This window comes from Macaca nemestrina, chromosome 11 (genome assembly GCF_043159975.1).
Source record: "Macaca nemestrina isolate mMacNem1 chromosome 11, mMacNem.hap1, whole genome shotgun sequence".
Lineage (NCBI taxonomy): Eukaryota > Metazoa > Chordata > Mammalia > Primates > Cercopithecidae > Macaca > Macaca nemestrina.
This window is the reverse complement of record NC_092135.1, coordinates 56,752,892-57,889,663: the sequence shown is the minus strand read 5'-3', so window position 1 is coordinate 57,889,663 and position 1,136,772 is coordinate 56,752,892. Positions and strand designations below refer to the sequence as shown.

At 39.4% G+C, this 1,136,772-nt stretch overlaps 7 protein-coding genes, 4 long non-coding RNA genes, 1 other non-coding gene and 4 pseudogenes across 82 annotated transcripts; 10 read left to right on the top strand and 6 right to left on the bottom strand.

The window, feature by feature from the left end:
- Positions 1 to 31,399: 31,399 nt before the first annotated feature.
- LOC105493179 (peptidyl-prolyl cis-trans isomerase A pseudogene) lies at positions 31,400 to 32,130 on the top strand (annotated as a pseudogene).
- An 11,939-nt stretch (positions 32,131 to 44,069) lies between these two features.
- On the top strand, positions 44,070 to 171,933 carry LOC105493180 (phospholipase A2 receptor 1). Of its 5 annotated transcripts, none has more exons than XR_011609804.1 (31): positions 44,071 to 44,574; positions 61,791 to 62,174; positions 64,725 to 64,898; positions 75,292 to 75,465; positions 79,484 to 79,597; positions 80,104 to 80,247; positions 85,900 to 86,094; positions 88,604 to 88,761; positions 92,165 to 92,263; positions 95,452 to 95,564; positions 102,974 to 103,143; positions 117,525 to 117,727; positions 120,778 to 120,923; positions 124,858 to 124,942; positions 127,401 to 127,533; positions 128,096 to 128,131; positions 128,609 to 128,766; positions 134,611 to 134,675; positions 135,459 to 135,562; positions 137,142 to 137,281; positions 148,231 to 148,348; positions 149,041 to 149,171; positions 149,533 to 149,680; positions 153,229 to 153,467; positions 155,033 to 155,201; positions 157,250 to 157,390; positions 157,886 to 158,002; positions 159,160 to 159,336; positions 161,474 to 161,617; positions 162,127 to 162,159; positions 162,296 to 162,379. XR_011609804.1 is itself a non-coding variant. In XM_011760659.2 (31 exons), exons 1-30 carry the CDS (start codon positions 44,178 to 44,180, stop codon positions 162,508 to 162,510), a joined length of 4,680 nt encoding a protein of 1,559 aa, XP_011758961.2. In that variant the 5' UTR covers positions 44,073 to 44,177; the 3' UTR covers positions 162,511 to 162,542; positions 170,794 to 171,933. The 5 variants fall into 5 exon arrangements, 4 of the variants coding, with proteins under 4 accessions (XP_011758962.2, XP_011758961.2, XP_011758960.2 ...); XM_011760659.2 differs by lacking the exon at positions 161,474 to 161,617 and adding an exon at positions 170,794 to 171,933 and having other exon boundaries at positions 44,073 to 44,574; positions 162,296 to 162,542; XM_011760658.2 differs by lacking the exon at positions 161,474 to 161,617 and adding an exon at positions 169,522 to 171,933 and having other exon boundaries at positions 44,073 to 44,574; positions 162,296 to 162,542.
- Positions 156,247 to 161,471, bottom strand: LOC139357126 (uncharacterized). Its single transcript, XR_011609806.1, has 3 exons — positions 161,412 to 161,471; positions 159,377 to 159,511; positions 156,247 to 156,384 (listed from the first exon to the last, which is right to left on the bottom strand). It is a non-coding gene; the product is annotated as an uncharacterized lncRNA (long non-coding RNA).
- Positions 171,934 to 178,689: 6,756 nt separating the features above from the next.
- Positions 178,690 to 200,302, bottom strand: LOC105493183 (uncharacterized). The gene is made up of 2 exons (XR_011609805.1): positions 199,120 to 200,302; positions 178,690 to 178,799 (listed from the first exon to the last, which is right to left on the bottom strand). It is a non-coding gene; the product is annotated as an uncharacterized lncRNA (long non-coding RNA).
- A 158-nt stretch (positions 200,303 to 200,460) lies between these two features.
- Positions 200,461 to 294,667, top strand: LOC105493182 (lymphocyte antigen 75). 3 transcript variants are annotated; one of them, XM_011760663.2, is made up of 35 exons: positions 200,461 to 200,628; positions 206,099 to 206,470; positions 211,113 to 211,283; positions 214,822 to 214,986; positions 219,160 to 219,270; positions 220,403 to 220,543; positions 223,205 to 223,396; positions 224,282 to 224,439; positions 226,228 to 226,338; positions 226,882 to 226,970; positions 227,110 to 227,279; positions 228,428 to 228,627; positions 230,076 to 230,218; positions 237,727 to 237,808; positions 242,075 to 242,143; positions 244,490 to 244,604; positions 248,384 to 248,419; positions 248,781 to 248,956; positions 249,618 to 249,685; positions 249,966 to 250,045; positions 250,944 to 251,083; positions 252,799 to 252,904; positions 253,130 to 253,290; positions 254,844 to 254,973; positions 256,732 to 256,958; positions 262,202 to 262,367; positions 263,976 to 264,143; positions 266,320 to 266,436; positions 278,064 to 278,258; positions 280,931 to 281,157; positions 282,399 to 282,567; positions 287,257 to 287,406; positions 289,349 to 289,471; positions 290,817 to 290,984; positions 292,722 to 294,667. In XM_011760663.2, the coding sequence occupies exons 1-35, from the start codon at positions 200,535 to 200,537 to the stop codon at positions 292,898 to 292,900; spliced, it is 5,169 nt and encodes a 1,722-aa protein (XP_011758965.2). In that variant the 5' UTR covers positions 200,461 to 200,534; the 3' UTR covers positions 292,901 to 294,667. The 3 variants fall into 3 exon arrangements, 2 of the variants coding, with proteins under 2 accessions (XP_011758965.2, XP_070928941.1); XR_011609801.1 differs by lacking the exons at positions 289,349 to 289,471; positions 290,817 to 290,984; positions 292,722 to 294,667 and adding an exon at positions 286,010 to 286,247 and having other exon boundaries at positions 200,483 to 200,628; positions 287,257 to 287,344; XM_071072840.1 differs by lacking the exons at positions 287,257 to 287,406; positions 289,349 to 289,471; positions 290,817 to 290,984; positions 292,722 to 294,667 and adding an exon at positions 286,010 to 287,248 and having other exon boundaries at positions 200,483 to 200,628.
- Positions 294,668 to 299,699: 5,032 nt separating this feature from the next.
- LOC105493191 (CD302 molecule) lies at positions 299,700 to 352,931 on the top strand. 8 transcript variants are annotated; one of them, XM_011760701.3, is made up of 9 exons: positions 299,700 to 299,839; positions 308,782 to 308,892; positions 311,222 to 311,338; positions 312,020 to 312,193; positions 314,295 to 314,321; positions 320,089 to 320,287; positions 340,060 to 340,093; positions 340,333 to 340,386; positions 344,825 to 352,931. In XM_011760701.3, the coding sequence occupies exons 1-9, from the start codon at positions 299,773 to 299,775 to the stop codon at positions 344,888 to 344,890; spliced, it is 849 nt and encodes a 282-aa protein (XP_011759003.2). In that variant the 5' UTR covers positions 299,700 to 299,772; the 3' UTR covers positions 344,891 to 352,931. The 8 variants fall into 8 exon arrangements, with proteins under 8 accessions (XP_011759003.2, XP_011759004.2, XP_070928949.1 ...); XM_011760702.3 differs by having other exon boundaries at positions 343,167 to 352,931; XM_071072848.1 differs by lacking the exon at positions 340,060 to 340,093.
- MARCHF7 (membrane associated ring-CH-type finger 7) lies at positions 323,529 to 378,503 on the bottom strand. Of its 7 annotated transcripts, none has more exons than XM_011760698.3 (11): positions 378,381 to 378,467; positions 376,420 to 376,461; positions 362,344 to 362,510; positions 348,295 to 348,487; positions 345,939 to 346,106; positions 343,192 to 344,290; positions 339,518 to 339,687; positions 332,973 to 333,082; positions 329,058 to 329,171; positions 327,388 to 327,436; positions 323,529 to 324,811 (listed from the first exon to the last, which is right to left on the bottom strand). In XM_011760698.3, the coding sequence occupies exons 3-11, from the start codon at positions 362,494 to 362,496 to the stop codon at positions 324,753 to 324,755; spliced, it is 2,115 nt and encodes a 704-aa protein (XP_011759000.2). In that variant the 5' UTR covers positions 362,497 to 362,510; positions 376,420 to 376,461; positions 378,381 to 378,467; the 3' UTR covers positions 323,529 to 324,752. The 7 variants fall into 7 exon arrangements, with proteins under 7 accessions (XP_011759000.2, XP_070928944.1, XP_011758998.2 ...); XM_071072843.1 differs by lacking the exon at positions 378,381 to 378,467 and adding an exon at positions 325,165 to 325,189 and having other exon boundaries at positions 376,420 to 376,440; XM_011760696.3 differs by lacking the exon at positions 376,420 to 376,461 and having other exon boundaries at positions 378,381 to 378,503.
- Positions 378,504 to 378,571: 68 nt separating this feature from the next.
- On the top strand, positions 378,572 to 791,170 carry LOC105493186 (bromodomain adjacent to zinc finger domain 2B). Of its 31 annotated transcripts, XM_071072833.1 has the most exons (46): positions 378,572 to 378,704; positions 380,116 to 380,293; positions 420,182 to 420,284; positions 457,353 to 457,494; positions 474,741 to 475,100; positions 522,691 to 522,807; positions 523,113 to 524,653; positions 536,785 to 536,827; positions 616,798 to 616,944; positions 646,789 to 646,977; positions 652,512 to 652,679; positions 653,912 to 654,105; positions 661,381 to 661,584; positions 661,894 to 662,289; positions 667,947 to 668,553; positions 670,152 to 670,445; positions 672,044 to 672,104; positions 672,881 to 672,989; positions 673,257 to 673,358; positions 688,534 to 688,744; positions 695,947 to 696,039; positions 696,252 to 696,313; positions 700,218 to 700,283; positions 702,013 to 702,078; positions 703,503 to 703,547; positions 703,791 to 703,823; positions 705,064 to 705,129; positions 718,283 to 718,423; positions 721,031 to 721,285; positions 722,264 to 722,478; positions 723,938 to 724,012; positions 724,816 to 725,059; positions 732,870 to 732,932; positions 734,413 to 734,557; positions 756,056 to 756,705; positions 757,128 to 757,401; positions 757,575 to 757,730; positions 758,909 to 759,069; positions 768,600 to 768,910; positions 769,297 to 769,432; positions 773,683 to 773,829; positions 780,714 to 780,979; positions 781,568 to 781,711; positions 786,061 to 786,205; positions 787,590 to 787,652; positions 790,911 to 791,170. In XM_071072833.1, the coding sequence occupies exons 9-46, from the start codon at positions 616,800 to 616,802 to the stop codon at positions 791,001 to 791,003; spliced, it is 6,795 nt and encodes a 2,264-aa protein (XP_070928934.1). In that variant the 5' UTR covers positions 378,572 to 378,704; positions 380,116 to 380,293; positions 420,182 to 420,284; positions 457,353 to 457,494; positions 474,741 to 475,100; positions 522,691 to 522,807; positions 523,113 to 524,653; positions 536,785 to 536,827; positions 616,798 to 616,799; the 3' UTR covers positions 791,004 to 791,170. The 31 variants fall into 31 exon arrangements, with proteins under 31 accessions (XP_070928934.1, XP_070928935.1, XP_070928936.1 ...); XM_071072834.1 differs by lacking the exon at positions 523,113 to 524,653; XM_071072835.1 differs by lacking the exons at positions 522,691 to 522,807; positions 523,113 to 524,653 and adding an exon at positions 496,779 to 496,833.
- On the top strand, positions 391,635 to 405,144 carry LOC105493238 (small ribosomal subunit protein eS1-like; annotated as a pseudogene).
- On the bottom strand, positions 473,390 to 476,045 carry LOC105493189 (uncharacterized). The gene is made up of 2 exons (XR_011609802.1): positions 475,889 to 476,045; positions 473,390 to 475,594 (listed from the first exon to the last, which is right to left on the bottom strand). It is a non-coding gene; the product is annotated as an uncharacterized lncRNA (long non-coding RNA).
- Positions 616,951 to 640,895, top strand: LOC139357125 (F-actin-capping protein subunit alpha-1 pseudogene; annotated as a pseudogene).
- Positions 696,107 to 702,665, bottom strand: LOC105493184 (uncharacterized). Its single transcript, XR_011609803.1, has 4 exons — positions 702,570 to 702,665; positions 701,919 to 702,013; positions 696,725 to 696,768; positions 696,107 to 696,263 (listed from the first exon to the last, which is right to left on the bottom strand). It is a non-coding gene; the product is annotated as an uncharacterized lncRNA (long non-coding RNA).
- A 27,008-nt stretch (positions 791,171 to 818,178) lies between the features above and the next one.
- Positions 818,179 to 895,073, top strand: LOC105493195 (WD repeat, sterile alpha motif and U-box domain containing 1). Of its 13 annotated transcripts, XR_011609798.1 has the most exons (13): positions 818,694 to 818,770; positions 821,694 to 822,115; positions 824,347 to 824,531; positions 828,678 to 828,770; positions 832,456 to 832,549; positions 838,775 to 838,808; positions 840,666 to 840,706; positions 840,783 to 840,889; positions 842,274 to 842,453; positions 849,764 to 849,904; positions 868,159 to 869,984; positions 891,027 to 891,179; positions 892,189 to 895,073. XR_011609798.1 is itself a non-coding variant. In XM_011760713.3 (11 exons), the coding sequence occupies exons 2-11, from the start codon at positions 821,718 to 821,720 to the stop codon at positions 868,314 to 868,316; spliced, it is 1,431 nt and encodes a 476-aa protein (XP_011759015.3). In that variant the 5' UTR covers positions 818,179 to 818,327; positions 821,694 to 821,717; the 3' UTR covers positions 868,317 to 875,965. The 13 variants fall into 13 exon arrangements, 10 of the variants coding, with proteins under 10 accessions (XP_011759015.3, XP_070928925.1, XP_070928923.1 ...); XR_011609799.1 differs by lacking the exon at positions 868,159 to 869,984 and having other exon boundaries at positions 818,691 to 818,770; positions 892,189 to 893,876; XM_011760713.3 differs by lacking the exons at positions 818,694 to 818,770; positions 891,027 to 891,179; positions 892,189 to 895,073 and adding an exon at positions 818,179 to 818,327 and having other exon boundaries at positions 868,159 to 875,965.
- LOC105493193 (tetratricopeptide repeat, ankyrin repeat and coiled-coil containing 1) lies at positions 871,715 to 1,135,636 on the bottom strand. Of its 10 annotated transcripts, none has more exons than XM_071072815.1 (27): positions 1,135,495 to 1,135,636; positions 1,102,306 to 1,102,415; positions 1,038,058 to 1,038,133; positions 1,005,592 to 1,005,789; positions 968,725 to 968,829; positions 955,762 to 955,892; positions 954,477 to 954,663; positions 941,396 to 941,659; positions 935,562 to 935,684; positions 934,132 to 934,413; positions 932,654 to 932,805; positions 929,752 to 929,983; positions 928,431 to 928,597; positions 925,798 to 926,405; positions 919,348 to 919,456; positions 917,980 to 918,102; positions 910,394 to 910,630; positions 907,908 to 908,093; positions 905,641 to 905,719; positions 887,129 to 887,262; positions 885,402 to 885,525; positions 884,587 to 884,762; positions 879,993 to 880,125; positions 878,614 to 878,705; positions 876,419 to 876,565; positions 875,487 to 875,587; positions 871,715 to 874,801 (listed from the first exon to the last, which is right to left on the bottom strand). In XM_071072815.1, exons 3-27 carry the CDS (start codon positions 1,038,116 to 1,038,118, stop codon positions 873,370 to 873,372), a joined length of 5,583 nt encoding a protein of 1,860 aa, XP_070928916.1. In that variant the 5' UTR covers positions 1,038,119 to 1,038,133; positions 1,102,306 to 1,102,415; positions 1,135,495 to 1,135,636; the 3' UTR covers positions 871,715 to 873,369. The 10 variants fall into 10 exon arrangements, with proteins under 10 accessions (XP_070928916.1, XP_070928919.1, XP_070928917.1 ...); XM_071072818.1 differs by having other exon boundaries at positions 935,583 to 935,684; XM_071072816.1 differs by lacking the exon at positions 1,135,495 to 1,135,636 and adding an exon at positions 1,104,910 to 1,105,980.
- Positions 1,044,446 to 1,047,657, top strand: LOC105493239 (glutathione S-transferase Mu 3-like; annotated as a pseudogene).
- Positions 1,076,955 to 1,077,061, top strand: LOC112428787 (U6 spliceosomal RNA). Its single transcript, XR_003020831.1, has one exon. It is a non-coding gene; the product is annotated as a U6 spliceosomal RNA (small nuclear RNA).
- Positions 1,135,637 to 1,136,772: the final 1,136 nt, after the last annotated feature.

Sequence of the window (1,136,772 nt, the reverse complement as noted above, 5' to 3'; positions counted from 1 at the left end):
CTCATTACAAGAGTAAGTTACAGTCTGTTTCCACACCCAGTTAGGTTACATCATTATATATGGAGAAACCTTTAGACCAAATTTACCAAGAGGCAGATTTAAGCTAAACCTAATTTAACTTAAGGTAACACCTACTGTTCTATGTACATTATACATGTTAACTCATTCAGAGCTCACAACAACCCTATGGGGGGGTATTATTTTTATCTCCTATTTTACAAGTGAGGAAACTGAGGCACAGAGATGTTAAGTAAAGTCCCCAAGTCACACAGCCTAACAGACTTTGAAGTGTCAAAGATAAACAAAGCCAGACACTACTTAAGGTAGAAACAACAGACTTTAATCAGTAATATGCTATTGCAATAGGGAAGAGCCCAGCATTAAGTGAACTCAACTTCCATTTATATGAAGCTTACTGAGCATTTTATTTTATTTTACTTTATTTTTATAATTTTAAGTTTTTGTGGGTACATAGTAGAGGTATATATTTAGGGTGTACAGGAGATGTTTTGATACAGGCGTACAGTGAGTAATAATCATATCAGGGTAAATGGGGTACCCATCACCTCAAGCATTTAGTCTTTCTTTGTGTTACAAACAATCCAATTATACTCTTTTAGTTATTTTGAAATGTACAATAAATTATGGTTCACCGTAGTCACCCTGTGGTGCTATCAAATACTACATCTTATTCCTTCTATCTAACTATATTGTTTGTACTCATTAACCGTCACTCCTTCCTCTCCCTGCCCCCTCTACTGCCCTTCCCAGCCTCTGGTAACCATCCTTTTACTTTCTATCTCCATGAGTTCAATTGTTTTACTTTTTAGCTCCCATAAATAAATGAGAACATATGAAGTTTGTGTTTCTGTGCCTGGCTTATTTAACATAATGACCTCCAGTTCCATCCATGTTGTTGCAAATGACAGGATCTCATTCTTTTTATGGCTGAATGTAGTACTCCATTACGTGTATGTACCATATCTTCCTTAGCCATTCATCTGTTGATGGACACAGGTTGCTTCCAAATTTTGGCTATTGTGAACAGTGCTACAATAAACATGGGAGTGCAAATATCTCTTTGATATACTCATTTCCTTTCTTTTGGGCATATACCTAAGAGTGGGATTGCTGGATCATATGTAGCTCTATTTTTAGTTGTTTGAGGAACCTTCAAACTGTTCTCCATAGTGGTTGTACTAATATACATTCCCACCAACAGCATATGAGGGTTCCCTTTTCTCCACATCCTTGCCAGCACTTGTGGCCTGTCTTTTAGATAAAAGCCATTTTAACTGGGATGAGATGATATTTCATTGTAGTTTTGATCTGCATTTCTCTGATGATTAGTGATGTTGAGCACATCTTCATATACCTGTTTGCCATTTGCATGTCTTCTTTTGAGAAATGTTTATTCAGATCTTATGTCCATTTTAAAATCAGATTTTTTTTCCCCATAGAGTTGTTTGAGCTCCTTATATAATGGGGTTATGAATCCCTTGTCAGATAGATAGTTTGCAAAAATTTTTTTCCATATTGTAGCTCGTCTCTTCACTTTGTTGACTGTTTCCTTTGTTGTGCGGAAGCTTTTTTTTTATTTTTTTATTTTTATTTTTTTGACACAGGGTCTTGCTCTGTTGCCCAGGCTGGAGTGCAGTGGCACAAACTCGGCTCACTGCAACCTCCGCCTCCCAGGTTCAAGCAATTCTCCTGCCTCAGCCTCCCAAGTAGCTGGGATTACAGGTGCCCGCCACCACACCCGGTTAATTTTTGTATTTTAGTAGAGACAGGGTTTCACCATGTTGGCCAGGCTGTTCTTGAACTCTTGACCTCAGGTGATCTCTGTCAGCCTTGGCTTCCCAAAGTGCTGGGATTACAGGCGTGAGCCACTGTGCCTTTTAACTTGATGTGCTCCCCATTTGTCCATTTTTGCTTTAGATGCCTGTGTTTGTGGAGTATTACTCAAGAAATCTTTCCCCATTCCAATGTCTTGGAGAGTTTCCCCAACATTTTCTTGTGGTATTTTCATAGTCTGAGATCTGATATTTAAGTCTGTAATCCATTTTGATTTGATTTTTGATGTCCAATTTTCCCAGCACCATTTATTTTGAAGAGACTGTTCTTTTGTCGACAATGTTCTTGGCAGCTTTGTCGAAAATGATTTCACTCTAGATGTATGGATTTGTTTCTGGGTTCATGTATTAGTTCATTCTCACATTTCTGTAAAGAAATGCCTGAGATTGGGTAATTTATAAAGAAAAGAAGTTAAATTGCCTCACAGTTATGCAGCCTGTACAGCAAGCATGGGCACCTCTGCTTCTGGGGAGGCCTGAGGGAGCTCTTACTCATGGCAGAAAGCAAAGCAGACGTCTTACATGGCAGGAGCAGGGAGTGGGGAGGTGCCACTTTTAAAACAACCAGCTCTCATGATTACTCACTCATTCACTATCATGAGAACAAAAATCTATACGCCAACAGCAAGCAATTTTATTTGTAGCTATTTATTTCTTTTTCAGATTGCTTGCTGTTGGCATATAGATTTTTATATGTTGGCACACTGATTTTTGTATGTTGACTTTGTATCCTGACACTTTACTGAATATATCAGTTCTAATAGTTTTTTGATGGAGTCTTTAAGTTTTTTCAAATATAAGATCATATAATCTGCAAACAGGATAATTTGACTACTCTCTTTCCAATTTGATGGTCCTTTATTTCTTTCTCTTGTCTGATTTCTCCAGCTAGAACTTCCAGTAATATATTAAATTACAGTGGTGAAAGTGGGCATCCTAGTCATGTTCCATATCTTAGAGGAAAGGTTTTCAGTTATTCTCCATTAAGTGTGATACTAGCTGTGGGTCTGTCATATATGATATTCATTGTGTTGAGGTATGTTCCTTCTATACAAAACTTTTTGAGAGTTTTTATCATGAAGTTGAATTTTATTAAATGCTTTTTCAGCATCAATTGAAATGGTCATATGGTTTTTGTCCTTCATTCTGTTGATATAGTGTATCACATTGATCAATGTACATATGTTAAACCATCCTTGCATCCATGGGATAAATTCCACTTGGTCATGATGAATGATCTTTCTAATGTGTTGTTGAATTCTGTTTGCTACTATTTTGTTGAGGATTTTCACATCAATGTTAATCAAAGATATTGGCTTGTAGTTTTCTTTTTTTGATGTGCTTTGATTTGGGGATCAAATTAATATTGAACTGATAGAATGAGGTTGAAAGTATTCCCTCTTCCTCTATTTTTTGACATAGTTTGAGTAAGATGGTATTAGGTTTTTGGTTTTTTTTTTTAATGTTTGGTAAAATTCAGCAGTGAAGCCATTGGATCACAGGCTTTTCTTTGCTGAGATACTTTTTATTATGGCTTCAATCTTGTTACTTGTAATTGGTCTGTTCAGGTTTTGAATTCCTTCATGGTTCAATCTTGGTAGGTTGTATGTGTCTAGGAATGTATCCATTTCTTCTAGGGTTTCCAATTTATTGGCACATAGTTACTCATAGTAGCCTCTAATGATCCTTTGAATTTCTGCAGTATTGGTTGTAATGTCTCCTTTTTCATCTCTGATTTCATTTATTTTTGGTCTTTTCCCTTTTTTTCTTAGTCTGGCTAGAGGTTTGCCAGTTTTATTTATCTTTGCCAAAAAATATTTTCATTTTGTTGATCTTTTGTATTGTTTTCTTCGTTTCAATTTCATTTCTTTCTGCTCTGATCTTTATTATTCCTTTTCTTCTAATTTTGAGTTTGGTTTGCTCTTGCTTTTCCAGTACTTTGAGATGCATCATTGGGTTGGTTGTTTATTGAAGTTTTTCCAATTTTTTGATGTAGGCACTTATAACCATAAGCTTTCCTCTTAGTAGTGCTTTTGTTGCCCCCATGAGCCAATCACCTCCCATTGGGCTCCACTTCCAACATTGAGGATTACAATTCAACATGAGATTTGGGTGGAGACACAGATACAACCCGTATCAGGTTTTGATATGTTGTGTTTCTGCTATCAATTCTTTCAAGAAAATTTTCAATTTCCTTCTTAATTTCTTCATTAACTCACTGGTCATTCAGGAGCATATTATTTAATTCCCATGTGTTTATATAGTTCCTAAAATTCCTCTTGTTACTGATTTTTAGTGTTATTCCACTGTGGTCAGAGAAGATATTTGATGTAATTTTTTTTTTTTAATGTTGTGAGACTTGTTTTGTGGCCTAACATGTAGTCTGTCCTTGAGGATAATCCATGTGTTGAAGAAAAGAATGTGTATTCTTTGCAGCCATTGGATGAAACGTTCTGTATATCTATTAGGTCCATTTGGTCTATAGTGAAAATTAAGTCTGATGTTTCTTTGTTGACTTTCTGTCTGGAAGATCCATCCGATGTTGAAAGTGGGGTGTTGAAATCTCCAGGTATTATTGTATTGGGATCTATCTTTCTCTTTAGTTCTAATAGTATTTGCTTTATACATCTGGGTGCTCCAGTGTTGGGTGCATGTATATTTATAATTGTTACATCTTTTGCTAAATTGATCCCTTTATCATTTTATAATGACCTTCGTTGTCCCTTTTTATAGTTTTTGTCTTGAAATCTATTTTGTCTGATGTAAACATAGCTACTCCTGCTCTTTTTTGGTTCTCATTTGCATGGGATAACATTTTTCATCCCTTTATTTTTAGTCTATGTATGTTTTATAGGTGAAGTGTGTATCTTGTAGGTAACAAATCACTGGGTCTTATTTTTTATCCATTCAACCATGCTATGTCTTTTGATAGGTGAGGTTAGTCCACTTAACATTCAATGTTATTATTAAGTAAGGACTTGCTGCTATTATTTTGTTACTTGTTTTGTAGTCTTCTCTTCCTTCCTGTCTTCCCTTTAGTGAAGATGATTTTTCTCTGGTGGTATAAACTTCTTGCTTTTGATTTTTTGTGTATCTGTTGTATTTTTTTTTTTTTTTTGAGATTATCATGAGACTTGCAAATAATATCTTATAACTCATTATTTTAAACTGACAAGAATTTAACATTGATTGCATAAACAAACTAATTAACAAAAAGAAAACTAATTTAAAAATCTCTATATTTTGACTTTGTTCCCCCTTTTTTCTAATTTTGTGTTGTTTCTATTTATATTTTATTGTACTATCTCTGTCTTGAAAAGTTGTAGTTATTATTTTTGATTATTCATCTTTTAGTCTTTCTACTCAAGATATGACTAGTTTACACACTACAATTACAGTATTACAATTTTCTGTTTTTCTATGTATTTACTCTTACCAGCAAGTTTTGTATGTTTAAACAATTTTTTGTTGCTTATCAACATCCTTTATTTTGAGATTGAAGAACTCTCTTTAGCATTTTTTTTATTATTATTGTACTTTAAGTTCTACGGTACATGTGTACAATGTGCAGGTTTGTTACATATGTACACATGTGCCGTGTTGGTGTGCTGCACCCATTAACTCATCATTTACATTAGGTGTATCTCCTAATGCTATCCCTCCCCCACCCCACCACCACACAACAGGCCCCAGTGTGTGATATTCCCCTTCCTGTGTCCAAGTATTCTCATTGTTCAATTCCCACCTATAAGTGAGAAAATGTGGTGTTTGGTTTTTTGTCCTTGCGATTGTTTGCTGAGAATGATGGTTTCCAGCTTCATCCACAGCTTCATCCATGTCCCTACAAAGGACATGAACTTATCCTTTTTTATGGCTGCATAGTATTCCATGTGTATATGTGCCACATTTTCTTAATCCAGTCTATCATTGACGGACATTTGGGTTGGTTCCAAGTTTTTGCTATTGTGAATAGTACCGCAATAAACATACGTATGCATGTGTCTTTATAGCAGCATGATTTATAGTCCTTTGGGTATATACCCAGTAATGGTATGGCTGAGTCAAATGGTATTTCTAGTTCTAGATCCTTGAGGAATCACCATACTGTCTTCCACAATGGTTGAACTAGTTTACAGTCCCACCAACAGTGTAAAAGTGTTCCTATTTCTCCACATCCTCTCCAGCACCTGTTGTTTCCTGACTTTTTAATGATCGCCATTCTAACTAGTGTGAGATGGTATCTCATTGTGGTTTTGATTTGCATTTCTGTGATGGCCAGTGATGATGAGCATTTTTTTATGTGTCTCTTAGCTGCATAAATGTCTTCTCTTGAGAAGTGCCTGTTCATATCCTTTGCCCACTTTTTGATGGGGTTGTTTGATTTTTTCTTGTAAATTTGTTTAAGTTCTTTGTCAATTCTGGATATTAGCCCTTTGTCAGATGGGTAGATTGTAAAAATTTTCTCCCATTCTGTAGGTTGTCTGTTTACTCTGATGGTAGTTTCTTTTGCTGTGCAGAAGCTCTTTAGTTTAATTAGATCCCATTTGTCAATTTTGGCTTTTGTTGCCATTACTTTTGGTGTTTTAGTCATAAAGTCCTTGCCCATGCCTATGTCCTGAATGGTATTTCCTAGGTTTTCTTCTAGGGTTTTTATAGTTTTGGGTCTAATATTTAAGTCTCTAATCCATCTTGAATTAATTTTTGCATAGGGTATAAGGAAGGGATCCAGTTTTAGCTTTCTACTTATGGCTAGCCAGTTTTCCCAGCACCATTTATTAAATAGGGAATCCTTTCCCCATTTCTTGTTTTTGTCAGATTTGTCAAAGATCAGATGGTTGTAGATGTGTGGTGTTATTTCTGGGAGCTCTGTTCTGTTCCATTTGTCTATATATCTGTTTTGGTACCAGTACCATGCTGTTTTGGTTACTGTAGCCTTGCAGTATAGTTTGAAGTCAGGTAGCATGATGCCTCCAGCTTTGTTCTTTTGGCTTAGGACTGACTTGGCTATGCGGGCTTTTTTTTGGTTCCATATGAATGTTAAAGTAGTTTTTTCCAATTCTGTGAAGAAAGTCATTGGTAGCTTGATGGGGATGGCATTGAATCTATAAATTACCTTGGGCAGTATGACCATTTTCACAATATTGATTCTTCCTATCCATGAGCATGGAATGGTCTTCCATTTATTTGTGTCCTCTTTTATTTCCGTGAGCAATGGTTTGTAGTTCTCCTTGAAGAGGTCCTTCACATCCCTTGTAAGTTGGATTCCTAGGTATTTTGTTCTATTTGAAGCAATTGTGAATGGGAGTTCACTCATGATTTGGCTCTCTGTTTGTCTGTTATTTGTGTATAAGGATGCTTGTGATTTTTGCACGTTAATTTTGTATCCTGACTTTGCCGAAGTTGCTTATCAGCTTAAGATTTTGGGCTGAGATGATGGGGTTTTCTAGATATACAATCATGTCATCTGCAAACAGGGACAATTTGACTTCCTCTTTTCCTAATCGAATACCATTTATTTCTTTCTCCTACCTGATTGCCCTGGCCAGAACTTCCACTACTATGTTGAATAGGAGTGGTGAGAAGGGGCATCTCTGTCTTGTGCCAGTTTTCAGAGGGAATGCTTCCAGTTTTTGCTCATTCAATATGATACTGGCTGTGGGTTTGTCATAAATAGCTCTTATTATTGTGATATACATCCCATCAATACCTAGTTTATTGAGAGTTTTTAAGATGAAGGCCTGTTGAATTTTTTTCGAAGGCCTTTTCTGCGTCTATTGAGATAATCATGTGGTTTTTGTCTTTGGTTCTGTTTATATGCTGGATTACGTTTATTGATTTGCGCATGTTGAACCAGTCTTGCATCCCAGGGATGAAGCCCACTTGATCATGGTGGATAAGCTTTTTGATGTGCTGCTGGATTAAGTTTGCCAGTATTTTATTGAGGATTTTTGCATCGATGTTCATCAGGGATATTGGTCTAAAATTCTCTTTTTTTTGTTGTGTCTCTGCCAGGCTTTGGTATCAGGATGATGGTGGCCTCATAAAATGAGTTAGGGAGGATTCCCTCTTTTTCTATTGATTGGAATAGTTTCAGAAGGAATGGTACCAGGTCCTCCTTGTACCTCTAGTAGAATTCGGCTGTGAATCCATCTGGTCCTGGACTTTTTTTGGTTGGTAAGCTGTTAATTATTGCCTCAATTTCAGAGCCTGTTATTGGTCTATTCGGAGATTCAACTTCTCGGTTTAGTCTTGGGAGGGTGTATGTGTCCAGGAATTTATCCATTTCTTCTAGATTTTCTGGTTTATTTGTGTAGAGGTGTTTGCAGTATTCTCTGATGATAGTTTTTATTTCTGGGGGATCAGTGGTCATATTCCCTTTATCATTTTTTATTGCATCTATTTGATTCTTCTCTCTTTTCTTCTTTATTAGTCTTGCTAGCAGTCTATCAGTTTTGTTGATCTTTCCAAAACACCAGCTCCTAGATTCATTGATTATTTGAAGAGTTTTTTTGTGTCTCTATCTCCTTCAGTCCTGCTCTGATCTTAGTTATTTCTTGCCTTCTGCTAGCTTTTGAATGTGTTTGCTCTTGCTTCTCTAGTTCTTTTAATTGTGTTGTTAGGGTGTCAATTTTAGATCTTTCCTGCTGTCTCTTGTGGGCATTTAGTGTTACAAATTTCCCTCTACACACTGCTTTAAATGTGTCCCTGACATTCTTGTATGTTGTGTGTTTGTTCTCATTGGTTTCAAAGAACATCTTTATTTCTGCCCTCATTTCGTTAAGTACCCAGCAGTCATTCAGGAGCAGGTTGTTCAGTTTCCATGTAGTTGAGTGGTTTTGAGTGAGTTTCTTAATCCTGAGTTCTAGTTTGATTGCACTGTGGTCTGAGAGACAGTTTGTTATAATTTCTGTTCTTTTACATTTGCAGAGGAGTGCTTTACTTCCAACCATGTGGTCAATTTTGGAATAAGTGCAATGTGGTGCTGAGAAGAATGTATATTCTCTTGATTTGGGGTGGAGAGTTCTGTAGATGTCTATTAGGTCTGCATGGTGCAGAGCTGAGTTCAATTCCTGCATATCCTTGTTAACTTTCTGTCTCGTTGATTTGTCTAATGTTGATAGTGGGGTGTTAAAATCTCCCATTATTATGTGTGTGGGAATCTAAGTCTCTTTATAGGTCTCTAAGGACTTGCTTTATGAATCTGGGTGCTCCTGTATTGGGTGCATATATATTTAGGATAGTTAGCTCTTCTTGTTGAATTGATCCCTTTTCCATTATGTAATGGCCTTCTTTGTCTTTTTTGATCTTTATTGGTTTAAAGTCTGTTTTATCAGAGACCAGGATTGCAACCCTGGCTTTTTTTTTTTGTTTTCCATTTGCTTGGTAGATCTTCCTCCATCCCTTTATTCTGAGCCTATGTGTGTCTCTGCACGTGAGATGGGTCTCCTGAATACAGTACACTGATGGGTCTTGACTCTTTATCCAATTTGCCAGTCTGTGTTTTTTAATTGGAGCATTTAGCCCATTTACATTTAAGGTTAATATTGTTATGTGTGAATTTGATCCTGTCATTATGGCTGGGAATGTATTGAGTCACACTTGAAGCTAACACGGCTTTGAGCCTTACCCAGTGTCCATGGCAAGTGCTGCCTGGCTACCACTGTTGATAATTCAAGGCCCAAAATCTCTTTAGTCAGCAGTTGATGAATCCTTTAAGGATTGGGTCCTTCCCTTCAAGGCAGCAGGTACCCTTCTGGCCCAGGGTATGTCTAGAAATGTTGGTCAGGAGCTAGGCCCTGGAATGGGGGCCTCACAACTCTCCCTAGTACCCTATCCTATCATAGCTGTGCTGATATATATGTTGTGAGACAAAGTTATCTTTATCCTTCCTTCTCATCTCCTCAAGCAGAGGTAAGGAGTCTCTCCTGGAGCTGTGAGCTGCGCTGCCTGAGGTTGGGGGAGGGGTGGCACAAGCACTCCCTTGGCTATTCCAGCTGATGTATCATTGAATTGTATGTCCCCCAAGTTCCCTGGCCCTGAGCTCAGCCCAGCTCCAGGACTTGCCCAGAAACTGCAGTCCTTGTTGTGTAGACTGCCTTTCAAGTTTATTTAGGGTCCCAGAGCACTTTAGCCTAAGGTAGTAGAGCTTGCTGGAACTCAGGTTCTGAGTGCTGGCATGGGCAATTCCCCTCTGTCTAGAGCTGTAAATGCTCCTTCCACAGGCGGCAGCTGAATTCTGCACTGCATTGATTTCCACTGTGACAGGAAGCACTGAGTTCCAATGCAAAGTTCCACAATCACTGCACTCTTCTACCCCCAAATGTACAGATTCTCTGTCTGTACCATGAGGCTGCTGCCAGAGGATGGGACAGGGATGGCATTAGCAATTCAAGACTGTCTTTTCTACTCTCTTCACTGCTTCTTTCAATGATATGAGCTTTAAACTAGGTACTGTGATCACTCACCTGATTTTTGTTCTTATGTAGATGCATTTTTTGTGTGGAGAGTTTTTCATTTTGATGTCCCTTCCGCTATCCTGCTCCACCTCAGTTACTGGGCATTTTAAAGGGAGAGGAGGAAATCCAGTGGGGAGTGAGTGGAGGCTCAGGAGAGTCGGAGAAGTGAAAAATTACAAAAAGTGAGAAGGAGGTTTGGTCCATGTGAAATCCGTCTGAGTTTATTAACTGGTATTTATGGAAGTTAGGCTTCTACTCTCCCACAGAGGCTGGAGGACAAGTCCTATCTTCAGGCATCGGCTGGAACAAACAGTAAATTCTTTTGGTCGCCTTGAGTTTTGTCGGACAGGCACTGGAAGAGGCGTAAGGTCAGGGTCATCTTAGGGATGCAGACTTGAGTTACTAAAAATGGTGTTAGTGTTTTGTTCAAGTCTTTTTTTTTTTTTTGACAGGGTCTCACTCTGTTGCCCAGGCTGGAGTGCAGTGGTGCTATCTCAGCTCACTGCAACCTCCGCCTCCTGGGCTCAAATGATCATCCCACCTCAACCTCCCAAGGAGCTGAGACAACAGGCATGCACCACCAAACCTCATGAATTTTCGTATTTTTTGCAGAGATGGGGTTTTACCCATGTTGCCCAGGCTGGTTTCATACTCCAGGAAGGAAGCAATCCACCCACTTCAGCCTCCCAAAGTGCTGGGATTACAGGTGTGAGCCATTGTGCCCTACCCTTTTAAGTCTTTATAGGCCAAAGTTGAGGCCCAGTTGAAAAGAGAGGTCAGAGAAGACTGGCTAGAGTTTGGTCAAGGAGAAAATATTTGAATCCAAGCAACCTAGATTTGGAATGCATACTCTTAATCACTATGCTACACCATCTTATAAATGCCCAGTTAAAGACGTAATAACGACACAAGCCACCATTTATTGATTATCTGCTATAACCAGCATTATGCAAAGCATATTTCAGTCCCTGACTAAATATGATCAGATATATAATATGCTTTGCATAATGCTGGTTATAGCAAATAAACAATAAACAAACAGTACATGCATCTTATCATAGATCATATTTAAATGTTTCCCCTATTCTTTAGAAACTGAGCCTCAAAAAGCTTAAGGGATTTGCCAAGAGTAACTGAGTCTGTAAATTACAAAAGTGGAATTTGAACCTGAGCACCTCTCACACCAAAATCCTCAGTCTTAAACCCTGTTCTATAGTGATAGTCTCTTCTAGAGCTCACCTTGGCTTTGTCCCTTCTTTTGTATAAAATGAGAGGTGCTACTTTCTGCCCCTTGGTACTAAACATCTTAAGTTGCTTTTCCAGATATAGTCATGGATTTGCACTGATCCATGTGAACCTAACTGCCTGAGAGTTAAGTTAATACACCTGAGAACTGGGTTGGGGAAATGTTCTGCTCAGTTCTCATTCAATAGCCCTGTCTGTCACTCTTTAAACCAGATGGGGACTGCTACTATGCACATATGTGTGAAGTTTTATCTCAATATCATGAGTCCTAGGGATGGGGAAATTGAGGTTGTTTTGAGGTAGGGGTCTCAGCATGTCAAGGAATCTGTTCTTGGCAGCAAAAACTTCCATATCCATACTGACATTTTCTAGAAATGCTGCTCTTTTATGCTCACTTGGGTAGAAGTGTTGTCTGAAAGTTCTCTTCCCACAATATCCTTGCAGAGTTCACACACTGCTGTCCTGATGGTTCCCCTTCTTCCCTTTGGGGGCTGGTACTAGTGGAAGCAAATACTCAGCAGAAGGGGCCCCGCCTGCTTGACATGAGAGAATTGGAGGAAAAAGTGGACAACGTGCCAAAGCCAGGATGCCCTGCTTTGCTAGATGATTAATTAGAAGATGGAGACAAGGGTAAGAATGAGGGTGTGGGTGATGGCAAATGTAGCCAGAAAATATTAATGACCATGCAAGGAAGGTTCTCCAATATGGGTAATTCTGAAGCCCTTGTCTTTACTTTCTTTTTTTTTTTTCTCCCCTCAGAACAAGCTACTGGAGATACAAATTGGGATAAGTCTTTTTAAAATTGAAAATGGTTATCATTTAGTAGTTTTTTAAGAGATCTTCTTAGGCTACATTACATAAAGTACTCTGAATTCAAGGTGTAATTGCCTTTATGAAATGTCTTAACAAAACCCACATATACACACGCATTTTAATGCTATCAATAAACAACAGTTTTTTCATAATTTTCTCTTTCATTAATAACTATTTTTGCTCCATGTTTTTCTTTTAAAATAAAAAATTATGCCTCTTTTAGTTGTTCATCTCCTATAAGAAATAACTATACTCTACTATATTCTCTATAAAATACTATTAGTGGGATAATGAAAATTTAAATTAAATAAACTGTTAAATGTATTTTGCTTGCTTAGTTTTAGTACATTGAATATCCATTTCATCGTTTTCTAGAAGTATATCATATTTTGGAACCTTTGTTTATCAAAGTGATGGAATTGGAGATAAAAGATATAAATAAAAGAAGATTGAAAACACTGAGAATAATAAAAGATACGAACTTGTCATAGAGGCAAAAAATAAAATATATGATGTTTCTCTCTGAGGCTTCCTTGGTCTTAGCCACACATGTTCAGTCAGTGTTTGATTTAATCAAATTTAATATCCATTTGTAGAGACAACCAACACACGCTTTAATAAAGCTTTATAATTCATTCAACAACCTGAAAATAGTTCCAGTTCCAGAGAAACCCAGGGAAGCACCCAATATAATGTCATCCTATAGTTGCAGAGCAACTTTCTCAGCACAAAGTTATCATTTTAATTCCTTGGCTTAGAATTAGTCTAAGATTAAGATAATTAGCCTTAGAATTAGATAATTTAGTAACCGATTATAAATATGCATGTCTTAACTTCACATGCTAAGTTCACAGGGGAGAGATAGCAATCTGATGGACACTCCTGTTCTCAGCTTGGTTCTGTGTTCTCTAAGTACTGCATATATCCTCACCGATTCCCTAGAGTCATTGTGAGGATTAAATGAAATAACATTTTCAAGTATTTGACCTAATATGCTCAATAAATGGTAGCTGCATTCATTAACTGAGTGCCTCTAATAATCATCCTCTTAGAAAAAAAGCAGAGTACCCAAGGTTGGGGGTCTAGGTATGATTGGAGAACTGGTGAAGGGGGAAGGTACAACAGAAGACAAGTTTTAAAGAACCATTAGGTGCATGAAAAACAGTAACATTAATACCATGAGTTAGATCAGGGGTTCCCAATCTCCAGGCTGCACAGAAGGAGGTGAGTGGCAGGCAAGCTAAAAAAGCTTCATCTGTATTTACAGCCACTCCCCATTGCTTGCATTACTGCCTGAGCTCGACCTCCTTTCAGATCAGTAGTAGCATTAGATTCTCATAGGAGTAGGAACCCTATTGTGAACTGCATATGCGAGGGATCTAGGTTGTACACTCCTTATGAGAATCTAATGCCTGATGATCTGTCACTGTCTCCCATCACTGCCAGATGGGACCGTCTAGTTGCAGGAAAACAAGCTCAGGTATCCCACTGATTCTACAGTATGGTGAACTGTATAATTATATATTACAATGTAATAATAGTAGAAATAAAGTGCACAATTAATGTGATGCAGTTGAATCATCCTGAAACCATCCCCTTGGCCAGTCTGTGGAAAAATTGTCTTCCATGAAACTGTTCCCTGGTGCCAAAAATGTTGGGGACCTCAGAGTTAGATAACTCAGAACAAGGGTCGTATTGTAAGAGGAGAATGCTGGTTCTGGGTAAATATGGTGGCAGTTCCTTAAACTACACCTCAAAAGAACTATATATAAACTAAAATCTGACCTACTGAACTCTTGGGGCCCAAGCAATACTAATGTGGGGCCCTTTTGAGACAAGTAGAGTACAGAAGAGGAGACCTGCTTCCAAATGGCTAAAAATAAGATGAGTCTGTCAGCTCAGAAGGCAGAGCATCAAGCTGTGGACTGGAGTTGAGTGGCTTCAGTGGAGCAGGGACCTGCCAATGCTGCAGGTTGAGCAGAAGCCTAGAGACAGGCAGGCACAGGGAACACAGTGGGCCACTGAAACCTTGGGAGGGGCCTAAAGGCAGGCGCTCAGCACATGCCATGAAAGGTGGGGCAGCGTTCTGAGCCTGGGCATGGAGCTATGGAGGCTGCCAAGGAAGTAGCTGCCTAAAGGAGCACTGACAAGCTGCCATGAGGGCATGTGAGGTGCCCCCTGAGTATCCCCAGATACTAGAGGTGAGTGTGAGCACTGGAAGGGGCCCCTCAAATCTTCCAGGGACTGCAGTAAGTAACACAGGCCACGAAATTCAGGTCTGAATGTTAAAAAGACTGTTTATTCCCACTGGGCACTGACACTTGGAAAGGTTTGGGACTCAAAGGACAGAAATATTTGATATGAAGGTAGACAAAGGAAAACCAATTTAAAGTAACATTTCTCAAATTAACATCTGTAGACCCTTAAAGGTCATTGCTGAATTCTAAGAGTAATTTTACAATCATGCAGCTTATTCAGTCCTTTCCTTAGCCAGTCCTCCCAGAGGGACAGTACACCAAACAAATCTCAAGTTTTTCAGGGAAGTAGGATGGCGGTGGGAAAATAAGGAGAAAGGAGTAGGGGAATTATGTAGGTCATGAGGACCTACGGGCAAAAATAAGAGTACTGATGGAAATAACAAAGCCACAACTATTATGATAAATAACAAGCATAAGTGACAGATTCCAGATTTCATTTTTTAAGAAACTAAAACAAGCCAGGACCAGTTCAGATTTGGGTTTAGCCTTTCTGAAAATAACTACTCTTACTAACAAACAGGAATTTACCTGACTAGAATGCACAAGTCAAAACAGAAATTTACTAAAAAGAGATGCATAGATTTTCTGTAGCTCACACAGGTGAGTCACACAACTCTCTCTGGGAATACAATTAAGGACAAAGGAGCAGGGAAAAATTCCAGAAGGCAGAGTATTTCATCACACTAAGGGAGTGGAATGTTTTAGAAAGTACTGCTACGCCACCTGTGATTTAGTTTAAGCATGGCATGCCTTTATCCAGCCTATAAGGTAGAAGTGTACCACCCTGATTTGGAAATTAAAGTACTCTGAAAGCAAAATCACTCAGAGAGTGAAAAGTCAGCTCAAAAGGAAGTCATTAACCATTTTCAGAAACAACCCAAGAGACCATCTTTGAATAAGAGATTTAGGGAGATTTGGAAACCCACAAATATAATTAAGGCAACAAGAATGGGATTGAGATGTGATTTGCCACAAGAAAGCCCCAAGATGATTGACATTTTCTACCATACAGTCTGAGGAAAGACAGTGTCAGTGGAAAGCAAAGGTCTTCATGGAGCTTAGAAAAGGAAAGGTAAAAGTAGACCCTGGACCAAATGGAGTTTATTCCAGAAATGCAGGGTTTGTTTAACATACAAAATGAATAAGATAATTCACTATATTAACAAACTGAAAAGAAAATTCATATGATCATCTCATAGATGCAGAAGCAGCATTTGACAAAATCCAACATCCATTCCTGATAAAACTTCTCATCAAACTAGGAATAGAAAGGACCCTCCTTAAGTTGATAAAGGACAGCTACAAAACTTTAGGGTTAACATGCTAACTATCCTAGCTACTACTAGAGGTTCTAGCTGGTACAATCAGGCAATAAATAAAATAGATTAGAAAGAAAGACATAAAGCTGTCTTCATTCATAGATGACATGGTCATCTATGCAGAAACTCCAACAGAATCTACAAAACTACTGTAACCAATAAATGAGGATAGCAAGATTTCAGGATACAAGATTAATCTACAAAATCAATTGTATTTCTATATATTCACAGCAAACAACTGGAAAATTTAAAAAAGAATGCTTCTTATAAGAGCATCAAAAATATGAAATATTTTGGAATAAAAATGACATAAATATAAAAGATCTATAAATTAGAAACTATGAAACATTGCTGAGAAAAGTTGGTGACTAAATAAATGGATAGATATTTCTTGTTCATTGGGTCAAAAGACTCAATATTGTTAAGATGTCAATTTTCCCCAAATTGATCCTTAATTCCATGCAATTCCAATCAAAATCCTGGTAACGCTTTTGTAAAAATTGGCAAACTGGTTGTGAAACTCAAATCAGAATCCAAAGGATCTTCAACAGCCAAAACAATTCTGAAAAAGAACAAAATTAGAAAGTTAACACTTCCTGACTTCAAGACTTATGATAACACTACCATAATCAAAACAATGTGGTACTGATGTAAAGATAAATAATTTAGTGGAACAGAAAACAGAGTCCAGAAATAGACATATATGGATAACTCATTTTTTTTTTTAAATCAAGGTATGAAGCAATTCAATGGAAAAACTGACACAGGAGCTAGAAAGAAATTATTTAGGCAAGAGAGTCCTTGGCAGAATTTCTCTTTTAACAAAAAAAGTAGCCCAAAATCATTATTTTTCTAACAAAGAGTAGCATGAAAAATTGAGCTACAGACATAGATAAGCAAGCTGGAAGCTTGCACAGGTGAATGCCGACAGCTGTGCCAATGGAAAAGGGCTACCTGGGGGCCAGTTATGTTCAACATGGAGGCTCCATCTTCCCTTTTCTTTGTCACCATGTGTACAGTAAAGAAGCAGGCAACATGGTGCCAACCAGGCAGATAACTCATCTGCATAAGAAAAGATTAGTGGGGAGACAGCCAGATTTTCATATGCTATGCAAATGGCACACCTGGTCTGACTAATCTTTCATGTTCTATGTAAATCAGACACCACCTCCTCAAGTTCATCTATAAAACTCCTTGCATTTTGCCTTGGACCAGAAAATATGCTCTGGACCCCTCTCTCTGCAGGAGAGAGCTTTTCTCTTTCTTTCACCGATTAAACTTCCGCTCTCTTCCTCATTCTTTGCGTGTCCGTGTCCTAGTTTTCCATGGCCATAAGACAACAAATCTTGGGTATTTACCCCAGACAATGGCACTGCTTCATTTTGGGGGCCCATCCGGGTAGACTCATCAGGAGGGTGAGTATAGGAGCGGACCCCAACCCGTTCTTCTCATTTTGAGGCCTCCATCTTCCATTTTAAAATAAAAGCAAACACTGGGCCCCCTTCAGTCATTTAAAAACAGTTAGTGTGGCTGCCAGCCTTACAAGACTGGGGGCAGGCTTGCCAGGAGAACTTAGTGAATTCCTCAGTGTCCTCAGGGTGCTGGGAATGTTGGCTTTGTTTTGAAACAGTTTCTTTTCACAGAGAGCCTAGCTGTCACATGAGGCTGGAAGAAGTTCGGAGGTAACTGAGGGTTCCTGGCCAGGGTCACACCCTGGTGTTACATGAAGCCTTCTGGACTAACCCCAGCCTCTGACAGCCTGCAGGGCATTGGAAGCAGGATCTCCAAGCTTTTCATATCACAATTTTCCTCCTTTTCTGTCTGCAACCACCATGTCTCCTATCCACTCTCTGTATGCAATGCTGTGGGAATTTTTACAATTCAGGGAAGTAACCCTGTTAGTCAAGATCAGGAAATGCCATAGTAACCAGGAATATAGCTCAAGGGATTGCTGTTTTTGCAATTTTCTTGAAATATGGGGTCTTCTTCCCCTACATTACTTCCCCCCTCCCCCCCTCCAGTGAGTGTCTCTCTACCCTTGGTCTGGAGAGCATGTGGTATTTTAAGGCCAACAGTACCACCTAGTCGAATAGGACTCCTACATGAGGCACATTGTCAGCTGTTTGATGAAACACTCTAGTTCCCCAATTCTCCTCCCTTTTGGCACTCCTCTACCAGAGACCAGGCTTTATGTCCCTTCTGTGAACAGGAAAACTCAACAATGGGGAGGAAAAAGTTCTCCAAAACAAAATTCTAGTCTTGATACTGTCCCATCATCAGAAAGACTGCCATTCAGTCCCTATGTTCTTTTAAGTCACCTCTTCTGCCTCCAATTAGAATGGTACTTAAATAGTAAGGGGATTTTGTATCTGGAACTTAACCAGAGCTGCCGAAAAATAAATGTTTTAGTCCAGGACTCCCTCCATTAAAAGGCCTTGTCAAATGCAACTGTTACATAGTCTTACCCAAGATCCATTTATTGGGGAGTGGCACAGGTCACACAGGTCTAGGAAGTCAAAGGGAAGTGGAGGACTAGAGTCACATGGGTGGGGTGAGTGTGACGAATCCCAATCACTCAGTTCCTCCATTTCCATGGCTGAGGGTCATGCCTGCATCCATGGGTGGCACCTTTAATGGATGCTGGGGCTCAGGGAACCAAGGAGGAAAAACAGTTGAGGGGATGCCTCCCCTATCTTCCCCTCCACCTTGGGCTAATCCAAAGGAAAGGAAAGAGACTAAAGGGACACTTTTTTTTCTCACTTTGCTTTCTAGATGGGTAACAGACCATCTTCAGCCTGCACTCTTTTGAAACTCTGCTTTTGCACAAGCATATAGCCTTCTTACTAGACTTTTGCAAGCATGGCACAATCTACCCACCTCTTTTAGCAGTCATAGCAGGCAGGCCCATAGGGAATGGTTCCACAAAATTAGAGAAGCAACTTCCAGGGGAACTATCTGAGGCAGATATTGAGTGTCCAGGCCCTTCTTGTCCCCCTTATCTTGGGCCCCCTCCAACTGTGCCATCAGCTCCTCCAGTTCCACCATCTCCAAAACTCTCCACCCTCCAACTTCACTCTTAACCCTACAGGAAATGCCCAATGGAGGTGACACCACTAGGATTCATGTTCCCTTCTCATTGCAAATAAGTGAAATAGGCAAATAAAGAGAGACTTAGGCTCATTTTATGACAACCCTGATAGGTATATAGAAGCTTTCCAAAATTTAACTCAGGTGTTTGACCTCTCATGGAGGGATGTTATGCTGCTCCTAAGCCAAACCCTAACCACAGCTGAAAACAGGCAGCTCTGCAGGCAGCAGAGAAGTTTCGAGAGAAGCAATATATCTCCTACAGCAGGCCAAAAAGGAAAAGAGAACATAGCCAAGGTGAAGAAATAGGGAAACCATTATTCCCAGTAGTAAGAGAAGCAGTACCTCTTGACAAACCTGAATGGAACCCCAATGACTCCACAGATGAATGGAAAAGGAAACACTTTTTTATTATTATAAAATTATATTAATTTTATATATAATTTAATTAATAATAAAAATATTATTTTATTATAAGTTCTAGGGTACATGTGCATAACATGCAGGTTTGATACATTGGTATACATGTGCCATGTTGGTTTGCTGCACCCATCAACTCATCATTTATATTAGGTATTTCTCCTAATGCTATCCCTCCCCCAACCCCCCACTCCACAACAGGCCCCGGCGTGTGATGTTCCCCGTCCTGTGTCCAAGTGATCTCTGTTCAATTCCCACCTATAAGTGACGACATGCAATGTTTGGTTTTCTGTCCTTGTGATTGTTTGCTAAGAATGATGGTTTCCAGCTTCATCCATGTCCCTGCAAAGGACATGAACTCATCTGGAAAAGGAAACACTTTTTAATGTACATATTGGAGACCTATGAAAAACTAGGGCCCAACCTCTTAATTACACTAAACTATCTATGATAGACCAAAAGCCAGATGTGAATTCCACATCCTTTATGGAAAGGCTGAGAGAGGCACTAATAAAAATACCTCCTTATCCCCTGATTCAGTCAAGAAGCAGTTAATTGTAAAGGAAATGTTTATTACACAGGCAGCTCCCAATATTAGGAGGAAACTGCAGAAGCAGGCTGTAGGGCCAGATAGCACCTTGGAAAACCTCCTAAGGGTAGCCACCTCAGCCTTTCATAAGAGGGATCAGAAGGAGGTCCAAGAGAAAGAGTGAAAACACAAGAGAAGGACTGAGGCTCTAGTAACTGCTTTGTAGGCTTGCAAAGTCCAGGATCCCTGAGGTGCATCCACTGGTTGCTACCAGTGTGGCAAGTCAGGGCACTATAAGAAGGAGTGCCCAGACAGCAAGAAGAAGCCACCTCAACTCTGTTCAGCCTGTGGTGGGACCACTGGAGATCAGACTGCCCCCAGAAATGAAGGTCATTGGGTTCAGAACTAGTCTCACAGATGGTCCAACAGGACTGATGCTCCCAGGGCTCAAACTCTTAGCTCCAGCAACTCAAAACTGCCATCACTGCACAGGAGCCCTGGGTAATTCTGGAAATTGAAGGAAGGAGGGTAGACTTCCTTCTGGACACTGGAGCCAGTCTCTCTCTTCTCTCTGATCCAGACCTCCCCTCTTCCTGTAGCACAACCATATGGGCATCTCAGGAAAGGTTCTAACCTGAAATTTTTCTCAACCCCTTAGTTGTAGTTGGTGGGAACCCATTATTTACATGTGCCTTCTTAATCATGCTAGAAAATCTCACTCCTTTATTAGGTAGAGACATTTTAGCTCACATGGGGGCCAGCATCCTAATAGCCCCAGGACACTCTTTGTCTCCCCCTGGTGGAAGCTAATATTAATCCAGAAGTATGGGCAACTCAAGGAAGAATAGGTGGAGCTATAACCACTAGGCCAGTCAATATCCATCTTAAGGATCCCACTTCTTTTCCTAACCAGAGTCAATATCCCCCAAAGCCAGAGGCTAAGAAAGGGCTAGAAGCCATTATTAATAACCTGAAGATGCAGGGCCTCCTCAAACCCTGTAACAGCTTCTGCAACACCCCAATATTAGGAGTGTAGAAACCCAATGGGGAATGAAGACTAGTTCAGGACCTCTGCCTCATTAATGAGGCCATAGTCTCAATTCATCTGCTGGTCTCTAATCTCTATAGCTTCCTAACTCAAATACCTGAGGGAACTAAATTATTCACAGTCCTAAAGCTAAAGGATGCCTTTTTCTGTATACTGTTACATCTCGACTCCCAGTACTTGTTTTCCTTCAAAGATCCCTCCAGCCAAACCACCCAGTTAACATGGATGGTGCTGCCTTGGGGATTTTGAGACAGTTGTTACTTATTAAGACAGGCAGGGTCAAAGGACCTATCCAAGTTTTCCCAACCTCAGGTCAGGTCTTGCAACATATAGATGACATATTGGTCTGTGCCCCAGTTGAGGAAGCTTCTCAAGAAGGCACTGAAGCTCTTCTTAATTTCTTAGCAGACACAGAATGTAAGGTTTCAAAATCTAAGGTCCAGTTTGGCCAAACCTCAGTGAAGTATCTGTGTTTAGTATTGACTGAAGGGACCAGAGAATTAGGGGAAGAAAGGATTATTTCCTCCTTTCCCCTCCCTAAAACCCTCAAGCAACTAAGAGGATTTGGGGACATTATGGAATTTTGCAGACTATGGATACCTGGGTACGGTGAGATAGCACTTCCCTTATGTCACTGCATAACAGAAACTCAAGCAGCTGAAACTTATTTCCTGACCTAGGAACCTGAAGCTCAAAAGGCCTTTAACCAGTAAAAACAAGCCTTACTTAAGGCACCAGCCTTCAGCCTTCCCACAGGGAGGGCCTTCAATCTTTATGTATCAGAAAGAAAGGGAATGGCCTTGGGAGTTTTAACACAGGCCCAAGGACCAGCTCAACAGCCACTGAACTACCTGAGTAAGGAACTTAATTTGGTGGCTAAAGGATGACCAGCATACCTCCGAGCAGTTGCCACGGTGGCCTGATGGGTACCAGAGGCCACCAAATTAACCCTGGGAAATGGCTTAAAGTTATGTGGGGCCTGGGAAATGGCCCCACATAATGTAGCAAGATGGCTGTCTTCCAGGGGAAGCCTTTGGCTAACAGCCAGCCAGCTCCTTAAATATCAGGATTTGCTGTTAGAAGGATCTACAATCCAATTGAAAACTTGTTCTTGCCTAAATCCGGCCACTTTCCTCCCTGAGAAAACTGAACGTAACTGTGAACAAGTTATGGTACAGACCTATGAAGCCAGGGAGGATATCAGGGAAACTCCCTAGAAAATCCAGACTGGACCCTCTTCACGGATGGAAGTTCGTTTGCACAGCAAGGAGTTCATAAGGCAGGATATGCAGTAGTCACTCTGAATGATGGTGTTGAAAGTGTGCCTCTCTCTCTAGGCACAAGTGCTCAACTAGCTCAACTGATAGTTCTTACAAGGGCACTTGAATTAAGCAAAGAAAAGTTAGCTGACTTCAAGTATGCTTTCCTAGTTCTCCATGCTCATGCTGCCATTTGGAAGGAAAGACACTTTCTTACTGCTCATGGATCCCCTACACAATACCACCAGGAAATTAACAGGTTATTATCCTCAGTTTTTCTTCCATGAGAGACAGCAATGATGCATTGTAAGGGACATCAGAAGGGAATAGATGTAATAGCCAAATGAAACAAGCTAGCTGATCAGGCAGCCGAGTCAGCGGCAATGAAGCCTCAGGGCATCCACACACTCGAAGCCCCTCTAATCTGGGAAGACTCCATAAGATAAATTAAGCTTCAGCACTCCCCTGCAGAGATGGAATGGGCCATCTCTCGAGGGTACACTTTACAGCCCTTAGGATGGCCACAGTCAGAGGAGGATAAACTCCACTTGCCACCATCCAGCCTGTGAAAAGTCCTTAAAATCCTTCACCAAGCTTTTCACTCGATAAAAGATAAAATTTATCAGTGTGCCCAGAGATTGTTTTCAGGAGAGAACTTATTAAAAACAGTCAAATAGGTTGTTAATGCTTGTGAAGTCTGTCTTAAAAATAATCCCCTCAATAGTTGGCTCCTTCCTCCTCAAACCCAAAGTATGAGAAGCTATCCCAGGGAGGACTGGCAGATAGACTTCACCCATATGCCAAAGATGAAAGGCATCCAATACCTCCAGGTATGGGCAGATACTTTCACTAACTGGGTAGAGGCATTTCTATGCTGTACAGAAAAGACCTCTGAGGTAATAAAAGTGTTAGTGAATGAGATCACTCCCCACTTTGGCCTACCTAAATACCTCAAAAGTGACAAAGACCTCTCATTGAAGGCAGCCATCACACAGGGGGTCTCAAAGGCACTAGATATACAACATCATCTCCATTGTGCTTGGAGACCCCAGTCCTCAGGAAAGGTAGAGAAAACAAATGATGTCATCAAAAGACAACTCAGAAAACTGTCCCAAGAAACTCACCTTCCTTGTGTCAGGGTCACTCTTCTTCCCATGGCTTTACTGTGGGTGAGAAATACCCTTTTAAAGTTAGATCTAAGCCCTTTCAAAATGCTGTACGGACAGCTTTTCCTGGTCTGTTAGACCAGGAAGCCTCTCAAATCGTTAAGCATGTAACCTCTCTGGCTCACTTCTAATAGGAATTAATACAACTAGCAGAAACCCAACCCCAAGAAATAGGACCACCTTAATGAACCCAGGAGATTTGGTATTGGCGAAAGCTCTCCCTTCTTGCTCTCCTTCTCTAAGCCCAAGCTGGGAAGGACTCTACACTGCTCTTCTTTCAACACCCTCGAGAGTAAAAGTCGAGACAGTAAAAGTTACAGTATGGACTCTTGGATAAATTACACTTGAGTCAAATCCTGGAAAGCTGGACAGCTAGAAAGCCCCAGACAGCCCAGAGGAACGTCCTGGATGTCAACGTGAAGAAATAGGAGATCTTAAGCTGAAAATCATAAAAGATAAGTAAATGAGTGAGGGCTACTCAACCTACTCAGTCCCACGCCTACCTTCTCTATTTTTAGTCATTTCTACTGTTCCTCTCAAGATTTGTTATCAGATATTAGAATTCCTTTTTGACCCTTAAAGGGAAATTCTATATCTTGGTGTGTAAAATTTTACATAGAAATTATTTATTTCACCACACTTGTAGGATTGCTATACTCACTCTACTATTTGCATTAGGAATATACACTGTGGAACCTGCAAAGTGGAATTCTGGATGGAAAATTCTAATTGCTGTAATATTCTGCCTAGTTATCATCTTTATAACAGGACTGATAATTACAGGAAAGATTTAGCCAAAGTTAACACTAAAATTACTCTGGTCACCCAATCCAATGTCACTTTTCCTGAAAGGAAAAATGTTGCTTCTATATTAATGCTTCTAGTAAAGTACAGTGAAATCTGGTAGAGTCAAACCAGCATTACAACCCATCAAAATGACTAAGAGGTATCAAACAAACTCTGCTGTCATGGTTATGGCCTATAGTACCCACACTAATAGTGGTAATTTTCTTTTTTTTTTTTTTTTTTTGAGACAAAGTCTCATTCTGTCATGCAGTGGCATGATCTCAACTCACTGCAACCTCCACTTCATGGGTTCAAGTGATTCTCCTGCCTCAGCCTCCTGAGTAGCTGGGATTACAGGCGCCTGCCACCATGCCTGGCTAATTTTTGTATTGTTAGTAGAGATAGGGTTTCGCCATGTTAGCAGGCTGATCTTGAATTCCTGACCTCAGGTGATCTGCCCACATCGGTCTCCAAAAGTGCTGGGATTACAGGTGTGAGCCACTGAGACTGGCCAAATAGTGGTAATCGTAATACTCATATTAAAACCCTATATTGAACATATATATATATATATATGAGTAATCTTAATACTCATATTCAAACCCTATATTGAACATATATTTACAACAAACCTTCTTGTAAAATTTATCTCTTCTCACCTAGAAACTATTAAACTTCAAACAGTGCTATGATGAAACCATGCATGGACACACCATTCTTCTGAGGGTCCTTAGATTGACCCCAGGAGGAGCCTTAACTGTTGTTCCCCACACGGTGCCGCTTTTCAGCAGGAAGTAGCCAGAAAGAGTCATTGTCCAACATCCCCTAATAGCAGTCAGAGTTACCACTCCTGAGGGGGGATTATGATACAGGATCTAGAAAGAAATTATTTAGGCAGATAGTAAGGGCAACAGAGTCCTCAGCAGAATTTCCCTTTTAACAGAAAAAGCAGCCTCAAAACCATTCCTTTTCTAATAAAGAGCGGCCCGAAAAATCGAGCTGCAGACATAGAAATCTAGCTGCTTATAATCTAAGGCAAGCTGATAACCTAAGACATAGATTATCAAGCTGGAAGCTTGCACAGGTGAATGTCAGCAACTGTGCCAATAGAAAAGGTCTACCTGGGGGCCAAGTATGTTCAACATGGAGGCTCCATCTTCCCTTTTCTTTGTCACCATGTATACAGTAAAGAGGCAGGCAACATGGTGCCAGCCAGGCAGAGAATCCATCTGCATAATAAAAGATTAGGGTGGGGGTGGCCAGATTTTTGAACTTAATGCAAATGGCACACCTAGCTCTAACCAGATTTTCACACCTTACGCAAATGGCACACCTGGTCCAAGCAATATTTTTTGCCCTATGTAAATCAGACACCACCTCCTTGAGCTCATCTATAAAACACTTTCCATTTTGCTGTGGACCGGAAAACCCACTGGGGACACCTCTCCAGGAGACAGCTCTTCTCTTTCTTTCACCTATTAAAATTCTCCTCTGAACTTCACATTTTATATATCTCTGTCCTAGTTTTCTGTGGCCATGAGACAACAAATCTTAGGTATTTACCCCAGACAATGATGCTGCTTTGAAAGGATGGTCTATCCAATAAATATGTTGGAACAACTGAATATTCGTATTTTTTAAAAAAACTTCACAGCATGCATAAACATCAACACCAAACGAACCACAGACCTAAAAGTAAAATCTAAAAGCATAATGGCATTTAGAAGATAACAGAATATATTTGTGACCTTGAGTTAGTCAAAGATTCCTTAGATTCAAGGATCCATAAAAGAACTTATTGATAAGGTGAACCACCAAAATCTAAAACTTACATTCTTCAAAAAACCAATATTGATGGGCACAGTGGCTCACGCCTGTAATTCCAGCACTTTGGCGCCAAAGTGGGCAGATCACCTTAGGTCAGGAGTTTGAGACCAGACTGACCAACATGACAAAAATCCTGTCTCTACTAAAAATACAAAAACTAGCAAGGTGTGGTGGTGTACACCTGAAGTTCCAGCTACTGAGGAGGCTGAGGCAGGAGAATCACTTGAACCCGGGAGGTGGAGGTTGCAGCAAGCCAAGATTGTGTCACTGTACTCCAGCCTGAGTGAAAAAGTGAGACTCTGTCTAAAAAAAAAGAAACCCACAATATTAAGACAACACAAATATAAGCCACAGGCTGGGAGAAAATATTAATAAATTATATATCTGATAAGGAACTTGTATCTAGAATATATAAAAATTTCTCAAAACTCAATAAGAAGAAAACAACCCAATGGAGAAGAAAAAAGAAACAAAGAATTTGAACATGTATTCCACCATTATTTAACATGCAGATATCAAATAAGTACATGAAATGATTTTCAAAATCATTAATTATTAGATAAACAGAAATTTAAACCACAGTGAAATCCACTGTCTTCCTATTGGAAGGGTTAAAATTTAAAAGATCAACCATACTAAATGTTGTTAAGTATATTCATATCTTAGGACTCCCCTAACAAATTTCCACAAACTAGGTGGCTTGAACAGTATAAATGTATTGTCTCACAGTACTGGAGGCCACACATTTGAGATCAAGACGTTGACAGGGTGGGTTCCTTCTGGCAGCCATGAGGGAGAATCTCTTCCATGCCTTTCTCCTAGCTTCTGGTGGTTTGCTGGCAGTCTTTGGCTCTCCTAGGCTTGTAGATGCATCACCCCAACCTCTGACTTCATATTCATATGGTGTTCTCTTCAGATGTATGTCTGTCCCTATGTCCAAATTTCCCCTCTTTGTAGGGACACCAGGCATATCAGATTATGGCTCACCCTAATGACTTCACCTTAACTTGATCATCTGCAAAGACCCTAGTCCTAAATAAGGTCACATTTACAGGTACTGGGGGTTAGGACTTCCGCATCTTTTCGGGGGACACAGTTCAACTCAGAGCAGCAAGGATGTGGAGGAACTAGAACTCACACACTACTGGTGAGAATGTAAAAAGTTAAAGTATAACCTCTATGTGATCCAGTCATTCCACTCGTAGGTATTTACACAAGAAAAATAAAATGGCATGTCCATACAAGGATTTATACATGAATGTTCATATCGGCTGTATGTGTAATAGGCCCAAATTGGAAACAACCCAAATATCCATCAACAGATGATGGGTAAACAAATTGTGGTACATTCATGCCATGAACTACAACTCAGCAATAAAAAAGATTGAACTATTGATGAGTGTAACATGGGTGTATCTCAAAATATGCTGAGTGAAAGAAGTCAGACCAAAAAAAAAAAAAAAAGGAGTATGCATTGTATGATTTCACTTACATAAAATTCTGGAAATTGCAAACAAATCTATAGTGACAGAAAGCAGCTCAATAATTGACTGGGAGCTGGGGTGGGAAGGGGTACAACAGAGGACTTACCAAAGAACACAAGAAGCTTGCAGGAATGGTAGGTATGGCCACCACCTCGATTATGGTAATGCTTTCATGGGTGTAAAAGTATGTCAAAAACTTTCAGACTGTATACTTTAAATGTGTACAGTCCATTATAAGTCATTTATGCCCCATTAAAGCTATAACAAGGGGCTTATATAATTTTATAATTCACTGGATTCACTAGGAATATTAAAATTTTATTTAATCTATCAATTCTAGTATCAAAAGCTGAGGTTTCTGGCCCTATATTAATAACTTGCTTTTTTCTAGCATCAAATGTAAATGAAGCCACTATGCAGGAACAAAACTATATATTAATTGATAAACATAACGCACGAAAAAAATTAAGTTATAGTCATGGATTCCTGATCACTTGTCCATCCACATCTTCACCTTTTATAAAATTTGCACATGGCAACATTGTAATTCCTGTTTTAACCCAGAAAACATGTTAAGCTAAGGAAAAACCATACAGCATGCCTCAAATGATTCTTAAGAGAGCTAAGCAATATAAAACAGGCTTGCCAATTTCTTAGTGCTCAATTCACTTAGCTTTATAAATCTTCTTCTCAGAAAGTCACAGTGAACTTTAATATTTAACCAGTTTTACTTGGAAAGTTCGGTGAAGACCTTTGTCCACAAGTTTCTTTTCACAGTCCCATGATCACTTCATGCCAAATCCCCATTATCTCCACTACCCTGAGCTTTAGCATTTTGAATTGCCTAGAGATAAAGCTTGACAAAGTATCCAACCCTCCAAGCAAGCAAGATAAGTATGATCATGCAGGCTTGCTGTCCCTGATCCTTTAGGACCAGCCTCCTTCCCTCAGAGTGACTGTGGCTGTACTTCTGGGGGACCTACTTGTGCGAGGTGTTTGGCTCACTTCATTTCTCACCTTACAATAACCTTGCAAGACAGGTTTTTATTGTCCCATATATAGAGGAAGAAACAGCAAGATTATGTAATTTGACCCAGGTAACATAGCTAAGAAATAATGGAAGAAGGTGTTTTCATCCACCTAGTCCAACCTGCTCTCTGTCTGCCTCCTTTTTCTCCCCTTACCTCTCCCTTCCAGATGTGAATACATTCACAGACTCTGCTTCCATTTATTGGTGAATACTTTGGATGAAACCAAAAGATGACAGACCTTAAATTTTGTTATTTTTATTTATAAGGAACATTGGTAATTATGAAAGCTTTTATACACTTTCCTGAATCTTAACTGACATAGAATATTTAAATCCCTAGAAAATGATTACTAGACGTTAAGTAAATATTAGTTTAACTCTCCAGCCTTTCCTCTTGAGTTCTAGGAAGGTTATAGAGCTCAAAGGACGTTAACTAGAGATGCAATGCCTGGGAAGATGCTTCAGTAGCTTTGATTCCCAAATTGGGGTTCCTAGATTCAGGCAGCAACACACTCCATGACAGCCATACGTCTGCTGTGGCTTCCTGTGCCTTGCTCCCCATTCTCTTTGTAATTACAACACAGCCGATTGGAAATTGTATTCTAAAACCAGCCTTCTCTCCCCCAACTGAGCAACTTATTGTTGATTTCCCTTTCTTTCCATGTCCCAATCATTACCTCCTGCCCTTTTCTATTCAGAACCCAGAATGGGTTCTCTGCACAGACCAGCCCTTCTCCACTCTAGCTGCATATTAGAATCCATCACTTTGGGAGCTTTTCAAAAAAATACTGTTGCCTAGTCCTACCCAAAACCAACGGAATCAGAATCTCTGAGGGGCTGAGAGCCTGAATAATGGCTGATTTTTAAAGCTCCCAGGTGACTCTGGCCACAGTGAGGGCTGAGCACTACTGGGCCTTCGTAGGTTTCAGAAACATATGCTGCAGGTGCACATTCTCTCCAGGGGGATTGCCTCTTTCTTTTGACAATGTGTGCCCCTTTGCCTGCTTCCTCTGCATCACCTCAATAAAGTTACATACAGGAAGCAGAAGTGAAGGCGTGAGCACGCAGAATTTAGGCTTAGCTCACTGACAGGGGAAGAAAGAGACCCTGCGCAAGCCCAATCAAGACAGAAGCTCAAATAGAACTTCTGAGTAAGTGAAACTTTCTTTCTGGCTAAGAACCACACATGGGGAAAGTCATTAATTGAATTAAATTGATATAAATTGCTGCTTAGACTAAGGTGAGCAGCTAGTTCATTAATTCACTACTGAAATTGGCCCATAGCCCAGTAAATTTTCACTTCTTTTCACTTCTCAGTACTCAAGCTGCTGTGGATGTTATTAGTTAAAATATCATGGTTCTGCAAAATCGCAACATAAAACAATATTTTGAACACATCCAGAAGTGTTTAATAAGTAGCTGGGAGATAGCTGCTAAATATACATATTAAATAGGTTAGAAAACTCCTGTCTTATATAAACCAATGTTCTCTTTTATCTGTAGTACAGTTGCCTCTTAATGAAATAGCTTATTACATGTAGTTAATGAATAGCTCAGGATAGAGATTTAACAATGCGTCACTTAACCTCTTGCAGTGTCCTTATCAGCATCTAGTGATTCTAAAAATACAAACTTCATGGTGTTGCTGTTATCAGTATTACCTAGCAACCCTAGCTACATTTTGTGAGCACTCATTATTTGCCAGGTTATGAGTGCTGTCCATGTATTACGTTATGGAGTGGATATTATACTACCCTAATTTACACAAAAGAAACTGAGGCTGAGCAAAGTGCCGTGACTTAGCATCGGTCCCAGAGAAGATTCCAAACTAGGCAATATGACCTTTTAACCACTGCACTGTGAGCACGATGCATAAAGCCTGGCACATACCAACCTCTCAATAAATGGCAGCTATTAGGAAGAAACGAGGACAAGGTCATATGGCTTTTCTCTCCACCTGTCAAGAAGACAAATCAATACTCACTCTTTATTTGCCTGCAGGATATTTTTATTTGTTTTAAGTAATAACAATTAATAATAAAAGCTACTTTTGTTGAGTATTTACTATGTGTCACTGTTCTAAGCACTTCCCATGTAATAACTCATTTATTCTCCAAAACAAGCTAATGAGATAGGCACTATTGTTGTTGTTGTTGTTGTTGTTATTTTGAGACTGAGTTTCACTCTTGTTGCCCAGGCTGGAGGGTAATGTTGCAATCTCGGCTCACTGCAACCTCCGCCTCCCGGGTTCAAGTGATTCTCCTGCCTCAGCCTCCCAAGTAGCTGGGATTACAGGCGCCCACCACCACGCCCAGCTAATTATGGTATTTTTAGTAGAGATGGGATTTCACCATGTTGGCCAGGTTGGTCTCAAACTCCTGACCTCAGGTGATCCACCCTCCTCGGCCTCCCAAAGTCCTGAGATTATAGGCATGAGCCACCACGACCAGCCGGCGCTATTATTATTATTCAATTTTGCAGATGAGGCAACTATGGTACATGAAGGTCAAGCAGCTTGCCCAAGTCACACAACTGATGAGTGACAAAACCATGATCTGAACCTGGCAATCTGGCCCCAGAGCCCTCTCTGCCTGCCACCACCTATCCATCTGTGGTCATGGAGCTGAGTCCAGTGAGATTCCCACCAAGAACTACAACCTTTCCCTCGCCAATATCCTCAACTCTTTTGCATACAACATCCTGATTAGGTAACATCAGCATGGAAGAAGCCCAGTGCCCACCTTCTTCCTGCCGACACCTGCACTGCTGAACATTATTAAGAAAACACGTGCTTTGCAGACGCTGCCACCGAGGAAAGTCATGTACTACTAGCCATGGTCAACCCTACCGTGTTCTTCGACATTGCCGTCGACAGCGAGCCCTTGGGCCGCGTCTCCTTCGAGCTGCTTGCAGACAAGGTTCCAAAGACAACAGAAAATTTTCGTGCTCTGAGCACTGGAGAGAAAGGATTTGGTTATAAGGGTTCCTGCTTTCACAGAATTATTCCAGGGTTTATGTGTCAGGGTGGTGACTTCACACACCATAATGGCACTGGTGGCAAGTCCATCTATGGGGAGAAATTTGAAGATGAGAACTTCATCCTAGAGCATACAGGTCCTGGCATCTTGTCCATGGCAAATGCTGGACCCAACACAAATGGTTCCCAGTTTTTCATCTGCACTGCCAAGACTGAGTGGTTGGATGGCAAGCATGTGGTCTTTGGCAAAGTGAAAGAAGGCATGAATATTGTGGAGGCCATGGAGCGCTTTGGGTCCAGGAATGGCAAAACCAGCAAGAAGATCACCATTGCTGACTGTGGACAACTCGAATAAGTTTGACTTGTGTTTTATCTTAACCACCAGACCATTCCTTCTGTAGCTCAGGAGAGCACCCCTCCGCCCCATTTGCTCGCAGTATCCTAGAATCTTTGCTCTCGCTGCAGTTCCCTTTGGGTTCCATGTTTTCCTTGTTCTCTCCCATGCCTAGCTGGATTGCAGAGTTAAGTTTATGATTATGAAATAAAAACTAAGTAACAAAAAAAAAAAGAAAGAAAAGAAAACACGTGAGTCATCGTAAATTCGTTGGTCCTGGACTGCATTTGGGCCCCTGGTGATTTTCAGATTTCCAGTCTCCCCAGCAGCTCTCTCTGCTGTTTTATATTGAAGCCAGCCTCACCCACTCTCTCCAACTCCAGCTCTCCCTTCATTCTCAGCTGATGAACTCCTCTGTCACTTCTCAGGGAAACTAGAAGCTAGCAGATGAGAGAACTCTCAACTCTACCCACAGCTTACAGGCTTACCTTGGTCTACACTATTATTTCCTGCATTTCAACTATATGAGAGGTTCCACCTTCCTTTCTAAAGTGAGTCCTCTTAGTTTTAGATCTGGAAACTTCGGTCTTCTCAAGGAACTTACTCTATAAATTCCCTCAGAGTAAGCATTTTTGACTTCTCCCTCCCTAGTACAGTCTTTCCATCAGGGTTCAGACATGTTAAATCTCTCATCTAACAATGTAATAATGACAACAATAACAACAACATTCTATGTTCCCAGCCTGTTTCTGACTTTGGTACCCATATATGCAACTGCCTCCGGACATTCTCCTTCTTCCCCGATCATATACCCACAGACTATACAGCCATTTCTCCTTCTCCTTGCAACTACAAACTGCTTGAAAGAGTTGTCTATCCTTGTCTCTGCTCCTAGTCATTCTCAAACCACCAATGTGTCTCCTGCCTCCAACCCTTAAGAGCATTCTTCCCAAGTTCATAGTTTACCTCTCTGTCCCAAAATTCAGCACATGTGTCTATCCTTAATCCTTTGACCTCGCCAGAGCATATGAAGCTGTTTTTGTTATCTCCTTGAAACGCTCTCCCCAACTTCCAGAGCACCACACTTTCTACCTACCCTCTCCTGCCTCTCTAACTCCATCTCAGTGTGCTTCCCTAGCTGTCCTTACATTTTGTTATTTCTATGATTCTTTCAGGCCTCTCCCCTTTCTTCTCAACTTAAACTCCCTAGGAAATTGCACATGCTCCCAGGGCTTTAATTGTTAACCACAGATAACCCCCAAATCTATGCTCCCAGACTGTTTCTGACTTTGATATCCATAATATGCAACTGCCCTCTGGATATCTCCACCTGGATGTCCCATCAGTCTTTCAGCATATCCCAAAGTGAAATCCTCCACCTTCCCCAAACTGTTTCTCAGTGTATGAAGCAATTAGGTTGGCCATAAAATGGGAAATCATTCTTGACAACTTCCCCTCTTACTCCCCAACACACTCAGTCAAAACTTCATCTTGATGATCCTTCCTCTTCAATATCTCAAAATGTGTGTTCGGATTTCTTTACCTTCCACTGCCTCCTTCCTAGTCGAGACAACTGCCCTCTCTCTATCTAGGCTCCTGCAGCGGCCTCCTAAGCCTTATGAATTGCTCAATCCCATCCATTCTCTATGCTACAGCAGAAACATTCTTTCTAAAATGTAAAACATAAATCTGGTCGCAATGAAACCACTTAATGACTTCTTCCTGGCTTTAGCATAAATTCTTAACATGATCTTGGATCTAGCACCAGCTTTTCTATTTAGTCTCAATGCTCCTAGAACATCCCAATGCAATCCAATCTGTCTGCTACAAGAGTCTCTCAAGCACCTTTTATGTGCACTCTCACCTCTCTTCAGTCTGTCTGGAGTATTTGTTTGTTCCTTCTTGGCTCAGCTAAGTCTCTGTCCATGCTAGCCCTTCATTCCCATTCCCAGGCAACCACTGATTTGCTTTTCTGTCACTACATATCAGTTTACATTTTCCAGAATTTTCTATAAATGCAGTTATAAAGTATATACTCTATTTGTTTAGCTTCTTACAGTCAGCAGAATTATTTGGAGACACAGTCACGTTCATTCTTGCCAGAAGCTGGGTGCTTCACCACCCTGTTTTGGTTCCCTTCACTCTGCCCACACCTTTGTAAATAGTCCTGTAAAAGGGAAATATCTTGGGCCCCCAAAATCAGTAAGCTAAAGGGAAAAGTCACACTGGGAACTGCTTAGAGTAAACCTGCCTCCCATTCTATTCAAAGTCACCCTTCTGTTCACTGAGATAAATGTATATCTAATTGCCTCCTGTGGAGAGGCTAATCAGAAACTCAAAAGAATGCACTCATTTGTCTCTTATCTACCTATGACCTGGAAGCCCCCTCCTCCACTTCGAGTTGTCCTGCCTTTACAGATCAAACAAATGTTCATCATACATACGTTGATTGATGCCTCATGTCTCCCTAAAATGTATAAAACCAAACTGTGCTCTGAGCACTTTGGGCACATGTCACCAGGACCTCCTGAGTCTGCGTTATAGGCATGTATCCTCAATCTTGGCAAAATAAACTTTCTAAATCAACTGAGACCTGTCATAAATTTTCAGGGTTCACATTTTGGTAACCATGAAGGGATTCTGAGTGGAGGTGTCCCTAACCTTTAACAAATCTCCTTTCTGTGCTTGGTACCAGCATGAGCTAACTTTATGGCTCAAACCAATAGGACAATTTGTGGAAGTCTGGGAGCACCCCCTCCAGAGAATCCCTGATCTCCCAAAATTTGGTCAAGATCTAAAGTTTATTTTGCTGCAACTCCCCCAACCCCGCCTTTTTTTTTTTCTTTTTTTTTTTTGGAGTTTTACTTGCTTACAACAAGGAAGGCAAGTTTTTCTGCTTCCATGACAACGGAAGGCAGGTAACTCCTTCATGGAGTTTGAGCTCATTTCCAACAGGGAATATAAGTTATTATTTTTTTTCTGCTTCTAGGATGGTGGAGATACATTTTCAGCATGAGACCCACCCCTAAGTAAGTAGCTGAGCAGGGATTTTTGTCTTGGAGAAAGTTAACAACCAACTGGTCTTAATTTCTCTTTACCATTAGAGCACTCAGTAATCACATAAGTTGTACAATTGTTTGTTTTGCTTAACTGTGTTTTTTTTGGGGGGGAGTTGTCTGGTTCTGTTTTCATTGTTGGGTCTTTTTCCCATTGGGTTTGATCAACTCTGTCGGACTTGATCAAATCCAAAGAAAGTTCCAAATTACGGGGAACAAGGCTTCTGAAGTGGTTAAATTTCAACAAATTAAAAAAAAAAAAAAGTTGTGTGGTAGTGGGGAGAAAAATGATCAACAAAAGGAAAAAAAAAGATGAAAGATTTTCGATTTTGACTACTAAGTGACTTTACTTACATAACAAGACCACTTTTTTGCTAGCCAGGCAAAACCGAAACATCAATAGCTATACTTCTGAAATCGCAGCAATTTGTCCTAGCTGAAATACGGTAATGGGATTTAAAAAGATTTTTTTTAAAGAAGTTCAATGGTTAAAAGTCACCTTAATTGAAAGCTAACATCCAAAGTGTGTGTGTGTGTGTATGTGTGTGTATGTGTGCATATGTGTTTGTATTTAAAATGCCTTCATGTTTTTCTTTTTGTTTTTCACCTGGGACTTTGTCTTTTTTTGAGCAAAAGGTTTTTCTTCTCAGTTTCCTGAATTCTGTTTTCTTCATTTACTTCTGTTGTCTCTCCTTTCTCTTGCACCCTCTGCTGTATGGTGGACCTAAAATGCACTCATATGTGGGGCTCCATAAAGAAAATAGGGAAGGCAGCAGGCTCCCGTTAGGGCAGAAGCCTGTTTTACCTTATGGAACCACAATAATGAAAACAGACAAGTTTGTCTCAGCTCTTAAACTGCTTACTTTTGTATTGTGTTACCTATTTGTTTGTTTGGGTTTTTTTGTTTTGTTTTGTTTTTCGTGTGTGTGTGTGTGTGTGTGTGTGTGTTTTCTTTTTTTTTTTTTTTCCTGCCTAAAATAGTTGTTGCCACGGAGGTACTCCTGTTTTTTTAAGAAAGAGTGTGGTTTAGACACTTGGAAATGTCTTTATTTTAAAAAAAATTTTTTTAAGTACACTGCAAAAACATCACAAGGTCTAAACTCATAATAATTCTTCCTTTTTGGAGACCCAGGATTCAGTGAGAGATCCTGTTAAAAGATAGGTAGTCCCTATGTAGATAAAATTGGTCTCCTTATACAATCCTATGATAGATTTCTATAATTTTTTGTCTGATTTGGCATCCATCTTTAATATCCCTCTAGGACCACCAGATATTTTCTCTCTGTACCTTATGACATACATTTTGCTATTTGGTTTTCACCTGAGTTGTTTCCTTTAATATGCAAATTTAAGGCTGTTAAGCTGACAACTGCCTAGGGTTGTGAAATAGTTTATCTAGAATCTGATAGCCTAAGATAGAAATTAAAAAGGTTTTTATGAATCTATAAGATGTATTTCTATCAGCATGCCTAATATGTCTGTGTATTTATGTGTACACAATGTTTCACTACTGAAAAAATATAAAAAACCTCTAATTCATTGACGTAAGAAAATAAAAGCACTTGCATCAAATACTTTATCAGGATAAAAGAAAAGACTAGTAAAATGCTTTTTCAAACTTATGTAACTTAAGTAAAATCTTTAATAAATAAGTTAGCTTTAAAATTATTGGTAAAGTGGCCGGGCGCGGTGGCTCAAGCCTGTAATCCCAGCACTTTGGGAGGCCGAGACGGGCGGATCACGAGGTCAGGAGATCGAGACCATCCTGGCTAACACGGTGAAACCCCGTCTCTACTAAAAAAAAAAAAAAAAATGCAAAAAAAAAAAAATAAATAATTATTGGTAAAGTATTATTAGAAATGTCTTAAGAATTGCCAGCATACATTTTTGTTTGCATTTATAAATCAAGCAATTTCATACTTATCCCTGCCAAATACTATAAGTTGTCAAAATATTGGCATAAGGGTTACAAAACTATAAACCCAGCCCAAATCAGAATGACCTTTGCTTGAGTAATCTTTAATAAGATATTGATATTGGTTTAATAAAAAAAGCTACATCTTGAATTTAGTACGATTACCATATCTTCTAATCTTGTGGCTTTAGGTGGTCTATTCTACAGTCAGTAAGGTTTGTTTTGGGAAAGGACTGTTACAGTCCTTGTTTCAAAGCTAAACTATAAACTAAGTTCCTCCCAAAGTTAGTTATACCTATGCCCAGGAATGAAAAGAACAGTTTGGAGGTTAGAAGCAAGATGGAGTCAGTCAGGTGAAATCTTTTTTACTGTCTCAATTACAATTTTGCAATGGTGGTTCTATAACTTTAAATAATGACAGTCACAGTTTTTGTAAATAATCTAGGTAAATGATAAAAAAAATTATTAGGTAAACATAATAGAATAAATACTTGTAGACAAAATAGTCATAATTTAGAATCTAAAGTTATATCAAATTAAATAACATATATTTTATTATTTGGATATTTTCCAACAAAAATATATTTGTAGGAAAACATTCAAAACAAATGTGTCCTTTAAAAAAAACAGTGAACAATTTTTATCAAATTCAAAGTTCATTTGAAGGTCATGTATAAAACAAGGTAAAAGGAACCAGGAAATAAAAGAGATGTAAAGAAAGTTATTAAAATAAAGAGGATTTTTTTTGTAAGAAAGCTTAAAGGAAAATAATTTCATATGAGAAAGTATCTTGTATGGTAAATTGAGTCCTAGAGTAAAATGACTGGTTGTTTAAGAAAGAGGGATGTTCAGAACAAACCAGAAAGTCCAAGCATGTCATGAATGGTCTGTGTAAGTGACAATAAGAGGATTTATTTTTTAAAGACCCAAAACTTTTATATGATCAAGTTGTCATATTATTATTTAAGTTTTGGTTTGCTTAGGAAAAAAACTGATATTAAAATTTTTAAATGAAGGTTATTACATCCATCTATCTCTCATCTCTCTGTATGCACTTTTAAAATACTTGTGACACTGAGTTACAGGGCTTTGACTCCTGGGTCTAAAAAGGACAGCAACTCCTACTACATTTTAAACACTGACAGCAATTAAAGCCCTATTTTCAGGCCCTGTAGGAGACGTCAATCAAAATAAACTGCATTTCTAAGACACACGGCCAGAAATTAAAGCTATTTCAACTCAAATTCCAGGGACTATCATGGAAAATATGGGCACATGAGATTGTAAAGGCTGATTTTGAAAGATAAAATAAGTTGTTTCTCTATAAATTAATCATTAATGTTAAAGGCACAGTGATGCAAGACTAGCATGTGGGCCCCTGTGTCAAATTAACAAGGTTGTCTTGAAGCATTAACTGACTCCTCAATAAAGGTTATAAAAGGTTTATGGAAGTTGTATCTTATGGTCAAGGTTAAAATTTTATAGGTTGTTTATAAAATTTCAAAAAACAAATTTAATTGGCTTCATGTTGTTTTTATTAGCTTATTGTTTGGAACATTAAGTCTCCTTTCTCAAAGAATGAAGGTTTTTTCCTTTTTTAAATCCTTGAGTTATCACTTTGGTTAAATGAATGATCTTATTTTGTGATATCAAGAGTTTTAAACCTTTGATATTTGATGAACTTTCCAAAATCAAATTATAAATTATGTCTTTTTCTAACCTAATCAATCCTTTAAGATATTAAGTTCCTTAAAGTTCAAAAATGACATTGTTTGGTTTATCTGGTATAAAAATTATGCAGGATACATTGCCAAAGATGAAATGGTATTTGGTTTTCTTTAGGCTGTATTTATATAAATATGTGGTGTCTGTTCCAAAATCATGGTCACTCCTATAATTCTGATATGACTTACTGTACATTATCAGTAATACTTATAATTGTTATGTTAAATTATTGTGTGCCGCAGAGGTAACACATTTCCTTATCAATTGTGTCTTTGACTATGACTGCCCTAAAACTCTTTGTCATCCACAGATAATTGTTGTCTTGTTTTGGTCCTCTTTAGGAGGTGGTTTTATAATCAGCTATAAAACTCTAACGGGTTTTCTTCAATGCAGGTTTTTTGATAACTTTGCAGACTGTGACATTAGAATAGAGGAAAAAACTTTCAGGACTCTCATGGGGAGTTGAAATGTTCATGAATATCAAGCAGAACAGGAGTTAACTGTGTAAAATGAACTGATAGAAGACTAAAGTAATCTTTTTGATTTGTGCTTTAAATGTTGCTGATCCTTCGTTTTGCTTTTTTCAGAGTCAAGGAAACTTTTCTTTTGAGCTATTGACAACTTTAACAATTTAGTATACTCCTATAGACACAATTTGGAGCATATTTGTTTCTCTCTACCTGATTTCTCCAGAATTTGGAAACTATTTGTGGGTATTCTTAACTTATGGCAATACAGTTATTTGCATAAGTGCAATAAGAATCTATTTTCATTTTGCAACAGGACACAATTGGAGAAATTGGTTATTTTACCAAGGTTTTAATGGTGTGCATTCCTTTAAGGAATCAAACTTGACTTACAGAGTCAATAAAAGCCCTTGGGGAAACTGACCTCATACCTTCCCTGTACAGTGGTAAGTAAAGAATTCTACTTTCTGACAGGCCCAGGAGCTCCAAGTTTATCTTGGAACCTCAGGAGAAAAGGATCACCCAACTCATAGGTATTAGGTGGCACAAATTCATCATTGGGTTCAGCTTTAAAAAAGTCTTATCTGAAATTCCTTCTATGGAGCAAAGTCCCATCAAAGACGATTTAAAAGCCTATGTAAAAAATAATTATTCTTGCTGCACTGTATGCAAATAATTAGGACAAGTATAGTAAAGCAAATCAGTCCTACCATGATTTGTCTTTAAAAATGGGAAACTGGAGAGAGAAAAATTATGTTTCAAAGCTGTAGTGCACCTGTTGTTAAATTCTAGTCTTGCCTGATATTTTTCAATTTTATTATTTTCTACAGTTTGGACTGAACTCTAATATTTTTTGGCTATTAATTTTCAAAACAGTGTTTTCAATTTTTTTCCCCTTTTTCCCCTTTTCTCCTAATTTGGCGTCCCTGAAAACAAAACTGTGCTTACGTAAAGCTCTGCAAACTGAGGCTAGACAACTTGAACTTCAGAAGACAATAACCACCACCTATTTACATACCTAAGCCACTTTCATACCTGCCTACTGATATATGGACTTCAGAGTAATGTGGCCAACATCAATTTTCCAAAATGGTTCTTTTGTTTATTGTTGTTGTTCTCCCTTCCTCCCTCTATTTTCTCCATAGGACATGAGACTTCACAACTTTCTAAAAATGAGCTTTCCTAATAACTCAGGACCTACCTGTCTAGGAATAAATCATCCTAGCCATGAGATATCAGATAAAAAGACAAAACCTGGAACCAGAGACTAATTTTCTCCAAAAGATTTTTTTTTTTTTTTTTTTTGAGATGGAGAATGGCTCTGTCACACAGGCTGGAGTGCAGTGGCATGATCTCGGCTCACTGCAATCTCTGCCTCTCAGGTTCAAGCAATTCTCTTGCCTCGGCCTCCTGAGTAGCTAGGATTACAGGCGTGCACCACCACACCCAGCTAATTTGTGTATTTTAGTAGAGACGATGTTTCACCATGTTAGCTAGGCTGGTCTTAAACTCCTGACCTCAGGTGATACACCTGCCTCAGGCTCCCATAGTGCTGTGATCACAGGTGTGAGCCACCATGCTCAGCCTTCAAAAGATTTTTTTAGAAGAAAAGAGGGGAGATGTGAAAGAAAAATATCTTGGGTCCCCCAAATCACTAAGCTAAAGGGAAAAGTCAAACTGGGAACTGTTTGGCATAAACCTGCCTCCCATTCTATTCAAAGTCACCCCTCTGCTCACTGAGATAAATGCGTATCTGATTGCCTGCTTTGGAGAGGCTAATCAGTAACTTGAAAAAATGCAGCCACTTGTCTCTTATCTACCTATGCCCTGGAAGCCCCGCTGTCCACTTCAAGTTGTCCCACCTTTCCAGACCAAACCAATGTTCATCGTACATACATTGATTGATGTCTCATGTCTCCCTAAAATGTATAAAACCAAACTGTGCTCTGACCACCTTGGGCATATGTCGTCAGGACCTCCTGAGGCCGTGCCATGGGTATGTGTCCTCAACCTTGGCAAAATAGACTTTCTAAATTAACTGAGGCCCGTCTCAAATTTCTGGGGTTCACAGTCCCTTGGGTAAACGTTCAACAAACCAGGACCTCACCCTTTCTTAATGATACCCTGATTCATACAGTGCTCAAAAAATTTGTTAATTTTGACAAACCACAATCTATACCTTGAGTTTTAAATCCCATTTTCTTCACTATCAATACAATTCAAAGTTTTAATATTTTTCTCAAGTTTCAAATGACCCCACACACTGTACAGGAAGTCTTCACTTAACACCATGAACAGGTTCTTGGAAACTGCAATTTTCAGTGAAATGACATATAGCAGGTCCTCAAATAACATTTTTTCCTTCAACGTGATTTCATTATGACATTGATGAGAAAAAGAAAATTGGTTTTCTTATATGCCATTTTTCTTAAAATCATAGTCTCTAAGAACCTATAGATGACGTTAAGTGAAGACTGACTGTATTTCTTTCAACCTCTTTCTTTTCTTCCCTCATTCCTTCACTCATTCAGCAGAAACTGAGAGATGACTAAGTGCCAGGAAGTGTGCTGTCCTGGAATTCACATTCAAGTGAGAGATATAAATAATGAATTCCAATTCCAAAGGAGAAGGGAAGCAATAGGAAGCTGTACAAAGGCCAGCAGGCACTGAGCCCTGCCCACCGTGTTCCCCAGCTGGAGTCCAGAGCCATAATTACCACTAGCACAGCGCTTTGCAGCATGGCTTCTAAGCTCTCCTTTGCTCTTGCTCTGTGCTCCTCATGCCCTCCCCACACACCCACAGCTCCCAGAGGTGAACTTTACAGTGTGCTAGCACTGTGCTAAGCACTCTGCATACATTAGCTCGTTTAATGCAGTCACACAATGAAGCAAACATTATTATCTCCATTTTACATAGAGGCAAACTGAGGCTGGGGCAAGCTAAGTGGTGTGCTGGTAAGTAGCAGAGTTGCCTCTTTTAACCATGACCCTACACTGCCTCATGAACCTGAAACACATGTGAGACCAGGATATGGGTGGTGGTCATTTTCTTGAAGGTTAAAAAGCTCTTTACCACAGATTTCCATTTCAAAGCTGCAGTGTTTCAGGAACAGATTAAAAAAAAAAAAAAAAAAGAAAAAGAAAGAAAAGAAAAAGTAGCTCTTTTCTGAGTGTTCTAATGGTTGAATAGAAAATATGGGGTTGGTAGGCCAGGAAGCTGTCATCACCTCTCTTCATTATACTAATTGCTCTGAAGATGAAATAAGGTTTGTTTCTCCCTTCTTATCCTACTCATAGTCCTAGCTCTGCTACTTCAGAATTGTATCTGCTATGGGTCAAGGGAGGCTTTTTTCCCCCTCATTATACGGAGACTAAAACAGGCCCGTAGCACGTGGACAACTCACACTGGTGCACAGCCAGTGAGAGGTAGCCCAATGTCCCAGCAACTGTCCTCATTCGTCAGGGTGCCCCAGTGGCTGCCCTTTATTTCAACCAGGCATGCCTCACTCTCTCCCATACAAGCAGTTCTCACTCTAACCTTTGTATAATATATATTTTTTTCACAACTTCTTCCCATCCTAGGACAGCCTCTTCCTCCCAATATCCACCATACTATCTGAGCACACTTAGGCCTCTATGCCCACTCCAGCCTAGTCTTTCTCCCCTTTACTGTTACTGCCCTGGACCTCACCAGAGATTAGCATCAGTGTCCCATTTTATGACCTAATTATGCCACATGCATTGCACTTGCCTGCTGCAATGCACGCCAACCTGCTCAGGCAGGGCCAAATCTTCTATTACAATACTACGGGGATATTCCCATAGCAATGTAGTTCTGAGACTATAGGAGAGATGGATACATAGTTTGTAGCTGAAGTCTGTGTAATCTACTAGGCTTAAAGCATCTCTTTTCTGCATGTTTTCAAGCAGGGATGCTGAATTCTACATGTAATGATACGTTATAGACTCTACACACATTGGAACCTCTCACATCCTCTCAACTCACCTCTTACTCCAGCCCCCTCTGCAGCCTGTCTCCCCTAGCTGTCCCCCTGTCCCCCACCCCCCTGAGAAACAACCTGACAACGCCTCACCTTTTGCCATGCTATGCACCCAGGGCTTCTCAGAGACAAAGCGTGGAACCATGCCTGAAACTCACCACTGCTGTAGAACAGTGCAGCAGAGTTAATCTCTAGGAGCTCCCTTACCAACAGGGAAGGATAAAGTCCATGGATAAACGCTTGCCCCTTTCGTCCTCAGACAGACAGTTCTGAGGCTCTCTGAGGTTCCTGCAGGACTGAGCACCTTTCGTTAAGGCAGTGGCCAAGACAACCACTTTCCCTTCTTCCACTTTTAGCTCTGACCTTCAATCCTCCTCCCTGCTGGGCATTTCCTTCCAGGCTCTGCTTTCTGCCCTCCCCTCCCCCTCTCTTATGTTTTAACGACTAATGTCAAGGTCCCGCTGAGGAAAGGTCTTATATAAGCCTGTTCTCAGAATATTAAACACTTACAGTGTTCTGCTGGTTATTTGAAGGAGGACAGTTAGAAGGACTACATTCTAGCCAGGACTGCCCTACTTACTACAGAGAAACTTTTGCTGGATTAGGAAGTAACCTAGGGCAAAGCACTTCGACTTTCTGGGCAGGGTTTCTCAGCTGTAAAAATGGGTAATAGGGACCCTGGCTACTTTGCGGGGCTTGGGGGATCAAAGGAGATGTAAAGAGGAGGTTATTTCAAAACCGAAGGAGCTGAACAATAAAAGAATCTTTGGGTTACTCTGTGGCAAGGAAGGTAGACCACGGGGTGGCCCCTCAGGGGTTTCCAGTGCTCCACATTTCAGAGGAGTCCAGGGCGCTCCCAAAGCGCCCGGGTCGCAGAGCAGCTGGGTTCACTCTAAGCTGCCCGCTGCAAACCCGCGGTGTTTTCCAGAATCCGGGTGGTTTGCAAACCCGGATGTCAGGCTCCTTGTCCTGGAGATTCCCAAATCGCTCACCCACAACTCCTCTTCGGCCTCCCCCGGAAAGGAGAGAGGGGGGCTGCGAACTGGAAGAGCAGGGAGTGTGCGCTGGGCAGCCTCACTGCTCCTGTCCCCACCCCAAACGCAGGAATTTCTGGGATGGGCAGATGGCTCACCCCTCCTCCTCCTCCTTCCTCAAGCCGCAGTGGGTAGGGCGGGGAAAACGCGGGGGACTTTCCCGCGTCCCAGCCAGAGCCCCGAGTGTCCGTTCACTGTGGCGACAGGGGTGGCGGAGTGGGTCTCCAGGGCCCGGGAGTGTCGAGGCCCCCGGAGGGGTGGGGCGCGGAGGAGGCTGCGGATCCGCCTCCGCGCTGCAGGGCCGGGTGCTTGGGGTGCGGCTGTGGGCTCCCGGGACAAGGGGCGCCCGGCGAGCCCAGTGGTTAGCGATGCTTCTGTCGCCGTCGCTGCTGCTGCTGTTGCTGCTGCTGCTGCTGGGGGCGCCGAGGGGCTACGCTGAGGACGTGGCGGCGGCGCTCACCCCCGAGCGGCTCCTGGAGTGGCGGGGTGAGTCTCCCAGGGTCGGGGACTGGATCGGTACGTTGGGGAGGGGGGTCGGGGTGGTCGAGGGAGAGGAAGAAGGGGTGAAGCTAGGGGCCAAGCTGGCGGGCAAGGGCGGCCGCGTTTGTAGGGGTTCGTGTGTCAGCAGTCTTGAGCATGGGGGGAGGGAGTGGTGTCCTGCAGCCTCATGTCTAGGCCCAGCACCCTCCTGGCTCCTGCGGGGGTCCGGCGGCGGGGGGCGGGGCTTGGTCTCGCAGGCAGCTCCTCTCGACTCTGGCACCCGGAGCCAGCCCGGAATAGGAGTGTCGGAGAAGTTTCAAAACGGAAACTTTCCGAGAGCTGCTTATTTGGACCGATCGCATCTCGGATAAATGATGGCCAAAAAAAAAAAAAAAAAAAAAAAAAAAAAAGGCTCAGTTCGTCCCCTTGCAAAACAAGCGCTCAGAGTGTGCGCCGCCACCTGCGGAGTGACCCCCAAGCCAGGCCTCCCCAGTCCACCCCTTCCTGAAGGAAAACTTTTTTTTTTTTTTTTGAGACAGAATCTTGCTCTGTCGCCCAGGATGTAGTGTAATGGCGGGATCTCCACTCACTGCAGCCTCTGCCTCCAGGCGTCAAGTGATCCTCCCATCTCAGCCTCCCGAGTAGCTGGGACCACAGGTGTGCGCCCCCACGCCCAGCTGTTTTTGTATTTTTGGTGGAGACGGGGTTTCACCACGTTGCCCAAGCTGGTCTTGAACTCCTGGGCTCAAGTCATCCTCCCACCTCGGCCTCCCAAAGTTCTGGGATTACAGGCGTGACCCACCGCACCCGGCCTGAAAACATCAGACCAGGTGAGGGAGAGGAGCCCCAGTGACTCCATGAGCTGTGCGATCTGGAGCCTTTGTGCCTTAGTCTCTGTCAGAGGAAAAATGGGATTTGTTATATACATGGGACCCCTGAGAATTAAGTTACTCCCCAAACACGCACCTGCACACACAGACCAATTCAGCAAACACTTATTGAGCACCTACTACACATGAGACTCAGAAGGATGTGTAAAGAGATGGAAGGAGATTTCTGGCCTGCAGGGGTCCGCATTCGAGAATGGGCCACCTCAGGCAGAGAAGCCTGCGCCTAAGTGCAGAAGTCCATATATGCAAGTAGGAGGGGGACAGGAGGGAGTTAAATATGCCAGGAGGAGACTCCAGACAGACTCCATCCTCTCTGCCTTTGGAGATAAGTTTGGAGAGAAGGGGTAACACAAAATGTGATCAATATCTGCGTTCACATTTTTTCCTCCCCAGTAGAATATATCGACATTTTTGAGGTAATCTTTTTTAGACTGTGTTTCCTAAGATCCCTGGAGGCTTAATCAGGGGCAGGTAGAACAAGACCATTCTTATTCTAAAGTGACCAAAGTCAGAGATGCTCTTACCTTCTTGGTCAATTCAGTAAAAATTGCTCCTGTGGATGCACATCTGATCCTGTGGTATGTTTGATTCCTTTCCACTAAGTTTACCATGCAGTGGTTATTCCTTTGCGTTTTAAAATGTGGGTTTTGACTGGGCACTAGGTGGTAGAACAGGGCAGCAGCCCACAGGACAGAAGTTGGACTGGGCCACACAGAGAGTATGTGCTGGTGATCTCTGAGCGAAGGGCTAATCCTTTTTATATGTAGCAGACCCAAATCCTGGCCTAAGACAAATTCTCATCAGTGTCTTCTTTTTGGTAGTCAAGGGCACTCTGAAATTAGAGCCATCTGCTAGCCCTTGTACCTACCAGGTGCAATTTGCAAATCTGACAAGGTCGAAATAGTTGGCATAGAGATTCTTCAGATATGAAAATACTGCTGCTCATTTTCCAAGGAGCACAGAGGTTATCTACCAATCCTCGCACAGGCTCCCTCCCTGATTCCAGTCATCTGCATCAGTAGAATTTCAAGTGTCAGCTAGACGGTATGAAGTCAAGTTTTTACTGTCAATACAAAATGGAAAAACAAAATCTTAACATTGAAAAGGACCTGAGACATTGTCTACTCTAGCCCTCTGTTCTTCAGATGTGGAAATTGAAATATGGCTGCCATGTAGTTAGCCACGCTTTGGGGTGCCTCAGTTTACTGCTGTGTTCACTGTACCACATTGACTCACTTTAGCCACGATTGACATCCACAGAGCAACTGAGAGGAAAATGCACACTCATTTTCATTTCCAATCCACTAATAATGGCTATGTGATATTGTACAGCAGATTATACATACAGCATTTTTATCTGAATTGTTTGATATGTATTATTTATAGATCTGATATGTATTGTAAGCATGCCAGCCTTGGGAGGCAGATGATATATTGTATTGTAATGATTTTCCAATGATTTATCAATAATTCTTGATATGGTTTGGCTGTGCCCCCACCCAAATCTTAACTTGAATTGTATCTCCCAGAATTCCCACGTGTTGTGGGAAGGACCCAGGGGGAAGTAATTGAATTATGGGATCTTTCCCATGCTATTGTCCTAATAGTGACTAAGTCTCACAAGATCTGATGGGTTTATCAGGGATTTCTGCTTTTGCTTCTTCCTCATTTTTCTCTTGCCACTGCCATGGAAGAAGTGCCTTTCGCCTCCCATCATGATACTGAGGCCTCCCCAGCCATGTTGAACTGTAAGTTCAATTAAACCTCTTTTTCTTCCCAGTCTTGGGTATGTCTTTTTCAACAGTGTAAAAATGGGCAATACAATTCTGTATTCAAAAGTCAGTAGATACGGTATTATGCAGTAGTTAAGTTATTGGGTTTCAGAGCTAGACGGTCTGAGTTCAAATCCTGACTATGCCATTTACCATCGTGTGACCCTGGACAAGTACTTCACCCGTCAGTAGCTCAGTTTCCTCATCTGTCAAATGGAGCTAGTAATAGTACTAATCTAAGTGTTGTCCTTTTGCTGCCCTCTCACCATGGCGCCCTCCTCCTCTGGCCAATCCAGACTATTTTGACAGGTTGACAGCCCCATAACAGTTATTTACTACCCTGTGTACAGCACTGTACTTGGCAGGTCTGAAGCTCATCTCCTCCTACCTTTAGTTCAGGCATCCCCAACCTCCAGGCCACCTACCAGTTTGTGGCCTGTTAGGAACTGGGCCGCACAACAGAAGGTGAGCAGCAGTGAACAAAAGAGGCTTCATCTGTATGTACAGCTGCTCCCCATCCTTCACATTACTGCCTGAACTCCACCTCCTGTCAGATCAGTGGTGGCATTAGATTCTCAAAGGAACATGAACCCTATTGTGAACTGCACACGCGAAGGATCTAGGTTGCACTCCTTATGATAATCTAATGCCTGATGATCTGTCAGTGTCTCCTATCACCCCAGATGGGACCGTCTAGTTGCAGGAAAACAAGCTCAGGGCTCCCCTGATTCTACATTATGGTGAGCTGTATAATTACTTCATTATATATTACAATGTAATAATAATAGAAATAAAGTGCACAATAAATATAATGCCCTTGAATCATACCGAAACCATCCCCCACCCTACCACCCCACTGGTCTGTGGAAAATTTGTCTTCTATGAAACCAGTGCCTGGTGCAGAAAAGGCTGGGGACCTTTGTTCTGGTTGGTTATTCCAAGGAGCCTGATCGTGGTTTGTTTTCCCTGATCAGAATCTGAGCCCTTCTTCTAGCAAGTGCTAAGACATGCTAACTTCACTCACTCAAGTACTCCAGATACAAAGAGGACAGAGGGGAGAAAGAAGAAGAGGATGGCGCATCCTGGTGAAAGCTGGGCATAGTCATTGCTGAAGGAAATGATCAGGGGGCAAGTAAAATGGTTTTGAAGCTTTGTTGAGGGTTGAAAAATGATCAATGTGAAAAGGTCCCCAACTAATATCGTAGGAGAGTTTCCTTCTGTAGTGCTCAGCTTCCCAGAGCAGGAGTGGAAAGAACCCAAGTCTGTGTCAGTGCCTGGGCACTCTCAGGGTAGGCTCTTCAAAATGACCAGTGACCAAGGGAGGTGAGGGTGCTGATGAGTGTGTGGTCAGTGTGCTTGCCATCAGGTCCTAACTTGGGAGAATATAGTGAAACAGGGTTGGGTGTACAGGGTGTCTCTTGACATGCTGTGCCAATGGAAAGAGGGGTAGAGGCTGATGACCTCAGTCATTCATTATCTGTCAGGCACTATGTGTTTTATCTCCCTGTTTTACTTGGGCTCATCCAAAAGCAATTCCTGAGACATGTTTTCATTAGGGTGCAAGCAGTTTTTTTTTAGGAGGTGATTCTAGAAAGCATGGTAAGGGAGTGAGGACATGAGACCAAGGAGGGAAGAAAGCCACCACAGGCCACTGGGGCTCAGTTTCACAAAGGACCCTTTGAGGAACTGTATAGAACTCAGTGGACCCACCGACAGGCAAGAAGCTGAAGTATTTATCCACCAACTCCCACCTCTCGCTGTCTAAGGGTCACTCCTGGGGCATTCACCCCCTGGTGCTCCTGGTCTCCCTGAAACACTCAGGCAGAGAGCCACAGAAAGTCACTGGGAGTGCACAGGGACTGTCTGCAGGTGAGTGAGCTCCAGGTTAGAGGGTGTGAGGAGGGAACCAACAGAATCTGCTACCCACCTCCAGATTGGGGAGGTAAAAGCATGAGTAGGATTGACACTGGCCCCAAGAGGCTGAGAGTGCAGGGACAGATACAGAAACACAAACAATTACAAAACAGTGAGAGAGGTCTTATGATAACTAGGGATGAGCAAAGTGCTGAAGGCGTGCAGAGGAGGCGCTGGCCTGGGGAGCTGGAGGCTCATAAGAAAAACATTTGTTTTCCTAAAGGATAAGTAGGCAGTTGCCATATAGGAAAAAGGAGACTGAGCATTCCTGGGAATGCATATTTCGTGTGCAAAGGCACAGGATTATGTGTCAGGCAACAGTAAAAGTTCAGTGAGCTGAAAGTTCCCTTCTGAGCTCTTTTGGATTCAAGGAAAGAGGCCCACTGAAGGTCACTCAAGCAAGCGTGGAGTTGTTGTAATGGTCCCAGGATCTCAAGGGGGACCCAGGACAGGTTCTTCAGGGCAGCCAGATCTTCTGGGACACAGGTACTGGCCTGACATGAAGCATTACTTTATGTGTTTCTCTCTGTCTCTGGGGCTCTATGGTGTCTCCAGCTTGGTTGTTCTATCTGTTGACTAGTTTCTTTGGCTTTGACTAGCAGGACTTTCCTGTGTAGCTCCCTTAGCTTCTTGGGAAGAGTCCCTTAATTTCCTAGGAGAGGGGTCCAGTTACACTCTTCACAGCATGCTAGTCAGTTCCTGTGCTCTGCCCTCGAGTCGAAGGCCTTCCCCTGGCTAATTGGCCATGGTAGGGGCAAGAGGTGGACACAGGGATGGATGCTGCTTCATCCGGGGCTGTGGATGGGGTAGACCACCAGAGTAGGGCCCCAGGCAAAACAAGAAGCAGTAACATGTCTATATTTGGAAGCGTGAGATTGTTGAGGAAGAGTTGGTTGGAGGCACCCTGCTTCCGGAAACAGTCTGGTCCAGTGAATTGGGCACTGCTGAGAAGGGCCTTGTGGGTTTGCACAAAAGGGAACCAGATCGCATGTTTAAGTTTAGAAGTGCCATGTTCAATTTGGGCCTTGAAGAGAAGGTCTCCTGTCACCTTGAAGAGGGTAATTCTGGAGGGCAGCAAAGAAATGGTCTGGATAGTTAAAGCTGAGCTAAGTCAATAACAATAGGAAGATTGAGGAACAGAAAGTTTTGTTCATGAAACAGGGTTTAAAAAGAGGAAAATATATATTTAAAAACAGTAACAAAAGAAAACAGTTAGTGAAGGTTAGGAGATGAGGGAAAATTGCAGAATAGGAGAGGTAGTGGTTATAGAGTGCAAAATCCAAGTTTTGGAGATGGACCTATTCTTGGTAGTAAACAGATCTGTGATATGGTTGTGGGAGTGGTCACCAAAGTGGAGAAGAGGCAAAAGAAGGTCCTCACCACAGAGGAGGTCAAGGAACCCAATGTCCTGAGCAAAGCTAGGTTGGAGTAGAGTTTGGGACTCTTTTGTCAGCAAGCCACAATAAGAAACACATTTTACGTCACAACCCACAGCATATAGGTCTACATATGTATAACTGAAACAATGTTTCATTTTAAAAAAATACTCTTACCTAATATGACATGCTGCCACATTTCCCCCTGTTCCATTCTGTTTTGTTTTGTCTAGCTAGTCATAACATGCTCAGTTGATTGCATGACCATAAATGGGCCACAACCTGCAGTGGGGAAAGCATTGAGTCAGAGTGTTAGGTCGTATGTGTGGAAGCTAAAGTGGCTTTGGGATGTGGAGAACAGCAGAGAGTCTGCTGGTATCAAACCATGGTGAATGTGGGGAAGAGTGGTTCAGGGCTGAGGGCCCCAGTGGCGAGGAAGAGGGGTAGGTGCCACCTTCTGAAAAACAGCGATAAGAGCCACTACCTGGAGGCGGCAGAGGGGAGAAGCTGTAGCCCTGAGATTTCCCACATAGCTTCTGTTTCTAATACAAAGGTAAAAATGCCCCTCTACTGCTTCTAGTATTTTCTAAAAGTTGGGGAGTCGTTACTCTTTGTTGTTTTACTTACATCGACACGTTGTCTCCTCACCTAAACAGGTAGGCAATATTAATACATACCCTTCTTTTACAGATGAAGAAGGGTTAAGCAACTTGTGCCCACAGGAGCTTGTAGCATGGGGTTTGAATCAAGCACTCAGCACTAATGCAAAGGATCCCTGAATAGCCTTGTGACCCCATGGTATGGTTCATTCTGTATCCTGCTGCACGACAGGAGCACACGATTTGGTTTCACAGCAGGAAGAACAGGAGGCCAGCCTCTTGCTCTCTGCAACTCCTCCTTTTCCAAACCCCTCCTTTCACAAGTGGGAGTAGTATTTTCCTAAAGCAGAAATGTGCAAAGCTATTGATTTGTGTATTGTTCTAGGCAATTCTGATGTCTCTAGGCAATGAGCCATTCTACTAATCTGGAGATGGAATTTCAGTAAAAGTGTGATCAGATAGTGGTTTAGCTGCCCTTCCTGGCCATGAATCATGCTAGCCATCTTGACTCCATTTCTCCCGTTTCTGTTTGTCATCCCTCAGCGTTTCTTCCCCTTCATACTTTTCTCATCCCACCTTCTCTGCCTGCCTCCTTTCCTGGCAAGCCTTTGTGAGTCAGCATAGACGTCCAGTTTTCCTGGTCCTATTTACTCTTTCTCGTTAAGCCTCTAACTATTTTCCTATTGTTGGTTGTCACCGTAACTGATACCACACAATGCAGGTTCCAAGCCCATGACAGGAAAGATGGGGCCACACAGATGGCTTAGTTGTCCCTGCAGCTCCCCTTCTTTGACCTAACAATCTGCTTATTTATATCAAGTTATCTGAAGAAACGATCCCCTTGTGTTGCCTCTTCTGAACTCAATCCTAATGCCGCAAATCCTCATGGAATCTATCAAAGTAATCGATTTAAGACATTTATAAACCCTTCCCTCCATTTTTCTTTTTAGAAATTATGCTTGAGAGCCTTTTGGAGATGTTCCAATGCATAGCTAGGAGCATAAATTATATTTTGAACTGATCAAAGCAAAAAGAAATATTATTGTTCATAAAATAGACAAAAGAACACCATATAAACACTATATAAAGTCATTTAGGGAAAAACATTTTATAAAGCCACTCAAGAAAATTAGAAAATTAGAATTAGAATTTCTGTAACTTGGGTTCTGAGACACAGAGCTAAACAAAACAGAAAAGTCATAACCACTTGGCTTTTTAATTTATGATACTTTCCAGACAACTACAGTTCCAAAGAAATATGGAAATAAAATAGTGTTACCACTTCTAGCTTTTGCTATTCTGCTCTTGAGAACTTTTCAATTATGAAAATATAAACAGGAATCTCAAAGTAATTATTTAACTATAAACATTTTTTTCATTTTGCTGCTCTTTGGCACCATTCATATTCAAAGTTAAGATTGGCTTTTATTTTTATTAATATTTATAAAGTGATCATCATAACTGAGATAACCATTATCAAGGTCTTGTGAAGCTAGCACGATTATTTTTTCTTTTTATTATAAATTTAAACTTTTTGTAAAGAAGGGGTCTTGCTATGTTGCCCAGGCTGGTCTCAAACTCCTGGTCTCAAGTTGTCCTCCAGCCCCGGCCTCCCAGAGTGCTGGGATTACAGATGTGAACTACACACCCAGCCCCAGCATTACTATTAAACCCATTGTGCAGATGGGAAAACCAAGGCAGATACTTTCCTAGTTTTAAGCAGTTCTGCCCTAAAAGAAGTGCTCTGTAGTTTGCCAAGGTCTTTTTTCCATAATGTTAACCTTGTTCAAATACAAACAAGGAGAGCTTCATGGGGATATAACCAGTGCAGTCGCACAGAGTCCTATAGTCAGAAGGGCCTTCTTTCCACTTAGGGTTTAAAGCTCCATGGATAGGGGCCTTGGGATTCATAATTATTTCTATCTTTGAAATTGTGTGCTGTGCGTGATGTTCAGTGGAACAATGGAACTCAAGCCAGAGGTTTGGAGCCTCTGTTCAATTCTGCCTGGGGTCCGCTGTCTACCTCCCTGGGATGGGTTCTCAGCTGCCTCCCCCACACTCCTGCCCCACAGTTGCTGCTGCCTTCTGCACACAGTGGCAACCGGGTTGCATTGAAGTTGGGGGACTGGAGGCCTGGGCCCTGGGAGTAGATGCCTTGTGGCATTTACGGGCAGTGCAAAGCAGCATCTGTCACCACTGGACTAGTAGCACTTCTGTGGGTTCTGTGAGGGCTGAGTGGGAACGTGTCACATATCCTCAGTCCAGGTACTAATATTCCAAGCATGTTATAGTTCAGAGGTTGCAATCTCTTGTGGGCCCAAGGGAAAGGGACATTGACTTGACTTCCCCATGTCCAGCCAAGACCACATATTTTCATTGTACCCTGGACCCTGCAAATGATGCAGACAGCCTGAATAAGAATGATAGGGATGGTTGTGACTTGAATTTTGTTTCCCCCCACCACCAAATTCATATAAAAATGAGACTTTACTTGGAGATAGGGTCTTCACAGAGGTAAACGAGTTAAAATGAGGCAGTTAGGGTAGCCCTAGTCTATTATGACTGGTATACTCATAAGAAGGGGAAACTTGGACACAGAAATATGCATAGAGAGATGAAGTGAAGAGACACAGGGAAAAGGTGGTCCTCCAGGGGCCAAGGAGAGAATCCAGGATCCCATCCTTCCCTCACAGCCCTCAGAAGGAACCAACTCTGCCACACCTTGATCTCACGCTTCCAGCCTCCAGAATTATGAGAAAAGAAATTTCTGTCATTGAGGCCACTCAGTTGGTGGTATTTTATTATGGCAACTCTAGTAGCAAATCAATACAGGGACTAACACGCTACCTACCACTAAACGTTGTTTTTTTGTTTTTGTTTTTGTTTTTAACATTTCTACCTTGCACTGTAGTAAATGTTTTTTTTTTTTTTTTTTTTTTAATGGCCATACTCTCAAAGCAGCTAAGATGGATAGCTCATTGTAAGCACTTTTGTTTTCAGTCATGCCATATCATTTCCAGAGTTGTTTTGGTTGATGATGGAGTTATTTTCTGGTTTTGTTGGTTTTTTGTGACCCAGTCTTTGAATCATTTCCAGGCTTTAATATGCAGGCATTTGTGAGGGCATCTTAACAATGTTCTGTCTTTTTGTCCTTGCCCTAACTTGCACTTTGTAATGAGGCACGTTTTTGACTGAGATGGTATATTTTCAACAGAGTGTATAAGGTAATCACGGAGCTGCTGTAAATAATGATTTTTACACCAGCAATGTCTGTTAGGTACTTTCCAGTTAAATAAAGGTAAAACAATGGGAGAAGAGACAAAAAGCTAAAAGGAAGAAGAATGTTTTCAACTCAGTTTAAAAATTCATTGGTAAGATACAGAGGTCTAGCAAAGAATCACGGAAGAGAGAAGATTTTCTGCCAGGGTCAGCAACTGCTAAATGAGGACAGAGCAGGAGGACAGAGGAGGGAACAGGAATGGCCAGGGAGTGGCAAGGACAGTCTGAAAGGGTAAACCCCTCCTGGCACAGGGGTTAGTAACAGGCAATTTGAAGCCTCACAGAACTACAGTCCGGTGGCACTGATTATGCTGGGTTTCATTTTTCCCATATGTGAGAAAGACTATTGTGTGCCTCATGGAACTTGGAGAGGCAATTTGGGGAGGTTAGAGAGAAAAGGGAAGAGAACATGTAAAAAGATTTATCAAGAGGGATCCACGACCCTGTGGAGATGGTGATTATCCAGGTTCAGAAGCTATAGGAGAATAAAGAAGGCTCAGAGTTAAGGACAATGCTAGGACAGAGAAAGAGAAGGAATTTCTGAGACAGGACAAAGAGGTTTCTTAAAAAATGTATTTGGTTAACTTTTTAGTTGATTAATAGAAAGCAATTGACAGGAACTCAAAAGCTTCAGATTAAGAGACACATGAAAACTCAGATGATTTGAGATAAAATGCACATTTTCATGCAGAGAGAGGTAGGAAGGACTGGCCCACTTTTCACTTTGTTCCGTGGATCTGTTCTTTGAAGAACCATGCACATGCTGATTGCTGCAAGCATGGGAAATTCCTCACTTATTGGTTTGAAAGGTCATGTTAAGAATCCAGATTTTCTGCATCACTCGGCCATGAATAGGACTTGATTCAGCAGCTTACAGTATCCCTTCCTGCTACAGAGTAATCTTAGGAATGCAATCGGCTCTGAATCCATTGTTCACTAGATGGAAGAGATAGAGACAAACCCAAATTTGTGAAGCTGGAAAAGGTCAATACATCTCAAGAGAGAAGCTGCTCACCTTCAGATTGGTTACAGAGGAGAGATGCCCTCCCCGTTTCCTTCTGGACTGTGTCCCTGCTGAAACCTAAATACTGTCAGAACAGCAAGGAAATGGACAGAGTCCAGAGAGGCTGCAAGGCAGGAAGGGCGTGAGCCCAGCACTAGCTCTGTGGGTAGATGGAGTAGAAGCAATTTCAAACCTATGGACTGGGGTAGGAGATTGAAATTGGGCTGCAGCCTGCATGCTGTGGCTTTCTAATAGCTTGTCTTACGCATTGCACTTGATGTGAACCATGCACTGGAACTTTTCCTTCCAGTTCCCTTAATGAAGCGGCACAGAGACGGACTTTATGTGTATAGTTGGATTAGGTGAACACCTTCATGATATAATTTATTGATTACCAGAAAGTCCTTTGTTTGCCTAAAATGCCACCATTGAAATTGCTGTTTTATTATTTCTTCCAAGTGTTTTTTGTTAAAAATGCAGAAACTTCACAAAAGCTTAACAGTACAAATCTTATCCTACTCACTTAACACTTCAAACCTTCATTCAGCTAGTTCTAAGAGAAGAGCTGTCTAAAGCTAAAGGGAACACCAAAGGCAAGCAGAGGTGATCAGAAGGGGTGCAGAAGGTCAAGTGGAGGGGCCCCAGGAGAAACTTCCTGTAGGTACCTCCAGTCTGCTGTTCACATAGACAGATCAAACTGCAATAATGCCCCCAGGCTTTAGACTCCAACCTCATGGCACACCATTTTGCTTGTATCTCCTATGTCAAAATATATGTTGGCATTAAGTTATAATTTTTTTCTGTGTATTTCAGGGATTCCCAGGGAGACTATGACTTCCTTGCAGGCAAACACTATGACATATATATCCTTCTGTCTGCAGGGTTCCCAAACCATGCCACATTAAGCACATGCTAGATCTTTGTCGTCTGAAATTTCAAGTCAGCTACTTCAACATGTTTGGCGACAATCTATAGCAGTTTATTTTCTTCTTTCTTAAGTTATAAGTGAATGCATGTAAATAAAGCTAAACCTGGACTGAATATAGTAGATAGATATAAAACTTCTAAGACAAAAATGAATTTGAAAAAAACAAAAGTAAAAGATTGGTTCAGTTAAATAATCTTTACAGTTCCATCCAGCTCTGAAGTTCATGGTTCGGGGTTTATGGGTGAAGTGAGTCTCCTCTGCCACACCTGTCTTCCTTCCAGCACTGCCCTGCTTTGTCCTCCCTAGAAAGTGGGCAAGTATATGTGTGTGCACACTCCCTGCTCAGAGTCTGGTGACACTGAGGGGTCCTGTCCAACTCGCATGTGACATCAGTTGAAGAGCCAGTTCGGTGTCTTAAATTTTGGGTTATTTTCTTTTTTTTTTTTTTTTTGAGACGGAGTCTTGCTCTGTCACCCAGGCTGGAGTGCAGTGGCCGGATCTCAGCTCACTGCAAGCTCCTCCTCTCGGGTTCACGCCATTCTCCTGCCTCAGCCTCCCGAGTAGCTGGGACTACAGGCGCCCGCCACTTCGCCCGGCTAGTTTTTTGTATTTTTTAGTAGAGACGGGGTTTCACCGTGTTAGCCAGGATGGTCTCGATCTCCTGACCTCGTGATCCGCCCGTCTCGGCTTTCCAAAGTGCTGGGATTACAGGCTTGAGCCACCGCGCCCGGCCTATTTTCTTTCTCTTATTTGTTATCACTTAGTTTTTAAAATCTTTTAAAATCATTTTTTTATTTTATTTTAAGTTCCGGGATGCATGTGCAGGATGTGCAGGTTTGTTGCATAGGGAAATGTGTGCCATGGTGGTTTCCTGCATCTATCATCCCAACATCTACGTATTAAGCCCACATGCATTAGCTCTTTATCCTGACGCTTTCCCTTCCCCTGCCACAGGCCTCGGTGTATATTCTTTCCCCCCTGTGTCCCTGTGTTCTTATTGTTCACCTCCCACTTATAAGTGTTATCACTTGTTTTTAAGAGCTTATTGTATCAGTTTGTTGTTGTTGTTTATTTGTTTGTTTGTTTTGAGACACAATCTCACTCTGTCCCCCAGGTTGGAGCGCAGTGGCATGATCTTGGCTCACTACAGCCTCCACGTCCTGGGTTCAAGCGATTCTTGTGCCTCAGCTTCCTGAGTAGCTGGGAATACAGGCACGCACCGCCAAGCCCAGCTAATTTTTGTATTCTTAGTAGAGACCTCAAGTGATTCCCCTGCTTTAGACTCCCAAAGTGCTGGGATTACAGGTATGAGCCATCACGCCCCACCATTAAGGGCTTATTTTGAATGCAATTATAAAGTTTTCTTTGGAATTGATGGAACTCCCTTCTTTTCATTAGCTAGCCAAATTCCCATGATTCCAGAACAAATATACACAGTTTCAAAGGACAGATATTTAGGCAAATAATTTCTCTCTATCTCTAGCATCTTACCCAGTGTCTATGAAGTAGCTGGCATCCAATGAAAGCTAGTTGAAGGAATGAATGTTCCATACGCAGTCATAAAGGTAACACCCTAAACTTTGGTTTAACAGTTGATCAATGAAACATTCTCCTCCCACTCCTTAGAAGAGTACACATTATCTTATGGGGCTAAAGAGTGGATCTGAAATGATCTCCTCCTAAAGGAACTCAGAAGTAGAAAGTAGAACCACTGTCTTCCATGGATTTTATTTTAGAAAAAAAAGGATAGAAATTAGCTTATAAGTTTCTTCTAATAAATCAATCCTTTTTCTCCTCCTAAACTTATAATTATGAAGGGAAGTATAATAACATTTTCCTGCAAAGAGATTTAGTAATTCTGGCAGTACTTCATTAATCACTTAATCAGTGTTCAAGCAGAACTGATGTCCTTGACATGTATAATCAATCTTGATTCCTCCCACATTTGATTTTCATCTTTTAAAAAATCCAGCAACTATACACACTAAGGATTGGTGGCTTATTTTCACATTATAGTTTTGTTAGAGACATTATGTGCATATAATAACAATCAGAATATTGATACCTATATTAAGTCTCCTCATAGTCTGTTTGAAAGTAATTGTTTTCTCTTCAGTGAATTTATGGAGATTAACAGTGCCAGGATCATATTCTATTATAACTTAATGGAAAAATGGGCTCGAGTCATTTTTTAACTTAGTATATTTGGAGGCAGCATGTTGATTATTATTGGTGAACCAGAGCTACTTGCCTATGGCAGATTCTGAAGAACTTTTCTAAAGCTATTTCCTAAATGCAGCTGGCATGGAAATATAAGTAGCACCCCAAAATTAAGCAGCAATGGATTAGGTGTGTCTAATATGTTCTGCTTTGGAAAGGTAATTTTATGATTGCTAGTGTGATACAGAAGTTCCAATTTCTGCCACTCTTTTTCTCTTAACACTTATTAATTTGGAAGTTTAAAAGCATTATTGGCCAGGCATGGTGGCTCACACCTGTAGTCCCAGGACTTTGGGAGGCCAAGGTGGGAGGATTGCTTGAGCCCAGGAGTTTGGAGACCATCCTGGGCAATATATTGAGATCCCGTCTCTACCAAAAACAAACAAACAAAAAATTAGCCAGGCATGGTGGTACACACCTGTAATCCCAGCTACTCAGGAGGCTGAGTTGGGAGGATCAGTTGAGCCTGGGAGGCCAAGGCCTCAGTGAGCGGTGACAGTGCCACTGCACTCCAGCCTGGGTTACTAGAGCAAGACCTTTTTTCAAACCCCCCGCCCCACACAATATTTATTCACCCCAAATGTTAGGTTTGTAATTTTCATGTCCACTTATTCACAGACCACCCGTTTCCCCCCATCTACACACTGCTTGTCAACACCATGTATTTTTCTCTTTCCTATTAAAAAACCTACAGTGTAGACTTTACTGGTGGGTAATGCAGAAAATCAACAGATGAAGGCTCTTAATTCATCACTGCACACATATTTGAACAAATGAGACAAAGATTTTGTTATCTGGTTGTTTGGAGAGTATTTTTCCTCCATAAAAGGTGATAGCGATTGTTTAAAAAAAAAGCGATAGCATTGTTTAAAACTAAAATGTCTGCGCCCACTGTGTGCTGCAGAAACTGCAGTAAAAATAAGCTTTTGTGCTAACAGTGTAAGAGAAGAAGCCTTTGAGGGATGCTGAGATTAGCACTCTGTAGGTTCAACCAGGTCTGCAGCTGGATCTATAGACCAAGAATCAGGAAGTCAGAGGGATAAAGTAATAATGATAGCTCCCATTTCCTAAGGCTTTTCATGGTAGTATGTGGTGTGCTTTTCATGGGTTATTCAATGGAATATCCTTAACATCCCTAAGAGGTGAGTACCATACATAGTCCCAGTTCAAGGAGGAAAGACGAGGCTCACTGAGATGGAGCAATCTGCCCAAAGTTACACAGAGGGTCCGTGATGGTTCTACGTGACTCCAGAGCTCTCAACCACTAGCCAGGTCATCTATATACCTATCTGAGGTGTATAAACTGAGGCACAGTCAGTACGTTGCAGAGCTTATAATACATTTGAACATATATATTAGGTAGAAGCTGAACTACAAAACCATTATAGTAAAATAATTATCCTTTGATGAAAAATTAATGAACTCTAGGTTAACTAGAAAGTAATTAGTAGGTTACAACAAAAATTAAGGTGAACATTCTACCCAGGCATGAAAAGGTGAAAAGGAGAGTTGGACAGAAGGTTAATTATCGGACTCCATGTCACACTGATGAGAGGTGGATTTGATTTTGAATCACTATTGCTAATAACCATGCAGACAAGGCCCTCATTAGGAAAACAAATTTCCTGATCTAAATGAAATCTCCCTAAAACCGTTCATTTTCTCTACCCCACCCCCTCTCTTTTACTCTGATGTACGGTGATCAAAGCAATTCTATGACAACTAATTCAACTCCTCAAATCTATGGCTATAAGTAAGGTCATCAATTATTAAATGAGGTATAGCATTTATTAATACATTGACAATCTTTTTGAAACAGTATCTTAAGTGATTTTGGTAACTGTAAATCAGTTCTCCTCAGGCTGATTAACTTTGGAGAAACCAAAAGAACATTTACCAGAATGAAGCATTGTTCCCTCGTGGATCTGTGAGAAGACCTGTCCTGCACTGTCCCAAACCTCTCCAAGGCCTCTGCCTATACCTGTTCTGCCCTCCATGACACGACCCACCCTAAACCCCAGACATTCAAGGGAACCCTATCATGTCCCTTCAGAGTTTTGAAAAAATAGACAGGAAGTAAAATAGAAAAGGGGAACCCAGCTACTGGGAGAATAAAAGAGTGCCAGGGCCTGACCAGACATGACCGAGGTGACTTCAGCAGCCAAAGGCCGAAGCAGCAGCAGCTGGTGTATTTCATCAACAGCAAGCACTGACTGAATTTCCATCATGTGCGCAACACACTCCGTGCTTAGACCAAAGAAATGAGACTTGGTTTCCATCTTCAAAAAGCCTGAGAGAAAACAAGTTCATACTAACTGTTGAGTACTAGGTGCCTTCCAGGCCCGCAACTTGGGTTAAGTCAGGTAGCAGGCTGGCAGCTAACATGTATTCCCCGGCTGGGTCCCACCAGCTTTTCCATAGGAAACTCACCCAAATCCCTTCTTCCATCTCCAGGAAGGAGAGCTCAGGGGCATATCACAAAATGCCTACTTTCTCCAACCGTCCATGTGGCCTCTGGTTTCTGCCACGGTAATGGTGGTCCATCACCTCTCGTGTTTCGAGGTGTGGTGCCATAGCTAGTGGCCTGGGCATCTACCTGCTTCTGCCAGCCCCACCCAGCAAGCCGTCTCCTACTAAGAGTCTATCCCCATAGCAAGAGGTCCCCGCCTCCACCTCTGTACTGCTGAGAAGCCCTGTGTTCTGACCAGCATTGAATCCTGCATCAGATCACAAAGCAGCATTTCATTGATAGCCTTTCAGTTTTCTACAGGAACTTGATGGTAGAGAGTTTCATTCAGTGGTTCTTGATTCAGCAGCTGTGTCCCTAACATTCAGGCATTTGTCTGAGACAGTGTTGTCCCATCCATGGGCCCCCAGTGTCCCTCCCCAGGAGCCCTGAGTATTATTACCAATCCCCCTCTCTAACCAATTGTGTGAGCGCACCTTCTCTGTCAGTAACAGACCTGAGTGGATTGACAGGTAACCCTTGTTCCTATATGGCCAATGAGGTCTTAGATCAGAGCTCTCCCATTAGCTCCATAAGCCCTTTTATGCTTCCAAAGAAACTCCTTTGTTTTATGGAAATAAAGCCCTTCAGATGGACCCTGCCCAACAACGCCAGATCTGTGGGAAATGACCGGCAACTGTGGCATATCGCACTTAGATATGCACACTGAGATCCTCATGATGCTAGTAAATTATATATGAAAATTTCATGCCAGGTCTTTGATTTTTGTTTCAGATAAAGGGCTATTTATTATCCAAAGTGAGAGTCTGAAGAAATGCATTCAAGCAGGTAAATCGGTACTGACCCTGGAGAACTGCAAGCAAGCAAACAAGCACATGCTGTGGAAATGGGTTTCAAACCATGGCCTCTTTAACATAGGAGGCAGCGGTTGCCTGGGCCTGAATTTCTCTGCCCCAGAGCAGCCCTTAAGCTTATACGAATGTGACTCCACCCTCATTTCCTTGCGGTGGCACTGTAACAGGAAGATGATCACCGGCCCGCTGCAGTACTCCGTCCAGGTGGCGCATGACAACACAGTGGTGGCCTCACGGAAGTATTTTCATAAGTGGATTTCTTATGTGTCAGGTGGTGGAGACATTTGTGAATATCTACACAAAGGTAAAAATAATTTAAAGAAGCACTCAGGGAATAGTATTTTTTTAAAGTTTGCCTATAAGTAAAGATTTGTAAAGCGTTATGTGAAAGAAGTACACAAAGCCTGGACCCTCAGGGGACTTCTGTTAAATACATTTTAGTTGCTTCCTTGCTTATGGTAAAAGGGTTATGAGAGTCTCAGAATGGACATACTACATTCTACTAAAGAAGCAGAACTTCTCAGAATTTAAAGGTATTGGGAGGAAAAACATTCAACTGACTCTGGGAATCAATGGAAAGGAGGAGAAAGAACAAGCAGACAGGAGAGAGAGAGAAAAGGAAGGTGGAAGGAAAAGATATTTGAAGACTTTTGTCATGACAAATATAATAACTTCTCCTTCCCTGCCTCCATTTCTCTTATTGTAAAAACGCATCCCCACCTATGGAGGTATGTATCCAGGGCACCTCCAATGCCTCCTGATGCTGGCTGGCATTCATGTGATAATCATGTTGCAAGTCACTTGAAGATAAATGACAGACTGTTGTCAGGGGTTATTTGGTGTGTGCCAAGCATGGTCAGTGGGGAAGCATGGTTTAGAGGGGAATTTCATTTTCTATGGTTATCTTTGTCATTTCTAAACAGAAAAAAAAAAATAAAGAAAGTTACATAGTTAAATTCTAAAATCTCAAACCTGTCCCTCAGGGTTTGTTTGGTAGCTCACTCTATCCAACCATCCATCTATCGATCCATCCATCCATCCATTCATCCCACATTTTTATATAACACTGCTGACAAATCCACCCCATATTGATCAGGCACTGGGCTAGGCACCTGGTTTACAGAGGCCCACAGGACAAGCGGAGTCCCTCCCCTTGTGGTGCTCTGTAGAGTTATGCTTTCACAAGAGCATATCTTCCTAAGAATTCTGTACAGTCCTGGGAAGCAGAGCAAGGAACTCCTAAAGAAGAAATGATTAAAAAGAGACAGAGCCAAGGACCAGGCATTTTCAGGGCTCACTAAAATAAAGCTAGTGCTGCAAATCAGCACTCTGAATAATCTACAGTCCTGAAGAGGAACTTGCTATTTTGCTTTATGTTAGCTTTTTTAGCCACATACCCACATTCATGGTGCATGCAGGAGAAGATTCTAGAGAACATATGCTTCTGAGTAGAAGGAAGGGGACTGAAAGAAAAGGGCATGTCCTGAAATACCTACGGTTCCTAAGTAGCCTTAACTGCTAAGGCTGGTGACTGGTGACATGTCGTGAGCTCAGGTCACCCCTGCCAGTTGTGGGAAAGAGGTGAGGCTCTCCACAGCTGGTCCTTTTGCCCCAGGACCTACCACTGGCAACCCCAGTTGAGTCGTGAAAAGTTTTTGTTGATTCCTGATTAAGGCCAAGAATGACCAAGTATTGCAAAACCCTGAGAAGGCAGCCAGCAGGCTACGTCTGCATGATCGTCTCACTCTAGATCATTGTAGAAGTCACCCAGTCAGCTGTCTGGCTTCACCCTCTCCCCATGTCGGCTGTTTGCCCCCTGCACTCTCAGTGATTCTTTAAAAATGGAAATCTGAACCTGTCACTTTTCCATTTGAAATGCGCAAGAGACTTGCCCCCACCCTCAGAGTAGAGGCCAAAGCCCACAGTATGGCAGGGAGACAGCCCTATGTGCGCTGGCACTCCAGTACATCCCTGGTTCCCCTTCCCAGAGGGCCTCCTTCCTCTTCTTCATTCTCCCACACCTGTTCTTGTCTCAGGTTCTTTTTACTTGCTCTTCCTTCTGCTGGATCAACTCTTGTCTAAAGACCTGCACTCTCGGGTCACCCAGTTCCTATTCAGAGAGGCCTTTCACTGCCCATCCTGTCCAAAGTAGTGCCCTGTGCTCCTCCATCCCGTCTCTCCCTCTCTCTCTTTCTCTCTGTCTCTCCCTCTGTCTCATGCATACACACATACACACACACACGCACACACACACCCCACTCTGTCTTCTCATCCTATTTATTTTTCATCATGGCACTTTTCACTACCTGCAATGATACTGTATGTTTACTTGTATATTTGCTTTCTTTTTCTCTCTCCTTGCTAGAACAGAAGTTCCACATGAAGGAACTTATGCTGGTTTGTTCACTGTTGTATCCCCAGTACTGAGTACACTAAATGCTCAATAAATAGTTATTGAATGAGTAAATTAATAAATGCCTATGAATCTGTTGAGCCTTAGATGCTAATGGCTGATGTATTTGGGGACTGGAAGGTATTATGAAGTTAAATCTCCATTAAAGTTTCCTTCTCATCCATCCACAAGTATGAATGTTACTGTGGCAGCTCACCATAGTAAGTAAACAAGTAGATAAATGCGTAAGCAAACCATGTATCAGCACTTCCTCTGAGCCCAGCTCTTGGTCTCACACTTCTACTGACAGGAGGCAGTGAGGAACTGAGGGCTCACTCTGTTGTAGTGAGTATCTGCCCCTAAGAGGGTTTCAGTCCATAAAAAATGCTTTTGATGTATAGCAGTTTCCAAAGGTAAAGCTGACATCATACATGTCTGACTTTGTACATTTCTTTCTCCTAGATTTGCACACAATCAAAGGGAACACCCATGGGATGCCGTGTATGTTTCCCTTCCAGTATAACCATCAGTGGTATCATGAGTGTACCCGTGAAGGTCGGGAAGATGACTTATTGTGGTGTGCCACGACAAGCCGTTATGAAAGAGATGAAAAGTGGGGATTTTGCCCTGATCCCAGTAAGAATAAATTTTGTCTTCTCTATATGTCATGAATGAATCAAAGAGGATTAGAAAGTTATCTGTATCTAAACAAAAGCACTGGGATTGATATATTGAAGTCTGAATAAGCACCCTGATGCTATTAATTCAGATTTTGAATGGGGTTTTTGTTTTTGCCTTGAAAAGACAACTCTAATGCATATTCTTTTTGCCATACATTCAAGAGATGTTAATTAGCCATTCTTCATTAAGCTCAGTGCATAATGATGTTTTAACCCGAATTAAATTATAATACTCTGCGATCTCATTGATCCCAGCTTCTTGGCTGGATACTTCAAAACAAACCTGATTGCATATAAAACCCAGTTAGCCTTTCAATCCACTACCTCTTATGAGCTGCCTTAATTTCTCCACATCCAGGCTGCTTGTCTTGTCCATTGTCAAGTCCAGGCACCAGCTGGCCTCTTGATGATCTTTCTAAAATCGCAATTGCCCTCATTATTTCTTGACAGTGGATTCTTGTCTTGACTCCCTTTCCTTACTACTTACCTTCTGGATATAACCTCATTTTTTTTTTCTTTTCTTATCTTGATTTTCAAAGGTCAATGGCAGTGGCAATGTTCTAACTTTTTTTTCCGTTAGTGCTTTATTATTTTATTTTATTTTTATTTAGCTGAAAAGTTTCCAGTTGTTCTCAAGTATTAGAGAATATTTATATATGCCTCCTACTTTCTATATTCAATTTCCTTTCCCGTGGTTTCTGTGAGTCAGAGGGTACAGCTCTTACAGTCTTCATCTCCCATGCCTGCCTCCCCTCCGCATACATAAAATGCAACAAATAAATTTGAAGCAAAAGCAAATTGAAGAGATTAACTCCAAATAATCTGATTTATAAAGTATCTGTAGAATTGTTTTCTAATCCAAGAGCTAGTATGGCTTAGTAAATAAGAAAGTATAAACTTTGAAATAATCAGACAGGTCAAGATTGGAATCCTGCTTCTTCCCAACAATGAAATTTTGGGAAGCTCTCTCCATCTTTCTGAGTCTCAGTTTCCTCAGCCATAAAATGTAGATAATAGCAGTACCTATTAGGATTATTGTGCAATTCAATTAGATGAAGCATTCAAGGCACTTTTCATAATGTCTGGCACACAGTAAGCACCCACAAGGGCTAACCATTGTGGCCAGCAGCAGCAGCAACAATAGCAGCAGCAGCATCAAACCCAATTTATCTTTTCAGCATACACTTCTGAATCCACAATTTCTCCTCTCTGTTGTCAGTCAACAAGCCCTAAGCTAGGCATAGTGGTGAATGCCAAGAGTTTTAGGACTTAAGATCTTCCCTTTAAGGAACTTGGCATCTAGAGAGAAGACAGGACAGACAGGTTTGCTGTATGCCAGAAAATGCAGGCTGTATTTGAGACAATGCCCTAGAATCACCTGGGAGATAGTTTAAATGCATATCCTGGCCCATCTTCCAGAGATGCAGTGGGAGCAGTATGTAAAACCCAAACATCTGCATTTTTGAGAAGTGCCCCAGGTGACCCTGGTGCAGATAATTCATCATCAAGCAATTAATAATATGGAGATAATTATATGCAATATACATCTATATACAGGGATAATATCAATACATTTAACAGCCAATATGGTATGGGCTATTGGTCAATCAATAGTGGAGACCTTAGTGTGGGGTTGGAAATTCCAGAGGCCCTCTGCTGATATTAACCCCTTAGCTGCTGGAATGCAGGAGTAGGGTACAGGGAAGGCTGCGGCAGCAGTGGTGTAATAGAGAAGCAGAGAACAGTGGCTATTCACCAACCAGCATGAAAGCATTTCGTTATTTTATAACTGTCAGATCACCAGCCTTCTCTATCTGAATCTAAATGTATGCATGTAGGTGTGTATGCATGTAATCCCTACACTCCTTGGATTCCTGAACCAGATGTCATGTTATTTTTATTATTGTCATTTTGTTTGCATCATGTTTTCTCTTTCCTTTTCCATCCCCAATAGAGGTCATTGTTAAAACCAAATAAAAGAATCAATACTAATAAAGTTAACACATACTTCACTTGGCTCTAATACTAGGGACTTAAAAAAAAAAAAAAAAAAAAAACTACAACATTCTCCTTAAGGTTCTGAAAAGAACCCCGCCACCATCCTCTGTCGCTTATAGCCAATGATAGTTTCCCAGTGGAAGCCTGGGTTCTGTGATGCTCTGGGCTTTTCATTCCCCAGACTATCTATTTGTTCAGCCTCCTACAGCTCAGAAGCTTCCTCTGCTTGACAGCCTGCCAGATTCCAGCTCTCCTGACCTTTACCACAACCAGCAGAGAGCATGTTTATTTGTTCAGTGCCAGTTTTCTTCCTTTCTCGTTACTTTTGGCTCCCGGCAGCCAATATAACTCAAAATGACATGTCAGAGATTGAAACCTGAGCAAGCCAATGGCCCTTTCCATGGGGTCAACAAGTGGATAGGACAGAGAAGAGTGAGGGGAATAAAGTAAAGGTCTGTACTACTGTATCTCATCCTTCTTATGTGGGAGTTTTTAAAAAATATCTCAGTGTAAAATGATGCTACCTTTTTAAAAAAAAAAAGTTGATTGTAAATGAGCAAAATTTAAATGTAGTATTCATAAACACATACACAAATATACTAGCAGTGAAGGATGTAATAAAACATCTTCAGCAATAAGGATGACATACAGGAATCTCTCTGGGTTTGTTTAGTGGCAATTATGGGCCATTCTAGGTCTTTCTTGGTTGTGTGCCTTACACAGCTGCAGAACCACACTTAGTTAATTTGAGATGTTTTTACAATACCAACCTGTGAAATGATATGGTTGCCCTTGAACCTTATTTTTATATAATTCTATAATAAAGCAGATTTAGGCTGGGCACAGTGACTCACACCTGTAATCCCAGCACTTTGGGAGGCCGAGGTGGGCAGATCACTTGAGGTCAGGAGTTTGAGACCAGCATGGCAAACATGGTGAAATCCCATCTCTACTAAAAATACAAAAATTAGCTGAGTGTGGTGGTGGGCACCTGTAATCCCAGCTACTTAGGAGGCTAAGGCAGAAGAATCGCTTGAACCCAGGAGGTGGAGGTTGCAGTGAGCCAAGGTTATGCCACCGCACTACAGCCTGGTGACAGAGCAAGACTCTGTCACCGCCGGCCCACCCCCTCCCCCTGCAAGAAAGAAGAACAAGCAGATTGATACAATAAAGGTATGGCTGCTCTCTCCTGAGCCCTCAACATGAATCAGCAATGCTATGTGTTTCTATCATGCAGCTCTCACACCCCACGACGACCCTGCCAACCTCTCTATTCTCCTTTAACTTCTAACCCTACCTTCCAGTCTCCTTTCTGATTCTCAGTAGGTGACCTCAATTCCTACCTCATAATGGCAAAAAGATCCATCAGACAGGCAGTTTGGCAACTTCCTGCTCCCTCGTCTTTAAGCCTACCTGCGTCTGTGCCCATCCTTATTTCCTTCCTTTTATGCACGAGGATGATGTTCCTCCTCCTATGTAGGCCAAGTCTCCCCACCTGGACTCTGGAGCACCCCATCCAACCTTCTCTAACCTGTATCTCAATGGTTCTCAGTGTGTGGTCCCCGTTCCAGCAGCGCTGGAATTCCCTGGGAGCTGGCTAGAAATGCAAGTAGCAGTCACACCCTAGACCATCATATCAGAAATTCTAGAAGTGCAGCCCAGCAATCTGTGTTTTAACAAACTTCTAGGTGATTCCAGTGCACACCCCCGGTGCTTCTTTGCTGGGCCCTTTTCCTTAGCAGTTAGCCCTGTGTGAGTCTTAAAATAACATCTTAAAAATGATGCAATTCTTTCATTCCCATTTCTGCCTCCTGAAAACACCTCTCTCTCTCATTCTCTAAGTAAAGAGAATTCGCAAAAGAATTGTCTATGCCTTCTTCAGGGCGCTGTCTCTCCTTGTCTTCTACAACAATGCATGCCTGACCTGACCTTGACCTCCATTTCCACAGACCATTGATTCATTTATCCATTTAACAAACAGGTATCGAACACCTACTATGTGCCAGGGACTTCTCTGGCTCCTGGGGTTATAACTGTGAATGTGAAATATGAAAGTCATCGTGCCTGCCCTGATGACATTCACATTCAAGTATAATACCCAAATTAATATATAATTACAGTTTGTCATGGGTTCTACCTTAAGAAAATACAGTATTATAAGTGAGAAACCAAAGTTAAAATTGGGAGTCATGGAAGGTTTTCCTGAGGAAGTTGTATTTGAACTTCCCAAGAGATGAGTAGAAGTTGTCAAAATGGAAAGTGAGGGAATTAGATATTCATACAGAGATGCATGATGCAGCCATGTACAAAGGAAGGGGAGAGGGAGTGGTCAGCATAGGATGCAGGCAATAAAGGGGGTATATGGTTTAAATAGAACTAAAAAATAATAATAAAACCAAGTAAAAGACAGCATGCTTTTGATTCACCATGCACATGCTCTAACACTTCCAATGTCATCGATCAAATACGCCCACCTGTCCAGGCTGACTGCTCCTCCACCCCCAGCCCTCAGCATGTCACTGGCCAAATATCTGAAGGTTTTGAAGGGGGAAAGAGGTTATTGAAATCTAAGGAAGTCAACATGGCAAGAGTACAGTGATTGAAGGAGAGAGAAACAAGACACTCTGAAAGGGCAGACAGAGCCCAACTCCTGGACAGGCTAGATAGTTCAGAGTGTCATAAATGTAAGGACTTACCTAATTCTAAGTGCAAAAGAAAGCCATCAAAGGGTTTTAAGCAGGGCAGTGATGATTTTTTTTAAAAAGATATTTAAGGATTACTCTGGTTCCATTATACTGAATGGCTTGGAAGGGAGCAATAGGCAAATCCTGCAGACCAGTTAGAAGGCTAGAGCAATAGTCTGGGCCAGGAATAGTGGTGGCTTCAGTTAGGTGGCAGCAAGGGGATTGGAGAAATGTGGATGTATTGAAGATCTAACTTGTAGATAAACTGAACAGGACCTGGTTGTCAGGAGCTTAGCTGGGCTGGAGACAGCTGAGCTGTCATGTGTTGGAGTAGCTAATTAAAGCAACAAACCAAAACTGAAGGTGTTAGGCTGCTCATCACTCACTATGATGGTATAATGAAGAGAATAAAAGAAGAATTCGCCACCTCCCCCTGTTCCATTTTTCCCCAGGGAACAGCACTGCCATCCAGGGTCAGTGGATCCGCACAGACGTGGAGTTCAGCTCAGCTCACCGTTGAGAGACCCCTCAACAACAACAACAACAAAGGCTTTTCAGTTGTATAGATTCTGGGTTGGGGTAAGGTGAGGGGAAGAGCTAGGAGTCGAAAAGTACTGAGCACTGAGTCAGAGTGGGGAAAAAGTGTCTTCAAGATTCCTCTCCTTCCCGCTCCATACCAGCCTCGGCAGAGGCGCCTGAAGAGGACCTTGGCCCAAGGCCTCACACAGAAAGAGACGTAGGAGCGGAAGGCACCTGTGCCAGAAATGCAAATAACACAGAGCACGATGGGCCTGAGGGGCCTGAACCTTAACTATGACTCTCTTTAGAAACTGCAGTGTGCCAGCTCAGCACCAAGTCTGGAGTAGGGGCAGCTTTCCCCCATGAGGCCTGCCAGGTAAAGCCTTTGTAACTGCCTATGGTCAGGCCTCAAGAATCACATATAGGTTTTTAACCAGGAGTAGGACTTCTCACTCCTAAGAACTTGGAGGCTAGGAGAAAAAGTGAGACATTAATTCAGACTCCATGTTTCTGACATGCATAGCTAAGTTTATGGAGATATACAGTTGGAAAAGAAAATTAAATACTATTCAGGTTGGCACATGTTATATGTGAGTCAGTTATGTGGAGATGTGGACTAGGTAGGTAGATGTAATGATCTCTATGTATTTGGAAGTTATAGGAAATGGACCCATGAGAACAGATTAGATAGCCATGTGCAGAAAGAATGTGTAGAATAGAAAGGAAGGGGGCTCAGGGCCAAGTCTGGAGGCCTCCAACATTTAATTTGAGTAGAGAAGAATAAATCAGCAAGGGAGACTGAAAGGGGGCAGCCAGGGAGGTTTAAGGGTAGCCTGGCATGGGAAGTCAGGCAAAGAGAGTAAATCAACATGGAGAGGGAACTCAGCCTGCCAAGTGCTGATGAAGGGCCTTGTTTGATAAAGTCTCAAACTAACAGTTGCTGAATTTGGCAACACAGGGGTCATTGATGGCCTTAAACAAGATATACATTAATGGCTAGATTGAGTGGATGAGAGACTAAGTGGGAAATTAAAAGAGGATGAAACACGTCCCAAATCATTCTACGTATGCACTTCAGTTCATTAAAAAAGAGATGTAGTTGAGGAGGGGAAAATCACCTATTTATATAACACCATGAAAAAGATTTTGGTAATCTCTCATCATGTACTAGGAGACTCAGTTATATATGACATGATTGCTTCCCTGGAGCTCATAATTTAACAATAGAAGAGATGATATAAAGACAATCAAAGATGTAAAGAATATAACAATAGGATTCTAGCCCTTAGATTAGAATTTTTCCAGAATAATAAACATACCTGAAACGCCAGCCTTTGATCCTGCGTTTTCTGTGGCTTGGAAGGAGAGACTATATGTAAGTGCAAATGCCCAGGTCAAGGTGGGAGCCTGTGGAACGTGGTGGGTTCCCGGGGAGCAGTCTTTAAGCCAAAGGTTAACATGTGGGATGTTCTTGGGGAGCCCCTTCAGGATCAGTTCATGTGGAAAGGAAGGGAAGAGAGCAGGATTGCACAGAGGAGGCTCTGATGCAGGCCTGACGGCCCCTAGACCAACTCTATTCAGAGTTCTCAAGCTGGGGTGACCCTTCAGAGTTGCCCCTTGTTGGGAGACGGGGGCTAAGTATATCACTGCATTGACCAGTCATGGTCTGTCAACTGCCCTTGGGAAGGGAGAGTGACAATGGGCAAAGAGACTCTTCTGCCAAAGCAATCCTTAAAGAGCAGCACATCACAGTGTCTACGACAACATTTTCATTCCATTTGTTACTTACAACTTAAAAATGAGATTCATGGAGTGACGTGCAGTCCACCTAGAGAAGCAGAGAAAAGACCTGTGTCTGCCTGTACAGAAGTACAAATTCTTATACAGGCTGAGTATCCCTTATCCAAAATTCTTGGGCCCAAAAGTGTTTTGGATTTCTGATTTTAGGATATTTGCATATACATAATAAGATTTCTTGGGCACAGGAGCCAAGTGTAAAGACAGAATTCATTTATGTTTCATATATACATTATACCCATAGCCTGAAGGTAATTTTATACAATATTTAAAATAATTTTGTGCATGAAACAAAGTATTGACCAAAACCCATCACACAAGATCAAGTGGTGTCATGTCAGCACTCAAAAAATTTTCACCATGTTGCCCAGGCTGGTCTTGAACTCCTGGGCTCAGCTTCCCAAAGGGCTGGGATTACAGACATGAGCCACCACACCCAGCCTCTTTCTTTCTCTTTTTGTAGCAATAGGGTCTCGCTTTGTTGACCTGGCGGGTCTCGAACTCCTGACTTCAAGTGATCCTCCCACTTCAGCCTCCCAAAGTGCTAGAATTACAGGCATGAGCCACTGTGACTGTCCTAAATGATTCTTATGCACGCCAAAACTATGAACACACCCCCGCTCCCCCATCATGGTCTCAGCTGTCATGGTGGGTGAGTATGGCTGAACTAGTGTCTCATAACACATAGTAGCATATTGTCCATCTTAGGGAAGGCCTAGCATTTTAACTGAAAACAATCAAGGATTCCATCTCAATTGGGAAATTTCAGCCACCAGGGCAAAATGGTTACTGAAAATTTCCCTTCTCTTTTTCCTTTCTTTTTTTTCCTTCCCTTGAGTGTTACTTGGTGATAGCCTTGTCTTCTGCCTTCCTTTAATCTTGGATCCTTCTATAAACACATGTATCAGTCAGGAAACTCTATAGACAGCCTTAGATTTATATGTGATTTAAAACCTCTGGAATGTGTGTTGCAACCAGACATGAAAATAAACTTTCCACATATCCCAAGGGGACCATCTAAGTGTTATGAGGGAGAAAAAGACAAACAAAACAGATTTTATTGTCAAATAAGTTTGAAGTGCACTGAATTAAAATTAAGCATGTTTGTTTACTCCAAAACTTCTCAGAGCCTTGAATATGCTAATATTTGTTGTGAATTTCCCAGAGAACCCTATGCACGCATTGTGTCTCAGATTTTCTTGGGGAGCCTCTTAAAGTTGTCTTACTTTGGGGATCACACTTTGGGAAAGGCTGTCCTAGATTTCAGCTGGTTATCTGTCAGTCATTTTCAGTCATGCTGCACTATGGCTCACATTCTCTGCATTCTGATATTTTCTGTTTGAGTTTGATTTCCGGTCATTATTGTGGCTACTTTTTTCACCTTGGAGTTTGATTTAAAATGTTAGCAAAAGCACCCAAACTCAGTCTTAATTTTCTGTTATTTCAAAACACTTCGGACTTCAGCTCCACATTTCAGACTTTATTTAATTTACTTTTGAGCATACTACGCAGTCTTCGGCCAGTGTCTTACAAGTGGATCTTGCTTCTATTCGTCTTGGCTGAAAGAATTTTCTTAAACTATATGTCAGTGTTCCGGTGCTTGATGTTTATTTGAAAACTTGTGTTTACTATTGACTTATATTCCTACTCTATCCTTTTGTTTTAGCATTTTGTATTTGGGAAGAAATGCCTTTGAAATAACATTTGTATCCACTAAAATGAACTTTTAAAGACACAAGTTTTCAATGTAAAGTTCTTTTTTTTTTTAAATTTATTTATTATTATTATACTTTAAGTTGTAGGGTACATGTGCATAACGTGTAGTTTTGTTACATATGTATACTTGTGCCATGTTGGTGTGCTGCACCCATCAACTCGTCATTTACATCAGGTATAACTCCCAATGCAATCCCTCCCCCCTCCCCCCTCCCCATGATAGGCCCCGGTGTGTGATGTTCCCCTTCCTGAGTCCGAGTGATCTCATTGTTCAGTTCCCACCTATGAGTGAGAACATGCGGTGTTTGGTTTTCTGTTCTTGTGATAGTTTGCTAAGAATGATGGTTTCCAGCTGCATCCATGTCCCTACAAAGGACACAAACTCATCCTTTTTGATGGCTGCATAGTATTCCATGGTGTATATGTGCCACATTTTCTTAATCCAATCTGTCACTGATGGACATTTGGGTTGATTCCAAGTCTTTGCTATTGTGAATAGTGCTGCAATAAATATACGTGTGCATGTGTCTTTAGAAAACCCCATTGTCTCAGCCCAAAATCTCCTTAAGCTGATAAGCAACTTCAGCAAAGTCTCAGGATACAAAATTAATGTGCAAAAATCACAAGCATTCTTATACACCAGTAACAGACAAACAGAGAGCCAAATCAGGAATGAACTTCCATTCACAATTGCTTCAAAGAGAATAAAATACCTAGGAATCCAACTTACAAGGGATGTAAAGGACCTCTTCAAGGAGAGCTACAAACCACTGCTCAGTGAAATAAAAGAGGACACAAACAAATGGAAGAACATACCATGCTCATGGATAGGAAGAATCAATATCGTGAAAATGGCCATACTGCCCAAGGTAATTTATAGATTCAATGCCATCCCCATCAAGCTACCAATGAGTTTCTTCACAGAATTGGAAAAAACTGCTTTAAAGTTCATATGGAACCAAAAAAGAGCCCGCATCTCCAAGACAACCCTAAGTCAAAAGAACAAAGCTGGAGGCATCACGCTACCTGACTTCAAACTATACTACAAGGCTACAGTAACCAAAACAGCATGGTACTGGTACCAAAACAGAGATATAGACCAATGGAACAGAACAGAGTCCTCAGAAATAATACCACACATCTACAGCCATCTGATCTTTGACAAACCTGAGAGAAACAAGAAATGGGGAAAGGATTCCCTATTTAATAAATGGTGCTGGGAAAATTGGCTAGCCATAAGTAGAAAGCTGAAACTGGATCCTTTCCTTACTCCTTATACGAAAATTAATTCAATGTAAAGTTCTAAATAACAAAAGAACTCAGATCTTATTTTCACAAATACTTCGCTTCCATTTCCTTCTCTTAAAACTGGTTCCTATTATTACTCTGGAAAGGATTATAGCTTCTTCATAGGTGATTTCTTATATTTTCTTAGGTAAATCATGAAAGAGTTTAACCGTATCTTAACAATGGGATAGCAATGCAGATTTTATCATAAAGATCTAATCAAGAATAGATAAGGCACTGAAGTTTTAGAGATTGCAAGATGGAATAATTCCATTCAGATTTATGTTACAAATATGTTGCTGTATAGATAAAATAAGACTTGGATGATTTAACGGCCATTGTTTCCAGCCTCTGCAGAAGTAAGCTGTGATACTATTTGGGAGAAGGACCTCAATTCACACATTTGTTACCAGTTCAACCTGCTTTCATCTCTCTCTTGGAGCGAGGCACATTCTTCATGCCAGATGCAAGGAGGTGCTCTGTTAAGTATTACAGATGAAACTGAAGAAAATTTCGTAAGGGGTAAGTAGGTGGATGATGCACATTGATACTGATACAATAAAAAGACTGTTGTTAACTGATTTCACATATACAAAAATATATTCTGAAAAAAAAGCTCTTAGAAAATATTTTTCTTTCCTTAATATGGCCCAAAACTCTCACCCAAAATGTTTCCATGAACCTTGAGTGATTCCATTTGGCATCCAGTGATGTCTTTCTTATTTTCTACCCCTTGGAGAAGAGAATTTGAGGCCACAGCAAGGAACTCAGGAGAGTTGCAGTTCTAACAGGTGAATCAGGAAGATTTCTAAATTTAAGGGCTATTTCTTGCTCTTCTAGAGATCTTAGCCATTCCATTTCCATTAATAAATCATTAAGCATTTTATTAATTAAACGAAATCTTACGTATCATTCACCATGTGCAGGTACATCATAGGCCTTTTGGTGGGTACCAAAAACAAAATCTTAAACTTTGGTGGGAAAAGCAAAAGCACATATATGTTAACTAACAGTATAGACAATAATGTGTTAAAAGAATTGTGCCAGTAAACTAAGACTTGTGTTTCACTCATTTCCTACACTCTCCTCTTACTTTTCCTTTATAGATTAAATGTATTTGTATGTGTGTACGCACACCTCTTTAAAAACTTGTGGAAACATTAGAAAATATCACAAAATTAGTCACTTTCATTAACAGTTTTTGATGCCAGTTTTTTTCAAATATTATTGCATATGTAGTCCATGTTTATTTTAGAATAATTTGCAAAATTCAGGTATATAGAAAGAAAAACCAATGAAAAAGTTCCCATAGTTCTGTAATCCAGAGATAACTGTTTTCTCTGCAAAAACATATAAATGCATGCATGTGTACATACATAGTCTATATTAAAAATGGTATTATATGAAAACATGGCAGCAGCCAGGCGCAGTGGCTCACACTTGTAATCCCAGCACTGTGGGAGGCCAAGGTGGGTGGATCAGTTGAGGCCAAGAGTTCGAGACCAGCCTGGCCAACATGGTGAAACCCTCTCTCTGCTAAAAATACAAAAATTTGCCGGATGTGGTGGCATACACCCGTAGTCCCAGCTACTAAGGAGACTGAGGCAGGAGAATCACTTGAACCTGGGAGGTAGAGGATGCAGTGAGCCAAGATCATGCCATTGCACTCCAGCCCGGGCTGCAGAACCAGACTCCATATCAAAATACATAAATACATAAATAAAAAATAAAAATAAATAAAAACATGGCAGCTATTGCACAGTGGTTAGAAGAGCAGGGAGCCACCTGGGTTTGAATCCTGCCTCTACCACTTGAGTAGCAGGGTTACTCAAGCAAGTGATTTAACCGCTCTGTGCCTCAATTTCCCCCTCTACCAAGTGGAAATAATAATAATGCAAATTCCTTGTGTGGATTACATATTTTAATACAGGTGAAATCATAGAAAAGTGCCTGGCACACATAACAAACACTCAGTGTGTGTTAACCATTTAGCAACAACTATGTACACAGTTTGGTAATCTGGTTATTTTATTTACCTGCATATAATGAACATTTGCCTGTATCTATAAATATAGATCTACATAATAATTTTTAATGGTTACATAGTAGTATAGGTTAGTGGTAATACATTGATCGAATCTCCTTTTACTAGAGATATATTGATGAAACCATTTGTTTTTTATTTATTTATTTGTTGATATTGTAAACCATCCCTGCACATAGCTTTGTGCATACCTCCCCAATTATTTTTTATAAGTTTGCAGAAGTGCGTTCACTGGATGGAAAAGTAAGCACACTTTAAAGCTTTTGTAAGTCATTAATATCTTCCAGAAGGATTGTAAGAAATGAATGAGCAATGTGTGCCTACCCTTTCCCTACAGCTGTGCAAAAGTCAGAAATTATTATTGAATTTGATTTGAGTAAGTCATAGTGCAGGAAAACATCAATTTTCAAAATCATTATAAGCCTGAAATGGTTTTCATATAAAAGTTTACATGCCATTTATGAATTACAATTATCTGTCTTAACTGCCAGGATCTGTCATGAGAAGGTCTGGAGTTATTCATCAAATTTGAATAACAATTTAAAAAAATAAGACATGTCAGGGACTTTGCTTTAACTACCTCAGTTCTATATTTAGTCTTTGGGAATTGTTTGGAAAAACAGAAGTCTGTTCATAAAGACAGAAACCTGTTCATTCCAACCAAGGTATTTTTTAATGATGAAAATAATCTAATGTTTCTTGCTAATTCTGGTGAACATGTACTATGGTACAAGGAATTATCTAAGCTGTCATGAATGCCAAGAAATATCCAAGGGAATTTAAATTCTAGTTTCTTATTACAGTATTGTGGGCCAGCTTAGTCATAAAGATAAATAGATGGTTTTTTGTGCCTTCAGACATCGATTATAAATTGCACAATGATTTTTTATCTGCATTATTGAAACAATTGCACAATGGGTATTCAAAATAATTCTAAGATAAGAATAATTCACGTTTTAATATTTTAACTAGATTTTAAAATATCACTTGGCACTTGCCTGGATGTGAAATGTGAAAATTACTCCCTGCCTTGTCAATCCATTTCACTTCTTATCATCATAAGACCTGCTAAATGATTTAATCAAATGGTGTTATTGAAAGGAATAATCAAATGGACATTAGAAAGAGATTCCATGTGAATGCCATGGAAACTTGGAAGGGTGAAACCTACGTATAGGATGCTGTTTCTGTTTATTGATTTCTGGGGATCTCAAAATTATAAAGCACCTTTTTCTCTTTTCCTAAATGGGTTAGGCTCTTTGAGTTTTTCACAATTGTATTGAAATGTCTAGTCGCTGAGGATGCTGCAGCCGTGTTATATGACTACAATGACCTTCACAACCTGGGTAATCATACAGTCTATCATCCAAACTGAGACTCTTTTGATAGTAAAAGGGACTGTGATTAATAATTATTCTGGAACTACCAGCATGAACCATGAGCTTTCCAGGAAAACGGGGGCATACGGTCACCCTGTTTATAACTCTTATCCGTCAGGGTCTTAATCTCAGGCAGGACCCCTGCATCTGACTAAAAATACATTGCGCTCTGAAGCAGGTGAATTGTAAGCGAACAATGCTCTCCTTTGTAGATTAAAAGAGTAAATGGCAACATTTCAAAGCGTCACAAAATTGCCACTTTCATTACGTTTCTGATACTGGGTTTTGGTCCCCCCGACCCTCATTTTTACTGCACAAATAGTACCTATTTGTTCTGGAAGTATGTTTAAAATTTAGGTGCACAGAAAGAAAAACTGAAGAAAAATTCCCATAATTCTATAATCTTGATAACTATGTTTTTCTGCACGTCAATGCATGTTTTTATTCATAGTGTCTTTAACAAACATAGTATTGCCTTAAACCTAGAGTTGTAGTGGACTGGTTAAGAGGAGGGGCCACAGAGCCAGCCTGCCATAAAATCTTCCTCCACCTCAAGCTGTGGAAGCAGCCTCTAGTTTGCACTGCACACAGCCTTAGGTCCCAACCTGCTAGGGATGCCCCGAGACACTCTGGTCCCTCCTGTTGAGCAGACAACTCCTAGTGGCTCTCACACTGTACACCCCTCCTTGATCTACTCCAGCACACTTTTTTACCTTTGAAGATGTGCCTCTGTTCGCTTTCTGGGAGTGACCCTGCACACCTCCTCCTCCACCCTATAAAACCTTTAAGTTCATGAGCTCACTCAAGTAAGATGGCCTCAAATGCGCAACCATGCACCCTTGTCTAGATTGACAACCGTGAAAGGCAACATTTCTGGGTACTCGCATGAAGCATTCACAGTTGAAAAACAGCTGTCAGTGAGCCTGCTCTGTTTCTCAAGATGGTGGGAGCCTGCTTTATCACTCAGAAGCACCACGTGCATTCTCTGCACCTTTCCTATCATTGACTGGGATTAATTTCTGACTCCATGATCCAGGAATAGGAGAACAAGAAAGATGTGTGACACTGGATTTTTTTTTTTTTTTTTTTTTTTGAAGCTTCATAATTTTCATTTCAGAGCACATGAGCAGTAAGGCAGTGGAGGTGTGGATCGGTCTCAATCAGCTGGATGAACACGCTGACTGGCAGTGGTCTGATGGAACACCGCTCAACTACCTAAATTGGAGCCCAGGTACCCGCAGTGTTTTCTTTGCCTTTGTCACGTGGCATCATCCTGCAGCCTTACACCGCAGCGTTTCCCATGCACATAGGACATGCTTTTCTGAGAGTAGTTTATAAACATTTTTTAACCTGACTGAATTCTTTTAAGGCAAGCTTTTCCAAACAAGAAAATAGAGTCCAGGAAGATAAGCTTTTTAGCCAAAGTTGCAAGAGAATTTGGGTACAAGCCAAGATTCCAGTCTGCTGCTTTAAAAATAGCTACAAATTGCAAAGTATCTCTCTACTTTAAGATAGTAAAATTGGGTCTTTTGGAATCTTTGGGAAATCATTTAATTGACATGCCTGGACTGTAACTGCAAAATCATGGATAACATCTTATAGGATATAACATCTTTACAGGATTTACTATATATGACAAGCAAAAAGGCTATCCCCTTGATGCTAAAACTACATTTCAATATATATTAAACTAGCTGCTTTTGCTTCTGATATTAAACACACTCTTTGTATTTTCAGAGGTAAATTTTGAGCCATTTGTTGAAAATCACTGTGGAACATTTAGTTCATTTATGCCAAGTGCCTGGAGGAGTCGGGATTGTGAGTCCACCTTGCCATATATATGTAAAAAATATCTAAACCACACTGATCATGAAATAGTCGGTAAGTGTTTTTATTTTAAGTTGTTCTTAGGTGTTGTTTACTTGTCCTCTCAATATATGTAAATTTCTCTAATTTTTACTAATAATTCATAATGTAAACTTAGCTAAATCTAGTTTATATTTATATGAAAAAATGTGTAACTAGATAATATCTGCTATGTCAAAGGGACTGTGATTTTAACAAATGCATTTAGGTTTTTACTAAAAAACTGAAATAAACTGAGCATAGCAAACATTTTCTTCCTCTCTTCTAAAAAATTTGCACTCTTAGTCACTCTGTATTAGAAAAATAAGATACATTTCTTTTTCTATTCTAGTTTTGAGTTTTATTTATTGTTCCCCTAGAAATTAAACATAATTTAAAAAACAATTTTATATAATTATTTACTTCATTGATTTTCTGGCACACTCTGAATCTCTTATTAGTAACACACCCTCCTCCCTGAAATCACATGCAGGACTTTTTAGATGGAGTTAATACTTAAATAATATCTAATCACAGTCTACTACCAGAAGTCCAATTATTTCTGTTTTCAGGTCTATAACCTCTTTCTAGTTTCTCTGAGAATTAATGTCTTAACTCCAAATGTAGAGATAAAAATATAACTTTTTTTTTTTTCTTTTGAGACGGAGTCTCGCTCTGTGGTCCAGGCTGGAGTGCAGTGGCACAATCTCAGCTCACTGCAAGCTCAGCCCTACTGCCTCACTCTCCTGAGTAGCTGGGAGTACAGGCGCCCGCCACTACGCCTGGCTAATTTGTTGTATAGTTAGTAGAGATGGAGTTTCACCGTGTTAGCCAGGATGGTCTCGATCTCCTGACCTTGTGATCTACCCTCCTCGGCCTCCCAAAGTTCTGGGATTACAGGCGTGAGCCACCGCGCCTGGCCAATATAACCATTTTATAAAGACTCATTGCAAAAATATTAGAAAAACTCTAGATTTAAAATAACAAGCTGAATTATCATTTTTAAATATTGTCTCTGACAATCGGGTTTTGACTTTCATTTTCCTTTAAATAGCTAAGCCTAGAAGTTTTGTAGAATATGGGGTACAAGTTGGGGAAAAAAGAAGCATCTTGCCATTTTTTAATGTAGAGATTTGTCCATTATTTCAGGAATTTGCTGAAATTGCTACCACCTGTTATTGTCCTTTTCCCTCCCTCTCTTCCTTCTTTCATATTCCTTTCTCCATTCCTTCTCTCTTCATTTTTTCTTTCTTTCTTATGCCGTCTTGCATTCCCTCCTGCCACCCTTCATTTCTTCTGTTATATTTATCCTTCTGGTCTGCTAATTGAGGTCAGAAGACCAGAAATGGGAGTAGTTAAGTTAGCTTGTTTGGATTATTGGCTTTGCTTCAAGTTCAACACATTCTTCTGCGGATCGATTGAAGTCTTGCTTTTGTGACCCAGGCTGGAATGCAATGGCGCGATCTCAGATCAGTGCAACCTCTGCCTCCCGGGTTCAAGCAATTCTGCCTCAGCCTCCCAAGTAGCTGGGATTACAGGCGCCTACCACCATGCCCAGCTAATTTTTGTATTTTTAGTAGAAACAGGGTTTCACCATGTTCACCAGGCTGGTCTCGAACTCCTGACCTGAGGCTATCCATCCGCCTCAGCCTCCCAAAGTGCTGGGATTACAGGCGTGAGCCACCACGCGCAGCCTAAAATTCCAAGTTTAAAAAGGGTGTCATGAGTACTTTTTTAGGCTGAAAACCATTGGGGTCAATGATATACAAAATTCTAACACTCTTTGGCCATGATTCCAATTGCTGTCAGAGTCCTAGAAACAATTTTAAAAGAATGTTTTGTTTCCCACAGTGAAATCATATTTAGTTTCAATTCGTTCTTAATGGAGGCACCTCGTTGTGGTTAATAAAATAAGGCAAAAAATGCCATCATCAGATAGGGGACAGTCTCGCGAGAAAGGAAAACCAACATATAGCATGTGCATCACCACTGCCCTCCAATGTCCAAGCATCATGGCACTGTGTTCCTGAAAGCCCCACCTGGCATCCGTATCAGCCCAGAGCAACACCGTGGACACTCAAGACTTGTCTTCAAAGTGAAACCTATTTGTCATCCCCATTTTAGAGGAAGTCATCAGAGTTTTAGGCTCTTTTCAGCTGGGGATAAATATCTACCTCACCCATACACTATGTATAAAATCCCTGAAATGCCATTTAAATTGTATTCCATAATACTTCTTTTAAATGTAAAAAGGTTTCAAAAATGAACAGCTTTGTTAAATTTTATACCTAGTCCCAACACCCTGCTTTCATTGTATGTCCTTTGTCAAGTCTCTTTACTTCTTTGGTTTTGTTGTTGTTGTTTGTTTTACTTTTTTACTATTTTTTAAAATAAAATATACTATATATGTTCAAAGTATACAATATGATGTCATAGGATATATATATATATATATAGTAAAATGGTTATTTTAGTGACACAAATTAACACATGCATCATCTCACTTAGTTACCCATTTCCCCCACTGTGACAAGAGCAACTATAGTTTACTCATTTATCAAGAATCCTGAATACACTATATTAACTATAGTCCTCATGCTGTACAGTAGACCTTTAGACTTGTTCATCCTACAGATCTGCTACTTGTATCCTTTTTCCTACCTCTGCTCATTTTCTCTCTTTGACTCCTAGTAACCTTTTATCCATTCAGCCATTCTGTGTTTTGATTAGACAATTTAATCCATTTGCATTCAGAGTAATGATTGATAGGTAAAGACTTACTATTGCCATTTTGTTCATTGTTTTCTGCTTATTTTATAGATTCTTTTTTCTTTCTTCCTCTCTTATTGTTTACCTTTGTGATTTGGTGATTTTTTTGTGTGTGTGTGGTGCTAAATTTCAATTCCTTTCTCTTTATCAGTTGTGTATCTGCTATAGTTTTTTTTTTTTTCTTTGTGGTTATCATATGGCTTACATAAAACATCTTGTAGTTATAATGGACTGTTTTACACTGATAACTGCTTAACTTTAGTTGCATACAATCACTCTAGATTTTTACCCTACCTCCAATAGTTAAAATTTTGATGTCACTATTTACATCTTTTAATATTGTGTATTTCTTAATTTATTGTAGCTATAGTTATGTTTTAGCATTTTGGTTATTTATTTATTTGTTTACTTATTTATTTATGTTTTAGAGACAGGGTCTTGCTCTGTTGCCCAGGCTGGAATATGGTGGCGTGATCATAACTCGACCTCCTGGGTTCAACTAATCCTCCCACCTCAGCCTCCCAAAGTGCTGGGATTACAGCCGTGAGCCACTGTGCCCAACCTATTTTTGACAATTTTGACTTTAATCTTCATACTGGAGATATAAATGATTTACAGACCACCATTACAGTATTTGAACATTCTGAATTTGACTATATATTTACCTCCAAGGAAGAAGGGGTACTCTGGAGGTTTGGCTCCAGGGAACAGCGCACGGCTGTAATTTGGGAACCAGAACCAGTGTGGCACTGTGGCAACTCCAGCTCTAGGGGTGAAGCACCAGGCAGTGGTGACTCCGGACCCTGGGATGGTGGGACATAGCAGAATCTCAGACTCTGTGAGGTCAGGTTCAGTAGCAACAAGGACCCAGGAATGGTGGCATATAGCTATGGCCTGTTTCCTGGGGGGCAAGGAGCAGCAAAATGATGACTCCTCTCCCGGGGAAGGCGGGGTGCCTCAGCAGTTCAGGCTTTGTGGGACTAGTCCAGTTCCAGGAAAGCAGGGTGCTACAGCTGTTTGGCCTGGAGGGCAGGATGTCCCAGCCTTGCCAATGCTGTTTCCATTGGATGCATGGTACCACATCAGCTAAGCCCCACGAGGCACAGCTGCTCAGCTCAGCCAAGGCACCCATTCCCCCATGAGATGGGGCTGCTTCAGCTTAGGTGCTGGGGGGTATGACTGCTTTGGGCAGCTAAAGCACTGTTTCCCCTGGATTTGGGAGCCACTTCAGCTCAGGTGCCAGAGGTGTGACTGCTCTCGGCAGCCAGGGCAGGGATTCCCTGGGAGGCAGGGCGCCACTTCAGCACACATACTGGGGAATATGACTACTCTGGGAGGCCAAGGCACCATTTCTTTGGAGGCAGGGTGATAAGCCAGCTCAGGCTCTGAGGGGCATGGCACAGCAACAACCAGGAAAGGTAAATAGAGCAGCTCATGGCAACTTGGCCACACCAGGTAGAGTGAGAGCCCCACAGCAATTTGGCATGGGGTTGGTGGGCCACGAGGTAGAAGTGGTGCAGTGGTTACAAAGCCTCAAAGATGGAGAAGTGCTGTGGCTACTCACTACCGAAGCAGAACATGACATTCTAGCAGTGGTTCTTTTTTCAAGATGGTGCAGCACAATGGCCCCACAGGCCACAGAGAGACAGGGTACAGCGTCAGAACTTTCTCTGGGGCAAGCATAGTCCTGTAGACTCCAGGCAGCCCCCTCAACTGGGCTTAGTGTCTGTGAAGGCTGCAGGGGTCCCCAGTAGCAAGGACTGTAGGTGACCCTGGTGGTGTTGGAGGCTGCTGGGGTCCTCTTGCTCATACTTTCCTTACAGGGAGAAGTCTCTCCTGGCTCTAAGCTGCTTCCAACGGGGACTGGGGGAGATTGTGGGGGTGGAGGTGGCAAGGGTTTCTGTGCTCCATGTTGTTTCTGCTACTCCCTTGATGTGCTCCAGCACTCTCTTTCAGCTGCCTTTGTGAAAATGTAATCATTTATTCGTTGCTTTGGCTGTTCCTATAGCAGGGATGAGTGCCAGGTTTTACCAGAAAGGGGTCCCAATCCAGACCCCAAGAAAGAATTGGAGGTGAATCCATAAAAGGAAAGCAAGTTTATCAGGAAAGTAAAGGAATAAAGATTGGCTACTCCAGAGGCCGAGCAGCGGCTTGGGCTGCTCAGCTGATTACACTTACAGTTCTTTCTCGATTATATGCTAAACAAGGGGTAGATTATTCATGAGTTTTCTGGGAAAGGAGTATACCATTTCCGGAAATGGGGGTTCCTCCCCCTTTTAGAACATATAGGGTAACTTCCTGATGTTGCCATGTCTTGTAAACTGTCATAGCATTGGTGGGAGTGTCTTTTAGCATGCTAATACATTATAATTAGCATATAATGAGCAGCTAGGATCACCAGAGCTCACTTTCCTCACCATCTTGGTTTTGATGAGTTTTGGCCAGCTTCTTTACTGCAGCTTGTTTTATCAGCAAGGTCTTCGTGACCTGTATTTTGTGTTGACTTTCTGTCTCATCTTGTAGAATGCCTGACCTTCTGGAAATGCAGCTCAGTAGGTCTCAGCCTTATTTTACTCAGCCCCTAAACAAGATGGAATTGCTGTTGTTCAAAGGCTTCTGACACAGGTGTCTCTATCGGCCATTTTGCTGCCATCCCTCCTCTCCTTACTTCTTTGTACCTTCACTAGCTCATCTGGAAAATGAAATACTGAGGTTCATTTTATCCTAGATCTAGATCTAGATCATAGATTAGACCCTTCTCAACTCTGAAGATCTAGAATTCCATGATATATGTCATTTTGTATATTTCTGTTTTTCACATTTTTAAAGTAATCATATAAATGGCAATTTACATAAACTGTAATAAGTAATGTTAAAATAATTGTGGAAAATGACATTGTTTTTTGTTGGTTTAAAAAGAAAAAGATGCGTGGAAATATTATGCTACCCACTGTGAGCCTGGCTGGAATCCCTACAATCGTAATTGCTACAAACTTCAGAAAGAAGAAAAGACCTGGCATAAGGCTTTGCGTTCCTGTCAGGCTGATAACAGTGCATTAATAGATATAACCTCATTAGCAGAGGTGGAGTTTCTTGTAACCCTCCTTGGAGATGGTGAGTCCCAGCTGCCTTTGGTTTAAGAGGTATAAAATATAATGTAGTAACTACTTTTATTAGTAGAGTTGAAAAGAAATTTAAGTTATTTAAAAGTGGTTATTCATGACACATATATTTAAAGTTTCTAAATGTTATTCAGGAGTTCAAATTTATTGGATTTTTACAAAATACATGTTCAGAAACTTCGTAACATCTTCATATATGCCACATTTATTAGATGATTTTTAACTTTTTTGTAAAGTAGGAAAATTCATTTCCTAAAACTTCTAGTGAAAAACCTAAACCTGTAATTTAGCTTTATGGCCACTAGATAGCAGTAGTGTGTTGTTATCATGTAATCCACATACTAAAGGGAACCCCTTAGGCAAATAATTGGATTTAAACAATTTTAGCCGGTGAACATGGGTAATTTATTTGGTGAGGTGATGTTCAGACTGTTCCCCATGTATAGGAGTTTTAGGCTCCTGGCTTCCACCCAGCCTGAGTCCATCAGAGTTGGCTTGCTCTTCAATGTGTCATGCATTTGACATAGACTTCTGCTGAAAAATACTGAAATTATTTATTTCATTTTTCAGTTTTTAAAAATACAAAAAAATTTCCAGGATCTACTTTGATGACATTTTCAATTGTTAGGTTTTAGTATGGAGTGAAAACACGCATCCTTCTCTGTTATTTTTCCTAATCCTTTGCATTTGGGATTAAAGAACCCTGTGGGCTGCTTATCTCAACAAGGGCACTTACACATCTCTTTCAGCCACATAGGGTCCTTTCCTACCTAGGCTGTCAAGTTTTAATTCCTTTTCCAGCAACTCCACTTCAATTCCTTTAAGAGGTTTTGCTCCTTTTTTCTCATGGCAGAAAAAAGAAAAAAGAAAAAACATACTTTAAAAAATAGGTTTAAGAAGTACAGGTGAGTATTTCTTACATGCATATATTGCAGTGGTGAAATCTGGCCTCTTAGCGGTCCCATCACCCAGATAGTGAACATTGTACCCAACAGGTGATTTTTCAACCCTCAGCCTCACCCCTACCACCTTTTGGAGTCTCCAGTGTTTATTATCCTGCTCTGTATCTCCATGTGTCCCCATTGTTTAGCTCCCCCCATAAATGAGAACATGCAGTATTTGATGTTCTGAGTTATTTCACTTAGCAGAATCGCCTCAAGTGCTACCTGTGTGCAAAAGACATGATTGCATTCTTTTCTATGGCTGAGTAGTATTCCGTGATATGTGTGTGTGTATATATATATGCATATATATGTGTATATATGTGTATATATATATGCATATATGTGTATATATGTGTATATATATGCATATATGTGTATATATGTGTATATATATGTGTGTATATATATATATAAAACCATATTTTGTTTATCCAGCCCTCCTCTGATGGATACTTACATGATTCCATCTTTGCTATTGTGAATAATGCTGTGATAAACATATGAGTACAGGTGTCTTTTTGATATGATTTTTTTCCCTTTGTGTATATATCCAGTAGTGGGATTGCTGGATTGAATGGTAGTTCTATGTTTAGTTCTTTGAGTAATCCCCATACTGTTTTCCATAAAGGTTGTACTAATTTACATTCCCACCAATAATGTATAAGTGTTCCTTTTTTTGCATCCTCACCAACATCTGTTGGGGGGGGAAAAAAAACTTATCTTTAAGCTAGACTATCATTAAAAGTTTGTTTCATGCCCTTTTCATAATCCAGTGGGTCTTCCTATTTTTCCTTTCTCTAGGCAGAAGCAAAACCAGACTTTTCAGATCTACTTAACGTACATACACGATTCTAGCAGAAATCAGAGCCCCAGGAATCCAACTTGCTTAGGCTTTGTTGTTGCATTGGCTTTGGCTCACACTCTGCCACACTTATAAGGCCTATATCAAGCAGATCTGGATATTATGGGGGTGTCTTAGTCCATTTTCTATTGATTATAATAGAATACAAAGAAACTGAGTAATTTATAAAGAAAAGAACTTTATTTCCTACAGTTATGGAGGCTGGGAAGTTCAAGGTCAAAGGGCCACATCTGGAGAGGGTCTCCTTGCTGGTGGGAATTCTCTGCAGAGTCCCATGGTGGCACAGGGCATCACATGGAGAGGGGGCTGAGTGTGCTATCTCAGGTCTCTCTTCCTCTTCTTATAAAGCCACCAGTACCATTCCCATGAGAACTAGTTAATCCATTAACCCATTAATCCATTCATCAGGGCAGAGCCTTCATGACCCACTCGACCCTTAGAGGCTCCCCCTCAATATTGCCACATTGGGGATTAAGTTTCAACCTGAATTTTGGAGGGGACAAACATTCAAACCATAGCAGAGAGGGGAAAATGTTTAAACAGACATTTTATGCCAAGACTTAAACAGATTTCATTATGCAAAGAAATAAAGAAGAAATCACATGTGAAGTGGTATATTTTGGTAGTAACTCCAGGGTGTTATCTCCTTTGCAAATAATAGGATCCCGTAAGTAATTTACATTTATCTCTTACAGAAAATGCATCAGAAACATGGATTGGTTTGAGCAGCAATAAAATTCCAGTTTCCTTTGAATGGTCTAGTGACTCTTCAGTCATCTTTACTAATTGGCACACACTTGAGCCGCAAATTTTTCCAAATAGAAGCCAGCTGTGTGTCTCAGCAGAGCAGTCTGTAAGTCAATTCATTTGTTCAGTGTTCACTTTACTGGTCTTGTACTGAAGGCCACCTATGCTGGAGCCTTGGGCTATGGCAGAGACCAAGACAGGCACAATCCCTGCTCCTCATGGGCCTTCCATGTTAGAGAGTAAACAAGTACACACAGAAAAAACATGGTAATTATAGTTGTAATGATTGCTCCAAGGAAATATGTGACATGATAGTGAAAAGCTTGGGTTGGGGAAGGATAAGGTAGTCACAGAAAGCATTTCTGAAAAGTTGACATTTAAGCTTGGACTTAAAAAAAAAAAAAAAAACTCTCAGAGAGAAGGGGGAAGAATATTCTAAGCAGAACATGCAGAGGGTAGCAAGTGCAAAGGCCCAAAGACAGACCAAGACTTGCTATGTTGAATTATCAAAAAGGAGACCAGTGGTGAGGAGGTCGTAAGAGACGGGCAGTAGGAATTCTAAAATGCCAGGTTTCTAGACTGTGGTACAGTAATCAATAAAGTGCTTCAAGGAAACAAATGGCATGATCTGATTTACATTTTAAAATTAACTGTGGCTGCTACACAGAAAATGGTTAGGAGAGGGATAAAATGGAAGCAGAAAAGCCAGTTTGGAGGCTACACCAGAGTTGAATTAGGGTAGTGACTGTGAAGAGAAGTGGACAGATCCAAGTGTGCTTTGGAGAACAGGAGGTGTTGCTAAGTTAGATGTTGGGGTGGGAGAGAGGTCGGCTTTTGGCTTCAGCAACCACGGTTTTGGTGGATGGTGGTGCCATTGACTGCCGTGATGAAGATGAGGGGAAGAACTGAGGGATGGAAGATTACTCTGGAGAGTGATGGTTTTTAAGCTCCTTTATCTTATTCACATAAAAGGATTTAAACAGTATGTGTAACCTCCTTGAAAATTATGGATCAGTGGCAAGTCTTGCTCTTTTCCTCATGTGGATGGAGTGGTCCCAGTAGTCTGAACACCACATTCATCCCTATGTTCTAGTCTCTCATTTATCTAAAACATCTGATTATACAGAATTAGTTTAATCCCAAGCCATTTGAATAGTTTATTATGCCTAAAACAGACTTAATCTCTTTGATCAAGATAGCTGCTGAATACAGTGGCTGAGTTTTAGGAGGTTGTTGGGACTTGGTAGATGTCCTTATTCTTCTAACCACCGGGATACTCTGTCAAGTTTCCCCAAGAGGCAGTTTATTAAATGTTACTGACATGGCTTGACAAAGTAATTATGCCAGCCAAACAGGAAGCATTTCTGAGCACTTAACTTTTGTGACATGTTTCATGGTTTCATCTTTTAATGCTAGCACAGACAATTACAATTGTACAGTGCAGTAACAGTTATACATGCTAAGGCCGTGTCTCTCAGCCCCATATGAAGAAGGAGAAACATACCTCTCAATGTTTGTCTTGGGTCTAGCTCTGCTGAAATTCACCACGATGTTTTGTTTGTTTGTTTGTCTGTTTGTTTGTTTTTGAGACAGAGTCTCACTCTGTCACCCAGGCTGGAGTGCAGTAGTGCGATCTCAGCTCACTGCAACCTCCACTTCCTGGATTCAAGTGATTCTCATGCCTCAGCCTCCCGAGTAGCTGGGATTACAGGCCTGCACCACCACGCCTGGCTAATTTTTGTACTTTTAGTAGAGGTGGGGTTTCATGTTGCCCATGCTGGTCTCAAACTCCTGGACTCCACCCTCCTTGGCCTCCCAAAGTGTTGAGATTACTGGCGTGGGCCACCGCGCCTGGCCCACCACAGTTTATTCCACAGTATCTGCTGATTTATTGGTTCATTAGTTTTGATATAATTTAGGTGATCATTTCTTATTGACAGGCATGGGTATGTTGCTCTGCAAGTTTACAGAACAGGAACCAATATTTGGACAGAGATTATTTTTTAAGAGATTGAGGATAGGTATTAATAGTATTGGACATGTCAGGACAATGCTGCCATAAGTGTAATATTTTGTGGCCCCTTTTCTGGCAACTCAGAAGCTCCTTGAATAGTAGATGTATAAAAAATAACATTTATTTCCTGGAGTAGAACTCAGTATGAATATAATTATTATAATTAACAAGTTAACAAATCACAGTTGACACAAATTTGAATATGAGAGCCTAGGAAACAATTCATTTGTTCTTCCATTCATCTAACAGTTCTTAACTACAGAATGCCTGACACTATCCTGTAACTGGATGGTTTGCTGGAAGACTCCCTGGGGGAGCGATGCAGGGCTCCTCTTACAGATGAAGGTGTCAGCCCTGGATGTTGTATTTTTCTAAGGGTCATGGAAGGGCTCCACATTCCCCTAAAATTCTAGATGTGTGAAATACCACCTGGAATTTGAATTGTATAACTTTAGCCTAAGGTTCTGATTTGTGTTATTAAAAAAAATCCTACAGGAAGGTAAAATTTTAATCTGTTAGCAATTATTTTATCATTATTAATGAAAGATCTGAGAGTAGCCTTCAATAGGATTACAGAAAAACATGAAAGTATCTGCCTAGCATGTAAAGAGGAGATGGGGTGGTGCTGTTTGAATTCCTGATGGAGGGATCATTGAAGGGTGAACGTGAATTTCATCTATGCCAGTATTACCTAGGGTGCTTCATGGTAGCTTCTAGGAATTTCCCCAGCATCAGGTAGAGACATGAAAGCAGCAAAGCATTTAATGTAACACTTAGAATTGGTTGAAGAGAGGTATCAGCACTCTCACTTGGTCAGGAGGATGGCTTCATCCCAGTGGTTCTCACAGTGTCACCCCCAGACCAACAGCATTAATACCACCTGAAAGCTTGTTAGGAATGCCAATTCTCAAGTCCCACCAGACCTACTGAGTGAGACACTGGTCTTGCAGCCCAGTCAGCTAGGTTTCAGTTAGCCCTCCAGGTGCTTCTGGAGCACACTCAAGATTGAGAACCGTGGCTCTATCCCATCTTTTCACAGAAAAATTGAGAACAGCTTAATGGAAAGCCAGGCTGACCTTGGTATTAATCCTAGCTCCAATTGTTACTGACTCTAGGACCATGTAAAATGCTAACTCTAACCTTTAAAACGGGAATAATAATCCCTACCTCACTGGAGCATTGAGATAATAGATGAAAATCGCCCTGCATTAAGCCAGCACATGGCGGCTATCAAGAAGCACCAGTTGTTGATAGTTGCTTCCTCTCTCCCGCCCACTCAGTTACAGATTGAACACCTTGGAACTCGTGCTGAAGAGAGGGGCCTCCCATCCCTGGAGAAAGTGTGAACCCTTTCCATGACAAAGTGGGGTGCTGCCTGAAACATTATCCCATGCGGGAGCACATTATTCATCATATTTTTATTTGTAAGAATTGCTATGGCCCACCAGCATCAGCACAGAGTGTATTCATTCTCTTGTAACATTTTTCTCCATAGGAGGGACACTGGAAAGTCAAAAATTGTGAAGAAACACTTTTTTACATTTGTAAAAAAGCAGGCCATGTCCTCTCTGATGCTGAATCAGGATGTCAAGAGGTAAATGCTGTTAACATTGCAATTTAGGTACAGGAACTTCATAGCTAGATATCAATTCCACCATCAATTTGAAGTGAATTTCTCTTTCTCCTCTCTCTCTCTTTATCTCTCTCTCTCCTCTCTTGCTCTCTCTCTCTCCCAACCCCCCTTCTTTCCTTTCCTCTTTTTTTTTTTGTCCTGAGAAACATTGTCTTGCTATCTTCTACACGGGATTGCTTTTCTTTTGAGATTAAAAATGTAAATGGTCCTGATACAGCATCTGTACAGTGACTATCCTGTCTGTGTGATGCCCTGTCTCACACTTGATTTTCCTAGTTTTCTTTCTTTTTTTTTTTTTTTTTTTTGAGATGGAGTCTTGCTCTGTCACCCAGGCTGGAGTGCAGTGGTGCGATCTTGGCTCACTGAACTTCCATCTCCTAGGCTCAAGCAATTCTCGTGCCTCAGTCTCCCGAGTAGCTGGGACTACAAGTATGCGCCACTACGCCTCGCTAATTTTTGTATTTTTAGTAGAGACAGGATTTTGCCATGCTGGCCAGACTGGTCTCGAACTCCTGACCTCAAGTGAACTACCTCCTCGGCCTCCCAAAGTACTGGGATTACAGGCTTGAGCCACTGTGCCTGACCTATGGTTTTCCTAATTTTCAAGTGAGATGTCAGAAAACAATTGTGTTCCTCTGAGTCAGAGTGAACTATGCTGTATCAGTCTCAACAGTTTTCCAGACCTGGTTTTTATGCAACTATGCTTTAATTATTTTCTCTTCTAATCCAGTTATTTGTGTTGCAATTGAACAATGACCCATCCCCTTAGAATCTTCATTTTATTCGTTAATCAATGTGTAAACATGTGAACTACTACTCTTCATACTCTAACTGGATAACAGATGTGCCATAGCTGACATGTCACCATTTTATCTAATGATTACAATTTTGAATTATAGCTGATATCTGATTAATCTCTACCTGATCTGAAATATTAAAGACGGGGCAGGGGCGAGGGTGGGGGTATTTGTCTTACTGTGGCTTCCCGGGAAACTCAACGTGTTTTATTTTTGTTGAAAGGACAATTAACTTTTTACACTGCAGAAACAGAACTGATGTTCTATTCAAACTTTTGTTCACTGCTTCCCTTTTCCAGCCGGCATTACCAGTATTTAAAGTTTCTGAGTTCATAGCCAGTTCTCTAGCTTTGTAAGGAAATTTCCATTAATTTTATTATGCATCAGTCTATGAATATGGTTTTGAAAGTTTTCTCTTTCTTAGAACGTTGCTTCAATGCAATTCTCTAAACAGTCTGCACTTGAAAAATCAATTTGTAAAATCAATCTTGATAATTTCAAAGCAAAAAAAAAAAGTGATTTGTTTTTCCTTCTGAGTCACTTTTTTGGGATTGGACAATATGAGCAATTCCTTCAGTCTTGTCACCACCATCCTTTCATTTAAAAATGAAATAGCACCTAGTGTACAAAGGGTTAACTTATATACTCAGTTATCCTTCCCGCATTCATTGTGTGGACAAAGCCTTGAAGTAACAAGTCTGTTTTTCTGACTATTCTATGCCAGATCTATTTTTCCCTCCCTTTTCTTGAGCCTGTTCAGTTACTGGATTTTTTTGTTTGCTTTGCTAAGCAGCCTATGATCTAAAAACTTCTAACAAAGAAGAAATACATTATCAGAAAGGTCAGATTGCCAGCCTCCCTCTCCCTGTCCTTCCAAGTGCAGGAGCAGTCTAACATCCCTGCTCCTATCCTGGAGGGATGCCTGAAGGAGCTGTATGGAGCTGTCAGGTACTCACAGAGAGAAGACTGGGAATAGAGGTGAAAGAGAGTGAGTTCAGAGCAGATCCTAGATGGCTGGATGTGGGAGCTCCTGTGCTTCCCACCTCAGTTAATGATATGTTTGAACTAACATAGCTGATTTCTAAATTAAGGTTTTCTTTAATTTACCGCAAGACCAAAATCTTTTCCAAGAAATTTATGAGAAATCATGTTATGACTGATCAAAAGCTGGCAAGTATTGGCATAGCATAAAATGAAGAGTGTTTTAAAACTGGTGAATAAATTAAAATAGATAAAAATCATGTGATCATAATATTGGGAAAAAAAGAACTAAAATAGCTCAGTTTAAATATAGAGGACTAATGAATGTATGTCTTTCATACTGTATGATTTCTGATGAGATCGGGCACGTTCAGGGTGGTATGACTGTAGACTGTACTGCATGATTTCAAAGAATAGAGCCACCCTTCATTGTTCCCAGGGTTAAGACATAGACCTGCGTGTTTGTCATTTTTGTCTGAGTGCCAAAGCTTACTTTCTTCCCCTCTAAAAGGCGAGCCAGTTAATTTAGTAATAATCTTTACCAAAAAAAAAGAAAAAATACATATATTGGCCATTTTCTATTTGGAAGCATTATGCTCCAAACAAGACCATCCTGCACTATGCCAGAATTGGGTTTCAGGCCCAGCTGATCCACTAGTTTGACTTTATCCAAGTCCCTAATCTCAATGAATCTCAGTGGGATAACATGAAATAATCAATATGAAAGTTGGAAAAATCTATAATATTATCTAGATATATATTCTCTTTGTTCATGTTCTCTTTCCCCTCTGTTCAATTCTGAAATCTCTATCTGCATTGTCCTTCTCTGATTCTCAGAACAGCCCCATAAATACTATTATTATCCTCATTGTATAGATGAAAAAACTAAGATATTAAACAAGGTTGCACAGTAGTGGAGCCAGAATTCAAACCCACGCATCCTGACCCTAGAGCCAACACTTAATTTCTACCCTCCTGTCAGGGCCATTTATATGAAATTCTGTAAGTAAGGGCGGGGGAGGAGAGAGAGAAAGAGAGAGAGAGACAGAGACAGAGACAGAGAAAGAGAGAGAGAGAGAGGCAGAGATCTCGAATGAGTGCCCTTTATTTTCATTTACTTTTAAGGTTTCACATTTTAAGTAAATTAAAAACTTTACGTTTTAAGATAATAAATCAAATAAATGTAGAAGTGGCTATAGTTAATGGTGTTACCAGATAGAAGAAATATAAAAATATCAAGACGAAAATTCAAGGAGTTTTAAAGGAGTAAGAGAAGACAGTCATGTAGGTGGTAAAAGAGTATGCAAAAATATCTCTTGGTATTTAACTAAATCAGATTGTGTCCTTAATTTCCCTTTGATTCTTTTTAAGGGATGGGAGAGACATGGTGGATTCTGTTACAAAATTGACACAGTCCTTCGAAGCTTTGACCAAGCTTCCAGTGGTTATTACTGTCCTCCTGCACTTGTAACCATTACAAACAGGTAAATTAAATTTTTTTTTAACAGAAGCAAGACGGCTTTGACATGAGGGCTCTTGGAATGATAAAATCTAGCTACAATCATAACTCGTCAAAATCTAAATCGTGCTATACATCAAAGTACAAAATTATTTAAATTATTTATTGAGATGAATTTAAATTATACTGTGTTATTCCAGAATTGGTTTTTGAGTAATCAATAATAAAATTTAAGGTGACCTTTACTTTCCATAAAGATTTATTAATTATCCAGCTTTTCTAATATATTCAGATGTTTTTAGATTTTATCTTCTAACTGCTTATACTGGAAAAGAAACACATTATTTATTTTTTATTTTATTTTATTTCATTTTTTTGAGACAGAATCTTGCTCTGTTGCCCAGGCTGGAGTGCAGTGATGCAATCTCAGCTCACTGCAACCTCCACTTCCTGTGTTCAAGCATTTCTCCTGCCTCAGCCCCATGAGTAGCTGGGATTACAGGCACCCGCCACCACACCCTGCTAATTTTTGTATTTTTAGTAGAGACAGGGTTTCACCATGTTGGCCAGGCTGGTCTGAACTCCTGACCTCAAGTGCCTCAGCCTCCCAAAATGCCAGGATTACAGGTATGAGCCACCGTGCTCAGCCAAAACACATTACTTAACAAGTATTTTTTTAATGTAATGTATGTGAGTTGTATCAGGGTGTTTTTAGCAGAAGAGAAACTATAATATGTAGAAGATATTCAAATCCCTCACCATCACTTCTATTTTATTTAGACTGAGACTTCTCTGTGCACATATACCTTCTTGATGCTGGCACAAAAACTGTGCCCTTTTTACACTCCATACAATCTGCAGCATGCTACCGATGCATAATACCTGTAGGGGATAAAAGTACCAAGAGCAAAGGTGACCTCATATCACTATCGATGCCAGGAGGACAGTGGGGGCTGGAACACCTGGGAGACCCATTCCTCCTGGGGAAGACAGAAGCAGGGTAGAACTCCAGTGGTGCCACAGGAAACTACACCTGCAAAGCAAGTCACTTGCATATTTGCCTGGGCCATTGCCTTTAAAAATATTCACTGAATACCAGCAAATAGGACAACTGGTTTTACCTAGAGACCCTTCCCATGTAAGTCTAATTTGTAGAGGAATTCCTGTATAACTTCTCTGCTCCTCCCATATTGGAAGTCAACATCCAAAGCTGCCAGTATGTCCTTCCTCCTCTTACCCTCTTACTTTCTTGCCTTCTTACCTAACTTCTGTTCCAAACAATGCACAGGCATGCATACACACACACACACACACACGCGCACATACACACACACACACAAAAAGCACACATACACACACGCACTCAAATGGATTGATAGCATTTGGTAGACTAAATCACCTGGTGAAACATTTTACTTTCAGGAGATCCTCCCATCGAAATATAGCACTACCTTTGATGTATTTCAGCATTGTTTTTAGTTTTACCTTTCTCCCCCCAGGTTTGGCTAACAGGCAGAAGAAAGCCTTTATCAATTTATTAACTCACCCAAAATGTTCCAAGAGCACCCTGGGTTGGAAGTCCCCCAGTCAGTGAGTCAACATTGGACTTTACAGGAGCCTGACCATTGAAGCTATATGCTCTTTTGTTAATTACAATTTCATTATGTTTTTTACCAAAGAAAATAAGTCTAATTGTTTCACCTGGTTTTTATGTCTTATTCTTTATTTTTTTGTTTAATGTTCATTGCGTGCCTGCCACATACCTGGCACTGTGTTAATTATTTTTCATATGTTACCTGACCACACAAAAAATTAATAGCCAAGAGTTTATTAGAAAATTATTTTTTGAATACCTGTTTTGTGAGAGGCCCCGTATTAAACACTGACATGCTACACACAAGAAATAAAAGGCATGCTATTATTGTCCAGTGCTTTCTGAAACCCAGCAGCTGAAGAGATAGAACATAGACACAAGAAATAAGTGAAGAAGGTAGAATAGCACAATAAATGGATAAACTCACAGTGACATTACAGATAACCCATAGCACCAAAGTGACCCAAGCTAAGGCAGAAATCTGTTAGAACAAATGCTTCACATTCTATGAACCCTTTGGGGACCTCATACAAATGACAGAAAGTATCTGAGAAAAAAAATCTGTTTCATTTTCCCCAAAACTGGACACAAGACTATGTTGTGAATACTTTTAAATGTTTTCTCTGGTAAACTGTAGTCAGTAGCCAGCGCTCATGCCCGATCCAGCTCTAAAGCAGAACTATGGCATAGGAAGTCTGTTTTTATCCCAGTCTTGGCCTCCTAGGCCTGTCCAGATTGCCCTGTGCTGGCGTGCTGCCTGGTCACCAGTCAAGCCCTGAGGGAATACAGATGAACAGGGATGTGTCATCTGTCCAAGTCAGTTAACAGATACTTATGCTACCCCCAAACATGTCTACATTCAAAGCAGCGACTCCCACACAGGACTCACCAGTTGAAGAAAGGAAGGGCCAATGCTCTTGATTTTTAATCATTCAGACCCCATCAGGGAAGAAACAAGGGTCCACACTGTACTACTTTTGATTCACAATACACATTGGAATTTTTGCAAACGCACCTTTTGTCTGAGAAGGTTTGGCAGTAGACAGACAGTCTCTCAGATCCAGGAGTGTCCACTAACGGCCATGGTAATCATTTTCTTCCATTACTGATTTCCTGTTTGAGTTAAGACACTCCTGTCACTCTTCAGTGCCCAAGCTTGTAGTTGCTAATTGATTTTCCACTCTTCTGCACAACGGAATGACAGGTTTGATGGGCACAATTAGAACCACCTGCTACAAATTACTTATTTCTTTTGTGATCAGGCAACTGCTCCTGGTCTAAGACTTTTAACACTTTGTGGAATAGAGAGAGGAAGAAAAACAGATCCTTATTGTTGAGTAACAAATTTGTATTTGCTTGCTGATTGTTACAAAATCTTTTCAGGCCTGGCCACTTTGCTTCCAGACAAAGCATGAATGCAGAAGTTGAGTTCCAAAATTATAACGCATAATTGGCTAAATCCATGTATGTCTAAATTTTGAATCAATCAGCCATGGAATATTGGTACAAAATAATCCAAATGGCATTCAATTTTGTGAATTTTGCCAAAAGTGAGAAATTCTGCAATATCTCATTTTCTCCTAAGTTTATTTTACTTTCATTTATTTTTGAGGCAGTGTCTCACTCTGTTGCCCAGGCTGGAGTGTAGTGGTGCCTTCATGACTCACTGCAGCTTTGACCTCCTGGGCTCAAGTAATCCTCCTGCCTCAGCCCCCCAAGTAGTTGGGACTACAGGCGTGTACCACCATGCCTGGCTAATTTTTTAAATTTTTTTGTAGAGACAGATTCTTGCCATGTTGCCATGGCTGGTCTTGAACTCCTGGGCTCAAGAAATCCTCCTGCCTTAGCCTCTCAGAGTGCTGGGATTATAGGCGTGAGCCACTGTGCCTCTCCTAAGCTTAAATGTGCATTATTTTAAAGCATTTTTACAGCTCTACCATTTTCCTGCAACTGTCATATCTCCCCAAAACACTTTTGCAGTTAATATTTTTTATTGTGGTAAAATATAGATAACACACACATAAACATAAAATTCACTATGTTAGTCATTTTTAAGTGTGCAGTTCAGTGGTGTTAACTGCATTCACATTGTTGTTCACCACTACCATCATCCATCTCCAGAACTCTTTTCATCTTCCCAAACCGAAACTCTGTACCCGTTAAACAATAGCTGCCTATTCTCCCCTCCTCCCAGACCCTGGCAACTACTATTCTATTTTCTGTCTCTGTGAGTTTAACTATCTAGGTGTCTCATGTAAGTGTAATTATGTTTTTGCTGTATCTGCTTTATTTCACTTAGCATGTTGTAGTGTCAGCATTTCCTTTCTGTTTAAGGCTAATTAATATTCCATTGTATGTATATACACATACTGTTTATCTATTCATCCATTAATGGATATTTGGGTTGCTCCCACCATTTGGCTATTGTGACTAATGCTGCTATGAACATGAATGTACAAATACCCTTTGAGTCCCTGCTTTCAATTCTTTGGTATGTATGCCTATAAGTGAAATTGCTGGATCATATGAAAATTTAATTTTAAATTTTTTGAGGAACCGCCATACTCTTTTCCATAATGGCTGCACCATTTTCCATTCCCACCGGTAGTGCATAAGGGTTCCAGTTTCTCCACATCCTAGCCAATGCTTCCTATTTTCTGGTTGTTTTGTTTTGATAATAGCCATCCTACTGGGTGTGCAGTGGTATTTCGCTGTGGTTTTGATCTGCATTTCGCTAGTGATTGATGCTGTTGAACATCTTTTCATGTTCACGTGCTTATTGGCTAGCTATATATCTTCTTTGGAGAAATGTTTATATAAGTCCTTTGCCCATTTTTTAATTGGGATGTTTGTCTTCTCTATTGTTTAGTTATAGGAATTTTCAATATATTCTGGATATTAATCCCTTATCTGATGTATAACTTGCAAATACTTTCTCCCATTTTGTGGGTTGCCTTTTCATTCTGTTGATAGTGTCCTTTGATGCACAAAGTTTTTAATTTTGATGAAGTCCAATTTATTCATTTCTTATTTTGTTGCCTGTGCTTTTGGTATCATATACAAGAAATCATTGCCAAATACAATGTTATGAAGCCTTTTTCCTATGTTTCCTTTTAAGAGTTTTATAGTTTTAGCTCTTATGTTTAGGTCTTTAATCTACTTTGAGTTCGTTTTTGTGCATAGTATAAGGTAAGGGTCTAACTTCATTCTGTTGCAAGTGGATGTCTAGTTTTCCCAACACAGTTTATCGAGAAGACTATCCTTTCTGCACTGAGCAGTCTTGGCACCATTCTTGAGAATCATTTGACATATATGCAAGGGTTTATTCCTGGTCTATTCCACTGGCCTATGTGTTAGTCTTTATGCTAGTACCACACTGGTTTTTTGTTTCATTTTGTTTTTGAGACAGGGTCTCACTCTATCACCCAGCCTGGAGTACAGTGGCTCCATCATAGCTCACTGGAGCCTTGACCTCCTGGGCTCAAGCCATCCTCCCGCCTTGACCTCCCTAGTAGCTGGGACTACAGGCATCTACCGCCACCACTCACAGCAAATGTTTTTTATGTTTTGTAGCAACAGGATCTCCCTATGTTGCCCAGGCTGGTCTTGAGCTCCTGGGCTCAAGCAAGCTGCCTGCCTCAGTCTCCCAAAGTGCTGAGATTATAGGCATGAGCCAATATGCCCAGCCCACACTGTCTTGATTACTGTAGCTTTGTAGTAAGTTTGGAAATCAAGAAGTGTCAGACCTCTAACTTGGTTTCTTTTCACAATTATATTGGCTATTCAGGGTTCCTTGAATTTCCATATGGATTTTAGGATGAACTTTTCTATTTTTGAAAAAGATATCATTGGGATTTTGATAGGGATTGCATTGAATATATACATCATTTTGGGTAGTATAAGCATCTTAACAATATTAAGTCTTCCAAGCCATGAACACGGGATTTATTTCCATTTCCTTGTGGCTTCTTTAATTTCCTTCACCATTTTGCAGTTTTCAGTATACAAGTCTTTCTCGTTTGGGTAGTTTATTCCTATGTATTTGGGGGGCACTATTGTAAGTGGAGTTATTTTCTTAACTTCCTTCTGGCCAAACTCCACATCGTTCTTCCTGTCGATGACCTGCCGGCCTCTGCCGGTGCCTGTCGGTGTGCTCTTGTACCGGTGTGTTCCTCTGGATGTCCAGCCGCTTGTCTCTCTTCCCACTAGGGTCTCGGGGGGTTTTATAGGCAGAAGACGGGGGCATGGCAAGCTAGGGTGGTCTTGGGAAATGCAACATTTGGGCACGAAAACAGAAATGCTTGTCTTCACCTAGGTCTGGGGGCACAGGCCGGGGGTGGAGCCCTAACCAGGAACCCTGCCCTTCTCCTCCCAGCACTTCCCTGACCCCGTATTACTTACTCTGCCTTGGAGGAGATAGAGAAAAGCAGATCGTATATTATTGAGAGCATGAACCAACTGAAGTGTAAGGAAAATTACAACAGCATGTAGGCAATATTTAGTCTTCTATACATTTCTTTTGAAGCACATTTATGTAAGGTTCTGCCAGTATGATCTGGATTAAAAAAAGAACTTTTCCTGTTTCGAATGTGTGCTATTTAGGTTATTAATAGAGTATCTGCAGAAAATATTTACTAAAGCATGATGAAAATCCATTTCCCCTGCAAAGATGAGTACCATGAATGCCTAAGATCTCTAAATGTTGCTAATAATATCTGTAAGACACTTAAAATTTTTCCTTCTTTTTATTCTTCTCTCTTTTTATCTCCTATTTCCTTTGAGACTCCTCTATTCATAAATGACCCCATTGCTTTTGCTTCCCTTAGCAAGTTAAGGATGCACAGTAATGAAAAAAACCACCAAAATTGAATAAAAAGGTCTAATTTGCTTTCTCCTTAGGTTTGGCTTCAGCCTTTCCTTTCCCACTGACTCAGCAGGTCTGCCCGGAAGTCACCACTGTTTCAAATGTGTTTCTTCTAACTTTATATGTTCTAAAAATAGCTTTCTCAAGATAGTTTCAACTTAGCTGAAAGGTTCAATGCTAGTTAAGTTTTAATAGTCATGATTTTCTTGGTAGGTGTGCATGTGGAAGCATGTATGCAAGTTTTCTAGATTCTGCTTTTGACGCATTCATACTGGAAAGGGGGCACTGCCACCAATCATTAAACAGTAATTCATTCAGCTGTTTGGGAAGTACATTAGTGGATGTAGAGCTTTAGATTAGTTCCTGGGCTTTCACATTTTTCTTCAGTGAACATGCAGATTTAAACACATTTGAATAAGCTGAGACCTACCTGTGCCTATGAACACACTGATTTGGGAGACATAAAATTGCTACTTTAATTTCTGTTTCTTTCTCCCCAGGCAAGTATAGTAGGTGGGTGCATGTGAACTCTGTATTAGTAAATGCTCATTCAGAAAAGCATAATATCTTTCCTCCTCCCTCCTGCCCACCCTTACCCCATGCATATTGTGGCATGGTTTGTGTGGTGTGTGGCCTAATTACAAAATAGGCCACATCATACTCCAAGAAATGCATTGCTGGCCATATGAACTTTACCACCTATGCTTTGAAATTGGAGCTGGACTTTATTCCGTGCAAGAATTAAGCCCCATATGCAAGAGTCAGATTCTCCTCACTCATGTATTTCTGGGAATTGCACTGACATTCGGCATTTATTAGTAATGTTCAGGGTCTTTGGGTGTTTTCCTGCTCCATGTTCTAAAGAATTAATGAGAAACGCTTACTCTGGGGCCATTCTGTGCACTTCATTATGCTTTAATGACTTTTTTTATTGCCCAGAAACTTAATATAATCACTTCTTTTTTCCCCTTTTAAGGTTTGAACAGGCTTTTATTACCAGTTTGATCAGTAGTGTGGTAAAAATGAAGGACAGTTATTTTTGGATAGCTCTTCAAGACCAAAATGATACAGGAGAATACACTTGGAAGCCAGCAGGGCGGAAACCTGAGCCGGTGCAGTACACACACTGGAACACACACCAGCCCAGTGAGTAGAGTGAGCTGCATCGCCAACCCTCCCTCACCTCTGGCTCCTGTTTTCTTTACTCCAAATTCCTTCTACCCCTTGGTCCACCTCCTTTGATTCTTTCTTAATGTTTTCTTAATGCCTAAATCAACTACAAGGATCAGCACAGGTTAACAGGGGGTGACATATGGCTGATCTTTGTTTTTATTTATTTATTTATTTACTTATTTATTTGTTTGTTTGTTTTGAGACAAAGTCTCGCTCTGTCACCCAGCCTAAACTGCAGTGGTGCAATCTCAGCTCACTGCAGCCTTGACCTCCCGGGCTCAAGTGATCCTCCCACCTCAGCCTCCCCAGTAGCTGGGACCACAGGCATGCGCCACCACACCCAGCTAATTTTTGTATTTTCTGTAGAGACAGACTGGTATTGAACTCTTGGGCTCAAGCAATCCGCCCACCTTGGCCTCCCAAAGTGCTGGGTTTATAGACGTGAGCCAAATTGCCTGGCCCGATGGTCGTTTTTAAAACTATAATCCATATGAGTCATTTGACATATTAAAGGTATAAATTCATTGCTCAAGACCACCACTGTCTTTATTAGCAGCAAGTCCAGTTTCTCCCTCCTAAAGTCTTTCTCCCCACCTGCAACCCCCCCACCCCACTACCTAAGAATCTCAAGCGCTTGCTCAGTTCAGAATGGTCAGTTAAACTTCAAAGTACAGTGGCTGGGCACATATGGGTACATCCAGTCAGTTCACAGTCACTGCCTGGGGCACCTTAACCAGGATTCCAGCTCTACTAGTTCATCCTCAGGTGTTCAGCTCTGAATCCCAAGGCATGAAACTGTGCCAGGTTGGTCAGTACCAGAGAAACTGATGGCTTCCACCACAGCCTACACTAGAACCTGTCTCTGTGGAACAAGCTTCAGGCTCTTGTATTAAGCTGAGGTCGACAGCCTAGACCCAACAGCCCCTATATTTCAGAGTGAGTTCTTGCTTGCCTGGATCTCCATCAGGGCTATGCCAGAGAAAACAGCAAAGAGTTACCAAGTTTGTATCTAGAGGAAATGGCTTAGGGGCCCCAGGCTCTTCCCTCCCTGAAGAGGGAAGAGACACAGAGGTAGAAAATGTTTTAAAAATATTAACAAACATGGAGGAGAGGTTGAGTCACTGGAACGATAAAAGGAAAGGTTAGAATGAATGGGAAGAGGCAGTATTTGAAGAGATAATGCTTGAATAGCTAGTGTAACAAATAAAAACAGTAAACATTTATACAGTAAACATTTATTAGAATATGCCTCATATTTTATATAGGAGATTTAAAAACCACATTCAATTTCTGTAATGCTTATAAGACTATTGAGACTTCCTACTTCCTTCCAAGTGCTGCTTGAGTTGTATCCCACAAGATTTAGTAGAGTTTTATAATTTTTCAATTGAGAATACATTCTAATTTCCAATATGAATATGATTTCAACCCATAAATTAGTTAGAAGATTTTTTTAATTTCCCAAAATACAGGTGTTTCTAGTTCCTTTTGTTGTCAATACCTAATTTAACTGCACTGTGGTCAAGAAATACTGTTTGTTTGGTGCCTGTCCTTTCAAATACAGAGTTGGTATTATGGCCTTGCATGTGATCATTTTTTTTTTTTTATATCCCATATGTACTTGAAAAGGTTGCATATTCTGCTTTTGCTACATGAAATGCTTCATATCTGTCAACTGATTATGTTAAATGTGCTGTTCAGATCATCTATAGCCTGAATATTTTTTGCCCACATGATCAATCAATTACTGAGAGTGTTAAATATCTCCCACTATGATGGTGGATGTAGAAACTTCTCCCTGTAGTTCTGTCGAGTTTTTATATTACATACTTTTGAGGCTGTTTTATTAGCAACATACAAGTTTAGAATCATGATATCCTACCTGTGGTGTCAAAATCGGTATAGTATCCTGAGTGATCCTCTTGTTCTCTCAAAATTATTTTCTCCATAGAGTTAATTTGTTCATGAATGTAGCTACAGTAACTTTTTAAAAATTAGTATTGGCCTAGTACTTTTTTTAATTTTTTCTAACTTTGAATATTTTTGTGTTCTTAGAGTTAATGTATCACTTATAAACAGCATATAACTAAATTTTTAAAATCTTATTCACACATTTGTTGTCCTTAACTGCAGAGTTTGGTTTACTTATATTTTTTGTGATTATGTATAGAATTGGATTCATTTCTTCCATTTCATTATGTCCTTTCCATTTATCCTGCACTTTTTAGTCATGTTTTCTCTTCTTTCTTGCCATCTTTTGAATTTATCTTTTTCTTCTTTTCTCATTTCATTCTTTCCCCTTTACTTATCTGGAAATTGTATTATCTAAATCTATGTTTTTATATGTTACACTAGCTATTCAACATGCATTCTTAACAAAATCAACAATACCATCTTTGCTCTCATCTTTAAAAGGATTGTAATTTGCTGTTGCTGCCTAGTTTTGAAAATTCTGAACTGTTTCATTTCTGTTAGCCATGATTTTGTTGTTGCTATCTTTGCAGTGAATATTTGTTTAGATGTATTCATATGCTAACTATATTTATTTCATTTCTAGAAAGACTATTTCTGTTTTAAATTTGGTTTGTGGCTCTTTGTAGTCACTTGTTTCCTACTCATATTTTAAAGATTCTCTTTTATTTCCTTAAATATATCCAAGTTATTTTGTATTTGGTTTCTAACAATCTCATACCTGAAGTTTTATGGGTCTGTTTCTGGATCTCATTTCTTTCACTTTGTGGGTTTTGCCTGGAACTACTGATTTTTCTATGTACTTTATTTATGGGAGTTCTGTAACCCCTAGGTTGAAGTTGGGCTCCTCCAGTGAAAATTAGCATTTGTTTCCATCACTCAGTTTGAGGCACTACCAACTAAGGACCACTTTAAAAGCTCTGACTGAGGTTTTCTTGAACACATAGGTGGCATGAGTTCGATGACTGACCTGCATGAAGTTTGAGTTGTGGTTATAAATTCTTTAGAAAGTTATTTCTTTTACTATTATTCACTGCCAAGATTGACAGAGACAAGTTTCCTTACAAACAGCTGAGTGAGTATGTTCTCATGTATGCTTCCCAAAAGTGGCCATTTGGGATTCTATTTTATGCAGGTTTCTTCTATTAGACTTTTCATTTTGTATATCTGTTAGGCTTCATCTCCTTTCCCTCAAAATCTCCATGCAACTATCAAAGCAGATGCTCAAGGTCTCCAGAATTAGAAAGAAACCTTTAGGGTAAATCCCGCTAGGAAGGTAGTTTGGCTACCATGGTTCATACTTTTACTTCATTTGCGAGCTCTATAGATTTGTTTATTTTATGCCAACTCAGCCATACATTTATAAAGATGTTTTCAAAATGTTTTATCTAGCATTTCAACTAGTTTGACTGAAAGAGTCTTTCAGGGTACCTAATCTGCTGGTTATTTCTCATAGCACCATTTATTTTAACACATGAGATTTTTAGGATGGAGAAGAGAGAAACACATGTATTCAGTCTACTGCTCAATCTTTGAGATGTCTCCCTCTGTGTTTTTTTAAAAAAATTTTCTTTCTATAACCCTACTGCATAATTAAAGCCATTCATTTAATGAGCTTTATAGGGCGTTTGTATGACAAGGGAGATTTAAAAATTACCTAATGTGCATGCCTTCATGTTGCTATAATCTGGGAGTGGTGATAGCAAATACAATAAATAACTCGTATATAGAGTCTTAGTCATTCCTGCTGCTATAACAAAGTATCACATATTGGGTAATTTATAAATAACACAAATTTATTTCTCACAGTTCTAGAGGCTGGGAAGTCCAAGATTAAGGTGCTAGCAGATTTGGTGTCTGCTGAAGGCCTTCTTGCAGCGCCCTCACATGGTGGAAGGGCAAAACAGCAAAACGAGAGTAGGACACCCCCTCAGCCTCTTTTATAAAAGCACTAATCCCATTCATGGGATGGAGCACTCATGACTTTATTACTTCCCAGAAGGCCCTGCCTCTTAATACTATCACATATGAATTTTGGAGGGATATATTACGTTCAAACCATGGCAACAGGAAAATATGTGGTGAGTGCTGTAAGAAGTATAAAATAAAGTATTCTAACAGTTAAATGAAGGGAGGATTTATTGAAGTTACCATAAAAGTTCAAGAGGAAGTGGCCTTTCACCTGGGATTGAAAATGTCTGAAATATAGTAGGATTTAGTGGTTAAAGAAGTAAAAAGAATTTTCTCAGCAGAAGCAAATATATGGGGCAACTCTGAGAAATTTTAGGAGCACTGTGTAATTAGAGATTAAGATATATGCAAAAGAGTTGTAAAAGATAAGGCCAGAGTAAGATATTGAAACCACAGCCTAATATTACAAGCTAAAGAGTTTTCACTTCTTATCTAGGTATAGGAAGCCACTAGAGGTTTTGGATCAAAAAATATTAAGATCAGAAGTGTTCTTCATTGAGGGTGTTAAGTAAGGTGATATAAATAGATATAAGAGACTGCACTGCAGGATAACATATGCATAAAGAGTACCTACCCGCTATTGAGTTGAACTAAAGTTCAAATTCCAGCATTATGATCTCAGAGAAATTACTTAATCTCTCCATATCTCAGTTTCCTCTTATTTAAAATAAGGACAGTAATAGTATCTACCTTACAGGATTGTTGTGAGGATTAAAAGAAATATTACATAGTTGCTACTGCATTGTAAATAATTAATAAATATTAGCCTTTCTTATTGCAGAGAAATAGTTTGCAGAATTTTACCTAAAGCTACAGACAGTGACATTGCTAATCTATTAGGGTTCCTCACCCATACATTCTAAGATGCAGGACCTATTCTGTGCTGGACCAGTCACCAATGTGAGCACCCTGGGAAACCACAGAGCTTTAAAGGAAGGTATGACTGTGGCCTACACACACATTTCCCCAACACTTATAAGCTAGTGTTAAATGTTTTTTTAAAAATTCCTTTAGACCTCCTGAAATTAGAAGAAAGAAAAAAGAGAGAGATCAAAGAAAGTCAGTTTACATTCTCTCTGTTAAATACATGGTTTAAAACCCTGTAGTTTTGAAGACTTAAGTTTAGAAGTTACACCATCCTAATGAGTAAAGAGCTGAACAAACTGAAAAATCAACAACTCTTCTTAGACCCATCACAAGGCAAACCACCGCCACCCAAAACTGGAAAAATACAAAGATACAGAGAATCACAACTTCCTGGATCGGAAACCCGTCAGCAGAAACCTCCAGAGGAACCTGTGCTGGGAGAGGAACATCTGAACCGTCATTGATAAAATTGCTGGAGGCTCAGCACAGACACTCTGAGGGTTCTCCCGGGTGACCCAGTCATAGGGGACCCCCACACTTTTGTGAGTTCTAGTTCCAGGTAATCTATCAGGTTATCACAGTGAAATATCAGAGAAAAAATTCCCTAATGCTTCCAGCAGAGGGAGAGGAAAAGGAACCATTTTGAAATATAGCAAAGCATTCCGTTCCTAACAAGGCCCCACCTCAGGAGAGGCTGTTTTGTCAGACTGCTGCTGGAGTTTTATCAGAGCCTGACTCATCTGGAGGAAGGGAAATCTACAACTCCAGCCAGCTCTATCCTTTCACGTGATGGAAAGGAAATACCCCGCTCCAGCTCTCTAGCCATCCTGTCCCACCAAGCAGGGAAAAATAACTGAGAAGCATTCGCTGGTCAAGGGCACAGTCCAGGAACACAGGCTCACCAAAAGGCTGAAACCTAATGGTAAAATTGTAGAACACTTCCCCTCCTCTCACACCTTACCATTCCATCGCAAAGGCCTGTTTACTGCAGTTTCTTTTACCCAGTATATTACATCCACTTTTCAACAAAAATATTACAAGACATACTAAAAGGCAAGAAACATAGTTTGAAGAGACTGAACAAGCATCAGAGCCAGTCAGCTATGACAGGGATGTTGAAATTACCAGACAAGCAATTTTTTAAAATTTGATTAATATGCTAAGGGCTTTAATGGGAAAAGTAGACAACATGCAAGAACAGCTGGATCCTGTAAGCAGAGAGGTGGAGAGTCTAAGAAAAAACAAAAAAACAAACAAAAAAAAGAAATGCTACAGATCAAAACACCATCACAGAAATGAAGAATGCTTTTGATGAGTTTATAGTAGACTGAACACACATGAGAAAAGAATCTCTGAGTTTGAGTATATGATAATACAAACTTCTGAAACTGAAAAACAAAGAGGAAAAAGACTGAAACAGAACAGAATATTCAAGAACTGTGGGACAACTACAAACTGTGTAATGGGAATATCAGAAGGAAAAGAAAGAAATAAAGGAAAAGAAGCAATATTTGAAGCAATAATAACTGAGAATTTCCCCCAAGTTAATATCAGACACCAAACCACAGATCCAGGAAACTCTGAGAACACCAACCAAGATAAACACACGAAAAACTACATGTAGACATACTGTATTCGAACTTCAGAAAATAAAAAATAAAGACAAAATCTTGAAAGAAGCCAGAGGGGAAAAAACACCTTACCTCTGGAGGAGCAAAGATAAGAATTATATCTGACTGCTCTTCAGAAATCATCGAAGCAAGAAGAAAGTAGCATGAAATATTTAAAGTGTTAAGAGAAAAAAAACCCTCCAACTTAGGATTCTATACTCTGTGAAATTATCCTTTAAAAATGAAGGAGAATTTTTATCAGATTTTATCTGATTTTTATCAGACAAACAAAAATTCGGGAAATTTGTTGCTAGTAGACCTACCTTGCAAGAAATATTCAAAGAAATTCTTCAGAGAGAAGAAAAATGATATAGAAGCTCAGATCTATGTAAAGAAAGAAGGAGCATCAGAGAATAAATGAAGGTAAAATAAAAACTTCTATTTTTCTTATTCTTAATTGATCCAACAAATAATAGTATGTTTAAAGTAATAGCAGCAATATATTCAGTCATAGGTGAGATAGATAGATGATAGATGATAGAGTTGCTTTTATACAAGTGAAATGAGTGACAGAGATGGCGCAAGGGATGAGAGGGACTTTGGGTGGTTGTGATGTGTCCGTGTAAGTTCATCAGTGGTAATAAATGCACCACTGTGGTGTGGGATGTCTATAGTGAAGGAGATTGGAGGGCAGTGGTGTTAGAGGGGCACTCTCTGTATTTTGCATTCAATTTTGCTGTCAACCTAAAACTTTCTGTTACTATTTTTTAAAATTATACTTTTGAAAGATGCATGCAAAGTGAAATGAAGACAAATTAGTTTTTTGTATATAAACATCAGTTTAGGAAATTTGTATGGAAACTGGTGACTTTCCATAGCTCCAAACAAGTAACATCATAATTCGCTCAACAGAAAGACCTTGTTCTACAAATCTATGAATATTATTAAAATAAAGAGAGTAATAAACTTCCATGTCACACTATACTGCAAAAAAATAAAAGTTTAGGTATCATTTCTATACACTTAGGAATTTTGTTAGGAATGTCTATACCTGTCAAAATAAATTAATACATTTTGAGTAGAGAAAATCTTTGGTTTTTAATATTAAGTTTCTTGGGGGCATATTTAGATGTCGGAAATCTGGAATTGAAGCAGAGCTTCTTGTCATTCATAAGTTTCTGCTGTAATTTATTTGAGTGGCACTACTCTTTTTCTCTTTTCCCTAAAGCAAAAATAATGCCATGATGTTCAGTTTGGCTGTTCAAGCTGATTGACACTGAGTAAATTGTCTCTGAATAAGATGAAAATGTAAATCTTTTTGAAGAAAATAGCAATATAAAAGCTTCTGTGTTTCCCTTTTTCTTTTAAATTGCAACTTGCAGAAACACTGCCTAAATCACCTTTTCTTTCCTGCCTGTCACAAAATAATCCATTAGCTTCGTCCCCACGTCAGAATCTTAATCCAGCAAAGACTAACTACATGAATTGACCACTGAACAGGAAGCCTATAGCTTTTTGTAAACTCATCCAGGACTCTGTCTCTATGTCATACCAGCAAAATATTCACCCACCCCACATCCCACACCACAGTGTATATTTGCTACAATTGACGAACCTCCATGAACACATCAGAACCCCCAAAGTCCCTCTCATCCTTCCTATCATTCCTGTCATGCATTTCACTTGCATAAAAGCAAATCAGAAGGGAATCACCTTTCTGTCATTTTTTTTTCAACTTAGTGTTATGTTCACCAAATAGTATTACCACCAGATGGTATCTACCAGTAGTAGAACCACCAAGCATCAGCAATTATCAATTCATGACCAATCTTCTTCCATCTGTACCCTCACCCCTTTCCCATATTTTTTCATAGCAAATCCTCAACATCATATTGTTTCATCCATAAATATTTCAGCATTATTTCCAAAAAATAGAGACTTCTTTTTAAAAGACCTAATAATACAATTATCACCCCTTAAAGTAATTAACTATAATTGCCTATCATTATAAATCTTCAGTTAACGCTCAAATTTCTAAATGGCTCATAAATATTACGTAATGTATTTTACAGCTAGTTTGAATCAAGATCCAAAGAAGGTTCACACATTGTAATTGGTTGATAGATCTCCTAAAGTCTGTTTTCATCTCTGTGTTTCCCGCCCCTCCCCAATTTCCACCCCTGCCTTTATTTGTTAATGCAAATGTGCTTTGTCTTATAAATTTTCCTGCAGTTTGTTGATTGTATTCACATCACATTGTTTAATGTGTTACTCTATTTTCTTTTTCATAAAATAGGCATTTTTATTTTTAAAAAGAATGAAAGGATTGACCAAAATCAGATTTTTTTTTTTTTGAAAGATGGTTTCATAGGTAGTTGTGTGCTCTGTCTGGAGGCACATAATGTCCAATTTTTTTCTCTTTTTGTGATATTAGCAGCCTTTGATGGTCAATTCTTAAATCCATTGACTCATTAGGGGTTTCTTCATTTATAGCTGGGATAGTCCTATAAAGAGGTAATTCCTTTCAATCAATTTTTTGTTACCCCATGGTACAATTTTTATAGGAAACACAGAACAAATGCTTAGTTATTTCCCTTTACTAGCTTTCAAAATAATTATTTCTTCATTAGCATCCTTCATCCGTGACCCATTAGAGGTGTTTTTCTTTTTTTAGCATTACTATGAAGTAAGGGTTTTAAACATAGTTGATATGTTTTAGTCCGTTGGAATTATCCTTTTTAATGCTCAAATGCCCCATCTTTGTGATGGGAATCTCTTCAAGGAATATCTTCTGAATCCTTCTGATGTGATCCTAGTAGTCTTTGATAGTGTCCGTGCTATCTGATATGACAGATATAAATTTCTGCTGCAGACCTAGAAGCATCCATTGCATCAAGGAACCCTGGTTTCTTTTGATGGGAAATGATATTATTTCAGCATCACAGACTGGGCTTATGGGTTCTCGTTGTTTGTGGTTTGTTATTGTTTCTAGGCCATTTCAGTGGACAGATCTAGGAAGTGTGTGTTTGTGTGCGTGTGTGTGTAAGATTAAACACTTTTTGAGTTCAAATTCATACTTGCAATTTGAATTCAGGACTACAAAGTTAATTAACCTATATTTTAACTGTATTTCCTTTCTTTCATGCCAAATTTTCCATTCTTAAAACACCAGAAAATCCTGTTATTTTTAGTAAAAAGCGACAACAAAGGCTCTCTATGACAGTTGGTATTTCAAGAGAAATGAAATATTCAGGTGAAACAGGAAAAATGGTTTTCATCCATACTAATTATTGCCACTGATTAAATGGAAAGATGATAAATTAGCTTCTCATTCAAGGAGAAACTAAATGTACTTTGTACCTAGATTCAAGATTCAATATAAGTGGAGGTTGCTCTATGTTGAAAGAAAATAGATGAGTCTATACTTGTTAAGACATTCAAAAACACTTTTCCAAGTTATATTAGAGGCTCATAGGTGTCTGTATTGAGAAAAATAAACACTTTCGATCAGTCCTTTGCAGCCATCCATAACTCAGGCTCTGTGAAAAATGTTTTGTTTCTAGACCTAGATACCCCTGGCGTGTTCCATTCCTGTGGGATGACTCTGGGGCATGTTCACCCTGATTGTTCCCAGCCCATGGAAATCTGCAAGTGACAAGGAAAATAAGATCCCAATAGAGCAAGTCAGGTTTATTTTCTTGAAAGTGCCCTGCACATAGTGAGGAGTAGTAAGAAGCCTGTCCCATCAGTAGGCCAATCCATTTTAAGGCTCATCAAAGCTCTGAAACGAGCCACCACATAAATAAGGATAAACCCAGTCTAATTTCTGAGAAGCCCTTAGAACACTGACGTATCTCCTCATAATCATGTAAGTAACTGTCATGCAAAGTAAAAATGTGACAGTAGATCTTCAAGGAAATGCTGTGGCCACACACAGGAGAGAAACAGGATCAGGGGAATGCGAGAGAGTTCCATGGGACAGGAGCATAATTTTAGGGGAACTCATTCATTCATTTATTCAACTGCTTATCGAATGCCCACCCACTCACTCTGTACCTTGATACTGTCTCACAGTAGACCCAAATAAATCTGGTTTCAAATCCCGGAGCAAGCCCACTACGTTTGCGGCCTTTGGCAAGTTACTAAGCCTCTGTGCCCTAATTTTTCCATCTGCACAATCAGGCACTAATGCCTGTCTCAAAGAGTTTCTGAAGTTAAACAGGGAAAAGACCATATAAATTGCCTAGCACAGTGCCTGGCAGATACACAGCATTGTAGGAAACTTGCCTAGCCTACCCAAAGAGCTTCACTTTCCTCTGTTAGAGGAGAGAAGGAGAGAGAGGGAAGGTGAGAGGGTAGAGGACTTGAGAGATGAGGATGTAAAGGGTTGTTGCAGGGAACTGGAAAATAAGTAGGCAGACTCAAGTGAAATAATTGTCTAGAGGCACTGAAAAGCCAGCACAAAAAGGTTTGGTCAGGCCGGGCGCGGTGGCTCAAGCCTGTAATCCCAGCACTTTGGGAGGCTGAGACGGGCGGATCACGAGGTCAGGAGATCGAGACTATCCTGGCTAACACGGTGAAACCCCATCTCTACTAAAAAAATACAAAAAACTAGCCGGGCGAGGTGGCGGGCGCCTGTAGTCCCAGCTACTCGGGAGGCTGAGGCAGGAGAATGGCGTGAACCCGGGAGGCGGAGCTTGCAGTGAGCTGAGATCCGGCCACTGCACTCCAGCCTGGGCGACAGAGCGAGACTCCGTCTCAAAAAAAAAAAAAAAAAAAAAAAAAAGGTTTGGTCAATGGGTTTGTTTTTAGATATCTGAACAGAGAGGTGGACAGTGGCGGTTTTCCCAGCTCACTTAATTTTGCATAGTTAGATAACTTGGTGAATTAGAATTTCTTAATTGACAGAAAGTCTCCCCATTCATGTTGGCAGGAGAGAGTGAGTGGGGTGAGGGTATGGCAGGTAAGGAGAATCTGTCAAAATGTGAGATTCACCACTGAGAATAATCATTTTTCTTCCCCGGTGGGAAGTGAGTTATCAAATTTAAGAACAATTTCTCTGAAAGAAAATTCGCCTCTGCTCTTTCCCACACCCTTACCCTTATTATTTGGCTTTGCAAGCATCTCCACAATATAGGCTTATAAATTTAGTTTATCTCTCCCTTAGCCTGGTCTCCCTTTATTATACCACTTTACTTCTTCTTTGGGGCTGAGACTCTAAAATTTGGGTCAAATGTTCCATTAAGTTAACCACTTTAGAATACCAATACCACTCCTGCAGCACTTTTCATCTTCATAGTGGTTCACAAACATCTCCTTCTTCACTAATGAAGATGAGTCGAATATCTTATAGCATCTAAAACCAAAGCTATTTAATCATTGTCTGATGTGGGAAAGTGAGACAAAATGCAAGACCAACAAAAAAGTATATTACATTTCAAACTTGCTGATTCAAACTTTTGAAAAATTCTATGAACATACAGGCAGAATTCATGCCACAAAATCCTGGTTTTTGTAATGAAAATGGCCATAAGCATAATAACAACACTGCAGGGGTATATTTAGCTCATCATATTTTATAGAGTGCTTTTCAATTCATTATTTCATTTGATCTTCATGAAAACCCATGAGAAGAAAAGGAATTATTATTCACATATTTTAGACAAGGCCTATTGTGATTAATTCACATCCTCAAGTTTCCAGTTACTAAAGATTTGTACTGGGACTAGAACCCCAAACTTCACGCTCCAAGTCCCCCCACGAGGTTTCCTACCTGTGCTGTGCAGTTTCTGGAGGTTCCACTGGGGCCCCTCAAAGGATGGGGGAACGGAGCAGGAATGTGTGTGTTCCCTCCTCTTTCAACTAGAGCAGCTCCACAAATATATTGTATTCGGGGCTTCCACATGGATTTCTCCGGTTCGGTTTTATTGCACAGAGCATGCAGCATCTCCTCTATTGTTCATGATCCAGCTGGACTGTGAGCTGCATTCTGAAGTTACTCAACAGGCCTTCAAAGCTCCACTAATGGCAGGGGCAGTTACATACTATAATCTCTCCCCCTTGCCTGCCCACAACCTTGCATCTATAACACCAGCTAGCTGTTCTCGGCCAGTAGAGCCATCTGATGGACTTTGGATGCACCAACTCTTCCTTGACTTCCTTTTCTTCTATATGAGACATAGCGTGTTTCCTCTTTTACCACTGGCAGTTTTTACCTTTGAGGCTCTCTGATTCATCACACAGGCCCAGGGAGTTCTTCCAGATCAGAATCGCCTTGCCATGGTGATGCTGGTGCCTAACACACTTGTGCAGCCAGGACTGTTGAAGACACAAACACTCAATACACTCATTCTTTAGCAAATGATTCCATTCCTAAAGAGATGCTCTATGTCTTCCTTTGTCTTCTTTCTTCTCACTTGCACTCTTCATTTTCCCTCTCTTTTGTCTTTCCATGAGCATAAAACAATCAGAACATAGATGACAAGCACAATGCCAGTTACTCAGTATCTGAAAACATTGAAGCCATTACTTCTGAAGGGAAATTAAGCAAGATAAATATCAAGTAGCAAGTGACGACATTTTTTAAAGAGCCTTCAGGTACAGAATCATCGCAAGTCTTCAGATGCTTCGTCTATAATCACTCTCTTTTTACAAGCATGCCTTGAAAACTCATGTCTCCTTTTCATCCTTCAAAATTCAGCTCACATGTCACTTCCTACAAATGTTTTACTGACATCTCTGGTGAGGCTCCATCACCCCTTCTGATGTCTCCTCCAGAACTTCGAACACACCTTTTACTATGGCACTTTACACATTATATTTATTACAATTGCTTGTTTATGTGTCTGTATCTCACACTAAACTAAGAATTGGTTTTTGGTTTGCTTTGCTTCATCCTTTTGTTTCAAGCAGCTAATTATACAACCTCGCTGAGCACATTGCAGATGTACAATTTTTTATTGTTGTTGATGAATGTGAATTTAGTTAATTAAATGACCACCCAGGATTCGAGAAAAAACAAGCTCATTCTTACTCATTTTAATCTTATTTTTGGAATAGAATTGCTTTCTACTATTCTTCACTGAAATTTGAAGTGTTGTTTTTGTTTTTGTTTTGTTTTGTTTTGTTTTTGCTGTCATATGAGTTGTATAGATTTTGCTGACAAACTTAAGAATCTTAATTTATACATTGTTTCTGTGGAAAAACACATTTTACCTTCTAAAATGTTCAAGCATACACAAAGAAAAAAGTGGAGTTTTGTCCGTGACTATTATATCACATTTCCCAATATCTCACATATACTATGAAGGTGGGAGGCAAAATCTCTGTACTTTGCTTTTCATACAAAAGCCTCTCTCTCTCTCTAATTCTGTTTCTCTCTTCCTTTTCTCTGATGTCTGCCTTGTCCCTGCCCCTAGATCTTTACCTCATTTAGAGAATTCATCTCATTCTCTTCATTCTTCCAAGGTTTACAGTTTGGTTTTCTGTTGTATACTTTATGGTCTACCTTGAATCTGTTATTCACATATTTCCCCCTGTTGAATCCAGTTGTTAGAGGATGAGCACTATGCACTTTTCATTGTTGATTTTTCACAGTGGGATTTCGAAGTATAATATTGAAATATGGGGGATATTTTGGTTCCAGGTAGGAATAGCTCCTAATTCTTCATCATTTGCCATCTGAGCACAAAGCAGACAAGGTCCAAATTTCAGCCTTCACACTCTCTTTTCTCTCTTTCCCATCTTCCATTATTTTCTCCAGAGATGAAGAGAAATGACATAATCAGGTCAATAAGACGTTCGTTTTCATCTTGATTGTTCCTGTCTGGGTGCTTAATTATGAGATGTCAATTATTCAACACTCTAAAGAGCAGTCTTCTGAGCACAAAACGTTTTAGTTGTCTGGTATTAAAAGTGCTTGTTTTCTGCTTTCAGGCTACAGTGGTGGCTGTGTTGCCATGCGAGGAAAGCATCCACTTGGTAGCTGGGAAGTGAAGGACTGTCGGCACTTTAAGGCAATGTCCTTGTGCAAGCAGCCAGTTGAAAATCAGGAAACAACAGAGCATGAAGAGAGATGGCCCTTTCACCCCTGCTATTTGGACTGGGAGTCAGAGCCTGGTCTGGCCAGTTGCTTCAAGGTGATACCAAGGTTACATGGGCATTCTTAACAGGACTAACACTATTTTAATTTGATCCATGTATCCCAAATTCCTTTATTCCAGGACTCTTTTTTTTCCAGAACAGTGCCTGACAGACAGCAGGTGCTTAATCAACATTTGTTGCCTGTCTCTATCCTTTCAATCATATTCCAAATAATTTTTAAGTAAAAAAAATCGACACATCCTGGTGATATTGAAGACTTCCTCATGAAGATTGTTATCTGTTCAGCAGAAATACCATGCACGTGGCCAGGCATGGTGGTTCATGCCTGTAATCCCAGCACTTTGGGAGGCCAAGGCAGGCATATCACTTGAGGTCAGGAGTTCCAGACCAGCCTGGCCAACATGATGAAATCCCATCTCTACTAAAAATGCAAAAAGTAGCCAGGCGTGGTGGCATGCACCTGTAGTCCCAGCTACTTGGGAGGCTGAGACAGGAGAATCGCTTGAACCCGGGAGGCAGAGGTTGCAGTGAGCCGAGACTGCACCACAGCATTCCATCCTGGGCAACACAGCGAGACTCTGTCTCAAAAAAAAAAAAAAAAAAAAAAAAAAAGGAAAGAAAAGAAATACCATTAATCCCTGGAAGGAGGGCACCGTGCTCTGGTTATCACTCCTGGGGGAGAACTCTAAACACCTAACCAGTTTCTGCATAAGTTCCTAGCTCTGACAGGAGGTTTTGCACAAACTTGGCTGCCAGAGTATGAATCTGGTGAGACAGAATTCCCACACAACAAGATGGGCAAAATAACTTTATTACAGGGTGAGTACTCCTTGGCTGAAGTGCTTGGAACCAGAAGTGCTTTGGATTCTGGATTTTTTTTTATATATTTACATAGTACTTACCAGTTGAGCATCCCAAATCTGAAAGTTCAAACTCCAAAATGCTCTAGTGAGCATTTCCTTTGAGTGTCTTGTCACTGCTCCAAAAGTTTTGGATTTTGGAGCATTTTGGAGTTTGGATTTTTGGATTTGAGATGCTCAACTTGTATTCACAGATAGGCAGCAAGAAGCAACCAAAGCCTAGGATCTATGGTGAGCCATTCCCCCAAGGCTCAGGAAAGCACCCCTGGGAAGGTGGAATCTTGTCTGCACACGCCCCACTTTGCAGGACAGCTGAGGGCTCCCGAAAGTGCTCCTTTCTGGGTTTTTATCCCGGGTGCCACCTGGATCACTGAGCTAAAGTATTGCAAGACATCCTACTCTAGGAGGGATAAGGACGGTTCCTCCTTATCTCAGGATATTGCATTCTTGGTACACTCTGCCTGAGAATTGCCAAGAAAAAGAGGAAGAGCTGGGTCAGCAAGGGTCATCTGGGGACCTGTCCTCCTGCAATATTGTTAATACACCAAGTGAAGGAGGCAGACACTCAGAGGGTGTTAAGTGGTATAATTTCATATTGTTTGTAAACCAACAAATAAAGTTTTTATTATTGAATAATACAATTTTACTAATAAGGATAGCTTTTGCAGCTTGCCAGACACCTGAAGATCAAACAAATTAATGCATACGGTTGATTTGTATGTGTATAATGTGTGTGTGTGTGTGTGTATGTGAAGAAATTTCTATTTTTAAAATCAGCTTTAGATCCTACATTTAAATTAGTTCCTACAATCCTGTCAGAAACACTTTTTTTGAAATATGATTTTTTTAAATGTTTGGTGGTTTTGTTTTGGTTTATTTTACAAATAGGGTTTCACTAAGTCTTGGGAGAAAGTTCCCCAGCAGCTCTGCACGTCAGAGCGGAACGAAGACAGACTCTATCTCCGGAACTGTGGTAGCTTGTACGTGGCATGAAGCAGCTGTGAATGTGCTCGATTTAAGTTGTACACATATATAATCCTACATTACGTTCATAGAATGATAGGCCCAAAAGTGGCCTCACCCAGTAATAAGTTAAACCTTAGAGATCAGTAAACTGAGGCATGTGAAATGTAGTGATTTGCCCAAGATCACAATTATTTATTGACAGAGTTGGAATAAATCCCTGGTTTGGGACTTCTGGTCTGGTGCCTTTTCTACTATATATCACCCTGATATGTCAACAAATGCATGGTGTGTGTGTGATAGGCATGGTGGTAGGATTTATGAATTTAGAGTGATTCAGGAAGAGGTTCCCAGAGGAGACAAGTTTTGACATATAATTTAAAAGATGGAAAGGTTGTTCTGTGGTCCACAGGACTTGGAAAGCTATTCATTCTGGTCTCAGCAAATAAGAGCCTGGGGAGGGCTGGCCACAGGGTGTACCTGTCTGGCATCAGAGGCTCAGGCTTAGTGCCAGGCAGTTAAAAATAAGAAGGGTACAGAGGACTGGGATTGCAAGCTCTGGGTCTTCAGTCCCTTTCCCCAATCTTAAATAAGCCAACAGAAGACCTTCCATTCAGCTGGCTTCTTCCTGCCACCATGAAGACAGCTGAGAAGCAGCAGAGATTTTAGAGACAGCTGAACCACTGCATCTGCCAGTTCAACTAAGATCCAAAGACTCTAGAAATAGAGCTACCCTAAGTCCCAGGTCTCATTTCTCATTTCTTGCCCTGGGTCAGGCAGAGTAATGATCAGTCTGCTAATTCTAATCTGTCAGAAGGCAGTCTGGTGGGATGGAAGTTTATGGACTCTGGAAGCAAGGAATTGTAGGTCTAATCCTAGCTCTGCCAGTTTATAGCTGTGTGACCTAAAATTCTTAACCTCTGTTGGCCTGACTTTATTTATCTATTGACAAATATTTACTGAGGGACAAGTACATGCCAGTCACAGAAGATTTAGGGTGAAAAAAAATTCTTCAAAAAGCTCATTTATAAAACTGAGTTTATTACATTCTCATCAGGAATTTGTTATGAGGATAAAAGGAACTAATAGTTTTATGATGACTAGGCACATTCTAGTTCAGTAAATGTTACTTCTTCCCACTAGATCAAGCTCTTATAAAGAATAATGACAATTATATTAATATTACTCTTACTTTCTAGAGCAGAGTTTAACAACCTCACCTTATCTATAACAATGTTAATTTATTTTCTTTTACTATACAGGTATTTCATAGTGAAAAAGTTCTGACGAAAAGAACATGGAGAGAAGCTGAAGCGTTTTGCGAAGAATTTGGAGCTCATCTTGCAAGCTTTGCCCATATTGAGGAAGAGAATTTTGTGAATGAGCTCTTACATTCAAAATTTAACTGGTAAATACTTGTTAATTATGAAAACTTACAGTCAAATATTCTGTCTCTCAGTAATGGCTTCTGAGGGGTGAGTATCCCAAGTAGTTGTTTAAAATTCCCATATTTGTATTACACCCAAAGCCAAGAAAAATAAATATACATATAGTTTTATATTTATCTTGTACCAGGTTCTAATTTCATAAAACGAAGAACAAAGTGACAATTGTTTAGATATTTGAAATCTTTTCTTTGTGCCTCAAGTCAGAACTGTAGAGCTTTCCTGCCAAACTCAGGAATTATCTACCCCAGTGGTTTTCAAAGTGTTGTGGAAGGATCCCAGGAATCCTGGAACCCCAGGAGTATGAGAGGACCATGTAGGCAGAGCTCCTGGTTCCTTCCACGCCTCACCAGAGCAGCTCCAACCAGCTCCACTGCTGATTATTTTGTATATAATGCGATCCTATGTAAGATTTTGTTTGGAAAAAAAAAAAAAAAAAAACAGTCCCAGTAATTTTTTTTTAAATTCCAACCCAACCCCCTAAGTTTTCATTTGAGGAAACAAACTTTCTCTTATCTGTATCCACCTTGCAAGTTTACAGAACCTTGAATTCAATGGAGTTAGAAATTCAAACTTAAATTGGAAGAACTCTAAACTGTCTTGTGCTACCTCCCACCACATACCGTGGTCATCCGCTGTCTGCATAATTCCTTCCAATTTCAGAATGCTTCTTATTTGAGAGAAAGCCCATTCCATTGCAGAAGGTTGATTTCAAAGAGCAGTTTTCTAATAAGCTAGAAATCTGCCTCCCCTCAATTTGAGCTAGAGCAAATACAGATCAAATCTATGCTATTTTCAAATATTTGAAGACAGTCATCTTGTCCCCTTCCTGTGAACCCCCCACTCCCCACGTTGACCTCTCACTTTGGAATGTTCTGTCAGTCAGCCTGCACTGTGAGAGTATCTTCTGTGGAAGATACATGCATTACATGCATAGCTGGTTGGAGAATTCAATAGATGTGACAGACAAAATCCTGCCTCTGAGGATGTTGTGATCAGCACAACTCCATGGCTCTGTATATTTATTTAATGAAAACAACTATAATAATAGGTATTCTGCTTCGAGCGCTGGAAATCTGAAGTCTCAATGAAACACTGGCCTGAATCCCAGAGAAAAATCCCGGACTATTTTTTGAGGAAAATCCTCCTCGCCTTTCCCACAAGTTTCCTTGTAGGACATTTCCATGACAAGATTAACATGCAACATCTATCAAATTATTCATCTTCCACATCTACAACAATGACCTTAAAGCTGGGAGATTTTGACATCTCTCCATGTGAGTCTTGTGCAGCATTCTGCAGGGAAGGAAGGAGATTTTATCGTAAAATATGTTTGCAAAACAATGTACAGTCTTGGAGATTTGCCATGTTCATTAGCATCATAAAGGGTTCTAGAAGGAAGCACTTTCTTTGACCACAAATCCCTTTTTTAAGAACACTTATTGACATCCCACAGAACTGCTAATCCCTACGGGAAATGCTGATATGAGGCCATGACTCAGGAACCTGGCTCCTCATCACACTTGGTCGGGACGCCTTTTTTACAGAGCTTTCTGGCCTCACACCAGAGCTGCTGAGTCAGACTCTGAGTCTGAAGAAAAGTTTAAGAAGCTTCCTGGCTAATTGGATTATCAGCCAGGTCTGAGGCCATAAATCCAAGGAATAGGTGATAGTCTCCATTGTTCAAAGTTACATTTTACTTCATTACTTTAGCTTCCTGCAAAACATATTTGCATATTCTGCCTTTGCATTTTAGTGAGGTTTGCCATATGACAACCACACACAAACTGCTTCCCAGTTTGCTTTAAGATCAAATGTCACTGTCATTTCTGTTTATATAAGTTCTCATGCTTAAAATGTCTCGTAGAATTTAGTCCCAAGCATCTATCAAATCATAGTTTTTCAATATCTGATCACGAAAGCCGTATAATATGAGCCAGGCACAGTGGGTCACAGCACTTTGGGACACTAAGGTGGAAGGAACACTTAAGGCCAGGAATTCAAGATCAGCCTAGGCAGCATAGTGAGACTCAGTTTCTACCAAAAAAATTTCACAATTAGCCGGGTGTGGTGGCCACACCTGTAGTCCCAGCAAAACCTAGTTCGAAGTTACAGTGAGGTATGATTTTGCCACTGCACTCCAGCTGGGCAACAGAGCGAGAACCATCTTTAAAGAAAATATTTAAAAATTCTTGACTGGGCACAGTGACTCACACCTGTAATTGTAGCACTTTGAGAGGCCAAGGCAGTTTGCTTGAGCCCAGGAGTTAGGGAACAGCCTGGGCAACATGGTAAAAACCCCATCTCTACCAAAAAAATACAAAAAAAAAAAAATAGCCAGGTGTAGTGGCACACGTCTGTAGTACCAGCTGAGGAGACTGAGCTGAGGTAGGAGTATCAGTTGAGCCCAGGAAGAGGAGGTTGCAGTGAGCCAAGATTGTGCCACTATACTCCAGCCTGGGTGACAGTGTGACCCTGTCTCAAAAAAAAAAAAATTATCAATAACTGTGTATATTTCACTTTATTCCCAGATTACCAGAGAATTCAGTCAAATCTGATGCTTAATTATAGCAAACATACCAGATCTCATAGTTAGCAGCTATAGCAGGTCTGCTGCTTTTCCTTCCTATGGCCCTGCTTTTCTATTTCTATTTTATTAGTCAGACATACACACACACGCACACGTATGCACATACATATGTGTTTATTAAATGTTATACAATTTCAGGAAACTGATGAAGAGAAAGTAAATACCATTTCATCTTCCAGGAGCCAGTATATAGCAGGGAAGACATAGATCTCTGAATTCAGTGAGGAAAGACAAAGTTCACAACACCAGGAGAGAGACATGGATTTTCAGCCTATGCCATGGAGATTAGTGTGCTTGGCTTAAACAGAAGGTGGCCATTCTCACCTTCTCCCAACCTTAAATGTAAGGTGTCATCATGACAGTGCCCAGCTGGGCACCAGTGATCTCTTGGATTTCTAAGCTGAATTTGCTTTTAATTTGTGTCATCCAGGCAGAGTAGCTGACACATCTGAGAAGGAATTCCTCAGAATAGGTTTGCTTCTCTGCACGAAGGAAAATAAAGTATCTTTCCTGACATCTGAATCTTTTAAATCTTTGATTCTTCAAAATTATTCTCAGAAAATGATCTTAGTGAGATGGTTCATTGCACAATTAGGCTTTATCACTCGATTGATTGAGGACTCTGTGGACACATTTGTACTCTGCCTCATAGAGGGGAAGGTGACTCTCTGTGGAGCTTCTCGCCAAGTCTAAACCAATGGTGATGACTGAAGTTAATCTACCATGGCTCAGGGTGACTGGCTTTAGAATTATTTATGTTGATATCTGAAAAAAAAAAAAAACCTGTGTACCTTTTATTCAATGAAGATGATGATGGCTGACTTTCAGAGAATACATGAACGTTTAACAAAAGAACAACAAATCAAAGCATAGTAAAGTAGAACAAATAGTATAGTGAGGTAGTAAACACACAGTAAAGCAGCGAAAGGTCCTCTTGGCTAGAGATGTTCCAAAATTTCTTACTAATTTTCTTTTCATGTGTTCTTGTCCTGACTGAAAGGCTTTGCTATTCCTGATGAGAAACTCATGTTCTCAATAAAAGCTGACTTTTCCCCAACTGTATATCACCTGTGAGCAAACCACACAAACCAAGAGAAATAGAATGTGAGGCTTATTCTTCTCTCAGTTCATGTCATAGCACAGCGTTTTGCACATTTAAAATGTTCATTGCTTGTTGACTTGATCAATCCTGCCAGTAGCATCAGCTGTTTCCTGCATACATAAATATTTTTGAATTTTTTTTAACCTTTCACATAATGCTGTAAATTTGATGGGAAAGGCAAAGCTTTTGTTTCTTCTCTTCACAGGACAGAAGCAAGGCAGTTCTGGATTGGATTTAATAAACGAAACCCACTGAACGCTGGCTCGTGGGAGTGGTCTGATAGAACTCCTGTAAGTCTTTTCGAACTGGAGAAAAGGGATGGATTCCAAACAAGTGGCCCCAGAACCACGTGGTAAACCAAGAGAACCTAGAAATGATGGCCAGAGCTCCCATGACAAAACTGCACCAGACCTTGGTACCAGGAGAATTATTTGGCAAGGTCCTGGGAGATGTTTGCTAGCCACATTGTTCTGAGGCCATTGTACAATCTCAGCCTGAAAAAGTATCAAAAACCTCCAAAAAGTCTCCCTAAACCAACCTGAAAAAGAATAAAAAACCTCCAAAAAGTCCCCCCCCCAAATCATCTCCCATATGAAGAGTCTCTCTGGCAGAGAAGCAGCTATTCTTTTAAATAACACAAGACTCCCTTTACCCTGTACCTCCCTATCCTGCATAGCACCTGATGTCTGAGTGTGGGAACCTTGTCCATGTCATAATGAAAGGAAGATTATTTTGGAGAATGATTTTTCATTTACCTCACTCTGAAAGGACAGTAATGCAAGTTTTAGAAATATCACCTTCTAGAGCAAGTTGTTCCAGAAGGAAAAAGTCTTGCTTTTCATTCATTCCCATACTTGCAAACCTCTATGAAGGACAGAGAGAACTCACTATTGCGTTTTTTTTTTTTCAGTTGCAATCGGTAATTCTCACATTTTTCTCAAAATGACAGGGAAAAAAACTGAAGTAGTATCCTAGATTGAAGTGGGATCCATCCTACGGCACATGAAAAATCACATTATTCACTTTCACCTGTGAAATGGGGCGACTCCTGAGAGACCGCAGTGAGCACTTCATGCAACTGCTGTCGATTGAGTCCTCATGTTGTTCTGAGCACCGAGCTGAATGCACTCCTACATGATCTCATTTCATCCTTACAATAACTCAGTGTCATGGGTATTAGAATGATTAAGTGGTTTGCCTAAAATAATACATAGGAGAGCCAGGATTTGCACACAGGTTGTCTGACTCCAAAGTCACAATGCTATAATATCTCATGGTTGGCAAACTATCAGTAGCCAAACTTTGAAGTAGTAAAGAACAATAGAGAAAGCCCCATACCAAGGTGGTGTTCAAATTAGTGTCAAGGAAGAGGTTTATAGGAGAGAGTAGGAAGAGATTTTAAAGATCATTCAGCCCCACTAATCTATTTTGCTGATAGAGAAACCAAGGCTCAGAAAACAGAAAAGGCATAGCAGGGTCAACTTGCCCCGTAAATGGCAGCCACTACATAGGACAGCTGGGTGGTTCAAGTCAATATAGTACTTGAAAAAGAAAATGTGATACATAGAGGTTGAGAACACTTTCTTTTGTTTTAGTGTAACAAACTCATTAGTAATAGGAGAGAAATAGACAATCTGGCTCAGAATAAATTAGATAAGGCCGTGAAGCAGTGGCTGAGCTTCTCACCAATATCTGCTGAACAAAATGAATTCAAATCACACCATTTTCTGAATCTGAGGCTATACATATTTAAGATAGATGAATTATTGCATGATGGTGTACATGTTTGAGGAAGAACATAAGGGATTTAAAAGCATCCTTTTTTCCCCCAAATTTTTACCCCAATTTTACTTGTCATCCATCCATTCTTCTGTGAGGTAGTCATTAAATAATTGAGAAGGTTGAGTCTTTAATACCCTTGTAATGTGAATTATATGAGTTATGTGGTCGTTCATGGAAAGTGACCTGATAGATTCCTGATTAAAGCTAACTATGGCTCAGAATTTAGTTATTAGAGGCAAAAAACTTAGCATATGTTCAAAGTAATCAAAATCAAAGTTAATACCAAGATCTGGCACACCCTTGAGTCCCTAAGTCTACCCAGGATCCCAAGGCTAGAAAATGTTCCCAGTTGGAAAAAAGTGCAAAAAAAAGCTTGCGTTTCATTTGATCCTTCTGGAGAAAGGAGTAGCGTACCTTTTTTTATTTTTATTTTATCTATTTATTTATTTATTTATTTATTTAAGACGGAGTCTTGTTCTGTCACCCAAGATGGAGTGTGGTGGCTCGATCTCTGTTCACTGCAAGCTCTGCCTCCCAGGTTCACACCACTCTTCTGCCTCAGCCTCCCCGAGTAGCTAGGACTACAGGCGCCCGCCACCACGCCCAGCTAATTTTTTGTTTTTGTATTTTTAGTAGAGATGGGTTTTCACCGTGTTAGCCAGGATGGTCTCAATCTCCTGACCTTGTGATCCGCCCGCCTCGGCCTCCCGAAGTGCTGGGATTACAGGCATTAGACACCACGTCCAGCTTTTTTTTTTTTTTAAGCATCTTTAAATTTAAAAAGCTAAATATTGATTAGCTTGTTCTTCACAAATGTGAAATAACCTTCAACTAGAATGACATCCAGACATTTCTGAAGCTTCCTGTAGAAGCCTATAATGCTTATGTACAGGGATGCCCTTTTTGATCTTTTGAAACTTTGTGGGGGAATCATCATTAAGAAATAATGAACTTCATCTGCTGCAGGTTGTCTCTTCGTTTTTAGACAATAATTATTTTGGAGAAGATGCAAGAAACTGTGCTGTTTATAAGGCAAACAAAACGTTGCTGCCCTTACACTGTGGTTCCAAGCGTGAATGGATATGCAAAATCCCAAGAGGTAAAAATATAATAAGATCTTTGCTATGTGTTTGATTTCTAATAATCTCTAGTACTTTCTCAGTTTAAACACCCCAAACCACAATATCAACAACCTGCATGATAAACTAAATTACACTATTTTAGCAAAAAATGTTTCTATACGAAATGAGAAAAAGCGACACCAATGCAGGATGCCAAGGTAGTTCACTGGGAACTGAGGTAACCAGCTAATATTCCAGAACATTTATAATGCAAGTATAGTCCGGGAGAAATGTCACTTTGACATTACAAAGTAAACGGAATTACTTGTACAATGAGTAAGTGGAAGCACCTAGTACAGTGTGTGACACACAGTGGCCTCAGCGAGTGCTCATGTCCTTCGTTCTTTAATCAGAAGCCTCTCTGGAGCCTCCTCTTCAAGTGTGAGAACTCCCCACATATTCCAAACAGCACAATGTACCTGTTTTAAAGTGAAATTTTTTAAAATGAAGGACAAAATAATGTGTTTAGAGCTGAAGTAATTCACAGACAATGCACTTAAGAAGCAAGATCAGTCAAAGTGATTTGCTTTCACTTTGCAGATGTGAAACCCAAGATTCCCTTCTGGTACCAGTACGGTAAGAACGACTCTGCAGCTCTTGAATTTCTAATTATTAATATATACCATATAAGTGCTACTATATAGCATTAATGTGTTGTTATATTTCTCAAATCAAGCCTCTCTTTTCTTGTGTCAACCTCGAGCTAATTTGTTCAAATTAATAATTAATAAATGTAGTCATTAAATATGGTTAAGGACTAGTATCGTCAATCATTTTTATGACATGTGGTTTTAGAATATGCATCTATCCCTGATCTTTTAATCCTGGTGAAGGTATCTTGCAAGAGATAGACCAAGGAAAAAAAGCAAGTTATTTATCTATTTATGTGCATGTGTCTGTGTGTGTGTGCGGTGTGTGTGTGTGCAAATTTGTGTGTGTGTGTGTATATACAATTATTTTTAATGCTGAGTGACCAAATCACAAATTTGGGGTGAATCCTAGCATACCTATTTATCTTTTCTGCATTATTTTCACTGTTTCTTTTTCTTTCAGATGTACCGTGGCTCTTTTATCAGGATGCAGAATACCTTTTTCATACCTTTGCCTCAGAATGGTCGAATTTTGGGTTTGTCTGTAGCTGGCTACACAGTGATCTTCTTACAATTCATTCTGCACATGAGCAAGAATTCATCCACAGCAAAATAAAAGCGGTACTTGAACATAACTCACCATGAAAAATTCAGAGTTTAGCACCTTCTTTTGCCCTTAGGACGGAGGGAGGGATGGTTTTCTCGGTTTGACTTCGGATATTTATTTAAATTTCAGTAAAAGCCATAGATTTCAGTAAAACCATAGATTTTTGAGAATTTTTTTTTCTGTTATAGAGATTAAGAGAAAATAATGGAGATACAGATTTACTCTATTGCTCAGTCACTTCCCTCCTCTTCACTCTTTGTTAGCAATAATGGTGAGCATGTCCAGATTGTTTCATGAGGTTCTACAGACCCAAATTCCTATCTTCATGGAGTTTATATTCTCGTCTGGGAAGAAAGACCATAATCAATACGAGTAAATAGAATTATATAATATATTAGAAAAAAAATAAGTGGATAAACACCACAGGGGAAAATTAAGCTCAAATGAGAGATGAGGAATACCCGGGGGGTGCCTGGCAGTTTTAAAACTTCAAATCTTACAAGAGTACATTATTTTTAAGTTTGTAAAGACTAATATACAGAAAATAGTAAGGAGTAGTTTTCTATTTCAACTTAAGCTAGAGAAAGTCTACTTAATTCCTTGCAGAACTAAGCTAGTAAGAAAGAAACATGCAAGACCTATTTAATAATAAAATAAACTGGCCAAGGATAGTGCACTTGTCAGTGTGTTCCTTCAGTAAGCATTCATTAGTGAGTATGTGCCAGGCACTGGGGTATTTGTCAAAGATGCAAAAATGTATGAGATACAGTCTCTGTTTTTAAAAAGACTGGATATATATACTTTAAAACATCGTGTTGTAGACAATAAATACGTACAATTTTATCTGTCAATTTTTAAAACATAAATTAAATTTAAAAAATAAAGAAGCTGGAAGTGATATGATGTAGTAAACAGAAAGGGCACAGAGAGTACAAATTACAATGGAGGCATGAAGGCAGGAAATCCTCACTCCCAACTTTCCCTTGGAAGCTTTGAAAGCAAGAAGAAGCCATTTTCTTTTCCTGTAATTTAATCATATTTCATGATCTTCAGGAATCCTTTCTAGCCCTATCATCTTTTTATATCTTTGTAAGTTGACTATAAAATGAAGCCCTGTGTTAAAGCATCCTAGACTTGAAAAAGAAATGTCTTTCCTCACAGTTCATGGGGATTTACTGTCTCTGTATCCTGTCTGTTGCACATACAGCCCATGAGGTACAAGCAGGTCAGGACTCCTGCTACATTCTGATGGAGAAGCCGAGAAAAAGAGAAGTTAGATGACAATCATGTGGTCCCACAGACACTCAGTGGCAGAACAACTACTAGATCTGGAATGTTCCCCACCATAAATTTGTACACTATTTTGTCACCCTTCCACTCTTACAAATGGAACACTCAAGCCAAAACCATAATGTTCAATATGAGCAAGTTCAATTCCATATCATAGTGTCGGAAAATACACATTTCTTTAGCCAGACACCATACTCCTCACCTCAGAGGGCAATAACAAGAGTCCAGATGAATGACTGAAAACTAATCCACAGGCATGCAAAGTATACATCCCAAAAAGAGTTGATATTTGGCCATACTTACCATAACCGTGTCAGGTACTATAATAAGTACTAAAGTGTAATCTTCCCAAGAACCCTCTGTAGGAAGTCTATTATTAGTACATTTTACAAGTGAGGAGGCTAAGACTTCAAAGAGGTTAAGCAACTTGGTTACACAGCAGCTAAGTGGTGGAATTTGGAAAGAAACCCAGGCCATCTTACTTATCCAGTCATTTAAAAACCCTACACGGTGCTGCCTGTGACAGTGGAACAGCGGTGTCAGGACATGTAAGAGCACAATGTCTTCATTACATCAAAATGCTAGTTCCAAAATCCTCCCCAAAACATGGCTGCCAGCTTTGTCTCAGACATGAACAATGAAGGGCTTCTTTGATCTTTCCAACGGAGCTTAGCTCTGCTGGGAACTTCAGTAGATCTTCTGTCTTCACCTTTCCCCTTAATTCATCTCCTAATCTTTGGAAGCTGGGAAGCCAGTGGGGATGGCAGAGTTAATGCCTCCCATAGAAGGCAAGGGTGAAAACCCACAGGCTGAGCAGTTTGATTCATCATAGCCACTGCCATGATCTAGTTGAGGATTCTGATCTCAAATCAGACAAACTTTATGGTGCCTCATATGGCAAAATTGTCACCTGGCCTATGACCATGTTGATGTAGAATGCCCCATCAGTTTCATGGGTAAGGTGCTGACTAATCTCCCCACTGTGCTACAAAAGAAAATTATGGGAAGGTATAGGATTTGAATACTGAGAACGGAGCTGGGGGGACTGTCCTAGTCTTTTCAGGCTGCTATAACAGAACACTATAGACTACACAGTTTACAAACAACAGAAAATTATTGCTCACATTTCTGGAGGCTGGAAACTCAAGATCTCGGCATTGGCCGACTTGATACCTGGTGAATGCCCACTTCCTGGTTCATATATATACTTATAGAGTGGAAGGGGCAAAGGAACTTTCCAGAGCCCCCTTCTAAGGGTGCTAATCCCATTCATGAGACACCCCCACAGCCATCATGACCTTATCACCTGCCATTTGCCTTGTAATATATCACCTTGAGAGTTAGGATTTCAATATGTAAATTTTAGGGGGACACAAACATTAAGTCTATAGCAGGGTCCAAGGGGAAAGGATATCAAATTGGAAAGAAGAAAGTTGTAGCTTTCCAAGAAATTCTTATTTGTGCATAATTTGTGCCTACCTTGGGCACTTAATGGTGGCGGTGGTGATAGTGGTGTTCACATTTTCTAAGAAAGAAACCCTATACCTAAGAACATCCTACTGGAATGGGTCAATCCAGAAGTTATTTCATTCCATGACGAGGAGCAAGATGTGTAGAGATCATTCCACTCACTTCTGTCTCACATCTATCTTATAAATGTAGGAAGAGCACAAATAAATAATTAAATATTTTTAAAATTACATATGTGCTTTGTATGGCTCCCCTAAAAAGAGCAGTGATTAGAATTGTGAAAAACAAAACTAACATTTAGTTGCAGTGTCAAAAAATTAATTATGAGCAAGAAAGCTAGATACAATTTTAAAAACCCAAAGCAAATAAATTTTAATAAAATGTTTCCATCTTGGAAAAAGAATGTCAATTTTTCTCTCCCACTCTTTGAGTAACAGAAGACCGTAAAGCATAATCAGAGTGAATTTATTTTTTGAGCCATCTTGATAATCACATTAATGCTGAAAAAAAGCTGCAAGCACTTTAGGACTTGTTTGACACAAACTACTAGCTAATTAGTCCACTTGTCTGACATTTTTACACCGTTTTGCAGTATTGTCATTTTGAAATGGCAATTTACCATTATTATTAAATTTTTATTTCTAAATGCTTCTTATAATACATATCAAATCTATTAGTCCTTCTCCAAAATATCATTTCGTCATTCTTGATGGGAGCATTTTAAAAGATGACAGGTTGTTCTTCCTTATATTGCTTTATGGATTAATGTATTGACTGTCACTGTGGGGTTTTGTTTGTTTGTTTTTGGTAAATGCTGTTTCCATATGATGCTAACTATAATGGCTGTTTGTGTATACCAAAACATAGTTGATGTTATAAAATGCATGTTCATATGACATTTTTTAAGTCCTGAGCTTACTTCTCTATCACATTTCTTTATGCAAATGCATATTAATAAGTCTTCTATTGTTGTGGCCTTCCTAAGCTAAAATTTCAAACATCCATTTTCACATTGGATGTTCCATTCTGGATATCTTTTAGTATCTCCTATGAAGTTCAGTTCTGTGCCATATCACAACAGGTTGTGATGTGCCATGTGGAGGTTACCATGCCATAATTGAGGTGGTAATAAATATGCCACTTAAGATGCAGCGGTTATAATTCCTCTTTAGAGGTCCTTAATTGGGGCAGAGAACAATCCAGGCCATGATTTCCAGTCCTGTGGCACATGAAACCTCTTTAGATTGAATGATTGAATGAAATTGTTGTGGTTCCCCCACTGAGTTCACAGCCAGTCTCAGTGGACCCATTCCAAAGTCTGACAATGGGAATCTGAATTCAGCCTGTAAGAACACGTCCAGGAAACAACACCTCAGGGATCCAAAATTACAGTTGTTCCATCTTGCATTATTCTCAAATTGCTGATATGACAAACAGCCACGCTGTTTACAGAATAAAAATACCTGTTTATAAATTAGATTGTTAGAGGACTATTGGGTTCTGTTGTATGGAGAGCTGAAATTCCTATGGAAAAATAATATCTCTTAACATTTCTTCCCATGTCTTTACAGAAGAAATGAGAGTACAAATTTAAATATATAATGCCTTCAAATAAACAGGATTTTTGCATATAAAAATTAAGTTACAGTTCAACATACACCACCCACACACCCCTCCACCATTAAGTATACTGATTTACAGGTCTTAGAAAAACCCTTACTGCCTCTTCCTCTTTTATAGTTAAAGAGGGAATTGCAATTTCCTGGGTCATAAGTCAGTACATCTGTCCTAACTGTGTGTGTGTGTGTGCGCGTGTGTGTGTGCGTGCACACACGCACATGTGTGCAGATGCATGCACATGGTACTTTAATTTTATACTTTATTGTACTTAGGTCCAAGTGATTAATAATGGTGTAAAATTAATAAAATGTAAAAGGATTATTTTCCTTTTGTTATTGTTGTTCAAGTCTTCTATTTCCTTACTAATTTTTACTACCTTTATTCTGAGCACTACAACATTACTAATACAATCTTAGATTAAATGGGTTTTTTTATTGATGATAACTATATCACTCTGTCAACATAAAATTTATAATCTATTAAAATTCCAATTTTTTGTTAAACAGTTTAATTTTATATAAAAAAGTACATATTTTGAAATGTGTCTATGTTGACACATATAAATCTGGTTCCTTTTTTTATTATTATATTTTAAGTTCTGGGATACATGTGCAGAACGTGCAGGTTTGTTACATAGGTATATATGTGCCATGGTAGTTTGCTGCACCCATCAACCCATCGTCTACGTTAGGCATTTCTCCTAATGCTATCCCTCCCCCAACCCCCTACCCCCCAACAGGCCCCAGTGTGTGATGTTCCCCTCCCTGCATCCATGTGTTCTCATTGTTCAACTCCCACTTATGAGTGACAACATGTGGTGTTTGATTTTCTTTTCCTGGGTCAGTTTGCTGAGAATCATGGTTTCCAGCTTCATCCATGTCCCTGCAAAGGACATGAATTCATCAAAAGGATAATTTTCTAGTTGTCAAACACTGGGCGTTCTGTAGTATTCTTTTGTCCTATATTGTGTCTCTCTATTTGAATGGGAAGGAAAGCTTATACTGTTTAAAGCTTAGCAATCAGACTAATACCTAAAATCAGTATCTTTACACTAATGATGCCTTGATACCTTAAATTGTTTTTCAAATACATGTGACATATGCAATGAATTATAAATCACCGAGAGGGTAAATCACTGAGAGGATAAGCCAATAAATTTTTATCAGAAAATGAATTCATTTTCTAATATTACTTTTTAAATCCTTCTTAGAGAGTTAGAAACACTACTTTTCAAGTTGTATAAAACTAAAATTATTTTCCATGTTTGATTCCAGTTTTTCTTCATAACGAGGAGGGAATATTTTAGAATAATGAAGTTTCAGGTTTTCTCAAGATGCTAGGCCTTAGTATACTCTTCCTTAGATAACTGGGTAAAATACTGAAGAATAGAAAGCCACTAGCAGCAACCCCATTAATCTTAATAGTGAAAAAGGAAAACAAGTAGAATAAATGCTGACTTTTTTTATTTCTTTTAATAGCTATCAAAGTATGGTGCAAGCTGGTGGATTGGACTTCAAGAAGAAAGAGCCAATGATGAATTTCGGTATGAACCTAGATTCATTTGCATTTAATTTTGTTTGACAGGTTTTATTTGCAGAATGATTGGATTCAATTTTAGTGATCAATTTGTTGAATACCCTTCAAACATTAACTTATAAATTTTCACTTCTCTAACAAAGACGTGAGAGGTTTTTAAAGAATACACTTATGAAACCATCACAACAATCTAGCCATAAACTTATCCATCACCTCCAAAAGCTTTCTCTCCTGCTCTGTTCATTTATTTATTTATTCACTAATTCATTCATTTTTGTGATGAGAACACTTAACATAAAATCTACCCTCTTAGCTGGGCGTGGTGGTTCACACCTGTAATCCCAGCACTTTGGGAGGCCAAGGTGGGCGGATCGCCTGAGCTCAGGAGTTCGACACCAGGCCAACATGGAGAAACGCCGTCTCTACTAAAAATACAAAAATTAGCCGGGCGTGGTGTGATGCATACCTGTAGTCCCAGCTACTTGAGGGGGCTAAGGCAGGAGAATCGCTTGAACCCAAGAGGCAGAGGCTGCAGTGAGCCAAGATCGTGCCACTGCACTCAGCCTGGGTGACAGAGCGAGACTCCATCTCAAAAAAAATCTACTCCCTTAGAAAAACTTTAAGTATATGATACAATATTGTTAACTATAGGCACTATGCTGCATATGAGTATTTTTTAAATTTAATAGAATATTATATCCTCAATCCCTACCTCAGAACGCTAAGAATGATGTTGGAGACTGGACATGCAGAATGAGAGAAGACCTTAACATTTTTAATCTTCCCACAGCTGGAGAGATGGAACACCAGTGATATACCAGAATTGGGACACAGGAAGAGAAAGAACTGTGAATAATCAGAGCCAGAGATGTGGCTTTATTTCTTCTGTAACAGGTTATTTTACTTACCCATTTTTGGGTTTATAATACAAACTGATAATTTTCAGGAGACTTAAAGTCTTTTCCTTGCATCATTTCCATGAGAAGTTTCTGTTTATTTCTCTTTTCATTTGATGTGTTCAGTTTTGTCTGCCATAAGGCTTAAGGATGGACATTTTTTCTGTTCAATCCATGTATTCATGTTCTAGGAAATAATTTACATCTGAATAAGTCCTTCCTCATAAATCAAAACAGCACCAGAAATGGGCCCAATAAAACTGTTTAAAAAAAAAATGCCTGACAAATACTTTTCCCTATGACATTTCAATGGAAGCACTTAAAAAAAAATCTATTCCTGTATGCAATTTATAATGGGCCAGAACTTTAACATCTGTGAAATTTACTTCCATTGTCCTATTTAATAAATGTTTTGATTCAAGTCAATATTCTTTTTTTCTTTTAATACCTGGCATCAATTGTTGCCTGCTTTAGAATGGCAACTGTTTGCAAGTTGGATTTAGAAGCACATTTAGGTTGAAGATTGGTTTTTTTAATTCTCTTCGTCAGTGCAGTGTAGTTAGGTTGATTGTCCACTCATTCCCCTTCTTTCTAACCATAAAAGATAATGATATCCGTTACTCTAACAGATTCATAACTAATCTGTGCCCCAGACCAGGAGAGGGATAAACATGGAAAATAATTTTGGGTGTGAGGGCCTCTGCAGAGAGTTAGGAAAGGAAAATCCATGTGGTTAATCAGCTTGCTTTTACCAGCAGGTGTCACAACAGCCTACAGAAAGGACTGTTTTGAGAGTCTGGGAGAATAGCAGCTAATCTGCATTGAAAATAGCATTCCAGCCCCTCCTTCAAAATGCCAACATCTTTTGGACTCATATTCCTGATCTAGAAAACTGAGCCTGCCCTTGCAATTAGCATGCATTCTGCCCTGTTCTGGAATTTATGACTTGGATGCCAATACAATGCATTCTATAATCTTTATTCTGAAAATATAGCTCTTCTAAATTAAAAAAAAAAAGCAGTCAGTTTGTCGGAGGCTGAGGATTTGAGGATATATCTTACTGAAGACAAGTCTATATGTGAGTCTGTTTTATTTAAGAGTCAGCGTTAAGAAATGCTATTTTCTTGGAAGTTCTTGAGTTAATTTTTCTAAATTATTATATTTTCTAAAGAATTATAAAGTAGAAATTATCTACTGTTTTAGAATCTTTTTCCTCTCTGTACATTGAAGTTGAAGGTTTTAAAATGAAATTGTTACCCTACGAAGTATTCTTTTGCTACACAAGTCAAATACTCTTAAGATTTTAATCAGTTCTATGATTCAAATTGCAGTATTTATTTAGATTTTTTTAATTTGTAAAATTTCTACATTCTTAAATTAAAATTACTGATTTGGCCCCTTGCCCAGTTAACTGTTGTCCCTAGAGAAATCAGTCATCAGTAGTTTAGTTCAGTTTCTAGATTTTAAAAAATAAATTATGAAAAACCACAGCAGTCATAAAAATAGCGATCAATAGAGAATGCCTTCAAAGAATTGCCGTTGTTCCTAAACCATTTCTAACCCATTTCCTCCTCCAGGACTCTGGGGTAGTGAAGAGTGTTCAGTTTCTATGCCTAGTATCTGTAAGCGAAAAAAGGTTTGGCTCATAGAGAAAAAGAAAGATACACCGAAACAACATGGAACGTGTCCCAAAGGATGGCTATATTTTAACTATAAGGTAAGCTTGCTTTTCAAAAGTTGCCTTTGTTTCACTTTTGTAGACACTAATTTTGGAAAGTGTTCAAAAAGTAGAAGTGGCTTTTAAAAGCTATGAGTTGACCATAGGACCTGGAATGTTTTTGTCACAATTTTCAAGAAATTTTTCAAGAAATTTGAGTTTTCCATTTAGTAACAAATCTTTTGGAACAAAAAATTTTTGTCAAAAACAGCCTGGATCCTGCCCCTCATTTCTATACTCAGTTTTGCCATTGGCATAGCCATTTATTGTGCTGTATGAATGTTCCATTAGGTGTGACATATGTATGTATGCATGTGTGTGTGCGCTCATGTGTGTGCGTGTGTGTGCACATGTGTATGTATGTGCCTACATGCCTGTGTGTCTAGGTTCTGCTCCCAAATAAGCTGTAAATTTCAGAGGACCCAGACTTCAACTCCTACTCTTGTGTTTTCCCTGCCTGGAGCTGGCATACAGCTCTGCCCACTAGTGAATTGAGGGACTAATAACTTAGCTTGGTCAATGTCATCTGGAGCCTCATAAAGCTGGTGCTTCCATGCAGATTTGAATTAAGAAAATGAAATTGCCAGTGGGGATATTTTAAACCAGATTTATTATTTCTGATGCTGCCTTCAATTAAGGCCTAGACTTTCCCTCCACTCCTCATATTTTATAATAAAATAACTTTGTAGGCCTTAGGTGGAAGTAATTAAAATGCATCCCAAATTATAATTGTTTAACTCTTAGAAAATTAAAAAACCCAAACTGTGTCATCATTTCATATGCTAATATGAAATTCCTCTTCAACTGTGGACAGCCAATTTTTAATCTAAGTGTTCAGTTATATTGGCAGGGCTTTCTCTCCTTTGTGATCTTCCTCCCATTGTTAATTTGAGAAATGAGGCCGCTTGGATTTTTCACACATCCACTGAGTACCCACTATATATTGTGGCACTGATTTTTAATTTTTTAAATTTCTGGTAAATACAATATAGAATTCACCATTCTAACCATTTTTGTTTACTGTTTACTAGTGTTAAGTGTCATATACTCACACTGTCATTCAAAAAATCTCCAGGCCTTTTCCATCTTGCAAAACTGAAACTCTACCCATTAAGCGACTCCCTGTTCTTCCTACCCCGAACCCCTCGGCAACTACTGTTCTACTTTCTGTGTCTTTGAATTTGACTACTTTAAATACCTCATGTAAGTGGAATCAGACAGTATTTGCCTTTTTGTGACTGGCTTATTTCACTTAGCGTAATGCCCTCAAGGTTCATCAACACTGGCATGTGACAGGACTTCCTTTTGACAATATTCCATTGGATGGATAGATTACATTTTGTTTATCCGTTCATCCATTGGTGGACGTTTGAGTTACTTCCCCTCTTAGCTAATTGATTTTATGTGTATTTCTTGTATCACTGAATTTTAAAAATATATAGAATTACTATCCTCATTTTACATATGAGAAGACAGATGCTAACAAAATTGTATGACTTTTCTGAAACTTCACAGTGAATAAGCATCAGACCAAGACGCACTTTTTGTTTTCTGACCCTGAGTCTGGTGGTCTTGCCCCTTTTCTACGCCTGCCACTTCACATTGGCACTTGAGTACAGCTACTCCAGAAATGCAAATTAAAACAACAATGAGTGATTTGCCACTACACAGCTACTAGAATGGCCCACATCCATAGCACTGACAACACTACATACTGGCAAGGAAGCCGAACAACAGGAGCTCTCATTCACTCCTGGTGGGAATGCAGAATGGTACGGCCACTGTGGAAGACAGTTTGGCAGTTTCTTACAAAACTAAACATACTTTTACCATTTGATCCAGCAATCACACTCCTTGGTATTTACCCAAAGGAGTTGAAAACTTATGTACACGTAAAAACCTGTCCATGGATATTTATAACATCTTTATTCTTAATTGCCAAAACTTGGAAACAATTAAGATGTCTCTAGTAGGTGAATGAATAAACTGGTACAACCACACAACGGAATATTACTCAGTGCTAAAAAGAAATTAGCTATCAAGCCTTTAAAATACATGGAGGAAACTTAAATGCATATTACTAAGTGAAAGAAGCCAATCTGAAAAGCCTACAATACTGTATGATTCCAACTATATGACATTCTGGAAAAGACAAAACTAGAGAGACAATAAAAAGATCAGTGGTTGCCAGGTGTTGCAGGAGGGAAGGATGAAGCTGTGGAAGATTCTTAGGGCAGTGAAAATTCTCTGTATGATACCACAATGGTGGATGCATGTCATTAGACATTTGTACAAACTCATAGAATGTATAACACAAAGAATGAACCCTAATGTAAACTATGGACTTTGGTTGGTTATGATGTGTTAATGCAGGTTCATCAATTGTAACAGATGTACCATTCTGGGGTAATGGGATATGTTGATAATGGGGGAGGCTGTGTATGTGTGGATCAGGGAATATATGGGAAATCTCTGTACCTACCTTTTGTGTGTGTGTGTGTGTGTGTGTGTGTGTGTGTGTGTGACAGACTGTCACTCTGTCACCCAGGCTGGAGTGCAGTGGCATGATCTCGGCTCACTGCAACCTTCACCTCCCAGGTTCAAGTGATTCTCTTGCCTCAGCCTCCCAAGTAGCTGGGGTTACAGGTGCCTGCCAACATGCCTGACTAATTTTTGTATTTTTAGTAGAAACAGGGTTTCACCATGTTGGCCAGGCTGGTCTCGAACTCCTGACCTCAGGTGATCCGCCAGCCTCGGCCTCCCAAAGTTGTGCCTTTACCTTCCTCTTAACTTTGCTGTGAACCTAAAACTGCTGTTTAAAACATGAAGTCTTTAATAATTTTTTTTTAAACAAGAGTTGCCGTATCAGCTTAGCCTCATGATACAATGAGCTCAGCAGCACTGTGAGGTATTTTCTAGAGTGGTGTAATTGCACTCTAAAACTTTATGATAGTATTGAGGTACACTATTTTTTAATCATTGATACTTTCTGTATACTTCCTATTTTCTGAAACTATACCAGGTATAAATTATTTTCACATTTCAGTATGAGAAACTTGTAGATAATATTCAAAAGACACTGAGTATTACTAAGTCTTCTATTAAAACCTTTGGCAATTAATTTTTTAAAGCATTTTTATGGTCATAAATAATGTGACACAAAATTTGCCATTTTAACCATTGTCAAGTGTACAATTCAATGGCATTAATTACATGCACAATGTTATACAACCATCATCTCTATTTCCAAAACATTCTCACTATCCCAAACAGAAACTCTGTAACCATTAAGCACTAACTTCCTGTTCCCCATCCCCTGGTAACCTCTAATCTATTCTCTCTCTCTATGAATGTGCCTATTCTAGATATTTCATATTAGCAAACTCGTACAATATTTGTCCTTGTGTCTGGCCTATTCGCACGATGTTTTCAAGGTTCATTTGTGTTTTAGCATATATCAAAATTTCATTCCTTCTTGTGGCTGAATAATATTCCTGTGTGGCACAGGCGTGTGTGTGTGTGTGTGTGTGTGTGAATATTGCACATTTTGTTTATTCATTCATCTGTTGATGGACACTTGGGTTGTTTTCACCTTTTGACTATTGTGAATAATGCTTCAATGAACATTGGTGTCTAAGTCTCTGTTTGAGTCCCTATTTTCAATTCTTTTGAGTGTATACCTATGAATAGAATTGCTGGATCATATGGTAACTCAGTAGTAAGCTGTTTGAGGAACTGACAAATGTTCTTCCACAGCGACCAAACCATTTTACAATCCTGCTAGCCGTGTGTGAGGGTTTCAATTTCTCCACATCCTTGCCAACACTGGCTATTATATGTCCATCCTAGAGCATGTTAAGTGTTATTTCATTGTGATTTTTATTTGCATTTCTCTATTATCTGATGAATTTGAGCATCTTTTCATGTGCTTCTTAGCCATTTGTTTATCTTCTTTGGAAAAATGTCTATTAAAGTCCTTTGTCCATTTTTAAATTGGATCATTTGCCTTTTTATTGTTGAGTTATAGGAATGCCTTATATATTCTAAATATTAAACCCCTATCTAATATATGTTTATAAATATTTTCCTTCTTTCTGTAGCTTGTCTTTTAACCTTCTTGATAATGTCCTTTGATGCACAAAAGTTTCCAATTATCTACTTTTTGTTTTGTCACTTGTGCTTTTGGTATCATACTTAAGAATTCACTGCCAAATCCAAGGTCATGAAGATTTGCCCCTGTGTGTTTGTCTAAAAGCTTTATGGTTTTAGCATTTACATTTAGGTTGTTGATCCATTTTGAATTCACTCCAGTATGTGACAATTAGTTTTTCACAACTGTTAGAACAAGTGTATCCTGGCGTGGTCTCTAGGGAACAGGCATAAAGGAATGCCTAGCTAATCTCCAAATCACATTTCTGGTACAGATAGTGAACAATCCCAAAGCATGAACACACTGTTCTAGCTACTAACTCATGCCTCCTCTCATGTGTAAAATAGGATTTTTTAATGTACTTTAAGTTCTGGGGTACATGTGTAGAACGTGCAATTTTGTTACATAGGTATACACATGCCATGGTGGTTTGCTGCACCCATCAACCCATCATCTACATTAGGTATTTCTCCTAATGTTATCCCTTCCCTAGCCCCCCACGCCCTGACCGTCCCTGGTGTGTGATGTTCTCTTCCCTATGTCCATGTGTTCTCATTGTTCAACTCCCACTAATGAGTGACGACATGCAGTGTTTGGTTTTCTGTTCTTGTGATAGTTTGCTGAGAATGATGGTTTCCAGCTTCATCCATGTCCCTGGAAAGGACATGAGCTCATCCTTTTTTATGGCTGCATAGTATTCCATGGTGTTTATGTGCCACATTTTCTTTATCCAGTCTATCATTGATGGACATTTGGGTTGGTTCCAAGTCTTTGCTATTGTGAATAGTGCTGCAATAAACATACGTGTGCATGTGTCTTTATAGTAGAATTAGTTATAATCTCTTGGGTATATACCCAGTAATGGGATTGCTGGGTCAAATGGTATTTCTAGTTCTAGATCCTTGAGGAATCACCACACTATCTTCCACAAAGGTTGAACTAATTTACACTCCCACCAACAGTGTAAAAGTGTTCTTATTTCTCCACATCCTCTCCAGCATCTGTTGTTTCCTGACCTTTTAATGATCGCCATTCCAACTGGTGTGACATAGTATCTCATTGTGGTTTTTGATTTGCATTTCTCTAATGACCAGTGATGATGAGCATTTTTTCATATGTCTGTTGACTGCATAATGTCTTCTTTTGAGAACTGTTCATCTCCTTTACCCACTTTTTGATATGGTTATTTGTTTTTTTCTTGTAAATTTGTTTAAGTTCTTTGAGATTCTGGATATTAGCCCTTTGTCAGATGGATAGATTGCAAAAATTTTCTCCCATTCTGTAGGTTACCTGTTTACTCTGATGATAGTTTCTTTTGCAGTGCAGAAGCTCTTTAGTTTAATTAGATCTCATTTGTCTATTTTGGCTTTTGTTGCCATTGCTTTTGGTGTTTTAGACATGAAGTCTTTGCCCATGCCTATGTCCTGAATGGTATTGCCCAGGTTTTCTTCTAAGATTAAAAGAGGATATTTTAAGGAAATTAATGACAAGTCAAATCCTTAGCATTTGATAAATAATTCTTAGAAACATGGAATAGTTGTTTCTGGGTCAGCCTTTTGCTGTTGTCCTTCCCCCAAACTTGATTTTTACCCACACAGTTCAGCTCCATCCCATGTGTCCTCCTGTGCATATGTAGAGAGTGTGTATCTATGGAAATGGTGGCAGTGATGGTGGAGCAGACCCAGGGCAAAAGAGCAAGCGAATGCTTCCCAGGAAAGGAATAGAGAGGGGCATAAATACATGCATGAGAATGGCGGGGAGAGGAGGCGCTTTCTGAAGCTTGCCCTGGGGCATGATTAAAACACCCTCATGTAGCTCAGAGTTCTATAAAAAAAATTTATTGATAACTAACAGCTAGATCAGTAGTTTTCAGCCCTGGTCAAATATTTAGAATCAGCAGGCGAGCTTTTTAAAAACATCAAGGTGCAGGAGACGTCCTGAAGTTTCTGATTTAGCTGATCTGCGTGGGATCCAGGCATCCGTATTTTTTAAAAGCTCCCTCAGTTATTCTAATGTGTAGCCAACATTTGCCAGGCAATTCAACAGTCATAGTTATACAACTCTTTCTTCAAGGCATTAGGAGAATTTGATTACAAAGGATATCATCACAGCAGGCTTCATGAGTAGGTGGCAATTCACCTGGCACAGTGTCAGAGTCACCATGCATGTCTCCCCACCCACAGTGCCTTCCCCGGCACATTAATGCCTAAAATTCCACCACTGGAGTTTCACTCCTTTGTCTCAACACTTTCCTTTATTTTTAAAAGGGAAATATTTTTGAGATTCCCTCATTTGTCATCTACACCTTGAAACAGGTGGGTTTATCAGATTATTAGAAAAACTGCTAATAGAAGAGTTGATAGCTGAGAGGAGTGGGATGGTTTTTCCCTATTAATAAATAAAGCTACAGAAGGAAAACTGGGAGATAACAATGATGGACCTTCTTTGCTTCACAATTCTGAAATAAGTTCCAATATATTATGTCCCATTAAACTTTGCTTCTTGTTTGTGAATTTCCTAGGACTAATTTTTATTGGTTGTTTCTAGGGAAAAAAATCCCACTTTGTTGACGAATTAACCACCTTTTAGAGTTTTTAAAACTGAGATACACAGAAATTAAGCATCTTTTCTGATGTCTCATAAATAGTTTTCTCTGTGTTTGACAATGTAAAAGAGGTTTGACCAGGGGTTAACCCAGGAAGAGTGAGTCATCTAAGATACTTGTCCCAGCAGATCTGTGGGAGGAAGAAATTCTAAGTGTGTGTGTGTGATTAACTCTTGTGCTTCTACTTACATATTTTTATTCAAGACCTAGATTGAGTGGTAATGGCTGCTTTGCACCATCTAGTTTGGGATTAGTCAATATTTGATTTTGTTCATAACATAGTTTTTCCTTAAAAATAGTCTCACCCATGATTCATTCATTCATTTGACTATGCTGGATGTCGGGAATTGAGTGGTGAGAAAAAACAGAAACAACCCCTTCTCTTTTGGACCTTACACATTAGAGGGAGAACAAACATTAGTAAATCGATCAGGAAAATGGCTGTTTAATTTAAAATTGTGGTGTCTGTGATGAAGGAAAGTTTTGTGGTTCTAGAAAAGTGTATAGCCAGAGGACATGACTGAAGTGGTCAGAAAGGCAAGGAACATTAAAAATAGGGGGAGCCGCATGTGCTAAGGTCCTGCAGCAAGGGGGAGTATGACATTTAAGAAACTAAAGGAAGCATAAAGAACTAGAGTGGCGGAAGGTGAGACAAAAGAAGTGGAAAGGGTGATACCGTATTGGACTACTGTCCTCTATCCTAAAAGCAATGGGAAACTCTTGATGGGTTAAAAACTAAAGAAGGACATGACCAGGACCAAATTTTTAAAAGTTACTCTAGGTACAGTGCCAAGGATATATGGGAGAAGGGCAAGTGTGAGAAAGGTAAGGGCAGTTAGGAAGCTATTGCTATAGTGCAGGCAAGAATTAGTAGCTTGGGCTAAGATGGTGGTAGCAGAGACCATGAGGCAGTGGGAATGGGGGATGGGTGAGGGGACTCTTTGGGAAATGAGATGTCCAAATGGTATGGCTGTTGGGGAGATGGAGTGGAAAGGTGAGGATGCCTCTGAGGCTTCAGGCTTCTTGTATGTGTATAAGTGCATGCTGACCATGCCATTCATTGTGAGTAGGAACACTGGGAAAGGACCAAGTTTGGAGGGAACTGAATTTCATTTTCAAATATTGAGCTAGAAATGATTTTGAGACAAAAAAGAATCCTATATTGAAAGCCCATTTAGAATAGAGTAGGACCTCCTTAATTCACAGTAATAATCAGAGATGCATTAAACTTGATCACATTTTACAAATTAGTAAGTAAACAATTTTTAATTAAGGATGCTGTACTTCATCTTGCTGCTTTGCCTTAATTATTAATGACACAATTTCGGAGTGTGTTAGTAAATATGTTATATTTTTAGAAACAATGAAGTCGTGGTAATGGGAGGCCACACTTCCGTAGTCAAGCTAGTAAATCCTGGCTGAGGCAAACATAGAGGAAGCAGAGGGGGGTGTTTTTCTGGAGAGATTTATTGAGCTAACTGAACCAATGAGGTTCATTGGTATTTATGAATGGTTCATTAGTGTAACTATCTGAACACAAGGTGAATTCACATTAAATGATAAGACTTCCCAATAATTAATATGTGCCACTCTTTAGAATTTGTAATTAGAGGAAAGAGGCAAAGTGAAAGGAAATAGATAAAAGGATAGTTGTTATAAAATTGAACTCCTTAAAAGCCAATTCAGTTTCTTTGTGAAGCAAACAAGACAAAAAGGACCAGAAGAATTGAAAATGTATTTTCTCTCTTAGTTGGCAACTCAAGCTAGTTCAGGGTTTCAGGCTAGTTCAGGGTTTCTGTTTCTTATCCTAAGGGCAGTGGAAAATTCCTGAAGGGTTTAAACTAAAGGGTGACATGATCAGGACTGAGTTTTAAAAAGAATTACCTTGCACTATTGACATTTGGGGCTGGATAATTCTTTCTTTTGGAAGACTGACCTGACCTGTGCTTTGCAAATGGTTAGCAGCATCCTTGGTCTCTACCCACTAGTTGCCAATAGCAATCCCCTCCCCAGTTGTAAAAATGAAAAAAATCTGCAGACATTATCAAAATATATCATGAGGGGCAAAATTGTCCTGTTGGAGAACCACTGAGCTAAATTTAGAATGCCTGACAATGTCATTTGACAACCATTTTCAGGTTTGTTGGCTTTTATTTTGCTTAATAAATGTTTACTAGGGACCTTCTCTGGTGTGATGTTCAAAGAGGAGTAAGAGTCTCTGCTTTTAAGGGGTGTGTGATGGTGGGGAAGGGGTGGAGAACCGACAAATTTGGAAATTAAAGAATGGTGGGGAAAGATATTGTGTTAGACTAGTCTTGCATTTCTGTAAAGGAATATCTGAGACTGGGTAACTGATAAAGAAAATAGTTTTATTTTGACTTACAGTTCCACAGGCTGTACAAAAAGCATGGTGCCGGCACCTGCTCCTGGTGAGGGCCTCACGGAGCTTACAATCATAGCGGAAGGTAACAGGGAACCAGCATGTCACATGGCAAGAGCATGAGCAAGAAGGTGAGGTGGGAGGAGGTTCCAAAACAATCAGATCTCGCGTGAACTGAGAACTCATTCATCACCTAGGGGATGGTCCTAAGCCTTCATGAGGGATCTGCCCCATGATCCAATCACCTCCCACCAGGCCTCACCTTCAACACTGGGAATCACATTTCAACATGAGATTTGGAGGGGACAGATATCCAAACTATATCAGATACTATTCCAAAATAAGGTAGGAAAGGATGCTTGTTCAAGTGTAGGCTTCCATGCTAACCTAGAATTATCCCGTAGCTGGGTTTTTCTCAGTGGCAAGATCTTAGGTTCTGACCTATCAATCACTCTGGTCATCTGTGTTCACTGATGAGAGAATTGAATATGAGAGAAGAATCCCCAGCAATTCCAGATGAAATATCCTTTGCATAAAGTTTCTCCTGACCTCTCTGGAATTTTGCCTGACCCATTATAACCTTTCTCTTCTATCTTTTCCTCTCACCTAACTCCATCTGGTCCTACCAACACTCTTAAATTTCATTGAACTTTCGGGGAAAAACAAACAAACTCATCTTTAACCCTGCCTGTCCTGTCAAGTATGTATCATTCTATTTCTCATCCCATCCCATAAAAAAGAAACCTCTGCGGCTGGGCACAGTGGCTCACACCTGTAATCCCAGCTCTTTGGGAGGTAAAGCCAAGTAGATCACAGGTTCAAGAGATCAAGCCCATCCTGGCCAACATGGTGAAACTCCCTCTCTACTAAAAATACAAAAACTAGCCAGGCGTGGTGGCACGCACGGGTAGTCGCAGCTACTCGGGAGGCTGAGGCAGGAGAATCACTTGAACCCAGGAGGCGGAGGTTGCAGTGAGCCAAGATCTCACCACTGCACTCCAGCCTGGGCGACAGAGCGAGACTCCCTCTCAAAAAAAAAAAAAAAAAAGAAAAAGAAAAAGAAAAGAAAAGAAAAGAAAAGAAAAGAAAAGAAAAGAAAAGAAAAGAAAGGAAACCTCTGCCATGATACAGACATGATTCTCTCCTGCATAACACTCAACTTTTATTACCAAATTCCACAACCTTTTTTGTGTTCTCTTTAACATTGACGGCCAACCTTCCCCTTCATTTCTACTTCTTCCAGGTTTCTTTGGTCATACCCTTGCTTTCTGTCCCACTGGAATCATTTATTTTTCTTCTCTGGCTCTTACCAATAGACTTAGTGACCAAGTATTTAGTGAATTTAAACACCTGATGCGCTTTGACTCCCCATTATTTCTCTCTCACTTAAAGTAAGGAAGTGTGTTTGTAAATAAAATTGAACTAAGCTGTTCATTGCCACCCCTAGAATGGTTTTTTTTTTTTTTTTAGATTAAATGTGCCAGTGTAAACTTTGCAATCAGGGTGGCTCCTTTTTAGGAAGAATACTACATTTCATTGTGCTGAAGGCATTGTTCTGACATTTCACATGACAAAACGCATCCCTGCTTCTGTTCCTGCCTGCCGCAGATGCAGGCAAGTCATTAACTCACCCTGAAAGCTGCTCCTCTTTGTTTTACTGTAACACCTTTGGAGGAGTTGAAAGAAAAATGAGTTCTTTCTGCCCAAGAAAAGTATAAAGAATTTTCAAAACTGATATTCAGTGTCTTTGGGACATTTTTAATTCACTTAGAAAAATACAGAAATGAATGTTTTGTTTTGACATTTTTTGATAGTGCCTTTTGCTGAATATCCCCAAAGACCCAAGCAGTTGGAAGAACTGGACGCATGCTCAACATTTCTGTGCTGAAGAAGCAGGGACCCTGGTCGCCATTGAAAGTGAGGTGGAGCAAGGTAGAGTACTCAAGATCCAACCAACCAGGCCAAGATAACCATTTTTGTTCAAGTATTTATTAAAATATCCCCCCACCAATACTAACATTCCCAAATCAACATTTAAAATACTGTATTGCTGATGATACATGAATTTTCACTTTCACCCATAGATTTTATTTCATGATATCTGTGAAAGTTAGTGTGCTGCATTGCTTATAAACTGCTGGGTTTGGGAGCCTTTTCTCTTACCAGTAGCAGTGGAAAGAATAAGGACATGTTTATGGCCTATATTTCAAAATGGCTAAAAGAGTCTCAGGTATAATCTACATGTAATTGCATGGTATGATTTTTAGATCCCTTTAGATTTACCTACATGCTTTTGTTTGATATTTAAACAATTATTTACTTTAGTTTAAATATAGTAGGTAAATCCTCTTTTGTTTAGAAAGGTAATTAATGAACACTGGAAATTGTTTTGTTAATGATATGATGAAATCTCAGGTTATCCAGCTAATTTCTGTCCATTTAAACTAAAACAAAAGTGAAAGAAACTGCATTACCTTAACAAGGATGAAGTAACAAATTCCTACAAATGATTCATAATTATGTTTTGCTGGCATTTAAATATAATCATAGCTATAAATAGGATTCAGTGATTACCCAAATGCTTTCTGCAGTATTAAATTAGATAATGTATTCCTGCTTTTCAGCTTTCATTACTATGAATCTTTTTGGCCAGACCACTAATGTGTGGATAGGTTTACAAAATGATGATTATGAAACATGGCTAAATGGAAAGCCTGTGGTATATTCTAACTGGTCTCCATTTGATACAATAAATGTAAGTTTTAAGATTCATTTTTTAGAGATCACTTTGGCAAGATATTTTATTCAAGACTTGTTTATTAAAGCTTTTTTATTTCCTGTATTTTGTAGGTATAACTTTATATTAGTTTGTCATTAATACATTAATTTTTAATGTAATTTGATATAATTTTATGTGTTCCATAAATATAATTACTTTACTCATCACAATAATTGTTTATTTTGTAGGTTATGAAATGACTTGTGAATAAGTTTATTAAATGCAAATAAAGGAATAATGGTGTCTTAATTTTAAAAATAATGTTCTTAATACAAATTTTAATGTTATAATAATGCTATATGTTATCATACTTTTGATAATATGCATTATTTTAAAGATTCCAAATCACAGTACCACTGAAGTTCAGAAACACATTCCTCTCTGTGCCTTGCTCTCAAGTAATCCCAATTTTCATTTCACTGGAAAATGGTATTTTGAAGACTGTGGAAAGGAAGGCTATGGGTTTGTATGTGAAAAAATGCAAGGTGAGAAATATTTGGATTTTTATTCCTTTCATTTCCAAAGTCCATCCTTCTCTTCCATGTTGGTTTTACACAGCTGTGTAGCTAACAGCTTCATGGCTCACAGCGTCAGGCACTTCTTTGGCTTTACCTAAGTTTAGTTATTTAATCTCCTCTACCCTAGTCTTACGCCCTTTAGTGGGATTCTAAGGACTGCTGAGGCCACTTGAGTAATGACCAGATTCATGTATCTATCTTAGTCATATTAAATGGTTTTGCTGCTTCGTTCTGGGATTATGTATCTGTTCAGGTAATTCCTAAAGGTCACTGAGAAAATGTTGGGAAAGAATCAGGGAAATAAACCAACTCATACTGGCTCCATTTTTGGAACCCTGAAAATGGTCTCTGTGGCTAAATGTGGTATGCAGCAAGCTTCTAGACCTGATGGGCAGAACCCCCAAATGGTTTCTGTGTGAAATGTCAAAGCCACACTATTACAAATAGCCAACAGGGTCAATGAGCAGTGTGAATGCACTATAACTGACCTTGAGTAGTATAAATAAAAACAACAGCTCATGCTTTTATTGAATGCTGGGTATATACCCCGCCCACACCACCCAAGAAACCCATAGTTGGTGTCTAGAGCTGTGTGGAACTCTGGGCAGTCTAGCATATATATATATGCTTATTTGGAATAGGAATTTTACTTCTGAATGTGGCATACGTGTGAAGTCTCTAATGTTACTGTCAACCCATCCTCGAAAAAGCAGTGCCAGGGAAGCTCCATTTCTGGTTCTCAGTTACCACTTAAACATTATAGTGGTCAGGAACTGAAAAAAAGGTACTAGATCTGTAATAGCAAGAGTAATATGGGAACAGCAGAGCCTTGTAGGGAAAGAAATAATATGAGCATGCCAGGTACTTACACATTTATGATGTGCCTGACACTGTGCCTTGAGTGTATGCTCAGTTTGCCATAAAATCCTCAAGACAGTTCTATGAAGTAAGTAAAAGTTTCCCATTTTACAGATGAGGAACTCTAGGCTTAAAAACATAAGTAATCCTTGCTGGGCACGGTGGCTCACTCCAGTAATCCTAGCACTTTGGGGGGCCAAGGCGGGTGGATTGACTGAGCTCAGGAGTTCAAGACCAGCCTGGGCAACATGGTGAAACCCTGTCTCTACTAAAATACAAAAAATTAACCTGGCATGGTGGTGGGCACCTGTAGTCCTAGCTACTAGGGAGGCTAAGGCACGAGAATCACTTGAACCCTGGAGGCGGATGTTGCAGTGAGCCGAGATCTCACCACTGCACTCCAGCCTGGGCTACAGAGCAAGACTCTGTCTCTGGGAAAACAGCACAACACAACACAAAACAAAACAAAACAAAACAAAACAAAAATAACACACTCAAGAGAATCTCAGTTAAACACGATGATTTTATTCCACTACCTTAATGTTGATTTATTCTTGGAATTTACCCTCTGATCACTTTCTCTCTTTGGAATTTTTCGGACTAATAGTGTAGATTTGCCTTTAGAGATAGTATAGAATAGTGGTGATTGAGAGCATAGGCACTGGAGTGCCCACCACACATGGGTTCCCACCCTCCTTTGTAGATAAGCTTCAGTCAAGTCGTGACCTTCTGTGATCATGATTTCTGCATCTGCAAAATGTGGTAATAACCATCTCACACACTCTATGTATATATAACACTTAGCATACTTCTAGCATGTATTTAACAAATAATAGAGTTTTTTATTATTTCCAAAAAGTATTGTTCAACTACACTAATTACTGTAGCCAACAATGACTATTCAAATTCTGCTCCTCTTCTCCATTTGCCAGATACATATGTGCTCACATTGGGCTTGAACCCAAAGTGTTTTATCTACCAAAACAATTAAGAAACCAAATAAGAAGAGACACAATGGCAAAGCAAGACTCCCCAGTTTAGAACTTGGTTTCCAATAGATCTTTCTTTTTCAGGGCAATGAGTGGAAAAACCCTGCTGCTCAAAAATCACTTGTTTTGAAACTTAATGGAATCAATTACATATGGAGAAATTTATATATGTAAAAATACAGACATATAACTCAGTGGGGAAAAAAAACAGTCAAATTGGCGTTTGGGTAACATATACAAAGAATTTCATTTAATTTTACGAATTGTTAGCATTTTAAAATAGCTACTTTGATATTATTTTTATTTTGTATGAATAACCATTACACTGGACATATAGGCTGGGCACAGACTTCTAGCAAAGAATAAAAATATGATAAAAGTGTGACCCATCACAATTTATAGAAATTAAATAGATTCATTTTACTTTGGTTTTTCCATATGTATGGCTGCTATATTGAGGTAATGGTTTCAGATAAAGGTCAGTTTCCCACTTTGCCATTTTTATTGGAGGGAGTATGACCGGAGGCGGAGAGTGGAGGAAGAAGCAACAATCATAGGATGCTTTCTGTGTCTCCATACAATAGTGTGTGCGCTGTGTGGATATCTTGTTCAGTTCCATCCACACCTCTCCAAGGGAGATCATCATCATCTCTTGGAGACCATAAATTTGAGGTTTAGAAAGATTTATTTGCCCAAGGGCTCTTAGCCAGTTAGGGCCAGGAATAGGATTAAGTCCCAGTCTCATGACCTATCCACACCTCACATGCTTCTTTCCAACACCAAATGTTGTTAAACCAGTACACAGAAATTCAAGTCACTTTGGATCAGAAGGTACAAAAATTCTTACCTTGTTTTTGTCCTTTAGGTTTTCTAAACCTTTAATCTATCCTAGTATATAACATAATACAGAACAGAAAGGCAAACGCACATATTAGAGAGGAAACACCTGTTCATAAACACAGGCTTGGTTTTCACATGATCAGAGGCACTCACGAACACTCAAGCACCAATGCTTGACAACGTGTGGGAAAACCTTGCCTTTTAATTTATAAACCTTGACTGTGACAGGTGACATATTAATAGTAACTGTTTATAAGAACAGTGTGTGTTTCTAAGAATTTATTAACTTTATTTTTTAAAGTTCCTTTTAGAATTTATACATGCTAACATTAAGCACAATAGTGACTATCAGTGTCAAAAGTGTTATCAAGTATTTTACCTGATAATATGCACCTGTAATATTAGGTTTGCAATGCAGTATGTGACTATATAACATGTGCCTCTCTGCTACTAATAAGCACTAAGTTCTGCCAGAGCAGTGTGGATTAGGCCAAGTGTAGTTAGTGGAGTGAAACCCACCTAAGAAGATCACCATCAGTTCCACCAAAAAGCAGTCAATTTGATAAAGGATGGTCAAAAATGGGAAATCTTCTAGAAATGGTTCAATCAATGTTTGTTTTTGAAAAACGATTCATTAAATTTCCTAAGTGTTCTCATTTTTTAGCATCACCTACACTTTCAGATAGTCTCCTCGTTTTGAAACAGTCAATTCCAGAAGAAAGCTCTGTGATCAACATGGATCATAGTGACAAGGATCTATGCTAAGCTTTGCCTCCTCCTTTGTCATCCACATGCTACAAATGACCTTTGTTGCTGTTCTTGTTCTAGATACTTCTGGACGTGGTGTAAATACATCTGATATGTATCCAATGCCCAATACCTTAGAATATGGCAACAGAACTTACAAAATAATTAATGCAAATATGACTTGGTATGCAGCAATAAAAACCTGCCTGATGCACGGAGCACAGCTGGTCAGCATCACAGACCAGTATCACCAGTCCTTCCTCACTGTTGTCCTCAACCGGCTAGGATACGCCCACTGGATTGGACTGTTCACCACAGATGTAGGTATCCTAACTCCCTTGAGACATCCTTGAATAATTAAGTTTAGCATCTACCTCCTTCGTGATCTGGCCACTGAAATTAGCACTGAAAAAAAAAATCTCAAAAATAATAATAAATATAATACTTAAATAATTGGTTTATGCAATTATTTGACCAACCTTATGAGCAGCCTATGACTACAAAATAAGAGTGCACACCTCTTTAGGGTAAACATCCACTTGCCTAATGTCTGGAAATCAATACCCTTCAAAGGTTCTCTGAAAATTTCCAAGTACCCCGATACTGCCTTGCCTGTGCACTGGAACACATCTGAAACTCAAGCACTGCATTTGGGAATTGGTGGCATTTAATGAATCTCCAAGAAAAAAATGAATCATTCTTCTTGTCTAGAAATGTGATTATTAATTAGTTCAGTACCCCTTATAATTAAGCACTTGAGGTTTTATTTTCCTCTAGGGATGTGGTTTAGAGAATACGTTATTTTCATTTTTTAAATAAAAATATTGTACACTCAAAGTAGCAAAAAGTACACTAGTCTATCCTGACCCCTAGTTCTACTCCCTAATGTCAGTAATTGTGAACACTGTCTTGCGTGCCATCTAGAAATTTTCCATGTATGCACATATATATTCACGTAATGGAAGAATATGTATATTATTTTTCAAACACAAATGAGATCCTATTCTATATGCTGTCTTTAAACTTGCTTTTTAATTTAATATATCTTTTACAATTTCACATGTCAGCACATAAAAATCTCGTGAATTCTTTAGAACACGGCATGTAAGGAGGTACTACAACTTATTAAACGATTCTCCTGTGAATAGGCATTTGGGTTCTTCTCTGTTTTTCACAGTTATAAACAATGCACATGAAATATCCTTGTTCCAGTAGGATAATTTTTTAGAAGTAAAATTGCTGCATACACTTTAAATTTTGACAAGTACTACCAAATTGCCCTCCAAGAGTTTGCACCAATTTACATGCCAACAACAGCATGTGATAATGTCTAATTTTTTCACATCCTTGCCAACACCAGGTATTCTCAAAATTTTAATCCTTGCCAGTGGGAGAGATAAATGAATGATATTTCATGATGATTTATTGCATCATGTAGTACAGAATGTTTTAACTTTATGTAGTCAATTTTACTTTATGGCCTCTGGATTTTCTATGACTTAGAAAGGTTTTCCCCACACCAACAGTATAAAAAAATTTAACCAAGTTTTCTTTAACATGTTTACATTTTTAATTTTATGTTTGAATCTTTGATCGATCTGAAATGTATTTCACTGTAAAAGACAAGGTACTGGTCCAATTTCACGCTGATTGCTTACTACAAAATCATAGTGGCAGGGAGCCAAGAATTCCTACAAATCAAAAAAGATCTCATTTGTGGCAGATATTCGTGTTTGTCAAGCTGTATTCACAGATGTCCTCGCCCCTCTTTAAACAGGTGTGTGAAAATAGCAATCAATGTGGGAATTGTAGTATGCTCAGATAACATTGGGTGATGCTGCCAGCAGTCATGGCAAGGAAATGATGGCTCAGTTTTCCTCCACAGAATGGTCTTAATTTTGACTGGTCTGATGGCACCAAATCCTCTTTCACTTTTTGGAAAGACGAGGAGTCCTCCCTCCATGGTGACTGCGTTTTTGCCGACACCAACGGACGCTGGCATAGCACAGCCTGTGAGTCATTTCTGCAAGGTGCCATTTGTCATGTGCCCCCTGGTAGGTACAATTCTATTCGACTCAAAAATATACCCTATGTAACTACTGTATGCAAGGCACTATGCTAAGCAAGGGATATGAGGATGAGTATAGTAAGAAGTCTCTGTCTTCAAGAAGCCTCTGGTCTGGTGGGTGATGTAAAGAAAAACAGAACTACAAAATGATCCAAGAGAGGTAGCAAATGTTGTGGGGGTTATCAAGAAACAGAATGCATTGTATCCATTTGGAGAAAGGTAGAAAGGCTTCTTGAAGGACTCGGCAGTGCAGATGGGCCTTGATAAATGAGTGGGTGTAGATGGCTAATAATGGGACATGGAAAGGCATTCTGAGCAGAAAAGCTGGATGAAAATGGGGAAGGAAGGCAGGACTAGGATGTCCGGCAAAGCCGATGTTGGAATTTGCCTGAATGCAGGTTAGGCGTAAGGGAGGGGTGGGAAATTAGATGAGAAACGTGGGCTTCAAGCATGTGTGGAGGACTTTGAGGATTCAAGTTTAAATCAAAGATGGATAGGATTCCAGAGCTACAATAAGATGATGGTGATATTGTTTGGATATTTTGTAGCTATCTGGCTCTGCACTTTACATAATATCTCATTTACACTTAAAGTTCACCTGTCCTAACCCCTTTATTAAAAATGAAATGTAAATTCAGAGCATTAAATAGCTTCCTAAGTGTCTCACAGCTGTCCATCACCAGTACCAAGAGTAGAAATCAGGTTTCCTGCACAGAATTCGCTAACACAAGCTGGCCTCCTTTTAAATCTCTCATTTAGTAAAAGTGCATGTATTTACTTGCATTCTGGGTACTGCATCAAATAACATACAAATTATATATCTTTAGATCAAAACAATCCAGATTAAATATAAATGATAGCCACATGTATCTTGGAAAAGCTAATTGTGCTTCTAAAACACCATAAAAGCTGTCCTTCCCCCTCTCCCCCGCTTTTTTTTGTTGTTGTTAGCTCTTGCCTTTTCTTGGAATCTTGTCCTTTCAATAACAATGCATTTATTGAATGCTTCAGAAGTGTCAGGCTTTAACTCATTGAAACTTCTCAACTTGTAAGGAAGGTGGCTGTGTGGCATACACCAGTAATCGCAGCACTTTGGGAGGCAGGAGCAGGAGGACCTCTTCAGACCAGGAGCTTGAGACCAGCTTGGTTAACACAGTGAGACTCTTTCTCTACAAAAAAAAAAAAAAAAAAAATCAATTATCTGAGCTTGGTGGTGCGTGCCTGTAGTCTGCTACTTGGGAGGCTGAGGCTGGAGGATCACTTGAATCCAGGAGTTTGAGGCTGCAGTGAGCTATGATTGTGCCACTGCACTTCAGCCTAGGTGACAGAGTGAGACTTTGTCTCTTAAAAAGTTTTCTGTAATTTAAAAAAAATATTTTTAAAGGTTTTGTTGTTAGCTCTCTTTTATAAAGAAACCAAGTGCAAGGTAACATGCCCATGGCCACGCAGCTAATAAGTGGTGGAGCCGGGATCTCAGCATGGATGTGTCTAACTCTCATGCTGGCTCTCTGAAATAAAATCCCCCTGGAGTTCCCTTATTTATTTTATGTTATGCTACATTATGATACTTTATTGAATGCATTATTTTCTTTCATAGGTTTATTAGTGGGTAAGGACTTTTCAAATCTGTGATACACGGCACTGCATGAAATGCATACATTTGGAAATCTCTTTTGCCAGCGTCAGTCAGCTGCCACTCTCTCTGGGAGTCATAGCCCCTGCTTGTTCCAACCTTTAGGATGCTAACTGTAAACATGAAAGAGCCACGCTCACCCAGGCAGCACCCAAACTAAGCCTACAAAGCTGTGCATTAGCATATTTTGTTATGTTTATGTAAAGATTCTTTCTGTCAGAAATGCTATAAACTGGTCGTAGTTTTATAATCATTTACATGAAACCCAATCTTTTGGAGTATTACCATGAAAATCTTGTTACACATATTTAGCTTGGTCTTTTATAAAATGTAGTATAATATTTATCTCAATAAATAAACCCAGTCACCACCCTGAAATCATAACTGGTTTTTCTTCACAGAAACAAGACCATCTGAACACCCAGAGTTGTGCTCCGAAACATCTATTCCCTGGATAAAATTTAAAAGTAATTGCTACAGTTTTTCTACAGTTCTAGACAGTATGAGTTTTGAGGCTGCTCATGAATTTTGCAAAAAGGAAGGTAATTGTTTTTGTGATGGTAAAAATGCTTTCATGTGCTCTTTCTTGCCATTTCAGTAAACAATGTGGATTTCTTTATTCATCCCATTAGTTAGTGACTTTAGAAGCAACAAAAACTATTGAAAAAATAAATACTATTAAAATTTCTTGTTTGGAGGACAGCTACTATATGAAACAGTGTCCAGTGTAAATTTGGAAACCTAAGATGATGTCTCAGCATACTGCACTTTCTGAAGAAAACGCTCCTTTTGCATGCATTTGCATTATGAATTTTGAATGTTCCCTAAAATTAATATTCTGTGCCTTAACTTCTGAAGTGCAAGCTTATATCTTTTTAAAACTGTGGTTTTACTTTTTTAATTTAAAGTATCTTATTTACAATGGAAATTTTCACTTTTCAAAACCTGAGCTTTACAAATAATGGTATAGGAAACATTTTTTTAAGTATATTTATGTGTAAACACAAACATTCCTTTGCTACTTGTCTCTCTTATAGGTTCTAATCTTTTAACAATCAAGGATGAGGCTGAAAATGCATTTCTCCTAGAAGAGCTGTTTGCTTTTGGTTCTTCTGTCCAGATGGTTTGGTTGAATGCTCAATTTGATGGTAACAGTAAGTGATTTGGGTAGAGGAGAGGACATAAATAAATACATGGTTGTTAAAGCTGATGATAATGGCATCTGTGAGCCAGAAAACTCTCCTTGGATACATTTTCTGTGAAAAAAAATAGCATGAAGCCTAAAGCCATTTCTTCCAAAAACAACACTGCAACCCTTTTCTCTACGCTTTTGTCTTTTAAAATAATCCCAGAACACCAAAAATAAAAACAAACAAACAATAACATGTTTATCTTTATGCTTAGCAGGAGGATGCTTGACTGGAACTTTGTGTTCACAGACTTAGTCACCGCATACCAAAACCATATTTACTTGAAAATATCCCAGGTTTCTAAATGTTATAAAAGCACAGTAGAGTTATGGAAATGTTTCCATGATAAACTGTGCTGTTAGGATTCTGATTTGTTACTCATAAAAACCAGAGTTTGTAATAAAATGGAATCATGGTATTCTTTTCTTTATGTAATTGATGGTTATTGAAAGGTACTTGTGAAGAAAATTATTTTAATTGGTATGGAGAGCTTGTTATAGTGGTGTACCAAGGTGGGGGGTGAGCCTACCCTTTCGAGGAGGAGTATTTTAATCACCAACATTGTTCAGAATTTCAAGCAGATGGTGATAATAAAAAGCAGACCAACTTTTAGTTAGCTGTATTGTTAGTTTTAAATTATTTTCAGACAATACACTATTGCCCACACATGGGATGGACTGTCCTACCGCCCCTACCCCTTTGGTACATGGCTGGCTTGCTATTAAAGAAATTCACTGTAAAATCTTTTTAGAAAGCGAGCCTTTTTGTAATGATGAAGATGTTAGGACTTCAAAGGATTTTTCTTGACTCAATTAGTTTTGTTTATCAAATGATTTCTTTAAATTGATCGTATATATATGGAATATTTCAAAATTCAAACTGTCACATTAAGAAACATGATAACCTAAATGACCTAAATTAGAACACTGTACCTAAAATAAAGAGGCAACTTTATTAACGCCTACCTTTTGATGCTGAGTACATGACTATATTTACTGAGTTGAATGTATTAGTTCAAGAGTCTCATTAAATTCAGGGGGTGCTTTTTATGGTTAATTCCAGTCTTAGTATGTTTGGTAACCATGCACATAATTCATAATGAGTCAGCAATTTTCTCACAGATGAAACCATAAAGTGGTTTGATGGAACTCCCACAGACCAGTCAAACTGGGGCATTCGGAAGCCAGACACAGACTACTTCAAGCCCCATCATTGTGTTGCCCTGAGGATCCCGGAAGGATTATGGCAGCTATCCCCGTGTCAAGAAAAAAAGGGCTTTATATGTAAAATGAAGGCAGGTAGGTAAAATCAGAGAGTAATTCTTCATTTTGATTCTACCTTAACTAATGTGACTGATTTCTTCGGCATTTAAAGGTTTTAAAATCCAAGTTTAGAGAATATTCAGATAGATTCTGACGTTATTGTCGTGTTCTGCACCAAACAAGTCAGAGAATAGTTCAGCTCCTTCTTTCTCTGATAGGAGAAAAAAAAAAAAATCATTATAAATCAGCTAAAAGACTATGATTTTTCTTGTGTTACCCTGGTTGATCACCTAATGGACAAAAAAAGCATTTTCCCTCAAGCAAATACAACTAGGAATGTAAACCAGCAACCTTCATTCTGGTGACTGCTATTCAGAATTCTTAAGGTTTATGTTTTGTCTCAGGCAATATAATCTAGGCTTATGTACATTTGTTGTGGACAAGGAGATGTTATTCTCTGTTGCAAGCATAATGTGTCCTAAAAGTCACATTCTAACTTAATCATGAGCAACATACTTAGTGTTTAGTAATTAAAAAAGAAAACAATAATTTTAGAAATCTAAGCTAGAAACTTCTAATCAGTTGCAAACAACCAAAGAGAGGGTGTTAAGGAGGATCACTGATGGTGGCAAAATGTCTATAATAATTACAGCAATTTCTAGATGTCAGTATTATAAAGTAGGGATCGCTGTGGCCTGGACTACTAGAGAAGGCTGCAGACGTGAGGTTTTAGGATCCCAAAGGATGAAGAGAATTATAGAAGCTGGAGCAGAAGAGGAAAAGGCCCAGCCTGATTAAAGGCAGCAACTAAGAATGTATTTCAGTTAGAGCAAAGGGCTCACGTTAGGGGGTGATGGGAATAAAATTGGACAGTAATGTAGGATCCTTTCACAGAGAGTGCCAGGCTAAAGAGCTAAACTTTGTGGTGGAAGAGACAAACCCCTATGTGCTCTGTAGACACCTGTGATGAAGTAGAACTCATGAGGCTATGAAGAGAAACATTTGTAATTTAAGTAATTGAACTAGGAATGAAAGAGGAGGGGCGAAATAGGAAGAGAGAATCACCAGCCTTGGTGACTGATCTGATACTGGGAATGAAGGAGAAAACACTGCAGGTGTGGGCACCAATGTCTGAAACCCCCACAATGTGAGTCTCAACTCTGTGTGAAAAACATGGCTAAGCCTGATAAATAATGTGACCAAGTTATCACTAGCGTTTAAATATCAAGAACAAATCAGAAACACTTCATGTCTTACAGGACTTTAAAGCTTCCTATTATGCAGATGACACCTCTTTCATCCTTTGTAGCAGCTTTCCAAGGTTGTGGAGCAATTTAAATATCCCCATTTTACAGATGGGAAAAGTGCCTGTCCAAACTGAGGCTACATCAAGGACTACAGAGAAAACTCTAAGTTTTCTAAGTGCTCCTTCCATGCCTCCCACTGCATCTATTCTGAGAACAAACACTCTTAACAGTCTTTCTTAAAGATGTATCTTTGTGTTTAAAGTGATGGTTATCCCAAGTACACGGTATAAAGTGTATGACTATATTCAATTATCACTTGTATTCTGAAAATTTGTGCATCTGATATGCATCAATTTAAAAGAAGTGTCTTCATAAAAACACAATAATACATGTTTTCAACAGTTTAATGCAACATTAAATGGCATTGTTTTTATATTAAAAGAACAAGTCTGGGCCAGGTGCAGTGGCTCACACCTGTAATCCCAGCACTTTGGGAGGCAGAGGCAGGTGGATCACTTGAAGTCAGGAGTTCAAAACCAACCTGGCCAACATGGCAAAACCCCATCTCTACTAAAAATACAAAAGTTAGCTGGGTGTAGGGGCGCATATCCGTAATCCTAGATACTAAGGAAGCTGAGGCAAGATAATTGCTTGAACCCAGGGCAGAGGTTGCAGTGAGCCAAGATCGCACCATTGCACTCGGGCCCAGGCAACAGAGTGAGACTTCATCTCAAAAAAAAAAAAAAAAAAAAAAAGTCTGTTTTTTAAAAGTATGGTTTTGCTATTGGTAACGGTGTTTATTTTTTTCATGTCTATCAGAGTGAATGCGCATCAGTAGGACATCAAGGCACTTTTTTTACTCACAAATCCATTTCTTCTTCTTCCTCTGGTTCATTCTCTATATCTTTCTCTGGATCTTGACCTAGATCAAAAATAGAAGAGTTCACATTTTGATATAACATCTACTTAAAAGATGTGTTTTTACAGTAGAAAGTTTTAAAACAGGAACTCTCTAACTTTTTGGATGGAGAAGCTGTTGCTCATTCCCCAAGACCCATGAGACCACAAAGGTGAGAAGATGCTGATTTAAAAATCCTTGTAAAGAGGCAGGCAGATTATCATTGCTGGACAAACTCCATATAAGATCCCAGCAAAACTGTGAGTTCCTTGTATGCAGGGTTTATATTTTACTCTATATTTATTGCAGCACAGTGCTGGAACTGAATGAAAACTTTTTGGCTTGAGAAAAAAAAAAAAAGCAGGGTGTGTGTTTGTGAGCACTAATAACAGTGATTACAGTAAATCAAAGGTCAGCAAATTTTTTTGTAAAGGGCCAGCTAGTAAACATTTTAGACTTTGGGAGCCATATGGTCTCTGTCACATGCCATTGTAGCACGAAAGCAGCTGTAACGATACATCAATGAATGAGTGTGGCTAAGTTCCAGTAAAACATTTTTTGTAAAAACAGGTGACCCAGTTTGTTCCATGGACCATAGTTTGCTGATCCCTGTGTAAGTAATGACATATTTTTGCTGAATTAAAAGAAAAACCTCATTTTAATTTTTGTATTTGATCTTAGATATTCGCACTGCAGAGGAGCTGCCAGAAAAAGGTACGTTTGAAACCATACAGAACATTTTGATTTTTCTTAGAAATAATAAGATAGAAAGCAACTGTATGACAGTATCTACATTATTTCATCGCCATTGACATTTTTCTTTTAAAAATATATATATATATTCTTTCAGGACCAAGTCACAGCATCATTCCTCTTGTGGTAGTCCTGACACTCATAGTCACTGTGGCCATTTGCACTCTTTCCTTCTGCATCTACAAGCAAAACGGTGGTTTCTTCGGGAGACTTGCAGGGTTTCAGAATCCTTACTATCCTGCAACCAACTTTAGTACGGTACATTTAGAAGAAAATATTCTCATTTCTGATCTTGAGAAGAGTGACCAATAATAATGAGGTCAGAGAATGTCCCAGCCACCAGGGTGAGTAAAGAAGACTAAACAGGAGTCTCATCTGCCTTTCCCTTTACAGCCCACATGCTATTAGAATGTGAATTGGGTCACTATTTTAATTATTCTTGAAGTGATTACTGGTTTTGAATTTTAACCAAATCAGATGGGTTTTGATTTATTCATTTCCCTAAACTGTGATCCATTCTTAAAAAGGGGAAATTATGCATTGGTTATTTTTCAGAAAGACAAGAACTATTAAAAGAAACTCCCTATTGAAAATTCTCAAATCAAAATGAGTAATAGTTTTTGCATTAATGTGTCTCTACTAAAATTTGGGGGATTAAAACTAATCTGGTATCTATTCAGACATTTACCCACACTTATACCATTAAGAAAGACAGAAAGAAGCAAAAAACAATTAATCTTGTATATGAGAGGAAAAGGAAAGGGCTTCTGAGAGGATTCTTAGTTGTTTCTTTTGAATTCACTTTTAATAGCAGGATTTGAAAAATACTAATTTCTATGCTTAAGGATCACAGGTTCTGGGCTCTCAACTGATATGTAAGGTGACATTCATTTTTATTAGGTCTAACATCTCAAGCTAAAGGAGAAAAAAATACCTTCTTTTAAATGGCAAAGACCTTCGTTAGCAGCACACTTTTATAAACAACCATATAGTTAAAATGTGGCCTTAAACCTTCAATTACTAAATGATTACTAAGTTGGATATTTTAAAATGTCTTATAGATAAGCTTAAAGTAATATATTGAAACTTTAACAGTTGTACTGTTAAAACTCATAGACTTTCTGAAAAACTAAAGATGTAGAATAATATCTAACACTCTTAACAACTGGAAGATATAAAATGTAACTTGGATTTAAAGGGGAAGAGCTAAAGATCTGAATTATAGTTTCATTAGAACCAGACAGACGATTGTTGAGAAGTACTAAATAAATTAGTAATCTAGATATCTTTATTATGTAAATGAGTTTAGGTGTTCTATTTAATAAGCTATTTTCTGGGAACCATCTCCTTTTATATTAGTCTACTTAGTGTAGATGGTAAATAATGATTATGATACTGTCTGTAAATAAAAAATTACAGATTTTATTTTCCTTTTTTAGTTCCTTATAAAGAAAACAGCTTCATAATCAATATCTAAAAATGTACTCATTACATAACTGTTTATTGGATTTTATCAAGAAAAAAGTGTAATGGGCATGGTGGCATGCACCTGTAGTCCCAGCTACTTGGGAGGCTAAGAGAAGAGAATAAACTGAGCCCAGAAGTTGGAGGCTGCAGTGAGTTATGGTTGCTCCACTGCACTCCAGCCTGGGCAACTGAATGAGACCCCAACTCAAAAAAAGTGCTGTTCTAGAAACAGAGATGCTAAGGTGAGCAACTTGGGGTAAGGGCTATCTTTTCATGGCACTTATTTTCTAATGAGGGAAAACTGACAGTAACTCAGTAAAGAAATGCATATGCAGAAAATAGCAAGTGGTTATGAAAATGAAGTAAAGTTCCATGATAGAGAGAAACTGCGGGCTCTCAGGGCCTCCCTGAGAGTGTGCATTTTAATTATTACAACCAACTGCCTCAAAACCAGTGGCCACTAGTCACAAGGGGGAGCTCTGAGAGAAAGTATGAATGAATTTCTAGGAGGCAAACCATCATCATTAGAAATACAATTTGAAGAGCATACCACTAAGAATGGAATCCTTGTGGCCTGCAGCAGTTAACCCAGCTTCCAAAAGCAGCTCTTTGCTACTGTTATAATAATTTACACACTGAGACAGTCTACTTCCATAATTTTTTAAGTATTGGGACTTCATTTTTTAAAAGATATTATATGATGTGGCAGTTGCGTATTTATGACCCAAAAGAATAATTGGCTTGAACTCACCAGATGGTATAAAAGCCCAATTTAACAATCTTTTGAGTGGAATTAAAGTTCTCTTCTTTTCAATGGACTTGTAAAAACTGCTAATCAACCAGCCTTCCTGTCAGGGTATACAGTCACACATAGTAATTTGACAAAACACACCATTCGGAAAGTGACTTTGCAGAAATAAGCAGTATTGCTTGTCAATGATCCATGCTTTGGTGTTTAGTATTGAACAACACCTCCGGAGAATCTGGACCCATGGACAGATCACACACTTCTTGCCATTACTGAATTTGCAGAAATAGCACTGAAGTATTCTGCTACACTTATATATATGCAATTTTTTTGACATTTTTTTTCACTTTTTTTTTTTTTTTTTTAATGGAGTCTCGCTCTATTGCCACGCAGGAGTACAGTGGCTTGATCTCAGCTCACTGCAACCTTCGACTGCCTGGTTCAAGCGAGTTTCCTGCCTCAGCCTCCCGAGTAGCTGGGATTACAGGCGCACACCACCACGCCTAGCTAATTTTTGTATTTTTAGTAGAGACAGGGTTTCACCATGTTGGCCAGGATGGTCTCAATCTCCTGACCTCGTGATCCACCCACCCCAGTCTCCCGAAGTGCTGGGATTACAGGCATGAGCCGCCGCACCCAGCCTCATGTGTATTTTTAATCTGAACTAGATTTTGTAGCTATAAGACGAAAAGAAAAAAAAAGTAGCAGGTAATGGGTATATTATACACTATTTTGGTGATGGTTACACCAGACTTTACCACTACATACTGTATTTATGTAACAAAATTACACTTGTACTCCTTACATTTATGCCCAAAAAACAGCAGGATCACAAATTCACACATAGATAATGTGCCCTTTCAAAAGTCAATTATTTTCTATAACTAATTTGAGCATCTTTATAGACTCTGAGTAATGGAAATTCTTGGGTTTTTCCATTTAACAGTATCTTGGGCTCTTACAATTACAACAGTCTTCTTTCAGATTTAAATGTTTACCGAATGTTCACTTAAACATTGTCTTTTGGAGTTTCTTTAGTCTTTTCAAAATGGTGGTTGGATATATGAGAACTTGCTGTGCCCTGATAGTGTTGAGGGGAGAAGGTGATAACTTACGGTGGATGTATGTTAGCTGATGTCCACTGAGAATAGCTGTCTGGCCTCACTCTTGGGAATTCTGCTGGCACCTGCTGTTAAGTCTGCAGTTGCTGTAATCTGTAGTCTGTTCTCTTTGATTTGGCCTCATTCTGGCTGTCCCTGGTGCTGTCTTATCTCATGAGAAGTGACTGTGTCTCCTGTTGAATTCCCTATCTGGACACTGCAGTTCTTGGCTACAAGGCAGTCACTTCACCCCTGCAGTGGTGAGATCCTATTAGCTACCATTAGCTACTCTTTTAGTACAGAAAGGCAAAATGCCCTAGCAAACAATCCCACAGTCTTGGTGGATTAACACAGCAAAGGTTTATTTCTCACCCACACCTCCATGGGCTGGCAAGAGGACTTTGCTCTATTCAGTCATTCATGGGTCCATGCTCCTCCTATACAGCCAGCCCTCTGTCTCCTAAGGCCTGGAGTCCTCCATGGGCCTCCAATCTGTGGCTGACGTGGCTGACAGAGGATGTTAACTTGAGACCCATCTTTGATTCATTATGGAGCTTCCACAGGCTGTTGAAATACATCCTCTAAGTCAACAGTCTTCGAACTGGGGACACATGCCTTAGGAATACAGGAGCATGGGTATTTTAAGAAACTTAATTTCCAGAATCTTCATGTATGTTTTTTTCTTATAACTGATTTGCCTGAGAGCACCCCTGGTTCTTCTTTCCCACCTCTCTTTACACAAATGCCTTTCTCTACCTTTAAAAAGAAAAAGAAATGGCTTTCATTTCAGATCTTACTATGGGAAAATCCTCCATGGCTCCAAAGAAAAATATTCAAAGTATTGATGTCAGTGAAGCTTCTTTTGATAAAGAAATCATAAACTCATTCTGTAGATCCTCATGTCTTTTTCTGTGTTAGAACATTTTTCTGTTAAAGTTGAAGCAATGACTTAGAAATGAGTTATTTTGCCCCATGTTCATATTCTGAATTAATATGTATTATACAGTGGAACAGCTGGAGTGCTAACCACCTTCATTTGAGAATTTATCTCAGCTATTACCTGACTATTGTCAGAGAACAGGCTATAGAAAAAGTCTGGTGAAAGCAAAGTGAAGTGTGTGTTGCTAAGAACCTAACATATTATGTTATCCAGAAGAAAGTCCCCAGGCTTGATTTATCTTAGATTTCTATGTGAGTTGTGAGGATCAGTATTAACAAGCTTCTTTGAACTGAAAAATGAATTCAGACCTTTTCTGAACTTTTTTTTTATTTGGCTCATTGGTTTGACAACAAGGATTGACTTTACCCATTAAGTTTCATGATGAACATTTTGTGTTAATTGAATGAACTAAATCTGCTGCTCTTGTGTTCTGATTAAAGCTTGTAATATGATAAAGGCATTTTAATAGAAAATAGTATTGACCGAACTATAATGAATTGATATTTTACTTTTCCCAGCCTTCATTTGTATATTAGGTAAAGCAAGGTGCCTGTAAGTGAAAGAGTAACAGGCATAATGAACAGTTACTTGAAGGGTCTTAGTAAAGCCTTTTAATTTTACTTGTAGGAAATTGACATGAATCATTCTAATGACTGGGTAACAAATCATTTTGCAAGTAGGGTGCTTCCAGTTCTTTGTGTTACAAAAAACTGAAGGAGGATATAATCAAACAGTTAGCTGATAGATGATAGAAAAATTTTTTAATGTAGAATCACTGATTTTTTTTTGGCACCTATGAAAAAGGAATTCAAATAATAGAGGGATATCGTTATAAGAAACCTCCTTTTATTCCCATCTACCTATTTAATATGAACAAAGTTTCCATGTTAAGATAAGTTAGAGTATGCTGTGGAAACAAACCCTGCAATACCAGTGGTTAAAAACAAAACTCAGAAGTTAATTTATTGATCATGCGAAGCCTGCTATGGTCAGGACGCTTGCCTCCAAGCAGTAGCTCACAGGTCCAGGCTGTGTCCTACCTCCAGAACATGGGGCTTCCAGTGCTGCTTTGGCACTAGAGAACTGTTAAGTTCCCGGGTTCAGGAAGAAACACTTGGCACTTCCACTCGTGTGTCATTGGCTGGAACTAGTCACATGACCTAAGCTAACTGAAAGGAAGTCCAGGAAGTCTTCTGCTTTGTGTGCTCAGGAAAAAGAGGATAACTGACTACAGTTAGCACCAGCAATTTCTACCAGAGTTTCTCAGCATGTATACCTACAAAAAAAGGAAAGAGAGAACGGAATTGATGCTGAAGCTTGATTTATACTAGTAATTTTTAACTAATGCTAATTAATTTTTATCTGTGATACATCCATTTCATTAAGAGATCCATTTGCTATCATTTTAGTTGGACATATACTGATCTTATTTTAATCTTTGTAACATATTTATTTTGTTCTGATCAATTGTATACTAACAATAATTGAAATGACAACTCAATGTAGAAGAAAATGTATAATACTTAGAGCCTATGTTCACAGGGACTTCTTAAAAAATAATTTTAATTTATATACATATTTTTACTGCAGGAAAATATGATAAGGTAATGAATAAAATATTTCACAAATAAAAGTATATTTCATTAGGATAAAATTCTGGGGGGGAGTTGGAATGGAAATACAAGATTAAAAGAAAGTAATATCTCTGACTGCTGTGTATTTCTATTTTTAAATAGATTATGATAGAACTCAAATTGTTGTAGTATCTCCAGTCAAAGGAACTTAGGCTTCTTGAGAAAGTAGTTGATTGCAGGTCTAAGGCAGGAAAACACAAGATGAAACTGGAATATCTTGTGACGGCAGAAAATAAGGAGGTGCTCACAGAAAGATGGGGCATGTCCAAAGGACACAGGAACCAACCTGAAGGAGCTCTCCAGTGGAAATGTTGGAACAATTTGAGCAAAAAATAAAAAATGATAATATTGGATTATAACCCATACAATACATATCTGTGTGTCCATACTGATGTAAACAATTGAATGAGTGAATGAAAGAATGAAAAGAAGACACAGTTCTTCTCCCCAGCAAATTCCAATTAATAAATGTAGAAGAAATGGGAGAAACAAAAATCACTATCAGGAAAACACAACAATAATAATTGTTGTTGGCAAGACCTACAAGTTGGTGCAAAAGTTAGGGGGTGAATGTTTGAGGAGAAACAGAATATTTGCATAACCTTACAGTATTCCCCCCAAAATAATCACTAATTACAAAGGGAAAGTAATAACTTTACAGTAAAGAAACTTCTTTAATCAAGGGATCAAGGTTAACAGAAGCAGTAATAAGCCACATCAGCATCATGTACCCCCTGGTATGGCACTGAGGAGGGCACATGACTTCTTTGGTATCCTCCCCAAAATGCATAATCTCAACTTAATCATGAAAAAACATTAGATAAATCCAAGTTGAGGGACATTCCACAAGATAAATGATCACTTCAAAAGTGTCCAGGTCATGAAAGAAAGGAAAGATTGAGGAAATGTCAAGGATTGGAGGACACTAAAGAGACATGACAACTACATGCAAGTTGAAATCCTAAACTGGATCCTGGAACAGAAAATGGACTTTATGGGAAAATGGGAAAGTAAAATAAAGTCTGTGGCTTAATTAATAGTATCATACCAGTATTAGTTTATTTGTTTTGATGATTATACCATGGTTTTGTGAGATGTACCGTTAGAAGAAGCTGAGGGAGGCTGTACAGGAACTCTCTGGACTAAGTTGGCAATTTTTCTATAAACCTAAAATCATTTCAATATACAAAGTTAACATTTTGCTATGATATTATTCCATTGGCTATATTAAAAGGGCGATAAGGCACTTTTATTTTTACACGTCATTATTTATAATATTCTGAAAATTGCATCCTAATTATAAAAAATTTTGGCTGTCAACTTAGAAATTCGTGAAGCGAAATGCCTTCTTTCACAATTATTTTAGCAATTTTGTATGCTAGCCAAAAAGTTTTAGGACCACTGCTATATGATGTTTTTTCTCTCTTGTCTCAGATGAGAAGCAGTGCAAAACCCTGTGTGTCTCCAACCTACCTAACACACCATCCGCTGTAGGATTAGGACCCAGACACATCTTGCTGCAGGCCACACTGACTTCCATCTGCTCTCTTTTCTCTGCATTCTTCTTTTGTGTCACTTCCCTGTCTTATCAGTACTTCTAATTCTCATACTCCTGCTTATCCCCTACAACCTTATGCCTTAGTATTAATAGGGTACGGCAGGGAAAAACTCACTTCATTTCCATTTTGTTCTTAGAGAAGAAAAATTGGGAGACATTTCCAAAATGGCATGTACATCATGATTCTTATTGCCAACATTTATTAGAAACTTTGACTGTAGTGATTATCAAGATACATGCCTGGACTATTTATTACCTCTTTCCCCACCTTTCAAAATGAGGATTTAGAGCAGGAGTTGGCAGGGCCAAATCCAGCCTGCAGCCCATTTTGGAAATCAGGTTACTGGGACACTGCCATTCCGCATTCGCTCACATACTGTGCATGACTGCTTTCATGCTTCCGTGACAGAGCTGAGTGGTTGCAACAGAGACCGAATGGCCTGCAAAGCCTAAAATACTTACTTTCTGGACCTTTACAGGAAGTTTGCCAACCCCTGATTTAGAAAGTGAAAACCTAAATGGGGAAGTCTTACATACTTTAACGTATCTTAGCAAGCACTGTTATGTTAATGTATATGGGCAGCACTTAAAATATATTAATAAACAATTCTGATCAGTAAACATTTATTTAGAGCCTATTGTGGCCCAGAGAGTGTCATGTGCTCGGAGGCTATAAATACCAATAACACCCCATCTCTCCCCTCATGGAACTCAGTCTCGGGGAGAGGAATATGTAAATGATAAGTGCAATGCAATGTGACATAAATAATATCAAGAGGAAGAGAATCAGAAAAAAAAAGGAGAGGAGACTGATTAATTCTGTCAGAAGTAGACAAAGCCTTAACAAGATAAGTAATATGTATTAAATTGTAAGAAATGTTAGATAAAACAGCTTTCTTTAGTATTTTTTGAGTTAGAAAGCAAGTTTTTAGCTTGGGGTCAGAATATTTTTAGAGAAAAATTTTAAAATGTGCCTAAACCTGAAATTCTGGATTTAAAAAAGTGAAACTATGCATGTGCCTCTAATACCTAATGACGAATTCTAATTGCAGAAGAATGCCAATAACTGAAACCACAAAATGAGCCCTACGTATACCGGTGACCTTCTTTACTCAGAATTAATTAACACAAGCACTTGTTTCTTGCAGAGCACTTTGCTGTAATTTAGAACAAATTAAGGGAAAAAATCATTCAAGTGCTGTTTTCTTCACACCATGAAGTAAGCATGATGGACCAAAGTTAACTCATTTAAGATATTATCATCCATTTTTTGTAATTATGAACAGCAATATCATCTTTTTCCTTCAAAAAAAGAAAAAGACACCCTGATCTATGCTATTTTCAGCTTGTTTCCTGTGCTTCTATTTATTAATGGAAATTGATTTTTCAAGATTAATGTAAAATGTGTTTATGTTTCTCCCATTAAGTCTCTTATTTATATTAGATTCAATGTATATGTTCTGGATATTTTTCAAATAAATATATTTTTAATATAATACAGCAATTTGCAAATTGTTAAAGGACCATTTGTAATGTTTTCTCCTGGCCCCCCCAGCCCTGAAACTGTAACTTTATTATTGTCTTCGCACAGTGGTTTGTGAATTAACTTGAGCTCCTTGAGTTCCTACTTCTAAGAAATTATTTAAACTTTACTCTTTATCTTCTTAGTATACAGAGCTTGGTAGGAGCTGGAAACCCGACTCACAGATTTAGGAAACAGTGAGTTCTTGTCCCTGTAGACATCAGAACTGTGGGGAGGGAGAGATAGAGAACCAGAAGGCAGTTGGCTGTAAGTATTTGGCTTTATTTCTGAGTTCTCTATTCTGTTCCTTTGGTCTATTCCTTTGTTCCTCTATTCCTTTGACTATTTTTATACCAGTACCATGCTGTTTTGGTGACTATGGCCTTATAGTATAGTTTGAAGTCAGATAATGTGATGCTTCCAGACTTGTTGTTTTTGCTTAGTCTTGCTTTGGCTCTGTGGGTTCTTTTTTGGTTCCATATGAATTTTAGGATTTTTTTCTAGTTCTGTGAAGAATGATGGTAGCATTTTGATGGGAAATGCATTGAATTTTTAGATTGCTTTTGGCAGTATGGTCATTTTCACAATATTTATTCTACCTATCCATGAACATGGTATGTGTTCCCAGTCATTTGTGTCATGTATGCTTTCTTTCAGCAGTGTTTTGTTGCTTTCCTTGTAGAGGTCTTTCACCTCCTTGGTTAGGTATATTCCTAAACATTTTATTCCTCCTTGTAAATTAATAAACTGACATTGTGATGTCCTCCTCAGTCTCATGTATGATTTTGTTTGGGCAGTGGCAGCTCTGGAACATTGCTATAGGAAGTGCACAGGTGTGCGCAGTCTCACCAGAAAGGGGGTCTAGACCTGAGGAACTTGTCATGGTGCAGTGATTCCACAACAGGGACACCAGGCTTTCTTAGATGGCAGAACAGTCATATATTGGCATTATGACATCTACCTCAGCTTTTGCAGGTGTTTAGTTGAATAAGCCAAAGCATGGCATCCCCTGGTCCAGAAAAGAGTTATGTTTCTGTGACTTGAAACCAGGAACGATGCCTGGGGCATAATGGTGATCTTTAAGTTCCAACCCATCTCCACACAGCCTTCCTTTTCTTTGAAGACAAGTAGGCCACTTCTGCCAGCTCTCATCTCTCTTATTTCATGGTAGTATTTGAGAGATCACAAATCTATTTCAAGCACAGTTTTACAGATGACAACAGAAGACTTAGAAATATTCTTTGATTTTACCAGTAATACATGGCTAATTTGTGACAATACATGAGAACTAATCTCATGATTCCTAGTTCTGATCTGGGTGGCTTGCAGTGTGACTGACCCCAGAGCACTGCAAGAAAGGAGGAGGTTAAGAGGAATGTGGGTCATGGTAGACCAGGGATAATGAAAGAGTCTATGTTATCAGACCATAAAATCAGAGAAAGGGAAAGAGGCTTCTCACCTGAATCAGATACCTGGGAAGGTGAGATATAGTTGCAGTTATGCACTGGTACCCAAATAGGTCTGTGGAATAGGAAAGAAGCCCCAAGGAGAGTTCTGAAGTGCAGAGTTGAAGGAAGGGAGTACAGAAGGGAGAATCAGGAACCCCAGAGGATACACAAAATGCCTGACAAACAATTAAATGCAAAATTCCCCATTTGATTTTACTGATGGATCTTAGGAATGGCCAAACTTCCTCCTACGGCCCTGGATAGTAGCAAGAACTGGGTTGCTTCTGTTTTGCTTCATGTTTCCAGAGACTGATGCATTCTTATGAAAAGCTAGTGATTTACATCCAACCTGATCAAAGATATAAACAAACAGCCCTGCAAGTCACCTAATCACAGGTTTAAAAAAAGAACTTTAAAAGAGTCTTTTTTCACTAGTAATAACTGGAAAGTAGAAAAAGGGGACTAGAAGATCATTGAGTTTAGATTCCAATTGATCACATGTATATCAAATACAAATGCCAAGTCTTTTAGCATCAGTTTTATTCACCCTTCCTCACTTCCAGTCCTGTATGGATGCTGGCTATTCCTCCAAAGCCACACTCCACCCTTCTTCACCCTGCTGTGTGCCTCAGATGATGTCCCTTGGTGTCCTTGCCCTCTAGTTTCGGTTGGGTCCAGCCCAGCGTGGGGCCGGGAAAGGAGATTTGAAGATGGAAATTAAGAAAGTTTGGAGGTTTGGGTCCCCTTGGCTCCCTCCTTGCCTTGCTGGAACCTAGCACTGGCCACATTCCTCCACTGGGGATACAGTGCCCAGTCACCTTCTCCTCTCCATAGCTTCAGTGTTTTCCAGATCCAGGAACAGCAAACACACTGCCTCTTCAGGCCTGGGGTGGTAAAGGCGCTCTGCAGCATGGAGCTGGCAGGGGAAGGGGTAGTTCATCATCCCTTGTTACTTCCTTTAACCTTTTCACACCTTTATAAATACAGTAGTCCCTTTAGTAAACTCTCTCTGGTGACCACTTCCAGCAAGCCACCCATTTCCTGGACAGCCCCTACTGATACAGCAAGCTTGCAAACATGGAACATGCTTTTGATATTGGAATGGCTCACTATTTAGCCATCTTTTTGTCCCCAGCTTTCCATTTCATTTTTGTGGGAAGCTTTTCCAACAAAACAACATAAAATTCCAATTAAACACATGTTCAGCCCTACTAGACTCTGAGAGCAAGCATAATAAATCATTCCCAAGTAAGCCATTCTTGATCTAAAATAAGAGTGGACACTAAAAAAAAGTTATTATAAGCCCAAACTGCTAAATTATACTTTCATGACTGAACACAACTGTAATCCATATTATTATTTTAAATTACACTATAAAAAGCAGTCATTTATCGCCTTTCCAAAACACAGTGATAATATATTACCAAATTATCAAGGGTTCTTTATTAAATCTCTTGAATTTGATTTATAATACACAAGGTAGCTTATCCTTGAGAAAGATCTACTAAAAGGTATACTTAGTCTTAAAGCTAGTGAAATAAAATTTCCCTCTAATCAGCTGCCAGAAAGCTTCCGCTTCAGTGCTTTGTTGATACTGGTGTCAGCAGGACATTAAAAGCTTGAAGCTTTTTACGTTTGATCAAATACCAACATGATGCTGAAGCAGAAGTATTAATTCATAGAGTAAAGCTTCCAGAACCTCTCCAGCTCTCCTCCATCCTTCCTCACCCCACCAAAAAGGTCGCATCAAATCAGGGATTCAGGGACAAAAGAAAGACGGGCATTTTGTCAGTGCTTCATGTACACAAAACCACTCTAGAACCCAAGGGAGAGACAAGCACTAAAATATACTTTTCTAAAAATGCCAATCACATCTAAGAAAGGGGAAAGTAACTGGTGCTGAAAAATAAGAAGGTGACCTGGTTATTATTCTCATCTTATAATAAGAAATGGAGCACCAGAAAGGGTCAGGAATTTGCCCCAAATTTTCAGCTAGTGTTTGGGAAAGCTGGGATCCTTGTCAATCAGATCATATTACTACAGTCCCTTCCCCAACAAAATCTCTCAACAAAGAAATAGGAAGCCTCCAAGGTTAAAGAAAAAATCATTTTTTTCCACAACTTTTTTTTTTTTTTTTTTTTTGCTTTGATTCCAGGCCTTCTAAAAGAAAGTTTTTATTATGCTGCCAAATTCACAAAAATGCTCAAGGGAACAGATTGAATTTTAAGTGTGTCTCAGAAACCTGCAGGAAAGTGTCAACAATAAAAACAATGTTTTCAGAAGATTATTTATACATAAGAGCCCAAAATGTATTTATATTGACATCTACGTAGTTGCTCTAAATGCTAATATCAGTCATCTTTTACATGGCTCTCTCGCCCTTGTCAATACACACGTACACACACCTACAATGGAGAAGTAATGCGGACACGGTGCAGCCTGTAAGATGCCTACCATTGCTGTAACACAATTAAGACATGCAAGATCCTAATTGATTATCTGATTTTTTTATAACAGACTGACTTGGAAAACAAGAGTTAGCACCATTATTTTTACCAGGTATACAGGTGAGAGGGGCTGGAAAATTCATTGCTGACATGGAGAAATACATATGTATCAGGGAAAGGGGACAGATACAAGAAGGATCATTTTGGTTTGTTTGAAAATCACATATCAGAGTGTTGAGGAAACAGAAGTTGTCCACATTGTATTGCCCAAGTCCTTATTGCCATAAATGTATTGGACAATGTGGGGCACCACAGGCATAACATGCCTCAGACCAGATAGGAAATGGGATGTACCACGACGTACAACCAAATGTTATTCTTAACAAAATATAGGATCTAATCGAATTGTCCATACTGGAGTCTGGAACAGATATTTCCTGGGAGCAAAAAAAGAACAGGACCCTAAATCCATTTCTCATGTTTTTACTTTGGTTTTTTCGTTTGTTTGGTTTTTGTTTTTGTTTTTGTTTTCACCACCACCACCTCCACCCCCATCCCAGAGTAAAAGAAAATTGTTTTCTAGGTGGATGGTCTTTCCTTAGCAATGCTTGCATGGCTTGACATTTGGTGCCCAAAGCATTCAGCAATAGGTAACTTCTTTCAGTTTAAAGATTCTGGCTGGTCCATTACATAGAATTTCATTTTTATGTATCTTTGAAGACTATTTTACTTGATATTTGAGATTCATTTTGGTTGCTTTCATCTTTGAACACCTTTCCTAACATGAAGCTACTTCCCAGCCTCCCTTGCAGCTCAGAAGCAGGCATTGGACATGGGCTCCACCAATGAGATCTGTACAAGTGAGACTTTGATTCAGAAGCAAATGACACTGTCCTAGGCTGAAGAGTAGTCCCTACAGATATCAGATCTTAATCCCTGGAATCTGAATGTTACCTTATATGGTAAAGTCTTTGCAGATGGGATTCAGTTAAGGATGTTGAGATGAGGAAATTATCCTGCATTATCCAGGTGGGCCTCACATGCAATCACATGTATCCTTAAAAGAGGGAGGCAGAGGGAAATTCAACATGCATGCAAATAAGGAAGTCATATAAAGATGGGCCAGAGAGGGATTTGAAGATGTTGGCCCTAAAGATTCTGGTTATGCAGCCACAAACCAAAGAATGCTGGTAGACCCCAGAAGCTGGAAAGGAAGAAATGGGTTCTCCTCTAGGGCCTCCAGAGAGAGAGCACAACCCTGCCAGCACCTTGATTTCAACCCAATGATACCTGATTTTGGACTTCTGACCTTCAGAATTATGAGAGAATAAATTTCTGTGGTTTTAGGCAACCAAGTTTGTGGTAATTTGTTACACACTGAAAACTAACACAAACGTAAAGAAGTAGGCCCCATACAGAATGCATTCTAACGAGGTTGGTGGCAGCCACATACAGCTTTCAGAAGCAGCAGTAGCAAAGTTTCCAGGACTACCTTCTGGTTCACGGTGAGCTGCAGAGTCTATGTCCACAAGGTCTGGCCACGTAGTGCTCCAGCATAATCTGTGCTTTGCTTTTGCTGTGTTGTCTCTGACCCTCTCTGAAATCCTGTGAGCTACTGAGTATACTTTAATAAATTACTTTTCTGCCTGAACTATAGTGCATTCCATTTTTTACAATTGAGAACCCTGGCTATAACAATAATTAAATTAGCATTAACTTCAACATGTTGGGCCATCCTCACCTATGGTAGATCATGTGTAGGTCATCTCCTTCTCCCAGATATTTATCCATGTGAAATCCAGTTAAACTAAGAAGTAAGCAAAACCATGTGGTGGGAAAGAAAAGGAGGTGATGTCAGAAGCATATTCAATTAAGATAAACTGATCAAGTGACTGTATTCAACAAAAATAATGATGAATGAAGCCCAATCCCTGTGTTCAAGGAGGCTAAATGGGTACTGTAAACATTGTAGAATATTGTAAGTGAATACCACATAGTTCCTGTCCTGCTGTCTTGCCCTGTGGTTTAATAATAGAGCATGCCTCACCTTAGGGCCTCACGACCCCAGGTGTGTCCAGGGACCTGTGGCATCACTCAGGAACTTGTTAGAAATGTATTAATAGACTCTCAGACCTTAACCGAGACTTATAAATCAGAATCTGCATTTTAACAAGATGCTTAAGTGATTCATATGCACTTTAAAGGTTGGAAGCTCTTTACAAGGTGACAAGGAGGAGGACATTTTGGAGGAGATGACACCTGAGTTGCAACTTGGGTTGAACTGAGAGAAAGACACTCCAGGTAAAGAAAATACCCTGAACATAGGCATGAAGGTGGGAAAGTATGGGACATGATCAGGGATCGTAAGGTGTTTTATAAAATTCTACATATAAGATAAATAAAGGGGAAATAGTTTAGGATTCGGTTGTGGAAGGTAAAGTTGGGGTTTCACCTTAGCCTGAGGTGTTGAAGGTGTGTGGAGGGGCAGGTGGGAGGGTGACATGACTAGAACTGTGTTTTAGGAAAATTACACCGACCACATGTTGTCAAGTTGACCCAGAGGGACAGCTAGAAGCAGGCGCTCAGAAAAGAGCATACTGCAATTGTTCAGGCAAGAACAAAGTAGTGACAGTACATGAGAAAAGAAGAATGTAAGAGTTACTGGGCAGGAAAACATAAACAAAACTTGGTACTGTTTGTTTGGGGATGTAAAAGGCAGAGTAGATTTTAAAAATTTAAAGTCTGGGTGTCCAGCAAGGAAGACAGAAACTTGGAGGAGAAGTAGGTGTATCAGCAAGATGAAAACTGGTGAGTATGAGTTTTAGTCCTGTTGATTTTCATGCATCAGAGGACATGCATGGGAAGTGCATTGGAAATGTGAGATTAAACCAGCGCTCAGGAGAGAGGTGGAACCTGGGAAAAGATTTGGGGGAAATTGGTGCAAAGGTGGTAACTGATACCCAGAAAATAGATTAACTTTCTGGCTAAAAGAGTGTGGATGGTGGAAAAAAAAGAGCCAGGAAAAGAACCACTGGGAATACTCTCATTTAGGAGATGGAGGAAGAAAATGTGCCAGCCAGGGATCTTAGGAGCAAATCACAGAACACCCAACTCTGGCTCATCTAAGCTGAAACAGGATTTACTGATGGGATATGGTCTTGCTCACACAGAGCCAGAGCTGGAGAACCAGGCTCAGAAAACAAGAGGCAACCAAGTGAGGCAGGCAGCCCAGAGCTGCTACAAGCCCACGCCGGCCACAGGAGCCTTTGGTGCGAATGCCACCACGATGCTGCCTGCCCGGGGAGCTCGCCAGGGCTAATGCTGCGCACTCGGCCCTGAGACAGCGCTGCTTCCACCTCCAGAAATGATTTCTGACTGTCCCAGGCTGAAACCTCTGACTGACAGGGGGCAGGTCACATGCCAGCTCTCCAGCAGGGAAGGAGCGGAGGGGAGTGGGAGGGAAATGGCCCCTACTACCTTCCCCCGGGTCCTGCCTGCCTCACAGCCCTAACCCCGATGATTTTCCCAAACAAGCTAGGAAGGAGAGGCCGAGCAGCAGAAAGTGACCACTGTTCAATAAAGCAGTGAGGAAGGTGGGAACCCCGAAATATCTGAGACAGGTCTCAATCAATTTAGAAAGTTTATTTCGCCAAGGTTAAGGACGCATCTGTGACACAGCCTTCAGAAGAGCCGGATGACATGCCCAAGGTGGTCGGTGCACAACTTGCTTTTGTTCACTGTAGGGAGACATAATACATCAATTAATACATGTAAGATTCACATTGGTTCTATCTGGAGGGTAGGACAACTCAAAGCAGGGTGGCGGGGCTTCCAGGTAGATCTAAAAATTTCCCAATTGGCAATTGGTTGAAAGAGTTGTTATCGGTAGAAAGGACTGTCTGGGTTACATTAAGTGGTTGTGAGAGTAAGGAGAAGGGGGTGGTGGTGGTGGGAAGTGTCGGGAACAGACAGGGAAATGAGGACAAGCAAATCCTGGAGGGGCTCCTTTAATACAAGTTAATATTTAAAGGTGTTTATCATAAGCAAGTGTTACTCCCACAACTGTGGGGTGTTCAAACATGGAGAAGACAGGTCATGACTTCAATGAGCTGATGAGCTACCGGGCATCGGAGTAGATGACCTTTAATGTTCGTTCAACCTTAAATATGCTAGAACTTAATATTTTTAACGCAAATATCAATACAAATCAAGTGAGGATTTAATAAGGTCAAATAATAAAAATTGCATTGGGAGTTCAGAGCAGGAGGCAGACACTTCCAGCTGGGAAGGTTTCAGGGAGGAAGTGGAATCTTAAAGGATAAGGAGACTTAGTGGGGACAATGAGCATTTGGAGGGTTTGGCAAAGAAAACAAAAGGTACAAACTATGACACACACACAGAGACACACACACGTATACAAACTGGATGTCAGAGTACACATTTACCAGTTGTGAGGCTTCCCAGCATTTGAATCTCTTGTTTGAGGTTCCCCATCTTATGAGTCACAGCTATGACTCTAAAAGCTGAAAGATCAGATGCTCACTTTCCCTGTCATCTTTAAGTCTAGGGCACAGGGGCACAGCTTAGCTTTCTCAATGAGGGACACTCAGGGGCCGGGCGCGGTGGCTCACACCTGTAATCCCAACACTTTGGGAGGCCGAGGCGGGCAGATCAAGAGGTCAGGAGTTCAAGACCAGCCTGGCCAACATGGTGAAACCTCATCTCTACTAAAAAAATACAAAAATCAGCTGGGCGTGGTGGCATGTACCCATAATCCCAGCTACTTGGGAGGCTGAGGCAGGAGAATTGCTTGAACCCAGGAGGCAGAGGTTGCAGTTAGCTGCGGTAGCACCACTGTACTCCAGCCTGGGCAACAGAGTGAGACTCTGTCTTGAAAAAAAGAAAAATAGGGACGTGCAGCCTCTGAGTTCAACAGGGGCAGTTGCTGCCCTGGTTCTATGGCATGATTTTGCTTGTGTCCCACTTTCCCTAGATTCATTCTCACTGCCTGGTTCTCCACCCTTTCCAGCAATTCTGCAAGCTTTCTGAAATCCTTTCATTAAATTTCTTTTCTTTTTCAGTTAGCTGTATTTATTTTCTGTTGCTGGCAACTAAAAATACTGACTGATAGAAATGTGATCATCCTGACTGATGAATGTGATCATGGAAAAGCTCATGATCCAGCTTAATTGAAAAATTGGGAGGATATATTAGCCAAGGTTATATTAGGGAAACAGCTCTCTAAATATGTCAAGTAAAACATATTTAATATGGAAAATTAGAAGATTATACAGTCTGGAAGGTCCAAGGGAGCAAAGATCTGAGAAACCACTGTTGCAATTCAAGAAATTTAGGGTTGCATGGGTTGCAGAAACTACTACTGAGGATCTCAGCTCTGCAGCACCAAAGTGATGCTCAGGAGCATGCCTGGAAATCTGAGGGAGGTCTTCCCAGATGTCTGCCATCTGCCAATGCTGATGAGCTTGCCTCTAGCTGCAGCTGGAAAAAAATGACTTCTCCTTTATTACCTTGCAAATCTCATACAAGTGTCCCCCAGTCAGTAGATACTAAACTGAAACTCCACTGACAAAGGGAGTCTGGGAAATGTAGCTTTCCAATTTCCAGCCCTGCCATAAAAGGAAGAGTTTAGAAGGATGGTCACCGGGAGAATGGGAGATAACCGTTCCCCTTCCAAGGTGTGGGGTGGGGCACGTGCAAAAATGCCTGGATTCAACTCTCTTCTCTTCTTTAAGCTTCCTCCTACTCCCCCTACATCTGCCAAACCAGTAATTTCCTTGAGGCTTCCAGACCATCGATACCCCAATTTTCTCTAGTCCATCAGCTCCTTGCACCTTTCTTGCAGTCTTCAACTCCCTTGCCACCTTTTCTTCTAACAGTTGCTTCTCTATACTGCATAACATCCTAACGTTGTTTCAATCTACCTGTTTGGTTCTTAGGTACAAGCTGGCAGGCATTATTGGGGGAAAAAAATCCTATACCATGAAGGTTGGTGTCATTCGTAGTTTATAGCTTCTAACCAGTCCCAAGTAAGCTACAGTTCTCATTCCCCACAGCTACTGTTTCAAGTTTAGTAATATACCTATCAAGTCTGACTATCCCGTCTCCTCCCCAGCCTGCACACTCTCTAAGCAATGGCCTTGTCTCCTACTCCACAGGGAAAATAAGTAACCTGCACTTGAACTCTTCCATGTGTTCCCTTCCTCCCCCGCACGTAAAACCTACATACTTCTCTGTACAGTTTCCAGTCTTACCACTTTCCTCCTTGTGGTGGAGGAGGCAGCCTTCTCCTGCTTAAGGCTGAATTTCCCATCTGTGCTATAGATCATTGGCAATCTTCCTATCAGTTATCACCTCTCTTGCAGAATTGCCTCAAATGCTCTCTCTTTCCTGCCTCAGTTCCTTCACTGTATAACAATGCTCAATTCATGCACGTCTTTTAAGAAAGACGGGAGGAGGGAATGAGGGGAAGTTCCCTTAACTCTATGAGTTCCCATTTCCCTTTTTTCCTGCTCTTACCCATAGGCAAGCTACCTGGTTTCCTGGCTACTCAGAAGAGTCATTGTCTACATTCAGTCACTGTCTCCACTAACCTCACGCTGGGAGACCTTAGAGCATATTATTTAAGAGCTCAGTTTTTGAGACGGTCAACGTGGGTTCAAATTCTGCTAGGATCACTTACTTAGCTTTATGACCTAGTACAAGTCACTTAGACTTTGCAAGTCTCTAATTATTATCTTAAATTAGGGATAATCATAACTTCTCAGTGTTGTATGCAAAGTCCTAAGCACAGTGTCTGGAATGTGGTAAGTATACATTCAATGTAACCTGCTACTATTTATTCCTTGAACCTCTACAACCTGGTTCCTCCTCTTCTACTGTTGATACTGCCCCCATGAAGGCCTCCAGTGATCTTCTAGTTGCTAAAGTTTATTAATGTTTTTCCATTTTTAAGACAATATTTTATTTAGTTTCTTCAAGATGTTACATACTGTTGACTCCTCCCTCTTAAAACCAGTCTTTTTTTTTTTTTTTTTTTTTTGAGATGTAGTCTCACTCTGTCACCCAAGCTGGAGTGCAGGGGCGGGATCTGGGTTCACTGCAACCTCTGCCTCTCGGGTTCAAGCAATTCTCCTGCCTCAGCCTCCTGAGTACCTGGGATTACAGGTGACCGCCAAAGCACCCGGCTAATTTTCGTATTATTTTTAATAGAGACGGGGTTTCACCATGTCAGCCAGGCTGATCTCAAATTCCTGACCTCAGGTGATCTGCTTGCCTTGGCCTTCCAAAGTGCTGGGATTACAGATGTGAGCCACCATACCCGGCCTAAATCCAGTCCTTAAAGTGAGGCACAATGGAGGATCCACTGGGGTGTGGGAAGAAAACAATTTCTATTGATTGTAAGATGTGCCATTACTATACCAATCTCTAAGAAGGAAAAACACTGCTAATTAAATGAAACAGTTTCCTCTGTCATTTAGAAGTTTAGTTAATATTTATTACAAGAATTATTTTAGATGTATTTAAACTTATAAATTTATTTAAACTTACAAATAATGACACTATGATTCATTGTGACTAAGTTCATGTATGCAGAGATACAACATCATCACCATTCCCTTATGGACAGACAATAAAATTGGGAAAATAAGCATTTTACAGTAGAAAAGATATATTTAGTTTATGTCTAACTTTGTAAGAAATTGAATTTTACTAATAGTTATTATGTGGATTAAAATATATATATAACTTGTAAGTATACATATATGGAATTTTCTCAAAAAAACTTTATTGATTGGGTATCAATTTAAAAGGTTTGGAGACCATCAAACCAATTAAGTCGGCCATTAAATCAATGGTCTCCAAACCTTTCAAATTGTAATTCTCCTCATGGTTTCTTTATCCACTCCAGTGTTTTCTTCTTGGCTGCCTTCTTGCCGCCTCGTCCTATCTCTTTTCCTGACATGTTAGTATTCCCCAGATTCTTCATTGTTTAGACACTCCTAGAACTTATCTACTTCTGTGCACTGATAATACTCAAATCTCTGTCTCCAACATAGTTCTCTCCTGCTTTCCAGACTGAAGGGATTAGTGAATTTTTACCGTATTCATTCAGTGTATATCTAAAATTCCTCAAATCTGAAAAATAAATGTACCTTCCTTTAAATCTTCCCCTCCTCCTGAGTCCCTCATCATAGCAAATGGCACCATCATTTACCAGTTGGCCACTTCAGAAGCATGGAATGCATCCTCCCAACAGCCATTTATACTTCTGGATATTATACCTTCCAATAGCTCTAGAATATGTCACCTGCTCTCCTTCTCCTCTGGTACTGCTCTAATTTAGACCTTGGCTGAAACAGAAAATAAATTATAATAAAGGCCAATAGCTCCATCTACAATGCAAAATTAAAATGAAAAAATAATTTGCATCGTTAATTCATCATGCTAGAGTTACCAAGATAATCAAAATGGTCCAAAACAAAGACATCTGCTATGAGCAGGTATGTGCCAGGGCTCAACACAATATTGTTTTAAGCCCATAATTACCTGGGATGCTGAATTGATTGTTTTTATCCCATAATTTGGTGTCTAGTGACTTAAGTATCTGGCTATTAGAGAAAATCCCATTACTGTTTGGCAAACTATTTCAGACTGGATTGATTAGCCATGAAATGAATGCAAGAGACTTGCACGGTTTAAACATGCACTTAATAGTTTAAATATGAGATGACGTTGACAGCTTTCCAAATAGTGCTGATACTCTAATAGAGCGATTCTCTAACATATATCAGTATACTCCTTACATATTCTCATTACCATCCCATTTTTTCTTTTATACTTCTAGAATTCTCCATTTTTAACTTGACAGTATTTCTAAATTCTTCATTCTGACACCTTTCATGGACAATAAACTATGGCAAATACAAGCTAAGCTACCATGATCATCAAGGGATTGCTGACTTTATTCTCCTCTTCCAATTTTTACAATATAAATGGAGACAAGTGTAGTTGGAAAGTGCAATGAAACCCAAGAGCACAGTATACAATTTGAAGAGAAATGTAAGGAGTCTCAATTGTACATGGATTGATCATCATTAAAATGAGAAGTTTCTTTAGAATAATCGGGAGGGTTTTATTGTACCTTAAATATCAGTCATATCTCTAACCTTTTCAATAGCAGCTTATTATAGCCTATATCCTACTAAGATTTCTCTTACCTCTTATCTCACCTATATCCCATTGATACTGTCCTAGTTAACTCTCTCAACATCATCTCTTGCCTGGCCTTTCCTAATAGTTCTTCCAGTCTTATCAACTTTAAAGGTATCCACTGCCAGAGTTTTTGTGTAATCTTTTTAAGTTTTACATCTGATTATATCTTTTTGGGTGGGGGAGGTCAAAACCCTTCAATGATCTGCAGTGTACAGAGGATGAGGACGAAGCCCCCTAATGTTGCACACAGGACCTTTCTTGACATGGCTCCACCTTACCATCCAGTATCACCTTTGGATGTTACTGTACAGGCAGACCTTGCTCCACTGCTAGGTATCCATCCACTCACAGATCCCAAGAGCACTACACTGTGTCATATCTCCATGACGCTACATATTCAGTTAATGCCACTACCCCATATGCCAACCTTCCCAAGTTCCCAGTGTCAATGTGCTACCCCATGGCCTTCCATTCTGGAAAATCTGCCATGACATACTCAAGAAAAATTAGCCAGTCCCTCCCTTAAACTGTGACCCTAACTTCAATATGTCTCTTTTGTTGCACTAAATCCTACCAAATCATAAATGCTCCTTCATACATCTCATTTTCCATTAGCCTCAGAGCTACTTGAAGATAGGGAGATATCTTGTCTATTTCTTATCGCTCCAATGCTAACCTTAATAGCTAACAATAATAATAAATATCAGTTATTACACACCAGAACTATGTTTCAGATTCTGATCTAAATGCCTCCTTCATTTAATTCTCACAATAACTTTATGAAGTGAATATTACTATTAGTCCAAATTTATATATAAGAAAAGCAAGACATAGAGTAGGTGCTCAAAAAATGCTAATGAATGTTGTTGCTTTTTAAAAAAATGTAATGTAGTCATATCATCATTACTCCTGGGAGCTCCCAGATACTATTACAACTGGAAGTTGAAATCTTGGTGCAGGTAAGGTGTGTGCAGTGATATGGACACAGCTACTTGGTTTTAGAAGGAGCTAGATTATCTGCCATGCTGAAGGTCCATGTGTACTGGGCCTCAAGGTTAATTGTGTTGTTTTGTTTTTGTTTTTGTTTTCACATGCTGTACTGGCATTGTAAATCACCGTTCCCTTCCCCAATCTCATCTGGACCTGACCATTATCTACATGAAAGGTTACATGAAGTCTTACTTATGCATTTTCTTAAAATGTCAGACACATAGATAAAGTTACTAGGCCTGGGCAGAAAAAATGCTCACCTCAATATCACAAAGTGGGTAGTCCTTGCACTAATTTAATGTTTATCTACTTGAAGTTCTCTCTCTGGCAAGTCACTACTAAGACAGATTTGAGGGTTACTCTAGATTATAAAAAATAATTGTTCTGTGGAACAATAGTTTTGCAATTTTTAACTGTATCATCATACATGAGCACATGAACTTAGATTATTAACTGATATGGGTCATTTCCAGGAAACATTTGCATGAACATAATAAATGAGAAGCTGGGGGCTGGGTAAAAGACCAGAAGTTGAAGTACTTATAGTACAAGCCTTGGCACCAATTCACACAGTTTGTAGGCAACTGCTTACTACCCACCATGAAGCTGGCCCTTCCAGTGAGGTAGAGAAGTGTTACAAGCACCTTCAATTTCTAGACTAATTCTACTGAGACATCCATAAGTCATACTGAAAAATCACAGAAGGTTGAGTTCAGTGATGATCTATACCTCACCTGACCTAGACAAGTAAGGAAGAAACAGAAGGAAGTGGAATAATAAAGTAGTTGAACCCAAGGATTTGACCACCTGGTTCTTTGGGGGAGTCATGCCTGCTGTCCTAACTTTATATTTAAGACATTCTGTCATTACAAAAGGCAGTGATAGAGTAATGAAAGACCACTGCCCAAGGGGAATTAAAGAGTGCAGCTGAGCGAGACCAGGGCACACCCACGCACACATAACAGTACACTTTTGCTTCTATTCTTTTTAACTCCTTGAGTTTCTTCATGCTCCTAGATGCTGCTGCTTTATTAATTCTTGCTAAATGTGTAGCTCATACCCAAAATCCCTAAAAGAGAGGATTTCATTAGTTCCAATAATCACAGTAGTCTCTGCTGAGAAACCTCTCATACTGGGCCTATAGAACCCGGTGACAAGGCTCCATGCAGATCCCCTCTGATGGCTGTACTCTTTGTGTACTTCTCTTCCAGCATGCTTTTACTCCCAACAACCAGCACCTGCATCTCTTTGTCAGAGGGCTGCCCTCAGACTGCGTGAGGCAGCTTTTTCTGCATGCAGAGATAGCAGACAGTGCCTGGGAATGCATATCCCCCCAGGTTCAGCATTAGCCAATGATTGACAAGTATAGAAGTGTAAATACCCCAGCTCCCTTAGCCCTGGTGGAACTGTCTATGATGTGACCCCTGCATCTCCAGACCCACTCCCTGTGGAATTGAGACAGTTACCTTCCACAGCGCTTTGCTTGATTCCACCCTTGTTTGTCTTACTTTTCTTTCCTGTTGCATGTTCCCCACTACCCTACTAGTGGTTTTCTGGGAATATGTCCTACCTCAAGAGTCCTGTGGCAACAAGACAAACTCCCTGGATTTTATTTGCAGATTTATTTTCACCAGGGCCTGTTTATACAAATCTTCATCCCAGTACCTGCTTCTGGGGAACCCATCCATCTCAGAAAAGGCCATTTCATATTCTGTTAAGCCACTTAGAGATTGGCTTGTCTTTCAGGCAAGCACCCATCCCTCATCCAATCAGCTATGATGAGGGTTGAGGGTCATGTGGAATGGAGAATTATAATATGTGCCTCATCAGGGGCTTTGAATATGGGCCATGGCAACCTCTCAGAGTATAAGAAGCACAAGGCAAGAACCAGAGCTCTCTCCAGATAATGCATTCATATTCATTTGGATAGTGTCTGCTGGGCTTTAGAATGGCAAAGTGATAACAAATGCAGGCAACAATTGTGAACTGAGTGTGTCAAATTAAAGAAACTAAAGTACTCTCTGTATCCAATGTGGAAATGACAATGTGTCAATGTCATTTAAATATGAGATGAATTAAATATGAGACATATTTTGTCTCAAAATATGAGACAAGAATATAAGAAACAAACCTGGGAATATAACTTCAATAGGAAACACACACATAACACACGCACACACACAGAAAGCCTCCATAAATCAGCCTTTCTCACTGAGAACAATGTGAGTTGAACCACGCTTAAGAACCTTAATAATATATTCTTAGGTTTTCATTAACTCACAGGCGAAGTCTGAGCACCCATGGGACAGAAACCTATTACAGCTATTTACATGGTAGACAGGATACACTTTTATTTATGATTGTATTCTGTTTTTAATTTTTGAATTGTTAGGTATCTATCTTTCATTCTACAAATTGCATACAGTAATATGGTAGGTGATTTATACCTTACATTATTTCACTGTAAGAATAATAAAACACTAAAAAAATCCTTTAAACCAAATAACTATTGAACTCACACACAAATGTCATCATATACTAACAACATTATAAAACAATAGAACAATCGATGAAGTCACAAAATATACAAGGTGTCTTTGAAGGAATTGAGGATAGAAGGACCCATAAAGATTCTGCCCAAATTCGCTTGTAGTGGCCTCATTTAGCACAGTGGTCCAGACCCCACTCCCCAAAAGGGAGAAGAAACACCCAGTGTCATTTATAGAATAAACAAAGGTTTCCATTTTTATTCTTGAGTGATCATCCATTGTTACTCGGTATTCTTTCACTTGTATTAAAACGAATTGTGCCAGAGAGTAGGGAATAAAAACGTAAGACTTGGTGCCAGCTCCCATGTGAATGACAAGTATCTACATAATTGTCATACAAAGGAAAATCTGTCAGGCATCCTCATTCTAACTGATAGAATCAGGGTTGGCTTCATGGAAGAGGTCTATTTGAACTAGAATTCAGGGAACAATATAATTTCTGAAAAGAAGCAGTAGGGAGGCTGGGCGCGGTGGCTCACGCCTGTAATCCCAGAATTTTGGGAAGCCGAGGTGGGTGGATCACCTGAGGTCAGGAGTTCAAGACCAACCTGACCAACATGGTGAAACCCTGTCTCTACTAAAAACACAAAATTAGTCAGGTGTGGTCACAGGTGCCTGTAATCCCAGCTACACGGGAGGCTGAGGCAGGAGAATCACTTGAACCCGGGAGACGGAGGTTACAGTGAGCCGAGAGTGCACCACTGCACTCCAGCCTGGGCAACAAGAGTGAAATTCCACCTCAAAAAAAAAAAAAAAAAAAAAAAGAGAAAAGAAAAGAAGAAGAAGAAAAAGCAGTAGGGAATAGGATGCTCTAAGGGCTTATTCCAGTGATTATCATTTTTCACTATCTCAGGTGAAAGTAACCCCTGCAAGTCTTAGCATCTTTTTCTTTCAGAGCTTTTCATTCATCTGTCTTTAGGAAGAGAAGCAGGAAGGCTGATTGGCTCTTTTTCTTACAAAAGAGAGCAATTATGTTATTTTTTGAAAGTCTCTCACAGCTATCTTATCTCCATTTCCACTGCAGCCACTAAAATTCAGACTTCCATTATTGTTCCCCTAGACCTTTGCAAGAGTCCTGATCGATTTCTCTATCTCTTGTCTCCTATCAAATTGCTACCACTTTCAGACCAATATTATCAAAACAAGGCTCTCATTATGTCACTCTTTCCACTCAGAAACCTTTAGTGAGACCCAAACAACTGCCAAATCCGGTACCTATCCCCTGTTTAGCATTCAGACAGATGCCAAAGAAGACCAGACTGAAGAAAGAGCAAGGCCAAGATCACAAAGAACGAAAGACCGGCATCATTAAGATGTTATCTTTCTCAAATTAGTTCTTAAATTAAATGCAGTTCCAATGAAAAGCCAAAAAGGTTTTTCATGAAAGTTGGATGCACTGATTCTAAAGTTCAGATAGAGGAGCAAAAGGGCAGGAATAGCCAAGGTAATTTGAAGAGGAAAAACAAGTGAACTGTTTCACTCTACCAGAAATTGAGACTTATTCTAAAGGTATAATATATAAAAATATTATGCTACTATTGGTGCAAAGATGGGGAGAAAACATTTTAATGAAGCTATATACAAAGCCCAGATACTGTCCCATTAATTTATGAATGTGTATGTACGACAGAAGCAGCACTATGAATCAATGTAGAAAGGATAATTTGGGATAATTAAACATTTAAAAATTTCTATTTTTCATCATAAAGCCAAATGTACCCCAGGTGGATTAAAAATCTAAAGGTGTAAAGGAAAATGTCTTAATGTTTACAAGAAATTATAGGAGAATAATTTTATGATCTTCAAATAGGAAAGGAATTCTTAAACAAGGATGAAATGCATCATCACAAAGAAAAGATTTATACAGGTGAATAAATCAAAGCTTAAAATGTCTATACAATAAAATATACCACAAAGAAAAAAGACAGTCCTCAAATTTGGATTGCTTGAGCCCAGGAGTTAGAGACCAGTCTAGGCAACATGGCAAAACCTTGTCTCTACAAAAAAAAAAAATACAAAAAATCAGCTGGGCATGATCGCATGCACTTGTAGTCCTGGCTACTCAGTAGGCTGAGGTGGTAGAATCACCTAAGCCCCAGAGGTCAAGACTGCAGTGAGCCAAGATTACACCACTGCACTCCAGCCTAGGCTTTGGAGTGAGACCCTGTCTCAAAAAAAAGATTTTAAAAAATGGTACATCTATATAGAGCATTTAGTATTAATGGAGCTTGCCAGACTAGAAGTTGTTTGGGGTGAGTCAATGAGTGAGTGGTGAGCAAATGTAAAGGCCTAGAATATTACCATACGCTACTGTAGACTTTATAAACATTGTACACTTAGGCTACACTAAATTTATGAAAAAGTTAAAGTTTAAAAATAAAACATTTAAAACATGTATAGCGTCTCTGTTTCTCTGAGTCATGGAGAGGGAGAGACTAAAAAATACTAGAGAGAGGAGGAACATGGTTGGGAGTACAGAAGTTGCTTTGTTAAGACAGGAGGGATGCGGGGCATGTGCACGCCTATAATCCTAGGACTTTGGGAGAACAAGGCAGGTGGATCACTTGAGTCCAGGAGTTCCAGACCAGCCTGGGCAACGTGGCGAAACCCTGTCTCCACACACACAAATAAATACAAAATTTAGCCAGGTAGGGTGACACGTGCCTGTAGTCCTAGCTACTCAGGAGGGTAGGGTGGGAGGATCACTTGAGCCTGGGAGGTCTAGGCTGTAATTAACAGAGATCATGCCACTGCACTCCAGCCTTCGCAACAGAGAGAGACTACAAAAAAAAGAAGAAGAGAAGAAGAAGAAGGAGGAGGAGGAGGAGGAGAAGGAGGGAAGAGAAAAGGAGAAAGAAGAGAAGAGAGGAGAAAAGAAGAGAAGAGAAAAGAAAAGAAAAGAAAAGAAAAGAAAAGAAAAGAAAAGAAAAGAAAAGAAAAGGTGGCTAAGATTTATTCCAGGGAGGTGAGGATGGTTCAACATATGCACATCAACAAACATGAGCATCACATCAACAACATAAAGGACAAAAACCATATGATGATTTCAGGAAATGCAGAAAAAGCATTTGATAAAATTAAACATCACTTCATGATAAAAGCTCTCAACAAATTAGGTATAGAAGGAACATATCTCAACATAATAAAGGCCATATATGACAAACCCACAGATAACATCATACTGAATGAGGGAAAGTTGACAGCTTTTCCTCTAAGAACTGGAACAAGACAAGGATGCCCACTCTCACCACTCTTACTCAACATAGTACTGGGAGTCCTAGCCAGAGCAACCAGGCAAGAGAAAGAAATAAAGGGCATCCACACTGGACAGAAAAAAGTCAAACTGTCCCAGTTTGCAGATGACATGATCTTATATATAGGAAAGCCTAAAGGCTCCATCAAAAAATTCTTAGCACTGATAAACCAATTCAGTAAACTCGCAGAATACAAAATCAACATATAAAAATCAATAGCATTTCTAACACCAATAGTGAATTAGCTAAAAAAGAAATCCAGGATGCAATTCCAATACACACACACACCTCCCCCCTTAGAAATAAATTTAGCCCAGGAGTCTAAAAATATATACAATGAAAAATTTGAAAACTCTGACTCAAAAAGTTGAAGAGGACACACAAAAAAATGGAAAAATGTCCCTATTCATGGATTGTAGGAATTAATAGTGTTAAAATGATCATACTGCCCAAAGCAGTCTACAGATTCAATGGAATTCCTACCAAAATACCAATGACATTCTTCATAGAAATAGAAAAAAATCCTAAAATGTGTATGGAACCACAAAAGACTCCAAATAGCCAAAGCAATCCTGAACCAAGAGTGCAAAGTTGGAGGCATCACACTACCTGACCTCAAAATATTCTACAAAGCCATAATAAGCAAAATAGCGTGATACTGGCATAAAAATAGATACATAAACCAATGGAACAAAATAAAGAACCCAGAAATGAATTCACAAATTTATAGTCAACTGATTCTTGACAAAAGCTCTAAAAACATTCACTGGGAAAAGGACATCTCTTCAATAAATGGTGCTGCGAAAACTGGATGTCCATAGGCAGAAGAATGAAACTAGACTCTATCTCCCGCCATATAGAAAAATCAAATAAAAATGAATTGAATATGTAAATGTAAGTCCCAAAACTATGAAACTATAAGAAGAAAACATAGGGGAAACGCTTCAGGACCTTGGTTTGGGCAAAGATTTTATGGATAAGGCCTGAAAAGCACAGACAGCAAAAGCAAAAATAGGCAAATGGGATTATACCAAACCAAAAAAACCTTCTACATAGCAAAGGAAACAAGCAACAGAGTGAAGAGACGACCTACAAAATGGGAGAAAATGCTTGCAAACTATTCATTTGTCAAGGGATTAATATCCACAATATATAAGGAACTCAACAGGAAAAACACAAGAACCTGATTTAGAAATGGGCCAAGGATCTAAATAGGTATTTTTCTCAAAAGAAGACATACAAACATCCAACAAACATAAGAAAAATGCTCAACATCGCTAATCATCAGAGAAATGCAAATCAAAACCACAATGAGATGTCTTCTCACCTCTGTTAAAATGGCTTCTATCCAAGACAAACAATAACAAATGCTGGCAAGGATGCAGAGAAAGGGGAACACTCATAAACTGTTGGTAGGAATGTAAATTGGTATGACCATTATGGAAAACAGTATGGAGGTTCCTCGAAAAACTAAAAATAGAACTATCATATGATCCAGCAATTCCACTACTGGGATTCCAAAGGGATGAAATAGGTATGTTGAGAGATATCTGCACTCCCATGTTTATGGCAGTACTAGTCAAAATAGCCAACATGTGAAATCAACTTAAGTGTCCATCAATAGATGAATGGATAAAGAAAATGTGGCGTACATACACAATGGAATATTATTCAGCCATAAAAAAGAATAAAATGAAGTCATCTGTGGCAACACAGATGAACCTGGAGGACATTATATTAAGTGAAATAAGCCAGGCACAGAAAGATAAAAACTGCATATTGTCACTCATAAATAAAAGCTAAGTAAGTTGATTTAAAAGTCAAGAGTAAGATAATGAGGCTGGGCGTGGTGACTCACGCCTGTAATCCCAACACTTTGGGAGGCTGAGGTGGGCAGATCACTTGAGGTCAGGATTTTAAGAGCAGCCTCACCAACATGGTGAAACCCTGTCTCTACTACAAATACAAAAATTAGTTGAACTTGGTGGTGGGTGCCTGTAATCCCAGCTACTTGGGAGGCTGAGGCAGGAGAATCGCTTGAACCCAGGAGGCAGAGGTTGTGGTGAGCTGAGATGGTGCCACTGTACTCCAGCCTAGGTGACAGAGTGAAACTCTGTCTCAAAAAAAACGAGAGAGAGAGAGTAGGATAATGGTAACTAGAGACTGGAAAGGGCAGAGAGGAGGGGGACATTTGGAAGGGGAATACAGAGAGGTTGGTGAATGTATACAAAATTATAGCTACACAGGAGGAATATGTGCTAGTGTTTTGTAGTACTGTAGGGTGACTATAGTTAACAATTATTTATTCCATATTTTCAAATAGCTAAAAAAGAGGATTTTGGATGTTCTCAACACAAAGAAATGATAAATGCTTGAGGTGCTAGATATGCTAATTACCCTGATTTGATCATTATACGTTGTATACTAGTATTGAAACATCACACTCTACCCCATAAACATGTACAATTATTATGTGTCAATTAAAAGTAATGAAAAGAAAAGAAAGGAAAATGAAAAAGACTGCTGGCTCTTTCTCCAAGATTGAGAAGCAGACGAGACTACAGAGAGGTGGTGAACTCACATCAGGTGGCCTTGAGCCTATCAGCAAAGTAAGACCTGAAAGAAGCCCATAGGGAGCTGGAGCTGGGTCTTGTTTTGAACAGGAAAAGGATTGGACCATCTGCCTCAGAGAGAGATATTGGGCAGGTCAAGAAAAGGCCCACAAATGGCAACATTGATAAATACAGTAATTTCGTGATGTCATACTTCTCAGTGCTAAAATTTTGTAGTAGGCTCTCACTATTACCCTTCAAAAATGTTTCTAAAAATCAGGAATTCAGCATTCAGCTAACAGGTTAGGTGGTCCTGAGACTTGACACTGGGTTATGAGTCCGCTTGGAAGAGGGTCACATCACACTCTGATTTCCAAAACTAGAAAATCTGACCTTTTCTATCTTCTGTGAAAGTTGGGAAAATAACTGTCCTAAAGCGCAAACCTGATCAGTATTCCCAAGGAGCAGAGACTCCTGGGCTTTGATGATTTATATTCCAACTGTTGTTTTCTTGGAACAGATATCAGCAATGAATTTAGTTCATCCTGAGGAAAGAGCCTCCAATTACATAAGTAAAAGGCAAACACATCACCCCAGTTCTTGCCTCTTTGCCAAAATATGATGAATAAATGTCTCTGCCAAAGTCAAAAACTTGTCTCTTCATCACATTTCTCACATCCAGAAAATCCTCTTTACCACTGAAATTGTTTCCTTATTCTCCAAAACATGCACATGGGATGAAAAAGTCTCCTAGAGAATTCTACCATGCTAGTGATATTACACTCCTACCCAAAACACATTATTGATCTTTGTAACACACTCTTACCAACACCAGCATTTTTTTGACCTGTGATCCACCATTGGGTGCCCAAATTTCACTTCTACCCTCATCAGAAGCATGTAACTAGCCCTAAGATGCTCTCATTGGTACTTCTGCAATCTTTCCATCAATCTCAGGGGTCTACATCTAATCTCTCTAATGCTTCTCATGTCCACAGTGGTCACCAAAATTTCTGCACCTCAGTTTCCCTGTCTTAAAGGGAGAGGACAGGGAATGGACTAAGTGAATGAGTCAACCACATCTACTCCTTGTCCAGTCTCTGCTGTCACTGTTCGGTAGATATGCTAGTTGGGTATTTGCTTGTCTGAAATTCTTTCTAAAGTCTGTGGAGAAAGTTCAGTTTATTCTAATAAGATGAGTTGCTCAATTTTTTTTGTTTTGTTTTTGTTTTTTAAGTGGTTGAATTATAACCTTATATTTGCCCTTTGAGGTCTACATCCATGACTACAGTCCTTAAGAGTTTACTTATGACCAGGAATAAATGCAGATCTTAATTGTTGTGGTGTAGTGGGAATTGTTTAAAATTTATTCTTTGACAAAGTCCTCATCTGGGCCTCCGGGTCCCTTCTTACTAGACCTGGAAAAATCAGTGGGCATCGTCATAATTGCAGTTTATGTGAATCCCACACTGGTTCTCTTCATGCCACAACTCTCCAGGCGGTTGAATATGTTCCATGTGTTATTTCTCTAGTCCACATCTAACTCAATTTTGGATGCTGTCCCAAGGTACTATTCTGTTGTATGTAAAATCAATATCTTCAAGGTCCAATAAAGAGAACAAAACCCATGCTAGGTAGTTCAATTGAAGAAATTTAATATAGGGAAATACTGAGTTACAGAAGTGCTGGAAGAGCTAAAAATAAGTGCTTATGAGGCTACTCTGAAAGCAACGACTACAACAAGCTACTGTCATCCATGGGGCTTGAGGACAGGGAAGGGATGTTATCAGTGTAGGAACCAGGGATACACTGTAGGAGCTAGAACATTGGAGAACCCAAAAGGAGCTGGTAGCAGGGCAGGGGTTGCCTGGTGAGAGTTGGAACACAAAGGTTGGGGCTTCCAGGCAGGAGCTAGAACCACAAAGAGGCACAGCCACTGCTTGGTCTTCTCCCAAAGCAGAGAGGAAAGAAATACCCTGGGTTCTACTCCTCCCAAACTCCCATCTCAGGCCATTGGCTGACCCTAACCAGAAGGAAACAGGTAAGGGGGGTCTGGGAAATGCAAGGTAGCCACTTGGGATTCAAAGCAGAAAAGGGCAGGGAACAGATCTACGAGAAAACAGGCAAATAACCTGTACAAGAATGTGAAAAGGAAATACCAATAACCAATACACAGAGAAAAATATGTCCAACCTCATTAGCAATCAGGGTAATGCAATTTTAAACCACTAGGAGATACCACTTTACACCCCACCAAAAATTTTACAATGCCAATGTTGATGAAGATGTTTAGCAGTGGGAATGCTTACATACACCAATGGGAGTGTAAATCAGAAAGCACATTGGCATTGTCCAGTAATTGTAATGCTACACATACCCTATGCTCCAGGAATTCCACTTCTAGGACCATATCCTCAGGAAACTCTAGCAATGCGCACCAAGAGACAGGTACAAAAACTTCACAGGAGCATTAAGAGCAGCAAGCTACCCAAATGAAAACTACCCAGCGGGAAACTACTCAAACATCCCCCAACAAGAGAATGCATAAAGTGTCCTTTATTCTTATAATGAAATGTTACATAAAAATGAATGTACTACAACTACACACACCAACACAGAAGAATGTCACAGACAGAATTGAGAGCAAAAAGACAAGTGACAAAAAAACCCAACCCTTGAAATGATTCATTTACATAAAATTCAAAAATATGTAAAATTATAGGTACTCTTTAAGGAATGAATGATACATGGGAAAACTGTAAAGAAAGAGTGATGAGTAATTCAGAGGAGAGGTTACCTTGATGTGGGAGTAAGGTGAATATGATCACAAAGGCCAACAAGCATAGCTGTTCTTTTTTTGGGTATGATTTATGTTATAATTAAAAAATATGACTTCAGAGGTTCTAAAAGCTCCTTTACCCCTCCTCCCTAATTGTGATTGGGAATAAAATATTACTAACACTCTCACACACTCATTCAAGTTCTATAGTTAGATTTCCATCATAGTGTCTTCACTTGTGGCTATTAACCTGGTCTAGGTATCAGTCTTCTCTGTGTTCTCTTAGTTTCCACATTTATAAAATGAGGATTATAGGAATACTTACTTTGTAGGATGATTCCTAAACAAGAGAGTACATGGGAAATGCTTAGCACATGGCCTGGCTCCCAGTGGGTGGCAGATGTTTGTAATTTGTTTACACCATTGTCTCAGCTTGTAGCATCCTCATTGCCTCTATCTACTGAATGCTTCTCATCCAAGGACATCCAGTTCAGTGCCTGATAACTGCTGCTCCCACCCAAGCCAATTTTCCCCTCTTTTAAATGTCTAGACCTTCCATTGCCTACATCATTTATGAGGCATTACTATATATTTACTTATTCATTCATGTAGCAAATCATGTGCCAGGTATTAGGGACACAGAAGTGAATGAAGCAGGCATAGTCACTGTCTTCATGGAGCCTGCAGCCTGGTGAGGGAGATACACATTAAACAAATGAGCAAGCACAGAATGATCTACTCCAGCTGTGCTAAGTGCTATCAGGAAGAAGTGTGGAAAGCCTGGAGAACCTGTTATAAAGGAAGCTCACCTAGACCATAGAGTAAAAAAGAAACAAAAAAAAAGATTTCTTTGAGAAAGTAACATCCAAGGTGAGACCTGAAGGACACATTGCTTTTTATTGTCACCATTGACAATATTTACTGAGAATCTATAACCTAGGTGAAATAATCAGCGCACGTCCCTGAAGAAAAAAATCGTGGCGAGAGGTAATACATGTTAAATGCCAAGTGAACGGAATGCACACTATTATGTACATTTTTGGAAGAGGGTTAACCCCTTGATAGAAGTGTTTTACATAAAATGTCAGATCTAAACAGAAACTTCAAGAAAGGTTGGAACTAAGTACAGGGAAAATGGCATTCTGGATATGCATATATGGGCAGAGATAAGAAAAGGCAAGATAGGTTCAGACAGGTAGCTTGAACCAAAGTGACATATGAAGGCAGTAAAGAGAAAGGGTCAGATTAGGCCAGGCACAGTGGTTCACAACTGTAATCCCAGCACTCTGGGAGGCTGAGGCGGGCGAATCACCTGAGGTAACGAGTTCAAGACCAGCCTGACCAACATGGACAAACCCCGTCTCTACCAAAAATACAAAATTAATCTGGCTGTGGTGGCACATGCCCATAATCCCAGCTACTTGGGAGGCTGAGGCAGGAGAATCACTTGAACCCAGGAGGTGGAGGTTGCGGTGAGCTGAGATTGCGCCATTGCACTCCAGCCCGGGCAACAAGAGTGAAACTCCGTCTCAAAAAAAGAGAAAGGTTCAGATTATAGAGGTACTTGCTTTTTGTCTTAGAGTTTTCTTTTTGTACCGTGGGCTTCTCTGGGATTCTCATGAAAGCCTTGTACCCTTCTTCCTCCTCCTCAAAAAACAGTGCATTTATAAAGCTGCATAAAATTTCAGGGTTTCATAATTCCCCTTAAGTAGCATTTAGGAACTCCTGCTATATGCAAATAGCACTGAAAGGATTTGAGTAGAAAAGTGGCATGTTCCAAACAGTGTTTAGAATGATTCATTTGCCAGAGAGGATAATAACTGTTGGCAGTAAGGTCAATTGAGAAATTATTGCAATATAATGCAAGTAGGAGCTCATACAGCCCTAGGCTAAGGTGGCGGCCCTAGGAATCCATTCCTTGATTAAACTAACATTTATTGAGAGCTTACTTTGGGACAGGCCCTGTGCCCAGTGTTGAGGATGTGATAATGAATACGGCAAGACCACTGCCCTCAAGGATCTCCAAGCTGGGCAGGATCAGAAAGAAAGGCAGGCAGCCACAGAGGCAGAGGGGATCAGATCAGTGGCAGGTTCTCCTACTCAGAAATTCCCACCATGTGTTCCTTAGAACAAAGTCAAGGCCCTTCACAAAACAGACACAACTCACCTTTCTGCTGTCATTTCCACTGGGGCCCCCACCACAACCACTTTGATCTCTCTCGAAGGCATACACCCTGCAGGGCAGCTACCCTGGACTCTTGACTGTCTTCTGACTCTGCTTGCATTTTCTAGTCTCTGCCCTGTCGCTAATTTTCTCCCACCAGCTGTGCCTGCTGAAATTCCTACCCATTCTTTAAGACCCAGCTAAGATGTTGCCTTCCTTCAAACTTTGTCAGAGTCTCCCCATTCATTCTGCCCTGTGTCACTGCGTGTGCCTATATTAGGGTTCTCTAGAGGGACAGGACTAATAGGATACATGTATATATGAAAGGGAGTTTATTAAGGAGTATTGACTCATACGATCACAAGGTGAAGTCCCACAATAGGCTGTCTGCAAGCTGAGGAACAAAGAAGCCAGTCAGAGTCCCACAACCTCAGAAGTAGGGAAGCCAGCAGTACAGCCTTCAGTCTGTGGCCGAAGGCCAGCGGTCCCCTGATAAACCACTTTTATAGGTCTAAGAGTCCAAAAGCTGAAGAACCTGGAGTCTGATGTTCAAGGGTAGGAAGCATCTAGATGAAGATGAGGAGATGAAGGACAGGAGACTCAGCCAGTCAAGTCCTTCCAGCTTCTGCCTGCTTTTATTCTAGCCATGCTGTCAGCCGATTAGATGGTGCCCACCCAGATTGAGGGCCAGTCTGCCTCTCCCAGTCCGCTGTTAATCTCCTTGGCAACACCCTCACAGACACACCCAGGAACAATACTTTGCATTCCTTCATTCCAATCAAGCTGACAATATTATCCATCACAGTGCCCCAGTCTCCCCAGTATTAAAGGGAGGGCAGAGATGTCTTTTTGTCCTCCTGTTCCATGGAGTGCCCAGATCCTGGGATGGTAGGTGCTCACTATATCTACGGAACTGAAAGGCCAGACCCTGGGGAGAGGACAGAGCCAAGGCAGGTTTGGGAGCCGTCTGTGAAGCCTCAGCAGTGGAAGTCAGGAAGAGCAACTAGGTCTCTGCGTCCTCATGCAACAAGGATAGAGGCCACCTCAAGTACACATTATGTGTTCAGCAAAGACGGATTTAAAAGTATAAAACATTCACTTTTGAGCAACTTAGGTCATTAATAATTTGGTCTCTTTTTAATGATAGCAGTGTCCACAGGAAGAGAGTGGGACATGAAATTTCTGGTTCTGCGTGCAGACTTCTACATTTCTACCAGCTAATTATTATTATCATTAAATTATTACGCAAAGAGCTTACTCGCAAAGCTCAAATTGTTATAAAGCGTAAGTCATCCTTGGAAGTGTCGTTTGGTCACTCTAGTAATTCTTGCTTTTAATTCTTTAACAACTATGGGTAGAACTGCAGTGTACCATTTGCACTATCAAAATACCCAAGACGTTGCCAAGGACGACTGAATTCTTAGGTTTGGCCGCAGTCACCCACGCGGCAGGTGCTCACTTCCTTCTCCGGGGCAAGAGACACCGTGGGTCTCTTTCCAGTCCAGGCTGGAATGGAGAAGTCGTACCTGACCACAGTGAGCTAGGCAGAGCCCAAGGTTCTAAACTGACAGAACCCACCCACCAGGGCGGTGCCAAGTCCCAGTAAGGGCCGCATCTCCCCAGCTTGGCTGATGAAGAGGCGGGGACCAAACCGTCCAGTGCAGGAGCCTGTGCGGTGCCTGGCTTTCCCACCGACCCGCAAGTCCCTCTTCCTCGCGGGTCCCACCCCACGCAGGTATCTAGCGCCCCGCCCTGTTCATTTCCCACACCCGGCCCGCTACGCCCCGGGGCCGAGGAGACGCACGTCTGATTGGTCGGGGTCGGCGGGGGCGGGGCCGGGGCGCCCCGAGAGGCCTGATATAGGAGCGGGCGGGGCAGGCCGAGCTCAGCAGGAGGGGCGGGTGCCGCGTGCGCCCGAGGACCCGGCCGGAAAGCTTGCGCCTGCTCAGGATGAGGACAGACTGGGCGACCCCTCGCCGCCCGGCGGGGCTCCTCATGCTACTCCTCTGGTGCTTCGAGCTCGCGGAACCCTCTGGCCGCGCAGGTAACCGCGGGCGCCTCCGGCCCGCAGTCCACTGGGTGCCTCGACGCCGCAGCTCTGCCGCCTTCCAGCCAGGAGCAGGGCTGCGCCCCCGGCGCAGGTCACGGCTGCTTTGCTGTTGGGGGTCTCTGGAGCCGGACGAGTGAGCCGCAGGGGAGGTCTGGCGGAGTAGGCGCCCCAGTGCCCTCGGGAGCCCGGAGGAGGGCGCGGTGGATGTGGGAGGACAGGGCCCTTCTGGTGCAGAGGGGACGCGGTCCACCGTAGAGTAGGCTCACTGAGGCTTTTTTGACTAGGTGCCCTGCTCCGTCGTCTGTCTTATAAAATATTGCTGGAGTATGGGGTTCCCCATCTGCCCTCTGCGTCCTGTCCCGCCCGTTCTCGCTTTTCCTTCGCCCCTTGGTCACCTTGGCCACAGGGCCAAGAGGAGCCTCCACCCACAGTGCTAAGGATTCCCAACGATTCCCGGATTTCACTGCGCCTACGGTGCGTATCAGAAAGGCAGTCAGGTTAAGTAAACCATCTTCTCTGAAAGTGACCAAGACCAAGAGTCAGCTATGATGCCGCCACCCACCGTCTAGACCAGCAAACCTTTCTTCTCTTTGTTTTATCAGTTCCAAACGACCCCGCTCCCCCAAGGCTGACAGCCCCACGCTGAAGGGCAGGTCGCCTGGCTGGGGACCTGCTGCCTCTCAATGGGGAAGCAGGACCAGAAACAGCCTTCACTGATGTTCAGGGTAGTGCCAGCGCCACCCCACCACACCCCTTGGCAGCAACTGGTTGCTTTTACTTTCTCTTTTTGCCTGGGCGAGAGGTGTGCAGAGGACTTTGTTTCTTGGTTGGGCCGCATCATAGGCACTCAATGGGCCACCCGCCACCGGCCACTTCTGTTATCGTGCCTGTATGAGGAAGGAAAAGACTGTCCAGGCAGTTTGAAAAACACTAAATTGCTGGTGGCTCTTATTTTCTTTGCAGCTAAGCTAAGTTACCATCTGGTTTAGACTTCGTTCGGAGAGTGATGGGAAGAGATTTCTCAGAGTGTGAGTGCCATCATCCTATCTACAGCAAGGACCTGTAAATGAACCCTGCTCTGAGTCACACTTCTCTATTCTCCTTTGACCCTGTGTGCTATTAACTACCAAAGGAATCATTTAAAATAAGATCCTTTATTGCCTTGAGAATTTATCTGCCTGCCCCACAATCCAAGGTGGAAAAGTTCACTGCAACAACTAACTACAGTGAAAATGCACTAACTTTTCAATCACTAACCTCTTGGTTCCCATCTACATCTGCTTCAGTCCTGTTTTTATCTCCTTCACAAATTTCAAGGTTTCCTTAATTCTTGCAATCTCTGCAATCACTGCCCTTTATCACTGACCCAAAGCAAAAAGCACCAGGTTTAACTCTATTCGCCCTGTGCTAGGTCTCCACAGGTTTTGTTATCCTGTATCCTTCCTTACTCCTAGCAGCTACTCTGATCGATGTTCTCTCAACCTCAGAGCAGACTTGTGGCCTTGTTTGGGGAAGCACTGGAATTTTGAACCCCCAGCCATTTGGGTCAATTGTTTGGCAAGAGTGTCCGCTTCATGATGCTGGTGATGGCATGCACCTCGTCACGTGCATGGCTAGGCTTGTGCAGGTGGCCTCTATCACCCAAACACTGAAGGAGCACCTCTGTGTCCTTGGGGAGATGCCAGGTGCTTAGTTTACATTTTTGCTGCTTGGAGAGCTAACAGCTTGAAGTAAACCAATCCGTCAGGGACTCCTGAGGTTTTCACCAACCAACACCACCCAATCATGCGTGAAGACTTTCTGACTCCCTGGACATTGCCATGGACTCAGCTGTCATTTCAGGACCTGCTTTTGAACTAACAAACCTAGACTTCTGATTCTGTCTTGCTGCGCTTACCTGTACATTCTGAACACATGGTAGAGACTCTACAAAATGCTTAATATGTGATCTATGGATGTTCCCCTGAAATTATAAATGCTGCCATCTTCATCCTTCTTGTTTTCCCAAGCTATTTCCCTATCCATTTGTCTATGGCTATATATGTCAATATCCAGCTCCTCTTTGGAATGCGTGAAGCTATTTGGTCTAGAGTTTATAAGGCAGGAATTATTTAGTGATCAGACAATAAGAAAACACTGAGAGAGATGATTTTCCTTTGATGGATGTAAAAATACTAAAAATTTATTTTCAATTTTTGGTAATGCTACTTAGCCATTTTCTCTCAAACACTGGAGAATTTATATCAAATGACGCATATACAAATGTATCTAGAGGGTAATGAGGCTTCTTTTCATCAAATTCTGCCTTTTAGATTTGCCCCAATGTTGTATTTGGAGGTAAATACTAAAACTCCATTGAGGACTGGTATAAAGTTGTAAAATGAACAAAATCTAATAGGAAGCTATCTGTAAAGAATATATTTTATAAAATAAGTTTTATAAAATAAAATCTACTCTGTAATTACCTTTTCAAAGTATAATATATTTCTAAAATAGCTTGTATGCCCTTCTATACCAAATTTTCTAAATAAGGGATTATGTTCACTCTTTCTCAGTCCTCCTTCCGGCTCTTCAACCTACTATCCCAATAAGGGTCGTAAGACTGAGGCAGTTTGAACAGCTCCTGCTAAAGGTAAAGAAAGATACAGGGAAGCATCATGAAAGGATAGGACTCTCCCTATCTAATATATGCATATACGTACCTTATATATGGAGGCTAATAAGTTTCCTTTAAGTATATGAATAATTAAGATCTGTACTAAGTGACCACTATAAGTGTCAAACATTGAAATTGCATACTTGGTTCAAACAAGGGGTTAGTCTGAGAAAAACGTCTATATTCAGAGATGTAGCAGTTTGTTAGGAAGTTTGGCAGCTCCACTTTAACAGAGCTACTCCACACCTCTCCTGCAGTGTTTTAGTATTTCAATCTAGGACTCCTAACTCCTGCTTTTTCCACTGTACAAAGAAATGTAGCTAATCCATTGGATTCTACAAAAACTTTGAAAAATGCAGAATTGCAAACTGCAAAGGAAGGCAAAGCTGCTGCTTCCCCAGTTCACCTGTTTGGGATCGAACACACAAAGCAGAATGCCCGGGAAAGACAGCAGCAAGACTACAGGGCAGGAGAGGGGATGTTTCCAACAAGGGTGATGGGCACGTCTCCTGCAGGAGCAGACTTCTTTTTTCTTCTGTAATTTTTGATACTTTGGAATGCAAGATTTATTTTGGAGAGGCAAGAGAGAACAGTTTAGAAAAGATGTAGATCAGAGGTCTGAGTAGCTATTGAATTGTGGGAGAAGGCCATGAGAGAAAGTGTAAGTAGTAATCTTATAGTACATTTTCTTTTGTTGACTGTCCTCCCAGCCTGTGTCCATCAAGCAGAAAGTGGCAGAGGACTGTCAAAGGAGAAAGTGTGAGGGATGTGGCCGGGCACAGTAGCTCATGCCTGTAATCCCAGCACTTTGGGAGGCCGAGGTGGGTGGATCACCTGAGGTCAGGAGTTCGAGACCAGCTTGGCCAACATGGTAAAACCCTATTTCTACTAAAAATACAAAAATTACCCGGGTGTGATGGCAGGCACCTGTAATCTCAGCTACTTGGGAGGCTGGGGCACAAGAATCACTTGAACCTGGGAGGCGGAGGTTGCAGTGGGCTGAGATTGTGCCACTGCACTCCAGCCTGGGCAACAGACCAAGACTCCATCTCAAAAAAAAAAAAAAAAGTGTGAGGGAGGAAAGCTGCTATGGCAAACATCAAACATCCTTAGCTGCAACCCTGTGGAATACTTTTAAAATTCAGATTTAAAATAACTTTAAGCTTTAAAGGATTTTTGTTGCTGTTCTTGTTGTTTCCCTTGTTGTTGCTTCTGTTATTGAAAACAAAACAAAAAAAAAATCCTTCCAAAGTTCAAGCTGCAGTCAGACTTAATTTTATAGTTATTATTTACATGGTAAAAATCCCCTCAAGTCACCAGTCCCTGGTATGGGAATTTTTAACTCTAAAAGCCTTTGAATTATTACTAGGAAAAGCATCTGGTGTTAGTGAAACCAGTGACTGTGACGCTGGTATCAAAATGAAAGTGTCTTTGGGGAACCAAAATTTTATAGGTCTTTCTGCTGAACTCTGGTTCATTGACAGTGATTGCTTAAGCTTGTCTAAAATATTTCAGCTTTACTCTTATCAACATGATGATCTCTGCTATAATTGTTTAAAATTTTCCTTTGTAAAAGAACTAACCAAATTATCCGATTATAGTTTGTTGTAACAGATGTGAATCTTATTCCACAAATTCAGGTGTGCAAGAAACAATGCATTACTTTATTTTCAGAAAACCAAATTAAATTTGGTGCTGAGCTCCCATTCCACCAGGTTGCCAGAACTTCAATAATTGTCCTTATTGGGGTCTTTCCCAGCTCATGCAGAGTGCCAGGGGAACATTCAGGGAAGATTCTTCTTTAGTCATTGGATCCCGCTGGTTACCTCTGGGTTTCCCCTTGTCCAAACCCACAGGATCTTGAATCTGGTGGCTCAAGACTCATCAGCCATCACTCTGGTAGTTCCTGGAGTTTGGGGTTCAGCCTTCTTAGGTGATCCACACAGTCAATCCCCCAGGCTTTCCCCAGGTCCTGTCACCTTCCTGAGGATGCCACAATGCAGCTGGCCACAGGTTCCCCTACCCTCAGAACCCAGATCTCTATTTCTTCTTGTTTCGGTACCCCCATTGTTCTGCTGCTCCCCCAGAAGTTTCCCTGTTTCCTCTGACATACCTCAATGAATTTAGTCCTCCAAAAAAATATCTAGGGGGAAGTGGTCTTTAAGAAATTTGTCCTTAAATTTTCCTTTTTAGTGGCCACACTAACTTGCCCTAAGGCAGAGGACCACAGAGGCCTCACTATGTACTTAGATCTGAAGAAAGGAACATATATATAGTGAACATGCTGTGTTAAGCATCGACTTTTCATGTAATAATTTACCCTGTCATAGTAGCTAACATGTAAGCAGGCAGAATTATGGTCCCAACTAGACTTTTCATTGAGATGAAAACTAAAGAGCTTCTTTTATCTCATTAAATGAGAAGGGAAATATCTTTCATGAAATAGCAACAACAAATATACATGCTGCTCTACATGCTTTACATGGATTAGCTCCTTTCATGCTCACACCCATCATAGGAAAACTGGAGCACACAGGTTAAATGATTTGCCCTGATCATATGGCTAATAAGTAGCAGGAGCAAAATATGGACTCAGGCGGACTGGCTCCAGAACCCGTGCTCTGACCCTACAGACTGCACTGCCTCTCTGCTCACCACTGTCCCACCTTGTGTAGTGCCCTGCAGCTTATAAAGAGTGGGAACAGTCTGAGGATGGGAACAGTCCAGTAGTCTCAGACTCTCCTCAGCAAGTAGGGAGCAAGGCACTTCAACCACATAATCCACAATCTGTCTATCCATTTGACTCAGCTAATGACCCCTTCACCATCGTCCATGGAAATACGGGCAAGTGCATCAAGCCAGTGTATGGCTGGATAGTAGCAGAGGACTGTGATGAAACTGAGGACAAGTTATGGAAGTGGGTGTCCCAGCATCGGCTCTTTCATTTGCACTCCCAAAAGTGCCTTGGCCTAGATATTACCAAATCGGTGAATGAGGTAAGAATGTTCAGCTGTGACTCCAGTGTCATGCTGTGGTGGAAATGTGAGCACCACTCTCTGTACAGTGCTGCCCGGTACCAGCTGGCTCTGAAGAATGGGCATGGCGCAGCAATCTCAAATGCATCTGATATCTGGAAGAAAGGAGGCTCAGAGGAAAGCCTTTGTGACCAGCCTTATCACGGTGAGTAGTAGAGAGGGACTTTGACTGATTTGCTGTTGTGCTTGTCACATGTGATATTGAATGTGCACAATTTAGTAAAAATAGAGTCATACATTCGTAAGGGCAGTGAGTGAGCTCTTCAGTTCCAGGCACTGTGCAGTTACTTTGAGCGACATTCTTACGAGTGCATATTTGCCTCTACTTTGCAGGTAAGGCTGAGAGAGGTTAAATGCCTTGTCTGAGGTCACACAGCCATGTTATGATAAACCTGGGATTTCATCAGATAGATAGGTAGTTCTTATGATGGTCTTCTAAAGCCTAGAGGAAAGGAAACATTTGATTAACAGGAAATCTTTTTACAGGCTAAAAGTCAAATGATCTAATAATGTTGATCTTATTCTAAGTTTTAAAAGAAGAAGAAAGGCCAGGTGTAGTGGTACGTGCTTGCAGCCCCAGCTTCTCGAGAGACTGAGACAGCAGGATCACTTCAGCACACAGGAGTTCAAGGCTGTAGCGTGTAATGATCACGCCTGTGAATAGCCACTACACTTCAGCCTGGGCAACATAGTGAGACCCCCATCTTTTAAAAAAGAAAAGAAGGAGAAGGGGGAAAAATGTATTTTTTCTTGCCTACGGATTTTGATAAAATGGGAAAATTTTGAGTGGATTTTCCTATTTATTTTCATTTTTGGCATAGCAACCAAATTTTGATGTTTATATTTATGATTCAGCGTTTTAAGAGTGGAGTTTTTCAGTTGCTTCCAAAAATAAGTATATTAATATTGCCTTGTGGGGAGCTGACCATGGACTTAGCTCTGAGTCTAGGCACTGGACTACAACTAATTTCCAAGTTAAAGAATGAGTAGATTTATTTTTTTAACCACTAAACGTAATTAGCTATCTCCCAAGCAAATATTTTTCATTGTGTTGCTCTAAATTACACCAGATGTCAATATGCATATAATTATGTCCTCTAAGTCCTATTATTTCTCCTTGCCTTTCTTTAAAAATTTCCCTAGCTTTATGGTGGCTTTCTTCTTCTCTTAAAGATCATTGAAGCTAAATTTGACCTCAAAGGCAGGATAGCAGCTTTGCTATCCTTTATCCATCCACACAAGTTTTTCTTTCTAGTCTTTCTATTTCCTAGTGAGGATGCAGAAATTATTCTGAGAATGTCAAGTTCTGTTATGGAGAAATATTAGAGAATTAGAGATGGGGTTTTCCTTTTCATCAATCCCTAACCTTTGAATAGTTGACAGTCTGTTTCTGCGAGCCAGTTTCCTCCTAAAAGTAAAGCAGTTGCTTTCTGGATATGACTTAATGGCAAATTTAAATTCTGTGCCACAAAAGCCCTTCTCTAACTTGCCAACTAAGAGGAAACACAGAGTCAAAAAAAAAAAAAAAAGCCTTTTAATTGGATTTAACTTGTTTCATTGTATTTGTCCAGGGATCAGAAAGGATAATTTTCTTGACAGTGTTCTTTTAGCCTCCTGATCTAATTCTTTTGAGGGGCATAGTTGTAATCTTAAACTCCCTCAGTTCCCAGAGTGTCTTCCTTTCAATATAACTGATTTTCCTTTTTATCCTATGTGTTTTATTTATGCATTTCTAATGTTCTTCTAAGACGGGGACTATGGATTTCACCCAGCTGCCAAAGAGATCAGTAGCACAAAAAAGGTTAAGGACCTACCCAGGGGACCACCCAGAGAGAGCTAAGCAACGCCACCAGCATAGCCCACAGGCATGAAATGTTTCTTGACTTTTTCAAATATAATATTTGAAACACTAAATCTTTTTTTTAAAAGCATACACAGTTGTGACTAGTCAAGGCATACTTCAAGTTTTAATTTGCACAGAAGCCAAGGCCAAACCTGCCACCTCTTCTCTGTTTCTGTCGGGGTGACTGGTACCATCTAAGTTCTACATGTCAGAAATTAGCAAGTCACCCGAGAGGTTTCAGGCTTGCCTCTTCCACCACTCCAGTATAATCAAACATGAAGTCCTGGCAATTCTACCCTTTTCAATTTATGTATATCCCTTCTGTTCTTAGGTTAGGGACTGTTGTCTTAAGTTAGGGACCTTCTCTAGGACTCCTTTACTCAGACTCTCAATACTGATTGTTGTCCCCACCTTCTTATCTAGCAGTATATAAACAAAACATACAAGACAACTGAGTCCCAACAAAGTGAAATCCAAGGTTACCTAGCTTGTTACAGCAAAGCTAGGGCTCAAAACCAGTATTCCTTTCCCCCAAACAGCTTCTTTCTTTCCCCCTTGGCTTTAGCAGTATAAACAAAGTTTTCACTTGTGATACAAGAACATTAATTTATCACTGTGCCTTGGGTTGCCTCTCACCCCAACTCCCATCCTGTGTGAGTCATGTTCATCTCAGAGAAAACTGAAATTGTATAAATTTTATGAGTGAACTGCTTTTACCTAGCACCCAGGTGTACATTTATACCATTAAGATACCTTGATCTCACTAGGACTTTTCAAATTTTGAATGTTTGGTGAATCATGAAGAGGAAATGGACTTTTTGTGGTAGGGTGGCTGCAGAACTATCAGAATTCTGGGCAACTCTTAGAAGCCTGCCAACAACCCCTTTATCCATTGAAACTATTTTGTCTCATGTTACTGATGACATTAATTTGCTAGTTTTCTGCATAATCACCTCATCTCACAAATTTGTACCTATTGCATAATAAAGCTGTTGTTTTAAGGATGCTATCACCATAAATTTGCACATTCAGAGAAGAGGCTTCCCAGGAAAGCCTGTCTTGCTAAGGAAGCCCATGGCATGTAAGAGGTCCAGCATCAGCAAAGAATGAGTGGGAGCAAAACGCTTAGTGAACAGTTAGCGCAATGTAGCTGCTTCTGGTGTGGTGGTTGTATGCTTATCATTCTTCAAAGCATGTATTGTGACTTAGAGAGCTTATTAATTGAAGCCCAGCTTTGAGCTATGAAATTTAACTTGAAACTTGAGAAGGCACCCACTGATGTCACAAGTTGTCCTTATAGGTCAAGAGTCCAATCAGAGAGAGCCCATTTTCATCCCTGTCACTTGCGGCTGAGTGCCTGAATGTCTCACTGGGAAATGGGGATTTCCCAGACAAATATAATACTTCCCCTATGATCTCACAGGTTTATGATAAAGAACAAATGACAGAAGTGTATACCAAGGCACTTTGTATTCCAAAAATCAAAGGTTTTAGAAAAGAAAACTGATGGTTCTACAAGGAACAGTCCTTGTGTTCAGGGACTGTCCTCTTAGGTTTGTAATATGGGAAGAGAAATTGGTCATGAGCTATTGGGGGGTTTTTGATGCAGTTAAACTGAAACATAGGTAATAAGCAGAATCCTTATAAAATGTAAGGTCAACATACTCTTTAACAGAAGTACCCTTTTGAAACTATTTATATGACATAGCAAAATAAAGCCAGTGATCTTTAAAAGACTATTTGTGAAGAAAAGCATCCAGATTATTACTACCTTTTGCTATAGTTCTACTTAATACATTCTAAGCTGTTAAATGGCCTCACACTTTAGTTAGACAGATACTTGAGAAAAAGAAAGTAGAATCAAATACTGTCTTAAGCACACTTTTAAGCACATCTGTGAGACATTTTGGGGAACCCTAATTGCCTGGTAAAGGGTGATAAGATTTGATTACTATGATTTATCTAATGACCATTACTTGATCTGTTAATGACTGAGGTTTTTAGCAAATTGAGGATTTGGAAAATTGTGGCAGAAAGAGATACAGAGTTAGCCGTTCTACAAAAACACCTTTCCAAGAGAATTAGTATTGATATAAGTATCAAACACTCTTTCCAGCATTTCCAGGCATATTTGAGGTTGGAATCACTTTTCAGTTCCTCCCCATGTACCAGGGAAAATGATTAAAATAAAAGCCAAACCTACTACCTCACTGGCCACCAGCCAGTCACATGACTGCCCCATTGAAGTTGCTGCTGCTTTCATACCCCAAATCACCATGCCCTGTGCCTCCCCAAGAATCTACTCAGAAATTCAGCAGCTCTTCCTTTTACTTGCTTATAAACCACAGTCTCAATTCTACTTCCAGTCTCTGAACAATGGGACTATTTGTCCATCTTTCTAATTCCGCAGGTGGTTCCAAAGTCCACACCCACCCTTAGTGGTTCCAAGGTATTTTTCTGGCTCCAGCACTTTCTAAAGAAAAGAAAATAAAGGTAAATGTAACCTCAGCCAGGGCACCCTTTCTGGTGAAGTGCTCTGCGGCCCACAGCAGAGTTAGTAGACCCTCACCTGACCAATCCAGGCTCTTTCAGCTCCTCATTACACCACAGTAAGTGAAACTTCACATGGATGATCACTGAATGCTATCCCCAATTTGCAAAAGCAGAAACAGAGGCTACTAGAGGGTTGGATAGCTAGCCCACAGGCAAACAGTGGGTCAGCAGGGAGCTGGCATTCATGTGCAGACCTGACAGCACCCATGCTCCGAATTCCTACATTCGATATTGTATTCTAAACAACAATGTTTGTTTTTCAAAGAGTTTTAGAAATGAGCCAACTGAAGCTGACTACCCAGTTTTGTTTTGTTTTGTTTTGGTTTGGTTTGGTTTGGTTTTGACTACCCAGTTTTTAACTCTCTTTTCCCCAACTTCCTCTCCAACCCAGAGATCTATACCAGAGATGGGAACTCCTACGGGAGACCTTGTGAATTTCCATTCTTAGTTGATGGGACCTGGCATCATGATTGCATCCTTGATGAGGATCATAGTGGGCCATGGTGTGCCACCACCTCAAATTATGAATATGACCAAAAGTGGGGCATCTGCTTGAAGCCTGGTATGTATGGGCTGGTAAACTTTATGTGGAAAGGCAGTACATTTATATGAGGCAACAGGGAGAAGGAAGAGTTCAAAGCGACTCAAAAGTGACTGCAAAAATATCATCCTGGATAAGGAGTGTATGTTTGGAGGAGAAGAGAGAGGTAATGTGTAGCCATGAATTTGCCTTCAGAAGCAGGCCTGGAAGTGAACCAAGGCGGATGGTGTCATGGAGGAGAAGGAGGGAGTGTTCCATAGCACAGACACCTCAGGGAGAGGAAGTGTGGAAAAGGCATGCACAGTTAGGAAATTGCTGCTGACCTTTAGTAGTTTCAGAAGACTAGAGGGGGTAGAAGCTGGGTTGTAGTGGAATGAAGCATGAACAGAAGGAAGTAAGCCTCGCAAGTTTCACGGAGCAGAAGAGACAGTTGGCAAAGGACAAAATTGCAACAAATTTATGTAGTTACAATCTCATTTGGCTTTATTGCAATTCTAGAATCAGGCAACACCTCATTTCATAAAAGAGTACTATAAGGATTCCAGTTTGTTGAACAGAGAGGATTGGCTTTGTAGACAGAAAAAGGGCTGAAGAAAGCAAAGACAAAAACCAAAGAGTGGATTGGTCGTTTCAAAGTAACTTTCCTTGTAAGAACAATAGAGAAATAATCGATTGGTTAACATCAGGTGACTTCAGGTTAAGCATTAAAACAGAGGGAACTTCATTTTAATTAGGCCAATTAAAGATTGAAACTGGCCTGTTTGGGAAATTAGGCAGTTCTCTCTCTCTCTTGATTTCTCAAAAGGCCGGATAACAACTCTGTTTCAGTTTGGTGAGTGGAACTTTGGCATGGGTGACTCTGTTTTGATTTTTGAGTCCTAGATCAGGAGCTTAGTCCAAAGCAGTGACCTCCTGTAATTTTTATTTAAAAATGCAAAGGGTAGTTCAAGAAAGAGATCAGTTGAAAAACACTTTTAGAATGGTGAAGTATTAAGCATGTTTATGGCCTGAAGCAAAGAGCAGGAAAGAGAAGAGATAGATCTTCCTGGGGCTCTCAAAATTGGTAACACTGTTCCTTCCACCATTCCTGTGTGTTTGTCAGAGTGCTTTTTCTCATTACTTCTTACCAGAAGCAAACTGAGAGTTGCTGAAGAATTTGCTGTTCTTTAGAAAGACAGAGACCAAAGTAGCAATTACATCATTGTCTGGCACATAACAGAAACAGTTTCTTACCAATTAGGTGAGAGTTACAGGGGATCATGGTACCTGACATGTGATAGGTACTCACAAAATATTACTTAATAGACAATAGATTGAAAGAATCTATAGCAAAGAGAAAGGAAAGAGCTCCAGACCTAAGTAATAATAGTTAATACTTAACAGGGCTCTGCCAGGTGTCAGATACTGTTTCAGGCTCTCAATATACATTAACTCATTTAATCCCCCAGCAACCCTGAAAGGTACCATACTTTATTCCCATTTTACAGATGATCACAGTGAGGCACAAGGGAGCTATGTAACTTGCCTAAGATCACATAGCTAATAAATATCGGAACTAGGATTCAAACCCAGGAAGCCTGGCTATGAAGTCCTTGTCCCAAACAGCCACACTATACTGACTAATTGAGCAGCCAGCCAGGTGGTATTAGTAATGCTGATCCCTCCTTTGGGAATCTGAGCTTCAGCATGCAGAGTTCTAAGCAACTTGAAGAGATTATACTGGGTTAAGACTTCAGATTTCAGGGTGCAACAGAATTACGTGCAGAGTTTGTTATAACACAGGTATCTAGGGCCCAGAGATTCTGATTCAGTAGATTTTTGGTGGCACCACCAAATTTGGCAAGTTTCCAGGTAGTGCTGATAATGCTGGTCTGGGGACCAGTCTTTGAGGATTATGTATCTAGTTAGAGGCTCAAGCTTCTCAACACCTGTAACCTACCTACTAAAATAGAAAAAGCCAGTATTTTCTTCAGCTGTAATTGATAATAAGCAGAGTTTGGTCAACCAGGTATCAACTTCATTTAACTCTCCTTATTTGGATCAGAAATTTAGATGTGAAAGGTTGTTTAGAGGTTATCCAGTGCAAAACCCTGTTTCTCAGGTGAGAGGCAGCAGGCCCAGATCCATGAAATGGTCTGTCAGGATCAGACCACATTTTTGTGGAAACTAGTGAAGGATTCCTTATCCTCCTTCCCCACTGTACATACTTACCCCCACTGTACCTTGCTGCCTTGACAGGGATGTGTCTTGGTGCCTTTAGCCTCCTGTGGGTGTTGTGTGTGTGCTGGGGGTTTGGGGGTGTGACACATACAGTGTTGTTAATGCATGCATACGCTTCCTAGAGTTACTTTTTATGGAAGAAGCAAGACTGAGTTTCTCAAACCTGAGGGCTGCTAAATCATGGAGGTCATGTTGTATAGTGAACACACGGCCATCCCACTCCTGGAAGCTTCTGGATTTACAAAAGTAGGGCCTCAGTGGTAATAATGAACCTTTAGACAATGTGCTTTCAAATCCACCCTATTTTGTTTTTACCAAATGTCAGAATCTCTGTTGCTATTTATGCCATAGAAAAATGGCTAAAGCAGCAGGATGTGCCATTCAGAGGATCAACAAGACCAGTGCCGTCATTATAGCTCTGCCACAGTCACTTCTAGATCTTTGTTCGTGTGTGTGAAATGAGGACATTAGACAAGATGATCTCTAAAGGCCCTTCCAGCTTATAGGATCAGGAGTATAACATCTGATATGTAAGTGGCTATAGGAGGCCTTTTGGAAAATCCCCCAGTTGGAGCCTGGGATGCATTTGACACAGCCTGCACTGGACTTCCCCTCTTGTGGGGTGTACACAGAAGGCTCTGAATATATTTTGAACCAGTTGTCAAAAAACTTTTATATCTCATTCAGGAAACAGCTTGCAGTTTCTTTGTCTGAAATTATGTATACTCTACAAACACATATGTATACGTGTTTGTATGCACATATATACACACATATACATGTATAAATCATATGTAATGTGAATTATATATCATATATTCGATTCTTTATTAAAATATTAAGGAGAAATTTGGACATAGTTTCCCAAATAAGGCAGTCACTTGGGCTCAATATCTTGGCCATTTAAGCAGCATGTCTGTGCACACACGTACACATACGGTGGTTTCTATGCAAGCTGTGGGCAGACCCTCTGTAGTCTGCCACTATGTTCAAATGAGCTTGTTTTCCATTAGCTCAGTGTTCACAACATGTGCACACTGAGACTCATCTCAGGCAGAGGGCAGGCAGGGACATGGGCGAAAACACAGCATTGTAATTGATAGGGATAAAAGGAGAGTGGAAAATAAGAAAGAGTGGAAGCTTCAACCAGCCTGAGTCATTTGGTGTGTTATGATTCCAGTTGTATTGTGATCAAAATATGGTCTAAACGAGTGATGGCAGTCTCCATTTGGGCATATCCTAAGAGTATGCAAATTGACTTGCAGTATTTGTAAGCATCCTAAGTAATGGAAAACATTATGTCCTTACTTTATGATCACTAACGTGTCTTTATCAACAGAAAACGGTTGTGAAGATAATTGGGAAAAGAACGAGCAGTTTGGAAGTTGCTACCAATTTAATACTCAGACGGCTCTTTCTTGGAAAGAAGCTTATGTTTCATGTCAGAATCAAGGAGCTGATTTACTGAGCATCAACAGTGCTGCTGAATTAACTTACCTTAAAGGTAGATTTTATTTGCATGTGATAGAGCAAATTGGCTAAAATTGTAAAGGTACTTCTTCTGTTTTCATATCCAGATGTGTTTCTTTGTATGTATCTTTTCTGGCCTCTCTTGGGATTTAAACTTCTGCACTGAAACCCATAAGCAAAAAAGTACCAAATGTAATCATATTTCACCATTGTGAAATACATCTTGTGATGGAAAGTAAAGAGAGATTGATGTTCAGAAAACAAGTTTGGGTAGCAAGATTAGACTGATACCCTAATCCTAAATGAAAGGATTTTTCAAAAAGTGAACAATTAAACTCTTTGAACATTGAAAAATAGAGAATTAAAGGAAGGGAAGGAAGATGGTTACGTTATACTATATGGCCTCAGTAAAGGTCCTCCCCCTGAGTGAAAGGGTACAGTCCTCGGGGCAAGGAGTGTTTTACTAAATCTTAAAGTGGGTTTAATAACATGGATACAGAGTGGATAGGACTTTGTTTTGTTTTGTTTGGGGGATGGTAGTGGTAATTTTTTAATTTTTAATTATGAAAACTTAATAGGAATAAATAAAAACTTTAAAAGACCACTTATCCTTCCATAAGAATTTAAGGATCACCTTGTTAATTTCAGTAGCAAACCCTATTGTAACTTTAGTTGGAATCGTATTGAATTATAGATTCATTAAAAAGGAATTGGCCGGGTGCAGCAGCTCACACCTGCAATGCCAGCACTTTGAAAGGTAAAAGCAGGAGGATTACTTGAAGCCAGGAGTTTGAAACCAGCCTGGGCAGCCAAGTGAGACCTAGTCTCTACCAAAAAAAAAAAAAAAAATTGGCTGTTGGCATGTGCCTGTAGTCCCAGCTGCTCTGGAGGCTGAGGTAGAAGGATCGCTCGAGCATAGGAGATTGAGGCTGCAGAGCTATGATGGCATCACTGCACTTCAGCCTGAGTGACAGAGCAAGACCTTGTCTTAAAAAATAAATAAATAAATAAAAGGTATTGCTGTTTCAATATTGTCTTCTCAACCATGAAAATTATATGCTTTTCTATTTATTTAGGACTTCTTTTATGTACTCAGTAAAATTCTATAACTCTTTCCAGAGTCTTGTATATCTTTCAAAAGAAACTATATAAAAAGAAATTTTAATATTATATTTAAAAATCAAGGAACCCAAGTTACTGAGTCCGTGATGAGTTATTCTTTGAATGAAAGACAAATAATTATAATATATGATAATGATGATGTGCCAGACAGACTACTAAATGCTTTTTATACATTATCTCATTTCATCCCCATCTAACTACCTTATGAGGTGGACGTTATTGTTATCCTCATTTTGCCAATGAGGAATGCGAGGCTCAGAGAGGAAATATAACTTGTCCAAAGTCACCCACAAGTATTTATCAGAGCCTAAATTTGAATAGTCAGTTTGACTTGAAAACAAATTGCATCAGACCTATAAATGGATTCACCTTTTATAAGACTGTAAGTTCTTTGCAGGCAGAAATGGGTCTCATGGGTTGTTTTTTACTTTTGCACAAAGCTGTAAGCTTTATTGCTATATAGTAAACAAGCATGTATTGTCTAAGAATTCAGATATATTCTGTCACACTATTTTATAATAACTGGAAATATTTAATAAATGCTTACTGTACGCAAGCCCTACTTTCTCCAGATAAATCCATTAATCATTACTACAACCTCATCAAACAAATGGTTTATCACTAGATAAGGAAATTGATCCTCAGAAATAATATACCCAACAGCATACAGCTAAGAAGTATCAGATTGGGATTTGAATATCGACATATAGAATTGCAGAACCCTATTTATGTATTTGAAACAGGGTCTCAATACGTTGTCCAGGGTGGTGTGCAGTGGATATTCACAGGTGTGATCAGAGCACACTATAGCCTGGAACTCCTGGGCTCAAGCGATCTTCCCACCTCAGTCTTCTAAGTAGCTAGGACTACAGGAGCACAGGATTACGCCCAGCTTTCTTTTTTGTTAATACTACGTACCCCTCTTAGATATCTTTATCTCTTTTTATCATTAAAAGGCCACAAGCCTTTTGTCATTCTTTTTGTTTACAGCTTTATTCAGACCTCGTTTCTTACTCGTAGCTTTACCCCTTTCTTGTATTGTTTGGCACTTGAATATTCAGATCTTTAGAATGAAAATCTGCCAAATAAGCCGAATGGGCTAGTGTTTGGCATTGGAGTTCTATTCCAGACCTCGCTGAAGACTTACAAAAAATATTGTTGAGAATGAAAAGTGCCAATAAATTAAAGATTCCTAGAATATTGACATTTGGAAACTGGTGACTTCAATCAAGGAGAAAAGTGCCTAAGTGTGACAATCAACATCCTACTAAACAATCTAATGATGCATTTGGAGGAACAAATGTTGCCTGATTCTTTATGCATCCGTTTTCTTTAATAACTAATGAAAGTAAGGTAATATGGTAAAGGGCCTTATTGCACCCTACTCCTGGCTAGACATGCCCCATATTTAATACATACCATTAATTTTAGAAGTATATCTGTTTCTAATGTTTCAACTTCCTTTTCCAGTATGAAAGCTTCTTAGGCATATCAATATGCCTAATTATGACTATTGGTTTCCCAAGACCCAAGAAAACTGTGTTTTAACCTCTAAAACTCACAATATGCAAATCTGGAAAAGAAATTTTTATTAAGTGCCCCTTTACTGAAAACTACCATGTGTAAATACTGATCTAGGAGTAGTGACTTCCTAAGCAGTATCGAAAATCATTACCATCATTTGCACATTCTTTTTCCAATATACAGGAACCCATACCAACATGATTGCATCCATTTTTTTGTGGGCATATGCACATTGAATCGCGTATCAGAAACTGGCCTCACTACCTAAATTATATCTGCTTTCCATCTTTCTTTCCTTCCTTCCTTCCTTCCTTCCTTCCTTCCTTCCTTCCTTCCTTCCTTCCTTCCTTCCTTCCTTCCTTCCTTCCTTCCTTCCTTCCTTCCTTCCTTCCTTCCTTCCTTCCTTTCTTTCTTTCTTTCTTTCTTTCTTTCTTTCTTTCTTTCTTTCTTTCTTTCTTTCTTTCTTTCTTTCTTTCTTTCTTTCTCTTTTCTTTTCTTTTCTTTTCTTTCCTTCCTTCCTTCCTTCCTTCTTTTTTTTTTTTTTTTTAGACAGAGTCTTGCTCTGTCGCCTAGGATGGAGTGCAGTGGCATGATCTTGGCTCACTGCAACCTCCGTCTCCTGGGTTCAAGAATTCTCCTGCCTCAGCCTCCCGAGTAGCTGGGATTACAGGCACATGCCACCACACCTGGCTAATTTTTGTGTTTTTAGTAGAGACGGGGTTTCACCATGTTGACCAGGGTGGTCTCAAACTCTTAACCTCAGGTGATCCACCCACCTTCTATCTTTCTTAATTGCTGATAGCATCTGGTCATCAAATAATAAATTTGAATGATCTATCTCCATTGTACCACGTGTGTGTGCATGTGTGTGTGCATGCATGCACATGCGTGCATGTGTGTGTGTGCACGTGTGTGACTCTCATTCTGTATCTGTAGTCTAAACTGGACCCTTTGGGACCTAGAGCCATGAGTCATATATATGTATTTCATTATCTATGAAACAGCTGCTATACATATTTCTGATCCAGTCCCAGAAAAACTTGATCATTTGAGGGATCCATGTCTGTCTCCTTCTACTAGATTGAAATTCTCATGAGGGCAGGGACTTTGTCATTTCAGTTTTTATATCCCTAGAACCTGGCAAATAATATGTGTGCCTAATGAATTTAAATTGTCGGTCTAGAATCCAGTCAGATCTTCCAAATCTAGAAGTACAATGGAAACTGCTTTTGATAAGTCTTCTATGTTAATACAAGAGGATTAAAAATAGATAGTGAGACAGCTAGTCTAAGAAGCTTCTGTTCTTACCTTAGATGAAAGCGAATTTGACAAGCTAATAGGAGAGAAGAATTGAATTAACTTATCAGCCTTTGGGTTTCTCAATAGTCTGAAGACTTTTGTCTATTAGCATTGCCTGCCTTTGATGTATAGACAGCCTCCTACAGGGACTGCTGCCTTACAATCAAGGTCTGCACATTTGTTTGTTAGTAGTAGAATAAGTCTAATTTAGATAATAACTTAGGCAACTTTGTCACTTTTTAAAATTTTTTAATTCTTACAGAAAAAGAAGGCATTGCTAAAATTTTCTGGATTGGTTTAAATCAGCTATACTCTGCTAGAGGCTGGGAATGGTCAGATCACAAACCATTAAACTTTCTCAACTGGGATCCAGGTAACTGCTCCTTCCCCACCCCTCTGCACAGAACAAATCTTCAAAAAAGCAAAAGCTTCTCACTCACCAATAGCTTAGAAAAGTTTCACATCTTGGCAACTCTTACTATCGTTACCTCTCAGAAGAATGTTTTCTTCCTAAACCATTCTTAATTGTGATACTGTTATTGCCAAGCTGAACCACACCATGGACAACTGGGCATTTGAACCTTTAGACCTTTAGAACAACCCTGCATTTTTATGTAAGAGCAGAAGGAGCTCCACCACATGGCCCAGAAGCCATTCTGTGTCCCTAAAGGACTTGGCATGGCTGTGACTCACCCATGCTGTGTTTCATCTGCAGCTTAACTCTAATATGGACATATCCCTTCATTTTCAAACTCCTGGGGTCTCTCCCCACTATAGCATGCAAGTACTGACAACATCATGGTTGTATTTTCTAATACAAATAAATACTTCAAAGAGAGTCTTTTAGGGAATAAAACAAACAAAATGCCATTTAGCCAAAAGACTTTCTCCCCAAAGGAAGGATTAGACAATTTTGAAAAATAAAATAAAATCTTTGACTTACGACAAATGTAGAACCTAAAGTTAACACTGATTTCAGTATAAAACTGCTCTGTACACATATAGGAAAACTGAGTTAAGAGCAATAAAATTCCAATTAGTCACTTTAGTTAATTTAGTTTGCTAAATTTCCTTATCAGCAAATGAAGTAATACTTTTATTATTTCACTAAATAGAATCTTTAAAGATAATTTAATCTTTAACTCAAGGCCTTAATGGCATGACAATGATAAATTAATATTTTTATTTTATGGAGTAGCAGATTAAGAGCTACTAACCATAGAATATGACCTGGAAGTCATTTAAGGAAAAAGTTTTTGTTTTTGTTTTTAAAATTAACTACAATGTATCATAATATTTTCCCCTTAGATCCTATATTTTAGAAGAAAGACATATTTAAGCACATAATTATTCATTGAGGCTTTTACATTTCAATTTAGCTAAGTTTTAACTATACTATGAGTTCCCATAAAAGCATAAAATTAGGAGTACAAATTATTCTTTATGACCACCATCCTGGCCCTAACTTTCTCATTCTAATGCTTTGAAAAATGTTCCCTTTTAAGACAGACCCAGTGCACCTACTATAGGTGGCTCCAGCTGCACAAGAATGGATGCTGAGTCTGGTCTGTGGCAGAGCTTTTCTTGTGACGCTCAACTTCCCTATGTTTGCAGGAAACCATTAAATAATACGGTGGAGTTAACAGGTATCTTTCTTACATGCTTATACAAATAGGTCTTAAAATCATAGTTTTGTGAAAACAAGTAAATCTTTTCCGACATCCATTTCCACCTTTCCTTCTCCTGATACTGATAGTACCAAAAAGTACTTGATTTTTAACCCTGTGGTTAGATGTTATCAACCATATATGAGTAAAGCTTTGGTTGAGGTAATAAAGAATATTAAATAAAAGGATGTACTTGCCCAGAAGAAGGCAGAGATATTCGAGATAGGAAATATACTTCTGTTCGTGTGTGGCTCTTTTTTCTCCAGAGCAGCGGTTCTCCAGGGGTGGTCCCCAGACCAACAGCATCAGCATCACCTCTTCCTGTTAGAAATGCAAGCTCTCAGGACCCACCACGGATTTGCTACATCAGAAACTAGAGGATGGGGTCCAGCAATCTATGTTTTAAGAAGCTCTCCAGGTGGTTCTGATGCATATTCAAGTCTGAGAACCACTACTGTCCATGCCTCCGTAACAAGGCAAAACCTATGGACACAGGAGTAATCCCAGGCTTCTTCACCCTGTGCCCCACAGCACCCGGCCCTCTTCTGTCCTTCTCTACCAGGCAGGTCTTTGCCTTGAAAAATCAAGTAAAAAAGGAGAGGTGCAGAGGGACAAAATGTGTACAATGAGGGGGGTTTTCCAGGGAGTTTGGGGATGAAAGAGACATAAGAACAGCTGAAGTTTTTGAGGAGTGGAAGGGTGTGAGGAGTTTTTGAAAGAATGGAAAAGAGGAGTGCCTTGACTGTCAAGCACAGGGCCTGATGTATACCTGGTATTTAATTACATCCTCACCAAATGAGAGAAACTAATACTCAAAACTGGAGGGGTGTATTAGTCCATTTTCATGCTACTGATAAAGACATACCCAAGACTGGGAGGAAAAAGAGGTTTAATAGACTTACAGTCTCACATGGTTGGGGAGGCCTCACAATCATGGCGGAAGGCAAGGAGGAGCAAGTCACATCTCACATGGATGGTGGCAAGCAAAGAAAGAGAGCTTGTGCAGGGAAACTCCCCCTTATAAGACCGCCAGATCTCGTGAGACTTATTCACTATCACGAGAACAGCACGGGAGAGACCTGCCCCCATGATTCAATTACCTTTCACCAGGTTCCTGCCATAACACATGGGAATTTAAGGTGAGATTTGGATGAGGACACAGCCAAACCATATCAAGGGGAAAGGATGATTTTTAAATGTCCTGCTTTAAAAGGAACTATGAGTGAAGGGAATAAAGCATCCAAATGTCTTGTCATCTAAAAAGGAGCATAGAGCAATTTTTAAGGAAAAACTAGATATAAAATAAAGAATGTAAGGGGATATTTTAAGATAATAGGGGAAATGAACATTTGTCTTCCAAGTTGATTCAAACCGCATTTAGTCCATACAACAAAAGGCATAATAGAAAAGCCAGCACAAATGAAAATAAGCTAGAGCAATTGATGATAGATTAAGTAAATATCTCGCAGTAGCAATTATTAAGTAAATCATGATGTTTCCACATGATTGAATAATATGCATTTACTAAAATAACTGTGCCAGCAGGAAAATACAAAGAACAAAACCAAATGATATTCCTACTTATCATTTTAATCTTGTAAAAATATATATTCATTGAGACAAAGACTAGAATATGAAAATGATTGCATTAAGTTCCATTGTGGGTGATATTTTTCCTCTGTTCCTTTATCATAATTATAAAATATAACAATAATACATGCTATTTCAGAATATTAAAGTTAATTGAGTTATCTTGCAAGTGTAAGAGGTTAGCTGAATCTGAATCACTTTATCCTTCAGTAAGAAAACAAACTGTCCACATTTTTAAGATGCTGTGCATTCTTACAACAGATATTCCAAATGGTTCTGAATCAGTGAAGTCTGAGTAACCAACTCACTTTCTGGTTTTGTTAACAGGGGTAGAAGTATTCCGTAGGGTTTTATACTTCATTATTTTTTTCTAATCTGGAAAAATTAGACCTTTGATTGTGAGCTTTGTCATGGTCAAAACAGAATCACTAATTCCATGAGGTCCATCTGTCTAGCAGAGGGAAGGAAAGAAGTGCAGGGGTAACCTTTGCCCTTTCCCTCCATTGCTGCCATCTCTTGGATGCGAAGTATATAAACGTCTTATTCTGTCCCTTAAATCTCTGCCTGTTCTTTGTTCAACAGTGAGCATTAATCTACATCCCCTTGCTAAGCTGACCATACGAGAAAACGAGGCTCGCCCTCTTATAATCTTCTCAAGGACAGAGACTGGAGGGAAACCTAACAAATTCCATACCCAGGAAAAGATTTGTCAGAAACTGACTTAAGGCACGTCTTTCTGCTGTCTACTTGGACTAAGGGCAATCTCTCCCTTGATTGTGTCCAAACCCTTTAATAGTCTGTGCTCAGCCATATAGGGCATTGAAGCACGTTAAAGTCACATCATTTTCTGAATCCCAGTGGGAATTCCTACGATGCCATATATACCTCATTTATGTGATAGGCACCACATGAATTCATGTCACTGTAGCATCTGACATCACATTCCCCAGTTTTCCAGGACCCTCATTATTCAAGAAAAAATAATTTGCAATGTTATTGATTCAAATAGATGTATCTTTACTGGAATATAAATAGCTGCTTTTCCCCCAGATGTCTGGACATACTCAGATACCCGCTGTGATGCAGGCTGGCTGCCAAATAATGGATTTTGCTATCTGCTGGTAAATGAAAGTAATTCCTGGGATAAGGCACATGCGAAATGCAAAGACTTCAGTGGTGACCTAATCAGCATTCATTCTTTAGCAGATGTGGAGGTGGTGGTCACAAAACTCCATAATGAGGGTAAGTTTTTAAAAATATCCTATTTGAAAGGCTTAAGGCATTTTAAAGTATCCCTGGTTTTAGACTCTTGGTGGGAATGAAAAGCTTACAGTCTGATCCCACAGGTGAGCACTGTCAGATAGGATTGTCTCTGGTGATGGAACTGTTCTACAATTAGCACTGTCTAGTATGGTGGCCACTAGCCACATGCAGCTTTTGAGCAGTTGGCATGTAGCTAGGGCAACTGAGGAACTGAATTATTACTTTTATTTCATTTTAACTAATTTAAGTGGCCACATGTGCCTAGTGGCAACCAATTTGACAGTACTACCATTGATTGAATGATCTCCCTCTTCTCATGAGCTAAATTTTATTTAAGTTGCTCGGAAAACTTAAGTGATAATTACTTCACTTTTGTAATTACTTGAAAGCTAAATACTGGTAAAGGAAAATATACTAGACTGACAGTATTATGATCTCTTCCTAGAATTCACTAATAATAGCTGAGAGTAGATACCTACTCAGTGCCAGCCTGGTGCTCCTTGTTTCACTTGTGAAGGCAGCAGAGTCATACCAGGGCAGCAGTGGACAGTATTTCTGTTCAAACTGGGATATGTATGATTGTATTTGTAGAATTTCATTCATCCCACAAAGCAAAGTTTATCTACACCAGATATCAGGAACACTCAGCCTGCAGATGTTCTACCCGTGTACTTTACTGGCATAAGTGACTTAAAAAGCCTTCATTACCCACCCTGCCTGTCTTATCAACATATTAATAACCAAATTAAGAGTACTACAAAGGCTCTTAAAACTCCGTATCAGAATGTAAAAATTCATATAACAATATAAATATTAAAGTATGTAATTGAGCAAAACCAAAGAAATAAAACATTTTTCTTTTAGATACCAAAGAAGAAGTATGGATAGGCCTTAAGAACATAAATATACCAACTTTATTTCAGTGGTCAGATGGTACTGAAGTTACCCTAACATATTGGGATGAGAATGAGCCAAATGTTCCCTACAATAAGACGCCTAACTGTGTTTCCTACTTAGGAGAGGTAGGAAACCTCCTACGGTTTCTTTATATTCTTATTGTTTCACTTAATGATAATATTAAGATTTCTTTGGTTGGGAAGTTTGTGTATAAGCTGGAAAAGAAAAGGTAAGAGCCCTCTGGATCAGGGTACAGGGCCACGGACCATTACCTGTTAAGAATCGGGTCGCATAGCAGGAGATGAGTGGCGGGTAAGCAAGCATTACTGCCCGAGCTCCCCCTCCTGTAAGATCGGCAGCACCATTAGATTCTCATAGGAGGGCGAACCCTATTATGAACTGCACATGCAAGGGATCTAGGTTGCACTTCCTTGTAGAACAGTTTCATCCCAAAACTATCCTCTTCGCCACCCTCTGTGGAAAAAATTGTCTTCCACAAAACTGGTCCCTGGTGCCAAAAGTTGGCAAAAAATAATCTCAAGTCTAGATTGTCTTTCTGGTAGTTACTTTAAAAAGGTAAATAAAAGCAATTACTAAGTAAGCAACCTACATCCTATCTGAGAGCATCTTTTCTGGTCTCAAACAGATACAGAGAATCCCTTTAGAACTCAGATTCTTGTGCCAGACTGATTCTAGCAACCTGCTTTCTCTCAGGACCAGGGCCTCCACCCACCTTTCTGCCATCAATGTGATATTTGGCTAACCACAATTTAACCTGAAAAATCCCATCTTCCAAATTCATGTTCAGATTGTTTTATATCGATACTACTTTGAAAAGTGAAAAAATGATTTTATTTAAAAATTAGGCCTAACATCTTTCAGAAACCATCTTACTCCTATAGAGTGCTCAGCCTTAATAATCCAAAATAGGCTGTGTCTTGAGCAGAAAAGATATATGTACCTCTATGTTTTGTTTGTATCACTTTCCCGTGGACTCCTAATTGGTTATTGAAAGTGACTGTGTCACTTAGACATCTAAAGAGACTTAAGTGGAAGCAATAAATATTATGTGTGTTTAAAAGAAATTTAGAAAGGTGTCACATTTGAAGCTCTATTCAAAATGATATCCAACATGTCTTTAAAAGAACATCAGAAATGGAAAGGGGTTCCCATGGGCAAGAGTGAACTGATGGCATACCTAGACAGCATTCCAATGTTCAAAACTGACCCTTATCACAATCGTCTTATTAAAATTTAATTCGAAGAAAGCAAAGTGACTTAGTCAATTAAGCAAATTAATGTTAAATAGCATATTTGAAAGAGAGAATTTTGAAGTCCAGGTTGAAGTAGAGTTGAAAGAAACTTTTGACCTAGAATTCGTGGAGAATAGCTATTTTAGCCACCGTCATCATTTTACACGTGAGGAAACTGAGAAAGGGAGGTTGATGATGTGCCTAAAAGTTTCAAACTTTGGCTGTGCCTTAGGGAAGAAGATTAGAATGCTGAAACTGTGGGCTGAGTCCTTCTCTCTTCAGCTTTTATACTAAGTGTCCTTTGATGGTTTTATTGCTACTCTTATAAGAAAATGAAATTTATCCACAATGTGACCTGGAGGTGATGCTGAGGTAACTGGTTGTGAGCCATCGCTTTGCAGGCCTGTTGAGTAGCATTTTCTAGCAGTGTGTTCTCACATTTGATAATTCATTTATATTCTCTTTCTCTCTCTCTCTCTCTCTCTCTCTCTCTCTCTCTCTCTCTCTCTCCCTCCCTCTCTCCCCCTCTCCCCCTCTCTCCCTCTCCCTCTCTCTCCCTCTTCCTCTCTCTCTCTTTATCTCATAGTTTTTGTGAGTTCAGTTTTGAATATGCGGTAAATAATTTCCTTTCCAAGCAAATGTTTTTGTCTCCTTTCAAAGCTAGGTCAGTGGAAAGTCCAATCGTGTGAGGAGAAACTAAAATATGTATGCAAGAGAAAGGGAGAAAAACTGAACGACACAAGTTCTGATAAGATGTGTCCTCCAAATGAGGTAGGTGAAATCCCTATGTAAATTTTCTCAAGCAGTGTTACAACTTCTTGGTTAGAAATGGTAGCTGAGACTTAAATAATTCAGACTTATAAAATTGAGGAAACTACTAGTTTCTGTTCATTTATGTTAGAACAAGCCAGAAGGCAGTGAGTTACAGCATATTGCTTCTTACAGAAGCAGAAGTTTGAAAATTTCTATAAATATTTGTAGAATTACTAGCCTCAAGGCCGATGTCTTTACTTCCCCCACTAATATTATCAATATTCAAAAATAATTCATCCAGTGACTATTATACTCTTCTGATGAGCCAGCCTCCAAGGATAAAGAGAATTAACCCATACCTTTTGTCTGACACAGGCTCACAGTCTTGTGGAAGTTATCTGTGAAATTGCATCCCACCCCCATCACATGTGTGAATTCAATAGCCATGTCCTCAATTTCCACGTGTTCTAAGATGCTATCAATGTAACAGAAACATGCTTGACAGACAGGGACACCATCAAGTCTGGCAAACAGTTTGACAGTATTTTTCCTCTGATTTAGGGCTGGAAGAGACATGGAGAAACCTGTTACAAGATTTACGAGGATGAGGTCCCTTTTGGAACAAACTGCAATCTGACTATCACTAGCAGGTGTGACCATCAGTCAACTTGTACTCAGAAACTTTCAACTCTGAGTTCTTTTGCTAAACAGTCTTCATAAGAAAAAGGTGCATCTTCAAATAGAGTCAATCATTGTGAAACACTTGCCAATTTGATTCTCCTTTTGTAGATTTGAGCAAGAATACCTAAATGATTTGATGAAAAAGTATGATAAATCTCTAAGAAAATACTTCTGGACTGGCCTGAGAGATGTAGATTCTCGTGGCGAGTATAACTGGGCAACTGTTGGTGGAACAAGGCGGTCTGTAACCTTTTCCAACTGGAATTTTCTTGAGCCAGGTGAGTGTCTTAATCTTTTATTTATATATATATATATATATATATATATATATATATATATATATATATATATATATATACTTTAAATTCTAGGGTACACGTGCACAACATGCAGGTTTGTTACATAGGTATGCATGTGCCATGTTGGTGTGCTGCACTAAAGTAGCAGTATACTGTGACTAGTGAAAGGCAGCACTCCTCTCAAAGGTGTTCCTCACTTACTTTTGAAATGTGAGGGACTCGATGATCTTCAGGATTGGAGGCTATCTATGGAAAAATACACAGAAGCACTGGCTGTGTCTTCCCTATTATGTCCTTGAGAATAATCCAGTGAAAGAAGTTCAAAAACTTAGTTCTCGCAAACCACCGTCTAATGGCTCAGAGCTAGAAGCACCAGTGCGAGTTTTTAAAATCTTTTCTGTGTAAATCTCAAATAGAATCTCAAAGTGCCCATGTGGGGCTCTTTACATTTTCATCTCTCTGCTTCCTAACCTTTTATCAAAACTGAATGTGTTTTCTTCCATTATTCTCAATGGGTAAGAATTATGGAGGCTATCTTGCATTATTTATTTTAATACTGTTTCATACTTTTAATACTGTTATGAATACATAAAATTATGACGGTCATAAAATAAACAGCAAACAAATGTATGTTACCACATACCTCCTTCTATCTTTATTATACCAGCTTTTCCTTTGGATCAGAATCTGGGAGAGTTGTGTTTTGAGGTTTACTAGGTTGCTTAAAAACTGCTCAAAGTTGTTAAGCTAATTTGAACCACTATCCTAAGCAGCAATAGTATTTAGGGTACAGCTCTAGAAACAGACCACCTGGGCACAAATCCTGGGGGCAACCACTTATTAATTCTATGACCTTGAACAAGTCACTTAATTCTCACTGTACCTCAAATTATGACAATAGAATCCCCCCTATAGGTTTGTTGTGAGGATTAATCTTTTTCAAAAAGTACTTTACAAATAGTAAACACCTATCATTATTATTCTGAACAACACACTTCTTTCCTCTCTTTGTTCCATGTCTTTTTATTCTCTCTCCCCAACTTGGCTGAAATAAAGGGTAGGAACACTAGAAGATGTTTGAACTTTAACATTTTAATTGTTAATTGAGCTTTCCACTTCAATCCCAGCTTCCCCGGGCGGCTGCGTGGCTATGTCTACTGGAAAGTCTCTTGGAAAGTGGGAGGTGAAGGACTGCAGAAGCTTCAAAGCACTTTCAATTTGCAAGAAAATGAGTGGACCCCTTGAGCCTGAAGAAGCAGCCCCTAAGCCTGATGACCCCTGTCCTGAAGGATGGCAGAGTTTCCCCACAAGTCTTTCTTGTTATAAGGTAAAGTGACATTCTCATTCTATCCTTTAATGAAGTTATTTTTCCACTATCCTAGTTCGTGTCCTTGTACAAATTATGCTCTTCTCCATAGTCCTATGTAACCTAACTAAAGTGCTCTGGAGCACAGAGTCCTTGGCAGGGCATCGCCGAACCTCTGGCATGAGGTGGTCAGCCCCACACCCTGCACGTGTCCTACCCGAAAAGGCAGGCCCAAGAACTGGCTCCTTCCCAAAGTCTTTTTTTCCCAGTAAGTTGGTATACTATATGCCATACTGCCGCTCTGCCTATGATCCTCATATTCCTCTAATTCTTGTTGTCAAATTGATAGCTCCAGCACTGTTTATAGTGTAAAAAATTATATATATATATATTTATATATGTATTTATATATTTGGGTCTGCATCAGTCAGCTAGTCCCATAAACAAACCATTAGATGCCACCCCAAAATTCGGTGGCTATGACAACAAACATATAGCCTCACATTCTCACAGATCTCCAGGCCATCTAGGGTTTGACTGATCTAGTTCGGTGACCTCTGCTCCCAACTTCAGGTCAGCTGTGCTGGGCTCCAGCCCTTCATTCTAGGGCTCAGGCTGAAAGGGCAACAGTTTGCAGGGGTTGGTTATTCTCGTGGTATATCGCTGGAGCCCAAGAAGGCAAGCCAACCATATAAGCACATTTCAGGCCTCTGCTCACTTTACCCCCACTAATATCCCATCAACACAGTAAGTCACATGGCCAAGCCCCATGCCAAGGGACAAAGAAGTGTACTCCACCCACCAGGGGGTTGTGGCAAGACCATCTAATTATATTACAAGGAACTGAAAAATTGGGACAAATGTAATTTGGCCTGTCCTTGTGTCATCATCTCTTCTTCCTCCTCCTCCTCTTCTTCTTTCTTCTTTCTTTTTCTCCTTTCTTCTTCTTTTGAAACAGCCCAAGTTCCAGGTTTACTTTTGCCACTTTCTGTCAATGTTCACACACCAGTGCAGACTGCTCTTTGGTTCTTCCTCGTCAGAACATAGTTCTATTTCTGTGTGGGTCACAGTGTCTTATATTCAAAATTTCTATTGTTAGCACATTTCTTTGCCAAAGCCTACTCCCAAAGCATGTATATGTATCGTTTACAGCCTTGCCTACTGGTTCATTTTATCTTTCAAGATCCTAGGAATACGGGAGAACATGGATCTTGTTGGACCACTTCCCCAGTCTGGCTGAGGAAGGCCATCCATCTGACCACAGCGACTGGCATCTGTGCTGGCCCTCAGTTGAGTTGGCACTTTCAGCCGGACTAGTCTGTGTCTCAGTATCTGTGCATTTACCTGTGCCTCCATTACACCTTTCAGAATTCATTTCAGGGGCCCACACATTGTGACAGTAATTGACTTTAACACTGTGAAACTTTAAGATTATACCAGAAAACAAATTAACGTTATATTTTGCTAAGGTATTCCATGCAGAAAGAATTGTGAGAAAGAGGAACTGGGAAGAAGCTGAACGATTCTGCCAAGCCCTTGGAGCACACCTTTCTAGCTTCAGCCGTGTGGATGAAATAAAGGAATTTCTTCACTTTTTAACAGACCAGTTCAGGTAATGCTTTTAGAATGAGAATTTCTATGCTGAATTTGATGTCCTCTAGATATTCAAAATTGGCACGTCCTTACCCTCTCTCCCTGTTGGAAAAAAAAAAAATGGACATGTTTTATTATCTGAAAGGTCATTTGTTGCTTAGCAGTCATGCAACATCAAGCACTCTTAGTATGCAGACACTATGAGGAATCTAAAGGTGAATGAAATGTATTCCCTTTGTTTAATAAAGTCCAACAGCAATGTGTGGCAGAAAATCTAGAACATAGGCAAGGAAGGGCCTCGGGAATTCAGAGGAGGGAGGGAGTGTTTCTGGGAGTATAACCAGGAAAAGTGTCATAAAGAAGGCTGATTCTTGGAAGGTAGGTATTATTTCAAAAGACAAGATAGGAGAAGGAGAAGGAGCCAGAAAAAAATCAGAACATAAGCAAAGGAACTGAGACCAGAACGTACAGATATGGTCAAGGAGAAATGAGTCATACAAATTAGCTAGAAAATGGGATTTGGATATGAAATTGGAATGTCCTTGTTTGCCAGGGAAGGAGTTTGATCTTAAGTCATTAAGCACAACCAAACAAAAAACAAAAACAAGGTGCCTGTGTGTGTATTTATATCTATACACACTCACATATACATGCATATATACATATATATAGAGAGAGGAAGGAGTTTCACCATGTTGGCCAGGCTCGTCTCGAACTTCTGACCTTAGGTGATCCGCCCACCTCGGCCTTCCAAAGTACTGGGATTGAAAGCATGAGCCACCATGCCCAGCCCGTTTTCAGTTTTGATGAAGTGCGAGTCTGCAAATTTGTTCAATAATAAAGTCTGCACTTTTGAAAGAGACTTAAAACAAAACTTGCCAATTAGTACTTATCCAGCTCTAAGACTATAATGTTCTTTTCCTGGGAGGAAGGGGCCACAAAATACTACAAAATTGTGAAATTCTAATAAAAATCCTTTAAAAATTAAATTTTAAAAAAAAATTTTAATTTTAAAAATTAAAGCAACTAGCAACATTTTCATTATGCAACAAATAAGTTAGTACTGAGTAGCTGGTGGCCTCCAGAAATGGGTCTGACTCTCCAATTTGCCATGGTCTCTAATTTATTACTTCTTGTCCCCACTTCCCTTGCTTATGTTATGTGCTTGTCTCATATGTACTCAAATAGCAATTGAGTTAATAATCACAAGTCATGTGATCATCTTAATAGGTGCTGAAAATGCATCTGGTAAAATCCACTATTCATTCCTGGTTTAATACATAAATATACACTTACATTTAATAAATATAACATATATAAATTCTTATTAGAATAGAAGAATAGCTCAAATTAATAGCCATATCACACTTAATGATGAAGCATTGTTAAGTGCATTTCCCTGAAAGTCTGAAAAAGGTAAGGATCCCTATATCATCACTATAGTTAATCTTGGTTTGAAATTCATCTCCTGCACATTAAGATAAAAATAATACTATAATGTGTAAATGTTTATATATATTAAGCAGAGGAAAAGATAAATTATCAGAGTAAAGCATATACTATTTACACTTAAACTAGACTTCAAAAATATATCAAAAAGGGTAATGGCTATTATATCTCTAGGAAGTAAGATTTTGAGCGATTTTTAAAGTCTTTTCTTTGGGCTGGGTGTGGTGGCTTACGCCTGTAATCCCAGCACTTTGGGGACCTGAGGTGAGAGGACTGCTTGAAACCAGGAGTTCGAGACCAGCCTGGGCAGCATAGGGAGACCCTGTCTCTATAAAAAAACAACAACAAAAAAACCCAAAAGATTAGCTGGGCATGGTGGCACACACCTGTAGTCCTGGTTACTCAGGAGGCTGAGTCAGGAGGATCACTTGAGCCCAGGAGTTCAAGGATACAGTGAGACAAGATAGTGCCACTGCACTCCAGCTTGGGCAACAGAGTGAGATGCTGTCTCTAAAAAATAAATGAATAAAATATTTTCTTTGGAAATTTCCATATCTTCCAGATTTGCTTTTTGTTTTGTTTTGTTTTGTGTTTTGAGACAGGGTCTTGTTTTGTCACTCAAGTCCAGTGGTGTAATTACAGCTCACTGCAGCCTCAACCTCCCAGACTCAGGTAATCCCCCTACTTCAGCCTCCCAAGTAGCTGGGACTACAGTCACATGCCACAACACCCAGCTGATGTTTGTATTTTTTTTGTAGAAACAGGTTTTTCCATGTTGCTCAGGCTAATCTCAGATTCCTGGGCTCAAGCGATTCACCTTCCTTGGCCTCCCAAGGTGCTGGGATCACAGATGTGAGCCACAGTGCCTGGCCCAGATTTGCTCTAATATAGCTTCTGCTGTGTTTTTCTCATTAGAGAATGTAGTTTCACTACAGTGTACTGGAAACCTAATGTAAAATACAATACCTGTGTTCCATAAATATTTATTTATTAAGCATCTGTCATAGAATCTCAGGTATTCTAGACATCATTGTCTAGTGTTAGAAATTAATATACAAAATTTCACTGCAGACTGACCCAAGGTAATTTGTATATACTAAATACCAACTCTCGGGTTCTTTTTGAGGTGAGTGTTAGCTATTCCCTCAACCTTGAGAATAGATTATAACAAATACAAAATTCAGACCAAAATTTTCCATACATACAGACATTTGCTATGCAAACATTTATTGAAGCAGACACAAAACATCTTATACAACCTGTTTTGTAAGCTTGACAACATCCCAGCAATCTGTCCTTTTTGGTGTTTTAACTATCACCTTGCACAGGTTTACTTGAGCAGATGTGGCAGCATTCTGTTCCCATTGTAGTGAGTATCAGGCCGTCACAGTCACAGGACCCAATGACTGGATGTGGGATTGTTTAGAATCAAGCCCTACTAAGATACAGGCTGTGGCCTCACAAAATTCTAATATATTCTTGAGAAGTGTGAGAGTTTCTCTAAATATTTTAGCTAATCCCCGCATCTCAAATAACATATTTCACCAATGAGAGCCCAATCCTACTATCATGCCGATGAACAAGCTTCCAATTTCAGCGACATTAACCCAGTTCTCACATTCACTCTGCTCATGACCAAAGCTTCCAGTGTGACTTTGGTGATCATGGAAGTCCTCATGATGGCCGCCTCTGGAGCATGGCCTTTCTTTTTTTTTTTTTTTTTTTAAATTGTACTTTAGGTTCTAGGGTACATGTGCATTTTTTAAAATTATACTTTAGGTTCTAGGGTACATGTGCACAATGTGCAGGTTTGTTACGTATGTATACATGTGCCATTTGGTTTGTTGCACCCATTAGCTCATCATTTACATTAGGTATTTCTCCTAATGCTATCCCTCCCCCATCCCTCCGCCCCATGACAGGTCACGGTGTGTGATGTTCCCCACACTGTGTCCAAGTGTTCTCATTGTTCAGTTCCCACCTATGAGTCAGAACATGCAGTGTTTGGTTTTCTGTCCTTGTGATAGTTTGCTCAGAATGATGGTTTCCAGCTTCATCCATGTCCCTACAAAGGACTCGAACTCATCCTTTTTTAGGACTGCATAGTATTCCACGGTGTATATGTGTGGGGCATGGCCTTTCTAATACACCACCAATACTTCCTGACATGTAAGTTTCAAGCAGGGCAACTTAACGGCCCTTAGATTTCAAGCTTGACACAGACAATATCATACTATCCAGGTAAAGTATTTTTAAGTAAAATGCTGATATAAGGTCTAGATTCCAAGCAAGCGGTTAGTAACCCTAACTGGAACGAAGAGCCGTGGATAAGTACTAAGCAATGAGGTTGTAGATATTTGTGAGAAACAATAAGCAGAAAACATTGGAACATCATATGTGATAGAAATGACCATTAAGAGCATCCATATACAGAATGAATTACACCAGGAAACAAAACATGAAAGGAAACTTTTATGATGTTTCTTTGTTTTGAATCACACTTGTTGAGCACTGCCTTCTTTAAAAAATTAATACAAGTTCATTATATAAAATTTGGAAAAGATAAAAACAGATAATGAAGCAATCACCTCAAATCCTAGCTCCTGATTATAAACATAGTAAACACTTAATGTAAACCCTTTCCATTTACTTACATCTCTACACATATAGCTTTTACAAAACCTATTTTCCATAGAATGTACTATGTTTAATTTTTTTCTAATAAAAATAATGTATATTGAATTTAGAAAACAGAACAGCACAGAGAAAAAACAAATCTCCATAATCCCTTCACTCGTAGGAACTGTATTTTATTTGTACTTGGATCCTAGCAGCTAACACAATGCCATAGTAAGCATACTGCGTTGTTTGCTTAATAACTTCTCCATAATAAAGAAAGTGTTTGCCTGTGCTGTGCTTACAGAACATATTCTAAAACCAAAATTGTAACTATGGCTTAAAGGAAAGAAGGAAGCAAACCCATTTATATTAGAAAATGATTCTAAAGCGTACTCCTTGATGCCTTGGCTTTTTATTGCAGGAATTGACCTTTCTCAGCAAGATATCTATTGCCCAAATTGTGTATTGCATGCCAAGGAGTTAAGTCAGATTACTGCTGTACCTCTCACAATCTAAGTTCCACATCTCTATTTGTATTTCAGGGAAAAAGATCCATGGTGCACCAAATCATTAAGGCTCTAAGATCTTTGCAACTCCTAATGGTAGCCCAACAGGGAAAGCCATTGTAGGGCAGAAATAGCCATAGGATTAGAGAAGAAAGCCTTGTTTGCGATGCCATTGCTGCTGTGTACACTGCCTCCTGTGATGTGGCATGAATGGATTTAGACATAAATCTAAGGCTTTGTAGAATAAGCACCCTCATCAAATAGTATTTATTGGGGCTTATGGCTGAGATACTGTTTTCCTTAGCAACCAGATGCAGCAGGAAATTTGATTGAGAATAGGAATTTTAACACAATTACACATATTAACCTTTTATGCAATCTCTTCATAACCCAGTAGTTTTAAAACCATATACTTAGTGCTTGGAGTACCAGGAATTTGTAAAGAGAAAGAAGGAATCTCAGTTTGACTTGATTCCCTGGTTATGATCGGGTACAATTTTTTCCTTCACATTTTCTAAAATTAACATTGGAAGTGTGCAATGATTAATGTGATAGCCAATTTCTTCTTCTCTTTATCTTCCTACAGCTCAACTAGGTCAAACCAGGAATGAGTTACAATTGAGGAAATATTTTCCACTTCTGATCCCGCACACAAAAAAAATACATACACGTAGCTATTATTTTCTGTATTTATGACATGTTAGTGAGTTCTTTAAAATGAAGCTGAAATCTGTAAATTTCTGTGTTCAAATGAAACTCAGTTTCAGAAAGTAGTAGAGATTAGAAATTTTGGACAATCGAGCAAACTCTTCTCTAGGAAACTGTCCTCTGAGATGCAGTAAAGGAGCCAGAAATGGGCTTGAAAGCAGAGATGTTTCTAAGTAGAAGGAAGGGGAGCTATTAGCTGAGAGAAGACTGGGTAAGGGCTTAAGGAGCCTAGAAAGTTGAGGACAAACCTCTAAAAAGGCTGCCAGTGGGAGCCTCTGCAATGCAGGTGACAAATGATCTTTGATTGTCTTCCTGGTTGTATTGTGGATTGTGTAAAGAAGATAAAATAGCTAATGCTTACTTTAGGGAAACACAAAATTCTACACGAATTCCCCAGGCCCAAATATACAGTATGCAAAGATTTGGGAGAAATGAAGTTATTTCCCCCAAATAAATATGAGGAAGAATACTTAACTGACTCTCTATTTTAGCCGTCTGGCTCTAACTGTGCTGTATATGCCAGTTGTCTAGACCCTGTGGTTTAGAAATCCAGCACTCGGGTGGTCTGATACACTCAGAAGCCTGTAAGAGAGCTCTGATGAGCAGAAGGCATAAACTGCAAATTCCTCTTTAGCTGCTAAATTTAAACTGGACTTGATTGTCTCCACTGATATATCTTAAATCCACAAATTGGTGGATCTTTCTCTGTGGAAGAAAACAGTATAACAATGAAAACCAAAACAGGACAGTCCTCATTCATATTCCATTGCATTAAGTCAAAAACCTTGAGGTTGAAAAGATGAAAAAGTACTTATTGTTGTTAAAATACGAGGGAATGTTGAATAAAGGTAAGAAATAAAGAAAAGCAATTATTTATTTAAAAATAAGAAATTAGTTTAAAATTCTTTGTTTCAGCCTTTGATTCACTAGTACATTTTATTAAAATGAACTTATGATATTTCTCTGTAGACTCGTAGCTATATGTTCCATATATTCCATATATTCTGCTGAACTTGAGAATATGCATTGTTTTTAGATTTGAAATCTACCCCTTCTTTAAAATGTATTCTATATTATACTTATAGGCATATTACATTTATATATGTATACACACATGTACTGATCATACATATCATGTGCCAACAAAAAAGGTTAAATTATATGGATTATTATTTGTCACCCAAAAGTGTAATAAATTTTAGAAAATATTTTCAAATGGAGTTAGAGGCAGAGAAAAATTTCTATGCTTATATCACGTCTACTTATGCTGTATATTTATCCCTGGCCAGAGCATAAATGTATTTGAGGGGAAAGATTACTTAGACATATGTTCCTGCCTCCATATGCTTGTGTAGATAGTCTTCCTTGGAAGGCCTACCCTTCTTCCTCTTGGCCAATCTGATTACTGGCATTCGGATCGTGTCTAGAAAGAAATGTTAGCCATCCCTTGAAGAATATCTTTTGTCCTACCAACCTCACGAAGTCTTTCTTCATTTTCTGCAGTCCACAGTGACCTCTCCTTTCTCTGAACTTTTGTATCATCTAAAATGTGTACAACTCATTTGATAGCTTTCATAAATGGCCTTTAGTTTTTTGTTCATATATATCTTATCGCTATTTCATATTACATTTGAGGGTAGATGTAGGTCTTAAACTTCTCTGTGTCATCATTGCTCCTAGCTCAATGCCTTTTACATAAAAGTATAATACTTATAGATGATAAGCATAATCACTTAAATGATTACTTAATATATTTTTCTGGTGTATTTCTTTGGCACATAAGCAATACTCACATTCTTGTTTACTTTAAACTTGGTGGGTAGTAGGAACTCAACTATGTTTCAACTATTGTTTAACAAAAATTTAGCCAAATAGTTCTGCATTTTAAAGAAGATTATTTGATAGTGTTATAGACAAACACTTTAAAGAAATGCCATTGTTGCTTTTGAGTGTATCTGAAAATATTCTTTAATATTCAAGCACTACAGTAAAAGTCTTTTTTCCTCTTAAAATTCAAAGAATGGTTTTTGCCTTTCATATGAAGAAAACAGCTTAAAATGTAGTTTTAAAAGTATGGTACTTTTTATGTAGCTACCCCATATTAAGGACTTAGTTTCGTTTCAAAAGACTTCTTTATGTTGCTTGAAACTGTGCTTTTCAGTTAGTGACGCACTTTAGACATGTGAGTGCTAAATATTTTTGCCAAGCATTGTCCTCGTATTTTTAACACTTGCTTTTTACATAGTGGCCAGCGTTGGCTGTGGATTGGTTTGAATAAAAGGAGCCCAGATTTACAAGGATCATGGCAATGGAGTGATCGTACACCAGTAAGTTAAAACATTTTTGTTTTAGGTAGTATGGAAGCACTGTTTCAATAACAAGTTGTTTGTTAAATAATACATCCACACCTAAAATTTATATGGAACCAAAAAAGACCCTGAATAGCCAAAGAAATATTGAGCAAAAAGAATAAAGCTGGAGGCCACCACACTACCTGAGCTCAAAAATATACCTCGAAGCTATAGTAACCAAAACAGCATGGTACTGGCATAAAAACAGACACATAGACCAACAGAACAGAATAGAGAGGCCAAAAATACATCCACATATTTATAGCCAACAGGTTTTCAACAAAGATACCAAGAACACACAATGGGAAAAGGACAGTCTCTTCTATAAATGATAGTGGGAAAACTGGATTTCCACAGGCAGAAAAATGAGATTAAGCCCTTATCTCATATCATATACAAAAATCAACTCCAAATGAATTGAAGTACTAAATGGAAGGCCCCAAACTGTGAAACTACTAGGAGAAAACATAGGGGGAAAGCTCCATGACGTTGGTCTGGACAATGATTTTTTTGGATATGAACTCAAAAACGCAGACAACAAAAGCCAAAATAGACAAATGGGATTACATCAAACTAAAAAGCTTCTGTACAATAAAGGAAACAATCAACAGAGTGAAGAGAAAACCTACAGAATAAGAGAAAATATTTGCAAATCCTATATATATATATATATCTGATACAAGATTAATATCCAAAATATAGTCATGCATCACTTAACAATGGGATACATCCTGAGAAATGCATTGTGAGGTAGTGGTTTTGTGCAAACAACATAGAACATACTTAAACAAACCTAGATGGTATAGCCTACTACACATAGGCTACACATCTAGGCTCTATATTGCTCCTAGGCTACAAACTTGTAGAACATGTTACTGTACTGAATCCTGTAGGGATTTGTAACACAATGACAACATAGAACAGGTACAGTAAAAATATAATCTTGTGGGAACACATCTTCAAGGGATGGCTAACATTTATTTCTAGCCATGATCTGAATGCCAGTATTCAGATTGGCCTAGAGGAGGAAGGATAGACCTTCCAAGGAAGACTATCTACACAAGCATATGGAGGCAGGAACATACATGTAGGCCATCTGTGGTTGACTGAAAGGCCATTATGCAGTGCATGACTGTAGATAAGGAACTCAAACAAATCAATAGCAAGAAAACAACCTGATTTAAAAATGGCCAAATGACTGAACAGACATTTCTCAAAAGAAGACTTACAGATGGCCAACAGTCATATGAAAAAATGCTCAACATCACTAATCATCAGGGAAATGCAAATTAAAACCATAGTAAGTTATCACCTCCCACTTGTCAGAATGATTGCTATAAAAAAGACAAAAGATACATGTTGGTGAGGATGTAGAGAAGAGGGAACTTTTGCACACTGTTGGTGGGAATGTAAATTAGTACAAACATTATTGCAAACAGTATGAAGATTCCTTAAAAAATTTAAAATAGGCCGGGCGCGGTGGCTCAAGCCTGTAATCCCAGCACTTTGGGAGGCCGAGATGGGCGGATCACGAGGTCAGGAGATCGAGACCATCCTGGCTAACACGGTGAAACCCCGTCTGTACTAAAAAGTACAAAAAACTAGCCGGCCGAGGTGGCGGGCGCCTGTAGTCCGAGCTACTCAGGAGGCTGAGGCAGGGGAATGGCGTAAACCCGGGAGGCGGAGCTTGCAGTGAGCTGAGATCCGGCCACTGCACTCCAGCCTGGGTGACAGAGCGAGACTCCGTCTCAAAAAAAAAAAAAAAATATTTAAAATAGAACTAACCACATGATCCAGCAATCCCACTACTGGGTATATATTCAAAGGACGTGAAATCAGAATGTTTAAGAGACTCACAGGATGACTGCAGCACTATTCACAATAGCCAAGATATGAAATCAACCTAAGTGTCCATCAACAGATGAATGGATGAAGCAAGTGTGGTACATGTACACAATGGAGTACTACTCAGCCATAAAAGGGAAGGAAATCCTGCCATTTGTGACAATGTGGATGACCCTGGAGGACATTATGTTAAGTGAAAAAAGCCAGGCACAGAAAGACAAATGCCATGTGATGTCACTGAGATGTGGAATTAAAAAAAAAAAATGGATCTTATGGAACTAGAGAGTAGAATGGTGGTTTCCAAGAGCTGGGGCAGATGAGGTGGGGGACTGGGGAGATGTTGGTCAAAGGATACAAAATTTCATTTAGATAGGAAGGATAAGTTCAAGAGATCTGTTGTACAACAAGTTGGTTATAGTTAATAATATGTTAGATTCTTGAAAAATGCTAAAAGTAGATGTTAAGTGTTCTCACCACAAAAATGATAACTATGTGAAATAATGCATTTGTTAATTAGCTAAGTTTAGTCAGTCCACAATGTATATATACTTCAGAACATCATGTTGTGTATGATAAATTCATATACTTTTATCTGCCAATTTAAAAAATAAAATAAATACATTCACATATCATACAACCATTAAAATTATGTGTCAAATGAAAATAGAGTCATATACAGGCAGTAAGGGAAAGACAAGTTACAAATCTTCTTTTTATTTTTAAAAACTCATATGTATAGTCTCTCTATATATAGTCAAAAAGTAATAAAGCTATAAATATAGTAGTCATCTTTGGGTAGTATGAGTGATTTTTTTCTTTTTGAAATGGGGTCTCACTCTGTCACCCAGGGTGAAGTGCAGTGGTGCGATCTCAACTCACTACAACATTCACCTCCCAGGCTCAAGCGATCTTCCCATCTCAGCCTCCCCAGTAGCTGAAACCACAGGCGCCCACCATCACACCCAGCTAATTTTTTTTTTTTTTTTTTTGAGAGGAGTCTCGCTCTGTTGCCCAGGCTAGAGGGCAGTGGTGTGATCTCGGCTCACTGTAAGCTCTGCCTCCCGGGTTCACGCCATTCTCCTGCCTCAGCTGCCCGAGTAGCTGGGACTACAGGCGTGTACCACCACGCCCAGCTAATTTTTGTATTTTTTAGTAGAGACGGGGATTCACCATATTGCCAGGCTGGTCTCTAACTCCTGACCCTGTGATCCACCCGCCTCTGCCCCCCAAAGTTCTGGGATTACAGGCGTGAGCTACCGTGCTCAGCCATGCCCAGCTAATTCTTATATTTTTTTGTAGAGACGGGATTTCACCATTTTGCCCAGGCTGGTCTCAAACTCCTGAACTCAGGCAGTCTACCCATCTCAGCCTCCCAAAATGCTGGGATTACAGGTGTGAGCCACCACACCTGGCCACAAGTGATTGTTTTCAAAGCTTTCTCTTTATGCTATTTATTTTCATTTTTATAGTGAGAAGCTATTCTTTTTATTATCTAAATATGGAAGAGTAATACAAAAAATAAAATATCTTTTTTTGGGGGGACTAGGTGGGGATGAGAGTCTCGCTGTGTCACCCAGGCTAGAGTGTGGTGGTGCCCTTGTGACTCACTGCAGCCTCAACCTCCTGGGTTCAATTGATCCTCATGTCTCAGCCTCTCAGGTAGCTGGGACCACAGGCACATGCTACCACATCCAGCTAATTTTTGTATTTTTTGTAGAGATGGGGTTTCACCATGTTGCCCAGGCTGGTCTGGAACTCCTGGGCTCAAGCCATCTGCCAATCTTGGCCTCCAAAAGTGCTGGGATTACCAGCATGAGCCACTGTGCCTGGCCAAAAGTATCCTTATTGGAGGAAATTATTTGTTTGAAGAAACCTCTAAAAAACCTTGCTATTATTCCACATGTTTATATTATCCTAAGGAGATATTAATATAATGGTTATAGGAGCAAAACTATTCTCAGATATTCAATATTTACTCCAAATTACAGTTGTGTCACCTCGTTTTTTATTCTTTCTAAATGTAAAACTCCTTGAATTTATTTTTAAATTGGAGCATACCTGAGATTAGTTAATCAAATAACAAGCATTTCAACACGTGCAAAAAAAAAATGAGAAAAGCATTTTGCAAGCTTGATTCTCTATGACTCCAGTGGCGAACTTAATACACCATTAACCTCAACTTCTGAAACTGTGGCTTCCTTTGTTTGGAAACTTATGACATTATGCCATTTGCTAAGTCCTCTCATGATTCAGCATCATGATATAAAAAAGAGATGAAAAAGTTTTCTTTCTGTGGCATATGAACACACTTGAGTGATTAAGGCTGCCTAAATTACATCTAAATTGCAAATATTTATACATCAGTCTTAAATTCTCAAGCGTCTCTTGTCTTTTCAGGTGTCTACTATTATCATGCCAAATGAGTTTCAGCAGGATTATGACATCAGAGACTGTGCTGCTGTCAAGGTCAGTACAGTGCTGGAAAATCTGCATATTTAAAACATAAATCCATCATCATATGCAATCAAGTAATGGATCCATGGAGTGTCTTTGTGTGTGGAGCATGATGTTAGATGTGGTGAGAGATAAGCACACCCATGGCCTGGCCCTCAGCAGCCTAACTTACACTTCATTTGAGAGGATAAAATTCATATTCAAGAAAACCTCCCTCATTACCATGCAGTAATAAGCTCCTAATGAGTGGGCTGAGGAAGGCTAATGAAATTCAGAGGAGGAAGTGAGTCCCATGGCCATTTCCAGAAAGAGGTAGGACTTGAACTGGGACTTTAAGGATGGATAGAGTTTCTACAGATGGGATAGAGTAAGGCTTTCTCATGAGGGGATGGTGTGAGAAAGTGGCATAACATAAGGTGGGAGTGGAAGGAAGAGGGCAGTGAGGAGAACAGCACACAGATCAAGAAGTTTTCATTGGTGCTGTCCTTGATAACAGTATTAGGAAATCAGATTGATGCCACGTTCAGGAATTTCTATACTTCTAGATAGGCAACAGGGCATTTTTTAAAGTTTCTGAGTAGGGAGAGTCACATGAACTAAGGAGGGTGTGAGGAAGATTCATCTTGAGACAGATGACGACATGCAACAGGTAAGATTGGAAGGCATAAAAGACCGGTTAGGCATCTTCCTTTGCAGAACGCATTCATGTATCCATTTCATAAACAGTCCAAGGGGTCAGTGAGGCACTGGGGGATAGAACAGTGACAAGGTACGAGGCATAGCCATTGTCTTCACAAAACTGAAGTCTAGTAGAAAATAAAGACAAGTAAACAAGCAATTACGACACCATTGAGTAAGGACTATGCCAGGCGAAATACAAGTTTTATGCAAGAACAAGGCTATTATGAGACAATAATAATGATGGTGATGGTGATGGTCTATGGTGGTTGTGATGAGGATGATGGCAGCAGTTAACACTGATCTGATTAATTCCTTTATCAGGCAGCCACTGTACTAAGCATGTCACATATGTCACACAGCACATAAGCAATCTTGTGAGGTAGGCACTGTTACTATATTCATCTCACATGGAAATTCGAGCTGTGAGTAATTTACTTCAGCTTACATGGAGTAAATTTAAACTGAAAGAACTGAGATTTACACCCAAGTGTGTCTGGGTGTGGTACTCTTAACCACTATGCTATATGACTAGGCATTTATAGAAATAGAAAGGGTACTGATTTATGGAGAAAATTGTATGTTTTAGTTTAGATATTTTGAATCCAAGCTAGCTATAAGATGTATGCTATGGTAAGTTGAGATCAAGAGTCCTAAGTTGAAAGGAAAATGTATATTTTTTAAAAAAAAAAGGGCCAAGAAGTGAATTTGGAGGAACTGCCAACATATAGAGTGAAAAAAGATGAAGATGGAGGAGACATCAGGTAATATCTTTGATTTGTAGTCCAAGAAAGAGATTGAACAAGGTGGCTGACCAGAAATGTTACAGGAAGGCTGAGGCAAATAAGAACTCAAAGCCACAGGAAAGCACGATTTTCAAAGTAACTCTTCTAGTAATAAACTGTGTAATACATGGCATTTTTATAGATTCCCAATTTAACATAAGAAAAGGTGAGAACTTCAGAGAAGCTTATGGAATTTTTAGGAGTGTTGAGAACACTGGTACAATAAACTGTTCTAGGGAAATAGAGTTGCCAAGTATGGAGAGATTTGAAAATCTACCAAATAAATAAAGAGATATTAATGCAACCTGCATCAGGAACAAGCCCAACCAGGGCAGTGTTCTGTAAGGAAAATCTTACCTCACCTGCCACAGAACCCCCACAAACTTGGTCTTGAGAGAAAATAGTCCAAGAAGTGATGGATGCTCTCCCGAGTAATGCCTTCCCCTATCCTTTTTCTCCTACTTGTTAACTGGATTTGTAGTGAGCCATCCTGGAGAAGGGCAAAATCCTAGAAATGGCATGGTAACACCAGAGAAGGAGCCTGAGCCGCTGAGGCTGGACTTTTATGTCACTCTCTGATCTAATTTGATCACAGCTTGGTGCTTGGATAGCTCTGAAATAAATATCCTAACAAAAATTGTCAGGCGTGGGGGAGAAAATTTGCATTTTGGACATAAACATGACCTTACAACATATTTCCCTTATCAGCCCCTTTGAAGGCTCTTGCTCAGGGTATTACTGTTTAAATATTCCATTCATTCATGTGTTCATTTATTGAACAAATATCTTAGGTGCTAGAGCTAAAATACAGATCAAGATCATAGGGCTTACAGTTTAGTGTTCCATAAGGGATGTATCAACTTCAAAATATTCTGCAATACTTTTCCTCTTTTAGGTATTTCATAGGCCATGGCGAAGAGGCTGGCATTTCTATGATGACAGAGAATTTATTTATTTGAGGCCTTTTGCTTGTGATACAAAACTTGAATGGGTGTGCCAAATTCCAAAAGGTAAGTGGTAATTGTTACTTTTCACAACCTTCTCATGTTAACATTGTGAATGCTTAGTTCAAAGTACCTAGGGGAGCATTGTGATCTATAATTCTAAGGTCTAAAAGCCTATGATGATGCAATTGATATGTGGAGCACCCCCTGCCTGACTCTGGCTTCCAATAGAAGGCTAGCTTATTGAAATTTGGTGACATCTTACTCTTGATCATGCAAAAATTTGCATAGAAGATAAAATGTAAGGTTCATTTAGGGAGATTAGATTTTGGATGAAATTATTTTAAGCAAAAGGAGAAATGTAGAATCATTTTAATTTTTATTTTGATGCAAAATGAAAAAATAAAGATAATCTTGGGAATAATAAGGCAGAAGTCAAGAAATAAAAATGTGGCACGTCCCTGTAAAATTTAGAAGCAATTTTCAATGAACTACAAAACTGCTAATACTTTATATAAATTCAAATTTGAGAAGCCAGTTAGATTGATAGTATAGCCTTTGGTAACAGAAAGGAGAGTGGGGAGAAATGTAGATACCATTTTACTTCACTTTTTCCAGGAAAATATGAAATATTAAGAAAAATGTCAAGAAGATTTTAATTCTCAAATTATTATTATTATTATTATTATTATTATTATTATTTTTAAGACAGAGTCTCACTCTGTCTCCCGGGCTGGAGTGCAGTGGCGTTATCTTGGCTCACTGCAGCCTCTGCCTCCCAGGTTCAAGTGATTCTCCTGCCTCAGCCTCCAGTATAGCTGGGACTACAGTCACCCATGACCACACCTAGCCAATTTTTGTATCTTTAGTAGAGTCAGGGTTTCATCATGTTGGCTGGGCTGGTCTCGAACTCCTGACCTCAAGTGATTGGCCCGCCTCAGCCTCCCAAAGTGCTAGGTAGGATTACAGGCATGAGCCACCTCACCCAGCCTCAAATTATTTTTAAGCAGACATTGGCTGTATTAAATTAATTAGCAGAAAACCCATAGAAGGTTTTAAAATAAATCTCTGAACTGAATGTAAACAGATCGTTGAAACTAAAGGTGTATCCTCCTACAAGTTCTCAAAGAACCCGAAGTTCACATCATGGAAGTGACTATTAGAAGACTGTTTTCCCTAAAATAGTTAAAAGAGCTTCAGATGTGACATCAGGTAGTAGCGAATCTCTTTCACAAAGGCAAACTGTCAAACCATTTGTAAAAGAGAGAGAGAGAGAGAGAGTTGTGTTGATGGGTTTTTCTAAAGGATAAATTATGCCTGAGTTATTCTTGATTATTTTATTAAACCCGAAAAAGGGACAAAGGAAAACCAGTTTGGATATCCTTTAAACAAGTGGAAAAGTAACTTGTACATAATTAATTCGGACAATGTCTCTGTTTTGAAGTGTTAATGTGAGCCTCCCATTACTCTCTGGCATTTGTTAGCATTCCACAGACAGTGTCATTGTTCCAACCAAGGTGCCCTCGATGGGAGCTGCTACCCCCACCTCCTGTTTAAGCAGCGGAGCAGACCCCAGAGTTTAAACAAGGGCAACCTTAGAAATGGCAAATTAGTCACCACAGAAAATAGTATGAAGGGCATGTGGAGGAGTATATATATTTTTAAACATATACTCTTAACAAGAGAGAAAGGAATTAACCCACTTAGCAAATATAAATCAATTAATCAAACAAACCTAAAGAATTCCACCTCTATGATCCCCATGCAGAAAGAAAATAAAATACTAAGCTCCTGTTCTCAGTCTGTCTCAATCACTTGAAGCAATCAATGATTGCTTGCTCCAGGGTTTAAATGCTATGTTCAACCTTTTTTGACTATACTGTATAACTTTCTTTTTTTTTTTCTTTTTTTTTTTTTTTTGAGACGGAGTCTCGCTCTGTCGCCCAAGCTGGAGTGCAGTGGCCGGATCTCAGCTCACTGCAAGCTCCGCCGCCCGAGTTTACACCATTCTCCTGCCTCAGCCTCCTGAGTAGCTGGGACTACAGGCGCCTGCCACCTCGCCCGGCTAGTTTTTTTGTATTTTTTAGTAGAGAAGGGGTTTCACCGTGTTAGCCAGGATGGTCTTGATCTCCTGACCTCGTGATCCGCCCGTCTCGGCCTCCCAAAGTGCTGGGATTACAGGCTTGAGCCACCGCGCCCGGCCAACTATACTGTATAACTTTCTAAGTTATGATGTGTTACATTCAGCTGGTTGGATATTTTCTTGGTTATTAGAGCAGCCTAAGTTTTCTCAACTTGTATTCATCTGTATTTTCTGGTTTTCTTAAAGAAGTTTTCCTCTTATGTATCCTAAATCACCATGCCTCTTCTCTGGCTCTTCCTTTTTATTACTTGGTTCTAATGAATCCTGTCTTCCCTAAAAGAGATATTTTGACAACCTGTAAATTTGAAGTAACCTCAACCACAGTGGATATTTGTACTTTTTAAATATTCTTTTTTTAATTGAGAAAACCGTGTCAAAAATAAGGCTCATAAAAGTGTTTTTAGGAATATTACCTATGATGCCATTACCCAAACATAGCTATTTTTATTGTATTTCTTGATGCCTTATACACACATACATGTTGTAATCTTGTATAAAAAACACCTTGCATCCTACTTTTCTCACAATTTAAAGATATTTAAAGGTTAGACATAGCTTTCCCTCCCCCACACACAAATAATCAGAAGCCTTTGACAAGATTACAGACAAGAAACTATGTACATTTTGAACTGACTTGCAACGTTATTGTTGGAAATTATCCAATACGAATCGAATTGGCTCAGAGAGACTAAAGATGCTGGCTATGCAGGCAGTCCTCTGAGTCGGGTCTTCTGATGCCTGCCTGAGGCTCACATGCCACACCAAAATTAAGACTAGCTATTTTACTCTGTAATTTCTAAAATTAAGCAAATGATGTCTTTGACTTGAAGCCAATGTGATCTGTGGCCAGAATGAAAAGGGGGAGGAAAGCAAATAGGCTCCCATGGGGAACTGCTCTGTGCCTGGCCCTGTGCTGGCCGCTTCCTCCAGGGCGTCACATGTGACCTCACTCTCTGTGAGTCAGGTAGCCATCTCGTTTTCATAGAGGAGAAAATCAAGGCTCAGAGGGAGTTAAGCAATTCATCGGAAATACCATAGCAGCAAAATGCATAAGGGCATTTGCACACTGACCTGCCCAGCTTCCAACCCGGAATTCTGTGTAGCATGCCATATTTCCTCCATTTCCATCTGAGAATCCTCAGTGACTTTTATTATTTTCCTCTCAGTTATGTCTCATCTTCTCAAAAGATTCAACATTGGAGCATTGTACGTTGTTTCCAAGGATATCTTGGAAGACAATAGACTCTATCAACCTAAGTTTATAGAATAGTTATTTGTTTCATTAGATGGAGAAGTGGTTCCTGAATAACTTCACTTTACAATGATGATTATTTTGGTTCCTATTTCTTATGCTTCTGTGTGACACATACAATATCATTATTTACTTGTTTTTACTTTCTAATTCTTAGCTATGTTTTATCCATCTGCACTTCTTTTGTGACCTCTGTGACACAAGGTAAAAGACTGCTAGAAATACTTCATTAATATTTAACAGATATGCCTTTTGGATTGCTCCTAAAGCAGCTTTAGCATCGGCCCCACAAAATACAACTAAAGTGATCAAACCATGAAATGGCTTGGCTAGAAATGGACAAGCCTCAACAATACTGCAAGTCCTTTTGAGCTACATTAAAGGCCTTACTTATGGTATACCCTGATCAGTCATTGAGTACTAATGCCACTTGCTTTCTTCCTCATACAGGCCGTACTCCAAAAACACCAGACTGGTACAATCCAGGTGAGTTAAGAAAACTGAAATTTAACGAAAGCTGCTTGTCACTAATGCATTTAGTTAATTATTTAAGTGCCAGCTTCTTCTCTGTACATCTTCAAGTGAGACAAAATTTCTCCAGGCAAGGAAGGTAAGTGACTGGTATGGGATGAGGTGATGAGGATGGTTTCTTCTTTCCCTGTGAGTGCAGGGGAATGGCAGAGTCACTGGCTCGGGAATCTCTTGTTCCTTGTAGTCAGTACTGCCCCAGCCAGAGAGGGCTAGTAATCTGAATTACTATTTATAGTTCTGAACATTAACTCATGCTTAGAGGACACAGTTTGCTTTGCATAGTCATAACACTAATCTCTTTCTTCTTCTTCTTTAGAGCGTGCTGGAATTCATGGACCTCCACTTATAATTGAAGGAAGTGAATATTGGTTTGTTGCTGATCTTCACCTAAACTATGAAGAAGCCGTCCTGTACTGTGCCAGCAATCACAGCTTTCTTGCTACTATAACATCTTTTGCGGGACTAAAAGCCATCAAAAACAAAATAGCAAATGTAATTTAAAAGAATCTATTTTAAATATATTTCTTATTTTTATATTTATTCCATTTAAAAATATTACAAAAATTTTGCCAAAATCTACAAAAGTTAAATTTTTCTTTAATGTCAGATCTGCCTCACAACATCCAAATTTATTTCATGTTAGAAAAATTAAGTAGAATTGCTTATGTTTATAATATACAAGATTAATAATAAATGTCACTTTATAAGGTAAACATCAGTAGATAATATAAATGATTCTAATTCCCTGTCACATTTTTTACTAAAAGTCAGCTTTACAGTTAACTTGAGTTTCTGTTTCTACTAATAAGTAACTTTGCAAAATAGCCTTTGGGAAGAAAAATAATTTCTGTATTTTTAAATTTACAATTAATTGCAATAGGATACTGTATGCCCACTTAAAGTATTAGTCTAACTAATATATGCCCATAATTACAGCTACCATGTTTCCTGTACCCACAATAGGATCTGTAAATATACAGAGAGTTTTCAACTACTCTTTGGCACAAGGTCCTGGTTTGTATAATTTTGAAATCTAAGTAAGGAATGTCTAGAAATTATAGTGGTTAGTGATTACAGTAAGACAAGGTATTTGAATCAAAACCCTCAAGAAAGCTCAGCACATATAAGCATGGATGTTTGGCTTGTTTTTCAGATATCTGGTGATGGGCAGAAGTGGTGGATAAGAATTAACGAGCAGCCAATAGATGATCATTTTACCTAGTAGGTGACATCATTGATTCTACCTTTGTAAAGTTATCACTTAAAAGAAGCAGTTCCTTTTACTAAATGGATTTCTATTTATAAGTAGTTTGAACATTAATCCATAAACTGCCTGAATTAGAGAAACCAAGCCCTTTTGCATGTTAGCATCAAGCAAAAAGGGGTAGAGAATGATGGTATTAACATTAAATTTAGAAATAAAATAACTTACAGTAAAAAGAAAAAAAAAATGAAACACCTAATTACATTACGAGTTGTCAAATCTGTCATTTTCTTTTAGCTCACGATATCCATGGCACCGCTTTCATGTGACATTTGGAGAGGAATGCTTGTACATGTCTGCCAAGACTTGGCTTATCGGTAAAGTTAATTCAAATCCTTTAATGCTGATTTTGTAATATGTGAACTTCAGGTTCAGTTTCTAGCTTAATCTTGTTTTCCTTTTGATTATATGTTTGGTCACTTCATCTTATTCTGATTTATTATTAACAACTATAGCTCAAATCCCCAATGCAAATAAAGGTACTTTTCACTGTGAATATTTTAACTTCCTTTATCCTAAAGCAGTTACTTAGAAATAAACTTACCACTTTCCTAATTGATAAGTGTCTAAGCAAATTTTCAAAGATAAGCAGGCAGCAGTTCTAAAATATAGTTTAGGTCCCCTTCCCCTGATTACACTGCCCCTTCAACTTCCTACCTCCTGCCTTCACCCTGGGATGGTATGGTAGTCACACAAAATGCGTGCTGTTTCATAGACAGTATTGGTATGCTGTAACCTACAGATAAAAATAATCATAGAAGACAGAAGTGGCTAGAGAAGAAAGGGAATATATCTTAAGCATTTGGGAAAGATTGATTTCAAGAACCTTTCTTTACTACTGGGGTTGCTTTTAAAATGTGTTGACTTAGCCAGGCGTGGTGGCTCACGCCTGTAATCCCAGCACCTTGGGAGGCTGAGGCAGGCAAAACACTTGAGGCAAGGAGTTCGAGACCAGCCTGGCCAGCATGGTGAATCCACATCTCTACTAAAAATACAAAAACTAGCCAGGTGTGGTGGCATGCACCTGTAATCCCAGCTACTTGGGAGGCTGAAGTACGAGAATCACTTGAACCTGGGAGGCGGACGATGCAGTGAGCCAAGGTTGCATCACTGCCCTGCAGCCTGGGCAACAGAGCAAGACTCTGTCTCAAAAAAAAAAAAAAAGCACTGACTGAAAAATTCTCACCATAGTAATGCTTGCTTTTCATTTCTCAGACTTAAGTAAACCAACAGACTGTAATACCAAGTTGCCCTTCATCTGTGAAAAATATAATGTTTCTTCATTAGAGAAATACAGCCCAGATTCTGCAGCTAAAGTGCAATGTTCTGAGCAATGGATTCCTTTTCAGAATAAGGTAAAAAGAGAATTGCTACATTATGCAACAATGATTGCTTCCATGCTGGTTATATAGCCTGTGGCAGAATGGCAACCCATTAGTGACATCATCACTGAGATAAACTCTACATGTTTCAGGATCCCACCTGGCCCTCTGTGTTGCCAGAAACCGTGGATGATATCAAGAATTAATTCTCAAGTTGGTCATGCCTACAGGTCTTTTAAAGTGCAGCATTTCTATTTTGTTGCTACCAACACTTAAATTGCTCAAGTTGATCTGTTGATGGATTGGGAGGCATTGAATAGTCAGGACTATCTCTATGGCCTTGTAGGAAGCTGACTTAATTTCTGGCTTGTGTTTTCTTTTTCCCCTCAAGGAGAACATCCAAGCAGCATCTGCCAATCAAATTAGACTGGCATTTCACAAACTACTTTTTGGGGACTACACATATGCTACAAAATGTTAATCATTGATCTTGCCTCCAAATGGGGGTTTCATGATTAAATAGGTTAGAGAAATGCTGCATTCTGTATCTGCCTCTTCGAGATGCATAATCCATTTTGGTATACGTATCTATTAGGAAATGCATTTGGCTGCTGAAAAGAGGTTGCTACAGTATGTTAAAACATTTATTCTGTCACATTAAAGACATTTGAAGATAAGCAGGTTTGTGTGGAAACACCATGAAGTCTTCAAAATCAGGCTTCTTGTGATTTTGCTCTGCCATCCTTAATATAAGGCTTCTGAGCTTAAATTCAGGGTGTTCTCTCTAGGGTCTTTTCTAGAAGTTACCCGATGAGGTTGTCCATGTTGGGTAGCTTGGCTCATTGACCACTCCAGTCTATAAGAAAGCTGGAAAAAAATTTTTTTGTAGGATGTTTCAAGGAACACAATTTGGGACATACCACTCTATACCGAGGTGATCATAATGTGAAAAAGGGAAAAAAGATGTGTCTGACAGCTGGAAGGATCTGTAGTAAAGTTAGGGGTACATTTTAACTTTTTAAAATTAGGACAATCTTTTTAATTCCTTGAGGTAATAGTACTGTGTTAATTTGCATAGCTGATATAAATTTGAATTAATATATCCTGCCAAAGATGAATTTTTCAGCAGTGTTTCTTGATATAAGGAGATGATGATTAAGGACACAGATTTTGAAATCAGGTGGAACAGAGTATAAATACTGACCTTACTATTGTGTGTCTATTTCACTTATGGATCAAGTTATTTAATGTCCCTGTGCCTCAGTTTCTCTCTCCGTTGTGAGAATTAAATGAGATAATACTATGCAAACTGCTTAACACATAGGAAGCACTTAATAAATGAGAGATCTTTAAATATATATATTTAAAGATATATATAAAAGATATTATATGTTCTATATGTGTCTTATATATAAGATATGATATATATTTATATATATATGAAAGTTTGAAGACCACTCTTTGGTTGTTTCAATTGAGAAGGTAGCTTGAGCCTAGGAAGCTCAAGGTTACAGTAAGCTATGATTGCACCACTGCACTCTGGCCTGTGTAACAGAGAGAGACTCTGTCTCTTAAAAAAATAAAAAATTAATGAGAGCATAAACTTGAATTCTTATGGTACTACATTGCAAATTACCATATCTCACAGACCGAAAATTAGCAGCCCTCTAAAAGATGAAGCATTTTACTTCCTGTGTGAGCTTTCCTGTGTCTGGAATCTCATGTTTCACATATGTCTTTGTTTGCAGTGTTTTCTAAAGATCAAACCCATGTCTCTCACATTTTCTCAAGCAAGCGATACCTGTCACTCCTATGGTGGCACCCTTCCTTCAGTGTTGAGCCAGATTGAACAAGGTACTGGAATTATTTGAGAAACATGTTTTATTCTGATCTGGGGCCAGGTTAGTTTTAGGAGGCTATGAGGAATTAATATACAAAAAATCTTATTAAACTTCTTTTTTTATGGAACAGATAAAAGACTATCTTGATAGTTAGATAAACAAAAGATATTCATTGGCATTTTTAGTATATCTTTAATTTGAATAAATCAAATGCTTTTTAAAAATCTCTTTCTAACAGACTTTATTACATCCTTGCTTCCGGATATGGAAGCTACTTTATGGATTGGTTTGCGCTGGACTGCCTATGAACGGATAAACAAATGGACGGATAACAGAGAGCTGACATACAGTAACTTTCACCCATTATTGGTTAGTAGCAGACTGAGAATACCAGAAAATGTAAGTTTTTTTTAATCAGTACTCTTTACACCTCTGTGAAATACTTGAGTCTTTCATACATTTAAATGATCTGATCAAGGTAATTACCATATTCCTCACTTTAAAGATTTATCATTTCTTTGTAAAGATAACATTCAAAACTTTCTCCTCTATCTATCTTGAAATATACACTACATTGTTCTTTGCAGAGATCATACTCTAATGATAAAGGAATTTGGTGCAACAGTGAAGGGCCCAAGCTCTGGAGTCAGATTGCCTGGGTTTGAATTCCAGTTCAGCCATTTACTATGCCTTTGGAAGTTTACTTAACTTTTCTTAAGCCTCAATTTCTTATCTGCAAGCTCTAATACTGTTGTACTACCTCATAAGGTCAACATAAGGATTATATAAGATAATTTATTTAAAGTTTTAACAATAGTACCTGATAGTATAAAAAAAAAATAGCCATTATTAATTTTCCATTTCTTTCAAAGTCATTGGTACATTTTGGTGTTTCCACTTTTCCTTATGACAATTTTGCTAATTGGCATTTTTCAAGAAAGTTGTCTATTTAATTTAGATTTTCACATGTATTGAAGTAAAGTTGCTTATGGTATTTTACAAATCTCCATTATCTTTGCTTGCATTTTTACTTTGCATTATTTACATTTTTACAGAACAGATGCATGTTATTTGTTTTGTTCACTCTCTTTTCCACCCTCTACTCCTATTGCTTGACCTGTGTTATGAATACTATTTCTACCTTTTTCTACCCCATTTTTCTTGGGGTTCTGTTTTTGTTCATTTTCCAATCTTCTATATGAAATTCAGTTCATGTTCCCTTTAAAAAAAGAGAATACATTTAATAATACACATTTGGCTCCACATAAAGTTCTACCCATACCTCTTTTTTTGACATTTCTTGTTTTATTCTTTCCTATAATTATTTTCGTTCATTTTTGGTTTCCTATTTATTGAGTAGCATTTTTTTGGTCAGTATCTCCTGATATAAACTTACTTTTCTTATTTTTCTAAGTGCAATATGTTTGAAACACACAGAAAAGTATAGGGATAATACACTTAGAAAAAATTTTCATATCTAATATTGATTGCGATCAGAAAATGAAATCTAGATACTTTTGTTTTAATATATGGAGATTTTTTATAGTGACTAGTATAGGATCAAAGCTTTAAGGTATATTCTGTTATGTGGTACGCAGCTTATTGTTACAAAAAGTTTGTAAAAATCTAATAAGTTGAATCATTATGTTTTGCTTACTTACACTGTAGTCGAGTGTTAAATGTGACTGGAGGTGTTTTGTCTTATTTCTAACAGTTAATCTGTTTTAAAAATATGTTTATCAAGATTGCCACTATTTTGTTTTTTATAAAGTTAATTGCCCTTTATCCATGCTTTGAAAGTTTATTAAGATTTTCTAAGAAATGTCATGGTCAGGTCCTTCATGGAATTCTTTTATAGGGGGACAGATTCAATCTAGAATCTAAACTTTTCTTGCTAGGATCTCCAGACCATTGTTACATGATTGCATCTATGTATTTACCTTTTCGTTTAGTTATTTGAGGAAGAGTCTCACTACCACTGTGCCCTAATTCTCAACCTCCAAAAATCACCGTTTATTGGGACGTGGAATTTTACATCCTGCAGTGAACGCCACTTTGTGTCTCTCTGTCAGAAATATTCAGGTAACAATCATTATCTAGATAACTATGGTACTTTATGCTATTAGATATATACAGTCACTTACTATAGGGAGGGAGGGGAACATGGGTTGAAAAATTACCTATTGGGGCCTGCCTGCCTGCCTGCCTGCCTGCCTGCCTGCCTGCCTGCCTGCCTGCCTTCCTTCCTTCCTTCCTTCCTTCCTTCCTTCCTTCCTTCCTTCCTTCCTTCCTTCCTTCCTTCCTCCCTCCCTCCCTCCCTCCCTCCCTCCCTCCCTTCCTTCTCTCTCTCTCTCTTTTCTTTCTTTCTTTCTCTCTTTTCTTTCTTTCTTTCTTTCTTTCTTTCTTTCTTTCTTTCTTTCTTTCTTGCTTTCTTGCTTTCTTGCTTTCTTGCTTTCTTGCTTTCTTGCTTTCTTTCTTCCTTTCTTCCTTTCTTTAAAAAAGAAAGAAAAAAAAAAAAGAAAAAGAAAAATTACCTATTGGGTACTGTGCTTACCACCTGGGTCTAATACACCATGTAACAATCCTATGCATGTACCCCCTGTATCTAAAATAAAAGCTGAAAAAAATTTTTAATACTATAAGTGAATTTATATTAATTTATAATCATATGGCTTAAAATTTCAGCATGGCTAAATCCATATTGGCTTAGTGAGTCAGAGTTTATCAAATGGGATGTGATTTTTTTAAAGGATCTTTGCTATAATTTAATTAATTAATTGTATCTGATGGAATTTGTTAATAGGAGTTATCCCATGATAGTAATTGAATTTTGTTCTTTTTTCTACTCTGGCATTTTTCAGATTTTACATTTTATTATGGGAAAAGGAGAAGAAAAAACTTCATATTTTTAATTGAGTGCAGTATTGAGCTTTAAGTCCACTAATAGTATTCACTGTTAAATTTAGCATTAAAAAATAAACAAGTGGGGATTTGAAACATTATAAAAAGATCACTGTGCCTTTCCATAATCCAAATAAAAGTAGAATGCATGCTTAAAAGTATAAATCATCCATATTTTGAAAAATATATTTTTTAAAAAGTATTACATTATTTTTCATTGATCACAATGTGTTTTTAAGAAATGATCAAGAAAAAATTTTGTCATATAATGAGAACTGTAAGTAGATATTTCATGTGCTTTGGCGGAATTTTTTTTGCTAAATTAATCTTTACCCATTTTTTCCATGTTTTTAACTAACTCCTTTATTAGCAAAGTACTACTATAAAGCAATAATTCAAATACCTCCTCTCTGGATGGTTTCTTACATTTCTCCATGCTAGCTCTCCCAGGTGAAAACTTTGTAAGGAGATATCTTAATACATTTACTTCCTTGTTGAAGTAGTTCAAACAAAAGAGGTATTTAGCACCAACACGACATGATCATGCAGGTTACATTTATTTGCAGATTTTCTCTTTTGTAAATCAGACAGACGAAACAGAATTTTGTTCTGAATGGCGTAAACCCAGGAGGCGGAGCTTGCAGCGAGCTGAGATCCTACCACTGCACTCCAGCCTGGGCGACGGAGCAAGACTCCGTCTCAAAAAAAAAAAAGAAAAAAAAAAGAATTTTGTTCTGATTTTAGAAAATAAACGTTGCAGCTCACACATTTTACTTAAGATATACAGTAAGACATACCTAATTCTCTCACCCAAAATATAAAATAAATAGGTAAATAATATCTAAAGTAGATTCGTATGGGGAGAAATGTGAAAAAAATGTCCCATAACTTGCAGAGTGTGGGGAAGGGTTTGTTGTTGTTGTTTTCTTTTACATGCAGAAGTTAAAGGCAGACAGACCTTGCAGAATGCTTCAGAAACTGTAAAATACCTAAATAATCTGTACAAAATAATCCCAAAGACTCTGACTTGGCACGGCGCTCAAAAGGAATGTCTGAAAAATAATATGCAGCTGGTGAGCATCACGGACCCTTACCAACAGGCGTTCCTCAGCGTGCAGGCGCTCCTTCACAACTCTTCCTTATGGATCGGACTCTTCAGTCAAGATGTAAGTTTTCAGTCCCAGCTGCCAGGACTGGGAGATGGAAAGCGACATTTTTTATTGTGCATAGCATCTCTCATAGCAGACTAAAACAAACAGGAGACCTGAAAATCTTACTCCAGTAAATTTCATGGAATATGTCAGGTTTTTTTTATTTTGTTTTGAGACGAGAGCTCACTCACACTGTCGCCCAGGCTGGAGTACAGTGGTGCGATCACACGTCACTACAGCCTTGACCTCCCAGGCTCAAGCGATCCTCCCACCTCAGCCTCCTGAGTAGCTGGGACTGCAGGTACACACCACCATACCTGGATAATTTTTGTATTTTTTGTAAAGACAGGGTTTTGCCGTATTGCCCAAGCTGGTCTCAAAGGCCTAGACTCAAGCAGTCTGCCCACCTCAGCCTCCCAAAGTGCTGGGATTACCAGCATGAGCCATGGCACCTAGGAGCAATATGTGTTTTTTAGAGACAATTATCTTTCCACTATTGAAAGATCTAGTACTTTATTGTTTAAATGAGGAAAAGGTTCTAGTGGAGATATATATATATATATTTGAGCACTTCTTTTTATTAATTCTAATCAAAGACTGAGCTAGAATCTGAAGCTGCCATATCTCTTCAGCCAATGAAAAGATAAGAGAAGAATTTAAAAATCAGATGTGGTTGGGTGTGTGGAAGCACTATGGATAGTTTTAAAGAGTCCTTTCCATCCTTTCACTTTTTTTCTTTTTATCTTTTTTTTTTTTTTTTTTTTTGGAGACAGGTTCTTGTTCTATCACCCAGACTGGAGTGCAGTGGTGCAATCTCAGCTCACTGCAACCTCCACCTCCAAGGTTCAAGTGATTCTCATGCTTCGGCCTCCTCAGTAGCTGGTATTACAGGCATGTGCCAACATGCCCGGCTAATTTTTGTATTTTTAGTAGAGATGGGGTTTCACCATGTTGGCAAGGCTGGTCTTGAACTCTTTACCTCAAGTGATCTGCCTGCCCCAGCCTCCCAAAGTGTTGGGATTAGAGGCGTGAAACACCACACCCAGCTTCCATCTCTTTCAACATCAGCAGCACTGCTGGGCACCTGGTGCACACCTGTAGTCCCAGTTACTCTGGATGCAAGAGGATCACTTGAGCCCAGGAGTTAAAATCCAGCCTGGACTACATAGCAAGACCCCAGTCTCTAAGAAGACAAAATTCAGCAAAGTAAAATTAAGCAACTCTGAAAAGGAAGTTGAATAATGTTTTCCTCCATCTTAAGTGCTGATCCTAGATAGATGTCTCAGGGGCTTCTCATTCATTTCATAGCCCAACAAAGAATGCTAGTCTTGAGGCAGGAGAATTACTTGAACCGGGACCTAGGAGGCAGAAGCTGCAGTAAGCCAAGATCGCGCCACTGCACTCCAGCCTGGGCTACAGAGCAAGACTCTCTCAAAAAAAAAAAAAAAGAAAAGAAAAAAAAAAAAAGGATGCTAGTCTCCTATTAATTCCCATCACTAACCTCTGCACATGTAGCACAAACTGGAATCGTTACACAGCTGAAGTTTTGGCTATAATTAAATAAGGGATTTTTAAATAAAGCTGTGGTATTCCTATTGGCATTATAGGCCACCTTTTTTCTCAGCCATGGTATATCCCAAAGTATACCAGGGCTGTATATCTAGGGCTGCATGGAAAAAATGTGATTGAAGACTCAGAATTGAATTGAAGAATGGGTGGAAAAACAAGAATTGTTATCAGAAGCTCAATTAAAAGTAGCATTTAGGAATAGCTTAAAGAATAGTCTCTCTGAGTCATGGCGTATTCTAAAGTTAACCCAGTTTGGCCAGGCATGGTGATTCACGGCTGTAATCCCAGCACTTTGGGAGGCCAAAGCGGGTGGATCACTTGAGGTCAGGAGTTTGAGACCAGTCTGGCCAACATGGTGAATCCCTGTCTCTACTAAAAAATACAAAAATTAGCTGGGTATTATGGCAGGTGTCTGTAATCCCAGCTACTCAGAAGGCTGAGGCAGGAGAATCACTTGAACCTGGGAGGTGGAGGTTGCAGTGAGCCGAGATTGCACCATTGCATTCCAGCCTGGGCGACAGAGTGAGACTCCATCTTTAAATAAATTAATTAATTAAATAAATCATTAAATTAAATTAACCCAGATCAAGCCAGGAGATTGGAAGGCTGCTTACCCAGTCCTCACAGTCTCAACTGTTTCATAGCATTGCTTTACTTGCTTTATCTTCAGTGCTGGAAATTCTGTGAAATGCGTCATTGTGGCTGTTGTGAGGAAGCAATGAGTGATTACATTTCCTAGTTTCAGTCACCCCAAATCTTTTGAGACAAAAACAATATTGCAATGTAGAAAATTTGTCAGTAAATTAAAATAACAAAATTAAAGTCACCTGTAATCCCAGTACCTAAAAATAAACATGATTCAATATTTTGGTATGGATCTTTCAAGTTATTTTTCTATGTGTACCTATTTATTTTTTAGATAGCTGGAGTCAGACTATTTTGTAACTCCCCCCAACTTAATGATTTGGGTCTTACTTCTTATCCTATTTCCAACCTTTACCTATGGTTCTCTTTTCTCTTTCACCCTTAATTTTAACATATTCTGTGTAGCTGTTTAACTATATATCCTAATAGCTGCCTTAATTCTTTGAAAATGACAGGATGTTAATAAATACTTTACATTGAAAGCAATGATAAGATACTGAAAGATTTTAAACAGAGTAGTAACAATATAAGACTTCATTTAAGTAGAAGACATTGTGTGGAAGGCTGGGGAGGACCAAGCAGCTGGAGAGAGGGAGAGCAGTTATTTTTCTATAAATTCATGCAGGAAATGATGTTGGCCTTTACAGTGTCTGAGGGGAGGCAGCTCTGGGTTATGTAAAGTGCAGAGTGTGGCCATGCAGTGGGTCACTCAAGTACCCAGCTTGAAGAAGTAAAAATACATAGAATTAAAGGAAGTCAAGAAGGCTTGGAAACATGAACACAGGCATCCCAAGTTAATGGTAGGGCCGGGAGGACAGCAAGAATTGGGACATCTTAGTGAATGTCAGGGAGGAGCAGGGCGACCAAGTCCTCAGTGAATGTCATGGGGAGTTTGCAGTGATACAAAGGGAATAATCCTCAAAGGAAATAAAAGGAGATAAAAATATCCACTACTCCTTTCTCACAGCCCCTGTGGTATCTGAGAATAGAATCTCAAATAGCCTTCCCGTGGGTGCTGAAAGGAGATTATTCCCTTGGAAAAGCCAGATTTATGTATTTATTTAAGATTCAGGCGGTACATGTGCAGGTTTGCTACAATACATACACCGTGGGATGCCGAGGCTTGGACTTCAGTTGAACCTGTCACCCAAAGAGTGAACACAATACCCAATAGGTAGTTTTTCAACCCTTGCTCCACTCCCTCCCCACTTTTGGAGTCCCCAGACACTATCATTCCCATCTTTACGTCCATGTGTACCCAATATTTAGCTCCCACTTATATAAGTGAGAACATGTGGTATTTGGTTTTCTGTTCCTGCATTAATTCACTTAGGATAATGTCCTCCAGCTACATCCATGTTGCTGTAAAGGACATTATTTTGTTCTTTTTTATGGGTGCACAGTATGCCATCATGTATGTGTGCTACATTTTCTTGATCCAATCCACTGTTGATGGGCATCTAGATTGATTCCATGTCTTTGCTGTTGTGAATAGTGCTATAATAAACATTTGAGCCCAGGTGTCTTTTGGCAGAACGATTTCTTTTCCTTTGGGTGTATACCCAGTAATGGGATTGCTGGGTTGAATGGTAATTCTATTTTTGTTCTTTGGGAAATCTCCAAACTACTTTCCACAGGGGCTGAACTAATTTATAATCCCACCAACAATGTGTGAGCGTTCTAGCCAGAGTTAAATTAAGATCAATTAAGATCAAGAATTTAGTGAAAAGATGTTTATAGTCTTAATATTTTGTATTCAATGAAAAGATAAAAGGTGTGGGATGATTTATTTAGATGGAATGGAAATTCCAAAGGATCAGGGACGGGGTTAGGTGGGGAGTGCCTCAAAGGGGAAGAAATGCAGGGCAGTATGGATGAGTGCAGGCAAAGTCGCACGGCCTCCACACCGGAGGCCACAGTGGCTTAGGCCCTGACTGGGTTAGGGTTAGGGGCTAGGATTACAGCTGGAACTCTGGTCATGAACATTTCAGAATGAAGCAGCCAGTGGTGTTGAAGCTTGACTGTGTTGCTGTTTATGGTTCACTAAGTGTGGCTTCGTTCAATATTTCAAATAAACTAGTGATGTAGATTGTCTTGGGATTCAGGAAAGCTTAGCTCAGTGGGTCTGTTAGGCCAGCACCAGACTCAGCAGTTGGTATGTAAGGCCCGGTGCTCTGGCAGCACCATGGGGAAGCTCAGACAGGCCTGTACCCCACAGTCCATCTCCTGTACCTAGATGGGTGGTCAGGACCTTGGCAGGGTGTAAAGGCAGATGTTCACAGACTTCTAGCACACAGCAGAATCTAGTGAATGAAGAAGCTTCTCTCCCCAACAAGTGTGAAAACAGCGGTGTGACATCCACGTGCCTGAGGACTTCAGAGGAAGGGAACCACCAGCTCTCTGTGTGCCAGCTAGCCCCTGAGTTGCAGGCTTTACACATTATCCCATTAATTCCAGCCCCACGAAGTTAAGTGTCACACTGGTTTCATTGATGGGGGATGGAAATTTGGAGACGTGGCACACAAAAGCTAGTAAGTAACTGAATCAGGATTCAAAACCATGTGGGCTTAGCTCTGTAGCCCATATTCTTTCCACTATACCAGTTTGTCTCTGATCTAATCAGTGCCGATAGTGATCCTCATCCCATTTTAGTTTTCTGATTTCTGATAACCAGTGGATCCAATTATGTGTGAGACAGCATAGCATAATGGTTAGGACATAGACTCTAGGGACTGACAGCCTGGAAGAGAGGCCCAGCAGTGTGGTTTGTATTCGTGGGACTTTGCAAAGTTGCATACCTTTAGTTTCCTCGTCTTTAAAATGGAGATAATAATAGTACCTCCCTTATATGGTTGTTACAAGGATTAAGTAAGCCAATATTTATAAAGCATTTAGAACAATGCTTGTCATGTAGTAAATGGTATGTAAATGTGTGTTAAATATAAAAAAATAAATAAAAATCATTAGATTGACCATGGGAGTCAAAATAATACAAAGGGATAATATGAATATTGCCACTTGAAATGTATTTCTGCTCCTTACAGGATGAACTCAACTTTGGTTGGTCAGATGGGAAACGTCTTCATTTTAGTCGCTGGGCTGAAACTAATGGGCAACTTGAAGACTGTGTAATATTAGACACTGATGGATTCTGGAAAACAGCTGATTGCACTGACAATCAACCAGGTGCTATTTGCTACTATTCAGGAAGTATGTGAATTTCAGATATTTTAATTCTTAAATTATTAACAGTCTCATAAGTGGTAAAATTTCTGAGGAGTGGTTTTGTAAAATCTGGTTTTGGAATTGTGAAGAAATTATAGTCATGTCTTTTTGTAGGAACATTTGTGAAAATTTGTATTCAAGCAGAATTATATATTAAATATATTATTATTAATGGGTTATTTTAAGCACGTTTTATTTTTACGTTAGCCGACAATGGGGATTAACACTTTAAAGTCCCATTGTTCCTCTACCTCTTTCTGCATATCTTTATACTTGTAGAAAGCTTACACTTGTGAGAATTCTTTTGTGATTCATAACATCACAACTAACATGATTTTTATGAGTCACTCTTAAGATTCAGTTGGTTGTGGCCGGGTGCGGTGGCTCACACCTGTAATCCCAGCACTTTGGGAGGCAGAGGCAGGTGGATCACTTGAAGTCAGGAGTTCGAAACCAGCCTGGCCAAGATGGTGCAACCCCCTCTCTACTAAAAATACAAAAAATTAGCCGGGCATGGTGGCACATACCTGTAATCCCAGCTATTCCAGAGGCTGAGGCAGAGAATTGCTTAAACCTGGAGGGGCAGAGGTTGCAGTGAGCCGAGATCACACCACTGCACTTCAGCCTGGGCGACAGAACGAGACTCTGTCTCAAAAAAAAAAAAAAAAAAAAAAAAGATTCAGTTGATTGTAAGTAACAGCAACCACCTCAAGCTAGCTTAAAACAAGGGGAAATTCAGGATCCGCAAAACGGGGATAGAGCTGAACCTGTAACTGGAGATGAGTTGAGACAATTTCTAAATTTCACTTTGTAAATCCTTAGAGAAAATCTCATGAACTTAGCCTGAGTCAGGTGTGCCATCTCTAGCCCAGTCAGAGGAAGTGTTTTTGCAACTGTCAAGGTCACATTTGTGGGTTTGTGGTAGAAAGAAGACACTGCTTCATGGACAGAGGGACTTATTGTGATCCAGAAGAGATACTGAGTGATCTCTGCCACATATTAAATCCGTTTAATTTATTTGAGTGGAATATGTTTATGTTTGTATCTTTGTGAATGTATGGCGTTTTCAGAAAATGGAAAAAGATCATAATCAGATACTGTAGATGTCAGATTTTAAATATTATTTCTGTTTTACTTAGTTAAAGCAATAACTTACTTAGAACATCAAGTGTTTCATTTAAATGTTCCTTTAAAATTAATAGTGTCAGTAGACAGAAACTTGAAAATGAATTCTCAAAGTTATAGTTAGGTGACTTTTAATAATGAATGTGTTTGTACAGTATCTCTAGGGGTGGTCCCTTGTACTTGACATTTGGTAATGCAGGAAGACAGAAATTGCATTTAACCTAATAGCACCTCACTTTTTACATTCTTCCACGCCACAGCAGGGGTAAGAAAATTGTGTCAAGTAATTTCCTTCCTATAGAAAGCTGGCTTTTGTGTGCTGTATCTGAGTATAAACAGAGATAGGCTTCACTAGGATATTACTTCTTGGCTTCCTGAATATTTCCTACAAATCAAGCCTAATGACTGCAAACAGGATTTAACATTTATATCTCAAATTAGAATTCTTACCATTAACTCTTTTTCTAGATGAGACTGAAAAAGAGGTCAAACCAGTTGACAGTGTTAAATGTCCATCTCCTGTTCTAAATACTCCATGGATACCATTTCAGAACTGTTGCTACAATTTCATAATAACAAAGAATAGGCATATGGCAACAACACTGGATGAAGTTCATTCTAAATGCCAGAAACTGAGTAAGTATTATATTAGTCCATTCTCACGTTGCTATAAGGACATACCCGAGACTGGGTAATTAATATAGAAAAAGAGGTTTAATGGCCTCACAGTTCCACATGGCTGGGGAGGCCTCACAATCATGGCAGAAGGCGAAGGAGAAGCAAAGGTATGTTTACATGGCAGCAGGCAAGAGAGCATGTGCAGGGGAACTGCCCTTTATAAAACCATCAGATCTCGTGAGACTTACTATCACGAGAACAGCACGGGAAAGACCCACCCTCATGATTCAGTTCGCCGGGTCCCTCCCATGACACTTGGGGATTATGGGAGCTGCAATTCAACATGAAATTTGGATGGGGACACAGCCAAACCATATCAAGTATATTGTACTGTCATTACTTATTGTATTTTGCTAATTAAAAAAAATTTTCTGTGTTATAAATATTTCTAATTAGCACTAGTAACTAGATGTCAAAAATATTCATCTCCTAATATCTACATTATCAGTGACAAAGTATTAAAATTTGTGTTAGTTAAAGTGGAAAGTATAGGCATAACTCCTTTCTTTACTCATCCATTCAAGAACTAGTCTGTTTGTAAGGAAGGTGGGTTCTTCTTTAAAAGGAAAAGAAATGGGCTAGGCACATTGGCTCATGCCTGTAATCCGAATTCTTTGGGAGGCTGAAGTGGGAGGATGGTTTGATGCCAGGCATTCAAGATCAGCCTGGGCAACATAGTGAGACTTTTTCTCTGCAAAAAATTAAAAGCATGATGGCACATGCCTGTAGTTCTAGCTACTTGGGAGGCGAAGGAGGGAGGATGATTGAGCCCAAGAGGTTGAAGCTGCAGTGAGCTGTGATTACACCATCTGCACTCCAGCCTGGATGACGGGAGACCCTATCTCCAAAAAAAAGGAAGGGGGAAAGAAATGGCACACAAGAGAGGAAGTGAAAATAGGTTAGTTGGAGCAGTCAAAAGCTTAGACACACCACAAAGCAGCAGCTAAGCTTAAAGATGTGCACATTTCACACTTTCAGCTCTCAAGAGTCTTCAGATAATTCCTATGAGATCCACTAAGGATTTGTGACTTCCGAATGATGGAACTGTTGGAACCAATGGAACAAGGAACTTAGTGAAAGTTGCTATAGAAAATATCAAACCATTATTTCCCAAAGCATGCTCTATATAACATTAGTCTTGAGAGATGTTCTGCAAAAAATCCTTAGAATAAGGTTGAAAAAAAAAAAACAACAAAAAAGAAAAAGATTGAGAAACACTAGACACCATAGCTTCCTGTTGGACATTAACAAATGTACATTAACATATACCTTAAGAAATACTGGCATAAATAAACGAGTTTAACTTTGTTTAAACCAATGTTTGCAAACTTTTTAAAAAATCCATGTAGATCTTTTCTGGAACCTCCTTGTTAATTTTGTGAGGAACACCCTTTGGGAAATATTAAGCCTTTTAACCCTCATACTGATAACTAAGGAAAAGGAAGATCTGTCATATAGGTCAGCAGTTCCCAACCTTTTTGGCACTGCCAGGGAGGGGTGGATGGTTTCAGGATGAAACTGTTCCACCTCAGATCATCAGACCTTAGTTAGATTCTCATAAGGAGTGTGCAAGCTAGGTCCCTCGCATGCATAGTTCACAAGACAGTTTGTGCTCCTCTGTCAATCTAATGCCACTCTGCTCTAACAGGAGGCAGAACTCAAGTGGTGATGCTTGCTTGCCTGCTGCCCACCTCCTGCTGCACGGCCCAGTTCCTAACAGGCCTGGTTCCTAACAGTACCAGTCTGTGGCCTGGGGGTTGGGGACCCCTGTTATAGTTCATCTAAGAGGTTTTAATTATTATAGAGTAATCTTTGACAGTCTATCATTACTATGGGTGATTTATACCAACTGAAAATCACCTTTAAATAGGGGAATGTGAAGTGAGTCAGTGTTTTAAATTCTCTACTCAGCTACTAGTTTTCTATTATACCATAAGACCAAATTTAACATCAAACATTTGAAAACTCCTTAACCTATTAGTACAATGGCATAATTTTATTTTACATATCTTTCTAATTGTCCGATATTGTTTAAGTTTGAAGTATATTAAAGTGAGAATTAAAATGTTTTAAACCTATCAAAGTGTTCTAGATAAGTAATTATTAAAATTATTGACTATTTTTTATTTAACAGATCCAAAATCACAAATTCTGAGTATTCGAGATGAAAAGGAGAATAACTTTGTTCTTGAGCAACTTCTGTACTTCAATTATATGGCTTCATGGGTCACGTTGGGAATAACTTATGAAAGTAAGTTGTAAATCTGCCAGTTTTCTCTATTTGTTTTTGTGCTTCATTATAATTATCAAGCCGTAGTTCTTCAAAGTACATGTCTATCAATACATGAAAGTATAATGACATACTTAACATAACTTACATAAATACCAAGACAGTTTTTGTGTCTCTGCTCTGCCGTTAACATACCTTTAGAGTTTAAAGTTAAATGGCAGAAAATAATTTTCTGAATTAGTTTGTTCCCACACTCCTATAAAGAACTACCTGAAACTAGGTAATTTATGAAGAAAAGAGTTTTGAGTCACAGTTCCGCAGGCTGTACAGAAAGCATGGCTGGGCAGCCTCAGGAAACTTACAATCATGTCAGAGGCAAATGGGAAACAAGCAGATTTTACTATAATGGAGCAGGACAGAGAGTGAAGGGGGAGTTGCTACACACTTTTGAACAACCAGATCTCACGAGAGCTCACTCACTATCACAAGAACAGCAAGGGGGAAGTTTGCCTCCATGATCCAGTCACCTCCCACCAGGCCCCTCCTCCAACACTGAAGATCATAATTCAACATGAGATTTGGATGAGGACACAGAGCCAAACCATATCAATTTTCTTTTACCACTCTTTCCTCTAGCAATTCAAGACTTATCACTCTTCCATCCAGCAACTCAAGACCAACTAAAAATGATCACCATCCCATATAAATCTTCAATACTTACTTTATGTTTCCACTGACTATGTGAGATGAGCAGAGAACTGAATCACTCTTCTATTAGTGTTGCACCTTTGGGTTTATAACCCTGACTTGGGTTATATTGGCTCACATACGATAAGCATTAGAAAAATGAGACACATGGCCAGGTGTAATGCCTCACGCTTGTAATCCCAGCACTTTGGGAGGCTGAGGCGGGTAGATCACCAGAGGTCAGGAGTTCGCCACCGTCTCTACTAAAAGTACAAAAATTAGCCAGGTGTGGTGACATGTGCCTAGTTACTTGGGAATCTGAGGCAGGAGAATCACTTGAACCCAGGAGGCAGAGGTTGCAGTGAGCCAAGATCATGCCACTGCACTCCAGCCAGGGCAACAGAGCAAGACTCAAGACTCCGTCTCAAAAAATTTAAAAATGAAAAGAAAAATGAGATACATGGTCTGACAATGGGATCGAATATTTGGAATGTGGGCTAAATACCACGAATTCAAAATATGATTGATATGAATTTTTTTAAAACAGAGTCCAGTATAGAGGAAACAAGACCAATTTAGAAAGATGCTCAGAAATGTCCTGAAAATCATAGACATTTTGGAATTAGGAAAACCTTTCCATGGCCATAGAGCATCAAAAGCATACATTTACTCTAAAAAGGGTTTGATAAGGGGCACAGGACAATGATAACCAGGGGTAGGGAAGGAAAAGAAACTAAATTAGTTTCTGTCTGTTTTAAAAATAGGCTTCTCCTTTGCTCTCTAACCCATCTATTTTGTGGGGTTACCACTGTTTTCCTGAAATGTTTATGGTTTGCAGAAGGGTTAATGAAAATTAAACTACCAAGCAATAAAGACTTGGTTTACCAGGTGAGGATAAGTTCATCATAGTAGGACTTAGTTGGCCCAAGCCTTTTCTCTAATGACCCTTAACTACCCTTGAATTAAAATGGAGAGAAACTAGCTGGAAAGTTCTGAGGCTTCACCTGAAAGTGACTGAAGAAACAATGGTCTTGTATTGAGCAATGGAGACCACACCCAGTACAGAAATTGAAATTGTACCCTTTGATATACATTATATTATCAGAAACAACTGAAAATGTGTTATATATTCTGAAAAAGCATTTTTAGATCAGAAGACTCCCTTGTTTTGTTTTATCTTCTTTTATAAAATGTTTGAGTAATAAAATTTCTATTAAAATATACAGACATATACATATAGAAAGACATTTCAGGCAAGTGGCAAATTTGGTTTGAATCTCATTCTTACTGACTTAATTTACATCTGTAAGGTACTGTTTTGGGTTATTTTGATATACTTATAAATATTTAATTTATTTGCCCCCGATGCAAGGAATTCTGTTTTTTAAAGCAGTTTTGGCTTTTCAATAGCAGGGCCATGAATAGAAATCACTGTAAGTCACTGTTTTTGGTTATATTGATATACTTATAGAATATTTAATTGTATTTGGCACCTACACAAAGAATTTTGTTTTTTTGAAACATTTTTGACTTTTCCATAGCAGGGCCATGAATAGAAATTACTATGAGAAGCCACAGTATGTCAACTGAGAGATACATTAAGCCAAGTGAAAAAAGTGACTTTTTCTTAAAGCAACTTTAGAAATCTACCATTACATCATATTGGTCAGAAAATTGATAACTTTGAAGTTTGGGAGAGGGGAGGAGGAACTGGTAGGCATGAGATAATACAAAGCAGCAAACAATAACCAAATCGTGTGTGCAGTGCTTCTAACGTGTCATTGCTGCAAGCAGATGTTTAGGGGTCTTGCCTTGGGAGGTGGTAATCAGTGAAAACCAGAAATAACCAGGACAACATTGGATATGTGTAGGTAGTGATGGCATCAATCTTTATACCAATTTATAACTGTAATAGACCTAGTACCCTTTTTTTAAGCCTTATTGCAACCATCACTACCCTAAAAAGAAACATAATACCCATTAGCATCCCCTCCCTGTCTCCCAGTCCTCAGCAACCACTTGCTATCTCTACAGATTGCCTGAATGTAAAATTCTGGACATTTTATGTAAATGAGATCATACAATGTGTGCTTTTTGCGTGTGACTGGCTTTTTCCATTAGCATAAAGATTTCAAGGTTTATCCATATTGTAGCATGTATCAGTACATTATTCCTTTTTATAACTGAATAAAATTCCATTCTATGGATATAATACATTTTATTTATCCGTGTATCAGTTGATGGACATTTAGGTAAAACAACCTAGATTTTAAACCATTTTTAGTTATTATGTATAATGCTTCTCTGAACATTCACATACAAGTTTTTGCATGGACATATGTTTCCCTTTCTCTTGGGTAAACCCCTAGGAATGGAATTGCTGCATCTTTTGTTTAACCCTTTGAAGAACTACCAGGTTGTTTTCCAAACTGGCTATACCATTTTCCATTCCCAGTATATGAGAGTACTGATTTCTCCATATCGATGCCAACATTTGTGTGTTTTTCATTATAGCCATCCAAGTGAGTGTGAAATATCTCACTGGGATTTTAATTTCATTTCCCTAATGGCTAATAATATTAAGCATCTTTTCATGTGCTTATTGGATATTTGTATATCACATTTAGGGAAATCCCTATTCAGATTTTTTGCTCATTTTTTAAATTGAGTCTTTTTATTGTTGAGGTGTAAGAATTCTTTATATATTCTGGATATAAGTCTTTTATCCAATAAATAATTTGCAAATATTTTCTCCCATGACTTGACTTATACCACAAAAGTGTTTTTCTTTTTTTTTTCTTCTTTTTTTATTGTACTTTAAGTTTTGGGGTACATGTGTAGAACATGCAGTTTTGTTACATAGGTATACACATGCCATGGTGGTTTGCTGCATCTATCAACATGTCACCTACATTAGGTATTTCTCCTGATGTTATCACTCCCCAACCCCCCAACCCCCGACAGGCCCAGTGTGTGATGTTTCCCCCTGGCCCTGTGTCCATGTGTTCTCATTGTTCAGCTCCCACTTATGAGTGAGAACATGTGGTGTTTGCTTTTCTGTTCCTGTGTTAGTTTGCTGAGATTGATGGTTTCTAGCTTCATCCATGTCCCTGCAAAGGACATGAACTCATCCATTTTTATGGCTGCATAGTATTCCATGGTGTATATTTCTTTATCCAGTCTATCACTGATGGACATTTTGGTTGGTTACAAGTCTTTGCTATTGTGAATAGCGCCACAATAAACATACGTGTGTATACATCTTTATAGTGGAATGATTTATAATCCTCTGGGTATATCCTCAGTAATGGGATGGCTGGGTCAAATGGTATTTCTAGTTCTAGATCCTTGAGGAATTGCCACACTGTCTTCTACAATGGTTGAACTAATTTACACTCCCACCAACAGTGTAAAAGTGTTCCTATTTCTCCACATCCTCTCCAGCACCTGTTGTTTCCTGACTTTTTAATGATTGCCATTCTAACTGGCATGAGATGGTATCTCATTGTGGTTTTGATTTGCATTTCTCTAATGACCAGTGATGATGAGCATTTTTTCATGTGTCTGTTGGCTGCATAAATGTCTTCTCTTGAGAAGTGTCTGTTCATATCCTTCGCCCACTTTTTGATGGGGTTGTTTGTCTTTTCTTGTAAATTTGTTGAAGTTCCTTGCAGATTCTGGATATTAGCCCTTTGTCAGATGGATAGACTGCAAAAATTTTCTCTCGTTTTGTATGTTGCCTGTTCACTCCGATAATAACTTCTTTTGCTATGCAGAAGCTCTTTAGTTTAATTAGATCCCATTTGTCAATTTTGGCTTTTGTTGCCATTGCTTTTGGTGTTTTAGCCATGAAGTCTTTGCCCATGCCTGTGTCCTGAATGGTATTCCAGGTTTTCTTCTGGGATTTTTATGGTCATAGGTCTTACATTTAAGTCTGTGATCTATCTTGAGTTGATTTTTGTATAAGGTGTAAGGAAGGGGGATCCAGTTTCAGTTTTCTGTGAATGGCTAGCCAGTTTTCCCAACACCATATATTAAATAGGGAATATTTTACCCATTGCTTGTTTGTGTCAGATTTGTCAAAGATCAGATGGTTGTAGATGTGTGGTGTTATTTCTGAGGGCTCTGTTCTGTTCCATTGGTCTATGTATCTGTTTTGGTACCAGTACTATGATGTTTTGGTTACTGCAGCCTTGTAGTACAGTTTGAAGTCAGGTATCGTGATGCCTCCAGCTTTGTTCTTCTTGCCCAGGGTTGTCTTGGCTATGCAGGCTCTTTTTTGGTTCCATATGAAGTCTAAAGTAGTTTTTTCCAATTCTGTGAAGAAAGTCAGTGCTGGCTTCATGGGGATAGCATTGAATCTATAAATTACTTTGGGCAGTATGGCCATTTTCATGATATTGATTCTTCCTATCCATGAGCATGGAATGTTTTTCCATTTGTTTGTGTCCTCTTTTATTTCCTTGAGCAGTGGTTTGTAGTTCTCCTTGAAGAGGTCCTTCACATCCCTTGTAAGTTGGATTCCTAGGTATTTTATTCTCTTTATAGCAACTGTGAATGGGAGTTCACTCACGATTTGGCTCTCTGTTTGTCTGTTATTGGTGTACAGGAATGCTTGTGATTTTTGCACATTGATTTTGTATCTTGAGACTTTGCTGAAGTTGCTTATCAGCTTAAGGAGATATTGGGCTGAGGTGATGGGGTTTTCTAAATATACAATCATGTCATCTGCAAACAGAGACAATTTGACTTCCTCTCTTCCTATTTGAATGCCCTTCATTTCTTTCTCTTGCCTGATTACCCTGGCCAGAATTTCCAATACTATGTTGAATAGGAGTGGTGAGAGAGGGCATCCTTATCTTGTGCCAGTTTTCAAAGGGAATGCTTCCAGTTTTTGCCCATTCAGTATGATATTGGCTGTGGGCTTGTCATGAACAGCTCTAATTATTTTGAGATATGTTCCATCAATACCTAGTTTATTGAGAGTTTTTAGCATGAAGGGCTGTTGAATTTTGTCAAAGGCCTTTTCTGCAACTATTGAGGTAATCATGTAATTTTTGTCATTAGTTCTGTTTATGTGATGGATTATGTTTATTGATTTGCATATGTTGAACCAGCCTTGCATCCCGGGTATGAAGCCGACTTGATCCTGGTGGATAAGCTTTTTGATGTGCTGCTGGGTTCGGTTGGGCAGCATTTTGTTGAGGATTTTTGCATTGATGCTCATCAGGGATATTGTCCTGAAGTTTTCTTTTTTTGTTGTGTCTCTGCCAGGTTTTGGTATTAGGATGAAGCTGGCCTTATAAAATGAGTTAGGGAGGAATCCCTCTTTTTCTATTGTTTGGAATAGTTTCAGAAGGAATGGTACCAGCTCCTCTTTGTACCTCTGGTAGAATTCCACTGTGAATCTGCCTGGTCGTAGACTTGTTTCCGTTGGTAGGCTATTACTGCCTCAATTTCAGAACTTGTTATTGGTTTATTCAGGGATTCGACTTCTTCCTGGTTTAGTGTTGGGAGGGTGTATGTGTCCAGGAATTTATCCATTTCTTCTAGGTGTTCTAGTTTATTTGTGTAGAGGTATTTATAAGTATTCTCTGGTGGTAGTTTGTATTTCTGTGACATCAGTGGTGATATCCCTTGTATCATTTTTTATTGCGTCTATCTGATTCTTCCCTCTTTTCGTCTTTATTAGTCTTGCTAGTGGTCCATTTTGTTGATCTTTTCAAAACGCCAGCTCCTGGATTCATTGATTTTTTGAAGGGTTTTTTTATGTCTCTGTCTTCTTCAGTTCTGCTCTGATCTGAGTTATTTCTTGTCTTCTGCTAGCTTTTGAATTTGTTTGCTGTTGCTTCTCTATTTCTTTTGACTTTGATATTAGAGTGTTAATTTTAGATCTTTCCTGCTTTCTCTTGTGGGCATTTAGTGCTATAAATTTCCCTCTCTACACTGCTTTAAATGTGTCCTAGAGATTCTGGTACGTTGTGTCTTCATTCTCATTGGTTTCAAACAACATCTTTATTTCTGCCCTCATTTTGTTATTTACCCCATAGTCATTCAGGAGCAGTTTGTTCAGTTGCCATGTAGTTGTGTGGTTTTGAGTGAGTTTCTTAATCCTGAGTTCTAATTTGATTGCACTGTGGTATGAGAGACTGTTATGGTTTCTGGGTTTTTTTTTTTGTTTGTTTTTGTTTTTGCTTTTGCTGAGGAGTGTTTTACTTCCAATTATGTGGTCAATTTTAGAAAAAGTGTGATGAGGTGCTGAGAAGAATGTATATTCTATTGATTTGGGGTGGAGAGTTCTGTAGATAGCTATTAGGTCTGCTTGGTCCAGAGCTGCATTCAAGTCCTGAATATCCTTGTTAACTTCCTGTCTCGTTGATCTGTCTAATATTGACAGTGGGGTGTTAAAGTCTCCCACTATTATTGTGTGGGAGCCCAAGTCTCTTTGTAGGTCTTTATGAACTTGCTTTATGAATCTGGGTGCTCCTGTATAGGGTGCATATATATTTAGGATAGTTAGCTCCTCTTGCTGCATTGATCCCTTTACCATTATGTAATGGCCTTTTTTATCTCTTTTGATCTTTGTTGGTTTAAAATCTGTTTTATCAGAGATTAGGATTGCAACTCCAGCTTTTCTTTGCTTTCCCTTTGCTTGGTAAATATTCCTCCATCCCTTTATTTTGAGCCTATGTGTGTCTTTGCCCGTGAGATGGGTCTCCTGAATACAGCACACTGATGGGTCTTGACTCTTTATCCAGTTTGCCAGTCTGTGTCTTTTAACTGAGGGCATTTAACCCCTTTACATTTAAGGTTAATATTGTTACGTGTGAATTTGATCCTGTCATTATGATTTTAGCTGGTTGTTTTGCCTGTTAGTTGATGCAGTTTCTTCATAGTGTCAATGTTCTTTACAGTTTGGTATGTTTTGCAGTGGCTGGTACTGGTTGTTCCTTTCCATATTTAGTGCTTCCTTCAGGAGCTCTTGTAAGGCAGGCCGAGTGGTGACAAAATCTCTCAGCATTTGTTTGTCTGTAAAGGATTTCATTTCTCCTTCACTTAGTTGGCTGGATACGAAATTGTGGGTTGAAAATTCTTTTCTTTAGGAATGTTGAATATTGGCCCCCACTCTCTTCTGGCTTGTAGGGTTTCTGCAGAGAGATCCACTGTTAGTCTGATGGGCTTCCCTTTGCGAGTAACACGACCTTTCTCTCTGGCTGCCCTTAACATTTTTTCCTTCATTTCAACCTTGGTAAATCTGACAATTAGGTCTCTTGGGGTTGCTCCTCTTGTGGAGTATCTTTGTGGTATTCTCTGTATTTCCTGAATTTGAATGTTAGCCTGTCTTGTTGGGTTGGGGACGTTCTCCTGGATAATATCCTAAACATTGTTTTCCAACTTGGTTCCATTCTCTCTGTCACTTTCAGGTACACTGGTCAAATGTAGATTTGGTCTTTTCACATAGTCCCATATTTCTTGGAGGCATTGTTCATTCCTTTTTATTCTTTTTTCTTTAATCTTGTCTTCTCTCTTTATTTCATTAAGTTGCTATTCAATCTCTGATATCCTTTCTTCTGCTTGATCAATTCAGCTATTGATACTTGTGTATGCTTCATGAAGTTCTCGTGCTGTGTGTTTCAGCTCCATCAGGTCATTTATGTTCTTCTCTACAGAGGTTATTCTAGTTAGCAATTCATCTAACCTTTTTCAAGGTTCTTAGCTTCCTTGCATTGGGTTAGAACATGCTTCTTTAGCTCAGAGGAATTTGTTATTACCCACCTTCTGAAGCCTACTTCTGTCAATTCGTCAAACTCTTTCTCCATCCAGTTTTGTTCGCTTGCTGACTAAGAGTTGTGATCCTTTGGAGGAGAAGAAGCATTCTGGTTTTTGGAATTTTAGCCTTTTTGCATTGGTTTCTCTCCATCTTTGTGGATTTATCTATCTTCGGTGTTTGATGTTGGTGACCTTCGGATGGGGCCTTTGAATGGACATGCTATTCATTTCTGTTTGTTAGTTGTCCTTCTAACAGACCCCTCTGCTGCCAGTCTGCTGGAGTTTGCTGGATGTCCACTCCTGACTCTGTTTGCCTGGGTATCACCAGTGGAGGCTGCAAAACAGCAAAGATTGCTGCCTGTTCTTTCCTCTGGAAGCTTTGGAAGCTTCTTCCCAGAGGAGCACCTGCCTGATGCCAGCCAGAGGTCTCCTGTATGAAGTGTTTGTTGGCCCCTACTGGGAGGTATCTCCCAGTCAGGATACATGGGGGTCAGGGACCCACTTGAGGAGGCTGTCTGACCCTTAGCAGAGCTCGAAGTCTGTGCTGGGAGGTCTGCTGCTCTCTTAGGGCCGTCAGGCAGGGACGTTTAAGTCTGCTATAAGTCCCTGACTGGGGCTGCTGCCTTTTTTTCAAAGACACCCTGCCCAGAGAGGAGAAATCTGGCAGTCTGGCCATAGCAGCCTTGCTGAGCTACAGGGGCTCCACCCGGTTCGAACTTCCCAGCAGGTTTGTTTACACCAGAAGCGTAAAACCGCCTACTCAAGCCTCAGCAATGGCGGATGCCCCTCCCCCAACCAAGCTCTAGTGTCCCAGGTCAATCTCAGACTGCTGCTGTGCTGGCAGCAAGAATTTCAAGCCAGTGGATCTTAGTTTCCTGGGCTCCGTAGGGGTGGGACCCACCGAGCCAGACCACTTGACTCCCTGGCTTCAGCACCCCTTTCCAGGGGGGTGAACGGTTCTGTCTTGCCGGCATTGCAGGCACCACTGGGGTATGGGAAAAACAGAACTCCTGCAGCTAGTTTGGTGTCTGCCCAAATGGCTGCCCAGTTTTGTGCTTGAAACCCAGGACCCTGGTGGGGTAGGCACCAGAGGGAATCTCCTGGTTTGCAGTTGTGAAGACCGTGGGACAAGCGCGGTATCTGTGCCAGAGTTCCTCACGCCCAGTCCCTCGTGGCTTCCCTTGGGTAGGGGAGAAAATTCCCCAACCCCTTGCACTTCCCAGGTGAGGCGTTGCCCCACTCTGCTTTGGCTCACCCTCCGTGGGCTGCACCCACTGTCCAACCAGTCGCAGTAAGATGAAGCCGGTATCTCAGTTGGGAATGCAGAAATCATCCGCCTTCTGCATCAGTCTTGCTGGGAGGTGCAGACTGGAGTGGTTCCTATTTGGCCATCTTGCCAGCAATCCATCACAAAAGTGTTTTTCTTTTGTCATTTGTGCATATGTAAGAAGGCTTTGCTTACCCCAAGGTTATGAAGACTTACTCCTATGTTTTCTTTATTTTTTTTGAGACAGACTTTTGCTCTTGTCACCAAAGCTGAAGTGGTGCAGTGGCGTGATCTCAGCTCACTGCAACCTCCGCCTCCTAGCTTCAAGCTGTTCTCCAGCCTCAGCCTCCCGAGTAGCTGGGATTACAGGCGCCCACCACTATGCCCAGCTAATTTTTGTATTTTTAGTAGAGATGGGGTTTTACCATGTTGACCAGGCTGGTTTACTGACCTTAGGTGATCTGCCCACCTCAGCCTCCCAAAGTGCTGCAATTACAGGGGTGAGCCACGGTGCCCGGCCTCTTGTGTTTTCTTCTAAAGGTTTTATAGTTGTAGCTCTTATATTTATGTCTGTGATCTACTTTAATTTTTGTGTGTGGTGAAAGAAAGGGGTCCAACCTCTTTTTTTTTTTTTTTGCTTGTGGATATCCAGTTTAGAAGACTATTTTTTCCATACTGAATTGTCTTGGCATCCTTCTTAAAAATCAATTGACTGGCCAAGTGCAGTGGCTCACACCTATAATCGCAGCACTTTGGGAGGCTGAGGCAGGTGGATTATGAGGTCAGGAATTCAAGACCAGCCTGGCCAAGATGGTGAAACCCCATCTCTACTAAAAAATACAAAAGTTAGCCAGCTGTGGTGGCGGGCATCTTAATCCCTGCTACTCGGGAGGCTGAGGCAGAGAATTGCTTGAACCCTGGGGGTGGAGGTTGCAGTGAGCTGAGATTGTGCCACTGTGCTCCAGCCTGGTTGACAGAGTGAGACTCCGTCTCAAAGAAAAAAAAATTAATTGACTGTAAGTATGCACAGTTGTTAACAGTTTATGTCCAGAGAAGAGATTTCTTTGGTGACTTTTATAATGTATCAATCATGTTTTAAATAATAAAATATCATGTTCATTTCCATTGCAATTAAATGTATATGTAAGATAAAATATTTTTTATTTCAATAGGTTTTGGGGGAACAGGTGGTGGTTGGTTACATAGATAAGTTCTTCAGTGTTGATTTCTGAGATTTTGGTGTACCCATCACACGAGCAGTGTACACTGTACCTAGTGTGTAATCTTTTATCCTTCACCCCCTCCCATCTTTCCCCCCGAGTCCAGTGTCCATTGTATAATTTTTATGCCTTTGCATCCTCATAGCTTAGCTCCCACTTGGTGAGAACACACAATGTTTGATTTTCCATTCCTGAGTTACTTCACTTAGAATAATGGTCTCCATTTCCATTCAGTTTGCTGCGAGTGCCATTATTTCATTCCTTTTTATGGCTGAGTCGTATTCCATGGTACATATATACCACATTACCACATTTTCTTTATCCATTCATTGGTTGATGGGCATTTGGGCTGGTTGTATATTTTTGCTATTGTGAATTGTGCTGCTATAAACATGCACGTGCGAGTATCTTTTTCATATAATGACTTCTGGAAAATAATATTTGATGACAAAAATGAAATGTTATTACTGAAGGATGGTGGAATTATAGGTCAATATTTGTAGTTTGCAGTTATAGTCAAATTAAAAATGAGCATGATTTACTGTTATAATCAGAAAATATCTTAAAGGGTTATACATAATCATACAAACTTTTAGAAGGTTGGGAAAAGATAAAATCAGTCAAGTTTGAAATCTTAACTATATAACTGTAATTCAAGTATTGATTTAATCTCTAAGCATAGGAAAACAATGTTTCTTCTCTAGATAATTCTCTTATGTGGTTTGATAAGACCCCACTGTCATATACACATTGGAGAGCAGGAAGACCAACTATAAAAAATGAGAAGTTTTTGGCTGGTTTAAGTACTGATGGCTTCTGGGATATTAAAACCTTTAATGTTATTGAAGAAACACTTTATTTTCACCAGCACAGCATTCTTGCTTGTAAAATTGAAATGGGTAAGTATAGTAATATAGAGTTTTCTTTCACTCCAGGGGAAGAATATAAGGCTATTAGTTCCACTAGCAGGAATCATACAATCAAATGCTTCCTCTGTGTTCAGTCCTGTGCGAGGTGTTCCAGAGGTTAACGAGGAAGGAAAAGACACGGGCCCTGCTGTCAAGGTTTTGACCCTAAGGAGTAAAATGTAGTTGTGGAGATAGCATTAAATTCCTTATTATTGTTTAATGTAAATTAGCCTTAGATTAATTGATACAGGCTTCAATTGTGGGGAAGTCAAAACTGATACATTGGAAAGGGGAATGACAGAAAAAAGGAAAGGCTTCAAGAAGAGGTGAAACTTGGTTGGGGTTTGAAAAATGCATAGGGTTTGTATAAATAAGAAAGTGGGGGAAGAGTTTTGACATTCTGTGCAAAGTGAATGTCTCTCAACCTTGCCTAATTTGTAAATAAATCTATTTTTAAATATATGTTAGTTTTAATTTTTTCACAGCTTAAAAACTGTTAATTATTACCACTGTGCCCTAAAACTCTTATTACTCCCACTGTGCCCTAAGCTTCCTGCTCAGTGGGAGCCCGTAATGGTGGCGTGCTGGCTAGTCGGCTCACTTCACAGCGCCGCAGTCACTTCCCAAGACCGTGTCCACCAGCAACCTCCAGGGATTCCTTATTCTAACCTACTTTGAGTCAGTGTAAACTTGTGAGACATTTTAGAAACTAGTCTCTATCCCCAATTTCTAGGCCTTCTCCCAGTTCCCTGTTTTTCCCCATTCTTGTTCAGCAAAACATCTTTTTCTCAATCAAGCTGGTCTCTCATTGTCCCAGGCACAGGGTATGCCCATCCTCATATTGCACCTTTATGTTTTCCTCCTGCCAAGAAGTTTAGCAACTTCTTTCTTTCTTTCTTTTTTTACATCTTTAATAAACTTTTCATTTTAGGATAGCTTTAGAGTTACAGAAAAGTTGCAAAGATAGTACAGAGTGTTCCCATCTATCCTACAATTTCCCCTACTGTTGACATATTACTTTAGTATGGTACATTTGTCACAACTAATAAACCAATATTGATCATTATTATTATTATTAACTAAAGTCCACACATTATTCAAATTTCCGTAGTTTTTATTTAACATACTTTTTCTTTCCAGGATCCCATCCAGGACCCCACCTTACCTTTAGTACTCCTGCCTCCTTAGGCTCCTCTTGGCTGGGTGGTTTCTCAGACTTTTCTTATTTTTGATGGCCTTAACAGTTTTGAGGAACACTGGTCATGTATTTGGTAGAATGTCCCTCAGTTTGGGTTGGCGGATGTTTTTCTCATGATTCAACTGGGGTTATAAGTTTCTGGAGGAAGACCAAAGATGTGAGGGAGCATTCTCACTTCACATGGGCACCATGTACTATTCATGTGACTTATCACTGGCCACCTGGCCCAAGGTAGTGTTTGTTAAGTTCTCTGCTGCAAAGTTACCCGTTTTCCTCCTTTCCATAACTGTCCTCTTTCTAAGGAAGTCACTATGTAGAATCCACACTTAACAGGGTAGAAAGTTATCCTCCACCTTCCTGTGAGGGGAGTATCTATATAAATAACTTGAAATTCTTCTGCACGGGGTATTTGTCTATTTTCTCCAATTTTTATTTTATTTTATTTTTTATTTTTTTTGAGATGGAGTCTTGCTCTGTCACCCAGGCTGGAGTGCAGTGGTGCCATTTCAGCTCACTGCAACCTCTGCCTTCCAGGTTCCAGCGATTCTCTTTCCTCAGCCTCCCAAGTACCTGGGATTACAGGCATGCACCACCATGCCCGGCTAATTTTTTATATTTTTGGTAGAGACGGGGTTTCACCATGTTGGCCAGGCTGGTCTTGAACTCCTGACCTCAGGTGATTCCCCTGCCTTGGCCTCCCAAAATGCTGGGATTACAGGCGTGAGCCACTGCACCTGGCCCCAATTTTTAAATTTATTCAGTTATTTATTTATACTCTCATCATTGTGGTTTTTTTGTTATTTGTTAGTTTGTAGCGCTTCCATACTTTCTCCTTCTTTTTGTTCTTAATTTCCTCCAATCTTCTAGACCTAGTATAGGTTCATGGTTATTTATTTTATACTTTGGATTATAATCTAACATACTGCATTCTGTAATATTTTGCTCAAGTCTTTCCGCTTTGGCCTTTGGTAGCTCTTTCACTTGGCTCCCATGTCCCTTGAAATAACCTCATCATTGTGGCTTTGTTGTTTGTGTTTGTTTTAAGCACTTCCTTACTTTCTGGTTACCTTATTTCTTTTTAGTCTTAATTTCACCTAACCTTTGAGACCTGGTTTATCAAGTAGTCTTCCTGACTCCTCTCATTCAAATGAATCTCTACCAATTTCACAGTTCCTACTGGTTAATAATTTTGCCATCATTTCAGCCATTCTTTCTGTCTCCAACTAATATATAAGCTTCTTAAATGAAAGAAAATGTCTATGCCTTTTAAAAATATCAACCAGAGAACTTTAAGAGCCTAAGATATGTGTCATAGCAGTAAGAAAAATAAAATATGCATTTGACCTCCCTTATTAATAAGAAACCCAGTTTTATTTAACTTTTCAAATGATTGCATGTTGTCTCATCCAAAAGGTATATTTGAAATACTTTAAATTTTAATCACCAGTGCTTTTAATTATTATAGTTGACTACAAAGAAGAATATAATACTACATTGCCACAGTTTATGCCATATGAAGATGGTATTTACAGTGTTATTCAAAAAAAGGTAACGTGGTATGAAGCGTTAAACATGTGTTCTCAAAGTGGAGGTCACTTGGCAAGCGTTCACGACCAAAATGGCCAGCTCTTCCTGGAAGATATTGTAAAACGTGATGGATTTCCACTATGGGTTGGGCTCTCAAGTCACGATGTAAGTCTTGCTTTGCTTTCCAGAAACTTTTCAAATGTGTTATTTTGAGGGTTAGAAATCTGAACGTAAAGTATTAATACAAAGTACAACAATAGATGAAGTACTGGGACTCCGTTTGCATAGCATGGTGCTTTCTTACCTTTTACAACATAGAACAAATAGAAAATTTTGGTGCAGAATGCACTAGGGCAAATGCTCAGGCCATCCCAAGGGCCCAGTGGATGAATATCTCAACAACACCTCTATAGCCTAGTTGGGACAGACAAATTGGAAAGCTGGTAAAAATGAAATAGCATAGAATCAGAAAACCCTGAGTTTCAGTACCAGTAGTGGATCTTCTATTTATATGCTGGGTGATCATGAGCAAGTTATTTAGCCTTTGCAACCTTATTTCCTCATGTAGAAAATCAGGGTAATAATAATTTCATTGAGACTCTAACACAAAAGTTTATACAAGTTACTATCTAAAATTCTCCACATGGTTAGGACTAATAAATGCATACTTTCTTCCCACTTTTCCTCTAGAAAATTACACTACTTAAGATTAATTCTGCTAGTAAACACATCTGTGCCACTATTTGAATCATATTATTTAATCATTTATGTACTTACAATAAAGTCTTGTATACAAAAAATGGTTATCTATTGAGACTAGAGTTGTAGTTCTAATTTAAATAATCTTTAGAACAAAATTTAGGGCAAAATTTTTTAAAGGGATAGCAAGTTAAGATAAATTCAAGGAAAACTCAAAAATAGTCTTCCCATTTTGAGTTTCTTGGGAAGTGTTTCTCTTTTCTAGCTCCCTACTGCTTGATGTCCTCTGTAGTGTGAAAAATGTAGCCAGAGACACAAAACACAAAACTATATAACATAGAAAACAATATTCAGAACAATATGAAGGTTGGGATTATAAATTTGTCATTGTGACAAATGGAAGCCATTTGCATGTTGTTTAATTTCAAGTGTTATGTAAACTCATCCTTTAAAAAAATCTAAAGACCAGGTATAATAACTCTGTCTCTAAGTTTAAAATCCTCCATAAACGGTGCCAGAGCAAATGTCCTGAATCAATGCATCAGAAGTCAGTCAGACCTACAATAATAGTAGGTTCAGACCTACAATACTGGAAGCAAATAATTAATATTCCATTATAATATTTCTTGAAGTATGTATGTTGTTCTTTATATTCTTTTTAAAGTCATACATCTAGGTTCAGATTATCTCTATTATTCTTACAACAGGGAAGTGAATCAAGTTTTGAATGGTCTGATGGTAGTATATTTGACTACATTCCATGGAAAGGCCAAACATCTCCTGGAAATTGTGTCCTCTTGGACCCAAAAGGAACTTGGAAACATGAAAAATGCAACTCTGTTAAGGATGGTGCTATTTGTTATAAACCTACAAAATGTAAGACTTGAATTTCAGTAACAGTACATTTACTAAAATGTGACATAATTTATGCACATAATTAAATGCTCAGTGGAATTTTTATTTAATGATTTATTCACAAATTATATGAAAATGATTTTGATACTTTGTAAATGGAAACAAATACAATATAAGCACTCAGGGAATTTGTTCCCAAAGACTTTCATTTGTTCTGTCACCAGGTAAATTCTACCCTAGAATTTGTGAATTCTAATTTCACTTAGCAATGTTTTACAAAGGCTGAGATGCTTATTTCAAAAAAGGGTCCCACACATATAAATTTGGGAAACACCTCATGTGATTTATCATATTAAAGGTTCTTATCTTTTCTTTTTTTTTTGGACAGTGTTTTTTGCTCTGTTGCGCAGGCTGGAGTGCAGTGGCATGAACATGGCTCACTACAGCCTTGACCTCCTGGGCTCAAGCAGTCCTCCCACCTCAGCCTCCTGAGTGGCTGGGACCACAGGCACGTGCCACCACACCCAGCTAATTTTTAAAACATTTTGTAGAGATAGGGTCTCACAATGTTGTTGAAGCTGGTCTTGAACTCCTAGGCTCAAGCAATCCTCCTGTTTCAGCCTCCCAAAGTGCTGAGAGTATAGGTGTGAGCTACTGCACCCGGCCAAAGGTTCTAAGAGAGTTTCTGTAATAATGAAGTCTGTTTAACCTTGTGTAACCAAGCATTTTCCAAACTTACATGATCCTTAAAATTTAAGGGAAGAGCCCCTTCCATTAGAGGCTGGACTTAGGGTCACCCCTGGTGGATAAAGCATGAACCTTGAGGAAGATCACAAAAAAAAAAAAAAAAAAAAAAAACTACCAGAGGCTGCAGAGGCCTGCAGGATAGGCAGGGAGGTGGTGGCATTAGTTTCCAAAGCCTCGGGTTCTCAGTGCTCACCATGTTTTCTGCTCTGAAGAATCTTGAACGGCAGATTCAACATTTGGTTGAACAGATTCAGGCAGAAGAAGATGTGAAAACTTTAGAGAAGCAGGTTAATAAAAGAAAGGGAGAATGATATAAACAATGAGGAATCAAGGTACAATCAAGAACTGACTTCTCAGTTGTTAGGCACAGAAAACAAATGTAACTTTTTAGAACAACAATTGGAATCCATGAGAAATAAGGCATGCAGAAATAGAGAAACAGACTTTATGGGATAGAGAATGATAAGATGACCAGATGTAAGTTCTGTGCTCTGCCAGGTTGAATAATGCCTCCTCCCCAAAGATTGCTGTCCAGTCAGAACCTTAGACTGTCACTTTATTGAGAAATAGAGTTTACAGATGTAGGTAGTTGAGATGAGGACATACTGGATTATGGTGGGCCCTAAATCCAATGACTAGTGTCCTTATAAGAGGGAGATACAGACATACAGAGGGAAGAAGGCCACGTGATGACAAAGGCTGAGATTGCAGTGACAGAGTGATAAGCCGAGGATTGTCGGCAACCACCAGAAGATGAGAGGGAGGCACGAGACAGATTCTCCATTAGAGCCTCCAATGAGAACCAATCCTAACCCCTTCAATTCAGACTTCTAGCCTCCAGAACTGTGAGAGCATACATTTCTGTTGTTTTAAGCCACCAATTTTGTGGAATTTATTATGGCAGCCCAAGGAAACTAATACAAGAGCTAACTTTAAAAACTGGATCTTCAAAAAAACCAGAGAATAACAAGCATTAGTGAGGATGTGGAGAAAATGGAACCCTTATGCATTGCTGGTAGGAATATAAAACCGTGTAACCACTGTGCAAAATGGTGTGGCGATTCCTCAAAAGCATATACATAAGATTACTATGTGATCCAGCACTTCAGGTATATACTCAAAACATCTGAAAGCAGGGATTCAAACAGGTGTTTGTCCAACCATGTCATAGCAGCATAATTCATAATAGCCAAAGATGCAAGCACCCCAAGTGTCCATGGATGGACAAATGGGGAAGAAGCCTTAAAAAGGAAGGAAGTTCTAGGCCGGGCGCGGTGGCTCACGCCTGTAATCCCAGCACTTTGGGAGGCCGAGGCGGGCGGATCACAAGGTCAGGAGATCGAGACCACGGTGAAACCCCGTCTCTACTAAAAATACAAAAAATTAGCCGGGCGCGGTTGTGGGCGCCTGTAGTCCCAGCTACTCGGGAGGCTGAGGCAGGAGAATGGCGTGAACCCGGGAGGCGGAGCTTGCAGTGAGCCGAGATCGCGCCACTGCACTCCAGCCTGGGCGACAGAGCGAGACTCCGTCTCAAAAAAAAAAAAAAAAAAAAAAAAAAAAAAAAGGAAGGAAGTTCTGATACGTGCTGCAACACAGATGAACCTTGAAGACAGTATGCTAAGTGAAATAAGCCAGTCACAAAAAGACAAATACTCTATGATTCCATTTATATGAGGTAGTACCCAGAGTTCTCAAATTCATAGAGACAGGAAGTAGAATGGCAGTTACCAGGGACAAGATGGAGGGGAATATGGGGAGTTATTGTTTAGTGGGTATAGAGTTTCAATTTTGCAAGATAGAAAAGTTTTAGAGATGGATGGTGGTGATAGTTGTACAGCAGAGTGAATGCATTTGGTGCCACGGGACTGTACACTGAAAAATGGTTAAGGCCAGATGTGGTGGTTCATGCTTGTAATCTCAGCACTTTGGGGGGCTGAGACAGGTGGATGGCTTGAGCCCAGGAGTTCAAGACCTGCCTGGGCAACAGAGTGAGACTCCATCTCTACAAAAAAAATTTTAAAATTAGCTGGACACAGTAGTGCATGCCTGTAATCCCAGCTACTTGGGAAACTGAGGCAGGAGACTCTATTGCACCCAAGAGTTTGAGACTGCAGTGAGCTGTGATTGCACTACTGCATTCCAACCTGGGTGACAGAATAAGACCCTGTCTCTAAAAACAAAACAAAACCAAAATGGTTAAGATGATAAATTTTATGTTATGTGTATTTTACCACAGTTAAAAAAAATGGATCTTCTTGAACAGGAATATAACACACTTACCACAATGCAGGCCCTTCCAAAAAAAAAAGAGTTGGAAGCAAAACTTCATGAAGAACAGGAAGAAAAAAAAATGTATGCAACCTAAGAGACCCCAGTTGCAGACTATACTAGAAACAAATAGACCAAAGATAAGGCATTTCCTTATGTTGCCAGTGTGAGAAATAATAAAAAAAAAAGAGTCAAACCCTTCAGAAAAGTTCCCTATCCTAATGATGCCGTGATAGCCAATGTTCAAGAAGTTTTGCATTAACAGTTGAGCCCAGTGCAACACTAAGTAATCAGCAATATACCTTTGCCCAACCATTTTCATCAGAATAGAAAATGTCAAACAAGAACTTACTAGTAACATTTCTTTTCAACAGCAGCATTAATGAGGAGTTGTGAGAAGTTCTATAGATTGTATAGATGAATTTGGCAAATGCATTTTGATCTGCAGCAGCTGGGAAACTTACCCAGGAGTCCAACTGCTGAACTGAAGACTTAGTACTCAAATTGGTAGCATTAGTGAGAAGAATGGAGGCAAACGCCAATCAAATAACCAAAGTTCAAAAAGATCAAGTCTGGTTTCTAACAGAAGACAGAGAAGCAGCAGAAGGAACCAAGGGCCACTAAAGAGTCTCTTGATGATGAAAGAAACAGCAGCCGCCATCCTTCTCTAATCACAGAGACCACAAGTAAGGACTCTGCCAAGCAGAGATTTGGAGAAAAAAACAGGAAATGCCTTTACTTACTGAAGGACATACAGACCATACAGAATGCATCACAAAGCAATAGTCTGGGTTGAGATTACTGACTGGTACCAGGTCAGATATTTGATTCAGATAATCTGTACCTCACTAATACAACATTGACAATTTACTTTCCAGTTTTCATATGCTCTTCTGTTGGAATTAAAAACAGGTGTTAAGGGGCAAAAGCTGCATTCCCCAGGCTGCTTCTGTTACTCAGCACAATTAAAAATCAATTTAAATGGAAACCAGGGGCATTTTTAAGAGCTAAGAAGCCACTCCTAGTCTTTTTTTGTTTGAGTGATGTTGTGGTGCTGATATATTACGCTTTGTAAAACAAATTAGCAATTTAAAAAAAATATTTTTTAAAAATAGTTCTTTTATGATTAAGTAAAACTAGATTTATTTCGATTATCAAAATAAAAAGGAATCCAAGGGGCTAAGCACGGTAGCTCATGCCTGTAACCCCAGCACTTTGGCAGCCTGAGGAGGGCAAATCACTTGCGGTGAGCGAATCACTTGAGGTGAGGAGTTTGAGACCAGCCTGGCCAACATGGTGAAACTTCGTCTCTACTAAAAAAAAAAAAATAAACAAAAAAAGGAATCCAAAGAAAGAAATAATTGTAATTATTATTTCAGAGTAGTTTCAGGTCTGCTTGGCCTGTCTTTACTTCTTTTTCTAGTCTTTCTCATTGTTTTTACTTTAGTCCAAATCAGTCTTAGAAAGCTAAGGCATTTTCTGCTTCTATCATCTACGTTTTTTAAACGGTATTCCAAAAAATTAAAATATGTATTTATAGAGTGTGGGCTGTGGCTTTCTCTGGTATGAATTAAATGCTTCTTAACCGCAAAAGCAACAGTTCCAATCAGGGACATTGAATTAGATTTTGAATTAGACATTGAATTAGTCTGTTTTTTCCATGCATTGTTATAACTGTGTCTAACATTTTTATAGCTAAAAAGCTGTCCCATCTTACATATTCATCAAGATGTCCAACAGTAAAAGAGAATGGGTCACGGTGGATCCAGTACAAGGGTCATTGTTACACGTCTGATCAGGCATTGCACAGTTTTTCAGAGGCCAAAAAATTGTGTTCCAAACATGGTGAGTTAAAATTTGTTGATTTTCTTATGACTCAATAATTTTTAGAAATGTTTGTTAAGGATGTAATTTGAAGCAATGATTATATTTTTGAAAATATTTTTAAAGCACTTTCCATTTCTAATAGCACTATAAACTAATTGCCCAGTGGTAGGGAAATGGTTAAGTATCTTATGACATAGGAACTCAATGAAATATTGGAATAGCCATTAAAAATGCCAGTAATCCCAGCACTTTGGGAGGCCAAGGCGGGCGGGTCACAAGGTCAAGAGATCGAGACATCCTAGCCAATATGGTGAAACCCTATCTCTACTAAAAATACAAAAATTAGCTGGGTGTGGTCGCACACACCTGTCGTCCCAGCTACTCGGGAGGCTGAGGCAGGAGAATCACTCGCACCCAGGAGGCAGAGGTTGCAGCTAGCCGAGATGGCGCCACTGCACTCCAGCCTGAGTGACAGAGCAAGACCCCATCTCAAAAAAAAAAATTATCAATGTTAATAATAAGTACATGGAAACTAGTAAGTGGGAAGAAGTAGAATTTTAAAGTGGTGGCTGGGCGTGATGGCTGACGCCTATAATCCTAGCACTTTGGGAGGCCGAGGTGGGAGGATCACGAGGTTAGCCATTCAAGACCAGCATGACCAACATGGAGAACCCTTGTCTCTACTAAAAATACAAAAATTAGCTGGGTGTGGTGGTATGCACCTGTAATCCCAGCTACTCGGGAGGCTGAGGCAGGAGACTCGCATGAACCAGGGAGGCGGAGGTTGCAGTGAGTCAAGACTGCGCCACTGCACTCCAGCCTGGGTGACAGAGCAAGACTCCATCTCAAAAAAAAATAAATAAAATAAATAATAAAAAATAATAAATTTAAAATAATAAAAGTGGCTAAGTGAACTGCTAAGCAAAACTACTGACGAATTGAAATGGTTTTACCTATAGCTAGACATGCTTAGAAAAAAGAATTAAGAGGTAAAATTTTTGTAACGTTAACTAAGTAGTAAATAAAAATTATAGTTGTTCCACTGCTTGGTTATTAATACATAAGCTTAGCCTCACCAGGGTAACAAATCAAAGTAGTATGGTTGTCCATCCGTTCTGCAATAGGATTGGCCGCATCCTCTGACCACCACAAAGGACAGGGATTTTTGCCTTCAGATTTAGCTATTTTAGAAAGAGTAGCAATGATCGGCTCTTTCCCATGACAAATTTGATCCATAGTCAAACTGTAAAATGACTTCTAGGGAAACTACCTAGAGTATTTCAAAGACCAAAATTTGTTTACCTGCTTCCTTGGGTAGCAAATTAGCCAGGTAGATGGGTGGCATTTATCTAATTTATTCTGATAACCATTGTAGAGACACTTGACTGATTGAAAAATCTTCTAATTACTGGGAACTTTTGTGTGGGAACCATTGGGTGTTATACCTGTATACACATGATGGGAACTGTTGTAAGCTATATGTATGTTTTGAAAGTCAGAAACCTTTTTCTCCTAAAGGAGAAAACAGAGTGGTTTACTGAAAAATAATATGTAGGTTAAGCACTTCAGACTTGGAGGCATGAGGGTCTGGGTTCAAATTCCAGCTCCCACATATCCTAGCTAAGTGACATTGGGAGGTTATATAACTCTTTCTCTTTTCTCATCTGAACAGTGAGAGAGAGCTCATGGGTAGGCAGTTCCAGGGCCAAAAAAATATTGACAGATAAATAGTTTGAAGAAGCACAAAATTTATTTATACATGTTTGGAAGTGATTTTTTTTTTTGGAAGTACTTATAAAATTTTGACCTAAATACCAGTTTTTAAAAACTGTCTCTGTGTAAGGCTTGAATTTATCAATGATCTTGTTAATAATATATATATTTTTCAAATGGTTAGTTGAGAATAAACTACTTCTCTAGTTTCCATAAAGCTAATTGAGAATTTGTTTTCCTTCAACAGATCAGTCTGCAACTATCATTTCCATAAAAGATGAAGATGAGAATAAATTTGTGAGCAGACTGATGAGGGAAAATAATAATATTACCATGAGAGTTTGGCTTGGATTATCTCAACATTCTGTTGGTAAGTGAAATAATTGTATGTGTAGTGTGCAAAGAGAGTTCTAACTCATCCTAAATAACAAGTCATCCTTGCTAAAGAATGTTAAGTGATGGCTAATTCAGGTGCCTCTTATGGATAAATAAACTAGGTCGCTGGCTGTTCTGGACGGTTATAAATTTTGAATGAATCCATGAGTTAACTTAGCAGTGATGGAAACCACTAATGACACAGAAAATCATGTTTAATAAAGTAGAATCATTCTAGAGGCTTATTTCTGGGATCCTTGGATCAACATCAGGATATTTTCTTCTCAGCAATGTCTGTGTCCCCACAAGGAGCCCATGCCTGCCTTCTCTTAGAGTTCTAGTGTCTGTCACCGCGTGGATTTGCAGCTTATAACTTTGTTGTTCAGACAGTTATCTTCTTGTTATTCCCTTCTCTCTAAGAATATTTTTTACCATTGGTTAAAATTAAATCTTAATAGTAATCTTTAAAAACCGGCTTAGTGTTAGGTTGATGCAAAAGTAATTGCAGTTTTTCCCATTACTTTCGTGCCAACCTATAAAATTGCAGATAATTGATTCAAAGAACATTTTTGGAAGGATTTTTTAATAAGAAATAGTAGATATAGATAAATGCTTCTTATATGATTCCAAAGTTATTTCATACCAATATTATGTAAATAGGGTTTGGGTGAACTTGGAATTGGTAGAAACAAATTAAGAGTACAAATATGACAGAAAAGAAAGTTTTTTCACATTTTATGCAAAGTTGAATTTTAAATTATTAAAATGTGAATTCTAAAATGTTAAGTACTTGTCAAAAAATACAAGGATTCCAAGTTGTCCAAATGAATCCTAAATCGTGTTTACACTGTCACCACAAGGTGGTGCCACTTCAGCTGGAAAACAAAGATGAAGTCCTGGTGGTGGTGTGGGAGAAGGCTGGGGATGGAGGTTTCGGCACCCTTCGTCTTCCACCAGCATGTCTTTCATGATATGACTTTTTGAAATTAGACTAGGGGAAGTATATGGGTCCTTAGAAATCTCTCCCTCACAAAATAAATGTGCAAGTATTCTACACTTTAATCGAAACACCACATTCTCTATCTGTGTTGTCCAATAGAACTTTCTACAAAGACAGAAATGTTCTATATCTGCACTGTCCAATATAGTAGTCACTGGTCACATGTGGCTCTTGAGCACTTGAAATGTGAGTAGTGCAACTGAAAGACTGATTTTTTTTTCCTTTTTAATGCATTTTATTTTAACAAGTAGCTATCATATTGGACAGCACAGTTCTGATGAGTTACATGAACCCCAGTTTAGTGTCAGTAAACATAGTTATATTTAATTTCTTTCTTCAGACCAGTCTTGGAGTTGGTTAGATGGATCAGAAGTGACATTTGTCAAATGGGAAAATAAAAGTAAGAGTGGTATTGGAAAATGTAGCATGTTGATAGCTTCAAATGAAACTTGGAAAAATGTTGAATGTGAACATGGCTTTGGAAGAGTTGTCTGCAAAATGCCTCTGGGTAAGTATGGAACCTGTCCTTAGGAAACTTTTTGCAGAACAGTCAGGAAATAAATGCACAATCCAATTAGTACAAAATTCTGTACTTGGTCTTGAAGTATTTAGTCCTTAAAGTATATCCAAATATCTTGATTAAGTCATAGAGATTTCCCCCTGAAAAATAGATTACAAGGGACAATAAATGCACAAGATGACTAGGACTCCAGTCTACATTTCATATAATTCTTTCCTAAGAAAAACAGAAGTTGCCAGGGTATTAGGGAAGTAATTTCTTTTAAAATGCTCTTGAGATGTATTTTATTCTATAGTTTGATTATATAAAAGCTTAAAGGTCTACTTCTGCAGTTAATTTGCTTCCTTTCTTCCTAATCCTATAAAACTCATGGTTAATTTTAAAACAATGCAAAACTGGATTTAGTTATTGAAAACATTCAGGGTATCTATAAAAAATCATAATTTGAACTCACATTTCATTATGAATTAATACATAAAATTACCATTAAAATATTATATTAACTTCATTTCTGGAGAAAGAGCTCCAAATTTTTCACAGTAACATTTTTAAAGATCTTGCATAAAAATTTCGCTTCTGGTATGTAAATATTAAAGATAAAACCTCAATTCTAGGTAATCAGTATCCATGTATACACACATTGAGTCAGTAAACAGAGTGTCTACTATATGCCATGCCCTGTTTTGCACACTGGGATGCACCTGAGAACAAGACAGATAAGGTATCTGTTCTCACAGAAATTACAATCTGGTGAAGAAAGAGAAGTAAATAGGTCAATTTTTTGAAGAGAGGAAAATATCAAATTGTTATAAACTCTATGTGATGGAGACTAGGTGGATAGCTACTCTAGGATACCAGGGAAGACGCCTAGAAGCAGGAGACATTGAAGCTAAGATCTAAAAAATCAAGCCAAGCAAATATCAAGGGAAAGGGCATAACAGACAGAGGTACCAGTTGGAGCAAAGAGCCTAGGGCAGAACGAGTTTGCTGAGCGCTCAGGGAAGAACTGACAGGTAGGTGCTAGACATACAGAGCTTTGGAAGCAAGGCTTGAGTTCTGGTTTTATTCTGAGTGGAATGGAAAGCAACTGGAAGATTTGGGGGTTGGGTGGGAGCAGAGTTAGGTTGTTGTAAATCAAAAGTTCTATGTTGGCCATTTTGAGTTATCCATAGAGGGATGAGATGTGTAATGTGCATAGCAATGGTATGTAAAGTCATGGAACAGAGCGAATCCATCTGGGCAGCATGCAGATAAGGGGCTTGGAACAGCAGCTGCACTAAATGAACTCATCTAAGAGGCTTAAATCATTCTGAAGCAAATAATACTTTATTTGGCCCCAGGTAAGTCAATCACAAAAATTTATAGCTTTTAGCGATTTGCTATCAAAGTAGGATAATATACAGGTGGTGATATTCCCAAATTGGTGTTAGGAAGGGAATGTGAGAATAATCACAGCACATTAATGTCTTTGGAAGAAAATTCCTATCTCAATGAAGAGGATTTGAATGAAAAGGAAAACACTTACATTTGAAAAGAAATCACTCAAGTGTTTCTTTTGATCTGATGATGAGTTTGAATTCTATGTTAGTGCTATGAAACAATCAGATTTATTATGTCTGTACACAGCTTACAGGTTTACGTGTGTGACACAACCCATAATGTATAAAATCAATAATGATCACTTTTGTATTCTCTCCTCCAACATCAAACCTTTTCCTGTTCCAGGCCCTGATTACACATCCATAGCTATCGCAGTTGCCACACTAAGTATCTTAGTTCTCATGGGCGTACTGATTTGGTTCGTCTTCCAAAGGCACCGTTTGCACCTGGCGGGCTTCTCAGCAGTTCGATATGCACAAGGAGTGAATGAAGATGAGATTATGCTTCCTTCTTTCCATGACTAAATTCTTCTCAAAGTTTTCTAATTTGCACTAATATGTTACAAAAAATTAGTCACTTAAAATGTCCCAGTGTCAGTATTTACTCTGCTTCAAAGTAGAACTCTTAAGTACTTTTTCAGTTGTTTAGATCTTAGGCATGTGCTGGTATCCACAGTTAATAGCCTGCTAAATGCCATGTTTATCACCCTAATTAATAGAATGGAGAGGACTCCAAAGCTGGAGCTGAAGTCCAAATTGTTTGTACAGTAATATGTTTAATGTGCATTTTCTCTATATGAATGTGATTGGTAACTAGGATATGTCTATTTTAATAGAAGTTTTTTTACAAAACCTCTTAGAAAATTAAAATTGGCATATTACTAGGTGACATGTCTACTTTTTAATTTTTAAGAGCATCTGGCCAAATGCAAAATTAGTACCTCAAAGTAAAAATTGAACTGTAAACTCTATCAACCTTGTTTCAAAATAGTCATTTTTAGCAATGGAGAAAAATAAACAATAAGACATGCTTACTTTTTAATTTTAATTTTAATTTTTTTTTTTTTGAGAGTGATCTGGAGTACAATGGCGTGATCCTGGCTCACTGTAAATCTTCGCCTCCCAGGTTCAAGCGATTCTCCTGCCTCAGCCCCCTGAGTAGCTGGGATTACAGGTGCCCACCACCATGCCCGGCTAATTTTTATATTTTTAGTAGAGATAGGGTTTCACCATGCTGGCCAGGCTGGTCTCGAACTCCTGACCTCAGGTGATCCTCCTGCCTCGGCCTCCCAAAGTGCTGGGATTACAGGCATGAGCCACCGCACCTGGCTTCTGCTTACTTTTTATACAGCAAAATGATTCCTCTTGGCAAAATGCTTCTTATATTATTCCAAAGTTATTTCATACCAATATTATGTAAATATGAAGAGTTTTTTCTGTTTATAACTGTTCATAAAACAATGACTTTTAAAGATTTAGTACTTAACATTTTCTGAAGTGTGGGAACATTATTTTTAGATTGAGTAGGTACCCTGTAGCAGTGTGCTTTGTATTTTCTGATGTATTACATGACTGTTTCTCTTGTAAAGAGAATCAACTAGGTATTTAAGATTGATAATTTTGCAATTTATGTACTTCACATAGCATGTCAACTTTGGACTAAGAATTTTGTTTTACTTTTTTTACACGTGTTAAACAGAGAAAGGGTCCATGAAGGAAAGTGTATGAGTTGCATTTGTAAAAATGAGACTTTTTCAGTAGAACTCTAAACCTTGTGACGACTACTAACAGATTTAAAATTATGAGTGATTAAGAAAACATTGCTTTGTGGTTATGACTTTAAGTTTTGACACCTAGATTATGTTCTTAGTAATAGCATCCACTGGAAAAGGTGAATGTTTTATTCAGCATTTAACTTACATTTGTACTTTAGAGTATTTTTGTATAAAATCCATAGATTTATTTTACATTTAGAGTATTTACACTATGATAAAGTTGTAAATAATTTTCTAAGACAGTTTTTATATAGTCTACAGTTGTCCTGATTTCTTATTGAATTTGTTAGACTGTTAGACTAGTTCTCTTGTCCTATGATCTGTCTACAATTTTAGTCATTAAGACTTTCCTCCAAGAACTAAGCCAAATTGATGTGAAAAGCACAGCTGTATATAATGGTGATGTCGTAATAAAGTTGTTTTATCTTTTAAGTAAAAGTAAAAATGCTGGAGTTGATCCTTATTGAAAAAAAAAAATCTCTAGATTGGGTTTTTTATGTTAGGCATACAGTACAAGAAATAAATTGACCACCAATTGTGAAGCGAGGCATTTGCTAAGAGATTTTGTGTGCATTTTTTAGAGAATAAATAGGCTGGGGGTAGTGGCTCACACCTATCCCTCTTCACACTTTGGGAGGCCAAGGCAGGGGGATCATTTGAGCCCAGGAATTCAAGTTCAGCATGGGCAACAAAGCAAGACCCCATTTCTACAAAAAATAAAATAATTAGCCAGCTGTGGTGGCACCCATGTGTACTGCCACCTACTCAAGAAGCCAAGGCAGGAGGATCCCGTAAGCCCAGGAGTTTGAGACTACAGTGAGCTATGAACGTGCCACTGAACTCCAGTCTGGGTGACAGAGCAAGACCCTGTTTTGAAAAACAAGTCAATATTGATCCAATTGCTGAATACTGGAGAGGCAAAGTCAGATAAAATTGGATTCTAGGAATTAGGAAACCAATGACCATCTTAGCCAATGGAAATGTAGCAGAGTGGTGAAGCCAGAATCCAGATGGAAGTGAGTTTAAAAGTGAAAGGGAAGGCCAGGTGTGGCACCTCACGCCTATAATCCCAGCACTTTGGGAGGCCGAGGTGGGTGGATCGCTTGAGGTCAGGAGTTTGAGACCAGCCTGACCAACATGGTGAAACCCCGTCTCTGCTAAAAATACAAAAAAAAAAAAAAAAAATTAGCCAGGTGTGGTGGTGCATGCTTGTAATCCCAGCTGCTTGGGAAGCTGAGGCAGGAGAATCGCTTGAACCCAGGAGGCAGAGGCAGTGAGCTGAGATTGTACCATTGCACTCCAGCCTGGGTGACACAGCAACGCTCTGTCTCAAAAAAAAAAAAAAAAAAAAAAAAAAAATTGAAAGGGAAATTAGGAGATGAGGAACATGAGATTTCAAGAAGTATGATGGAGACAGAAAGGAAAGGGACTGGGCCAGAGGGGAAAGACGGGTTGAAGAAGGGTTTTTTTCTAAAGGGGAAAGAAAGAGGTTCACAAGTTTAGAAGCTGAGAGGAAAAACAAAAACAAAAATAATGGACAGAGAGCAGCTGATGATGCAGTGGGGAGAGGGAATCATTAATGGAAGATCTTGGAGAAGATAAAATGAGAGGGGCAGTCCTAAGCAGAAAGAGGAACTGGTTTGGGTGGGCTGGGGAAGCATGCCTTCTTCTCTGAGGCCACAAGAGAAGAACTGCAGATAAGCATTTGAAGGTGTTTGTCTGTATGTAATGGTCTCCCATTTTCTTGTGTACTAGAAGGCAAGGTCTGCTGAGAAAGATTGGTAGCAGATGGGGTCTTTTAAAAAGTTTAAAAATTTTTTAGAGACAGGGTCTGGCTCAGTTGCCCAGGCTGGAGTGCAGTGGTGCAACTCTAGCTCACTGCAGTCTCGACCTCCAACATTAATTTTTTTTTTTTTTCCTAGAGACAGGTGATTTCAATGTTACCTAGGCTGCTCTCAAACTCCTGGGCTCAAGTGATCCTCCCACTTCAGCCTCCCAAAGTGTTGGGATTACAGGCATAAGGCACCACACCTAGCCTGGGATCTTAGCTTGAAAAGAGTAATAAATTTGAAATACTCAATGAGAAAAATAGGAGAGGACACTGACTAAGGTAAAATCAAATACAAGGATTGCAGAAGAGCAATAGAGGGCCCAGATGAAATTAAAAGCCATATTGTTTATAGTGACAGCCATTGGGAGAACTGACTGATTTCCTCCACCTATCCTCAGTTGACTTCAGTAAAGTTGAGGAAAAAGAGAGCATGGGCCGGGCGAGGTGGCTCATGCCTGCAATCCCAGCACTTTGGGAGACCAAGGCGGGCAGATCACTTGAGGTCAGGAGTTCAAGACTAGCCTGGCCAACATGGTGAAGCCCCATCTCTACTAAAAATACAAAAAACTTAGCCAGGTGTGGTGACGTATGCCTGTAATCCTAGCTAGTCGGGAGGCTGAGGCAGGAGAATTGCTTGAACCCAGGAAGTGGAGGTTGAGGTGAGCTGAGGTAGTGCCACTGCACTCCAGCCTGGGCAACAGAGTGAGACTCTGTCTCCAAAAAAAAAAAAAAAAAAAGCATGAAGAAGAAAGCGGAGACCGCAGGTTCTGAGTTGGCCAGGTGAGCACACCAGAGGAACAAGGGGACAGAGGATGTGGTATCCCAGCTGGGTGGAGAAGGGAGAAAGAAAAGGCTGAGAAAAATGTAGGCAAGGGCCTGAAGTCTGGCATGAGTCAAAAGAGGACATAAGTTGGAGTGAGAGTGAAGGAAAAATTAAGGGTATGAGGTGTAACTGGAGAGTAAATTGGAGAGTGAAATATAACAGTACCCACATACAGGCAATAAGTAGTCTATTTCATCAGATTAGCATCAAAAATGAGGCAGTGTGCACCAGAGTTAACAATAAAATAATATAATTTTCTTTAGTCCAAATGACTTAAAATGACAGTGTTAAAATAAGTTTTGCCTTAAATAGATTGATTCATTAGGATGTCAATTCTATTGGTAAATGTAACCAATATTTGAAAAGTAGCTTAACACAAAGAAAACCACATTGATAAAATATACTTTGGTGCCTGAGGTGGGTTGGAAGAGATAACTTTCACAATTACATGATTGCTTAGAACTGTCCATTTTTACTTCTGTAATTAGGAAGGCAAAAGAGTCCGGAATCAAGATGTGTCAATATTCCAACGTAGAGTACCTTTGGAAGGATTCGCTCTGGTCTGGAGTTTGGTATATAATAAACCCATTATTCGCAGCCTGAGAAGAAGAATGGAAGTAAATAAGTTAAGCAAGACCTTAATACTTTGGCAAAGGGGCAGAACCTGGAATAGGTGGGAGAGTCCAGCACAGGACCTGGGCTCTGGTTCATTTGTTAGCATTCTCTGTGAGCCCACAGGGAATCACATCCCTTCTTTGGGTCACTCAATTTCCTTACTAGTAAATGAAGATGACCCCTACCACATCTAACACTCTATGACTCTCCTTATAGACCCCGTGGGTCAAATTTCCTTGGTGTAACCACTCTGGATTATCAGAAGTGTGGAAAGGGTTAGATTTTATTTTTTAAAAAAAGAGTAATTTTTGAGCAGTTATAGATGTATACAAAAAATGTAGCAGAAGGTATAGAGTTCCCATGTACCTCCTTACACATACCCCAGTTTCTCCAATTATTAACATCTTGCATTAGCAGGTACATTTGTTACAGTGGATGAGCCAATATTGACAAATTATTAACTAAAGGCTATTGTTCACACTAGGGTTCATCTTTGTTTTGTGCATTCTAAGGGTTTTAACACATATATAGTGATACACATCTACCATTACAGTATCCTACAGAATAATTTCATAGCTCTAAAAATCCTGTGTTCCATCTATTCATTCCCTCTTTCTTCCCACCCCTGCCCCTGGCAACCATTTATCTTTTTACTGTCTCCATAGTTTTGCCTTGTCTAAAATGTCATATAGTTGGAATCATATAATATATAGTCTTTTCAGATTGGCTTCTTTCTCTTAGCAAAACATATTTAAAGTTCTTCCATGTCTTTTTGTGGCTTGATAGCTTATTTGGTTTTAGTACTGAATAATATTTCATTGTTTGGATGTGCCATCGTTTATCCATTCACTTATTGAAGGACATCTTGGTTGCCTCTAGGTTTTGGCAATTATGAATAAAGCTGCTATCAACATTCATGTGCAGGTTTTTGTGTATATGTAAGTTTTTAACTCATTTGGATAAATACCAAGGAGTTGTGATTGCTAGATGGTATGGTAAGAGTACATTTAGTTTTGGAAGAAGCTTCTAAACTGTCTTCCAAAGTGGCTGTCCCATTCTGCATTTGCACCAGCACTGAGAGTTCTTTTTGCTCCACATCTTCGCCAACATGTGATCTTGTTAGCGTTTTTGGATTCTGGTATCTAATAGGTATGTAGTGGTATTTCATTTTTGTTTTAATATACAATTCAGCAATTACATATGATGTTGAGCATCTTTTCATCTATTTGCCATTATATAACTTCTTTGATGAGGTGTGTATTCAGATCATCTGCCCATTTTTTTTAACTGGGTCATTTGTTTTCATGTTGTTGAGTTTAGACTTGATTTTTTAGAACTCTTTTGCCGATGATATGAGGCTTAAACAAGCACCCTTGCTTGACCCTGGCTGGTGTTGTCCAGAGGCCCTCATGAGTGAAGTATAATTGCACAGTTTATGCATACATTGTAGCAAGCATAGCTTAAAGACTCTTCATCCAGGAGCTGGTAACAGAAAAGCTGTCGAAGAGACATAGTTCACTGAAAAGAGTCTTTGAAAAGGAGGATTCTGGCCAGTAGATCCAAAGGAGAAGGCTGGCAAACGCCACCTTAACCAAGTGATCCAAGTTAACATCAGTGATGAGACATCGACATCTTGTCCTTCTCGAGCAGGTACATCACTTCTGGGGTACTCTTGCCAAAAAAGCGCAACCTGAATCAAATCAGGAGGAAACGTCAGACAAAATGAAACTGAGGGACATTCTACAAAACGACTGGCCAGTACTTTTTAAATGTGGTTTGATCGTGAAAGAAAAAGAATGACAGAGAACTGTCCTAGATTAAAGGGAGACTAAGAAGACACGACATCTCAATGCAATGTATGATCCTGGATTGAATCCCAGAACAGAAAAGGACCCTTAGAGGGGCAATTAATGAGATGCGGTAAGTGCTGTAGATTAGCTAATCGCATTATACCAGTGGGAGTGTCCTGTGTTTGATCACTGCACTGGCGTTATATAAGATGTTAATATTTAGAAAAGCTGGCTGAAGGGTTACGGAAATCTCTTGTGCTGTTTTTGCAATATTTTCGAAAGTCCTAAGTTATTTCGGTTCAAATTAAAAGTTTAAAAAACAAAAATTAGAAGCTCCAGAAGGCCGCGCGCCAGCTGCTCCTGTGGGACGGAGCACACAGGTCCTCCTGGTGGGAGCCCCCCGTGCCGTTCACGCTCCGCCCGGCGGGCATTGAACCCTCACCCGAGAAGCGCCGCCCCCGCTCCCGCCTCGCCCCGCCCCGCCCCGCCCCGCCCCGCCCGCTCCGCCCCGCTCCGCTCCGCTCAGGCCGCGCCACCGCTGACGCCCCCCGGCACCCGCCGTCATGTCCCTGGCCGCGCCGCCCGCGCTCCTGCTGCCGCTGCTGGGGCTCGCAGCTGCTGCCGTCGCGGGTAAGCCCGTAAGCCGTCCCTCGCCGGGACCGCGCGCGACCGCCTTCGCCCCCTTCCCAACGCACACTCTTCGTCCTCGCGCACCCGAGGGCATCCCGCCCTTCCCTGCACGACCGTCCCCCGTGGGTCCTGGCTCCGGGTCACCTCTCACCCGCCTGCCCTCGGGGAGGGGAGGTGGCCGAGAATACGGGAGGGCCCTGTCTTCCTTCGAGTCCACATCCTCAGCGCAGACCCCACTCCGCGGGGAGGGAACCCCCAAATTAGGCCGATTGGCTGGAGAACTGAGGGACTTGGAGTTGCACGACGGGCGCCGTTTCAGGTCCATTTCAGGCTGAAATGAGAAGCAGGGACATTGGCGGCGATTTCCCCAGCTGGTGCGCGGCCGGGGTGGGGTTGCTGGGATGGGGGTGGGGGCGGAGGAAGCAGGCCCTCTTTTGCAAGCAGCGCTGTTTGTCTAGTTGGTTGGTGTTCAAGTTGTTGAAACAGGAAAACAGTTCAGCCAAATAACCCCTGGATGGAAGAGGAACGGGAACAGGCCAAGCTTGGATTTCACTGAAATCAAGGCGTTTTAAAGTTCTAGTCTGCTGTTGTGCAAGTGACATCTGAAAAATCACACACGTGACCACTCACTCACAAAATGACTTGTGAGGAAAATGCACAATTCTATTGATTGTTTTTTTTTTTTTTTTTTTAATTTCCATACAAGCATGTCAAAAATATGTGGATGGGGAGACTGGAGAAGGGAGACTTCCAAAAACACCACTGACTGAACAATTCCGGGAATTAAAGAGCAAAATAAACAAGAACTAAATTAGTACTTGTGTGGGCTTAAATAAAGTGCAAGAGATTTAAATAAAATGCAAGAGATTCCCCCCCAACCTCGGCCCCGAATTTCACTGCCTTTTTATAGTAAGTGCCTGTTCAAAGTCTGCTGACAGGAATATTTCAGTGGACCTCACTGCTGGAGGCAGCAGCAGCTCAGAACTTGCATACAAACCCAAGGTTCCTTTCTTGAAAGCTTTTGTGGACCAGCATTTATGACTGGTTATGCCACTTGCTGCCTGTCAAAGGGGCAGAAACAAGATGTGCCCATGTTCACACTGTTCAGACTGGGAACATTAATTTTGTCTAAGACAAAGCTGGGCTGTCTCTGAACCCTTCTTCTGCACACCCTCATTTTGCAAGCCAGTAACATCTCAACTCTCATGTAAACCACCCTCTGCGAGGCTGTGCATTTGTACTTTAGGCTAGTCGAATTTTCTTGTCAGATTTTTCTTTCTTGTCAGACTTTTAAAGAAAATCAGTTTCTAGATTTTGGTATGTCTCTTCTTCAGTGAAGCTGTTTTGACCAGCAATAGAGGGCAAATTTCCCTTTGGAAATTTTTGTGCATTTCCTTTGATAAGTCCAGTGTGGATCAATAGGCTTTTCAAGAGCTTTAGAAAAGTGCATGATGAATAAATTAATGTTGTTAATTAATCAGCTTCTCTCAGTCAGGAAGCTTTAAGGATTAATTTAGAAATGAGTGTGAGCTTTGACCTAGCTAGTTAACCAACTTATCTGCACTTCAGTAAAACAGAGATAATACTTACCTCACGGGGCTATTGGGAGCATTAAGTGGAAACTCCACGTCTAGTCCCTGTTACAGGTGTGGTTCATCTTGATTTCCTTCCCTTTATTCTCTTCATACAAAATGAAGGGTAATTGTTGCAACCAGAAAACATATGAATACCACCTTATGTGTATTGGATGTTTATGGTTACTGAGCACATTCATATACATGCTAATGTTATAGGGCTGAAAAACTAAGTGTGTTTTTCATAATACTTTACAAATCTCCCATCCAAGCAAGATCAGGGGTCATATTTGGCTTAGAACTAAGTCAAGAAAGAGTTTGTTGCTGAATACCAAGATCTTAATAGAAAAGCTCTTATGATGTTGCATAATAAATATGGGTATTGCATATAAATGTGATATTGAAATGGAAATCATTGTTATTTTCTGTCATTCTGGAGGTTATTAGTGAAGTGATCTTATGTTGTTCTTTGCTATTATTTTGAAAATCACAGTGGACAAAACATTCTTTAAATTCCTGAGTGAAAATCCATGGCATCTCTTTAAAAAGTTTTTCTGTAAGGGTGCTTAAGCACATAGTAGATGATCAGTATGTGTTTATTGGTCAGTGGTTTCCTATGCCTGGCATGAGATAACAAGCATGTTCTCAGTAAGTCCTCATTCCATGATCATCATGTGGATCAGAATCTAGGGAGTTTGAATTGCCATGTCCTACAAGCCTTAGATGAGGTGCCTCTGCCTTCTTCCCTGATGTCATCTCTTACCATCCTTCCTGTCATTCACTCTGTGTATCCATGGAGTAAACAGTATCTGGGTACTCCAACGCCTCTGGTCCTTCTGTGCACACCGCCTTCCTGCAGTCCTTGGCATGGCTGCCCCTACCTCCACCATTCAGATCTCTGTTCATATGTCACCTTCTCCAAAGCCTCCCTGAACACCCACATTCTCCATCACATCTCCATGTTTTATCTTTTCCAAGCCTTTCTGAATGCATCGTGTTTATTATTCATATGTCTTGCTTGTTGCTTCTCTTACCAGAGGGAAGCTCCATAATAACAGAGATTTTACCATCTTGTGGATTTTTGTTTTGTTTGATTTGTGTACCTGCACTTTATTCTAAGTTATAATAAAAGGATGAAAAATTTAGGTGAGTTATTTAAAAAGGAGGTGGGATAAGTGGATTGCAATTTTTTTTCAAATTATATTACCTCTGCTATGCACTCATTTCATAGATTGAATTCAAAGCCTTAAATCATCTTAATCTACTGATGCCACCTTTTCTTTCTTTCTTTTTTTTTTCCAAGATGGAGTCTCACTCTGTCACCCAGGCTGGAGTGCGGTGGTGCAATCTCGGCTCACTGCAACCACTACCTCCTGGGTTCAAGCAATTCTCCTGCCTCAGCCTCCCGAGTAGCTGGGATTACAGGCATGCGCCACCATGTCTAGCTAATTTTTGTATTTTTAGTAGAGATGGAGTTTCACCATGTTGGCCAGGTTGGTCTCAAACTTCTGACCTCGTGATCTGCCCACTTCAGCCTCCCAAAGTACTGGGATTACAGGGGTGAGCCACCGTGCCCGGCCTGATGCCACCTTTTCTGACTCTTGTGTATGGCACAGTTATGTTTCAGGGGAAATTATCTCAGATTAAATATTAGAGTATTTTAAAATAAATTTTGAAATGTTAATGTTTATTTTTCTTCCAATGAAAAAGTGAAATTACAATTAGGTATTATTTCAGGACTTCTTTTACTGTTGAGAATCTTTTAACACTTTGCTTATGTGTTGAAAACTAGTTTTGCAGCAAGATTACTTTCCATAATTTTTATTGTGCATATCAAATATTTCATTCCTTTTGTGGGGTTTTTTTTGTTTTTATTTTTTTGAGACAGGGTCTCACTCTGTCACCCAGGCTAGAGTGCAGTAGTGCAATCATGGCTCACTACAGCCTTGACCTCCTGGGCTCAAGTGATCCTCCCACCTCAGCCCCCCGAGTAGCTGGGACTACAGGTGCATGCCACCATGCCCTGCTATTTTTTTTTTTTTTTTTTTGTAGAGGTGGGGTCTCACTTTGTTGCCCAGGCTAGTCCCGAACTCCTGAGCTCAAGTGATCCTCCTACCTCAGCCTTCCAAAGCTCTGGGATTACAGGTGTGAACTGCCACGCCTGGCCTGTTTTAGATTTTGAGGGCAAATCTTGAGACCGAATCTTTAAAAAAATAGACCAGTGATGCCCAAAGAGAAAGGTACAGATTAACAATGGCACACCCTTCTGTGAAAAAATATTATTCATAGCCCTTCTGAAGAGGGAAGTGATGGGAGAATATGGAGATGCATGTCTTGAAAGCTAGATTGGGAAGAGTGATATGGAGAGGGGATGGGGTGTCAGAGTGCCTCAGTTTCTTTGGGATTCAGAGAGATCTTGCAGCTCAGAGTACAGCCACAGAATCTCTGGATTAGTCAGGGACTTGGAACAGCCACTCCCTCCTCCATACATATAAATGTAATAAATAGCCCCTCTTCTTCATCTGTCTCTGCCACAGTTGCCCTTGCAGAAGTTATGTGACTACAACTCATATCTTAATGGGAGAGGAGCAAAGGTCTTATTATTGACAATGAAAACAAAAAAGAAGTCTTTGCCTTTTCCTTCATTAATGTTTAGAACAAGTATGTCCCAAGAATCACTTCCTCATGCTGTGCCTGTTTTGTCTGTTTGTTTGTTTTTAAAAAAGAGAGAACTTATAAAGGAACCGAGAGTTCTATTAGATTTGACTGGTAATGCAAAGTATTCCTGTGGATATGATACTGTCTTCTATTAGCACATGACAATTTTAGGCAGAGGATCTATATAGAAACTTTTGGAGTTGTGCTAAGTACAGCTTCTAAAATATTCATGAGGCTCCTAAATTTCTGTACATATTAAAGAATTATAAAATTATAAAATCCCTAAGGGTCATTTAAGTGCATTATTAATCACAACCTATCATTCAGGACTGCTGTGAAGAAATAAGAGTCATAGAAAGGCCCTTTGCAGAGAGCTTAATGGGCAGGTTTTTAATTATATTAGGACTATAGCAAACATACTTAGCATTGAAGACGACTTCGTTTAGCCTTTTGCTCATGAGGTGCATGAACGTCAACAACTCTCCTCACAGGAGTTGTCCAGCCTCTATTTGAACCCTGTTCTTCTCAAAGTACAAATATACCTTTTGAGTAGTGCTTAAAATTTGTTTCTGGGGCACACAGTCTGATCTATAGCATGAGAAAAGGGGTTCCATGTTGAATTAACTGGAGTTACTGCTAATGCTGAAATCAGCCTAAGGAGAAGACAGTTGAAAGTTTTGGGGAAGTGAGTCAACAGTCTGTTTTCTCTTTTTCTATACACATCCTGTTAAAAAAGTTTTTTTTTGTCTTGTCACATGCAGATGCTCCTCGACTTAGAATGGGGCTATATCCCAATAAACTTGTAAAGTCAAAAAATCATAAGTCGTCCATCATTAAGTTCAGGACCATTTCTGTATTACTTAGTTATTCATCAATGGTCTTTGAGTAGCTGGTTATCATTATCATCATCATACTCATTCCCATACTGTGCAAACACAGTAGCTTTGTGTTTGCTACTCCCTCTGTTTGCCTGAAATATCCATGTGACTTTTTCCCTCCTATCTTTTCGGGGACACACACCACACACACACACACACACACACACACACACACACACACACACACACACACAGAGAGAGTTGGTTCTCTGTTTCTCTGGAGAACCCTAACACAATAACCAGTAGGATAATACAGTGTGACAATCAAGGCTGGATTATATGAAGCACTGCATGTCCACCTTTGCCCTCCTTTGAATCACTCACTCTGGGAGAAGCTACCTGCCATGTCGTAAGGACCCTCAAGCACCCCTGTGTAGAAGTCCACGTGGTGAGGAACTGTGGTGTCCTGCCCACAGCCAGTACCAGCTCACCACCCATATGAGTGAGCCTCCTTGAAGCTGACCTACTAGCTCCAGTTCAGTATTCAGATGGCTGCAGCCCTAGCCAGCATCTTCACTGTAACTTCATAGAGACCCCAAGCCAGAATCACCCAGACAAGCAACTGCTTCTGAATTCCTGACCCTGAGAAACTGTGTATAATAAGTGTTTCTTGTTTTAAGCTGCTCATTTTTTACATAGCAATAGACCACAATACACCATCTAACATATTATTTTACGTATTTATCTTCCTTTTGCATATCTGTCTCAACTAGAACATAAATTTCCAGGAGGATAGGAATTTTTTTCCTTTTTGTTCACTGTGGAATCCCAAGCACCTAGCACAATTTTTTAACAGCAACCCCCTCACATAGGTACTGTTATTCCCATTATACAGATAAGGAAACCGGGACACAGTAAGGTTAAATAACATGTCCAAGATTGTGTAGTCAGAGCCAGACTTTTCTCTACAACCTAATGGGCTTAACCAGAGTCCTGTATTGACCCACTTCTATGCATCCCTTCCAGTGTTATATTCAAGGCGGAAGGATAGTTATTATTGAGAATACAATTAGATCTCAGACATGATCTTTGCTGTCGTGGAGTTAACAATCATTTGGGAAAGCAGGATGCATATCAGATAGCCGCTAAATAAAGCAGGATCTAATGAGTGCTATGTAAACGTGGATAGGCCGTCAGAGGGTAACACATTGCCTTTTCCAAAGAAGAATGACTACCCATAGTTCTTATGATTTGTGCCATATTATTTTCAAAACCCTAGCCACAACTAATTGGAATAAGGATAATTTCCTTAATCAAAAGCTGACTACTCTAGGTAGGCATCAGCCCAATATGGGGCCTAGTATATGAACGCTAAGCCTATTTGACTGTTGAGATAGTATCCTCAGTTTTCTTATTGGCCACGTATCTGTACAATAAATCTATCATCTTGTAGCCTGAGCATGTCTTTAGTCCTTGTTGCCAGAAAAGGCCTCTCATGCATAATGCAGTTTAAAAGTCCTACAGATGTTCAGAGGAGTCATAGGTTAGAGGAAGATAAGGCTGAGACACTTCATGGAGAATTGACACATGAGCTGCCGCTGAAATAAGCATATACTTTAATCAGTGTTTTAGAGATCATATCTTCGAATCGTTTTAATTTATAAAGTATAAGAACTACATGTTTTCACAGCATGCCAGGAGCAAAAGATAAAAAAAAAGAACTATAAGTGCTTGACTTGGGTGTTGATTATATTTTTGTGGACTTATTACACATATTTTATTTTATATAAATGGTATTTCAAAAATTCATTCATTTTTGTATATTGTCGAGTTGTTATAAGTAGAAAACAGTATCTGTAGTTTTGACTAGAAATAATACAAAAGTGCATTTCTGAACCTGTGGTTCAATAATTGCCAATGATTTATAAAAGTGTTTCAGATGTCATTCAGTGTGGTAATGCAGTCTGTTTCCATTTCATTTTTTAAAAAATCCATAAGGTAAAAGAAAAAGAGCAATAAAAGGAACCAGACGAAAGTAAAAGAGGGAAAAAAGAAGAGAAAGAGTAATCGAAGTTTGTAATTTAGAGCCTCTGCCCTTTTGACTTTCAGTTTGAGTTTTATTCTGGAAATGACTGCTGTGTCCTCTGTCATGTCTCTGGCAGCAGAGAGGGGAAGGAGGGAAGAAATCTGCCTTTACATCCTAGTTCACTCATTCAATGAATATTTATGGAGACCTTACTAGGTACCTGTAACTGTGCTTTTTATCATACACCCTCTGCCTGGATTCTTTTTTTGAGACGGAGTCTGGCTCTGTCGTCCAGGCTGGAGTACAGTGGCCGGATCTCAGCTCACTGCAAGCTCCGCCTCCCGGGTTTACGCCATTCTCCTGCCTCAGCCTCCCGAGTAGCTGGGACTACAGGCGCCCGCCACCTCGCCCGGCTAGTTTTTGTATTTTTTAGTAGAGACGGGGTTTCACCGTGTTAGCCAGGATGGTCTCGATCTCCTGACCTCGTGATTCGCCCGTCTCGGCCTCCCAAAGTGCTGGGATTACAGGCTTGAGCCACCGCGCCCGGCCCTTCTGCCTGGATTCTAAGCATTATATCTGACACATAGAAGTTGCTCAGCAAATGTCTGATACGGATGATGGGTAGATAGGTGACCAGTTGTTGATAACTTGTTGAAAAGTATAAAAGATGGAATTTTGCATCTCACTATCATGGAGTAGAAGACTAATACTCCCATTAAGAACAACTAGAAAATCTAGATTAAATTCCTGGAAGTGGATTTGAAAGAATAAGAGTTTCTCTGAATAAAGACCAGATTTTCAAAGAAGGTGGCAGAAATGTGTAATGAACCTGAGATGGCTGAATGCTATTTCTCAGGGAAAGGATCTACCTGCTCCATATACAGACTTTCAACCAAGTGTCTTGTTTTCAGACCTTCCTCCTACAAAGCTGTCTGGCTTCTCCAATTCCTGACTCTATTCTGGACTTCTTTGCTTTGCAAATGTTGGTATCATGTAATTTTATAGCCAGATTGTTTTAATGTTTCATAATGAACATTTTCCCAAAGCAAAGTGTTTGCTGCAAAACAACCGTATCTTTAAGCCAGCATTGTGGGAGAGTTCTAGATTCCTACCAGAGTTAAACCCAAGGTAGTCATATGTGTAATTCAAGTGCTTATAAAACAGCTGGAAGGAAAAAAAACTTGGATATAAAATAAATTTAGGTGGGTCACAGTGGTTCTAGAGCCTAGGCTTAAAAATGCACATCTTTATAATAAACAAAAAGAGACCAAGATAGAGGTGAAGGAGATGTCCCCTTAGAGCAGTAGAGGAAGAGTTATGGTTCTATTTCATTGAACTACTTTAAAGAATCTACTTTGATGAGGTGTTAAATTAAGGACATTCATAAGAACATCAGTCTCGTTTTCCTGTGCAATATGAAAACTTGTGTGAATATTTATAAGCTAGCAACTTCTTTTTCTCTTCTGTTCTTAGAGGTATAATTTGAACAACAGGGCCTTGTAAAAGTCTGAAGACTTTTGAAATTGTTAAATACTGCAAAGATAACCTTCAAACAGAAGTGTGTAATCCTGATTGGCTGTCTTCTAGATAGTTTGTTGCCTTGAATTCCTAAACAACCTAAAAACTTGTATCTTTGCTCTGTAAAGTCAGAAGAGAATCATTGGCACATTTCTCTTTTTCCGTATGTATAATGGAGAGAAACAAATTCCTGTTACACTGGTTGATTTCTTATTTTAATAAAGATTTAACAAAGGAAATTGCCTTTGTGTGTGTGTGAAAATTTAATATCTAATATCCTTATCTTTGGGAATTCATGTAATTCTTTTTCTCAAGTTATTTAACAGTGTTCTTCTTTTTTCTACATAGACTGTCCTTCATCTACTTGGATTCAGTTCCAAGACAATTGCTACATTTTTCTCCAAGAAGCCATCAAAGTAGAAAGCATAGAGGATGTCAGAAATCAGTGCACTGACCATGGTAAAAGGCTTATTCTTTTCTGTTTGTTTTTTCACAAATTAGTAAACAGTGTTCATTAATTTCTTTAAAAACTGATTTTGTCACATCTGACTTTTAACTGGGTCCTAAGATTTAATGTACAACTTTTATTTGACAACACACAAGCTACAGGCAGTGGAATTGGGTATATATTTAATCCTGGAGTTGAAAGACAGTTGTTGGACAATATGGTCCAAAGCAGGGTCTATTTAACATGCATATCCTGTGACAGGCACTGTGGTTAAGCACACCATATACTTTACCTGGCTTTAATTATCATAACAAACCTATCAAGTAGTGTATTATCATCATTTTATTGAGAGATGAAATTAACTTCAGTTATTTGTTCAAGGTAACACAGGAAATAATTGACAAAGCCAGGATTTTAACCCAGGTCTGTTAGATTTTAGGCTTAGAGTTCTTAATCACTTAGTTATTCTCCTGGAAAGTGCTGAAGTCAGATTACATAGGACCATGAAGTAAGACTGTAGTAAAAAAGAGTATATCAAGGAAAAATTATAAAAAGGCGATTTGCTAGAGCATACACTCAGTGTTCTCTAGGAAATAGATTTATAACTTCACATTGTAAAATATTTGAAATAAAAATATCTGTTTTTTTTTTTTTTGAGACAGGATCTTGCTCTGTCACCCAGGCTTGAGTGCAGTGGCATGATCACAGCTCACTACAGCCTTGAACTCCTGGGTTCAAGTGATCCTCCCATGTCAGCCCTCTGAATAGACAGGACTACAGATGTGCGCTATTTTGTTTGTTTGTTTGTAGAGACGGGGTTTCACTATGTTACCCAGGCTGGTCTGAAACTCTTGGCCTTAAGTGATCCTCTCACCTTGGCCTTCCAAGGTGCTGGGATTATAAGTGTGAGCCACTGCATCCAGCCAAAAAATGTCATTTTTTAAAGACTGTGCTTGGAGGCTATTTATATATTTGGCTATTGGGCCCAATTGAGCCTCTAATTATTTTGACACTTTTTTTTTTTTGAAATGGAGTTTCACTCTTGTTGCCCAAGCTAGAGTGCAGTGGTGTGATCTCAACTCACTGCAACCTCTGCCTCCTGGGTCCAAGCGATTCTCCTGCCTCAGCCTCTGGAGTAGCTGAGATTACAGGGGTGCACCACCATGCCCGGCTAATTTTTTGTATTTTTAGTAGAAACAAGGTTTCACCATGTTAGCCAGGCTGGTGTCGAACTCCTGAGGTCAGGCAATCCACCTGCCTCGGCCTCCCAAAGTGCTGGGATTACAGGCGTGAGCCACCGTGCCCAGCCTAAAGGTGCTTTTTATTACTGTTATATTCTTCAACAATAACATTTGGAAGAATGTTTCAAACTGTATTAGGGATACCTTAATCAAAATCATATACATTTATTATAGAAGGAATAAATGTAAACACTGAAATTATTAATCTTATTAAAGTGCCACATAGTACTTAATACATATATGTTGTTTCCCTTTGAGAAAGTCCTACATGAACATCGGCTCTGTGAAAACAAGACGAAATTTCCAACATGCCAATATGGTTTTATTTCAAGGCAGCTGAAATAAAATAATAGCAATTCTGCTGGTCTTAGAATATTTTTAAATCAAGTTTTCCCCTGCAACTATTTTCTTTCTTTCCTTCCTTTTCCTTTTTCTTTTCATCTTTCTCTTTCTCTCTTCCTTCCTTCTTCTCTTTCTTTTTCTTTTTCTTCTCTCTCTCTCTTTTTGTTCATTCTTTCTTTCCTTTTTACATTTTTTTTTAATGGATTCTCAGTCTGTTGCTCAGGCTGGAGTGCAGTGGTGTGATCTCAGCTCATTGCAACCTCTACCTCCTGGGTTCAAGCAATTCTCCTGCCTCAGCCTCCTGAGGAGCTGGGATTACAGACACGTGCCACCAGACCCAGCTATTTTTTTTTTTTTTAATATTTTTTTGGTAGAGACAGGATTTCATCATGTTGGCCAGGCTGCTTTCAAAGTCCTGACCTCAGGTGATCCACCCGCCTCAGCCTCCCAAAGTGCTGGGATTATAGGCATGAGCCACCGCGCCCGGCCCCTACAACTGTTTTCTATCCCTTAAAAAAAAATTATATTAGGTATACTGAGACATAAACGTAATTTCAATGACATAAATCATATTCAAGGCTGAGAGCCAAGACATGTCCCTGTAACCTTATTAGCTTGTATGAACCGTAAGATCAAAGTTCATTGTCCAGCTCTAATATATATAGAAAGTTAAGCAACTATTTATTATTTTTATTTACCTAGTGATTTTCACTGATTCTAGAATATGCTGACTTTTTTCTCTTTAAAATAATTTCAGGAGCGGACATGATAAGCATACATAATGAAGAAGAAAATGCTTTTATATTGGATACTTTGAAAAAGCAATGGAAAGGCTCAGATGATATCCTACTAGGCATGTTTTATGACACAGATGGTAAGTGATATTTACCTCGTGGGACGTGACTTTGTTCTTTTTTAATGTCGTAAAACTGATGGCTCTTCAATTCTCTAGTTCAAGTTGATGATTCCTGTGGCCTCCAGGTGTTACATTTTCAGTGTGCGGCTATGATCGTACCACAGCTTGTATCTGCATAACTCAATGAGTTACACAGATGAAAGCCACAGTTGATTCTTGTCTGGATTAAAATGTGGCTCTAAGGCTCAGTATTTTTGTAATATAGCATGATCATAAAAGTTAGTATTAGCATCTGCAACTAATAGGCTAAGGATAGAGTAAATTATCACAGTTCTATTATATAAATGTATTTATCATCACTGTAGACAAATATAAAGTACGTATGTAAACATTTTCAAGTGAAATGAAATTACTAAGGTTACTACTAACATTTAACTATTTTTCTTGACTTTTCCCATAAGAATATTATACATATATATATTTTTGCAAAAACTGAATCATCTTCAGAAACCTCTTAAATCGATAGCTTTTGATGATTTGGCTGTACACAGGATATATTCCTCCTTCTAATTTTAATCCTACAACCAAAAGTTTAGACCAGACATACCTTAGTAACTTTCCACCTTTAATCCTACACGCTTTTCGACTTGAACACCTTTTAAAACTGTCATAATGTTGAAAATATTCCTTAATTGACAGATGCGAGTTTCAAGTGGTTTGATAGTTCAAATATGACATTTGATAAGTGGACAGACCAAGATGATGGGGAGGATTTAATTGACACCTGTGCTTTTCTGCACATCAAGACAGGTGAATGGAAAAAAGGAAATTGTGAAGTTTCTTTTGTGGAAGGAACACTATGCAAAACAGCTAGTAAGTATGACTGAAGGTGTTTTTCCATTCTAGGAGGGGCAGGGAAAGTAGGGCTGGTTTTAAAATAATTTTGAGATAAGTATGCCTCAATAAATAGGATAAGGCTAGGCACGGTGGCTCACACCTGCAATCCCAGCACTCTGGTAGACTGAGGCGGTGGATTCCTTGAGTGCAGGAGTTCCCAGCTTGAGCAACATGGCGAAAACTCATCTCTACAAAAAATACAAACATCAGCTGGGCATGGTGGTGTGCACCTGTGGTCCCAAATACATGGGAGGCTGAGGTGGGTGGATCAATTGAGCCTGGGAGGTTGAGGCTGCAGTAAGCGGTGAATAAGTCATTGTACTCCAGCCTGGGCAAAGAGCAACACTCTGTTTCAAAAAAAAAAAAAAAAGAAAGAAAGAAAAGAAAAGAGAATAAGACTTCAGAATATATTAATAGGATGGTTTGCTCTTAAGTCTCTTGGAACTCAAATTATAATTCTCTTACATTTAGGAGATAAGGCCAGATCACATGAAATAGGCATACTTTTATTCTATCTGCTTAGTGTTTGCAAGAGGTCAAAAATTTCTTGTTTAAAGGAATTATTATAATCTCTTTGCATGTGATTTAAGTGAGCAGAAGTGGTGAAGAATAATCATGTATAATTCTAGAATTCTCGTGTTACTTTACAGGGAATTCGATTCTCCATAAGAACATCCTTTGTTTAGGCAAACAAAAACTACATCATAGTCTATAATTCATTTGGAATTAAAATGTTTTCTTCTGACCCATCAGAAGGTTTTTTTTTGTTTTTTTTTTTTGTTTTTTTGTTTTTTTGAGACGGAGTCTCTCTCTGTCCCCCAGGCTGGAGTGCGGTGGCGCAATCTTGGCTCACTGCAACCTCTGCCTCCCGGCTTCAAGCGATTCTCCTGCCTCAGCCTCCCGAGTAGCTGGCACTACAGGCAGCTGGCACTACAGGCACCTGCCACCACGCCCGGCTAATTTTTATATTTTTTAGTAGAGATGGGGTTTCACCAGATTGGCCAGGCTGGTCTCAAACTCCTGACCTTGTGGTCTGCCCCCGTCCGGCCTCCCAAAGTGCTGGGATTACAGGCGTGAGCCACTGTGTCCAGCCCAGAAGGTTTTTTAATGAACAGAATTATCCTGGCCCACAATAGTATTTTGATATTTGTTAAAATACTACACAGTTTGTTATTCTAAGTTTTAGAAAGTAAATGTTTTCTCATTAAAGAAACTTAAATTTTCAAAATGTGGGCTGGGCACAGTGGCTCATGCTTGTAATCCCAGCACTTTTTGAGGCTGAGGCAGCCTTGTCAACATAGCAAGACCACCATCTCTACAAAAAAAGTTTTGTTTTGTTTTTTAATGTTTCAAAATATGAATTTGGGGTGCTTGAAACATGATATAAGCAACCATTTCCCCATTTTGCATACTTAGTATTTTCCCCTTCTACTTCAACTGTAAACCAAAACTCCACATCCTGCTCTGCTTAATTCCTTTCTTTACATATGGAAGTATGTACATTTCTTTACTTGCAACGGCAGGATCCTTGACTACTATTAGTTTTACAGTGATTATCAAAATGTTCATCATAGTTTTATGGTAGTAGTATTCAACTTCAAATATTTGTTTTGCAAAATATTGGTTCTTTTCAGGTACTGCACCTCATGGTGCAATTACATAAACAAAGTTTTTAATTAAACTATAACTTCAAAACATCAGAAGTAGTGAGTACATCCATACTAAGGTAGTTAGGGTCACAGTTGTTTAATTTTACGACATTTGTTTTCTATACTCTCCAACCAGAATCCTCTTTTTTCCTTTACCTCATTATTGTCTTTTCCTCAAGATCCCATATTCGTTTCCACCAACCAAGCTAATGCATGTTGTGAGCCCTCTACAGCTTTCTTTAAAAACTAAGTTCAAAACAGACAAGAGACAATTAATGAGGCAAAGAAATACGGATTTTAAGCTATGAATATGTTGATATTAAGCTACTAATAAAAGGGTTTATTTTTAATGATTGTGAACATGTTTAAAGTCAATCCTATAATAAAGCATAATTAAATTCTAATTTTAATTTTCTTTCGTATTTTAGTTCCATACAAAAGGAAATATTTATCAGGTAAGTGATGATTTGGTCTTTAAATTTTTCCCACAATTAAAAATATATCAAAATTCTGGCATATTAAAATACTATTACAGATCCCTTTTAAAAATTATGTAATACAAAGTAGAACAATTTTTATAAGAATGTAGAAAGGTCTCTTAGTAATAAGACTCGACATTTTAAATATATTCTACAATATGTAGTTTTGTCTGACTTCTTTGACTTGGGAATTTTTTTTAGATTCATCTGTGTTGTGCACATTCACTGAATTTTTTTCCTAAGCCTTATAATACTTTATGAATATATCACATATTGTCCATTCTCTTGTTTATGGATATTTGGATCACTTCTAGTTTCAAACTAATTTGAATAGAGCTGCCTACGAACATTCTCATACATCTTCTTTTGGACTATGTTCTCATTTTCTTTGAGTATATTCTAGAAAGTAGAAAGCTGGGTCATAGGGCAAGTATATGTATTTAGATTTATTAGAAACCACCAAATAATTTTTCAAAATGCTTAAATCATGTTACTACTGGCAGCGTGTCCAAGTTCCATTTGCTCCATGTTCACCCCATGATGGTATTGTCAATTTCTTTATTTTTAGCCATTCAGATCAGGTGTGTAGTGATCTTTTTGCAGCTTTTTCATTTACCTGATGATGTTGAGCACCTTTCAGATGATTATTTGTATATCTTTTGTGAAAAGGCTTTTACCCATTTTCGGAGTGCGGAGTGCGGAGCTTGACTCGCTGCAGTCTCGACCTCCTGGGCTCAAGCAATTCTTCCACCTCAGCCTCCCAAGTACCTTGGACTACAGGTGTGGGTCGCCATACCCAGATAATTTTTTTTGTACAGATGGGGTTTCACCCTGTTACCCAGGCTAGTCTCAAACTTCTGGGTTCAAACGATCCACCCACCTCAGCGTCCCAAAGTGCTGAGATTACAGGCGTTGGGCCGCCATGCCCAGCCACCCATATTATTTTTATCGAGTTGCCTTTATTATTGGTAGGAATTTTTAAAATAACTTTTGTTTCTTTAAATTTGGATATGGGCTGGGCTAAATAATACAAAGCTTAGCCGGGCACGGTGGCGAGTGCCTATAATCCCAGCTACTTGGGAGGCTGAGGCAGGGAGAATTACATGAACCTGGGAGGTGGAGGTTGCAGCACTCCAACCTCGGTGACAGAGTGACTACATCTAAAAACCAAAAAAATTGAATCTGAGTCCTTTGTCAGTTTTCTATTTGGGGGTTACTACGATAGAACTATGACAGAGGAGAAGAAAAGAAGTGTTGAGTTCGTGTGTATACAGGAATTACATCTTCATTCATCTATAGGAAGAAGACAATAAATAACAAGCGTTAGTGTGGATATGCAACAATTGGAACTCTTGTGGTGGGTATGTAAAATGGGGCAGCCTCTGTGAAAAACAGTGTGGTAGTTCTTCAAAAAAATTAAAATTACCATATGATCCAGCAATTCCACTTCTCAGTATGTATCCCAAATAACTGAAAGCAAGGAGTCTTTAATATCCGTACACCCATCTCTTTGATAGTTGTGTATCTATGTTCATAGCATCATTTGCCATAGCCAAAAGGTGGAAGCAACCCGTGTCCATTGATGAAGAGATAAACAAAATGTAATCTGCGCATACAAATGAGTATCATTTAGCCTTAAAAGACACGAAAATTCTGACACACGCTACAACATTCATAAACCTGAAGGACATTAGGTTAAACAAAATAAGCCAGTCACAGGCCGGGCGCAGTGGCTCACGCCTGTAATCCCAGCACTTTGGGAGGTCGAGGCGGGTGGATCACCTGAGGTCAGGAGTTGGAGACCAGCCTGGCCAACATGGCGAAATCTCGTCTCTACTAAAAAAAAAAAAATTAGGTGAAACCTGGAGGCAGAGGCTGCAGTGAGCCGAGATCGCTCCACTGCACTCCAGCCTGGGCCAGACAGAGCAAGCCTCCATCTAAAAAAAAAAAAAAGAAAAGAAAAAAAAAAAAAAAAAAGCCAGTCACAAAAGGCCAAGTTCTGTATAATTCTTACCTACAGTATGAGGTACCTGAAGTAGTCAACCTCACCAAGAAACTCTTTGCCAAGGGTTAGGTCAGGGAGAAATGGGAATTTAATAGGTAGAGTTTCCATTTTACAAAATGAGTTGTTCTGTGAATGGATGGTGGTGATGTAGCACAACGAAGTGAATATACTTAATGCTACTGCTCACCTAAGATATTTGTTACATGTAATTCTTTAAATTACATTTAAAAAAATCAAGTAGCAGAAGCATGTTATTTAGACATGGAGATAAATAGCTGAAGCAACAGGAGTGTAGTTAACTTTAAGGAATGGATGTTCAGGTGAGTAGTAGTGGAGCAGGAGCACAGTATTTTCATTACGTATCTTCTAGAACTGATTTCTAAGCTATGTAAATGTATTACTTTGGAAAACACAGAGATACATGTAAGTTGGAACGTTTAGAAAAAAATAGATCTATGGCTTCAAAACCATGAATAGATGAAACATCTGGCAACATAGGGTCTTCAGACTACAGAAAAAGTAATCTCTAAATTCATTACATGTATATATGTGTACGTAAATGCATATTAAATATGTGTATAATTTAGTGAGTAAATACTGTGTGTCAGACTGTCTCCTAAAGTTAGACATTGAAGACAGAGCAATGAACAAAAGCCCCTGCTCTCAAGCATACATTCTAGTGGGAAGGGTAAAACAAAAATATGTGAGATAGTGACATATCCTATAGGGAAAACAGGCAGATAAGGATGAATTCCAGTGCAAGAAGGGAGGTGCTGTACTTTTTTATTTTTCATAGGGTGGCCAGGGAAGGCCTCATTTGATAAGGCCATGAGTTTGCAGAATCAAGACCTAAAGTTAAAGTGAAAGCCTGTCATGTAGACAGACAGGGATTAGGCTTAGTCTGACTTTAAGGAGTAACGGTAGAGAACATGGAGTTGAAACAGCAAGGAAAACCACCCAATAATTAAATGTAGCTGCAATCTTGGCAAACAGGGAGTTCCCCTTCATACCAAGTGTAAGCTGGAAGACTCCCTTGGGAAGAATACTTTCAACAGAATTAAGGTGTCCATCGTCGGATGCACCTAGTGTGGCAAGCAGACAGGAAAGGGCAAGTTAGTCCAAACTGGGTTCAGCAAAGGTTACTAGAGAGGACACGGGAGTTAAATCTTCAAGGACAGGTTATCTGAGATGACAAATCAGGACCAAGGTGAAGGGTTGAATTTTTGCTGTCACTAAATGGACTTGGGCAAGTCATTTAAACCCTGTGCCTCAGAATTACATGCACACAGTTGGCACTCAAACTAACCTGAGGTTACAGCCCAACAAAATGTTTCATATAGTTTTTGAGGTGGATTATACATAGTTCGGTCCTCAGATGATCAGTGTTTAGAACTAGGGCATGAAAGTAGCAGCCAAATAGGAAACAGAAGAAAAATGTGTAGTCTTGATAATTAATAGAGAGGAAGTCTATAATTTCCAGATTGGATGACTGGGCAGTGGCTATTTGCAGGAATTCAGAAGCGATTTGGGAGTAAAGTGGGGGTACACACACATATTTATCTATGGATTTACATACAAAACTTGAATGGTTGAGATCAACCATGGAAAGCTTTGAGTCCACAAAGATGACTAGGAAGCAGTCGTCTGAAAAACAGAAGAGAGCAAAGTCAAGGAAGCCAAGTGAGGAGGTAACTTCAAGTCTGGACCGCTAACAATCTAGTTGCCTCAGGTTGAACTAAAACATTCACGTGTTTATGCATGTAGTCATAAAGAGATCATTGTTGACCTTTGCCACAGGAATTTCAGAATGTTGAGAAAATGGATTAAATGGGCTTAAGAAATGACAAAGAAGTGAAAGCTTGTTTCAGTGTTTGTTATGTCTCCTCAAGTAAGGAACATTGTTAGGCTAAAAAGTATTTTTCCTAAATTTTGTTTCTTTAAAAAAGTAGGATTTCATGGTAAATAGCTATTATACGCTCAAGCAATGGATTTTTCCTTTAATGAGGTAGATAATAGATTTCCTAATGTAAAACTATCCTAACCTCCAGATACAAACTACACATTGTTTTAATACACTGCTCATCAGTTGCCTTGACAACTGACTTTGTCACACATTTAATAGTATGCAGCTAACTAAAACCCCTGGAGTCAACTTTGGCTAAAGGTCACTTGCAGAATGTGAAAATAAAAGCAGCATATATACTTACTGTGTCTCACCCATCTTGGATGCTGTCCAGTTCTTAGGATGCCAGGTCTTTTAAAGCTATATAATTTAGTGTGTAAATATTTCTCAATTACCATGATCTTTCAGACTTGTTTTTCTGTATTACCATCATGTAATACCTATTTTTAACGTAGATGCTACTGATTATGAAGCTATTACTGTACAATCATTAGTAGACTGAAATAAAGTGTGTTCACATTGGTAAAGTTAAGGTTCTACACTGAAAATGGGCTATGTTAATTTTAAGAAAACTAACTACGGGGCTGGGCACAGTGGTCCACACCTGTAATCCCAGCACTTTGGGAGGCCGAGGGGGGCAGATCACTTGAGGCCAGGGGTTTCAGACCAACCTGGGCAACATGGCAAAACTGTGTACTAAAAATACAAAAATTAGCTGGACATCATGGTATGTGCCTGTAATCTCAGCTACCCGGGCTAACACATGAGAATCACTGGCACCCAGAAGGCGAAGGTTGCTGTAGCCAAAAACTATGGAAGAACCCCATTTGAACTCAGTTTACAGAATTCTTGGCGTTTTTTTTTTTTTTTTCATTTTAATGTCTTTAATAATACCAACAAATCCACCCTCACACCTTACCAAATCTTTACTACCAAATTTTATTTCAGGATTAAAAGATAATTCACTTGTGACCATTTCCTCACTCCTCCCAAAAAATCCTGTCAATATCTGAAAAATATCAATGGCTCTCCCTCACTTTAACAAATAATTTGGCCAGATTTATCTCACTAATCTTATATACTTCCAGGTCTCATTTTAACAAGCACCAGTTAGAAATAATGGGTATTATGAATATATTTAATAATCAAAAATCTGTCAAAATTATTCGAAAATTTTTCACATTCTTTAGTCTATTACTATACATAATACAAGTACCTGCCCAAAAGTATTTTCATCCTCCTAAACCAAGTTACTTTCCTCAATTTATTAAACTGGATTCTTATAGAAAGATTACAAGAGTTTGAACAGGCAAGAACTGCAAAGTTGTACATACTTATAGAACTTTAGGGAAACACACAAAGAATGAATGAATGCAGACACCCAAAAGCAAGGTACTTTTACTGCAGCTCTTGGGTGTTTTTTTCAGGTAAACAAATCTTAAATCCCCAAAGCCAGGTGAACCATTAAACCTCAGTAATGTAACACATTATCTAAATACTAGAATTCCTAAAGGGAACAGTAGGTCTGAATTTGTAGTCTTAGAAAGTAAAGCAAAGGAACACAAACTGGAGCATGGTGTACTTGGGTGATTTCCATTTTGGGATCTTCAGTAGAGTGGAGAAGTGCACAACTTCCTAGAAAATTTGAGTAATATTCTTCAGGCCAAGAAATATAAATCTTGATAGGAACAAATGTGCAATTTTTGGTTTTCTCATCAGTGTGGGAAATTCTCAACAGAGAAATGTTTAAAAAAACTACAGTTGTGCTCATCAAAATATACTTGCAACTTGTGTACCCTAATCTCCCATATGTTCTTCTGTCTTTTCCTTTTCAGATAACCATATTTTAATATCAGCTTTGGTGATTGCTAGCATAGTAATTTTGACAGTTTTGGGAGCAATCATTTGGTTCCTGTACAAAAACCATTCTGATTCTCGTTTCACCACAGTTTTTTCAACCGCACCCCAATCACCTTATAACGAAGACTGTGTTTTGGTAGTTGGAGAAGAAAATGAATATACTGTTCAATTTGAGTAAGTTTTTGGTAATCTTGCACTAAGACATCAACAAAATGCCCTGGCAGAGATTCTTGGGAAAAATTTTAATATAAAACTTGACATTGGATATTAGAGCTTTAATGGTTTTCCTTATTCCAGTAACATTTTTATGTATTCATGTTGTGAAAAGAATCTTTAGGTTCATTAAAAAAACAGGTTTTAGAAATGATCTTAGATCTAATATAGTGATTTTAAGCATCCTGTCAAATGCAGAATCTGTCACTTGAATGAAGGAAAGCTTAAAGCCCAAGAAGCAGATAAAAATAAAAGCTCAGCCTATTTATCTTGCCTGCCGTATCTTCCCTTCTAGTTGACCACATACGTTTATTAGTAAACATGAAATGGGGAATAAGTGATTTTAAGTACATTCCATACATTTAAGTATCTTTGATAATTGTTTCTTTGGCAGATAATTCCTCTAGAATGTGTATTTCATGATTTAGATGAAGAAAATTTTACAACTTTTAACACCCCACACCACATAATTTTAGTTTCATTACACACACCATTTTATCACAAATGACTCATTTTAATTAATGTTTATAAGTCTTTTGAAACAAAATATGATCGCTGTGTCCAGGATGGCATGGAGAAAGCTGGCAATTAGGTTAACACTTATATATCCTAGTGCCCCTTTAAGGATTTCTTTCTTGCCACCGTACCTTTTGTACCTTCCCCTGTACAAAGTATTTCATTCTCCTCAAGCATTTATAAATTTTTCCTTCAACGACATGAAAACTGTGTAAACAAAAACCGAAGAAAAACACTAAGTACAACTGTAGTGACAATGATCAGTTTTCAGTGCATTTATTGTACATTTTAAGAAAAAGGTGAAAATCATTTGGGGAGTAAAAAAATGAAAAAGCTGAAATGAGTGTTTTCCTCACCATCAATAAATCAAAAACAGGAAAGATAGAATGTATAAATTTCACATAAATTACTCATGTATCACTTATCAATGGGGATACGTTCTAAGAAATGCATAGTTAGGGAATCTTCTTGTGTGAAAATCAGCTTGTACTTACACAAACCCAGATGGTATGGCCTATTTTGTTCCAAACCTACACAGCATGTTACTGTGCCGAATACTGCAGACAACTGTAACACAACGGTATTTGTGTATCTAAATATAGAAAAGGCACAGTAAAAATATGGTCTACTAAGGGAACACTGTTCTATATGTGATCCATTACTGACTGAAGTATATTGTCTATATTTAGAAGTCTGAAGCTCAAAGAAAAGTAATCCCTCTCCTGAATCCACACCCCATCAATTATCTTACTTTCTTATGGGGAGATACACTATCTCACTAGCTTGACTAATGGCAACAAAGTCCCAGCTTTTGTAATCTTTTTATTGACCACATGAATCGAAAACACTCATCACAATTAACGGCACTATCATTAATGAGACATAAGTAACTAAAAAGTGACACAAAACTATTAACAGTGTGGCTATGTGGTACTGAAAATGCAGGCATTACACCAGCTGTTACATAAGCACAAGCATGCTCTGTAAGAGCTTTACATTTCTGAGATGTGGTGTAGTGTTTGAGATGTCTATTTTATTATTGATAGACTATTACTAATGTCAATATTGAACACTACCTTGGAATTCCTCCCTGGTTTTCCTATCCGAATTGTACCACTCCTTGAAGAACTACAGGCAAAGTAAAATTATGGCGTTATTATATCAACTAAGAGTTCTAAAGGAGTTCTTAAAGGAGTGGTAGAATTTGGGTAGGAAAGTGATTAAGTCCAACTTAAAACCAACACTCTCAAACATCTAGAACTACAATGTCCAATAAGCCACTAACCACATGAGGCTATTTAAGTAAATTAAGTATAGTTTAAAATCCAGTTTCCCAATTACATTAGCCACATTGTCAAGTGTTCAAATCACAGGTGGTTAGTGGCTACCACACTGGGCAACATACATCATAGAACATTTTCATTATAGCAAGCTTTATTGGGCAGTGCTGCTCTTAAATCCTACCTTCCACTCAACTCCCATACAACTTTCTTTTGTATGTTTTGATACTTTCTACCTAATGGCAACTCTTCCAAAACAGCTGTTTTAAACTCTGATTTAATTTTCAACATTTGGTTTCATGGCCTCTGGTAATGAAGTGCTATATACATATATGAGTCGTCTCGCTCTGTCGCCCAGGTTAGAGTGCAGTGGCTCAATCTTGGCTCACTCCAATCTCTGCCTTGCAGGTTTTCAAGCAATTCTCCTGCCTCAGTCCCCTTAGTAGCTGGGACCACAGACATCTGTCACCACACCTGGCTTTTTGTATTTTTGGTAGAGACAAGGTTTCACCATATTGGCTGGGCTGGTCTCAAACTCTTGACCTCAAGTGATCCACCCACCTTGGTCTCCCAAAGTGCTGGGAGTACATGCGTGAGCCACCACGCTCGGCCTACATTTTAATTTTCTTTATATACCAGAACATCTATAACAGGCCCCTTATCTACTCATTAGTCAAGAGATAATTGGATTACACACGCGGGCTTGTTTACTACATTCAGAATGTAGAAACTGCTTTCTTCAACATCTTGGTTTTAGCTAGTAATAACAATATAATTCTTTGGCAGATATTTAGAGTAACATTTTAAACTACATTTTCTTAGAAAATTGCATTCTTTGTAGTGAGCAGTGTATGGTCTCTTTTGTTCAGAATTTAAAACTGATAACCAATGAAAGCCTTTTCTCTAATTCCTCTACTGTCATTTACATGATAATCTGAAGCTAATATGACAATATTTAAATACTAAGTGGTACTAGGGAACTAAAAGAATACTGTAAAGCTTAAGCCATTGTTATCACTGTCATTTAGCATTTAATGACAAAACTATACAGAATTATCTTATATGCATACCAATCAATGTTTTGTACCATTTAGTTAAAATTTTTAAATAAAGTTTTATGGGTTAAGCAGAACATAATTGTCATACTGAATTTTATTAAAAGTATATATACTTCAAATTCAAAGCATCCCTAAGGACCCACAGAATATATTAAAACTACCACCCTAAAATTTTATATTTTTGCTTTAAGACAGACAATGCAAAGATAACTGGCAAGAGGTGAGCAATATTTTAGAACATTTATATTACTGCTTAAAATGAGATTTGCAATTTTAATAAAATTATTGGTTATGAAGTTTGATGTCTTCTTTGAGCACCAGTTTAAAAGGAAACATTTCAAACTAAAATAAATCAGTGTGCACTTTATTTCGAGCCAATGTTTTACATAAGACCAACAAACTAAGTGTGGGCAAATTGTTCATTCACTTGAGAAATTACATGGTTCCATTTAGGTTTGAAAAAGTAGTTTGTTGCCATAACATCAGACCTTAAGGTGTTTTAAAGTGTATCCTAAGGGTATTGACAGAAGAAAAATACAGTGTTGTGGAAGTATACACAACTCATGACCACAGTATAGATCCATTCGTGGTAAATAATGTTCATCTGTTCTCCAAAGGTAGTGAAAAATATTAAGTCATCAAATAAATGCTCAGAATTACCAAGGAACAGTTAGAAACGACCAGGATCCAAACAGGTTATTTATATATTTATCTATAAAGAAGTGACAACACTAAAAAACACATTGAAAACCAGTGTTTTAAACTCTGAATGTGGGATTTAAAAATATTCCATTAACTTAAGATTGCAATAATTTTTTTTAAAACCAAATAGCATTTGACTGGCAAGTCTCATATAATTTAGAGCTGTAATATTCCTAAAAGGAATATCTACATACTATAGCCTATCAAATATAATCTGCATTCTACAAATCAATACAAAAATCTATCCATCATTTATACATTTTATATTTATATACTTTTTAAAAATTAGATTTTATTGCTAAGTGAATTTGGAATTCAAATTAAATTTGGAAACCTAATATAATGCTCTTCTCATAACCTCCCCATTCTTTTTTAAATTTTTAAACACTGGAAGCAAATGATTATCAAAATGAGACTGCAACTTAAGGCATTTTAAAAGAAAAAATAATTAGGTGCCATATAGCATTTTATTTCAAAAGTATATTTTGTCCCACTTTTCTCACTAGCAAGAGTAAAACACAAACCTTTTTTCATAAATAAGACTACAGTAATCAGAACACAAAAAAAGGGTTGATAGGCATTGCTTATTTAAAACAAGGGTAATACTTCCCCACTTACTTAAAAGAAAAAAACTTTTTGATTACCAGTTTATAAACATCAGATTTGCTATGTTAAAAAGTCCAGCAGAATTTTAATTCAGCAACACTTGAGAATGAATATATATATACAGGCATACATGTGTATGTATATATTCATTTTATATATAGTAAATGTATTTATTAGCCATTCCCCCACAAAAGTAATTTATATTTAATTGCCATTTTTAATAAACATTTGTGTTTACAGATCATCCATCTGTCTTATATGAAGTTAGGCAATATCAAATGTCCTGTTATGGTCTCCATCTTCTTCGGAATCATCCTCTGAAGCTGTTGAAAGAAAACAGGATGATCAAGAATGATTTTAAGGGGGATAAGAATGGGAAGTGTAAATATGAAGCCAGAACAGCAATGACTTGTAAAAACAAAAGTCCCAATTTAGTATACTGTTTGATCAAAATGATAAGTTGTATGACAGGGTTAGGGTGGTTTGACCAACCACAATGCTCCCGCCCCCACATCTTTTTGTAATGTTATATCAATTTTTATAAAAATGAAAATGCTTAAAAATGTGGTTCAAGAGCATCTTCTAAAATGTTTCTGAGATCAGTCTGTGTTCATAGTAGCTAATGATATATAAACACTAGGAAAAAAGTGAACTTAAGGCAAGTGCTCTCACACACCTGAGTAGAATCTGGCTTATTACCGCTGCATGTTTGATGCATCCGATGAGAATGAAAAGAAATGTACATAGAATAAGAGGTTATGGGTGTTCTTGCAATTTACATCAAAGCTATGTCTATACAATGCCAAGATAAAAGTTCATTTAGTAAGTCAAAAAAGCTTCATATAGACACAGCCTAAATTAAAATAATTGGATTCAGTAAAAACCTACTGTTGATTATTCCCCTTTCTCCACACTGTCAGAAACTTATCACTTTTGCAACATTTCTGACCTCAATTTATTCAAGAGTCACTAGTGGCTCAAGAGTTAAAAATAAAGCATCCTCGGTGTCTTTAGGAAAGACATAGTAAGTATAAAACTATGAATTCTGTGAACTGCTTTGCATGTGAAAGAAAATGCAAGCTCACTAAAATAAACATCTAACCAGCATCTTTCCCCCATTATCAAGGGCAAAAAGGCTTAATGCATTCTCTATTTATATTTACACTGGACAAATTAAGAGCATCCAACAAACAGAATCAACCTAGGGCAAAGCACAGAAAAACTATGCAACACTAATAGATTTAAATCCATTTAATAAATGACACAAGCATATAACTAACTCATGACTGATATAAACTCTTATGCTGTATTACTGAGAAATACCAAACTAAAAGATTATATAGCTTATTAAGGAACTTCTTGTGTTTTTCCATTTAACTCTACAGGAGAGGACAATTTAGTCAGAACCCATTTCAGAACGTATTAATACTCTGATATTTAGGGGTTAACTTGCCCCTTGTCTTTCATGCTCATTTGAGTTTGGACATATTTCACCTTCATCTTTCTCTTCCCACATGTTAGGAATAGACAATACTATGTTTAAGAAATCAAATTTTAAACGAGAATGTTAGTTTTTTAAAATGGAGAAATCTGGGGAAAACATACACTGAAACAAATTACTATCATGATATTGGACAAAGTATAAATTGTAATTTAAAAAAACAGAGACCTTTGTATTAGGCCAACCTAAGGGATCTGAAAGAAGGTATAAAGAGAAAAAATTTTATACCAAGTGAATTCGCACTGACTCCTTTCTTTTCACATATCCTAATTAAAATTGTGAAAATATGTTACCTGGTTTCATCTCAAGACCTTTTAAAAGTTGATAGTAGTATAGAATTAATGACAAAAATCTATGATTTAGATTACCTAGAATTAAAAGGTTCCTATGAGGACTAAGTCTTTTTTAAACCTTACTTCAAAGGATGCTGAGCTTTCTGTAAAAGTAAAAATGTTGTGCGCACTATAGATAACATTCCAAATAATTTGAAGATGAGTACAGAAAGTAATTCTTCAGTATTCAACTGCAGAATACATATTTTAAAAAGACACTTCAGGGAGTGTTTTGGAATGGGCAACAAAGGGTGAAAAAGTAAAATATGTAGGGGGTGGGTGGGGTAATCTTCAATTTCTAGCTGTTCCAGAGCCAATACATGTGCCCACATGGTATGAAGCACACTGGAAGTTACAGGACATTAAGAAGAGGATAGGCTGTAGAGATGCCTGTAAAGATTTGAGAATTAAGTGCCTTCACTTATAATCCCAGCCAGAAATCCTGAGGCTGGAATGTGATCTTAAGAGACTGGAGCTGTTGGCAGTGCTGGCTACCTATTAAAGGTCCATGAGGACCTAAAAAAGCCAAACAACAACAACAACAAAAAACCCACAAACAAAAGCCCTTTATGGCTTCTGATATGGATTCAGAATTAGGATTCCCTGTCCCATATTTTCCTGGAATCATATATAAGCCCAGGAATAATCTCTTATGATCTAACAAAGCTGAGTAACAGGTAAAATTTCTTACCAAAAACAAAACAAAACAAAATCCTAACAGATTAAGAAATGTGGTTTGATTAGTAGTTAAGATTTATGCCTTCGTTTTTATTATAAATCCTGAAATCAAGGTGATCAACAATAAATTTCTCTTTGAAAAAAAAAAAAGTAAAATGCAGTTAAAATTACATCCTTCCATACCTTAAAATATGCTTTAAAACAAAACAACAACAAAAAACACAAATGTCAGTTGCCCAACCCATATTTCCCAAATCAATCATTTTGGTATTATTAAGTCTATAAATGAGCTCTAATTTGGCAGAACAGAATATATACTTAGGTTTTGCTTTGGGTTTAATTTGCAAAAGTAAATTCAACAAGTCTGGGGAGGGGAAATTCCACCTACTTTCGAGATCTTCCATATGTGCCTGAAGAGTTCTTGCAAGGTTAATAAACTAGAAACAATGCAGAAAGAAATACAGTAGTTTAAATGTTGCAAATGGCTCTAGAGAATCAGTATAGGAGATTCATTTCTACTTAAAAAGTCAAACATCATTTTAAGCCTTTAAATAGGGGTTTTTCTCCCCCCAATATCAAAAATCACAAGCTTAATGGTATTAATTTTTAAATGTTTTATATAATCTTTATAATCATGTAGAAACCAGTTTTTAAAAATTGGGAGCAGATACAATAATTTTATCCAATGATATTGCTTATAAACACTTCAAAAAATAATGAAATGGAGGAAAAAAAACCCAAAAAACCACCCTTGTATTTGGACCCAAATAAATTCAGTTTCAGTGGGCACACACACACACACACACACACACACACACACACACAAACTCCCAAGAACCAATATTTTCCTACCTACATTTGATAAAAGTATACATTTGGTTCTATACATTAAAAAAAATCCTAATGACTTCCACTTTGGAGTATCATTCAACATTCTGTAATTTCCCACTTTTAAAACTTAATACGAACTTTTAGAAACACATGAATTCAAAAGTTCTTAGATGTTTTATATGGTTTATTCATTCTGAAGACTTAAGGTACCTTTTTAGAAATCATTTTATGGTATTAAGGTTTTAAGGGTTCACAATTTCTAAAGTACTTAGAAGTCAAGAGATCTTTGCTCAAATTCTGAATGCTCCTGATAGATAATATGAATGCTCTTCAATGATAATTATCTATTAACTGGCTCACTGGAATAATGTCCACATGATGATAAAATAAAGAAAAATATTTTACTAATTTAGAAAGAATATTATATACGTTGAATTGCAGTTACTTGATAATGTTCAAAATAAAAACATTACATGATCTCTACTACATTTTTATCACCGAAGTTAACATTTATATAAGGAAGTCTGAAGGATATATTTATGAACACATTTCAAGATATGAAGTGTTCAGAATGCTACAATAATGGCAGATATATAGAGACCTTAGCCCTTGCTACACAAAATGGCCCAGGCAGCAGAGCATAAAGTTTCTTCTGGTACACTGAGGCAAAGAGCATCATTTACTTATAAATACCTAAGATACAGCTAGCCCAAATGTCATATTACGGCCAACAGCGTACACAGTAAACAACCAACTATTCCATATCTAAAATACTTTGTAATATGGACACTTTAAAATTAGTACACTGGTAATCTTTTGTAGAACAGTAACAAATAAATTGAAGTTAATTTCCCATACTCTTTGGCTTTTGGAGTTCAATTTCAGGTTTCTAAGTGATAATACTCAGGTTTTGTTTTTGTTTTAATAATAAAAAGCCCATTTTCCCTTGATGTTTCCAATTCTGTTTTTCAATGAAATACATTCCAATTACCTTCGAGAGCCAGAAAATTACTTCTTTCTCTAAAATAACTTTATGAGAAAATCAGGCTGCTTGTTATAGAATACAGCAATTTCCATTAAATCTACAGTATCTTTATTTTTAAGAAACATTTAAAAAATAAAAGCTTCCCAAAGGAAGTAAGATGTCAACATATAAAACAATCTGCTTTCCAAGGCAAACACTTGCTGCATCATACCCTCCCTCTCCCCGACTTCATTATTACTTACTCGGACACGTGTGCTTGGTTCATTTGTATTTCCCATCATATCAGAAAAGCTTTGTTCGCACAAGTGCAGTAACACCACTAGGTAGAGACCAGAGCTGATAAACTCATACTCAGCCTTCAATAGGGAAGCAAACAGGAGAAAAGAAAAATACAGAGAATGAAAAATTAGTAGAATTGAGATTGATACTCACAGTACACTGATAAACTAGAGGAAATGTATTCATATCCAGTTCCTAGTAAGGGATACAATGCCATTTATTAAGAAAAAAGACTATCCTTTATAATTTCATAAAATTTTACTTTTTATTCTCATACAGTCTTCTTTAGTGTAATGACTTTATATAAAAATGGAACTTTTAAATAATTTGATGGTGGAATGAATGCTTTGGTTTTCCATAAAGCTCACAGATTTCATTATACAAATGGCTATAGCTATATATGCTTAGTTAAAAATTACATTTCATCTATAGCTATGCCAATATACTACTATAACTATTCTGATAGCTCAAGTGTTTTTCTGTGTAATACAATGAACTTAAAGGCACAGTAAATAAAAGAATGAATAAAGGTAAGAGATCATTCACACAGAAATTTGTAGTTAGTAAAAACAGTTCTTCAAAACTGTTCTGTTGTGTTAACCTAAAAAGCAGCAGCTGAGACAAAATTAACAGAGTTTATTTTAGTTAAGGTTCAGGACTGCTGCCAGGCTCACACTTCCAAGTTGCCTTGGGGAGAGTGCCCCAGAGAACAAAAGAAAAGCTCAAATTTTTAAAGAAAAAAGGACAAATCCAGAAGGGAGAGGTAACAAAAGTTGTTCATTCTGAATTCTCAACATTGGTTTACAGAAATAATGTTGGTTAGTGATTGGCTATACACTATTGAACTATAGGGTATATGACATTTTATGTCTACTTGGCACTAGTTAGTCTAGAAGCCCCAAAGTAAGCAGCTTCAAGAGGTATTTATTTAGCTCAAGGGAGAGTGAGATGCGAATGCTGTCACATTTTAAATACTTCTCTGAACCTGGTAATTTAAAGGGGTTCATATTACTCAGATTAAAAGTTTCTCTCCCCCGCCCACAGATGTTTTCAAGCCATGAATATAAATCATAAATATAGTATTATTAAAAATCTAATCTGTCCTGTAATTTTTACAGTGAACTATTTACAAACTGAATTGGGCAACTGGTTCATTGGACGTCAAGAACTCTATGTTGTTAGTACCAGCTTCAGCAACTAACTGGTTATCAGTCTACTGAGTATTCAAGAAATCTGAGGCCAGTTGTGGTGGCTCACACCTATAATCCCAGCACTTTGGGAGGCTGAGGTGGGTGGATCACTTGAGGTCAGGAGTTCAAGACCAGCCTGGCCAACATGGCGAAACCCTGTCTCTACTAAAAACACAAAAGTTAGCTGGGTGTGGTGGTGGGAGCCTGTAATACCAGCTACTTGCTACTTGGGAGGCTGAGGCAGGAGAATCGCTTGAACCCGGGAGGCAAAGGTTGCAGTTGGCTGAGATCGTGCCATTGTACTCCAGCCTGGGCGACAAGAGTGAAACTCCATCTCAAAAAAAAAAAAACAACAAAAAACCAAAAACCAAAACTGAAATGATTCACTTAATAATTATTGTTGCTTATTTTGAACTTAAAAGGAAATTATATATCCAGAACACTTTTTAAAAATTTTAAATGGGGCCAATCACAGTGGCTCATGCCTGTAATCCCAGCACTTCGGGAGGCTAAGGTGGGTGGATCACCTAAGGTCAGGAGTTCAAGACCAGCCTGGCCAACATGGTGAAACCCCGTGCCTACTAAAAATACAATTAGCCTGGTGTAGAGGCGAGTGCCTGCAATCCCACCTACTTGGGAGGCTGAGGCAAGAGAATAGCTTAAACCCAGGAGGCAGAGGTTGTAGTGAGCTGAGATCGCGCCATTGCACTCCAGCCTGGGCAACAGAGCCTGGGCTCCATCTCAAAAAAAAAAAAAAAAAAAAAAAAAAGTTATCACCTTGCAAAAGATCAAGCCACTGGTTAATGTGGAAATACAAACAAATCACTTAAAATCAGTGTAGCTATCAGGCCACTAGAATCTATTGTTCATACAGAACAAACAAGTTAAAACCAGGAAGTTTAATCAAGGCTGTCATTGTTTTTACAATGACTCCACCTAGTATCTCCTAAAACTTCTAAAGAATATGGTTCATTAAAATGCTTAGAAAACTATAAAAACATTCTTGACTGAGATCAAAAAGGAAAAAACTGGCCGGGTACGGTGGCTCATGCCTATATTCCCAGCACTTTGGGAGGCTGAGGCAGGTGGATCATGAGGTCAAGAATTCAAGACCAGCCTTACCATCATGGTGAAACCCCATCTCTACTAAAAATACAATTAGCTGGGCATGGCGGCAAATGCCTGTAAACCCAGCTAGTCAGGGGGCTGAGGCAGGAGAATCGCTTGAACCCGGGAGGCAGAGGTCACAGTGAGCCGAGATCATACCAATGCACTCCAGCCTGGGCGACAAAGTGAAACTCCATCTCAAAAAAACAAACCAAAACCAAAACCAAAACAAAAGGAAAAAACTGCCTTTGAGAGACAGGATGAAGCATCTTGGGAAGGAAGATGGCAGAAGAAACAATCCTTTTGAAACCTACTCTCATTTTAAGAAGGCAAGTTATGTATTTATACTTATTTCTGCATGATTCCACTTTTCCATGTTTCCTCTGGTTTTTAAATAACAATGCTCAGCTATCTACAGAAAACTCCTTGGGCATTTAAAACATTGCCTTGCTGAAAGTCATTTTCTTTTTGGATACCTAGTGCATCGGAGAATAAAATAACATAACTGGCATTAGAGTAGCACCTATGCTACATCAACTGCTTAATGTTTCCATTCTCTAGATCAGTGATTCTTTATCTGGATCCAAGCAATTAGCTTCAAAGGATCTGGGAATCCCCTAAATTAAAGACAGAATTTGTGTCTTATATATTTTCTGAGAAGGGTACATAGTTTTAATCAGATTTTCAAAGGGTATCTATTATTCCCATACTTAAAATATATTATTGTATGATTCTATTTGTATGAAATATCCAGGATAAGTAAATCCATAAAACAACACAGACTGGTTGTTGCCAGGGGCTGACAGCACAGAATGGGGAGCTGTTCAATGGGTAGAGGGTTTTCTTTTAGAGTGATGAAAATGTTTTGGAACTAAACAGAGATGGCGGCCGCACAAAATGGTTTTTATGTTTTGTAAATCTCATTCAGTATAACAAAAGAGGGGAGACCCATTACCCCTACATTTAAAAAGTGTTTTTGTTTTCTGTTTTGTAGAGACTGGGTCTTGCTATGTTGCCAAGGCTGGTCTCAAACTCCTGGCCTCAATCATCCCGTCTTAGCCTGCCAAAGTGCTAGGTGTAAGTCTGAGCTATATTGTACCTGGCCAGAAAGTGTTTTTCAAGCACTTCATGCATTCCCTTTACAGCATATCTTTTTTTGTTTGTTTTTTTTTTAAACAAATATGCTAACCACACTTCAACAATTTGGCTCTAAAGTCACCCTTGTAATCTCCTTAAACACACATCTGCCCCACCTCCTGAATTTTCCTTCAGTAAAGAAAAAGGCGGAAATTATTGAGCTCTTCATTCTAACTGTATCATTTATGCATCTCAAAAAACTTACAGCTGTGGGGAAATAAGGTTGGCATCCCTATTTTGGAAAAACTTTCCTAAGCTTAAGGGAAAAATAAAAAAAAATTATGAAATTCTAACACCTAATGCAGTAACAGAATTATGTTAATAACATTATCATTGTTGTTATTATTTTAATGCAAGGTTTCTGACCATGATTTAATCTTTTCTTCAAGAGCTGTCCTTGAAGCATAGAATAGACACTTACCAAATTAGGCAAAATATACTAACTTGTTCATTTGCATGAGCTCTATGTAGTTCATGAATATCAAAATCCTCCAGGTTAAGCTCCAGCTTCTCTTTACATAGTTCACAGGTGGTTACAGCTTCTAATGAAGAACCTGGTAAAAATTAAATTACAAGTAAAGCTTAGTTTTACAATGTCTTCATAAAACACTTTTGCTCGCTAAGTTTTAAGCTTAAAATAAATAAAACCTTAAAGGAAAGGAGAAGAAAAGGAAATATTACATTTCTGCAGTAAACCAGTAATGTCCCCTAATAGAGCAGTCTATAATATCCAATGTGCACATTAGGTCCTGCCCTATGATAATAAGCCACCACCATAATTTAGATACCTTGGTTGTTTTCTTCCTCCCAGATACTCAGACATCCTTGATCCTGGGAAGCAGACAGAGGCAATGGAACGTCATCTGTACTTCCTACTTACTCATTAAGTACTTTGACATGATGCCATGAAAACAATGTTTAGTGATGTAACATCTCAAACACCTAGTTACACACCCAAGGTCACATCAAAGATACACCAAAGTATCTTTGATGTGACAACACATACCTAAGACCTTCTGGAGTTTAAGGAATGTGTCTGCCTTACTTGCTAGAAAGGGAAAAAAGGGACCCCACCTTTGTCCAAATAAAAACAGCTCCTTTCACTCATAAAAGGAATTAGTCTTGATATATGCTGCAACATGAACTTTTAAAACATTATGCTAAATGAAATACAGATACAAAAGCACAAGTATTTTATGACTCTACTTACATAAAATATCTGGAATATGCAAATTTAGAGACAGAAAGTAGATCAGAAGTTACCAGGGATTTGGCAGAGAAGGGAGTAGGAAGTAAGGAGTTACTGCTTAATGGTTAGAGTTTCTGTCTGGAATGATAAACAATTTTGGAAATAGGAGTGATGGTTGCACAACACTGTGAATATGAAAATTGTATACTTAAAAATGGTCAAAATGGCATATTTTATGTTATTTATGTATTTGTTTTACCAAACATTTTTTTAAAAAGAAAAAGAAAACTTCCATATTCATCTAACATTTGATTATTCCTAAGCTTTTTGGTTCCAATTTGGTAGGTAGTAGTCTTGTGTAATTAAACATGTAGGTTCTGTCTGCCTTTTCCTTTGTTGGTTTATTTTCAGATAGGGTTTCCAATGGAAAAATGGCCTTAAAATTAGAGTAAGTTGTATGAATAATAGGGTAGATAGGTTTCAATTCAATTCAACTAACATTTGTTGAGTGACTGTTATGTGCAAGCAATAATTAGAGGGTTTTGGAGATTCAAAAAAGAGTAAGTAGTAGGCCCTGCCTTCAAGGAACTCATAAAACTGCAATAACTAGTGTTAGTTAATAAGAATTTTTTAAGAGTAAAATTTGGCATAAGGTCCAAGACAGCAGTAACTTACATACATGTTCTAGAAAACAGCTGAAAGTGAGTGCTAATCTGAAGAAGCATGCTGTCTCAAAATGGGCTGTAGTCAAATTATATTGAGTTTTCACTATATTTTGAGTATATGAATAAAACCAAGCTTCTTTTTGGAGTCTAGCATATATGAAAATGTAATATGGACCTTGGAGATAATTTAATAGATTCTCTTATATCTTAGGGCTTCATTTTCCTCCTCTATGGAATAAGAGACTTATTAAGTCATTCAAATAGGCTACACACAGCTGGGAGCAACCCATTTATTCCTACACGTTTTTTCTGGAGACAAGATCTCTCTTTGCTGCCCAGCCTGGAGTGCAGGGGCATGACCATGGCTCGCTGCAGCCTCTAACTCATGGGCTCAAGGGATCCCCTTACCTTGTCCTGTTGGATTACAGGCATGAGCCACCACAGCCAGCCTACTCCTGTATTTCTTAATCAGGGCTCTCTCCATTACACCCTGACTGCATCTGCCTAAATTTGTATATCCTGTAGACTTTAGCAATCCAAATACAGTAGCTTCTTAATAAATGTTTAAATAAATCTCTACCAGAATGAACCTTCTACCAGATGGGGTCTTTGTGTAGCTCTGAGAAATACTTCTGAATACCTATCAGGAAAGTTCAGTTGCTGAGACCTAGACATTCAATTGGCCATATCTTGAAAAGTACTTATTATAACCTTATAAAACTAACTCTAGGCCAGGTGTGGTGGCTCACGCCTATAATCCCAGCACTTTGGGAGGCCACCAAGGCAGGCAGATCACTTGAGGCGAGGAGTTTGAGACCAGCCTGGACAACACGACAAAACCCTATCTCTACTAAAAATACAGAAAACATTAGCCAGGGAGGCCGCCAATGTGGGCAGACCACTTGAGGCCAGGAGTTCGAGACCAGCCTGGCCAACTTGACAAAATTTCATCTCTACTAAAAATACAAAAAATTAGCCAGGTGTGGTGATGTGCACCTGTAATCCCAGCTAACTCAGGAGGCTGAGGCAGGAGAATCACTTGAACTTGGGAGGCAGAGATTGCGGTAAGCTGAGATTGTGCTACTGCACTCCAGCCTGGTGACAAGACTCCGTCTCAAAAAACAAAAACAAACTAACTCCCATTTAATTTAACAGTGTACTTACCATGTAACTGGTACAGTGGGAAACTATGAACAATAACTCTTTTGACATTCATAACAACTTTATGAGGTATTACTCAATGTTACTCAGACAGAACTGAGGCCTAACCTAGTCTTACTTAAGAATCTTTAAGAGTGCATCTGAATCATCTGTAAATTTTTTTTTTTTGAGACTGAGTGTCACGCTTGTCACCCAGGCTGCAGTGCAATGGGGCAATCTCGGCTCACTGCAACCTCCGCCTCCTGTGTTCAAGCGATTCTCTTGCTTCAGTCTCCCAAGTAGCTGGGATTACAGGTGTGCTCCACCATGCCCAGCTAATTTTTGTATTTTCAGTAGAGACGGGGTTTCACCATGTTGGCCAGGCTGGTCTCGAACTCCTGACCTCAGGTGTTCCACCTGCCTTGGCCTCCCAAAGTGCTGGGATTACAGGTGTGAGCCACCATACCTGGCCCATCTGTATTTTTAAAAACTCCAGTGGGTGATTTTGATCAGCAGCCAGGGTTTAGAACCAATGTTAAGAAACATGCTCAAGACCCTATAGCTAGCTGAGTGTTCGAGTAAATATTCCAAACTGGGCTTGTCTAACTTCAAAAAGCCAATGTTCTTAAACAATAAACTATATTATCTGTTTTCCTCCATATCTAGCACTAACAATCCAATTATATGTATCAGAAGTTGAGTCAAGTTGTTGTTCTTCATTTTGGTAATAGCTAACATTTCTGGGCCCTTAAGTGTCAAAATACTAAGCACTTTACGTGTAATCTCTCATTTAGTACATCTAACACCTCAGGGCAGTGACTAACAAAGCCTGTGAGTTACCGTAACACCATATAGCTCAGAGAAAAGGCAGTTCCAGGTGAGATAGCTTGTTCAGAGCCTTGGGCTTAGACTAGCTTAGAAGAAAAGATACTGCTTTCTCCTCTTGTGCCCCCTAGAGGGCTACTGCTCACCACTTGACTACCACATTACTGGGAGTCTCAGGAATTTTCCCAGTATCCCCATCATCTCCAACTTGAACCCAACTCCTCCAACAGATTATTAAAATCAAAATCAGTGCCATCATACCTCACAACATAGTTGTCTGTTACCATGCTAATGATCAGACCTTTAATCTTAAACAACTATGTACATTTATTAATCTGATCTAGTTTTCTACCTTACTAGTTGTTCCTATATCCCCTGGTACTCATGGTCTAATATCAGTAAATTCCTCTAATCACCAACCTTTCTCTTTTGAACTATCTCTTTACTTTCATGCCTGAACCACAGTGCCTTCTGACTAATGATACCTATATATATGCTTCTCTAGCCATTTTATCCTCACAGTCCCTTGTAACTCAGGACCAAGAAGTGAGGGTAGTTGCCCACCCAACACACCCATTACTGTTTTCAAATCTTAATTCCCCCCTTAATCATTAATGACTTTCAGCACCTGGTTCTCTACCCTTCTTTGCCAACTAAATCCTTGGTTGTTTCAACATCCAAGACCAGTCCCATTGGATTATAACTTTCTCAACATCTTTGCTTCCAATATCACCCTTCCCCACCTCAGTCACCAACTCTAAGTTCATACCCTTGACCTCATCACAATTTGCTGCACTACCCCTAAATCTCCATTTTAAGCATCCCCTCCTCCTGTGTACCAATTCTTATTTTAGCCTACTTACATCAATGTCAATAAAATTCAGATACTCTACCTCTTTCTCACTATACACTTCCTGATGTCCTTACTTTCCTCCTGATTTTAATTTCTGTGATCGCCACAATTATGTCCTTATAGATACCCTTAACTCCCTTCATCATATTTGCCTGGCAAAAGACCTACCAGCATTGTACTCTAGTCCATACCTTTATCCCAAGCATCTGAAAACTGCTTTAAAAAAACTGTATGTGTACCTCATTTTAAAATCACTTTTACAGACACTAATACAATCTGGAAATCCTACTACACATTCACATCCTTAGAATGTTATTTTCCTCACACCTCAAAACTTCCTAACCAGCTAAAGACCTTACCTCTCTTTCTAAGAAAACAGATGCAATTAACAGAGGGAGTCATAAATCTTCCCATCAAAGCAACAAACTGATAAACACATCAACACTAGCCTTCTGAAGAGAAAATATCCTTTCTCCTATTAAGGGATAACCACTCAAGCTGTGCTCTGGACCCTATCTTCTTTCCCCTCTTTTCATATTTTTTTTTCCTCTATTAGAAGTCTCAAAATAAAAACATGCCTTAAAATTCCCTACCTCAAAATAAAACAAAAACACTTCTTGTGATCCCATGTAACTCTAATTCCTGTTCCCCATCTCCAGTCTCCTTGGTAGTAAATTTGTTCAAAGTATTGAACCTATGTTGTTGTCTATCCTTTCTTACCTACTTTTCTCTACTCAGTCTAATCTAATCAGGCTCAGGAACCCAGCATTCCAGAGATTGAAACCACGAAGAACATCTACGCTATCAAATCCAATTATTCTTTTTTCTCATTTTACTTGACCTCTCAGAAGTGCAGGGTTGATCCCACACTCCTTAAAGCATTCTTCTTTTGGCTTGCACAACACATTTTCTTGGTTTTCTTCCTTCCTAAAGGCTGCTTTTCAAATCTCCTTTGTTTTCACTAAACGTTTGGGTGTCCCAGGGCTCTGCCCTGGGCCTATTTCTTTGATATATGCTCTTCCTCTAGCTGACCTTATTTAATACCAAAACCTCAAACGTTACTCATGCGTTCATAACTGAAACTTCCAGTGTTTCTCCTGAAATGCCAGGCTTGTCTAGCTAACTGCCTACATGACATTTCCATATGGTTATCTAGTAAGCAGTTCAAATAAAATGTCCAAAACAGAACCCTTGGTTCCCTTTTCAGCTTCCTATTTCAGTAAAAGGAACTGCCGTTCACTTAACTGCTCAAGGCAAAATATGAGCTTCCCTAATTGTTCTTTCTCCTTCATTCCATCACATCCAATCTGCTGAATTGGATGTCTTACAGGATCTACCTACAAAATATACCAGAATCTACCCATTCTATCATCACGGTCACACTACTACACGTTAATCAACACCAACTCTAGCAAGTGCTCTGATAACAGACTCCTGGTTGGTCTCCCTGTACTACTCTTGTCCCCCTAAAAATCCATTCTCAGAGAAGCCAAATATAAATAAGATAATTTCATTGCCTTTCCCTTTAGTAGCTTCCCATCATATTTAAATCTAAGATTTGGGCCTTTAAAAGTCTTGCACAAACTAACTTCTGCTAATCTTTCTCATCTCAACTTTATCTCCCCTCCCCGACTAACTATACACCAGCCACACTATGCATAATTCAGCTCCTCAAATAGACCTAGGTTGATTCCCACCTTAAAGTCTTTGAACTTGCTGTTCCCTATGCTAGAGTGCTGCTTCCCCTCATCATGGAATAGCTCAGCCCTCAATTTACACGTTCTCACTTCAGAAAGGCATTTCGTTAACACCCAATATCACTACAAGAAGCAGGTGCCTTGTCTTTTTACCATCCTATAACCGACGTCTAGAACTACTGTGCCTGGCGCCATTACAGGCACTCAATGAATAAATAAATCCCCATAGTAGCCTTATTATCATAATTCGCTAAGTGACACAACAGCAACATTAGAAATAAATCTTTCTCAAGGACACACAGCTGGTAAATGGTGAGTCTATTTCCTTGATTCAAAAGGATCTTACATGATAAAAGGGACACACCAGTGATCACAAATTACAGCTGTACTATACATGTATGAAGTAGTAAATAGTTTGGTGGGAAATGAAATATAAGACACATTACTAAAAATTTACAAAGACTAATGCTCTTTAATGCTTCTGCTGAGACTTCAAAAATTAAGACACTTGTTAAAAGTCTAAATTCGACAATCTATAAATTACAAATTTGTTAACCAAAATGCATACATACATGCATCTCTTAGAAAAAATTGTGAAAACACAAAAGGGTAAATCTTACCAGAGTTAATTTTGGCCTGTAACCACTTTTTCATACACTCTTGGTGGACATACTGCAAACTTCCTGTACACTTGCATGGCTCTATCAGCAAATTAGATGATGATGCAGCTGCCATTTGACAAATTCTACATAAGTCACCTTCTTCTTCTTCTGAGTCCTCTAAAAGGAGGCTGCAAAAGAAGGCACATTTCCCAAAGCTATCATAACTCATCCTGGTTGGTTACTTCAGTCATACATAATCACAAGCTTTCTTTTTTGTTATTTCTACCCACACTGTCTCTGGGTGGAAAAAAGCAAATAGTAAAAACAACAAAGCAACAATAATTATATTCATCAGCAACCCTCTGATTGAAAATGAAAAACCCTCTCATTGAGAATAAAAATCGTAACAAATATTTTAAAGGTAAGTAAAATAGGCTATCCTATCATTTATTTTTATTTTCATATGATTAAGTAATTTTGTCATTAACAAATGACAGTTTAAGATCTGTATTTTTCTCAATGGCTTTATAAGTACTTCTAAGAGACTTTAATTTCTGCAGTATTCCAGACTACTTCAAGTCCAACAGTATAAAGGTAAGATAAACTTATCACTTTTGCCCCTTGCCTCCCCTCAAACTTTAGGGCTATTTCCATGAATTAAACACATACTGGCTTGTAGATTCTCATTTACATGTTATCAGAACCACGTTTAAACTGAAAAACTTTTGTATTACAGAAAAAAATTTAAAAGTATGCTTTAAAATTCTCCATCTGCCCCCTCCCTGCAGCAATCTTATGAAAGTTTCCATTAACCTATGTCATCTATTTAACAGGCCACTGTATACTGCTTGATACATACATGTGGAACAACAGTTTTATATAATAAGGTAAGTAATTGTTAAAATCCCTACTGCATTAGTCCACTGTTGGCATGAAACAGGTACACAGTAAATTGGTAATACAGAATGCTGAACTGTTACTGAAATACAACCCGGAATATATGGATACCTAAATGAACTTAGCAAAAGATTTGTGGAAAGAGATGGATATACAACTGCTAGGAGACTTTCATGCCCTGGGTTAATCAGACATAACCTCAACCATAAATTATTTTTAAAGACTGAAAAACATGGTATTTATATTTTACCTTTAAATTTAACTTTCTTCCCTTCATAGTTTCAACTATTTACTTGGTGGATTCAATTTTTCTGTACCATTTTTAACTGCAGAATGTCTTAAAATCCTTAGGTATGAGGAAAGATGTAATACAGGAATGCAAACATACACACACACACTCTCTCTGGCAAAGTAACCAACAAATGCTGCTTTTAAAATTAACCAGATAGAGTGGTGCTAGCTCAATCATTTCTCTCTGAAGATGACTAAAGTAATGCTTTGCTTTCTGCCTACACTACTGTAATTAAATTAATCTAACCTTGAAGGCTGAAAATATGTAACTACATCCTTTAGCAGACAGCAGACAGCCTGCAGTTGGAGGAAGCTGCTATAATAAGCAAACACTAAAGCAAACACTACCAGGGTAGAGTAAATCTCTTTCTACAAAAAAAGGAAAAATAGCAAGTTTAAAAGCAGGGAAATAACAGTCACATGGCAAAATCTGTTCTATAAAATTAAAAACAAGGAGTATGGTAGCCCAATGCCCAGCATCTCAGAAAGTGTGCAGAGTTTCCTTTATCACCTGAGTTGGATTTGAAAGCATTTTCTTACTAAAGTACAACAAAAATCTAAAAATAACACTAACAATAATGCTTCCCAACAATTCTACTAGGCCTTTGTGAAAAAGGAAAAAAAAATCCCACATTACCTTTATGTAAGTCTTCTTCCTCGAAGTGTACTTCAAATAAACTACTTTATCTCATTTTAATAAATATTTTAATACTAAGTAATTAGACTAGGATGACTAAATTAAGAGTAAGGCTGGGACTAAGATCTCTGATTTTTTTTGTCTTTTCACTCTTACCAGTGATTTATAAGCAACCTTCAACTCTATAAAGATTTCTTTGTATAAAAAGATTCTATGCCCTGCATTTAAACCTTTCGTTTTTTTTTTGAGACAGAGTCTTGCTCTGTCGCCTGGCTGGAGTGCAGTGGCGCAATCTCAGCTCACCGCAACCTCCACCTCCTGGGTTCAAGCAATTCTCCTGCCTCACCCTCCTGAGTAGCTGGGACTACAGGCGCATGCCACCACACCCAGCTAATTTTTGTATTTTTAATAGAGACAGGGTTTCACCATGTAGGCCAGGATGGTCTCAATCTCCTGAACTTGTGATCCACCCGCCTTGGCCTCCCAAAGTGCTGGGATTACAGCGTGAGCCACTGCACCCAGCCTAAACTGGTATTTCTGTTAAATAATACTAACTTCTAAAGAATTGGCTGGGCATGGTGGCTCATGCCTGTAATTTCAGCACTTCTGGAGGTTGAAGCATGAGGACTGCTTGAAGCCAGGAGTTCAAGACCAGCCTGGGAAACAAAGGAAGACCCTGTCTCTACAAAAAATTTAAAGAAACATAATATTCAGCATATACTTGGACTTCAAACACAAAATCAAAATTATTTTGTGCATCAAATTTTACTTTGTGAATCAAAGTAAATTTTGTGCATCAAATTCCAAAAAAATATTTGCAGTGAGATATGTAAATAAATGGTTAGTTAATAAATCATCTTAATAAAGGCTAAGGCAGATTTATTGGTAATCCATGGTCATTCAGTTCCTCTTATGGTCATTCAGTTCCTCTTACTAACCCCATTTAGCATTAGTCTACCAAGGAATTGGGTAAGAGATTAAGATTTTTGTCTTTGTGTGTATATGTATTCCAACCTGGTTAAAATAACCTTTGGATTACTTTCTGACACAATTCACACCCCTTTACCATGGCTTATCCTCAATTATTAATTCTTATCTATTTACCTATGAGTGAGACATCTTACTGGATGTAAATGTTAAGGGAAGAAATTTCAGGCTGGAAGCAGTGGCTCATGCCTGTAATTCCAGTACTTCGAGAGGTGGAGGCAGGTGGATCACCTGAGGTCAGGAGTTCGAGGTCAGCCTGGCCAATGTGGTGAAACCTTGCTTCTACTAAAAATACAAAAATTAGCCAGGCATGGTGGCAGGTGCCTGTAATCCCAGCTACTTGGGAGGCTGAGGCTTGAACCAGGGAGGCGGAGGCTGCAGGGAGCCAAGATTGTGCCACTGCACTTCAACCTGGGCAAAAGAGTGAGACTCCATCTCAAAAATTTAAAAAAATAATGAAAAAGAAAGAAAGAAAGAAAAGAAACTTCAAATATCAATTTTATAAGAAGCCAATTTAGAAATGAAGAGTTCTAGGCTAGGCATGGTGGCTCATGCCTGTAATCCCAGCACTTTGGGAGGCCGAGGCGGGTGGATCACCTAAGGTCAGGAGCTTGAGACCAGCCTGACCAATACGGTAAAACCCCTACTAAAAATTCGAAAATTAGCTGAGCATGGTGGAGTGTGCCTGTAATCCCAGCTACTTGGGAGGGTGAGACAGGAGAACTGCTTGAACCCGGGAGGCCAAGGCTGCAGTGAGCCAAGATCGTGCCATTGCACTCCAGCCTGGGTGACAGAGTGAGACTCCATCTCCAAAAAAAAAAAAAGAAGAGTTCTTTTTCTATTTTTGATTTATAGGTTTAAGACAAGTTTTCGAATTTACCTCTCCTTTATTTTCTGCAATCTTTCTGGATCTCTTGAAGGCGCACTTTTAGTTTTATCACTTTTACCATCAGCTGAATTCCAACCTGAAGGAATAATATCTACTGTGATCATGACATTGTCGGTCAAATTACTCCCAAGTGCTGGGGGGACTGCAAACCGGAATAAGGAACCAGGAAGAATCCCTGCTATTCCTGTATTTCTTCCACCTTGAGCCGAATCTGATGTAGAGCCACCTGTTGTGGCACTGCTTGATGCTGCAGATGCTTGTGGTCTGTTGGCAGCAGCTCCAAGAGGATCATTCTGTGCTTCAAGGTGAACCACTTCATTTGATTCTCTTCTAAAAATATGAGATCTAGATGATGTATCAGAGGTAGATATCCTTGAAGATTCATCTCTTCCCTCTCGCCTCCTTCTAGAGAACAAAGGTGTGCATCTATTTCTAAGTGAGGAAGATAACCATGGTCCTGTATTTCTACCTTCAGATTCTTGGTTAAAATTTTCTGAATCTGACTCAGAGCTATGATTGTGGCTAAGAGATGACAAACCCCATCTTCGCCTAAGAAATCGAAATCCCTGAGAAGCTTCAGATGCTCTATTATCGGGAACTTCAGAAGTTGATGGTACATTACTACGGGACTGTGAAGCTGTCAAAATTCTTGGAGAAACGTAAGAATTTTCAGAATTCAATGATCTTGTACTCAAGGAATCCTGACTAGATCTTCGTGAAAAAAAAGTAGATGACATGCTAGAAGCTATGCGTGACAGCAATCTCCTGGTTGTCCGCCTACCTTCATTGTCAGAAGATTCTTGAAATGGTCTTTGAGATGAAACAACCCTTTCTGAATTGCTTATGATTGGGGTTTCATCTCTACTTGAACTGTAAGAAAATCCAGGCTGTGCATTGCTTCGGGAAGATTCTGATTCTCTTGATGAAAAATTTGATCTTAAAGAATTTCTGGAGTCCCTAGAACTTAGTATGGTCTGATGTTCAGAAGGCAATTGGTGGTTTGTGGATGATGTATTCAACTGTAAAGTGCTCACTGAGTTTTCTTTTGGTCTTGCTCCTTGTGAATATGAAGGAACTCTGTCTTGAACATCTATTTTTGAAAGGAAGTAAAGATAACCAATTACATGAAATAATTTGAGCATTATTATTTGCATTTATTATGTTGAGTGTCAAAACGAAGCGCTGGATTCAAACTGATTACTGTTACATTGTAACTACAGAATTTACTGTTATTATAGAAAAAACATAAACATATTTCTTTCTATTCCTACTGGTAAAATCCAGTACTGCCGTGTAAAGTCAACATTACAAATATATAAAAAAGAAATGTATTATGAGCTTATGAAAATTTTGATAAAATTAAAACAGCTGAATTTATTAATCAGAAATTATTTGGTATGATACAATAATATCTAGTATTTAAATTGAGATGCTTTTAAATAGGCCAAATAATACAATGTAAATGACTCTTAAAATGATTAAAAGCAAAATCATCCAAGGGAGACTGTTTTGGAGATTTTGTTTTTACTCTGTGCAATAAATTAAAAAGTTGTTTTAAACCCTTGTAATTTTATGAAAAATCCCGCTAATAGCTAAAAATTTTTCCAATTTTTTTTTCTTTCAGGTTAACAGCTGTAATTCTTATCCTGTAAATGTATCCTGTGTTACATTTGCTTTAAATACTGGCTAGGAACTATGAATCAGAATAGGGCTATGACATCTGCACTTTTGAAAGGATTCCTTAACTGGTGGTTTAAATCTTCAAATGGGATGAGAAATACTATAAGATTCCTTTGCAAGGAAACTACCCATTCACCTTGTATAAGAGCAAAATTACTACTACACTAATATATGGAGCTTTATGAAAGGGTAAATGTTAGGAACTAAATCTATTTCTATCCTGTACTTTTATAGTCCAAAACCTAAAAGCTATTGATACTGTCTACTAAAGCTCTACTATCCAAAGTCAAGAAAATAAAATGTTTTCATTTGTCACAAATAAACATTTCCCCCAGTAAGATAAATTAAAATAAACTAAACCTTTAAAAACAAAACATTATTTCCTACTATGTAAATCAAACTCCATTTCTGCCTACTATATTTGTCAACTTCAATTAGCACCTTTTTCATCAGTTACTGAGAGAGGCTGACACAGGAGAATCGCTTGAACCCAGGAGGCGAAGGTTGCAGTGAGCTGACATCGTGCCATTGCACTTCAGCCTGGGCAACAAGAGCAAAACTCCATCTCAAAACAAACAAAGCAAGCAACCAAGCAACCAAAAACAAAGTGTGGGTCTTGAGGTCAATTTAATAAAACTAGAGGTACATCCATGTTATACTAAAGTAATTTTAAATTATGCCTTAAAATGGTGATTTAAACTTTCAGTTATTTCAGAAGTAGAAGAATCAGAAGTAGTTATTAAACTACATATGTTATAGGCAAATTCTATTTGAGGATACAAGATTTAGTATGTTACTTTGTAACACAGACATTCTTAAAAGGAAAAATGCAAGCTAAACAATGTAAAGGTAGATGGAATCTAGATACTCTTACTCATCTACTGTATTTTAAATTATTTTTTAAGGTCAAAACAAGTACTAGAAAGAAATATTAAGGTATTCTGAAATCTTCATAAGACAAAAGATACACTATTCCTTTTTACTGTTGTTTTAGTAATATACATAAAAAGGAAAATAGAACATTATGAGAAGCTACACTTAATGTAATTTATACATACATGATGAAGTTGTGAAATCACCACTTCGGTGACTATAATCCATAAGATTACTAATAGAGGAATCTGTTCTTCTCTCCAAATCTCTCCTCTCTCTCATTAAGTCTGTTCCAAATGATCCAAGTACCACTGATGAAGATCTAGGAACTTGACTATGCCTCCAAGATGAATCTTAAAATAAATGAAGAAGTTTTATATCAGAGAAAGCTTTCAAGGCTTTGGATGGTAACAAATCTTCAGTAATACAGAGGAAAGTTAGTGTTATTTATTATTATCTTTTATTTGAGATGGAGCCTTGCTCTGTCGCCCAGGCTGGAGTACAGTGGCACGATCTCAGCTCACAGCAACCTCCACCTTCTGGGTTCAAGTGATTCTCCTGCCTCAGCCTCCTGAGTAGCTGGGACTATAGGCATGCACCACCATGCCTGGCTAATTTTTGTATTTTCAGTGGAGATGGGGTTTCATCCTGTTGGCCAGGCTGGTCTCAAACTCCTGACCTCTGGTGATCCGCCCACCCCAGCCTCCCAAAGTGTTGGGATTACAGGCATGAGCCACAGCACCCGGCCTTACTGTTGTTTATTATGAGAATCTCCAGTTATGTAGTCATTATCAGAAACAAAATTCAGTAAAACATAAAATTATTCACAAATTATTCACTTATAAAATTATTTCCTACTCTAAACATATTCTTCTCTAACACTAAAATCTACCCCACACATGATGTCAATGTCTCAGTCACTTCCCACAACATCTACCTATACATTATGTAAAATGATTACAGAACAAAAATGTAAATCTTGCCAAACATGGAGAATTTCACAAAAAAAGTCAATGAAAGTGATGCTGGAGAACTGCCAATATCAAAATCAAAGTCATCTGGAAAGGGAAGATGTCAACAATACAATTTTATCAGAATTATTTTTACTGCTACCACAGTTGGTTAATTTTTTATTCTAGAATTCTTAATTCTAAGAATTAAAGTATTGTTATAGTTATTGATATTTTATTAGACATGATTTCATTTAAAAGTAAATTAAACATTGTCTCAAACCTCTTTCCTTCACTATTTACCTTGAAATTTTGATTCTTTCTTCCCTAATCCTAGTAGTCTTAATAATTCCTCTTTATTAAGAGAAATGGCCCAGAGTATTTATAATGTTTTCACATAGCAGAAGAGAACAAAAATATCTCTGGCACAGTGGTGTTTGACTACAAAGTTATTAACAGTCTGCTCTTAGCCATCCCAACATTCTTAATATCCTTCAGATAGGCACGTCTTTCCCATGACATTCCAGATTATCAAAATAGACAGGAACTGCTTACATTACTTCAATTGGTAACACACAAACATTTAAATAATTTTACCTCCAATTGTGTCATCACAAGTTTTGGCTCCTCTTAAACACTGGCACTGGCTAACATTTCATTTGAAGAGGAGTATGAGTGAGACGGTAGCCTCCTGACCTTTCAACAAAAGATCTTTTCAATGTGTGTGAAAAATATGTGTCTCAGTACAAAATACCAGGCATGACGCTTTATGGATAGATCATCCAAATCCCAGAGTGGTCAGTACCTTGCCCAATGCCACTCATCTAGCTAGAGAACTAAAACTGTGACTTTCTAATCCCTTGTCTAGAAATCCTACTAAAATACCACCATTTTTTTTCTAACTCAAGAGTTTCCGTATTTGTTTTTTGTTTAAGAGACAGAGTCTTGCTCTGTCTACCAGGCCAGAGTGCACTGGCATGATCATAGCTCACCGTAACCTCAAACTCCTTGGGACCAAGCGATCCTCCAGCCTTAGCCCCTCAAGTGGCTGGGGAGTATAGGCATGCACCACCAGGCCCAGCTAATTGTTTTTTTTTTTGGTAGAAATAGGATCTCACTATGTTGTCTAGGCTGGCCTCAAACTCCTGGCCTCAAGAGATCATTCTGCCTTAGCCTCCGTATTTTCTGAAAATAAATATTATATACTACAATGTTTATCATTTACATAAGACATGCTTAAGCAATATTTTAAACATGTATCAGTAGATTTAGCCTTCCTTGTAACAATTACAAAATATAACCAACAGAATACACACATTTACCAATTTGATGATCATAAAACACCAGCTATTCTAATTAAAATCTGCTAATATCCTGTTTATGTAGAATATCTATATCAATTTTACAAGAAAAATGCAGAAGAGTTAGTATCAGTTCTAGCATTAATTTAAACTAAGATTTTGGAAATTCCACTACATTTCTGACCCACTGTCTTCATATAAAATCTGCTTGCCTCATTCCAAAACTAAGAACAACTGTGTTACACCTAGGGAAAAATGGGCTTAAAATACCTACAGAAACATATTCTTACCTGATAACGTGTTTAAACCGTTTCCAACATTTCTCCCAGCTGAGGTAGTACAGTTTGTACAGGAAAGTTTAGGTCTTTTTGAATCATGATCCCGTTGCTGGTTCTGCGATCTTGAGCGTGCTCCCTGAGTTATCTCAGATTCACTATACCACGCAGATTGAAATGGTGACGCAGATGCTGATGCTGACGTAGACTGTAAGTTCAAAAAACTTTTTTAAACAACAAAAGGCTGCATTCAGTATTAAATTTAACCAATAATCCTCTAATAAATTCCTACAAGCATCAATTTTTCGACCACGTAGTTCTTTTTTTTGAGACAGAGTCTTGCTCTGTTGCCCAGGCTGGAGTGAAGTGGGGCGATCTTGGCTCACTGTAACCTCCGCCTTCCGGGTTCAAGCAATTCTCCTGCCTCCGCCTCCTGAGTAGCTGGCATGACAGGTGCGCGCCACCACGCCCGGCTCACTTTTGTATTTTTAGTAGAGATGGGGTTTCACCATGTTGGTAAGGCTGGTCTCAAACTCCTGACCTCATGATCTGCCCACCCTGGCCTCCCAAAATGCTGGGATTACAGGCATGAGCCTCTGTGCCCAGCCTCCACCATGTAGTTCTTCTTTAGACTTTGTTCCTTCTACCCACTTGTCCATTTACTATACACTACAATTGTACTTTGCTGGGCTCTCAATCTGATGTAGAGTTAAGTTTTTTTTTTAACCGTATACAAACACTTGGTTATGAAACACTGAAGAACAAAAACTATAATCATTTTCCCTAATTTTTCAGTTTTTTTTCTTTTTGCAAATGAAATCTTTGTTGTACTGGTTTAATATTTCAATCTTTTGAGGAATACTAAGCTATAAAGAGACTGTGAATTACCCTACTATGAAAATCAGATTTTTCAACTAATTAACAAATTTATCCTTGTTCTGATGCCTAGTTTCCAGAATATGGTCATACAACACTAATAAGGGTATGCTTTAAAAAAAAAAAAAATTCCTAACATCAGAAATTTCTTCATCAGTGAATCAACAACTAAGTACATATTTTAAAACTTGGCTCATGGTTTTCTCTTTTAACATATATGTACACAAAATAAAACTTGTAACACAGATATCACTGATAATGTACAAACTATTTTACTTCTCTCCAATTCTTTAATTTGTTAAGTTTACTCACTACAACGCATTAAAAAGGCGACAGTTTGTCTCCTTAAATATTTAGGTTTAAATGACAACATATTTCAACCACAATTATTGAAATTGTACTAGTCTTTTTACAAAAATGTTTCCATCACGGCAAAGTAATTACCTGGACACACACACACAGGACAGATAGACTAAAAAACATACATTTGGCATACAATCTCTCAATGGCTCAGAGACAGTAAGGATCTCTAAAATAAAAGTAATTTTTCAGTATATAAAAGAAAAATAATTTTTAAAAGCATGTTACCATAAGTATGTGGTAAATAGTTTATTGTGCTAAAGAACATTAAAATGAAACCAAATTATTTTAAGTGTTCTTCTGTTTAACAAAAGAGTTAAAATGGAATGCATCATGGGCCGTAATTTCGGTCTATATTAATCTAAAATTCACATGATAAACACAAGAACCCAAAAAATGTGTTCCATCAAAGCTCTACAGTCTAGGTAACAGATAAGTAAATAAATAATTATACTATAAATAAGTACTATTAATAGTAGGTACAGTGAAAGTTTTACAGAAAGACCCTAAATATGTTTTAAGGACACAGGGAAAGAGTCAAAGAAGATAGTAACTGAAGTTCACAGGGTAGGTGAATGAAAAAAGACATTACAAATAGACAACATAAAAAGACGTATAAACCATTTACCATCAGATTTTTGTTGTTGTTGTTTTGAGACACAGTCTCACTCTGTTGCCCAGGCTGGAGTGCAGTGGCACAATCACAGCTCACTGCTGCCTTGATCTTCCCACCTCAGTCTCCAGAGTAGCTGGGACCACAGGCACATGTCATCATGGCTGGGTAATTTTTATTTTGTAGAGACAGGATCTCACCATGTTGCCCAGATGGTCTTGAATTCCTGGGCTCAAGCAATCTTCTGCCTTAGCGTCTCAAAGTGCTAGGATTACAGGTGTGAGTCACCACATCTGGCCTGGCTTTCTTCTAAGACATTACTATTTATACTTGACCTTCTATTATACTTCAATTATTAATTTTTAAATTTGCTTTTTATAGAGATAGGGTCCCACTACGTTGCCCAAGCTTGTTTTGAACTCTTGGGTTCAAGTGATCCTCCTGCCTCAGCCTCCCAAACAGCTGGGATTACAAGGCATGAGCCATTGCACCCAGCCAATTATGGTTCAATCATGAGAAACATATTGCATGCATTCAGGGGATATATTAGTTCATGGTAACACTGGAGAAGAAATTTTGAAAATAAAGTAGAAGGTGCGAGGCTGAAAAGGCAGGAAAGGGCTACATCAGGAATTCGCCCATCCTTTGCCTAGAGAATATTCTGTAAATTGAATATGGCATTTTTCAGCTTAGCACAAAGTTAAGTCTCACAAGCCTTCTGTACCTAATATTACAGACACCCAGTCAATGAACTGGAGCTAGCACAAGAAATGAAATTAATCTGATATTTCAGAATCAAACCATTTCATATGCCATTATCATCAAGGTATCAGGGACCTTATCTTGCAGGCCAGTGGTTCTAACACTTCTGGATTTCAGAGACCAAAACAAAAAATGTTTTAATTTAAAAATGAGAAAGAACTGTCACTTTTGTCCAGTAGGACATCATTATTTTTCTCATTCTGCAAAGACTTTAGCATAAAGTTACTGAATAGCACTTCTGCAAATATGATTTTGGGAACTAACAAAGGGCGGGATGAATCAGATCTGCTATTATATAGAAAGACTTTTAGAGGCATATGGAAGATGAAATAGATGAAATGAACAGAAAGTAAGAAAACCAATTAGGAAGCCATTAGAATATCAAGAAAGAAGTCCCTATGAAGTAAGTAATGGGAATAGAGAGCAATCATAAAACATAAAAATTCATCAGATGTAGGGCTGTGAGAAATAGAGAAAAAACAGGTTTTTGGTACTTTCTACTGGTGAGATAAATTAGTATGCCATTCATTAAAAATACTGATTATAGGGGAGCAGATTTAGATAATGAATTTCATTTGATTCTTGAATGCTGAAGTGTCCAAAGGCTTAAAGTGACACTCACTGTTCATTAAACAATTTTCATGACTCATGACAAAACATGTAGATTATATGGCTATATGCAAGACAAAAAATGTTAATATCAGCATATAGGTATACATATCAGTATACATAATGTCAGTATATAGGAGGAATATTTTGGAGTTTTGCTATTGGCTTAAGTTCAAAATCAAACCTCTTCCTGGTTCCTACAATCCAATTTTGTCCATATTTGTTCAAATATCCTCAGCCTGAAGCAATCAGTTTTTTTCCCTCGGAATTCTTTGAGCAATTAAATAAAGTGTTAGATTCCTTTAACAATGTATTATCTCTTCTGCTGTCTAGAACTACAGGCCAAATGAAATCAGGGAATAAGTCTGTCTTCAAAGTATACTGCCTTGGGCATAATGAATCCTTAAACAAGTGGTTTTGGGGTTGTTTTCACTTTTTGGCTATTATAAACTGCTGTTACGAACAACTGTAAATTTCTGTGTGGATGTATGTTTTCAATATTCTTGGGTGTAACTAATAGATCATGTAGTAACTTGATGCTTAATATTTGGAGGAATTACTATTTTTCCAACTATAGGTTGATGCTAATAGCTGTGATGGCGGCAGCAGCTCATCTGGAGTGGCTGCCACAAAGATGCCAGCTGCAGCAGGGGAGGCATGGCAGGGTCTGTGTGCTCCATGGAGCCAGCAACAGGTGGGAGCCCTGATCACTTCCAAGTTGGTGGGGTAGGAGCCCTGTGCTCCCTGACCCAGCTGTGGCTGTAGACTTGGGTATCCCGGTGTCTCAGGGGTCTGAGAAGCCTCCCTTCCCCACCCTCCGCCCGGCTCCTGCTCAGATTTTGGAGCAAAGTTTTAGCCAAGCTTGTACGCTGTGTATGCACATGCTTGCGGCAGTGCCGACACATCAGCCCACTGCCACCTTGGCCCCCTCTGGACTTTGGGCACCAACAAGCACAGAGGGAGGCCAAGGGGGAACTGAGGGCGGCTTGGCATGGGTCTACAGGCATCCGTTGGCACGAACAGCCTGAGTGCCATGAACAGTAGCAGGAGGCAGACAAGCTCCTGGGTGAAAAGGGGCAGGTCCCCAGTGAAATTCTACCTTCAAGCCTGGGATGGCCTGAAGCCTGGAGGCTTGGCTGCCAGTTCCACGGACCGGAGTGAGACCTTATGGTGCTTATCTCAGGCCCACCCATTGCCTCCCATGGACCAATCAGCATGCACTTCCTCCCCTCTTGAAGCCCATGAAAATCTCAGACTCAGCCAGATGTCAGGCCCACTTCCCAGTGGATAGGAGCTACCCAGTCCTGTGTGGTTTCCTCTCCACTGAAAGCTACACACTCGTTGAGATGACCTGCCTGCGGAAAGGAGCCACCCACTTTGGTCTCCTGAGAGCTGTACTACTGCTCAATAAAGCCCCTCTTCGCCTTGCTAATCCTCCAATTGTCTGTGTACCTCATTCTTTCTGGACGTGGGACAAGAACTCAGGACCCGCCAAATGGTGGGACTCGAAGAGCTGTAATACAAACAGTACTGAAACACCCCTCCCTACCCCCGCTCACCATGCTGTGAGCGACAAGGAAAGAAGATCTCTGACCCTTCGGGGAGACCAGACCTAGGGGCTCCCTGAACCAGGTCTGTGACAACCTCTTTGGGGATCTGTAGTTCCTGGTGTCTCCAAGCTTCCAGGTGCCACCGTGTTCCTCAGTGCCCACAGAAGCTGCTGCCTGTGGTACACCTGATCCACTCGCAGCCTCACAGGGCACCAGCACCTAGAGCTGCCTGCCCCACTGCACCCAGTGTGCCTGGCTGTAAACAGTGGCCGGCCCCTGCACTCACTTGCTCATGCACCCCTCGCCGATCCATGTCTGGCTCACCCTTGGCAGGCGTGGGATCCGAGCTGATAGCACAAGTCGAACAAAGCCTGCCAGTCCGAGTAGGCAGAACACACCTAGCAGGCCCGAGCAAAGGCTTCTAGCTGGAAAAGCAACACTCCAAGGATCCTGTGACAGCTGTACCATTTTATAATCCCATCAACATTGTATGAAGGTTCCAATTTCTCCACCACTTACCAACACCTGTGATTGTCCACCTTTTTTTAAAATTTTGATACAGGGTCTCAGCTCTGTTGCCCCGGCTAGAATGCAGTGATGAAATCACAGATGACTGTGGCCTTGACTTCCTGGGACCAAGCAATCCTTCCACCTTGGCCTCCAGAACAGCTGAGACTACAGGCATGCAACACCATGCACAGCTAATTTTTAAATTATTTCTTTGTAGAGACTGGGTCTCACTATGTTGCACAGGTCTCAAATTCCTGGGTTCAAGCAATCCTCCCAGATTTGACCTCCCAACTCAGGCCTGGGATTAAAGGCATGAGTCACTGCGCCCAGCCTGTCCATCTTTTTTATTTTGGCTATGCTAGTGGGTGTTAAGTATCTCACTGTAGTTCTGACTTGCATTTCCCTAATGACTAATACTTTCTCATATGCTTATCAGCCATTAATATATCTTTGGAAAAGTATTTATTAAAGTCCTTTGCCCATTTGAAACTGGGTTATCTTTTTATTGTTGAGAGGTAAGAGTTCTTCATATATTCTGGATACAAGTCTCAGTATCCAGTAAGATATATGCTTTGCAAATATTTTCTCTCGTTCTGTGGATTGTCTTTTCACTCTCTTGGTACCGATGCACACAAATTTTAGTTTTCATGAAAACTAATTAATATTTTTTGCCTCCCGACTATGAGCATTCATATGACACTAGATGGAAGTAATTAAATTTACACTGGAGTTTCATAAGAGTTTTCTTTCTTTTTCATTAACTTTCCAGTCTCTACCCAGACAGGTAACAGATTTGGCTCCCAGAGTAAATACTTTTCATCAGTTATTTCCAATTCAAAAGGCTATCTGTTATATGGTGAATTGTATGGTATGTGAATTATAACTCAATAAAATAAGGGGAGAGGTAGAAGGCTATCTAGCCCAACCAAAGTAGCTGAAATACTATATGGTGTATCTGAGAAATCATCAATAAGATAGCTTGGAGACTTAATAGCTATAGGTACTCTATGCACAGTGAAAAGAAAATAACTTTCCAAGACTTTATATAACTAGCAGGCATCCAATTTTCATTTTATTTCTTTTTACCTTCATAATATTCATGCCACCTTTCCAAAAACAGGTTTACTGGAAGTATAGTCAATGAAATCATTTACTATTAATATTGTATAAGTCAGTGTTTGCTTTCAGAAAATTATTTCTAAGGTTTTAAAATATTTTCCCAACACAAATGCCCTTAAAACAATGCAATTAAAAAAAAAAAAACTTAAGGAGAAAATATTTGCAAATCATGTATCCAATAAGGAATTTAAATCTAGAATATATAAAGAACCCTTACAACTCAGTAATAAGACAACCATACTTTAAAATGAGCAAAAGAGCTATTATAAATAGGCATTTCTGAAAAATGTACAGTAAATGGCCAATTAGCACATGAAAAGATGTACAACATCATTAGTCACCAAGGAAATCCAAATCAAAACCACAATGAGATACATACCACTTCATACCCATGGAGATGGCTAGAATCAGAAAGTAAAATAAGTGTTGGTGAGGATGTGGAGAGAATGGAATCCTCATACACACAAACGGGAATGTAAAATGATCTAGCCAGTTTGAAAACAGTATGGCAGTTCCTCAAATGATTGAACACAGAGGTTACGCATGACTCAGCAATTCCATTCCTTTCTTTTATGAGATACGGTCTCACTCTGGCTCACGTAGTAGTGAAGTGGTGCCATCATAGCTCACTGAAGCCTCAACCTTCTGAGCTTAAGGGATCCTTTCATTTCAGCCTCCCCAAAAGTTAGGACTACAGGTGTGCACCACCACATCAGGCTAGTTTTAAAAATTTTTTGTAGAGATGGGGTATCACTATGTTGCCTAGGCTGGTCTTGAACTGCTGGCCTTAAATACTCCTGACGTTTGGCCTCCCAAAGTGCTGGGATTACAGGCATGAGCCACCATGCCCGGCTCCATTCTTAGTACATACCAAATACAAGTGAAAACACAAGTCCACACAGAAACTTGCATATGAATGTCTACAGCAGCATTATTCATAATAGCCAAAAGGTAGAAACAACCCAAATGTCCATCAGAAAATAAATGGATACACAAAATATGGCATACCTATACAACGAAATAGTATTTGGCCACAAAAAAGAATAAAGTACGGACATATGCTACAACATAGATGAACACTGAAAATATGCTAAGTTAAAGAAGCTACCAACAAAAGACTACATAGTACCTGTTTCCACTCATGTATATGAAAATCCAAAATAGGGAAATCTACAGATATAAAGTAGATCAATGGTTGCTTTGCACTGGTAGGGGAAGGGGGATTAGAGAAGTAGTGCAGCGATAACCATAATGGTTGTACAGCTGTGAATACACTGAAGACCACTGAACTTTAAATGGGCAAATTGTATGGTATGTAAAATTATAACTTAATAAAGTCATTTCTTAAAGAATTTTAAAGATACTTGCAAATTTACATTAATGTTATCCACTGGCAAATGATTAATCATTAAAAATCATGTAAAGCACAGGAACAGAAACTAGCCCAGAATGATATTCTTTTCCTGGGCTCCTCATTTCCATGAGTTAACGACTTGACTGTGAAGTGAATAAATTCTGCTTTGAAAAACTTCCAGAACAACATTACCTTCACCATGAGCAACAACTTAAGACTTTGAGCTCTTCCTTGTTTAAAATATTCATGTGATGGAGAGTACCCATCTCCACACCAATGCAGAAGAAACTCGTATCACTCCTCTGTACACTTTAAGACCAAATTGACAAGTTTTGTTTCCTCGGAGGAACGTTATATCTTTTTCTTCTTCAGACAGGGTCTTGTTCTGTCACCTAAGCTGGAGTGCAATTGCATGATCAAGGGTCACTGCAACCTCAACCTCCTGGGCTCAAGCAAACTTCCTGCCTCAGCCTCCTGAGTAGCTGGGACTAAGACGTGTGCTACCATGCCTGGGTAATTTTTATTTTTTTTTTTGTAGAGAGGGGGTCCCACTATGTCACCGAGGCTGGTCTCTAACTCCTGGCCACAAGTGACCCTCCCACCTTGGCCCCCCAAAGTGTTGAGATTAAAGGAGTGAGCCACCATGCCCAGTCTCTTTTTCTTATATGCAATACTCATTACAGAGCTAGTTGTGTTTTGCTGTGATCTTCTTGATAACCAAAATGAGAGCAAGTTTAACTTAAAAATGCTGCAGGGTTTATGTAATGCCTATCACTGTTACAATTCTGACCCACTCTCCATATTTATTACTCTCAGTATTCTGTATTTTTCCTTATCCTATTTTAAATTATTTTCATTTTCTTGTTTAATTGTATATGCATCTATGTATTTATTTCCTTGAAAGCTACACTTGCATAAGGTAGATTTTTAAAAAATTAATGACCACTGGTTCTGCACTATGCAAAATATGCAATGGTACTGATCTCTATAGCAGTTATCTACAAACTAAAAAAAAGGTATCAATAACTTTAAAAAGCCCCTATAACCTTATAAAAAGCCTCCTTTTAAAATTATTTCCTATTAAAAGTAATCAAACTCTCAACAAAGCAAAACAGAACAAGTACTAAACAGACTAGTGCTTCCTTAAAGTTACAGAAAAATATACCAAATCAACATAAAAATTTACATATTCACAAATAACCCATTTTTACTTTTAACAATATGAATTATAGAAATTAAATTTTCCTTTAAAAACATGGAATTATAGAAATTAAATCTTCCTTTAAAACGTAAATTTTGCTTACTGTCACTAAAGACGTAAGATGATCATAGTTTTCAATCATTCAAATTGTAATAAAAATCTAAAGATGGGATAGCAGAAGTAACAGCAAGATTAGTAACAGGTGAAGCGCAGCTTACAAATGGCTGAGAACTAAAAGATATTTAGGAAATCAACCGTTCGGAACTTAGAATCTACATTTCCCCAAAGAAACAATGCTATCCAGAGTCTTGGATTCTTAAGCTCAAGTATATTACATAATAATCACGTAACTGAGAGAAACCACCTATATTTCTAGATTTCAGAACCTTATAGATGAACTGACACAAATATTCGTCTTAACTAAAAACAGAAGTAAAAAAAGGTTCTATAAAATGTCAAGCACTATATAAGGTGTTCCCATAAGTCCATAACATAACTGAAATTGATATATCATGTCGTACCCCGACCCTCTTTTCTCTGAAGCTTCAGATTTACCAAGTGCCTGAGAAAATGGAAGTTTTATGTCTCCAATAGTTGTGAGTTAAAACACTTCAATGATTTTTTTTTTTTAATGTTGCCTCTGGCCAGGTGTGGTAGCTCATGACTGTAATCCCAGCACTTTCGGAGGGTGAGGCAGGAAGACTGCTTGATCTCCCAAGTTCGAGACCAGCCTGGGCAATATAGTGAGACTTACACTGTAAATAAAAACAGACTTACAACAGATAGACTTACAACAGAAAAATAAAATACTGGCCAGGCATGATGATTCGCATCTACAAAAAATTTAAAAATCAGCACAGTGTGGTGCGCACACCTATATTCTCAAGCTACTCAGGAGGCTGAGGTAGGAGGACTGCTTAAGCCCAGGAGGCAGAGGCTTCAGTGAGCTGAGATCAGTGCCACCACACTCCAACCTGGGTGAGTGTGAGACCCTGTCTCAAAAACTAAAAAATTTTAAAACGCTCCCTTTGACATTGAGTAGTCTTAACAATGCTAAATAAAACTAAACATACTACACGTAATTTAATATTTGGATAAATTATACCATTCCCTACAGATATTACCTTAAACCAATGTAAAGCCAGGAAATAATAATGGTAACAGTAAGTTAACAATAAAAATAATTATAAATAAAAATAACAATTATAAATAGTTATAATTAGTAATACCTGAACCCTTATACTATGTTCTAGGCACTGTTCCAAGTGCTTCACATGTATTCTTTCTTTCAATTAATCTTAACAATATGATGAACAATCTTGTTCATCTTACATCTCACATATAGATGTGGCTGTATGAAGAAACCACTATCACTATCACCATTTTACAGAAGAAAAAACAGATAAATAAAATGCTGGCCAGGCAAGATGGCTTGCATCTGTAATCCCATCACTTTGGGAGGCTGAGGTGGGAGGACTGCTGGAGGCCAGGAGTTTGAGTCCAGCCTGGGCAGCATATCAAGATCCCATCTCTACAAGAAAAATTTTTTTAAAAATTAGCCACATATGTGTATGTGTTGGGGGGATGGGGGTGGGGGAGGGTATGCACCTGTAGTCCCAGCTACTCAGGAGGCTGAAGCAGGAGGATCGCTTGTGCCCAGAAAGTTGTGGCTGTGCTAAGTCATGATTGCTCAACTACACCACAAGCTGGGTGACAGAGCAGGACCCCGTCTCTTAAAAACAAAAACAAAAACAAAAAAAAGTGAAACACTTTGTTTAAGAACATAAGAGTTTCAATTTTGAAATCAAAACTAAAAAAGCAAAGCAGGCTAAAAATGGTTGAATTATGGTTGAAACTGCTCCCATACCATTAAAAAGAAAAAAGCGATTAAAAAACCGATTGTAAGCAACTTAAAGCAACTAAAAAGCATTAAGAAAATCCCTAAAATTTATAAAAATAATTTATCTTAAGAATCAATAAACATTTAAAATATACTACTTGGTTTGGATTTTGGGTGTTTGCAAGTAATTTCTGAATTTTACTTGGATAGTTAAAGACATCAAAATTTTGGAACATAATGAAATCAACACTAATATGTTACTACAAACAACATTTAGGTGGGGTCATTTTGAAGTCATTAACATGGAATTATTTTTTTTTTTTTGAGACAGAGTCTCACTCTGTTGCCCAGGCTGGAGTGCAGTGGTGCAATCTCAGCTCACTGCAAGCTCCAGCCTCCTGGGTTCACACCATTCTCCTCTCAGCTTCCCGAGTGGCTGGGACTACAGGCGCCCTCCACCACACCTGGCTAATTTTTTGTATTTTTAGTGGAGACGGGGTTTCACCATGTTGGCCAGGATGGTCTCGATCTCCTGACCTTGTGATCTGCCCGCCTTGGCCTCCCAAAGTGCTGGGATTACAGACGTGAACCACTGTGCCCGGCCAACATTTAAATGGTTTTTTTAAAAAAATGCTGCTATTTGTTTAACATAATAAGAAATTGACTTTTTTTTTTTTTTTTTTTTGAGACGGAGTTTCACTCTTGTTGCCCAGGCTGGAGTGCAATGGCACAATCTCGGCTCACCGCAACCTCCGCCTCCTGGGTTCAAGTGATTCTCCTGCCTCAGCCTCCTGAGTAGCTAGGACTACAGGCATGTGCCACCACACCCAGCTAACTTTTTAGTAGAGATAGGGTTTCTCCACGTTGGTTAGGCTGGTCTTGCACTCCCGACCTCAGGTGATCCACCCGCTGTGGCCTCCCAAAGTGCTGGGATTACAGGTGTGAGCCACCACGCCTGACCAGAAATGGACTTTTTTTGAATAATCTACAACATTAAGAACAAGTTAGAAGAAACAGTTTGAAACAGTCATATCTTAAGGAGAATGTCAATAAAGATACTAAATATATTCAGGACTTTAGCACCTACACTATTATTATTATAATAATAATTATAAAAAACAAATACAGCAGTAGCTAACGTTTATATAGTGTTTACCATGTGCCAGGTGCTATTATCATTTAACATACAGCATTGTCATGTAACTGTAACAACTGGATAAAGTAGGTGATACTAAGTCATAAAGATGTCAGCCAGGTGCAGTGGCTCACACCTGCAATCCCAGCACTCTGGGAGGGAAGGATGGGCAGAATGGTTGAGCCCAGGAGTGTAAGACCTGCCTGGGCAACATAGTGAAACTCCACCTCTTCAAAAAAACACAAAAATTAGCTAGGCATGGTGGCACATGCCTGCAGTCCTAGCTGCTGGGGGAGAGGCTGAGGTGAGAGGATCACTTGAGCCTGGGAGGTCCAGGCTGCAGTGAGTCGTGACTGCACCACTCACTCCATCCTGGGTAACAGAGTGAGATCCTGTCTCAAAAAAAAGAAACAAACACTCAAAAACAATCACAACAGAAAAAGATGTCAATAGCTAGTAAGTCATGAAACATGACTCCTCTCTAGGCAGTACAGTCTGGTTTCAAAGTTTGTCTTCCTCATTAATAAGCTATATATATTTTTAAAAGTAGACAAAAATTAGTAGACAAAATTTTACGAATACGGGAAAATACAATTCTGTGCTCTTTATATGTCACCATGATATTTCTATAAAAGGCAAAATATATGATTCTACACCTCTAGGAATCATAAACTTGTCTAGCAGCAGAAAATGTACAATATCAATTGACATTTAAAATGAGACCAGGTTCCACTGAGCTGGAGTTTAAAATAAAACAGAGACCAGGTAAACAGTTCATATAGTCAATTAAGAAATGGGTAGCAGATATGGGCATTTTCTCTTTCTTTTTCTTTTTTTTTTACTTCAGTCTTGCTCTGAATATCTTACAGAATGCTTACTACTGTGTAGGAACATTTTTATGAGACTCTGTCATATATCAGATCATATAACATATAAATATATGAATACTTAATACAAACAGAAATTTTCAAAGGATTCTTTTAGATTACCTCAAAATCAGACTTTTGCAAATCAAACATTAATTATAACATTCAGCCAAAAATGCAATGAGCTTAAATTTGTTACAATGATAAGCCATTTCAAAATCCAAAGAACTAGTCAGGCATGGTGGTGTGTGCCTATAATCTCAGTTACTCAGGAGACTGAGGTGAGAGGATCATTTGAGCCAGAGTTTGAGACCAGTCTGGGCAACATAGCAAGACCCTGTTTCAAACAAAATGAAACGAAAAGCTTGTGCTCCCAACGAAAACTAGCTACATAAGAGTAGATGGACATACCAATATAAACTCATTATTCACCATAAAAATCAAATTTAAAAATTCATGTAAAAGACTTTTAGAACTTTCATAACAAGATAACCTGTTAATTTAAAAATCACTCAACATTCAAAGCAAAATATTTAGAAGTTGTAATCTCAAAGAAAAACACTTAACATTTGTTATTTCACCACTGCTTTGTGTATATGCAGAGAAAGGTCAGATGAATGAGTGTGATTTTAGAGGAAAAGGAGGTACAGTTTTTGTTCCTCCGACAAAGCCATTCACATTGATTGACCAGTTTAAATTTATACTTAAAATTGATACTTATGTTTATATGTACAAAGTTTTCCAAGTCTTTGGAAAGCTTTTTTTTTTTTTTTTTTTTTTTTGAGATGGAGTCTCACACTGTCACCCAGGCTGGAGTGATCTCAGCTCACTGCAACCTCCACCTCGGGGTTCAAGCAATCCTCCCACCTCAGCCTCCCAAGTAGCTGGGATTACAGGCGTGTGCCACCACACCAAACAAATTTTTTTGTATTTTTAGTTGAGACGGGGTGTCGCCATGTTAGCCAGGCTGGTCTCGAACTCCTGACCTCAAATGATCTGTCAGTCTCAGTCTGCCAAAGTGCTGGGATTACAGGCGTGAGCCACCGTTCCCAGCCCAAATGTATGATTTTATATGAGGTTACAATCTGTTATTCATAATTCTGAAGTCTACAAAGTTTGAAAAATTATTATTCATTTTGCTACATATATATTGGTTTTGATTACAGGATGCCTCAGATCCAGCTACTACATTTTAAAAATACCCTCAAAAGAGTGGCCCTAGGGATTTTGAAAAAGGCTGTATACATATATTCCAAATAAAAATGTTACCTGATATTCAGAATCCAATCTAAATGAAGAGTCTCTTGAGTGATAGGTATCATTTAAACTACTTCCTCTACTTCCAGACATCATCCTAGTGCTTAAGGAGCTGGAGGGTTGAACAGAAATTCTTCTTGGAATCCTTGAAGGTTTAGACTCCATTCTTATAGAGTTTTCTGTTAAATGAAAATTTTCATTAATTGCCTTTGGGAAAACATGAAAGCCTTTAATGTTTAATCCTCCTTAATCATTAGCTCAAATAAAAAATTAACTATACAAATTAACCATATCTGCCAAGGTAAATTGTGAAATGATCACCACTTCTCTTCCACAAAGCAGAAGTTCATCAAAGGTTTTCTACCGTCCGTTAAAGGAAGCAAACAAACATGATAAAAGTGGAATGAAGCACTCTGAGGTCTGTTGTTTCCAAAATCTGGCTCTTTTCCTTACTCAATTTTGTCTATTACATATTCTACATGAATTTGTCCTTGACTCTCTTGGTATTCTCTATTTTTAGTGTTCAATGCTCATACCTGTTGTACTATTTGCATACCCTTTAACACAATGTTCTCACAAACCTTTGTATGTGCCTGGAAAGTCTATACATTACCCACCCAATTCTTGGTCACTGGTTTAAACACAAGTACCTTTCTTCTCTGCATATGTTTCTATTTCATACATACTTTTCATACTACTATGCATTTTAATTTGTTTACCTTTCTATTTCCCCATCTCAACAATGAATTTTCTAGGTCAGAATCATTTAAAGTATTTTAAAATCACTGCCTGGGATATGAATGAACTTTCTTTTTATTTACCACTCACAGTAGGATCTCTTAATTATAACAAAAATAATAGCAACAGCTGATATTTATTAAGTTTTATATGCACGGTCTGACAGTAAGGACCTTCTGATTAACTGTTAGTTCACTGAATCTGCAGACCAACCCTGTGAGACAGGTACTATATTATCTCCACTTTATAAATAAGAAAACAGGCACAGAGAGTTTAAGCAATTTGTACGTGATCACAGAGCTAATAAAGTGTTTCTCAAAATGTTTCCAAAGACTGTTTATGGTACCACTGGAAAATGATACTTTAAGTAAAAAAGTCAATCTATAAATCTACACATAGAGTATGATTCTATTAATGCAAATAAAATGAATAAAACTTCTAAGAAAAAAAAAAACCAAAATGCTAAATTTATTTTGTGGAACTGAGTGCTTTCCACTTTATAGATTAATAATTTCCAACTTTTCCTTACTAAACATTTCCAAACCCAGGACAAAAATAATGATTACCCATGCCTGATTATTAAATATATATAAATGGAATCATACAATAAGTACTCTTTTGTATCCAGCTTCATTTGCTCAACATTATATTTGTGAGATTCATCTCTGTTGTTGCATGCAGTTTTAAGTTCACTCTAATTTCTTTACATAGCATTCCACTATATGAATGCACACAATTTATTTTCCCATTCTACCATGAACGTACACTATATTGTTTCCATTTGGGAGCTGTAATAGTGCTACTATAAAGACATTACTACTATAATTTAAAAAGCTTTTTTTTTTTTCTGAGACAGAGTCTTGCTCTGTCGCCCAGGCTAGAGTGAAGTGGCACGATCTCCGCTCACTGCAAGCTCCACCTCCCGGGTTCACGCCATTCTCTGGCCTCAGCCTCCAGAGGAGCTGGGACTACAGGCGCCTGCCAAAACATTTGGCTAATTTTGTGTATTTTTAGTAGAGACGGGATTTCACCATATTAGCCAGGATGGTCTCGATCTCCTGACTTTGTGATCTGCCCGCCTCGGCCTCCCAAGGTGCTGGGATTAGAGGCATGAGCCACCGTGCCTGGCCTTAAAAAGATTTTAAAATATTCTGAGGCAAGGATTTACAAGGCCTCTGACTGTATCTCATATAAGTGGAATCATACAATATTTGTCTTTTCATAATTGGCTTATTTCCCTTACCCTAACGTCCTCAAAGTTCATCTATATTGTACCATATGCCAGAATTTCCTTCCTTTTTATGGCTGAACATTATTGCATTGTATGCATAGTATGCATAGTCATGCATCACTCAAGAACAGGAATACATTCTAAGAAATGCATCTTTAGGTGATTTCGTCACTGTGCAAAAATAACTGTGTATATACACAAACCTGAATGGTATACTCTAATACCTGGATTATATGGTATAACCTATTGTTTCTAGACAGCAAACCTGTATAGCATGCGACTGTACTGAATACTGTAGACAACTGTAATACAATGGTAAGTATTTATATATCTAAACACAGAAAAGATACATTAAAAATAATTAAGAATAGTCAAATCATAGAGAAAGAAGATTGGTGGTTGGCGGGGGATGGGGAGCTGTTTAATGAGTGTGAAATTTTGGTTTTACAAGATGAAAAGAGTTATGGAGATATATGTTAGTGATGCTTGCACAACATTATGAAGGTCTCCAATAATCCTGAATTGTACACAAACATGGCTGAGATGGTAAAATTTATGTTCTCTGTATTTTATCACAAAAAAATAACAGATTGGGGGGATGGTGCATGTGGTCAGACAGCAAGCTGTTGAATTAACACCTGTATCTGGAGCAGCGGAACCTCAGATTCTTCCCCAGTTCCATTCCCCTAAAGATAGAATATTTATTCTCTGGAGAATAAAGATTTCCTAGATAATACTCTTGTGTCCTCCACGCCTCCCATCTCCCACACACGACGTACAATCACCTCTGCAGGAGTTTAGACATGGGTCAGTCTAAGGAATAAAAGAAAATTTATACACTCAATATTGAGACCCAAAGACTCTTTCATGGTCCTGTTTCTACAATGCCGTCAGGAGACTAAGGGATTCTACTCTTGGATCACCAAACACCAGTGACAAGATTTCTGAATGTCATTTGAAATGTCTTCACTTCAATAGCTAGCCTTTCACTAAACCATTCTATCCTACAGCAAAGGCTGCTAGTCACCAAGAGTTTCTCATCAGGACTTTTAGTGCTTCCCTCTAACTGACAAACATCAAGGACTACCATGTAATCAAGGAAGGCCTCCAATACGAAAGAAGGACCAAAGTAAACAATAGTAACAACAAAACTTTAAGATGCTGCAGGGAGAGGAAAATTTGGGGGAAAGGGGCTTATTTCTATCCTCACAGAGATCAAATAACATTCATTCATTGGGACGAAATGTTTGCAATCTACCCATCTGACAAAGGGCTAATATCCAGAATCTACAAAGAACTTAAACAAATTTTATAAGGAAAAAATCAAACAACCCCATCAAAAAGTGGGCGAAGGATATGAACAGACACTTCTCAAAAGAAGACATTTATGCAGCCAACAGACACACAAAAAAATGCTCATCATCACTGGTCATCAGAGAAATGCAAATCAAAACCATAATGAGATACCATCTCACACCAGTTAGAATGGTGATCATTAAAAAGTCAGGAAACAACAGGTGCTGGAGAGGATGTAGAGAAATAGGAACACTTTTACACTGTTGGTGGGACTGTAAACTAGTTCAACCATTGTAGAAGACAGTGTGGCAATTCCTCAAGGATCTAGAACTGGAAATACCATTTGACCCAGTCATCCCATTATGCAAAGGATTAGACCCAAAGGATTATAAATCATGCTATTATAAAGACACATGCACAAGTATGTTTATTGCTGCACTATTCACAATAGCAAAGACTTGGAATCAACCCAAATGTCCATCAATGATAGATTACATTAAGAAAATGTGGCACATAGACACCATGGAATACTATGCAGCCATAAAAAAGGATGAGTTCATGTACTTTGTAGGGACATGGATGAAGCTGGACACCATCATTCTGAGCAAACTGTTGCAAGGACAGAAAACCAAACACCGTATGTTCTCACTTACAGGTGGGAATTGAACAATGAGAACACTTGGACACAGGGCGGGGAACATCACATACTGGGGCCTGTCATAGGGTGGGGGGAGGGGGGAAGGATGGCATTAAGAGAAATACCTATTGTAAATGACAAGTTAATGGGTGCAGCACACCAACATGGCACATGTATACATATGTAACAAACCTGCAAGCTGTGCACATGTACCCTAGAACTTAAAGTATATAAAAAAATTCATTCATAAAATAAGAACAGGATGGGTGAGAATACAAAGACAGCATAATCAAGAGCTTATGGAAATTCAAAATGCCATATACTTGTTAAAATGAGATACACTGAAATAAATTCAACATAAGGATTGGGAGTAAGCTGCAGAAACCTCCTGGAAAGCAGAACCAAAACAAATAGCAAATGTAACATGAAAAAATTATCCAAAGTTATCATTTGACTGTGGTTACAGAAAAAGGAAATATAGAGAAAATTACCAAATAAACTTTTCTAGAAACGAAGAACAGAACTCTCCAAATTGAAAGGGCTCAACACTACGTAAGAAAAAAGACCAACACTAAGCACAATATATCACCGTGAAACTGCAGAAACCAGAAGTAATGGAAAGATCCTGTAAGTTACTAGAATGGAAAAAATGGGTCACATACAAAGAGAATGTAATCAGAATGGCTTAACAGCAACAATAAAGACTTAAGACAATGAAATAATGCTTATAATACTGAGAAAAATGTTTAGCCTTGAATTCCAATCTAGCAAGTAAATTTGAAGTGGAGAACAGAACATGTTTTTCAGACATGGAAGGTCTCAACAAAACAAAACGACCAAAAACACAACCAGATGAAGCTAAATGAAAAGCATGTCCTAGAAATAAGGGAGTGTGAGGCAGGAAATAACAAGATACGAAACTCAGGAAGGAGCAATAAAGGGGAAGTTAAGGAGGATGGTATGCAGAAAGCATGGGAAGCAAACAATTCAGACTGGAGCAGGACCTCAGGTAGCAGAAATTCTAAGGAAAAAAAAAAGCATCACATGGAAACTATATCTCATTGGCATGTGGTAGAGATGACGGTATAACTAGCAAAAAGAAGGTAATTTTAAGAATTAATTTTTTAACTTGGAAAAACTTAGCTGTTCATGAAAGGAGGCATGATTGTACTAGGTGAGCTCTTTAATATTTATATACTCATAATAATGTAAATACAGACTACTCAATCAATTTGTTACATATTGTGAGATGGAAGTGGGCAGTGGGAAATAAGAATGGTAGGAAACAATGAAAAACCATGAAATAACCATATAAGCACCCTGTTTAGAAAAATAAAAGTATGTAAGTCCTAAAAGAAATAGTAAATAGTAGTGGGGCACTGCCTTTGCAAAGTGGGACTAGAGATGGGGTAAAGGGTAAGGAAAAGGACTGCTCTTTTCCTTAGAAGCAGGATGACCATATTTCCCTATTTGCCCAGAACAGTCCTAGTTTATGTGCTGAAAAATTCTAATTTATGCTTATTATCCCAGAAAAATTATTAGTAGTGCCTACGCTGTCTCTTAAAAGTGGCCTCATTTGGATGATAAAGCTTATGGTCACCTAAATTATAAATCTTTTCTACCATCGGCTTTTTACAAACTATATACGTATTTGGTAAGTCGATACAAAATACTTCATTAAAATAAGAGGTAAATCCTGAACTGGAAATTTAAAAAGGCATTCATTAGGGGAAAGAATATTAATGGTTAAACATTGACAATGCAAAAGCCCACGAACAATTTAACAAGTAGCAGATGTGGTATTTTATCAAGGTAGCTAAGAAGACACTAAAGGTATATGCAATCTGAGAATTTTTGGGAAACAAAATGCTTTAAAAGACATACGCCAATATTAAGTTCTACGACAATAGTGCTTCCTAATAATACCTCTCATGGTTTACTCTGACTACATTTATACCCAGTTCTTACTTGTAGAACTAAACTAATCTAGTAGGAAATCTGCTTAAAACAAACCTCCTTGGGAGAAGGCAAAGAGGCAGAGTCCTCTGAGAGAGATAATTTGATACTGTATGAAACTATTTTTGGCAACTCCTCCACATAAATTGATTGAATTTTGACAATGTAGGTGTTACAGGAAAACTTACGTAATTTGGTTGCATAAGTTGTAGGTCAAAAGCACAAAATATAGTGAAGAACAAAAATGTGCAGTCCTTGAGAAACTTCTATCGAATCACTTAGAAGGTTCTAAGATGCATCTTTTTAAGTTCATTCATTCATTTAACCAAGTTTTTTGGATACTCATGCACTAAGCACAGTAATTAATACTCAGCAAGCGAATGAGGTAGGGGGATAACACTAAACATTCTGAGATGGTGCCTGTAAAGAAACTGTAGTCTAATAGGGAACAAACTACACAAATAATTACATAACTTCAATAGCTCTAAGTGCTACAAAGGAAAAAGTATATAGGCTGGGTGTGGTGGCTCACAACTGTAATCTCAGCACTTTGGGAGGCGGAGGTGGATCACTTGAGGCCAGAAGTTCGAGATCAGCCTGGCAAACACAGTGAAACCCTGTCTCTACTAAAAATACAAGTTAGCCAGGTGTGGTGGCACGCGCCTGTGATCCCAGCTACTCAGGAGGCTGAGGCACAAGAATCACTTGAAGCCGGGAGGTGGTCAAAAACAAAACAAAAAAAAGAAAAAGGTATAAGCAAGAGCAGACCAGTGGAAAGAGGCATTTGAAGCTTAATGTTTTAAACCAAGACTTAAAAACAGTGCAAAAAAAGTTCACACGTACACTCTTTCTTCAATGGTCAATGAAATGGTCTTTCCTTCTGTCACTATATCATGTTTTTTAAAATTCAGATTTCATTTCAGAGCTGGACAGTTAGGCTATCTTCCTGTCCGGTAATAAGAAACTTATGACCAGGGCTGATTTTGCAGGTGTGGGCTCTGAGCTTCATTAAAAGTTTTGCAACTGCCATAGTGAAGTACGCCTCACTGAAGTCCCAGTCATGATAGATCCACTAGAATTTTATGCTCATATTCCTCATTAACAAGTCTATGACTGAGGAAGGCAAGGCACTGACAAGAGGCTACACTTTCTATTCTCCAGAATTGGTACTGAGTGTGTAAGGAATGTAATTAGCTACAAAGCCACAAAAAAAATCATATGATTAGTATTTGAGATTTTTCACTTATTGAACTTTTTGACTTGTGAGATGAAAGTTTCTGGATGAAGATTCTCTGAAGCTGATAATGTAGCTGCTAGTTTACCTAATAAGACATACTTTTACTCTGTTAAGTATGCCTTCACCTTAAAGCATTTTAATAGTGGCTGACACAGCAACAAGAGTAAAAAACCTGTATTCATACCAATTCAACAATTTATGTAGTCCGTCTGTATCTCACAAACCTGTGGGCTTGCTTTAGCTACAAAAAAAATGAACTGTTTTTTAAATAGGTGACTCCATTCCTCTGGGCATCCTAAGAAACTCTGAAGAAATCCAGGACATAAACAAGGTAAGGACTCTTAACAGGCCACCTCCTCACAATAAGGTGGACTCCAAAAGACCACAACCTCAGATTAAGAGTTAAGCTATTAGGCCAGGCGCAGTGGCTCATGCCTGTAATCCCAGCACTTTGGGAGGCCGAGGAGGGCAGATCACAAGGTCAGGAGTTTGAGACCAGCCTGGCCAATGTGGCGAAACCATCTCTACCAAAAATACAAAAAAAAAAAATAGCTGTGCGTGGTGGCTCGCATCTGTAATCTCAGCTAACCCAGAGACTAAGGCGGGAGAACTGCTTGAATCTGGAGGCAGAGGTTGCAGTGAGCCAAGATCATGCCACTGAACCCCAGCCTGAGCAACACAGCAGGACTCCGTCTTGAGGGGTAGGGGAAAGCGTTAAGCTATTAATAGAAGTAAACCAGCTCTTGTGCAAATTTGCAGCCCAAGTTAATGTTGCCTGCTTGGTAAATGGAAGTTCAAATCCTGAATTTGGTTTAAGGTGGTCCCAATTCAGTAATCCACCAGGAACATGGCAGAAGCCAACATAAATCTTGCTAAAGGAATATGCCTTCATGCTAACTTTCAAATTATTTCTACAAGTAATTTTTCAAGTATAACGAACAAAGGATAACTAAGTATACAGCAAAATAAGATACCACAAACAAGGTCTTCGAGACACAAGATGAGAGAAAAAAATGGAGTAGCAAAACATCAACTCAAGCATTTTAGGCAGATTATAAAACTATGCTTTGTGTGTTTAAATAAAGAGAAGTTTGAAAAATACAGGCAAGCAACAGGAAACTGCAATAAGAGCACTTTTTAACAAATACACAATAGCCATAATATAAACAATACTACGAGGATAGGACACCCAAAATGGAAGACATTATGTAAGATAATTGGCCTCGACTCCAGAAATCCTCCATGGCTGGGTGTGGTGGCTCATGCCTGTAATCCCAGCACTTTGGGAGGCGAGGCAGGAGGATCACGAAGTCATGAGTTCAAGATCAGCCTGCCCAATATGGTGAAACTCCATCTCTACTCAGAACACAAAAACTAGCGGGGCATGGGGTCACGTGCCTGTAATCCTAGCTACCTGGGAGGCTGAGGCAGGAGAATCGCTTGAATCCAGGAGGTGGAAGTTGCAGTGAGCCGAGATCACACCACTGCACTCCAGCCTGGGCAACAGAGCAAGACTCTGTCTTGGGTTGGGGCGGGGGGAACTCCTCCAATATTCTTGGCCTCATACTAAGCACTACGCAGTGGCAGTCCACTACTGGAATACTCTGAGGGTAAATAAAGCAATAATAAAGCTCATACCCATCTCAACTACAGACAAAACAAAGTCAACCCATCATACTGATACCCCAACAGAAGTAGAATATGCCCATATCAATGCATAAATATTATTTATCTCAGTCTCTAATCTGTTCTTAGTTTAGCATTTAGTCAAAACTTGTACGATGCACAAAAATGCAAGGAAGAAAAAATCAATCCATTAGCAAGAGATAAAATGGCAGAAGCAGACCAAGATTCGGCCCCAATGTCAACAAATGAGCAAACTGATGGGCTTAACAGTAGACTAGGTAAAACTGAAAAACTGGGGAAGGAGGAAATAAGCTAGAAAAAAATCCCCTCAAACTCAATTAGTATTAGGATTATTAAAGGAAGAGACATGTTGGCTCCATGGGTGAGGACCCAAAGTCATGGAAATGGATAAAAGGCAGATTCAACACAAACTTCTTAAGTCAGAAAGGATTTACCTAACAACTGGGAAAGGAGGGAATTATTTATAATACTGATGAAGAACAAACATTTTACTGTTTTTCTTTCAGGGGGTTGGGAGGGGGTGGGGGGGTAGTTAACAAAGCACACCAAGATTAGTTGGTTTTAAAGAATGAGCTGTCTGGACGGTTGTGGTGCCTTCCAGCACTGTGGGAGGCCAGGGCGCAGGACTGTTTGAGGCCAGGAGTTCAAGACCAGCCTGGGTAACACATTGAGACCCCGTCTCTACAATAAAGAATAAGCAGACCAGCCTGGCCAACATGGTGAAACCCCGTCTCTACTAAAAATACAAAAAAAAATTTAGCCGGGTGGTAGTGGTGCATGCCTGTAATCCCAGCTACTCGGGAACTGAGGCAGGAGAATTGTTTGAGCCTGGGGAGGTGAAGGTTGTAGTGAACAGAGATCGTGCCACTGCACTCAGAGTAAGACACTATCTCAAAATAATAATAATAATAATATTAAGCAATCAATCAGAAGTGCCCAGAAGGTCCAGTAGAATGCTGTAAATAAAGTTTTGAAAACACGAGAGCAGTGTGGCTGACAGTAAATTTTTCAGTTACATACACTGATTTATTTACTTTTTTCCAGATATATATGCTACCTGCTTGCCTTCTACTTGTACTGTACCTTCTATTTGGCACTCTTCCCACCAACTTATCTCTAGTAGAATTTGGGATACTATGAAAAAGTAAACTGAAAAACTTCAGGCAGTTTAAGAAAACATTAGGAGGAAAGGAGTTCTACCAATTACCCTACTTATGATTAAAGCTTTCTCTAACCATAACCACAAGCTGCCTACCAGGTAGAGCTTGGATTTTTAGTTTACCAAATTTGGAAAGCTGTGAATTCCTAAAAGCAGTACAATGTCCAAAAGTTTTTCTTTGATTCTGCTTATGAAGATTTTTCTCAAGTATTATGTATCCCCTTCCATTATGCTACAGATCACTGTGTCCCATTATTACAATAATGGCCTTGTTCAGATATGTCAAGAGTCACATAGTAGTCATAAAATAACCAGCCTAACAAAAATGCCTCAGCCCTATTAACACATGCTACCTCCCACACCTAAAAGTCTTTTCCTGTATGTTAATGTATTAATAAATATGTATTTAATATATTAATAAAATTTGTATCACATTTTTTTCCAAAATAGAAAACTGAGGCTAGGCTAGGCAGGAAGTAAGTTAATCTTTGTCTAATTTTGCACATCAGCCAATTTCTATTTGTAGAAATATGCTAGTTGAGTGGAAGCTTTAAAGTCTGCCCCTCACTTGGTATGCTTGGGTATGACTCTAGATATAAACAAATGCTTAATCTCCTCACCTATAAAATGGTGAAAATGATAGTATCAACTTCACAGGTATATTGTGAAGTTTGCTGGCACACAGAATGTGTTCAGCAAATACTAGCTGTTATTAACCAATACCATCAGTGTGAAGGTTTTCATATAAACAGCTCAGTAGAAATTTTGTTGGCTTTTTCATTATTTGAAATTTGTCTTTAACACATAGTAAAACATCTTTCAAAGTCATTCAGATTTACGTACAGGATATTCACTGCAGGGTAAAGAAACCTATACAGGATTACTTATATTAAGTGTATGCATTAAACAATTGGAAAGAAATAGCCATTTTTATCATTTTACTGTTATCTCAGGTGATGGCATTATTGATGTGTTTTTTTTCTTCTTTATACTTAGTTTTAAAAAAATTTCTTTAACGTACTTTGTTAATTGAGGGCAACAATTATTTGCCAGAGGAAAAGGCATTTTTTAAATAACTTGTATTACATAAGTTCTAAGGAGAAGAATTCCCATTCTAACTTGCTGGTTTACAGCCTTAGTAGCTACATACCACAAAGTAGTAAATACTAAGTAATACTCTTCTAGTAAAGACTAAGTAAAAGATAAAGTTAAAATACCTCACAAAACGAAGTTCAGATTACCTGAGGATGACTTAAAAGTTTTTATCACGAAAAATTTTAAACATACACAAATAATGATCTTCCATGTACCAATCAAGTCTTCAACTATTATCCATATTCAACCTCTCTAACCTATTTTACCAACCACTCTATTATTTTAAAGCAATCCCAAGCATGACATTTTTGAGGCTATCTATTCTTATAGTGGTCTAAAGAACCTATGGTAAATTACAAAATATGGCTACAAATTTCCCCCATCCTAGTATTAGCCCCCTTTGTAATGCAATGTTGCTGCTCTGCCTAGGATGAGGCAGTCTTACTTCCCCACCCCAGTCTTGCGTGACTAAGAGAATGGATTGTGACATTGTAAGATTTGCAAGGTTGTAAGAGGTCTTACAAGCTTCCCTTAGAATGCTGTCCCAAGACTCCTGTGTCATAAATGATCACACAGAGCAAGGCCTATATGTCCACCAACACTAGCTGCCAAATATGAGTGATGCCATCTTGGACCTCCCAGCCTGGGAAATCCTCCAGCTGAATGCTGGTACATGAGGAGCAAACCCCGGCGAAATCGGTAGAACTGCCCAACAGGCACCTAGAACTGTAAAAACCAGTTGTTTCAATCCACTAGGTTTTGAGGTGGTTTGTTATGCAGCCATAGAGCAAAGCTTCATAACTTATCCTTATTTTCTACTGTTACCATACTATTATCTTATGCTGGCAGTCTCTGTAAACTCTGATTTTAACTGAGTCTAACTGGGGAATTATCTTAAATATCCAAGGAAGATTACAAGTATTGAATTACTAAAAGTACACCACTACTATAGGATAAACTCATGGCACATAGGCCAGAGTAACCACACAAAATACCAATGTAATCTTTCTTTCTTTCTTTTTTTTTTTTTTTTTTTGGAGACAGGGTCTCACTCTGCTGCCCAGGCCAGAGTGCAGTGGTGCAATCACTGCAGCCTCGACCTCCTGGGTTCAAGTGATCCTCCCACCTGGGCCTCCTGAGTAGCCTGGACTATAGGCACGCACCACCATACCCAGCTAGTTTTTGTATTGTTTTTTCCTAGAGACAGGGTTTCTCCATGTTGCCCAGGCTGGTCTTGAACTCTTGAGCTCAAACAATCTGCCTGTCTCGGCCTCCCAAAGTGCTGGGGTTACAGGAGTGAGCTACCATGCCTAGCCCCAATGTAATATTTCAAGAGTCTCGCAGAAATACAAACACACAGTTACAATTTCATTATTTACGTATACTTTGCATATCCTTTTCTTAAACAAAAAAAAAATTTGCTTCTGAGGAATTTTTTTTTTCTTAGTGGGAAATCATAGTAAACATGGAGACTTGGAAGCTAAGGGTGGGTCAATGAGGGAATCACTTTGAAAGTATACAACATTTTGGGCCTTAAAATGAAAAAGTGTCTCTTAATTTTTAGCTGACAAATATTTAAAACACAAAAATATGGTATGCCCAAATCTTAAAAAATTAGAAAACACTTTAACATCCCATGAGAAAATATGACTATGATGTTAAGTCTACACTACACCACTTTAAAAGACAAACTGTTCTCCTTGAAGTGAATTTAATCTGCAAGCATCAAGTTTCGATCTTCATTCAATGAGTGGAAACCATTTTAGGGTTCTTTCTACAAAGTGTGAAACATCACACTAATGTACAATGATCATAATGGAAAGATAACTACTTTTAAGGTTCAAAACTTGCCTTCTTTTTAAGCTGTTGACAAAAATGGGTGTAGAGCAGCAAGCAGGTGATTTTAAAACTGTGTTCGACTTACCTAGTCTAACCAGTAGAGTCAGAGAAATATATATGAGGGCAGGAAAAACCAGCTCTGACCATGTAAGTTCATGCCAGGGCAGAAAAGTTGAAAATTAAGATTAATGAAAATTAAACCCTGGCATGCTGTTACTCACACTCAGGCCTGTAATCACAGCACTTTGGGAGGCTGAGGTGGGAGGATTCCTTGAGCTAAGGAGTTGGAGACCAGCCTGGGAAACATGGTGAAATCCTGTCTCTATAAAAAAATATAAAAATTAGTCAGACATGGTGGCGTGACAAGCTACCTAGGAAACTGAGGTGGGAGAACTGCTTGAGTCTGGGAGACTGGGGCTGCAGCAGCCTGAGAAACAGAGTGAGACCCTGCCACAAAAAAAAAAGAAAAAAAATGTATTAACCCCCCTAACCTAAACTCTCAAATTATAATTTCATCCTCCCCAATCTCAGACTTTTTGGCTTATCCTATTATTAGGAAATATTGTATATTAAGATAAATTTTTTGACAGCAATTGAATTCTGCTTTGGTGAATTCGAGAAATCTTAGTATGAACTTAAAATCTAATTCCTTTTAAATTGTAATCATTCTAATACGATCAGTTGATTCACTTATTTAACAGTTAAAAGCTTCGTTAATTTAATTTGTTGTTTAAAAGTGAAGTCTAATGCAACACCGCGCATTTCATTCATGCATGTCCCACTGTTCTTTATTACTGGCACTTAATTATCTGTGGTAACAGAAAGATGTATCAGCAAAGATCATCTAAAAAATATTTTTATTTTGTTAAGGAACACAATAGCTCTCCATTCCACAGCATAGAGCACTAACTTTATTTTTATTTTTTTAGACAGGGTCTCACTCTATGGCACAGGCTGGAGTGCAGTGGAGCTATATCATACTTCACTGCAGTCTCTCCAACCCGTGAGCTCAAATGATGGTCCTGCCTCAGCAGCCCAAGTAGCTAGTAGTAGCAGTGTGCACCACTACACTCGCACCATCATGCCCGTAGAGATGGGGTCTTTGTGGCCTGGCTGGTCTCGAACTCCTGGCTTTAAGCGATCCTCCCACCTTGGCCTCCCAAAGTGATGGGATTACAGGAGTGAGCCACCACACCCAGACACTAATTTCCTAGTACAGTACAGAAAGTCTTTTATGTCAGGCTCTGACTTACCATTCAATGTATGTTTCAGCTACAGGAACAAATCATGAATTCCTAAAACAAACCATAATATCATGACTTTGCACAGTTTCTTTATCAAAGTCCTAGTGATCTTTCACATCTTAGTTCAAGCAATAAATAAATCCTGTAAAATTTCCAAGAGTAAGCACCCCTCCCCTATGCTCCCACAGAATTACTGTACAGTCATACTAAGATAATAATAGTTGTTTATACATTAGTCTGATGACTAAACAGTGAGTTGTGGAGGGCAGATGCCACATCAAGCTCATTCTTGTAATGTGAAGCTCTCCATAATTTGTAATTTGACTACAACAAATTACAAATTATCCAAAAATGTTTAAAGATATTTGACAGATTTTGCATTACAAAATTATTTTCCAACAATAAAATGTCCAAATGTAGACAATTCTTGAACATAAAGCAGATAAAGAGTTGTGTAAGGTGGGTATGGAGCGGACTAAAAATTGGCTACATGAGAGTCATGGATGACTTCTGGGTCCAGTTTGTTACCTGACACCTTCATGTAGAACATAATCTGGGCATTCTCGTGCTTTATCTGGGAAAATAAGCCCTCTTCCAAAGTGGCAAAAAAAAAAGAAATCATTTGTACTTGAATAAGTAGGAATTGTTATTCAAGACATCTGACCCAGCATGAAACTGGAAAAAAACCAAGATTAGTATTATGTCTCCCCAGTGACTGCTTCACACACCACCTCAGCAAATTTAATCCTCTCTAGAAATGAACTGCCATGTTTTTGAGACAATCTCATGAACATAAACAACTACGGCAAAAATGAAAACTCAAACCCAGGTCTTCTGAGTCTGGTGCTACTGCCTCATGCACCAGTCCTGTCTCCCGAAATGCTGTAGAGCTGTTAAATAAAAATATTATACTGACCTCATTTCTCAAACAAACTTTTTGCTACCTCAAGAAAAAGATCTAGTTACACTACATGTGTTCCTTCTTAATAACTGTACACTACTGGATTTTTAAATCCAAAATTCGTATTTAACCCTGCATCTTGGATCTGGACAGAAACGTGGAGATTTAAAATAATATATAACCATAAAAACATCTAATCAATCGTATAAAATAGGGGAAAAAACCTCGCCAAATTCAGCTTTGACACATTTAACTAATAGTACCAAACAACATTAGTCGTGACGAATTTATTACCCAGATAGAGACTTTCCCAATATATTTACTTTGGTACTTGGGAAAAAGTATTAAGTGCAGCATTTTGGGGTGAGTGGGTGGACACATTCATCTTCAATACGCAGTTTCACCAAAATGAGGGTATTTCCTACTCCCAGTGCCTTCCATATTTTTACTTCTTAGGCCAACAGGTCCATTTTTAATACAATTACCTACTTCGAGTTGCAAAACCCACAATTCACCACAACACAAAAATAACTCTCAGGGCGTCACGATATTCAAAAACTGACGTTACCAATAAGACAATCTTGGCCGAATCTAAGGCGCTGCCGAAGTCACTTCGACTCGAGGCCGGGCTGGCCGAGCCGGAGCCCTGCCCACCTTTGCCCCACGCTCACCGGCGAGCTCACGCGCGACGCCCACGGCACGCAGGGCTCCGAGGACCCCCCGCCCCGCGGCCCAAGAGGAGGCCGCCCCGCGCCAAAAGAGGGCTCAGGCCTCTTCCCCTCACCCACCACACGTTCCTGAGGAAGACACACTATCTGTCCCCTCCACCCGCCACAAACTCCACCACCCAACAAAAGGCCCCTGGCAGAGGAGGCCTGTGCCGTGACCCGCTTTGCACCAGTGGCCTCGGACCAAGCTCCTCGACCTCATCCTGAGAGGAAGCGGCCTCCGCGTCCCCAGGCCTCTTCGTTTCCTCCCCTCCCCCACTCGCGGCCTGGTCCCGAACTAGCTCCCGGGACGAAGAACGAGCTCCGCAGATCATTATCCCGGCTCCTGAGCCGGCACTGACCAGTGCGCGTCCTGCTCGCAGCGACCAGCACCGCCGCCTTCCTCCTTGGAGTTCTAGGCCTGTGACTGAGGAAAAGCAGTCCGCAGCGAAGCACAATGGCGCCCGCCCCTCTCCCGGATCCGGCGCAGAACCAGCCACCACCGTTAAGTGCCCCTCCCTGCTCCTCCTCCCCCCACTTCGCGGACTTCCTAGCTTCTCGCGAGAGTGGCGGAGCTGTGGGGACCGAGAGCTGCGGGCGGGCTGGAGGTACCCCACCGCGGGGTGGTGCTCTGACTGCGGGAACCGTTGAAGAGCTGCCCCCGGGGAGTCAGCGAGGCGCCACTGGTAAGCGGCAGAGGCTGGCTGGCTGGCGTACCGGCAGCTGGGCTGGCGAGTGTGCGGGCGTCGGGCGCTGGAGGCCCGGCCCTGGGTGGCTGACCCCGCCCGGCTAGCGTCTCAGAGCCAGCCCCTTCCCTCCCGGGCGCCGGGTCCCCGCCCACAGGCCAACCTGCAGGGCCCCGTGCTCCAAATAACGCCCAGCTCGTTGGCTTTTTTTTTCTTTTTCTGGCGCTTGGTAAGTGGCGCAGTGAATGTTGAATTGAATCAAGCACTGCCTTTTCCGACCTACCCCTCCCCGCTTGCTTCCCTGCCCTCCCTGTGTGATCTGACTGCAAGCTCTTTCCCTTAAGAGTTGGAGCCTGTTTGTCCAACCTTGTGATAATTTCCTTGTGGTAAGTAAATCTTGGTGATGGTGATCATGTCTTTTTAAATCGTGATAGTAACCTTTAATAGCGTAGCCATCGATTTTGCAGTAAACAAATTCACCTATTTAGAAAGAGGGAGGAAAATTGTGAGGTGAATGGTCAGGTGAATATTAGATGAAACTTTCAAAGAACTGTAAATGTGGCAAACTAAGATGTGAATGAGTACTAATAAATAAAAGGAAATAGTTTAAGGAAAATCTACATCTAAATATGTGGAAATATTTAGATGATATGTTGATTTGGAATAATGAATCAGAAATTCTTTAATGGAAAAGATCAGTTATTGAAACTTGGAAGAATACTGAAAGGCACTTGATTTTTTTTAATGACCTGTTTTGTTAGGGTATTAAAAGCTATCCTTTGGATCCAAATAATTCCAATAAGTGAAACACAGTCTTTCTATGTATTTGTCATTACATCAGAAGGGAATGGAGTATCAATCACTATCCCTATTTTACTGTACTGGGGACAAACGACTGTACATGTTTCACTATGATAAATTCTAAAATACTATAAATTTTAAAGATTTAAAGTTTAGTATTTTAAGTTAGCATGTAAGTGCCAATCTAACTTTTAGGATATGAAATGAAAATAAGCATCTGGTATGGGGTAAAGTGAACAGAGATTACTTTTGAGGAAATTAATTTGCCCTTTAAAGAAAAATAATTTTTTTCCAGCCTGTTTGAGTGCCCCTGCATTATTGTGGTTATAGATACACGGATGTATACACCCTGAAGAACCAGACTATATGGGTTCAAATTCCAGCCCTGCCTCTTACTACCTTTGTTATCTCAAGCAATTCCTTAATCTTGCTAAACCTAGGTTTCCTGTAAAACGGGATTAGTAGCAGTACCCATGCCCTATAGGGTTGTTTAGATGAGATAGTGCATCAGTTCCTGAAACACAGTAAGCATTCCATAATTGTAAGCTATTACATTCCATGTCTAAACCACCAATAATATTTTCTCTTTCTGTGACTTAATATTACATAGGTCCCTTAGACATCTTCTCAAGATTATGCTAAGAGAAATGACTGCTCCCTCTTCCTGAGCTATGGCAGTCAGACCTGGCAGTGGTAACTACTCTACAGAACTCCCAAACCTGGCAAGGATGGTGCAGATTGTGGCAGATTATGGCTTTGTCTCCACCCAGCACTGATGATATTATGAAGTGAGTATGACACCAATTTCCTAGGTTAAACAGAACTTCTGATTTTTTTTGGTGCTAGTAAATAAAGACCACTGATGAATATGTTTTTATTATTTAAGAATGGTTATTGTGTTTCTTTTTAATGTACTCTCTCTGATTTTAGTATTCAGGTAATTATCGTGAGTGATAAGTAATTACTGAGATTTTGCTACGGGAAAGACATTTTGCGGCCGGGTATGATGGCTCATGCCTGTAATACCAGCACTTTGGGAGGCCAAGGTGGGTGGATCATGAGGTCAGGAGATGGAGACCATCCTGGCTAACATGGTGAAACCTTGTCTCTACTAAAAATACAAAAAATTAGCTGGGTGTGGTGGCAGGCGCCTGTAGTCCCCGCTACTTGGGAGACTGAGGCAGGAGAATCGCTTGAACCCAGGAGGCGGAAGTTGCAGTGAGCCGAGATCACACCCCTGCACTCCAGCCTGAGTGACAGAGTGAAACTCCATTGCAAAAAAAAAAAAAAAGACATTTTGCTAGGAATTATGGATGTGAATAGGTAAAACATGGTCATGGAAAATGACCATAGTTTCTTAACTAAAAATCATTACAAAGTGATTTGACAGGCAAGTGTTTGAAGTCAGAACTGTTCCAGACAATCTAGACACCATGTTTGCCTTTTATCCACAGAGTTCTCCCACTTGACCTTTCCTTGCTAAACTTTTTATCCTTTATGAGTGACTCTGATGTACCTTTCTGTATCTAAATATCTTTGTTCACCACTTGCCCTCACCACTCATCTTAGTTTTCATTTTTGAACTTGGCTTCTTCTCTAAGTTAGCATCTTATTGACTATTACTAATTTTTCCCCTTTTATTTTATAAACTTGTCTGTCATTTACCCATGGTCATTCAGCCCTTTACTCTTAGGTTTTGAGTATTTCTTCCACCTGATAGCTTAGAATGCTCGTTCAGATACTGAATTTCAAAGTTCTTGTGTTCCCCTCCTTTATTCATCCCACAACCTAAACTTCTAAAAAGCTTCCCTTTGGTAAGGGCAGTTGTAGAGATATCCTTTACTTTGCATAAATAGTGATACATTGAAAAGATGTGGTTACATTTGCTTTTTGCAAATCATATAATTTTTTATTGATACATAGTATTTTTATATATTTATGGGGTACATGGGATATTTTGTTACATACATAGAATGTGTAATGATCAAGTCAAGGTATTTAGGATAACCATCATCTAGAGCATTTATGACTTCTATGTTGGTAGTATTTCAAGTCTTCCCTTCTAGCTATTTTGAAATAATACAATATGATGTTGTTAACCATAGTCACTCTACTATCAAACATTAGAACTTACTCCTTTTATCCAACTTTATGTTTGTACCCATTAACCATCTTCTTTTTGTCCCCACCCCCCACCACACACATACCCTTCGTAGCCTCTGGTAACGTTCTACTGTCTACCTGCATGAGAACAACTTGTTCAGGTGATCTGCCTGCCTCGGCCTCCCAGTGTGCTGATTACAGGCGTGAGCCACCGTGCCTGGCCGAGGATCCCTGCTTCTTTTTTTTTTTTTATTTTTTTATCCAGCCCAAAATGTCATGAGGACTTCTACTTCTAAGGGATATATTACTTAAAGGTCCACTGTTTTAAGTCTTTGATGTAAGGAATTCCTTTCATAACAAAAATAATAAACTCTTGATTTAGTGCCTTTATGCATTTTTATTTTCCCCACATCAAGTTTTATTTAAAGTTGCCACATTTAGTACATGAACATCCAAAACATTCTGTTGGTTGACTTCTGCCGGATTAGCATCAAAAACTTTCAATTCTCCAAGCCAATATTTAAAAGAATATAGAGGCCAGATGTAGTGGCTCAAGCCTATAATCCCAGGACTTTGAGAGGCTGAGTCAGGAGGATGCTTGAGACCAGCCTGGGCAACAAAGCAAGGCCCCATCGCTACAAAAAATTTTTAAAATTAGCCTTGTGTGCATTGGTGCATGCCTGTAATCCCAGCTACTTGGGAGGCTGAGGCAGGAGGATTGCTTGAACCCAGGAGGTTGAGGCTTGCAGTGAGCGGTGATCATGTCACTGTATTCAGGCTTGGGTGACAGACTCTGTCTCTAAATAAATAAATAAATAAAAGGATATTAAAACACATAAAGAGAGTACTATCTTGAAACCCTCTCTGAGAAACCTCTCTTACATCTAAGCTTACAGTCTAGATCTCACTGCTTCTAGAAAGATCATTCCTGCTTTTAGTTGCTCTAGAATATCTGGCCTCACCATGAATAATCCCCAATTTGTGGAACACTTGGAATTCAAACCTTGCATACTGTCTGAAATATATAGAATGCTTAAGAAAAGCAGATACATTTTATTCATGTTTTTAAGTACATGAGGCCTCATTCCATTTCCCAGGCTGGAGTGCATGGTGGTACCATCATAGTTCACTGCAGCCTCAAACTTCTAGGCTAAAGCTGTCCTCCTGCCTCAGCCTCCTGAGTGGCTGTGACTACAGGTTGCCACCACTGTGTGGGGCTAGTTGTTTTTAAATTTTTTGCTGCCCAGGCTGGTCCTGAACTCCAAGCCTCAAGTGATCCTCCCTCCCCAGCCTCCCAAAGTGCTGGAATTACAGGCATCAGTACCACATCCAGTTAACAGCTATATTTTATTTTATTTATTTATTTATTTTGGAGACAGAGTCTCACTCTTGTCTCCCAGGCTGGAATGCAGTGGCTCAATCTCGGCTCACTGCAACCTCTGCCTCCCAGGTTCAAGCAGTTCTCCTGCCTCAGCCTCCCGAGTAACTCAGATTACAGGCGCCTGCCATCATGCCAGGCTAATTTTTCTATTTTTAGTAGAGATGGGGTTTCACCATGTTGGCCAGACTGGTCTCAAACTCCTGACCTAAGGTGATCCTCCCAAAGTGCTTGGCCTCCCAAAGTGCTGGGATTACAGGCGTGAGCCACCGCACCCGACCAACAGCTGTACTTTATTATTATTTTTAATAGAGATGAGGTCTCAGTATGTTGAACTCCTGGTCTTGAACTCCTGGTCTCTCATGATCCTCCTGCCTTGGCCTCCCAAAGTGCTGTGATTATAGGTGTGATCCACCATGCCCAGGCTTATTTTTTTATTATTGATAAAACTAGGAGTTGGAAAACTGTGGTACACGGGCCAAATGTAGCCCACTACCTGTTATTTTAAATACTTTTATTGGAACACAGGCACGCCCGTTAGATTATGTATTGTCTGTTGTTGCGTATTATATATTAGGGTTCTCCAGAGAAACAGAACCATAGTATACAATACATTATCTGTCTGTGAAGATATTTATTTTAAGGAATTAGCTCACGTAATTGTGGAGGCTGACAAGTTTGAAATTTGTAGGGCAGGTTCACAGGCTGGAAACTAAGACCAGAGTTGATGCTGCATTCTTAAGGCAGGATTTCTTTTCTAGGAAACTTCCGTTTTTGCTCTTAAGGCTGATTGGACGAGGCCCATCAACATTATCAAGAGTAATTTCTTTAAAGTCTACAGATTATAGCTATTAACCACTTCTACAAAATACCTCCACAGCAGCCCAGATTAATGCTACTTAAGTAACTGGGTATTCTAGCTTTGCCAAGCTGTCATATAAAATTAACCATCACAGTTTAACTGCTTTCACCCTACAATGACAACAGTTTAGTAGTTGTGACAGAGATGGTATGACTTAGAAATCCTAAAATATTTAGTACAGAAAGTTTGCTGACCTCTGGAGTAAACCATAAAACCAAATTGAAGTAACCTCTGTTCCTGTAATAGAGTTCAGCCAAATGTGCACGTGCGTGTGCGCTCGCACACACACACACAGACAGACACACACGAACTTCAGAATTATAATAATCAAGGACCATGCTTGGCCTCCATGACCACTTCAGATTACATTTTTTTGAGATTGGAAGCAGAAGGGGATACTGATATAAATTCCTTGAGCATTCCTTCTGCCAAGTTAGGCAGCATCCTGTTTTATCTTAAATTTTTTTTTCATGTCCACATATGTGTACAATTTTATAAAAAGCTATGTATGTGATTGTATCATACCTACTATTTTAGTGTAGTCCTTCTCTTTTCCGTTTTTCACCTTTTCCTTGCCTTTTTCTTTTCCTTTTTAATTTGGCTCTTCTGCCTCTGTCTACCACTGCACAAACATCCTTTGCAGCTCATGTTGACCAACTACTGTGTATCTTCCCACCTTATTTTCTGCATGGTCACACAATCATAAAAGAGTGTGTGTGTGTGTGTGTCTTATATATGTTTACAGAAATACTGGTATTGATGGAGTTTTTTTTGCCGTTTAATTTATAAAATGAAATCAAATTTAAGCATGCATCTTCATCTAACTTTTTTCATTCTATAGTACCTTTTCTCTGAATCCCTATTGATATTTAGTTGTTTAGCCTTTGCTTTTGATTTGTAATAGATATTATCACTATACTGCTTTCACAGTGTTTTTTTCATTTCTATTGATTTTACATGTATTTTTTGCCATGGATAGGTTTATATGGAAAAATGTGTCAATGATTTATTTAATAAGTTCTAGGTTTCCAATTTGGCTTAAAAAATCTTACTTATCCCTTGATATTATCATGCAGTATCCTACATTTTCCAGATTGTGCTTAATTATTCTCAATTGATCTCTTACATCTTAAAAAATATCATTTTTGTATATGGAATAAGGTAATAGGATCTAATTTTATTTTATTCTCAATAGATAGCCAGGTGTGCCAGTAGCATTCCTAAATAATCCATTCTTTTCTCTGTAATTAGAAAGACCACCTTTGTCATATATTGAATTTTTAAATTTATGCTGAATGTATTTCTGGGTTTTCTATTCTGAAAACTAAACTGTTCAGAACTATAAATGTTAAACTACTCAGAAAACGAAATACTGTTTACCTATCTTTTGAATCTTTCTCATTTATTAATACTGTTCTGTTTTTCTGTCACCTACTTGTTCATTTATAAGAAGTGGTAACTAGGCTGGACGTGGTAGCTCACACCTATAATCCCAGCACTTTGGGAGGCTAAGGTGAGCAGACCACTTGAGTCTGGAGTTTAAGACCAGCCTGGGCCACATAGTGAGACCCCATCTCTACAAAAAAATACAAAAATTAGCCAGACTTGAGGCGCACACCTGTAGTCAAAGCTACTTAGGGGGCTTAGGCGGGAGAATTGCTTGAGCCGAGGAGGCAAAGGTTTCTGTGAGCTGAGATTGTGCCACTGCACCCCAGCCTGGCATCCTGGGCGACAGAGCAAGACCTTGTCTCCAAAAAAAACAACAAAACAAAAAAGGCCGGATGAGACTGGGAGCAATGGCTCATGCCTGTAATCCTAGCACTTTGGGAGGCCGAGGCGGGTGGATCACGAGGACAGGAGATCGAGACCATCCTGGCTGACATGGTGAAACCCCATCTCTATTAAAAATACAAAAAATTAACTGGGTGTGGTGGCAGGCGCCTGTAGTCCCAGCTACTTGGGAGGCTGAGGCAGGAGAATGGCAAGAACCCAGGAGGCGGAGCATGCAGTGAACCGAGAGTGCACCACTACACTCCAGCCTGGGCGATGGAGCAAGATCCGTCTCAAAAAATAAATAAATAAATAAAAAAGTAAAGGCCGGACACGGTGGCTCACGCCTGTAATCCCAGCACTTGGGGAAGCTGAGGTGGGTGGATCACCTGAATTCAGGAGTTTGAGACCAGCCTGGCCAACATAGTGAAACCCATCTCTACTAAAAATCCAAAATTAGCTGGGCGTGGTGGTGCACACCTGTGATCTCAGCTACTTGGGAGGCCGAGGCAGGAGAATCACTTGAACCTGGGAGGTGGAGATTGCAGTGAGCCGAGATCGTGCCTTTGCACTCCAGCCTGGGCAACAAGAGCGAAACTCCATCTCAAAAATAAAGAAAAAAAAGAGAGAGCAAGTGAGAGAGGGAGGGAGGAAGGGAGGGAGGAAGGGAGGGAGGAAGGGAGGGAGGGAGGAAGGAAGGAAATGGTAACTGTGTCCTCCAGAATCACCCAATACACCTAACTGATTTTGCATTATACAGTGCATGTTATACTACCAGCATGCCTAGGAATGATGTTAACTTATTTTTCCCACTATTCCTGTTTCACTTTCTTAGCAGTTGGATAAAGCCATTGAGTACATATACTCCAGTTATTTAGAAACACCTCATCTGTACTTTTGCGTATTATAATAATAATTTAAAAACTATATACATACAGCATATGTACTACTTAACTAGTTTCTCAAATAACCCTATTTTTTATCCCAGAGTCCATTCTAAGTTTCTCACCATGGAGCTTCAATGCTCTTGACAGCAAGCATGCCATTTATACCAAGGACAGTATAGAAGAAATCCTGCATTTTTTTTATTACATCATCATAAAATGGTATGGGAATGGTAACACACTTAAAATATTTATCTTATATTTATGTTTGTAGGTCTTAACTTTAGCATGGCACATAAGCATGTTGGTGGTAATGGTTGATTGTTATCTTTGAAGCTGAGACCTCTGCACTTTTCAAATTTTTCTTTTTTTTTTTGAGACAGGGTCTTGTTCTGTTGCCCAGGCTGGAGTACAGTGGTACGATCACTACTCACTCTAGCCTGGACCTCCTGGGCACAAGAGATCCTATCACCTCAGCCTTCCAAGTAGCTGGGACTACTGACTGACTTTTGTATTTTCTTTAGTGACAGGGTTTCGCTGTGTTGCCAAGGCTGGTCTTGACCTCCTGGGAGGTCAAGCAATCTGCTCACCTCAGCCTTCCAAAGTGCTGGGATTACAGGCGCAAGCCACCACACCTGGCCCAAAATTGAATTTTAATTCTGTTTTTAGAGGCTGTGTAACTCAGCGCTTTTTTTGTTTGTTTGCATAGGATTAATTTTGCCTACATTTGTGGGAAAGCTTTTTCTTTTGCAGTGGCGGGAGGCGAATGTGATTATTTCATTGTTTTAAAGTCCATTTATTAAGGTGTTTTTTAAACTTATGTTTATCACAAATAGTTACTTAAATGGAAAGTTTTGGCTGGGCGCAGCTGCTCACACCTATAATCCCAGCACTTTGGGAGGCTGAGGCGGACAGATTACTTGAGGTCAGGAGTTCAAGACCAACCTGGCCAACATGGTGAAATCCTATCTCTACTAAAACAAAATACAAAAATTAGATGGGTATGGTGGCAGAAGCCTATAATCCAAGCTACTTGGAAATCTGAGGCAGGGAGAATTGCTTGAACGCAGGAGGCAGAGGTTGTAGTAAGTAGAGATTGCGCCACTGCACTCCAGCCTGGGCTACAGAGCAAGACTCCATCTCAAAAAAAAAAACCCTCCAGCCTGGGCTACAGAGCGAGACTCCATCTCAAAAAAAGAAAGTTTTTTTTTTTTTTTGAGATGGAGTCTCGCTCTGTAGCCCAGGCTGGAGTGCAGTGGCGCAATCTCGGCTCACTGCAAGCTCTGCCTCCTGGGTTCATGCCATTCTCCTGCCTCAGCCTCCCTCTCGAGTAGCTGGGACTACAGGCGCCTGCCACCACACCTAGCTAATTGTTTGTGTTTTTAGTAGAGACGAGGTTTCACTGTGTTAGCCAGGATGGTCTCGATCTCCTGACCTCGTGATCTGCCCGCCTCGACCTCCCAAAGTTCTGGGATTACAGGTGTGAGCCACCGCACACGGCCAAAAGAAAGAAAGTTTTAAACATGTTTTTGCATATTGGGGTCCTAAGATAGGAATGAAAATGTGAAAAACCATTTTAATGAATATATGATTTCCTTGTAAGCCCTGGAACAGTCTTACAAGCATAATGATACGACTGTTTTGCATTAGGCTTCACTTTCTTGTGTTAATAACCAAATACTTTCCGGATCCATCTATTTCGTTATTACCGATAATAATACAAATTAAAGAACTATTAAAATAAAAATTTTTTTGTAAAGTTTTATGTCAAGACTTTAATGGGATGTATTAATAAGTCATTAATTAAATGGTAGCATTAAAAATTAATTGGGCAGATGAAAATCTGTCTTTTCAAAGTCTGGGTAAAGAGTTTTTAAGTTAAATTTTAATAATTCTTGATAATATCCAGAAATGAAAATAGCTAGTGTTTACTCTTGTCTGTGCTTAGAAGAAAGCTACATAGACATGATTAGCATTAATTCTGATTGAAAGAAAAATGTATAGAAAGAACTAAAAATATGATAACACTTTGCTTTTTAATCAGCCAAAATGGGAGGAAAACAACTCTTACACATTGAATAGAAGCTTTTACATCTTGCTTAGAAGTTTTTGGATTTTGCTAGCAGAACCAACTGTAGAATTTAAACTTTGTCAGAACAAAATTAGCACAGATACGTAGTGAAAAAAATCTACAAAAATTAAGGTAGATGTGGATATAAAATATAAAATGGCCGGGCACAGTGGCTCATGTCTGTAATTCAAGCACTTTGGGAGGCTGAGGCAGGCAATCACCTGAGGTCAGGAGTTCAAGACCAGCCTGGCCAACATGGTGAAACTCTGTCTCTACTAAAAATACAAAAATTAGCTGGGCATGGTGGTGTGCGTCTGTAGTCCTTCCTACTCAGGAGGTTAAGGCAGGAGAATTACTGGAACTTGGGAGGTGGAGGTTGCAGTGAGCCAAGATCATGCCACTGCACTCCATCCTAGGCGACAGAGCAAGACTCTGTTTCAAAAAATATATACATATAAAATACATAATGTATTATAAAATATATTGTTATAAAAATATACAATATAAAACATTAAAATATATTATAAAATGTATATTATGTATTATACATAAATAGACTAAAATATGAAGTCAAATTTTAAAACTACAAATACGACTATTAAAAAATACATCATACATTTTTAATTAGTTGTAACAGAACATTTCCCTCTTCCCTGAATTTTTTAAAGTTTGAATTTAGCATCCATCAATCCATAGAGATGAGTAAGTTTCCTCTATTTAAAAAAAAGAAATGATATAGATCCTCAATGCTTAAGAATGAGACTATATACTCCTATTAAAAATCAAGAAATACATTAGAGTAGCCTTCATTATTATTTACAGAAATTAATGAGAAGAAGAAAAATAAAAAAAAGAACAGATTCTGTTTGTGTTTATAACACTTTGTTTTAAAATTCTTGCTTGAAATCATATGTATAAATTGTATTTTACAATAAATGTGTCTTTTTAGTGACATTGACGTTTCATTTATAGAATATATTAAAACTTTTTTTATTGCCATTGATTAGAAATAAATTTTATTCTGTAGTTTTTATGGGAGACCAAGCATTCTTCTATTTAGTACAGTAAAATTAAGTTTTGTAATATTTTTCTTTAATGAAAAATGTATTTGCCAATTAAATTTGCTCTAATGTTAAGCATGATTAAATCACATATTTAATCTATGTAACAACTAGGAATTTAATATAAATTTTACTTGAACATCTTTCTCTCATAAAAACGAGATATCACTTTATGAAATTGAGAAATTATTTGTCTTGCCCATTAGTGTAAAAAGATTCTGCTAAATGGAACTTAAGTTAGATAGAATTCATCTGCGTGTTCCACATCCTTGGATTCAACCAGCCACCTATCAATAAATATTCAAGGAAAAAAACAAGAAGAAACGACAATATAGGGCAGGACATGGTGGCTCATGCCTGTAATCCCAACACTTTGGGTGGGCGGATCACGAGGTCAGGAGTTCGAGACCAGTCTGGCCAATATGGTGAAACCCCCTCTCTACAAAAAAATATGAAAGTCAGCCGGGCATGGTGGCGTATGCCTGTAGTCCCAGCTACTCGAGAGGCTGAGGCAGAGGAATCACTGGAACCCTGGAGGCGGAGGTTGCAGTGAGCTTAGATCACGCCACTGCACTCCTGCCTGGGCGATCGGGGCAAAACTGTATCTGAAAAACAAACAAAAAACAGTAATAAAAAAATACAAATTAAGCAACAGTATAACAACTTTTACGTAGCATTTACATTGTATTAGATATTATAAGTAATCTAGAGATGATTTAAAGTATACAGGAGGATTACGTAGGTTATATGCAAATAGTACACCATTTTATATAGGGGACTTGAGCATTCATAGATTTTGATATCCACTGGAGGTCGTGGAACTACTTCCCCCTTATAATAAGGAACAACTGAAATTGTTTTGTAAATTCTAAGTCTGCTATTAGTGAAGTTCTGTGGTCTGAATGTCCTCCATAATTCTTAAATAGTATTATAATACTACCAATGCGATAGTTAAGAGCTGGAGCACTTGTGAGGTGATTGAGTCATAAGGGCAGAGCCTTCATGGATGGGATTGGGGCCCTTGAAGAAGGGCTTGAGGGGAGTGGGTTCACTTCTTTTCTGTCATGTTAGGAGACAACATTCCTCCTCTCTATAGGAAGCAGCAATAAAATGCTGTCTTGAAAGCAAGAGTAGGCCGGGCGCGGTGGCTCAAGCCTGTAATCCCAGCACTTTGGGAGGCCGAGACGGGCGGATCACGAGGTCAGGAGATCGAGACCATCCTGGCTAATATGGTGAAACCCCGTCTCTACTAAAAATACAAAAAACTAGCCGGGCGAGGTGGTGGGCGCCTGTAGTCCCAGCTACTCGGGAGGCTGAGGCAGGAGAATGGCGTAAACCCAGGAGGCGGAGCTTGCAGTGAGCTGAGATCCGGCCATTGCACTCCAGCCTGGGCAACAAAGCGAGACTCCATCTCAAAAAAAAAAAAAAAAAAAAAAAAAAAAGAAAGCAAGAGTAGCTCTCACCAGATACCAGTCCAACTGGCACGTTGATGTTGGACTTCCCAGACTCCAGAACGTTGCAGATAAGCAGCATAGATAAAATTCTAGGAGTTGTGAGTTGATAAAATTCATTGTAATTAAGAGTGAATAAAATATATTGTAGGTTTTGTGGATGTGGCTTTACAACTGGGCCCAGAAAAGGATGGGATTCAGATGGGTAGAAAGAAGGAAGAAGCAACATTAGGAGTGACTGGGCCGGGTGCGGTGGCTCAAGCCTGTAATCCCAGCACTTTGGGAGGCCGAGACGGGTGGATCACAAGGTCAGGAGATCGAGACCATCCTGGCTAACCCGGTGAAACCCCGTCTCTACTAAAAAATACAAAAAACTAGCCGGGCGAGGTGGCGGGCGCCTGTAGTCCCAGCTACTCGGGAGGCTGAGGCAGGAGAATGGCGTGAACCCGGGAGGCGGAGCTTGCAGTGAGCTGAGATCCGGCCACTGCACTCCAGCCTGGGTGACAGAGCGAGACCCCGTCTCAAAAAAAAAAAAAAAAAAAAAAAAAAAAAAAAACATTAGGAGTGACTGATTAATCAAAGTGCTGAGGCAAAATATTAAACAGCATTTTTCCACTGATTTATTGTAAGCTCTGTGAAGAATAAACTTTGAAAATTCATTTTGTTTCTAACCCCAGCTCTTCTTTTTTTCCTCTAAGAGACAGGGTCTTGCTCTGTCACCTAGGCTGAAGTCCAGTGGTGTGATCATAGTTCACTGCAACCTCAAACTCCTGGACTCGAGTGATCCTCCTAACTCAGCTTCCCAAGTACCTAGGACTACAGGCGTGCACCACCACACTCAGCTCATTTTTTAGAAAAAGATGGGTCTCACTGTGTTGCCCAGGCTTGTCTCAAACTCCTGGCCTAAAGCAGTCCTCTCATCTTGGCCTCCCCAAGTGTTGGGATTATAAGTTTGAGCCACTGTGCCTGACCCTGGAGCTTTTAAATAAGTGTTGATGTGCTTGGACCAACCTAAATATTGATTTTCTATACAATCCAAAGACTTCCAAGGAAAGTATATCACAATTTTACAAGGGAGGTTGAGACTGTCCTCAGTTGTATGTTCTCAGCCCCACTGAGGATACTGGGTATGTCTGCTACTACCCTATATTCCTTGCTCTGTTACCACATGCTACTTCTGATATCCAGGATTACCAGAAGACAGTTCTTGCAAGCTATAGGCACTCAATAAATGTTGAAGTAATGAGCAGACACGTTGCTGTAGTTTTTTGTGTTTTAAATTGCTTAAAGAAGTGAAGTAGTAATTATCTGGTAGTAATATGTTTTGGACAGATAGAGTAAATATTGTTTTGTTGTTAAAAAAATTTTCAGTTCAAGTTACTATTCAATTATGTAAGAAATATTTATAACTATTAGAAATTTAAAAATTATTATTGCTTTGGTTAAAATTATAAAATGAATAGTCAGATTTTTAACTCCTAAGAAGCATTGAGAAAAAAGCTTTGATTTAGGGGATTATTAAAGGCAGCTCACTATTTTATAAAAATATGATGAGAAGGGCTAAACATTCTTAATACATGAAGTAGCAGTACATATTAAAATATTTTTGTATTGAGAAAAACTAGGCAGTTTGCAATACTATATAATATATAGTACTTACTAGAAAGGGCTAAACATTCTCTTCTTTTTTTTTTTTTTTTTTTGTGGGAAGGTGGGGGACAGGGTCTCGCTCTGTTGCCCGGGCTAGTGTGCAATGGTGCAGTCACAGCTCACTGCAGCCTCAAACTCCTGGGCTCAAGTCATCTGAGTAACTGGGACCACAGGTGCATGCTACCATGCCCAGCTAATTTTTTATTTTTTTTGTAGAGATGGGGTCTTGCTATATTGCCCCGACTGGTCTCAAACTCATGGACTCAAGCAGTCCTCCCCCCTCAGCATCCCAAAGTGTTAGGATTACAGGCATGAGCCACTATGCTTGGCCTAGTAAAATATTTTTATACTAAGTAGAGAGAGATTTGTGGAAAACTCTTAAACTTATAAGGTACTGCAACGAAACTTCTAGCATTGGTGATTAGCATGCTAATATGTACTGGGCAAATTTATAATTGTTAGTAATTTGCAATGGAGTCTTTTCATTCTGATACTCAAAGTATTTTACAAACACTAAACCTTTCAAAATCTCTCTAATAATAGGTATTGTTAAATTAATTACATATTTCATATGAAAAAACAAAAGCTGAGGGAGGCAAAGTTACTTACCTAAGATCACATAGTATTTAACTGATGGAACCTGAGTAGTTCCAAATTTCCATTACTCAACTTTAACCCCCATATAAAATAAAATCAGTGTAATGCTAAGAAATGCTATTGTATCTCCAAGAATAAACTTGACAATAAAAATATTGTCATGACAGTTTAAAGAGATGTCTTTATTAAAATGAGTATTCCAAGGTAAAATCCTCTAAGTATAAACATATGTAAGATATTTATATTTAAGAAGTTAGTGATTTCATTCAATATTTGTTTTTAATATCATGATCATTAAGTTACATAGATTCTCTTCTGGTAAGCAAAGTGCAAAAAAAGCCAAAATTGCTATAGACCGTGATTCAAATACTCTTTTCATATAGCCAGGGTGATAAACTACTTATTTATTGAATTTGACTGTTTAAATATAAAAATGATTGTCCTAGTGGAGAGAGCCCCTAAACAAAAGCAAGTAGCTCGTTTTGCATAAAAGACTTTTACATTATTTTGTATTTTAGTGAACAGTGTTTTTTTCTGTTGGAATTTCTGATATCACATGATTTATGAATTGTTTGTTATGGTAGGAGTATAGTATCTTTTGGAAGAATTTATCTTAGTATATATTAATCAATGAGTCAATTAAGATTAGCCAATTTCAATATTATCCTTAAGCAGTATTACCATTGCAATACTAGAAGAGACATATCCCAGACCATTAAAAACCTGATAATTCTTTATCCAGAAAAAACAAGCAGACAAAATATTTACAAAACTATTAAAAGATTGACTGGGGAACTAAAGAATGGCAAATGCGTTACTCGGAAAATCCTCACACATCCTCCGAAAAACTATAAAGATGAACACATGAAACTACACATAACCAGGCTGGACACAGTGACTCACACCTGTAATCCCAGCACTTTGGGAGGCCGAGATGAGTGGATCACCTGAGGTCAGGAGTTCAAGACCAGCCTGACCAATATGGTGAAATCCTGTCTCTACAAAAATACAACAGTTAGCCAAGCGTGGTGGCATGCGCCTGTAGTCACAGCTACTTGGGAGACTGAGGCAGGAGAATCACTTGAACCTGGGAGGCAGAGGTTGCAGTGAGCCGAGATGGCGCCACCGCACTCTAGCCTGGGTGACAGAGCAAGACTCCGTCTCAAAAAAAAAAACCTACATATAACCATATGTTAATATTAGAAGGCAGAGAATGTTCCAACTTCAAATTATGTGTAAGTAGAAAAATACATACTAAATCCTAGCCAGCCATTATTCATGCCTTTGTGCAAGCTGTGGTGGAAAGCAAGGGTGATCTGGGAAAAACTGCAGAGGAGAAGAAAGAAGCTAGTGACAGGCTTAAGATATTCATCTAAAGACATTTCCAGAAGAATTTCCTCCTAAGAAATACTGATAGATCAGAGGAGACTACAGGGAAGGGACTTACAAGTATATATGGGCTCAAAAAGGTAGTTTTGGAAAGGCACTCATTAGGGGAGAAGAGGGTAAAAAAGGAAGGGTTAAACTGAAAACTAAACAGTTAAGAAAAATAGAAGGGGCTGGGCGCGGTGGCTCAAGCCTGTAATCCCAGCACTTTGGGAGGCCGAGACGGGTGGATCACGAGGTCAGGAGATGGAGACCATCCTGGCTAACACGGTGAAACCCCGTCTCTACTAAAAAATACAAAAAAAAAAAAAACTAGCTGGGCGATGTGGCGGGCACCTGTAGTCCCAGCTACTCGGGAGGCTGAGGCAGGAGAATGGCGTAAACCCGGGAGGCGGAGTTTGCAGTGAGCTGAGATCCGGCCACTGCACTCCAGCCTGGGCGACAGAGCGAGACTCTGTCTCAAAAAAAAAAAAAAAAAAAAAAAAAAAAAAAGAAAGAGAAAAATAGAAGGGGAAAATTTAGGATCCTACAAGACAGAAAAATATTTTTTAATTGGAGGACAAATCTCACACTGCCTTGCCCCCAAATCCAACTAATAAAGAAACCATACTTTACTAAAAGCAGAAGTCATTTTTGAACTAGGAATCTTGTAAACTACTTCAAACAGCCAGTCCTGTTCACAGAAAAGAAGTGACAGGATCTTTAACTATATAAATAATTTTGAAAGAAAATAGAAAATGAAGGTAAAATAATAGGAAATAATGTTCATTTACTGAAAATACCTATAACCCCCTCCTAAGAAACACAGGCATAAAAATAGATATATAGGCTAGGTGTAGTGGCTCACACTTGTAATCCCAGCACTTTGGGAGGCCGAGGCTGGGTGATCGCTTGAGGTCAAGAGTTCAAGACCAGTCTGACCAACATGATGAAACCCTGTCTCTACTAAAACAAACAAAAACAAAAAAACTCAGCCAGGCATGGTGGCATGTGTGTCTGTATTCCTAGCTACTCAGGAGGCTGTGACAGGAGAATCACTTAAACCCAGGAGGCAGAGGTTGCAATGAGCCAAGATCATGCCACTGCATTCCACCCTGGGCAACAGAGTGAGACTCTGTCTCAAATAAAATTAAAAAAAAAAATAGATATATAGATCAATGGAATTGAACTGAGACTTTATAACTAGACCCTTATATTTATGGTCAATTCATTTTCTTCAAGAATGCCAAGATAATTCAATGGGGGAAGAAAAACCTCTCTAACAAATGATGCTGGGATAAATGGAAATTGACATGCAGAGAATGAAGTTGGACCGCTACCTCACACCATGCACAAAAATTCATTTAAAGTGGATTAAAGATCTAGCTTTAAGTACTAAAACTGTACAACTTGTAGAAAAATTGTTATGTGAATATTACATGTAAGTATTCTTGACCTACTAGTGGTTTTTTTTAAGATATGACACCTTCAAGTATAAGCAACCAAAGAAAACTAGATAAATTGGACCTCATAAACTAAAACAAACAAAAACCTTTTGCTTCAAAAGATACCATCAAGCAAGTGAAAAGACAACACACAGAATGTGAGAAAAAGGTTGTAAATCCTATATATGACAAGGCACCTGTATCCAGAATAAAGAACCTCTTAAAACTCAACAATAAAAACACAAATAATCTAATTGTAAAATAGGTTACAATTATTGTAAAATTGGCAAAGGACTTAAATAGGTATTTTTCTAAAGAAGATATAAAAATAGCCAATAAATGCATAAAAAATAGACAATAAATGTATGCTCAGCCTCCGCAGTCATTAGGGAAATGCAAATCAAAACCACAGGGGAAGTATTTCTTCACACACACTAGTATGGCTACAATAAAAAAGTTAGTAACAAATGTTGATGAGGATGTAGAAAATTGGTACCTTCATATATTGTTGGTAGGAATGTAAAATGGCACAGCTGTTTCAGAAAGCAGTTTAGCAGTCCTCAGAAGTTACCATATGACTCAGCAATATCATTACTAAGTATATACTAAGGAGGACTGAAAACACATGTCACACAAAACCCTATACACAAATGTTCATTCATATCATAATAACCAAAATGTGGAAACAACCCAAATGTGCAACAATGGATAAATGGATAAACAAAATGTGGTATATCCATCCAGTGGAATATTATTTAGCCTTAAAAAGGAATGAAGTTCTGCTGCATGGTGCAACATGGATGAACCTTGAAAACATTATCATTAGATATGGGAGCCAAACATAGAGGGTCACATATTGTATTATTCCATTTATATCAATGTCCAGAATAGGCAAATCCGTAGAGCTGGAAAACAGATAAGTGGTTCCCAGGTACTGGGAAAAGCAAGAGGTAGAAGTGACTGCTAACGAGTACAGGGTTTCTTTTTGAGGTGATGAAAATGTACTGCAACTAGATACTGGTGTTTGTTTTATGAGGTTGTGAATATACTAAAAGCCACTGGATTATATATTTTATGTATTTGTTTGCTAGGACTGTCATAACAAATAATATTACAGGCTGGTGGCTTGAGCAACAGAAACGTATTTTCTCACCGTATGGAGTCTAGAAGTCCACAGTCAAAATGTCTCAAGGGTTGTTTTCATTCTCAGACCTCTTTCTTGGCTTGTAGATGGCTAACTTGCCTGTGGCCTCACATGGTCACCCCTTGGTCTGTGTGTTGTCTGTGTCCTAACCTCCTTGTATAAGGACACCAGTCATACTGAATTAGGGCCACATACATGATATTTTACCTTACTTGTCTATTTAAAGGTCCCGTCTCCAAATACAATCACATTCTGAGGTAGTGGAGGTGTTAGGACTTCTACACATGAATTTAGTTGGGGAGGGAGACACAACACTTTAAAACACATGGGTGAATTTTATGATATGTAAATTATGCCTCAATTTTGAAAAATATAAGAACCTACTTTTCTTTCCAAATAAATTTGAAAACTTAAATGAAAAAGTCACTTTCAGCCAGGCACAGTAGTACACACCTGTAAGTCCCAGTTACTCAAGAGGTTGAGGAAGGAGGATTGCTTGAGAACAGGAGTTTGAGGCTGTGCCTGTGAATAGTCATGGTACTCCAGCCTGGGCAACATAGTGAGACCCCATCTCTTAAAAAAAAAAAAAAAAAGATGGCCAGGTGCAATGATTCACACTTTGAGAAGTCGAGGTGCGAGGATCCCTTGAATCTAGGAGTTTTGAGACCAGCCTGGGCAACATAGTGAGACCCTGTCTCTACAAAAAATGAAAACTTAGGTATGGTGGCACATGTCTATGGTCCCAGCTACTTGGGAGACTCAGATGGGAGGATCGCTTGAGCCTAGGAGGTGGAGACTGCAGTGAGCCATGATCTCACTATTGCCCTTAGCCTGGGAGGCAGAGTGAGACCCTGTCTTAAAAAAAAAAAAAAGTTTATTTTTAAGGCAAATATATTTCATCAAAATTGGCCACATTTGAGAAAGTTCAATTTCTGTAGAAGAAATAGAAAAGAATATCAAGGATCCACCTCATTAAAAAGCACCAGTCCCAGATGGTTTTGTAGAGATAATCTATGAAACACTCAAAGATAGTCTCAGTGCTCCATAAACTGGTGCAGAGCCTTGAATGTGGATAATACCAATTCCTAAAGACAGCACAAAAAGGAAAAACAAATTATAAACCAATATCAATTGTATATATTCATACCAAGTACTAAATAAAATATTAGCAAACAAATTCCAATATCATATATTAGGAAAATAAGCTGGGCTTGGTGGCTTACACCTATAAACCCAGTGCTTTTGGAGGTCAACACAGGAGGATCACTTGAAGCCAGGAGTTCAAGACCAGTGACACCCTGTGTCTATGAAAAAATTTAAAAATTAACCGGCATGGTGGCATGTACCTGTAGTCCTAGCTACTTGGGAAGCTGAGAAAGGACGGTGGCTTGAGCCAAGGAGTTAAAGGCTGTGAGCTGTTGTACTCTGTAGTGCTACTGAGCTGTAGTACCATTGTACTACAGCCTTGGTGACAGAATGAAACTCTGTCTCTAAAATAAAATAACACATTATGACCATATAGGATTTACAGTTGACCCTTGAGCAAAACAAGTTTGAACTGCACAGGTCCATTTATATGTAGGTTTTTTTTTGTTTTTTAATTTTTTATTTTAAAGAGACAGGTCTCACTATGTTGCCCAGACTGGTCTTGAACTCCTATCCTCAAGTGATCCTCCAGCCTCAGCCTCCTGAATGACTGCGATTGCAGGTGTGTGCTGCCATGCCCAGATTCTACAGACTTATTTCAATAAATATATTGGAATATTTTCTGAAGATTTGTGACAATTTGAAAAAACTTGCAGATGAACCACATAGCCTAGAAATATTGAAAAAAATTAAGAAGCCAGGCATGGGGGCTCATGCCTGTAATCCCAGCACTTTGGGAGACTGAGGTGGGCAGATCACCTGAAGTCAGGAGTTCAAGACCAGCCTGGCCAACATGGTGAAACCCCCACCTCTACTAAAAATACAAAAAAATAGCAGGGTGTGGTACTCTGCATGCCTGTAATCCCAGCTACTTGGGAGGCTGAGGCAGGAGAATCACTTGAACCTGGAAGTCGGAGGTTACAGTGAGCTGAGATTGTGCCACTGCATTCTAGCCTGGGCAACAGAGTAAGACTCCGTCTCAAAAAGAAAAAAAAATTAAGAAAAAGATATATCATGAATGCATGAAATATATGTAGATACTAGTCTGTTTTATCATTTAATACCATAAAATATACACAAATCTGATATAAAAAGTTAAAATTTATCAAAACTTACACATATAAACAGGTCATACATAGCATCACTCACAGTGGAGAGAAATGTAAGCAAGCAGAATGATGCAGTATTAATAACTGCATAAAGTTAATTGTAGCACATGTACTGCTGTAGTAATTTTGCAGCTGCCTCATATTGCTATTGTGGTGAGTTCAAGTGTTCATAGTATATGCTTAAAAGGCCTTATGATACTTATCATCTCCAGATGAGCAGTTCATCTCTTCAGTAAATGGCATTGTATCACAGTAAAAAGTGATCTTTTGCAGTTCTTATGTATTCTTTATCCTGTTTAGTGTAATACCGTAAACCATGAGTAACACTATAGGATCCATACAAAGTGCTACTGGTGATGCTGGAGTTGCTACCAAGAAGCAGTGAAGTCATGACATTACAATAAAAAGTCGAATTGCTTGAGATGTACTATAGATTGAGGTGTGCTGCTACAGATGCCTTTTTTTCCATTTCAGACGGCCAATTCTGTAAACAATCTTGTAAACAGATGACATAAACTTACAGTATCAGTAAATACAGTACAATACTGTAAATGTATTTTCTTTCCCGTATTTTCTTAATAACCTTTTCTGTAGCCTACTTTATTGTAAGAATACAGTATTGTATGTAACATACAAAATATGTGTTAATTGACTATGTTATAGGTAAGGCATCTCAGTAGGCAATTAGTAGTTAAGTTTTTGGGGAGTCAAAAGTTATGTGCAGATTTTCACCTGAGTGGGGAGTCAGCACCCCTGCCCCGACATTGTTCAAGGGTCAGCTGTTGTCCAAAAACACAAGATTGTTTCAATATTGGGAAAGCCATTAATATACTATATTAATACATATAGGGATAAATCATATAATTATCTCCGTAGATGCTGCAAAAACCTTTAACAAAAATCAACATCTTCTGATAAAAGCACTTAAGAAAATAGGAATTGATGGGCATTTTCTTAACATGATAAATATATATACACACCTTATATGTATAGGTACACATACACACACACACCCCCCCCTTAGTCTTAAAGTCATCATAATGGAAAACGCCAAGGGCATTTTTACTAGTACCATCAGGAGCAAGGCAAGGATATCTAGTAACTACACTGTTATTCATCACATTACTGGGGATATTAGCCAGTACAGTTAAAGAAGAGGAATCAGTAGAGGCATAACAGAAGAGAAGAAATAAAACTATCTCTATTTGCAGATGATAAGATAGTATATCTGGAAAACCCTAGAGCAAGGGTTAGCAAACTGAGAGCCAAATTTAGCCATATATACTTGGTTTTGTATTGCCTCTGTCATCTTTTGCACTACACCAGCAGAGTGGAACAGTTGGGATAAGAACTTTTTGGCATACAAAAATGAAATATTTACAGTCTGGTGTTTTTACTGAAAAGATACAGTGTGTGGACTTCTGCACTAAAAAATCAATGATAAAACTAACTCAAATAATTAAAAAATCAGTAACTAGTAGGCTATAAAATTAGCGTTCAGAAATTAATATTTTGTATGTATGTAAATAACTATCAGTTAGAAAATAGAGTGGTAAGGGATACCCCAATTAAATACAACGAAGAAGATAAAATACTTAGGAATAAATGTAACCAGAAGTATGTCAAAGCTATTTGAGAAAAGCTTTAAAATACTTGTGAAAGACAATCTCAATAAAAATGCCAGCATGGCCTTTTGGCTCTACGAGCAGCACCACGGCAGTTGGCAAGAACAAGCGCCTTATGAAAGGTGGCAGAAGGGAGTCAAGGAGAAAGTGGTTGATCCATTTTCTAAGAAAGATTGATATAATGTGAAAATACCTGCTATGTTCAATATAAGAAATGTTGGAAAGACGCTAGTCACCAGGATCCAAGGAACCAAAACTGTATCTGATGGCCTCAAGGTTCATGTTTTTGAAGTGAGTCTTGCTGATTTGCAGAATGATGAAGTCGCATTTAGAAAAATTCAAACTGATTACTGAAGATGTTCAGGGCAAAAACTGCCCAACTTCCATGTCATGGATCTTACTTGTAACAAAATGTATTCTATGGTCAAAAAATGGCAGACAATGATTGAAGCTCCTGTTCATGTCAAGACTACTGATGGTTACTTGGCTTCATCTGTTCTGTGTTGACTTTACTAAAAAACACAACAATCAGATACGGATGACCTCTTAGGCTCAGCACCAGCAAGTCTGCCAAATCTGGAAGAAGATGATGGAAATCATGACCCGAGAGGTGCAGACAAATGACTTGAAAGAAGTGATCAATAAATTGATTCCAGACAACATTGAAAAAGACATAGAAAATCCTTGCCAATCTATTTTTTCCTCTCCATGATGTCTTCATTAGAAAAGTAAAAAAGCTAGCCGGGAACAGTGGCTCATGCCTCTAATCCCAACACTTTGGGAAACTGAGGTGGGCAGGTAATTTGAGGTCAGGAATTTGAGACCAGCCTGGCCAACATGGTGAAACCCCATCTCTACTAAAAATACAAAGAAATAAGCTGGGCGTGGTGGTATGCACCTGTAATCCCAACTACTCAGGAGACTGAGGCAGGAGGATCACTTGAACCTGGGAGGCAGAGGTTGCAGTGAGCCAAGATCATTCCACTGCACTCTAGCCTGGGAGACAAGAGTGAGACTCCATTTAAAAAAAAAAAAAAAAAAAGAAGAAGAAGAAAAGTAAAAATGCTGAAGAAGCCCAAGTTTGAATTGAGAAAACTCGTGGAGCTTCATGGTGAAGGTAGTAGTTCAGGAAAAGCCACTGGGGATGAGACAGATGCTAAAGTTGAACGAGCTGATGGATATGAACCACCAGTCCAAGAATCTGTTTAAAGTTCAGACTTACAATAGTGCCAAATAAAAAGTCCTATTTGTGAGAAAAATACATGCTTTTTTATGGAGCTGGACAAGTAGATGTAGAATGGAATTCTAGTCAGAAATTGTTTCAGGCAAAAATCAGCAGTGGATTTTACAGTATTTTGTGAAGAGTTGATTACAAGGAGCATGTTTTTACATGCTCAAAATATCTCCCCACAAGATAGTAATCAAGAATGGAAAAAATAGCAACTATACAATGGACATGCATGACATATACCACCTTTACGAAGTTGCAAAAGTTAACACTAACAGTAGTGGAACCAATAGCATGCGTGTTGACAGGATGCACAAAGAAGAGCACATCACTTCTGCCGTATTACTGCAAAAATGCATAACCTGAACATAAACATGAAGAACCATCAGTAAAGCCCAAATTGAGAGACATTTCACAAAATAAATAGTTTGTACTTTTCAAAAATGTCAAGGTCATGAAAAACAAAGACTGAAGAATGCATTCCAGATCCAAGAAGTCCAAAGAGGTATGACCTTTAAAAATAATGTATGACCCTCGATTGGATCATGGGCTAGGATGGAAACAATTTTTATTTTATATTACTCTTTTATCATATTTTTGTTATAAAGTACATTAGTGAAACAAATGGTGAAATGTGAAGGTCTGTATTGGATAGTATTGTATTAATGCTCATTTCCTTATTTTGATAAATGTACTTTTAACAGAAATATACATTGAAATATTCAGGTGTAAAAGGGAATGATGAAAAATATCTTTATAAAGGGAGCAGAAAGAGACTGATAAGGTAAATGTGGTGAAATGTTAAGTTTGGGGAATCTGAGTAACATGTATATGGAACTTCCTTGTGCTTTTTAAAAAATGAATGTCTGGGCTGGACCTGGTGTCTCATGCTTGTAGTTCCAGCACTTTGGGAAGCTGCTTGAGCTTAGGAGTTCAAGGCAAGCCTGGGCAACATAACAAGACCTCATCTCTACTAAAAAAAAAAAAAAAAAACTAGCTGGGCATGGTGGCACATGCCTGTAGTCCCAGCTAGGAAAGCTGAGGTGGGAGGATTGCTTGAGTCAGGGAGATCAAGGTGGCAGTGAACTATGATCTCACATTGACTTTCAGCCTGGGTGACAGAGCAAGATTCTGCCTTAAAAAACAATAATAAAAGAAAAAATAAACTTTTACTTTAGAATAATTTAAGATATGTAAAAGTAGATAAAGAAAAAATTTGTCCTATACTCACAACATTTCTGATACCAAATGTGTCAATTTTCCACGCCAAGCAATTCTCCAGTTTACTGTGGACACCAGTGCAATTTAATTTGATTCTGATACTATCTACCTAGGGTTAGCATCAGACCCCACAGGCTAAGTAAGGCCTTAGTCCTACAAGACTGCCTCAGTCCCAGCTTCAGACACCAATCAAAATCCCAGGTCTCCAGTACTTCTGACTAACTTGACTACAAATTGGGAGTTCCCATAACCTCTGCCTCATGTTCAGCAATTTATTATAATAGCTTACAGAACTCAGGGAAACACTTTACTATTACCAGTTTATTATAAAGGATACAAATGCACAAATAGATAAAAAGGCATATAGGGTGAGGTCTGGAAGGGTCTGAGTACAGGAGCTTCTGTCTCCATGGAGCTTTGGACACATCTTGCCTCCTGGCATGTTAATGCATTCAACCTGGAAGCTCTCTGAACCTGTTAGATTAAGGTTTTCATGAAGGTTCCATTACAGAGATGGGATTGATTAAATCATTGGCCATTGGTGATTGACTACAGTCTCCACCCTTTCTTCCCTCCCCCAGAGGTCTGGGGGAAGGATTGAATGTTTGAACCATCTGATCACATGGTTGGTTGCCCTGGCAACCAGCCTCTGTCTTGAGGCTTTTCACCTTAGTAGCATAAATTCAGGTATAGTTGAAAGGAGCTTGGTATGAATAGCAAAACATTCTCCTCCACCTCATTATTACTCAAGAAGCTTCCAGAGTTTTATAAAGTTTGTTCCAGGAACTGGGGACAAAAACCAAATACTCTATTTATCACAGTCGAAAAAAATAGTGCAGTGAGTTATTATATAATACAACCTCAGTTTCAGTTTCCTCTAATGTTAATATTTTCAATTACTGTAGTACTTTTTTTTTTCTTTTTTTTTTTTTTGGAGACAAGAGTCTCGCTCTGTCACCCAGGCCGGAGTGCAGCGCCGCGATCTCGGCTCCCTGCAAGCTCCGCCTGCTGGGTTCGTGCCATTCTCCTGCCTCAGCCTCCGGAGTAGCTGGGACTGCAGGCGTCCGCCACCATGACTGTCTAACTTTTTGTATTTTTAGTAGAGACGGGGTTTCATCATGTTCGATCTCCTGACCTTGTGATCCGCCCGCCTCGGCCTCCCAAAGTGCTGGGATTACAGGCGTGAGCCACCATGTCCGGCCTACTGTGGTACATTTTTTTAAACTAAGAAACCAACGTTAGCACATTACTATTATCTAAACCCCAGACTATTTGGATTTCACCTGTTTTTCTATTAATGTCTTTTTAAACTCCAGACTTCATTCAGATTTCACTTATTATTTTTTTAATATCCCTTTTCTGCTCAAGGTCCAATTCAGTTTACTACGTTGCATTTAGTTGCTACATCTCTCAAATCTCTTCTGGTCTGTGATAGTTTCTTAGTGTTTTTTTCCGGTGAGGTAAACCTTGATATCTTAGTTAAGGTAGTACTCTGCCATATTTTCTCTCTCTCTCTCTTCTCTCTCTCTCTCTCTCTCTCTCTCTCTCTCTCTCTCTCTCTCTCCCTCCCTCCCTCTCCCTCCCCCCCCCCCACCCCCATCCAAGCTGGAATGTAATGATGCTATCATAGCTCAATGTAACCTTGAACTCCTGGGTTCAAGGGCTCCTCCTGCCTCACCCTCCTGAGTAGCTGGGACTACAGGCACATCCCACTACACTCAGCTAACTATTTTTTTTTTTTTTTTTTTTTTTTTTGAGACGGAGTCTCACGCTGTTGCCCAGGCTGGAGTGCAGTGGCGCGATCTCGGCTCACTGCAAGCTCCGCCTCCCGGGTTCCCGCCATTCTCCTGCCTCAGCCTCCTGAGTAGCTGGGACTACAGGCGCCCGCCACCGCGCCCGGCTGATTTTTTGTATTTTTAGTAGAGACGGGGTTTCACTGTGGTCTCGATCTCCTGACCTTGTGATCCGCCCGCCTCGGCCTCCCAAAGTGCTGGGATTACAGGCTTGAGCCACCGCGCCCGGCCTTCAGCTAACTATTTTTAAATTTTTTGTAGAGACAAGGTCTTTCTATGTTGCCCAAGGTGGTCTTGAAATCCTGTCCTTTAGTAATCCTCCTGCCTCAGCCTCCCAAAGCATTGGGATTACAGGTGGGGGCCACCAGGGCCAGCCTCTATTATTCTTTCTTGTTAAATTCCAATTTTTTCTTCTTCTTTTCTTTGGAAAGGAATCACTAAGTCCAGCTCACTCTGAAAGGAAGGAGTTGAGGTCAGGGGTTGCAGTTAAGTTTCTCCTGGAGGGAAGAGTTTCTATATATCTTACATATCCTGTAAGGAATATTTGACTCTTATTTATTATTCATATATTTATAACAGTATGAGCTTATGTTTATTTATTTTATTCTTTGCATTATAGTGTAATATTGCATTATGTATAGTGTAATAATGCCATTATGTATAGTGTAATCATGCCAAATTATTCCAGCATTGGCCATGGGGAGTTCTCTGTGGTAGGCTTCTATGGCCCTTTAACATGGCCCCATTCCTTTGTTTTTTGAGCATTTTCTTGCTTTCTGGTACTACAAGATGCTTTTGCCTTTTCTTCTATTTTCTCTCTTCCAGCCCTATAATCAGATATTTCTTCAAGGTTTCTTTGTTCCTTTTTTTAGGGAATGATATTTAGAAACCAAGACCTTGGCACTAAGTAATTTGTACCATGTTTTCTTTAAGTGTAAAATTACTGCAAAAAAAAAAAATTTAAGAACTGAATGTTGTAAGATGCACATCCCATTTGTAATTCTTAAGTGTTCTACCTTAGTTAAGCTGTTACGTCAGTTACCAAATGTTACCTTATTTATAGATACTTCTTTCTAAATAAAAATTGTATTTATACTTCACTTGGTATCTGGAAGTTGTTAATAAAATTAAACTACAACCTCAGTACAACATTTTTGTATATTTTATTTGTAACGTTTTCCATAAGGTAGAAACACCTTGTCATGTTTTGCTCTTATGAAAAGCATAGAGACCTGTGATTAAATCCATAAAACTTTATATAACAAAACTAATCAGTAAGCAGTCTAGTTTAATATGCATACATAAAAGGGCATAGCAGAGCCATAAAGGAAGGCGTTCTGGACATTACCGTGACTCTTTCATGCAATGATACCTCTACCCACAAATTCCACTTTAGTGAATAAGCAGGATGAGGACAGCTTGGCCTGTTTGGCAGGAAATTCTGTGTATGAAAATATAGCATTTCTTTCAGAACTTTTTAAAAATACCTTTTTGATCTATGATATATAATAAGGTTACTACTAAATCAAATTATTTTATTCTGTATCATAGAATCTCATTGTAGAAAATAAATTATTTCTTCCAGAATATATTAGAATGGATAAGGAATGTGTGCAAATAAGAGTATAGCTATGCTTTAACTTTTAGTGACACTTAAGAGTATATTACCAAATAATGTAAAGGGGAATATGAGTAAAGACAGTTAAAGTGTATGGTCTGATCCCTGTTTCCCAGCTACTTGGGAGACTGAGTTGGGAGGATCACTTGAGCCCAGGACTTTGAGGCTGCAGTGAACCATGATTGCACCACTGTACTCCAGCCTTTACAAAGAGAAAAAGAAATAATTCATTCTATCATTGTGTAGACAATATAGTCCAACTAATTACTACTTCTTCCACTTTTTCTTTATTTAGTGGGTAACCAAGGGTCAGTTTGGCAATTTCTTAGAAAGCTAACCATGCACTTACTACACAACTCAGCAATCTCATTCCCAGGTTTTACTGAAGAGAAATGAAAATTTTATGTTCACACAAAAAGCTGCACATCAGTGTTCATAGCAGCTTTATTCATGCTTGTCAAAAATCCTAAACAGCACAAATACTCATCAACTTTTGAATTGTTAAAGTGTGGGACATCCATGCAGTGGAATTATTCAGTAGTACAAAAGAACAAACTACTGATAAATACAACAGCATGGATGAATCTCATGTGTATTATGCTAAGTGAAGGAAGCCAGACCCAAAAGGCTGCTTACTGTAATTATTGCATTTATATGACATTCTGGAAAAGATAAAAATAGGACAGGACTAACAGCAGTGGTTGCCAGCAGCTGGAGGACAGAGGAGTTGCCTACTGTGTAGGCTGAATAATGGCCTCCCAGAGATATCCACATTCTAATTTCTAGAACCTGAAAGTGTTACCTTATAGAGCAAAAAAGACTTTGTAGATATGACTGAAAATCTTGAGATGGGGCAGCAGTTGTCTTGGATTATCTGAGTAAGCTCTGAATTTAATCACAAAGATACTTAAAGAGAAAAAAGTGTTAATAGGGGAGAAGGTGGCAATATGAAGACAAAGCACACATTGCAGTAATGTAGCCAGGAACCAAGGAATACTGGCAGTCCCTACAAGCTGAAAGGAATAAGAAACAGATTATCTTCCCTGAAGCTTCCAGAAGGAACCAGCCCTGTTAACACCTTGATTTTAGCCTCATACAATTCATTTCACACTTCTGATATGAGGAACTATGTTTGTGTTATTTTAAGGAACCAAGTTTATGGCAATTTTTTATAGCAGCAACAAGAAAACTAACACAACTACAAAGGGGCATAAGGGAATATTTTGGAGTGATGAAACTGTTCTATATTTTGGTTGTGGTGGTGGTTATAACTCTGTTTGTTTTAACTTATAAAACAATATGCTAAAAAGTGTGATTTTAGCTAAGCATGGTGGTGCATGCCTGTAGTCCCAGTTTCTCAGGAGGCTGAGGTGAAAGGGTTGCTTGAGCCCAGGAGTTTGAGACCAGTCTGGGAGTTTGAGACCAGCCTGGAGAGCGTAGAAAGAACCCATCTCTTAAAAAAAATTGTGTGAACGTGCTGTATGTTAGTTATACTATAATAAACCTGACTAAATTTTAAAGAAATGTTTCATTCAGAACATGTTTTCCCAAAGAAAAAAAATATACATTAGATATGCTGCTTGGTGTCTTGGACAGCCCAAGGAAAGTCTATACATTTGTCGAAAGTATAATACAGATGGCAACTCTATACAAGTAAATAGAGCATAAATAATAATGCTCCATGGAGGGAATGCACTCCGAATTCTTATACAGTTAGCCAAAAATATCAAAAAGTTTTTTTTTAAAAAAAAGGACAATGTAAGGGAAAGTCTGCTGGGAGGACTCCTAGAAATGTGTGTGTGTGTGTGTGTGTGCGTGCGTGTGTGTGTGTGTGGTTTTATCTCTAAAACAGAGATGCACGAGAAGAAATGGTGCTTTTTTTCCTCTTCTGGAATAATTTCAAAAGAATGTAGTGTTTGGAACTGCTGCAGCCAAGAAGAAAACAGAGGAAATTGTAGAGAAGTTGAGCTGGTATTGTATTACTGAGTTGATGAATTAGTCAACCCTGGAACTGTTCTATCTTCTCGTTATACGAAATAATCAGCATTCTCTGCCCCCGCCTCACCCAATGCCCCTACATAGTTGGCTCTGCTATTTTGCATAGCCAAGAGCTTCTGTGCACGGTATCTTCTATTGTCTCCCCCAGATTTACTTCAGCATTCTCCTTTCTGCACTCCGTTCTGGATGGTTGAACAATATTAGTAGACTCTCTTGCCTTCTAGTTTCAAATGTTTTGGGTGTAACCCTGACTGTATGTTATCCAAACTGATAAAACTGTCCTTCGATATAGTAATTCTCTCTTTCAATCTAGCATTTATCAGATCTGTTAAGGTTTTTATTTCAGTGACTATGTTTTTGTTGTCTAAGATGTCAATTTGTTTCTTTTTCCTTCTTTTTGTTTTTTGGTCAAACTGTGTCTGGTCTGTTTCTTTTTTATATCTATGTATTGTGTCATTTCTACCTGATTTTGTTTTATAATTTATTATCTTTTTTGATGAATGTGAATTCTTTATTACTCTGAACATCTTAAACACTTAAACACTGATTTTTAAAATCTGTCAGATTTGTATAAAATTATTTTTTATAGTAAACTAGTGTTCTGATTATTAATTTTGATAGCTGTTTTACCATGAGATACTCTCTTATGGTAATTGTCTCTTACGGTAAATTTTACCATGAGATTTTCTCTTATGGTAAGACATATGGTATTTCTCTTATGGTAAAACTTACGGTATTGGAATTTAGCAGGCTCGTTTTAAGTAGAAGGAAATTTTAAACTTTTTCTTTTCCCCCCTTTCTCCTTTACTTCTTGATCTATACTCAGAAGTCTCTCCCTAGCAATTTTGAGGTTACCTCTACCCAAGTCTTGCCCCAGTCTATGAATGGGTTTTGTGTCATCATTTCAGAGCTGTTACACTGTCATATTATTTAGGGATACTGCTCATCCTGACAGGCATGATCATGAGCTATATTTTTGTCTTCCTGTCTGCTGAGCCAATGTAACTCCACAGAACTGGAGCCCAGGCAATAGGTTGGTAGCACATTTTGTAGCCTTATTTTGCAATAGGGGGTAACAGCCCCTACTGCAAAGGACAGGAATAAGGATAAGGAATATATACAAGGAATACATATTATTCCTGTCCTGCAGCTACCTGTAGTTTCAAATAGTGAGCCTGTCTCTGAACCCTTATTATCACATACAACATATTTAGTGAGCATTTCTCCACAGAGGCTGAATTTTCAGCTGCTGTCACTGCCTGCTTTTGAACTGGAGACTAGCGTGCCCAGGGTAACAACCCATTCATTAATTTGTATTACTCTTCAGTTTTTGGTCCATATGTTTGTTTTGACTTTGAACCTGATTGTACCTTTTGGTTTTCTACTTTAAAATTTTATTTGACATTTTAATCTATTTTGGAATATAGGAAATAAATCCATGTATATACTTATTCTATCAGAATCTAACCCTGGTATCTAACAAATAGGTAGTATGAAGACATAAAAGCACAGATTTATTGTCAAGTAAGTACAAGACACAAAGTTCAAAGAATTAGCTTAACGCAGTGGATAATAAAAAAGATTTTTCAATTTCTTAACAGGTTGTAATCTTCATCTTCTTTTCCTCTTTGTCCTTGCTTTCCTTTTTGTAAGATTATACTTTTTTCTCGTGTGCACATTGGATTTTGTTCTGGTACTAACCGATGGCAGTCCAGAACTACCCCAGCAGTTTTTCTTGCTCAGTCTTGTAAAAAAATCACACATTATTAACGTAATAAGCCTAGGATTAAGAATGTTACAGAACGTAATTTTTTCCTTAAAGCGAAAATAATTTTTATAAGTTAGAGTTTATTGAGAATAATTTTTCCTAAGCCAGAGATACAAAATTCATCGCAATGGGAGTCCCAACTCTGATTATGTAGTAATTACTGCCTAGAACTGTGCATTGAGCATTGAGGCTGCATCAACAAAGCAAAGTGCACTTTGAATGATTTTTGATGTATGCCATGGGCAGAGAAAGAGGGAATGGTGGCTCAAGTATTTGGCATTTCCTTCCTAGGTTTTTAAGTAAATTATTATATATTCTCATGTTTAAAAGAAGTTTAATTTTCCTATTTCACTTTTCTCGTATATAAATATGAATAACTGTCTTCTTAATGTCAATTCCTGAATAGTGATGAAGTAATTTAGGCATTGAAAGCATTTATTTAAATTATTACTTTTATGGAAGTTACATTTTCATATCACATTCTGTATAAAGGTCAGAATTAGGAAAGGCTTATAATGTTAAATCACCTACATTTAAAAATTATTTAATAGAAGAGAACCTAGATACAAACGCTTATGGCCATTTTATTCATAATCACCTAAGACAGAAAACAACCCACATGTTCTTCCATGGCTGAATATATAAACAAACTCTGCTATTTTACTTTATACTATACTATTCTATATACTACCACATAGTATATAATATACTCTGGAATGCTGCTCAGCAATAAAAAAGCATGTCACCTTTAACAGAGTCAGAAGAAAAAAAAGGAATGAACCCACATTCGACATCTTGAGTAGTGAATCTCAAAGTCATGCAGAATAGAAACTATTCTCAGAAAGGTTGCTTCTGTATCATGCCATTTATAAGCTATTCTTGACAAGACAAACATATATTGTTAGAAAACAGATCAGTAGTTATCAGGGGTTAGGGATTGTGAAACTGCAAAAGTAATAGTACAAGGGATTTTGGAGGTGTGTGTGATAGAAGTGTTCTGTATCCTGATTGTGGTGGTAGTTACATAAATCTGTATATGTTTTTAAGTTTACAGAACTATTTACCTCTCCCACCATCAAATCAGTTTCATAATTTTAAGTCAATTTTAGGAAAAAATTGTAGAATAATACTTTTTTTTTTTTGACACAAGGTGGTCTCACTATTACCCCAGCTGGCCCCTAACTCCTGGGCTCAAGCAGTCCTACCTATCTCAGCCTCTCGAGTAGCTGGGACTATAGGCATGCACCACTAGAATGGAAAATAGTACTATTAGTATAAGGTTATAAGTGTGCTGTGTAGGAAGCACACTTTACAGGTTGTAAGTGTGCTGTGATATGAAGTAAAAAGGAAATTCTGGAAGTTAGAATAAAATGTCTAAGAAACTATATGCAAAGAATAAAGTATATTGCAATTAGACACTTGGGATTGGTATTTAGTATTTGTATTTTGTAATGTAAAAAGTATAAAATATCTGTATTATTGATACTGCTCTATTATGGTCTGGTTGAGGGAACTTGATCAAGTAACTTAATTGCTCAAGTTATTAGGTTCTTTTTCAATGGAATGAGAAGTTTGTGCCCTGTGCTTCTCAAACTGAAATACTAATAAAACATTTTATTCCAGACTATGTTTGCATTAACACAAAATGTTTTAAATTATTTAGCGTTACGTAAAATAGATGCTCCAGAAAAATGCTCCTTGTTTTTTTTTTTTTTTTTTTTTTTTATTATACTTTAAGTTGTAGGGTACATGTGCATAACGTGCAGGTTTGTTACATATGTATACTTGTGCCATGTTGGTGTGCTGCACCCATCAACTCGTCATTTACATCAGGTATAACTCCCAATGCAATCCCTACCCCCGCCCCCCTCCCCATGATAGGCCCCGGTGTGTGATGTTCCCCTTCCTGAGTCCAAGTGATCTCATTGTTCAGTTCCCACCTATGAGTGAGAACATGCGGTGTTTGGTTTTCTAGTGGCTTCACATAGTCTCTGCCATTCCATTCCATTCTAATTGTAATAGCATGAGACTAGGTAACATAATAGTATTTCTCATAGCTGTAAAGTTTTGGTTTGTGTTAATTTTTGTCAGATAATTTTTTTTAAGTTTTCATCTTTAAGTATTTATTTTTTGAATACTATGCAGAACAGAAATTTAAGACCACTAGATGGGGATGTAAACAATACAGCATCTGTTTCTGGTCCTCTGAAGTAACTTGGTGCAGCTTTAAGTGTAATTCCCAGAAAAGAGGGAAGAAAACAAAGAACAAATCCACTTGTTTTTATCTTCCTAAATGTTACAGTAATCTGCATTTGGGAAAATTAAGCTTCTGAACTAAGAATGAAGTCCTCTATGCTCAAATAGCATATTGTGAAACCCAAATATGAATGACTTTAAATGACTGTCTTTGAATGACTCTCCATTGTTGCAATATGTGGCATTATTTGTTTTATAAGTGTATTTTGTCCTCACAGATGTTTAATGATAGATACAAAATTAGAAATAAAATGTAGCACTTAAGACACAGTAAAATTTTTTTCTCCTGGGTTTTTCTGCCCCTGTCTTTGATACCATAAAAAATAGTGAATGATCACTTGCCTCTTTTAAAACATACTTTAAAAACTTATATTAATTTCATGACTTATTATTTTAAGTCTTCTACCTATAATTAGCAAAAGCATAATTACACAAAATATTAAGGATTTCTTTAAAACAAAGATTTGAAACAAAATATCATTGTGTTGTATTCAGTCTTTTAAAGAGTTTAGAAAAAAAATATTAGAAAAGGACAAGGCTTTTTGTTTTTGTAGACTTTTTCCTCTTTCTTATCTTTAAAATGAAGGAAGCTGTGTATTCTCAGGAGTTCAAATTTTTTCTTGAGAATTTTTATCATGTAACTATATTTTATTACTTTCAAGCAAATATATGTGTTTGTTGGTAATTATATAAGCTTTAATCTTTATCCATCATTATCACTGTTGAAGATTCCCTTTCAGCACAATACAGGACTTCTGTCCAATAAGGGCTGACAATTTTATTTTAATTAACGACTCAATTTTTAAAAATTGTGATATATATATATGTTACTTATGTAATATAAATTTAACCATTTTACTCGTTTTAAGCCTATAACTCAGTAGCATTAAATACATTCACACTATTGTGCAACCATCCACTGTTTCCAAAACTTTTTTATCACCACAAATAGAAACTCTGTAACCATTTAGCAATAACTCCTTATTGCACCCAGTCTCTGGTAGCTTCTAATCTACTTTCTGTCTTTATGAATTTGCCTTGAATTATTCAACTTTAAAACAACTCTGTGTGTGTGTGTGTGTGTGTGTGTGTGTGTGTGTGTACGCGCACATTAGATACCACTGTGTTACCCAGGCTGGACTTGGACCACTGGGCTCAATCAGTCCTCTCACCTCAGCCTCCCAAGTAGCTGTGACTATAGGCACCCACCGCGTGCTCAGCTTAAAATGACTATATGTTTTAATTTTTCCACTTGAATGAGAAAATTTAATATGGTAAAGGTTTACTATTGTCATTAGGAGAAATATAATACCATGAATAGTGGTATGTGCATATATACAAATAGTTGTGAAGTATCACAAAGAACCAAGCCACTAATATCAGTAAGTTTACAATATACCTTATTCAGAAAAGATAATTGAAGCCAGGCATGGTGGATCACACCTGTAATCCCAGCAGTTTGGGAGGCTAAGGTGGGAGGATTGCTGGAGTTCAGGAGTTCAAGACCAGCCTGGGCAACATAGCAAGACCTCGTCTGTACTAAAAAAAAAAAAAAAATAGCCTAGGCCAGGCACAGTGGCTCACGCCTGTAATCCCAGCACTTTGGGAGACCGAGGCAGGTGGATCACGAGGTCGGGAGTTCAAGACTAGCCTGGCCAAGATGGTGAAACCTTGTCTCTATTAAAAATACAAATATTAGCTGGGTGCAGTGGCAGGTGCCTGTAATCCCAGCTACTCGGGAGGTTGAGGCAGGAGAATCACCTGAACCCAGGGGGCGGAGGTTGCAGTGAGCCTAGATCGCGCCACTACACTCCAGCCTGGGTGACAGAGTGAGACTCCATCTCAAAAAAAAAAAAAAAAAAATTAGCCGAACGTACTGGGGTGTGCCTGTATCCCCAGTTACTTGGGAGGCTGAGGTGGGAGGATTTAGCTTAAGCCTGTGAGATGGAGGTTGCAGTGAGCTAGGATCATGCCACTACATTCCAGCCTGGGTGACAGAGTGAGACTCGATCTCAAAAAAAAAAAAAAAAAAAAAAAAAAAAAAAAGAAAGGTAATTGAAACCTTTCAGATAGAAAAGCTGGGATTTCATTATATTCTCTAAAGAGGTGATATATGGGGAAATATGAAAATAGGTAGATAATTATGAAATCAGTTGGGGAAATCTGGAGAATAATTTTCTGTACATTATTTTAGATAAAATTGTACTTTAATTATCTCCAAAAAAAATTGATCTGTTTTGTTAATATTTCTTCAGATTGTCTTTCTTGGGTTTCACAATTCTATAACTGGAGAGGTTTCCCTTTATAAAGCTCTACATACATTGCTATCACATTTTTACCTTAAACTTATTCCCTCATATCCTATCTTCACCAGAAATAGTGAATACTTTCACTAAAGTATACAAATTTTTCCTATCTATGATTCAGGAATCAGAGGATTTTTACAGTTAATAGGCTCATTTAACATTTGTTAAATTGTATTCTGTTGTGCCTTTTTTTTAAACTGAAGAAGTGTGATGTGTTGATAACTTTAAAAAAATGTAATATTTTATTGCCTCTTTAATTTACTTATTATAATAGAGACAGTCTCAAATTCCTGGCCTCAAGTGATTCTGTCACCTAGGCTTCCCAGAGTGCTAGGATTACAAGCAAGAGCCACTGTGCCAGCTTATAATAAGTCTTATTCCAGTCTAAAATGAGAGGATTCTGTCTTGTCTTCCCCAGTTTTGTATTTGTGTGTTCCTTCTCTGCCAGTGAGGTACTCTGGCTCCCCAAGAGCATTTTATATGTTTACTCATTTGCTTAATGCTGCAACAAAGACAAAATCATACAAAAATGCTGCTCCAATGTCATTACAAACAATAGACTTTTAAAGTAGAGCTCAAGAAATTTTTGCATTTCTCTTTATTTTCCAGTGAAAGGTATATACTTCAAACACTGTATTCAGAAATTATTTGGATTAGTTATTTTCCTTGTTCTACATGGCTGTATTATTTATTCAAAAATCGTTATATTTATTTGTTTCTTCAGGTATTCACCTTTAGGTTTTCCCCATTCTTTTTTTTTTTTTTTTTTTTTTTAAGATGGAGCTTCACTCTTGTCGCCCAGGCTGGACTGCAATGGCGCAATCTCAGCTCACTGCAACCTCCGCCTCCCAGGTTCAAGTGATTCTCTTGCCTCAGCCTCTCAAGTAGCTGGGATTACAGGCACATGCCACCATGCCCAGCTAATTTTTATATTTTTTAGTAGAGACACAGTTTCACCATGTTGGCTAGGCTGGTCTCGAACTCCCAACCTGAAGTGATTGGCCCACCTCAACCTCCCAAAGTGCTGGGAATACAGGCATGAGCCACTGCACCCAGCCTTCTCCTCTCCTCTGTCCTCTGTCCTCTCTCCTCTCCTCCTCTCTTCCTCTCCTCCTCTCCTCCCCTCTCCTTCCTTCCTTCTTTCCTTCCTTCCTTCCTTCCTTCCTTCCTTCCCTCCTTCTTTCCTTCCTTCCTTCCTTCCTTCCTTCCTTCCTTCCTTCCTTCCTTCCTTCCTTCCTTCTTTCTTTTCTTTTCTTTTCTTTTCTCTTTTCTTTTCTTTAATTTTCTTTTCTTTTCTTTTCTTTTCTTTTCTTTCTTTTCTGAGATAGGGTCTCACTTCGTTGCCCAGGCTGGAGTGCAACGGAGCTTACTGCTGCCCTCACTTAGTGGGCTCAGCTGATCCTCCTATCTCAGACTCCCAAGTAACTGAGACTACAGGCACATGCCACCACACTCAGGTTGTTTTCGTAGGGACAAGGTTTCACCATATTGCCCAGGCTGGTCTTGAACTCCTTGGCTCAAGCAATCCGCCCACCTCAGCCTTGCAAAGTGCTTAGGATTACAAGTATCAGCCACTGCATCTGACGTCCCTGTTCTTTTAAATTAAAAAAAAATTAATTATATCATTTACTCTTAAATGTTCTTAAATAAAAACTGTACAAAAATATATAATCAATGAACTGTCATTCCCTCTTCTGTCCCTCTTTCACTCACCTGCTTTAGATAACTAGTTTTTTTCATTTCTCGTTGTCATTCCTCTAGAGGGTTTGTTTGTTTGTTTTGCTTCTTGGTTTTCATTCTGTGTGTGTGCGAAAATATGTATATCTTCGTATGTAATTATATATTCTTCTTATGTCTTTCAGAAAAGACAGCTACTCTATGTACTTTTTTATAGTTTTGATTTATTTGATTTTTGGCTAATATATCCTGGATATATTTTTATCAGTTCATAGAGATCTTCTTTTTTTTTTTTTTTTACAGCTACATAATTTGTGATGTACAGTGTGTGGGTGTCCGTAGTTTAAACTACTAATGTAAAAGCATTTATGTGTTTTTCCTGTGTTTTGCAATTACAAATAATGCTGCAATTCATCACTTTGTACATACATATTTTTATACATTTAGAGTTGTATAGTCAGGGTAAATTCCAGAAATTGAATTGTTAAATCGAAGGATAAACACCTTTGTAGTTTTGTTTGACATTGCCAAATTCTTCCCTATAGAGATTATAGTATTTTATATCCTGCCAGCAATGGTTAAGTTCCTATTTCCTCACAGCTGCACCAACAGAGTAATTGTCAAACTTTGGAGTTTTTACTGGTCTAAAGGTGAGAAATGGTATCTTAGTGTAGTTTTAATTTGCATTTGCCTCATGAAAGTGAAGCTGAATGTATTTTCATATGTTTAAGAGCCATTTCATATTATTTTTCTGAATCATCTGTTTAATTTTTTTGCCTGTTTTTCTGTTGGGATTTTAGAGTTTTTAATTGGTTATCTAAGAGTTCTTTATATATTAGGAATATTAGCCTTTTACCTGTAGTTTATGTTGCAAGTATTTCCTCCCTGCTTATCATTTGTCTTTGGACTTTACTTACGATGTTTTTTGCCATGCAGAAGTTTTTCATTTTTATGTAACAGATTTGTCAATATTTTCTTTTAATGAATCTGGAGTTTGAGTCGTTTATATAAAGTCTTTCTCAATACCTAAGTTATAAAGAAATTAATATATGTTTTCTTTCACTCTTGGTATCATTTCATACTTTACATTTAGAACTTAGGTCTACTTGGGGTGTATGCATATGTATAGTATGCAAAATTGATCCAGATATATCATTTTCCAAATAGCTATCTAGTTATCCCAACATTATTTATTTAAAAGTCCATTTTTCCTCTAGTCTTCTGAGATAAGCCCTTTACTGCATACTAAATTTCTAAATCTATACTTGTCAGTTTTTAAAATCTTATTCTTCCTCACTGGTCTTCTGTCTATTCAGGAGGAGGAGTCAGGAAGCCATAATACCTCCCTCTCTCCAAAAGTATAAAGTGGATGCTGCTTATATCTGGAAAAACCTTCACTCTGGTTAGCATCACTGGCAACTGTATTTCCATGAGGATTCTAAGGCCCCAGGATTCTGTACAGGATGTGGTGTTGTTTACTTTCTATTTTCATGAAAATTGCATAGTTTTGTCTTCTTCTTTTTATCTTTCCAACTTGGGAGATTTATGGGGAAGAAAAAGACAATATTGGCCATTGTTGAACATCGTTTATGTGGGTGAGATCCATTGGATTTAACAACTAAAACATTACAATCTGTGTGTTTATGCGACTGACTGGTATAAATTAGCTAAAATAAAATCCTTAAATACATTCATGGTTGTTAACACCACTTCCTCTTCAACATTTTTGAAATGTGTACCATAAATCCTAATTGTCTCAGTTGATTATAAGCAGGCTTATATTCTAAAGCAAAATTATTATTTTGTTGCAACTAGAAAACTATTCTTACATCTTATACAAAAGTTTAGAATGTTTATATGGAAAATGAAATAGTAATGCCTAACATAAACTTTATACAAAAGTTTAAAATGTTTATATGGAAAATGAAATAATAATGCCTAATATAACATAACAATATGTACACAAAGGAAAAAAGAAGCAAAATGTTTCTGGGATGAAAATGAGGTGAAGAATTTTCAAGTCACGCTAAAGTTTGACAACATGGTTGTATTCTTGAGCGGCTCCCAAGAGAACTATTCTAAGAGTTGTGGAACAATATTACATACAGTTAGGATTAGTTGTTTTATAAAGGAATTTGTTGATATGATTAAAAATTATATATCCATGAGAAGTGGCCATTAGAGGGAAAAACAACATGCTATCCAAATCTGAAAGGCCATTAGCTTGAGCATCTCTAGTGTTTGATCTTCATTATATAAATATATCGGATTATTTACTAAGAACACGTAAACTATTTCTGCTAGTTTGACCAATATACTGAGTATTCCTGAGCAGAAAGAGTTCATATTTATTGACTGACCAGGCCTCTGAAAACTTCAGCAGGATGGGACAATTATTATTTTTTGTCTAATTGGTGAAATCATCCCAATAAATAACTGTTGTACCTGATCTCTTATTTTTAAAATTGAGATATTTATATTTAAACTCATTTTAAAAACATTGCCTCTCTGGGTTCACTTTTAAAAGTATTTGAGGTAGTACCTTCTAGAAAGAATTAATTATTTATGTCCTGTATAGCTACCAATTATTTTCTATCTTAATGTATATCACCCTTGCATGCATTTTTTTTTTTATTTGAAATGGTTCTTTGGGAGAACAAAAGTATTGCAAGGAGCTCCAGTGACCCAAATGAATTATAAAACATTAACCAGTAAGTCAGCAGTTCTGAACATCAACCTTGACAGCTTATGAGTGAAGATAGTAAGGGAGGGCCAGATTTAAAGGATCAATATATTTGACCTGACACAATCAAGGGATGAGGCATATTGAGGTGCAGTTTAGAACCATGAGTACTATTCTTAGAAAAGCAGGCCTAGACACACTTATAATCTGAAACCTAAGATAAAGAAAAAATTATGAAAGCAGACAGAGAAATGTTTGCTTTACATACCAAAGAACAATAATTTGAAGACCAACATTTTTTCGTCAGGAAACGTAGAGGCCAGAAGACAGTATAAATCATCTTAAAACCTGAAACAATAAATCAGTCATTCCAGAATTCTGTGTCCAGTGGAAGTATCCTTCAGAAATGATGGCAAAATTAAGACAATTTTACAAATGGGAAACTAAGAGAAATTTGTCTCCAGCAGACCTATACTACAAGAAATGATAATGGAAGTTCTTCAAGTGAACAGGAAATGATACTAAGAGAAAACTTGGATCTTCAGGAGCAAAGGAAGAACATCAGAAATGGTAAATATCTGGATAAAAATAAAAGACTATTTTTATCCTCTTAAGTCCTTTAAAATGACCTTTGGGTATTTAAAACAAAATTATAACATTGGAGTTTTGGAGTTTTCAGTGTATGTAGATTAATACATATTTACATTGTTAATATACAATAAAAGTAATTTATACGACTACTATAAAATACATAAAACTATAACAATGTATGGTATGTGGCAAGGGGGCAGGTGATTAAAGGGACCTATATGCTTACAAGGTGTATATATTTTACATGAAGAGAAGAGATATAGTGTTCTGCTTGAACTCTGAAAGATTAGAGATGTATATTGTGATCCTTACAGAAATCGCTAAAAATAAAATACAAAGAGGTACAGTTCATGAGCCAATAGAATTGTTAAAATGCCATACTAAGGAGTATTTAAATTATCTTTCTTAAAAGTAGAAAAGAGGTAGCTCACGCCTGTCATTCCAGCACTTTGGGAGGCCGAGGCGGGTGGATCGCTTGAGGTCAGGAGTTTGAGACCAGCCTGGACAACACAGTAAAACCCCATCTCTAGTGAATATACAAAAATTAGCCAGGCATGGTGGTGCATGCCTGTAATCCCAGCTACTCGGGAGGCTGAGGCAGGAGAATCACTTGAACCTGGGAGGCAGAGGTTGCAGTGAGCCGAGGTCACACCACTGCACGCCAGCCTGGGTGACAGAGCAAGACTCAATCTCAAAAAAAAAAAAAGAGGAAAGAAAGAACAACAGGAACTACTGCAACAGCACATAGAGATAATAGAGCCAAGTAATAAAATTATTAAATGAAATTCAGTGATAACAATAATCACATTAAATATTAAACATCTAAATACTAAACTGTAAAGGTAGATTGTTAGAGCAGATATAAATGAAAGAACATACTATACTTCCTACAAAAGATTTATCTTAGGCCTAAAAATACAAATATGTTGGAAGTAAATGAATAGACAAAACTATACCAGGTAAACAGCATAAAAAGAGGAAGCACCTATATTAACATCAGATGAAATCGCTTTTAAGATTGAGAGTATTATCGGAGGTAAAGAGTGATATTTCATCATGATAAAAGGCACAATTTGAGAAAACATAATCACAGATGCCTGTGTAACAGCAACTTAAACATACATGAAGCAGAAATTGAGATCATGGTAGAAGATTTTAACACCTCCTTCTCAGTAATTGATAGAACAACTAAAAAAAAAAATCTGTAAAGACATAGAAGATTTGAACCGATTTGATCTAATGGATACATTTGGAATACTATACCTAAATAACTGCTAAATACGTATTTTTTGGGGGTTCACATGGTATATTCTCAAAGAGAGACCATATGATAGACAATAAAACAAAACAACAAATTTAAAAGGAATGAAATTATGCAGTTTGTTCTCTTACCACAACAGAATTAAAAATCAATGACAAGATAGGAAAATACCAAATATTTTGAAACTTAACACCCCCACCAAATAAAAAACAGGACAAAGAAGAAAGCAAAAAGGAAATTAGAAAATACTTTGAAGGGAGTGATAATGAGAATACAACAGATCAAAATTTGAGGAATGTAGATAAAGCAGTGCTTAAAGGGTGACATAGCTTCAATTTCTTTTTTTTTTTTTTCTTTTTTTTTATTTGAGACGGAGTCTCTTGCTCTGTTGCCCAGATTGGAATGAAGTGGCATGATCTCAGCTCATTGCAACCTCCGCCTCCCAGGTTCAAGCAATTCTCCTGCCTCAGCCTCCCGAGTAGCCTGAATCACAGGCATGCACCACCACGCCCAGCTGATTTTTGCATTTTTAGTAGAGATGGGGTTTCGCCATGTTGGACAGGCTGGTCTCAAATTCCTGACCTCAAGTGATCAGCCTGCCTCGGCCTCCCTAAATGCTAGGATTACAGGTGTGAGCCCATTTCAATTTCTTAAATTAGAAAACAAAGCTCTAAAATTAATGACCTGAGATTTTAAGAAGCTAGACTAGGAAAAGCAAATTGAACCTAAACTAAGTAGAAGGAAGAAGGAATAAAGATAAGAACAGAAACCCATCACCCAAAAAACAGATGAGAGAAAACTGACAAAACCAGTATCTGATTATTTGAAAAGAAAAACAAAATAAACATGTACCTACCTAAATGATTGAGATAAAAGAGAAAGCAATAGACAAAATTAAACATGCATTCATTATATAAACTCAGTAAACTTGGAATAATAGCGAACTTCTTAACCTGAAAAGGGGTATATACTGGAAAACCCCCAATTAACATCATACATAGCAATGAAAGATGGAATATATTACCCCAAGGATTAGAAACATGGAAAGAATGGGCCGGGCGCGGTGGCTCACGCCTGTAATCCTAGCAGTTTGGGAGGCCGAGGCAGGCAGATCACGAAGTCAGGAGATCAAGACCATGGTGAAACCCTCTGTACTAAAAATACAAAATTTTAGCCAGGCGCTGTGGCCGGCGCCTGTCGTCCCAGCTACTCGGAAGGCTGAGGCAGGAGAATGGCGTGAACCCGGGAGGCGGAGCTTGCAGTGCGCCTATATTGCGCCACTGCACTCCAGCCTGGGCGACAGAGACTCCGTCTCCAAAAAAAAAATAAAATAAAATAAAATAAAAACATGGAAAGAATGACCTAATGACCTCTTTCACCATTTATATTTAACATTGTAACAAATGCTGTAGACATTGCATTAGGGCAAAAGAATAACAGCAATAATATGTATAAAGATCCTAAAGGACAAAGTAAACAGTCCCTCTGCAAAAGCAACTACTAGAACAAATGAATGAATTAACAATGTTAAAGAATATAAGGTTAATATAAAATGAGTTGAATATTTTATATACTAGTAGCAAACAATTGGTATTTTTTTAAAACTTCATCAAAAGAATAATAGGAATAAATATAACAAAATACATCTACAGTCTCTACCCAGAATACTATAAAACACTGATGAGAGAATTTTTAAATGACTGAATTTAATAGATATACCATGTTCATGAATTACAGCACTCAAGATTGTTGACATGTTGCTTCTAATGAAATTGATTAATAAAACTAATACAATTTCAATTAAAATTTTAGTAGACCATTTTGAGAGAATATGAAAAGCTGATGGTAAAATCAATGTGAAAATGCACAAAAGCAAACAAGCAATGATAGACAATCCTACTTTTAAAATGATAAAATTGGAGAACCTATCCAGATTTCAAGACTTCACGTTATAATCATAACTATTTGTTATTGACAAAATGAAAGGCCCGTGGAACAATGGAACAGAATCCAATCTTAAAATAGGCCTGGCACACACATATATAATTAACTGATTTTCACCAAGGATGCCGAGATAATTTAGTGAGGGCATAGAGTCTTTTATTTATTTATTTTTGAAACAGTCACACTCTGTCACCCAGGCTGCAATGCAGTGGCACAGTCTTACATCACTGCAACTTCCGCCTCCTGGGTTCAAGCAATTCTCGTGCCTCAGACTCCTGAGTAGCTTGGATTACAGGCAGGTGCCACTATGCCTGGCTAATTTTTGCATTTTTAATAGAGATGAGGTTTCACCGTGTTGGCCAGGCTGGTCTCAAACTCCTGGCCTCAAGTGATCCACCTGGCTTGGCCTTCCAAAGTGCTGGGATTATGGGTGTTAGCCACCATGCCTGGCTGGAGAGTCCTTTCAATAAAATGTTGATATAATTGACTGCCAAAATGGGGGAGAAATTATTATTAATTCCATCTTATATTGAAGAAAAAAAACTCAAAATGAACTATAAACTTAAACCTAAAGCCTCACACTGTAAATCGCTGAGAAGAAAAAAAAAAAAAAAAAAAAGACCAGGAGAAAAATCTTTGCAATCTAGAAATGGGAAAATTTTTCTTAGTTTTATTTTTAATTTTTTTATTATACTTTAAGTTATGGGATACATGTACAGAACGTGCAGATTTGTTATATAAGTATATATGTGCCATGGTGGGTTGCTGTACTCATCAACCCGTCATCTAGGTTTTAAGCCCCACGTGCATTAGGTATTTCTCCTAATGCTATCCCTCCCCTTGCCCCCCAACCCCCACCAGGCCCCAGTGTGTGATGTTCCCCTCTCTGTGTCCATGTGTGTTTTGTTTTGTTTTGTTTGCAGATGGAGTCTTTGCTCTGTTGCCCAGGCTGGAGTGCAGTGGCCTGATCTTGGCTCACTGCAACCTCCGCCTCCCGAATTCAAGCAATTCTCCTGCCTCTGCCTCCCAAGTAGCTGGGATTACAGGCATGCGCCACCACACCCGGCTAATTTTTGCATTTTAGTAGAGACGGGGTTTTGCTGTGTTGGCCAGGCTGGTCTCGAACTCCTGACATCAAGTAATCCACCCACTTTGGCCTCCTAAATGCTAGGATTACCACATCTGGCCTGTTCTTAGTATTTTAAAAGTATGAATCAGCTGGGTATGGTGGCGCATGCCTGTAATCCCAGCACTTTGGAGGCTGAGGTCGGTGGATCACTTGAGCCCAGGAGTTTGAAACCAGCCTGGGCAACGTGGTGAAACCCCATCTTTACAAAAAATACAAAAATTTAGCTAGGCGTGGTGGCATGCCTTTGTAGTCCCAGCTACTTGGAAGGCTGAGGTTGGAAGATCCCCTGAGCCAGTGAGGCAGAGATTGCAGTGAGCCAAGATTGTGCCATTGCACTCTAGCCTGGGCAACAGAGCGAGACACTGTCTCAAAAAAAAAAAAAAAAAAGTGAATCATAAAAGAAAATATAATAAATTGGCCTTTTTTTAAAGATCAAAATTTAAATTTTTTGCTCTTTGGAAACACACTTAATAAAATGAAAATGCAGTGAATGCATGGAGGAACAATATTGTAAATATATATCAAAGGACTGGGACTTGCTTGCAGGATATTAACAGAACTTTTACAACTCACTAACAAGAAGAAAGTGACCCATTTAACAAATGAACAAAAGTTTTGCCTAGGTACATCATAAAAAGATACGTGAATGTGAAAATAAACACATGAAATTATGCCCAACATCATTAGTCAACAGGGAAATGCAAATTAAAACCAAAAACACCCATTTCACACACATTACAATTGTTAAAACTAAAAAAGATGTCCATATGGAATGCTGTTTAGGACGTACACCAACTAGAATTTGCAAACACTGATGGTGGACATGTAAAATGGTAATCCACCTTAGAAAACGGTTTGACAGTTTCTTAAAAGTTAGTAACAGGCAGCTGGGTGCGGTGGCTCACGCCTGTAATCCCAGCATTTTGGGAGGCCAAGGCAAGCAGATCATGAGGTCAGGAGTTCGAGACCAGCCTGGCCAACATAGTGAAACCCCGTCTCTACCAAAGATACAAAAAATAGCCGATGTGGTGGCATGTGCCTGTAATACTAGCTGCTCGGGAAGCTGAGGCAGGAGAATTGCTTGAACCCGGGAGGCAGAGGTTGCAGTGAGCCGAGACCACACCATTGCATTCCAGCCTGGGTGACAGAGTGTGACTCCATCTCAAAAAAGAAAAAACACACACACATGCTGGCAACAGGCCGTGCATGGTGGCTCACACCTGTAATCCCAGCACTTTGGGAGGCCAAGGCGGGAGGATCACCTGAGGTCAGGAGTTCGAGACCAGCCTGACCAACATAGTGAAACCACATCTCTACTAAAAACACAAAAAATTAGCTGGGCGTAGTGGCACACGCCTATATTCCCAGCTACTCAGGAGGCTGAGGCAGGAGAATTGCTTGAGCCCAGGAGGTGGAGGTTGCAGTGAGCTGAGATCATGCCGCTGTACTCCAGCCTGGCTGACAGAGTGAGACTCTGTCTCAAAAAAAAAAAAAAAAGAAAATTAGATAAATTAGACTTTGGCAATATTAAAACTTTTGTGCTTCTAGGGACACCACCAAAAAGGTAAAAGACCACCAATAGAATGAGAGAAATATTTCAAATTATATATTTGATAAGAAACTTGTATCTTGAATATATAAAGACCACTTACAATTCAATAAAAAGCTTATTTTAAAAAATAGACAAAAAATCAAAATAGACATTTATCTAAAGAAGTTATATAAATGGTTTATAAGCACATGAAATGATGTTCAACATCATTAGCCATCAGGGAAATGAAAATCAAAATGACAATAAGATACTAATTCACAACCACTAGGATGGCTGTTTAAAAAACAAAAGTAAGGGCTAGGCGTAGTGGCTCACTCCTATAATCCCAGCACTTTGGGAGGTTGAGGCAGGTGGATCATGTGAGGTCAGGAGTTCAAAGCCAGCCTGGCCAACATGGTGAAACCCCATGTCTACTAAAAATACCCCCCCCAAAAAAATTAGCCAGGCATGGTGGTGGGCACCTGTAATCTCAGCTACTCGGGAGGCTGAGGTAGGAGACTCACTTGAGCCCACGAGACAGAGGTTGCAGTGAGCAGAGATCACGCCATTGCACTCCAGCCTAGGCGACAGCAAGACTTCATCTCAAAAAGGAAATAAAACAAAACAAACAAAAGTAAGAAACAAGAATCAGTGAGAATGTGGAAATATTGGAACCTCTCATATGGTGCTGGTAGGTATGTAAAGTGGTTCAGCCACGGTGTGGAAAACAGTTTGGCAGTACATGAAAGAGTTAAACATAGAAATACCATATAACCAAAAAATTCTCCACTTAGGTATATACCTTAAATAATTAAAAACAGATATCATGCATGAATGTTTATAGTAGTACCATTATACAATTGCCAAAAGGTGGAAAGAACTAAATGTCCATCAACAGATCAATAAGCAAATTGTGGTGTAATCTATCCAATGGAATATTATTTTTGGCCAACAAAAAGGAATAGTGGTACATATGCTACAGTGCAGATGAGCCTTGATATCATGCCAAGTGAAAGCAACCAAATACACAAGGCCACACGTTGTATGATTCCATTTGTATGCAATATCCAGAATAGGTAAATCCAGAGAGAGACAGCAGATTGGTGGTTGCCAGTGGCCAGGGAATACCTGTTTCATGGGCCTGGGTTATTTTGGGTGGGGGATGGTCAGGGAGTAATGAAAATCTTTTGCAATTAGATAAGATTGTTGGCCAGGCACGATGGCTTACTCCTGTAGTCCTAGCAGTTTGGGAGGTGGAGACAGGAGTACCGCTTGAGCCCAAGAGTTCAAGACCAACCTTAGCAGTATACTGAGACCTTGTCTCAATTAATTAAAAAAAAAAGACGATGGTTTTACAACATTGTGAATGTACTAAATGCCACTGAATTGTTGCCTTTAAAATGGTTAATTTTATATTATGGGAATTTACACAATAAAACACATATACAAACATATACTCACACATTGAGATATCACTACACATCAAATAGATGGAATAAAACTTTTAAAACGGACTGCACTGGGTTTTGACATGGTTGTAGAGGAATTAGAACCCTATGTGTGGGAATATAAAATTGTAAAACTGCGTAGAAAAACAGTTTGGCTTTAAAAAGCTTAAAAAGCTGAACAAAAACCAACCACATGATTCATTCACTCTTCTTGGGAATTTGCCCAAGAGAAAAAGAGGATATGTCCATACAGACCCTTGAACTAGAATATACCTAACAGCTTTATTTGTAACAGCCCCCAAATTGGAAACATCTGAAATGTCCATCAACAGGTTAATGAATAGAGAAACTGTAGTATATCCATACAATGGAATACTACTCAGCCATATAGAAAGATGAACTATTCACATATTACAATATGGCTGAAGCTGAAAGTAATTTTTCTAAGTGAATTAACCCACACAAAAAGGGAATATATACTATATGATTTCATTTATGTAAAACTCTAAACAAAATAGACAAACCTCTAGTGGCAAGAAATAGATTGTTAGTTGCCTGGGGATAGGAAGAAGGGGAGTAGGGAGGGAGAAAGGATTACAAAAGGGATGAAAAAACTTTTTGGAGTGATGAATATATTCACTATCTTGATTATGGTACTGTTTCACAAGTATATTCATAAGTCAAAAATTATCAAATTGTATACTGTACATATGTGTATTTTGTATATCAATTATATTTTAATAATGCTATTTTAAAAATAAATATTGGTGGCCAGGCTCGGTGGCTCACGCCTGTAATCCTAGCACTTTGGGAGGCCGAGGCGGGTGGATCTCTTAAGGTCAGGAATTCGAGACCAGCCTGACCAACATGGTAAAACCCTATGCCTACTACAAATATAAAAATTAGCTGGGTGTGGAGGTGCACGACTGTAATCCCAGCTACTCAGGAGGCTGAGGCAGGGGAATTGTTTGAACAGGGAAGGTGGAGGTTGCAGTGAGCTGAAATTGTGCCAGCCTGGGCAACAGAGTGAGACTCTGTCTCAACATATAGGAGAGGATGTGGAGTAATTGGAGCCCTTGTACACTGCTTATGGGAGAGAAAACTGTGTAGTTGCGTTTCACAGTTTGGCAGTTCCTTAAAAAGTTAAACATAGAGTTACCATTAAATCTATCACTTCTACAACTAGGTATATGCTCAAGAGAAATGAAAACATATGTCCACAGAAGAAGTCACAGATTAATGTTCCTGCAGCATCATAATGGCCAAAAGATGGAAACAACCCAAATTCTATTAAATGAAGAAAGAATAAACAAAATGTTATATATCTATACAGTGGAATATTATTTATCCATAAAAAGGAATGAAGTACTGATTCATGGTACAAGGTTGTTGACTCTCCAAAACATTATGCTAACTGAAATAAGCCAAAAATGAAAGGACAGATGTATAATTTCACTTATTTGTGATATATATGTACCTCATAGAGGCAAATTAATAGAGACAAAATAGAATAGAGCTTAGAGCTTACCAAATACTATGGAGAGAAAGGAATGGGGAGTTACTGTTTAATGGATATAGAGTTTCTGTTTGGCATGATGAAAAAGTTCTGGAAATGGAAAATGATGATGTGGTTGCACAAAATTATGAATGTGCTTAATTCCACTGAATTGTACACTTCAAAATGGTTAAAATAGTAAATTGATGTTATATTTATTTTACCTCAGTGAAAAAGTGATGCATGAAATTATGATACTGTAATGAATAGAGGACTTCCAGTTATGGTAAATGGAAATAGTTGATGACTCCTCTTTACAAAAAAATAAGTATAAAAATGGATAAATTTGTCAGAAACAACAACTTCTGTGCACTGGAAATCAACCCAAAGCGGGCAACACATTGAGAAACATTAATTCTTGAAAAACTGTTGCAGTTTTGGGTATGAATAGTGAGAGTCTGTGGCCTTCTTGTCTGGAGTTCTTCCTATACCCCTCCTCCAGGGAACTTAGTGGACAAGAGTGGTAGTTTTACCTGCTTTTGACTGGTCATGGATACTATGACATTTGATGTCAGAGGAATACTCAGAAGTGGAGAGTAAAAATTTGTGTCTTTGCCAGCTAAAATTATCAAATTAGGTTTAAAATGGTGGGGGAAACCCCCAGTTTTGTTAACTAAAAGTTAGTTCCACTTGGGAGACCTGGAAATGAGATATCTGTATAGGGGTTCTCCACACATCCCTTGCTAACTAGCAAACTACACATGTTCAAAGAATACCCAAGAGCATCTGACAAAAAGTAAAAAGACAAAGGACACTAAAGATTTGGCTCAAACTTTTAGTAGGTTCTGCAACCCACACACAGATAATTGGCAAGTGGTAGAAATCTTACTGGCTCAAGGTATTTGAGCACAACCCTGAGGCTGATTGAGCCACACCCGTTGGCTGACCACTGAGTAGTGTTGAAACAGGCAACTTCTAGGAAGCCAGATTACAAAATGATAGTAGGAATAAAGAAACGGAACAGAAACATTCACGGAATAAATTATACAACTTCTCTACAATCTCTTCCAGAAAATAGAAACAAAGGGAATGCTTCCTTACACATTCTGTCAAGCTGGGATTATTTCAGTACCCAAACTAGACAAAAGACATTACAAGAAAGGGAAAGCACAGATCAAAATCTCTCATGAATGTAGATGCAAAAATCTTCAGCTGAGGCCAGCCACGATGGCTAATTCCTGTAACCCCAGCACTTTGGGAGGTCGAGGCGGGAGGATTGCTTGATCTCAGGAGTTCAAGACCAGCCTAGGCAACATAGGGAGACCCCATCTGTTCAATACAAATAAAATTTACGTGGGTTCAGTGGCTCATGCCTGTAATCAGACCACTTTGGGAGGCCAAAGCAGGTGGATTGCCTGAGCTTAGGCGTTCAATACCAGCCTGGGCAACATGGTAAAACCCTATCTCTACTGAAATGCAAAGAATTATCCAGACTTCGGTGGAGCATGCCTATAGTCCCAGCTACTTGGGAGGCTGAGGCACAAGAATCGCTTGAACCTGGGAGGCAGAGGTTGCAGTGAGCTGAGATCGTGCCACTGCACTCCATCCTGGGCAACAGAGCAAGACTCTGTCTCCAAAAAAGTATAAATAAATAAAAATAAAATTTAGCTGGACATGGTGGTACATGCCTGTGGTTCTACATACTCGTGAGGCCTAGGTGAAAGGATCTCTCGAACTCAGGTGATCAAGGTTGCATTGAACCATGATTGTGCCACTGCATCCCAGTCTGGGTGACAGAGCAAGACCCAGTCGCAAAAAAAAAATTTTTTTTTCAACTAAATATTAGCAAATCAAATCCCACAATGCACAAAAACAATTTTATACCATGACCAACTGGTATTTATTCCAGTTACGCAAGGTTCGTTTAGCAAAGAGCAACTAATGAAATTCATGACATCAACTGGCTAAAGAAATCATATGATCATATCAATAGATGCATAAAAACAATTTGACAAAGTCCAACACCCATTTATGACAAAAATCTTTTTCAAACTGAGAATAGAAGGGTACTCCCTCAAGTTGATAAAGGACATCAACAGAGAAACTACCTCTAAAGTACTTAATAGTGAGAGAATAGATGCTTTCCCACTAAGATCAGAAACAGGGCAGAGATGTCCACTTTCACCACTCCTATTCGACTTCATACTGAAGTGCCTATTTAATCCAATAAGACAAGAAAAAGAAACAAAATGCCTGCGGATTGGAAAAGAAGAAATGAAACTATCTTTATTTGCAAATTTAAAGAATCAACCAAAAAATCTGGAACTAATAACTACTTGTATCAAAGCTGCAAGATACGAAGTTAATGTACAAAATCCAGTTGCCTTCTTATATTCCAGCAATGAACAATTTGAATTTGACATTAAAAACACAATACCTTTTACATTATCATCAAATCCGAGAAGTACTTAGATATAAATCTGACAAAGTGTGTACCAGAACTATATGAGGAAAACTATAAAACTCTGACAAAAGAAATCAAAGATCTAAGTAAATTGTGAGATAGTCCACGTACATGGATAGGAAGAGTCTATTATGTCAAGATTTCAGTTCTTTCCAACTTGATTTATAGATTTAACAGAATCTCAATCAAAGTCATTGCCAATTATTTTGGGGACATCAACAAGCTGATTCTGAAGTTTATACATAAAGACAAAAGATGCATAATAGCCAAGACAATATTGAAGAACAAGGTTAGAGGACTGACACTCTCCAATTCCATGGCTTACTGTAAAGCTACAGTAATCAGCACAGTGTGGTACTGATAAAAGAGAGGACAAATTGATACAGAACACAGAAACAGACCTATGCAAATAATAGTCAATGGATCTTTGACAAAAGAGCAAAGGCAATTTAATGTAGAAAGGATGGTCCTTTCAACAAATGATGCTGGAACTGGACATCTACATGCAAAAAAATTAATCTAAATATAGGCCTTACAGCTTCCAGAAAAATTAGTTAAGCATGGATAGACCTAAATGTAAAACTGCAAAACTATAAAACTCCTGGAGGATAACACTGGAGAAAGTCTAAGTGACCTAGAGTTTGCAGTGAATTTTTAGATACAATACCAAAAGCATATACTCCATAAAAGAAAAAAATTGGTAAGTTGTACATGATTACAATTTAAGACTTCTCTGCAAAAGACACCATTAAAAGAATGAAAAAAAGAGCCACAGAGTGGGAGAAATTATTTGCAAAATACGTATCTGATGACTTATTCAAACATTCAGAGAAATATTTAAAATTCAAAAATAGGCCGGGCGCGGTGGCTCAAGCCTGTAATCCCAGCACTTTGGGAGGCCGAGACGGGCGGATCACAAGGTCAGGAGATCGAGACCATCCTGGCTAACACGGCGAAACCCCGTCTCTACTAAAAAAAAAAAAACAAAAAAAATTAGCCGGGCGAGGTGGCGGCGCCTGTGGTCCCAGCTACTCGGGAGGCTGAGGCAGGAGAATGGCGGGAACCCGGGAGGCGGAGCTTGCAGTGAGCTGAGATCCGGCCACTGCACTCCAGCCTGGGCGACAGAGCGAGACTCCGTCTCAAAAAAAAAAAAAAAATTAAAAAATAAAATAAAATAAAATTCAAAAATAAGGAAACAGACAACCTGATTTAAAAAATGTGCAAAGGATCTAAACATATAAAGAAAAGATACATATGGCCAATAAGCATATGAAAAGATGCTCAGCATCATATGCCATTGGGGAATTGTTAGTTAAAATGAGAGTGTTACATCCAGACAATGGAATATTATTCAGTACTGAAAAGAAATGACCCTATTAAGAAATGAAAAGACATGGAGAAACCTTAAACACATATTGCCAAGTGAAAGAATCCAATCTGAAAAGATTACATACTGTTTAATTCCAACTATATGACATTCTGCAAAAGGTAAATCTGTGGAGACAGTAAAAAGAGCAGTGGTCGTCAAGGGGTTCAGGGTGAGGTAGGGAGAGAGGGATAAATGGGTGTAACACATAATTTTTAGAATCATGAAACTATCCTGTATGATACTATATTGGTGAATACATGTCATTATGCATCTGTCAGAACTCATACAAAGCAACAGAAAGCATACCCCCGATGTAATCTGTAACTTGAGTTAATAATGTATCAGTATTGGCTCATCAGTTGTGACCAGTGTACCACAGTAATTCAAGATACTAATAACTGGGGAAGAGATTTGAGGGGTTATATGGGAACTCTCTGTACTTGCAACTTATTTTTCTGTAAAACTAAAGTTGCTTTAAAAAGCATATTAATTTTTAAAAGAATAATCAGAGACATCAGTAGCTACACACCGCATGAGAGACAAATTCTGAAGTTTAAGTCCAGGCAAGTTACTAAAAATAAATAAACAACACTTTCAGGAAAATAAAACAGAATTTAGAGTTGCTACATGCTCTCTAAAAGTCAAAACTACTAGATATGCAAAGATGAGACATGCTCTGGAAATAAAGCAATCAATAGAAATTGAATCTGAGTGGGCCCAGATGTGAGATTTTGCGAAGGACCTCAACACAGCTATTAGAAATACGCTGAAAAATTGTTTTAAACTTACATTCAAAGAACTAATGGAAAACATAATAACAGTGACTCAATGTAAAGGGGGAATCTAAATAGATAAATAGAATCTATAGAAAAGGAACCAAATAGAAATTCTAGAACTTAAAAGTAAGAGAACTGAAATGAAAAATTTACTTGATGGACTTAGCAGCAAATTGAAACACTGAGTAAACTTGAAGATCATTAAAAATTACCCAGTGAGATGAGATCATTAGAAATTATCCAATGCGATGTCAGGTAACCGTTATACATGTAATGGGCATCCTAGTATGAGAGTGAGGGGGGAGAAAAAATAATTGAAGAAATAATTAATGAGCACCTCCGAGTTTTGGTAGAAACTTGAGGTTCAAGAAGCTCAACAAATCCCATAAAGGAAAAACACTAAAGGACCACACCTGGAAACATTATCGTGAAAGTGCTGACAGCTAAAGACAAAAAGAAACTCTTGAAAGAAGCAAGAAAAAAACAACTCATCATGAACAGGGAAACAGCAATATGATTAATAGCTTACTGCTGTTGTCAGAAACAGTGATCTCCAGAAGACAATACAATGGCATATTTAAAGTCCTGGGGGTGGGTTTGTGGAGGCAACTGACAACAAAGAATACTATATACTATAAAATTAACCTTCGGAAATGAAGGCGATATAAAGATGTTTCCAAGAAAATAAAAACTGAGAGATTTGGTTAATAACCAGCCTGTGCCACAAACACTACTTCAGATTTCTTCAGATTGAAAGAATGTGATACCTGATAGTAACTCATATCCAGAGGAAAGAATGAAGAGGACTGGTAAAAGTAAATTTGTGTGTAAAAGACTTTAAAATATTTTTTTCTATTTTCCTAATTTCTTCAAAAAACAAAGTGTTTAAAGCAGTAATTATGGCACTTTTTTGTTGAATGCATAACATATAATTGACATTAATAATGCTAAGGAGGGTGGTGGAAATGAAACATATAGGAGCAAATTTGTTAAAATAAGATTCTTTTAAAGTAGATTGTCATAAATTAGAGACTAATCGTATAATTCCTAAAGTAATGGACTAAAAAGAAGCTATATATACATGTGCACACACACACATATATACACACACAAACGTGTTTAGCATACTTGTTTAACATAAAAGATCATATAGGAGTAACGGAGAACAAAAAAGGACATAAAGGAAAAAAATAGCAAGATGGGAAATACAAATTCAACTATATCAGTAATTACAGTGAAGGTGAATGGACTTCAGGCAAATGGTAGAGATTTACATCCCTTTATTCCTATGCTACACTATTGTGGCTATATTCCATTTGCTCCTGCAAATTCACTATTCTTAGTCCACTTTGCTTTTTACCCTGGGAGTTAGATTTGTGTGAATTATATAGGTCCATATACTCGCTGCCATTTGGTCAGTTTCCACCAATGAGGAGCCCTTGAAGAATATCAGGGAAAAGGAGGAGTATGCGGACAGTTATTTATTCCCCTGGCTCCCTTCCCATATGGGTACGTCAGGCTCACTATGTCTCTTATTGGCCATGGCCTTTTCTACACTATTCCTTCCTTCTGGCTACAGCAGCTAATTTTGCTCCCCATAAGGACAGTAAGAACTCCACTGATATTAGCCCTGTGTTATTGTACTGTTTCTTATGGTTCCCTTTCACCCTGTTTTATGAATACATAAACCCTTCTTGAAGCCGGGCACGGTGGCTCAAGCCTGTAATCCCAGCACTTTGGGAGGCTGAGACGGGCGGATCACAAGGTCAGGAGATCGAGACCATCCTGGCTAACACGGTGAAACCCCGTCTTTACTAAAAAATACAAAAAACTAGCCGGGCGAGGTGGCGGGCGCCTGTGGTCCCAGCTACTCCGGAGGCTGAGGCAGGAGAATGGCGTAAACCCGGGAGGCGGAGCTTGCAGTGAGCTGAGATCCGGCCACTGCACTCCAGCCTGGGCGACAGAGCCAGACTCAGTCTCAAAAAAAAAAAAAAGAAAAGAAAAAACCCTTCTTGAATTATCCAAACTTGAAAGTGTGTATGTGTCCTAAGGAAACCTGGGCTGATATATATACCTGTAATTTTTACGTAGGATGTTTTTTTCACATTCCTTTGTATTAGCCATCTTGTCCTTAAGTATTCTTCAAATATCCTTCGCATTTTTCTTTTTCATTCTGAGAAATATTTTAGTCTGTCTTTCACATCTTTCTTCACTTTTTTTTTTCTTTTTTTTTGAGATAGACTTTTGCTCTTTTGCCCATGCTGGAGTGAAGTGGCGTGATCTCAGCTCACTGCAACGTCCACCCCACCAGGTGCAAGCAATTCTCCTGCCTCAGCCTCCTGAGTAGCTCAGATTATAGGCGCCTGCCACCACACATGGCTAATTTTTGTATTTTTAGTAGAGACAGGGTTTTGCCATGTTGGCCAGCCTGGTCTCAAACTCCTGACCTCAGGTAATCCACCTGCCTCGGCCTTCTTTCTTCACTTTTAATGTGACCGTAGTGCATGTTTAAATTATTTGGTTATTTTCCATTAGCTAATTCCTTACATTGTACTAATAGCCTTTGAATTCATGTTAATCATTTTATTTTAATTCCTCTCTTTGACTTTCCTGTTGCATCTTCTTTGAAATAACCAAGCACATGAAACATAAATGTTTGTATTTTCCTCAGAGGAAACTACAGAATATATGCTATTTTACATGTCTTTTTATCTTTTATCTCGGCTCACTATAGCCTCTGCCTCCCAGGCTCAAGCGATTCTCCTCCCTCAGCCTCCCAAGTACAGGCATGCATTGCCTTGCCCAGCTAATTTTTGTATTTTTTTGTGGAGATGGGGTTTCACCATGTTGCCCAGGCTGGTCTTGAACCCCTGAGCTCAAGTGATACACCCATCTCGGCCTCCCAAAGTGCTGGAATTACAGGTGTGAGCCACCATGCCTGGCCTGTAGTTTCTTTTCAAAACATTCTTCTCCTTTTTTTTTTTTTCTTTTTCTTTACTTCATTTTTTTCCTACATACTTAGCAAGTTCTTCTGGCATTTTTTTCAATAGAGAGCATTGAAGAAGAAAACTTAACACTTCCTCGCTTTCATATTACACTGCTAGCAAATTGTGCTCTTAGTGCTAACTTAGAAGGCAGATTTCTACCTTTCCCTGCAATACCTGTTGACATTTATCTTAAATGGATCTGTTAGTGCTTCTTGGGGTTTTTTTTGTCTTGGTTTCTCTGTCTAAATTAGTCAGATCTCAGTTCACAATGCTTTGATAATATGTAATATATTCAAGCCTATCTTTCCATCTTTTGTCTACTACTAACATATATCATATATTTCAACCCTGTGCTCCTGCTTCTTTATGTGTTACATGCTGGGAATTATAAACTCTGTAGATACAACAGAGAAAAGCGGCTATGGTGGAATCTTTGGCAGGCTTCTCGTTCTGGTTTCCTCAGAGTATTACTCCGTGCAGTTGGGATACGGTTGTCTTTTTATTGATCAGTATATTACAACATGTAATGAGAGTTGAGTTCTTTTCCTGCCTGTGTTAGTCCAAGCTGTTCTTGTTGATAGAACATATTTCTGATTGCATTCCCACTATTATAACAGGAAAAAATTCCACTAAGGTTTTGGCTTATTATTTGTTGTTTAAAGCTCCTGTACTCTTTTTTTGGGGTTAACTTCCAAGTCTACTTAATGCTTTTTTATATTCCAGTGAATCTTTTAAATGTGGAAGAATTTGAAGTTATCTAGTAGAATTTCCTATTTGATGAAGATATGGTACAGAGGTTAAATTAGTATTCCATAGGCTCAGCCAAATGTTGTAAGATACAAGTACATTTTCTGATTACTAGTCCATTACCCTTGCCATTGTTTCATGATAAATCTTTTATTATTTGAGTTTGTCAATAATTCCATTAGAAGGAACACTAGTGTAGAAGTCAGCATATCTAGATTTTAGTGACAACTGTGTCAATAATTAGCTAAATTATTTTGAAGTCACTGAACCTTATTTGTAATTACATCATGTATCATATAAGCCAGAAGATCCAGATTTTCTTTAGGATCTTTTTCACTTGTAAAATTCAATTTCAAGTTGTTTTGATTTCTAGGATGCCAAGCAAAGACTATCTCAAGTTTCGTTTAGAGGTACTAAGTAACATAAAACCTGTAAGATATGATTGTTTCCAACTCTTTGATATGTTCTATTAAAAGAATTATAGAATATCTGGGTCAGCTGCATGTATGAGGCTAGGTATACATTTGAACAAATTCCCAAATAGTTTAATAGAAGAAATGTTGTAGAAATGATTTTTTAAAAGAATATTAATATAACGTGTTTATTGAATATTTGTTAGGTAAAATTCTTAAACAGAATTTTTAATAAAAAGGTGGTATAGGAGGTTAATTAAAAAGGACACTTGGAGCCAGGTGTCGTGGCTCACGCCTGTAATCCCAGCACTTTGGGAGGCTGAGGCGGGTGGATCCCTTGAGGTCAGGAGTTGAAGACTAGCCTGGCCAACGTGGTGAAACCCCGTGTCTACCAAAAAGTATAAAAAATTAGCTGAGTATTGTGGCATGTGCCTGTAATCCCAGCTACTTGGAAGGCCGAGGCAGGAGAATCACTTGAACCCAGGAGGCGGAGGTTGCAGTGAGCTGAGATGGCACCGCTGCCCTCCAGCCTGGGCAACAGAGTAAGACTCTGTCTCAAAAAAAAAAAAAGAAAAAAAAAAAGGACACTTGGGCCAGGCACAGTGGCTCATGCCTGTAATTCCAGCACTTTAGGAGGCCAAGATAGGAAGATTGCTTGAGCCTAGGAGGTTGAGACCAGTCTGGGCTACAGAGTGAGACTCCATCTCTACAAAAAAATAAGCTAGGCATAGTGGCACACACCTGTACTTCTAACTTCTTGGGAAGCTGAGGCAGGAGGATCACTTGACCCAGGAAGTCAGGACTGTTAGTAAATCGTGTTTGTACCACTCAACAATGCATGAAGCCTTTGGGCAAAAGAGCAAGATACTGTCTCAAAAAAAAAAAAAGAAAAAGACTTCTTGCATGCTCAACATCATTAATTACAGGGAACTGCAAATCAGAACCACAATGAGATACCACTTTATGCCCACCAGAATGGCTGTCATCAAAATGATAGACAGTGGCCAGGTGCGGTGGCTCACACCTGTAATCCCAGCACTTTAGGAGGCCAAGGAGGGTGGATCACCTGAGGTCAGGAGTTTGAGACCAGCCTGGCCAACATGATGAAACCCTGTCTCTATTAAAAATACAAAATTAGCCAGATATTGTGGCGTGTACCTATAATCCCAGCTATTTGGGAGGGTGAGGCAGGAGATTCACTTGAACCTGGGAGGTAGAGATTGCAGTGAGCCAAGATCATGCCATTGCACTCCAGCCTGGGCAACAAGAGCAAAATTCCATCTCAAAAAAAAAAAAAAAAAAAAGAGAGTAACAAGTGATGGTAAAGATGGAGAGAAATTAGCATCCCTGTACATTGCTGGGCAGAAAGTAAAATTGTATAGCCAGTTTGGAAAGCAGTCTGTCAGTTCCTCAGAAAATTATAGTTATTGTATGACTCAGCAGTTTTACTTCCAGGTATATACCCAAAAGAGTGGAATAAATACATTTTCACACAAAAACATGTACATGAATGTTTATAGCAGTATTATTTATAATAGCTCAAAATTTGAAACAATTTAAATATTCACTAATAGATGAATGGAAAAAGATCATTATATGATCTATTCATATAATGAAATATTATTCAGCAATGAAACAGAATGAGGTATCAATAAATGCTACAATATGGATCAAACCTGAAAACTTATGCTATGTGAAAGGAGCTAGTCACAAAAGACCACGTATTTTATGGCTCCATTTATATAAAATATGTGGAATAGACAAATTCCACATATTTTTCAGGAACTGGGGGAAGAGAAGAGTCAGTAGTGATGGGTAATGGGTGTGGTGTATCTTTTGTGGGTGATGAAAATCTGTAGTGATGGTTGTACAAATTTGTGACTAAAAAACACTAAATTATATCTTTTAAAGGTGTAAGTTTTATGGTAAATGAATTATATTTCAATAATGTTTTAAAACCTCAAAAAATGATATATTCCTGCCAATCCTGACATAGTTGACCCCACGAATGTACTCTTGAAAGCATAATAAATGAAAACCTACACTACTGCCAAAGATTACAATTGGCAGAAAAGTGGTTATGAGAATGTACAAGGTTTTTTCACTAACACTAAGGAGAGAGCTGGAATGAGAAAACGCATAAATCACATACTTTTCCTCATAAAATAAAATCAGTTCTGGTCCTTGAAAAAGAGATAAACTTTTTCCCCTACTATTAACTCCCCTTGATTGGAATGAGGTTTGTAATAATCAGAAGGCTCTATAGCCATCCCACTACTCGTTTTTGAGATGGCCATAATACTGTACCAACCCATTTCTGTTTTTTTCTATATTCACAATGTAAGAGTAATGGTAAAATAAGTGCATTGCAATTCTTGGATATATGATTTCCCACATAAGTGAGGAAAGAAAGTACCTTGATAACATTTTGTGCTGGGGATTATAATCACAATTTTTTAAAGGAATTTTAAGGCTAGTTAATAAAAGGAATTTTTATCAATTAAATTAAAAATACACAAAAAGGATCTTATATTTCTAGATGAGATGGTGTAACTGGACAAAGTTTAACCTGCTACCTGAAATAAAGAATAGGAAAATGTGAAACAAGGGGTTTTTAAGACATTGGGCATTGGACAACAAAGGACATTGTTTGCTGAGAGACATTAATCAAACAAGGTTGGCCCTTTTACTGTCTCAGCTTACTGCTGTGAGAGACTTTCCAGGCTCTGTCACAGAAAAGGGGAACAGAGGTAGCACTCAGAGACTCATGACTTGAGGAGACATTGATGATAGTCTGTAGAGACCAAGGTTGCTAGATATCACAGAGTGCAGTACTGAAGTGGTGAGAGTCACTACAAGAACTCCAGAGATTTGCAGAAGATCCCTTGTCATGTTTGCAGTAGAGTACTAATCAGTGTATGAATATGAGGGAGCTACCCAAGGTTAGGGAAAGAACCACTGAAAAGGTTTAGAAGAGAGAAGAGTGTACGCAGTTCTCACAGGAATAGGAATAGTACCTTTTGCCACCTACCAGACTAGAAAGCCTCACAATTTGTGGGGCATTGGGTACAGTGTTTTAAAAGATCTTGCATCAATAGTGTGGAATCCTTAGCCCTAAACTTAAATGCTCCCATGGTTCTGTCTGACAAATCTTAAAAGCAAGACTTGAAAGGATTAAATCGTTTCCAATTTAACTGCAACCCAGAAAAAAAGCCCAGGAATATTTATAGTAATACAAACATGTTCAGCACCTCACAAGGTAAAATTCACAATATATGACACCCAGTAAAAAAACTAGCAGGCATGGAAACAACCAAAAAAACAAAAAACTAAAATTGTGAAATTGACAGATAAGGATACCAAAACTTCTTATAACTGTATTCTGTATGTAAGATAAAGCTGGAGAAAAGATCAAACATGTTAAGTAAAAAAATGAATGATATAGAACAAATCCAAAACAAACTTCTAGTGCTGATAACTATAATGTCTGACATGGAAAACACAAGAGATGGGATTAACTAGAGGTCATATCTTGTAGAAGAAAAGATTGGTGAAGTTGAAGAAATTACAATAGAAAACATTCAAAGGAAGGCATAAAGAGAAAAATTAATTATTAAAAAATGAATAGAACATCACTAAGCTGTGGGACACCTTCATAAAAGTTGTGCATCACTCGTATTCAACTATATATATAGCATAATATATTTGTAATGGGACCCCTTTAAGGAAGGGAAGGCAGAAAAAAATACTTGAAGAAATCATGGCTGAGTTTTTCCAAATTTGATGATAGCTTTAAACCCAGAGACAGAAAAAACTCAAACCAAAAACCAAGAAACATGAAGAAAACTACATCAATGTAGGTCACCATCAAATTGTTCAAAAATAGTAATAAGAGAAAATCTTGAAAGCAGCCTGAGGAAAAAAAAAGACACATGACCTATAGCAGGGGTCCCCAATCCCTGGGCCATGGACTGGTACCAGTCCTGGTCTGTGGCCTGTTAGGAACTGGGCCGCACAGCAGGAGGTGAGTGGTGGGCAAGAGAAACTTCATCTGTATTTACAACCACTCCCCAACACTCATACTACCGCCTGAGCTCCACCTCCTGTCACATCAGTGGCAGCATTAGATTCTCATAGGAACACAAACCCTATTGTGAACTGTGCATGTGAGGGATCTAGGTTGTGTACTCCTTATGAGAATCTAATGCCTGATGATCTGTCAGCGTCTCCCATCACCCCCAGATGGGACCATCTAGTTGCAGGAAAACAAGCTCAGGGCTCCCCTGATTCTACATTATGGTGAGCTGTATAGGCCTTGTACCCAAAATGTATAAAGAACTCTCAAAGCTCAATAATAAGAAAACATATAACACAATTTTTTAAATGGCCAATAAGTTGAACAGACATTTCACCCAAAAAGGTAAAAGGATGGCAAATAAGCATATAAAAATGCTCAACATCATTAGTAATTAGAGAAATGCAAATTAACACCACAATCAAATAATACCACACACCTATTACAATGACTACAATTTTAAAAAACAGACTACCCCCTCATTTTGGCTAGGGATGTGGGATATGTGGAGTACTTATTCACTGTTGGTGGGAATGTAAAATGTTATAGCCACTTTGGTAAACAATTTGGCAGTTTTTAAAAAAATTAAATACATACCTACCACATGATCCAGCTATTCCACTCCTTAGTATATACCCAGGAAATGTAATGACATAAGTCTGCATAGAGTTTCTTATATAAACGTTCATAGCAACATGATTTATAATAGCTAAAAGGTAGAAAAAAATCTAAATGTTAACCCAAGAGTGTAGGTAAATAAAATCTGGTATCTGTATAATGAAATACAATTTAGCAATAAAAGAGAACAAACAATTTAAACATGCAAACTGGGTGAATCCGAAAATAATTATACTGAATGGAAGAAGCCAGACAAAAAAGAATACATAGTATATGATCTTATTTATATGAACTTCCCAAAATGCAAAGCAATCTATTGTGATTGAAAGCAAATCAGTCATTGCATGGGTTCCATGGAGTTGGGTAACATGGAAGAATGAGAGGAAGCACTATAAAGGAGCAAGAGGGGCTGAACACGGTGGCTCACGCCTGTAATCCCAGCACTTTGGGAGGCCAAGGCAGGTGGATTAGTTGAGGTCAGGAGTTCAAGACCAACCTAAGCAACATGCTGAAACCCCATCTCTACTAAAAAAACAAAAATTAGGTGGGCATGGTGGCATGTGCCTGTAACCCCATCTACTTGGGAGGCTGAGGCAGGAGAATGTCTTGAACCTGGGAGGTGGAGGTTGCAGCGAGCCAAGATCATGCCACTGCACTCTAGCCTGGATGACAGAGTGAGACTCTTTCTCAAAAAAGAAATAAATAAACAAACAAATAAATAAATAGTGGGGGAAGGTAAGAGGAAACTTCAGAAGTAAAGGATATATCCATAATCTTTACTATGTTAAGGTTTCCACGACTATATATGTGTGACAAAATGATCTAATTATGCATTTTAAGTATATGCAATTTTGTTGTATGCAAATTACAGTAAGTTCTCACTTTGCATGGTTCCAGTATGCACAAATTTCAGTCATCATACTTTGGTTAAATCTCATCCATCCCCTAAAAACCTTTAAATTTACCACAGAATATTTATTATGAATAATTGCATAAAGTAAATTGTTTACTGCTAGCTCGAAGTCCACAAATCATTATAAATAACAGATGTCTGGCATGATCAGTGGCCTGTCACATTACTTTTTCAAAGTCATCTGGTGGTGATTTTTTAATTTTATTGGTCGTTGTTCAATTCATGCACAGACAGCAAAGCATGTAGTTGTGTTGTCTTCTTGTCTCACAGTGATAAATCTACATGACGTTTTACCAAAATGAATAATCAAGGGAATTGGCTGTGATGGTTAATTTTATGTATCAATTAATCTGGGCCATGGGGTGCTCAGGTATTTATTTGGTCAGTCATTATTCTGAGTGTGTCTCTGGCAGTGTTTTTATATGAAATGTACGTTTGAATCAGTAGACTGAGTAAAGGAGATTGTTCTCCCTAATGTGGATGTGAATCAGTTGAAGGCCTGAATAGAACAAAAACATTGATCCTACTGTGAGTAACAGGAAATACCTCCTGCCTAACTATTGAGCTAGGAAACTGGACTTTTCCTGCCTTCAGACTTGAACTGAAGCATTGGCTCTTCTTGGGTCTTGAGTCTGCCAGCTTTCAGACTTAAACCATTGTCTCTCCTGGATTTCCAATTTGCTGACTGTAGGCCTTGGTACTAATACATAATTGTATGAGCGAATTCCTTACAATAAATATCTTTATACATACATTCTTTTGGTTTTGTTTCTCTGGAGAATCCTGACTAATATAGATTTTGGATCCAAGATGTGGGGTTCTCCTGTAACAAATAATCTAAAATGTGGAAGTGGCTTTGGAACTCGGTAAGTGTAGTACCAAGTACCCAGTAAGTGGAACTGGGTAAGCTGGAAGTTTTGAGATGCATCCTAGAAATATATATGTTTAATGAATGATTGTGTAAGGGCTCAGAAGGAAAACAGCAGAGCAGGAGAGAAAGCTTCTATCTTTAAGAGAACACATAAATAATCATGAGCAGAATGTTAGAATGGTAGAAATATGTATGTTAAAGACCATTCTGGTAAGCTCTCAGGTATAAAAGAGGAACAGGTAGCAATCCTTGTTATAAAGGGGCAAAAATATTGTTTGAATTATGTTCTAGTATTTTGCAGCAAGTAGAATTTTTAAGCCAGGGGTCCCCAACCCCTGGGCTGCAGATTGGTTTAAGTCCATGGCCTATTAGGAACTGGGCCACATAAGCAGGAGGTAAGCAGCAGTTGAGTGAGCATTACCACCCGAGCTCCACCTCCTGTCAGATCAGCAGTGGCATTAGATTCTCAGATGAGCGTGCACCCTATTGTGAACTGTGCATTGGAGGGATCTAGGTTGCACACTCCTTATGAGAATCTAACTAATGCCTGATGATCTGAGGTGGAACAGTTTCATCCTCAAACCATGGCACCCTCCCACCTCGCTCCATCTGTGGTAAAATTGTCTTCCACGAAACTGGTGCCTGGTGCCAAAAAGGTTAGGGACCACTATTTTAAGCAATGAAATTGGGTATTTAGCAGAAGTGATTTTTTAAAAAACTGTTTTTTAGAGACAGGGCTCTCTCTGTCACCCAGCCTGGATGGAGTACAATGGCACGATCATAGCTCACTGCAACATTTACCTCCCAGGCCCAAGTGATCCTCACACCTCAGCTTCCTGAGTAACTGAGACTATAGGCGCATGCCACCATGCCCAGCTAATTTTATCATTTGTAGAGACAAGGTTTCACCATGTTGCCCAGGTCTCGAACTCCTGGGCTTAAGCAATCTACCTGCCTTGGGCTCTCAAAATGCAGGGATTACATGTGTGAGCCACTGTGCCTGGCCCAGAGGTGAGTTTTAAAGCCAAGTGTTGAAAATGCAGCATAGATTCTCCTTACTACTTATAGTAAAATATGAGAGGCAAAAAATGAAGAAGGAATTATTAAAGAAAAAGTTATCAGAACATGGAGATTGGGAAAATTCTTAGCCTATCCATACTGCACAAAACTTGTTCTGAAGAGAACATGAAGGGTGGTATGGCTGATAAAGAAATCGTGGGTATACCTCCTGGGTGTAATCGTCCATCTCAGAAGAAGCTAGGAATAGAAATGCAATTATAACAACAAAGACACTGCCAGTTTGAACTGAGGACAGAGAAAGGCAAGACAGAATGAAGGAAGGCGTTTGGACTTCTTGAATGCTACCAGGCAGAAACGTAGAGCTGTTCAGCTGCAAATGTGCACTATTCTCAAAGAAAGGGAAGAGTAACACCAAAGGTGACTCAGAAATCATGAGTACTGCTACTACCAGCAGTAGCCTAAGGGTGTAAGACGGCTTCTTAGTTGGTTTCAGAGGGTAATGCTCTCATAGACAGCCACAGGTGCATGCAGGATCAGACCAAACAGCTGTTGGCATGATATTGCCATCCCAGTAGGCCTGGAAGGTGGGATATCAAGCCAAACACACTCATCTCCAGCCTTAAGATCTAGTGAAGTTTTTCTTACTAGGTTTTAGAGTTGCTGAGGACCTGCCATCACATTCTTCTTCCCTACTTCTCCCTTTTGGAATGGGAATGTCTATCCTATGCATAGCCCACCATTGTATTTTTAAAGCATATAGCTTATCTGGTTTTACAAGTTCACAGCTGGAGAAGAATTTTTCCTCAAGATGAATAGTACCTTGAGTCTCACCCATATCTGATTTAGATGATGCTTATTTAATCCTTTATTAAAAGAGATGTGGTCTTGCTCTGTCACCCACGCTGGAGTACAGTGGCATAATCATAGCTAACTGCAGCCTCTACCTCCTGGGGTCAAGAGAGCCTCCTGTCGCAGCCTCCTGTGTAGCTAGTAATACACGTGAGAGTCACTGCACCCAGGTTAGATAATATTTAAATGAGACTTGGGCTTTAGATGTTTGAGTTGATGCTTGAATGAATTAAGACTTTTTTTGTGTGTGTGTGATGGAGTTTCACTCTTGTTGCCCAGGCTGGAGTGCAATGACGCATTCTCCACTCACTGCACCCTCTGCCTCCTGGGTTCAAGCGATTCTTTTGCCTCAGCCTCCTGAGTAGCTGGGATTACAGGTGCCTGCCACCACACCTGGATAATTGGATAATTTTTTGTATTTTTAGTAGAGATGGTGTTTCACCATGTTGGCCTGGCTGGTCTTGAACTCCTGACCTCAGATCATCCACCTACCTTGGACTCCCAAAGTGCTGGGGTTACAGGCATGAGCCACCGCACCAGCCAAGTTAAAACTTGTTGTTGTTGTTGTTGTTGTTGTTGTTGTTGAGATAGAGTCTGGCTCTGTCTCCCAGGCTGGAGTGCAGTGGCGTGATCTCAGCTCACTGCAAGCTCCACCTCCCGGGTTCACACCATTCTCCTGCCTCAGCCTCCCGAGTAGATGGGACTAAAGGCGCCTGCCACCACACCTGCCACACCTGGCTAATTTTTTGTATTTTTAGTAGAGACAGGGTTTCATCGTGTTAACCAGGATGGTCTCAATCTGCTGACCTCGCGATCCGCCCGCCCTGCCTTCCAAAGTGTTGGGATTACAGGTGTGAGCCACTGTGCCCGGCCCAAGTTAAGACTTTTAAGGCATGTATTTTGCATATGAGAAGGATATGAATTACGGGGGACCAAGGATGGAATGTTAGGCTAAATATTTAGATCCTCTGAAAATTCATATGTTGAAGCTCTAAACTCCAATGTGGCTGTTTTTGGAAATTGAGCCTGTATGGTAAGTGAGATTGTAAGAATGAGGCTTGATCTGATAGGATTAGTGTTTTTATAAGGAGAGATGATAGAGAGCTCACTTTCTCCCTCTGCCATGTTAGGAAAGAGCAAGATGGTGGCTGCATATAAGCCAAGAGAAGAGGCTTCAGAATGAAACCAGCCTTACCATCACCTTGATCTTGGACTTAACCAGCTTTCAGAACTATAAGAAAAAAATGTTGTGGGTTAAACCACCCAGTGTATTGTATTTTGTTGTGGCAACCCAAGCAGACAAATATACTCACAACAATGAAAGTGAAGCAAACAAGTAAAATGTGGTAATGCCATTAGTGATATTCAAGTCTATCATAAATTGAGTTATAGAAAAAATAGCTGATATGAAAATGTTGACATTGCTGTCATTCAAAAGGTTCTAGATATTAAGTCAGGAACTTAGTATTGGTGAAGTTATCAACATAAATGAGGAAAGAGATTGTGAGGAAAAGTATTAAGATGTCCCAAGGAAAGTGATACAGCAAAAAAGTTTCAAGATAACTCATGATATACTTGATAATATTGGAAACACAAAGGATAAAATGATGGAACGCGATCCATACTTAGAAAGGAGTATGAGGCCGAGCGCGGTGGCTCAAGCCTGTAATCCCAGCACTATGGGAGGCCAAGACGGGCGGATCATGAGGTCAGGAGATCGAGACCATCCTGGCTAATACGGTGAAACCCCATCTCTACTAAAAAATACAAAAAACTAGCCGGGTGAAGTGGCCTGTAGTCCCAGCTACTCGGGAGGCTGAGGCAGGAGAATGGTGTGAACCCGGGAGGAGGAGCTTGCAGTGAGCTGAGATCCGGCCACTGCACTCCAGCCTGGGTGACAGAGCAAGACTCCGTCTCAAAAAAAAAAAAAAAAAAAAAAAAGGAGTATGAAATTCACCAAGGCATAGAAAAGGTGAACATTCCCTTCGTTAATTTATAGGAGAAGAAGGAAAGCACTGTTCATCCTACTCTTGATAGGGTTTTTAACAAAGATAAAACATTTTAATCTCATTTTTTAATGTTTTAAATTATTTCATACAAGATAAATATTGTAATCTTTTTTCATTTTTCTGTAATTTATTCCTACATTAGGAAAGTTTTCCATGTTTTGCCAAAAATTAGTAAAAGTCACAGGACGATTATAATTTCCCCCATTAATTATTAAGAATGTTTTGGCTGGGCACAATGGCTCACACCTATAATCCCAGCACTTTGGGAGGCCGAGGCAGGTGGATCACCTCAGGGCCAGTGGTTCGAGACCAGCCCGGCCAACATGATGAAACCCTGTCTGTACTAAAACTACAAAAATTAGCCAGGTGTGGTGGCTGGCACCTGTAATCCCAGCTACTTGAGAGGCTGAGACAGGAGAATCACTTGAACCCAGGAGGCAGAGGTTGCAGTGAGCCAAGATTGTGCCATTGCACTCCAGCCTAGGTGAAAGGGTGAGACTTTGTCTCAAAAAAAAAAGAAAAGGCCAGGCGCGGTGGCTCAAGCCTGTAATCCCAGCACTTTGGGAGGCCGAGACAGGCGGATCACAAGGTCAGGAGATCGAGACCATCCTGGCTAACCCGGTGAAACCCCGTCTCTCCTAAAATACACAAAAAACTAGCTGGGCGAGGTGGCGGGCGCCTGTAGTCCTAGCTACTCGGGAGGCTGAGGCAGGAGAATGACGTAAACCCGGGAGGTGGAGCTTGCAGTGAGCTGAGATCCGGCCACTGCACTCCAGCCTGGGCGACAGAGCAAGACTCCGTCTCAAAACAAAAAAAAAAAGAAAAGAAAAAATAGAAAACAATCAATCTATGGAAAACATACTGTAGAACAAGAGAAACATTCTCATCAAAATTCAATGTGTATAACACTGAAAATTAAGTAGAAGAAAATTCACATTTTCAATTTCTGCTATAAAGTTAAAGAGTTAAAGACAGGCGTAGGAAATCACAAGGTTGATCTTAATAGAACTTGAGCAGAAAATGCTAACTGAAATAGAAAAATTTCAGAATTAGGCTGGGCATAGTGGCTCAGGCATGTAATCCCAGCACTTTAGGAGGCCAAGGAGGATGGATCACGAGGTCAGGAGATCGAGACCATCCTGGCTAACACAGTGAAACCCCTTCTCTACTAAAAATACAAAAAATTAGCTGGGTATGGTGGTGGGTGCCTGTAGTCCCAGCTACTCAGGAGGCTGAGGCAGGAGAATCACTTGAACCTGGGAGGCAGAGGTTCCAGTGAGCCGAGATCAGGCCACTGTACTCCAGCTTGGGCGAGAGAGCGAGACTCCATCTAAAAAAAAAAAAGAAAAATTTCAGAATTAGGTAAAAGGGAGTTGAATGATACAAGGAAAGATTCTGAGTAGATTAATTCTTCACTGATAGAATTATTTATGTCTATATTAGAGGCAATATGTACCTAAATGTGCAGACATTGTGATACTGAGTTTACCTTGTGAGCAGAGGAGAAAAAAGGAAAAATATGAAAATAATATTTTATTTGAGAGATAACTAAGGTATGTTTATCATTTCAAAATAAGAACAATGTTGAGATAACTGGCTAGCCATATGTAGAAGATTGAAACTGGACCCCTTCCTTACACCATATACAAAAATCAACCCCAGATGGATTAAAGAATTAAATGTAAAATCCAAAACTATAAAAACCCTGGAAAACAACCTGGGCAATACTATTCAGGAGATAGGCACAGGAAAAGATTTCATGACCAGACTCCAAAAGCAATTGCAACAAAAGCAAAAATTGACAAATGGCATTTAATTAAACTGAAGAGCTTTTGCATAGCAAAAACAACTATCAACAGAGTAAACAGACTGCCTACAGAATGAGAGAACATTTTTGCCAACTATGCATCTAACAAAGTCTAAGATGCAGTGTCTATGAGGAAATTAAACAAATTTACAAGAAAAAGAAACCCCACTAAAAAGTGGGCAAAGGACATGAACAAACACTTTTCAAAAGAAGACATACATGTGCCCCACAATCATGTGGAAAAAAGCTTAACATCACAGGTAATTAGACAAATGTAAATCAAAACCACAATGAGATACTATCTAACACCAGTCAGACTGGCTATTATTAAAAAGTCAAAAAATAACAGATGCTGGTGAGGTTGTGGAGAAAAAGGAATGCTTTTACACTGTTAGTGGGAGTGTAAATTAGTTCAACCATTGTGGAAGACAGTGTGGCTATAAATCATTTCTTCTAAATTTTCCAATTTATTGGCATATAGTTGCTCCTGGTAGACACTTATAATCCTTTGAATTTCTGCAATATCATTTGTAATGTCTCCTTTTTCGTCTCTGATTTTATTTATTTGGTTTTTTTTCCTTTGTCTAAAGGTTTGTCAATTTTATTTTCTTCAAAAAACAATGTTTTTGTTTTGCTAATTTTTTTGTATTTTCTTCATTTCTATTTCATTTATTTCTTCTCTGAGCTTTATTATTTCTTTTCTTCTACTAATCTTGGATTTGATTTGTTACTGCTTTTCTAGTTCTTTTTTTTTTTAATTATTTCATCCTGTCTTATGATGCTGAGCTTTTCCAGTTCTTTAAAATGCATCATTAGGTTATTTATTTGAAGTTTTTCTTCTTTTTGATGTAGGTACTTACAGCCATAAATTTCCTTCTTACAACTGCCTTCACTGTATTGCATAGGTTTTGATATGTTGTGTTTCCATTATTTGTTTCAAGAAGGCTTTCAATTTCCTACTTAATTTTTCATTGACACACTGGCCTTTCAAGAGCATATTGTTTAATTTTCATGTGTTTGTATAGTTTCCAAAATTCCTCTCATTATGGAGTTCTGGTTTTATTCCATGTGGTTAGAGAATGTATTTGATATTATTTCAGGTTTCTTTTTTTAATATTTTAAGATTTGTTTTGTGACCTAATTTATGGTCTATCCTTGAGAATGATTCATATGCCGAGAAGAAGAATGTATATTCTGCAGTTGTTGCATGAAATGTTCTGTAAATAGCTATGAGGCCCATTTTTTTCTGTATAGCAGATTAAGTCTGATGTTTCTTTGTTGATCTTATGTCTGGGAGATCTGTTCAATGCTGAAAATGGGATTTTGAATTCACTATTATTGTATTGGAATTTCTCTCTCCCTTTAGTTCTAATATTTGCTTTATATATCTGGCTGCTCCATTGTTGGGTATATATGTATTTAGAATTATTATATCCTTTGCTGAATGAACCTTTCTGATTATGTAATGAACTTCTGTATCTCTTCTTACAGTTTTTGTTTTGAAATCTATTTTGTCTATTGTTGCGGGGAAATCAGGGACCCCGAACGGAGGGACCGGCTGAAGCCATGGCAGGAGAACATAAATTATGAAGATTTCATGGACATTTATTAGTTCCCCAAATTAATATTTTTATAATTTCTTACATCTGTCTTTACTGCAGTCTCTGAACATAAATTGTGAAGATTTCATGGACACTTATCACTTCTCCAATCAATTCCCTTGTGATTTCCTATGCCTGTCTTTTCTTTAATCTCTTAATCCCATCATCTTCGTAAGCTGAGGAGGATATATGTTGCCTCAGGACCCTGTGATGATTGCGTTAACTGCACAAATTGTTTGTAGAGCATGTGTGTTTGAACAATATGAAATCTGGGCACCTTGAAAAAAGAACAGGATAACAGCAATGTTCAGGGAACAAGGGAAATAAGACTTTAAACTCTGACTGCCGGTGAGCTGGATGGAAGAGAGCCATATTTCTCTTCTTTCAAAAGCAAATAGGAGAAATATTGCTGAATTCTTTTTCTCAGCAAGGAACATCCCTGAGAAAGAGAATGTGCCCTGAGGGTAGGTCTATGAACGGCCCCTTTGGAGGCGGCTGTCTTTTACCGTCAAAGCCAAAGGGATGAAATAAGCCCCGGTCTCTTGTAGCGCTCACAGGCTTATTAGGATGAGGAAATTCCCACCTAATAAATTTTGGTCAGACAGGTTGTCTGCTCTCAAACCCTGTCTCCTGATAAGATGTTATCAATGATAATGCGTGCCCAAAACTTCATTAGCAATTTTAATTTAACTCCATCCTGTGGTCGTGATCTTGCCCTGCCTCCACTTGCTTTGTGATATTCTATTACCTTGTGAATCATGTGATGTCTGTGATCCACACCCTATTCGTGCACTCCCTCCTGTTTTGAAAATCGCTAATAAAAACTTGCTGGTTTTATGGCTCAGAGAGCATCACGGAACTTGCCGATATGTGATGTCTCCCCCAGACACCCAGCTTTAAAATTTCTCTCTTTTGTTCTCTTTCCCTTTGTTTCTCAAACCAGCGGAGATGCTTAGGGAAATAGAAAAGAACCCACGTTAACTATCGGGGGTGGGTTCCCCCGATAGTCTATGTCAATATAGCTATTCCTGCTTTTTTTGGTTTCCATTGGCACCAAATGAATGTGTTTTTCCATCCCTTTATTTTCAGTCTATGTGTATCTTTATGGGTGAAGTGTGTTTCCTATAGGCAACAAATCACTGGGTCTTATTTTTTTTAATCCATTCACCTACTCTGTGTCTTCTGATTGGAGAGTTTAGTCTATTTATATTTGTGTTATTATTGATAAGTAGGGACTAACTCCTACCACTTTGCTACTTGTTTTCTGGTTTGTTTGTTTATTTGTTTTGTGGTCTTCTCCTCCTTCTCTCCTTCCTTCCTGTCTTCCTTTTAGTTAATTTGATTTTTTTCTAGTGGTACGATTTAATTTATTTTTATTTTGTGTGCATCCATTGTTTGTTTTTTGATTTTAGAGTACTATGAAACTTGCAAATACTACCTTACAACCCACTATTTTAAACTGATGACAACTTAACACTGCTTGCATAAACAAATATGAGAGAGAAAACTAATAAAGCAATATACTTTAAGTTCATCTCCCTGCTTTTTAACTTTTTATGGTTTCTCCTTGTTTCATTGTAACTGTCTATGTCTAGAAACGTTCTTGTAGTTATTATTTTTGACTGTTTATCATTTAGTCTTTCTACTTAAGAGTAATTTACATACCAAAATTACAGTGTTATACTATCCTGGGTTTTTTAAATGTGCTTACCATTACCAGTGTTTTTTAACTTCAGACGATTTCTTCTTGCTTATTAATGTCCTTTTCTTTCAGATTGAGGAAATCCCTTTAAGATTTCTTGTAGGACAAGTCTGGTCTTGATGAAAGCCCTCAGCTTTTGTTTGTCTGGGAACATCTTTATTTGTCCTTCTTGATTTGAAGAATATTTTTGCTGGATATAGTATGCTAGGGTAAAAGTGTTTTTTGCTTTGTGTGGTGTGTGTGTGTGTGTGTGTGTGTGTGTGTGTGTGTGTGTGTGTTTTCCCAGCACTTTAAATATGTTATGCTACTCTCTCCTGGCCTATAAGTTTCCATTGAAAAGTCTGCTGCCAGACATATTGGAGCTCCATTGTATGCTGTTTATTTTTTTTTATCTTGCTGCTGTTAGAATCTTTTATTTATTCTTGACCTTTGGGAGTTTGATTACTAAATTTCTTGAGATAGTCTTCTTTGGATTAAATCTGCTTGGTGTTCTGTAACCTTCTTGTACTTGAATGTTGATGTCTTTAAGTTTGGAAATTTTTTTGATATCCCTATGAATAAAGTTTCTACCCCTATCTCTCTCTACCTCCTCTTTAAGGCCAGTAACTCTTAGATTTGCCCTTTTGATGCTATTTTCTAGATCTTGTAGGCATACCTCATTGTATTTTTATTTTTTTCTTTTGTCTCCTCTGATTTTGTATTTTTAAATAACGTGTCTTCAAGCTCACTCATTTTTTTTCTGCTTAATCAAGTCTGCTATTAAAAAGCTCTGATGCATTCTTCAGCATGTCAACTGCATTTTCAACTCTAGAATTTCTGCTTGATTCTTTTAAATTATTTCAATTTCTCCGTTAAACTTATCTGTTAGAATTCTGAATGCCTACTCTGTGTTATCTTGAATTTTTTTGAAGTTTCCTCACAACAGCTATTCTGAATTCATTGTCTGAAAGGTCATATATCTCTTTTTTTCCAGGATTGTTCCTATTTAGTTCATTTGGTGAGGTCATGCTTTCCTAGATGATGTTGATGCTTATAGATGTTCATCAATGTCTGGACATTGAAGAGTTAGGTATTTATTGTAGTCTCCACAGTCTGGGCTTGTTTGTGCCTGTCGTTCTTGAGAAGTCTTTCTAGGTATTCAAAGGGACTTGGGCCTCAAGCCCAATAATGCTGTGGTTTTTGTGGACTCATGCCTAAGGTATCACCTTGGTGGTCGTAGATAAAAGCCAGAATTCTCTGGATTACCACACAGAGAATTGTTCTTTTTTCTTACTTTCTTCCAAACAAACAGAGTCTCTCTCTGTGTGTGCTGAATCACCTGGAACTGGGGGTATGGTGATGCGAGTGCCCTTGTAGCCACCACTACTCTTACTGCAGTGGGTCAGACCTAAAGCCAGCACAACAATGGGCCTTGCCCAAGGAGCTTTCCTTCAGGGTGGCGAGTTCCTCCAGGTCCCCGGAGATGCTGTCTGGGAGCCAGTGATTGGAGTCAAAAACTTTAGAAATTTACAGTCAGGTGTGGTGGCTCACACATGTAATCCTAACAATTTGGGAGGCTGAGGTAGATGGACTGCTTGAGCTCACAAGTTCAAGACCAGTGTAGGCAACATGGTGAAACCCTGTCTCTACAGAAAAATAGAAAAAAAATTCCTCTGGCATGGTAGTGGGCACCTGTAGTCCCAGCTACTTGAGAGGCTGAGGTGGGAGAATTGCTTGAGCCTGGGAGGTTGAGGCTGCAGTGAGCTGTGTTCATGCCACTGCACTCCAGCCTAGGTGACAGAGGGTCTCTAAAAAAATAAAAATAAAAAGCCTTAGCAATTTACCTGATGTTTTATTTTACTGTGGCTAAGCTAGCACTCAAATCACAATATAGAAGCCTTCCCCAGTGTTTCCTCTCCTTTCCACAGGCAGAGGAGCTTCTCCTTGTGGCCAGCACCAACACTAGTCCTTTGCGGGTTCTGCCAGGCCACAGCTGATGTTCAGTTCAAGCCCAAGGACTCTTTTATCAGCTTGTGGTGAATGCTGCCAGGCCTGGGACTCACCCTCAGGACAGTGGGCTCCCCTCTGGCCCTGGGCAAGTCCAGAAATTCTTTCAAGAGCCTAGGCCTGGACGTAGGGACCCTTAGAGCCTGCTTGTTGCTCTACCCCACTGTGTACAAGCTGGTACCTAAGATTACAAGACAAAGTCCCCTTTACTTTTTCCTCTACTTTTCTCAAACAGAAGGAGTCTGCCACCGTAGCCACCACAGCTGGGAATGTGCTGGGTCCCACCTGAAGCCAGTACATCTCAGAGCCCGAGGCCCAGTGTGTACTCCCCAGGTATTGCTGCTGGTTATTCAGGGCCCAATGACTGTTTAGTCAGCAGGTGATGAATCTTCCCAGGACTGGGTCCTTCCCTTGAAGGTAGTGGATTTCCTTTTGTATGTCTAAAAATGTCATCTGGAAGCTGGTGCCTGGAGTGGGGGCCTCACAACTCTGCCCAGTGCCCTATCCTATTGTGATTGAGCTGGTTTCCAATATGCAAGACCAAGTCCTCTTTATTACTCTTAGCTCTCCTTAAGCAAAAGGAGGGAGGTCTCTTTCATTACTACAAGCTAGACTGCCTGGATTGGGAGAGGGGTGGCATAAGCACTCCTATAGCCACCCCAACTAGTATCTTCCTAGGTCACATGCCACCATAGTTCACCGGCTCTAAGCCCAGCCTAGCATTAGGATTTGCCTAGGAATTGCAGTCCTTGTGTCCTAGACTGTCTTTCAAGTTTACCTAGGACCCCAGAGCACTTCAGCCCACAGTGGTGAGGCTTGTCGAGAAACTCAAGTGCTGACCACCACGATGAGTGATTTCCCTCTGTCTAGTTCTGATCCAAATGCTGTAGTCCAAAAGCCCCCTCCGTGCAGAGGTGCCAGCTAAGCCCAGCACAGCTTTGTTCTCTGCTATGACAGGGCATCACTGAGTTTAGCGTAAGTCTCCCAGGAGCTGCATTCTCCCTCCCCACAGTGGTGAGAGTTTCTCTCCATGCAGCACAACTACAGTCAGGAGTTGGGAGCAGGGAGGCAGTGGCAATTCAAGACCATCTCTCCTGCCCTCCTCAATGCTTCTTTCAGGAATATGAAGTTAAAGCCAGGTACTGTGATTGCTCACCTTACTTTTGATTTTGTGATGGTGATTTTCTGTGTGCAGATAGTTATTAAAATTTGGTGTTCCATTTGGGGGTTGAGCAGTGTAAGCTTCTATTCTGCCACCATGCTCTGCCCCGTTACCCACGTTATGTTTTTGTATTTGTTTTGTTTTATTTTGTTTGAGATGGAGTCTTGTTCTGTCACCTAGGCTGGAGTGCAGTGGTATGAACATGGTTCACTGCTGCCTTGACCTCCCAGGCTTAAGTAATCCTCCCACTTCAGCCTCCCTAGTATCTGAGACTGCAGGCATGTGCCACCACACCTGGCTATTTTAAAAATTTTTTATAGAAACAGGGTCTCCCTATGTTGCCAGGGACTTTATGTTTTAAAGAGTAAGATATCTCTTGATTATCAGCTTTGCCATTTGTATTATTATCTAAACAATGCTTTAGATATTCACATGGTTTCAATTAAGCATCTTTTCAATTAGGAAAAGAGACTCCTTTTTAAAGCTGGTAAAAAGAAGCTACAGAAATGTCCTCCTATGATACCTAAAAATATGCACTATAACAATGTTAAAAAGGGGAAGGGTAGAATAGCAGAACCAGAGAAGAAAAAAAAGAAGAAACAAATTATTCACCAGCAGCAACCAGAAATAACAAACAGGATAGAATTTCATCATACATTTCAAAAGATGATAGCCGAGGAAAGAAATAGGAAATTTCCTGAAGCATAGTATGGCGCCCAGCGCCACATCTGCTCTCAAAAAACCGTGACCTTGAGACACATCATTAATATACCTAAAATAGTAGAGGAATAGATTCATGGAGTTTTTGTTTTGGGGTCTGGTTTTTTTTTTTTTTTTTTTTACATTTTTCTTTCTCTTACTCTGTGAAAGTAGAAACAGCTGCTGAGAAGAGATGACTAAAAGCTGAAAAGTGAAGAATTAATACTGATTTATTGGCAGAAGCAGAAGCTTCAGGACTCTTGAATTGAGGGAATGATCTAAATTCCAAGGATTATCTCTCAGTGAGAACAAGGTATGTTCCCTTCTCTGAGTAGATAGGGTAAACCTCCCAGAAAATCTCATACAACTGAATCCCATTCCTCTACCCAAAGCTGCACATTAAAGTTGCCACACAATTCCAGCGGACATGTCTTCTTTCTATTCCTCGACTGTAGCCACACTAAACTGCTCATGGTATGGCCATTTTTCTTTGCTATTTGAAAAAGTCCTGTTTGTAGCACCTTGTAGCCATGTGACTTCTGCCATTTGTTTTGTTTCTCCAAAGATAATTTGCCTCTCTTTGGATTGTCTCTTCATTAAATATATGGAGGGAAAAAGAGAGACGTTTTAAAAAGTAATTTTAAGTCATTCAGGTTAGGGATATTTTAAAGTCATTGACTATCTTTTAAACAAAACTCAGTGACATTTTCCGTAAACATTGCTGGTAAAACAGTAAACACTTTCCACAATAAGCAGAAAATAATGCTTTTTAGTATTTTTGTCTTCAAAGGTGGAGAAGAAACTAAAGCTAAGGAAGTTATTCAGTATTGCACTCCTCAGAGTAAAATCCGACATAAAACCACACAGTTGGTAAATTCATTAAACCAGCAGCAAAATAATATTTTGTCTATATTGAAGGCAAAAATCAACTCGTCAAAACTCTTTATACACGTGATACTTTTGGACATTATAATATTAACAATATATAATATGAAAGCACAGTTATTCTAACATGTGCATGCTAATGTATAATTACCATTACAGTTGGATGCAGATTTTCTATGTGAAGGGTATGAGCAAATCTTTGATCTGTATGCAGTTCATATGGGGGGGAAGTGCTTGACAACTTGTTCCTTTCATATTGAAAATTCATGCAAAAAGGGGATGAGATTTTTAAAAATTGACTTGTGATTATTTTGTGGGTCAAAAAAGTTTTCTAAAAATGATGTGTTGAGATCAGTATTAACAGAGCAGCAGCTAAGGAACAAGAAAGATCACCATTACATTAGTTAAAGAAATTGCGCTAGAATATTCTCACACTGTGCTATTCCTAGAACATAATTGTCTATAAATGTGAACTCTGATATTGCTTCTCTTATTAAAGGTAATAGTGAAAATTGTACTCGTTATTGAATTTTGGTCCTTGTGTATGTATTTTTTAGAATACAGTGAAAATATGGCTGGGCACGGTGTCTCACACCTGTAATCCCAGCACTTTGGGAGCCCGAGGTGGTTGGATCACCTGAGGTCAGGAGTTCAAAACCAGACTGGCCAACATGCCAAAACCTCATCTCTACTACATATACAAAAATAAGCTGGACATGGTGGTATGTTCCTGTAATTCCAGCTACTCGGGAGGCTGAGGCACAAGAATTGCTTAAACCTGGGAAGCAGAGCCGAGATCATGCCACTGCACTCCCGCCTGGGTGACGGAGTAAGACTCTACCTAAAAAAAAAAAAAAAAAAAAAAAAAAAAGAATACAGTGAAAATAAATAGGCAGTGAATATAAAACTCTGGTTTCCAACCTGAAAGATACTGGCTGTCAAGAGAGAAGGTAGTCATGAATTTTTAAAATCAGATATGAGATAACATTTCCTCGTGGCCCTAAAAAAGACGATTTTAGTGATTTCAGGGAGCTTTCCCAAATGGCGTGTGGTAGTACCATGAATAGCTTGAAACTGTCCTGCAGGGCTAAACTATTATGAATTTTAATGCTGAAGATAATATGTGAGGACAACCTATGATGCAAACATGGTTTGATCACTGTCAGGTGGCTTCTTTAACACACTGAGAATATGTATTCTCCTTCCCCTGTCTCCACCCAGAAAAAGTAGTCATTCCTTACTGAGTAAATTGTGTACTCATTTTACTTTGAATATTTATATTAGAGTAATTATCACATTGTATCAGATACTTTGGGGTTATTGTTAACATTCAAATTGTCTCATCTTTGGCCAATGGGAGCCACCTCATATTGGACCCTTCAAATTGGCTACCAAGTCCTTTTGACATGACACCAATAATCTTTCATAATTTCCATGCTTACTGGTGTGACAGATATTCTAAGCTCATTTTTTAATATTTCTTGACCCAAATGTGGAGTCAGCCATTGCTTCATGGCATTTTTTAGGGGCAGTTGATGTATAGAGACCATAATCTGTATACTGTGGGTGTGTGCTCGTTGCTATACACTGGTCCCTGTTTCTAGGTATTTACAGTATGCAAGTAAGAAATATGTATTTTTAAGTATAAAATATATAATGAGTTCATTCTAACACATACATTTTAAATTCAGCATCACAGAGTTTTTATGCAACTCAAAAATTAATTTCCCAAAAACACCAGCGTATTCATTCTTTTCTTTTTATTTATTTATTCATTTATTTTTTGACAGGGCCTTGCTCTGTTGCCCAGGCTGGAATGCAGTGGCACAATCATGACTCACTGTAGTTTTGACCTCCTGGGCTCAAGCAGTCCTTCCACCTCAACCTCCTGAGTACCTGGGACTACAAGTGTGTACCACCATGCCCGGGTAATATTTAAAATTGTTTGTAAAGTTGGGGTTTCACCACATTGCCCAGGCTGGTCTCTAACTCCTGGGCTCAAACAATCCTCCTACTTAGGCCTCTCAAAATGTTGGGATTACACACCATGAGCCACTGGGCCTGGCCATTTGCTTTTTCTCAGACTGTGCGTGCAACAATGTTACAATAACACCACCAATAACAGCCTAAGAATATGGTTCCTGATAATTTCAGTTGCTGTTTTGTCTTGTTGCTTTGAATACTATATACTGTTAAATTAGTGTGTTTTTAGCTGTTGTGTTTTAAAGTCACTTGGAATAATTCTCTATGGTTATGCCACCAACTTCACATACAAGTAAGTTCATTTATTTATTTGGGTTTCACTTTTATGGGATTGTATTTTGTTTTTTTGGTTTTTGTGAGATGCAATCTCACTCTGTTGCCCAGGCTTTTAGTGGTGTGGGCATAGCCCACTGCAGCCTTGAACTCCTGGGCTCAAGCAATCCTCCTGCCTTGGCCTCCCAAAGCACTGGGATTACAGATGCAAGGTACTGCACCTGGCCTGCTTTTTAACTTTCTTTCTGTTTTATAATAATGTAAATGACTTTATATGGTCCCAAATTCACATCTACAATACAGGTTTTATGAGATACCCACATACTGTACTGTTTCTATTTTTACTACTCTGCTCTCTTCCTCCTTTTAGGTAACCATGTTTTTTTTAAGGTTTTATCCTTTCAACTAAAAAATAAGTAAATATTTAGATGAATGGTGACATACTATACTACGTTTTTCTCCAACTTGCTTTCTTCACTTAACAATAAATACTGGAATTCACTGTAAAGTGCTTCATACTGTATATGTCCCTCATGCTTTCTAATTTTTATTTCTTTATATTTTATTTTTTATTATACTATAAGTTGTGGGGTACATGTGCAGAATGTGCAGGTTTGTTACATAGGTATAAAAATGCCATGGTGGTTCGCTGCACTCATCAACCCATCATCTACATTAGGTATTTCTCATAATGCTATCGCTCCCCTAGCCCCCCACCCTCCCCAACAGGCCCCATTGTGTGATATTCCCCTTGCTGTGTCCATGTTTTCTCATCTCCCACTCAGCTCCCACTTATGAGTGAGATCAGTCAGTGTTTGGTTTTCTGTTGTTGTGTTAGTTTGCTGAGAATGATGGTTTCCAGCTTCATCCATGTCCCTGCAAAGGACATGAACTCATCCTTTTTTGTGGCCACATAGTATTCCATGTTGTATGTGTTCCACATTTTCTTTGTCCAGTCTATCATTGATGGGCATTTGGGTTGGTTCTAAGTCTTTGCTATTGTGAATAGTGACACAATAAACATATGTGTGCATGTGTCTTTATGGTAGAATGATTTATAATCCTTCGGGTATATACACACTAATGGGATTGCTAGGTCAAATGGTATTTCTAGTTCTAGGTCCTTGAGGAGTTGCCACACTGTCTTCCACAATGGTTGAACGAATTTACACTCCCATCAACAGTGTAAAAGCATTCCTATTTCTCCACATCCTCTCCAGCCATCTGTTGTTTCCTGACTTTTTAATGATTTCCATTCCAACTGGCATGAGGTGGTAGCTCATTGTGATTTTGATTTGCATTTCTCTAACGACCAGTGATGATGAGCTTTTTTTCATATGTTTGTTTGCTGCATAAATGTGTTCTTTTGAGAAGTGCCTGTTCATATCCTTCACCCACCCCACTTTTTGATGGGGTTATTTGTTTTTTTCTTGTAAATTTGTTTAAGTTCTTTGTAGATTCTGGATATTAGCCCTTTGTCAGATGGATAGATTGCAAAAATTTTCTCCCATTCTGTATGTTTCCTATTCACTCTGATGATAGTTTCTTTTGCTATGCAGAAGCTCTTTTTAAATTATATCCCATTTCTCAATTTTGGCTTTTGTTGCAATTACTTTTGGTGTTTTAGTCATGAAGTCTTTGCGCTTGCCTATGTCCTGAATGGTATTGCCTAGGTTTTCTTCTGGGGTTTTTATGGTTTTAGGTCTTACATTTAAGTCTTTAATCCATCTTGAGTTAATTTTTGTATAAGGTGTAAGGAAGTGGTCCAGTTTCAGTTTTCTGCATATGGCTAGCCAGTTTTCCCAGCACCATTTATTAAATAGGGAATCCTTTCCCCATTTCTTGTTTTTGTCAGGTTTGTCAAAGATCAGATGGTTGTAGATGTGTGGTGTTATTTCTCAGGTCTCTGTTCTGTTCCATTGGTCTATATATCTGTTTTGGTACCAGTACTGTGCTGTTTTGGTTACTGTAGCCTTGTAGTACAGTTTGAAGTCAGGTAGCATGATGCCTCCAGCTTTGTTCTTTTTGCCTGGGTTGTCTTGGCCATGCGGGCTCTTTTTTGGTTCCATATGAAATTTAAAGTAGTTTTTTCTAATTCTGTGAAGAAAGTCACTGGTAGCTTGATGGGGATGGCATTGAATCTATAAATTACTTTGGGCAGTATGGCCATTTTCACAATATTGACTCTTCCTATCCATGAGCATGGAATGTTTTTCCATTTGTTTGTATCGCCTCTTATTTCCTTGAGCAGTGGTTTGTAGTTCTCCTTGAAGCGGTCCTTCACATCCCTTGTTAGTTGGATTCCTAGGTATTGTATTCTCTTCGTAGCAATTGTGAATGAGAGTTCACTCATGATTTGGCTCTCTGTCTGTTATTGGAGTATAGGAATGCTTGTGATTTTTGCGCATTGATTTTGTATCCTGAGACTTTGCTAAAGTTGCTTATCAGCTTAAGGAGATTTTAGGCTGAGAAGATGAGGTTTTCTAAATATACAATCATGTCATCTGCAAACAGAGACAATTTGACTTCCTCTTTTCCTATTTGAATACCCTTTATTTCTTTCTCTTGCCTGATTGCCCGGGCCAGAACTTCCAGTACTATGTTATAGGAGTGGTGAGAGGGGGCATCCTTGTCTTGTGCTAATTTTCAAAGGGAATGCTGCCATATTTTGCCCATTTAGTATGATATTCATTGTGGGTTTGTCTTAAATAGCTCTTACTATTTTGAGATATGTTTCATTAACAACGTAGTTCATTGAGAGTTTTTAGCATGTAGGAGTTTTGCATTTTATCAAAGGATTTTTCTGCATCTGTTGAGATGATCATGTTGTTTTTGTCATTGGTTCTGTTTATGTGATGGATTACGTTTATTGATTTGCATATGTTAAACCAGCCTTGGATCCCAGGGTTGAATCTGACTTGGTCGTGGTGGATAAACTTTTTGATGTGCTGCTGGATTTGGTTTGCCAGTTTTTTATTGAGGATTTTCACATTGATGTTCATCAAGGATATTGGCCTGAAATTTTCTGTTTTTGTTGTGTGTCTGCCAGGTTTTGGTATCAGGACGATGCAGGCCTCATAAAAAGAGGGAGGATTCCCTCTTTTTCTGTTCTTTGGAATAGTTTCAGAAGGAATGGTACCAGTTCCTCTTTGTACCTCTGGTAGAATTCAGCTGTGAATCCATCTGGTCCTGGACTTTTTTTGTGTGGTAGGCTATTAATTACTGCCTCAATTTCAAAACTTGTTATTGGTCTATTCAGGGATTCAACTTCTTCCTTGTTTAGACTTGGGAGGGTATATGTGTCTATGAAATTATCCATTTCTTCTAGATTTTCTAGTTTATTTGCATAGAGGTGTTTATAGTGTGATCTGATGGTAGTTTGTATTTCTACGGGATCCGTGGTGACATCCATTTTATCATTTTTTATTGTGTCTATTTGATTCTTGTCTCTTTTCTTCTTTATTAGTCTGGCAAGTGGTCTATTTTTGATCTTTTCAAAAAACCAACTCCTGGATTCACTGATTTTTTGAAGGGTTTTTCATGTCTCTATCTCCTTTGGTTCTGTTCTGGTCTTAATTATTTCTTATCTTCTGCTAGCTTTTGAATTTGTTTCCTCTTGCTTCTCTAGTTCTTTTAATTGTGATGTTAGAGTGTCAATTTTAGATCTTTCCTCCTTTCTCTTGTGGGCATTTGGTGCTATAAATTTCCCTCCACACTGCTTTAAATGCGTCCCAGAGATTCTGGTATGTTGTGTCTTTGTTCTCATTAGTTTCAAAGAATATCTTTATTTCTGCCTTAATTTTGTTATTTACCCAGGTTGTTCAGTCATTCAGGAGCAGGTTGTTCAATGTGCCCACAGCCGCCCCTTCCCCCAGGTGCTGTGTCCCAGGGACACAGTTGTGTGGTTTTGAGTGAGTTTCTTAATCATGAATTCTCATTTGATTGCACCGTGGTCAGAGAGTGTTTGTTATTATTTCCATTCTTTTGTATTTGCTGAGGAGTGTTTTACTTCTTATGTGGTCAATTTTAGAATAAGTGTGACATGGTGCTGAGAAGAATGTATATTCTGTTGATTTGGGGTGGAGAGTTATGTAGATGTTTATTAGATCCGCTCGGCCCAGAGCTGAGTTCAAGTCCTGAATATTCTTAATTATCTGTCTTGTTGATCTATCTAATATTGACAGTGGGGTGTTAAAGTCTCCCACTATTATTGTGTGGGAGTCTAAGTCTCTTTGTAGGTCTCTAAGAACTTGCTTTATGAATCTGGGTGCTCCTGTATTGGGTGTATATATATTTAGGATAGTTAGCTCCTCTTGTTGTATTGATCCCTTTACTATTATGTAATGGCCTTCTTTGTCTCTTTTGATCTTTGTTGGTTTAAAGTCTGTTTTCTCAGAGAGTAGAATTGCAACCACTTGCTTTTTTTGCTTTCCATTTGCTTGGTAAATATTCCTCCATCCCTTTATTTTTGAGTATGTGTGTCTTTGCATGTGAGATGGGTCTCCTGAATACAGCACACCAATGGGTGTTGACTCTACCCATTTTGCCAGTCTGTGTCTTTTAATTGGGGTATTTAGCCTGTTTACATTTAAGGTTTGTATTACATGTGAATTTGAGCCTGTCATTATGATGCTATCTGGTTATTTTGCCTGTTAGTTGATGCAGTTTCTTCATAGTGTCAAAGGCCTTTACAATTTGGCATGTTTTTGCAGTGGCTGGTAGCAGTTATTCCTTTCCATGTTTAGTGCTTCCTTCAGGAGCTCTTGTAAGGCAGGCCTGGTGGTAACAAAATCTCTCAGCATTTGCTTGTCTGTAAAAGATTTATTTCTCCTTCGCTTATGAAGCTCAGTTTGGCGGGATATGAAATTCTGGGTAGAAAATTCTTTTCTTTAAGAATGTTGAGGCCGGGCGCGGTGGCTCAAGCCTGTAATCCCAGCACTTTGGGAGGCCGAGGCGGGTGGATCACGAGGTCAGGAGATCGAGACTATCCTGGCTAACATGGTGAAACCCCGTCTCTACTAAAAATACAAAAAACTAGCCGGGCGTGGTGGCGGGCACCTGTAGTCTCAGCTACTTGGGAGGCTGAGGCGGGAGAATGGCGTGAACCCGGGAGGCGGAGCTTGCAGTGAGCCGAGATCACGCCACTGCACTCCAGCCTGGGAGACACAGCAAGACTCCATCTCAAAAAAAAAAAAAAAAAAAAAGAATGTTGAGTATTGGCCCCTACTCTCTTCTGGCTTGTAGGGTTTCTGCAGAGAGATCCACTCTTAGTCTGATGGGCTTCTCTTTGTGAGTAACCTGACCTTTCTCTCTGGCTGCCCTTAACATTTTTTCCTTCATTTCAACCTTGGTGAATCTGACGATTATGTGTCTTGGGGTTGTTCTTCTCAAGGAGTATCTTTGGGTTGTGCTCTGTATTTCCTGAATTTGAATGTTGGCCTGTCTTGCTAGGTTCGGGAAGTTCTCCTGGATAATATCCTGGGGAGTGTTTTCCAACTTGGTTCTATTCTCTCTGTCATTTTCAGGCACACCAGTGAAATGTAGGTTTGGTCTTTTCACATAGTCCCATATTTCTTGGAGGCTTTGTTAATTCCTTTTCATTCTTTTTTCTCTAATCTTGTCTTCTCGCTTTATTTTATTAAGTTGCTATTCAATCTCTGATGTCCTTTCTTCCGCTTGATCAATTCAGCTATTGATACTTGTGTATGCTTCACGACATTCTCGTGCTGTGTTTTTCATTTCCATCAGATCATTTACGTTCTTCTCTAAACTGGTTATTCTAGTTAGCAGTTCCTGTAACCTTTTTTCAAGATTCTTAGCTTCCTTGCATTGGGTTAGAACATGCTCCTTTAGCTTGGAGGAGGAGTTTGTTATTACCCACCTTCTGAAGCGTACTTCTGTCAGTTAGTCAAACTCATTCTCCATCCAGTTTTGTTCCCTTGCTGGCGAGGAGTTGTGGTCCTTTGGAGGAGAAGAGGCATTCTGTTTTCGGAATTTTTAGCCTTTTTGGGCTGGTTTCTACCCATCTTCATGGATTTATCTACCTTTGGTGCTTCATGTTGGTGACCTTTGGATGGGGTCTCTGAGTGGATGTCCTTTTTATTCATGTTGATGCTATTCCTTTCTGTTTGTTAGTTTTCCTTCTAACAGTCAGGTCCCTCTGCTGGAGTTTGCTGGAGATCCACACCAGACCCTGTTTGCCTGGGTCTCACCAGCGGAGGCTGCAAACAGCAAAGATTGCTGCCTGTTCCTTCCTCTGGAAGCTTCGTCCCAGAGGGGCACCTTCCAGATGCCAGCCAGACCTCTCCTATTTGAGGTGTCTGTCAGCCCCTACTGGGAGGTGTCTCCCCATCAGGAGGCACAGGGGTCAGGGACCCACTTGAGGAGGCAGTCTGACCCTTAGCAGAGCTCAAACGCTGTGCTGGGATATCCGCTGCTGAGGCAGGGACGTTTACTTCTGAAGCTGTGCCCACAGCCGCCCCTGCCCCCGGGTGCTGTGTCCCAGGGAGTTGGGGGTTATATCTATAAGACCCTGACTGGGGCTGCTGCCTTTTTTTCAGAGATGCCTTGCCCAGCGAGGATAAATCTAGAGAGGCAGTCTGGCCACAGAGGCCTTGCTGAGCTGTGGTGGGCTCCACCCAGTTCAAACCTCCCAGCAACTTTGTTTACACTGTGAGGGTAAAAGCACCCACTCAAGTCTCATCAATGGCGGACGCCCCTCACCCCACCAAGCTCAAGTGTCCCAGGTTGACTTCAGACTGCTGTGCTGGCAGCGAGAATTTCAAGCCATTGGATCTTAGCTTGCTGGGCTCCGCCTCACGCCTTTTAAAAAATTGCATAGTACTCCACTGTGTGAATGTACCATAATTAATTCAACCATTTCATTATGACACATAATTTGGATTATTTCCAGGTTTTTGCTGTAACAGTGCTTCAATGAATAACTTCCCGTATATATACCTATTTTCATATTTTTGTCAGTGTTGGTCAGATTCTTAGAAGTGAAATTTGCTAGCAAAAATAAAATAAACATGTATGTAACTTTGTTACATACTGCCAAATTCTCCCTTGCTGGGGTTTTTCCATTTTGTACTCCAAAAAGAAGAAGAAAAAAAAAGAAACAAAAAACTGCCCCTTTTTTTCTGCAGGAGCCTCACTCACTAACAGCTTGTTTTGTAAAACTTGGACTTTTGGGCATCTGAAGGATGAGAAATAGTATCTCAGTAATTCTTTTTTTTTTTTTTTTTTGAGACGGAGTTTTGCTCTTGTTGCCCAGGCTGGAGTGCAATGGCACGATCTTGGCTCACTGCAACCTCCACCTCCCAGGTTCAAGCGAATTTCCTGCCTCAGCCTCCTTAGTAGCTGGGATTACAGGCATGTGCCACCATGCCTGGTTAATTTTGTATTTTTAGTAGAGAGAGGGTTTCTCCATGTTAGTCAGGCTGGTCTCGAACTCCCGACCTCAGGTGATCCGCCCGCCTCGGCCTCCCAAAGTGCTGGGATTACAGGCATGAGCCATCATGCCCGGCATCTCAGTAATTCTTAATGTGCATTTCTCTTACTATAAGCAAGGTTACGAATGTTTTCATTTAAGGGGAATTTGTTCCCCTTAAATGCCCTTGGGCATTTCTTTTGTGTGTATGTCTTTTTTTTTTTCTGAGACAGGGTCTTGCATGTTGCCCAGGCTGTAATGCAGTGGTTAATTATAGTGCACTACAACTTCAGACACCTAGGCTCAAGTGATCTTTTTAAGTTAACCTCCCAAGTACCTGCAACTACAGGTGTATGCCACTGCACCCAGCTCACTCTCTCGTGCATGTTCTTGCTCTTTCTCTCTTTCTCTCTTCTTTCCTTTTCCTTCCTCCTTTCCTCTCTCCTTCCTTCCTTCATCTTTTTCTTTCCCTTTCCCTCCCTTTCCTTCCCTCTCCCCTCTCCCTCCCCTCTTCCTTCCGTTCTCTTCCCTTCCCTCTTCCTTTCTTTTCTTTCCTCTTTCTTCCTTTCTTTCCTTTCCTCCTTCTCTTCCTTTCTTTCTTCTTTTTTTTTTTTTTTTGAGACAGGATCTCACTCTATCACCCTAGCTGGAGTCCAGTGGTTTGATCATGGCTTGCTGCAGCCTGGACCTCCCAGGCTTCGAATAGCTGGGAAGATGGACACACCACCATGCCCCACTACTTTTTGTATTTTTTGTAGAGACAGTCTCACCGTGTTGGCTAGGCTGGTCTTCAATTATCTGCCTGCCTCAACCTCTCAAAGTGCTGGCATTGCAGGCATGAGCCACTGTACCCGGCCCCATTTCTTTTTCTCTAAAATGGCTGCTTATCTCTCTAGTCATTTTGCTATCAGGTTGTTAGCCTTTTTCTTCTCTGTTTCTAGGCAGGCTTTACATATAAGGTTATTCAACTGTCTCATATAAGTTGCAAGTATTTCTTTACAGTTTGTCATTTGTCTTTATAGTTTGCTTGTAGTGTTTTGGTTTTGGTTATAGAAAAGCTATTTTATGTAGTAAGATTTACCAATATTTCCCTTTATTGCATCTGGTTTTGACCATTGCTGGGAAAGTTTTCTTTACTCTCTAATTATTGGGGAATCCTCCCACAATTTTTTCTAGTATTTGTATAGGTTCAATTCTTCATGTTCAAATATCTGATCTTTTTCAGTTTTATTTTTGGAACAGATCCAAGTTTATCCTTTTCCTTATGAATACCCACTTATTTGAACACCACTTTGTTTTTAGACAGTGCTCACTCTGTTGCCCAGGCTGGAGTGCAGTGACACAATCATGACTTACTTCAGTCTTGACCTCTTGGACTCAAGTGATCCTTCTGCCTTGGCCTCCTTGGTAGCTGGGACTACAGGCATGCACTACCATGCTTAATTTTTTTTTTTTTTTTTTGAGATGGAGTTTTGCTTTTGTTGCCCAGGTTGGAGTGCAATGGCATGATCTCGGGTCACTGCAACCTCCTCCTCCCGGGTTCAAGCAGTTCTCCTGCCTCAGCCTTCCATGTAGCTGGGATTACAGGCATGTGCCACCACGCCTGGCTAATTTTGTAATGTTTGATAGAGATGGGGTTTCTCCATGTTAGTCAGGCTGGTCTCAACTCCTGACCTCAGGTGATCCGCCTGCCTTGGCCTCCCAAAGTGCTGGGATTACAGGTGTGAGCCACCGCGCCCAGCACCTAGCTAATTTTAATTTTTTTTGTAGAGACAGGATCTAGTTGTGTTGCCCAGGCTGGTCCTGACCTCAAACAGTCCTCCCACCTTGGCCTCCCAAAGTGCTGGGATTACAGGCATGAGCTACCATGCGTGGCCTTGAACACCAATTATCAAAAACTCCATCTCTTCCTCACTGTTTTGAGATACAGCTTTTATCTATACTAAATTTCCATATGTACTTGGGTCAATTTCTCATTTTTCTATTATGTTTTATTGTTTTTTGATGCATGTGCCAGTGTTAACTATTAAGTTTTAAAGGTTTTATAATGCTTTAGTATCTGTTATGATTGTCCCCTCCACCCCCGGCAAAGCTCTCTTTTTCAAGATTTCCTGTGTTTTTCTTGTTTCTTTTTCCAACTGAATTTTATAACAAATTTATGCTTACAGCCGTGTTCTTAATCAGGGATGTTTATCAGAAGCACCTTTAGAGTTAAAGAGGAAAAGAAATACTTGACCCCCACCCAGACATAGTGAATTCTGGACGTTAGGGACATTTAAATTCACATAGTGAATTCTGGACACTGGGGACAATTCTAGATATTTAAAACAATCTCTACAGTTGATTCTGATAATCCTATTTTTAAAAGAGGCCTATAAAGCATCATAGCCAGGTTTTAATTCCAGACTACTTTATGATTTGTTTTCCCTTATGTATTCTGGCCCATAGTTAATGACTCCACCATCTACTATAAGCCAGAAATTTCTCTAGTCCTCTTTCACTCCTTCCTCTTCCTTAATTCTATTTTCAGTTAGTCACCAAACTGAAATTTTACCTCAGAAATATCTGGCTGTAAATCTCCAACGCCACTGTCTCTTACCATCATTCTTATGGACTGTTAAGCAATCCCTTCATGCTGCAGTCTATCATTTGCACTGCCTATACAGTTATTGTTCCCTTAAAACAAGGTTCATCATACCACTCCTTTGCTAGCCTTTGTTGGCTCTTAGGATAAATTCAACCACTTTACCATGGTACTTAGGCCTTTTACTCTCAGGTCCCAGCCTTCATCTTGGTCATGACATCCCTATCATCCCTTTATCTCTATCCTTCCCCATACTGAATATTCCCGCATACAGAATTTCTCACTAGTGGATAGACACCAGATCTAGTATCTCTGCATATTTACACTTATTGTTTCTTTCATTTAGAAGACCACCTCCCACCCTGAACTTCTTTGCCTGGTAAGCTCTCAGTATATAAGATGCAATTCAAATGGCATCTCTTTGATAAAGCCTTTTCTAGTCTCCCAGTGAGAATTAGTTGCCTTATCCTCTTTATTCTCACAAAACTTTATTATTTGTATCTTTATAATGTGATTTATATGAGTCTCTAATCTCCCAGGAATTCCACACTTTCCACATCAACCAAAATGTGAGCTTTTCATGTTTTTCCAGCCTCTAGCATAGCACGTAGCATATAGCAAGCACTCAAATGTTTGTTCAATGCATGAAAACAAATAAAGCTTCATTAGTCTGTAGTGACTGAAACAGAAACAAGATATAACAGTGGCCAGCTTGTTATACTGTTGAGATCTCTCGTTTGTTTTTCTTTGTAGTCAGCCTTCTTAGACTTCATTCTCTGTACATGGCAATTCCTTACTCTTTGAGAAACCATCTACAATACCCACAGTAGTAAATTAGATAGCCATCCAACTCTCTCTCTATATCTACCTATTTAAGAAGTTCTGTCTTTGTCCTAAAAACAGATGCTGCTTTATAGAAGAAAGTGCAACAATTTAGTCCATATTGGTGGCATAATTAGTCTGTGGGATGGGTAAATAGATATAGAATTTCAGAGTTAATTATTCACTAAAATTGGAAAAGATCTGCTTGATCATTAAATTCTTTCACAATTATGTACATGATGCAGTACTAATATAGATGATGATCTTGGGTAGAAGACTAAGTGTTGTTGGGAGTTAAGTTATTTTATAACTATAGCAATTATTTTATCTGAAGTTTTCGCCCTCAACTGTATGATTATGTTATAATCTCTGAAAAGATCAAGTATGATAACATGAAAAAAGGGAAGGAATCATATTTTTAAAATAATTTAAGCACAATTTCTTAGTAAGAAGGTATCAAATACTTGGAGTAATTCAGTTTAAAATTTCTAGGACATCATTTCTTTTTTAAGAAGAATCAGTTTAAAAGTACAGATTAAATTGAATAGTATATCTGAATTACCAAATAATATTAAGTAATTTTAAACATATATTTTAATATAAAATTAAAGTTTTTATTGAGTTTTACTGAAATAGAGAAATATTTATGAATTTGAGATATCTGTCAGTCGTTTACCAACTATTTTGTTAATTATTGATTTCCACATAACTTCATCATTGAGAATGTCACAGATATTTCCTGAAGTATATAACGAGCCCTTCATAATAAAAATGTTTTAAAATGTTTTTAAAAGACATTAAAATCAAGGTTTTCACTGTCACCCCTTTTCTCCTTTTTTCCAACCTTTTGATAAGATTATTTTGTTGTAAGTTACTTCCTTGTACAATCAAGTAAAAGAAAACTCTGCGTTGTATGTGGCTCCAGCTTGAAACTGCATATACATATTCTTATAAAAATTTTTGAATTATGATTCTAAAATTACTCAGGGGAATGATTTGAGTTTTTATATAGTAATCACTTTCATTACATATATTCTGTTTTTTCTGTTGATTAGACATATTTCCACAATTTAAATTAATGAATTTTATTACTTAAAATTTTTTTTTTCACAGCTTTCTTTTCTAAAATCCAGGCAATATAAATTACATATCCTTATGAAACCACTGTTTGGGAAACCAGTGTGGCATCTGCAATGCCAATTTTCAAAATATTATTGTCACCAAAAATTGAACCATGCTTTGCAGTATATTGTTTGAAATATTTAAGTAAAGGATGTATTCTTAATTATTCAAGTTACAATGTGCCACTTAACTTTATTTCAAGCAAAGTATATTTTGGGAGAATTCTTTATGAAAATCAAGATAACTTGAATCTAGCACACTTTCCTTATCTTTTCAAAATTAAATATTTTCAACAGTAATGCTAATGATTAGGTAAAGTGTCAGTAATAGATTGTTAAAATATTAATATTCAATACTTTACACATAGAAATATCACTGAATTCCATTTTTTAGTTACACATACTTAAAAATATTATTTATTTAATGACCACCATTATAGAACAATGCATTAACTTTTTTGTATGTGACTTGGGATAGAAGTCTTAGATACTAAGTGCATTCATACTTATATTTTAATCTATATTTTTCTTCTGGAACATTATTAGTAAATTTTGAGATTATAGAACTGTTGACCCAGTCACACATGTACAGAGCTTGGCCTCCGAGTTAATTAAATATGAGTTAATAATATATTATAAGGAAATTATTGTCCTTATTACAGTTATTAGGTAGTTACTCAAATTATAGCTTGAAAGGAATGCAGAGCATGGAAAACTCAGGATTAAATTATGCATTTGAACCTTAGGCCAGTTTTTACTGTAGAGACAGTTTGCTGCTTAAAGAGAAATTGTATGTCATTGAAATTAAATGCTTTTCTGGGGATGGAAGATTCCACTTTTTAATGAAATTACTGAGTGTGGTGTAGTGAAATGATTAAAATCTGTATTCCGGGAATGTGGCAGGGAAAAAAAATCAATAAGTGCTAGCACAGCTTTGCTGCTCAATGTGAATCCTGAGAATGAAATAAACTACTACAAAAATAATAATTAAAAACATATCAGCACATTAATTTATTTAGCATCAGTCTCCTGAGACATCATCTTCACTAATTTTTAGCATACATTTTACTATGTAATGAGCAGCCTTCTTTTCAGATATCCCTATTAGACAGGCAGTATTTCTGCCCTTCCCCCAGAGCTCCTGCATTGCAATCATTGTACTTGCACTTATTATGTTACAAATGACCGAGGTAAGGCTGACATTCTCAGTGCATGCAAAAAGACCTAGTCTGCCAAGCTTTTTTTTTTCCTAATGAAGCAGCTTTGTGAAATCTCCCCATGTGTTAATACTAATGAAGATCCTCCAGCACAATTAAAATCACAGCCAGTGGCTGAAGAGGAAACATAAAACAATAGCATCTTTTAAGATACATCTATCCACAAATGTATAAAATATACATAGATGATCAAATTATTCTCCGATAGCTTAATTTTTACTTACTCTTCATCCTGAAAATTAAATTAGGCAATATTTAGTTATATGAACTTTGAGAGTTTCTTGTGTTCTGGAGGGAAAAAACGGTACCTCAGCGAACTTATAAAAAAAAAAAAAAACGTATCTTCTTGGCTAATAAAGTGTTATCAAGATTAAGGCTTTCAAAAAAAATTGGTTTTTTTTTTAGGAATCTATAGGATGGGGTGCGGGAGGGAATGGGGCACCCATTACTACCAATAACTAAAGATTATTGTATCTTTAGTTTAACTTGATTGGTTGCAGGATTTGGGAATGGGGTTGGGGGAGTGGAAGGGTAAAAACAGAGTTGGAAGAGATTCTGGGGATAGACACATAGCATATGACTGCGTGTGTAGTTTAAAGGAGCAGAGGGCTACCAGTCTTACTCATAACTTGATTTTTAAAAAGTGTTCAGTGCCTACAATTTGCTATGCTTTTTTCTAACCTCTCAGAAACTGGAAAAAAAGCTATCGAGATTAACTTTTACAGTGTGTGCATGTAACTTTAAAACAATTGACTATTTTAACGTCTTTTATTTAAATTTTATTTTAACTTAGTGCGTAAACATCACAGCCAGTTTAACTTGTTCGTAGAAAGGCAGTAGAATTTTACCCCGGGACCATCTTGCATCCTGCTTTTTGAGTTTTAACATCCGCGAAATCTCGGCATATTAATTTATTTGGTTTGTAGAATTCTGAGTTTAGGAACAAAAAAAAGTTTAGGTGGAGATGGTAGTTGACCTATGCTCCCTACTCTGTAGCTTTTGTTTTTAAAAAACTAAGTTTTAAGTCCCATTTTCTGTCCTGTCTTCTTTAAAAGCAAAACAAAACATTTTAAGTTGCTTAACTTTTTCCTGGGACAAGGAACGGTGCAAACTCAAAGCTACAGTATTCTTGGAAAGAAGCAGCAACCCCCTCCCTTAGCTCCTTTAGGAGCTGATAGGTCATTTATTATTGGAACTGAAATGGTATAAACAATTCTCTCTCTTTTTTTCCCTTGTTAACAGCAACTTTCATTGTTAGAGAGAGGAGAGAGAGAGAAGCCTTGTTGGTTGACGTCACTTGGTTCATGAAGCCTTCGCCTAGAAGTGAAGCTGCTGAACAAACCTTGAGAAGAATCATCTCCTGCTTCAATCTGCTGCTGGATAGGAACTAATCAGAGAGAGAGAGGCGGAAGACGGAGAAGGAGGGAGTCGAGGGCTTTCCCGATCACAAATCTCACCTCCACTACAACTCTCTTTCTACTTTTCTTGCAGAAATAATAATAGAAATAAGGAGGTGGTGGGGTTTCCAAAAATCTTAACCTTCAACCATCTGGGGAAAAGGCAAAAATCCCATCTACCGCAACTCTCAGTTCGAAAGTAAAGGTGAGTTTAAAATCCTCGGGCGTGAGGGGTGCGGGTGAGGATGTAAATTCCCAGTGTTACAAAGCTGGTGGAAACAGCAGCGGAGAAACTGCGCTCGGGCAAGCGGGGGACTCCGGAGTTGCTGCGTGGAGGCGCTCGCCCCGCCGCCCTCTCGCCCTCCGCCGCTGTTTACCCTCGCCGGTCGGTGCGGCTCTTTGTTGTGGTGGCCGGAAGGCTGGGGTGGTTCTCGGGGTCCCGAGTGGAGTTTGGGGGAGGAGGCCGCGGAGATGTGCCGTCCTGGGTGGGAGGTGGGGGGTGCGGCATCAGGAGAACGTAAACTTTATTCCTAGAAGCCGGTGCGGGACTTCGCTTGAGTAGGGCCGCGGGGTGTGCTCCCGGCCGGGCAGGCGCTGCCGCCGCGAGTCCGCCGCCTTTGTGCCGGCCGCCTTGGCTTCGCGTCTCCTTCCTCTTCCCCTTCGGCTTCCAGCGCTCGGTCGCGGCCAACAGTTTTGCTTCTTAAAAAAACCACCTCTGTCAGCGTTGCGATGGCCGTTCCTACCCCGGAATATCCGCTGCTCCCCCACTCCCTGCCGGGGTAGTTTCTGGATCACCCCCCACCCCCGTCCGCCTCCTGCTGCCCTTTTTTGCCTCCGCCCCCTCTTCCCTCTCGGACTGATTAGCTGCGTCTGCCACCCCCACTCCCCGGCTCGGGCCTCTAGCTCTCCCGTGTGTAGCTGGAGGCTCTGAGTTTACTGAAGATGAGCGGGGGTGGGGGTGGGGCAGGTGGGATTGGGAAAAGATCTGGATACCTGGGAAGGTCTATGTCAGGACGCAGAAGGTTTGAGGAGCATTGCTTCTCATACAGTAAGGTCTGTGCCTTGGTCTCATCTTTTAGCAGTTCTTCCCCGGGAACGACCGCCAGCTCCCAACTCCTCTGCTTCCCTCTTTTAATCTTCTCGTTACCCCTCCCCCCCGCCCCCGTTCTCTTTCGCGGCTCCCTCCCCTTTAAGTAGTTTCACGAACCCCAGAATTGGGATTTGGGAAGGGGAAGGAAGTGTTTGAAGAGTCAGAGCTGGGTCTGTTGTTTGGGAGATGTTCTCTTCTTTTCTTTCTCCCTCTGTATTTATCTTTTGTCTGTTGCTTCCTTATAAAGAGGGAAGCAGCTGCAGTCCTTGGCCGAGTTGTTGAAATTTATCCCTTTGTGTATATTACAATATCCTCCATTTTTTTCCCTGCCCTCTAAACAACAAGCGTTTCGCCATCTTGGGCAATTTTATTCCCAAGTCTCTTTTTTATTTTTGAGGAAAGGAAAGAAGCATTAGGAAGTGTGTCTGGATAAGGCTCAAAGTTTAGGGAATGTTCCGGGGGCCCAGTGACGTCATGTAAACTTTATGGAGAAATTTTCCCAAGAGTACATTTTTTGCTTAATTTTTCTCCTGTTGTATAGGATTGTGTAACTTACAGGTTACTGATAAGTTGTGTGGCTTATATTTGTGTTTTGCTCTCAAAATGAGTATACGAAGTCTGCGTATTGTATGTTTTGGTAACAGGTGGAAGATTTTGTGCAAAAAATGGTAAACTTTTGTGCGTCATTTGTTATTTACCTAGTTTTTGTGTATTTTTTTCAATTTAAAGGTTTCAACTGTTACCTGTAGTCAGTATATCCCTTTCTTATTTGTTCTACTCTCCCCTATGGATTTTTTGAAAATTAGCTTGGTTAATATTTATGTATGGTTATTTTAGATTATCTGGCTCCCCGTTTATAATAAAATGATGTGAGGGTTTTTTTTCTATTATTTAGATTTTGAAGAGAAATGACTATGGAAAATACCTTAAGATAATGGATACTTTTAAAATTTAGTAGCAGATATTAAGTCAAACAATTGAGTATTTAAGAGGCAGAATTGATTTTAAAAGATATAATCGCTAGCTATAAACTCTTTGTCAGCCATTATGAACAGATAAACAATAAAAACTAGCACTGTTTTAATTTGCTTGTCTAACATAGTTTTTCGCCTCACAAAAGTTGGTTTGGTCACATGACCAAACTTAATGATACACTGACTAGTATATAAATAAGAGGCACTGTAAATTGAATGGGAAAATGGAATTCTGTCTCCTGTAGTCATTTTCAGTCAGCATATTTACGTCTCTTCTAACAAGGACATGAAACTGTCTGTATTTAATTTGCATTTTCTTTGTCTTCTGGGTTGAGGGAAAAACACTGACTACAATTAACTTAAAAAAAGCTAATAGAAACAATTCTGAATACATTGAAAAGATTTGTCTAACACACAAAAATTTATGTTCTATATGGTATGTTTTTATTTCTGTAGCAGTCTTCTTTGGTGTTATTTATCCAGGAATTTGCTTCATGTAATATGCTATATAGAAAGTTGAATGTCTGCCATTTATGTGAATTGTAGGTAGGTGAAAAATGTTTAAATAGTTAAAAGCACATAGAACAGATGGTTCTAAATTATACATGCAACAAAGGACTAGAAGATTTGGCAGATTATAAATGGCAAGCAACAGAGGATAAGCAGTTTAAGAAAATGGTAGTTAAGTACATTTGATGTCTCACACCTATTGTAAACACTGTACATATTATTGTCACTGTGCTGCATAATCAATAATTTGGACAACATTAAGACACTTGTATGGTTCAGATAGAAAAAAGTAATTTTTACAAGTATTTGAAACAAGTGGTTGAATTTAAAATTATTTTAAACCTATGATGATGATGTTTTTTTTTTTTTTTAGGAAATCAAATTGTATACTTTAAAAATAAAAAGTTATTTATGAGAACTTAATATTGTGTTCTTACAATGATTGGAGAGAAATAGGAATGGGTACATATTTTAAAATCCAGATAATAGTAGCTTCACTGTTCTCACATATTAAATTAGTGCCGAACTGTAGTACCATGTACTCTTGCAAACACTAATGAAAAAACACTTCTAAACTCTTCAGTCTTGAAAGTGCATTTATTGGAATACTGCTGGCATCATTTATGAAATACTTATTAAGTGAAGAAAGGATATATTTTAGTTTTAATTTTTGAGTTTTGTACATAACAGTATGATACTGATTTTACTTGAATATAGTTTATTTTGAATTTTTAGAATAGATGGATTCTTACGCAGTTTTTTCTTTCTAGAAGAGTCTCTGAGTAATTATATTTAGCATTTTCAAAAAATTTCGAATAGCTTAAAGTATTCAACTTCGTAGAAATTTGTTTTTATTTTTTATAAGCCATTCATTTAAAATGCACATAAGACTGTAATGGAAACCTTAGAATTTTAATTCTGTTGCCCTTTCTCCCATTTCTTTGTTTGCATGTTTATTATAGAACTGCAGTGTAAAGGAGCAGATGTTTTGCCAAACATCCTGATGTGTTGCTTTTTCTTATGGGAGTGCATAACTGTTCCTTCTGATGCATCAACTTGACAGCTGGTTGATTTCATGGAGCTGCTAAGAAGCCATTAGTGGTGTCATTGAATTGAAACAGAACAGTCACTCCCAGCTTGAACTGCAATTGTTAATGTCTTTGTTGCTACTTTTGTGTTACTATACAAGATGTAGGATATCACAGTTGCATGAAAGTTCAGGATTTCTGTCTTATCTCCTTGAATTAGTGAAAGTATATTTTGGAACTTGATTACTTTTAGGTTTAAAGGATTCTCAGAGAAGGGATTTTAAGTTATAGTTTCTGAGTAGAACTACCAAAAGAAGAAATATGATTTAGCACAAAGTAATATGGTGATTTTGACCCTTAAGAGGAATTATGCCATCAAGTTTTAGTGATTATTAATATATTTGATTTCCTGGGGGATTAATTAAGTTACCTAGTTAGGTATTTTAAGAGTTTTTTTGGTTACATAAAATTAAGTATTTTGTACCATGAAGTTTTAAAAATACTGCTGCCCTGTTTAATAAATGTTAATCCATTTGGCCGTTTCTTTAAACTTTTGTTGTAGGAGGTAATCAGAAAAGAAAAGAAATAATTATTGGGGAAAGAGGCAGTTTTGTATTTAATTTTTCTTTATAATGAGGCTAGAATGTTATTTAAAAATTCATACAAACTATGATCTAAAATAATTTACTGTAGACATTCAATGATTTTTAAAAATTGAAATTATGTTTTATTGTTATAACTTTTATTGATAGTTTCAGCTATCATACTAAAATGTGTGATACTAAATATGTGATACTAAAATGGTGTGATACTAAATATGTGATACTAAAATGGTGTCATCCCATTGGTGCCTACACATATTCTACTTTTTCTAATTATTTGCATGGTGTTTTTTGGTGGTAGAGGAAATGGGAGGGAGAAAAGAGGAAGAATGAAAAGTGATAATCCCAACACAGAAAAACACATTTAAAAAAAATACATGTAAATAAGATTTAAGGATGTAATACAGTTTATTACTATGTTAAGAGAATTTTTCTAGTCCCAGTATTTATTGACTTTTAATTTGTAGGTCTTTAGGTGTATTAGGCATTTAAATAATTATTCAAAGAGCATAACATTTGTAACACTTAAAATAGTTTGCCATTACAAAAATAAAATATGAAATTGATTAGAATATATAATTTGCTCAAAACTTTCTCTACAATATAAATTTTTAACACTTTTAATATGCCACTGATTCCAGAATTATGATTTCCTGAAATCATGAGTTTATAGAGACATTTTCCTTTTAAATAGGTTGTACATTACTGTGACTAAAGCTAAGATTTATATTCAGGCATTATGCTTTCTCAACCCTTTTTTTTTTTTTTTTTTTTTTTTTTTTTTTGAGACGGAGTCTTGCTCTGTCACCCAGGCTGGAGTGCAGTGGCCGGATCTCAGCTCACTGCAAGCTCCGCCTCCCGGGTTTACGCCATTCTCCGGCCTCAGTCTCCCGAGTAGCTGGGACTACAGGCGCCTGCCACCTCGCCCGGCTAGTTTTTTGTATTTCTTAATAGAGACGGGGTTTCACCGTGTTAGCCAGGATGGTCTCGATCTCCTGACCTCGTGATCCGCCCGTCTCGGCCTCCCAAAGTGCTGGGATTACAGGCTTGAGCCACCGCGCCCGGCCTCAACCCTTTTTATATAGTAGCCATACAACTCCTTAAAAAGAAAATAATTCTGTTACCTTTGACTATGACTCAATATTTAAGAAATGTATTTACTCATAACATATTTTTGTTGAGGTAGATATTCATATAAATCAAATTATGGTACATTGAATTGTGTATGAAATGTGAAAAAATTTTTTTTAAGTACTCCTGGTGCTTAGTTTATTTTTAGAGATAATATAGTCTTAATTGTACTACACATAAACATCCTGTAGTTTAAGGAGAAATTTTCAGGCATCAGATTTCTTAAAGGAAGGTAATTCTCAATAGAAAGGTCATTTTAAAAGTTAAAACTTCGATTTACAGGTTTTTCTGTTGACCGTAGTAAGTATGAAATTATGGGTAATAAATATATTTAATTCATTTTCAACTGCATATTGAGTTATAAAATATTGGCCACATCTTTATTGAAAACAGGAAAAGTAAATGAATATATATGACTTTTAAATGTTTTGAGTGCTATTTGATTTGTGGCAGTCATGATAGAGTTTGAAATGTAAAATATTTAAAAGTATGGATATTTACAAGTTAAATATTGAGTTTTTAACATTAATAGGGTTTTATAAGAGTATGAGGTGAAAATGTAGTTTTTATTCCACATAAAGTTTTACTATATAAGGTAAGAGTATTTCAATTTGTTTTAAAAGGTAAAGTTAATTTTTAAAAATAGTTTTTATAATTTATAAAATTCAACTTGTACTTTGGCTTTTGAATGCGTTTCATTCAAATAAAAATTATTGCATATTGGGGATAATAATAATGACGGCAACATAGATATGAACCTTTACTAATTTTGTGTTGTGCACATGTGTGCATGGCATATAAGAAAAAGGAGCATTTGGTTTGAAGATAAATCTATTCTTGCATTGGTACTTCAGTTATGTGTAGACATAATTGTGTGTTTTTTCCTGTTTTCTCCTCTTAACACTTTTCCACAAACATGCACTCATTAATCAAAGATGGTGCACTCCTGCTGAGGGCAGAGAGGTTCATCAAATTGGCAGTCAGTTTGGTGTAAAGAACAGTGTACTGAAGCTCTTAACTCGCTAGGACATAAATAAATCTAAGGTCTTTGTATGCAAACCCTAGAGGTTAATACTGTATAATTCAATGTCCTGTCTTTGTTTTTATGATTGATGTTTTTAAATATTTCAAGCTTGGTGAAAGTCTTCTAGTAGGTCAGGTCTGACAATCTGATTGGCTGTAGTAAGAAAGCATTAGGTTGTCAGAAGGACTTTGAGTATGCTGCAGAGATTTTGATTTTTTTTTCCTACGAGATCATTGTCATATTGCCTGAGCTGTTATAGGAATGTACCAATGATTGACATTCCCTGCTGTGATAATGGACCTAGTGCATGAAATGCCAATAGTTTGGTCCTATTTGTTCAGAAGCTTACTGCTATTTGTATCCTTAACAGAGCTAACATGTAGAACAAGCAAAACTACTGGGATTTCTCTGTAGAAATAGTGCTGGGATTTGGCTTTAACATGAATTGGTTGCATATTCATAATTTAAGAACAGCTGGTTACAGCAAGCACATAGTCATTTGCAAGCTATTATAAACCATTCCACTCACATGGAGCCTGTGCTTGGTGATTTTTTTTTTTTTTTTTATTGATCTACCTGCATTTAAAATCTGGTCACTGCTGCTACAGAAGCTCTTCATTTTAGCTGTGTTTGCAACACAGAACAGGTTCAATTTTAAATATTTAATTTAAACTTAATGCTGAATAAAATGAAGAAGCATTGCAGGAAACAAGTGTAAAAGGTCATGTCTTACCTGTCATATAGTTAATCTTGGACAGAACCGAACAAACAAACCTAGATTTTACAACTATTGTAATTTTTGGAATATGTGTTTTATTATTTTGTCCATAGATCAATAACAGGATTATCCTTGATTTGAAAATATTGCTAATAATATTTTAATAGTTATACATAGTTTTGGGAAACAACATTAACAGTAGATTGTGATTAATTAGTCTAAAACAATGTCATCTAATATGTAGAAAAGTAGTAGTATAATACTTTTAGCTTATGAGTGGTGGTGTAAAGCAAGATAGAAGGGAAAATTGACAGGACTTTATAATTGGATTAGAATAATGCTAATCCTAAAACTGTAGAGTTACTCTAGTTTTTTAGAAGGAATCTAATAAGGAGTCTCTTTTGCATTTTGAGTCACTTTTGGAATATTAAGCACAGGTAGGCTCTTACAGTATTTAGATGGTATTGGTAAGTTAGGACAGCTATAATAGTTTCCTGCATGTTGTCAGTAATAACTGTAAGGGAAGAGGAGAACACCTTTACATCTCAAGCTTTCAGTGAGAAGGGTGGGAGGAGAAAATGTTAAATGCTATTTCAGCTCTCCTTTTAGGAATCACAGGGAGCTGTGTTGATTTGTGTGTGTTAAAATAAGTGAATACCTGAGTGATTTATAATGATGCGTTTCCACACATGGTGTTAGGCTCACATGTGCATGTATGTGTTTGTCCCCACACTAGATGATAAAGTAGCTCTCAGCACTTCAAGGTTGAGTTCCAGTCCTAAGAGTGCATTTTACTCTTTCTTGGCTTCACAAATGGCTGGATAGGTTCGTAATATAACAGAATATATGGCCAAATTTAATCTAGCTGATAGTAGGCTGTACTTTTTTAAAAAACAATAAATCCAAAGGTTATTAAAGGATGATGCATTATATTTTAGTTTTGAGTTGCATAGGATCATAACTGTAATTAGTTAACTTCCCATTATTTGAGATTACATCAGGCGTTTTGTAAATTATTTTATGTCCTCTTCTCTCCCTTTTGACTATTGTCCTTTCATTTATTTCTCTGTTCTTTAGCATCTCATCACAGAATAAAGGAAAGAAAATTCAAACAAATCTGGTTTTCCCTGCCTTCCCCACTTCTTGATGAAGAGGAGTTCTTAGTTTTTGACTAAAATGGAGGTTTAGGATTTTATTTGTCTGCCTTTTCTGGTTCTCATTACATAAATAATTATATTTAGAAAAGAAGAAGTGTGAGTTAATAGACTGAATTTTTATTTTTACTTTTTTTTTTTTTTTGGAGACAGGGTCTCACTCTGTTGCCCAGGCTGGAGTGCAGTGGCACGATTCCAGTTTACCTCAACCTCCTGAGCTCAAGTGATCTCCACTGCCTTAGTCCCCCAAGTAGCTGGGACTGCAGGCTTATGCCACCTTGCCTGGCTAATTTTTGTATTTTTGTAGAGATGGGGTTCTAGCACGTTTCCCAGGCTACTCTTGAACTCGTGGACTCAAACGATCTGCCCACCTTGGCCTCTCAAAGTGCTGAGATTACAGGCATGAGCCACCACGCCTGGCCTGACTGAATTTTTCTATACTGTGTTAGTAACCCAGCAAAACAAAAAATTTAGTCATTGTTTGAAAAAGTGAAATGACTCAGTGACACCCACCAGAGGAGAATTGCACATATTTGATATACTTGTATTCTAGTATTAATAATAGGAAAAGGAGGAGGCATCTACCTTCATTCTTCAAGCTTTTATTGAATGCTCTCTCCAAGCATGCTCTGGAAGAGCTATGGATAACAATTTATGAAAGTACATAATAGGAGAGAGATGGCTTCTCGTTGGATTAATTAGAAAAGGCCCTTTGGTTTAGGTAGCATTGAACTAGATCAAGAACAATTAAATTTTGAATATTCACAGATCAGGAAGAAAAGATCCAAGAAAAGAAGGACTGCATAAGCCCATTATAGAACAAATGTAGAGCTAGAGCTCTATATTAGAGCCAGTCCATTTGACATCTGGGATGGTTCTGCCTTTTCAAGGTCACCCCAACCCATCCATGCCTCTTCCACTAGAAGGAAAAGAAAATGTCATGGGATCCTTCCTTTCCTCCATTGCTTTCAAAATTGACTGCTTGGCTTTTTCTGGAGAAGATGGGTCAATCAGTTTCAAATCCTCCATTTCAATGATAGGCTTCTTTGTGGAGTCCGGGTTAAAACTGACAAAACCGCCCTTTCTGATCAGAGGTATTTAAATCTTCTGTTTTGAGATTAACCAGAATCCCTCCCTTCTCCTTGGTTCTTTTCCTATGCTTTTGTGAATAGTTTTTCTGGAAACCTAATGCATGATCACCCCTGCTAAGAACATTGAGTAGGCCGGGCGTGGTGGCTCACAGCACTTTCGGAGGCCGAGGCGGGCAGATCGCAAGGTCAGGAGATCAAGACCATCATGGCTAATATGGTGAAACCCCGTCTCTACTAAAAATATAAAAAAGAATTAGCAGGGCGCAGCGGTGGGCGTCTGTAGTCCTAGCTACTCAGGAGGCTGAGGCAGGAGAATGGTGTGAACCCAGGACGTGGAGCTTGCAGTGAGCAGAGATTGCGCCACTGCTCTCCAGCCTGGGCGACAGATCAAGACTCCACCTCAAAAAAAAAAAAAAAAAAAGAACATTGAGTGGAGAACAGAGGGTGATATATGTGTATCCCTTTTCTCCATGATGATGGCTATGGCTCAAAAAAACACTTTATTTCTTTTAGTTCCTTTGGATGAATGCAGAAGACAAGCAGACTGCTGGACTGCTAGTAACGGGCGTATCTGTAAAGACAAAAAGGAGGGCCGGGCGCGGTGGCTCATGCCTGCAATCCCAGCACTTTGGGAGACCGAGACAGGCAGATCATTTGAGGCCAGGAGTTTGAGACCATCCTGGCCAACATGGTGAAACCTTGTCTCTACTGAAAATACAAAAATTATTTTTTTGAGGCACAGGTTGCAGTGAGCCGAGATAGTGCCACTGTACTCCAGCTTGGGTGACAGAGTGAGACTCCATCTCAAAAAAAAAAAAAAAAAAGCACGATTTATAGCCCCTATTTTCATAACATCAATACTGGTTTTCACTAAAAATAGAAATCTCACTAAAAGAGTATGCAAAAGGAAAGATTTAAAAAATTTTCAAAACACAAATATATGAAAGATCTTTTACATTATGTCTTGGCCAAGGACAATAAATTTTAGTGGTTAGTCTTTTCCTAACTTCATTACTACTACATCATAATAATGATGAAATTCATTATTACTGCATATTAATGAAATGTGTTTTATTTGCAGTATTGTGATGAACATTTACTTGCAAGAGATTTGTCATAAGAAAACCTTAAAACTTTTATGTAACCATTTTTTATCTTGTACAAGGATAAGTTTTGAGGTAAATTAAAGATGGAAAACAGTGGAATAAAAGTTATCTAGTGTCTAAGTTTAGTTCGAAGCCATACTTACGATCTTTTCTGGTTTCTATGATGACATGGTTGTTGATACATGCTTCTGATCTTTGGGTAATGTCTTGCTGTTAACATAAACCATTGTGATGACATAAGCAGCACCAAAACCTGTCTTCAACATTTGAAAAAATCAGGTGCAGCCTGTATGTAAGTCACAAAATGACCTTTTCTTCCTCTCTGGGTTGTTAGTGCAGCATGCTGAAAAAAAACAGGGTCTGCAAGACAACAGTAACTGACAGAGGTGTGGGTCAAATCTCTTTATTTTAAAAGAGGAGTTACTTTGGAGCCAAAGTTAAGTGTTCTTAGGGTTTGGGCAGAAACAACAAAAAAGGAGACAATTTTAAATAAGATTTCTAAATGCAGTCAGAGTGGAGCATTGTTAGGTAATCAAATCCTCTTGGAACATATCAAGATTGTGTCCATAGTGGTGTAAGTATTTTAGCATTAAATTTCTGTGCCTTGTCATTAATATTTTCTGCGACTTGTTGGGAAAATAACTTATCTGTAGTCATGCCTTGGGGATTTGAACTAAAAAGTTGAAGGGTTAGGGAAGGGCAGTGTAAATAGTAAACACTTGATCCAGGAAGAGAACATGTAATAACTTTGGACAGTTAGATAAAAGTTGTCTTTGTCCTTTCCCCTGCAGAAAGCCTGTTCGTAGGCACACTTGCCAAAACTCACAAAAGAGAAGAATTGTTTTAAAAAACGTGAAAATGTTTTTGTACTATGTGTGAAATGGGAAGGTAGGAATAAGGCATGCCTGGGAAGAAAAGCTAAATTGAATGTGACCAGAATTTTACTGTTTTTAAATTTTCATTATTATTAATTTTTTAGAGACAGGATCTTGCTCTGTTGCCCAGACTGGACTGAACTGGGCACAAGAGATCCTCCCATCTTAGCCTCCTGAGTAGCTGGGACTACAGGCATGCACCACTCAGCCTAGCTGTTTTTTTTTTTTTTATAATGAAGTGTTCTATGATGTAGTACCTTGAATTTGACCTTTTGCATTTTAATATGAAACACCTTTTGTGAAATAGATTATTTTTGCAAATATTTTATTTGTTCCAAGTAACATTTAATATATTGCAGGTACCAACTAAAGTAATTACATGTACATGGGTAAAAATACATGTTTGTTTCTACATTTACAATCTCAGCACTTTAAAAGTGAGCTAAAAATAATCCTACAGCTACCCATGGAAATAAATAAAAATCATCAAGCCAGGCGCAGTGCCTCACACCTGTAATCCTGGCACTTTGGGAGGCCAAAATGGGAGGATCACTTGAGGCTAGGAGTTCAAGAGCAGCCTGGTCAACATAGCAAGATCTTGTCTCTACACCAAATTAAAAAAACAAAAACAAAAACCAGCTGGGTGTGGTGGCATGCACCCGTAGTCCTAGCAACTTGGGAGGCTGAGGTGGAAGGATCGATGGAACCCAGGAGCTCAAGGCTGCAGTGAGGTATTATTGCATTCTCCAGCCCGAGTAACAGAGTGAGATCCTGTCTCTGTTTCTGTCTCTGTCTCTCTGTCTGTCTCTCTGTCTGTCTCTCTCTCTCTCTCCTCCCCCACCCCCCATCCTATCTCTCTGTCTCACACGCGCACACACACACACACACACACACGCGCGCGCACACACGCAATATATTGTCAGTTCTTTAGATTTTTTTTTTTTTTTTTGAGAGCAAGTCTCGCTCTGTCACCCAGGCTGGAGTGTAGTGGCATGATCTCGGCTCACTGCAAGCTCCGCCTCCCAAATTCACGCCATTCTCCTGCCTCAGCCTCCCCAGTAGCTGGGACTACAGGCCCCCGCCACCACGCCCGGCTAATTTTTTTGTATTTTTAGTAGAGACGGGGTTTCCCCACGTTGGCCAGGATGGTCTCCATCTCCTGACCTCGCGATCCGCCCACCTCGGCCTCCCAGAGTGCTGGGATTACAGGCATGAGCCACCATGCCTGGCAGTTTTTTAGATTTAAAAGTAATTTTCCTACTTTTAAGCTGAAAAATGCCCTCCTCACCAAACTTTTTATAGTTATTTCTCATATTTTTAATGTTTTGACATTTAATGATTTTGCATTCCTTTCTGCTAGTAAAACTGTCCTTTTATGCTCATATTAAGGCCCAACTTCCCATCGACACTTACCTATACCGTATTTTCATGATATATTGCATTCTCTAAAACTTCCGTTATAAGGAATGTTGAGTTAGATAACTAAAGGTCAGTTTTTTAAAGCATTGTCATGTTTTGGTTGTAATTTTGTTTTAACCTCTTGTGATAGGAATCTTTCAAAAAAATACCAATTTTATTAAATATATTGAGAGTATTCAAACTGCTTTCTTTGATAAGGCAGGCTTATGCTGATAAGTAATTCTATTACATTTTAGATGCCTAAATTAAAACTATTTGAGTATCAAAATATTTTACTCTATAAATATGTACAATTATTATGTGTCAATTAAAAATAGCTGGGCATGGTGACTCACACCTGTAATTCCAGCTACTCGGGAGGCTGAAGTGGGAACATCACTAGAGGCCAGGAGTGTGAGACCAGCCAGAGCAACATAGTAAGACTCCCATCTCCAAAAATAAAATAAAATTAAAAATACACATATAAGAAAGGGAAAAAAACTACTTGAGAATATAACTTGGATTTAAAAAAATAAATTCCCATATCATATTTGTGTCATTTGCTTCTTTATGATAAAAGGGTATATGCAGCTGTACAACTTGACAGTTACTTATTCCTTCTTACAGTTAATCATATTCATTGTCCTTTGACTTTTCTTCTTTAAAAGTGTATTTCTTCACTATAAAATATTAATAAAAGTTTTAAAAAACAGAAAAGCATTAAGATAAAAATTTCAAATGTTCACAATTCTATTATTCACAGGCTACTATATGCATTATTAGTTTGTTTTATGTTGAAATGAAATATTTACTGAAATGAAAGTGTTCATTAGTGAAACAGCAGGTTGGTGTCGTGAACCTATCCCTGCAAAAGATGAGAATGACAGGAGTGGGCATAGAGTGAAATGCTTCTGTGGTATTACCTAAGAAAGAACTAAAATAATCCACTGGATTAAGTGACAAGGACATTAGTGACCTTGGCATTAATAGTTTCAGTGGAGTGGTTTGGATTAAAGCTATAGAAATGGAAACATGTTTAAATAGTTGTGGGGTATTTTTTTGTTTTTTGTTTTTTTTGTAAGGAGCAGGAAAAGAAATTGGGTAGTTTCTGGGAAGGAAATATAGGAAGATGTTTTTTGTTTTTTGTTTTTTTTAAACCGGGGACTGAAGATATAGGGGCAGAGGATATAATTCAGAGATTCTGTGAGAAATGGGAAGAAATGGGTTCCAGACCCATGTTAGACTGATTATCATGAACTGGAATGAGGGATACTCTTTTATTGTAACTAGAGGGAAAGAAAAAATGTGGGAGTGCATAGTAGTGAAATTGGAGCTTGAGGAAAGAAATTTCAGAGAGTTCTAGTTCCAAATGTTAGCACTTCTTTTAACAGAAATGCCTCCTTATGGCATTTTAAATAAAACAAGTTTTAATTTCCATTTTTAAAATGTAAATTTATGTATTTTTACAAAATGGCTATTACGTAGTTTTTGCATTCTACATTGTTTATTAGCTCTTTATTAGTTATTTGGATTATATCATGAGCATTTTTTTGTCATTAAGTATTTTAAAAGACTGTATAATAATTTATCCAATCTTAGGACATTTAAGTTTTTTTGTTTTTGTTTTTGTTTTTTATGAGAAGGAGTCTCGCTCTGTTGCCTAGCCTGGAGTATAGTGGCACAATCTCGGCTCACTGCAACCTCTGCCTCCCAGGTTCAAGCAATTCCCCCTGCCTCAGCCTCGTGAGTAGCTGGGACTACAGGCACATGCCACCACGCCCAGCTAATTTTTGTATTTTTATTAGACATTGTGTTTCACTATATTGTCCTGGCTGGTCTTGAACTCCCAGCCTCAAGCAGTCCACCCTCCTTAGCCTTCCAAAGTGTTGGGATTATAGTTGTGAGCCACCGTGCCTCGCCTCACTATATGTTATTATATGATGGAATGAAATAACATCAAGCATCCCTCAGCTTTTTTTATTCTAAGTTATTTCTGTAGGATTCATTCTTAGCGATTGAATTGCTAGATCAAAGAATATGAATATTTTATATATAGTGGTATTCTGGAAAATATTAACTGGTTTGTATATGTGGCAAAGAGAGCCTTGATTTGTAGTGTCTACTCTTTTCCTGTGTAAATACTGCCACCATGGCCTGTTTCAATCCTACAACTTAATGCAACTGAACAAAGTTGAGAAATGTAGTTGTACAATCATTATATAGTATTTTCATCATAATCATACTATAGATGTAAAATAACTTCCTACAGCATAAATAATAAAATGTAAAATAATTAGGAAGTGATGTTTTGAGTGTTTATTACCGTATTATAATTTATTGACTGTAAGTTTATATAATTTAATTAATAATGATTGTTTTTAACAACTAGATTGCAAGAATTCCCAAGAATTAACAGTTGACTCTTGTGAGCCACTATGAGCAAGCTCTAGCATACCAATGCTAGGTTATCTTTTTTAGTTCTCCTCTTCCTGTTTCTTACTCCCATTTCTGATATGTATGGTGGAATTTTTTACTGCTAGATTGTTGTTTCCAATATAGCGATAAATATGGGTGTAGAAGACCAGTGTATCATTTTTTTCACTTATGGCTCGTAGGTTTATCTTGCTTTAAACTGAAATCTTTATGCATGATGGAGTCTGTTTAAGTGAAAGAAGTGAAGTTTAGATTCCCAACTTATTTTTTTTCCAAAAGAGTCCAGTTTTCCCCAAAACATCCTACTGACTGTTGATTGAATTATTCAACTCTTATGGTTTTAATAATTTTTCAGTTGATTTTCTAGGGTTTTCTAGATATATAATCATATACAAATAAAGGTAATTTTTCTACCTTCAGTATTGTAACTTTATTGTATAAAGAATGAAATTAAGCTGACTACTATTTGCAATGTATTGGTAACATTGGGCACTCTTATCTTTTCCTGACTTTGGAAATGATTCTAGTACTTAGTCTTTTTTTATGGTATTACCTTTTGGTTTGTTATACGTGTTTTTAAAGATCATGTTAAGCAAGCATGCATCTATTTCTATCTTCGTTTTTTGTTTTTTTTTTTTTTTTTGAGACAGAGTTTCGCTCCTGTTGCCCAGGCTGGAGTACAATGGCACAATCTCTGCTCACCGCAACCTCTGCCTCCCAGGTTCAGGTGATTCTCCTGCCTCAGCCTCCAGAGTAGCTGGAATTACAGGCACCTGCCACCACACCTGGCTAATTTTTGTATTTTTTGTAGAGACGGAGTTTTATCACGTTGGCCAGGCTGGTCTTGAACTCCTGATCTCGTGATCCACCCGCCTCGGCCTCCCAAAGTGCTCGGACTACAGGCGTGAGCCACTGTGCCCAGCCTTTTTTTTTTTTTTTCTTCTTTTGAGACAGGGTCTCACTCTGTCACCCATTCTGGAGTGCAGTGGCACAGTCTCGGTTTACTGAAGCCTTGACCTCCCGGGTGCAAGTGATACTGCAGACTTTTTAAATCAGGAAAGGAAGTTGAATTTTATTAAATGCTTGGGAAACATGGTAATGCTTTTTTACCTCAGTGTTGTTGAAGGGTTTTTTTTTTTTGTTCCTTGTTTTATGATTTGTGCTACAGGTATAGATGTTGACCATTTTAAATATTTGGAATAAGGGGCAAGAAGAGCTAGGCAACAGGAAGTATAGTTTCCATATGTTTTTTCCTAGAACTTTTTCTCTGAGTCTGTTGAGATCTTTGCTGCTGTTCTGTATGTGAGGGTGGAACTCTGATTTTAGCAGTTTCCCTGCTTTAAGGAGAACTTGGCACACCTGAAGATGTGAGTGGGAGGAGGGAGAGAATGACTCTCTGTAATCCTGTGGATTCTGAGTTTTGTATGATGAGTCAGAGCTTTTGTCTGCTTAGTCAGATTTGATCCTCACCTTCAAAGCTGTCTCCTCAACCCTAATGAAAGGTTGAGAAAAATAAAGACGATGAGGCCAAAAAAGTAGCTCTATTATTTTCTGCTCTGCGAACATGTGTCCCAAGATCTGTGATTCTCCACTTCTCTTTATAGGCCCCCCATGATTCTAAACATCAGCTATGAAAGTTATGCATTAGGACGTTTCTGAATATTCTCTTACTTACTAAATTGTGAACTTTGCCCTCTTAGGGCATATGCTTATAGAATCAGTGTTATTAAAATAGTACTGGTATTTTCCCTGGTTCCCACACTAATTTTGGTCCTTTTTGCCCTGTTTGGTGGATTTCGGGACAGGATCATGTGAATGTATGTTATTCAGATTTTAAAGGCTCTTTTCACAAAAATCTCCCTCAGAAGAATTAGTGTCATTTTATATACTCTTGCAACTGGAAGTTGAGAATATTTTTTCATTTTTTTAAACAATGGGAATATTATTATTTTAATTTATATATTCTTGATTGTTATGGATAATCATATATGCCTCAATTTGTTAGGGAATTATATTTGTTTCTGAATTATTTGGCAGGAATGGTTCTGGTAAGATTTTTGGAGCAATGTGATCATATAATTATCTTAAAGATTTTTCTTGATCCCCCCCAAAAGGCTGGTCTCATTATGAGGTATGGCTTATTTACATAGGTGTGCAAAAATATTAATTAACCATATAGGCTTCCTTGAGTTAACTTGTGCATATTTTGAGCCTATGCACTGTGTACAACTACTAAAGCTACAAAATTAACTTTGTAACTTTTTCTAAGGAATCTGAGCTAGGACATTTAAAAATTACTGATGTTTCCTCTACTCAGGCTAGAAAGCAAGCCTGGGACATTCTACCAGATTTTACCTACTATAGTACCCCCAACTATCCCTCAGATTTCTTTTTTTTTTATTTTAATTTTTTTTGAGGTGGAGTCTCGCTCTGTCGCCCAGGCTGGAGTACAGTGGCACAATCTCGGCTCACTGCAAACTCCACCTCTCGAGTTCACGCCATTCTCCTGCCTTTGCCTCCTGAGTAGCTGGGACTACAGGCTCCCGCTACCACGCCTGGCTAATTTTTTGTATTTTTAGTAGAGATGGGGTTTCACCGTGTTAGCCAGGATGGCCTTGATCTGCTGACCTTGTGATCCGCCCGCCTCGGCCTCCCAAAGTGCTGGGATTACAGGCGTGAGCCACCGTGCGTGGCCCCAGATTTCTTTTTTTTATTTTTATTTTTTTGAGACAGAGTTTCCCTCTTGTTGCCCAGGCTGGAGTGCAATGGCGCAATCTTGGCTCATGGCAACGTCCACCTCCTAGGTTCAAGCGATTCTCCTGCCTCGGCCTCCCAAGTAGCTGGGATTACAGGCATGAGCCACCACCCGGCTAAATTTGTATTTTTAGTAGAGACGGGGTTTCTCCATGTTGGTCAGGCTGGTCTCAAACTCCTGGCCTCAGGTAATCCACCTGTCTCAGCCTCGCAACATGATGGGATTACAGGCTTGAGCCACCATTCTCGGCAGTCCCTCAGATTTCTTAAGTTTGTGGCCTGCCAGGAAGTGATCTTCCTTATCACTTAAAAGGCTGAGCCCCTGTAAGACAGGGACCAGGCTAGTTTTCTAGGGAGGGCTCGTAAAGTCGACATTAGTTCCTTAAAAGTAACTTGTTATACCTGTTTAAGTGAGCATAGTTCTCAAATATGACACTTTAGGTAAAATGTCAGTTGCTCAATAGGTTGAGTAGCTGGGATTACAGGCGTGTGCCACCAAGACCAGCTAATTTTTTGTATTTTTAGTAGAGACGGGGTTTCACCATGTTGGCCAGGCTGGTCCTTAAGTGATCCTCCCTCCCTGGCCTCCCAAACTGCTAGAATTACAGGCATGAGCCACCATATTCGGTTAACAGCTATATTTTATTTTTTTTTATTTTTGAGACAGAGTCTCACTTTTGCCACCACACCCAGTTAACAGCTATATTTTATTTATTTATTTATTTATTTATTTATTTATTTATTTATGTGACAGAGTCTAACTCTTGTCACCCGGCTGGAATGCAGTGGCTCAGTCTCGGCTCACTGCAGCCTCTGCCTCCTGGGTTCAATTCTCCTCCCTCAGCCTCCCAAGTAGCTGAGATTACAGATGCCTGGCTAATTTTTGTATTTTTAATAGAGACAGGGCTTCACCATGTTGGCCAGGCTGGTCTGTTTTACCAGGCTGGTCTCAAACTCCTGACCTTGTAATCCACCCACCTCGGCTTCCCAAAGTGTTGGGATTACAGGTCTGAGCCACCACACCTGCCCATAATTATTTCTTGAGTTTTCGATCAGTATTTCCTCCGAAAGTAAAATTATAATGGACAGTAAAGACATTGATACATTCCCAGGGATTTCTCATAAAACATAAGTTTTCTGAAATATTTGTACTAATAACACATTATCTATATAATATTAACCTAGGAAAAACTAAATATCTCTCTTGATTTCACACTTTTCCCATGCAGTTCTTGTGAGAGTAACATATCAAGTACACCCAGTTCTTTCCAGCAGCTCTTTTTCTATGAAGTGAAAGAGTAAGTTCGCCAGGCGCAGTGGCTCACGCCTGTTGTCCGAGCACTTTGGGAGGCTGAGGCAGGCAGATCACAAGGTCAGGAGTTCAAGACCAGCCTGGCCAATATGGTGAAACCTTGTCTCTACAAAAACGAGCTGGGCGTAGTGGTGGGCACCTGTAATGCCAGCTACTCAGGAGACTGAGACAGGAGAATCGCTTGAACCCGGGAGGCGGACATTGCAGTGAGCGGAGATCGTGCCATTGCACTCCAGCCTAGGCGACACAGCAAGACTCCATCTCAGAAAAAAAAAAAAAAAAATAGGTCTATGTGGTCTTATTGAGGCACACTGGGAAATCTCAAAGATAGTTTGGTGTATTTAGTGTATTGTGAAAGTTTTATTTTATTTTTCTATATTTAGGATCTGACTGGGGGAACACAAATAGAGAGTTGTTAGGATATTTGGGGTTTGAGTGAGATAGAGTCGTGGCTGCCTGAGAAACAAGCTTTGGTTACTTATTTAATCAGAGTAACAATAAAACATAGGAAAGCCTGGCTGGACGAGGTGGCTCACTCCTGTAATCCCATTACTTTGGGAGGCCAAGGCGGGCGGATCACCTGAGGGTATGGTGACACATGCCTGAAATCTCAGCTACTTGGGATGCTGAGGCGGGAGAATCGCTTGAACCTGCAAGGCGAAGGTTGCAGTGAGCTGACTTGCGTCGCTGCACTCCACTGGGCAACGGAGCAAGACTCCATCTCAAAAAAAATTTTAAAAGGTAAGACCTTACCTCTTTCATACCTGAGGAGGAACCTATTCATTTTTTTTTCCTTTAGATGATCAAGGACATCATGAACTCAACCTAAGCACAGAAAATTATTCTGTTAGGATACAGGATTTCTGCTATTTAGGTACTTTACACAGAAGGTATAGAATAGCCTTTCACATTGAAGATGAAGGAATTAACTGGTATTCTAAGGAAGCAAGTCCATCAATGTTGAGTGAAATTTTCTAAAATTTAAAATGTTTCGAACATTTTAAATACTCAAATGAATTAGCAAGAAAAAAAACAGTCCCATCAAAAAGTGGGCTAAGGACATGAGTAGACAGTTCTCAAAAGAAGATATACAAATGGCCAACAAACAAGAAAAAAATGCTCAACAGCACTATTGATCAGGGAAATGCAAATCAAAACCACAATGCGATACCACCTTACTCATGCAAAAATGGCCATAATCAAAAAGCCAAAAAATAATAGATGTTGGCTTGGATGTGGTGAACAGTGAACACTTCTACACTGTTGTAGGAATGTTAACTAGTACAACTACTATGGAAAACAGTGTGGAGATTCCTTAAAGAACTAAAAGTAGAACAATCATTTGATCCAGCAATCCCACTACTGGATATCTACCCAGAAGGAAAGAAGTCATCATATGAAAAAGATATTAATTAATGGCGTTTGGAGCAACTTGAATAAGATGGGAGACTATTATTCTAAGTGAAGTAACTCAGGAATGGAAAACCAAACACTGTATGTTCTCACTCGTAAGTGGGAGCTAAGCTATGATATGAGGATGCAAAGGCATAAGAATGACACAGTGGACTTTGGGGATTCAGGGGGAAAGGGTGGGAAGGGGGGCTGAGGGATAAAAGACTACAAATTGTGTGCAGTGTATACTGCTCAGGTGATGGATGCACCAAAATCTCACAGATCACCACTCATGTAACCAAACCCCACCTATTCCCCAGTACCCTATGGAAATAAAAAATTTAAAAATATAAAAACAGTGGAGAAAGAACAAAAATAAAATGTTTGGTAGCGTCTTTTCTATGTTAGCTGTTATAAATCAAGACAAATAAAATTTACTTTCTAGGTTAGGTCCTTCATTTTTATATTCTTGAACAAACAGACATTTAGGGCAGTGCTTCTCTCTAACGGGATCTGTGGTGTCACACATATTTTTATAAAACTAAAATTTGCTAATACGCAATATATTAATCATTGTTGTCTTCAAATGGAACAGTAAATAAGCACTTAAAAATATGTCTCAGTCTTAATTTCCAATATGGTAAACATCAAGAGTTACAACCTATGTAAAATAAAAGCTCTTTTGGAGTCTTCAACAAGTCCTAAGAGTATAAAGAGGCCAGGAGACCAAAATGCACAAGAATCCCTTCTTTAGAACAATACTACTCCTTTTTGAAAATAAATGCACACTCCGAGCTGTGATTCCGTGTCACTATTGCTCCTGGTATAGTCTGGTAAAAGAAAGACTTCAGCCAAATTTATTTAAGTGTTTAATTGAGCAAAGAACAGTTCATGAATCAAGCAGCCTCCCGAGCCAGAGTAGACTCAGAGACTCCAGCATAGTGAAGTGGTGGAAGAAGATTTATGGACAGAAAAAGGAAAGTGACATACAGAAAACAGAAGTGAGGTACAGAAATAGCTGGATTGATTACAGCTTGGTGTTTGCCTTGGTTGAACACAGTTGGAACAATTAGCCACATTTGATTTGCCAAAACTGGGTGACTGGCACAAGAGTGGGCTATGAACTGTTTATACCTCCACTTGTTAGATATAGTTCAGAATGTACAGAGAAACCTTTAGGCTGAACTTAAAATATGTAAGGAGGCAGCTTTAGGCTAAACTTATGTAACAAATCTCAATGAATCATATTAGTTGTAACTTTTAGTTGAAGTGACTAATTTCTGTTTTACAGAGAAAAGTTGGAGATGAATAATTGAGAACTGTGTCATATACCAGCATTTTAGCAGGCAAGTAGAGTTCATGAGCACACACACCACCACTTTTTACAGCACACATATCTCTTTTTCACCTCTTAAAGTGGCAAAAATTGACACTTCCACTAACATGACCTAAAACAGCTTGTCATTAGTATATAAAAGCAAGAAACAAAAGCGTATGTTTAGCCTGTAATCCCAGCACTTTGGGAGGTTGAGGTGGGCAGATCACCTGAGGTCAGGAGTTTGGGACCAGCATGACCAACATGGAGAAACCCGATCTCTACTAAAAATACAAAATTCACCAGGTATGGTGGCGCATGCCTGTGATCCCAGCTACTCAGGAGGATGAGGCAGGAGAATCGCGTGAACCCAGGAGTTGGAGGTTGTGGGAAGCCGAGGTCATGCCATTGCACTCCAGCCTGGGCAATGAGCAAAACTCCGTTTGAAAAACAAAAAAAAAAGTGTATGTTTAAAATGATGCATAGTAATCAATGTTTCAGTATTTTATCTTAATTAGAAGTTATTATGCATTGAATAATTATTTTATATCAGTCCAAGGTTTTAGGTTACCTAAAGATCTGAAAAGTATCTTCAAGCCACCATGCTACAAAATATACTTATTGTTGAAATAAAAATTTGTTGGGCCGTGCCCAGTGGCTTGGGCCTGTAATCCCAGCACTTTGGGAGGCTAAGGCAGGCAAATAGCTTGAGGTTAGGAGTTTGAGACCAGCCTGGGCAACATGGGGAAACCCTGTCTCTACAAAAACTACGAAAAATGCACTGGGTATGGTGGCATGCACCTGTAGTCCTAGCTGCTTGGGAGACTGAGCTGGGAGGATCCCTTGAGCCTGGGAGGCGGAGGCTGCAGCATGTTATTATCACACCACTGCACTCCATTCTGGGCAACAAAGCAAGATTACATGTCAAAAAAAAAAAAAAAAAACTGTCAAAATAGTGATTCAATTTACATGAACATGGAAATTTATCTGTTTCATGTTGTAAACATATAGGATTAATCCTAGCTTGTCTGATTGGTTAAAGCCATACATTTTTAAAATTTGAATTTATTAAATTAGTCCCATTTGCCAAAGATTTACCTTTCTTTTGTAAACTTGGGTTCTTAAGATCTTAAAAACTAAAATACTTAGTTTTTCTAATTATTTTTTGTTTTTTAATGCACATGCAGAATATTGGAAGTTCAGTGTTTTTATTGTCTGAGAATTTAGTTCAAAGAGAATTGAAAGGCCTGCAAATGGATAGTGGTGGAGGTTGCACACTGTTGTGAATGCACTTAATACCAGCTAATTGTACACTTAAAAATGGTTAAAGAATGTGCCTGATCTCTAATCTCTAAAGCAAAGCAGGGACAGGCCTGGTTAGTACTTGGATAGGAGAATGTAGGCTTTTTAAAAAACTGGCAAAAATGGCAAATGTTATATTACAGTAGTCCCTGCCTTGTCCCTGAGGAGATACGTTCCAAGACACTCAGTGGTTGCTGCCCAACCCCCAGTGGATGACTATGTTTTGTCAATCTAATAACTAGACAACTAACAGGCAGGTAGCGTTTATAGAGTGGATATGCTGGACAAAGGGATGATTTGTGTCCCGGGCAGGATGGAGGGGGAAGGCATGAAATTTCATTATGCTACTCAAAATGGCACACAATTTAAAACTTGTGAATTGTTGATTCCTAAAATTTTCCTTTTATTATTTTTGGACGTTGGCCAACTGCTCGTAACTGAAACCTCACAGTAAAAACATGGATAAGTGGGGACTACTGGTATGTGTATTTTACCATGAAAAACAACCCCCAAAACAATTCTGAAAGGGACAGATAACTTGGTATGATGCCCTAGATAGGACATAATCTTTTTTTTTCCCTTTGTTAAAGTCTTCCATAATTTTTCCTCGCAGGAACATTATTGTTAAGTGGGGTAAGATTTCAACTGATAGAATACATAGAAGTACATTCCAGATTCTACAAAGGTAAAATACAGAGATTTGGCCAAAGTTTGCATGATCACTAAGGAAAATAATGATAGATAAAGGTGAGAATATAGATTTTGGCCATACTCTTTGTTCTCTGATGGCACAGATTGCATATCATATGTTTTATTAAGTGAACATGAATTTTCTTTTTATTACTTTAGTTGTCATATGGAGTTGGGGGCTTAAATTTTTGTTTCCCTTGGCAGTAGAGTAGGCCCATTTGGCATGAGTTTTGGCTAAACTGCATCACAAATCTTAAGACTTTGCTTAGTCGTTTATTTACTAAGTATCTTCTCCAGGCAGGGAACTCAGTGTTGGGGTGAGAGGGAATAAAGAGATGAATAAGATACTTTATTAATTTATCTAATTGTGTTTAGCAAATATTTCAAAACTTAACAGGTTAAAACATATTTGTTATTGGAGTTTCTGTAGTTCAGGAATCTGGTAGTGGCTTAGTTAGGTGGTTTTGGCTTAAGGTCTCTCAAGAGGTGGCTGTCACACTGTCAGTTGGGGCAGCAGTCATTGCAATGCCCAACTGGGGCTAGAAGATCTGCTTCCAAGTTCATATAGTCCTTGGCAGGCCTTTTTTCCTTGTCCCTGTTCTGTTGGTGGGAGGCCTTAGTTCTTGATCACATGGTCATTTCCATGGTGCTGTGTCTGATATGGCAACTTGCTTCCACCAAAGTGAGTGGATGAGATTGAGAGAGACAGTCTCTTTTGAGAATGGGAATGTTGTGAGAGAGGAAAGAAGATAATTTTGAATATAAAGCAACTTGGAAAAGAACAAGCAGTTTAAAAAAATCTGTTAAAGTCATGATATTGGGCCAGGTGCAGTGGCTCATACCTGTAATCCCAGCACTGGGAAACTGAGGCAGGAGAATGGCTTAAGCCTAGGAGTTTAAGACCAGCCTAGGCAATACAGCAAGACCCTGTCTCTAAAAATAAATAAATAAATGAATAAATAAAATTCATGATATTGAATATTTACAGACTTAACATGATCCCAGAATTTCTTAGTAAATCTACTGAGGAAATGTCCATTCCAGACACATTGTATGTAATTTATTGATACACAGTATATCTATGTGGAAGATTCATATTAACAGATGGGTCTATTTCTTTTTTTTTCTTTTTCTTTGTTTTTTTGTTTGTTTGAGACAGTGTCTCACTCTGTTGCCCAGGCTGGAGTTTGGTGGTGCAAACATGGCTCACTGCAGCCTCAACCTCCCAGGCTCAGCAGATCCTCACGCCTCAACCTCCTGAGTAGCTGGGAATACAGGCACCCACCATCATGCCTGGCTAATTTTAATAATTTTTGTAGAGATAGCGTCTTGCCTTGTTGCCCAGCCTGGTCTCGAACTTAAATGTAGCTGCTTTGCTTAGCTTAAAGGGCCACGTTAGAATCAATTATTTTAAAGAAAGTAAGAGTTTAAAGTGAATTCCTAACTAGGATCACAAAATATGATAGAATATTTTTTAAAAAGCATTACTTCAAGTACTGTGATTTTTGCTAGAAAATGAATCTGGGCATTTGATAATTTCTGGTTTTGTTTTTTGGGTTTTGGGCCACCCATAGTAGGAGTGGAATCAAATTTCTAGAAAAGTTATCAGTAAAATTTAAATATGTTTTCATGAAAACAATCAAGGAAAAATATTGGAATGGCAAGGTGTCCTCCCTTTGAGTATTTTTAAGGTTGTATGAACTGCAATTTCCTTCTTTTAAAAAATATTTTAGATTATTTTCTTAAAATTAAATTACTGTATATGCCATTCAGTACTTTGACTCTCCCCACTTAGCTGTTATCTGAAAGTGGTTCCTTCTGTTTTCCTTATCCTACCTTTGTTGCCATAGAAACAGAAGTAGACTGGGGAACTGGCAAGACACCCAGCAACTGAAATTAATGAGATAACTCTTCACCTGTAGTTGCCATGTCCCATTACAACTCCTGTTCTAATGGAAGTAAGTGTGTAATGGAAGCCTGTTGATCAGAAAAAAAAAGTCTGGAACTTAATTTTCATTTGCTTCAGAGTTGTTCACTTGCCTAGAAAGCTTTTAGGAAAGAGCTCTTTTAATAGTTGGAAAAGAACTTTTCATTTCTATGTAATGGTTATACTTTTAAATGTTTATAATGTGATTTTTATTCATAAGTAGTAACATCTACTTTTTAGGCAATGAGATTTGATATTATTTCATGTCAGCCCACTGTGGACAAAATGTTTTCACAGATACTACTTAAGTGAACCTAGAAACAGAGATATAGATTTTATAATCTGATAAGAATGCATTAAAATACTATTAAATGTAAGCAGATTTAATGTTACATGTTTATCAACTCAAGAAATGTTTAAAAATAAAAATTTTAAATGTAAAAATGATTTTTAAAAGCTAGTTAGAAGCCTTTTAAAAGTGCTGTTTTACACTTTTTATTTTCCTCTTGAAATGTAAGTAAATCTGATAAAGTCCAGATTGTGAATAGAAGAACTATTAGAGATTGCTAAAAATTTGCTTCTTTCCATTTCACCATGCCCCCCCGCCATTTTTGCAATTAGGGAATAGCATACCGTTTTGAAATTATTTTGCTTTGAGACCCTGAGTTAAAGCATCTTTTCACTGATTGTTATCTTTAAAATTTTCAATTCTTATATCTAATCTATTCCCATATATGTTTGTTTGTTTGTTTGTTTATTTATTTTTAATTGGACTTTTGCTCTTTCTCCCAGGCTGGAGTGAAGTCGCACGATCTTGTCTCACTGCATCCTCCGCCCCTGGGTTCAAGCAATTCTCCTGCCTCAGCCTCTCTAGTAGCTGGGATTATAGGCACCCACCACCACGTCTGGCTAAGTTTTTGTATTTTTAGTAGAGATGGGATTTCACTATGTTGGCCAGGCTGGTCTTGAACTCCTGGCCTCAGGTAATCCACCCACCTTGGCCTCCCAAAGTGCTAGGATTACAGGCGTGAGCCACCACACCTGGCCTATTTTTGAGGAGCTTTTACTTGTTTTTTGTTTTTGTTTTTTTTTGAGTGGATGATTAACAATAGCCAGTTCTTGCTGGGTGGTTTTTTGTTGTTGTTGTTTTTTTGTTTGTTTGAGATGGAGTCTTGCTCTTGTTGCCCAGACTGGAGTACAGTGGTGTGATCTTGGCTCACTGCAACCTCTGCCTCCCAGGTTCAAGTGATTCTCCTGCCTCAGCCTCCCAAGTAGCTGGGATTACAGGTGCCTGCCACCATGCCTGGCTAATTTTTGTATTTTTAGTAGAGATGGGTTTTTACCACATTGGCCAGGCTGGTCTCGAACTCCTGACCTCAAATGATCTGCCTGCCTCGGCCTGCCAAAGTGCTGGGATCACAGGTGTGAACCACCAGGCCCGGCCTTGCTGGGTATCCTTAAATCTGGTTGACTTAAAGGTTTGGGAAATTCTTCTTAGACTACGTTATTTTAGACTCCTATCTTCTATAATGATGGTCTTAGAACTATTTTGTGTTTCCCTATCAATAAAAATGTTTTGGAGCATGGATCACCAGTATATTTGTTTATGGATTATATAAATTTACTAATATTCTAGTATTTTATGTCAGATATACACTAATATATATAAACGAAATAGGATGACATAAAGATTATATAAACAGTGTCTTAAGATATTTTGCTAACTGCAAATGCTTTATATTCTTATTGGCCAGTTTCTCAAAGTGAATTAGAAACTTAGGGTGATTGTTAACAATAATAAATATGGTAACTCAAATAGTTTCTTCTTAAATTTATAGTTATTTTTTGGCTGAGATCATTGTTTTTTCCTCACAGTGTGGCTGGTAACTAGCAGCAAAAGCATCAGCTTTCGCACTTTGTGTTATTTCTTGTGATCCTGTTAACTAGTATTATGTTTAATCCATGTGTTTTTTGGAACGAATCTTTTTAAAGACCTCTCACTTTTTATGAAAGTTTGCTTAGAATAGTATAATTTATAAATCTACTTCATTATAGACCCATAAATTATGATTCTGAGCAGTGTGAGTAAGGATACCACTGTGAGTTCCTCTACAATGTGGAATTCACACTCTTCCTGCCGGGTAGCTTGGCATAAAAAGCGTAATATTCAATCCTGTGAGTGGCAGCAGTCTTCATCCATGTGTTAAATATTAGTAGTTAGCAAACTTTTCTTGTTCTCTTAATAAAAGTTAGATTCTTTATGATTTCTTCCCACATTTTAAAAGACCATCCTGAAAATCCTGCTTTTGAAGAAATTTGTTTGTTTAATTCTGGCATCTGCATGTAGATTTTAGATGCCATATTTTCTTTCTGGTCCTTACTGCTTCAACCTGCCTTTAGTCTTTTTGCTTATGTGTATCTCCCTAAGGTAGAGTGGCTGACTATATAAAATGTGTTCCCAGTATTTGAGGAAATAATTTCATATTACAATTTTTATTTTACTTACATTTTGTTTTTGTTTTAGAGATGCATGGCAAGTATTTTCTTTTTTTTTTTATTGTTATTTTTGTGTATTTGTTTTGTTTGGTTTTTTTTTCTTTTTTTTAAATTTATTATTATTATACTTTAAGTTGTAGGGTACATGTGCATAACGTGCAGGTTTGTTACATATGTATACTTGTGCCATGTTGGTGTGCTGCACCCATCAACTCATCATTTACATCAGGTATAACTCCCAATGCAATCCCTCCCCCCGCCCCCCTCCCCATGATAGGCCCCGGTGTGTGATGTTCCCCTTTCTGAGTCCAAGTGATCTCATTGTTCAGTTCCCACCTATGAGTGAGAACATGCGGTGTTTGGTTTTCTGTTCTTGTGATAGTTTGCTAAGAATGATGGTTTCCAACTGCATCCATGTCCCTACAAAGGACACAAACTCATCCTTTTTGATGGCTGCATAGTATTCCATGGTGTATATGTGCCACATTTTCTTAATCCAGTCTGTCACTGATGGACATTTGGGTTGATTCCAAGTCTTTGCTATTGTGAATAGTGCTGCAATAAACATACGTGTGCATGTGTCTTTATAGCAGCATAATTTATAATCCTTTGGGTATATCCCCAGTAATGGGATGGCTGGGTCATATGGTACATCTAGTTCTAGATCCTTGAGGAATCGCCATACTGTTTTCCATAATGGTTGAACTAGTTTACAATCCCACCAACAGTGTAAAAGTGTTCCTATTTCTCCACATCCTCTCCAGCACCTGTTGTTTTTAATGGGAGACTTCAACATGGCAAGTATTTTCTATGGAATATATGATTTATTTATAAATAAAGTCAAAAAGAGCTACAAAGCTAAGCACTGGTTCTCATCTCAGGGTCTGCTTATTCACCTAGGGAGCATTTTTTAATGTGTTGTATGTTTTGGTTTGTCATAATGACTAAACCGAGCTATTGATATTGAGTCTGCAGGGCCAGCAGTGCTAAACATCTGCAAAGTTTGGGATGGACCCTCCCCACTGAAGAATTGTCTTCGTTGGGGAAATAATGGACTGTGGTCATATTTAAGAGGGGTGTGTGTGTGTGTGTGTGTGTGTGTGTGTGTGAAGATCTTACTCTGTTGCCCAGGCTGGAGTGCAGTGGCCAGTCATAGCCCACTGCAGCCTCCAACTTCTGGGCTCAAGTAGTTCTCTCACCTTGGCCTCCCAAAGTGTTGAGATTACAGTCATGAACCACTACACCCAATCTATATCGGAGTTATTGTTGGCTGAGATGATTCACCATTAATTCATAAATATATCTTATAGATTAAAATGAAGGCTCATTTAAATATGGTTATATAATCGTAAGGTGTTACCACATTTTGTTTCATTTGGCAAGCAGATTTTTTTTTTTTTCTGTTGAGCCAGGGTCTTGGTCTGTCTGTTACCCAGGCTGAAGTGTAATGGTACAATCATATCTCACTGCAGCCTCAAGCTCCAGACTCAAGCTATCCTTCTGCCTTAGCCTCCCGAGTAGATGGGACTACAGACACATGCCACCATGTTCAGCTAATTTGTGTAATTTTTAGTAGAGAGGGGGTCTCAACTATGTTGCCCAGGCTGATCTTAACACTCCAAGGCTCAAGCAGTGCGCTCACATTGGCCTCCGAAAGTGTTGGGATTACAGGCGTTACCCACTGCTCCTGGCCTTTTTTTGTTTTGTTTTTGCTCTTGATACATTGTATACAATTGCAGCATTGAGCAACTACTTTGGTAATTCATTTTGCTTCTTTCTGTTCGCAGACTAGTAGGGGAAAACAGTAATGTAAATAATTACTGTATAGTATGATAAGTACATCCGGAGAATTAGATTTAATGTAAAAGGTAGCTCTGAGAGGGGTAAGGTTTTAGGGAGAAATGCACCAGATTGTTAAACTTTGAGGGCAAGGACTGCATCTTAAGAGTTACATATTTACAACACAGCACTGGGCCTTAAACTTGGTAATTTAGTCAATAAATATTAGCTGGTTAAAAAGTTTCGATTTTAGTGAATTTTTGATGAGTGAATTGAAGTATGTCCAGATGTGCAAAGTGGGAAAGGACAGGCAGGTTTAAAGTTCAGGTATTGTAGGAAGTGCTGGCACATAACATTGGAAGGTGAGGTTTAGATAGGCAATTAAGAAAGTTGCAGGTGATAGGATATTATTAAAGTTTTTCCTCCCATTTTTATGTTAAGTTATTAAAAAGGGGAAGAGACATGATTAGGTTTAGTGAGATTTAGGTTTTAGGAAGGTATGTCTATTGGCATTGTGGAAGATGTACTTGAGGGAGGAGAGAAATGTTATTTCTTAGGTAGTGAACTCTTCAGATCTTAGGTAGTGAACTCTTGTAAGATCTTGTAGGATCAAACTGTTAGTGGAAAATCTAAATTTTAGCTTTTATACATCAATTTATTTTTTAGTTTTAGAGTTTAGATTATGCAAACCTCAGTATATTCTATCTGGAATAATTTTAATTTTTCAATACATTTTTATTCTTTAGTTTTAAAAAAATGTTTTATGCTATTTTTAAGTAGGGACAGGATCTCATTTTGTTGCTCAGGTTGTTCTTGAACTCCTAGTCTCAAGCAGTCCTCCTGCCTCAGTCTCCCAAAGTGCTAGGATTTAAGTCTTTTAATGTTCAAGATAAATAATTCATTTATATCAGTAGTGTTTGGATACAGAACAAAAGTAATAATTATTGGTCTTCCTTAAATTTTTTTTTTCTTTAGTAAGATACTTAGAAGCCTGAAGTTGATAAACTGGTTCAACTGAAAATGGATTGATAACACTTTTAAGGTAGCTTGGTAGCAAGGTTAGTAGTAATTTACAAGAAAAATTCTGAATTCTATGTAGGTGATTTATTTATGTTTGTTCAGCAGATTTGCGTATACAGCCGAGCACTTTCCCTACAAAAAATCAAAACAGGCCGGGCGCGGTGGCTCAAGCCTGTAATCCCAGCACTTTGGGAGGCCGAGGCGAGCGGATCACAAGGTCAGGAGATCGAGACCACAGTGAAACCCCGTCTCTACTAAAAATACAAAAAATTAGCCGGGCGCGGTGGCGGGCGCCTGTAGTCCCAGCTACTCAGGAGGCTGAGGCAGGAGAATGGCGTGAACCCAGGAGGCGGAGCTTGCAGTGAGCCGAGATCGCGCCACTGCACTCCAGCCTGGGCAACAGCGTGAGACTCCGTCTCAAAAAAAAAAAAAAAAAAAAAATCAAAACAAAACTGTTTGGGTCACAAAATAAAACACATTTTCAAGGGTTAAGTAATAACTTTTAGTCTTGAGATCCTCACAAATTCTTTTTTGCTGTGTCAGATGTAAAAAATTATAATCGTAATATCATTACACAATGTATAGATGATCAATAAACAGTAAATAGCAATGGGTTCTTAGGTTTAATGTGAAATTTTAAAGTTAAAGCTGATGTTGTAAAATAATTACTATAAAAACAATAATCTACTTCTAAGCACATATAAAATGACTGACTTGTACATTCAGATTCTGAGTATGAAATCTGCCTTACTCATAGTTAGTTTCTGAGTTAGCAGTGTAAAGGTGACTTTTGCCAAAAATTTGGCATAAGTAGACATGTAAAGAAAAAGTCATTTATTTAAGCCAATAATGTTGAAAAGATTAGCTTTAAATAAGCATTTAGGCAGCAAGCAGGTCACACCTTCTAATAAAAGAGGAAACTGAAAAACTTGAAAGCAGTCTGGCTGGCGCCATTTAGCATAGGGACAAAGTCCTAGTCATTGAATGAGGGCATCACTATATTACAGTGATAAAACTAACACGTAGGAAATATCAAACTGATTTTATTAAATAATTCTGGGTATCAGAAATTGACAAGGAGAAAGAAGAAGTCTGTTAACCATTTTATTTAGAATATTTCTAGTATGGATACTTAACATATTTAAAAATGGCTTTTAACCATTATTTGCAAAATTTACAGCAACAGACTTCTTATCCAATGCAATTGGATTTGATAGCTATTCATTTAATCAAAAAGGTCAAAACAGGAAATCATAAAAAATATATATGCATATAAATGTAAACATTTAATGCAATTTTCACATTCATTTACCATATTTTTTTATGTGTCTGTTGAGGGCCAGACAATATTTTATCTGTGAAGATGGATCCCCTAATTGTAAATCATTGTGTTTTTTGCAACTACATCCCTAAAATAGAAGTTTCATATCACATTCTTTAAAGTGGAGCAAGCCACTTTACTCTTACAGCCAATTGTCTTCCTGTCTTCTTGACTTCTCTACCTGCACACTGATGAGGCATCTTAAATTTAACATGTTCAGTGTCAAAAGTTTGACTTCACCACTCAAGTCTATCCCTATAACAGTCTTCCCCATCTTAGTGACAACTCATTCTTACTGCACATATCGAGAAAACGCTATTGTATTAGTCTGTTCTTGCACTGCTATAAAGAAATACCTGAGACTGGGTAATTTATAAGGAAAGAGGTTTAATTGGCTTATGGTTCCGAAGGCTGTACAGGAAGCATAGTGGCATCTGCTTTCGGGGAGGTTTCAGTAAGCTCCCAATCATGACAGCAGGCAAAGGGGGAGCAGGCATTTCACATGGTGAAAGCAGGAGCAAGCGAGAGAGTGGCCAGGTGCTATACACTTTTAAACGACTAGATCTCCCAAGAACTCACTATTGCAAGAACAGTACCAAGGGGATGGTCCTAGGCCATTCATGAGAAATCCACCCCTATGATCCAATCACCTCCCACCAGGCTCCACCTTTAATATTGGAGATTACATTTCAACATGAGATTTGGTGAGGACACAGATCTAAACCATGTCCTGTCATCCTTGACTCCATTCTTGTCTACATTCTTGACTCTTCTTTTCTGTATCTTAACTCCTCCCATATCCCACTTATAAGGCGTCAACAAATTGTGTTGATTCTACTTTCAAAATCTATTCAAATTCTCACCACGTTTTTCATCACCTTCACTGTTCTGTGGCCCAGGTTACTATCATCTCTTGGTTATTTGTAGTGGCCTTCTGAATGGCTACTACTCCTACTCCCAAGAGTCTGTTCTCAACATAGCAACCAAAGTGATCCTCTTAAAACCTAAATCAGGCTCACGCCTATAATCCCAGCACTTTGGGAGGCCGAGGCAGGCGGATCACCTGAGCTCAGGAGCTCTAGACCAGCCTGGCCAACATGGCGAAACCCCATCTCTACTGAAAATACAAAAATTAGCTGGGTGTGGTGGCGGCGCCTGTAATCCCAGCTACTTGGGAGGCTTAGGCAGGAGAATCATTTGAACCTGGGAGGCAGAGGTTGCAGTGAGCTGAGATTGCGCCATTGTACTCTAGCCTAGCCTGGGCAACAAGAGCGAGACTCCATCTCAAAAAAAAAAAAAAAAAGAATATATTTCAGATTTTTTACAGGTAAAATAACAAATTATGCATTGGAATTTTTTTACTTATATGTATAAGTATTTTGTGTTGCTGTGTATTCTACATAATTATACAAATTTTTTGTTGAGTTAGCTTTCAAAATCCTTATAAAACTGTAGGCAATTCATAAACAAAATAGGCAAATTGAAAAATTATCTTGGGTTGATATTTAGTCATTTACTTAACTATTGATTATTATAAGCATTTAAGTGTTCCCAATGTGTATTTTTATAGGTAACACCTCAGTGAATATCTTACGAAGTCTTTAATTCAGTAACCTGGAGATACATTCTGTTAGAAGAAATGCATTAAATTTCATATTTATAAAAGAGCCAATATATTTTTGTTGTGAAAAATTTATTTTAAATAATATGAACAGCCAGGCCCAGTAGCTCACACCTGTAATCCAAGCACTTTGGGAGGCTGAGATGGGCTGATCACTGGAGTCCAGGAGTTCAAGACGAGCCTGGGCAACATAGTGGGACCCCATCTCTTAAAAAAAGTACAAAAATTATTTAGACATTATAGTGCTGGCCTGTTGTCCCAGCTACTCCAGAGGCTGAGCTTGAACCTGGGAGGTTGAAGCTGCGGTGAGCCATGATCGCGCACTGCACTCCAGCTTGGGTTACAGAATCTCAAAAAAAAGTATGTGAACTTACCCAGTGCATTTATGTTTTCTGTTGGCTACTTATTTGTATTACAAAACGATATATTCTTACCAGAGAAACTCAAATCTGTCCATTCATAAAGTAGATGTATTCCCTTTGGCCCTGCTGATTGCAATTTCCAGAATTACTTTAAAATGGTTTGCTGTGCATTCTTTCAGACTTTTTTTATATGCATATGAATATATATACTTATTTTTTAAAATCTAGTTAAGTATGCATTATTTCGTAGTTTGATTATATATTTTACCTATGTCACAGAAGTCTGCCATGTGAATATGTATAAATATGTTTTCTTTGAAAAGATTATACAGTGACGTGTAAGCATTTTTTAAATTATAGTTCTAGGGTACATGTGCACAACGTGCAGGTTTGTTATATATATATACATGTGCCATGTTGGTGTGCTGCACCCATTAACTCGTCATTTACATTAGGTATATCTCCTAATGCTGTCCCTCCCCACTCCCCCCGCCCCACGACAGGCCCCAGTGTGTGATGTTCCGGACCCTGTGTCCAAGTGTTCTCATTGTTCAATTCCCACCTGTGAGTGAGAACATGTGATGTTTGGTTTTCTGTCCTTGCGATAGTTTGCTCAGAATGATGGTTTCCAGCTTCTTCCATGTCTCTACAAAGGACATGAACTCATCCTTTTTTATGGCTGCATAGTATTCCATGGTGTGTATGTGCCACATATTCTTAATCCAGCCTATCATTGATGGACATTTGGATTGGTTCCAAGTCTTTGCTATTGTGAATAGTGTCGCAGTAAACATACGTGTGCGTGTGTCTTTATAGCAGCATGATTTGTAATCCTTTGGGTGTATACCCAGTAATGGGATGGCTGAGTCAAATGGTATTTCTAGTTCTAGATCCTTGAGGAATCACCACACTGTCTTCCACAATGGTTGAACTAGTTTACAGTCCCACCAATAGTGTAACAGTGTTCCTATTTCTCCACATTCTCTCCAGCACCTGTTGTTTCCTGACTTTTTAATGGTCGCCATTCTAACTGGTGTGAGATGGTATCTCATTGTGGTTTTGATTTGCATTTCTCTAATGGCCAGTGATGATGAGCATTTTTTCATGTGTCTGTTGGCTGCATAAATGTCTTCTCTTGAGAAATGTCTGTTCATATCCTTTGCCCACTTTTTGATGGGGTTGTTTGATTTTTTCTTGTAAATTTGTTTAAGTTCTTTGTCAATTCTGGATATTAGCCCTTTGTCAGATGGGTAGATTGTAAAAATTTTCTCCCATTCTGTAGGTTGTCTGTTTACTCTGATGGTAGTTTCTTTTGCTGTGCAGAAGCTTTTTAGTTTAATTAGATCCCGTTTGTCAATTTTGGCTTTTGTCGCCATTATTTTTGGTGTTTTAGTCATAAAGTCCTTGCCCATGCCTATGTCCTGAATGGTATTGCCTAGGTTTTCTTCTAGGGTTTTTATGGTTTTAGGTCTAACATTTAAGTCTTTAATCCATCTTGAATTAATTTTTGTATGAGGTGGAAGGAAGGGATCCAGTTTCAGCTTTCTACATATGGCTAGCCAATTTTCCCAGCACCATTTATTAAATATAGGGAATCATTTCCCCCATTGCTTGTTTTTGTCAGGATTGTCAAAGATCAGATGGTTGTAGATGTGTGGTATTATTTCTGAGGGCTCTGTTCTGTTCCATTGGTCTATATCTCTGTTTTGGTACCAGTACCATGCTGTTTTGGTTACTGTAGCCTTGTAGAATAGTTTGAAGTTAGGTAGCATGATGCCTCCAGCTTTGTTCTTTTGGCTTAGGGTTGTCTTGGCAATGCGAGCTCTTTTTTGGATCCATGTGAAGTTTAAAGTAGTTTTTTCCAATTTTGTGAAGAAGTCATTGGTAGCTTGATGGGGATGGTATTGAACCTATAAATTACCTTGGGCAGTATGGCCATTTTCGTGATGTTGATTCTTTCTATCCATGAGCATGGAATGTTCTTCCATTTGTTTGTGTCCTCTTTTATTTCATTGAGCAGTGGTTTGTAGTTCTCCTTGAAGAGGTCCTTCACATCCCTTGTAAGTTGGATTCCTAGGTATTTTATTCTCTTTGAAGCGATTGTGAATGGGAGTTCACTCATGATTTGGCTCTTCTCGATTGTTGGTGTATAGGAATGCATGTGATTTTTGCACACTGATTTTGTATCCTGAGACTTTGCTGAAGTTGCTTATCAGCTTAAGGAGATTTGGGGCTGACACGATGGGGTTTTCTAAGTATACAATCATGTCATCTGCAAACAGGGACAATTTGACTTCCTCTTTTCCTAATCAAATACCCTTTATTTCTTTCTCTTGCCTGATTGGCCTGGCTAGAACTTCCAACACTATGATGAATAGGAGTGGTGAGAGAGGGCATCCCTGTCTTGTGCCAGTTTTCAAAGGAATGCTTCCAGTTTTTGTCCATTCAGTATGATATGGGCTGTGGGTTTGTCATAAATAGCTCTTACTGTTTTGAGATATGTCCCATCAATACCTAGTTTATTGAGAGGTTTTAGCATGAAGGGCTGTTAAATTTTGTCAAAGCCCTTTTCTGCATCTATTGAGATAATCATGTGGTTTTTGTCTTTGGTTCTATGATGGATTACGTTTCCTGATTTGTGTATGTTGAACCAGCCTTGCATCCCAGGGATGAAGCCAACTTAATCGTGGTGGATAAGCTTTTTGATGTGCTGCTGGATTCGGCCGGTATTTTATTGAGGATTTTTGCATCGATGTTCATCAGGGATATTGGACTAAAATTCTCTTTTTTTGTTGTGTCTCTGCCAGGTTTTGGTATCAGGATGATGCTAGCATTAAAATGAGTTAGGAAGGATTTTCTCTTTTTCTATTGATTGGAATAGTTTCAGAAGGAATGGTACCAGCTCCTTTGTACCTCTGGTAGAATTCGGTTATGAATCCATCTGGTCTTGAACTTTTTTTCGTTGGTAGGCTATTAATTATTGCCTCAATTTCAGAGCTTGTTATTGGTCTATTCAGGGATTCAGCTTCTTCCTGGTTTAGTCTTGGGAGCGTGTATGTGTCCAGGAATTTATCCATTTCTTCTAGGTTATCTTGTTTATTTGCGTAGAGGTGTTTATAGTATTCTCTGATGGTAGTTTGTATTTCTGTGGGATCGCTGGTGATATCCCCTTTATCATTTTTTATTGCGTCTATTTGATTCTTCTCTCTTTTCGTCTTTATTAGTCTTGCTAGTCATTTGTCAATTTTGTTGATCTTTTCAAAAAACCAGCTCCTGTATTCATTGCTTTTTTGAAGGGGTTTTTGTGTCTCTATCTCCTTCAATTCTGCTCTGATCTTAGTTATTTCTTGTCTTCTGCTAGCTTTTGAATGTGTTTGCTGTTGCTTGTGTAGTTCTTTTCATTGTGATGTTAGGGTGTCAATTTTAGATCTTTCCTGCTTTCTCGTGGGCATTTAGTGCTGTAAATTTCCCTCTACACACTGCTTTAAATATGTCCCATAGGTTGTGGTATGTTGTGTCTTTGTTCTCATTGGTTTCAAAGAACATCTTTATTTCTGCCTTCATTTCATTATGTACCCAGTAGTCATTCAGGAGCAGGTTGTTCAGTTTCCATGTAGTTGAGTGATTTTGAGTGAGTTTCTTAATCCTGAGTTCTAGTTTGATTGCACTGTGGTCCTAGAGACAGTTTGTTATAATTTCTGTTCTTTTACATTTCCTGAGGAGTGCTTTACTTCCAACTATGTGGTCAATTTTAGAATAAGTGCGATGTGGTGCTGAGAAGAATGTATATTCTGTTGATTTGGGGTGGAGAGTCCTGTAGATGTCTATTAGGTCTGCTTGGTGCAGAACTTAGTTCAATTCCTGGATATCCTTGTTAACTTTTTGTCACGTTGATCTGTCTAATGTAAGCATTTTAAAATCATTCCATTGTTGAGGGACATGTAGTTTGTCTCCCATTTTGGGAAACATTGGGTTACACAAAAATATTTTCTTTTCTGCATTATGGATCTCCAAAAAGGGCAAAGGGTGTGCACAATTTTCTGAACTTATTTTACCCTAGAACTTTTCTTGTTTTCATGGACTGTGAATTTTTCAAAGAGTGTATTATATCACTGATACTCCATTAAAAGTATTTTAAGCTCTTGTCAATCTTCTTGTTTTACTTATAAGAAAATTAAGACTGAGTTAATAGATAATTGAAACCACAGTCTGTTTCTTGCCTCTGTTGTTCAGTGTTGTTCCTTTTGCTTTGAATTTTTATCTTCATTTAGTACTCTTTCCTGAATTCAAATAAGAAAGCTAAGCACTAGAGTTTTTATAAGGGAAAAAACAGTTTTCATGTGTTGATACTAGGAAGTGTTAAAATTTGTATTTCTTTAGGTTTTTCTTTTTGTTAGCAGGTGATATCTTGGTAGGTAATTAATGACAAGTAAAAACAAGTGAGGTTTCAGACAGTTTGATGTAGCTTTCTTTAAATTACTTAAGGCCTCTAACATAAATGAACCAGTTCTTTTCTCATGTTGAATCATTCTTTTAATTACTTTATGAATAGCTTGAAAAGCAGTATTATAAGTTTCAGTGTGTTTAGTAAATTTCTTAGCTGTTTCTTTAGCTTTTCTCCTTAAGGTGCCTACTTTTATTTCTTGTGGTGTATAAAAGGACTTTGGTCAATCTAAACTGAAGCAGATATGTTTTAAGATGAGATATTGTTGAGTCTTGTCACATAATTGTTTATTAGTTTTCATCTTTCCCTAGGCTGTCAGGTTCCTCTAATCTTAGGGCACATTTAAAGTACTTTTCCTCCCTAACTTAACATTTGCTTGGATCAAGCAAATCATTTTGTGTAGTGAAAACAATCATTGGACCAAGAACTGGTATCCGCTTTTAGTTCTTTTTCAAATTTATTTAAAGAAATCAAAATAGTATTTTTCTGATTATAAAGGTAATGCATACTTATAGAAAGTGTAACTTAATGCAAAAAGAATTTTTTAAAGACAGTTAAATCCCTTAAAATTCTACTATTTGGAGCTAACCTTGTTAACGTGGTAGATGCTCTTCCCTATAAATATACACACACATTTATAAAAATAAGGTCATAGTCTATTGGTTTGTAATTTACCTTTTTAAACAATAATATGTTCTGGAATATGTTATTTCTTAAGTTAATTTTTTTTAGAGATAGGATTTCACTCTGTCACCTAGGATGGAGTGCAGTGGTACCATCATGGCTCACTGCGGCCTTGGCCCCCTGAGCTCAAATGATCCTCCTGCCTCATCCTTACGAGTAGCTGGGACTAGAGGCATTCACCACTGCACCCAACTAATTTTTAAATTTTTTGGAAAAATGGGGGTCTCACTGTGTTGCTCAGGCTGGTCTTGAACTCCTGGGCTCGAGTAGTCTTCCAACCTCGTTCTCCCAAAGGGCTGAGAATACACGTATGAGCCACCGTGCCTAGCCACGCTTTCTTTTTTTTTTTTTTTGAGACACAGTCTCACGTTGTAGCCCAGACTGGAGTGCAATGGCGTGATCTCCGCTCACTGCAACCTCTGCCTCCGGGGTTCAAGCGATTCTTCTGCCTCAGCCTCCCAAGTGACTGGGACTACAGGCGTAGGTCACCATGCCCGACTAATTTTTTGTATTTTTAGTAGAGACAGGGTTTCACCATGTTAGCCAGGATGGTCTCTGTCTCCTGACCTCATGATCCGCCCGCCTCGGCCTCCTGAAGTGCTGGGGTTACAGGCGTGAGCCACCGCGCCCGGCCACACTTTCCTTTTTAAACTAGTGTAGAGAATATAAATTATTAATAACTGCAGATCATTTTATGGATATACTGTAATTTAATTATTGTCCATTAATAGACATTTAAATGATTTCTAAGTTTTCCAAACTATTAAAGTTCTATGATGAGCATTTTATGGATGTGACTTTTTACCCTTGTGATTATCTGCACAGGTTAAATTCCTGAAAGCGAAATTACTGGATCAATTTTTTTTTTTTTTTTTTTTTTTTGAGATGTGGTTTCACTCTTGTTGCCCAGGCTGGAGTGTGATGGTGCAATCTCGGCTCACTGCAACCTCTGTCTCCTGGGCTCAAGTGATTCTCCTGCGTCAGCCTCCCGAGTAGCTGGGATTACAGGCGTGTGCCACCACGCCTGGCTAATTTTGTATTTTTAGTAGAAACGGGGTTTCTCCATATTGGTCAGGCTGGTCTCAAACTCCTGACCTCAGGTGATCTGCCCGCCTCGGCCTCCCAAAGTGCTGGGATTACAAGTGTGAGCCACAGCACCCAGCCAAAACTTTTATACTTGTTACCGAACTGTCTTTCAGAGTGGTGGTATCAATTTACACTCCCTCTAAAACTACTAATTCTGAGGGCTTTGTTTTGGTTTTTTTTTTAAACCTTTGATAAAATCTGATTGGTGCATAATAACTCAAGATTGTTCAAATTTGCATTTCTCTATTCATAAGAGTTAGTTTATTTTCATGCATTGGTCACCTTTATTTCTTTCTTATTTATTAGTTGGTTTTTATTTTTTGTAAAGACGGAGTCTCACTTTGTTGACCAGACGGATCTCTTTTATTTTTTCTATAAATTATCTGTCAACATCTTTCGACCACATTGATGTTATGCTGTTAGAGCTTTCCATATATTTATTTGTGTAATCCTCACAAGAATTCTCTTAGGTGGGTATATTTGTTCTACTTACAGTTGAGGAAACTGAGATGTGACTAAGTAACTTGCCCAAGATTACATAGCTAGTGTATAGTAAATCTAGGAATCAAATTCAGATTTCCTTTACTGATTCTCAGTAAGACCAGCTGGGTTTAGTTGACCTTTTAAATAAAATTGTGGAGCTAATTTATATTCTTAGTAATGTTGTGAAGCTGTTTGTGTCTCAGGATTTCAGTTTCTAGATCTTAAAGGAAAGATATTTTACTACTGTATGTGAATTTTGGTCCTAGCAATTTTAGTATGCTGTTTGTAGAATTGAGCTTTCTGTCCTCCAAACTTCATATAGTCTAAAAGCAGTTGCTATGATTGAAGGAAAACATAGAGATTCTTAGATTTTCTAAGAATGTATTTTTGGAGATTTCATATTCAATCATATTAAAATTTTTATCTTTTGAAAATGATATTCTTGAGGACATACTAGTATCACTACAAGAGTTTTATAATCATGTTAATAAAATGCATGTAAATATAGGACTAAAATCATACTTTTTGTGAATTTTGACCTATTATTCCAATTTCTAGTCTGTCAACATTGTTTTGACTCTTCAGATTTTAGAAGTGAGTGATCTAGGGTCTCCATTCCTCACTTTACAGATTAGGAATCTTAGACACAAAGAGGTTCAATCATTAAGTAGTGGCAAATACTGTGGTCCAACCTTAAAAGCAGTTTTAATTTTATTTAAATTAAATCATTTGGGTGTTGGCTTGTTTGGAGGCAAAGGTTTGTTAAGCCTTCTCGACTTAATGAATTCCTCCATTTACCTTTATATCCTTAATGTTATAGCTCTGTATAACTCTGTGTCTATAATATGGTAAGCACTTGAAACATACCTGTTGAATTGACTTCACTTCTATTTTTTATCCAGTATATTTTAACCTCTTTCATGCTATCCACTCTTCCTTTTCGCATGTTTTTTTTTCTTTGGGAGACAGAGTCTTGCTCTGTCGCCCAGGCTGGAGTAACCCTGGTATATATGAGGGAAGGTCCAAAAGGATCCTGAGCATAGGAGCATAGGACTCCCTGTGGAGTCACTCTCCATTTCCTGTTCCCCCAGCTCCCATTACCCACTATCCTACTTTCTCTCTCTATGGATTTGCCTACTCTGGACATTGCATGTAAGTGGAATTATACAATATATAGTCTCTTGTGACTGGCTTCTGTCATGTAACATAATGCTTTCCAGGTTCATCCTTGTTGCAGCATGTATCACAACTTAATTTTATTCCTTCCTTCCTTCCTTTTTTTTTTTTTTGAAATGGAGTCTTGCTCTGTTGCCCAGGCTGGAATGCAGTGGTGGTATCTCGGCTCACTGCAACCTCCGCCCCCTGGGTTCAAGTGATTCTCCTGCCTCAGCTTCCTGAGTAACTGGGATTACAGGCGTGTGCCACCATGCCTGGCTAATTTTTGTATTTTTAGTAGAGACGGGGTTAGGCTGGTCTCAAACTTTTGACCTCGTGATCCACCTGCCTCAGCCTCCCAGAGTGCTGGGATTACTGTCATGAGCCACCATGCCCAGCCTTCATTTTCTTACCAAATAATATTTCATTGTATGAGTATGTCATATTTTTGTTTATCCATTTATTATTTGATGAACACTTGAATAATTAGAAATAATGCTGTTATGAACATTCACGTACATACATTTTGTTTGTGGACATATGTTTGTAGTTCTCTTGTGTATATACTAGGAATAGAATTGCTGGGTGACATAACTCTATGTTTAACTTATTGAGGAACTGCCAAAATGTTTTCTGTAGTGGCTACAATATTTTGCAATCCCACTGGCATTGTGTAAGGTTCCAGTTTCCCCACATCCCCACTTATTAGTTTGTTTGTTTGTTTGTTTGTTTGTTGCCATTCTAGTGAGTGTGAAGTGCTATCTCATTGTGGTTTTGATTTGCATTTCTCTGATGGCTAATGATATTGAGCATCTTTTCTTATGCTTATTGGCCATTTGTGTATCTTCTTTGGATAAAATGTCTATTCAAACCCTTTGCCCATTTTAAAATTGTGGTCTGTGTGTGTGTGTGTGTGGCTGTCTGTCTGTCTGTCCATCTGTTAAGGTCAGGGTCTCACTGTGTCACCCTGGGTAGAATGCAGTAGCACATCATGGCTCACTGCAGCCTCAACCTCCCAGGATCCAGGGATCCTCCCCCTCAGCCCTCGAGTAGCTGGGACTATAGGCACATGCCAACACACTCAGCTAATTTTTGTATTTTTTTGTAGATAAGGAATTTTGCCATGTTGCCCAGGCTGGTCTTGAACTCTTGGGCTCAAGCGATCTACCTACCTTGGCCTCCCAAACTGCTAGGATTATGGATGTGAGGCACCTGTGCCTAGCTGTGTTGTTTTTAATTATTAAGTAGTTATAAGAGTTTTTTAAAAATATATTTTGGATACAGCTGTCTTCAGATATATGATATACAAATATTTTCTCCCATTCTGTAGGTTGTCTTTTCACTTTCTTAATAGTGTCCTTTGAAGGACGGAAGTCCACATTATCTATTTTTCCTTTGATTGCTTGTGCTTTTGATGCCATATCTAAGAAACATTGCCTAATCCAAGGTCAAGAAAATTTATGCCTTTATTTTCTTCCAGGAGTTTTATGTTTTTAGCTCTCATGTTTGGGTCATTGATTCATTCTTAGTTCCTTTTTGTGTATGGTGTGGGGTAGGGGTCCAGTTTCCTTCTTTTACTTGTGAATATTCAGTTGTTCCAGCACCTTTTGTTGAAAAGATATTCTTTCCCCATTAAATTGTTTTGGCACCCTTGTAAAGTATCATTTGACTATACATGTAAGTAAGGGTTTGTTTCTTGAATCTCAGTTCTATTCTGTTGATCTAAAGGTCTAGCATTAAGCCAAGCTACTCTACTTTGATTACTGTAGCTTTGTCGTAAATTGAAATCAGAAAGTGTGAACCCTCCAACTTTATTCTTCCTTTTCAAGATTATTTTGGCAATTCTGGATCTCTTATTACCAGATTTCTTGCAACAGGTTCTCCTTTCATATCTTACCTCTGTACAGTCTTATTAACTTTTCATGCTAATTTATCTGAAGTTACTTTCTTCAAAGTCACTTATAATCTTTGGCCTAATTCAGTCATATCTCACCCCTCCTTTTTAAATCCTTTTTCAATTCTCTAGAAAACTTTCTCCTTTCCCACTTTCTGGTCCTCCTTTTGATATTTTGCCCTCATAATATTTCTTTTTGTTTTCCAGCAGATAGTGACCACTTCTCATGTTCTAAGCACCCTGTTAATCTCTGGAAAAGAAAATTCCAATAAACACAATCCTCATTCTCATGTTGCTTATGATAAATAATATTAAGAGAGAGGCAGGTCCGTTCATGCTAATCTCTGTCTTTCATAAAGGAGAATCTGATTTTTGTTTTTGTTTTGATTTTGATAATTCATGTTGACTTAAGTGTTTTTAAACTTGAAAATAATAGTTTAAAAGAGTGTACTTATATTAAAATAATTGTAAAATATAAAGCAAGCACTATCTATATGGAAAAGTTCAATACAAATTAATTGAACGAACAGCAAAAATCTAGCTCTAAAAAGTGTTACAAACATACCTACGCATAATAATAAAATATATGAGTAGTTTAATATATCTTTTATTTATTGTTCACTTTCACTCCTTTATTGATTTATCCCAAATAAATGTATTGAGTATTGTGTGTGTTTTTCCAAAAACAAATTCTCCAATTATTCAGCACCAACTTGGTCTCCAACAATTGAATTCCATTCTGACAGTAACTGTTCGAAGTTATTGTAGACCCCACGGTTTAAGGTCTCAGTCCCGTAAGACTGTCCCCACTTCGGATGCCAGCCACCAATAGGGTCTCAAGGTTACTCACACTTCTGACAGGCTGAAACTAATCAGAGGTTCCCACAACCCCCTGCAGTTTCAGTTATTTGTTAGAATGACTCATTGAAGTCAGGAAAGTGCTATGCTTACAGTTTATTATAACAGATACAAATGAGCATCCAGTGGGTGAGGTATATAAGGCAATGTGTAATAGGATCCTGAGCATAGGAGCCTCTGTCCCCATGGAGTCAGGGTGTGCTACCCTCTCAGCACATGGATCTGTTTACCAACTTGGAAACTCTACAAATCCCATAATTTAGTGGTTTTTATGGGGGTTTAATTACATAGGCATGCTTGATGAAAATTTGTACTGGGTTTGAATGTCCCTTCCAAAAATCATGTTGAAACTTGATGCTGCCATTGTAACAGTATTAAGAGGTGCAGCCTTTAAGATGTGATTGGGCCATAAGGGCTCCACCTTTATGAAAGGATTAATGCGCTTACCTGGGAAGTGGGTTTGTTATCTTGGGAGTAGGCTCCTGATCAAGAGGTGGATTTGATGGATATCCTCTCTTTATCTCGGGCACTCCCTTGCCCTTCCATCCTGTTATGATGGAGCATGGAGGCTGTCACAAGATGCCAGTGCTATGCTCTTGGACTTCCCAGCCTCCAGAACTGTGAGCAAAATAAACTGCTATTATTTATAAATTACCCATGTGGTGCCATTCTGTTATAGCAGCAAAATAGGAACTAAGACAATTGGCCATTAGCAATTGAACTCAGTCTCCAGCCCCTTTCCCCTCTCTGGAGGTCAGGAGTAGTACTGAAAGCTCTAACTCCCTAATCATGTGGTTGGTTTTTCTGCAGAGCAGACCCACGATGATGCTGTCCAGCTGTCCCCACCCCATAAATCATCTGTTTAGCATAAAAGACAGTGAATTCCAGGGTTTTTAGGATTCCTGTACCGGTAACTAGGGGTAAAGAGCAAATATTTATTACTACACCCCAGCATCTACTGTATATTATAGGGAAGGAAAAATATCTTTCTTTCTACACATCCTAGATTCATGGCTAAGCTTCCTGCACATGCTGTTTCTCAGATTTCTTTAGCTTAAAATATTCAGTATGTTACAGTGTCATGTTTTTTGGGAGAGCATTTCCTAAACCCCATCAGTATCAGACATAATCCCGGCTTTTCTGAAATTTGAAGACAGAAAACAAATTGATAAAAAGAAAATCCTGACTGAGGCTCACTGGTTCACTTGCAGTCAGGAGTTCAAGACTAGCCTTGTCAACATGGTGAAACCTCATCTCTATTAAAAATACAAAAATTAGCCAGGCATGGTTGCAGGCACCTGAACCTCAGCTACTCGGGAGTCTGAGGCAGGAGAATCTCTTGAACCCAGGAGGAGGAGGCTGCAGTGAGCTGAGATCATCGTGCCACTGCACTCCAGCCTGGGCAACAGAGTGAGTCTCCATCTCAAAAAACAAAAAACAAAAAAAAAAAAAGAAAATGCTAACAATAGGGTATAAATTATTCAATGATAAAGATATGCATAGCATCTTATGAAATATTAGGATTACCACACTTATCCAACCTGCAGGGAGTGCGGTGGAGTGCAGCTAGAGTTGGAAGGGAGAGGTCAGAGGTTAAAAAGTATTTCTGAAGAAGGTTGCTTTTTGCCTGACAAATGGAAATAAGACAGAGACAGAGAAAGGGTGAAAAATGTGCTGGGATATAAATGGCAGGAAAAGGTCAGTCAAGGTGAGGTCACTATCTTCTCAGAGTGATATATAGGAAAGATTTTCAAATTGAGTATTACTTATACTTTTTATGTCCTGCCTTCTGTACTGTGAAATCCCATTAAAAATACTGTAATGAGGCTAGGCACGGTGGCTCACGCCTGTAATCCTAGCACTTTGGGAGGCCAAGGCGGTCAGATCACGAGGTCAGGAGTTTGAGACCAGCCTGGCCAACAGTGAAACCCCGTCTCTACTAAAAATACAAAAATTAGCCAGGCATGGTGGCGGGCCTCTATAGTCCCAGCTACTCTGGAGGCTGAGGCAAGAGAATCGCTTGAACCCAGGAGGCGGAGATTGCAGTGAGCTGAGATTGTACCACTGCACTCCAACCTGGGTCACAGAGCGAGACTCTGTCTCCAAAAAAAAAAAAAAAAAAAAAACTTTAATGAAATTCTGTTTTCTAAAGTGAAATTGATTTCTAAGTAAGAACATTCTAAGTTTTAAGTTTTAAACCATAGATAAGAATCTTTATTCTCTTTACACTGGTATTGTACCTCAGAGTAAGGTGAGGCACAGATAATATATACAACTTAGTTTTTTTGTTTTTTTTTTTTTTTTGAGACGGAGTCCCGCTTTGTCGCCCAGGCTGGAGTGCAGTGGCCGGATCTCAGCTCACTGCAAGCTCCGCCTCCCGGGTTTACGCCATTCTCCTGCCTCAGCCTCCCGAGTAGCTGGGACTACAGGTGCCCACCACCTCGTCCGGCTAGTTTTTTGTATTTTTAGTAGAGACGGGGTTTCACCGTGTTAGCCAGGATGGTCTCGATCTCCTGACCTCGTGATCCGCCCGTCTCAGCCTCCCAAAACTTAGTTTAACAGATGTATATTGAAAGCGTACTATATGTCAGACACTGTGCACAGACTTTATTTCATCATGGATTTTTTTTTTTGTATTTTAACCTATTGACCTGGCTTATTTCAATTAAGGTAGACAACAATAAAAATGATCTCACAGGTGAATTAACTGCTGAAAATGACCTAATTTTCATTTATGAACTTTTTTTTTTTCTTTTTATGAGACAGGCTCTTGCTCTGTCACCCAGGCTGGAGTCACTGGGGTGGTCATAGCTCACTGCTGTCTCAAACTCCTGGGCTCAAGCAGTCCTATCACCTCAGCCTCCTAAAGTGCAGGGATTACAGGTATGTGCTGCCACATCTGGCTACGTTTTTGAAATACTATGACAATAAAATAGTTAGAAAAGTGAAATCATTTTTTATTTTGAATCTAAAAAGTATATTTTTAAAGTTTAAATATCTCTTATTATATGTTACTTTGTAAAATCCTAAATCTAACAACTTTTAAAAATGCGTATATTTTATTTGTATCTTTTTATGTTTTTTCTGCTTAGTATTAGAAAACTTGCTAGGGAGTTGGGTAATTATAGAAGTTTAGCATTCAATTTGTTTCTTATTTTTATTAAAAGTTTTTTACCTGTCTTGCCTAGGTATGATAGGAAAAGGAAGAACAGAAACTGCGTGTGTTGCAAAAGTTGATATTCTTTGAATTGCTCCCCAATCATTATTTCATCTTGAATAGCTCATGTCATAATTTTTTCAGAGACTGTGGGTAGCCATTCTCTGTGAATAATTCTATCTTTTATGCTTGTTTAATTCATTAGCAGTTTGAGAATAATAATCTATTTTTCATTTAAATCTTTTTTTGGTTGTTTTGAGAACAATGCTGAGTGGTGTAAATATGTAATGCTTATGTATCATTTATAATAGAGATATATGTTGAAATTGTAAGTCAAGGCATAATTTGTTATGGAATAGATGACATCTCTTAATCGTTTAGTAAATGCTGCCAGTGCATCAATAAGTAGAAAAAAAAAGATCATCTCAAGTAATCTAGTGTCATGAAAACCCTAATATAAGGGAGAACTTAAAATAGTATAGTAAAACTCATGTACTAAGATAGTAGTGAATTAAAATTTATACCTAATCAATTTAGATATTCAAGTGATTAAGTTTGACAACTTTTCATGATCTTGTCCTCTTCTCCCAGTATTATTGTTTTAAATTCAGCTCTTAAGAATCACAATTAGGAAACTCAGAAGTTTTATTTTCACTTTAGCTGCTAATTGAATCTGGTTAATTAGTTTGAGCATTTATCAGTATCTTCTATTCCTATAACTTTAAAGAAACATGTTGCCTGTTCAGTCCAGAGTAATTCAGGCACTGTCAGTCCAGGCAACCATCTTAGCCACTGTTGAAAGAGAATAAAACTAGTATTACTTTTAAAGTTCAAAATAAAAGAGCTTTTTTTTTTTTTAACTTTTCAGTCTGCATGAACTCCTTTCTCATGAATGAGAACTTAAGAACTCATTTAAATAATTTATAGTTAAATACATATAAATACAAATTTGATCATTTTCAGCAGTTGATTCGTCCGAGTGATAATTTTTTTTGTTGCATACCTTAATCCAGTCATGATGAAAAAATTACATGCTTTTTCTTTTTCAAGCTATAATCTATTGATTTTGATAGTTTTTGTTGAAAGGCTGCATGCTGTTTTAATATCTATCTTTTTCTGATTATTTAACAATTTCAAGTTTTTGTTGAATGTTAACAATATGATTTTCTATGGACATCAGCTGTTCATTAGCTAGGCAATACATCTGATGGGTGAGGAGGAAGAGAATTCACCAGAGACGGATGAAGGAATGGAGAGTGACTGCTTAATTGGTATGGTGTTTCTTCTGGGAATGATAAAATGTTCTGGAATTAGATAGTGGTTATGGTTGCACAACATTGTGAATGTACTAAAACTGCTGAATTGTACACTTTCCAGAGATTAAATTGGTGAGTTTTATCTCAAAAAAATTTATTGTGATTTTTATTTTTGGTTATTTTTAGTTATTTAAGACCGAGTCTCGCTCTTCCCCCAGGCTGGAGTGCAGTGGCCCAATCTCGGCTCACAACAACCTCCGCCTCCTGGGTTCAAGCAATTCTCCTGCCTCAGCCTCCCAAGTAGCTGGGACTACAGGTGCGTGCCACCATGCCCAGCTAATTTTTGTATTTTTAGTAGAGATGGGGTTTCACCATGTTGGTCAGTATAGTCTCAATCTCTTGATACCGTGATCTGCTGGCCTCGGCCTCCCAAAGTGCTGGGATTACAGGTGTGAGCTACCATGCCCAGCCTGATGTTTAAATTGTAATATTGTAGGGAGGGATACCTGAAACATGGGGAATACTGTTACTCTGGATATTTTAAACTTGTCCTGGAATTAAAATAATGTACAACATTCTCAAACCCTCTTATTTTAGCTGCCAAAATGCCCAAGAAATATGCCATGACGAATTCTGAAAGATGTTAAAGAAATAGTCCTACAAAACACATTGAATTTATTACTGGAATTTTTTTTTAATTATTATTATACTTTAAGTTCTAGAGTACATGTGAACAATGTGCAGGTTTGTTACATGTATATACTTGTGCCATGTTGGTGTGCTGCACCCATCAACTCATCAGCACCCATCAACTTGTCATTTACATCAGGTATAACTCCCAATGCCATCCCTCCCCTTCCCCCCTCCCCATAATAGGCCCCGGTGTGTGATGTTCCCCTTCCAGAATCCAAGTGATCTCAATGTTCAGTTCCCACCTATGAGTGAGAACATGTGGTGTTTGATTTTCTGTTCTTGCAATAGTTTGCTGAGAATGGTTTCCAGCTGCATCCATGTCCCTACAAAGGACACGAACTCATCCTTTTTTATGGCTGCTTAGTATTCCATGGTGTATATGTGCCACATTTTCTTTACTGGAGTATTTTTGACAATTCAGCAGAATGACTTACCTCAGGTCTCAGTAACAAAAAACTGTGCTTCTTTCAAGAAAATGATTTATTTTTACCTTATGAATACTGTAAGTGATATAAACAAATAAAAGCTGTATATGACAGCCATTTCTTCTTTGCACTGATGACCAGGAAACTAAAAGCCATGTATTTATAGGTCCCCTCAGTAACAAAGGCTACAGGGTCTTGTTAAATGATTTTTTTTCTTTTTTTCTTTGAGACTGGGTCTCGCTCTGTCTCCCAGGCTGGAGTGCAGTGGCGCTATCTCGGCTTACTGCAACCTCTGCCTCCTGGGTTCAAGCGTTTCTCCTGCCTCAGCCTCCCAAGTAGCTGGGACTACAGGCACACACCACCATGCCTGGCTAATTTTTGTATATTTAGTAGAAACAAGGTCTCATCATGTTGGCCAGGATGGTCTGAAATTCCTGACCTCAGGTGATCCACTTGCCTTGGCTTCCCAAAGTGCTGGGATTATAGGTATTAGCCACCATGCCTGGCCCCTGATTACATTTTTAATTCCATCCTTATTCTTAACCTCATCCTATTTCTTTCTCCATTTCCTTAGTTTGCGTTTTATTCTGTATATTACGTACCTTAGTATTTTACCTCACATCTTATTTTAGAACAGTAAAAGATACAAAATTACAAAAGGTTTAAAAGGATCTTATAATTAGAGGGGGGAAAGTTAAAAATGCAAATGTGTGTTTGAGTAACATATATATTACACAAATATGTAATTAGTAGTCTTTCTAACTTTCAAATTCTTAACTTTTTTAAGGAGACAAGAGAACAAGTGGCAAATAGTTAAATAAGCAAAGGGAAGGGTACTCTGGAAATAAGGAAAATTAATGTAAATGATTGATATATGAATGGCCTGTTAGGTGGTGAATTATAGAATTCAGGGATAATGAAAATTCAAAAATGGAAATGGGTCAACACTGCAGAGGGAGAAGGGGAAGCACAGTGGAGATATTTTCTTAAATTGCTGGCTTTGCTTTTTGTCTAAGGTTGATTCATCTAAATCCAACTGTGATTAATTAAATCAAAGGCTGTACATGACATTTTTATACTGTTCAACTCCACGTATATAGCTTAGAAGGACATGGCTGTCACATCATAAGATACGTCAACATTGCCGGGTGTGGTGGGTCACACCTCTAATCCCAGCACTTTGGGAGGCTGAGGTGGGCGAATCACCTGAAGTCAGGAGTTCAAGACCAGCCTGACCAACATGGAGAAACACCATCTCTAATAAAAATACAATGTCAACTACTTGGAAGGCGGAGGCAGGAGAATCGCTTGAACCCAGGAGGCGGAGGTTGCTGTGAACCCAGATCGAGCCATTGCACTCCAGACTGGGCAACAAGAGTGAAACTCTGTCTCAAAAAAACAAAAAACAAACAAACAAAAAAACACATGTGTCAACATTGCTTTATGTAATATTTTTAACATGGCAGCCTATTACAAAATAATATTGTTTCTAAATGATTTTTTAATTATCTATTTGTGGTATTTCCCTTCATGATTTTCAATATAGTTTCCATAGAATCCTTCAATTAGTTTCATGTCTTATATTTATTACCTTTGTATTTCCAGCAGCAAGGACAGATATAAGCTTTCTTTCTTTTTCTTTTCTTTTCTTTTTTTTTTTTTTTTTTTGAGACAGAGTCTCACTCTGTTGCCCGGGCTGGAATGCAGTGGGGCAATCTCAGCTCACTACAACCTTGCCCTCCCTGGTTCAAGCGATTCTCCTGCCTCAGCCTCCCAACTAGCTGGGACTACAGGCGCACCACAACGTCTGGCTAATTTTTGTATTTTTGGTAGAGATGGGGTTTCACCATATTGGTCAAGCTGATCTTGAACTCCTCTGACCTCGTGATCTGCCTACCTCTGCCTCCCAAAGGGCTGGGATTACAGGTGTGAACCACCATGTCTGGCCTTAAGCATTTATTAGATGCTTAGTAATCACTGATTTTGCTTCTGCAATTTTTGCCATCATTTTTTCTCTCTCTCGATCATCTCATCAGCATATGTGTTATACTGTCTCCCATTTTAATACAAAAATAACTTTGAAGACTCCACTCCCCCTCCAGGTATAGTACCATTTCTTTTCACCCTTCAGAGCAAAACTCCGTCAGAGTTGTCCATATATGCTGCTTTCATATCCTCATCTCACTTTCTCTGCTTTTTACTGTATTCATTCTTTTGTCCTTACCACTTCACTGACAACATTCTTGTCATAGACACCAGTGAAATTTATCTTGAGGCCGGCATGGTGGCTCACGCCTGTAATCCCAGCACTTTGGGAGGCCGAGGCAGGTGGATCATCTGAGGTCAGCAGTTTGAGACCAGCCTGGCCAACATGGTTAAACCCCGTCTCTACTAAAATTACAAAAATTAGCTGGGTGTGGTGGCGCACACCTCTAATCGCAGCTACTTGGGGGGCTGAGGCAGGAGAATCACTTGAACTCACGAGGCGGAGGTTGCAATGAGCCAAGATTGTGCCACTTCACTCCAGCTTGGGTGACAGAGTGAGATTCTGTCTCAAAAAATAATTTATCTTGCTAAATCCAGTGGTCATTTCTCAGCCCTCATGTTGTTTTCCCAGCAGCATTTGTCATACTTTGTCATGTTGTCTTTCCTGAAACTCTTTACTTGAGTACTTAACTTTGTTAAGATCACACTCTTGGTTCCTTACTACTATTACCACTACCACCACCAGCAATCCTATTTCTATCCCATTGTTCTTTATCTCAAAATTTGGCAATGTCATTTACCCAGTTGACCTCACCAAAACCTTGGAATCATCCTTAATTATGTTGGGTTTTTTTTTTCTTGTTTAGTCATCAGCAACCAAATATAAAAAATAATTACTTTTTTCACCACCAATATGGCTACCACGATAGTCTTCTTTTTTCTACCTGAGTTACTATAGTTGCTTGACTGGTCACTGTGTTTTGATTCTCCATATCCCCAAGATTATTCCATATGCAGTGGTTAGAGTGTTGCTGGTTTTTTTTTTTAATCGAATCACATCATTCCCATAGTCATAACATCCCATATGGCTTTCAGCACATGTGGAATAACATCTAGAGTATTTACTGTTGCTTTCCAGGCCTTCTATGGCCTCTGCCTTGCTCTCCTACCCCCTATCTTACTCTGCACTAGCCCTGGGCATTCTTGTCATTTTTTGAAAACACCAGACCTTCTCCCCTCAGGGCCTTGGCACTTCTGTTCTATCTAGAGTCTTCCTTTTTACTTCATTAGCAGGGTAATTATCTTCTCAGAGATATATCCTTGCCATCATTTCACCTCTTTACCCTTCAGTGTAGTACTTACCACTATAAGAAGGATAGTTTGCAAAAATGATATTGTAGGTCTCTACTGCGAAAATGTGCTTCTATGAAGCACAGCCTTCATCTTGTTGACTGCTATACTACCAGGTCTAACACAGTATCTGCCACATTGAAATCATTTGATAAATATTTACTGAATGAACAAAAGAATGATTCGATTCATGTCTTAATGAGTGAATCAGAAAATGTTAAAATTGGATTGTGATTCATATTCTGATTTTCACACTTGTTAAGTTTTTTTTAATTGTAGTAAAATATACATAACATTAAATTTACCATTTTAGCCATTTTAAAGCGTATTCAGTGGCATTAAGTATATTTATTCATATTGTTGCACAACCATTACTTTTTTCATCTTCTCAAACTGAAACTCTGTACCCATTAAATAATAACTCCCACTCCTCCTTCCCCTAGTCCCTGGTAATTATCATTTTACTTTCTGTCTCTATGAATTTGACTGTTCTAGGTACCGTATATATGCAGAATCATACTGTATTTGTCCTTGACTGGCTTATTTTACTTAGCATATAATGTCTTTAAGGTTCATCCATGTTGTTGCTGTTAAATATTTTTAAGTGGCATTTTTTCACCAAGTACATATAAATTAATTGTATGTATGCCTTACACCCCTCTTTCATCCGTGACCCTCAAAAAATGTTACAAATGTAGTTAACTAAACCACAATATCCCTTGTGAAGTCAATAATTACAGTATTGCAAACTGAAGAAGTACTGATAGATTGCCTAAAGTACATAATGAATATATGCCAAAATTCTGAGTAAGGACCAGGGTTATGTAGTCCCTGTTGAAAACATTAGACCAAATTTTTTGTTTGTGATGAAATTATTCTAAGTTCTAGGAAGAACCAAGAGCAGTAATCATTATTTAATTTCTCTAAATATTCATAGCAGTGTTCTTTGAATAAAAGAGTAAAATACAAATTTTCTGAAACTTAATATTTATTAGTGATAACTTCAGTTATTTGATCTGACTAAATATTTCTTTGATCTCTGTATTATTAGAGTGCATGATTATTTTTCCAGTCTTCACAGCCATAGTCTGAAATTGATTTTTGAAGATGTGGGTTGGGATAGCATCACGTCTGTTCTTTAGCTATGGTGCTTGAAAACTTTGTAAAACTGTTACCTTATGTCTGTCTTGATTGCTGGCTTATTCGAGTGATATTTTTGTAAAAAAGCAATCTTGTGAGGGTCAAATTATCTGTCAATTTGGCATTCATGGGCAGGACCAAAATGGACTCTAATTTTGATATAAAAAACTTAAAATTTCTATAATCAGACAATGTGCTTTAACTTAATATTAATTCCTAAAGGTTTAACGTAAAGCTGTCTGTGGGTTGCTACAATTTGAATTGAATTCCCTAAAAACTTATAGTTAGAGAAATAAAAGTATATATAACTAAAACAACACATAATTTTTCTCAAATGAAACTTCATTGTATTACTTCACCCAAGTGATTGGTTCACTTTTGGATATTGTGTATACATTAACCTCAAGAATGTTTCAATAGCAGTTGGCAGTGCTACTACCTCCTTCCTCTACTGGAAGCCCATTTGTGGCTCTAAAATGGAAACTTAAGAGGGAGTGAGTAAAGATGTTGAGAAGTGCTAACCAGTCTTGAAAGAATAGAGTGGTAAAGTGTGGGAAAACAGGCAGCTTATGTGTGTGTGTGTTTTTAAATTTACACAGTCTAATAGCCAGTTGTGCTTCATTTCTGTGGTTTTTTATCACCAGCAAAACAAAGAAGTTGTCATCTCAGCTCTCGCTAAACTTCATATAATAAGGCTTTTGTAAGCTGTCTGAAAATTTTGTGATTCAACCTATGGGAATTATACCTTTTTTTAGAGAAGTTTCAGTCACACAGAACAATAAAGACAAGTGATGCAAATGAAGAATGAAATGCTTTTTGATGGAATGCCAGTTTTTTGCAGAAAGGATAGTGTAATTATTGATACCTCTCAGTAATTTATGGAAATGCAAATTTAGTTTCAGTCATAATAGTACATGAGAAAACAAAGTAAAGCAATTCTGCCCAGCTGACCAATGTAAAGCAAATTGCAGCTTTTAAATACCAAGCAATAATGATGCAATCTGAAGAGGTTAAAAACTCAGTTCTCCAAAACCCAAGATTCGTTTCCCACAGAAGCTCTATTATACATTAAAGATTCTATGGTAAAATAAACCCATTTCCCCAAACATAAATTTGAAAGACATTTGAAGATGTAAGAATTCCTCTCCTCCCAACTTGGAGCACTTTTATTGAAATGTACATATCCTACCAAATAGAACTGAGGTTTTCTTTTTCCAGTCATAAAAAATGGAGAAAACAATTTTTCAAATATTTAGGAGCACCATTTACGGTTCAGTCCAGGTATGGCTTCTGAAATACATAGTAGTACCATCTGATATGGTAGCCATAAGCCACATGTGGCTATTTAAATTTGAGTAATTAAAACTAAATAATATTTAAAAGTTAGTTCCTTAGTAACACCAGCAATATTACAAGTGCTCAGTAGCCACATTTCGCTATAGGCTACTGTCTTAGTTGCTATGAAGGAATACTTAAAGCTGTGTAGTTTATAAAGAAAAGAGGTTTATTAAGCTAACAGTTCTGCAGGCTGTACAAGAGGCATGGTGCTGTCATCAGCTCAGCTTCTCATGAAGGCTGCATCAAAATATGGTGGAGAACGTCAAAGGGGAAGCTGGCATGGGTGAGAGGGACCAAACCCAAAGGTCTCTTGGCTTTATAACAACTCAGTCTCACAGGAACTAACCCATTCCCTAAGAACCAATCAAGTCTTCAAGCAAGAACTCACTCATTACTGCCAGAGCAGCACCAAACCATTCATGAGGGATCCACCCCCATGACCCAAACACCCTACCTTATGCCCCACTTTCCTGCAATATCACACTGGGGATAAAATTTCAACATGAGATTTGGTGGGTACAAACAAACCATATCCAAATCATAGCAGGTATATATTGGACAGCAAAGGCACTGAACATTCCCTTCATTGCAGAAAGTTCTGTTGCACAACCCTGGATAGATCACATTGTCACCAGTTTCCCAGTATATAATTTTCTATTATTTTCAAGTATCCTCCCCTCCTGCCAAAAAAGTATTGCTTATATCCTAAGCCTGTGATTTTTTTTTCCCTACTGAATAATAATCTTCAAATTTAAAAAGTCAGTATTTGAAATGATTAGCAAGTTAGGGTTTTAGCCGGGCGTGGTGGCTCACGCCTGTAATCCCAGCACTTTGGGAGGCCAAGGTGGGTGGATCATGAGGTCAGGAGTTTGAGACCAGCCTGGCCAAGATGGGAAACCCTGTCTCTACTAAAAGTACAAAAATTAGCCGGGTGTGGTGGCAGGTGCCTGTAATCCCACCTACTCGGGAGGGTGAGGCAGGAGAATCGCTTGAACCTGGGAGGCGGAGATTGCAGTGAGCCGAGATCACACCACTGCACTCTAGCCTGAGTGACAGAGCAAGACTCCATCTCAAAAAAAAAAAAAAAAAGTTGTTCTATAAAAATGTTGTTAAACCTTAAAAATAAATGCCAAAATATGTACAGTTGACACTTTAAAAAGAGAATGATAAAGACAGTCCTTAACTTCTCCATGTCCATGGTCTATAATCTAAGATAACAACACTGATACATCTACAAATAGCACATGATTTGTGAGATTATTTTTCATATATAAATTTTGAAAATAATTTTTTTATTGTATAACCATACCTTGAAAAGAGCATAGAGCACACACAAAAAATCAACCTGATATATAAATGAATGATTAAATATTTTGTGTTGATTACAAACAAATTTCAGGATTAATCAGCATTACTTCTGTGTTAAGATTGAGCAAAGTGAGAAAAAGCAGATAGATATTCTATTCATTTATTTCATTGATTCCTTTTACTGAGGTAGGTATGGATGAATGTCCATCCTTTGTAGGTATGTAGTATTGTAGTTATCCATAGTTTGTAGGTATGTACTATTGTCAAGGAAAGGTTAAAACTTGAGTATGTTAAAATTGAGTACATAAAGAAAGACTTTGTTTTGGGGCAGAGCATGAAGAAAAATAAAGATAGTACATGCTGATTGCTAGAAAAATACTCATAGGATTGCATATCATGACTTAAAATTCTTTTCCCACATTGGTAGGTGGGTAATACTTGTAGATGTTTTCTGGGGGTTAATATTATTGAGATTTTTCTCTGTGCATATTTACTAAAACAGTGACTTGTAGAGAAGTAGCATATAACCAATACATTAGTTGAATTATGTTTTCATAAAATGTAACATTACTTTTTATATGTGTAATTTGAATACGTTTCTTAGTTTTGAAATGATTTGAAAGAATTACCTTTTGCTCGTAAAAGCCACTTAGGATTTTTATGAGCAGCTTTAAGATTAGTCTGGCTTCATCCTCTAGTGTCGTTTTAATTTCACGTGTTTTTTTCCTCATGCAATTGCAAGTACCTAGTGAGTCATGTATAAAAATTGCTATCATGAGGAAGGAATGCCTTTACTAGTTTTTTATCCTATGAGCTTTAGTACTTTAAGTAAACTGTATATATTTTAACTGTAGATCTATCCTTAATTAACTTAAAATTTTTCCAAAAAATCAAAAGTAAAATGGAATTTATCTTTTATTCAGATATGCATAGTTTGAGTGTAACTGTTTACAATAGTTTTAATACCTGTTTTGAATCACAGGGTTTTATAGAAGTAGTTTTTTCCTTCACAAGACTTCTTGTATTGACTCTGTTACCATCAAAAGACTTATTTTTGCATTGATTAAAGTTGAGAGCTTAATGTTAGGCAAGTAGGTCCTTGAAAGCAGTTTTTTGGATACAGAGAGAATAATGTATTTTATCTACGTGGCCACCTTTTTTTTTTTTCTTTTAGACAGGGTTACTCCTTCACCCAAGATAGAGTGCAATAGTACAATCAGAGCTCGCTGCAGCCTTGACCTCCCTGGGCTCAGGTCATCCTCCTACCTCAGACTCATGAGTAGCTGGGTGGGACTACAGGCATGTGCCACCATGCCTTGCCAATTTTTCTATGTTTTGTAGAGAGAGGGTTTCACCATGTTGCCCAGGGTGGTTTTGAACTTATGGGCTCAAGCCATCTGCTTGCCTCAGCCTCCCAAAGTGCTGGGATTACAGGCGTGAACCACCCGCGCCTGTAACTGCCTTCTGATCTGATTTGGTATGATAGGGGTAGAGAAGGTTAGTTTAAAGAGAATGTTTCCTGTCTTATCTTCTTTTACCCCTCTAACATTTTTACCCCTCTAAAACTGTTCAATATGTTTTTCTCTTTGGAAATCTTTCTTCATGTGCCTTTATTCATTGTATTTTCTATGTCTCTACTTCTTGAACTTAAACAAAACAAAAAACCCTGCAATTCTACTTCTTATTTCCCATGGGCCCTACTTACAGGTCTCTGCCAAATTATGCTGGCTGTTCTGTTTTTTCTCCATATTCCCTTGGTGAACTCACCCACAGTCTTGGCTTGAACTGTACTTTTATGTAACCGATTTTCAAATCTTGGACTCTTCTAAATTTCTACCTGCTGGTGGGAAGTATCTTCATTTGAATGGCCTCTGGTAACACTGGCCTGTCCTACTGTTCTAAACAAAAGTCACCCCACCCTACCACTGCAGATTTCTTTCATTATGTTAGTGGGAACCTTTGATGTAATCTTTCACTCTTTTGCTGTCCTTGTTCCTAATAGTTTAGCATGAAGCCCTCTGGTTTCACCATTTAAGATTTGGGTTTCCCATTCCCTCTGCGTTTTCTCATCTTCACTATCCAGACCTTCATTATCGTACACCTTTAATTCACTACCCCCGCTTTCCCATCACCCCCTGCCTTGCTTTTTTTTTTAAGCTTCCCAAATGCTTCTTGCAGTGACTTAAAAACGCATACCAAGTTGTTATGGCATATTTTCTTTAAATAGGTAGTAATTCTTGCAAGAGTTTCTACTTAAATTTTCTTTTGGCTCCTTTGTAGCTCTTGACATAATGCTGGATGTAGTAGGAACTTGATAAGTACTTGTTCACTCATTCATTCAGCAGCTAATTAGCTATTGGGTTCCAGGTACTATATGTTCCTTCAGGAAGTTAAAGCTGACAACAGCCTCTGGTGGTAAAGAAAGGCCTCTCTGAGGAGGTGGCATTTGCTATGAGACCTGATTGAAGTGAGAAAACCGGTCCTATGAAGAGGGCAGAGGGAAGAGCAAGTGTCAAGGCCCTGAAGTGGAACAAATTTGATATGTTTGGGGATTATCAAAAGGGTGCTTGTGACTGGAACATGGTAGAAACAGGAAATGCAGTCAGGGCACAAGGTAACAGAGGGCCTATGAGGTCATGATAGTAAGCATTGTGGGTTTTATTCTAAGAGCTGCTAACGCCATTGTACGGTTTTGAATAAGGGAATGATGTGATTTGATTTACTTGCTTTAAGAACAGATGTAGGCACTTGAGACCGGGAGTTTGAGACCAGCCTGGGCAACATGGTGAGACCCTGTCTCTCCAGAAAAAAAAAAAAAAGAAAGAAAGAAAAAAAAATTAGCAAGGTGTAGTGATACACACCTGTAGTCCCAGCTACTCAGGAGGCTGAGGCAGGAAAAAAAAAAAAATAGAAGTAGGGAGGCTATAATGGTAATATAGGAGAGCCAGTAATCATGAACTAGTAAGGTAACTAGCAGTAATAGTTTTTGAATTAAGAACAGAGTGAGGAAGAGTAGTTGGTAGGGTGGACTAGGTGAAAGGTCAGAGGTAAAAGATAAACCAGGAAAAACTCAGTTCTTTGTGTTTAGACAAGTCATGTATCATTTCTAAATTCTGTTTTCCTGGAGTCTATAATAAGGAATATCTCTTTCCTGCCCCTTTGAAGGAATCGTTATGAGGATCTGATGAAATAACACCTGAAAGCCCATTAGGAACCTTAAAATGCCATAACCATGTCTTACTTTTTAACACTAAACGTTTAAGGGCTCATCTCAAATTAGACTTGTTAATAAAGAAATTTCCAGGCCGGGTGCGGTGGCTCTTGCCTGTAATCCCAGCACTTTGGGAGGTCAAAGTAGGTGGATCACTTGAGGCCAGGAGTTCGAGACCAGGCTGGCCAACATAGTGAAACCCTGTCTCTACTAAATATACAAAAAGTTAGCTGGGTGTGGTGGTGCACACTTGTCGTCCCAGCTACACAGGAGGCTGAGGCACAAGAATCGCTTGAACCCATGAGGCAGAGGTTGCAGGGAGCCAAGATCGCACCACTGCACTCCAGCCTGGGTGAGAGTGAGACCCTGTCTTGAAAAAACAACAACAAAATTCTAAAAATTTAGATTTCACAGGGATAAACTGGAAGCCATTTATAGCTTAGGAAATATTTTTTTCCTCTTCTGAATTATTCCCAGTGATATTTTCAATCCTTTGATAATTTTGTCACTATTCATAAACATTAGCTTGTGGTAATGTCTCCAGTATTAAGTAGATGACATTTTGGTTCTCATCTGTACTGATAATCATAGACAGAAAAGTATTTATAAATAATACCTAATTGTCTTCAGTTTGTGACATATTTAAGATATTGTTTTGCTCTTCTTAGTACATTTTTATTTGTCTTGAAGACAAATAAAACTTGTAACCCAAATGTCCTATAGTTTATTTTTTAATATGTTATGTTCACCCTAGGGTGTTGGTGATTATAAACAAAAACATGACCTGCCATACTATAATAAATAATGATCTATAAATAAACTCCAGTCCTTTTGTGCTGATTTTTGTCATGCTAATTATATGGACCCTGATAATGTAGGTTAATTTCAGTATGACTTATGGCATCAAGAAAGACACAAATTTTGAACAAACTTTTTAGTTTCTGAAATTTCTTAAGTATGCTTCAGCTGATTGCTAATTCTGTTTTCCTATTGCAGGTTTCCCAACAGTGATGTCACAAGATTGACCACATTGATCACAGTAAGACCAAAATGATAGTTAAGCTTTTAAGGAAGTTTGGTTTTCTCTGAGAATGAGAATTGACCTAGAAAACATTTATAATTTGAAATTATTATTTCTTTTGCTAGCCAGTTGAGTGTTAACATTTTAAATGAATCATATCTTATACTTCTAGCTAGTTATTTAAATACTTTTAAAATATTGCTTTAAAGGATTTAAAAAACATTTAAAATGAAAATTACTTTTAATTTACAACTGAAATTGTAGGCCTAAATATACTAAATTATTTCAGTGTGAGTTAAACTCTGAATGTCATCTGTTTTGAGTTTTTAGTTTTACTGAAAAATGGCAGAAAGGTTAAGGTGATTCCACATTAGGAAATACATATAAAAGTAAATTACTTGAGATTGTAATGAATTACTAAGGAAAGATTATGAAAATGTAGCATTGGTAGGCTGGGCGTGGTGGCTCACGCCTGTAATCCCAGCACTTTGGGAGGCCGAGGTGGGTGGATCACCTGAGGTCGGGAGTTTGAGACTAGCCTGGCCAACATGGCAAAACCCCGTCTCTACTAAAATACAAAAATAGCTGGGCATGGTGGCACACACCTGTAATCCCAGCTACTCGGGAGGCTGAGGCAGGAGAATCACTTGAACCTGGGAGTTGGAGGTTGCAGTGAGCTGTGATTGTGCCACTGCATTCCAACCTGGGCAATAGAGAGACTTGGTCTAAAAAAAAATATATATATATATAATATATACACACACACACACACCACATATATATAGCCTTGGTAGAGTTTTTAGGCATCTTGCTTAAATTTCTTATTGATATTTATAGGATTTGTAGAGTCTTCCAGATATGGAGCATTTTTTGATAAAGATGGTTCTCTTAAGGAACTGATACTTTTTAATTTTAAGTGTTAATTTCTGTTGTGTATAAGGACATATATTACCTAAAGAAAAACTTTACCAGGGCCTTTATCCACATTAGAAAATTCTAAGTGATAAAATCTGAATTACAATCATGAACGTTATATCATTTAAAAAAAATTCTCTTAAATAACAGATAAATTTGTACTAAATTATTTACTCCATGATCCTGCTGCTTCTTTAACTCTATTTTAATTTAACTCATTAAATCCAGAAGCATTATTAGAAGTATAAATTCACATATAGATAATGTTTGTATTTATGTTCAATCATTTTTTTTTAAACTGGTTCATTTGTTAAGTTTAACATTTTGCAGAGGCTAGAGAGAAATTTTATTTTTAAAGGCTTTATCATCATAATTTTGTCTACTAATACTTACAGCATATTTATTCATTTTCCTAAGGCAGCATTTTAGCTTTGTTTGATCTGTAGCTCTTTCCTTGTTTATTTTTTCTTAATTAGAACTTTATTGCCCCAACTGAATATTTCATAAGAAAATATTGACATATTTCTATAGAAACCTTCTGTTCAGCATCTAGTGCTTTACAACCAAAGAAGTTAACATTAGCATTAAATGAAACCTTTTTTAAAACTGAAAAATGCTGACTCCCACAGCTTATTTTTGTTTTAAATTTTTTTCCCACAGTTTATTTTTAGGGTAATATTAAGAGAGTAATTAATTGCAACTGATCAAAATCCAAGAATTTCAGGAAGAGAAGTGATATTTAATATTATTAGATGTTAAATATCAGTTAAAGAGTAAGAAGTGTTCATTTGAGAGGTTCATAAGTGACTGATACTAGAAACCTTAACTTTGTTATGTCACTGTTGTGAGGCTTTTGCCAGCCCTTTGAGTTAAGAAAAGAGGGTAGATTTCAACATTGATTCAGGTTGAGAGTACTAGTGAGAGAGTAGTTCAAATATATGTTTACCATGTGGCTGGAATAAAATGAGGCCGGGAAAGGGCTGATTTATCCAAAGGAAGTAGAGAGGTCAGGAGACTAGTCATAGATACATAAACTGGTATAATGAGATGACATAGTAATAACTAAAGGTAAAATGTTATGGTTAGAGAGGGGGATTATATTATGGGCTGTTTCAGAGCTGAAGTGTAGTAGCTATTTATATATTATGTAATATACACTTTATATATGTTTTAATCAAAATTTTCAGAAGTCAGGAGAATTTCTGTTTTTTTCTTTGATGTCACAATGTATATAAATGTCAAAACCTTTTAACTGATCTCCCTTCTTCCTGGCCATTATCAATTCCATTGAAACTTGTACACAACTCCTAGTTTAATCTGATTAAAGCATTGCTCGGTTCCTTTTATTTCTCTACTTGAAAACGTGTGGTGGCGGCCGGGCGCGGTGGCTCAAGCCTGTAATCCCAGCACTTTGGGAGGCCGAGACGGGCAGATCACGAGGTCAGAAGATCGAGACCATCCTGGCTAACATGGTGAAACCCCGTCTCTACTAAAAAAAAAATACAAAAAACTAGCCGGGCGAGGTGGCGGGCGCCTGTAGTCCCAGCTACTCGGGAGGCTGAGGCAGGAGAATGGCGTAAACCCAGGAGGCGGAGCTTGCAGTGAGCTGAGATCGCGCCACTGCACTCCAGCCTGGGCTACAGAGCGAGACTCCCGTCTCAAAAGAAAAAAGAAAAAAAAAGAAAACGTGTGGTGGCTTGTCATTTTCTGTGTGATCAAATCCAGACCTTCTAACTTGGTATTTAAGATCCTTCCTCAGTTTGTCTTCAGCATATTTTCTTTTCTTTCTTTGTTTCCTTTTTTTTTTTTTTTTTTTTTTTGAGACAGAGTCTCACTCTGTTGCCCAGGCTGGAGTGCAGCCTGGGCACTCCAGGTGCAATCTTGGCTCACTGCAACCTCTGCCTCCTGGGTTCAGATGATTCTTCTGCCTCAGCCTCCCAAGTAGCTGGGATTACAGGCACGCGCCACCATGCCCAGCTAATTTTTGTATTTTTAGCAGAGACAGGGTTTTACCATGTTGGCCAGGCTGGCCTCGAACTCCTGACTCAAGTGATACACCCACCTTGGCCTCTCAAAGTGCTGGGATTACAGGAGTGAGCCACTGTGCCCAGGCTGTCTTCAGCATATTTTCTATTATTCAAGAATAAGAATGGTATACTCTACCTAATGTGGACTACGTTCCCTACCTTGGATACACGTTTTGGCTCCACACTTACATTCATGTTATTCTCTTTACCTAGAATATTGTTTTTATTTTCACACTTAAAAATAATTTCTTCTGGTGAAATCAAACTTTCTCTCTAATAGCATATCCACATATAATCATCTCCCTGAGGTGTTCCCTAATCAGCCTAGTTCTCTGTTCCTAATAATTTGGTAATGCTTAATTTTTATTACTCCAGTGTTACTGATAACATAATTGTATTTAAGATACTTATTTTAATACACATCTTCTTACTATATTCAGCAAATGTTTGTTGGCATTCATGATAAAGCAGAAAGTGCTAAATCAATTACTATCTTTAGTGTTCTTATGTTAAAATTGAAATAAGGATATTAATAAATTAATATAATTTAACCACAGGAAGCAGGGTGGATAGAAAAGAGCTTAGATTTTAGAACCAATAGAGTTCAAGTACTAATGTCACTGTGTACTAGTGGTGTGACTTCCAGCAAGTCAGCCTCTTTGTGCCTCAGTATCTTCATCTATAAAACGATGCATTATTTGAATTTAAAAGGATTATGAAATTTAAATTCAGTTTTTTTTAGCTTTCCTCCCTCTTCCTGATAGAACTTTATGGCTTACTCCTTTACAGATACACAAGGGACGTGAAATCAACCATAAAGATCAGTGATATATCCTAAACATTCAAATTTACCTTACTTACAAATTGTGGCCATTTTGTCTGTTTTAATAAATAGATTTCTACATTATGTATATTAGTGATAACTTTATTGACTTTCAGCAAGTTTCAGCAAGGAGGCCAATTAGACCTGTTAATGTTCTTTTATTTGAGGAAAAGGGAGTGACAACTAGACAACTAGACAGACAACTAGAATGGCAACATCTTAAAAAACCGGAATGAACTATAGAATAGTTTAGAGTACTGTGCATTCCCCTTATGTAATGGGTGAGAAAATCAAGGTTTAGAGAGCTTGAGGGAAAGTAGTGCACATAATAGTTAAGGACATGGACTTAGGGTTAGAAAAACCTTTGTTTTTGTTTGTGTTCTGCTACTTCTGTAGCTGTTGTGATCCTGAGTCAATTTCTTAGTCTAAGACCCAATTTTTTCTTTTCTAGAGTAGGGATAATATTATGATGTCTGGAATATTAAATGAAACATTGCTCATAAAGCACTTAGCACAAAAGATGGCACATACTACATTTTTCTTACTCTCATCATACTCATCGATATCTGTAAAGTTACTTGTTTAAAATCACATGATTTGAGAACTTGGACTAACCTGACTTTGCTTTATCCTGTTAGAATTTTTACTGTTCTGTTTTGTGATTAGTTCTTACTTGATTAAAGATGTCTAAACAGCATTTATAGAAAGTATAATAAAATAATTCAGAGGTTATTTTCTTAAATCTCCCTTAATCCTCTGTCTTCTCTGAGTGTATTTGTGCAGTTTCATATACATGCAGTTTTGTTTATATGTAATTTCATTATTAGAGTGGCTATATTTTATCTTCAAATATTCTTACTTAATATTTTACTATATATTTAATAATCTGTCACAAGGCAATCTTTTTTTTTTTTTTTTGAGTCTGAGTCTCACTGTCACCCAGGCTTGAGAGCAGTGGCACGATCTCGGCTCACTGCCAGTTCTGCCTCCCGGGTTCACACCATTCTCCTGTCTCAGCCTCCTGAGTAGCTGGGACTACAGGCGCCCACCGCCATGCCCAGCTAATTTTTTGTATTTTTAGTAAAGATGGGGTTTCACCGTGTTAGCCAGGATGGTCTCCATCTCCTGACCTCGTGATCTGCCCACCTCGGCCTCCCAAAGTGCTGGATTACAGGCGTGAGCCACTGCGCCCGGCCGGCAACCTTTTAAATAAAGTGACTTTTTCTGTTTTTATTAAAATTTCTTGGTTGGGCACAGTTGCTCTCATTCCTGTAATCCCAGCACTTTGGTAGCCCAACATGGGGGATTGCTTGAGCCCTGGAGTTAAAGACCCACCTGGGCAACATAGTGAGACTTTGTCTCTACAAAATAATAAACAAAATTAGCTAGGCATGGTGGCTCAAGCCTGTAGTCCCAGCTACTCGGGAAGCTGAGGTGGGAGGATTGCTTGAGTCCAGGAGTTCAAAGCTGCAGTAAGCCAAGATTGTACCATTGTACTCCAGCCTAGGCTACAGAGGAAGAGCTTGCCTCAAATAAGAAAAATTTTTTTTCCATTTTTCTTCTTGGTAATTTTATTATGAATATTACTTAAATTTTGTAGAGATACATCTCTCCCAATAGTAATACTTAATAATTGAGGTTTAGAAGGAATTGCTATATAACGTTATAGTGTACATACTGTCAGAAATATTGGTGTTAGATAGTAAATTTAAAATGTCAGGTACCTACCACAGAGAAGATATAACCAAGTATGGCAATGATTGATAGTTGTCCTTAATACTGATTTTCCCCCCTCTTCCAATTTTTTTTCCAGTATATTACTACCTAGAATAAAAACATCATTTCCCCAGTCTCCCTTGCAGCTAGATATAGTAATCTGACTAAACTTTGGCAAGAGATATATAGGCAGAAGTAGTGTGTGCAACTTTCAGGATGTGTCCTTAAAGGAATGGGTGCACATCCTCTTTTTTGCCCCTTCCTCCTTGCTGGCTGAATTGTGAGCATAATTTTACTGTGAGTGGAAACCCTATACTGAGAATGGATAAAGCAACAGTAAGAAAGAAAATCCTTACTAACAGTGTTACACTGTCCATACTGGCCTGCCTATCCCTGTACTTCTTTGACATGACAGAGATAAAACTCTGTATTGTATGAGCCATTCACTTTTGGGCTTTCTGTCACTCGTGGCCAAAACTAATCCTGATAGACCAAGATAGCTTGACGAAGAATGTTTATGCCATTGTGGCTGGGTGTGGTGGCTCATGCCTGTAATCCCAGCCCTTTGGGAGGCTGAGGTAGGTGGATCAGGCAAAGGTGGGCAGATCACTTGTCTGGAGTTTGAGACCAGCTTGGCCAACATGGCAAAACCCCATCTCTACTAAAAATACAAAAATTAGCCAGGCATGGTGGCACATGCCTGTAGTCCCAGCTGCTCGGAAGGCTGAGGCAGGGGAATTGCTTGAACCCGGGAGGCAGAGGTTGCAGTGAGCTGAGATTGCACCCCTGCATTCCAGCCTGAGCTACACAGCAAGACTCCATCTCAAAAAAAAAAAAAAAGAAAGAAAAAATGTTTATGCCATTGTTAAAATGTCTTTTTTTTTTTTTTTTTTTTAAACATCTCACTTGTTTTATTTGAACTCTACTGTCTCCATGGTTTAAGTCAAGCTTGTTCATCCTGTGGCCTGTGGGCCACATGCAACCAGGACAGCTATCAGTGCAGCCTAACACAAATTTGGAAACTTTGTCAAAACATTATGAGATTTTTTTTGTGTGATTTTTGTTTTTTGTTTTTTAGCTCATCAGCTATCGTCAGTGCTACTGTATTTTATGTGTGGTTCAACACAATCCCTCTTCATCCAGTGTAGCCCAGGGAAGCCAAAAGATGGGACAGCCCTGGAAGTTTTAGGAGAAGAATGGAAAGGGAAATGATTCATTCTGTGTAGCACAGGGGATCAAGAAACATTTACAGAGGAGTGAGACATGTGGTCTAGATTTTTGAAGTATAATGTAGAAGAGAATCTAGAAAGAGGAAATAGGCATATAGACTTGAAAGAACATATGTTCAGAGACATGTAGATGTTTTAGTTTTTGTTTGGTTGTTTGTGTGTTTTCAGACAGAGTCTCGCTCTGTTGCCCAGGCTGGAGTGCAGTGATGCGATCTCGGCTTACTGCAACTTCCGCCTCCCAGGTTCAAGCAGTTCTTCTGCCTCAGCCTCCTGAGTAGGTGAGGTTTCAGGCACATGCCACCATGCCCGGCTAATTTTTATATTTTTAGTAGAGCTGGGGTTTCACCATGTTGCTTAGGCTGGTCTCGAACTCTTGACCTGAACTAATCTGCCTGCCTCGGCCTCCCAAAGTGCTGGGATTACAGGCGTGAGCCACCATGCCTGGCCTTAGTTTAATACTGTTGAAATACAACATTTGAGGAAGTAAATGAGCCTAATGGTCAGCTCTTATAGGAATTTATAAACTAAAAACTTTAGTAAGTGCTAGATACCTAGTGATGAGTTATTTTATTGTAAATAATTTTAATATTATTTATTGCTTTTCCATTAAATTTTAGTGGGTTTTTTTGTTTGTTTGTTATGTTTTTATTTTTAGAAACAGGGTCTTGCTCTGTCACCCAGGCTGGACTACAGTGGCACAATCATAGCTCACTGTAACCTCAAACTCCTGGCCTCAAGCAATCCTTCCACCTAGGCCTCCCAAAGCATGGAAGTTACAGTTGTGAGCCACTGTACTCGACTATCATTAAATATTTTTAATAAATATATTTTGATAAATGTGTTGAGGAATGAAGAACAAAGCTAATACGTATTTATCCACTGATCTTTTAAGATGCTAGGTACTTATTTGAACCTTTAACAATTTTAAAAGACATATCATTACATTTTACAGATGCCCAAACAGATTTGGAAAGGTCACATATCTTTCCTAATGTGTTGTAAGTAATAGTTAAGTCATTATCTGAAAAGCGCAAAAAATAGTCATTTCCAGAACAAGTTTACTGTGTACTGTCTGACCTTTATTTTTCACTTTTCTAATACCCAAAGTAGAGTTATAGTCAATTTTAAAATATCTGTAGTAAAATATAACAGTAATAAAACCAGAAGTGAAAATCTTTTTAAGAATTTCTATATTTTATAGCAAGTAACAAATCTAAAAGTGTTAAAATTTTTAAATGTAGTACAGTAAAGTTATAAAGTATGTCTTAAACATTTTGTTTTACAGAGTCTGAATATTTTGAATAGTATCTTCAAAATTAGTATGTAGCAGCCATTTAAGTTACTTCATATAAATCTATTTCCCATTGCTATTCCTAAATGTATATTTGGATGAAAGAAACCCTCTGTTTACTTGTACTGCATTTTCTCATAAGTTGTACTGTTTTAACATTTAACAATTAATGGAGCTAAAAGCATGCATGATGTTCTCTGTATGAGTGGCTGCATGTATAAATAACACCATGCTGCACAGATTCAAGTTTAACTTCTTTTGAACAAGTCAAAATGTGTAATGTTACACAATCCCTTGATTTAAAGATAGATTCTTATTTATCAGAAAATTCTAAATGAGCTACTGTTTAATAAATCTGTCTTTAAAAAAGAAACTTTACAGATCTAGGAATAATTATAGAAACATCAGAGAATATAAAATGAAAACCAGTTTTCTGCTGTGGTTTGATGTTTTCTTATTGTAATCAGCAGTGTCTAGCATGTAGACTAGGTAAATATTTCCTGAATTAAGGCGATTTGAAATTTAATCTGGCTAGTAAATTGTTTTCTTCCACTCACACTTTGTAGAACACTAACACACACTTCTGCTGTGAGATGTAAGAAACGTTCGTAAGGGAGTGGATAAAATATAACTGTAGTCTGCAGAAACTAGAGATGAAAAAATGGGTGATGTACACTGAGTTATGGGTTTGTGATATTTAACCTCTTTGTTCTTTTTATATAAATATACACAGAAAAAACCATGGAGGAGAAAGAATTTTGACAAAAATGGAAATTTTTTTTGTTGTATAGTATCAAAAGTTTGCGTGTCATGAATGTTAAAAAAAAGTTTAACTGATACAAATATTCCTGAAGCTGTCCTTATGTGAATGCATTTTTAAATGCATTTTAAAACATTACATCAATGGGTACATTTGCATCAAAATGTAAGATAGTATGTGTAAACTTTACAACATGCAAAGTATGCTGTTGATTTTGCAAATAGCACATCTAATGCTTGCAATTTTATTCTCTGATTTTCTTTCTCCTCAAAAGAAACCCGTCAACTTTTGTTCATAAAATTCATGATTTTTGTCCTCACTCCCCTTACCACTGAATATTTCCTGTGTGTCTTTTTTTCTAAACTCTAGTAGCTTTATATTTTCAGTGTCATCTTTATGGAAAGGAAATTTCAGAAAACGTAGACACTTGGCACTAAACTCAAGTGTCACAGTTCATTTCAAATGTTACCTCCTCCATAAAACCTTTGGATCCTTTTCAGTTGGAATTAATCTCCGTATCATTTCTGCCTTTCAGATTTGTTATTTCTGTTATAGCAATTTATTTCAACACGGGGTACATCAACCTGAGTGTGCAAATGTATTCTCCACAGGGAGAAAGGCTAAAATTTTCAATGTTAATATAAAATAAATTAGTGTGAGCATATTCTTAGGTTATGTGGTATGCCATGCCTACCTTATAACCAATTACTACCATGTATTTTCAGGGCTATGATTATGTTAGTCTAATGAGAAAAGAACAACAATAGACTTAATATTATAAGTGGTTCACTTGTATTAGGTGAAAGCCTGATGACATCAGAGTGAACTAAAAGTTTTGCAGTCATTTGAGTAGAAACAAATGATATTAAATCATTAGGGCATACTAGATGTATTAGTTCATTTTCACGCTGCTGATTACCCGAGACTGGGCAATTTACAAAAGAAAGAGGTTTATTGGACTTACAGTTCCACATGGCTGGGGAGACCTCACAATCCTGATGGAGGAAGTCACATCTCACATGGATGGTGGCAGGCAGAGAGAGAGCTTGTGCAAGGAAACTCCTGTTTTTAAAACCATCAGATCTCATGAGACTCACTCACTATCACGAGAACATCGCAAGAAAGACCTGCCCCCATAATTCAGTCACCTCCCACTGGGTTCCTCCCATGACATGGGAATGGTGGGAGTTACAATTCAAGATGAGATTTGGATGGGGACACAGCCAAACCATATCACTAGACTTATAGGCATGTCAAACCAAAATGTAACTAAAAAATAATGGAGAAATAGCAGTCAGTACCATTTTTATGTTGACTATGATGATACATTTTCACGAAAACATTGTATTCGTGAACACAATACACAGTTTTTGAACTGTGTATTTGAACTGTGTTGTTTGTAGCTTTTATGTGCCTATTTGGAAATCCTTTTGGTATTTGAAAGAAGATCTGGAAGCAAGAGGAAGAGTTTATCCTTATCCATAGCTTTATTTTTCTGTATTTCAGTAACAATATAATAAGTCAGTGGGTGGAGGGTGTTTCACAAAACCTTTTTTCTGTCTTCATAAGGGGTTTATACATAGGTTAAGTTTCAGAAACATTGTTACAGAGTCCTTATATACCTTATGTGATGATTGTGTGTTCAGTTGTTTCACCTATTAGGCTATAAACTCCTTATAATCTAGTAAAGGCATAGATTATATTTCATTCATCCTTGCAGTTTCATTAGAGTCTGTCTCAGTACTTTTTCCTAGTAGTGACCCAGTAAATATCTATGCAGCAAACTTGGCTTTGCTGGTGTGCAAAGTGTAATATAAGGAAAATTAGTGACTTTTTTTGTCTTTTACTTTGTAACTGGAATGTGTAGTACAGAAAACAGAGAGATAGTATATATTTTAACAATTTGAAATTCATAGGTGTTAACAGATTCCTCTTTTTGAAATTAAATATCTCCTATGATTTTGATCACTCACAGTGTTGTATGCACTACCTTAATTAGATAATCAATTTTTGTTATTTTCTTAGCTGAGATCTGTAGAGGGGTGACAGAGAATGAATGATTTCCTGGGAGAGTAGAACTGAGCAAGGAGATGTAACCAGAGTACTTCAGGGAACAAGACATTGCATCATTGCAAAAATGTAGTTTTTTATATTAGAGCAGATTGAGAACATTGGTTCACCAGGGAAGTGGAGAGGCAGGAGAAGGGACTGGGAAGAGATATGGGAAGGTACTAAAGATAACATTTTCCGCCTTGGGGCTGTTGCCTAAAGCTACAGTGCCTAGACAACATTCCTTTTAACTTCAGTGGAAATAAAACTGGCATAAATTAAAATCCTCTCGAATAATAGAGTAAGTACATTTTACTTTTCATATTCTGTTATGATAGGTTTTTGTATAATGTTGCCACAGCAGAGTTCAGCTGTCTTGCTAACTTTTTCAGTGTCTTATTTCTTACTTAAATTGCATTACCTATTCCTGAATTTCAAAGCCATTTAAATGTAGCCTTGTCCCTATCTACATAAATTAATTTCCCTCTGCTTTCCAACACACATTATTTTATAGTCAAAGCGCTCCTTTAGCCACAAATATAAATATACTGTCGATTTTGTCAGAATGTCTTTTTCCACATATTTCCTTTTCTTGAAGTGCTGCTAACTCTCCTTACCCAAAGCCAATCCATTCTTCAAAGAGGTCTCGTAGTCTTTTGTGATAAATGTGACCTTCATTAAGTTCCCTTTCCGCTCGTCATTTGATCCTTATCTGTAGCTCCCCAGACCTCTTTTAAATTGCAGAACCTCCATTTGCAGCTCTCTATATAGGATTGGTACCTGGTTATCCCACAGACATGTAATTCAACCTATTCAAACTTGAACTGATTTTCTTCTGATTTTCCAGAAACCTTTTCCTCTTTATATATTCCCTGTATTAGTCAATGATATCAACATCTACTTAGCCACTCGAGGTAGAAATATGAGTTATCTTCAGCTTCTTCTTCACAAATTCATATCTAAGCTGGTATCAAATCCTATTGATTCTCTATATGCAATGTAATAATAAGAGCTAATGTTAGTGGAGTCCTTACTGTGTGCGAGGTACTAATCTAAACATTTGACCGGTAGTAAATTAATCCTCTTAACTTTAAGAGTTAGACACCATTATTATCACTGTTTTACATAAGAAAGAAATTATGTACTTGCTAACAAAAGTATGTACCTCCCATAGGAGGCTGTCCAGCCAAAAGAAAAAAAAAAAAAAAACCAACCTAAATATGATCAAGCCTAATTTACAGGAAATAAGAAAGACACAAGGACATATTAAATTACACCAGGGGGATAGAGTCAGGAAAATCCAGACTGTGGAAAACTCTAAAAGGCAAAGAACCTAGTTTCTTGAGCTAAAAATAATAAGGAAGGAAAAAGAAAAGATTGGCTAGAGCATTTAGAGATTAAAAGAGACTTGAGTCATTATCAGCCAGATCCAATGTACAGATTTTATTTGAGTCCAGATTCAAACAAACAGGCAATTTAAAAATACAAGACGAAATGTGTACATCAACTGAGTGTTTCATATTAAAGAATTGTTGGCCCGGTGCAGTGGCGCATGCCTGTCATCCCAGCACTTTGGGAGGCCAAGGCAGGTGGATCATGAGGTCAAGGGATCAAGACCAGCCTGGCCAACATGGCGAAACCTTGTCTCTACTAAAAATACAAAAATTAGCTGGACGTGGTGGCGTGTGCCTGTAGTTCCAGCTACTCAGGACGCTAAGGCAGGAGAATCACTTAAACCCAGGAGGAAGAGGTTGCAGTGAGCCGAGATCACACCACTGCACTCCAGCCTGGTGAAAGAGCGAGACCCCATCTAAAAAAAAAAAAAAGATTTGTTAAGATTTTAGGTATGATAATAATTTGGGGCTATTTGTTTATAGAAAAAGCATAAGTCCATACCACAAAAGGATAAGCATCTCTGTCAGAGGCAAAGCTTGAGAAAAAAATAAAGTATATTCATTGATCACTTATTTTACTTAGTATCTCTGATAATAAAGGATTTGCTAAAGGAGGTGATAGAACATTTAGCCTGATAGCATTATCATACATAAAATAAATTTTTATTATTTTACCAATTCATACTACTTCTGCAAACAAAAAGATTATTATTGTGTCATACCTCCTCAATAGTCAGTGTTTGTTTCACAGAAATATGGGAAATTCAAGGAAATAAGAATTAAAATTTTTAGAACCTCTATAAAGTGATAATGATAATAATAAGTAATAGTCAACATTTGAGTGATTAATTATGTTCCAGGCAACCTGTCATGAATTTATGGCTTTAATTTATTTCATCCTCCAAACAACTTTGTGAGGGGGAGGTATCATTATTCTTATTTTATAGATGGGAAAACTTAGCTATGGAGAAGTTAAGGAATTTTCCCAGAGTTACATGGCAATTAGTGAAGTTTAGGATTCAAACCTAGGCATTTGACATGGAACCTGTGTCTTTATTGTTATGCTGCACTGCTTGTCTTTTACTATGATACTAGGTGCCGGCACACCTGGCTTATTAATCTTATTGAAGATTCCTTGTACATAAGAACATAACAAGTTGCCTTTCTCTTGCTGCCTTCAAGATTTTCTCTGTGGCTTTCAATAGCTGATTATAATGTGTCTTTGTGTGGATCTCTTTGAATTTACCCTGCTTGAAGTTCATTGAGCTTGTTGGATATGGATATGTAGATTCACGTCTTTCTTCAAATTTGGGAAGTTTTCATCCATTATTTTTTCAAACATTGTTTCTACTCCTTTCTCTCTGTCTTCTCCTTTTGGCATATCCATAATGCATATTGGTTCACTTAATGGTGTCTTACAGGTTCCATAGCCTCTGTTCACTTTTGTTCACTCTGTTTTCTTCCTATTCCTTAGACTGAATAATCTCAATTGACCTATCTTCAAGTTTGCTGGTTCTTTTCTTCTGCCTACTCATATCTACTGTTAATCCCTCTAGTGAATTTTTCATTTTAGCTATCATACTTTTTAGCTCTGTAATTTCTATTTGGTTCCTTTTTGAAATTTCTGTTTCTTTATTGATATTCTCATTTTGTCCATACATTGTTTTCCTTGTTTCCTTTCATTCTTTTGTCTATGGGTTTCCTTTTGCTCTTTGAGCATATTTTAGATAGGGAATCTGTTGCTAGTAAACCTGCGTACAAGAAATGCCCTAATGGGAGATCTTCAGGCTGAAATGAAAGGAACCTAGACAGTAACTTAAAGGCATCTGAAGAAAAATAACTCCAGTTAAGGTTACTACTCAGATAAATAGGAAGGGAACATAGCACTTTGAAGGAAAGAACTAAAAGCCTATGTGACTGGCATACAGAGGGCAAGAATTGCAGTTTGAGGTAAGCAACCAGAAAATACAGGACATAGTAGACCATAATGAGAACTTTTGTTTGTTTAATAGTAAGGACTTTTGGCTCAGTGCAGTGGCTCACACCTGTAATCCCAGCACTTTGGGAGGCTGAGGTGGGCAGATTGCCTGAGGTCAGGAGTTCGAGACCAGCCTGGCCAACATGGTGAAACCCTGTCTCTACTAAAAATACAAAAAATTAGCCAGCGATAGTGGTGAGTACCTGAAATCCCAGCTACTTGGGAGTCTGAGGCAGAAGAATCACTTGACCCAGGAGGCAGAGGTTGCAGTGAGCTGAGATCATGCCACCGCACTCCAGCCTGGGCAACAGAGTGAGACTTCACCTCAAAACAATAATAATAATAATAATAGTAATAATAATAATAATGGATTTTGTTTGTTTATCCTAGAGCAATGGGAAATGTTTGAAGTATGTTTAAATTATCAACAACTCGATTTTCATTGAGGTTTATAGAAGTTAAATAACTCTCTCAAGGTCATACAGTGATTAAGCGGTAAAACAAAGGTCATAATCCAGGAATGTTTGGATCTAACATCTGTATCACCCCATTTCTTAGAAATACAAATCTAGGAAATGTGTAAAACATTTAAAGGCTGAAGTTTCTGTGACCTGACATTATTATTTCAGCAGATGAATGCCTACTATGTTGAGAGATGTGAGTTTGCCCTTTGCAAATGTAGTCACATTTACATTAATTTTGTTAGCTCTGCTTGTGACCTGTTGCTTCTCAGTAAACAGGTGAACCACAGTGTTCCACAGTGAACATTAGAATAAAGATACGTTTCATCTATTCTTATGATTTCTTCTACATTTCAGTTCCTGCTCTCTAAGGGAGAACTAACAATGAAGGTACTTATACACTAGATAGTTTCCAAGTGTCATTTTGTTTTAGACTTATGGATATTAAGTAACTGCTCCTTGTTGACATAACTAGTACTGGTTGTAACTAAGATTCCAATTCATATTTCACTAACTGAAGACCATGCTGTTTCTACTACAATACTCGCAAAGAATATAAAACTAACTTGTGTTCAAGAGACCTTAGTATGGATATTTAGAAATAGAAAACATCATCCTCAGTGCATACTTTCTAGTTGATTGAATGACAGAAACAGGATTATGAAAGAAAAGAATTCTAGAATCAGCTAGCGTGTGCCCTGAGGTGATCTTATGCGACACATTCTTCAACCCACTTATATACTGCCAATCTCTCTCATTTAATTATCTTTATTTTTGTGTACCTCAGTTATAGTATTGATATTCAGTAAGGGAAGAGACATAAAGAAAGCTATCAGATGAAAAGTTGTTTGGTCTCAAAGATTCTGCCTGACAGCACATTCCTAGGTAGGAATTTTTAGCCATTTATTCATTTAGTCATTATATTGTATGCTTCACATACTGTCACTCATTCACTCATTTATTCATTCTACAAATATTTATGGAGTGCCGCTTATGTGTTTCCACTGTCTAGATATTGGGATTGCTGTGGTCAATAAGATGAAGTTTCTTCTGTTATTAAGATTACTTTCTAGTGGGGAGAAGTAAACAAATATATAAGTAAAATATTCTCAATTATTGATAAGAGCTCCAAACAGGAATGGAGGAAGGAAAATGTGATAGCATCTACAGGGAGTCAGGTAGAATTGAGGGCAACATACATATAACAGTCAGGGAAGGTCTCCCTGATGAGGTGACACTTGTGTTGAGAAATGAATCACCAGAAAGAGCCAGGGGTCACATTGTGAAAATCTGAGGTTATAGTGATCACAGTGCCAGTAAGGCTGGAATGTAGTGAGCTGTGGGTATAAAGGTAGGCAGATATAAAAAGAAAATAGTTTACTGGCCGGGCGCGGTGGCTCACGCCTGTAATCCCAACACTTTGGGAGGCCGAGACGGGCGGATCATGAGGTCAGGAGATCGAGACCATCCTGGCTAACACGGTGAAACTGCGTCTCTACTAAAAATACAAAAAACTAGCCGGGTGTGGTGGCGGGTTCCTGTAGTTGCAGCTACTCGGGAGGCTGAGGCAGGAGAATGGCGTGACCCTGGGAGGCAGAGCTTGCAGTGAGCCGAGATCGCACGACTGCACTCCAGCCTGGGCGACAGAGCGAGACTCCGTCTCAAAAAAAAAAAAAAAAAAAAAAAAGTTTAACTTCTTTCTAATGTGAAGAGAAGCCACTGGAAGTTTTTTTTGTTATTTTAATTTTTTTAATTAAAAAAAAAATACAGACAGGGTCTTACTATGTTGCCCAGGCTAGTCTTGAACTCCTGGGCTCAAGCAGTCCTCCCATCTCAGCCTTTGACTCCAAGTGCTGGGATTACAGGCATGAGCCACTGTGGCTAGCCGGGAAGATTTTTTTGGCTGATTGATATTAATAAACCCTCCCCCACCATGTTTAATTTGAGAATGTTTCACATTCAACTTTTCTACTAGTGGAGGTTTTTATGGAGGACACTAGTACATAAATGGTATTAAAGCATTATTATAAATTCTTTATGCTGTGTATGAATTTATATTTTTGGTTGCATTCTCCTGTGTTGCCCCTAAATTATTTACCCTTGATAGCATATTTAAGAAACTTCCATTATCTTGAAGAGAAATTCATGGTTATGATTTATTCCTTGATTTAATAAGCACTGTGGTTGTTCTTTTTGAATTACTTACTAAATTTATAAAAGTAGAAAATGCACTGCTCTTTTTTTCTTCATTAGGAGCTTATCGTCTACTGGAGAGACAGACACATAAACTGGTCATTATAGCTGTGGTAGATGGCACAGTAGAGGTGTATGTTTAATGTTTTTTGAATATAGAAAGCATGATATGATCCTTATGGGTAGAAAGGGCCACATCAAAACTATTCAGTCTATGGAGATTCCCCCCCTCTGCATTTTGAAGCAGAGTATAGGTATCACTATTTGAACAGTGATGCTGATGCTGCAAAAAATCTGTAAAAAGAGTTTATGTTTTCCAACTTTATAGGGAAATAAAGTAGTATCTGTCTTAAGACAAGTGAAAAAGTTGAATTCGTTTGAAAGTAGAGAGTGAAAAAGCGTTATGTTGCATTTTGTTACTGTTGTCCTCTTCCCCTTCTGTTTTCCCTCATCCCTTTTCTTTTGTATTTGTAAGTTTGCATGAGGTGAGAAGATAAAGTGTTAAAAGTTTTGAAGGAAGGCTTGGTAGCAAATTTTGCCGCTATGTTTTTTGAGTATTGGGCAGTATGATTATAGACAAAGGAATTGATTTATCTCTGATCGTGTGATAATGTCCTCTGTTGGTCCTCAACTGGGTGCCTAGATCTTTCCCCAATTCAAAACCCTAGGTATAAATATACAGTGCTTTTCGCCACAATATTAAGCAGGCACTTTCATAACTAAGACATACCAGAGTGGTATGAGAATGCCTGTACAACTGGAATGGGCAACATGACCATAGAGAAAATGATGTGATTTTTTAAGTGTGTTTGCTGAGAAGCAGGAGGAAGGCTCTTAGAAAGTTAAATCTAGGCAGATTCCTAAAATAAAAATGCAGTTACAAATAAATGCAGAGTACCACATGCAAGGATTAAATCAAAAAAGACTGTGGCGTGCAGATATTTCATATATACAGTGAATATTAAAGAAGTGATTAAAAACAGCAGATGTAGCAGAATTTCAAGTGAAGATCGGAAGCCTTTATAATAAAATTGACCTTTAAAGTTAATTGCACATACAGGAGTTCGAGACCAGCCTGGGCAACGTGGTAAAAACGCTGTCTCTACTAAAAATACAAAAATTAGCCAGACATGGTGTTGCGTGCCTGTAGTCTCAGCTACTAGAGAGGCTGAGGTGGGAGGATCCCTTGAACCCAGGAGACAGAGGTTGCAGTGAGCTAAGATCGGGCCACTGCGCTGCAGCTTGAGCAATAGAGTGAGATTCCTCCTAAACAAACAAACAAATAAGTTAATTCCACATAGTATTTACTCATAAAACCAGCATCTTCCTACAGAAGACAATTTCTAACATAGAAAGGATTTCATGAGACTGAAGAAGAGGACAATAGGCTTCTTAAAAAGATGGTAGATTAACATACATGCTTAATTCAGCTAACTGTTGAAGCCCCATTGATTATATAGAAAAAAAAAGATTTTCAAAAAGGCATAAGCAAAGAAACAGGAGAAGAATGAATAGCAACAAAATTCTGGAAGCTGGAGAGCGATGGATAAATAGTAATTGATTTATCAGATTGAGAGAACCCAATAACTGAATTATCAGATGACAGTGAAGAAAGCCTAGAAAAAATAGTTTACACATTTGAAACTCCTAAAGGCTCAGCAATGAGCAGTTCTGTGTATCTCTGGAATGGGCAGGAGGGGAGAAAAAGGTTATAGTTATAGGTACAGGTGAAACTCTACATATAAAAACTATATGAAAATGGGAAATATTTATTAAGCATTCATGAAACAAAGTCTGTTCAACTAGTTAGATTCCTCAGTCTCCTCCACTTAACACAGTCAGGTAACAGTGCCTCCTTTATCCCTTTTTCCAGAAGAAGACTGAAAGTCAGACCTTTGCGGATGTACAGTGCAATCACATTCATGTACAGTCATCACCACCATCCATCTCCAGAATTCTTTTCATCTTTCAAAACTAAAATTCTATAAACATTAAACAATAATACCTCATGTCCACTTTCCCCTGGCCCTGGCCCTTGGCCACCCACCATTTTACTTTCTGTCTCTATGATTTTGACTACTGTAAATACCTCGTATATGTGAGATCATACAGTATTTGTCTTTTTGTTACTGGATTGTTTCACTTAGTATCATGTCCTTGAAGTTTCATGCATGTTGTAGCATGTGCTAGAATGTCCTTTCATTTTAAGGCTGAATGATATTTCTGTGTGTGTGTATGCCATATTTTATTCATTCTTTCATTTGTGGATGAACTCTTGGGTTGCTTTTGCCTCTTCACTATTGTGATATCAACATTTTAAAGTAACATTTTTATTTTGTTTGTTAAGCATAGATTAAATTTTGCTGTACCACATTTAAAATATTAAAGATTGCTTTCATTTGCTGATGTTTGAAGTTCTTTCAATGTCAACAAATAAACTGGTTTTGTCCTAATTCAGAAAACAGATAATTGTATCCACTTTGGTTATTATATAAAAAGAATTGTCGTTACTTTTTTTCTTAACATTGGTTTTTGAAATAAAGACATCTTGGTGTGCCATGTAAAATCTTTGAGCAGATACATGCAATTGAGAAATTTAGTGAAGATCTTCTTCCTTCATTGGCTTTCATTTTCCTATTAGTTCACCTTATGCTTCTATTCTTTTAACAAATTTTAAAATGCAAAAAAGTCAAAACCATCATGGTAGCTATCTTAGTGCGACACAGGGATTGAACACTCTGATCTGATTGTCACTCACTAACACACATGGTATATATTTAAATTTCTCAACCTGTTCTTTCTGGGTTGCTGAGAAATATTCTCATTTTACTTATTATTAGAAATACAAATTTAATACGCTATTATCTCATTAAAAATATGAACACTTTAGAAAATTTTCCGTTTAAAGTATTTGATTGTGGCTGGTCTGAGAGCCCTGGTCTTTACACCGAATTGATCACAACCAGTTAGAGATTTCTTTGTTTTTCTTCCTCCACTCCCACTACTTCACTTGACTAGCCTTAAAATAAATAAATTAAATAAATAAATAAATATTTGATTGTGAGCTCCTTGTGGACAAAACTACCTTATTCACATATGTCTTTTCAGTGTTGGAACTTAACCCCTCAAACTTGTTTATAATAAATATTCACTGGACTAAATGAGTTTTTAATGTATGTTTGTAGTCAGTTGCTCATGTGTTCAGCAAATCTATATATAATTTCACACATACTGTGTATCAATTACTTTCTATTAATTATTCTTTTCTAATGTGCCATTTAAAGATAAAGCATTAATATATGAGAACTTGGGGACCAATTACCAAATCACTGCAGCAGCAATAAATCACAGATCTTTGCCACACAGATATGGTTAGCACTGGCTAAAGATTCAGACAGACAATTGCAGAAGTGATCTGGTAGCTGCAGACCATTTTCTAACATGGATTTTGCTTTGAGGAGTGGAGAAATAATTTTATTTTAGTAAAATGTTAATAATGAAGAGAGAATATTAATGTCTTTAAAGAGAGCTGGGTTCATTATTATCTGAAGTTGTATTTTCATAGGTAACAATCAAAACATTTCTAATTCATTTTGTTTGTCTTATTTTAAGTACTATACTGTGATCATTTTTACATACTGATAATGAGCTTTTAAAGCAAAATAGAGAAAGTTTATTGAGTCATAATATTCTTCAAATAAAATAAAGGTGTATTTTTCTTTTCTTTTTGAGACAGAGTCTCACTGCTCTGTCACCCAGGCTGGAGTGCAGTGACGCAATCTTGGCTCATTGCAACCTCCGCCTCCCAGGTTCAAGCATTCTTCTGCCTCAGACTCCCCAGTAGCTGGGATTACAGGCACACACCACCATGCCCAGCTAATTTTTGCATTCTTAGTGGAGACGGGGTTTCACCATGTTGGATAGGCTGGTCTCAAACTCCTGACCTCAAGTTATCTGCCCACCTCAGCCTCCCACGGTGCTGGAATTACAGGCATGAGCCACCGCGCCCAGCCAGGTGTATTTTTCATAAGCAAGAGGTCATCTTGGAGATCAAAGTCCATGAGTATGTAGAAATATTTTTCCCAAAGAGCAAAAATTTACCTCACTGGAACATGTGTAGCACTTGCCAATTTAATTATATCTTTAGTTGAGTATATGTTAATAGTAAGTACTGAAAAATTAAGAGTAATAAGCTCTGGTATATGATTTTAATTATTTATTATCGGCATACTGATTTTAATGGAAGAAATAAGACAAGTTTCTAGACGTTAACTTTTCCCTTTTTTATGTTTGTTAAATTTACTTTCCTATAAAAATTGTTTATTAATTTAGAAATTATGTTTGGAGACCAGGTGTGGTGGCTCACACCTGTAATCCCAGCACTTTGGGAGGCCGAGGTGGGTGGATCACCTGAAGTCAGGAGTTCGAGACCAACCTGGCTAGCATGGCGAAACCCCTTCTCTACTAAAAATACAAAAATTAGTTGGGTGCGGTGGTGCATGCCTGTAGTCCCAGCTACTCAGGAGGCTGAGGCAGGAGAATTGCTTGAACCTGAGAGGTGGACGCTACTGCCCTCCAGCCTGGTGAGAGAGCAAGACTCCGTCTCAAAAAAATAAATAAAATAAAATAAAGAAATTATGTTTGGAGTATAAATTATTTCAGAATACAATGTACTGTCACAAGAGGCATAATGATGTTTTTGGTCAAAGACAGACTGTATATATGACAGTGGTCCCATAAGATTCTAATACCGTAATTTTACTGTTTCTTTTCTTTTTTAGATATGTTTACCTCTATAAATATTTTTCGTATTCACATTTCAGGCCTATTTCTATTAGAAACACCATTGTGTTACAGTTGCCTACAGTATTCAGTACAGTATCATGCTATACAGGTTTGTAGCCTAGACATAACAGGCTATACAATATAACCTAGGTGTGTAGTAGTCTTTACCATCTAGGTTCATGTAAGTACACTCTGTGATGTTCATACAACAAAATCACCTAACAACATGTTTCTCAGAACATATCCCCGTGGGTAAATTGTAATGATGTTTAGTAAATAAAATTATTTTACTCTATTTGCTTTATACATCCCTTCAGAAACACACTTTATAAGTCCTCCCTGTATTTGGAATCATGACATAGGAATAGATACAAGGTTTTTACTTGAAATTGTGAGGAATCATTGTGCAAAAAATAACAGTATGAAATATTTATAAAATTTTAATTCGATTATGGCCTCTCGTTAAAGGAAAACTTCTAATAATATTTATTCTGTTAACCACAGTTTTCAGATTATAGTTCAGTTCTAGCTTTCCTTAGAAATTTTAAGTAATTTTCTTAGTATGTAGCTTAGTCTACATTACAAGGCAGTTTTTGTTTCACATGTGTTTTTATATCACCAATAAAGTTATGATATGCTTAAACATGAAAACTGTATATCTTTTGGCTTATTCTTAGTTGCTCATAAAGGATATTTAATGAATGACCAGCTAATAGCTAAAGCAGGATCAGAAATACCAGGTTAATTCTGAAATCTCATGTTTCTGCCTTCAGTTTTGTGGCAGTTGTGTTATTAGTTATACTTGTTTGGTGAAAAATATTTCTTCCTTTTTGTTTATAAAGTACTTTGTATTTTTTAGCCTTTCATATGTGTAAAAAATGTTAAATCTTAAATCAGTTAGGATTAAGAAGGGATTTTGAAAGATTGCCTGCTTCTACAACTTAAAGTTTGTGGGGAAATTAAGATAATGTATTATATATAAAGCTGAAAATAATGATAAAAATGATCGTAAGTTTAGTACTTTCATTTTGGAAAACCAAACCTCAGAGTGACTTGATCTATATTGCACAGCTAGTTTATGGTGAGACTCTGGTATTGGTGTCAAATTTCCTAGTCCAGTGTTCTTTTTCTGAAAATTAAGTGACTTTCTTCATTTCTCTTTAATGTATTCTATTCTTTCCGTATTGTTTTAGAAAAAGGATTATGTATCAGGCCTATTACTGTTAATGGTATCACCATTTCCCACAACAAGATATCAACTCTTGATATCACTTTAGATTGCTCTTTTCTCTGGCTTCAGATAATCAAAACCTAAAAGTGCCTGTGATCTATCTTCAATATCTTTTTCATCCTTTGTTTTCTTTTCACTCCCACCACCACCCTATCAGGTCATACTTAGATTGCCATATTAATTTACTTTCTAGTTTCTCTTTCTCCAGTATCATGTCTCCTCTTCTTACTTTTTGTGGATAACAGTGCCACATAAACACATCTGAAGTCATGATTTTTTTTTCACACCTTTGTTTATACTATTTCCTTTTTCTGGGAGATACTTTTTCTGTCTCTCCATGTATATTTTAATGTTGCACATTCTTGGAGACTCAACTGAAATCTCATTTCCTTCTCTGTACTGCCCATGTCTACCTAAAAGGACTGTGACTTGTAAAATCTGGGGCCAGGTAGCATGTGTGATCATTTGACATCTTGACACAGAATCCTTTTATCAGAGAGTGCTAGAGCAGAAAAAGACCTTAGATACCACTTATAATAGTCACTTAACTACAGGTGAGTAAGTGGTTTTCCTGGAGTTAAATGATTAACATAAGTACTTAGAGAGTTCAGGGCAGAGATGCAAGTAAACTTAAGTCCCTAACCTCTAATTCCAAAATTCGTTCCTATGTAACACACTTCCTATCACTGTAAAGTGCATTGTCTTTTTAGATGCTTGTTCATGAGTGCATTTGTTATTTCTGCAGTTTGAGGCCATGAGTTTTGTTTTAAACTTTTTTGTGCTGCCCTTATTATTTTGCACATAATAGGCTTTAACTCATTTTTTCTTTATTTGGTAGAGAACATTTACTTTCAGATAAAAGTGTAAGACTTTATTTCCATTTGTACAGATATTATAGCCAAGGATTATACTGCTTTTGTTTAAAAGGATGGAAGAAGTGTTTTTAATAGTTATTGGTAGTTAGCATTCTACAAAATATAATTGAAAAATTCTCTGGTTTTATTTTATTGCTATGTGAATGGGTTTCACTTGTTTAAAATGTTAAAAACAGTGATTAGAGTACAAAACTAGAAATGTTATCAATATTTCTTTATTGTTTTAATGTTTTCAATTTCTAAGGAAATAAAATATTTTATAAAAAATAATTTTGTGACTGATTGTTAAATGGAAATATACTATACTTCTCTTGTCTTAGTTTCTAAGCCATTATTGAAAACTACTTAATACAGTCATTTTAGATTTTAAAGTTTTGTGAATATATTTAAGGTACATAAAGCAAAAGGAATTATAGGAAAGTATATATAAGTGTATAGATAATTGAATATATACACTTTAAACTTCTTTTGCAAGTCAGCATGAATAAAAATCGTACTTTAGAGAGCAGCTTAAATACCTCTCAGGTGAATAAAGCATGGGCTTCATGCTTGTAGTTGGGGATATATGTATCATCTGCTGTAGATGTATTACAAAGGTAATGTCAAGGTGAAAGCAGGCTTGCAGAATGGTTGGAAATCATTGATATTCTGACTTGGAGGCTGTAAATGGCTCGGTGGCAGATGGAGTCTTTGTCAAGGAAGAAAAATGGCAGCTTTGGAGCACATAGATGTTTTGCTAGCAGCTCAGCACATAGGCTGTGACCTTCTAGTATTCAGGAGTCTTTTCCATGGTCTAATACATTGTTCTCAGCTTTTATTCACCTAAAGTAGATAAATAGTAGTCATCACATTTCAGTACAAATTGAGGTGTTTCATTATAAAGAAACATAAATATATTTTATTGTCTACTTTTTAAAGAAATAAGCTTTTAAGAGAATGTGCATTTCCTGTATCAGAAATATTTCTCAGTTGGTTTGCAAAAGTAAAAACATCTCGTAGATGTTTTTCAATCAAAAAAATTGATTGAAAAAATTTTTTTTAGAATCACAGAATATTAAACCCTAACAGTGTCTAAAAACCCTGGACCAGTCCACTCATTTTCCAGATGAAGAAAGTAAGGGTCAGAGATTGTGACTTAACTAAGACTGCTTAGCTAGTTTATGACTCTTAAATTATGACTTGTTATAAAATATCTTTAGTTATAGGTAAAACTCTCTTTAAATAAAACTTACAATACCCAGAGAATACACCTAATTATTCATAACGATGCATAATGATGATAATAATTTCAGAGACTTTTATTTATTTTTCAGTTGCAGATATTTTTACTGGAAAGAATTCAGAATTTTCATTTAATTTCCTTTTTTTTTTTTTTTTTTTTTTTGAGACGGAGTCTTCACTCTGTTGCCCAGGCTAGAGTGTAGTGTCGCATTCTTGGCTCACTTCACCTTCACCTCCTTGAACACCTTCACCAGGGTTCAAGTGATTCTCCTGCCTTAGCCTCCTGAGTAGCTGGGATTACAGGCATGCGCCACCATGCCTGGGTAATTTTTGTATTTTTAGTAGAGACAGGGTTTTGCCATGTTGGCCAGGCTGGTCTCAAACTCCTGACCTCAAGTGATCCACCCACCTTGGCCTCCCAAAGTGCTAGGAGCCACTAGCACCTGGCCTTAATTTGCTGTTAATATATTGCTATATAGAAAAATTTTGTTAAATGGAGAGTTTATATCTGGATTATAAAGTTATATATGCATACCTCTGTTCTTACTCCTCAACAAACATTTTATATGAAGCAGAACCTATTAAAGTATATGTCTTGTGTTGACTTATTTGGGTATTTTTAAAAGTCCTTTCTTTTAGAAATATTGCATTTTATATTAAAATATTTAAGGGTTTTATAGATTATTTATAGATATACTGAGACATTTTGAAAAAGTGCTGCATTTATCAGTGAGCATTTCTTTCCGTTTTAAGGAGAATATATGTCACTATGAGAATATTATGTGAAATATGTTCAGTTGGACACTTGATCTATATTGAAGAGTAATAAGTCATGGTTAAAATTAAAAGTAGAGGCATTACACACCTAAAACCTATGAAAGCACTTGACAATTACAAAAGTTGTAGAAAGAAATCACTGTACATCACAAAAGAAAGTGACTCTGTTTTAGAGGGTGAAGGTTGCTACTTTCAGTATTATAGGTAGTCCTTTGCAAGCCAGCGTCTAAGGAAGTGCTAAAGAGAAATTTAAGAAGTTATACTAAAATGTCTGTGCATTTTCTAAAGATATAATTATGTAACAATTTTACATTTGTTTTTGATTAAAAGAAAAGTTTGAAAAGTTAGAGTTGAAAGCTTCCAAAATCCTCAATTTTTTAAAGGATAAAACTGGTCAGATCTTTCATATCGAATGTGGACATGAAAAATATGAACAACAAAAGCTTAAATGAAAACACTGTTTTTATCAATGATATGTTGATATGTAGGTATTTTACCTGTTATCTACTTTAATATAAAATAAATACAATCAGAGGTTATATGATGATCACTAAATTATTCAACAACTATTAAGTGCCTAGTTACATGCATCTGCTAAGGATAAGGTACTAAACAAAACAGCGACTTTGCACTCATGGAGCTTTTCATTCTATCGGTGAAAGAGATAAGTAAGTTATATGTAGTATATTAGATGGCAGCTAACACTTAGGAGAAAGGTAAAGCAAATTAAGAGTCATGAGTATGAATTAGCCAGGGGTATGAATTAGTATTTGTTACAGATTGGCCATTGAAGACCTCTCCAATAAGATGACAATTTTGCAGAGATCTTAAGGAAGTGAGGGAATTGAGTCATGTAGATACCTGGGTGAGAACTGTTCCAAAGAAAACTATAAATGCCATGATACTGGGAGAGATTGTGCTTAGCATTTTCCAAGAATAATAGAGAAATCAAGATGGCTAGAGTTGCGTGAGCAATGAGAGAGAGTTACAAAGGAAGCCAGAGAGATTTCACATAAATCAACATTTAAGCATTTAAGTCTTTTTTTTTAAAGAGAAGATTGAAAAAACGCTCTTTAAGCTTAACCAAAGCCCACATTGTTGCCAAACCAGTGGTACCCAAAGTAGTTTTGGTAGAGCATTTATGGAGTATTTCATGAAAAAAGGTTCCATGATCAAGTAAGTTTGGAAGATGTAGAGTTAATGTTAAAGTTAAAAGTTTTTGTTTTATTTAAAAACGTTTTCTGAGCCTTTTAAAATGTGCTAATGTGTTTTGTGAACCTCCAACTTATTTGACCCTTCCTTCAAAGAACATCTTATGGGACTAGTGTTTTTCATGCTTTGGTAAGTGCTGTATTAGACAATCCTACAGGTTAACTTGAGGGTAATAAAAGGATTTTCTACAATCGATTGCTATTTCGTAACTTCTTTACTATTCTTTTTTTTTTTTTTTTTTTTTGAGGCGGAGTTTTGCTCTTGCCACACAGACTGGAGTGCAGTGGCGTGATCTCGGCTTACTGCAACCTCTGCCTCCCGGGTTCAAGTGATTCTTCTGCCTCAGCCTCCCAAGTAGCTGGGATTACAGGCACTCACCACCACACCTGGCTAATTTTTGTATTTTTATTCGAAACAGGGTTTCACCACGTTGGTCAGGCTGGTCTCAGACTCTTGACTTCGGGTCATCCCACCGCCTCGACCTTCCAAAGTGCTGGGATTATAGTCATGAGCCACTGCACCCGGCCTTCTCTACTGTTCTTAAGCCAACACCTTTCTCAGCCTGTTATTAACAAAGACTACATTTCTTTTTTTCCCCTGAAATATTTCTCAAATCCATCTTTTCTTCTCTGTTCATGATGCTTAAATCTTAATGTAGATTTGCATCATGTCTCACCTGGGCTGTCACAGTAACCCCCTAACTAGTGTCTCTGCCCCTCATCTTGCTGTGTCCATGTTAATCATCCTCTCAGTGATGACATAATTGACATCAAATTGACAAATCATACTAGGTTATTTACCTACTTAAACTCCTTTATTATCTTCCAACCACTACAGAATAAAATTTAATCTCATTTACAGGGTATATGCAATCTTCCACAGCCTGTCTCCTGCTTACATCTAAAAGTAATGCCTCAATGTCCCATACTTAGTCTCCAAATGTTAAATGATTTATACTTCCTTAAACCAAGAGGTGGGTATATAGTCCTTTTGCCTTTACTCAGTGCTGTTATCCCTTCCTGACGTAGCCTTCCTGTGAGAAGGCTTCCAAGTTATAGCAAAAGTAGTCTACAGAAACACTCTCAAGCTCTTCCTGAGTAAGTCAGGTGTACTCATGTATAACTCTTATCAAAACACTGGAAATAATGAAATAAAAATAGATATTTGTGTTTTTTCTGCTGCCTATATCTGATACTGATACTTTGTAATGGTGCTAAGTGCCTAATACTTTAAGTGGATACCCAGTAAATGTTGAAATTATCTTGACTAACTAGTTGAAGTCCTGATGAAAAGATTGTTCAGTTCCTCTTCTCCTGTAGTTCAGAACCTGTTTGGATCATACATTTAAATGTAGAACTATAAAGCTTTTAGAGGAAGACATAAGTGAAAACCTACAAGACAAAACTTAGTGAAGAGTTCCTCCATATGATGCAAAAACATGATTCATAGAAGAAAGAAATCTGTAAATTGGACTTTATCAAATTAAAAACATTTGCTTTGCAAAATGCCCTGTTAAGATGATGAAAAGACAAACTACATACTGGGAGGAAATATTTGAAAACTGCTTATCTGACAAAGGACTCTTATCTAGGATACATAAAAACTAAAAACTCAGTAGTAAAAAGGCAAACAGTCCAATTAGAAAATGGGCAAAAGATATTCATTTGGCCAAAAAGGATATACGGATGTCAGCTGAACATGTGAAAAGATGTTCAGCATCACTAGCCATCAGAGAAATTAAAAAATGATATATTACCACACACCTATTAGAACAGTTGAACTCTTGCTTGAACCCAGGAGTTTAAGACCAGCCTGCACAATACAGCAAGACCCCATCTAAAAAAATTAAAATTAAAAATAGCAACAATATGAATTGCTGGCAAGGATATGAAGAAATCAGACTCTCATACATTACCAGTGGGAATGTAAAATGGTACAACCACTCTGAAAAATAGTTTGCAGTTTCAAAAAAAAAAAGAAACACATGCTTACTATATAAGCTAGTGAGCAGAGATTCCACTACACTCCAGCATGGGTGATAGAATGAGACCCTGTCTCAAAAGCAAAAAAACAAAAACTATTAGGTTTTTTCCTTCTACCTCCCTACCCATATCTGAGAAATAAAGTGTTTCACCTCCTTACTAAACCTAAAACTTCATGCTTTTTAATTTTTATTCACTTCTGCCTCCTCTAGAGGCTTGCTTTGCTTCATTGATCTGCCAAAAGACATTCATTTTTCTCCCTCATGACTGGTTTATTTCATTGTTATCCAAAGGATTGTCCTGGCATGAAGTAAAGTGATAAACAGAAGTGCAAACAAAACATTAAACCTTCACTTCCCTCAAGTGTTTGTGTTAGCATATTAAAGATATATATCTATGTTAATATAAGTAGCTCTACTTATATTAACTACCATATAGTATTCCATTATAAAAACCTACCATGATATTTTTATTTATTCATTTTCCAGTATTTCCAAGGTTTTACTCTACAAATAGAACTGCAGTTTACATTCATATACATGACTTTTTATGTGCACGTATGGGAACTTTTCTGGGTGAGATATCTAGAATTACTGTATTATAGTCTACATGCAGCTTTACTTTACTATATGTTGCCTGATTTCTTTCTATATAATTGTACCAGTTTATGTGACCAATGCATAAAAGATTTCTGCTCTACTTTTGAGCATTTGCTTAATTTTTGTATTCCCACTTTCTGCATATAGAGCCTGCTTTGAAGTCCAATAAATTTTACTTCTACAATACAATTTTTAAATTTCTTTCTCTAACCAGCTAAGAAGTAAAAAAATAAATTTATCCCTACTTCTATATATGAATAACTTTTATATTTATCCATCCCCTCATTTCTCACTCTTCTGCCACACCTTAGTACAAAACGTCACTTTTGCCTAAATTATCTCAGGAGACCAAATACTGCAATATCTTTATTGTAAATTTCTTCCTGCTTCAATTTATCCTCCTTAAAACGGCTAGATCAATATTTCTAATGCAAGTAGTTTACCATTGTTCGCAGCATTAACTTTAAACACTTAGTATGGTATTTAAGGTCATCTCCGATAAGGTTTTAAAGTACGTTTTCAGCCAAATAAATATCTCTCGCACTATTTTTTACGTATGTCCTTTGTACTAGCCAGACTATATTACTTTACTGATTGATTGAGTCATTCAAACAGTTTATACATAACAAGCTTTTATGCTGCCCAGGTACAGGTTGAGTATTCCTTATCTGAAATGGTTGGGTCTAGAAGCTTTTGGGATTTCAGATTTTTTTCAGACTTTGGAATATTTTCATATATATAATGATATATCTTGGGGAGGGTAGATACCCAGGTCTAAACACTGAATTTATTAGGTTCATCTATACCTTATACACATAATCTGAAGGCACTTATGTATGATATTTTAAATAATGTGCAACACGTCACATAAGGTCAGGCATGGAATTTTTCACTTGTGGCATCATGTTGATGCTCAGAAAGTATCAGATCTTGGAGCTTTTCAAATTAGGGATGTTCAACCTGTATGTTAACTCTTGGGTGTCATAGGTGCTACTGCCATAAAAGGAGCAACTCATGATTCCTGTTATTAGGGAGCTTGGAAGCCACGTTAAGCTAGTCTCAGAATACATCCAGTGCTTTTCAGCTTTTGATCCTTAGCTTATGTTCTTCTTCCCCTTGGGATGTCTCTTTTCCTAGTTCCTCCACCTACTCACCTTTGTTATTCAAATTCCTACACTACTTTGCAAAGCCTACTTCAGGTATCATTTTTTCATAAAGACTCTTTCTGCCATCCTCAGTTAATTTTGCTCTCAGAGTACTTTATTTATACCACTCTTATGGTATAAATGGTAGTATGTTCCATGTATTTATCTTTATTTTAGAGATAGAGTCTCTCTGTGTTAGTCTGGCTGGTCTGGAACTCCTGAGCTCAAGCACTCCTCCTGCCTCAGTCTCCTGAGTAGCTGGGACTACCATGTATTTATTTTATTCTTCCAAGACAATAAATAGAGTACTTTGTCCATTCATCTATATTACTAGCATTTAACATAATGCCTTGTAAATGATAGGCCTTCTACTGATTAAAATAATTTAATTGAAGATAACCTTAGTTACTTCTAACTTCGCCAATTGGATTTATTTAGGAAAATATCAATTTTACTTACAAAAAATTTATGTAATTTTAATCCAGTGTTCTTAGTTTAAAATACTACAGAACAAACTTGAGGACTTGCTTTGATAAATAGTAAACTTTGTGATTAGTACAACAACTTTCCCACTTGTTTTTAGACTCTTAGGTAATCCCCTTTGGTCAAGTCAGACTGTCCTCTGTAGAACCATATGAATTGGTTGTATTGAAATACCTTGGCAGCTGCTAGGCACCTCCTCTACCCCAAAAAGCAGCTCTTTATTTTCTACTATTCTGGGTTTGTTTGTTTGTTGTTTTGTTTTTGAGATGGGGTTACACTCTATTGCCCAGGCTTGGGTGTAGTGACATGATCACAGCTCACTGCAGCCTTGACTTCCCAGCTCATGCAATCCTCCCACCTCAGCCTGCTGAGTAGCTGGGACCACAGGCATGCACCACCACCACACCTGGCTTATTTTATTTTATTTTATTTATTTTTTTAACGCCTGGATAATTTTTTAAAATTTTTGTAGAGATGGGGTCTTGCTGTATTGCCCAGGCTGGTCACAACCTCCTGACGTCAATCCGTCCTCCCAGCTTGGTCTCCCAAGAGTGTTGGGATGACAGGTGTGAGCCTGTAATCTCAGTGTGCGCCCATACTGGACTTCTTCATAGATTTTATTTGAAGAAAGGCCTCTTCTGCTGAGGCAATTTAAAATATTGCTAAGTGAGTGTAAATTCTTGTTTTTTATATTTTTTCCAGTAATTTATAGAAACATATTATTTCTGCCCACTTATTCCTCATATTACCACAAATTTTAAATCAGTAGTCCATATGAATGAGACTTTAGATGAATAAGCAAAAGATAGGCAGTGGACTTTGGGTACAACAAATAAATTACTCTCTTGAGTATTCTGTCTTTTAATATGGATTTTTGAGGAGTTGTTAGCATATCAGAAATTACTGAAATTGGTGTATAAATTGTTAGGTACTCTGAAGCATTTTCTAGATCAGGGCTTCCTAAACTTTAATGTACAGAATATTCTGAGTAAGTCTAGTCTGGTGCCTGAGTTTCTGCATTTCTGTTTCTTTTTTTTTTTTTTTTTTTTTTTTTTGAGACAGAGTCTCCCTCTGTCACCCAGGCTGGAGCGCAATGACATGCTCTCAGCTCACTGCAACCTCTGCCTCCCGGGTTCAAGCAGTTCCCCCACCTTAGCCTCCCGAGTAGCTGGGACTACAGGCGTGCCACCACACCCAGCTAATTTTTGTACTTTAGTAGAGATGGGGTTTCACTATGTTGGCCAGGCTGGTCTCGAACTCCTGACCTCGTGATCCGCCTGCCTCGGCCTCCCAAAGTGCTGGGATTACAAGCGTGAGCCACTGCACCCAGCCTTGTTTTTTCTTTTTTCTTTTCTTTCTTTTTTTTTTAGAGACAGGGTCTTGCTCTGTCACCCAGGCTGGAGTGCAGCGGTGCAGTCATATAGCTCACTGTAACTTCGAACTCCTGGGCTGAAATGATCTTTCCACCTGAGTGTCCTGAGTTGCTAAGACTACAAGTACGTGCCAACATACCTGGCTAATTTTTAGTATTTTTTGTAGAGACTAGGTCTCATTATTACCCAGGCTGGCCTAGAACTCCTGGCCTCAAGTGATCCTCCCAGTTCAGCCTCCTGAGTAGCTGGGACTACAGGCACACATCACCACATCTGGCTAATTATTTTATTTTTTTTATAGAGATGGGGTCTCGTATTGCCTGAGCTAGTGTTGAACTCCTGGCCTCAAGTGATCCTCCTGCCTTGACCTCCCAAAAATATTGGGATCACAGGTGTGAGCCACCGTACCTGGCCAAGATTCTGCATTTTTAACAAATAATTTCCATGTTGCTGGTCTATGGACTGTACTTGGAGTAGCAGTGAGCTAGATGACTCTCCAAACCCTGTCACCATGTTTTAGGTTTTTTGGGTTTTTTTGGTACTAGTAAAAGTAGGCTTTTGGTATCGCACAGATACTTGTTTACAGTGTGTTTCTCTACAGTCTAATGTATAATTTGACATTTTAATAGAAATTTCTGGATTTTTAAAGGAAAATCTGTTGTGTATAGATTGATTGATTGTTCTGTGGTTGTGTGGTTTTTTCAAGTCATTCTTCAAAGTTTTAAAAATAGACTTGACAATTATTAGACTGTCAGTGGCAACTTTCAGAGTTTACATTTAATAAGGAATGTCTAACTGTTTACTTATTTCTGACAGAATTGTAGTTGATATTGCCTTTGGTTATTTTTGCAGGATATTGTTTTAGGTTACACATTAAGGTAATATAAAAATTTAACAGGAAACTTAATCTTCTGTTTGACTCTGGATGTTTTAGTTGGTATAAGTACTGCTTCTTGTTTTGGTTGCTGTTAAAGCTGTTATTATTATGAATTAGTAGCAATTGTATACCAGAGATTAGCCTGTTAATTTTATCTGTAGCACAGGTGAATTGAAAAACCTAATTTGTGTAAATGGACAACCAATGGTATAGATAGCTCTTTAAATAGCCTATACTCAAAAGGATACAAATTGATTCTGGGGGTACATTAATACTTATTTTTTCTTTAAGATATATCACATTAAATACTTTCATAGTTTTGTGCTTTTATTGAAAATTATAACTAAATCATAGAAAATTCCCAGCATTACTTACTTTTGACAAATATTAATTGGTAATCAACATTTTCAGACCAGGATAGTAAAACATTTTGAGGGAAAAGTATTATTTTATTTTAAAAACTTGAGAATAATTTTCATTTTAATGATTATATTAGCTCTATATTATTTCATTTAATAATTATCAGTAGTCGAAATTGTTGAGGAAATTACATTATTACAAAACTGACTTTAAAATATATTTATTATTTTCTTATTTCTTATTAAATAAGTAAGCACTCACCTTGCAATTAAAGTTTCCACATAGAATTTATGTGAAATATTGATAAAAAATTTTTTGGACCTGAGATCCAACAATTCTCTATAGAAATAAACCTCCTTTGTTTCTTCTGGTAGCATCCATTGATTTCTTTTTTCTAAAGGTACACTAATAGTGCTGATAGAAGCAGAACAATTGGAATTTACATTAAAAATAAATGTGATGAATAAAAAGCAATACATTGTAATATAGAGTTGATTTTGCTTCACCCATAAGTTCTAAAATCTAAAGGACAAAAATACTGAAAGGGTCGAGAAAAAAATAAAGAACAAACGATGCAAAAAGAAAATGACACTGAGGTCTTGGTTTAATACATATGTATTTCAGGTTGATGGTTGATTTCATTAGCAAATCTCATTGTTATGCAATGTCTGTTCTTCTGCAGCAAAATGAATATTGTATTCTCACAGGCTCTGTGTGTATCTATTATGTTGCAATAAATGAAAATATATACATCTATATCTGTCTTTGGCTTACTCTTTCCATTTTGTTTTTAAGGAAAAGAAAGAAAATTGAATAATCTTTTGTTGTTAAATTTGTTCAAAAGCCATTTCAATTTATATTATGGATATGTTTCCTACTTTTTTTCTTTGAAGTAAACAATTATAAGGTGGTTAATAATGTAACCATGATAATTATCCTATAACTTTTTAAATGAATAGAATTAATCTTGATTGATTTAAGTTGGTAATATGAGATACTTAAGCATATGTTTTCTAACATATTTTTAAATATTAGGAGTGGTTTTCCTTACTGCAGGAAAGTATGGTAAGGGAGTGTATATATTATGCCAAATCTAAAGACTACTCCTTTTACAATAGCAAAATTATATATTGAGATTACTAAGATTTGAATTTTTATAAAATAGGAAGTTCAGAAATAAATTTCAGTGGCTACACATTGGAAGAATTCATTGAATGGTAATAAAGTAGTAAGCTTCATAAATTTTATGAGTTCAAATATGGATCAAACTGTATTGGATGAAAATTGTCATTTAATCTTAGTCATTTTGAGGTTTGACAGAAGCTTACAAAATAGATTTGGTTTTTGGTAGTGTTCTCAAAAGTTGTCTCACAATTGAAATTATTTTGACAAACTTGAAAGTAGAAAAGCCCAAGGTTTGATTAAATATGGGTTGATTGTATACCATGCAGAAATCACCTTTATGGTAAAAATTTGCCTTCTGGTTCAATTGATGCAATCATAATAAATATCCTAGTTACGCTGAATAAATATGGTCTGTTATAAATATATACAGCAGTTTATTAATGCATTATACTAAGTTTATTTGTATTTACAGTATTTTCTACATATTGAGCATTTTGTTATTCATGGTGGGTAATATAAAAGAAGGAATTTCAAGATCTGGTAAGGAGATTCCCCAAATAATTATATAGTAATATATAGCTAAATTATGTAGAGAAAGGTTTTATGGGCCCTTCAAATGGAGTCTGAGAGAGAGCCATCCTGGAAGTGATGAGACCTAAACTGATAATGAGGTAGGAGCAGAGATACGAAACAACATAAGCATAATCTGGGAGGCAGGAGGACATAAATTTAGGATCTTTGGGAGGCAGAGAGCAGACCAGCCCTAAGTAGTAAGGAAGATATGATTTGCTACAACCTATTTACCTGACACGAAAACCAGAATGCATCATTGTTACATTTTATTAGTGTTCAGTCCAGATACTATACCATGGTAGCATGTCGTTTGACATCACTGGTAGATCTTGTTTTTTTCTTGTATAATAAAATAAGAGATAGGAAATTTCCTTTGTATCGATTTCGCTGTCCTTCCCCTCCACCAGTAACAAAAAGTAAATGTTCTGAAAGTATGCAAATATGAATCTAAATTGATGCAAACTGAATGTGAAGACAGAGTCACATTTATCTACTATAGTTAGAAATACCAAACTGGGGAGGATTACAAATCATCATAGATTGGACTCCCAGCTGTTGTAATGAGCAGGATCATGGAAGGAAGATCACCAACGAAAAGAGGAACTCATTTCATTGAAAAAGAAAGGTCCCTTGGCCGGGCGCGGTGGCTCACGCCTGTAATCCCAGCACTTTGAGAGGCCGAGGCGGGCGGATCAGGAGATCAGGAGATCAAGACCATCCTGGCTAACACAGTGAAGCCCTGTCTCTACCAAAAATACAAAAAGGAATTAGCTGGGCGTGGTGGCGGGCGCCTGTAGTCCCAGGTACTTGGGATGCTGAGGCAGGAGAATGGCATGAACTCGGGAGGCGGAGCTTGCAGTGAGCCGAGATCGCGCCACTGCGCTCCAGCCTGGGCGACAGAGCGAGACTCTGTCTGAAAAAAAAAAATAAAAAAGAAAGCTCCCTTATCTTTTGCCTGATCTGGAACCCTGGTTATCACATTTTATGTGATCTTCTGCTGTCATCTAGCATAAGAACCTGACTTTAGAAAATAGAATATGAATTTGGAATTTGAAAATGGAATTTAACATAAGATTCTGGGAATTGTTAGTGTATGTTTAAAGATCCAGATGAGAATTGCAGACTTCCTAGCAAGATGGCTTATTTTTGGGAATCTTTCATTATGTTATCACTCTGACTTGCACTGACGAAATGTTAAAAGAAACTTTTATGTGAAATTTGTTATTTTAATTGCTGTAAAGATTCTATTGAGAAAACTGTTGTGTGCTCCATTGTTGCATTTTTGAAAATTATTTTTAAAACTTCTCTCAATTCTAAGTACTAGAGAAGGCTTTGGAGCTTGTTTGTAAATTACATCTTATAGAGAATGAGAATTTTGTAATGTGATCTCGTCTCCCACTTTACTTTGATTGCTAAGGAGCTGAACCACCCATATCATAGACTTGTGCAAAACCTTATGATAGGTGTTTCTTTGTTCCAACTTTACCTTGTGTTTTCATCTTTCTCATATCCTCTTATTTTCTCTTTTATTCATATTAGTTTTAAAGACGGCATTCTGTTCTTCTCATAGTTTTGTAAGTCATCTTAAATTATGTTGGAATAAGATGGGATATAAATATGTAACACCTATTTATTGTAGTAGAAGGCAAGCAAGTAAAAAGTAGGAAACTTTCTTCCTCCTCTTGTCTCTCCCTCTGCCTTCCCACCTCATTTTGCACATAGTTCTTAATATGGAGGACTTACCTCTGTGGTTTCTTGGACTTTCCAGAGGATAGGGGAATTCACTCTGAAGCTTTTTGTCTATATAGTACTACTAGGTCCAGTTAAAGAATGCCTGAGAGGACAAGTAGGGCTGAAATATACCCAGGAGAAGGAAAAGGTATATTTCTCTCATTTGTCAGCTCTGAGGGCAAGTCTTTTTCCAACTGGTTTTTGTCCCTTACCTTTTAACTTCATTGTAAACTCATAATATCAAAACTTAATGGCTCTTGATAAAAACCACCTTCAATGAAACCAAATATCATATTTATTTGCTGTACCTCTTTATGTTTTCATTTCATCATGCTCTAAATTTGATACATTATAGGAAGCTAAGATGGTCATAAATCATTGAAACAATTGAAATAATAATTTTCTGATTTAAAATTTTGTTTTGTTTTGGTGTATGAATTACATACTCAAAGCTACTTACGTGGTAGGAATTACATCTTAAATTTTCTATAAAGGAAATAAGAACTGTGTTTTGCATTCCATGTGACTACTATGGTTTTTAAATTATTTAATGTTAATGTGACCAAGAAATTCAGCTGGAAATGTTAACTTCGTAATCATAGTTTTTTGAAAATTTGCTATTTCATGTGTCATTGTAGTAAATTTTAAGGTGGTGATTAGTGATGTTAGCAACTTAATGTGGTTCAATACCGAGTACATACTCCTTGAAATGACATATTAAGTGTATGTAATGAGACTTGTTCTGAGATTCTATACCCTTGGCACAGTCTTCTCTCCTGGGTGTTTTTTTTGTTGTTGTTATTTATTATCATTCTGTTTTGTTCTATTTCAGTACATTAGAACTTTATTTTGCAAACTGAATAAATATAAACCTAATTTAAGTAGTATAATTTTAATATCTTAACATGATTATATTGTTGTAAAGGAGTCTTAAGAGCTTTTTGCATTAAAATCAAATCTTACTGTGTTCATAATAGTTAGGATATTGATGCATGGCCTTAGTAAATATAGAATTTTAAAGATAAATGCAAATTTTGTGGATTTACAGAATTATCTAGATTTTTTTTTAAGTAGTAAATTAGTTTATCATTTTGATGGAGTTGGGTTTTTTGTTTGTTTCATACCCATGGCTAATTTAAACCAGCCCTCATCAAACTATACTAGAAATTTCAGAGCATGAAAAAACAGCAATTTGGGGGATTTAAAAAAAAAAAAAACTATGGACAAAGAAACTTAGTTTTCAAGCTTAACAGTGTTTTTAAAAAATGCTCACAGGTTAAATATTTTACGTTTTGTTTTCTTTTTGATATGTGAGTTTAAAATGATGTAGAGAATAGTTTCAAATTATGTAAACTCTCTGATCATAGGAATTTTTTTCCAAAGACTGCCACATAAATTGTAAAGCAGTCTTATTTTGCAGGAAGTTGTCCAAATAAAACAATAAACTTATGCTTTGACCACAAAACAATTAATTTTGGTCTTTTATTATAACTCAGATATTTATTTTACATAGTTTATTGTAGCAGCTGAAATGTAAAGACTTTTCTTTATATTTAGCAGGTTTTTGAGCAGTTATTCTTATTTGTTTTTTTTACATCTTGTTAGCATTGCTTTGTTTTTATAGTTTATCTGCCAGAAGTGATTTTTGAAACCTGCTTTTAAACAGTGCCAGTTTTCAAGCATTCCTATCATGTGAGTTTATGTGAGGAATAAACCCTTCTTTAAAAAGGAAGAAAGACAGACCTCTTTATTGTCTGTTTGACATTAATAAAATTAAGAAAAGAACGATTACTTGAGACATAGCCTTACCTGGCTTAGTTTTATCACGTGAGCATTCACGTTTGCTGGTGATCTAAGTGCTCCACCTGCCTTTCAGTTTGTTTACCAGGAAATCAAGATGTGTAAACTGCAGGAAGTACTATTTGACCCTCTCCGACAGTATCTCATTACAATAATTGCTAATCTCTGAATAAGACAGCCATGTTTTGTGAGTAACTGAGAGAGAGGTTGTGTTAGGTAGATTTTAGGTGTTTCAACAAATAGAGCATTGTAAATGCTTACTTGGATTATGTTTTCATGATAGCTTTGATAAAAGACATATGCTGACCTTTGGGGTCAGCAAAGCTAGGACACAATAGTAGGTATTCTTTCATGCCTTTTAACTGAAAAATATCACGGCTTGTTGTTTTGGAGTGCTGTCACTGCTCTGAATCGAAAGGATAATGGCTACTTCCTGATTAAACCCACTCTCCACAGTAAGCTGTTAATGTTATACTCTATGTCTTTTTCTCCTGTAAATGCAAGGGTATTTGGTGTTTTCTTTACTTTTTAATATTGCTTTTTCATGGAAAGATCTCTTAGAAATATATCCTGAAGTTAAAGTTTACAATTAGAGTAGAAACTACTGTTTAAGTTTGGAAGATTTCTTAAAATGAAAAAGTATTTCTGTTTGGTATCTTAAATCCAACCAGCTCATACACATACTGTAGGTTTTGGTTACAGAAATTAGCTTTATTAAATAAAGACATTGAAATGATAATTAAATGATATTAAGCTGCCACTTTCTTGCCACTCTAAGCAAAATTTTAAAAATAACTTTTGTAGTAAAAAGATTATTTTTTTCAGAGACTTTGGATAAACTCTAATTTTATCTTGATTTAATAAATTTCATAATTCTATTTACATATATTCTCAAAATATATCGATAATTTTAATTATGAAATTAACTTATTCTGAAATTAGCAAAGAGATCCTTATGATATAAAAACAATGTTAAGTATTGAGAATATAAGAAGGGAATAATGAGCTTCTTAGTTTTAATCCTAAATCTGGCCGTCACTCCATCTGTAGTCTTGGGACAATCATTTAAACTGCTTACCTCAGTTTTCTTGTCTACTGCCCTTGTGAGTGCTTAGGTAAAATGTGTATGTTTGTTTATTTCTTTATAGTGTTACAAACTACAAAGCAAATGAATTTCACAAGTATTTTATAAAATGGAGAACTGACTCTGCACGTAGGAAAACATTAGCAGTAACAATAGACAGAGAAATAATTTTTTTTAAATTTATGACTTTAAAAGAAACACCATTACTTTGGCTTTTTAATTTGAAACAGAACTCTTAGTTTTGCTCAATCTTTAATATAGTATTACCAAAGGAATATACATGGGAATATACATGTTGTTGGATACATGACTAAAATGGGAAGTAGAAAGCTTAAAGGTAATTTAGTAAAGAATGACAAATATACTTAAAATTATTTAACTCTTTCTTAGAAGTCTTATTTCTGAAAGTAAAATTGTTCAGAGTAGAGGGAAGAATGTATGTATGTATATATTATGGACATATAAATGTAGGTGATCTACATAGTGAGATGTTTAATTTTTAATCTGTAGTATTAGATATGTTGATTATATAAAAAGAAAACATACGATTATGAAAAATCAAAAGTAGTTACTGAAGAATGTTATAGAACCTAACATCTAGGAATGTTAAAAAATGGAATAATGTAAATAGAATCCTACTTTTGTTGAAAGAATTAAGTTAGTTTCTTTCACATAATGCTTATCAGGGTTATTTTAGGTAACTCAGTAATTTTTGATATAAATTGGCATATTCTGAGGAGATTCTAAAGGTTAAGTTTTGTGAGTATTCTAGCTTAGTCAAGTTATCAAAGTAAAAGTTATAATAGTGCCTCTATTTTAATTTACAATAACAAGTAATTTATGTCATTTATTGAATACTTACTATATGCAAACCTCTGGGCTAATTCTATTGTCATTTAATATTCATGATAATCACATGAGGTGGAGGTACCATTATTACTTCCATTTTTATCAATGAGGAAGTAATTGTAGAGAATTTAAATAATTTGAGTAAGGTCCTTAGCCAGTAAATACCAGAGCCAAGCTGAAAACACTAACACAATTCAGAATCCAGAACAGTCTCCAGTGTCATACCCTTAACCATTGTGTTTATATTTTGGAGATAGTAAAGGTGCTTACACATTTGATTCAGATGGTTTTATTTTTTTCATTAATTTATCAAATATAAGTATCAGTCACTTTAAGGAATTAAGGTAATAGCATTATAAAGCAATACAAAATCCCTTGTCTCAAGAAGCCTGCAGTCTAGTGGAAGAGGCAGAAAATTAATAGGCTGTTTACAGTACAATGTGATAACTGATAAAATATAGGTCAGTACAGGATGCTAAAGGTGACGCCAAGGAGAGATATCCAATGTATTGTTTTATTTCCATATTTAATTTGCATATTTGTGTGTTGTTCTAGGTACATGGGAAATATCAGTAAATGAAACTTTCAAAGGTCTCGGCTTTTGTGGCACATATAGTAGGAGTGGAGATAAATGATAATAAGCAAACTGCATAGCGTTTTAGAAGATGACAAATATTATGAAGTAAAGAAAAAGGAGCAGGATGTGAAGGTTAGGTGGTGATGGGATTCGGGGGCTGAGGAAGGATTCACAAAGAAGAGATATTGAGGAAAGATTAAGGAAGTTAGCCATGTGGATACCTTTGGAAAGTCTTCGAGGCAGAGGGCATGAGGCAGGAGCATGATTGGTTTGCTCAGGGAAATGAATGGTTGTCACTGTGAGTCCGGGTATGGAGAGAGAAAGAGGAGGTATTGTCAAAGGAAATGAGTGAGTGGGTTATTCATGTAGGGCCTCCGTGGGGACTTTGAGGAGCCACTCCAGGGCTTTCAGTATTTTTAAAAAGGATCACTCCAGTTGCTATGTTTAGAATAGATTGTATGTAAAGAGGCATGGACCACCAGATAGAAAGTTCTTAGAGTAATATAAATGAGAGAAGGTAGTGGCCTAGTAGCAGTTAAATTCTGGATGTTTTTAAGGTACAACCAAAAAGATTTCTAGTTGGGCTGGATGTGAGATGCAAGGAAAGAGGAGAAAAGATGACTTTAAGGGTTTTGGCAGCTGGAAGGATGGTGTTGCCATCAGCTGTGACATGGGGAAGAATTTCAGGTGGAGAAGGTTTGGGATGAGGATGAAGAATCAGGACTCCGGCTTTGGATGTGGTAGACCAAAATGTTTATTAGATATGCAAGTGGAGATGTGAGAAAGCTTTACAGAGAGGGTACAACCCAAATTGAGACTGAAGAATGAATTGGACTTACCTAGTCAAACAGGTAGTTTGTGGTGAAATTTGAGAGCATTTGCTACATACTTGAATGAATCTTGGCATTATCTACTTTGTATATTTACTAATGAAAGTAACATCTAAACATCTAATAAGTAAAAACATTTAAAAAGTAATAAAAATATTTCAAAGAACAAAATTATTCTGGGTAGTCAAGTTTTCAGAGTATTTCACTGACTGCTATTTTCATGAGTTGTACTGTCTGCTTTTACATATGTTGATTCTCACCTTAGTACTGTAAGGTAAATAGTATTTCTGCTTTACATTTGGAGAAACTGAGTATGAGGGAGATTAATATTCCCTAAGGTCATTGATAGATTAGGTGATAGGCCTGGATTCAAATCCAGGCCTTTAGATTCCATTGACCATGCTCCTTATTTTAAAAATGTATGATGTTAAAATTAAAAAATTTTTAGACTTTTGTTTGAGGTCTCAAGGAGTTGTCTATTTAAAATGTTGGTTATCATTCTGTAGTGTAACACAGTGATACCCTTGGGACATAAGGTTTTTAGATTCTTGATCAAGGAGTCAAGTCATTTGTTGTTGTTCTTTGAATAACTACAGAGCTTTCAGTATAGTTACCTGTTATAGACACTCCCTCTACTCCTGGTTCCCATCCCTGTGTATAGTGCTTAATAAGTGCTTAGAAAATTACAGCTGATATTATCATCATCTTTTTCTTTGTACTCTACTGTGGCCTTGGGAATCAACCCAAGCTTGTTGGAATCATGTGTCAATTATAAAACTTCAAAGATTAAGGGCACAAAGACATTCTAAATAATGAAGAATGAGTTTGAATCCACACATTTTATCAGCTTGGAGACCATCTTTATTTCTTTTGCTTTTTTGGCTGTTTTTTAGGCAAGTGAATTTGCTAAATAGCTGTGTTTCTTACTGGAAAACCAGTAATCTCTAAGATGCCACTGGGTATTTTCATTGTAAAATTGAACATAAGTTGTTCAACTTTAGTAGGGAATAAAAATATAGTTGTTCTTTGAAACATACTTATTTTTGAGGTGACAATGCTGTATTTTAAAAACTTAAACCTTTTGCCTTCTGGATCGAAATAGAATTTATTTCATGTGAGTTAATGCTGTTTACATTTATGATGTTTTTAAAGGTACTTAAGAGCAAGCATTCAGAGAAACTGCAGGAAAGAAACATTTTTATGAAGCCATATCAAACATATAGAAATACCAGTTTTTTAAAAAACCTGTTGTAGATTAAAATAGGATATGAGTCTAAATGGTCATTTTAAGTATATACTAAGGGAATAGGTAGAAACTTTACATTGTCTATATATTTATGTTCTATAAATACATGACTTTACACTAAGTCTGATGTTTTGGTACATTTCTCAAAATTTTATGCTGTTTTCTCAAAGGAACAAAGAAGATGTATTCATTCTTCCTATGCCTTTCTCTAAAGTTTTCCTTTTATTTTATTAACTTAAAGATTTCTTTAAGTATAACTTTTTTATGGTCACTGTAATCATTAAACAGATTATTTAAGTAAACAAAAATGTTGGTTGACCCCTACAACATTCTTTATCTAAGTTATCTATGTAATTTCATATTTTAATTAATTCTGCTTATGATTAGAATTATATTTCCTGAGCATTTCTACTTAGTCATAAAAATAGTAGTGTATATGTTACATGTTTATGTATCACTTCGTTTTAAAATTTGTTTTATTTGGACTATGTCTTTGGTTCAGTTGGGGAAAAGGAAATGACCTGTTGATCAGAAAAAAAATTTCTGTTCAAAGTACTTTATTAGTGCCTATTTTTAAATAATTATACTGAACTAAATGTTATATCCTTTATAAATTGAAATGTCCAGAGAGGCTGGGCGCAACACCTCACCTCTGTAATCCCAGCATTTTGGGAGGCCAAGGCAGGTGGATCACCAAAGTTCAGGAGTTCAAGACCAGCCTGGCCAACGTGGTGAAACCCCATCTCTACTAAAAATACAAAAAATTAGCCGGGCGTGTTGTCAGGCGCCTGTAATCCCAGCTACTTGGGAGGCTGAGTCAGGAGAATCGCTTGAACCCAGAGGCAGAGGTTGCAGTGAGCTGAAATCACGCCATCCAGCCTGGGTGACAAGAGTGAAACTCCGTCTTAAAAAAGAAAGAAAGAAAGAGAGAAAAGGAGAGAAGGAGGGAGGGAGGGAGGGACGGGGGGAGAGGGAGAGAGAGAGAAAGAGAGAAATAGAGAGAGAAAGAAATGTCCAGAGAATGAGTATTCTGATTTATTTTTTCTGGAATAGTTTGTCTTAACATTATTAAAATTTAATGTATTTGTGCAAGTATAAAACCATAGAGGGCTACTAGGTCCTGATTTGAAAATCTGCGCTACTACTAATCTAGTTTGGTAAATAAAGTACAAACAAATATTAAATGAGTCTTGATTTGATAATTTGAGCAACTAATCTAGTTTTACAAGCAAAGCGTAATCAAATATTAAATGTGTTACAGTAATTAAAAAACACCAGAGATGTCAAAAGGAGCATAAGATTAATTGCTCAATGAGTGATATGTAAGCAAAATACTATGAATTGACAGTAAGAGAGGGGTCATTTGAATGACCAGGGAAGGCTCCTTTAAGGAAAAGGAACTAGAACAGCGTCTTCAAGCACCAGGCAGGACTTCAAACATACATTTTTACAAATAACTTTATTGAGATATAATTCACAACCATGCAGTTCACCCATTTAAAGTATATAGTTTAATGGCTTTTGGAATATTACATTTTTTTTTACATTGCAGTAAAACGTCTATAACATAAAATTTGTCATTTTAACCATTTTTATGTACACAATTCAGTGGTCTTAATTACATTCATAGTGCTGTGCAACCATCGTTACTGTCTATTTCCAAAATTTTTTCATCATGCCAAGCAGAAACTCTGTAACCATTAAGTAATAATAACTCCTGGTCAGATGCAGTGGTTCATGCCTGAATCCCAGCACTTTGGGAGGCTGAGGCGGGAGGATCACTTGAGACCAGGAGTTCAAGGCCAGCCTTGGCAATGTAGTGAGACCTCTGCTCTACAAAAATAAAATAGCTGGGCATGGTGGCACACGCCTGTAGTCCCAGCTACTCAGGCCTTGAGCACAGAAGGTTGAGGCTGCAGTAAACTGTGATCGCACCACTGCACTCCAGCCTGGGTGACAGAGTGAGACTGTGTCTCAAAAAAAATTTTTAAATAAAAAAAAGCAGTAACTCCCCATTTCCCTCACCATCTGCTATCTCCTAGTAACCTCTAATCTACTTTCCATCTCTGCAAATTTTCCTCTTCTGCATATTTTTCATAAGTGGAATCATACAATGTTTGTCCTTTTTTGGGTTGGGCTTATCTCACTTTAGAGTTTTCAGGGTTCATCTATGTTATAGCATGTAGCACAACTTCATTTCCTTTTATAGTTCAATTTTATATTATGTATGTACATATATACATATAAATGTACATTTATACATACACACTTGTATGTATATATGTACATATATAAACAATTGCTTATATATACATGTACATATATACATATATTTGTGTATCCATATCCATATATTTGTACATATATACAAATATACATATATACATATGTTTGTACATATATACAAATATATATAATTATATACATATGTATTTATATGTATATCACATTTGTTTATTCATCTTTTGAGGGATATAGGTGTACAGGTATGTTTTCAAGTCTCTGCTTTCAATTCATACAGTAATTTTACATTAACTTTTTGGAGGAACCACAAAACTGTTTCCAGATAGCTGAAACAAGCATTGATTTTATTCTGTTACACTGTGTAGTGAATGTAAAAGATTAGGCTGAGTGAATACTGGCTTCAGCACATATGGGCTATTTTTCTTAAAAGAGAGTAAAAAAGCCATATGTGTTATGTGTGAAAACATATATATGTGTAAATAGCCACCTCTTAAAGTGAATTTTAAAAAATAAGCATTCTGGTTGTATGTAACCCCAGTTTTGTAATATTTTCTAGAACATGGTCATTGAGTTTGAATTTCTTAGTCCCTAGGAACGATGTTATAAAAGGATGTTTCCACAAGTAATTAGAATTAACAGTGTATTTCTGCCTGTTTTTAAGATATCTATTAGTTGCCTTTTTTGCATTATAATATAAAATCACTCAATTATATCTGACTGGAAAGTGTTTCCAGTATATTCTTTTTAGTCAATTTATTTTCCTTCATATATGTTAATGTTTTATATTTTATAAGTGAGAGAGAAGACTATAGTCATTTCATTCAGCATTTTTGAGATCACTCTTACAAGTATAAATTCTGGAATTCCATATGGATTAGAACAATGTTTATCTGTCTTTTTGTAGATCAGTGAGGGACCACTAAGCCAAAAGGCAGGGTTTATTTCACTGGCTTGATAAGGTTATAGGACTGAGGAAATGGGGCGCAATATTAAAATAGGGAAACTTTGACCTAATTACAAGTTTCCCTAAGAGGGATATATAATATCACAAACCCACAAACAGTAATGAATTACCACTTGTGGATTCAATAAGGAAATAAATGGTAATAACAGATATAATGGGTCATACTGATGAGGATATTATTTAGGACATCAGAGAGTAATTTCTGGAAATAAAAGGAAAGCTAATTGGAAGTTTTCTTTAAATTTCTCATCAGGGGGCATACATGAGAGTGTGTAATGCATAGGGAGATTGAAATAGCCAGCAATTTTGAGAAAATTGACATGGATAGCTCATGGAATTTTTTTTTCTTTTGGCAAACCTCTGAGGCAATTTGCCTTAATATGAATTTGAATCTTAAGTAGGAACTGGGAATGAGATTATAGGGTGTTTAAATCATTAACCAAAGTTGGACTTGGAGAAATCTTTTGGGAAATAAGTTTCCACTTGGTTAAAAGCAAAATTTCAATAATCTATAGAGCATATAATTGTAACAAACTGAATACTCTGAATAACTTACTGAATACAAATTCAATAATTAGATAAGTAGTTTAAATGTTTTTAGTTTGACATTGCTGATCTGGCAAGAAAGTAAGGAGTCACTGTGACTAAAACTTAAGTGAAATAGAAAATTTAAAGAAGATAAGAAAGTGTCAAAGCCAACTTTCATTTCAAGGAACCTGCTGAACTTGTGATGGAAGTATCTATTTACGAGGCTGTACAATAGCCCATATTCAAAATCAGAGAGATAGGCCAGGCGTTGTGGCTCATGCCTGTGATCACAACACTTTGGGAGGCCAAGGCGGGTAGATTGCTTGAGGCCAAGAGTTCGAAACCAACCTGGCTAATATGACGAAACCCCATCTCTGCTAAAAATACAAAAATTAGCTGGGCGTGGTGGCACATGACTGTAATCCCAGCTAATCGGGAAGCTAAGGCACAAGAATCATTGAACCGGGAGGTGGAGGTTGTGGCGAGCTAAGATTAGGCCACTTGCACTACAGCCTGGGCGACAGAGGGAGACTCTAAATAAATAAATAAATAAATAAATAAATAAATAAATAAGTTAGATAGTGCTGTTACTTTTATTTCAAAACATCTCTACTTCCATTTTGAAACAAGGTGGTCTCTTTTGAACCTCCCTTTTTAAAATGTTTAAGTTCCTTCTTTCTAAAAGTAATCATACCTTTAGTATAACTCTTACTCACTTTGTCCCTTCTCATTTTCTTAAAGTTTTTTTGTTATTCAATTTAGATTACTTCTCATGGTAGGAAGATTGTAATGAATCCTAGATCTAATTTGATTCCTAATATCTTAGTGCACTGATTGAAAAACATATCTAATTTTCCAAAGTCATATTAATCCCTTATACACAAGCAGATACACATTCAAAGAACCTTAATGCCTTATAACTTTCTGGACCTCTAGTATATGTGAAATGCAAATGAAATTTTTTTAGGGAGACTACTGCTTTTCTCTTCAAAGAAACACCTTTCCAATTCTTAGTTTTCACCTGAAACTTGGAATTAATATTCTTTCTAGATATAATTGTTTAGATTTTTTTTTAACCTCCTCACTTTCATAGTTGTTTGAAGCCTAACTTTCATCACTAAATCAACTGTTGACCTGTTACCTAATAAACTTTTTCTGTAGCCTATTTCTTCAAGTTTTGTACTTTAATGTATCAGGCTATATGTTACACAGGAAACCTCAAGTTTTTTGTTCTGAAAACCATTTAACTCTCCTTTGCAGCCATCTAATCTCTCTTTGATGACCATCTAAGCAGTTTTCAGAAGGCCTTAATTTGTTATTATCCCAGACTTTATTTTGGGGCCCCATGAATCTAAAACTTTTATAATTATAGTTTAGATAACTGAGTAGAAGTACCATTACTTTTATGTTGACCTGTTCCACAAAGTATTACACCTGACACTGAACAAGAGATTTGTGTGTGAGTGATGGGTTATTCATCAGTCCCACCAGTAGTGCCAGTTTTCAGACTCTGATCTCTTTGAATAGTTTATCTTGCGTGTTAGATTCTCTCGCTTGAATTGCTCTTTCTCTTTTCCTTTTTCTTATCCTCCTTTCATTCTAGGACACAAATTACTGAGGGTGGAAAAGAACTCAGTACTCTCTATTATTTGTGACCCCAAAAGGAAAGTTTTCAGGGTTAAAAATCGAGAGGAGAAAAGACATTGTGGTAATGGTGTTTCCCATGTTGGTCCTGTATTCTTATAGATAACACAGTTTCTGAAATGCAGGCTTTCTCTTCTAAGCTTTTCTAAGCTGTGCCTGAAGTATTCATAGTATTCTTCCTGAAGGTTTGGAGTTTTTCTGGACTGGGCCGATCTGGTTCTTTGTGGAGTTACTGCCCAAGTACCAGGAGATATTCCTCCATCTAAGCAGCTGATAGAAGTCTACATCATCCCTTTCTGGATGCTTTTCTTTTTTTATTTCCTAATAAGTATCTGTATGTTCAGATCTGCTTATTAATCATTCCTTAGACATGATGTTGAAATGGAACTTTGTGGATATTCATTTATCCCGTGTAATACAGTGTATTACAGCTCAGATCTCCTGGATATATGGGTCAGTAGTTCCATTGCTAGGTCCAGTTTCCCTCCTGTCGTCCTGGCTCCCTCTGGATATAGGTGAGGTGGAGCTTCAAGAAGCAATAGACCGGCCGGGCGCGGTGGCTCAAGCCTGTAATCCCAGCACTTTGGGAGGCCGAGATGGGCGGATCATGAGGTCAGGAGATCGAGACCATCCTGGCTAACACAATGAAACCCCGTCTCCACTAAAAATACAAAAAAATTAGCCGGGCGTGGTGGCGGCGCCTGTAGTCCCAGCTACTCGGGAGGCTGAGGCAGGAGAATGGCGGGAACCCGGGAGGCGGAGCTTGCAGTGAGCCGAGATCGCGCCACTGCACTCCAGCCTGGGCAACAGCGTGAGACTCCGCCTCAAAAAAAAAAAAAAAAAAAAAGAAGCAATAGACCATGGTAAGGATTACCTAGCAAGGGATTCATGGGTAGAGAGCCTTACCCAGGTAGTCACATGTCCTTGTAGAATTTTTTTTGGAGGGGTGAAGGTCCTGCTACCACCTTTCCATATGCCTACTCTAGTTATAGCAAACTTGCCAGACAGCCCTTATAAGAGTTTTTTTTGGGAGGGGCAGAAGACTCTTGGAAAGGAGAGATCTGTGTTTCAGATTCTCTGTCATTGTTGACAGGAGGATAGCTGGGAGTTCTCACAACTGCCCTTGTCACCTCTCATCCTGAATGCTCATCTGGACACAGGGTAGTTTATAATGTATTATATTCTTAGCTTGCCAATGTGTAACTATTCAGAGCCTCAGTTATCAGTAAAGCCAATTATTTTTCAAGTCTTTCATTGTCAGTTTCAGGTTATAGAAACTGCCTTATACACATACCTGCTGTTACTTGTATGAATTGTTCTCTTTTTATTTTCCTACCTGGCTTTTGGGGCTTACGATGATGAATTTTATATTCTTGCCTTCTTATGGGACCTTTTCATCTAAGCTATCTGTATATTTTTCCCATTCTTTATATTAGCAGATATTGTCCCATTCCCTTATATTAGCAGATAGTTTCTTCCTTTTTAAATTTTTGTCTGTTTTAGTGAGTCTTATAGCATCTTTAATATTAAGTACTGGGCCAGCAAGACAGTGAATGTTACTCAATTATTATTTTCGTTTGAACTTCAAAATTGACATAATCTGGCAATGGTGAAGCTTATAAAAGCTCCATGGCAGTGATTCTTAACCTTGGAATCTTCTGGAGGGCTTCCCAACCTGTTAATGCTTACCTCCCCACCCCCAGAGATTCTGATATAATTGATCTAGAGATCTGCCTTGTCACAGGTTTATATATTTAAGATCCCCCACGTGTTTCTAATGTGCAGCCAGGCTTGTGAATCATTACATTAAAGGAATTGTGTGATAAACTTGTTTATGAAGTAAAAAATTCATTTTACACTCAGAAAATACTTGAAAAACTACTAGATGACAGGACACTTTGCTGGAATTCGCTTCTACGAAATTACGTATACTTCTTTGCTTCACTGTTTTCTAAATTAAGATTTTTATTGGTCAAGTTTTCTCTAAGTAGATGACCCCCTCCCTTTATAGTGGGCTTATTACTTTTATCTGAAGTTATTGCGTAAGTCATTTTCATAATGTTACTCTTTGTCCATCAAGATTAAAATAAGTTGAGCTTGATTATATAATAAATATGTAGCTTTATAAATTAAGTTCTATCATCTAAGACAGATTGTGAAAGATAATTGCTCTCTTCACCTTTGTTTAAAATATAACTTATATATACAGATTGAACTGGAGAACCAAATAAGTTCATGTAGAACTTTGATAGCTAAAGGAATGTTCTAGACTTGTGTTTTTATGTATTTGTGTATAGTATTTCATATGTATATAAAAATTGTCTTACTGTTTAAGCTGAGTGGAACCCTATTTGCCTTTTATGAGATTCCAATATGTCTTAAGAGAGAAGGATGTTCAATATGGGACTGATAAACCCAATGTGACTCGATTGATCCCAAGGTATTGATGTGTTTTTAGTAAAATAAAATTAGCTTACACAAATAAACCAGTGGTGCCTAACTCCCTGCCTTTAGTGAATTTGAGAAGTTTGATATAAATACAGAAAAGCAGAGGTTTTTTTTTTGGCACAAATAGATTTCTTGGATGTCAAGTTAAATTTTAAGGTTCAATCTGGACAGAGTGCCATGTGCCTGTAGTCTCAACTATGCAGGAAGCTGAGGCAGGAGGATCGCTTGAGGCCAGGAGTTAGAGGCTGAAGTGCACTAGGATCTGCCTGTGAATAGCCACTGCACTCAGGCCTGGGCAACATGGTGAGACCCTCATCTCTTAAAAAAATGTTTTTAAGATTTCAACACTTTATTAAAATTAAGATGCCTAAGTGCCAACATGCATCTCAGAAGAATCTGTATAATATTCTTTGAAAGTCGTTTATTTAATGTTAGTATAAATATACTAATCAGTATTAATGCTGTTGCCTTACCAAGTTTACAGTATATTCAAAAAACATTAAAGCAAAATATAGACATTTGACATATTTTATTCAATTCACTACTTTGTGGAAACTTTTGAAGAGATTTTCTGATTTGCCAGAGGAAGCCAGATATCAGCTGGGCGCAGTGGCTCACACCTGTAATCCTAGCACTTTGGGAGGCCAAGGCAGGTGGATCACCTACGGTCAGGAGTTTGAGACTAGCCTGGCCAAAGTGGTGAAACCCTGTCTCTACTAAAAATACAAAAAATTAGCCCAGCGTAGTGGCGGGCACCTGTAATGCCAGTTGCTTGGGAGGCTGAGGCAGGAGAATGGCTTGAACCCAGAAGGGGGAGGCTGCAGTGAGCTGAGATCGCACCATTGCACTCCAACCGGGGCAACAAGAGTGAAACTCCGTCTCAAAAAAAAAAAAAGAAGGCAGATAACAAAATAAAAAATTGTTATATAGTACAATGTTATAAGTGACTTAATTAGGGAATACACAAGATTAACAAGAAAGGACCTAAGACTTCCTTGTGAGTCAGAACGGTTCCTTAGAAGAAGTTACACATGAGCTGAGACCTAGAGTGTATGTAGGAGTAAGGCAGAGAATAAGGGCAGGGCATTTGAGGGAGAACAAACATCATGCACCAAAAACATAGTGTGGATACAGGAGGAGACAGTTGTGTATTTGGGAATGGCAAGAAGTTTAGTCACCTAATATGTGAGAAGAGAGTGGAAAAGGAGACCAAAGAAGCCAGAGGCCTATTAAACAGAGCTTGTTATGCTTAGCAGAAGACCTGGAATTTTATCATACAAGTGACATAGAAACACAGAAAGATTTTAAGTAGGGGAGTGGCAGGATCAGATTTTTATATTAAAAAGATTACTGCTTACAAAAAACAAAAACAAAAACAAAAAAAACAGGATTACTCTTGGTAGAAACAGGATTGAAGGAAAGAGAAGCAGAGAACCTTCTTGGAAGGCTACTGCATTATTTCCAATAAGAATTGATTTAGGATTGTACTAAGATGATGGTGGGAGTAGAGAGAAGATATATATGCTGCTAATGTTGGATAAACTTGTTAGTCCCCAAACTGAATTAATATAGCTTTACCAAGTTTTAAAAAAATATATGTACTATGGAGGTGCAAGATTACTAAATGGATGAGCACCTGGGAGAGTTTGGTATGGGTTCGTGACTTGATTTTCTGTCTCAGCATATCATTATATAGCACATGAAAAGTCATATTAGAGACATTCTACATTTGGTCTTGGATATAGAGTCTAGAATCAAGAATATTGAATTTAAAATTCCCATAGAGAATTCATTAAGTCAAATGGCATTTTGTCATTGAGTATCATTGAGAGATGCAGATAATCTTTTATTTTGGAGACAAGGTCTTGCTCTATTGCCTAGGCTGGAGTATACAGTGTCATGATCACAGCTCACTGCAGCCTCAGTCTCCCAGGCTCAGGCATCCTCTTGTCTCAGCCTCCTGAGTATCTGGGACCACAGGCATATGCCACCATGCTTGGCTAGTTTTTTTTCCTTTTTGAGAGATGGGGTTTTGCCATGTTGCCCAGGCTGGTCTTGAAATTCCTGAGCTCAAGGGATCCTCTCATCTTGGCCTCCTAAAGTGCTGGGACTACAGTTTTTAGTGTATTCACAGAGTTGTGCAACCATCATCACAATCAATTAGAACATTTCATAATCCCCCAGAGAGACCCAATATCCATTAGCAGTCACTCTTCATTTTCCCCCAACCTACCCATAGTTCTATATTTTCTGTCTCCACAGAGTATCCCTTTCTAGATGTTTCATTTAAATGGAATCATGAAACCCATGGTCATTTGTGACTGGCTTCTTTTACTTATCTCAATGTTTTCAGAGTTCTTCCATGTTGCATCATTTATCACTTTATTCCTTTTTATTGCTGAATAATATTTAATTGTATGGATATACCACATTTATTCATTCATCAGTTGATAGCCATTTGGGTTATTCTGCTTTGGGGCTATTATGAACAAGAGCTATGAACATTCAGGTACCAGTTTTTGTGTAGACATATATTTTCATTTCTTTAGGGTATATGCCCAAGAATAGGAGTAGAATTCTACCTAAGAGTTGAATTGCTGGGTTATACAGTAACTCGGAATGTTTAACCCTTTGAGGAACTCAGATATTCTTAACTTTTCAACATTTGAAGTAGAATATTTAGATGATCATATAAAGTAGAGACAGTTTTGTGGTTAAATTAGGTATTATGGTTTTATCATTAGACTACATTATTTTAGTAATCAGAAAACTGTGTTTATAAAGGATACTTAAAAGTTTTTAAAATCATGGTAATGCTCATTTTTAGAATAATGTTATTATTGAGTTTGTACTTTGTTTTACTTTGTAGAAATACTAAAAAAAAATTTGGCTCATAGTTATATTCATGATATCACTTTGTTTAACCATTGAATATTTTCACACCAAAACACACACACACGGTGTGTGTGTATGTATATAACATATATATTTGACACAGCATCTCACTCCGTCACCCAGGCTGGAGTGCAGTGGCATGATCACAGCCCACCGCAGCCTCAACCTCCCTGGGCTCAGGTGTTCCTCCCCCATCAGCCTCTTGAGTAGCTGGGACTACAGGTGCAAGCTACTCATCATGCTCATCATGCTCAGCTAATTTATATATATATATATAGAGAGAGAGAGAGTTAATTTTTTTTTTTTTTTTAACAGAGATGGGGTTTCACCATGTTGCCCAGGCTGATCTTGAACTCCTGGGCCCAAGCAATCTGCCTGCCTCAGCCTCCCAAAGTGCTGGGATTATAGGCGTTGGCTTTCGTGCCCAGCCATTTTCTTTCTTTCTTTCCTTTTCTTTTTTTTTTTTTTTTTGAGATAGAGTCTTGCTCTGTCACCCAGGCTGGAGTGCAGTGGCACAGTCTCAGCTCACTGCAACCTCCGCCTTCTGGGTTCCAGCGATTCTCCTGACTCAGCCTCCCGAGTAGCTGAGATTACAGGCATGCACCACCACACCCAGCTAATTTTTGTATTTTTAGTAGAGATTGGGTGAAACCCAGTCTGCCAGGCTGGTCTCGAATTCCTGACTTCAGGTGATCCGCATGCCTCGTCCTCCCAAAGTGTTGGGATTACAGGCGTGAACCACCACACCTGGCCTCCAAGCTGTTTTCGTATTTTAATGCAGGTTATGTTTAGACATGTTTAGGATGTATACTTAGGGCCTTGTACTATGAAGGAATTTATTTCCTCTGAGCATTGTCACAGAGGGTCTTCATTCTTCCATATAAAAACTAGGAATATTATGATAAAGAGAAGGCCAAGACAATAAGCAAAAAGAACAAAGCTGGAGGCATCACTTCAAAGAGAACATCACGGAAGGCGCCCCAACTTCAAACTATATTACAAGGCTACTGTAACTGAAACAGCATGGTGCAGGTACAAGAACAAACACAGAGATGAATAGAACAGAATAGATAACTCAAAAATAAGATCACACACCTACAATCATCTGATCTTCAAGAAACCTGACAAAAACGAGCAATGGGAAAATGACTCCCTATTTAATAAAGGGTACTGGGAGAGCTGGCTAGCCATATGCAGAAAATTGAAACTGGACCCCCTCCTTACACCATATACAAAAATTAACTCAAGGTGTATTAAAGACTTAAATGTAAAACCCAAAAGTATAAAAACCCTAGAAGAAAATCTAGGTAGTACCATTCAGGACATAGGCAGGGGCAGAGATTTTATGATGAAAACGGCAAAAGCAATTACAACCAAAGCAAAAACTGATAAATGGGATCTAATTAAACCAAAGAGCTTCTGCACAGCAAAAGACTATCATCAGAGTGAACAGACAACCTACAGAATGGGAGAAAATTTTTGTAGTCTATCTAACTGACAGAGGTCTAATATCCAGAGTCTACAAGGAACTTAAACAAATTTATAAGAAAAAAAACACCATTAAAAAGTGGGCAAAGGACATGAACAGACACTTCTCAAAAGAAGACATACACTTGGCCAACAAACATACAAAAAAAAGCTCAACATCATGCCAATCAAAACCACAGTGAGATACCATCTCACACGAGTCAGAATGGCCATTATTAAAAAGTCAAAAACAACAGATGCTGATGAGGTTGCAGGGGAAAAGGAATGCGTTTACACTGTTGATGGGAGTGTAAATTATTTCAACCATGTGGAAGACAGTATGGCGATTCCTCAAAGATCTAAAAGCTGAAATACCATTTGACTCAGCAATCCCATAACTGGGTGTATACCCAAAGGAATATAAATCATTCTATTATAAAGATACATACACCGTGTATGTTCATTGCAGCACTGTTCACAATAGCAGAGACATGGACTCAACTTTAATACCCATCAATGATAGACTGAATAAAGAAAATGTGGTGCATACACCATGGAATACTATGCAGCCATAAAAAGGAATGAGATCATGTCCTTTGCAGGGACATGGATGGAGTTGGAAGCCATTATCCTGAGCATTCTAACGTAAGAACAGAAAATCAAACATGACATGTTCTTACGTATAAGTGGAACTGAATAACAAGAACATGTGGACACAGGGAGGAGATATACACACCCTGGTGCATGTTGGAGTGGCAGGGGTGGGGGTGAGAGAGAGCATCAGGAAGAATAGCTAATGGATGTTGGGCTTAATACCTAGGTGATGGGTTGATCTATGCAGCAAACCACCATGGCACATGTTTACCTATGTAACAAACCTGCACAGCCTATACATGTACCCCTGAACTTAAAAGTAGAAGAAAAAAAATATTAATAATAAAGAGAGGGTGTAGCATGCCTCCTGTTAGGTATTTTGTTACGTATTTGGCCAGGAGAATGTAGAAAGAAAATCTTTTCTTCAAACTTAAGATACATGGGTAGAAAAACAGCTCAATAAAAGTCAACATTATTTATGTTGATATTTGGGTATTGCCAGTACAGTAAGGCATGGACAAGTGTATGCAATTCAGAAAATAATAAAAATTATGAGAGAAATGGATGAGGCATAATTGAAACGATAAGTTAATACATAATTTGACCAAATGGTATAGTTAAGAGAATGGTAGGGGGAATTATAATAATAACTTTTTTGTGTATATTTGGAGATTATCAATGTCAAAAGGAGAAAACTTGGTCGCTAGATTACTGAAAAACGCACGACTACAGTCTGAACAAAATTAATTTTGTGTATAATGAAGGTTATAAAATTATGTATTAACTTCTCAGGGAACAGCAGTTTTACTATTTTAGTTATCTAAGAACTAAAATAGAAATCACTGTTATCTAAAACAAATTTTCAAATTATACTATTATCTAAAGCTAAGGTAAAGATGGTATTTTTGAAAGCTAGCTTGACAGGCGATCGCCTAATATACTCTTGAACACCTCTTTAGGTTTACCTGTGAACTAAATCTGCTTGGAATTGAAAATTACCTTGACATTTTAAACATACGTTTGCTCACATTTAACTTATAAAATAAATAATGTTGACTTTTATTGAGCTTTTTTTTACCCTTGTATCATAAGTTTGAAGAAAATATTTTCTTCTTTGTATTCTCCTGGCCAAACACATCAGAACAAAATACCTAGCAGGAAATGTACTAGGCCCTCTCTTTGTAAATAACTCTTTGAAGTAAGCATAAGTAGTTTCACTGTACTGATTCAGCAACCAAAGCTCAACAGACATACTGGTTGTGTGCTGAATAATACAGTATATTCATAAAACACATACAGAGCTGTAAAAAAGTCATGTAATTAGCAGCTTCCTGGGTAGAAGCTAAAGTGCTCCATAATTTAAAGATGGGAAGTTGGAACCCAAGATTAGTCAGATCCAGCTTTATGGGTAAAGGGACTCTAGGGCCTATATTTAAAGGAGTATAGTGTTTGGATTATTGGAACTGAAAACCAGAATATGTCTCAGTGGTGTAAACGGCATGAGTGAACATGAGAAAAGACAAATAAGCATATTTGTTAGGAAGTTTTCTACTAGGCTCTTTAGCTGGCAGGGAACAGTAACAGAAGAGTATCTTCTCTCCCTCAAGGCCACTCAACTTCTCTGTACATTTACTCTTCCATTTTTTTTTTCCAACTTGTATACTTAGGCCCCCAGCCTTAAGGACCTCTTATCTCAGCAACAACTTTCCCTGTTTCTATCAGTTAAAATGTTTATATCAGAAAGAATCTGAATAGAGTATAGAATCTTTTAGAGACCACCAACACATAGATTTCTGGCCAACTATTGTCTCCTTGGGTTATATCTGTTTCAGACAGCTTTAACCACAGGAATGGGATCATGTGGCCCACTGTTAAGAGACAAGGATTTCCTCAACATCAGGAAGTCCTATCTGCTGAATTAGGTCTGTAAAGAGGAAGCCTGAGTGAAGCACAGGGAAAGCATAATGAGTCATGGACCTTCCTACTTCCTGGATGGGGGTGGAGCGTGGAACTTTTATGAAAACTGTCATCATTTAAAAATTACATCAAGGCAAAAGATCTTTTTTCTTCCTGGTAGTTCGTCAGTGACACTGCCTGTCTCCAAAATCTTTGTGTTTGCGTCTCCTTTGTACTCATCTCACTACTCTGAATTTAGTGAAGTGAGCACATACATTTCTGTTTCTCAGAAAAATAAAAAAAATTATAGTAATTGAGATTGAGGTTGAATTATGGAGATAACAGTATGACATGAAAAGAAATTTAGAGAAAATTGAGTAGTGAGAACTGTTAAATGATGAACTTTTATAAGGCAAGGACTATGATTTATCTTTATTTCCTAACAACTAAACCAGCGTAGAGATTTGTACTTAATGCTCAAAAATAGTTGTTAAATAAATAATAGACCAGCTATTTCAACACAAGAGGCAAAAAAGGAATAAATCCTTAATGTATAACAATTTTTTCTTGAGTTTTTATCAGAATTCTCAAAATTCTCTTCATTATAGTAGCATTACATTTTGTTTTGTTTTGTTTTGAGATGGAGTTTCGCTCTTATTGCCGGAGCTGGAGTGCAATGGCACAATCTTGGCTCACCGCAACCTCCGCATCCCAGGTTCAAGTGATTCTCCTGCCTCAGCTTCCCGAGTGGCTGGGATTACAGCCATGCGTCACCATGCCTGGCTAATTTTGTATTTTTAGTAGAGATGGGGTTTCTCCATGTTGGTCAGGCTGGTCTCAAACTCCCAACCTCAGGTCATCTGCCCGCCTCGGCCTCCCAGAGTGCTGGGATTAAGGCGTGAGCCACCGTGGATGACCGTTTTTTTGGTGGTGGTTGTTTTGTTTTTTTAAGACAGAGTCTCACTCTGTTCCTCAGGCTGGAGTGCAGTGGTGCAGTCGCGGCCCACTGCAACCTCCGCCTGCCAGGTTCAAGCGATTCTAGTAGCATTAATTTATTTAAAATTTATTATTATTTTTTTTTAGCCAAGTCTTGCTCTATCACTAGGCTGGAGAGTACAGTGGCACGATCTTGGCTCACTGCAACCTCCACCTCCTGGGTTCAAGGGATTCCTCTGCCTCAGTCTCCTGAGTAGCTGCGACTGACTACAGGCGCACGCCATCACGCCCGGCTAGTTTTTTTTATTTTTTAGTAGAGATGGGGTTTCACCATGTTGGCCAGGCTAGTCTCGATCTCCTGACCTCGTGATCTGCCCGCCTTGGCCTCCCAAAGTGCTGGGATTACAGGCATGAGCCACCGTGCACAGCCTAATGTTTTAAAAAGTATTTCTTCTGGCCGGACGCGGTGGTTCATGCCTGTAATCCCAGCACTTTGGGAGGCCGACGCGGGCGGATCACGAGGTCAGGAGAAGAAGACCATCCTGGCTAACACGGCGAAACCCCCATCTGTACTAAAAATACATTAAAAAAAAAAAAAAAAAAAAAATTGGCCAGGCCTGGTGGCGGATGCCTGTGGTCCCAGCTACTCAGGAGGCTGAGGCAAGAGAATGGCGTGAACGCGGGAGGCGGAGCTTGCAGTGAGCCGAGTGAGCCACTGCATTCCAGCCTGGGTGACAGAGCGACACTCCAAGTCTCAAAAAAAAAAAAAAAAAAAAAAAATTTCTTCTTTGATTAAAATTTATATATAGTTTTGGATACTCATATCTGTTTCTCCTATTTTACTCCAATACTACCACATGGTCTTTGTAGATACTAAAATTTATAAGTAAAAATGAACCATAAATTTGATAATTAGAAAATAATTAAAATTATATAATGTCCTTTATATTATAAAAACTATTCTAGATCTATAATATTAGATTCTGAAATGGCAATCTATTTTCAGAAGCACTTTCTTTTTTCATATTAAATGTTTTTATATTTTTTGGAGTATGAGAAAATGCATAACTTTTAATATAGATACCCCAATAACAAAATTAAGAATAAATAGAATATATTCCAACTGCATATCTTACTTATTTTCTTAATTTGTTTGCTCATCTACACATATGACCCCTGAAAAGACCACCCCATTTCCTAAATTTATATAATACCATTTTCTAATCCCTAGTACCCAGGTACCATCACTTAGCTCAATTTCTTACTAGTAAGAATCTGTTTAACTCAGCGTTGTTTAGGTTTCCACTATTGCTCCAGCCTACTAGAGTATAAACCCTTGAGGTAGAGTACTTGACCTAATTGACTTATTCATTATACCCCAGGCACCTAGCATGTTTCATGGTGTGGCAAATGCTTTCTGAAAGGTTGAACATCAGATGTTTTCATAAATGGTTAAAGTTTGTATAATTATCACTTAGAGCATCTGGGTGAAATAACTTTGAAGTATCTTTAATTAGTTGAGTATACAGAATAAAAGACTAGTATTTAGGTGGCATCTCAGGTGGCCAGCCAAACTAAATACCCCATATTTCTTTGTCGTAGACTGGAAGGTTAAGAGTATATGCCACTGAGCCCTAGAGGAATTCTTAGAATTTTGTGCAGCTGCTCTCATCAATGAACTGTGTGCAGAAAGCCTGAATTCTGCTAGTGTAGTAGTAGTAGTAGATGCATTTATATGTGAGTGTGTATGTGCATGTATATGTATGTTTATATAAATTTATTTATATGTATAAACAGTTGTTTATATGTGTATATAGTAGTAATCATTCTAATATAGCAGCTAGTATGATTAGGGATTGTAAAATCCTTCTGTGCTTCCCTGTAGAAACCATACATTACTGGGAAACCAAATAGATACGTGTTTTTCAAATATCTCTGAGAGTGGCCCAGAATATTTCATTTTTTTATGATTCTACTATGTGAATTTCATGACCTTGAATGAGTTATGACCCAGAGTTTTAAAAATATTGCTGTAACTGGGACTGAAGAGTTCAGTCAGTAGAAATGACTTCAAGTTTTAGAGTTGGTAGCCAGCACTTCCTATATATTATTTATGTTTGCTTGGCCTACCTAGTAATAGGCCCTTCTGGAATTCTGATGTAAGTTCTAGCATAAAAGGGCAGTGGAATACCTAGGCTTTAGTGTATAAATAGGCAGTGGAATACCTAGGCTTTAGTTTCTTTTCAACTCTTGAAGACCCTCCCTGTACAGAGAGTGTCATCAGCATCAATGGAAGGGCAAAGGGAAACCCATGCACACATAACCTATTTCTGCTTTTTTTCTACAATGCCACCTTTTTTTCCTGTTCAATTCTTTCTAACTAAATACATTGAGCACTTATAGCAGGTATATGTTTATGGCCTCTTCTGCCAATAATCACTGGACCTACAATATTGCAAATAGAACAAAATTCTTCTAATTTGTGCTAGGGATATTTCAGTGGAAACATTTGAGAAGTAATGAAAGATGTAATGAGAGTTATTTCAGGTTATCTTCTGAGTGAATAGTTTAAGCTTTTAAGTGAATATAAATAAGCTAAACTCCACCTCAAATAATCTCCCACTGATTTTAATGAAATTCCACCATTTTAGTAATGGTAAGTATATCCTGTGAAGAAAACATGGTAACATTATATTAGTTTCAGTTTCTTCATAGAGCTAACTGCTGATTTGTATGTAATACTTTGTATCACATCCCTCTTTCTCAAGAAAACTTCGGTAAGGTGGTATCTGCCCTAAAGCTGCCAACTCATGTTTCAACAGTTTATTAATAGTCGAGTTACTCAATATGAAACAGGCTTCCTCACTAAGTGAGAGGATTTCGGTGTCTGAGGGAAGAATGTTATCATTTAGATAGACACTGTGTCATAAAACTTCCTATAATGATGCGATAGCTGTTGAGCACTTAAAATATGGCTAGTGTGACTTTTAAATTTTATTTAATTTTAATTGATTTAAATGTAATTTTCTGCATATGGTTAATGGCTGTCCTATTGGAACGTACACTTTTAGATATTACTTTTGATACACTGATTTTGGGTTCCTCAGAATTGCTTGTTGTATAGTTGAATGCTGTCCTTAAAAATTGGAATGAGCCGGGCGCGGTGGCTCACGCCTGTAATCCCAGCACTTTGGGAGGCCGAGGCGGGCGGATCACGAGGTCAGGAGATCGAGACCATCCTGGCTAACACGATGAACCCCGTCTCTACTAAAAATACAAAAAATTAGCCAGGGGTGGTGGCGGGCGCCTGTAGTCCCAGCTACTCGGGAGGCTGAGGCAGGAGAATGGCGTGAACCCAGGAGGCGGAGCTTGCAGTGAGCCTAGATCGCGCCACTGCACTCCAGCCTGGGTGAGAGCAAGACTCCGTCTCAAAAAGAAAAAAAAGGCCGGGCGCGGTGGCTCAAGCCTGTAATCCCAGCACTTTGGGAGGCCGAGATGGGCGGATCACGAGGTCAGGAGATCGAGACCATCCTGGCTAACACGGTGAAACCCCATCTCTACTAAAAAATACAAAAAACTAGCCGGGCGAGGTGGCCGGCGCCTGTAGTCCCAGCTACTCGGGAGGCTGAGCCAGGAGAATGGCGGGAACCCGGGAGGCGGAGCTTGCAGTGAGCTGAGATCCGGCCACAGCACTCCAGCCTGGGCGACAGAGCGAGACTCCGTCTCAAAAAAAAAAAAAAAAAAAAGGAAAAAAAAAAAAAAGAAAAAAAATTGGAATGAAATGTAATGAGTGAACCTGATTTTGTGTCTAGTTGAAGGTATAATCACACAAAAGAACTGTTTAAAGTGACTTAAATATTTTAGTTTGACTAGTTGACTATATTTTGAGGATCAAAATAACTGTGTTTTCAGTAATTGTATTATTATGTCAGTGTTGGTGCTGAAAGTGGCAAGAACGGAGGTTGTTGGCACATTAACTGAGATTTTTGACATGTTAAAAGCAAGGACTACAAACAGATAACAAAAATCCTATAGTTCTGAGTTTGAATTGAAAGTCTTGGTATGACCTCTGTCACTGAAGTGTGAAATACAATTATTTTTTATCAATTATTTTTCTTTGAATTTTAAAATCTATGATAATTTTGAAACAGATTTGATAAAATACCAGCTCCAATATCAGGATTTTATAACTTAATAGTTACAGTGTTGCTGTTTTTCTTGTCATATTTTTGTTTTAAAATATGATGTATTAATTTAAGACACATAAACAATGAAGACACATTTTCATTTATTCAACAAATTTTTAATAAGCAACTGTTTTGAGTAAAGTATTCCTCTAAGCCTCCGGGAAATATAAGATACTAAAAACATGATTTCTTCTCCCATAAGCTTACTAATTCTTAGGCAAATGTATGCAAATTCATAGTTGTAATACAGGATAAAATATGGTAAGTGCAGTGAAAGAGATAGTGATAAAATACTTTTAAAATATTATGGATTTAGAACTTTGACTTCTTCAAATTGTCAGCAGTCAACAGTGCTAAGGGTTTGGGGTCTCTGACTTTCAGCTTAGGTAATTTATGGGTGTCCATGTCATGGGTGTCATTCATGGTGCCACTTTGACCTGGGGTTTAAAGAATAGGGAGGATTTGATATGCAATTATGGGGCAAGGGATGAAGAACATGTTAAGGAGAGGGATGCAGTTGGAATTAAAGATTTGGGAAAGTATGATGCAAGAACCAGATGATGGTGACTAATTGAGTTTGATTGGAAATACATAGAAAGTAAGTTTTGAGAAATAAGCAAGCCTATAAGGTCAAGCCTAAGGAGTTTGGGTTTAATTTTGTTGTTAATATGAATGGGAGAATAGATATGTGCTACCACAATGACTTTTTTCAATGAACTGGTTCAGGGGAAAGGGGAATCAATTAGATGACAGTTCAGGTAAGAGAAATAAAAAGAAGAATTAGGCTAGTAATAATGACTATCTTCAGCAACAGTTGGCTATAATAGTTAATTATTAATAGGAGAATTTTGACTTCTATTATAGCCTATGGGAAGTTTTAAAGTAATATGATTGCTAAAAATTTAAATTTCAGTTTAGAGCTCTAAAATGCGATAACCTTTAGCAGAAGACTTTTAATACTCACCAATTATAGAGTTAATTTTCTCCCAAACCCTAGTATTATTATATACCTGCTTTCTAGCAGATAGGCACATGTTAAACTAGCAATCATTAGTTTAGAAACCATTAAACATCAGAAATGCACATTACTTACTTTTGGAATGTTTAAAATTACCTTTTAAATCTATAAGCAATTTGGTTGTTGCATATTTTCTAAGCCTTGTTATTGATATCAATAGCCAACTAAAGGAGGGAGGACATAGATTAGTGAGCGTTGATAGGACTAGAATAAATTTTTGTGAGCCTGCTTTAAAAATTTTGTTCTAAGGTTGATATGACCCTCAGACATATTAAACAGGTAAAATTTATATAAACTTAATAGTAGCTGTAAAATGGCCTCCTGCAAACTTCTGTTTTTTTGCAGATCTTAACAGGTTCTGAAAAAGCTATTTTTGAGGAAAATTTTCATGCATTCTAGACAAGACCAGTAATGTCAGAAAGCATGTTATAGGTGCATTTTGTTGTCAATCTTGCCTTCGTTAATGGAGACCTCTGAGAAAAATGGAAGCTGACCAGGGATGCATGCTGGAGCTCCAGAGGTTTGCAGTGTGCTAGCCAAAGCACAGTATGTGTTAAATGTTAATTTCTTTATGTGTCTATAGCGTCTATGACAAGGGTTATCAATATCACCTTTAAAACCTTCAAGTTACTAGCCTAAGCAACATAGGGAGATCTCATCTCTATTAAAAAAAAAAATTAAAAAAAAAATAGCCAGATGTGGTGGCACAAGGCTGTGGTCCTAGCTACTCAGGAGACTGAGGTGGGAGGACTGCTTGAGCGCGTAAGGTCGAGACTGCAGTCAGTAAGCTGTGATCACGCCACTACACTCCAGCCTGGGAGACAGAGTGAGACCTTGTCTCAAAAACAAAACAAAACAAAACAAAAAACACTAAACCCCAAAACTTCAAGGTTTACTTTTGATATTATCAATCTGGAAAGAATTAACATGAAATGTTCATATGAAACCATAATACTAAGATTTGGTTTAGGTTAGATGGGTCATACCCATGCAGTAAACTTCTAGGAGGTTGGACAGATTCTATTGCTATTTTGGACTTCTGCATTATAAAATTTTGTTTAAAATAACTGGACCATTTTTTAAAGCTTGGATTGAAAAGTGTAACAAAGGGAGATTTGACTACTGTCTTACATGTTTCAGCTATGTATTTCATATCTGTTTGATGTATGGTTTCTCAATTAAGAATTATTAATTATAAGTAAATTTAGTATTTACAAAAAGAATGTATGGATTTTGCTGTATATTCTTTTAGACACTAGCATTTATGAAATTTTGTCATAAATTTAGGAAAAAATTAACATTATAAGAAGTTAGTTTTTGACACTGACTAAAAAAGAATAGGTGAAAACCAATATAATATAATTCCAAATTTCAGCTTACTTTCAGGAGATAAATTGATGAAAGCTGTATACTTAGTTGAAAATTATCCATTTTGTTCATTTCTGTCTAGATTTCTTTTTCTTACTTTTTTGAGACAGGGTCTCACTCTCACGCTGGCTGGAGTGCAGTGGTGTAGCCAAACCTCACTGCACCCTAAAACTCCTGGACTCAAGCAGTCCTCCTGCCTCAGCCTCCCAAATAGCTAGGACTACAGAGAGATGCCTGTAGTCCATACTGGCTGGCTAATTTTTTTTTTTTTTTTTTTAAATTTAGTAGGGATGGATTCTTCTAATTAGCCTAGGCTGGTCTCTAACACCTGGCCTCAAGTGATCCTCCCACCAACCTCCCAAAGTGCTGAGATTATAGGCATGAGCCATCAAGCTTGGCATTTCAGTCTAGATTTCAGTTTCTTGTTGGGTTTATCTGGTTTGGGGTTCGCTCATCTTCTTAAATCTTTAGGTTTTTATGTCTTTAACCAAAAATGAAGTTTTTAGCCACCACCTCTTCAAATAATTTTTCAATTCTACACCATTTTTCCTCCCCTAAGATTCTGTTGACCTGAATCTCAGACATTTTCTTATTGTCTCACAGGTCCTTGGGTCAGTTTTAATTGTTTTTCAATGCTTATTTTGTCTATTGTTCAGACTGGATAATTTCTGTAGATTACCTTTGAGTTCATTGGCTCTTTTTTTTTTTTCATCATCTTCATTTTGCTATTGAGTCCATCCAGTGAGGTTTTTTATTCAGATTACTTTTGTCAATTCTAAAGTTTCTATTAGTTTTCTTTATGTCTTCTATTTCATTGCTGTTCTTCCATTTCTATCAAGTTTGTTCCTGATAACTTCAATAATCAGCAACTCATTGGTGTAACATATTGGGCATCAGGAAATACCTATCCGTAGATAGTATGCTGTCTCTTCATTATTAGGGGAAAAGCATAAATGAGAGGAAATAGGCTCTATGAGTTAATCTAGAATCTTGCTTTTTGGTTAGGAAATAGGCCAGTAACACTGATAGGTTGGTTCTCATGAAATACAGGTGGCTTTTTAATGAAAAATTATTTCTTTTTAGTGTTACTAAAATTCTGTGACTCTTCAGGTTAATGGTACCTGGAAATGAAGCTCCAGAGTTTGTGTCTAATTCGTCGCTTTTGGACCGTCCTGGAGAAATGACTATTAATCAGCTTCCTAAAGTATCATCCAAAATAGATTTTACATCTGTAAAATAGCTCATTTCTTTGTTGATCACCTTGTGATCAGTAATTTTTCCTATGCCAAATATAAATTTTAAGGTTAGTTCTTACCCCTAAAAAAATAAAAATGGGTGTGTTTCATTTTTGTGTAATATTTTTTAATATGGAAAATTGAAATAGACTGAGAAGTACAAAAAACAATTGAAAAGTATAAAAACAAATTAAAGTCATTTATAATTATCACCATTCTGAGAAATGTTGTTAACATTTTGGTGTATTTCTTTTTTTGTTGTTCTTTTTTCAAATTTTGTGGGTACATGGTATTTTGTGGGTATTTTGTGGGTACTATGGGATACATGAGATATTTTGATACAGGCATGCAATGCATTATAATCACATCAGGGTAAATGGGATATCCATCACCTCAAGTGTTCATCCTTTCTTTGTGTTAAAAACAATCCACTTGACATTCATACAGCCAACAGACACATGAAAAAATGCTCATCATCACTGGCCATCAGAGAAATGCAAATCAAAACCACAATGAGATACCATCTCACACCAGTTAGAATGGCGATCATTAAAAAGTCAGGAAACAACAGGTGCTGGAGAGGATGTGGAGAAATAGGAACACTTTTACACTGTTGGTGGGATTGTAAACTAGTTCAACCATTATGGAAAACAGTATGGCGATTCCTCAAGGATCTAGAACTAGATGTACCATATGACCCGGCCATCCCATTACTGGGTATATACCCAAAGGATTATAAATTATGCTGCTATAAAGACACATGCACTCGTATGTTTATTGCAGCACTATTCACAATAGCAAAGACTTGGAATCAACCCAAATGTCCATCAGTGACAGATTGGATTAAGAAAATGTGGCACATATACACCATGGAATACTATGCAGCCATCAAAAAGGATGAGTTTGTGTCCTTTGTAGGGACATGGATGCAGCTGGAAACCATCATTCTTAGCAATCTATCACAAGAACAGAAAACCAAACACCGCATGTTCTCACTCATAGGTGGGAACTGAACAATGAGATCACTTGGACTCAGGAAGGGGAACATCACACACAGGGGCCTGTCATGGGGAGGGGGGAGGGGGGAGGGATTGCATTGGGAGTTATACCTGATGTAAATGACGAGTTGATGGGTGCAGCACACCAACATGGCACAAGTATACATATGTAACAAACCTGCACGTTATGCACATGTACCCTACAACTTAAAGTATAATAATAATAATAAATAAATTAAAAAAAAAAAAAAAAAAGAAACCAAAAAAAAAAAAAAAAAAATCCACTTATTGGCGGGTGTGGTGGCTCACACCTGTAATCCCAGCACTTTGGGAGGCCAAGGCGGGTTGATCACTTAAGGTCAGGAGTTCAAGACCAGCCTGGCCAACATGGTGAAATCCTGTCTCTATTAAAAATACAAAAATTAGCCGGGAGTGGTGGCAGGCACCTGTAGTCCCAGCTACTTGGGAGGCTGAAGCGGAAGAATTGCTGAAACCCAGGAGGTGGAGATTGCAGTGAGCCGAGATTGCACTGCTATATTCCAGCCTAAGCGACAGAATGAGACGCTGTCTTAAAAAAAAAAAAAAAAGGCCGGGCGCGGTGGCTCAAGCCTGTAATCCCAGCACTTTGGGAGGCCGAGACCATTGGATCACGAGGTCAGGAGATCGAGACCATCCTGGCTAACACGGTGAAACCCCATCTCTACTAAAAAATACAAAAAACTAGCCAGGCGAGGTGGTGGGCGCCTGTAGTCCCAGCTACTCGGGAGGCTGAGGCAGGAGAATGGCGTAAACCTGGGAGGTGGAGCTTGCAGTGAGCTGAGATCCGGCCACTGCACTCCAGCCTGGGCGACAGAGCAAGACCCCATCTCAAAAAAAAAAAAAAAAAAAACACACACACACACACACACATAAAAAATCCAATTCTTTGTGGTAAAAAAAAAAAAAAAAATTCCAATTAAGCCGTGGCCTATAATCCTGATCTTTTTGTGATTAATTTTCCGGGTGTCCTTTGAGCTTCTTGTATTTGGATGTCTAGATCTCTAGCAAGGCCAGGGAAGTTTTTCTTCATTATTCTTTCAAATAACTTTTCCGAACTTAGATTTTTCTTCTTTCTCAGGAACACTAATTATTATTCTTAATGTTTGCTTATTTAACATAATCCCAGACTCCTTGGAGTCTTTGTTCATTGTTTTTTCTTTTTTTTTTTTTTATCTTTGTCTGATTGGATTAATTTGAAAGCCTTGTCTTCAAGCTCTGAAGTTCTTTCTTCTGCTTGTTTGATTCTCTTGTTGAAACTTGGAAAAAAAATAGTGGATAGATAATAAAATAAATCACTTAAAACCTCCCCAAGTAGGTGATTGACTCAACAGGTCAGAGTCTAGATGTTTAGCATGCAGAACTAGGAATATGACCACCATGAGGAAATAAGATTTCATTTTAAGATACCATGGGCAGTGTTTTGAAATTAGAAATTAAAGACCAGAGAATAGTGAAAGCACCTCCTACTTGAAGGTGAGAACTCAGATTCTGACGTCACGGTGAATAGTGTTAGAAAGATAGCCGTGTTATTAAGAACTGGAATGAGACAGATATTCATTAGACCAGTGGTTTGCCACCTTTTTAAAAAAGCACTGGGAGCTTTTCTTTAAACAAAATCTCACATAGAATCACAATATACAAAATATATAAAGGAAGATCCTTGACACAAGCAATTGGTATGTGGGCCAGAGCTAGAGCCTCTATTTCAAGGTTACTGGGAGTAGGTTCCCTACTTCCTAACACTTAAAGGTAGCCTAAGACCCTGGAGCATTTTGAAAGGTAATTTCTAGCAATAACAAACCTTTAGAAATCTTTCTCTTTTTGTTGACTTAACGGTCATTAATACAATCACATGGTAAAACATTCAAGCACAAAAAATATATGGTGAAAAATAATTCTCCCACCCTAGAATCCAATTTCTCCATTGCCTAGTAAAAGCAGTTACCAATTTCTTATATATTTTTCTAGAAATATTCTGTGAGCATACAAGTAGATGAATATATCTTCCACTTATTTGTCTTTATTACAAATGAGATCTTGCTATTTATAGTCTCCCCCACCTTGTTCTTTATATTTAACATATTAGCTAGTATAGGTCTACCTCTTTTTTTTTGAACACCTGCATAGTAATCTAATAAAGATTTAAAAAATCTAATTTAACTATTTATTGATGGAAATGTGTTTTTAAAAGTCTTTTGCAATTATAGTGGTGTAATGAATATCCTTTATGTATACCTTTACCAATAAATATTTGAGTGTATTTCTGGGATATATATTCCTTTGAAGACTTTTGAGTAGGAAAGTGGTAATATTAAAAAGACAAACCTAATGTGAGGGTGACCAGCACCAAGAAAAAAAAAGAAAAAGAAAAGCCCACATTTTTTGCATGGTATTCACAACCTGTCATCCTCACTTTGTTCTTTAAGACTTAGATACTTTGTTTCTGCCATGTGGTTCTGCATCTTTCCTATTAAAGGGGACTTTTTATTTTAGTTCATCAGACATGTAGTACTTAGACTTTGCTTCCTGGGCTTCTGAGTATACACAGATATTTTATATAGAGTAATACGATTTCTGTTTGATTCTCTGCTTTATTTTTTCAATCTCACGCATTGGTCTCAGTTGCTTTTCAGAACTATCTTAAATATTCTAAGTAAAATTTTAATTGTATTTCTTAGTTAAGCAAAGTTTTAGGTCTTTTGCTTGTTCTTTGGAGCCCCTTGGATTTGTAGATGAAAGGATCATCTAACCATACACTGTCTCTTTTTATCTTTCTAACCTTTGTTTCCTTGTTAGACATTTCTAAATCTAGTTAGTATTTAAAATCACACACTATACCTACAGTTTAGTTGATCCATAGATATTAAATCTTTCTCAAATCTTATTATTCTTTTACATCTTTTTCATAAGTCTTAGGATAACGTCTTCCCCACAGATAGCTCATTGCAAAGGAATATTTAATCCTTTGGATGGAAAGGGATACTCTCTGAATAGATTATTTGCTGAGCAATATGAAAACCACTGCTTTTACCCTTGGATAATTTCTCACCATCAGGTCTCTTGAGATAAAAGTACAACAAGAGTAAATCTTTAAAAGATTTAACAGAAATCTGTAATTTAACATGATACACATTTGGAGATAGAATCAAGACCGCCAATGAAAAGAATGGTAAAGACAAAGTGGAATTAAATTGTTAAATATGTTAATGCAGTATTAATTTTGTGTATGTTTTTTGTTGGTTTTGGGGGTCAGTTGTTTTTAACCACCAAGTTTGTAAAACTCTGATAGGAACTTGAGAGCTAGTTTAATTCAATGTCATAATTTTTTAGGTAAAGAAACTAGTATTTAGGGGAGTCTGAAACTTGCTCAGTGTCACAGGTTAACACACAGAACACCTGGTTGCCATCCAGTTCTGTTTGAGGATGTAATGAATTGTTTGTTTATAATGGTAGTTAAAATGTGTCAAATGACAGAAAAAGCAACTCATTTTACATATTCACATTTTAAACCACTATATACTATACTTAATTCCTTGAAATTCTGTTTCAGAAAATGTAGGTAAATAAGAATTTTATGAATAGAATCTTTTTACTATGAACATATTATTTTCAAAGAATAATTTTGTCTGCTGTCTGATAAGGTATTTTGGCCACATCCCCTATTTCTGAATGTCCTTTAACAGACAGCTTTTCATTTGTTGCCTGGTTTTTGTTTTTGTTTTACTATTTAATATCTTGAAGTTTTATATGTTCACATGATCAATTGCCTGGAAGTTATCTAAACAAATAGTTATATATAAACCTTTCTCAGAATTTTTAGAAAATATTGAACTTATATAATAAAACTCTACTCTTAGTGGTTCTAATAAACCAAAAGAAGTAGCATAGTGACTACCTCCTGATATTCTTCCTAATTATCATATTTCTCTGAGGTTACATTATAAAGGAAAAGTAAGGACTTACTGAATCTGCTGTGTTTTGAACTCCCACAGAGAACTTTTGCTACTGTTAGTACAAATAAAATCATTCTTTAAAAAATGTCCTTTCAGGAAAAATATCTGAGTCTATTTTGTTTGTAATTTCTGCATCTTTAATCTATGCCTATACTTTTTTTTATTACCCTGTTTTTCTTGACTGTATATGGCAATACTAAAGTATCAGTGCACCTGAAACACAGGGAACTAATCATGTTTACATATCTCAAACAACGTGTCTTGGACTCCCTGTTAGCACCTGTTCAGGTTTACAACTACCAGCTGTCAGTGTTCATGAACTCTGTGATTACACAAAACAGGAATACTTGAGATACATAAACTTGAACAATATTATCATTAACTGATCATCGAATCCTTTTATAGTACATAAAATCATGCAGGGAAGAAGTTGTGGTCTGTCATTTTCATAATTTGGATTTTTATTTGCTCTCAGAATTGTTATAGATAAATGTCATTTTAGTAAAATACAACAAATTTATGTTACTCAGTATGAGTGAGCATTGTGATGTGTGTTAATTGCATGTGATACATTGTCAGTGTTTAAAAATTTGGATAAGATGTAAAATATTAGACTTTTAGAGGGATGCTGACACAAAAGATATCAAGTATAATTTTATCACTTACTACAGTAGCTTTGGGTCATCAAAATCAGCTTGATTGATCTTACTATTATAGTTATACAGAATTACTATTAAAGTTTTAGCTAGTTGAATTTCAAATAATACCCTTTTTGATACTTTAGATCAGAGTTTTTCATCCATAGCAACACAACTTAGTTTGGATAATTCTGTAGGGGGAAGACTGTTCTTGTCCATTTTAGGGTATTTAACAGCATCCCTGGCCTCTATCTCCACTGAATGCCATTAGCACTCTTCCAGTTGTGACAACCAAAAATGTCACCCATATGTTCCCTGGTGGGAGAGATGGTGTGTCACAAAACCAAAATCATTGCTTTAGGCTACAGGAAAGATCTATAATGAATCAAATGATCTGTAGGCCCTTCATGTTTTGCACATATTTCTCCCTTGGTTCACAACATTTTTTTTTCACTACAGTGTTTTGTGTTAATTTGTGGTTGTAGTCATCTTTAACTAGTTAATTTTCTTTTTTCTTTTCTTTCCGTTTTTTTGTTTTGTTTTGTTTTTGTTTTTGTTTGAGACAGAGTCTCACTCTGTTGCTCAGACTGGAGTGCACTGGTGCAACCTCGGCTCACTACAGTCTCTGCCTCTTGAGTTCCAGCAATTCTCCTGCCTCAGCCTCCGGAGTAGCTGGGATTATAGGCACCCACCACGTGGGTCTCGCTAATTTTTGTATTTTTAGTAGAGACAGGGTTTCACCACGTTGGCCAGGCTGGTCTCGAACTCCTGAACTCAAATGATCTGCCCACCTCGGCCTCCCAAAGCTCTGGAATTACAGGCGTGAGCCACCGCTTTCAAAAGTTAACTTTTGAAATAAGGAATCCCAGCACTTTGGGAGGCGAAGACAGGCAGATAGTTTGAGCTCGAGTTCAAGATCAGCCTGGGCAACATGGCAAAAACCTGTCTTTACCAAAAAATGCAAAAAATTAGCCAAGCATGGTGACATGCACCTGTAGTCTCAGTTATTTGGGAGGCTGGGGTGGGAGGATCACTGGAGCCCAGGAGGTTGAGGCTGCAGTGAGCCATGATCACAACACTGCACTCCAGCCTGGGTGACAGAGTGAGATCTTGTCTCAAAAAAAAAAAAAAAATGACCAAGTTATACATTAGAAACTGTAATCTCTTGAATGGCCTTAAGTTAAAAGATGTACCTACTAGATATTCTTCCTTTGGTGAGTTATAGATGGGAAGTCATGTTATTATACTCTGTTTGTTTTGATCTTGTGATATCTAGGCTGGTTTTGAACATGAAGAATGGATTAGTTCATGATCATTTGGAACCCAAGATGAAAGTAGTATTCTTAACACAAAGGGTCAGAATGAGAGGCCGTTATAGAAGCATAGGTGTCAGACGTGGATGCTCTGGCCCTAACAGAAATCTAGGAATAGATGGTTCTTGGATACCTGAACTGTTTTTATTTTAATGAATGTATTTTTCTTAAAAGATCTGAATGAATGAGTTTCTGCAGATTTTTATGTACTATGCTTGAATTATAAATAATAACTCATGTGATAACAGATATTATATTTTGTCAACAAAATGAATGTATTAATTTTTCATCTGTATTTGTATTATAGATGAAAAATCAGTTTATTTGGAAAATTTTAAGATAACATACCTTACCACATTGGTATCTATACAATTGTGAGACATTTATTTTAAATTCTTAACACATAATCTATCTGGCTAAAAAATATAATGCCATGGTAAGTATATATGTAATCTATAAATGGTATAAATCTTAAATATTCACTTCAACATGAATAATCTAGAACATCTTAAGGTTTCTTTTCTTGCCACGTATACACATGGGTAATTATATACATAGATGTTCCTTCATTAAAAACAATAGCTAACAAGTATTGTTGTAAAGCTAGTTACCCTGCCCTTTACATGCATTATCTCATTTAATCCTCTCAACTACATCTTCAAATCACTTACGAGGAAATTGAGAACTGAGAGAAATTACATAATTTTTACAAGATCACAACTAATAAACTTCAGGCATAGTGTTTGAACCCAGATAATGTTTATTAGCAAATATCTCACCAACACAATGTAGTCTGTTCTTCATTCCTTCAAGGTGTAGGTTTTTATACTCTTTAACTTCAAAGCATTTTTTTTTTTTTTTAGTGCTTACTATATGGAAGACTCTGTGTTTTTTTGTTTGTTTTTTTACTTTTTATTTTGAAATAATTTTAGACTTAATAATAAAAAACACAGTTCACATATATTTTTCATCTAGTTTCTCTTAATGTTAATAACTTATATAACCAGAATACAATTATCAAGATTATAAACATCAGGAAATTAACATTGATAGAATGCTATTAAGTAAACTACAGACCTTATATAATTTTCACTAGTTTTGCCATTAATATCCTTTTCTTATTCTAAAATCCAACTTAGGATCCCACATCACATTTAGTTGTGGGATCCTAGGTCTCACACTAAGGAATTCGTAGTCTCCTTAGTCTCCAACCTATGGCAATTCCAGTCTTCTTTCTTTCTCTTTCTTTCTCTTTCTCTTTCTTTCTCTTTCTTTCTCTGTCTTGTCTCCCCTTCCCTTCCCTTCCCTTCCTTTCCCATGACACTTTCGATGAATACTGGTCAGTTATTTTGCATATCGTTTTTCAATTTGAGTTTGTGTGGTTTCTCATGGTTCAGCTGAGATTGTATATTTTTGGGAAGAATACCACAGAAGCGATGGACTCTTCTAAGGCATCAGAAAATACATGATGTTGATATTTTGTTATAGGTAATGTTGTTTCCCCACTGTGAAACTATTCTTTTCATCTTTTTCTTTAATGGATATTTTGGAGGAGATACTTTGAGACTATGCAAATGTCCTTTTTCTCCTCAAATTTTTACCCACTGCTTTTAGTTACCTTTGGTGCGTATGTATTTTAAATCTTGTTCTTGGACTACTTCTTACAATATGGTAAGCCAATGATTGTTTTGTGGATTTTTCACAATTACACAGTTTCACAATTACAAAGGTATTGCCTTCTCAACTTTTAACTATCGAGTTGATGGCTAGGATTTCTTGTGCTTTAGCAGGGGATGATAGTAAATAAAACTGAAAGAATAATATTTAACTTAAAAAGAAAATTTGAAGAGCTAATCCTTGTAAATTCAGGCATAAGACAATCTTCATTCTAGAGTAGCAAAGGGTAGAGTGGATTTGTTAAATTTCTATAAAATGACAAAAGATTATGTATAAGATGAACTTGGAGTAGTTGACCCAATTTTTGATTATTAGAACTAAGAAATGCCTATTAAAAACAACAACTACTTAAGACTAGTGTGAGAGAATTAGTACTTTACATGCAAGAAGACTACTCAGCCACCTAAGAAATCTTAGGCTAAAAATAAATATCTAATATCAATATAGTTGAAAGAAAATAATACATTAATAATGTCTATAATAGAGCTTCTAAGGAAAATGGTTACATAAACATATGTTTTGTTGTTGTTGTTGTTGTTGTTGTTGTTTTTGAGACAAAGTCTCACTCTGTCACCCAGGCTGGAGTGCACTGGCGTGATCTCGGCTTACTGTAGCCTCGGCCTCCCAGGTTCACGCTATTCTCCTGCTTCAGCCTCCCAAGTAGCTGGAACTACAGGCGCCCGCCACCACGCCCCGCTAATTTCTTTCTATTTTTAGTAGAGACGGGGTTTCATCGTGTTAGACAGGATGTTCTTGATCTCCTAACCTCGTGATCTGCACACCTCAGGCTCGCAAAATTCTGGGATTACAGACATGAGCCACCGCGCCTGGCCATAGGCATATGTTTTTAAGAAGTTAAGCCCATTTGTCAATTTTGGCTTTTGTTGCCATTGCTTTTGGTGTTTTAGACATGAAGTCCTTACCCATGCCTATGTCCTGAATGGTATTCCCTAGGTTTTCTTCTAGGGTTTTTATGGTATTAGGTCTAACATTTAAGTCTCTAATCCATCTCGAATTAATTTTCATATAAGGAGTAAGGAAAGGATCCAGTTTCAGCTTTCTGCTTATGGCTAGCCAATTTTCCCAGCACCATTTATTAAATACGGAATCCTTTCCCCATTTCTTGTTTTTGTCAAGTTTGTCAAAGATCAGATGGCTGTAGATGTGTGGTATTATTTCTGAGGGCTCTGTTCTGTTCTATTGGTCTATATCTCTGTTTTGGTACCAGTACCATGCTGTTTTGGTTACTGTAGCCTTGTAGTATAGTTTGAAGTCAAGTAGCATGCTTCTGCACAGCAAAAGAAACTACCATCAGAGTGAACAGGCAAGCTACAGAATGGGAGAAAAGTTTTGCAATCTACTCATCTGACAAAGGGCTAAATCCAGAACCTACAAAGAACTCAAACAAATTTACAAGAAAAAAACAACCCCATCAAAAAGTGGGCAAAGGATATGAACAGACATTTCTCTAAAGAAGACATTCATACAGCCAACAGACACATGAAAAAATGCTCATCATCACTGGCCATCAGAGAAACGCAAATCAAAACCACAATGAGATACCATCTCACACCAGTTACAATGGCAGTCATTAAAAAGTCAGGAAACAACAGGTGCTGGAGAGGATGTGGACAAATAGGAACACTTTTACACTGTTGGTGGGATTGTAAACTAGTTCAACCATTGTGGAAAACAGTATGGCGATTCCTCAAGGATCTAGAACTAGAAATACCATTTGACCCAGCCATCCCATCACTGGGGATATACCCAAAGGATTATAAATCATGCTGCTATAAAGACACATGCACACGTATGTTTATCGCGGCACTGTTCACAATAGCAAAGACTTGGAATCAACCCAAATGTCTATCAGTGACAGACTGGATTAAGAAAATGTGGCACGTATACACCACAGAATACTATGCAGCCATAAAAAAGGATGAGTTCGTGTCCTTTGTAGGGACATGGGTGCAGCTGGAAACTTTCTCAGCAAACTTTCGCAAGAACAGAAAACCAAACACCGGATGTTCTCACTCATAGGTGGGAATTGAACAATGAGATCACTTGGACATGGGAAGGGGAACATCACACACCGGGGCCTATTATGGGGAGTGGGGAGGAGGGAGGGATGGCATTGGGAGTTATAACTGATGTAAATGACGAGTTGATGGGTGCAGCACACCAACATGGCATATGTATACATATGTAACACACCTGCACATTGTGCACATGTACCCTAGAACTTAAAGTATTAAAAAAAAAAAAAAAAGAAGTTAAGCCCTTTCTTAAACGAGCAAAAAGAACCAGAAATAGAAGAAAAAAATTACATCTTTACTGAAACAAAAAAAAGGCCCCAGCTTTGTACTACTAGCACTAGTTCTACTCTCATTGCCAGGTTTAAATTTTATTAAGTAGTGCTGTAGCAAAGAACGTTGTATATATCACTTTACCTAATGATACTTTATTTCTCTGTGTGTGTGTGTGTTTGTGTCTCTGTGTGTGTGCGCGTGCATTTGTGCATGTGCGTTTATTTTATTTAAATAAATATTCAGATTAATTCTTCAGGGAAAGTAATATCCATTAAGCAGTATGTATACGAGACTGCTTCTTTTGCCTTCTTGATCTTCCTTGCTTTAGTCCTGAATCAGGTTTTATCAACAATAAGAAATACCTATACTTTATAGCATAATATCCTGTAAAAAAGATAATGACGATTTTATATTGAGCTCTTATATGTCAAGTACTCAGCTAAAGTGCTTATCTTATTATGTCACCAAATTATTTCTGCTGTGGAGTACAAAGGCAAACTTTTTTAAACCCTTTTCATCTTTTTTTTACATAATATATTTAAGTAGCAAGTAGAATTCTTGAAGACAATGAGGTTACCAGCTATAAAGAAAAAATAGCTTTTTCTTAAACTCTCTTCTAGGTAAAGAGTAAATATTTTTCTATTTGGTGAAATTGAACTTGGTAAAAATAATTTTTATGGGCTTTACCATCAGACAACCACATGTCTCAGAGTTCATTAGTTACTGTTGTTGACCCAAAACCTACCCTTTGTACATTAGTTGCATGCAGCCATCAGTAGCAACTATGCCTTTCCCATGATGAATGCTGATAAAAAGAAATATAAATTCTGTAAGAATATGGACAGACTCATCATAGCAGTACTGTAGTCTATGGAAGTGATTTACAGCAATACCAGAATATGAAGACAAGTTTTTGAATTCTGTATGATTGGAAAGCTCATTGAAATGGTCTTTCTAAAGATGTTATATGTCGATTTAAGATGACCTTCCCCATATGTATCTATCTTATGAGAAAAATTATCTACATACTTTATGGATTCAATCAACAATTAGGCAAATGCTAGCCTTGCATTATTTTAATTAGTCAACATTTTAAAATGAAATCCAACTATTTTTCTTAGTAAATCCACAGTTATTCTGTGAATTGCCTGTAGAATTCAATACAGAAATCTTTCTGTAGTTAGATTATTTAAATGGTGAGAGTTTTCATGTGGCTGATTATAAATTCACTTATAGGCAAGCAGTATCTTTTTCCTTATTATAGATTATGTTCTCTTTAAAGCATCTGTGAATTTAATGACTTCCTTGCTTGAGTGTGGGAACAGTGCATGCAGAGTATTAAAATGAATATAAAATGCCCATTATAGTCCAAATGTTTAATATCAGCATTAGTTATTGCAGTAAAACCAATGCAAGGCTACATCCACAAAGCCCAAAAAATTAATAAAGATGATTAGAAGTGCTTTTGTCATTTTAAATGGGTCACAACTGAGGCCATTTTGAAATCATGGTTAAAACTTGCCTCCAGTTAAACTCTGAAATGTATTTACCTTTGTTGAGGTGTATGGGAGGTGTTCACTTTATTGGGGACTCCCAGGCCAGAGTCTTGGACACTTAAAACCTACAAGTATATTGCTATCTGTATTTAGAAGATAAGGGTGCAACCCATTCAAATGTGGTGGTATTTTTTTTTTAATTATTCATTAAGGTAACATAGGAATTCTGTTGCAAGTGAACAGATGTGAGGTGATTTGGGATGAATAAGATGAATATAACATGTTAATTGATGGTTGTGGCAACACGCATTTGTGTGAAATTACTATATTCGAACCACTATTAATTTGGGGGGTATAAGAAAACTCAAGAGGATTTGGTATACTTAAACTTATTCTATAAATTGGTATTTTAAATTATATTGTTTTTATCTACTCCATATTTTATCTTTCAAAAGACCATATATTTAGAAATTTATATTTTTAAAAGTATACAGAAAGTTTAAATATGTTGAATTATTTTGAAAAAATTTTTTATCTGATACTGAGAATTAACATTTTCCCCTCTCATAGATATGGAGTCTGGAGAACGGTTACCATCCTCAGCAGCCTCCTCTACTACACCAACTTCATCTTCGACACCTTCTGTGGCTTCAGTAGTTTCAAAAGGTGGCCTTTCCACTGGAGTTGCTTCACTTAGCTCTACAATCAACCCATGTGGTAAATACCCTTTTTAAACTCAGTTTTAGAATGCCATTCTTTAAATAATTTGCATAGTATTTTATTGAGCTCTGAATAAAATGTTCTCATGCCTTGCATTGACCTGTTGAATAAAGGCTAAGTTAAACACCTAGTCTTTTTGCTTTTTCAGGATTTTACAGTGGGAAAGCACTGGTTATTCTATGCTGTTAGAAATTGTCTTTGAGAGTTAAATCTTGATACCATCATTTGTTTTATCATTTTAATTAATAAATTAGTGAAGTCTTTTAGAACAATAGGCCCAAGAGGGAATGAAATAGAAGGAAGTCCTTGGTAGATACTTTGCCCTAGATTTCCTTCCAGTATTTGAAATGACCTTGTAAGCTCCAGCTACTCCAGTTCACAGATGTACACTAAGGCAGATCATTTACTTGATGGAAAATGTTTTTAAAGTTTAGAGCATAACAAATTTCGCTTAAACATGAATAAAATTTGGCTGAGCGCAGTGGCTCACTGTGTAATCCCAGCACTTTGGGAGGCTAAGGCGAGCAGATCACCTGAGGTCAGGAGTTCGAGACCAGCCTGACCAACATGGGGAAACCTCATCTCTATTAAAAATACAAAATTAGCCAGGCATGGTAGTGCATGCCTATAATCCCGGCTACTCAGGAGGCTGAGGCAGGAGAATCGCTTGAACCCAGGAGGTGGAGGTTGCAGTGAACCAAAATTGCGCCATTGCACTCCAGCCTGGGTAACAAGAGTGAAACTCCGTCTCAAAGAAAAAAAAAAAAAGAATAAAATTTATATTTGCGTAAAAGGAGAGCTTTATTTCAGAAGTGAAAATATCTTCAATTTTGATTAATTATGTAGAGGATATCTTTAAGCACCTCCCAAAATCACTTTTGGCTCTTTTACAAAGGTGTGGTAGAATACATTCCTTTTATTAAATACTTAAAGTTATTTAACTCATTTATTTATTGGTAGGAAGCATTTTAACTTTAACTATTTCTTATAGATTATTTCATGTTTATAAGCAGTAAACTAAATGATATTTTTCTTATTCAGAATTAAAATGGAAACTTTTGCATGAATGTAATGCATAAATGTTTAATATTTGCTTACAAAATACCCTAGCAAATTGTCAAATAAATGTTTTCATTCATTTTTGTTTTTCCAGTCAATGGAATGACAAGAAGGATGCCATTCTGTCATTATATTATGATCAAACCATTTTCTAATATATTCTTAGGGATTACAAAATAACTAAAATAGCACTATATATGTGTGTATATGTATATGTGTGTGTGTATATATCTATCTATACATATATAGATATAGATATAGATATAGATGTAGATTTTTTTTTTTTTTTTTTTGAGATGGAGTCTCGCACTGTCACCCAGGCTGGAGTGCAATGGCACGATCTTGGCTCATTGCAAGCTCCACTTCCCTGGTTCACGCCATTCTCGTGCCTCATCCTCCTGAGTAGCTGGGACTACAGGTGCCTACCACCACGTCCAGTTAATTTTTTTGTATTTTTAGTAGAGATGGGGTTTCACCGTGTTAGCCAGGATGGTCTTGATCTCCTGACCTCGTGATCTGCCCACCTCAGCCTCCCAAAGTGCTGGGATTACAGGCATGAGCCACTGCGCCCAGCTGCACTATATATTTTTTAAAAATCAATATAACTTCTCTACCCTGTGGACAGTCTTCATCAAATAATTAGCAAGTTTGTTCACATTTTCCTTATATGCAAAATGATGGCTGGACTCTAAGTGTCCAAGGCTCTGATGACATACCATGCTCAAAAATAGTGATGCTTATGATTGACTTTTTACCTCAGATAACTTTGTGTAAATGATTGTACTCAGTTGTACTTATGTAATTATATTTTGCTGTTTTTTGTAACTCTTCTTTCTCTTTCCCTTGTTGTGAGCTCCTTTCAGTGTATTCTAATCTGCTGTCTTTATATTTATTTCTGAATTAGTCTTTTACATAGTATTCCTAAAGAAATGTCTTTTCTTATGTTGAAGGCTTCAGTAGCATCCTTGAGTACAGATTCTGAGTTTTCTGAACACTTTTTCTCACTTAGTTTTCTGAATTAGTGACATTGGAATTTGCTTGCAGTTCTCATGGGTCACATGTTGGGCACTATTTTTTGTTTGTTAGTGGATGGTTGGAAACTGCAGAAGGGATGGAGTGTGCTGAGTTGCTGAATAACATTAGAAATCTTGTCTAGAAAGGGATGCATGTTTTTAATCGTTATTTGCTGCTAGTAAGAAAGGGTGTAGAGTGTTTATATTGAGATGCTTACATTGAATGAAAGTATAATTCCATTTACGCAGAAATGTGTCATTTATTAACACATATTTTTAGTACCTACAACATGAGTGTTTTTCATTTTGTAGGTAAAATAAATTTTTCTAAACTTTCACAGTGTTGTAGTCCATGATTAAAATGAAGCCTTTTACAGCAGCCCCAGTCAGGGACTTACAGATAAAACTCCTGTCTCCCTGGAACAAAGCACCTGGGGGAAGGGGTGGCTGTGGGCACAGCTTCAGCATACTTAAACACTCCTGCCTGCCAGCTCTGAAGAGAGCGGCGGATCTCCCAGCACAGCACTCAAGCTCTGCTAAGGGACAGACTGCCTCCTTAAGTGGGTCCCTGACCCCCATGCATCCTGACTAGGAGACAACTCCTAGCAGGGGTGACAGACACCTCAAACAGGAGAGCTCCGGCTGGCATCTGGCAGATGCCTCTCTGGGATGAAGTTTCTAGAGGAAGGAATAGGCAGCAATCTTTGCTGTTCTGCAGCCTCCACTGGTGATACCCAGGAAAACAGGTCTGGAGTGGACCTCCAGCAGACCTGCAGCAGAGGGGCCTGACTGTTAGAGAGAAAACTAACAAACAGAAAGACATAGCATCAATATCAACAAAAAGGACATCCACACAGAAACCCCATCCAAAGGTCAACAACATCAAAGACCAAAGGTAGATAAATCCACGAAGATGAGGAAAAACCAGCGCAAAAGAGCTGAAAATTCCAAAAACCAAAATACCTCTTCTCCTCCAAAGAATCACAACTCCTCGCCAGCAAGAGAACAAAACTGGATGGAGAAAGGAGTTTGACTAACTGACAGAAGTAGGCTTCAGAAGGTGGATAATAACAAACTCCTCCGAGCTAAAGTAGCATGTTCTAAACCAATGCAAGAAAGCTAAGAACCTTGAAAAAAGGTTAGAGGAACTGCTAACTAGAATAATCAGTTTATAGAAGAACATAAATGACCTGATGGAGCTGAAAAACACAGCACGAGAACTTCGTGAAGCATATGCAAGTATCAATAGCCAAATCAAGCAGAAGAAAGGATATCAGAGATTGAATCAGCTAATGAAATAAAGCATGAAGACAAGATTAGAGAAAAAAGAATGAAAGGAAAGAACAAAGCCTCCAAGAAATATAGGACTATGTGGAAAGACTGAACCTATGTTTGATTGGTGTACCTGAAATTGACAAGGAGAATGGAACCAAGTTGGAAAACACTCTTCAAGATATTATCCAGGAGAATTTCCCCAAGCTATCAAGACAGGCCAACATTCAAATTTAGGAAATACAGAGAACACCACAAAGGTATTCCTCAAGAAAAGCAACCCCAAGACACATAATCGTCAGATTTACCAAGGTTGAAATGAAAAAATGTTAAGGGCAGCCAAAGAGAAAGGTCAGGTTACCCACAAAGGAAACCCCATCAGACTAACAGCAGATCTCTCTGCAGAAACCCTAGAAGCCAGAAGAGAGTGGGGGCCAATATTCAACATTGTTAAAGGAAAGAATTTTCAACCCAGAATTTCATATCCCGCCAAACTGAGCTTCATAAGCGAAGAAGAAATAAATCTTTTACAGACAAGCAAATGCTGAGAGATTTTGTTACCACCAGGCCTGCCTTACAAGAGCTCCTGAAGGAAGCACTAAACATGGAAAGGAATAACCGGTACCAGCCACTGCAAAAACATGCCAAATTGTAAAGACCATCAACGCTATGAAGAAACTGCACCAACTAACGGGCAAAATAACCAGCTAGCATCATAATGACAGGATCAAGTTCACACATAACAATATTAACCTTAAATGTCAATTAAAGGCTGAATGCCCCAATTAAAGGACACAGGCTGGCAGATTGGATAAAGAGTCAAGACCCATTGGTGTGCTGTATCCAGGAGATCCAGCTCACAGGCAAAGACACACATAGGCTCAAAATAAAGGGATGGAGGAATATTTACCAAGCAAATGGAAAGAAAAAAAAAAAAGCAGGGGTTGCAATCCTGGTCTCTGAGAAAACAGACTTTAAACCAACAAAGATCAAAGGAGACAGAAAAGGACATTACATAATGGTAAAGGGATCAATGCAACAAGAAGAACTAACTATCCTAAATATATATGCACCCAGTACAGGAGCACCCAGATTCTATAGAGTTAGACTCCTACACAATAATGGTGGATGACTTTAACACCCACTGCCAATATTAGGTCAACAAAACAGAAAATTAACAAGGATATTCAGGACTTGAACTCAGCTCTGGACCAAGCAGAACTAATACACATCTACAGAACTCTCCATCCCAAATCAACAGAATATAGAGCCCTCTTAGCACCATGTCTCACTTATTCTACAGTTGACCACATAATTGGAAGTAAAACACTCCTCAGCAATTGCAAAAGAATAGAAATCATAACAAACAGTCTCTCAGACCACAGTGCAATCAAATTAGAACTCAGGATTAAGAAACTCACTCAAAACCACACAACTGCATGGAAACGGACCAACCTGCTCCTGAATGAGTACTGGGTAAACAACGAAATGAAGGCAGAAATAAAGATGTTCCTTGAAACCAATGAGAACAAAGATACAATGTACCAGAATCTCTGGGACACAGCTAAAGCAGTGTTTAGAGGGAAATTTATAGCGCTAAATGCCCACAGAAGAAACTGGGAAAGATCTAAAATCAACACCTTGTCAGAAGACAAGAAATAACTAAAATCAGAATAGAACTGAAGGAGAGAGACAAAAAAACGCTTCAAAAAAATCAATGAATCCAGGTGCTGGTTTTTTGAAAAGATCAACAAAATAGATAGACTCCTAGCCAGACTAATAAAAAATAGAGAGAATAGAATAGATGCAATAAAAAAATGATAAGGTGGATATCACCACCGATCCCACAGAAATACAGACTGCCATCAGAGAATACATCTCTATGCAAATAAACTAGAAATCTAGAAGAAATGGATAATTTCCTGGACACATGCACCCTCCCAAGACTAAACCAGGAAGAAGTCAAATCCCTGAATAGACCAATAACAAGTTCTGAAACTGAGGCAATAATTAATAGTCTACCAACCAAAGGAAGCCAGGACCAGATGAATTCACAGCCAAATTCTACCAGAGGTACAGAGAGGAACCGGTACCATTCCTTTTGAAACTATTCTAAACAATAGAAAAAGAGGGAATCCTCCCTAATTCGTTTTATGAGACCAGCATCATCCTCATACCAAAGCCTGGCAGAGACACACACACACACAAAAAAAGAATTTTAGACCAATATCCCTGACGAACATCAATGCAAAAATCCTCAATAAAATACTGGCACACCGAATCCAGCAGCACATCAAAAAGCTTATCCACCACAATCAAGTTGGCTTCATCCCTGGGATGCAAAGCTGGTTGAACATACACAAATCAATAAACGTAATCCATCACATAAACAGAAACAACGACAAAATCCACATGATTATCTCAATAGATGCAGAAAAGGCCTGTGATAAAATTCATCACCCCTTCATGCTAAAACCTCTCAATAAACTGGGTATTGATGGAACGTATTTCCAAATAATAAGAGCTATTTATTACAGACCCACAGCCAATATCATACCGAATGGGCTAAAGCTGGAAGCATTCCCTTTGAAAACCGGCACAAGACAAGGATGCCCTCTCTCACCACTCCTATGCAACATAGTGTTGGACGTTCTGGCCAGGGCAATCAGGCAAGAGAAAGAAATAAAGGGTATGCAAACAGGAAAAGAGAAAGTCAAATTGTCTCTCTTTTCAGATGACATGATTGTATATATCATCTCAGCCCAAAATCTCCTTAGGCTGATAAGTAACTTCAGCAAAGTCTCAGGATACAAAATCAATGTGCAAAAATCACAAGCATTTTTATATACCAACAGTAGACAAACAGAGAGCCAAATCATGAGTAAACTCCCATTCACAGCTGCTACAAAGAGAATAAAATACCTAGGAATACAACTTACCAAGGGATGTGAAGGACCTGTTCAAGGAGAACTATAAACCACTGCTCAAGGAAATAAGAGAGGACAGAAACAAATGGAAAAACATTCCACGCTCATGGCTAGGAAGAATCAGTGATGAAAATGGCTATAATGTCCAAAGTAATTTATAGATTTAATGCTATCCCCGTCAAGCTACCAATGACTTTCTTCACAGAATTAGAAAAAAAACTACTTTAAATTTCATATGGAACCGAAAAAGAGCTCGTATAGCCAATACTATCCCAAGCAAAAAGAACAAAGCCGGAGGCATCACACTACCTGACTTCAAACTATACTACAAGGCTACAGTAACCAAAACAGTATTGTACTGGTACCACAACAGATATATGGACCAATGGAACAGAACAGAGGCCTCAGAAATAATGCCACACATCTACAACCACGTGATCTTTGACAAACCTGACAAAAACAAGCAATGGGGAAAGGATTTCCTCTTTAATAAATGGTGTTGGGAAAACTGGCTAGCTATATGCAGAAAACTGAAACTGGATCCCTTCCTTGCACCTTATGCAAAAATTAACTCAAGTTGCATGAAAGACTTAAATGTCAGACCTAAAACCATGAAAACCCTAGAAGAAAACCTAGGCAATACCAGTCAGAACATAGGAATGGGCAAAGACTTCATGACTAAAACACCAAAAGCAATGTCAACAAAAGCCAAAATTGACAAATGGGATCTAATTAAACTAAAGAGCTTCTGCACAGCAAAATAAACTATCATCAGCGTGAACAGGCAACCTACAGAATGGGAGAAAGGTTTTGCAATCTAGCCTTCTGACAAAGGGCTAATATCCAGAATCTACAAGGAACTGAAACGAACTTACAAGAAAAAAAAAGAAAAGAAAAAAATAAAAAACATCAAAATGTGAGTGAAGGATATGAACAGACACTTCTCAAAAGAAGACATTGATGCAACCAACAAACATATGAAAAAAAACTCATCATCTCTGGTCATTAGAGAAATGTAAATCAAAACCACAATGAGATACCATCTCATGCCAGTTAGAATGGCGATCATTAAAAAGTGAGGAAACAACAGATGCTGAAGAGGATGTGGAGAAATAGGAACGCTTTTATTTATGCTGTTGGGAGTGTAAATTAGTTCCACCATTGTGGAAGACAGTATGGCAATTCCTCAAGGATCTGGAACCAGAAATACCATTTGACCCAGCAATTCCATTAGTGGGTGTATACCCAAAGGATTATAAATCATTCTACTATTGTGTCCAGAATTGGTGGATTCTTGGTCTCACTGACTTCAAGAACAAAGCTGCAGACCCTCGCGGTGAGTGTTACAGTTCTTAAAGATGGTGTGTCCGGAGTTTGTTCCTTCAGAGCGTTCAGACGTGTCTGGAGCTTCTTTCTTTTGCTGGGTTCGTGGTCTCGCTGTCAGGAGTGAAGCTGCAAACCTTCGCGGTGAGTGTTACAGCTCATAAAGGCAGCGTGGACCCAAAGAGTGAGCAGCAGCAAGATTTATTGCAAAGAGTGAAAGAACAAAGCTTCCACAGTGTGGAAGGCGACTGGAGCAGGTTGTCACTGCTGGCTCTGGCTGCCTGCTTTTATTCCCTTATCTGACCCCACCCACATCCTACTGATTGGTCTGTTTTACAGAGAGCTGATTGGTCCATTTTGACAGAGTGCTGAGCTAGACACAGAGTGCTGATTGTTGCATTTACAATCCTTGAGCTAGACACAGAGTGCTAGAGGGAAAAGTTCTCCAAGTCCCCACTAGGTTAGCTAGATACAGAGTTAGCTAGATACAGGTACCAGTTGGTGTATTTACAAACCCTGAGCTAGACACAGAGTGCTGATTGGTGCGTTTATAATCCTTGAGCTAGACACAGAGTGCTGATTGGTGTATTTACGATCCTCCAGTTAGACATAAAAGTTCTCCAAGTCCCCATCCGGCTCAGGAGCCCAGCTGGCTTCACCCACTGGATCCTGCACCAGGGCTGCAGGCAGTGCTGCCTGCAAGTTGCCAGCCCTCCCTGAGCTCCTGAGTCCTTGTGGCACCTGTGGGGGAGGCTCAGGCCACACGGGCGCCCACCACAGCAAGGGGAGCTCAGACATGGCGGGCTACAGGTCCTGAGCCCTGCCCCGCAGGGAGGCAGCAAAGGCTACAGGAGAATTCGAGCACAGCCTCAGTGGACTGGCTCTGCTGGGGGACCTGGTGCACCCACTGCAGCTGCTGTCCCGGGTGCTAAGCCCCTCACTGCTCTGGGCTGCAGTGCTGGCCAGCCGCTCTGTGTGCGGGACCCGCCAAGCCTGTGCCTGCACCCGCCAGAACCCACAATGGCCCGGCAGGCACAGGGCGCAGCCCCTGTTCCCACCCTTGTCTCTCCCTCCACACCTCCCTGCAAGCAGAGGGAGGAGGTTCCAGCCTCAGCCAGCCCAGAGAGGGGCTCCCATGGTGCCCTGGCGGGCTGAAGGGCTCCTCAAGTGCTGCAAGAGTGGATGCGGAGGCTGAGGAGGTGCTGAGAGTGAGGACTGCTAACACATTGTCACCTCTCACTATAAAGACACACGCATACGTATATTTATTGTGGCACTATTCACAATAGCAAAGACTTGGAACCAACCCAAATGCCCATCGGTGATAGACTGGATAAAGAAAATGTGGAACATATACACCATGGAATACTATGCAGCCGTAAAAAAAGAACGATTTCATGTCCTCTGCAAGAACATGGATAAAACTGGAAACCATCATTCTCAGCAAACTAACACGGGAACAGAAAACCAAACACCACATGTTCTCACTCATAAGTGGGAGTTGAACAATGAGAACACATGGACACAGGGAGAGGAACATTACACACTGGGGGCTGTCCAGGGGTGGGGCGGCAAGGGAAGGGAGAGCATTAGGACAAATACCTAATGCATGCAGGGCTTAAAACCTAGATGATGTGTTGATAGGTACAACAAACCACCATGGCACATGTATACCTACGTGGTAAACCTGCATGTTCAGCACATGTATCCCAGAACTTAAAATTAAAAAAAAAAAAAAGTATATGGTTATTAGATATCAAACCAGTGTGACAGACTGAATTGGCTTTTTGTTTTTAGAATTCTCATCACTTTGGACTGTTGGTTAATGTTTCAGTCAATTCAACTAAAGATAATAGAAATCACTGAAGTTATTTTAAGCAGAAAGAAATTTAATATAAGGAATTAGGTACTCAGAAAATTATTGAAGATCTGGCCCCTGGCCCCTATGAATGATTTCAATCCAGTGGTCATAAACCACTGACAGAACTCCAGGGCTGTTTTGCATTGCCTGCTGGATCTGAACTTGCCAAAAGGATACTTCATGTGCTACCATTTACTCAACTTAACAGTTTTTAATTCTTCCAAATACATCCCAATGTCAGAATCTAAATTACTTTCAGAACCCTGGCTGCAAGAGAGACTGGTAAATGTAGTTTTTAGCTGCCAGCTCCTGCATCATTGGAAGGCATGCTAAAAATAAGTTGAAACAAATCTTGAATTAACCAATTATCTACCCATTTAAACTCATCTGATTATAGCTCCTCTGCCATATCTCCCCAGCTCTGTATTGTAATAAACTTTCCTGATACATGTATATGAACTTTATTCCCATTTCAACTGCCCATTTCTTTAAAATCTATTTCAGTAGTGCATCTAGTAGCTTATGTGTATTTATTACAAATCTCCTTTGAAATCCTGTTCTATGTAAGAATATAAATTAAACAAAATAGAATAAATGCTCAACTCAAAGTGATATGGCTCTTAACTTTCACAGACAATAGCAAATATCTATTGGTTTTTTATTAAAGATTATAAAGGATTTTTTCAGTACTTCATTTCTTCTGTACTGTGTCATTAATTCTTCTTTATCTACTGGATCATGTTCATCAGTATAAAAGCATGCTGTTAGTATCACCCATCCTAAAAAAAGCAGTATGTACAAAAAAATCTTCTTTTTAGGGGGAGCCAGGGGGAGACAGAGTCTCGCTCTGTTTGGCTAGAGTGCCGTGGTGTGATCACACCTCACTGCAGTCTCAACCTCCGAGGCTCAGGCAACCTCTCAACCTCCGCCTCCTTAGTAGCTGGAACTACAGGCAAGCCCAGCTAATTTGATTTTTTTTTTTTTTTTTTTTTTTTGTAGAGACTCACTCTGTTGCCCAGACTGGTCTCAAACTCCTAGGCTGAAGCGATCATCTTATTTCAACCTCCCAAATTGCTGGGATTACACATGTGAGCCACTGCGCCTGGCCCGCAAACCATTTTTACATCCCAATACTCTTCTGGCTATTGCCCTATTTTCTGCCAGAACGTTCACAGCCCAAATTCTGAAAGGAGATAGTTACATATGCTTTCTTCTTGTCTTTCACACACGTCCCAACTCACACCAATGTCACCTTTCTATCCTCATCTCACTCAACCTCAGCAGAATTTGACATAGCTGATCACTCTCTTCTTGAAAATCTTTCCTTTTAGCTTCCATTATACCACTCATAGTTTTTCTCCAAATTTTTTATACAACACCTTCTTAAGTTTTTTTTTTCCCCCCAGATTCCTGTACTCATAAATGTTGCATTTTCTAAGCCTTGATTCTGAGGCGTGTTATCTCTTGTCTTTTTGTTTAAATACACCTGTAGGAAGACTCTGCCCAGACTTTCTCTCTGAGCTCCTGAACATATACATTTTACATAGATATTTCATAGGCATCTCAAACTTAACAGATTTAACATATCCAAAAACTAAACTTTTGGTTTTTCTCCCAAAACCTGTTTCCTTCACATTCTCTATCATAAAATGATACCACAATTCATCCAGTAGCTTAAGCCATAAAGATAGTGATCTCTGGATTTATCTATTTCTCTTTCACCCTTACATCTAAAGTCTGTTGATTCTACCTTCAAAATAAAGCTTGAGTCTCTACACTTCTTTCTGTCTCCACTACCACTACCCTAGTCTACTCTGAAATTTCTCATCTACATCATTGCAGTTCTTTCTAACTGGCTTCCCCACTTCTATGCTTGCCCTGCTTTTATCTGTTCCTCTCAGAACAGAGTGAAGCTGCATATGCAAACCCTCCTTTTAGTTTCTTTATTTTGGTGTGATTTATGTACAATATAATTCACCATTTTAAATGTATACTTTAATGAATTTTGACAAGTGTATATACTCATGTAACCTCCAGGCTGTAGGACAATTTTATTACTCCAGGAAGTTGCCTTGTATCTTTTTGAAGTTAAATTCCTCCCTCCATCCCCGCCCTGGCAATTACTGAGACAGTTCCCTTCTATTCATTCTTTGCTGAGAGTTTTTTATTATGAATTGGTATTAAATATTGTCACATGCATTTTCTGCACTTACTGAAATGATCATACGGCTTTTCCCTTTTAACTTGCTATTTTGGCAGATTACGTTGATTAGTTTTTTATAGTTAAGCCAATCTTGCATTTCAAGGATTAATCCCACTTGGTAGTGATGGGTTATCCCTTCAAAATACTGTTGGTCATGCTTGAAGCAAGTCTAGAAATAAAGCACTGTTGAATTTGATTTGCTAAAATTTTCTTAAGGAATTTTGCACCCGTGTTCATGAGGGTTATTGGTCTATAGTTTTCTTGCAGTTAATTTGTTGGAAATGAGTGGGTAAGATTCCTGCCTCTCTTGTGTTTTTCAAAGAATATAGAATTGATATTATTTTTTCTCTAAATGTTTGGTAGAATTCACTGGTGAAACATCTGGGCCTGGAGAGCTTTGGTTGTTTAAGTTGTTGTTGTTGTTATTGTAAGATACTAAATCATGAGTTCGTCTTTTAAAATGTAGATATAGGCTGGGCGTGGTGGCTCACGCCTGTAATCCCAGCACTCTGGGAGGCTGAGGCAGGCAGATCACTTGAGGTCAGGAGTTCGAGACCAGCCTGGTCAACATGATGAAACCCTGTCTCTACCAAAAAATGTATTAAAAACTTAGCCAGGCATGGTGGCGGGCACCTGTAATCCCAGCTACTCAAGAGGCTGAGGCAGGGGAATCACCTGAACCTGGGAGGTGGAGGTTGCATTGAGCCGAGATTGTGTCACTGCACTCCAGCCTGGGCGACAGAGCAAGACTGGGTCTCAAAAATAAATAAATAAATAAATAAATAAATAAATAAATAAATAAATAAATAAATAAAAAATGTAGGTATAGAACAATTCAGGATATCTTTTTCTCCTTGAATGAGCTTTGGTTGGTGTCTTTCAAGGAATTTGTTCATTTCATCTACATCATTAAATGTATGGACCCAAAGTTGTTCCAGATATTACCTCATTCTTTTTATGTCTGTATAATTGCTAGAGATGTTTTTTCTTTCATCGTTGATATGCATAACTTATGTCTTTTTTTAGTGACTAGAGGTTTTTCAATTTTACCAATTTTTTTTAAGAACAAGCTTTTGGTTTCATTGAGTTTTCTCAATTTTCTGTTTTTTTTCTCTCATTAATTATTTCCTTGTGTTTTCCTATGGGTATTATTTTCTCTTCTTTTTCCTTCCTCTTTTTTTTTGAGACAGAGTCTTGAACTATCACCTGGGCTGAGTGAAATGGCACAATCTCAGCTCACTGCAACCTCTGCCTCCCGGGTTCAAGTGATTCTCCCGCCTCAGCTTCCCGAATAGATGCAATTACAGGCACCCACCGCCACCACGCCCAGCTAATTTTTTAAATTTTTAGTAGAGATGAGGGTTTCACTATGTTGGCCATGCTGGTCTTGAACTCCTGACCTTGTGAACCACCCGCCTTGGCCTCCCAAAGTGTTGGGATTACAGGCGTGAGCCACAGCACCAGGCCTTTTCTTGTTTTCTAGAGGGAAGCTTAAATTGTTTCTTTAGCACCTTTGTCCTTTTCTTATATATGTATTTAATGCAATGAATTTCCCTTGTAATTGCTGCTGTAGCTGCAGCACATAAGTTTTATGTGTCATTTTCTTACCATTCCAGTAAAAATATTTTCTAGTTTCCTGTGTTAATTCTTCTTTGGCTGATGGGGAGTTTAGAAGTCATTAACATTTAGTCTTTAAAATTGATATCCATTTTAGTTTTACTGTGGTTAGAAAATGTACTGATAATATTTGTGCTATGATTCTTTTGACTTCCTACTTCTGCTTTTTCGTAGTAGACTCCTCTGGGTCTCCTCTGTACCTGTGAAAATTCTTGATTGGCAAAGTATTTAGGCAGAGATGGGTCTCCTTTCCTCTGTGTTTCTTTATTGGGTTTTGTTTTTGCTGTTGGTGGTGGTGGATTTTTTTTTTTCTTCTAAGATTACCCCCTAATCTCCAGTTGCTCTGCCAGCTTGGGGCTCAGTGCTGTGACACTTCATACTTCCTACTGCCTGAGATAATCATGATGAGGGAGTGCACTTAATAAATAAATACATCAAACCCAACAGATCTGCTGTATATAGCTCTGCTTTTCAAGAGTAGATTTATCTTCATTCTCTGCCAGCTAGTTTGTGCTGACCCTGGAGTCCTTTTTCATTCATCCACCGTATACTTGCAGCTAGGCATTTGGATATTAATTAAATTGAATTTGGGTCTCATACTTTCTGTGGTTTGCTCACTACCAAGATTTCCCCTTTACATCTCAAGATGCTGCCTTAGTTCTGAATTCTGACCTCTTGCACCTTTAGTTGATAAGCCTGCTGTTTTTTATATTTGACCATCATCTGTACTTACAACTATGTGGTTTAGGCAGCATTATCAGACCAGAAAGCTACAAAGTCGTACTTTTTACTTCTTGTTAACCATTTTTCCAGACTAAACTCTCCTCTGCCTTCCTTCTGCTTTTGGATGCTTTCCAGTATCTTCAGGGTTGTTTTTTTTTTTTTTTTTTTTTAGCCCAATTTTAGTAATTATCCTCTGTGGAGGATTCATATGACCACCTCACTCCTCCACCATTACCAGCAGTTGTCTCCGACGCCAAAATAAATCACTTACTTTAAAAACATTTTTTACCTAAGACACTACAGATGTGTGGCATGTGATCCAACCTAGCCAATCCAAATATCATCTTTCCTAGACAAGAATGATTGGTTAAGGAATGGACACAACGTAAGTCAATTAATCAAAGCAAAGAGATTCCATTCTGGGATTTTTCTTGGTGCTGGGGGAGGAAAAATACCTCCCCTTGCACTGGCACCTGCAGCTTCCTGCTCCAGAAACCTGGGAGGAAAGGCCCATCTGAGGAGGTAGAACCAGAAGAGGAGAAATTAGGTCTTGGTAAAACGTTCAGTCTAGCTTCTTCATCTATAAAATGAGCCTTTCCCAAAAGCTTTTGAGTTATGTGAGTCATTAGATTAACTTTTTCACCTAGCCATATCGAGCTGGATGTTTTGTACTTACAATTTAATTTTTACATAAGGCTCTACACTCTCCATGACCTAATCTTGCCTGCCTTCTCAAATTTATTTGGTACTGTTCTCATTCTGAACCCTTATCTTTTAGCCTCCCTGACCTTTTACTTCTTCAGATACAAAACATTATTTCCCAACTCAGAATTTCAAATATGCTCTCCCTCTGTCTGGAAGATCTTCATAAAGCTGATTCTTCCTCATGCTTTGTCTCAGGTTAGATGTCCTGAGATATTATAATAATTAATTTGATGTGTCCACTTGACTAGCTCATGGGTGCTCAGGTTAAACATTATTTCTGGGTGTGTCTGTAAGGGTGTTTAGCAGTTGAATCAGTAGAGTGAGTAGAGCACATTGTCCTCCCCAGTGCAGTGTGGGCATCATCTAATCCATTGAGGACCTGCAGAGAAGAAAAAAAAAAGGAGGAAGAGAGAAGTAGTTCTATTTGCCTGACTGATTGATCTAGGACATCAGTCTTCTCCCATGGCTGGGACTTACACCATCAGCCCTTTGGTTCTCAGAATTATACCACCAGCTTTCCTGGGTCAGCCTCCATAATCTCAATTCCTTATAATCATATGTAATAAATCATATGTAAAAAACAGAACCTGTTGGTTCTGTTTTCTAAAGAATCTTGACTAATACAGACCTTAATTAGACCTCTAATTATAGTGTCTAGGTAATTGCTGCACCTATAATTTCTTCCATAGCACTCTTCACAATTTATAATTAGACATTTGGTGGTGTTTTACTTTTTTGTCAATTCTTCTACATTTAAAGAGCAAGGACTTTATCCATTTTACCAATATGTATCCAGTCAGTGCCTGGCACAAAATATATAATAATAAGAAACAATTATTGAAGAAAGGAAGGGAAGGAGAGATGAATTTACAGGACTAAGACTTAAAACTTAAACGATAATTAACTCTGATTAATAAGTTTTCTGAGCTGTGCTGTGCATTGCTCTGGTAATATCAAGTAACTATGCAGATTTTAGTTAAGGGTGGGCATCATAAGCTACAGGATAAGGAATTTAAAAGATCAGTTTAGATTACTGAAGAGGCAATGTATGAAAAACAAACCTGAGGCCGGGCGCAGTGGCTCAGCCTGTAATCCCAGCACTTTGGGAGGCTGACGTGGGCAGATCATGAGGTCAGGAGATCGAGACCGTCCTGGCTAACATCATGAAACTCCATCTCTACTAAAAATACAAAAAATTAGCCGGGCGTGGTGGCAGGTGCCTGTAGTCCCAGCTACTCAGGAGGCTGAGGCAGGAGAATGGCATGAACCCAGGAAGCGGAGCTTGCAGTGAGCCGAGATTGCACCACTGCACTCCAGCCTGGGTGACAAAGCAAGACTCCATCTCAAAAAAAAAAAAAAAAAAAAAAAAAAAAAAAAAAAAAAACCTGGAAGTCAAAAGTTTTGGTTTAACTAGAACTTAACAGACAGCCAAGACTTAAGTTTATACTTAGTAGGGAATCATCAGGGAATGAGACAGGCCTGTCCTTGGTGGTTTGTGGATAAAGCCAAAGTTTCTTTGAGTATTTATGTTATACTCTGAACTATTACAACATGATTTTCTTTTTTAGTTGATGTGTTAATGTTGTAGGCATCTATAAATCCTAAATAAAGCCTCTTGAATTTTCTTTCTTTTTTTTTCTTTTTTTTTTTTTTTTTTTGAGACAGGGTCTCACTCTGTTGTCCAGGCTGGAGTGCAGTAGTGTGATCTCAGCTCACTGCAACCTCCGCCTCCTGGGTTCAAGTGATTCTCTCACCTCAGCCTCCCAAGTAGCTGGGTGCGTGCCACCATGCCTGAATAATTTTTGCATTTTTGGTAGAGACAGGGTTTCACCATGTTGGCCAGGTTGGTCTTGAACTCCTGACCTCAAATGATCCGCCCACCTCGGCCTCCCAAAATACTGGGATTACAGGCGTAAGCCATCGCGCCTGTTCAGGCTGTTGAATTTTCAACTGTCTAGCCATTTTTTGCAGTGGGGTTTATTTAATGAAAGATTTGATCACAAGTATTTTTGGACTATTACTTTACTTCACTTTTTAGTAGAACTTTGTAGTTTTAATTTGGGATTTTAGTAGTAGGTTACTTGAGAAAGGTAATGTGTTCAAGTCAATTAAGTTCTCTTAAAAATATAAAGAAAATGTTATAGGTTAAATTGTATCCTCCCCCTCAAAAGACATAGGTTAGAGTCCTAATCCCTTAGTACTTCAGAATGTGACTTTACTTGGTTATAGATACCTTACAGAGCTAATCAAGTTAAAATGAAATCATTAGGTTGGGCCCTAATCCAATACATATCCAGTATTTTTATCAAAGGAGAAATGTAGACACAGAGACATGCACAGCAAGAAGCACATGTGAAGACACAGGAAGAATACCCAAGGTTATAAGAAACTAGGAGAGAATCATGGAACCCATCTTTCCTAGTGCCTTCAGAAGGAACATGGCCTTATTGACACCTTGATTTCAGACTTCTAACCTCCAGCACCATGAGACAATACATTTCTGTTGTTCTAAGTCACACAGTTGTGGTACTTTGTTATGGCAGCTCTAGCAAATTAATACACCCAGTCTATACTTTCAAAGCTAATTGTAATAATTTATGTTCATTATGGGAAAACTAAGACTTTCTTATTTATTGAAACATAAGATGAACAAGATTTAGAATAAGGTAAGTAAAGTAAAACAAGAATTATATTATTTTTAGTTTTTTCTGTTTCCTTACTAGAAGTACGGCTATATTTGAATATAGAAACATATATAAAATATTCCGTATTTTTAGCGTTTTAATCTATGAACTCTAATTTTTTTCATTAGATCCAACAAAAATTATCACAAAAGAGGAACTGTCCTTATCTTTTAAGAATAGTCATTTGCCTGAGTATTGATGCATCATTTCTTGAACAAGGCTTGTTCGGCATGTTTGATGTTATTAAATGGCAGCTTTTGTTCCCAAAGTTAACACGGCTCCCAGTGACTCGTTTTCTAATAAAAATGCTGTTTTAGAAGAAAATGGTAATTTTACAGTGGCAAATCCTAGCAGATACCAGCTTAACCAAGTGATCAAAGTTAATGTCACCAGCACTACATAGTAACATTATGGGCCCTAGATATATTGCTCTGAGAAGGGCACATTGACCATCTTTTCTAATAATGCATCACCTCTTCTAATCATGAGAACACATCAGACAAACTCAATCAGAGGGACATCTTACAAAATACCTCTGACCAGTACACTTCAGTGTATTATAGTCATACCAAACAAGACTGAGGAAATATCACAGACTACAAAATTAGGGAAACACAACACCTAAATGTAATATGAGATGCTGGACTGGATCTTGGGATAGAGAAGTAACATTGGTGGGAAAACTGATTAAATCTGAATAAATTCTTTATTCTAATTAGTTAATCAAAGTTAATTTCTTAGTTTGGAAAGTTGTTCTTTAGTCATGTAAGATGTTAACATGAGGAGAAGTAAAGTTGGACAGAGAGTATATAGGAACTCTGTGTACTATTTTTGCAACTCTTGTGAGTCAAAATAATCTCAAAATAACTGCTTAAAAATAAAAATAGGCTGGGCACAGTGGCTCACACCTGTAATCCCAGTACTTTGGGAGGCCAAGGCGGGCAGATCACGAGGTCAGGAGTTCGAGACCGGACTGGTCAACGTGGTGAAACCCTGTCTCTACTAAAAATACAAAAATTAGCTAGGCGTGGTGGTGGGCGCCTGTAATCCCAGCTCCTCGGGAGGCTAAGGCAGGAGAATTGTTTGAAAACGGGAGGTGGAGGTTGCAGTGAGCTGAGATCGCACCATTGCACTCCAGCCTGGGTGACAGGGCGAGACTATGTCTCAAAAATAAAAATAAAACCCAATCTGAATAGACATTTCTCAAAAGACATACAAATGGCCAGCAGATATATGAAAAAACGCTCAACATCACTAATCGTTAGGGAGATGCAAATTAAAATCACAATAAGATATCATCTCACACCTGTCAGATTGGCTTTTATCAAATAGACAAAAGACAAGTATTGGCAAGGATGTGGAGAAAAGGGAACCCTTGTACACTGTTAATGGGGATGTAAATTAGTACAGCCTTTGTAGAAAATAGTATGGAAGTTCCTCAAAAAACTAAAAATAGAATTACTGTATGATCCAGCCATCCTGTTTGTGGGATTTACCCAAAGGACTTGAAAACAGTTTGTCAAAGAGATGTCTGCACTTCCACGTTCATTGCAGAACCATTAACAATAGACACATTAAGGAATCAACCCAAGTGTTCATCAACAGATGAATGTATTTTTTTTTAATCTGGTATGTACACAATGGAATACTATTTGGCCTTGAAAAAGAAAGAAATTTTCTTATTTGCAACATTGTGGATGGAATCAGAGAACATTATGCTAAGTGAAATAAGATAAATCAGGCACAGAAACACAAAATACTGCATGTCTCACATGTGAAATCTAAAACCATTGAACTCAGAAACAGAGAGTAGAATGGTGGTTACAAAGGCTGAGGGATGGCTGGGCGCAGTGGCTCACACCTGTGATCCTAGCACTTTGGGAGGCCGAGGCTGGCAGATCACAAGGTCAGGAGATCCAGACCATCCTGGCCAACATGGTGAAATCCTGTCTCTACTAAAAATACAAAAATTAGCTGGGCATGGTGGTGTGTGCCTTTAGTCCCGGCTACTTGGGAGGCTGAGGCAGGAGAATCGCTTGAACCTGGGAGGCAGAGGTTGCAGTGAGCTGAGATCACGCCACAACACTGTGGCCTGGCAACAGAGCGAGACTCCGTCTCAATAAAAAAAAGAAAAAAGAAAGAAAAACAAAGACTGAGGGATGGGAGGAATGGGAAGATGATGATCAAAGGGTACAAAATCTCAGACAGGAGAAATTTTATTTTCTCTTTTTTGAGTTCTATTGCATAGTGTGGTGAATATTCAAAATAGCTAAGAGAGTAAATTTCAAGTGTTCACACCACAAAAAGTTAAGTATTTGAGGTCATGGCTGTGTTAATTACCTTGATTAAATTATTCTACATTGTATTCAGAGGTTATAATATCACTTTGTACCCTATAAATTTATGTCATTATAAATTTTCAATTTATAATTAAGAAAAAACACTTGGGGCCAGATTAGCATCAGAAGTGATTTTTTAAATATTTACAAGATACAATACATTTCATATAGTGTATGACATTTCATATAGTGTAAGATAAATAAAAGCTATTTATATCTTAGAAAAAAAAAGACCTTGCTTCCATTCCATGCATCTTTTTTTTTTTTTTTTTTTTTTTTTTTTTTTTTTTTTTTTTTTGAGACGGAGTCTCGCTCTGTCGCCCAGGCTGGAGTGCAGTGGCGCTATCTCGGCTCACTGCAAGCTCCGCCTCCCGGGTTTACACCATTCTCCTGCCTCAGCCTCCCGAGTAGCTGGGACTATAGGCGCCCGCCACCTCGCCCGGCTAATTTTTTTGTATTTTTAGTAGAGACGGGGTTTCATTGTGTTAGCCAGGATGGTCTCGATCTCCTGACCTCGTGATCCGCCCGTCTCGGCCTCCCAAAGTGCTGGGATTACAGGCTTGAGCCACCGCGCCCGGCCCCATGCATCTTTTTAAGTGTTAAAATATAAATGTTGAGAACAGCGCAAGATGGCCAACTTTGTTGATTGTGTGTTGGATGAGGAGAAGGTACACATAGCTGCTGAATTCATCACTCATGCACCCCCAGGGGAATTTAATGAAGTATTCAGTGATGTTTGGCTACTACGTAATAATGACAACCTCCTCAGGGAAAGGGCAGAACATGCATTTGCTCATTACAACGTGAATCAGTTCACACCTGTGAAGATAGAAGGATATGAAGATCAGGTCTTAATTACAGAGCATGGTGACCTGGGCAATAGCAGAGTTTTAGATCCAAGAAACAAATTTTCCTTTAAATTTGATCACTTACAGAAAGAAGCAAGTGACCCCCAGCCAGAACAAGTAGATGGAGGTCTGAAGTCTTGGAGATAATCCTGTGACAGTGCTTTAAGAGCCTGTGTGAAAGACCGTTATTCCAACTGCTTCTGTACTGTTTATGCTAAAACTACCGATGGGCAACAGACTATTATTGCGTGTATTGAAAGCCACCAGAGTCAGCCTAAAAACTTATGGAATGGTCGTTGGAGATCAGAGTGGAAGTTGACCATCACACCACCTACAGGCCAGGTGGTTGGAGTGCTTAAGATTCAGGTTCACTATTATGAAGATGGCAATGTTCAGTTGGTTAGTCATAAAGATGTACATGATTCACTAACTGTTTCGAATGACACACAAACTGCCAAGGAGTTTATTAAAATCATAGAGAATGCAGAAAATGAGCGTCAGACAGCAATTAGTGAAAACTATCAAACAATGTCAGATACCACATTCAAGGTCTTGCGCCGGCAGCTTCCAGGTACCCACACCAAAATCGACTAGAACAAGATACTCAGCTACAACATTGCCAAAGAAATGCAGAATGCCTAAAGGCTGAATGTAGGATTCTTCACTATGTGGAAAGACAAGGATTCAACGTGTGGTCATATGATAAATAAGTGATTTATAAACAAGAGTGCTATTTTGCTAGAGCTTTTAAAGTTAACCAGTTTTCTAGCCTCATGGAATACTGTTGAACCTATAAGCATTGTCTTGATTCTTTTGTGTTCTCTGCCTTGCAATTTTCTGTTATTGCTATATCCAAGTGTAAGTCTTTTTTTGTTGTTGTTAATTCTGGCACATTTTATGTTGGAGAGAGAGATCTATCCTAGAGACATTTTACTGTTGAAAAAAGTTTCCTAGCCATGAAGCCGTGCTGCTGATTTAGACAAGGTATTATGGTCATTACTTTCTACCCCATCCTTCCAAGCACTTCTGGTACTTCAGTGGTTTTCACTGACCCACCAGCACCTAAAGAGGCTATACTACAATCTATAGCTAAATGGAAGACACGTTCATCCTTCTCCCTCTGACTGCTTTGATCATCCTTTATTGCATCTCAGAACTGTAATTTTCGAAAGTTTGGATTGGGACTTTTCAGGTTCTTTTTGGAGGGCAAAGGAAGTGTCAACTTCTCTGGGGAACTTGTTTTTAAATCCAAAGACTTGAACCACGTTCCCTGCACATGAACATGTTTGCTTTTATCCCTTCTCTCATTGTCTCCTTCCCATCTTAGTGCCATTGTAGTTATAGACATCTGCATTTTTAGAAGAGTTTTACCCATTTATTTTTTTAAATAGTCAAGAACTACTGAAATACTGTGGATGTAGAGTATAAAACTTGAAAAATGCAGATGTTGAGGGAATAATAGGTATCTTGTGCTTTAGTACTTTATGGCAGGATTGCACTATAAGCAAATGAATTAAACAGCTATGTAATCATAAACAAAAACTAAAAATGAACCAAAATGAAAAGGATAAATTCCAGGCAGTATCTTTCTATTGTAACCTGTTATTTAAGTAAATGCTAGTGATTTCTTCTAAATAGGATGTAAAACTTACTTCAAATTACTCTTCCTCAGTCCTGCCTTTCAAGAACTCAAGTGTAACTGTGATAAAATAACCTGTTCCAGGTATATTGGCAGGTATGTGTGTAATCTCAGAATACACAGATGACATAGATATAATATAACAACTGGTAATGGTGGATTCATTTACATTGTTTATCGTTCTATGACCCGGCCTTAAGGGAAGGTCAGTTTTTAAAAGAAACAAGTAGTGTCTTCCTGTCTATCTCCAGATACAGGTTAAAAAAAAAAAAGTGTTTGTGCTTTAGTTTTGTTTTTGCTCAGTAATATAGTCAAGCAACAGTTTGTTTCCAAGTGACCCATTGAGCTGCGTATGCATTTTTGTTTATTTCAAATAAAATATATTTGTATTATTTGTCATTCATACTATCCATCCATACCACACTATCTTCTGTATCAGGTAGTCTAATAGAAATATACCTGTTTTGTTCTAAAAAAAAAAAAAAAAAGGTTAACTAGCTCAAAACATTTTGAGAATTCAAGAGTGAAATGAGAATTACTTGGAGAGAAATGTTTTGTCACCAGTAACTGTAGACTTCTTTCTGTTCTTTAATCAAAATTCAGGTTTACAAAATTTGGACATTTTGAGTTCAGAAATGTTTAAATATTAATATACTGAAGAATTTTAATGTGTGAGCCAGTAATTTGAATATTGCTTTGATTTACAGTAATTTTGATGATGTTCATTTTGGTATTACACTCACTTATTACTGATATTAACTAAAGTCCTCATAACAACTTTATTTGAATATACTACCATTTTTAATGAATAGCCATACTTTGCAAGATGTATATTAGAGCCTGATTTTGTAATGTTGTAAATTTATACTTACCATTTTAAGGAACTAGAGACAAAATTTGAAGACAAGATATAACAATTTTATGTAGCATTGAAAGATTAAAAGACATTTTTAGCACACAAAAAACCAAAGTTATGTCATAGTAAGCAATTTTCTTGACTTTTAAAAAGATTGAGTGCTTTAACATACTTAGTTCTTACAATTATTTTGTTTTATTTACTTTCTGGACTTTTCCTTAGTGATGGGAGATTTTGTTCACTGGTAGTTTAGATTCAAAGCATTAGTTCAGTACAATTTCAGGTAGAAAACCTTAATGAATTATTCATTAATACCAATAAAGACATTTGTAGTTACCATGCCTTGTTACTGCCACACACCAGCATTTGTGTACTGATTTTAATTACTTTTATATGTAGTGATTTGATTTGGCCAGTAGAATTTGAAAAGCTTTGCTGAAAAGTATTCGGCTCATTATAATCTGAGAACATAGGCATTGCAGATGTATATTAATTTTTATTATGTAAAATGTATACAGTTACCTCTCAAAATAGAAACTAAAATAATATTTATATTCATAATATTGAAACTATGTTTGAATGTTAATATCTGCAAAAAAATTGTGATCTTGTAAAATTATTGTTTTATGATATAATTCATCAGCTTGCAATTGTCTTCTCTGAGCAGAACTCAGAAGTTTTCATCAAGACAGGTTTTATTTGTGAGCAATACATCTGTTGATATTAAGTACATTAATATGAGAAACATTTGCTTTTCTAAAAGTGGAACATTGTAATATCCAGATAATTTTGTTTTGTACTCGTAAGGTTAATAGAGCCTATTTGACTTGAGTTGTATTTTGTTTTGTGAAATAAAGTATCTTTCTCCTTTTTTATTAATACTGAATATGCTTTGTTTTAAATGTAATTATAGGATTGACTGAGCCATCATCAGTCTATGATCAAAATTTTCCTTGTGAACAGTAGTTTGAAATGTTAAGATGGTTGAAGACTAAGGTTATTTTTCTGGCAATGGACCAAGGGTGTAAACAAAACAGTAATCCCTGCTGTATAAAAAGATTAAAGCCACAAAAGAGACATCATTCTGAATACCCAGTGAGCTTTTACTAACCTTGTGAGTGACTTTTGCAATTGGAGCAAAGTGGCATGTTATATTTTAATCATTTAAAGAATAATTCCTGCTTATTCTAGCCTTTTAAAAGAAAAGTGAAACAAAGAATTGAAAACTATTGTTGTGGAGATGCCTAAACAGGTACTATGAAGTGTTGTTTCTGCCAACTGATAGCAGTTTGCTTTGTGCAATGTTTTGTAAAGAGTAAAAATAGTTAAGACATGGCTGTTTCCTTCATAACTTTTATACCCTAGTAATGGTATGATAAAGGACAAATGGCCAATAATCTATCATGAACAAGGAAAGGAGGCCCCAAACATATCTGTCTGGAGACTCAAGAATACTTCTTGAGCAACAGGTTTTTGAAATAGTAAAGAATATAATTATAAAGGGCAGAAATCAAAGAGGATGTTATACAGGCTTTGGAGGTTCTCAAGTGGAAGAAGTAATGTGACCAAAAATACAGCAATGAGAAACAGTTTATTAGGTACTTACTGTGTTTCAGATTATTGGAAATCCTGAGCTAAATAAGATTCAGTTTTTGTCTCAAAGATCTAAAATCCTGGCTTATAATTCATTTGCATAGAGGTGATAGTTTAAACATTATAAGCATGTGAAATATTGAAGGGGAAAGCATAAGAGAAGGAAAGAGACAGCTGGACAAAATCTTTAGGAATACTTTACATTTAGTGGGAAAAAAGCAAAAGAAAATCCAATCAAGGAGATAGTATTATTGAAAGATGTATAGTTAAGAAGAGGACCAAGAGGATTCCATGACCTAGATCTTAAGGATGATAATGGGTTTTGAAAAGAAAGGACCAGGCGCAGTGGCTCACACCTGTAATCCCAGCACTTTGGGAGACCGAGACGAGCGGATCACGAGGTCAGGAGTTTGAGACTAGCCTGGCCAACGTGGTGAAACCCTGTCTCTACTGCAAATACAAAAAAAATTAGCTGGACGTAGTGGCACACAGCTGAAATGCCAGCTACTCGGGAGACTGAGGCAGGAGAATCACTTGAACCCGGAGGCAGAGGTTGCAGTGAGCTGAGATTGTGCCACTGCACTCCAGCCTGGGTGACAGAGTGAGACTCCATGTCAAAAAAATAATAATATGAAAGACGCAATCAGGAATGCCAGACATAAGAGGTTGAGAATGAAAGATTAGAGGGATCTAGTGATTAGGAAAACTTCCATTTTACAGACCAAGTGGCAGGGAGGCTTGGGGCTTGGCACAAATGATGAAACATTCTGAGAAGTGAGGAGGAAGTAGACATAGCAGGTATAAGACTTTTCCTTTAAGGTTAACACAGGAGAGATATTGATGGTATTGAGAGGGAAAGAGACAGATAAGGTCAAGGAGTGGCCCTGGGAGAGGCTAAAGGTCATGTTGAGAAATAAGGGAATGGAAATGTGAAAATTGTGGTTCAAGGGTGAAACTTTAAGAGTTTAAGATCCTGGAAGTGGTAGGATTTTGTGTGATGAAATCCAACATGTGACCTAAATGGAATCAAGGAGGAATAAAGGGCCAGTGGTAATGTTAACAAATTAGGATGAGGGGTTAAGGAAATAAGGCAAAGGAATCTAGGAACCATAACTGCAAGTTTGCATAAAGACTCAAGACAACTTTTTGTTATGATTGAAAGCCTTTGGAGTGAGTCCCATGGATAGGCCTCTTCTACTTTAAATGAGTAGTGAATTAATTCATTTAAAAAAATGTATTTTATGTCTGTTATATACTAGACATTGTTTTAGGTGTTTGGGTTGTATTACTGAGTCCTGTATGTGACCGTACCAATTTGTAATATTGAAATATTAACAAACTTGTTTTATACATTATGGTATAAAAATGGTCTTGCACTGTTTAAATTATGCTGAAAACATGAGTTCCTTGAGGTCAGAGATTGTCTTACTCATCCTTGTAGGCCAGTTACTTAAGCAGAGCACCTGATGTTTAATAGGTATGTTCATGAAGTGTTTGAATTACAGAAACTGTTAAATAACAGAATAATTCTATAAGATTTTTACACAGAATTACTATCTGTGTTTTGTAAAAGGTGGAAGAAAAACTATTAAAATTATATATATAGCATTACAGAACTTTTTAATGAGAAAGATTACTTTTTTAAAAATATCACTGAGTTCTCAATTCTTGCTATAAAGGCAAAATATAGTAAAATTGTGAAATGTATTCTTAAATTATTTCCCTTCTATAGTATAACTTCTCCCACATGAAACAGAGGAAGTCTTTTACTTGGGTATTTTTTTAATGCATGGTATTACTACAATCATGTTAAGTGATCTTAGTATATTTCACTAAATACAGAGGTGAGTCTTTTTCTCACCAGCAAAGAATGGACCTGTAGGATTCAGTCGTCACTAAGGGTGCTTTCCATGCTTTGAACTATTTTAACCAAGAATTTTAGAAGAAAGAATTAGGAAGTAGAGTTGAAGTAGCCTTGATCTGAATGCCCATCTCTGCATTCTTGCCAGGCATGGATGTCATTCTTGTGTACAGATTTATATTTTTTTTTCATTGGAATCTGTGATGTATACAGCTCATTTTGCTGAAACTTTCTGCTCAGTTGCTTCCAGATGCCACTCCTTTTAGAGTTAAAAAAGAACTTTTTGTTGGCAAATTATGTATCATTGGTTCTTAATTGTTGCTGCAAGAGTGGTAACTTCATTTACTTATTGCTTATGTTTTCTGCTTGTGAGACTACAAAGTTTAGCTTGTTTGCTTCTTCCCAATAATGAAATTAATGCTGTAACTATGCGTCTAAGAATGCTGCTTACTACCAATTATGTATTACTTATTATTTATTACTACCAATTATTTATTACTACCAATTATTACCAATTATTTATTACAACTAATTGTAATTACAATTAGTTATTACAGAAGTGTTTCTATCAGTTTCTAATCCTTGGCAATTTCAATTATTCTGGATTTTTATAATATTTAATATAGCTTTTGTAGTTTTGAGGTTACTTCCCTCAAATTTCTTTGTATTAAATCACGACTAAATACATATAATTGATATAATTTAGGAATTGTTATTTGTAAAACATAAATTACAGATGACTCCAAATTCTCCAAAACTGCAAAGTTCAGTTCAACTTGCTTACCACACTAATTGATGGAGAAAGAAAAGAACTGATCATAGTATGTTTATAAATAAAACATTTAAGTACATTTGAGTCAGGAAGTTGAATTGATTGGTGAGAACCAGAGATTTTGTGTGTAATAACAAATGAAAGTAAAAACTGGCTTTTACAGTTACAAGCTCATTTTTTTGAGAAACTAACTGGGTTTCTGAGAATTTACCAGAAAAAAAAAAAAAAAAAAAACTTAACACAATATTTCTGGTAGCTTATCACTGGTCTTAAAGATAGTGACATTTGGGTAGCCTTTTTTGGCAGTAGCATACTCTGTTTTATTTTGACTCATCTTCAGTTCTAATGCACTCCACTCTGATACACAGAAGAACCAATTCAACAAAAACAATGATTAGGCCGGGCGCGGTGGCTCAAGCCTGTAATCCCAGCACTTTGGGAGGCCGAGACGGGCGGATCATGAGGTCAGGAGATCGAGACCATCCTGGCTGACACGGTGAAACCCCGTCTCTACTAAAAAATACAAAAAAAAAAAAAAAAAAAAAAAAACTAGCTGGGCGAGGTGGCGGGCGCCTGTAGTCCCAGATACTCGGGAGGCTGAGGCAGGAGAATGGCGTGAACCCGGGATGTGGAGCTTGCAGTGAGCCGAGATCTGGCCACAGCACTCCAGCCTGGGCGGCAGAGCGAGACTCCGTCTCAAAAAAAAAAAACAAAAAAACAATGATTAGCTGATTTAGAAAAGGCACCCAAGTTTATGCCCTTTCCTTGTCCTCTTACCTCACAGTTTCCTTGTGGGCCTTCCTTGTAAAGACATGAGGATTTTCCCTGTGAAATCTAGTTACTGCTTTGTTGTAGTGGGAGCACTATCCTGATTCAGAACTTTTTTCTTAAATAGCCTGATACAAAACATACTTAATGCAACTTATTTAAATCTTATTTTTAAAAGTCATTCAGATCTTCCTGTTTCAGTAAAGAATATAGCATTATTTTAATAAACAGTATAGGTTTTATATCAGACTTTGGAGGGTACATGCTGACCCTTTTTTAGGACTACCCCTTGGTTTTCAGGAAGCAAGAAAGCCAAGGGAAGAGATTTGGTTGATAACTAAATAATAACAATAAGTATACTATTTTTAACTTACATTTATAAATTTCACACATACTATATTAAAACTAATTAAATTGCAGTGCACAGTCAGGACTGATATAATATAAACAAGAGATAATAAGGAAGCTTTATTCTAATTTTACACAGAGCACAATACTGTTCACACAGTAAATTCTTAAGATAACCTAGAGTATTCTATTATCACAAGACAGGGTACCTTAATTATTTCCTGGAAGTAAAGGGAGGATTTCCAAGTATTAGAAAATTTTTCTGCCAAATTCCTACAAAGTATGAAAAATAAGTCATGTTTTTTATCATACAACATTCCAACCTGGAGTTGTAACACTTACTATTAGATTTTCTTTAGATTAAAAATAGAATTAAAAAGTCAGACTCATTTGAATTGAACATTGTCTTACTCTGAGAAAGTTAAAAATGATTTTTATATTGATAACCACTTGTGAATTCATTTAGAAATATCTTTGTAAATTTATTAAGTACTTATGTTGTCTTGTGCATTGTTTTGTTAGACTAGAATATATTCCCTTTTTGGTATCAAGATACTCTTCTCACCTAAGAAGTACAGTCATACACTGCATAATGACATTTTAGTCAATGCCTGACCACATATTTGACAATAGCCCCCTAAGATTATAATGCCATATTTTTACTGTACCTTTCTTAGGTTGAGATATGTCTAGATATACAAATATTTACCATTGTGTTATAGCTGCCTAAAGTATTCAGTTCAGTAATATCCTGAACAGGTTTGTAGCCTAGGAGCAATAGACTGTATCCTATAGCCTAGGTGTGTAGTAGACTGTACCACCTAGGTTGTGTAACTACACTGTACAATGTTTGCACGATGACAGAATCACCTAACAATGTATTTCTTAGAATGTATCCCCGTCATTAAACAACTCATGACTGTATTAGAGAACAGAGCTTCAACTCTGGCTCATTGAAACTGGGATCCCCTTGCTTAGAGTGTATAATAATTTGAGTATTCACCTGGTGACAGATCCTGTACTTATTTCAGTGGCTTTCAACCTTAGATTAATAGGATGTTTTTTATTTCCCTTCTTATGAGTAAAATATATTGATAATATATTAATGTATATATATTAAGAGAAAATTGGCCTCACTTCCTCAGGTCAGACAGTTTTAATTAGTGAAAATTATTTACTTAAAACATCGGTTCTCAAATCTCAAATTCAAAGTAAGTAAAGTTATACCATTCATTTTAATGATTTTTAGCATGCCTTCATGTTTCTAGAAACATTTCATAGGGTTTGAAGAGTAGAAAATGCAGCAGGAAAAAGGTAAAACAAAAATGTAATAGGTAAATTATTATAAATTTTAACTACAAACACTGAAATCAGATAAATCTCATCTGTTTTTTATAGTACAACTTTAAGTGTGTTTTTTTCCCTCCCAGGACATTTATTCAGAACAGCTGGGGATCAACCGTTTAACCTGTCCACAGTGTCGAGTGCCTTCCCAATGGTCAGCCACCCAGTCTTTGGTCTACATTCAGCCAGCTCAGGGCATTCAGAATTTGGTGGTTTGGGGACACTTGGTACACCCACAGCCTTAGCCGCACATCCCCAACTAGCATCTTTTCCAGGTAAACATCTGTTACAAACAGTGTTCAAGGAAAGGAGGAAAGCTTGAGAATGTTCAAGCAGTAATTTGTCTATTGAATAAAAGGAATAGTCTAATGCCTGGTATATTTAAAACTTTGGTATAAGAATTGGCTCAATCCTATTTATCATGTGCAAAAACTTAAACACCCTACGTGTGTTAAGTGGCAGAGCAGTTAATTAGATATCCAGGTATTTAACTAGAGAAATAAGTGTCTGTCACAGGACAGAGTAATTCAGGCAAGTTTTTCTCATGTTTTTTGTTCAAGTACAATATACAGAAAAGTATACGTATTATAAATGTAGAGTTAAATAAATTTTCCTCAGCCTTATTTGATTTTTAAAAAAATTATTTAGTGTGAAACTGAAGTTGTTTTTATGAGTATTTTTACACCCCTATTTCAAGTTCTCACTTTTCTTCACCATAAGGAAAATGAGCTAGACTCTTACCTTTCTTTATTTTTCTGGTTTTTGTTTGTTTTGTTTTGTTTTTTTCTGAAATGGAATCTTGCTCTGTTGCCCAGGCTAGAGTGCAGTGGTGCAATCTCAGCTCACTGCAACCTCTTCCTCCTAGGTTCAAGCAATTCTCCTGTCTCAGCGTCCCGAGTAGCTGGGATTACAGCCACGCACCCCCATGTCTGGCTAATTTTTGTATTTTTAGTAGAGACGGGGTTTCGCCATGTTGGCCAGGCTGGTCTTGAACTCCTGATCTCAAGTGATCCGCCCGCCTCAGCCTCTCAGAGTGCTGGAATTACAGGTGTGAGCCACTGTGCCCAGCCTGTTTTTCTGTATTTGATCAAAACAACTAGAGAGTTGTACCACTTACATGGCAAGAGGACCAGTATTATCCAAAATTCTATAGATTATGAGGATTTAGTAGTTCAGTAAGACATCAGTTAATTAAAACTTTAGACAGACATGCTTTAATTTGTTATATTATCTTGAAAGCTTAAATTTGAATGTGTTTTCTATAGATTAATTTGACTTTAATAAATTTTAGTAAGGTTTGCATGTATTAGTGTATGTAAAATAACTTAAAACATTATAGCATAATTCTAGAGACAAATAGGCCTGAATTTAAATCTGGCTTTGTTATTTCATAGCTGTGTGACTTTGAACAAATTATCTGACCTCTTAGCATCAGTTTTCTCATCTGAAAAATGAGGATCATAATAATAGTACCTGACTTACAGGGTTCTTGTGAGGATTAAAGGAGTTAAGTCATATTTAGTGCCGAGTACAGTATCTGGTACACATAATTAGTCCATAATTGGTAACTATCATTATTTTATTTTGCCTACTTTAATGGTTAATAATTTGTCAAATGCTTTCTTAAAAGGAAAGAAGTGTTTTTAAAACAATATGTAGAAAGGATAGATGGTTAAATGTATATTTCAAGTACTATTTCTTGAGTTATATTACTTCTTTAATTCAGTTGTCTGGGAAGCAGGGATGCTGAGGAGGAGTATTGTGAGTAGGCAGTTAAAGAAGTCTTAAACCAAGTTTTAACATTTCCTTCAAAAATATTAATAGGAATTTAGTCAGTTTCTAGCATGGTTGCTTAGCAAGGTAAGCATTCCATAGATATTTACTGAAATATAAGTATCTGAATTTACTGAATAAATATCAAAATAAATAGCAATATAGATAGTGATATCTTAAATATTTTTATTGCTTTATCATGGCTTATTACACTGTTGCTTTTGAACATTTCTAAACCACAATGTAAATACTATATTATTAAAATCAAATATCTTTTGTACTAGAATGATGGTTAACACATTTAAAAAATTACTCATCTGGATTTCAGTAATGTTGATACTTCTGTATAGAAAAAAATTTGATAGCTTCCTCAGCCAAAATAAATTATTCACTTTTTCATTAAATGCACAAAATTCTTTGGGCATCTACTATGCTCTGCACACAAGGCCAAAAACAGAAGAATAAACATAGTATATTATATTTTATGTTGCTTACAGTTTTTAGGAGATAGATAAACAGACAATTGCAAGACAGAATCTTTAGTGATAAAAGTATGCCTAGATGAGCATACTTTTTGCCAGATGGGCATAGATTGTGCCTAGTTTTCAAAGATTCATTTTGTTTAATTTGCAGTTTCGTACAGTAACTTAAATATAAATTTTCTATAATTGGCTTTATTCAGAAGGGTGACCAAATTGCCAGACTTTTAAATCACCCAGTAAATAAATAAGAACAAAACAGGAAGATATCACTAGGAATTTTTAATGAGGAATAATTTATTTTTACATTTTATGTAGTTTCTAAAATATGCATTTCAAATTAAATCAATAAATGTAAAATTATTTAATGGATATTAGCATAATAAAATTATTTCCATTTTATATTGAAATAGTATTTCATGGTAATTTTTAAAATATTTGTAATTTTTTTGGTAATTAATTTTAATATTAAATTACCATGAATTTTTGCAAAGTATTTTTGGCTGTATCAAGTATGAATGATTTTTAAATTCTACTAAATCTTCTAGGTTCAAATTGAGATCTATTATGTCCTCTGAAATATTATTAATAGACTCTTTGAGTTAAATATGTCAAATATTGGCTGGCCATGGGTGCCTCATGCCTGTAATCCCAGCACTTTGGGAGGCCGAGGCAGGCGGATCACTTGATGCCTCACCAACATAGCTAAACCTCATCTCTACCAAAACTACAAAAATTAGCCAGGTATGGTGGTGCATGCCTGTAATCCCAGCTACCCTGGAGGCTGAGGCAAGAGAATCACTTGAATCCAGGAGATGGAGGTTGCAGTGAGCCCATGTCAGGCCACTGTACTCCAACCTGGGCAACAGAGCATGAATCTGTCTCAAAAAAAAAAAAAAAAGTTAAATGTTGCTACTATGCTCTTCTTTCTTTTGAATATACTTAGAAATTTACCATATGCTGATTTATGTTATCCTTATTTTGTATTTTTCATTTTATCAACAAGCTGATTTGTGACTAAATTTTGTTTATTTTCCTAAATTTGGAAGACAAGCTTGTCACTTAACAAAAATTATTTCCTATGAAATAACATCAGACAGTTGTAAAGTTTATATTCAGAAGCTCTACCATTCGCATCTTTTTATTTAACTAATCTTATTTTCTTATTTTGTATTTTCTTCTGTGGTGTCAGGTTATTTATAACACACATTTTCCCATTGTTTTCTCTAATCTCTACTGTGTACTTATTTACTTTTTTTTTTCTTTGAGAGAGAGTTTCACTCTGTCACCCAGGCTGTGGAGTGCAGTGGTGCGATCTCAGCTCACTGCAACCTCCACTTCCCAGGCTCAAGTGATTCTTGTGCCTCAGCCTCCCCAGTGGCAAGGATTACAGAAGTGCCCCACAACACCCAGCTATGTGCTTATTTACCATTGACATTCTCGAGTACTTTTTAAAATGTTTTTTTCTGAGTTTGATTATGTCTAAAATATTTGAATCTTTCTAGACTTTCATTACCTTACCAATTTTTTGGTTGTTTACAAAGTCTTTGAATTCCACTTTCATTACAGACTCTGTGTTAAGTTATATAAATATCTTTGGGAAACCTCAGTCCCTCCCTGCTTTTTAAAATTTTTTTTTTTTTTTTTTTTTTTTTGAGGCGGAGTTTCGCTCTGTCTCCCAGGCTGGAGTGCAGTGGCCGGATCTCAGCTCACTGCAAGCTCTGCCTCCCAGGTTTACGCCATTCTCCTGCCTCAGCCTCCCGAGTAGCTGGGACTACAGGCGCCCGCCACCTCGCCCGGCTAGTTTTTTTTTTGTATTTTTTAGTAGAGACGGGGTTTCACCATGTTAGCCAGGATGGTCTCGATCTCCTGACCTTGTGATCCGCCCGTCTCGGCCTCCCAAAGTGCTGGGATTACAGGCTTGAGCCACCGCGCCCAGCCTTTAAAATTTTTTATAGCAACATGGTCTCTCTCTGTTGCCCAAGGCTGGTCTCAAATTCCTGGCCTCAAGTGAACCTCTCACCTCAGCCTCCCAAAGCTCTGGGATTACGAGTGTGAACCACTGTGCCTGGTCCTCAGTACAGTAACTTTTTATCAGCTAGGTAGAACCTAGCTTTCAAACCTATAAATAACAAGATTCTGACTGTGCTGATACAAGCCCAAAACACATACTTTGTCTTCCTATCTAAATGTACATCTTTCATCTAAACAGTGGATAAATGATCAATGCTTTTGTATAGTTATTCTTGGTTCAGTTCCCACTGTTCAGGCATGGCTGAATATACATTGGTATCATTTTACTAGTAACACCTTCCTGCAGTGCAGAAGAATAGCTTTTGCAGTTTTCTACTTATACTGTTTTTCAGACCTTTGAAACTGGCAACTACCATGAAAATTTCACTTTTCTTTTAAACTACAGATTTTGCCATTAGATAATGAAGGTGCATACCACTTTACATTCTATTTTTAATGAAGGATATTCCTAGAAAAGTTTTAACGATTATATAATACAATAGCCTGACAATTTTGAGTTTCTTCAGTACTGTATTATTGTGGGGTTTTTTCCTCTAATGTTCTTATGGTTGTCATAGTCAATGAAAAATACCCCATATCTTTTGGAAGTCTGGTCTGAAAGATAATAACTGATTTGGTAATCTAGCAGACTAGCCAGTTGGAGAAGATTGTTTTTGAGATTTTAGATGGGGCAATACAAGATTACTTCATCCTTCCTTGAAAAATGTGTAAAATTTGGCTTATTTCCTTTTCTAAAACTTTAAAGAGATACTCTTTAAGTATTTACCATTTATTGAATGATTTTCTACCACTGGTCATTTTATATCAATAAAACAGTCATTGTTATCTGTAATTTATGAGTGGAAGTAAAAACAAAATTCAGGCTTTCATCATTAACTTTAAGGGGGGAGGCTTTATAAATCTTTTATATTTTAATGTGAAATTACTTGTTTTTGAAATCTCCTTTGAGAACTTATTTTTTAGAACATAAAAAGGCCTACTGATTTTGCTGTATTTATGGGGTTATCTTTAAGTATAGAAGTTTTCTTCCATAAATGTACTTAAGGTATAGTGGATTACAGTAGTCTTATATTATTATTTAGACTATCTGATTTATCAGAGCCAGATTTATATTGTATGTAATCTGAGGAAAGTCTTAACATAGGTTGTAGATGTGAACTTAAATTCTAAGGGTTTAAAACAGATGAGAATGGGATAAGTCATCGAAGAGTGAAATAATTCTTTCATATTCCTAGTTTTCACTTTCATTTTTTAAACTGTGGACTACCTTTGTCCTTTACAAGCTTGAACTCCACAAAGCTGCCAAGTGAAGATCCTTAGATACTGGCCTAATGAGAAGAGTGTTAAGTGTACAAGTTCTACTGTTTAAAATTAGGAAAACAATCAGAAGTATGAGCAATTCAGCAGTTTTGTTCCAAGATGAAACTTGAATTATTTTTGAAATAAAACATAGAAAGCCATTGTGATATTAACTGGAAAGTTAATTTATATATTTTTGTTTGGTTGGTTTGTTTGGTTTTGAGGTGCAGAATGGTGGCGAACAACCGATGCTCATACACGTACAGGAGCAACCTTCTTTCCACCATTACTGGGAATTCCACCACTATTTGCTCCCCCAGCCCAGAATCATGATTCTTCTTCATTCCATTCAAGGACTTCAGGAAAAAGTAATCGAAATGGTCCCGAGAAAGGTATCCGCATTAACATAAGTGAAGAGCTATAAATCTTCCATTCTCATATATTTTCATAATGTTCAGGTTTAATACCTTTTTTTCGTTGTTTGTTTTTGTTTGTTTGTTTTAATAGAGACAAGGTCTCACTCTTTTGCCCAGGCTGGAGTGCAGTTATGTGATCATAGCTTACTGTAGCCTCATCCTCCTGGGCTCAAGCAGTCCTCCTGCCCCAGCCTCCCAAGGACTACGGACATGTACCACTATGCCCAGCTACATTTTTAAATTTTATTTTTAATTTTTGTAGCAACAGGGTCTCTGTATGTTTCCAGAGGTCTCAAACTTCTGGCCTCAAGCAATACTCACACCTCAGCCTCCCAAAGCGCTGGGATTATAGGCGTAGGCCACTACACCCGGCCTTAATAACAGTTTTATAATGTTATACTAGACCTTTTCACATTTTCTTGCTTAATTCTTACAATAATTCTTTGAGATTAGAAGTATTTTATTTTTACAGCCAAAGTCAAATAAGTTGTTCAAGAAAATACTGCTTACATATGGATGTGGCCTAGTCAGGATTTTAGCCCAATTCCACTGCTTTTTCCTCTGTATTTCATTACCTCCCTATATGTAACCCAATATAGTGTGTTACTTCTTCTGTAATTAAGTATTCATTAAAACTAATAACCTAGTACTGTTTTTTAAATGATCACTAATATTTCTGCAATTAATAACTTGTTAGAATATAATTTGAAAATTATAACAACATTTTAGATGGTTTATTATCTTTTCACTTAAGTGTTTTACAAAGTTTGTTCTAAAAGGAGAACATTTGCATTTCATTATCTTTCTAAACATTTTGTTTAATTGAGGTGAAATTCAGTTAACATAATATTAACCATCTTAAAGCGAATAATTTAGTGATATTTAATGCTTTTGCAATGTTGTACAACACCACCTCTATCTTTTTCTGAAACATTTTTATCACTGCAAAAGGAAACTTTATACCCATTAAGCAGTTGCTCCCCATTCCCCTCTCCCTCAGCCCCTGGAAACCATCAGTTTTCACTTTGTCCCTATAGGTTTACCTATTCCGAATATTTCATATAGATGGAATCATACAAGATGACCTTTTCTGTCTTCTTTCACTTACCATGTTTTCAAGTTCATCCAATTGTACATATATCTGCACTTCATTTTTAAATGATGCAATAATATTCCATTGTATAAGCATGTTTATTTTTATTTTCAAGGAGTAAATGGGTCAATAAATGGAAATAATACATCATCTGTAATTGGTATCAACACATCTGTACTATCCACTACTGCTTCAAGTTCCATGGGACAAACTAAAAGTACAAGCTCAGGTGGAGGAAATCGAAAATGTAATCAGGAACAAAGCAAAAACCAGCCTTTGGATGCTAGAGTTGACAAAATCAAGGATAAGGTAAGTTATTCTTGGAAGGACTAATATATAACAGATGTATATATATAAGGTTAGCATTCTGAAGGTCATATCAACAAAATCTATGGTTTAATTTCTTATGAATTACCAACTTTTATTTTTATAGATATGTGTATTTATGGTGTCAGTACAAGTATAAATAATACAAATAGTAACAATAGATAAAATGTATTGAGAATTTACTGCATATCAGCTCTTCTCTAATTGCTTTTCATATAATATATATTAACTCCTCCCTATATCCGAAATGAAGTAGCTACTGTTATTACAAATGGAGAAGCAAAGCACCAAAATAATTAGCCACTAAGTGACTGAGCCAGGATTTAAGAGCAAGTGGGTTAACTCCAGTGCATTAGAAAAGAGTGAATAAGAAAACCTTTTATTATGGAAACTTTCAAATATACAAAGTAGACAGAATAATCATTTGTACCTATTATTCAGCTTCAACAGTTATCACATCATGGCCAGTTTTATTTCATATATATCCCCAACTTTGCAAGTTATCAATTTATTGCCTCTCAGCTCTAAATCACTCTCTTCCAGTTTGCCACTTGTTGCAATCTTAGTCCTTGTTAGTAGACGGTCCTGGAAGAACACTAGAAGAAGATGGTACTTCTTTTTCTTCTTCTTTCTTCTTCTTTTCTTCTTTCTTCTTCTCCTTTGACAGGGTCTGACTCTGTTGCATTGGCTGGAGTGCAGTGGCAGAATCTCAGTTCACTGCAACTTCCACCTCCCAGGCTTAAGTTATCTTCCCACCTGAGCTTCCCTAGTAGCTGGGACTACAGGTGCATGCTACCACACACAGATAATTTTTATATTTTTTGCAGAGATGGGGTCTCACTATGTTGCCAAGGCTGGTCTTGAACACCTGAGCTCAAGGGATCCACCGCCTCAGCCTTCCAAAGTGCTGGAATCGCAGGCATGAGCAACCACATGTGGCTGGGACTTCTTTTTCTGGTTCTAGTGTTTTCTTCTTTTAATTATGCTGTGGCTGCCAATGGGTGATTTCCTTGCTGGCTGACAGCTTCTCTACTGGTGGTGGCCAGAAGATCCAGTGGTGGTCGGGAGACCCAGTAGTATACACCATCTAGTGAGTTTCACTGGCATCTCATGAGGCAGTTTACTATCAAGTTTCGGAAAGTAGGTGGCTTTCAAGCTAATTTTACTGCCACTGTAGCTGACAAGTTCCCAGCCATGTTTTTCTGGTATCTTAGCAAGCAGTGTTTTATGTGTGTCAGCCTTGACTGTGATACCTCATTGAGTTTCTCTGCCATCCAATGGGCAATAGCCACATCCTCTCCTACAAAGTGAAACTCAGCCTTGGGTGAATGAAGGGGTTGGAGGAAAAAGTCCCTTTTCCAAGTTTATCTTTATTTCATTATTCTATCTTAGCCCTATGAAAAGTACATATTCCTACATCTCCTTTGTCTGTATTATTTAGAGGTCACTTTATCCCTCCTAGTAGTTAATCTTCTGTTATTAATCCATAATTCTTTATGTTAAATTTTTCCTGTTCAGATTGTTAATGTGGTTTCTTCCTCCTGAGTAGATCTTGTTGGCTCTTTAACTGGTTCCAGTAGTACGGTGGGTATGCAGTTTGCAGGTGGTAAATTCATTTCTACATTCTGAGCACTCTACACTTTTGGATTCCCTCTTCTACATTATGCCAGAAGCTGTGACATCTCAACTTTATAAAATGTACGTCATCACTGAGTCCAGGTTTCATTTATCTAACCAAGTAAGCTGAGAAGCCTCTAACTATATGATCTAGCATATTATGTGTTAGATCACTCTTATCAGTGGATTTGGTCTGCTCCAATTTCTGATTTCTTCTTGAATGAGAGGTCCGAGTTAAAGCCTTGTCGTCAACTGCAAACATTTGGGAAACAAAGACAAGAGTTGTGTCTTCTCTTCTATGTTTTATAAAAACTGCTTTCAGGGCCTGGTTTTCCAGTGGCAGACAGTCAAAAGTTTGTGATCCTACACACATGATGTTCTTCACCATCTCAGCTGTAATATTGTGACAGGAAGCTTCTGATACATCATAACAAGAATAGCAAGATATGGGTAGCCACTGACTGCAGATGACGTTGATCTGAACTTTAAATCTGAGCTACATGCCTCTTATACTCCAATTTGTAATCCTAAGAACTACTTTATCAAACTTTTCTTTATCGTTTTTCAAGGCAGCACCAAGCTCCATATATTTTCGAGAACAAATGAAACAAAACTGAACAAATACATTTATTTTCTTTTGCTGAGCATATTTCATAGATATATTTCCTCTAAATCTTTAAATTTCCTTCTCAATAGAAAGCATTTTCCAGAGTATAGCATGCTTATATGAAGACTTGGGGGAAGGCCATCTGGTAATGCTAAGAAGCTTGACAGTACCCATCACAAAAATGCAAAAGTGCTGTACACAGACCCCAAGACAACCATTTTATTTCCCTTTCAACCCACACCACTGAGCACTCAAGCAAACATGATAAAATATTCTTGTTTCCTCCCAGGGACACAGGTATCAGTGTCATACTCTCCACCTGTTGCTCTTTACCTGCTCTTGGCTCTTCTCCCATAGGATTTGTTTCAATGGCAGTCTCATTAGTGTAAGGACTAAGGGCCTGTCTCTGAGCTGCTGCCAGTTTCTCTGATGCCAGACACTGACTGAAACCATCCATTTCTGATTCCCATACTATTTTGAACCAAATCCCAGACATCATATCATTGGATGCATTTTTATATGTGCTTCTAAAAGTTAAATGCCCATGCTTTTAACCCTTATGCTATCCTACCTCTTAAGAAGTAGTGCTAAAATCAACTAAAATCTCTGGTGCCTCTACAATGTGTAAGGCATTGTACAAGACCTTGGAGGCATGAATATGACACAGTTCCTGTACTTAGTTCTAATGAGGAACCTGCATTGACATTCCTAAACAGAGTCAGTGCTGTCATACTAAAAGCTATTACTAGGAGAACATACTGAAAACTCACAGAGGCACCTCTTTCTGCCCAGTTTTAGAGATAGATTCTGAGGTACCATATTAGTGTCTAAGGCAACTAAGTGGAAATAACATTATAGAGAGATTGTCTATTCAAGTGAGGCATGCTAGAACTTAAGATTTCAAAAGAACAGCACTTTCAGATGATACGTGGTTCAGCATGTGTTTGTGGGAGTGGGTTGTTCAAGTAAAATGGAGATAAAGGGCATTGGAACTAAAGAAGAAAATCCTATACTTTTTCACCCAATATTTTTTCAGTTTTCAAAACTTTTTTAAAAAGTTGCTTCATTCATTCTTTTCGTGTGTAGTTTGAAAAAAATGTTCTTCAGCTAATTTTGATACCTCCCATGGGTGGTGGGGCACTTAGCCGTTCTCATTGAAAGTCACTGATTAAGTCCAATCCCCTCATATAGTCTACATATGCATTTAGAATAAATATTGATATTTTAAATAATTAAATTAAGACTAAAATATACAGACTGTTAAGAAAAAAATAAAACAATTCAAGGTTGAATGAGTTTTATTCCAACCGTCGTACAAATTATTCTTACCACAGCAACCAAAATAACCTTTACAAACATATCTGGTTTTTTATGGTTTGAAAATATTACATGTTAGAGAATAGTAAGTGGTACTGCCACTGTGGAAAACAGTATGACAATTCCTCAAAAAACTAAAAATTAAATTACCATGTGATTCTGCAATTCTGCTTCTGGGTATGTACCCCCCAAAATTGAAAGCAGGGTCTCAAAGAGGTCTCTGTACACCCATACTCATAGCAGCATTGTCCAGAATAGCTGAAATGTAGACACAACTGAAGTGTCTATCAACAGATAACTGGATAAGCAAAATATGGGGGGAGATGCATGTGTACACATACATACATACATACATACATGTTAATATTATTCAGCTTTAAAAAGGAAGGAAATTCTGATATTTGCTACAACATGGATGAACCTTGAGGACATTATTATACAAAATGAAGTAAGCCAGACACAAAAAGACAAATACTTTACTGTATGATTCCACTTATTTGAGGTACTTAGACTCATCAGAATTATAGACCAAAGTAGAACGATTGTTGCCAGTGGCTAGCATGGAAGGAGGTGTGCAAAGTTAGTGTTTAATAGATAGAGAATTTCAGTTTTACAAGATGAAAAGAGTTAATAGGTATAGAATTTCAGTTTTACAGGATGGATGGCACTGATGTTTGCACAACATTATGAATGTATTTAATATCACTGAACCATATACTTTGAAACGGTTAAAATAGTAAATTTTATGTTATGTGTATTTTTAACAGCAAAAAACGGGGGAGAAATATGCATCAAATGTCATCACTCCCTCCACTAGTGTTCTATCCCACTGGGAATAAAGTCCTTGCCATGGCTTATAAGAGCTGTGTGATCTGACCTCTACCAGTTCATACATGCTTATTTCCGTCCACTGTCTCTCCTGATTCATTATGCTCTAACTGGTCTGCTGACCTTTTCATTTTTGAACACACCCAACCAACTTCTAGCTGGTGGCTTTTTCCTTTGCTACTTCCCATCTTGAAAGGCTCTTCTCTTATGTCCTTGGGTGATTGGCTCTTGCTTTCCCTTGGGAGATGACTACGTGTTAAGCAAAGCCCCACTCCACTCCCCAGCACACATTGTCTATCCAGTTATTCTGTTTTACTCATGGTATTTATCACTCAAAACAATTATTTAAATTGTTTGTTGATTCTCTTCTTCTAGTTCTCACTAAGCAGAGCTGGTGTCTGTTTCTCACACCCTTGTATCAACAGAGACTTGAGCAACTATGCCTGGTACATCATAGCCTTGAATATGTATTTGTTTTGTTATTAAAAGAAATAAGTATACAGTGAAATGAAAGTTCAAGGAGAGGATTCTGAAAAGTTTTCCCAGATTGGATGGGGGAAAATTAATAAACTGTGATACAAACCCATCTTTTCCCTATTTCTCTAATACTCACACTTCTCATTTCTCCTTGTTTTAATGAGTGCTAAATGTGTTACCTTATCAAACTAGAACTCTTTACACATGGCGAAAGTATGCTCGGCACACACTCCCTGCATCAGAATCACAGTAAGTGCCCAGTTTAGAAGTGGGACTCAGGAATGTTATGCACCCTAAAGCTTCAGAACCAGCACCTCTGGATGACTACTCCTGGGGAGTATAGTCCCCATTTCTCATGCCACCTTTAAATAAAAAGCTACACACTTATTCCTTGGGCATTTAAATAGGAGTTAATTTTTCTCTGCTAAATCACTGTCACGTCACTCTCTTATTTCTTTTCTTTCTTATCCCTTACTAAAACAAAAATGTTTATTTCCGTTTAGGTACCTTATGCTTTTCAGTCTTACTATACATGCTTAGAAAACAACAACAGATGTTGGTTGCAAAGAAGTAGCTGTTTCTTTGACAAACAAATGGTAGTCTTAATATTAATATATTATTATTTTCCTTTAATCTCTACCTTGTGATCTTTCTCATCTTGTGGTGGTTCCCATACAATTCCAATTCAGTTTCTCATTCCTGCCTGCCCTGCTTTGAGGGAAGAAAACTCAAGAAATGATGGGAACTATTAGTCTGCTTATTGAAGTGTGTATCTTTGAAGAAGGCCTTCTGTTAGCTGGTTTGGAGCAGTTAAAACAGAGTCATTGCAAGGCTGGCTGTGGTGGCTCCTGCCTGTAATCCCAGCATTTTGGGAAGCTGAGGCGGGTGAATCATAAGGTTAGGAGTTCAAGACCAGCCTGGCCAAGATGGGGAAACCCTGTCTCTACTAAAAATACAAAAATTAGCCGGGCGTGGCGGCAGGTGCCTGTACTCCCAGCTACTCGGGAGACTGAGGCAGAGAATTGCTTGAACCTGGGAGGCAGAGGTTGCAGTGAGCTGAGGTCTTGCCACTGCATTCCAGCCTGGGCGACAGAGCGAGACTCTGTCTCAAAAAAATAAAAAAACAGAGTCATTGCAAACAGAATATAATGGCGGGAGTGACTCTCCTCACTATATGAATGTTACCTGAATCAGTGTTCAGAAGACACAATAAAAAGACTATAGATTTGCAATCTGTAACCGTGGCTTCAATGTGGCTTTCTGTTGTGGAGATATATTACTGTATTTCATTCCCCAATCCTGAGTAGTCATGAAAGGATGTATTTCTGTTAATATCATAACTTTTGTAATTTATTGTTATTCTTTCTATATTTTTTTCTTTATCAGCAAATGCTATTAAATGTTCCTAGATCGTACTTAATCTTCTTGCTCCATCATTTCACTGTTTCTCCTTTTCAGTCTTTCTATTGGTGAAATTTTAACTTTCCCTTTGTTAAATAATTATAAATATTTTCAATGTTCTACGTGACAGAGCTTGTACTTTTTATTGAGGAGTTCTAAGTTACTTGATTGGTTTGTTAATTTGTTATAATTCATCTCATGATTTTTGCTGTTTTTATCTACTACTATTGTGTGTTCTTGAACACAAAACTTCACTTTTATGTGACCTAATGCCACTTTCTACCAGCTTTAGATTTTATTTTTCTTGCAGAGTCTTAACTGTTCCAGAAATAAATATCTCTCTTTATATTTATCTACCTTGTCTTCTACCTTTTTTAATCTTTTCTGAAATGAAACATAAAGAGTTAAATTCCTTGACCCTAACTAAAGCAGCCGCATAAGACTGTTGCTACCCTACTTTATCTTCTCTACAGCACTTATTATTATATGGAATGATTTGTTTTTATGTTAAGCATCTGTCTATACTCCCCTATCACCAGCACTAGTAAGTTTCTTGAAGGCAAGGACTCAGTCTTGGACACACCCAGAAAGGTGTGTGTGGCATGTTATAGGTAAATGTTTGGCTACTGACTCACTGTCTGCAAAAAGAAAGAAGATTAAATGTGTAACTTTTGATGTATGTATCATAGTTGGAATCATTTTGTGAACTGATCTTTTTAGTCTGTCGCACATTTTGAAGATTAGCAGCCATGTGAATACATCTACACATATGCTATATTGATATTTTCAATATTCTACATGACAGAACTTGCACTTTTTATTGAGGAGTTCTGTCATGTAAGTTAAGTTGATCAGTTTGTTAAATAATTATCCTTACAATATGTGACTTTTTCCTACAATAACATTTGAGATTGAAAATAGCATTTGAAAATTAAAAAGAGCATACCTTTTATTGAAACTTGAATGTTTTCGAAAAATAAAGTCTTGCCAACTACCTTGTCATTATCCAGAAACCAAGGAAGAAAGCAATGGAAAGTTCCAGCAACAGTGATAGTGATTCAGGCACATCATCAGACACCTCAAGTGAAGGCATTAGTAGTAGTGATTCAGATGATCTAGAAGAAGATGAAGAGGAAGAAGATCAAAGTATTGAAGAAAGTGAAGATGATGATTCTGATTCAGAGAGTGAAGCACAACATAAAAGTAACAACCAGGTATAATTTTTTTCATGGACAGTATCCAAACATTATTCATATTTAGAAATTAACTGGTTTATCTTGACTCTCAAAGTCTGTAGTTTTAAAGTTAATCATTACTTTGAGTTCATACTTTTGCCCAAGAAAGAAGATGAAGAAATATTTTTAAAGGGACATATGGTATTTTATGAATTTTTAGATTTTTAGGTATTATCATAAGGCATTAGGAACACTTTTAAAGTATCCGTTTTTATCTCCAGGTTTTACTGCTTGATAGTCTTTATCTTAATAGATGTTAGGAACTTACCTTTTCATTTTTATTTCTAGGTGCTATTACATGGTATTTCAGACCCAAAAGCAGATGGACAGAAAGCAACTGAAAAAGCCCAGGAAAAAAGAATACACCAGCCATTACCTCTTGTGTCTGAATCCCAGACTCACTCATCATTCCAATCCCAGCAGAAGCAGCCTCAGGTTTTGTCACAGCAGCTTCCATTTATTTTCCAAAGCTCTCAGGCAAAGGAGGAATCTGTGAACAAACACACCAGTGTGATACAGTCTACGGGATTGGTGTCCAATGTGAAACCTTTATCTTTGGTAAATCAAGCCAAAAAGGAAACTTACATGAAACTCATAGTTCCTTCTCCTGATGTTCTTAAAGCAGGGAATAAAAATACCTCTGAAGAATCTAGTTCATTGACCAGTGAATTGAGATCCAAACGGGTGAGTTACAAATTATTTATACAAGAATTTTACTACTAGAAACAGATAGAGCTTCTATATTGTCTTATAATACACAAGTTTAAGTTAAATTCTACCCTCATTTTTATACCTTCTTAGTCTCCAGGAATAGAATATGTACATCAGAAAACTAAATGTCTCTCATTTTATATTCATATATGTATCTGTTTAATGTATTTTTGGCAATGCAATCATGTTACTCCAGCTCCCCTGCAACCCATCCCTAAGATAAGCCCCCACACCCAAGATCTAAGGATTTAGAAATAAGGGGATAAGTATGTTTGAATAAGACAAGCTTCACAATTACTTGGGTTTAAAATTAATGTCCTTTTTTTCCTAATACCAATTTTTTTTTTTTTTTTTTTTTTTGAGACAGGGTCTCAATCTGTTGCCCAGGCTGGAGGGCGGTGGCTCAATCTCAGCTCACTGCAACCTCCACCTCCTGGATCCAAGTGATCCTGCTGCCTCAGCCTTCCTAATAGCTGGGACTACTGGCGTGCATCACGACACCAGGCTAATTTTTGTGTATTTAGTAAAGATGGGGTTTCACCATGTTGGCCAGGCTGATCTCGAATTCCTGACCTCAAGTGATCTGCCTGCCTCGGCCTCCCAAAATGCTGGGATTACAGGCGTGAGCCACCACATCCAGCCAAATATATTCTTTTTCAAAGAAATGGACTCAAGTAATTTACCTCTATAGTTCTAGAATGTATACATTTTAAGTGTAAAAACCCTTCATAAAGAATCACTTTTCTGGCCAGACATGGTGGTTCACACCTGTAATCCCAGCACTTTGGGAGCCAAGGCAGAAGGACTGTTTGAGCCCAGGACTGTTTGAGACCAACCTCCGCCACATAGTGAGACCCTGTCTCTACCAAAAAAAAAAATTCCTTTGCCATTTCTAGAAGTAGAAATATAACTTCTACTTACACAAATACTGGAAACACTCTTCAGAGAATTTTCTCATCTTTGTTTTTCTTGCTGTTGATTTTACTACATAGACTACCTTCATATGTCCAGCAAAATTCTAATAATTAAATGAGTATTGCTTTTTATTCTAGAATCAGCCTAGAGTAGCAAACCATTATGTTTGAACACAATATTACAAACATTATCATTAGGCAACTTAATTAGATAACACTTGTAGAGCATTTACTGTTTGCCAGCCATTGTTTTAATTGCTGAACATACATTAACTTATTGGTCATAACATCTATGAGTGCTACTAATATTATCCTCATTTACAGATGATAAAATTGGACATTCACATTAGACTCAACTCTAAAAGATTACCTTCTCTTTGTCAGTACCTGTCATTGAGTTAGAGGTACCTACCTGCATCCCTCATTAGTTCGTTATTTTCTTAAAGGTTATTTAATCACTGAATCCTTCAGTACCCTTACACTGAAGACAATGTAACTTAAATCCATATAGATTGATTGAATACATAGACCAGGAGTGGAATTTTGTAGATCTTATGTCAGCTTTCTTTTATCAACTTTTTTTTTTTTTTGAGGCAGAGTCTCACTCTGCTGCCCAGGCTGGAGTGCGGTTGCGGGATCTCGGCCTCGGCTCACTGCAAGCTCCGCCTCCCGGGTTCACACCATTCTCCTGCCTCAGCCTCCCAAGTAGCTGGGACTACAGGCGCCCGCCACCACACCCGGCTATTTTTTCTGTATTTTTAGTAGAGATGGGGTTTCACCGTGTTAGCCAGAATGGTCTCAATCTCCTGACCTCATGATCCACCCGCCTCGGCCTCCCAAGTACTGGGATTACAGGCATGAGCCACTGCGCCCGGCCCTCTTTTATCGACTTTTATCTGGAGGACTTTTTGTGATCTGCAGGGTCTCGGGGAGCAAGAGCTTGGAGATAGGACAGGTTTTGGAACTCGTCTCCTCTTCCCGTCCAAATGGGTTTGTTTGTTTTTTTTAGGCAGAGTCTCGCTCTGTTGCCCAGGCTGGAGTGCAGTGGCGCTATCTCGGCTCACTGCAAGCTCCACCTCCCCGGCTCAAGCATTCTCCTGCCTCAGCCTCCCAAGTAGCTGCTACTACAGGCGCCTGCCACTACCCCCAGATAATTTTTATATTTTCGGTAGAGATGCGGTTTCACCATGTTGGCCAGGCTAGTCGCAAACTCCTGACCTCAAGTGATCTGCCTGCCTTGGCCTCCCAAACTGCTGGGATTACAGGCGTGAGCCACCGCGCCTGGCCCCAAATGGATATCTTAAAGCAGCAAGAGGTTTGCTACTATACAGGTCTCAAATTTCTCTCCATCTCCTTTTTACACATCACCCCTGATTTTAAAAATGATAATATGTGTACTATAAAAGAGCAATTTGAATAAAATATAGAAATCTTTGGCTGTTATTAAAAACTTATTGGTGTCAATAAATGGGAAGTGATTCTTTAGAATTACAGTGAGGAACACTGTAATTGTTGCAGAAAATTAAAATACAAAACTAAAGGGACTTTGGTTTTTATGGCCCTTTGGACCTGTATATTTAGAAGGAAAACTTACTACCTATAAAAAAAGGTTACAAAATTATTACATAATTATGTTCTAACAGACGAAATCACTCATTTTTCTGCTGAAAATTTAAATCTTGTATATATTAAAGTATTTTATGTAAGAATTTTGCTATAAAATTACATTGAAAAAGTACATCTAACTAGTATAATTTTCCGTAATTTACTGAATAATTACTAATTAAGCACTTTCTCTTTGTAAGATATTGCCTTAGGTACAAATATTTTGTGACAGTTTTTATTTGCAAAGATTATCTTAATTTCTAAACTAATACAGCATAGTTGTTTTTCATAAATGAAAAAGTTTACATTGCTTACTGCTTGTTAGTACTGCTGCTTTAAAATATTTAATAAGTATTTCAGGCTGAGTGCAGTGGCTCATGCCTGTAATCCCAGTACTTTGGGAGGCCAAGAGCAGGTGGATCACGTGAGGTCAGGAGTTCAAGGCCAGCCTGGCCAACATGGTGAAACCCCTTCTCTACTAAAAATCCAAAAAAAAGGCTGGGTGCGGTGGTTCACGTCTGTAGTCCCAGCACTTTGGGAGGCCAAGGCAGGTGGATCACAGGGTCAAGATATCAAGACCATCCTGGCCAACATTGTGAAACCCCATCTTTACTGAAAATATAAATATTAGCTGGGTGTGGTGGCATGCGCCTGTAGTCCCAGCTACTCGGGAGGCTGAGGCAGGAGAATCGCTTGAGCTGGGGAGGCGGAGGTTGCAGTGAGTCAAGATCGCGCCACTGCACTCCAGCCTGGAGACACAGTGAGAGACTCTGTCTCAAAAAAAAACAAAAACAAAAAAAACAAAAACATTAGCCAGGTATGATGGCACGCGTCCGTAGTCTCAGCTACTCAGGAATCTGAGGCAGGCTTAAACCCAAGAGGTGGGGGTTGCCACGAGCCAAGATCGTGCCACTGCACTCCAGCCTGGGTGACAGAGTGAGACTCTGTCTAAAAATAATAATAAGAAGAATAAATACAATATTTAGTAAGTATTTTATATAACGTTCCATCAGCATTTACACTTGCGAAATCTCCATCACAAATCTTTGCTGATTTGAGTGTTAGGAGCCCAAGTCTGATGCTGACAACACTGCTGATTTTAATTTCAAGGCAATCATTTTCAATGTAGAATTTTACCTTAGATTAAGAAATTCTACTCCTTCTGTTAACTGAAAAGATCTTAATAATTCTAATGCTGCTTATTTTTATGTAATATTTTAATCATAGTAGCTTAATAAAAATCATGATTGTATTGTTTTCAAGGAGATTCTAATAGTTAAATAAGTTTTTGTTTCTTTATAGACATAAATTTTATGGCTTAATGGTTTATAATCTTTTCCAAGAAAATTGTATTTTTCTAAATTGTTTACTCTGGAATGTTACTATGGAAAGGCACACTAAAGTAGAACCCACAGAATGTCCACTTCCACCAGCTTAGTGTCTTAAATCTTTGCTTCACAGAAGTTCTTGCTCAGGAATTTACTCATTCAGCAACCTAAAATTGTTTTTTGAGCACATACCAAGCACAGGGTTCTGAGCAATGTCTTAGGAAGACCATAAAGGTGAATAAATGAGTGTTTCTACCCTGAGGAATTTATCAAAGATGTTAAGTTATCTCCTTAGAGATTTCAGGCATATAGGCATATGCTATGTATACTAAAGATGGTGTGGCATAAGAGTACATATAGTCACCAACTTAAACTTGTTTGACTTGGCTGGGCGCAGTGGCTCACACCTGTAATCCCAGCACTTTGGGAGGCCGAGGCAGGCGGATCACAAGGTCAAGAGATCGAGACCATCCTGGCCAACATGGTGCAACCCTATCTCTACTAAAAATACAAAAATTAGCTGGGCATGGTGGTGCATGCCTGTAGTTCCAGCTACTTGGGAGACTGAGGCAGAACAATCGCTTGAACCCAGGAGGTAGAGGTTGCAGTGAGCCAAGATCGCACCACTGCACTCCAGCCTGTCAACAGAGCAAGACTCCGTCTCAAAAAAAAAAAAAAAGACTTGTTTGACTTATGATCTTTCAACTTTACAATGGTGCAAATGCTATACACATTCAGTAGAAATCGGTACAATAGTCCCTTGATGCTGGGCAGCAGCAGTGAGCCACAGCTCCTGCTTGGCCACATGATAATGAGGGCAGACAACCAATACTCTACAGTGTACTGTGTTGGTAGATTATTTTGCTCAACTTTAGGCTAATGTAAGTGTTTTCAGTATATTTAAGGTAGCCTAGACTAAGTTGTGATGTTTGGTAGGTTAGGTGTATTGTATCTATTTTTGACTTAATGATATTTTCAACTTTCGATGAGTTTATGGGGAAGTCACCCCATGGCAAGCTGAGGAGCATCTGTATAAAGAGGTAAAGGAGCTCAAAGGAAAGAGGCAAAGAATGCTGGGAAATTTGGAAAGCTTCTTGGTTTGGATCTTGAAGAATAAACAGTATTTTGTCAGCTTGAAATTTCTTTTTTTTTTTTTTTCTTTTTTTTGAGACGGAGTCTCGCTCTGTTGCCCAGGCTGGAGTGCAGTGGCCGGATCTCAGCTCACTGCAAGCTCCGCCTCCCAGGTTCAGGCCATTCTGCCTCAGCCTCCCGAGTAGCTCGGGCCATAGGCGCCCACCACCTCGCCCGGCTAGTTTTCTGTATTTTTTAGTAGAGACGGGGTTTCACCGTGTTAGCCAGGATGGTCTCAATCTCCTGACCTAGTGATCTGCCCGGCTCGGCCTCCCAAAGTGCTGGGATTACAGGCTTGAGCCACCGCGCCCAGCCTGTCAGCTTGAAATTTCTAAGAGGAGGCTATTTCATGCAAGAAAATGGTTTTAGGTTTGGATTATTGTGAAAATGGAAGCAACAGTAAAGCAAGGAGGATAGTCAAAAGGCGTATAATTTTTAAGGGGTAAAAGCTAATTAAATTTTATTTAGTTACAGCCGAAATGTAGCAACCAACTAGTCATAGCTGTTGCTACTTTTACAGCACTTGTATATCATGATTTAAATTTGTGTGTGATATGATAGTTGTAATTTGTTTTCAGATATTGAAAGCAAATAAAAGCAATCTTTGTTTTGTGGTACATTTTGTTGTGTTTTTTAACTTATGTTTCAACAGGAACAATATAAACAGGCATTCCCATCACAGTTAAAGAAACAAGAGTCATCTAAGAGCCTGAAGAAGGTTATTGCAGCTTTGTCAAATCCAAAAGCAACCTCTAGTTCACCAGCACATCCAAAACAAATATTAGAAAACAACCACCCAAATCCATTCTTGACAAATGCACTTTTAGGTAATCACCAACCAAATGGAGTTATTCAAAGTGTCATTCAAGAAGCTCCTCTAGCACTTACTACCAAAACTAAAATGCAGAGCAAGATTAATGAAAACATTGCTGCTGCAAGTAGCACTCCTTTTTCCTCACCTGTAAATTTGAGTACAAGTGGGAGAAGAACCCCTGGCAATCAGACACCTGTAATGCCCTCTGCTTCTCCCATCCTGCATAGTCAAGGGAAGGAAAAAGCAGTTAGCAATAATGTAAACCCGGTGAAAACACAGCGTCACTCCCATCCTGCAAAAACTTTAGTGGAACAATTCAGAGGAACAGATTCAGACATTCCCAGTAGTAAAGATTCTGAAGATTCAAATGAGGATGAAGAGGAAGATGATGAGGAAGAAGATGAGGAAGATGATGAAGATGATGAATCTGATGACAGCCAATCAGGTTATTTTCATTTTAAAATTTAAAGTATTTCTCTAGATGCTATATGAACCAGACATTTTAAAGCATTTCTTAATTCAGACTTAAAATCACTGTGATTTACTGTGTTTCACACAGCTTTGTGCATTTCTATAATGAGCTCGTAAAATACAGGAGTAATTGATACTGGAAATCCTAAGTCAGATTCTCAGCTTGTTATTCATTTGACATTAAACAAATAATCACTTTAGGATGAATACAAATGATGCATAAATTAAGACATAATTTCATCAACTTGCTTAATTTTTATTTCATTCAGGACCACTCTTCTTTCATTTCTTCTGCTACTTGTTAAAATGTATCACCAGGTGTTTTGAACAAAGATAGAATTATAGTCATAGTCATTCAGAAAGTACCAAAAATCTAAATCTCTATGAATGTTCCATCAATAACAGAAAATTTGTTAAATAACATATAGATGACTCTCTGATTTAATTTTGAGTCACTTTTTTTTTTTTGCTGGATCGGGGGTTAACTTCTTTGCATTTTTATTTTCCTTCCCTCTCCTCATTCCACAGAAGATTGAAAACATAAAATACAAGAGAGCTTAAATTGTGAATACAAAAATGAAATACGTATTATAAACATTTGTGGATTTGTTACTGGTCAACTACAGATTCAACTAATTTTTTTAGCAGCTAATCTGAATAGGAAAATATACTCAGCTGTACAATTTATAGTGTCTATAAGTTAAAAACAAACTTCGTGCTCAGGGTAAGAACCACTCTTCCTGGGGTTTCCATAAAACAACTTTGTATGATAGATCATAAATATCAATATTCATTACTTTTAAAACTTTTATAATGAATTTCAATATAGGCAAATGATATCACACAAACCAGAATTCCACAGAAGCTATTGTTCTGTGAACTATGAGGAAACAGTCTAAGTATTACTCCTATGTTTATCAAGTTTAATCTAGTAATAGATTTTACATATCTAGAGGAACGGATGCATCATACATAGAACTACATAGCTAGAACAAACTTAAATTATTGAATTATCCTACTATAATTATTTCTGTAGGCCTAGTTTTTTGAGAGGCCAGAAAAGCCTGATGAAGTCTTGTATGTAAATAGAAAAACTGCAGCCAAAAAACCAAGAATCTCCTGTTGAAACTGGTTTTCTTTTACTCCAGAGCCCAAATGGAAGTATGATGGTAGTTCCAGATTTCTCTTTCTCATATTTGACTTACTGTACTTCATAAGCTATTGGAATCTGTTAGTTTGAATAGTCAATTTAATCCCCGTTTACTTTAGTTTCTCCATTAAATAAAAAATTATTTTGACACCAAGCAGAACTCATCATGTGAATAATGTCACATGAGAACTGTTTTAGATTAAAGTGTTGAGTAAAACTTACACTTTAAAAAAATTTTTTTGAAGATTTATATCCTGCATACACTGTTCTCAAATAGCTTATAACATTAACTCTGTAGGAAAATTGCTCATTTGAGTTCTCATTCACAGTTGCTGGTTCCTGAGCTAGTCCATTTAGATACAAACTGCAAATTATTGGTGATTATCTAGTTATAATATACAAATGCTTCTTTTACTTCCCAGAATCAGATAGTAATTCAGAATCAGATACAGAAGGATCAGAAGAAGAAGATGATGATGATAAAGACCAAGATGAATCAGATAGTGATACTGAAGGAGAGAAAACTTCAATGAAACTGAATAAAACAACTTCCTCTGTCAAAAGCCCTTCCATGAGTCTTACAGCTCACTCAACACCTCGTAACCTCCACATAGCAAAAGCCCCAGGCTCTGCTCCTGCTGCCTTATGTTCTGAATCCCAGTTACCTGCTTTTCTTGGTACATCTTCTTCCACACTTACTTCAAGCCCACACTCTGGTACCTACCCTTTATTTTTATTATTCTAAAGTAGAAGTCAAACCATAGCAAGAATTTTTATTGATAGAGTGTTCTGGAGATGATCTCACTGGAATCAAGATTAGAGTTAGATTTTAGGTTGGCTAAGGAAGGTCAGCATGTATTTTCAAAGAATATGACTTATAACCTGGTCTTTTTTTTCCCCCTGATTTTCCAGTTTAAGGATCTGATTAATGACAGTTCTTTTGGTTTTGAACCTTTTCTGCTTTTGTGTTCAGTTTGTGCTTCTAGAATGTAGAATTTAATTGACATTTGGACTTTTTTGTACACTTGACCCTTGAACGCAGGATTTAGGAGCACTGGCTCCACACACAGTCGAAAATCTACATGGAACTTTTGGCTTCTCAAAAATTTAACTGTTAGCCTACTATTGACCAGAAGCCTTACTGATAACATGAATAGTCAATTAACATATGTTGTATGTGTTCTATGCTGTATTACAATAAAGAGAAAAGACAAATGTTAGTAAGAAAATCATAAGCAAGAGAAAATATATTGACTCTTCATTACGTGGAAGTGGATCATTATAAAGATCTTCATTCTCATCTTCATGTTGAATAGGCTGAGGAGGAGGTGGATTGGTCTTGCTGTCTCCTGGGTGACAGAAGTGGAGGAAAATCTGAATATAAGTGGACTCACACAGTTCAAACCCATGTTGTTCAACGGCCAACTGTACTTTATAAAGAAGCTCACTTGGTTACTTAAGATGCTATCTGCCCAACATGTAGCCAGTGTTGTTTCTATTAGAGAGTAGCAATCTTATTCCATTAATATGCCATGTCCTTTTTTTTCCTATTTTGACTTTTTATAAATTCCTAGAGGTCTTCATTAAACATTTCTACATTTAATATTCCAAAACTACTCTCAGTTCTCATTCCATGTCTAAGAAAATATAGATGTATACAGTAAAATATTTTGTTATTTTACTTATTTCATTCTCCTCTTGTCAATTTCTAGCTTTGCTTTCATTTACCACATACCAGTATGATAGCCTACTAATTTTAGATGAGTTTATTTATGTTTGTGAAACTTGATCTCGGTCTTTGAAAATTTTTACATAAAATCATAATCCTGATCCTTGGTGGTTTAGGTTAATTAAAAGACCTGGTAGTGTTTTTGACTATGGATATATATGGACATAGAAATTAAATCATCTTTAAATGTATGAGCCAACTGTTGAAATTTTTCAGCATCCGAAAACTCATATTTTCAAAGTCAACAATTTAAAAAAGTTTTCTGAAACCTCTTTCTGTCCTGCTTCTCTAGCCATTTCTTTAATAACAAAATGAGAGGAAAGGTATATATTTTTACCTTGAATTGTATTTTCTTTAGAGAGAAAAACTAGTTATTCTGTCATTCAGACCTAAAAGAACAAAAAAGCCCCCTGCCTTATACAGTGTTTTATTGAAAACCATCTAAAAATAATGTATAAATTATAGAAATACACTAAATAATCCAAGTCATTAACATATACTTTTTAAAAGAAAACTTTCTAAACGATCAAGATTATTATCTCTATTAATGAATTTTTTATATTAACCAATTGAATTTTTTTAAAGGCACTTCCAAAAGAAGAAGAGTAACAGATGAACGTGAACTGCGTATTCCATTGGAATATGGGTATGCAAAATAAGGTTTCCCTTTTTCTTTTTCCCCCATATATTTATGCACGTTTGATGTATACTTGATTTCTCATTCTCTACAATTAATAAAAGAAGTACATAGCTGCATAGTATTTATTAGAGCGGAAGAGCCAGAGCAAAGGGCAAGGAATTTGGTATATCAGAAAACTGAAATTAATCCTGTTTCCTGGAGGTATGGCAGAGCTGGGGTGGGATGATACAGCCAAGTAGGAACATGACTGATAAAGAACCAAGAGCAAATCAGATGGCAAAGGGCAGGAGTACAGCAAGATTGTGAGAAGTTTTTGTGAAGATAGAATTAAAGGACAGTAAAAGCTACTTTGGTCAAAATTGAGGGACTCAACCAGAGTTTGGCTAAAATGGTTTAATTAGAAATGACAGCTTTTAGACTGAATGTACGTGAACCCCAACCAGCAGAGAGCCAGGTTTACTTTACTCCTCCGTTAAAGCTTTTCAGATGTAAAAATCACTATACGTTGACACGTTACTGAAATGTCAGAGTACCCAAAGTAATCAGTTACGATTTCTAAGCATTTTGATGGAGTTTAATATATAAATTAAATAATTAATTTTTTAGTTGAATTAGCTAGAAATCTAAATAATTTTGACAGTTAATATATTTGGGTTGTTTGAGGAGTTGTTGTTTTCATTTTTCATGTTTTCTAGAGAACATGTATACTTTAACTTATTTTTAATTTTTAAAAGCTGTCTTAAAATTAAGTATGTTATAACCTTCATTTCTGTTATGTGTAGCTGGCAGAGAGAGACAAGAATAAGAAACTTTGGAGGGCGCCTTCAAGGAGAAGTAGCATATTATGCTCCATGTGGAAAGAAACTTAGGCAGTACCCTGAAGTAATAAAGGTACATACTTTTCACCAAATAATGTACATTTGGTGCCTATTAAGCATGATCATGTACAAAAAAAAGTGTACTCCTTTCTCAGATAAAGTTCCTTGATACTAAATATTCTCTTGTATGGGACTATTGTACTTAACCTAAATTTATCTCCTATAAATTTATAGCCCCTTGATAGAATATGCAAAACATTAGTGTCCTGAAGCTAGCTATACATCAAAGCTGGGTTGTAATTATTAAAACCTGAAGTGGAAAAATATGTGATTTTTTCAGTATCTCAGCAGAAATGGAATAATGGATATCTCAAGGGACAATTTCAGCTTCAGTGCAAAAATAAGAGTGGGTGACTTCTATGAAGCCAGAGATGGACCGCAGGTATCCACTTTTTAAAAAGTATAGTCTTTGAACCAAAAAGTAGTACCATAACCTAAATGAAGTAAATTTCACTACACTCTGGAGCATTGCCTTTCTTTAATTAGTTCATATGGCTATACATATAACTTTGTGGTAAGCACTCATTAAGGCCTCAATTAACTATGTTTCAGTAACAAGGAGCTTTGACATAATAGGTATCTTTTTCATAAATAAGTAAATTTTTTCTGTTTTTATTAATTCAACCAATAACTTTACAATTCATATAGGTATAAAAGCATCTGCATATTCATATGAAATATAGGAAAACATTAGTTTCCTGAAAAGTACAGCTAGTTTTAAAAACTAATTTGAATATGAAGACCCTATTATAATCAGTCAGTCCAAAAGAGGATATATATGTCCTAGTGTTTTGGAAGAATCTTGTCCATTTGATTATGCCACACTATATGTTGCATTTTCACAAGTTTGATAAGTTTTTTTGTCATTTCTTAAAACTAGGTGAATGAAATTTCTGGTTTTTGCAGAAATTCAGTTTTTACATTAATTGGTGCACATTTCTGACCATATCACCACAGCTCCCTTTGAGCTTATAGTGTTAAGTATACATCCTCACTAGTCAGCAAAAAGAACCCACCAAGGAGATCTCATTTCCTATATGTTTTCTTTAATGCTTTCTCTTTGTTCCTTAGTTGTATTCAGCTGCATGTGCTTATTATTCACTTTAGCTGCATTGAAAGGGGTCCCAGTTAAGGAGTGATGAGACCTAGATTCTTGTTAATCTGTGAAATACTCTTGTAATTCTGAACAGTAACAAAATAGTGCCCACTTTGCCCACAACTTTGTTATCTGCCAAATAGAAACAATTTTAATATATATAAATATATTACACTTCTGTCTCATAGGATTATGGCAAGATTAAAATGAGATCATATGCATAACAATGTTTCAAAAAGGCTAAAATGCTCAGCCACCTAAAGTTGATATTTTCCTTCTTCATTGAACCTGTCTCTCTTCTATCCCATCATAATGCATAGAAAAAATTTTTTTGCCAATTAATATTTTCTTTGTGAATAGGGAACTTTTCTATCCTATCTTACCCTTAAATTTTATGATTTAGAAATGGAAAAGGTCTCCCTCATTCTGTAAGAGGTTTATTTTGAGTTTGGAAGCTTAAAGGAATTTTTTAAGGTCACACACAAGGCTGAGACATAACTAGAACTCAAGGTTTCTGAAAAAGTAATCTTTTGCATACATCATGTAACCTATTTTCTATTGTAGTCCATGACTTTTAAAGAAAGAAGTTATGTCCAGATCTACCTGTCTCTTTATTGGTAGTTCTAAAATGTCAAAATGTGTTTATCTGAGATTTATAGAAATATATGGAAATATATTCTAGGGTTTTCTATTTTTTTAAACAAAAAAAATTTTGACTTAGACTAAATCTGTCACCAGATTCTTAGAATTTTAATGAACCACAGTGTTACACATTCTATATACACTGCATCAGTTTTAAAGTCATTATTAGAAACTTTAAAAATTATCATTTTAAACATTTTTGTTTCATGTTGTCACATTCTTACTTGTATTATTTATGCCAAAGATATCTTTGTGATTTTAAGTTCCATAGATTTTTGTTCTGAGAGGAAAGCTAATTGGTATTTAACATATAAAGGATTTTGTTTTATATCAGTGATAATTAGACCTAATCTATAAAGCCTCATTACACAGAATAGAATGTTCCTTGACATGCATTCACTTTTTATTAAATATAATCAGTGTTTTCCAAATGCACACTGTCTTGTTGAGATCAATTCCAATCAAGGAAATAGGATGAATTACTAAAGCCAAATATGTTAAGCTGCCAACATTTCAGCAGAATGCTAGGGGAAAATATTCGTAATTTCGAGAGCATTTCTTTTAGCTAAAACCAAAATTAGTACACAGGAATTCAGGATACTTTTAGAAAACAACAATTAAAGGTAAGTCATCCAAAAAAGTGTTCTAGTTAATTAATTAGAGATGCATATAGTTATAAAACCATGTACATTTTTATATACTGGATTATGTGATTAATAGGTTTAAGCATATGGTTAACTGGAAATATATGTCATTATATAAGAATGTTCTCTGAAAACCAAGATTATATATTTTTGTTATAGTAATTATGATGTGAAATAATTTTGATCACACTGAATTTTGTAGAAGATGTAAAATACAGGGTGGCACAAAGCTACTGTTACCATGCAATGATGATCCTATGTATTTACAATATATCTGCTTTTACGCAAATTGTATAAATGGTTTGATGATGAAACATGTTTTAAAAAGTGTGCATATTAAAAGACTAGAAGGAAATGTGTCAAAACTAATAATGGATGTAATGGTGATAGCAATGGATTTTTTTGCTTTCTACGTTTTTTGCATGTTGTGTCTTTTCAAAAATTTGCTTGTTTTATGTATATAATGTGAAAAACAGGCCAGGCATTGTGAGTTACACCTGTAACCCCAGCACTTTGGGAGGTCGAGGCGGGCGGATCACTTGAGCTCCAGAGTTCAAGACTAAGCCTCAGCAGTGGCGGGCGCCCCTCCCCCGGTCTCGCTGCTGCCTTGCAGTTAGATCTTAGACTGCTGTGCTAGCAATGAGGGAGGCTCCGTGGGCATGGGACCCTCCGGGCCAGATGTGGGATATAATCACCTGGTGTGCTGTTTGCTAAGACCCTTGGTAAAGTGCAGTATTAGGGTGGGAGTTACCCGATTTTCCAGGTGTTGTGTGTCTCAATTTCCTTTGGCTAGGAAAGGAATTACCTTCCCCCTTGCACTTCCCAGGTGAGGTGATGCCTTGCTGTGCTTCACCTCTCCTTGGTTGGGCTGCACGGGCGGACCAGCGCCAACTGTCCGACATGACACGCCCCAGTGAGATGAACCCGGTACCTCAGTTGAAAATGCAGAAATCACCTGTCTTCTGTGTTGCTCACGCTGGGAGCTGGAAGCTGGAGCTGTTCCTATTCGGCCTTCTTGGGCGCGCTGACAGCTCTATTCTTAATCACTCTCCTATTAAAACATTTTCCTGGGAAATATATTTTTTTCATCATTTGTTAATCTTAAAAGATATCCCAAAACCCCCAACATTAGTCCTATATGTTCTAATTTTACTTAACACATTACAAAAATTGCATCAGCGGAATTCCAATTCTCCATATATTATATATAAAATTTAGGAGATAACACTCTGCTAGAAGATAATATCTGCAGTGCAGAATTCTGGGTTTTTCTCTAGTTTATTGAGACAATGATTTGTTCCTTCCAGGAGTATAATTTACATCAAAGGCCATTCATCTCAACATTAAATACTAAAGAGTAAAAAAGTTAATTCAAAACAAAAAACAAGTCCCCTCACCCCCAAAGTCTATACAGCAACCTATGATAAATCTGAAAGAGAAGCAACAGCCCATCAACATTTTATTTCAGAATAGATAAAATCATTAATTTTTTCTTACATTTAAGAATTTCTTTGTTGTTGATATTATTTTTAAAGAAAATCCCTAATTGAAAAAATTTTTTTCTTTAAAAAATAATATTATTGTGGCATATTTACATGCAATAAAACAAAATCATTTTTAAGCATGTAGTTTGGTAATTTTTTTAGGGACACAGTGCTTTGTTTATTTTTCTTTCAACTTTTATTTTAGGCTCAGGGGTACATGTGCAGGTTTGCTAGGTGGGCAGGCTATACATCACTGAGGTTCAGTGTGCAAATGATCCTGGAGCACAGTACCTGATTGGTAGTTTTTCAACCCCCACCCCCATCCCCCCCACCACCACTCTCCCCACTCAAGTAGTCTCCAGTGTCTGTTGTTCACATCTTTGCATTTGTGGATATTCAATGTTTAGCTGTCACTTGTGAGAACATGTGATATTTAGTTTTCTGTTCCTTCATTATGTTTCTTAGGTGATGGCCTCCAGCTGCATCCATGTTGTTATAAAGGATAAGATATCATTCTTTCTATGGCTGCATAGTATTCCTGGGCATATGTATACCATTTTCTTTATTCAGTCCACTGTTGATGGGCATATAGGTTGATTCTATGTCTTTGCTATTGTGAATAGTGCTGCAGTGAACATGTGAGGGCATGTGTCTTTTTGGTAGAACAATTTATTTTCCTTTGGGTATATACTCAGTAAGTGGGATTGCTGGGTCTAATGATAGTTCTGTTTTAAGTTCTTTGAGGAATCTCCGCATTGCTTTCCACAGTGGCTGAACTAATTTACGTTCCTACTATCAGTGTATGAAGTGTTCCCTTTTCTCTGCAATCTTGCCCACATCTATTGTTTTTTGACTTTTTATTAATAGCCTTTTATTTTTGAGATGGAGTCTTGCTCTGTCACCCAGCTGGAGTGCAGTAGTGCCATCTCAGCTCACTGCAAGCCCCACCTCCCAGGTTCACGCCTTTCTCCTGCCTCAGCCTCCTGAGTAGCTGGGACTACAGGCACCCGCCACTGCACCCGGCTAATTTTTTTGTATTTTTAGTAGACACGGGGTTTCACTGTGTTAGCCAGGATGGTCTCAATCTCCTGACCTCGTGATCCGCCTGCCTTGGCCTCCCAAAGTGCTGAGATTAGATTACAGGTGTGAGCCACTGCACCTGGCCAACAATAGCCATTCTGACTCGTGTCAGAATGAGATAGTATTTCATTGTGGTTTTAATTTGCATTTCTTTTTGATTAAGGGTGTTGAGCATTTCTGTGTATATTTGTTGGCTCCACGTATTTTTTTTCAGGAGTGTTTGTGTCCATTTTTTAATGGAGTTCTTTTTTGTTTTTGTTGAATTAAGTTTCTTATAGAGTCTAGATATTACACCTTTGTCAGATATATAGTTTGTGAATATTTGCTCCCATTCTGTAGGTTGTCTGTGATAGTTTCTTCTGCTGTACAGAAGCTCTAGTTTAATTAAGTCTCACTTGTCAATTTTTATTTTTGTTGCAGTTGCTTTTAGGGACTTAGTAATAAATTCTTTGCCAAGGTTGATGTTCAGAATGGTATTTCCTAGGTTTGTTCCTAGGAATTTAAGTCTTTAATCCACATAGAGTTAATTTTTGTATATGGTGAAAGGAAGGGGTCCAATTTCAATATTCTGTGTTCATCTAGCCAGTTATCCCAGCACTATTTATTGAATAGGGGAGTTCTTTCTCCATTGCTTGTTATTGTTGACTTTGTCAAAAATCAGGTGGTCATGGGTGTGCAGCCTTATTTCTGGATTCTCTGTCCTGTTCCATTGGTCTATGTGTCTGTTTTTGTACCAGTACCATGCTGTTTTGGTTACTGTAGCCTTGTAGTATAGTTGGAAGTCGGGTAAGTGTGATGCTTCCAGCTTTGTTCTTTTAGCTTAGATTGTTTTGGCAATTTAGGCTCTTTAGGTTTCCTATGAATTTTAGAATAGTTTTTTTCTGATTCTGTGAAAAATTGCATTGGTGGTTCGATAGGAATAAGCATTGAATCTGTAAATTACTTTGGGCAGTATGGCTATTTTGACAATGTTGATTCTTCCTATCCATGACCATGGAACGTTTCTCCATTTGTTTGTGTCTTCTCTGATTGCTTTCAGCAGTGTTTCGTCATTTTTGTTGTAGAGATCTTTTACCTCCTTGGATAGCTATATTCCTAGGTATTTTGTTCTTTTTGTGGCTATTATAATAAATGAGATTGCATTCTTGATTTGGCTCTCAGCTTGGATGCTATTGGCATATAGAAATGTTATTGATTTTTGTGTATTGATTTTGTATCCTCAAACCTTACTGAACTCGTTTATCAGTCCTAGGAGCCTTTTGTGAAAGTCTCTAGGGTTTTCTAGGTATAGAATCATATTGTCTGTTAAGACAGATAGTTTGATTTCCTCTCTTCCTATTTGGATGCCTTTTATTTTTTCTTGTTGAGTACCATGGATATTTTGCTTAATCATTTTTTGATTCAAGATATTTCTGGGCTTAAGATATGATTTTATATGTATTTATTAATATTAACAGCAAGCATTTGTTGAAAATATTAACTAACTTTTGTATAGTACAATAAGATGAGAGGTGTGTGAGCTTATATTATTAAAATTTAGGTAAATTAATCATTTACTGAAGGACGACAATGTAATTATTACCTTTAAAAAAAGAGATGCCCTTAATTCAAGAAAATAGGATTACAAATGAAATGGGGATAAAAGGCCCAGCATGGTGGCTCATACCTGTAATCCCAACACTTTGGGAGGCTGAGACAGGAGGATTGCTTAAGTCCGGAAGTTCAAGACTAGCCTGAGCAATGTATCAAGACTCCATCTCCACAAAAAATAAAAATATTACCTGGGCATGATGGTGCATGCCTGTAGTCCCAGCTACATGGGAGGCTAAAGTAAAAGGACTGTTTTAGCCCATGAGTTTGAAACTGCAGAGAACTATGACCATGCCATTACACTAGGAGGACGACTGCCTGGGTGACAGATTGAGACCCTGTCTCTAATTAAAAAAAAAAAAAAAGGGAAGAAAGAAATAGGGAATAAGATACACTTAATGTATCCATTATCAGTTTTATTTATTTTGGTCCACAGATGTAGTGAGGAATTTGTAGAATCGGCTACTTTTCAGCATACTGATAGTTTTCAAGCACTTCTTACCAGCTTCTGTAAAAATCTTGATTTTAGAAGAATGATAGACTTCATGGAACAAAACAATTGTAATAATCTATATAAGCCCATGCTGTACTGGCTGGCTGCCTTTTAATGAACTTCTGTTGGCAGTTTTAGAAACCCGTTTGAAAATGGTGTAAGATAAATAAATTTCTTACAGACTTCTGTTTCATCACATTATAAAAAACTTGTTGAATAAAATGTTGTTGTTTTTATTTTACTTTGTGTTTGATTGTCAGAATAAAAGAAAGTAAGGTTGAGCTAGACATGTTTTGGTAATAAAATAGCATTATTTTTATTGACCTAAATATAATATTAAGGTAAGAGGTATTTATATATTTCTTAGGAATAGAGGAAGGCATCAAAATAAATTGTTAATGACATACTATTTTGAAATACATTATGATCTACCTTGAAATGCATTTTTTGTGAATTGTAGAAAGCTATACATCTAAGCATGAAGACCTTAACTTTATTTTTTTCAACCAGGACGTTTAGAAGCATTAGAGTATGGAATGTCTACTGTTATCAGGCCAAAAAAAGCATAAAATTGAAAGATACAAGGAAGAAGCAAGTTTAAAATGACTCTGAAAATGTTGCTTTTTTTCTTTGAGATGTTGCATTTAGAAAAAAGTAGTGTTTCTTCTTTTTAATGCACAAGTCCATAAAAAGTAAAATGTCTACAGTTCTTAATGAAAAGAGCCTTTTTTTTCTGAGTCATTTAATCAGTAAATATTTGTGACAAATACTTAATGTGCCAGGCATTTTTTTCCCTAAGTAGATGTCCCCTAAAGGCATTTTCCCATAGACAAATTGTGAACACACCTTTGAGTACAGAAATGAAATTGAAAGCCTGAATTTGAAGAAAAACTAATGTTCATAGAGAAACTGGAGAATACAAAAAAATGATTGTTGGTTTAGAGAAGCTTATTCTCTGGGGAAGATAAAACAGTAGGCAGAATACTGCCCAGCTAAAAATTAGGGTTTTGTTAAGAGGAGGCTTCACAGTAAGGTAGGCAACACACAGTTTCTGGCACAATTTAATGCTGGTAATTATTTCAAATTAAGTGAAGAACAAAAGATTGGAAGTCAACAACCAGAGTTCTAATTCAGCTCTGCTGTTAACTGTCACACCTAATGCAACATAGCCGTGGGCACGAATGGACACTGAGAACATGAAAGATCAGTACCAGAAGTCTAAAAGTCTGGAAATTTATGTCACTGATCTACCAGGTAGGATTTTTGTGGCTAGGCAAGGCCTATACTAGGAGGACGACTGTATGAATCCAAGGATATAGGAGGAGGAGATATTGAAAGTCGTTGACTATTAGAGGATGACATACTTTAAGTAGAAAACATAGTCAGCATTGTGGAAACAGTTGTATCAAACCACATCTTTCTCACGTGTTTTTAATAGATGACACCTTTCCTCACAGTTCTTACTCTTTCACATCTAAAGTGCTATGTAGTGTATGGTATAATAAGCTATATGACTAGGGTGGCTTAAGAATATCTGTCATAAAGTTTGTAATCTATCACCCTTTCACTACCTACCTCTGGCACTATTAAGTAGCTAGAAATAGACATAATACTGAATTGTGAAAAGGCATAAAGAAATCCAACAAAATTTTGATTTTTTTTCATGATGTTAATTTTTTTATGTGAATTGTCAAATTTCGTCACAAATATCTGATACCCTTTCTTTGCTCATGCCCTAAGAATTTTTTTTAGTTCTAGCAGGGTAATTTAGTATCTTACATTACTTACGCTGAAGCTAACTTAATTCTCTCATCTGTAATGTAAATGCATATAAGAGGTCTTTAAGATCGATTTGCTTTTAGGTGTGACGTTCTAAAAGTTTCATATAAACAAATTGGGAAGTAAAGGATTCTGAAAGTATAGTTTCAAAAGGAATAGTAGTAAAAAATTAACTTTGTTTACTTAAGCTATGATTAAATTTACTGAAAATTATTTAACCAGAAATCAATTTGGTAAATGATCAATCCACTGAATGACTGATAGGCCTTAAATTGTCAGACCAATTGCCTTAATCCAGATTTAAAACATGCACCACAAATATTTTACTACCAGAAGCAAGGACTGGGATAGATACAGGTCTCAATCCAGAAAAATATGAGAAGAGTAGGGGAAAGTCTCTCCATTCACTTATATAACACTGAGCATTCAAGAAGGACAGTATTAGGCATCTCAAATATTAACTTGGGAAGCTGGGCATCTAATGGCACAGGACTGTAAATCCATGGTGAAATTGCTGCATCAAAGTCTTGGTGATACTAAAACTTTTTTAAAAAGTCATCAATAACTTGGCAAATAAATCATTCAGCTAATCGGCTTTTAGTGGACTGGGAGACTGCATTTACATAATTATATACTGCTTTTCCCAAAAAATAACTCAGCTTACAAGTATTTAAAAAATGGGAGCAACAAAAGAAAAAGTCAAGCTAGAATGTGTAAAATTGAATCAGGAATGAGACTTGAGAACACATCCCATTAAGACTAAACATGTGGCTGCTAAACCACATATTTACTTTAGCTTTCAGTGAAACGTGGGAAACCCAGTTAATTAGGCAATTTACTGTCTATAAGATAAGGTGAAAACAAACCAGTCCCTCATGAAGGGTTCACCTATCCTTTGGAGTCATTTATTTATGAAGACTGTATAACAGAAATGTTGAAATAGGAAGGTCATATTGAAAATAAATTTCATGATCTCTTTTGAATTTCTGAATACAGAAAATAAGAACTCACTAAAAGGAAATATTTTCTTTCTTTAAAAGTCTGTTTATAAGTCATAAAAAAGTTGAGCAATAAATTTATTTTCCAGTTTTCTCAAATATTTCTCCATCCTTATTTGTTCAGTAAGAAAACCTCATTGCCACTTGTTTCCCTTTTCCATGTTGTTTAGAGACTACCCCAAACTTTAACTGCCTTTCTGGTCTTTGGCTTTCCTCCTTCACATCCAGGCAGTGTTCAATTTCAGTCAGTTCTCTCTCCCAAAAGACCAATGTACTATTCATCTCTCTTTCCAGCTCTAATTTCTGTGCTCTAATCCAGGCCATCATAATTTTTATATGGGCAGTTGAGACGGCTTTCTCTCCCAAGCTCTAAACTCTTTTTCTAACGCATTACTGAGGGTGTGGTCCTACGGTCACCTGCCTTAGAATAGACTGAGCCTGAGGTCCTTCTTAAAAATGTGGTCCTTTAGGGAAAAGGACTCTCTCTAGCTGACCTGTAGGTAATGTTATGCCTTGCTCGGAGTAAACGTGCCTCAACAAATATTTAAGTAGTGAAAACTTCATTTTTATAATATATTACAGCTTTACAGTGTACTTGCACTTATTTCATTAACTTGTTTACCTGGATTATTCCATCTTCCAAAATAAAACATAAACGCTTTTCTTTTTATCCTTCTTTCTCTTTGTAGTATTTATGGAAGTGAATGTATTATTCACTAAGAATATAAATTACCAACCCTTGAAAGCAGAATTAGAATAATGTAATTAACATAATCTTGTCCAGGCGCGGTGGCTTACACACGTAATCCAAACGAAGGCCAAGGTGGGTGGATCACCTGAGGTCAGGAGTTTGAGACCAGCCTGGCCAACATGGCGAAACCCTGTCTCTACTAAAAATACAAAAATTAGCCGGGTGTGGTGGCAAGTGCCTGTAATCCCAGCTACTTGGGAGGCTGAGGCAGGAGAATCACTTGAACTTAACAGGTGGAGGTTGCAGTGAGCTGAGATTGCACCACTGCACTACAGTTTAGGCCACAGAGTGAGACTTCATCTCAAAAATAAATAAATAAATAATAGTAATAATAATAATCTTTTGCTATCTCCATCTTGTTGATCATCTTTTCTTATCCATGTTTTAAAAATCTTAACAACAGTTATTTTCAGGAAATATATACTATCTTAAGTCTTAGAAATCAAGAAAAAAATTCTTTTGATATATATTAATTAAATTCTTATAATTGATATATAAACATTAAATTCTTCTGATAAATAAAAAGCCAATGGCATGTGAATCAAATGATATAAATTGTATTTGTTTTTCCTGAGGAAAAATTTATTGAGAAAAATACTATTTGTTCTCACCCACAATTATTTTGGCTCATCAATGAATTAAAGCTGTAGTATAAGTTTCAGATTTTCCTAATGATTCTTTTCTCATTTTCTAAAATCTAGGAGTCAGAAGACATTATAAGTAATCCAGTATATGCAATCCCTTTAGAAAGTATTTACTTTTTAAATGCCAAGGGCAAAAATGTGAATGATATGGTCACTATATTTGTCTGGTAAGTTTTAGGCACCAACATATTTTGTTCCTCTTTTGACACAGGTGTATTTTCCTAGCTGAATAAAAACATAACTATGTAAAAATTATATCTGGATAAGAAAAGTTGATAAAACTCTTAAAATTTTGGCCAAAAATTGATTTTACTAATAAGATACTTTAAAAGCCAAATGCAGATTTGTTTATAGGCTTTTATTAGTCCCTCTTCTCTTCCAAGTATCATGAATGTCACCTTTATATTTTTCAATTTATATGATACATGCTGCCTTGGTGCTTAAGAACATAATAAAAAAATGAAAAGCTAAACTAATCAAAAGCTTCCTATGCTGGTGAACATAACCTAACATAAAACTATTCTGATGTCTTCCTTTTTAGTGGCTTATGGCCTAAAAATACACTTTGTACGTCTATTGTTCCTACTGACTTCATTTGGAATCTCAGCAAAAGATTTTCATTTTCCTCAGAATTAATTTTTAAAATTATTTTAACATAAGAATTACTGAAAGGAATTAGTATAGATGTTATTTTTAGCATATATATGTATGAACATATGCATTAATTTTTTTCTGACAGTCTTGACATAATCTTGGCTGTGCTTTTATAGCTAAATGTTATGATCTGTCACTTATCAAGTATAAGAACATCTTTATAACATCAAGTACTCATAGTGGTCAGGAGCACAGGTTTTAGAGTGAGACAGTCATGGGTTTGAATCACAGTCTGTTCTTTGCTGTCTATTCAACCTTGCTCAGCCTGAATTTCCTCAATTGTAATATAAAGACGATAAAACCCACCATATGAGGTAGAAATGTTGTGAAGATTAAAGTGTAGCCTATTTAAAGTATCTGGAACAAAACACAATACTTGGAATGTAGGATGTAGCTATTATCCATAATCATGTACAATTTAGTACCCATTAACTGCAATATTCATAGACTCCTTGCCCCAGGTTAGGCAAATCATGTTTAACCTAAAACTCAAGAACTTTGGGTTATTTTTGGTTACACAGTTTCTTCTAGTGTCTCAAGCAAAATTTCTGCTTCAAGGATATTTTTAGAGAAAAACACATTTAAAAAATTTCCTTAACCTTCATACTGAAGGAATTAACTCTTAAAAAGAAATAGTAAGACAGTTATTTTTAAAATATGTCTCCTATATCTGAACATATTATTTTTCGACTATAAGGTAATATAACATAGTGTATTTATTTTGATTGACACATGCAGGATACATGTATTTATGTGCTAAGCTGTATTATTATTATTTTATTTATTTTGAGACAGTGTCTTGTTCTTTCGCCCAGGTTGGAGTGCAGTGACGTGATCTCAGCTCTCTGGCGCAATCTCAGCTCACTGCAACTTCCACCTCCTGGGTTCCAGCGATTCTTCTGCCTCAGCCTCCCAAGTAGCTGAGACTACAGACGCACGCCACCATGCCCAGCTGATTTTCGTGTTTTTAGTAGAGATGGGGTTTCACTGTATTGGCCAGGCTGATCTCGAACTCCTGACCTTGTGATCTGCCCAATTTGGCCTCCCAAAGTGCTGGTATTATAGGCATGAGCCACTGCACCCGGCCACAAAATTATTCTTACAATACACTAGCATTGTGTTGGTGTGTGCCTCCACTAGGAGGCTTATAATGGGAAATCTCAAATATATACAGAAATAGATGGACTGATAATATATACCTTGTACCCATCATAAGCTTTAGGAATTATCATTTTGACCAATATTGCTTTACATATACCCTCATCTACTTCTCCCTTCCAAAATTTGTTGAAGGAATGTTTCCATTTGTGACTCTAAAAGATAAGGACTCATGACCACAGTACCATTATTATATTTTTAATATATAATTTCTTTTTAATTTTTTCATTTTTGTGAGTACATAATAGGTATATATATTTATGGGGTACATGAGTGTTTTGTTTTGTTTTGTTTTTGTTTTTTTGAGATGGAGTCTCGCTGTGTCGCCCAGGCTGGAGTACAGTGTGCCATCTCGGCTCACTGCAACCTCCACCTCCCGGGTTCAAGCCATTCTCCTGTGTCACTCTCCCAAGTAACTAGTACTACAGGCACCCACCACCATGCCCCAGCTAATTTTTGTATTTTTAGTAGAGACGGGGTTTCACCATGTTGGCCAGGCTGGTCTCAAACTCCTGACTTCAGGAGTTCCATCCGCCTTAGCCTCCCAAAATGCTGGGATTACAGGTGTGAGCCACCGCGCCGAGCCACATGAGATACTTTGATACAGGCATACAATGCAAAATAATAACATCAAAGTAAATGGGGTATTCATCACCTCAAGCATTTATCCTTTCTTTGTGTTACAAACAATCCAGTTATACTCTTTTAGGTTTTTTTAAATGTATGATAAATTATTGTTGATTGTAGTCACCATGTTGTGCTATCAAACACTAGATCTTATTTATTTTACCCACCTATTTTTTATAACCATTAATCATCTCCACTCCCTTTCCCCTCTCCTCTCACTATCCTTCCCAGCCTCTGGCAACTATCATTCTGCTTTCTATCTCCGTTGAGTTCAATTGTTTTAATTTTTAGCTCCCACAAATAAGTGAGAACATGCAAAACTTATCTTTCTGGGCCTGGCTTGTTTCACTTAATGTGATATTCTCTAGTTCCATCCATGATGTTGTTGCAAATGAAAGGATCTCATTTTTCTTAATGGCTGAATAGTGTGGTGTATATTGTGTGGTGTATATTTACCACATTTTCTTTATCCATCTAACACATGGGTTGCTTCCAAATCCTGGCTATTGTGAACAGTGCTGCAGTAAACATGGGAATGCAGATACATCTTCAATGTATTCATTTACTTTCTTTTAGATATATACCTAGCAGTGGAATTGCTGAATTATATAGTAGCTCTATTTTTAGTTTTTTGAGGGACCTCTGAACTGTTCTCCATAGTGGTTGTACTTATTTACATTGATATGTTCTTGATATCATCAACTCTCAGTCATTGCTCAGATTTTCAATTGTCTCTTTATTATTCAAATTTTCTTAACAGTTTGTCTGTCTATTTATTTAGAGATGAAGTCTTGCTCTTGTCCCCCAGGCGGGAGTGCAATGGTGTGATCTCGGCTTACTGCAACCTCCGCCTCCTGGGTTCAAACCATTCTCCTGCCTCATCCTCCTGAGTAGCTGGGATTACAGGTGCCTGTCACCATGCCCAGCTAATTTTTGTATTTTTAGTAGAGACAGGGTTTCACCATGTTGGCCAAGCTGGTCTCGAACTCCTGACCTTAGGTGATCCGCCCGCCTCGGCCTCCCAAAGTGCTGGGATTACAGGTGTGAGCCACCACGCCAGGCCAGTTTGTCTATTTAAATAAGTATCCAAGTAAGGTCCACAAATTGGGCTTGTTTGATACATATTTTAAGGTTCATTTAAACTTCCTACAGCTTTCTTCTTGCAGCATATTTGTTGAAGAAACTAGGTCATTTGTAGAATTTCCCACAGAATGGATTTTGCCATATAGTTTAACTTATACTTCTGTGTCTCTTTTAAAGTTATTGTAATTAGATCTAGAGGCTTGATCAAATCCAGGTTTGATTTTTGTGTGTGTGTGAGGGGCAGTACTACTTTGTAGGTAGGTGACTGTATGAACCTCCATTAGGAGGCTAATATCTGTCTGGTTGTGTCTCTTTTTGATGATAGGCAACCATTCAAGTTCAATTCTTCGATTCACTAATTTATTAGGTATTGCAGAATCCTGATATTCTAACTCTTTCTGTCTTAATTTATTAGCTGTAATATTTATAAAGAGAAACTTTCATGTATTATTTTGGCTTAACTGATAACCCGTAAGAGCAGTCTATAGTGGCATCAATCCACAACTAGTATTTTTAAATATCTGCTAACTCAATGGTCATTATAGTTCAGAAATTGTGATTAAGATTTATAACTATATGTTTATAGATACAGATACAAATCTCTCTATATATTTAATTAAAGCTTAAGTCATTAAAGTAAGAATATTAAAGCTATACCAAAGGCCATGAATAATTATACATCTAAGTTTAATTTAAAAATGAAATACCTAAAGTTTATATACCAATGTTATAAATTCCAAAATATATGCAATTTTTAGCTAGAATTTTCTGACATATTGGTCTCGTGTTTATTTTGTTTGTAATATATTATTTCTATAAAATGTTAATTAAAAGGGAATGCAGTGGTGTCTTTTGAAAGAAGAGGATGTCATTCCTCGTATCAGGGCAATGGAAGGCCGTAGAGGAAGACCACCAAATCCAGACAGACAGCGAGCAAGAGAGGAATCCAGGATGAGACGTCGGAAGGGTCGACCTCCAAATGTTGGCAATGCTGAATTCCTAGATAACACAGATGCAAAGTTGCTAAGAAAACTGCAAGCTCAAGGTAAGAAACGTAATGTGTCTGACACTAATAATCATACTAAAAAGTATACTAAAAGTATTTCTAATATTTTTGAATTAGGATTGACACTGCTCTCAATTTTTAAAAAGTAAATATTTGTGTTAGAATAAAATGAAAAAATAAGGAGTCCCACTGGTAACTGGAGTTCTTTGATTAGGTAATCTTTCCAGAACCATTATTCATAAACACATCCTATCCTGTCTATTTAGAATGACAAAGGTGGGTGTTAAGCTTTTAAGGCTTGCACAGAAAGGGAATCAACCAGTACTTGGCACATGCCTTAAGGTCGTGCCAACCTTCTGGAAATTCTCATTTTAACAGCTCCCGATTCCTTGAGGTGGTACATGGGAATAACTCCAAAATATGTGGATCTGTGGAGTAAATTTTCAGTCAGAGAACTCCAATTACTGGTAAGTAACCCCAGTCTTTTAGTTCGGGTTCTCCTGTAAGTCCAGATGTAGTATATATATTTTCAGAATACCAAATTAATACATTTAAATCAAAAAGTACTTTTAAGATAACCAGAAAGTATCATTTGTCAAGTTCAAAATGCTCATAATAACCTAAACTGTATTAATGATTTGACATTATACATAAGTTCTCAACATGAAAGTCCCATGCTATGTATGGCAAAGAGAAGGCTGAGTAAAATAGAACAGTTTGGCTTTGCAGTTTGCGTTACTAGTTACAAATGTGAAGCCGCTTAAGGCCGTCTGAATATATCAACATATGTGTAGATACCTTGTATTTGCAAGGCATATATGTAAAGATATGTAACGATGTAAAATAAAGGTTTAATAATGAAACTGACTTAAAAATCTAACAGAATTTTACTTCTCATGGGTTTTTATTATCCCTATAAATAAGCAAAATATCGAGGAAATGTATAAAAGACTTGTTTCTATGTATTGTAAACACCATCATAATATTGACTTCTCTGTTGCTGCTTTGCTTTTTGTTATAAAACAAATATCCATGACAAAACTCATACTATAGAATGCTTTAAAGACACATGTAATCTTAGTGCTTTGGGAGGCCAATGTGGGAGGATTGTTTGAGGCCAAGAATTTAAGACCAGCCTGGGCAACAAAGCAAGACCCCATCTCTACAAATAAAATTTAAAAATTAGCCAGCTTTGGTGGCACGCACCTATAATCCTAGCTATTGTGGAGGCTGATGTGGGAGGATCCTCTGAACCCAGGAATTCAAGGTTACAGTGAGCTATGATCATGCCACTGCACTCCAGCCTGGGTGACAGAGTGAGATCCTGTGTCTAAAAAATAAATAAATAAAATAAAAGACACTGTCATTCTTATCAGTGGAATAATTAATCTTTCCAGAAATATGTATACACATACATACACATGCGACCATTCACATGTACATGTATATCCTTTTTGATTTTTAAAATAAATGGACTTGAATCAGTCTCTTTTTGATGACTGTTTAAGCTATTTCCAGATCTTTGCTATCATACAATTGTAATAAATATATATTACACTTTTCTAAGCATATATTATACAAATCTAAACATATTATACAAATCATTTTCAAGTTTTTGTGGATAGCAGGCAGATATTGTCTCCAGTTTATACTTTGACTAATAGCTTAACTGCCTAGCATGTAACTTAATATCATATAAGTTTTTTTGTCTTAGTGTGTATATTAGTCTGTTCTCACACTGCTATAAAGTTACTACCTGAGACTGGGTAATTTATAAAGGAAAGAGGTTTAATTGACTCACAGTTTTGCATGGCTGGGAGGCCTCAGGGAACTTAAAATCATAATGGAAGGGGAAGCAGCCACCTTCTTCACAAGGCACCCAGAAGAGAGAGAGAGAGCAAGGGAATCTGCCACTTAGAAAACTCAGATCTCGTGAGAATTCACTTACTATCATGAGAACAGCATGGGGGGAACCCCTGCAATGATCCAATCCCCGCCCACCAGGTCCCTCCTTCAACACATGGGGATTACAGTTTGAGATGAGATTCAGGTGCGAACACAGAGCCAAACCTTATCAGTATGGTAGTCAGATTTTTTTTATTTGATTTGATTTCTTATAAGACTTTCATCCCAAAGAGTTACTGGTGAAGGTTAAAAAGAAAAAGTCAGTAAATTAACAGGCATAGATGGGTTTTAAAAATTGATATTGTCAGTAAGCTATTGACTCTTCTGAATAATGTTTAATGCTGGGGAATGTGGACATTGTTTGCATAAAATAAGAAAGTTTGAAATTAACTGATAATCAAAACATGGGCTCTTCATGGATATTTGGTATATCTAAGTATCATTATAAGTTAGAATCTAAAATAGCAAATTTAAATTTGGAAAATTAACTATATTTTTGTTGTAACAAAGTAAAAGTTAATTATTCAACTTTTACCAAATGTATATTCTCCTTCCAGATTTCAAATTGATTTGTATTCAATCACATAGTTTATCCTTGTTATAATATACTGGGTTGCATTTTGCAAGTTCTGTTACCTTTGACCTTATTGTATATTGCATGTGCTCCTTTTCAACATGTATGTAAAGATTATTTAACAGTGAGTAAATAATCATTATTATATATACAAGTATATGGAGTATTGTTTGCATTTTTTCTTGGGAAGAAAAGAAAGTAAAAATGAAGCACTTTATCAACTCTTTCATTTCTAAAAGCCTTCTACGGTAACACTTTGGGGGTTATCTGAGAGGATTCTAGAAGAAGTTTTTGTTATATATTATTATCCTTCTCTGACCAACTAGACTGAGAAACCGGACTTAATTTGAAGAAGGGTTCAGAATAGTGATATAAATGTGAGTTTAGAATGTACATCCAAACATTGTGAAATGAGAACTCTAATTTCTCAGTGTATAGGTAAAAATCTGACAAAGTTTGAATATGATAAAGACTTCCATTCTATATAAATAACCTGCTTATTGATTGACTGATACTATTAATATCTCAAATTTTCCAAAATAACAAGTACACCTATTCATTTCATATGTGATTGAAACTGAGATGCCTATAAGTAATCTATACCAGGCACCATTATTTTAAGATGTACACTAAGAAAGAAAAGAGCTGCCAGTTGTCAGTTACATTCTGACCTTAGGGATATCAAGATGTTTAAAAAAGCATCTTAAAATCAAAGAAATGAGTTATATCCAAAATATCCCTAATTCTATATGAAAATAAACTTCATCTTTGAAATTAAAGTGGACAATTTCGTAAGCCACAAAAGATACTTTTCAAATTAATATTTCAAAAGGTAATTACAATATATTCACCAACCAAAAAACCAAATAAATGAGAAGATACTGGAAGTAGTTTATTTCTACAGCTTGGACAAACTTTTCAAGGTATCTAACTCATTCTCTTTCCTTTGTATTCTCTTTTTTTCTTCTTTTTTTATTTTTATTTTTTTTTAAATTTTGAGATGGAGTTTCACTCTTGTCACCCAGGCTGAAGTGCAATGGTGCGATCTTGGCTCACTGCAACCTCTGCCTCCCGCAATCAGCGATTCTCCTGCCTCAGCCTCCTGAGTAGCTGAGATTACAGGCACCCATCACAATGCCCAGCTAATTTTTGGTATTTTTAGTAGAGATGGGTTTTCATCATGTTGGCCAGGGTGGCCTCAAACTCCTGACCTCAGGTGATCCCCCGCCTTGGCCTCCCAAAGTGCTGGGATTACAGGCGTGAGCTGCTGTGCCCGACCTTTTTCTCATGTCATCTTCTTTTCCAACGGCCCATAATGTAAAATTTAAGCTATGTAAATTTTTAATGATTAATTAAAATTTTATATTTCTTGCTAAAGTAAAAAGATGTGAATTGAACTTTAAAATTTTTTTGGTCCAAAGATTTTTCTAAATTACTGGCCAGACACAGTGGCTTATACCTGTGTAATGCTAGCACTTTGGGAGGCCAAGGTGAGAGGATTGCTTGAAGCCAGGAGTTCAATATCAGCCTGGGCAATAAAGCAAGACCACAAAAAGAAATTTTTAAAAAATTATCTGGGCAAGGTGGTACACTCCTATAGTCCTGGTTATTCAAGAGGCTGAGGGGAGAGGATAACTTGAGCCCAGGAGTTGGAGACTGCAGCAAGCTATGATCATGCCACTGCATCTGGGTTACAGAGTAAGACCTTGTCTCAAACAAATAAACAAAAATTATTGTGGACTTGTGTAGGGCTTGAAATTGACTGATACACTCATACACAAACATGGTTCTATATATATTATAGAATTTTCTTATTAAAAGTTAAACTTATATTAGAGAATATCAGTTTAGCTTGGAGCAAAAGAGCATACTTATGCCATATTTTCTAGGAAATGTTTTTATCAGTACATCTTTACATCTCAAGACAGAGTCAGGTCTCTATTGTAGAATTCAAAACTTTCCATCCTTAATGTTAAAGAAATATTTATCTGGCATTATTATAGATGAGAATAATATTCTTCACCCGTATTATTATCAGAGGTTGCTGACCCTGCAGGTCAGTTTATAAGTTTTTATGTCCCAGAGTATTTAGTGAACAGGAGATCCTTTTTGTGTAACCCAGAAATTTTTGATGATGCCTGTAACCTCCTAATTTTGAAAAAGGTTGGGACATTGGAGATAAAACTTTATCATCTTCCATTTTATTTTTCAATAACACTTCTAGTTTACTAGATGAAATTTGACTCTTTTCATTCCTTCTCCTTCTTAAAAGTCTCAGTGATAGAAAATTGGCCATAGTGACCAACTGTACTTCAGCTATTATGAGGACATACAGTTACATTCTTAGCTAAAATCTTAAGGCATTTAAACTTTGCTTAAAGATTTTTAGAGATAGTAGCATATAGACTGTGGCGTCAGAAAGTCCTGGGGTTTCTTTGGGGGTTTTTTTGAGAGAGAGTCTCACTGGAGTGCAGTGGGCAATCTCAACTCACTGCAACCTTTTTCTCCCGGGATCAAGAGGTTCTTCTGCTTCAGCCTCCCAACTAGCTGGGATGACAGGTGCCCACCACCACGCCTGGCTAATTTTTGTATTTTAGTAGAGGTGGGGGTTTCATATGTTGGCCAGGCTGGTCTCGAAGTCCTGACCTCAAGTGACCCACCTACCTCAGCCTCCCAAAGTGCTGGGATTACAGTCATGAGCCATCGTGCCCAGCCAGTCCTGGGTTTTTTTCTTGGCTATGCTATTTAACCTCTAGGAGCCTTAATTATTTTACGTGTAAGTGGGGCAATAATGTTGATCTTATAAAGTAGCCGTGAACATTAAACAAGGTGATATAAATTTAACACAACAGGCGGGGCACAGTGGCTCACACCTGTAATCCCAGCACTTTGGGAGGCCGAGGCGGGTGAATCACGAGGTCAGGAGATCAAGACCATCCTGGCTAACACGGTGAAACCCCATCTCTACTAAAAATAAAAACAATTAGCTGGTGTGGTGGCGGGCGCCTGTAGTCCCAGCTACTCGGGAGGCTGAGGCAGGAGAATGGCTTAAACCCAGGAGGCAGAGCTTGCAGTGAGCCGAGATCGTGCCACTGCACTCCAGCCTGGGCGACAGAGCAAGACTCTTTCAAAAAAAGAAAGAAAGAAAAAGAAAAATTTAACACAACGGTACCTGCAATCAATAAATGGTGGAAATTTTTAAGAGCTCAAGTGATTCACGTGTTAGCAATTATATTCATTGTCAATGAACATAATTTAGGTTTCTTTGTTCAGTGGCTACAAAATTTATAACAATGTCTAATACAAAGTGATGCTTTCTAAAATGATGATATGATCAACATTATACACCACTTTTAGCGTTAGAAGTATTCAGACCAAGTTTACCAGCAGAAGAAAGCAAGGATATTGCATGGTTTCTTTGTCTGTTATACCCTTTGCCACAATAATGCTCGGTAACAACCCCTAAACCTTAGTAGCATACAACACTTTCTTAATCACTTGTGCAGATGGAATCAGCTGGAAATTAGCTAGGCAGCTTTGCTTATCTTGGCTGGGCTTATTCACATTTGTGGGGTCAACTGGCTCCCTGTGTCCCAATCTTCCAATAGCCTAGTCCCCAAATCATATCTTCAGTCATGGACAAAGCACAAGAACAAAAGCAGAAAGAATATAACTAAACTTTCAAGCTCTGTTTTCATCACAACTGCTAACAACCTCTTAACCATGGAAAATCACATGGTTGACTTCAGAATCAAGGGACAGGAAAATATATTCCACCTCTTGATGGGAATTGCTCCAAAGTCACATTACAAATGGCACGAATAAAAGGAGGAATGAAGAATTGGAGCCATTAATTTTGTTCATCTACCATAGTTTCATATGTGTCCTTGAAGATAATAAGAACTAGGTTGTCTTTAAAAGTCATTGAAATTCTGCATTCTTTCCATTTAGGAGATTTAGTCCCTCTCCGTCATAAATGAAAATACCACTGGATTCAGGAACTTAACCATTATAGCTATTTGAAATACTAAGTTTGGGTGGGAGGGGACTTTTATATTTGTTTTAATTGGAAGTCTTCCTTTTTTATATACGCTAGGACTGAAGCTACATTACAATTCTTAAAATACTAGCAGCTATTTTCCCACTAAGTGGGATTTACTTGAAATGTGAAAAAAAATGTACTTAAATAAGCCTCTCTGATAAAGATTAAAAGAAACCTCATTTTTATGTAGTCCTAGATATGGGATCATATTTGATGAAATAATTTGATTATTTCCGTTGGAATGAACACGACATTGTCTACCACACCACTCTCCTACTTGGTATCTGTCTGACCTTAGGCAATTTTCTTAAATATTATATCCTTGGCCGGGCACAGTGGCTCTCACCTGTAATCCCAGTCCTTTGGGAAGCCACGGCGAGCAGATCATGACGTCAGGAGATCAAGACCATCCTAGTCAACATGGTGAAACCCTGTCTCTACTAAAAATACAAAAATCAGCTGGGTGTGGTGGCACGTGCCTGTAATCCCAGCTACTTGGGAGGCTGAGGCAGGAGAATGGCTCGAACCCAGGAGGCGGAGATTACAGTGAGCCGAGATCGCGCCACTGCACTCCAGCCTGACCACAGAGCGAGACTTTGTCTCAAAAAAAAAAAAAAAAAAATTATATCCTTTATGATGATACCATTTTCACACAGTTACTGTTTTAGGTTAGTAGTTACACAAAGTTGTTAATATTCTTTGAAATTTTGTGTTTTTCAGAAATAGCCAGGCAAGCAGCACAAATAAAGCTTTTGAGAAAACTTCAAAAGCAGGAACAGGCTCGAGTTGCTAAAGAAGCCAAAAAACAACAAGGTGAGTGATTTAAATGATAACATAAACTCTTTTTTTTTTTTTTAATTTATTTATTATTATTATACTTTAAGTTCTAGGGTACATGTGCATAACGTGCAGGTTTGTTACATATGTATACTTAAACTCGAAGAGTCAGTACTGGGGAATTCATGAGAGGTTTCTTTTCTTTATTCCCTTTTTGATGATATCTATCCTTTGGCTTCTTGTTGTAGCAATAATGGCTGCTGAGGAGAAGCGAAAGCAAAAAGAACAGATAAAGATTATGAAACAGCAGGTATGTGTATGTATTGGAACTGACTTTTAAAATATGGGACTTATTTTGAGGATTTGTTAATAATGTACATTATTTTTTATTTCTTAAATAACTGTATTTCACATTAATGTTTGTGTCTTATTTAGAAAATTGCTATCTTCTCTTAATTAAAATTTTACCTGTTTAATAAAGTATTCTACTTCCAAGTGTTTAAAGAAATGATTACCGAACAGTAAATTTGTGTAAGTACTTTAATATCCTTGTAGACTTTGTATAAGTTGATATCTTGAACAATTTTCAGAATTTTTAAATTAATATATCAGTCAATGAAGTGTATTACCCAAATGTTCAAATTTTAATAAAGCCTGTTGTTCTTAAACATGTAAAATATTAGTAGAAAATTAAATTTAAGTTATACAAAATAAGATTTGCCTTCGTTGCTTCTGAATGCTTTCAGGGTTGCTTAAAAGTTGCCACTGCAAAAAAAAAAAAAAAAAAAAAAAAGATGAGAGCATTATTTTAGCAAATCCAGAGTTCTCTGTCTTGTATCTACAATATTTCTCCCCGTGTGGTTTTCAAAATTAAGTTTAGGTAAGAGAAGTAATTTTTAAATTTTCATAGATAAAAATTAAGTGAGAAGGTATTCAGCTTCATTTAAGATGAGAATGTGTAAACTACTCTCCCATCTCCTCATATTCATGGTAACATTAAAGCAGAAAGGAAATGGGAGAAAGTACTATTCTTTTAAAAATGTTAGGAAGAAAGTAGTTATTTCTGAGAATGAAGTGAAATCAATTATGTTACTATATAAATACCTGCTAAATAAGGGGCTTGGGTTGGATTTGATGTGATTATCTCTAAGGTTTCTTCCAGTATTAACTAAAGCAATATGACTAGAAAAGTTGCTATAGAGTTGGGATTTAGGATTTGAGTTTGTAGTCAGGCAGCCTACGGTTAAATATGGGCTCTGCTACTTAATAATTTTGTGACTTTAGATGAATGACTTAACCCTTAAGTCTTTATTTCTTCCATCGTAAAAGAAGTTAATTGCAATATCTGAATAAATGAGATAATGAACGTAAAGTGCCTACTGCAGTGACCGGCAACAAAACACATGCTCAACTTTTTAAAAATAAATATAAAACATCCAACTACACAGTATACTCTTTTACCACCATAATTTAAAGTAGCAGTTGTAAACTTGAATTCCATCCTTAGTTTGTTAATTGTGACTGCTAGACATTGTAAGATTGACCTGAAATAGGCTAATGAATGCATTTGTTAAAATATATTTACTAAAGAGTATATATGAAAAAATAAGTTCATATTTCATTTTTAAGTGAAATACTGTTGTTTCTGTTATACTTTTATTTAAAAAGTTTTATAGCTTATTCTATTTCCTAATGGCTGGAGACTCATTAGATCCCATCAGTACTTTAAATTCAGCTTTATGATCTTAAAGTCTTACAGTAGCTACAACCTAAATCCACATGGTCTTTGCTACTCATTGAAAAAGCATTGAGCTCCAAAGTTTCCAGCAACATTAATGCAAATGAACTGGTCTTAATATTTATCAAGATACTTATCTGAGGCCAATCTCAGAATACCATCTCATTTATTTGATTCAACAAAGTGAATCGAAGTATAGAGTAATTCTACTCATACTATCTGTTATATAGGGTCTATTTTAAAGTCAGCATTTGATCTAGAATAAAATAGGGTATGTGTTTTCATCCTTTGGATTATTTTTTCCACCTAGTAGACCAAAAATATCACCAGACAGTCCTTAAGACAGTTTTCTGGAAGATTTCAGAAACATTATTACAAAGCAGGAGGCACACAGGCATTGGGATCTGACCAGGACTCTGTATTACTACGTATTGGACTTCAGACAAAATATTTACTTGCTGAGAACCTCAGTTTTCTCTTATATAAAAAGAAGATAATTTAAGCTTCTATGATTTTTTAATGATTGATAAGATATTAAATGTAAAGTGACCAGCTCAGTGGTTGAGTACCCGACATTGTAAAGTTAACCTGTATTATAGTAATTTACCATGTTTATCTTATCTACATGCTAATGATAACACTACCAAATATATATGGATATATATAAAAGTCACTTGAATAGTTAAGATAAAGCTTTAGATTGTGTATGTCAGCCCCAAGATTCCCTGCCTATCTGTGCTTAAGAGAACAATGAATGACTTGCTGACTTGAAAACATAGCATCTTATAATGTTATAATTGACAAGAGCAGGAAAGTTAGATCAAGAGTATACTTTTCTCAGATATCAAGTTCTAATTCAAATAAATACTGCAAATATGGATCAAATACAATCTTTTCTAAGACTTGGAAATTAAACAAAAGATACACTTTGGGGTTTTGGGTTTTATTTTTTGTTTTGTTTTTCTTTGTTTTGTTTTTTGTTTTTTTAGACAGAGTCTCCCTCTGTTGCCCAGGCTGGAATTTCAGTGGCATGATCTCTGCTCACTGCAGCCTCCGCCTCCGGGATTCCAGCAGTTCTCCTGCCTCAGCCTGCCAGGTAGCTGGGATTATAGGCATGCACCACTACACCCGGCTAATTTTTTGCATTTTTAGTAGAGACAGGATTTCACCACCTAGCACTGTTCATTTCTCGAACTCCTGACCTCAGGTGATCTGCCCACCTCGGCCTCTCGGAGTGCTAGGATTACAGGTGTGAGCCACAGTGCCCGGCCCACTTTGAGGTTTTTATTTTTGACAACCTACAATTAATACTCAGTACCAAGATAGGATCACCAAGATCAAAGAATGTGATCAGTCTTGTGAAATCAGAACAGTAATCCCTAAAATTTCATCATCCTGCAGTAGACTCCTGCAGGGAATCAATAACATCAGTGTACATAAAACAATTAAAATGTATATCAAAGTATAGCTTCAATAACTACAACTAGCATCTGGAGATAGGAGCAGGCATTGTGAAATACAGGTGTATAAAATGTGTTGGCCCTGGAAATTCTAGGATAAGTACAGTTTTCAATTAGGAAACTTTGAATTTTCTTTTTTAACTTGTATTTATTCTCATCAGTGCCAATTTGGGACTTCTGAATGGATTAAAGAACATGAAATTTCTAAGAATGTTTTATAGAATATGAGATAATTAATATGAGATAATTTTTTAAATTAAAATGTAAATTTTTGTCAAAATTTATATGATCACTAAGTTATAAAACATATCCAATAATCAGGTTATTAAATTTAGACAATGTGTACCCCAATTATGTCCTACAAATAATTTCCTGGAATGTTAAATTATAATTAGTTAATTTTAAAATAATGTTACAGGTTATTTCTGAAATGGACTAATTGTGATAATTATAAGCAATGTTATATTGTCATGCTATTCAACATGTGAAATAAATTTTAGAATGGAAATTATTGTTAATAATGTTACAATTGTGTCACTGTATACTTTTTAAAGCATTTTATTTAATCATGACAAATGAGAAAGGGCAAACACCTCTCACTATTTTACACAAGAATAGTTATTATTTGCTCAAGACCATTCAATAAATGACTGTAATCCAGAACTGGCTATATGTTTTCTGACTGCTGATACATGATTTTTCTACTATTAAGTCCTATATTTATTTCAAGTTAAGTATTATTTGTAATTGCAAATATTTATAAAGATCTTCAGGCTATATAGTTTAATCAGCTTGCTTCGCTGAGTTTCTGTTTATTTAGCATTTGCATTTTACAAATTATGAGAAACTTTATCAAATCATATTAGTTTCAGACATGAAAATATATATGATTTTATACTAAATAAATTTTTATGTCCCACCTTTGATAATTTTGTACTTATATTTTTATTATTTGATTCTGCTCAAATACTCTTTACTCAGTTTATTATCTCAAGTTATCATAACTTTTCCTACAGGAAAAAATTAAGAGAATACAGCAAATCAGAATGGAAAAAGAACTTCGAGCTCAGCAAATTCTAGAGGTAGAATTCTTAAATTTAACATAATTAAAGTAATATAGCCATATATTTTTAAGTCTGCAAAAATAAAGATTTTACATGCATGTTTTCTCACGTTTGTCAGATACTCTCTTTAAACATTCTGCATAGAATAAAACTTTATCTGAGCCTTATTTAGCAAGCTAATCTAATCCCAACAATAAAGATATACAAAATGAGACAAAAGAAACAGGAAAACTTCTGAGCAGTCAATGGAGTTGTCATAAAGTTCATGCGCTAAAATGTTTTACTTTTATAAAAGTAAACAACAAAAGAAAAATCATTAGGGCTTATAGTCCGATATTTACTTTTAGTTTAGAAACAAATGTTTACAGAAGTAAACATTTCAAAAGTAAAAATAAATTTTAAATGTACAAAGTTTTATCAGATTGTTTTTCTGATTTCTAGCATATCCCTCTTCCCTGCAAGGCTAATTAGAATAGAGATAGAGGGGACATCTGTTGGCAACAGCAAAAGTAATAGGCAAAAGATAGCAAGGAAAAAATACAGGAAAACTTCAGCTAGCACATATAGGAACTGAAAAGCCTAGCAACAGCCTGTAATCTTTTATTTGAATAGCAAGCAATTTTCAAAACCTTAATAGCCCAAAGGCATTACTCTTTGGAGCTGTGCAGTATGACTGATGTTCAAAATAATTGCCCTGAGTCATCAAGAATACGCCAAATTAGACACAGTACACAGTACACAGGCATAGTGGTGTCTAAGCAGGCACGTCTCAAAATTATTTCTGAAATAGTGAAAATAAACTTCATGTTTAAAATTATTACAACTTCTCCACTATTCCGGAAACTGCTGCCTTATAGAGCAGTTTATTCCCTGAGGGCTCCAGATAACTGAGGTTTTCTCTGTTACAGTTTTATTCCTTCTAGAAATACACACATATTTTCTTACCCATTTCAAATTAATTTTAAAAACCAGAAATTGAAAATATTATTTTAAAGTAAACTGACAATAACTGCTAGGTAGTTATGAAACTTCTACACAGTTCATGATTTTAAGATTATGAAGCTTATGTTTGATAAATAGCATGATCTTAATAGTCAGATTGTGACTCATGAAAGATAAGATTACAAGTTTTCATTCTATTAAAAAAAAAAAAAAACACTTGAACTTAACCACACTATACAGAGATGGGGAAAATCAGACCTAATATGCTTAACTTGAAAGATATAATCCAATAATGAATTTCTTTATCTCAAATTTTTAAGATTTAAAAATAAATTTTAAATAAAGTTAACGTGTTCATTCTCAAATATTACTAATTCTTGAAATAATTTTTATTTATCAATTAAAATCTATTCTGTTTTCTAAATGTTTTACAGTGATTATGTTTTACTTTTAAAATCAGAAAAACAATAAATGACATAAAATCATTTTTCTGTGATTAAATTTTAAGGTAAAAGAACATAAACACTCAATTATTTCAGACTTTTAACAGAGCTTGAAGAAGAAAAGCTGTCATATTCTTATGAATCTAAGAAATTTTTGTGTATTCTAATGCTAACCTATAAATTAGAAACACAATTATTACATTAAACATAATGTTAACTGGGGGGAAATCTGTAATTGTCTCCATATATGTTACATATTGTTTCGTACCTTGTGAGACATGTAGCTTCATTTCAAGTCTGACATTATTTGCAAGTTGTAGTGGTGCTGTTGCATGACTTTGAGACCTGTTTTGCATGCACAGGCTAAAAAGAAAAAGAAGGAAGAAGCAGCAAATGCCAAATTATTGGAGGCCGAGAAACGAATAAAGGTTAGTTTAGATGAGAATCAGAGCTTTTACTTTTGAAAAATAAAAACTGTATGTTATACTGGCATCAATTATATGAAACAATATGTCTTCAAAATGACTATCTGAATATATGTTTAGCAGATATAGCATGTGTGTAATGTATGTTTTTATTTGTATGTATACTGTATGTGTATTTTTATTTTATTATGCAGGGTTTTTTTGTAATGCTTTGAGCTCTTTAGGAGACATCAAATCAGAAATGCAAATTGTTGCTTAATACCTGTATGTAGTTTTGCTAAATAAGAATGACTCCCCCAAAAAAACTGTTTTGTGTGTTGTTTATGTTTATGTTTAGCCATAGACTAGATATGGTATAGGTATGTTTATTTTTGTGTCTCAGTCTGATTCTCCCCTTTATAACTTTTTCTTTGTTAATATTCAGCAACTGTTTTATCTATTAAAAATGAAAAGCCTACAGAAACAAAAGCCAAACCTCATCAACTGTTATTTACCAATAACAAAATTAGCTGTTTTTAATTATTTTAACTTCAAGTATTTGGGGGTGTTTTGTTCTGATTTCCTGGCATGGAGTATAAGAGAGATGTCCCCTTCCTCCCCTCCCCCACCCTGCCATCCACCAGTAACTGAATACTGAAAGGGGGTAGCTGGGTGAACCTACTGGTACTGGAAAGAGCCACCACAGTTATACTTTGTAAAGCCAGGAACTGTTTATCTTTTCTACATAGACTCTCTTACTTTATTTTTTAAATTTCTACCTTTTCATGTTTGCCGTTAATATTAATTTCACCATATTTTACCTTTATAAAAATAATGAGATTGGTGACGTTCCTTGAATGGTTTGCCTTACGCCCCATCCCCTTGGAATGGTGCCCTGAATCATAGGTGGACATGAAAATTTCACACTGATTGCCTAGTTTTTATCACTTTAATTCATATGTAGTGTATAGAAATGAAAAACATGATGTTAATTATAGAGTATATTTGAGAGTTCATATTCAGAATGGAGAGAGTTCTAATTGGCTAGATTTGAGGGTTGCACCATAATGTATCACACTGATTAAAAAATACATGTGTGGGTTATATCTGATAGACTCTGACCATCTAGCTAGTTAGTTCAATGAATGTGCCATTGAAATGTGCAGTTAGATCAGTCATTCATTAAATTTTAAGTAAAAATGACTGCTGAAGAAAGATCCTTGCTACCATATTTGCTATGTTATACACTTTGTATGTAAGTATTTGTTGGGTAGAAGCATACAAAATCAAATTGACATTTTATAAGTAAAAAATTATTGAATATTGGCCATTTCATATGGTTCAACCTAATGGAAGACTATAGAATCTCAGAAAAGGAACTTTTAATAATTTTAGCATGTTCTAAATCTTCTCTAAAAATCATGTATTAAAAGTTTCTTATTTTTAAGGAAAAAGAAATGAGAAGACAACAAGCTGTTCTTCTGAAACATCAGGTCTGTAATGTATAGTTATACAACTGTTGAATGTACATTTTATACCATTGCTTAAACCTATTTGGGGGAAAATCTTCAAAATATTTTCTTTAAAATTTCTGATATAATTTCTGCTTAAGTTTTTCCTTCAACCTACAGTTTATTGCCTTGCTTTGGTATTGGTGTCTTTTTGGGGGGTTGAAAAATTGGTTTTATGACTCTGTGATTTCTGTTTCATAATGTTGTGCCAACTCTTTCTACCAGGAGTTGGAGAGGCATAGACTAGATATGGTATGGGTATGTTTATTTTTGTACATCTAACACCGCATTGTGATTTGGTTGTGATATGGTTGTCATAGCAATGCATAAAGTGTAGCACTGGCTGCTGTCATATTACATACTGCTGCATGGCTTACAGCACAGTGCATTGCATACATCTGCTTGTCTGTCTATAAAGAAGTATGATGCATCTCCAAGATTTTACACTGAATTGTACAAGCCTTAAATAAGGCTGCTGTCTAAAAATTTACATTACTGATGTCACAAAGAAAGTTGGATCACTATACAATTAGGTATAATTATGACCAATATTCTCCCATCATTCTAGATGCAAAACTGCCATTGAATACAGTGGGAATTTTGAGTTTGCTTGATGAGAGAATATGAAATATATTCTGGTTTCATAGACAAATTTTAGAAATAATTTTGGAAATATCCCTTTGGAGAAACCAAATATGCTTAAACAAAAAAATCGATTAGATATTATAAATATGTGATTTTTTTATTTTAAAAGTAAAGTGAGATTATCAAATTAAACCAGTGCTTACCTTATTTTCATACTGTGCCTTTAAGATTCCACCTGTTAGCCCATGGTGCAGCTTTTGTGGCTTTAAATAGTGTATCAGGTGGCAGACATCAGTAAATAGGAATATCCCATTTCACTGGTGTTGTATGTGAAACAAGACTAGTTTAACTAAATTGGTATAAAAGCCTTAAAAAATCTTTAATTTGTTGGTGGCTTATTGGATTTACAAAATGATTTTGTAGTTGAAATAAAATAACCAACTCTAAAATCATGAAGTTAAAGTGACTATAAATCAATTTCTTCCTGATCTAAAATTTTAAGAACAACACAACCTTTGGTTTAATTGGCCATAGTATTTGTGGTTTTTCTAATAGCAGATGTAAGGTAACTGACCTGTTCCAGCCAACCATTATGCTTTTCGTTCTGCCAGCTTTTGAAGGAGCATCACAACTGACCATAAGTAAATCTTGTATGCTTCTGTTTACACTGTCTCCATGTTCATTGCTTTACCTTTTTGCTTTTGATTGTTCTTGTATTTGCTTTCTAAACCTGAACTAAAACATGCACAGACTGGCCATTCTTGTCTTATATTTAGTATTTACTGTGACTTGTCTATAAATGCTAAACATGCTATACTGAGTTTTTGTTTTGTTTTTGTTTTTGTTTTTCCATTGGAAAATCAAACTGTTAATTGTGGTTGAGTTATTTTCCACATTTTATCTGGCCTAATAGGAACGAGAGCGAAGGCGACAGCACATGATGCTTATGAAAGCTATGGAGGCTCGTAAAAAAGCAGAAGTAAGTGTATCTTTCTACAAAAATATTACCTTATAAAGTAACACTTTTTCCTAAGGCATTGGCTCTTCTAAATATAAATTTTTCAGAATATAGGTTTGTTGTGATTTACTGGCTTTCATATGCAAACCAGAAATTTAGAGATAGCAACTGAGTGTTAGAACATAAAAGAATGTAAGAAGAGTTCCAATGTATGTGTTAGTTTTCCTGGCTAAGATTTTAATTGTCTTTTTTTAGTGTAGTAAATGACATTGGTTTAGATAAAGGTAGCTATTTATTACACCAGAGTTTCACAAAACTAGTATTACAGCATGCCTAGACAAGTCCTGTATGTCGTAATTCAAACACAAATCATTCCGACCATGGATTCCTGCCCTAAGAATTATTCTTTAGTATTCTCTATGTAAAATTAGGCCTAAGTACTTTTCTTAAAGTAACTTTTAACAGATAATTCAGAATAAGAAAATTATTGCAGTACATCAGAATGAGCTTATTTGGAGTTTAATGGAAATCACTTAAAGGTTAAAATAGATATATGTTACAAAGGAATAACATTCTGTATTAAAACAGTTGAATAGAGTCATTATAACTGGGGTTTTGGAGGTTGGAAGACACAGATTCCCCTGCTGGTTCTGCCACCAATTTGCTTTACATTTTCAAGCCATTTCTTTAAAATTGAGATGATACGTACCTCCTAGGATTATGGGATTATCGAGTGAGATAAGCATTTAATAAGTGAGAATTAATGAAAATGATACTGTTTGATCTAGAAGTTGGGAGGCTGTATTTCAGTATTTTGGTCTCAGCTCTAGCTTAAATTAGCAATATAGATTTTTGGTGTGTAGAGAAAATAAGTGTATTGTTTTGGAACCTGTGCACAGTAGCCAGATTATCTGAATTTGAATTCCGATTTCATTACTTTCCAGCTATATGACCTTGGGCATGTTATTTAACTTCTCTGTGATTCATTTCATCTATAAAATGAAGATAATACTAATTTCTGTTTCGTAGGACTGAAGAGATGATTAAATGGATATATGTCTCTGTGTGTGTAAAGTTCTTAGAACAGTGCCTGGCACCACATAGTACCTAACCGTTGACACTACATATGTATAGAATGGGCCTAGCAAGATGCATCCCAGGTTGCGAACTACTGACATAGATTGCCTCTTAGCAGAGACTTAACATAGCATGTAACATATATTACAGCAATCACTTTCTGTGACTTTTCCTAAAGGTTATGGAAGTTTTACTCCAACACTTTTCCTGCTGTCTTTTTTTCCCTAATCTTTTGGTTACCCAGGCTTATTGACACCCACTATACCTAACATAATAATTGAATCTATACATCTGTGCATGGAAATATAACCATAATCTCTGAAAAATGACAGTCACGGAAAGAGAGAGGTAACGTATTCCAGGAATTGGCAGGGCTGCTCTGTATTCCGCTATGGAAACAGTACAGTGAAGGGAAGAGTAGGGAAGGGGACTAATTAAAAGCCTGAACACTGAATCTAATTCCCTCAATCTGGAGAGATGGAAATGGAGGGAGCAATTAGTAATTCAGGAAAAAGACCTAGGAAATTCCTCAAGAGACAAGTTCTTCCCTACCAATTGTGGGTTTTGTTTTTTTGGGTTTTTTTTTCTGTTTGTTTGTTTTCTGTTTTTTGTTTTTTTATAAGAAGGAATAAAAAGAACCAGGGCTTGCCATTCTATTTTTTCTTGGCAGGGAGGAAAGCTAACCAAAATAATCCAAAACATTATCTTCAGGCATACTAGGATTCATTAGAAGAGAAGATCCTGTAAAATAGTAAGAATGAGATCATCTGAGAGAGGGAATATCCAGGTGAAAGAGGCACCCCAAAGGCCTCAAAGACCTGAACCCTCCCGCTGGTTTTTCATATTAGCCCACTAGGGCCTGGGGAGAGTGGGGGAAGCTGCTGCAGAGAGGTGAGGAAGATCTGGGTTGAATGGAGGGTGATAGCCACAGGATAAATCAAGCTGATTAAAATTAGATATTCTAAGAATCCATCAAAGCTCAAGAGCACCTCTCAAGAGGAAAAAGATATACTCTTGACTAAATAGAGTGAATCTGCTACAGTTCTTCCAATAAAACTGAGAAAGAGATTCCAGATACCTGGTACAGCTCTTCCTCTCCTAGCTACCTTTGTCCTGAGCAAAAAGAAGTGGAAGTAGAATACAGAATACTCACCCACAAATCTGAAGTACTTGTAAGTCTAAAATCAGGTAGCAGATAAAGAGAGAAGAGCTGCAGGAAAATTAACCCACCTACATTGGAACAATACAAGTTGTGAATAGGGCTGGACATATTAAGCATAAGTACTTTGAAAAGAAATGGTAAGGCAACTGTGTTAAAATATTGAACCAAAATAAAGCCAATAAATGCATATGTACATAAATTAATTACTTAAATTCTAATGGCTGAAAGAGTGAGCCTGGTTTCTCGGTTCTCATTATTGCTATCCTCAGCACTCCCTATACATTCTCTACAGAGCAGCTAAAGTGATCTTTTCAAAAAGTAAACCAGATCATATCCTGACACTATCCAGGGGACTCTCATTGCAATTACAACAAAGTTCAAACTCCTCACCGTGGCATTTTCCCACTGACCTCTGCCTCTCACTCCAGTTTTACTTCATACAATTTGTCCCTTGTGCACTATATTCTGGTCATTTTTGTCTTGTTATTATTCCTGAATGAATGGTCTGTGCTATTGGTGTTTTTCCACCAAATATTCAGATGGTTCCTATTTGTTGTTCAATCATCAATCAAATGTTAACTTTTCAAAAAGGCCTTGCCAGCAGGAGAGTCGCTTGAACCTGAGAGGCGGAGGTTGCAGTGAGCCGAGATTGCGCCATTGCACTCCAGCCTGGGCAACAAGAGCAAAACTCCATCTCCAAAAAAAAAAAAAAAAAAAAAAAAAGGCCTTCCCAGAAACCTAATTTTGCTTTATCTTACACCCCACACCATTCACTCATCTTATTGTTTGTGGGCTAGTTCCTCCCAGAATATAAGATCTATGAGAACAGGACTCTTGTCTGTCTATGCCATTGTATTGCCAGTGCCTCAGTTAGAACCAAGTAAATAGGAGGTGCCTAGAAAATTGTAAATGAATGAATGGATAGGGTAAAATTAAAGTGATTGTGGCAGAACTAAAAAATCAAATTAAGTACAAAACAATCATTAAATTTTGAGTATATTATTATGTTTTCTATGTAATTCTCTTTGTATGATAGAAAACTCTTTTTATTTTTCTCCAGATGGTGTTCTTTTGTTACAGTCAAACACTCAAGGAACTATTAATTAACAATGCAATAACATATGCCACAAATAATCCTCAATCAGAATGTTTCAGAAAATTTCATAGATAAAATTGAGTTCTTAAAATGTTATTGGCCAGGTGCAGTGGCTCACACCTATAATCCCAGCACTTCTGGGAGGCTGAGGCAGGAGGATCACCTGAGGTCGGGAGTTCGAGACCAGCCTGATGGAGTAGTGAAACTCCCTCTCTACTAAAAAATACACACAAAACAAATGAGCCAGGCCTGGTGACACACACCTGTAATCCCAGCTACTCGGGAGGTTGAGGCAGGAGAATCACTTGAACCTGGGAGGCAGAGGTTGCCATGAGCAGAGATCATACCACTGCACTCCAGTCTGGGTGACAGAGTGAGACTCTGTCTTTAAAAAAAAAAAAAGTTATCATCTGCCATAGACCCATGAACAGGACTCATGGACTGGGTAATTTTATCAGTCATTTTGATTTTGAATTGTGTTACTCTAATGCGGGGGTCCCCGGGGTTTCCGACCAGTACCTCCACCTGAGCCAGATGCCAGAGCCTTACCTCCTCCCAGATCAGTGGCAGGATCAGATTCTCATAGAAGCGTGAACTCTATTGTGAACTGCACATGCGAGGGATCTAGGTTGCATGCTCCTAATGAGAATCTAACGATGATGATCTGAGGTGGAACAGTTTCATCCTGAAACCATCCTCCCCACCACCCCACCCCTGTGTCTGTGGAAAAATTGTCTTCCATGAAACTGGTCTCTGGTGCCAAAAAGGTTGGGGACCACTGCTCTAATGAGTGGTGCCCATAGATCTGTGATCAACTGTTCATCTTTCAAACTACTAGTATGTGCCCAAGATTAAATTAGATACTGTGGGAAAAACAAAATATTCAAGATGCAGTAATCATATCAGAGAGATAAAATGAACAGTATAAGTGGTTAGGCAATAAAAGACCTATTTTTAACAACGATCAAAACTTTCGCCCAGTCTTTTACATAAACCTCAGTATTAACAAAGCATTCCTATATGTACTTGCCCATTTCCTCATTATTACTTAACATGCAAAAGATATAACTCATGGAATGTCAACAATGGGCACATTGTGGCTTTATATTCTGCCACCCATTACCTCCTGATAGCCCAAATCTGTAATAATTTTCTGTTATTACCTATTTAAAGGACAAACTTTATTATAAAATGAAGGCCAAATGATACTTAGGCAAGAACAGTTCAAAATTCTGAATTGGCTTGTGCATAACCCTGATTATAAATATTCATACCTTTAAATCTTTAATTATTCTATTGTAAAGAAAGAAAACTAGGATTAAAATGAAAATGTTATGAATAGTGTTTAATGAGTAATGAAGTTTAAAAAACAAATTGATTTCACCATGTTGATTAAAAATCTCCTATATTACCTGAAATTATTCGAAGAAACTCCCCACACCTATCAAAGGAGGTAACAAAAACACCACTTGTGTGATTCTTTGTGTACACTACACTGATCTTTTGGATTTAGTACTACTTTAGTATATTTTTCACTAAAAAGCTCTCAAATTTCTCTTGGTTTTCTAGTTGTGAAATCTAATTTTTATAGTTTTTCCATTACACAAATTTATAATTAGTAAAAAAATTCTCAGATTTATATAAATTATCTCCTTATTATTATGTTAACATTAAAGGGCCATTAGTATATCATCATAGTTCATAAATATTTTCATAATGTAAGAAATAGTCTTTAGCATCATGAATACAAAAAGCTTATTTTCTAATATAATTTAATATGAAATACATCTGCTTTCATTATTACTAATCCCTAGAAACAAGGTTGGTTTAAGCAACATGAGAAAGTAACATTTAAGTCAAAATCTTCAGTTTCCATTATGAAAACTTCAAACTATACCAGTCACAAATTTATAATCAATTTACTCATATTAACTAAATAATCAACCATAGTAATTTTAACACAATCTTCTGCATGTCTCCCCAGTGATCAATAAACTGCAAAAAGTTGTTAAACGTGTATCTATCACAGAGTGACTATGTCAGCACTTTAGGGGACAAAGCCATAAAATGGAAGAAAGTTTCAGGTTTCAGAAGTCATGTAATAAACAATTAGAAAGCAGAAAAAAAGGCATAATGATTCAAGTAATAAAGAATATTTCATAATTACATATTTACACCAGTCATTATTTGGTAAAAACAAAAAAAGCAAAATTGCACATGTAGACAGTTTTTAAGCAAACACATTTTTAGTAGACAAAATAGTAAAGATACTTAAACAATACTTATGCAAATGTACTTTATTTCAATTTTAAAATTGTCTTTATAAACAAATATTAAATTATTCTATATAAACAATTTAACGTTTAGCACCATAGGAAAGATAAAAATTTTTTTAAAATTAAATTTAAAAAATTCAGGGACTGGGTGTGGTGGCTCACACCTGTAATCCCAGCACTTTGGTAGGCCTAGGTGGGCAGATTGCCTGAGCTCAGGAGTTCAAGACCAGCCTAGGCAACACAGTGAAACCCCATCTCTACTAAAATACAAAAAATTAGCCGGGCGTGACAGCGTGCACCTGTAGTCCCAGCTACTTGGGAGGCTGAAGCAGGAGAATTGCTTGAACCCAGGAGGCGGAGGTTGCAGTGAGCCAAGATTGCACCATGGCACTCCAGTGTGGGTGACAGAGTGAGACTCTGTCTTAAAAAAAAAAAAAAAAAAAATGTGGAATGTTAAATGTCATGTAAAAAAGTAGACTTTGGAAAGAGTTGTTTTTATACTTACTAAAATCTGTAACTCTAGAATTAACAATGTCAATTTTAATTTAGGAGACATTTATGTAATAGTAGCTATCCTACATAATATTTAAGATAGTTTATCTAAAGTAAGTACAGAATAACCAGAATACGTAAGGAGCTCAAACAACTCAATAGGAAAAAATCTGATAATCCAAGTTAAAAGTGGGCAAAAGATCTGAATAGACATCTCTCAAAAGAACACATACAAATGGCAAGGGAGTATATGAAAAGATGCTCAACATCATTGATCATCAAGAAAAGGATATGAAAACTATATTGAGACATCATCTCACCCTAGTGAAAGTGGCTTTTATACAGAAGACAGGCAATGACGAATACTGGCAAGCATGTGGAGAAAAGAGAACCTTCATATGCTGTTGGTGGGACTGTAAATAAGTGCAGCCACTATGGAAAACAGTATGGAGCTTCCTCAGAAAACTCAAAATGGTACTACCATATGATCCAGCAATCCCACTCCTAGGTATATACCCAAAAGAAAGGAAATGAGTATATCAAAGAGATAACCTGTACTCACATGTTTATTGTAGCACTGTTCACAATAGCCAAGATTTGGAAGCAACCTGTGTCCATCAACAGTTGAATAGATAAAGAAAATGTGGTACATATACACAATGGAGTACTATTCAGCTAAAAAAAAGAATGAGATCCTGTCATTTTCAACAACACAGATGGAACTAGAGTAGAAGAAGCCAGGCAAAGAAAAACAAAATTCACATGTTCTCATTTATTTGTGGGAGCTAAAAATTAAAACAATGAATATGGTCGGGCACAGTGGCTCACGCCTGTTTTCCCAGCACTTGGGAGGCCAAGGTGGGTGAATCATGAGGTCAGGAGTTCAAGACAAGCCTGGCCAAGATGGCAAAACCCCATCTCTACTAAAAAATACAAAAATTAGCCGGGCATGGTGGCAGACTCCTGTAGCCCCAGCTACTTGGGAGACTGAGGCAGGAGAATCGCTTGAACCCGAGAGGTGGAGGTTACAGTGAGCCAGGCTTGCGCCACTGCACTCCAGCCTGGGTGACAGAGCAAGACTCCGTCTCAAAAACAAACAAACAATGCAGGAATATAGAGAGTAGAATGATGGTTACCAGAGGCTGGGAAGGGTAGTGGGGTGTTGGGGGGAGAGAGAATGGTTAATGGGTACAAGAATATATTAGATAAAATTAATAAGATCTAGTATTTGATAGCACAACAAGGTGATTACAGTCAACAGTGATTCATCGTATATTTTAAAATAACTAAAAGAGTATAATTGGAATGTTTGTAACACAAAGAAATGATAAATGCCCAAAGTGATGGGAAAAAATACAAATAAATAAGTACAGAATTTTTCATGTAATATTTTTGTAAGAACATGTGATAAGTGGAAAGTTTTATTCTTTTTAAGTATTTTGTATCTATAAAGTATAAGAAGTATCTTTAGGGTTTCTGGAATCATGTGCTTCATGATTTTTTCCTTTAATTTTTATAATTTATAAATATAAATTAAAATGTAAAAATAATAGGCCTTTTTAAAAAAATTACCTGAAATACTCACAGTCAATATTGGCCCATAAAGCAGTGTCATTTTTGTTCTTTACATGTGTCATCTATAAATGGCTTGTGTTATTAATCTTATTTATACTTTTATCCTTCCTGTACCCTGAGGTAAACCTGTGTCTCTTAAACTATATTTTTGTCTTTTAAATTGGAGTACAGATTTCTGTCAAATGAAATGTTTTCTTCTGATTATGCCTAGAACAAACACCTAGGAGACCCGGTAGAATCATCAAATGCGAAAACCATAAGTCTCTGTGCAACATGATCTCTTCAAAATGGCCTGTTTTGCAATCTATAAGTTATAAACTTCACACTAATGGGCCATTCTACTACATTTCTTGTTTGGATTTTTAACTTAAATAATTCTAAAATACAATAAATTTATTCTTGTATTTGTTATTGTGCTATTGAATTGTGGAAATCCTTTGATTTATGTTTTAGAGTCCCTAAAATAATCTTTTCATGTAAATAAAAAATTGATTTTTAAATTTTCACCCTATGTGAAACCAGACTCTTTAGGATAATCTAAATTTAATGCATTTGCTATCAACAGATGTTTCAACTTTGAAATGAAATTTTGACTGACTTCTTAACTAAGATATTAGTAAGATTTTGATACAAAAAGATCCCATTATATATTATATTTCTTCATAGAATATATAATTACGATGATAAAAAAGATATTTTATTATAAATGACTTATAACCCAAGAGCCCATATTTATTTCAAGAATTTCTGTATCTGGAAAACTGGGTAGGGATAGAGGGAAAAAGAAAAAAAAATTAGGATGATGCATGCTGCTTTGCTTGTAATAATAAAAATTAAAAAAATAATAATTATTATTATTATTACTTTGAGATGGAGTTTCGCTCTTTGTTGCCCAGGCTGGAGTGCAGCGGTGCAGTCTCGGCTCACTACAACCTCCACCTCCCAGGTTCAAGCAATTCTCTTGTCTCAGCCTCCCAAGCAGCTGTGATTACAGGCGCCCATGACCACACCCAGCCAATTTTTGTATTTTTAGTAGAGACAGCATTTCACCGTGTTGGCCAGGCTGATCTCAAACTCCGGACCTCAGGTGATCCACCCGCCTCGGCTTCCCTAAGTGCTGGGATTACAGGCGTGAGCCACCGAACCCATCGCTTGGAATTCTTTATAGTTAATCTAAAATCCAGAGCTACATTTTGTAGTCATTGGTAGACAGTCTAAGTTACTGTCCTGCGGTTTTACCAATATTAACATAAAATATGTTTTAACTTTCTTTTCATATTAGGATAGGTTTAATATGTCTTATCTCTGGCAAATCAGAGGTCTGTTATGAACTGACCTTGGAAAATCACAAAATTCCATTGTAAAATCCTATTATTTGACAGAGCAACAAAATATAATATAGAAATTAGATATAGGTTCATAATAAGGCAGCTTACTTTGTCAAGAAAAGACTAAGGTAAAAAGTAGATAAATAGATTACTCTTCCGCTAGGAGCAAGAGTACTATACAAATTTACATGCCTTCATTTTTGGCCTAAGTAGTGCTGCTACTTTAAACTTTAGCTTTTGGCAAAATTATTGGGTAATAAATCTGTTTAATTTTTATGGGAGGGGTATCTATTTGCAAGCATATCAAATCACAGTACATGCTATATGGCTAAGAAATTAATAATGTTGAAGTAGGTGTTAGAAAAATATACTTTAGATAATTTTTAAATTTCTAAACGTAATCTAAATATTCTTAATAAATGTATTTAATTCCACTTTTGGATTCAAGGTTTCTAAATACTCTTAACTGAAAATGGAAGACAGCAATTATGTTTGCCCACAGAGTAAAATATTAAAAGTGAAGAAGAAATTGCCTATTGAATTCATTTAATAACCATTTCAAAATGTTACCATAATTTTAGTTTGTGTCATTTGAAGAATTAATCATTCAGCAAAGTTATAAATGCTCAAATAATTTTTATATGCCATGGTATGTCAAACGTATCTATTACAGTCATATCACTACTGTAATAAGAAGTAAGAACAATACTTAGACTGTGGAGACCAGTGGGAGAGGAAAGTTGGACTGATACAGGCTCAAGAGTCAAAGAGAAAGATAAAATAATTAAAAACTTTTTCCAGGTGTCCAGGGGGGAATTGAATAGGTCCATGAAGAAACAGGTGAATAAGTTCCTCTGCCCTCTAGAAGAGGCTTATACTTGAGTGAGAGAGATCAACTTTAAAGAAATAATTGCTACACAGTGCAACAAATGCTGTAATAAGTTATATGGAAGCTCAAAAACAAGAAGTACTACCATGTCTAAAGTAGTTGTGGGAACGATTTTAAAAAGTGGGAACAATTTAAAAATTTAAAAAAAAAAAAAAACAGGCTTTATACAGACTTCTTGTGAAGGAACTAGGTATTCTAGACACTAGGAATGGCATATACAGAGGTATAGTACTGTGACTAAACAAGACCTGGGGGTGGGGTACAAAGAGGGTATTAGCCATTTTAACCTCATGTACATGCCCATCTTGGCTTTGTTGTTGCTTCATCGTCATTATTCATCCAAGCAGTAAATTCAAAGGGGCTACGCTGTCTTCTCCACACAGGTGTGTCACACAGTGTGGCTGGAACATGGGAAATCCACTGTGAATCGTGAGATGTGAGACTAGCACTTGTGTGGGGCTAGATTGTGACTGGCTTTATACGTCATTATAAATATTAGTTGGTGATTGAGGGGACCTTGGAAGCTCTGGCTCTTTGAAAGTAAACTTGTACCATAACCACAGAATTTATATTAGTTCTATACAATTCATACTGAATTGAGAGACTCCACATTTCCATTAAAGTATGCCTGATAGTAGACAGTAATAAATGCTTGTCTTTAACTGATAAAGGTCACACTGATTTCTATAATTTTTTTGGAAATCTCCATTTTATCATAAATATCGATGTGACTTTTGCATTCTATTCCATATTATACTTTTTCAGTTGGAAAAAGGTATTGCATATCACCAGCTAAAATTGATACTCCAAGCATATAATCCGTACTTATGGCATTCCGTGCACTCTAGCTTATCGCCTGTGTGTCTATTGAGTATGTATGTACCTCCAGGATTGCTACCAATGGGAAGTTGACACAGTGAAAAGAGCATCAGTGTCACACTTTTTAAAAAGTAATAGTAACTATTTTTAACAACTAGTAACTAGTAATCTCAATTATTATGTTTATAATTGCTGTTATGGACATCATTAAGAGATCTGAGTTAGCTCTATGTAAAGCCATGTATCACTTAATGATGACAATACATTCTGAGAAGAGTGTCATTAATCAATTTCATTATTGTGCAGACATCATAGAGTGACGTACCCAAACCTTAGATGGTATAGACTGCTACACTGGGCTATGTGGCATAGACACTGTAGTACATGCAATTCTTTATTGACAAACATCATGTGGCATATGAGTGCAGCAGAAAATTTTACAGTATCTACTTTCAAATCAGTAAGAGATATTTAATATGCTTTTTTCTATTAGTGATCCAAATTCATTACTCTGGTGAGGAACCAAAAACTTAAATCTTCCCTTCTTTGGAAAGTTATTAGAGCAACAGTTCATGTGTTTAAGAATCGAAATTTCAATTCTAGGGGGAAAAAAAAATTATTCTACCAGTGACTCTGCTGCCCTTTTGTAAGGGCTAGTAATAATAGTACTTCAGGCTATTACCTAATAATTTGATTTGAAAATCAAAACCTCAGAAACTGCTTTTTGGTTTATAATTGGTAAAATTAATTATAAAACTTTGCTGGTGTCAACAATCTCATAAGTTTCCTTATAGTTTGTCCTCCCAGAATGTCTGCGTGAATCAATAACCCAGAAATTCAGAGGCAGTATAAAAATGAACAGTAACTTGTGCATGTCATATAAGACGTCCCTTATGATCTGGCCCTCTGACTATCATAATATTCAGCAACTATTCAACTCACAACCTACACTCCAGTTTTGAAACTGCTAACAATTTTTCAAACACACTGTACTTTCTCTACTCTCTGGTCCCATGTTCTTCCCCACTCCTCTCTTTCTCCCTCTTGGCCATTCCCTCCAGCAGCAGTCAGGGTGCTCACTTACCAGTGACAATCGAAATGGAGATAATTAGAATATGGGCAAAAATAGTAATATAGTACAGAAAGCAATGAGTGCTGTGTTAAAATCAGAGTTAGGAGCTATGAAATGTAATAGAAAGTGGTAGTGTTTAAGATTTAAATATGCAAGATGGGAAAAATGAACTTCTTGATTGGAGTGAACCAATATAAGCAGCTAAGGAAATAAATGTTCATCAGGAATAGGAAATTCTAAACCTACACAGAAAAAAATATGAGAGCTAAGATTAGAAAAGAAGAGTCCGGAATTCAAAAGTAAGGACTTAGACCTTATTTTGATAGAAAATCGAAAGACGGCCAGGCACGTTGGCTCACGCCTGTAATCCCAGCACTTTGGGAGGCCGAGGTGGGTGCACCACAAGGTCAGGAGATCGAGACCAATCCTGGCTAACACGGTGAAACCCCGTCTCTACTGAAAAATACAAAAAATTAGCCAGGCATGGTGGCAGGCACCGGTAGTCCCAGCTACTCGGGAGGCTGAGGCAGGAGAATGGCATGAACCCAGGAGGTGGAGGTTGCAGTGAGCCAAGATCGCCCCACTGCATTCCAGCATCCAGCCTGGGCAACAGAGCGAGACTCCGTCTCAAAAAAAGAAAATCGAAAGACTTTTAATCAAGGAAGAGATATAATGAGCCTTACAAAAGTAAACCAATTAGCAATGTGTGGCACATGTGCGGTAATAGGTTAGAACTGACTGATGATTCTACTGTTATTTCTCCTCTAAATAAATGAGAGCTATACTTGAGATAGAATGAAAAAGTAATGATAATGGTATTATAATAGAAAATCACTTCCTCCAACAAAAAGTCATTCCCTACAACAGAGAGACAAGTCAGTTATTTCCATATTGTTGCCATTACCAGAACATTTTTAATGCTTTTGACATTGCCTCTCTTAAGTGTTGTTTATGGTGGTGAATAATATTTTTCTTTCATCACAGGTGCTATCTTAAGACTAGCTAATTCACTTTGAAAGAACTGCTTTTGCACATTCAAACGTGTACTTCCATTTTCCTACTGTAAATCATATGCTTCCTGGAGCCACACTAAAATTTGTACTAATAACTATTTAATAAGATATGTAGTTGCCCATGTGCATTTTATGTATCTGCTTTTATTAATAAGTATTTTATTCTTATAACTTGGCAAATGATTGAACAAATTTTGAGTAACAAAATAGTCTAGGTTGAATCTAATATATTAAATATATACAGTCATAAGATTATTTTGAAAATTAGTAAGATTAATGAAAAGCAAAATAATTCATTGTTGCTACATAATTCTAAGTTTATTCCAACATATATAATGATTAAGAAGAATATGTGTACATGATTTTCTTTTTAAGGAAAAAGAACGGTTGAAGCAAGAAAAACGTGATGAGAAAAGATTAAATAAAGAGCGTAAACTAGAGCAACGAAGATTAGAATTAGAAATGGCAAAGGAACTAAAGAAGCCTAATGAAGACATGTGCTTAGCGGACCAAAAGGTAATTTATACGTCATGTATACCATTTCCATTTATAAGTTTAATTTTTCCAGTTTTCTTACCTGATTTCTTTGCCAGAGCTGCTATTGTGAAAGCCTTTCATTTTTAACTATAGCAGTAAATTTCCAACTCTAGATCAATTTGCCTTTCCTAGATAGCTACCAGTAAACCTCTCTGGAGCTCTTGTGCTGGTAATGGCAGTTTTTTTGTTTGGTTGGTTGGTTGGTTGGTTGGTTGGTTGGTTGGCTGGTTGTTTTCAGACAGGGTCTTACTCTGTCATTTAGGCTGGAGGGAGGGGAGTGGCAGGATTATAGCTTACTGAAGCCTCAACTTCTCATTCCCAGCCTCAAGTGGCCCTCTCATCTCAGTCTTCTGAGTTGCTGGGACTACAGGCACTTGCCACCATTCTTGGCTAGTTTTTTGGGGTTTGTTATTTTAATTTTTTGTAGAGATAGGCTCTTATGTTGCCCAGGCTGGTCTTGAACTCCTGGGCTCAAGTGATCCAACCACTTCAACCTCCCAAAGTGCTGGGATTCCAGGCACAGAAAAATCTTAACTCCCCCCCACACCCCTATAGATATTTAAATAAATTCAGATTTATAATCTATGACCTCCTTCAGTGCTTTAGGTGACAAACCTTTATTGAACATGTTTACTGCATGCTAGGACTATGCTAAGCACATATTTGAATTTTCTTATTTAATCTTCAATATAATCCTGTGGAGTTAGTATTTCTTCCCATTCACATATGAGAAAACTGAGACACAAAGAGGTTAAGGAACTTGCCCAAGATTACACAACTAATAAATGGCAATTTGGATTCAAACTCTGGTTTGTTAAACTCCAGAGCCTATACTGTTTATCATCCTGAAAGCCAAGAAACTGTGTCCAACGAAAGTACCTCATATGTGTTTTGTCTTCCATAGTGCTTCACAGATGTGTAATGTTGCTGAAATACATAAAAGTATAAATTTAGAAAGATTGCTGTAATCTTGGCAACCAGCATATTTTCATACATTTTTGAGTAAAAATCAATTATGTTTTGACTATAATTAAGAAGATGGTACTTCTAGAAAAATATCAATAATGCATTTCATCTCTATATTATTATACTTCCTTAGCAGGATATGTATTTACTTATATGCAATATTCAAATGATATGCAAATAATGGTTATCTCTTGATTTATGTAAGCTCTTTTCTAAAGTGCTTAAAGCAAACTTTTAGTACACTAAAATGGATTGAACTATATTAATATGCTATTTGTTTACTTAGCATAAATGCTTCTAAATAAAAATGAGAGTGTACTTACTAGTTTTAGTCATTTGAATGTTTAAATTTTCCTAAGCAGAGAATGGGTATATAAATTAGTTAACACATTTAATAAGCTCATAGTGATCAAGCTTTTTAAATCCTAAGTGAGCTTCCTTTTCTTGTATCTTTTATTTTCATTTAAATTCATATGTACTATAGCAAATATGTAAGTTCATTTTAAGCCATATTTTATTAGCTCAGCTTTGTTATATAAATTTTCAGAATTACCTAGAAATGTGTATGTTTCATGTGGTTCAAGAAAAAGGGAGAATGAGAATTAACTGGTTTTCAAGAAGAATATAAAATATTTGTATGAGATGAGCTATTATCTATAGTTTTGTGTTTCCACACAGTATTAACAGAAAAAGTCTCAACTGGTTACCTCAATAAATGCAGGGTGGAGAAATATTTTTGAACAAGGACCAATTCAGTTAAATAGAAATATTTATGTCACTTTTTTTCCAGTTAAAATATCAAGTACTTTTTAAGGCTCTCATTAACGGGCAAAATATTTTTAATTTAGATTACCTATTTATTGAATTTTTAAAATGTTGATGACAACTGGTACTGCAATTAAGTCATTAAAATGTTAATATGTGAGCATATTTGAGAAATAGCAACAGAGATAGCTAATTTTAATACTAAAGCTAATACTTGCCTAAATACAGGGAAACCTAAAGACCTTTAGTTGCATTATAACTGGGTTTATGTACAGGGTCATGGCTTCTAGTTATGTGGACCTAGTTATTTATCTGCATTCATTAGCCATAGATGATACCACTTTCTCCAACCATAGAGCCCACAGATGCATGCTGTTAGTTTCTAAGCTACAAAAAAAAGTATGATTTTTAAATGTCATCATCATTAGAAGAAATTGGTACACATGCCCCTATAAGTATGTCCATGGTTAAGTACTTATAAAATGTTTATATTTTATTTAATTTTTGCTCTAGTTATATAATCCATGTTTTTGTTAATATGGATATGTCAGTTGATTGAATATGCAAGCTGATTAAAATTAATGTCTCTTTTACAAAAATCTAAGTTCATAATTGAGTTCAACCAAAATTTGTTAATGGTTGCTTACTTGTATGATGATACTTCAAGACACTATGCTTAGTTCCATGGGGGTTACAGAAATGCCCCCAGAGAATTTAGCATCCCAAAGGAAGCTACTGGTACAATACAAGAGGGAAAAAAAAGGTAGCAGCTTATTTTACTTTAGAAGATATGAAATCATGGCTTTTAGAAAATTAAGCTATTTTTATTTTATTTATATTTTATTTTATTTTCAGCCTTTGCCAGAGTTGCCTCGTATTCCAGGACTTGTTCTCTCTGGAAGTACATTTTCAGACTGTCTCATGGTGGTGCAGTTCTTACGAAACTTTGGTAAAGTTTTGGGCTTTGATGTGAATATTGATGTTCCAAACCTGAGTGTTCTTCAAGAGGGATTGCTAAATATAGGGGACAGCATGGGTGAAGTACAAGACTTGCTTGTGAGGCTCCTCTCAGCTGCTGTATGTGATCCAGGTCTAATAACAGGATACAAGGTAAAAAAAAACAAAATATAAAATGTTTTAAATTTGTACTGTCAGTGCATTGGTAGATAGCTTTAGCATATTAGCAGAAGGTTATGTATATTGATCTAATTTTTCCACATAATGTCTCACAAAGTTAAATGTAGATTCGTGTCAGGTTACACTTCATACAACGAAAACCTGGTTATAGAGCTTAAGGAATATAGACCATTCTCAAGTTACTCTTTTTTTCTCTAGCTGTAGGCAAAGACCAAGGTAATTTAATGAAATACTTAAGCAATATTCATCAACAACAGAACTGATAATTCATAAGGCAACTAGAACTTGTATGTGCCTTCTGATATTATACCTTGTTCTCTCTCAATCACTGTGAATAACTGAAGCTAATCAAGGCACCTACAGACCAGCACATTAAGACCCTGTGCTGCTCAGTGGATGCTCAATTAGTTCACATTTATCTTAATTCCAAATACAGTACACACTCCACAGAGCTTTGCTCTAGATAATATTGTGGAGAGAGAACCTCCCAGATGCACCTGTTTTTCTTCTATCTCCCTCAGTGTTTCCCTATTTATTTTCCCTAGCCAGTAAAACCTATGACACCTTAAAGGTAGAAAACACAATACTGTTTTTTAACCTCCCCACTCTGTCATTCCTGATAAAATGTCCAGATAAAACCTAGGGAAAGGTTAGTGTTGCCTTTGTAGACATGGAAGACTTAATAGGTAGTTTAAAACTTCTGCTACCCATGAATTTGCATACTCTTCTCCCTGCCTGACTTGGAACCAAGGATTTGAAGTGGGAAAAGAAAGATACTTGAATATTTGTCTATTTTCTATTGACTATTTTTGTGTCTCTTTCATTTAAAAAAAGTGAATAAAGCTCTTGTCAGTAATATCTAAATTAAATAATATGAGGATTTTTAATCTTATTGTTTTTATGGTATAAATGGTTATGAGCAATACTGATAAAAATGCCAAACTTTTATAGGCTAAAACAGCTCTTGGAGAACATTTGCTGAATGTTGGTGTGAATCGAGACAATGTTTCCGAGATTTTACAGATATTTATGGAAGCCCACTGTGGACAAACTGAGCTTACTGAAAGTCTGAAGACCAAAGCTTTTCAGGCTCACACTCCAGCACAGAAAGCTTCAGTTCTGGCTTTCCTGATCAATGAACTGGCATGCAGCAAGAGTGTGGTCAGGTGAGCATATGCTCAGGCTTATCCATGTTTTTTTCCATTTTGAATTTTTCTAATCACAAAGTAATACAAATTGATTATAGAAAATTGGAAAGTTACAGACTAGCATAAAGAAGATAATTAAAATTGTACTTATCTCAATATTTAGAGATGGCCACTAACAATATTTTCATGTATTTCTTTGTAGTGTATTGAAAAAAAATTTGGGTCATACTGTGTGTCTGTAATACATGGTCTTTGTCACCTGTTTTGTTTAATGATTTTGTTAATTCTTTATACATAACTTCTTTTATATTTTTACTTGCTGTGGTACCAGAATGTGGTACCACCACAAGAATATGGAATTTTTTTTTCCTTCACATTTTTTAAGGACAGATGACTACCTGATTTTGCTTTACCTGATTTTCCATTCATAGAATTATGTAGCCACTTTTTATTTTGTTGTATGCTAATAGAACCATAGAGTATTCATTTATCACTGTATTAATTTATACTTTTTTTAAAATACTTGGTCTTATTTAAAAGTCAGAGTTCTCACTCTAGTACTTGTTACTAATAAAATATTAATACCAACACGTACACTAGTATTCAAGATTTCTGAACAAATTCATGTTCATCTTGTCCTTGTTATTCATTATTTTACAAATTTTTAACAACTTTTAGGCCTTCACCTTTCTAGAAAAAGGATCAATCCAAATATTCAGAGTCATGCATTTCTACGAGTATAGAAATTTTAAATTTTCTGTGCCTGTCTTAACTATGATATTGTATTAGTGTAATTTTTTGTTTGTTTCTGCTATTCACTGACAGTCATCCCAAAAAATATAATAATATTCACATCTTACAATTTTATGGAAGAATAAGTTCATTTAAGCATGAGCATGGTAACAAATAGTAATGCTGAGTGGCACTTACTCAAAACACATACACCCAAATTCAGTGAAAATGGTACACTACAGTTTTTACCTTAGAAAGAAAAAGCACCCCATTTGACTTTACCAGATATCATAATATTCTTAGTTTCTGTTTGGTTGTTTATACATATACACTTAGATAGTGTATATGCATATGTATGTATGTGCACTTATATAAATATCCATGTGTGTTCTGGTATCCTGCTTTGATTTTGGAAATTATCACATCTTAAATACATGCAACAAAACTTGGAATGCTGGCTTTCTAAGGCAATTGGTGCATAGTTTCTTTCTTGGTTTAAGATAGAAACCACAGTGAATTTTCTAATACTAATGTTGTATCCATTGGAGAAGTTACCACTTTTCAACATATGTGTATACATATATAAACACATATATATATGAACGTGTATATGCATGAGGGCAATTGTATCATTTTTATTTACTCAAAAATGCATTAATTTACATATCAAATTTATTGCATATCAAATTAGTGCATTGCATAAATTGATTAATTTATATTTTTTAATAAATTCTTGCATTGGCAGTGAAATCGACAAGAACATTGATTATATGTCAAACTTGAGGAGAGATAAATGGGTGGTAGAAGGTAAACTCCGCAAGTAAGTCCTATTTTATTAAAGTTAATGTACTGTTTTCTTTTTATACAAATTTCCAGTAAAGCATATGAATTGCAAAGATAGAATTTAAACTTTTATTGTCTAAAGAATAGATAATGCTCAATTTAGATGGGATATAAAATTAATAAAACTCAGGGGCAGAATTTGCAGTGGACAAAAGATATAATGAGATTCATTGAGCTTATATTCTTCATACTTAGAAGAAAGTCATTTTCTCTTTTTTCTTTTAAACAAGTCAAGCAATTACATTTTCTAAGATTGTGGTTGCTATTAAGTTGCTTTTATCACAAATAGAATGTTTGGAACTGTAACTTTCTTTCTTAATTGCTTTCTAATTAAAATTTGCTTTTACGGAATCTAACTAAACTTATTCAACATTAAAACTTAATTATCTTCCTGCCAGAAAATATCATGCAGAAATTACTCCTATGTTAAGAGGTTCGTTTCTTTGTAGTAATTTGAATTGAAATTTATTCAGTCAGTTAGTATGGGATCAGAAATTATTACTCAACCGTTGTTAGAATTCTTCTTTTCAGTTTTCATCATTTTTTTTAATGAGTCTAATTCCAAAGAGATACCCAGAATAACTCTTGAAAGTTAATGCATCCTGTAATTTATGGAAACATTTCTTAAGTTTCCTAATTCTGATTTTTTTAACATTGGTATATTGCTTAACACAAAAGAAATGCCATAAGGTATTTTTGCATACAACTCATGTTTTGCTCTTTTAAAAGTATATTGAGAAGTCTTTTTTTCCATGTCATCACTTTTCGTAATATTTAAAGGCTCAGAATCATTCATGCTAAGAAAACAGGCAAAAGAGACACTTCAAGTGGCATTGATCTTGGAGAAGAGCAGCATCCCTTGGGCACACCCACTCCAGGACGCAAGCGAAGAAGGAAGGGAGGAGACAGTGATTATGACGACGACGATGATGATGACAGTGATGACCAAGGTGATGAAGATGATGAGGACGAGGAAGATAAAGAAGACAAAAAAGGAAAAAAGACTGATATCTGTGAAGATGAGGTAATCAAATTTAGGTTGATTTTAAGACAACTAGAACTGCATAACATAATTTTAAAAACAGAATTTGGAGTCAGATGGATTTGGCTTTGAATTCAGTTTTGACATTTACTTGCCTCAGTTTCTTCATCTGAAAAACAAATATTACAATCTGTGTCCCATAAAGATTTTTGTGATGGTTATATAAATATTTCATAGAATGTCTATACATAAAAGACACTAAGACTTAATTTTAAAAAGTTTTTTTTTAAATATAATTACTTGAGAATTCTCCAAAGAGATATGCAGATTTTTAATTTCAGGTATTCTGTTTCATTCTGTTAACATACTGTGTTACATTTGTACAGCACTTCATGCCTTTAAAAGTATTGTCAGGTTTAGTGAAAATAATGCATTCCTCAAACACCAATTACTATTTCTGTAGTTCTAGGTATTTTTAATCAAAGATAAATAAGGCACTGAACGTCCCATTTCAATTTACAGTCTCACTGAGGAGGATTTGCAAAAAGAAAACATAATGTGTTAACTGCTTTGAGAGGGGTATTGACAATGTACTACGCGGATACACCTTAAGAGCATTTAGATTTTCTGAGTGATAAACTCCCACAGAGTTTCTGGATCCATCAGCTGAGGCTATAAGCTGAGCTGAACATTAACCTGGGTAAAGGTCTAGGGAAGAGTGTTCCAGGCAGAGAGAATTGCATGAGCAAGGGGACAGAAACAGGAAACCACAATGTGCTTTAAGGGGATTGCAAGTGCTTCAGTGTTACTGGAGCCTCATACGCAACAATGATGAACTAGGATCTTTTGCTTTTTTAGTGACAGGAAGCCACTGAAGGGTTATAATCAGAGAATGGCATGGTCAGCATTAATTTTTAAGTTACTCACTCTGGCAGCTATGTGAAAGAAAAAAGGTGGGGCAAAATCAGAGGTGCAGAGATCAGTCAGGAGATACTGCAATGGTTTAGGTGAGTTGTGAGGGGTAGAAACTAGAGCAACGGTAGTTGGGATGAGGGAGGAAATGATTTAATAAATATTTAGGAGGAAGAATGGGCAGGACTTGAAGATGGAAGATGAACCATGTAGGTTGATAGAGTGGTAGGACTGATTTCCAGCAATCTGGTTTGGAAGACTTCATGCTATTGTTGCCATTAACCAAAACAGGGAAATCAGGAAGAGAGTAAATACATACTTGGGGGCAGGGGGAGGTAAGGGAACAGGTAATTGAAGACAGGAAATGATGATTTATTTTTGGACTTGCTGAGTTTGAGGTACCTGTGTATAGAAACTCAGCAGTCAGTTAGATTTAGGAATCTGAGGCCTGAAGAAGAGTTCACTCTTAGAAGTATAGATCAGGGTGTTATTATCACGTAGATGATAATTTAAAATCACAAGGTAAGTAAGATTGCAGGAGGGGATTGGTTTAGTGAATAGAGTAGTGGACTGAGGTTGGAACCTCAGGGATCATCAGTATTTAATAGGAGCCCACAAGGCTCCTTGTTCAAGAAGCAAAAGCAGACAGGTTGGAGATTTCTATAATGAGTTGGAGGTCCCCAAGACCACCTTCAGGTTCTGTGATTCACTAGGATGATTCACAGAACTCAGCATATACTTGTGCTTATAGCAATGAATTACTACAGTAAAAGGAAACAAAGCAAAATCAGCAAAGAGTGTATGGGCAAAGTCCAGAGGAAACCAGATACAAGCTTCCAAGAGTCATCTCCCAGCGGAGTCACACAGGACAGGCTTAATTCCCTCAGCAACAAGTTATGACAACATGCATGTAATGTTATCTACCAGGGAAGCTCATTAGAGACTCAGTGTCCAGGTTTTTACTGGGAGCTGGTCGTGTAGGTACCCTCTGCATAGCATGTGCCAAAATATCAGATTCTCTGAAGAAGAGCAGGTATTCAGCATAATCCACATTGTTAGTGCAAATAGTACAGGTCCATGTTAAGAGCTCATCTTAACCCTCCCAAAATCCAAGTTCCCATATGCCAGCCAAGGACCAATCTTGTAAGAAGGCCCTCCAGAGGATACCAGTCAGGCCTGCTGTATTAAGTCTTTTCTACACATGTAATAATAACAGTAATCAAGAAAATCAAACATTGCAAAAAGGAGAGTGATAAACAATGTTAAAGCAGTAAGAGGCTAGTGTGATGTGGACCTAAAATGTTGATTGAATTTGGCAACATAGAGGTCATTGGTAAGCAGTGTCAACACAGTTTTTTTAGAGGGATGAGCACACCTACCAGGCTATACTTGATTGATTACAATAGAAAGTGAGAAAGTGAAGATGACTGTTTCAAGCATTGTGTCTCAGAAGACAGGGAGTTCCTAGAGAGGAGAAGGAGCCAAGGATTTTTCAGATGTTAGACTTGAGATGATTTTTGATGGAAAGAAAAGAGTCAGTAAAATGAGAGACGGGGATTTAAGATAATAGAAATTTAAAAAGCACAGTGCTATAAGGTTCTAAAGATTTTGGAGGGGCTTCAATCAAGGTGAAGGAGCTACCTTTGAAGAGTAGGTCAAAGGGAAGAAGGCAAGGTCATAGAGGGATGTGTGTGTGTATGTATGTATTTGAGTTTAGGGAAAGCTACCGTAAGTCATGAAAATGGACATGTATAAAAGGTTGAAGTTCACCTTTTATCAGAAAAGAATGCTAGCTAGAGCTGTGGAATTGAACTCAAAAAACAACATACAGCTAACCATTTCTTCTGCTCTCAATGCTAAGGGTACTTAGCTAAGGAAGTCTAGAAAGAACTCTTTTCCCTTCTTGCATCAACTCAGTAATGCTGGAGAAATAAAGAAAGCTTAGAGAGATGAATGTATCAGTGAAATGTGAAAGAAAGCTGAGAGGTGAATTTTATTGATGGAATGTGTGAAAATAGTATCTAGTTGACACCAATGATAATCAGATTTATGAATGAATGTAGAACTTGTACTATGCAGTTCTCTTTCTTAAGTAAAAATATGAGTACAAAATGTTGTCGTAATTTCTTCTTTTCCAATGTTATATTTTAAACCAGAATGGTAAAAATTATTAGAATGAACTTTTCTTTTTTGTTGTTTAATTTTGGTAAAACATTTAACATGAGATTCACCCTCTTAAGAAATGGTTAAGTATACTGTATACACTATTGGTAACTGTGGGCATGAGGTTGTACAACAGCTTTCTAGAACTTACTCATCTTGCATAACTGAAACTTCACACCTATTAAATAGTAACTCTACAATTTCCCCTTCCTCCCAGCCCCTGGCAACCACCATTCTACTCTCTGGTTCTATGAGTTTGACCGTTTTAGATACCTCATATAATTGGAATCATATAGAATTTGACCTTCTGTGACTGGTTTATTTCACTTTGCATAATGTCCTCAAGGTTCACCCATGTTGTTACATGTGGCAGGATTTTTAAAGGCTGAATGATATTTCATTGTATCTATATATCACATTTTGTTTATTCATCCATCCATCAATGGACACTTGAGTTGCTTTCACCGTTTGGCCATTGTGAATAACATTGCAGTGAACATGACAGCACAAATACTTCAAGATCCTGATTTCAGTTCTTTTGAATAAATACGCAGAAGTGGGATTGCAGGATCAGATAGTTCTAATTTTAATTTTTTGAGGAACCTTTATGCTGTTTTCCATAGTGGTTATATCATTTTACAATCCCACAACAGTGTATGAGAGTTCCAATTTCTCCATATCCTTGCCAACACTCCTCTCTCTCTCTTTCTCTTTCTTTTTGAGAGTAATTACCCTAACAGGTGTGAGATGATATCTCTTTGTGATTTTGATTTTACATTTCCCTGATTAGTGATGTTGGACATCTTTTCACATACTTGTTGGCCATTTGTATGTCTTCACTGCAGAAATGTCTATTCAGGTTCTATGCCCATTTAAAAAATCTGGTTATCTGGTTTTTGCTATTGAGTTGTAAGAGTTACTTATATGTTTTAGATATTAACCCCTTATCAAATATATGGTTTGCAAATGTTTTCTCCCGTCCTGTAGGTTCTCTTTTCAGTCTGTTGTTTCCTTTGCTATGAAGAAGCACTTTAATTTGATACGGTGCCACTTGTCTATTTTTGCTTTTATTCCCTGCGTTTTTAATGTCATATTTAAGAACTCATTGTAATGAATTTGACTTTACTGCTTTTAATAGTACCAATCTGAAAATGAGTCTACATTGAGATTCCTTGCAGAAATAATTTATTTCATAATATTGTACTATTGAAACTACCAAATTATGTACATTCATCTGTGACAAATAATATGAAGGGCGTATAATTTGAGTATCAGAAGTGTAATTACCCAAACAAAAGATAACATTTATAAGCAGTCTGCTTCATTTGGCAAGTGGACCTGTTTCCATAGCAGGAATTAAGACTTTCTGACCAAAATTAATCACCTTTTCATAGAATTAGTGGCCTCTTTTAGCACTTCACATTATAAATTGTTTTAAAGTGTTAACTCGTAAGTTCAATAACTTGGACAACTATGTACTGAGATTTTAGTTTATTCCACTGTATAGTTATCTCACTAAACTAGAACTTATTTACAGAAATTATTTGTTTCACTTGGTTTCTTTTTTAACAGAGAACTAACAAACCATACATTTTATTCTTTACACATAAACTATTTGAAAATCATTATTAAAGTTTTAAAGGAGATGTGTCATTTAAGGTAGTATTTCACTTTTTTTTTTTGAGACAGAGTCTTGCCCTGTCACCCAGGCTGGAGTGCATTGGTGCGATCTCAGCTCACTGCAACCTCCGCCTCCTGGGTTCAAGCGATTCTCCTGCCTCAGCCTCCCGAGTAGCTGGGATTACAGGTGCCTGCCACCACACCCAGCTAATTTTTGTATTTTTAGTAGAGCTGGGGTTTCACTATGTTGGACAGACTGGTCTCGATCTCAACCTCATGTTCCGCCCGCCTTGGCCTCCTGAAGTGCTGGGATCACAGGCGTGAGCCACTGCACCTGGTCGTGTTTCACTTTTTTATGAGTGTTGAATTATAGAGTTAAATAGATTTTAGGATTTCACTGGCAAAGGTAGATCTTGTTAGTAATGTGAGAAAACAATTTCACAATTTTATAAAGTAATAAATGTTAGGACCTAAGAAGTCAAATTAACATTTCATGTTAAATGATTTGAATTATTCTTTATAATAAAGAACTGGCAGACACATCAATTTCCTATATAAGTAAAATTTTGACTACTTAATGAAACTGATAATTTAGGCACATTAGTTCTCAAAAAATAGATTTGACCTCTCGGTTAAATTGTAAGTAGAGTATTGGTAGTTACCTTCCTTAAAGGATTGATTGCAGGTAGGTTTTCTTATTGAGACCCATATGATCCCTTTCGATTAGAAGATACTGCCCTTGACTGGATCATAGCACCTTTATCTCAAAGAGGATTCCCTCTTCTCTTCACTCTTCATTCCTTCATTCCATAGAGTTGTGTTGAGACCTATGGGAGTTGAACCTTACAAGTTGGCCTGTGAGAGGTTATGTGGACAATTAAACTCTGACATATAGGGACATATAATGACACTCTTTTTTGGTTGGGGAACTGTGGTATAGATTCTGTGTTCTTAGTTTTGTTGTTGCTGCTACTACCTTTCTCTCTGTTCTTCCACGTTTTTTTAATCTCTGAAAATTTTAAGTACTATTAGCCAAAACTCCTTTAAATAAAACTTTAGGAGACATTTTATTTATTTCTTTTTGCATTGTAGGAAGAGTCTTAAAAATTGCAGTTAGATTATTTGGCTGATACATGGCATTTTCAAATATTCGATATCTTATTTTGAATATTTATTGATTGAATTGTATTTTTGCATAAACAGATTATCAGACATTTGTCCTGCTGATCAGAAGATCACTTTAGAATCTATTTATAAATATTCACATAAGAGTCAAGATTTAAGAGTTGTTGAGCTACTTATCTTTTAAGGTTTCTTTTAATTCCAAATAGAATTCATGTTACTGTTAGCACAAATAATGTGCCTGAACACCTTTGTAACTTGGTTCCCTAAATTTGGGTAAGGAGTGGATGAGTGAGAGATAATGGTGAAACTATGGCAGTCTTTTTTTCACTTTTTTTTTCATTGGGTAGGTAGCCACACTAGTCAGAAATACATGTTTGTGTGTGGTTGGTGGCAGTGTGGCTTTTTATGAATGCTGATAGGAAGTAAACATCAAAAACAAGTTGTTATTTTTCTTTAATCTGAGCTGTACCTCCATCTTGTTATTAAAGTAGGAACACTGTTGGTTACTTTCAGATCTGTTCTTACTTAGTCCTCACAAAACCTTCATGTAATTGGTAACATTATCACCAGATTTACAGATGAATAGCCTTACAAAGGTTAAGTAATTTGCCTATGTCTAGTAGTGCAGCTAAGATCCAAAGAAACCCATGTACCTTCTGTTCATGCTTTCCCTCTAAAACCTAAAATTTGGAGATAGTTCTTCTGTTGTCATTTTCTAGAATGAAAAATTTCACGTAATTACTTACAAACCTTCTATTTATGTCATTAGTACTATGCATGTTAGGAATTATTTTTATTCTAAAAGCTCAATGTGTTCAAGTATAACTAATCTTCTTCCCTTCAAAAATAACTCCTTCAATTGATGGTATCAGTATTTTTCCAGTCTCCTAGATTTAAAACCTTAACATCATAATTTATTTATTCCATCATCTCCCTTGCCCCTCTGTGCCACATATTCATGAGCTGACAAGACTCAACAGCTCTATAACTATGTAGTATCTCTTACATTCATTTGCTTTTCTCCATCTTTATTTCTTTTACCCTAGTAAGAACCATATCCCTCCTTCTCTAATCTGTTAGCTAGTTTTAAACCAAAACTAGTCTGTTAGCTAGTTTTACCAATTTTAATCCCTTCTCTGCTCCAGGCCATCTTACAACTATTGCCAGAATAATCTTTGGAAAGCATAGTTCAGATGTTTAACCCTCCCTCAAAGGATCATTTTGTTAATTGACAAGCATTTACAGGTCTTCAAAATCTAGCCTTAAACTCATTTTGCCTCATCTCCTACCTTACCTTTTATGTACCTCTCATGTCAAGACATGAGACCTGTCCTCTTTTCTCTGATGGATGCATTTCTAACCATTCTTTAGTAGCTAATTAAAACATGACTTCTTCTATAAAGCCTCCCTTGGTATACATTTCTACTAAAAGTAATCTTACTCTGCCTTGAACTTCACAGGTTTTAATCACTGCCTCTCTTTGAGACCCTTATACTTTTCCTGCTTTTGGGGGAGTTTATTGTGTGTGTGGTTTGTTATGTTTTGTTTTGTTTCTTTTGGGGATAGGGTCTGCAGGCTGGAGTGCAGTGGCATGATCATAGCTCACTGCAGCCTTGAACTTCTGGGCTTAACCAGTCCTCCTGTATCAACCTCCCAAGTAGCTGGAACTGCAGACATAAGCCACTAAGCTGATTTTATTTTTTGTAGATACTGGGTCTGACTATGATGTCCAGGCTGGTCTCAAACTCCTGGCCTCAAGTGATGATCCTCCCACCTCAGTGTCCTAAAGTGCTGGGATTACAGACATGAGCTACCATACCTAGGTTTTTGTGTGTGTGTGTGTGTGTTTTAATATAACGTTTTCTGTATCTCTCTACCAGATTATTAGTTTATAGAAAAGAACTGAGTCTTATACCTTCTTATACAGTGCCTCTTCTAGTATTTTGCATATAAGAGACTTTCATTAAATATTTATGGATTGAATAAATAAATCTTAAAACAGATAAATGACACTGTATTTTCTTATGTATAGGATGAAGGTGACCAAGCAGCAAGTGTTGAAGAGCTGGAAAAACAGATTGAAAAACTGAGTAAAGTAAGCACTTTTCTGATTAACATTTAACATCTTCACAGTGTTTTAGAAATCTACATTGTATGGGGATTAGTTTTTCTGACTGCTAAGCAAAAACAAGCTTTTGGGGAGTAATTAAAAATGAAGATTCTGAATAGCATTTTTATCACCAAAAAATAAGATGACGAACTCTAGAAACATTCTTACAATTGAACTTTACAAGCTTAATGCTAAGGTTAAAAGCCTGCCTCTTAAAACACGATATTGAACTTAATCAGAGCCTAGAAAGAAAATATTCTATATTCTTCAGCTCTTCATATAAATATGAAATATCAATTAAGGCATAGTTTTATTTCTTGGAATTAATTACTAAAAAATTCAGGTGAATTTCTTAGTGACAGTTTCAGCATCTTAGGTCTTATTTTACGTTTGTGTATTTGTGGGTTTTGTTTGCATTGGATTTGTAAAGTGTACGTATTTACATACTTCTCATTAAAGAGAAGTGGTTTACACCTGTAATCTCAGCACTTTGGGAGGCTGAGGTGAGAGAATTGTTTGAGCCCAGGAGTTTGAGACAAGCCTGGGCAACATGGCGAGACCCCATCTCTATTTTTTTTTAAATTAAAATAAAAATAAAAACTGAATTTGATAGCATTAGTGAAATTTAAGATGAGCTTTTTATAAGAACAAAAATGAGTTTTTTAAAGGTATTACAACATGACTGTGTATGGTATTAATGTTAGATTCTTCACAGACCTATCCCAAAACTTAAATATACGTTGTCTAGGTTTACAACCTGAGTGTAAAAATAGGCAAATACAGGCTTAGCCAATTACATATATATTATTTGTTTTTTGTTTTGCTTTGCTTTTCGAAACAGAGTCTTGCTCTGTTACCTAGGCTGGAGTGAAATGGCATGATCACGGCAGCCTTGACCTCCCAGGCTCAAGCGATCCTCCCGCCTCAGCCTCCCTGGTAGCTGGAACTACAGGCATGTGCCGCCACGCCAGCTGATTTTTCATATTTTTTTTGTAGAGATGGGATGTCACTATGTTGCCAAGGCTGGTCTCTGATTCCTGGGTTTAAACGATCCACCCGCCTCGGCCTCCCAGAGTGCTGGGATTACAGGCATGAGCCACTGTGCCTGGCCTATATGTATTATTAGTTATATACTGTAATCAATAAGAGTTGAATTGAACCAGTTTGCTTTGGCTCCATAAAATACTTGATCCCATTGTTTATTATCAAGTAAAAGGATAAGTTTTATTTTCTCAGGTAACTTATCCTTTTACTCCATGGCAACAAAAATAATTATCCTTAAAATGATTTCTATCTTTATAAATGTTACTGAAATTGAAGTCGGGCATGAATATTTAGCCCTTTTGCTCTTTTCCCAGTAGTGAAATTTATGTGCTTAAAGGTATAAAAGTATAAAGTTACTTATACATTAATTTTTAAAGTATTTAACATCCCAAACCTAATTATATGTACCATTTTTTAACAGCAACAGAGTCAGTACAGAAGGAAGCTCTTTGATGCCTCTCACTCATTGCGTTCAGTGATGTTTGGCCAGGATCGTTACAGACGCCGGTACTGGATTCTTCCCCAATGTGGGGGGATTTTTGTAGAAGGCATGGAGAGTGGTGAAGGTAAGAACTAATAATCTGATACAAATTGTTAAATAAGAAACTATATATTTTAAAACTCTGTTACTTCTTCAATATATTTTATGTTCCCATAATCAATCTTTGGTAAACATGTAAAACCTTAATTCTCATTCCTTTTGAACTCATAATGCCCCTTCACTGATACACACTTCCTCCTAGCCGTTGATATTTCTTTTGCTACTCTTTCTGACATCAGACATAAGCTGTTCTTTCTTTCTTCTGTGGACAAAGACTTGCATTTGTATCTATATTACCTTTTGTAGCTGCTGTTCCATTTCTCTTTCTTCCCATTGTCAAACTTCCCAATAAGTGGTTTATTCTTTTAATAAGCATACATCCTGACAGTAACCCCCTGCAGGTAACTTGCTTAAATCTAAGATCATCATAATCCTCATTCCTTTTCAAATCTTGTTAATGTTTGAAGTTTGTGATCACTTCCTTCTCCTTCAAACTTCTTCCTTTTTTGAATTTTGTGTTACTGCAAATTCATGATATTCTACCTTTAGACTTCTCTCGCTGGCTCCATTTCTGTTACATTAACTAGCAGAGTACATTGTGCATTTATGTGCTTAGTAAACCTTCTTGAATTTAACTTTTCAGAACTCCATATCTGGACATTTTCAAATGCCAAATTCTGATGAAAACAAAAGTGTTATGTTAGTGCTTATAGATTTCAAAATAGCTATTGACTCATGTTGGTACAAGGAAGCAAAAATGTTTTTACATTCTGAAAATCTGTAAGCACTAACATTAACACTTTTGTCCCCGTCAGACATGGAAGAAAAAACACATTTTTGAATGCCTGCTATGTGCTAGACATTTCTAGGCACTGCAGGAGATACAAAGCTGTATAAAATAGAATCCATGTCATGTTTATAGTCCACTGGGGAGAGAAGACTGGCTAATCATATAGACGACTCTAATAGAAAATATAAATAAAGCAGTTGCTTTTAAGCATTTTATTTTTAGTAATGGGGTCACGTTTTTTTAAAATGAAAATGTTATGCAGAATCTCAACATCTAACAAAAACCAATTGTTCTGATTGATCTACTTGGGAGAATTTTCTAGCTTATACAGATAGACCTCTGTTCTATATACTTGCTTTCCGATTTAGTAGTGACCCCAGAGGCATCTCTAATGATGTTAGGATTCTGCAATAAGAGTAAGCTCAGAACCTATGAAAGCAAAGTGCCTAGAGGGATCAAAGCTGAGAAACATTATGTACCTTACTTAACATTTTGTCATAATGTTTGGTACAGATGGCCATCTCTGCCACTAGACTGTGAGCTCTTGGAGAGCAGAGATTAATTTTGGCAGGGGAATTACACTGAAATAGATAACCTGGGAGCAAAGTATGCATTGGATTGGAAGAAGAAGTAAAGAAACTGATTGTGCAACCGTTACAATAACCCAGCTGAGAAGTAGGGAGGCCATAACCTCAGGAGCAAACAGGGATAAAAGGAAGACAGAAAGAAGGATCTTCAAGGTTGAATTGCTGTAAGAAATTATTGAATATGATGTAGGAAAGTAGAAATTAGAGATAAATTTAATGACTTAATTCCCAATAGAAAATTTGTGGGCTAGACATGATGGCTCACACCTTTAATCCCAGCACTTTGGGAGGCCAAGACAGACAGATCCCTTGAGGCCAGGAGCTTGAGACCAACCTGGGCAACATGGCAAAACCTCGTCTCTAGCAAAAAATACAAAAATTAGCCAGGTGCAGTGACATGTGCCTATAGTCCCAACTACTCTGGAGGCTGAGGCACAAGAATCACTTGAACCCGGGAGACAGAGGTTGCAGTGAGCCAAGAGTGCACCACTGCACTCCAGCCTGGGTGACAGAGTGGACACTGTCTCAAAAACAAATACATATATACATACATAATAAAAGTTATGATACTTTGGCCAAGCACAGTGGCTCACATTTATAATCCCAGCACTTTGGGAAGCCAGCATGGGCAGATCACCTGAGGTCAGGAGTCCAAGACCAGCCTGAACAACATGGAGAAACCCCATCTCTACTAAAAATACAAAAAAACTAGCCAGGTGTGGTGGCGCATGCCTGTAATCCCAGCTACTCGGGAGGCTGAGGCAGGAGAATCACTTGAACCCAGGAAGCAAACGGAGGTTGCAGTGAGCCGAGATCGTGCCATTGCACTCCAGCCTGGGCAACAGGAGTGAAGATCTGTCTCAAAACAACAACAACAAAAAATTATGATACTTTAAAATGAATTAGAGCAGTCAATAGAAGGGGTTGTTTGAAATGAAATTAAGTCAAAGTTTTAGTATAGGATCTAATTTAAAATGACAAAATTATGTGTCATTTAGAAGTACAGAGGCTGGGAGATTTAAGAGCAGTTTTTTTTTTTTTAAATGCCCAGGTGAATGGCTTTTTAACCTTAGGTGTAATTAGAATCACCTGAAAAGCCTAAGAAAACGACTAATCTGAGCCCTACCCCAGACCAGTTAAATATTCAATATGATTAAGAGCCACGTTCTTCTTAATCACTTGGGCATGTAAACTTGAAGTATCTAGGACATCAACTTTCCTTCAGAATACCTGAAATCAGTCTCTTTGCAACACTCCTGAAATCAGTTCTTCATCATTGTATACCTGGATTATTACACCTGTCCTCAACTTCTCTATATACAATTCCCTCCTTCCATCACATTCTGTCAACATACCATGTCTCTACTCTGAAACCTTAAATGACTCTATAACCTGTAACATGAAGTAATAAATATATACTTAGCCTGGCATTCAAGACAGTATACAATTCTGAACCCAAGCTATCTTTACAGTGTTCTCTTAATGAGAATTCACCTAGTCCAATCTACTCACTCAACACATGTGTGTTCCTCCCCTTGCATCTTTGCCAAATCTTGTTTATTATAATAATCTGCTTTTCTTCTACCATCTAAATTTCACCCATCCATCTTGATCCAGCTCAAATCCTAAGCTTTTCCACAAACTTCCCAGCTTATTTAAGTGGACCTTTTAATATACGTGAAATTGAACCCCCAGAAAAGCAGGTAATTAATTAGACCATTATTTTAGCACATTAATATGTATACTATTTCCTTATTTAAATCTTATAATCTTTATCTCTACTTTTAATTTTCCACAGTGTTGGAAGGATAGTACTTTATATATCACAGGCACACTTAAAATACTCTAAGATTTAAATAAACAAATAAATAATTTAATGTCTTTATAAGGTTTACAAGAATAGCTTATAGGAGACAGTTTTGTTTTTTGTAATTTTAGGTCTCTCAGATTAACATAGATTGAATTTACATATTAGATCTCCTTTTCCATCCAGGCTCTTCTATGTAACCTCTCTGGACCCTGATTTCCCTTTCTGCAAAAAAAAAATTAATAAGCTGTATATGAATTCTTTGGTTGTTACAAGGATCATGTCAGATAATGGATCTAAAAGAACTACAAAGTGATATATAAATAGCAGTTGTACTTTATACTCTTATTTGTGGTCATTGCAGAGCAGGGAGAAGTAGGGATAATTTTTCACTTAGTTTATTTTCTTCTAAAGTTTTTTATTATTTCATTAATAGATATATTAATAGACATTAATAAAATAATAAGGGAATATATGTCTGCTATATTCTATGTGCTATGAACTTAATAGGTAATACATTCCTTCTCTTTATCTTACAGCTAATTAAAATGAGGAAAAACTCGGATGATTTATTCATCTAATGTTTATTTGCGCCTGTATTGTGCCTTGTACTAAGTGCTATGGAGATGCAAAAGAAGACCAGGCTCACTGGTTCATGCCTGTATTCCTAGCACTTTCAGAGGCTGAGGCAGGAGGATTGCTTGAGCCCAGGAGTTCACAACGAGCCTGGGCAACATAGCAAGACCTTGTCTCTACTAAAAATCATATATATATATAGGCACCTGTAATCTCAGTTAGTCAGGAGGTTGACATGGGGGATCACTTTAACATAACATGATGCAAAAGAATCAGTTAACCTGTCCCTATCCACAAAGAGCTCACAGTCTCATTGGAAAGATAGAGCACATATGAAGACAAAGAGAACATACAAGTATATAATATGAGCAAGTAGTGCTCTGACAGGCAAGGCTGATAAGGATCAGTAAGTGTCAAACTAGTAGAAGCTACCATAAATAAACAGGTGCTGAAAGTTAATTCAACATTAACAATATACATTATTGTCATCATCTTATTTATTACTTTTTTTTTTTTTTTTTTTTGAGACAGAGTCTCGCTCTGTTGCCCAGGCTGGAGTGCAGTGGAGTGATCTTGGCTCACTGCAAGCTCCACCTCCCGGGTTCATGCCGTTCTCCTGCCTCAGCCTCCCAAGTAGCTGGGACTACAGGTGCTCACCACCACTCCTGGCTAATTTTTTTTGTAGTTTTTTAGTAGAGACGGGGTTTCACTGTGTTAGCCAGAATGGTCTCGATCTCCTGACCTCGTGATCTGCCCGCCTCTGCCTCCCAAAGTGCTGGGATTACAGGTGTGAGCCACCGCACCCAGCTGCATATTTATTCCTTTTAAAAGTTCCTTAAAAGTATAATGTGTTCTTAATAAAGAAAGGTTAGATTTAACATTAAATATACAAGTTTTAAAAAAATATTTATAATAACATTAACATCAATTAATATTATGGGGAGAAGATATCAGACATTGGATTACCTTCACAGAAAAATATTAATTAACTTCATGTTGTACAAGAGGCAAGGTAATATATACCACAAGCAATACACATGGTGCTAATAACAACAACGTTTATTAGTGTTGATAACTTCAGAGCAGATAAATAACAGAGCACATGGGATCTCTGAGCCCCTACAATGGTTCCACAAGGGTGTGCCTTGTCCATTTGGAGACTGGACAAGAAACAAGATCACTCAAAGAGAGAAAACTCTACCTTCATAACACTGTATATTTTGAGGTTAGTCCAAGTCCTTCATTATTCTAAGAAACAACATATATCTCAAAGGACCTCTGGGCCTAGGAACAACACTAGGAAGTATGCATTACAAAAGACCAGGGTCTGCATACCAAGAACTTTGAGAATAGCAGCTAAAGACCCTACTGTTCCTCTGCAAATCAGCTCAGTGGCTAAGCCGGTTTGCTGATGGGTCTTGGGAACGAGAGAAGGAAGAGAGCACCCATGACCATTTAGCTAAGACTGAGAGTTTATTCCTTCTCAGTCCACCCCCTGACCCTTGGTGTGGCTCACTAGATAATAAGCGTCCTCATCTGGAATAGAAAGCAATTAGATTTTAAATGGGGCCTTCAGTGTTTGTTGAGAGTGCTGAGTCATTATATAGCCAAAGAAATTCCAAAACAAACAATATACCACAGCATTAGGAGATACAGAGCTCCCCTGAGCAATCTGGCTGCATATCCAACAAACAGTTCAAAGCTATGCAATTCTCTAATACTAACTCAGGTCAAGGAAGCAATGCTAATTTGTTCAGTGATATGATCCCAGGCTCTTAATGGTAGCGTTTCCCATGATAGCAATTGCGGGTCATACCCTCAGCTTCATAGGTGTCTATTCAAGGCAAGAGCCCTTGTACAAAGTAATGAAAGCCTGTATCCTTAACACCTGCGGATAGGCTCTAATGCTAGCACTGGAGACCACCGCTGGGAAAGTGACCAGTGTCTTAGATTTTGAGTCACTATTAAAGGTCTCATAGTATTTCCAAAATGTGCAGTGTTATGTACAGGTGGGAGGCAGGGAAAGCATGCCTTTCACATAAGACTAGTTCCATTGGATTACAGAGGTTTCATGCTACATTTTATATCCACTTGGTATTTATGTTTTCCTGGGGTTAACACACTGTTGGCATGCTATTAGACTCAACTGCAGGTCTGAAGTGGAAGTATTTGGTTGAGAGTTTTATGCTGCTTTGGGGTTCTCCTAATGTGGGACATGGATCCACTGGGAGCCAAGATGTCAGAGTACATGTTTCTCTGCACCTGAGAAGATGAATAGAGTTTTACACAGTATGACTAGTAAGGGAAGACTTATGGAGGGCCAGGGCAAATGAGAACTCTGGGAGTAGAATTTCCGGAAGGTCCTCCGCAGTTGAATATGTTAAGCATAACAGATCCCACACTGTGATAGTTTTGCACTGAGTGTCATTGTGTGGGATTGCTGCACAGGATTATTTGGTACAGTTTGTTAATATCTGCAAGAAAGGTGAAGAGAGAGTCATTCCTGCTCCAACCACCCTTTCACTTTTTTTGGTCAGGCACGTTTATGCCCAAAGCACAGTCCATCATCATCTTCAAGGACAACCTATATGGTCTGTTCTTTCTTTCTGGAACAGTAAATTCCACATGAAAGCAGGAGTTGTACTTTCCCACTAGAGATACCCTGTGGATAGAATATACTACATGGATATAGAGACTGCAGCAAAATCTCCCACTTGCAGAATAAGCATACAACAGAAATTTAGAATGTTTGGAATAAAGAGAGAATCAAAGTTGCTCTTCTGTAGGTGTAGCTAGCAAGTGTCACCAGGAAGTCAGGAGGGCATCCAAGTTTGTATCCATCCATTTGTCTGTAATATGAACACACAAACCTCCCAGCCACCTGTTGAAATTATGACAGGTACAAGGAAAGAACTATTGAAGTGTAAAAACTCAGGTCTTGGCATACCAAGTAAATTCTTTGTCTGTTTCTGATTTTTGACTCCCAGGTGCCAAGGAACTTCACCAAAGTGGAGGGACCTTTATGAGTATAAACAGCAGAGGTAACCCAGACCAGACAATCTTACAGAAGTCATTGTTAAAGGGATGGGCACAGCTGTCTTTCAGAATGCTGTTCCATTATTCTATACTGCCTGTGGATAAGAGGGAGCCTAGAATAGCCACTTAGTACCATGTTGGCAATACCATTCTACATGGTCCCATTGTAGAATGCCAGCAGCTGTGAAAGCACTTTCACTGCTTGATTGTGTCATATCTGGAAACCCCAATATATAACAGTATGCCTCAGTCTTGATAGCATGTATATTATCTGCAAATGCAAGAGACACAGTAACTCCAAAGGTGTATACCATTCATTAGCTAGAGGAGATCAAACACCCAAAAACTAACACATGCCATCAGCGTCTCTGCCTGAGACCAGTCATAGATCACTTGTAGTTCCAGTGTCAAACAGGGTTAGGCAAACGGGTTTGTTAAATTGTGAAATGGTGTTGCGCAGTACCCCTGCCTGAGTCTGTTCTTGTATAAGAAATGCAACCTGTTTCACCTCTAGGTGTGCAACACTGTCGCACGATGTCTGCCGACCTTGTAAGTATAGGTGGGTTTTGGCAACATACCTGGCCAACAGTTATAGAAGCTACCAACAGAAGTCACAAAAAAAGGTCTAACTAAGGGCAAGGCATGGTGGCTTATACCTGTAATCCCAGCACTTTGGGAAGCTGAGGTGGGAGAATCAGTTGAGCCCAGGAGTTCAAGACCAGCCTGGGTAACATGGTGGAATCACATCTCTACAGAAAAATTAGCCAGGTGTAGTTCCAGCTACTCAGGAGTTTGAGGTGGGAGAATCAATTAAGCACAGGAGTTCGAGGCTACAGTGAGCCACAATCGCATCACTGCACTTCAGCCTCGGGGACAGAGCAAGACCCTGTCTCAAAAAGAAAAAAAGTCCAACTGACATGTCAACTTAAATACCCCACCCTGATAAAGGAACAACTAAAGTTCACGCAAAAGGTCCAAAAGCCTTCATAGTGATTGTAATTCTAATCTTTCAGCCACAGGTAACACGGAATCCAAACCCCAGTTGAGGAATTTGTTTGCCAGAGCTCTTTTGCAGTCTGGAATAATAGATACTGGTCCTCCATTTCTAGCAAATCCATAAATATTGAAGGCTGTTCTCTTTTCCATCTAGGGTACATGGTTAGTGATCCCTTGGAAGAGATTAAAGGGGAATGAGCCCACCCGTATTTCTCCTTGAGTTTGAAAGGGCTCAGATTAGGAACAAAGAATCTTGGCTTCTAGAGTTGACTCAAATTCATAAAGTAGAACTGATGACTAGGAGCATTCCCACCAGCAATGCCACTTCCAGAGTCAAGGTAATGCAGGGTATCTCCCTGTCTCTATGTCCTTTTCTGGAGAGTCTCGAGGTTGTGAGATCTTCCAAGTTTGTGTGGATGAGGCTTAATAGCCCTCGTCCTCCCCAGGGACCTTCTTCACATAATCTTCTAGTGAATCCACCTCTCCCAATAATTACTCAAGCCTGTAAACTATTCAGTATCACGTTTCATCTCACATGTCCCTTTTCCACAGTCTCAGTGGGTCTTTTAACTTTTTGAATAGGACCACACTCCCACACGCAAGAATTACGCCACCTCTCAATTTCTGTCTTATTCCTTCTGAGCAATACCACATTTATTGGTGTGAGGGAGACTGCCTGAAGTTGGGCCCATCTGTCTATTCCTTCTTTTGTTCTTTCTTTATATTTTGGGCAGAAACCTGTGCATCTCGTGAGACCCTGTCTCTTTCCATTTCCACCCCTGCTGGGGGGCTTGTATGACCTAAAAGAACTATTTCATGTCCAACATTGCCTCCCAGATGAAGGAATAAAGTCAAAGCCGTTGTCCGCTTAGGAGGACCTGCTCTGATTCGGTCATCCAACATTCTCTGCACCGAGAGCATGTTGTTAGGGATTCTGTACTCAAACCCTGGATTTTCTTATAATTATGCTAACACAGCCGGTTGTCTCAGAGTGTGTCCAAGTAACTACACTATCTGTGGATCTAGTCCACTTCACATTCAAGTCTCAGGAAAATCACCGCAATGGTAATATGTATTACCCATGCTACCAAGCATCCAGTTTAGAAGCAGGGTGACAACATCAGCCCCGTATTATTCGTCAACCCAGACTGCTCATTGTTCAACCAGGCCATGTGTTTCCCTTTACTCAGCTTCACTTAACACCACTGTTGTCTCCTAACCATGCAAGTTAGCAGGCCAAGCCTCTGCTATCCCTACAGTAGTGAACCTATTAAGAGCCTTGCTCTTGCTCTGTATAATGCTGGACTCCTCCTGCTGGTGTTCCCACTCAGGCTCCTGAATACCGTGCCTCACAGTAACTGGCTTCACATACAGCAGGACCAGCTGCCTCATACTGTAGATAAACAGTGGGAATTTGTCCCACCTTCCCTTCTAGAGAGACTACCACACCCTTTCTAGTGCACCCTTCCCCTTTGTACTCTTGAAAATCTCTTAAGTTGATAAGGAGAAGAGAGAGAACTTAATTTCAAGCCACCTTATTACACTGGAAAGCCTCTTTACCACTTGAGGGCTTCTGCCATTCTCAGGCATAGCTGCTGAGACCATCCTAACTGCCAAGTGAATGACCACTGTGCCCAGAAGATATTATTTGACCCATAGGTTCTCTTCTTTCAGAAAGCCATGACATCGGGACTTTGTTGGGCACCAACTGTAGTACAAGATGCATAGTTATGCAAACCACTGACCCACATGGTGCTAATAGCAGCAAAGTTTGTTAGTGAGAGTAACCTACAAGCAGAGAAGTAACCATACACAGGATTCCCAGCCTCCATAATGAGTCCACAGGACTTGGACATGCAACAAGACTACTCCAAGAGATGAAACACCGTACCCCACACCTTGCTCTGTATGCATTAGTGTGAGAAAGAGTAGAAAGCACTTAATTTCTGAGTAATGATAAACATTATCAAGGGACCTTTGGGTTTAGAAACAGTGCTAGGACATATGCATATCAAGGGTAAAAGTCCACATAGGGAGGACGCTGAGAACAGTGTTGATGTCAGCTGAAGGCCTTCTGACCTGCTGCTGCCTCTCAGGGAAGTTGGAAAGAAGAAAGCCCCCATGGCCTTCCAGCCAAAACCAAGGATTTTTTTTCCAGTTCAGTTCACTGTTTTTGTTTGTTTGTTTTTTGTTTTGTTTTATTATACTGTAAGTTCTGAGATACAAGTGCAGAACGTACAGGTTTGTTACACAGGTATTCACGTGCTATGGTGGTTTGCTGCACCCATCAAACCGTCATCTACATTAGGTATTCCTCCTAATGCTATCCCTCCCCCAGACCCTCACCCCACCAACAGGCCCTGGTGTGTGATGTTCCCTTCCCTATGTCCATGTGTTCTTATTGTTCAACTCCCGCTTACGAGTGGGAACATGTGGTGTTTGGTTTTCTGTTCCTCTGTTAGCTTGCTGAGAGTGATGGTTTCCAGCTTCATCCATGTCCCTGCAAAGGACGTGAACTCATCCTTTTTTATTTCTGCATAGTATTCCATGGTGTATATGTGCCACATTTTCTTTATCCAGTCTATCATTGATGGGCATTTGAGTTGGTTCCAAGTCTTTGCTATTGTGAACAGTGCTGCAATAAACATACATATGCATGTGTCTTTATAGTAGAATGATTTATAATCCTTAGGGTATATACCCAGTAATGGGATTGCTGGATCAAATTGTATTCCTGGCTCTAGATCCTTGAGGAATCGCCACACAGTCTTCCACAATGGTTGAACTAATTTACATTCCCACCAACAGTGTAAAAGTGTTCCTATTTCTCCATATCCTCTCCAACACCTGTTGTTTCCTGACTTTTTAATGATTGCCATTCTAACTGGCATGAAATGGTATCTCATTGTGGTTTTGATTTGCATTTCTCTAATGACCACTGATGATGAGCATTTTTTCATGTGTCTGTTGGCTGCATAAATATCTTCTCTTGGGAAGTGTCTGTTCATATCCTTCGCCCGCTTTTTGATGGGATTATTTTTTTCTTATAAATTTGTTGAAGTTCCTTGTAGATTCTGGATATTAGCCCTTTGTCAGATGGATAGATTGCAAAAATTTTCTCTCATTTTGTATGTTGAGTTTATTGAGAGTTTTTAGCATGACGGCTGTTGAATTTTGTCAAAGGTCTTTTCTGCATCTATTGAGATAATCATGTGGGTTTTGTCATTGGTTCTGTTTATGTGATGGATTATGTTTATTGATTTCTGTATGTTGAAACAGCCTTGCATCCCAGGGATGAAGCCAACTTGATCATGGTGGATAAGCTTTTTGATGTGCTGCTGTATTCAACTTGCCAGTATTTTATTGAGAATTTTCACATCAATGTTCATCTAGGATATTGGCCTGAAATTTTCTTTTTTTTTGTTGTGTCTCTGCCAGGTTTTGGTATCAGGATGATGCTGGCCTTATAAAATGAGTTAGGAAGGAGTCCCCCTTTTTCTATTGTTTGGAATAGTTTCAAAAGGAATGGTAGCAGCTCTTTTTTGTACCTCTGGTAAAATTTGGCTGTGAATCCGTCTGGTACTAGCTTTTTTTGGCTGGTAGGCTATTAATTATTGCCTCAATTTCAGAACTTGTTATTGGTCTATCCAGGGATTCGACTTCTTCCTGATTTAGTCTTGGGAGAGTGTATGTGTCCAGGAATTTATCCATTTCTTCCAGATTTTCTAGTTTATTTGTGTAGAGGTGTTTATAGTATTCTCTGATGGTAGTTTATATTTCTGTGGTATCAGTGGTGATATCCACTCTATCATGTTTTATTGTGTCTATTTGATTCTTCTCTCTTTTCTTCTTTATTAGTCTGGCTAGTAGTCTATCTATTTTGTTGATCTTTTCAAAAAACCAGCTCCTGGATTCATTGATTTTTTTGAAGGGCCTTTTGTGTCTCTGTCTCCTTCAGTTCTGCTCTGATCTTAGTTATTTCTTGCGTTCTGCTAGCTTTTGAATTTGTTTGCTCTTGCCTCTCTAGTTCTTTTAATTGTGATGTTAAGGTGTCGATTTTAGATCTTTCCTGCTTTCTCTTATGGGCATTTAGTGCTATAAATTTCCCTCTAAACACTGCTTTGGCTGTGTCCCAGAGATTCTGGTACATTGTGTCTTTGTTCTCATTAGTTTCAAATAACTTATTTATTTCTGCCTTCATTTCATTATTTACCCAGTAGTCATTCAGGCACAGGTTGTTTGGTTTCCATGTAGTTGTGTGATTTTGAGTGAGTTTCTTAACCCTGAGTTATAATTTGATTGCACTGTGGTCTGAGAGACTGTTAATTATTATTTCCGTGGTTTTGCATTTGCTGAGGAGTGTTTTACTTCCAATTATGTGGTCAATTTTAGAATAAGTGCAATGTGGTGCTGAGAAGAATGTATATTCTGTTGATTTGGGGTGGAGAGTTCTGTAGATGTCTATTAGGTCCCCTTGCTCCAGAGCTGAGTTCAAGTCCTGAATGTTCTTGTTAACTTTCTGTCTTGTTGATCTGTCTAACATTGACAGTGGGGTGTTAAAGTCTCCCACTATTCTTATGTTAGAGTCTAAGTCTCTTTGTAGGTCTCTAAGAACTTGCTTTATTAATTTGGGTGCTGCTGTATTGGATGCATATATATTTAGGATAGTTAGCTCTTGTTGTGTTGATCCCTTTACCATTATGTAATGCCTTTCTTTGTCTTTTTTTATCTTTGTTGGTTTAAAGTCTGCTTTATCAGAGACTAGGATTGTAACCCCTGCATTTTTTGCTTTCCATTTGCTTGGTAAATATTCCTCCATCCCTTTGTTTTGAGCCCTATTTGTATCTTTTCGTGTGAGATGCGTCTCCTGAATACAGCACACCGATGGGTCTTGACTCCTTATCCAGTTTGCCAGTCTGTGTCTTTTATTTGGGGCATTTAGCCTGTTTACATTTAAGTTTAATATTGTTATGTGTGTATTTGATCCTGTCATTATGGTGCTAGCTGGTTATTTTGCCCAATAGTTGATGCAGTTTCTTCATAGTCTTGATGGTCTTTACAATTTGGTATGTTTTTGCAGTGGCTGGTACCGGTATTTCCTTTCCATGTTTAGTGCTTCCTTCAGGAGCTCTTGTAAGACAAGCCTGGTGGTGACAAAATCTCTCAGCATTTGCCTGTCTGTAAAGGATTTTATTTCTCCTTCACTTATGAAGCTGAGTTTGACTGGAGATGAAATTCTGGGTTGAAAATTCTTTTTTTGTTGGTTTTCTTTGTTGTTGTTGTTGTTTTTGTTTGTTTTTTTGCTTTTCAAACTTTATTATTATCAGTAAGCAACTTTATGTGTTATCACAAACTCTTCTTTAACAGTACTTTTCCTGGCTGTACACTATTTCCAAAAAATGACCTAGCTACTCTTTTTTTTTTTTTTTTTTAATTATACTTTACGTTCTAGGGTACATGTGCACAACATGCAGGTTTGTTACATATGTATACAGGTGCCATGTTGGTGTGCTGCACCCATTAACTCATCATTTACATTAGGTATATTTCCTAATGCTATCCCTCCCCTCTCCCCTGTCCCCACAATAGGCCCTGGTGTGTGATGTTCCCCTTCCTGTGTCCAAGTGATCTCATTGTTCAATTCCCACCTATGAGTGAGCACATGCGGTGTTTGGTTTTCTGTTCTTGCGATAGTTTGCTGAGAATGATGGTTTCCAGCTGCATCCATGTCCCTACAAAGGACATGAACTCATCCTTTTTTATGGCTGCATAGTATTCCATGGTGTATATGTGCCACATTTTCTTAATCCAGTCTGTCACTGATGGACATTTGGGTTGATTCCAAGTCTTTGCTATTGTGAATAGTGCCACAATAAACGTACGTGTGCATGTGTCTTTATAGCAGCATGATTTATAATCCTTTGGGTATATACCCAGTAATGGGATGGCTGAGTCAAATGGTATTTCTAGTTCTAGATCCTTGAGGGATCACCACACTATTTTCCACAATGGTTGAACTAGTTTACAGTCCCACCAACAGTGTAAAAGTGTTCCTGTTTGTCCACATCCTCTCCAGCACCTGTTGTTTCCTGACTTTTTAATGATTGCCATTCTAATTGGTGTGAGATGGTATCTCATTGTGGTTTTGATTTGCATTTCTCTGATGGCGAGTGATGATGAGCATTTTTTCATGTGTCTGTTGGCTGTATAAATGTCTTATTTTGAGAAGTATCTGTTCATATCTTTTGCCCACTTTTTGATGGGGTTGTTTGTTTTTTTCTTGTAAATTTGTTTGAGTTCTTTGTAGGTTCTGGATATTAACCCTTTGTCAGATGAGTAGATTGCAAAACTTTTCTCCCATTCTGTAGATTGCCTGTTCACTCTGATGGTAGTTTCTTTTGCTGTGCGGAAGCTCTTTAGTTTAATTAGATCCATTTGTCAATTTTGGCTTTTGTTGCCATTGCTTTTGGTGTTTTAGACATGAAGTCCTTGCCCATGCCTATGTCCTGAATGGTATTACCTAGTTTTTCTTCTAGGGTTTTTATGGTTTTAGGTCTAACATTTAAGTCTCTAATCCATCTTGAATTAATTTTCGTATAGGGACTAAGGAAAGGATCCAGTTTCAGCTTTCTGTTTATGGCTAGCTATAAATTCTTTTCTTTAAGAATGTTGAATATTGGCCCCTGCTCTCTTTTGGCTTCTAGGGTTTCTGCAGAGAGATCTGCTGTTAGTCTGATGGATTTCCCTTTGTGGAACCCAACCCAACCCAACCCAGAGAAAAAACCCAACCTTTTTCTCTGGCTGCCCTTAACATTTTTTCGTTCATTTCAACCTTGGTGAATCTGATGATTATGTGTCTTGGGGTTGCGCTTCTCAAGGAGTATCTTTGTGGTGTTCTCTGTATTTTGAATGTTGGTCTCTCATGCTAGGTTGGGGAAGTTCTCCTGGATAATATCCTGAAGTATGTTTTCCAGCTTAGTTCCATTCTCCCCATCACTTTCAGGTACATCAATCAAACGTAGGTTTGGTCTTTTCACATAGTCCCATATTTCTTGGAAGCTTTGTTCATTTCTTTTCATTCTTTTTTCTCTAATCTTGTCTTCACACTTTATTTCATTAAGTTGATATTCAATCATTGATATCCTTTCTTCTGTTTGATTCGGCTATTGCTACTTGTGTGTGCTTTCCAAAGTTCTCGTGCTGTGTTTTTCAGCTCCATCAGGTCATTTATGTCCTTCTGTAAACTGGTTTTTCTAGTTAGCAATCCTTCTAACCTTTTTTCAACGTTCTTAGCTTCCTTGCATTGGATTAGAACATGCTCCTTTAGCTCAGAGGAGTTTGTTATTACCCACCTTCTGAAGCCTACTTCTGTTAATTCGTCAAACTCATTCTCCATCCAGTTTTGTTCCCTTGCTGGCAAGGAGTTGTGTTCCTTTGGAGGAGAAGAGGCGTTCCGGTTTTGGGAATTTTCAGCCTTTTTGTGCTGGTTTTTCCTCATCTTCATGGATTTATCTACCTTTGGTCTTTGATGTTGGTGAGCTTCGGATGGAATTTCTGTGTGGACGTCCTTTTGATTGATGTTGATGCTATTCCTTTCTGTTTGTTAGTTTTCCTTCTAACAGGCCCCTCTGCTGCAGGTCTGCTGGAGTTTGCTGGAGGTCCACTCCAGATCCTATTTGCCTGTATCACCAGTGGAGGCTGCAGAACAGCAAAGATTGCTACCTGTTCCTTCCTGTGGAACCTTCGTCCCACAGGGGCACCCACCACATGCCAGCCAGAGCTCTCCTGTATGAGGTGTCTGTCGACCCCTGCTCTGAGGTGTCTCCCACTCAGGAGGCACGGGGGTCGGGGACTCAATTGAGGAGGCAGTCTGTCCCTTAGCAGAGCTGAAATACTGTGCTGGGAGATCCTCTGCTCTCTTCAGAGCCAGCAGGCAGGAACGTTTAAGTGTGCTGAAGCTGTGCCCACAGCCGTGTCTTCCCCCAGGAAGATGGGAGTTTGATCTGTAAGCCCCTGACTGGGGTTGCTGTCTTTCTTTAAGAGATACCCTGCCCAGAGAGGAGGAATCTAGAGAGGCAGTCTGACTACAGCAGCTTCGCTGAGCTGCAGTGGGCTCCACCCAGTTCGAACCTCATGGCAGTTTTATTTACACCGTGAGGGGAAAACCGCCTACTCAAGCCTCTGTAATGGCGGACGCCCCTCCCCACACCAAGGTCAACCATCCCAGGTTGACTTCAGACTGCTGTGCTTGCAGTGAGAATTTCAAGCCAGTGGATCTTAGTTTGCTAGGCTCTGTGAGGGTGAGATCTGCTGAGCTAGACCACTTGGCTTCCTGGCTTCACCCCCCTTTCCAGGGGAGTGAATGGTTCTGTCTCGCTGGCACTCCAGGCACCACTGGGGTGTGAAAAAAATTCCTGCGGCTAGCTCAGTGTCTGCCCAAATGGCCACCCAGTTTTGTGGGTGAAACCCAGTGCCCTGGTGGCACAGGCACCGGAGGCAATCTCCTGGTCTGCAGATTACAAAGACTGTGGGAAAAGCATAGTATCTGGGCCGGCGTGCACCATTCTTCAAGGCAGAGTCTCTCATGGCTTCCCTTGGCTAAGAGAGGGAGTTCCCAGACCCCTTGCACTTCCCAGGTGAGGCGACGCCCCACCCTACTTCGGCTTGCCCTCTGTGGGCTGCACCCACTGTCTAGCCAGTCCCGATGAGATGAGCCAAGTACCTCAGTTGGAAATGCAGAAATCCCCCACCTTCTGCGTTGATCACGCTGGGAGCTGCAGACCGGAGCTGTTGGTGTTCAGCCATCTTTCCTGGAAGTAGTTCACTGTTTTTTAGAAAACCATTTGGAGTATGTTAGATTGTAGATAATTTATTCACTATTGGAAGGAAACTGAAACATTTATTGTTAATTATACTGTGATATGAATACTATTCTTCCATTTTGTATTAGGATATAGTTACAGCATTAAGTTTGCAAGTATACAGTGTAATTGCTACCATGGAAATACGAAAATCTTACCTTAAAGATAATGGTTTTATGTTATCATCTTAAAATTTTTAGATCAGCCTGGAAAGGAACAGTCTTAAATAGACATAATAAGAATCTGCTTCCTTTAGTCTCTTCCACAATAATCTCAAGATGCTTCCTAGCATCTTCCTTCCATGATCTTCAAGCTGCTTCCTAGGAGCTGGTTTGTGGTAACACTGCCAACTGAAGATGGGAAAGCTCTGCAAGTACTCCTAAGGCTTAGCGGTACTGAATGGGTAGGGGCGCTTGAGCCCTAGGAAGAGGCCATTTGTGATTGCACCTCTCTTCAACCTGTACTCTAAATGCCAGTGCTTTTACATTTCTTGCTTTTTCCGTTTTGCTTAGAGTTTAGTAAAGTCTCACTGAAAGGTTTAGCTTGCTTCATTCCAACTAATGAGAGCCGAAGGAAAGATGTTTCACTTGAACCAAGAATGGTGGACCCCCAGAATCCCGTGAGAACTATTAGGTGAACCCACAGGGGTCAGAGTGCTTCTGGTAAAACTCAAGGAGACATAGCTTCTTTCCAGTAGCAAACTCTGCTACTTTTAGCATTTGTTTAAATTAGGAAAGGCTATTTTGTCATTATGTACTGCAGTTGCTGCCAGGGTAGTTAATTAAGTGAGGAGTACTTCCAATTTTCTCTCTTAGTTGTCTTCCTCTCCTTTCTTCTGCTTTGAAGATGGTTATTTATAGTCATTGATACATGTCAAAGAAATAAGGACTGGAAAGACCAAGGGATTATATGAGATAAAAGATAGAAAACTATTTAAAATTAAAGAATCTCTTTACACTAAATATCCCATATATATTTTCAAATGATTAAAAGTAATTTTACGGCCAGAGGCGGTGGCTCACACCTGTAATCCCAGCACTTTGGGAGGCCAAGGCATGTAGATCACGGGAGGTCGTGAGTTCGAGACCAGCCTGACCACCATTCGAATGTAAAAGTCAAAGATAGTCGTGACTTTTGAAATTACCATCAGCTCAATATTAGATACAAATAAGTCATCAATGAGTATCAAACTAGTAAAAAATGGTGTGTTTCTTATTTGTTTTAGAATATATGACAGCAATTTTTGAAATTTTTTTAGTTCTCAGAATACAAATATTAGTACTCCCTTACTAGGTAATACATCACCTAAAGTTAAAAGGATTGGAACACACAGGTATATGAGGAGAATATTTGTGACTATTTTCACATGTGCCTAACTGGAGGTAAAAGTATATGTCTTGGTTTTTTTTCTTCTTTGCATGCCTGCTAACTTTGATTGGATGCAGAGATTGTGAATTTTACCTTGTTGGATGCTGGATATTGTTAAGTTCCTATATCCTTGACATTTGTTTAACTGAGGCACAGTTAAATTATATCCTTGGAAAAGTTCGATCCTTTCAAGTCTTGCATTTAAACTTTGTCAGGCAGAACTAGAACAATGCTCATTCTAGGGCTGATTATGCCCTGCTACTAAAGCAAGATCCTTCTGAATACTCTACCCAATGCCTATGAATCTTGAGGTTTCCCACTCTGGTGTGTAGGAACAGAAACTATTCCCAGCCTGTGTGAGCACCTGGCACTTTCCCCTCTAATCCTTTAAGGTACTTTTTCCCCCCGAGTCTCACCCATATGTGCTGATCAGTATTTAGCTAAATACTTGAGGAGTTCCTCTGCAGATCACTGGAGTTCTCTGCGCAGCTCTCTCCCTTCCAGAATATTCTCCTGAGCACTCTAGCCGCTTTGGTCTCCCTGAGCTTTCAGTTCCATCTTCTCATCTTAGGGAGTTTGCCAGGCTCCACCTGGATTACTCCTCTCCTTATTGCTGTATCCTAGAAACTATCCCAAGGCACTAAGCTGGGGCAATCACAGGACTCACTGAGTGTGTTTTTCATCTTTGTTATTTGATGTTCAGTTTCCTGCAACTGTTGTTTCATATATTTTTTCTGTTTCTGGTTGTTTCATACAAGAAGGTAATCTAGTCCCTGTTACTCTATATTGGTCAGAAGTATAAATCTGATGTATATGGATTTAATTTCAACTAGAAACTAATTTGAAGAGAAGGATGTGAGTGCTATGTCAAACATTAATAAAGGACTGGCTGGATAAATTATGGTATACCTATATAACAAAATTATGCAGCTGATCACAAAAATGAACTACAGATGAACTACAGTTACATGTTTTGGAAAGGTTTCTAAGGAATATTGTTAGTGAAAGAATTAAACTCATCCTTTTATTTCATTATTCAAGGAATATTTATTGAGCACCTCCTTTTGTTTGCTTTGGAGACAGGATCTCACTATGTTGCCCATGCTGGACTCAAACTCTTGGGCTCAAGCAATCCTTCCACCTCAGCGTCCCAAGTAGCTGAGACTACAGGTGCATGCCACTGTGCCTGGTTTATTGAGCCACTGTTTCGTAGTAGCCACCATGCTAAGCATTTAGAATCTAATAGCAAGATACAGACATTGACCGGGCGCAGTGGCTCATGCCTGAAATCCCAAAGCTCATGCCTGTAATCTGCAGGTGGATTGCTTGAGCTCAGGAGTTTGAGACCAGCCTGGCAACAGAGTGAAACCTCGTCTCTACAAAAAATACAAAAATTAGCTGGACATGGTGGCGTGCACCTGTAGTCCCAGCTACTTGGGAGGCTGAGTTGGGAGAATCACTTGAGCTTGGTGGGTTAAGGTTGCAGTAAGCCCTAATCACACCACTGCACTCCAGCCTGGGTGACAGAGTGAGACCCTGTCTCAGAAAAAAAAAAAAAAAAAGATACAGACATTGCTCTGCCTTTAAACAAAGCTTGTTGATTTAAATTCTAGTACGTGGGAGGGGGAGGTAATAGAGAATAAACAAACATCATGATTAATGTTAAATTCTGTAAAGGAAACATATAGAATAACGTTCTAAGATGAATGGGGGGTCCTAATTTTAGATAAGGTGATCAGAGAAAATCTCTGTAAGGAAATAACATTTATTATCTGAGACATGAAGGATAAGGAGTCAGACAACAAAACAGTATCCCATGCAGAGGGAAGAACAAGACCAAAGGCTCTGAGAAGGGCAAGAACTTAGCATGTTCAAGAAGCTGAAAATACAGAGCAAGAAGAGGAGCAGAGTTATCAAGGACAAGAGTGGTGCAGAGGTGGTGGAAGTTTTCAGGAACCAGATTATAGAATTTGTAGGCCTCAGTTAGGAGTTTGGATTTTTCTCTAAGCTGCAGAAAAGTGAATAGTAGTATTCCATTTATGTAATAATGCAAAACGATAGTCATAGATAATGTGTATACGATTTTTGGGAAGATATTATATAGATGTAATTAACCATGGCTACCCCTGAAGTGTAGAAATAGAGACTGAAGGAATAGGTAGAAAGGCCTTTACTTTATACCCTTAATGATTGAATATTTTAACTTGAGAGCATATTACTTTTCAAATTGAATAAAGTAGTGGATTTATGTTTTTAAAATAGTTCTTATAAATTATTTTTAAAACAATGAGCAAAAATATGAACCAGAAATTTACAAGACAGAAATACCAATAAACCTATGAAAAGATATTCAGCCTTATTAACAACCAGAAATAATGCAGTCTAGATTTTCACCTCAAATATTGGCAAAGACAAAACATATTGACAGCCTCCAGTTTCAGTGAGGGTGGAGGCACGCGGATGCTCTCAGGTACTTTAATATGAGTATATATTGATCCAGACTTTCTAGAGGACAGTTTGACAATATATTTCCAAAACTCTGAAAAGTACACATCTTAGTTTTTTTCTAGGAATTTATTTTAAGGAAGTAAATCAGGAGAACAAGTCTAAAAATATAGATAAAAGGTCATTATTTACAGCATTGTTTAGAATCGTAAATAATTGGGACCTATTATGTATCAGTAGAAGATTGTTTAATTTATGATATAGTTCATTCTGTAGCCATTAAAATTTATGATGAAGTTATGTGTTTATCGACATGTCAAGGTGTTTACAGGGTATTACTCAATAAAACCCTCTAGCAGTGTAGAATATTATGTATGTAGTAGAATTTCTTTCCTTAATTATGTGGACTTAAGTGTGTATGTATCACATAGAGAACTCCTAGAAGTTTAATACAAAAATATTAAGGATAATTTTTGCTGTGTAGTAGGGCTTGTAATATTTTTTGAACTTTTAATATTTTTGGATTTTAATTTTTTATAACAAATATATGTTATTGCCAGCCGGGCGCAGTGGCTCACTCCTGTAATCCCCACACTTTGGGAGGCAGAGGGGGGTGGATTACCTGACCTCAGGCATTGGAGACCAGCCTGGCTAACACGGTGAAACCCTATTTCTACTAAAATTACAAAATATTAGCCAGGCATGGTGGTGCACCCTTGTAATCTCATTTACTCAGGAGGCTGAGGCAGGAGAATTGCTTGAACCCAGGAGGCAGAGGTTGCAGTGAGCGGAATTCGCACCATTGCACTCCAGCCTGGCGGAAGAGTGAGACTCCATCCATCTCAAAATAAAATTAAAAAAAAATATATATATATATATATGTTAATTTTCCAGTGAGTGAAAGCTATAATCCATAAAAAAGGAAAATATAGGGAGTAAATAGGTAATATAGAAAAGTTTAAGTATTTATGCATGTAATTTGATAAAGAGTAATGAAATTTACAGTATTGGTTTGATCCGGAGTAACTGATCTTCATAATGCTTTTTGATTTTGTAGGACTAGAAGAAATTGCAAAAGAAAGAGAAAAACTAAAAAAGGCAGAAAGTGTCCAGATCAAAGAAGAAATGTTTGAGACTTCTGGGGACAGTTTAAATTGTTCAAATACGGATCACTGTGAACAAAAGGAAGATCTTAAAGAAAAAGATAACACAAATCTATTCCTTCAGAAACCTGGCTCTTTTTCCAAATTAAGCAAGCTTTTGGAAGTAGCTAAGATGCCTCCTGAGTCAGAGGTTATAACACCCAAACCAAATGCTGGTGCAAATGGGTGCACATTGTCTTATCAGAACAGTGGAAAACATTCACTGGGCAGTGTTCAGTCAACAGCAACACAAAGCAATGTGGAAAAGGCAGACTCGAATAATCTGTTTAATACTGGTTCAAGTGGTCCAGGGAAGTTCTACAGTCCTCTCCCCAGTGACCAGTTACTAAAAACGCTGACTGAAAAGAATAGGCAATGGTTTAGTCTTTTGCCACGAACGCCTTGTGATGACACTTCACTTACTCATGCTGATATGTCAACTGCTTCTTTGGTGACTCCTCAGTCTCAGCCACCATCTAAGTCACCTTCACCTGCCCCAGCTCCTCTTGGATCTTCTACTCAGAATCCTGTTGGCTTAAATCCATTTGCTTTATCACCTCTTCAGGTTAGTACTGCTAACTGTAACTCATTTTTATATTGCTTTATGTAATCTTTGACCCCATGGAGATTTTCACTCTAGGGGGATTACTCAAATAGTTAAAATATTCCTGCTACAGTTTGAAAACTGAAGCAAGTCAGAATTTCTGTCACCAAGGTTCATTAGAACTACTGATCTCTAGCCTTGGTGTAAGTCTTCTTTAATTACTTTTTAACTTATTACTATAACAGTATATCCGAAAGGAAAATTACTTTGGGGAACAAATAAGAACATGGAATTTAACATTTTTGTTGCTAATGTATTTCGTTTTCCTCTAATTCTAATAAATGAAAGAATATTTTTCAGAATTTGAAAAATAATTTCATATTCCAAACATTTTTCCTAACTTCTTAATCTACTTTTCATTAATAAATGTTTTCTTTTTGCAGGTGAAAGGTGGAGTATCTATGATGGGACTTCAGTTTTGTGGGTGGCCCACTGGTGTGCTTACTTCTAATATTCCATTTGCATCATCTGTACCTGGTCTAGGATCGGGGTTAGGGTTATCAGAAGGAAATGGTAATTCGCTCTTGACTTCCACTGTTGCTTCGAGTAAAAGTGAGTCTCCAGTACCACAGAATGAAAAGGCCACTTCAGCTCAACCTGCAGCTGTTGAAGTAGCAAAACCAGTAGATTTTCCTATTCCAAAACCTATTCCAGAAGGTAGGTACATTGAGATGGTTTATAGCAACTTACTCAATTTCAGTATTATGGATTCCTATATTGTAACTGAATATTTGATGGTTCTATATGTAGTTAATGAATCTTTTTATTTCCATGGTATCATTTCCTATTCAAAATATTTGTAAAAGATCTACTTATTTATCTTGACTTAGAAATGCAGTTTGGTTGGTGGAGAATTATTGACCCAGAGGACCTAAAAGCTTTGCTCAAAGTGCTACATCTCAGAGGAATAAGAGAAAAGGCATTACAAAAACAAATTCAGAAACATTTGGATTATATTACTCAAGCCTGCATCAAGAATAAGGATGGTATGTACATAAAAGAGATTTCAGCTTTCTTTCTTGCTTAGTTATTAGAATTCATTATTTTATTCTCAAGCATATTTTAGTACAGTCTACTGGTCCTTCATATTCATGAGTTCCACATCTGTGGAATCAACCAATCACAGATCAAACACTGTCAAAGAAAAGAAAGATGGGTGCATCTGTACTAAACATATATAGACATTTTTTTCTTATTCTTCCCTAAATAATATAGTATAACAACTATTTCCATAGCATCTACATTGTCTTAGGTACTGTAAGTAACCTAGAAATAACTTAAAGCATATGGGAGGATGTACATAGATTACATGCAAATAGTACACCTTTTTTTTTTTTTTTTTTTTTTTTTTTGAGACGGAGTCTCACTCTGTCGCCCAGGCTGGAGTGCAGTGGCCGGATCTCAGCTCGCTGCAAGCTCCGCCTCCCGGGTTTACGCCATTCTCCTGCCTCAGCCTCCCGGGCAGCTGGGACCTTTTTTTTTTTGGTGAGAGAGTCTTGCTGTGTCACCTAGGCTGGAGAACGGTGGTGCAGTCATAGCTGACTGGATTCTCAAAGTCCTAGGCTCAAGCAATCCTCCTGCCTCAGCCTTCTAAGTAGCTGGGACTACAGGCACATGCCCCCACACCCAGCTAGTTTTTTTTTATTTTTTGTAGAGACAGGGTCTCACTATGTTGCCCAGGCTGGTCTCGAACTCCTGGCCTCAAGTGATCCTCTCACCTCAACTTCTCAAAGTGCTAAGATTATGGGCATGAGCCACCACTCCTGGCCAACACCATTTTATATAAGGGATGTGAACATCAAAAGGTTTTGGTATTCATGGGGGCGGGGGGGGGGGGTCCTAGAACCAATTCTCCACAGATAACAAGAGAGAAATGATATCTTAATGCACTACTATTTTTTTCTGTTTTACTCAACAAACTATTTATATTTTTTAAATTGGTGTTACTGTCTTGTAATTTTTTACACCTGCAGACATATTGTTTTGTGTTTCTTAGCATGTTTCTACTTTTAAGAGTAAGCTGCGTGTACATACACAAGTGCATTTGTATATGTTAAGTTAGATGTACATGGCTCCCCTAGAATTTTATTCACTTTCTGGAAGAAATCTCTGAGGAGAAAAACTTAATAAGTGGATTTTTAAATTAATTTCTTTTTAAATGTAGTTGCTATTATTGAACTGAATGAAAATGAAGAAAACCAAGTAACTCGAGATATTGTGGAGAACTGGTCAGTAGAAGAACAAGCAATGGAAATGGATTTGAGTGTCCTTCAACAGGTAGAAGATCTAGAAAGGAGAGTTGCATCAGCAAGTTTGCAAGTGAAGGTAAAATCGACTTGGAATAAAATCTGTTTTTAGGATAATGGAAGGTAACTAATGCTTATTACATGCCTAATATATGCTAGCTAATGTGCTAAATGTTCTTACTTTATCTCGTTTAATTCTGAAAACAATCCTGGATTATTTTGCCCCATCTGGTAAGGAATCAGGCTCAGAGTAAGTAATGTGCCAATGGTCATATAGTAAGTGCCTAAATGTGCATTTAAACCAAGTCTAACTCCAAAGCCCATGTTCTTTTTAGTAATCTTGCTACCTCCTTAATGGTATTCAGAAGTATTATTTCTGATGTGCAGTTCTTTACTACCAGCAGAATTCCAGTTTCACTGAGATGAATGTGATGATCTAGTACAACATTATCAATAGGAGTTATCAGACTCCTATTGTAGTGTTTCATATAAGGCTATGAACTTCCTTATATACAAGCCATGTTATGTGTCAGACTTTTACACTATATAGTTTAATTTGGAGACCAATATAGATATATCCAAATATATGTTATAGAACATTATGATATACTGTCACATGCACACATACCCTACATATATATGTAAAGTTTTTATATACTGATTTATTCATTTCTTCATGTATCTGCTGGGCATTATCATGTCACAGGTAATGATCAGAACTGGTTTCCAGTGAACAAACAGAAAAATTCTTGTGCAAGAATTTTTGGTTTTGTGAAGAGGCGTATAAAGATCTCCTTAAAAGCATGAAAGGTTTAGAACCTGCTAAGGTTCTGTTTTGGTTTTTGGTTTGGTTTGGTTTTGTTTTGTTTTTCTTTTTTTGAGATGGAGTCTCACTCTGTCACCCAGGCTGGAGTGCAGTGGCACAGTCTCGGCTCACTGCAACCTCCACCTCCAGGTTCAAGTGATTCTCCTGCCTCAGGCTTCCAAAGTACATGCCATGACACCCCGCTCATTTTTGTATTTTTAGTAGATATGGGGTTTTGCTACGTTGGCCAGGCTGGTCTCAAACTCCTGACCTCAAGTGATCCACCCACTTTGGCCTCCCAAAATGCTGGGATTACAGGCATAAGCCACTGCACCTGGCTAGAACCTGCTAAGGTTCTAAAGGTTTAGAAAACTTAATCTCCATGTAATTTGATTTGAAATGCCTTGCTTTATTCAGAATGAGAAATTTATGGCATAATGCTATCCTATTTAATAATTGAGATTTTGCTTCATAATCAGTTTAACATAGGCATTTGGACACTTTTAAGGATCTCAAAAAATGTGGTTTTCCAGAGCTAATAAAATATCCCTTTCTTGTGACAAACATAATTACCAACCTTGGGAAGCAAAAATTTATTATCGAAACTATTGTGCTAGTAAACTATGTGTCTCCTCCTCCTGGTTCTATAATAACAGTATAAAAGTGTCTCGTGTATTGTCATCTTTCTGGCATCTTCAACAAATGAACCCTTTCACACTATTTTATTTTCTGGAGAAATGAAAATTATTCCATTTAGTGCTGGAATTTTTTAACATGTTTTTGGATCACTTATGTTACACATTTCACTGAAAATAACAAACCTGATTTAAATTATCATGGTGGCACAGAATCATCAGTATGAAGATCAATTATTAGACAATAATTCCCTCACGAAATGAGAAGAGGTTTGGCACCTAACCTAATGATCTTAGCGTGCTTTGCTTTTAAAACTGCTACATCTACTTTCTAAAACCTGTGGTTGCCCTTTCAGATTGTCAGTTGATACTACTTGCTGATTTAAATTTGATTGGTTCCACAAGAACTATTTTCCTCCAGCTTTTTCCCAACTCATTTGCCAATTCTAATTGACTGTTGGTTGGGAAACTGTATCATCAGGCTTTTTAAAAATATGTGTAAAGTCAGAGTGTGGGCCTGAAACATTTTCCTGGTGACATACTCAGATTTTGGTCCTTTGACCTTATCACGTTGCTGGCTGCTTAAATGTTCTTGGCTGTGTTATCAGTAGCTAAGTAGAATTTGCTTCATAAATCGTTTTAAATTCATAAATAATAATGTACAGTATCATGGAGTACATGGTGATGTTTTGGTACATATAATGTATACTGATCAGATCAGAGTAATTAGCGTATTCATTATCTGAAACATTTTCCATTTTTTTCTGTTAAGAATAATCTCCTTTAGCTACTTGAAACAATATATATTATTAACTGTAGTCATCCTACAGCGGTATAGAGCACTAGAACTTATTTCTCCTACCTACCAGTAATTTTGTTTTTTGTTTTTTGTTTTTGACACCGAGTTTCGCTCTTTTTGCCCAGGCTAGAGTGCAGTGGTGCGATCTCAGCCCAGGCTAAAGTGCAGTGGTGCTGCCTCGGCTCGGGCTGGAGTGCAGTGGCACGATCTCAGCCCAGGCTAGAGTGCAGTGGTGCGATCTCGGCTCAGGCACCGCAACCTCCACCTCCCGGATTCAAGCGATTCTCCTGCCTCAGCCTTCCTGAGTAGCTGGGATTACAGGCATGCGCCACCATGCCCGGCTAATTTTTGTATTTTTAGTACAGACGGGGTTCCTCCGTGTTGGTCAGGCTGGTCTGGAACTCCTGACCACAGATGATCTGCCCGCCTCGGCCTCCCAAAGTGCTGGGATTACAGGCGTGAGCCACCATGCCCAGCCAGTAGTTTTGTATTCTTTAACAAACCTCTCTTTATCCCTCCCTGCCCCCACTTTCTCCAGCCTATGGTATCCTCTGCTCTATTTTTTGCTTCTATGAGATCAATTTTTTTTAAGCTTCCACATGAATGAGAACATGTAATGTTTAACTTTGTGTGCCTGGCTTATTTCACTTAATGTCCTCCAGTTCCATCTATGTTGCATCTAATGAAAGGATATTTCATTCTTTTTGGGTTGTATAGCATTCTGTTGTGTATTTTTGCCACATTTTCTTTATCCATTTATCTGTTGTTGAACCCCTGGATTCATTCTGTATTTTGGCTATTGTGAATAGTGCCACAGTAAACATGGGGATGCAGATGTCTCTTCAATACAACAATTTTCTTTTCCTTTGGATAAATTCCCAGTAGTAGGATTGCTGGATCATATGATAGCTCTATTTGTTGTTTCTTGAGGAACCTACATACTCTCCTTCATGGTGGCTATACTAGTTTACATTCCCACCAACAGTATGTAAGAGTTCCCTTTTCTGTGCATTCTTACCAGCATCTCATTTTTTTTTCTTTTTTTTTTTTGGTGGGGGGGGGCGGAGTCTTGTTCTGTCGCCCAGGCTCTGGAGTGCAGTGATGCGAACTCGGCTCACTGCAAGCTCTGCCTCCCAGGTTCACGCCATTCTCCTGCCTCAGCCTCCCTGGTAGCTGGGACTACAGGCGCCCACAACCATGCCCAACTAATTTTTTGTATTTTTAGTAGAGATGGGTTTTCATCGTGTTAGCCAGGATGGTGTCGATCTCCTGACCTCGTGATCCGCGTGCCTCAGCCTCCCAAAGTGCTGGGATTACAGGTGTGAGCCACCATGCATGACCTTTTTTTTTTTTTTTCTTTTTCTTTTTTTATAATAGCCATTCTAACTGGGGTGAGGTAATATCTCATTGTGGCTTTGATTTGCATTCCCCTGATAAGTAGTGATGTTGAGCATTTTTTCATATATTTGTTGGCCATGTATATGTCTTCTTTTGAGAAATGTCTGTTCAGATTATTTGCCCATTTTTAATTGAATTTTTTTTTTTTTTTTTTTTTTTTTTTTGGCTGTTGAGATGTTTGAGTTGCTTGTATATCCTGGATATTAATCTCCTTTCAGATGTATTATTTGCAAATATTTTATCCCATTCTGTGGCTTTTCTTTGCACTCTGTTGACTTTTTCCTTTGCTGTACAGAAGTTTTTTCATTTTCTATAATCGCATTTGTTTATTTTTGCTTCTGTTACCTGTGCTTTTGAAGTTTTATATATAAAATATTTTCCCAGACCAATGTCCTGTTTCTCCTAGTAGTTTTATCATTTGGGGTCTTACATTAAGTCTTTGATCTATTTTGAGTTGATTTTTGTATAGAGTAAGAGGTGGGGGTCTAGTTTCATTCCTCTGCATATGGATATCCAGTTTTCCTGGCACCATTTATTGAAGAGACTATTCTTTTTACAATGAGCATTCTTGGCACCTTTGTTAAAAAGCAGTTGGTTGTAGAGGTATGGATGAATTTCTGGGTTTTCTATTCTATCCCTTTGGTCTATGTGTCAGTTTTTATGCCTGTACATTGCTGTTCTGGTTACTACAGCTTTGTAGTTTATTTTGAAGTCTTGGTAGTCTGATACCTCCAGCTTTGTTCTTGTTGCTCAGGATCGCTTTAGCTATTCAGAGTCTTTTGTAATTCCACACAAAATTTAATATTTTTTCTTTATTTCTGTGAAGAATGTCATTAGTGTTTTGATAGGGATTGTGTTGAATGTGTAGATTGCATTGGGTAGTGTTGTCATTTTAACAATATTTATTCTTCCGATCCATAAGCATGGTTGTATCCTCTCATCCTCTTCAGTTTTTTTTCATCAGTGTTTATAGATTTCCTTGTAGAAGTCTTTCACTTCTTTGGTTAAATTTACTCCTAGAGTTGGGTTTTTGTTTTTGTTTGTGTTTGTTTGGTAGCTGTTGTAAATGGGATTGCCTTCTTGATTTCTTTTTTAGTGAATTCATTGTTCATGTATGAAAATGCTGCTGAGGCCGGACATAGTGGCTCATGCCTGTAATCCCAGAACTTTGGGAGGCGGAGGTGAGAGGATCACTTGAGCTCAGGAGTTTGAGACCAGGCTGGGCAACATGGCAAAACTCCATCTCCACAAACAATACAAACATTAGCTGGGCATAGTGGCACGTGCCTGTAGTCCCAGCTACTTGGGAGGCTGAGGTGGGACAATGGCTTGAGCCCAAGAGGCGAAGTTGCCTTGGCTATTTGTGCTCTCTTTTGGTTCTATATGAACTTTCAAATAGTTTTTTCTAGTTCTGTGAAGAATTTCATTGGCAGTTTTATAGGAATAGCATTGAATCTGTAAATTGCTTTGGTCAGTATGGCCATTTTAATGATATTTATTATGCCTATCTGTGAGCATGGGATGTTTTTCCATCTGTGTCATCTCTGATTTCTTTGAGCAGTGTGATGTAATTCTCATTGTAGAGATCTTTCACCTCCCTGGTTTGCTACATTCCTAGGTGTTTTATTGTTAGCAAAAGTAACTTTTTGTTTTGTTGATCTTTTGTATTTTTGTCTCCATTTGGTTTATTTCTGCTCTGATCTTGTTTCTTTCCTTCTACTAATTTGGGGTTTGATTTGTTCTTGCATATCTAGTTCCTTGAAGGGCATTGCTAGATTGTTTACTTGAAATCTTTCTACTTTATTAATGTAGGCATTTATTGCTATAAACTTGCCTCTTAATACTGCCTTTGCTGTGTCCCATACGTTTTGGAATGTTGTGTTTCTATTTTCATTTATTTCAAGGAATTTTAAAATTTCATTCTTAATTTCTTTTTTTACCCAGTGGTTGTTCAGGACCCTGTTGTTTATGTTACATGTATTTGCATAGTTTTAAATGTTCTTTTTGTTGTTGATTTATAGTTTATTTCCATGTAGTCAGAGAAGATACTTGATATGATTTCAAATTTTTAAAATTTTTCGAGATTTGAGTCCTAACATATGTTCAGTCCTGGCATATGTCCCATGTACTGATGAAAATAATGTGCATCTGCATCTGATAGATGAAATGCTCTGTAAGTGTCCATTTGATCTATGGTGCAAAGTGATTTTCTGTCTAGAAAATCTATCCAGTGCTGAAAGTGGTATGTTGAAACCCCCAGCCATTATCATATTAGGATCTACCTCTACATTTGGATCGAATAATATTTTGCTTTATGCATCTGAGTGCTCTGGTATTGGGTGCATATATATTTACAATTATTATATTCTCTTGTTGAATTAATCCCTTTATTATATAATTTTCCTTCTTTGTCTCTTTTAACAGCTTTTAACTTGAAGTTTTTTTTATCTGACATAAGTATAACTATTCCTCTTCACTTTTGATTTTCATTTACATGGGATATTTCTATCCATCCATTCACTTTCAGGCTGCATATGTCTTTACAAGTGAGGAGAGTTTCTTACAGGCAGCGTGTAGTTGGGACTTGTTTTTTTAATCCAACCAGCCAGTCTATGTCTTTCAAATGGGAAATTTAATTCATTTACATTCAGGATTACTATTTATAGGTGAGTGCTTACTCCTATCATTGTATTGATTGCTTTTCAGTTGTTTTGTATAATCCTTTGTTCCTCACTTCCTTGATTATTATTTATTTTTGTGGCTGGGTGTTTTTCCATAGGGATAACAGTTTATCATCAGGCTTTTTAAAATTATGTGTGTAATAATTGCCTTTCTCTTTCTCCTTTGTGTATTAGCTTTCCCAGTGAGTTTTATAGTTTCATATTTTCATGATGGTGGTTATCATCTTTTTACTTTCATGTATAAGACTCTTTGAGCATTTCTTGCATGTTTAGTCTAGTGGTGATGAATTCCTTCACTTTCCCTCAGTCTGTAAAAGACTTTTTTTCTCCTTCATTTCTGAAGGCTAGCTTTGCTGGGTATAATATTCTTGGCTGGCAGGGTTTTTTTCTCTTGCTGCTTTGAATATATCATCCCATTCTTTCCTGGCCTATAAGGTTTCTGCTGAGAAATCCACTGTTAGTCTAATGAGGATTTCTTTATATGTGACTTGACAGTTTTAATGCTTTCAGAATTCTTTGTCTTTTGACTTCTTACAGGGTGACTATAATATGCCTCAGAGAGGACCTGTTTGGGTTGAATTTCTTGGGATTCTTCGAACTTTCTGGACCTGAATTTTCATCTTTCTCCCAAGACGTGGGAAGTTTTCTGCTATTATTTCATTAAATTTGTTTTCCTCACATTTCCCTTCTCTTCACCTTCTGTAACACCCACAAGAATATTTGTTTGCTTAATGGTGTCCCATAAATCCTATAGACTTTTTCATTCTTTTTTCCTTTTTCTTTGTTTTCCTTTCTTTCTTTCTTCCCTGCTCCCCACCCCCTGGGTCTGCCTGTGTTATTTCAAAAGACCAATCTTTGGGTTCAGAAAATCTTTCTTCTTGGTCTAGTCTGTATTTTTGGTCCAGTCTTGTATTTTTTATTTTATTCATTGAATTATTTAGCTCTAGCACTTCTATTTGGTTCTTTTTTATATCTGTCTCTTTGTCGATTTTCTCATTCAAATCATGATTTGTTTTCCTGATTTAGTCTAATTGTCTTTATGTATTCTCCTATTTCTTCTATCAAACCATATATTTGTACCCATTAATCAATTTCTCTTACTCTCCCTCTCTCACTACCCTTCTCAGGCTCTGGTAACCACCAGTCTACTCTCTACATTCTAGAGTAGAGTAGCTTTTTTAGTTCTCACACATGAGTGAGAACATATAATAATTTGTCTTTCTGTGTCTGGCTTATTTTACCAAGGATAATGTCCTCCAGTTCCATTCATTTTGCTGCAAATAACAGGATTTCATTCTTTATGACTGAGTAGTATTCCATCCTAAAAATATACTGCATTTTCTTTATCCATTTGTCTATTGATGGGCATTTAGGTTGATTCTATATTTTAGCTATTGTGAATATTGCTGCAGTAAATATGGGAGTACAAGTATTTCTTCCATATATTGATTTTCTTTCTTTTCTATGTATATCTACTAATGGAATTGCTAGATCATATGGTAGTTCCATTCTTAGATTTTTGAGGAAACTTCACACTGTTTTTCATAGTGAATAAGTTGGTTGTCTACCTTGATCTCACTTTTTTCAGTCTAGAAACTGTGAATTGGGGGGAAATTTTCTGTGTGCTTGGTTCCCGGCAGAATGAGGGTAGAGAAGCATCATGGATGTGGAAGTCCAATTCTCTTACCATCTGCTCAGAGTTTTTTCACTTCTCTCTTGCCCCCAGGAACTGTCTCATCCTCATGTTTGAATTTTGGGATGTTGCTGGTGATCATCTCAGTGCCGTATATTTATTTTTGGTTTTCTGAGTGGTTGGCGGCAGGGGCAGGGGGGCAGTGGGGGCAGGAACTGAAGCCAGCTTGCATCTGTGCCACTATTTTAAGAGTCCATTCTTCCTTTCTAAATATAAATATTCTGCTGAGTTAAAGGGGAAGAACTGATCCTAGTATATAAAATAAAATAATTATATCTGAAGAGATGTTTAAGTTCATTCTGTTTTTCATTTAATATGCATTTATTAAATACCTATTGCATCTCAGGCAGTGGACACCAAAAAATTGAATAAAATTTTGTTCCTACCATCAGAAAGCTTGTCATATAATAGGGAGATCAGGCATATACATATATGCAGAATCTAGTACCTGATTGTTGAGAACAGAGTAATGCATGAATTTAGAAAAAGAATACTGACTTCTGGCAGAGATATAGAAGAGATCATGGAAGATTTCATGTAGAAGTTGAAATGGAACTTGAGAAAATGAGTATGGTTTGGACAGTTAGAGACCAGGGAATATCATACTAGGAAGTGGGAACAGCATGAGCAGAGCATGAGGATTGGGAAGCTTATCCCATGTTTGTGGAATAGCAAGTTACAGAATTTGACTGCAACATAAGATGTGTGATTGGGAACATGAAAAGGGATAGATTGAGGTGCTTGAATGCCATGGTGAACATTTCCTAAAGTATAGGAAATCTTTGAAGGATTTTGAGCTACAGGATCAAAAATCCTTTGAAGGATTTTGATTACTCAGTCAGCATACATGTATTGAGTGCCCATTATTTGCCTGCACTATACTGGAGATAAATGAGTAAAAGCAGACATAGTCCTTGCTCTCATGGAATTTAGAAGTAGAAAAATATTCATCAAATAATCACACTAGTATAACATTGTATTTATGACAAGGCTAAGGAGCATGGTCCTGTGAGAACCTGTCAGAGTGGGACTTAGCTCCTGAAAGAGGTCAGGAAAGGATTCCTGTCAGGGGATCCTTTCATGTTAAAGTGAATCTTAACATGAGAGCTACAAAATGAGTGGTGTTAATGAGGTGAAGAGGAGCAGAGAAAAGCAATACAGATAAAGGTAATAGTATTTATGAAACCCCTGCAGTCAAAGGAAAAAGAGCACAGAAGGACCTGTACAGAAGAATAATGGAAGGAATGAAAACAGAAAGGAAGAGCAAATCTCAGAGGCTACCCAGACATTTCCATTTAAGTGATCCGATGAAACTGATAAGCATTTTAGTCTAAAATCCTTCAAAATATTTTGCTGATTGTTCTTACACTGTTTATAATATCAAAAGTTTTTAAATTTTATTTTTCAAACTTTTCTTACAACTATTTCTTTTAATTTTTTCTTCTTATTTCTACCTAGTTTTAGGAAACACAAGGTAAATCTTTTAGTAACGATCCTTGAGATCTGCCCGTATCCAATGCTGTTTTTTAAGTAAAGGTAATTCACCCATCTGGCATTTTAAGAGGAAACCATAATAACACTGTTCTCTTGATATATAGGGTTGGATGTGTCCAGAGCCTGCATCAGAAAGGGAGGACTTGGTATATTTTGAACATAAGTCATTTACTAAATTGTGCAAGGAGCATGATGGAGAATTTACTGGCGAAGAAGAAAGCAGTGCACATGCACTAGAACGGAAGAGTGACAACCCCCTAGATATAGCTGTAACCAGGCTGGCTGATTTGGAGCGGAACATTGAAAGAAGGTATCTGAAGAGCCCCTTAAGTACCACCATTCAGATCAAACTGGATAATGTGGGCACAGTTACTGTCCCTGCTCCTGCACCATCCATTAGTGGTGATGGTGACGGGTAGGTTATTGAGATTAACTTGAAAAATTATTGTGCTTCTTTGCTAATTGGAGCCTATTTTCTATTGCCTGTTATCTATGTATCTTCTTGTATGTCTGTGATCCATACGGATCATGCTATTTGCATGGTGCTTTGTAAAAACTTTTTTTTTTTGTTATGTGCGTTGATAATCCTGCAAAGTGATCTTACATTTACCTGGTTGTGACTAAGCTTTGAGGCACGTAGCCACAGTCTGTGCACTACATCAAATTTAGTTGCTTAAACCTTATACTTATTGGCTGTTACATGTTCTTGTCATTGCTTGGCTTTCAGTGTGATGATTGTTTCACATTCAGTAATCGTAAGTGTGGACATGACCTACTTAATTTTTCTATATTTCAATGCAGAATTGAAGAGGATATTGCTCCAGGGCTCAGGGTATGGAGAAGGGCATTATCAGAAGCTCGCAGTGCTGCACAGGTAGCTCTGTGCATTCAGCAATTACAGAAATCAATAGCATGGGAAAAATCAATTATGAAAGTTGTAAGTGTTTTTATTTAAGAAATATTATAACTAATTTACTTTGTCCTGTTTCTTCCAACCTCCAGATCTTTCTTAATTATACATTACCTACTGTCATAATAATGTATGCTATATTTGAGAGTTTTTCTAATTCTAAAAGATTTTTGATACTTTCCTCCTCACTGAAGGAATCTTTCAAATGTGTTATCTTTTATTTTTTTAAATCTTGCTTTTGCCTCCTTTGAATATCGTTTATAACTCTAACTGAAGTTGTCTCCCACATTCCATCAGCACAATAGTTGTTAATCTAAATCTTGAAGGCCATTTCACTGTTGTAAACAGTTCCATTGCTAACATTACCTGCTATATTACTGCATTGCTAAAATGTCTTTTTCTATCAGTTTTCATTTTTTAATTCTAAGAAGCACTTAGATTAGTAAATACAAAATAAGCAGAGAACTCTTAGTTTATGTGCTTGTATCATGTGTTTGGCATCGGATGTGGTTGAAATGAATAGTAGATCCTTTAATCTTTCCTCTACTAATTAAAATTGGTTTTTCACCTTTCTACAACCCCAATTAGTTTATCATTTAGTTTATCACAAAAATCTCTATTTTGTGTAAGGCACCAAAATGCTGTGTGTTCAAAATGCAAAGCTATAATTCATGTTTTCCAGAGAAATATTTATTTCAAATCATGTACAAGTGTCCCTCTTGCCTCTTTTATATTATCATATATAGAATTATCTGTTATATGTAGTCTTTTATGAATTACTTTAACATTTACTCTTTTTTTTTTGAGACAGAGTCTCACTCACCCAGGCTGGAGTGCAGTGGCACAGTCTTGGCTCACTGCAACCTCTGCCTCCTGGGTTCAGGTGATTCTCCTCCCTCAGCCTCCTAAGTAGCTGGGATTACAGGCACCTACCATCATGCCTGGTTAATTTTTGTATTTTTTAGAAGAGACGGGGTTTCACTGTATTGGGAAAGCTGATCTCAAACTCTTGACCTCAGGTGATCCGCCCACTTCAGCCTCCCGAAATGCTAGGATTACAGGCGTGAGCCACCGTGCCCAGCCACCATTTACTTTGAATTACAGACTAGCTTTAAAATTTAAACATTTGAGATTCTTTTCATGAATGGCTAAAGGTGAAATTCCTCTATTTAAAATGGTTGTTTCCCTGAAGAAAAGAAGTGATTCTTAAATAACTTAGCATTCTTTCTTTCGTTTTTACCTTTATGCTTAGACTACTCAAGGTCTTATTAATTCCAGAAAATAAATTACGTTTCTTCTATGGTTTTTCACTGCTTCCTAAAATATCTATGAATCTGCAATTTCATAATATGCTCGAATACAGGCCTTTCTCAATTCAGATTGGAATTTACTATAATTTTTTTTTTTTTTTTTTGAGACAGAGTCTCTGTTGCCCAGGCTGGAGTGCAGTAGCACAATATCAGCTCACTGCAACCTCAATCTCCTGGGTTCAAGCGATTCTCCTACCTCAGCCTCCCAAGTAGCTGGGATTACAGGCATACACCACCACGCCCAGCTAAATTTTGTATTTTCAGTAAAGACAGTGTTTCACCATGTTGGTCAGGCTGGTCTTGAATTCCTGAACTCAAATGATCCGCCTGCCTTGGCCTCCCAAAGTGCTGGGATTACAGGCATGAGCCACCACACCTGGCCCAGAATTTACTATAAATTTTAAGGCACTGTTCGATTCATTTAGTATTGTTTTTACCAGATACAAATATTTTTTCCTTCTAAAAATTATTATTAAAACCAGCTTGAAAGTCACCTTAGACAAATATATTTGGTGAGATCTAGGCAATAATGATTTTTTTAAAAAGAGAGAAACTGAGACTGAGTTCTTGCCAGGTATGGTGGTACATGCCAATAGTCCCAGCTACTCCAGAGGCCAAGGCAGGATCATTTGAGCCCGAGAGTTCAAGGCTGTAGTGCGCTATAATCACACTTGAGAATAGCCACTGCACTATAGTCTGGGCAACATAGTGAGACCTTGTCTGTAAATAAAATTGAAAAAAAAAAGATTAAGTCCTAGATCAAAATGAAATTTGTATTTATATTTTTCTCATCTACACCAAAGCAATCATCATGATGTGTTCAGTTTTATTATAAACTTATACACAGAAACCTAAAACTTGTATCAAAACCTGCTTTTATATTGATATATTTAAATTCTGCAATCTATAGCTTTATTTCCATTTTTGCAAATTCATTAACCTTTCCCCTGTTCTTCATCTACCCTTATTAATCATATAATTCTAGCTCTCACAATCTTCATTTCCTTTTTAAAATGCTTAATAATACACTTTTTGCTATGAAACTATCTTGAAAAGAAGGCAGTGTTTCATATTCAAAGATTAAGAAGCACTTTATAACCTTTAGAGACATTACAGTGCCTATAGTAATCCTCATAGTAAGTCCTAACAAAATATTAAAGTGCTCAATATCTTTAGAAATACCCTGTTGGACAAAGACCAAGCTTACCAAGAAAAAGAGGGAGTTGTCATAATTTGCCTCCAGATAATTCTCTGCCCAGAGTATACTTTATATTGTTGTTATTAAACAGTAGGCAGCATCCAATATTTTTTACTGTAGTAGCAGAGGAATTAAAACCAAATAATAATATATTTACTGTAACATATTATGAGCTATTACTATAATTTTTCAAAATTGTTATGAGTTTGATATCTGTCAATCTTTCTTTAAAAGTATCAGGAAATAATTTCATTTTTAAATCCTAAGTGTGAGATGTAAGACAGACCTTGTAGTATTTATAGTTACCTAGTAGAGAAAACAATGAGTATTTACTTATGTTCATGAATCTCATTTTTAAATTGTGTTGTTACAGGGATATAAATATAACCTTGCATTGTTATTTCTCAGTGAATACTTTTACAGTAGAAGTTTTAACGGTGTAACTCAAATATGGAGAAATAACACCATCTTAAGGTATTCAGTGATGGGGATGTTAGGAAAGGTCATAAAATAGATACGGATTGTTGGAATGTTAAACTCTGCTGCTTTTGCTCGTGGTAACCATGCCAATGTTAATATGAAATATGTAATATATACATTTGATAAACATTTGTCAACTTGAATAGTGTGTGTGCTGTTTTAATAAGATTCTACAACTATCATTGGTATACATACTAAGTTATATAAGAAGACCATTTTAGACTTTCCCAGACTGATACAATGTTGCATTGAAAATTAAAGTAAGTTTGAACAGTTAAGCTATTTTGTTTTTAAGAGCATATAAATACCTAACTTAAAGCAGTTTAAATGGTTTCTGGTTTTCATTTTTTAAAACATGCACTGCAGGACATTTTCTTTTGTGACTGGAATATGAACTAGTTGTCAAAAAACAATGTTAGTGCTTACCATCTTTTACAGCCATCTTGAAAGTTTTTACTTGTCTAACTTTTCTTCTTTCCTTTGTAAAACTTACTGTACAGAATATGTGTACACGGAAAAAGTCTTCTTTTTGCAGATTTAAAGTTTTTAATTATATTAGAAAATTTTCAATAGAAAATAACTAGTTTTATTTTTAATTCTAAAAAAATAAATAATGACCTCTTAATTTCTTACATGTATCTTTTTTCCTTAGAAACTGTTTTGTAGGATCCATTTTCTGCACTATGACACATGTTTGATTTGGGTTGATTTTCAAAGTTTCCCAGTTTGAACACATTTTCCAGTCTATCACAATATATATAGATGAATTAGTCAAAAATCTAGGGTTATCTTTTAATTATACATAATTATGATACTAATACAAGTTTTCTAATTTTGATTTTAAAAAATACTCTAACTCTTATTTCTTTCTCAGGATATCATGAGGATGCTAAGATAAGCAAAAGATGAAGCACATTAAACAAAGAAAACACCATGTATTAAAGCTATTCATTGCTTTATGTGCTCTAATGTCATGTTAATTATTTCATATGTTAATGTGTACATGCTTCTGAAGTGTGTGCAGGCATTCTGCCTCTAAGCTTTGTTCTTTGCAGTGTACTTGAAATGTGCATTTACCCCACAGCATTTACCCCAACAGAACTGCTCACCCGTCATGTGGTCCATATCTGTATAACGAAAGATACATAGATGTGTATGGCTACTATATATTTGTTAGCAAGCGGAATGTTCATTACTAATATAAATTAGGAATTATGGTGCATTGAACATCCCAATAACTATTATTCATGGCAGATGGTTAATTTTAAATGATTTTTCATGTATTATAGTACTGCCAAATCTGTCGAAAGGGAGATAATGAAGAACTGCTTCTTCTTTGTGATGGCTGTGACAAAGGCTGTCATACCTACTGCCATAGACCCAAGATTACAACAATCCCAGATGGAGATTGGTTTTGTCCAGCTTGCATTGCTAAGGTAAGACGATCTAAAACTAAACTTTTTATTTTATTTTATTTTATCTTTTTTTTTTTTTTTTTAAATACAGGGTCTCAGTTGCCCAGGCCGGAGTGCAGTAGTATGATCATAGCCCACTACAGCCTAAAACTCCTGGGCTCAAGCAATCCTCTGGCCTCAATCTCCTGAGTAGCTGAGACTACAGGTGTGCACTGCAAGCTAATTTTTTTTTTTTTCTTTTTTCTTTTTTTTTGTTTTGTTTTGAGAGAGATACGGTCTTGCTATGTTGCCTACAGTGGTCTCATATCTGATCTCAAGCAATCTTCCTACCTCAGCCTGCCAAGTCACTGGAATTACAAATGCAAACCACTGCACCCAGCTCCAAACAACTTTTTTTTTTTTTTGAGACGGAGTCTCGCTCTGTCCGCCCAGGCTGGAGTGCAGTGGCCGGATCTCAGCTCACTGCAAGCTCCACCTCCCGGGTTCACGCCATTCTCCTGCCTCAGCCTCCCGAGTAGCTGGGACTACAGGCGCCCGCCACCTCGCCCGGCTAGCTTTTTGTATTTTTTTAGTAGAGATGGGGTTTCACCGTGTTAGCCAGGATGGTCTCGATCTCCTGACCTCGTGATCCGCCCGTCTCGGCCTCCCAAAGTGCTGGGATTACAGGCTTGAGCCACCGTGCCCGGCCCAAACAACTTTTTAATTACTAGATTAAAATGCAGAGTTTTATGGTGTTTATGTTTTGAAGGCAGACTCTAGGTATTCCCTACCTCAGTTACTTTCTCCTATATTTAAACTCTTAACCTAATTATTAACAGTAAGCTAATTATTAACAGTCTTTTAACCTAATTATTAACTACCTCTCCATAAACTCACTTCAAACATCCATCTGTCCACCTCCTTTCTTCCCTTCTACTTCACTCCCTGTAGCACTTCAACTCCAACAATCCTTTGATCTCACCAGGACTTACAGTTTGTCTTAAGACTTTTCACTGTTGCTCTCCCATTTCATGTCCTGTCTTTCCTCCTAATCTGTCTTAGATGTCATTATCCCATTATCATCCCAATCATTGATTCCACCATTAGGTCCTTTGCCTGCGCCTGCCCTTGGTAAAAACCATTATTCTGGTTAATACAACTCTCTGATTTCTCTAGAACCTATACCTTTGTATCTGAATATAGCTGTGCAATACTCAGCCTTTAAATTCAAGGCATTAAGGCCCGGGTATGTTGGCTCACGCCTGTAATCCAAGCACTTTGGGAGGCTGAGATGAGCAGATCATTTGAGAGGAGATCAAGGCCAGCCTGGCCAACATGGCAAAACCCCATCTCTACTAAAAATACAAAATTTTAGCCAGGCAAAAATTAGTGGTGGCACATGCCTGTAGTCCCAACTACTTGGGAGGCTCAGGCAGGAGAATCGCTTGAACCTCGGAGGTGGAGGTTGCAGTGAACCCAGGTCATGCCACTGCACTCCAGTCTGAGCTGCAGAGTGAGACTCCATCTCTAAATAAATAAATAAACAAGGTGTTAGAGGGCCTTTAATGATGTCAATAATTTATCTCTAGCTCTGTCTCCTCCATCTTAATTCTCAGCTTATTGTCATTCAGCTGAGAAAATGGAAGCCATCGGAAGAAAATATCTCATCTTGCCACCACATCTGCTGTCCTTCTGCTTCCAGGCTCACATACCTTACCTTCTCTGCTGTTGCCATGAACTCCTAACTAAGCGAATTTTCCCACTTGTGCCTCAGATTCCATCCCTTCTTACCCTCTTGGGAATGTTATTCCAGCAGTTCTCCCTTCTCCTGCATCACCGATTTCTCCTTCTCCACTGGGTTCCTCTCTTTAGCCTACTGATGTGCTGCTATCTCTCCCATCTTAAGAAAACTAAACAAAAACCCTCTTCTGTCCTCACTTCTCCCTTAATCCAGTTCCTCCATTTTTTCCTTCCATTTACAGAAAAACACTTGGAAAATGTTTTGTTCTGGTTCTATCTAATATCTCTCCTCTGGTTTATTCTTTGTTTAAGACAGAATCTTGATCTGTTGCCTTGGCTGGAATGCATTGACACTATCACGATTTATCGCAGTCTGGAGTCCCTCAGGTTCAAGTGATCCTCTCACCTCAGCCTCCCAAGCAGCAGGGACTACAGGCCTGTGCCACTACGCCTGGCTATTTTTTTTTTTTTTTTTTTTGTAGAGATAGGTTCTCACTATGTGCCTAGGCTGGTTTCAAACTCCTGGGCTCAGCTGATCCTCACACTGCAGCCTCCAAAGTCTGGGATTACAGGTGTGAGACAGCACACTCGGCCCTGATTCACTCTTGAGCTCACTATAGATTTTCACCTCCACAGCTTCTCCAAAAGTGCTCTTATCGTGGCCACAAACAGCATTCACATTTCCCACTCCAGTGATCAGTGCCTGTCATCTGACCTATTACATTTGGTAGAGCTGAACACTTTCTCCTCCTTGAAACACTGATTTTCACTTGACTTCTAGCATACCATACTCACCTGGTTTTCTTTCCAGTCTTTGCTTCTTCTCAAATCTCCTTCACTGATTTTTCCCCACCTCCCTGATCTGTAAACATTGGAGTGCTTTCTTTGCCTCAAGGTTATCATCTGTAAAATGGGATGGTATCTGCTTTGTGGGGATTTGTGAAGATCAAATAAGGTCATATATGTAAAAGTTTTTATAACTTTATAGTTATGTGAAATGTTAATTTTAATACTTTATTATATTTTAGACTATATTTCACAAGATAGCAAGTGGTCTTACATGGCATCATATTCACTAATAATCATTTTTTTATTATTTTGATTATTCTCATTACTTGATCATTTTTGTCATACATAGTTAAATATAACAACAGCAGTCTTCACTGATTGTACATAAAATTACCTTTTAACTTCATAACTGTTAAGTTATAGAAAGTTTCTCTAACACTCTATGAATTACTAACAGATAAATGTTTTCGGTCTTGGGAGTATTACCTGGTAGGTCGTTGGATGTTTGTTTTCAATAAATTTTCTTAAATTAGTATCCTAGCTATCTGCCATTCAAGGAGTAGACTTGGAGACATAAGATCTGTAATCTCATTTGAGCCTTTCTATGTGAATACAACTTTCTAAACTTCTGCTTTTTTTGTTTTCTAAATGTAGTGAACTAGATGTTTCTCACAACAATAAAACTCTAAACATTGATTTTGATATATAAGGAAGAGTTAAGGTTTTTAAAGTATCTTTCCAGTTAATTCATAGTTATTTAAAAATATTTATACTATACATACACCTTGCTCTCAAGTGGGTTTTTCTGCATACATTATCCTGATTAACTGTTTTTACTGTGCGTTTATGTATGTGTGTATGTATGTATATATGTGATCACAGGATCACAGAATTGAAAAGATGTGTATGTGTTTGTTTGTGTGTGTGTGCATATATATACAAGATAGCTATACCTCAGTATCTGCAAGGGATTAGCTCCAGGATCCACCATGGATACCAGAGTCCACAGATGCTCAAGTTCCTTATATAAAATGGAATATTATTTGCATACAACCTACACACATCCTCCCATATACTTTAAGTCATCTCTAGATTATTTATAATACCTAATAAAACATAAATGCTATGCAGATAGTTATTATACCATATTGTTTTTTATTTATTATTTTTTATTGTTTTGTTATGAGGGGGTTGGATTTTTTGTTTTATATTTTCTTTTTTTTTTTTCTATTAAGACAGAGTCTCACTCTGTTGCCCGGGCTGGAGTGCAGTGGCATGATCTTGACTCACTGCTGCAACCTCCGCCTCCCGGGTTCAAGCGATTCTCCTGTGTCAGCCTCCTGAGTAGCTGAGATTACAGGCGTGTGCCACAACGCCTGGTTAACTTTTGTATTTTTAGTAGAGACAGGGTTTTGCCATGTTGGCCAAGCCAGTCTCGAACTCCTAACCTCAAGTTATCTGCCTGCCTCGGCCTCCCAAAGTACTGGGATTACAGGCATGAGCCACTGCGCCCAACCTTTGTTTTATATTTTCGATTTGCAGCTGGTTCAATCCATAGATGTAGAACCTGCAGATATGGAGGTCCAATTGTATTAGTACACACTCTTAGATACACACACACATACACACACAAACTCACATATTAAACATTTCAAACTTCAGTGCCTACAAAAGCCAAGTAAATGACATGAAAGAGATCATTGGACCCCTCTTGGGCGCTGTGGCAAAGAGGGGAGTCATGGCCCTATTTAAATTTAACAGTCAAAGCTCAACTTCACCGAATTGCTGTCATGTAGGAATGTGGGCCCCATGTTCCAGAACCCACTCATATTTCAAGGGAAGTCGAGACTATGGATTTTTATGTCCTCCCAAATATTAAATATTGGAAACAAATTCAGAATTTTTACAAGCATTGTATGAACCAAATACGTTCTGTGGCCTGTTTGGAGCCTGCAAGCTACCAGTTTGTGACTTATATCAATATATAAACAAGAAAGATATGTGCTGTTGTTCATGAAATCTGGTAAGTGTTGCTTAAGACCCACTAAGTTCCTCTTTGAATTTGTACTGTAGCCAAGAAAAGGTGATGGGGATTGGGGGGATGCCCTGCCCAAGAGCAAAATAATAGGTAATGGAGTAACTTGATGAAAGTTTGCTTTTGAAGTATGTGTATTTGCGCTATTTAATGAGATCAGTTTACACACATCATTTTTTTTGTCTTTTTTTTTTTTACATCACAAGTTTTTTTATTCTGTGATTTCAATTTCATACTTTCTTTTTTTTTTGAGACAGAGTCTCTCATTCCATCACTCAGGCTGAAGTGCAGTGGTGTGATCTCAGCTCACTGCAACCTCCACCTCCTGGGTTCAAGTGATTCTTGTGCCTCAGCCTCCTGAGTAGCTGGGATTACAGGCGTGCATCACCACACCTGACTAAATTTTGAAGTTTTGTTAGAGACGGGGTTTCACCATGTTGGCCAAGCTGGTCTAAAACTCCTGACCTCAAGTGATCTGCCCTCATTTGGCCTCCCAAAGTGCTGGGATTACGGGCATGAGCTACCATGCCTGGCCCAATTTTATATTTTCTTATTGTGAGTATTAATTTGTTAGAAAATTATCCCAAATAATATTTTAGTTCAAGTAGAAACTAGATGTTTTGGCCCACTATTCATAAAATTTTTTCTGTTTTAAGTAACACAGCTATTTAATCTAATTTGTCATTAAATGGACTTTTTCTTCATTATATTAAGTACTCTCTTTTTTAATGATTTCAGAGTGCTAAAAGCTAAGTGTAATATAAAAACCCAAAATAATCAGATTTTAATGAATATAAATAAGTGGAGAAGAGACTGAATAAAACATATTAATTATTTCAGTTAATGACAGGGATTGTGATTCTTTGATATGATATGGTGAAAGCATTGAATTTATGGTTTGCCTTATTTAGTCAATTAAAATATCTCCTTAACTATACTTTAACCTGCCAATAAAGAAGCAAATAATTTTAACTGCTTAAGAGCATTTTTAAGTAATGTACTGGCAGGGGTCATGAAATCCTCAAAGAAACTGCTATGAAATACTCCAAAGAAATGTTTTTCAGCCAGTTTTAAGAATACAGCCAACTTTATTAGCCAGGCATGGTGGCACACACTCGTAGCCCCAGCTACTTGGGTGGCTGACGTGGGAGGATCTCTTGAGCCCCAGAGGTTGAGGCTGCAGTAAGCCATGATTGTACCACTGTACTCCCAGCCTGGGCAACAGAGTGAGACTGCCTCAAAAAAAAAAAAAAAAGAATACAGCCAACTTTAAATTATTGCTACACTGATTATGTGACTTTGAAGTCTAGGATTTCTTAACAATCTGGTTAAGGTAACAGTTTTCTAAAAGTGTTTGGTGTTAACCACATATTTGGAAAATAAAAATAAAAGTCATACATTGCCGGAACTTTACCTACCTTTCTTTTATGATCTATTATATTTATTATAACATTTAACTCTCAAAAGGCATATTTTTTTTCTCTATGAATACAGGGTGGGGCACCCTTCTTGTTGCAGCAGTGTGCTGCCTGCAATTTGTAGGTATATTGCATAAGACCACGTTGAGATTTCTTTTTTGCATGTAATTCTAGAGCTAGAATGACTAGCAAGTATGTGGCTAGTCATCCTTATTTTTAAAATGAGAAAACAGGGCCTCACATGTATTTTTGCTTAAAGTTAGTAGCAGAGCCGTAGCTGGAATTCATATCCTTTGATTCCAAGTATAATGTCCTTTATGTCTTTCTTTCTATGTTGTTTTTCTCAAAATCAGACATCTTTTTACCCCATCTTTCGCCACTGCTTTGTTCACACCTGGGAACCACAAGTTTGTGGAACTCTCTTCTTATTGCAAATACCTTTTATTTTTTATCCAGGAAAAAAAATCAATTTCTAGTAGATTTGATCACTTGGACTTCTCTATTTGACACTTCCTTAGCTCTTTTTCATTTTTTGGCCTGGCTTTTTATTACCTCTTCAAGTTTCTTATTAACAATCTCTGTGTTTTAATTTATATTCATCTTTGTTCCTAATTCTTTTGTATCTTTAAACTCATTCAAGTAGTGACCTAGACTGAAAGAATACTGCAGACACCCTCTGTAGATGAATTACCATGAGATCAACATCTTCAAGTTTTAAGAATTCTTAAGATGAATAGACCTTTCATTTTTTATTAGATTTTATCCTTATATTATGAAGGGAAGAAATACACAGAACGTTCTTAAGAATAATAGAGTTATCAACATTCTAAATCCGAGTTATTCTTTTTACTTGTTTGTCCTGTCAGACTTTTCATAATTTAAAATAATAGAAGGTCTGTAGACAGTCACTTTCTTACACCTCATTTACTTTTTTTAAATTAAAGGCAAGTGGTCAAACTCTAAAAATCAAAAAACTTCATGTCAAAGGAAAAAAGACTAATGAGTCAAAGAAAGGCAAGAAGGTAACTTTAACAGGAGACACTGAAGATGAAGACTCTGCATCTACAAGTAGTTCACTGAAAAGAGGAAACAAAGACCTCAAGAAAAGAAAAATGGAAGAAAACACTTCTATTAACTTGTCAAAACAAGAAAGTTTTACTTCAGTTAAGAAGCCGAAAAGAGATGACTCCAAGGACCTAGCTCTTTGCAGGTATTATTTCCGTTTTCATGCACTGTATATTTCTAATGTCCCATTTTATTTGTTTAGAAACCTTTTACCATATCAAAGCTTCCTTTCTGACAATTTGTGGAAATAAAAAAATGTAAAGCATAAATGTTAAGAAAATGTGTAAGTATAGTAAATGTATTCCTTTATCTTCTTTTAATGTTAATTTGCATTGAGTTTTATTTGAAAGATTATAACTGGGCCTGGCACATTGGCTCACGCCTGAAATCCCAGCACTTTGAGATGTCAAGACAGGCAGGTCACCTGAGGTCAGGAGTTCAAGATCATCCTGGCCAACATGGCAAAACCCTGTCTCTACTAAAAATACAAAAATTAACTGGGTGTAGTGGCATGCACCCGTATTCCCAGCTACTCGAGAGGCTGAGGCAGGAGAATCACTTGAACCCGGGAGGCAGAGGTTGTAGTGAGCTAAGATGGTGCCACTATACTCCAGCCTGGGCAATAGAGCAAGACCCTGTCTCATATATATATAAAATAACTGAAAGCTTTTTTAATTAAAAAATAAGACAATTGTAAAGTAGGGATACTGATTTCAATCATTATTTTCTTTAGTATGATTCTGACTGAAATGGAAACTCATGAGGATGCATGGCCTTTTCTACTTCCTGTAAACTTGAAACTTGTTCCTGGTTATAAGAAAGTTATTAAGAAGCCTATGGATTTTTCCACAATTAGAGAGAAACTAAGTAGTGGACAGTAAGTAAATCATTTCAGTTCACTAAATATTTATTGAATACCTGATATATGCTAGGCATATTTGTCGTGAGCCAAAGATATTTTAATCAACAGCAAGATCTAGGCCCTGCCTTTGAGGCAGGTGTGTGTGTGTGTGTGTGTGTGTGTGTATGGTGCACACACGCGCACACGCGCGTATTTGGTTAGAGTAGAATGCTGTAGAAGAGAAACCAACTAAAATTATTTAAGAAATTAAAAACCAGTGTAATAGACCTGCTTTTGACATTGAAACAGCACCACCAACCCAAGCTGAAGGTAAGGAAAAGTATTAGGAGAGCCTCCCAAAGTAAGTAACATATAAGCCGGAATTTGTATTCTGCATCCATGGAGTATCGACCACACGTCACGTGGATTTAACAAAAATTGACTCAAATATTGTTAGATTATTACAATGTAGAAATAGAAGATCTTTGGAAGCTTTACACATTAAGAGCTTTAATGTGAGTTATTGGAGAATACCAAAATTCCATTTATTAAATGTGGGAGAGAAAACTATTACTTGCTCTTCTCTACCGTATTCTCTTTGCAATCCTATTCCAGGAATAAAGTTACTTATTTTGGGAGGCTTTCCTGATACTCATACAACATATATTTTAATTACATTGTTATTATCTAGTATATATTTAGTTCTTCCTATACATTCTTTTGGTGAAAATAACTGTACTCTATGATTTATATTCAATTTAGAAGAGTTAAATAGAACTTATAATGATCTGTGTCCCTCACATATATCAAGTGATTTACTAGGTTGACCAAATGACTAATTTATTTCTTTGGAGGATGAAATAACAGTCGTCTAAAGGTTTATGTCTGTTTTGTTTTATTATTTTTTAATTACAGAAGGGACCTGCCTAAATTCAGGAAGCATTTAAAACCATTAAAATGATTGATTGGTACTTATTGGTTCCAATATGTAAACACTGTTATCTAGATATGGACTAGTTCTTTTGTTTGTTCTTTTTTTTTTTTTTTTTTTTTAAGACGGAGTTTCACTCTTGTCCAAGCTGGAGTGCAGTGGTGCATCTCGGCTCACTGCAACCTCCGCCCCCCCGGGGTTCAAGCAATTCTCCTGCCTCAGCCTGCCAAGTAGCTGGGATTAGAGGTGCGCGCCACCACACCTGGCTAATGTTTTGTATTTTTAGTATAAACGGGGTTTCACTATGTTAGCCAGGCTGGTCTCAAACTCCTGACCTCAGGTGATCCACCCACCTCCACCTCCCAGAGTGCTGGGATTACAGGCGTGAGCCACAATGCCCAGCCTCTTTTGTTTGTTCTATCAAAATAGTCAGTTGTCTAGGTGGATGGCACAATGAAATTTGTAACTAACATGGCCGAGAAAAAGAATTACACATGAAGACTTTACTAGTATTTAAGTTAACTCTTGATTTTAACTTCCATCATCTTCCAATTCCTAGATAAAAGATTAACGTAAACCTCAAAATTGTTAAAACAAATAGGCTTAGAAATATATATATATAAAAAATGCTACAAAATCATATGGGCCAGGCGAGGTGGCTCATGCCTCTAATCCCAGCACTTTGGGAGGTGGAGGCAGATGGATCACTTAAAGTCAGGAGTTTGAGACCAGCCTGGCCAATATGGTGAACTCGTCTGTACTAAAAGTACAAAAATTAGCTGGGCGTGGTGGTGTATGCTTGTAGTCCCAGCTACTCAGGGATGAGGCACGAGAATCACTTGAAACCGGAGGTGGAGGTTGGAGTAAGCTGAGACCACGTCACTGCACTCCAGCCTGGGCAACAGAGTGAGACTGTCTCAAAAAAAAAAAAAAAAGCTACCAAATCAGAGCTCCTTTGGGGAAGAGGAAGAGAGAAGGAAACAGTCTGTGTAATCCTGTTTGTAATGCCAGCTGTGTGGGAAGCAAAACTCAGTAGATTCAAGCTCCTTGAACTCTCCACTTTGAGTTGTTTGACTAAACTGAAATTAATGAGTTGGAACCAAAACTCACAAACCATGTTTCAAATTTTTAAACTAGAAATTTTTGGAATAGAGGGAGGGGCCTACTTAAATGAATTTTTCTGATTTCCATCAGCTGCCCCATCCCATAAAGGAAGGACACACATATGAGTTGTATGCTTTTTTCACCTAGAATCTCACCTAGAATTCTCTCCTGGATTCCACTCTCCCTAATGTTGATCATTAACCTTTTCTTTGGGTAAGGAACAAAGAGAGAAGTAGTTCTCAAATTAACTTAAAATATTTTATAAAAATTATTCCCACACATATTGTATGATTCCATTTATATGAAGTATCTAGAATAGATAAATCCATAGAGACAGATAGAAGATTGGTGGTTGCCAGGTGCTGGGAAGAGGGAGGAATGGGGAGTACCTGTTCAATGAGTATGGCGTTTCCTTTCAGGGTGATGACAGTGTTTTAGAGGTGACGATAATACAGTGTTGTGACTTAAATGTCACTGAATCATCCACCTTCATATGGTTTATTTTATGTGAATTCCTTAACCTCAATAATAATAAGCAAATAATTCCTAGGAAAATGGATGAGGTTACCTAAGGGCTGACTTAACTCTGTGAGCACATTACACATAGAGAAATATTCCTTTCATTATCACACAGAAGAAGGGAGTGAAAGGTCATACAAGATATGTCACCAAAGAAATAGAATTCCACTTCGACAAGTTCTCACAGCGTCAGTGCCTCATAGGGCATTTCTCTTTTTTTAATTTTTATTTAAGTTTTTGTGGCTACACAGTAGGTGTATATTTATAGATACACGAGATACAGGCATGCAATGCGTAATAATCACATCATGGAAAATTGGGTATTCCTCACCTCAAGTATTTATCCTTTGTGTTACAAATAATCCAATTCTACTCTTACTTATTTTAAAGTGTACAATTAAACTATTATTGACTATAGTCTCCTTGTTGTGCTATCACCTACTTATTCTTTCCTTCTATTTTTTTGTGCCCAGTAACTATCCCCACCTCCCCACTGCACTTCCCAGCCTCTGGTAACTATCCTTGTACTCTGTTTCCATGAGCTCAATTGTTTTGATTTTTAGATCCCACAAATAAGTGAGAACACGTGATGTTTGTCTTTCTGTGCCTGGCTTATTTCACTTAATATAATGACCTCCAATTTGATCCACGTTGTTTCAAATGACAAAATCTCATTCTTTTTTTTATGACTGAATGGTGCTCCATTGTGTTTAAGTATCACATTTTCTTTATCCATTCATCCCTTGATGGACACTTAGATTGCTTCTAAATCTTGGCTGTTGTGAACAGTGCTGCACCAAACATAGGAGTGCAAATATCTCTTTCGTATACTGATCTCCTTTCTTTTGGGTATATATCCAGCAGTGGGATTGCTGGATATCATGGTAGCTCTGTTTTTAGTTTTTTGAGGAACCTACAAACTATCCTTCATAGTGGTTGTACTGATTTACACTCATGGAATATTTTTAATGGTTACATTATTTTAGTATCCAGCTTGTCATAGGTTAGAGTTAACTTAAAATTTGCATTTCTAAAAGCTGTCTTAAAATTTGTTGAATTGGCTTGAGTTGGCTTGAAATGACCATTCCCTTCTTACTAATAAGCTTACGTAGATTCATCCACCTTTCTTTTTTCTGTTTTTCTACAGAGAAAGAGAATTGAGCTTATCCCACCAGAAAAGCACAGAAGCCATAGTACTTCTTGTTGAAAGACAGACCCTTGTAATGTTACCTCTAGTAGAGACATAGCATATGCTTATTTTGCTTGTTTGAGTTCGTCATACTCTAATGCTTGGGCAGAAGAGCATATATGAAGAGAAGAGAAATGGGAAATGGGGAAGACTTAACACAGAGCACCATATCTTGGGGTGTATATAAAAGCTACAGGAAAAGTGTAATTTTTATCGTTGCATGGGGAGCATTGACATGATTTCTACTGCAGCTGAGCATTTTCAAATACAGATAATAGGATCCCGCAAGTGATACATTTGGTCAGAGAACTTAATAAACTAGTCAAGTGGGATAGGTCCTGTGACAGAATTGTGTGATACAGGTCAAACAGGAGACGGGTTATGGGGAAAATGCCTGTTGAAATATGTTTTGATCTTCGGAGAAATATATTTTTCCATTTAACCTGTTCTTTAAATCCAGTATGTTTCAGAACACACAAAAATTTTTAAATGTTCCATTTATAAAAGGGTATCATATATATCAGTTTAAATGCAGTTATCCTAATCATCTTTCTTTCATTGTTACCCTTTATTACCTCTTTATTTGTTTACAAAACAAATCCACTCTATGAAAGCAATCTCTAATTATGTGTTTTCTTTCAGGTATCCAAACCTTGAAACCTTTGCTCTAGATGTCAGGCTTGTTTTTGACAACTGTGAAACATTTAATGAAGATGATTCTGATATAGGCAGAGCTGGCCACAATATGAGGAAGTATTTTGAAAAAAAGTGGACAGATACTTTCAAAGTGAGCTGAAGTTATAATAATCTCTTTATTTTTTTCCTTTTAAACAAGGACAAATGAGACCAGCAATGTGAACTGTATTTACATAAACGTGCAAGGCACATACATAATGACTTTCTTTTTCCTTAAGATAAGTATAAAAAAAAAAAGTATCAGAAGAATGATACCATTTTTAAAGGCTTCACTCCTACAACAACCAAGGCCCTCGGTTATTGGTTTGTGTGATTTATCAGCTAATTTAGGTAGAACAGGGAAGCACACCCAAAGAATTTTCAAAGGAAGGGGTGTTATAGTGCAATAGCAATTAAAATATATCAAATCGCACTGAATACTCAACACCAGAGCTCTAACGTGGGAAATGGTTCTCCTTTCCCTCTCAATAAATATCTATTTTTCATTTTTTTACTTTGTAGTTTATTTTTTAGTGAATGTATTTAATTTTATGAATTATTTATGATTAAACCACATCCAGAATCTTCGTTTTCTGTGAAAAGGAAGAACTAGAAAATTGCTTTAAATCTTGAAAATACAACAAGGAATGTTTTAAAATATAAAACAAAGCCAAGTTAAACTGTTTACACTGATGTGCTATAAGAGCACCAAAAAGAAACTTTACTGTAGAGTTACAAGTACATTTATATATATATGTTGCTGCATCACTTGTGTAGTTAAATTGTATTTCAAAACAGTGAAAACATTGACATGTATATACTGTTCATTCTTGTTTATATTAAGTCTTGTTTTAAATATGTATTATGTGTATATATTGTTTGCAGACATTATTGTTCATGCCTTAGAGGATTGTAGCATTTTATTTTCATCTGAAGGTAATGATAGCTATACAGTCTGTACAGTCATTATCCTCTACCAACACTGTGGCGTCTCCTTAATCTTGGTAGTGCCTGCCTTTGAAACAGGGTGTAGGGGATATTAGTTTTCCATTTTTCTATTTTGTTATATAATTTTAAGCCACCAGGGCCTAAATTAAAGTATAATCATTTGTATCCATGTGGAATAAAATTGTGACAATTTCCTACGCACACAGTATTTTTTCATAGAAACATTTCCCTCCCATTTGCCTTGCCTCAGAAATAAATTTAAAAGACATTTGTAACCACTGTGTTTTATCTACTGTGTGTTGTGGTGGCCTGTTGGAGGCAAATAGATCAGAATTTTTTTTGTACCTATGTAAGAGTACTTGAAGTTTTATTTAAAATAAAATGTTGTGGAAAAGGTAGCATTCTTTTTTTTAGGAGTGTTATTTTTCACTATGTATGGCACGGATACAATAAAAGACTTTTACAAACTAATTTTTTAGTTTTTCTTAATATACCTGAAAATACATTCTTTTTTAAAAAGCCAGTTGATTTAAATTTGATTTTTACAGAGACCTAAAGGAAGAACAGTGTGTAGAGTGTGGTTCAAAGAGCACTGGGCTGGGTGGAAGAGGGTGAGTTTAAGTCAAGTGGCCAAACTTCTGTAGCCTGTAAGCCTCACTGGTCTGTAAACTTCTCTGGACCTGGTCTTCTTTCTTATTTCACATTTTCAAGATGAAAATATTAGAATACATTAGATCTTGTTCTGGTCTGAAAAATGCCTCTGTGGGTAGCCAGACAACTCAATTGTCAAGAAGAAAAACAGATATATAAATTAGTCTAATAAGACATGTATTTCTCCAAGAATTCAAGAAACATAGTTTGCTGCCCTGCTAGGGGCCGCCAGACTCCAGAGAATCATTGACATACAAGACAGGCCCTGCCTTCATGGAGCTAATAGCCCCTTGAAGTGGGCCTTAGATAATGTCCACTGCTTTTCATCATGAAGAGAGAATAGAAATGTTTTGAAAAAAGTTTTAACTTCACAAAGCTTCAAAGCCACAGAGTATTTTCAGTATCTCTAGATTGTTTGTGAAGACTTACATGAAACTCAGCTGTTATTATGTAAATATGTCAGTTTCTGTTAACCAGATATTGCAGTGATGTCTTAAAGAGGCTGATGTTTAAGCAAAAATGCCTTGTAGAGCAGGGAAGAAGGCAGCACCGTGAATAACAGTGTCTGGTTTTTATGTTTCTACAACTGCCTGATGCTCCATGAGGATTCTTCATGATGATTTTTTTTTTACCTTAGAGATTATATATGCTTATGTTAATTTATATTAGATGGTATGTAAGGGGCTTGATAATAACATGTCTGGTGCCTGAGGGGCTCATAAATAAGCAAGTACTTAAACACACACACAAAATTTGTTGAGAGTGATAATTTTAAAAATAGGGAAAAAAGGAAGGCTTGGTAAACACTGGCTACTTTGGACTGGTGTCTTCATTGTTATTACTCAGCAGACGTAGCTGTTAAACACTGAGTGGACATGATCCCACGAGGGCTGCGGTTGCAGTAGGTGACAGTGGTTACAATACATATGTGGATCACTTGTTATGTAAGTGACTCATGCACTCCCAGGCCCCTAGGTTGGGCTTATTCTCAATAAAAGCAATATCATTGTTCTCCTCAAATTAAAAAAAAATTATCCTAACTCTCTGCTGTCACATAATTGCCAGTATATATAACATATTTTCATTAAGATAACTTAGGCTTTCACCTGACCCTTCTTCATTTTAGTCCTAACATGCACTGTGAATTATTTACAAACCGGTCTACTTTCAAGTTTAGATTTAGATTATCACTCAAGTGGTGACCCACCAAGGATAACCAAACAATCCACTACTGCTGAACACAGAAGATAATCATCAGTTTGAAACAGTATGTAGACAGTAAATTAATATATCAGTTGTTAACCACAGTGAAAATTAAACAGGTGAAAATGTGTCTATAGATACACCTAAAACTCAAAAGAAGTAAATTAGCCATAAATGCAAGGTGTTCTTTTTCTTGTTCCAACTCTAAAATAAAATTTTTCACAAGCACCAGTTTTAATCTGAATTATCAAGGATCTAATCTGTCTGTAGTACCTTAATGTAACCCTCCATGCTCCTTCTCTTTTCCAGCCCCTCAATCCCCATAGTCTATAGGGAAATTCAAAATTCTGTTCCTTTAGCTTTCTTCCGTTAAACACTCCTCAACAAGGAAATCTGCTGTCAAGACATTTATTCATAATTGTACATTTAATTTATGAGCTACCTCTTTCAAGGTTATTTGCATTTCAAATATCTCCATTTGAGAAATGAAAGAGGTTTGTGTCTTGCTAAAAGAATTTTATTTCAACAAGGAGAATAAAAGAGGTATTTTATTTTATTTTATTTTTGAGATGCAGTCTTGCTCGATTGCCCAGGCTGGAGTGCAGTGGTGTGATCATAGCTCACTGCAGCTTCTACCTCCCAGGTTCAAGTGATTCTTGTGCCTCAGCTTCCTGAGTAGCTGGGACTACAGGCATGTGCCACCACACCTGACTAATTTCTGTATTTTCAGTAGTGATGGGAGTTTTACCATATTGACCAGGCTGTTCTCAAACTCCTGACCTCAGATGATCTGCCTGCCTCAGCCTCCCAAAGTGCTGGGATTACAGACATAAGCCACTAAAATTTTCTTTTCTTTTCTTTTCTTTTTTTTTTTTTTTTTTTTTTTTGAGATGGAGTCTCACTCTGTCACCCAGGCTGGAGGACAGTGGCATAATCTCTGCTCACTGCAAGCTCTGCCTCCTACGTTCATGCCATTCTCCTGCCTCAGCCTCCTGAGTACCTGGGACTACAGGTGTCCGCCACTATGCCTGGCTAATTTTTGTATTTTTAATAGAGACGGGGTTTCACCATGTTAGCCAGGGTAGTCTTGATCTGCTGACCTCGTGATCTGCCCGCGTCGGCCTCCCAGAGTGCTGGGATTACAGGCGTGAGCCACTGCACCCGGCCGAGCCACTAAAATTTTCTTTTCACAAGGATGTGACTTTAAAAAATAGGGAAATGAATAGAATCTTATCTTCTAGGAATCTTGCTTCAACAAGATCTCTTAGACTTGCTTTGGCCACATTACAACTCTACCAGAAAAAGGAATTTTTTAAACCTCAACCAATTGAGGTAATTAGTTCCTTTCTTCAATTCATGGCACACTCTTTACATTATTCTTGCAAAGCCCCTCTTTGTTACTTTTTTTGTTTTATTCTTCAGTTCATCTCCACTTCCCCCATATACAACTACTTAAAATACGCCTTTCCAGATGACCCTTTATGTATTTATTTAGCATTATGTTTCTTTGTATGATATGAAAAATACATATGTACACCGTGGTTTTTAGACATATCGGTTGCATTATGCTATAAATCTTACTGTTTTTAAATTCTGTTTCTGTTTCTTTTTAGTTGAAAAAATGTATAACTCTAGTTCATTGGTTTTGATTGCTATAAGGTATTCCATCAGAGGCATACACCACATTTTACTTACAAGTTTCTCTAGAAACAAAAAACCTAGGTTGCCTGCAACTCATTGTCACTGCAAATAATACTGCAGTGATTTTTTTAATACATAGACTTGTATATGGAATCCAGTTTCCAAAATATCCCCAAGTGATCCGTGCCTTCTAGTATTCATGCCCATGTATACTCCCTTTCCACATTGTATCAGGGTTAATCTTTGTGACAACATAATAGGGCATAGTGATAGCTTGTGAATTCCCAGACTAAGCCATAAAATAACACTGTTGCTTCTGCCTTGTTCTCTTGGATTACTTGTTCTCTTGGATTACTTGTTCTGGGCAAAACCAGCCACTATGTTATGAGGATGCTCTAGCAGCCAAGCCCTATGGAGCAGCCAATAGCTACCACCAACTTACCAGCCCTGTGACTGAGGCATCTTAGAAGTGGATCCTTCAGCCCAAGTTATACATTCAGATGACCGGAGCCCCAGGCAACATCTCAATTGAAACTTCATAAGCAACCCTGAGCCAGAACTACCCAGCTAAGCCACTCCTGACTTCTTGACCCACAGAAACTATGAGATAATAAATGTTTATTGTTGGTTTAAATACTCCGTTTTGAGTAATTTGTTTATTGTTGGTTTAAATACTCCGTTTTGAGTAATTTGTTATCTGGCAATAGATAACTAATATCCTAAGGTAAGAGCTTCTCTAGGATCTACACGGGGGAGTATGCCCTGATTATTAGGTCTGTACTTGCTGAACTTGCCATCATAGTGCCATGCTACTCTCCAGACGACTGTACCAGTTTAGCCTCCTACCATCAACAGAAGAGGGCTCTTTCTCCCTACCGCCCAACCAGTGCTCAATATTTGGACTCTTTTTTCCTAACAACTTATTATAGATTTTGAATTTTGAAAAGTATTAAACATTTCTTATTATTATACTTTAAATTCTGAGATACAAGTGCAAAATGTACAGGTTTGTTACACAGGTATTCACGTGCCATGGTGGTTTGCTGCACCCATCGAACCATCACCTACGTTAGGTATTCCTCCTAATGCTGTCCCTCCCCTAGTCCCCCACCCCAACAGGCACCAGTGTGTGATGCTCCCCTCCCTGTGTCCATGTGTTCTCATTGTTCCACTTCCATTTACAAGTGAGAACATGCAGTGTTTGGTTTTCTGTTCCTGTGTTAGTTTTCTGAGAATGATGATTTCCAGCTTCATTGATGTCCCTGCAAAGGACATGAACTCATCCTTTTTTATGGCTGCATAGTATTCCATGGTGTTTATGTGCCACATTTTCTTTATCCAGTCTATCATTGATGGGCATATGAGTTGATTCCAAGTCTTTGCTATTGTGAACAGTGCTGCAATAAACATACATGTCCAAGTGTCTTTATAGTAGAATGATTTATAATCCTTTGGGTATATACCCAGTAATGGGATTGCTGGTTCAAATGGTATTCCTGGTTCTAGATCCTTGAGGAATCGCCACACTGTCGTCTACAGTGATTGAACTAATTTACACTCCCACCAACAGTGTAAAAGCATTCCTATTTCTCCACATCCTCTCCAGCATCTGTTTGCTGACTTTTTAATGATCGCCATTCTAACTGGCATGAAATGATATCTCACTGTGGTTTTGATTTGCATTTCTCTAATGACCCGTGATGATGAGCTTTTTTTCATATGTTTGTTGGCTGCATAAATGGCTTATTTTGAGAAGTGTCTGTTCATATCCTTTGCCCACTTTTTGATGGGGTTGTTTGTTTTTTTCTTGTAAATTTGTTTAAGTTCTTTGTAGATTCTGGATACTAGCCCTGTGTCAGACGGCTAGATTGCAAAAATCTTCTCCCATTATGGAGGTTGCCTGTTCACTCTGATGATAGTTTCTTTTGCTGTGCAGAAGCTCTTTAGTTTAATTAAGTCCTATTTGTCAATTTTGTCTTTTGTTGCCATTGCTTTTGGTGTTTTAGTCGTGAAGTCTTTGCCCATGCCTATGTCCTGAATGGTATTGCCTAAGTTTTGTTCTAGGGTTTTTATGGCTTTAGGTCTTACATTTAAGTCTTTAATCCATCTTGAGTTAATTTTTGTATAAGTTGTAAGGAAGGGGCCCAGTTTCAGTTTTCTGCATATGGCTAGCCACTTTTCCCAACACCATTTATTAAATAGGGAATCCTTTCCCTGTTGCTTGTTTTTGTCAGGTTTGTCAAAGATCAGATGGTTGTAGATGTGTGGCATTATTTCTGAGGCCTCTGTTCTGTTCCATTGCTCTATATATCTGTTTTTGTACCAGCACCATGCTGTTTTGGTTACCATAGCCTCATAGTATAGTTTGAAGTCATGTAGTGTGATGCCTCCAGCTTTGTTCTTTTTGCTTAGGATTGTCTTGGCTATACAGGCTCTTTTTTGGTTCCATATGAAATTTAAAGTAGTTTTTTCTAATTCTGTGAAGAAAGTCAATGGTAGCTTGATAGGGATGGCATTGAATCTTTAAATTACTTTGGGCAGCATGGCCATTTTCACAATATTGATTCTTCCTGTCCATAAGTATGGAATGTTTTTCCATTTGTTTGTGTCCTCTCATTTCCTTGAGCAGTATCAAGCATTTTTTTTCTAGTCACATGAACAGCTTTAATTTTCATTTACCTTTTTGTAGTTTTTCTCTTATGTAGACATAGCTTAACCCTATCTGCTTTCTAGACTGTAGAAACTGCCCCAAATTTTACTTTCAGCGAGTGATATTCAGGAGATGGAACATTCGCATTTGCTGTGGTTAGCTGGAAAGACTGATAGTGCTAAAGAAAAAGCTCAGGTAGGTATACAGAGATTCCTAGAAAGTAGAGATTTTGGGTAAGACTGGGGCTAACAGATGTTTGAGTTACCGTAGCAAAAGAAGTATTTATAGGTGTGCTAGATGGGCAGTTGGCTAAATCAAAGGTGAAAGGAAAAAGCTCATTGCACCTTCACTGAAAGAATTTTGCACCTTAGCATTTAAATCCATGGAAAGGCAGTGGCAAAATCACCATATGATATCCATTTGTAGTTTCTCTTCCTTAGCCATACACATGAAGATTAGCTAGGCTGTTCTCATTAGACGCCTAAAGAAAAAAGCATTATAGGTATACCATAAATTGTGCATAGTTCATTCTTTAAATGTTTTTTAAATTTAAAACCTTTTTTCGCCGGGTGCAATGGCTCACGCCTGTAATCCCAGCAATTTGGGAGGCCAAGGTGGGCAGGTCACCTGAGGCCAGGAGTTCCAGACCAGCCTGGCCAACATGGCAAAACCCCATCTCTACTAAAAAATACAAAAATTAGCCAGGCGTGGTAGTACACACCTGTAGTCCCAGCTACTGGGGAGGCTGAGGCAGGAGAATCACTTGAACACAGGAGAACGATGTTGCAGTGAGCCAAGATCGTACCACTGCACTCCAGCCTGGGCAACAGAGTGAAGCTCTGTCCCACAGAGTGAGGTTCTGTCCCAAATAAATAAATAAAATAACACCTTTTTTTTTAAATCAAGTATTAAGCTGGACTTGAAAGAATATCCTTATTATCTCTGAACGGACGTTCCTTAGTAAAAATAGCCCTAATAATCATGGTAGTGGCTATCAAAAGAATGTGGTTGAACCTTAAAGAGGGATTCAGTAGTGAATGAAAAAGAGAAATAAGGCTTATTCCCATTTGGGAATAGATCTTGGGCAGAGGTGAAAGGAAAGCTTTGACCTCAGTAGGCCATTAAAAACGAGTGAGGCATTCGCATGACACAGATTTGCACGGAGACAGTAGAAGGCCTGGAGAGGCTATAGACTTAGTCTAGTCATTTTTCTAATCTCCAGATGTTTTCACAGCTTTTTCAAGATTGCATTCAGCATTCGTGATGCACTTTTATGACTATCTTCATCGTGCCAAGTCTCAAATTCTTTTGAATAGAGAAGTGACTTTTTTGAAACAAAGACAGATTCTACCCAACCGTTAAAACGTATTATGTAAATCTACGTAAATATTAGTAAATTAAGTTGAAAGGCTGGATATAGTATAGAATGTATAGTATTTCTGTAAAATATATTGTACTTAGCTTTGAGAAAATTCTGAAGGGGATGTATGTATGTATTTAAATGTTAGCTTTTTCCTCTAGTTGGTAGAATTTGGGAAAACTAATGTTATCTTCCTTATCTGTATATAATATGTCTGCAGCCAGTGTGCATTGTTTGCTTTTTAAACATTTAAAAAATCTTTTACAACCAAGTAGGGTCAATTTAGCTAGTAGATATAACTGGTGAATTTACTAAAAAATGTCATTTAAGGATTAAAATTGATACGACATTACGTAATGATTGAGATGCAGGTTAACTTCACATATAAGATCTAACTTAAGTTAGTTTTTTTATTGAATAGGTATTTACATACAAAATATCTATACAATAAATAGACACTTCAATTGCCTATTCAGTAGCAGTTTTGTCTATCTTCACTCCTTCCTTCCACTCTTTTTAGATGCTGGTTAGCCATAGGATTCCGGGGGTGAGTCTTTGTGAGTAAGCCAACCATAGTATTCCATTCCTCTTGAGAGTGATCGCTTAATAAAGGCATGTGATAGAATTCTAGGTAGTGACAAGAGAGCAAGTCTGCTGGGAGACTTCTGGAGAAGTGTCCAGTGGATAACTTGTGTCCCAAAGAGACATACTCTCTTGTCTTTGGAGATGGTTGTCAGAGGCCATGACGCTTGGAGCTTCTGTAGCCATTGTATAACTATACAGAGAGAAAAGTAACTGAGGAGGGAGGTGAGGATGGGAGGGGGAAAGAAAGGACTTGGGTTCTTAATAACATGAGCCATCAGATTAACCTTGGAACCACCACTACATCTGAACATTTTGCTAGGTAAGATAATAAATTTATTGTGTAAGCCATTTTGATTTGAATCTTTTCTTTCGGATGAAAGTATCTTGATATAGCCAGGGCTGCTCCTTCATAGTTATTCAGGCTACGTGCTATACAACTCAAGAGTGCTTCATTTATGTAGATCAGGGTACAGCTGACTTTACAGGTAAGAAAACTAATACCCATACTGCTAATACTCATTGCCACCCAGCTTAGTAAACTTGAGTTAGGACTTAAACATTTGGTTTTGGCCTTCAAAATCAGCATTCCTGAGAACATGGTATGACTGATTTTCTTGATGACCTTAAATATTTGTCGAATGTATTTTTCCACAAAATATTCCAAAACTGATTTGGGCACTGGTAGCATTACAGAATAATATCGAGCTATTTATTTTTATTTTTATTTTTATTTTTATTTTTTGAGGTAAGGTCTTGCTCTATTGCCCAGGCTGGAGTGTACTGGTGCAACCATGTCTCACCATAGCCTCAACCTCCTAGACTCAAGCAATCTTCCCCTCAGCCTCCTGAGTAGCTGGGACCACAGGCCCATGCCACCACACCTGACTAATTTTTTTTTTTCTTTAAGAGATGGTGTCTTGCCATGTTGCCCAGGCTGGTCTCCAACTCCTGGGCTCAAGTAATCCTCCCACTTCGGCCTCCCAAAGTAGCAAGATTATAGGCATGAGCAACTGTGCCTAGCCAGGATGTTTATTCTTAATTTTTTTTTTTTTTTTTTGAGACGGAGTCTTGCTGTGTCGCTCAGGCTGGAGTGCAGTGGCGCCATCTAGGCTCACTGCAAGCTCTGCCTCCTGGGTTCACTCCGTTCTCCTGCCTCAGCCTCCCGAGTAGCTGGGACTACAGGCACCCGCCACCACGCCCGGCTAATTTTTTTGTATTTTTAGTAGAGACGGGATTTCACTGTGTTAGCCAGGATGGTCTTGATCTCCTGACCTCGTGATCCGCCCGCCTCAGTCTCCCAAAGTGCTGGGATTGCAGGTGTGAGCCACCGTGCCCGGCCTATTCTTAAAATATTAATGCATACTAGTTTATTTAGAAAGAGTTACATTGCTTTGGAATGAAAATATAAAAAGAAGAATGAAAGCTAACTTTGCTTCTGTACATGAGGAAGAAACTAGGTCTAACTTTAAGCCTCCTACTGTAATCAATCAGGCAACTGGAGAAAATATATGAAATAAATGTGTTCAGACATTAGATTAGAGGCAGTTCAAGACTCTAATTCCTAAAATAAGTGTAACAAATGAAGCTGACCTTGTGTTTTCCCTGGCTTCTGCTGAAGGCACTTTCTGGACTTTAGTGGAGGAGGTATATTCTAAATAGAGCACAGAAATCACACTAAGTTGAGGAGACAGAGGTCAAAGTTTAGGAAGGCTGAGGCTGCTGGTGTTTCCAGGTTATAATACCAGAGAAGAGAGGGTTACACAGAAACAGCTCCAGAAATCAAGTCCGCCCCGAGACACTTGATAAATACTAACCTGCACACGAATAGGGTGAAACTCTCCAAGGCCATGCAAAGAGTGGCCAGGGATCCATAAGTCAAACAATCCCCAGAGCTCACATAGGGTTGGGAGACATTTGAGTTCTGACTAGCCCAAGTTCAGAAACTTCATAGAACTTTCAGGAAATTCAGTAGAGACACCAAGAGTCACTCCTTAAGAGTAGAGCTAAATTAGCCCTAGATAAAAGGCTACTATACTTCTGCCCTAACAAAGTTTACAAACAAGCCTCAAAAGGATCAAAATGATCTGCAAGTAACTTAACTGGCTACTAGAACAAAGTCCAATACTCTTCGGAGAAGACAACACAATTCAGCACTCAACAAGTAAAATTTAATATGTTTACCATTCAATCGAAAATTACTATACCTAGACGTGAAATGAAGGAAAACATGACCCATCCTATGCTATAAAGTGCTGATAAATAAAAATGATGGATAAAATAATAAAATTCAGGATGTAACACATCCAGATACCAAATCTTTAGGACTCTGAAAAAATGGACTATATTAAAATTTAATTTAAGTAAAATAAAATGCAACTATTTAAACTGCACAGTATGTTGAGTTTTAACATTGTTTAAATAGTAGAATAATTCCATCACACACAAAATTCCCATGACACTTTGCAATGAATCTTTTTCCACCCCTGGTTGTAGGCAACCACTGATCTGCATTTTTTCACTGTAGATTCGTTTGCCTTTTCTTGAATTTACATTCAAACTTGTTGGCATATTAGTAGTTTATTACTTTTATTGCTGACTCATGTTCCATTGTACAAATGTAGTACAATTTGTTTATTCATTTGTTAATGAACATTTTTTTCCCCCAAACTCTGGCTATTATGAATAGCCAGATGACGGAATTAAGAGGAAAGGACTTTAAAATAGATATTATAAATATTTAAAGGAAAAATGAGCATGATGAAGAGAGAATGAAATATATCAAAAATAAACAGAAGCCCTGGAGATTTTTTTTTAAGTGTAATATACAAAAAGAAAATACATCATGATCAAGTGGGATTTGTCACAAGAGTACAAGTTTAGTTTAACTTTTGAAAAACATCATAGTAATAGAACATTAGAAAATTTACCATATTAACAATATAGGAAGAAAGCCAGTTATCTCAATAAATGCAGATAAAGCATTTGAAATTTACCATTTCATGTTTAAAATTTTAAGCAAATTAAGACTAGAAGAGAATCTCCTCAATTTGATGAAGTGCATTATGAAAAACCTATACATGGCATCATATCTAATGGTCAAAGACCAAATACATGCTTTCGTTCTAAGATTGGGAACAAGGCAAGGATTTTTTTTTACCACATATCTTCTACATTGCACTGAAAGTATTAGCATTTACAGTAACAAAGAAGAAATAAAAAGCACTCAGAATGGAAAGGAAGAGGCAAAATTGTCTTGATTTGCAGATGGCATGATTATTTATATACACAATCCCAAGGAGACTACAAAAAGATGATCAAAACTAATAAGTGAATTTAGCCAGGTCACAAGGCCCAAGAAAAAAATACTTAAGTTAGATTTCATCAAAATTAAAAATCTTTGCTCTTCAAAACACATTATTTTTTAAAAAGAAAAGAAACTACTGACTGGGAGAAAACACAGAATTAGGAATACACCTGTTTTTGAAAGGTTTGTATCAAAAATATGTTAAAAACCCTTATAAAATATAACTCCACAAAAGAAGATATACAAATGGACAGTAAGCACACACAAACGTGTTTAATTTTATTAATAGCAAAGAAATGGGAATTTTTTAAAAAGTGATGAGATACAACTATACACTCAGTACAATGGCTAAAACTGAAAATGCTGAAAATAAATACCACCTGCTGGCAATGATGTAGAGGAATTTGAAACTCTCATGTAGTACTATTGGAAATAGAAGATGGTATGACCACTTTGGAAGATTGTTCAAGTTTCTTACAAACTCAAAGATACACTTTCCGTAGTAATTCCAGTTCTATGTATTAAGAAAAATGGAAACATGTTTAGACAGAGACTTGAACATATATGTTAATAACACTTTTATTCATAATAGCCAGAGTTTGAGGAAAAAAACTGTTCATTAACAAATGAATAAACAAACCGTACTACATTTGTACAATGGAACATGAGTCAGCAATAAAAAGTAATAAACTACTAATATGCCAACAAGTTTGAATGTTAAAAACATAATGATGAACAAAAAAGCCAGACATAAAAGACTATGCACCATATGATTCCATTTACATGAAATTCAAGAAAAGGCAAACGAATCTACAGTGAAAAAAATGCAGATCAGTGGTTGCCTACAACCAGGGGTGGAAAAAGATTCATTGCAAAGTGTCATGGGAATTTTGTGTGTGATGGAATTATTCTACTACTTAAACGATGTTAAAACTCAACATACTGTGCAGTTTAAGTAGTTGCATTTTATTTTACTTAAATTAAATTTTAATACAGTCCATTTTTTCAGAGTACTAAAGATTTGGTCTCTGGATGTGTTACATCCTGGATTTTATTATTTTATCCATCATTTTTATTTATCAGTACTTTATATCATAGGATGTGGTCACCACCACAGGAAGAGGATTTTCATGGTAGTTCATCTTTCAATGTTGATTTTTTTCAATGTGGAACTGGTGCTATGGTGGCATAAAATATGTTTAAGCCCTTTAGATAAGTTAAGAGTCATATGAAAGACAAGTGGAAAGGAACTTTCTTTTGAAAAATGGGGCACTTCAGCTTTGAATATAGCAGGCTGATGCCTTATCTGAACCAGGAATAAAAATTACATCCCTTATTCATCTTCATACAGTTTCAAATATTACTTCCATGAGTGTTGCTCAATGTTTTTAACATTAAGTACAGCCGGGCACTGTGGCTTACACCTGTAATCCCAACACTTTGGGAGGCCAAGGTGGGTGGATCACGAGGTCAGAAGATTGAGACCATCCTGGCCAACATGATAAAACCCTGTCTCTACTAAAAATACAAAAATGAGCCAGGTGTGATGGCACGTGCCTGTAGTCCCAGCTACTCAGGAGGCCGAGACAGGAGAAACACTTGAACCCGGGAGGCAGAGGTTGCAGTGAGCCGAGATCACGCCACTGCACTCCAGCCTGGCGATAGAGACTCAGTCTCAAATACAAACAAGCAAGCAAACATTAAGTACATCTATTGTACAACAATTGTTGTTGTTATTGTAATTGTTCTTGTTGTATTTCCATGATGCCATGCCTAAAATGTTATATTTACCAAATAATGGCATTAAAATAGTTATAGCTTATGTGATATCATCACAGGCGCATGTACCATTCATTTGCGGTTATTTGGAACATTGAAAGTAGCACTAAAACACTAGTTATTTTATTCAGAGATGTGAAAAGGCTGGAAAATCTCAGCCTTATTTATCATTGATGATTCCTATATCAATTCATATACAGATGGCCCCTGATTTACAATGCTTGACTTACAATTTTCCAACTTTATCATATTGCAAAAGCAATATGCATTCAGTAGAAATCATACTTCAGTAAAGTATTCAAATAAATTACATGAGCTATTCAACAATTCACTATAAAATAAGTTTTGTGTTAGATGATTTTGGCCAACTGTAGGCTAATGTAAGTGTTCTGAACACATTTAGGGTAGGCTAGGTTAAGCTATGCTGTTCAGTAAGTGTATTAAATGCATTTTTGGCTTAGGATATTTACAACTTACAGTGGATTTTCTGGTAAATAACCCCATCACAAATTGAGGAACAACTCTACTCCTTGTCCTTCTTCTGACCTCAAACTCTTATCTTTACTCCCCTACCAGGACATACCACAGGTAACACAAACTCAACACATCTAAAATTGAGTTTATAATCCTCCTACTTTGTGATTTGCTCTTTCCTCTGCATTCCACACCTCAGTTAACAGGATTAACACATATTTAGCCACCCAAGGTTAGAAACCTCAGAGTTCCTATGGACTTCTCATTTTACTTCCCCTCTCCACATATCCTGTTGAGACTTCCTCTAAAATTCCCATAGTGTGAATTCGTTTGCAACTTTCCGTTCCCACTGAGACTATACTAATTTAGCACTCACCATCTGCCAGGTACCAATATCTCACTTTTTCTAGTTGCCTCTTTTTTCTTTTAAAAAATTGTGATATAGGCCAGGCGTGGTGGCTCAGACCTGTAATTCCAGCACTTTGGGAGGTCAAGGTGGGCAGATCACCTGAGGTCAGGAGTTTGAGACCAGCCTGGCCAATATGGTGAAACCCCATTGCACTAAAAATACAAAAATTAGCCAGGCATGGTGGTAGGTGTCTGTAACCCCAACCACTTGGGAGGCTGAGGCAGCAGACTCACTTGAACCTGGGAGGCGGAGGTTGCAGTGAGCCAATATTGTGCCATTGCACTCTGCACTCTAGCCTGGGTGACAGAACGAGACTCCATCTCAAAAAAAAAAAGAAAAAAAGTTATGATGTAATCACTTCTCAGTCTTTTGGCTAAGATCAAGTGTAAAAAATTGTGATACAATACATATAACATAAAATTTACCATCTTAATAATTGTTAAGTGTCCAGTTCACTGGTAATTAGTGTGTTCACGTTGTTGTACAACCACAACCACCATCCATCCCCAGAATTCCTTTCATCTTGCAAACCTGAAACTCACTATTTTATTGAGGATTTTTGCATCTATATTCATCAGAGATATTGGCCTGAAGTTTTCTCTTTTTTTGTTCTATCTCTGCCTGGTTTTTGTATTAGGATGATGCTGGCCTCATAAAATGAGTTAGGGAGGAGTCCCTCCTTTTCAATTGACTGGAATCGTTCCAGTAGAAATGTTACCAGCTCTCCTTTGTACCTCTGGTTATAATTCAGCTGTAAATTCATCTGGTCCTGGGCTTTTTTTGGTTGGTAAGCTAGATACCGCCTCAATTTCAGAACTTGTTAATGGTCTATTCAGGGATTCAATTTCTTCCTGATCCAGTTTTGGGGAGGGTGTATGTGTCCAGGAATTTATCCATTTCTTCTAGATTTTCTAGTTTATGTGCACAGATATATTTGTAGTATTCTCTAATGCTTGTTTGGATTTCTGTAGGGTCAGTGGTCATATCTCCTTTATTATTTCTGATTGTGTCTATTTGATTTTTCTCTCTTTTCTTCATTAGTCTAGTTAGCAGTCTATTTTATTAATTTTTTCAAAAAACCAGCTCCTGGATCCACTGATTTTTTGAAAGGGTTTCCTTGTCTCTATCTCCTTTGGTTCTGCTCTGATCTTGGTTATTTCCTGTCTTCTGCTAGCTTTGGGGTTTGTTTGCTCTTGGTTCTTTAGTTCTTTTAGTTGTGATGTTAGATTGTTGTTTTGAGGTCTTTCTAGCTTTTTGATGTGGGCATTTAGTGCTTAAATTTCCCTCTTAACACTGCTTTAGCTGCATCCCAGAGATTCTGGTACCTTGTCTCTTTGTTCTCATTAGTTTCAAAGAACTTCTTGATTTCTGCCTTAATTTCATTATTTACCCAGGAGTCATTCAGGAGTAGGTTGTTCAATTTCCATGTAGTGTGTGGCTTTGAGTGAGTTTATTAGTCTTGAGTTCTAATGTGATTGTGCTGTGGTCTGGGAGACTGTTTGTTAGGATTTCAGTTCTTCTGCATTTGATGAGGAGTGTTTTATTTCCTATCGTGTGATCAATTTTAGAGTAAGTGCCATGTGGTGATGAGAGGAATGTGTATTTTCTGTTGTTTTTGGGTGAAGAGTTCTGTAGCTATCTATCAGGTCTGCTTGATCCACAGCCGAGTTCAGGTCCTGAATATCTTTGTTAATTTTCTGTCTTGATGATCTGTCTAATATTGTCAGTGAGGTGTTAACGTCTGGAACTATTGTTATGTGGGAGTCTATGTCTCTTTGTAGGTCTCTAAGAACTTGCTTTATGAATCTGGGTGCTCTTGTATTGGGTGCATATATATTTACAATAGTTAGCTCTTCTTATTGAATGAATCCTTTACCATTATGTAATGCCCTTCTTTGTCTTTTTTGATCTTTGTTGGTTTAAAGTCTGTTTTGTCAGAAACTAGGATTATGACCTCTGCTTTTTTCTGTTTTCCACGTGCTTGGTAAATTTTCCTCCATCCCTTTATTTTGAGCCTACAGTGTGTCTTTACACATGAGATAGATCTCTTGAAGACAGCATACCAATTGGTCTTGACTCTATTCATCTTGTCATTCTGTGTCTTTTAATTGGGGGCATTTAGCCCATTTACATTTAAGGTTAATATTATCATGTGTGAATTTGATCCTGTCATGATGATGCTAGCTGGTTATTTTGCAGACTTGTTATGTGGTTGCTTCATAGTGTCACTGGTCTGTGTATTTCAGCCCTTCAGGACATTGGCACAGGCAGAGATATCATGACAAAATTGCCAAAGATAATTGCAACAAAAGCAAAAATTGACAAATGGGATCTAATTAAATGAAAGAGCTTCTGCATAGCAAAAACAAACAAACAAATGAACAAAACAAACAAACAAGAAAAACTATCTATCATCAGAGTGAACAGACAACCTACAGAATGGGAGAAAATTTTTGCAATCTATCTGACAAAGGCCTAATATTTAGAGTCTACAAAGAACTTAAACATATTTACAAGAACAAAACAATCCCATTAAAAAGTGGGCAAAGGGAGGAGTGTGGTGGCTCACGCCTGTAATCCCAGCACTTTAGGAGGCAGAGGTGGGCAGATCACTTGAGGTCAGGAGTTCAAGACCAGCCTGGCCAATATGGTGAAACCCAGTCTTTATTAAAAATACAAAAATTACCCAGGCATGGTGGTGCATGCCTGTAATCCCCACTACTTGGGAGCCTGAGGCAGGAGAATTGCTTGAACCCAGGGAAAAAGGAACACTTTTACACTGTTGGTGGGAGTGTAAATTAGTTCAACCATTGTGGAAGACAGTGTGGCAATTCCTCAAAGACATAGAAGCAGAAATACGATTTGACCCAGTAATCCCATTACTGTATATATACCCCAAGGAATATAAATTATTCTATTATAAAGACACATGCACACATATGTTCATTGCAGTACTATTCACAATAGCAGAGATATGGAATTAACCCAAATGCCCATTAGTGATAGACTGGATAAAGAAAATGTGGTACATATCCACTATGGAATACTATGCAGCCATAAAACGGAAAAAGATCATGTTCTTTGCAGGGACAGAGATGGAGCTGGAAGCTGTTATCCTCAGCAAACTAACACAGGAACAGAAAATCAAGCACCAAATGTTCTCACTTATAAGTCAAAGCTGATTGATGAGAACACACGGACACATGAGGGGAACAACACTCACTGGGGCCTGTCAGTGGGGTGGAGGATGGGAGAGCATCAGGAAGAATAGCTAATGGATGCTGGACCTAACACTTAGGTGATGGGTTGATCTGTGCAGCAAACCACCATGGCACACGTTTACCTATGTAACAAACCTGCACATCCTGCACATGTACCAAGAACTTAAAATAAAAGTTGGGAAAAAAAAAAATACAATGTGGAGGCAAATACTGAGAATGCCCATCTAAGACACTCAAGCAGGAGCGCTCCAGACTAGCTGGAGTATTAAGTGAAGACAGATACAGTTATGTTATATATCCAAATCAAATAACCAACTTTCCTTGCTCAGATTCCTCACTCAACAAGAACCTTTCTATTCAGTTGGCTTTCCATGTAGCTCACCTTCAGGGTGAGATTGCAGCAGACAATGAAAGCTCTTATAAAATTAATGTACAGCATAGTGACTATAGTTAATGATGCTATATTATGTACTTGAAATTTGATAAGAGAGTAGATCTTAAATGTTCTCACCATACCCACACACACACACCCCCATACACACACAGACACAAACACACCCACATGGTAACAATGTGAGGTGATGGATATATTAATTAGCTTGATGATGGTAATCATTTCACAATATATACATATATCAAAACAGTACTTTGTATATCTTAATATACATAATTTTTATTTGTAAAGAAAGCCTGAAACTCTACACTCATTCAATAATAACTCACCATTCTCCCTTTCTGTAAGTCCCTGGAAATAACCATTCTACTTTCTGTCTATGAATTTGACTACTCTAGGTACCTCACATAAGTGAAATTATACAGTATTTGTCAACAAAATGGACAAAGTTTTAGCTAGACTGAGAAAAACAAGACACAAATTATTGAAGTCAGGAATGAGAGTACATTACTACTGACCTTACAAAAATGAATAAAAAGGAGTATAAGTGAATACTGTGAGCAAATGAATCCCAACAAATTAGATGACTTAGGTGTAAATGGACAAATTCTTAGAAGACACAACGTACTGCAAGTCAATCAAGTACATAAAGTGACTAGAAATATAACAAGGAAACAAACTGAAATAATGAGAATCTTTAAAAGTTTTCACAAAGAAAAGCCCAGACCCAAATAGCTTCACCACTGAATTCTGCCAAACATTTAGAGAAGAGCTAATACCAATTCTTCAGGAATGATTCCAAAATATTTGGAGAAGGGATTACTTCCCGACTCATTTTATGAGGCCAGTATCATCCTAATACAAAAATTAAATGACATTGACATTCACAAGAGAAGAAAACTAGAGGCCAATATCTCTTATGATTATAGGTGCAAAAATTCTCAACAAAATATTAGCGAACTAAATCCATCAACATATAAAAATAACTATGTGCCATAACCAAGTAGGGTTTATTCTAGGAATAAAAGGTTGGTTTAATGACCAAATAATTAATATAATACACTATGTCAATAGAATAAAAACAAAAACCCCATGATCATCTCAATAGATGCAGAAAAAAATCATTTAATAAAATCTTACACCTTTTCATGATAAAATACTCAACAAAATACGATAGAAGAGAACTTCTCCAACCAGATGAAGGATATTGACAAAATACCCATAGCTAACATCAGACTTAATGATGAAACACTCAATGCTTTCCCCTTAATATAAGCAAGAAATAAACAAGTCACGTACTTCTAGTCAACATTGTACTGGAGGATCTAGCCAGGACAATTAGGGAAGAAAAAGAAATAACAGGCATCCAGACTGCGAAAAAGGAGTAAAACTATCCCTATTTTACAGTGGCTATATTCCTATATAGAGAAAATCCTAATAAATACACACACACAAAAACTATTATAACTAAAAAACAGGTTCAGCAAGGTTGCAGGATATAAGCTAATAGACAAATATCAATTGTATTTCTGTATACAGCAGGTCTTTGAATAACGTCAGTTCCTTCTATATTGTTTCATTATAACGATGAGAAAAAAAATTGATTCCACCGGAGCTGCTGTCCCGTGTGGAGTTAGCACATTCTCCCTTTGTCTGTGTGGGTTTTCTCCAGGTATTCTGTTTTCTCCCACCTCCCAAAGATGTGCACATTAGGTTAAACGGCGTGTCTGAATTGCCCCGGTCTGAGTGTGGGCGGTGTGTGTGAGTGCACCCTGTGATGGAATGTTGTCCTGTCCAAGGCTGGTTCCCGCCTCAAGCCCTGAACTGCTGAGATAGACTCTGGCCACCTGTGCCCCTGAACTGGAATCAGCAGGTAAATAATTACCTTATTTGTTTTTTATTAATCTGTCTTAAATGTATGGATAGCTCACATTTTTTTCAATGTTTAATATTATTACAAGTGTTTTAGTCTTTATTTAGAAGTTTGGTGATGTTTCTATGACCAGAAATATGCTGTAGGAATTTAATTCTAGTTTCTATCAATAATCTATGGCAAAGTTTGTTTCATTATACATCATTTCACTTAAAGCTGCAATTTCCAAGTATGGATCCATGATGTTAAGTGAGGACTTACTGTGTTAGCAATGAAAAAATCTGAAAATGAAATTAATAAAATAATTCCATTGGTAATATCATCAAAAAGAACAAAATACTTAGAAATAAATGCAACAAATGAAGTATAAAACTTGTGCCATAAAAACTATAAAACACTGTGGAAAGAAATGAAAGAAAACCTAAATAAATGGAAAGACAAACCATTTTTACGGTTGAAAGACTTAATATTGTTAAGATGACAATAATCCCAAGTTGATCTACAGATTCAACACAATCTCTATTAAAATTTCACATAGCTTCTGTGTGTGTGTGTGGAAATTGACAAGCTGTTTCTAACATTCACATGGAAATGAAAGTGGCCAAGAATAGCCACAACAATCTTGAAAGAGAACACTTTCATGAAAGTTGGAGGATCACATGTGCTGATTCGAAAACTTACTAAAAAGTACAGTAATCAACACAGTGTGACAGTGCATAAGGATAGACATATAAATCAATGAAACAGAATTGAGAGTCCAAAAATAAATCCTTATCTTTATGTTCAATTGATTTGCAAATGGTGCCAAGACAATTCAACGGGAGAAACAGCCTTTTCAACAAATGGTGCTAAGATAACTGGATACCTACATGCAAAAGAATAAAGTTGGACTTCTCCCTTAAACCACACATAAAAATTAAATCCAAATGATCACAGATTTACATGTCAGAGCCAAAATGATAAAACTCTTTTTTTTTTTTTTTTTTTTGCTTGCTCTGTTGCCCAGGCTAGAATGCAGTAGCTTGATCTTGGCTCACCACTGCAACCTCTGCCTCCCGGGTTCAAGCCATTCTCCTGCCTCAGCCTCCTGAGTAGCTGGGATTACAGGCACCCACCACTGTGCCTGGCTAATTTTTGTATTTTTAGTAGAGATAGGGTTTCACCATCTTGGCCAGGCTGGTCTCAAATTCCTGACCTTGTAATCCACCCGCCTCAGCCTCCCAAAGTCCTGCGATTATAGGCATGAGCCACCACGTCTGGCCTAAAAACTCTTAGAAGGATGCACAGAAGTAAATCTTTGTAACTGTGGGTTAGGCAAATTCTTCCTATATACTATATCAAATGCATAAATGACAAAAGAACAAAATAGAAAAATTGGACTGCATGAGATACCTCTTCAGAACCATTAAGATGGCTATAATAAAAGAGACAGACAATAGTAAGTGATGGTGAGGTTGTGGAGAGATTGGAACTCTCATACATTTCTTGTGGGATTGTGAAATAGTGTAACTGTTTTGGAAAAAAGTTTGACAATTCCTCAAAATGTTAAGCAGTTACTTTATAACCCAGAAATTCTACACCTAGGTATATACTTGAGAAAATTGAAAACATATGTGAACCAAAAACTTATACACAAATTTCATAGCAGCATTATTCATAATAGCTAAAAACTGGAAACTCAAATTCCATCAACTGATGAATAAAATAAATGTGGTATATATATACACACACACAATGGAATATTACTTGGCAAAAAAAAGTAATGAAGCATTGATATATGCCATAATATAGGCAAACCCTGAAAATCCTATGATAAATGAAAGAGCCACTCACAAAGGATTACATATTATTCCATTTACATAAAATAACCAGAATAGGAAAAACTGTAAGAATGGAAAGTAGATTAGTATTTGATCAGGTTTGGTGGTAGAGTTGGGTGGATCAGGTAGTAACTGCTAATAGGTATAGGGTTACTTTTTGTAGTTATAAAAAAATTCTGAACTTAGATTGCAGTGATGGTTGCACAATTCTGTGAATATACTAAAAGTCATTGAAATCTATATTTTAAATGGATTAATTGTATGGCATATAAATTATATGTCAATATTATGCATGTCCGTGTGAAGAGACCACCAAACAGGCTTTGTGTGAGCAATAAAGCTTTTTTATTTTTTTTTTTTGAGACAGAGTTTTGCTCTGTCTCCCAGGCTGGAGTGCAGCGGTGCGATGTCAGCTCACTGCAAGCTCCGCCTCCTGGGTTCACGCCATTCTCCTGCCTCAGCCTCCTGAGTAGCTGGGACTACAGGCACCCGCCACCATGCCCAGCTAATTTTTTTTTTTTTTTTAGTAGACACGTGGTTTCACCATGTTAGCCAGGAAGGTCTTGATCTCCTGACCTCTTGATCTGCCTGCCTCAGCCTCCCAAAGTGCTGGGATTACAGGTGTGAACCACCGCGCCCGGCCGCAATAAAGCTTTTTAATCACCTGGGTGCAGGTGGACTGAGTCCGAAAAAGGAGTCAGCAAAGGGAGATAGGAGTGGCGCAGTTTTATGGGATTTGGGTAGGTAGTGGAAAATTAGAATTAAAAAGGTTGTTATCTTGTGAGCAAGGGTGAGGGTCACAACGTGCTTGGTGGGGAGCTCCTGAGACTCACTGTCCAGGAGAAGGAATGTCACAAGATCAATTGATCAGTTAGGGTGGGGCAGGAACAAATCACAATGGTGGAATGTCATCAGCTAAGGCAGGAAGTGGCTATTTCACTTCTTTTGTGGTTCTTCAATTGCTTCAGGCCATCTGGATGTATATGTGCAGGTCACAGGGGTTATGATGGCTTAGCTTGGGCTCAGAGGCCCAACAGTCAATTAAGCTGTTAAAAAAATGTCTCACTGACTCACTGTTGAATTTCAAGGTGATACAATTATTGTAGGTGGGGACACAAGTATTGCCTATTCCCTAAAGAACATGCCTGAGAAATTGGAAGGCATAGGAAAGATGAAGTATATTAACTATGATGCAGGCACACAGTGGCTAATGCCTGTAATCCCAGCAACTAGCGAGGCTGAGGTGGGAAGATCACTTGAGGCCAGGAGTTTGAAACCAGCCTGGGTGACAAAGCAAGGTCCCGTCTCTACAAAAACTAAAAATATTTTTCCAGTGCAGTGATGCCTGCCTATAGTCCCAGCTACTTGGGAAGCTGAGGCAGAAGGATGGCTTGAGCCCAGGAGTTGGAGGCTGCAGTGAGCTATGATTGCACCGCAGCACTCCAGCCTGGGTGACAGCCAGACCCTATCTCCTAAAAACAAACAAACAAACAACAGTAACAACAACAAAAACAGGCAAACAAAAAAGTCCAGGCCTATTATATATTGGTCTCATAGGATACTCTTTCTTGGGTATGATTATCTTAGATAGGTAAAGGTGGACAAGATTCATTTAAGCCACAAATGCTTTGTCTGTACCAAAATGGAATCACTTATGTCAAACCCTAACAAAATGGAGCTGGAAGGTTGTAAAGGAAGTACCCTCAGTCACACATGTGCCTGCAACAGGAACTGTCACAAAGGACTTTCCCAACTGGAATTTCCAGTTAAGCCACTTCAATGATGACACTCTTCTAGTAATAGCCAGTACCACTAATGAACAAATGCCACCATCTGTAATAGGCCCCTGTAGCACAGGATGTTGTTTCATTACAGTTTAGTGGATTTCTCCTTTTTTCTTTTTTTAGAGACAGGGTCCTGCTGTGTCACCCAGGCTGCAGTACAGTGGTGGTCTTAGCTCACTGCAGCTTCAAACTCCTGGGCTTGAGCCTCAGCCACCCTAATAGCTGGGATTACCAGGCATAAACCACCATGACTGACTGATTTCTTCTTTTGCCTCTAACCCCCAACCCCCTCTGACGCATCTATGGTGGCCAATGCATTCACATTTGTGGATTGCAAGCCCTTGCCATTCTCCAACAACTTCTTCGTTTCTTTCTTGGTCTCTCTGTGGCTCAATTTGGGTTGACACTGCTTTTGGCAGACCTAGTAACACTGATTTCATAACCATCACCATGGAAGACTCCATAAGACAAAATCTATACCTGTCAAAAAAAACAAAATATTTTTTCTTTGGAAAAATAATTGTATTGAACTTAAATTCCTTTGACTTTTTATGCCTTTGGACTTTAATTTTCAAGGAGATTTAATCTTAGGTCCTTAATTTTATTTTATGAATTTCCTAACAGGGAGCAGTTAGTCATATTTTAGTCATTTTGTTGCTGGAATATTTTAATTTAGTTATTTAATCTCATTGCAGAGCCTCTCATGAAAAAATCTGGACACTATGGCAGCACATAGTTTATAACGGGAATAAGATTAGGGAATAATTATTCAGTTTGGGGTATAGAATGGCCCCAGAATTGATTTAATTAATACACCATTCTGACCTATGTCAGAGCTTTCTGGGGGCAAAAACCAATATTGACCTCTGCTAACTAAAAATGATCCACAAAAGAACAACAGTTGGTATTAGGGGAATAACTTAGTGAAAGTCAGGAGCAAGACAATCCAGGAGTGTGGGACCTTCCCACAATACCCTCAGGAGATGGCTACAACTTTGGCTGGCCTTCCTCAGTGGTTCAGTGAAGAGAAGAACAAGCTGCAGAAGGCTGGGGTTGGAAGAACATTCCACTCCTGGGTTCGCTTTCCCCATGAAGGGGCCTCTAGCAGTGTAGTACTCCTGGTCCTTCCACACTTTACTCATGCCTCCCCTCTGTGGTAGGTGTGTTAAGGTAAGAGAATGAGCTTGTATAGCTCATTGCCCCCTCCTGTCTCTTTGGCCGGCCTCCAGGAGCATGTATTCTGGTTGACGTGGGCTGTGCTGTAAGCCTGGCAGCAAAACCTCTGTCCTACGGATGGAAGCTTACAGTTTTTCGGCACTGTCTGGGTGGGCAAATCTGTTTGCTTCTGGGGTTCGGAATTAAGAAGCCCACTGTGGCATACCCCTCGCCCATGTCACCAGCTTAGACTTTTTCAGTACTAAAGGGAATGTTTTGATCTCTGTTGTCTCTGTAGTCTTCAACTGGCATGGAATCCGGATGGAAAAACAGATGTTATCTGCTGGCTTCTTCAAACTGTATGTGTAGACGAAGCACATCAACTGATACTATATTACAGAGCCAGGAAGATTCTTTCACAAATGAGATAACCATTGATCTCAGTCTTGAAAATTATTTAGATTGTAATATTCGAAAAAGATAGAAAAGTCACTCCAGAGAAAGGGACACATGTTCATGGTGTCAGCAGTGGCAAGACAATCCAGGAGTGTGGGACTGGATAGAGTGTGCAGCAACTTACCTCCTCAGAGGAAAGAATTCATCTGAGGGATATAAGGCAGAGTGAGAGACCAAGGCAAGTTTTTGAGCAGCAGTGAAAATTTATTAAAACGTATTAGATGGGCTGGGTGCAGTGGCTCACACCTGTAAGCCCAGCACTTTGGGAGGCTGAGGCAGGCAGATCACTTGAAGTCAGGAGTTTGAGACTAGCCTGGACAGCATGGTGAAACCCTGTCTCTATTAAAAAAATACAAAAATCAATCAGGCAGGGTGGCGTGCACCTGTAGTCCCAGCTACTCAGGAGGCTGAGGTGGGAGCATTGCTTGAGTCCAGGAGGTGGAGGCTGCAGTGAGCTGTGACCATGCCACTGCACTGTAGCCTGGGCAATGGAGTGAGACCCTGCTTCAAAAAAAAAATAAAAATAAATACAAATAAAATAAAAAGAAAGTAACCAAATTACAAACATAATTATTTCCCCATAGTAGTTTTCAAATTTTGGACAAATAACTATAACCAACAAGTTTGGGTTTAATCCATTTTAAGCAAAGAGATATTGTGTTGGCATATTTCTATTCATAATTCACTGAAGTGATAAGGAAATTCTAAACAATGCAAAGTTCAGCCTTTTCTACACTTCTGTCTCTCTGGAAGTTATCTAAGTGCAAAACCAGGTACCTCAAAACTTAGTTGTTTAAAATAATAATCTGCAACTTGGACAGGGCTTGACAGGAAGGTTCATCTCTGCTTAACATGACATCAGCTTTGGCGGCTCCACTGAAAGCTAGCGACTCCTCTCCCAAGAGGGGTCACTCACAGGCACTGGTTATTGGCTGGGAGCTCAGCCTGGATTGAGGGATGGGAACTTCATTCCTCTCCATGTGGGTTTCTTCATGTAGGCCAGGTTTCCTCACTGCACAGTGGCTGGCTGCTGAGAGAAAGTGACTCAAAAACCATATTGCCTCTTACGACCCAGGCTTGGAAGTTATACAGTGTTCTCTATCTTGTGTAGCAGTCTAATGACACACAAATTAAGGGGAAGGGACATAACCCCCACTTCTTGAGGGTGAGTGGCAAAGTTCTGGAAGAGCATGTGGGATGGGATATATTACTGTAGTTATTTTTGAAAAATACAATTTGCTACATCAGTTATGATATTTTATTACATTCTTTTTTTTTTTTTTTTTTTTTTTGAGATGGAGTCTTGCTCTGTTGCCCAGGCTGGAGTGCAGTGGTGCGAGCTCACTGCAAGCTCTGCCTTCCAGTTTCACGCCATTCTCCTGCCTCAGCCTCCTGAGTAGCTGGGACTACAAGCACCCGCCACCAAGTCTGGCTAATTTTTTTTGTATTTTTAGTAGAGACTGGGTTTCACCGTGTTAGCCAGGATGGTCTCGATCTCCTGACCTTATGATTCACCTGCCTCGGCCTCCCAAAGTGCTGGGATTACAGACGTGAGGCACCGTGCCCGGCCTCTTTATTACATTCTTTAAAATGTGACAATCGTCCTTCCCTTTTCAAGTTACAAACAAAAAGTAAAACTAAAGGAGTATCTTGATTTTTCTTTAGGCAAAAATCAGTCAACTAGTTTGAAAGTCATTAGTGAAAATATGGAGAAATATTAATTCCAGATAATCAAGTTAAAATGGAGACCTAACATTATTTGGTCAATTAATTGGCAGAATGTTACAAGATGCCAAAGACTGGCAGCATCAAAATACTATATTCCAGACTACAGCGAGCAGTAAACAGGAAACAGAATCTGTAACTCTGGAAATTGAACTATTGCTGAATGAATTTAATTTTTCCGTATCTGCAATATTTTTACCTTATGTAATAAAAATCATAAATCTGGAAACAAAAGTATATTTTTTTTCAAAAATGCATTAACATCTTGATCTTGAAGAACGTGAATAATAGTATCTGAAAATAAAGAATTTGAGAAAATGGGACAGAATAAGAAAATGAAAAAATTTAAATTGCAATTTAAAATTTCATAAACAAAAGCTGGGCATGGAGTGGCTCATGCCTGTAGTCCCAGCACTTTGGGGGGGGCCAAGGTGGGAGGACTGCCTGGGCCCAGGAGTTGAGAGCAGCCTCAGCAAAATAGTGAGACCCTGTCTCTCTACAAATAAAAATCAAAACATGACCTGGGGTTTGTGCTGCTTGCCCGTAGTCTCAGCTACTCAGGAGGCCGAAGTGTGAGGATCGCTTGAGCCCAGGAGTTGGAAAACAAAACAAAAACAAAAACCAACGAAACAAAAGAAAAATTTCATAAGCAAAAAATATTTCTTGTACCATAAATGGAGAAAAGGGCACAGTGAGAATTGCAAAAAAATGTTTAGTAGGTACCAAATACCAAGTTTCATACATGTCATTACATTTCTTCCTGGTGTTCTGACTTCCAGCCATACGCACATTTTCTGCTGTCAGGCAGTTCTCACTGTGCCCAATCTACACCATCTCATCCCAACCCTGTTTTGTTGTTAGGCAGCCCCTGGATCTTTCTTTTTTCTGTATGGAGTTCCAGGTGTTTCTAAAGAACTCTGCTAATTCTTACTACTTGGTTGGCACACAGGGACTCTGAGTGGTTTAATGAAAAGATGGCCAGTTTCAAGGTGTAAAGTTTACATAATGGCAAAGGAAAAGGAAATCTGTAGAACATTTTATCATGCAGAAGATAACACATCACGCTCCCAGGCAGAGTTGCAGCTTTCCACATCCCCAGAGTCCTCTACAAGCAGGTGGCACTGTGGCTGATACCAGTTTGGAGAGTTAATGGTTGCATCAGATATGAGATAATCTCTGGGCAAACTACCAGGATGTTTTTAAAAATGTCTTCTGCAGTATAATATACACATAGAAAAAGGCAAATTTCATGTGTTCAGCTTGATATAGTTTCATAAACTAAACACCTCAAGGGAGTTTTTATACCTTGAGCTCTACCTTGTCCAACTGTCCTGGGAACTCTAACATTGGGTTTGCCTGCAAAGGAAAACAACCTCAATATATGCCTGAGTATTTACTGTGAAACTGGGTATTTCCAAAGCTCATCCCTTAGCCGGCCCAGACTTAGGTCTATTTGGCACACATTCTCACGCTGACCTTTTCCAATTTCACAGGTGCTTCTCATCTCTCCTTTAAGCTCTTGTTTACTCAGGACCACATTTTAGCAATTGGTGGCTCGCTCATTGCTTCACATCTATTCTGTTCCCATTGCCACTGTATTTTGACAACATGTATTGCTTACTATTTAATTAAAAAGTTGGTTTTTCTTTAAATATATCATTTAAAATTGTTTTCTATATTCTTCAAGTAGCATTATTTTAAGGAGCAGAACAAGAAATTAATGACAAAATGGGATTTTTATCCTTTAATAAGTTTTTTTTCCTTTTTCTTTTTTTTTTTTTTTTTGGAGACACAGTCTCACTCTGTTGCCAAAGTCGGAGTGCAGTGGCTCAATCTCGGCTCACTGCAACCTCTGCCTCTTGGGTTCAAGCAATTCTCCTGCCTCTGCCTCCTGAGTAGTGGGTATTATAGGTGTGCACCACCACGCCTGGCTAATTTTTGTATTTTTAGTAGAAACGGGGTTTCACCACGTTGGCCAGGCTGGTCTCGAACTCCTGACCTCAAATGATCTGCCCACCTCGGCCTCCCAAAGTGCTGTGATTACAGGTGTGAGTCACCGCACCCAGCCTTAAATAAGATTTTCACAGCTATACAATTAAGGTGAGGAATGCATAAAACATTCAAATCGTTAATATTCCAAATGAAAGGTCTAACTACTTTAACACTCTCTCCTGTACCAGTTCACTTTACAAATCTATAAATTCTTATAAATTTATCTTTTTAAATTCTGTTTCTATAGTATATTGGCAAGATATTTTAGTTCACATCTCTGAAACTGCAAACCTGTTGTCTGGAGACCAGCCTCAATGAGGCTTCTATCTTTGAAACTGCCTGTCCCTGTCCGACAGGCAGAGCTGACTATACTGGACTTGAGGTCATGGTGCTAAACTACTGGCAGGTGTAGTCACAGGCTTCTTTTACATGTTTTACTTAAAGAATATTATAACCAATTTGGCTTATCAAATTAGTGTAGACAGAGGCTGAGGCGGGCAGATTACTTGAGGTCAGGAGTTCGAGACCAGCCTGGCCAACATGGTGAAACCCTGTTTCTACTAAAAATACAAAAAGTTAGCCGGGCATGGTGGTGGGTGCTTGTAATCCCAGCTACTTGGGAGTCTGAGGCACGAGAATCGCTTGAACCCGGGAGGTGGAGGTTGCAATGAGCCAAGATCGTGCCACTGCATTCCAGCCTAGACAACAGAGCGAGAGTCCATCTCGCAAACAAAAAAAACCCACACACAAATTAGTGTAGATAAAAAAGGTATCCCTCAAGTTTGACAAGAAAGTGGAGAGACAAACACAACTACATATTGCTGAGAGTGTAAACTGTACAACCTCTCTGAAGAGCAGTGTGGTATTACTTATTAAAACTGTCTACACCTTTATGCCCAGTGATTCCATTTCCTTTTTTTCTTCTTTTGTGAGACGAAGTCTCACTCTATCCCCCAGGCTGGAAGTGGAATGACGCGATGTCTGCTCACTGCAACCTCAGCCTCCTGGGTTCAGGAGATTCTCCTGCCTCAGCCTCCTGAGTAGCTGGGATTACAGGAGCGTGCCACCATGCCCGGCTAATTTTTTGTGTTTTTAGTAGAGACGGGGTTTCACCATGTTGGCCAGGCTGGTCTCGAACTCCTGACCTCAGGTGATCCACCCACCTTGGCCTCCCAAAGTACTGGGATTACAGGCGTAAGCCACCGCGCCAGGCCTCCATTTCAATTTTTATCCTAGGTACCTATTCATAAATATGGATAAACATTTATGTACACAACGTGGTAATATATTGAGGCTAAAAGAAAAAAAGATTTAGGTACAAAGATATTTAATCCAGCATTATTTATACTAAGAGCAAAAATGTTGAAACCATTCAGTAACAGGGAAAATGTTAAATAATTTATGGTATGTTTCCATGTAGACCATTAGGTAGAAAAAAAAAAGCTAATGAAATTTTAGACATGTGGAAAGCTCATGACACAAGTTTGTTTAAAAAGGCAGTTTCCAGGACTTTTTGTAAAATTACTGTTTTTTCTGAAAGACTGAGAGAAAATGTTATCTCTGAGTGCGTTATCTCTGAGTGGTGTAATTTATTCACTATTTTCCCGTTTATATAGTCTGTGTTTTCTACAGAGAGCTCTATTATTTATACAATCAAAAACTTGTTTTTAGAAAAATACTGTTTTAGCAATACTTTGGAATGGAATTTGGTGTTCAAAGTCTCAATCATGATGCACTCCGCTAATTTTAAAAAATTACCAAGAGCTTCGCAAAATCATAAATTTTGATCTCCCCTTTCCCCTTAGTCTTTTTCATTACAAATAGTTTCCCACGGTCTCAATTTCATCTTTAAATGTGAGCATTTTAGGTCATTACTCTTCAAATGTAACTTTGGTTTCCACAGGTTGATATATTTTTAATGTTTCCTCACGGATTAAAAACAAAAGCTCTCTGTATCTTTGATTTTCATCTGAACATAGTCCCACACTATGTCGTGCATTTAGTTAACAAGTGGCAACTTGCCCAGGAACTTTTTTCTCTGGATAATTTTTATCTTAAAAAGGATGGCAGGGCCACTTTGTAGTCAGTGACACATGGAAACCCGTCTGCCGTTAGCCACTGGGGCGCACTGGGAAAGGCTGAAGAAAAGGCGCCCGGGGTTCCAGTGAGCTCAGGATACCCACTCAGCGGCAGGGCTGGGGCCCGGGGCAGGCAGCCTGCCAGGGAGAGACCTCTGGGGGATCCCGAGTGCGGAGGCGAGGGCAGAAGAAGCCAAGTCACGGACCGCCCAGGGTGGCCGAAACCGAGAAGGCCAATCCGGGAGACCGGCCTCGGAGAACACAGTGCAGGGGGGAGAATGGGAGAAAGAGGTAAAAACTTTCAGCAGGGATGGACGAACAGTCGATGCAACGCCCCCTTTAAAACGACGTTTCAGGCGATCACTAGGCCTTGCCACCGCAGCTTTAGCAAAACAGATAGAATTACGATGGAAGCCCCTTTCCAAGCCTGAACTAGCCTTGACCCTAGAGCCAGAAGCCGGAGAGGAACTCACAGTCCGGACGGAAGGGCGCGCATGCGCCGCCTCAAGGGCCAGCCCCGGAGACGGGGCCTGTTCCCTCCGCCCTGGGTCTCCACGGGCGTTCGCGGGGCGGGGCCTGTTCCCTCCGCCCTGGGTCTCCACCGGCATTCGCGGGGCGGGGCCTGGTCCCCAGTCTCTGGGTTTCAGAGGGCCCCGCCCCGCCCACCTCCCCTGCGCGGCACGTGACCCGTGGGCACCAGATAGAGGATCCGGCGCGCCCCGCGCCCTGCAGGTGAGAGGGGCCGCGCCTATGGGCCGGCTCAGCGGCGGCAGGTGGGGGAGCGCGGCTGGGCTTAGCCGGCTGGGCCTGCTCGCGCGGGGCGTCTGAACCCTCCATTTCCCGGTTCTAACTGCGCAGCAGGGCCCGGCCGGGACTTTGAGTGCAGCGAGGCGTGGTTCGTGCACCCTTGGCCTGGGGCTAGGGCGGGCGTGCTGGCGCCGGGTGGAAGGAAGCCCCCTGCGGGTGAGCTCCCTGCCTCCCAAGCTGCCCTCCTGCCTGGGTCGCTCCGTCCGCAGAGGCCTGGCCGCTGTCAGAGTGGGGCACATTCCTGGTCTTTCGTGCGTGGGGGGTGTAAGTCGCGGACTTTATTTTGGGAGCGCTGGGCACCTTTCAGGTTTGCTTTGGATGAGATGGGATCCATATGTTTACGCTGGCCAGCTGACCTGGCGTGCCCGGTAATTTACTGTTCGCGTGACAGCGGAGGCCCGAGGGGACGCCCACACCCCCAGGCAGGTCCTGGGTAGGCCTGAGAGCTTTTTCAAAACAAATTGTTCAGCTGAAGGTGGCTCGGTGCTTCCACTAAATCCACTGGAGCTGCAAAGGGAGCTAAGTGTCGCAGAGGGCTGGGAGCGGAAGTTTGGAAAATCACCTGTGCGCACTTGCACAGCTGGGATTTGCGAGCTCTCCAGAAAGCACCACCTGGTCTTAATTGTTTTCAATGCAACAGTACAGGGATAGTCTACCAGAAATTTTCGTGTTTGGTTTTTAGGCTTTATTGGAGTTTATGTTCGAAAAAAAGAGACTGAACTTATTCTAAAAAGGAGAAAATTGTGATGGGGAAAGGCATGGTCCTTATGTCTTAATTGTTTGATTGATTGATGGGATCCTGCTCTGTTGCCCAGGCTAGAGTGCAGTGGTGCAATCACAGCTCACAGCAGTCATCACCTCCGGGGCTCAAGCGATGCTCCCGCCTCAGCCTCTGAAGTAGCCGGGACTGCAGGTGTTCGCCACCACACCCAGCTAATTATTTTTATTTTTAGAGAGATGGGGTCTTGCCTTGTTGCCCAGACTGGTCTCAAACTCCTGGGCTGAAGTGTTCCACCCGTCTCGGCTTCCCAAAGTGCTGGGACTACAGGTGTGCACCATCGCAGTCAGACTTTTATTTATTTATTTTTTTTGGTAGAGGTATTTCCGTAAATAAGACTAGGACACAGGATTATCAATTTTACAAGTCAAGGTTATACCTGCCCCTTTCAGAGCTGATTCTGCCTCTACACCAATTTTCCACCGTCAGTTATGTGTCTTTGTGTGTGTATATATATATATTTAGTCTTGGTAGATTTTCTAATTTCATATTACGTATAGATTATTTAAAGGCTGGAACTCAATTGGGCTTGAGCAAAATAAATATTCAACATATATTTATATAAGTACATTAGATGCCTGACAGTTTTACATGGTGTGGCCACAGAAATGAGCAAGATGGCAAAGTCCCTAGTCCTTTGGAGTTTACATCCTAGTCGGGGGAGACAATTGAACAAATATCCGATGCTAGTGGTAATTGCTGAGAATATAGGGTGATGTGCTAGCCTAGAAAGTGGCTACTTTAAATAGGGAAACCCTCTCTGAGGAGAGACACTGAAATTGAGATCTAAATGACAAATAGAATCCGAAGAGCAGAGGGAAGAGCATTTAAGCTCGAGAAAACCGCTTTATGGAGACGAAAGATTGTTTGGCCAAGGAGGCTGGAAAGAAGAGAGGAAGACTGACCAGAGTTGAGATCTGAGAAGTGGGCAGGCGGGAATTATATAGGATTTTGATTATATAGGATTTTGTTTGCCATCGTGAGGAGTTTGATTTTATTCTAAATTTGTAAATTTGTTCTGAATGTGGTCTGGCTAAGTTCATTTTTTGACACTTTCTTAGGTTTTCTTGGTTTCCTTGATTCATTCAGAGGTGGTTCCTCACCTCAAGTCTTTTGTATAATTACTGTTTATCAGACAGGATGACAAACCATGGTAGGATAGCTTTCAACATGGCCCCTTATTAATAAATTTTCAGTGAGACTTTTGTTGGTTTTTTTAAGAGCAAATCCTACAGTTTCATTTTAAAGGCGGAGCAGATAGCCTTGGCTCCATCCTGTGGAGGGAGCAGCTAAGATAATTATTAGAATAGAAAATACTTTTTGAGTTGAGATGAGCAGATCTGGAATGGGATATTTTTGAGAACTCCTTATGAGAAAGACTTCAAAGGTGAAATAAACACCTTAGGTTTTGAAAGCTCAACATCAAATCAGTTTGAAGTTATTTGACAAGGTTCTTTTTGAGGAATTGTGGAAATTTATTGGTATAACAAAGGTAGTTGTGAAAATCTGAGGTTATAGTCTTAATAGATTTTTTTTTTCTCCAAATTGTTCTTATCCCAGGTAACAGGTTGTCCTTTAAAACAGAGCTCCCTTGGCTGGGCACGGTGGCTCACACCCATGATCCCAGCATTTTGGGAGGCCAGGATGGGTGGATCACTTGAGGCTAGGAGTTCAAGACCAGCCTGGCCAACATGGGGAAACCCCATCTCTACTAAAAATACAAAAAATTAGCCGGGCGTGGTGGGGCACGCCTGTAATCCCAGCTACTTGGGAGGCTGAGGCAGGAGAATCACTTGAACCCAGGAGGCAGGAGTTGCAGTGAGCTGAGAACATGCCACTTCACTCCAGCTTGGGTGACAGAGGGAGACCCTGTCTCACAAAGACAAAACAGAGCTCCCCAACCCCAGGGCTGAGGACTGGTACCCATCATGGCCTGCTAGGAACTGGGCTGCACGGCAGGAGGTGAGGGCATGAGTGAGCTCCACTTCTTGGCAGATCAGCTTCGGTGTTAGATTTTCTTTCTTTCTTTTTTTTTTAAGATAGAGTTTCACTCTGTCACCCAGGCTGGAGTGCAGTGGGGTGATCTCGGCTCACTGCAACCTCCGCCTCCCTTCAAGGGATTCTTCTGCCTCAGCCTCCCAAGTAGCTGGGACTGCAGGCACGCGCCACCACACCCTGCTAATTTTTGTAGTTGGGGCTACAGGTATCCACAAGCCCTTTTGTGAACTGCGCCTGCTAGGGATCAAGGGTGTGTGCTTCTTATGAATCTAAAGCCTGATGATCTGAGGTGGAGCTGTTTCATCCTGAAACCATCCCCTACACCCCAGTCCAGGGAAAAATTGTCTTCCATGAAACTGGTCCCTGCTGCCAAAAAGGTTGGGACCACTGCTTTAAAATGTTGATGTGGAAGAATTCATGGAGCAGATTAAAACATTTTGGCCCTTTTATATAGATTCAAATTGCATTTATCTGATTCCTAGAATGAATAACCTTTATCTGCTTAAAAATTTCAGGCTGTTTTACTTCAAATAAAGAACATGGTGAAACTGATTCACACATTAGCTGATCATGGTGACGATGTCAACTGCTGTGCCTTCTCCTTTTCCCTCTTGGCTACTTGCTCCTTGGACAAAACAATTCGCCTGTACTCGTTACATGACTTTACTGAACTGCCACACTCTCCGTTGAAGTTTCACACCTATGCTGTCCACTGCTGCTGTTTCTCCCCTTCAGGACATATTTTGGCATCGTGTTCAACAGATGGTACCACTGTCCTATGGAATACTGAAAATGGACAGATGTTGGCAGTGATGGAACAGCCTAGTGGCAGCCCCGTGAGGGTTTGCCAGTTTTCCCCAGACTCCAGGTGTTTGACATCAGGGGCAGCTGATGGAACTGTGGTTTTGTGGAATGCACAGTCATACAAGTTATATAGGTATGGATATTTAAATCCTTCCTGTTTTAATCCTGTTGACTAGGTGTACTTAAAAAAAGCTGAAAGCAAAATATTTTGATATTCTGCACAGTCTAAGTGATGTAGAAAAAAAGAAAAATATTTCGATGACCCTAGGAAGCCAATAGTTTTCAGGTAGCACAAGAAAAAATATTTTAACTGGACCGGGAGCGGTGGCTCACGCCTGTGATCCTAGCACTTTGAGAGGCCAGTGAGGGTGGATCACGAGGTCAGGAGATCGAGACCATCCTGGCTAACACAGTGAAACCCTGTCTCTACTAAAAGTACAAAAAATTAGCCGGGCGTGGTGGTGGGCACCTGTAGTCCCAGCTACTTGGGAGGCTGAGGCAGGAGAATGGTGTGAACCTGAGAGAGGCCGCACTTGCAGTGAGCCAAGATTGCACCACTGCACTCCAGCCTGAGAGTGAGACTCCGTCTCAAAAAAAAAAAAAAAAAAAAAAAAAAAAAAAAAAAAAAAAAGTTTTGTAACTGGCCTTCTAAAGGTCAAATACCCAGAGAGATGTTTAATATGATTCTTATAGTACATTTGCTTAGCTCTGAGAGTTTTATATTTCCAATCTTAAAATTAAGAGTTAACCTTGTTAGATTTTTATTTTTTTTTTTTAATTGTAAGAGTTACACAATGCAGCATTTTAAAGGTTCAGTAAATTTAGGCTTTCTTTCTTTTTTTTTTTTATTATACTTTAAGTTCTAGGGTACATGTGCACAATGTGCAGGTTTGTTACATATGTATACTTGTGTTAGGCTTTATTTTTGTCACTTGTGGTTTAAGCATTTTCTTTCTTTTTTGAGACAGCATTTTGCTCTTGTTGCCCAGGATGGAGTGCAATAGTGCGATCTAGGCTCACTGAATCCTCTGCCTCCCGGGTTCAAGTGATTCTCCTGCCTCAGCCTCCCTAGTTGCTGGGATTACAGACTGCCGCCACCACGCCCAGCTAATGTTTTGTATTTTTAGTAGAAACCGGGTTTCACCATGTTGACCAGGCTGGTCTTGAACTGCTGACCTCATGTGATCCACCTGCATATTGTGGCAAAATATACATAACAAAAGTTATTTTTATTAGCTAGGCGTGGTGGCGTGTGCCTGTAGTCCTCGCTACTCCAGCGGCTGAGGTGAGAGAATCGCTTGAACCCAGGAGTTTGAGGCTGCAGTGAGCTAGGATTGCACTACTGTACTCCACCCTGAGTGACTGAGTGACCTGGTCTCAAAAAAAAAAGTTAACACTTTTAGATGACATTAAGAACATTAGAAACCATGCGCTTTTAAGTAATTAACAATTAAAATAGCCTAGTGTACCTCCCCTTCCTCCTATCTCCCAGCATCTTTCAGAGCACAAATGCCAGTTGGTCAACAACTATTGCTCATTTAAGCTTAGGTCTGGGTTGAAGAGGGTGATGTGTTTTAAGTGGTGTTAATAAACACTTAGGCCAGATATCTTTTTTATATGCATGAAATCCAGCTGTCAGCTAAGGAGTCTTATCCAATGACAACTTCTGGCTGTATAGCATAACTATCCCTAAAGAATATAATTAATTATATATAAATGATAGATACCCTGCTGGATGGGACAGTGCGTTAATTGTTGGGTTTTTAACAGCTTATTTTTCCTAACTGATCTAATATTAATATCTTCAGCACAGTGCCTCCCTGTCTTCCTAACATAATTTTAACTTGCCCACAGCATTTTCCTTTCATGAATAATTTATATTTGAAGACCTCACCGTTGCTTCAAGGTAATTTTTAATACAGACATTGAAAGTACCTTTGACTCCAATAACATATTTTCCAATAAAAATAATTTTATCTTACCTTTAAAATAAAAATATGTTTGTAGTTGATGTTGCTTGTCGTTGCTTTTCTGGTTTAAGTTTTACAGATTTTAATGTGTTTATGCTGATTTGCCCTGTGGAAAAATATGAAGATATGTGGACTTTGGTTTGTAATTTAAGCTTGAACATACCAGTTAAAATGTTTAAGGGAGGGTGTTTAAATCCTCCGTTGCTTTTAGACAGTGTATCTCAGTTCATAGCATATAAATGATATTTTATTTCTGTAGGCATCAATTGTCCTTTCTCTCTAGATCTGTTATAGCCATTTATTCTCTTTTTACTGTATCAAGCTGCTGTTAGAGACTGTGGTATAAAGTAAAAGGTACTCTGAAATGAAAACCCACTTTTTACTTTTATTTCAGATGTGGTAGTGTTAAAGATGGCTCCTTGGTGGCATGTGCATTTTCTCCTAATGGAAGCTTCTTTGTCACTGGCTCCTCATGTGGTGATTTAACAGTGTGGGATGATAAAATGAGGTGTCTGCATAGTGAAAAAGCACATGATCTTGGAATTACCTGCTGCGATTTTTCTTCACAGCCAGTTTCTGGTTGGTTATTTTATTCTTTTAAGCGCTAGAAATTCCTGTTTATAATTTGTGCTGTATATGACTTGTTCTTTTATTCTTTTGTATGTTATCATTAGTAGAGTGAGGAGCCCTCTTGATTTATTCCTGTAAAGGGATTATCCTTCTCTCTTTTTTGACCAAAATGAAATCTGAAAAAAATATATGAGAAAATCACATTCTTTTCTTTTTTTTCGGGGGGGGGGCTTGGAGTTTCCTGCAAGAAAATTACATTCTTTATTATATGCAGGGGGTGACTCAGATTGGTACAACAGATTCAGATTCCTTGGATATGGCAATTTAGAGGACCTAACCCTATTGATAGGATTGCAATTAAAAAAAAGAAAAAACACTATGTTGATATTCAAGTAGAAATGTAAACTTTAAAAATTGGAAATAGAAGCTATGTTTTCCATTTACTAATTTAATCTTCCAAAAGCTAAATTTATAAAATGTTTGCCAACACAATTGATTTTTTAGAAATAAACAGAGCTCCTGAATATAGTCTCTTGCTTTTAAATAGGTACAGTGAATTGGAAAGTTCTTTCTTTAAAGTTTTCATTTTCCGTGTTAGTGGATGGGAGTTCTGTAGCTCTTGTTCCCCTGCAGTCTTGTTGCCAGACCAGTGCTGTCCATAACAACGTACTGTAGGCCACTTAGGAAAATTTAAAATGTTGCAGTAGTAGCTGAAATTAATTTTAACAGTATAATCCCAGTATATAATGTAATTTCAATAATTGATAATAAAAATTATTAAGATACTTTATCTTTTGTACTAAGTCTTTGAAATCTGGTGTGTATATTATAGATAGTACATTTCAATTTGGGCTAGCTGCATTTCAAGTCTTCGGTACCCACATATGGCCAGTCACTGCCTTATTGGACAAAACAGGTCCAGAGAGTAGACAGGAAGATTGTGGTATTCCCCCCTTTTCAAGCCCATCAGTGGCTTGTTAAGATATGATTAAGATCCCAGATCCCAAAAGCAAAACATGTTCTGCTTCCCCCTAATCTCAAATTGCTCTTGGCCTCATGCATTTTTTGCCACATTGACCCTCTTTAATTCCTGGAATGTTTCTAAGATTTTTCCAAGGGTTTTATGTGCAGACCCTTTACCTGGTTTGCTGTTATGTCCGTTAGAATTTGGCTGAAAATCACTAAAGATAAGCCTCTCCTGCTCTTAACTCCTGCACTAAATCTGTATAATTTTGATATAGTCTTTCATTTGCATGCGTTATTTTTCTTTCATAATACTATCACAAGTTTTAATTCTGTATTTATATGGATAATATTTAATGGTGTTTTTCCTATTAGCTTATAAGCTCCAGGCAGGCAGGGCCTGGGTCTCTTTTATTCATTGTACCTGATACAGAGTAGGCCTTGAAATGTAGATTGATGAGTAAGATTCTTTTTAATGATTTGCTGAAATAATAGATTTTCTTTTCATAAACCCATTCTTATGTTAAACTGCCTCCCTAATTTAATTAAGGCAGTTATTCTTTTAATATATTGTTCTGTGCTGTTTTACTCTAAGGACAGCTTGTAGCAAGTCATTGCTTCCATTTCTGTGATACCTTCTCCACATCTTGTAGGCACTCAGTGAATCTGGTGAATTATAGAAGTGTGGAGAGATCTAGGTTCCTTTTTTGGTTCTAAATGATCTGAAGATAGATTGCCAATGAAAAGACCACTATATTAGTTTTAATATTAGAATGAAAATAAGGGCTTTTTTGTCCTGCGTTTAGAGAGATTGGGAGCTTCTGGGGTCAGGAAAGGCTCACTACACCAGGCAGAGAATTCTAGATGAGACTCTGAAATGATACCCACATCCCCACCCTGCCTTTAGAACATATATTACACACTTCTCTCGGTAGAATTTTAATCTTCGTGCCTTCTTTAGTTCCTTCAGTGTTGCTGTTGAAATATATCTTAACCTTATGAGTAAATTCTCTGAAACAAATTGATACATGCTTTAAAGTGATTATTGTAGGAATTTGTGGGAACAACTGTATTTATTTAGAAGACAAAGTATATAATTTAAATTTGTTTAATTTAGTATTTGTTATTATCTGTAAATACTTACGATATATTAACTCATCTTGTGACATTTTGCTGAAATAAGGAAAAATAATCCTGTTTGCACCTGAGAGTAAATAATCATTTCTCTCCAGTTTTTAAATGATAAAGTGTGGGTTATTAGGTTATTATAATTTAAATATTTTTCCTGAAGAAAAGTATGTTTCTAAATATTATAGATACTGAACATAAGCACATTTTAAGCTGTGTAATTTTCCATTGTCTTAGCTGAATTTTCACTACTTAAAGAACTTTAGAATTAACTTCAGAGGATCTATTTAGTTAAGAAACGATGAAAAAAATAGGTTTGGTAATTAGGTCTAATACAGAAATATTTTGCTCTCAGTCATTTATTGAATAAAATGTTTTGCCTTAAAAAGACAGTGATTATCAGGAATTGCTTGTATCCCTCAAGATCTCTCTTAGAAAGGATACATTTTGGGTAAACCTATGCTACAGAAAAAACAAAAATGCTATTGAAATATGGAAGTCCCGTGGAGTTAGAAAAACTTTCAGTGAAATGGAATTTAATTAGTTGTTTGTTAGTAAAGTGTTTGTACTTTCAGAGAGGCAGAGTCCATAGAAAAAATTTACATGCCCAGGTGTATACATTTGTTAAATTTTATATACTGAATATTTGGTAAGCTGGAGTGCAATCTCAAGATGGATATTAGATTTCTGTTTTGGTGACAGGGTCTTGCTCTGTCATCCAGGCTGGAGTGCAGTGATATGATCATAGCTCATTGCAGCCTCAAACTCCTGGGCTCAAGGGGATCCCCTGCCTCGGCCTCCTAGGTAGCTACAACTATAGATGTGTGCCACCACACCCGGCTAATTTAACAAAATTTTTTGTAGACACAGGGTCTTACCATATTCCCCAGCCTGGTCTCAAACTCCCGGTGTCAGCCTTTTGAAGTGCTAGGATTACAGGCTTCAACCACCATGCCCAGCCTCAATTTCTGAATTGTGCTTTACTGCATATGAATGCCAAAACTTACTTGATGAAACTACATGTGATACTAGGTACCACTTGTGTAAAATTGCATTGATGATATCAATATTTACATTATCCAAAATTGTTTAGGAACTTAATCTAGCAGATATATAATGATACGCTAAAATGAAGTAAGTGTAAAGTAGTAGCGCTTCTGGGACACCATTTGATTACTTTCCCTCAATAATATAATATTTTCAACCAAATGGAGTGAATTGATGTTATTTTTGATTTCTGTCATTCCAGCTTTTGCCTTGATTAAATCAAATGGAAAAAAATTCTCATTATTCCATATGAACTATAGACCAGGCTTTTAAGAAATTGATAAGACCTTAGGCCGGTGCTGTGGCTCATGCCTGTAATCCTAGCACTTTGGGAGGCTGAGGCAAGCGGATCATGAGGTCAGGAGTTCAAGACCAGCCTGGCCAACATGGTGAAACCCCATCTCTACTAGAAATACAAAAATTAGCTAGGCGTGGTGGCACATGCCTCTAATCTCAGCTACTTGGGAGGCTAAGGCAGGAGAATTGCTTGAACCTTGGAGGCGGAGGTTGCGGTGAGCTGAGATCGCACCATTGTACTCCAGCCTGGGCATCAGAGTGAGACTCTGTCTAAAAAAAAAAAAAAAAAAAAAAAAAAAAGAAGAAATTGCTATGACCTTAAAAAAGGTTGGGAATGATGAAACATTTAACACTGTCAAAGTAACTGACTTTTCTTCCTAATTTTTCCCATCAATGCTAGCCTCATAGACTCTAAAATTCGGTTAGAGGATGCTCTATTTAGTGGCTCAATATTGGTTCTTGCAGCCTTGAGTTCTATTCTTTGAGGAATGTAAATGAAAGGTATTTTATTGTAGCAACTTGAGGACTAATAATCCTATATAGTACCTTGTTTAAAAGAAATTCTTTAATCAACATTTTGTTACATGGTGTAAGTTAACTAATAGCTTGTGAACATGGTTTAAATGAGTAGAATTAACAGATCTCAGTTTAAGAAATGGAAATTTTGGGGGTATTTCAGTGTTTTACAAATTCTCTGTATTTATTTTTAACAAATTTTAGATGAAGAACAAGGTCTTCAGTTTTTTCGATTGGCATCATGTGGTCAGGATTGCCAAGTCAAAATTTGGATTGTTTCTTTTACCCATATCTTAGGTATGTATGCTAAGTAGCACTTCTCTAAAATTATTTGTGGTCTGGATAAAATTTCTGTTTAATCTTTTTACTTAAGGTAGCCTGAGTATCTAAAAATAAGTACAAAAATATGGTTTAAGAAACTTTTAATCAAAGTAATACACGATTGAAAAATCAGGTGCTCATTGCTGATCATGACCTCACCCATACTACTGCCATGCACATTTCTGCTCACCAGAGGGGGACCACTTTGCACTTGATTTCAACTCCTTTGGTGGTTTTCACAGTTTCTGTGAACATTGTTTATACCACTATATTTTTTATTTATTCACTGTAGGTACTGCTTTTTGTTAGTGTGTGGGTCTTTTCCCTTCCATTGTACTATTCCGTCAGGTGACCCTTTCAGTCAGGAAGCTTATTTTGTGCAGTTTTGGAATAAAGTATTCCGTTATGCTATTTCTTTCATCCTTCTCTCTTTTTACAACTTCCATTAATTGAATGTTGGGCCTCCTGAATTGATTCTCTTTTTTTTCCCCCACACTTCTCTCTCTTTTCTTACACTTTAGGGAAAAATTTCTCTGCTTTTTCTCTTAACCTTTTTTTGAATCTTTTATGTCGTTAATCATATTTTCAGATTCTGAAAGCTCATCATCTTCTTCATTTCCTTTTCATAGTGTCCGTTATAAAGGTAAGCTCTCAAAACTCTCAGGATGTCTTTTAGGAGTTTTTGCTTTGTTTTTAAGTTCCCTCCTGTTTTCTGAGCTTTGTTTGCAGTCGAGTCCCCTTTTTGCTTAGTATTCTGTTTGCATTTAAGAATTAGACAATAATGTTTAGAAGCTCTGCGCACAGGGGTGGTTTGTTAGTGCTGGCTTCCCTCTAGGATGAGGAGGTGGGTAATTGGCCCTTCTGGGTGAGGGACTGGGGAGTTGGGGAGTAGATACTCTGTCACCCTAGGGCTTCCCAGGCAGTTGTTTGTTTGAAAGGTTTCACTGGGGATAAGTGCTTGGCTTTTGTGCAGCATACTAAGGGTGAAGTTGGGGAGAGATTGGAGGTAGACGCCAAATGATCTGTATACAGTCAGTCAATTTTTCTCTTTTCAGGTCTATGTCTGTGTCATTCTAATTTTCCTTTTTCCTGGCTATTGATATTCTGGAACCTTGAGGTATTTTCTTCCTACCCTCTCCACCTCCTCTCCCTGGTCTTGCCCTGGCTAATTTTTAAATTTTTTATAGAGACAGTGTCTCAGTTTGTTTCTCAGAATGGTCTCGAACTCCTGGCCTCAAATGATCCTCCCACCTTGGCCTCCCAAAATGCTGGAATTACAGGTGTGAGCCACTACACTTGGCCAGTCTTGGGGTGTTTCCTAGGGCAGAATAACTTTCTTGGCTGTACCCCCGTCTCTTTGTACACTGGGCTGTTATTCTTTTATACTTCATTACTTAATGTGCTTTCTACTTTCCCAAAGTTGATTCAGTGTCTGGTTTGCTGATGCCCCTCTTCCCACTCTCTTTACCAGTGTACATTTCTGTCTTTATTAATTCCTTCATTGACATTTTCATGGGAATCTGAAATATTGTGGTCATCTTGATTGATTCAGGAGCCTCAAAATATTATTATTTGTTACGTAGTACACTTCAGTTAAATGACAAACTACATTTTTGTTCATAATTATCCTATAGCGTATAGAGAAGAACCTTTTATCAGGAAATAAATATGTTCCTTTGATAACTGTTCAAAAGTAAAGCGTTTCACATGTTTACTGGAAAATATGTTGACACTGACTTTTTCACAAAAACATACATGACAGTTTATAAACATGCAGTTACAACCTTTTCATAAGGCTGGGCATGGTGACTCACGACTGTAATCCCAGAACTTGGGAGGCTGAGGCAGGCGGATCACTTGAGGTCAGGAGTTCGATACCAGCCTGGCCAATGTGATGAAACCTGGTCTCGACAAAACTACAAAAATTAGCCAGGTGTGGTGGTGCACAGCTATAGTTCCAGCTTCCTGGGAGGCTGAGGCAGGAGAATCACTTGAACCCAGGAGGTGGAGGTTGCAGTGAGCCGAGACTGCACCACTGCACTCCAGCCTGGGTGACAGAAGGAGACTCTCTGAAAAAAAAGAAAATAATAATAAAACCTTTTCATAAAGCATTTATCACCATTGGTACCTTATTTGCTTATTTGTAGGGAGGAGTAGAGAGACATATGGGTCTTATACTTGAGGACATAACCTATTCTTATGGTTGTATTAAAGTTTTGTAGTCTTAATTTGGTTTGCACCTTAATATGTTTGCTTTGTTTGATTAATCATGCCTACTTATTGCTCTGTTCCCAGTTAGAATGAAAGCCTTTTGAAGTTCATCATTGTGTTTCTAGCACTTGTGTTTCTAGCATGGTGCCTTTAGTGTGTCTCTGCTCTCTCAGATAAAAATATTTTTTTTTTCCTGTTTTGAGCTTGAAACTTTTACTTACTCTGATGACCTTTTTCTTTAGTTAAATGCTTGTTATCCTCACTAAAAGACATTTAACACTTCAAAAAAGGTTTTATTGTGTTTGATGTAGTTATAAATTTCCCTTGTGTATTTCCTTTTCCTTTCCTCCAACCCCTGCCAATTTCTTAATATTTATTTTTATAGGTTGTCACCAAAATGTATTGAATTCCCTCAGTATACTTTTAAAACAGTTGTGATATTTATGTTTAGTAATTCTAAAAGCATAAAAGGGATTTTACACTTTTTTATACTTTGTAGGAGTGTTATAATATTGGAATTACAAGATGTGTAAATTACCATTGATTATTTACAGGATGACAAAATATTTTTAAATGCCAGATTTAAAAAATTATAAGCATTTTTTTAAGTCTTTTGGGCAGTTGGCATATTTTGTTTTTATCAGACACCAAAATTGTGGTATAGTTTAAACGTTTAAAAATTTTGGTAGTTACGAAATTACCCCATCTAGCCTTTGTTGAGCTGCTTTTTAAAATCCATTACTGAGCTTTTGAAATGTGAGACAGAGTAACAAACAGGAGAAGCCGTGTTTGCTCCTTTCTGCTTGCCGGCATAATTTCACAAACCCCCTGACTCTGTGACAACGTGCAGCTCTCCGGAAGAATGCCTTGAAGACAAAACAGAGGAGAGCACCTGAGTCACTACATTCCTTAAAAGATAAACGAGCCCAGCCTTGCCTTTTCTTACCTGAGATAACGTCCGGAGATCATGTTTCTGCAATCTGTAACCGAATGCACTTTGGTAATCTATAACCAGATGTACTCTTACACCCAGACCTTGATGTGATTCTGCTTTAATGTAACCTCTGTTTGATGTGATTTTGCACGTACTAAGCCTCTACCACCTGTATATAAGCAGTAGGCTGAAGCACCACTTTGGAGTGGTCTCACAGACTGCCCTGTAGTTCCCAGGCCATAGGCATTAGTCTGTAGTCCTCAGAAAGACTTCTGAGTAAAACTACTTGAATTCTTTAAAAACTTGACTTTTTTCTTTAGTCAACAGAAACCAGTTAATCACACTGCATCGCGATTATTTCCTTATAGATATCTGAACTGCATGAGCGTTTTTAATTTTTCTGTCCTTTAGGCACTCAAAGATTATTTGTTGAATAAACAAGTGAAATGGCGTTGACTTAAAAATCAGTTCTAAGCATGGTCAGCTTTCTAATCTCTGTTACCTTGTTATTTGCAGGTTTTGAATTAAAATATAAAAGTACCCTGAGTGGGCACTGTGCTCCTGTTCTGGCTTGTGCTTTTTCCCATGATGGGCAGATGCTAGTCTCAGGGTAAGCTAGTTGGTTTAATTTTCCTAAACCATTTTTATAAGAGATCAAACAGACATACGGAAAAGTACGTGAAACCTCAAAGAAGAGCTTGATGAACCACCGCAAAGGGCAAGAAATAGAACATTGCTGGTTCTGACCCAGAAGCCCTCCCCTTCCGAGTGCCCCTTTTTGGTGACAACATGTTAGATCATATGCACTACTCCTGTTTTCTTTAAAACTGGCCTCCAACAAATTATGCAATATGAATTATTTTGTCGGGCTTCCTGTACCCAACATTACACTTGTGACATTAATTCATATTATTGCCTGGAGCTGTGGCCCATTGATTTTCATTGCTGTGTAATATTCTATGGCGTGGATACATTATAATATATATAATAGTTCATTTTAATGTTAATGGTTATATGATTGTTTCTGGTTTGAGAGCATTACAATAATCTGTGAATCTATCGTATGTCCTGGTACACATGTGCATGCATTACTGTAAGATAAATACATAGGAATGGCCTTGCTGAGTCATAGAATATGTGCATTTTCACCTTTGGCAGATAACAACAGTTTCCCAGTGGCTGAACAGTTACTGCTTCTGTAGCAGTGTTGTTTTGTATCCTCGTCTATAGTTGGTATTGTGAGTTTTAAAATTTTAGCCGTTCTGATGAGTGTGTAGTGTTGCCTTAGTATGGTTTTAATTTGCGTTTCGCCAGAACAAAGGGGTTGGAACCTTTTTAGAAGTTTATTAGCCGTATGTGTTTTCTCTTCTATGAAGTGCCTGTTCATGTCTCCAGTCCATTTTTTTCCCTGGGTTTTTTTCTTATTGATTTGTTGTTATATATGTATATGTGTGTGTTTGTGTGTATTTTTATATTTGAGCCATTTGTTGCGAGTTGTAAATATCTTTTCCCACCTTCTAGATTTGCCTTTTCACAGTTAATTATTTTAGTGTAGTCAGCTTCTTCATGTTCTGAGGTCATGAAGATATTTTCCTGTATTATCTTCTAAGACCCTCGTTGTTTTGCCTTTCACACAATTGATTTATGTGTATCATGTGCAGTAGGAATTCCATTTTATTCCTTTCTACGTGAATATCCCGTTGTCCTAGTACTATGTATTGAAAAGACCACTCTTCTCCTCCATTTTGTTGTACTCCCTTGTCAGAAATCACTGACAATATATTTGTGAGTCTGTTTCTTAACCTGCTGCTTTGTTCTGTTTCTGTCCTTGCTCTAATATCATTCTGTCTTTCCCAGGCTTTATATTTTGTCTATTCCTAGCTATTGACATTTTCATATAAATTTTAGAATCAACTTGTTAGATTGCCCCAATTCCTGTCTCCACACACAAACATGTTTGGGTTTTAATTGGGATTATATAGAGTCTGATGAATTTGGGGAGAATTGACATCTTTGTGATATTGGTCTTGTAATCTGAGAATATTGCATATTTCTTCATTTATCTTTGAATTTCAATAATTGTCTTCTATATAGAAGTTCTCATCTTTTATTAGCCTTCTTTCTAGGCACTTGTTGTTAGTATATGAAAGATGTGGCCAATATAAGGAAATATATAATGGGAATAAATTGGACTTATCTGGAAAATTTCTTATTTTGGATTATATATATATGAAATCAGATCATTTGTGGATAATGATAGTTTCGTTCCTTCCTTTCTAATTCTTCTATCTTTGGTATCTTCTGTGCCTTACTGAACTGTTGATGCTACCAGGATAATAAAAGCAGTGATAACAGGCCTTGTTGTCTGATTCCTCACTGCGCAGGGAAAGCTTTCATTATTCAATATGATCAATTTTGGGAGATAAGCTTTATTATTCTATTCCTTTTAGTTTGCAAGAGCTTTTGTTGTTGTTTTTTTAATCATGCAAGGGTATTGTATTTCATCAGATGATTTTTCCTACATCTTTTGAGATGATATAATTTTTCTCTGTTACTCTGTTAGTGGAGTGAATTACAAGATTTTAAAATGTTAAACCAATCTTGCTTTGTTGGAACAAACACATTTTAGGATATATTATTGTTGTGTATTGCTATAGAGAAGTTAGTTTCATTCTAACTGTTGTTCCTTTGGATGTAATTCATGTGTTTTTCCCTGGCTGCTCATGAAATTTTCTGTTTTGAGGTTTTTGCACATCCACTTTGTATCTGTGTGTGAGTTTCCTATTTAGTTTGCTTGGAATTCATTGAACTTCTTAAACCCATGGAATGATATTTGGCGGTGCACAGTGGTTCATACCTGTAATCCCAGCACTTTGGGAGGCCAAGGCGGGCGTATCATTTGAGCTCAGGAGTTCGAGACCAGCCTGACCAACATGGTGAAACCTCATCTCTACTAAAAACACAAAAATTAGCCAGGCATGGTGGGCACCTGTAATTCCAGCTACTCAGGAGGCTGAGGCAGTAGAATTGCTTGCACCCAGGAGGCAGAGGCTGCAGTGAGCTGAGATCACACCACTGTACTCTAGCCTGGGTGACAGAGCAAGACTCCATCTCAAAAAAAAAAAAAAAATGTGGAATGATATTTTACCACTTTTGGAAAATTCTTATTTATTATCTCTTCAAATATTGCCTCTGTTCCTTTCTTTCTGTCCTCTAATTCTGGGATTCCAATTAAATGCACATTACACCTTCTCACTGTAAACTTTATTCTCTCTTTTATATTTATGCTTCTGGTTTTTTGTTTGTTTGTTTGTTTTTTCCTGTTTCCTGTGCTTCATTCTGGATGGTTTTCCCTTTCCTAATTCTTTCTTCAGCTAATATGATATTAAACTGGTCCATTGAGTTCTTAATTTTGCTTATTTTATTTTTTGGTCCTAGAATTTCTATTTGGCAATTTTTTTCAATGGTGTCACTCTTTATGATTTCCAGTTCTGTGTTGAAATTTTCAACCTTGGCTTTTATTTTTCAGAGCTTTATTCTGTTAGGCAATTGGCTGGAACATAGTTGCAATGATTCAATTACTTTATACTGTTTTCCTTTTGAATACTTTTGTATATTTTCTCCTTGCCATTAGATTTTCTAAAACTTTCCTGTCTAATCTCACAGGTCATAGTATTCTGACCCACCTTTATGGCTCTTCATAGCAGCTTTCATTCCAGTTAAGATATTGAGGCTCCTAACCTCCACTTAGAATGTCTGGACTAAGGCTGATGGTTCTTTTTTCCATATGCTCCAATTCTTGCCAAACAGTCAGCCAAATTACTAGTTATGTTGTTATTATTGTAGATGTGGCTCTTTCATCTCTAAAGATGAAGATTATTCATCATCAAAAGGTATTTATAGTAATTGTCTTTTGACCTAGAATTTAAATCATTGGAAAGTTTAAACAAATAAAGTTGAACTCTGTCTGCTGTGTTAGGGGACAGGTTAATTGACAAAATGATTATGTGCCCAGCTCTCTGCCAGTTGGAAGAGGGCATAGAAGAGGAAGTACAAGACAGTGTTTGTGCTCTTGAAGACATTTTAAGTCCCCTCTTTTCTATTTAATAGTTGATGTTCATGGTGATGAACTAATAGCACTGCAAGACCCTGACATGTACTTACCCTCTGAGTCATGGAGGAAGTGTTAAGTGATACTCAATATTGTTTTAAGTTCATTTTATAGCAGTATAATTCTTTGTCAGTTTGTATATATGTGTGTCTTAGTTAACATATTTATGGAAATGTGTCTTTCCTAGTCATTCTGGATAAATGGAAGTTTACATTATCAAGTGCTTTTGGGTATATGGTGTTGCTCAAGGTCTCATTCAAATATTTTTCTGAATATTTTTAGTTTACTTGGACAAATATACAGGCAAATGAATGAGAAATGTAAATTAATAAACTTAATAAACATTTAGTTTTTAGAATAATCGACAGGCATATTTAAATCATACTTAGTAGATGCAAACAGGTCAATTAATGATACATTCTATTTGTGACTAAAAGTCATTGATAAGATAGAATGGATACATATAGGAAAGAGGGAGACTGAAAAAAAGTGAGCAGGATAAAAGGTGGCTGTATATGAATATAAGTGGCTAGAGATGAAAAGTGAATAGACAGCAGAATGCGGTTGTAGGTCAGAATGTGTACTAAGGCCTGCTGTGGTAGCTCATGCCTGTTATTCCAACACTTTGAGAGGTCAAGGCAGAAGGATCACTTGAGACCAGGAGTTTGAGACCAGTCTGGACAACACAGTGAGACCCAGTCCCTACAAAAAAAAAATTAAAGAAATTAGCTGGACATAGGGGTTTGTGCCTGTAGTCTCAGCTACTTGGGAGGCTGAGGCAGGAGAATCCCCTGAGCCCAGGAGTTTGAGGCTGCACTGCAGCGACCTATGGTCATGCCACTGCACTCCAGCCTGGGCAACAGAGTGAGAACTTGTCTCTTTAAAAGAAAAAAAAAAAGAAAGAAAAAAGAGGTGTTCTAAGGAAGGTGTGTAGGGCATAGTTGGGGTGGCCTTGGAAAAGGCAGTATAGAATTTCTGTGCAGATATGGGAAGATTGAGGAACAGAAAGAGCATTCCAGGAGGCAGGAAATTCTTGAGTAGATTAAAATGTATGATAAGCATTCAAATAAATAAGGAGAAATGAGGCCGGAAGAACAGATTGTAGAGATAATAGAGAACCTAGGATGGACGGGGCATGGTGGCTTATGCCTGTAATCCCACCACTTTGGGAGGCTGAGGCAGGAGGATCACTTGCACCCAGGAGTTTGAGACCAGCCTGGGCAACATAGGAAGACCTGGTCTCTACAAATAATAAAAAGTTAGCCGAGCATGGTGGCGTGCACCTGTGGTGCTAGCTCCTCAGGAGGCTGAGGTGAGAGGATCGCTTGAGCCCAGGCAGTGGAGGCTGCAGTGAGCCATGATCGTGCCACTACACTCCAGCCTAGGCAACAGAGTGAAACCCTGACTCAAAACAAAAAACAACAACAAAAAACCCCTGAGAACCTAGGATGGTGTTAGAACTTATTCAAACCTTGTATGTTAAATTTAGGAGAACTTCTGAAACTTTTAAAGCAATTCTAACATGCAAAGCCTAGCTATAGGAGACTAGTGTCTAGAGATGAATATAAGTGACTAGAGATGAAAAGTGAATGGACAACAGAATGCAGTTATAAGTCAGAATAGAGAAGTGAAGAATTGAATCATGATTTAGGTCAGTGGTTCTTATACTTTTTGGTTTTAAGACTCCTTGACACTCTTAAAAGTAAGATTCCTTGGCCGGGCGTGGTGACTCACGCCTGTAATCTCAGCACTTTGGGAAGCTGAGGCAGGCAGATCATGAGGTCAGGAGATCAAGACCATCCTGGCTAACACAGTGAAATCCCGTCTCTACTAAAATTACAAAAAATTAGCCAGGTGTGGTGGTGGGCACCTGTAGTCCCAGCTGCTCGGGAGGCTGAGGCAGGAGAATGGCGTGAACCCAGGAGGTGGAGATTGCAATGAGCCGAGATAGCGCCACTGCACTCCAGCCTGGGCGACAGAGCAAGACTCTGTCTCAAAAAAAAAAAAAAAGTAGGATTCCTTGACGCTCTTAAAAGTTATTACCCTAAAGAGCTTTTGCTTGTATGAGTTACACCTATCACTTATTTATAATATTAGAAAATACAATTGAGAATATTCTTAAATATTTTAAATTCATTTAAAAGCAATAGATTATTGCATATTAGCTTTTTGAGGAAAAAGAAACAGTGAAAAAAGTGGCATTGTTCTAATAAAGCTTATAATTTTCTGAATTTTATATATGGCATTTTTTTGTTTTTTTTTGAGATGGAGCCTCACTTTGCCACCCAGGCTGGCGTGCAATGGCATGATCTTGGCTCATTGCAACCTCCACCTCCCAGGTTCAAGCCATCCTCTTGCCTCAGCTTACCAAGGAGCTGGGATTACAGGTGCATGCCACCATGCCCGGATAATTTTTTTCTCTATTTTTAGTAGAGATGGGTTTCACCATGTTGGCCAGGCTGGTCTCGAACTCCTGACCTCATGATCCGCTCGAATCACCCTCCCAAAGTACTGAGATTACAAGCATGAGCCACTGTGCCTGGCCACGTGTAGTTTTTTTAATTAAAGTTTTCATACATATGAACAAAAGGATTGCATTCTAAATGTATGTTAATATCTGTCTTTTCTAGAAAAGTTAGTAAAGTTACTTAAAAATACTAATTACATAAATACTGTACTTTGTTTTTATAGAACTTTTCACCTATAATTTCTTTTCTTTTAAAGGTCAGTGGATAAGTCTGTCATAGTATATGATACTGTAAGTATTTAAAAATCTTGTGATCTATGAATATTATGTTTATTAGACTACTGAACTTCAAGTTAGGCATGGTAGAACAAGTATGTATTTTTTCTGTTTAGTATGACTAAGATCATATATATTTTCACAAATGCTAAAATAGTTATGCAAGTAAGATACCGGTTCTGCAACAAGCCCTTAAATATTTCAGTAATGATTTTAAGATGGATAGATTTTAAATGTGATCATAAAATATACATATTTAAAGAGCACCAGTGTTCAAAACATCACATACAATCAATTATTAAACTTTTACACCAGGCTTCCATAATAGCAAAGGATGAATGTTTACCCTAGGGTTTTTTGTGAATATGGTTGAAAGTGACCTACCATTTTTAGAGTCCTGGCTGGATTTAGAGAGTGGTGTAAGAAAGAATAGGTTATCATGGACTTGGAAAATGGGAGTTTTTGACTGATCCATGGTGAGTAAAGACCAAGTTGTGGCCGGGTGCAGTGGCCCACATCTGTAATCCCAGCATGTCAGGAGGCCGAGGCAGGCAGATGGCTTGAGTTCAGGAGTTCAAGACCAGCCTGGCCAGGATGGTGAAACCTCGTCTCTACCAAAAATACAAAAACTTAGCTGGCTGTGATGGTGCATCCCCGTAGTCCCAGTACTTGGGAGTCTGAGGCGAGAGGATGGCTTGAACCCCGGAGGTGGAGGTTGCAGTGAACCGAGATCGTGCCATTGCATTCCAGCCTGGGCAACAGAGTGAGACTCTGTCTCAAAAATAAATAAAGTAGTTGAAAAGAATATTGTCCAAGAGAAGTAAATGTTGAGTGGAGCCTCCAAATGATTGGATTTAGGCTGTAGCTATGCCAGCAAATAAATGGAGATATAAGTAATCAAAGGGTAGCAAATTAAGCAAGTGATCTAAGCTAGTGTTCCACACAGAGGTTCAAGCCACTGAGTGTTCTGGCAGGAAATGGAAAAGAATACTCAAGGTAGGTGAGGTAGATGTTTAATATTTCTCATGAACATTTCGTGAGATTTTACATTCTCAGAAACAATTATAACACTAAATTGTCTCTGTAAAATATGTATGAGTCCCACTTAAATACACCTAAAATGTTGGATGGCCACCTTAGTGTACTCAAAATCTAAGGGACTTTATTTATTTATTTATTTATTTATTTATTTATTTATTTGAGACAGACTCTTGCTCTGTTGCCCAGGCTGTAGGCAATGGCAAGATCTCAGCTCACTGTAACCTCCGCCTCCTGAGTTCAAGCAATTCTCCTGCCTCAGCCTCCCAAGTAGCTGGGACTACAGGCACGTGCCACCATGCCAGCTGATATTTTATATTTTTAATAGAGATGGGGTTTCACTGTGTTGGCCAGACTGGTCTCGAACTCCTGAGCTCAAGTAACCCACCCGCCTCGGCTTCCCAAAGTGCTAGGATTATAGGTATGAGCCACCGCACCCGGCCAAGGGACTAATTTCTAGTCACTGGTCCTGTAATGTGTACAAGTCAAATGCCATAGCCAAAAATATGAATTATTTCAGGTAATAGATGTTTAGGATACTATTAGTAGGTTCAAACAGATGAGCAAATGCCAAGGGTCTACTGTATTAAAAATTTCTAAGGAGATGGCTAGCAGACAATAATGCCAATAATTGACAAAAAGCGAAGTAAGTACCTGAGAATGCTGTTACGGATGCCGTTTCTACTATTCATTGAGTAAAGTTTCATCTTATGTTAGTTACTAATAAATATTAATGTATTCACTTAGTATATAACCCATTTATGTCAAATGAGTCTTCATCAGTGACTTTGCTCTTACCTGAGTGAGTGTAAAGCTGCTGCTGTTGTTTTTCAGAACACTGAGAATATCCTTCACACGTTGACTCAGCACACCAGGTCTGAACTGAACCCCACTTTGTATTAATACAATTTAAACATTAGAACATGCATAATATTTGTTTTTATTAACTAGGTATGTCACAACTTGTGCTTTTGCACCTAATACCCTTTTACTTGCTACTGGTTCGATGGACAAAACAGTGAACATCTGGCAATTTGACCTGGAAACACTTTACCAAGGTTAGTAAGGACATCATTTTTCACTCGTTTCAACCCCACTCACCATTAGAGTCAGAAAGTTAGTAAATTGGGCCAGGCACAGTGGCTCACACCTGTAATCCCAGCATTTTGGGAAGCCAAGGTGGGCGTATCACTTGAGGTCAGAAATTCGAGACCAGCCTGGCCAACATGATGAAACCCTGTCTCTACTAAAAATACAGAAACGTAGATCAGCAGGATGGCGCATGCTTGTAATCCCAGCTACTCGGGAGGCTGAAGCAGGAGAATCACTTGAACCTGGAAGGCGGAGGTTACAGTGACCTCAGATCGTGCCATTGCACTCCAGCCTGAGTGACAAGAGTGAAACTCCGTCTCAAAAAAAAAAGAAAAAAAAAAGTTAGTAAATCATTTGACAGGTTATTCACATTGCTTTTCTCAATAGAAAGTATGCATCCAAATTTAATGTCATTTAAAAATAATTTGGCCTGGCTTGGTGGCTCACACTTATAATCCCAGCACTTTGGGAGGCTGAGGCGAGTGGATTACATGAGCCCAGGAGTCTGAGATTAGCTTGGGCCACATGATGAAACACCATCTCTACAAAAAAGACAAAAATTAGCCACACATGGGGGTGTGCACCTGTGGCCCCAGCTACTTGGGATGCTGAGGTGGGAAGGATCACCTGAGCCCAGGAGGTCACGAGGCTGCAGTGAGCTGAGAACATGCCACTGTACTTCAGCCTAGGCAAGGGAGTGAGACCCCATCTCTAAAATAATAATAATTTTAGAGAAGCCAGTGTTGAAGTGGCTGGGCTGTGTGAAAGCTGTTGGTAAATGCTTTCGGTGCACATTCATGTGTCCCACACCTCCCATGGTTTGTAAGTTATTTGTTTATACTCCATACTAATTTTTCAGGTAAATATAGCCTCAGGACAAAATAGAAATTATCATTGTATTTTGTTGGTTTTATTTTTGGCATCAAGCAACACTGGCACATAATTTAGGAGTTTCATTTTTATCACTGTCAGAATTAACCAAATAGTGGTGCTGATACAGAGATGATGGAGCAAATAGAATACCTTTGCTAGTGTGAATTTTATATAATAAAAAATTGTTTTCCTGATGTGAAAAAGAAAATGTTCCAAAAGGAAGTTAAAGTGGTAAAACAATTTTTTTTTTTTTTTTTTGAGACAGGGCCTCCCTATGTTACTCAGGCCAGTCTTGAACTCCTGACTTCAAGCGATCCTCCTGCCTCAGCCTCTCGAGTAGCTAGGATTATAGGCATGAGCCACTGTACCCAGCTATAAAACACAGATTTAAGGAAATTTTGTTTACTTTTAATTCAAAGTGAGATTGTTTATAAAGGAAATACTTTTTTGTTATCTCACTTACCTGTTTATTTTAAGCAAGGAGCACAGAAGATCAGCTGAAGCAATTTACTGAAGATTGGTCAGAGGAGGATGTCTCAACATGGCTTTGTGCACAAGATTTAAAAGATCTCGTTGGTATTTTCAAGATGAATAACATTGATGGAAAAGAACTGTTGAATCTTACAAAAGAAAGTCTGGCTGATGATTTGAAAATTGGTAAGCTTAGTGAAAGATAGGCAATCTTCAAAACAACTTTTACCAAATTACTCTGCAGTTGGATTTTGTTGCATTAATGGTTTCTTCTTAATGTTCTGGCACTACACTAATGACCCATCTTCTTGATTATGGCCATCCTAGCAGTTGTGAAGTGGAGTTTCATTGTGGTTTTGATTTTCTTTTACCTAATGACATGCATCTTTCAAGTGCTTATTGGCCATTTATATATCTTCTTTGGAGAAATGTCTGTTCAGATCCATTGCCCATTTTTAAACGGGGTTGTCTTTTTGTTGTTGACTTTGTAAGAGTTGTTTATATATTCTGGGTACTTGATCTTTACCAAAAACAAGTTGTTGTTTTTTTTTAATTTTTATTTATTTATTTTTTTGAGATGGAGTCTAGCTCTGTTGCCCAGGCTGGAGTGCAGTGGCGCAATCTCGGCTCACTGCAAGCTCAGCCTCCTGGGTTCACGCCATTCTCCGGCCTCAGCCTCCCGAGTAGCTGGGACTACAGGCGCCCGCCACCACGCCCGGCTAATTTTTTGTATTTTTAGTAGAGATGGTGTTTCACCGTATTAGTCAGGATGGTCTCGATCTCCTGACCTCGTGATCCACCCGCCTCAGCCTCCCGAAGTGCTGGAATTACAGGTGTGAGCCACCGCGCCTGGCTGAGTACAGTCACCACGCCTGGCCGAGTTACAGTCACTTTTCTATCTCTTTTTGTGTGTCGGGGGGGGGGTAGGGGAAGGGATAGGAGGGTGTCACTCCGCTGCCCAGGCTGGAGTGCAGTGGTGCATCACAGCTCACTACAGCCTTGACCTCCCAGGCTCAAGTGGTCTTCCCGTCTCAGCCTCCCAAGTAATGGACCACAGGCACAAGCTACCACGCCTAGCTAATTTTTAAAATTTTTTGTAGAGATGAGGTCTCCCTGTTGCCCAGGCTGGTCTTAAACTCCTGAGTTCAAGCAGTCCTCCAGCCGTGGCCTCCCAAGGTGTTGGGATTATGGGCATGAGCCACTGCACCCAGCATCTCTCTCTGATAAAATATTTCCTTTCTAACTTCCTCTTTTTTTCTGAGAGTAGGTAATAGAGTAGGAGCTTTATTTTTTAAAAAAAATCTCGTGAATTTAGCATCTTAATTTCTTGTTAATCTCTCACAATGAATCTTAAGGGTACCTTATCAAGTGGAAGTACTTGACAATATGAAATAATTTCAGATTCAACAAAGGATGTTTGAAAACATAAGAAAAGCATATAAAAACAATAGAAATACAATTCTGTTTTTATAACTAGCTAAATAAAGAATAAGGCATTCTAGGTTTTTGTTTGTTTGAGACAGGGTCTCCCTCTATTGCCCAGGCTGGAGTCCTGTGGCATGATCACACCTTACTGCAGCTTCAACCTCCTAGGCTCAAGTGATCCTCCTGCCTCGGCCTCGTGAGTAGCTGGAACCACAGGCATGTACTACCGTGCCCAGCTGATTTTTAAAATTATTTGTAGAGATGAGGTCTCACTACTTTGCCCAGGCTGGTCACAAACTCCTGACCTCAAGTGACCCTCTTGGCTCAGTCTCCCAACGTGCTAGGATTACAGGCATGAGCTGCTGCGCCTGGCCAAGAATAAGACATTCTTGTAGGATTCAGTTAATGATCAATTAATGATTCAATTAGTTTTTGAAGGATGAGTCTCAGGTTTAACCGTAGTAATCATTTTACTTCACAGTTCAGTGAAATGGGTTTTGGAAGTGTCAGGCCCAAGCCAAAATTAAAATACAATTTAAACAAGTTCTGTGATGGTCTAATAGGTGAATTTGAAAAACCATTAAGAATGGAGACAAAAATGTTGCACATTTTCTAGTCAATAAGGACTCTTAAGCTTGTGTTTAAGATTTGGAGATCTAGCAAGCTCAACAAATTAGACATAGAATAAAGTAGTAAAAATAGACTATAACATTTATTTTTGATATCATTCTAATGTATTTTAAGGTTTTTGCAACCTTCATTATAAAGAATCAAGCAGCTAACTAATCTATAAATGGTATTGTAAGCTATAATGAATTTCTTTTAGTCCTGAATTTTAAGAAAAATAGACCCTCAAAATAGTAAATTGCACGAATAGAGAATTAAATTTGGTCTAGAAGCAAATGTGTTGAGGTGAACCAACAAGTATATATGCTACTGAATTTTGTTTTAATGCATATCTATTTTACCTGCATTTGCCTTGAACTATTTAAAACAGCTGCTATGTCAATGTGAATAAATCTGAGTTTAACATTCAGCAAATGGAGGAAGTTGATTAACTGTGCAGTAAAGTATATTGGAGGGTTTGAGACCAATGTCGTATATCTATTATGTTTGACATTTAAATTATTTTTAAGGAATTGAGCAGTTTATCAAATCTATTTTCAGTGGGTCTTTTGTAAATACACAATAAATGAAATTTCTGCAGACTTGAATATGTTTGACTTTGGAGCTTTACCCAAGGATAATAGTCATTTTCTAGGATTGTGTTAATGGAAGCCTAGGGTACAACAGACATACAGCTTTAGTTAGGAAATAATTCCTTATATCTAGAACGGTTTGTATAAGGAATGTCCAGACAGAGTACAGGTTCAAGAGATCCTTGATGTTGAGAGGGATATATCTTAAGACATTTTCTATGAATTTGTGACTACTATAACATTTAATATCTCATTCAAAAGGCATAGAGTGTGAAGGGTTAAGAGTAGGAAAGTCACTTTGAGATGTGATATTACACAACGAGTGAGTCTACTACTAGCCACACAGCTTCCATCTAGCTACTCATTGGCCTCAGTTTATATCTAGGCTTTGGGAATATGGCAGATTGCTACATATCTTGGAGTTTGGAATTGCTGTATAGAAGATAAAATGATAGAAACTTAAAATGACAAATGCCAAGGAACTATTGTGTATCATGTTGGTATTTATGATTATGTTCAGATAATCATCAACCATAGATGCCTAATTGGGAACGAGATTTTTTTCAAAGGGTTCACTCTCTGTTTACTCTTCTTTCCAAGAAATCATAAAAGCACGTAAGACATTTTTATCATTTTCTAATTTAAAATTTAGAAATTTAAATACATCACCTGTCTTTATATCCTCGGATTTTGAAAGTTTCATGTTTCAGTTCTTATTAATTCGTTATGTAGATTTCACTTGTTGCCTGGGTAACTGCATTTATTGTTGAGTAATTGAACATTTACAGTTTTTGTTTGTTTGTTTATATGTGATTAAAGTGAAATAGGCTGTTCAAATCTAGTTACTGTGCACTGACCCCCTGTTGGAAGGGCATAACCCTCCGTGGTCAGCTGCTGTCTGAAGTTGGCTCACTCTCCTTTCCAGTGCTTACTTGCTGGACACGCTGGGGTCTCATTTGCTCAGGCCCATCAGATATCCTGTTGCTTTCTTCTACACAGATGCCAACCACAGGTCTTTATGGGTGTTAATGGTTTGTCCTCACTCAGGCATATTGTAGGGTTCGTGGAGATGTCTCGCTACCTTGTTTTGTTGGAAATGTCCATGCAATTTGAGTTTATCTAGTTGCTGTGTTTTTTTCAGAGAAATTAAAAAACTATACTGCTTCTATCCTGTTCTTAATATCCTCTTAAAAATTCCCCCTGTACCTAAGCTGTATTTTCCATTCTTAATATAGGTTTCGTGTCTTCTCTTGATCATTTTATGTAGAAATTTGATTTTTAAATTAAAAAATATAATTTTTAAAAGCAGATTTTTAGTTTTCTTTGTAAGAAACCAGCGTTTGGTTCTGTTGTTCTCTGTCAGGGCAGGGGAGAGGTGAGTCAGTAACCAGCTTGGTGGCCTGTGCTTGTTCAATTCCAGGCGCTCGTGCTGTCCTGGTAACTGGCCTCCAGCTGGGGCTGCTGTGGCATTGGTACTTACAGGACAAAGTTGGGAGAGTAAAGGACACATGTAGGAAGGTCTCTGTCTCATTCATGCACCTACATCTCTGCTCTACACTGTCACTTCCCAGCTCTCACTCCAGAACCCAGTTACCTTCTGTTTCATCAGAGGTTTTCAGGGTTGAGTTTTATATCCGTTAATTTAGTCTTGTATATTTGATGGTTATTAGTTTCTAGATTTCATCAGACTCTCAGTGATGTAGCATTTCCAGAGTTGGGTGGTTTTAACTTGTCATGAAGATGTCTTTTCAGGATTATAGTCAGTAATAGCCAGATATTGCCCAGTACTGGTACCAAGGGTTTACTAGCTTAGCTGGTAAGGGTCCTTTCTTTCTCAGCAATTGTATGAGTGTATAAGACTTATTCTGAACCCCCGATCACAAACGGAGATGTTTGTTTCTGGTAGAGCTCTGGGGATGTGGTTTAACTAAAAGCATCCCTGAGGGCAAGGTGATCTGACTTCATTTCTAAATGACATTAGGATTGGACAAGGATAACACCCAGTTTAACCTTATCTGGGGAATTTTGAATTAGGCCTTCTGTGTTCTCTATTGTAAATATTATAAGCAGTCTAAGTATTAGCACACATGTAGAATATTTTTGACAGGAAAATATGCTTTTTAAAGAACAGTAGTTGCTCCTATATTTTTTTCTTTTTCTTAATGTTTTTAGAGACAGTTTCACTGTCTTGCCCAGGCTGGGGTGCAGTGGCATGAACATGGCTCACTGTAGCCTCTAGCTTCTGGGTTCTGTAGCTCCTCCTGCCTCAGCCTCCTGAAGAGCTGGGACTACAGGTATGCACCACCATGCCCAGCTAACTTTTAAACATTTTTTGTAGAGAAAGAGTCTTGCTGTGTTGCCCATACTGGTCTCAAACTCCTGGTCTTAAGCAGTGCTCCCACCTCGGTGCCTCAAGTGCTGAGATTATAGGCATGAGCCACTACACCCAGCCTCCTTTTCATATTATAAGTTATATAATTATCTCTTTAAACAAGATGTCTACTGTCTTCTTGCAAACATGTTCTAGAAACATTTAGGACAGTTTTTGAAGCCATGTCTCTACCCAGGTGGAAGATTTTCAGGAAGCATAACCCAGTCATGATACATTTTCTACCATCTCATCCAATACCCCACTTCAGCAAATCTTGATCTTATCCTAACCTTTATTCTGTTAATCTTGTGTACCTGTTATCTATCTCTACTCTTATTTTCCACCTTACTTAGCTTTGAATACATGATCCATCCTTATAACTCCTCTTAAGCTTTCCATTGTATTTGCCTGGCAAAGTAAAAACACACAGCCAGCTAACCCTTGGAAAACACACATTGTGAAACGGGACATTCTGGGAAGAGGTGGACTCGATATCTCTGATTTGTTACATTAAAGGCTGGCTGTGGCGATCAGATAACACTGTGCTGCGTTTTAGAGGTACTTCCCTAACTAAGCACTTTTAAGTACTTCTGTGTTGAAATAGCTTTCTCTTGAATATGGATGGTGATTTCATAAAGAATTTGAGGGAATCTTTTTGAGTCATAAATATTTTTGCACAGTCATATTCAACATGTAAGGAAATCATTGATTTGTTTGTGGCGCTTTAAAAAACTTGTTTTAAAAATCCTGAGTTCGGTTTCAGCATGTCCCATTGGAAGGAAGTCACAGGAAAGCAGACCCTCGGCGCCAGGGAGCTGCTAGGATAACTTGCCACATTCACATGAACGTGGGCAGTGAGCCCAGACTGACTCAAACGGTTTATTACTCGTGACACAGCAGACACTCGCACTTCAGGTTCTGATTGTTTCCCCTTCCCCTCTTTTTTTTTTTTTTTTTTTGAGGCAGTCTCACTGTGTCACCCAGGCTGGAGTGCGTGGTGCAATCTCAGCTCACTGCAACCTCTGCCTCCTGGTTTCAAGTGATTCTTCTGCCTTAGCCTCCCAAGTAGCTGGGATTACAGTCATGTGCCACCACATCCAGCTACTTTTTTTTTTTGTATTTTTAGTAGAGATGGGGTTTTGCCATGTTGGCCAGGGTGGTCTTGAACCCCTGACCTGAAGTGATCCACCTGTCTCATCCTCCCAAAGTGCTGGGATTACAGGCATGAGCCACTGTGCCCAGCCTCCCCTTTCCCTCTTAAGTTTCATGGTGGTGGTTTATGTTTGTGTCACAGCTGAGGAGCCCTGAGCTTGGGAAACCCCCAGTCTTATAAGGTGGTTACCAGCAAAATAGCCCCCAGGAGGCAAGACATTATAGTGGTCAGGAAACATCTGCCCTCCCACAGGGAGGGACGCACTATCTCCAGCTTCCAAGGATGTTTTCAGACATCCTCGAAAAGACCATCTGAAACAGAGGGTGTCCTAAGACCTGTATAAACCTCATGGAGCATTACCTCCTGACAGAAAGTAAGTTGGTTTGGTTTTTTCTCGTAACTATGTGAGGCATTCTGAAATCTTAATTCTTCTACCTACTTCAACCTAAAGTAGAACTGTCAACTAGTTCTAAAAGTGTAAACAGCCAATAATTCTAAAATTCCTAAAATTACATTAGACTTTCTAAAACTAAAATTTTTTTTTAAGTTAAGAATAAAAACAAGTGAAACATGCATATGGTTTGGACAAACAGATGAGCTTCATTTGTGATTGTGCTTCTTATAAGAATCAGCAAATATATCCAATTTCATTAAGTTTAAAAATATAACATGGCATTTTTATGTTTTGAACTCATATTTAAAAATGATTTTTAGGAAATTTTCTGTTGTGTAAGTAAAGAGTAATGAGCCTTTTCTGATTTTGTAGAGTATATTAGTGTCTGGCAACCTGAAATTCTTGAACTTTCAGAATCTAAATTTATTTAAAATTAGCTATTAACTGCTGATATATTTTAACCAACAGTATTCTATACAACAGAGATTTGTTAAGGAATGTATAAAGAAAACACTAGTTCATGTGGTAAAACAGTATGTCAGAAGATTTCTGGTGGTAGTAGATAAAATCTCTATTTGTGGTTGGCTGCGGTGGCTCACACCTGTAATCCCAGCACTTTGAGAGGATGAGGCGGAAGGATCACTTGAACCTAGGAATTCGAGACCAGCGTGGGCAATATAGTGAAACCTTATCTTTATAAAAAATACATAAATTAATCGGGCATGGTGGCGTGTGCCTGTAGTCCCAGCTACTCAGGAGGCTGAGGTGGGAGTATCACTTGAGCCCAGGAGGTTGAGGCTGCAATGAGTAGTGATCATTATGCACTGCATTCTAGCCTGGGCAAAAGAGTGAGCCCCTGTCTCAAAATCAAAAACCCCAACAACAAACTATTTGTGAATGACTAGCATAAGGATTACTAGTAGTTTTCCAGCCCTAACAGTAATTTCTTTACAGAATCTCTAGGACTGCGTAGTAAAGTGCTGAGGAAAATTGAAGAGCTCAGGACCAAGGTTAAATCCCTTTCTTCAGGAATCCCTGACGAATTTGTATGTCCAATAACTAGAGAACTTATGAAAGATCCAGTCATCGCCTCAGGTATGTGTGATGCTATACTAAGTTGCAGGGGATGTTTTGTGCTAAATGAATAAGAAGTTTAGACAATTCTCAGAAGTTTGCTTAAATGTGAAGAATTTTAAGTAGTTTTTTTCTTGTTTTTCTTCTTTAAAAATTTTTTTTTATTATGCTTTAAGTTCTAGGGTACATGTGCACAATGTGCAGGTTTGTTACATATGTATACAGGTGCCATGTTGGTGTGCTGTACCCATTAACTCGTCATTTACATTAGGTATATCTCCTAATGCTATCCCTCCCCCGCCCCCTCCCCACAATAGGCCCAGGTGTGTGATGTTCCTCTTCCTGTGTCCAAGTGATCTCATTGTTCAGTTCCCACCTATGAGTGAGAACGTGCGGTGTTTGGTTTTCTGTTCTTGCAATAGTTTGCTGAGAATGATAGTTTCCAGCTGCATCCATGTCCCTACAAAGAACACGAACTCATCCTTTTTTATGACTGCATAGTATTCCATGGTGTATATGTGCCACATTTTCTTAATCCAGTCTGTCACTGATGGACATTTGGGTTGATTCCAAGTCTTTGCTATTGTGAATAGTGCTGCAATAAACATGCATGTGCATGTGTCTTTATAGCAGCATTATTTATAATCCTTTGGGTATATACCCAGTAATGGGATTGCTGGGTCAAATGGTATTTCTAGTTCTAGATCCTTGAGGAATCGCCACACTGCTTTCCACAATGGTTGAACTAGTTTACAGTCCCACCAACAGTGTAAAAGTGTTCCTATTTGTCCACATCCTCTCCAGCACCTATTGTTTCCTGATTTTTTAATGATTGCCATTCTAACTGGTGTGAGATGGTATCTCATTGTGGTTTTGATTTGCATTTCTCTGATGGCGAGTGATGATGAGCATTTTTTCATGTGTCTGTTGGCTGTGTGAATGTCTTCTTTTGAGAAGTGTCTGTTCATAATCCTTTGCCCACTTTTTGATGGGGTTGTTTGCTTTTTTCTTGTAAATTTGTTTGAGTTCTTTGTAGGTTCTGGATATTAGCCCTTTGTCAGATGAGTAGATTGCAAGTATTGTCTCCCATTCTGTAGGTTGCCTGTTCACTCTGATGGTAGTTTCTTTTGCTGTGCAGAAGCTCTTTAGTTTAATTAGATCCCATTTGTCAATTTTGGCTTTTGTTGCCATTGCTTTTGGTGTTTTAGACATGAAGTCCTTGCCCATGCCTATGTCCTGAATGGTACTACCTAGGTTTTCTTCTAGGGCTTTTATGGTTTTAGGTCTAACATTTAAGTCTCTAATCCACCTTGAATTAATTTTCGTATAAGGAGTAAGGAAAGGATCCAGTTTCAGCTTTCTACTTATGGCTAGCCAATTTTCCCAGCACCATTTATTAAATAGGGAATCATTTCCCCATTTCTTGTTTTTGTCAGGTTTGTCAAAGATCAGATGGCTGTAGATGTGTGGTATTATTTCTGAGGGCTCTGTTCTGTTCCATTGGTCTGTACCTCTGTTTTGGTACCAGTACTGTGCTGTTTTGATTACTGTAGCCTTGTAGTATAGTTTGAAGTCAGGTAGCGTGATGCCTCCAGCTTTGTTCTTTTGGCTTAGGATTGTCTTGGCAATGCGGGGTCTTTTTTGGTTCCATATGAACTTTAAAGCAGTTTTTTTCCAATTCTGTGAAGAAAGTCATCGGTAGCTTAATGGGGATGGCATTGAATCTATAAATTACCTTGGGCAGTACGGCCATTTTCACAATATTGATTCTTCCTATCCATGAGCATGGTATGTTCTTCCATTTGTTTGTGTCTTTTATTTCACTGAGCAGTGGTTTGTAGTTCTCCTTGAAGAGGTCCGCTACATCCCTTGTAAGTTGGATTCCTAGGTATTTTATTCTCTTTGAAGCTGTTGTGAATGGGAGTTCATTCATGATTTGGCTCTCTGTTTGTCTGTTACTGGTGTATAAGAATGCTTGTGATTTTTGCACATTGATTTTGCATCTTGAGACTTTGCTGAAGTTGCTTATCAGCTTAAGGAGATTTGGGGCTGAGACAATGGGGTTTTCTAAATATACAATCATGTCATCTGCAAACAGGGACAATTTGACTTCTTCTTTTCCTAACTGAATATCCTTGATTTATTTCTCTTGCCTGATTGCCCTAGCCAGAACCTCCAACACTATGTTGAATAGGAGTGGTGAGAGAGGGAATCCCTGTCTTGTGCCAGTTTTCAAAGGGAATGCTTCCAGTTTTTGCCCATTCAGTATGATATGGGCTGTGGGTTTGTCATAAATAGCTCTTATTATTTTGAGATACATTCCATCAATACCGAATTTATTGAGAGTTTTTAGCATGAAGGACTGTTGAATTTTGTCAGAGGCCTTTTCTGCATCTATTGAGATAATCATGTGGTTTTTGTCTTTGGTTCTGTTTATATAATGGATTACGTTTATTGATTTGCGTATGTTGAACCAGCCTTGCATCCCAGGGATGAAGCCCACTTGATCATGGTGGATAAGCTTTTTGATGTGCTGCTGGATTCGGTTTGCCAGTATTTTATTGAGGATTTTTGCATCGATGTTCATCAGGGATATTGGTCTAAAATTCTCTTTTTTTGTTGTGTCTCTGCCAGGCTTTGGTATCAGGATGATGTTGGCCTCATAAAATGAGTTAGGGAGGATTCTCTCTTTTTCTATTGATTGGAATAGTTTCAGAAGGAATGGTACCAGCTCCTCCTTGTACCTCTGGTAGAATTCAGCTGTGAATCCATCTGGACCTGGACTTTTTTTGGTTGGTAGGCTATTAATTATTGCCTCAATTTCAGAGCCTGCTATTGGTCTATTCAGGGATTCAACTTCTTCCTGGTTTAGTCTTGGAAGAGTGTAAGTGTCCAGGAAATTATCCATTTCTTCTAGGTTTTCTAATTTATTTGCGTAGAGGTATTCATAGTATTCTCTGATGGTAGTTTGTATTTCTGTGGGGTCGGTGGTGATATCCCCTTTATCATTTTTTATTGCATCTATTTGATTCTTCTCTCTTTTCTTCTTTATTAGTCTTGCTAGCGGTCTATCAATTTTGTTGATCTTCTCAAAAAACCAACTCCTGGATTCATTGACTTTTTGGAGGATTTTTTGTGTCTCTATCTCCTTCACTTCTGCTCTGATCTTAGTTATTTCTTGCCTTCTGCTAGCTTTTGAATGTGTTTGCTCTTGCTTCTCTAGTTCTTTTAATTTGTGATGTTAGGGTGTCAATTTTAGATCTTTTCTGCTTTCTCTTGTGGTCATTTAGTGCTATAAATTTCCCTCTACACATCGCTTTAAATGTGTCCCAGAGATTCTGGTATGTTGTATCTTTGTTCTCATTGGTTTCAAAGAACATGTTTATTTTTGCCTCCATTTCGTTATGTACCCAGTAGTCATTCAGGAGCAGGTTGTTCAGTTCCCATGTAGTTGAGTGGTTTTGATTGAGTTTCTTAGTCCTGAGTTCTAGTTTGATTGCACTGTGGTCTGAGAGACAGTTTGTTATAATTTCTGTTCTTTTACATTTGCTGAGGAGTGTTTTACTTCCAACTATGTGGTCAATTTTGGAATAAGTGCGATGTGTGCTGAGAAGAATGTATATTCTGTTGATTTGGGGTGGAGAGTTCTGTAGATGTCTATTAGGTCCGCTTGGTGCAGAGTTGAGTTCAATTCCTGGATATCCTTGTTAACTTTCTGTCTCGTTGATCTGTCTAATGTTGACAGTGGGGTGTTAAAGTCTCCCATTATTATTGTATGGGAGTCTAAGTCTCTTTGTAAGTCTCTAAGGACTTGCTTTATGAATCTGGGTGCTCCTGTATTGGGTGCACATATATTTAGGATAGTTAGCTCTTCCTGATGAATTGATCCCTTTACCATTATGTAATGGCCTTCTTTGTCTCTTTTGATCTTTGATGGTTTAAAGTCTGTTTTATCAGAGACTAGGACTGCAACCCCTGCTTTTTTTTGTTTTCCATTTGCTTGGTAGATCTTCCTGCATCCCTTTATTTTGAGCCTATGTGTATCTCTGCATGTGAGATGGGTCTCCTGAATACAGCAAACTGATGGGTCTTGACTCTTTATCCAATTTTCCAGTCTGTGTCTTTTAATTGGACCACTTAGTCCATTTACATTTAAGGTTAATATTGTTATGTGTGAACTTGATCCTGTCATTATGATATTAGCTGGTTATTTTGCTTGCTAGTTGATGCAGTTTCTTCCTCGCATCGATGGACTTTACATTTTGGCATGTTTTTGCAATGGCTGGTACCAGTTGTTCCTTTCCATGTTTGGTGCTTCCTTCAGGATCTCTTGTAGGGCAGGCCTGGTGGTGACAAAATCTCTAAGCATTTGCTTGTCTGTAAAGGATTTTATTTCTCCTTCACTTATGAAACTTAGTTTGGCTGGATATGAAATTCTGGGTTTAAAATTCTTTTCTTTTAGAATGTTGAATATTGGCCCCCACTCTCTTCTGGCTTGTAGAGTTTCTGCTGAGAGATCTGCTGTTAGTCTGATGGGCTTCCCTTTGTGGGTAACCCGACCTTTCTGTCTGGTAGCCCTTAACGTTTTTTCCTTCTTCAACTTTGGTGAATCTGAATCTGACAGTTATGTGTCTTGGAGTTGCTCTTCTCGAGGAGTATCTTTGTGGCGTTCTCTGTATTTCCTGAATTTGAATGTTGGCCTGCCTTACTAGGTTGGGGAAGTTCTCCTGGATGATATCCTGCAGAGTGTTTTCCAACTTTGTTCCATTTTCTCCGTCACTTTCAGGCACACGAATCAGACGTAGATTTGATATTTTCACATAATCCCATACTTCTTGGAGGCTTTGTTCATTTCTGTTTACTCTTTTTTCTCTACATTTCTCTTTTTGCTTCATTTCATTCATTTGATCTTCAATCACTGATACTCTTTCTTCCAGTTGATTGAGTCGGTTGCTGAAGCTTGTGCATTTGTCACGTAGTTCTCGTGTCATGGTTTTCATTTCTATCAGTTTTTTTTTTTTTTTTTTTTTTTTTTTTGAGACGGAGTCTGGCTCTGTCACCCAGGCTGGAGTGCAGTGGCGCGATCTCGGCTCACTGCAAGCTCCGCCTCCCGGGTTTACGCCATTCTCCTGCCTCAGCCTCCCGAGTAGCTGGGACTACAGGCGCCTGCCACCTCGCCCGGCTAGTTTTTTGTATTTTTTAGTAGAGACGGGGTTTCACCGTGTTCGCCAGGATGGTCTCGATCTCCTGACCTCGTGATCCGCCCGTCTCGGCCTCCCAAAGTGCTGGGATTACAGGCTTGAGCCACCGTGCCCGGCCTCTATCAGTTCTTTTAAGGTCTTCTCTGCATTGATTATTCTAGTTATCCATTCATCCATTCTTTTTTCAAGGTTTTTAGTTTCTTTGTGCTGGTTACGTAGTTCCTCCTTTAGCTCTGAGAAGTTTGATAGACTGAAGCCTTCTTCTCTCAACTCGTCAAAGTCATTCTCTGTCCAGCTTTGTTCCGTTGTTGGCGATGAGCTGCATTCCTTTGGAGGGGGAGATGGCTCTGATTTTTTGAATTTCCAGCTTTTCTGCCCTGCTTTTTCCCTATCTTTGTGGTTTTATCTGCCTTTGGTCTTTGATGATGGTGACGTACTGATGGGGTTTTGGTGTGGGTGTCCTTTCTGTTTGTTAGTTTTCCTTCTAACAGTCAGGACCCTCAGCTGCAGGTCCGTTGGAGTTTGCTTGAGGTCCACTCCAGACCATTTGCCTGGGTATCAGCAGCAGAGGTTGCAGTAGATAGAATATTGCTCAACAGTGAGTGTTGCTGTCTGATTCTTGCTCTGGAAGCTTTGTCTCAGAGTGTACCCAGCCATGTGAGGTGTGATGTGTCGGTCTGCACCTAGTGGGGGATGTCTCCCAGTTAGGCTACTCAGGGGTCAGGGACCCACTTGAGCAGGCAATCTATCTGTTCTCAGATCTCAGCCTCTGTGCTTGGAGAACCACTGCTCTCTCCAAAGCTGTCAGACAGGGACTTTAACATCTGCAGAGGTTTCTGCTGTTTTTTGTTTAGCTATGCTGTGTCCCCAGAGGTGGAGTCTACGGAGGCAGGTAGGCCTTCTTGAGCTGCGGTGGGCTCCACCTAATTCGAGCTTCCCTGTGGCTTTATCTATCTACTTAAGCCTCAGCAATGGCGGGCGCCCCTCCCCCGGCCTTGCTGCCACCTTGCAGTTAGATCTCAGACTGCTGTGCTAGCAATGAGGGAGGCTCCGTGGGCATGGGACCCTCTGGGCCAGATGTGGGATATAATCTCCTAGTGTGCCATTTGCTAAGACCCTTGGTAAAGCATAGTATTAGGGTGGGAGTTACCCGGTTTTCCAGGTGTTGTGTGGCTCAATTTCCCTTGGCTAGGAAAAGGAATTCCCTTCCCCCTTGCACTTCCCAGGTGAGGCGATGCCTTGCCCTGCTTTAGCTCTCGCTGGTCGGGCTGCACCTGGGGACCAGCATCAACTGCCAGACACATCCCAGTGAGATGAACCCGGTATCTCAGTTGAAAATGCAGAAATCACCCGTCGTCTGTGCTGCTTTCGCTGGGAGCTGGAGGCTGGAGCTGTTCCTATTCGGCCATCTTGGGCACCACTCTCCTTAAGTAGTTTCTTCTTAAAAAACTAATTAGACCTTGGGTGAACAAATGAGTGTTGTATCTTTCATAATGAAATTGGACAGAGTAGTTGTGGAGTTGACACACAATGATTAAGTTTTACTTAAACTTGTGAAGTGTGTATTTAGTTGCTAGGATGTAAAGATAAAATACTATATTTTTAAGATTGTTGAGATCTCTTATGTTTGTCTATCATGAATTTAAACAATCTTATACAAAGAATATAAAGTTGTATCATTCCATATTCCTAATCATTAACAGATCCACATACTTTATTATGCAGGGAATCCAAATTTATATATATATATATTTCTTTTTTAATTTTGGCCTACAGCTTCCTCTGGAGTTTTCACTTTGAATAGCTTCACCCCATTGTGGCTGTATGATACATTGTGTTTGACTTTTCTGTTAGTTGATGTGTATGTGCTTGCATATCTTTACACTGTAAATGGCATGCTGACATCTTGGCACATTTCTTTCTGTTTTTACCATTACTTAGGGTTATTTACATGGGTTATATGTTACAAAGCAGAATTAGTCAATTTGAGGATGTTTTATGAATGTGAAAATAGTTAGATACATTTTGTTAGATGTGTTATTTTCCAGGGAAAAAAACAGTTTAGAGTGCTGCCAGTGATATATCTAATTGTACCTAGTTTTCCAGTTTTGTGATCATTGTATATTATTTTATAACTCCATTTACTTTTGCCAGCTTAATAGTTGTTTTGAAACTATATTCCTTACTTTGCTAGGGAGGCAATGAATTTTTTTTACGTGTTAGCTTACTATTTACATATATTTGGGTATAAAACATCTATTCATCTTCTCTGATAATTAGCTGAAGGACTTACTTTGTATACGCTGTCCACTGTTCACATTATTAGTGGAACTAATTATGTAGTGTCTTATCGTTATGAGTTCATCTGTATTAGGTCCTTAAAGCTGTACCTGCATATAATAAACAATAAAAGTCAATTAGCTATTTTTATTTCAGGCTATGAAATTTGCTGTGAGTATAGCAGTGGCTGCACATTTTTTGACTTTGGTTTATCAGGACTCTTGTTTGCAGTTGAAAGCAGCTCAACTTGAGTTAGTTTAAGCAGAAATGGCAATTGAGGTATTAAAAGTGAATCTCAGGAAAACCTGGCAGCAAAGAGTGTAATAGGGTTCTGTCTCTAATTTATTGAGAGGTTTCTTAATATTCACTCTGATGTTCAGTGTGCTTTTTTTCTACAAAACAAAAAACAAACAAAAAAAAACACGACCATAGACAGGTCTCAAATTTTAGTTTCATCCTTGAGAGAAGACACCAATCTGACATTCCCTTCTGGCTGCTTTTCTCAGCTTTCCAGATTGATGTAGCTTGTATTATCAGTAATTTATATTTATTGCTGAGTAATGTTTCATTGCATAGATATGCCATAATATGTTTATTCATTAACCTGTCAGTGGACTTTCAGGTCTTTTCTACTTTGTGGCTATTATGACTGAAGCTGCTGTAACATTTACGTACAGATCTTTGTCGGGATATTTCTCATTTCTCTTGGTTAAATACATAGGAGTGAAATTACTGGGTTGTATCATAAGCAGATGTTTAAAGGGACTACCAAAATGTTTCTCAAAGTGGTGGTACCATTGAAATTTCATAGCTGAGACTTCCAGTTTCTCCACATCCTCTCCAGCACTTGGTATTGCTAGTCTTTTAAATTTTGCCATTTTAGTGGATATGAAGTGGTATCTCAGTGTGTGTGTGTTTTTTTTTTTTTTTTTGAGATGGAGTCTCGTTCTGTTGCCCTGACTGGAGTGCAGTGGTGGGATCTCGGCTCACTGCAAGCTCTGCCTTCTGGGTTCACTCCATTCTCCTGCCTCAGCCTCCTGGGTAGCTGGGACTACAGGCACCCGCCACCATGTCTGGCTAAATTTTTTGTATTTTTAGTAGAGACGGACTTTCACTGTGTTAGCCAGGATGGTCTCGATCTCCTGACCTTGTGATCGGCCCACCTCCCAAAGTGCTGGGATTACAGGCGTGAGCCACCATGCCCGGCCTCTCATTGTGCTTTTAATTTGCATTTGCCTCTTGACTCATGATGTTGAGCATCTTTTTGTGAGCTTATCTATCCATTCATATATCTTTTTTGTAATGTATATCTTCAAATCTTTTTCCCATTTTGTGTTGGATTATCTTACTGTGTTGTGAGAGTTCTTTAGATGCAAGTCTTTTGTAAGGTAATGTATTGCACATATTTTCTCTTCTCTGTAGCCTGCCTCATCACTTTCATAATAATGTCTCTTATAGAGACGAAGTTTTTAATTTTAATGAAATCTTATTTTTCTCTTTCATACTTTTTGAGTTCTAAGAAATCTGTGTATCCCAAGGTTTCAGAGACCTTTATCCTGTTTTCTTCTAGAAAACTTAAGGTTTAGGTCTAGGACTTATTTCGCATTTTTGTATATGGCTTTCCTAAATGAATATCCAGTTGTTCCAGCATCACTTGTTGAGAAATCATTTTATTAATGAATTACTTGGCATGTTTGTTGAAATCATCCAACTTACATCACAGGTCTATTTCTAGACTTTGTATGATGTGTGATTGAGTTTTATGTCTATCTAGGGGCCAGTTACCACAGTGCTTTGATTACTGTAGCTTTATAGTCTTTTTTTTTTTTTTTTTTTTTTTGAGACAGTCTCGCTCTGTTGCCCACGCTGGAGTGCAGTGGCTCCATCTCGGCTTACTGCAACCGCCGCCTCCTGGGTTCAAGTGATTCTCATGCCTCAGCCTTCCAAGTAGCTGGGATTACAGGCGTGCAACACCACACCTGGCTAAATTATTTTTGGATTTTTAGTAGAGATGGGGTTTCGCTGCGTTGGTCAGGCTGGTCTTGAACTGCTGGCCTCAAGTGGTCTGCCCGCCTTGGCTTTCCAAACTGCTGGGATTACAAGCGGCCGTGCCTGGCCACTTTTATAGTAAGTCTTGAAGTCAGGTAGTGAAAATCACATGACTTAGTTCTTTTACTGTTCTGATTATTCTTGCTCCTTTTGCATTTCCACATAGATGTTAGAAACACTTTCTCAGTTTCCTGGCCAGGATTTTCACTGGGATGGTGTTTAATCAGTTTGGAGTTGAACTGCTCTAATCCATGAACATGGTGTCACTCTGCATTAGCATCTGCTTAGGGCTTCTTTTCCTTTATAGGTTTTGCACATTTTGTCAAAATTATCTTTAAGTAGCTCATTTTTAAAAAATGTTTTAAATGTTTACTTTTTAGAGATGAGGTCTCATTCTGTGCCCAGGTTGGCATGCAGTGGCACAATCTTTTTTTGTATTATTATACTTTAAGTTGTAGGGTACATGTGCACAACATGCAGGTTTGTTACATATGTATACTTGTGCCATGTTGGTGTGCTGCACCCATCAACTCGTCATTTACATCAGGTATAACTCCCAATGCAATCCCTCCCCCCTCCCCCCCTCCCCATAATAGGCCCCGGTTTGTGATGTTCCCCTTCCCGAGTAGTGGCACAATCTTAATTCACTGCAGTTTCGATCTCCTGGGCCCAAGTGATCCTTCTGCCTCAGCCTCCCAAGTAGCTGGGACCACAAGCACCTATTACCAGCCTGGCTAACTTTAAAAAAATTTTTATTTTTGTAGAGATGGGGTCTCTGTTGCCCAGGCTGGTCCTGAACTTCTGGCTTCAAGCCATCCTCCTGCCTTGTGCTCCCAAAGTGCTAAAAATTGGGAGCTCATATTTTTATAACACTGTACAATCTGCTCAAATAGAAATACAATTTTATATATTGACTTTGTGACCTTGCTACATTGAGTAAAGTCATCCTTCAGTAACCATCTCCCTCAATACAAAACTCTGTGGATGCTCAAGTTCCATATATAAAATGGCGTAATATTTGCATATGACCTACACACATCCTGTCCCTCCAAATCCTCTCTAGCTTACTTATGCCCAATACAATGTAAGTGCTTTGTAAATAGCTGTTATCCTATATTGGCTTTTTTTTTTCTCTCATCAGCAGTTAGTTGAATCAGTGGATGCAGACCCCTTAGATACGGAGGGCTGGTAGTAGCTTTTTAACAGAAGCTTAATAGACTTTCTTCATACAGGAGTGCGTCATCTGTAAGTAATGTCGTTCTTTCCAATCTTTTCCTGTTATTCTTGGTCAGAATTTCCAGTACGATGTTGAGAAGAAGTGGTGTGCAGACATTCTTACCTTCACCTGCACTTAGAGGGAAAGTATTCAGCTTTCACCATTATGTCAGCTGCCCTTATCAAGTTAGTTCCCTTCTATCTCCAGTTTGTTGAGAATTTTTAGTCTATTGACATTTTTTTTTTCTCCTTTAGACTGTAGTAGGATAGATTGCTTTATTAGTTTACTATTGGATGTCACTCTCTTGGGTCTGGCTTCTTAAACATGTTTGTGAGATTCATCTATATTGTTGCACAACGCAGTTTAATTTTCATTTCTGTATAGAAGTCCATTCTGTTGATGGGCATTGTTGGCTGTTACAAATAGTGCTGCTATGAACCTTTCAGTACATGTTTTTGGTTAACATATGTATGCATTTCTGTTGGCTATATTCCTAAGAGTAGGTATATATAAACAGCATTCCAGAGTGGTTAAACCACTTTCTACGCCCACCAGCAGTGTATGGGAATTCTAACTGCTTCACAGCCTTACTTTCTCCTATTGTCCGTGTCTTTCATTTTAACCTTTCTGGTACCACACATTTATTTTTAAATTTAATCGATGCTGTTATAAGAGACAATAGAGACACATACCTTGTATAATCTGCCCAGCTTTCCCCACTGGTAACATTTTTCAAAATGATACTATTATATCACAACCAGGATATTGACATTGCTAGAACCCACAGATCTTAGATTTCCCCAGTTTTACTTGTGCTTAGTTGTGTGTGTGAAGCTCTACACAGTCTTATCCTGTCTGGAGGTTTGTGATTACCTTACTACAGTTGAGACAGAGTATTTCCAAATGATAACTGCACCCATCATCTCCCTACTGTCTTCCATCCCCAGCCCCTGGAAACCACTAATTTGTCCTCCATTTCAAAAATGGTATTATCAGTGGAATCATGTAGTAAAAGAGCTTTCAATTGGCTTTTTTTTGTTAGCATAATCCCTGTAGATTTACCACTCATTTATTTTTAACCTTCCTGTGTTTTATAAGTGGTTCCTATGGGAAACGAGGATTGGGTTTTTAAAAAAAAAAAAAAAAAAAAAAACTCAATCCTCATCATTAATAGCAGAATTGAACCGATTTCTATTGTGATTATTGATACATGTGTGGAGAAATTCCTGCCAGCATATAATTCTAATTTCTCTTCTGTTTTCCTTTTCCCACCTATATTTTTCTGAATTGAACACTCTTTTTTTCAGTTTTTCGTTATGTATATTTTTATATCTATTGAACTAATTGCCTCAGAAAAACTTTCAGGACCTGTTTGTATTTCTTGTACCTCATTTTTATTTTCTGTATTCTCATGTAGCAATGATATGATTTAGGTATATCCTTCTAGATATTTTTCCATCCATTTACAGTGTCCTGTAACAAATGGGTTATGATGCATACTTTGTTTATTTTTGAGAGGGAGTTTCGCTCTTGTTGCCCAGGCTAGAGTGCAGTCTTGGCTCACTGCAACCTCTGCCTCCTGGATTCAAGCGATTCTCCTGCCTCAGCCTCCCGAGTAGCTGGGATTACAGGCATGTGCCACCATACCCAGCTAATTTTTTGTATTTTTAGTAGCGACGAGGTTTTACCGTGCTGGCCAGGATGGTTTCGATCTCCCAACCTCAAGTGATCTGCCTGCCTCGGTCTCCCAGAATGCTGGGATTACAGGTGTGAGCCACTTTGCCTGGCCTGATGCATACTTTTAAAAAGTTGCTATCAACAGTGTATCCGAGAAAACACCATTTGTCAGTATATTCAGAAGTACATGCTTCATTCTTATCTGCGGGATAGCATTTCCTGGTATGGATGTCGGTAAAATTAACTCTTACTCTGATTCTATAGAGAACATCCAGCTACTTGGGAGGCTGAGGCAGGAGAATCACTTGAACCTGGAAGGTGGAGGTTGCAGTGAGCCGAGATTGCACCACTGCACTCTAGCCCTGGTGACAGTGCAAGACTCTGTCTCCAAAAAAAAAAAATCCCCAGTTACGTATTTATAGGTACATTTGCTTAAATTCCTAATACTGATAGGCAGTGCTGTACATCTTTAGTTATGTCCAATCTTTTAAAAAATTTGGCTTGGTCATTTTTGCCAATTTAGCTGTCAAGATAATCTGTTTTGAGACAGGGTCTCACTCTGTCACCCAGGCTGGAATGCAGTAGCATGATCTCAGTTCACTGAGACCTCTACCTCCTGGGTTCAAGTGATTCTCCTGCCTCAGCCTCCCTAGTAGTTAGGATTACAGGCACGCACCACCATGTCCGGCTAATTTTTATATTTTTAGTAGAGACGGAGTTTTGCCATGTTGGCCAGGCTGGTCTCGAACTCCTGACCTCAAGTGATGCGCCCGGCCAAGATAAATTTTAGAATCATTTTATGTTACAACATAAAGTGGTATTTTGGTTAGAATTACAGAAAACCTAAAAACTAAATGTTAACTGGGGCTAAAGAGTAGAAATGCCAGCCCTGCACTGGTAGGTGTTCCATCTAGATTATTTCTTTCAGGTCTATTCAAACCTGATCTGCCCACTCTGCTTTTTAGAGCCTTTGCTGTGTTTTAACTTGGTTATACTCTGACTTCAGGTACGCTTTTCAGTTGCAGTTCAAGTATACTGTCTAATTCCTATTTGTCTTTGTAGACTTTTCTCTTTCATACCCTTCACCAGTTCTGGAAACGTTTCAGCCATTCTCATCCCTTGCACCTTCTCTCTCAAGTCTTTCTAGGTGTTTTTCTTGGACCTGTCTACCAGTTGTCTAACTGCCGTTTACCTGTCCAGTGAGATTTTTAAAAAATTTTAGTTACTATAGTTGTCCTTTCTGGAAGTCCCATGTACAGGGAGAGTAAGAGCATTGTCTGTGGAGCCACACTGCTTGGATTTAAATCCCAGGTCAGTTGCTGCCTACCTGTGTGACCCTGGAAAGTTATTCAGGCCATGCCTCAGTTTCCTCATTTGTAAAATAGGAATGCTAACAATATCTTACATCATAAGGTTGTTGTGAAGATTAAAGAAGTTAATGTAGGTAATGGTGCCCTGGAACCGTCTAATGATACGCTATTTGGCAATAAGCACTTCAAAAGATGGTCAATGTCATTGATGCCAATCAAAACCATGTCATACCTGTTAAGATGGCTAAAATCAAAAAGTAGGAAAATACGTGTTGGCAAGGATGTGCAGAAAATGGAACCTTTGCATGTGGTTGCTGTTGAAAGCAGTCTGGAAGCGCCTCAGAAAGTCATCACAATTCCACTCCTAAGTATATAGGCAGGATAATTGAAAACCCATGCTCATACCAAAAGTTGTATAGGCATAGCAGCATTATTAGTAGCCCAAAGGTGGAAACAACCCAGATGTCCAGCAACAAGTGAATGCATGAAATGTGGTATAGCCATACAATAGAATACCAAGCCATGAAAATGCACAAATATATAGAGGATAGACCTTGGAAACATTATGTTAAGTGCAAGAAGCCCGATACCAAAGGCTGCATAGTGTATGAGTCCCATTATACGAAATACCCAAAACAGGCAAAGCCATAGAGACAAAGTCAGAGGCACCCATGGGCTGAAGGGGCAGTGACTGCTAATGGGTATGGGATTGATGGAGTGATACACAACTCTGAAATACACCAAGAACCACAAATGGGTGCATTTTATGGTGTGAAGTATATCTGAAAAAGAGCAAAAGGCAGTCACAAGTAACAGTTTCTGCAGAAAGCATGTTTCCCTCTCTAGGATGGAGGAAACAAGTTGAGTTTCTCAGAACCTCAGTCTCTCAGGGCCAGAACTCAGGACCCCAAGGTGGGGGAGCTGCACAGCTGGTGTTCGTTTCTATAAGGAGGCAAAAGTAGCACAGATGTGAAGCAACCAAAACAATCCAGAGACTGGGCTTTCACCATGTCGCCCAGGCTAGTCTTAAACTCCAGGGCTCAAGTGATCCACTCACCTCGGCCTCCCAAGTGCTGAGATTAGAGGCGTGAGCCACTGAGCCTGGCCGACTTTCTTGTATGATAAAAAATACATATACCTTGGCCCACAAGCCAGTGGAAGCATTCCCATTACAGTCAGGAATATAAAGGGTGCTCTCTCTCAGCTATTGTTTTAGAAATACTAGCCACCCCTTACCCCCCCCACCCCCCCAAAAAAAAATTTGAAAGGGAAAAACCCTTTCTATATAACTGTATATGTAGAAAGCCGAAAAGAATAGAAAATCTACAGACAATATGAATTTTGTAAAGTAGCACGTTAAACAAGATTCAGTGAACCAAAGCACTTAAAAGTTGTAACTGAATACTTAAGTTACAATAACAAAAACTAGAACAAATGAGACCTAAACTTGGCTGGGTGCAGTATAATCCATGTCTGTAAACCCAGCACTTTGGGAAGCCAAAGTGGGAGCATTGTTTGAGCCAAGCTGTTCTAGACCAGCCTAGGCAACATAGTGAGACCCCCTTCTGTACAAAAATTTTTAAAAAATTAGCCCAGTGTAGTGACATGTGCCTGTAATCCCAGGTACTTGGGAGGATGAGGTGGGAGGATTGCTTGAGCCTGGGAGGTCGAGGCTGCAGTGAGCTGCCATCATGTCACTGAACTCCAGCCTGGGTGACAGAATGAGACCCTGTCTTAGGAAAAAACCACACACACCAAAACCCCAAACTTATTATGTAAAACTTTCAAACCTACATAAAAACGAAAACATCGCTGTGAAAGTATAATGGCAGCATGCTGAGGGCTAGGAAGACTCAGTGGCAGTGGGATGTCAGCTTTCTCCATTTCATAGGTTTGACGTGATAGGTTTGACGTGATCCTGATAAAACTTTTTACCGAGAGATACGCAAGGTGATTCTTACCGTGCAACCTAATAAGAACAGCAAAAATAACCTAGAAAAAAACAATGAAGAAGGTTGCTAGCCCTATGAGATGTTACATGTTGAGAAGCCTCCGTAAATGAATGTTTAGTGTTGGCCCAGGAATAGAACAATGGAAAAGTTTAAAATCCGGAAATCAATCCATGTGCATTTGGAAATTTAGTGATTGATAAAGATAGAATTTTAAATCAGTGGTAAAAATTACTTCCAACAAGTGGTATTTTGACAATGGAACCACCATGTGGAAAAGGATAAAATTGGATCCATCCTGCATACTGTACATTTAAATTTCAAATGAATCAGAAACCCAGACGTAAAAAGGGAAACCTGCAGAGCGCAGCAGCTTGCACCTGGAGTCCCAGCTATTCTGGAAGCTGATGTAGGAGGGTCACTTGAGCCCAGGAGCTCGAGACCAGCAGGACCCCATCTCTTCAAAGACTTTTAAAGTTCCAAAGACAGTGTAGGTAAATTCCTTGACAGAATTGGGAAAACTTTGCTATCTGGGAGTCAAGGGAGAAATTGATCTAGTGTTGATATTCCATATATATGAAATCTTAAGGACAGCCTAATAGAAAAATGGGCAGAAAATATGAATAGCTCACAGGAAAAAGAAAAGCAAATAGCTCAAACATATGAACAAAAAGATTCTCCATCTGATGTATTGTACCATTGCTTACCTAGAGACTGGCAAAAATCCAAGAGTTTGACCACATATACTGTTGGTTAGGCTGTAGGGGAAAAAGGCATTCTCAAACATTGCTAGTAAGAATGAAAAACGTAGAATTCCTATGGAAGGAAATTGGAACTATCTAGTGAGATTACATATGCTGCTTTAGCATTCCTACTTCTAAAATCTCCCCAAAACAAAAGTGACACATGCACAAGACTTCATTGTAGCACTATTTGTATTTTGTGTGTGTGTGGTTTTCTTGGGGTTTTGTTGGTACAGCACTATTTGTAAAAGGCAAAGATTGTCCATCAATACATCTTTACAGTGGAGTACTGTGGGGAAAATAAACACACCAAGGTGCAAAACAGTGTGGCTAGTATGCTAGCTTTTATGTAGTGTGTGTATGTACTGTGTGCACATACACATATTTGAAAATGGATTGCACATAGTAACTTATATGGGAAGGGTGGGGAACAAGGATTGGACAGGTTAGATTAGACCCCTCTGAAGGTACCTTGTTTTATAGTTTTAACTTTTTTTTGAGATGGAGTCTCACTCTGTCTCCCAGGCTGGAGTGCAGTGGTGCAATCTTAGTTCACCGAACGTCCGTCTCCCAGGCTCAAGTGATTCTCCTGCCTCAGCCTCCTGAGTAGCTGGAATTACAGGCACCCACCACCATGCCTGGCTAATTTTTATATTTTTAGTAGAGATAGGGTTTTGCCATGTTGGCCAGGCTGGTCTCAAACACCTGACCCTCAAGTGATCCACCCGCCTTGGCCTCCCAAAGTGCTGGGATCACAGGTGAGAGGCACCACGTCCAGCCTATGGTTTTTACTTTGAAACCCAGTAGGTGTGGTTTTCATACACAGTATTTTGGGACCACTCTAGTGAATCTACCTTGATGACAGAAAGAACCATAAAGTAATCTTAACATTTCTTTCAATTTTATGTTAGTAAATACACTGGCATTATTCTGAAACAATGACATGTACTATAGATTAAATGTGTAAATGAAATCAGGAACCCAGATTTTCAGCTTGAGAAAGAGCTACAAGTATAAAAATGAAAGTAGTGAAGCAAAAGTCCAATCTTTACCTGTATAAAGGCAAGTAATTTTGCAAGAATATGGTTTTAAAAAAAACCTTAGCGTCTGGGCATGGTGGCTCACGCCTGTAATCCCAGCACTTTGGGAGGCCTAGGCGGGTGGATCACCTGAGGTCAGGAATTCGAGACCAGCCTGGCCAACACAGTGAAACTCTACTAAAAATACAAAACATTAGCCGGGTGAGGTGACGGGCGCCTGTAGTTCCAGCTACACGGGAGGCTGAGGCAGGAGAATCTCTTGAACCTGGGAGGTGGAGCTTGCAGTGAGCTGAGATCTCGCCAGTGCACTCCAGCCTGGGCAACAGCATGAGACTTGGTCTCAAAACATAACCTAAGTCCCTTCACTGTCAAATCCTTAGTGGAGTAAATTCTGTCATCTCAGGGTATCTATCCGTTTTCCTGACTTTTCAAGGTGTTGGAAAGTTTTGCTGAGTCATAAGGCTCTTTTCAACAGCTCTGATGGGCAGTTTATCCTCACTCCCACTCTACCTAGCTCTGTTCCTTTCTTCTCTTCCACTGTGTCTGAATTTGACAGGATCCCCGTCTCAGTGGTATTGTTCAAAGAGTTTATAATGTTATGCTTCTGGGTAATTTTTGCTTCATATATCTCCATCCAATCAATGCATTTCAGATGTTGTGGTAGAGAGATTTTTGGGGGTGGTGGTACAAGACAGGAATAACCCTTAAGTCATAGTAAAGGCCTCCGCAAGGAGTTTTTACATTCACTTCATTTTAATAATCCTCATTTCCCTCTCCTACGTCATGTAATTTGTGCAATTTTTTTTTTAGATGGCTATTCATATGAAAAGGAAGCAATAGAAAATTGGATCAGCAAAAAGAAACGTACAAGTCCCATGACAAATCTTGTTCTTCCTTCAGCGGTACTAACACCAAATAGGACTCTGAAAATGGCCATCAATAGATGGCTGGAGACACACCAAAAGTAAAATTGTTGATAGTGTATTGTTTATATTTTCCGTGGTCTCATTTGAATGATTTACAGGTAAATATTAATCAGACATTATTATTATTATTATTATTTTTTTTTGAGACGGAGTCTCGCTTTGTAGCCCAGGCTGGAGTGCAGTGGCCGGATCTCAGCTCACTGCAAGCTCTGCCTCCCGGGTTCACGCCATTCTCCTGCCTCAGCCTCCCGAGTAGCTGGGACTACAGGCGCCCGCCACCTCGCCCGGCTAGTTTTTTGTATTTCTTAGTAGAGACGGGGTTTCACCGTGTTATCCAGGATGGTCTCGATCTCCTGACCTCGTGATCCACCCGTCTCGGCCTCCCAAAGTGCTGGGATTACAGGCTTGAGCCACCGCGCCCGGCCAATCAGACATTATTAAAAGCAATACAGGAAAAAGGTAAACTTAAATTTAGTTACCTATAAACATTGTGAATTTTCATTCTTTAAAAACACATGGACTTACTATAAAAGCCTTTTTGTACTAGTGAAAAAAGTCTTCAGCTATGTAGAAATAAAGTTATACTTTAAATTGCAGTGCCCTAATTTTTTTAAATTCCTCTTAATATCATTCCCAACAGTGCCCACATTTATTCTTGTTAGATGTAGGTCATCTCTATAACTGAAGATTGGACTACTCTAGAATAATAGATGTTTACATTCTAGTTAATAGCCATTTATTCAATAACTCTTTGGAGCCCTTTTAAAGAGAATTTGTAGCAAAATGGTTGTAGATTGTTTATAATTAAATTGAGAAAAATCACTTCAGATATTTAAGCAATTTTTTTGGATTTTAAGTTTTCAGGATAATGATTTTCTTATTTTCCAAATAAGGTACAGGTTAGGTGAAATGAATCCTGAATAAGTTGACTTTGCTGAAATATATAAAGTGGCAAACTCTAGCCTCCCTTCAGAATGAAGAATTATTAAAAGTTCTCACATATAATTCTAAGCTGGAGTAACTATACAAAGGCATCTTTACACAATAGCCTGATATGTTCACTCCAGAAAAAAACTTCAGGAAGTGAAGGTGGTGCTAACTTCTTACTTGCCTGTCCAAAGTTGTTACATTTGGAAGCTGTCTGCGGGAAGCTTGTTAGAACTGCACCATCAGTGCAGGCTGGGTCTCTGGGCCTGCACCCTTCTTTGCACTGTTACCCCCAAAACTCACAATGGAGAATTGTTCAAGAATGCTGAAACTTGGAAATAAAAAGGGAAAAGCAATGTAAATATAGGAAAAGGCTGACTACGCATTTTATAAACTCATAGCTAATATGCCGCATGTTCACAGAAAGGCAGCAAGCCTTGCTAACATGGAAATCTCCAAACACCATTTCTTTATAATTCTTTGTAAACATTTTAACTTAGTGTATTACTAAACTTTGTTAACCTTTACGTCATAACTAGGATTCATGATAAATGGTTCTAGAAAACTTTTTTATTCATATGACATGCTTCTCACATTCTTACTATTGAGGACTAGAAAGGCTGGAAGCATGTTCTTGGTATTTTTCTGTTGTATTCTTTTAGAGTCTCAGTCTGTCGCCCAGACTGGAGTGCAATGGTGTGATCTTGGCTCACTACAACCTCCGCCTCCTGGGTTCAAGCAGTTCTCCTGCCTCAGCCTCCCTGGTAGTAGCTGTGATTACAGGTGCGTGCCATGACGCCCAACAACTTTTTGTATTTTTAGTAGAGACAAGGTTTCACCATGTCGGCTAGGCTGGTCTCGAACTCCTGAGCTCATGATCTACCTGTCTCACCCTCCCAAGGTGTTGGGATTACAGGCGTGAGCCACCAGGCCCAGCCGTTTTTCTGTTGTACTGTTTAGGGAAAGTATGCTAATTTCAACAGAACACTTTTTAAACTTGAAAGAACTTACATTGGTCCGACTGTCTCTGTTTTGATAAACAGACTTATTTTCCAATTGAGGTTAGCTGTTTTTTAAATAAAAGTTACTAAAATCATTCAAAGTCATTGCTAGAAAACGCAAAAAGGCATTTTTAAAAGAAGTGTTAAGGTATTTTGCTTTTTTTTTTTTGGAGACGGAGTCTTGCTCTGTTGCCAGGCTGGAGTGCAGTGGCATGATCTCGGCTCACTGCAACCTCTGCCCCCTGGGTTCAAGCGATTCTCTTGCCTCAGCCTCCTGAGTAGCTGGGACTAAAGGCACACACCACCACACCCAGCTAATTTTTGTATTTTTAGTAGAGATGGGATTTCACCATGTTGGCCAGGATGGTGTCTATCTCCTGACCTCATGATCCGCCCACCTTGACCTCCCAAAGGGCTGGGATTACAGGCGTGAGCCACCACGCCCAGCCAGTATTTTGCTTTCTTTTATACTTTACCAGAATAGTTTCTTGTAAAACAAAACTGCTGAAAACTAAGATGCCAATAATTTACCTAACTGATACCCCTCTTTTTGTATAAAGCAAACCAAAGCTGAACAACTCTCTTCCATACAAGCAAACCAAAACCATCAGTAACAGGGGACACGACACAGCCCCCATGCTGTGCACTCCAGACCCCACTGTTAGTTCAGGGCAATGTGGAGCAGCAACACCTACCCACCACCCAGTCCTGTCGGGACTGACCATGAGCTTCCTATGGATGTGTTACCTCTTCCTGGCTGGGCCAAGTACCTCACTTACCTTTACTAAGTATATATCAAAATCATAATGTACAATAACTTACGAGAAGATTCTTATTAGCTCCTTTACAGGAAAAATCATCATCTAATGACAAGAATTATGTATTAGGCGATACTTTCCTTCCCATCCCATTTTTGTTTTTCGCCTTCCATTGAATATAAAGCTCTAAAGGACTGAAACTACTTAGTCTTGCTAGCAATAGCAGTGACTAGATAATAACCTGAGGTATTATGATGTTTAAGATTCCAAGAATGTTATCACAATACAACACAGTTTAATGTTCTCTCTCATATTACTTTGAAAAGTGTAGGCATAAAGACAAACATACTTTTAACTGAAAGATAATACAAATGTGTTAAAGAACAAACTGTCATAACAGTGTTCAGTGTGTTGCCAAAGTGTTTGAGAGTTGCAGTAGTAAAGATGTCCTGCTGCCAGTAAAAACAGGCACCAAGATGTCTTGAAACACATAGGAAGTATATATTGCTTTCCTGCATGCTTGCTTTCTATTTGAGGCAAAAAGACTAATTTGGCCCTTGAGTATTGTGGAATTTCTAGCAGCTGTCACCCTTATTCTGAAATTATAAAACGAAATTAAATATGCATTTTGTAGTGTTAATATAAAATATGCTTTTCACTATTCCCTCTAGGGTAACAAGGATTAAAAGCAACAGAGATAGCTGTCATCAGGCTGTTCTCTACTTATCCACTGACTCATTTAGTGCAGAACACATTCTATTAATAGTCTTTATTCCATATGGAAAAGTACAGTAGTTGTGCAGAAACCAAACTAACAAAAGAGTAAGACTTTCACAAATATTAAAGAAAATAAATAAGCCATAGTAGTTACAGCAAAACTCATGGAAAGCCTATAAAAATGATAAAGCTGTCCATACAAAGTACAATTGTACACACAGGAACAACCATTGAAGAATGACATCAGAGGTTCCTATTTGTACAAAACCATAATGATGTTCACAGGAACTTCATTACAACGATTCATTTTAAAACATTCTGCAAATATATAACTTCCTTCTCCTCAATTTTAGAAAATAAATTTCACATCCCAACATATAAAACAAATACACTCCTACCTCTCTCAAATTAGCATTTTAACATCTTCCAATAAGACACCATTTTCATATAAAAATACCTTTAAACCAAGGTTCATTCCTGTACCTTATCTTTACAAATGAATCAATACATCAGCTTGAACTTAAGTAGCACCTCAAAGGTGTTCAAATAAATGAGATAAAGTGCTGTTACTGGTATACTGTTAACATGCCATAATAATACATCATTCAGTGCAATAACCAGCATGGATGAAGCTTATAGAGAACATGCAAATCATGACTGGGGTTTTCTTTTTTGTTTTTAGATTAACTACATTGAAATAGTTCTATTTACAAGTCTGAATAAAACTGGGCTATTTAATATATACAACATGTGACTATAAAGTACTAATTGTACAACAAAACAAAAGCAACAACCAGTCCTATCTTTAGTATCTGAATTAAATATTGTCCTTAGAGGAGCTTGGAAGGATTGTTCCAGAGCACTATCATTGTTAAAAGCAGTTTGGAAACCAGGTGAGAGCTTTTAAGCGCCACTAAAAATGCTGGTCTTAGCTAAAATTTAGCTTGAATCCACTTGACCACCAATCATGATTCCAAATGGCTTATACTGTTTCCAAATATCAAAAACACCTTCAAGCACAAATATAGGTTCCAAAAAAAGGTGCTATAAAAATATATGAATAAGAACCATAACACAGAAATAAGTGTTTAATCCCTTTATAGAAACTGCTATGAAGGGAACAATACTTAGGTGTTCTCATATTTTGCTTAAAAAAATTGGCTGCGTTTACATTCACACTTATATTTAGCTAGAAATCACTCAGAACTTAATTTTTATGTATATATTAAATGAGATTTGACTCAATGGAACTGTAACTGTAAAATTCCATTGTTTCCAGAATACATCCCTCGGATGTACATCACTTGGGCATGAGTTAAACCTGTCACTCTTTAACAACAGACACATTTATTCTCTAAGTAGGTACTGTGATTTTACCACACAGCAAAGGCAAGGAGGAAAGTGGCAAAAGCCAAACAATTTCGTAACTGAAAGTCATTAGTTAATGTCTTCTGGGCTGTCTCAAAATTTTAAGTTGATATAGTTTTCAATTCTGTTTAGCTTTCTTATTTATGGTGACTTCTAGCTATTAAAGAAGTTTTATCCCGCATTTTAGATATATCAATGGCATCAGATCCACCCCAAAGGAAAAAAAAGGGCTAAAAAATAATTTTTCTGATGAAAAAACTATTTAATTTACCACGAGGATTAAACACACTTTTCCCAATTCCACAAATGGAGCTTTCTTAAGGCTCACACATTTGACTCTATGAATGATCGCTTTGGTTTGGCTGCAGTGAGGTGGCTCCTGTGGGCTTCATTATTGATATGAGGCTGCTGTTTGGAGATACTTTCCTGGTATAGGTGAGACACAGTCTTAGTTATCCTGTTCTCTTGACAGTGGACTGGAATTTGGCACTTGTTTTCTTCTAGCTCCTTCACCTGTGCCCCATTGTGGACACTTGCACTCAGGGTAGAAACGGAACAGGTTTTGGCTTGGTTATTACATCCTCCCGCTTGCACGAGGGCGGGCTTCTCAGTGGCAGCGGACTGCAGGCCAGCTGCAGATGTGTTTGCCAGCAGCCGCTCTGGGGCCGGACAGTGCCAGGCGCGGCTTGGAGGATTGCTCTGCTGTTGGAACCTCGCAGTCTTATCCATGATGCCCATGAATGGCGTGTTGCGGGGTCTGTGCTCCGCTGTACCGCCCTGAACGTGGGTTACAACCTTGTCTTTAATTCGAGTATCTGGTCCTTGGACCTTGAAGCCATCTGAAAAACTGCTGCTCGAAGTCAAACTACTGGTTGAACTTGACATCTTTATGCTGCTGGATGGAGAACCAGAAGAGCCTGAGCTAGTGAGGGAAGTTGGGTGTCTCATGTCGCTGCTGGTCGCCAGCCCACCTTGGTTTGGAGGGGCTGCGTCCACAGGCATGGAGGAATGGGACAGAAGCCTCTCTGTGGTTTTCGTCTTATTTGGTAAAGGGTGCGCAGAGCCACTCTCACCGCGCTGCAGGCGGACATTCTGGCTGGGGCCCAGCCGATCCCCAAAGTGGCCACAACCAGCTCCGGTAGTGAAAGTACCTGTTCCCTCTAAATGCTGGGTTCTGCTCCCAGCAGGTGTGGCAGCGATTCTCCCTGGCATGGGACTCGGAGGAGGGTTCTGAGAAGAGATCTGAACTTTTGTGCTGCCATTTCTCAAGGCCGACTGGCCAGAGCCCAGGTGCTGGCTGGTTTTCACGATCTGGGCCTGCTTGGAGGGCTGCAGGACCAACCCTGGCTGGGCCACAGGCTCTCTCAGGGGCTTGCCGATTCCTGCCCTGCTCTGTGGCGATACCGGCCTTCCTTTGGACTGTAACCCTTCTTGAAGGTTTCGGATGTATGGGGAAGGGACAGATGAGGATGGCTGGGATCTGGGAGTCGGGGAAACAGATTCTTCCTGGGGAGAAGTTTCTTCCTCTTCAGTCTCCTCCGGGTGAAAGTGGTCACTTAAGCCAGGGGTTGGGGCGTCCTCTTCGTTCTCAGAGTCATTGGGTGGAGCTGGTGGCAGGCCCTGCTGTTTTTGCTGTTGACTCCTCTGGAGTTGCTTGCACTCCTCTTCTACACGGGCCAGAAGCCTTTTGATTTCCTGATTGGTGGGACAGAGTTTCACAGCCTCCTGCAGGTCAGCGAGAGCTGCCACGAATTGCCTTCATAGGAAAATGTAAGGTAACATTACAAGTCACACACAAACATGCTCAGAGTGTAACTGTTCATAAAAGAGCTGTGCTCAAAGGAAAGAGAAGTTAGCAAGTGAGTTTTGAACACTACGGTGGTGGCCAGGACCCATTTAACCAGCCCAGAGTTACTCAGCTAAGTGGCAGTGCTAAATTCTAACCTAGATGGGTGTGACTCCACAGCCCTGCTCTCCATAAAGACCACTGGGCCAGGAATAAGGGGAAGCATGAATCAGTGGACACCAGAATCCTTTTAATATTGTTACCATCCCATGGTAACACTGTGCCCACCTCTCATTCAACAGGCTTATATCACTCTTCCCCTCCCCTGAATTTCCTAATGCCCCTAGATGGCAGTTTCCCTGAAATACGACTAAACTAGGTAGGAAGTTCATGTTGCAGTAAGTTCATGTTGCACCTGGGGGGAAGGGTGGGAAGGAATAATTACTGAGATGTCAGGAGAAAATAGAAGTTTACTCATCACTGATAATGTCCACTGCCATGCCTCTTGGAAGTAGGTAGTAATACTAATTCAGTATTTAAAAGGATGAGAGGCACCTGAGCCTCTCTACAGCAAAACCTCCCCAAATTCGACAGACAGGTTTGATCCCATAGGAAAAAAGTCTTCTCTACACACAAAGATAACTATAGACAGTACCTGCTGTTTCTCTTTGCTCTTGCTCTGGCATAAAAGGCTTCATAGGACTTGGGCTTCATTTCGAGAGCCTTGGAAGCAAATTCCTCTGCCATGCCAAAGTCCTGGTGTCAACAAGAAATACAGGAGTCAGAAGCACTGTGGACACACGATTATGGGAAGCCCTTCTAGCTTTGTTAGAAAGGGTAGAAGCGCCCTAAGGCACAGCCAGAGAGGGAGGAAGGGAAAGGTCTGTTTTCTGTTCATTTTTAAAGTGAGGAGATAATGACAGTTGATTAATATCATTAGGAGAATAATCCACTACAGAAAACAGTGGTAGTAACAGTGCCCCAGAAGGCCAGAGGGTGGAACCTCACACCCCAGTGGAGAGGCAGCCTCAGAGAGGAGTGCAGACGCTGCATCCATTCTGGCAGCAGGGCACAGAAGCAGGCAGCTCAACAGACTGGGGCAGGAGGATGCAGTTAAAAAAAAAAAGGTAGGAAGTACAACTGAAACAGATCTACTAGTTACAAATTGACTATGAGTTCCCCACGACTGGTTAGAAACGAGTTACTGGCAAATCCTCTGAGCAAATCTAACAGAAGGCAGGCCCACCACACTAGGCTTGGGTTGGACTCTCGTGAATCTGGGGATGGCAGTGCTGGCAGCATCACTGTTGGGAAGCTGCAGAGGAACAATCTGCATTTGCTTCTCATCACTGAGGCCAAGGAAATGAAACCCAAGTGCATTCCTTCAACATCATGCGAGGAGCGTAGCAGCAGTGACCAAACGATGGTCATGGATAGGAGCTGTTTCCCACATGCCAGGTTCACGTAAATGTGCAAGCAGATTGGACAGGAGGGCCCAGGATTTGGTCTGGAGAAGGGCGGGCCTTCACCGCTGGGGAAGGGCTCTGTTGCTGGAAGACTGGGTTGGAATAAAGGGGCACAGCTTACATTTGTTTTTCTTCGGCATCGAGACAGATTGAGATAGAGGGAAACCCTTAATTCATTGAAGGGTCTCATGTCCTCTCCGAATCCTTCTCGAGGAAACTTCCTTAAGGCATACTGGTACCTCTGGGCTGCCTCTTTCATCTTCCCTTTCTAGGATTCAAAAATCACAAACATTTGTCCTTTTTCAGAGGCTGTAAGATGAATACCCTCCCACACCTGGAACACCCTGGGGAGTTTACTCCCCCCTGCAAACCCATGACAGAACATTGAAAGCATCCAAATAAGTGTCAAGGTGGGAGCTAGTTCACTAACTGGGCTGACGCACGTGGGTTTCACTGTCCTCATACGCACCCGCATCCTGTGGTTACACCGTGAGAAAGAGTCTGTGAACTGCTAGATTGATAACTATCAAACTTAATGTATCAGATTATCTTCTGGTATGTATTTTTGAAAATTATTTCAAGAATGATTTCATATCTAAAGATATTTTAATGCTAAGCATAACAGAAATCAGATGAAAAAACTGATCCTATTCCTAGGACAAGTAGCCTCTTGTAGATGAACCTAGAGAGCTTGCTGCAGAATAATTTTTCTTCTAAGAGGAACTAAAACATGGGATTTAAAAATCAGAACAGCACCACACATCATTTTCAAAGCTAAAAAAATCCATTTGCTCAGTCAGTCCCACTGCACAGCAGGTATAAAGCCTGTTGAAAATGGCTTCGTATTTCCGACATAATTGCCTACCAAAATCCGTATTAAAAGCACTTCAAAGCCACAACAATACACACTCTCAACTCAATTTCAAACTGATTCCAAGCCAGGAACCCTGCTGGGTCATGCTATATTGCCTATTTATTTGTTACTATTAAAAAAAAATGAGAAGGAAAAAATCTACAACATAGCAAGTACAGGTGCCTAACAGTAAAAAGGATGAACATGGTCATAATCTAGTTTCCCCTATAATCTTTTAATTCTGTCTGGTCACAGAGCTTCAAAGAATAGTGACCTATGCAAATGGCCTGCATATCTATCTAAAGCAGGGGTTGGCAAACTATAGCTTGGAGGCCGAGTCTGGCCGACCACCTGTGTTTACAAATAAAGTTTTATTGGGACACAGCTGTGCTCATTCACTCTGTGCTATCTGGGGCTGCTTTTGTGCCCCCACAGCAGCACTGGGGAGTTGTGACAGAGGCCACACGGTCTGCAAAGCCTAAAACATTTACTGTCTGGCCCTTTACAGAAAAAGTTTGCTGACCTCTGACCTAAACTGTTGTCTTATTTTTAAAAAATTTAAAGTGAAGTTTATTGATCTGAAAATCGTATTTCCACTTCCAAGGGAAAATGGAAAAAATTAATTCAGTCTCCTGAGTAACTGAGGTGTTACTTGACTATATTAAGTAAAAATATCTCTAAAACAGGTTTCAAATTCTAGAAATTCATAGATATTAAAAATTAGATAGGAAAGGCTTAGGAGACAGAATGACCCTTTTCTTCTAGAAACATCTGCTGGGTGTTCCTCTCCCACATCTCATGACGGTGCCTCAGCATGGTGTTCTGAACTCAGAACATGAAAGGCTGAGGAACCTCCTCTATGACGTTCAGTTGACCTAGAGGTGACTCGGCTTCACGCATGGCTTCAGACAGTAAGCATCACTACAGCCTCAAGGATTAGCTCAGAAATAATGGTTCTCAGACACAAAGAGAGGTGCTTTCTACCTTTAAGATTCTGCCGGTAAGATATTAAGCCAACAATGTGGGCATGAAGCCAGGTCAGCACCTCTTGGCACTTTTTTTTTTTTCTTTTGAGACTGAGTCTCACTCTGTTGCTGAGGCTGGAGTGCAGTGGTGCGATCTCAGCTCACTGCAACCTCTGCCTCCTGGATTCAAGCAATTCTCCTGCCTCAGCCTCCCGAGTAGCTGGGACTACAGGCACCTGGCTAATTTTTGTATTTTTAGTAGAGATGGGGTTTTGCCATATTGGCCAGGTTGGTCTAGAATTCCTGGCCTCAAGTGATCCGCCCACCTCGGCCTCCCAAAGTGCTGGGGTTACAGGCGTGAGCCACCACACCCAGCCACCTTTTGGCACTTCTATTACATGGATTCTGTGCAGTAGCACAGCTATGGCCATTATATACCCAGTTAAGAGCGTGCTCCGAGGCAGTTTCAATGGAAAAGAAAAGGGCAGCACCACTTACTTTGTACATCACATTTCCTTCCTCCATTAATTTCTGTAAAAGTATAATCAAGATATCAGGTTTGGAAGTGGCCATCGCCCAAGCAGCATTTCCTGCAAAACAAACACGCATTCAGAGGTGCTTCAGAGGCCCCAGGGAAAGGATCCCAATTCCTCCATGGCCCCACAGCTGGAGATCAGCACCAGCAGGAGCCCAGCTGGGAGCAGGACGCTGGCGAGGCTCAGTTGCTAATCCTTTCCACTGACCTGGGCACTCGAATCTGTCCTTGTTATTTTACTGAAAAAAGTAATGAGAAACAAAGGCATCCAAGCAGCGAAGACTCATCCCTCCCTTCCGAGTGGGATGTGAGGGAAACTGATTAAATGAGGCCTCAGCACAACCTCCTCAGTTCCTGCAGCAGCCACCGTGCAGGCATGTGTTCTCAGCATGCAGTCCCTCCACCCTGTCACTGCGCTCTACTCCCAGATGTCATGGCTTCTCTCTCCTACCCTACAGCTCGGCCACCTGCCTGAACTCTCGGGACACTGTGGGAGGAGTGCTGAAGAGCACAGCCCTGGAGCCAGCCTGCCAGGTCCCCATGGCGAGTACCACACAGCAGTCCTAGGGGAAGCCATTTAGCTGCTGGGTGCCTTGGTTTCCTCATCTGTAAAATCATGGGATTGTCACTGAGACTTTCAGGGCTGTGGTAGGGATTAAGGCAGAAGGTGAAACTGCTTGGATAGTTCCTGGCACTGTTCACTGCTTGACAGTACTAGTGAATAGCATTTCCCTCCCAGTGCCCTACCCAGAGCTAATCTTGACCAAGGGCCCCACACATCGAACCAAAATAGGGACCCTCCCCACATCTGGAATGGTGTGTTGTGTCAAAGCCAGCCACGTGGAAAGGGCTTTCCCTACTCAGGGGCCCTTCCATGATCCTCAAGTATCGTCCTAGTTTGTCTCCATGAAATCATACTACTACTACTTCACAGAAACTTGCTGTGGTGGCCACTTCCCCACACAGCTGACTGGCTGCTCTAGAAGAGTGGCTCAGCCTCCGCTGCTGCTCAGAGTCACCTGGAGAGCTTTCAGCAGCACCGCCCGGCCCCACCCCACAGCAAGAGGCTGAGCCAACTACTCTCTGGCATGGTTCCTGGCCACTGATACCACTCCAGACTGTCCTTCAACACCAGTCTCTGCTTTCCACACCCTCTGCCAGAAACACCATGAGCTACTTACACATTGTGTATAATGATGATTAAGTGAGACTGAGAGAGAGATGTGCAAACATCTGACATCTTACTTCCTAACCTGGGAGCAGGTCACTCTCTGTGCTCTCTAGGCTTCTACAATCGGGAGCTCACCCCTCCTCCTGCTCAAGGGAGGCAGTGCTCACTGACCTAATTTGGCTCCCTTTCTGAGTAGCGCCACCACTACGGACGTGTTTCGGCAGCCGATGGCTCTGTCCAAGGGCCGCATCCCACTGTGGTCCACATGCTCGATCACGGCTCCCTTCTCCACCAGGTACAGCACCTGTAGGGACAGCAAAGGCCTGAGCAGCAGCTGGGGGCAGGAGTTCAGGGGTGCACATGGATTTGGCGGGGGGCAGTCTTAGCTTCAGTCTGATTGTAGATGCCTCTGCCTATTAAGGATCCTAGAACAGAAATAAAGTGGACACGAAAGAGAGAAGAGGAGCTGCAATCCCCAGCTAAAACCTTCACTGCTGAAGAGATTTTGCTGTCAGGGATGAGGAAAGCAGGGGACACGCTGCCATAGGTGGGTGTGTGCACACATGCATGATCTGTCATCTCATACCACTCCCCAGGTCACAGAGATGGGACACAGTCACCTTTGCATCTCCAATGAAGTAGGCAGCAGACTTCTGCAATGAGCTCCAACAAATGAGCAGGCCACAGCAGTGGTGACTTTAGAAATACTCAGACCCACACAACCTGAGCACGGCAGACTGTTAAGATTGGCAGCTTGGGACTGGATGGACCTGAGTATAATCCATTTCAAAGATATTTGAAGGAAATTGGGAAAGTAAAGATGGCAAGTTTGATACCACGGTACAAGGACTGATTTGATGTGATAAAACAGCTGTCACTTGAACTAAACCGGAAACAAGAGGAAGAAACACTGTGGTCACTCAAATTTCTCCATTTACTGGAGCCATTTTAGCCTATAACCATTTTTTAGCCTGTGGCTATTTTAGATTTTCATGTGGATCTAAAAAGATATGCTTCCTATCATCCACTCCACTATTCAAAATGACACTAAGTAGAGGGATTATCTATATAAAGAACTAAACCCAACTACAAAAACCAAATAACCTCATCTTTAGAATGGGCAAAGGACTTGAATAGATTTCTACAAAAATGATCAACGAGTGGCCAACGAGCATATGAGAAGATGTTCAACTCATACCCATTACGATGGCTACTATTTAAAAAAAAAAAGAAAAAAAAAAAAGCTACTATAGAAAAAGCACCAAGACCCAGACATGCAGGGCCATGGCTTCCACTGCCAGGTTTGCAAGCACCTGTCTCTCTAGCTAGTCCTTCCACAAGTACTGGCTGGGTGCGATGGCTCATGCCTGTAATCCCAGCAATTTGGGAGGCCGAGGTGGGCGGATCACCTAAGGTCAGGAGTTCAAGATCAGCCTGGCCCACATAGTGAAACCCCATCTCTACTAAAAATACAAAAATAAGCCAGGTGTGGTGGCACAGGCCTGTAATCCCAGCTACTCAGGAAGCTGAGGCAGGAGAATCGCTCAAACCGAGGAGGCGGAGGTTGCAGTGAGTTGAAATTGCATCACAGCACTTCAGCCTGGGTGACAGAGTGGGACTCCATCTAAAAAAAACAAAAAACAAACAAAAAACAAGTATTGGTGATGATGTAGAACAATTCTGGAAACCTTGTGCACTGTGGTATGAATGTACAATGGTGCAGCAGCTGTGGAAAAAACGTAGGGCAGTTCCTCAAAAAATTAAAAATACAATCACTGTAGGAGCCAGAAATTCTGCTTCTGGATATATACCCCAAATAACTAAAAGCAGGGTCTTGAATAAATACTTGGCCACTCATATTCATTGCAGCATTATTCACAATAGCAAAAAACATAGAAGCAACCTAAGTGTGCACTGACAGATGACTGGAAAAACAAGATGTGGTATATACGTACAATGGAGCAATATTCATCCTTAAAAAGGAAGGTAATGCTATTCTAACACATGCTACAACATGGGTGAACCTGGAGGACATTATGCTACGTGAAATAAGCCAGTCACAAAAAGACAAATACTATATGATTCTACTTACATGAGATCTCTAAAGAGGTAAAAAACTCACAGAGACACAAAGTAGAGTGGTGGCTGTGATGGGCTGGGGGAGGTGGAGAGTTGTTTAACAAATACAGTTTCACCTTTGCAAGATGGAAGGTTCTAGATACTGGTTGTACAACAATGTGAATATACTTAAACTACTGAACTCTATATGTTTAGAAATGGTTAAGAGTAAATTTTATGCTATGTGTTTTTGCCACAATATTAAAAAAATGTTAGAATGCTAAGTTCCTTCACTGTTCTCTAATTTTGATAAACTACAGAATGTGGAAAGGTAGCTGAAAAATAAGTGTAGACATGTGAGATTTAGTTGAGTATGTTTTTGAAAACTGACATGAAATAGAGTTTACAAGGTATTGGAAGTTGATACCATTTAACTCTGACAGCGCTGCCTTCTAAAAGCACCAAGGCACAGAGGTGCAGGGCCATGGCTTCCACTGCAGGGTCTGCAAGCACCTGTCTCTCCAACTAGTCCTTCCATTAGATGTATTGAACTACTGGAAACTGGTAACTGTCATGTAGCTGACTATTCCTCTGGCACCTACTGGGTGCCTAGGGCATGCAGCCTGACAAAATCACAGTTTCTGCCCTGAAAGACATTTCAGAGTTCTCAGTTTATTAAGGTTTTATTCCCTCAACCCTTGATTAGACATGGGCATTTGGCAAAGGGATAAAGAGTGTCCAAAGCTTTCCATATTATTTTTAGGCAATGCCATATCACTTTAAAAACAACCAGTATATGTACATGATGAAATACTATGCAGGCTTTAAAAGAAGGAAATCTTACCATTTGCCACAACATGGATGAACCTGAAGGACATTATGGCTAAGTGAAATAAGCCACGCACATAAAGAGAGCATGATCTCATTTATATGTGGAATCTAAACAAGTTGAACTCACAACAGAAGCAGAGAATAGAAAGGTGGTTACCAGAGGCTGGGAGACCGAGGGACCTGGGGAAAGGGTAGGCACTGGTCAAAGGGTACGAAGATTCAGTTAAACAGGAGGAGTAACTTCTGGAGATCTGCATAGCACTGCAACTAGAATTAATAACTTTAAAAAATTATTTTATTTATTTAATTTTATTTTATTTTTGGAGACTGAGTCTCACTCTGTTGCCCAGGCTGGAGTGCAGAGGTACGATCTTGGCTCACTGTAGCCTCCACCTCCCGGGTTCAAGCAATTCTCGTGCCTCACCCTCCCAAGTAGCTGGGATTACAGGCGCCCACCACCACGCTCAGCTAATTTTTTTATTTTTAGTAGAGGTGGGTCGCTTGATCTCGAACTCCTGACCTCAAGTGATCTACCCATCTTGGCCTCCCAAAGTGCCGGGATTACAGGCATGAGCCACTGTGTCCGGTCAATACTGTATTGTTTATTTCAAAACAGCTAAAAGAGATCTTAAATGCTCTCACCAAAAAGAAATAATATTTGGGTGACAGATACATTAATTAGCCTGATTTGATCATTCCACAATGTATACATGTATCAAAACATCACACTGTACCCCATAAATATACACAATCATTTGTCAATTAAAAATAAAACTTTGTCTGGGCATGGTGGCTCATGCCTGTAATCCTACCATTTTCAGAAGCCAAGGTGGGGAGATCACTTGAGCCCAGGTGTTCGAGACCAGCCTGGGTAACATAGTGAAACCCTGTCTCTAAAAATTAGCCAGGTGCGGTGGTGCATGCCTGTATTGCCAGCTACTCAGGGAGCTGAGGTGAGAGGATCTCTTGAGACCAGGAGAGCAAGGCTGCAGTGATCACAGCACTGCACTCCAGTCTGGGCAACAGAGCAAGACTCTGTCTCAAAAATTAATAATAGGCCAGGTGCAGGGGCTCACGCCTGTAATCCCAGCACCTTGGGAGGCCGAGGCAGGTGGATCACGAGGTCAGGAGTTGAAGACCAGCCTGGCCAACATGGTGAAACCCTGTCTCTCCTAAAAATACAGAAATTAGCTGGGCATGGTGGTACGTGCCTGTAATCCCAGCTACTCAGGAGGCTGAGGTAGGAGAACTGCTTGAACCCAGAAGGCAGAGGCTGCAGCAAGCTGAGATTGTGCCACTGCACTCCCACCTGGGCAACAGAGCAAGACTCCATCTCAGAAAAAGAAAATAATAATAATAATAAATTAAAAACAAAACAAAACAACTTTTAAAAAAAGCAACCAGGTAGTCATTAGTCACTTACCATATATAAAAGTACTTTCTAAATGATCTATGCAAAAGTTTTATTTATATGGATGACTGAGAAAATCACGTATGGACATGCATATGCATATTCACGTATATGTCTTTTGTATGTGCTGTTTGTAAGCAGGTATTTTTAAGCTTTTATGAGTTGACTAAAATCCTAAGTCCCGGAATAGATTGCATGTCACAGAATTAAAGAAAAATGAAAGATCCCCGACAAGAGACACACACACACACACACACACACACACACACACACACACACACAACCACACACACACACACACACACACACACACACACACACACACACACACACACACACACACACACACACACACACTCTGACGACCCTGAGACACAATCTCATGCAGGCCCTGGAGTGAGCTGTTCACTTCCTGGGGTTTCTTTCCAATGCAGGTGGAGGTGGGGAACACCTGCTGCTACTCACAGTCTCGGCATCACCATAGAAGGCAGCCAGGTCCAAGGGCGTGCGGCCATTCTTGTCCATCTGGTCTATCGCAGCTCCTTCTTCAACCAGATACTGGACCACTGCCCTGTGACCTTTCAGACAAGCCCAGCTTAATGCTGACAGACCCTCTTTGTCTAGAGAAGAAAGGGCTGCACCTGAAAGGAAAGCCCATTCACAGAACATGAACCTTATGAGATGACAAAGACAGAAAGCAAATAATTGCACACCTGCAGAACACCTGGCCTGAACCGAGTGTCAGTCAAGCACTGTAAAGGGTGACACTGGCCAGATGGGCTGGCAGAATGGTCATCGCTGCTGAAGAGGAATACCAGGCACGTGGCTGTGTTGCCTATTCTCTCTACTGTATATCAGAAAATTTCCGTACAGCCAGGCGCGGTGGCTCACATCTGTAATCCCAGCACTTTGGGAGGCCAAGGATCACGAGGTCAGGAGATTGAGACCATCCTGGCTAACATGGTGAAACCCCGCCTCTACTAAAAATACAAAAAAAATTAGCCAGGCGTGCACCTGTAGTCCCAGCTACTCGGGAGGCTGAGGCAGGAGAATGGCATGAACCCGGGAGGCAGAGCTTGCAGTGAGCCAAGATCACGCCACTGCACTCCAGCCTGGGCAACAGAATGAAACTCCGTCTCAAAAAAAAAAAAAAGAAATAAAGAAAGAAAATTTCCATAACAGAAAACTTAGAATTTGAATCAGAAAGCACTGAATGGGTCTGCTAAAGTTCTCTCTCTGTGTCCGTCCAAAAGAAACCTTTGAGGGCATGACGCTGCTACCTTTTGAAAGGAGGAATTCCACGGTGCTCAAGTGCCCTTCACAAGCAGCCACCATGAGGGGCGTCCGGCCTTGCTTGTCACTTAGGTTCACATCACAGCCGCGTTCCAACAGCAGTCTAACAATCTGGAAGAAGACACTTGAAATTATCATCCTCCTGCTGCCTTTTCAACCACACCTGCTATACCCAGACAGGTTTCTGAACCTTTAAAAGTAGTCAAATGACTTTCTTTCAAAAATCCCTAAGTTGCGTGAACCATGGGGCCTGGAAAATCTTTCCACTATATTCCTTTGAACAGAATCTTTTCCAAAATATATGCTCTTTTCAACATGCTCAATTCATTGCTGTTATCTACTAAATATACACATACCAGACAGAAATGGTAATTTGGGGGAGGAGGGATGCCAATCACAATCTCCAAGGACAAGACAGCCACAGGGGCATGGGAAAATGAAGCACAACTCAGGGGGGCAAGCAGCAGTCACGGGGTCCCCCATGGGCACTGAAGCTAACTAAGTACCTACAGCTGAGTGCAGGGCAGGAGGGGGTCGCAGAAAGAAGCTCGCCCACTACACACCCAAGCCATGGGCTTTCTTAAGATGCAGCACTGGCGGATGGCATGCCCTTTGGGGAAGGCAACTTTTAGCAAAGCACCCTGAGAAGATTCTCAGCCCTAGAAATACACCTTTCAACCAGGCATGGTCATAAGGTTGGGGAGGAAAAAACCTCAGAAAACCAGATGGGTATCTCATCACCACCATCCCAGCAGAAACTGCTTCACCCACAGCTTAGCCCAAGTTTTTCCCCAACACATCACCTGTTACATGGCCGCAGCAATAGGAGGTGACACATTCCCACTGCCTTCTTGCTTGTTATCCACTAACAAATGCTTTCCAAACTTCCCCGTGACTTAGGACACAGCAGAGCCAGGAAAGGATTAGCCAGAGGATCAGGGTGAACCAGTGAGGGTGACAGGGAACAGATGGTACAAACCAAGCTCTTAGGAATGGAAAGAGGAGAAGAATCCTGCCAGGAAGCACTCACAGCTCCTACCAAGGGAGACAGCAGGCATCGGCAGAGATGCGATTCCATGACCAAAACTTTGGTCTAGAACATTCTTCTTTGTAATGGTCATAACATCCTTTGTATCCGTAGTGTATGTGTAACCTGGTGCTAGGTGAGGGGTAGGTATGTGGTCACTGTTTATGAAATGAAGGAACAAGGATCCCCTGGCTCCCTTGAATGAACCACAACAATGGATCATTCATAGTAAAAAACAAAACAAAACAAAAAAACTAAAACTAAAACCCAGCCCGAATCAGTGCTGGACCAGAGGGAAACATTTTCTTTTCCAAAGAGCACAAAAGAACTGCTCTTCTTCCAAGTATGTTGGACAAATGCGTCCCAAAACTACAACACGTATGTTAGAGCAAGTCTCTTGTTACCACGATGAGTCCACCCACTCCACCTCCCTCCACAGCTGAAGGCAGTGGCTGTGTCTCTGACCTGAATAGCTCGGCCTTGAGCAGCCTTGCTCCCCAGCCTATGTGGCCAACTGTGTTATCTTGTCAAACGTGTGGCTCTATCAAGTAATCCCGATGGCACAGAAGCCGAGGATGGGGAACAGACAGGTTCAGGGGAGCTGCATGTGTTCTCAGGGGAGCCAGGCAATAGTGAACTCCATCCTCACTCATTGCTTCTGAAGCATTCAGGGGCCCCCCCGGGTACCTGCCAATGCCCCTGGCGTGCGGCACAAAACAAAGGTGGAACCCCTCTCCTGTTTGTCCGCGACACAGCAGCTCCACGCCCCAGCAGCAGCTCGCAGACCTCCAGCTTCCCTCTTCCTGCGGCAGCAGTCAGGGCTAAAGGAAAGTCACATAGAGGGGAATCTGTTAGCATGTGGTGGAGCACAGATGGCCAGAAATTCTTTGACAGTTCTCTCCCCCAGTGGGAGGTAGGGTCTATATGTCCTCCCCCTTTGAACCTGCGGGGGCTCTGTGACAGCTGTGACCAACAGAACACAGCAGAACAAATTCTGTGTGAGTGTCAAGGCCCAGGTCCTAGGAGATGGGCTGCTTGTACATCCTTGAACACTCTTTCCTGGAGGCCGGATGCCATGCTGAGAGGAAGCCCAAGCAGTCCTGTGGTGAGACCCACAGAGAGAAGAACTGAGGCCTGGGCATGGCTGCCAGTTCCAGATGGGCTCCCAGGAGACAGCCAGCACCAGCCGGCCAGCCACATGCATGTGCCATCTGGAAAGGGATCCACCAGCCTGGGTCAAGCTGCCCCAGCTAAAGCCATGTGAGCAGAGGTGAGCCATCCCCACCATGCCCGGCCCAAACTATAGATTCAGAGGTGGCTAAGTTTTTTTCTGTTTTTCACAGGAAGAGATAACCAGAATACAGTGCAACGCAAACACAGGTTGGAATTATTGTCTAGTTTGGCCTCTTACCCTAAAATCGTAAAATTTCATTCAAAAAGAATAATCACTCAGGCAGTCTAGCATGCATGTCACTCCCCCCTCATTAAAGAATCTCCTTAACACGTCAAGATTCAGGGTTAAGAGAGTCAAGAAAGAAAAGAAGATCCAAACGTAGAGGGCCGGAGTGAACATGCTGGCCCAGAGGCAGTGAGCTGTCGTGGCGGTGCTGCGGGGAGTCAGCTAAGGATGAAAGAATGCTGCGGGAAGTCAGCTAAGGATGAAAGAAAAATGGCACGCAAGGAGAGAGGACAACGAGACCGGGCACTCATGGCACTCTCCCATCAGCCTGGGCCTCCCCGCTCCCCGATTCTTAATTTGGGGGTAATAGGCAGGGGGTATAGTTCGAAGAGTTGCTTCTGCTCATTGCGGGAATCACTGTCTAGAGAGGAGGACGGAGGAGGTGGCAGAAACAACCCCAGGCCAGGATGATCGGCTCTTCAGTGGGACCAGAGGCCAGCAAAGGGCTGAGTGTCGAGGGATGGCTGTTCTTCTGGAGGGAGGGAGGAGATGGAGCGCCGCGCCCTGGCTCTGTTCCCAGCACATGCCTGGGACGACCCTGTTTCTAAATACAGCCTCCAACCTATACATTTCCAGTTTCCAGAATAGGGAAGTGTTCTTAAAAGTCAGTCAGGCAGACAGACCTCTCAGGCTGAAAATGGGGCAACACAGAAACAGGCCTTCAAAAGGTGTGGTCCGCATGCCAGGGAGCCTATGAGGAGCACCCAGCCCCATTAGTAACCAGGCTCACTAACCAGAGACGGATGTGGAACAAGAAAGCTCACACCCTGCTAGCGGAAAGGCGCATGGTGGCTGCTCTGGAAAACAGGCTGACGCTACGAGTAAGTGGAAGATGGGTGTAACCCCCCACCCAGCAACCCACTTGCAGAGATGCACCCTGCAGGCACTCTCAGGGTGCACCAGAAACACAAGCAAAAATGCTCACCGCACCCCGGGCTGCAAGCAATCCAAACAACCATCATCAGCAGCAGCAGTAGGCTTCAAGAAAGTGGCACCGTCAATCAGCAGAACACTACATGTCTACAAAAATAAACACCATGTGGCTAAACACGACTAACCGAGTCAGTCTCACAAACTTAACAAGGATTCAAAGAAACCAAACCCAAAAGAAAACACAGAGGACTTTGTTCATACAGAGTTCAAAAGGAGAATGCTGTGACAGCCGTCTCGGGAGAGGGTCACCTGTGGGCTTCCGATTAGCAAGGGTGGGACCTGGTTTGTCTCCTGTGCACCTTCTGAGCTCGGGTCTCAGAGCTAAGCCCCAGGAGCCAAGGGCTCAGGGATGCTGGTATCTGCACACACCCCTTGGTCTGCCTGTCCTCTTTGACACCCCTCAGGGCAGCTAACAGATGCCTGCTTCCTCTGGTTCCTACAATAAAGCCCAGGGAAGCTGGGAGTCTGTTGCTGATTTGTGACCTCCTCTGGTCACACCAGTCAGCATGGCCATGGTTTAACCTCTAGGAGCCACATACACAAAAGGCGGCAAACCAGTTATCTCCCTGCAACAAACTAGCTCCCCTACTGAACAGGCTCTACAGACTGTCCTCAGGGCCATGGTGCAGTGTGGCTGGCGACCTCACCTCTTCACATGTCACAGAGAGGTAGCCACATCTGTCCCATGGATCACCTGAGCTCCGTGTTCAATCTGGGGCCTCGTCACCGGAAAGTGAGGGAGTGAGCGTGGGCAGCAGGCAGTCCTGGTCTTGTGGACCTACGGATGTAAAGGTCAGGCCCAGGATGACCGTGGGGAAAGCATCCCCTTCTCCATCCTTCCAGAACGGCAACGCAGCTCTCACTTTGCTTCTGGTCCTCGGTCAGTGTGGACCTCATCAGTGAAGGGACCTTCTTCAGTGGCCTCATCATAGACCAGCCCCTCGTAAGAGTTTACACAGCAGCCCAGGGAGCTCAGGGCCAGTCTGCAGGCCTGGCCGATCCCTCCCACACCCTATTCCTCACCACCCAGATGACGGCCTGTTTCTTTTCAGAAAAGAGGCCACCACGTTTCTCCAGAAAAATGCGTTTAAAGGGCTCTGTCCTGATGGATGTCCTCAAGCCTCTTGATCTATGTTTGCAGCAGACAGCACTAAAGCGGTGGGGGACCAGAGGAGGTAACAAGTCAGGAGCTGACTCCCAGCTCCCCAGGCCTTGTCTGAGCACCAGAGAGAGCAGGCATCTGCCAGCTGTCAAGATGCTCTGACACCTGATGCTACAATATTTTTCCATGAGGCATAACAACTTCAGTTCTCTGTGGTAGAACAGTCCTTCACGTGCACTGGGACATGGTCCCTTGCAGCTCTTCAAGGAGGTAGCTGGTAAACTCAGCCAAGGTCCTTATGAGAAGTCAGTGCTGGCACCAACATGTGTGTTCAGTGAGTCATCCTAGTGGAGGGCACAGGGGGCCTGTGCACCATGGTTCTCAGAAAGTGAGAGACTGCTCAGCTCTGGAGTCCCAAGGTCTAGGATGTAACAGCACAAGACACCTGAAGACATGATCTAGTCTCAGTTGCTATGTGTGACCTTGGCAAATCCTCAAGGTCTGTGAGCTTCAGTTTTCCCATGCAGAAAGCTAAGGAGTTGAGCCTGACCAGAGTTATGAAAAGGCCAAAGTTTCCGCAAATGCTTAGTCCTCATTTCATTCTTTAAATGCACCTTATTTAAAATTTTGTAATAAACACAACACCCATCCCCCACCCAACCACCACCCCATTTGCAGTTACTAAATTCTTTTTGTTTTTGAGACAGGATCTTGCTCTGTTACCCAGGCTGGAGTGCAGTGGTGCAATCTTGGCTCACTGCAACCTTTGCCTCCCAGGTTCAAGGGATTCCCCTGCCTCAGCCTCCCAAGTAGCTGGGATTACAGGCACGAGCCCCCATGCCTGGCTGATTTTTATATTTTTAGTAGAGATGGAGTTTCACCATGTTGGCCTGGCTGGTCTTGAGCTCCTGACCTCAGGTGATCTGCCCACCTTGGCCTCCCAAAGTGCTGGGATTACAGGTATGAGCCATTGTGCCTGGCCGCTGTCACTAAATTCTGATACCTTGGGGCCCAGCGCATTACCATGGGTGCCCAGAATAACTTACCACTGGGCAGTCTTTATAATAGTGCTTTTCCTGTCATCTTTCTAGTTAGATAATTTCTTAGAACTACAGGAAGAGCCATTCTTAACAACAATTGCTGTCTGCATCACTGATCTGGATGACGAAGTGGATTCTTTCAAGACAGCGCAACCAGAACAAAATATTGAAGGGCACGGATGCTACAGCTGATCTGGACTGCAGGTACCATTCATGTTTGTGTTATGCAAACAGGCCCATTGCCCTTCCTGAGCAGATATTTAATCTCAGTGCGTCGGTATGTAAAACTGACATCAATACCATCCTATTAATGGTATTGATGTCAGTTTTACATACCGACGCACTGAGACAGAAGTGGGGAGGCGGTTCCCATACTTAAAATGTTTGGAAACCAGGGTCCAAGGTGATCCTATCTGTACTCTGAGAATCTACACAAACCAGTTCTGGTCCCTGCTGTCCTGGGAATTCCCGCTGTAGTCTCTTCCTGCCACAATGATAATGTTAATGATTCCTACTAATATAAGGCTCAGGGGTACTTTTATATTGTGAGAGCCAAGAATATGCCACCCCAAAATATGTCTTTTTGCATAAAGATTTTGAGCTGATTATTTTGAGATACTGAAGACACAGGAGGTATTCCAAAAACAGAGAAGTTATCCTCTTGTAAGACAAAATTCAAGGGTGTCTTCCTTTCTATACCAAGAAGAGAAGGATGACTACATGACTAGAGACTTCTATCAATGAAGAATCTGGCTCACAAACCTTACCCTTGTTAACCGCTTTTCTTGGGTACCTCCCCATAACTGGCCTTCCCCACACCATTTATCTTTGTTTCAGGGGATTTTTTTTTTTCCCTTAGAGATGGTTTCTCACTCTGTCACCCAGGCTGGAGTGCAGTGGCACAATCTCAGCTCACTGCAACCTCTGCTTCTCGGGTTCAAGCAATTCTCCTGCCTTGGCCTCCCAGTTAGCTGGGATTACAGGCGTGCGCCACCACGCCTGGCTAATTTTTGTATTTTTAGTAGAGACGGGGTTTCACCATGTTGGCCACGCTGGTCTCGAACTCCTGACCTTGTGATCTGCCCGCTTCAGCCTTCCAAAGTGCTGGGATTACAGGCGTGTGCCACCATGCCTGGCTGGGATGATGGCTTTTAAGCCTAAAATCTAAGCCATCTCTTGGACACTGACTCACTTCTCTGGGTATCTCCCACAGATACAACACAAGATAACAAGATACACCTGCTATTCAACTTCTGTTTGTGTAAATCTGTCTTTCATTGCTGCAGTCTGTCCCAAGAACTGTGAAGGGTAAGGATAAAGTGATTTCTTCCTCTCCTACAATATACATTATCTGGATTGATCTGATCATGTGATTCTTATGCTGGAAGATCTGGGTATTGAACCACTACCTGGATCTGCTGCTGCTCTGCCATTTTCCTCCAGGCAAAGAACAACTCCCTCTTCCTCTTCTCCCCGGTTAACCAGAAGAAGGAATGAATCAAAACAAAGACACATTGGCTCCATGCTGAGGCAGGGCCCAGGTAAATGCATGACGCCATGCAAAGGAATAAACACAGGACTCTTCCATTTGATGAGATCTGAAGCAGCCCATCCACCACAGCATTCTGCTCTTTTATTTAGTAAACAAGTTTCATCTCCATTATAAACGGGGCCTTTAAATCAGGATTTCTGTTGCAGCTGCTGCTGAATTTTTGCAACAGCAGCACATCAGAAATGATAGTCCAGCACTAAAAATAGGGACCTCTGTTTCACAGAGGCGTCAGAGAAGCCACAAGTTGGAGCAAATGACAAGGGGCGAGCATGCCACCCTGGGCATGGCAACGGGGTTGGACCCTGTCCTCCCTCCTTTTCCTTCACAACTCTTGCTGTGGTATTTGGTGACTTCCTCTTGAGGCAACTAAAAACCTGTAAGTACAGGCAGACTTTGCTCAGGCTTAAAACAGATCACGTACTACACACAAATTCCTGACGAGGCTCTCGTTTACAAATGATGCAGACAGACAAGATCTGTGTTTTCCTTTTTCTAAGCAGATTGAATATTCTGGGGCCATCGCTGCAAACTCCTGAGGCTCTGCCATTTTCAGGGGATCTCAAGTTTTAGCAGCCACAGGGACTTACCAACACCATATACGGAAACAAAGAGACTGAAGAATAGCCAGCCACATGCTTAAGCAAACAGGACCATGGCTAAATTATGCTCAGGAATTCCAGCTATTCTGCTGCAAAGGCCGACCTCGGGTGCTGCCCACCAGGCTCCAGTGAGGGTTAATGCACTCCGCCAGACCCGAAGGAAAAGAGGGCAGGGGAGGGCAGGAGAAAAGAATGCCCTGCTATGGGCAGTACCTTGCCTTCTGGCCAGTGAAATACAAAGATGGAGAAAAAAAAAGACTTGGTATGAAATGGGAGCTCAAAAATCAACGTGAACAGATGGCACTTTTTAGGACTCAAATTGGACACAATTTACTCTAGTTGCAAAATCCTTAACAAGATGGCATTTGTGAATTAGATTCCCATGAAAGCACATATTTTCTGACGATCTGAATAATTTCACCTTAGCAACTTGCCTTCTGTCTTGAGAAGGCAAGTAGGTTTGTAATGGCAGACGTTCATTTTACGAACAACCTGACTGGCCGGGCACGGTGGCTCACGCCTGTAATACCAGCACTTTGGGACGCTGAGGCGGGCAGATCACGACGTCAAGAGATCGAGACCATTCTGGCTAACATGGTGAAAACCTGTCTCTACTAAAAGTACAAAAATTAGCTGGGCGTGATAGCACACGCCTGTAATCCCAGCTACTCAGGAGGCTGAGGCAGGAGAATTGCTTGAACCTGGGAGGCAGAGGTTGCAGTGAGCCGAGATTGTGCCATTGTACTCTAGCCTGGGCAACAAAGCAAGACTCCATCTTAAAACAAAAAATTAAAAAAAAAAAAAAAAAAAAAAAAGGCTGGGCGCAGTGGCTCACACCTGTAATCCCAGCACTTTGGGAGGCTGAGGCGGGCAGATCACGAGGTAAAGAGATAGAGACCATTCTGGCCAACATGGTGAAACCCTGTCTCTACTAAAAGTACAAAAATTAGCTGGGCATGATGGCACACAGCTGTAATCCCAGCTACTCAGGAGGCTGAGGCAGGAGAATCACTTGAATCCAGGAGGCGGAGTCGCAGTGAGCCGAGATCTCTCCACTCCACTCCAACCTGGTGACAGAGTGAGACACGGTCTCAAAATAAATAAATAAATAAATAAATATTAAAAAATAAAACTGACAACAATCTGAACTTATTGGAAACAGCAGCAAGAGAGTTTTTTGCACCATAAAATGGATGGTTTGCAGGAATCTTTTATATACTAAAGTTCTCTGGGAAAAGATTTGATTTGCAAAAACTCCATTGTCAACTTGCCGGGGACACAGTCATTCCACAAACAGGGCTATTCCTAAAATTTTATAGCAGATCTGTCACTCAAATTCACGGGATGTGCTACCCAGGCTCAGGATGGCTTGGCTTACAGATCACAACAATGGGTCTGTATTCCCACCCACATTTGGTTTTGGACCCACCTTGGGGGCTCAGAGAGAAGGGCAGCAGAGTCAGTGCACACAGAAGCAGCTTCCTGCTGGCAGACTATGACCTTTACATGCATTACCCATGGATGTATGAAACCCATTCTGCAAGCTGGAACGAAGTACCTCCGGAGAACAGCTTACACCAGGAGAACCCACTTTCTGCTGGCTGAGAGGGCACTGCGGGCAGGGCAGGGTGGCTGGGCTCTGCCTGTATACTTGTGTTCACATGTGGAATTTCCTTCCTATTATCCTGGCCTCTCCCATATTTTATAAAAATGAGTGGAAAATGAAAAAAAATGAGTGTCAACATTAATTGAAAGCAGCAGGGTTCTCATAAATGTCATCTAATTGTGGCCAAGGTGAGAACTGTGAGATGTGATGAAGGTAGTGATGCTTGACCCTCAGCCCCAGGCCCGATGGTCACACCCTGCTCAAAGGCAGAGAACACCAGGAAAGAGTGTGCCTGACACATTGCACATTTCTCAGCTACTTTATCTCAATGGTAAAATGTAATGAGGGATTTTAGGATTTTTTTTTTTTTTTTTTTTTTTTTTAACTCTGGGAATGACTGCCCGCCCCGCCTTTGTAACTGACTCTAAGCAGCTACATGGAGGCTGACCAGTCAGACTTGCTTTGCTGCCACTGGGCGCTCGGCCATCACAATGAGGGCCTCAGGGAAGCTGGCCCCCATGTCCTCTGGCTGAAAGCAGCAACCCCTCCCCAAAAGGCCAGGCAATGTGCCGCCCCACCCCACCTTCTAGGCATAGGACTAAGATTTACAGAAGCCAAATGTCATAGCCTCGCTTTGTTCTTTGTTAGGCATTTCCTCCTGTCTCTGAGGGAGGGGAAGGCTTCTATTAGAAGAACATACTTTCCAAGAGCTATAAATTTTTCACCTCTACAAAGACCAGGCAATTATCTAACCTAATCCTAAACAATTTAAAGGATAAAATGAAGGTAATCAAGATGGCTCTTCCAGAAAACTGTACTTGCACTGGGAGACAAACGTCCCAAGCCTTGGGGTCTGGGACAAGCCTCCAACACTGCCAGCCTCAAGTGAAGCTTCTGCAGGCTGGGGCATTGCTGTTCAGTGACCTCACGAATGGGAAGCCAGCACTGCCCAGGTACAGTCACAGGCCGTGTGACGATGTTTCAGTCAGCGACAGACTGTGCATACAACAGCACAGTGGTCTCATAATACCATATTTTTATACCTTCTCTATGTTTAGACACACAAGTATTTACCTTTGTGTTATAGCTGCCTACAGTATTCAGTATAGCAATATGCTGTACAGGCTTGGAGCCTGGGAGCAATAGGCTGTGCCATCCAGGCTTGTGTAGGTACACTGGAAGATGTTCACACAATGACCAAATCGCCTAAGGATGCATCTCTCAGAACTATCTCATGCACAAATTTTAAAAGTTGTAGTTTTGAAAACCTTGCTTATTGTTTCCCATTTGGCAAAACTCTCCCAGGAGGGCCAGATCTCCCAACAGCCATGATGGGCCTGCAGAAGCAGCCTGGCTGGGGCCAGATACGGGGATTCTGTGTTATAAGGCAATAGGCATCAACCAAGCATCCTGGAAAAATGTGGCTCCCTCTGCTGACAGACATGACCCTGTTTTCACCGAGCTATCTATGGGAGGTGAATACACGGCAGAATCCAAATCTGGGGAACCAGAACACTCCTGACCATGTTACAAATTCTACTGTAAAAACACTGTCAGCCTGTATGTGCATTCAAGATTAAAAAAAAACCTCAAATTGCCAACTTCTTTTAAAAAATAAAACGTGTAACTGCACCTGTAAACAGGACTTCACACGTGTGACCAACATTCCTTTCTTTTCCACCCTTATGACTCCATCTTCCAAAGTAATTGCAAAGTTGAAGATTCCATCACTTACACATCCACTTACTCAACCGAAAAATGTATAGCATACATTAATAACATATTACAATAATAATATTAATCAACTTATCACAACCCTGACAATACATAGCATTTACTGAACACGCATCAACTGCTGAGAGCTGCACAAAATACCCTGGGTGGATTCTCATTTAATCTTGTTAAGAACCTTTTGAACCAGGTGTCATGATGATGCCCACGTTACTGAGGTGAAATAACTGAGTCACAGGAGTTACATCATCTGCCCCAAATCACAAAGGGAATCAGTGTCAGAGTCAGAAATTTAACCCGAGCAACGGAATGGACCTGAAGTCATGCTCTTGATCAAAACAGGAAGATGCTATTGGATTTAAATAACATACCATGCCATTTGTAAAGGGCTGCCTACACAATGCTCTTGGTCCTCCATATTCATAAATTCAGTGAACACAATCAACTTCTATGAGGCAAGCACTACTCACAGTTCTCTGTTACAGATGAGGAAAATAAGCCCCAGAGAAATTAAACAACTTACTTAAGGTCCCACAGCCAGTGGGAGTATAGCTAAGTCTAAGGTTTTTGTTTTGTTTTGTTTTTTGAGACAAGTATCACTCTGTTGCCCAGGCTGGAGTGCAGTGGCAGGATCTTGGCTCACTGCAACCTCTGCCTCCTGGGTTCAAGCAATTCCCTGACTCAGCCTCCTGAGTAGCTGGGATTACAGGCACCTGCCACCACGCCTGGCTAGTTTTTGTATTTTTAGTAGAGACTGGGTTTCACCATGTTGGCCAGGCTGGTCTTGCACTCCTGATCTCATACTCACCTCGGTCTCCCAAAGTGCTGGGATTATAGGCATGAGCCACTGCACCCGGCCAGTCTGAGTTCTTAGCTCCTACACTGCTGCCTCCAGGAAGTTGCCTTTAAAAATATCTAAAGCAATCAACAACCTTCTATGAGTGTTGTTTAGAATGAAAGTACCAGAAAGTGCTTCTCTTTTTTTGAGGAACTGCTGTGATTTCTCCCATGGACAATAAAAATAGTTTACAAGGAGTGTGTTCCCCTCTAATTCTGGCCACATGGCATTCTACAGCCACAGTAGTAGCTCAATTTAGTATGCCATGGCACGAATGTTTGAGCGGTTCTTCATGTCCTATTCCTGACTTAGTGTTTTAAAATTCTTATCTGCATCATTTCAAGTAAGCTTCTTCAAATCCTTTGAGGAATAATGTGTGTGCTATAAATAATGTAACCTCAATTTAAAAATAATTTCCTAAAAGATAAACAACATAAGCCATCTTTCATACAGACTTTGTTCTTTTAAGAATCCATGAGAAGACTAGACCTTTGGACAGCTGTCACTTCTAAAGTGTGCTGAGAATGTTCACATGTGGAAGGCTGGGTTACACACCAAGTTATTTAAAGCAGGCATAAAGTTCTCTCTCTCCTCTCAGTAAGGGCTAAGCTTGTGCTGAGGACTTGGTTACATGCCAGGCCACCACGTGAGTTTTCAGTGTAAAAAGGGGGCATTTCCACAAAAGCATTTTATACAATCTCACATCTGGCCCCCAAAACACAGAAAGAATCCAAATATCATTTCAAGAATTTGAAAGAAACAAGGATGATTTTTCTGTGGGAGTGTAATCCTTCCCAAAATATGAATGAATATATTTTTCTGTTGAAGGCAGAAGTATTTTTTGTTAAACATTCAGGGTTCACTCACTAGAAAAATGGACTCTATGTACAGCAAGAACAGCTTGATGAAGGTGGTCAAGGGGCCAATTCGTTCGTGCTTGAGACGCCACCCCTGGGTTTGTACCTGCTCACTGCTGGCCACTCAGCCTGCCCTACAGGGTGGGGACATGCTGACCTGACCCCTCTGCCCTCTTTGCAGAGAGGAGTGGTCTCCAGAACCCACCCACATCAGGGGCAAAACCCAGGGGTCTGTGAGACCAGGAGGACAGGGTGTGGACAAACCCAGTGCCCTCAGTTCTGATCCCCCATCTGCCTCCACTGGTTGGGGGACCCCTGTGCCCATCCTTTCCAACCAGAGCCGTTACCCCTTCCATGTTGGTAACCCCACTTTGTCCCTTACAGGGCACAGGGTCACCCCACCCCATCTTGCTCCTTTCAGGATCCTGGGTAGTCCCTCCCACGCACCCTTGAGGGTACTGGCTTACTCCCCATCGTGTTGTTATGCTGAGGACAGTTCCGACTGACAGCAGCCTGGATTTCCATGCCCACTAACCTTACTGAACCTTCTTAGAACAAACACTTGCAGAGGAAGGAACGCCTTGATAAAAAATTTCCAAATACTGTTGAGATGCTCAGGACCTCTGAAAAATCCAGTATCTTCAGTATTCGACAGCAAGTCACAGTTTTCCCTACAGGATCCTCCATGTGTGTTCCATGCAACACATATTCTCTACATGCCCTAACAAGCCATGGGCAAACACTTTCCTTCCAATCTCTCACCTGAAATTCTGTCCTGAGATGTGCATGCATTACCTAATGAGGAGGATACTTCCTGATAAAGGTCACACATCATCAATGACAGGGATGCATCCTGAGAAATGTATCATTAGGTGATTATATGATCGTGCTAACACCACATGGTGGACTTACACGAACCTCGATGGTGTAGCCTACTATATACCTAGGCTACATGGTACAGCATCTTGCTCCTAAACTGCTAACCTGTACAGCCTATTACTGTACTGGATACTGTAGGCAGCTGTAACACAGTGGTACTTGTGTAACTAAACACAGAAAAAGTAGCAACACAGAAAAAGTAAAGACACAGTATTTTTATGGGAACACCTTCTCACATGTAGTCTGTTGCTGACAGAAACATCATTATGCGGGGGATGACTGTATATGTGACTGCAAGGCTTAATCCAGTAGGCCTGACCTTTATTTTACATTCTTACCAAATAACAGCCCCTCCTCTCTCCAAAATGCCTAAGGTAAATTCAAATGAGGAATGGGTCATTTTTACACCAACAGTAATAAGGCATCCAGCTTCCTGTGTTCTGGGGCGGCTTTGGATGTGGGAAGCCCACTGTCCATGCCTGGGGGCCCCTGTGATGGAAGCCAAAAGAGTCACAAAAGGGGAAAGGAAAGCAGTCCCATGGAAACAAGAGGGAAATGAAAATCATCAAAGTGTCAAATACAACAGGACCCAGCTTCACAGCCCAATTTGGAAACAGGTGCGAGGATCCCGCCCCCAAGAGGGGCCTGGAAACACCCACCCCAGCTGCAGGGCACTGCCTGAGGGCTCAAGATCCAGAGGGAGCCAGGTTCTGTCCAAAATTCCATGCAGAATTAGTGAATAGTGAACTACGGTGATCACACATGCTGAGTGGAACTGCTTCAACGCGCTACACAAAGGGAGGCCTGCGATGCGGCTAAATAGCCCATTCAACTGACAGTGGAGAAAATCTGGCCCATCTTAGGAACAGAGGCAAATAGTTGCTTTGGCAATAAAAATTAATTACCTGACTAAACTCCTTTAGGAAGTATTCAACAATTAAAATAGTACTGATTTAACATAAAATAACACTTCACATGAAGTATTTCAGTCATACTTTTAACCAACTCTGATAGGGCATCCCCTTCCAGAAATTAGGGAAGGGCAGCCCTGGGGAGCCGCCATGGTCCTATGCACGAAGCACGGGGCTCTGGGTGTGCTGGTGACCTTCCTTCAAACAGAAGGACCTCTGAGGGGGTGACCTTGACAGGGCGGGATGGCTGCCAGAGATCTGCACGAGGGCACAGCACACCCAGGCTGCAGAGAGGGAGATATTATGGACACAGATGGGGCTATGCCCACTCTATGCTTGGCTAATAGCTGTGTTTCCAAAGATCCAACCCAGCAGCCCACCGAGGACTTGGCCAGAGGATCTGAGCCATCCTGGAGTCCAGCAAAGCATGGTCTGAGCTAGGACACCAAGAAATCAGGACACTGGGTCTTTATGCGTGACCAGGCCCCTTACTCCTCCCCCTCCAACCACAGGTATTTCTCCCAAATTATTCTGCAGGTGAACATCTCCCTCCCTAAAAATGAGTTTGTTTCATGTAAATCCACTTGTCCACTTGGTCAATACCTATGTGACAAGGACCAGGCTATATCTGCACTGTCCAATTTGGTGGCCACCTGTCACATGTAATTTAGATAAATTAAGATGAGATTTTAAGCTACTGTTCCTCAGTTGCACAAGTCACCTTTCAAGTACTCAATAGCCACATGTGGCTAGTAGCTACCATGTGGGACAAAACAGATACCACTTCCATTACTACAGAAAGTTCTATTGGGCAGCATTAGAACCGACGGTTGCCATACACGAAGGTGAGGACAAAAGACAGGGACACTTCTGCCCTCACAAAGCCCATGACTGGCTGGGTGTGGTGGCTCATGCCTGTAATCCCAGCACTTTGGGAGGCTGAGTCAGGAGGACTGCTTGAGCCCAGGGATTTGAGACCAGCCTGGGCAACATGACGAATCCCCATGTTTTGCGTCTCTACAAAAAATACAAAAATTAGCCAGGTGTGGTGGCTCATGCCTGTAGTCCTAGCTACTCAGGAGCCCAAGGTGGGAGGAGCACCTGAGCCTGGGGAGGCAGATGCTGCAGTGAACCGTGATTGCGCCACTGCACTCCAACATGGGTGACAGAGTGCGACCCTGTCTCAAAAAACAAACCCAAAAAAGCCCACAATTTGGGAAAAGCAGCCTCCTATCAAATAAGCCTATTAAGGCCAGATGCGGTGGCTCACACCTATAATCCCAGCACTTTGGGAGGCCAAGTTGGGTGGATCATGAGGTAAGGAGATCAAGACCAGTCTGGCCAATAAGGTGAAAACTCTCTCTACTAAAAATACAAAAATTAGCTCAGTGTGGTGGTGCATGCCTGTAATCCCAGCTACTCGGGAGGCTGAGGCAGGAGAATCCCATGAACCAGGGAGTTGGAGGTTGCAGTGAGCCGAGATCGCACCACAGCACTCTAGCCTGGCAACAGAGCGAGACTCTGTCTCAAAAAACAAAACAAAAAGTCCATCAAATACGATGTACTGATGATAAGTCCTATGAAGGGAACTGCAGAGTGATCCAAGGGAGGGGAGAGAGGTAAGGCTCTGATACCACAGGCCCATCTGCCTACATGGCAAGTGCTGGAGCAGAAGGGCCTCTGTTCTCTTCAATTCAGAGCAAGGTTCTAACCCGAAGCCCACAAGCAGGCTCACACACTTGAGAGTGACCTGGAACTTGCAAACACAGTCCTTCTGCCAATCCACAGCAGCATGAGGTCACCAGCTAAGCATCTCTGGTCACTTCAGCTTGGGCTGATTCACAGCAAACACTGACATGGAGATAGTAACTCAGTGTAGCCAGAACTTTTTGGGAGGCAGCATGGAGTTGTCACAGCTGTGGAATGCCTGAAACAGATGCCACAGGCATCTGGTGGGTTCTCACCATGTTTCAGGCTGCCGAGAAACTACGGAACAGACACTGACCGAGTCTGAATATCAGCGAGTCTGAGTATCACCGACCCAAGGGCCTTGGCATCCTCAGGGTGGTGCTGTTGGGTGCAGGCATTCATCATCTGCTCTGAGCTTTCTTCTGATGAATGGATCATAATACTTATTCTCCGCTACAGCCTTTTGTTTGAGGCTGCGGAGGATGCATGGGGAGAGGGAGAGCTTAAGAGCTACTGAACTACAGCACTGAGTTCTGAATGGCTTGTCCCTAAACATTGGACAGACAAAAAGCAAATGATCCCAGATGCTGGTGAAACCAGAAACTTACACAAGTTAAGCCCTCTGTTCTCCAAAACCAGTAGAGACAGTCTGCAAGTTTTCTAAAGGCTGTGGGTTTACTGCAGTAAACCCCCAAACTAAATACTGTTCCCGTTTTTTATGAATGTCTTAAAATTCTATTGTACATTTTCTTGTCTCCTTCAACCTAACACAGGAGCCACCTACTTCTGTGATGACATTTGTTGACTCAGGGTCACCAGCAGTCAGATGTGCAGGGCTTTGAGGGTGGAGGGCTGCTGCTGTGCCCAGTGCCACCACACTGAAGGCCTGAGTGAGGGGGACCTCCACGGGGCTGCTGTTCCCTGACTGGTGGCTGTCATTCTTCCTCACCAAGAACCCACCGCTTCCAATCAGCAACAGGTATGACAACCACATTTCCGCCATGTGGAACAGATTCACTGAATTGCAAGGCTCTCCTGGCAGAAAACTGGAGGAGGAATTTGTGCATGAATTTAGCTCCAGCGCCACTGGCTCTGGCAATGGCAGAGAAGAGATGGGCAGGTAGCTGTCCTCCTAACGGGGGTGTCCCTGCAGGAAAACCAAAGGCCAGCAGATGAGTCAAAACAGAAGAGGAAGCTCTGCCTTGTCACCTCATCAGCTAGCATTTTAAAGCCAAGCTGTTCACAGCTAAATCTATGCTGGGCAGACTTCTGTAAACATACTTAAGGTTTCAAAAGAAATAATGAACTGCTATCCACACAAAGCTTCCAGTTTTTCTGCCACCTTCCCACATCCCAGATAGGTATTACTCTTGGGATTCTATCCTTATGCTGTGGCTAGGGACAGATAAGGTTCATCCTAGAGTGTTTTGGACCCAAAACACCATTGACTACACCCAGGAATGAGGACCAAATGAGAACAGGATGCAAAACCACTCCTTTTCCTTCTGTGGGTCCCCACAGCAACAAGCAACAATGCACACAGCAGTGCAGTCACACAGGCTGGGGAATCCCAGGGCCCATGGCTTGAAGTTGAGCCTTGGTGAGAACCAGGACTGCGAGCTCACCGATTCACTCGCAGGATCCTTACCAAGGCCTTCAGTTCTCTGTACGATGCCTCATCTGCCTTCATTCCTACATTTAGGGTTGGTAACAGACCCCAAGTGGCCAAATCCCAAACACGGATGTCACATTCCGGAGCATGTAGTATACATTTGTGTAAAGACCCATATTTGCAGATGTTCTCTCAGCTGAAACCCCCTGCAAGATTTCAAGGTATTCCTCTGACAAATGCAGGCCTGGAAAGTAGGAGGGCTTGGGGCAGTAGACGATAGTGGTTGTCTTTGAAGGAGCACAAGAGAAAGGTACCAGACAGAAAAATGCACAGAGAAGGTAAGGTGGATTTGGTTGAGATGCAGTCCACAGAGAGCCACTGTGGCTCTTTTAGCCTGAAAAATAGCACTTAGCTTGCTTCTTTTTGGTTTACATTTTAACAAGCGTCTCAAACTCTTGCCTCATGAAATTCACCCTGATGTCTGGTGAGGAAGAGTGTGAACTGCTTCCCAGGTTGCAAAGTGGTTTGAAGGTTATGCATGAGGCTTTGGAAAAGAGGGGCCAAGTTACTGTTTACCTTCTCATTAAGACCCAGGGGCAACTACAAAGAGATGAATTCTGCCAGCAGCTGAGAGCTTGGAAGTCGGTCTTTCCCCGGTGGAGTCTCTGAGAACACAGCCCCAGCCAATACCCAATTAGGAGCCTGGGAAGATCCTGAAGTAGAGAATCCAGCCAAACTGCCAAGAATTCTGATCTAGATAAAGACTGGTGGGAAGTCTGTTGTTTCTCATGTGTCTCTTTAGCCATCAACTGATGGGCAGATTCTCAAGGCAGGAGGATAATGCAATTCAGGACCGGTCATTGAGAGAACAGAGCTCACACAAAGCCTTCAAAAATCAGCCCTTTTCTGGAATTTTCTTCCAAATAAAAAAGTCATCTTGAATATTAAAGGTTAGAAATTCTCACTTAAGCTAAATGTGTGATGTCATGGCTGCTAGACCTGATGTCCATCGTCTTCACGGGTACCTCTCACTGTGTGTCACTCTATGTCAGGCTTTCTAGACAGCTCTGCGGGGCGCTAGGAGTCACCTGAAATGACTTGGGATGCTTGTTAAGAAAATCACATGCTGGGCTTTCGCCCTAGTGAATCAGAATGTCTAAGCCCAAGTACCCCAAGAGGCTCTTATCACTAGGCAATGAAAGAACAGAGATTTGGACCTTCTGGCTGTCAGTAGTCATGCTCTTATCCACTCAGCAACACTCCTGCCCACCACATCATTTGGAATGTGATGGAAACTTTTCTTTCACCAAATGATAGAGCAGCCTATACTATTTAAAAGGGAAGGGGGAGGACTCCATAAAGAATTAGGCAATATTTCAATCCACATACTTTTACCCGTAGACATAATCCAACTCCGCTGGAATTCTGTACTTTCTCTGCACCTGGGAGCACACCCAGCTCCTTCTTTGGGCCCACAATGGGGATGGAACAAACAGCTCTGAGGCTCTGAAGGACAGGCCTGCACTCCTGCCAGGAGGTGAGGCTCTGTGGCTTTCTCCTAGAGTGAGCTATCTAATAAGCTCTCCACACCACCATTTGGCTTGTTAGGAAACAATTTAGGAGCATTTGGAAACAAATCTGTGCAAGAGAAATGGAAGTCACTATATACCAGGTACACAACAGAAACATAACCTGGAAATTCATTTTAAATACTCTTGCTGGCATCTATTTAAAAACAACTTGTAATTTAAAGTCTCAGATTCCTAACACTAGTCCAGTCAAGCGGAAAACTGAAAAGCAGCATTACTGATTTAGTCTCACAAGTAACAAACTCAGATCTTCACCAGGATGTGCCCAGGCTTCTCACTGTAAAGACCAATGGAAATGACTTGATAGCCTGCATTTGTATGGTAACATGAGTAAACCCCATGAGGCTGAGTTTTACCCTCATTCTATATAGGGCAGGGCAGGCCACTCCTGCCTTCTCTGCTGAGCCGCCTTTGATTCGTGTGACAATGGGGATAAAAGTTCATGCCTAGCTCACTGTGCGCAGGTCACAGGAAGATCACATTGGTGAGATGTGTGAGATTCGGCAAGCCAGAAAACACCTTACTTAGGTACTTCCACCTGACATTCATCTGATGCACAGTAACTGCTGGTCTAATTCAAAATAATCAGTTAACAGGATTGCTTTAAAAAATAAAATCTTATGCTTCCAGCAAAGTTTTGCTACTCATTTAGAAAGTTCAAGGAGCTCTAAACTTCAAATGCCTGTGATAAAATAAAAATAGGACTACATACATCATAGTCATTCTTAAGACAATTAGGCCAAAATAGGGCTAAAACATCAAGCAAGCTGCCCCAGACTACAAGCAGTGGCATTATAATTACCTGTTTCTCCCCACAATGTGTCGGTGCCATTGACTTCTACTTCATGTTCCTTCTCCATCCCCAGCAAGCACTGGACCACCTGTCAGAAGTGCCAAGGTGATTTAATGAGTTCTCATAGCAAGAGGTGCTTATGATATAGCCCATGTATCAAAGGAGAGAGTGTGTTGTTTTTTAACCATTATCTCACGCTACACAAGGAGAGAAAAATATAATGAAAACTGTTTTGAAGCATAATTCATATGCTATTCACACTTTCAGTTGAAGAATAATTAAAAAAAAATCTCTGAATTTCAGCAACATGGTTCAGGATTACTAGGTACTCAGAATTCTAATGAATTCCAACATGACCCAAATATGCCAGCCTCATCAACAAAGGACACGGCAGATCACACCAAGTGCAGTTTCTGCATAAATCACAAGATAGTGAATCAATTTTTCACAAGGAAGGAAAACAAGGCAATATACCTTTTTCAAAATTTTTACAAAGTATGGTTCAAATACATTTTCTACTGGTAGCAGTATTCTTTTTCCCTTATGAGACTCTTCCTGTCAAAGGGTAGGTCAGGTCACAGGTATGGAGGCAGGAATCCTGGCTTGCAGGGAGATGAAGCATCTGTGCCCTGGACCTGAGCCAGAGTTCACCCTGAGCAACAGCAGCAAGCAATGGGAGAACATGACAAAGCCATCTTCCAGTCTCCTAGCCCACACCCTTTGTGGTAGGCTGAATAATGGCCCCCAAAGATGTCTACATCCCAATCCCCAAAGCCTGCGAATGTGACCTTACAGGGCAAGAAGGAATTGCAGATGTGATTATGAACCTTGAAACGGGGCGATTATCTCAAATCATCAAGGTCTATATCTGATACACATCTGATCTAATAAATCACAACCATCCTCTTAAGAGGGACAGGAGGAGTCCAGGTCAGAGGACAGAGGAAATGAGATGACAGAGGCTAAGATGAAAGTAAGGCACTCTGGAGATGGAGGAAGGGTACACGAGCTAAAAAATACAGGTGGCTTCAAGAAGTGAGAAAAAGCAAGGAGACAGGTTCTCCCCTAGAGACTTCAGAAGGAAGGCTGGCCTCCCAATAGTGTGATTTTAGACTTCTGACCTCCAGAATTCTAAGAGTAAGTGTGTGCTACTTTAAGCCACTAAGTTTACATCCATTTGTAATAACAGCATTAGGAAACTAACAAACCATCCAAGTCTTGTGGTGAACAAACCCTGCTTTTTTCACCCTACGGGCTGTGCTGAGGTGGTTTTCGCTCAGCATTTCCTCCCAACAAGCTTTAAAACAAGGGGGTTTGCACGGGTTAAGACAAAGGTCATTCCTAGGCATTCATGGTCCTTCCAATGACGACTTTTCACACTTAAAAAAAGGAAAACATCTATATTTTCATATGTGTGTTTAACACTCTCTCTCTGTGTGTGTATATATATGTGTGTGTGTGTTTAATGTTTTAAATGCCAGAAATTAGCCAGCCACTATTTCATGCTTGTGTGTGTGTCCGCCCATGAGTTTTGAATGCCAAAGTCAGCCAGCCAGCTTCGCACTCAAATTTACTAAAGTCATTTTGGAAAAAGAATCTTACCAAATACTGGCACCTCTAATTGCCTGAAGATAATTCAGAGTGAGAAATACACAGGAGGGCGCGAGCAAAATGTTATTAAATTCACAGATAAAGAAAGCCAAGACACACAGGTCAGGAGGTTGACAATTAAATCTTCAAACTGAGGAATACCAACATCTGTCAGAAATAAATGCTCTATTTAACTACCGCATGGAGTTTTCATTCAGTGGAGGAGCTGTAAATGACAAGCATTCTTGCGTGCTATCAAAGCATTAAAGTTCTATTTTTAAAAATCCTTCAAATACTCAGGAACGATTTTAGAATCAGGATTCTATGTGATTATTTTTAAATGAACACAAGGACAGAAGAATGAATCAAAGGGGAAAAAATGTAAAACAGCAGGTCTAGAGGGCAGAGCAGGGAAGGGGGAGAGACATGAGCAAGAGCTGAGAGTTAATGTCATCAAAAGGCTTCCCACAGAAGAACAAGCCTGCCTGTCCCCATGACATGTGCACAGGAGTGTGCACTGTCACTCATGGGAAGAATGCGATGCCCGTAGAAGACCTTCTACTGCAGGTGGTCAATGCCAACTGCTAGTTCTTGGAATCCTCATTCTTTCAGTCCTTCGGTGTGTCAACTGACTTGCTGAGCTACAGCTTCTAGTTTCCCAGTGGGGAAACCCCTGCCCCACTCACCGAGCTGTGGCCCATGCTGGCGGCTGCGGTCAGTGCCTGCTGCAGGGCGTGGTTCTTCCTCAGGGCGCCTGGCTGGGGAGGACCTGGCGACCACTCACAGGTCAGCAGGTACTGGAGAATGTCACCATGGCCCCGTAGGGCACTGTGGACAAGCGCACACTGGCCCTTCTTATCCAAGTGGTCCACCTGGGGGCAGGAGTGGGGGAAGGTTATGGCTGAGCACTACTTTCCCTCTGAGCATGCGGATACACCATAAGCTGTTGTAAGTGTAAAGCACAGCTGGGATCTGTAAATGGAGGTGCAGTGATGTGCAGCAGTAACGTACCCACCGCAAAGGCTTAGCCACACATTGCCCTTCTCCATGAACTGAAGTTTATGCATGTCCCAAATGTTGGATTTGAGAGAAAAAAAATAAAGCTCCCATAGCTGTTATAAGCCTAACTGTGTGTAAACCCCACTCCCTGTAAGCATACATGGGGTTCACATTCTGACTTGTCTTTCTGGAGAACATAGAACCTTAGTCTGGATTACTTCCAGACAGTAATGAATGTACCATTCCAGGCCTCAGGTTCCCTTTGCAAGACTCGGTCACAAAACTCTCTCCTTAATCCCATGTCCTTGCAGCAAACTACACAAAGCTCCTAACTCTCTTGTGAGTATGTATGGAGACACACACTAAACCCTCGGACAAAGCCCTGTACTTCCTGACTTTGGTAGCTTGGGTGGGGCATTCTAAGTCTGCTGTGACAAGCTATAATTTGGGGGAGAAAAGCCGCTCTCTGGTCACTGAGCCAGGGGATCCAAAGAAAGAGAGGGATGTGGAAAATCAGCTGAGTGTGGAAGGGCAGGAAAAGAGTCCAAGTGGCATCTGATTGGGAAGGAGGCCTTATGCAGGTCGGTGGCCTGGGCATGCTGGCAAGTAAAGGGAGGGTGGCCACAAAGTCAGGGCAGGCCAGCTAGGCAGAAAAAGTGAGTGAGTGCCATACACCTCCTCAAGGCCCCAAAGCAGTGGCAGCCCTTCATGCCCTGTCTAAACCCCAGAGTACTGGGCCTGGGAGTGGAGCCCAGGGCCTAGCCTTGCATGCCTGCCAAATCTGGGGATGCCCTGTACCCTCATTCAGAGGCTTTGCCAGAGCCCCCCAAAATAGCACTCAGCTTCCTACTCCAGAGCTTTCAGCTGTGATGGGGGGAGGCCTGCTGGCCTCAGAATAAAGTGTAAAGCACAGCTGGGATCCGTAAATGGAGGTGCAGTGATGTGCAGCAGTAACGTACCCACCCCAAAGGCTTAGCCACACATTTCCCTTCTCCATGAACTGAAGTTTATGTATGTCCCAAATGTTGGATTGGAGAGAAAAAAATAAAGCTCCCATAGCTGTTATAAGCCTATTTTTTTTGAACTTTAAATATCCTAATTAAAAGATAAAAGATAATTAGCAGTTTATCTCTATTGCTATTCAAAAGACACATTTCCCAAAAAATTGCTTCCAGTAAATCTAACATTTACTGTGAGCCCGATATCATTCTCATTCACCCTATTAAAGCTGACAGCTCCTGGCCAGACGTGGTGGCTCACATCTATAATCTCAACAGTTTGGGAGGCCAAGGCAGGCAGATCATGTGAGGTCAGGAGTTTGAGACCAGCCTGGCCAACATGGTGAACCCCATCTGTACTAAAAATACAAAAATTAACCAGGCATGGTGGTGTGTGCCTGTAGTCCCAGCTACTTGGAGGATGAAGCAGGAGAATCACTTAAACCTGGGAAGGGGAGGTTGCAGTGAGCTGAGCTCATGCCACTGCACTCCAGACTGAGCGACAGTGAGACTCTGTCAAAACAAAAAAGAAAGCTGACGACTCTAGAGTAACTTGTAGAGTAATACATACTTATTTCATATATGACTGAATGCTTACTCGACAGCCCTGTGGTAGGGACTGCTGTTATGCCCATTTTACAGATAAGAAGCCTGAGTCGTATATAGGCTCAATAACTTGCCCAATACCCTAGAGCTGGCAAGTGAACAGATGAAGATTCCAGGCAATCTAGTTCCTGCAGCTCAGGCACATGGCTTCTTCATGAGTTCATGGAATTCATCTTACTGTTTTAAAAGGACATAAAATGGGATAAGAAGAAGAAAGGGGAAAAAAGCAAACATTTAAAATATTTTAAACCAATCTCGGTGCTTTCTAGGTCAATAGTTGCAGGCTTTTTAAAGGCTGGCCCTCCTTATGTGGCTAGGATCCAGAGTCTCCCTGGAATTCTGCCTTCCCCTGGACAACATGAAGCAGAGTTGCTATGTATGAGCAAACACACCTCTCTTAGGCTGCCCCAGTCAGGCACATTACAAAGTGACCAATCCCGGGAGCCCGACCCTTTCTGTGTATGCTATAGTTTCAGAGACAAGAGAGTCTGGTCCAGCAGATAACAATTCTAGCAATGAGATGAAGCCATTTCCCTGCCCGAGCCCCAAAAGAGCAGGCTGCCGCTTACCCTCGCTCCCTTCTTGGTCAGCAGACACACCAGCTTCATGTGGCCGGCAGCTGCTGCGTAACAGAGGGCAGTCATGCCGTTCTCCGATGTTCCGTCCAGGCAGGCACCAAATTCCAGGAGCAGAGTGACAACTTCCTCGTGGCCAAGGTGAGACTGGACGCACAGGATTGGGGCATTATTTAACACTTCTGTCCTGTAGTTCACGTTGGCCCCTCCCAAAATCAGGAGACGGCTCACCTGTTGGACAAGGCCCCCCAACAAGACTGTCACATGTATGTCATCTAAACATTTACGGAAATGGGCAGTATTCTCAATTTTCAGTATCATTTTAATCCAGTGGTTCTCAAACTTGAATGTGCACCAGTATCACCTGGGAATACATTAACAATGCACATTCTCATTGGTGGGAATGTAAAATAGTGTAGCTTACTGGGAAACAGTAAGATGGTTCCTCAAAGATTAAAAATAGAACTACTGCCCCAGGCACGTGGCTGTAACCCCAGCTACTCAGGAAGCTGAGGTGGGAGGATTGCTTGGGGCCAGGAGTTTGAGGCTGTAGTGCACTATGATCATGCCTGTGAACAGCCTGCTGCCCTCTAGCCTGGGCAACACAGCAAGGCCCTGATCTGAAAATTTTAAAAAAAAATTTAATTAAAAAATTCAGTAGAGGACAGGTGCGGTGGCTCACGCCTGTAATTCCAGCACTTTGGGAGGCCAAGGTGGGCAGATCACGAGGTCAGGAGATCGAGACCATCTGGCTAACATGGTGAAACCCCATCTCTACTAAAAATACAAAAATTAGCTACACATAGTGGTGCACGCCTGCAATCTCAGCTACTTGGGAGGCTGAGGCAGGAGAATCGCTTGAACCTGGGAGGTGGAGGTTGCAGTGAGCTGAGATTGCACCACTGCACTCCAGCCTGGCAACAGAGTGAGGCTCAGTCTCAAAAACAAAAATAACAGCAAAAAATAACAATAGAATGGCCATGTGATCAGCCATCCCACTTCTGAGTATATATCCAAAAGAACTGAAAGCAGGATTTCAAAGACATATTTGCACACTCATGTTAATTGCAGCATTATTCACAACAGCCAAGAGGTAGATGCAACCTCAATGTTCATCAGTGGATGAAGAAAATGTGGTACATATACATACAATGGATTATTACTCAGTCTTACAAAGGGAGAAAATCCTGCCATATGTGAAAATATGGGTAAACCTTGGGGAAATGAGATAAGTGAAACAAGCCAGATGTAAAAGAACAAATACTGTGTGATACCACTTATGAGATATATACAGTAGTCAAATTCATAGACAGTAGAATGAAGGTTTCTGGGCCTGGCCACAGGGAGAAATGACAGTTGTTGCTTAAGGGATACAGAGTTTTAATTTTGCAATATGACAAGTACTGAAGATCTATCACACAACAATGTGAGTATTGTTAACACTACTGAATTGCACACTTAAAAATGGTTAAGATGGTAAATTTCCTTTTATGTGTTTTTTAACCACAATTAAAAATAAAAACTAAACAAATGGCCAGGCACGGTGGCTCACGCCTGTAATCCCAGCACTTTGAGAGGCTGAGGAGGGTGGATCACCTGCAGTTAGGAGGTCGAGACCAGCCTGGACAACATGGTGAAACCCCATCTCTACTAAAAATACAAAATTTAGCTGGCGTGGTGGCGCACGCCTGTATCCCAGATATTCAGGAGACTGACACAGGAGAATCGCTTGAACGCAGGAGGCGGAGGCTGCAGTGAGGTAAGATCACATCACTGCACTCCAGCCTGGGGAACAGAGCAAGACTCCGTCTCAAAAACAAAACAAAACAAAAACAAAAACACAAACACAAAAACAAAAAAAACTAAACAACTGCAATTTCTTGGGCCCCACCCTGATTTCTGATTCATTATATCTGGGTGGTACGTTTTTAACGAGTTCCCCGTTGATATTGACACTCTTGGTTTGGGGAACCACAATTTGAAAAATCACTGTTTAACTTCAACAAAACCAGGAAATTCATTTTCCTGGCAATGAAGTAATAACTGTGGCTGGGTACAGGGGCTCACAACTGTAATGCCAGTATTTTAGGAGGCTGAGGGAGGACTGCTTGAGCTCAGGAGTTTGAAACCAATCTGGGCAACATGGCAAGACCCCATCTTTATAAAAAATTTTTTAAAAAAGAAAAAAACAGTCATGGTGTTAATAGTGACATAAGGCCAAAAGTAAATACAAATACTTTATGGGGATGTGTTCCTAAAAGAAACAGAAAATATGGCAATGTCCACATGTGCCAGGATTGTCAGCAGCATAACACTGCTAGAAAATAATGTGCTGCTTCCACTAATTACTATATTCCCCAGTTAGTAATCTCCTTGGAGCTAGGTATTGGGAAAAGCTTTACATCTCCAGGTTTTAAAATAAAATCACTGAACATATGCAAATTTTAGGTATATTAATTTTCTTTCAGGTCTCCAGATCATTAGATAAAAATGATGCTCCTTTAACAGCTGTTAAGATGTCCAGTGGGTTTCCTTCAAAGGCTCACTTCAATGGTCCTGACCCACATCAATCACTGCCCTTGCCAAAGCCTGGCAGGTCCTCCACCTGCCCACTAAATGTGAAAACCACAGAGACTGTCATTTATTGACTAGAGACACATGGGGATCATTAAAAGATACAGAGAGACGACAAGGCATAAAAAATTCAGGATATTTCAGTGATACGTGTCCACAAGAGTAGCTGACAAACAGAATATTTACAAACAGATGGGTCTGGAAAATTATACTACCAGGTGGTAAAACCATAACTCACAATGGCATAGCGACAGGTTAGAACCCCAGGTGTCAAATTTGAAGATGTCTTGGCTACTGAAGCTTAGCCCTATGTGATTCAGGTCTCCAGCTTCCTCTCTGATCTTCTCTGCAGAATCCTTCCCTCACTGCAGCCACCTTGGACTCAGCATGTGCTGTGACGATGCCAGGCAAGGCCAGCCTCATGGCCTCTACCCCTTTTAGTTCCCTAACTGGAATGCCCATTCCATACATATAGATGCCACAGGATCACTTCCTGCAGGGTTCTGTTCCAGTGCCGGGACACAGGGGAGAAAGTACCCTGCCTCCATGTACACACCTGTGCATGCACCCGGGCCCTTTCTATCCCTCAGCATGCTCTGTTTTCCTGCTTAGTCCACTGCACCAGACTCTGGTTCTACAATACAGAAGTTCACAGAGAAGAAAAGCAAACAGAGCCCCTCCATGGATGGGGATGGCCTACACATCAGGTTCTTCACACTGCTGGGACTGCCACCTACATTTAAGAAAGAACAGGCCATTTGCAAGTGACAAGGAGGCCCTGAGGAGTCAGCCGACCACCTGACGACCACCCCGCTGTTTACCCCATCAGAGAGACCACTGTCTAGCCAGATCCAGGTGAGCACCAACCCAGCCTCTAGGGTCTCGTTGTCAACTTGTACTCGTGGAGGAACAGATGAGAGATCAGAAAGGGTGTCATGTCCTAACACTGCTGTTTCATGGGCAACTTCAGGCAAATGACCTAATTAATGCCCACCGAGCCTTCTTTACAGATCTATATAGGCTTGCTTTTTAAAATGCCACCAGACTCTGATCTAATTCAAAAGCATTTTAAGATTGCATTACACTACAACATTAATAAAAGTGTGGCCAGGCGTGGTGGCTCATGCCTATAATCCCAGCACTTTGGGAGACCAAGGTGTGTGGATCATCTGAGGTCAGGAGTTTGAGACCAGCCTGGCCAATATGGTGAAACCAAGTCTCTAAAATACAAAAATTAGCTGGTTGTGGTGGCACGCGCCTGTAATCTCAGCTACTCGGGAGGCTGAGGCAGGAGAATCACTTGAACCCAGGAGGCGAAGGTTGCAGTGAGCCAAGATCACGCCATTGTACTCCAGCCTTGGCAACAAGAGCAAAACTCCATCTCAAAAAAAAAAAAAATTTAAAATTAAATAATAAAAGTGTCTTTAAAATCCCTTTGAATAACTGTTAGTGTGGACAGAATCAGATTATGCTGAAGAAATACGTGAGGATTTTATTAAGGCCGATGAAACCAGTCCTCAGCAAGAGGAACACAGAAGATACACATGTCTGGACAATACGTGCAACGCCGCAAGGGGCACACCAGACTCTGATAGCCACAGGACGGGCAGGATCATTCGTAAATTCCCTGGATGATTCTGCCAGACAGTTACATTCTTTCCTCCCCCATCAACCCCATACCTTCTTGAGATCCATGAGCCTAAAAGATAAAGGATTAAGTGGTATGAGTTCTCAACCAGCCCCTAAACTAACCTACCGTGTGATTTTCAGAAAATTCCTCGACCTCTCTGTGCTTTAGGTGCCACCTAAGAAAACAGCAGCATGCCATCCTATTCTAACAGGTACTCTTTTGCTAATAATAGTGGAAGGTACACTTGGAGTGCCATGATGAATCCCTTACAAGAGTTTACCTGGAAGGCATGTGCTCAGGGCAGGTTTCCTAAAGATGTCATCAATTCACACGTCATCTGCTTCTGGGAAAAACATGTTCCTTTGTTGGCGTAAGGCTGTAGTTGTTTTTACCACTTAACCCTCCATCATCTTCCCCCAAACTATGGTTCTTAACCTTGATGCATGCTGAAACCACCTGGGAGCTTGAAAGTTTCCAATACCCTGGCCCCACTCTTGGAGATTCTGACTTAACTGGGGCTGGGGCTGTGGTACCCAGAGCTCCCAGGTGATTTTAGCTGGCAGCCAGGGCTGTAAACACATCAAGTGATAAAGGCACCTGCAGAGCAAGGGCTTGCTGAATGTCAGGAACCCTTCCAGCTGTGTGATTTTGGAACGTTATCAACTGCCCTCAGTTTTCTCATCTGAAAAAACGAGGATAAAAGTTTCACTTCACTTGGTGGTTATAAAGATTAAAAATCAATGTGTAAGCACCCATCAACTCTTCATTTACATCAGGTATAACTCCCAATGCAATCCCTCACGTTATGCACATGTACCCTAGAACTCAAAGTATATTAAAAAAAAAAAATCAATGTGTAAAAAAAGTATGTATATACATGTGCATCAGGCATTTAGCACAGCACTCAGCATCCTGTACATGCTAAATAAACATTAATCGATGTTATAATCAACCTTTCATGGAGTCTTCAGAAACGACAAGAACTCATGTCCCTGACCTCTGGAAGGCACAGGAGGGAGCTCTGCCCTCCTGTCCACATCACCCTGCATGCCCACCCTGGGTTGTTCACCAGCACAGAGCAGCAGGGACACCTCATGCCAAGTTGAGGGCAGAGGTAAGTCACCTGCAACCATCACATCCTCAAGGTAGGCAGCTCTTGTTAACAAGCACCAACCGACACATCCAGAAGTTCCCAGGTGCCCACAGCAGAACCAGTTTCCAGAGATGAGGCAAAGCACTAACAAGAATTCATGTAAACATAATAAATGCCAAGTATGTTCCCAGTAACTTTAACATCTCAGTAAGGTTTCTCATCACTCGAGACACAGTCTCTTTTGTGTCTCCACTTTATAGGTGAGAAAGCCAGGGCTCAGAGGGAGTAAGGCAGAGCTGAGTGCTAAGCACAAAGCTAATGATGGTCACAGAGCAGTCAGGCAGCAGAGGCAGCAGTCCTGGCTGAGAATGCACTGCGCTGAAGGAGCCCGTTTAAATAACTAATCCTATAGATTTTCCCCCAACAATATGGACATTTTCCCATCATGATCACAGAAGCTCTCCTTGGACAACACTCGGAAGTGGTGGTATCTCTCAACTTCTGGATTTAATGAAAACAGGAAGGGAGGTGGGGGTATGCAAGGCAATACCATCATGAGGATGAGAAGAGGTTTGGCCAGGGTTGTCATGGGGCTGCATCAACGTTCCCACTGAGTACACTGGAAGCTCACACAAGCACAGTTGTTTTTAAATGTGTCCTTTCCGACTATGATGCAGGATATGACTGGATCTCCCAGCCAAAGGAAGTTGGGCCAAAGGCCACGCCTAGCTCATGTTCTCCTCTCCTTTCTGTTGTCAGCTGAGAAAAGAATTGCAACCTAAATCCTCCTGAGGCCACAGCCTATGAGATGGTGCAACAAAACCACTGGCTGGATGGGACCCCAGTGGGCCAGCGGGGCCCAGGCTGGCTCATCCTGGCCTGGCCACAGGAGATGACATGGTTAGAGACTGCTGGCATGCCACTGCAACTAAAATCCATCTACCAAGTAATCATCCCAGAGCAAGTCACTTTAATCTACCAACGTGGCAAACTGCAATTATTGTTCAAAATGACATTCATTCTTGTACGACAACATTTAAGACACTCTAAAAAAAGTTCCTTAATTGCATGCATAATTTAAAATTACTGTAATTTGTTCAGGATCCTGTGAAAACCTTCCCCCCCACCTTGAAAGATACAAGAAACGGAAGGATAATGAAAAGACTTAAGATTCTATAACCACATTATAGAAATAATTTGGGGGATGGTGTAGATGTGACACTGGAGTTTTACAAAACGAAGTAAAAATGATTAACTCTTAAAATCACACATACATTAAAGAGGAAAGTTTATAATCCCAGGAGGGCCATGCTCATTACACTATTATGCTGTACCTTTAAATTTACTGTCTTAAAAACTTGTACTCAACAGATGAAACCCATTTACTTATCACTGTATTAAAATAAATTCTATGCCCAGAAATTCATTAAAGTATGAAAACAGATATTGCCATTTTTATTCTTGTCTTTCTTCCTTATGATTATAGAATTTCATTAGTTATGGAGAAGCAAAAAGATACACTCTTAGCTGAAATGAAAGATAAAACAATGTGAGTGATTCAGGAGGAAGACCTGGCTCACTAAACTGCCCCAGAGCTTCCACAGGCAGCCGGGCACATCAGGGCCTGCAGCTGAAAGGCCTGGACACTAACTGTCTTTGTGGCCTTAATAGGCCACTTGGCCTCTGTGTGCTTCAGATTCCCAGGCTACATGACATCAGGAAGAAAAATCTACCTTAAAAAGCTGAGTGGAACATCATGACATGACAGCCACTAACCAAGAAGTGAAGAAGCTCTTGGCTCCACAGAAGGCCATGCTGACATCCTTTCCATAGGCAGAAATATGTGTACATGAAACCTTGATGATTGTTTTTCTGTGTACTTATCTCTATGCATCGCGCATCAAGGCTTAATTTCCCATGAACTCTAAAGAGATGGTCCAGATTAGTAACCCAGGACACTTAAAAAACCCATTTTCCCTAGAAATCTCTCTGATCTTTGATCTCTTTTGTAAATTGCTTCCTTATCACATCTGCTGCGCAACAGTCACCACATGTGCCCAGAGCAGCCCTGACCACCCACATCTTTCTGCCAAAGAAAAGCTAAACTTCTGGGAGAATGAGTAATAGAGTGCCCAAGCCTGCATGATCAGGGAAGCACATCATTAGAAGCTCCTCTGCATCCTCTCACCGCCACCCAGGGCAGAGGGAAGCAGGGCTGTTGGAGGAACAGCCAGCAGCCGGCCAGGCCTGGGTCTCCGGGTCTCTGTGCAGAAGGTTGCTCACCTTCACGTTGGGAGTATAAAGATTCCTGAGAGAGGCCAGGGCGGCGGACAGCCCCTCGGTGCTATAGCCAATCCACAGGGCTTGGAGATGGCTTGAAGAAATTCCCGTCTTCTTACTGAGGCCCTGGAAACAATCAGAGACAGACCTGCCTGAGCATCTCGTTCCCACCTGCAGGGTCACTCTGAAAGTAGATCTGCCGCAGAGGGTGCAGATACCCGCAGAAGGCACAGGGTCTCACACAAAGAACGCCCGGACACGCGAGCTTTCACTACCTGAAACCAAGGGTCAAGGAACCAGCCTGTCTTCACTAGGTTAACTGTGTGCCTGGGGAGAAAGATGGCAGATGAGAGTTTCTCTTTTTTTGAGTCAGAGTCTTGCTGTGTCGCTCAGGCTGGAAGTGCAGTGGTGCAATCTCAGCTCACTTCAACCTCCACCTCTCAGGCTCAAGTGATTCTCATGCCTCAGCCTCTCAAGTACCTGGGATTACTGATACATGTCACCACTCCCAGCTAATTTTTTTATTTTTAGTAGAGACAAGGTTTTGCCATGTTGGAAGTAAATTAGAGGAAGAATAAATGACAGAATTAGAATATCACCATCTGAGCCCCGCAAGGTGATGCGTGCCTGTAGTTCCAGTTACTTGGGAGGCTGAGGTGAGAGGATTGCTTGAGCCCAGTGAGCTATGATCGCACCATTGCTTTCCAGCCTGGGCAAACAGAGCGAGACTTCATTTCAAAAAAATAAAAATAAAAAAATAAAAAAATCACCAGGTGTAACCGCGAATGAATAAGTCCAGGCAGTGACCAGAAATGACTGATGGCACCACAAAATGAGAAGCAAACACAAATGCTGTGCCTTCTGATATAAGAAACTTACAACTGGAACCTTGACATCCTAAAAAATGATCAATGTGATTAAGCCTGTGAAAACCCAGGGGAAAGAGGAACATGTTAAACTGCATCATGAAAAACAAGCACACAGTTAGAAAGTCCAGGTGGTATAAAATCACACAGGTCAAGGAACTCAGATTCTCAGACAAATCAATAACAAGGAAACAAAAAGTAATGAACAAAGTGGAGCCTTTAGATAAAAAGAAACTTATCAGAGATTTAAAGGTGGGAAGAAGTAAAACTTAACTCCAGCACTCAGATATACACTTGAGCAATCAACTATAGCAAGATGCAAGGAAATGCCCAGGCTGAGTCAGAACAGTGGTTACTTTTGGAGAGGGGAGGCAGGAGGAGGTTGCATTTGGGCTGAGGTGCGTGGAGTGTTTCTTGGATGGCTGACAGAGCTCTCTAAAATCTCCAAAGCAAAACCTCAAAATGACAACAAAGAAACCCTTCCCCAAGCTGGTGTGCATCTCACCTTGAAAATGTGTGCCTTCAGGATGTGGTGGCCGAGCTCCATGGTCTGCTGGCGGTTCAACTTGCCCTCCTGACGCGAGAACATGAATGCCAGGAGCGCGTGCCCATTCCTAGGGGAAGGAATACAAAGGCTCATAGCAGAAGAGCCCATTCCACCACACTGCAGACCCACTCTCAATTTACCACCCATTGCCTTAGTCATTGATTTATGTCTGTCACAAAGATGTAAACTCTGGGAGGCTAAGGGTCTCGTCTGAGTCATAATGCCTAGCAAAGTGCCCAGCACTTGGTGAATATTTAAATGTGTTTCTGGGATGCATGCATGAATAGACACAGAGCACAGAACCATCCCTGGGCCTGGCCTTCAGGTCCCCTCAGGATCACCACCCCTGGGGGTAGACAAAAGACAAGGCCTCACAGTGGGAAGGAGAGAAAAGCCAGGCCATGCTAGGTGACAGACAGCTCATGATCAGGAAAGCAGAGAATTCTAGGCTTGGATGGCACACAAGTCCTTGTGGTGAGAAGAAGGCTAAGGCCTCTAAGTGGGTTTGCAGTGGCTGGCACATGGTTGACATCCAACCAATAGCGCCCATTTCCCTTTTGTGAAGGTACCATCCTGCCCATTTCCCTTTTCTGAAAGGGCCATCCTGCCCATTTGCCCTCTATGTCCATAGGATTCACTGTCTTCCTGTGGACCCCATGCCTTTGTCGGAGCCAATTAATTTCTAAATGACACACAGAGTTGCTTATTCCAATAGCAGTGACTTCTATGCAATGTAAATTACTTTCATTTCTATCATCTTGTCAACTTTGAGCAGTTTGATTGCGGAAAAGCAGGTAGTTGTGGAGGGAAGAAAAGATAAACATTACATATATTTTAAAATATATGTGATGTTTCCAGGTATCAAGCTCTTACTCTATGCCAGATGCATCCTCCTACTAGTTGCTAATCTAGGATCAAAGGCACGCATTATTTAAAGTGCATTTGTCTATCCAGATGCATGCCTGCTTCTCAAATAGGTTATAAACCATGTTAGAGATGAGGAAATCAAGGCAGGTGGAGGCCAAGGAATCGGTTTTTATACTACAGGGGAGGGCATGACGTTTAAGCCCACACTGCCCACTGAGTCCCGTCCAATGTCTTGTAATGGCCTGAAGTTTTCCCATGAGCACATGCCCTGTCATCCCCTGGACACCTTCTACGTCCCAGATCTTGACCCTGGGATTCCCCTCCTCCCTTGTTCCCATGGAAACCGCTGTCGGCATCTCTCTAGTGCTCCAGGCCCCCAAGGTCTCCCCAGGTCCTACCCATGGACTGATCCCAGGATTCAATGTGGCCCAAATCATGTCAGTTGCGGGCTACTCTCCCAACCACAGGCTAAGTCCTCCTAAGTCTCCCAGCTGGCTGAGCTCTGTGGCCAGGCCAACTGTGTCCATCACAAAGACACACTAAGTATCACCTTATAGGGTAATGACAACACACCCCTTGGTGGCCGGGCCTAAGGTTTCCAGTGCTCCCAGCTGAGCACAGGGCATCCCACCTCTCTGAGGAGATAACTCCCCATGCCACTGTTCCCCACCTATGCTCCTGCAACCCTGCTCATCATTCCTCTCTGCCCTCTTGTTCTTGAAACCAAGCAATCCCCTTCTAAAATCATCTGCATTCATGATTCTGTTCATTTCCAAAGCTTCCAGGTATCAAGCTCTTACTCTATGCCAGATGCAGAAACTTAACTGAATTATCTTGATACATTTACCTGCACAATCCTATGACCCCCATATGCTTACATGAAGAAAGAGGCCTGAACAGGTAAAGCAACTTGTCCAAGACCACATGGTTAGATGACAGAGCAGAGATTTGAATTAAAGTTGGTCAGATAGGAGAGCCTGTGCTCTTAACCAGTAGAGCTTGAGTCCTCCTTCATTCATTCACAGCTACACCTTATCACTGGCACCACGTCTGACGGCAGGGATTTTATGGGGAACAATGCAAGGTGCTTCCTTGAGAAGCTCTAAGCGATGGGAGGGGACACGCAAACGAAACGCAAGTTAGCTAACTGGGTGCTGTGAACAGATTCCACAGGAACAAAGAGGAGGCAACCTGCCCCATCGCTCAGGTCCCATTCCCTCCTCCTCGCATTCCCAATTTCTCCTTCTTTATGGATCTTTCTCTGCACTATCTTTCCGTGATGTTTCCGACAATGTCCCAATCTCCTGTGTTATTAAAAAACAAACAAACAAAACCACCCGTCCCCTAAGCCCTTCCACCTCCCATCCCAAGATGCTGGCTCCCTCCTTTCTCTCCTCTCAACTCAATGGTCAGAGTCTCCTAAGGATCCAGGACCCTCCTCCCTCACTGAAAATCCAATGGCTTCCTCTTAACACTCATTTCCCTTCACCTCTTGGCAACACTTTACATCCGTAAGGTCCCTCCTTGAAACCCTCCTCCACGCCCTGGAAGCCCAGTGCTATCTTTTCACTAATGACATGAGCTTCCTCACTGAGTCACGCCAGACACCTCTCCGTCAGTGATGCTAGATCTTCAACCGTCAGTTTCTCCTCCAAACTGCCGACCCACCCTGCCCCTGGAACCTGTCTGCCTGGGACAGACGGCTATCTTGCAATCTCAACTGCTGACAACTAAAACCAGCCCTGTCCCTGCGAAACCTGCTGCATACCGCCTGCCTTTCTTACCCTTCTCCAGAGCAAAGCCACACCTAGTTTCTGACTCCTCTTCCTCTACTCTGCCCATGAGGCCAAGCCACAACAGCTACCTCATGTCAGCAAGGCCTGTCTCTATCCCCAGTCCCCCCCAAGACCCCACTCCTGACTGGTACAGTAGGCCCCACACACTCTGTGCCCTGCACACTCCTTCTGTTAGCTCTTTCCTCTCCTCTGTTCCATGAAAAAAGGTCAAGTCAACCTAGATTTGCTGTTGCAGAATGTGGCCTCCTCATTCTGATGCAAAGTCTTCAACAGCTCCTCCTGTCTTCAACAGCCTTGTTCTACCTACCTACTAACAACCTATTCACTCTCGAGTTAACAGAGAACAGAGCTAATAGGGGGCTGTTCTAGATGAGACTGCCTGTGCAACCAAAAAAAAAGGTGATGGATCTTAGAAACGGTCATCAGTGGCTTCTAGTGCCTACAGAGACACGAGGATGTCATGCACCTCCTGAGAGAGGTACTCACCACCACCTACTAAGTGTCTTTGTTTAAAAACATAGACTCTGAACAAGCTCTAAACTTCACTACCAATTTATAGGAAATAGGGGTGAGAGGAACACATGAAAAAACAACATGAGGACACAAAATTCAGACTATAGGAAACTATACAGGACGAACTACCCAGTTGCTCTTTTTAAACAAATAAATTGTGAGGAAAAAGAAAAAAAGATGAGAAGAGAAACTATAGATTAAAAGAGACAATCGAATGTATTTTATGGACTTTTCGGATTCTGATGTGAACATACTAAAAAATAGAAATTTGAGCATGGCTAAATGTTTAAGATTAATAAGAATTTGCATTAATATTTTAGGTGCAGTAATAGCATGGTTAAGTATGAAAATATCTCTAAGATGAATATTCAGTTATTTAAAGTAAAATATCATGCTTACAATTTAACATCAACAAAAAAAGGAAACATATGTAGCAAATATTGCAAAATGTAAATATGTTTAAGTCTAGGTGGATATGAATGAAAACTCAAACTATTTTTTTTTTTTTTGAGACAGAGTTTCGTTCTTGTTGCCCAAGCTGGGGTACAATGGCGCACTCCTTGGCTCACTGCAACCTTCGCCTGCTGGGTTCAAGCGATTCTCCTGCCTCAGTCTCCCAAGCAATTGGGATTACAGGTGCCTGCCACCAGACTCGGCTCTTTTTTTTTTTTTTTTTTTTAAAGAGACGGGGTTCACCATGTTGGCCAGGCTGGTCCTGATCTCAGGTGATCCACCCATCTCTGCCTCCCAAAGTGCTAGGATTACACACGTAAGCCACCACACCTGGCCAGACTCAAACTATTCTTTAACTTCTTAATTCTATTTCTGGAATGCTAACCTAGGGCATAATCAAAAATAAGAGGGAAGAAAGAAGAGACAGGAAGTAGTACGTCGCCTTAAGATCTTATTTAATAGCTACCAACACTCAGTGAGAAGACACTCATTTTTTATAGCTAAGGAAGGCAGGCATGGAGAATTAAAATATATTTCATGCACAGAAAAATACACAATCAATGGAGGATTTGAATCCAGATCTGTAAGGCACCAAGACATGACAGGTTGTTCTGTTTGTAAGTAATTTAGAAACAACTTAAAAATCCAACAAGGGTATAGTGAAGTACACGATAATTTGCCTCCTAGGAGGTTTGCACAACCATGGAAAATGAAAATGACACTTTTCTAAGGCTTCTAACAGCTTGGTAAAATGCCTGTGACGAGTAAAAACCCCGACAAGAATTCCAAGAGAAAAAGATGGTTGGTATATTATTTAAAATGCGGCAGAAATAAAAAGTGAACTGTTCTTGTCTGGGGGTTGAAATTTTCTCCCTTTATAATTACGGCAAAAATACATCAATTGGGAGTGGGGGAAGAAATGCTACCATTTTTCGAGGCCCAACCCACCATCACCATTTTTTAAAATCACCTCCCCAGGCCCCTCTACTGCCACTGGAAGCTTCTGCCTCTTGTGAGGTCCACAAGAAGTGTGCCTCCCTCTCGCATGTCACTTCCTGCCTCCCCTGCCCTGTGTAGGAAGCCCTGAGAGCAGGGTCCTCGTTCCAGGAATTCCTGTGTCTGCCACAGTACTTTGCACATAACTGCATATAACAAAAACTGTTGCTGAACTGAATCCAGTAGCTTCCTTCCAACATTGTTCTATATCCTCTCAATTGAATGAAACTCAAATACTACAGGGGTCTTGGGAAAATGCCAACAACTTGCACCACCCTAGGAGTGGGTGCTTCCTTAAATTCTGTACCCTTGGTGCCTCTCATGCCTCCACCTAGTCCAGGGTCCTGCCTCAGGGGATGTCCCCACAACTGCTTTTAAGAACACAGTGGCATTCAGGAGCCTATAGGCACCCACCCTAGCTCTGGCCTAGGCTACGTAACGTCAAGGCCCACCAATACCCAAAATGAAGTGAAGCTTAATGAAGACTACAGTCCAGCCACTTTAGCCTCCAACCCAGTAACAACCTACAGTCCTGATGGAGTCTTTCAATTTGTTTTTATGTCTCTACAAACCCAACTATAGCCAGTCTTCCTAGAAAATGACTGGACTTTCCCTAGAAAGTAATCTGACTTGGCTAGAAATGTCATAGCACACGTTTCACCTAGCTATTATGGTCTGGCTAAATAAGGAAACATTTAGCCAGACCATATGGATGTTAGTTTATTGCCCCAAACCAGGTTCAAAAGATAACAAACCTTCAACCAGCATTACTGAAGAAAATAATAAGAACCCCAACATGAACAGCAGCCAGGCCTATCAGATGGATGTTCAGTCAATATTCACAGGGAGGAAAGTGGCTGTGAGGCTCGCAGGGCTCACCAATGCTTGTTCGCCTCTTCATTCTGGATCCCAGCATCTGGTCAAATGCCTAAGGGGTCAGCTGAGCAGCCTGCCAGCTCTGTTACTAGAGCAGGGGGCAATTCTGGCTCACAGAGAGCAGAAGCCACTCAAGACAGCAGAGACACAGGCCAAAGCCAGGGCCAAGTGGAAGTTGGGGGCTTGCCATACATATATCTGAAAGCATCTGCACCCTCAAACTTTCTGACCTCTCACGCTATTACGAGGCCACACAGCAGACAGGCTTCCTTCCCCATTCCACTGTGATAACAGTGGCCCAGGCAGCAAGGAGAACTGCAACCCAGCCTGGTCCAGTCAGCCACACAGAGCTCACTGACGAAGGGTGAGGGGTGTGGAGCAAGGAGGCTAGATTGGATCATGGTGCTTCCTCTGGGCTCACAGATACACCTGATCCCTGGGACAAATCACTCCATGTTCAAGGAGTAGTGGGGGAGTGGAGGTGCTGAGGACCCATGACAGTTAGCAGACACACAGGGAACACCCTTTAGAGAAGCCCCCTGTTCCTGGGAGCTGATCTCACATGTTCCCATGCATGACCCTGCAGAAGCTGGGTGGGGGAGGGGACGGGGCTCCATGAGAGAATGGACAGCAAGGAAGGACCACATAGGCACCACCCAGTTTCCCTTTTATCCACATGTACCATCCATAAGGGAGTACTAGCAATTACAAGGCAGCTTCTGTATAGAGAATTCCCCATTGCCCATCCTTCTGCCAAAAAGGAGGAAAAATAAGAAAACAAAGCAGTAACACTGAATTAGTCGTTCTGGATTGCCTTTCCATTGAGACACGTGCATCACATTTAAATCCTTTCCCCAAGTGCACACGAGATTCCCTGCAAAGAGCTGACAGAAAGCGCCTGTCATACCTGGGCTCACACAGGAAGGCTGTGTTTTCCCCGTCTGCTCTCCAAACAAGCCACTCCCTGAAGGATGGGTGGCAGAACATGCGGGTTTTGTCTCGCCTCTTAATGAGGAAGCAGGAGAGGGCGTCCATCCTCTGCTGAAAGTCTTCCCATCCCTGCTCCCCCTGGATGTGGCCGGCATTAATAGCCTGAAAGATCTGCTCGTCTGTCATGGGGTGGAGGGATGCGAGGGCCACGTTGAGAATCGGAAGTGCCCTCTCAAAGGCGGACTGGGTCATGAACTTCATGTTGCACTGCAGCAAATAGAGCTCAGAAAGAGACACAGGCACCACCTTGTAGCTGGCGCTCTTAATGACCAAGTGGCCCCTCTGGAAGAGGTCCAGGGTGAGCTTGAGGTACAGGTAAGAGCCCAGGCTCCGCAGCACCAGGTGGCTGCTCACTTTTCCAATGAGCGTGGCATCAGCCTTGCCGTTCAGGGAGATGTTGCTGAGGATGTCCTGGCTGCTGTGCACCCTGTGCTGGACATAGGCGTGCAGGTCGCTGTGGATGTCTTTGTTGTCTGGGAAGTCATCTAAGGAAAGCTTGACAAACGGCAGTGCACTTATTATTTCCTGGGGGAAAAAAACAAAAACCCACAGTGTCACTCTACAGAGATTCCTTTTTTATTTTAGCAGCATTTTAAACCAGATTCACTAGTTTTCTTTCAAGGAGGATTTTCATGGATTACAGGGACTCATTGTTTTGTATTAAAACGTGTAATAGGATAAGGTGAAGATAAAAAGCTTATGTGAAAGAAATCCTAATGGGAGATGGAATCAGTAAATGCTCTCCCAAGGCCCTCATCTGAGGACCCTGAGCCTAGCGAGCAGAGTAAGAGCCCTGTGTAGACAGCGGCAACGAGGCCAGGGCCAGTAAGGGCAGTGAGACTCTGCAGGTGACTTGATACTCATAATCCTTACACTGTGCAACTGCTTATATAACAAGGACAAACACCAACCAACACTGTACATCTAAGAACATGGCCAGACACCAAGATAAAAGGCATCCTTCTTTATGCATCAAACACTGGGGCTATGTAACCCAACCAGGAAATCTGAGACGGTCCCTGGGCTGTCTCTCAACGATAGCACATCTTAACAAAGCTGCCTACTTTGGTGCAGCATGTTATTTTATTAATTGCTTTCTTAAAGCAAACTTTTAAATTGAAGTCTAACATATGAACATATGATTTGTGCACAAATCACAATTGCACAGTGTCACTAATTTTTGCTAAGTATACCTGTGTAACCAGCACCCAGAAACAAAACATACTCAGCTCCCAGAAGCCCCGTGTGCCCTTCCCATCTCTTCCCCATTCCAAAGATTAAGCACATCTGACGCCTAACAGCAAAGAGTTTTGCCTTTTTAAAAAGACTTCCCACTGTTGTTTCTGAAGTATTTAAATGCATGTGCTCATTTAATATAACAATATAGATAAAGAGGGCAGAATACAATCACTCCCATTTTACACGGATGCTATCTGAAGCTCTGAAAACTTACACAGCTGAGAAGAAGAGGAACATAAGGTTCCTGGTTCCCATGCTCTACTGATTGCGAAATTGTGCTTACTGTGTAAAAAAAGACTGAAAAATATACAAATTGAATGTCCAAAAAACACTCATCAAGTTCAACTGAGGTATAATTTCAGTTTTTATAATGAAAAAATTCCAAATGCTGTTTTTAAATAAATATCATAAAAGGGCAAAAATCAAAACCTAATGTCTAAAAGTCTTTACTGAAACACGATAGGTATAGAAGGAGTCAATGGTTAAGATACAATTTCAGGATTCAAGAGAAAGGAAGACGGAGGGGAAAAAATATCACCCTACCGCTTGCTGCAAATGTTACCTCATGTTTAAGTTTTACGAAAAAATAGACTTCTGAGAATAGGCCTTAAAAATCTTTCACCTTCAGCTGGGCACAGTGGCTCGCGCCTGTAATCCCAGCACTTTGGGAGGCTGAGGCGGGTGGATCACCTGATGTCAGGAGTTGGAGACCAGCCTGGCCAACATGGTGAAAATCCATCTCTACTAAAAATACAAAAATTAGCCAGGCGTGGTGGTGGCTGCCTGTAATCCCAGCTACTCGGGAGGCTGAGGCAGGAGAATCACTTGAACCCGGGAGGCAGATGCTGCAGTGAGCCAAGATCATGCCACTGTACTCCATCCTAGGCGACAGAGCAAGACTCTATCTCCAAAAAAAAAAAAAAAATCTTTCACCTTCATTTTTCCCTTCAAAAAAACACAAAGCCCCACAGCAAACCCATGCAAATAACTACCAGCAGGAGTAGGTTTAAACTCTGGCAGGCCTCTTGGCCCCACACACTCCATGACGGTAACCAGGGCTAGATGCCACCATTTGAAAATGTGCAATTCGATGCCAACAGGAAACTTACCTGACATCTTGATAAATATGCCTTGAGCTAAAAAGGTCAGAGTTTCACCCATGTGGGGCTCTCTGGACTAATTTTTCAAATTCTTAACATAGTTTCTAATTCAAGCAGCTGAATGGTTTACAACAGTTTTATGTTATTAATATTTATCACTGTAAAATTGGAATATAGGGACTTGGAGAAAGATTTGAGAATTCTTTGTTACCTGAAAATTTGCTCTTACAGTCACAATCAACTTCAACCAGGCAGGAAATTTAGAAATAATTTTGGTAATAAATGAAGAAAGTGTATCTCCATAATCAGGTTTATGAAACTCAGCTTCATTTAAGCCATCTATCAAAATAATGTATTCTTCTTCAGGAATTTTCTGCTCTACAGGATAAAATAATTTTTTCAAATTAAGAAATTATACATTTTTCTAAGACAGCAACACCCAGTGTATTTTAGTGCCCAGTTTAATGTTAGAAACTAAAAAGGTTTACATATGGCACAAGAAACAGTTTTCACAGAAGCATATTTTCTATTAAATTTATAGTGAAAACTGGAGCACAGAGCCAAAAGAAAACCAATTCTCACAAAACAAACATATTGCATGACATACGTTAGCAGAATCTCACTCATGTATATAATACAGTTAGCTCTTCATAAACCATTGTCACTGGGGTGAGCTACACAAAGATAATGAACACATAACAGACTTCCAATCCAGAAAGGTCACTAGGTCCCCCATGAGAGCTCCTTAGTGGATTCCAGGGAAGGGAAACTGACATCCTCGCTGCCCCCAACCCAGGGCAAAGTGCCTGGCCCAAGCCACACAACCACAGTGTGAGAGCTCCACACTACTGACTCCTCCAACAGGGCTCTTCTCCGCGAGCCAGAATCTGGTTTTCTATTTATTAGTGCTGATTTTCTGCCCAGGAAATAGAGAAGAAATGATGACATATCTGTTTTCTATCCCTCTAGCACCTTCCAGCAGAGGGGCCATGTGGGCAGATAAACAAGCTCAAAAGGTGAGGAGGTGAGGGGAGAGAAGATGGGAAACTGAAGGGACCATCAGGTCACTGATACCTTGTTGGGGACAAAAAATTAAAATGGAAACCTTTAGAAGTCACTTTAAGGTTTCAATTCAACTGAGCAGAGGCCCTGACAAATATATATTCTGGAAAATTCCTCCAAATAATCCACTTATTCCCTCAGATACTTAGGAGTGCAAAATACGCAACAGTCTTCTGTGGTGCAAGTCATCTAAATAGCCCACAGTTACAAACTACTTTGGAACCGCTCAGTCATCACATTCATTCTTATCAGGGTGCTCCTTTTAACACTATACCACAGGGGTGGTGTAGGAGGGACCTCATGGGGCTGGTTCTGAGAAAGAGGAGCGGATGGGCACTGACGCTTCCACATTCTCTCCCTGCTCCAGCTCACTTCTACCCCAGGGCCCCACTGACCACCTGCCTTCTGGGGACCACCTGTGTATGCTGTACCACTACTGAGAGGGGCTGTAGGTAGCTGCTATGAGGTACCATTTCTCAGGTTTGTGAGTGGCTCCAGCACTCCCCTCTTGAAAGCTGCCACCGGGTCCTGCACACAGGATCGGAGACTCAGCATGCTCTGTAGTTGGGGCTCCTTTATCAGAAGGTCTCTGTAGGCAGCCAGCTGATGGGACCGGCAGAGCAAAGCTGCGATGCTGTGCACAAATTCGGGCACCAGGCAAGTGTATGTGTTGTCAGCCTGGCAGTAGTGGTAGGCCACCACCTAGGGGGAAGCAGAACTGTCAGCGTCACCTCACCCTCTTCACACAGCTCCTTCTGCGATCTCAAACAGGAACACAACTCTGCTCGTCCGCTGATAACAAGATACATACCATCTATTGCCCAAGACTGGGTCATTTGTTAGCATAATTGTTCCATTTATTCCTTCCTTCCCTTGTGTGGTTTGCGAACCTTTAACTGCATCCACAAAATCCATCTTGATTAGCATAAAAATCAGCACGTTACTTTGTATTGAATATAAGCAAACAGCATTCATAAAATGTAAAATTTACCCTGGCTTAGAGCAGCTCCAAGCCATCCTAATATTCTCAACATCAAAAAGTGCCATCTTCACTAGGCTTCTGTTCTCAAGAGCAGCAGCACCTCTTTAGGAAACCCTTTTGCTGATCCCAAAAGGCAGATGATAAAGCCAGAGGCTGTGAGACCGGGGCTGCAGAGTCACAGCAGCTCCTTCTCCTGGTCCAGAGGGTCAAGACGTTGGCCCCTCCCCACACCCGCACTGCATCAAGGGACACTGTGGAGAAGTTCAATAGGGACGCTGTCTGAAGAATGAAACCCGAAATCACCAATTCTCTGCCCATCATGTGGAGAGACAAGTTGGAGGAGAGAGGGAGCTGCCTGGGTACTGAGAGGAAAAGGAATCGTTCTGTTCCAAGGGACCTGCAGCATCAGCAGGCTGCTTGTGAGAGGGACGCCAGGAAACGGCCAGACACAGAAGTGTTGGGAATGGGAGGCATGCAGTAGATAGAAGAAAAATCCAATACTTTTCCAAAGAAGGATGATAGGAGAAACACAAGTACAAGGTAAGGAAGGCAAAGAAGAGCAAAACACTTGTGCCAAGAGATACATGTTTTTTGGAAGTATCTGCCTTGCTGCTGTCCCACTGGACGCGGCAAGACCCTGCAGGAAGTAGGACAAGAACCACTAGCCACAGTTCATCACTGAGGGCACCAGACACTGAGGTTAGATGCCTTGCCAACCTGACACAGATAGTCAAGGATGTGGGATTAGATCCCAGGTCTGCAGACTCTTTAAAAGACAAGTGGCAAAAGTAAATGTGCAACAGCTTTCCTCTGGCCAACCTGGAGCTGCCATGAGACTTTTGGTTTAGATTAAATTTATCGTCAACACTCAGAGGAAAGCTGGCTGCTCTCCAACTCTCACCTGGACAGAAATTAGCAGGGATACACGTGAGCATCCTGTAAGCTTGTGCAAACCATCATGAGATGTCCAGTACCACAGTCTTGCACGGCGTTTCACAAAAGCAGCTTTGCTTTTTTTTCCATGACCCAACAGTGGGTCATGAAATCTATTTATTTAGTTATTTACTTTTATTTTTTATTTTTTTGAGATGAAGTCTTGCTCTGTTGCTTGGGTTGGAGTGCAGCTGCACAATCTTGGCTCACTGCAACCTTCGTCTCCTGGGTTCAAGCGATTCTCCTGCCTCAGCTTCCCTAGTAGCTGGGATTACAGGTGCCCAGCACCACGCCCAGCTAATTTTTGTATTTTTAGTAGAGACGAGGTTTCAATATGTTGGCCAGGCTGGTCTCGAACTCCTGACCACTGGAGTGATCTGTACGCCTCAGCTTCCCAAAGTGCTGGGATTACAGGCATGAAATCAATTTAGAGCCATAATTTTTAAAAAATAAACTCAGGAATACTAGAGTATATTATAGTATATAAGAATAAATATAGTTCTAAAATGCTTTAGTTATGTGGGCGATTATGTGTGAGTGATCACTAGTGTTAGATGTCTCTCTTATGTGGGTCACAGTCAATGGAGTTTGAAAATCACTGTAAGCAGGGATGGCTTTGAAGCCTGCACTACATCACTCATCTCAAATTACCCACCCATGACCAGAGGACTGTTCTGAACCAGTGGTCAGAAGCATCAGGGCTGACGGTCCCAAGAGCAGTCATCATCCAGGAAGGAGAAGGGACAGGGATCTGGTGCAGAACAGGATTCTATTCAGCTGCTCTCACCAACCTCCCCGCAGGGTCTCCTCACAATGTGTCCCCATGGCTGCTGGCTCCAGCAGCTCTCCAGCTCCACTGACTCACACCACCACTGGCCAGGGAAACTTAAGCAGCCCACGAGAAGCAAGGGAAGTAACTGCTTTAATGCAGGAGTGCGGCTGGTGAGCCAGTGATGGGTGCTGAGCAGAAGAAAAACTTCAGAAAGATCTTGATGATCATGAATTTAAGAAGGGAAAGCCAGCCAAGGAAGACTGTATTACAAGTTCACGAGAAACCTCAGTCACAAAGCTGAGGGAACCAAAGGTCTCAGGCAGTAGAGTGCAGGGGAAGAGGTCTGGGTCAAGTCAGAAGCTCCCAATTTCCTGCTCACATACCAAATTAAGAAGAGCACATGGAGGTAAGCATGGATTTGTGGCGAGTGCACATGCTACCTTCTGCTGCCTTGAGGAACTCTCAACCCATTGTTTAACATGGATCAAGTCCACTGCCAATGTCTTAAGACAGATACTGTCATTCATACTTTTACCTGGATAACTTAATCACTATTTCATCAAAAGCTATACTTTATCATTAAGCAGTTGTCTCTGTTTTAAGCTCCCCTTTCCAATTTACTTCTCAGAGACCAAACTAGCAAATCTCTCTATCTGGAAGGCTCCCATAAAACAAGAGAGCTTACCTTAGAAGCAAGATATTTCACTGCATCCTCTCTTGGTCTCTGGTTTTCAGCACTGACAGACCCAAGAGGTGTTTTAGCTGTGCTGGAAGCACTTGTGGAAGAACTCGGTGAAAGCAGCGGGGTGAAAGGAAGATCCTGAGTGGGGTCAGAAGCTGCAGAGAAAGACCCATTTCATTATGTACATCATAGTAGGAGCAGGGTAGGGTGTTGACTATATTTCTTGATTCGCCCCAGGGCATATCTTAATAAGGAGTGAACATGCTCCAAAATTCAGAGGTCCACATGACAGCACAGGTTCGCCTCCCTGGAGAACAGCCATCTACTGTTTCCAGCTTCCTCTATTAAATTTTTTTTTTTAGACGGAGTCTTGCTCTGGTGCCCAGGCTGGAGTACAGTGGCACCATCTTGGCTCACTGCAACTTCAACCTCTCGGGTTCAAGTGATTCTCCTGCCTCAGCCTCCCGAATAGCTGGGATTACAGGCGCCCACCACTACGCCCAGATAACTTTTGTATTTTTAGTAGAGATAGGGTTTTACCACATTGGTCGGGCTGGTCTTGATCTCCTGACCTTAGGCGATCCAGCCACCTCAGCCTCCCAAAGTGCTGGGATTACAGGCATGAGCCACCGTCCCTGGCATTTAAAAATTTTTTTTGATACAGACTCTCACTGTGTCGTCCAGGCTACAGTGCAGTGGCACAATCCCAGCTCACTGCAGTCTCGATTTACTGGGCTCAAGCGATCCTCCCACCTCAGCCTCCTGAGTAGCTGGGACAAAAGGCGTGCACCACTATGACTGGCTAGTTTTTTGTAGAGACGAGGTCTCCCTATGTTGCCCAGGCTGCTCTCAAACTCCTGGGCTCAAGCAATCCTCCCACCTCGGCCTTCCAAAGTGTTGGTATTACAGATATGAGCCACTGTGCCTGACCTATTAAATTATTTTGGGTCTTAAAAATCTCGCATGATTCACTTGTTCACCATGTTTAGAGTGAGTTTATTGCATATGAAATAAACAGTAAATAGTCAAACATTTGGCTACTCTGTCCTATGTCTTTATAATTTTGGAAAATCCAATACAGAAGACGAAGGCTGTGCCAAACAGGTTCTAATGTGCCAAAAGAACTCCACATTAGACTCCATCTGAGCTTGTTCTGCCAGGAGCCCAACTCCTTGCTCTCAGGGCCCCAAACTGTCCAGAGCACTTGATCAGGCCTCACTGGCCCAACTCTGCCTGTATCTAAAGGAAGAAGGGGTTACAGTTCAGGAGGACATCAGGGAACACTGGCCTCGCCCCAGCTTATAGCTGAATACACATCATGACAGAGGGACGTATTCAAATAGTTTACTTCACACGATTGCAAACCTACATAGTAGCTGCAACAACTTGAAGAAAATTGGTATTTTATGTCTAAGTGAACAGCAATTTCCTCCATCTATCTTATGTTAATAAACTACACATGTAATTAAACACACACATACTTTTAGGTGATGAACTCGGGCTGTTGGAAGCAATCTGCCTCATGCGGCTTCCGTGGCAGCTCAGGGCCACCAACTTGGAAATGATTGCTGTCTTCCCAAACCCCACATTGCCAACCACCACCGCGCCTCTGTTTTCTGCCAGTTCTGTGTTCCTCAGGTTTTCTTCTATCTGGTGAAAGAGCCAATCCCGTCCCACAAACACAGAGTCTGTTGTTATGCTTGGTACTTCAAACAACAAGGGTTTCAACAAAATGTCTTGTGGCTTATAGGGAGCAAATCGTGCTTCAAAAGAAAAAAAGAAACATTATTTTAGAAAAATGTCATAATTTTATAAACTAAGAAACTCAAATATCATTGCTTATGTGTTACATTAAATCCTTAGCTTTACCCCCACTAGGATCTGTCTGTAAGCATTTCCAATCTGGTTCTGTTAATACTTCTGTAATACCTCAATTATCATACCCTGTTGGACCAACAGGACACTACAGAGTCTCCTATTGAAATTACTTTCTAGTCTGGTCATGGCTTTGAGTTATTCTCAGGACTCAAGGACAAAGAGGATTACAGAAAGCCATGTAAGGGGCCAAATCATGTCTCATGGGTTTATCTGGAACTGCATTTAAGTCGTGCTTCTTCCCTGCTATATGAATAAAACAGAAACATGTTTTCCCTAGAAATAGGGCTCTGCTCTCATCCAGGTGTGATGACACTTTGCCCGTACGGTGAGGCTGCTGTATACCTCACACAACTGTGTTACAGGCAGACAGAGAACATCGCCAATACAGTCCAAGGGATTTTGTCTTTTTCTTTTTCTTTTTTTTTTTTTGAAACAGTTTCACTCTTGTTGCACAGGCTGGAGTGCAATGGCATGATCTCAGCTCACTGCAACCTCCACCTCTTGGGTTCAAGTGATTCTCCTACCTCAGCCTCCCAAGCAGCTGTGATTACAGGCACCTGCCACCATGCCCAGCTAATTTTTATATTTTTAATAGAGATGAGGTTTCAACATGTTGGCCAGGCTGGTCTTGAACTCCAGACCTCAGGTGATCCACCCACCTTGGCCTCTCAAAGTGCTGGGATTACAGGCATGAGCCACCGTGCCCAGCCTAGTCCAAGAATTGAAACAAAGCTTATACTTTGTTAATAATAAGCACCTAATGAGTGTTAAACTACCCCTCACTTCAAAATAACTCACTGCAGAATTATTTTTTCAATTCCAGAAGCAAGTTAATCACATATTTTAAGGAAGAAGCCCCAAACCGTTGAGGATGACCTCTTAGCCCACCTCACAGATATGCTTTTAGCACAAACACACACACTTTCCATCATGTTATAAACACAGTTGGCTTCAATGCTGGTTATCACAGACTTTCAAAGTCACTGATTGAGTTCATCATAACCATTATTGCAGTGGATGTGAGGATAAATACCTTTAACTTCCTGTGCCCTACCTCCGGCCGTATTGTGCCACGGTAATCTAATTGACGTCCGTAGAGGAGCATTTCTCTGCCCGTCTAAATAACTCAGATCTTCCAGTTTGGTTGAGCTTGTTGCTGTAATATTAAACTGAAGTTTAGGATCTTCAAAAGTGACTTTAAATTTCATACCTACGTGACTATAATTTATAAATCACTAAGCAATTCAGTTCAGGTTTTCAACAAAATTTACCTAAACGTCATTTTGGTATTGTTTGCCCCAGTTTATTTTTCTGGCAGTATCCATTGAAAAGTGGTAAAAACCAAGTGCTTCTTTTTCTTAAAGTTATGTTGACTGAGTTGCCAGAATTCTCCATTATTCTTGGAAAGAGACAGAATTCACCATAAATTGTTTGATGAAGAAATCTGACAATCATGTGGCACACAGCAAAGCTTCAGTACTTAGACCACAAGCAGGTGGCATGCTGCTAGATTCTTCTCTGCAGCTCTGGGGAGCTTTCCGCTGTTTGGAATGCCAAACTTATTAATTAAATGGGCAGATTCTATGTGTACAATTCTGTACAGCACCCAGAACACTAAAAGTTGGCTCAGTAGTAATAGTACAATCATATTCCTAAGCTTCGAATATGTGTAGACTTATATAAACATTATATATCATACTGCATTTTATAGGTGTATTTTTTTAATTCTAAAAATAAGTTACGTTTACCTCTGACCAAATCAGTAAGACTCATATCATGTAAGTATTTGTTATAAAGCGTTAAAAAGCCAGGTGCGGTGGCTCATGTCTGTAATCACAAGACTTTGGGAGGCTAGGGCGGGTGGATCATTTGAGGTCAGGAGTTCCAGACCAGCCTGGCCAACATGGTGAAACCCCATTTCTACTAAAACACACAAAAAATTAGCTGGGCATGGAGGCGGGTCTCTGTAATCCCAGCTACTTGGGAGGCTAAGGCAGGAGAATTGCTTAAACCCGGGAGGCAGAGGTTGCAGTGAGCCAGGATCGTGCCAGTACACTCCAGCCTGGGTGATAGAGCAAAACTCTGTCTCAAAAAAAAAAAAAAAAAAAAAAAATTAAAGATCTATTCAAACATTCATACAAGTTAGATTACAAAAATAACTAGCACAAAATAATTTTGCTAATTCTCAAGAAATCTTAGAAGCAAGTATATAGCATACGTTTTTGCCTTTTAAAAACCCCTCCTGTTATTACATTGAGGAAAATCTAAAATTAACCTAATTTGGTTTATGGGTTAAGCCCAACATGAAGTACTGTTGATCTTAGTCAGATTATTATCTTCCAGGACAAGAAAATATACAGTGACTTGAGGGCAAATGAGAGCCTAGAGGGAGTCATAGTGCCTGGGTAAAGGCTTCTTAGGACTGGGGACATCTTCAGTGGGACCAAGGTGCAGGGGACAGAAGTCAAGTTGGGCCACTTGTCTTCGGAAAACCCTCTGGCTGCCCAACAGGCTCTGACCCAGCATCCGGCTGCCGACCAGTGCCATCCATCCTACCTGCACCCTTCCTATTTCCCCCCACTAAGATCTCAGTCCTTCTCTTCCTCACTGTCTATATCATCCTCTCTCACTCCTTCATTCAACAGCTACCTGGGTGGCTCCAGGCCTGACTGTGTTGGCATATCCCCTCTCACTGCATCCTCCAGCGGGCAATCCAACACATGCCCTGCCTACTCATCCTCCCAGCCAGCAAGAGACACCTGAAACCTTGACTTCACAACAGCATGCACCGATGCCTCTGTATCCTCCTGGTGCATATCCACAGTGTATACACATTTAGGTGAATACTCTGTGCACATTGCCAGTTACCACACAAATCTTTCCCATTAGAAAGCCTCGGCTAATTCCTTGTCAGGGCTTTTAAATGGATCAAATGTATAGTAATCCAAGGGCAGCCTCTAGCTTCTCTCTAGGTCCTTCGTAAGCAGGGTGTATAAAACCTCCCGGAGGGCCAACAGGACTACACTGTCTTCCCCCAACCTTCTTACCTCCCTGTAGTAACACAGCTTGGAACATTTCTAGGCTCCTGCCTGAGCCCTGGGACCCTTCTCCTTACACGCCTCATGATAAATGCACCCACTAAGGCACAGGTAGAAGGGGCAGGCAGCCATATTCATAATCTATAACTCATTTCAGAGCCAGAACAGTCATGAACATCTGACATAATGCTGCAGCCCTAGAGAATACAAAGATGCTTTAGAGCCTCAAACGTGTTGCCTATGTCCCTTCTTCCCCTGACTCCTTAGAACATAACAGTTTATAAAGTTATAACAGCTGAAAGGATTAAAAATATGTGACCACAAAAGACATTCTAAATAAAGGATTGCAAAAATGCCCTAGATTGTATCTAAACAGATGCAGGAGATGGTAAGATTTCACAGGCCTGTTTTCAGATTCCCAGTCACTAGAGCTTCGGCACCAAAATCTGCAACAGAGCAGCCTCAGCACTTCCACAGCTCTTGGCTAATTCTCAATTTCAAATACGATTAAGCTGAGCTAAAAGTTGCAGCAGGGCCATAAGCCACCACCTGCCAGCTATCTCAGCTTTCTGAGGCATTTTCGAAGCCACCAACAGAGGTGCCAGTGAATAAGGCAGGCAGATATCAGTGGCTGAGCTATGTGCCCAGGTGCTCCCGACCCTCTGAGCAGGAAACGTGGGCCACTCTGCCCTCTCAGGCATGCCTAAGATTCTCAGATGTTACCTGTGCAAAAGTCAGACTCACATTCAGTATTTACCCATAAATGCTTTCAAAATCCTGAACGCTACTCAGGGCCCAAAAACCCCAAAGGTAAAGCAATAATTTCATGCAACAATAAACCCACTGCTAGAATCTCTACAGTGAAATTAATGATACACTTGTTGTGCACACACACACACTATATCTAACATCTGGATAAGAAGCACATTTCAAGATGTGAAGGAAAGTTTGTTTTCTGGTGAGGGTGGGTTTGGTGGGGCAAGGCAGAGGGAAACATCTCTAAGCTGAACAAAGAGGAACATTTGCTAAAGTTGTGGACCAACCTATGGAAAGTCCATGCCAATAAGTTCAGGGAAATAACCAGTTTTAGGAAAACTGGATAGCGATCATGCTTGTTTCCTGGAAAATTAAACACAGTGTTCTATAATCCACTCAGAAAGTACTTTGAAAGGAAAAAAATAGTAAAAAATAGAACCCATTACCTAACTTCTATATGATTTAAAACATACTTTTAATGGCTTTTAGGTCTGTTTTTAATAAAGCAAAGAGGTGTCCATATCATGCATTTTGATGTGATATATAGTTGTACAACCCAATCCCACTCTAACAAATATCTTTACAAAGAAAATCTGTATAGTGAAATAATCTTTAAACCTAGCCAACTTATTTTTATAATCTTTGACAAAAAATCAAAATAAAAAAACCTGCCACCGTACTACATGGTTAACAGACAATTCCAGTTCTTGGTAGCAAGCTCAGTAAAGGACTTTAGGAAGAAGTTCTGCACCCAACCCCCTAGGGGTCAGCCCCATGGGGAGGCTGTGAACAGAGGCCTGGCATCATCCTTCCTTTACCTGCCAATCCTCATGTGCCAAAACACCTTTCCCACCAAAAGGCAATTTGTTTACTTGGATCATAACATGCAAGTACTTCTAAGAGATTTCTCTATATGGTCCTTCACATATTATTCTGATTCTTCTAACACTGAGAGTTCTCTGCTGCCCTGTTTGTAGCAGCCTGCCTTCTAATCACTAAGTAGAGCTGCATAGAGTCTATACAACCTGAATCTTACTCTTCAATGGTACTTGAAAAATCTTGCCATTTCCTCTTAACTGAGGTTCAACTTCAGGGGCAGGAAGGGAGGCAATGAAGAATATACCAGACCCCTAGCTTGTTAACAGATACCAGGGAATACGCTTTTGCTCATGTCTTTTCAAAATACGCATTTAGTTTAAAAAATATGCAGCACAGAAGAAATGAGCAAACCCATTAGGCCAGGTAGACTTTGCTCAAATCTAGAGGTAAAACCCTCCCATTCCACAGGAGGTCTAGCTCAAGGGCACACACAGAAGCTAATGAATGCGCACAGCAGAAATCAGAAAGCTCTGCTCTATAATCACGGCAGCCTACTGGAAAAGCTCAGCTGACACCCACTGTCACTTCACATGGCAGGAGACCCATAAAGAACACCGAGCAGAAAACAACCCCAAATGGGATGCTTTTAACACTGTTAAAATTAAGGCAGTAATGTTTCCTAATTTTAAAATAGCTTGACTAAATTGAGCACAAGTTCACTATTTTTGTTGAAGTCAATAAAGTGATCAAGTTCTGGGATAATACAAACGACCCATTCATCATAACTAGGTAAATACGGTCTAAAAGCGCCTTGGGTGCCACATACTCTGTCAAAGTGGTGGGACAGCGGTGGGAGGACAGGAAAGTTTGTGGGAGGACAGGAAAGTTTGTGGAAGGACTATCAGTCAACTCGTTTAATGTTCTCTAGTATTTCTCTCTGGCAGACATGCCAAATCCCTCTTCTGGAACAAGGCCATTTCACTTCCTTTGAAAGTGAATTAGAGTTATGCCTCAGAACCTTTCCATTAGGGCCGCTTATTTATCAGCTACTTCAGAGTCCCATTGTAAAAAACACCCAACAACCACCAGAGTGACCCACCGCATTCTGAAAGCATAGTATAAATCACAGAGAAATTATCTGGTGTAGGAGCAGAGAATCTGGGTCCCTGCATTAGTAGAAGAGAAATGTTAAGTGCTACACTGATAACAAAGAAAGACTAGCAAGTTCCTCTTTTAAATTCAGCACAGGGGCATGTAGAAACCTTAAAAACAGGCACCACAGCTCAGATGCAGAGAGCTCCTTTCCCCACCCATCTGGAGCTATAGTCATCCTTCACTATGCACTGGAGATCAGTTCCAAGGCCCCCTGAGGATACCAAAATCCTTGGATGCTCAAGTTCCTTATATAAAATGGTGTAATATTTGCACATAACCTACATTCTCCTATATATTTTAAATCATCTCTAGATTACTTATGATACCTAATACAATGTAAATAACTGTGAGACTGTATTTTTAAATTATTTTTTATCGATTTTTTTCCTTGGTTATTTCTGTTACAAGGCTGGATGAATCCATAGATGTGGAACTATAGATACAGGGGACTGACTGTATTCTCCTTGCTTGACACACACCTGGCAATCAGTCTGAGTACTGACAGTCGCCAGCCTTTGTGCTCTTCTTTGTTCCAGCTGCTGCATCTTGGTAAAGCATGCCTGTCTCGAATATTTTCATTTCCTTGATTGAGAGCTCTTACTTCCATAGCTTACATTTTAAGCTGTGAGCTCCATTTTAACTGAATTGTACAGAAATTTGGCCCTCCTGCCTGTACGATCGGACTCAATTACACAAAAATAAGTTTGTAAGTTTGGTAAGAAGTTCCTTGAGCTGATCCTAACAAACTCACTCAACAATTCCCATTTACCAGGAGGTAATAAACAGTCATGAATTTTCTAAGGCTTAAAATAACAAAAACGGAGAGAAGAGTTTTTATACTTTCTTCTCTTGTATACAAGAGTTCGATAGTCCAAGTAATCGATTTAAAGAATTCTAGAGTAGAAGGATCACTTAAAAACCATTAAGTACAGCCTTATTGTGTTTACAGATTAGTAAACTGAGGCTTAGAAAAGGTAAGTGCCTGACCCAGGGCCACGAAGCTGGCTTGTGTCTGGAATGTCTTCCCACGTGAAGACAGTGAACACAGGGCACCTCAGTCTCCCTGAGATAATCCTTCCAGGGAAAGGTGTGGCCTTACCTGCAACTGAGTTGGGCCGTGGCATTATTAGCGAGCTGGAGCCCTGAGAATAAGGGACCGGACCATCTCCAGCTGAGGATTCTGCTTTGGGCAGCGTGCTTTCTGCTGACCCGGTGGTCTCCTCTTCTGCCACTGGGGAGCAGTTATCTGCCCTGCGGTCATGAAGCACTCCCTTCTGTACCCCTAATCTTAGGCTTCCGTCTTTATTCCATTCCAAACTGGAGCCACTCCGGTCATCATTTTCGGATGAACTTGTAATTGTGGCTGAAATGAAAGACCAAAATACTTTGAAGGAGGCCAGGCACAGCTGGGGCTGAAGAGTTAAAACATGCACACTGCCCTCCCCAGGATCAATGGAAAGTTTTCTGGTCCACGCAGATTTTTATCCAAGTATGTTCCATACAATGTATTTTGGTAAATTAGAAGAATGTGGCTCACCAGGGGAAATAAGCTGCTAAATCACTCTACAGAGAAGAGGGGCAAGGGAGAAAGTCTGACAGGAAGATAATGAAAAAAATTGTCTAAAAAGTATCAGAGTTAAGAGTAAATTTATGTAACCTTATAATACATCCTCTCTTTTTAACAAAGATTACTCACAAAAGAATTCATGTCTCATTAAATCCCTTTGAACCTTTAAATATACTTTCCAAATTAATAACATTTGTTGGGGGTGGCGGAGCGGGAATGAACAACAGAATGTTTAATGCAGAAACGGTGCAGGAGAAAATCTTTAGAAACAAAAATACAATTATAAAGTCAAACAGAGAATTTGACCCTTAAAGCTTATAACATCTTTTCAAGATGATCCAGAGAGACTGACTTATTATTTCTTCAGCGGCACGAAATGGAAAACCTTCCCGTACCCAGCACAGGTGAAGCACCAGCATGAGAAGGTATACTACGACTGCAGAATTCACATTTAATCTCCAAGAAAGAAAACCAGCACAGAAAAAAGGTACAAAAAGTCTTTTGTAAACATCTTGGCAAAAAAGCAGAAAGAACATGGTCAAAGAGCGAAGCAATAATCACCCTACTTAGTTTCTACAAAGAGTCACTTTTAATTTAAAGATGCTGAGCCATACGGGATCCCCTTGCAACCACAGGTCATCACCTGGGCCACTCACGCCCCCCCCACCCCCAGCTGTTAGAACTAACGCTGGCTGCGTCCTTGAGAACAGGGGCCATGTCCACCGATGCCTCTTTCCCTATCTGGATTCCAGTCCCCTAGGCCCTCAACCCCAAGCCTGTTAAATGGGAGTGCGCAGGGCCAAAGTGCATTTAGAACCCAGCTCCTGGATCAGGCCCCTTTAGCCACATACCAAGATGATACACACTGAATCAGAAGGTGGTGAATTAGGTCAGGGTCAGTTATTTAGGATCAAAGGGTCTGAAAGGGTTTAGAAGTAAAGACAAAACTATTTCCTTGCGGTGGCCACAGGACATCCTGTCATAATTCTGACTGTCTTTACTCCTCCTGCTGCTGCAGCCTGGACTCATCACCCTCTCTGGTTGCCTATTTTAAAAATTCCCACATAAATGCTGAAGCCTTCCCTAGAGTATCCATGGCGATCTTTTCCTTTTCTGAACAGCACAGCACAGCACATAGTAAGTGCTCAATAAATGCTTGCTAATTGAATGAATGGGCAAATGAATAAACTTCAATTCCATTTGTGGTCAGAGACACTACACTTAGAAGTTCAGGATCTGATTTTGGGTGCCCATTGTTATGACTCCCAGCATTTGCCAGTGTTCCATCAGCAGTATTAGACCCTATTTCCATGTCTTTGGAATCAATCACAGCCTTCCTTGTGTTTTTAAATGGACCATTTATATGAACATAGGCACAGCAAGTATGACTCTTTCCATCACAAAAATGCCAATGGTGTTGCTAACAGCAAAAGCTAGCATTTACTGAAGGTTTGCTATATGCTAGAAGTGTGCTAATGTTTTTCAGGAATGGTCTAATTTATTGGTAAGTTTATTGCTTATTAATGGTAATTATTAATGGTAATCTTGTTAATAAGCTGGAAGTATACAAATGCAGGCAGTCCCATAACACAGATTGTGGTGTTACAAACCTTCACGTTTAAATCCAATGTTTACAACTCAAAATACTTTTCTCAGACATATTGTAATAAGTTAGGTTCCCAGGCTACTCCAACATCCAAGTGACAGGAAGAGTTCCAGGCAAGGGAGATAGGGGATTTGTTTGGTTTTATTTCTGTGGCTGTTACATTGGAGAGCACATATTTGTAAGATGAAAAATTAAAACAAAAGTCAAAGTGCTCTCCCTAAGTGCCAAGCACTTCTGAATCAAACCCCAAAGATTTGAGTCCTAACTAGGACCTCAAGCAGGGGGAACAAGGACTTAGCTCACTTCCCGTTACAAGTGACAGCATTGCAATCAGGACCTCAGGGACCCATGGAGCAGCTGAGGACGGCTGGGAAGGCCAGGTCAGAGCTCCTGATGGCAGGACAGGTGGAAGGTGTGGCTCTCGCTGGCAGGCATGTGCCCTACACTGTGCCCAGCATCTCATGGCGGGGGCGTGGGGGGGGGGGCGCGGGCCGGGCGGGGCAACACTCAGGTCCTGGCAGGGAGAAGAAAGAAAAGGGGTGGGGGAGGAAGGGCCCAGCTGCAGGAGCAGTCACTGGGAAGAGAAGTCCCAGGTGGGGTAACCATTTAGAAATGAACATATTGTAAGGTCAGTGTTTATAAGAAGGAGACTAGTGAGGAAGAAGAGGCAGCCCTTCTGCCGCCCTCACAAAGTTCCTGTGAGAGATGCATTCCACAGTCCACATGTCCCAGGGTTCTCAGAGGCAGGGAGGCTGGTAAATCTGAAGCCACTCCACAAACACTCCTTCCTGGGATTCAATACCAGATGTAGCCAACACAGCTGGAAGCCCAGACACTCTCATCTTGGCTCAGCTCCATCTGAGCCCTGAAGCAGATCCAGCTGAGCAGATAAAGGCCAAATCAGTCTGGCTTCCCCGCACAACCTAAGAGCAACACCAAACATGGCAGCCCCGAACAACCTAAGAGCAACACCAAACATGGCAGCCCCGAAGTCCCCGAGAAAGAGAAAGCTGGTTCTTCCAATAAAGACAGGCTGCTCAAAAACATCTTTCTTTCTTCCAAGCTTACAGAAATTCAAACTCCTCATCAGGTTAACCCAGTCAGTCACTCTCAAGAATGCTTGTGGGTATACACACACAAGGGCAGCATCTTAACCGTGATGACTTTTTAAAAAAAATCTCTGAAAAGTGCTATTTGACATTTCCCAGAGACTGACTAATCTTTATAGCGGCTTCATAATTTTAAAATTCTAGCATTTTGTTTTTTTGGACTAGTATAGATGGCAGCTTCTGTCAATTACAGCTTGCTGTCATCACCCAAACTGAGTCTCAGCCACCCTTGCGACACAGAGCATTCTGAAACTGAGCAACTTATCAGGCCTTAAATTTCATAAAGCTGTGCCTCACAATTTAGTGTTAAATTCCATTTGGTCCCAAGGACAGTGTCTTATCTTCCTTTGTACTAGCGTACAGGGGTAGAATACTTCCAAAACTTTTTTTTTTTTTTTTTTTTTTTTTTTTTTTTTTTGCGCATAATATGGGGTTTCACTATGCTGCCCAGGCTGGTCTCGAACTCCTGGCCTCAATCAGTCCTCCTGCATCAGCCTCCCAAGTAGCTGGGACTACAGGTACACATTATTGCACCTGGCTCACTTTCTTAATATAACAGGGCATGTACCTGATCACAACCCATGAGAGAAGGCAGAGAGGCAGAGAACCATCAATCCCGCCTTACAGAGATGAAAGGCTCCAGAGAACCTGATCTCTCTCGATTCTCTCTCTCTTTCTCTCTCTCTCTCACACACACACACACGTACGTGTATGCACAATTAGTGGTATAGCCAATACCAATTCTTCTGATACACACAGCATATTTTTAAAACACCATTTGCTTGCACGGTGCTCAACACATAAAAGGAGTTAATTACCTGTAGCTAAAAGTTCATGAAGTCTGCCTTGTTAAAAAGTCATCCACTCAGTCATCAAATGCTTTGCTCTATAAGGCTCTGAAACACGACTGCACTCTTTCCTCACCTTCTCAACGTTTTTTTTTTTTTTTTTTTTTGAGACAAGGTCTCACTCTCTTGCCCAGGCTGGAGTACAGTGGTGCAATCTCGGCTCACTGCAGCCCCAGCCTTCCAGGCTCAAGCGATCCTCCCACCTCAGCCCCCAAGTAGCTGGGACTACAGGCACCACACCTCGCTAATTTTTAAATATTTTTTGTAGAGACAGGGTGTTGCCATGTTGCCCACACTGGTCTCGAAGTGATCCACCCCCCTTGGCCTCCCAAAGTGCTGGGATCCAACTTTTCTTTACCCCTTGCCTTCTGAAGGCTCTATGTTGAATGGACACTTAGAATCAGCAAAAGAAAAATAAAACCAGTGTAGGTCCAGGACCCTATGGGTAGTTTGGTGGGATCCAAATCAAGTTAATAGGCTTAAATGAACATCAAGAAGAAAGCTAACTATAACCTGACTACAGCATTAGCCCAGAATTGTTTAGAAACTAAGGGCCAGCGATATCAAACATACGCCCACAAACAATTCATCAGATGGACCTTTGAGCTACAGCAGAGACAAGAGGTGAAAAGAGCAAGGGGCTTGCTGCAACCTTGGCTTCTCCCCTCTAGGGGGTCCACAAGGAGGTATGCATCTCCAGACCCGGTACCATTTTGGGCACTGGACATTTTGTCCTTATAAATATCACCTTCCATATGTGTTTTCTCTCTTTCCACTGGCTACCAGGAAACTTAGGTGTAAAGCTTTCTGCCCACTTATAAGAAGCATACAGTCTTATGAACGTGACTCCTCAATGCATCTTTTCTCTTGCCCTTCCTAGTTCATATGTTCCTCAACTCATACCTTTGTGGAAAATGGAAAAATCCTGGTTTATTACATGTCTGTTTTGAGCATTTCAAATCCACGATGAGGAATTAACTAATGATCCTTAGGAAATCACAACAGTGGCTACGATGAATATTGGAATACTGCTTACTATATGCCAGGCTTCACTCTAAGTTCTTTTTGTACTTCAACTCACTGACTCTCGTTAACAGCCCTATGGACAGGAAAGCCCCAGAATGCCCTAAGTCCCACTGTATCCCAGAACAGTGCTCTACACAGTTTTTTTGTTTCGAGACAGGGTCTTGCTCTGTTGCCCAGGCTGGAGTGCAGCGGTGCAGTGACAGCTCACTGCAGCCTCGACCTCACGGGCTCAAACAATCTTCCCACCTTAGCCTCCTGAGTAGCTGGGACCATAGGCACGCACCACCGGCACCCCTGGCTCATTTTAAAATTTTTTTGTAGAAACAAAATCTCCCTATGTTGCCCAGCCTGGTTTTGAACTCCCGGGCTCAAGTGATCCTCCCACCTCAGCCTCACGTGGTGATGGGATGACAGGCGTGACCCACCATGCCCGGCCTCTCTACACAGCTCTGATCATGCCATACTATTAAGACTCGGCATGCATCCCAAATACATGTACTACAAATTATGTACATATACTACTTTATTATAATAGAAAATACACATTTTGAGAGGATAAAAAGATCACAAATGAAAATTTTCTCCCAGAACATTATAGACTGTCTTGCATTCCCCATTTTCAAGAGGAGGACTCTGTAAACAGAGTGATTTGTCCTTTCCTGGGTGGCAGAGAAAATCAGACATGAGGGCATATGTCAAGTGCCTTAGGCATCATGAATGCTCAGGAATGTTTTCCTCCCCTCACAACTGAAGAAAAATAAAGTAGCACTTAAAAAGCAAACATTTTTTAACCTCTATATTTAGCTTAGTGGTTGACAGGAAGAATTTAAAGTTAAAACACTGGACCAATGAATTAATGATCAAACAAGAAAGGAACATAATGGTCGCTCCTAAAAGTGGGTGAAAGGAAGAAGTAAATAGAAAAGGAAAAGCCCAGCACTGTAGAGAGACTGCCTCCCGTGACTAACAACTTTCCAAATTAGGTTTCACCGCTGCAGAGGAAGTCAGATCAGGAAAAGATCAGAGACAAGTCAAGGCAGCGAGCGCAGAAGTCTGCAGGCCTCTTGGCTGACAGGTGGCGTCCCTCTCTTGTGCACCCATACCTCATACCCAGCAGGCATTCAGGCCACCAGGCCACATTTTGGATTTTCCCTAGTGTCTGAGGGAAAGCCCGCACAATGAAACCGGCCTGCCTTAAACCTTTCTGGCCAGAAATGCCAGACTGTACTTTTCTTTCCATCCCACCTAGACCCGGCCACCTGCAAACTAACCAACCACAAAGAACAAAGCCCCTGGTTCACCTGCGATCACAGCTTTTAACCTGAGGGGTCTAGTGAAGACACTTAAGCCACCTTGCCTGGAATGCCAACAGAATGTCCCCGGTGGGACCCCTGCCCCACCCCTGCATGGTAACCTTCAGCTCCAGGGGACTTCTGGCTTCTCTTCTGCAACCGCCCAGCCCCATCCAATGCGCCACAGGACCCTGCTCCCTCTCTGGCCTTGCGCTGGGAGCTGTGTGTGCTGGCTTGTGACAGCCAGATCTCTGCACCAAATTTCTAGCTTCGTGCTCACCTGTGTTGCGCAAGGCATGCTCTGCTATGACATGCAGCAAGGCCAGGGACCCGAGCCGCGCATTCCCAGCCACATTCATCAGGCCCTTCAATTCATCAGGCCCACCTAAAGGAATAGCTGGGAGCAGGCGGTGCTGGAGGGGGAGGATGCGACCCACCACACTGCCCAACTGAGTCTGACACAATGAAGAACAGTCTCCAGAGACAAGCCTAAGGATTTAAATAATATGACATTTTCCAGAAAAAGCACAATGTTTTGGTAAAGCTTCACATAACCTGTACACTGAATGCACAGACACTGGAGCTTCTCACACAGTCTAGTGACCCTTTCCCAGACTTTGGAAGAGTTCGATTAGTGGTATCATTATGCACCCACAGCATACATCTTCAATCAGAGGTATCAATCACTGTCATGTCTTAAACTCTTCTCAGTAACTGACAACTTGCTCAGACTCTCCACAGAACAGAAGACCATTTTGTAGTCCCACAAGTGGACAAGTTTTGACAATAGATGCTGTGCCTTATCTTTATTGTGCCAGTAGTGAACATGCTTGCTCCTGGTACACAGTAGGCGCCAATAAATGCTTGCTACACCAACAGAACAGTCTGAAGAATCCAACCACAATCTGAATAAAAGTACAGCAGGCTTTTTGCTGACTCAAATCATTGCCAAGAATTTCTTTCCCACATTAAGCATATTACCAAATTATATACATAAAGAAAAATTCTTCTCTTCACCCATGAGATTTTAAAAAAAGGCTTCTATAATTAAGGATGATTTTAAAAATTACAGGCAATGTAGCAAAATGAATATTAACCCAGACTTGAAACAGTCTAAATAGTTATTACCAAATCAATTTCAAAGCATTTCAATTTAGTAGTGAGCAGGGCGATACAGGTGGCAACAAAGCAGTATTAGCATAAAATCAAAAGGGCAGGATTTACAACAAGTCAAAAAGGAAAATAAAGTACAATTAATTCATCTTTGTGTGCCTCTGCATCTGATTATCTCCCTTGGGACACAAAGTCCAGGAAATAAAAGGTCTAAAGCTACCTCTGGAATCACTTTCATTTTATAAGCCTTGCAGGAGGTAGGAGAGAGTCAAAGGAAGATAAAAGTCAGCCTGTGATAATTTTTTTTTAACATCTTAAGCAACTAGGCAGAAAAATAAATATTATCAAACTCTAGCAAGCACCAGCAGGATACTAACCAGGTGTCTAATATTTTACTGCAAGCTACTTCTGCAAAACTGTTTCTACAAAGGTATTTCCCTGTCTAAATGCATACCTGCCTCTCTTGCTTCGAACTGAACAAGAAGAAAACAAATGTAAGCATGAGGAAAGCAAAGGAAAGGCAGTAGGAAGAGCTTGAATTCTGAGCACTTAATCACCCAGAAAGCCACGGAGCCAGGTGGAATGTGGTGGCTCATGCCTGCCAGCTCAGGTGCTGAGAGCCAGGCAGGTAGATGATATACCTGCTCTGTGTGGCAGACACACCCAGTTAGGGAGAGGCAGCCACGGTTCCCTCAGGGTCCCCTCCCTTCATGGAACTGTTCTAGCACCGCTTCTCCAAAGGAGGCAGATTCAGGACACTACAAAAATACTCCGGAGATTACACATCTCAACAGGTAAAGGCAGATTACAAACACAAATGGAGAGAGTGACTGACTTAACGGCCCCTCCCTCAGCCAGAGTAAGTCCTCCCCTCTGCACATCTATCATTAATGGATAGGAAGGATTTCTTTTTATTTTGACAGGAAAGCTGGGTTTTTGTTTGTTTCTTCTCATCCAGGCTCTATCCTCTTTATTCCTAAATGCAGAAATAGCCTATTTTCTTGAAACTAATACACACACTTAAAATTTTATGATATGTACATAAAAATTAAATTTACCTCAAAGCACTTTAAAACACATTAAGTGATGCTTTGTTTGAAAATCAGATTGGTTTTCACACATTCTAATGAAAACATACTTTATATTTCTTTCTAAACTGGGATTAATACAGCTTACAGTTTCCATCTGTAACAGTAGGAAGCAAGTCATATTCAAAGGAATGTTACTAAGAAAAAATGTTTTCTCAGACAAGGAGGAAACACCTTTAAAAGCATACTTTGTAAAGTTTTTCTTTTCACAGTAAGTAACTGAAAGCTATTTTATGGTGATCGGGTACAGTTGGGTTTCACATTGAGAAAATTTTCAAATTGCAAATATGAAAATCAGACACTAACTTCTGGGTAATGCCAATGATTTTAACATGTAAAGAGTAAGGAAGTTCACTTAAAAAAAAAAAAGACAATCGTAGGGAATTCAATTAATCCCATTCAGCTTTGACAGTCTTTCTACATGACAGAATTATTATTCTTCGAAAGACATTTATGTCGGAAGAACTTAGACCTCCTGAAAGAGGATAAAGTGGGACCTCCCTCCGGATAAGATAACACAGTTGAAACAGGGGCAGGAAGGGTTTACGAAGCCCTGGCCTCCAGAGAGGAAGACTGGAAGGGGCCCAATAAATTCTTCTACTGGTCACTAGCCTGCCCCTTCTCCTCCTAAGCAGTGGAAACAGAACACAGGCAGGGCACCTTATGGCAGTCCTGATGAAAACACATACTTTATATTTCTTTCTAAACTGGGTGCCCAGGCATGTGGGAACACACGCTTCCTGTCTCTGCATCTGCTGGGCAAAAATATTGAGATTAAATATAACCAACATGATGCAAATCAGCTTAAAGAGTAAAGAAAGGTCCAGGAATTTTAAAGGATGGTTTAGCACTGTCTGAAATTTCCCTGAACTGCTCTGAATAAACCATGCGAATACTGTACGTGGAATCCTGCTTTGAGCCCACCTGCTGCCCAAAGCTTGCAAGGCCTCGGCAGCTGTATGCACTTTGTACCAGTCCACCCCCAAAGCCTCTGCCATTCCAACCCCAGTAGAGCTGACAAATATTAAACTACTTAAAATGGAAAATTAAATGGAAAACCTCTTCCTGCCTTCTCCAGGCCCTATGTAATTGGGAGCATGGGTCCTCACCAGCCTGTTTTACAAGCCACTGTTAGATCTTCCAAAGTAGGAAGCCAAAGTATCTCATCTTCATCTCCGCCCACTAGGGTCATGGTGCTCTTGAATACTTCACTCTGTGAAACACTTAACGATGCCCAAAAGCTGCCATTCCCAGGCTACACCTTATAAAAACAGGCATGTTCTTCAGATGGAAAAAGGCACACCCCTAGTCCAGCAATCATAGAACCACAACTGAGTCATAGATAATCTGCTCTGTGAAGAGGCAGTGGAACCTGCACACCCTGTATTGATTTAAGAGGAAGCTCTTCCCCTTTCTGTCCCCACCACTCCTGCTTCAAAGACCTGTGGCTACAGTCCGCCTGGAGAGGAAATTCTTGTGTCTTTCCCTTCTCCTCCCTACCACACCTCCAGCGTGTCCTTTGGCAACAGGTTCTAATTCTGCAGGTCACGGAAGAAGAGAGAACACAGGAATGTTGTCAATAGCACTGCCTCCCTATCATCCCTTCTACAGCCTTTGCAACCTTCAGGAGAACATGGTGGGAGGCATGGTCTCCAGAGCGGGGGTCTTCTGGATGAGAGGGACTTACCAGCCACTTCCTAATTCCTTTTGCTTTCACCTCCAGTTGCAAGTTTTCATGCTCAGCCGAGTTAAGGGAACATGCTGGCTTGAGCAGAGGAAAAACGCAGCTTCAACGTCATGAAATGTACTACTTTGTCATCAAGGCAGAGGTTACAACACAGACACTGAAAGGTTTGACAAAGCCCACGAGGGATGGGGATCCTGCATAGCTTCTTTCTAAACTGAACATTCCCTCACCCGATGCAACTTGACAGTGGCAACACTTCCCTTTCCTTAACTGATCATTTCCAACAGCATGCTAGGAACCTAGTAGATAGCTGGATTAATGAGACCCCTGTTTATATCTGGAGAGAAAATTAAATAACAGAACAAGAACAAATACTCTGAAGGGGAATATTGAGACACTATGGGGAACATATAGGAAGGTGTCTAATCAGTCAGTTACTGGGTGGGACTATATAAGTATTAAGAATCTCCTGCAGCTTAATCTTTCATTGACAACATACACAAAAAAAACCAGAGCCATTTCTTTCCTCTGCTTAGAATACCTTAAAAATTGTGGCACTGTATCTCAGTGAGAAAGAGAAATAAATGAATGGGTGGCTCTCAGTTATTAGAAGTTTGGGCCGGGCACAGTGGCTCATGCCTGTAATCACAGTACTTTGGGAAGTCAAGGTGGGAGGAATGCTTGAGGCCACAAATTTGAGACCAGCCTGGGCAACATAGTGAAATATGTTAAAAAAGATTTTAATGAGCTAAGTGTGGTGGCACATGCCTATAGTCCCAACTACTCGGGAGCCTGAGGTGGGAAGATTGTATTAGCCCAGAAGTTTGGCTGTAGTGAGCTACAATTGCACCACTGCACTCCAGCCTGGGCAACATAGCAAAATCCTGTCTCAAGAAAAGTTTGTAACTGTCAAAGCAAAAAAAAAAAAAAAAAATATTTGGTTATAATCAGAGGCATGTAATGCCAATGGCCAGGACGTTCAAAAGAAAAAGCCTGTCAAAACAATACTGCACTGGACACATCCTTGAAGATAAATTATCTGCAGGAGATGAAATTTCAGAAGAACTGAGAATACTGTGAAGAAAGTCATCTGGTTATCTCAGAATAAATACCAAAGATGTATCTATGGTGGACAGCTCAGAAGAGATAAGAACATAAGAACAGAAGTAACAGTGGGAAAAATTAGCTGAACTAGACTAAACAGCAGCTGGGGAAGCAGGGTAAGATGAGAATGGGGAATTAGCAGAATAAGCTCACTGGAAGGCCTTCAAGCTGAGTGAAAATAATTTAAATTTGCTACACAAAACTCAGCCCATGATTTATATGAAATGTCCAGAATAAGCTACAGAGACAGAAAGATTAATAGATTACTGGTTGACTAGGACTGGGGAGCTTGGGGTAGGAAAGAGTGTGCCTTCTAATGGTCACAGGGTTTCTTTTGGATAATGAAAATGTTCTAAAATCAGATAGTGGTGATAGTTGCACAACTTTTTAAATATACTAAAAACCATCCAGTGGTTCAAATGAATGAATACTATGGTATGTGCATTTCATCTTAATAAAGAATGAAGGCAAAATAAAACAAAAATCCACTAAAGATTCTGATTCAATTGAAAATTACGGCAAGAAGCTGCCTTCCTTAAGCTGAGGGGCCCCTCACGAAGCTATAGTGAGGTCTATACCAAAGAGCCCACAATCCAATCGCAAGAATCTCACTGACCTTCTGGGGCAATCCCCAAAATGCAAACTGGATGAACCTGCTGTCTGGTTTTCCAAATTACACTTGAAATAAATCACAGGTGACTAAAGAAAATAAGGAGCTCAAATGTCGTTCATTCCATTTGATTACATATTAACGTGGAAGCATTCAGTTCACAATAAAACAAACTATCCCTCAAAGACATGTGGAATGGGGACTCAGCAAAAGGGGAGTTAAATCTTTCAGAAGAGCTCCATGTGAAACTGCAGTATAATCGTGGAACAGAGGAAGGTCTGAACAATCCCCTCCAGGGGTCCCACCCATCTTTATCTGAAAGGCACCAAGCTGGAGACCTGAGTCACAAAGACACTGGAGCCCAGCTGCAGAAACATAAATGCAGTCTGTCTGAGATGGCATGTAAAAATAAAGACTCTTAAATTCCACGGATGATTCTAATATAAACCTGGGACTGAAAACTACTGGATTAATCAAAATCCTTAAATTTCTTAATTTTCTAGAGAAAGAAAGTGTGCAAAAAAGGTAAATTCAATGTTGCTCAAGTCACCTGGCAAATTGGCCTAAGAGTCAGGACTGGAACCCATGTCTCCTGACCCCTAGGCTTCAGGACAACCACACTTATTGCATGGGTGTGGGGGCTCAGGGAGGTCATCCGTAGAAAATTCTGGCCTCAAAATGCAGTCAGATCCCATGATAAGAAACTCTAGAGAACACACGCCTGAGCTATCATCAGGAAAATAAGTGACCTTGAGATTGGGCTAAGACGACGTCTTAATATGCAGGAATTTCATTGCTCTGCTGTGTGCCCCAGTGGGACCTGATGCCCAACAAATGGAACTGAATATAGAAGAGCAAAGATTTTTGTAATTGCACAGACCAGATCTGATCTGGATTTTTTTTTTTTTTAACAAATGAGCTGAGTGTTACAAAGTAAACATCAAGGAATGTAAAAGCCAATGCTTAATTCTCTCAGCTACACATGGAGTCAGTGCCGCCTGCAAAGAACAGAGCAGGCGCTGGCAGACTGTCCTTCACAGACCACGCTAAAACCCTCTGAGGAAGTGCCTGGTGAATGCTCTGGTTGACGAGCTTTGAGCCATTACATTACCGAGCAGTGTGCTTCTTACCTATAATTCCACTGTCCTTGCTTTCCAGGGTGGAACTAGGGCTGCTAATGGTCTCACAGGGACTTTTGTTGGCTGCCGTCTTGCTGACACAGCTATTCAAGGTTGAGCAGGGGCTATCGGTGCTAGGAGATGCGGTGCTGCTTGTTAGTGTGGAGCAAGGACTGATGCCTTGACTCAGAGCTGTGCACTGCAAGACGAACGGAAGGAGGAGTTAGCACGGCTTACACAGGATGCTTCGACACATGCTTTTGTTTTTGACGCTAAAACAATAAAACTAAGAACAGGAAAACGGAAGTTTTTTAAAAAAAATCTAAAGAGATGTGTGTATAGATATGGATTCACGGAGCTTTATCTATGTAAATGTATACGTGGTCTTCCAAATTTTAAGAGAGCAGTATCTTTGTTCTGTTCCCCTCCTTTGTGATTTTCTTTTTTATTAAAAGGTCAGTCTTAGCAATAATTTAGTGAGAATGCACATTTGTAAAACAGAAATGGCAAACAGGCAGACTTCCTTTCATTTAAAGTCTGCAGAAGATAAATGGGTTATTTGACCTCTGTACAGAAAACCTGGGAAGTCTGTTTTTGTAATGTTTCACGAACACTGCAACCTGATTCAATTCCTCAAGATTTATGGGCTCTGCATTCAGGGGAAGGAGACTGGTGACCACTGCAGTCTCAATCAATGCATGACACCCTCCCTTGCAGCGCAGAGACCTTCACCAGGGGTAGAAGCTCCATCCTGCATTGCTATTCAGACACACACATCACATCTGGGAAGTGGCAGGGTTCATGCTGCTGCTCCCTTGGAGGGGAAGTGCTCTCCTGATAGATGAACCATTTGATCTCACCTTATTTTGTCTCTGCCTCATCTCCTATAAATCTTTTCCTCACCCCACTGACTCTCCAAAATCTCAACAGCTAAAAAAGCACAGGAAAGCATATACCAAAGCAACCAGATGAGAAGAATGGTGCTATAAAGGTAAAAGTACTAGCAGCATTATGAATGCATTCTTTTAGCCTCTTTAATTCACGTAGCCATTATTCTCTGGGTGGTGACTAGAAGGTTAATGTGGACATTTTCTTATGTTCTGCTTCTTTCTGCTTTTTTCCACCTCCCCACTGCAAAAACCCAGAACCAAACTGTTGAAATAAATTTCAATACACAACAGCCCAGAACTCATTTAACTGAACAATGGTTTCCCTGCTCAAGGAAAGGGAGAAGATGGTTATTGCTTCGTTCATCCTCTGAAGAGGTATGCAATGTAGTGTCTTCCTTGGGTATTACCATGGTTTCATTTTTGTCTTCAATGGTTATGTGTGTGGCACTTGGGATCCCTTCTCCCAGTAAAAATCCCAGCCTTGTCAACAGTTCTTGAGCTGCCGGCGAACAGCTCGGTTCATTATCGGCCTTTGCTTCTGGAACAAAGAAAGAAAACAATGAAGATGCCCCTCTGGGGAATTTCAGTATTGCATCTGGATGAGTTCACACTACAGCTGCTTGTCTGGTGATTTTGTGTGTTTCTATAAAATGCGCACAAAGTTGGACAACGCAGCCTGTCCTCTAGCAATACATTCTAATTAAGGGACTGTGACAGGTTAAGGAAACAGTAAAACAAAAACTTCAAGTGCAAAGGGTGAATCAGAAGAGTCCAGGGTTATCTGATGGCAATTCCTAATTCCAAGTCATGTGAAAACAGGTACTTCAGACATCAGCTTGGGTAAGAAAAGGGCCTATCTTTCATGTTACCCTTACAGAGTACAGGGTATCCAATGCCCACAGGAGGTTGAAATGAAGTAAAACCCTAGGGGCATGCTGGTAGAGACCCAGGCTATTTAGGTGGTGGGGTAAAACTGCAATCCAAGCTCTCATTAAACAAGCCAGGGGAACGACGTGGAAAATTTGGTGGAAAACTTGCTGTGCACATCCCACAGTAGTGAAAGTCAAAACCAGGATTTCGACTTGATGATCAATCATAGAGAATCCACGTTGAAACAAAAATTTAAAATCACAGTGAAACTTGTCCCAAGAGACAGGACCCAGTACTACTGTTGTGCATGTAAAGACGTAGAAAAATCAAGCTATATTCCCAGAATGCTGCACAGCAATGCTGGGAAAGCCCAGCTTTTCTTGGGTTCTCCCTGAGGTTAGTCATCTGGTTTCTTGTACTTAAGTTGGATTTGATTTAAATGTTGAGCTGTAGGTTAACCCTGTACCCAAAAAGCCCAAAGGCACTTAATTATGGCCAATAAATAAAATGATATTCACATCCTTCTAACACTTCTCTCACCTTCTAAAATCAGCATCTATCTATCAGGGGATGAAAAATTTACAAAGCAAGCTGCTTACAAAGTTGTAACTTAACAATAAGTGACCTATGACATAGTCACTCAACATTTTGCTCTTTTTTATTAATTGTCTAGGTAACTAGACTCATATGAACCTATTTTGCTTAGATGTGAAAATCTGCAGATAATGGGTAAAGGTCTTAGGAAAAATAAAATGAGGAAACAACGCAGTGATGCTGCCGTTGAGTTACAACAGCACCAACAAAGTTCAATGCTCACTTCGTCTTTTGTAAGGAACCACAAAAATCAAAATAAGCAGAGCTTTTGCAAAGGCCATCTGTCTTATTCTCACTCACATATCAGTTTTGCAAGTCATGCACCCAGGATGGCAGCTACAAGGGAAACTATGCTGGCAGCATCTTCAAGAAAGGAACAGCTTCCCACCCCTTGCTTACTGGTAAAAGCTCCTAATGTTTGGAGTAGGAAGAATGGTTTGCCAGCTTGGATGTTTTTCAGTTGCTCTGGAAAACTGCAGGGGTAAGGAAACCAAGGCTTGACTCTTCTGGGTTAAAAGAGCCCTGATGCTTCTGGACCATGTGAGCCAAACATGAAGGTGGCAGTGGCCCCAACCCAACATAGGGAAAAGCAGCCACCCCAGGGCGGGTCGCCCACATACCAGAGCCGCTCTACAGGAGGTCCCTTCCTACCTCAAAGCACATTTTGATTCTCAAGCTAGCCAGGCATTTGGGGAAGGAGGGCGGCAACCAAACCAGATCAGCACACAGAGGCACACCCAAGGGGTGGGGCCCTCAGAACAGGATGGCACCGCCCTCCCTCCACCTCTGCCCCGGGCCCAGGCAGGGCAGCTACTTTATCTCAGGTGGCAGCTGGGCTGGAGGGAGGGAACAGGACGCAGATGGAAAGGGGAAGAAGTGGGTGAGGGGGCAGATCTCTGCAGTTTCTCCACTCCACACCCCGCTTCCCTTTCGAAACAATCTCCACACTGCTCCCGATTGTGATTATGCCCCAGAACGTCTAGTTTCTGGTTCAACCTGAAACACTCTGTGGAGAGCGAGCCAGAAACGACTCCCGTTTGGCAGCTGCCGTGGAGGCAGAGACAGCAGCTGCAGGAACTTGGCTCCACAGAATTCACCTCGACAACAAACAGGGCCACGCCTGCAGCTCACTCGGGACTGGCAGGAGGACCCTGATCCTGTGTAGGTCCCATGTGCAGCAGGGGGACCGCAACACCCCAGCACATTCGCCACTGCCTCCACAATGTGTCTGCAGACAGATACTCCAGGTTCTCAAGTGTTTCATCTTTTTTAAATCCAGAAACAACTCACCATCCAACCCACTTCAGATAAGCTGGGGAACAGTGGCGATTCCAGCTTTAATGGTTGAGTTGAAAAGGGACACCCAGGCTGGGCATGGTGGCTCACACCTGTAATCCCAGCACTTCGGGAGGCCGAGGCGGGTGGATCACCTGAGGTCAGAAGTTTGAGAGCAGCCTGGCCAACATCGTTGAAACCCTGTCTCTACTAAAAATACAAAAATTAGCCGGGCGTAGTGGCAGACGCCTGTAATCCCAGCTACTCGGGAGGCTGAGGCAGGAGAATCACTTGAATCTGGGAGGCGGAGGTTGCAGTGAGCCAAGATTGTGCCACTGCACTCCAGCCTCGGCAACAGAGCAAGACTCTGTCTCAAAAAAAAAAAAAAAAAAAAAAGGAAAGGGGACACCCAAATTCATGATTAACTATTCTCTTAACTGTACAAACCTGGACTTTGCTGCTACCCAAGTTCTAAACCCTTACCCGGGGTTGGGATGAATGGACAAACGTTATTTACTTATATGTATATCCACTAAGGCACTGAAATTGTATTTTTCCAAAGGCTTCCCACCTGTCTTTTCATATTATTGTCTTCTAAAATGTCATCCCAGTGATCGTCCCCTTAAAAGGTCCTTTTCAGTCTGAATTCCTTAATCTACATGAAGCTGTCTGAATCTCTCCCTTCCCTAATGCACAGAGCCCTCTCTCACTGAACTTCTCACTCTGGCAGAAGGACCTCCTGGGAGAAGTGTCACTGCACCATCTTGGGAGAGATGAGTTGCTTAGGAACTCACATGGATACCCTGTGAAATGGAAATACATGTCTACTTGCATAGCCGTTCACTAAATACTGAGATCTGAACAGCCAGATGGTTTTAAGCTAGTTACTACAAAAGCACCTCCAAGTCAAATTCAAATGGACCACTCTAAATAGCAAGTCTATTTTCATTTATGCAGTTAATATTAAATCACTAATCAATAATGGGTGTACATTACCCAATACCAGTGGGATGAGGGCTAGAGAGAAGACTTCACTTTGCATTTCACAGATTTAAATATCTGACGACTGTATGACGGCTATATTTGGAGATGAGAGAATGATTGGCCTCGCATGCCCTAGGAATCCATTAGGCAAGTGGAGAACGATATTCCTCCCAGCAGCACATTCATGGAACCCTCAGTATTACACAGCATGAAAGGCTGACTGCGTGGAGAAAGGTAAAGGGAAGTTCTTGAATCACTTCTGGCTGCCTCTATTCAGCTACTCACCCCCTGGTCACCATATTTGGGGGCACAAATGCTAAGGAGCAGTCTACAAACTGACCAGCTCCCCGAATACTGCCATCATAACTTTAAACCATCAGTGCCCTCTACAGTCATCCTCTTACCTCCTGCCACTGTCTGGGAAGCCAGGGTGTTCTCAGTGCTAACCACCATCCAGACCCCTTTGGGTACTGAACCTCTCGCAACTGTACTTTCTTAGTGAGAGAAGTGGCCATACCCACTTCCTACAGGTTGCGAGGCTCAAAACCACTATGTGTGAGAAACAGGTTATAAACCACAAGAAGATATAGAATTGGTCATTATCTCTACCATCTTTAACACCAAGAGCCCACACTTCCTTGTGATTATTTTCTGGTTTCACAAGTTCATATCTATTTTCAAGTGTGCCTGTATGTCTTACATAACTTTCTGTTCATAATTTTTCTGCCTCAAATAGGTTTTTGTAAACTCACTATTCCAGGACAACAAACCCCCTCCTGTTTCTGCTTACCAAATCAAACCATCCCCATTTGGCCTGCACTTTACTGCTTTCATTTTCCATTCCAATCACTCTCTCTTGTTTAAAGCCAGTGGGGAAGTGCAGGTCCCTAGCGATGACCAAATACATTCCATAGAGAAGAGTCTCTCCTCTACTCTCATCCTCCTCAGACTCTAAAGAACACTGAGTACTGAAGACATTCATCAGTTCACTGTCATGCAACCTATCACCATGTGACCTTGAACAGCTGACTTAATACCAAGTGTCCAAGATAGCACTTGTGAATCAAGTCTGCTCAATGAGACAGGCCCTTGGTTTGACATTAATCCTCTGCCTCTATCTATCCATCATCTGCTTCTCGTTTAACCTCTTGCCTTCCATGACTCCTACTTACAAGTATTTTCCCTGTTTCTGTTTGCTCCTTCTCAGCCATTACCATTCCTTCCCTCCTTAGATTTCCAAAAACCGTATTTAAAAAGGAACATTGGCTGGATGTGGTGGCTCACGCCTGTAATCCCAGCACTTTGGGAGGCCGAGGCAGATGGATCACCTGAGTGATCAGGTGTTCGAGTGGATCAGGAGTTCAAGACCAGCCTGGCCAACATGGTGAAACCCTGTCTCTACTAAAAATACAAAAAACCTAACTGGGCGTGGTAGCACATGCCTGTAATCCCAGCTACTCGGGAGGTTGAGGCAGGAGACTCACCTGAACCCAGGAAGCGGAGGTCACAGTGAGCCAAGATTGTGCCACTGCACTCCAGTCTGAGTGACAGAACAAGACTCCGTCTCAAAAAAATAAAAATAAAAAGGAACATCCATCCATGGACCTGCTCTGTTTCTGTCATTAATTTGTTGTTTCTGGTCTGCAATACTGAAACAGTTATCATGCAGGTTACCTTCAAAATTTTCATGTCATCCACCCCATATTGAAATTATCTGCAAACTTACTATTTCTCCATTCAAAATACCTCCTGAATTAGCCTTTTCTTCTTCAGTCATCCATCACTCAACTCAGTCTTCATCCTCTTAAGTCTAGAGGACTATCAGAGTTTGAATCAATTTTCTCATCTCTATTTTTATTTTCTCCCTCTCTTTTCCTTCCTCTAAAGCCAGCAGGTTCTTAAGCTTTTTGGTCTCAGAATTCACTCATAAGAACTGAGGACTGCAGGCTTATGAGGGTTTTGTCTATTGATATTTCTCATGCTAGATATTAAAACTAAGAATTTTTAAACTATGTTAGTTCATTTTCAGGTTATAAAACATGTTAACAATATTTTAATTAAAAAACTAATTTTAAACTTATGGGTAAATAGGTAAAAAGTTGTACTTTTGATTTGAAAGATCAGTTAAAAAGAATAGCATTGTTTTTACAATTTTACAAACTTTAATGTCCAATTAAATAGAGGACAGCTGGATTTGCATAACTGCTTCTGCATTCAATCTGTGGGGATCAGTTCTTTTGGTCTTGCAAGCATGCGAAGAACTGCAGCCTCAGACAGATATGTAACTGGGAAAGAGAGGAGTCTTTTCAGTTAATTGTGGATATTCTTCTCTGACACCTAGCCAAAACTTGACAATCAGCAATTTCCCCCCTTTTTCTTTTGAGACGGGATCTCGCTATGTTGCCCAGGCTGGTTATGAACTCCTGGGGCTCAAGCAATCCTCCTGCCTCAGCTTCCGCAAGTGCTGGGATCACAGGCATGAGCTACTGTGCCCGGCTAACAAACGACAATTTCTTAAAAGTCAGTTCTACTGTTGACTTAATCTGCATCAATGAATTTTTTTGTACTGTTATAGTAAGATCCAATGGTCTGTTTTATACTTTAAATGGATCTTTTACCCATGCAAGACTGTGTAACATTATGCATTGGGTCATTTGGAAAATCATGGTTTTGCAGATTTTGCAAATGTTGACAAATTTTATCACATAATATCAAAACATCACATTACCAGAGATCTCAATTGAAAAGCCTCAGGAAACCATCAAGCTCAATGCGACAGATGTAAACTTTCCCCAAAAAACTAATTTTCATTTGAAATGTCAAGTTTTATCATTGGCAACTAATCCTGCCAGGGTTTTTTTTTTTTTTTTTTTTTTTTGGTGGGGGGGACAGAGTCTTGCTCTGTGGCCCAGGCTGGAGTGCAGTGGCACAATCTTGGCTCACAGCAACCTCCAACTCCTGGGTTCAAGCAATTCTCCTGCCTTAGCTGGGATTACAGGCGCCCACCACCATACCCAGTTAGTTTTGTATTTTTAGTAGAGACAGAGTTTTACCATGTTGGCCAGGCTGGTCTCCAACTCCTGACCTCATGTGATCTGCCTGCCTCAGCCTCCCAAAGTGTGGGATTACAGGTGTGAGCCACTGCGCCCGGCCTCTTTTTTTTTTTAATTGAAGTGCCAAGCTAATTTCATTCCTTTTGAAGAAAAGGTGTGCCAAATACCTACTTCAGAATAACCATGGTTTGTCAGTCATTCTTTCAAATAAAAGCAATATTCCATTTTAAAAATAGCGAGTTCAGCTTGCAATTCAATCATACAAGTGCTCTGCCTCGAGACAACCATCAGACTTCAGAGCATACAGAAGGGCTTTATGCAGACTTCCCACTTCATCACACAGAATATTAAAAAGATGGGTCTCCAAGGGTCAAGATTTAATAACATTACTTTTAGTGCTTTGTCAAGGACATTCTTCAGTGAATTATTATTTGTGATGCCAGCACGTGGCAGTGAAGAACACCAGTACTACTAGTGTAGCCAGTGCCTTGACATATACTAAGGTATCAGAAGTTTTACTGACAATTGCTTTGCAGCATCAGTGCAAATGTCAACAAAGGGAAACGTAAATAACTTCTCAATATTATTACAAAAGGGTTTTGTAATTATTATAAAAAGAGTTTTGACAACACAAACCCCTGAAAGTGTCTTGGGGACACCTAGAAGTCCACAGCCTACACTATCAGAACCTCTGAATTAAGTCTACAATTGTGTTAAATAAAAACCACAGCTGCACACATCTCTCATCCTAGTAACTGATCTCCCATCTTTATCTGTTTAATTTCTTGCGGGTAAAAGAGGGCTCTCTATCCTCACCAATTCCATTTCCTTATCACATAACTATAACTTCAACTAACAGACTTTCACAAGTCTCCTGAAACAGCCCTGATAAGCACATTAATTTTTCTTTTCCCTTTTTTGTAGTACACCTTCTCTTTTGATTTTCCTGTAGATTTATGGCCTTGCAAGCACTCTGTCCTGCAAGGGAGAAAGTGGCAATTGTTGTAAGAGACACACGGAGGGAAACATCCATGATTACCAGAATACTGTGGTCTTATGTCATCTTTTCCTGTCCCTCTTGCTGGTGCTCCTTGCACCTTAGTCCCAGCTCACAAATGAAATGCCAGTTTCTCAGCCCTCTTTTGTCAATGACCTGTTTCCCTAGTGTAACTTGCCTAGTCTCATAGCATTACCTCCAAGCAAATGGCTGATCAGTTTATATCCCAAGCTTTCTTGAGACCCAGTATGATTTTCCAACTGGTGGCTGGACACTTGCCAAGATGTTCCACCACACTTCGAAGTCTACACGCCTGAAACTGAACTCAAACCAAAACAGACAGCCCCTGGTCCTTCAGTGGTCTCGAAGGCATGGAGTTGTTGTCTCTGTCTCTTCCAGTTCCCAGGTCCTTGCAATTCCTCATGAATCTTCCATTCACCACCTCTTCTTCACTGAACCTGATCTAATTTGAGACTTTATTCTCTCACTTAACTACTAAAACAATTTTTTAATCATTCTTAACCTTAGTCTCTTTCCAGTCCCACTCCATCCTACTCTGTTGCCATGTACCATAGTCTGTGTCTGTGTCTCATGAATGGGATTAGTGTCCTTATAAATGAGGGAGCTTGTTTGTCCCTTCCACTACATGAGGTTACAGCAAAAAGATGGCTGGCTGTCTATGAAACAGTAAGTAGGCCTTTGCCAAACCCCAAATCTGCAGAGTACCTTGATCTTGGACTTTCCATCCTGCACAAATCTAAGAAATAAATTACTGTTGTTTATAAACCACTCAGTTTATGGTATTTATAGCAAAAACTAAGCAGCCTGAACTACGACAACAGGTAAATCTTAAGGCATAGCTCCAACTAAGTCTTTCCATGCTCAGGATCTCCATCTGCTGGCCAAGCACAGTGGTTCACACCTGTAATCCTGGCACTTTGGGAGGCCGAGGTGGGTGGGTCACCTGAGGTCAGGAGTTTGAGACCAGTCTGGCCAACATGGCAAAACCCTGTCTCTACTAAAAATACAAAAATTGGCCAGGTGTGGTGGCAGGTGCCTGTAATCCCAGTTACTCGGGAGGCTGAGGCAAAAGAGTCGCTTGAACCCGGGAGGTGGAGGTTGCAGTGAGCCGAGATTGTGCCACTGCACTCCAGCCTGGGCAACAAGAGTAAAGCTCCATCTCAAAACAAAAATAAAAACAAAAAACCCCATCTGCTGAACTCCCAACTCATCACACAGGTTGGATTAGTCATTACTTCCTCCTTTATTACAGTCACTCTTTACACAGGTCTCTAATCCCCTGCCAGACTCTAAGGCTCCAAGAAGACAGGACCCATGCTTGATAACCCATCTCAAATAGCATTTAGCATAGTGGTTTTTCACAACACAGAAATGTAATACTTATTCAAGGAAATGCAGAATGAATGGATACTCTACTTGCAAGAGTCTCTCTTCTATGCACACATACCAGGTATGCCCCTTTTCTGCACTTCCATCACATAAAACCTCATTCAACCGTTGGCTGAATGTTGCATTGCCATTCTAAGAAGCTGAAAATTAAAGCAGGATTGAAGTTACCTGTTGGGAAAGACAGGGTTTTAAGAAATAAAACATGACTATGCATTTTCTTCAATCATACTCTTTTTTTCACCTTTTTTTTTTTTTTTTTTGAGACAGGGTCTCACTCTGTCTCCCAGGCTGCAGCGTAATGGTGTGATCATGGCTAACTGCAGCTTCCACCTCCCTGGCTCAAGCAATCCTCCCACCTCAGCATCCTGAGTAGCTGGGACTAGAGAGGCACACCACCATGCCTGGCTAATTTTTTGACTTTTTGTTGATGTGGAGGTCTCACTATGTCGTCCAGGCTGGTATCAAACTCCTAGGCTCAAGCAATCCTCCTGCCTTGACCTCCCAAAGTGCTGGGATTATAAGCGCAAGCCACCACACCGAGCCTCTTTATTCTTTATACTTCTTTAATCCTCTATATCTGTTTGACCATCTAAAATGGTAATAAAAAAATCAGGTGTCAAAATATTTACTTAAGCATATAACTAAAGACCCCCTCCCTCCCAGAAGACAGTTTCACACTGAATTACTCTGCTCTTTCATATGTGTTAGCTTTATTTGCTAGTCAGACTGCCAGGAAAACAGTTTCATCACCGGCTGACATGAAGAGATCATTAAAAAAAAGTTTCATCATATTTTGAGATTGATCTTCACAGAGCAATGACTCATGAGACTAAAAACTTTCTCACCCCTCCTCAAAGCTTGCCCAAGTAGCTAGAGATATATTAATGCAAACCTAAATAAATTATAGTTGCCCCTAAATCAAAGAAATAAAGCGTGGATCCTGTTATAATAATAATCTCTAATTTATCTGAAGGCTTTTTTTCCCTTAAGGCATATATTGTTTTGTGGGTAAATGAGTTTTCCCCTAAACGATATGTTGATTTAGCAATAGGAAGCTTATTCATTAAGAACTTATTCTGACACACACCTTATTAGGACCATTTGACAGGAAAATGGGCTTTGTATTTTTTTTGATGATTTTATTATGTCATCCATTTTTCCTAGAGTAGAAAATGCTGTGTTCCAAATATATTTAAACATACTAAGACAGAATGTTTTTTCCTAAAGATGTTTCCAGGTGAGTGCAAACTCCTTTCTGTCCTTCCTTTTTTAAAGAGACAAGGTCTCACTACGCTGCTCAGGCTATTCTCAAACTCCCAGTCTCAAGCAATCCTCCCACCTCGGTCCCCTGAATCACTGGAATTACAGGTGTGAGCTACAGTGCCCAGCTTGCAAACTTTAAGAAACAAGTTATTTGCTTACAAAAAAAAAATTCATCTTCTTATATCATTGAACCCATACTTCCCAGAAGACTGAAACATGCATCACACATAAATGCAATTACTTATAAATAAGCAAATTCAAAGTGTTCTTTGCTTTGTTTTCCTTTGATTTAAAATCCAGAGAGCTAAGAATCAAGAGTTGATGGAGCTACATGACCAAAGCAAATGTGAGGCAGGAAAGAGTATTTCGAGCATTTAGGAATAACTTGATATTTCAGGAGTCCATGGAAATTTCAAAAGCACTTCACAAGGAGCCTTTTCAGTGGAGTCTGTTAGTCTGGTGAATACTGGCATGCTATTATTGACAGCTCCGAGAAAAGTGTCTTAGAAATTTAAACAAGAATGTCCAAAGAAAATACAGATAACAGAAGACCACATTTTGAAGTAAAACTTAAGTGATGATGCTGATATTAAACCCTAAAAATGAGGGTTTACCCATCATGCATCTGCACACACCCGGGCTAACACTCAAACTCAATTAGTTATAGTTGGCTCTGTCGTTCCCTTTGGGTTCGGTGATCTGGATAAAATTTACACTTTGATAAGGCAGACTTAATTAACCCCACTGAAATTTAAGGGACTCCATGGGGACTACAAAACACACCAATCTATACTAATTGTCCTGTTCGACTTTGTTAGGCAGCCACCTCTCCTCATCAACCAAGAGAAAGCTCACCCTGCTGCGGCTTCCACCAACATCATGGCTATCTTCAGGCAAGACCATGCACCCACAGACATCAACTACACCTGCTCCCGCGACACCTAACAAAAATGAAAACATACCCTGCTTCTTAATTTCAGGCAAAACCCAAATGTCTGGTCCTGTATTTGCAGCCCATAGATCTCATAATTTTGGTCCCCATGGAGACTCAAGATGCCGAATCAGAGAGCTCAGGTCTCAGGAGTGAGCACACATGCGAACTTCAGGCCACTCCAGCAAGACCAATTGCTGCATTTGAAATTTAGCTCAGCCCACAGCCAAGCATAAGAACACTTCCTTTTGCCAAGAAAGGTGGCCAATCCTGCCTTGAGCAAGGGAGAAAAGTTAACAATGGGAACTATTTATAACCTTTCATTGCCTAATAAAAATCCAAATTTTCTCCCCCCACTCCCACACCAGGAGGAGGAGGAGGTCCCAATCCCTGTACAGAACCTCAACGATACTCCCAGCCAGGGAGGAAGAGGTTACATAATGGAGTCTAGGCCAGCCAAAATGCCAGGGGCATAATTGACCAGGGCTACAAAGGCTTTGGTGGGTGGGGAAGAAGGGAAGGGGTAGGTAGCAGGCTTAATCTGAGCCAGGCAGACAGCTTAGACATTTGATGACGGATATTCACTACAGATAGATAGATTTTACTTTCCTTTCAGGACACCAAGAAGACCGAGAACAGACCACCTGCCCACGTGAATGCACAATCAAGAGAGGCCTCATGTACCAGCAGCTGGCTGTCCTAACCAGATCCCACTGTGGAATCTCCACCTTCACCAACATTTGGTGTGTGCAAATCCTCAGCTCAAATCCTCTTCCCTCAACCACACAATGAATGCCTGGACAGAAAGAAAGAGGGTGGCATTTCTCATGCCAGGGCACCTGCAATAGCACCTCTTGCCTGCCCAGAGTGCCCAGTGCCTGGCCCCATCTCTTCCCCATGTTCCAAACTCCCCTTCCCTTCCCAATTTTCAGCTTTTGCTGATTCTTCTTCACAGCTCATTTTTATCTGTATTTTTTTTTTAACCACCACTCCAGTATATTGTCCTTCCATGTCCTACTTATTACCCACTCCCTGCCATACAGCACCAGCAACACAAAAGGCACACACAGGAGTTAGAATATAAAGGGTCTGTATCTCCCACCACCCACAATTAGGCAGAGGAGGGTGCCAGATATGCCAAAGTAAAAATATGGTTGAGTTCTCTTTCCCAAGTTCTCCTTCAGCTTTGCTACATAAACTTGTGTCCACACTGAGGATAAAGCAAGCCCCTTTACATACAACAAGATTCCTAGTCCCATGTTTCTGCAGAAAAACAGGGCAGAAATTCAAAACACCCAAATTAAAGGCAAGAGAGATGTGAGTTGGGGACTCCCCAGCAAGGAACAAACAGGTAAATTCTTAAACTAATTTTTAAAAATAAACAACTATGAATACATCTGTTAAATGCTACAAATTTGTAATGTCACACATATTTCCAGGTATAAAATATATATACATATAAAATGTCTTTAAAAAGATTCCCATCAATTTGGATTTTTTTTTGCTCCTACTTCAACATCCCCTAAAGAAAAACTTTACATGTTAAAAAAAAGCAGCCTTCAAAAGACACCAAATGCTTTTTTTAAAGCTAGCAATTACATGCTTTGTCCAGTTAAAGTTTCAGCTTTTCAGCCAAAGCCTGTTGTTGAATTTTCTCAAGCAGTAGAGTATTAAAAACAAAACAAAATCTTGGAAGCAATCCACTGGGTGATGTTTCCTATCCTCCAAGACCTGGTAGGTCAAAATTCAGAGGAAACAGGACTCAATCCTTAAATAATGCATATGTACCCACTTTTCTATACCAGGTATACAATTTCCAAGAATGTGTGTTAGCTAAACAGATCTCTGTAACTGCCGGAGGGGAAAATAGCTCCCAAATACATTCTCAGCAAAGCAGTACAGCAAGGGCACTCAAGTTTAATTCAGAAATGAAGTGTCATTGTAAAAAATCTTTGGTTGGGGGAGGGGGGAATCACTGAAAACATGTTCTTACCATGCTCATCAGGCTCTGTTGGCTTGGATACTTCTCTGAATGGCATTATAACTGCATCTCCAGGCACTCTGGGGCTTTCCACATACTTGGGCTTCCTGACGGGACCTGTAGTGGGAAAGATCTCTGAGTGTGGCTAATGTTTTCCAGATGCAAACAAAGCCTTGGAATGTACAGTGTGTGTCCTTACCAGGACCCAAATATGCCTAGAGGAAGAGCCAGTCCCTTCCCCTCCCTTAAACACACACACACACACACACACACACACACACACACACACACACACACACGTAATTTCAGTACAGGCGAGGGAACGTCCAGTCTGGCCTGCCAAAGAAGAAAAGGGTAAGCTCAGATTTGAGAATGTAAACCCTAACAAAAACAAAAGCTGCTCTCTTGCTGTGAAGTCACTACAGCTGTCTTCGCTGGTCAAGTGGGTAATTCTGACATGTTCAAACCTGGACGGCTTGTGACGAAGGGTTTTATGATTTTCCTCTAACTGGCACAAGGATGAGACAAAGATGATTTGGTTGCTTGGTATCTCTAAAGTTGGGAGGCAAGATTACAAACAGCCAGCCTGTAACAGCAGCATGCTCTGCAGGTATCTTATCTAGCTAGTGACGCACAGTAACTGTGCGCGGCACAGCAGCCAGTCAGCTGGTCAGACATACGAGAGACCGACAGGCTTATCTCCCACCTCCTGTTCCCACAGTCCCGGCTTATCATCAGAAAATCTGGAATTCTTCGTAAGACTGGATGGAACCCTCACATGCAATGATGCAGCCATTTTGGAAAACAGTTTGGCAGTTGTTCAAAAGGTTAAGGGCAGAGTTACTACATGGCCCTGCAGTTCTACTCCTACGGGGATATATGTTCACACAAAAACTTGTACCCAAATGCTCATAGTAATGCCATTTGTACTAGCTAAAGGTACGTCAAATGATGACAACAAAATGTGCTTTGCTCACACAATGGAATATTATTGGGCAGTAGAAAGGAATGAAGTATTGATTCATGCTACAACATGGATAAAGCTTGAAAACATTCTGCTAAGTGAAAGAAGCCGGTCACAAAGGATCTACATGATTCCATTCATATGTCATGCCTAGAATAGCCAAATCTTTCAGAAAGTATAAATGGTTGCCAGGGGCTGGGGGTTATGCAGGCTATGCAGGCCTGTGGGGTAATGGTAAGGGATATGTGACTTCTTTCTAGAGTAAACAAATGTTCTAAAATTAGGTCGTAGGGATGGCTGTACAACTCTATGAATATATTTAAAATTAGTCTACTGTATGCTTTAAATGGGTGATCTGTATGGATGTGAATTATACCTAAACAAAACTGCTTAAAAAAAATTAAAAGGCTAGGCGTGGTGGCTCACACGTGTAATTCTTGCACTTAGTCCAACGCAGAAGGATCACTGGAGCTCAGGAGTTTGAGACAAGCCTGGGCAACACAGTGAAGACCTTGTCTCTATAAAAAATAAACAAAGTTAGCTGGGCATAGTGATGTGTGCCTGAAGTCCAAGCTACTCAGGAGGCTGAGGTGGGAGGATCACTTGAGCCCAGGAGGTAAAGGTTGCAGTGAGCCAAGATCACACCACTGCATTCTAGCCTGGGCAACAGGGTGAAACCATGTCTCAAAATAAAGAAAATATGCCTTTCTGTTACATTTTGGTCCAAAATCACTCCCTTGATTCTTGTGTTCCTTGGTTGCCTTAAAGTGGCTTTTAGCAAGACCACAGAGATAGGAAACATTTTACATCAGTAAGAGAAGGGGTAGTGGAAGACATGCAGGCAGGAATCTACAACTCTCCCCTCTTCTCAGCCCTGGGCCATAGTTCTGACAGTCCCAGGGGCCCAGTTCCACCACTGCATCATGATGGGGTGATGCAGACAGACCATCCTTCTGTCTCAAATGCCTTCTGCATCTAAGAAATTCTGTTCAAAAGATGGTTTACGGTGAGAGATGCTGCCATCTAAAGGCATACTGCGAAAGCATTTATACTACTATAAAAATAATCTAATTCCTAGCCAGCTACATGGGTGTACTACATCTTAAACTAGACTGTTATCAAATAAGCTAATACTACTTTACAAATAAGAATGGTGTTTCAAACTTTAGGAACCATCCCTTTTAAATGATTCATGTAGTATTTAATCACATGGCAGTCTTCATAATTTAACCCTGTCATAAAGGGAACTTTTACAAAGATTAAAATGGAATGGTTACGGGGGAAGGGAACATATAATTGCAATCTAAGTATGGGATGTAGGCTATTCAACAGTGTCCAGACTTTATCTACAACATATATATATATATATCTCCACATGTAAATATGCATAGGGAAAAAGACTTGTGGGGGTTTGGGGGTGGAGCTAAACTACTTGCTGTGTAAGAGACATAAACTAGAAAGAAGGGCCTGAATAGGGCAGATACAAATTCAATCAATTAGCTGGGCATAGTGGTGTTTGCCTGTAGTCCCAGCTACTCAGGAGGCTGAGGTAGGAAGGTCTCGTGAGCCCAGAAGTTGGAGGTTGCAGTAAGCCGTGATTGCACCACTGCACTCCAGCCAAGGTGACAGAGCAAGACCCTCTCTCAAAGAAAAAAGAAAAGAAAAGAAAAGAAAAAAAGGAACCAGAACAAAGATAAGAACTCAAAGACAAGAACTCATACACACTTCTGGTTTGCCACTTACTCCCTAAGGTAAAATAAACTGCTGACATCTTTTCCCTTCATCTGCCCTCGTCCATTTGAAGGACCTGAGGCGGTAAATCTCTTTGTTATTATTGCCTGATGATTTGTCCAATGAGAAGGCATGGCCACTGTTCAACAAGTGCCTGTATTTCTGCTCCCCTTAACTCTTTAGGGTACAGTAACAGCAAATCTAAAGAGATCTATTTCCAGGCTCCAATCTACCTATCCAGCAGAGTCTTTAAAAATATTCTCTAATAGTAAGCACTTTCTTAAAATGTGGGCTATTTCATTAATGTATGATGGTTATTGTAAATGTCTGGATCCTGGAACCCAGTGTCACCCAGAGCCTTCAGAAAGCATCCACGTGCCTGCCTGCTTAATTGTCTTGGAACGGTTCTATTCAGATCCAATCCCTCACTCACAGAAAGACTCAACCCTGAGAAGCCAGGATGCTCAACGCAGGGACTCGTGAGTTGGGCAGACCTAGGTTCAAATACTGCACCCAGGCCTGGCACGGTGGCTCACACCTGTAATCCCAGCACTTTGGGAGGCCAAGGCGGGCGGACTGCCTCACAAGTTCCGGTAACATAGTGAAACACCATCTCTACTTAAAAAAAAAAAATTAGCTGGGCATGGTGGCGTGCACCTGTAGTCCCAGCTACTTGGGAGGCTGAGGTATGAGAATCGCTTGAACCTGGCAGACAGAGGTTGCAGTGAGCTGAGATCACGCCACTGCACTCCAGCCTGGGTGACAGAGTGAGACTCTGTCTCAAACAAAACAAAACAAAACAAAACCCCTCCCTCCTCATGTCCCCTAACTCAGGCCTTACTATGTCCCAGACCCTAAAGGTGAGTGAATGAACCTCTTGCTAAAAGGGGAAAACCCACGCACAAAGACCAGGCCCACTTGGTTCCCAGGCACAGTAAATCACAGGAATGTCACATACGAAAGGAGACCTAGAATATACCAAAGTAAGTAAAACATATATTCAGTGGTCACACAAGGCAAAGCACACACATACATTAATTCACTCATTCCTAACAACTTTGGGAGAAAAGTACAATTTCCTTCATTTTTAGGTCAGGAAACTGAAGTTCAAATAAGTTGTTCTCATCTGAACACGGCCCACACATGACAAAGCAGGAAGGAATTCACACCCTGGTCTATGCAGTTTTGAAGCCCATGCCCTGAATCACCATTGAGCACTTCTACAACTATGAAATCTGGATTAAACATGCAATTCTAGAAAAAGCCCAGGCACTGGGAACTTCCACCACCCAGTCATCAACATCCATGGATGCTGGCTGCAGAGGCCATTTATGCATCCTACTTGACTCTGATCTTCCCTTTCACTAGAGGAAATGTTAAGTGAATATAAACAACTGTTCTCCTGCATGATCCTTGTATTTAAATTGCTTTTCACAAACAGCTGAACCTCAAATGCTATAAAACAAGATAAATTTATAGCCATAGGTTTTATTGTCCCCCCACAATCACTCATTAGAGAATTTGTGCATACTTTGCATTGAACCAAACAGATGATATGTGTTTGCCTCCACTCACTCTCAAAACAACATTAAAGTTGTAGCAAAAAGATTAAACAGAGACCAGTAAGGAAAGGAGAAAGAGCCACTGGCCAGAAACCAAGCCTCTGAATGTAGGAAACAGACTGCCAAGGAGCAGTGGAGCAGACAGAGCATAAAGGTTAGTGTTGAGTGGGGGCGGGGGGAGGGGGAGCCCAGGCCAGAGGCCTTCGTGACAGCAGGCCCGTCGGAAGGCAGGGGCATGTGTGACATCCAGTAGCGCGGCTGGTTGAAAACTACTGAAGGAAAAGTGAGACCCCCCACCCCAGCATTTCTTAAGCCTGGAGCATCCCTTCCACTCCCTCATCCTGGAGGCCAAGTTTATTCTCTGGAAAAAGGCTCAATTCTAAGAACATGGAGAGAGATTCAAGAGCTAAACTCATGAGTGCTCTTTTCTTTTCATGTTTTTTTTAAAACTTGTAACTGCTAAGGAAAAAGTAGATTAAGAAAAATGCTATATGCAGACTGATGGGCCCGAGATGTATCTCCCCCACCCCAGCCCCCAGTTATGAGATCTGACAGCAAAGCTTACAGGCCACGGCAGAAGAGACGGGAGGATTCCTCTCTGGAGAAGCTCATCAAGAGAAGAAGGCCTAGAGATAGTCACAGGTGGGGACTCCTCTACCCCAAGAAAGGGAGATCCCTGACCATCACGCTGCAGCACAGCTTGCCCTCAACATACCCCTTTCAATCAGCTTTTAGCACCTTATATACAAATAAGGAGCCAAGGAACACCAGGCAGGTGAGGAAAGACCTACCCTGAAAGACAGCGACTGACACAGGTTAAGAAAGGAACTCTGAGCTGGGCACGGTGGTGCACGCCTGTAGTCCCAGCTACTTGGGAGGATTGCTTGAACCCAGGAGTTTGAGGCTGCAATGAGCTATGATTGTGCAACCCTGTCTCTTTAAAAAACAAACTAGGGAATGAGAGAAAAGAAGAAACGCCCTACAGAAAGAAAAGTAATACTGCCTCTATTACACAAAAGGCTACTGGGACAGGGGACACTTGGAGCCCATGATGTGGGCAGCTAAACAGGCTGTGGCTACAGAATAGCTGCAGGCCACATGGTCAGGAGCCATCACAGTCACCAAGCACTAATCTCACATGACCACCTATTAAACCACAATGACACTAATCACTGTGCCATCTATATGGAACACTCTCCCACATAAAGCGGCCACAGTCCTGATCAGCAGAGATCTAGACTGAAAAATCCATCTCCCCAAACCCCTCCTCGGGGAAAACTACTGCCCAGCACCTTTCCCCTCACAACTTTTTGTTTAAAACAAAATACTCAAGCATAAGCTACTTTTAACTTCCCCCTTCAATTAAACCAAGTGTTATAAGGTGAATCCCCCCAAATTAACCAGAATGTAATACTACATAATAATTACCCAGAAAGCATGATATTCCAGCTACTGGGTATGTTTTAAGGCAGGAGGCTCTTAAAAACAAGACAAGACTTGTCTGTGGATAAAAACATAAACAACAACAACAACAACAAGGAAAGACCATCAGGTATTAGCTGACAACCAGCTCCTCTAGGAGCTGACACGTCTCCAGGGCTGGGCTCCCAGTCCCCCGCCGCCCCGGCACTGGTATCCTGTTGCTGCCACTTTTCCAGCTGTAATGTGCCCAGGCTTCAAATGCAGATTCTGATGTTCAAGGTGTGGGCTGGGACCACAGATGACACTTTGGTAGCACAAATGGGGTCTCTAGGGAAGACCACTGTTCACCACCCACTCCAGTGGTCAGGTTTAAGTGGGGTGCACCCACTTGGTGTGAGTGGAGCACCAACGTGTTCCGTTTACAAGATTAAGATAAACGGGCATTATCCTCTATCATAAATTAAAGCTACTTCATCTGAACTCTAGATCCTTCTCCTCATTCCAATTTCCCCAAGCCACTGCCCCTCCCCTCATAATCTCCACTATGTGATACAGGGGAAAGTAGATCTCAAAGTTATAAAAGACCCTTAAAATTAAAAACAACAAAGTGCCAAAAATATGTTAAACAGCCATAAACTCATAGGTACCAAGTATGCAGCTTGCAAAAGAAAGAAAGAAAAAACAAACAAACAAAAAACCAAAACCTCAAAACCCAAGCACCTGTCAGCTTCTTTAATTGTGTAGCAGGGCCTGTGTCAGTCTGGAAGGATGTGGCCAGAACCCTCCCTTAATCACTCCACTCAGAAGCCCAGGAGGCACAGCAGCCCCCCATTCAGAATTCTGCCTTTATATAAATCTCCAAATAGACTTTCCCAGCGGCCAGTTTTCCCGCTTTTTGACATTTTAATCACACAGCTGACTATTTTGCTGCTTAGAAACTGCCACATAAGGAGTATTTTTTAAAAGGGATGGTAGAAATAAACCAAACCCAGCTTTATCTCGAGGCAGTGAAAGGGAGAAGGGCAGGGATTCTTTTCATTTCTGAGTGTTTCAGTTAAAGATAATTATATATTTATATGAAAGCAATATTTGGGACACAGAACACCTGAGGCTACTTATTGCATTTAAAGTAGATCTTACATTTTTCATGGTATCTGGAGACTGTGAAAAGTGACACTGTGTGTTATCAACCATTTTAGGGATTTTTTAGCATCCTGAACTTTCACAGTAAAGGTTCCTGCCGATTTTATCTGATCTAGGTTTTCATTCCACAGTGGGAAATTTCACAAGATGAGGAAAATAAAGAGAAAAGAGAATATTTCAGGGGGCAGGGGGAACCTTTACCACTAAGGCAAATGGCATTAAATAGCCAATTCCTAATGGCAAACTGTTGTAAACTACCAGATGAGTCTTGGATTTTAAGGAGCAAGACATCCAGACAGAGCTTCAAAAGTGTGACCCCTCTTCCTCTAGTACCTGCACCACCCCCCCAAGAACAAATGAGTGCTTGATGAGGGAGGAGAATGAAGCGACATGCACTTAGGGACTGAAAAAAGACGACTTGGCCTACCCAAGTCTGCGACATAAAAGGAGTCTTTGTAATAGGAACATGGGCTGATTCCCTGTGGTTTTGTCCCTTGCCTAAGTTGAGGCACAGCTGGGGGACAGAAGGCACTGCCCAAAGACACCATCTTACAGGGTAAGAGCTTCTTGGGAAGATTCACCCTGGGGGAAGGAGACAGAAAATGAACTGACCAAAGTGGAAAACCTTGGCCAAACAGGAGGGCAATTTCAAACACTGCCTGGCATCCATCCCTTGGATATCTCCCATGAGAGGCAAAAGGGGATTAAATAACTAAACTGCTGACAGCTCGCCTCCAGGGAATGACAAAAGGCAGCACCAGGCCCCCCACAACTCCCGGGGTACAGGGTGTGGATGAAGGACAAGGTACCTGGAAAGAGAAGTGCACCAGCTATCCCAGCAGACACCCTCTGGGTACTTCCAGAAGCATCCAGGAACACTTTTACAGGGGCCTGGGGCCTTGTATAAAAAGGTAGTGGCAACACATCAGTGCGATTTGAGTTACTACTACTGGGACCTCATCCTAATCCAAAGACAAGTGAGATCTAGGGAAATTCAGACTGCAATTCTAGGGAAGAAAAAAACAGAAGGCAAGAGAAAAAAAGTGTCACCTGCTGATGGTGAGGAGAATACAAAAGTCACCTGATACCACTCTTAGTACGCCTCCTTTTATTTATTTCAAATACCTCATCTGCAAGGATCCACTGGGAAAGGGCGGACAGCCTTTATTCATTGGTGCAACGCCTAAGACATTGTGAGGATGTAAATGTTCACAATCTAGGAGGAAAACAGTATATCAAAATGGAGCCATGCTCCTTTTTTCCAAATTGTATTTTAAGTTCCAGGATACATGTGCAAAATGTGGTTTATTATACAGGTAAACATGGCAATGGTGGTTTGCTGCACCTATCAACCCATCACCTAGGTGTTAAGCCCTGCATGCATTAGCTATTTATCCTGATGCTCTCCCTCCCACCCGTGCCCCGACAAGCCCCGGTATGTGTTGTTCTTCTCCACGTGTCCATGTGTTCTCATTACTACATCCATGTCCCTGTAAAGGGAATGATCTTGTTCCTTTTTGTGGCTGCATAGTATTCCATGGTACTACACTTTCTTTATCTAGTTTATCATTGATGGGCATTTGGGTTGATTCCACATCTTTACTATTGTGAATAGTGCCACAATAAACATATGTGTGCACATGTCTTTACAGAATGATTTATGTTCTTTTGGGTATATACCTAGTAATGGAATTGCTGGGTCAAATGGTATTTCTGGTTCCAGATCCTTGAGGAATTGCCACACTGTCTTCCACAATGGTTGAACTAATTTACATTCCCAGCAACAGTGTAAAAGAGTTCTTGTTCCTCCGCAGCCTCACCAGCATCTGTTTGTTGGCTTTTTAATAACTGCTATTCTGACTGACGTGAGATGGTATCTCATTGTGGTTCTGATTTGCATTTCTCTAATGATCAGTAACGTTGAGCTGTTTTTATGTTTGTTGGCCAGGTAAATGTCTTCTTTTGAGAAGTGTCTCTTCATGTCCTTCATCCACTTTTTGATGGGATTTTTTTTGTAGCCATGCTCCTTTCAATAAGGCATCATTAAAATAAATGTTAACACTTTCAAGTCCCAGTTTGTAGTCTACATGTTTATAGTATCATGAGTACAATAAGCTCCTAGGTACAACAAAGTAACTTGAATAATATTTCTGCTTTTTTCCAATGCAATCTGTCATGCTGTTCGTATACTAAAATTGTTATATATGAAAGCATGGAAATGCATTAATTCATTTTATTTACTCAACAAATATCTGTGACACATCCACTGCATACCAGGCACAAAGCTGAGAACCACAGACATGACTGAGCTCTCTCGATGCTCTCGGTTAAGATGACAAGAGTCTACTATATCATTTGAATTTTATTTCAAAACACTTCAACATAAGCTGGGATATAAATGTATGTCCAGTGGCTGTAAGCAACTGCCTAAAGGCAACGAGTTGTCTTAATCTGGAAGACAGGCTCCAAGAGTAGTTCACCGGCTTTTAATCAAAAAGCCACACTCAAGAGACACTACTGCAAGTCAGTCAGCTAGCTCACCTCTTCACCAACCAACAGCAGGTTATGTTAATTAGTATACTTTGGGTCAGAAATGGGCTTTCACATTGGTTAAATTACTGACTTTGTTAATTAGTATTACAGCTGATGGAACATTTTCAGCGGTGAAATGCATGATATTTGAGGTAAGAGGGCTGACTGGAAATGTCAGAAACACTCTGCCTGTGTGTGACTCAAGTATAAAAATCTAGCAGGCCAGAATGTAATCAGCCTCAGAAATATAAGGCTCAAGGTAAAAATGGTGCCCAGGTTTGATAAGTAAATGGCCCCAGGTCCAGCTGCTGATTCCTAGGAATTGTTAGATCCCTGATGTAAAATGCGGGAAAACCTGAATTCTGCCTTTGGTGAGCCAAATTCTAAAGATACCACTCCAAGATTCCCATCCCCTCATTACTGAATCAAACACAATCTGGGTACAGCCACGTAGGGACTCTGCAGATGGAATTAAGAATACTAATTAGATGACCTTAAAATAGATTATCCTGGATTATCTGGGTAGGCTTGCTATAATCACACAGACCCTCGAAAGCAGAAGTGAGATGAGGCAGGAGGGAGGGTCAGATACTAAAGTGTGAGAAGGAAGCCACCTTTCTGGCATTGAAGATGAAGGAAGGGAACCACAAACAGGAATGCAGGCAGCCTCTGAAGTTGAGAAGAATCCTCAGCTGACAGCCAGTAAAGAAATGGGGACCCAGGCCGGGCACAGTAGCTCACGCCTGTAATCCCAGCACTTTGGGAGGCTGAGGTGGGTGGATCACCTGAGGTCAGGAGTTCAAGACCAGCCTGACCAACATGGTGAAACCCCATCTCTGCTAAAAATACAAAAATTAGCTGGGCATGGTGGTGGGCACCTGTAATCCAGCTACTCGGGAGACTGAGGCAGGAGAATCGCTTGAGCCCAGGAGTTGGAAGTTGCAGTGAGCCGAGATCACATCACTAAACTCCAGCCTGGGCGACAGAGCAAGACGGACGGACGGAAGGGAAACAGAAGGGAAAAGGAAGGGAAAGGGAAGGAAAGGAAAGGAAGAAATGGGGACAGAAATCCTACAGCCACATGGAACCGAATTCTGCCCTCCTGAATGAGCCTGGAAGTGGTTCATCTCCTGAGCCTTAACAGAACACAACCCTGCTACTGTCTTGATTTTGGCCTCAGGAAACCTAGAGAAGAGAGCCAGCTGTGCCTGGACTTCTGTCCTAAAGAATTGTGATAATAGATTTAAGATAAGCATAAGCTTGTAGTAGTTTCTCAGGGCAGCAATAAAACACTGACACAATGTCTATGAAATACTGTCTCATGTGCTACAGGTAAACACTAAATGCAAGCTGCTGTCAGAGCAGACCCCTGAAAAGGACAAAGCTGGAGCCTCACCAGGTATATAAAGCAGGTTGTGTGGATGCGCTGTGACAGCCTACTAATAAATCTGTATGGGCAGAACTCCACCTAAGCCTTATTTTCATTCATGCCTGGTTGTGAGCTCACAGGGAGGAAATCTCTAGCTCTTACTTCCTCTAACTTTGGTAGTAATTATAATGTACCATAAAGAATCTAATACCAGCTGGGCATGGTGGCTCACACCTATAATCCCAGCACTTTGTGGGGCTGAGGTGGGAGGATCACTTGAGCCCAGGAGTTCAGGACCAGCCTGGGAAGCATGGTGAAACCTCATCTCTACTAAAAAAAAATACAAAAATTAGCTGGGCATGGTGGTGCGTGCCTGGAGTCCCACCTACTTCTTGCCAGCCTAGGTGACAAAGTGAGGTCCTGTCTCAAAAAAAAAAAAAAAAAAAAATTGCAGCTGATTTCCTTAGGTTTGCAGGAATGGTTAAGCAAAGAGTTAAAAACAATTGAACAGCCACAAACTTTGATTTAAAGATATCCCTGGAAGAAAGATCCATCTTCCTAAAATGGTTAATTTCAGAGTTTGTCTAAGGAACTCAGGAAGTAGGCCTTAAGCCACAGGGCTCTTCTGTTATTTGCACAAGCCGGAAATGAGCCTTCCACTGCATGAAGTAACTGACTCCAAAAAGAAGGCAGGATCCTTGAGAATTTTCTCTCCCTGTGGGTTCAGACCAGCCCCTGGACCAACAGCAACAGCACCACCTGCGGACTTGAGAGACATGAAAATTCTCAGCCCCTCTCCAGACCACAAAGTGATTCCCATGCCCCACTCAGGATTGTTTTTGGGTTTTGAGACAAAATCTCATTCTGTCGCCCAGGCTGGAGTGCAGTGGCGTGATCTCAGCTCACTGCAAACTCTGCCTCCCAGGTTCAAGTGATTCTTGTGCCTCAGCCTCCTACAGACAGGCACCACCATACCCGGCTAAATTTTTGTATTTTTAGTAAAGACACGGTTTCACTATGTTGGCCAGGCTGATCTTGAACACCTGACTTCAAATGATCCACCCGCCTCAGCTTCCCAAAGTGCTGGGATTACAGGTGTGAGCCACCTCACCCAGCCTCCCACCCAAGTTTGAAAACCACTGGCATGGCCTGTCTGCAGTAGCTATGCAAGACCTTGCCCACAGCCCAAGAGAGCCCAAAATTCAAGTATGAAGACAAAACAGAGTGTGATGTTAAGTGACTTGGGAAAAACAGCAGCGCGAGGGAGGAAGGCAGCGACTGAGCTGTATGTGAGGCTAGGGCGCGGGGGAGGACCGGCGTCACTGAATGGGACCTCAGAGGCGGGAGGCAGGGGGTTTCACTCCATTTCCTAAACGTAGTAAAAGCAGCTGAAGGAAGATAACTTTGTCTCTGTTTAGCTTTCTTACAGTGTTTAGCACAGAGCTAGGTACTCAGGTGGCGCACAAATACGTATTTCAGTAAGAAAAAGTTTTTTTCTGCTTGAGTAAATTACACTCATTTGCTATAAACTAGTAACTTCTAAGAAATCCTATAATTTGGGAGTATCTTCTCCAATATTTACTCAGTACAGTGGCTACTACAGAATTCCATTTCATTTCTGTCAGAGCAGGAGATTTGGAAGTAAGGGGAGGACTGTGAAGGGAGGCATGGGGAGGTGTTGGAGGGGTTGAGGTGGGGTGAGGGGAGCGTGGGTCCCGGTCCCTTGAAAGGTTCCACCGATTAGAAGGTGCTCCATGACCCCTCCCTAACCAGCCAGGAAAGGGTAAAGCCAGAGCAGTCCTATGTCTCACTCAACAGCACTCTCTGTTTCCATCCTCCACAGTGACCAGGTCAAGACTACCCCAGCCTTCTCCAACAAATCTCTGGTGCACACACATACACGCTCCACCCTTCACCCTACACAGAAAAAAAATCACCATCAGAAGGAAGCACCTGAAAGAAACTCTCCAGCCCCATCCTCACACCTACCTGCTCTGGCATGCATCTGCGTACATCCACACAAAGCGAATCCTCTACCTACACTCATGGGCCAAGATCAGGGTGCGGAGATCAAGAGCAAGAACAGGGCACACAGATGCAGAATGCAACCGTCTCCATAGAGAAACACCTGTAAGCACTGTTGCTCTTAATAGGATTTATGAGTTTAATCAGATTAGGTCCAAAGATTAGCTACAGATCATAGTTACAACCTGACTAGGTTGCACTGAGACCATTAAAAGCGCCAGTGTGGACAATGAGCTACCACTGCACATCTTTTAGGATGGCTAAAGCTTAAAAAAACAAACAAAATATAAAAACTGCTGAAGATGCAAAGTAACTGAAACCCTCTTACTGTTGGTGGAAATGCAAAATGGTAGAACCACTTTGGGAAACAGTATTACTCTGAAAAAAAAAAGAAAAAAAAAAAAAAAAAAAAAAAAAAGCAAAGAATTGATACCCACTACAACATGAATGAATCAACCGCATTAGGTAAGTAAAAGAAGCCAGACTCAAAAGGTTATACACAATTCTAAACGTGACATTCTGAAAAGGCAAAACTATAGGTTTGGAGAACAGTTCAGGGGTTGTCAGGAGTTGGGTGTTGACGACAAAGGAGTGGCAGGAGGGAATATTTTGGGGTGAAAGAACTGGTATCTTGATTGTGGTAGTTACACAGCTCTGCATTTGACAGTCACAGATCTGTACAATGAGAAAAAAAAGTTCAATTTTGTTGTATGTTAATTTAAAAAAACACATTAAAATGTATTTTAGTTAGAAAAGAGGGTCTGGCCACTCCAATAATAGTGATACCCAGTAGGAAGTACCCAAGTCTCAAATCCTGGGTAAACATCTCTGACCCATGTAGAGACAGCAACAGCTAAAGGCCAGCCCCAGCATCTATCATCTCCTTCCACCTCTGTAAGAAAGCCCTAATTTTTCACTATTTAAAAAATAGGCCAGGCACAGTGGCTCACACCTGTAATTCCAGCATTTTCAAAGACCAAGGCAGGCAGATGGCTTGAGCCAGGAGTTCCAGACCAGCCTGGGTAATATGGTGAAACCCTATCTCTACAGCAAATACAAAAATTAAGTGGGTGTGGTGGCGTGTGCCTGTAGTCCCAGGTACTTGGGAGGCTGAGGTGGCAGGATCACTTCAACTTGGGAGGTTAAGGCTGCAGTGAGCTGTGATCCTGCCACTGCACTCCAGCCTGGGCAACAGAACGAGAGCCTCTCTCAAAAATAAATAAATAAAAAGTATCAAACACTTGGAACGGGACAAAAGAGATAATAGGGTGTGCCTTCAGTGGGCCAGGGTATTGCTTATGTAAAGCAGACCCTCCAGCATTATCTTTCCATAGGCGTGTACACTCCTGAATTTCTATTGACTAGTTTACAGGTCTGTATATTGCAGAAAACTTGGCAGTGCAAATGATTCCTGTCCATAGCAATACCTGTCCATAGCAATTCTCTGGCAGACAATATAAATCTCTGTAACCCAAAATCTTAGTTAAACCATTAACATCTTTTTGGATTCCCTAATTAATGAATTATGCTATTGCCTTTCTGATAACTGCTGGGTGTGGTGGCTCACAATCCTAGCACTTTGGGAGGCTAAGGTAGGCGGATCACCAGAGGTCAGGAGTTAGAGACCCAGCCAACATGGCGAAACCCCATCTCCACTAAAAATACAAAAATTAGCCAGGCGTGGTGGCGGGCACCTGTAACCCCAACTACTCAGGAGGTTGAGGCAGGAGAATCACTTGAACCTGGGAAGCAGAGGTTGCAGTGAGTGAAGATTGCACCACTGCACTCCAGCCTGGGTGGTAAGGGCGAGACTCTGTCTCAAACAACAACAATAACGGAGAAAATTATGCTTTAGCACCCTAGTGCAATTAAGTGCATAAATAATTGCATTTCCCAGCCTCCTTGGCAGCTAGGTCCACACAGCCAATGAGAGGTGAGCCAGCATGGGGTAGGATTTCAAGGAAGACTGTTTACAAAGATGAGCCAGCTGGGAGAAGCCCCATTTTGCTCTTCTCTTTTCTTCTCCTGGCAGGACATGTGGACATGCTAGCTAGCACGCCGGCAAACATGTTATTAGACCATGAGGTTACCTTGTGTTAGGAAGGTGTGGTAAACTGACAATAGTTCCCAAAGACATACTCCCGGGAACATATGGTATTTGCTACTTGATTTGGAAAAATGATCTGTGTAGATGTGACTAAGTTAAGGATCCTGAAATGAGGGGCTTATCCAGGTGGGCCTCAACTGCCATCATGTAAGTATAAGAGAAAGGAGAGTCCAAGTACAATGGCTCATGCCTATAATCTCAGCACTTTGGGAAGCAGAAGCAGGAGGATCGCTTGAGCTCAGGAGTTCAAGACCAGCTTGGGCAACATAGTGAAACCCCATCTCTACAAAACAAAACAAAAATTAGCCAGGTGTTGTGGTGTGTGCCTGTTTAGTCCCAACTACTTGGGAGGCTGAGGTAGGAGGATCGCTTGAGCTTGGGAGGTTGAGGCTGCAGTGAGTGATGATCCATCGTGCCACCACACTCTATCCTGAAATACATAGTTGTTAGCTTTAAGTGAAATTCATTCTAAAAATAATTAAAAATTTTTAAACACAAGATTGACACATTGAATTTTAAGGCTTGTGGGAAGCCATATTTAAAATTTTTAACCATAATGCACTGAATAGCAATGCAAAATTCATATCATTTGTGCATAAAATGCTTCTCTCCACATCAAAAGGCTCAAAACAGTCCCTCTACCATGTAAAGTCCATCTCTCCGTTTCAGAATACTCAATGGAAGTTCAAGATTCTCTTTAAAAAAACAACAACAACAACAACAAACAACTCCCTCAAGTCCAAGTCCACCACCGTCTACTCCCTATCGCACAGTGCCTGCCCTGCTGGTAAGGACTGCCATCTCATTTCTGTTACCCTCTGAATTCTAAAACCTTACACGTGCTACCACAGTCCTCTTTTCCCCACAGCACACACACTATTGTCACCCATGTCCTTGTCTGTGTCCTCCAGCAGACTCAACTCCTGGGTGTCTCTGGCACCTGAGGCATCTGTACAAGATGCTATCTCTGGAGTCAGGAGTAGCCCACAATCCTGTCACACATGGTCAGAGGGCTGGCATGTCAGACCACACACAAGTGGCCTCTAACAATTCCACAATAGGCTGCACCTGAGACTGAAAGCAAGGGCAGTATGAAGGTTGGGCCTGTGAGTAAGAGGCACTGTCCTCCTCTGACCTCGTTGGTGATGAGCTCACACTGGCAAGCACATGCTTTCCATTATCTGAAACACCTCTTCCCTCTTGCAAACATCAAGTGCAGCAGCAAAGCCATATTTGGGGGCTCAGCCATTATCTGTTTAGAGTCTAAAAAGGACAAATTGCACTCACAGATTACATAGGTAACCGGTGACATCACTGAGAGGGGCCAGATGAGTCATGGCCACAGCTCACCTCATAAGAGTGCCTGCTGCCATCCCCTGCAGCAACCCAGGCCATCGTGACCTCTCAGCTGCCGTGTCTGACTTCCCATCAGTGTTCAGCATTCAGGACACAACAGAGAACAGGGTTTCCACATTAAACACACTACAGCTCAGGATGATGTCGAATTTTTATTGGTTAAAGCAACTACAGTTATTGCTTACCTTACTCTAAAACAGGTGATCAAGATTTTACATTAAAGTTAGAATTCCTGAATATACGATGATTTATTACAACAGAGTGGCTGCTTCTTGATTTTTTTTTAAACCAACTGAAACTGATCTCCATGTTAGCACCTGCTAACAGTTGATCAGGTCAACCACAGGTCATATTAAATCATCTTCCCAACTCCCCCACCACCACTGGTTCTGAAGAGTGGGTGTGAACAATGGGTTAAACAATTCAGGATGCAGACAGCTGTTAATCATAACTGGCTCCACATTCCCACACATTACAGTGGACTTCAGTAGACTTCCTGGCTACTTCCTACATAAGCTCAAACCTTTCACACATGCGTACAAAAACATCTGCAGACATTTGGGGGCAAAGAATAATGAATATTAAAATAACTCCTCAATCTGCCGATACCAAAGAAAAATACGACAGAGGTTTGGGGTTCTAACCTATTCTACTTCTACACCTCAGCTATTGAACAATTTTGAACAATCAGAGACAAAAAGGCTTACCAGAAAGTACATGGTTAACAGTATGTCAAACAAAGTAACTACAGAGACTTTTTACTTTAAAGTGTTTGCTGTATGTGTGCCAGGTCATGTACAAAGGCGAAGTGAGAAGGTAGCTTCTCTTTTTCTTTAAGAGCTTAAAGTATTTCTTCTTTTCTAAAGTACTTTAGCTACCAGAACAGCATGCAGACAGGGTAAGAATCACAGAGCCTGGTAGAAAATGTTCCTAGAATACACCGCTCATTCAGCATCAACCACAAGGTGGCGCTGCTTCAATGCTGATTCAGATGCACAGCCCTGCTGGAGACGTTTCTCCACCATCAAGGCTACATTTGCTTGTGTCCTTTCCGGGCTGGCCAGAAATGCTTTCTCCTTAAGGTTTCAGGTAATACACATATGGCTAACAGTCTATATTGAGAAAGTAAACCACTGAGGCACAGTAACTCCCTACCCCCATCTTAGGACAGACTCTGACTGCGCCTGAGAGGACTGATCTCAGCCTCACTTAGTTTACAAGGCAACGAAGTGGGGCAGAAAGCCTTGCATATTCCTGAATCACACCCAAGTACAACACTGGGAGTTCATCTTCCTGGGAATCCATACTGATAGAAATAAATGGGAAACAAGACAAATCCCCTATGCAGAAAAATTCCAAACAATTTACATAGATCCTCCACTCTCATGGTGGTGGTGTACACCACCATGCCCCTTAAGCGTGGGCTGCACACAGCGACTTCCTGCCTTCTGGAGAGTACAGCACACTCCACATACAGCATCTATGCATGCATACAAATGTGTTCATGTTAATATACGGCAGGAGGAGGGAAGGAAAACGAGTAACTTCACCTTGGAGTAACCTGGCACCCACTACCTTGGCCAGGTGATCAAAATCAACACGGGGATAAGCCAGGAAGCTACTGTGTACATCAAAAGATGGGAGCAGACGGCACTTCACTTCTGTGGTTTCTGTCCCAAAACCCGTAACTACAGCTAATCATGAGAAAAACACTAGTACAGAAAAACTCCAGTAGAAAAAAACTCCAATAGAGGGGCAACCTGCAAAATACCAGCCCAGTACTCCCCAAAACTGCCAAGGTCATCAAAACAAGGAGAGTCTGAGCAACCGCCACAGCCAATAAGAGTCTAAGAAGACATGACAACTAAATGCAATATGGTGTCCTCTGGGATACCGGCACAGAAAAAAGACATTGGGTATAAGCTTTAAAAAAAAAAGAAAGAAAGAAAGAAAAAGGAATAGGCCAGGCGCGGTGGCTCATGCCTGTAATCCCAGCACTTTGGGAGGCCGAGGCGGGTGGATCACGAGGTCAGGAGATTGAGACCATCCTGGCTAACACGGTGAAACCCCGTCTCTACTAAAAATACAAAAAAATTAGCCGGGCGTGGTGGTGGGCGCCTGGAGTCCCAGCAACTCGGGAGGCTGAGGCAGGAGAATGGCGGGAACCCGGGAGGTGGAGCCTGCGGTGAGCCGAGATTGCGCCACTGCACTCCAGCCTGGGCAACAGAGCAAGACTCTGTCTCAAAAAAAAAAAAAAGAAAAGGAAAAAACAGGAATACAGTACAGACTTTAGTAGGTGTCAATATCAGTTCATTAACTGTGACAAGTGTGTCATACTAATGTTCTACGTTAATAACGGGAGACTTGGTATGGAGTGCATGGGAACTCTGCATTATTCTTTGCAACTTCTCTATAATTCTAATGCTATTCTGAATGTAAAAATAGAAGTTCACCCAAGCTTTAATGGTAACTAAGAGGTCTCGTCACATACAGGAGAGTCCTTTTACTTTCTATGTTGTATTTAGGTTGTGTTCCTGACAGTCCTTGGACCCTCGGCGTAGAGGAAGGTAAAGCAGCAAACACTGCTTCACTGAAGGTCATGTGAAGGATACGGTGGAAAGGCAGAGTGTGAGGGCTTCTGTGCCATCTGCACCTTTAGAGAGTGATCTGATCTAAGGCCACTATTCCGGGTGGCAATGAAGTAAAGTGAAAATGACTCAGGTTTGGAATTAGACTGAGGTTCAAATCCCAGCTGGTTATCAACGCGTGGTCTAACCTTCAGCAAAGTATATCTAAGCTCTTGGGGCTCTCCATCAACTCACTGTAAGAGGGGTTCATACCTAAGCTGCAGGCTTGAAAATGTTCATGCACTGTCTAGCACATGGTAAGTTCTGAATAAATGCTAAGTTTCCATTTCTCCTTTCCTTTCCTAAGGCAAAAGTTACATTGGCCAACTACAGCAGGGCCAATTGGACCACTGAGTGTTTTTATACATAAAATGTCACTGGAACACAGTCATGACCACTCATTTATGTATTGTCTAAGGCTGCTCTGTACTATGATGGCAGAGTTACATAGTCGCAACAGGGACTGTGTGGCCCTCAAAGCCTGAGATATTATATTTACTTTCTGGCCCTTGACAGAAAAAGTTTGCCGACTCTGCTCAAAGGTCATCAATTACCCTATTTCCAAAAGCTAACAGGTTCTTTTTTTTTTTGAGACTGAGTCTTGCTCTGTCGTATAATACAGTGGTACAATCTCGGCTCACTGCAACATCTGCCTCCTGGTTCAAGCGATTCTCCTCCCTCAGCCTCCTGAGTAGCTGGGATTACAGGTGCATGCCACCATGCCCAGCTAATTTTTTTGTATTTTTAGTAGAGACCGGGTTTCACCATGTTGGTCAGGTTGGTCTCGAACTCCTAACCTGATGATCTGCCCACCTTAGCCTCCCAAAGTGCCTCCCAAAGATTACAGGCGTGAGCCACCATGCCCGGCCACTAACTTTTCATTCCTTATCACACTTGACCTTCACAGCTTCTGCCTCAGATGCCCCATTTCAAAATCCTCTTTTCTCTCCTGAGGCCAGCAACCTGAGCTCAGGCTCTGCACACTACACCTGTGGTAGGGCAGGAACAGCATTACTTGGAATCCCAGGGCCAATGAGGGTTGACATTCTACCTTTCAGAACCATAGAATCCTTACCCAAAACACAGGAATAATACCCACCTTGGAAATACTGTGAAAATTAAATTGGGGAGAAAAAGCCATGAGGCACAACAGAGTATTTCGAATCTTGACCCATCTAGAAAACCGAGCTGGAGCTTGGCAAGCTTCCCAATGGCATGCAAAAAATGAGTGAAGGGTACGCCAGGATATGGATTCTTTCAGCTCTCTGGGCCATTGGGCAGGGTCTGGGGTAGTGCCCGAGGGACAGTTCATTGATCCCATTTGCTGTTCAAAAATCTCCTATATGTGCCATGAGATTAAAAGGACTGGGAAGCCCCTGCCTTGAGCTCTTTTCTTCTGCACTTTCTTCCTTCCCTAATTCTCATGTACAAACTGGTCACCACAACCTAAAGATTCTTTTTCCTAAAACCTCTTCAAATCAACCTCCACCTCACTGCACATTTCTCTGCAGAGTTAAGCCACTATACTACATTTGACTCGTGGAGTCCCAGTCTCAACCCTGAGGAGGACTGTGTGAAACAGTTACCGTCCTAGAACCCAAATCTATTTATTTCATCCCTCTTCTACTTAACAGTCATAGGACATCACCGCCAAAAGAATAAAACCCCTGGCTCCTCCAAAGACACACGCACATGGACACACACACACCCTTACCAGCTTCCGAAAGGAGAGTCTCGCTCTTCTCCATGAGGTCACAACACTTTGTAGACACCTCCATGTCTTCACTGTTGTCATCTCTTGCCAAACTGGGAGGTCCCCAGAGCTTAGAGCTAAGTATTTATTTACCTTTATATCCACCACATCTCTAGTCCAGAGCCCAACACATGGCTGGTGCTCAATAAACTGGTATAAAACAAATGTTTATGAATGCTCATGAAATCACTGCGTGAAAGACTGAATAACTCAGAATGCCTCTGAGGTCATTTGCAAAAATAAAGATCACCACCCAAAGTCATCATATCCACCCATACAATGTCCTCTTATGATGAAAGGGATCCTAGAACACTCTCTCACCAAAACAAGTCCAGGACAACTGGGGGAGTAAGAGCTCTTGCGATGACTACAGAATAAAAGGAACTTTATTTTAAAGCCCAAAGGGCACACAAACTAATAATTTCCAGGTTGAAAGGAAGAAACAGGAAAAGTATACCATAAAAATAATAAAAGAGTGTCAAAATCCAAATAAAAATGGGATTCTCTTAAGCAGTCTGATATACGTTTCTTGCTCATTTCAGGGGAAACATGTTGAACTCAACGGGTTTTTTATTTTTTCCTTTCTGGGTGTCACACAGAACTCTACCAGCAACAGTGTGTCAGTAAGTCAAGATTTCAGGCTACAGTTAAGATGTAAAATCACCTGCTTGCCTGTTAAAATATCACAAACTATAAGAAAAAGTAAGCGTACAGTAAAACCTAAAACCAGGTAAATATTAGTAAATATTACATCCTCAGAAACTATTTAATGGGTAGCTCCTTGACCTGGTCACTGATATCATTTCTTCCTGACAATCTTATGGGACTCAGGTGAGCCCTGCAACGCATCTCTTTTACAGCCAGGCCACATCTGTCCTCCCCTCTGGAGGGCACTTGGGTGCTTCGTTGGCTCCCTGTCTTCACTCCCCAAAACCTTTGGTATCAGCTCGTTGTCTTATGAACTGCTTTTCACACTCCTTTAAAACTTAGTTCACTGGTTGATCTTTATCACTTTCAATAAAAGCTGCAATAGGACCAAGAATAAATAAGCATAAAGCATTTGGCTGGAAGCAACACACACTTCAGGAAATGAAAACCAATTAAGTATCTGGCAAGACCCTTCCCACAGAAGCTGTAGATGATACTTCAGCTCATCCACAGAGCCATGCCCACAATTCACAAACTCAGATCCCAATTATCAATAATTTGGTTTTAATGGTTTCAACAATATTTGCTAACCCAAGTCTAAATGTCAGCAATTAGATTTTTTTTGTTCAAAAAATTTTTAAGAGACTGGAGTCTCACTATGCTGCCCAGGCTTATCGCAAACTCCGTGGCTCAAGTTATACTCCAGCCTCTGCTTCCCAAGTAGTTGGGATTACAAGTGCACTGCTGTGCCTGCAAGCAATTAGATTTCAAGAGTCCTGCACTGAAGCAGTGGTGCCTTTTCCATTATCCAGGTGAAAAACAGACTAAAGGCAAAAGAGGATGATACAGGAGAGAGGACAATAAAAGGCAGAAGGGGTGATTTACCCCAATCTCAGATGTCAGGACCAGTTTGATGGAACATGACAAGGGCAGCATTCTTTCAACATATATATTCTAGAAGCCAGGCACTTTACATTGCTTCCAATCCTCGCAAAGACCCATATGGTAGATAGGTTATCTCCTTTCTCAATGAGGAAATCAACTATTAGTGACATTAATTTAGTACTCTTCCAAGGAAACAGAGCTACTAAGAACAAGGACTTGGGATTGAATCCAGGTCTGTCTGTCTTCCTACAATACAATATCCTGGGTAGAATTTTTCTGTTTAGGAGGCAGTAAAAGGGACAATATACGAAATTCATCTAATGCAGCTAAGATTTGCTCAAACTTCTCTCGCCCGTAATCCCAGCACTTTGGGAGGCCAAGGAGGGAAGATTGCTCAAGTCCAGGAGTTCAAGACTAGCATGGGCAATATGGCTGAAGGCAACAGGGTGAGACAGAAAAAAACCCTGTCTCTACAAAAAATACAAAAATTAGCCACATGTGGTGACACATGATTGTGGTCCCAGCTACTTGGGAGGCTGAGGTGGGAGGATCGCTTAGGCCCAGGAGGAAGAGGACCCCAGCCTGGGTGACACAGCAAGACCCTGTCTCAAAAAAATTTTTTAAAATGCCATAGGTTTAAAAAGAAAAAAATCTGCTTAAACTTCACAACCTTTAAAATATATATATATATTTTCTGGCTGGGCGTGGTACCTCACACCTATAATCCCAGCCCTTTGGGAGGCTAAGGTCAGGGGATAGCTTGAGGCTAGGAGTTTGAGACCAGTCTGGCAACACAGCAGAATCCTATCTCTATAAAAATGCAAGATAAAAAAAGTACCTGGCCATGGTGGCATGTGCCTGTAGTCCTAGCTACTCAGAAGACCCAGGTGGGAGGATTGCTTAAGCCCAGGAGCCCAGGAGTTCAAGGATGCAGTGAGCTGTGATTGTGCCGTTGCACTCCAGCTGAGCGACAAAGCAAGAACCTCTTAGAAAAAGGAAAAAAAAAAAAAAAAAAAAAAGGCTGGGTGTGGTGGCTCACGCCTGTCATCTCAGCACTTTGCGAGGCCGCGGCATGCAGATCACCTGAGGTCAGGATTTCGACAGCAGCCTGGCCACCATGGCGAAACCCTGTCTCTCCTAAAAAATACAAAAATTAGCCACATGTGGTGGAATTTGCCTGTAGTCCCAGCTACTAGGGAGGGTAACACAGGAGAATCACTTGTACCTGGGAGGGGGAGCTGCAGGGGGCCGAGCAAGATGAGATAACTCCACGGCACTTCAGCCTGGGCAACAGAGTGAGACTCTGTCTCAAAAAAAGCAAAAACAAAAACAAAAACAAAACAAATAAATTTACTGAGAATATTTTGCATGCCTACATTCAAATTTTAATGCATATATATGAGTGCATATTCATTTAACTCAGAGTGCGCATATCTGCTCTAATAGAAACTGTATAACTGAAAAAAAGTGAATTATTTTGTAAAATACTTTCGAGAAAAGAAATCTCTATTGAATTTTTACTGAAGAGCTATAGTCCACAATCTCTTTCTGACTGACACAACAGGAGATTCTCGTTTGTACGCCTCACTTCAACACATACCATTTCTGTATCAAATGTTAACACTAGACTCTACAATGCATACAATGGGCATATATTTTTCTGTGATTACCAAAGACCTTCAACATCCAAGTGTTGCATCCAAAGTCCTGGTGAAACATCAAACAAACTTCAAACAGCCCAAGATAGAAGCCTCCATAATACTCGCTGTGTTCTCAGAGGACGCCTCTATCTGGCATTATGGTGCCGTTGTGACCAGGGCACAATGACCTCACTTGCATTCCACTGTGTGTACTCCAAAAGGAGGAGGCAGCACCGCCAACTGTGGCACAGACTCATCTGCTGGTCCCTCAGCCAGTCTCGGCCCCATGTGCCCCTCCCATACGGGATTCTGGCGTACCAGGTATGTGTTTCTGGTACAGTGTAGTCCTGAGTACAAGCTCTCTACTTTATCTGGTACTCATCCAAATAAACAACAATCTGTTTAAATGGCAGAACAACGGCTGTGCCATCAACAGACAGCATGTCTGCAGATGGCATTTAAGCCATCTGAGGGATGTTCAAGGGTAACCTGACACAAAGGCTTCTGCCTCAAGTGCTGACTTTAATCACTTACCTGTGTAAGGAGCACCTGTGTTTCTCTGCTATGCTGCACAGCTTTGAACAGTACGTAGCTATGTGCTCGGCTTCCACCAGAGTTTTGTTCTCATTGCTTAGAGAGCAAACCTGGACCACCTCAGAGCATTTATACTCTCTATCAGCTTCATGAATCACAGGCTCTCATTTCCACAGTGTGCACATGGCAGCTTCACAAATTACCCAGGCAGGGCACCACCAGGCATCCTGCCTTTTTGCTTTACCTATATTTCTCTTTTCTACCAAGAACCATTGCTTTCTTAGACCTTTACACTCACATCACCAGTTCTAAGAGCCGGCTTCCTGTATAGGGCAATTCTATATACATAACATTTTAATCACTTCACACAAATTATGTGCAAACCAGGAGAAGATGAATAACCCAAGGAGCTGGCAGCAGGGCTGGAAGTAGAATCCACTGCGTTCCACTACCTTCACGTTCTATTCCCAGGGAACAAAGGCCCGCAGGAGGGCTGTGCTGCATGTCAAGACGACACATGCTTGGGAGAAAACACAGACCTGGAGGGCATGTGGCTGAGGATAAACATTCAAGGGGACAAATAGTATGGGAATCCATTCATGGCCACCAAGTCAGATGAGGGAAACTGAAGACAGGCTCCAGGGTAGATGGCGATGTGGAAATTACAATCACCACGACCCTACACTTTATAGTCTACATCTCGTTTAAATTTCACTTACCCTATGTGTTAGTTCAGGCTGCTACTTTAAACATACCACAGAAGGCTGGATTCCATGGCTCATACCTGTAATCCCAGCACTTTGGGAGGCCGAAGCAGAAGGACTGCTTTACCCCAGGAGTTCAAGACCAGCCTGCACAACATGGTGAGATCCCATCTTTTTAAAAAAATTGAAAGAAACAAAACCAAACAAAAAACAGCATAGACTGGGTGGCTTAAACAACAACTTATTTCTCAGGTTGGAGGCTGGGAAGTCCCAGCAGAACCAGTGTCTGATGACAATGCCTGCTCACTGTACAGCAGGGCCTCCTTATCTGCAGAGGATATATTCCAAGGCCTCCAGTGGAAACTGAGGATAGTATTGAACCCTGTATACACACTACGGTTTTTCTTATACATACATCCTTCGCTTGCACTAAGTGGCTTGGTGTCACTCATTTCAGGGGATCTCTCTTACAGAAGTCTACACAGTCTCAACGCTTTCTCTTGGCAACACGTTGCCATCATTTGGAACACATTTTCTGTTGTCTTCAACCCATAAACGGAAGGTCTTTTTCATCTTAACTAACCTTTATCACACACAGTAGAGGTAACTTATGCAGTTTGACATATGACAGCAAAACTAGTATGAATTTCTTTTTCCTTCGTCATAATTTCACAGATTCGTTCTTACTATAGATCTTAGCAACCTCAGCATAGTCTTTTCTTTATTAAGTCAAGAACTTCTGTCTTTCCACTTAAAGGAAGCACTTTACAGTTTCTCCCTGGCATTTCCAAATTGCCAGCCTCACTACTCTTGTGCTCTGGGGCAACGATTAAGTAAAATAAGGTTGACTTGAACACATGCGGTGTGATACAGCGGAGTCAGTCTGACAACCGAGAGGGCTACTGAGCCTGGGAATAGGCTGTGAAGGTAGTGGAACACAGTGGATTCCACTTCCAGCCCTGCTGCCAGCTCCTTGCGTTATTCGTCTTCTCCTGGTTTGCACATGAGTGACTAACAGGAGGGTAGTGTGTGCAGCACACGGACACTGGGAAAAGGGAAGATTCTTGTCCTGGGTTGGAAAGAGCTGGATTTCAGCACGCTACTCAGAATGGCATGCAATTTATGACTTATCAATTATTTCAAGAATTTCTCATGTAATATTTTTGAAGCACAGTTGATTGCAGGTAACTGAAACCACAGATATGGAAGGACTACCGTATCCTCACAAGGCTAACAGAAAGAGCTCTAGTATCTTCCTTTTCTTTTATAAGGGCATTAATCCCATCATGGAGGCTCCACCTTCCTGATTTCAAAACTTAATCACCTCCCAAAGTCCCCATCTCTTCACAGCATCCCAATTAGAGGTTAGAATTTCAACATCAATTTTGGGGGGGCAATAACATGCAGTCCATAACATCTTAGAAGACCCATTATTACCCCACGTCTCAGAGGAAGAAACACCTATGGCCTGCTCAAGCCTATAGAGCTGGGACATGAATCTAGCTCCGTCAACCAGCCCACGACTGGGGCAGACAGACAGCCTGCATCTGTCAGGACCCTTCACGTCTCATTAGCTGAACCGGAGTCTCACCAGTTCCAGTGTTTAGGGTGGTGAACTTGCTCTCCCAGCCTCTTCAAAAGGTCAGCTCATCAGCTGTACTCAGTGCCTGTGACCAGTAACGAGGACTTTGTTGGTGGTGGAAGTAACAAGAAAAGCACATCTCCTTTGGAGAGGGTTTCCCAAATTCTACTTCTCAGAGCCCTTGTCCAGCAAAGCGGCTCCCTGCATGGCACAGTTAACTATCTCGATAGTCCCCACTCCAGGCAAGGCTTTCTGGTTTCAGTGCTCCAGACCCTAATCAGGAAGTTTTCCCCAAAGGTATCAGTTTCCCTTTGGTAAGGCACTCTGGTTCCCACTGGGCTCTCCCTTCTAGAAATCACCACTCTGTGTTCACCTTAGTTTCCCACCTCCGGGCTTGGCACACCCCTGGTGCCCCTCTGCCTGGAGGCAGGCAGCCACCCCTGCCAACAGACGCAGACGCACGCGTGCTCCTGTCACAGCAAATGTGAGGAGTCGAGCTGGAATATCAGGTTTTCTTTCCTGTTTATTTCTGCTTTACACTAGTGCTCATTAGCACTAGATATAATCGCCTGCATGGGCTCCTGTGACTTCTGTGTTTCTCTGTAAATCAGAAATCATGAAAAAGATCCCCACCACCACCGCCTCTGCCCTCATCTATTTTCTCTGAGGTGAAAACATTCATTTCTGAGCATGGCACTGGGTTTGTTCCAGCCGCCATCTGACACCACCACAGGGTGCAGCTGACACTGCTGTAAAGTGTGACTGGATAAAACCTCCAGTCATCATTAACTGCAGGCAGTGGGAAACGGGCAGCAAAAATGCAAAAGCGTGAAAATGGGAGAGAGACAGGAGTGGTGGAAAGCAAGGCTGAGCGGCTACTGACAAACCCAGTTGAAGACACACTCCCTTTTGCTCAGCACCTGGACAGAAAAGTCCTAAGTGGGAGGCTGGACCTAAAGCGTCACTTTTCTCTGGATATGGGGAAAGGTACACTCTCAGCTTTCTAAATGTAAAGAACTGTTACATTTAAAATTGCCTATGCATCCATTAGCATTTTCAACCAATCACATGGATCTGATGAGCATGGAATACTAAAATCCTATTGGTTTTAACAGTTACTTACCTATGCCCCGTCACTAGGATAAAGGAAGTGACTGGATTCTGAAGATGTGATTGGATCCTGTTTTCAGGGCTCCCAAGGGGGAATGACAAGATGCCAACAAAGACAAGAGAGCAGTCCTTACAGAGAATGTCACAGAATGTCAGGGCAGAGATGCGAAATAAAGGTTATGCAGAGCAAAGAGGAGACACAGTGCTACAGATGTTTGGAGCAAAAGAATATTATTTCTCACCTAGAGAAAAGGAGAGGCACACAGAAAGGCTGGGCCAAGCAAGCGATGCAAGCCTTACCCGCGGTCAGCTCCTGAGGAGAAGGTTCTGACCGAGGCACAGGAATTTTCAGAAGATGAGCGATGCGGGAAGAGGAACAAGAGGGCTGGGTGAAGGCACAACAATGATTTGGTCAAGAGAAGACAATTCAGTGGGGAAAGAACAGTCTTTTCAGTAAATGGTGCCAGGCCAACTGGTATCCACATGAAAGAGAATGAAGTTGGTCCCTACTTCACATCACACAAGAAAATGAACTCAAAATGGATCACAGGCCTAAATGTAAGAGTCAAAACTATTAGGGGAAAACATGAATGTGTATCTTTATGACCTTGGATTAGGCAATGGTTACTAGGACATGGCATCAAAAAGACAGACTAATAATACATAAATTTAAAACCTTATAAAAATTTAGAACTGCTGTATTTGAAACAGTATAATCAGCTGGGCACAGTGGCTCATGCCTGTAATCCCAGCACTTTGGGAAGCCAAGGCGGGTGGATCACCTGATGTCAGGAGTTCGAGACCAGCCTGGCCAACATGGTGAAATGCCCTCTCTACTAAAAATACAAAATTAGCCGGGCATGGTGGCACATGCCTTTAGTCCCAGCTACTCAGGAGGCTGAGACAGGAGAATCACTTGAACCCAGGAGGTGGAGGCTGCAGTGAGCCGAGATCTCACCACTGCACTCCAGCCTGGGTAAGACAGAGTGAGACTCCGTCTCAAAAAAAAAAAAAAAGAAAAAGTAAAAAAGACAATCCTCAGAATGTAAGAAAATACTTGTAAATCATTTATCTGATAAGGAACCTGTATCCAGAATATAAAAACAATTTTCACAAACTTATTAAACTACAATGAGATATCAGTTCACATGCTCTAGGATGGCTATAATCAAAAAGAAAATAACAAGCACTGGCAAGGATATGAAGCAATTGGAAACCTCATACTCAACTGGTAGTGATAAAAAATAGTATGGCCACTTAAACAATTTGGCAGTACCTTAAAAAGGTTTTACGGAACTACCATATGATTCAGCAATTTCACTAGGTATATACCCAAGGGAAAAACATATGTCCATATAAAAATGCAGACACAGAAGCTGATTGCAGATTTATAATAAATAGCCAGTGTGGAACCAACCAAATATCCACTGATGGAAGACTGGATAAACAAAATGAGTGGCATGTATGAGTATTCATTCTGTTTTATTACCAAATAATGTTTTACTGAATGCGGTACTGATACATGGCACAACATGGATGAACCTAGACAACATGATGCTCCATAAAAGCAGCCAGTCACAAAATACCACATATTATGAGATGACCAGAATAAGCAAATCCAGAGACAGAAAGCAGACTCATGGTTACTAGGGGCTAGGAAGTAGGGAGTGAAGAGTAAGGGCAGGGAGGAATGTGAAATGACTAGTAATGGGTATGGGGTTTTTGCTTTGGTTTCTTTGAGGAGATAACAACGTTCTAAAATTAAGACTGTGGGGATGGTTGCACAACCCTGTGAAAATGCTACAAAAAGAACATCAAACTGTAAACTTTAAATGAGTGAATTATGTGGTATGTAAATTATATCTCAATAAAGCTGTTTTTTAAAAACGCAATGGAATAAATCACAATGGAAAAATATATAAATTTGACTGGAGAAAATGAAAAACTTCTGTGAGTCATAAAACACTGTAACCTAATTAGATGGAAAATGAGCCAGAAACAGTTTTTTATATATAACATACATGACTGATAGCCTTAAAACAATGAAGCTGTGCTCAATCAGTAAGAAACACATATTGTCCCAGTAGAATAAAGGACAGCTATCACAAAGAATTTCCAAAAGAAAAAGTTACCAATGACCAATAAGAATATTCATCTACAATGTTAAAAAAGTAAGTTTTGGCCCAGTAATCTCACTTTTATAGTCTGATAAAAATATCAGAGATGCCTTTAAATCTTAATATACAAGAATGTTATTTTTTAGTAGAAAATGGGGAACCTCTTACCTGTCCAATGCTGGGGGAATGGGCAAATGCATGACTGTTGTTTACGTACTATAGAAACAAAGCAGGAGCGATCATCAGAAGTGGTTGTCTTTCAGGGGGTATAGAAGGCCTCAATATTTAGTGTATCATTATTTTGTACTCCTTTATAATGTATTTTCCTCAAATAGTTCCAAAATTTTAAGGATATATATACACATATATTTGTACTCATGGAAATGCAATTATGAGATAATCACGTATTATTTATCAGTAATTCTCAAACTTTATTACATATTAGAATCACCAAAGAAGCCTTTTTAAAAATCCCAACATCCAGACCATACTTCATATGCATTTAATCCGAGTCTCTGAAGGTAGGAGCTGGGCATCATCAGAACCCTTTTAAATTACTGGGCTGACTCCAGAGTATATCCAAATTGTATACAGGTGAACCTGGACTCACTGGCAGGGGAATAAATGGACTCAAAGTAGAGCAAATGCATGCACACTGGTTCTATGTATGAACACACATTCAAGAACAACAGAAAATCTGTGTGTCACGTTCACAGCTGGGCATGCAGTAAGGAGGCCATCATATAACAAGTTTCCAGGAGGAAACAAAGAATGCTCTCCTATTCACCCCAGCAGGAGGAACTGTCCTTGCTCAAGGTTAGATGTCAACTGTGGTCCCAACCACTCAGCAGTGGAAGCAAGGACTAGAACCAACTGGCTCTACAAGGAGAAATGGGACTGTGCATGGCCTGTGTTATTCTCCACCCTCCAAGAAGCAGCCTCACGGATGCATGTGAGGCTTTAAGCCCATGCCCTCCTCCTGCCCACACCCCCACCCCATCTATGAAATCAGAACACACTCACATTATTTACAGCTCACATGCCAACAACTTACAGGCAGAACATCAACACAGGCTGGCTGACAAAAGAGAATATGCTGGGGACAGTGTGGAGGATCAGGCTCTACCGGTAACTTGCATGAATTTTGGACAAGTTCCCTAATGACCAAGGGGTCTTTGCTTCCCCATCTGCAAAGAGGCCTGGACAGGATGTGCTCTGGAGGCCTCTCCAACTCCAGCATGCCTGTGATCCTCCATGATCTCTAGAATCCTCACCAGGCAGCTGAAACTGGAAGCCAACTGAATGTTTTTCTGACCATGAACTTGATCTGCCTCAGCTGTCAAAGTTCCCGACACAATCTCATGGAAAGGAAGAAAATGAAAATTGTCTGAGAAGTGCAGACAGAACGGAAGTTCTAAAGAAGGCAGCTACAGAATGACGTCTCCCAGCCTCTTAAAATTGTCAGTAGTCCACAGTTAGGCCGCACAAAGCACCATCCATTTAAGCTGTTCCCAGAAGATGTGAACTTCAAAAAGCAGCCACTCAAAGAATGCTGGGGGGAATATGAAATCAATACAGCCTTTCTGGAAAGGAACTGGGCACTATGTATCAAGACTCTTTATAAATGCAGGCCATTTAGTTCAACAATTCCACTGCTGGGAACCTGCTACCCCAAGGAGATATCAGAGATGTTTGTAAATATCACTGGACAAAAGTATTCCTATTGGGAGTTCTAACAACTAGGGTTGTACAACAACGTACTGAACTGTACACTTAAATGGTTAAGATGGTCAATTTTGTTATATGTATTTCACCATAATTAAAAATATTCACACCAGGAATAGCGAAAACAAATCATAACATGTTAAAAACTTTTTTTTCCTTTTTTTAAAGTATCTGGCCGGTATGGGTGGCTCATGCCTGTAATCCCAGCACTTTTGGAGGCTGAGGCGGGCGGATCATGAGGTCAGGAGATCGAGACCATCATGGCTAACACAGTGAAACCCCGTCTCTACTAAAAATACAAAAAATTAGCCAGACGTGGTGGCAGGCGCCTGTAGTCCCAGCTACTCGGGAGGCTGAGGCAGGAGAATGGCGTGACCCTGGGAGGTGGAGCTTGCAGTGAGCCCAGATCATGCCACTGCACTCCAGCCTGGGCAATAGAGCGAGACTCCGTCTCAAAAAAATAAAATAAAAGGAAAAACAGTGAATATCCAACAATCAGAAATGTTTAAAAATCAATTATAAGATATTGAAACAATGGACAACAAATATCAAGCTCTTCAAGTAAACTGGAAATTGCTCATGATAAAATATTAAGCGAGAGCTGGGTACAGTGGCTCATGCCCGTAATCCCAGCACTTTGGGAGGCCAAGATAGGAGGATCAGTTGAGGCCAGGAGTTCAAGACAAAACTAGGCAACATGGTGAAAACCTCATCTCTAGGAAAAAAAAAAAGAAAAAAATTAGCTGGGCATGGTGGTGCATGCCTGTGGTCCCAGCTACTCGAGGCTGAGGTAGGAGGATCACTTGAGCCCAGGAGGTTGAGGCTACAGTGAGCCTTGATAGCACCGCTGCACTCCAGCCTGGGTGACAGAGCAAGACCCTGTCTCAAAACAATAAACTTAAGTGACACAAGCAGCACACAAGAGGGTTATATAATGTGGTCTCAGGTTTAGGTGGAGCAGATTTTTTTCAAAAGACTAGAAGAAAAAATGTTCGCAGTAGTTCTTTATCAACGGGATTTCCAGGTTTTTTATATGAAATACTTGCGGGTTGGGGAAGGGAGTGCCTTCGCAGACATTAACTCATGGTCCAAGAATCAAAGAGACAATATGGCTTCTACTACACAGGCTGTCAATTTTGCGGTTTTTCCCTTAACAAAACAGAGGCAGAGAAGTTTCAGAACTGCGACATCAGCTATGTCCACTGTGGGACAGAAGTAGAACCAGAACCGGCAGAAGCAGAAGTGGCCGGCACTCTCCAGTGTCCCCATACAAGGAGTAGGGCAGGAACACCCACTTGTCACCATCTGCTGTCTTACTCCATCACAACATTTCAAAGGGTTGCTTCTCATTCATGCAAGATGTTTTGATTGTTTGATAATGGGCCCAGAGTGATCTGGGAAAATAAATGCAGATACTTTATAAAGTATCTAATGATACTACTAATAAATCACAGGAAATGAGCTTTTCTCTTCTCTGGAAAACAACAGCACACGTTACAAATATAGATGAATTTTAATCCAAAAAGACTTGCAACTGCCACAGAACTACTTTAATGGATGCTGGTCCTTGTTTTCATTAACAGAAAATATATTTACCATTAAAAACAAAAGTTTTGAAACAATACTCAGAAAACAGTCTTCTAACAACAACAAAAAAAGACAAATAAATGGAGGAAGGTGGCAGAAGAGTAAATAAAAATAATAACCTCAATATGAAGGGAAAGTAAGAAACGCAATCATGTAACATGCAAGGTCACACATTATCACAAGGTTAATTAAATTATCTCTGGCCCACAGTTCCCAAGATCCAGGAAGTAATCATCAATTGCATTAACATACCTATTTTTATTAATTCAGGCTGTGTTGTTCAGAGTGTCTACTTACAGGGGTTTGGAGTATTTGATCCTTGCAAGAATAATTGTTCCAGTCCCTGACAGTTTCTGGATTAGCATCAATTAATGAAGAGTTTCTATACAAACAAGTGAAACAAGTTTGATTTTTTTGTTTTTGCTTTTTAACCTTAAACAAGAGAGGAATTGGTGGGGGTGGGGCATCTTACAAATCAGAACAGAAGTCATCAAGGTAATTTCAGAGCACGGGTCTGAATGATGGCACAACCCTGGAGCATGATCCACTGTAGGGCCGGGCTGGAAAGAGAGGAGGGGAGTGGCTCCATACCTCTGAGTGCTGCAGACACACTGTACTGACTCCATCATTAGCAGCAGCAGTGCTAGCTTTTAAAATAGATGAGTCTTTTTAAATCCAGTGCACATTCACAACCATATGTCACCTTTTCTTTCTTTCTTTTTTTTTTTTTTTTTTGTTAAAACCAGGCAGGTAGAATATTAGAGCTCTGGATACTTTTACCAACAATATGGTTTAAGCAGAAATCTGTGTTAGACACTGAAAAAAAGTATTGTTCATTATTTGATGTACTGAGTCACTGCCATTTTTAAACAGCATCTCTGCCCTAAACTTTTCCAATTAAAATTACCAAGATAATGAAGCCAAATTACCACTGTGAGACACTAATTTGCTGTACAAATTTGGGCAGTGAACAAGCACTGCTCTGTTAGAGATGCATTTGCTTAGTTTATTTAATTATCATTTGGACCAAAAACATCTAATAGAAAGAACATCCCAAATCCATTAAAAGCTTGTATGTTTCAGAACTACTAACCTCCTTCTATTCCAAGGCCTTCCAAAGAATTTAGCAAAAATAAATTTCATTCCTATGGAGAAAAACTTGATATTTTCTTTAAAGAAAAAAACTAATGTCCACACACATATAAGGAGACACGGCCTTATCAGGGATTCTTCTGCCTCCATGCCTGTAACCTCCATGAAACCTTTCTGGGTAGCCACACTCTCGAGGCTTGCCATGCCATTCAATCCTACCTAAAGTCCCACTAAAACACTCAATTTGTCAATAAAATTATATCTGAAGTGCAGTCTTCCCTGAAGTCTCTCAGGTGTTCTCCAGTCCTAATGCCCAAGCAATATTAATTCATTTGCAGTAGCAGAGACTATAGGTAGGCAAATTGTCCAGAAATCTCTGCACTTGGCATTACCTTCAACAGAGATCCCTTAAGAATATCGATAGTTTCTGAATTATCTCTATTATCTATTTTATAGAGATGAGGTATAAGACATCTTGTTTGTCCTCAAGCATCAGACACAGGAAGCACATAATGTTTTTAAGAAGAAAAAACTACTCAGTGATACTTTTTAATGCATAGTAAGGCAGACTTTATTCAGGACCATCTTAACACATATAGGGACCACTGCAGCGGGATTTTGCAGGTAGGGAAAGATTGAGCTCAACTCCAAATACAGGATGGGAAAGCGAGAATTTATAGCCAAGGAACAAGGTGGGGATTGGTGCATGAAAAATTACTAAGAAGAAACATCAGGGGTAGGAAGGCAATTCTTGTTAAAGACAGGTCAGGGTGACCAGACGTCGCCTGGAAGATGGTGGAGGATGAGGAATCTAATCAGATTTGGGTGGGGATGGGGAGGCGTTCTTGCTAAACTTAGTAGCATGCTTCTTAGCTAAACCTGGATTTTACAAGAAAGTGCGTGTGCACACACACACGCGGACCTAGGAGAAAGTTCAGGAGCGTGACTAAAGTGTAGCCAAGCAAAGTGGGTTTTTTCTTTTTTTTTTTTTTGGTCAATATACACACTAATTCAGGGGGGAAAAGACAAATGACATACCTGATAATAAAGAAAAAGTAAAATACTGTGCATACTTTTCGGAAAGAGTAATTCCAATCAGGATAACCCAGTATGACAGGCAGTGTGGGAACTATGATTTGAAGGAAGAGAAGAAATGTGACAAAGAGATACAGCAGTGAGGGAGGGCAAAGAAGGAAGGACGGACATTCCAGGAATTTCCCCAAATACTGATAAACAGGTCAAATTCCTTGGCACAGGAAATTACTTCATACCAAAAAGGTTCCTGAGCTCCAGCTAATTAATGGATTGTAAACAATGTTGTCCTAAACCAGAAAATTCTGCAACAATAAAAGATTTTGGACCCTCACCAATTCAGAGCACCGTTTCTAACATTCAGAGCCTTTAAGGATGCCCTCCTAATTTACCCACACATAAACCTCAAAGATCTACTAAATGAGTCGGCATATGTCATCTCAAGTAATACAAATATTACCAGGAAATCAGAGAAACAGATACCAATTTCACAGCCCTAGGCACACTTTGGGTAGATTCTGAATATGTTTACATGTAATTGAGAAGAAACCCTACACTGGCGTATGATCAACTGGGCCCCAAATTATCCTGCCTTTTGTAAACACTCCACAAACCTTAAAAAAAAAAAAAAAAATTCAAGAACTTTTAAAACTCAAGGTATCAGCATTTTAGAAAGGCTTTCCTCACATGTGAATCATAACCTCTCAAAGTTCTGTTTGTTTTTTGGGGAGTAATGTTAAGTGTAAAGCATTGATAGAGGGAAGCCAAAATACTTTCAAAGTATAACAGGAATAATCCAAAGTCCCTTTCCCCTACCCCTTTACAAGTCTGAGTTTTCCAAACAAACTTTATAGCTGTTCAAATGCTAGATGATGTAATCAAATAAAATACATCAGTATATAATACTAGGTAGGAATAAACAGACCATCGTCAGATGACTTTTGCCTACATCCATAATCTTTAAACCCACCATGTGTGAGCTTGGATTACAGTCATGTGTCACTTAATGATGGGGATACGTTCTGAGACAGGCATCATTAGGTGATTTTGTCATTGTGCGAACATCCTCAAGTGTACTTTCATAATCAAGGTGGCACAGCCTACTACACACCTAGGCTCTATGGCATAGCCTATTGCTCCTAGGCTACAAACCTGTACAGCATGTGACTATACTGAATGCTGTAGGCAACTATTAATGCAGTGGCAAGGATCTACGTATCTAAACATAGAAAAGGCACAGTAAAAACACAGTATTACAACCTCATGGGACCACTGTCATACATGCAGTTTGTCATTGATTGAAAGAAACATCATTATTCGGTGTTATAACTGTATAGTGCTCCTTAATTCATCAGTGAGAAAACAATAAAATTGCCGGTTAACATCAGTACTGATAACAAAATCTTAAATCTTTATAAAAATCTAGCCTGGCAGTCCAAACAGAATGAATCTATTAAAACCATACTTTTTCCTTAAATTTAAAAAAAAAAAAAAAAGATTTCTTTCTTCTAGAAGATACTATGACAAAGAAAAAACGTTCTCCCAGAAGATTTCTCATGGGCACTAGGTTTGCTTATTTTCAACACATGTACTACATATATAACCAAGGCAGCTCCTTCGTTCCCTGTTTACCTGGGGACTTTTTGTTTGCTCTTGATTGCACCAAGTGAGACTGTCGAGGCAGCAAAGGTGATGAAGGCAGAGACATCGAGACACCTTTGGCCAAGCTCACCCTATAGGTGTCCTCTGCTGCAGGAAGACTGCTCACAGGAGAGTCAGCACCGTGGTCAAGGGGCAGGACTGGAGAAGTCTCTGGACCAAAGTCACCTCCTAGAGTAGAGAGGGAATACTTAGGTTAAACCATCCATTCATTACAAGTTGATGCAAATTTAATTCCTATAAACTATATTCTCAGAACATAATTCCCATATATCAGATGTGTGTATTTAATTTTTTTAAATGACTTCTCCCCTACTACTCTTGAAACGTTTTACCCTACGAGGGAAAACTCAAGCATCAGTGAACTCTGCTCCATGTGCCTTTCTGCACTACCCTGATATGGTTTCAATACCTAACAAAGGATCCAGGAAGCCACTGATCTGAGATTAGATCAAGGTCAATTATGAATGATCCACAAGAAGCTTTGATTTCAGAAAAGGAAAAGGAGATGGCTTACTAGCCTTACATGGGTATCAGTAACACAGATTCAGATACCAACCCTTCCAGAACTCCCGGGCCTCCACTGCTCCTCTCTAATAAGAAAAGTCTAAGGGAGACTCTAGCCTACATCCACATTCCTCCCCAGCACCATCCCTTGGTTCTCTCATCCCATCTACTCAACACTCCCCATGACACAGGGCCACCCTCCTAAAACTCAAACAGCCCCAAACCAGTCATGAGACTGGAAACATCCCTCACTTACTAGGCAGCTTCCGCTTGACACTCTGCCCCTAAACAAGTTTGGGGACAAACAAGCTTACTATTATGAAATTAAACATTGTTAAATATGGTGAACCCCAAGTTTCTCTTCAAAGAATCAGTATGTCAATATGTTCAGCTCTCTTATTCTTTGATTCTCCATTTTAAAGTTTAACTTCCTGGTTCTCTTCAGCTTCTTGCATCTAGTTTCAGTAAACAACTTTCCTGCCAATCCTAATTAGTAGTTCACACCTGTTCCCTGGTCACCTGCTCTGTCCTGACTCATCCCGGTCACCTGCTCTGACCCAAGTCACCTTTAGTTACCTGTTCCTAACCATCCTTCCCACCAAACTACTTACCCCACCATTCTGGCTCATACCCCTGCTGTCTTTAAAATAGTCAATCAGAATTAGCTTAGACTGTTTGGTCCAACCCTAACCAATAGGGGAATGACACAGCAGTAGGGGCTACCTGCGTCAGGAATAAGAACTCCTGCCCCTCTCCTGTCCAGGTGCACTCTCGCCATTGTTCCATCTGTGATGAGCACCCTTTCTGCAGAAAGTAAAAATTGCCTGCTGAGATAATCAAATTTATGTTCGAGTGCTATTTCTTTGTGGCACCAGGGAACAAGCATTTCTAAAAACATTCTAGGGCAGGCAAAACCTCAAGCAGCAGAGAGGATATAATCACAATGTTAAAAAAATATACAAGAAAGAGTATCTTGGCTGGAACTAGTCTCCCAAAAAAAAAAAAAAAAAAAATACAGCCAGTCCTCATGTATTCAGATAACACATTTTCCTCCGATTGCCTCTCCCCACCAATTACCTTTCCCGCTCCTCAGTATGTACTAAGATGGAACTAAGGATGTGCAGGGAAAGAATGTAAGTCATTATCTGCTTCTTAAAAAGCATCTTCAAACTCTAAGTCACACACAGCAGAATTTGAAAGACGCATAAACTTTCCCAGAAGAACACGAGTGTCTGTGACAAAAGCTATCCAACCACTCCTTGCCATGCCTTCCTGGCTCCAAAAACAAACCAAAAAAACCACACACACACACACACACACACACACACACACACACACACACACACAATCAAAGACTAGATTTTAAAAAAAGAAAAAATGAAAGCTGCCTAGCTAGGCAGGAACTAAATTTTGCAGATTTTTGTGTATAAGGCTGAAAAGGGATACGAACCAAACCATCAAGTTTCAAGTGGTATCACTGTGCTTGTTTTTTGTGTTAGGAGTCAAGGGGAAGTAGAGTCAACCCCTCCATATAGGACAGGCACATGCCTTATTTTTTTTTGAGACAGAGTCTCACTCTGTCACCCAGGCTGGAGTGCAATGGCACGATCTCAACTCACTGCAACCTCCACCTCCTGGGTTCAAGCGATTCTCCTGCCTCAGCCTCCCGAGTAGCTAGGATTACAGGCGCACACCACTACACCTGGCTAATCTTTGTATTTTTAGTAAAGACAGGGTTTCACAATGTTGGTCAGGCTGGTCTCGAACTCCTGACCTTGTGATCCGCCCGCCTCTGCCTCCCAAAGTGCTGGAATTACAGGCATGAACCACAGCACCTGGTTGGCACATGCCTTACTTTTAAAGGGAACTCACAGCAGAGCAGTGAACAGAAAAGTCCCACAATGGGCATGTCAGCAAAGCCAGATAATTTTAGTCACTCCTGGGTTAGCTATGCATGAGGCGGTTTTTATAAACTTGGGAAACTAAAGATTTATCGCTAACTGCCCAAATTTACCGGCATTTGAAGAAACAAGACAGATCAGAAAACTCACTAGGGCCGGGCGCAGTGGCTCACGCCTCTAATCCCAGCACTTGGGAGGCTGAGGCAGGCGAATCACGAGGTCAGGAGTTCGAGATCAGCCTGGCCAACATGGTGAAACCCCATCTCTACTAAAAATACAAAAAAAAATTAGCTGGGCGTGGTGGTGGGCACCTGTAATCCCAGCTACTCAGAAGGCTGAGGCAGGAGTATTGCTTGAACCCAGGAAGCAGAGGTTGCAGTGAGCTGAAAGTACACCACTGCACTCTAGCCCAGGCAACAGTGTGAGACTCCATCTCAAAAAAACAAACACAGAAACAAAAATCTCTCACTGGAGTTACAAAAATAAGGACATTCATGCAAATCCCCAGGACGAAGTTCTGTCCTCAAGGGAGAGAAGCAGGCAGGAGTTAGAGGCCTTTACCTCCTAGAGTCTATGTGGACAGCAATGGCCCCCAGCTGGGCCCCCCCGACAAGCTTCATCCACCTCCTTTCACCAGCCAGCACTGTAAGATACTACTGTCACCAATCCCCAGAACCACAGGGGCCAGTCTTATAGCACTGGGGATGAGCCTGGAATCTTTGAGAAACCACCTCAAGGCTTTCAGCCAGGTCACGAGGTTTCCCAGCTGCTTTCCCTTCAACTGTCTGGTGAGGAAACAGATCTTAAGGCAGAGCTGGGCTGCACTATGATGCCAGCTCGCGGTGAGGCCAGATGCCCTCTGTCTTGACAAACTTGTAAAAGCTGAGGGATGGTTGTTTTCTCATCACCACCTCACTCTCACATTGAGAATGCAAGCAAGTGCTGTGCTTACAAGAACCATTTCACATCAGCCAACTCTCGGGTGTACAGGCAAGAAACACCAGGAGACAGACCAGAACTTGGAAAGCGCTGAGGTCACAGCCACAGGACATTACACACAAAAGACGTGTAGGGGACCTTGAAGAGGTGACACTGGTTTTCCATGTGGTTTGAAGAGAGCTACATTGCCCTGTGGCTGTTCTTACATAGCCTAAATCACAGACCCAGCTAGTCAAATGGCTGTGGGACGGCCTGACAGGCCACAAAGGCACTGTCCCCTACTCACACATAAGTATTACTGACCTATACAAAAACAAATAAAAACCCAGATTTCAAGTCCTTTAATTTGGATGAGGACACAAAAGAAGGGAGAAATACATGTACCACCACCAGAAATAAGTAAACAGCACTGAGAAAGGTTTATTTTCTTAAATACTTAGAATTCTCCAACATGACACAAGAGAAATTAGGCATTGAAGGGAAAAAGAATTAGTTTCCTAATTATAAATTCTGCCCATAAACTTTGTTTAGAACAAGCAAAGCAAATATTTTCATTAACTGCAAATGTGGTGGGGATGAGTTTCCAAAGCATGCTGTAAGCATGAGGACCTTCAGCCTTTGGAGCAGCTGGACTCCAGCACTATGATTTTATGCAGGCTGCAATAAAACGAGGCTTAAGAGAAGAGTTAGCGGGAGGGCGGTTTCCATTTCAAGTTTACTTCACTATCTCAGTATAATCACTCCCAAACATGTTGTTCTGTTTGGTTTGTTTTTCAGAGGTAATGCAAGATCTCTAACTTCCAGTATCCTTTCATTAGAAAGGTACAAAGTAGGGAGAGAAGTTTTATGTATGAACAGGAAGCACAAAGCGGGGTGGATCCAGCACTCTGGAGCCAGGAGCTTTAACTGCACAAGCGCAGGGGGTTTAAGGTCAAACAAAGGGCATCACAATGACGCCAGAGGCAGAAAGTGAAAATTGCTTAGGGGCATCCACTTGAACAATACAATATTGGTTCTGGGCAACCTGACACCAGAGATTCTCCAGTTGATTTCACATTCCTCAGCAGAAGCTTAAAGACATTTAAGAGGAATTAAAGATGTTTCACTGCAACAACCAGCACGGCTGGCATATTTCTTACCCCTTGAACAGATACTGTTTTCTTTTAACTATGACCTGTTTTATTCCCCACCTTGATTATTGTTTTCTTTTAACTATGACCTATTTTGTTCCCCCCCTTGATTAAGTGATGGGAAGCACATTTCAATCACCCTTCCTGTTGCTGCAGGCAGAAATGCCAGGTAGGACAATGCAACCTCTCCAGGGTATGAAAACCATGTTATCAATGACCAGTAATTTACCTCCTCCAGCTTCACTAGCAGGTGTTTCCCATGGAACATTTACACACCACAGACAGTCACACCTATCCCAACATGCTTTCCATCTCAAAGCACTGAATGCAATCACACTGTCTCAGATGGGAGACTGGGGCCTGGGAGGTAACCCCAAGGAACAGGGACCACAGCTAGAACCTCCCCACAAACGGTCAGCTCAGGCTCTAACATTCTCACCACTTCACATGTTTAAGAGCTTTAATTTGGGGGAAAAGATAGAGATCCCCAAAACAGATACATTTTTAATGAGTATTTTAAATACATAAGGAGTCAGCACACTTTGCTGCAAAGGGTCTGATAGTAAATATTTTAGGCTTCGCAGGTTACATGTAGTCTCTGTCACTCATATACACACACACTCCTTTGCTTCTTTTAAAATCATCAATTCCCTTAAGTCCAAAAATAAAAGTCCAGAAAGGGCAAGTGTACACACAGACATCTGTAAGAACCTCTCTGTTCATAATAAATAAAAATATATATGCATACAAATAAGTTAAAGTCCTAGTTTGCAAAGATAACAAAATTATCAAAGGGAATAAAGCCATCCAATAAGGCGTTATAAATTGGCAGAAATGGCTTTTCATAATAGTTGTTTATTTTAAAAAGTGTTTACCATTACAGGCTGTGAAAAGGGATTTCAATTCGAAAATGGAAGAAAATATGAATCTGGGAGATGAATGTTGAAAGGCAGCGATGCAGAATGGCAACGTCCAACATCACAGATTAAAGTACATGGAGTGCAGGATTAGAGACAGCTTTAAAAAATGAGGGCAGTGAAGGCAAGGAGATGAAAGTAAAAGCATATTTCAGGAAGGGAAGGGCTGAGAAAGGCAAGGGTGCACTTAGACACTCAGGTAAATAGGTCTGCAGAGGCAGGAAATAAGATTTCCATTTATTGTGCCACTGAAGTGACTGGGGTGGGGTGGGGCGATAGAAACTTAGAATAGAAAAAGATAGATGTTCTGTTTATTGAGCTCCAGAAAACGAGACTTGAGCAATGCATTTAACTAGGGCATTAAATGTGTTAGGGCATCTTTTGTGCAGTCTCCACCTTAAGAGTGCAATATTTCTTAAACATTTTCCACCGTAAGGTTTTATAACCACGTAACTAAATACACACACACACACAGACACACACACACACCGCTATATTTATAGAAAACAGAAAGATTTCTTCCACAAGATCCAGTATCATTTTTGAACCCTTCAGAAGGCTACAACTAAAAGCACTTTAAGCCATTTTATGTCTTATAGAATCTCCTAATTACAGGCAGAGCATTTTCAAAATAAATGCATCCAAGAAAACAATTTTCAAAAACCTTATTCAGACAATCATGATTAATTCTCAAACAATACCACTAAGAGGCAAGAAAGCAACTAACCCCTAGGGTACAAGAAACCTAGCCAATAGGACAGCGTATACTTGTCTTCAAAAATCCACCAAGTGGGATCTAAATAGAGATCAGTCAATACTGTCCGCATGGTTTTATTCTTAATACTCAATGATTATAGAACCAAACGTACAAATGTGCTTTATCCTGAAACAGATGAGTAAACAGACTGGCATTTCCTCTCTAATTGTCAAAGTTTTCCTTTTAAGATATATCAGCATGCAAGAGTTTCTGTGCTTTAAAAATAAATGACCTCAGAAAAACTCCCACCCCCAAACTCCCAGAGGGGTGCAATTTAAAATAAATGCTTATTTTTTTTAGATGTATTAGATGCCAGGACAGGGTTCTGGGTGCTTTATATATATTATTTCACTTAATCTTCACAGCCACCCCACAAATTAGGCATTGCTATTAGCCCCCTTCTCAGATGAGGAAACTGAGGCACAGAAAGGCTCAAGTATCTTGCCCAAGGCCACTCTGGCATATGTCAGAGCTGAGTCTGAACCCAGGCAGTGGGATCCAGAGTCCACTGTCTCAGTATTGATCCCCCTGGAGAAGGCTACTGAGACAGGCTTTCAACATTATGTCATTTTGCATACTTAAGAAGGAAAACCAAAAATAGTATATGTAGGTCTACGCACAGTACTGGGCCACCACAGAGGGAAAACAAAACAAAGCACCCTGTTCCCTCGTCTATTTTCACTTTTCATGCCGGCTGGTTAATTAGCTCCACAGCACTCCCGCAGCACTCCTTTTGGGAGGTACCCAGGCCCAGTGATCATTAATCTTCTCTCAGTCACACCTCATGCTGTCACCATACAAGCGAAGTGGATCCAGGATAAGTGTTTAGTCATCAAGCACCCTAGTTTCCTCTCCTCTCCATGGGTACTGGACATTTATTAACTCTTGCAGCATTTGGGCCTGCTGCTTCTGCGGCACAGCGGCGCTGGGTCCGGTCATTCTGCCTAGTCCGATGAGGGGTGAAGTCGCGAGCTAACTGCGGTGGAAGGCAACCTGGCAGGGTTCATTTTCAATCTGCATGGAATTTGTGATTCTACATTTCCTTGCCAGCACAGACTTGTCCAGGTCCACCAGTCCTGGGGAACACACTGCAGCTTGAATTCCGTGGCTCTGCCAGGTCGACTGATGCTACACCTGATTAGAGCAGCAGTTCCCAACGCCCTCCACATAGAGAGACCCCCAATCCCTGCTGAGCGAGGCTGTTTTAACTGGTTGGGAAAATGGCACAGGTGATGGTCCTTAAAGCTCACCAAGTGATTTTACTGTGCAGCCAGGACCGAAAGCCACAGAAGCAAGAAGGTGTCAAAAAGATCTGGACTGCTTATGCTACTTCCCAAGACAAAGAGGTTGCAAGAAAGGGAAAAGAAACTACAGGGCCTACTGTACTAAGTAATGCAGATTATTAAAATAAAAGTTTCCATTCCAAATGTACATTACTTGAGGGTATATGTGTATATATATGTGTATCTATGCATGTGTGTATGCACACACAATACGTTTACATCTATACAAACATGGACACTTGTACATGCATGGAGGGTCTCAAGCAGGATACACATCCAACCAGTAGCAGTGGCTACTATGTTCGAACATCATTCGAATGGGAACTGATCAACTGAAGCATGGGTGTAAGATATACACGTTTAGATGGTTTATATTTTTTCCTCTGTGCACATTTCCTGTAAATATTTAAATGTACATTCCCAAGGATTGAGCCATGTGTCGATTTTAAGATCTTTAGGATAAATGGGCCACCTACTAAGGCCTCTTGGCAAGTAGGGTGAAATGAAGCTCTATTCCACAAAGCATGTGCTCGAAGTGACATGTGTGTAGGCACTGCTCGGAGGCAAGCTTGTTTGCAGCTGACCACAGTGGACACGGGCATGGCAGGAAGAAGAGTGCCAGTGCCCTGCTCCAAAGGTTGGATGCCAGCAGTGCTGAGCTTGCCACACTCCTGTCATTGATGGGCTCTGGGTCGGCTGGCATTTCTTCTCTTCCCACCCTTCTGTTTATCTTCCAGGTTGTGGTCATCTCTGCTGTCGGTGGCAGGGTGTGGGCACACTTGCAGATGCCCACTCACATGGGATATGGATAATCCAAAGCCCTAGGAAAACATCTAGTCTGCTGGGGAGGGAAGAGGGAAAGAGAGACATGAGGGGTGGAGTGTAATGGGAGAACAAGGAAGAAAGCAGATGCTAAAAAGGAAGGAAATGAGGCAGGACAGGACCAAGGAAATGAGAAGTAAAGAGAAGAGGGGGAACAGCCACTCAAGGAGCAGGGAGGGGTGGAGGTGGGGTGCAGGCGATAAACGCATGAATTCCTGTTTCTTTTTAAAACTGCATCTGGTTAGCAGTCCTGGTAAGGCCTCTCCCAATACCCTAGTAAAATGTCTAAGTACAAAGTAAGAAAACTCACGAGTGCAAAAAAAAAAAAAAAACAAAAACCATACCAAAAGGAAGAGACTGCCAGAAAAGGGAAGAATTCCCGGTAATTTTAAAGATGACAAAAGAGGATCCTTTGTTGTTGGAACAAACAATTGGTGGCCTAACCACACTCCAGTCTATAAAACATCAGAGCCCAGCCCACCGTGGAGAGGGGAAGATGGCAAACCTCTGACCCCGGAGTCGGCCTCTATATCTCCACCCCATGCCCACCAGCCGGAACAACAGATCCAGATCAGTAAAACCCAGCTGATTGCATCTTTTCTCTTTGGATAAGCCTCCCCCAACCACCACCCAAAATAATCAATGATGTGACTGAGAAAACATAGCTTATCAGTGAAAGGAAAGAGAACATCTTCTTGAACACTCAAAGATGACTGAGAACAAAACTGTGAACTGCTTGGCACCATCAATAGAATATAGGATGGCCTGGCCTCTAGACCCTTCATAGAGTGTTTCTTTCCTGATGACAGTCCATACTGGGGGTGTCTAATCTTTTGGCTTGCTTGGGCCACACTGGAAGAACTGTCTTGGGCCACACGTAAGATACACTAATGATAGCTGATGAGCTTAAAAAAAAAAAAAAAAAAAAAGTTACAAATAAAGTCTCATCACGTTTTAAGAAAGTTTACAAATTTTTGTTGGGCCGCATTCAAAGCCGTCCTGGGCCTCATGTGGCCCACAGGCCGTGGGTTGGACAAGCTTGAGCTATACTATAGACTAAGGCATTCTATACTACATATCTATACTATAGACTATTAAAGATAAGGAAAGAAAAGCAGGAAATTTAAAAAGCAATAATGAAATCGTGATCCACATTTCAGGCAGTCAAGGAGAACTGACACTATAGAAAACAGTCCATGATAAAGAGAATAAGCTCGGGAAGGTTTCCCCAAGAAGCAGAGGGAAGGGGCTAAAATTTTAACAATGTGGGTAAATATTACAGATATGGGAAACAAAAACCTTTCTGGGAAGAAATAAGCACAAGACAAAGTAATTTTTCTAAAAGCCTAAGAAAAATTATCACAGACTTCTAGGTAAACATTAAAAAGGCGTTTTACTAGGATACAAACAAAACCTCGGAGCCTCTGAAAGGCACCAGAGCCCGACTGCACTCAGAACTCTTGTGTTAGTTTCCTGGGGCTGCCGTAACAAAGTTCCACAAACGGTGTGGCCTAAACAACAGAAGTCTACTTTCTCACATTTCTGGAGGCTCCAAGTCCAACATCAAGGTGTTAGGCAAGGCCATGATCTCTCGGAAGGTTCTCAGGGAGAATCTAGTTCATGCCGTTCTCTTCCTTTCCGGTGTGGTCAGCAATCCTTGACATTCCTTGGATTATAGATCCATGCCTCAAATCTCTGCCTACGTCATCACATCACATTCTCCCTCTGTGTCTGTCTCTCCTAAGGACAACAGTCATACTAGGTTAGGACCCACCCTAACCTAGCATGACTTCATCTGAACTTCCTGACATCTGCAAAGAGCACATTTCCAAACAGGATCACTTTAACAGGTATCAAGGATTGGGACTTCAAAGTAACTTTCTGGGGAACATAGTTGCACCCACAACCCTTGACCCCTCCCCTCCAACACGGAAAGCCAGAAATCAAAAAAGCAACATTGACCAGGTGTGGTGGCTCACACCTGTAATCCCAACCCTATGGGAGGCAAAGATAGGAGGATCGCTTGAGCCCAGGAGGTTGAGGCTGAAATGAACCATGATTGTGCCACGGTACTGCAGCCTGGGCAACAAAAGGAGACCCTGTCTCAAAACAAACAAACAAAAAAACGACAAAAAAAAAAAAACAAAAAAACCCAGAAAAACAGAAAGGCAAAATCTACAAAACTTGAGGGAGAAAAAAAGCATGGCCAAATCTTGTAAAACTGTACTAGGCTATTATACATATCAATCAGAAAACATTCTCGGATACTCAAAAGCTCAGAAAATGTACAACCCATTTATCCTTCTGAAAGAAACAAGTTCCTTCAGAGAAAAAAACAGAATCCACTACTCAACAGTGGGGACATTATGGTTTTTAAAAAATACAAGAAACTCTATAACCCAACCCTGGCCTTCCAGCACTTCACTCAACTGCCCCTCTTCCACAGCCTGCTCATTCAGGAAATGGGCTTTTTGAACCACATCCTTCACCCCACAGTGCAGAAAGAGTCTCTTACTTTATCTGGAGACCCTTAAAGCAATAACTGATGCTGCCTGCCAGAACTTGCTAACAATAGCTTACATTTTTCACATGATTGGGACGCTGGGCAAGGAAAGCTCTCTTTACCCCCACCCACCCCTCTAAACAAGCAGAGTAGCACAGAACACCACAATGACTGCTTTCATTGCCAAGGAACTGAAATTTAAAAAGAAAAAAAATCAGTTTACCATATGAACATTTTCAAAAACATGTAGAAAAAACGTTTAAGCTAGTATACACAATCTTTTGTATGCTATCTGATAACAACGGAAAAATAAGTAAGATACACGACCCAAAAGTTAGAAGGAAGTCAGTAAGATGATGGGTTATTCTGAAGGGAGTGGACGTATGAACGGTTCTTTCCCCTTCCTTTTACATTTTCAGTTTGACATATATTCTGACATGTTTTATAAAATAAAATACACTTTATTTTCCAGCGAACATTTGAAACTCAAATTTATATCCATCTCTTTTATTTCCAGAGGTTCCCCTGTAAGCTGCCACACTGGACACCTGTCGAGTTCTTGAGGCTCCTGCTCTCATGAGTCCTCTTCCAGGAAGGTCTCACTTTTCCCCTATTCAGGCACCTCGAGCTATGCCCACTGTTGTTGCTCCATCCACCTGCCACACACTTGCCCTTGTCCATGTAGCTCCAACTGCCCATATCCAGGTCTCTCTAATGTCAGATGGTCTTTCCTATTGATTGTTCTCACAATGAAGTTCTGGACCGGCTTCACCCTACAGATACTGCAGGGTCCAAGATCCAGTGCCTCACCCTAGGTGCTTCAAAGCACTTAAAAGGAGCCTCACTGTCCCTGCTATCTGCAATCTCAACCAGTTAATGCTTTAACATTAAACTTTCTGAAAACAATCCAAATACACCCTCTTAATTTATAATAACAGAGAACTCCACATTCTTTTTCACAGCACTTTCTTGAAGGTAACATGAGAAATGACAACAGTAGTGGACCACCATGCAGAACATGTCACATCTATGTTAACAGTGCCCCGGAGCTGTGCAATGAGGCCAACCCAGGGACAACTAACCACAGGATACCGCACTGCTAAAGCCATTCTCCATCCCAAATACCAAGCCCCGAGATTACTGCCAGAGGCCACTTATCCTTGAACTTCACATACTGTTTCATTCCTGAGTAACACGACAGGATTTATATTGAGTTCTGCTTTACCTATGTTGTGTATGCCTGATAGAGTTTGAACGTCTGTCCCTACAAAATCTCATGTGGAAATGTAATCCCCACTAGGTGGGGCCTAGTGGGAGGTGTTGGGTCATGGGGGTGAATCCTTTATGAATGGCTCGGTACCCTCCCAGCAGTAATGAGTGAGTTCTCACTCTATTAGTTCACTAGAGATCTGATTTTTTTTTTTAAGACTGAATCTCACTCTGTTGCCCAGGCTGGAGTGCAGTGGCACGATCTTGGCTCACTGCAAGCTCCACCTCCCAGGTTCATGCTGTTCTCCTGCCTCAGCCTCCCGAGTAGCTGGGACTACAGGCGCCCGCCACTATGCCCGGCTCATTTTTTGTATTTTTAGTAGACACGGGGTTTCACCTTGTTAGCCAGGATGCTCTTGATCTCCTAACCTTGTGATCCGCCTGCCTCAGCCTCCCAAAGTGCTGGGATTACAGGCTTGAGCCACCACACCCGGCCGAGATCTGTTTATTAAAAAGAGCCTGGTACCTCCTCCCTTGGCTTTCTACCAGGAATAAAGGCTTTCTAACCAGGAATAAAGGCTTCCTGAGGCCTCACCAAAGCAGACGCTGGCACTACAGCCTGCAGAACTGTGAGACAAAATAACCCCCTTTCTTTATAAATCACCCAGCCTCAGGTATTCTTTTATAGCAATGCAAAATGGACTAATACAATGCCCATTGTGTATACTTGCCCTAATAACGATGATTAAGCTGGCAGTTCTTAAGCCCTTCCTTTGTGTGCCAGACATCTTGTTAAGCACTTTACATCTATGTATCAGTCCATTTTGAGTTGCTGTAAGAGAATACCTGAGACTAGGCAATTAATAAAGAAAAGAGAGTTCTTAGCTCATCATTCTCAGGCTGAGAAGTTCAAGGGCAAGGCCATGGCTTCCCCATGCATCACAACATGGCAGAGACAGTCAAAGGGGAAGTGGACATGAGCAAAGAGGGGAAAACCTAAGAAGTATCCTGGCTTTGTTACAACCTACTCTCTCTGGAACTAACCCATTCCCATGAGAACTCACCCAGTCTTCCCAGAGCAAAACTCTGGCTTGTTGCAGGAGAACAGCACCAAGCCATTCATGAGGTTTTGGTGGGAACAAACCACAGCAATACATTAACTTAATTATTCACCCCATTCCATTTGAAATGACACTGTCATTGCCCCCTTGCTGCAGATGAGGAAACCAAGGCTTGGAGGAGGGCTAAGTGGCCTAGGATCCCCTACCCTGAAATTGGCAGATCCAGAATTGAACCCAGGCAGTTTGGCTCCAGAGTCAGAACTCTTAACCACAGTACCACACTGGGCTGTCCCAGATAGCATATTCCCTAACCAAGGTGTATAGTGAGCATGGAGCATTGCTTGGTGCTTAAGAAAGTCTGACTTAGCCTTAGCTAATTTAGCAAGTCATGTTTCCCTGAGTGATAATTGTCAGGAACATTCTGTCACATTGGACATGATGACATTTTGGGGGTGGAAAAATAAGTGGAAGGGAAAAAGACTTTTAGAACAATACTGTAACCAGTACACCACCCCCTCACTAACTACTCAAATCCAAACTCTGGCAGTCCCGTCACCAAAGCTGTCTGCCAAAAGGCCTCATTACAAGAGAAGGGAGAGAATAAAAGGGAGCTGCTACCATTTATCTTATTTCAACTCCTTACAAGGAAAACGGGATCATTATGGGGGAAAAATGCCTCAAAGTTTCTAGGCAGTATTTAAAGTTTCTTCTCCACAAAAACATGTTCAAAAATACTACCAACTCAGCTCACATTCTAGAAAAAAAGCAGACTAAATCCACCACGTACATGTGGCTATATAACAAGGTCTTTCCCAGGCCTGTATCGTGGGGGAGCTAGGAGTGAAGAAGAAAATGAAATGACTGCATTTTTTTTTTTTTTGAGATGGAGTCTTGCTCTGTCACCCAGGCTACAGTGCAGTGGCAAAATGTCAGTTCACTGCACCCTCCACTTTCCAGGTCCAAGCAATTCTCCTGCCTCAGTCTCCCAAGTAGCTGGGATTACAGGCACCCACCACCACCTCCAGCTAATTTTTGTATTTTTAGTGAAGATGGGGTTTCACCATGTTGGCCAGGATGGTCTCGATTTCCTGACCTCGTGATCCGCCCACCTCGGCCTCCCAAAGTGTTGGGATTACGGGCATAAGCCACCGCGCCCAGCTGGTGACTGCATTTTTCTATATCTTATTTGTATGTATCTTGTGTATTTTGTATACTTTATCCCTATTCCACCATCAGCACCAAAAAAAAAAAATTCACTGCTCAGTTTTCCAAACAGCAGTCTCAGTGACACGTCTCGTAAAATATCTTAGCAACAATGTCAATATTGTCTGACTACAGCTAACCATATTAACATTCCATTCTAATCATGAATTCTCAAATATAAAATGGAATGTGAATTACTTACTTCATTCATTTTTGGAGTATTACTCTGGGAAAAGAGCCCTCTAACAATTTCTATAAATTGGCATGTAAATTAAGCATCAAAATTATATTCAATAGCTATTACTTTTTGTGTATCTAACTTGCAAGTATCAGTATGAAAATAAGCAAATGTTGACAAGGAAATCAACATAAGTATAAGAACCAAACAAAATACACTGACAAATTACTTTGATCAAATACTCTTCCTTTGTTATTTCTCTAATGGAACCCTTTCACTCATCTGCTTGTATATTTGTATTCCAAGTTTATCTTTATAGCACTGCCAAGAACAGAGTTTACTAGATAATGAGGGATCTTCTAAGAGTTTTTAAAGTCACATACAACATGGCTGGTGGGGGCAGGCCCTGTGGAGACACAGGAACAAACAGCGTATCAGTGGCTCCCAAACATAGCTAACAATTCAAAAATCATTATTTAAAAAAAAAAAAATAGGCCAGGTGTGGTGGCTCATGCCTGTAATCCCAGCACTTTGGGAGGCCAAGGCAGGCAGATCACTTGAGGCCAGGAGTTCAAGACCAGCCTGGTGGTCTTGAACCAACACGGTGAAACCCCATCTCTACTAAAAATACAAAGATTAGCCAGACATATGGTGGGTGCCTGTAGTCCCAGCTACTCAGGAGGCTGAAGCAGGAGAATCATTTGAACCTGGGTGGTGGAGGCTGCAGTGGGCCAAGATTGTGTCAATGCACCCCAGTCTGGGCGACAAATCAAGACTCTGTCTTAAATAAAGAAAGAATAAAAATAAAAATAAAAATAGATGCTTGGACCCCAGCACTAAATTCAGTAGGTCTTATGGGAATTTGAGTCACAAGGGCCTAGGTGAACCAGCCAGGTTTAGGAATCGCCGCACTACACAATTACAGTAAGCCCATTCCTGTAAAGCCACAGGTGAACACTGATTCTTTGGATGTGCATACACCTTTGCAGACACAGACGTTTCTGATTTTAGGTCCCTGCATTCAGGCCTCATATCCCTGCCCTCTTCTGTCTCCTAGTGAACACATATCCCCCCAAGCCTGTTTACAGCAACTGTCCCTACAGCACTCCGCTAAGGACCTGCCTCTTACCATGGCTTTTTCCTCCATCTGCTCCAGATGGAAAGGCGAGGGTCATGTTTGCCACACAGACAAGTGAGCTAGGAAACAAGAATATCCTAGATGCCACCACTTACTAAAGTCAAAAGGAGAGTGTAAAGGAGCAGAAAAGCAAGCCAAAATGGTATAGAAATTACTTAAATTATAATAAAAGCAAACATTTATAAGATGCTTACTGTGGTTCAGGCACTGTTCTAAGCACCATAATTCTTTTTTTGACAAGTTTAAAACCTGTATTTTAGATATAATTTATAAAATACTTAGTCTGCTGACTCAGGAGCCCTCAGTACAGGGTCGGGTGGGAGTGGGCAGCTGCCCGCTACACCAGCAGAGCAGGGGTGTGGCCCTCTCTCCCATGCCCTTCTGTTCAGACACCAAGGGGCCTGTGTGCACCCCTGGCATCACATGACCAGAAAACAGGACCCCAGAGGTTTCTTTAGTCGCTGTTTACCAGGGAGGCTGGGTATAGCCCTGCTGGCCCATCTCTGAGCAGGGCACCCCCAGATGGGGCAGAGCAGGGTATGGTTGGGCTGGGCTGGGCAGGGCTAGGTGGCAGGTGGACTCTGGAAGGGTCTGATGGTAGCATATAGGGTGTTGCCTCCTGCCTGCAGATGGGGAACACCCTGATCAAGTGGGCTGAGAAGGGCTGGTCACTGGGCCTGGATCCCCAGCTCCTTTGGTTACAGGCTAACATCAGAGTACTGGCTTATGGGAAGCGGTTAGCTGGAAGGTCTGAGGTCTGGCCCATGGGGTCAGGGAGGAGCTGAGGGAAGGGGACAGTACTGTGAAGGCAGATAAAGGGGCAGCAGCCTCAGGTTTCTGCCCCACCCCTCCAATCTCTCTAGGGTTTTCCAAGCCAAAGCCTGTCACTTACTTTAAAATACAAAAGGAAAAAAAAAAAAAAACACGTAAGCAAAGTTACAGATAACTATACCCCCATACACAAAATCCAAACTGTTTTCTCATCTCCCATCAACTTCTCCCCAACACAATACAGTTGCCCATTTTCTTTTCTAAACTTTTTTCCTGTCACATTTCCATTTGGGAAGCTATGACTGCTGGTGGTGACATGCACAGAGGGTAGACCCCATCTTCGGCAAGAGGGAGGAAGGACCACCAGTCCCTGCCACATCCTCAATCCACAGACACCCACCAGCCAGCCTTTACTTTGGCCCCCACTAGACAGCAGTGGGACAAGAACAGGTGGTCCCAAAGGCTGAGCAGCCAGCACTTCTGGCCTTCCCACCTGGAATACCTCTGTACCCTTCTCTAATTGAAAGGACAGTCTCACTCTGGGCCAGAAACCACTATCACATGAGGCATGGATGCTATACATTTTGAATGTGGACACTTGGTTATGACGCTGGAACTATAAAGATAGCAGCCAGTTTTCTTCCTTGCCTTCTCCTGAAGGTAGTCCTCTCTCTCACTGACTGAAGCTCTGGTTCCAGCTCTGCTCATGGGCAATGCCTGGCTTTACACAGTTATAAAGCCATGCTATGGACCAGCTGCTGGCTCAACTGACAGCTGGCCCCTCCTCCTGAGAGGAGGATGTGGTGGGATATGGCTTGCTGGGCCTGGCCTACTATTCCCACAGGGAGCCCAAAGTGGAGTGAACCTGTGAAACTTAGCTTGCCACCTTGGCCACCATGTGCTGCCCTAATCGCAACACCATACCAAACAACCACTCCAAAACTTACCTGCTGGTCAGGAGTTGGGAGGCCGCCTGGCTGGCTGAGGGATAGGGCACAGTGCCACAGAAGGCATCAGAAACCCAAGAGGAGCCGGGCTGTACACACAGGGCTGCTCTGGGCAGCTGCACTCTCAGCCTCTTCCACCTCAAGGAGCCAAAGCAAATCTCAGGCTCCAGGGGCAGAGGAGGAACTGTCTTAATTCCAGGCCCTCACTCTGGAAAAAGGGGTGATGGGTAGCCTAGGCCTATGGGGAACCAGTCTGTCATCAATCTTTGCAAAGCAAAGCTATTCTTTCTCCAACTTTATTCAGAATGCTCTGCGTTCAAGGTACTGATTTCACATAGGAAATATACCAGGTATAGTTACTGAGCTGGGGTTATCAATAGAGATGGAGCACCACAGACTCTTAAGAGTTCAAGCCATGCCAGAGAGGGAAGATCTATCCACCTTCTGACCGTACGAGGCAGAAGCCTCCAGGTCCTGGAGCCAGACTGTCTCCTCATTTTCCCTGTGCTGATGGCAAATACTGAACAAGTCTCACCTCCTTTACTTCTAAGCCCAGAAACGCAGTATCACTCCCTGACACTCTGCTCTCTTCTAGAAGTAGTAAGCCTGGCTGGTAGGGAAACCACCCTGAGGAGTATGGGAAGGGGAAGTCTGTTCACTTTCCCTGTCTCCCAAAATACTAGAGGTGGGGTAACACCCTCCCCAAGCTCTCTGAGCCTTCAGAGCTAGCCCAGTCTCCAGCAAGGCCCAGATGCCCTGGGACTTAGCCAGGGGAGGGAGGTATAGGCATGGGGTGCTCATCTGTCCTGGGGGTTGCAGAGCCCTGCCCCTTCTCTGGGTGGCACTAGGAACACAGAAGCTAAGATCACCAAAATCCTATGTTTTTAGGGAATTTCCCACAAACATTTTCAAGTAGACTACCAAACTACCCTTTCTCAATTAAAAATTCATTAAACTACTAAAACCCCTCCCATGCACTTCTTATAAATCAGATATTTGTCTAAACAAACAAAAATAGGGGCAAAAAAGGATATTTTCAAAGGGAACTTACTTTTTACATGATGAAGACACGCACTTGGTGGTGGGTAGGTGTGAGTTCTCATTTGTGTTTTGAAATTCCAAATTAATGAGCATGATAAGCTGTTATTGCGGGCACTGGCTTGACCCCAAGTGACACTGAGTCTGTGCTGGGTTCCCTCAACCTTCCCCTAACTTCTCCCAACCTTTCCCTTTCTATTGATTTGGGACAGCCCTTGTCGACAAAGCACTATAATTTATTTAATCTTCACAATGGAGAGGACATAGATACTGTTATTATCCCTATTGTATAGATGCAGGTGAACCCAAGCAGCCTCGCTGCTATACTGTCCAAAACACAGGCTTTGGAGACAAAACTAGGTTCAAATCCTGGCTCTGATACTCAGTAACTATGTAGTCTTAAGCTAGTTCTTTGAACTCTATGAATAAGCTATTGATGATGTAACTGTTTATAAACATATAGCACACTGTCTGATACACAGCAAAAAAAAAAAAAAAAAGATGCACACACTTTCCAGCCAAGCAAGGTTGCTCACACCTATAATCCCAAGTACTAGGGATGCTAAGGCAGGAGGATCACTTGAGCTAAGGAATTCAAGATCAGCCTGGGCAATATAGCGAGACCCCATCTCTTTAAAAAACAACAACTTCTCATAGTGCTATCATATTTTCTCCAAAAGATTCACTTTTTGCTGAACTGAGATTCACCTCCTGGTTTCTAATACCTTGAGCACTACTTCATCCCTCCCCAGAACATCTGAGTATCAAGAACTCCCAATATAAATTTAAATATCTCTACAAGTATATTTTATTGTCCTTGCTTAATGGGCATTTCCCAAAGGCAGGTATACCACAGATTTTTTAAAAAATACAAAAAATAAAAAATAAAACCCTACATCTTCAACACTATCATGCCTGAAGTTTTTTAAAACAAGATTTAACCCTCATAATTACTTAATGATACAGAGATACTACCTTCATTTTGTAGGCAAGAAAACAGGTTCAGGAAAAATTATTCGAAAAAAACTAGTAGGCATATTCAAACAGACTCTTATGTTACTTAAGTTTTTTGAAACCAAACCCACAGAGTTATTCACCCTTAAGATGCTGCTTCCATAAATCAGAAGGATTAGAGGTACTGTTGGAGGAGTCCAATAACCATGGTAACAATTTAATGGATGGAGGGGGGAAAATCCTCCAGAATCTCTAATCTTCAGAATCTTGGAGCTAAGGATGTAGCTCTAAGAGGTTTAATCAGATTAGTAGAATCAAAACTCACACACAAATCAAGGAAATAAAGAGAGCTGACCTCCATGAAATATTGCTTTGTAACCTCTTAGTTTTCAACAGTGAATTTACAGAATTGATACAAAATCCTTCACTTAATCCTACAAAAAATAAGGATGACTCACATGTATCTTTTTAGGCTTTATAATTCAAAATTAAACAAAACACACATTTGCCTTGCTTAGAACTTTAGCTAGCAAGCTATCAATGATTAACGACTTACCAAAATATTAGAACAACTATTGAACCCAAGAGAAAAATAGGTAAACAGGTAGGACAGAGTAAGAAATTTAAATTTTTATTTTTGAAAAATACTGACATAACATATACTATATGCCAAGCATGGGCTTGAGCCCTTTATAAATAGTAATTCATTTAATCCTCACAAGTGAATCACAGGGCACAGAAAGGTTAAGTAATTTGCCCAAGTTCACACAGCTGATAAACTGTGGAGCCAGGATACAAACCCAGGCAGTATGGTTTCAAATAGCCCATAAACATATAAAAATGTGTTTGAATTCATTCTAAAGAACTGCATAATTAAAAACAGACACAATTTTTGCCTCTCATGCTAGCAAAGATGAAATAGTTGGATCATAACCTACATTGGTAAGGATTTGAATAAACAAGCATTCTCTTGTATTACTGGTGGAATTGCAAACTTACCAACCTTTTCAAGGGACGATTTGACAAAACCTAGAAAAATTATAAATGAACAAACCTGTTACCCAACAGAATTTCTTACAACAATTCTTATGAAAGCACAGGCAGTTATGTACAAGGAGATTCACTCCAGAACTGACTTGTAATAAAAACCAAAAACTATAACTTAAAGTGTCCATTAACAGAAGAATGAAATAAATTATAACTACCCAATGTAACACTGAGCCACTTTTTAGAAGGCTATGTATCGATATGTGCCAATATGAAAAAAATGTATAAAAATGCAATCACCCTAGTAGTTTACAGAATAAAATGTATTATAAAGTCCTTGTGGGGTTTCTTAAGGATCTATGTATGTATTGATGTGTGTCCATATGCACATAGGTGCACAGAAGCACAGAAAATACCTAAAATGATCATCTAAGAAACTTAACATTAATTGCCTTTGGGGAGTGAAAAGAGAAGCAGAGAAGAAATAGGAATAGTGTCTGTTTTAATACCATCGCATAGCTTTTGTTTTCATAATTGTGTACACTACTACATTTATGGAGTTTGAATGGCTTTACAAAAACAAGTGATTTCAGAATAGGATGGAATTAGGACAGTCTCAAGGATACCGAGGAAAACTTTGCTTTAAAATATTGAGACCCTACCTCTACAAAAAATTTAAAAGTTAGCCAGGTGTAGAGCTGCACGCCTTAACCCAGCAACTAGAGAGCCTGTGGTGGGAGGATTGCGTAAGCCCAGAAGTTAGAGGCTATGGTGAGCTATGATCACACCACTGCACTTTAGCCTGGGTGACAAATCAAGATCCTGCCCCTAAAAATAAACAAATTTTAAAAAGAAATGTAGATATTACTCAGTGACTCAGTCTAGATTAAGACCATGTAAGAATCTTAAAAATAATCCTTCTAGGAAAAGAAAAAAAATCTAAAGGGAAAAATAACAAAACAAAATGAACGTCCCTGAAGGAAGAAATTATAAAGAAAATGTTCTATCTTCTATCTCAGGGACAGAGATATAGAGATATAACATAGAGATATGTTTTCCTTTATGCTTACTCAGTGCGAGAGATAATAAAGGAGGCCAGCTGGAGACACAGCATAAACCACTAACGTACAGTCAAACACTACACTTTGAGTCCATCTTTGCTTTAACTAGCTATATGACTTTGGGTAGTTGCTCAATGCCTCTTTTTCCAGGTCTTCCTCAAACAAGAAATTGAACTCAATTTCTAAGATCCTCCTAGATCTAAAACTTCAAAATGTCATTACTCTATCATAGTTTGAAAAAGAATCTCTACACATAATAATCTAAGAACATGCAGCCATGGATAAAAGTTTGCACTTATGAATACAGCAATTTATTAAGGAAATGTTGCTGGAACTATTCCCGTCTACTGTTGGGAACTCACCAGGAGTCAGGCTTCCAGCACATCTGGGTAGAGGAGCAACTTTGACATCTTTGGCTGTGCACAGAGACAGAATGTTATCAAGTACTGTGGACAACTTGATGACTCACTGGAGTTGCTTTTATGCTTTTATTTTGGTTTCTTTATAAATTCCTGAATGTAAGCCAATCAGACTAGTGGATCTCTAGCCTCAGCACAAACATGAAATGTTAACAATGCACAGAGAAACTTTTACCTATAGAACATAGGCAGTTTCACCATCAGCGACTTCAGTAAAAATTCCCCAATAAGCTTTCTAGATAAGTCATATAGAAAATTTGCGTTACTGTACACAACGGCCACATTAGGAAAAGGGAAGAACAAGAATAAGCCCCTCACAATCCCAACAGAAAAAAACAAGTACAAAGGCATGAAAAAGACAATCATTGAAGAAGAAATGCAACAGAGCAATAAATACTGAAAGAGGTCTACCAATCTCAAAGAAATGCTAATTAAAAACAATGAAGTACAAGTTTTAACCTATAAAAGTGGCAAAGATTACTAAAACTTACAAATACCCCCCAGTAATAGGAATTGTGCAAGCAGGCACATTCACATACTGCTTACACAGGCGGCAACCAACAGGAGCTTTCTAGAAAACAATGTGGCAAGAGGCACTAACAGCTTATAAAAAGTTCATTTTCTTTCCCTATTAATTCCATGCTTGAAAACATATTCTAAAATAGTTCGTAATTCATACAAAGGTATGTATTTTCCAGAGGGTTTTGTAAATGAAAAAAAAATATGGAAACAAATTGGGCCCGAATAAAATCATGGTACATTGGTACAATAAAATCTTAGGCATTTTTTTTAAACAAACGAATGACATGTTATTTAAAAAAGATAAAGCAAAAAATACAAAATATCTTGGGTTATTTGCTTATAAGTATTATGAGTGTTTTCTATTTTCTTTTTTTTGTGTGTGGAGGTAAGGTCTTACTACTCTGTCACCTGGGCTGGAGTGTGGTGGCATGATCACAGCTCACTGCAACCTCCACCTTCCAGGCTCAAGCAATTCTCCCACGTTAGCCTCCTGAGTAGCTGAGACTATAGGCATGTTCCACAACACCTGGCCAGTTTGTTTGTTTGTCTGTTTGTTTTTTAATAGACAAGGTCTCACTATGTTGCACAGGCTGGTCTTGAATGCCTAGGCTCAAGCAATCCTCCCGCCTCAGCCTCCCAAAGTGTTGGGATTACAGGCATGAACAACTGGGTCCAGCCTATTTTTCTTATTTTGTACATTGAGCATATAAATATTGGGCAGGGATTCAAATACTGGTATTTATTCTCATTTTTACTTATCTAGTAGTTTAAAGAACATCTTAAGTATAATAAACATTCTAATTGATTGAGTTTTATTCTTCCTTAGTAGATAAAATAATGGTGTGTTTCACGATCAATTCTCCAGGGTATCATGTTTATAGTAAGAACATTAAAGTGCTATAGATGAATTGTGTTCCTAAAATTCCTATGTTGAAGCTCTAGCTCCCAATGTGATGGTATTTGGAGTTGGGGCCTTTGGAAGACAACTAGGTTGGATGAGATCAGACTAGATGGTTGGGTTACGTGAGCACATGATGAGATCAGCACTCTTATAAGAAGAGATACCAGAAAACTTGCTGTCCCTGTCTCTACCATGTGAGAACACGGAGAGGGCAGCCCCTACAAGCACCCAAGCATGCTGGCACCCTAATCTCAAACTTTCAAGCCTGCAGCACGGCGAGGGGAAATCAGTTTCTGTTGTTAAAGCCACCCCGTCAATGGTGCTTTGTTATGGCAGCTCAAGCATACTAAGACAACACGAAGATGTGCTATCAAAAATCAAAATACTTTTAACATCTGGTACTCGGAAAGAAGCTTTCTAGATAAGTCATATAGAAAATTTGCTTGGTGGGGAGTGAAGAGCAAGCCCTCACAAAGAAACAATGCATTAACATAAATTCCTGAATTCTGGTAAGTGAAATAAAAACACAATCGTCAGGAAGACAGCTGTGTGCAGGTGGCTCTCTTCCATGCTTAACCTGGAGTCTACCTCCAGGCTCTTAGCCTCTGCTATCAGTTTTATGATCTACAAAAACTCCAGACAAGATCTCAAACCACTACAGCCACCTCCATGCATGTCTCACATCAGAGACATCATCATTCCTGATGACATCCCAGGGCATAAAGATCATCACGATGTACAAATCTAGCAGCTGGAGGCTCCACACTCCCTTTAAAATCGGCAAGTCCCTGACAAACTTTAAGAGTGTGAAGAATTAAAACCAGCTGCTCAGTTCCTTGTTTTACCTTTACCCACTGCACTGTGGTCACCAGAACATAGGACAAGAACTCAGGGTCCACAACGGTATTTTCATGGCGGATGAGTTATAACTAGCCTGCCCCTAAAAGGACAGAGGGGAGTGGGAGAGAGAAGACACACAGATCCTGCTTTCTAATTCTGATTCTAGATGTGAATAAGGTTTCTCAATTTGATGCTGATCCAGAGCTAGTGCTACCCAGCTGGTCACCCGACGGCCACCCTCATCAACTGCAAGGCAACTGATTGGTGAACGCACCATCCCCTTCAGACTTATGAGGAATACTCAGTTTGAATCATCATCCTTGAAATAAAAGTCAGTCTGCTTCAGAATCCTTTATAGCCCATCTCCCCACTCAGGAACTACACTTGCCAGTAGATTATATGAAATCAAGTTTTTTACATTCCTGTAGGATAGAAATAAAACCTTAGAATTCTCCTTCTAGGAAGTGCAAATAGAAAACACGGAAAAGCAAAGATGAAGATTTTTATGGGAATTAAGTTACATATACATGGAGCTTTCTGAAAACTAAGTCTGTACAAAATAAGACCTTTGTGTTTTACAGAGGAGTTTTAGTAAAAATTTGTGAAATAAAATTAGATTTGATAATTTAAAAATGAACTCTGAATTGCTCATTTGCCTACTAGTAATCAAGCTTCCTGTGGCATTTATACACAAACATACAAAAAGCAGCTCGAGTAAAGAAGCATTGTTTGAGAGTATTATCACATGCTTTATGATGATTCAGATAGGTGGTGCCTTGCTGGAGATCTTATGCCAAAAAAAGGACTTATTAGTCCAGGGTGACTAACTTCCCTTTCCCCTGGGGTTCAGAGCTTTCTCCAAGTATGCCCCCCAAAAGGAAAACAGTCAGTTCAGCATGAAACCAGCTTGGGCCTTACGTGTAGGTGCCTAATGATAAACGGTAGATATCTGTTCCCTTCTTCCTCTAGCTCTTGCATCCTTTATATTTACCTAAAACACATGGAAAAGCTATGAAGAGGTTGGGGGATGAGGGCCCTCCATATATAAAGACCTTCATTCACAAAGGATGTGTTGAGATAACATTTTATAAACTGTACTTAGAAATCTATTCTCAAAACTGCCTGCCAACTCCCAAAATCCCTTTAGCAAGGAGAAAAGCCTTTCAGTTTAACTGTATAAAGAGAAAGCCATAAAATGCAAGTACTTCATAGAGGTTAAAAGGTAAAATACATTATTTTGAAAGCATAAACCACCACAGGGCAGACAAATGACTCAGAGTTCCCCCAGTTTTGTTATAGGGGAAAGGTTGAAGCTGGGAGAAAGAGCCTTTAGTATCCAGAGGAGATGCCAGAATATTTGGGAATAGGAAGTCATGGAAAGAAGCTTCTAGAACATCATTCTTCACCTGAGAGCAGTCCTGTCTTCTCCATAACAGAAAACAAGTTTTATTTTTTTAAAGGGTTTTGTTAGTTCTTTAAGGTATCACAGTTTTCTCAAGAAAGAAAAGATGTACTGGATATCTAGCAGAGGCCAAATGTCAAGTTAAAACACTTTTACAAAAGGGTATTCTTATTCAACCCTGACAATATAACTATAAGGTAGTTTAATCAAGGTTAAGAAAATCTGTCCAAATTCAAGTTAAATAGGTGATTGAGCTGCGGTGTGAGTCTGTGTCCTCTAATTTCAAAGTCCATGCTTTTTCTTGACTTTGTGACATACATGAGGGACAACAAAGAAAATCTGATGAAGGAACCTATCAAACCAGAGAGAATAACCAGCATTCCTGCTCCTATTAAAAATCAGGCTGGGCGCAGTGGCTCACACCTATAATCCCAGCCCTCTGGGAGGCTGAGGTGGGCGGATCACCTGAGGTTAGGATTTTGAGACGAACCTGGCCAACATGGCAAAACCCCACCTCTACTAAAATAAGAAAATTAGCTGAGTGTGGTGGCACATGCCTGTAATCCCAGCTACTTGGGAGGCTGAGGCAAGAAAATCGCTTGAGCCCAGGAGACTGAGGTTGCAATGATCCAAGATGGCACCACTGCACTCCAGCCCAGGCAACAGAGCCGAGACTTGGTCTCAAAAAACAAAAAACAAAACAAAAAACACAGACCAGTCCCATTCTATGCCTAAATCATGTTCTAACATTTTGCAGAATTTGTTTAAATGCCCCAGTAAATAATACAATACCTTTATACTGAATTATTTCTGCTTGTTTTGTTGCTTGGGAAACACTTTTGGAGAATGTTAACAAGAAGATACCAAATATCCATAGCTCAGCAAGAGAGTCACTGCACTAAATTCCTAAATAGTACACAACCACAGAAAACGGGCAATGGCAGCACAGAATAATCAAAAGCAGCTTCGTATTTTCCAGATGAAACAAAGCATCATTTGTATTGAGGCATGTTTAGAAGGTACCACTGAAAGCCAGGCTGCAGCCTGGAATGGCTTAAAATACCAAGTTTAACAATCAACATCAATGGCTTTTAAACTTTAGAGGCAAACAGCTTCCTTCTACTTGAAATTCAAAGTGAAGAATTAGAAGCAAAGCTAATAGATTAATTCAGTACACACACAGGCTTAGAGACTATCCAATGCCTTAATTAACATCATTACAAGTGTATTTAGCCAACCACCTGGGTTTTAATGAAAGAAAGGTAAAGGTCAATTTTTTTTTTTAATAAGTTGCTTCAAACTAAGCCCCCCTACTGGGGAAAATAAAAGAGCACAAATAATTTAACTGAAAAGAAAAGACTAATATAAACAGTTATTATTTTGGCACATTAAGGAACTATTCCTTAATCAGTCTCTATTTTAATTGAGGCAGTACTGCAATTAAAAGTTCATTGAACTTTGCTGTTCTGCCTCAGCTTGAACCTACTTCCTCACCAATACTGAACAAGTAGAATTAGAGCGGGCAAAACACTACAGATTGAAGACTAGTGGAAGGCAGGAGAAGGAACAGAGGTAGACAGGGACCAGCCTTCCCTAGAGAGGGCAAGAGGCCTTGACCACCTAATGCTTCCAGAGTAAGGACAAAATCTCCAGGGTTTAAAGAAAAAACAGAAACACTACCAACTGTGAGCTTTAAGTACATCATAGATGTTAGATCAAATTACGTTTCATTTCTTGGAGACCAGTAGAAAAAAAATATTAGCTGAGTCATTTACTCGCTATGTGGTAGTAACAGCTACCATAATGAACCGTAATTAGATATCTGTGCTTCCTTAGTTTTTGAAGGGGAGGGAACCTGCCCAACGTCTGTGACTGAAGAATCCTCCACAATGCATATGGTGGTGGAAGGTAAAGTCCACCTTGTATAAATCTTAGCCAAGAAGCTGTCCAAACACACTCTTCCAGGCTCTCATGCAGCTAGAACCAAGGCATGTGAATCTGGTTCGGCCATTTACATGCACCTGCCTCACATTTTCAAATTGTCCTTAGCTTTCCTTTAAGTACTTTCTCTTCCAGATGGATTCTGGAATCAATTTTATAGTGTTTTGTTGTTGTTGTTTGTTTTCTGTTTTTTAAGACGGAGTCTCGCTCTGTCTCCCAGGTTGGAGTGCAGTGGTGCAATCTTGGCTCACTGCAAGCGCGGCCTCTCAGGTTCACGCCATTCTCCTGCCTCAGCCTCCTCTGAGTAGCTGGGACTACAGGCACCCGCCACCATGCCTGGCCAATTTTTTGTATTTTTAGTAGAGATGAGGTTTCACCGTGTTAGCCAGGATGGTCTCAATCTCCTGACCTCGTGATCCATCTGCCTCGGCCTCCCAAAGTGCTGGGATTATAGGCGTGAGCCACCCACCTGGCCAATTTTATAGTGTTTTAAAAAAAACACACAGGATTTTTAAAGCCATGAAACTACTCTGTGATACAACAATGGTAGATATGTCATTATACATTTGTTCAAACCCACGGAATATACAATATCAAGAGTGAACCTGATGTAAACTATGGACTTTGGGTGGTAACAATGTGTCAATGTAGGTTCATCAGTTGTAACAAATGTACAACTCTGGGGGAGAATGTTGGTAATGGTGGAAGCTATGCATGTGTGGGAGCAAATCTCTGAATCTCCCTCCAATTTTGGCTGTGAACCTAAAACCGCTCCAAAAAAAAAAAAAAGTCTTCTTTAAAAATTGGAGATTTCATTAGGGATTAAATGGAATGTCTACATAATTATGGAAGAGCTAGGTGGTTTAAAATAATGCATCAGCTTATTCAGAAAAACAGTATTTCTTTCCACTTATTCAGGTCTTCCTTTAAGTCCTTCAATGAAGTTTTATTTTCTTTAATGTGAGGCTTGCACAGCCGGTCACAGTGGTTCACAGCTTGTAATCCCAACACTTTGGGAGGCCAAGGTGGATGCATAGGCCCAGGAGTTTGAAACCAGCCTGGGCAACACGGTGGAAACCCCATCTCTACTAAAAAACAACAACAACAACAACAACAACAACATCCCACAAAAATTAGCCAGGCAAGGTCACGTGGTGGCTACTCAGGAGGCTGAGGTGGGAGGATATCCTGAGCCTGGGAGGTCAAGGATGCAGTGAGCCGAGATCGTGCCACTGCACTCCAGCCTGAGTGACACTGCAAAAACCTGTCTCAAAAAAAAAAAAAAAAAAAAAAAAAACAAAAACAAAACAAAAAAACCTTGCACATTTCTTCTTAGGTTGATAAAGTTTTTTTTCTGTTTTAAAATGGGATTTCTTTCCTATTCATTTTCCAAACAGTGTTGCTGTACAGAAAAATACTAACTTCCAGTGTGGCTCTTATATCCACTGTAAACTCCTACTAGGTCCAGATTTAATATCACAATACTCTTAATCTTAACAGTAATTTTTAAAACTAAGTAACTGTTTAATAGTAGCAACATGAATGTTTTCTGATAGTAAAGGTCACTTAAAATTAAGAAACATGTGGTAAAGGTTGTAGGCCTCTCTGGAGAGCTTCAAAAATAAACACGGCGCCTCGTTTGCTTATTTTAGATCAAGGTCCTAACATAAAGCAGGGAGAGGAAAAAAATAAGATGCCCTCATCTGGCCTTCTCCCTATATTATGGTTTAATACCGATTTTTGCTCCCTTATGCCAAACTCAAGGTCGAGAAAAATATAGTGCTCATTTGCACTGATGGAACAGCAGGAACAAAGTGAATATGCTTTCTAAAAAACCATGGTAAAGTTTTAAAAATTACATTTTCCCGTGTGCCTCTAGAGCCTTCTGAAAACACCTTTTTTGCCCAGCTATAAGCATCTCCTAGGTAAAAATGCGTGATCATAAAAAAGAGAAGAATTCTGCTAATTATTGAGTTTACTTGATGATTTTCAATAGTTTAAGTTTCACCGTACATAATATTGCAAATATCCGCCAGGCGCAGTGGCTAATGGCTGTAATCCTAGCACTTTGCGAGGCCGAGGCGAGTGGATCACTTGAGGTCAGGAGTTCAAGACCAGCCTGACCAACATGCTGAAACCCCATCTCTACCAAAAATACAACAATTAGCCAGGTGTGGTGGCACGTGCCTATAATCCCAGCTACTCGGGAGGCTGCGGCAGGAGAATTGCTTGAACCCAGGAGGCGGAGGTTGCAGTGAGTGGAGATGGTGTGCAACTGCACTCCAGCCTGAGAAACACAGTGAGGCTGTCTCGAAAGAATAAAAACCAACAAACATAATATTGCAAATATCTATATATGTGTCTATATATATATAGTTTGAATTCAAGACCTGCTAAAGTTTTACCTATAGCTATCCCTAAAAAGATGTGGTAACTCCTTTTTAGGGATAAATGAGGGAATGACAACTGTTCAATGTTTCTGAAAAATATTTGGTTTCCATTGAAGGATATTGAGTTTATCACAGTTACTGCATTTTCCAAATTCTCAAAATAGGTTTAACGTAAAAGTGTAGTAAAAGATTGCCTGAAAAAACAACCTACAAAGGACATGAAAAGCTGAACTCAAGTTTTTAGACATGTCTCCTAAATTTCTATGATTATGAGTTCAAGTACATGAGAATGAATTTTCTTCTGTCTTTGCAACAAAGATTGGTTTTAATTGGAAACAGCACAGCAAAATTTTTCCATACTGCAGGAGATATTATTACCTAAGTTTCAGAGCAGTCTTGGTAGATTAGCCAGCTTTAATTTATAGAAAAACTTAGCTATGATTTACTTATATGATGAGGACTGGCATGGACTACAACATACGAGTGGTCAAATTCCAAGTATTTCCCCCGACAATCCTGTGACATAACTTCATCAGGATTTAAAACTCCATCTGCTTTGTTGCTAGCCTGATACAACCAGGTTCTAGTTAAGAGCAAAAAGGCACATACCATGCAGATGTTTTATGGGAAACGTTCCCATTGCTCTTTCAAGTTGGTTTATATTAGTGAAAAAGCCATACGTAGTGTGGAAATTATTAAGAAGAAATGACTCAGAAAAAGCAATAGTTGCTTTTAAAGACCAAGGGGAGAAATAAACCCAAAATCACACGCTCTGAAACTGGAAAAGTTTCAAATGCAAACTGTGTTCCTGTCTGGTGTGTCTGAAAGGCACGGGTGCTGAAGATTATTAATATATTGTTATTTCTTCTAAGGATGGCACTGGTCAAAGAGGATGGTAGGCCTGTTTTGAAGAACTGTTACCAACTGGGGAGTTTAGGCTTGGGGACCCTGGTCCTGAGAAAAATAACCCACTGGTTGGCAGTTCCAACCCAACAGACAGCTTAGGATCTAACTTGATGCTGGAAATTACAAAGGCTTCTAATGAAGGAAATAACAAAGTTCCTATGATTGGTGACAGATGAGCCAAAACTGAAAAAGCTTTTCGTTGTTATTATTTTTAAACAGCTTTCAGAAAACTAACAAGACCTTTTGGCCTTGACCCAGCAGAGAATAAATGTCCCCCACTGGATGGATATTCTGTCAACTGAAATTTCTCCACAGTAACAATTCTAATTAATTATTCAAAGCCAGGGGTTGATTTTCTAAGGTTAACTATGGTCTCCTGTTTAGGTCATTAAAAACTGGTTTTTCCTTTTCTTTAGTGTCTGCTCACCCAGGCATTGATGATAAGCTTTAACAGCAGCCTTGCAATAAAGGCTCTACTTTTAAGGTGAGTTTGTCATTTTGCAGACTTGGTTTAAGGGATAATTAGCAATAAATAGAGATTTTGTCTAGGTTCCATATAACCAAAAACTTTAGAAATCCACTTACTCTCTTATATAAGCATGGAAACAACAGACATTAATATTATCACAAGGCATTGCAAGATCTTTTGAATTAAAGAATTAACCATAATTTTGTGATGCTTCATTAATAAGCATACTTCTTAAAACAGAAATTAAAATTGAAACATTATTTGACATAGTAACTCAGAAAACCAGTCATTCTCCAAGGAGACTGGATTAACATGGGTTTATCGAGTGAAATGTAACACTTCAGGCAAGTCAATTCATGCTAACATATTTTTATTGTGCAATACAGGTAGACAATATATACTTTTTCTAGCAAGAGAAAAAGGGTGTACCACTCAGTGTTCACCAAAATAACCCTAGAATAGGTTAGTACATAGAATGTAATGCTATTAAGAGTCACAATGACAATATGCACCAGAACTCTAAAAACGAAAATGAAATTCAAGCCAAATTAAGTAGTTCTCATTATAATGAAAACAAGCAGTCTGGCATTAAGTGGGGCTCCACCTGTTAGGAGTAAAATTTGATACTCCAAAAGATGAGGACCAGTCAGCCAGCAGTTGGTCAAACATATAAAATGTAATCACGTGGGAAAGGGAATGGGATTTCTAGAAACCAAATTCCTGAACACACCTGCTATCCCTCAATGTCTTTAACTTTGACTCCCTCCAGATCTGAATGACCTACTGAAACTATGAACCTTTCAAGTCTCTGGGAAAGGATTTGGTTATAACCCAAACTCAATTTTCAAAGTCATTTCTCGTAAGAAAGCTCAAAATTATGTTTTCTGTCCTTTTTCTTTTTTAAGAGACAGGGTCTGGCTCTGTTGCCCAGGCTGGAGTACAGTGGCATTATCATAGCTCACTGCAGCCTTGAACTCCTGGGCTCAAGAGATCCTCCTGCCAGAGCCTCCCAAGTAGCTATGATTTACACACATGTGCCACCATACTCAGATAATTTTTTCAAGCTTTTTTGTAGAGGCAAGTGTCTTGTTATGTTGCCCAGACTGGTCTTGGAACTCCTGGCCTCAAGTAATCCTCCTGCCTTGGCCTCTCAAAATGCTAGGATTACAGCTGTGGGCCACCATGTCTGACCCATTTCATTTCTCATAGCCTCCAGCACACTGTTTGTTCTAACCCAGGTAACCCTCTCTGACCCACTGCCAAAGCAACAAATCCATCCAGCCTGGGGTGAGGAGCAGCTTACTGCCCGCGGTCCATGGCTGGGCTCATTCTTGCACACAAACCTGCTTCCTTCTTGCCTCCTTTTCCTCCTTCTCGGCTCTTCTTCAGCACTGCCTTTAACATTTTCAACACTTGTTTCTAAAGAGAAAAGGAACAGAGAGAAGTGGAATTAAACGTTGAAAGTTGGAATATAACTTGGGTATTGACAAAAAGAGGTAACTTGCATTCAAACAAACAGACCACTTAATATTAAGGTACCTTAGTACCTTAAATCTTACATTAATTTTCTATGAATAAACTATGGCGGGAAACTGAATGTTGAAGACACAAGGAATGTTCTATAACTTTTAATGAAGTGATTAGAAGTTCACTGTTAGAAAAGCTAAAAAAAAAAAAATACAATAGTGCATTCTCAGCATTCCACATCTAATTAAGGTTATGAGGCTAAACCTGGGTACAGTACTGCAAGATATTTGGCAGTTTCCCAATCCCAGTTCATCAAAAGGTGGCACGAGAACATGGAATCAAAAAGAAAATGAAAGAAGCTACATGGTTAAAGGCAATGTTTTACAGGTGTTACTAATTATATAATCACAAGGAAAACATTTTGGAAGGTTATGAAATGAGGCATATCTTACAAACATTTGCAAAATAAATACAGTGGGAACACATTTTAACCCTGATCAGAGAACCCAATTAAACAGCACACACTACAGTGGGTTTTTACTATACATAGTTGTAACTTTGGGATGGGGAAGAGAAGTAAGTAGAACAGGCCTGTGGCACTACGGCCAAATCCTTTAAAGAAAAGGCTGTATCTTTAAGCAGGGTTGTACTGAGCTTGTAAAAACACCACAATGACCCAGGCCTAAGATGAAACATGAAACCATCTCTACAGCAAGCGACAGACAAAAGGACCATTATTTCATCATGAAGCCAGGATCCTTTAAGCTCTCTCTCCCAACTACTAACTCAGATGAGATGGCTGAACAACCCCAGACGGTAACCAATCTTAGTGGGTTGTGTTACCCATCACACCTTTATTAATGCACTAAGAGAGGGAAGCAGAAGGCAAGCAGGTCTCTCTTGAACAGGCAAGAAAAGGGGTGGGGAGAGGAGTAATGAGGATGGGGAAGGGGAGGGGAGCAGAGAAAGGGAGGCAAGAAGGGAGAAACTCCTATGTAGGAGGGCTCCCAAATTTGCCTCGTTAGCACAAATGCCTCAAATGGCCTCAGTGTAACATACCACCTCTCAGCCCCCAGAGTAAGCAGAAGTTTTGTGGGACCCGTTGAGAAGGGTAAGGAACCCCAATGTGTTGCCATTCACAGAATCACACAACGTAAGCAGGCAGGGTGACCTTTCTTATCATTTGGTCCAAGCCTGTATTTGTTTTCCCAAGCCTTTTGTTTTATTGATGAAGAAATAGAGACCCAGGGAGGCTGGCTTGCCAGGGGTCACGCAGCTAATTAACAGCAGGGCCAGAATCCAAATCTGCAGGGCCAGAATCCAAATCTGCAGCAGCCCAGCAGCACCACCTTCCTCCCCTCCACCAGGCCGGTCTCTCCTCACACATCAATGAAAGCTTTGGGCAACAACAATCAAACAAAACTGAGTGATACTAGAAAGATAGTATCTTAGGCAGAATCTGAAAAAGTCATACTGAAGGTTATCGGAGTAAAATCATCTTACACACAAGTTTTACATACTGAAGGGGCATGGCTTAGAGCTTAATTCTGTTTTTGAAAATGCTGCTTGAATAAACCCTGGTGAAAAAGTTTAGGTTTCACCTAAAGGGCAAACACTAAAGTTGGAAGGGAGCAATAGTTTCCACAAGGAACCGATGGAAAATATACAAACTTCTGTTAACAAGCACACTTCAGAGAAACAATGAAAAATACTGTAGTATAAAAAAAAGGCAGTAAAAGTTAATAATAAATAGATACCTGGTAAACACAGACATATTCTTCAACCAACCAACTTTGGGGTTTATAATTTAGAAAAAACTACCTAAAAAATATGAGAAAAATACTGACGGAGCCATGCCACCAAAGCTCGTCCAAGGTCCCTTGCACCAAGCCTTGGTGAACTCTTCCAGAGCCGTATGTTTACCTGGATCACTGACCAAGCTCAGGTCCCACCACATCCATGAGCTGCTCCTGATTAATCACCCAGGTCATCACCAGTTAGAGTAGACCTACCATGCCACTTAGAATAGGCATCCCATGGGGCAAGGACTAGGTGACACTGACTTTGGTATCTCATCCCAGACACCCTGTTTTCCTATTTTGGGGCACTCACCTATTTTCAGGATAGATGTACCTTCCACATCAGTGGTCTTAAGTGAAAGAGGCTATCATATATCTGCTATAATACTTCTTCCAGTTCCTGTTTTCCTCCATAAATAGCAACTCTAGGGAAATAGCTTAAATTTTATATTCTTAAAAAAGCTATTCAAACTGCGACCTAGAGCAACTTGAACTGACTATACCCGAGTGCAAAAATAAGGAACCATCCTCCCCTCCCCTAGACTGGAAAGGAAAAATGTAAGTCTTCCCAACAAGTTAAATTCTGAAATTAACACAGATCAGAGTGGAGCTATACAAAGTCACCGGGAAGTCTCAATCGTCTCTGGCCAGTTATAAACCTATAACTGGAACTTAATAGTCACCAATGGACATACAGGCTATGCCCACCGAAAGGGGGATGGTCAGAAATAGCATTTATAGGAATAGGCCATAGAGGCCAATGACAACAGTACACTCCAGAGAAGACTATCTGGCATGCCAGACAGTATCTGTACACTTATAAACACATATCCCTACATTCAATTCTGGAAATGGACACATTGGGCTGTTGCAGCTGGGTGCTGTCACACATTGGTATGATACAACTACTTCTTGTTCTGGTTCTTTCTGTTCACACTGAGAAGCACCTCATAATTTGGCTCCTTTCTTAGTCTGCAAACAGTGGGGAAAGAGTGTGCTGGTCCAGTTCACACAACTGTCTGGCTTGCTGACAGACACAATTCTGAGAATAAATTAACAAATCAGTACTCCAGCTTTCAACAAAAGCTCTCATGAACTTTGCTTTATTAAAGGGAGTCACTTTGTCCAGTACCATCAATTTAAGACATGGAGAATACTGAGTTTCTGAGGACCAAAGGGAAGACAGTGGTGAATTCCTCAATGGAAACGGCACCGTGAAACCCACCTGTGTAGGCAGCCAGCAGGCTCTCCTCTTCTGCATCATCACACTTCCCTTCCAGTAGCAACTTCAACTACTGTCATTTTTCCCCTAAAAGGGTGAACACTGAGCCATCATGGACGTGAACCAAATAGAAATGATGCAAACCAGCCTTTCTGACACAGTAATTCAGACTCAGCAGATTAAATGACAAGCCCAACATACTGTGTGGTAAGGAAGTACCTATGGACAAGTATCACAGGATAAAACATAAGAAATACTGTTCTTTTTTACTATATATGTGTGTGTGTGTGTGTGTGTGTGTTTTGTTTTGAGACAGAGTCTCACTTTATTGCCCAGGCTGGAGTGCTGTGGCACAGCCTCAGCTCACTACAACCTCCACCTCCTGGGTTCAAGTGATTTTCTTGCCTCAGCCTCCTGAGTACCTGTGATTACAAGTACCTACTACCATGCCCAGCTAATTTTTATGTTTTTAGTAGAGATGGGGTTTCACCATGTTGGCCAGGCTGGTCTCGAACTCCTGATTTCAGGTGATCCGCCTGCCTTGGCCTCCCAAAGTGCTGGGATTACAGGTGTGAACTGCTGTACCCAGACTACTTTATATTATAGACCAAAGGCACAGATATAACTCAAATACTGACCAAACAATCCCTCAAGTTCTGTCCCATAAAACCTTAGCCTCTATGACAACAAGTAGAACAAATGTACTGTTAGACCTAAATACTTAAGAATAAGTCTTTGAAAACGTGAAGAACGTCAGATGTCATTTCTTTCCATTACATACTTTTGAGGAAGAGTGTACAGGAGAAAAGGTATCTTTTCCTCACCCATGGCAAGGTTCATGGCTGACACCCCTATAACAAAAAGACAGATTAACAAGAGAAAGGCATAACAAATTTACTCAACCAAAGTTTTGCAACACACAGGAGCCTTCGGAAATGAGGATCCAGAGACTCAGGAAACTGAATTTTTAGGCTTAAGTACAATGAAGAATGAACAGCCACATAGAAGCATGATTGAACAAAAAGGGAATGAGGCCTAATAATTGGGGTGGGGGCCCTCAGCAAGGCCTGCTTGTCCAGATTCTTCCTGTCCTCTGGGTACAGGGCAGGACCCCTCTGGAATGAGAGTCTGACAACTCACTGTCAGGTGAGATAGGTCAGAGAATTCCTTGATGACCATGCTTCAGGGGAGAAAGGCAAGGGGAGGTCAGAGGGACCTCCTTTCTTCTGCAGTTTCTCTTATATGCCAAAGTGCCATATTGGGGGGTATCCTGTCCTGAGCCCCAACAAAAGGAAAGACCAGCCTCTAGGTTACTACAACTAAAGGTCACCACAACTAAAAATGACTAACAGAAGTAAATTTCCTGTAATGTTCATTGAGAAGAAAAGATGAATAGATAACATTACTCTGAGAAGGCCAATGGTCTGAAGTCACCTAAATTTCTACTATCATTTAACATGTAAGTTTCCCAAATGTCACAGATTCTTCTTTCAAGCCCCCCAGAAGTTAGACTGACTATCAAAAGCTTACTTTTACTTCCAGTATTTCTCCTTCAGCACACCCAGTTTTTGGGGACAGGCACAACCTCTCTACATCATGTATTTGAATTCTGCACAGCATGTTGTGTTGGCATATAAAATGTAACAAAAAGCACCCTAGACAAAACAGTAAGATGATTCCAAAACAAGACAAAATCTATTTCAGCCTGTAATCACAATGGCAATATCAGAGCCATGACCACCTTTTCTGAGATCACAGAAGAGTACCAGCAGCAAAATGTTTCTCTTCTGGAGTGCCATACTGCCTATTTACACAATTTCAAGTGGAATCTGGGAGCTGAGGGCAGGGACTATGTTTATTCTTTAACAGATACAAACAGAAGCCAGAACACAGGCTTCGCACCCACCCTGTTCTCAGTATTTGTTGACAGGCTGCAATGAACACAGATGAACGATTTCCTCCAAATCAAGCAATTAACCAACATTTATAGCAGTTTATAATTGACAAAGAACATTCCTATATATTCACACTTGCAAGGAATGCAAGAAAATTCAGTTAAATCCATGTGACATCAGACAATGAGATATTAGGAGGCAAATGCTGCATTTAGCAATATCTCTTCATATCCACATCTGAATTAACCTTAAAACCTCAGTCCAGTTACCCCAAATACCTAAACACACACACTCTGTGCACGCTCTAATGGAAGGAGCTTCTCCCATCAAACTATCCACCTGGCCTCAAAGCAAAATTATCTGAAGATGCTGCTTTTGTCAAAAATAATAAAGCCGGAGTAGCAACATTTACAAGTGAAACTCTGTAAACTAAGGTACGTATAATTAAGAAATTTTCCTTCTTTGCTTAAGCATCAAAAACATCCTCAGTGTTAGGAGCTTAAAAGTTCTTAAAACCGAGTTAGTCTGACTCATCTAACAGTCATGCCTTCTATATGACACCTTTAGAACTGTTCTTCATATTAGCAACATACAGTTTACCACAAGAAAGTAGTAGTGGTAGCATTGAGTCTGAAGCAGCCTACAAGATAATACAGACTAAAGCAAATAAGAGAAAACAAAGTATAAGAGACCACACACACACACAGAGATCTGCTAGACAGGGCACTAGCTGTTAGCTAGAAACTCATGGAAAACCCTGTACACAGAAATTTCCTGAAAGCAAGAGCCATGTCTCATCATTCCTAGGAGATCCTAGGAGGCTGGGAAAAGCCAGCCCTTGATAAGTTTTTGACATTCCAGGATTTCTCTCACACCTCCCCACTGTAATAGAGAAATCCTAGGAATTGACAGAGACCTTGCCAATATCACTGGGAACAACTAATGGAACTTCTCCAGGATCCAGATGCTTCATCCAGAAAAGTGTGCCGGGGTAGGGGGATGGTTAGAACAACCCGTAAATAATTCTGATAAGTAAAGAATTGGCCTTTGGTTCTTCTTTTTTTAACATATTTCTTCTTTTAAAGAGAGTGTCTCACTCTGTTGCCCAGGCTGGAATGCAGTGGCACCATGACAGTGACAATTCACTGCAGTCTTGTCCTCTCAGGCTCAGGCTATCTTCCCAGCTCAGCCTCCGGAGTAGCTGGGACTACAGGCATGTACCATCAGGCCCAGCTTATTATTTTTTAATAGAGATGGAGGTCTCATTAGGTTGCCCAGGCTGGTCTCTAAACTTCTGGGCTGAAGTGATTCTCTTACTTTGGCCTCCCAAAGCACAGGGATTATAGGCATGAGGTACTGCACCCAGCCTGATTTTTCTTAATTTGCAGAGCTGGAAAATATGACATTAAACTATAATTTATTCTCCAAGACACATAGATCCAGCCATTCATTCTTTATTCAACAACCCATTCTACAAATTGAACCTCTATTCTACTATTAGTTTCTTTATAGTTTTGTCCTAAGCAAAAAGACTTCAGATTTAAGTATGAGTTATTAAAAAGCATAGTAAATTTACAGTCACAAGTAATATGAATTTAGAAGAGTTCTGGGCATGAAATTGGAAATCAAATGCTTAAGTTCTGATGCACTAAAATTAAGTGGAAACTATTGTCATGAAATCACCTTCAACCTATATTTAAAATATTCTGTACATTCATACAGGTTGTTTCGGGAAGGGTTTCTACAAAACAAACAACAAAAACACCTTACCTTAGCCAGTATTTCAAGTTGCCAGAAAATTAGTACTTTGATAAGTACTTGGTAGAAAGAAAATTTCACTTTTGGAGGAAAAGATAAAATAAGTTGCTTCCTTCTAAGTACGAGAGCCATCTTTATATACCTGTAAAGGGAATTGTTCAATCCAAATTCTAACGCCATCTCCTCCATAAAGCCTTCTCAGGCTACAATGGTCAAAAGATATATTTTCTCTAATTCTACACCCTGCCTTGTTCTAATATGATGATAGATCAAAATTATGGTGAAAAATGTTGAACTCCACAAATCCCCCATGGCATCTAGCAATATACATTACACACAACAAACACTTTAAAAAAAAAAGTCTTTAAATGAGTGGCAGGGTTGTTATGGAAGGGAAATCAAAATCAACAGCAATTCTTTTCCAACAAGGAGTTTGGACTAATAATTTAAGAATTCTGGTACCAAGTACTAATTCCCAACTTTATGGTCAAAATAATTTGGTGTATACATGAAAAAATGCACATTTAACATAGTAAGATCTGCTCAAATATCAGGCTTTCAGAAGCACTGGCTGTAGGTAGGTTTTATTTGGGTATTTCAAATAGGCACACAGAAGGGATAAGTGCAAAGACAGTAGCCAAAAATCTGAAATCAATACATTCTCCTTCAAAAAAGGAAGAGCTGAGAAAGGGCAGCATTTCCAGCAATAATCATGATGTTTCCCAGGCCAACGGCTACTGTGCAAGGCAGAGCTCAGTCTTGCAGTGAGCTCCTGTTCACTTACAGGCTGTCTTCAGTTCCCTGTCACCTGTGTGCTCCCTAGCTGAGACTTACCTCCCTACCACAGCAGCAAAACACTGCTAACTAGAAGACAAAACTCCATATATTTGTCACTAGTACTGTATATCATCCAGGTATTTACATAGATGTTTAGATCTATTAGAGAAAGCAAAAGAATTTCATAAGTCCACTTCAAAACACACCACAGAATCAACTCATCTTAGAAGCCTTCTTCATCTTATTTTAATTGTTTATATACCTGCTTCCTTCACTAGGCTGTGGGCCTCTGAATGGTCAGACCCTGCCTTGCTCCCCACCCCAGCAAAGTATGTGTTTTCCAATTTCAACGTCAATGAATGGTTGTGGAGAAACATAATTTTAATCTATAATTCTCAAAGGGAATGATTGCACCTAAAAACAGACTGTTATCCTTTAATAACTTTCAGTAAAATTAATATCCTTCTACAGGCTGTGAGCAATGGAGAAACTTGCCCTGGCTCTCCTGGACCAGCAAGTGGCAGAAATTGAGTTACAACCTAATTTTCCAATTAAGGAATGAGTGTTGGGTTAGCAATTGCAGCGTTTCATTCTACAAGCATTCATACGTAGCTACCCTGTGCCAAACAACAAGGGACCCAAAGGCAAGTGCAATCCGATAGAAGAGGAAGACAACATGTGGACAAACATGAGCAGGAAGCTAAAAACATTCATGCCTCCATTTTCTCTACAAGGTAAAAACAAGGTAAGAGGTGCAGTGAAGGTGTAGGATAGCCCTGTAGATGAGAGGAAGGCAAGTAAGAGATTAAAAGGACAGCTGGCTGGGCATGGTGGCTCACACGTGTAATCCCAGCACTTTGGGAGGATCGTTTGAGCCCAGGCCTTTGAAACCAGCCTGGGCAACAGCGGGAGAGTCTCACAAAAACCAAAAACAATAAAACGGACAGCTGAACAGCTCTGATCATCCAAACTAGGCTGCAGACCAGGCCACAACACCCGATTATGAAACTGCTCCTATCCTCAAAGGCTCACAAGTAACATCATCAAAATCACATTGTGCAACTCATCTATGGTTCTGGGTTAGTGGAATATTTGTGGGCTGGCACACACCATCTGCCTGCTCCTGTAGTTCATGGATACGTCCTATGAGGAGAAATGGCACACGTGCCAGGACACTCCTGACAATGACTGAAGCCAATGGCTGGATGTGATATTCAAGCTAGACCTGGACTTTCCTAATCTGCCCAACTTCATGGATGGGAAGAACAAGGTCACCCAGAGCAATGGCATCTTGTGCTACACTGCTGGCAAGCACATGTGTGGTGAGACTGAAAAGATTCAAGTGGACATTTTCGAGAACGAAGCAACCAATTTCCACACACAACTGATACAGCACTGTTACAAATCTGACCATGAGAAACTGAAACCTGGCCGGGCTCACGCCTGTAATCCCAGAACTTTGGGAGGCTTCTCTTTTCTCGCGGATCACAAGGTCAGGATCAAGACCATCCTGACTAACACAGCGAAACCCCGTCTCTACTAAAAATACAAAAAGTCAGCCGGGCATGGTGGCACACGCCTGTAGTCTCAACTACTTGGGAGGCTGAGGCAGGAGAATTGCTTGAACCCGGGAAGCAGAGGTTGCAGTGAGCCGAGATCACACCACTGCACTCCAGCCTGGGTGACAGAACGAGACTCTGTCTCAAAAACAAAAAACACACACGGTACTGAAACCTCATTACTTGGAACAGCTACCTGAACAACTGAAACAATTCTCCATGTTCCTGGGAGAAATTCTCATGGTTTGCAAGGGAAAGCTCACCTTTGTGGATTTTCCCATCTATGACGTCCTGGATCAGAACCGCATGTTTGAGCCCAAGTGCCTGGATGAGTTCCCACATCTGAAGGCTTTCATGTGCCCTTTCGAGGCTTTGGAGAAAACTGCTGCCTACAATGCAGTCTGACTGCTTCTCCAAGATGCGCATCAACAAGATGGCCCAGTGGGGCAACAAGCTTTTATGCTGAGCTAGAGGCAGACTTGCACTGCTTGTTTTGTTTCATCCTGTCCCTAGAAGGCCTCCACTCTTTTTTGCTCTTTTAAATAAATAGCACTTGGGCTAAAATAATTAAATAAATAAATAAATAAGCTGTGCTGTGCAATTCCCTCCTCTGATGCTCAGCCCCAAGAACTATCCAGGAATGGTCCAGTGAATGCAGGATCTGATCAATGATCAGGAGTTCACAGTGCAGGGGCCAGTACAGGAGTGCTCAGAGTGGTGTGCTGTGGAATCAAGGCTGGTCAGGAAGGGGATGAAGCCCTGAGAGGCAGGATAGCCAGAGAGAAAAAGTATGGTGTCTCAAAGAGATCAAAGAACAAACACAGTCAGAATAAATGAATGGGGAAGTTGAAAAGAGTCTGGTTCTTTTTAATCAATTTTTAAATTTTGGATGTGGAACAATTCCAGACAATGATAAAGCCCACAGGATTAGTAAAGGCAAATCTGTGATGTGAGTCAGGCCTGACTTGAAATCTCAGGCACTAAACAGCTCCCTCCAAAGTCCTCAGTGAACTTGGGGGTAGGGGGAATAGGGAGGTGATGAGGACAGCACAGAATACATGCCTCAAAGAAAGGGAGGCTTTGCATGAGGATGAAAATGTAGCAGTTATGGACACCAGCATCACCTCAGGGCCCCAGTAGCCACGCAGCCTAAAAAGCTCCTGGAGAACCACCTGGGGTTTGAGTATGAACCATGGTCTGAGTGTGGTCTCCTCCTCTCACATAACTCTGTGGAAGGCGTGGCTAGGGCCATAGGGTAATTTCTTGTGTAACTGGAAACCCAAGTCCCAATCCTTAGGGCAGTTAGCTCCACAACTACCACACTCAGAATTACATTCTCTTCTCTTTTCCTTTCTCCTTCCTGTTGTTTCCCACTTGTGTCAATACAACAGAGCTACAATCCCCAACTTACACTGCCCACCTTCCTGATGTGCAATTACAACTCTCAGAATACAGGTAGAGGCATTATGTATACAAAGTGATTCTGGACACGTTGTTATTTCACCAAGAATACTGTTCCCTTTCCTGTTGGACTGGATCATTTCAGGTCTCTTCCACCTGTAGGCATTATAATTTTTAAAGGGGGAAACTTTCTTGTTCCTAAGACCACTGTAATCACAGTACATAATAAACCATCATCACAGATGAAAAAGGAACCCCTCAGAGGAGGTCACTATATGGGTGATAAGCTTTTACTACAGAAAGAGAAGAGACCTTGAAGACATTTTCAAAAAGTGTTAAAAGGCACTCAATCTATCAGTGCCAGCTGAATGAAATCTGGTATTATAAACCTAAGGAAATTAAAATTTTTAAATTGCACTGGATCTGGCCTCAAAGTGAAGGGTCAGACAGCCTCAAAGATGCCTGTGAAAGGCAGCTATTCATCACCGAACGATCTCTTGCTCATGTAGCTGACAGATGGATCTTTCACTTAATGCCCAGAACATAAGACATCAAAAAAAACTCCTCCACTCATTAGTGACGTGCAATGACTTGCTGAACAAGGTTATAACCTCCCCAGGCCCTAATTTCATTTGGATTGGAGTTCTCAATATCCATGCAGGGTTTTAAAACTCCACCAGGTGATTCTAATGTGCAGCCAGCAACCCTTATTTACCACTAACCATATGTCTGGCCCTGTTCTAAGCACTTAGCATGCATGTACTCATTAAATCCTCACAACCACCATCTGAGGAAGGTACTGTTAATCTCCATTCCACAGAGGCACAGACAAGCTAGTGACCTGCCCAAGGTCACACAGCTTAGCGTGCATCCAGGCAGTCTGGACCCCCAGACTGACCATGCGGTCAGTCTAGTAGGCCTCCCCTTTCAGTTGAAAAGAAGAGAGACCAGCCCCCAGGGAGTGGTGAGAGTCAAACAAAGGCAAAGCTGCTCAACAGGTGGAAAAAATAAATTGGCTTTGGCCAAACATACACATGCTCACACACACTTCACTCCCAGAGCAGCATCCCATGCTGCAAATCTATCCTGGGGGAAAAAAAAAAAAAAAAAAAAAAACTGCCTCCATTGAGAGACATCTACAGTACAGTCCCCGAGTAATCAGTTATTTCAAACTACAGTGTCGTCCACGTGTGACCTGGAGGTACCATGCAACAGAACACACACCAAAATGGGCAAGCTCTTGAGTTCATTAGCCCCCAGGGGGAGAACCCTGGGAGTTGGCTAGAATGCCAATGTGGAGGATTTGGGGAGACAGACGCCTTTGTGTCATACAAGTAAGGCTGCTCCTATTCCTAACACTTACCCAGAACTCAGCAACCATGGTATTCAAGAAAAACTCAGAAAACTGCCTCATTTCTTGTGAATAAATTGCATAAAGCTTGTTACACGGTGACAGGATGCAGTGAGAAACGGCCTAACGATCTCAATATCTTTCTCTGGGCAATTTTACACAGTCTAATAAATTTAGTGAGGTTTTAACCTTGGATATCAAGTTCAAAATTAACCAAGATATGCCTGCAGTGATACTGCAGTGGAGAGCTGAATCAAATTCATACAAGCCACACAGCATCATCTCTTCCCATAGCTAAAGCAATGATATCAGCATATGCATCACTGTGCTCTCCTCTGGAATTTGTAAAGGAAACCATTCTTGGCCATAAACATTTCGTTGCAGTAAGCAGTTTCACAGAAGCCTGTGAGAAAGGGCATATGGGCATGGACAATGGCTTTATTTTTTTCTTTCTTTTTTTTTTTTTTCCTTTAAGCTCTGTTGGACTTGAAGGCTTAATTTTTTAATTAACTCCAACAGCCCCAAAAGGGGAATACCAGAGCTCCAGATGATAAAAGTCACAGACAAGTCATGCTAGAAAACAAAGGCCAAGTATGTTAAGACTTAAAAAAAAAAAAAAAAAAAGTTAACAAATCTAGTCTCAAACAAGGATGAGAAAGACACAAGGGTGCCATATCCAAGGCACGAATCTGTAACCTTTTAAGTGCCATGGATGGCTTTAGCAATCTGTACCTTCAGAGTGTTTTTGAATGATTTTTAAGTAGAAAGTCTTATTACAAAGAAAACTAATTATATTGAAACACAGATAGCAAAATGTTTAAAAAGCAAACCTGATATACCAAAGCGTGCTTAACGCATAAAGACGACACAGCAGCAGGTTTTATAACTACTGCAGTTTTTAAAGCAGTGATGGGCATAAATGTATTGTAAATTATTTCCACAACGTGATACAAAAATCAGTTAATTTCCAAGTGACAAAGTTACATGTCCTGTTGATCTTACGTGGTTGGTTGCCCACTTTCATGATTGGAGCAATGGCTATATTTTGGCTAGAGGTTAGTGAAAATACAGTTAAGTTTTTCTCCACCCATCCAAGTTTACAGATCCCTTGTCTGAGTCCATTTTGTACTGTACTGTTGTCACAGAATATCATGGAGAGGGTAATTTATAAACAATAGAAATTTGTTTATAAACTTCTGTTTGGCTCACAGTTCTGGAAGCTGGGAAGTCCAAGATTGAGGGGCCCATTTCTGGGGAGCGCCTTCTTACTGCATCATCCCATTAAAATTCAGAAAATTAAACAGTAACCTACTGACTGGCACACATTAGCAGGAGGGAGTATGTCACATACACGCCACTGCTAGCAATTAAAGGCAAGTCCCATGATTCATTTTCAGATAGTCTGTAAAAGCCCTATTTATCAAGAAAGTCCATTGCCACCAAATTACTATCTACAAAAACCAGGCCTGGCATGACAGGAAAAAGACTCCAGAAATTTACTGTGAGAGACCATGTACAAAAACAAAACGCCACACTTCATATTTGAGACAGGTGTTTGTAATACATGCTGTTGGTTGTACTGTTTTCTTGGTGCTCTCCTCACTCTTTCTGAAAGTACTTGTACTCTGGAAACTGCAGTGTTTTGGTTAACTGGATCAGGCTTCCTAGTGAATGTGGTACCCAAGGCTTGGCCTCTCCCGCCCTCACTGCCTCATACAGTCACAGGTCATTCCCCAGCTGCATGCCCTAAATCAGGGGATGCCCGTAGGAAGATAAATATAATTCAGAGTCCAAAATACATGGACGTAAACTGGGCCATTGCCAATTTCTCATGGATCCTGGGTAACCGAGATGGTTTTTGTTTTCATGGTTAGGAACAGCTGCAAGAGCGCAATACTCTTTCTAGACTAATAAAATAAACTAAGTCTGGCTCAGTATTTCAGCTGTGGCAGCAGCCAAACTTCCCAGAATGGTGCAAGCCTCGTGCAGTTCTGGAAGAGCTGGGGTGGTAGTTCTGAACTAAACTGAAAGCATTCAAACCCAACCCAACAGCAAGCTAACACACACACACACACACACACACACAGAGAGAGAGAGAGAGAGAGAGAGAGAGAGAGAGAGAGAGAACACCACTTCAACTAAATTTGGAATTAGAGTTAATTCCTATGGGTGGAGATGACATGTTACTTGTAGGGGTCCCATAAAACTAATCAAACCTATGAAGTTTTCAAGCCTTATACTTGAAGGTATGTTACGTGCCATGTATGAACATCAGATGTTTTTCCTCTAAAACCCAGTGAAAGGTTCAATTAAAGCTCTTAGTAACTCTGCAATGAAACCTCTGATCACTGATTCTGTCACCACTTGTATTAACACAGACAGTATGAAACATCTCTCAGACCTAAAGAACAAAACTCACTATTGTGAAGCAGCACAGAAAACACATGCACACACACATACACACAGCTTACTTTTCTTGGGGAGGAAAAGGGAGTTGCAGAAGCTGCTTTTCCCACACTGAGACCATTCTTTATACACTCTTGCACATGTAGCCCAGTTACCAAGTTATTTCCTAAATGTAAGTGTGTGGTCCAAATGTCTCCCACTAAGGAAAAACAGCCCAATTAGAACCCAGTGGAAAACAAGACACATGTTTCTTGAATGGCTTTGAATTAGAGACAGTGAATGTAAAATTGTTCTAGATATAATGAAGATGTTGCACAGATGTACTAAGTTTTCATGGTCTCAGCAAAACATCTTCCTGGTACAGCAAAATATGTGAGTCTGCAACAAAGCTGGATATAAAATAATTTTTAAAATATCTGATTCTTGTTTTTATGCTGTAAAACTTCTCAAGCCAACTTTTTTGCCTTCTCACAAACCTAATAAAGCCCATATTTCAATGTACTGATAATTCGCTAAAAATAAAACTGCATTCATCTCCAATTGACATCACTTTTTATAATTCTCATTGATATTGTAAATCAATACAAATGGAAGATTTATTAATACAAACGGACGGCCTTTACTTCACAAATCCAGCAACCAACCACAAAAGCAATGGCAGAAGTAGAGATACTTATTTCACAGACATCCTCCTGTTTAGTCCTCACAACCACCAGGTGGGAACTATAATTATCCTCTTTCGATAGATAAGGAAATTGAGACCTAGAGAATCTCAGTAGCCTGCTCTAAGGTCACACCTTAGCTCTTAACACCTCATTCCACTTCTTCCTCTGGAGGAAAGACAGGCACTAAAACCATGCCTTAGCACCCTAAGCCTTGGATTTCCAGATAAAATGACATCCAAGAACAAGTCTCTGTTACACAGCATGGGGCCTAAAGGTAAATGGCAAAACTGCAATGCTGTTCTGATAACCTGGTTTAATTTAAAATGGTATCACAGCCTGGGTGTGGTGGCTCACGCCTGTAATCAACACTTTGGGAGGCCAAGGTAGGAGGATCACTTGAGTCCAGGAATTTGAGACCAGCAGTGAGACTTTGTTTCTACAAAAAAAAAATTTTTTTTTAATTAGCTGGGTGAGGTGGCATATGCCTGTAGTCACAGCACTTTGGGGGACTGAGGTGGGACATCTGAGCCCAGGTGTTCGAGGCTGCAATGAGCTCTCATCATGCCACTGCACTTGCGCCTAGGCAACAGAGTGAGGCTCTTAAACAAAAAAACATGTCACTATGTATTCCTAAGCATTTTCACTTATTCTTCTGAAAGAGAAACAAATGCTGTACTCCCAAGCACCCAATCCCACATCAGTCTATTCTTGGCTCTCGTTTCTCTGTGCTATCACCCTTGGAAAAATGGCCAGAATACTCACTTCAACTGCTGCCTCTATGTAGGCAAGTCACATATCTGTTTCTCCATTCTTTATCTGTGCTACAGTTACACAACTTTATTTCCAACTTGCTGTCATCAACCCTGGCTACACATACCTCAACACGTCCAAAACTAAACCCATCTTCCTCTCCCTACTTCCAAAACCCACTCACTAGTCTGGGTCCAGGTTCCTGCTGATAAAGCACCATCCTTTTTAGTTCACCAAACTTAAAGCCCCTCCTCCTTCTCATGGCCTCCCTTCCTTGTCTGGTAGACAGCCAAAGAGGGCTCTATCTCACCAGTCCCAGCTCCTCTCCATTTGCTTCCACCATTCTGGGGAGGTCCTCACTATCCCTCTGGTGGACTTCAGGCTGAAATCTGTAACATTAGGCCAGTTAAGTGTAACAGAGTTACCCGGGGGACTTGTTAAGGGGCAGGCTGCTGGACCCCACCCTGGAATTCGGTTCTTTAGGTCTGGGGTACAGCTCTCCTGCTGCTGCTGAAGCAGTCCCTGATGGCGCACACTCCCAGGAACCACTGCTGTCATACACCCTCCTCCCTCCCTTTCTCAACACTTACATAAATTCTTCTTGAATCTTAACACAAACCAGTGTAACCCTTTTAAAATCTGAACATTTAGGCCTCTGATAAGTAAGTTTGGATGGGAAGGGCTACCACCTGCCAAGGACCTACTGTGCTCCATAGTCTGTCAAGTTCAGTCAAAACAATTCTGCAAAATACACAGCACTGTCCCCAAATTTACAGGGCAATTTCGTTAAAAACAAAACAAAACAAAACAAAACAAAACAAAAAAAACCCAAGACTTTCAAAGTTACACAATTTCTAAATTCCACAATAGATTGGGTTTATATATGTATTAAAAGGGCCCTCTCCTTAGACACACTTTAAAAACCAAATATGATGGAAGAGGGAGACCTATGAAGAAAAAGGAGCATTTCCTTTTCAGAACAGGGCCAAAGGAGGGACCTATGAGGAAACAAAATACAGAATAGCCAGGTCTCAATTTACAGTTCACTGTGGTACAGCACAAAAGTCCATCCATGCTCCCAAGAGCAATTTAACAGAATAAAGAGGGCCAATTGTGGTGGCTCATGCCTGTAATCCCGGCACTTTGGGAGGCCAAGGTGGGAGAATGACTTGAGGCCAAGAGTTCAAGACCAGCCTGGGCAACATAGCAAGAGCCCATCTCTACAAAAAACAACTTCAGTAGACTCTGCTTTCCTTCACCCGCCTATACCCAAAAAGGTTCTGTATGATTTTTGTAGATCATATCCTTACCTGTTCTAAACTAGTTTTACTAAGGACTAATAAAATTTAGGTCTATATGTGCTATAAAAACAAGGTTGTTTCTTGCCTTTTCTGCCTGTGCAAGAACGATCAGCATCAACATCAGAAATCCAGGATAATTTCTATGTTCACATTATCGTTTATTAAAAAAGAGGGCTTGTGTAAGCCAGCAAATGATCAAGTCCCACAATTGAACACAACTTTTCAAAAATGCCCTGAATTTGAAAGCACTTCCCTGTACAGCAATCCATTTCCTTCTCATAAAAACTCTGAGAGGGCAAGCAGTATGATCCTACTGTCCTTGTCTCAGGCAACCCAGCTAATAGACAGTTCATGGAAGAGCCAGGACTGGTATCTAGATGAAGCCACAGATGACATGGACCATCAAGAGTCATGTCTTTACCACTGATTATAAGAAAAAATATACATTAACAGATTCAGATATGAACAAGACCAGTTACTGCTACCCAAAGTCAATCTGCTTGCCAGATATCTACAACAGTGCTGTGGCGTTATGGAAACAACTCAAAACAAGGTGGCATGATACCAAAGGCAAAGGTGTTGGGGTCAGGTCAACCAACACCAGCCCGTGTGGTCTAAATCCCAACTATACCATGCTTTCCTGGCCCTGTGCCCCTGGGCCTGGATGTAAGCTCTCTGACCCTAGATTCCTCACTTGTAACAAAGATGACATACCTCAGAATAGCTGTGAAAAAATCAGAAATAAAACATGACAAGTTTGTAGGACTATATCTAGCATGAAATGTGTATTATAGAAATGGTCACTAATGTGTTGTATTATTACACCTGTTTATATAGGCCCAGTGATAAGTTTTAAACATTTACAATTAAATGTTAGTGAAGTCCCAAAATTGGAGACAGGTCTCAGTTAATTTAGAAAGTTTATTCTGCCAAGGTTGACGATGCACACCCTTCAAACAGCCTCAGGAGGTCCTGATGACATGTGCCCAAAGTGGTCAGAGCACAGCTTGGTTTTATACATTTCAGGGAGACAGGAGACATCAATCAGTATATGTAAAATGAACATTGGTTCGGTCTGGAAAGGCAGGACGACTGGAAATGGGGGGGGGGAGGCTGCCAGGTCACGGGTAGGTGGGAGACCAGTGGTTGCATTCTTTTGAGTTTCTGATTAGCTTTTCCAAAGGAGGCAATCAGATGTGCATTTATCTCAGTGAGCAGAGGGATTACTTTGAATAGAATGAGAGGCAGGTTTGCCCTAAGTAGTTCCCAGCTTGAATTTTCTTTTAGCTTTAGCGATTTGGGGGCCCAAGATATTTTCCTTTCACAGTGGAATGACTTAAGTTTGCCTTTTCCTTCTTTATTTAGGAAATTAAGATAAAATGTAATCAGCAATTTTAAAATGGGGCTGAGGGAGGGCTGAAGGATGAGTCACAAATTTTCTGGCTTGAGTGACAGGGTAGAAAGTAGTGCCAATGACCAAAATGGGAAAAGCAGACAAGCATGGGGTGAGTGGTTTGGAGTGGGGAGCAGGAAGCAGGCAATAACTGGGGGGGAAATGAGTTCAGTTTGGATATCCTGAGTTAAAAGTACCTATGAGTCATCCAAGCAGAAATGTCCAAAAGATTGTCTAAGAGGAAGATGAATTCAGAGAGACCTGGGGGGTCCATTGAAGTGTGGGTGGTGGCTGAAGCCACAGAATTATTGAGGTCTCCCCCAGAAAGGCTGAGCAGACTAAAAGAAAACCACCAAGGATGAACCAGGAACATAAGGGCAGATACAGCAGGACCTAAGAGGAAATTAAAGATGCAAAAACAAAGCAGTCGAGTATGGTGCAAAGGGGCCGGGCACCATGGCTCATGCCTGTAATCTCAGCATTTTGGGGAGGCCGAGGCAGGTGGATCGCTGGAACTCAGGAGTTTTGAGACCAGCCTGAGTAACATGGTGAAAACCTGTTTCCATAAAAAATACAAAAAAAAATTAGCCAGGTCTGGTGGCTAACGCCTGTACTCCTAGCTATTTGACCAGCTGAGGTGGGAGCGTCGCTTGAGCCCAAGGAGGCAGAGGTTGCAGTGAGCCGAGATTGTGCCGCTGCACTCCAGCCTGGGTGACAAAGCCAGACCCTATCTCAAGAAAAAGAGAAAAGAATGGTGCATAGGAACCCAGAAGAGAAAGCTTTGATGAGGAGTGATCAGTAGAATCCAATACTACGGGAAAAGTCATGTCAAGGACTAACAAGTGACAACAGGGTTCAATGATCAGAGGCCATCTGGAACATCAACAAGGGCAGTTTCCATTGAGGCCAAGGAAACCAGGAGATAGGCCATCTGTAGGGTCAGTCCCTCCTAAATTGTAAAATTCTTTAACTTCAAAACTGAAACTCACCATTCTCCCTCAAACCGACCAAATTAATAAAATGTCAAATAGCAATGGGTTGCAAGGTTTTCTTTCACAGAAAAGGAATTTGCAAAAGAAAGATGCAGTCTAAAACCACAAAACCATTTAACATGATCTTTGCTATTAAGTTCCTATCTACTTTCTAAAGTTGGTCCCAGGTAAGGAGAAAAATTAGTGAATTCTCTGCCAAACAAAAACTAAAGGTGGGGGGAAACAACTTTCTAAATAAATTTCCTTTCTGATAAATCTCTATGGCCAATACACTTAAATTGCTATTTCAATGTTACTTTGAGAAACGTGTTACCACAGGAAGAAAGGCTTGGTTTCAATATGCAAATCTCTTGTAAAATTCCATTTAAGCAGATTTCTGCCTGGATTTCTCAGTAAGCCTAAACTCTTGTTGAATTTAGTAAATTCCTCTTCCATGTCATTTTTCTTGTTCTTTGTCATGTTAGAATAGAAAATGCTATCGCATGCAATTTTAAGTGAAAAATATAAAATGATTTTACAATATGAATTATGGCACAACAGAACGTTTGGGTTGGCAGTGTCAACTGGTTAAACAGGTCAGTGGAATTCAAAAAAGTTCCCCTAAACATCTGCTTGGCTAAGAAAGAGGTTTTTAAGTTTACTCGGCACACAAATATTTTTCAAAAGTTAAATATCTCAAATATTAATGACTATTATAGAATTGTCATTAATATACAGCAAAAAAATTCGAAGATCTGAGGCTTCTGAAATATGTTCCTCTAAAACTACTACTCACTCTTTGTATGCATCACTGAATTTAAGCCGGCAATTTCTTCAGATCTTCTGGTAACTAATTTTATGTATCCTTTAAACTCTTTATCATATGTGGCTATCTTAATTTTATTTATTTATGAGACAGAATCTCACTCTGTTGCCCAGGTTGGAGTGCAGTGGTACAATCTCAGCACACTACAATCTCCGCCTCCCGAGTTCAGGCAATTCTCATGCCTCAGCCTCCCGAGTAGCTGGGACTACAGGCATGTGCCACTATGCCTGACTAATTTTTTTGTATTTTTAGTACAGACAGGGTTTCACCATGTTGCCCAGGCTGGTCTTAAACTCCTGAGCTCAGGCAATCTGCCCGCCTCAGCCTCTCAAAGTGCTAGGATTACAGGTGTGAGCCACCGTGCCTGGCCCATATGTGGCTATCTTACTTCATGATATACACTATCACCTCTTGTGGAGCTTTAAAAAGACAACAACAACATAGCAGGGACTCCTCCTCCCCCAAATTCTAGTTCAACACACCTCAAGTGAGTCCCAGTATCCTAATTTTTAAAGCTTCACAGGAATTGCGGTAAGTACTCTTCTGCCCTGCCCCTGTGGAGAAGCTCTGCCTTTTGGCAGGATCCCCCAAAGTTCTGGGGAGCAATGTAGCCACTGCATTCCTCATGGATAGCAGGGTGTGGCAGAAGAAGTGACTGCAAAAAATGAAATCCTGCTGGCAAGTCACACAAAACAGATGGCCGAATACAACGGGCACATCTCAGACATTTCAAGAACTCACAGCAATTTGGAAGCTCCTTTAACCTTGACTCCCATTCCCTTGGAGCAGTATTTCCAACACCCACAGAGAAGGGAGCCGGGTCAGTGTCTTTAACGCCCCCAGTCATTTGGTCCTGGATGTCTTGGGGACTCCTGCTCGCTGCCTCCACTGTGCAAGGCTGGGCATAAATGGCCACAGTTTTCCAAGCTGTGCTCACTTAAGATGGGATTGGAGACGCCATTCTCAGCCAATTCTCTTTCTTAAAGGAGGGAATATCTGAATCCTACTACATTCTACACATTGGAGACAGAATGCAAATAAAAAGATGACTAGAACAAAGATCGTATACATTAGGGGCCTCCAGCCTCACCAAACCTCTTGAAATAGTTTTAAGACAGGGTTTCATGCTGTCTCCCAGGCTGGAGTACAGTGGCGCCATCAGAGCTCACTGTAGCCTCAATCTCCTGGGCTCAAGCGATCCTCCTACCTCAGCCTCCTGAGTAGCTGGGACTACAGGTGCATGCCACCATAACACAGCCATTTTTGTTTTGTTCTGTTTGGTTTGGTAGAGATGAAGTCTCGCTGTGTTGCCCAGGCTGGACTCAAGTGATCCTTCCACCTCAACCTCCCAAAGTGCTCGGATTACTGGCGAGAGCCACCATTCCTGGCATTAAAGTAGGTATTTCTGTTTCACAACTTACACATAAGACTACAGTACAGGGAGATCTCAGCACGTGGTTAGCAAGTTTCCTCAAGTTCCCAAAGCCACACACAACTAGAAAATCCTCCTTGAAACCCAGGGGAAGAAGAGGGATGACAACTCAGAATAGTCTGCAGAACGGGCATGAGGCAGAGCCTATGCAGCTTTAACTGACATGACCCTAAAAAGCCAATGTATGAAGAGCATTTGAGGTAAGGCAGCCTGTAAATGTTCCCTTATTTGTCTGTCTTCTAGGAGCTATAAGGAGCCTTGTCATTAAACTTTACGAAGTTTTCATGGGGAGTGAGGGGTAGGAGAATGAAAATGATACAGATTACACAGCCAGTCTGACTTTATTAAAAATGTGAAAATTTTATCAGTTACACGTCTGACAATTGTACTTAAACTGTAAATAAAGATAGTAAGCCATTCAGTCAACATATATTAAATGTTTTCAATGGAAAAGTACTGCTCTAGACGCCATAACAAAGGGACCCAGCATTCTAAAATGGGCACAAGTCAATAATCTTAGAAAAGCTTCAAAAGAGCATACTAAAGCACGCATGTTATTAGTAAGAGTGCTTTAACATAGTAAGATAACGATTTAAGTTTCTCTGAAGAAATCTGATTTACTTTCAAAGCCCTCAAAATTTTCCAAGAATAACATATCTTGAATACCTGGCCTGTCAAAGCATGGATTCCCTATGAGCACATCCCTGGTCTCAACTCTCCTCACTCCACACGCCACTTGCTTGCAACAGAGAGTGGTTGTCTCCCTCACTCAGGGGTGCCCATAAGTTCCTCCAAACAAGTTGACCATAGAAAGCCGGCAAGAGAACTGGAAAAAAGAAAACCTGTCAGCACTCTTCCCTATGAGACAAGAGGCACAGAGTTTATAAACACCAGCTCTGACGTCCCTGAAAATTCCAAAGCAGCAGTAATGGAGAAAAAGACATCACATGTACATACTGTCAAGCCCAGTAAAAGCAGAGTGGCCAGAGGGTTGGCAAAAACAAGAGAATTCATTCCTTCCTCAGATGCTCACTGTCCAAGCTGAGGCAGGACATCAACTGAGAAGCACCTGCTCTTAAGCAAGGTATTAGATGCACCCGGTTTACCACCACTATCTCAGGTGTTCTCTTTATGTGAAGCTAACAGATTTACAGCCCAGTCCACAATGAAATGTTTTAAAAGTTTAAGATAACGTGCCAAGAACCACTCTCAAACCCTTAGCGTGCTGAAGTCCCCCTAAGCACCTCCTTCCCTTATCTCCGGCCTCACCCCTCAGAAGTCCCAGGTTTCTAAAAAATTCACCATTCCCAAACACACCACTCAACTTCACACCTTTGCTCTTTCTCTTCCCTCAACCTGAAACCCTCTCTGTCACTCTGAAAATTAGTCATCCTCCAGGTACAGCTCAAATATCACCTGCATGTCCACACCATCCCCCCGCCACCCAGAGTCTTGCCAGCCCTTTCTCTGTGCTTGGAACACCTGGCTGGCCTCTGAGTTGCAGCACTGGCTTTGTTCCGCCTGAGCTCCCCTCCTACCAGTTTCTCCAGGGCTGGTCTTTCCTCACCCACCACCTTCCCGCTCTCACTCTCATCACAAGCAGAAGCAGATGCTCCATCCACGCTTCCTCATTGAAAGATTCCAACAAGGATCTCCTGTGACTGACCCAGAGCCTATCTCGCTGGGAAATGTCCTTTTTACTGCTACACCTTTCCTGGAAAACATTCTTTTTCAAGGGTGCTCTCCATGTTCAAACACACTACCAACTAGGCTGCTGCCCAAGTCAATCCTGCTGGGCTTCGCTGCCAGAAAGAATGGGATCATGTGCAGTCACGTTTGGGCCAAAAAAACCACCTTGGCAGGGCACCAGAGTGCTAATAGGTTTGTGCATGCCGAGGCGGGGTGGAGGCCTCTCCTCTGCCTAAGTCTGTTTAAAGAGGAGCTCCAGAAGACCTGCTGCCTTCCCCACCAGGACTTCAAAGATGACAACAGAGAATAGGAGTTTTTCTCTGGAAGGAAACCAGGGAGTAATACAGGAGATGGGTTCAGCCTTTCCCTGACTTCAGCGTCAGCTGAGATCTCATTTGAGCCAAGTGCAGAGGAGAACCCTATGTGAACCGGGTGGTCACCCCCACATCAAATGCCTAATGTTTCCTCAAAAAAAGCCTCAACTCAAACATGCGGTAGGGTTCCAAGATGGCCGAATAGGAACAGCTCCAGTCTGCAGCTCCCAGCGTGATCGAACAGAAGATAGGTGATTTCTGCATTTCCAACTGAGGTGCCTGGGTCATCTCACTGGGACTGGGGAGACAGTGGATGCAGCCCACAGAGGGTGAGCCGAAGCAGGCCAGGGTGTCACCTCACCCAGGAAGCTCAAGGGGTTGGGGAATTCCCTTTCCTAGCCAAAGGAAGCCATGATAGACTGTAGCTGGAAAATCGGGGCACTCCCACCCTAATACGGCACTTTTCCAACGGTCTTAGCGAACGGCACACCAGGAGATTATATCCCATGCCAAGATCAGTGGGTCCCACTCCCACAGAGCCTTGCTCACTGCTGTGCAGCAGTCAGAGATCGAGCTGCAAGGCCGCAGCTTAGTTGAGGGAGGGGCGTCCGCCATTGCTGAGGCTTGAGTAGGTAAACAAAGCAGCCAGGAAGCTCAAACTGGGTAGAGCCCACCATAGCTCAATGAGGCCTGCCTGCCTCTATAGACTCCATCTCTGGGGGCAGGGCACAGCTGAACAAAAGGCAGCAGAAACTTCTACAGACTTAAACATCCCTGTCTGACAGCTCTGAAGAGAGCAGTGGTTCTCCCAGTACGGTGTCTGAGCTCTGAAAACGGACAGACTGCCTCCTCAAGTGGGTCCCTGACCCCCGTGTAGTCTAACTGGCAGACACCTCCCAGTAGGGGTCAACTGACACCTCATACAGCCAAGTGCCCCTCTGAGATGAAGCTTTCAGAGGAAGGATCAGGCAGCAATATTTGCTGTTCTGCGGCCTCTGCTGGTGATACCCAGGCAAACAGGGTCTGGAGTGGAACTCCAGCAAACTCCAACAGATCTGGAGCTGAGGGACCTGACTCTCAGAAGGAAAACTACAAAACAGAAAGGAATAGCATCAACATCAACAAAAAGGACATCCACACCAAAACCCCATCTGTAGGTCACCATCATCAAAGACCAAAGGTAGATAAACCACAAAGATGGTGAGAAACCAGAGCAGAAAAGCTGAAAATCCTAAAAACCAGAGCACTTCTTCTCCTTTAAAGGATCGCAACTCCTTGCCAGCAACGGAAAAAAGCTGGATGGAGAATGACTTTGATGAGTTGACAGAAGTAGGCTTCACAAAGTTGGTAATAACAAACTTCTCCAAGCTAAAGGAGGATGTTCGAACCCATCGCAAGAAAGCTAAAATCCCTGAAAAAAGATTAGACGAATGGCTAACTAGAATAAGCAGTATAGAAAAGACCTTAAATGACCTGATGGAGCTGCAAATCATGGCATGAGAACTACATGACTCATGCATAAGCTTCAGTAGCTGATTTGATCAAGTGGAAGAAAGGGTATCAGTGATTGAAGATCAAATGAATGAAATGAAGTGAGAAAAGAAGTTTAGACAAAAAAGAGTAAAAAGAAACGAGCAAAGCCTCCAAGAAATATGGGACTATGTGAAAAGACCAAATCTACGTTTCATTGGTATACCTGAAAGTTATGGGGAGAACATAACCAAGCTGAAAAACACTGTGCAGGATATTATCCAGGAGAACTTCCCCAACCTAGGAAGGCAGGCCAACATTCAAATCAGGAAATACAGAGAATATCACAAAGATACTCCTTGAGAAGAGGAATCCAAAGGCTCAAAATAAAGGGATGGAGGAAAATTTACCAAGCAAATGGAAAGCAAAAGAAAAAAAGCAGGGGTTGCAATCCTAGTCTCTGATAAAACAGACTTTAAAGCAACAAAGATCAAAAGAGACAAAGGCGGCCATCACATAATGGTAAAGGGATCAATTCAACAGGAAGAGCTAACTACCCTAAATATATATGCACCCAATACAGGAGCACCCAGATTCATAAAGCAAGTCCTTAGAGACCTACAAAGAGACTTAAGACTTCCACGCAATAATAATGGGAGACTTTAACACCCCACTGTCAATATTAGATCAATGAGACAGAAGGTTAACAAGGATATCCAGGACTTGAACTCAGCTCTGCACCAAGCCGACCTAATAGACATCTACAGAACTCTCCACCCCAAATCAAAAGAATATACATTCTTCTCAGCATATCACACTTATTCCAAAATTGACCACATAGTTGGAAGTAAAGCACTCCTCAGCAAACGTAAAAGAACAGAAATCACAACAAACTGTCTCTCAGACCACAGTGCAATCAAATTAGAACTCAGGACTAAGAAACTCACTCAAAGCTGCACAACTACATGGAAACTGAACAACTTGCTCCTGAATGACTACTGGGTAAATAATGAAATGAAGGCAGAAATAAAGATGTTCTTTGAAACCAATGAGAACAAAGATACAACATACTAGAATCTCTGGGACACATTTAAAGCAGTGTGTAGAGGCAAATTTATAGCACTAAATGCCCACAAGAGAAAGCAGAAAAGATCTAAAACTGACACCCTAACATCACAATGAAAATAACTAGAGAAGCAAGAGCAAACAAATTCAAAAGCTAGCAGAAGGCAAGAAATAACTAAGATCAGAGCAGAACTGAAGGAGATAGAGACACAAAAAACCCTTCAAAAAAAAAAAAAAATCAATGAACCCAGGAGCTGGTTTTTTGAAAAGATCAACAAAATTGATAGACTGCTAGCAAGACTAATACAGAAGAAAAGAGAAGAATCAAACAGATGCAATAAAAAAATGATAAAGGGGATATCACCCCCGATCCCACAGAAATACAAATTACCATCAGAGAATACTATAAACACCTCTATGCAAATAAACTAGAAAATCTAGAAGAAATGGATCAATTCCTGGACACATACACCCTCCCAAGATTAAACCAGGAAGAAGTTAAGTCCCTGAAGAGACCAATAACAGGCTCTGAAATTGAGGCAATAATAGCCTACCAATCAAAAAGTCCAGGACCAGACGGATTCACAGCAAAATTCTACCAGAGGTACAAAGAGGAGTTGGTACCATTCCTTCTGAAACTATTCCAATCAATAGAAAAAGAGGGAATCCTTCCTAACTCATTTTATGAGGCCAGCATCATCCTGACACCAAAGCCTGGCAGAGACACAACAAAAAGAGAAGTTTAGACCAATATCGCTGATGAACATCGATGCAAAATTCCTCAATAAAATACTGGCAAACCGAATTCAGCAGCACATCAAAAAGCTTATCCACCACGATCAAGCTGGCTTCATCCCTGGGATGCAAGGCTGGTTCAACATATGCAAATCAATAAATGTATTCCATCACATAAACAGAACCAAAGACAAAAACCACATGAGTATCTCAATAGATGCAGAAGAGGCCTTCAACAAAATTCAACAGCCTTCATGCTAAAAACTCTCAATAAACTAGGTATTGATGGAATGTATCTCAAAATAGTAAGAGCTATTTATGACAAACCCACAGCCAATATCATACTGAATGGGCAAAAACTGGAAGCATCCCCTTTGAAAACTGGCACAAGACAGGGATGCCCTCTCTTACCACTCCTATTCAACATAGTGTTGAAAGTTCTGGCCAGGGCAATCAGACAAGAGAAAGAAATAAAGGGTATTTGATTAGGAAAAGAGGAAGTCAAATTGTCCCTGTGTGCAGATGACATGATTGTATATTTAGAAAACCCCATCATCTCAGCCCCAAATCTCCTTAAGCTGATAAGCAACTTCAGCAAAGTCTCAGGATACAAAATCAATGTGCAAAAATCACAAGCATTCCTATATGCCAATAACAGACAAAGAGAGCCAAATCATGAGTGAACTCCCATTCACAATTGCTACAAAGAGAATAAAATACCTAGGAATCCAACTTACGAGGGATGTGAAGGACCTCTTCAAGGAGAACTACAAACCACTGTTCAATGAAATACAAGAGGACACAAACAAATGAAAGAACATTCCGTGCTCATGGATAGGAAGAATCAATATCATGAAAATGGCCATATTGCCCAAGGTAATTTATAGATTCAATCCATCTCCATCAAGCTACCAATGAGTTTCTTCACAGAATTGGAAAAAATTCCTGTAAAGTTCATATGGAAGCAAGAAAAGAGTCTGCATTGCCAAGGCAATCCTAAGCAAAAAGAACAAAGCTGGAGGCATGCTACCTGACTTCAAACTATACTACAAGGCTACAGTAACTAAAACAGCATGGTACTGGTACCAAAACAGAGAGATAGACCAATGGAACAGAACAGAGGCCTCAGAAATAACATTATACATCTACAACCATCTGATCTTTAACAAACCTGACAAAAACAAGGAACAGGAGAAGGATTCCCTATTTAATAAATGGTGCTGGGAAAACTGGCTAGCCATATGTAGAAAGCCAAAACTGGATCCCTTCCTTACACCTTATACAAAAATTAATTCAAAATGGATTAAAGACTTAAATGTTAGATCAAAGCCATAAAAGCACTAGAAGAAAACCAAGGCAATACCATTCAGGACATAGACATGGGCAAGGACTTCATGACTAAAACACCAAAAGCAATGGCAACAAAAGCCAAAATTGACAAATGGGATCTAATTAAACTAAAGAGCTTCTGCACAGCAAAAGAAACTACCATCAGAGTGAACAGGCTACCTACAAGAATGGGAGAAAATTTTTGCAATCTACCCACCTGACAATGGACTAATACCCAGAATCTACAAAAACGTAAACAAATTTTCAAGAAAAAAATCAACCCCATCAAAAAGTGGGCAAAAGAGATGAACAGACGCTTCTCAAAAGAAGACATTTATGCAGCCAACAGACACATGAAAAAATGTTCATCATCACTCGCCATCAGAGAAATGCAAATCAAAACCACAATGAGATACCATCTCATGCCAGTTAGAATGGCGATCATTAAAAAGTCAGGGAACAACAGGTGCTGAAGAGGATGTGGAGATATAGGAACGCTTTTACACTGTGGGTGGGACTGTAAACTAGCTCAACCATTGTGGAAGACAGTGTGGTGATTCCTCAAGGATCTAGAACTAGAAATACCATTTGACCCAGCAATCCCATTACTGGGTATATACCCAAAGGATTATAAATCATTCTACTGTAAAGACACATGCACACATATGTTTATTGCAGCACTATTCACAATAGCAAAGCCTTGGAACCAACCCAAATGTCTATCAATGATAGGCTGGATTAAGAAAATGTGGCACATATACACCATGGAATACTACGCAGCCATAAAAAAAAAAAATGAGTTCATGTCCTTTGTAGGAACATGGATGAAGCTGGAAACCATCATTCTGAGCAAACTATTCAAGGACAGAAAACCAAACACTGCATGTTCTCACTCATAGGTGGGAATTGAACAATGAGAACGCTTGGACACAGGGCAGGGAACATCACACACTGGGGCCTGTCATGGGGTGGGCGGATGGGGGAGGGATGGCATTAGGAGATATACCTAATGTAAATGATGAGTTAATGGGTGCAGCAAACCAACATGGCACATGTATACATATGTAAGAAACCTGCATGTTGTGCACACATGCCCTAGAACTTAAAGTATAATAATAATTTTTTTTTTTTTTAAAAAGCCTCAACTCACGTTCAGTGACAGCTTGCAAATACTGCAAGAGTTTCTAAGCACCCTAGGTTTTTCCTACATGAGGTTGCTGACCTCACCGGCACAGTATCTAAGCATTCCCTGCAGGACAGCACCACCTGGTGAACAGTCACAGCTCAAATACCTGAGGTTTCCCAGGATAGGTTCATAAAAGGGAGAGGGCCCTGGCAGCCAGGAAGGGAATCGTCTCCCAGCTGCTGCATGTCCTTCAGCCAAGTCTCCTTTCATAACGCACACCTCAGCAGAAAAGGCAGGCTTCTCATCTGTCCTAACCACAACCAACAGACAAGTATAAAAGAATACCCATCACAGCCCACAGCACACCCGCTCTCACAGCATGCCCAGTCTCAGACCCTCTGTCCTGAGGACTCACAGACGCGTGTGCACCCTTAAAATTAAATCTAACAGGTCGTGTACACACGCACTTTCTCTCTGGCCTCTTTCCCACCTACAGCAACCCATTTATAAAACTTCTGTAAGGGCAGAGGGGGAAACTCCTTTCTGAGTTTAAAGCTACAAAGGCACCACTATAAATTACAGAGTCGCAGAGATCTCAAGGGAGGCGGCTTCCTGAGAGGAGGAAGACTGTCCTTCCAGCCTGTTTTTGTGGTGATGAGATCACAGAGTTTAGATTCTGTATTTGGTCCTACATGGGTTTTAAGGGCCTTCTTCAGTAATTACAGAAAGGAAAAAGGAAGGTCAATGAGACCAAAGAAACTGAGTGGTGTTTGCGAGGTTACTTATAACTACAGCCAGGTCACCTACCAGACTCAGAAAAGAAACTACGCCTTTGGTTTTTTGTTGTTGTTGTTGTTCCTCAGAATCAAATTTAGCAAAAAAAATTATGAACTTTTACTGTTTTGGCATTCCTGTGTTCAAAGGCCTTTTTCAATGCACAACCCAGCATTTGGGCCCATGATAGTTTTGAAAAAAATGAGCATTACCCCACAAAATATTCTCATGTAAAAGATGACAAAATATACTTATTGCAGGAATTCTTATGAAACCTAAAACACAGGAGGTTAGAGACTAGCCGAATGAGGATTTCAAATGCCCATCAATAGCTTTTTCTTTTCAGATCTAATTTCCCACTGACTCCTTCAAAAAACTTCATAGAGAATTATTACAGTTTACCTCTTGGTCATCACTTTCTTACAAGGATGAACAGAGACACTTCAAAGTTGTTTATCTAATAGAAGAAAAAAAAAATTTTTTTTCTCCCAAATACCCTTCTAAAGCCTAGCATTGGGCCTCCTCAGACCACAAGACAAAGGCTACTGTATGTGTTCATGGACCAAAGCATGTCTCCATCGATTCCATGTGACGGTCCAAATCCTCCAGCTGTAAAGGGTTCTGCAGCATTGAGTACTGCCTTGACTACAATGTGAGGCCCAGAGAGGCTAAACAACTTGATGAAAGCCACTCAGGCAAAGCCAGCACCGGTGAGTTCGTGAGGACGTTCAAGTCAAACTCAACCCCAGCACAGTAGAAACAATACCACAGAAATCCTAAAGCAAATAAAAGAAAGCTCTTCTTTCATTTTGAATGCTGCTGCTTAATAGAAAGCAGGCTTACATAACAGAGGAAGACAGGAGGAGGAGAGCTTCGTGGGGATCTGTCCTACATTCGGCGCTTGAGTAGCAAAAGGCGTTAAACATACCAATTTCCATCCCAAATCTTTCAGCTTCCATTTCCATGAGACAGGTGTCCTGTTAGCACTGTTACACCTATCAACCTCCCTGAGGCGGTTTTCCATCCCACAGCCCATGAGAATCTCCTAGATAGCTTTAAAAATTCTGAGGCCTGGAAGAAGTGAAATGGGATCGCTGGGGACAGGACCCAAACACTGGTGCTTTTCAAACCCGACCAGCTGATTATAATGTGTAGCCAGGATTGAGAGTCACTACACCTGACCAACTCCCAGCTGTTTCTTTTAGCCTCCTGATGGGGTCAGGTGGGAAGTATTTATGCCTCAAAAAAAGGGGAGAGAGGGAAAAGCAAATGGATCAGGGAAGACAGCTGAAGAAAGGTGGAGTGACTAATGATTTGCAGGTGATGATCGCCGGGGGTGGGTGCAAGGTGTGGCCCAAGGGAGAAGGCAGGAGGAGGGATAGATTAGGCCATTCCCTAAGTGAGCCCTGCATGGCATCTGCCATTGAGTCCGGCTGCTTTGGAAGGTGGAGGCAGGGGCAAGAGGCAGCAATTCAAAGCTCATCTGTAAAGAATATTTCCATTAAGTGTTAACTATGTGAGAAATGATATGATTGCTTTCAGATGTGAGGAATTTACTGAACCACTGTATTTGCCACTAGGATTTCACCTGTTCTTCTAATAGTCCTAATAGGGTTTTTGTTTCTTTACTGAGGATCCATATTTTCTTACTCACCAAGTCTGACAAAGCACAATGCACTGAAGGATAACTACTTAGAGCCACAGTGCCTGAAGAACAGAGCTTTCCTTGGTATAAAACCAGCTGGTGCACATGCAGGTTGAATGTGACCTTGATTTCATGAGCATCATGATGTTTTCAGATGTGACAGATGCTGGATAAGAATGAACCTGGGGCAAAGACTGCGGGAATACCGGCTCCGTCTGAGGTGCTAATCCTGTTGTCACTCCCATGTCCTGTCATTCTTAGGGCTACTTGCTACCTGCTCTTCTGTAATAGAGGGACAACCACCAGGCTGTCCCTGGATGCCTTTTCCCCAATTTCTGTCTCTCATGGGAAGTAAATTTATCTGCTTTGCCTTACCCATCCTTTACCAATGTTTCCCAAAATGTGTCCCATCTGTACTAGAGCAACCTGGGCTGCTCCTGGGCACCTCCCCGCTCCCGCAGCCCAGGGACAATCACACCTGAAGCCCAAGAGATTCACAACTCAACAGTCTGTGAACCGGCCATACATGTATGATTCTTCCTTTGAAATGAGTTCCTCAGGGGTGCTGCTACATCTGTCCCTAACCTGTGCCACTTCCTAACTGGTGATTCACAAAGTCATCCATGGCCACTGACTTGAATCCCACTTGGATCCCACACGCCCCCCCCCCCCGCCCAATGCCAAGCCCCTGACTTAAATCACTCTTCTCTGAACTCACACAATATGCAAAACCACTACTTTTAATCGGGAGTTTCAGGTCTGTTTTCTCTCCCAACTACAGGCTAGGCTTCTTGATGACAGGGTCCATGACATCCCACTGAACCTTTCGCAGGGCTCAGTCTATTTAGGCTGTACGAACAGTGGCTGATGGACAGGCCAAGGCTTGCTCAGCCCTGGGTCTTCCTCCATTCAGCTTCTTATTTTCCCTAAGAAAACTTTCATTCTTTCCTTTCCATAACAAAATTGATTCAGGCAAGAGTAGGAGGGAAAAAGGGGAAGGCCTATCAAAGACAGAAGTCATATGCTACAACCTCAACTTATCCAGAAAACACTAGGAAACAAGATGCAAATAAGTCTTCAAAGCTGCCAAAATCTGGGGCTCAGTTCATGCACAATGCAGAAGGGAACCTCCTAACCCCCACACAAACCCCCAACACCTCTTCACAGGCCCCCCACTCAGAGCCCTCCCACTGTCTTTCAGATTCAATTCTAACAGAAGGGAATGTGTGGTTTCCCAGACCATTTTAAGTCAAGAGAATGGAGGGCCAGTGTTAGATCTGGCCACCATGGCAGCCCTGAGAAGCTGTGACTGACAGGAGAGAACCTGTAAATTGAAAACAGTAGATTTCAGGCTGTTACAGTTTTAATAGCCTTTCAATCCCCGAATGCATCCAAGGACACCAAAACAAAGCATTTTAAAGCAGCACAATTCTTGGCTCTGAAAGGTGACCCTGGGCACCAAGAAAAGGTTACTTTGCTCAGTGTGTCTCTGCAACAACATCCAGGAGAGATGTCCACATGGCTAACCTCAGTCCACGAGACCCAAATGTCCTCAAAAATAGGAATGGGGACTATATCCAAAGGCAATGTGCTGTCTCTGTGTGGTCTCTAACACCAACGGAAACAAGGACAGGCTTTCTCAAAAGCACTGCCATTCTGATCTGGAATCTTCCATCTAAGTACTCTCCCATTCATTATTCTCATCTATCTTGTCTTATGATATCTGTGAGTAAAGCTCCTCGCCAGATTATAAACCTCTTTGAGCAGATGGACTATGCCTTTGTATTGATGACATGCCCCCTATCTCCTCCTAAGTCACCAACAAAGCCTGCTGAATCTCTGCCAATTCAATCTGCCCAGATACCCTAGGGCCAGATGACCTTAGGGAAGAAGGCATCTGAATGAGAATGTTTTTAAATAGCCTAAGCATTTCTGTAGTCTCTAAAGGTATTAAGTTTCCAACTTTCTTAAAGATGATAAAATTGGTTTAAATGTTAGGATTCTGGGATCAATGAGGCAAGCTTCAGCTGACTTTGGAATCTAATCTGTATTACATACAGAGCCAAGGAATAAATTCTGCACTGTTTTGTGTGCCCATGTGAACCAAGAGGCTAGGGTGAGTTTTCCCTTGATCTAAAGCAACCTCACCTCACATATCTTTAATCATTCATCTACTCAGAATGGATTACTGGATGACTTCATATTTATTTCTTTTTTCCAAAGCTCAGCTTTCTGATTTATATATTTATTTCTTGGTAAGTAATAGCACTCAAACGCACCAATTTGCTTCATGCTTCGTAAAGAGTACTTTCATGAATTTAAGTGACAGTTCTGTACTATAGGGTTATAATTTACACTTGGGAAAAATTGAGGAATTTGTTTTGTCTACATTGAATTTAAAACTACATCCATCTCCAGATTCCCATAAGTAATTCTCAGTTTTCAAGCTCATCATTGAATATGTCCCTTACACCCTAAGACCCGTTCACTTGCAAGCAGGCTAAAATGACCTACCAGGACACTAAAAACCTCTCTGTTTAGGTCTAGGCTGTCAGGACATTCAGGCCTGGCCTGCTGTTTTCAGTGTCCACGGCCCTTCCTTCCCCATAGCTGAAGCCTCTTAACCCTCACCCCCACACTCCCCTTGCTGGCTCAACCCAGCGGGAATTTCTAAGAAGAGATTTAAATAGCTCTGGCTAAGATGCTCTTGCTGCTTAACAGGCAGACCTTGACCTTGTATCTAATAACTTGGCTTTCTTGCTCCTGCATTCCATAGGCCTAACTCACCCTCTAGCTCAGTTCTGATAAGGAGCCTGAGACCCTCTCTGGATAACCTGCTGTTAACTCCTCAGGGGCCGAGGAGCTGCCTTGCTCTTGGCAATCTTCCAGGGGACTGGAGGTCACTCTGCATTTAGATGGCCAGAGAAAGTCAGGGGACATGGGTGCCTGTGTCAGGCTACTCATATACCCTAAGCCACCAGCCCTGAAGACCTCAGCCCTCTCTTCTTGACACCTGGACTTCCTCCCAGCTGCAGTGGCTGGATCTGCTGCCCCCGCTCTGAGCTGGGGATTCCAGGACCAATGCCTCAGGACTCAGTAGGAAATGACTCATCACAAAAAGCTGAGGGTCCTCTGGCCAGAACACAAGTCACCAGATCTGGATCTCAGCTGTCAAAAAATGTCAAAAACAAAACCCCAACAACAAACTGAGAAAACAGGATCTCTCTTTTCCTGGAGAATTCAACACCCCCATCTTGGCTTTGAGTATGCTGAAGCCATTGAACCCTCTTTTATTAGTTCTAAGGCGAAAACTGAGAGAAATCAGAGAAATGGCTACAACTGTGTCTTCTCTGAATAGAGGAGAATCAGAGAGCTTCTTATCAACCACTTCAAAGCTAACACCTATGGTTACTGAAATTACAGCTATGAAATAACTTCTGTCCTAGGAAATCAAGTCATCTTCTAAAAGAAAGCTAAACGTGTATGTGCATTTTTATCAATATCCTTTAAAGAGCCAGGCAACCTTAAAAATCCTAGCTGGTTAAACTGTCCTACACTTTAGAATAACATAAAAAACAGCAACCTTCATTTTCTGGTCAAAGATTACTTTTGCAATACCTATTAATTTCTACAAAATTCCAGCATTTTTTTGCTTTCTATCACTATTCTGTAGAAAGACGTTCCCCCCTTGGCTTTATATCTTTGCTTTTTGATCTTGTTAACAATCCAGAAAATGCCAACCTTGCAATTTTTTTTTTCACCCCGGGAAGTAATAACACAGTCACTTAAAAACCAAAAGCAGTGTCAACACTTCCTCAGTGACACAGCTGCTGTGAGTGACCCGTGAATACAAGGGTTTTTGTGGGGAAATGTTGACTTCTCTCCAAAATAATTCTCAGTGTTATTGAAGACATGATAAAAAAAAATAGTAAAGAGGCCTGGCACAGTGGCTCACACCTATAATCCAAGCACTTTGGGAGGTCAAAGCAGGAGGACTGCTTGAGGCCAGGAGTTCAAGAACAGTCTGGACAACATAGCAAGACCCCATATCGCTATGTTAAAAATACAGGCATGGTGGTACATACCTGTAGACCTAGCTACTTGGGAGGCTGAGGCAGGCAGATCACTTGAGACTAGGAGTTCAAAACTAGCCTGGGCAACATAGTGAGACCTCATCTCTACATAAAATTTTTAAAATTAACTGGGTGTGGTGGCATGCACCTATAGTGTTAGCTACTCCGGAGGCTGACGTGGGAGGACTGCTTGAGCCCAGGAGTCCAAGGTTATAGTGAACTATGATTGTGCCACTGCACTCAGGCCTGGGTGAGCAAGACTCTGTCTCTAAAAAATAATAATAAGGCGGCCGGGCGCGGTGGCTCAAGCCTGTAATCCCAGCACTTTGGGAGGCCGAGACGGGCGGATCACGAGGTCAGGAGATCAAGACCATCCTGGCTAACACGGTGAAACCCCGTCTCTACTAAAAAATACAAAAAACTAGCCGGGCGAGGTGGCGGGCGCCTGTAGTCCCAGCTACTCGGGAGGCTGAGGCAGGAGAATGGCGTAAACCCGGGAGGCGGAGCTTGCAGTGAGCCGAGATCGCGCCACTGCACTCCAGCCTGGGTGACAGAGCCAGACTCCGTCTCAAAAAAAAAAAAAAAATAATAATAATAATAATAATAATAAGGCATTAGTTAAGCAAGAAACACTAAGTACTTATGATAAACCACAGTGAAAATAATCAAACTATATGGACACTTGGTTTCAAAAGAGGGTGCCCAGACAGGAAAGAAACCACTCTGTGTTACTTGGAAATATGCACATGTTCCATATTACAAACCATTATTTAAAAAGTGAGGCGTATGATCCAACAATCTCATTTCTGGGTATTTATCCAAAAGAATTGAAGTCAGGATCCCAAAGAGCTATTTGCACTCCCATGTTAATTGCAGCATTATTCACAGTAACCAAAGTGTAGAAGCATCCTAAATATTCACTAACAGATGAATGGATAAACAAAATGTGATATATACATACAATGGATCATTCAGCCATAAAAAAAGGAAATCCTGATACATGCTACAACATGAATGAACCTTGAAGACATTACGCAAGAGAAATATAACAGTCACAGGAGGACAAACAGCACATGATTCTACTCTTATGATGTATATAAAGTAGTCAAACTCAGCCAGGCACTATGGCTCACACCTGTAATCCCAACACTTTGGGAGGCTGACTTGTGAGGATCGCTTGAGGCCATGAGTTCAAGACCAGCCTGGGCAACACAGTAAGATCCTCATCTCTACAAAAAAATCTATAAATTAGCTGGGTATACCGGCATATGCCTGTGGTCTCAGCTGCTTGGGAGGATCACTTGAACACAGGAGTTTGAACTTACAGTGAGCTCCAATCAAGCCACTATACTCTAGACTGGGCAACAGAGTGAGAGACCCTGTCTCAATAATAATAATAATTAATTAATTAATAATCAAACGCATAGAAGCAGAGCAGAATGGTGAATGCCAGGAGCTTGAGGAGAGAGAAAAATGGAGAATTGTTCAAAGAATATAAAGTTTTCAGTCACAGAGGATGAAATACTTCTAGGAATCTGCTGTATAACATTGTGCTTATAAGTTAACAACACTGTATACTTAAAATTTTGTTAGGAGTTAGATCTCATGTGTTTTGTTTTGTAACTGCAATTTTTTAAAATACGAGGATACAAACTCAGGAATTCAGATTACATTAGCTTCAAAGTTCTTGTCCTTTCTACTGTTTAATTTTGTCTACACACAAGAGAAGTATAAACAGGAAAGATTAGGCCAGGCACAGTGGCTCACACCTGTAATCCCAGCATTTTGGGAGGCCAAGGCAGGCGAATCACTTGAGGTCAGGAGCTCAAGACCAGCCTGGCCAACATGGTGAAACCCTGTCTCTACTAAAAACACAAAAATTAGCCAAGTGTGGTGGTGTGTGCCTATAATCCCAGCTACTTGGGAGGCTGAGGCAGGAGAATCCCTGGAACCTGGGAGGTGGAGGTTGCAGTGAGGTGAGATTGCACCACTGCACTCCAGCCTAGGCAACAAGAGTGAGATTCCGTACCAAGAAAAAAAAAATTAGCATATGCTATGGCTTGAATGTGTCCCCCAACTTTCATGTGTTGGCAACGTAATCCCCAAATTCATATGTGGAGTGGAGGTGGGGCCTCTGGGAGGAAATAGGATGAGATGAGGTCATCGGGATGGGGCTCCCATGATAGGACTGGGGGCTTGAAAGAAGAGGAGGAGAGACTTGAGCTGACATGCACACTTTTGCCCTCTCACTATGTGATACCTTCTGCCATGCTATGAGGCAGGAAGAAGATCCTTATTAGAAGCTAAGCAGATGCTAGCACCATGCTCCTGGACTTCACAGCCTCCAGAACTGTGAGAAATAATTTTCCCTTTTTTTTTTTATTATAAATTACCCAGTCAGTGGCATTCAGTTATAGCAAGAGAATAGTTACAGCAAGTTATAGCAAGACCAAAAATTGGTACCAAGAATGAGGTCACTGCTATTAACAGATAGCTGAAAATGTGGAAGTGGCTTTGAAACTGGGCAATGAGGAGAGGCTGGAAGGGTTTGAGGGAGCAAGCTAGAAAAAGCCTATAATTGCTATAAGTGGAGCATTAGGGGAGATTCTGATGAGGGTTCAGAAGATGAGAACTAGGGGAAAGTCTGAATCTTCTTCAAGATTTGCTTAAGTGGTGGTACCCAAAATGTTGGTAGAAATGTAAACAGTAAAGGCCATTCCAACAAGGTTTCAGATGGAAATGAGGAACAAAGTATTGGAAACTAGAGTAAAGGCCATCTTTGTCACAAAGTAGCAACAAGCTTGGCTACATTGTGTCCATGTCCTAGGTCTTTGTGAAATGCAAGCTTGAGGGCAATAAACTAAGATATCTGGCAGAAGAAATATTTAAGCAGCAAAGCATTCAAGATATTGCATGGTTACTTTTGACCACATTCAGTGAGATGTGAGAGCAAAGAAATGACTTAAAGACAGAATGTATAATTAAAAAGAAAACAGAATGGGAAGACTTCAAAACGATGCAGGCTGGCCACATAAAGAGTGAAAAACGTGCTTCCCTCAGCAGCACATATACTAAAACTGGACTGATACAGAGAAGATTATCATGGTCCCTGAACAAGGATGACATGCAAATTCATGAAGCATTCCATGTTTGTTTGTTTTTTTTTTTCTTTTTAAAAAAGAGTGAAAAAGTGTGTTCAGAAGAGGAAACCAAGGCTGTGGCTAGGTGATCATTTGTTAAGGAGATTACTATTGATAGAAGAAATTATCAAGAGAATAGGAAAAAGACCCCTGCCATTTCACAGATCTTTGAGGCTGTCTCTCCCATCCCTGGCCCAAAGCTCTAGAAGGGTGGAATGGTTTCAGGAGAAGGACCCAGGCACCCTTCATGGGGTTGCTGCCCAGGGCCCCCTTGGGTCTCTGCTTTCTGCATCCCAGTGCAGCACTCCTCAGCCACCCCAGCTGTGGCTCAAGCAACCCCGAGTGCAGCTCAACCCAGCACTCCAGAAGGTACAAGCAGCAAGGACTAGCAGCACCTCTACAGAGAGTCCCTACCAGCAAGAAGGCCCTCCCAGATGCAGCCTCAAGACACTGGACTTCATTGTCTCCAGAACTGTAAGAAATAAGTTTTCTTTATAAATTGCTGAGTCTCAGGTATTCAGTTATAGCAACGGAAAACAGCATATAATTAAAGGCTTGAGTGCAGGGTAGGAGAAATGCAGAAGGACAGGAAGCCAAAGAAGCTGAGGTCATCGAGGAAAGCCTCAAAAAAAAAAGGGCAACGTAGGCCCAACCCTGAAAGATCAGCTGAGGCTGTGGGAACTGCTACAAGCATCTGAGTAAGGACACTGAGTTGGTCCATGCCAAGAAGGCATGCTAGGCAACAGTTTTTAAAGGCTGAGGAGGACATGAACTAAACACTGAAGCTGAAAACTGAAGCAAGGACTGCTAGAGGCCAGGTGTTCAAGACTATGCTGGGCAACAATAGCAACACCCTATCTCTACAAAAAATTTAAATCTTATCCAGGAATCGTGGGTACCCCTGTAGTCCTAGCCATTGGGAAGCTGAGGCAAGAGGATCGCTTGAGCCCAGGACTGGAGGCTTCAGTGAGCTACAATCATGCCACTGCACTCCAGCCTGGGTGATAGAGTAAGACCCTGTCTCCACAAAAAATAAAAATAAAAATAAAAATAGCAAAAAACACTGAGGCAAAATCAAAGGAATTGGTTGGAGTACCCTAAACCATTTATAATCTAGCTCTCAGAATCTGAATGTTCACTGAATCCCTGAAAAGGCCTTGCTATATGACAAACGAGCAATCAAGAAAGTTTTAAGGCACAGCCCTCCATTGGGGCCATCCTGATTAGTTAAATGATCAGAAATAAGACCAAATAAATCGTATGCCATTTCAAAGAAATAAATAAAAATATGGTATTATAGTAAAGCCCCATGTATCCAACATCCCTGAAAAACTTAGTGTGCTAAAAAAAAAAAAAAATGAATCCCTTAGATATTGAAACCTGTGTTAACATGAAAAAATCTATGTATGGACTGGGTATTGACTAGTATTAAGGAATTATCCTCATTTTGTTTTGTGTTAATGTCATGGGGGGATCTTTATTAATGAGTTACAGACACATACTATTTACAAAGGGAATTACATAATGTCTGGGATTTGCTTTAAATTGCTGGGGATAAAATATAGGTCAAAGGTTACAAGGTTGCAGTTACACAGAATTAATAAATCTAGAGATCTAATGCACAACATGAAGGCTAAGTTAATAACATTGTATTGCTTAGTGGTACTTTGTTAAGAGAGTAGGTTTTAGGTACTCTTACCACAAGAAAGAAACAAGAAAAGAAAAGAAGAGAAGAGAAGAGAGGAGGGGAGAGGAGGGGAGGGGAGGGGAGAGGAAGGGAGAGGAAGGGAGGGGAGGGGAGGGAAGGGGAAGGGGGGCAGGGGAGGGGAGGGGAAGGGAGGGGAGGGGAGGGGAGAGGAGAGGAGAGAAAAAGAAAAAAGAAGGAGGGAGGGAGGGAGACAGATGGATGGATAGATAGAGAAAGAAAGAAAGGTAACTATATGAGATGATGGGAATGTTAATTTGCTTGACCACAGTAATCACTTCACTATGTATACGTGTATCAATAAGTACCAGTCACAGGGGGCTTAATGATGGGGACAGAAGATGGAAGGTGGTGGATTCAGCATTAGCACTGCTGTGCGAATGTAAGAGTGTACTTACACAAATCTACAAGCCTGGGCTATATGCTAGAGCCTATTGCTCCTAGGCTACAAACCAGAACAGCATGTTACTGTCCTGAAGATTGTAGGCAAATGTAGCACAATGGGAAGTATTTGTGTTATCTAAACATAACTAAACATAGAAAAGACACAGTAAAAATATAATCTAAATATGATCTAAAAGTTTTTTTTTTTGGGGGGGGGAGATGAAATCTTGCTCTGTCACCCAAGCTGGAGTGCAGTGGCACAATCTTGGTTCACTGCAGCTTCTGTCTCCCAGGTTCAAGCGATTCTCCTGCCTCAGCCTCCTGAGTAGCTGGGGTTACAGGCATGTACCACCATGCCTGGCCACTTTTTATATTTTTAGTAGAGACAGGCTTTCACCATGTTGGCCAGGCTGGTGTTGAATTCCTGATCTCAAGTGATCTGCCTGCCTCAGCCTCCCAAAGTGCTGGGATTATAGATGTGAGCCACTGCACCCGACCTAAAGGATTTTTTAACAGTGTGGCATAGAGTACTTACCACAAATGGAGTTGGCAGGACTGCAAGTTGCTCTGGGTGGGTCAGTGAGTGAATGTAAAGGCCTGGGACATTAACGTACACTACTGTAGACTTTATGAACACTGTACACTTAGGCTACACTAAATTCATTTTAAAAATAAGGTAACTGCACTATAACATTACAATGGCTACCATGTCACTAGGCAATAGGGATTTTCCAGTTCCTATTATAATCTTATGGGAATGCCATTGTATATACATGCCACATTGTGGCACATGACTATATACAAAAACATCATGTTGTAGACCTTAAATATATACAATAAAAAATAAAACTGCTCCAACCACAAAAAAGCAATGCAGGGTTACTAAAACAAGATGGACAAAGTGTTGATATTTGTGAAGCTGGTTGGTAGATACATGATGGTTTGTTATATGCCTCATTATTTGTATATTTTTGACAATTTTTTTTTTTTTTTTGAGATGGAGTCTCACTCTGTCACCCAGGCTGGAGTGCAGTGGCATGATCTTGGCTCACTGCAACCTCTGCCTCCTGGGTTCAAGTGATTCTCCTGCCTCAGCCTCCCGAGTAGCTGGGGCTACAGGCACGTGCAATAATACCCAGTTAATTTTTTGTATTTCTAGTAGAGATGGAGTTTCACCATGATGGTCAGGCTGGTCTCGAACTCCTGACCTCAGGTGATCCACCCACCTCCACCTCACAAAGTGCTGGGATTACAGGCATGAGCCACCGTACCCGGCCTTATTTTTGACAATTTCTATAATGACTTTTAAAAAGCCATGGGTGGCTAGAGGCCATGGCACATGCTTGTAATTCCAGCACTTTGGGAAGCCGAAGTGGGAGGATTGCTTGAGCTCAGGAGTTTGAGACCAGCCTGGGCAGAATGGCGAGATCCTGTCTCTTCCAAAAATACAAAAAACTACCCAGGCGTGGTTGTATGTGCCTGTGGTCCCAGCTACTCAGGAGGCTGATGGGAAGATCACTTGATGCAGGAGGGTGGAGGTTGCAGTAAGCCAACATCATACCACTGCACTCCAGCCTGGGTGACAGAGCAAGACTCTGTCTCCAAAAAAAAAAAAAAAGGAAGAAGAAGAAAGAAGAAGAAGAGGGAGGAGAAGAGGAGGAGGAGGAGAAGAAGAGGAAGAAGGAGGAGAAGAGGAGGAGGAGGAGAAGAAGAAGAGGAAGAAGAAGGAGGAGGAGGAGGAGGAGAAGGAGGAGGAGAAGGAGAAGGAGAAGGAGAAGGAGAAGGAGAAGGAGAAGGAGAAGGAGAAGGAGAAGGAGAAGGAGAACCAGAAGCCATGGGTTACCCATTTGGTATAAAGTTTTCTCTAAAATTTGTCAGATTCTGTCCACTTTACATACACAGATCTCTCTCTCTCTCTCTCTCTCTCTACCTAGAATGTCCTTTCATTCCACTGGACAACTCCTAGTCACTCCCCAAGACCACACACAAAAAAAGCAATGTAGGGTTACTGAAACAAGATTGACAAAGTGTTGATATTTGTGACTTCCTTTCACTTGGAAGCAGAAGTCTCAATTTTCCCTACGCTTCCACTATATGCCAGTCATCCCATTATGTAATCCTTAGTATACTGTCTTATATTTATATATGAAACCATGTGCCCTCCTAGGCTGTGAACAAGGAAGGGACCCTAATTTGTTTATCATCACACACCTAGCGCCTGGTATAGTAAGCACTTGATGAATATTGGGTCATGAACAAGACCTAGCCCAAAGTCATCAAAAACCCAGTCCTGCCAAGAGATCTTAGGAAGGTCTGTTGAGCTGCACAACCTGTGTGCTTCCCAAGCTGATGACCTTACCCAGTCAGGCATGCCAGCTTCTTCAGGCCACCTCCACTTCTATTTTGTATTTTATTTTTCAAAGACGGGGTCTTGCTCTGTTGCCCAGGCTGGAGTACAGTGGTGCAATCTCAGCTCACTGCAACCTCCACCTCCTGGGTTCAAGCGATTCTCCTGCCTCAGCCTCCCAAGAACTACAGGCATGTGCTACCATGCCCAGATAATTTTTGTATTTTTAGTAGAGATGGGGTTTCACCATGTTAGCCAGGCTGGTCTCAAACTCCTGACCTCAAGCAATCTGCCCACCTCGGCTTCCCAAAGTGCTGGGATCACAGGCGTGAGCCACCGTGCCTTGCCCCACATCCACTTCTAATTTCCAGCATGTTATTTCTTATTAATAGAACCCTGGAACAAACATCCTGAATTCAAGTGGCCTCCAGATCAAAAACAAGAGGTCCTAGACACACACTTAGGAAAATGGTGCCTACACACTGGTGTGTACCGTACACATGTACTACATATTCTGAACTGCTCAGAGGGCTTCCCTGCTTAACTCCCAAGTCGCAACTGTGAATGGGATAACAAGAGTGCCAGTTGAGAAAGGGTGGCATTCTGGCCACTCCTCTGGTAAGTAGTGTCACCTCCAGAGTGACATTACTCCATCAGCCTTCAACAGTGTTCAATGATAAAAACACAAATACCACCAAAGGTTGTTGGGAACAAGTAAAATTATGTATACCAGGATTTCAAAGCAACTTTTAAGTAGCAGAGCTCTTTTTTTCCACTGTTCTGAAATACTGAAAAAGACATTAATCTCTCCATTAATTTATCTTGAAAAATTTTTAGCTGTCTTAATTTAAGACAGGTTTTAAGGTTTTTAATTTTTTAAACAGGACTTTACATGTCCTTGAGATTTCTCCATTCTTCCTCAAACTTGGACTTACGACCTGTATAGGCGACTCTAGCCTTTAATTATATGCCAATCTATACTGTTTATACTTCTCTTGCATGTGGACAATATAGTAAAGCAGAAAAGACTGAAAGTTTGAGAAAACAAATGTAACCAAAGTTCAGCAATTCCTTTAATTTTACTTTCAGTTGCATTCCGTTAAATTTAAATTAAGGTACTATTTTATTTTAAAATGTCTGCAGCAAATTTCTGAATGCGAAATTACTTTTTCTTTTTTTTTTTTTTTAAAGAGATAGGGTCTTGTTACATTGCCCAGACTGGAGTGCAGTGGCTATTCACAGACATGATCCCAACGCACTACCACCTGCTCTACTGATCCTCCTGCCTCAGCCTCCTGAGTAGCTAGGACTACAGACGCGTGCCACCTTGCCCAGCTACTTCCCTATTTTTAGGAAGTTCTACCAGAAGCATAGATTACTTTGGTTATCTTTTAAAAAGAAAAGCCTAAATGATTTTCAGTTGAATGAGAGAATGGTACAAACCCTGCCCTCCCCACTAGAAACTGATCTTAAAAACCACTGATGTCTACCTACCAAATTAAGAGGATGAAAGTCAAGGAGATGAATGTGATGATTACTGTATCATTATGTGTAAACTACCCCTTAAAAAAAAAGTTTAAAATTCTCCTACATTCTCATTTACAGCATTATCTATAAGATGATCAGATCATTTGGTTTAGGGTTCTGTTCCAATGAAGTAAGGTCTTTTCTTGGCCACAGGTAACTGCTAACTCCAGGCATCTCACAAAGGCAAAAAGACAATCCAAATCCACACCAGTACTAGCAAACCACTTCGAATACCCTGGTAATTACGGGTAACTCAGAAGATTTATATGAGTGACACATTATATTACACTTTAACTAACCCTACCTTTCCACAGATGATGGAAAGATAAAAGTAGAAGCACTACGGTATCTAAAAAGACACGATTGGACCAGAGGCCAGGAAAAAAAAAAAAGAGAGACTGACGGCACCATACCACAGGTGTGTCCAAGAAGGTTGTCTATATCACTCAACAGATGCGTGTGTCCAAATGGTTCTGGCTGTACCATACAATGGATGTACGACCTTGGACTAGTCTGTTAAATTCATTGCCCCTGAGCAACTTCATAGGCAAAGCCAATAATACATTGTATTAGATATGTTCAAGCCTTTCTGAATCTAAATTCAGTCCAAATCCACAAATTCTTAGGTGACTTCACACACAAAAAAATAAGGCATGTAAAACCCTTAACACAGTGGCTACCATGCAGTAAGTATGTCATAAATACTGTGGCTGTTATTGAAAAAAAGGAAGTTTAGGTTTGTATGTTACATACAGCATATATTTAAATTTCTTTGGTGGGACTTTTTCTGAAGGAAAAAAAATCACTTTAAAGTCCTATTCTAAGGCCAGGTGCGGTGGCTCACACCTATAATCGGACCTGTAATCCCAGCACTTTGGGAGGCCAAGGCAGGCGGATTACTTGAGGCCAGGAGTTCAAGACCAGCCAGGCCAACACAGCGAAACGCCGTCTCTACGAAAAATACAAAAATTGGTGGCATGTGCCTGTAATCCCAGCTACTCAGGAAGCTGAGACTAGAGACGTGAACCCGGGAGGCAGAAGTTGCAATGAGCTGAGATTGCACCACCACGCTCCAGCCTAGGCGACAGAACAAGACTCCATCTCAGAAGTAAAAATAAAAAATAAAGTCCTATTCTAGTCAGAATTGTTAATTCAAAGAAGCCCCTAATGAAACAATAAATTATGAGGTTCTACATGAAAAGACAGGATCCTCTCAAAATCGACTAGTTTTATTTTGTTTTAAATTAGATTTTCTGTGAACTCTTGGCAGCACTCAGGAAGAAGTCATGAGTGCTTTCAAGACTCTTTTGCTCAGCACACATTTACTGACCATTGCTATATAAAGCTGCAGCTGCACCCCTGCAATCCCAACACTTCGGGAGCCTGAGGCGGGTGAACTGCTTGAGGCCAGGAGTTTGGGACCAGCCTGGCCAACATGTCGAAACCCCGTCTCTATCAAAAAAAATACAAAAATCAGCCAGGCACGGCGGCACACACCTGTAGTCCCAGCTACTTTGTGAGCAGAGATCATGCCACTGTACTCCAGCCTTGGTGACAGAGCGAGACTCTGTCTCAAAAAAACAAAACAAAACAAAACCAAAAAAAACCAAAGAGAAAGAAAGAAAGCTGCAGCTAGGGAAGCAAAGATCATCAAGATACTGCCTCCACGTCCAGACAAGTGGACGACTGTCCCAGAAGTACCAACTGCTGAGGGGTCTGGATAAGAAAAAGATTGTCCTGAAACCTCCAGAGCAAAAGTCTGAAGGTAGTGGGCCACAGATATTGTGTGGCCCACTACCAACACACAGAAAGGAGGTTACACATAAATAAGGATTTCTAGTTTCTCTTGAAAATTTGCAAATGCCAGCAGTATCATGCCTGCATTCCCACTCAGCAACCACCTGTGCAGAATCTCTATTCCCATCACTCCCAACTTGGGCTGAAGATTGCTGGCTGTTTCCTTCAGCTCACTGCCTGGCTGCTGGGCTGCAGTTTCCCTCCCCCCGCCCACTGCACCTGTGCACCTAAGGAGCTTGTAGGAGCTTGGGCTCTGGAGCAGACTGCTGAGCTGCAATCCCAGCTCTGCTGCACATCAGCCCTGTCAGTATCTTAGGCAAGGAATTCATCTCTCTGGGCCTCAGTTTCCCATCCGCAAAATTAGGGTGTTATTCATAGTATCTTCCTTACAGAGCTGGCATGAGTGTCAATGTGTTATTATCTGCAAAGTGCCTGATACAGGAACTGCTCTACAAATATTAGATGTTACTACCTTCAGGACCCAGAAGGCATAATAAGAGTTTCAAATTTCTGTCCTTGAGTTTTATTCTTTCTTTTTTGTCCTCAAGTTTTAATATTCTGAAGTCATCTACTAAATCACTTTATGATCAAAAAGAAAATGGCACATAGTAGAAGCTATATAGATACAATTAAGAATTACTAGAGCCATCAGACAAAGGGACAAACAGGCAATTTTACTGTATGCGATACCTAGGATACGCAAATTCATAAAGACAAAGTCAAATAGAGGTTAGAGGGGCTGAGCGAAGGAGAAATGGAAAGTTATTGTTTAATGGGTACAGAATTTCTCTTTGGGACGACAAAAAAGTTCTGGAGATGGCTGGTGGTAATGGCTGCACAACAATGTGAATGTACTTAATGCCACTGAACCGTACACTTACATTTTGTATTAAAATGTAAATTCTATGTTACATATATTTTACCACAGTCTTTTAAAAGAAAGAATTACTGTAGCCTACATAATTTTGTCTGCTGTTTGCTAGAATTATACTGTTAATAATCCCAAAGACCCCCAATGCACTATCAGTTTATGTTCTCAAAGGCCACATATGGCACATCCCATAATAGTTGGGAAGCGCAGTATTAACTATTTTAACAGCTGTGCAGCAGAACAGTGAGCTTCCTTTTCTATCTGGAGGTCTTGTGGGAATGCATCTGTAGCAAATATAGGATGAAGCCAGTGGGATAGGCTTTTAATACCTGTCTACAGCAGTTGGGCTGTGCTTCCTTCATAATAAAATGCTCCACACAGACTCCTCATTCTCTCTTATCTCTCAACCAATATTCAAAATGGAAGGCTTCCTGCCAAGCGCTATGTAACTGGCTGCCTTTGAACTGTGGGATGCTACACAACACGGACAAGAGGTTTGATTCACACCTGTTCTATAACAGTATTCAAAACGCACACATACACTAAGAGACCCACTGGGCTATAAATCAACACACACAGGAGAACATCCCAATCAGGGTACTATTTTTACATTTCTACATGCTGCCACTTTCTAAGGCATCTTTCTTTCTTTTTTATTTATTTTACTTTAAGTTCTGGGATACATGTGCAGAACATGCAGGTTTGTTACATAGGTATATATGTGCCATGGTGGTTTGCTGCACCTATTAACCCGTCATCTAGGTTTAAAGTCCTGCATGCATTAGGTATTTGTCCTAATGCTCTCCCTCCCCTTTCTTTCATATATACATATATATATGTGTGTGTATATACATATACACATATATACGTAGATACGTGTACATATATATGTACATATATACATATATGTACATATACATATGTATACATATATGTATACACATATGTATATATGTATATATATACGTATATATGTATATACGTATATAACTATATATGTATATAACTATATATACATATATGTATATATGTGTATATAACTATAACTATATATGTATATATATGTATATAACTGGGTAACAAATATACATATATACACACACACACACACACACATATATGTATATTTGTTACCCAGACTGCTCATCTGCAAGGTATCTCTCTTTCATTAAAAAAAAAAAAGTGAAATATAAGCAAATTTAACGTTACTTTGAAAACTGTAATTAACCTGAGACACACACACAGAACAGGTATATCCAGTCTACATTCACAGTCTTCTAAACTCAGAACCACTGCAAATACTTACTTCCTAACATTTACAGGGCCATCCCCTGTGAGTTTACAATCTTGAGTCAGGCAGAAGACACCCAGCTCTAAGGAGAAACTCCGCTGCACTTGTGAATTTCTTAAATAAACGATGCCTTTTTGGCACAAATGTTGTTTGGCATAAAAGGTTCCTTAAAATACTATTGGTAATTCACGGTGAGAGAATATAATACCTTCCATCTTATAAATATTACATTCTGAGTACCAACCCAAACTCAAGAACCACCTGGCCGCTTGATTTCCACTGTTTCCTAACAGTTAAGGTCCTAACTCCCCAGGGGGCTCTATGTCCCGTATAATAAACCCTCAAACACTGATCATTTTCCCCTGTTAGGGCGCCAAACAAGTGTTCCAAAAAGACTAAAAGGGAAAAGATCATAGGGAAGGTACGTAGTTTATGCCTCTTTAAAACCAATGTGTACATCAAATAGCAATTACTTTTATACTCCTAGGATCAAACAGGGTGGAAATAAATGTTTTTAAAATTCACTGAAAAACAGCCTCAAGCAAAACTGTCACCATCTAAGAAAAGGATTCCAATCCATAAACCAGAAATGGAAGGAAATATAAGAAGTGGAGTAAATATTTCTTTGAGTAGAAAATTTGGCCAAGCTGGGTTGGGTGCGGTGGCTCACACCTGTAATCCCAGCACTTTGGGAGGCCAAGGTGGGTGGATCATGAGGTCATGAGATCAAGACCATCCTGGCTAACACGCTGAAACGCTGTCTCTACTAAAAATACAAAAAATTAGCCAGGCCTGGTGGCGGACACCTGTAGTCCCAGCTACTCAGGAGGCTGAGGTAGGAGAATGGCGTGAACCCGGGAGGCAGAGCTTGCAGTGAGCCGAGATCGCACCACTACACTCCACCCTGGGCAACAGTAGGCGACAGAGAGAGACTCCATTTCAAAAAAACAAAAAAACAGAAAAACAAAAAAACAAATTTGACCAAGCTGCATATAAACTAAAAAACAAATATTTATTAAACAGGGCAGAGGAAGTTACTGTATTAGGAGACAGAAAGAGACTGTGACCCCACATCTTTGCTGTTAGGGTTGAACTATGTGTCCCCAAAATTCATGTCACAGTCTAATATGGTTTGGCTCTGTGTGCCCACCCAAATCTCACCTTGAATTGTACCCCCATAATTCCCATGTGTTGTGGGAGAGACTCAGTGGGAGATAATTGAATCATGGGAGTGGTTCCCCCATACTGTTCTTGTGATAGTGAATAAGTCTCATGAGATCTGATGGTTTTATTAGGGGTTTCTGCTTTTGCATCTTCCTCATTCTCTCTTTGCCTGCTGCAATCCACGTAAGATGGGACTTGTTCCTCCTTGCCTTCCACCATGATTATGAAGGTTCCTCAGTCACGTAGAAAAGTCCAATTAAACCTCTTTCCTTCATAAATTTCTCAGTCTCAGGTATGTCTTTATCAGCAGTGTGAAAATGGACTAATACAGTAAATTGGTACCAGGAGTGGGGTGCTACTGAAAAGGTACCCGAAAATGTCAAAGCGGCTTTGGAACTGGGTAACAGGCAGAGGTTGGAACAGTCTGGAGGGCTCAGAAGAAGACAGAAAAATGTGGGATAGTTTGGAACTCCCTAGAGATTTGTTGAATGGCTTTGACCAAAATATGCTGATAATGCTATGGACAATGAAATCCAGGCTGATGTGGACTCAGATGGAGATGAGGAACTCATCAGGAACTGGAGCAAAGGTTATGTTTGCTCCAGTTATGTTTTAGCAAAGAGACTGGTGGCATTTTGCCCCTGCCATACAGATTTGTGGAACTCTGAACTTGAGAGAGATGTTCTAGGGTCTCTGGCAGAAGCAACTTCTAAGCAGCAAAGCATTCAAAAGGTTACCTGTGTGCTATTAAAGGCATTCAGTTTTAAATGGGAAGCAGAGCATGTCAGTTCAGAAAATTTGCAGCCTGACAATGCAATAGAAAAGAAAATTCTGTTTTCTGAGGAGAAATCCAAGCCAGCTGTAGAAATTTGCATAAGTAATGAAGAGCCAATGTCAATCCCCAAGAAAATGGGGAAAATGTCTCCAGTGCATATCAGAGGTCTTCACGGCAGCCCCTCGCATCACAGGCCCAGAGGTTTAGGAGGAAAAAGTGGTTTTGTAGGCTGGGCCGAGGGTTTTCGTGCTGTGTGCAGCCTAGGGACTTGTTGCCCTGTGTCCATGCCACTCCAGCCATGGATGAAAGGGGCCAACGTAGAGCTTGGGCTGTGGCTTCAGAGGGTATAACCCCCAGGCCTTGGCAGCTTCCATATAGTGTTAAGCCTGCCAGTGCACAGAAGTCAAGAATTGAGGTTTGAGAATCTCTGCCTAGATTTCAGAAGATGCATGGGAATGCCTGGGTGCCCAGGCAGAAGTTTGCTGTAGGGGTGGGGCCATCATGGAGAACCTCTGCTACGGCAGTGCAGAATGGAAATGTGGGGTCGGAGCCCCCACACAGAGTCCCTACTGGGGCACCACCTAATAGAGCTGTGAGAAGAGGGCCATCATCCTCCAGACCCCAGAATTGTAGATCCACTAACAGCTTGCACCATGCACATGGAAAAGCTGCAGACACTCATGCAGCTGGGAAGCAGGCTGTAGCCTGCAAAGCCATAGGGGTGGAGCTGCCCAAGACCATGGAAACCCAACTCTTGCATCAGTGTGACCTGGATGTGAGACATGGAGACAAAAGAGATCATTTTGGAACTTTTAAGATTTGGAGTTCAGTCTTGCATGGGCCCTGTAGCTCCTTTGTTTTGGCCAATTTCTCCCATTTGGAATGGTTGTAGTTACCCAATGTCAGTACCCCCGTTGTATCTAGGAAATAACTAGTTTGCTTTCGATTTTATAGGCTCATAGGCGGAAGGGACTTGTCTCAGATAAGACTTTGGACTGTGAACTTTTGAGTTAATGCTGAAATAAGTTAAGACTGTGGGGGACTATTGGGAAGGCAATGATTGGTTTTGAAATGTGAGGGCATGAGCTTTGGAGGGGCCAGTGGTGGAACAATAGGATTTGGCTCTGTGTCCCCACCCAAATCTCATCTTGAATTGTACTCCCATAATTCCCACGTGTTATGGGAGGGATCCAGTGGGAGATAATTGAATCATGGCGGCAATTTCCCCCATACTGTTCTCACAGTACTGAATAAGTCTCACAAAATCTGATCGTTTTATTAGGTATTTCCACTTTTGTGTCCTCCTCATTCTCTGCCATTCATATAAGATGTGGCTTGCTTCTCCTTGCCTTCTGCCATGATTGTGAGGCTTTCCCAGCCATGTGGAACTGTAAGCCCAATTAAACCTCTTTGTTTTGTAAATTGCCCAGTCTCAGGTATGTCTTTATCAGCAGTATGAAAATGGACTAATACAAAGTTTTAACACCCAATACCTCAGAATGTGACCTTATTTAGAGATAGATTCTTTATACAGAGTTAATCAAGTTAAAATGAAGTCATTAGGGTGGGCCCTAATTCAATTTAACTGGTGTCTTTTTAAAAAGGAGAAATTTGGACATATGCATAGATGGAAGATGGCATGAAGAGACACAGGGAGAAGATGGCCCTCTACAAGTCAAGGAGTGAGGCCCAGGACAGATCCCTCTCAGAGCCTAGGAAAGAACCAGCTTGGCCAACAGCTTGATCTGGGACGTCCAGTCTCTGTATATCTCTGAGACAATACATTTCTGTTATTTAAGCCATCTACTTTGTGGTACTTAGTTATAGCCACCCTAGCAACTAATACAGCTGCTTACCAATTATGTGACCTCAGACAACACAACGCAGTCCTCGGGTGCCTCTCCTATCCGGAGGACACATGACAATATTCTGCAAATCTCCTGCAAATCTACAATTGGGGATACAGACCGTCAGTACTGTGTCAGGCACGTTGGGGTTACGGGAGAAATCTAAAACTCTCTCTACCCTCTCCTGCAAAGATTTTACCCCCTTAACCAGCATAGGGAACACATAATACATTGTGAAATTATCACACTGCTATAAATCAAGTATAAGCAGGTATAAAACAAAAATATCAAACTCTTTGCTTATCAGTCAACAACAACAAAAGTATAGCCAATTTTTAAGATAGGACTCTTTCCCAGGACAGATGGCAGGCCTATTATAAACACTCTTATGTTCTGTGAAGTTTGAGTACATCAGGATGTGTGATCCTCTGTGTCTCACCCTCTCGAGACACAATTTTACTGCAGGAATATGACGTAACTGTCCTGGTTAGTGCTCCAAACATAATACAATATGCCTTCAATATGTCAGCCTGTTTCATCCTCCCTAAATACATAATTGATTTTCAACATTTTATGCTCCAATTATTGCCCAAAAGCAGATTGGGACAAGTTCATATTTCAAATGCTCCTTGCTTAAAAGTACAAAAAGAATGACTAGAACAATTAATGAATTGTCTTCAATTTTTCTTGGAAGAGAGTCATTTGCTTATGACCTTCTCCAATTTCTCCATCACACACATACATCCCCCTAATATATCAAAAAGGATACAGAATTTATATATCCTGGCTAAAAAACAGAGCTACATAAATACCATGCAAAACTACCAATAAGAAAAGAAGAATTTTTCTTTATTTGGAACACCAGAAGAGTAGCCTCCTACATCCCCCCAACAGAAACAGAATTAGGACCAATGTCAAACAAAAATTAAAAGCTTAAACTTCCCTTTTTTAAAAAAGTAGAGCTTTATATTTAGGTCATTTTATTTTTAACCACAGCCTCCTAAATGACCTGAATATCCCAACATCCACTCTAAGTGACAAGTTTTGTAATTCCTCTGAATAATTTAGCTGGGCAAATTTGTTTTACTCATTGTTAAATAAAAACGTTACTTCAGAAATTGACAAGTCAGTTGCCCACAAAAATTTTCGGTCTCAATATCTTCCACTCCTATCAGGAAAAAACTGTGTGAGGGAAAGCACGACTTTAAAACTGGGTCTCTTGTGTGGCAGAGACTTCAACCACCACAACAGAGAGGGGCAGTTTCTGCTAACATGAAGTCTTCCATCTACCCACCATCTCAAAAAAAAAAAAATAGAAGTACCAAGGTATTTTAAGGTTCCAGAGGCACGTGTTTGAATTCGGGTTCTGAAAGACATTGCCATCGGCACAATCATGTACAGTGACTTTCTTAGAGCACGGAGTGAATCGTACATGCCAGAATATTCTATTTTGACTTCTACTAAAATAGAAACAGCAGCAGCATTGGCCTCAGCAACAACAAGGTTAGGTTTTTTGTTGTTGTTGTTTGTTTTTAATCCAATTTCACTTTTACAAAAGCTGGTATCTCAAGTAAAAGAAAATAATTTATTCTGAATGATGCTGGCTTTAGGAAACACAAGAGCATTTATGATTGAGGCCCAGGGGTGGGATGGGTCTGCCTGGTTCCTGTTTCCTTCTATGAGGACAGCACCCCTCTAGCTTACCATCTGGGCTCCTCTTCTGGCCTGTCACTAGCACCCTTCCTAGAAGGTCTAGTGAATTTCCTAACCCAGGAAGTTTAGGAACAGAGACTGGGGATGGGTCCCAGCCCTTCCCTCCTCCTTCTTGGGGACCGAGCTACTCTCTGGAAGCATAGATTTAAGTCTGGTCAGCCTTCTGGCCCCATGTGGGAAGCCTTGATGGCCCAACACTGCCAGAAGCAGGAGGGCAGGCTGTCTCTACTGTGGAATTCAGGAGTGGGATGTGCACTGTTGGCACATATAAAAATCATTTTTAAAAAATTTAAGTCAAAGTCTCTGATACTAGTTTTATCATCTTAAAAATGTGCAATTTGACCAGGCATGGCGGTGTGTACCTGTGGTCCCAGTTACTCAGGAGGCTAAGAAGGGAAGATGGCTTGAGGCCAGGACCTTGAGGCTACAGTGAGCTATGATCCTGCTACCATACTCTAGCTTGGGCAACAGAGTGAGACCTTGTCTTGTGGGAAAAAAAAAAAAAATTAAGGTGTAATTTGAATTCCATACGTTTTCTTTCTCCTTGTCTCTCAGAACTGGTTCAGAATTCAGACAGGGAAAACTGATGTACCATTTATTGCCTGCCCCCATCAGATCCCAAGAATCCAAACACTGTTTCCTCTTTGAGGAGTAGAATTTGAGATCTTACTATCTTCAAAAAAGGTTTTTGTTTTTTTTGTTTTTTTTTTTAACTTCCAAGTAATCTGTGAGAACACAGGAAGAAAAACCAGAACAATTCTAATACCCAAAACAATGACTTTTTCCATTTCATTTAAACCTTACAATGACTCACTGATATCATTATTACAGCCATTTCTCAATGTAGTCCACCTCAAGTCCACTTAACTAACCAGTAGTAGTTAAGTGAACTTGTCCATGTTACTCACTCTCATCTGTAAAATGGGGACAGTGATATCCTAAACTCATGGGTGCGATTTATAGAGTGAATGAATAATGCAGGATTAAAGCAACTATTGTATGTAAAGCCCCGGAAGACTCATGGGGGTAATATTAAATAACACCACCTTCTATCCTCAGCTCTTCACAACAGACTCACTAGACTCCAGCCTGGGCGACAAAGCAAGACCCTCTCTCAAAACAAAAACCAAAACAAAGAAAAAAAAAACCAAAATGGATAGATTTAGAAGTAGAACAGTCTTTAGGAGACTATTCCAATAAACCGTTCCTTCATTTTTAGATAAGAAATTAAGATCCAGTGTGAATGAGTGATCGGCCTAAGGTCATTCAGAGAAAAAATGTTAAAGCCTTTCATTTAAACAACAACAACAAAAAAGCCTTTCATTCATTTCTATAAGCACATAGTTCTCAATGTAATCTCCCGTCCACATCCTTGAAATAGGATTTGGCAGATTAGAATCTGTAAACTAGAGCCACGTGCCAGTATTAAATCTTTCTTTACTGTACAAACAATGTGAGGCAGACCCCCAGGGTTTGCAGGCATGCCTGCCACAGCCAGGCCCTCCCTCGATGCGCCCACGGCCTCCACTTCAAGAGTGAAGAGGGCATGCTTGCATTCTCCTAATGAGTAATGCATCTAGAATCAGCATAACTTTTCCCTGATTCACTCTTTTAGTGAGGCTACTTTTCTCAAGGACTCCTAGCAACCCCAAATTCTTATTTTATCAGTTTCTAATTTTACTCCTGTCAGTTCTAAGTATTTGCCAACTATCATAGTTTCTCAATTTTTCCCCATCTAAGCCACAAATGCATCAACTAATTAGTTATGAAAATGACTAGTCTTTTTTACGTAAAATTAAGGATAAGAATCTTACTACTAATGTTCTCTGAATGATAGCATAACTATCATTTAAGAAAACTCCAGGGCTGAATACTGCCAGACTAGCTCCCTACATAGCTCATCTTTCGAGGAAGTTACTGAGGAATGAAAGGCATGCACCAGTGGTCCATATTTGCTATTTCCTCTGGTTCTTTAACATCTGCCCACCTATTTCCAGATCTTTTCTCTCTTGTTGTGAAATCTTTCTGCTGGAAATACTCCAGTAACACTTAAATATTTTACTTGTGGTTAAATAGAATGCCATCATTGTTGAAATGTTGTCAATTTCTACCTTCTTTCCAGTACTAGGTACACAGATTTTTTTAAATTTGTAAATTATTGCTAACTTTTTGAGAGGGTAGTGGGATATGTTGATACACGTATACAATGTATAGTGATCAAATCAGGATAATTAACATATGTATCACCTCAAACTTTCATCGTTTCTTTGTGCTGGGGACATTCAAAATCCACTCTTCCAGCTATCTGAAAATATACAATGAATTACTGTTAGTTATCGTCACCCTAGATTGCTATAGGACACTAGGATTTATTGCCCCATCTAGCTGTGATTTTATATCTGTTAACCAACCTCCAGCTCCTCCAACCCTCCTCCAACACTTCCCAGCCTCTAGTAACCACTATTCTACTCTCTATTTCCATGAGATCAACGTTTTTAGTTTTCACGCATGAGTGAGAACATGCGGTATTTACCTTTCTGTGCCTGGCTTATTTCATTTGACATAGTGTCCTCCAACCTCATCCATGTTACCTCGAATGATACAATGTCTTTTTTATGGCTAAATAGTATTCCATTTTATATTCCATTCTATTCATCTGCTGATGGACACTTAAGTTGATTCCATATCTTGACACTGTGAACAGGGCTACAATAAACATGGGAATGCAGATATGTCTTCAACATACTGATTTCCTCTCCTTTGGATATATACTCAATAGTGGGGTTGGTAGACCATATGGTAGCTGTGTTTTTAGCTTTTTTGAGGCACCTTCATACTGTGTTTGATAATGGTTGTTAAGTACATAGTTTTTTTTCTTAGCTTAGTTTTATTTTTTTATGAGCTCACATCTAATCAAAGTAGGTAGTTTTAAACACTCTCAAGTGAAAATGAAGCTTTGGGCAATCTATCATTTATTTTCCAACCTGCTCTTAGTTATTCAAGGATAGTTTTAATTCTAAATGCCTGAAATTGCTGCCTTTTTTCAGTGGTTAAGTCGAGTCCCCAACGTCACTAGAAAACTATGAATGATCAGCTTGCCCCAACCATCATCCCATATGAATTTAAATTCATATTCATTACCATTTGTTGGTCTAGGTGGTTACTGATGTTGCAAGGCCAATGAATTCTGCCCTGGGAGTCCTGCTACAGGACTCTCCCCAGCTGAGCAGAGGATAATTTTTTTTTTTTTTTTTTTTTTGAGACGGAGTCTCGCTGTGTCGCCCAGGCTGGAGTGCAGTGGCACGATCTCAGCTCACTGCAAGCTCCGCCTACCGGGTTCAAGCCATTCTCCTGCCTCAGCCTCCAGAGTAGCTAGGACTACAGGCGCCCACCACCACGTCCAGCTAATTTTTTGAATTTTTTTTTTTAGTAGAGACGGGGGTTTCATCATGTTAGCCAGGATGGTTTCGATCTCCTGACCTCGTGATCCACCCACTTCAGCCTCCCAAGTGCTGGGATTACAGGCGTGAGCCACCTCGCCCGGCTGAGCAGAGGATAGTTTAATAGATCAACCGAATACTTTGTCTCTAAGACATATTCAATTAAAGAATTTGTCCTTGAATATTTGTACTAAGACATACTAAAACCAAAAACCAAAACATCATATTAGTTAACAGGAAATTATTTGATATATGCAGTAAAAGAGAATTGAAAGCATTATTTCCAAATCAATCACACCGCATACATTCAGACAACTATGAGTCTAGTATACCAAGACAAACTCCTCTCAAGGTCTCACACTTTGCTTTACATTTGTTTTTCCAATAAGATACGACATTTTGGGTATGCACACCAAAAGGCAACAGGAAATGAACGTTGAATCGTTATGGTTAACCTGAGCATGCTGGAAACCAAGGAAAGGCTGAATGTTATTTTATGCAGCCCATGAACAGCAGCAAACCTGCACCTGCAAAATAGGCAGCAAAGTTTGGGCAGAACTGTCACCAACAATTTCCAAATAATCAACAGCTCGTTGATGGGTTACACCAAAAGCCCATATTTCCCTCAATGGGGCACAGCTGTGATACTTGATTTTATTGCTACAGGACTCATCAATTTGCAAGTAATGACCTGGACTACCAACCTGTATCAGATGCAGTTCAAAGTAATGCTTGCATAGTTTGCAACAGCAATTGTATAACAGATATTGATCACAGCATAAGCTGAAATTCCAGTAACAATAGCTGTTACTTTCTCTTGAAATAAAAATTTTCTCAAAAATAAAACCACTCAAAAAATCTGAATTTGATCCATAGGGGCAATTTTTTCAATTGATCCAGCTGAACTTGATAATCTCTCTTCATGTGATATTTTACACATGAAGGATTGACAATCTTTGAAAATGTTAATTTGTGAATAAAGTAAGATTAATTTACCAGCAAATATTCCACAATAATGAAGGCGAGCACCCCACTTTAGGCTCTGCGCCTGCCCTGTCACAGTTTTCGGCCACCTTTACCCTGGTCTGTTTGGGGGTCCTGAGCCAAGTCACCTCCTCACTACTCATCTATCCACCCACAGCTCTTGTCCACATTACATCCAGGGATTTCATCTCATCTCCACTTCTTCACTTCTGAAAGATTAACTTGGCCTCCTTACCATTCCATTCAGGAATACAGTTATGCATCACTTATCAACGAGGATACGTTCTGAGAAATGTGTCAGGAGATTTTGCCATGTCAACATCAGAGTGTACGTACACAAACCTAGATGGGACAGCCTACTATACACCTAGGCTCTGTGGTAGAGACTATTGCTCCTAGGATACAAACCCATACAGCATGCTACTATAGCGAATACTATAGACAACTGTAAAACAATAGTAAGTACTTATACATCTAAACATAGAAAGGGCACAGTAAAAACACAGTATATGGTCAGGGGCAGTGCCTCACGCCTATAATCCCAGCACTTTGGGAGGCCAAGGCAGGCAGATCACCTGAGGTCGGGAGTTCAAGACCAGCCTGACCAACATGGAGAAACTCCGTCTGTATTAAAAATACAAAGTCAGCTGGGTGTGGTGGCGCAAGCCTGTAATCCCAGCTACTAGGGAGGCTGAGATTCAAGAAGAATCGCTTGAAACTGGGAGGTGGAGGTTGTGGTGAGCCGAGATTGCGCCATTGCACTCTAGCCTGGAAAACAAGAGCGAAACTCTGTCTCAAAACAAAACAAAACAAAAAAACCCACAGTATTAAAGATAAAAAACAGCACACCTATATAAGGCAGCTCCAATATAAACGTATGGGACCACCATTGTATATGTGCTCTGTCGTTGACCTAACGTTAGATGGTGCCTGACTGTCGTTTAAATACCTTTCAAATTTAAAAGCATTTTTGCATACCTGTGTATGAACTACATTTTTCCCCTATTCCAGAGTGCACAGCATTAGCAGTTATGAGGAAGTGATTTGAAAATTCTAATGGGGACACTTTAATCCTTAGAAGTTTGATTTGTGATACTTCACCAGTATTTTTAGACAGATGGCCAGGGATAGCTTTCTGGTTTACTCCCCAAACATCCTACATTCAGTCTGTCTAACAATTTACCTTTCGGTCAATATCTCATCCACATATCACTCCAAAGAAATAATAAACTCTCCTTCAAAAAATGCTGTGCATCTCCTCTTCTAGATTACTCTTTCTAAACCAGATGTCTTAAAAGAGAGTAAAAGAATATCTTTAGGGGTATAGAAAGAAAATATTGAAATTTTTAGTCACATTTACTTGTCTCATTATTTCTGTTTTTGTATATTTTATAATGGAAATAGCTTTAGTAAACTGTGTGTAATTATAAATTTACAAATGTTGCAGGTATGAGCAAAAAGTATTTTACTTAAGGATTGTAAGTGAAAAATGTTTAAAGACTACTATACCAAACAATAACACTTTATCCTAATATACTTTTCTTGGTCCTGTGTGAACAATTCCTACTAAAACTGTGCATTCTAGTTGTTTGGCTTATAAAATATTTTGTATTAATGTAGTGTTCAGATTGTAACGTGACATTCTTTTTTTTTTTTTTTTTTTTTTTTTTTTTTTTTGAGACTAAGTCTCACTCTCTTGCCCAGGCTGGAGTGCAGCAGCACCATCTCGGCTCACTGCACCCTCCACCTCCCTGTTTCAAGCAATGCTCCTGCCTCAGCCTCCAGAGTAGCTGGGACTACAGGCGTGAACCACCACTCCTGGCTAATTTTCATGTTTTTAGTAGTGATGGGGGTTTCACCATGTTAGCCAGGGCTGATCTCGAATTCCTGGACTCAAGCAATCCATGGGCCTCGGCTTCCCAAAGTGTTGGGATTACAAGCGTAAGCCACTGCGCCCAGCCATAATATTCTAATTACTAAAAATCAGACCTCATTTGGCCTTCCTGTTGTATCTTGAATTACCTTTTCTTATTCAGGTCTAGTCTTAAAGACATCTCCATAGTTAAAAAAAATTTTTTTTGGCCTTTACTTCAAAATTAAAACCAAGTAAGACATCAAATATCCTAAAAAAAAAAAAAATGACATTCAAGGCAAATTTTTGTTTTTCATTTTTGTTTTTGTAGTGTCTCAGAATAGACAAGACAAATTTTCAAACACATATAGCACTTACATGGTACAGACTGTTGTAAGTTCTTTCTCATTTAATCCTCATAACAAAATTATAAAATTATATCATAAAATTATATTTAATAAAATGAATTCTAAAAACTAGCATTAATAGATACAGAAATTTTACTTTTTTTTTGAGACAAGGTCTTACTCTGTCACCCAGGTTGGAATGCAGTACTGTGATCTCAGCTCACAGAAATCTCTGCCTCCTGGGCTCCAGTGATCCTCCCACCTCAGCCTCAGTAGCTTGGACTATAGGAGCAAGTCACTATGTCCAGCTAATTTTTGTATTTTTTGTAGACATGGGGTTTCACCATGTTGCCCAGGCTGGTCTCAAACTCCAGAGGTCAAGCGATAACACCCGCCTCAGCCTCCCGAAGTGCGGAGATTGTAGGCGTAAGCCACCGCACCTGGCCTTTAGTTTTAGTCAAGCCTCCTCTAAAACCATGGTCAATATTGTTGGGAACAGGCTCCCAAATCTGGCCATAAACTGGCCCCAAAACTGGCCATAAACAAAATCTCTGCAGCATTGTAACATGTTCATGATGGCCATGACACCCATGCTGAAGGTTGTGGGTTTACCGGAATCAGGGCAAGAACACCTGGCCCACCCAGGGTAGAAAACCGCTTAAAGGCATTCCTGAACCACAAACAATAGCATGAGCGATCTGCGCCTTAAGGACATGCTCCTGCTACAGATAATTAGCCAGACCCATCCCTTTGTTTCGGCCCATCCCTTTATTACTTGTAAGAAATGCTTTTAATCTATAATCTATAGAAAAAATGCTTATCACTGGCTTGCTGTCAATAAATATGTGGGTAAATACTGTTCCAGGGTTCTCAGCTCTGAAGGCTCTTGAGACCCCTGATTTCCCACTCCACATCCTGTATTTCTCTGTGTGTGTGTGTGTGTGTGTGTGTGTGTGTGTGTGTGTGTGTATGTCTTTAATTCCTCTAGTGCTGCTGGGTTAGGGTCTCCATGACCAAGCTGGTCTCCTCAGCAAGTATTGTCAGTGAAGAGCTTCTGAAGGGAAACTATTTCTGTGACTTCCACTTTATTGCTCTACCTGTTGTTAAGGAATCCAATCCATTAACTGTGTAGCCTTGGGCAGGCAACATAACCTCTCTGTGCTTTAGAATCCTTATCTGCATGAAGTTCATTTATTAAGAGTGCCTACTAAAAGTCAGGCACTGTTTTTGGCTGAGGAATATGGCAGTGAATAAGACACAATCCTATTCCCAAGCAGCCTGTTAGGTAATTCCAAAAAGGCACAGAAGGTAACTAGTCATTATAAGGTTAGCCATTACTATTTCCCAAAACAAAGGGCTATTTCTGTTATCATTACCTTAGTCCTATTTTCATTTTAAGGCAAATTCCACCTAGCTCCTGTTTCTTAGCTGGGGAAAAGGGGCAGAAATGGAAACAGTAAAACGATCAATCTGAATTTGGCACCAGTGAGCACATACACCCTCTACCTTTCCTTGAAATACACTATGTAAAGCTCCATAGATCCAGCCAGCTACAGGGGTTAAAAACCTACCACAGCCAGGAACAAAGTTCTGCAGCATCCCGCAGTACTCTGGATCCTCCCAGCACTTTCCAGCGATGCTGATGAAGTCTATTTACACCTGGAGGTTACAGCTGACATACTGCTGCATGTCTGATAGCTGCAAGATTCAGCTGCAGTGCAACTTAATCCCTCATGATGTCGCTTCCAGGCTGCCCTTATAGGACCTGCCATGAGACATCTTTTTATTTATTCAAAATTATTATATAATCACAGAACCACACTCTCTACGGTCACCTCTATTACACAGAAAGCACTGCTCAGGCAGCCTGCTTTTAGCACAGATTTTAGAACCACCAGCAAGACAGTGAAAGAATCCTGCTGAACCCAAAGTAAACACATAAAAGTAACAGAAACTCTCAAGAGCGCATTTCCCTCCTTAGCAGCTCACAAACACCTCACTAAACCCAAGTATCTGAGACAAACCCACATTTGCACCCAGAGGATCACAAATACCATTGGCCACGCCTTAGGAGTTATAGGTTACGACCTCAAAATCTTTGTGAAGGAGTCGGATAAAATCTGTTTCCTTGTGTATGTATTTCACACCATTCTGCTAAAAAACAAAATCTGTGGCAAGATATTTGCAGTTTGCTGATCATCTACAAAGCCAGGTAGTTGGCCATGATTTACCCTCACCCTTGGCATTTGGTCTGTCAGCATCAGAAAAATACTCAGTCCTCCTCACTGCCTCCTCCTCCCTGTGTTCATGCACCTAAATTCACGATCAGCTTTCTGAGAACAAGTCTGTGTTACTCGAACTTTTTGCCAGTTCCATGACAGCGCATGCCCAGTCTGGACACTGGAGGATGGTCCTGTCCATCTGACTTCTCATTCCTTTGGTCTAGCTGCTCCTCCATCCCCACCCCTTCTCTTTTCACCCAGCATTTCCCTATCCCAGATCCTCCCTCCATCAACAACCCCCTCTCCCTTCCCCCACAGACTCTGGAATCTTCTGTCCACTGTTCAATTCCCTAACAATTAGGAGCAAGGGCTTTGGAGTATGAGGATCTGGTTGAGCCCAGCCTCTACCATTTCTGGATGTACATGACCTTGGGCAAGTTGCCTAATCCCTTTAAACCTGAGATTCCTCATCTGCAGAGCAGAGCTTACCTCATCTCTGAAAGTGAGGATTAAATGAAAATACACGTAAAGCACTTAGCAAAATCCCCAGCACACATTCAAATATTTAATAAGTGCCCATTTTGTACCAGGAAAGGGTTTCATAAATGGTAGTGATTATTACTCCCTCCCTCCACCACCTTTTTTTCATTGTGATAAAATAGACATAAAATTTACCATTTTAACCATTTTTAAGTATATAGTCCAGCAGCACTAAGCACATCCTTCTGCAATCATCAGCACTATCCACCTATAAAAAGTTTTTCGTCTTCCCCAACTGAAACTCTGTACCTATTAAACACTAACTCCCCCATCTCTGCTTTTGACAGGGTTTCTCTCCCCTGGAGGTGCTGGTTCACCAGTGGCTCTGGGCAGGTGGAAAGACTGGACGTTCTACAGCCCATCTCTCTTCCAACCTCATGTAAAGATTCATCCCTCTGAGTCACTACTCACAGCCATACCACACTCTACCCCAATCCTCAGCCATCACCTACCTATTTTTGACAACTTCACATGCAACAGGAAAAGGGGGCAGGGGGCCTTAGTTCACAATTTTCTCTTCCACTCTTTCTCCTGAGAGACGTTCCTGCCCAGTAGTCAGCTCCTGAAGGAACAAGAGCAGAGGAGGCAACCTGGGTTAGAAGCTGCACTCCATCATTTATTAACTCCATGACCCTGAGCAATTACTTCACCTCTCTGGGCCTCAGCTGCCTCACCTGTAAACGGCAATAAATAATAGTACCTATTAGTGGGGCTGATTGAATAAATAGTCCAAAGCACTTAGGGCAGTGCCCAGCGCAGGGTCACTGACAGCAGATGTTCTCATTACGCCTGCACTTGAGCTCTGATCCCTGGCTCTTGACTCTGGCCAGCCATTCCCAGGGTCACACCTCAGTCAGAAGCCATATTTCCATACTCTTGCTTCGTGACCACAGCCTCCTTCTGGCACATCCTTCTGGCTCGCACACCCCCTCCCTCCCTCCTGAGGTCCTTGCTCTCAGATGTCCCTTGAGTATATCCCCTTCTTCATTCCCACAGTGTGGACCCCGCCACCAATCACCCCCTTACCAGCACTCTCAATTGTCTGCAACCCTCTTCTTTAGCCAAATCCAAGGGAACTAATAACACAACTCAGCTTGTCCTTACCTACACCCTGGGCCCAAAAGACCACAGAAATTGCATCACCGTGCAGAAAGATGCCACTGCACTTGAATCCTCTTAATTCAAAAGACCTTAATATTTTAAAAGGCCCTCCTCCCACTCCCTGCAACCACTGTTTCAAACTTTTATCATTCTCCTCCTCCCTACTCTAGCAAATGCCCTTTCTTCCCATTTTACTCAGATAACAGAAGCCAGCAGGCTTGATGTGCTAACAGCCCAGCTTCCCGCCTGGGTGCCTAGCCTACCCACTTACCCACAAGTACCTCCCCCGGCTTTTGGTCTTCACTCCTGTTCCAAGCCAACCTTCTTCACAGCTCCCTGCCACATCCCACACTGCATCCACTTACCCACACACACCACCCAGTTCACCTTCCATGCCTTGGCTAGGGTGGTCCCCCCTACCCCAACCCAACTCCCACCTCACCTGGCTACTCCCTTGAGACAGAATCACCTCCTGCTGGGCATGGAGGCCCACGCCTGTAATCCCAGCTATTTGGGAGGCTGAGGTGGGAGGATCGTTTGAGCCCAGGAGTTAGAGACCAGCCTGGGCAACATAGTAAGATTCCATCTCAAAAAAGAAAAATTACCCCCTCCTTGAACCCCCTGCCCCAGCTTCTCTAATATTCCACTCACACCTATGTAAACTTTACTTTGCTATTTTTTGATTGTCTCCCTGAGAACAGAGGCTATATCGTCCATTGCAAATCGAAGTGCCAGTAAGTGTTGAATAAATAAAAGGATGAGTACAGTGGACCCACTTTCTGTTCTGAAATGTTTCACCAATTAAGACTCATCATCAGTCACTTACATAGGATGTCGAACATTTTCTCCCTCTGATCTAGACTGAGAAGAATCCCCTCCCCTTGCCCTTCCAGAACAAACATCCCTTTGATGAAAGAAAAAACCAGAAACAAAACCACTACTTCCTCCTCAACAAAAACAGAAGGCCCAAAATAGCAAGACAGTTTATGAAAAATATCCAGCTGACGCTGGCTTAGGTAGGGATAAATGCAGTTGTCCCAGCTTAAGAGGAGAAAGGGAAGTTTACCTTGGATGGCTATTTGGGGGAGGCAATAATATTCACGTGCTAACCAAGAAAGTTGACCAAAATAATAAACCTCCCTTGCTATTTATAAAGCAAGGGAGGAAAAGGAAACGGGTAACTCCATGGAAATTTCCTTCCTTTGTCTAGTTTTGCTTCTGGTATATGGCTACCACACTAATTTCTCGATACCAATTTAGGACAATTTAATTTATAGGAAGTCATTTTGAAGGGCCCCAGGGAGCTGCAGATGGTACCTCAGGGGCCCATCTGTTTAAGGATGAAAGCTTAGTGCACACCATGACATCACTCTGACCTCCTCGGAAACTTCCTATCTGACAAAATCTAGATGTTTGCTCTGTCAACAAGATATTTGTGCTTGTCCCCAGCCTCAGGCTTTGGTTCCTGATTAGTTTTAAAATCATTATGCACCCCAACTGAATAGGGCTACTGTTAGCAGCTGTAAGGTCTTCTTCTGGGCAAATCCCCAAGTCTGTGGCCTTCAGGGAGTGATTTCTGTCCTTTCTGCATAATTGCACTCTCCTGATTGATGAGCTGATCAGTGTTCCTGCCCCTTCCTGAGCTAAACCCTCTCTCCTCCCGCTCTATTTATTTTCCCAAGGGATCAGAGGGGAGGGGAGAATGGCATGGTGAGGCAGGCCTTTGGCTCTCCCCAAATAAATGCTCGGGCACTCTACATTATTACAACTTTAGTAGCTCAGTTCTGTCCCAGAGCAGACTCACCATCCCTTCTCATCATCCTTAAAGCTGCCTTCGTGTCAGAAAACAGCTGCTATTTTCTGGATCTTCACTGATCCCATGATGCCCCCAGCGCCCACAAGTATAGATCCATGTCAGTCAAGTGGGTCACCCGATCACACACATCTGTGCTCACCTCGGAACGTGCCTATATCACCTACATCCTCTCCAATTTCCCATCCTCCTCGAGGCTCAACAGGACACAATCACATAGCGTCAACTGTGCTGTGGCTGGTAGGTGCTGCACAACAACCTTGGCAGAGAAGGTAGAAACTACATTTTAAACAAATTTTTGTTGGGGGGTGGGGGCTGGGGGGTTGCATGTACTGATGTTTGCAATTTACTTTGAAATACTTTTTGAAATAAGATGGTGTGATGGGTAGATATGTAATAAAGCCCAGATTGCATGATCTTAATTATAGAATCTAGATGGGGGTATGTCAGTATTCCCTGTATATTTCTTTTAACTTTTTTCTTTTTTCTTTTTTCTTTTTTTGAGACAGGTTCTCACTCTGTCCCCCAGGCTAGAGTGCAGTGGCACAATCACGACTCACTGGAACCTCAATGTGCCCACCTCAGCCTCCCAAGTAGCTAGAATTACAGGTGCACACCACCACACCCAGCTAAGTTTTAAATTTTAATTTTTGTAGAGATGGGGCCTCACTATGTTGCCCAGGTTGGTCTCAAACTCCTGGCCTCAAGCAATTCTCCCAAAGTGAAACTTTTCTTCATGTCTGAACATGGTTTACTGCTGGTTGTGTTAAACTTTGATTACTTGACCAAGGTAGTGTCTGTCAGGTGTCTCCACTGTAAATTTACTTTTTCGCCACCTCTCCACACTCTGTTTCTTAGAAGTGAGTCACTAAATTCAGTCCACACTCAAGGAGTACGGAGGATTAAGGCCTAGCTAGTGAAGGGGGAGGTATCTGCAAACATTACTTGAAATTTCTTCTATAAGGAAGTCTCTTCTCCCAGGATAGAGTTATGTGCAGGTATATTTGTTTTATACATTGGACTATAATGCAGTACATCCTAGTATTTATTTTGTTGCTCAAATTATTCCAGCTTTGGCTATTAGGAGCTCTTTGAGGTTGGCTGGTATGGCCTTCAGACACGCCCACATCCTTTGTTTCATGAGCACTTCCTTATTTTTGGACAATGCAAGATGCCCCAGACCTATAATTATCCATTTCTTCGTGGAGTCCTGCTTACTGTGGTTAGATAATGGAATTTAGGAACCAAGATCTGGGTATACTTTTTGCTACCGGGGTGTTATTGCTTCTAAGTTCTTTCAGTGAACAGATCCAGGAAATACATGTGTGTCCTAATCCATGAATACACACGAAAATATAATTACTTCTGTATCTATGTGAAGCTAAACCTAAGTTCACATTGAGGTTTCTGACTTTAACACAGTCCCACAGGTTCGTTCTAGCCTTCCTTCCTTGCATACCTTTGACTTTCCTCTCCAGCTGTGGGAAACTTGGCTCTCTCCATCTACCACCCCTTCAGTATTTGTTTTACCCTTGTACATATGTAAAGCAGTGTTGCAACTGTCAACCTGTGTCCCATGAGAAACTTTACCCACTAGAGTACAGCGTTTATACGCAGTTTTTTCTTTTTTTGGTAGTTTTAATAGTTTATAGTCAAAACATCATTTTCCAAAGCTACCCAGGTCTACATCTTTCTGTCCCCACTCTCTTCAGAGACCATGTCAGGTAACCATAAATCAGGTAGATTGTTTTGCTACAGTCCATAAAGAAGGTAGATTTTTTTTTGCCACAGTCTGCATCTCAGTGCCCTACTCCCACCACCCCACACATGGAGAGGTATAAATAGCTGCTGGTTGATGTTTTATAAATTTGCATACATTAAAGTTCTTTCATGCCTATTTTATCTAAATAATTAAAGTCTATTTACTTAAGTAGCTGACATCCCTTCCTATTGGTATACACATTGTTTTATCCTTAGTACTATAATACTTATGTCTACGTGTACCCCTGACACCTAGCTCGGTTCTGGACCATGGTATAAATTACTCAGATACTAATAAGATGAACATATTCCACAAATGTATTGAAATAAACTACTATATATAGTTAATTTCACACAGTTAATTGCTGTAAGTCATTCAATAAAACTAGAATAATGTTCACCGCAGTGTTATTTAAAATTCAGTAATAAGTAAATAGTTGAAAAAATTACGTTACACCTACAGGCTGGAAAATGAATTACATGCAATCACTAGAAATCATTTCTAGAAGAATGCATACTACTATAATACACTATGTGTGTACAAAAATATCAAGTTATACAACAAAAAGTATGGCATTTATTTAACATATGTATGTGAAAAGAAAAACACTTAAAGAAGACATATACCAAGTTTTGCTTTTGTTTTGAGACAGGCTGTCACTGTCACCCAGGTTGGAGTGCAGTGATGAGATCTCGGCTCACTGCAGCATCAACCTCCTAGGCTCAAGTGATCCTTCTACCTCAGCCTCACAAGTAACTGGGACCACAGGCACATACTACCACACCCAGCTATCAAATAATTTTGGTATTTTTTTGCAGACTTGGGGGGTCTTACTATGTTGCCCAGGCTGGTCTCAAACTCCTGGGCTCAAACAGTCCTCCCACTCTGGCCTCCCAAAGTGCTGGGATTTTAGGTGTGAATCACCACATTCAGCCACCAAGTTATTTTTAAGTTACTTTTGTCGTTTCTTTCTAAAAGTAATGGAGAGAAGGCTGCTGTGTGGAAAACCTTACAGAGAATTCTTCCAAGACAAAGAGTGTTGGATCTGACAAAGAAGAAACAGAATCAGTTGCTGTGAATCAGGCAGAGTGCACCCAAGGCTGGGCCAGGCCAGAGATGCACAGGACACGGCAGGCTGGCTGGTAGATGCCCTCAGGTCGGCTGTAATCCGAGATGAGCATCAAAAAGGTCAAGGCAATGGGTAAGGCAGTGGGTGTCAGTGCTAATATGTTTAATACAGACAGAAGGGTGGAATTAAGAGCTGTCTGGGGAAGCATCCTGAGAATCATAGGGTTTAAAGAACAGGAAAGATTTAAATGGAGGCAGGGAGGAGGAAGGGAGGCAAAATGAATGGAGACAGGTATAAGACTGCCCCTCTGCCTGGAAGGTTTCTCATTATCCCATTCCATAAAAACCCAGGGGAGATCTTAAGCAATGACAGCAATGTGGAGCCTCAGTTTGAAGTTTCCAAGAGTCCCGCCCTCAGGCAATGTGCTACAGGGAGGGGAAGGATTGCCTAATGGGATCTGGTTAGCCTCTAGCGCCAGATAACGCTGGAGTGGCTGATAACAGGAGTCTAGCTCAGGGTTTTCAAAGATGAAAGTTTTCACATTGGAATTTACACTCCACTGGTATAAAAAGTGCCTTTTACCAGAGAATAACACAAACACATGGTAACCATCCATTACACAGAAAGTTCAATGGCAATATAATAACCAACTCTCAGTTTCTAGCAATTTTCAACACACAACACTAAGCCCCCCCAGCCAGCCACCTTCAAGACTAGATCACATATGTAAATACAGAAAGAGCTACAGGACAACCTTATGCAAACACAGGGAATCCCCATCTCACTATAATAGCTGGGGGAGAATTAGTATTTGCTGAACACTTAACTAGACAAGGCATAGGTATCTTACACCCATTATCTCCTTTAATCCTCACAACAAACAAAGCAAAGAACAGCCCCATAAATGGCTAGTTTGGAAATGGCAAAAATTTAAATTCACACTCAGCTCTGTCTAGCTCCAAGCCTTCCATCTTTCCACTTTGGAGTGATGCTTCAAATGTTTCAACAAACTCAAAACAGGCTTAAATACACCTTTAGTATCACTGGTTTAAAAAGAAGAAATCAGATCAGTTCTTTCTCCTAACAGTAATTATTTTGTGAGATAATTCATACATGATGCCAAGATTGCAACTTTAAAACCTAAAGTATATTCTCAAATCCCAATGCAGTAAAGGTAACCATTTATGATTTGGCAAAATAGTATTACGATACCCACAAATAAATCAACTTGATTACAAAGTTTTAAAAAGTTGCAAATCAAAACTAACTCAACTTTTGGCAACATGAAGATCTCAAATTGAGACACGAACACCTAGATTTGATTCTTTTCATTCTCAGTGAGGACTAATCTACCTTGTACTCTTAAAATGTATCACTCTATGCAGGTGTGGTGGCTCACATCTGTAATCCCAGCACTTGGGGAAGCTAAGGGAGGAGGATGGCTTGCGCCTAAGGGCTGCAGACCAGCCTAGGCAAGTAGACACCCCATATCTACAAAAAATAAATAAAAGATTAGCAAGGTGTGGTGGTACTCGCTTATAGTCCTAGCTACTCAGGAGGCTAAGTCAGGAAAATTGCTTGACCCGCCCGAGTTGGAGGATGCAGTGAGCTATGAACCACTGCATTACAGCCTGGGCACCAGTGCAAGACCTTGTCTCTAAAAAATATAAAGAAAAAATAGTAAAATAAAATATATCACTCTATTCCTATATATCCCTTCTCCTCTGCTCCTATGCACCACCTCTCACCCCAAAAGAGATTCTTGCTTCTATAGTGAATTGCAAAACAATTCTATTATTCAGAAACCACAAAATAAAAAAGATTAGGATCCATTGATAGTTATAATCTCCATTACTCTGAGATAGAAATCCCTCCTGGAAAGTGAAAATCAGATATGTATAGTGCACTAGAGATACTAGTGCATTAGTGCATGGTCCAAACCATGAGAAAGGGTTTTCATATTAAAATGATTTAAATTTTTAAGTACTCTTTAAATGACCAGAGTGATAGTGTCAAATACACACTGTAGGTATTTGAAACCTCAGAACATACATTCATACAGAAGGCATTGAAATACTATTTGTTATGGAATAAAAGCAATTCAGGACAAAAGGTAATGTCCTCTCTTCAGACAAACCAGGAGATGACTTTAGAAATTAACTTTTTAAAAATTTAACAAGAAAATTTAAAGAGTTGAAAATTTGAGGGAGAGAAAGTTCGAGGGAGAGAATTCAGGACAAAAGGTAATGTCTTCTCTTCAGACAAACCAGAAGATGGCTTTAGAAATTAACTTTTTAAAAATTTAACAAGAAAATTTAAGAGTTGAAAGTTCAAGGGAGAGAAAGCCGATGCCCATGTTTTATTTCTTAAGAACAGAGGATTTCCCATTCCCACTGCTTCACCTGACTAGCCTTAAAAAACAATAAAAAATAAGGGCGGGCACAGTATTTCATGCCAGATCACTTGAGAGCAGGGGTACAAAACCAGCCTAGGCAACATGGCGAAACCCTGTCTCTACAAAAAATACAAAAATCAGCCGGGTGTGGTGGCATGCATCTGTAATCTCAGCAACTCAGGAAGCTGAGGTGGAAGAACTGCTTGAGCCTAGGAGGTCAAGACTGCAGTAAGCCGATCACACCATTGCACTCCTGCCTGACAGAACGAGATCCCGCCTCCAAAACAAACAAAACAAAACAACAACAACAACAACAAAACAACAACAACAAAACAATGCCAAGTGCTTTGCTGGGGTTAGGAGAACTGAACTGAAGTTTCAGTTCACCCACTTCCACATAGCCGCTGTGTGACTTTGGGAAGGCTGTCTGACTCCTTTCCTTGGCTGAAAACTGCTCATATTTACCTATACCTTAAAATGCTGTTATAAAGCTCAGAAGGCACATCTATTCCTTCAGACATACTTGCTAAGTATTTTCTCTCTGCCCTGATTCTAATGACAAGAGGTCATTCCACCCCCAGGAGTCTAGGAAGAGATGAGCATGAACGCAGCTCTGATGGAGAACACAAAAGTAAAGATGCCAGTGAAGTACAGTGAAGTAATCACAATGTTCCACAAAACAGCAGCTATTTAAAAGCTAAGGAGGACAACCACACAGCACCTGCGGAAACGCATGAAATACATTACACAGGCTGGGAGCAGTGGCTCGCGCCTCTAATCCCAGCACTTTGGGAAGCCAAGGCGGGCAGATCACAAGGTCAGGAGATAGAGACCATCCTGGCTAACACGGTGAAACCCCGTCTCTACTAAAAATACAAAAAAAAAAAAAAAAAAGAAAGAAAGAAAGAAAAAATTAGCTGGGCGTGGTGGCGGACGCCCGTAGTCCCACTACTCAGCAGGCTGAGATAGGAAAATGGCGTGAACTCGGGAGGCGGAACTTGTAGAGAGCCGAGACCATACCACTGCACTCCAGCGTGGGAGACACAGCGAGACTCTGTCTCAAAAAAAGAAAAAAAAGAAATACATTACACAGAAAAGCCTATAAGTACATGTATACCTTAGCTACAGTTATATATATATATATATATATATATTTTTTTTTTTTTTTTTTTTTGAGACGGAGTCTCGCTCTGTAGCCCAGGCTGGAGTGCAGTGGCCGGATCTGAGCTCACTGCAAGCTCCGCCTCCCGGGTTCACGCCATTCTCCTGCCTCAGCCTCCCAAGTAGCTGGGACTACAGGCGGCCGCCACCTCGCCCGGCTAGTAGGTTTTTTTTTTTTTTTTTTTTTTTTGTATTTTTTAGTAGAGACGGGGTTTCACCGGGTTAGCCAGGATGGTCTCGATCTCCTGACCTCGTGATCCGCCCGTCTCGGTCTCCCAAAGTGCTGGGATTACAGGCTTGAGCCACCGCGCCCAGCCTACAGCTATATATTTTTAAGGCATAGGCAAAGAAGAGAAGGGAAAGAAGGAAGATAATAAAATCATGGCTGCTGCATTTAAACACTTTTTTTTTTGAGACAGGGTATCAGTCTGTTGCCCAGGATGGAGTGCAGTGGTGTGATCACAGCTCACTGCAGCCTCTACCTCCCTGGGCTCAAGCCATCCACCCACCTCAGCCTACTGAGTAGATGAGATTACAGGTGCACGCCACCATGCCCAGCTAATTTTTGTATTTTTTCTAGAGATGAGGTCTCACTGTGTTGCCCAGGCTGGTCTCAAACTTCTGGGTTCAAGCTATCTGCCTGTCTCAGCCTCCCAAAGTGCTGGGATTACAGGCATGAGCCACCGCACCCAGCCTAAACGTATATTACTCTTTTCTCTCACTTTCCAAACTTTATATAACATCATTTAACATTTATAATTCTTAAAATATTTTAACTGATGTGAGAGCACAGATGGCGGAGTGATTAATTTTGACTGAAATAATGTATGTGAAAGGTGAAAACTCTAAAAACCCCCATGAATGAATGGTGTTATTGTCAGAGCATGAAATAATCTAGCATTATGCATAATACTATGACACTGCAGTAGCACAGGTTATTTTTATGTTCTGCCACTTGGTTTCCAGCTCACCTGAAAATGTATAGTGTTAGTCATTTCTTTACAATATTTTCTTTTATTTATTTATTTATTTTTGAGACAGAGTCTTGCTATCGCCCGGGCTGGAGTGCAGTGGCATGGTCTTGGCTCACTGCAAGCCTCCCGGGTTCACGCCATTCTCCTGTCTCAGCCTCCCGAGTAGTTGGGACTATGGGCGCCCGCCACCACACCCAGCTAATTTCTTTTTGTATTTTTAGTAGAGATGGGGTTTCACCGCATTGCATTAGCCAGGATGACCTCGTGATCCACCTGCCTTGTCCTGCCAAAGTGCTGGGATTACAGGCGTAAGCCACTGTGCCCAGCCTCTTATATATATACTTCTAAAGATATTCTATGCATATATATTCTTTGTTTAATAATATTCTTGGAAAATTTTCCTTAAGAGCACACATAAACCTACCTCATTCTTTTAACATCTGCATATCACCCCATCATATGGATGTACCAAAATTTACTTCATCAGGCTGTGCACTGTAAAAACGCATGAGTATGTTATTAATACTATGTATATATTATTTTTCCTCATATTTTTATTTTCTTTCCTAGCAAATTCTACATCTTCCTATCAAAACAGGAAATTTACATGTAAGTATTATTAATCAGTAACAGTGTAGTTTAATCCCTAAACTACCTTTGATATCTAGCCCTGATGTTTTTCTACTTTTTTTTTTTTTTTTTTTTTTTTTGATACAAGATCTGGCTCCGTCACCCAGGTTGGAGTGCAGTGGCGCGATCTCGGCTCACCACAACCTCCACCTCCCGGGCTCAAGCAATCCTCCCACCTCAGCCTCCTCACTAGCTGGGACTAGAGCCACCCGCCACTATGTCCATATAGTTTCTGTATTTTTTGTAGAGAAGAGGGTTTGCCATGTTGCCCAGGCTGTTCTCGAACTCCTGAGCTTGGGCAATCTACCCACCCTGGCCTCCCAAAGCGCTGGGATTACAGGTGTGAGCCACAGCACCCAGCCCCTAACCCTAAATTCTCCAGCAAAGTACACAAGGCCCACCAGCAAGTTCACACTTACCAGGCTCTCTAGGTTAATTTCCTAGGAATTCCTGCTTCACACTATTCCATCCAGCCAATCCCTGACTGTGTATAGTCCTCCTAAATACTCCACCCATTGCTCATGCCGTTGCTTTGGCTACAACCCATCCCACCTTGCTTGCTTAAGTGAATTCTTACTCAATCCCTCAAGACAGAGCTTAGACATAACCTCCTCCCGGAAGGCTCTCCCAACCCTCCAGGCAGAGGAAATGCTCCTGTGCTCTGCTCCAGCCTCAACCTGGGTCTTGGCACTTAACCTCCTCAGGACAAATTCTTGTGTCAGCCTCGCCCACTAGATTTTAAGTTCCTCCAGGATAGAAAGCACATGTTATTCATCCTTTTAACTGCCTACAGTTTGATACAATTTGGTTCCTGTTGAATCAAACAAGGAGGGAACTTCTGAACATCTATTATGTGCTAGGAGCTACTCTAAAAGTACTGTACAAACATTATTTCTCACCTTGTAAAATGATCCCCATTTTGGCTGGGCGCAGTGGCTCACGCCTGTAATCCCAGCACTTTGGGAGGCCGAGGCGGGCGGATCACGAGGTCAGGAGTTCAAGACCAGCCTTGCCAACATAGTGAAACCCCATCTCTACTAAAAATACAAAAAATTAGCTGGGCATGGTGGTGGGGGCCTGTAATCCTAGCTACTCAGGAGGTTGAGGCAGGAGAATTGCTTGAACCCAGGAGGCAGAGGTTGCAGTGAGCCAAGATTGTGCCACTGCACTCTAGCCCCTGTGACAGTGTGAGACTCCGTCTTTAAAAACAACAACAAAAAAAATCCCCATTTTACAGATGAAGAAACTAAGGCCATGAAGAAATTTATCCAAGGGCATTAGAGGATGGCTGGAATTTGAAACCAAGTCTACTTTACTCCAGAATCACTGATCTTTCCGTTATGCTGTTCCGATGCATGTTTTTATGCTGAAAGTTAATATGCTGTCCTAAGGGACTTGACATCTTCATAATTATTATGGATAATCTAAGGGCACGACAGTCTCCCAAAAAGTCAGTCAAAAATAATCTAAAATGTAGGACTAAAATGGCTGAAAACAAAAAAGTTCTTTTTTTTTTTTTTTTTGAGACTGAGTCTTGCTCTGTTGCCCAAGCTGGAGTGCAGTGGCACAATCACGGCTCACTGCAGCCTCGATCTTGCAGGCTCAAGCGATTCTCCCACCTCAGGCTTCCAAGTGGCTGGGACTACAGGCATGAGCCACCACGTTCAGCTGATTTTCTTTTTTCTTTTTTTTTTTTTAACTTTTAGTAGAGATGAGATCTCACTACGTTGCCAGGCTGCTCTCAAACTCCTGAGCTCAAGCAATCCTCCCACCTCAGCCTCCTACAGTGCTGGGACTACAGGCGTGAGCCACCGTGCCTGGCCTGAATTGCTAAACTTAAATGCCTGTTCCCAAATCATGGTGGAGCCAGGTGAGATCCCAAAGTACTGAAATTATAGGCATGAGCCACCTTGCTCAGGGCCCCCCTAAAAAGTATTATAAACAGGCAAATTCTGCCAACAGCATCCATAAATCTGCATTTAGCATCCTCAGGGGGTGTCTTTGAGGGGCCATTCAAAATGAACAGGACGTGCAGTCTCAGCAGCTGCAATAGTGAGGCTTATTTCCCCTGCTGTGCTGTCCCTGTGAACACTGTCAGCTATGGCCCACATTTCTCTCCCCATCCTGCAACTCCACAGTCCCCATACCACTCACTAAAATTGACCTTTGGACCAGGACCCCTAAAGGATCTACGAAATAACCAATTTGGGTCAGATATAGTCGCCCCAGGAAATGCCTATTAGGAAGCTGATAGTGAGAGTGGGCAAGGAGTGGGTGAGGAGGGCAGCACCACAGGAGGCGGCAGGGATCCAGTCAGCCTGCCATGAGACCTGAGGCAGCATGGGTCCAGTCAGCCTGCCATGAGACCTGGGGGGAGGTACAGAGGCTCACCTGCAAAAACCCATGAGGTAGGAAGAAAGAATGCCTGCTCCCTCTTAAGGCCTTCAAGAGGGCTGAATTAGACTAGCACTTAGCACACAGCCTGGCCTAGAGTGAGGGCTCAATTGGCTCCTGTTAAGTGACTGAACAAACCAATCAGTGAGCAAGCCGACTTCCTCCTGTGTCCTCCCCAACAGGATGGGGACTAAGGAAAAGAAGCTGGGAGCTGGGAAGCCCTGTCATTGCAACAGGAAGTAGTAATGGCATTTAGCAAAGGTGGAGGGGAAAACAAAGGAAGATACTCCTCTCTCTCACGTCGGAAAAATGAACTAATCAGCAGCAAGCAGTTAATGAACCCAAACCTTGCTTACTCGGAGAGACAAGCAAAAATTATCCCAAGGGTAGCAAGATACCAACAAAAAAGACACACAAGTTGAAAACAAAACGAAAACACTTTATCTTTTTTTTTTTTTTTTGAGATAGGGTCTTGCCTATCACTCGGGCTGGAATACAGTGGCCCGATCTTGGCTCACTGCAACCTCCAACTCCCAGGTTCAAGCAATTCTCCCGGCCTCAGACTCCTGAGTAGCTGGGATTACAGGCACCCACCACCACGCCTGGCTAATTTTTGTATTTTTTAGGAGAGATGGGGTTTCGCCATGTTGGCCAGGCTGGTCTTGAACTCCTGACCTCAGGTGATCTGCCTACCTCAGCCTCCCAAAGTGCTGGGATTATACTTGTGAGCCACCACACCTGGCCACTTTTTCTTGATAACCATCAACCACAACCACACAAAAATTCCCTCCAACTCTGGAGGAAAATTAGAGTAAAGTAGGTAATGTAAAGCAATGCACACGATCAACCCTAAATACACTCTCTAGCTGAATAAGTAGGCACTTATAATGTGTGCTGAATGAACCAGGCAGACGCCCAGCCTTCACCTTCCCGCCCAAGATTCAGAGTGGCACTAGCTCAAGTCCAGGTGTTCTGATTTTATCCACTCCATTCCCAAAACTACCTTCCCACATTCCAAATTCACAGAAAGCAGCTCAGGGAGGCTGTGTAACCTGTCTAGGGTCACAGTGGGGTAAAGGAACTAAACTGGGACCTAATCCCAGTCTGTCTGGCTTCAAAGCTTCTACTCCTGAGAAAAAGACATGCATGACAGAGGGGAAGGGGAAGCTAGGCTGGTTAGGACTAATTATAAGCAAATGGTCTAATGAATGAGTGATTGGATTTACAACCCGGATTTCAAGGAATTGAGTACTTTTCAGTGACTTCTTTTTTTCTTCTTTTTTTTTTTTTTTTTTTTTTTTTGAGGCAGGGTCTCGCTCTGTCACACAGGCTGGAGTGCAGTGGCGTGATCACAGCTCACTGTAGCCTTGAACTCCTGGGCTCAAGTGATGCTCCTACCCCAGCCTCCCAAGTAGCTGGAACTACAGGTGTGTGCCACCACAGCCAGCTAACTTTTGTATTTTTTGTAGAGATGGGGTTCTGCCATGTCGCCCAGGCTGGGAGCTCAAGCAATCCACCCACCTCAGCCTCCCAAATTGCTGGGATCACAGGCATGAGCCACCGTACCCAGCCTTCAGTGACTTTTTTTTTTTTTTTTTTGGAGACGGAGTGTTGCTCTGTCTCTGAGGCTGGAGGGCAGTGGTGCAATCTCGGCTCACTGCAACCTCCACCTCTTGGGTTCGAGCGATTCTCCTGCCTCAGCCTCCTGAGTTACTAGTATCACGGGCACCTACGACGACGCCTGGCTATTATTTGTTTTTTTTTTTTTTTTTTTTTTTTTTTTAGTGGAGACAGGGTTTCCCCATGTTGGCCAGTGACTTCTTAATCAGTAACAACCTAGGCCACTCCTCGGCAAACCAAGAACCTCAGGCTATCCCTCCTCATTCTCCATGTCCCCGGTTCCCTCTTCCAGCCTCTTTTTAATACATGAGAAAAGTACTCAGAATCAAGCTTCACTAGAAATCTCTTGCCAAATGTCCACTTAAGACAAAAGAACAAACCTAATTTTGAGGACTTGTTATTTTTGAGTGTTAATTCAAAAAACTAAAAAGCATCCTTGGCAGAATTAAATATGAATGTACACAGGTTCCTTTTTTTTTTGAGACGGAGTCTCGCTCTGTCGCCCAGGCTGGAGTGCAGTGGCGCGATCTCGGCTCACTGCAAGCTCCGCCTCCCGGGTTCACGCCATTCTCCTGCCTCAGCCTCCCGAGTAGCTGGGACTACAGGCGCCCACAACCGCGCCCGGCTAATTTTTTGTATTTTTAGTAGAGACGGGGTTTCACCGTGGTCTCGATGTCCTGACCTTGTGATCCGCCCGCCTCGGCCTCCCAAAGTGCTGGGATTACAGGCGTGAGCCACCGCGCCCGGCCTTCAGGTTCCTAAAAGCAAGCAATTTTCTCAGATGCTGCTTTTTACCAGAGATCAACATCCTATTCTTTGAGGAGTTATCAAAAGCTCCCTGAAGGAAGTGAAATTTACAAGACAGCCTAGGCCATTGGGAAAGCCAAACATTTCTCAAAAGTGAGAACCTGTCTCTCTCTCTCTCTCTCTCTCTCTCAACTCAGGAGCTTGACATAAGTGCAGATCCCCAAACCCCATCAAAGGCCTACTGAAGCACCTCCTGGGGGCAGGGCCTGGAAATCTGCATTCCGAATTAAGTGACCCAGATGATGCTTAGGCATTACCCATGCCCTCCTATAAATTCTAAGTCCATGGCTACCAGGAGGTATATCATTAGCTTAAAGGAGTTTCTACAAGAATGCCAAATTTCCAACCACTGACTGGGCATTTCCAACTGGGTATCCCAGATGGCCCCCAAACTCTGCCCCTCCCCTCCCGAGAGAGTGCTGTTACAGTATCGTTCATCATCCATACCTTGTTGCCACACCTGGAAACTCTACCTTCAGTAAGCTGCTAAGTATTCCTTTTCTAACCTGAAAGAAGCTTCCATTTCATCCCAGTCCAAAAATCATACACCATGCGCACTCCTTCTTCATGTTCTCATTCCCTCTTGTTAAGTAAAATTGATAGGGAGCCACTGATTTGGACTGACCTCCTGCACTAGGATCCAACAGATCAACCCAAATGAAGTCATTCATGCAAAGCTTCCACATCACCAAACCAAAACCTGAGCTGTTTGCTTACAAGATCTGACCCTCTAAGCAAACAGGAGAGAAATAATAGTCAAATCTCCAAACAGGACAGTTTTCAAAAAGCACGAGATTCACGACAACCAATCCAAAGGGGGCCCAGTCAGCTGGGTGCGGTGGCTCATGCCTATGATCGCAGCACTTTGGGAGGCCAAGGCAGGTAGATCACAAGGTCAGGAGTTCAAGACCAGCCTGGCCACATGGTGAAACCCGGTCTCTACTAAAAATACAAAAATTAGCCAAGCGCGGTGGCACATGCCTATAATCCCAGCTACTTGGGAGGCTGAGGCAGGAGAATTGCTTGAACCTGGGAGGTGGAGGTTACAGTGAGCTGAGATCATACCACTGCACTCCAGCCTGGGCGACAGAGCAAGACTCTGTCTTGAAAGAAAAGGGAAAAAAAGGGGGGAGGGTGCCCAGTCAACTAGAGTTGGCAAAAATAAGGAGATCCCCTTTGCTTTAACCCACACAAGGAAAGTAACCTGAAGTAATAACCTGAGGTTAGCCAGTCCACCTTTGGCGCTGTGCTATCTCTGTGCTCCTGCTCAAGCTGCCTTATAGAACCCACTGTTCAGTCATCCCTGCAGAGTGCCCATCTATTTTGTAGTCTGGGTGCTGTCTAGTTCATTAACCCCTAAAAAATGACAATTAAATCTCTAAAGCTTCATTTGTTCAAATTTTGTTCTTTGACATCTTGTTCTAAAAACTGTGGTGGGCACGGGACAGTAAACCCAAGTTCAATCCTGGCTGAACTAGGTTACTTTGAGTCTGTTTCCTTTGCTGCAAAATGAGGATGAAAACAGCATCCTATGAAAAGTTTTTCTGTGAAGATTACATGAGCTAATGTACCTTCACCTTAAGTGCACACACTCAAAGGTATTCAACTGGCATTACTTCTCTTCCTCCCACTAATTCAGACCTCAAACATCATCTCTCACCTGACCTACTTCAAAAGCCTAAGAGAGAGCTCTGCAGCCCATCTGTCCCCACGCCAGTCTCTCCTCCACACCACCGCTGCCAAAGCTTTTCTCCAACACACAGATCTGATTACATCATCTCCCTGCTGAAAAACCTTTGACAGCTAGCTATCACTTGCTTACAGGATCAAGTCCACACTTCTTAGCCTGGCATGCAAGGCCTTTGCAATCTGGCTCTCTTCTCCCTGCCACTGTACCCAAACCGTCTGTTCTAGTAATAACACCCCAAACACCACTTGTATTTTCATGCTACCCAGCCTCTGCTTCTTGTGCTCCTTTTCTCTAGAGAGCCTCTCACCCTCTTTCCCACCTGGCAAAGTCCTAGGCATCCTTCACCTCCTCCCCCTCCTCCCTGAAGCTTTCCCCAGCCACTGTCAACTCCTCCTCCTCCCCTACTCCTCCTCTTTCCGCACTCCCTAACACCTTGCAGGTACTGTGTGTGCACTTGTCTCCTTAGACTGAGACACAGCACTGGGCCTCAAACCCTGAAGGACACAATGACCAGCTCTCAAGAAACATTTGTTGGAAAAATTAATACAAGACCTCCACCACCCGTTGACAAATGAAAATAGTTTCTAATTTGTCAAATAGTTACCACCTTCATGGTAACTTTTTATCTTTAAAAAACTCATAAGGAAATTCTATTTGTTGAGTTGGCTAACACTACTCTTATGAAGGAAGCAAGAAAGCCCTGTGAAGAAGGTAAAGTCTCTTTACATTTTCCACTGGCTTAGGTCTCAATCACTGTCCTAGAAATGGCATCTCTTTTTCCATGATGGAAGGGGGAACTAACACCCTTTGATTCCTCCTGGCTTAGCTTTTGATATGTAGAGTTGGGACAGTTACAGGGGTCCTGTTTCGCTGAAGCAAAACATTTCAGAAAGGAAGAGATAAACAAAACTTTGTAATGGTAGAGGAAAAGTGTAAAAAGCTCAAGTACCACTTGACTTGAAAGTCTGTAGGGAATCAAGTTCATTCTCAGGAACAGGTACTATCTGGGAAGGAGCAGTGTGAGTCCTTGCCCAGCTGAGATCTTTTCTTGTCCAAGCCAGATTCAAAGCCAAATGGCCCAAGACTTGGAAACAGCTGATGATAGAAGACAACACTTTTTGGTTTACCAATAAATGGCAAGAATGCAAGGCCCATAGATATCTAGGCAATCTCCAAACTGTTCCTTCACTTCTGTTCAAAACTTAGGATATATTAATTCCACCTTCGCGTGCATCTTTAATAGGCACAAAGGTAATAAGGAGAATCCCCATTTCTCCGTTGTGAGGATCTTGAAGGAAGCACTGACCACCCTCTTCTCTAGAAAAGCCTGCTCTCATGTTGGTAGTATTTATTTCATAAATGAATATGCATGTATGACTTGAGCACAGTACAACAGACTTACTCCATCTAAATAAAGTGTATTGTTCTAAACCATACTCAAGCAAAACATTACATAAGTCTGAGGAGCTTCACATGTTTTCACAGTCTTAGAAAAAAAATTTATTTTTTAAATACTGATTTTCATAAAAACCAGAGTTTGTTAGCAATATTTTTGTGCCAATAATAAAATACCATTTTTGACTCTTATTTGTCCTTTATATATCACCATCTAAAACTGTCCTACTTGTTAGTTCAAAACATTTCTTATAGGCATATAATTGTTTTAATGTAAGCAACCAACTCCCATACAGATTATCTTGAAATCAAGAACTTATCTGGACTTCTGTAACAAGTACCTTAAAATTTACAATTTTTAAAACACTCAGAACAATTAAAAACTTAAATTTAACAACTGATCCAGAATGTTAAATAAAATATGGTAAGGACTGGATGTAGTGGCTCAAGCCTGTACTCCCCACACTTTGGGAGGTCAAGGCAGGAAGACTGCTTGAGTCCAGGCATTCAAGACCAGCCTGGGCAACACAGCAGATCCCATCTCTACAGAAAAAAAATATTTTGATGTAGAGATGATGGTGCACACCTGTGGTCCCAGCTCTTGGGGAGGCTGAGGCAGAAGAATCATTTGAGCCCAGGAGGTTGAAGCTACAGCGAGCCAAGACTGTGCCACTGCACTTCAGCCTGGGCAACAGAGCAAAACCCTGTCTCAAAAACTAAATAAACAAATAAAATTAAAATAGAATAAAATAAAGTATGGTAAGAGGAGGAGAAGGTGGAAGATGAGCTGGTTTTGGTACCTCTGATCCACGCACAGTGCTAAGCCTTTCATACAGGGCTTCGCCTTTGGCCTTGGCATAAACTCTATGAAACAGGAATTACTGTCCCCATTCTACAGACATAGAAACAGGTCAAGTAAATAGGCAGAGCCAAACACAAAACCAAAGTTTATCTGGCTTCAAAGATCATCCTTTTTACCATATCCTATATGTTTGTGTTTTTTTAAAGAGGGGAGAAAAAGGGAGTGTATATGTATATTTTTAATGGACTAACTATAGTTACAAAGTATTTACTCTGTCCAAGTCACCATACTATTCACAACAGGCAAATTTTAATGCAGAAAACAGTGTCCCTGCTGGTTAAAGGATTAAATATAAGAACGTGCTGGGAGCGCCTTATGACAGCTACCATTCATCATGCAAAGCTTCTTTATATATACTAAGTTATTCTTCATTAAGATTCCCAAAATCCTTTAACTTTTCCCAGACATACAACTAGCATTTGGAAGGATATCAAGGCGGAAAAAAAAATGTAAATAGCAAATTAAGTTAGCAAAGTTAGCTATGATAGGAACTTTTATTTACATGTCTGGGTTTCTAAGACAATGTACATAGAAAATTATCACCCTGAGGGTGTCCTTGAATTTATGGCTGTATTTTAGATTAGCATAAGCATTTACCAGAAAAATATTCTGTTAAAAATGTATCGAGCGGAGGCAGACAGAATGCACATTCCTAAATGTGCTTTAAAAATAAGTGACTCTAGAGTAGTAGTTTACCATCACAACTCAGACACTTGTCATTCTGAATAAAATTCAACCACCAAAAACGTTTAACACCCAAGCCACGTTACCCAAGAGACACATGGTTTATAGTCGCAAGATATACTGAAAACATATCCATTTAACCACGCCAACTATTCAGAATACCTTTCCAAACACACCTGGAATCAATTCAACTTGCATCCCATTGATATACTAATAACACTAATTTTTAAACTCTAAGCTGTTACTTCTTTATATATATACATATACCATATATGTATATATATGCTATTAATTGCTAAACTTTTTAAAGATAGGGTCTTACTCTGTCACCCAGCCTGGAGTGCAGTGGTTCAATCATAGCTTGCAGCAGCTTTAATCATCTCCCAGGCTCAAGCAATCCTCCCACCTCAAGTTCCCTAGTGACTAGGACTACATGCAGGCTAGAACCACCATACCCAGATGATTTTTTTTTCCCCACGTTCAGTAGAGATAAGGTCTCACTGTGTTGCCCAGGGTCCCAAACTCCTGAGTTCAAACAATCTTCCCGCCTCCACCTCCACCTCCCAAAGTGCCAGGATTACAGGCATGTCTGACTCACCATGCTGCTCTGAATTACTAAACTTAAATGCCTGTTCTGAAATCATGGAGGGGGTCGGGAGTGCAGAGCGGAATCCTAGTCTAGGACCTATTTTTGCAAAAAATACTTTACTTGACTCTAATCTTGCTTTTAGACCTAGCCTCCAGTTTATAGGAAATACAGGAAACAATGGGACAAGGTAAACACCGCCACAGGAAACAAATTCAGAATATGGGACAACCTACAGGTTCTCTTCTAAAAGTCAGGAATGGGAGGGACGGAGGTAATAAGATATTATTTTTCTACATTTAAAAAGACGAAAGAGACAACAACAACAGCTCACAGTGCAATACGTGAACCTTGATTGAATCTTGGTTCCAAAAAAACAAAAATGGTGACAAATGCTATTTAAGGGAGAATTTGATAATTTTTTTTTTTTTTTTGAGACAGAGCAAGGCTCTGTCTTGCTGGAGTGTCAGGCTGGAGTGCAGCGGCGAGATCTCGGCTCACTGCAAGCTCCGCCTCCCGGGTTCACGCCATTCTCCTGCCTCGGCCTCCCTAGTAGCTGGGACTACAGGTGCCCACCACCACGCCCGGCTAATTTTTGTATTTGTTTTAGTAGAGACGGGGTTTCACCATGTTAGCCAGGATGGTCTCGATCTCCCGACCTCGTGATCCGCCCTCCTCGGCCTCCCAAACTGCTGAGATTACAGGTGTGAGCCACTGCACCCAGCCCAAATTAGGTAGTATTTTTAAGTTAATTGTATTAAAAGTGATAACGGGGTGGTGATTTTTTTAAGTCCTGAGTTAGAAATGCATAGCAAAGTTAGGCAAAAGTACATGATGTCTGAGATTTGATTTTTAAGTATTTTGACAAATTAGATAACCTAACAAACATTGTTCTCTGGGCAAAAGATGTTCTGGGGGAAAAAAAAAAGTTTCTACAATTCAACGTGTTTGGAAAATACTGATAACTCTATTTCCCTTCCAGGATATTTATAATGAACACTAGATCTACGGGTGCTCAAAAGTCCTGTAGTTAAAAAATAAAAATACCTAGTTTACTTTGGTTAACCCAGATTTTCCCACTTATTTGACCACAGAACTTTTTTCCCCGCATAACACCTGTTAACGTCCTAAGACTCAGTTTCCCCCAGAATCCATTTTGGGAATTGTTGCTTTACTTAAATAAACCCTAAGAAAAATAAGGCTCTCTTAAGCTACATGCATGATTCAACAACCCCCGAATAAGAATTTCACAATTGCATCTATTTGCAATTTAGGAACCACTCACTGTTTCGATGTCTTTTGCATCTATAAATATGTTTACTCTTTAACATGTTTTGATTTATAAGTCAGACTCTTTCTACAATATGAAATCCCACTGCAAAAGTTCCTTGAAATGGAATTAACTTTAATTTATTCAAACCCATTGCCTTGGAAATCTACAATGAAACAGATTTCAAATTGTCAAACCATACCTACTTTTTACCTTCAAAACCACCTTAAGATATTTCAAATCTTTCCCTAACCCTTTCCAAAGACTCATGAAAATAAATTACTGGATTTACAGTGGCCAAGAACAACAACAACAAAAACCTTGAAATCAAAGCTCTTTGTGTCTTTCAGTTGGTACTTAGGGTTTCCAGGACCAGAAATCAAAGCTCCACAGATTTCCATCTTTATGAAAACGGGTTTTTAAAAAAATATTTATTTATTTATTTATTTAATTTTTGAAATAAGGCCTTGCTCTGTCGCCAAGGCTAGAGTGCAGTGGTGTGATCACAGCTCACTGCAGCCTCAACTTCCCAGGCTCAAGCAACCCTCCCACCTCAGTCTCCCAAGTAGCTGAACCACAGGCACCGTACCACCATGCCTGGCTAATTTTTTAAAAAATTTTTTGTAGAGACAGAGACTTCCTATGTTTCCCAGGCTGTTCTGAAATTCCTTGGCTCAAGAGATCCTCCTACCTCAGCCTCCCAAAGTACTAGAATTACAGGCATTAGCAACTACACTCGGCTAAGTGGTCCTATTCTTATAAACAGATCCTTTGGAAAAACTGAACTGGATCCCAAAAGAGATGCACCTTAATCATGAATGCTACTTACTCCACGGGTGAAAGTTTCATAGCAAGATTTTAAGTAATACCTGCAATTCATCTGGAAAAAATTATATCATATTCCATTTAAGAACCCCAACACTTAAAAACTCATTGGAAATGCACTTAAAAATGGCCAACAAAGAAATCTGAGCTCGAAGTCTCTGATACAAGAAAACAACCAACTTTGATGTTCCCTTGCCTCTAAGGAAGCAATTTGTAATGTTCAAAACACTTTATATACATTCTGTCATTTGACCCTCAAAACCCTGGAGACATGTCTGTCTTCCATCAGGGGAGCATATATCTAACATAGCTCAACTTGAAAGCCTACAACTTGTGAACCCTCAACTATCTTTGCATAGAGGGAATAATGACATAGATAACTCTATTCAGCTAAGCACTACAGAGCCCATCACCTCCCATCTCCCAACGGAGATGCTCAGGCCAGACGCTACCCTGGGGAGTTATCTCCCATGATTTTGCTTTGTGGTACTTGCAGACAGGTCACTATCTGCAGGCATTCAGATCTTCATACATCTCATCCACCAGGCCTTTCCTGTTATTCCACAAGGACTCCCCTTTGAACTCACTGCATCTGCTAGGATTGTCCTTAATGTTTTTGCACTATTCCCATTTCACCTATGTCAGTGTTCCTATATGAAAGAACATGCCACTGTAAATAACATGCATGAGGGCACACAAACTAGCCAGGAAATAAAAATTTTCCAGGTCTGAATCCTGGGTCCTGCTGTCTTGGTTTGTCAGCTCCCCGCCTTCAATCTCCTTTCATGTACATGGAGCTCCCTGCCTTCCTAAAGCTGCCAGAAGGCTGGAGGCGAGACCCACCCTCCAGAGTAACAAGTCCAGAGTGATGTTTAACAACTGTGGATTCTTTGTCTCCCTTTCTCCCAAAGGAGAAACAGATTGTTTTCTTTTTTAAATGACGAAGGTAAGACAGGACCCCCTACCATCAAGAAGCCTACAACCCATCTGCAAAGCCAACAGGTGAACAACTTAAATGAAAAGCAAACAGAGAAAGACATTATAATGAATGTACAACATACTAGGGAGACTAAAAGGAAAGAAAAACTGAAATGTGGAAGTGGGGGTAAATTAGAAAAAAATGTTCATAAGAAAGCAATATTTATTTAAGCTAGCCCTTCAAAGTCAAAATTTCAGTGGTGGTGATACCGTGAGGGAAGAGGCAAAATTGAAACAAAGTATGATAGTCAGGGATGGGCAGGAGCTCAGTGGTATTAGCAGAGATAAGGAGAGAACAGCTGGGCCTGGAAAGAAGTTAGGGACCAGATCACAGAGATTCTTGAAAGCTGAGAATAAAACAGGGACAGCTACTACTCTTATCTGTCCTTACATCAGGTATGGTGCTTTCAGCTGCAAGTAACAAAAAACACCTAACTCTAAGTGACTTAAACTGTGGTCTCAAAGCTTTTTTTGATCACGCAGGACTATAAGTTAAAAAAAAAAAAAAAAAAAAATTAGCCAGGCACGGTGGCTCACACCTGTAATTCCAGTACTTTGGGAGGCCGAGGTAGGCAGATCACTTGAGCTCAGGAGTTTGAGACCAGCCTAGCCAACATGGTGAAACCCCGTGTCTACTAAAAATACAAAAATTAGCCAGGTGTGGTGGTGCACACCTGTAATCAATCCCAGCTATTCAGGAGGCTGAGGCAGGAGAATCACTTGAACCCAGAAGGCAGAGGCTACAGTGAGCCAAGACGGCGCCACTGCACTCCAACCTGGGCAACAGAGCAAGTTTCCATCTCAAAAAAAATTTTTTTTAAATTAAGCCAGGTGTTATGGCACACACCTGTAGTCCCAGATACTTGGGAGTCTGAGGTGACAGGATTGCTTGAGCCTAGGAGTTGGAGGCTGCGGTGAACTATCATCACACCACTGCACTCCAGCTTGAGCAACAGAGCAAGACTCACTTCTAAAAATATAAAAAATAAAAAATTTATAAAGGTATTGAAGCTCAGGAATTTCAGGGGAAAAAATTTGTAATATATATATTAACATATTATAAATTGTATATAATTTATGTGTAATTAAAACAGTAATTGTGAATGGTATGTATACACACACATGAATGTAGTATATACATTATACAACATGTAAAACTTTTTAAAGGATGGGAGTCAAACAGTATTTTTAAGTTCATTTTGACTAATAATACAAATTCAAACATAACTTTTTGTTGTGGTTTTTCAAGACAGAGTCTCATTCTGCTGCCCAGGCTAGAATTCACTGGCATAATCTTGGCTCATGGCAACCTCCTGGGTTCCAGTGATTCTCCTGCCTCAGCCTTCTGAGGAGCTGGGATTATAGGCGTACACCACCACACCTGGCTAATTTTTGTATTTTTAGTAGAGACGGTGTTTTACCATGTTGGCCAGGCTAGTCTTAAACTCCTGACCTCAGGTGATCTGCCCACTTTGGCCTCCCAAAGTGCTGGTATTACAGGCATGAGCCATGGCGCTCTGCCCATACATAATTTTTGAGCCACCTTCTTGTCAAATTTGTTTTAAAAGTCATGTTCTAAACTCATAAGAACATTTTCTTGTTCCTTTATACGTCTATCATTATCATTACACTTTCTTTGCAAGAATCTTTTTAAACCACGCGCCCATTTTGTGGGGGTCAGTTTAGTTAAAACTGGATAATCTAGCCATAAATGTATTTAGATGGCTAGAGTTCACCAAAGGCAAGAATAAGAATGAGAGTACCACTGTCAATTCCACCAGGTTGTAAAAGGCCCAGTCTTCCCTCAGGCAACCTCATATAATGTAAGTTGACAAGAGACTATCAGATATACCAACCAGTGTCAACTCATACATTAAATATTTTAACAGCTTAATTTTTTCTAATATTCTTGAATATTTTCTTCCCTCCATATTGGATGATCTAGCACACTCCACTTTGGGGACTACTGATCTTAAACAATAATGAGGCTGGGCACAGTGGCTCTCACACCTGTAATCCCAGCACTTTGGGAGGCCAAGGTGGGAGGATCGCTTGAGCCCAGGAGTTTGAGACCAGCCTGGGCAACATGGGGAAACCCCATCTCTACAAAAAATACAAAAATTAGCCAGGTGTGGTGGTGTACACCTGTAGTCCCAGCTATTCGGAAGGCTGAGGTGGGAGGATCACTTGAGCCCAGGAGGCAGAGGCTACAGTGAGCCATGATCATGCCACTGCAGTCCAGCCTGGGTGACAGAGTGAAACCCTAGCTTAAAAAAAAAAAAGAAAGAAAGAAACATAATGAAAATGTTTTTTCTCACAGAAGTTCTGAGTCACAGTGGTTCTAGGGCTGGCTAATTCAGCAGCTAAAATAAGTCACTGTGGGCTGGGGATGGTGGTTCATGTTGTAACCCAGCACTTTGGGAAACTGAGGTGGAAGGATTGCTTGAGGCCAGGAATTTGAGACGAGCCTGGGCAACATGGTGAGACCCTGTCTCTACCTGCCCACCTCCTACACTCCCAACACTGACAAAAAAAAAAAAAAAAAAAGTAACTGTGGTCTTAGGCACCTTTACTCTACACTTGGTGCTACTTGTTCTCTTGTGCTCACAACCTTATGCTTCAAATATGCCAGGACCTAACAGGTGTCATATACACATTCATTAACAAGTCACTGGCAAAAGGTATCGCATTACTAAAATTGACTTGGCTTAATCAAAATTCACTCCCTGGGGCAGGGGACACATCCACCTTACCCTTAAGTACGTGGCAAGTGGAAAACTAATCAAAAGCAGGATTATACTAGTAAGCACAGTCACCCGCTCCACACCCAACCTTCCATATCCTCAGGTCCCATGGCCACAGATTCAACCAACCTAGGTTAGAAAATATTCAAAAAATATTCTAGTAACTGACCACTGGAAAAAAAGATAACAATACAATAAATACAACAAAAAGTAATATAAATTTTAAAACAATATAGAATAACAACTACTAGCATTTACATTGTATTAGGTATTGTAAGTAATCTAGAGATGATTTAAAGTATGAAAGAGGACTGGGGGTTTGGCTCATGCCTGTAATCCCAGCACTTTGAGAGGACAAGGCAGGAGGATCACTTGAACCAAGAGTTTGAGATCAGCCTGGGCTGGTCTCATAGTGAGACCCTGTCTCTACAAAAAAAAAAATATACAAAAATTAGCTGGGTGTGTTGGTGCGCGCCTGTAGTCCCAGCTACTCTGGAGGCTGAGGTGGAAGGACTACTTGAGCCCAGGAGGTTGAGGCTGCAGTGAGCCATGATAGCACCAGTGCAGTGCAGCCTTGATGACAAATGGAAACCCTATCTCAAAATAAAATAAAATAAAATAAAATAAAATAAAATAAAAGGAGGCCGGGCAAGGTGGCTGAAGCCTGTAATCCCAGCACTTTGGGAGGCCGAGGCGGGTAGATCACCTGAGGTCAAGAGTTCAAGACCAGCCCGGCCAACATGGTGAAACCCCATCTTTACTAAAAATGCAAAAATTAGCCAGGCGTGGTGGCACATACCTGTAATCCCAGCTACTCGGGAGGCTGAGGCAGGAGAATCACTTGAACCTAGGAGGCAGAGTTTTCAGTAGCCGAGATTGCACCACTGTGCTCCAGCCTAGGTGACAGAGTGAGACTCTGTCTCAAAACTAATAATAATAAAATTACAAAAAAAAAAATATATATATATATGAGGGTATGCATAAGCTATATACAAATAATACACGAATTTTTTTTTTTTTTTTTTTTTTTTTTTGAGACGGAGTCTCCCTCTGTCGCCCAGGCTGGAGTGCAGTGGCTGGATCTCAGCTCACTGCAAGCTCCGCCTCCTGGGTTTACGCCATTCTCCTGCCTCAGCCTCCCGAGTAGCTGGGACTATAGCCGCCCACCACCTTGCCCAGCTAGTTTTTTGTATTTTTTAGTAGAGATGGGGTTTCACCGTGTTAGCCAGGATGGTCTCGATCTCCTGACCTCATGATCCGCCCGTCTCGGCCTCCCAAAGTAATACATGATTTTTAATAAGGGACTTAAGCATTTAAGGATTTTGGTATCCATGGGAATCCTGGAACCAATCTTCCATAGACACCAAGAATGGTTATAATGTTGTAAACTATTGCAGCAATGGCCCTCAATGAATCATGTAACCACCACGGCACCAGTGAGCCTAGACACAGGGAACCCGGCCCCCATTTCTGAATTCCAAGCAAATAAATAGTTGTTAAGCCACAAGAAGCAAGGAGGACCAGCACACAAAATGCTGTTGCATGGTGACCATCCCTGCCATAGTATTCTACATATGTAGGACAACACAGGAAGAAAGAACCAAACTGTTTCATCCACAGACTTTTTAAATTCAAACATGTAGTTCAGAGTCAGCCGGCACTCAATAAACATTAATAATTAATGTTACTTATCTCAAGTAATTTAGAACAAAGCATGGCAGAGAGAGGGGAGTGTAATGGGTTACACGGGAGTAATGACCAACTCTTATGTTTTTAGCAGTAATTCAATACCCCCTTATGCCTGTGTACATAGCAATTCAGAGTCCCACAGAATGTGGACAAGTCCACTGCCCTCAAGACTACAGGGGTGTACATCACAACAACATTAAGAATGTTCATATCCTTTGGTATGTTGTTATGATCAGCAATACCACTTGTGGAAATGTATACTGCCCTGGCTAGCTCTTTTGTTGATCCAGCTCCCTCCCTCTTCCATTAACAATAACCCTCTTCTTTGTGGGATACTCTGTCTCCCCAAAGCCCCATTTTATGGGTCTAACCGTAACTCTCCTTTGGCTGGCATCAAGCCAACTCAGGTTCCCTCCAGGGCTTTCCCAAATTGGAACTAACATCAAAAAGGCCAATTCTGGATGTGAGGCTTGAGAGCTATAATACCAGCAGCCATACATGTATGATCTTTTTCATATTTCTTCAAAAGCTCATGCAACAGAGGATCCCATTTTTGCACGAGTATACATGCATGAAAAGGTCACAGCTGAGTACTTCTTAGAGACTTCCCCACTCTCCACCCCCATCGCCTACCCAAAGAGGTAATAAGCCACTGTTCATGACTGGCAGGTAACCCTAGGTGTGCTGAGGTAGGGCAGGGAAGAGGTTGAGTCACTGTGGCTCTGGGCTATGTGGACTGAACATACTGGGTTCACATCTGTCTACCTCTACAACTGGAAGGTTTTCACTAATAAATTGCCTCATGTTAGCGGCAAAATCTGTGCTAAAATCCAGGAACCAAGTCATCCCTCTGCAACACTTTTGTCCTTGACATTCCTGTCTGTGGAACTCTTCTTTCTAGAACATTCTCCTTGGTCACACCCACCTGCAGGGGACCCTAAAGACAACACCGACCCTAGAAGGGCAAGTTCCATCAGCAACGCAGCTAAACCAAACCAGGACAACCCCTTTCACTCTCCACAAGATAATGTCCTCTGAAAGCCTTCTTCATCAAAGTCCTCTATCATTCCAAATCCATGCTCCCGATAACAGTATTAAAAACCAAGAGTCATTCTTCTCCTTTGCTGCTTTTGTCCCTTCCTGGTACAAAGTCTCCCAACTTCTCTAGCAAATAATGCTTCATAATGTTCTCTTCTCCTCTCACTCATGGAAATGGTGGCAATTTCAGATGTACTACACCTCCTTCCCAGCCAATGAGCACTGATACATCTTATTCTTGAGGTTTAAACCCCATTGCTTAATATTTTGAAAAGACATTCCTCTGAGAATAAGTTTAAAAAGCTGAAGATGGACAAGCCGCTCACACATAAAAGAGCCTACAGCTTAACACATAATTTCATTTTAGAACCTGTTAAAGAAAATCCATACCAGTCTCCAGATGAGTGTCAAGCTGCAGTGAGTGCCGCTAACTAGGCAAGCAGGACAGAGCACAAACATTTAGAGACACAGCAAAAATGGGTCACCTGCAACCTACTACCTCTTTACCATCAACCCAACAGCATAAGGGAAGGATTTATTTAGCATGGAAAGTGCTGCAAAATCAGACTTATCCAGCCATCAGTAGAAACAGCTCAAGAATGATGACACCAAAAAAAGGAATATTCATCCAGGCTTTGCAATCAGGCTGAGAGATACCAAGATCAAAGGCAAATGATATGTTCATTTTTTATTTTTAAAAAGAGGTACAGATTTGAAAAGTGATTTCCTTAAGAATGCTGTCTGAGTTACTAGTCCGGATTATAAATCACATTACACCCTGAAGCCTACTTAATAAAAAAGAAGTTGAAAATAAACAAATGATTAGTTTGAAGCATGTGACTTTCTGAAACTCTCTTGAGGAGAAAGTTTTATTACCATTATTAGTGAACTGTTTTTAATCCCTGACATCAAAGCATGGATGTTAACCCTGGGGTTCTGAAATCAAAATAACTCATATATTTCCCTAAAAATGTATTGTGAGAAATTGCCACATATTAACATTAGTCTTTTTGGCAGGTTTGAATAAACAGAAAAGAGACTAGGGAGAATCAGAAGACTTTGGTTCAAGTTCAGCTCCACTATTTATAGATGATATGCATCTAATTTAACTTCCTAGGCCTTGGTTTACTCAAATAAAGGATTAGGAATAAAATATGTAAATCAAGCCCTTATAAACCCCATAGCACTGCTCTAATATTACAGCACTGGCTCCAGAATTCCCATATTTCTCAAACTTTTGGAGAGTCACAGAACTTTAGGGATGCAAGGTAATCCCATTTTAGGGATGATAAAAATGAGAAAACCAAAACCTAGAAAGGCTTAAGAGCTCTCTGTACAGCAAAGACTTTTGTAACCTGGGGAGAAAGGGGGAAGGGAGAGGTTCTGGTTTTTCCACCACTGAAATATGCATTTAAAAGAGAGCTAAAAACCAAACTATTTTAAACACTAAAACAAAGCCCCCCACAAATATATAAACACTCTGCTTTATTTTGCTTCTGTAAATGTATTCCTGTAACACCAGTTAAACTATTTATCATAAAGATAAAAATAAAGCCATTTCTTTTTCTATGAGACTCTCAACCCAACTGAGACAAAATCTTTACAATTAGGTTAGAAATGTCTAATGGAAACATCGACATAAAGTTAAAATCCAGCTATGCTGGCAGGAGTCATTATAATATGGATTATAGTTCCACTGGCCCAGGGATGCTGGTTTTAGTGTTCCCAGAGAGATAAAGAATTAATCAGCAACTCAGAAGAGGATGTCGCCTAAAAATGGACGATTTAATCCAGACAACTCCATTGTCTCTAAAATTATGCCCTCAATCATCCAGTGTCAAAAACGTACTATGGCACCAAATAAATTGTGTGTGGTTAAAGAGACAAAATTTCTTTTTTTCTACAGGCTGTTATGGGAAGCAGAAAAAGGCTGACCATGAATCAGTTATGTCTTAGATCAAGGATGAATATAAATTATAATAATTTGGGCATTCTGGTGGTTAAACCAAGATAGCAGGAAAACCATTGCTTCCAAGTTCCAGCAACACTTCGAACCAACAGGCTTGGTGCCAAAAAGTTAAGTTTGGGGCACCACAAGTGCAAGATAGGGTCATAAAAACTCACCTTAAATTTATTTGTGGACTTTTCCTGCTTCGACTAAAATCAATGACACTATTTCCCATCTGTTATTGTCAAATCACAACAGTCCGGAAGCCTGGACCAAGTTCACTTGGCAGGTAACAGGAACAACCCTAGGAGGAAGTCCTGAAGGATATCAGATACCATAGTTCCTTTACTGCCACATACTTTTCATTTCAGAACCACCAGGATATATTTGTGATGCTTTTTGACTAACACTTAAACCAAGCATTCTGACTGACACAAACTGGAGAAACTGGCATACTCTAGGGAAGGTCCCTTGTGAGGTCTTTAAGTAGCTTAGATGAGTAAAACATTCAGACTACTTCCATAATGAACACCTCTCAGCCGCTCATAAATTCTTTCATTCCCAGCAATCAAGAAGCAGCTGTTAAAATCCTGGAATCTTCCTAGCAGCAGATCTGAAATACCTTCAGGCTGACCCAGGAAGCTTCACAACTGCTTTCTTCTCCTTTCCCTCCCCTGCCTCAGGAGTGCCAGCCTGGCAGGAATAAAGATGACCAAGGAAGGAAAAAAGAAGGTAGCGGATCTGGTGAAAGCAGAGACGCAGACTCCCTTCATTTCCACTACAGAGAAATACTAGCCCTCTGTGCCAACTAACCAGGTTTCTCCTTTCCTCTCCCACCCCCACCCCTCCAAACACGCATTAACTTCTGCAGTCTGGTGTGTCTGGCATTTCCAGGGCGAGCGATCTCAGCAATTCTGAGCCCTTTCCTCAGATTCTGAACCAGGAACTTCCTTTCCGCGCCAGCCAGTTTGCGATCCAACCCACGTTAAGGCTCAGCTTCCATTTACCTTGTAACCTGTACAGACGACGCTGCTTCTGAGGTCAAGTTCAAGATGAAGGTTCCCTCATCTCCCAAGTTAACTCCAGCTGGGAACAACGCCACTGCGAACGGTCCCAACACTGGAGGCACAGGGATCTGGATCTGCCAGGAGCTGGCAGGAGGGGGCTGGGAGAAGGCCGTCGCCGAGCCTGGCGTCCTCCGCCCCTTGGCCGCAGCGTCGCGTTTCTACCTGGCCAACGCCACATTTCCTCCCGGAGCACAGTAAGTCCAGTAAGTTTTGAGAACACCGGTCTAGAGACCTTTCTGTCTGCAAACACACCACCCAATGTCTAGAGCTTCCTTCCCAGCCAGGCGTTCCGGAAAGCCGCCGCGCCGAAGCCGGGAGCCCCGCACACCCACAACACTGCTTGCCCGCACCCCAAAGTCCTTCAGGAAGCCAGTGCCCTGATATCGTCCTCCCAAAAGGACCGCTCTGCATCCAAGAACAAGGGGGCTCACAATCTTGACAATTACTGCTTTTCTCAGCGTCCCACCCGTAAAGAAAAACCCCCAAAGTCTAATCCTAACTCACCCCTACCCCCAGTAAAGGAGTGTGGATATGCTAATCGCAGTGTTCTTGGAAGCAAAGCAATAGACTTTCAGCCCAGACTATGGCAATACGATGCCCCCGGCTTAAGTTCTCTCGGCAACTTCGCGACCCGCGCACCCCAACTCTCCGGGGGGCGCCTAGGACCCCGCTGTGCCAGGCGCGCCTCCCCTCGTCTCTCCCGCGCCAGGTACCAGGCGTAGCCCAGGCCCTTGCCAAGCCCGAGGGCTACAGAGAAGGCGGGAAAGGGGGCGAGCAGGCGCGCCGGGCGGGGGTGGTCCCAAAACTCAAGCGTGCCCCGAGCATTCCCGGTTCCCATCACCCCGGTTCCACCGCAGGCCGGCTCGGTCCGGCGCGGCGGAACCGCGCAAGGAAGGTGCGGACTCCCCAAAGCCGCCGAGACCAAGGCCCGGGGCGCCCAACATGTCTGTGCCTATTCCCGGAAAGCTCCCGGGTGTGCCCGGCGGAGAAGGGGGCGCTCCGGAAACTTTCCCACACGCCTTTCCCTTCTCCCATCACCCTCTCCTCCCCGGGTCCCTCTCGACCTTTCCGCACACTGGCAGCTGGCCATGCCCGGGGCGCTCGGCGGCCCACGGCGGAGCCGGGGCGGCGGGAGTTACCTGCCGGGAAAGTTTCCAGCTCCTCGGCGCGGTTCCCCACACCCAGGGCCGGGCCTCGGGGCGCGGCCAGCTCGGCGCTCCGCTGCTGCCTCTCCTCCAGCTCCCGAGGCGGCCGCCGCTCCAGCAGCTGCCACAGCTAAGCGTCCGCTCCGGCCCGTCCCCCGCCTTGTTCGGCCCACACCGGGGCCTCATTGGCAGCGCGAATCCCCGCCCTTGCGCGTGTTCCCGAAGGCACCTTCCTCTCGCGCGCCCGCCCGGGCCGCGCCTCCCGCGCCCCTCCCCGCCCCGGGCTGCGGCAGATCCAGGAACCGGCTGGAGCGCGGAGCGCGAAGTTTCCGTGGGGTTTGGGCGCGGGGTGGCCTTGTCCCGCCTCTCGGCGCCAGGTCCAGGCCAGAGGCACCCTACCGTCCCTTGGGACACCGGGTCCCCCGGGGTGCGCCTGGGCCTCCCCGGGACCAAAATGAGATGGGCCATAGTCTTTTTTACAGCCTCTTCAAAATCAACAAAGCGACTCCGGCCTTCCCTCCTCGCTGTTTTTTTACCACAGCCGAGGAGGACATATGGGAACAATTAACCAAGCTGTAGTTTCCGTGGACGCTTTAGGGTGGCTTGTGCGGCTTTCTTGGATTTTCTCTGCCTCACTTAACTACACACAAACACAAACACACTTTCTGGGGCCAGAATGAGCTAAATGAACTGGAAGGTCTAAGAAGGCATCTCGCAGGCTGCGTCTTTTTCTTTCCCAAAAGCGACTGGGGGATGTTCTGGGACCGGTGATTTCTCGGGCGTCCGTGGGGCCGCGGGTCTGGACCTCCTGCGACCGCTCCGGGCTGACCCGTGCTGTCTGCGCTACTTTCACAGAGGGACAGCGTCGTGCTTCTGTCGGAAGGAGGTGGGAGGGACGGAGGGGAGAGAACACACAAAGATGCTATTATTTTGTCGGTTGGTGGCAGTAAATTAAACTCCTGAGTTCCCAAAATGTTTTGTTATTCTCCAGCAGAGCAAAAACCAGGATAGGGCCTAGGGATTCGGGTGTCCTGGGTTCTCCAAGATCCTCCCAGGAATCCCAGGCAGCCAAATTGGCCTAGGGTACTCTGCCCACTTATTACCCGAAGCTCTCTAAGACAGCCTTCGTTGATCTAGTTGACCAGGGAAGGATCAACTAGAACTGCCCCTGCCTTGTGTGGCCAGCGGGAATTGTGCACGGGTCACCCCATTGGTGTGTCTGGAGCAGAGAATAGAGAAGTTGCTATAAACGGATTTATTGGCAACCCCTAA

Bases quoted from the DNA above. Each gene is read 5' to 3' on its own strand.
- LOC105493182 (XM_011760663.2), top strand. From the start codon at position 200,535: ATGAGGACAGACTGGGCGACCCCTCGCCGCCCGGCGGGGCTCCTCATG. The intron at 228,628-230,075 runs GTAAAGTGACAT...TATTTTGCTAAG, and splicing joins CAAGTCTTTCTTGTTATAAG to GTATTCCATGCAGAAAGAAT. The intron at 290,985-292,721 runs GTAAGTATGGAA...TTCCTGTTCCAG, and splicing joins TGTCTGCAAAATGCCTCTGG to GCCCTGATTACACATCCATA.
- LOC105493193 (XM_071072815.1), bottom strand. From the start codon at position 1,038,118: ATGTTAAAGGCAGTGCTGAAGAAGAGCCGAGAAGGAGGAAAAGGAGGC. The intron at 905,720-907,907 runs GTGAGTGGGGCA...CACTTCTGACAG, and splicing joins CCAGCATGGGCCACAGCTCG to GTGGTCCAGTGCTTGCTGGG. The intron at 880,126-884,586 runs GTGAGTAGCAGC...CTGTCCCTACAG, and splicing joins TCTATGGTGATGCCGAGACT to GTGCTGTACCTGGTGGAGAA.
- LOC105493186 (XM_071072832.1), top strand. From the start codon at position 616,800: ATGGAGTCTGGAGAACGGTTACCATCCTCAGCAGCCTCCTCTACTACA. The intron at 718,424-721,030 runs GTAATTTATACG...TTTTATTTTCAG, and splicing joins TGTGCTTAGCGGACCAAAAG to CCTTTGCCAGAGTTGCCTCG. The intron at 725,060-732,869 runs GTAATCAAATTT...TCTTATGTATAG, and splicing joins CTGATATCTGTGAAGATGAG to GATGAAGGTGACCAAGCAGC.
- LOC105493191 (XM_071072845.1), top strand. From the start codon at position 299,773: ATGTCCCTGGCCGCGCCGCCCGCGCTCCTGCTGCCGCTGCTGGGGCTC. The intron at 299,840-308,781 runs GTAAGCCCGTAA...TTTTCTACATAG, and splicing joins CGCAGCTGCTGCCGTCGCGG to ACTGTCCTTCATCTACTTGG. The intron at 314,322-320,088 runs GTAAGTGATGAT...TTTCCTTTTCAG, and splicing joins CAAAAGGAAATATTTATCAG to ATAACCATATTTTAATATCA.
- MARCHF7 (XM_011760696.3), bottom strand. From the start codon at position 362,496: ATGGAGTCTAAACCTTCAAGGATTCCAAGAAGAATTTCTGTTCAACCC. The intron at 333,083-339,517 runs GTAAGATTTACC...AATTTTTACCAG, and splicing joins ACAGGCCAAAATTAACTCTG to GTTCTTCATTAGAAGCTGTA. The intron at 329,172-332,972 runs GTTAGTATATTT...TCCCTATTGAAG, and splicing joins GAGCTCATGCAAATGAACAA to GCTGAGTATGAGTTTATCAG.
- LOC105493195 (XM_071072821.1), top strand. From the start codon at position 818,726: ATGGGATCCATATGTTTACGCTGGCCAGCTGACCTGGCGTGCCCG. The intron at 822,116-824,346 runs GTATGGATATTT...CTTTTATTTCAG, and splicing joins CAGTCATACAAGTTATATAG to ATGTGGTAGTGTTAAAGATG. The intron at 842,454-849,763 runs GTAAGCTTAGTG...ATTTCTTTACAG, and splicing joins GGCTGATGATTTGAAAATTG to AATCTCTAGGACTGCGTAGT.
- LOC105493180 (XM_011760659.2), top strand. From the start codon at position 44,178: ATGGCTCACCCCTCCTCCTCCTCCTTCCTCAAGCCGCAGTGGGTAGGG. The intron at 86,095-88,603 runs GTGAGTCCCAGC...TATCTCTTACAG, and splicing joins TGTAACCCTCCTTGGAGATG to AAAATGCATCAGAAACATGG. The intron at 162,160-162,295 runs GTACGTTTGAAA...ATATTCTTTCAG, and splicing joins AGAGGAGCTGCCAGAAAAAG to GACCAAGTCACAGCATCATT.